This window comes from Alligator mississippiensis, chromosome 4 (genome assembly GCF_030867095.1).
Source record: "Alligator mississippiensis isolate rAllMis1 chromosome 4, rAllMis1, whole genome shotgun sequence".
Classification (NCBI taxonomy): Eukaryota; Metazoa; Chordata; order Crocodylia; family Alligatoridae; genus Alligator; species Alligator mississippiensis.
The window spans coordinates 82,579,218-83,732,650 of NC_081827.1; the positions used below are offsets into that span (position 1 = coordinate 82,579,218).

Sequence of the window (1,153,433 nt, forward strand, 5' to 3'; positions counted from 1 at the left end):
CCACCGGGACATTATCATCGCCAGCTGCTGGGATTTCTCAAGTAACAGGGCTCCAGTCAGGAACCCTGTTACACCTACCAAACAGGGTTTGACTCTGAGGCCTACCCTTTTCTTTTCTTGAGACTCGTGGCCCTCCTTTCTGCTCCAATCTGGAGCCCAGCCTTCCTGGCCCAGAAGCCTGGCCACCAGCCCCACAGCTAGGGGGCAGCAAGTTTAAGGCCAGGGAATGGCCCCAGATCCACACTGCCCCAAGCCAAAGAAAAACAAAAACCGTACCTTAGGTGCACCAGACCACCCTGGCCTTTTAGGATCATGCCCTCTGGTGCCAGGGTCTGTACACCCTAAAATCATGCACCCACACTGGCGCTGGGGCCTATGTACCCTGAATACTGTGCCTTCTCTGGTGCTAGGGTCAGTGCACCCCAAAATCCTGTGTCCACACTAGTGCCAGGTCCCCACACTGTAGTGGGGTCCCAATGAGGTCTTCTCCTTCCCCAATAGCCTTGTCCAAACCCCTGGTCTTATTCTATAACAAACAAAAAAATAGGAACAGTCCTGTCCATGGGAAATAACCACCACCAAGAGAAATGTGATTAAAGAAGGCAGCATGCCGGCTTACCTTTACTCAGGGTTCATGCTTCAGCTCCCCACCGTCAGCTACAGTCCTTCCTTTGGGGTTGCTGCCATCTCCCCAGGGTCCTCCATAGTTCCCCTCCTCCAGCCTTTGGACTGCTCACCAAGCCTCTCCGTGAAGCTCTGGGATGCACTCCTTTCCCTTTGGCTGCTGGCCCCTACTGCCACTCAGCCCACGGTTTTTATAGTCATGGCCTGCCCCTTCCAGTCAGCTGACTAGCTGGCCAGGCTCAGCTTTTAACCCCCGCCTTAACAGCACTCTGTTCCCAGAAAGTTCTGGCCTTAAAGGTGCCGACCTGTCTTCTGGTGAAAAGGCGAGGGTTCCCTGTTACACCTCTGTTATATTTAAGGCTGGCAGTCAGTTTAATGTGCATGGTGCAACCTTGTTCCCACAGTCAGCAGTACAAACAATGAAGCAAGCAAGCACGCAAACCACAACAAAACCTGAAATCTGCAGTCTTTCCTGACTTTGACAAGGGCAACTCAGGTCCCGGTTTTCTCTCTCAGGCCCACAACCTCCTCTCTTCTTTCCCTTGCACTCTGGTGCTGGAGTTCATGACCCTCTTTGTGCATGCCCCCCTCATTTACTAGTCATCAGTTGCAGCCAGCTGGCTCCCAGCCTTCCAGCCAGGCAAACAATTAACCACTAAACACCTGCCACTAACTTTCAGCCTCCTAATAGGTGAGCATCTCCTTACACCAGGTTAAGAAAATTCAAGTGATCTATCTTTCATTCCGTTTTCATGCTCCTGTAATTTGCAGATGGGACAAGAGCAAAACCTGAGAGAAGATGAGGGAGTAACTTGGGGCAATTGGGGAGAGAATAGAATGGGAGTACAGGAAACCCTTGGTATTCATAGGTTCAGCATTCACAATTTCAAATATTCACAAATGCTGAACCCACATTTTAAATGCACTTTAAATATACTTGGGAGCTCTACGTTTGCTGCCGCCGGGCTCCCACCACCGCTGCTGGGCTCCTGCCGACATCGAATGGCAAGGGTCATCTGTATAGAAAGGCATAAAGGGAATGGAAACTTGCGTTTCATCAGCTCTGGGACTCCCAGCCACAGCAGTGAATGGTACACCCCAAGAGCTGGGAGCCACATCAGCTGAAAGGGTTCCTGGCTATGAGGGCATACCCTGCTACATGTGCCAATTAAATCTGAATAGAAACCAGCTATAAAGTTACTATACATTGATCAGCTCTAACTTGGTAGCTGGATACCTTTTGTGACATGATAGTTCATTTGGATGTGTAGCAATTCTAGATTAATGTGTAATTAACCAGTTAATTGCATAATGCATGCAATGTATAGAAGGGGCCTTAGATATACAGCCCCAGAGAAGGAGACTGAAAGTGGAAACCAGAGGAGATGGAAAGTGTGGTGTAAAAGAGAAAAGGAGGATAGAAACTGTGAAGTGGAAAAGAGAAAGATTTGAGGAAGGAAAGAAGAGGGACTCACTTGTCAAAAAAACTGGAGATAAGATGAGAAGGGATCAGGTGAACTTGGGATGTCTGAGCAAGGAGACAGGTGCTGGGGCCAGTGAGGGAGACCTGGGACTGGGAGGAGAAATGAGGAAACCCAAAGGAGTTGGGAATGAGAAGCCTGAGGAGCAGAGATTGGGTTTTGGTACATAAGGAGAATGGGACAAGGACAAGCAGTAGCGAAAAAAACCCAAACTGAATAATGATGGATAGGAGGGAACATGATGGAAGGTGTCACATATGGGGAGAATAGCAAGAGGTTATGCATCTGAAACAATCTAATTCCCACCAGGTTGTGGGATGAAATCCAAGACTCCTGAGTCTCACTATTTGTCTACTGTCACCAATTGTCTTTGCAACCCTAGGCAAAATGTCCAATCCCTATCTAGTGCTAGTCAACACAGATGACAAACTAATATGGTCATCAATTACACTCAAGTGTAACTCAAGTGACAGAGGCATGTGTATGCTATTTTTCTCCATAGGGATATTCTCTTAATCAGCACAGGCTGGATCTGCTCTGAGAATGAATCAGAGTTCTGTAGCGAGAGAGATTGCAGAGTGAGACCACAGAAAAAGAAAGAGTAGTTAAGTGTTAAGATAGTTGACTCTCCCTCCACTTCTACCAAATCTGATATAGTGTGGGGCAAATCATTTATACCAAACTATTCATAGATTGTCACTAATTTTTTTTTTTTTTATTTCTCACTTTCTAGGTGCCTAATTTGAGGCTTTTTGGTGACTGAACTGCAGGAGTGGTAAGTAATCACAGCTACTACTGAAGTCAAAAGAAGTAGTGCTTTAAAAATGCAAATGCTATACAAGGCTACTACTCAGAAGTCATCTTTTTGGCATCTCAGGATTGGGTACCCAAAAATCTGCAGATACCTGAGACATTAATTTCTCTCTGCCTTAACCCCCCAGCTATAAACTAGGATGCTCACCTTTTCTCCTCACCTACTTTTTGTGGAAATTCATTAATGTTTTTGAACCACTCAAATTATAGTGGAAAGTCCCATGAAGAAATTATTAATTCCGTCTTCAAAGATGTGTTTGAATGGTGTGCAATAAATAAATTACAGGACCACACATGGATCAAAAAAACATGTTAAAAAGCCATTCTTTAATTGAACACTGTTATTCTGTGGACTGAATGAGGCAGCGATTGTGTGTGTGGAAGAAACAGGCTGTGGCAATACAATTGAATTCTTAATGCATATACAAAAAGGAGTAGAATTAATGTTGCATGGAAAACCTTAGTACTGGCATTTTCTTACTTTGGAGAACTCCACTTTGCAATTTAATAATATTCTTTTTACATCATTCATATGTAATATATTAATGTATAAGGTCTTGATCCTTCCCATCTGTAGAAAAGCACTTAAGCATGTTACTGGCTCCATTGGCTTTAGCTATTGCTTCACATTTAATGAAGCAACGTGATACTCTATCCATGGGAATACTTCGGTACTTATAGATAAATCTCAACTTAAATGATTTGCTAGATTCAGTTACATAGCTCCCAGTGGAGTCAACATGAGCAGTACAAGCATGGAAAATTTAGCAAACTACTATAGAGGCAGGCATTCAAACGGATGTGCATGGCTGTCAGAACTGAATGATTGAAATGTAAAAACATAAATCTATATATGGCAACTGCATATCTGAGGAGGAGAAAACACTTTGCATTTTCTATTTTTTTTGCTAGAATAGGATTCAAAAGTTACCATTTAAAACAATCCTGTTGCTAAATAATTTGTATATGATGCAATTTTACCTTCTCAGGGCAAGCCTGGATCTCCTATATTAGATATTGTGGGTTTCTTTATAGAAACCTAGAAAAGGAATTAGTGTTATCATCTCTTCCTATATACTTGCACCTATAGGAAACTGGATGGAGGAGGAAAAACCTCTTAGAATTAAAAAAAAAAAAAAAAGCCACACTCAGGAAACATATAATACCATACAAGTAATTGCTACATTTGGACATTTTTCATTCACCTAGATGAAAAACAGTAAAGTCTACTGACTAAGACTGATGGGGCTTTGTTTCAAACTCTGTCTCTGTTAGGGGCCTGCTAGTTAACATTTAACCAGATGGTTTCCTTTCTTGTAACTCAGTTTCTCCATTTGTGAAATACTGATTACCTACTAAGATCTAAAAATGAAAAGTTCTTTTTTTAAAGGAAAGTATTTTTTAATTCAACTCTACTATATATAATTAAATTAAATTTTCTGTTTTGAATTAAAATGGTACGTGCTGGTTTCATTGGTTGGTGCATTTATGGTTGCTTTGTTGACCCTTCCTTTCCTTCCACTGTCACTTTAACATGTTAGGAAGACATGCACATATGGATTTGCATCCGTGGGTCTATCCTTCATTTTCCACTGTGGCTAAGGTTACAGGCACATGTAGCTCTGAACAGAGCTGTCCAAGCAGCTGCTTATACAGCATCACTTTTCAGTTCAGATAAAATACAGCAGCAAAGTTTTGAAAATATGTCCTCTAGCATCACTTTTTAATAAAACCAAGTCACATTAATGAATAGCACTGGCAGCTTTGTCTCTCCTGTCCTATCTGAAGTTCTTTCAAGATGTGATCTTACAGCGATAACAAAAGATGCAAGCTCTTATCATGTTTGGTAGCAGTGGTAGCCATGTCATTCATTGCCACAGCAGGGACCCCAGAATATGCCTGAGATGGTGAATCATCAACCAAAAAGTTCAAAGTTAACACTGACATAACATGCTTAGTTCACATTCACAGTGAGCCCTTTTCAGCACAAAGGCAAAATGCCACACAGATTTACAAAGGGATACAGGTATAACTTTTGTAATTCTGGTAAAAACCCAGACATTATTCTTGATAATAACTGCAAATTAATAACAGAAAACATTGAATACTACATACTTTTGAAACAAAGAATGAATGGTCTATCATAGAACAAATTACTTTCTAATGCCAGTCAGACTCATCAACAGTACAAGTTGATTTTTTACATATTGCAAGCCATTAGTTGCCAAATTCTTTAAATCTTGGGGGCCCCTTCCTCCCTTCCACAGCAATAAAAACAATTGCATCGTGTATCTACTATATTTGAAGCACAACATAAAAGAAAATTTCCTCAGTGGTGGTTCAGTTCTGTCTCCCTATGCAGTTCAGAATGCTAAGTAGTCTCATCCAGTGCCCAATTCTAACTGATCAGGATCATGCTACAGGAGCCTCTGCACAACCCAGCAGTGGGTTTCAATTGGCTCCAAACCACGATCTCCTCCCCACACTCCACTAGTCCTGAGATGAGCAAGTCTAAGTGAATGATAAAGAAATTTGAGAGACAGAAAAGGTTAAAGCAGTGGTTGTCAACTGAGGGGTATGCATACCCCTAAGGGTACTTAAAAAGGCCAGAGGGAGTACGCAGAACTGATGTGGCCCATAATGTGGTTGATAAGTGCCGTGTGCATGCATGCAGCCACAGCGCAGCATGTAGGTGGCCAGGAGCACAGCCTGACAGTGTGGAGAGCAGCCGGGTCTGGCTGGTAAGTCTGTTGTGAGGGAAGGGGCATGTGGGGGTGGGGTCAGGGGCTGCCCAGCCAGGGTGGGGTGTGGGACTGAGCTGTGCGCAGGGGGTGGCTCCCACCATAACACGCAGGGGGTGGGGCGGGCTGGGGCTGTGCTGGGCTCTTCACAGCAGTGGTGTTAAGCCGGGCTGCACTCAGGGCAAGTGGCAGCAGCACCAGGAGTGGGGGTTGGAGGGACCATGGCAAATTCTGGAGCAACTGCAGCCCCTCCTGTAGCCCCCCTCCCAGTGCCACTGCTGCCCACCCTGAGTGCAGCCCCAGCTTTATAGCATTTGCCCCAGCCCCACTGTCTCCCTCCCTATGGGGGCCTCAATCTCCCCACCCTTCCCCCACCTCTTAAAAACAAGAAAAATAATATAAAGAGGTACATGAGCTGAAACATTGAGACAGAAGGGGTACACTTGTTAAAAAAGGTTGAAAACCCCTAGGTTAAAATATAGCTGATCCAGTATAGGTTGTAGTTGACAACCTATTTAAGTAAATGAACCTAATTCATGTAATACTAAAGTAATTATTTTACTACAATCACTACAAGAAGCCTAGGTTGATAAAATTAATGCCTCTTTTGACCTTACTGTTTAAATTTATTAGGAATGTAAACCCTCTTCCAATAATTCCCCCCCCCCCATCTAAATTGTAATTTCTGCAGACAGACAGATAATTTCAGACTGATCTCTCTGCAGATTAATCTTAATTAAAGAAAAAACAAATCAAGATGTTTGGTTAGATTAAATCATGAAGATATCATAAATCTTTCATAACAACACTAGTCAAAGTCTACAGGAGAAGGAATAACAGCAGCTTCCTGGATCAGATTGTCTCTATACTGGCGTTAAAGTCTGTCATCATGTGTAAAGTATTTTTAAAAGACTGTGAAAGGAGAAGTGCTGGGCATGGAAAAAGTCCCAGGGATCACAGTCACCTTATACTTACCACAGGTGAGAGAAGGAACACAGCTGGAGCCAGGAATGCCCTGCCACATTTTCACAGAAAGTTCTTCTTCTGGATTGGTGGTGAGGGAGCCCAAAGCAGTACTTCCAGCCCTGGAGCAGGGCAGCCAAGGAGAGACTGCAATGTCCGAGGAGAGAGGATGCTGGAGGACTCTCTTGTCTGTGCCAGTCTGCAGCAAGCTTCAGAAAAGGGGTCCACAACAGCAGGCACAAGTGGTTGCAGGAGCATTGATGAACACCGGGACCGTAGACAGAACATCAGGGCAACTCACCTAATGACAGATTGAAGCCCCAGGCAGAAGTAGGTACCCCTGGGGATGAGCGGTATGGCAGCCCAAGCCTTCTATGAGCAGGACAGTAGAGCTAGCCAAGCATTAATTCAATCTCTTAAAGTGATTTCTATGTTGTAGCTGTTAATGAATTAACAGAGGGGAGTAAATCCAGAATGAACGAAGGGACTTCAGCTGATACACCATCTGAGATGGTGAAGGAATTAAGGCAGGGGTGGGCAAAATATGGCCCGCAAGCCAGATTTGGCCCACTAAGCAGTTTCATCTGGCCCACAGGTATCCACCAACCAGTACCCCACCCAGCCCTTCTGCCTACAAGGGTGGGAGTGAGGCACCCACATATACACCCACCCCCACAACATACCTCATTACACCTCACTCCCACCATTGTGTGAGGAAGGGCACAGCCCAGCCCACATGCAGCTTCTGGGCTGGGTTGCTGCTGCCACTGCTGCAGCCATCAGGGAACCTGATCCCTCCGGGCACCAGGTAGGGAAGTGGCAAGGGCAGAGTTAGGGTGGGGAGCTGCAGCTGGGTGGGAGCGCAGAACATGCTGCTGGTAGCAGTGTGAAGCCTATACCTATATCCCCCCACTTTTAGTGGAGTCCCAGGACCTGTGCAGCATGGAGTGAAGGCAGTTGGCTCCATCTTGCAAGGCTTCCCTGGGCACAAGTGTGGGAGCTGCATGTGTGCCAAGGGGAGCCCCACACAGCAGAAGCGGGCTGGCTGGGCTGCACTGCTCACTCACATGTGCAGCACTGGCTGGAGCCATGCACTGCCAGCAGTGCCCTGAGCACCTGCTGCTGCTGCCACCAGCAAGGGCTATATGCCATGGAGAATTGTGTGTGTGTGTGGGGTGGGGGGTCTCCACACCCCCCTGCCCTCCCTTACACCCTGAATATCCCACATGCCCTCATGCTAACCCCCACATATACACCTCCCAATGTACCCTATTGCCCCACCATGCACACAGCCACATCACCTCACAAACCCCTCATGCATACCTCCCTCCACCCCTGCACCCCCAACCACATCCGACACTCAATGTACACAAGACTGAGTTATTATGCAATCATCTCTATATACACTATGCAAACACAAATCATGACAAAAAATATTTTTGTAATAAAATTAAAATATGTTATAATAAGTGTTTGACTTAGTATACAATTTGGTTTTCTTCTGATTCCAAGATGGCAACCCTCCTCTCCCAAAAGGAATATTTCTGGGGGCAAGGGGAGGGAATTCTGGTGGCAAAGGTCAGGGATTAGGGGCAGGACTTCTGGTTCCAAGATATCGACCGGGGGCAGAGCACCTGCCAAGGGGCAAGGCTACCCTTGCAGCCCTCGGCAGCTCACCAAAACTCATTAAGCAGACCTTCAACTGAAATAAGTGCCAGCCCCTGAATTAAGCTGAAATTGATATAAGCTGATTTACTTTTGAAGTTCTACTTAAATCAATTTAAATTAAAATTAATCGATTGATAGAAGGGAATGTACCAAATGAATGAATGAACTTCAGTTGAGGTACCTTCAGAGATGGGTAATGAATTAATAGAACTGATTTAAGTTGATTTACCTGTTTTGTTCATCACTTGACAGAAGGGGATATACCCTGAATGAGCAGTGGGCTGAATAGAATTGAGTCACTGGTGGACTTAGGCGTCCGGAGACTTATCTTGACCACGTCCCCTCACTGGGGCCTCAACTCATATATGCACTCTGGGCTTCCTGCCCTCATTAGGCTCCTAGCCCTTCACACCCTGTCCCCTTCACTGGGGTAACTACTCCACCCCCTGACTGGGGCCACAGGGACTTATGCCCTTTATGCCTCAGGTGTCTGTAAATGTGCCTGGACCTCACTCTTGGCTTGGCACTAGGCCTCACTCTGATTTAGGCCTTGAGCCTCAGTCTCTCCTGGACTCCCTGTTGTTTCCCAAGCCCGTTGCTTTTCTCTTAGGGTGTGCTCCCCTAGCCTTTCCCCTCCACGGGGTCATTCGCAAGGCAGCAGGAGCTGAGGCTTTAGGGTGCCCCATACTCACCTTTCACTAGGGAGGCACTGGTGTGGCATTTCCTGAGGACTGCCCCACCACAAACATCCTCACCACACTATCCTCCCCAGCAGGCTGTAGTTTTAGGTCAGTCCCCAGGATCAACTGCAGGCCTACCTGCCCTGGTCTGTCTTTACTCCTCTGGGCCCCTGGATGTTCTTTTTGATCTGCTCTCTGTCCCAGGCACTCTATTGCAGCCTCCATTTCACAGTGTGCACCCAGTCACTGGCCCATCTCTCTCAGATCCCCTTATAGCAAGGGTTTCCAACCTTTTTTAACAAGTGTACCCCTTCTGTCTCAAAGTTTCAACTCATGTACCCCTTTATATTTTTTTCTTTATATTTTTTATATTAAGGGGTGGTGGGGGGGAAGACATCGAGGCCCCTGTGGTGAGGGAGATAGTGGGCCTGGGACTGCACAGCCAGGGCTGTGCTTGGGGCAGGCAGCAGCAGCACTGGGAGAGGGGTTATGGGAGGGCTGCAGCCACTCCAGAATTTGCCATGGTCCCCCAACCCCTGCTTCCAGTGCTGCCACCACCCACCCCAAGTACAACCTGGCTCAACACCCCTGCCATAAAGAACCCGGCACAGCCCCAGCCTGCAGCAGCAGCCTGCCCCCACCCCACATGCAGATACTGGGGCACATGCCCCCCATGTCCTCCTGGGGTGCATGTAGCAGTGGGATCCACCCCTCATGCACATCCCAAGCGGCAGTTCCATGCCCAACCTCAGCTAGGAAGCCCCAAGCCCAGTGCCACTTCCTCTCCCTTTGCTGGGGCCTCGATCTGCACCCCTCTATGCTCCTTCTCTCACAACAGACTTACCAGCCTGACCCAGTTGCTCTCCATGCTGTAGGGCTGTGCTACTGGTTACCTGCATGCTGCACTGTGGCCGCATGCACATATGCGCGTGGCATTTATCAGCCACATTATCTGCCACATCAGTTCTGCATACCTCCTATGGCCTTTTTAAATACCACTACCTTATAGGATGCCTTGATAACCACTGCCTTATAGGATGCCTCCCATCAAGAGGAGGAGCTTCAGTCTCCTTTGTAACAGCCTGCATGTTGGCTGACCCCTACCATCTTTCAGCAATGATGTCCCTCTCATAGATGGGACCTTCAGCCTCTTCTAGGCTCTGGCCTTGCCTCTAGGCCAGTCAGGGTGTCAATAGGTCTCCATAGCCCTGTCCTGCCCCTCTCAGTAGGCTTCCATTCCCTTCAACTTATCAGGCCTGCCCCCCTTACATTGACTAGTCAAGAGTCTGAGAATAAGTATAGCAGCAGTTGAACTCCTTACTCAGCAGGGGGTTCTCCCTTGGGTCCCACCATAAAACCATCAACTCTCACCAGCCCCGTCCAGAGCCCCAGATCTTTATTCCACTGGGCTCATCTGAGCCCCTGGCATCAGCCCCAGCCAGTTCTAATCAGGGGCTTGTCTAGCCCCTCAGTAGGCCCACACACTATAAGCCCCTTCTCTAGGTTGGCCTTGCTCTCCCTAGACCCATAGCTTTTTTTCTAGGCCCCAAAGAACCTCCTCCTTCCCCATAGGTTCTACCCTTGACCTCTAGAATGTTTCTGGGAGCTGCAGATCTCAAGCTGGTGATGTTACCTCAGCAGCATCCATACAGCAACTGCTAACTCTGCTCCTTAGGGTAGGGGTGGGCAAAATGCAGCCCACAGGCTGGATGCAGCCTGCCAGGCCATTCTATCCAGCCCACGGGGCCACTAAAAAAATGTAAAAAATTAATATACATCTCCCCCTGGCTACCTGTCATGGGGCCCTCAATGGCTTGCCAAAACTCAGTAAGAGGCCCTCCACCCAATATAATTGCATGCCCCTGCCTTAAGGCCTGCTTTTATGCTGAGACTGTGCTGCCTTGCTCCAATCAGTCAGCCTGCTTGCTGTCATGTGACCTGATTAGTTGTGCAGTCAGCTGTCTCCTTGGATCAGGGCAGCCAAAGAGATACTGCAGCGTTCAAGGAGAGAGGATGCTGGAGGACTCTCTTGTCTGTGCCACTCTGCAGCAAGCTGCAGTAAAGGGGTGCACAACAGCAGGCTCAAGTGGTTGGAGGACCATTGATGAACATGGGGACCGCAGACAGAACATCAGGGCAACTCACCTAATGACAGATTGAAGCCCCAGGCAGAAGTAGGTACCCCTGTGGATGGGTGGCATGGCAGCACGGGAGCCCAGCCTTCTATGAGCAGGGCAGTAGAGCTAGCCAAGCATAAATTCAATCTCTTAAATTGATTTCTATGTTGAAGCTGTTAATGAATTAACAGATGGGAGTAAACCGAGAATGAATGAAGGGACTTCAGCTGATATATTATCTGAGATGGTGAAGGAATTAAGGCAGGGGTGGGCAAAATATAGCCCACAAGCCAGATTTGGCCCACCAAGCAGTTTCATCTGGCCCACAGGTATCCACCAACCAGTACCCCACCCAGCCCTTCTGCCTACAAGGGTGGGAGTGAGGCACCCACATATACACCCGCCCCCACAACATCACTTGCAGGCTGCCTCACAGCCTGCTCAGGCCCTTAAAGTGGCAAGAACCCACAGGTGCACTGCCACACATCTCTCCCCTTAAAATCCTTCTGTGGTGTCTCTCTGCTGCTTCCCTTGTAGGCTTTTCTACAGGCTGCACCAGTCCTCAAAGTGGCAAGCACCCCAATGGTGCTCTGCTACACTCCTAATTTAAAATGAAAATTCTGAAATTTTAAAAAAATGTAGATAAGTTTATATAACTATATAGATCTAATTATTCAGAGAGTATTTCCGCTGGATCTCAATTTGTGGCATTAGTCTACCAGTCAGCCCAGGTTAATCATATGCCCAATGCATTGTTTTAATCATTTTTAGTTTAGAAACATCCATTAGGAACCAGATCAGATCATCTTTGTACTGAATACTGTACAAACATCTAGTTAGAAATAATCCTGGTCCTGGTGAATTCACAGCCTAACAATTAAACTGGTGGGTTCTTGTTCCAGCTCAACATCACAGGAGTTTCTGCTTCAGGCATGAAGTTGTTTTGGGATATAGAATTTTTTCACCTTGAATAACTGAGACCTAATTGAGCAAGTCCCATGCCAATTTTGTCAAATTTAAGAAGTCAACTTTTTCTTTTCTGCTGCTTGGCCTCTCAAGCAATTTTCCTATCCATTGGTTCCAAATTGGTTCCAGTTTAAAATTCACTCTGGACTGCTCTTATTTAAAATGCCTTGTATCTCTTTTTAGCTACCACCTGAAGGGGAATGAATTACTTATTATTGGTTGACTTGAAGGTTTTGTGGTTTGCATAATCATGTGACAAGAAAGGATATATAGGTACAACCTGCCTTGAGTGATTAGCGGAACAACAGTCTAAGTTATAGTGTTGATAATTACCTGTTTCTTCCCAAAAACAATGTTAAGTAAGATATATTTCTCTTACTAGAGAGGAAAAGCATGAAACTGAATATGGCAGTACTCTTCCTTTAAGAAATCTGTAAGTTAATTGAGCCGAAACTTGCAGATATTCTTGTGCTGTCACATGCTGAAAGCAATTTGCCATTCAGAAACAGTGTGTGCATTCTAAGATCAACACAAGTCTACAGGGAAGATGGCTCTTTTTAAACAAGTTTATTTAATAACTGGGCACTTGAAAAATTGCTTTCCACAGGCTGCTGTCAAAGAAGTATGACATTTGCACCGACAGTCAATCAACACATATATATAGTAAATTACTGAATTCTCATTACAACAGATGGAGTGCAGAAATCGGATGATGTCTCATGTGGATACATATGAATTTTATTAGACAATTCTCTGAAAGTAGAGGAGAAGAATGCACTGGAGCAGTTCTTGTTTGGCGATACCCTAAATTAGATCTTCCATCTTGCTTTTGTCGCTTCTAGTAGAATGTAATTACAATGGAAATCCCTTATAATGGATTCTACTGGTATTGAATTTTTCTTTTAGTGGAACTTGAATGATTCAGGATGAATTGTTTCAGTACACAGACCCAACAAAAGGCATGCATCAGAATCCCTTGATTTAAACATTGCTTTCCTTCTAATAATTTAAAGATGGGTAAAACCAACTTGTATCTTTTTTCATGAACTGAAGAAAATTATATTGGCATAAAAATGTTTTTTGTTCCTGGTTATTTTAACTGATGAACTCCAGCTTTAAATAAGGATTTCTGAAGTAGCAATTGAACAGGCTGAGGCAGTAAAAAATTATATTTAATGTTAGTACATTTTAGTGCAGCATAAAAAGTTGTACTTGAACATAATTAACTAGTATTTATAAAGCATTTAGAATCATAGGAAAAGCAGGGCTGCAAAGGACCTCAAAAGGTCATCTAGTCCAACCCCTGTTCAAGAATCATTCCTGATGAAACCATCCTAGCTAAATGTTTTCTAATCTGCTTTTAAAAAAAATACAAGGGTGGAGAGTCCACATTCTCTCTAGCTAGCCTGGTCTAGTGTTTAGCCACCTTCTTAGTAAGAAAGTAGTTTCCCCTGCTACCCAACCTAGATTTCCCTTACTGAAATTTAAGACCATTACTCCTGGTCCCCTGTGTTCACAGAAAAGTCTCACTATTATAACCATTCTTCAGCTACATCCAGACTACTATGAATTGTCCTTCAATACTCTCTTTTCCAGATCCTATAATATCACCACTTGGCTACCCAAAAAATGGGGAACACCATATAAGGCAAGATGTCTTTATTATAAATACTGAAAGGAACTGGGATACTTCCAGATTCTACATCTTTGAGGACTGGCCTGTGCCATCAGCTGAAAATATAATTTTATTTCAAAATTTTAGATTTGAGTGAGGAAAGTGTGCATTCACATGCGCGCACACACATACTTCCCTGATCCTCTCTCAGCCCTCTCCTCTTTCCAGTTTTTTTAAATTTTCTAACCATCAGGGAAGGAGTTGGCAGTCTGCATTTTACCTCTTAATAAAGGGGATTAGTTTATAAATTCATCTAATTTAGGTTCTTTCTCTGACTCTGCAAAAGTATTGCTACCAAGACACAGCATGAAACAGAGAAAGTTAAAGTCAAAACTTTAAAAGAAGAGTGAGAAAGACGTGAAACTTTAATGCCTATAGCTTTTTAGGATGGGAACATTTCAAGTGTCCCTTGTGACTGACCTTGTGCAAACACTTGTACTGAAAGGATGAAACTGCAGAAAGAAGATTTTTTTTACATTGTACACCAGTGTGGATCAATAGCCTGTAATTTAAGAGTGTGTGTCAATATCAAGCTCCATGGCATTGTTTTTTTTGATGCTTTTGACATTTGTTCTAAGTACATTTAATGGACTTTTTGCACTGGACTCATATAGACTTTTTAAGCCTCCACTGGCTCAAAAGATTAGACTCTTTAAACTTCCACTAAACTATGCAACATAGCTTGCTTCCAACATCATTATGGGGGCTGTGTGTGCGCGGTTCCTAAAAATAAAGAATGAGAATACTACGAGGTAATTTTTTTTTAGAAGTACTCTTTGTCGTAAAACTCTTAACAGCTATGCACTATTGTTACATCGGCAGAAAGATCAAACAGACAAACTAGTCTGAACTTTACCAAAGTACCCTTTGATCCACATTTATTTTTAAAACTCCAGATTATGCATGCACACAGAACTGTCCCACATCAAAGCTAACTAGAAAAAGATAAAATTAGAGGCAAAGGGCTCAAAGATAGTATCTGCAAAATTTGTTAGGTGAAATCTTTACCTTACTGAAAACAAAATTTTGTCATTGACTTCAATGCAAGAAGGATTATTATTAATTAGGAGCAATATTAAAGGCCAAGTGAACTGAGGCCTTTTAAGATTCTCAGTCTAAACATATACTAAGGAAGAGTAGGCAACAACTTCTTCAGTTTCCAAAGCATACTGTGTTAAAGGACTCTGAGTTTGCTATTTTTCTCGAGACGGTTTCAGGGAATAATTGTAACCACTAGGGCTGTGCGAAACAGCACCGTTTTGTTTTTACTTCTGTTTCTGCATTTCAAAGGGACAGCGTTTTGTTTAATTTCTAAGTGCTGTTCTATTTCATTTCATCAAAACTGTTTTGATGTTTTGCCCATAAGCTATAATGGGGAATCATGAAAACGCCTATACCTTTGTCATTTCTTGCCTGATTTCAATGAAAATTACAGAGATGGTAGCCCCTTCTCAGGTCATGAAGCCTGTCAAGTTTCAAGGACATAGCTACAGGGGTTTCTGGGACTCTGCACCTCAAACTGCTAAAACTCGTGTCACTTGCCGGCATGGGCAGCCTCCTGTCATCCCGTGCGCAGATCTGGGGGCCTGCACTCCCAGGAGGGCTGTAGGGCTGTGCCAGACTTCTCCCACTAGTGAAGACCCCTGGATCTATGTGCGGGATGACAGAAGGCTGCCACTGCTGCCTGGGACCGGTGCTGGGCACAACCCATGCCCAGCGCTGGGAAGGCTGCTGCTGCTGCTGGCCCCAGGCAGCAGCAGCCGCCTCCTGTCATCCTGTGCAAACATCTGGGGGCCTACACCCCCTGAAGCAGTCCAGCAGTGCTGGGAGGGCAGGGTGAACTCCATGGAGCTGGAGGAGCTGCTCGGAGCACAACCCTGGCTCTCCCCATCTCCTGCTGCTGGGCTGCACTCCGAGTGGCTCTGCCAGCCCCATGGAGCTCACCCTGCCCTCCCAGCATGGAGAGGAAGAGAGTGGTGGGAATTCTTACCTTCTCTGGGGACTCAAAAAGGTTGCTGGTTGCTGCTCATGCCATGAAGTCAGAAAAGGAGGTGGGGCTGCGGCTATACCGCTACAACATCTCTGGATTCACCTCTGCAAGTGGCTTATCTTGGGAGGCAAGATTGCAAAACTCAATGTTTTCTTATGCAAAGACAGAATTGGTACCGAGTAAAGAAGATCTCTCTTAAGCACTATGGGTCTAAACTGATTCCTGAACACCACAACAGTAAACTTATTTGGGCACAGACTATCCCTTATTACATGTTTGTACAGTACTTAACACAATAGAGCTATGATCTTGAATGGAATCTGAATAAAATCCTTCTTGCCTGAGTACTCTGAAACACGACTGTCCACACAAGGGACAGAAGGCAGGGCAGCGTGGGACCTCATTGACTAAGTCGTTCAGAGAAACATGATTTTTATAAGCTATAACCTACTTCATCAGGTGTTGCAAGTGGACTTGTGATGAAAGTAATTAATTACAGAGGATAGAGAAGGGACAGTGCGCTTTTGAGAGTAGAGAAGATGAGTTGAAGAATTCAAAGGACATAAACGAAGTAGTCCATCTACCGAGGGAGTAGGGGTCTAGCTATTGGGGTAAGAATCCAACTTCTGTTGAGATTCTATGAATTAGTCCATAAGGTGTTATACTGCCCTTCCGTATGCTAACTTCAGACTAACATGGTTAACTACCGCTCTCAAAAGATGGCTGATTGATCTACATGGGAACTGAAGATGAAGGAATTGCCTACTAGATTAGTTTAGGCTAATGCCAGCTCTTTCCCCTAAATTTCGTGCAGAAGCTCAGTAGGTTTTCTGTAAGGCTACAGCAGCCCTTCTGAGATTGGAGGACTTTTTGTTATAAGCTTTCTGCCATTCCCCAGAAGCTAGTTAGAATGGTTGCACTCTGGGTCCATTTATATCATCTGACTGGGTAGACTGCTGCTTATAAAAGCTTATGCTGCTCTGAATAGTTTCTAAAGGTACACACAGATGTTGCACTTATATTGACTTAACTAGGGTTAAATCGATTTAAGTCCTGCTCAGTACAGGTGTTCAGGTAGGTTAGATCAGGCAAAAAATGGCTGGCCTGATCTAAATTAGTTCACTTGAAGAAGTGAACTAAGTTAGATCTGGAACAGGTTAGCCCGATTTACCGAACATCTGCACATACTCAAAAAGCAGCCCTGAGGCTGTTAAATCCCAGATTCTCACCCCAGCCCTAGAAATGCATTCTTTCTACCCTTCCACCCCACCTTGACTGGGGTATTTTTATCCCCCCAACCCTTCCCATCCCCAAATGGATAATACCCCTCCCATGGACATATGGACCTCCCATGCAGACACACCACCCCCCTGATTCTACCAATCCCCTCCAGAACTGTCAACCCCCCTCCCTGCCCTGCCCTGCCCCCCCCCCCCCCCCCGCTAGCCCTGGCAAAGCTGCCTATTCATTCCTCACCCCAAATTACTGAGATTGGATTCCTGGCATAGCTCCAGGTACCAGCAAATGTGTGCACAAGCTGCTCCTGATCTATGATCATGTGGCTTAAAGCAAGCAGAATGATTATAGGCTGGGTACAGTGAAGGTCTGCATGTACCCAAAGGTGCCACACTGCCACCTACTATGGGTGACTGGTGCCTCCTGAGTCAAGGGGGCACTTGCCTCCCCAGCAGCTAGTCAGCAACCTGTGGGAGGGGAGGGGGGGAGGAGAAGGGCTCCCTCCACGGCCTGTCGCATGTGCCGACCTGGAAGCAACATTCCCTCTAAGCTGGCTCTAAGAGGGAAAGCTGCCCAAAAGTTCCAGCAGCATACCTGGAAGGGGCAGGAATGCACCTGGAAGTGCCAGCAGCACTTGTCTTGGCGCCCCTGCTGCCTGGCTGGTACTCTCAGGTAGGGGTGCCAGCCCCCCCAACCACCACCTATGCAGATAGCACTACTGCGAGGGGGTGCACCAACACTCTCAGTGAGTGCATGTGCACCCCTACACATTACTGCTACCACCTACCCTACCTCCTGCATAATCTATTGAGTGAATTTAGAGACACTGACTGATGCAGACACTGGGCCTGACTATCCTTGCAACCATTCATAGATTTTAGTAGAGCTGGCTGCAAAGCAGGATTGTTAGTTTGTGTAAAATTTCTTCCTTTAAACCAAAACCCCCACCTTTCCAAAATGTCTTCCAAACCAGAAACACTGACACAGGGGCGTCTTGAAATGTAGTTAGTATTGTGAATCCCACTTTAGAGCCAGATTACTTAGTGAAAAATAATGTTGGTTTTCAACTTCACATCTACTAACAACAGTGAAACTGATAAAATGTCATTGTACGAAGATAAGTTCCCTACCTCTGGAAGAGTCTGCTAGGAATTCAGGAAGGTTCCCAAAGGAAGTTTGCAGTGAATTCAGTGAGAGTTTGTAAAATCCAGAGACATTTTGGACAAATGTTTCTCTACTATTCATTATGTCAGAAATGACCTGACCAGCTCCAGATTATAATGTCAAAAAGAACTTCTGACTTGATCTGTTGTATAAACACAGGCCATAGAATCTCACCGAGTAAATGCAATATCATTCTTTCTTATTATATAAGTGAATACCATCATCAAGGCCTATAACCTGTTGTTGGACTAGATCCTAAGACATCCAGTTTCAATTTAAAGAATTCCAAGTGAAAGTGCCTCCTTCTTTGGCAGGGGGATAAATGGGTCATCCATTAGGATCATTAACATCACTGTTTAGCAATTGATTTTAGTTTTCAGTTGGCACGCCTACACGTGCGCTTTAATAGGCAGGTGCCTACAAATGTGCAAAATTAACGTGTCCCATAAAATATCATATGATTATGCTAATGGGCAGTAAAATAGGTTACTGCGCATTAAGCATCACTTAAAAACCGTGCACATTTGTTACCATCATTAAGGCAGCCTAATGTGCATTTGTCTAGTACCTCACACTGGTGGTACTAAATTTAATGTGCCTGAATACACATGTAGATGTACCCACTTAGGGCTGGAAATTAGCCTCATGGTGAAATAGAAAGCTGATGGGTAAGACCCTAGAGCTTAAATATTGTGGAATGCATGAAAATGGATAAAATATTGAAGAATGCTGCTCTACACCTACTGACCATGTACACACGTTATGGTTCTGAGAGAGTTGCAGTGCTCCAGGTAGAAACCATGAGCACAGAGGCATTCAGTTTCTCCCGGAACAAACCACAGTTTGCTTTCTGGAACAAAAAAAAATCTCTCAGATCTAACAGAGATCACTCCTGAGGATCAACACTTGTACACTTGCCACCTTATCATAGAAGGAAATCAGGTTGGTCAGACATGACTTGCTCCTAGTGAATCTATGCTGGATGTTTCTAATCATCTTTTTCTCCTCTAGGTGTTTCACAGTGGAGTCCTTGAAGACCTGCTCCATGCTCTTTCCAAATATTATAAGCAGGGTGACTGGTCTATATACCCCTGTATTCTCCCCCTTCCCTTTCTTAAAATTGAGTATTATATTTGCCCTTTTGCAGTCATCTGGGACAAAATCCAACTTCCATGAGTTCTCAAAGATAACCAATGGCTCCAAAATTACCCAGCCAATTCCTCCAGTAGCCTCGGGCACATCCCATTCAGCTCTGCTGACATGATAGCATCCAGCTTTTCTAACTAGTCCCCAACCTGTTCTTCCACTACTCAAGGCCAAACATCAGCTACATAAAACCTGTGAGCTGGGTCTGGCTTGTAGAACACATTGGTTTCAGTCCACAAAGCTGCAAGGCTTTTCATGTGCTCGTGTCCATGATAGGGCTACATAGCAAAGAGCTGTGCTGAGGCCAGGGAGCTGTGCACATCCTGCTGACATGCACCAAGATCAAGTGTAGCCTGAAGGCATCCTTTAGGTTAATTAGGTCAACCAGGCAGGAGGAAAGAGATGCCCAAATGGAATTGGAAAGGATACAGTTAGAGTTCTGCTTTCTAGAGTTCTGTCATTCTATCATTTTCATAGACTTAAACGTACCAATTAAGTTCCACACATACATACCGACTATTCATATCAAGATATTATAATCCATGCACACACCATCTGAAGATAAAATGCAATCACTCATTTTGAAGTGAAGTTTCTGCAGAAGAGACAACCACGCAATAATTCTTTAATTACACTGTAATTATTAAGTATATAAAAGCATGTTAAATACTGTAAATTTCTTTATAATCAAATGATAATTATGTTCTTATATTTGTCTTCTAAAGAAACAGTCGTCTTGAGCCTGAAACAAGTAATTACATTTTGACTCATCTGGCTTCATCAAATTTGTAAAATTACACAATAAATCATGTAGAAACATGAAATTACTATATAAAGTCTATGACATTAAAATTACAGAGCTTATAGTAATATGTGGGCAAGAGAAGCTGCTTTTTAAGTTTGTCAGATCTGACCACTTCAGAGAAGTCCCCAGAAGTCTTAGGACCAAATTCTCAGCTGGTATAAATCAGTTTATCTTCTTTGACTTCAGCGCTGTTATACCTGCATCCAAATGATTTCAACCCAGAACTTCAATAGCAAGAGTCCGTACCCACTTACCACCCAGTTACTATCCCCATGCCCAAAAGAGAGCTCTCATCTATTAAATTATTACTTCTGCCTTCACCCCAGCTAAACCCAATGTCTGTGCTTGTATTCTTACTCAACACCATTCATTCTCAGAATTGTTGCCCTGTCATTCAGTACTTCCTTGTTCCTCTAATCAGTAAGCATTGTGCACCCAATGGAAATGCATGCAACATAAAACAAGAGTGTAGGGACTCCAAAAAAGATAACTTAAGAAGAGACAGGAAAAGAACAAAAAGGTGACATTTTGCAGCTCCCAGGGGACAGAGACATCTATCAGTTTAAGTGAAGGAAAGGCATTTGAGTAGGAAAGGAAGGAGTAAAACTACATTGGGAGAGCACTGGTTTAGAGAATGACATATTAACTCGCTAAACGTGGATTAAAGGGATTTAGGGTGGGGAGAGAGCTCAAAGACTTTGGACATTGCTACACAAGATGCTAGAAGCATAGTAGACTGCACATCAGTGTGTCACAGTGAAAGCAGTGCTAATGCACAGTAGAATTAGTCTACTGCACATTACCATCACGTAAAAAACATGTGCCAGTGCACTGATTACAGTGCATTAAGTTAGTACCTGTTATTACAGTTACTAAACTTAATGTGCTGTAATTATGGCACATTAATGCTCGTATAGACATGCCCATTGAGCTATAGTGAATTTATTTTTTAACTCAGGTTAGCCTTAAAAGGAATAAAGGCTTCGTCCAAATCATAGGGCTGAGTTTCAGACCGCTATGGACTTCTCAAAAACTGTACTGCCTATTTTCTTCTCAGAAGAAAGCGATACTTTGAAAATATACATACATTTCACATGATGGAAACACAATCAAGCATGCAGCATGGATGAAAGTCACTTCTTTGCAGAGGGCCAACACAAAGCCTATAGACAAACAATTTTGATGCCAGGCTGAAGAAGAAATTTAAGTTACTTATATGCCCTGAAGTAGTCTCCTATACAGAAATGAATTGACAGAGTACAACCTCCCCCCCCACCACACAAAAATAAGTATTTTAAAATAACTGTTGATAGTTAACAATTATTTCGAATGCAATTCATGAAATATATTAACCTACTCTCAAGATTTAAACAAACAAAAAAAACAAATCTATGCATGCCACACTGGTACATGACACACAGAGTTTAAAAGGCTGTTCATGTGTTAATAAATTACTAAAGTTAAGGTATAATATTTCTTATATATTTAGTTTCCATCAAGAATTGATGGGTCTGGACTTGACATATTACACCCAAGGCATTCAAAACACTCAAAATAATATTGACTGATAAAGCTATGGTGTGAAACAAGGTATCTTAAGGCAGCCAACACAGACAGATAGAACAAAATTTTTTCTTCATAATGTAACTGGGGTTCAGAAGTCTTCAAAACAAGAACTGTTTGCATTACTTAGGAAAGATTTTCTCCAAGTCATCTATACAAGCACAGTTTAAGTGCTTTGGTCATTTTGAAAACTACATGGTCTGTCAATCAGGGAAACAAACCAGTGAACTCCAAAACTATAGTCGAAGGAAAAAACATGGCTAAAATTACCAGTCCTTTACATTTATGCCATCTAAATACTGTCCTTTAATAAATGTCCAAGATTTAAGTAACTGAACTTTGTTTTTGTTTAGCTAGCACTCCTTAAAATTCCCATTAATATGTGCAGTTTGATTTTAGGGCATATATTCAAAAGTGCTTAAAGACAGAGATTTAGGCACCGAAACACAGTTGTAACGCTTGGCTTATAGGTGCCTTCCTCATAATGGAATTCTCAAATCTAAGTTACGTACACATCTTATTTCATTATATAGAGAATACTTTTAGGAAAAGGTGTGGGTGAGATTTAGGCATCTAAAACCAAGGCTCCCAGAAACCAGCAAGCTGGTTTACTGATCAGTTATCTTGAATCTGATTCTGCTACATCCCAGGTGAATACCTTAACCATCACACTATAATTTATTTCTCATTCTGTTTCTTCTCTGCCTCAATGAATAGTCATAGGAAGTGGCAACATTTCAACAGGAAAGACTGAGATTCATCCCAGCCTACCCAATAACCCTCACCTAGGAAGTAAGAAAGAGAGGTTTAAACCTCTCATTATAGTCAAATGAAGAAAAGGTTTTGACAGCAGCCCTTCTATATCAATGCTCTAACTAGTGAGGGGGCGCGGGAAATTACTTGTATACCCAGCTAGCTCACACCAAAATGTCCCATCCCTACCTGATTTTTAGGCAAATCCTGATCTAGGAAGCACGCACCAAGAATACATAGTAGATCCATAGCTATAGGCAAAGATAGGCAGGGGAATGCTAGGCTGAGAGTGACTCTTGGGCTTAGGTGAGAACTGGGACTCTCAATAAGAGGGCAACAGAGCCCATAGTTCTGTACCAGAAGAACTGAATTTGACTATCAAAAATCTAGGCACAACAAGAGTCAGAAAGCAGCTAAGCAGGGGTTTTAAGGATCTCAATGGCAGTGAATAGCTGAAAATAGGCGACTATAGCAAGAGTTAGGTGCCTTTGTTTATGGCATTAGCCTTTAAGAGCCTAAGACATACTGAAACTGCGCACAGTTTACACTCCACGGAAATGAGATCACTTTTGAAAATATGACTCAGATACTTATGGAATGTTACCCTTTGTGATCTGTGGCAAAGAAATTTAAATATACTGCATAAAAAGCACATGCTTTTTATTTGTCTTTACAACATCATGAAAACTAAGTTTTCCTAGATTGTGTGCCTGACCTTATATTCCCTTACAGTATTAGATCAGTTCAACTCAACTTCAGATGAATAAAGTCAGTGTAACAGAACAGAGAATCAAGCTGCCCAATTGATTTGATGCATTTTTTTTTTATATCCGTGCTCCTACGAGATTAGTCAGATGAAGAGATGGACTCAGGGATCAAGGGATTTCACAACCTGTACTTCGATTCCATCCCATTTCCAAACAGAATCCTCCTGTCCTACTGAGGCTCCACTTTCAAGTGCTGAGCAGTCTGACACTGATCCAGCAAAGCATTGTTTTAAGCCTATACAATATTCACATGCTTAAGCACATGCATAAGTTTGTGCATGTATGTGTATGTGAATAGTCCCATGTACTTGGTCATGTGTATGTGAACATGGCTGTTGGATTGAGGTCAGTGTGCTCCACCTCCCAGCACTGAGCTCCTGTAATAGCAAGGTTTTTAAATGGTAATAAATATCCAAAGGCAATTGTTGTTAAATTGTTCTTAGTCATGTTCGTAACTGTCTTCAATTATGTTGATAACAGAATCATCTCTCCTAATGTTGTCTCAGAGTCTTGACTGTGAGTAGAGCTGATTCCAGTGTCAGAGTCAGTATCATTGATATCTAAATTAGTCACTCTACGAACAAAGTCAGACACCACAGTGCCTTTGCTGGAGTTTTCGCTGTCGTTGGCTTGTTCTTCACTGGGTGAAAAAGTAGTTTCAATATTGTCTTTAACGTGTAGCAAATTAAACTCTTCTGCAAGGAGTTCATATTCTTTCTCCTTCTTTTGAAGTAGTAGCTCTCTGTAACTAAGTTCTTTTTGAATGGCATTCAAATAAGAATTGATTCTCAAGCCATCTTTCATACTTCTTTCCAGCTCAAGTTTAACACTTTCTAAATCTGAGTCTTCCAGTTCACCATTAGATGCCCCATTAGATGGAGACTCATCATCTCCATGTGTGTCAAAGGACATACTTTTTACTACTTCTTCAATTTCAGCATTGAGTTTTTTTATTAGTAATTTGTGATGTCTCAGTCCCTCTTCCACCTGCAAAATTCCATCACTTTTGTCTAAATATTCATGCATCTGATATTGAGCAAATGGTATATTTGATTGTTGTTCATCCTCATTTGGACTGGTCATTAGATAAGAATTCTGCACATAGTTTTCTCCATCATTTGCTACTCGATCTAGATGGAATTTGGCTTCACATTCTTCAATCTCCATATCCAACTCTTTCATTCTGATGACTTGTTGATGAATGGTATGGTCTTGGGAAATGATCAGATGAATCAGGGTCTCCATACTGTCCCTCTCTTGCTGAATACTGTCTTGTTTAAGTTTGGCCAGTTTCCGGAAAGTCTTTCTGACAATTCTCTTTTGCTTGTCCACTGGCAATGTCTTCATGTAATTTGCTGGGCTGAGCTCCCATTGTCTTTCTATGTTTTGAACTACCTTAGCTTCAGCTGTCCTCCACAATGGAAATGGGAGAAAAGCATCTGACTTCACCAAAACAAAGTGCAAATTAGGCCGTTCTTCCCCCCACGCCTTCCAAAGTCTCAAGATTTTTGTCAGAGGGGGGAGGACCCTTTCCGAGCCTCTCCATTTTTCTATGATACAATAATCACTAGCTTTTCCAAAAAGAAACTTTTTTTCCCCACATGTAGCTTGATGTTCCTCTAGCAGAGCTTGGATCACTTCTACACAGGTTGTGCGCTTTGTCAGTCCGCACACAATTTTCTCTTCTTGGCAAACCCAAACGACAATCTCCCTTTCATTTGAAGCCATGTTCTTGCTTGCAGATCTAAAGCAAAAACAAAAAACAAAACACCAAATGTAAGTCACACCTCTGAGATTCTTTCATAATGACTGGAATACAGCATCTGGGACTCTAAAGAGAACACCAGATATCATGAGACTGGAAATAAAAATCATGGAAGTTGGCAATGCTGGAACAATATGACTGCATCATACCAGATTTGTTTTAGAATAAGAAAAGTCATATTACCATTAGTATATATTGAAATATATTAACATCTATAACATGCATATGGATGTTCCCATGCCCTTAACAGGCAAACAGGGGTTGGGTCCTGTGCCCTCCCCCCTGCATGGCCGGATTGAGGCTGGTTAAAACACACCCACCTCTCCCCTCCCGTCTCCCAGCCATTCGGCCAGATCAGGGCCAGGCCGTGCCCCCCTCCTCCCTATGCAGCCAGATCAGGGCCCTCCCACATGGCTTCATCTGGGCTGGGCCAGGCCATACTCAATACAGTCAAATCAGGGTTAGGCTACACCTCCTCTTGGATTGGGAGTTGAGTAGATTAGGACCAAGCTATAGTCCCTTCCCCTATGGGAGCCAATCACACCTGAGCTATACCCTCCCTCCCCACCCCCATAAGGCTGGATTGCACCCTGCCTCTGCTCTGTGCACCAGGTCAGGCCTACTGGCTGGATCCAGCCCATGGACGGACTCAGCACTGTCTGTCTGGCCCAAGGAGGAAAAAGGTTGAGCAACATTGGTCTAGGGTAACAGAAATAATACCAGAGTTTCTCAACTCTTATGACCATGGCATCCACCATGGGGGACTCCCCAGTTTGAGAAATCTGGCAGTGGAGGAACTATGGCAATTAACACTTCTAACAGCTCCCCCATCACAAAATTTAGCTCCATGCACCAGAGCAGACCCACCAGCCAGGTCCATCCTGTGGAGGAACCTGGCACTGCCCATCCTGCCTGTGGATCAAAAAGGTTGGGCCCCCGCATCAATACCAGAAAGAGCTGGTTCCCTACACTACTGATTCACCGGGGATTTTCTAGGTAGGCAACTAGGTGCTATAGAACTGGGACAAGTGAAAGAAGAACATGGCTATTTGATCCTCCTATGAAACATCTTCAAGCAACTCTTCCTGTTGCTTAGGAAAATGAGTAGCATGCACTAGGAGCTAGTGAGTTTGTCCTTTTTTCTTAGGAGAGAATCTCGTTTATTCTACAGTCACATTATTTGTGTGAATGCATGTATATTAAATAAAATTTTGCATCCTATTTATCCATCATCTCAGTATGAACTACTGGGGTTTTTTCTCATAATTAAATTTCTTAGTGACCATGGGAGAACTTGTACAAACCACAAAGATCTAAGTTATATTTTTACTTTAGCAATTTGCAGGGCTACAATGCTTCTAACCCAGGGGTGGGCAAAACATGGCCCACAGGCTGGATCTGGCCCACCAGCTGATTGAATATGGCCTACAGGCAGAGACCCACCAATTAATTACACTTGGTCTGGTCCTCAGCTGCCTCTGCTGCACTTGGCATGAGGCCAAGTCCCACCCGAAATAGCACATGCTGTGCTCCCAGCCTCCCCCACCAAAGGATCCCAGCCCCAGCCACAGCTTCCAGGCAGGGCTGCTGCAGAAGAAATTGATGGGCTCCCCCAGCCTCCAGCGACTTCTCTTCTTGTCCCTGCTACAGTGCTCCGAGCAGCAGGTAGGGAGGGAAAGTCGAGGCACTGAGGGGAACGAGGTAAGCAGTGGGCTCTGCCTGCAGTTTGCTTTGGTCCCTATCACGTATGGCTGGGTGGGCAAGCACATGGATACAGGGGGAACATGAAGGAGTTTGGCTGCCCACAAAGGACCACCAGGCAGGCATGGAGCTGGCACGTGTGTGGGAGCAGCAGCAGCAGGATCCAGTGTGGGCTTGGCCACAGCCCCACCAGGCAGGCATAGGACTGGCAGGTGTGGTGGGAGCAGCAGAAGGATCCAGTATGGGTTTAGCTGCAGCCCCACTGGGCAAGCATAGGACAGAGGCCAAGACAGCTGGTGGCCCCAGGCTCGTTCCCCTTCCCTGACTCTCTTCTCCTAGAAGCTTCCCTTGTTGCCTGCTAGTGGCAGATGCTTTCTCACCCCTTTGCAGCATGCTGTGAGCCAGGCAGGTAGAGCTGATACCTCCCTCCCCTCAGCCTGTGGAGGAGCTGGGCTCAGCCACATTGGAAAAAAGCATGTGGGGGAAGCCAGGGGATTGAAGCACCCCACATACAAACACCCAACTCATCCACATCCCAACCACACACCTTATACCCCCCCACCCCACATCTCTACTGTACCTACACATGCCCCCACACTCCCCCTAAATTCATCCACCCCCACCCCAAACACCCCCCTCTCCCCCCACAATATACAAGAGTAAAACTTTATTGTGAGCTATTATGCAATCACACAGAAATCAGGACAAAAATGAAGCGTTATAGTAGAAGTTTGATTTTTTTTAGTACGATTTGTTTTTTTCCTGGTTCTAAGATGGCAACCCCCTCTCCCCAAAGGACTATTCCCAGGGCAAGGGGAGGAACTTCTGGCAGCAAAGGTCAAGAGTTAGGGGTGGGACTTCCGGTCCCAAATGGTAACGAGGGGGCAGGGCACCTGCCAAAAGGCGGGTTACACTTATGGCCCTCAACAGCTCACCAAAACTTGTTAAGTGGCCCTCCAGTCAATATAATTGCCCACCCCTGTTCTAACCTATAGTAAAAAGCTCATTAATATTATAGAAAGAGATCATTGTTACTCTTCTGTTGAAACATTGTTAACAGGGTCCACTTAATAATTCTGTGTGCTTTTTTGTCAATTTCCTCTTTTAAATGGTAGTTACTGAAAGGCAACCACTTTACTAGGATTTATTTAAAAATAAATAAATAAAAATACATGCTTAAAACAGATTTATGAAGCATCTCATATGTATTAACAAAATCCCAGGTAACAGCAGCAAGTAATCACTAAGCTACAGATCTGTGCTCACACCACACAAAACAAGAAATCACCTGATCAAATAACACTGAAATGCGATATGTTCAACACGGTTGAACATATCGCAGGCCATAAAGTCAATATTTATCATTTTTAGAAAGTTTACACAGCACAGGATGCCATAGAAATGGTTTTACTTGCTGAGAGATTAATAGGTAAAATTAAATGAACATGAATAAAGTATTACAACAGAAGGCAGCTATGAAGGTCAACAAGCTGAATGTTCACTTTATACTGTAGTATGTAAAAAGAAAAGTCCAGAATAGAATATAGAGTTACTATAAGTGCTAGGTGTGAAGTTAAGATTATACAAATGAATATAATAGTTACTAAACATAACTAATACGTTTCCAAATAACCCTGACACCTACTTATAAAGAAACAAGTTAAACTCAATTTATAGATCCATTAGCAGTCCATGATTTTGAAAGTGGAAAAAGCTGAGAAAACTAAAAATGTAAACTACAAAATTGTTTCCCACACTGAAACGTTATCGTTATACTCAAGGGTTTTTGTTTGTTTGTTTCTCTTTTAATAATATGTTAATTTCCATTAACACATACTAAAGTCTCACCCCATCAGTGGGCTCATCTACACATGCACATTAAGGTGCAGCAATAAACTTCAGCATATATCATGCTAGAGTTTATTGCTCCTGGGCATCATATTTACATGTGCACCTGAGACCACAGCACATTGTGCTGGGTCAGAGCAGCCCCTGCTGGCAGGGGACCTGGGGGTCAGCCTGCCACCTGGAGCTGCTCCAACCCAGTTTAACGTGCTGTGGAGGAGCTGGTTGGGCTAAGTGGGTGCTATAGTTTGGGCTAGCCAGCATGCAATCCAGAGCTAGCCAATAGGCAATCCCTACAATGAAGTACCTGCCTGCCCCAGCCAGTCATGTCAGCATCTACATGTGCACTGCTGTGGCATTTACTGGTTTCCTGTGGCCTAATAGGGACAGTAATCATTTCCTGTGGAGCTAATTAGACAATATTAACTGGGCACATCTACACAAGACACTTATTGTGGAGTTACCCAAGGTGGTTCCTGCTTGCTCCTGTTTTCCTGGGATTTTATATATACTCTCGGCATATTGATACTCTTCCTTTTCTTCATTCTGAGTTTCGGTAGAATTCCATCTTCAGTCCTACTCAGTATGTTGAAAGTACATGCCCGATTACACAAGTTAAGCAAAAGCTCTCTTTTGCTCCATCCCCGCCACCCATCCCCCCTGAAACTACTTTAAACAACTTGTCTGGCCAGTCTTGGGCATTTATAAGTGCATTATATCTACAAGTAAATCTAACCACCATTGATAGGATGCTACTGTTACTGACACTTGCCCGACACTGTTGCTGTTATACCTTGCTGTTAGTTTTTAATACAGAATCCACCAGGCGTTTAACAAGCAGGTTGTTGGAAGGATATTGCTTATTATAGAAATTCCCTTTAGAATTCTTGTAAGAAATCACGACTAGCAATTATGACAGAGAAAAACATGAGAATGTCACATCATGTCTCATTGTAATTTTTGGATTTTATCATTTCCTATCTTCTTTATCATTTTTACTTCTCAGGACGAACACCATCCAACGTTTAATTTTAGGCTCTTTGTAGCAGGGACTGTTTTCTTCACTTTGTAGAGCACCTCATCCTAGGAAGTCCTGATCCATGATTGAGGTTCTGACATACTACACCACTGCCCACCACTGCCTTTTATTTAAAAGTCAGAAAGGGGGGGGGGGGGGAGGAGGAAAGGGAAGCATAAAAATTAATAAGTGCTTGCCTCAAAACTGTTTACAGAATGATTTCACCATTAATTATTTTTATAGTTTCAGTCAGAATACCCAATTTTTTTTTGTATTCATTAGGTAAATTAATCTATTTTTGCCTTCAAATGTTGATCCGAGTTAATTAATCTCATATCATCCTATGTTACTACACACCAGTAGTACCTTTAAAAAAAAAAAAAAAGGAATCAAATTTGCTTTGTCATTTTCCATTGCAGTAAACCAATATGATCCAACATATCATAAAAGCCTTTCAGAAAAAAATAATTCTTTAATTAATTCAGCTAATACCAAACAAGAATGCTGTTAACCTGGATTCAGCTTCTCAGTCACAGCATAACATAATTATTATAGAGGTTTGGTTTCAGGATACAAAATATGTTTAATATTAGAAAAAAATTTCTCATTATATTAAGCCTTGCTCAGAAGATGGATTTCTGCCCAATGAACATTTAGGACCATCTGCTGGTTTATTTTTCAACTTCTGTGTGCTTCTTAAGCAGCTGTGGATTTGTTTGAACTTGAATATGGAGTCTTCTGGAAATTAAGGGCAAAATTCTTCCAAGTTTTGGGGGGAAATTGTCTCTAGAAGTTTGGGGAAGTTTGAAACTGAACTGCATAGCTCTAGTCCCTTTTTGTAACAAGCCTGAACCAGATCCCTGATTCTAAACAATTCTTAAGCGCTGGAAATCTGACCTGGATCTGCATTTTGCAAGTTGGAACCATATCAAATGGATACATTATTTTATTTTCATCTCTTTTTTGCTTAGTAACTTCTTGTCCTGTGTGTTCTACTATTATGGCTCAGTTATTTTTTCCTCATTCTAAACAATTATACTCTTGCATAATTCCTTCTTATAAGAAATAAGGGTCCTGAAATGGATTTGTGTGATTTTCATTATCTTTCAAGTTCTACCTAACTAGAACTAAGATACGTTGTGAGAAAATATCTAAACTGTTTTTTGCAGGAACTGCCCAGATAGCAAGCTGAAAAAACAAAACAAAAGTTATTTCAAGTCCAATTATTTGCCTATGCCTGGCTCTTTCCTGTCAGATAACTCTCTTGCCACCCACAGAGGTTTCCATTCTGAGCCCAATGGCCAGGATGCCTTCAAGGCAGCTTATGGCTGCTACCCTTCCTGCCTTAGCAATGTCCCTACTGCTTAAGCAAGCTCCTGCCTACTGTACTGTTGAGTAGTTAACTCCGCAATATATACTCAGACTAGGGACAGACATTACACATAAACTGGTTTAAGTGATCAGAAACTGGTTTAAACTTGTAACAGAACAGAAGGTCAGTTCACATAAACCAGTTTCAAAATGTTGGAACTGGATGAATGTAGTATCAGACTTAACTGATTTGGGTCAAACTAGTTTATAAAATTTCTGTCCCAGATCCTTTCCTTGTTCAAGTTAAATCACAGTTCCCCAACATCCCAGCATGCTGTCTGCTCCATCAGAGAAGGGTTGGCAGGGGAAGAAGGGGGGGGGGGGGAGTGATTGCCCCACCCCCAGGTAAACCCCAGCTGGGGTCTGGAGCTTGAGTGGGGAAGACCCAGATCCCACTTAAACTTACTGCTGCGACTGTGGGCTACAAATCCCAGAGACACCTGGAAGCAGCCCCTGCCTGTGCCTGGAAGCAGGAAGAAGTGATGAGCAACCCTGTATTCTTGCTGCTGTGATTCTGGACTGCAAATCCTAGAAACCTAGGGGGCAGCAGGAAGAGGAAGTGAACACACAGCCTGTGCTGCCTGTGTACCAGAGAACTGTCCCTCAGCTTCTGGCCTGAGCCACTGCAGATATATGGCTGTATTTTCTGAATCAAAAAAAAGTTAAAGTATATGTCCAGTTGTTCCTCAGTTTAATCTCTGCATCTTGGACTAACTGCAAAGACTGGATCGATTCAACCTCAGGCTTTTTGACAGTCTCTGCTTAGCCAAACTTCCTATGCCTTCGAGTAATAGAAGCCACACCTACCTAACTGGGTTATGTCTTGGTGGATTTCCTAAGGGCAGAAGAGTAGAAGGACTTGTCTCCCCAATACATAGGCTGTTACAGTAACAGTAGCAGTAATTCCATAGCCTCAGGGTGGCAAGGTATCAGAATGGAACCACCATCTTCTTAGTGGAAAATGCCGATGAATCTACATAGGACCAGTGGCTCTGATTTCTATCCCAATCCTCCTCTGCCCCTAAAATCTATGGGCACCGAGGCAGCTTCTTTGTCTGAAGCAAGTATAAGGCATGTAGATACCCAAAACCTGGTCTCATAATCCTGTGCTTTCTTCCCTTCTGTATGACATTCTTGTATGGCCATTTCACAACTACTGAGTGGGAGAAAGACTTTTTACATCAGTACCATAAAAAAAACCAAAAAAAACCCAAACCAAACCAAACCAAACAAAATCAACAAAGCACACCACAAAGGACCATGTGGTTCAGCATTACCTTTCCAGTGCAGCAACTCTAAGAAAGACCTACCACAGAACTCAGACTGGTTTGAGGAGAAATAAATTCGATCAAAACAGAACAGAGACTTACCGTTATCATCTGGTACTGTTGAAGACAATGAAATCCTCTTTTATATTTAGGTATGTTATTAAAAAAAATGAGATAGTTTGTTTTAGTTTGTTTTGCACCTTGCTTTGTGATATTTACACAAGGAAAAGAAGAAGGTGGGGGAGGGTTGTTTTTTGCTGTTTTTAAATATTGGAGTATTTCAGGGACTTTTTAATAACCAGATTAAACCAATTTAATTTAGCTAGCTGGATAGCATTTAATATATTCTTGCTATCATTTTATCTGCATTTTCTGTGTCTCAACTACATAGATCTTTGTCTCTCTTCAAACCCTATGCTGTTAAAAAGACTTTCATAAAATATATTTTAATTAGTAATAGTTGTCAGGAGTTACATTCTATATTATCATTTTCCTTCTTGAATTTACAACCAGTTTTACATTTCTATTGGAGCAGACTGCTATCATTTCAGACTAATTGCAAAATATATTGATAATGAAGCAATGAAAATTTGCAAGGTATGTATAAAAACATTTTTCCAAAATCTAAACTTCTGGTCACTTTATCACCTATAACTCTTGTCGCACTAAGACAAAGCCAGTAAAATACTTTTTAATAAACAAATAAAACAAAGTTATTGCATCATAAAATGGGTTAATGCCACAGGAATATCATGGATCAATACAAAAAAGGGTTCTAGAAAAAGATCTAGACATTGCACTTATTTCCATCGTGGACATGTGGCTGATTAGAAGCCAAATACTGATAAAAGTCACCCTGGGCTTTATGCTACCTGCAAAACAGAGTCAGTATGGCTGAATTAGCCAGTTTTCTAGGCAGATGGATGGCAGAGCTACTGCAAAATAATGAAAACTGTAATATAAAGTTATATTTGTAACTATGTTGACATACTAAATACATGTGAACAAACAGGTAACATTTGCTCTAATTGGAACTTTTCACTCTGTTCAAGATAATTGGAATATTCATGGAAGAATTACATAAGAATGTAAAAATTGCCATTTCCCGAGTCACACCTTAAGTCCATCTTGCCTGGCATCCTGTCACAGTGGCAGTGAGAGTCAACACTGAAAGGAACAGTAAATTGGTTATGACCAGGGTTTTTTCCTCCTATTCGTTTCATATGCAGCATCCAACATTTAAGCTATAGTAAGTTCTAATTCAGAGGCTGTATTCTTAACTCCCATGCTAATAATCACTCATGCCCCTTTCCACTAAGAACTTATCCAATCAGTCCCTTTTTTAATCTGGCTAAGTTGTCAGCTTCCACAACATTTGGTGGCAATGAGTTCCATATTTTAAATTATGCATGGTGTGAAAAAGAATTTCCCTTTGTTTGTTTTAGACTTACAACCTACTAGTTTCATTTTGTGACCCACTAGTTCTTGTATTGCAAGAGAGTAAGTTATAAATCCCTAATTACTTTCTCTTCACCATTTAATATTTTGTAAATGCTTATCATGTCCCTTATGGAGATTCTCTTTAAAAATGCATCTGTTGAGAGCATGATGATTCGGCAAATATATGGATGTCATCCCTTCAGATGTTGCTGATGCTCTACAAGTCTCCAATGCTAATGGAGATACTTTGCCTCTCAGCCTTGACTCTGAAATGATTTACAGAATGCTTTCCATTACCCTCAGGGTACACATTCTCTATAACTTACATCCACGCCTTAAATCTGCCTTCCTGTCAGACAAACACTTTGTCTCTACTATATATCAATGGCATATATATGGTAGTTGGATATTAGTCCAAAAAATTCCCGGAATTTCTGAAAGTAACCATCATCAAGCCTGTTGAGAAGTCGCAGTGCCAGGACAGATGGTTTAACTGTTGTACCTGCATTTTATTGTGGTACAGTGGCAGAGCACGGTTTTAAGAGCAAAGAGGGAGCTAAACACCTTATTTTGGAACCAGAAGTTCTAGTTTTTCGTATGTCTTTTTGTCTCAGACCAACACGGCTACCAAGTACACCCCTGGAACATGAAAGATACTGAATTTTAGCCAATTTTGGATTTTAAATTTCATTGCAGAACAACAAGGAAGTTTGTTTTTTTTTGCCTCCCTGCCTGCCATCTGACACCTCCAGGGAAGGAATTCTACCTGATCAACACATCAAAGAGCTACTCAATACAGCTCACAAAGACACTCACAGATCCAGAGGGACAGACTTCCACCTTCAGTTCCCTCTGTGCAAAAATAAAGCTTATTTCCTACCTACGGGGACTTTTTACCATCTACACTTTTCCCAGAGCCTGACGAAGAGACTTTGATCCCAAAAGCTTGCAGAAAAGGACAATTTTCTTTCCATGTTCCAGTTGGTCTAATAAAAAAGTATCATTTTGGAACCAAGAGTTCTAGTTTTTTGTATGTCTTTATTTCTAGAAGTGCTTTCCAAGTTGAATTTCAGTAGCATTAGGAACTTGTCCCCCTGGTGGGAGGGTTCGAATCGTTGAATGCAGATGTAATTCTGGAGAACCAGCTATTGTACAGATATGATACCAACAGAACCATCAGTAGCTTTATAATTGAAATAAACAGCAAAGCATTCAGTAATTTTAATTTTCTGGCAAGGTTAAGTGCAGACAGCTTGGATGCTCCAGGGACAAGATATTTGGGGCCTGCAGCAGAATTCCAGGTTTCAATGACAGCCCACTGTGGGAAAGTAGTCCACCCAGTTTAGATGAAATTACAGTAAGGTGGGTATACAACTAGGTGGAAAAAAAATATAGTTAGAGCAGTTTTCAGTGGCTCACTCCAAAATTAAAGGAATGGATCAAGGAGGATTCTTCAGTATTATTCAATATTTTTATTAATGACTTGGATGATACATGAGAGAGAGCACTTATTATCACATCTGCAGACGTGACCCAGCTGGGAGAGACTGCAAGCACTTTGGGGCTAGGATTGGAATTAAAATGATCTTGACAAAGTAGAGAAATGAACTGAAATGTACAGGACGAAATTCAATAAGGAGAAGTGCAAAGCACTTCACTAAGTACTATATTAGGTACTAATCAACTGCACAAAAACAAGATGAGGAATGGAATGGCTGGGTAAGCATTAGTTCTGTAGAAACGGATATGGAGGTTACAGTGCATTACAAACTAAATAGGATTCAATAAGGTCATGCTGTTATAAAAAATAAAATGCCAACTCTATACTAGGGAGTATAATCAAGAGTGTGTTTATCATTCTACCCTACTCAGCACTGGTAAGGCCCCAGTACTGAAGTACTTAATCCAGTTTGGATACCATACCTCATGAAAGATACAGATCAACTGGAGAGAGTCTAGAGGAAAGCCAAAAAAAGTGATCAGAGGCCTAGAAAACGTGACCTATGAGGAAAGCTTGAAATAACTTGCTTTGTTTACCCTAAAGAAAGAGAACAGAGAAGATGCAAGAATCAAGTGTTTTTTGGTGACAGCATGGGTGTATTACTTTTACGGGAGACAAATGGTGGAGTAACAAGCTACTGCAAAGAGGTAGATTACAGTAGGACAAGTAGTAAGGGGAATGCAACAAGGGGTATTTGCATATACACTTTCAAATAACCTGGGAGAATTTTCCTAGATTTGTTCTCTGTCAGAGCTGATTTGGATCAGTGCCTCGACACAGTGGAACTTTCCAGCACAAGGCACGGTAAGGCAGGGGAAGTCTCGGCATGGCAAAGAGTTCCAGCGTGGATAGAGTTCCCGCCGAGGAAATGCAGATTTGCATAACACGATTGGCCGATGTTAAATTATTCCCACGTGGCGGCTGGCAATTGGCTCGCTAGCCATATAAAAGGTTAGGGGCATTTCCGCACTAGTTGGAGAACTCTGTGATTCCCCCTGGAGTAGAACTCCGGGCAGCTTGATCACCTGCCAACGACTTCCCATCGACGAAGCCTTGTGACGTATCCTCCGTGTTGCATGCCCGAGTTAGACCCGAGCTACCCGGTCTACAAGAGCTTCTCGATTAGTGATTAGAGATTAGAATTGTTGCAACTACGATTGCCTGCGCTGTATACAACTCTACAGTGTAAGTAAAGCCATCTCTGTTTTTTCCAATTGATACGCGTCTCGTCTGTGCCTAATTCTGCTCCGGTGATAGAGAGTACCCATCTGCCCGTCACGGGATCGCAGCTGCAACCCCAGCTAGCGTTCCCGAGGGCTCCCAATCCTCGGTCCCCCCTCAACCCCCACATTCTCCTGGTAGAGAAACGAATCCAGAGCTGCATGTACAGATGTTCAAATACTAAAGCCCTGCAGAGTGGAAATCTTGCAATGATAACACTGTGAAGACACTTAACTTTGCCAAATGCATGCATCTCAGACTGTCCTGTAGGCTCCTATAGTCTGCCTGGTGACAAATGGCAGAAGAGCAAAAGGTAGCTCTGATTGGCTGACTCACACTGCTCAGGTCAAGCCGTTTCCCTGCAGCACAATGTAGGGATAGTGAAGAGGAAGTGTTTTGCTCCCTGCTGGAGCAGCAGAGTCCAACGAGTGACACTTTCTCCCGGGGGGTGGGGGTGGTGCTGATGAAGGACTATGTTCTCTTTTGAGAGAAGCCACAGCATGTATAGACATTTGCTCTCCAAGGAGAAACTCTCCCGGGAGTGATTTAACCTTGGCTGTTCCCAGGATGTTTCTCCTGGAGTGGCCAATTTTAATCTGTGAGAAAAAGCTTGAGTGTCTGTATACTTATGGCTTCTCCTGGGAGAACAGTGACTCTCCCAGGAGAAACTGAATGTCTGTATGAGACCTTAGTTTAGACAACAAGAAAAACTTTTTACCTGGAGGGATAATTAAGTACTAGAACCGATTGCCTAGAGAAGGTTGCACAAACTCCTTCATTGAAGGCTTTTAAGAGCAGCAAACATCTGGCATAAATAGTATAGGTATACTGGATCTTTTCTTAGGGTTGGGACATAGACCTTTTGTACATTACAACCAAAGAAGTAGAGATAAAAGGGATCTGAGAAAGTCAGGAAGTCTAGGTGCATAAGTTCAGCAGACCATGGTCTTTGACCATGGCTAAAGATAGGCTATTTCCACTAAATGTAAAATTAAGATGCTACCCAATTTTTCAACCAAAGTAATACTGTGCTAAAGCTCACCAACACACTGTGTATGCTTGACTTAAGTCTCATTTAAGCCGTGCTGCCAGTAGTCTGCTGTTGTGGCTTCTTAGCAATAAGGCCGAAATTATTTAATCTCTGCCTTCTCATGTATGTAAAACAGAGGCAAAGAGCATATTTCAGATAAGGTGGAGCCAGTGTTAGCTCTCTTCATAGCAATGATCTTTCTGGCTACCCCCTGTATTTAAGTTGTCAAATACTTTCAACCAGCGTTGTCTAATTTGCAGCCTAAAGGCCACGTATGGCCCATGAGCAGTTAAATTGCAGCATCAAAGCCTGATGGCATAGATGCCCAAGTCATTGCATTGGCACGGCCCCAGAATGAAAAGGGCAAATTTACACTGCTGTTCATTCCCCACCCTCCTGCCCACTACCAAATTCAGAGCCTTCAGTCAACATTGGCAATTAAAATTGGTGGTATGGAAAAGCGGGGCCAGTAACAGTAGCATTCACCCCTGGCTACTGGAGCCACATCAATAGAGCAGCTGTAGCAGCCACGCTGACAAGCTACCAACCTGCTGCTGGAGGTAGGTCATCTACCTTGTGAAAGCCCCATGGTCCAAATCTAGCCCATGGGGCCAAGTGAGTTGAATGCCTCTGCTTTCAACTATAAGCGATTTTTACAATTTGTTAGAACTGCTCACATCTTTATGCTATACCTTATCCCTGGCACACCAGCCTTCTGCAACAGCTGCTTAATGTATTTAGCCCAGTTATAGCACTTTGTTTTGAATTTTCAGAGTATGATGATGATTGTTAAAACAACATAGACACAGAAACTGTTTTCCTTTTCCCTTTAATAGATAGGAAAATTATATGCACAACATGTAGGATTATCCTAAAGATTTTAAAACAGTGCAGGCAATTATTTCGGGCAGAGGACTCCTTACCACATTTTGGCAAACCATTGAGGGCCCCACCCCCTGATCATTTTGGGACCAGAGTCCCGTCCCGAAACCTTGATCTTTGCCACCAGAAGTCCCTCCCCTTGCCCCCCAAAATTACTCTTTTCAGCAAGGGGTTTTGCCATCTCTGAACCAGAAAAATAACAAATTCTATTCTTAAAAAAAAAAAATCAAAAACATGTACTACAACATTCATTAATTTCATTAAAAAAAATATTCGTGTCCTGAGTTACATGTATTTGTGTAGTGTACCTAGAGGTGATAGTATAATAACTTAAAATTAAGTCTTACTCTTGTATACTGTGGGGGGTGGGTATGAGGGTGCGTGTGTGTGTTGGGGGTGTGAGCGGATATAGGTTTTGTGGGGGGCTTTGAGTGTGTAGGGGGAGGGTGGCTGGGGATGGTTATGGCTTGGCTAGAGGGGGAGGCTTTGCCCACAGCCTCCCACTCTTCCCCCCACAGCAGGCAGAGCCCTCACCAGCACTCCTGCAAGCCTGGGCTCTACGGTCCTGCCATGCCTGGCCCCGAGGCACTGGCGCAGGTCCCCTGCTCCCACTTGCCCCCGTCTGCCATTCTCCTGCCACTTCCCCGTCCCCTACCTCTTCCCTAGCTGCTCCGACACCATGTCCCAGCTGCTCCTGCAGTCTCTGCACTGCAGCTGGGAACCACATGATACAGGAGAGCAGCAGATGGTGGTGGGGGTGGGGAAGGGACAGTGAGCACACAGAGTGCAGCAACAGTCAGACGGGAGCGCGGGGCCTGCAACAGTGCACCAGGGCCAACACTGGTGGGGCGGCAGGAGTGGGGCCTGGCTGCACTGCTAAAACAGGGAGAGGAGGGAGCCAGCCCAGCTCCATAGAGCCCCTGGCAGCCTAGCCCCATGCACCAACCGCCCCACTCTGGGCCCTGGCCCCAGTGCACCGGCGCAGACCCCATGCTCCTGCCGGGCTGTCACTGTAGTCCACATGCTCACTCGCTCCCCCTCCCCTCCGCCTGCTGTAGCCAATTCCCCACTCCTCCAGCAGCACTGCATGGGTCCTGGCTGCAATGCTAGGAATGCAGAAGCTGGTCCAGCCAGCCTCAAGGACTGGGGTGATTGCCCAAGGTCCTCCCCTGCCTTCCTCTTATCTGTATTTCCCTTGGCACAGGGAGGCAAGAACAGCCCCAGGCCAGACTTGCTGAGGTGGCTGTTTAGTTTTGCCTCCAGCTCCCCCTGGGTCCCACTGCCCCTGGTTCTGGTCATCTTTGACAGGCAGCCAGGAGCAGATAAATATTAATTTTCTAAATTTTTTAGGGGCCCCGCAGCCCAGATAGAATGGCCTGGTGGGCTGGATCTGGCCCGCAGGCCATATTTTGCCTGCCCCTGTTTTACACTGTCAAGCACTGAAAATTTAGGAAATAATAGATATATAGTTTCCCTTTTAATTTGAAATCTCTCTCACTGGGGCTATGAATTCTGTAACTAATTATAGGACTACATACTATTTTTTTTTTCCCCACAGGACCACAGGGAGGACAAATTCTGACTGTAGAAACAACAAAAAATTTGACATTTCCCAACTTCAGAATTTTTGACTTTTCAACCTTAACATTTTTTTTTTAATTTGTGTCATCAAAAATTAGACTTGCAGTTTTAGCAAGTTTAGAATAAGGAGAAATGGCCGGATGAGATCTCTGTGGGTTTTTTCCTGTCTACGCATTTCATTATCTTAAATTGTACAGCCTGTGAAACACCAGTTTTTTAAATTATGCCATATAATCTTTTCTGTTTCTCTTGCTTTCATTAGAGAGTATTGAAGATGTCATCTCAAAAGGGATTTTATCAAGACCTCATTTTCAATCAAATTCCTTTTTCCCTTATTCAAATATATTTGATTTCACTTTGGAACTTGCTAAAAGATAATTTAATGACAAATGTGTTTCATTAGTTGTAACTACTCTTCAAAGAGTCGGAAGGAAAAAATGAGATAATGGAATGTGCTCATATATATCTGTTCAGACTTAATAGCTAAATTGAGTATTAGACACAATTATTTTAGCAAGAAGGGTGGGCACGTTTTCAAAAAGAAAGCCGAAACATTTTACATCCTGGGATGATTTAGGGAATCTTTCTATGTATAATTTATGAATTCTGGTCAATTTTATGAAATTCCTCTCACAACAAAGGCCATACTCATTGCTAGAACAGATGTAGGTTTGGAGTGTAGAAATCCCCCCCCCCCCCAAAAAAAAAAAAAAAAAAAAAAAAAAGGAAACGAAAGATCTCTTTTGGGTCTCAAAAATGCTGGGTCATAAAATACAGAAAGCCTGAAGGACTCAGATTTAGAAGGATTCTATTGACTTTTTCTGTAAGACAAAAAAGTAAAGATTTTTTTTTTAATCTTTACAAGCCTTGTGTGTCTGCTTACTTACTATATCACATACAAAAAACTATAACTCTTGGGTCCAAAATGATGCCATTTTCCAGTTGGTCTAATAAAGGTAAGAAAACTGTCCTTTCCTGCAAGCTTTCGGGATCAAAGTCCCTTCATCAGGCTCTGGGAAAAGTGTAGATGGTACAAGATGGTAAGAAGTCCCCATAGGTAGGAAATAAACTTCATTTTTGCACAGAGGGAGCTGAAGATGGAAGGCTGTCCCTCTGGGTCCATGAAAGTGTCTTTGTGAGCTGTGTTGAGTAGCTCTTTGATGTGTTGATCAGGCAGAATACTCTATCGCATGCACCTGAAGAAATGGCCTTCCAAACTCAGGGCATCGACAAGTTCGAGGCCCTGTGCCCAAGTTTAGACATCTGGGAAGGTGTCAGGAAAAGTCAAGAGAAGAGTGTGTTTCAACCTACTCAGACAATGAAAGGCTTAAGAAAACATGGATTGCACATCCAGGTAAAGATTCAGAAGGGGCTGTGACACTGAGTGGACAGCAAGCTGATTAATGTGTCTTTAATTTATAGTCAACCTTATTAACATTAAAAACCAATGTTATATTCAGCACATGGAATACAAAAATATCTTTGCAAACACTGCAGGTGAGAATCCTTAACAGGAAGGCAGTTCAGATGCCTCTAACTTGGCATCAAACTCACAGGGGGAGAACCAAGAGAAAGTTTACTTTAACAAGGTTCCTTGGGTGAATCTGATATCTTTTATTAGACCAACCCAAATGGTTGGAGAATAGTTATTAAGCAAGCTTTCAGGTTCAAAAACCCTTCATCAGGCTAAGGAAGTTTCAGCAGTTGGTGTGTGCTCTTCCTGGATGGAACAGGACATTTATCAGTTGAAGGGATTAAGTGGTGACAGCTGAGTGAACACATCTTCCTTTCCCTCATGCGAACAGTGCCTTGTGATATTTGAAGGAAAACACTTATTTAGAGGTCCCTACCTAGCTGTCATGACCCAGACCTAACCACGATGTCTGACTTTAAAAGAACACTTGGTTATTCCTATTTTTAACTGATTTGGAATATAGGATATAAAATATACATAAATGTAGAGGTGAGCATATAAATATATTATACAAAAAGGCCACACTGCAAGAATGTTGTCAACGTTGCAAAGTCAAGCACTGAAAAGCTGGGAACTGTCAATGTCAAAGTTGCCTAACTCAGGTCCCTTGTGCATATGCGATTTGATATGGTCTTTAGTTACATGATCACACAGTATATAGTGTCATGCCTAAACTCACTTAAAACTAGCATATAGGAGATGTTAAGAGAAGACTGAAGATTAAGAACATAGCTCCCCCTTCAAGGAACTGTGCATCTGGCTGTAAAGAGAGTATCACCACTTGGGAGTCACAATAGCGAATCATCCTCTGGAGTTAGACACTAATTAATACCTTTTGCTAAAAACAGATGTCAGGTGGGTTTATCCCAGGTTCGGTTGTCCTAGGCTTTGAGTACCATCAAAACAAGGAAGTGGAGACAGTCATTTACACATGCAGGTTGACTGGTAATTAACATCCTCCTCCCACCTCCTCAAGGTCTAATTTGAGTTATTTGGGTACTTTACATGCTAAAAACAGACATTGGATTTCTGCTCCTCCCTCATCTGCAACACAGCCTTTTGTTGTCCTATAGATGTACACAAGCCTCCTATCTCACTTTTAAGTACCAAGATAACACCCCCCCCCCCAGACAATTGGGGCTAATCTGAGTTGACTACATTCAAACTGTTTGTTTAAAGGACTGTACATCTCTCCTCCCACCACACCCCTTCCTTCTCTGCCTATTTTAAAATCAAAGCCCAAGACAAATCAGAGCCAAGATAAACAGTATCTGTTTTAGTTACCAGTACCTGAAGTGGGACAGTAGGTTTGCACCTCTGTTGGTTCCCAGAAAGAAAGGCTTTGTTCTGGGGAAATCCAAGTCTGTTCAAGAGACCTAGAGGAGAAGATAATGCCTTCTTCCCTTTTACACATTAAGCAGTTACTGCACTTTTGTGGGGGTATAAGAGACCTAGGTTCAAAGCCCTTGTTTTCCCCTGCAGTCTAAACCCATATTTTTAAACTCTTAGAAGATGCCATAACTATGAGGCAATAGAGCAATCTCAGGGTGGTCTCCTTCAAGCCCTACTGTTCAAACTGTTCCACTTGACATGCAAAACTTCAGCTAAAAACAGACCTTGTTTCTTGGCAAACAAATCCTTTTTCCCCTGGGATACTACACACATAAGGCCATTGTCCCACTTTAAGTACCTATGAAGTATCTGAGATGACACTTTTTCCCCAGGACAATCACAGCTAGTGCAAGTTTTTTGGGGTTTTTTTAATGCAAGTCATAGCCTGGGACAATCAGACTGGAGATAAACCCAACATCTGTTTTTACTTTTCAACACTTCAGTGGAACAGGACTGGAAGCCAGGTATCCTTGCTCCCAGTGAATTTTCTAAACACTGAAGTCTCTAAGGGACAATTACTATAAGTATTTAATTTATACACACAGATTCTTTCCTGGTGAAGCTGCATCGACAGATACCAAACAGGAATTCTTATAGTCATTCTATACCAGTGGTATTTCCTAACTTGATTAGCAGATTTCAAAATCTCAAAGTCCTGGTCTATAGGACTTGGTTTTTTTGTAATTTCCTAAGATTTAAAAATAAATAAATAAATAAATAAAAAGGAATTTCATCAGTCCAAAATAAAGTCAAGTATGCAACTACTCCTTGCCTAGTCTTGCAGTAACCTTCCATATGCATAGAAACCTAGACATTTATGAACTCACACATGTATGAACACAACTGTAGACCAGGCAGCATGTAGGGCAGGCAGCATGCCAGCAGGAGAGAGCTAGACCCGGGCTCCAGTGCATTAAGGGGTGGAAGGGGGACACCCACCCAGCCCCAGCCCCCCCATCCACCCCCTGAGCCCCCCACCAGATCCCTGCCCCACCCACCACTTGCCCCCTGGAAGGCCAGTGGCAGGACCCTGCCTGCTCAGAGCTGGCTCCTTGGATCCAGCTGAAGGTAGCTGACTTTGTGGCCAGTTGGGGCCAGGAGAACATGCTTTGACAGTTCAAAACAGGCCACCACACCGGAACATCTTCCAGGTGATAGTTGCCCAGATGCCAGGCAGGGTGCACACATGGCAGTAGTGCCACACAGAGGCCAACCCTGCAACCACAGTCCACTGGCAGCTGGCCCAGAGGGGCAGATGCCTCTGCTGGCTGTGCAGTTCCCATCTGGGTCTGGCAGGTGAGCAGCAGGTTACAGCCAGGCAGCAGCCCCCACAGCCAGACTGCTGCAGTGGGTAAAGGATGCAGGGAACTCTCAGGGCTGCTTCAGTAGTTCAGCGGACATAAGGGGTAGTGTCCCCAGGTACCAATTGGCTGGGCCTCAGAAGCTCCTGAGAGCGAGTAGCCCTGAGCTACTTGCCAGGGTGGCTTTTTGTACTGCTGGGACCAGGACAGGGCAGCTTGTTATACTGCTGGGGACAGCACAGGCTCTAGCTCCCCCTGACTGCAGATCTGGGAGGAGCAAGGCAGGGTTATTTTGCCCCAAGTGGCACAATTTGCTCCACACCAAAATGCATGTCTGAACATGTGCGCTGAGGCAAAAGGCCCCGGCTCAAATATGCACTGCTTCTATTTAAGCTACTGCAAGTACACGTGCTTGTATGTGTGGACACGCCCAGGGAGTCAGTTGACTTCAGCCTGTTCCCAAATCATTCCAATGACCTTGTATTCGTTTTTGTTTTGATACAGACCCAGGCCACTAGTCTATTTGTAGAGCTTCTAGTTTATTCTAAACTGAGAAAATGTATACCATTTCATATGTGATGCTGCACCTCGCTATCTGCACCCCCTTTACAGAATTCTACATCTTCCCATAAAGTAACAGACTCCTTTTTTTGGAAATGGGAAAGCAGCAGCTTATCTTTATCACTGGTAAGTTGATAAGCTAATAGAAATAGCAGTGAAAACCAAACATGATCATTTACTTTAAAGTAGTATTAACCACTTTTTGATCAGTAACCAGAATCTGATCATTTCCATTGGTAAATGAGCCATGAAAATGAATTGTCAAAGTAGTGCCTTGCACGCTGTTTTGAATACAATTGCTTTCGTGGGGGAAACAAGCACTATATAGAAATATGGTTATTCTGGCCCCGGAAAAGTTTGGCAAAAGCAAATTAAGGCTTGTCCTACAACTTATTTCACATGGGTAAAGGGATCTTTCAACAAAGAACAAATTGCAGACTCAATGCCTGAGGGCAGAACCCTTCAATCTTTGACTCCCTAGAAAAAGTTCACTCAAGGATTCAATTCTGTGGGGGTCACTCAACCCTTAAAGTTGGAAAGAGTAAACACATTTACAGCTGTCAGAAAACTGTATTTACCTAACTGATGATAATATTTTTAAAATGCCGTTTTTATCCTTGCACAAAAAAAAAAAAAAATTCCCCTCACATTTAATGCAACCCTGTTGCCAGTCTTTTTTTTCCTCTTATTAAAAAAATAAAAGGTAGCAGAATAAATATAGTATCCCTGTCATGCAAGATGATTATTTTTTTTCCACTATAGTGATCCATAACTCAATAATTTAAGGCGGCATAAACAGGAGTATAAAGGGGTAGAGAACAGGGACAGCAAGCAAACCAAAAAAACCGGACATGAATCTAACTAATATAACCAATTCACAGAAAAATTTCACACCTTAGAAAGAAGACAACTTTCTTCTAATGCTATTCTAATATTAGTAATATAACTGATTGCTGAACACATGAAACTGGCATGGATTTCAATACTGTTTTTGTACCTTAGCATTAAATAAATTGGTATCTCACCTTTGTACTTAAGATAACTAAGCACCAAAGACTATGTCTTTTAATCATCTAAAGTCAAGATGCATGCCAAGAACTTGAAGTATTCCTGTAGATAGCTTAAAATGCAATGAAATTAATTCCTCTAGCATAAATGAGCCTCTCTGTAAGCTCAGTTAAATGCTTCCTTAGTTCTGACGTAAACAATTTTCAACAATAAAAAATCAGTAGACACCAAATCTCTATTTTGCATGGATAACTAGGAATTCAATGAGCGACCTGTTGAAATGAGGAACATTTCAAATGTATGCCAAAGAACACCATGTAAAAAGTTATCGTAAAATGGACTGGAAGGGACCTGGAAAATCAAGTCTGGTCCCCTGCCATAGGCAGGAGGTTAAGTCAAAAAGCCTGGGGTGCTTACTTTTCTCCACGGCTAAAGACAGACATTACACACAAACCAGTTTAAGCGATCAGAAACTGGTTTAAACCTGTAACAGAACAAAAGTTCAGTGCACATAAACCAGTTTCAAAATGGCCAAAACTGGTTTAAGATAGATCTGATACTACATTCAACCAGGTTTAACCGATTTGGCTCAAACTGGTTTATGCAATGTCTGTCCCAGACCTCTTGCTGGTTTAAACCAGACATCCCCAGCATACCAGCATGCTCTCTGGGCTGGGCTCTCTGCTCCAGCCCAGCGCTGCCACGGAGGGTAGGGGGGAGACTAACCCTCCTCCTTGCCCAGTCCTGCCTCAGGGGCCATGGTGCCCCGCTGCTCCAGCAGCAAGGCAGGAGCACCCAGAAGACCCATCTTAGGTCTCTCCCCGTCCCACCGGCAGAGGGGAATTAAACCCCACTCTGGCCAGTTCAGCCCAGATTGGCCATGCCCCACAGCACACTTCCCTGCAACAAAGGGCATGCTCTAGCACCCCCCAGCTCCTGGCCTGAGCAACTATATGCATGTGCCCACATTCTCTCTGGACTGAGGCATGTCTGCCCTGTTACAAACAGGTTCAACCTAGGCAGGTTAGACTAACCTGCAAAGGTCGATTCATTTCAGGCTCTGGCTTTTTGAATGTCTGTCCCTAGCCCAGACGGAACCAGAATTTTAGTATCATTAGTAGTTAGTTTTATTAAAGTAATTATTGAAGGAACTTGTTATTGAAAGTGAAGACTTCACATTTTGATTTGGACGTGGTTGGCCCTACGCTCATTTCTTCTCTATACACTCACCTAACAAAACCACCACGTAAAATATTAGAACCATGTGCCCATTTTACTTTTTTTCCTTCTGAGCGAGTTAACATTTAAAGCTAATAGTGGAGAACACTGTGATGTGAGCCTTCAGACATCTGAAAGATTCTCAATGAAGCATGTGAAAATGAAAACAGCCAGCTGTGGTTTCACCCTTGTATGTGTGAATACACATAAGAGAGTGATCTACAGGACTGAGCCAGACTGGGAACAAGGAACTCCCACATTCCAGTCATACCTCTCTTACTGCCAAGCTTTTTAATATTTTGCACAACTTTACAAACATTGCCTAGTTATACATTTGACTATCACCATCACATTTTGAGAGCAGGAAAGTGAAGGTCAGCCTGCTTGTCAACTGTCCAAGGTCACAAAGCAAATCACCATCATTACCATGACTTCAATATGTCTCCTGATCCCTTGCCCATCCTTTATATAAGCAAAAATATTCAAAAAAGGGTCTAGTGATTGGGGTCACTTAATTGGAGACATTCTAATAGAAATTAGGTTCAAAGCACCTTTTACCTTTTCCCCTTTAAATGGAATAGCTTCAAAACTGAAATCTTTCAAAGATCACAGGTTTGAATTCCTCTTGGCCCTAACTTTTACATCTCTCACACAAAGAAGTGGAAAATGAATTAGTTGTGCTACAAATGCCCGTGGTTCTGATGTTTCACAGGTTGTAATGGATGTTACTGCTTCTGTTTGTCAATGTGTGTGACAAATTTCACTCAACTTTTGATAGTCATTGCTGAAAAAGAGACATGGAACTGGAATACCAAGATAAATCAGGCCAGATATGAGCTGGACGAGCAGAAAGGAAGAGTAATACAGTATTTATCTATGTTATGGCTACTTCCTCACTTAAGAATTACATTGAACTGTGGCTTTTAAAATACATATGCTCTGAAAAAGAGCATGGTTTGGTCTTAATTGAGCAAGCAATAAGCTGAGGTGTCTATTTTCCTGCAAAGCTAGTCTATTGGCTAATATCTTCTTCTGAAACTTGTTTGATCCACCTGTTGTATCATGCCTAAATTTCAAGTCCCCATTGTAGTGTTAATTAGGGTTCCTAGAAACCACATAATGGTAAGAATAGTGTTAAAAATAACTCAGTCAAGTCATCCGGCCTGGGAAAAAGTCTTGCTTTCCAATTCTAGTTCTGACACTAATTAGGTTTGTAGTCTTGGAGAGATCACTTAACTTCTTGCCTGTTTCCTCATCCAGAAAATACCACCATTAATCAATATTTACCTACTTACCATTCAAAGAATTTGCAAGAATTAATTACTGTGTGTGCATCTACATGTGCACTTTACTGTGCAATAGACTAATTTACTAAACAGTAAGTGTCACCGCCTGCACATGCATGGCAATTGGGCCTGTGTAGACTAATTGACAACACCGTCGGATATTCTCATCAGACACAGGTACTATCCAGTGACAGAGTAAGTTACTGTGCTTAAGCGCACATGCAGACAGTGACGTTGCTATTAATTTACTCTGGATCAAACTGCACCAGAGTTTATCCAGTCGCATAACTGCACGTGCAGGTGTGCACTGTTTGCACAGGATTTATGATTTTGATGTTTGCAAATCTAAAGTTTGAAATGTATAAAACACCTACATATATTTTGTAAACTACTATTACTCAACATAGAAATCTGATACAAACAAAGTAAGAGTTTCTGAGCAAAATAGTGTTTCTCAAATGGGCACTATGTGTATAACTATATATTACAAGCTTCTGAAGGATACCAGAGAGAAAGGACTGGGAAAGCAAAAGAAGAGAAAGGGCGAACAGAAGGGAAAGGGCAAGTGGGAGGGGCAGGGGGAGAGAAAAAAAAAATTAAGAACGTTACAATACTGCTTAGGTCACTGGAGAGGGCAGAGCATGATTGCGATGGCACAAATGCTACTTTTTGCTTTATCTATGATGTGGAATTAGAGAGTCCACAACAGTATAATATAAAAAAAAGAAACATCACCCAAAAGGTTGATAATCACTGGCACAACATAAAACAGTCCAAGTCAGGGGTTAACAACCTTTTAGAGCAGCATAGTATGTTTGAGACCCAGGTGCTGCCAGTCACCCACCCACGACCAAAAATCCCTGCTGCTCCGATTACCTGCCTGCTCTGTGATCCCCTCCATTGACAAAAAACCATGGCAAATGCCAACAGTGTGTGGAGCAGCAAGGGAGCAGAGCAGAAGGCTCTAAGTTATCACTTGCATGCGGCCCCCTTTAAATTGGTTCGTTCTCCCCACAGAATCACACATTCACAAGCCAGAGTCAAGCTCTTTGTGGGGCTGGATCCCACCTGTAGGCCATAGGTTGCCAGCCCTGATCTAAGTACACATGTGCAGAACATTCTATGGGTTTTAACACTATGATCAGCACTGACTTTTACAGGGACCAGAAAGCTAAAAATCCATCCCACCAGTGAAAAAAAAAATCTAATCCCCTTACTGAAATTACTATGGGTCGAATTCTATTTTACCTTTACAGGCCTAAGTGGCACTTACGTAGCCACTGAAGTGCCACTTTCGGCAGCAGTGAGGCTTTTAGATTCTATTTCCACCTGCGGCCAAATAGGCTCATCCAGGTACATGCAAAACTGTCAGAAGTGAGACTGAGAAGGAAGAGGGCAGCACTCCATTTTTCAGACAGACAGGTTTGTGGTTAGGGCACTTGCCCAGGGAAAGGATTTGAATATGCATCTGCAGACTAACAGCACCACCCACCAGGCCATGACCTAGGCATCATCCAGAGCAGTGTTTCTGAGCCTTTTAAGTACCCCCTAACTTCTGAACATTTTAATAAGTACCCCAACACTCAATTTTCCAGGGGATTTTATATTTACAGACTAATGTGTCCTATATGTTGGAAGAAGGGCAGTGTATATAAGGCCATGATAGGACAGATGTCTGATCTGGTGTGGATAGGGTTGCCACTTTTTACACCAAGGGTACACAACTCAAGTATGTACCTGGGCTAGAGGTGATGTTGCCCAAAGCTAGAAGCGGCAAAGCATGGCACACCAAATTATTACTGGGGGATTTAAAGTGCTGCAAGAGGGCAAGAGAGTGTGTTGGGGTATCCACGTACCCCCTGCCGATTCTCACATACCCCCAGGGGTACACATGCCACAGGTTGAGAAACTATGATCCAGAGCATGCTCTTGTCTCTTCTTGAAGTAAGCTCATAAGATAGTTAATAAGAGAAGATACATGGGGCCAGGAGGAGAAAAAGCCAGCAAGACTGGTGACTGAGCCAACTGTCCTGGAAGAGAGAAACTGCTCATAAGACAGAAATTATCTCACTGCTTTTTACCTACTATATCCAATTAGCATTAGATTCAAGTTGCAGAAAACCTGTCAAAAGACACAAAACCAGGGTTCTCCACTCTCTAGCCAGGTCCATAATCACTAGGCTATTGGGTTCAAAGGCAGGAGGCTGCTCAGTCCGTCATAGAATTTTTCCAAATAATAAATTGGGGGACGTGCACAGAGTTACACATAACTGGGCACTCCTATTTTGCCCTGGAGACTATGTGGCCATAAAACATCCTTTTGGGAAGCACAAGGTGAGCATAACAACATACATGCTGCTTATTACATATGAATCTGATATTTGATTTACTTTTACAATTAAAAACAAGCTAAATTGTAAGCTACCATGAGTCTTTTCTTAGGGAGGCATCATATAAATCTAATAAATAAAGTGACTAAAACTGCCCTGATGTTATGTGCCACTTACGCACATAAAGGTAAATAGGATTGGGTTCTATATTTAATGTATAGGATCACATATGTTGCCATATACATGTAATGTATTCAATCTCCTTTTCCTGTCCATACATGTGAAGTCATTATTTACCAACAAGAATCGTCTTTTATTGAAAACATTTTTCTTCATTTGAAGTGTACTTCCTCAGCCTGAATGGACATTATATTAGTGTTTCATATTAGCTTCAAGTTAACTTAAGTATTGCTCTTTCTCCAGATGGTGTAGTATTACACGCAAGTCTATCAGTCATTTCATTTACTGCAGTGGAGAATGAAATTGCCGTCTGCCCTCTTAGAGTAGTAGAATATTAACTCCTTAGAAATAAGGTTAGTGTTTTACCAGACAAATACCTCTTCCTGAAATTGAAGTGAGCAAATATGTACAGAGATTACTCAAAATGTTTGCCGCCACATCTATCCTTGGGACAAAGTGAAAAGTTGTACCACTAAATAAATTACACTATGAGTTTAGGGGCCTTTCTTTGGTAGTGGAACACTATAACTTGCACTTAGTTGTAGGCAAACAAATAAAATCAAACCGTACCACTCCAGGACTCTGAACACTTTCCCATTTCTAAAAGTGAACTTGAACTTCCTCTTTAGTGCTACATCTTCTCTACCTGACCACACACCAATTTCCAGATGTACTGAACAGGTGGTACCAATATGGCATAAGATAGGGCCCTGTCACACATTCATTTGCAACAGCTGCGAATCATTGGAATATTGTTAGGAAATAACCCTCACCTGAAAAAAATAACGTTGCAGTGCCAGGAGCTCACATGATAAAATGATTGAACATGGGTTTGCTTGCATTTTAACTGCCCTCAGTGACTGCATATACACATGCTCAGGGATGGGAGGGGGCATTTTAGAACAGTTCCCAGAGAGCCACTTTAATCAAAATGGCTCAATGTCCCGTGTATTAAGTCCTGCAGCATTTCAAAATGGCCACAAAGTGCTTTATCTAAAGCTCATTCAACAATGGAGCATTCCAATTGGAATGTGGAGCAGACTCAAATTTGAGCCTCTATTTTGTGCCGCAGCATATGCTCCTGCACATGCACTTTGTTGCAGGACACCATGTCCCCCTTTTGGCAAACTGCCCTTGCCCAGCTCCCGGTGTGCTGGAGCAGCTGGGGCACAAATGACAGAGTGGCAATGCTCTGGCTGGCAACCAAAGTGTGTCCCTGGAGGACCAAGCCTCCATTTTGTGCGGGCTGGGCCCCGATCCCGCCCTCGTCACCATGTGCGGCGGTGATTCCGATCCCATTCTGGCCGCCGTGGGCGAGCCGGGGTCGTACCGGACCCGTCTTCATTGCACACGGGCTGTGGCCAGCAGCCCGGGCACGCGGGGCTGGAGAGAACCGCGGGGAGGTTTAGCACACACGAATTAGAATTAGTCACAGAGGCGTAATGGTTGATTGAAAAGATTGTTTACTTACACCCAAAGATGGTATTGGTGTAGGCTGGACAGGTTTCCAGGCACAGCTCCCGCTTGAACCCTCATTGAAGGACTCTGACAAATCGATTGCTCCCACGGAGTTTGCTAGGCTCCAGGGGTCCGGTTAAGTTGGGTTCGAAAAGTTTCCCCGGAGTTACTTAGGCTCCACGGGTCCGAAGTTACAGGAAAGGGATACGTCTAGGATTGCGCTCGGCGACAGGGAGAGGCGAGAAGCAAAAGCTCCGTAGGCTTGGTTCCATTGCCTCTCTTGCCTGCTTAGGGGAGGCGCGTCGGGTCCACAGCACTTGGAGATCTTCACACAGAATCTCTCTCATCCTCCCTCCTCTGGCTTGGGCAGAAACTACCCAAGCCTTTTGTACGGCTAGCAAGCCAATCGCTAGCTGCCACGTGTGCCTATATTAGGAATTGGCCAATAACATGGCGCGAATCCCAATACAAATGGCGGGAACTTCTTTACAGCGTGTATCACTACGATGCAAAAGAGATGCACACTGCAAAGAAGCTGTAATCTGGCGGGAAATCCCCCGTTGCACCAGAGTTCTCTCTAGCAGCAGAGAACTCTACCGTGCAAAGAAAGTGACAAATTGGCGGGAAATAATTTAGCGGTGCCGAAGCACACACACAAACAAAAAATCACAACTTTGGGTTGTGACACATTTGTTCTGGAGCACACTATTGTAGCGTGCAGTGCAACTGCACAAGTTTGGTCTCTGTGCTGCAAATTTGCAGCACGGGGCATATTTTAAGGTTTCACGCACGCAGTTTGTAGTGCCACAAACCACACACGGTTGCATGTGGGGACACAGCCTCTGAGGGTGAGGTTACATGTCAGCTCATACTAAAGGCACTTGAAATGCAAGCACGTGTACTTTCAAGCTTGTCAACTTGTGTTATACCACTCTGGGCAAGGGTTAACTCTGGGCTATGCTACCTAGCTCATGTTAAAGTAATTTCAGTCTGCTCCATAGAGATAAAACAAGCAAACTATAGTCCTCAACCATCCCAGGATGCACTGCTTCCAGCCCTCCATCCCCCCCCCCCCCTCCACCCAGAGTAGGAAAAGAACCCCAGTGTCCTAGCTCCTAGCCAAATGAAAATTTAGGGTTAGTACCAAAGAGGTATGGCTTAGACAAAATCTTCAGCTTAAATGATGTACTACTCATCAACATTCTGCTTTCAGCAAGACTAACCATTCCAAGTAGGACGAGTGGTTGGCCCCTTTCCACTTCCACATCCGAGCCCATCAGTGAGCTAATCAGGGATCAAGGCAAAGATAGAAGTTAGCTTTGCCTGCATAATCAATCATATGGGTGCCGGGCTTAGAAGAGATCATAAGGGGAGAACAACAGTAATAAATATTAATACACATAACTAAAACCAGATTTGCAATAATAACACTTGATCATTACACATCATGCCCGCTTGTGTGCTGTACATAAATAAAGCATGCAAACAACTGTGGTAAACCTAGCACCGCAATGATAGGAGTTGTGCTGGCTGTTTCAAAAATGTTTTGATTCTGCTATTTGAGCTTAGCAGGCCTAAAACTGCAAAGGTGAGGGTGAGGAACTGCTGACACCTACACCTCTTAACTTTCCCTTTCCTGGCCTAAGCACAAACAACTCGGTGGAACTGGGCAAACTACTAGAGTCATACTAAAGTAAGGTAGGGTGCATGAAAAAAATCCAGGTTCTGGTTTCACCAAAGAAGATAATTCGATTTAAATGGAGAGAATCTTTGTTCTATGATTGAGATGATAATCATGGAATGCCAGGATAGTGAACAGCAAGTGGTTTAGCATTTTAGTACAAGGTGGGCATTTGTACACATTGTGGGACAAAAACGTATGTGTATAAATGCCCTTTGAGCCTAGCAGGATAGGCCCAGCATTGCAGGGAGAGTTACAGGAGCAAGGGACTACTGACACCAATGAATACAAATTTCAAAAGCACCTAAGGCTATGTCTATGCCATTAGTGGTGGCGTGTGCCAGTAGAAATGTCCTTGAGCATGCCCTGCCCATCCATTCCCATAGGTTTCAAACACAGAAATGTCCCAATGAGGTTAATGTAAGGGCCTCCTCTCACAGTTGAGTGGGAGTGGTCCCAAGAGATCTTAAGAAAAACTGTGGCCTCACTGACCCATTCTCAGGTTTAAACATATGAACAGGAACAGGCAAAGTGGAGCATGCTCCAGGGCACCCTGGACAGGTAGAGCCAGACCTTAAGTGATTCATGAGCTTAAGATCCATTTTTAAAATGCAGGGCCAGATTAAAAAGCATTTCAATAGGAGCTGTTTTGAAAGACCCCAGGAGTTGCCCATCATCTTTATTTCAGGGGTGTAGGTTGTAGCCGTGTTGGTCTAAGGACATAGGCAGACAGGGTTCTTTAGGTAAATATTGGATTTACCCGAAGAACCTTGTCTACCTATCATCTTTAGGCACCTAAATATCTTTAAAAATCTGGCCCCTAGGCAACATGGAGCCTTAGTCCTACTAAAAAAAAAAAAATGAATTAAATAAATGAGGCTTAGGTTCCTGCATCACTTAGTTTTGGTAAATGCTGGTAATTTCTAAACAGGGAGATGTTTTGTTTCTGCAAGCTTGCGAACCTTACTTTGTTAGGTCAATGCTATACATTATCCGTAAAGAGTTAGAATATTCCGTGCCAGACGCATATACTCTATTTCTTCACAACATTGCATTTCAGTAACCGCAAAGTCAGCATCTTTAAAAGAGTTGCCTAAAAATAAATCTTTTAGGTTCAACCATGCCATTTAGGCTTGACTTTGCAGTTTTGCTCCTGCAATGAGGGGAGAAAAAGCATCTGCTGCTTTACTTCTTTACAAAGTGCATCAGGCTTTCTTTGCGCGGTTCCAGCCAGGACATGTGCAAGTCACAGCTCTGCCATCTTTGAGGTGTCTTGTGCCAGAGGGGGCAAATGGAACAAGTGCTCATGTGTTCCAAGAACAATAATTACTCCCGACTGCTACACAGGAAACCCGAGTAGATGGCTCCTTTTAACCTCCCCACAAACAGAGCAAAGAGCATGCAGGCACATTTGAGCCCAGGGATTTCCCAAGAAAGTATAATAGGGACAGATTTTGGTGACAATTACCGTAGTTCCTCTGAAGCCAGAATAATGCTGAAAGGGGATTTATTAGGCAGCTAAACCAGACGCTCTGAACAGGATTCATTTCAGCAGCCCAAGAGAAGGGAACAGACTGTACCTCTCTTTATCCAAGGCAGCTGCTTCAGGAGAGGCTTTGGTCCTGAAGTAGTCTTATGCCCCATACACACCTCAGTGGCACAGGACGCAGGTTCCTTCTCAGTTTAAACACTTATCCAGAGATTTTTTTAGACTACCAATTCTTTTTTTAACTGTAAATTTAATCTCTGGAATATAAAAAGGTCAATACCATAGCAAGGGGAGGGCGAGCAGGGCAACTGCCCCGGGTGTTTAAGCAAAGGGGAGCCAAAAGGCAAGTCGCAAGTCAATATTTTGTTATAAATATTTCCAAAAAATTTGGCTGAAGTGGCCGATAATGCCACCAACAAATGCGGCGTGCATGTGTGCAACTGCAGCATGCACATGGCCAGCCCGGCAGCTTGAAGAGCAGTGTCCAGCTGGTGAGTCTGTTGGGGGGGGAAGGGGTGGAGGGAGGGAAGGGGCATGTAGGGGGGCAGATCAAGGCCCCCCCAGTGAGGGAGGAGTGGGACCGAGACTGGGGCAGGCTCTGCCCAGCTGGGGTGGGGCACAGGATGGAGCCACAAGCAGCTTGTCTAGGGGCCACGGGGGTGTCCCACCATTGCATGCACCCTCGGGTAAGCATGGGGGGGGGGCCGCATGTGCCCTCCGGATCTGTGCACAGTGCAAGGGTGGACTGCCACCGCGGGCTTGCCCCAGGCGCCAAGCTTCCTTGCTATGGCACTGTAAATCGTCTTTTTATTACATGGATGCATGTATCCAGCACAAAACAAGACTATAATTCTTGACTGATGCCTCTAGGCAATGCTCCAGTACTTACTCTCAATCACTACCAAAACAGGAAGGGAACCACGTACACCAAACCACCACTAAAATGAGAAGCCCTGTACTCCAAGCACAAAAGTCCTACTTCTTCATTTGAATTCTGGTTCTTGTATTGATTGCCTTTGTCTCGTCACCTGACTGCTTAGCTTCACCTTTCCTTTATCTATGAAATACAAATTCTCCTCTTCACTTGCCTAACTCAGCAGAGTTAAAAGGTGAAATGCTAGATAGAAAAAAAAGTTCTCAATCAACAATTATTTGCACTTATAGAACAATTTTGGTTTGCAAAAAAAACAAAGAACTGTATGGAGAATAAGTCTTACGACAATGCAGTGAAGTAGAACAAATACCCTTTTTAAAGATAGGCAAACTAAGGCACAGCCAACCAATAATGTGCTAGAAGTCCCGATCTGCTGCTACTACCCCCAGACAGCCTTCACTTAGAAAGTTAAGTAAGCTTTATTTGGGACAAATTTTGAAATAAGCTTGCAAAAATGGTAACTGCAGTAAGAAAGTAAATATTTGGAGGCCATGACATTATACTAGAGTTACAAGATCCATTTATCACCTCTGGAAATAGACCTTGAAATCTCAATCACAAATTTTATACCAAAAGCAAAAAAAGTTAAGCACATTCACTTAACTTCTGGGATCTGGAAATGGAATGAAAGTAGACTCAAGAAGAAGAACCCCCCCCCCCCCCCTTCATATTTAGTTGTTTGTCCTTTTGCTTAATTTACAGGACTTTGACATCCCTTCATTCCCACCACCATAAAATGCTGCTTCTCTTTGCTGCCCACAACATATTTTGGAATTAATGGTCCAACTACAGAGAGAAAACAGAAAGACTTCTTCACTGTCAAGTCCCTTGCAACTTTTGATTTGTTTTAAAAAGCTTTCTGTACTGACCTTCCTTCTACATAGACCTTCCCATCAACAGACTTGGTTAGACTGATGCAATTAATGCAAAGGGTACATTTCAAGTCTCCAAGAGGGAAACAAAACTTATGGTTGAATGGAAAGGAAGCATATTTCTGGCATTAGTTTTAAAACAGCTTGATGGCAATGCAACTTAATTGTTTAAATAGTAGGAAAAGCTTGTTTCAGGTCACTTTAATCCGATCTAAAAATAGTGCATCAGCATTGCTGGAGGTCCTAAATATAGACTTGCTTAAGCATTATAAAAGTGCACTTGCAAATACTGGGGTGGGTTACATCATGTTCCCAAACAATCCCCATCTTACAGAACAAATGAGGGGGGAAAAAATCATCCATAAACTACACTTTGTGGGGGGGAAGGAACTACAAACACAACAAGTGAGGGCCCAATCCTGTTCTCTATAAAAACAAGTCATCCCAAATAAGAAGGAAAGGGCAATTGCAGGATCATATATAATAAGGAGGGGGTGAGGGGGAAAGGAAAGGCAAACACAAACAGATCTTTGTGCCTTCTATAATCAGGAGCTTTAAAGCAGCATTAGACTTCTTGAGCCACCGCAAAGTCCCAGAGGGGCTAAAACACCAGTTCAACTCCAAGGAAACTTCCCCGTAACACTATGGTAGCATACCAGCACTTAAAAATAATCGCATAATTTCATACTAGGCCGTTTTCGCTCCCTTCACAGTAGATGCAGCTGGCATGTAGAAGCAAGTATGAGGATGGGAGGGGAGCGGATGAATCCCCCGAAAGGCGACTCTGCTTCTCCACCCAAACTTTGCGCAGCCACGACTGCCGCGCGCCGCCTCCCCCGCGGGCTCGCACCCCGCCCAGGGCGCAGCGCCCCCTCAAACTTACACGCCGAGGAGCGAGGGGGCTAGCCACGCTGGCAGGCTCCAAAACTTCGGGCAGCCGGGTACAGCTTCAGCCAAAAATATGCTGCAGGGACCTGCTGCCGGGGGGATCGAGCCCAGAGACCCACCGCCGCATCGGCCGAAGAAGTGGAGCGGGAGAAAGTCCGGGCTCTCCCCCCGCGCTCGCCTGGCACCAGCCCGGGGGGGGGTCTATCCGGGGGGCACCCTTCAAGCGCGAAGCGTGCCTCTGGCAGCTGCAGACGGCAGCGGAGGCTCTGGTGCAAACCCTCCCTCCAGCTCATCCAATTTGGGAAGTTTCAAAGGGGGGGGAAGGATTGTTCCCCAGCAAACAGGCTCCGAGAAAAGGGGACATGAGCACCCGCCGGCCCTTCCTCTACTGTACCTGGCCGTGTGCCGGGCTTTGAGCACGCTCCTGCCAAAGGGAGCCATGGTCGCCCCCGGGCCGGAGCCGCACCACGCAGGGGCCCCGGCTCCTGCCAGCTCCTTGCTAGTCCCGGAGCGTAGCGAGGCGCTGGAAGTTGTGCAATTTACAGCTAACTTGAAGCGGCGACGGCTGCACCTTTGGAGCCCTGCCCAGCTGCAGGCTTGAAAGGAGGCGTTTATGAGCAGGAAAAGCGCGGGGGGTGGGGGCTCGCTGGGCTATTGTGATGTAAAGTTATTTGCAGAACTCGCTAAACTTTCAGCCCTGCCACCCTCCCCTCGCCCCGCAAGGCAGCAGCTCCCTCCCGCAGCGCAGCCAGAAGGATTAAGGCTTTCATCGGGAGCCACCTCGGGTCAAGTGGCTCAGCTCAGACACCAGCCTTACTGAAGGGCTAAAGCAATCGGGGCTCGTGGACGGTGGTGGGATCTTTTCTTAGACCAATAAGCTTCTATCTTTTATTAGACCAACAACATTTTTGCAAAAAAATACCCAACCAAAAAAACCCTTTAATTGTAAGCTTACACCCGTCATCAGGCATGGGAGGAAAGATTGTAAAAGTTCAGGGTAGAAATGAAAGTTCATATTTCAGAGGATTTCACAGAGGCTTGAATGCCATGTGCCCCTAGAGGCTGGGGCGGGCACGGTGTGGTGGCGGCAAGCGGGGAGCTCCCACGGGTGGCCGCGGCGCTGTGGGTGGTGGGGGGTGGCAAGCACCGACCAGTGGTCAGTAACTACCCGCAGACGGGCGGCGATCACAGGTGGTGCTGCTAGTGTTGTTTGCACCTTTTCGTAGGGAGTGCATGTGCACCCATGTGCACCCCCTACACATCGCTAATGCATAGAAGGGTCAATAGATGGAAAAACCCTCTGGACAGCAGTTCTTAGGTAGTAATCCCAGCTCTTCTGTGAGGCAGTGATGATGCAAATTGCTGAAGGGCAGGCACCCAAGGACCTGCCTTTGCAGAGGCAGAGGAGCATACAGTCCTCTGCCCTGCCTGGACTTGGAAGTACCATCGGATCATAGGAAATGAGGGTTGGGAGGGACCTCGGGGGGTCATCTAGGACAGTGTTGCTCAACCCAAAAGTGGGTGGCAAGAATATATGAAAGGGTCATGAACAAATGTTAAAAATGGATCCAAAAAAATGCAAGGGTGAGGAACTGCTGACACCTGCACCTCTTAACTTTTTCCTTTCCTGGTCTAATCACAAACAACTCGGTGGAACAGGGCAGACTTTGAGTCATAATAAGCTAGGATAGGGTGCCTGAAAGAAATCCAGGGTTGGATTTCAGTTTACCCAAAGAACCTTGTCGGCCTATGTCCTTAGACCAATATGGCCACACAGAGCCATCCCTAGGGGCGTGTGGGACCCCGGACATATCAGCCTGTGCGGGGCCGGGGGGCAGGTTGAAAGTGGCCGGACTGCAGAGTATGGGACAGAAAGGGGGGTGAGCAGATGGACGGCACAGCCAATGGCTGTGGTGAAGCCTGAATGGCACTGTCCACGGGGCCTCCCAAAGCACAGGGCCTGGGGCAGCCACCCCACAGCCCCACCCCGCCATACCTGTATAAAAATGGAACAACAAACTTGAAAAATGAATTCTCCTTTAAAGGAGAAAAATGTGGGTTTCCTTTCACAGGCTGGCACAGTTCCAGCCTGCAAGGGGCTGCTTGGTACAAAAAAGGTTGAGAACCACTGGTTGAGAACCCGCTGCTCAAAGCAGGACCATCCCCACCTATATCATTCCAGCCAGAGCTTTGTCCAGGCAGGCCTTAAAAGCCTCCAAGGATGGAGATCCCACCTCCTTGCTAGGTAACCAGTGTTTCACTGCCCTCTTAGCAAAAATGTTTTTCCTAATATCCAACTTAGTAGCTAGTTCTCTGTTTCCCTATCTGTGACCCAGTGTGACACTCGCTCTTTAAAGGCCTCCATTTCAATGTGCTAAGCACCCTTGGAGGCTGGATATGGCTGGAGATGGAGTCTGCTGAGAAGCAGGCTCTGAAAATGGCCCCTTAACATAGGGAACATGGGGGAAGAGATACAGGTTGCCCTGGAATCTCCAGGAATTAGACAGAAAAAAATTTCAGGTCCTGAGAGTTACTCAGGAGATAAATGAAAGGACACTCATTGAAATAAATATTAAATATTGAATCCAATTTAGGAACCAAAGCTCGTGGAAGAAGTGATATCTTTTATTAGACCAAATAAGATATTTGCAAGCAAATTATTTTACAACCTGGATACCTGAACCCACTTTAAAGAGTAGTCCAATGTGTTCTTAAAATGTCATAGTAATGTGCCTTCTTGGTGTAAAGTCCATGCACCGTAATCCATAACTAATATACGCCAGCATGTGGGCACATTGGCATTGTGCAGTGGGCGCATTGGCATTTCTGAAACCTCCCAGAATAGATTGAAACAGAGTTGGCAACCCTAGGGAGAGACTGGAATCAGCCAGGACACACTGTCCCTGTCAGGGGAGATACCGTGATCAGCAGGTCTTCCTAGGGTGAGGCCTGCCTATTGGCACTTTGACCCCTTTGAGTTTCCCAAGTGTAGGAAACTTGACCGCACAATTTTGTGGTAACAGGGGACCATATTTGTGCTTCCCCCTCGGCTTGCTCCTTCAACCTTTTGGCTAACAGCAAGCTTGACCAGGGGGCATCTGAATCTAATGCTTTTGGGCTTGGGGCCTGCATGTAGAATGCCCTCCATGGATTTGAGGGGGGGGGGGGGGGTGTCTGAAGCCCCAGACTGATGGGTCTGGGAGGGAGGAGACATGCCCAGTGGTAGAGCCACACAGACTTGAATGATTGAGCTCAGGTCAGTTGATTTACAATTTGGAACTAATTTGGCCTTAAACCAAAATAGTAATTAAAAAAAAGCATGGCTTTTCAACTAGCTTCTTGAAAAGGGGGAAGCAAGTTGACAGCAAAGTTCCTGTTTTCTCCAAAACCTCGGACCCTAAGGATTCAAAAAGGTTCAGTAATAAACTGGAAAGCGGAAACATTCTCGGTGAGCTCAGTGGAACTGGATGAGGATCACAGAGCAGAAAGGAACATAAGGAAGGAGCTAGTGTTTGAATGTACTGGTCTGGGGCAAGATAAGCCCTTGGGCCTTCCCCTTTGCCTTTATGCGGTCATTTAGAAAAAAGGTATAAAACAGTTTTTGACACTGACCCATGTGACTATGCAAAGCTGCAGGGCAGTGCTGAACTGAGCCTCTCAAATGATTAAGTGGGAGGGGTGGTAGTCTGATCAGGGGCCCTATTCTGATCCTAAAATAAAATATCTCCCCTCCCACGGTCCAGGCAGACACCTCAGCCTGCAGCTAACAGAGCTAGTCATCGTTCCATGGGTTACCTATTACTGCCAGCTCTGGGAATACCCCACATACTTTCAGATCACTCCCAGGCCTCTAAACTCCCTCAGCTGTGACTACAAAGAGAGGGACTGGAGCCACTTACAACTTGTTTGGGCAATTAAACTGAAAAAAAAAAAATACAAGCAGGAAAGAAGCAACTTCAAAATTCCTCCAACTGCTGCCAAAGGAGATTTCTGGAAGCACAACTTGCCTTTGGGCATTGTGGACCTGATCCTAAGCCCATTGAAATCAAAGGGAGTCTTCCCATAGACTTTGGATCAGGCCTTATCTGCTATAAGAGGGGATTTCCTCACACTTGAAAGGCAGAAAATAATTTCCAGTCCTCTGAGATGTCTTTTGGCAGAGAACCCTCTTTCCACTCTTCAGACTAAAATTTCTCGGAGTACAAGAGGCATTCTATTTATTTGAAAGAGGTAAAATTGAATTGCATTATCTCCTGAATATTGCAACAGCCAGTATTATATTATTATTCACTTACTTTTCTCCTCATTACAAAGATAAATGGGAATTGGCAAGTGTATGCAGCTGTTCCCACACTTTAATTAGCTACCATTTTCCAATATTAATTGATTGTAACTATTTAAGCACTGTAGTGCTAATGGGTCCTTTCTTACCTGCAAATGCCAGATAAACTTAATGAAATGGAAGGTTTTTGGGAACTGAATCCTACTGTGCAAATAAATTACACAGCGGATTTAAAAAAAAATATATTCTGCAAGGTCAAGATATATACATTATTCAGCAAGGGATTCTTTCTTTTAATGTATTTATGCCATAGGATTTTGAAAAACTGACCACAATATCTTCACATTTTCATTAAAGTTTGATTAAAAAATAAATCTTACCCTGTGAACGTTATCTGAAGTTAAATTGAAAGTGAAATTTAATCTTCTGATTTAATCTGAAGTGAAATTTAATCTTCAAGAGGAGACTACAGTCACCTTGCCAGGGTCACCTGACTCCCAGTAGTTATCTTTCCTGCTTGGTGCAGGGAGCTGGACCCGATGATCTTCCAAGGTTCCTTCCACTCTTACAATCTATGAAAGTGTTTGGTCCAGCTTACCTTAGAGAGAAAGTAAGTAAGGACACATTATCCATATTACAAAATAATGAAAGAAATGGATTATTTGCATAACACATGAATAAAGAATATCCAATGATACTGGAAGGAAACAAATTAAATCGGATTAAAGAATAGGCCTTTTTACACGATGCACAATTAACCCATGGGGGACACAGTTACAAGATGTCACCTGAAGCAAATTCTTAGCAAGATTATCAAATATAAAAATGGATTGGGCATATATATTAATAAGAATACCTAGAATTATATAAAGGAAAAAAGTATGCGTTGAAAAGGGGCATAAACCTTCATGTTTCTGGGGAAAATTCTCTATTCTAGGTTAGCTAGAACAGTTTCCTGAGGCCGGGCTCTTGAACAACTGTTGACTGCAAAGTTCTTGTACCTGCTTCTCAAGCAGCTAATGTTGGACATTGGCAGAGGGTATGTCAACACTGCAGTCACAGTGACGCCATGCCACTCAGGCCCAGTGGCTTCAGTACAGTTAAGAAACATATTTGAGCTAGCTAGCTCTGGTACTGGCAGCAATCTAGCTGCAGTGCCATAGTACTCACTGTGACTGCAAAAGCAGCAGAAAGATTTATACACAGTGGGTGCACCTACACATGTCCCTATGGTGCTGTTGCCATCATTTAGTACTTCCTTTTGGCGGCACAGTTACTTTTAGCCACTACATTGCATAGCAACGTACTATAGTGAGGGAGTGCATTGCTACTGCAATGTAGCTGCAACATCACAGTTCGCGCCCACTGACACTATGTCGTGGTAGCTCATTGCTACCGCAACATAGCATCTCATGTAGATGTACCTAATGAACACAAACCACAGAAGCAGGGTAAGTTACCTGCACTATGTCCCATGCTGCTGTGGCTAGGCTGCTATAGGTAGGGAAACCTAGTTACTGTAAAGCTGTCTTGGGTATCTCTACATTAAACTGCAGGGATTGAGCATATACACATACTTTGAGAGAAAAGGTAATGGATTAAATAGACCAGTGGTCTGATGTATTATGCCAGTTCCTTAGCTCCTGTGTCTTTCCTTCAATGTCCTTGTAGATTCCTCCCTCCTCCACATAGACTTTTTTCAGTCTTTATTAAACTTACGGAACTGTGGCTGGGAACAGTTTATTTATGACAATAAAAAGAGGTAGAAGACTTGAATTCTTTTTCTAGGTCTGTCACACACTTGCTCTGTGACCTTGGAGAAGTCAGGGAGGGCTACCCTCTACTTGTTTTTCCACTTGTAAATTGGGGATCATGACACCTTCCTTTTAAAGTGCTTTCAAATTCACAGATGAAAAGTACTTAATAATTGGAAGTCATAGCAGTAGCTGAAGTATTTTGCAATAGTACTTAGAAGCCCTAATTAAGACTAGCATGCTATTGTGCTCAGTAGTGTATAAACATACCAAATATACTAAAGAACATTCCCTGCCCACAATTTTCACTCTGAATAGACAAGAGAGACAGAGGGTTGCTTTAATAAGGTGTTGCTTTAATAAGGAACATAGGTTAAGATGCAGTTTTATATGCATTTTCTCATTAGATTTTTCCCTCTCCACATACACCCCCCCCCCCCCCTATTTTCTACTTCAGGGCTGTCCAGCTTCTTGGCAGTCAGGCGCCACATGCTGCACAGACTGCAGACTGAGGGGATTGCATGCCACTTGGGCTGCTTGTCATGTGGGCAGCCTCCCCTCTACCACGCAGGTAACCCAGCTCCCGCCTGCCACGAATGCATTCTCAGTCTGCTCCTGGCCACGTGTGCTATGAAGGCAGCCAGCAGCGATGTGTAGGGGGTCCACAGGGGTGGCTGTGTACCCCCTGAGAGCACCAGTGCACCCCATGACCGACCACACTCACTGCTTAGATGGCGGCCGGGGGGGGGGAGGGGGGGAAAGCAGGTGAGAGCACTGGTGCCCCACTACGAGCATCGGCTGGGGAGTGGGAGCACTGTGGCCACTTTACAATCGGCCACGGGGGATCCCCCACCCCCGTCAGTGAGATAGGTCCCCCTGCAGCCAATCTCCCCCCGGTCACTGACTGGTCGCTGAGGGGGCACATGCCCCCTTCCCCCCCCCCCCCGACTAAGGTGGCACCAGTCACCCATGAAGGCAGCTCTTCCCCTCTGCCATCATGTACAGTATGAGCAGCCCAGCTTCCTCCTCACTGTGCACAGACAATGCTTCTCCTCCCCTGTCTTGTACACAGAAGCCCAGTCCCTTGTTTGCTGTGTGCACAGCAGGACACCACCACCCTGGGTGGGCAGGAAACAGAAGTCAGGGAAGGAGGGGAGCTCAGAGCCCCCAGTTGCTGTTGCATCAAAAGAAATGAGAGGGAGCAGTTTTCAGGCAGCAGCCTGTGAACTACATATTATCCCCTTGCAGGCCATATGCAGCCCAATGGGCCACCAGTTGGACAGCCCTGTTCTACTCAATAAGACTAAACTTTTGTAAAATACCCTACATCTATACAGATATTCTGAAACTTGTCTCTGGTGCCTGGCTAAATGGCAAGGTACAGACATTACAGAACAAGTTCAGCACACAGACTGGTTTAAAAATGATGGAACCCAGTCTAAGATTTGCTCTCCCTCCTGCCAACAAAGGAGGGATGTGTGTTCTGTTCACTACAGAAAACCATGCAGCTTAGATCAGTTCTGCCCCTGGCTTTTGGAATGTCTGTACCTAGCCAATATGTCCAAAGAGAAGAAGCAGCAATTCTTGGAAGCTTTGCATTTGATTAATTAGAACAGGTTAGAATAAAGTACAAATGATACATAAGCAATAGAGAGAGCTGTCTGATCTGAAAAGTGTAAACACTTAGGAGGGAAAGAAATACAATGGGGACTAATCTTATGAAATCAAGAAATAGAGAACATAAAATGATTATGAGGAAAAGTGTATTCATTTTAAACTCTTATTTAATGCCATGGCACTACGCATTACAATAAGAACTGTACCCAGTAGGAAATATATTTAGTTTCTCAAAAGCAATGGCAGAGGAAGTTCCATTATGTACATCATGAATGTCCAACTTGTAGTCTATAGGCCACATGCGGCCCACAACGGATTAACTTGCAGCCCCTGGGCTCCTACTCAACCACTGCCCCCACTCTGCTCCTTCTGCTGCTATTGTAGTCTCCCCCTTCTCCCCTTGAACCTTGAGTAAATCTGCTGTAACCCAGGGAATTTATCCTTGGGGCATGTTTCTCAGGACAGCATTATTGTCCTGATGGGCACTAGCCCTATTGTCTACTCCAACACACCCTGATTTAGCCTATTGATGGGATTTCTGTTCTGCTCTTGCCCTTCCTTGACCTAGGTACTCTGGGCTTCTTTATACATTGGCAGGAGAGTGCCTTGAGGAGCAGGCAGCAGAGCCTGAAGTTAGATTGTGTAGCTGCTTAACACTTGTCTCCATTGCCTGCTCCCAGGCTGTGACAGGTAGTCTGTCTGGGCCGCCCTCAATGAGGCCCACACACCTGTCCCTGGGGCAACCGCCCACCTACTCGCCTGCCATGCCTTGCTCTTAGTTACTTAATCAGTGATAATTAGCAGGAGGCTGCCCTTGTCCTGCCCCACTGCTAGGGGGCGCTGTCTCCGGCTTCTTTCCTCCCCTACACCGCAGTCCACACCTCTCTAATGTTAACTCAGGTCTATCCCTAACTTGGCCCCTTCCTGATCTCTCTGGGCCTTCTCTGTGATGCTCACGCCCTCCCTTGGGCTCACCGTGTCCACACTTGGGCTTCCCAATTATGCTGCCCCCTATCTGGGGCTCACGGTGCCCAACTTGGGCTCCTCAATAAGGTTGCCCCCTCTCTGGGGCGCACCACGCCCGCACTGGGGCTTCTCAATAGCACTCCCTTCTCCGGGGCACACCACGCCCGCACTGGGGCTTTTCAATAGAGCTCCCCTCTCTGGGGCACACCACGCCCACACTGGGGCTTCTCAATAGAGCTCCCCTCTCTGGGGCACACCACGCCCGCACTGGGGCTTCTCAATTTCCCCTCTCGGGGCTGGGGTCTATGTACCCCATACGCTGTGCCCTTACTGGCGCTGGGGTCCTCACACTCCGCTGTGAGTCCCCTATGAGGCCTCCTCCATCCCCTTATAGCCTCACCCAAACCACCAGTTTTTGTAACAACAAACAGCAACACAAACTTGAGCCTCCTGGCTATAACTCAAACACACACCCTCTGGCTATAACAACACTCCTCAACTCCAGTCAAGCTGTACCTGCCGTTAGGCTTCTTCTTGCATCATGACTTAGGGGGGCTTCTACCTCTCTGGCTGCTGGCTGGGAACTGCCTCTGGCCTCAGCTCCTGGGCTTTATAAGGGCCAGGCCCTGCCCCTTCTGGTCAGCTGGCCTTCCCTGGTTGTCCCGGCAACCCGCAGCTGTGCTCCTAAGTCACTGCTAGGGCTCCTTCCCTAGCAGTTTTCTCCTCTTCAGGCACAGGGCACCTCAGTGCTCTGTGACACAGGCCCAGCAGAGAGAGAGGTTTTGAAAGCAGGTGCTGGAACAGTCTTACTGATGAACTTTCACTCTGGCCTAAATCAGCAGACTTTGGTGGGCTTCGCATGCTCAGCCATGTCCTGTCTGAGGCCAGCCACCACTGCATTATAAACAAGCCCCATATTGACTTGTATTGTTGGCTACAAATGTCCAACTCGGGATCCTTAAAATTCTAGTTTATTAGGCGGATTGAAACACTGTAAACATAAACCTTGGGGCTGGTCCACACACACACATGCACACATGCACACACATACACACACACACAGTAGCAGGCTACAGAGTCAGGTATACCTATCCTACAAGCGCTGGAGTCTGTCGTTGAGGCTTCTTTCAGTGTGGTGTTATCTTCCAGAAGGGGGTCGCCGGCTGGTCCTTCTGGCTGGACAGGTCTGGTCGAGTTGGAGATCAAGAGGGCGCCACTGAGGGTCACTTTTCACTGCCTTTTATCTGTCCCTGGCAGACTTTGGTGACTCCCCAGTTTTCTGGTTTGCCCAATCCAGGGGTCATTGACTCTCGTGGGACTTCCCCCCCCTCGGTGGCTACTGGACAGCATCTGTCAGCCCCAGGGGTCATCCGCATGTACGTGCAGGTTTGGGAGTCCGTTGACGAATTTAGAATAGGGCTCTGGGAGTGGTCGATCTGGAGATATTCAGCCCAAAAGTTGGTCTCTGGTGTTGATTAAGTCAGGCCAGGGCTTCTAGCCCTTGATCAGTGAGGTTTAGAGATTTCCCGGTTGTTACACTGTCTTCTATTGAGTTCAGCTTCTAGGTGATAATTGCTGCCTGCTTCCATGTTACACATTCAATCACTGATTCACTCATTCTTTCAGAGGCCAGCCTGATACAGGGAAGGGCAGTTTGATTCCTGCCTTTGTTAACAATGTTACAATGTATAACATACTAAAACACATTTAGTTGAAAGTTGAAAGGTGAGGAGTATAAAATATAAGCTACAAATGCCATGGCACACAAATAGATAAAAATACCAAACTATAAGGGGAGATACAAAATGCACACATACAAATTTTAAAATACAATTCCTTATCTTAAAGTGAAAGAGAGAGGAAGGAAGAAAAGGTAGAAAAAGAGAAACATATCCAAAGAGGGGAGAGCAAATGCAGGCAAGAGGAAAAGGGGGCTTTCTGCTACATTAGAGGAAAAGGGGGCTTTCTGCTACAGTATGACCTCTGTTGCCATAGGTTCACAGCAACTAAATTGTACCTCTCAGTTTAAATGCTGACAGGTGGCTAGATTCCCTCTTTTCATTTCAGAAACTGAGCTCATCCACAATAACTTGATATGTGAATGCCTGCCCTTATTCTTTCAGGAATGCCTGCTGGCCACTCCAGCCACTTACACTGCAGCAAAGTTCTTGACCTGCTGTCACTATGGAGCAAGGCAAATTGAGCAAGTGATGATGAAGCACCACCAGAACAATTTACCCTACTACACCATATCCTCTCAGTCAGGATGCACCACTATTATAGTCTGCAATGCCAATCAAAGGTAAAGGACCTGAAGTAGGCCTTCAAGATGGCAAAGGACAACAACATCATGATTAGTGGTCAACTCGCATGATTAGTGGCCTTCGTGATAGACCCTACGGGACTCGCATGATTAGTGGCCTTTGTGATAGACCCTACAGGGGGAGTTTCATAGATTCATAGGTGTTAGTGTCGGAAGGGACCTCAATAGATCATCGAGTCCGACCCCCTGCATGGCAGGAAAGAGTGCTGGGTTTAGATGACCCCAGCTAGATGCTCATCTAACCTCCTCTTGAAGACCCCCAGGGTAGGGGAGAGCACCACCTCCCATGGGAGCCCATTCCAGACTTTGGCCACTCTAACTCTGAAGAAGTTCTTCCTAATGTCTAGTCTAAATCTGCTCTCTGCTAGCTTATGGTCATTATTTCCTGTAACCCCCAGGGGCGCCTTGGTGAGTAAAGCCTCACCAATTCCCTTCTGTGCCCCCATGATGAACTTATAGGCAGCCACAAGGTCGCCTCTCAACCTTCTCTTGCAAAGGCTGAAGAGGTCCATGTGCCCTAGTCTCTCCTTATAGGGCTTGGCCTGCAAGACCTTAACCATCTGAGTGGCCCTTCTCTGGACCCTCTCCAGGTTATCCACATCCCTCTTGAAGAGCGGCACCCAAAATTGCACTCAGTATTCCAACTGCGGTCTGACCAGTGCCGGATAGAGGGTAATTATCACCTCCTTGGTTCTGTTCGTCATGCATCTGCTGATGCACGATAAAGTGCCATTAGCTTTCCTGATAACTTCGTCACACTGACGACTCATGTTCATCTTGGAGTCCACTAGGACTCCAAGATCCCTTTCTGCTTCCATGCCACCAAGCAGTTCATTTCCTAGGCAGTAGGTATGCTGGACATTTTTCCTCCCTAGGTGCAGCACTTTGTATTTCTCCATGTTGAATTGCATTCTGTTGTTTTCTGCCCATATGTCCAACCTGTCCAGGTCTGCTTGTAGTTGTTCCCTGCCCTCCGGTGTGTCCACTTCTCCCCACAGTTTTGTGTTATCTGCAAACTTGGACAGAGTACACTTCACTCCCTCGTCCAAGTCGCTGATGAAGACATTGAAGAGTATCGGTCCAAGGACCAAGCCCTGTGGGACCCCACTGCCCACACCCTTCCAGGTTGAGAGAGCTGAATCTCTTCAGCCTTCACAAGATACGGCTGAGGGGAGATCTTGTGGCCGCCTATAAATTGATTAGGGGAGGTCAACAGGGAGTAGGGGAAGCACTGTTTACTAAGGCGTCCCAGGGAGTGACTAGGAATAACGGGTCTAAACTAGTTGAGAGGGGATTTAGGTTAGATATTAGGAAGAAATTTTTCACAGTAAGGGTGGCCAGGATCTGGAATGGACTTCCAAGAGAGGTGGTGATATCACCTAGCTTGGAGGTCTTCAAGAGGAGGCTAGATAGTCACCTGGCTGGGGTCATCTGACCTCGGTCCTCTTTCCTGCCAGGGGCAGGGGGTTGGACACAATGATCCATTGTGGTCCCTTCTGACTCTACAATCTATGAATCTACGAATCAGCTAAAGCATGTACTATGAAGAGCTAGGGCAGGATCTTGACAAGGGACATGAGTATTGAGCCAGAGCAGATAACGCAGATAATCTGAAGAAGTTGTGACCAGCAGGTCCAAGGAATTCTCACATGGCAAGCCAGAATTTATTAAGGAGCCTGCTGCTTATGCATACCCCCTGCCCCACCACCACCCAGAAACTCACACCTCCCCATTATCTGGAAACCTTTTCCTGATTTTCAGTAGTGTTCCATGTTTAAGTAGGGAGGAGGAGGATAATGGTAAGCCTCTGTGTTTTCTCATTCATTGTTAGTGAGTGTCTATATGCCAGGGGTGGGCAAAATGTGGCCCGCGAACCAGATGCAGCCCACCAGGCCATTCTATCCAGCCTGCGGGGCCCCGAAAAAATTTAGAAAATTAATATTTATCTGCCCCTGGCTGCCTGTCATATGGCCCTCGATGGCTTGCCAAAACTCAGTAAGCGGCCCTCTGCTTGAAATAATTGCCTGCCTCTGCTATATGCAGTCAACAGGTATTTGTTTATATTGCAGACAGTGGGTTCTGCCACTGTGAATAGACATGGTTAGCCCTGGGTTCCATCCTTGCCTCTGGGACTAATAAGTCATTGGATAAAATTAACAGAAATAGTCCTGGGAGCAGAGACTAAGAACTCAACCCTTCCATCTCCAAGCTGAGTGCTCTAATAACCTAACTGAAAAGTCAAGCTCCCTCTGGTGCTCTTTCTTACTGGCCCCATCAATCTTTTATTGTTTGCTAATCTGTTTTAACTGTACAGCAGGGGTTGGCAACCCCTGGCACGTGTGCCGAGCGTGGCACGCGAGGCCATTTTGCTAGGCACATCACGGCCAGCCCCGGCTCCAGGAAGCTGCTGCCAGCGACAGAGCCCGGGCTGCTCTGAGCAGGGCTTGCAGCATCCCAGCTGCCTGCTGGGAGCAGCCCAGGATCCCAGCTGGCAGCAGCTCCCCAGATCTGGGGCGGCTGCAGCCGGCAGGCTCCAAACAGCTGCACCAGGCTCCAGCACCAGCTCCGCACGGGCGCACGCAGGTGCGCCTCAGAGTGGGCGGTGGAGGCCAGCACTCCGGCACCTTTCGAGGTAGGGATTATGGTGTTTTTTGGTACTCCGGCCAAAAAACGTTGCTTACCCCTGCTGTAGAGAATGTCCTCACTAACTTCCAGTCTACAGTTAGGGCAGTCTCCTGTGGTGTAGGCAATATTGAAGGAACACTCTTAGGCTGTATGTTCTGAGAGAGCTGAATCTCTTCAGCCTTCACAAGATACGGCTGAGGGGAGATCTTGTGGCCACCTATAAATTGATTAGGGGAGGTCAATGGGGAATAGGGGAAGCACTGTTTACTAAGGCACCTGATATATATATATATAAGGTGGGCTCCTGCTCTAGGTGGCTTTAAGAGGAAGTAACTGCAAACTTCATTTAGTGACAGGTCTGTCAATGTGTTGGATGTGCTCTGAGAGTGGTTAAAGATCAGGACCCTTAGGAGACTTAAGCATAGTAATGTCTGGTTTTCTGGTCCCTGCAAGGCACATGCCAAAACTGTATTCTGGGACCCTAGTTTGTTTAGATATTGCTAGTGTTGGGCAGCAGCTGAGCTATATCATACATTTTAAATCATAATTTTGGAATTATGTACGTCAGCCCTTTATTGGATCTAGTTCTGTCTCATAGAAACTGAATGGGTCTTAGGCTTCTATAAGACTTGGACATTTTTTAAAATACTGAAAGAAAATATAATGCATTAAATAACCTTGTACTGGAAGGAAGATAGATTGGATATAGCAATTTTGGTCTTGTCATTCTCCAATTTCTGGTTTTTAACCATAATTTAATGCTATGTAATTTGCTTTACTCTTCTTTTAATGCCAGACGTTTTGCACGAGCAATTTATTTTCCAACTATTGTGAAAAATAAAGAATATGTCTAATCAGCTGAACTCAAGGTTTTTTAGATCCAGCAGAGTCAAAACATTACTGATTCCTTTTGCTGGAGGTCAAATTCTCTAACATAATTGCATTGTGTATAACAGCATGCCTAGATCAGACAAAACTCCCTTTAACTTCAGTGCAAAACTTGTAAATGTATACAATATGTGAATTTCTTATGGTCCAGGTATTATATCATATGCAAATTAATGGTCTGTTGACTTCTATTTTTACGTAAAATGGACTGAAGAAGCTCCTTGAATGTGATTTTTTTTATACTGTGTGAAGTTAAAGATATAAAGTATCTTATGGCGTGCTAATTCTCTTTTTACAAAGAAATTTCATTAATGAAATGGCAATATGCCAACTGCAGGCTATGAAATACAATCACAGAAATTAATTGTGCCTCAAGTAATTTCAATAAGAGACTTAAATTTCTTTAAAAGAATAGCTCCCTCTATGCTAATACAAGCCATTGCCAGAGCAATTTTAGATGCAGTTTAGTATACTGTGGGCACATCTACACATGCATATTAATGCACAGCAATAAACTCCAGTGCATATTGCACTGGAGCGTATTGCTCCCAGGTGCCGTATTTACGTGTGTGCCTGGTACTGCATGACATTGAGCCAGGTTGGATCAGCCCCAGCTGTCAGAGAGCCTGGGGGAATTTGTCTGCTAGCCTGGGGCTGCTCTGCCCTGGCTCAATGTGCTGTGGAGGGCCTGGCTAGGGCACAAGGGTGCTTCAATGTAGGGCTAGCCAATAGGCAGCCCCTTCACTGAAGCACCCTCATGCCCCAGCCAGCCATGTCAGCATCTACACATGCAGTGCTAGTCATGAAAAAACTTTTCAGTGGGATAGTACTTGTACTTACAGTAGAGTAATTTCCTATGGTGTAATAGGGGTGCACATTAGGGGTGTGTGAAATGGGCCATATTCGATTCAGATTTGGCCCAAATTGGGGACAGTGATTTGATTTATTGATTTGGATCACTGTCCCGATTCGATTCAGCTGAAGCTGAATCTGAAGATTCGATGCTGATTTGGAGAATAAGCAATTCAGCCATAGACACAGCTTTAAATGTTTTTTCTACAGACCTCGAGGTACCAGATGTGACTTGTGAACACTGCAGGGCTGGGCTGCATGGAGTGTCCCACAGGAGCATGAGGGGGGCCCCCGGGTGCTTGGTGGCAGACCCCCCTGCACTCACGTGGGACGCTCCATCTGCCCCACCATCTCAGAATTCATGAGCTACCTGATATCTTGAGGTATGTAGAAAAAACATTTAAAACTGTGTCTATGTCCAAATCATCAAATCTCTCCAAATCAATTTGGAGGGTTCTGATTCGATTTGGAGAGATTAAAGGGTTTCCTGATTCAAAGAAAACTTTCTAAGTCATCTCAATCTCAGCTCTGCCAAGTTGCATCAACTAATCCTTCCATTAACCCTTCCACTATTCAGATACCTAGACCTTACACAGTCAGTGCAGCTAGACTTGCAGATCATTACTGGTTATTGCCAGCTCCAGGGGGAGAAATTAAGGTTACCTAGGCTTCATTCTTTCTTCTATTCTTTGATGAAAAAGTCATTCTGGAAGGGCAGAAGGTGCCACTAGGCATCGTTAACACTACTTTAACAAAGCTTTTTTGCCATTAAATCTTAACACATTGTCAGATAAGGCCAGCAAAAGCATCTTACTGCAATCAATCACCTGAATTGTTTAAATCAGCAGTTCACTGTTTGAATGCTTTTCTAGTTTATGGATAGAATTACCTATTTCTGCTCTTTCCTTGAAGTGTGTCAGTAGTCTTGCTCAATTCTTGTCTTGCAAACAGTTGATGCAACAATAAAAGGAAATGTAAGCATTTGAACAAAAAAGTCAGATGAATTAATTTTGCCTTTATACATTGGGTCATTTTTTCACTCTTTTACGAGCAGACTTGGTTAAAACATTGCAAAACATTTTTATCTTCTCTCTGACTCGCTGGTTGGCACAAAAATAACCAAAGCCCAAGATTTTGCTCAGTTATTTGCAAGCATTTGGATAACTACCAATTTGTGAAAAGGTTTAAAAATCATAACATTTTCCCAGTTTTTGCAAGAATAATATATTTGTCTGAAGATCTATTCCTAAAATATGTTACCTGTTACTAACAAATACTGCATTTATATACATACATGCATCCTTTTCCTGAAAATGATTTACTAGAAATGGGGTAGCAGAGGACCTGATCGTGCAAGAGCCAAACTACCCAACCCCTTTTCAAGCCTGGTGGGCAACTAACAGAACATGCCAAGTCAGCTGAGGGTGCACTCTGCTTGAATAGAAGGGCTAGGCACTTTGCCTCCTGCAGGACAGGGCTATTGGGTGACTCCACAGGCACTGCTGGTTGAGCCAAACTGTGGTCTCTCTGCTGACTGGGTAAGTACTGCTAGTTGTCCAGCAAGACTGGAACTGCAGATGGCCTGGCAGGTGTGGCTGACTCTGGCTGCCCACCCAGTTCAAAAAGAAGGGCCCAGCAGTTTAGCTCAGCTAGGAGTGTCTGCCAAGTCAATAGAGAGCCCCGTCTCTCTGGAACCAAACAGCTTGGCCCCTCTCCGATCTGGGTGAGCAGCCAGAAGCATCTTCTACCTCCTGCTGGTAGGGGATTAACAGAGAACCCACAGGTTTCTGTTTCTCCCCTTACAGAAGCTTCCTGTGTGTTCCTTACCAGCATTTTCAAGGATGGATTGTTTTTTTCTTCAGTCTGCCTTTCAAAAACAAGGTTTCTGTCTCATTCTAGGGCACATGGTATGTGAGAAAATACAGCAACTGTTCGGGTTTTTTTTTTGTTCTCTGTTAAATAAAATGACAATATTAAATGACAATGATCAAAACTAGCCTAAGACGGAAATTACCATGTAAGCAAGTTGCTAAGTAATCACCCAGCCAGAACTAGAGTCACTTCTGACCCCCAAAATCTTTGAAATAGTTAAATTTATTGTGAAAACTTGTTCATATAGCTAATTAAGTGAATATTTATGAATGAAAAACAACACAATCAGAGAAATCAAGATCACTTTATAAATCATTCACAAAGAGAAGAAAGGTCAAAATTCTTCATATAAATTACTTATTATAAATCTAGGACTAATCTAAAGTATCAACATCATAACATTCACAAGATTTCCTTTTTTGAATAACAGTATTTGTACTTCAGAAGTTTGGGGGGTTTTTCCCTAACACTAAAAAAATCAGACATTCAGAAAGGCTCAATTTTAAGTGCTTGAGTAGCCTTACTAATATGCCTACATTTTAGACATGTAGGCAAGTGTTTGCAGGATCAGGCTGAGACTGTCTAGTGATCAGAGCTAAGGAATCTGAGTTGAGATTCTTGGTTTCTTTTCCAAGCTGTGCCACTAACTTGTTGCATTACCTTGGGCAATTCACTTAAAGTGAAGTCTAGAGTGGGGCTTTGGTATCTCCAATGTAAGTGGCAGTGTTGAGGTGACATTGTTGTTGTAATGGTCCAGAAGATGTGTGAAAGGCAATAATTCTTGTGGGCGATATTGAGGATTATCTTTGATCTGTGTTACCCAGCTCGATTTACCATAATTCAGACTTCTCCACTGAGATAAAAGAACCAATTTGCAGTCTTCCAGTATCCAAATAGCACCACTCCTAGGTGGATTAGCTATCTTCTCAGAGTTTTATGCCCTGGATAGACAGTTGGGACAGTCAAGCAGCTGTGGGTGAGTAGGGAGGGGGAAAGAGGGAAGAGGACATAGGCGGCGGAAGGCCAGGACTAAAGGGGCTTATCCCCCACAAATGCAGGCAACCTGGGTGGCTGCAGCAGGGGGAGGGGCACACAAAGACAGAGAAAAGTTGCTGGAAGCACTGCTCCACATACTGCCGGGTCGGGCTGAGTTCCCAGCTGCCTGCAGGCAGGCTCCGGGAGCAATGCCAAACTGAACAGGGAAATGTGTGGATGGGAAGGCGTACGAGGGAGAGAAAGGGACTAGGGGAGCAGATCAAGGCCTCTGCAGGGCGGGTGAATGGGGGCCAGGAGCAGATCATGGGACACTCACTGCGGCTTGTCCAGGGGCGGCGAGGGGGGAGGAGGCCCCTGTTGCTACTTGCGTCTCTGGGTCTGGCACAGGGGATACATGCTCCCCCACTCCGCCATCTGTGCTGCATATGGGGTGGAGGCGGCTGCCACTGCGAGCTGCACTCCACACCCTGCTACCAGTGCCTTGGCAGCTGTGTGATGCCACGTCCCTCCCACCACTGGGTGGATGGCGCAGCCAGCATGCAGGAGGCACGCGGTGTCACGTGGCTGCTGGGACACCGGCAGTGGGGTAAAGAGTGCAGCCTGCACACAGATCAGGGTGGCACGTGCCCCCTGTCTGCCCCAGGGGTGTGTGCATTGGCAGGAGTCCCCTCCATACCCCTAGATGAGCCACCCGGGCTCTGAGTGTCTCGTAACCCACCCAGCCCTGGGGCCCCATTCAGCTCTGCCCCTGTTCCTGCCTCTTTCCCACTCCTTCCCTCACCATGGGGGCCTTGATTCTCCCCCTCATGCCCCTTCCCCACAACAGACTTACTTGCTGGGCGGGGGTAAGTGTGCATTTGCGCATGCACATGTACATGCTCAGCCCCGCCAACTCATTTATTCTTCCTCTGCCTATGGAAGGGGAGGGAAGGAGGGAAGAAAAAAGGGGGAAGTTGGGGATGGGGCAGGGTTGGCTAGGGATTGGGGGGTGCTGGCAGGTGAGTGGGCTGCTGTGGGACTCTACAAGGACATGCAGGCTGGATCTGGGCACATGGGGGCTGCACAACCTGATCCCGGGCACAGCAGGGGTGGTGCAGGCTAGATTCTGGTGCATCGAGGTGCCACAGACTGGATCTAGGCACATAGGAGTGACACAAGCTGAATGGAGCCCAGGAGAAAGCAGAGAGGTGGAATCCCACCCACTGCTACTCTCAGGCTGAGTGCAGCTCCTGCATAGCCCTTGGAGCAGGAGAGGAGTTTCTCACACCCTGGGGACTGAGCAGGCAGCTGCAGGGGAGTCAGAAACTAGAAATCATGGAGGAGCCCCATGGAGGGTGGGATGCAACCTGAGCAGCACAGGGCAGCAGGGAGGTGTTCCAAACAGCAGGGGGAAGCAGCAGGTGATTCAAGTGGGGTGCTGTGGGTCAATCAGTGTGGAGGGGGCATGTTTCAAGCACTAGGGGGCCCTACCTCCCTCTCCTCTTCCTCTCCCTAGTCCCCTGGCCCATACTGGCCCTAGAGCAGGGGTGTCCAACCTTTTTGAATGTGGGGCCGGATCACGAACATTTTTATCACCCAGTGGGCCAGTGAGCCATATTCAAAGACCTCACAGGAAGTGGTATCACATCAGGAAGTGATGTCACATGACCTTTGACACCAATGAAGCAGGAAGTGACAATGAAATGGGTCTAAATAACCAGTTCAAAACTCTCCCTCTATAGCATCCACCTCTGCCACTGTTCGGGACAGGATACTGAGCTAGATGGACCATGGGGTTGACCAAGCATGGCGCTTTTTATGCTCTTATGTTCAGAAACTCTTATGTTCTTTGGCTGAGCTTCCAAACTATGGCTGAGATTTGCAAAAAGGGGTAGATAGGCATGTTACAAAGTTGTCATAAAGGATTTGGAGCCCTCTAAATCCCATTCGTTTTAATGGAAGTTGGCCTTTTGACTCAGCTTTGAAAATCTCAGCCTAAGGTGCCAACCAAATAAATCAAAATATACTTTGCATTTCTATGCAGTGCATCTATGTGGGGCTCTCCAAGCATTTTACAAACATGAAACGAACCTCAGGATGAGCCCAGCCAGAGCAGCAGGGGCTCAGCTGCACTTTCCCCCTACCTGCACTGGTCAGTCCCCAGCGGCACATGGCTCCAACACCGCCTCTGCTGGCTGGTGCCAACCCAGGCGGGTCTGTCTCATTTGGAGGAGTACCAGCTGAAGCTGGCTTCCCACATGCTGCTGGGGATGGGAGGAGCCCAGCCAGGTCAGCACTGGCCAGCAGAAGCAGCGGCAGAGGCATGTACACTTGGGACTGACCAGTGCAGGCAGGGGGAAAATGCAGCTCAGCTCCTGCCGCTCCAGTTAGGCTCATCCTGTCCCAAGTGGCACACAGCTCTGCTGCCACTTCTGCTGGCCGGTGCAGACCCAGGTGGGTTTCTCCCGTCCCCATTAGCATGTGGGAAGCCTGCTTCAGCTGCATGCCACTTTTCCTGGCTGGTGCTGACCCAGTTGGGTCCGTCCCATCCAGAGCAGCTGAAGCTGGGTTCCCATGAGCTGCTGGGTTCCCATGAGCTGCTGGGGACTGGAGGACGCTGGCTGGGTCTCCACCGGCCAGCAGAAGTGGCAGTGGAGCCATGTGCTGCTTCTGGGTGCTGACCCAGCTGGGCTCCTCCCATCCCCAGCAGCATGTGGGAATCCGGCTTCAGCTGCATGCTGCTCTGGATGGGACAGACCCACCTGGGTCGGCACCAGCCAGCAGAGGTGGCGGCGGAGCTGTGTGCTGCTCGGGACTGACCAGCACAAGTAGGGGGAAAGTGCAGCTGAGCCCCTGCTGCTCCAGCCAGGCTCGTCCTGTCCCAAGAGGCACATGGCTACTCCTCTTCCCACACACGCTGTGTCGGCAACGTCAAGCTGACACGGTGCGTGTGTGAACCTTGTCCCTTCCCAAGCCCTTCAGCAGCCATTAGGAAGCTGCTGAGGGGCTGGGGGAGGGAACAAAAGTAAAGTGTGTTTACTTTCGTTTCCTTTCGCAGCACCGCAGGCCACAGAAAATGCCTTGGCAGGCCGCATGCCAGCCCGCGGGCCGTATGTTGGACAAGCCTGCCCTAGACAGTCAGCAAGCAGGGCAGGCGCAAGGCAGATGTGGCAGCTCCTGCCCACCAACCCTCTAGCGGCAGGTCCAAACTGTACATGTTAGAGAGGGTATTAACCCTTAAAGTGAAACTGTTCATAGCACGTGCTAACTTTAACACCGACTACCATTCCTTAGAGTTAGCAGGTGCTAACTGTAATGTGTAATTGCACCCTAAGCTTTTGTGTGTCCACAGCCTCAGAAACATAATCCAAAAAAATCCACATGCTGCAGAAGGAACCACTTAGAATTAGGCAATTAAAAAAAGTGTCGAGTAAAGGGCATATGTACAATCTTGCCCTTCTTCTTGCCAAGGTTTATGAACCTTGCTCAGTGCTGCCTATTAAGTGCTTGTGTCTACTCAGGACCCAGAGCCTGGAATCCCCCTCCTGGGTAGGTGCCTAACTAATCAGACCTTATACTTCTTAAGACATTGTTGGCGCTGCAGCTGCCATTTACCTTTTGTACAACAGCCCAGAGGACAGCAGGAAGTGGGAAACTGGAGTTTTTAGCAATGGCACTCCCCCATCCCCAGCTTTTTCCCAGCCTTAGCCACCATGTCACCATGTTAAAAAATAGTCTGTGTTGCTGTTTGTGGAGATCTTCCAGCCTTGCTGCTGACGCTGGCTGCCCCAGTTGCTAAGAACGCAAGAGTGGTGAGGTCAGAAGAACAGTGCGCAATGCAGTAAGTCTTACAGTGCAGTTTAGTGCAGTAGCATAACTAAATCAGGGCTCTGACTTGGTGGGGGCAAAAAATTACAGCTGCTGTGATAGTCACACAGTTGCAAGTCACCATGGCCCCATTTATTAACACTGTCCCGGGTGCCCAGCTGCCCTGCTAGGTCTCTGGTTTAGCGGGTAAGGCAATTCTTAGCACAGTCAGATACTTGGGTTCCAGTTCTCCTTCCCCAAATTCTGCTTTACATAGAGTAACAATGAATAAGTTCAGAAATAATCCTGAGAACAGAAACCAGAGCCTAGGTCATTTTACCAGTTGAGTGCCCTCAGCACTGAGTTGGAGTCAGGTTTAAATCTCCTTAGACTGAGGAGGGCTTCAAGCCCAGGTTTCCCACTTCCTTAGGGTCTGCACTAATCACTAGTCTATTGTACAACAGGTGGATGCCAGCACCATCACCTTCATGTTGCATGAGCATGGCTGTGACTGCTGTTCTTTGTGCAGAACTCGATGTTATTGATGTATATTAGGCATACTCAGAGGCATACTCAGAGCAAACCAAGCAGGTTGGGATCCTCAGGGACTTAGAGACAATTTAGGCTCTGCTGTGCCTCACAACTGGATTAAAATGGAACTTCTGGTAACACAGACATACAAGGCATGACATGATCATGCATGATCTCCAGCAGGGGTAATTGTGCCAAAAAAATCCCTTGGTGTAGACACAACTATACCAGCAAAATTGGACTTTTGCCAGCATGCCTGTGAGAAGGCCATAAAAACACTGATCTGCCGGTATAATCTGTATCTACATTAGAAACACTTTGCTGATATAGTATAACCATATAAGTACATCAGTAAAATACCCCTAGTACATAGCCTTAGTCTAATTAATGTTTATAATGCACCAAAATTGAAAGGCACTTGGAAATTATTATTATTATGCAAAGTATTATTTGTTTACAAGACTGATATTGTAACTTTTTTGTCAATGGTGTTTTTCCTTATGATCTATGCTGCAAATGATCGGCTTTCTGTGCTTGCTGCTGTGACATGTCTTCTTATAATCACACTGTCTTTCTTAATTGTATTGTCTGCTTTTTAATTTCTAAGGTTTTTCCTAAATGCTGTATATCTCCCAGATGTACACATCTTCTTTTTTTACCTTGTTTCCCATCCTTTCTAGACAGAAGATATGGATGTTTCTGATTGGATATACAGCCTATTTGGAAAGTCATGGCATGTTTGCATAACAATAAAGCCATAACTCTTTTCATTCTTATCAGCATACTTTCAAACCAATCTCACTGATTATTCAATAAGATTTTAAATAAAACTAATATTTCTGCCTGCTGTGGAAAGTGATTCTAAGAAAAAAGAGTATGAAAAAATATCTGTTTAATTAAAGGAAAATCTTAAGTGAATTACATTGGTGATTCTCAAGAGTTCCCATGCTCTGACCCCTATTACAACAGAAGAAGGTTTCTGAGCCCTTCTTTCATTTAGAAAGGGGACCTGGTGTTTGTGACCCACCAAAACCTGTTGCTGACTCCTGGATGAGAATCCATAGTGTGTCCTGGATGAAGGTCTCAGCATCCTCTCAGTGATCTTCAGATTATTCCTTTAGAGTGTCAGAGACATGTTGCATTTCTTTTGTGCACAGATGAAATATTCCTCAGTATTTTTAGCTCTAGCCTTTCCACAGCTCTGTAATTTTTAAATAACTAGTTAAAGCGAAATTGTCGTTCACACACAAAGAAAATAACAGCATGATTATTTGAGACATTTTTGAAGGTGGTAAAAAAGACAAAGTAGAGTGTATTCAAAAGTTTCACAGCGTGGAGTCCAATTCCTACTAAAGTGATAGAATTTAACAAATACTGTATAATATAGTGCATATTACCTACAATTATCATATGGCAGGAAAAACTGAAGTATAACTACATGCAAATCTAAATACCATGGAGGAGAGAGGAAGTCATTCTCATCAATTCAGGCAGCTTCCATTTTTCTGTCTCAAGAACTGTAACTGATTATGAGAATTAAGGCAGCAAGTCCATGCTATACAGAAAAGGATTGATCCCTCCTCTCCATATACTTTATATATATATCTCCACATCATATACATTATATAATTTTTTAAAAATTAAAATGCATATTGTGATGATGCCATCATCTGAAGGTAACTGAAAGATTAATTAACATAGGTTATTCTGGAAAACATGAAAGTCATGGAAGAAGAAGAAACATAGCCCTGAATGAATACTTGCCTGAGAAACTCTAAGATGACAGCCTGAAAGAAAAAAAAAAGAATTGTTCCAATTGCTGAATCAAAGATGCCAATCTTCCCTTTCCCCCCAACTCTTTTCTTTTGGCAATCCAATACTTCATTTGCAAAGCTCATCTATATAAAGTCATACGTAAAGGACATTTCCATATGCATCCTAACTTGTTGTATCCAGAATGTCTTAGTACAACCTGGCTTCATTCTCAGGCTGAGGGGGGGCAGCCTTTTTACTCCAGTTTTGGGCCTCTGACATGACATCAAGAAGAGGGTGAGCAGGACAGCAGGGTATGGTTAAGGTAAATAGGAGGGAAAATGTGGATCACCACTTGTCCAAGCCCATTGACCTAACTTGAAAAGATTAAAAAGGTATGACTCCACTGAAATCAGATGCCAGCAGGTTTGAAGGCAGATCTTTCTCCCTTGTCTTCTTCAGGGGAAGAAATCCCTTTTTCCAGAAGAACATTACATTTATTGCAAGAATAAATAAGTGCAAGGAAGTCCTTAACTATTCATTTCCTTGCTTTTATATGACCTGAGTTTTCTAAACACAGTGGAATATTGATTATTCATAATAATTAGTGTCACCATCATTCTGGATAATTAATTTTTTCAGGATAATTATTTTTTATGGAAACTGTTGCTACCTAACAAGCCCCAAAAAGTTCCATGGCTGCTCATGTGGCAGTAGCAGCAGAGTCTCTACAGGGCTCCCTGATAGCTTGCCACTGGGCATGCTATCAAGGAGCCAGCTACTCTCTGCACAAGTCAGAGAATGAAAGGGAAGATCAGGGGACCTTTTAGTTCAGGGGTGGGCAAAAGGTGGCCCACAGGCTAGATGCGGCCTGCCAGGCCATTCTGTCTGGCCTGCAGGGCCCCTAAAAAAATTAGTAAATTAACATTTATCTGCCCTGGGCTGCCTATCATGTGGCCCTCGATGGCTTGCCAAAACTCAGTAAGTGGCCCTCTGCCCGAAATAATTGCCTGCCCCTGTTTTAGTTAATGGCTGTTCCAGACAATTGACTTCTAGATAATCAATATTGTATGGCAATATATGCTAAAGCCATTATGTTTTTTTCTATCAAACTCACTTTTGATCAATTGATTTCTTCATTGAAGCATTCTTCATGTATAGTATTCATTTTTTGTGGAAAAATCTGACTTTTAATTGAAATCAGTCACCTAAAAACTGAAGAGCTATTGGGCCAAAACCTAATTTTTTAATTAAAAAAAATTAGTATGACCAGGGAACTCATTCTATGGATAAAAATATGTGCACGAGGTACCCAGAAACTACAACTCCCTGCTGGCTTGCAAGGAGATTTCAAAATTGAAATATTCTTAATCCAAAGGGATTGTAGTGAATATTGGCAGTGAGGGCTGGGTTTTTGGGAGGTAAGAGGGGGTTCCAAATTTGAAATTGTAATTGAAAACTTTAACTAAAATTATTTTTTTTAAATTTTAATTAAAAACTTTCAAGCAAAAAAAAAGGGATTCAATAGTATATTCACTGTTTTTCCTTAACAACCTGGATGATTTCTGTAATGATATCATTTTGATTCCATCATAATATTCCAGAGAGAGGACCTGCCTTGCTAATGGTGAGCCAAATAATCTTAAAGTCTTTGCAAGTCTAACACCTGCTATACTTTGTGAAAGAAAACAACCGTACAATGGGAAGAACTATTCTGTGGTTAAGGTTATTTAGAAATCCTGAATAAAGCTGTCTGACAATTTGACAACCAAAAAAAAGCTCCTCTAGTGTGAGGAACTTAGCCTTCCTAGAAGACCAGCTCCACCAATCTGTCATCTCTTCCTTACACTGACTGACAGACTACACACATTCAGAAACCTTTGTCAGATAGAGACATTCTGATTGAATCTGAGATACCAAAAAACCTATATGGCTTAAGAAAATCCCTACTGAACCACAGCTTTTAAGGACACATAGACCTAACTAATATTAAGAAATATGTCTGACTCACATACTAGTCATAGCCTGGTTGCTTTACATTGCTTCGACAATGCAAAGGATCTTTAAAACTGGCTTAACCAACTTCCTGAATTTTTTCTGGCATGAAGAGAATCCCTGGGGGATATTGAAGAAAACGTATGCAAGGACAGGAGCCAAATCTGTGCCTTCTCCCCGTCTGCTGGAATGGCTAACAGGGGCCACTGGCAGTCACATGTACAATAGAAAGATGTGGTGAGGGTTGTCTTGGCAGCTTTAGGTTCAAATCAATGTTGCTGTCATACAGATACCTTCTGGGCCCTTTCTTCTATCAGCCCAGCCTCCAGGTTGTGATTTACAGCTTTCACAAGACCTTTTTTTTTTGCCATTTACGAGTATATGTGGAACATTAAAAAAGGCAAAGTGTAATAAAAACATACACCAACCCATATTTTCATGTTATGAAAACATAACAGCATAGGTAAATCTCTGGTTTTAAGGAACTTATCTTCAGAAACCAACCTCTACAAGATTCATGATTCCCGACTTTTCTTGAAGCATGAGTAGTGCTTAGGTATGTAAAAATGTCACAGAAGACTGGCTGTAAAACAAGTTAAAACAACGATGTCTTATGGCAATATCTTTTATTAGACAAATAGTTGGGAAGAGATGTTAGACAAGCTTTCAGGCACAGGGTGACTTGTTTGGTCTCAGCTGTTTTCTGATTAAACATACTACCAAAAAACCCCTTGCTTCTCACATACTTACTGGACCCTCAGAGCTACAATACTCCAACATTTTTGCACTTCAGGGCATTTAGCTGGTTGTTTCTCTCCTCCTATAGATATAGGGTATCACCTATTCACCTTTATTATAGGCAACAAGCCAAAACAGACTGCACAGGGTGAAAACAAATGATTTGCTGTTGTTGTTCTCTTATTGTTCCATTAACAGAAAGCAAAATTCCTTAATTACTTACAGATGCTTCATTGTTTGATACAAGGTAGCATATGGGTCTGGAAATGTTCAGCAAACCACAGGCTGAATGCCACTAGGATGTGACAGCAATCCCATTCTAAGTGATGCTTACAAGAGCCTACACATACATTCCATTCCCATGATTAAAATGAAAAAGAGGGAACTTCAGAGATAAAGTGAAGGTGAACTTTTCAGAAATGGGATTAATTACCTTCGAGAAAGCCTCTCATTGAACAGGTTTTCCTGCAAGATAAACACTTCAGAATAGGAAAGAGACCTAAATATGAAAGGAACTTATTTTGAGAATGAGCCATTAAGATGGCTCATATTCTAAGCATGGAACAGAGTGGCTGCGGAAAGCTGCAGTCAAGGAAGGAACGGGTGGAAACGAAATAAAGGAGCAATAGACAAAGAGAAGACAGCTCAATCCTACTTAGAACAGAATAAAAGTACTTAATGGTGCTGCATCAGTGTGCCTGACCTAAGTGCGCTTGAAATTAATATGTCAAGAGAGCACAGATGAGCAATGAAGGGGATGTGGAGGCACAAGAAATTTTGGACACATGGTGCTCAAGCCTTGCCATTTGTCGGTAGTGAGAGAAAAACAGAGGTAAAGATTAAAAAGTTCGTAATATAGACAAAACTTTAAATTATTCCTCAGAGACTCATAATCCAGGGAGTACCAGGGTAAAAAAAGCAAACAACTCCCCCCTGCAAAGTGATCATAACTTTTATCGGCATTGAAATTGACAATACTTGATTCATCGAGGGAAAGAAAAGCCACTAAACCTATAGATTCCAGTTAGGTTAAGAATATGGGAAATTGCACTAATGGAGAAATCCATGGCAGGAGGCAAGAACTAGAAAATATTAATCTGTTAAATATGATTCTCATTCACAGATCTGTGAGAAAAAGCAGCACACCCACAGAATAAAATCAGCTGAAGATTGGTCTTTACGCACTACATACTGTTTAACCACAGTGCGAAATAACAACACTGACTGTACAGTGTGAAGATTATTTCAGGAACTCATCCTTGTGTTGTAAGATAAGAAGAAAAGATTTCAATAACATGCAACTTTTTCGACTGTTAAAATCCAAAGAATTAAAAATGTACGTAAAGACTGTTTGTATGTATACATTTATGTCTATAGTGCTTCCAAGTTTAATTTTTAGGGTAAAGTGAAACTTGAATTGATAGAAAAGGCATTAGTTTAGGTTTTACCAGCAGTTGCCTTTTATGGCAAGAGTTTTTAAGTGCTTGTGTGTTTTCTCTTACTTCTGTGCTATGTATTTCAACACTGTGCATAAATATGTAGAATATAGAAGAAAGATATAATTGATCGCTGCCATTGCCTATATTTGCTCTTTACTTTTAGAGAACACACTTCCCTCTGTTGAGGTGGGCAAAGCAGTCAATATGTGAGCAACTGTCAATTGATGAGTTTGTTGTTGGCATGTATAGTATGGGTACCAGTCCTTAAATATATTCATGAGCATAAAAATGCTTCACATTATATCAGCATTAAATAAAGGAAAGAAAATCACCCTGCAAAGAAATAATGTGATCCAGGGTCGATGTGATTCTTTAGTATTGCACATCTATACTTCAATGCAAATATTACCTTATCTTATCATTCTTCTGCTGTGAATATTTTTTACATTTACAACATAAGCACTGGAAACAAAGGGAGAATAAAAAAGTTACAAGGAAAGAATGCAAACACAGCTAGGAAGTGCTCTACATAAAATATCAATCTGTGTTAAGAAAAGTTAATATAGCTCTGATTGCTCTACAGAGGTCTTAAAGCTTTAATGCCAGTGCCTGGAGAAAATTATTTTTTTCTTATATCTCTATTGCTCCCCCTAATGGAGGCAAAGGCACTACCTAAAACAAAATACAGTCTCTCTGATCCAGTTTAAAGAAAGCCTTTGCACAAACTATGATTGTATGGGAACAAACATTTAGTTTTACATTCTCAATTTTACATTTTTTACATATTTATTTACTTAGGTTTCTGCTCATCCTAGAGTCTGTTCTCAGTAAATCACTGGGACACTATCAGTATTGCTCAACACTAATGAAAATCCAACTCCCATAGCTTAACAACAGCTCCCTATATACATGGTGTGTGTGTGTGTATGTGTGTGTGTTTCAAGGATTGTAAGAATTTACCATAAATGTAAAACGTATTGCATTCAACTTGAAGTGTAGAACAGGGTAAGTGATATGTATGCATATATGTATAAAGGTTATTTTAAAACATTTTGTGTAGATTTCCCCCCCTGGTATTTTATATATATTAAACTTGATAAATATATTATTATATATTAATGTTATGTAAGTAGTATTATACATATTAAACTTGATTAATATAATATTTAGTATAATATCACTATATTATTGAACTTGAAGTGTGGAACAGGGTACATTTTTTATATTTTACATAGGACCCCATACTCTAGAATGAAGATATATATGTATGTGTATATGTGTGTGTGTGTCTGTCTGTCTACATATACACACACATACACATATATATACATATACATGTGTATGTGTGTGTATATGTGTATATACACACACATGCATATACATATCTACCTATCTAGATATATATATAAACACACATACATATCTACCTATCTATCTACCTACCTATCTAGATATATATAAACACACATACATATACATATCTACCTATCTACCTACCTACCTATCTAGATATATATACACATACATACATATACATATCTACCTATCTACCTGTCTATCTAGATCTATATAAACACACACACATATACATATCTACCTATCTACATCTCTATCTATCTAGATACATCTGTGTATCTGTGTATACATCTATCTGTGTACAGATAGATAGAGATGTAGATAGGTAGATATGTATATGTATGTGTGTTTATATCGATCAATCGATCGATCGATAGATGTACACACACACACATTCATTCCTGGGTATGGGGGCCCTATATGTACACTTCAAGTTTAATATACTAATATATTCACTATTATATTGAATATTATATTAAATGAAGTTAATAGTATACATTACGTACAATACCAGGCACTGTGGTGTGTGTGTATAGATATAGATATGTTTCCTCTCTCTCCTCTCTCTGCCTAGACACACCCATTTACCCTATTCTACACTTCGAATCTGATACACTATTTCATACGCAGGTCGCCATACCCAGAAATGCCCAGGAATTTGGTTCTTCTGTATCTCCTAAATTAACACGGGGGCTGGGGGCGAAACCTATGCAAAATATGTTTAAAAAGTAAGTAACCGTGGGTGGTTACACCCAGCCAGCTGCATGCATGCCATCCGTTTCAGGCGATCGGTGTGTTTTATCCCCGCCACCCCTGGTGCGCTGGCGATGAGTGAGTGACCGGGGCGCGGCAGCCGCGGAGGTGGCGCGGGTCGGGACAGGGTGCAGGGGCCGGGCCGGCCCGCGGGGCTGCTCCAGGGGCTGCGGCCAGTGCGCGCGGATCCTGCCGCGAGGGGCAGGGAGAGAAATGACCCCGGCCCTCGGGTTTGCCAAACACTTGGGAGCCGAGTGCGTCAAGCGGAGCGGAGCAATTAGAGACGCGCGTCACTTGCTCTCGGCACTGAGGACTGGGGGACGGCGGGGGGCGGGGGAGGAGGAGGAGGGTGCTTCATTAAGAGACAGCCGCTGTCCTGTTGTGACATCACAGCCCTGCTTATATACTCAGGCAATGGTCCGGGTCCCCCCGATGGTTCAGACACCTCCAAGTCAGCTCGAGGCAAAGCAGCAGCTGCACTCGCTTCTCTCTCTGTCTTTCTGTGTCTGTCTCTCCCTCTCCCTCTCCCATCTCTTCTTAGTATTTATGGACTTGACTTTCTAGAGGGCAGAAGATGGCAAGGATGAGAATCCAACTGGTGTGCATGATGCTGCTGGCTTTCACCTCCTGGAGCCTGTGCTCAGGTAAGCCGTGCTGGGCAACTTCCTGGGGCAGGGTGGGGTCTGCGCCCAGCTGCCCCCGTGGGCACTAGGGTTGCCAACCCTCCCAAGAGTGCCCGGGAGTCCCTAGGGCTTAGAGAGAAATCTCCTGCCAGCATCACCCAGGAGATAAACGATGGGGCATTCGTTAAAATACATATTAAAAGTTGAATCTGACTTACACAGTTGCCCGGTGGGTTTTTAAAATGTAATAGTGATGTGCATTTGCCTCCCCGACATAAAGTCATGCATGTCATTGCATCATGTGATGAAACCTCCCGGAATAGATTCAAACAGAGTTGGCAAACATAGTGGGCAGGGAGTTATTCTTCCTTTTCTGACGGTTATTTTGGAGGGGAGATGGTTTAAAATGCACCTAGTCATTTTCAGGTAATAGTGACTGTAAGGGCAATTTCCCCCTTGGATTTTATCAATAGAAGGGGACTCAGTTAACTCCAGACTCATACTTCTGTATCTGCAGAGGAGCCATCCTTCATAATAAGTTTTGAAGGGCATAGTTTTCCTGTCATTCCCATTAGTTTCTTTCTTTATATTCACCCAGTCTCACACAGCAGCAACATCAAGGGGCTTTTGGGGTCATTTTGAAACATATACCAGGATGACAGAACAAGAAGCAATGGTCTCAAGTTGCAGCAAGGGAAGTTTGCAAGGGCAGAATTTTCTCACTGGGAGGATAGTAAAACATGGGAACAGGTTACCCAGAGAGGTTGTGGACTGTCTCCTTCAAGGTTTTTAAGACCTGCTAGACCAAGCTTTGGCTGGGGGGGATCTATTTGGGGATGTTTCTGCTTTGAACAGGGGTTGGACTAGATGAGCTCCTGAGGTCCCTTCCAACCCTAACTTTCTATGATTCAATGATTTAGAAACATATACCAGAGGCCATGCACTTGCTAACGAATGCTGAAAATATACCTGGTTTATATCTTTGAAGTATCCTACGGCTCATGAGAAGCCTTAATGTGCCCCGCACCAAACCGATGAAGTGTGTTCTGTATACTGAGATCACCTCCATCAGTAGCTGCCAAATGATTGGGGGATGAAAGGCTGCAGAGGGTTACATCAGTGCAAACCCAGCTCACAATATGGGGAGATAAAGTCACCTCTTTCTCTTCCAAGAGTAATTATGTGATATAGTTAGAGGATGACAGATTGTATGCAACACAATAACTGCTATTTGCTTTATATTTTCCTTTGGAAAATGGTACAGATGAGTGTATTCATAAAACTGTAACACTCTGTAACGGTTATTATACATGTATACACACAGGCAGTATGAATTATTTCAAAACCTTGCTAACTTTCAGCGGTGTTAATCAAGTATTAAAGCATTTTGATAAGTCTGTAATCTATACAATAACATAAAATGAGACAAACTTTAAAAGAGTACACATGCAAATAACTTTCACACTTACCTTTTTAATGCTCCACTTTGCACTGTATTCAGGAATACTGGGATCTATTTTACAGCTTAAAATTTCCCACCTGTGAACTTTTATACCAGGTAACAAAGCTCCATTCCCCTGTTTTGTGCCCAGCCAGTTATTAAAGGAATGCTAAAGAAACCTTTTGAAAAGTATAATTAGTAAAGTAGGCACTGATGTTTGAAAATGCTTAAAAATATAAGAAAAACACAGCCAACATAATAACTTTGGCTCTGACCTTGCTCCTATTTAAAGAGAAGAGAATTTTGGATTAATGTCAATATGCAGAATTCATTCCCCCCCCCCCTCTTTTTTTACAATACAGCAAAAATAATATTAACAATCCTTCATTTTTATATATCACTTTTTACCCCTATTTCAGAAAAGGCTTGTAACAAGAGGAAGTAAGCTTTAATTCAGCAGGATTAGATATACTGTACTTGAAATTGTTGTTTACTATACAGGAAATAAGATAGAAACTGTCTGTACTTGAGAGAGAGGATAAATAAGCTCATAATGGAAATGATTATACAGTTTTTGCTAAAGTTAATGACTACAGTATTAGGACACAGATCATTTATTTAAATTTTCCTTTGAACATATGGTTTACACTAAAGTGAAACATATCGTCTTGTACAATTTAAATATCATACTGCATCTAAGTTGCTAATCATGGGAAGGAAAAACAAACTGTATATTTCCATTTTGCTGAAAAAATACAGTATGATATAATCAAAGTGTATGTTCAAAGCTCTCCATAATTCCGCCCCATTAATGTATCTCCCTTGAACTCCTCCAGCATCCCTTCCCAATCCTTGTGCTCTCTGCATCAGTTCCTTCTGCCTCTTTTTTTTTTACTGACTTGTAAGTCCAGGTCTCCTACCTTAGCAAACTTTGAACCAGGAATAGTCTTCCAAGTAACACATACCAGACTTCCTTGTTCTCTTTGCTTGGCACATTGAAAAAAGATTTAAGTGTTCTGTGCAGTGTTTGAGATTTTGGTATAAATATGAACTCTACGCTTGTCCAAACAGGAGCCTGTCAATACAGTTGTTGGTAATTGTAAAGCTGGATAGGAAATTAACTGGCTTTTAATTGCAAAGAGGACAGTGAATAGTACTGAAAAAAAGGTTGAAAGGACGTTACTGGTTGAGTTTCTCAAGGATTGGTCTTGTGACAGATCTTGTTTGATTTTTTCATTCAAAGCCTGACAACATTAATATGAAAAGCAATTGGGAAACTGCATGGCAAGACCTGGGGACTAGTGTAATAGAAATGGGTTGAAATTCAGGACTACTTAATGCAAGGTCCTGTATTTAGCAACTAACAAGAGCTTCTTGCTGTACTTGTCTATTGAAAACAATAGAAAACAAGAAGAATTTAGGAGTAACCATTGATCAAAAGTGGACTGTGGATCACACATGTAATGTGGCTCTAAAAAGGGCTAATGCAAACCTAGGATATTAGGGTGAGGCAACAGGGGCAATAGCCCCAGGTGCTGATTGGGATGGGGATGTGTGAAAAAAAAGGCTTTTGCTGAAACTTCATGGTTGTGTTTGTAGCAGCAGCAGAGACTGGAAGACATCACTGCCTCTGTGTGCAGGAGCTGCTCTGGGCAGCTTGCCATGTCATTACACTTCTGCTAGAATACATCTGTCAAAGTATACCCAGTAGAGATAGGGAAGTACTAATACCATTGTAGAAGGCATTAGTAACCTCATCTGATATAGTCAGTATAATTCTGATAATTCCTGTTCACAATAGATGAATTCAGACTAGAATACTTACAGTGAAGGGTGACATGAGCAATAGGATCAGGAGGAAGGAGAGAGTCATATAAGAGGAAAATAAAGAACATGGCTTGTTTAGCCTAACAAAACTAATGCCGAGAGGAAAAATTTCTGCTATTAACAAATACGTGAGATACTTGTTAACATTCAGGAGACAGAAAAGCTTTTCAAGTAAAGGACAATTGGTTATAAACTAGCCATGAATAAAATTAGCTTGGAGATTCAAAGAAGGTTTTTAGTTATAAGAACAATCATGTTCCATTTGCACTCAAGAGAAAAACCACCTTACTACTTTTAAAATGGAGCTTGTCAAAAAGGATCATCCGATGTGGTTGCCTTTGATAGTTGTGGACCAAGGTTGATGATTTAGGATGTCTCTTTCAGCCGTATGTTACTATACGAAGGTTTAAAATTATCTTGGAAAATTATATTGGCTGATACTTCCCCATAGGAGAATCTGAACAAACAAACTTGGTCAACAGATGATGTCAAGAACAGCTACAGGAGAACACATTGATCATGCTAGGACTGTAGATATTTAAATTGCATTGTTAATGTGATTTAAGTTTCTTTTCAATTATTTTCAAAACCAACTAAATAAGTAAATCTATTGGCTATGGACTAGTGATATTTTTAGGGAAAAAATGCATAGATGTCTTAAATGAGCTCTATGTACTTATCTTCATCTTTCATTTAGGAGGGCTATCGTATTTTCAAAAGAACACCTATGTCTCATGTAATTCAGCTCAGAATAGAATTATTTTGACTTTGTTTTACTCATCTAAAATATTTTCCTGGTCAAGTATAGTAAAAGTATTGATCTGTCCAGGGTCAGATTAGTGGAAAAATGATTAAACTACAATTAAGCGTTATCACACAGAAATATTATTAAAAACCAGTATGCCAAATTCTTGTCTATATAAATTCACTGTCAGACTGCTATGAAATCAGATTCTTGTTCTAAAACTGCCATTAATTGATGTTTTAACTTCTACTTAAAGTTTCTTGTCATCTTAAAAAATATTGTAAGATGTACAACTATAAAACCAACCTTCAAAGTGTACAAAGGTGACAAATAATTTTGTTCAGGCACAGACATGAGTGAAGAAGTCATAGTAGCATAAAATGAAAAGAGAGGGGGGAAATGATACATTGAAATGACTGCAGGTTATGAACCCGATTCACAGCTAGACTAACTTGTAAGCCAGTCATTCCATTGATTTGGATAAAGCTCTAAATAAACTGCTGTATGACTTCAGTTAAGATTTCTTATTACTTCATGATGCATTTACCTAAGGCATCCCTATACTCTGTCTTTCTAGATCATAATTTAAGATAGCAAGATATTTGCATGTTTCTTTACTGTAATTTAAGTCTAAAAACTCCTAGTATGATATATCTAAATTCTCTATGCTGAAATCAAATGCCTCTGATTTGTGCTGAAATAGTAAACATATGTTTCTGATTTATTTCCAGATTCAGAGGAGGAAATGAAAGCGTTAGAAGCAGATTTATTGACCAATATGTATACATCAAAGGTAATTCTTTTCTTCCCATTTAGCTGACTGGTAGAGAGCACATGAATTCTCATTACAAACATAGATGTCTTTCCACAAACTAATAACCCATGGTCTAGACCTAAAAGTTCAATGCAAGACATTACTTTGGAGCAAAAGTTTCTTCTGGTTCAAAGGAAATTTAAAGGTGTTGATGTGACACAGAAAAAACAAAGGGTCTCTCACAGGGTCCCTCACTTGTAACACTGAAACTTTCATTAAGCAGAAAGATTGTGTTTCATATATAGTGATGTAAATTTATGAGGAAAATGTGTTTCTAATAGAATTATGTCTGATGAAAACTAAATTAACCTTGAGTCCAATCCATGAATGAAATTTTATCACACTTTTTATATACATATAAAATTAACATATTCAGAAAACAAAAGCTGTTACCCACAGATGTCAATTTTTGTTTAAGAATAATGTAATAGTTTTAATAGAAAAATATGAGACAAATAGCCACAAAAATAGTAATCCAGTGAATAATATTTCCTCTGTGAGTGATTAAAGCATCTGACACTTGCGTGTGCACACACACACACATACACACACCCCATACATCCCCCAAATACACAGGATATAATACATTTCTTGGCTTCACGTAAGTGAAGTTTTCACAGCTGAACATATGCATTTAAGAAGATGGTAGCCAAAAACTAGTGGTATCACTGTTTTCCACAAGTTATGTGGGGAGTATTTACATGTCTAACACTTCCATGATAGATATGTTTTTAAACTAGCATGGATTAGAAATAAGATTCTTTAGATGTTAGAGAGTATCCATACTTTTTTGAAATTCAACAGAAAAATAATATGAAATATTTATGAAAGGTTTCAGTAAAAATTAACCATATAAAATCCTAATTGCTGGGTTAAGGAAGAAATCTCATTGTGGATGGTTTATTCTACATTTGCTCTTGTCAGGAATCCTTGCACCTTCCTCTGAGCCCTTGTTAGAAGCCTCTGTTATCAGCCATCAACAGGGACGAGATCACACTAAAACAACCTTTGACTTGACCTTGTCTGGCAATTCCAGTGTATTCATATGTAACTGTTACATTTCTAAATGGCAAGATAACAAGGCCCAGATGCCACAGAAACCAGTTTTGTTCCTGTTATAAAGAATTAATGGAGATTCTTTTCCTGAGACCCATTTAGGTTTGGAATGCTCTGAAAAATCTTTTTCTGAGCTCCATAAGACTTTGGCTGAAGTCCTAAAGGCAGAAGGCACTGTAGACCTTATAGACTGACTAAACAATAGATGCATACACTTTCATAAGCAGTCGCTTACTTCTGCCTCTCTCTAAAATCCTAAATCCATTGAAATGAGTGGGAAGTGAGCTACTGACTTCAGTTGAGCTGGATTCCATCCCTGTGTTTCTTCCTCCCTTTACTACACAACATAATTGCTAAAAGAGTTGTTTAGCAGTTGATTAAAATGTGCCAAAACAGATATCTCTGACAACATAAGTATGACTCTCATGTACAGTCATGCATTGTATTGCATGATGTAACTTGTTATTTAACTCTTCCTCTGTCCAGGAGTTCATATGCTCTGTACTTGCCATATTAAATTAACTGCTCATAGAGAAATGTTTGACTTAATGTATGATGACAAAGTGTCATTTTCAAGCTCCTGGACATCATAATAACATCCTAGTTAAGATTTGATGAACCTCTACAAAAGCCCTACTTTGCATGAAATATCAACATGGTAATCAATTATAGGAATGGTAAATTCCTTTTTAAAGCAGTATATGCTTGTCTGTAGCCTTCATCAGAACACAACTTTGATTCTATTGCCTGTTTTAAATGTGTAAAGGAATGTGAGCACATTTCAGGATGGAGGATATCATGCCTAACCAGTCTTTCTAAACTGGATGCCTGCCACCTGCTATCTAATTACACCTGAGGATTTTACTGTTATATATCAATAATTGACTTTGTCATGGAGTTGGCAGTTGAATTTGAAAGTCTAACCAGCTACATTCTCAGAATTTTGGTGGTTTTTAATGCTAAAAGGAAAAAGTAAATATATTTATTTTTAAAGCTGAATTTACACATATAGCATAGTAGTTCATCAGTCAAGTTAATACCATCTGGACTTCCAGATATATCCATTAAAATTCTTCACAGACATGTTGTGAATTCCTGGACCTATCCAGAACAAGCCCATGATCTAATATTTCCAGATAATAATACACCATTAAAACATGCAGTATCATTCCCAATTTATATAAAACACATGTTATTGGCTTCTGAGAGTACAGCCCCCAAACTAAATAAGTTAAAACAAATCTTTAATGCCAAGTATATGGTGATCATTCTTAGTTAAACAAGGCCTGTTAAATGCCCATATGCACCATTTGATACAGCTGGGTGCACCTACACATGCAATTAATGCAACTGAATATACTCTGGCTCAATTTGAACTGGAATAAACTAATCCTGACTTGACTGTCTACACAGATGTTTAAGTGCAGTTATTTACTGCAGTGTAGGATAGTACCTGTGTTTGACAGGCATATCCTATGCCAGAGTAAATTAATCTACTGTGCACTAATTTCAGTGCAGGTGTATTCAGTGATGCTTTACTGTGTATTAAGTTAGTTTAACATGCAGTAAAGTGCATGTGTACACATGTCCACAGACAACCACTTCTATCACATTTCCAAGAAGATGAACGGATCAAATAGGAGTTCTCTGAAATGGTTTAAGACTTTCCTCTAGCACCAAACTTAAAGGTTGCCAATGGACAACAGTTTGTCTGCCTCTGGATTTTACATTTGTGGAATCTCTTAAGGTTCAATATTTTCTCCCATCTCACTTAAAATTTGGGAGATGTTGTGAAACAAAGAAGCATACAGTGTCATCAGGATGCAAGAAAATCACTACTCTTTGGGCGCCTTTACTTACAATGCTACATTGCCATAGCAAGGCACTACGGTAACGTAGCATTAGCGGTCACAAACAATGCCGTGGCTACATTGCTGTACCAACGCACTCCCCACATGATAGTGTGTTGCTACAGTGATGTAGTGCCTAAAAATAACTGTGTTCAGTGCTCATGGCACAGTACGGGGTGTTACTGTGCTGACTTTTAGTACTTCCAAAAGGTCATACTAAAAGACGGTGCAGTAACAACGTTGCCATAGTGACATGTATAGATGCACCCATTATTTCTTTGACATAATATATAAACAACACCAATGTATAGCTTTCTCAATGCCTAGCTAAAACTGGCACTTAAAGGAGGAACAGCCTGAACCCAGGCAAGACTGAGGTGGGGCTGTTAGAATAAGGGTTGAAGAAAATGCTTTTTTCTGTGCTCTGCTCTGCTATCAAGGTGCTAGTTCTTAGACTATTAAATTAGTCAGCAGTCTTGGTCTTTTTTGGAACTCCTCATTGCTCTAGGATGCCCAATATCTATAGTAGCAAAAACCTCATGACCTTATGACCTCCAAATTTGAAACTTGTACATGTATTCATTATGTAATACATTCTGTACAATACACCAGCTGGTACAAAATTCATCAACCTGTCTTTCTGGAAACAGAAAATACTTTTATTGGTATTTCTATTTTAAATATTTGGAAGGCACCTCTGATACTACACCAATAGTATCCATATAAGCACTAACATAGAGAAGTTTCAAACCTTTTGCAGCTGAATATTTTGGGTATAACCCAGCATCCCATTGAACAAAAGAGGAAACATCTAAACAGTAAAATCTCATGATGCGGAGAAAGAAGTAAAGTTCAAAATGGTTTGGAACCACCGAAATGGCTTAACTTCTAAGATACTACTTTACTTCTGTAATTTTCTGAGCAGCATTATAAGCTGCTTCTGGTACAAGACATCTGATTTTTTAATATAGTCATGATTTGTTATGTCATTTAAAAAATAATCTTCTTTCTTAAGGAAGTGGGTATAGGATGCAAGAAACTGAAATTATTTTTTTAATATCAAGTTTTTGTATTGAAGATTTATCCAGATGTCAGGTAGTAGCATTACTTATACAGCACAATGTAGGCATACACACATATCAACTTTCTGACAGTTAAGCCAACTTAAAGTTAAGTTGACTTAACTGTTACAGTATACAAACATATGTGGAGAACAGTCGACTTAAATGTCATACAAGATAATACATTATTATCTTAAGTCACATTAGTTAAGTTGACTTAGCTCACAAGATGGCTGCTACCATGTCAAGGAGTTGTATGTGTATACATTCCAATGTGGCTTAGTTTAAGTCACCTTAGTAGATGTGTACACAACCAATATTATTTAACTAGAAATGGAAAGAAAGCAACTAACATGGAACTTATCGTTGGGTATAACTAATGGTCTTCTCCAGTCCTCCATAGTCATCAGTCTCAAACAAAGAAAATCCCATTTTACCATATATTTTTTAAAGAATTTTAGCTTATGCTTTGTATTCTAAAATATATTAAAGGTAAGAAAAAGGCTAACATTTGTGCACTCACCAACTTTCAGTACTGTTATTAGAAGACCTAGATGTCAGATTCACTGCATGCATTCATCATCAAGAAATTGCAAATTCAGATCCATACTGAAAAAAACCCTCCATTGTTTTATCAAATCACTACCAGACTCTCTCTCTCTTTTAAAAAGAAAATCTTCAGTATATTAACTCCATTCTTTGAGCTTTTGGTGCTTTCATCTCCTGCATGGCTTTTTTTTCCAAACTGTATCTTGAACACTTAGCCACTGTTGTTAGAACTTTGTGGAAAATAAGCCGTGCATTGCAACTGAACCAGAATTATTAGACTCCGAAATGCAAGTCTGTATATCACAGTATTATTGAACATTTCACATAACTTATAAATAAACTTACCTGAGTTTAACACTTGCTATTACTGTAGAGAAAGAGGCCTGCCCTCTGAAGTGGTTGGACTTGGTCTGGAGAACTTCCTGATGGAAAATTATACTTATTCTTGGTACACACACTCAAAAAGCCCAAGGCAGAATTGATCTAAGTTACATGGTTTTCTGTAAACAGTGTAGTTTAGATCAGTAGTGAACCAAACACACATTCACCCTTTGGTGCGGGGTGGAGGAGGGGGGAGCAAATCTTAGATTGGTTCTGCCTTTTTAAACCAGTCTGTGTTTACCAAACTTATGTTTTGTTATGGCTATAGACCAGTTTCCAATAACATATACCAATAAAAGTGTAATGTCTATACTTGGCCCTTAACTGACAATTAACTTATTCAGTGAATTCTTAAAGACATATGATCCCATTACGTTATCATAAACCAGGAATCACTAAACTAAAGTCAAAGATGTTAAATTGACATATGTGGTATAAGTGGGAATCAGGTCTATTGTACCAATGTATTTTAGGTGTGTGTTACAGATAACACTACAAAAACTATCAGTTTTGAATCCGCACAAAAGTAGCCTTTCTCTGGTCTAGCCAGTAAGAAATCTACTTAACTTTGAGTTGGCCAGAAGTTCTTACATTCATATATTACCAATGCCTTCAGAAATGTTTCTTTAAAGGGTGAAATAACCAGTTAGGATAGAGTTACATACTTTATACCTGAAAGAAACCACAGCTCTGCACAGGAGACTACCACAACTTTCCCAAGACACACCCATATGTTGAAATCATCATTCTTTGTGTAAAAGCTTAGAAGATGCAAACAGCAAAACCAACTGGTGACTTGAAAATTAACACACCTCCCTAATAATTGGGTTTTTTATTACAATTTAGTTTAATAAAAAACACTTAGAGTTCTTGTTATATTGTGAAAGACAGTGTATAGCAAGCTGATCATTTTGCTGAAATGTTCAGTATTCTTAATAGAAAACTATTTAAAAGTAAACCAAAGAGGATTTTGAAATTGAAATGGACATTTTCCACATATTTTAATCCACATCCTGCTAATTAAGTCAGACATATAATAAAGAGGTTGTTATTATTTTGAACCTGTCACATCTTTCCAAATAATTTAACAGCCTAATTATATCATCTGGATGGAGCAACGGATGAGCCCTAAATAAACAATACACAAACAAGTTTCAAGTGATTTACAATGAATTGACATTTCAGATTAAAAACAAAGTACTGCTTTTGATCAGTGAACCTAAGAGAGCTATGAGGAATTTGCAGAAGCAAGGTGCTTTTAATAAAGATCTAAATTATACTCACTTAAAACACATGTTTATAGCTGAATGAAGACTAAGGTCCAAAAGAAATTTCTTAAAACAAATTCTGCCAGAGATGCCAGTTTATACTGCTCCCCTTGTCAGTTTCTATCTTAATTATTTCCCCTGGAAACACAGAATCAACATACTGTACTATATTCATCTTTATCAGGAAGGTGCCTCAGAGAAGCAGAAAGTTATGGGGTTGTTTAGTGGTCACAAAACTAAATATAGTACCACATACATACCTAATCATGCCATGGCTTAATATATGGGGTGAATCCAAGGGGTTGCAGTGGTGTACTTACACCTCCCTTCTCCTTTGACTCCTGGTCCACCCAAAGTTTAAAACAAACTCAGTGGCAGCAGCATTTCTATTCAGGAAGCAGTGATGGAGTCACTTGACTTTGTTGCTCATAATCTTCCTTATTCCTTCTAAACTCTTCATTCCACACGTGCTAAGAACCCTCTCTCCTTTTTTAAATGGTCTTAATGTTCCCCTAATTTAGCTATCCTTTCTGCAGTTCTGCTGTCTGCTAGCTGCTCCTGGTCATGCAGCTCCTATTTCACAGCCCTGTAGGTTGTTTTTAACTCTAACTAAAAATATGAATTCAGGTGTGGAAATATTACCTCAGAGGAACATTATCTCAAGTGTGGAAGTAACTATAAGTGAAGCATTGAGTAGATTGTCAAGATGTTTGCTATATGTGAAAGGGATGTACATTTATTTCTAATGACTACAGGACTAAAGAGACAACATCTTTTGATTTTTTTTTTGCCTAGTTTGTGTTTTAATACATAATATAGCAAATTACATATGGTAAATTAATGTACATTCCAATAAAGTTATATTTATTTTTGCTTCAATCTTAAATGGATTAATATAGCCTTAGTTTCTTATTACCTGGAGAAAAATGTGTGGTGTGTTATATAGGATGATGCATCACACCATCTACACCCTTCTTTTCATGTATACGTCCATCCATGTATACATATGTTGCAGTTATAATACTTTGTAAACCCTTCAGGGTACAACATTTGGTGGCTTCATTGCCATTTAGTTCTGAAAAGTGGAAAATAATTATACTTTATTTTATAAACAAAATGCAAACCTGACATGCACAACCTGGATCATTTGGGAGCCAAAAGCTCAATGAACAAGAAATTACTGCTCATCCTGTGCTTTCTCTGGGCTTGTGAATTTCTATGTTGCCAGTTGTTATTTCAACAGACTGCTTTCTTCTCTGGGGGTGGGATGGTAGGGGGTGAAGTTTTAAAGAAGAAGAAGTGGGGAGGGGAGAGGTGAATGAAGAGAAGGAAAAACATAATGGAGGAGGCAGCACCTACTTGATATGACCTACTGCCAATCAAAACACAACATAATACTCCAACTTCTCAGAACATTTTGGCAAGGTATTTGCAAATTTGAGTCAAATTCTGTGAATATTTTTGGCCAAAAAGGATTTAATGTTTTGTTTTTTTTAAATGTCCAAATATTTCATTTCAACATTTTGAAATGAAATAAAATGTTTCATTTCAGAATAATCAGAAAATTATTCTGTATTCACATTTACAGAAAGAAATAGACGTTTAATTTTGAATGTGTGTGTAAAAATAATCAATATCCTTCCCTCCCCCTGCCTCCATCCCCACAAAAAATGGACACAAATATTCCTTTGGAGGTTAAATAAAATCTGATTTAGCCAGAAAACCTGAAAGAAAAACTATATTATGTTGACCCAAATCAGTTCTTTTCTGAATGTTCACTTTAGTCACCAAAAGAAAAAGGGTTCATTATTTGGACAGCTCTTCTTCCAGGATTCAGTTCCTCACCACCTTGAAACCTCTGTAGTCATGGCTCACAAGCTCATGAGTCCTCAGCAGCCTGCTATTTCACGGTTTCCAGAGTTCACAGTTCTGGAGAAACCCTTCATGTGAATTGACTTGGTGTCACAGATCTGAGTTACCAGGTCCACGGCTCCTCTGCAGTCTACCAGCCAAATTGGCATGGAGCTGTAGTTTCATTTCCTTTTGCAGGGAATTTTTAGGTATTTGTTTTGAATTGGGGAATTTGATCCTAATGCCTAAAATCTTGTAGCTTGGAATCCAGCCCTATTAAGTTGCAACATGCTCCCTATACCAAGTCTTCAGGGAATAGGCCTGATTCTCCGCTGGTTTGCACTTCATATAGTCATTTTTACTCCTGTCAAAAATGAATATGTTATATTACCATTCCAGTTTGGTAGCTCTTTAATATTGCAGTTGAAGATACATGGTGCAAGGTACTGATGAATTAGATTTAGCACATTTAATGAATAAGTTTCCCTAATTACAATACACCTTAACTAGTGACTTAATATTGGGTTGATTAACAGATACCCAGAAATCACTGAAATGCTTGATGATGTCATATTCTCTTGCTAATGAAAATAGTGTATTTCACATTTTTAATTCTACATTTTGATTACTTTATATTTGTATCTTCAGATTAACAAGGCAAAACTTCCGTACTGGAAAATGACCCTGCTAAATATTTGCAATATGATAAACAACATAAATAACCAAGCAGAAGAAACCTCAGAGGTTGATGAAGACGATCTCATTACAAGACAGTTTCCTGCTGCTCTGGATGGCTTCAGTTTGGAAGCAATGCTGACAATATACCAGCTCCAAAAAGTTTGCCACAGTCGAGTTTTTCAGCATTGGGAGGTAAAGCAAAATGTTGAAAATGTACATCACTTGACATGCATTCATCCTTTATTTATATTCCAAATGTCACTTTCAAAACTGAGACCCCTATCTATTCCACATGAACATTCCCAGAGACTTGAGCACTTTGTTCCAAATAGCTCCTTTTTACACATGTGGTTCCATTTCCCCTCCCATTTTGTTGGTGTTCTCCAACAAGGCTCCTTTCCTTTTTCATGTCCTTCTGGCAAGGCATTTAGCAGAATTCACAGACTCATTGAATCTGATAGGCCATGCTCTGAATGTTTCTGCTGTGGCCTTGAACTTGTGATCTCTAGGCTGCTAACATGCACCATAGCATACACACCAAGATGATTTCATTGAAACACTCTTGAATATGCATAAGTTCTTAAGGGCTGGGGTTGATTAAGAATGAAGACCTAGATACAAATGTAAAATGTTAATTACATAACTTTTCCATGGTTTCTAGCAATTCCAAAAAAACAAGCATACACATAAAAGATGAGCATCATGGTAGAGTCAAAAACCTGTTTAATATTAGAAGAGTTACTCCAAGTTCTGGTGTAACTGAAAACAGGAGTTAGTAATGTATGTGTGTGTAGAATATTACTGGGCCTAATTCATGGCTGTTCTGTAATCTATTTCCAGTATTTGTTTCAGGGAAAGTGTATTCCCAAGGTGAGCACCATCTAGCAGAAGGCCTTCTCCACCAGAACTACTATCTGCTACTTTAATGGCTGTTTTAATGACCAGAGGCCCCTGGATGGGGAAGATATAAATATAGCATAGAACAGTGGTTCTCAACATTTAGAATCAAGGCACCACTTTGAAAATGTTAGCTCTTAGCTTTTACTCATTTTTGACTACAGAAAAATAATAGAGCATTTTTTCTATTGGAAAGAACTCAAAAGTCCACAACAGGTCACATTTACATGAACTCTCTGAATTTATCTTGTGAATCATGTGTAGGTTTGCATATCTAACAGTGCTATTATTGTGTGGCACCTTTATGCACCCGTAAAAGATATTATGCCAGAGAATCATGGGTTTAGATCTACTTTCTTTTTCCATGCCCCAGTCTTTTCAACTACTCTGCCCTTATGTGCAGAATTGCTTAGAATTTAGCCCATACGTTTTACTGAACCTCAGCAGTATGTTTTCTTTTGCAGCAGCTGAGACTGTATTAAGAAAGAACTGCAACAATCTGCATTTTTGGGTCTTTTTTCCCTCAACCTCTTTTTCATCTGTACATTTAGCTGTGCAAAGGATTTACTTGTAGAATTGACACTCTCCACCATGAGACAGTCCTTTTATCAAAGGGGTACAGGCAGATTTTCTAGTAGCTGAAGCCCAGCAGTTTCAAAGGTGCTTGAAGCTATGACTAAAGAGCATTTTTTTTGTTGTAGATTAGTATTAAGGTAAAGGATTGCAAGGAAATATTATATATGCTATAAAAAAGAAAGGGAGGAGTGAAATGGAAAATGACTGCAGTAGGCTTGAGAGAGACCTTCATTGTCGAGAAGGAACAATACGGTACTTTGAGTAAATGAGACAAGTTCTGGTGATTCTATTTATTGCAAGCCTGTTCTAAAGACTATTGAAATCATTTAGAGTCTGTCTATTGATTGATTACAAAGTCCTTTAAATCAGGCCTTTTTTTTTTATCAAATTATCAATACCACCAAGGTTATTGAGAAGTACTACCTGAGAGTAACAGTAGTCTCAGGTATTAGTCATGTGAATAATTTGATGGATGAAAGATGTTGTAATAAAAATTGAACCTTCATGCAAAACTGAAAAAATAATTTTGAATATTGTTTGACTTTTAACCTATTTCCCATTTCACTTGGTAGTTGAAGTGTAAATATAGAAATATTTCTAGGATATCCAGAATTTCTTCAGAGTTCTATCTTAAAATCTTAGATCACAATAATTTATATGAGAATGAAAACAGCAGGAAGCTTTACGAACAAGATACTGAAAATTTAAGAATGAAATCCTGCCACATAGAAATCAATGGTAAAAACCTATTCATTTCAATAGGACCCAGACTTCATCCAGTTTTTCTGTCCTAAAATGTTGAGATTGACTCTTCAATAGGATTAAACAGGTTCTGCTTCTTCTCCTTATGTCCTTACCATAAACTAGATGCTTTTTTCCAGAATCATGCACAAACAATGTCTCTTTCTTTTGCTATAACAAAGTCCTCCTTCATACAGGGCCCACCAAGGAGTGGGCAAATGAGCAGGTGCTCCATAGTCTGCACTTCACCACACCCGCATATATTCATGTAATGAGAATAGCCTCATTTGACCATGGATTCATAGAATTCACACCTTAACTAGTGACTTAATATTGGGTTGATTAACAGATACCCAGAAATAACTGAAATAGGACTGATCTGTTGATTACAAGGTATTTAGTAGAATTTAGCAGATTTGTTGGCATCTGACAGGGGACACAACATGAATGCTCCTGCTATAGCCATTGTGACAGTTGGAGCATCTTTACATATCTTTAAATAGGTTAAAGTTATGTTATTTTCACTTCTGGAAAGCATTGGAATATTTTTTTCTCCTGAGTGGGAATGTCAAGAGAATGTATTTTCACAAATGTACCTAGTGATTATTTCTCTTTTAGTTTAATTAATTACCAAATTAATTACTGTACTTGTTTTAGTCTATGTATTTGCTGCTTCTCTTTATTCTAAAGAAAACTAGATTCTATAATGTCTCTATTCATATGTTACAGTTACTTCAGCAAGAAGTTTTTGATCCAGAGAATTCAAACCAAGAGAAAGATATCATGAAGAGGAAAACCCCTTATATTCTGAAACGGCAACTACATGTGAACAAAGCTAGAAGACCATACATACTTAAGAGAAATTCATATTACTGATGCAGCAAAAGAAAGCAATGTATATTTAGTTTATAAGTAACTGTGTGTTATGGGTAACTTATTTAAATCTAAAATCATATTTGTGTGAAAAATATACTATGAAAAATTATCAAGATGATAACATAACTGTGTCTTTTTTGCAACTGTTGTTTCTTGAATGTGATTTTTCCTACTTCAGATTAATTCGATCAATACATTTGCAAATAAATCTAGTTTCTAAGCATGATGTATTGTACAGAATTGAGATTTCAAAATATTTGGTATAGTATTTTTCTGTTTTATAAAACACACCTACCTACATCAAGTAAGTTATCCATAAAGATGCCTGATAGTCATACCATTTCTTAATGAAGCACCTCAAACACCAAGTTATGTGGACTGAAGGGTGGGCTGGACTATGGAACAGGTTGCCTCAGTGCTTTGCATCCAGCTGAACCTCCCAGGTTTTTCCTAGCTGTGTAACAGGAAACCTATAAGGTCTGTAAACTCCATCTCAAGCTGAGTCTCTCATGTCTTCTAAACCTCCTGCCATAACACTGTTGGGCTAGATCATAACTGTCCCCACTACATTCTTAACTGTATGGAAGGAGGTTGGACAGATCCTATTATCTCTGCTTCCAAGGCAGTCAGAGTGGCAGAATAGTCCCTGATGTAGGGACCCTACAGACTCCCCAGCAGCTTACCAATTCAACTGGGGGAAAAATGAGACAATTTGCTACTGAGTGTCATTTGGAGGGACAGTCATTATACATTCGGTTATGGTTATTAATGTCTGAAAACAGTGACAGAGTATACTATTCAGTGCAAAGTACAAACAGACTCAAGTAGAGTCATACAGTATAGATCAGTAGGCCTTAGGATTGCTATGCAACCTAGGCACTTCCTGCCACTGATACAGCCTGAGCTAATCACAATGGTCTCCTATTTCAAGTTGGCTTACTTCTGAGTCATGACTAGGGTGACCTTATGGGACAATGTGAAATCTGGGACATTGCCACCCCTCTCCCCACCTCTTTCCCTTCCCCACAGGCTGCAGGGAATCAATGGCCCATTGATGACCCATTGTTCTTAACTTCACAGGTGTTAACAAACACCTGTGAAGTAACAATTAGTGTTAATGGGCAGTTTTGCTCTCTACTAGTGCTTCCTGCCCAGCAGTCAATAAGGGGTGGCTTGGTGGTTAGCTGTGCTCAGCAGTTTCCTGCAGTTCAAGTAGCCCACAGGGCATGCTGGGAAACATTCAGGAGGACACCCAACCTGCTGGTCTCAGCCAGCTCAGGTATCCGGAATGTCGCTTCTCACCAAAGGGTGAACATGTGTTCTGTTTGCTACCTATCTAACCTACACTGCTTACAGAAAACTGTGTAACTTAGATTGATTCTGCCTCAGGCTTTTTCAATGTGTGTACTTAGCCAATATGTCTTCTGACCAGAAATAACGAAGCAGAATAGATTGTCTTAGAGGTTCACTTCATTTAATACATGGAAGAATTGGGGAACCACTAAATAGCAATGGGAAATACCCGCAAAATAAGTTAACATTTTAAACAACTTCTTACGATTTTAGGAACTTAAGTTCAATTTTCAAAGTGACTTACGTGGCAAAGTGACTTATCCAGGAACCCAAGTGATGAAGTGACTCAGCCAGGAATCCAAGTTTCATTGAAACTCATTGAGATTTAGGTTCTTAGATCATTTAGGTTTAGTAGGAGTCAGCTTATCCATATCTATCTTTTATACTTTTTCCATCTAGGGAGGAATTCAGAATCTTGAGTTAGACACTAAAGTTTCCTGAACATGGCATGGGGAGAGAAAGGCATCCAGTACTGAGAATCACAACAGCTAGCATACAGAGTGGGGATAAGGTTGGGTGGTTAGGCCATCTGCCTAGCCTAGCTAGTAGGAATGCTAAAGTTTCTCCCCAAATTTAGACACTACCAGAGACTCTTGGTAAGGTGCTAATGTAAAAGCAGAATTCACAGCCTGAAACTCTTTCCTAGACTTAGTCATCTATGTTGTCCATGAGATAGCTAAGTAGTTGTTCTGACTTAAACTTAAATGCCTATGTGCCCGCCTCTGGTCTATTAGGCGTTCCCGTGCCACCTTAGCCTGGGCGGTCGATCTGATTTGCCCAGGGCCTGCGTGTGGACCCCAGAGGGTACCTCGGCTGACGTCAGGGAAACCCCCTAACTCGTCTGCCATGACTTTGAATGGATCCTCAGTGAAGGGGTTCCCCTTTGAGGGAGCCTCCAGGGTCATCATGCCCCTCAGCAGGCACACACAGGGCTCCAACCTCCCCTACACCCCGGCCAAACGCCATCTTGCGACGGGCTTTCAAGCCTATTTTTACAGTTGGCCCCTGCTGGTTTCTCCCCTGATCTTCATGTAGCCCTTCAGCAGCGAGCCCTGGTGTCCTGGCCGGGCTCCAGTGTGAGGGCTAAGAGGCCCTCGGGTTTCCAGCTTGACTACCCAGTGCCCTTATCCTCAGTGTCTACTGGCAGTGGCTCCCCATGTGCCCCTCGCCCAGAGCTGAGGGCTCTATGGACCTATCTTAACAAAAGGGACCATAGCACTTGCCTTGATCCTTACCCCTATTCCTGGAAACACCTGATGTGACATGACGTGAACAAACCCACCACCGTGACCGCCGGTGAGGCGTAACCACAAGGAAAGAATGGTAGGAGCACCCGAAGGAAAATAGACTACTTCTCCCCATGGGGACTCTGTGCTCCCCTAGTGCCTCAATGTCCCTAGGCCCGGGCACCCCGAGTCAGGGCCTGGGCTCTTGCCCCAACCAGGACTCTTCTCTCTCTTTCTCCAAGCTTTGCTTCTATTCGGGATTGTAGACCCCGTTGCCTGAGGTCAGATAGCTACAGCCGGCTCTTCCAGGGGTCGCTGTGGGTCCACCTGCTGGCGCCCTTAATCCCCACTGGGCTTCTCCAGTTCAGGGTCTCCTGCTGCTCTCACCGCAGCTATCACAGCTGGCACTTCGGTTGGCTTCCCTTCCGGCATCTTTGCTCCCCACCATTCCTTGGCTCTGAGATCTCCCATGGCTCCTACTGCTCCCATGGTGCTTGCTGCTCCCACAGCTCTCGCTGCTCTCACTGCTCCCGCAGCTCTCGCTGCTCCCACTGCTCCCGCGGCTCTCGCTGCTCTCACTGCTCCTGCGGCTCTCACTGCTGCAGCAGCCACCGCTGCCCCTTCTGCCAGCCTTTCTGCTGGTGTCTCTGATCCCTGCCGGTCTTCTCTGGCTCAGGGATTTCCCGACGTTTCTCTCACCACTGCTGCCCTCGTCGCTGCCACAGCTGCAGCTGCCTCTGCCATCACAGGCTGCCAGCCGCCACGGCTGCAAGCCTCCTGCCTGGAGGTTCCCCGCTGGTTCTCCGGTCATCAGCAGGCCTCCTGTGTCTTCGGGGCTGCTCTTTATCTCTGCTGGGTGGCGTTTCCTCCTGACGTCACCCGGCCCCAGCTGGATATGAGCACGGCTAATGAACCGCATGGGCGGTTTCCCGGTGTGCACTTTCTTGCTCCTCCCGGCCCCTATGAGAGGTATATTGGGACTTTCTTTTCTTTCTGTTTTGAACTTGGGTTTTCCTGTAAACACAGCTTCCCCCTCTTCCAGTCCTGTGTCCCTGGGACAGCCTACATATGATTAGTCACCTAAAGCGGGGTGGTTTATTCAGTTGGATTTAGGTACTTATGTGCTTTTGTGGATCTGACCCTTTCAGCAAAGGTGGTCAATTTTTTATTTAAAAAAAATCAACCAGCTCTAATATTCATAAGAAGAAAAAACAATGTTGCTAACATTGGCCATGTACAGACAAACAGTTTTTTCCTGAGACAGTCACTGCTCTCCCAGGAGAAGCCACAAGTGAGCAGATGTTCAATATTTTTCTCCCAGAGCAAAAATGGCCACTCTAGGAGAAAAAAATGACCTGGGAACAACTAGGGTTAAATCAGACCTGGGAAAAATTCTCTTGGGAGAGTGAATGTCTGTTTGTGTTTTCTTCTGTGGGAAGCCACATCACAGTCTTCCAGCACTGTAGGATACTTTGCTCCTGATTCTTTCCAAGGAGACAGTGTTCCTCACTAGACTCTGCTCCAGTTTTGCAGAGAGTAGAAAACTCACCCATCACAGTCCCACATTGTGTTGCAGTGAGACAAAGACTGACTCTGAAAATTCTGGGTCAGCCAATCAGTGTTACCCTGTGCATTGCCACTATTCTATTTCTGGGCAGATTGAGGGAGTCTGCAGAGCATGCTGAGATGTCCCCTAGCTGCACAATGTCATCATTGCAAGCTTTCTGCTCTTCAAGGACTTGGCATTCGAATGTCCATTCAGGCATCTCTGGGTAACTTTTTCTTCCAGGAAAACAAATTTGGGAGAATTATCTCAGATTATTTGAAGGTGTGGACTCATAGTACCTTCTATTACCTCAAGGGGGGCTTATTTTGAATTCTGACACCAATATTCTCTTCCATAAGTTGTCAGATGCTTGTGGTACTGTAACAATATGTCATTCTGGTCTTGGATATGGACTTTAAATTGATTTATGTCAACTCAGTGGCAATGTGTAGTGGGTGCATGTGCATCCCCTGAGAGTGATGGTGCACCCCTGTCAGGCTGCACTCCTTGTTTAGGCGACAGGCAGGGAGGCAGGCAGGAGTGCCAGGGCCCACCCCTGTGAGTGCTGGCCGGGGAGTGGGGTCACCAGCAAAAGCAGCCATACCGCTTCTGGAAGGGACTTCTGGAAGCAGCACAGCCACTCTTTGGTGAGTGAGATCAGCCACGGGGGACCCCCCCAGTTGCTGACTCAATACACACCAGTCGCCCATGGTTCAACTCGTACACTTGCAAGAGATTAAGGAACAGCATTTAACAGTTCTACAAGACTTTGAACGAATAATTGATAGGAGAGAAAAAAAGAAAGATTTTTATGGACCTGACAGAAAATCAGAAGAGTGAATGGAAAAAAGTTCTGAGCTAGCCACACAAATGATATCATATAATATAATTTCAGCTAGTCAGTGAGGATGCAGAAGCAAATATACTTTGCATTTTAAAGATAAATTGGAAGTAAAGAAAATACAGCAAATAAACTCAGAAAATATACTACAATTATGCTATTCACTCAGAAAAAAGTTTGTCAAATGCTGTCATAAACTATGCCTTTTAAAGCTTAGAGCTTTTCCATGCAAATTCAGTCAGGAATGAAAATTGGCTTGCAACATCAACAGCTGAATATCAGCAAACGTGGTTTAAATGAACGGTGGCATTTGCAAGTCAGACTTAACCCACCTGCTTGAATGTTTTAGGCATGGTTCATTCATTCTTTTTTTCTTTTTTATAACTCAGAACTGGGTTATTATTTATGTCTTTTAAGGTGATTAATTCATATTGTCAGCCTAGCACTTAGAAATTTTTATTCTTACTTATTTTTTGTTTAAAAAACTTGTGCTTAGTGAGAGATTTGGTGGCTTTTTGCTGTATGCCACTCTATGGAAAAAAGAGATCTACTCTTTATTTCAGGTAGTTGGTATGTGTCCAATCCATTATTCATACCTTTATATTTATTTTCTCCTCATACTCAAACTTTTCAAATGGACCCTCAGGCAACTGCCTACCCATCTCAGACCTTTCTGACAATTCAGCTGAATATTTTCTATTTTCTAAATTCTATTTCTCATTATATTCTATGAACTGCCTAACCTCTGAGCCCCCAAATGTGAAAACGATGATAAGGAGAGTTGAAATTAGCCATTTTGCCATCACTGTCACAAAACTTCCATATAATAAATAGATAATATTTATTTTTTTCTATTCGGATATGTTATTTAAGGTCAGCATGTGGCAAGACAGCAAAATGTTCTCTATAATTTGGAATATGTTTTTGGCAGGATGAGATAGGTAACATGACATACAAAAAAGTGACAGCTTATCGTTTAAAACTGACATGGAAAAAATAAATACCTCCAACTGTGGAAAACTAACAGAAAGCAAATAACTAAGTCCATGGTGTTACAGGCCAGGCATTTCTAAACTGAAATTTTTAAGACTGGTGGTATAGAAGCTCATTGACAAAAATTCTTTAAAAACCTTTTTAATTTCAGATGAAAGGTTGTTACAGCTATAGCAACACACCAGAAAAGACCTGAGAAATAGAATGCATTCACCTGGATGGTTTCAGCCAGAATGGTGCATAATTCCATGCTGATAAAGAGGCTTTATGTTGTGTCTTCTACTATTTGTGCACTTTGGGACTGTACTATAACCTGGCGCACATCTGTCTTACTTTCCTCCTTGTTTACTTATGTAGACAGGGCCAGATTAACCCTTTAGTGGGCCCTAGGCAAACAAACTTGTGGCCCTCAGCTGAAGATGAAACTTTTATATTATTTTTTTTCCACTCATTTACAATATGTAAAATAAGCACAACTGGGCCCCTTCTTCACTTAGGGCCCTAGGCACATGCCTGGTTTGCCTAGGGTCCTGTATCTCAGCTACATGGTTTGATCTACTGACGAAAATTTGAAAAGTTCCCTAGTTCACCAGTGCTCCTTTCACCCAAAAAGGTCCATGCATACAGTACCAATTGTATAAACTACTAAAACTGCAGACACAGGGAACCAGAAACATCAAAGGACTTATAAACAAGAATGCACCGCAGACCAGGCTCTCTCTATAATTCCCACCCTTTAGGCAGAGGTTTCAAGACTTGCAATATGGTTGTGGAGTATGGTTGCCTCCTGTCCCAATCAAGTTGGAAGATGAGGGAGGCAATTTTGCCAGCCACCAATATTCAAAAGTCACAAACCAGACTGCAAAAATCTTCAGATTCCATTAAAAGAACCTTATGATTTTAATGATCATTTTTTGGTCTTCTGATTTCTGTACCTGAGAGTGGATTTGCTTCATATTTTCAAGCTTGTCTCCAAAAATCTGAGGGCTAGAACAATAGAGATGTTTTGGCAGGTTTTGCATGTATTTTTCCAGGTTTTGTTCTACTTGGTGTTTGTTTATCAATGGAAAGACTGTTTCTAATGATAAGTTTGGTATGCTTATGGCATTGTTTGAAGGCTAGGAAGAAAGGTTTGAGGAACATTTCTTTCCAGTTGTGAACCTTCTCAGGTAAAAGCTATCTTGATCTTTTAGTTTGTATGCAGGATGGGATGTTACAACCATGGCTGCTCAGTCACTGGGAGTTTCCTGTTTGTATTGAAGTAGGTTTTTGTAGGGTATGTGAGTGGTGCATTCAAAGATGAAGACAATTTCTTTGGTGGAGATGCTAGCTGGCAGTTTTTATATTGGCAAAGTAGGTGTCACAAGTAGATGTGGTACATTCTGAGGACATAGCTATAGAGTACAGATTCCTTGGTGCATTTAAGATGATTACTGGTATTGGGGAATTAAGTGCTGTGGTCCATGCTTTTTTGTATACAGTTATTTGTACAGTACCATTCCAAATATGGAATCTAGAAAGTTTGTTAGTTTAACAGTATTTAGGAGAAAATTTGACAGAAAGATAGTAGCTGCTCAAATTGTGGCAAAAGTTTGTATGGGAATCCAGACTAGAGATTATAAAAATATCATCTATGCATCATAGGTGTAGTGCAAATTTAGTGATGTATTTTTCTAAAACCCCTTCTTTAAGGTAGCTTATGAAGGGGATGGCAGATTGGGAGTCATCTTTGTGCCCAACTTTTATAGAAGTGTGTATTGTTGAAGGTAAATTGTAGTGGGTGAGGATAAAATGGATGAATTGTGCTATATGTTGTGCTTGGAAATCTGGCAACTCTTCTTGATTTTAAACATATTTCAGGCAAGTTGTAACACTTCATGGTGTGCGATATTAGTGAATCCGGATTACAAAGATGGCATTCTGGGGTGGTGGTTAACGTGGATTTTGCTGAGGAAATCTGTTGTGTCTTGTAGGAAACTTGTAGTGATGAAAATCTCTTAATTATTTCTTGTAATTTTACACATGAAAGACAAGTAGTAATATCTGATTTATCGTGCATCTTTTTGATCTGCTATTAATAAATACAAGGTATTTAACAAGGCTGTCATAATAAAAAAATTGTAGGCTCCCTTAGGCATTTTATTAGGGACTGGAAAGATAACTCAAAACAGCTTAACACTGCCCTCACCATATACTAAATTTCTACTTTATTTGCCACACACATGCACATCATAAAGGCACTTCGGATGAAAGAGGTTTAGAGAACTTTTCAATAAATCAGATTTGTTTACAAAGTTTGCCCATAGATAATAGGAATGCCATGTTTGTCAAAAGGGGAAAAGAATACCTTTTGTCTATTATGCATACAAACTTTTAAAATGCTAAAACTTAAAAAAACAAATCCACAAATGTGTCATATGTGACCCCCAAGGTAGGAGAGAGTGCCACTTCATTTGGGAGCAGATTCCAGAACCTGGTAGCCCTGACTGTAAAGTAATGTCTCCTAATGTCCAGCCTGAACCTTCTCTCTAACAATTTGTGGCAGTTAGTCCTAGTAACCCCGAGTGGTGCCCAGGGGAACAGAGCCTCCTCCAATTCCCGCTGGTCCCTCCTGGTGAGTTTGTAAATGGCCACCAGATCCCTTCTCAGCCTTCTCTTGTGGAGACTGAATAGGTTCAGACCCTTTAGCCTCTCTTTATAGGGCCTGCCCTGCTACCCCTTGATCATGCAAGTGGCTGTCCTTTGGACCCTCTAGATGCTGGCCACATCCCTCTTGAAGTGCGGTGCCCAGAACTGGATGCAATACTCCAACTGTGGCCTGACCAGTGCTGTATAGAGGGGGAGGATCACCTCCTTGGACCTGCTTGTGATGCATCTGTAGATGCACAACAAAGTGCGGTTAGCCTTATATGTGATAACTTATCATAACATTCAGACATATCATAACATTCAGGCCATTGTTGTTTTACCACTTGGACACTACCCTGATCTGAAAATCTTTTTAGATAAAGAATTTTTTGAGATGCAGAATATCCCTTTTTTTTTCTTCATAGTCAATGGCCAAAAGCAACAGAAAAGAGGGGGGGTAGAAGAGTTCTAAATACAGCACGTGCATATATACACATTGCCAAATACAAATGAGGAGATTTATTTCAGTTCTATAGAATTTTACAGTCAAAAGCAATTCATAGAAGTATGCAACTTAAACATGTAGCATGTTACAATACCATAATTTACTCTTAACTTGCTGCAAAGCTTGTCATTGATGTCATGGATTTCTAGATGTTCTGCCTTTAATATTAATCCAATAATCTAACAAGATGAAAGGTGATTTCCAACCAAATGTAAGTCCCTGGTGAATATCTAGTTGCCATTCTTCTCAAAATTATCTACCTCGTTGCAAGAAATTTAAAAAATGATACCATGTAATTACTCCAAGAGTTAAAATTCTAGATACCAGCCTATTCCAAATACTTCCAGGAGGAATGAGGCAGCTGCTGCTCTTTGCACATTCCCCACACCAGGAGAGGCTATACAAACATCTATATGCTCCCAGCTGCTAATGGGAGACAGGCAGTTCTTATAAAGCCAGGCTTTTAAAAAAGGGTAGGGGAAAAACATATGTAGACCTGTTTATACATAACTGGGCCTTTCCAGTTAATATATTTGGCAAACTAGAAATGCAATCTAACCATGGTAGTATTTGTGGTTCTGCCCAGAAAAGGGTAAAGGCAGTGAAAACTTTTTTCAAACAGGGCATACTCCAGAAGGACTAGACAAGTTCTAAATGCAGCTTTCCCTGTACCCAGGACACTGCCAAACTGAAACAACCCTGGGAACTTCTACAGATATTTTAACTCAAAATAGTTTTTACTTAGGGTAAACATCTGTCCCATTTTTCCTGGGACAGTCCTGGATTTTGGAGGCTGGTCCTGGGTGTGGGGTACAGATTAAAATGAGCATCCTGGGCATGGGGCACAGTTTGGCACAGAAGGGAAGAAGCATGGTGCTCAAGGAAGATGGCTGGACAGGCTGCCTGTCGTAGCATATCGCTCCACTTCCACCTCTCACTGCAGCGGGCTGCTCACTTGGAAGGGAGGAAAAGAGAGAGGGAGAGGTGAAAGGGGTTGAAGATGCAAGAGGGGCAGTGTCCCGGATGTCCTGTATTTCCAGCTAGGGTGAATAGTCACCCTAGTCTTACTCATACATCCAAAGAAACATTTTACTTTGCTGTGGTCTGTTAACTTCTTTAATTGGGTGGCTCAGTCTTTATTAAGCTACAGGCTACATTGTCAAAGACAATTTCACAGATGACACTCAGCATATCAAGATGTTGCATTCTGGAGATCACTAAGTGCAGATTCACAATTTTTGAAATACTGGCACAATTTATCTGTGTATAAGGTGACAGCTTGCAAAGCATTAGATCTAATGACCTGCATAGCAAACTCTTATTAGGTTAAGTTTTCTTCACTGATCAATATTAAAGGAATAGTTCACCTTTTCACCCTTCAAAAAAAAAAAAAAAAAAAAAAGGAAAATAATTCACTCTGTACTTTAATGTAATAGCTTTGTACCATTTTTGCAAATATAATGACTAACAAACAGACAAACATTTTTCCGCTTCAAAAAATCTCTTTAGAGAGTTTTTAAGAGCTGCTTCAAAGCTCTTAGAATAAACTTTAGTTTAAAAAAGTATGATTTTTTTTACTTTAGGGCCTATTAAGAACTGCAGTAACTGTATTATGCTTCCTTCTATGTTACACTTTTGTGTATCACAGTACAGAGAAAATCAGAACATGAGCTCAGTGAACCTTTTGCAGCAGTGATAAAGGCCACAGAGGTAAAATGCCAGAGTTTGGATTTTAGGCCTTCTGTATATATACTCAAGTTATATAATGATCTAATTCTATTATTTTTTTAACAAAAGTATATTAAGTTAAATTTGAAATAATTCAGAAGTAAATCAGATCCTCTACTACATGAATATATCTATATCTAAATAACCTAGAAAATATAGTTAGAATGGAACTTTCACGTAATAAGAGTAATGTTGTTAATTTGTTTAAGAGTAATTTAAGGACAACTATCATTGTCAGACTCAGGCTGGTATATCAATTTACTGCACATGCAGGCTCTAGGTGGTGTAAAATATGTCTTTCTGCCTTCTCCCTGTTTTAGGCCACCAGGGCTCACCAGGTCTAGGCTCAAGTCCTCTCCCCATTCAGGCTCCTACCAATATTTGTAGTGTTTTCTCTCCAGCTTGTATCTGGAAAATTAAGTTTCCTTTAATTACACAACTCCCAATAGTATTTCTCTTTTAATATTAAATAATTTTTTCCCACCTCCAAAAACATTCCAGTGTGTCTATGGCAGACTCACAGCACTATACTAATAGTATTTTACCATCTTTGACTCAGATTGTGTTTTACCTGTGCTATTATTTGTTATTTCTTTCCAGTCTACAATACTACTACAGTACAGAGCTATCTCATTGCCTTTACCTCAGGTTATACTCATCTTCTCTTTCACTTTTTTGACTTGACTATCTACTCTTTTCTTTTTCCTTGTTATACTACCTATCTGCTGTATCTTCTCTTCATTCTCCCAGTATAACAAATCTATTATTTCACTCTCTTTTTTTTCCACTAATTGATCTCCTTTTCTGTTTCTAACAGTCTCCCTCCTTATTTAAGAGTTGCTTGCTGTCTGCACATCTTGATTTGGCCATGTTGCTTTCTTTCACCTTTCCTCTAACATGTCTCAGATCCCTGATTAATTCCATTACTGTCTCCAGCTGCATCCTTATTTCTCAGATCTTTAGCCCCGAGCTCTATCAGGTGACACTTCATGACAATTTGGAGATAACATACACCCTACAGATTCTGTTTCTAGTCATCTTTGTTGTTTCCACCAATATCCAGAAGCCCCTATTATGTTAAAGGCAGCTAAAACCAGTCTCTAAATGAAAGATAATTGTCCCGGGGATTGTGAGAGGAGGGGCTGGGAAGCTCTGCCCATGTGGCTTGATGCAGGAAGTAACAGTAAAATAAAGAAGGAAATACAAAACAATCACTTACCTGCAGGAGGAGCGACACTAGAAGCTCTAAGAGAAAAGCTCGCATGGTTTACAAGCCACGCCTTTATGTAATTAAGGCCAGCGGGTGATCTCACAAGGACGCACCAGCCAGCAGGGATAAAAGTGGCCTCCGGCAGTAGGGAGGGGGGAGCCAGTGAGGAGGTGGAGGCTCTCAGTGCTGGTAGTAGGTGGAGCCAGTGTGAATCTGGAATGCTTGGGTGACGGGCAGCTGGGGAAGCACCGAGAGCTTCTCACAGTGAGGGCACTAAGATTGATCCCCAGGAGGGGTGGAGTGCTGGGAGTGACTTCCCTCTAATGCTGCCAGGGAGGTTTGTCGAGGGAGACGCTGAGCAGCAGCACAATCAGGACAATGAGCTCAAGGAAGAGGCTGAAGTCAACCTTGGGGAAATGAAGGTGCCCCCACTCGACCATCCCCAGGTACCAGGTCGGGAAGCTGGGCTAGGGGCAGAGAGGAGAGAGGAACCCCGCAGGACCAGCATTGGGGGAGCACTGCCAAGTTCAGGCAGGAGGGCTGGGAAAGCCGACCAGTAGGACACCAGATAGGAAGACCTTTTTGGGTCCCTTATTTTGGATTCTTTTCTTCATTTCATTCCTTTACCCCTGGTCAATAGGGGCACCTTTGGACCCCAAGAAGAGAGCCAACTGGCTCAAGGGGATCGCAGGCTTAGAGCCTGGGCCAGCTAATTATCCTTCCCCAAGGATAAAGAGGGATACGATAGGGCACAAGGAACATCTACAATGGAGAGGCAGCCATGTCAAGATCTGATGCCCCACCAGAGGTTGGTGTAAGACTAGGGTGTAGGGAAAGTGGAGCCCCACGAACATCCTGCAAGTGGAGTGGTCATCCCTGAGGGGAACTTTAAGGCCGAACCCCACACTGATATAACATTCAAAGATGTGGCAGGAGAGTTCAGAGAAGGCCAGAGGGACAACAAAAGCCCACCTCAAGGAACCCATGATGCTAGAGAGCGTACACCCTCTACTGTCCAGACCAAGGTGGCACACGACTGGGCTTTCAAAGTCAGATGGGCGTAAAGTGGTGCATTGGCCGGGAAGGGCATTGAAGATCTGACCCCTAGACAACCTCCTGCCATGCAGTTGGCAGCTATGACCCCCTCCAGATAAGCTTCGGCAGAACTTGAGGGCCCTAACGCAAATCTTTGATGCCCAGCAGCAAATGATGGAACAGCAACAGGACTGGCTGTGGCATGACTTGACCATGTTTAGGCTGCCTAAGATGACATGGGAAGATGATCTGGAGGCTTACATTGAGGACTTCAAGAGGCACGCCATTATGACAGGCCTAGATAAAGGGTATTGGGCCAGCCAGCTCGGAGCCCTTGGGGTTGGCAAAGCCCAGGCTGCATATCATGCCCTTCCCCATGACAAGGCCCATGACTATGACCGGGTTAAAAATGTCATACTGTATTGGTTGGAAATTAATCTGGAACGTTATATGTGGCACTTTCAGGCCAAAAAGGGACCGAGGAGAAGTGACCACGACTCTTGTTACAGTTGCCGTGGGACCTCTTCAATAAGTGGCTGAGCCCCACATCCTGTGACTGAGACATTCTAGCAGATCAGATACTGTTGGAACAGTTTATTAATGATTTGGAAAAATGCACACAGCGTTGGGTGCACCAGCATTCGCCCTGTAATTGTGATGAAGCACTCAGAGTAGTGGAGGCATTTGCAGCCTCTGAGGCCAGGTGCGGTTGGGAGAGATGGACTCCCCTCCCTGTGGTGCTTAGCCCAAGAGATTCAGAAAGGAAGTAGACCATGTTCAGGGGTGCGACCAGGGATATGATCTGTTTCCATTGTGGAAAGGCTGGTCACTTCTCCAAGGAGTGTCAGAGTGAACTGGCAGAGTGATGGTGTCCTGATAATGTGGCCGGGGGAAGGTCAAAAGGAATCAGACTAGATGGAGCCCATGGACTGCAGTTATGTCACCGAGGGAGAAGGTGCAGTTTGGAGGCATCCGGTAGTCACAGCTTGGATGAGAAAGCATCCCGTTCAAGCCATCTTAGATTCAGGGTGTGCCCAGTCATTGGTAAGGGCTGATTTGATCACCCCATGGCAAGGCCAGGAGGCAGACCCGGTGAAGGTGTCATGCCTTCATGGGGAAACTAAGCATGTTAGCCACCAGTGGATATACCTCCAGGTTATGGAATATCAAAGAGAGCTACTGGTGGGGATAGTACCCCACCTGGCTTGTGACATGCTGCTGGAACTTGATTGGACCCCTTTATATGATGTGCTTGAGAGGATCCAAGACACTGAGGCAGTGGGGAGAAGACTACACAATACTGAGGTATGGCTTGGGGAGCTCAAAGATGGAAAGGAGTCAATGGATAATACAGACATACTTGACCTCCATGACGTGACCAGCAGCTGACAGTTCCAGGAGGTGCAGGAAGAGGACGCTGGTCTTCAGGAGCTAAAAGTACAGGCTGTGAAGCTCTCCACCACCTCGACGATGGGACCCAAAGATGCTCCTTGGTTTGAGGTAAGACACTAGGTCCTGTACCCTTGTTTACCCTGGAAGGGGAGGGGAGCCCAAAAAAATGCAGCTCATGGTACCTGCCCACTTCTGCCATACTATTTGGTGCCTCGCTCATTCCAGCCCTACCAGGGGCCATATGGGTTGAGATAAAACAATGGTCTGCATAGCGCAATGGTTCTTTTGGCCAGGGTTGGGGGAAGACGTCACTCGCCACTGTGCCGCTTGCCCAGAGTGTTAGAAAGCTAGGGAGAATCACCCTGCGAGAGCACCTCTTCAGCCCCTACTTATTATTGATGGGCCCTTTTCAAGGATTGCCCTAGATGTAATCAGCTTCTTCCTCACTCTAGTGCGGGCCACCAATATATATTGGTCCTGATAGATTATGCCACCCGGTACCTGGAGACTATACCTTTACGAACGGTGATTCCCCCATGGATCGCGGAAGAACTTGTCAATGGATGGCCAGGATGGGGATTCCTACCGATCAAGGATGCAACTTTGTGTCGGGGGTGTTGCGGATGGTGTGCCATACTCTGCAAATAAAACATCTTCGTACTTCAGTGTACCACCCACAGACAAATGGGTCAGTGGAATGTCTAAACGGGATGATCAAGAGAATGTTACATTGTTGCATACAGGGGGACCCCTGAAAGTGGGACCTACTCTTCCCTTTAGTTCTGTTCGTCCTGAGAGATACCCCACAGGACTCATTGCAATGTTCTCCCTTTGAGCTGGTGCTAGGTCACCATCTTCACAGTTTATTACAAGCACTGAGGGAGGATTGGGAGCTCGGCAGTGGGAGAACAAAAGACCCAACGTCATACTGCCAGGAGTTCCAAAAGCGGATACAACTAGCTTGTGATCTTGCTAGGAGTAAACTGCAGGAAGCACAGCTCCACCAAAAGGAGTGGTACGATGCCCACATCAAGGAGCGGGAATTTAGATCTGGGCAGAGAGTACTGGTACTATTACCTGCATCTTCCAACAAATTGTTAGCTCAGTGGTAGGGTCCCTAAAGTAATCCATCAAGTAGATCTGGTAGACTATGAGGTACACCACCCTGGCCACCTCTGAGAAAAACAAATATATCACGTTAATCTCCTACAAGAATGGCACAGACCCAAGGGGTGGGCAGCCTTCTCGGAAGTTGAGATAGAAGACCTGGGACCACAAGGCATGACGTGGGGAAAGGCGGCGGAGGAATTGGAAAGACAGATCCAGATAGGGGGAGAGCTATCCAAGATGCAGAAACCGGAGGTAAAAGCTTTAGTAGAAGAATTCTGAGATGTGTTCAAGGAGGAACCAGGATGGGCTCGAGCAATCTATCACTCTATACAAACACCCCTGGGGGCCATAGTATGGGAAAGGTGGCGGCTGGTGCCTCATCATCTTTCCAGTGAGATACAAGATGAAATCAGCAAAATGATTGAACAGGGAATCATACACCCATCCTGTAGCCCATCCCATAGCCCCCTGGACCCAGTGCTGAAACCTGCCAGCGTCTTGCGATTGTGCGTCGATTACTGGAGGCTAAACACCATGGTGATTTTCAGTGTGTTCCCCATGCCTTATGTCATGGAGCTGGTGGATGTATCGGCAATGCCCAGTATATATCGACTTTAGATCTAGCCAAGGGATACTGGAAGAACCCAGTAGCACACAGGGATCGATATAAAACTGCTTTTGGGATTCCATGGGGACTATACAGATTTGTTTGTATGCCATTTGGACTCCACGGGGTGGCCGCAATCTTCCAGCATTTGATGGATTGGATATTAGCCCCACACACTGAGTGTACCGTAGCTTACATTGAAGATATAGTGGTATTCACCCAAACATGGGCCCAGCACAGAAAAGCCTTACAGGCAGTACTCACAGAACTAAGAAAAACGGGTCTGACAGCGAACCTGAAGAAATGCGCATTAGCAAGGAAACCAACTAAATACCTAGGGTTTCTGGTCAGGCAGGGCACAATATGACTGTTAGATGATAAAGTGGAAACCATCTGAAATTTTCAGGCGCCACGAACCACCAAGCAACTTCGATCCTTTCTGGGTTTAACTAATTATTATCAGTGGTTCGTTCCCTGATTTGTCAAATTGGTGGCGCCCCTCTTGGAGGCGCTAAAGGGACTATGAGCGGGAGGGATAAGGTGGACGTATGAAATGAGGTGAAACTTCGAGCTATTAAAAATGGCCCTATGTGAAGAAGTAATGATACATGCCCCTGACTTCCATAAACCTTTTATATTACAGACTGATGCCTCTGAAACAGCAGCGGGGCAGTGTTAACCCAGAAAGACACTGGAACTGAGAGGCCAGTTGCCTATGCCAGTAGAAAGTTACTGCCCACAGAAACAAGGTATGCCACCATAGAGCGGGAATGTCTGGTGATCTGCTGGGCTGTAGAACACTTCAGGTATTATCTGATGGGGAGAGAATTCACATTAGTAACAGATCATGCCCCCTTGAAGTGGCTTAGCTCAACCAAAACAGAGAGGCTGCCGTGTCAATATCTGACTCCCCACCAGAGGTTGGTGTAAGGCTGGGGTATGGGGAGGTGGAGCCCCACGAACATCCCGCAAATGGAGTGGTCATCCCTGAGGGGAACTTCAAGGCTGAACCCCACACTGATATAACATTCACAGACGTGGCAGGTGAGTTTGGGAAAGGCAAGAGGGACAACCGAAGTCTACTTTGGGGAACCCACAACACTAGACAGTGTACACCCTCTACCATCCAGACCAAGGCAGCACACAAGCAGGTGTTTGAAACCAGATGGGCACAATAATCATTCAAACACTTGGGCCTGGTGATATCCCTGAAATCCAGTCAAGCTACTTTAACATCTTGCAGGCCACAGTTAGGGTGGCCATCACAGAGGACATTCCAGTTTTCTGCTACTCTGTCCTCTATTGATATGAAACCCAGCACCTTTACATCCTCTTTTTTTTCTCTTCAAGAGAAAAATAAAGGAAAGGCGTCCAGTTTCATATCATTAGAGGACAGAGGACAACCAGACTGTCCTCTATGATGGCCACACAGTACACCAGCTTTTGGGACCTGCATGCACACAGAATACAAGCAAGATTTCTTATGAGCACTCAATAAGATAGGCAGAAAAGAGAGTGCTGTGTTAAAACATTTCTAATGCCTCTTCTTATTAGCAACTCTCAATAGTGTGTGAAGAAACATAATGTACTATTTGCACCACTTACCAAGACATCTTAATGTAAAAGAAAGATCTGACATTTACTATGAAAGGAAAGGGTTTTATTTAGATATAGTGAGTGCTCACATATCCACAGCATAGTACTTGTAAAACTGATTTATATTCATTTAAGCAGTTCAGTGTTGTTCTAGTAGAAATACATCTGCCACTTATTGGTTACAAAGAGTGTCTCTCTGTGAGTCATCTTCCTTAGTTAAACTTTTATCAAGGAAAAGCAACTGGAAACAGCAATGAATGAGAACTGCTTGCTTTGCCTGAGCTTTATGGGTTACTTGCAAAAGCTGATAATGTGCAAAACTAAGCCCGAAGACGGAAAAACATTGTTAGACTTGACAAGTTTGTTTGTTTGTTTGTTTTTTGGGGGTGGGGGGAGGAAGGGAGAGCATGGAATGAGCCATACAGACAAGTTTTGCAGCACTTGCTAATATACTTTTTAAAAAATGAAAGGCTTTGGGTAAAATTATCTCCAATTTCATTTCTATCTTATCACAAAAAGACTATCTCGGAGGAAGATCACTTGTTTTAATGTAAAAAAAAAAAAAAAAGTCAGTGCCCATGGTGGATTTTAGTAAAATATACTAGCCAAGTCACCTGTTAACTAAGCTTTCTCTTTTTCACATAATTAACTATAGTGACCAAACAGAGTTAGCTGTCATGTAGTATTGCCATTAAAGAGCCTGCATAATCAATTTTTGACTTGGTGATGAAGAGCAATAAGTCTTAATTGTTACATTCGAAAATGAACTGAATATGGGGAAGAGATGAAAAAGCATTTTCTGGTTTTACTTTTTGATATGGAAATAATTTCCTGACTGACAGGTCTGGCCCAGTTGGGGAAATACCAGATGTAACAATAAGAGTAGATGTTGCAAGAGGAGGATGATGACAAAATGATGAGTTGGCAACAACTGAAATAAATTGTAATAGAATAAATGATAGACAGAGGGTGCATCTACATGTTCAAATAATGTGATGCAATAAACTCTGAAGATTTTTGAGCCAGAGTCAACTGCTCCTGGTTGCAGCATCTACATGTGTGCCTGGGATAGCAGCAATTTGACCTGTGGTGAAGCAGCCCTGAGCTGGTAGTAGGCTTGAGGGGTCAGCCTCAGATTCCAAATGGAGGAACTGGGTGGTGGAAGGGCTGGCTGGGGCACGCGGCTGCTAGAATGTGGAGTAGTGCAGCAGGCAGCCCCTGTACTTTAGCACCCTTGCAGCACAGCCAGCCCCCATCACTGCCTACACATGTGTTACATTGCACTTAATTACCCCGCTGTAAGTTGCGGACAGTACTATCAGATGGCAGAGTTAATGATTTTATTGAGCCCTAATACTGGTGCACATGTAGTCAGCAATTCTTTACTGTGGAGGTAATTAATCAACTCTGCAGTAAAGCGCACATGTAGAGAGTAGCAATGCATTGGGGCATAGCTGCATATGGGAGACAGTGGCCACTTAGTAAATAATAGATGTAGCACGTGGCTACCATTACAAATAGTTGAAAAGACAGTAAGTGGAGTACACTCTTGCCTGTTCTATCTCTTTGTCCCTACACAATACAGTTTTCAATTCAGTTGGCACTGCTGTTCTTTACAGAGCATAGTGTATGAACTGATGAGCTCTCTGTTGGTTGCTTAGTCTGATACACAAGTGACAGTTGTGACAGCTGAAAAGTGTGCCTGTGTGATAAGGGTGCTTGCTGAAGGCCCTATGAAGACCAAGTGTTTTTCTGTATTTGTTTAGATATTAAGCTATATGTTGTTGCTAAAAGCCTAATTAAAGTTTAAGATGTAGTGAGGCTTTGTATAAAGTAAGGCCTAGGAAATTTAGCAAATCCTTGAAGTAGTAAGGCCCTGTGGCGTAGTTAAAATTACCTTATCAAAGGAATGCAAGGTTTGTACTGTTAATTGGTCAGTCTAAGGACAGTTGAAGTAAAAGGAATCTGAGTGGTTGTATGTTATCAGAACCGTTCAGAAGCTTTAAATTGGCTAAAATATCTGGAAACCATTCAGAAGGAAGATACAGCTCTGTGAAAAGGATTAGTTCGCTGTTGCCTGGATCAGTGGGCCTGTGGACCTCGAGGAGCCCAAGGACTGCATTCCTCGGACAGTGTTGTTCAGGGACGCCTGACTTCGCTGAACTTTATGGAAAGAGAAGCTTGCTGTATATCAGGCATCAGAGGGGACTGCTGATAAGTTGCCAACGTGAATTGCTTTTGTCTGTCATTGTTTGTTTTGTTACTATGCGTAGTTGTGTTTTTGTTAAGTCAATAAACCTTTCTTACCTTTCTACCCCTGACCATACTCTCAATCCCGAACCCTCCGCAGGCAGCTGGGTCAACAGTCCTGCCCACAAGTAGGGCACACCCACACACTAGCAGTGCTCTAAATCCAAGCAGCAGATTCTTTCCTCCTCTGACACTGATCAGCACAAAACTTGATACAGTTTACCTTGAAGCTGACTCCGTCTATCAGAGCGGCATTCTGCACTCCTTTCCCAACCATCCACAGAGATTCCAAGGGATGCTAAGTCATCTTTGCAAGCATCCTGAAATCTGCACAGCAGTCTGCCTCTTTTTCTAGACCCTTTGCATGCTTCAGAGTACAGCACATTCTTTGGGATCCTGTGATCCAGCTTTTGCTTGACATGATGAAGCCACCCAAGTCTTTTCTTACTAACGAATGTTTTCACGAATGACGTACCAGCACAATTTAACACTTTCACATTTGCCACCCTGTCTTGGTATCTTAGTCAAAGAATTTTACACAGGCAGCTGATATGAAGGCTGTTTACTTGTTTGGCATGTTTGGTGTAGGTCATCTGTGTTTCCGAGCCATATAGAACAGAAGTTGCTGGCTGCTTTGTGGATTTTACTAGTGAGCTCAGCATCAAGATCTACATTGCTGGTAACAGTAGAACCAAGGTAGAGAAATTGTACATCAATATTCAGATGAGTACCTTTTAGGGTGATATCTGGAACTGGTTCTGAAAAGCCTTGGTGCAAGATAACAGTCTTATTCAAGCTTATTGCTAGCCCAAAGATTTTGCATGAGTCAGAGAACTTGGTAATGAGATGTAGGGCATCAATACTGAACCACAAGGGATGCATCATCTGTAAACAACAGGTCCCTTATGATGATCTCCTTCACCTTTGTCTTAGTTCTGAACCTTGCAATGTTAAACAGTTCTTCATCATGCCTAGTGTTGAGATAGACACCCTCTTGAACTTCATAGAATGCATTTTGAAGCAGGAATGAGAAGTAAATGTTAAACAATGTAGGAGCCAGTACGCAGCTCTGCTTCACTCTGTTGTTGATGTTGAACAAGTCAGATTCTTGGTTTTCATTACAGTTGCCTTCATGCCATCATGTAATCTTTTTACAAGGTTTAGCAGCATAGATGGATGTGGAAGACCTAGTCTGGCCCCCAAAGAAAAATTGCAGTCTCCCTCCCTCTAAGGACCAGAGAGTCTCTTTATCTCTCCCGCCATGACTTTGATGTTAAAGAAGGATCCAAACACAGACTGTCCTGAGGGACAAAACTGAAATAAAGTCCTGCAACTTAGGTTTAAGGCTCTTCTTTACAGGGCTCCACCATCCTCATCCCCTGTCCTTGCCATACCAGATGTTCTTGCAACAATCTTATTCAGTCACCCTCGTGGGAAACAAATTTATCTGTGCTGCCTTGCACAGAATCTGTACTGTTGGTCTCTGATCCTGTTCTAACTCACAGGTCACAATATAAGGTTGTACAGTTCCCACCCCTTTTCCCTTTAGCTTCAGGGAAGGGTCATCTCAGGCCACTGGCCCAAGCTCACAGCTCAAGTCCACTTCTCCTCCTTCCTTCCCCAGGTCCCAGGGATGAAGCCCTGCTCCCACCGGATTCGCACTCGCTGGTTCTGCTGTGAGGCCTTCCTCATCTCCCTGGCGCTTCAGGTAAGTTTGTGGGGCGCACACAGTCTCAGATGATTCTGGCTCTGCAAAGCTCTCCTGTGTGCTACTTCCTTCTCTGGAGGAGAGCCAACTGCCTGTTTGGCTCCCTTGTAAAATCTCACCCTGATCAGCTGTGACTCCGGTGGCAGCACTCCATTCGTTGCCTTGCCAGCTCTCAAAGCTGATTGCTTTAATTGACATCCGGGGCATCTTCCATGTGTCTTTGCCCCTGCCCAGGCTTGTCACATCTCTTCCCTCCATCCTGGCTCACTGCCCCGGTAAATTTTGGCTCCTTCTTTGTTCTTTCGGGGTCTCGTGACAGGGTAAGCTTACTGCCCTGTCACAGGGACAACCAAGTTTCTTCAGAGCAGTGTAAAGCCCTGACTGACTGTGTCAAAGGCTTTTGTTCAATCTATAAAAGCCATATACAGTGGGATATGCTTCTCTCTGCACTTTTCTTGCAGCTGTCTTACAGAGAAGACCATATCTATGGTGAACCTTTCTGAGTGGAGGCCACACTGGCTCTCAGGATAGATTCTCTCATCTAACCTTTGAAGTCTAGGTAAAGCAATACAGCTTAAGATTTTTCCCACAATGTTGAGAAGAGATATACCTCTGTGGTTATTACAGCCACTTGTTTCCTTTGTTTTTAGGGTGGATGAAATGAGTGTCCTTGAAATCCTGCAGAACAGTTTCTTCCTTCCAACAGAGTAGCAGTACCTGGTGCAATCTTTGCAGTCAGTCTTTGTTTGCGCATTTGTAAATTTCAGCAGGTAAACAGTCAGACCCTGAGGCATTGTAATTGGGAATTGTTTTGATGCATTGTTTAAGTTCCTTTAAGTTTAGTTTTGGCAGCCAGCGGAGTCATAAATTCAAACCCAGGCAATTCATCTAGCATACGCTGGTCTACTACAGACGCCATTGAGTATATCATTTCATAGTGCTCAATCCACCTCTCCTGTTGCTTTCCCGTATCAGTTATGATTTTACCATTCAGGTCTTTCAATGGAATGGCCTTATACTTTATCAGCCTACAAGCCTTTCTAATGCCCTCATACAATTGTTTACTGTCACCTGCATCAGCTGACTGTTGGATGCTGTTGTAGAGGCCTAGACAAAATTCTTGAACATACCTCCTGGGAGCTGTTTGAACAGCCTTATGAGCTTCTCTTAGGTTGTTGAGCAAATCAGTAGAAGGAGTAGATTTGCAGGTGATTAGGGCAGTTCTTTTTCTCTCACCGAGGGGCAGCAGTACCTCTAAATGGTCTACAAACCAGTCAACATTTTTCTTAGTACTCTTTCCAAAACTCTTGATTGCAGCATAGTACATACTTGTTTTCAGTGCATGCATCTGATGCAGTTTCATTCACTCCAGTTGACTTTGCTACTTCTTCACTGAAAAGCCATTTCTTGACAGGATCAATGATTTGGCACAAATCAATACAAGGTTGTCCAGCAGGTTTATGTGGTGGATCTTCTTAGCTTGAAATTTCACTTTGCAGCAGACAAGGGAGCAGTCTGTGTCACAGTCTGCACTTTGAAAGAATCGAGTATACAGGATATCGTTCAAGTGTGTATGTCTTGTCACTACCAAGTCCAGCTGATGCCAGTGCTTGGACCTTGGGTGTCTCCACAAAGTTCTTCTGATGTTACTGGCAAAAAAGGTGTTGGCTCTCTCCTTACTCCTTCACCAATAAGCCTTGACTGGCACAGAGATCAAGAACTCTCTGACTGTTATTATTCATATGTGCAATGCCATGCCTACCCAGAATCCCAGGCCAGTTCTCAGCATTGGACCCAATGGTTACAATGAAGTCTCCAAGTACTAAGTTGGGTTCCTTCTGTGGACTCCTGCCAATTATTTCCTGCAGCTGTTGATAGAAGCTGTCCTTCTCCACACCACTATCCTGCAGTGTTGGAGCATAGACACTGATTAGGTTGCTGAATCCTTTCTGTAGGCTAACTCAGAGTGTCGTGGTATGTGTGGACACTGCAATAGGAGCTTCACATGCTGACATAAGTTCATTTCTGATAGCAAAACCTACACCATAGTCTCTCCTTACTCCTTCAGGTTTTTCATGCCAGTAAATGGTGTAGCCCTTCTCCTTTATGAAACCTGTGTATGAGAGCCAAGTTTCTGAAAGACAATATTAATTCTGAAATGTGCAAGCTTGTTACTCAGCAAAGCCATTTTTCCTTAGATCCAAATCCAGATCAAAGTTATACCTGGGGTCAACATCCAAATATTCCAGCAAGCAATTCTGTTTATAAAATCAGTTGAGCCAGGATGTAAGCAGGGAGGCAAGGCTTGTTTCACCCACCTTTTCTAGGGCCAACCTCATGTGAGACAAGTAGGCCATCCCTAAACAGGGCTGCTGGGAAATCTTGGTAGCTGCCTCAGGGCCCTTATACCTATCTCAGATCCCTGTGAACATCTTGGCAAGACCTTCAGTGCATATGCCTAGGCAGAGTTATGGAGGAGCAGAGATTTCCATAGACGTATTGTCCCCACTTTAGAACACCAAGTCAAAATCCAAAGGTCAGAACAAGTCTAGAAGTCAGTGACACAGAATTTGTAGCTTCTGCCAGACAGCAACCTGAATAGAGCTGCTAACTGCCTGTTGCTTCAGCATGAGAGCCTTTTCTGTTGGGGTGAGGTCCCTTAGCCTTTCTTGCCCACAAGGCAGTGGAGGATGCAGTTTAATGTTATGCCCAGGACACAGTTTTACAATGTTCTTTAAAATGATTTTGTCACCTTAAAGCCTTGGAAGCTTCTCTCCCTTTGACAATGATGATGACAAGCTTTTATCTGTCCTTGTCCTCTCATACAGCACCTACCAAACCACAGTACCTACCAGGTTCTGACTTGGCCTGCCTTCCTTCCTGGGCTACATATGTCAGACTGATACCCATGCCTTCATTCAGAGTCTCAAATGGTTCCCCACCCATTGCAAAGAATTCATATCCTACATTTCCAACTGAAGAAATTCCCAATCATGATACAGAAAGAACAACTGAGCCAGAAGAACTTTAAGAGTACATGAAAATGACCTCATCCATTGCACTATTGACCCACTCTATATTACAATTTTTCAGTACTTCCTGAGCAGAACAGAACTTCCCTGCACCTTCCTAATAAATATCCCTCTTCCTACACTGAAGGTCTGTGGTCAAAGGTTCATGTTGAACCTATGGCTAGTGAATGTCTAGCTATGACATACCAGGGCATGATGTGGCTAGCAATACAGCATTGACTGGATCTGATGCAAAACTAGTGTAAATTTAGAATATGAAAATATAGAAAAACTCACATACATACAGTGTGGCCTGTAGAAGGATGCATTGGCAGAGAACACCTGTTATAGGAAACCCAGTGGTAAAAGAATTGCAGAAGCTCAGGTCAGTATTGTCTTACATGCCCTAGGTTTGTAGAGGATATATCCTTGTTCTATGGCATGTTCTTCACCAATGATTAATGCAGAAAACATTTCTAGAAATAAAAATCAAGTAATAGTAGTGACTTTTGGCATAAAATTATAAGTAATGTTAATAGCTTAGGAGTTGTGTGAATTCAAAAGTTAAGAGTCTTAAATGCTATATTAGTCTATGTTTATTTGCTTGTTATGTCCCCATAAATTATTCCCATCGATAGCTACCAAAGAGAAAACTTTGTGTAGGGTACAGAAAAGACCGGGAAATAGTTTTGCTTAAAATAATTGTGTCCTATGAAAGTGGCATTGCCACAGAAAAATTGAAGTGTTGAAAAGTTGTTGAACAAGTTAACAAGTTGGTGTTGAAAAACTGGTGAACAAGTTAAGAGGCTGTGACTTGGATGACTACACAGTCTGGTGGGTGGTGAATTGGCTGAAGGGTCGCACCCAGAGAGTCGTGGTGGATGGGTCAGCTTCAACCTGGAAGGGTGTGGGCAGTGGGGTCCCGCAGGGCTCGGTCCTTGGACCGATACTCCTTAATGTCTTCATCAGCGACTTGGACGAGGGAGTGAAATGTACTCTGTCCAAGTTTGCAGATGACACAAAGCTATGGGGAGAAGTGGACATGCCGGAGGGCAGGGAACAGCTGCAAGCAGACCTGGACAGGTTGGACAAGTGGGCAGAAAACAACAGAATGCAGTTCAACAAGGAGAAATGCAAAGTGCTGCACCTAGGGAGGAAAAATGTCCAGCACACCTACAGCCTAGGGAATGACCTGCTGGGTGGCATGGAAGTAGAAAGGGATCTTGGAGTCCTAGTGGACTCCAAGATGAACATGAGCCGGCAGTGTGATGAAGCCATCAGAAAAGCCAATGGCACTTTATAGTGCATCAGCAGATGCATGACGAATAGGTCCAAGGAGGTGATACTTCCCCTCTATCGGGCGCTGGTCAGACCGCAGTTGGAGTACTGAGTGCAATTCTGGGGACCACAATTCAAGAGGGATGCGGATAACCTGGAGAGGGTCCAGAGAAGGGCCACTCATATGGTTAAGGGCCTGTAGACCAAGCCCTATGACAAGAGACTAGAGAAACTGGACCTTTTCAGCCTCCGCAAGAGAAGGTTGAGAGGCGACCTTGTGGCTGCCTATAAGTTCATCACGGGGGCACAGAAGGGAATTGGTGAGTATTTATTCACCAAGGCGCCCCCGGGGGTTACAAGAAATAATGGCCACAAGCTAGCAGAGAACAGATTTAGATTGGACATTAGGAGGAACTTCTTCACAGTTCGAGTGGCCAAGGTCTGGAATGGGCTCCCAAGGGAGGTGGTGCTCTCCCCTACCCTGGGGGTCTTCAAGAGGAGGTTAGATGAGCATCTAGCTGAGGTCATCTAGACCCAGCACTCTTTCCTGCCTATGCAGGGGGTCAGACTCGATGATCTATTGAGGTCCCTTCCGACCCTAACATCTATGAATCTATGAAGCTATGAATCTATGAATCTATAAGTGGTTCTAGTTGGAATCAAAGTATTTGAGACATCGTTTTGGACCTGAAGTTTGCTTCCTAATTAAAAAGCATAGCCTATATAACACACACAGCACCACACTATATCAATTAAAAACAGATATTTATATAGATGACTCTTTCACATTATAACCAGATATGGGATCAAGCTGTGAAATTTGGATTTCATTTGGAAACATAGAGTTAGGATTCTTTCTTGAAACCGGTAGTAGAAGGCCAGCTAGGAATGGGCTAACATGGTAAAGCAAACAGAGAGGGAGGCTTTGAGGAAAATGCTGTTTTCTTGTTCTATTAATGTTTAAGAAAACAATTCTTTACCTGATCAAAATGCATGAATGCATGCTAGGCAAGCATCAGTCTGGACTGGTTTGTAGCTGATTTTAAAGAAAGCCTCAAAGTACAGGATAGTTTAATGGACACCTTATGGTCCCTTCCAACACTCTTGTCTACTGCTTTATCATTGCAGCTGAACAGGTGTTTGAATCTGGGCTGCAATTTGGCCCCTCATTAAAAGAGGTAACTGATTATTCAAACATGACGGAGGTATATTTGTTTTTTTAGGTTTTACTTTAAACCTAAGACACATTTTTAGGTTCCATTTTAAAAAAAGCTGCTCTCTAAAGTCCTATAACCTCTCACAATCCAGGCACCCACAAATGGAGGCAGAGCCAAAGTAATTCATCATCAGTTTTGAAAATACAGACCTAGAGTCTTTGCAGAACTTGTACCAGAATGTCGATTCCAAATTTAAGTCCATCTCCAGTTCAGAGGGGAACTGTTCATATCTGGACTTTGGATATATTCATAATTGCCAACATGGGTGACTGGTGCCTCCCCGACTGAAGAGTCAGCAACTGGGGGCGGGGGTCCCTCTGTGACTGATCCTGCAGGCCAGATAGGGGGGTGTTCCCTGAGGTGGCCAATCCTGCTGACCTGCAACTGGCAGCAGCGTGCTGCTGGCACTTCCAGGAACACCACTGGCCCTTCTGGGTTCAGATTGGCCACAGGGATTGGCCACAGGGGGACCACTTCTCCTGGTACACTCCCCAGCCAGCACTGTCAGGAGGAGCATCACCACTCTTACCTGCTCTCCACTGCCCAGGAACACTGGCTGACAGGGCAACACCACTGATTGCCAAAAGTGTGTGTTCTCAGGTTGCAAAAGTGGGTTGAAGGATTGCAATGCATCAGAGCATTCAATGGTCACTGCATTTTGATTGTTTGTCAGGTATGTTTATCTAGACTGCACGATCCCCATCCTCCTTAAAAAAATGAACACGGACCTACTACCATGACATACACATGAAAAGTAAAAGTCCAGAAATGAATACAAGCATGCTTGTTAGAAGTGTTCATCAGGAGCAAAAAAAAGTAGCAAAAAAAGTTAGGCCAAAAGACTTTTATCTGCATTCTATTTTTACCTGCTTTATCATAGTGGAGCTTTGGTGACTCTCTCTAATAGACGCTCCTTGTATCTTTGTTTCTCTGGGAAACCTTCAGACAACTTCCTCAATGTGAGTCTTCAGATCAGTTCTCTAACATACACACAACACATGTCTTCTTCCTGCCCTTTTCCTCCACACAGTGGTAGCCTCAGGCATTCTTGCAATCAGTGAACACCTAACAGGAAAGGCTGATGCTTCAAAGAGTCACATATGCCAGGTTTTAGGTCTTTCAGAATATATTAGTGATGCTCTTATGCACTGTGTATAAATATGCCCAAGCCATTTAGTATTGCTACAACTATGAGTGTTCATCATTACATTCACATCTGACAGGAACACTATACAATGTAAGGCAAAAATTGTAGGCCAGATGCTTTATAAATGTCATTTCATATACTTACCTCCAAGACAATGTTCCCTTTATGACTGTTTTCCTTTTGATTTCAGTAAGTAAAAAGTAGATGTTGAATGATTACTTGAAAACAATCCACTTAGTGGACACACCTACACAAGACATTTACTGTGGAGCTGACTAATTAGCTCCACAGTAAAATTTCACCATCTAAATGTACAACTCTATTAAGGCACAGTATAATGGATCATCTTTATATCAGCTAAACTGGGGCATCAAACATATGGCTCATGGACTGGCTCTGTCCCATGGATCAATGTATTCAACCCACAGGGCTCCTGGAGGGGCTGGGAATTCAGAGTGGGGTGAACTATGACACAGCATGGGATAACTCATGCTGCTGCCAAATTCTCTGGTACAGAGTCCCATTGGGGACATTTTTCAGCAGTGATAATATATAAGCAACAGCAGCACTAACCCCCACAGCTCCCTGATCCAACTGAACTCCAATAGGAAACAAGTAGAAAGTGCATTAAAAAAAAAAGACAGACCAAAACAATTCAAAGTAAAATAGAAAATGAAAAGTCTTAAGTTTGGGTTCTTTAACACAGTATGTATCATTTTGTCCAGTGGTAATTATGCATTTAATTGCTTCCACAGAATTCAAAACTTGGTTGGCTTTCCTATCTCTCCTTCCATCTTAAAGACTTTTGGCAATTTCAGTTCTAGTAGTTAACTTTCACCTCTGTTGAAATCAATAAAACATGGCTTCAGTTTTAGGCAAAAATGATGTAGCTTTAGGCAGATGTTTCCCGACTGAAGAGAATAAGTGTACCCTCTCAGGAAAAAAAAGAAGCTTTTTATATGTGGAGCATCTCAAATTCTCTATTTTCCAAAATAGATACAGTTATAAATAAAAATGCTTCATTTAAACCTTAAATAGTCTTGAAGAAAGCAGGATATAGATAAACCTTTTAGACTAACTAAATTAGAGATGCGTAAGTTGTTGTGAGCCTGAACAGCTCTGATTTAGTTAGTCTGTAAGGAACATCTCTGTCCTGCCTTTAGCCTAGACTAGTGTATCATGGCAGGCTCTATATCAGTAACAAGTCCAGCTACAAGAAGGCAAGAAGGCTACAGCAGAAATCACTCTACTTCCTGTTAGCACTACCCCAAAAGTATGTTGCATTATGGTTATGGCCAATGGAAGCACTGAAAATAAGTGTTCTTATTGGGTACTCTTTTGACAAAGCCATTCAGTACATAACTGATGTTAATAGTGTCCTGCATGTGCTTAAAGTTAAGCAGGTGGTTAAATATTTCCCTGGAGTGAGGCCATTAATTCATTAGTTTTCAAGGGCAAGCCTCCGGTACCTAAAATTAGGGGATTTAATTCCCTAATTTTAGACATCCAGTGTGGCAAATATTGATACATGATATGCAGTATATAATCTACATGAACACTTCCCACGTGGTTGCCCAAAATTAGGGATTTAATACAATAATTAATGTTATTAATATAATCAACATGTACAATAATATTAAATATCTAATGTTATAACACATACATATAAATTAGATATTTAATTATATATGTTAGCATAAAAGATTCAAATAATACATCCCTATATATATATTAATGTATGTATATATGAATATATGTATATATAACTGTGTATCTGTGTGTATACACATACACACACAGGAATATTAGAGTAATACATTTTGATAAAATAATATAACTTCCTTGCAATGTATCTATGTGTGCACATTCAAGGAGATGTGCATATTTCTTATATAAAATTATATAACTTTATATACAATTGTAACTAAATAACTATATCACACCTAATAGTATAATTATCTAATACAAAGACCTGCCATCACTTTATTATTACTTTCTAAGCAGGGTGTAAAAAAGAAGAGACACTGATCATTCTTCCTCAATGCAATTTTTTTTTTGAGTTGTAGCACCATCTGGTGGAAGAAAAAAGAACAAGAAATTAGTTTCCTAGGCAGTGTCCTGCCTGTAATAACAGGAAGCTGTAAGCAGATAAGACTCTACTAATAAAAGTAAAAGTATTTGGACATCAGTTCATCAAAAACTTTTATATATGAATAACTCTAATAGTTACAGTAACAGTCTGTGCTGAAGCCAGCAGTTGATGCCTAAGATCTTTAAGATGTTTCTGAGTAAAATAACTTATGTTTCATAAACTATAGTGATGCTAATATACGAGTATGATACCGAGCTCAACCACTTACTTTTTCAAAGGTTTACTAGCACTTCAGCTTTGTTTTCCTATTAGCATTTTCTCCAATAATATTCTGGTAAGTTGTCCTAAATTGCATACTTTTGCAGTGATTATACAGCTGTTCAGGAGACAAATCCCTTTTTGAAACCTTTTGAAGATGCACTCATTTAAAGTACTTGAATTTATAGAAAGACCTTTTTCATCTATCCATATAAGCTATACATATTAAGTTTTGATCAGAAAGTTTATGTTAAATATTACAAGAAAAACTGCTTAGAAATGGGATTTTCATCCTGTCAGAAGGAAAAAAAAAGGAGTTTTTGGAAGACTTTTCATGTCAAGGAGACATTTTTTTTCTTTTTGTATGAGGAAGTGATTCTGCTACAGAAATGTTTCAGGATATAATACATTAATACATTCAGAATGACACACATTCTTTAGCTGGTCCCTTGTTGTTTACCTCGTAAGCTTTTCTGCTGTCCTGACAGACTGTTTGGCCAGATGCCCTGGCACGCCATAAGCCTGAGCAGACAAGCAGCTTACCAAGGAGCTGGTGTTGAGGGAGATGGGATATTGGCTGTCTGAGGATCCAAGGACACTTGAAGATGGCTATGGGCCTTGTCGCACAGGACATTTAACACATGGTATATCTGAGATCAAAGTAAGCACTATTGTGTTAAATTAAAAGTTAGAATGTATTCTGAGTAGTTACATAGTAATGTTTGCCACAATTGAGATTGGTGTAGTGCTGGGCCTAGGCTGAAAACCAGTTGTTGGTCTCAGCCCCCAGACACCAGAGCCAGTTGGAGACTCCAAAATCAGCTACTATTGAACTGTAAAGCAGCTGACTGTTGGTCTTAGCCAATTAGAAGCTCTGGTGTGGTCCCAGAGTTGGGACTGTCAATCAGCTGACTGTCAGTCCCAGCTACCTTACCACACCAGAGCCTTGAGCTGGCCCTGTTGCAGGGGCTGGGACCAACAATCAGCTGATTTTTGGTCCTAGCCCCCACACCACATCAGAGTTTTGAACTTGTATTATCTCTGCGAAGTAGTCCCATGATAGCTGGACATGCTTTAAAGACCATATTTAGTTGAATCTGAGATGACTTTGAAGTTAGGATGGCCCTAGCAATAATTAGATTCTAAACATGGAAAATTATACATTTGTTATAATGTTCCATGTCTAGAATCTAATGAGTGGAAGGTCATTTTAAATTTGTTCTTCCCACTGCTGTGGTGGGGAAAGCAGTGGCAGGGGGTGAGGGGCCAGACAACTTGCCCCTTGGTCCCCTGCCGCTTGTCCCTCTGTGCATGTGTGTTCCCCCCACGTCTACCCTCTCTCATGTGCCTCCCTGCCATATGCTTCCCTGCCTCCATGTCTGTCCCTGTGCCTGTCCCTACCTCCCTACTCCCTGCCTTTCCACCCCCTGCTCCTCTCCTGCAGCCTGCTCCGACTTCCCTTGGGCCTGACCCCTGCTTTAGGTCTCTCATGCCTAACTCCTCCCACTCCCTGTCTCCACCTTACCTTCTGCTGCAACTCTGCTTTTCCAGGGCAGTCAGTAGTGGTGTGACTTTAAGCCCTGGCCCGACCCCATGCCAGCCCAGCCAGGAAGATCCTCATTCAGATCCTAACTTCTTTCTTCAGGGATGGGGTGAGGGGGTGGGAATGCTCAGATCTAGGTTTGTTGGTTTGTTTTTTTTTAATTTGATTCATAATTCATCATTTGAATAAACCAGTGAAGCTGTGTTGAAGTTACTTAAAATGTATTATTTAAATCAATATATCAATTATTTTTTTTAAATATACTGCAGAGAGTATATTTAAAACATAAACAAAATGCACTTTTTTTCTCATATCAGTCCTAATCATATATACTTGTGGGCTCTAAACTGTTGCTTGCAGACATGCAGTAATGAGACAATTCAGGTTATATTGCACCAGAACATGGTGAGACTGTACCTGGTAAAGAGAAGTCACTCATCAGAGGTGAATCTACATGAACTGCCACATCACTATGGTAAGGTAGCAGTATTACCAGGTCCACCATGTCAAAAATAATGAGACAAACTCTTAAAAATCAAGAGATTTTGAATGTAAATCATGAGATGCTATATTTGAAGTGAGTGTGTATGTGGGGGGGTGGTATTTGTGAAGGTGTGGGGGGCTGTGGGTGTGGGGTTTGGAGCCCAGGAAGAGGGGGTGCCCATATACCCTGGCAGGATGCTGTGTACTGTGGGTCAAGAGTGAGGGGCAGCAGCAGGGCTGGGGTGGGGCTGTAGTTTGGGAGTGAGGGGCACCCACCCACCCACCCACACACAGCTCTGTTGCATGACTTGCCTGGGCCCTGGGGCCCCATTCACCCCACCTGCTGCCTCACTCCCTTCTTCACCGTGGGGGCCACAATCTGCTCCCGCTGCCTCTTCTGTGTTCCCGTGCCCCTCCCTCTCCACAGACTTACCAGCCTGGTGCTCTCTACATGCACCAGAAGAAAAAATCCTGAGATTTGATATCTCTATCAGGAGATTATGAGCCAGAGTTAATTTGACTTAGTAATCAGGAGTCTTGTGACTTTTTTATGAGAGTTGGCATTAGTGAGGTAGTGTCAGCAGACATGAACTATGATGCCACTGCTACTGTGCAGTAGCAATGAAGCTCATTGCTACTGTGCAGTAGGGTCAGAAATGACCTATGCAGTGCTGGGACTGCACAGTAACAACTGCACAGTTAGGCACACGTGTAGATGCACCCAGAATGTATAATTTGAAGATGGATACCTGATAACTCACAATGGCAAGAAATCCATTTGTTGGGCTGCCTGTGCAGGACCCTAGCATATTTTATATTGATTGCACAATTTATGTATTAATAGTATTACAAATGGAAAAATGCCACATGTTATTGTGCTATAAATTGGCAAAACAGCCATGAAGGTGCCCCATATATAAAGTACAACATCTTTATGGCTGGTTTGTATGATGCTTTAAATTTAATGTGTGGCATAACCCTTCCCCATGCCAACAATTAGCTGAGGCTACTGGAGCTTTTAACCCTTGGATTATCCACACATTAACATCTGAAACTAGTTTTAAGCACACTTTAGGTTGCTTAAAGTTATGCCACTCCATGACAGGTTTATCTCTGATTCATGTTACCCAGCTTGTGTTCCATGAATATGTAGCCACTCTCCACAGATGAGCCATCCAAGTTGCAGTTCCCCAGCATCTCAGGATGCACTTTCCCCTGTCCCACCCTCTTGTTCTGTGTGGACAAACTTTCTACTCCCTGAATTCTGCTGCCCAGGGGGTGGTTTTGGCACCAAGACAACTCCCCACTCCTGGCCCAAAGGGTGTGACCTTCTACCTTAGAGTTGCAACTCTGTGCAAACAGCCTGCAGAGAACATCCTTCAGTGGCTGATTTCTTTAATTTCATCACCCTTCTCCTACTTGCATTTCCTCTCGACCTCCCATTTCATTATCCACCCCCATCCCATTAACTGTTTGCCTCCCAGCTTCAGGTTCCTGCCCCTCTCAACCCAACTCTCATACTCCCCCAGCTAGAGCAGGGATAGAAGCCTATCCCATCTCATCAGCTCTGTCAGGGCCATTGGCGATGCATAAGGGGTGCACACGGGTGCATGTGCACCCCCTGGAAGTGCTAGCCGTGAAATTGGAAGTGCCGGCAGAAGTGCACTTCCAGTTTCACTGCTGGTAGTTCCAGGCTCAGTGATTAGCCTCTGTGGGATCCCCTCCCCCCCCAGTTGGCTATTGGCCACAGGGGGACCCCCCCCATTGGTGATCTGGTCCCCCCCCAGACTCAGGAAGCAAGCACCCATCGTTAGGGCAAATCACAGCTATAGCTCTTAGCTTAGACCCCTGCTTGCCAGCCCTCTAGTGGCAAATCAAAGTTGTGTGGGGACAATCAGAGAAGGTTTTTAACTTTAAGGTGTCGCTGCTCTGAAATTGAGCTAGCACTGTTACTAGGGTGGCCATTCTAGAGGACATTCCAGTTTTCTGCTACTTTGTCTTCTGTCCTCTATTGATATGAAACCCAATGCCTTTATGTCCTCTATTTTTCTGTTCAAGAAAAAATAGAGTATATAAAGGCATTGCGTTTCATATCAATAGAGGACAACTGGATTGTGCTCTATGATGGCAACCCTAACTGTTACCAATCAATATTTGAGCAGCTCAAAGTATGTGTAACAAGGCCCCAAGAGTGTGGATACACAAATGAATGCTTGGAGTCCTTTCAGAGGGGAACACTTCCAAAGGGCAGCAGCTGGAAGGTTCTAATTGCTATGTATAAATGAGCTGAGAACAATTCAAATGCAGCAAATCCATTCCAACTTTAACACACTTTCATCCAGGGTTAAAGTTGGAGTGGTTTGGCTGCATTTGAATTGTTATCAGCTCAGTCACATATGACAATTAGAACATAGCAGCTGTTGCTCTTTTGAACAGTTCCACTTCTGAAAGGGCTCCAAGCATTAGTGTGTCCACACCCTAACTAGTCCTTTTAACTATTCAGAATAAAATGGTTTGCATCACTTTGGTAATTAATGTGCAGTACTCCCACCTGGCAGCTCTTTCGTCTTTGTAGACAAAATGCAGATCTCTAAAGTAAGGTTCTTGCATAGATCTCATTATCCTTGAAACGTTTAAATGGTTTTGTCAGTCCCATCATACTTCCGTTAGAATTTATTGCAGGTCTCTGAAATGTTTGGGCATTGAGGTATATGTAGCACTGAGATTTCATTTTCACTACCAGTTTTGTGTCCAGGAAAATTTGAAAGTCCTAAAACAACTTCTTTCACTTTTAACAAGGTCCATCTCCAGATCACAAAAAATATTTTTATAATTTTATTTGTTCTGTTTTTGCCAAAAAATTAGGGTTTTCTTTTTTTTTCTTCTTGGCACCTTACCAACATTCTTTGGAGAGCTGGTAACAGCTTTTAATTTTATGTTCCCATTCAGAGGACTTGAATCAGGGATACAAAAACATCACTGATTAATATTTTGTTTCTGGTTTCTTTTGATGCCTTATATACTCCAAGCTGAGTTTATGGATTTATATATCCACAACCGCGCTCGGGCCTTTTTCTTAACTGATTATAGTTCAGAATCGTAGAGATTAGGAGCAGAAAGAAATATTTCATCATCTCTTCTGACTTCCTGTATAAGAGAAGACATAGAATTTAATTGTCTAATGCATACTTTTTCAGTCCTGATTTGAAGACTTCACAAGCCAGGGAATCCATCACTTCCCTTTCTTTTTATTTCCAATGGTTAATCATGTCCTCTGTTAAAAATTTGAAATAAGGTATACATTTGAATTTTTCAGGCTTTAATTTCCAACCATCTGGTTCTTGTTATGCCTTCCTCTGTTAAATTAAAGATTTATTTCATGCCCAGTATTTTCTTCCTGTAAATGCCTCATAAATGATAATCAAACACCTCTTAATCTATTTGTTTATAAGATGAACAGAGCAAGTATTTTAAATCTTGTACTATAAAACATTTTTCCAGTATGTAGTCCAAGCTCCTAGTCAAGGGAGGATTTTTCTTGCCTAATTCATTTTAGATGTCTGTTTGTCAACACTGATTTCTGTTTGCCCTCATGCTCTCCATTAATTTAGCTTGGTTAGCTCCTTCAGATCCTTAGTGTTCTCTAGATTTGCACGGTCTGAATATTGTTGTGTTATGTGAAAATTTTGCCACCTTACAGTTTTCTGCAGTTCCTACCCTACACTAATATGCAATCATATCACTTCTTTAATACAGCACAGAAGGGTGATTTTCATTGTATAGCTACAGAAACTCATTGCCTATGATTTTGGTACCTTGAACAACAACAGCCAAAAAAACATATTGTAATGTTTGGGTTATAAGAACTCAACCCCTGTAAGGCCTGTTGATGTTAAGGATGTTAGTCCGTCTTAAATAGATTTTAGATTAGACCTATAAAGCCCCTTTTCTTTGGTGTAAGTAAATATACATAGCTCTGATTAGGCATCTCATACTGATCAGGCAGGATACGACTGTTTCTGTGAAATGTCACAGTGACTTGTGTAGGGTTCTGTGGGGTTTTTGCAATCCTTGTTCACATGTTTATTCCCATTCATGTAAATAAGACTATACGCTTAAGGACAGGATTTAGTTCCAAGTGTACAGCAATTGCCTTTAACACTGGCTTTTAGAGATAATTTTATGTACAATTTTGTAAATATTCATTCATACTGGACACAGACACGCACATATTAAAACTTCTGAATGCATTTCCATATATTGAAGAGGAAGAACAAAAATGGAAAAGACACTAGAAATAAACCTGTATGTAAATCATACTATAAACAAGAAAGGAAGTGGCCAGTAGGTGTCGCTATGTATCCAAATATCAAGTAAGGGAACAACTTTCAAAACAAAAGATTAAATTCTAACCATGTACTTTTTCATATTTTCCCTTTATCTAGCATTGTTTATTTTATCAGGTTTGCAGGCTCCAGTGCTCAGGTTTATACAAGAATATTGGGGTGATTAAGGTTGTACATGAATCTAATGCTATTTGAATTGTCAGTTGCTGAGATCCTAACTGTTGTTGACAGCACCTTACCCTAATATTAGTCTCTTTGATTTATTTTTTTTCCTGGTAGGGTGAACTCATAGCCCTATCCAAATCTTTGAGTATTTTTCCATTAATTGTCAGGTTTTTACTCATGGAGAAAGTAATACCCAGGACAAGAAATGGCATTAGAATTTAGTCTAGAAACTGCATTCTTGGTAAGCATAATGAACCTAACAGAGAGTTTTAAAATGATTATTTAAAAAGGTAAAAGCAATGGCATTGAGAAAGAAACTTTCATTATAATGAATGCATTTTTAAAACGCCTTAGGGAGTTTTGCTAATTAAATTATGCATTTTTGAAATGGCAGAATTTTATTTGTGAAGCTGTCATAATATGTTTAGGCTATCCAAAGTGCTTTAAATAAGGAGATTAGCATCATTTCTCTTTTGGACAGCTGCTACATGATGGAACAAAAAAATTATCTTTCATGAATATTGCTCTTTAACAGCATTTCAGCATTACAAGTCAATGTGCTGGCCCTTGCAGATAAACACATTACAAACCCTTATAGCAAAACATCAAAGACATTACTTCATGTTTCCTAGGACTTTGGGGGGGGGGGGAAGAATATCAGACCTTAATGTTGTTATCGAACTGAGCAACACTTCAATGGATGATGATCAGCTTCTACATAAATAAAAAGATTCTAAAAGATCAGTCGAATGACAAACAACAAGCAACAGCAAGTGGTTCTTTCTTGCCTGAAAAACAATCCAAACATCAGTATTCAATGTTAAAATTTCTATAAATATACACATTTTTTACATGCAATTTTCATAAAAAATAATACCTAGGCTATACAGAATCCTTTTATATGTCTAGAACAGAAACCAGACCAAATGTCTTTGAAGATTCTGAAAAGATTGGGTAGTTTTTTTCTCATTATTTTTTCAATTTCCCTTGCCCTTGCACTCTTGTTTTTTTGATAGAATTGGAAGCGTCAAATTCCATGAGGAAAATACTTTCTGGTATCTTTAGGCTTACCACAAGCACAGATAGTTTAATAAAAGAAACTTATTACCTGCAAATTTAGAAGGTTCATAAAATCTAGATCTAGCTTAATTCTAAGATCAGCACCTGGACCATACTTACATTTCAATCATTTGAGGTACATACCTCACGAGGGCCCCAATCCTGCAATAAGAACTATGTGATTAGATGCTCTGGTTTTTCTTCTACCACCTCATTCTTTACTTTCCACAATCTCCAGACCCAACACTGAATCTCCCGTTATCGTTTAACATTTCTCCTCTAGCATTGACACGGTATCTGTCTTAAAAAACCCCAAAACATTAATAGCTGGATATATTGTTGATACTTTTTTGTTTGAGGTATTGGCTTAACTCAGGGACAACCAAAGCCCTTATCTTAGAGAAATGTACAGATATGGTTGTGAGTGAGAACAAACCTATTGACTCTTATTCTTCATCTCTGTTTTCTCTATTCCTGCCTCCCTGAATCTGTATGATATTGATCTACATTGTGACTCTGACATCGCTCAATCTCTCTGCCTCCCAACGGGGCTGACCACACTTGAAGCTTCTCTCCCACTCCTTGTTATTTTTTAAATTGCTTTACTAAAGGTCATAACTTTGGTGTCTGGACCTGTATGAAACTAAAAGAATTGCTGCAACTTTATCCTTTCTAGCTTTCCTGATTCCCTCCCATCTGACAACAGAGGCCTCCAGACTCAGATATTCTTAAAGCTAAAAGGGCCTCTTCACCATGGCAAACAGACAAGTGTAGTTATTTTACAAAATTAACCACTGGACACAATTCAGAATTCCCCTTTCAATCTTTAAAACATAGAAAGGATGGTGAACCAGTCCACAACAGCACAAAATTGTTCAAGACTCAACTCAATTTGACCTGGACCTTTTCTCTTTAGCTTCGGATAAGGACAGTGCTCTGTCCAACTTTTCTTCACATACTTCTAAATAAATCTTCTCTCTCCTATGTCACAAGTCTCACTTCACATGAGCCCCCATTAATTAACTGTCACACCAATTACTCTATCCAGTTTGCCTTGGCCTTGGATTTGTGCACCATGAAACTTGTGTGCTGGATGAATATACTCAACCAGAATAAAACAAATGATAAATACCCCTTTCATGAAGCATTGAATATTTAAGGCTAAATCTTATGCAAAATTTAGGTTAAAATAAATCTTATTCTTTGGCATATGTATTGACATTTGTATATTATATATAGATATATCCTGGGCGCAGCAGCATGGATGGCTATGAACTTGCTTCCAAAATACCCTACTGCACAGCCATAGATGAAGCCCCAAGAAGCACTGTCTCACTGTAATAGAGGTATGTGGACTGCTGTGATTAGGTTTCCAGGATCTTACAGCAACCATTTACCAGAACTGTGACTACTACTGGGCCTTGCATAGCTTCAGAGGCAGATATTAGTCATAAACCATTTTAGTGGATGTAGATATAAACCTACTGAAGGCATTACAATTATTTTAATATAATAAAGGGCTTAGTCCATCAGTCTGTCCATAATGCTCTTGGACTTGTTGAAACAACCAATCAGAATGATCCAAGAGCATTCCAAACAGGAAGCGGCGGCACAGCAGGGCACCACCATGACAGTGGCAATGGAGCAGATGGGGGGGGGGGGGCGCGAGGCCAGCAGCGCAATGAACCAGGTGAAATTCAGCAAGGACAAATGCAAAATCCTGCACTTGGGATGAAATAATTGCATGTACAAACATGGACTTGGGAATGATTGGTTAGGCTGTAGTACTGCAGAGAAGGGTCTGAGGATTACAGTGGATCATAATTAGGGACCTACTCAAATCACAATTTTGCTAATTTCACAGAAACTGTGAAATCCAGTATTGTCCATGAAATTGGGCAATGCCTGTGAAATCTGAACCCCCCTCCCCCACCCACCGCCCAACTTTACTAAAAATAAGATACTGGTTTCCCAAAGGGAGCCAAAAGTCCTCATTGCTACTGTGGCCCAGCCACACAACCTGCCAGGGTGTCAGGGGGAGGGAAGTGGGGAGGCGGGTTGCTAGCATGAAGAGGAGTCCAAGTTGACTGCTCACATCTTACTTGTAGTGTAGGCCCAACACTAGATGTAGTACTTCAGGCCTCAATAGTGTTGAATAGGGTGGAAAAATCACTTCCCTTGATTAGCAAGTGACATTCCTGGTGATACAACACAGTATGCTGTTGCCTCATATCCAGGTAACAGTTAGGGGGTCTACCCAATTCAAGAAGGCAGGCAGTCAATTTCATGGGCAGATCATGGGGCTATCTGCCATGTTCATAGGCTTATTGCAGCTGAGGCCCCCCATGCCCCTGATTGTCTGAGGGGGTCATAGTGGCCCCGCCCCTCATTGCCAATGGGTTGTGAGGACTGTTTCATAGTTTCATAGTAGCTGCAGTCAGGAAGGCCCTGAACAGATCATCTAGCCTGACCCCCTGTCACAGGCAGGAATGAATGCTGGGTTCACAAGCCCCCAGACAGGTGATCATCCAAACTCCTCTTGACTTTGCCCAAGGTAGGGGCAAGGACCACTTCCCTGGGAAGTTGGTTCCAAATTTTGGCCACCCTAACTGTAAAATACTGACTTCTGATCTCTAACCAACCTATTCTCCATCAGTTTATGACCATTGTTCCTTGTCACCCCAGGTGGTGCTGGGGAGAAAAGGTCTCTGCCTATTTGCTGTTGATCTCCCCTGATGAGCTTGTAGGCAGCCGCCAGGTCCCCCCTCAGCCTCCTCTTTGCTGAAACAGAACAGGTTCAGGTCCCTCGGTCTGTCCTCATAGGGCCTGTCCTGCTGCCCTCTCACCAAGCGAGTGGCCCTCCTCTGCACCCTCTCCAAGCTGGCCACAGCCCTTTTGAAGTGCGGCGCCCAGTACTGTCTATCATATGTCCCTGACTCTTGGTGCAGGTTTTTGGAGAGGAGTGGGGCTGCATGTCAGGCCGCCCTCTCAGACAATCAGCAGTGAGGGGTGGGAGAGGCAGCCATCTTGGGCTCCCCTTCACGACAGTAACCTTCCTCCCCCTCTTTCCCCTGGCAGGCTGTGCAGCTGGGCCACAGCAGCCATGAGGATTGCTTGCTCCCTCTGGGGAGACAGTGTTTTATTTTCAGTAAAGTTTGTTTGGGGGAGAGATTTCACCTGTATTGCCGGATTTCATGGGCAGTGCTGGATTTTGTGATTTCTGTGAAATCTGCAAAATCACAGATACTTACATAGGCTACCACTTGAATCATATTATGCATAAGAGTAAGAATTATATTCGCACCTTATTGAGCAAAATTAATCCACATGAGATTTTAGAAAAAAAGAATCCCATCTTTCAACAGGGTTCAAGGAAAGGAAACAGCCTTTTGGAGACTATTGAAGCATGATGTATAGGATTTCAATTACAGCATGGATCCTAACTTTTTTTGCTTCACAGAGTTAGCAATGTCTTAATTGCATGACTTCTCTCAAGAGACTCACACCTGTAGCTAAAGCCAGTTTTATGCCTGAACCAAATTTGTCCATTGAAACCTGACCCTGAGCTGTTGAATTGACTGCACAGACTCCCACTGACTTCAATGATCCAAAGATCAGGGCAGTGTTATGTGAAATTATAGATCTTTCTGGTGGCACCAGAAGGAGCTCCAGTGTCTGCTTTTTTGTGTCATACACCTTATTTGTCAGAGACCTGATTTCTCCCTAATAGCCACAGAATTTCTCTCTTACACACATGTACTGGTATGTACCATCATTCCCTTTGAAAAATGGTACTCAAAAGGGCAAAATGAATATGTTTCAATGATAATTTTTCTCTTCCCATATTTAATGTGTATGGACCTCATCCTGCATAAATGGTGACCAAGGGCAAGCTATTCTATACAGCAGCTATAATACTTCCCTTTTCATTTAATTAGAGCAAATCCTTTTGGTATCTAGTAGCAGTTCTACATTGCCACAAGTCTGGCCCTAATTTTTTTTAGAATCATCATACTAGCAAACAGAGAAAACCAATTTAAATTCACCAGATGAACTGTTTGCTACAAATAATTCAAACTCTGCCAAGATGACTAAAGAGATATACTAGCTGTTCCCCATGACTGGCCTCCAACAGAGACATCTAAAAAATAGAACCATAGACAGTTATTGCCTGAGAGACAACACAAAAATAGAAAAACTGGGGGGAAGAGGAACAAAAAAAGAGGTGTGCTAGCACTTAGGAAGCTGTTGCAAATAGCAGTGCTTGTGCCAGATCTCTGTTCTGAGGTGTCATATGGGAGAACAGATCTGTTTTCAACAAAAGGGATAACAAATGTACCACACTCCTGAAGGCTATAAACATTTTTCTAATTATTTTTTTGTCCCTGTGACAGGTGGCGCCTCCTGGGGCCGAACTCTGTGGCCCACCCGCCTGTCACCGTGACAGCAGGCCTACTCAGGGCCGAGCTCTTCATGGCCCGCCCACCTGTCTCTGGGCAACCGCCCGCTCATCTCGCCCGCCATGCCTTTGATGATAATGAGTTCAATTAGGATGTTACTTAAGCGGGAGGCTACCCTTCGACTGACCTGATGCCCAAGGGCGCTCTGCGGCTCCGACCTCCCCTAATACCGCAGCCCAAGCCTCGCAGATGGCATCATGGTGTTCAACATCTCACTGGCCCCACACTGGGCCCCAGAATCTTCCGTGCAAGACCCCACTATGGTCTTCTCTCCTCAGGCGGCCACTCCGCCGCCAACTGGGCTACCTCACCCACCCGAAGCCTTGTTCCCCTCTCGGGTGTGGTTCCCCCGGAACCTTCGGCTGCCTAGCCCTGGCCCACCTCAAGGCCAGTCGGGACCCCAGGCCCCCGGCTCTTGGGCGTCCCTCGCGGTGGGCCCCCGGCCCTTTTGACCCTCACTGGTCCTGGCCCCAGCATGGGCCAGTCGAGGGGACTCTCCCCTTCGGGCTGGGTCTCTCTAGCCACTCTCTACTCCTCGGGCCTCACCGTGCCACTACTCCCTTCCTCCTAGGAGCAACCGCGGCACCTCGCCCACATCACTCCCACTCTCGGGGTCTGCCCTCTCTGGGCCCCTCACACACACGGGCCCTCTCGGCCCTCATCACACGGGCCCTCTCGGCCCTCCAGTAAACACTAGGGTAACCCACCCGGTGGTGGTGGGAGCTAGGGGTTAAGGCGCCCCGACTCGCCTTTCACCGGGGTGATAACTGGCCTGGCATTTCCTGGGGGCTCCCGTGCCACTGAGAGCCCCACCAGACCACCCACTCCCGGCAGGGTGCAGTTTCAGGTCATGCCCAGGACCAGGAGCCTCCTGCCATCCCCATGCAGCTCCCCCTTACCTCCGGGTCATACACAGCAGCCCTAAAGCTAGGCAATGTTGCTGCCTGACCTCCTGCAGCCAAACTGCCTGGTTTATATAGGCCTCAAAATGGCTGCCCTAATCAGGCACCTGGAGGCTGCCAGCTCCAGGCCCTTAAAGTGGCAGGAGCACCCTGTGCTCCGCCACAGTCCCCCTGATGTTTTTGTTTGAAAATTTTAGTAAAGTAGGTCAACACACACACACACACACACACACACACACACACACACACACACACACACACACACAATACAGTATACTCTCTTGGCTCAGGTTTTTCATGACTGTTTGTTTCCTATTACTAAAGAATAATTCTTTGGATTGTTAACACATGTCAAATGAAGAGAACTTGGCCTTGTCAGGATATTCTGGAAGTGCCTGTGCTATCTCGATAGAAAGCAATTTTAAGTGTGGGCCATGCCCCTTGAGTACCATTGTAATTGTATGCCTTAACAGAGAAATCCTGGTCTTCTTTCACCCAACAGCTACTTTGTCCAGTGGAGTTAAGATTTTTCTCTGAAACAAGAACATTTTTTTCCCAGTACATGCATCAAGGTTCAATGAGAACAGAGCAATGATTCCATTTCTCTGAAAGAAGAATGGTTTAAAAGTACAGTAAAAGTTCCATTAACTGGCACCTTACAAGCCAGCATGCTCTATTAACCAGCATGCTGGCTTGTAAGGTAAAGTGAAACTGGAAGTGCCCACCATGGCACTTCTGGTTTCTCCAACCCCCGCATGGCCCAGGGCAAAGCAGCCTGCACTGCCGAGCCCCCATGGCCTGGGGGCATAACAGGTAGTGTAGGGCCCACCTCCCTGTCCCACGGGGCCTGCAGGGCCCATGGGAGGGTCAGCGATGTCGCAGAAGGGGCAGCAATGCCCCAGACACGGCGGGAGAAGTGGCAGCCTGAACAGGCAAGGATGCTTGTTCGGACCGGTCAGTTAACCAGTATATTTTGTTATCTGGCATCCCTCATTCCTGGGGTTGCTGGATAACAGAGCTTTTACTGTATCTGAAAAATATTGCTATAAAGATTTTTGTTGAGAAGAAAAGGAAATGTTTTCATATGAACATGAGAATTTACCTTGATGTCATCACCTCAGTCCAAGCTATTCAATTATATCCATATTTTTAAAATAAATCTTAGATGCCACAAAGATCCATGATCATATTTTGCTTTTCAACTACATGGCGATTGCTTCAGATTTGCTCCATTGTATACAAGTTCAGAATCTGGCCCATAAACTATATTAAAAACAAATGGGGATTTGCTCATTCTTTCATAAGAGCTAAGACCTTTTCCAGAACATGTTGATTACTATGAGCAGCCCCAGCAGTGAGTCCAGCCAAGGTATACTCAGCAATATGGAAATATGGTAAATCTTTTTATGTAGGTAAATACTGAAAAGTTCTAATGTCCCAAATCTACATACACCAGGACAGGAAAAATAATGTAGACATGCAATAATTTATTGCTGGAACTGAGCTATTGCTAGAGGTATTTTTTAGAGATTTTAAAACCGTTAATTATGACAGTTACCCAAATCCAAGATGACCCTGAATTTAAGACAATGTGTTCTAATTTTCCATGTCTAGAATCTAGTTATTGGAGGGTCATCTTACATTTATCTGTTCCCCCGCCCCCAACACACACACACTTCCACTACCAGTGCCACAAGGAAAGTAGTGGAAGGGAAAACAGTGACTAACAGAAAGGCAGCTTGCCCCATGCCTCTTGCGCCCTCTTGTCACTCCCCTACGCCTTCCCCCTTGCCACCTGTTCCCTCTCCAGTGCCTTTCCCCCCCACCTTACCTTTGCAACTGCTCTGTCTCTGTCTTCATCAGGGACTTGGCCAGGCTAGACAAGTAATGGTGGCTCTGGCTCCAGGCTCTAACCTCCAGCCTAGGTTTCATTCAAGGTCACTGCTGCTCCAGCAGTGCTGGAGAAGGGATTTTTTGGGAGAAGGTAAAAAAAAATAAAAGAACAAGAAAGACAAGAAGGATGGATACTACCAAAATATTTTGACCACAACAAGTTATCTACAAACACACTGTGAAAAAAACTTACCCTCCAAAGCTGGGAGGTGGTGGGACACCGCGCTGGAAGACAAGCGTGGGAAAAGTGAAACTGCGGTGGGCAGAGCTGCCGTGGCAGAACTTCAAAGGAAAAGACAGTGATCCAGATGGGGTTGGATTGGGCCCAGTGGGCCAGCCAGCTCAGAACATTGGTGGTAGGCAAGGCACAGGCTGCATACCGGGCCCTGCCAAGGGAAGATGCCTATGACTACAACAAGGTCAAGGCAGCCATATTGCATTATCTGGAGCTCACTCGAGAGCATTACCGGAAGCTATTCCAGGCACGAAAAAGCAAGGAGGACCGCAAGCCCTGAAATTTGATAAAACTACTGAGGGATCTCCTGGACAAATGGGTACCTCCAGGGAGAGTAGACCAGGTCACCCTGGCTGATCAAATTCTACTTAAACAGTTTATGAAGGACCTGGAAGTGGATACCCAACTATGGGTGTGGAGACACCTCCCACAAACAACCAAGGAAGCTTTAAGGATTGTGGAGGATATTGCTACCTCAGAAGGAGAGTTGCTGAGGGAAAAAACGTACAGAAGCTCAGCAACAATGGCCAAAAGGGAAGATGAACCCCGTTGAGGACGCTTATGGAACGCTCGCCGAGGGGTGGTATGTTATGAATGTAGCAAGACAAGCCACATCTCCAGAGAGTGCACCATGGGGACACCTGAAAGATGCAAACCCATGGGAGAAGTCCCCGGAGGGAGAGACTGCCGTGATGCCAGCAAGACAATCAAAGAAATGGATTGTAGCTTTGAGCATACCGATTAAGAAGTAGTATGGGATTGCTCCATGGTGATGGCATGGGTGGTGGGCAAGCCACTGCAGGCTACTCTAGACACCAGCTGCTCCCAGACATTGATCCAGATGGGGATAGTACCCAGGGATGCTATCAAATGGTGCCACCTAGTCCAAATGTGCTGCATAAACGGGGAAGCAGAACAGTATAACAGTGGCTTAATGGAGGTGAAAATCGCAGACCAAAAGGGCAGGTTACAAGTAGGATTTGCATCCCATTTGGACTGCCAGATGATTGTAAGGTGAGATTGGTCCCCACTCTATGAAGTCTTAGAGGAAGCGTGAATGGACGAGTTACGATGCAAAGGGCAGCTTTGAGGGGAAGGTTGGATCGCAGAAGAATTAGCATCATCTGGGGAGGAAGAGTGGATAAGCTTCCAGACAAGTGCTAAGGGTCTGCAGTTCTGAACTGCTCAAGAAGAGGATGAGGAGCTACAGAAAATCAGGGGGAGACAGGTCGCCTGCATTGAGAAAGAAATCATGAGACCTGACATTGATGTAAGTGTTCCATATTTCTGGATACATGGGGGTCTGTTGTACTCGGTTAATAAATGTCCCATTTGTGGGGAAGGGACCCGACAATTGGTGGTACCCCAGAGGCTCCATAGTCAGGCATGGAGTTTGGCACATGTTAGACCCATGGGGGCTACCTGGGAACAGATAAGACTCTGGTCAGGATTGGGCAGTGGTTCTTTTAGCCGGACATGAGGGAAGAAGTCATGTGGTGCTCCAAGGCATGTCCGGAGTGCCAGAGGGTCCAAGAGTGATGACCCCCATGGGCACCATTACAGACCATGCCCATGGTGGAAGTCCCCTTTGATAGGATAGCCTTGGATATAGTAGGGCCTTGACAAAGAGTAGCACTGGACACCAGTACATACTGGTGATAATTGACTATGCTACATGGTACCCAGACACTGTACCACTGAGGTTGGCAACTGCCCCATGTATTGCAGAAGAGTTATTGAAGTGGATATCATGGGTAGGGGTCCCGAGAGAGATAATTATGGATCAGGGGACAAATTTCATATCCAGGGTTATCCGGGCCATGTGCCAAGTATTGAAGATACGTCAACTGCGAACTTCAGCGTACCATCCACAGACTAATGGATTGCTGGAACACCTAAATGGTAAAATTAATATGCCAAAGGGGGTTATTGTGCAAGAAAGATGGGAGGAAGTGTGCCAGGAACTACAAAAGATGTGGGGACGGGGAATCATTGTGCCTTTGTGCAGCCCTTGGTGAAGACCAATGGTCATAGTACCAAAAGGTGATGGAACACTTCGAATATGCATTGACTTTAGGAAACTTAATGAAATTGCCTTGTTTGACACTTTTCCTATGCCGCACATGGAAGAATTATTAGAACAGATAGGGCGAGCCCGGTATAGTTCTACGATCGACATGGCAAGGGCTACTGGCAAATTCCCAAGGCGAAGGGTGACCGGCAGAAAATGACCTTTGGCACTCCCTGGGGTTTATTTGAATTCACAAGAATGCCGTTTGGCCTGCACGAGGCTGTGGCCACATTTTAATGACCAATGGACCACATGCTTACTCCACACACCATGTATGCTGCTGCATATATTGACGACATCGTAATTTTCTCACAAATGTGAGAGCAACACCTACGTCACATAGGCATGATTTTACAGGAAATATGACAGACGGAGATCCCAATCAACCCCCAAAAATATATTTTGGGAGCACATGAGACCAATTATCTTGGATTCAGGGTAGGACAAGGTATTATATGCCCCCTTGCTAGTAAAGTAGAGATAATAGAAAAATATCCACCTCCTCAGACAAAATGGCAGATGTGAGCCTTCCTTGGTCTAGCCAATTATTATAGGAGGTTTATCCCCCGCTTTGTGGAGAAGGCAACAACACTGAAAGATGCTATCAAAGGAAAAACACAGGGTCCCATTTATTGGACTCCTGAGATAGGGAAGAACTTCAAGGGTGTAAAAAGGGCCCTATGCAGTGATGTACTAGTCCTAACACCTGACTTTTTCAAAACTTTCGTCCTGCAGATGGGTGCTTCTGAGACAGCTGTAGGCACAGTCCTCTGCCAGGAGCTGGAAGACATAGAACATCTGATCGCCTATGCCAGTCGAAAGCCGAACACCACCAAAACCTGATATTCAATGATTGAAAGAGTGTCTGGCCATAAAATGGGCAGTGAATTATTTTAAGTATTACTTGATGGGGCGAGAATTTGACTTGGTTACTGATCATGCTCCCCTGCAGTGGTTGAGCAAATTCAAACATGACTATGGCCAGATCATGCGGTGGGCATTGTCATTGCAACCCTTCAAATTTAGGGTTAGGTACCAGCCAGGCACAGTTAACCAAGTGGCTGATTTCTTGTCAAGGTGTGACGACATAGGGAAGATACAGATGGACTGACCAGAGAACTCCAGCAAGAAGGGACAAAAGATGAATGAGGAAACGCCCTGAGGCAACTTAAATGGGGGTGTGTGTGAAAAAGACTTACCCTCCAAAGATGGGAGGTGGCGGGATGCCACGCTGGAAGATGAGTGTGGGAAAAGTGAAACCATGGCAGGCCTTCAAAAGAAAAAAAAATGGATGCACCAGGAGCCGGGGATGGCTCCTGCATCAGCGTGGGCACATTTTTTATGTGCCTGCCAGGGCTGATTGGCCGGCCAGATGCCTGGGGCTAAAATAAAAAGCCCAGGGGAAGAGCAGCAAGGAGTGCTGGAAGAGGAACTCCCAGCCAGTCCAGAGGGGCAGGAGCATGCCCACAGTACCAGGGAGGAAACCTGGTGGGCACACCAGGAGGGGGAAGCCCCAGGGATCTGTGACCAGCTTGAGCCAGGGGAATTGCCCACAGAGCCAGAGTGGGCATTGAATGGTGCCACTGAAGACTGGGGTCCACAGGTACCCAACAGCAACTTGGTATGGATGCTACCAGTGGGCAGTAAGGACCCCATCAAAGGAAGGGAGGACACGACGGGGAATGAGACAGAGCCAAGGAAAGATGATGCCTAAACAGGAAAAAGGGGGCCACAGAAGACGCCCAGGGAAGGAACACCACTGATTGATAGTGGCCATCAGACCCTACGACCTCAAGCATTGAAGACCACCTGGGACATCACCCTTGGTGACGTGAGTGGTAACATCATGGTTGGCGGTAGGCAGGGTGTAGGGGAGGCGGAGGAAAGGGACCGGAGGAAGTGACCAAGGGAAGACTTCAGGGGGGCAGGACCAAACATCGTCCTCCCAATTTAAACCAATTAATCATAAAAGACATGGCAGATGAGGCCCCCTGGGGAACCACCCCGAAGTCGCTTGCTGACTAGAGCGTCCGGCCCAAAAAGCCACAGCAAAGTCTGAGAAGCATCCCTACCCACAATGTACCAGGGAGAGGCATGGGAGGTTACACACACATATACTACTCTTTTGTTACAGAGAGGTAGTTAGCCAAGTTAGTGTGAAAGTAGGTAGAAGACAGGGCAGGATGGCCCCTTAGACCAGGTACAGATGTTACACTTTTACTGGCTTAAGTCTTCAAAAACTGGTCTATACCCATAACAGAACAGAAGTTTCACACATACAGACTGGTTTAAAAAGGGCAGAACCTGGTCTAAGATTTGTGATCCCTGTCCCACCCCCGACCCTCAACCAAGGGCAAATGTGTGTTCTGTTCGCTACTGATCAAAGCTATGTCACTTACAGAAAATCACATAACTTAGATCAATTCCACCTTAGGCTTTTTGAATGTCTGTATCTATCCTTAGAGACTAAGTGGTTCAGAGAGGCATAACCTTTCCTAGGTGAACGTTTACTTCATCAAATTTAACAAAGTAGGCTGTCACCTAGGAACTATTATGCCTCTCTGAATCAGTTAGTCTGTAGGTGTACATACAGACATTACATTTGATGGACCGAACTAGGTTTAGGTCTGTCTAAATGCTCACTTGTGCAGTCACTCAGAGGTTTTAATTTGGCCTAAAAAATGTGGACCCACCATTCCCAACAGATCCTGTTCACCCCTCCCCCCTGAGTTGTTTACATTGGGCTCTCCATGTTGCTTCTGGCAGCAGTGAATGGCTGCATGCACTGTTTCCAACAGTGCTGAACTGCTGTACTTATTGCTCCTGCTCTAGGCCTAGATGGCTAAAAGTAAGTCAGCAAGCAGAACCAGGTGCAGTGAATACTTGTTCATACTCTCAGGGGCCACCTTGCCTTGCCTTCCTCTTACCTTATTTAGCAGAAAGAATGGTTTAGAACTTTGGAAAGTGTAAACTTGTATAACACCAAATTGGGTCAAATAATTTTACATTTGGTTGAACAGAAGGAATCATACAATGCAAAGAAACATCCCATATTTACCTGAATCCAAGACAAGTGTGAATTTAAGATGGTCCCCCAATAATTAGATTCTATCCATGGAAAATTTATCATTTAAAAAATAATTTTCCATGCATGGAATCTTTTGGATGATCATCTTAAATTTGTCCTCCCCCCCTCCCCAGACACTGCAGAAGTTGAAGGGACAAACAAAGAGAGGGGTGATAAAGGGAAATGCAGTGGGGGACAGGCACTGGTATGAGTCAGTAGGGTCATGCAGTAGGGAAGACAGGTGGTAGAGGGAGCAGTGAGGGGCAGGCACTATGGAGGCAGTGGGGGGCAGGTGGGGTCCCTGCCCCACACTTAACATCCCTTGTGCCTGCCCATTACAGCCTCAGGCCTTCCCTTTCCCGTGTTTTACCCACTGCATCACTTCCCTCCATCTCCCCCTCTGAAGCCTCTGCCCCCACACCTGCCCCTCTCCTCTCACTGCTTACCTTTGCTCTGGCACTGGCAGGCTCCATCCCCTCCATAGCACTGGGTACAGAGCATGGCCCCAGGCCAGCCCTGTAGCCATGGTGTGGAGCTGGTACCACTGCCACTGGGCCAGGCTGAGGCTGTGCTCCCCGTTACAGGCTGCAGTGGGGACAGAGCCTGCTGGCAACAAAGTTATGGGAAGTGGGGGTGGGAAAGGAGGGGGCAGGAGGAGTGTGGGGAGGAGATGCAGAGTTGTGGCTCTGAGGAAGAGAGGCAGGGGTTGCAGAGGTTGTGAGGATGAGGGCAGGAAGCAGTTGCAGCTCTGGCTCCAGGGACAAAGCTGGAGCCACAGCAGTTGCCTGCACTCTCCCCCCCCCCACCGAATTCTTAATTTCCAAGATGAGAGCATTTTTCCCCCCATGTTAAATGAGGAAAAAAACCGTCATCTTGGAATTGAGTAAATATAGTAGTTACATGAAGCAAAATAAAGAAATGGTTGGTTTTGGTATAGGCAAAATAATGAAAATATAAAGAAAAAGGAGGAAATCAGCTTTCAAAAGCTGTTTTTCCTAGAGTCTGGAAGCAAGAATGATACAACTTTTTAGATGAGGGAAAAGTTTAAATATAACATTATGGATTAGATTTCTCTCTTAAACATCCTCTTACAGTATTTCCTAAGTAAAACCTACCTTGACAATTGGAATGGAATTGAAACATCTAAGCTATGTACTTGTCTTAAATCTATTTACAGAAAAAAACCCCAACTTCTGTTACAGTTGAGCCAAAATAATTATAATGCAATTAATATTCATAAGATGTGACTTATATTTATAAAGATCATGCCACATCTTGGTAAGAAGAATTACCCAGGAGATTATATTCCTCGGAATATGGCTAAAGGATAATAGAAAGAACTATTTATTGTGGAAAAGCTGATGTCCAAAGTTATTTTTGACATACTGATTTGATTAAAAAATAAACCTACTCTATCTCTCTTTAACCAATGAGCCTGACATTACTTGAATGAAGAAGAAAATAAGAGCATGCATAAGAAGTTGGGTTTCATAGATTTCAAAGACATTAGGGGCTGGAAGGGACCTTGTGAAATTGAGTCCACCCTCCCCCCCCCACCCCCCAACGGTAGGCAGGAAGTCAGCTGGGATCAAGTAACCCCAGCAAGAAATACATCCACATGTGTTTTGAAAGAGTCCGGAGTAGGTGCTTGCACCACCTCTGGGGAGAGTCTGCTCCAGACCCTGGACACTTGTGCCATTAATAACTATTTTCTTATGTCTAGTCTAAATTGGCCTTCCTGGAGATTCTGGCTGTTAGATCTTGTTATCCCTTGGGGAGTTCTGGTGAACAGCTCTTCTCCCAGGTCCTGATATTTGTAGGCTGCCACCAAGTTCACCCTGAGCCTTTTCTTTTCTAGACTGAAGAGTCCCAAGTCCCTCAGCCTCTCCTCATACAGCCTGCCCTCCAGGCCTTGGATCATATGAGTGGCTCTCCTCTGGACTCTCTTGAGCTTTTCCACATCCTTCGTGAAGTGGGGGACTCAATACTGGATGCAGTACTCCAGTTGCAGTCTCACCAGGGCTGAGTAAAGTGGGAGGATGACTTCCCCAGTTGTGCTTGAGATGCAATGGTGGATGCATGCCAGAGTTGGTTTGCTTTGCCAGCCACAGCTTTGCATTGGTGGCTCATATTCACCTTGTGGTGGATCAAGACACCCAACCCTCTCAGTCGTGGTGCTAGTGAGTGTAAGTGTGTTGAAGGTTCTTCCTACCAAGGTGCAGAACCTTACACTTCTCTACATTGAAGGCCATCAGGTTTTGGTCAGTCCACATTGAAAGCATGTCCAAGTCAACCTGTATCCCCAGACTGTCCTGTAGTGTGACCGCCCTCCCCCATAATTTGGTATTATCCGTGAATTTGACCAGTTTGCATCTGACTCCTGAACTCAGATCATTAATGAAGATATTAAAAAGTACCAGCCCAAGTACTGAGCCCTGAGAGACTCCACTGGTCACCCTGTGGCACGTTGATTTGCTCCCGTTAACTAGTACTCTTTGGGTCCAACCCCGTAACCAGTTGGCTGGGCTGTAGGGCTGCCATTGGACTGTAAGATGATGAAGGCAACAGTTCCCCAGTTCAACCATAAGGCCATCACGGGGAACTAGGTCCAAGACTTTCTTGAAATCCAGAGATATGAAATCCATGTCATCTCCCTTCTCCAGGGCATGTGTTACCTGGTCATAGAAGGAGATTAACAGATTCATAGATGTTAGGGTTGGAAGGGACCTCAATATATCATCAAGTCCAACCCCCTGCATAGGCAGGAAAGAATGCTGGGTTTAGATGACCCCAGATAGATGCCTATCTAACCTTCTCTTGAAGACCCCCAGGGTAGAGGAGAGCACCACCTCCCTTGGGAGCCCATTCCAGACTTTGGCCACTCTAACTGTGAAGAAGTTCTTCCTGATGTCTAGTCTAAATCTGCTCTCTGCTAGCTTGTGGCCATTGTTTCTTGTAAGCCCCAGGGGCGCCTTGGTGAATAAATCCTCACCAATTCCCTTCTGTGCCCCCGTGATGAACTTATAGGCAGCCACAAGGTCGCCTCTCAACCTTCTCTTGCGGAGGCTGAAGAGGTCCAGGTGCCCTAGTCTCTCCTCATAGGGCTTGGCCTGCAAGCCCTTAACCATACGAGTGGCCCTTCTCTGGACCCTCTCCAGATTATCCACATCCCTCTTGAAGTGTGGCACCCAGAATTGCATGCAGTATTCCAACTGCGGTCTGACCAGTGCCAGACAGAGGGGAAGTATCACTTCCTTGGATCTGTTCGTCATGCATCTGCTGATGCACGATAAAGTGCCATTGGCTTTTCTGATGGCTTCGTCACACTGCCGACTCATGTTCATCTTGGAGTCCACTAGGACTCCAAGATCCCTTTCCGCTTCTGTTCCACCAAGCAGGTCATTTCCTAGGCAGTAGGTATGCTGGACATTTTTCCTCCCTATGTGCAGCACTTTGCATTTCTCCTTGTTGAATTGCATTCTGTTGTTTTCTGCCCATATGTCCAACCTGTCCAGGTCTGCTTGTAGTTGTTCCCTGCCCTCCGGCGTGTCCACTTCTCTCCACAGTTTTGTGTCATCCACAAACTTGGACAGAGTACACTTCACTCTCTCATCTATGTCGCTGAGGAAGATATTGAAGAGTATCGGTCCAAGGACCAAGCCCTACGGGACCCCACTGCCCACACCCTTCCAAGTTGATACCGACCCATCCACTACGACTCTCTGGGTACGATCCCCTAGCCAATTCGCCACCCACCGGACTGTGTAGTCATCCAAGTCACAGTCTCTTAACTTGTTCACCAGTATGGTGCAGGATACCGTATCGAAGGCCTTGCTGAAGTCTAAGTAAATGATGTCAACTCCTACTCCTGCATCCAGGTGTTTTGTAACCTGCTCGGGTGAGGTCCTGGAAGACTGGAAAAGAGCCAATATGGTCCCTATCTTCAAGAAAAGGATGAGGGATTACCCAGGGAATTATAGACCAATCAATCAGACGTCCATCCCTGGAAAAATCCTGGAAAAAATTGTCAAGAGATCCATCAACACCAGTCTAACAGAAGGCAAGCATCTGAATACCAGCCAACATGGCTTTGTGATTAGCAGGTCTTGCCCTGACCATCCTCATCTCGGGAACCAGCAGCAGGGAGGAGAGGATCCAGGCACATGTGTGTCCCGCACACACGTGTGCCCCCTTACTTACTTACTGACCCAAGGTGGAAGCAGAAGCAACAGCAGCAGCAACAGAGGAATCAGCAGTGGGGGCAGCAACAGCTGATCCCCTGAAGGTAAGTGGGGCAGAAAGACTTGGCCCAGCTGACCCAGATCTGGAGGGGAAGCCCCTCGGGTCCCTTATAGCTGAGCCGGTAGGGAGCCGCACGGCATGAACAGAGTGTGCAAACAGGCATGCTCTGTAAGAGTGCGCTGGTGTTTGCGTAGGCATTCGCACTGCCAGGAGTGCAGGAAGGGCCAGGAGGGAGACTCCTGCAAGGGTAGGGCGTAGACACCACACAGAACTAACAAACAGCAGCTTATACAATGGTGTCGACGCAGAATGCTGTTAGGGCCTCTGCCCAGGGGGCCATGCCTACCCGGGGCTGGTCTGAGGCCTCCACCCGGCCTGAGCCCATGGGAGGGCTGGTGTTCCCCTGCCTCCTGGCCTGCGGGGGATCCCCAGCAGGGCTGGAGGGGGCAGAGATTGGGGTCCCCCACACCTGTCCTGCAGGTGCCTGTCTTAGGGCCCTGGAGGCACAGGTGAGGGAGCTCCAGGAGGAGGTTAGCAGGCTGAGGGGTATCAGGGAGGCGGAGGATGAAATTGACAGTTATTTCCTTTCCCTACAGGACCAGGCACCCAAGGAAGAAGCACCCCAGGAGGTGCCCTCCACAGCAGAGTGGCAGATGGTCACATCCAGGACCAGGGCTGCCCGCAGCATACCAGTACCAGTTCCTCCAGTCCGACTGGAGAACAGGTATGAGGCCCTGGTTGTGCTGCAGGAGATGGAAGGAGAGGAGGAAACCTCTGGGCAGGAAGCAATGCCACATTCTCCATGCTCCGAACAGGTCAAGGGAACCAAGCAGACCCAGAGGAGGAGGCGTCTCGTGATCATCATAGGCGACTATATCCTGAGAGGTATAGAGGGACCCATTTGTTGCCAGGACCCCTCAACACCCATTGGATCATTTCCATCATGTCCTGAATCTTTGCTCTGGGCAGGCAGGTCTACTGACCCACACATCACGAAGAGAGACATGCTTAGTTGGGATGGGCTTCACCTGTCCCCCAAAGGTAAGCGTGTGTTCTCTTCTAGGTTGGTGGATCTCCTCCGGTGGGCTTTAACCTAGGCTCATTGGGGGGAGGGAAATATGAGGGCGGGGGAAGCCGTGGACCACCAAACCATGTGGCACCCACAAGGACAGCCCAGCCTGAAGAAGGAGAACATCGAGAACCTGCAATCCATGGGGCAGCCAGCAGTACACCACAGGTAAGCAATAAGCAGGTAAGCAATAAGGGGCCCTTTGGGCATCAGAGCCAAGGGGCAACAAAGACACCAGTCACAGGGCTTAAGTGCCTATACACTAATGCTAGGAGCATGGGGAACAAGCAGGATGAACTAGCACTCCTGCTTGCAGAAAACACCTACGACTTAGTAGGGCTAACAGAAACCTGGTGGGATTCGTCCCACGACTGGACTGTACACATTGAGGGTTATAAGCTGTACAGAAAGGATAGAGTGGGGAAGAGAGGGGGAGAGGTTGCGCTCTATGTCAATGAGTGATATACATTGACCCTTATCAAAACAGAATCGGAGGAGGAGAAAGTAGAAGGATTGTGGGTTAGGTTACATGGAGGTCAAGGAGAAAGGGATTTGGTGGTAGGGGTCTGCTACAGACCCCCACACCAAGGGGAAGAACTAGATTTGGGGCTCCTGAGGCAGCTCTCAGAGACCATAAAAAATAGGGAGGCGGTAGTCATGGGGGACCTAAACTACCCAGACATCTGCTGGGAGATGCAGACAGCAAAGTCCCACCATTCATGCAGGTTCCTATCCTGTGTACAGGACCTCCATCTGACGCAGGAGGTACATGGTCCCACTAGGGGGAATGCCTTACTGGACCTGGTATTGGCAACGGGGGATGACATGATAGAAGACCTACAGATCGGTGGTCACCTGGGGGACAGTGATCAAATAATAGAATTCATCATAAGACATCAAGTGAGTAAGGTAACTAGTAGGGTGAAAGTGCTAGACTTTAGGAAAGCTGATTTCAATGAACTCAGGCGTTTAGTCAAGGACACACTGCAGACTAGGAGTTTTGAAGAGATGGGAGCCCAAGAAGGGTGGCTGTGCTTTAAGGAAATGACCCTTCGGGCACAGAGGGAGATGATCCCGATGCGGGGAAAAAGGGGAAAAGGGGCCAAGAGGCTTCCTTGGCTGACCAGAGAAATCCAGAGCAGCCTACGGGCTAAAAGGGAGGCATATAAAAAGTGGAAACGGGGAGAGATTACTAAAGAGGAGTATACCTCCTCTGCTCGCGCTTGTAGGGAGGCAGTTAGATGGGCCAAAGCTACCATGGAGCTGAGGATGGCATCCCGAGTTAAGGATAACAAAAAATTGTTTTTTAGATATATAGGGAGTAAAAGGAAGGCCCAGGGTGGAATAGGACCTCTACTGAATGGGCATAAGCAATTGGTGACGGACAGGTGGGACAAGGCTGAACTCCTCAATGAGGACTCCTCAACTCCTCACCCGAGCACCACACATTTTCAAATATCTCTGCCAAGGGGGATGCAATGATGTCTGCCAGCTCCTTCAAGACTCTTGGGTGCATTCCATCTGGGCCCATAGACTTGTTAATGTCCAGTTTCTCAAGGTGTTCCCTCACCTGATCCACATCAATTTTGGGCCCATCACTGGCTCCGGGAATGGTTTGTGTCCTTTCTGACTGTGATCCTCCTGGGATGGGAAGAAAAAAGTAATTTAGGAGATTGGCCCTTACTTGGGTGTCGGATGCCAGTTGCCCCATTGAATTTCACAGGGCCCAATGCTATCTTTGTTCATTTTTTGACTTCTCACATATCTGAAGAAGGACTTTTTGTTGTCCTTGATTCCTGTAGCTAGCCTGACTTTGGTTTTTGCCTTGGTTGGAAGCAATGGGATGAAGAAGACCACATATAGGTTTTCACAAATGATTTTTCATGGGAAAATAAATTCTACATTTGAAATCTAATGAGACAGCCATTGAAAGAGGTTTCTTTCTTTCTTGCTTGCTTGCTTGCTTTCTTTCTTTCAAGATGGCCGCCGACAGCTGAAGCCCTTCTAAGCTCCTCCAGCTCAGGTGCTTTCAGCTCGTTGCCTCGCACTCCCTGCCCCCCTTTCCCTGTCCCCCCCGCAAACAAACCCTTGCCTCTCCCCACCCTGTCCCTGGGGACCCCCTCCCTGCCCCTTCCCCCCACTTTCTGAGCCTTTTCCCCTGGGCTCTGGCAGCCTCGTTTGCCTCTGCCCCTCCCCCACCCCCGCCTGAGTTGTCCCTTTGATTTCTGCTGCCTCCCTCCCCCAGGGCCCCTTCCCTTGGTCCCTGCCATCTCCCCCTGCCTTGGGGCTTGCCCTGAGCCCCTGCGGGGTTGCTCTGCCCCCCCTCAGGCCGATTTTGGGGCGTTTTCAGCCCCCTCCCAGTCCCGGTCCCCCGTGTCAGCCTGAGGCTTTTTTTTTTTTTTTTTGCTGCGCTTCGCAGTTTAACCCTGTCCTGGCGAGGAATGGCAGCTCCTACGCCTGGCAGCTGGCATGAGGATGTCTCTCGGGACCTCCCACTGTCTCATGGCCTGAGGGTTCATGCCCCTCTCCATGTGGGGCTCGAGGTTTGCGTGGAGGCTCTGGCCACCCTCCTGGGATGGCATACCATCCGCTACGCGGGGCGCGTGAACACGGTCCCGATGATCTACTTGAGCAAGCCCGCCTTGGTTGACAGGGTGTGTGCAGAGGGCCTGGACATTGCGGGCATCCACTACCCTGTCACGCCCCTAGAGACTCAGGCAGTGAGGGTGGTGATTTCCAACGTCCCACTGCACGTTTCCGATCGGGAGCTGGCCAGGGGACTCGAGGCCTATGGGGTTCCTGTGAGTCCTTTTCGCCGCCTGCCGATGGGAAACAAGAACCCTCAGGGCAAGCACGTCCTGTCCTTTCGGAGGCAGGTCTTCATGCTCCTCAAGGAGGGCCCCCAGTCGCTGCCTCGCTCCCTGAGCCTCACGCTTGAGGGGCGGAGGTTCATTATCTATCTGTCTGTGGGAGAGACCACGTGCTTCAAGTGCGGGGGCTCCTCCCACCTGGCTGCGTAGTGCCCTCAGAGCAAGGCGGCCAGACCATCGCCGCCTGCGGCAGCGCCGAAAGATGGTGCGTCGACCTCTGGGGCACGCGGCAGGCCCAGGGAGGCTGGGAGCTCTTCCTCCCGACCTCCTTCCCCCCCCCATTCCATCTCAGGGGACCGGGGTCTCCAGTGGGAAGCCATCGTCCAGCCGAGGGGCTGGTGCTACTACCGTGGCCCCACCGCCCCCTCCCCCGTCTGTGGCGCCCCCTGCCCTCGGTGCGGCAGCCCCACCGGGTGGAGGGGCGGACGCTTCCCCTTGCCCCCTGCCTGCCCCGGCTGAAGTGGCTGGGGTGGCCGGGGACTGCGGCGCTGGAGCCTCATCGGATGATGGGGCTCGGGCATCCTCCCAACCACCCGACAAAGAGAGGGAGATGAGGGGGGCTTCTCAGGACACCCCATCCCTGACAGACCCCTCCTCAGCCAGTGCCAAGGGCCTCCCCACTACAGAGCCGGACCCCGCTCCGGCTGCCACACCACCCGCCCCGTCGGATGTAGCCACCGACGGGGCAGACTTAGCGGGTGGGGGGGAGGGGCCTGAAGGTGTCCCCCTCCCCTCGCCTGTCCCCCAGCCTCCGGAGTCGGGCGGCAGCAGGGATAGTGGCGAATGTCTCTCTTCCGGTGGCCTGGCCCCGGGGGTGGCGGGAGAGCCTGCTGCCCCTTTTGTCACGCCCCAGCCTACCGGAGCAGATGGGGAAGTTAGCGAGATGGAGATCCAGCTCTCGGAGTCTCGCAAGAGACGTCGTGAGCGGGATGGCCTCTCCCCCCCCAAGAAGACAGGGAATGTCCTCGCGGATCTGGTCCTTGACTCGGACGACGAGAGGCGGCTGATGTGCCTGGACATCGAGGGGGTCGACGCTGCAGTTGCGGGCGAGCTCCCGCCGGGGGTGTGGCCTCGCTGCTCTTCCGTAGGCAACATCCACCCCAAGCTGGTGGAGCCCCCCTGGGTCCCTCCTGACTATGGGGGACTCCTGTCCTTGCTGAAGCTAACCAAGGGGCAGAAAAATGTAGCGGGGCACATCACCCAGTGGTGTGCGGACCCCAAAGTGTTTGTCAAGGCTGCCAGGGCGGCAGTCAAGCTCATGCAGCAGGATCGGGGCACACATCAGATGGCCTACCGTCTGGACAAGCTTGCCCAGAGGGTGAGAGTGGAGTGGGGCCTGGGCGGGTCCCTTGACTAGAGTAGGGCACGGTAGGCCTTCCCTGACCTGTCTGTATTGCCTTGCTCTGCTCTTGGGTGCTCGCTCTTCCACCCGCACTCTGCTTTGCTCCTCCTCTCCCACACCCACACCCATGGCAGCCACAACCATTGGCACCTTCAACGTTAACGGCTGTCGAGACGCGGTGAAGCGCGAGGCCGTCCTGGAGCTCCTGCGACAGAAGAGGCTGGCCATCACCTTCCTACAAGAGACCCACTCTGACAGGTTCAACCAGGCGGCCTGGCGGGCTGCCTGGCGGGGACAGGTGTTCCTGAGCCACGGCACCACCCTCCGCGCGGGGGTCGCGACACTCTTATCGCCGCAGCTGCAGCTTGACACGGCGGTGCCGCGGGAGGTCGTCCCCGGCCGCCTGCTGACCGTCCGCGTCACCCTCGCGCAACACCGTCTGCTGCTCGTCAACATCTACGCGCCCTCCGATGGCCAGGAGAGGGTTGCTTTCTTTGAGAGCTTGGCTGCCCTCCTGCGCGACGCTAGCGAGGATGATGACCTGCTCCTCCTCGGGGGCAATTTCAATTGCACCACTGCCCCGCGCCTCGACCGCACAGGGCCTGAGCCCCACCTGCCCTCCGCTCGCAAGCTGCAAGCTGCCCTGGAGGGGGCAGACCTTGTGGACGTCTGGCGAGCCCTGCATCCCGATGCGCGCCAGTACACCTGGGCCAATATGGGTGCCGGCGGTCTCACCATGGCTCGCCTCGACCGCCTTTATATCACCAGGCACCACCTGCCACTCCTGGGCAGCAGCCGCATCGCTCCCTCGGGCCTATCAGATCATGGCCTGGCCTTCAGCGAACTGAGCCTGCCGGGGAGAGCCTGTGCACGGGCACCGTATTGGTGTTTGAACATTAGTCTGCTCCAGGACTCTTATTTCCGGGACTGCTTTGCCCACTTTTGGCGGCGGTGGGAGGCTGCGAGACCGAGCCACTCCTCCTGGAAGCTGTGGTGGGACGTGGGCAAGGTCCAGACCCGAGCCTTCTGCCAGCAGTACACCCAGCTGGCCGCAAGCGAGACGCGCCGCCGTATCCGGGAGTTGGAGGAGGACGTGGCGGAGCTCGAGGCTGCTCTGCTGGCCGCTGGCAGTGACGCGGCACTGAGCGAGAGCCTCCGGCTCCGCAGGAAATGCCTGCGCGACTTGGCGGAGAGCGCGGCCCGTGGCGTGAGGATCCGCGCCCGCTGCCAGGAGCTGGTGGAAACCGACGCCCCGACCCGCTTTTCGACCTGGAGCGGCGGCGGGCAGCGAGCAAAGTCTTGGACCATCTCAAGACTCCTGAGGGCCGGGTCATTACAGAGCCGGGCGAAGTCCGCGAACGTGCCGTCGCCTTCTATCGCGACCTGTTCGCGGCCGAGCTGTCGTGCCCCGAGGCCACGCGGGAACTCCACGAGGGCCTACCGCGTCTCGATGCCCTGGAGGCCGGCGAGCTGGAGCAGGACTTGTCCCTGGAAGAGCTGGCGGCCGCCACAGCCGGCCTCGCCTCCGGCAAAGCCCCGGGCCTCAACGGGCTGCCTGCCGAGTTCTACAAGACCTTCTGGCCTCTCCTCAGCCCCAGCCTCCTGCGCGTCTTCCAGGAGAGTCTCGCCGACAAGGTCTTGCCGATCAGTTGCCGCCGAGCGGTGCTGACCCTGCTGCCCAAGAAGGGAGACCTGGGCTACATGGAGAACTGGCGGCAGGTCTCCCTGCTGTGTGCGGACTACAAGATTCTGGCCAAAGCGCTGGCCAGCCGAGTCCACACGGTCATGGCCTCTCTCACCGGGCCCGAGCAGAGCTACTGCGTGCCGGGCAGGACCATACAAGACAAACTGTTCCTGCTGCGGGACCTGCTCACGGCTAGCAAGCTCGTTGGCCTCGACGTCAGCCTCCTCTCTCTCGACCAGGAGAAGGCCTTTGACCGCGTGGGCCACGCTTACCTCTTCTGCACGCTGGAGGCTTTTGGCTTTGGGCCCCTCTTCACCGGGGCCCTCCGGGTCTTGTACCGGGACATTTCCAGCCTGCTCAAGGTGAACGGGGTGCTTTGCGCTCCGTTCCCCGCGCACAGGGGCATTCGCCAGGGCTGTCCGCTGTCGGGCATGCTCTACGCCCTGGCTATCGAGCCGCTGTTACACGCGCTGCGCCGCCGCCTGAGTGGGGTGGCCCTGCCATCGGCCACGGGCCTGTCCACTGGCCCTCGTCTCCGGCTGTCGGCCTATGCAGACGACGTCACTGTCTTCCTCGTCACCCAGGAAGACGTGCGGGCTCTGGCAGATTGCCAGCGGGCCTACGAGCGCGCCTCCTCCGCCCGCATCAACTGGGGCAAGAGTGACACTCTGCTGCTTGGCGCATGGTCTGGTAGGCCTCCGCCGGACTTGCCGGGGGGCTTTGCCTGGCGCCGCGAGGGCCTCAAGGTCTTGGGCGTGTTCCTGGGGCCGACGACCTTCATGGCGCGCAACTGGGACGGCCTCGAGGAGGGAGTGGAGGCCCGCCTGCAGCGGTGGCGCTGGCGCCTGCCCAGCCTTTCCTACCGGGGACGCGTCCTCGTCATCAATAACCTGGCGGCGGCAACCCTGTGGCACCGCTGCGCGGTGCTGGACCCTCCTCCGGAGCTACTGGAGAGACTGCAGCGGCTCCTGGTCGATTTCCTGTGGGACGGACGCCACTGGCTCCCACGAGCTGCCCTCTACCTGCCCACCGGCGAGGGGGGCCAGGGCCTGATCGATCTGGCCAGCAGGGTGGCCGCCTATCGGCTGCAGGCCCTCCAGTGGCTCCTGTACACCGAAGGCCACCTCCCGTGGCGACAGCTGGCGTGCCGATTCCTGCGGCGAGTGGGGGGCCTCGGCTTTGACCGGGAGCTGTTTCAACTGGACCTCACCTTCCTGAACGGGGCGGTCCTTCCCCCGTTCTACCGCAGCATGGTGTGGGCCTGGCGGGCGGCCTTCCATCTCTGTCCCCAAGCCAGGCACCTGCGGTTCCCGCAGCTCCTTCGAGAGCCCTTGGTCCACAACCCGGCCCTGCACCGTGTCGTGCCGAGCCTGGCCTCCGCCAGCCTCACGGCAGCTCTCGTCGAGGCATGCTCCACCCGCCTGGAGCACCTCCTGGACCCCGCTCGGTCGGACTGGCTGTCACCCGAGGCCCTGGCTGCCCGGCTGGCGATACGCTCCATCCGCACCGCGGGGCGGCTTCTGCGGGCCGTTAGGGCTGCCCTCCTGACGGAGGCAGCGACCGCCCTGGAAGCCCATCTCCAGACTCGTCGGCCCCTCCCCACCGCAGACGCCGCGGAACACGCCTTCCCACCACTACCCGTCATCCCAGCGGTACCCGGCGAGCTGGCCGAGTGGCCCAACATGCTGCTCAGGCTCCCAGTGCCCCCCAGCAGCAATACGGGCTGCCCTTTTGGCACCCTGCCCCGCAAGGGCCTCTACATGTGGGTGGTGCGCACCCAGCATGCCCAGGTGCTCGCCGGCCGCCCTGACACCGTGTGGCGGCGGCGCCTGGCGCGGCCCGGGACCCTGGCGTGGCGCACGCTGTATAAGGCGCCCATCGCCAAGAAGACCGGCGACCTGCAGTGGCAGCTCGTGCACGGCATCCTGGCCACCGGCACCTTTGTGCGTCACCTGGACCCAGCGGCCTCGGCGGCCTGCCCCTTCTGCCCGGGGGTGCTGGACGAGGACATCTTCCACGCGTTCCTCGACTGCCCCCGGCTGCAGCCTCTCTTTGCCGCCCTGGGCGCACTGCTTCGGGTACTGGGCCGAGACTTCTCCGAAGACGCCTACGTCCACTCCTTTCCATACCGGGCGGCCGAGCGGGCCACGGTCAGCCTGGTCAACTTCCTGCTGGGCCAGGCCAAGATGGCCACCCTGAAGAGCCGGCGAAACCAGCTCACCGGCACCGGGATGGTCGACGCCCTGCAGCTCTTCCGCCTGCTGGTGCGGGCCCGCCTCTCGCTCGAGTTTGAGCACGCTGTCCTCCGGCGGACGGTGCCCGCCTTTGAGGAGCGCTGGGCCCTCGAGGGGGTGCTGTGCCGAGTCAAGGCGGGACGCCTGATCCTCGTACTGTGATGCCACCGGCTGCTCAAGCCGCAGAGACGCATCAAGCGGGCCGAGGCCCTGGACTTTTGCTCATGCGGGTCGACCCCGGAGGCCTCCATGGGTGTCCCTGCTGGCAAAACTGTAAATACTGTAAATAGTCCTAATGTTCGTTGTGTTGTTTTTTTTTCTCTAGAGTGTACGGGCAGGCCTTGCAGGCCATGAGCCCAGGCCTTGTCTATGAGGCCCAGAGCTTTGGGCGTACTTGTACATGCTCTTTACTGGCTCCGAGTTATCACCCTCCCGGGAATAAAGGTCTCTTAAAAGTCAAAGTTAAAGTCTTTCTTTCTTTCTGTTTGTTTGTTTGTTTGTTTTGTTTTTTGGGGGGTTGTTTTGAAGGTGGCTATTCAGGTCCACAAAGGGAAAAATGTTGCAAATTGCCACCAGGAATCTTTTGCGTGGAACAAAACAAGTTTATCTCACTGGATTTTCATGAAGCAAGGATGGTGCACATATGTTTATTACCATTAAAACATCTATCCCTATTATTAAAGGTGGTGGTGGAGGGGGTGAGGAGTGGTTGGGTAATAGGCATTATTCTGACTAGGCCTTCAAAGGTGAATTATTGATTCTTTGATGCATGTTAATGTCTACTCCAAAGACAAGGCATTTAAACATAATGAACAAAGGAAGACAATAATGCTGAGAAACCAACAAAAATAGCAGATCTATATTATTGAAAGAGAAAGGGCAAATCACACTGTTTATCCACCCTTTTTATAATATTGGTTTAGTAAATAATAATAAATAATATTTATTTATTTAATACTGACATTTTAATGAGGGAGACCATGCAAATTGATAATATTGGAAGTGCAATGGGAGAAACAGTATATATTCAAAATCTAAGGATGACCAAGTAACTCATAACTGGCAATACATTATTTCACAAACACAGGGAAATTGCGTATATCCTATGGCAGATACTCAGTGGCTCTACATAGTTGCTATGTTGCAGAAAGACAGAGAGTCAGGCTGTGACTTTTGCCTTACCACTCTCAGTTGTCATTCATTCGAGTCATATGGAGGGAAATAGCCCTAAGGTTGTTCACTTATTTCAGTTTCTGCATTAATTCTAACAATGAGTTATCAGAACATGGCAAACAAACCTCTGAGAAGCGCAAGTGCACAATATCTTCAAAATTATACCTTTCAGCACTGGAGACATGAATTTTCGGCAGTAGTTAAATATACTGAAGTGTGGTATCTACAGTTAAAACAAAACTGTATAACTGCTGCCATGGAGATCAAAGGCATAAACCCAAAGGATATTTTAATGTTTCACATTTATTTCAAAATATATTACAGGTACTATAGGAAGGAGAGTTAGGGTTCTGGATCGTGTGTCACATTTCTACCCTATCATGGTAGGTATCTTAACCGATACTCTAGGTAGACATGAGTATTCCAGTGACACAGCACAGTGACCTAAGGAGATGACTAATATAATCCATTCTATAACACATCACTGTGCATGCCCAGGGCAACACATTTGAAAATGGAACAAATTATTTTTATTGAGATAGCAAGAAAAGGGCAAAGACTAGGTGCTACATGGACATCCTTTCTTTAAAATGGCTAATGCATTAATGATACAGCTGACAGAAATCTGCCCTTAATAACAGGTTTAAAAGCTTAAGTGCAATCACACAAAAGAAAAGTTCCTGTTGATCCAGTTACCCAGCAACACACATTTTCTTTTATTTACTAACTGCATTTAGTTCCTTTATTTAACCTTTCCTGGTTACCACTGCACTGTGAGCAAATCTCATCTTTTCAAACTACTTGGAAAAGATGCTCTATGAACACACAGCAAATTTGGATTTTCATTTGGATAATTAAAATTAATTTATTTCTTTGTCAGACTTTTTACTTGTGAGACATTTTGTTAAAATGTCTTTCCTTGATATAGTTACCGAGACAGACAAACTTGCCCATAGAAATGTCCACAGAAGAAAGGCCAATAAAGGTATATACTTGTAATGGTTTTCACAATATGTTGTGGGTATATTAAGAAATTGCAGCATTTTATATACAGATAAGAGAAATGAAGTAATTCCCAGACACAAAGAGTTCACACTGTCAAGATGAGAACACCGATGTTGCAGGAGTCAGGTTTTTTGAAACCATAGGAAGAAAACAAATGTGTCTGAATGAATGGAAAACAGGAAAACAGTAGGTAAGACACAGATGTATTTAAGTAGGTGAACTGAGGAAACAAAAGTTTGCTTTTGAAGAGCTGAATTATACTTTAAAGGCAACATGTACAAATACCACCACAGAGAGAGCCAGTAACAGCCTTAATTAATAATGCATGTGACACTTAAACTATTTTAAAATAATTAACTGGGATTTTATACTAGCCATCTATCCAGCAGTGAATTTCATCCTCTTCCTACACAGTTTGATAATTGTCAAATATGCACTAGTGAATAAAATATAATCAAATACTCATTGGTTTTCTCTAAATTTTAGTGGCTCATTTTTATGGTGGACAGTTTCTTATCCGAGTTATTTTTGGCAATATCAAAAAGTGCATACTTTTCCAAAGTATGATCCCAAAATTGGCTTGTGAGAAATAATAGCATAGATTTCATAGACGTTAGGGCTGGAAGGGACCGTGAAAGATCATCAGGTCCAGCCCCCTGCCCCAGAGGCAGGAATTCAGCTAGGGTCAAAGAATCCCAGCAAAATGAACTTCTAAATGCTTCTTGAAAGTGTCCAGAGTAGGTGCCTGCACCACCTCTGGGGGGAGTTTTTTCCAAGCCTTGGGGGCTCAGACAGTAAAGCAGTTTTTCCTTATGTCCAGCCTAAAGCAGTCTTGCAGGAGTTTGTGACCATTGGACCTTGTCATCCCCTGGGGTGGTCTTGTAAACAGGTGTTCCCCCAGCTTCTGATGCATACCCTGTATGTACTTGTAGGTTGCTACCAAGTCACCCCCAAGCCTCTGCTTTTCTAGGCTGAAGAGTCCCATAGCTTGCAGTCTCTCTTTATAAGACCTATACTCTTGCCCTCTGACTATGTGCATAGATTTCCTCTGGACTCTTTGAAGCTTCTGCACATCCTTCCTAAATTATGGAGCCCAGAATTAGATGTAGTACTCCAGCTGTGGCCTCACCAAGGCTGAGTACAGAGGGAGTATGACGTCCTGGGTCTTGCTCGGGATGCATTGGTAGATGCAAGCCAGAGTTTTGTTTGCTTTGCCAACTGAGATATCACACTGGTGGCTCATATTCATCTTGTGGACAATCACGAACCCCAAGTCTCTTTCAGTCACGGTGCTAGCGAGCATAGCATCACCAAGCCTATAAGTGTGATGTGGGTTTTTATTCCCAAGGTGGAGCACCTTGCATTTCTCCATATTGAATGCCATCAGGTTTTCATCTTCCCACCTTGCAAGCCTAGTAAAGTTGGCCTGGATCACCAGCGTATCCTCAAGTGTGGATAATCTTCCCCAAAGTTTGGTGTTGTCAGTGAACTTGGCCAGTCCACTTTTGACACCAGTGTCCAGATTGTTTATGAAGACATTACAGAGTACAGGTCCAAGAATAGAGCCTTGGGAGATGCCACTAGTCACTGAGTGCCATGTTGATTTGGTTCTGTCAACTACCACTCTCTGGGTTTGACCTCAGAGCCAGTTCCCCAGCCACTGGGCTATGGAGTAGTTAAGGCTGCAGTTGCCCAATTTTTCCATGAGGACATCATGGGACACCAGGTCAAAGGCTTTTTAAAGTCCAAATATATGACATCAACCTCTTCCCTTTTGTCCAGGTGATACATCACCTGGTCGTAGAAGGAAACGAGATTGGTCAAACAAGAGCTACCCACAACAAACCTGTGCTGACTATCCCACAGAAAGTTGCCTTCTGTTAGCCTGTCAAGAATGGTTTAACTGATATTTTTTCCAAAATCTTCCCAGGGATTGAGGTCAAAGTGATTGGCCTGTAGTTTCCTGGGTCTTCTTTCCTCCTTTTCTTAAAGATGGGCACCACATTGACCCTCTTCCAATCTTCAGGTACTTCACCTGAGCACCACGGGTTCTTAAATATCCTCACCAGTGGCTGTGCTATGATGTCTGCCAGTTCCTTCTTCTCCCCTTCTCTCTCTTCCCTCCTCCCCCCAGCCTCTCTCTCACCCATTGACTCCTCAATCTACATTTTCACTGACTACCTGTCTTGTATGCATACCAGACCAGCCTTTGGTTTTTTTACTTTTCATTCCATCCAGGAATGACACACACCAACTGCTGAAACTTCCTTAGCCTGATGAAGGGTTTTTGAACCCGAAAGCTTGCTTAATAATTGTTTTCCAACTATTTAAGTTGGTCTAATAAAAGATACCAGATTCACCCAAAGAACCTTGTCTGCCAGTTCCTTCAGCAATCTATATGGACCATCTGATTTATGGGCATCCAGCCTCCAGATTAATTGACACTAGAATTGATTCACTATTTTAGGGCTCTTAAACATGGAGCAATGAAGTTTGGGAAAAACATCACACTTCAGAAGGGGCATGATATAAAAAGGCACCACAAGAAAGTCTGTTTCTATATTTGTTCATAAATCCATACCTCTGAATGCCTAATCTGCCTAATCCTGCTCTCATTGAAACTGATGGAAATTTTGCTACTTACTTAAAAACAAAACAAAACAAAAAAGCAGGATCAAGCCCCTTGTTTTCTTTTATTTTTAAAAGTTGACACCACAGTGGTGAAGATTCAACTTATATATCTCATTTTAATTATAACAAATGAATGATTCTATTTGTTTTCAGTGAATCCACTTGTATTTCCCACCTGGTTCTTGCAAAACAATACATCCTGCCATTGGAAGATGGAATATTTTACATAAGCTCATTTTACATAGTAGAAATTAAGAGCAGTAATACCTAAGACATTCAAATAGTGCAGAGCTCAAAATTGGAAATTTAAATCAAATAAAATTACACAGTGGTATCAATTCCATCAGGACTGGTAAAATATTTCAAAATGAAGTCCAGTTGTATCTGCAGTTTGAAGGATGACTGTGTTCCCTGTTATTATTTTCCGAGGTGAAATACTGTAGAAAGCCTTTACATTCATTTTGATTTTGTTTTTAATAATTCAGTAAAGAACAAGATCCTAATTAGTTTTTTTCAAAGAAGGAAAAAACATTAATTGTGCCTAACACGACAGAATACTGTGTGGTTAGTAAAACAAAACATCATATATGGTCAGATTGATATGAAAACAATACATTCATATAGCACCTTATTGAAGTCTTTTCATCACGGTATAAACACTACAAGGAATATACAATGATATGGTATAGCCAGCCAGCTACTTTCACTTGAGTTTGTAAGATAATTGTAGTAAAGTAGGCCTATATTCTTTTCCCCTTATTTGCATTGTCACACTTTATTCTTCAATTATTCCCTCTCAAAGGGATTATACTTCATGAGTAAGGATGGAAAACTATATCTCCTTGTAAGGAAGCTTGTAATCACTACATACTAGGGAATCCAGAAGATTTTCAATGGGAATGATATACATATGTTTAGTAAATTGACTCATTGTTTAGATATTATTCTTCTATAGTAGGCAGGCCACAAAACAATATTTCTAAATGGTTTGATACCTGTTTTTCAGGAAACTTACATCTGACCCACAAATGAACACAGAAAATACACAATAACAGAAACATAGGAATACTTGTAAACACCAAAGAACAGACCTGTGTGAAATTACAGTTTGGTTGGGGGGGGGGGAGGGCAGTGAGAGAGGGGAAGGGGTGTTGTTTGTCTGGGGGGTTTTGCTTCATTGTAGATCACTTGCAAAAAACAAAATCCAATAGTTCGAAAAATATTGGTGAGAACATACAAATTTACTGAAATGTTGCTTTTTTTCTTCTAGGAACAACTTTTTACAGCTTAGTGGGAGAATGCTGACCTTGCAAAATTATTAGCTTTGTAAATTTGTCCCAAAGCATGAAATCATTTTCACAGCATGAATATTTTTTCATGTATAAAATCTGCCTTTCATCTCACAACTGTGAAATTCATCCTTGTTCAGGGGCACAGAACAAGTCCAAGCCTGGTTGTAAAGCCATCATAAGCATCACAGAATACATAAACAATTTTTGGAGCATGGATTGGAATACAGGTCTCCACTTTCTCCGGGAAATGCTTTAATAACTAAGCTACAATTATGCTTCCTCTTGTTCTCTTTATCTATCCCAATGACTTTTGAATTATTTGTGCTCAGTATCCCAGTTTGTTCAAGGACAGATGAAGAGTCTTCTCTAAGCCCAGAGAAACCTATAGCCTGGTAGTTAGGAAACTCTGGGTGGAGGTGTATGATACCTATTAAACCCCACTTAGGCTGGGGAAGGGACTAAACAAAGACTTCCTAATTTATGTGTGAGTGCTCTAAATATCAGCTTATTATATAAATTATGGGCAGTACAACAACCGTAGTTGTAATAGAAGTGAATGAGTCCTGTTCAGCTCAGTGTAAAGCTGGTTGTAGGCACCGACCTGATTTAGTCTAGATATCAGGAAAAAAACTTCTTCACAGTAAGGGTGGCCAAAATTTGGAATGGGCTTCCAAGGGAGGTGGTGCTCTCCCCTACCTTGGGGGTCTTTAAGAGAAGGCTGGACAGGCATCTGGTTGGGGTCATCTGACCCCAGCACTCTTTCCTGCCTAGGCAGGGGGTCGGACTCGATGATCAGCTGAGGTCCCTTCCGACCCTAGCATATATGAATCTATGAAACCCTCAAAAGACGATTACAGTCAGTAGATTTTAAATGGCTGAATGTACTTAAACCCAAAGGAGTGAGATTTAAGACATACCCCTGTCCTCAACATTTCTCATGCTAGTTCTAGGAGGATCCTGACTTAGGTATTTTGTATCCCATTGGGTGCATCTACACATGCATTAATGCATGTTTTCAAATGCACATTAAATTTAGTACCTCCAATATGAGGTACTAAATTAATGCGCATTAGGATGCCCTAATGCACATTAGCACATTTGCATGGTGATGCTTAATGCATAATAGACTATTTTACTGCATATTAGCATAATGTCACATTTTTTACATGATGCTTTAATGCACAGTAAAATAGTCTGCTGCACATGTAGATATGCCCATTCTGAGGTGACTTACTCCATGCCCTGAATAGCAAGCCTGGATATCCAACACAGTGTTCTGGATTCTACCCATGGAAAAACACACTTAAATATTAGATGTCATGTGGCCTGCCAGAATGAAGCCCTTGAGTGGGATTTCTCCCAGAAAGATGATTGTGGGTGGAATAATTAGGGAACAGTGGTGATGGTGATGGGGATAGGGGAAGGGGTGGGGGGCATAGAGAGTTTCTCTTTGGAAACACAGCAAAAAAAAAAAAGTGATTTTTGCTATTTTCATGAGTGTTAAGAAACATTTTTGTCCAACTGAATAAGCTTGTATTTACAGCTTAAAATTATGACCTAAATTATTTCAGGCTTGCGTTAGAACATTTTGTTTATTCTAAACCATTTAAATTTTGTATGGTTGTGATTATATGGGCATTTAAGACTTGGAATTGTATCTGTGCTCAGTCAGAATGCATTTTAGTTTGGAAATAATGCATTCATATATAGCTAAACAATTAGAGTTTTGTGATCTTTATTAAATTCCATTGTTCCCAATTGTTAATGATCAATAAATAATAATAATAAAAAAACCCACTGCATATTTAAAGGTACATTAAAGTTGACCATAGTTACCAGGGAACTTGGTCTTAAAAATATTATATCTTTCACTTATACTGTAATATTGTTTCAAGGTTCATGAATATTTGTAATTTAAAGAATTCTCAGATATGATTCAAATTGAACTGGAAAGCTGTATTTCCAATATCTTCTTTTCACACTGATTAGAGAGCTAGTTGGGTGTTAAATAATAAAAGAAACAAAGCTTCTTCTTTGACAAAAGCATCCCTTCGGAAGGGGATGCTTTTGTGAACAATGTAAAGGTGTTTACTAGACCATTTATTTTAACATATACATTGTTGATGTAAGTAGGGATTTGCCAAACCTGCATCTGAATTTAGGATATTTATGAATAAGTAAAACCTATTGTCTTGTTGCTTCTTGTAGCTCTGTGAATAATTTGCTCTTGTGAAGTATCCATGTTAGATTTTTCTACTGTAAAGAGTACAACATTTAGTTTACTTGTGGTAAGTGAGATGTTTTTGTAATTTAATCCTTACCTTCTAGATTCAACTAAAACCAGTATGTACAATTTAATGATTACTGCAGTATTAATAAGATTAGAAATAAAATTCAGAAGATTAGAAATAGGTACCCTTTAATGCCACTCTTGATACATTTATATAATCCCAGTACCTTTTAAGAGAGTTTTGGGAACATCTCAAGGAAAAAAAACCTCCTATACAGTATTTACTCAAATCTAAGACAACCCTGAATTTAAGATGCTCCTCCAGTAAAAAGATTCTATACATGGAAAGTTTATAATTTATGATCTTCCATGTATAGAATTTAATTATTGGAAGGCTGTCTTTAATTCATCCATTCAGCCACTGCAGTGGTGCAGATAGTGGGGTGGCAGGTTGTGCCAGTTGGTCAAGCAGCTTGCCCCCTACTCATGCCTGCTGCCCTGCCACCTCTGCCCCTTGTCTGTCCCTCCCCACAGCCTTGGGGTCCCCCCTCCCTCCTGGCCTCTGCTTTTCCCTTCCTTCTGGCCTGTGCTCCACACAGGCTCCACCCTTGTTCTAGCCTGGGGCACTGAGCATGGCCCCAACCCAGCCCCTGTAGCAACTGTGCAGGCTGCTATGGGTCTGGGCTGGGGCTGTACTTAGTACCCTATGCTGCAGGGTGGATAGGGCCTGCTGAAATGAAGCAAAGATAATGGGGGGAGAGACAGGGCCAGGTTGGGGAGAAGAGTCTGTGTGTGTGTGGGGGGGAGATGGGGGAAAGATGCTGGAAGGAGGAGATGACTAGGTGCAAAAGGGGAGGGAGGGCAAGTAGAAGTGGCCCTGACCTGCAGTAGGGGCTGGAGCCTTAGCCACAGAACCTACCTGGCTCCCCCATGACAAGGGGCTTTCCCCTTCATGTTAAATGGGGAAAAAAGCCTAATCTTGAAATTGAGTAAATATGGTATCTATAACCACAGGTGTACATGTAAGCATGTATGCGAGTATATGCATACATACACGCATACATCACCCCATACATGCACTGATATACATGTTTGTTTCTTTTTCCCGTTGAGGCATGTGTGTGTGTGCATGTGTGTGTGGTATACATAGGTATATATATATATAGCCATGCATGTGTCTACACACGTGTATGTATGTATGTATGTATTTGTGTATATATGTATATGTAATAATAAGGGCTTTGCTTGATGCTCATAGCCAGAGTTTTGCATGCTGACTTTATAGTAGGCTGGTATTACAGCATGTAGCTTTTTATTTATTTATTTATTTTTCACTCTTGCAAAGCTTTATTTAAGGATACTCGCAAAGGCCGGCAATAAAACAAAGCAAAAAGGATGATCACTTAACATCGGCTCTAGGCAGCAGCCGCTACCCCACATAATTCCCCTGGCCCCGGAGTGTCTCGATCCCGGGGATGCGATAGCCTGCACCGGGCCCTGTGCAAGTCAGGATTCTTGCCAGAGTTTGAGGAACTACCATATATTAAGAATGTACAGCTTATATAGTCTGGAGTAAATAAAATTATCTCGAACTAGGGATTTGGTTATCCCAAGCTAAGAATTTGGGGATGAGTTGTGATCCAACACACCTGGTGTTTACCACATTCCACTGTATTACAACATTCTACTATCTAGGTTCATGGTTTGGTCACTCTTACAAAGCAAAAATCTACGTGCTAGAATACCGGCCTACTATGGAGTCAGCATACAAAACTTGCTATGAGCATTAAGCAAAGCCCTTACTATTACAGTATCTACACGTGTACACACATGTGCACATGTGTGTGTGTGTATGCATATGTGTGTATGCATGTATGTAAATACATGCAAGTGTATGTTTGCATATGGGGTGTGTGTATGTGTAAATGTATGTACATACACATACAACACCACTGTGTGTGTGTGTGCATGCATGCATATAGGTGTGTGTATGCATATAAATGTGTGTGTATACTTATATAAACACAAACACATATGCCAATCCAGATTCATTTCTGTAATATATACTCTGTGTGTGTGTGAATGTGTGTGCGTGCGCACGCATAACATATATATGACCAGTAATTTAAGGGCACATAGCAATATATGCAATCTTGGGAACAGATATTGAATCTATTATGAGATCAGGCCCATGTTATGTATATATATATGGGCTGACACAACACCTGGGGTTGATGGTTCCTAAAACAATTCTTTCAGGACAGGAAAACTTTGAAAAAATTCTGAAATAATGTAAAAATGTTTACTTTTCACAAATCCAGCAAACCCAAGATTCCTGATTTTGCAAATGGTGGGGAGCATTTCACACAGCTCTATTATAGAAACATCAACCAGAAAAGACTAGTTATCTCTAGTACCAGCTGCTGAGCTTGGTAGAGCTTTCTCTTGCATTGTATTATGTGAAATGGATATCTAAACACTGAGGACAAAACTCTTGAAGATGGGAATTGCTACCAAGCAAATATAACAGAAGAATTTTGTCCTTTGTGCTCCCCAATTTTATCCTGCAATCTTTATTTAAGCAAAGCTCTGATTCACTGGATGGAATTCTGTTTGAATGGGGATGGCAAGATGGGATCCTACTCAAAAAATCCATCTGGTGTCTTCTTTGAATACCTCAATTCTGGGACAGGAACAAAGCATAATTGTTGAGAAAGAATGGTGAATGCAATTACCCATTTTTGCAGAATTGTCAGGCCTTATTTGTAATTGTATAAATATGTATACACATTCATTTAAATAACTTAAATATTTAGCCACATTGTTCTCTTGCAGTGCTCAAAAGACACTGATAACTCAATAACAGACTTCCTCCATCACAACTGCCTTTAAAACAAACATGCCACCAACTACTGTACATACAGATACTACCATCAGACTTTTAATTTATATGTGGATATGAAGGAATCAAGTCTCTTTTGACAACATATTGGTCAAAGCCTTTATATAACAATGGCATAAAGGAATAGCATTTGTTCTTTTTTTAGTACAGCAGAGAAATTAAAAGAAAAGAAAAGTGGGGTTTGGATCTTAAGAGATGAACAAGAACTTGTCAACATTTCCTATAAAACTTGAACATTCCAACAAACTTGTGTTAGTATATTGCCTGGCCAAACTAGTAAAAAATAAATTGCTTTTGCTTGTTTTTATGATTTTCCCAGATTTCCAGTGTCAATAGTAAAGAATTGGAAGTATGTTTTTCCCCTTGGGGAATGGCACCATCTGGGACCCAACTGATGGTGCATCTCCGCCAGGAAAAGAAGGAGGTCCTGCTTGAATAGCTTGGCCTTATTGATTTGGTGCCTGAGAAGTCCAAATGCTAATGCTCCTAATGATCAGCCACTCCTTTTGACTTTTGGTAACGAGTATTCTCATGCAGTTAATATCAAACAGTACTTTGTGCTCCACATCTGTCATTTCAAAGTTTCCATTTTTGAACTCTCCTAGTCTCAAATAAGTAGTACATTGCCTCCCCTTTTTGCTCCCTACAATTTTTTCCCCTACTTCTAGGGCTCCATGATGCAAAATGTCATTTTGCCGGTCTTCAGTTCCAGTGACAACTTTAATTTTGCTGATTTTAATAGGCTTTTCAAACACAATCACAAAGAAATCTCCCGTAGAAGGAGCTTTGCCCCAGAAGTACTCATCAATGCTACTGTAAGCTTTGCTTGCTTCATAGTTTTCAAATACATTCATGTTGGTATGCAAATTTGCAGGTGGGTTGTCAGGGATGTCAAATGAATCCTCTTCAAAGTCATCATCCTTCAGCTTGTTCTCAGCTCCTTTGTAAGATGAATAATATCCCATGTGCTGGAACAGAGATGGCTTAAAGCGGATGACTTCCTTTTGAGCTAGCAGCCCACGGAAGTGGATTAGCAGCCAATCACAAGGCATTTCCTGGTAAAACATCAACAAAAAGTGGGCCAGGCGTGGGAGGTCATGGGTGTGGTACAGCTTTCCAATATAGCCCAATTTGGAAAACTCCAAAGTTACCCAGTAAGATCCTTCTCGTGAGGTAATTACTTTCTTAACAGCAGTCAAGAAGTTTTTTGAGCATCGAACATCATCTTCAAGCATCACATAATAATCAGAAAGATTAGCACAGAAGTTAAGCAGGAAAGCATAATCGACATTTTGTTTGGATCTGAACTTCACACGGTCTTCTGGGTCATTGTAATTTCTCTTAAGGCCATCCAGGACTGGATAGTACTCCTCAGGGACATGGATAACTATTAACCTACCAGCAATGATGTGATGGGCAAATTTCTGTGAAATATCCTGGACCATCCCTTCACACCAGGAGGAATCAAAGTCTGCAAGTTGCACAACCACTGCAATTTCCTTAAGTTCCTCGTAACTTGATTGCTCAAATATGGACTTGATTGTCTCAAGCAAATAATTTCCCTTTTTCCGTTTCACTGATGATAGTCCAATTGTAAGATATCCTATGCAAAAGAGAATTTAGAATGAAAGATTAAATGCAAGTGAATATGACTTTGAAAATCATGTAGCAAGAAAGCTTCCCTCCAGGGCTACTATTGCATTAAACCTTCTGAATGATAAACTCTGAAAAATTAGATACATGGATTTATTAAACTGTATGCAACAAAAGATATTTTATGCTATTTCATGAAAGAAGAACTATATTGCAAGAACATTGACAAATGGAGACTATTGCATTAAACATTAGTTTTTTAACTGCAAGGAATGGTGTGAAATGGACTAAAGCCAAAGTGATGAGTGCATATATGCTTGGTAGGAAAAAAAAATACATTTATACAGAGTTAAAACTATAAAATCTGGCAAAAGAAAGGGGAATTGAAAGTTATGGCTCACAACGTGTTCTTAACTAAAACCTTTATGAAATATAGCAAAAAATTACCTTTTATCATTTTACAGTACTGTACAAGCTTAATTACCTTTATTGCAGAGTTTTGAAAGCATCTAAACTTTTCAGAGATAATTTCTTCTTCCATTTTCATTTTTAAATTAATTTTCTGAACTTCTATTTTTTGTTGTTGTTACACTTAGGATAATAGGCTCATACGAAAACAGGGCTGAAAGGGACCTCATGGCCACATCCAGCCGAGCACACGGCCTCACATTGCATACTCAGGCATTCTCCGCACTGCCAACTTGCAGCACAGGGTTTGCTTTTTTCCATGCTGGGAGATCCCAGGGTAAAAAAAGAAACCTGTGCAGAAAAAAAGGGGGGTGGCACATGTGGCAGCAATGCATGCTGCCCAAAACCAGAGCCTGACTGACTGGAGCCATGCTCTGGACGCCGGCAGACTGTCAGCTGCAGGAGCGCCGCAGCTTCAGGTTCCCAGATAAGGCTGCTGGCACCAGCACAGTTGTTGGCCCCAGCCTCCCTTACCCCACCAGGGGTAACCTGCCATACGCCAGAGCATGTGTGTCATTCATTTAATGGTGCACATTCATTTAATGGTGCAACAGGGTATGATCCCTTATCCCAACAACTGGGCTTTTGGCCAACCCACACGTGCATAGCAGGAGGCATGATTTTGGGATCGAATCCCAATTATACCTTTACTACTTGCCAGTGCCGGGAGAACCTAGTGTCTGTAGATATTTGTGTTCAGCTAGAATTCTTTTAATTTGCATTAAGGTAAGTTTAGTAGGCTTTTTGCAGTGCTAATGTTAAGTTAGGCCATGTTAGCATAAGTGAGGTTAAGGGAAGTAGTGTAAAAGGAACTGAGTCACAGGTGAGAGAAACTTATGGAAGACTAGCCAGTCTTAGGACATCTACTTTTGATAAAGAGATTAGGTCAGTGCATATCATCTTGACTAACAGCGTGACATTATGGCATCTTCTTGTTACTATGTTTGTTAAAGTTTCTATCAAGTAATGTTGTGAGCCTTTGTTTGAGGAAGGAGATAAAAAGGGATTCCATGCTCTGAGATGTGTTTGCAATATTCATAATTGGAAATTCTAGTACAATTTTCTTATACTTTCTCTCCATTGAAGGACTCAATTTGTATGAGAAGAGGGACTGTCAAACAAAAGCCTCAGATCCTCAAATCCACTCTAGGGATCAATAGGTTATGATCCTGGGCTCCTCCTTCACTAGCAAGTTGGGCTGGGGCTACCAATAAGCTGACTGTCAGCTTCAGCCCCAGTATTGCACCAGGGACTTAGATTTACACCTAGGTAAATTCCTAGGTGTAATTTGGGGTTGGGGCTGACAACCGGATGATTTCAAAGCCCCACACCTGGCAGCTCAGGCCAGTTTGCCAGGGCTGGATGATGAGAGGCTCCTGAGCAGGGGAGCCAAAGGGCTTTTTCCCTCTGGGGACTTTAAACAGCACCAGGAACCTCTGATTTCCTGTGCCTGGCAGCCTGGGCAGAACTGCTGGGCATGGGGTATAAAGTCCCCAAAAAGGGAAGCCTTTTGGCTCTCCCCTTTGCACCCTACCCACACTCCGATGCCCAGGCTAGCAATTGTCAGTCATCAGACCAGGACTATACTGCGGCTAGTTCAGGACTGTGGTGCAGTCCTAGCCTCAGGACCAATGATCAGATGATTATCAGCCGCAGTCATTCACTACATTTAAGGCACTATACAAACCAGCCACAAAAATATTCTACATTCTATGTGCAACATTTTAAGGCTTGTTTGTTATTTTATGCATCCTAAGGGTGTGTGTAACACCCTTACCATTTATGTCACAATTAATACATTAATTGTGTCATATAAATGTAGCATGTAAAGGGGGCCTGATAGTCAGAAAACATTTCATAATCTCCAACATACATTTTCACTGCCACAGCTTGCTCTTAGTCCTGTCCCCTATGGTCACAGAGAAAAGGCTATCTACTTGGCTTTGGTGAGCCCACAGCTGGAATACTGCATCCAGTTCTGGGTACTGCACTTCAGGAAGGATGTGGAGAAGCTTAAGAGTCCAAAGGAGGGCTACACATATGGTTAGAGATCTGGAGAGCAGGCCATATGAGGAGAGGCTGAGAAACATGGGACTATTCAACCTGGAGAAGAGAAGACTCAGAGGGGACTTGGTGGCAGCCTATAAGTATATAAGGGGCACACATCAGGGCCTGGGTGAGCATCTGTCCACCAAAGCACCCCAGGAGAAGATAAGGAATAATGATCATAAATTGCTAGAGGATCACTTTAGAATGGACATAAGGAAAAATTTCTTTATGGTTCAAGTGTCCAGGGTCTGGAACAGACTTCCCCCAGAGGTGGTACAAGCACTTACTCTGGACATCTTCAAAAAGCATTTGGATGCTCACCTTGCTGGGGTCATCTAACCCCAGCAGTCTTTTCTGCCCGAGTGCAGGGGGGCTGGACCCGATGATCTTGTGAGGTCCCTTCCAGTCTCTAACATCTATGACTCTATGAATCTCCTTTATAACCACCTTTTAAGTATTTGAAGAGTGTTATCAAATCCCCTCATAGTTCTCTCTGCTGTAGACTAAATAACCCTATTCCTGTTTATTTTTTTCCCTCTTTTTCTTTTTCTTTGAGACAAGTAACTCAGACTTTACATTCAAGTGTAATAGAATTTTAAATATTTGTGTGTTTCTATAAGTAATGTCACTGCATTTACTTTTTATGAGTGAGATGAAAATTACAGATATGTACCATGAATTACCATCTGTAGTACTTTGAAATAACTACCTCTGCACTTGTGCCTGCAGCAGAAGCCAACTCTTTTTCAGTTATTTGTTGAGAGATACTACACCTCTATGATTATAATAGCTCTTTGGATGGAATGCCATCTTTCTCAAGGTATCAGTAACAGCACTCTTTAGATAATCCGTCCATTCCCATGTGTACTCATTAAATCATTTACAACTATACATCTTCATTTTTGTTGACCCACACTTACTGTAAATATTCTATTTTATAACTTTTTCAAATATGACCCTGGATAAAATGTAAAGACAGTGATCTAACTACTGACTGATTGGGGTCCACTCAAAACAGCATTGGAGTGGAGTATAGTACAAATCCCAGCAGCCAGCCCATCAGTCTTTCAAACAAAACTTTCATTTACAACTTTCCCCGGTGGAAGCAAACACACTTTTTATTTTCTGATTTATATTTAGATTTATTAATCTTCTCAGTTCCAACCTTCTTTTCTTTTGATTTTGTGTGAAGTGGTTGATTTGGTATCTAAATACATCTGTATAAAAGCTAAATACTGGCATATTTCACCCGCAGGTTTGAAAGTCTCAAATCCTGCCTGAAGTTGAAATAATCAGAATATTTAGAGTTTTCCTACCTTGAGATTGGGTGGGAAAGAACCTACCCCACTCTCTTGCTGTCTATTGACCCAGCTAATGGAATAACAAGTACACTCAGTGTATGATTATTTCCCAGGTATGGAGTCTACCATCACTGAGGACTCAATGTCCCACCCTTTGCAACTCACAAAAACTTACTTTCTTCCCCTGCTTCATCCTTATGAATAAATATCTTGAGGGTTCCATAGAACAGAAAACTCTGAAGATTTCACACAGATTTCTAAAATAACTTATCTAATGAAATTCAGATTCTCGTTACTTACTTTTCCTTGGCAAAGGCGTGCCAGCTAGGTAGCGATAGGAAACATTTATAGATCCTGAGAAATTAGATAAGTCTTTAAAAGTGTGAACATAACGCTCTGAATTAAGCTGGTGTGTGGCTGCTTCTCTGATTAATTGCTTGTCCCCTTCCTATAAGAAAAAAAGAAAGAATAGGAGAGGAAGTGGGACAGAAATCATTAATGCCATCTGGAAAGAAAACTGGGGGTAAAAAGTTTCCCAAAATACAATTTTTTCAAAGTTATTTTTCTTCAGCTATGTAGATCACACTCATTTTTAAGAAATGCACTACCTGAATATTACACATATTTGGTTACAGAAAATCTACCATATCCTCCATATTACAGCAACAGAGTAAGAGGGAAAAAGGTCTGTTTTGGACAAAAATATTGGAGATGTATTTTTTCATGGAGAGTTCAGTGCACTTAAGATTGCCATTGAAATGATGCAGCATTAAATTTATGACATAGTGTATATCAGTGATGGATGAAATGATCCTTCTGGGCAATGAAGTGGGGGAGATTTTAAAAAAGCTTCTTGTGATGTAAAAAACCCCCAAACCTGTTGAAAAAATGAAACATGAAATAATGTTCTTACATCTAAAGTTAGACATTACCATTTCTCTAATACCCTAATATTTCCTTAGACCCTTGATCTGCAAGGCAAATAAGCAGGCTGTGCTATGCTAAAGGATGATGAAGCCTACTCTTAATTCATCCCCAGCCAACATTAGTGAAGAGCGCAGATTTATGGCACTGCCTCCTTCCCATCCTTCCCATCATCCTTTGAGTTGAGACTTTCCCAGACACAGGTGAGGTCAAAGACTTAAGTATGTAATGAAAGCAAAACTGCCTTGGCCTAGCAGCTCACCATCCCTGGACATTCACAAGGATTGGGAACAACTTAGCCATTTATACTGAAGGAGAAACTATTCATCCAAGTTGTGTTATCATGAAACTTAGGGTAAAGGTGGGAATGCTCATCTAGTCTATACCAGATCCATCTCCATGTGTCCCTGACTTCACAGTTGGTACTGCACAGCCATTTAGTACTTTCTAAAGCAAGTCCAAGATGACTGCATGGTACTCACTGGTACTGCACAGTCCTGGTGGTGCACGGGTCGTTTCCAATCCTACTGCACAGTAGCAACAAGCTATTGCACATTAGCTTGCTGCTATTGTACGGTAGCAGCTGTATCAACTTTAGTGCCCACTAATGCTATGTCATTGTAATGTCTCATGTAGATGTGCCCACTGTGTATTTTTGGCCTCTGGAAGAGAAAGGATATAAGGAAGTTTCATGTTTCTGCTTCTTTGTTTAACTAAAGTAGCCAAACTGATTGAGAGAGCATCATACAGCATATGTACAAGCATTACATTTATACTGACCTAACCAAGGCATTAAGGGGGTTAAATTGCCCCAAAGTGGTGTACTAGTGCCCCAGGAAGTGAACTAACTTTAGATCCTACTTCCTTGACCCTGACAATGTTATTTTTGGCCTCCCTCCTGGCCAGGTAACCCCTTGCAGATGAACCAACTGCCACTGCAAACCTGTGAGCCTTCCCTGAACCTGCCGATCCCTTTGGATCTTTTAACCCCTCCATGGACCTGCAAACCCACCAGCACCTCCACCTCACCCTCTGTACGAGTCACTTACTTCAGACTGCCTAACCCACTGCTGCTCCTGGTTTAGATTTAAAGTAAACTGCCTACACCCAAACTGGGTGCAGCGAATGCTTGTTTGTACGCATAGTCATCAATCATATTGCTAACATAAGCAGACAGTCTAGTAATAAAGCATATTTATTTTTAATGGTGTTATTCTTCAAAAATTGGGATGTGTCAAGATATTTATTTTGCAATAGAAAGAAACATTTCCAGAAATCTATCTTCTAAGGTTCATTTTAGGTTCAATATTTCTTCTTTTATAGAAGAAATAATACACTGCTCAGCTGAACCAAAATCTTTTGGCTAACTTCCAGGGGCATGTACTAGAACTGCTATGCTCACTTGATCTGCAAGTTCTCCCTGGGTAATTTCTTTCTAGGACTGCTATGCTACCTGGCATTAACTGATAAGTTATGACATCAAGCTTTATGTTTATCCCTTTCCAGATTAGAATATAAATAAATGTATTAGCTAGAGATTATGTCATGATTCCACTGGATTTACTTTTAGAATTGGTCAGAATATTTTGGCCAGAGTATTTTTTTCAAGGAAAAATGCCATTTTTATTGAACCCCAGGCCATTTTTAAAATTCTATGTTCGGTAAACAATAATTTTAGAAAAATGAAGTTCTTTTACTGTAGAATTTTTACAATATAACATTACTACAAGCTTTCATTTCAAACAAGTTTTTTTCAAGGAAATTCTTTATTTTTCATAGAAAAATATGTAAAAAACTTTTAAGAGGATATTATCAGAACAGAATTTTATAATCAAAACCAAACATTTCAACTCATCGGAAACAAAATTTTCATTTGAATACAATTTTATGGGGAATTACAAATACTTTGTTTTCCTTGGAAAATGTTTTGGAACTGTGGAATATTCCATGAACTAGAAAAGCTCTGGGTTCCCATCAGCTCTGGTTACCCTTGAAGTACTTAGCTGATCAGCTAGATCTGCTGGGGACACTTCTGATTTTTCTGTGTTGTGTTTGGCTTTCACTTGCAAATTCAAGATAGAGTACACCAAAAGGCAAGGAAAGGAGTAGGCAATCACTAGCGTGTGCTGCACCGCATTTGCCTGCACTTGTGAGATTCTTCTGATTATCTGAGAGTGCTAGGTGCCCCTCAAGAGAAGCTCCACTCTTCTAAGGATTCAGTGAAAACTGCAAATCTACTAGTATTGTTACAGTTTCCAAAATGATGCTTAAGTATTTACATTTGAGACAGAAAGGCATAATCCATTTCCCAAATCATTTAGAATCCAATTAGTCAATAATTGAACTATGCACACTTTGTGATTCAGTTAAGTGAATGCAGTGCTCATGAAAAATGATCTATTGACACACTGCTGCAAACTGTGTAGTGCCCTGCCAGTGGTCCTCAATACCGCACAGTATTTATGTGAACAGGAGTAATTCTACTAAGGCTGCTAACGTGAGATTTTGCTCTAGTATCCCATAGCTGGTGTGGGCACTGAAATGGAGATTTCACTTTATGCTTCTCTAAATACTACACTTGGAAAAAGTAGTGAATGAGTCTCCTAGGGACATGCAAGGGCTTCTATTTGAAATCTGAAAGTGTTAAATTACATTCCCCCTTTTTGAAATGGTTTTATTTCATTAAATTCCTGTTTTCACCTAGGGAAAAGGGTATCACATCTATATTTCTCTGCTGGGCTGGGAGGACTGTAGAGAGGGAAGAGCTGGGAATCACATGAATTATGTCAACTGAAGGAGCATTGCCATGGGCATACCTAACCAACTCTGAAACCAGGAGGACCTTGCAGTGCTTTCATATGTAGTCCTTACACGTGCTTTGTCTTACAAGGTAACTAGTAGGGCTGTGAGAAACAGCACTGTTCTGTTTTGACTTGAGTTTCGAGGTTTGGACAGAACAGTGTTTCGTTTTGAATTTCATTTTGATTTGAAACAGCTGTTCTGTTTCAATTTGTCAAAACAATGACACTGTTTCAACGTTTCACCCGTTCGCTATAATGGGGCAGCTTGAAACAGCCTCTCTCATCCAGGAGGCAGATGGGGGCCCGCAACCCCAGGAAGGCTGTGAGGCCTGTGCCAGTCCTTCCAGGCTTTCAACCTCTGATCTGCCTCCCAGATGAGGGAGGGAAGCCGGGCACCGCCGCCTGGGACCGGGGAGCTGGGGAAGGAAACTGAGCCCAATCACTTAGTTCCCCTCCCCAGTGCTATATGATTGGGCTGGGGAAAGGAATTCAGCCCAGCTCAGCCTGATCATAGCACTGGGGACAGGAACTGAGTGATCAGGCTCAGTTCCCTTCCCCATCCCAATCGCAGCACTGGGGAGGGGAACTGAGCCCGGGCTCAGTTTTCTTCCCCTGTGCTGTGATTGGCTTCCCACAGCCTGGCCTAAGGTGGTGGGGAGAGTCAAGGCTGTGCTCCTGGCTGAGTCACATGAGGCTGTGGAGCTGCTGGAAGCACAGCCCCGGTTTTCCTCTGTCTCCCACCACCTGGCTGCTTCGAAACTTTCAAAATGTTTCGACTAGCCGTGTTTTGTTTTGAGGCTGTTTCAAAGCCCTTTTGTTTCGATTTGATTTCACTGTTTCAAGCTCAAAATGAGTCGAAACAGTGTTGGATCGAAACAGCCGGTGACATTTTGCACAGTCCTAGTAACTAGTGAGATTATTGTTTTTGAATTCCCTATGTTTAAACTGCTGATCTTATACCTTACCAAACAAAATATCAGACAGGTTAAAGGAACTGTCAGATATGACAAGAGAATCTAAAAAAGAAAAAAAAAAAGGCAGCGGCTAACATTTGAACAATGGTTGATGGTCCATAAATAGGGTGACCAAATTATTTTGAAGGAAATCCAGGGTGGGGCAAGGAAATCTGGGACAGGGGATGTCACATGCCCCCTCCTCTCCCTGACTCTGTGGCTCCCAGGAGTCTTGATGATGGGGCAAGGTGGAGCAGGACAGAGCGAGACCTGCAGCCAGGCTCCATACCCAGTGCACAGAAGCTGGACCTGGCTGGGAGCAGCCCCTCTGCAGTGCCCTCCAGCCTCCACTAGTCTGTGCTGCATGGCCACACAGCATCTGTCCCACCATTGCCAACAGTGCCCAGGGCCACCATGTGCACCTGGGCCTTGGCAGCAGCCACAGCAGTATGGCAGAAGGCTGCTGGTGGTGGGCAACCATCCTGGCTACTCCCACGTAGGTGCCTGAGCTGTGGCCCTGGCCGCCTCCTCTGGCCCTCCCTGCCTCAGGAAGGAGGAGAAGTGTGACTGGAGTGCTGCTACAAATCTGGGACTTATGCTTCAATTTTAGCTGACCTGCTGGGATGCCAGGGCAGCCTATGAAATCTGGGACCATCCCAGTCAAACTCTATACTTAAAGGTATTAGGAGATCTAGGAGAACTGTCAGGAAAAAGTAAAAGATTTAGCTTTAGTTACATGGGCTCAGCCAGATCTGTGATAAGAAAAAGCAATGAAATAAAGTAAACTTTTTTTTTTAAAGGCTAATTAAGAACAAAGCATTGAATTTTCTTGGGAGTTGGCAAACAGAACTGGAAATTATTTAGAAAACAAAACAAAACAAAAAAAGAAACCATGAAAAAGACTGTAAGCGATACTTTAGAAGGCATATAGGGGGGCTTCAAAGAAATGAGTGAAAGGAGGAGAGAGTATTGTTGTGTAAAAATCTGGCACAAACCAGGTTAAATTTTATCACAACCATGACAAATAAGATACTATACAAAATCTTAATGCATGCGGTGCTGCTAGAGGAGGTTGCTAGAGGTGGATCTAAATGCCCAAAGCTGCTCTCGTGCCTTCTGCCTCAGTTGTGCATCTTTGCTGATATTCATGAGCATGCTAACCTGGTTATACTGCTTAAGCATAGGCTTTGGTGCGAGTAATGTGACAACTTTCTTGGCAGCACTTCCAGGCTTGCCACAGAAACAGTGCAGACATGTCTACAGAAAAAAAAAACACACAAAAAACCAGACCTCCTGCCTCTCATTTCATCATGCTGTGCTATCATGTTTTGTTGTGCTCTCTTGCTGTGCTATGCTTGACTTTGCTCATATGATTGTTTGCAGAATCTGTGTCTCGAGACGTTATATGCCCTTTTGTCATGGCCTAATATCCACACAACCATTACTCAGTATTACAGTTTGTTTATATATTTGTATTTGATCTTGAATTGTGCTTTTGCACAATTTTAATTATCTTAATTGCATCATAATTCCACTAGTTAATGACTGAAATGCCTAACTCGGGTCCTTTAGAAAACCCCATGCTTATGTCACAAGTCTTCAAGAGGCTTTATTAAAATCTTCCTGTTACAATCCTATCTTGCAACCTGCCAACACAAATATGGGATGCAACGTATGAAACAGACTCAAAATGAGATCCAAAAAAGAAATTATTCATGCAAGAAGCTTTTAAATGATATAGGATTGATTCCTGTAGTGTAAGCATGCCTTCTATAATCTCAGTTGCATATGTAAAACCACATCATTAGGAGAATTACTGTTGATCTGGGTCAAACCTGAGTCTTTTTGTTCACATGATTAATTCAGATGCAAATGATTTTCAGCAATAAAAATGACATGGGTTAACATATGGATAACATTCAGATAATTTGGTAACGAATAGAATGATTATTTGATATCTGTATGTCCTCACACTGTCTCCTTATTTGCAATATCTGCAGAACTTCATATAGCCACAAAACAAAATATTATGGTGTAGTTTAATTTTGAAGTAGATAAACATCATGACTTTACTGATGCCCTCTAGTAGGTGTGCCGTTTCAATAATGGAGGCTGCATTTTCTCTAGAGAGCACATCCTGAAAATACTCTATTATAAATGTTCTTCACTAAATAAGAGCAGGGTTTAGTCATTCTAATCTGAAGTCAGGCAGAAGGTAAGAAAGGCTGGCACCCTAAAGACTAACTGGTTCGTAGAGGCATGAGCTTTCATAGGCAACAATCTACTTCATCATATAGCATCTGATAAAACAGGCTGTTGTCTACAAAAAGCTCATGCCTCTATAAATCAGTTCTTCTGTGCCATGCTACCCTATCTACTGCTTCACCTAAATCAAAGGAATTGTAGCAGTTCTTTATACTTCTTTACCCTTATGGCCCAATTTTTAACTTGGCCATTTGGCCACATGAGTGTGGATGTTTGGTTCCCTGGTGACAACTGGCAGTGGGACACCTTGTGCTGCCACTAGTTGTCCCTGGGGAACACCTGTGTCACATGTACTCTGGAATGTGGCAGGTGGATAGGTGAGGCTGGCCCCAGCAGCCTTACCTGGAGTCCTGAGGTCCTCTTGGGGCTGTAACAGCAGCGATCCTGCCACTTAGAGCCTGGCTGGCAGCCAGAGTGTAGCTCCAGCTGGCCATGCTCTGGTTTTGAGCAGTGCACGTTGCCCTCATGTGCACCACTCTATGCTTTTTTTGTGTGGGTTTTGACTCCTGGATATTCAGGGGTCAGCCCCCTCCCGGCGCTGCTCCCTTGCAGTGCAGAGAATGGCTGAATGTGCAGTCTGCGGCACCACGTACCACATGGCTGCACTTGTCTGGACGTGGCCTAGGTGTGGTATATCCTGTTTTCTGAATTTGCTTCATGACCCACTTCCAACATCTAAAAAACTTACCAATACATAACCATCTTCAATGTATAAGTTCATGAACAGCAGGCAAATAACAAGGACTCCTAAGAATGATACTGCTGATCGCTTCCGTAAGCATCTCATTTTATCCAAATATTTCAATGCGAGTCTCATGTGAAGTAGTACATACGGTGTCTCCTACAAGAGAAAACCACAATATAATTATAAAAAATTGGAATGGGAATTAGAGAACCATCAGAAGTTCACACTTGAATGGATTTAAACACAAGATGTACTCCAATATGGCATGCATTAGTCTGATTCTCAAAAGTTCAAGTAGGGAAACTCAGATACTAGATAGTCCTGGATCGAAACGTCATCTGGAATACTTCACCTGGATGCGTTTACCCATAGATCTCTTCTGAAAAATGTTTTTAAGAATGGTAAATTTTCACTTACAGAATTGCTCCCTAAACAAGTTCAGTCATATCTACTGGGATGAGTAACAATACAAAATATTTCCCTCTTTTTAATTCAGTTCGCTCTGAACAGCTAACACAGCTATGAGAAGTAGGCTGTAGATTGTATGCCATATCATGCCTTATGAGCATGACTTTTTAAGCAAGTAGCACTGAATGATTGCATCACTGGACTATTAGGAACTGAAGAAAATGGGGTTGTAAATGAGGGCCTACTAAAACATTATTACTGGAGATTATGTATAAGAGAGGATCTCATCCTGGCTGTTACAGCACAAGCTAAATTTGTGGAGTACATTTCAGACGGAGATCACTGTAATACTGTTTGAAAATAGGCTTCTCAAAACAATATGGAACGTGGAACTGAAGAAAATTTTAATAACTTTTGCCTGAACATAAGATTACAGGTATATTCATACCAAGCAAACAGAAGAGAAGGATACTATGCTTATGGCATAACTTTCTGTATACAAAGCATTCTCCAGACAACATACTAACACACTTGATTTTTAAGCACTAGATGGCAGCACGGACACACATCTGATTTTCTATGGCCATGCCTTATAAGTGGCATTTTTTTCTAACCAGCATGCGTGAATGCCTTGTTTTGTTTAGCATACTTATACTGTGAGCTTTTAGAAAACATTTCTTTGCTTTTTTTGTAGAATGGTTTCTTTGTTACACTTCAATTTCTAGCTTTTAACATAGTACTATAGAGTGCTATGCAAGTGAAATTTGTGAGAAGAAACATAAAGTTTGTTTTCTGTATTTGTGATTTCAGTCTGCCTCTTCTACAAGAGAGATTTGGCTCTTTATGTAGTGAGACACCTGACATTCATTACGATATTTTAACATATTAACCACTCAGTTTTACTACAGTCAAACAAAGCGAAGGCCCTGATTTTTATACCTTAGCACTAATTCTGGAACCACACTTTTGTCTACAAACAGTGCTTTTTTGCCTACATTTCAGTGCATAGCTTCATATACAATGAAATAGACACCTCAGTGTTATAAATACACCTGTTTTTGAAAAAAACAGGTCTTAAAAGTTGGGTGTGTGCAGATACTGCTCTACCCAGTCTCTGACTGCCACATGATCATAGATCAGGGGAGGTGTGTGTAGGTGTTTGCAGGTGCTGGGGGCTATGCTGAGAACCTGGTGTAAGTAACTTGGGGTGAGGGGAGATGTGGGTGGGGTTAGGGGGCAGCAGGTTTGAAGGGAGGGTTGGCAGGTAGGGGAGAGGGTTGGTAGGCTCAGGAGGGCTGGTGGCCTATGGGTGGGAAGCGTTATTCATTCAAGTGTGGGAGGGTAGGAGTGAGTGGCTGAGTTTTCCCAGTCCCAGGACTGTGCTCCAAATGTATTCAGACTTTCACTAAATCAGGCTAACACATTCCCAATCTAAAATAGTTCATCTCCTCAGGTGAACTGATTTAGAGTGGGCATGCCATTTTTTGCCAGTTTAACCTCCTTTAACGTCTGTACATATCAGCATTCAGATTGATGTAACCCTAGTTAAGTCAATCTAAATGTAATGCCTGCATGTACCCTATTTTAATGGATAGTGACTTTCCAATTTAAATTCATGTTCATATCGTAAACAAGGTTTTTTTCTTAGTTCCTTTCTCTTCTCCATATCTCTGTGAGTGTTTATACCTGAATATCTTCTTTACTTCTCCAAGTTTATGTCATATTTCTTTTGACAATTTTAACCAATATAGAACTGAGCATAGAGTGAACTAAGATGTAAAATAGCATAAAGGAAGACTTCTGCTTATTGAATCTACAAGCCTTGGAAACCTGTGCAATAGTGCAAAAATTACTTTTCACATGACAGCACTGCCTTCTTATACCGTCTAGCCAAAGGAACATCATTTTAAATATTACTCATAAGAAAGCAACCATTTAATTACAATCTTTTCTTTAGTCTCATTGAAGGCAATGGAAGTCTTATGCCCTTTTTAGTCACCTCAGTCACCGTTATAGCACGATGTGTTCTGTGATTCTTAATGGCTCGCTAAACTGAACACAAGGCCTGAAGTATGAGACAGTGTAGCTTTGCCTAAAGGAAAAATGCAAGTCAAAGAAGTCATTCCCTTCTTCCCTCTTGTTCCACAGCAACAGTAATTTTCCTTAGCTCCTTACTATATACAGGCCCTCCATATATACACACACAACTACACCTACTAATGGCCATCACTTTGAAAATGGATTCAAGCTACTGCCCATTCTCCATCCTCTTGTACTTGCAGCCTTACAGAGAAAGATAAGTTGTTACTCTCCTCCTCCTTTTGCCTGTTATGGCTGACATGCAAGGAGTCCATTCAGACAGCTTTCCCCTTCCTCTTGCTGTCAACACATACTCCTCTGTGTGGCCAGCTACTTACTAGTCTTATCTAATCAATATAACAAATACATTTTATACAGAGATGGAATATACAATGTATATTTTTGGTCCTCCTTGTGTTCCGCTGTATGTGTCTTTCAGTACTATCTCTAGCCAGCACTAGAGAAGTTGCTTATTTGCAGATAAACTAATGGCTGTCAGAAATGACAGGAGCATTATTTTTATACTGTAATCTTTCCATATCAACCATGCAGCTTTTTCTATCAAAAACACAAAGGCCCTATTCTAGATACACTGAAGTATATCCACTGCCACATTTATTACCCCCACAAAATCCAGAGATAACACACTAAAAGTGGATTAGCAAACCCCTTGTGAACCTTACTTACAATCCCTGAATTGGTTAAGACTCTCTGAAGCAGGATCTTCACCCTTCAGGCCTTCTGATGTACTGTTCCACCATTGTGTAGCTGAGTTGCTTTGCTTGCATTTCTTAATGCTTGTCCAATTTGTTTTTCTGCTTTTCTTTTTGGACGGCTGCACATGATGCCCTGAGGGCTATGCTCAATTCTCCTTATAAAAGTGCAAGATTCAGACATGGAAAAGGCTTCCAGAAAAGAAAAAAAATAGTCCAATAAAAATATAAAGGATTTTTTACATGGTTAACATTAAATTTTACATGAAGGTCTGTGATATTTGTGTTAGCATCTGTCATATTCTTTCCATAGAAGATGAAACAAAGAAACCACAAGTTACTGTATACATTTGCAGCTGTGGTTGGCAGTGAACTGGAAAATTGTAATGGATAGACTATTCCATAGGGCTCAGATAGACTCCCAACAAGATTCGCTGTCTGTCTCACTGAAAGCTTGAAAGTACATATAAAATGTTTAAAGCTGACAGGCAGGAGGTTTGCTGTCACTAGAAGCAGGGAAGTAAAAATTGTTATGGGGAAGGGAAATTCTAGTGTTTAAATTCAAGATGAGACAAGGAAATCTAACTGTTAAAAGCAGGGGATTTAAATTGGAGTAAGCAACCTCCTCTTTGGACTGTCTGCTCTAATTCATATGACAGAATATAGTACAAAGCATATGGTTTAAAGGACTTCATGTTCTGAGGAACTTACATTCTAGATGCTGGAAAGACACTTAAAAATCAGGAAGTGTGGATGGGTACAAACCTAATCATACTTAGCAGTGCTGGAAGGCCAGGCAAAAGAATTGGGCCCTGGATACTGTACTAGTCACATGGGGAGTGGGAGACTGTCAAACAAAGATGACACCTGTAAAATGAGGTACAGAGATGGGAATTAGAAAAAAGGAGTGCAGAGGGCAGATTGGGCAGCACAGTGGGTTCAGGAGAGCCATACAGGAAGAAACAGGGTTCAAAGTAGAAACATGTACAGAGCTGTACAGAACTGTACAGAGTTATACAGAACTGTAAAACTGAGGATGAAGAACTCAAATGTGATGTGTAAAGACAAAGTTGGTGAAGGGCTTCAGAGATGGACTTAGATCAGTGGAAATAAGGATATTTTAACTGTATATCCTGGAGAATAGAGAATGGAGATATAAAAGAGAGATATGAAGTGGAGGAGGTTCTGGTAATCAATTAAAATGACTAATGACTGAGAAAAGGTATTGATTCAAATGGCAGAAAGTCACCTTATGAATCATCAATACTACTAGTTATGTTTTATCAGAGGAAAAGATAGGATTTTGAAATATAGAATAGATGATGAAGTGACAGGCAAGATCCTGGATGGTAATTAAATGACACAGAGCAAACTGGAACTGCTTTGACATTCTGAGCATCACCGAAAAGGCAGTGTCTGTCATGGTAAAGGATTAAAAAGGGGAGAAAACAGGGTGCTGGGACATTCTGAGTCAGAGATTACAGAGGAAGACAGAGAAAATGGGAAAGTGAGGAAGAGGTCAGGACCAGAGAAAGATTTGTGAGCTATCAGTATACAAATGGAAAGTAAGTAAGTAAATTAAGAAGGAACAGTTCAGAGGAGTAAGGCAGACTGAAGACTGAATCCAAAGGTTGTGGGATTTGGAGTGGGGAACAATGTGTAGTTACCAAAAAAGAAGTAGCTACTAGATGTACCAACTCCCCTCCCCGCACCCACCCTAAGTTAGTGACACTGGGTTCCTGGCATGGCTTCTAGCACTGACAAGCATATGCACACACTGCTCCCAGTCTACAATCACACAGCTTAAAATATGCCGCATGACTGTAGACTACGTGCAGCGAAAGTCTACATGTACCGTAACCCTTTAGCTTGAACCCTGGTAGCCCAGTCTAAACGTGAATTGTTGGCTGAACTTCCAGTGGTGCAGTTACCTGGACATACAAGTCTTTAGCACATGAAGTCTGTTAACATCAATCCCATGATTCCATAGCCCTGTCTTCTTGTCCTTCTGCACTGAACTTTCTCTGGGCATGGACAAACATTTTAGCCACTTTTAAAGGGGAAGTGGATTACTGATTGGGAGTTTGCAGCAGCTGTTACATATTGCTATGTCTGCAGGATCTTCTAGCAATACAGGTTCACTAAATCATCCTAATTTTAACCCTGAATGAAGCGGGGTTAAAATTAGAGCAGCTTTTCTATATTTGAATCAATATAGGATCATGCAGGTATAATGGTTGCATTGTAACAACTTGTATCAGTAACCTTTGACACTGATACAATAATTACATCTGCCTGTACTCTTTTTCTATTGCTTGTAAGAGACAAAAAATCAAAGAGAGAGAAAAAAAGAGAGAACAGCAGTACATAAATCTATTCCTATGGAGCTGGTCCACAGGCCAGGTCCACATCACAACTAGAAAGCACAACCCAGCTTTGGTATGGGTTAATATGGACAGGAAGAGGGTAGTTCATTAGGGGAAGGAATTTTCAAGGCTGGTCCTAAATAGCACTGTAAAGGCTATACTACATCTTTTAAATAGTGGGTAAGAGCATGAACGCTGCATACCCCTGGAGGCTGGGGGGGCACGGTGAGCTCCTGCAGGTGGCGGCAGCGGTAAGCAGCAAGCTCCCACAGGTGGCCACAACGTTGTCGGAGGTGGGGCAGGGGTGAGATGAGTGCCGACCAGCGGCCAATGACCACCCACAGACACCATTGGCAGTGTCATGAGCAACCAGCAACGATCAGGGACCATCCACAGATGCCACTGGTGGTGGTGGTGGTGGGAGGCTGGCAAGCATCCCCAGGCACCACTGGCAGCATTGGTGGCACTTTTTGCACGGGGTGCACCACCAAGCTCAGGGGGTGCATTGGCTCCCTACGTGTCACCAATGGGTAAGAGGTCCCCTGGGTTTGGGGGGCGGGTATTTCACATCCTAAATACAACATAGATAAGATAACCTTCTTGTCACTGACCATAGGCAACCTCTTTTGGACAACAAGTATTAATGCCAGGAATGGGCATTATTTTCACAGATTCAAAGAAGTTTAGGGCTGGAAGGGACCTTGTGAGATCATTGGGTCCAACCCCCCTGATTTGGGCAGGAAAGACTGCTGGGGTCAAATATCCCAGCAAGGTGTGCATCCAGCCTCCATGACCTCCAGGGTAGATGCCAGCACCACTCTTGCTGGGAGTCTATTTCAGCGTCTGGTCACACAAACCGTGAAGAAGTTTTTTCCTTATATCTAATCTGAAACCTTTTTCTAGGAGTGTATGACCATTGATCCTGGTTTTCCCCTGGGGTGCTTTGGTGAATAGTTGTTCACCTGGGCCCTGATGCTCACTCCTGGTATATTTGTAAGCTGCCACCCAAACCCCCCAAAGTCTTCTCTTTTCTGGGCTGAACAGTCCCATATCTGTCAGCCTTTCCTTGTATGACTTGCTCTTCAGGCCTCTAATCATACATGTAGCACTTCTCTGGACTCTCTCAAGCTTCTCAACATCCTTCTTGAAGTGTTGCACACAGAACTGGACAGAGTACTCCATCTATGGCCTCACCAATGCTGAGTAGAGCAAAAGAATAACTTCCTTATAGATTCATAGATGTTAGAGTCAGAAGGGACCTCAATAGATCATTGAGTCCAACCCCCTGCATAGGCAGGAAAGTGTGCTGGATTCAGATGACCCCAGCTAGATGCCTATCTAACCTCCTCTTGAAGACCCCCAGGGTAGGGGAGACCACCACCTCCCTTGGGAGCACATTCCAGATTTTGGCCACTCTAACTGTGAAGAAGTTCTCTCTACTGTCCAGTCTAAATCTGCTCTCTGCTAGCTTATGGCCATTATTTCTTGTAACCCCTGGGGGTGCCTTGGTGAGTAGAGCCTCACCAGTTCCCTTCTTCGCCCCCATGATGAATTTATAGGCAGCCACAAGGTCACCTCTCAACCTTCTCTTGCAGAGGCTGAAGAGGTTCAGGTGCCCTAGTCTCTCCTTGTAGGACTTGGCCTGCAAGCCCTTAACCATCTGAGTGGCCCTTCTCTGGACCCTCTCCCAGTTATCCACATCCCTCTTGAAGAGTAGTGCTCAAAACTGCACTCAGTATTCCAACTGCGGTCTGACCAGCGCCTGACAGAGGGGAAGTATCACCTCCTTGGTTCTGTTTGTCATGCATCTGATGATGCATGATAAACTGCAGTTAGCTTTGCTGATGACTCTGTCACACTGATGACTCATGTTCATCTTGGAGTCCACTAGGATTCTGAGATCCCTTTCTGCTTCCATGCTGCTGAGCAGGTCATTTCCTAGGCAATAGGTGTGCTGGATATTTTTCCTCCCTAGGTGTAGCACTTTGCATTTCTCCTTGTTAAATTGCATTCTATTGTTTTCTACCCATTTGTCCAACCTGTCCAGGTCTGCCTGTAGTTGCTCCCTGCCCACCGGTGTGTCCACTTCTCCCCACAGTTTTGTATCATCCACAAACTTGGACAGAGTACACTTCACTACCTTGTCCAAGTCACTGATGAATTCACTGAAGAGTATCGGTCCTAGGACCGAGCCCTGAGGGACTCCACTGCCCATGTCCTTCCAGGTCAATACCGACCCATCCACCACCACTCTGTGGGTACGACCCTCTAGCCAATTTGCCACCCACCAGACTGTGTAATCATCTAAGCCACAGCCTCTTAATTCACTTACCAGTATGGGGTGGGATAACATGTCAAAGACCTTCCTGAAGTCTAAGTAAATGATATCTACCCCTACTCCTGTGGCCAGGTATTTTGTAACCTGGTCATAAAAAGAGACTAGATTAATCAGGCATGGTCTACCTGCTATGAATCTGTGCTGGTTTTCCCTCAGCATAATATTTCCTGCTGGGCTCTCACATATATGAGCCTTAATAATCTTTTCAAAGACTTTACCAAGGATGGAGGTGAGACTGAGTGGCCTGTAGTTGTTTGGATCCTCCTTCCTCCCCTTCTTGAAAATAGAGACCACACTGGTCCTTTTCCAGTCCTCAGGGACCTGGCCTGTGTGCCACGAGTGCTCAAATATTCTTGCCAGTGGCTGTGCAATAACATCAGCCAGTGCCTTCATTACCCTCAGATGGAGCTCATCCGGACCTGCCAACTTAGTTTTGCTTCAGATGCATAGCAGCATATTGTTTGCTCTGCTAACTGCAGCATCACACTGGTAAAGTTTCAATAGTAAACTAACATTTTATCTATATAGAGCAAACACTCAGCTCATATCAATGTGGAATTCCAGGAGATGATCTACATAGGAATTTACACACACACATGGAGACAGTTTTACTTTAGATGCATACATACAAACATGCACACATAGATTAAAACCCTCTTCCCAGATAGATAGTTTCAATAGATGCTGCCTGATAGTTCTTCTCCTCCTGCAGAGTAAGAACCAAACTTCTGCTGCAATCTTACTCATGTTCATGTGTGTTGAGAAATGATTGAGGGTTGGGTTCTGTTTTCTGTTGCATGGACCATCCCTCCCATGACTATTGTATTAATTTAGATTTACCAACTCAGCAGATCAATTTTCTGGATCCAGCTCCTCTGCCATAGCCCCTACCTAAATCATGTCACTTTCTGCTCTCTCTTCCAGCAACCCCAAACTCCCTGTCAGCCCCTTCCTAAGAGCCATCTGCTTTGCCCAGGTTGGACAATGTCATTCAGGTGACTCAGGTGATTTCCCAACTAATTTCTATTCTTGATTTTGAAGTTACAATTGCCTCCTCCAGTGAAATTCAAATACATCATTTCAGTTCTATGGTAGTGACACTCTTTGTCCCCAGTGAAAGTCTAATGGTCTGGCTTTCCAGTCTTCTGTGACAACACTGACAGGAGTTCTGGAGAACAATGCCGCCCCTTCATGTTTAGGCAATGGTTATTTTCAGGGTGGGCCCAACTAATAACGTGGAGTGGTGAGGGATTACATTAACCTTAGAGAAGTAGGGAAAGACATTTTGTGGGGTACAGCATGCTCTATGCATTCTTTATTCTGCTGGCACTTTCATTACCCCATTTTGTGCCCTCCCCCACCACTTTGAGCTGAATTCTTGTTCCTCACCCTCAAATAGACCAAAAAAAACACCAACCCCAAATCAAACCAAACCAAAAAAGAAAACCAAACCAGCACCTACTTATACCTTTCCTGCTGCTGCATATTACCAGAGGAGCAGGCAGCACCTTGGACTTGATTTGGGGGCTCCATCACATGGACAGTACCTTTGTGTACTCATTTTTTGAGGAAATATACATTAAAAAAATAATTTTAGGAAAAAAATCAAGGTGTATCTTTGTCTGTAGTTAGAGTTTTATTAACTTGATGCCACAGGAGAGGTATTTATGACAATGTGTTGTGCTAGGGGTGGCCAGAATATATTCTGTAAAACACAGAGACCCTCACCTAAGAACAGCCAATAATCCAATGGCTAGGACACTTCCCTAAGATGTGAGAAACTCAGATACTCACCGCTACTCCAAAACAGGCTTGAACCTGCATCTCCAACAGAGCAGGGGAGCTCCCTAGCAATCAGAATCAAGATCTCCTACTAAAATTGTTGGACTTTCCAATAATAAATTATTGTGCACACACGAGTGAGAGAGACTGGCTTTATAGATGAAATGTTAGAACAGAACCCTTTCTAGGATATGACAAACCTACTCATAGTCCTCACTGTAAATCATGCAGAGCACAGGACTGTACATGAATCTTACATAATTTCCTTGAGTAATATCTGACTTTTCTGTATGCTTTCACTGTTAAATATTGACCTAGAGATTTGATTAACAATTGATTTATAAAAAGCCAACTGTTTTTAAACTGGTATCTCTCTCTGTACTATCATAAATCAGGCTTTTCCAGGGATTTTGTTCAATGTTTTTACAAAATAGAACAGGTTGAAAAAGCCCTTTTCCTATATAGACAACATTGATTTTTCAGCACAAATTAAAAAATTGTAAATTTTCAATTTTGATATGTTGCCATGGTACCCTATGGAAGATGTCAGGTGGAAGGCATGGCAGGATGGCACTGTAGAGAATAGTTCGACTGCTGTGTTAATGAATCTTCACAATGCTACCCTCACTTGCCTTTGCCTGACTTCAGATTAACATGGCTAACTACCTCTCTCTACCAATGGAAGATGGAAATGGTTTGGATGCCTCATGCTTCCACTGCAGTGACAGGCAAAACTTCCTGGTCAAGCTATATATCCCATGATTTAAGATGATCTCATATGACTGTTTCCCCTTTTGGGAAATGGAGGCAAATTTTATGGGAATCACTGGCTGTGGTGCATTATTGGAGGAAGCTACCCACTGATGAGAATGGAGGTATGAGATAACTAAACTACATCCTCCATGATATATCCTATTAGCATTTCCAAAGTAAAATATTATGTGATTCAGCCAAAAGTTTTCAGTTTGGGGTATTTAATTATTCAGTGAATATAACAAAAATCAATAAAAAACAGGTATTTCCCCTCAAAAATAGACAGACTTAATTGAAAACCCAGTTGTATATGATATAATATATAATAAATAAAATGATGACTAGTAGAAATATGAGCTACCTTCCTGCAAGCAGATTGGTTAGATTATAAAACATTTTGTTGCAAGTTGGAAACTGTCCAGCAAAAGTAACTGTTCACTTAGAGGTGATCAACTGGAACTGGAAGCCCATTAGAAGAAGCATCTCCTAAAGAATTTAGTTAATGGGCTTAGGGAACCTAATAGCTGATACAAGGAGACAACTCCCTCTGATGTACTTTTCTAATGCTTGTTCAATGGGTGTGAAGTGAGACCCAGCAGGTTGATGAAATACAGAGGCTGATGGCAGCTCCATACCAGGGGGGAGACAGTAAAGTGTAAACCGCCGCCACAGAGCAGAAATTACAAAGAAAGAATGGGCCCACTGGACAAATTATTGCTAGGAAGTTACCCTATGTGTTAATAAAGTGCAGTTAAACCACATTATTATCTTGTCTTTCTTCCAGAAATGTTCAGGATAATGCTTCCAAGAGCCACAGAGAAGCATTGCTACTGCACCACCCTTGGAAATATCCTTGCCCCATGCAAAGATAGTTGTGTAGCCTAATGTAGACGAACCTTCCCAGCATCCTATAGGAAATAGAATGTTAGTAACATTATTAGTCTACAGAATCCACTATGAGAGTTTCATGTCCTAATGTTGCTAATTGCCATCGTACCAGGCCCCTTCGCAGGAGTGAGAGGTGCCCTGTAGACTCCCCATAGTATGAAGGTAATAGTTTAATATTGATTCAGAGGACAGGGTGCAACTTAATGAATCACCAAGAGTATTTGTAACAGCAGCAGTTAACCCATTCAAGTACTGATCCTTCTTAGCTTATGTGGTCTTGCATTACAGTGCAAGATCACAAAGCTGCAGATTTTATGGGACTTCCAAACCTAGGTCCATTAGTTATACAATCAACACCAATTAAAGTAATAGATCCAAACAGAATTAGTTCTTCAAAAGTCCCTTAAAAAGCAAAAGATACTTTTCATTTTTACTTGTTAAGAACTAAATCGTCTGCAATCAGATTTGTGAATGTGGATGCCAACACAAAAATAATACTCAGTGGGGCTCTTTGCTAGCTAATTTGACTGCAGGGACAAGCTGCATATGATAAAATTCTGATGTGTATTGTTTCTGGTAAACATATCCTGGTAAAAAGTCCATAGCAATGCATATAGCATATGTATGACTATATATCAGATTCAATACATGAAGCACTAAGAAACTAAACAATAGATACAGCACTGTGTAAGCTTTTTATTTTTCATTTTATGGTTGTGCATTCATGAAAACCCACTGCCAATTGGTTTTCTTCGGAGAATAAGCTAATTTTTAAAACTGCATGGTAACCTAGAGCCTATTGCCGGCTCCCTGCACATCACTTTCTAAACCTTTTTTTGGAATGAATTATTTTATTGATCAGGAAGCTACTGTCTGAGTGCTCAATGGGAAGTCTTAATGAAAAACTCATTTTAGAAAAAAGATTAATAATATGGCCAGAGAAAACCAATTTTCTCATGTTTAATCTCCTAATCTATTTTACATTATTTCCCAGGGGTACCCTGGACTTCACAGACACATGGCTCTGAGCAAATAATCAATTAATGTGGAAGATTCACACGAACGTAGTTGCTACTCTATGCCTATCCCCCAGCATTCTACCTTTTTTTCTTTCTCTAAAATACTTATACCAGCTATAACTGGTGGTTAAAGACCCAGAAATACCATTTGTAAAAACATAAACTGAATTGTATTTGGAACTCACCCCATACAAATTCACAGGTCATTATCTTAGCTCACTATACATAAAGTCTATGAATTATTAAACAAATATGTATTATTACATACATTCTAGGTATTATTAAACACATGAATTATGTTAAAATAGCACTGAGGACTTGATACAAAACTTTGAGAGAATGCTTAAATTGCATCTTGCACTATGCGCTCAGAGTATTCCCCTGTGCCTATGTATTAGAAATATGTCAGAAGACTCAATGCTCTGAACCTCAGGCAACTGAAAATACCTACAGCAATAGTTTATAGATTGTCTACATGGGAAGATTTTCTGGAATAGATCATCCTGACTGAATATTCCTGATTAAATCCCCTGTATGGATGCTCTTATAGTGAATCTGCTTGGAGTTCACACAATCTGAATGGTGTAGACAAATGCAGGATGTAAATGTGGAGTTAGCTCAATGGTAGGGTGTATGCTTTGTAGTATGAGGTCCTGGATTCAATCCCAAGCATTTCCAGTTTCTTGATCCTGCATCTGTGCCCTTGGACTAGGGACCTACTAAACCTTTAGAAAAGAGTTCTGTTGATTTTGTTCATTTTAAAAGGTTTCTTTTTAATTTTTTGACACTACTCTTTCCTTAAGGCAATATAAAATGCTGCTTTGCAATAAGGCAGAGCTTTTCATTCTTTGGGTTGAAATGTCTTTGTGCTATAAAACCCGGCATATAACAAGATCACAATGGCAATGTTAAAAAGTTAAATTATTATTTCAGTTTTTGGGAAGGAGCCATCAACAAGCCAGAATATTATAAATGTAATAAGCACAAAAAAAGGAAGCTTCCAGAATGTCACGGGTCAAGAAGGCTGAATAAAATGTTTTTTTTCACCCACCCCTGCTGCCCCAGCATTTACAATTATTACAGCATACTCTTTCTAGACTGTGAAGGAATGAAGCCAGGATTGCCATAGGAAGCACAGGAAGGACCTGTTTATTGAAAAGAAATCTCTTTCCAACTAAGGATTTGTTTAAGAAGGATTGATTGTAGAAATGTACACCTATAATTGGTCATGCATCTTAAATGATGGCATGGATTTTTCCATAGACAAAAAGAAGAACAAAACATGCTTATTTCCTATAAGTTAAAAATAAACAATGAACAAAGAAAAAATCTCCATGAGAAAAAAAAAAAGGCATTTTACTTTAGAAGTAACTATTTTGACCAATGTTTTATAATAAGCTACACAGTGGTGGTGGGGGGGGGGGAGGGGGATCTTAACTGCACATGCATTGGCTTTGTAGTTATTTGTTATTGGGTTAGGTGCATCTTCAGGTGGATTTATAAGTGTACCCTCAGAAGAGGCCTTCCTAATGAGCCCTCATGAAGAAGACCTGCATGCCAGCAGAATAAGATGAAAAATGTTCAGTAAAATGGTTTCTTGATCAGTTATGAAACAGTAGTAAGTATGGTTCAGAGGAGTCAATCCAACAGATGTGTACAAGGGTAACGTTGCTACATGAGGCCTGAAAGCATAGAATGAGGTGCCCCTTTTAGTCTATTTCTTTGTTAATGAATTAACGGCGTGTATATTCAGGGGCCAGATTTCAGCTCTGCTTATGGGCTCCCTGGAAATTCTTTGAACTATCCTCTTGTCTTGTAGTCAATGCCTCATGTTTTCTGCTGACTCTTCCACTCACACCACTCACGTGTACATCAGCACTCTTTCTGCCTTTTAGCCTAACACAAGGCTGTCCAATGCGGCAGCCCATGGGCTGCATGCAAGAGGCCAATATGAGGCCAGCTGCCCCAGTGGCTGCCTCTCCTGCTGCCAGGTGGTGAGCCAGGGCCCAGGAGTCTGCATGCTGCCTACACAGTCAGTGAAGCTGGGGACTGCTGCAGCTGCAGAGCAGGGGGGGCATGTGTTGCCACCACCGCAGCCTGCACAGTGTGGGGCAAGGGAGATATGTGCAAGGAATCCTGCAAGTTGGCAACCCCTGCAGTGTGCAGCCCATGCAATGCATGCTGGGGCTGTGTGCAGGTTTCATTTGTGGTTTCCATCTGTGCTAACATTGGATAATCCACGCCCAATACATGGTCATGTCACAGGCAACTTCCCCATCACATTTTTGTTGCAACCATTTGCTTTAAGTTAGTATTCTAGAAACAAACCTGAAGGGTTCTTGTGCTCTAACATTCTCCTTCAGGACTCTCTCATTTTAATTTCAGGAGTCACAGCATTCATAGTGCAGTCCCTGACAGATATAGTGTCTGAGGATGCTACCTCCCCAACCAAAGACATGCCAAGCCAAATGAGTTGTCCATTTCACATAAAAGGGTCAGCACTGAGCATAGTATTGGCAAATGCCAAAGGGCTCTCAGCCTTCAAACAAGAAATCACCACCAAACTGTAGGCTGATTGTAACTGTCAACTGCTACATTTGCAAAAGACACAGTGGTATAAAACAACTGGTCCCAGATACCAGGAACTTGTCTATTGACACACCATATGAGTAATATGGCAGTTGAATTTTCGTCAAGTCAACCTCATTGTCAACACATCTATGAATGTTAGTAGGAACACTAAAATCTGGACAATAGTTGTCGGCAACTTTTCTACCATATCTATTTAAAAGCCACAATGCAAAAGGCTCAGTTTTACAAACCCACCCAATCTCAATCATGATTTTATAATCCTTAGAGACTTCAGCAGCTTTAGTATAAACTGGGCCAGTTGCCATATACATAAGAGCAGCCACAAAACTAGATTCAGTTCCCATCTGTTGCCACTTTAATTAAAAAAAACAAAAAAACTAAACAACCCCCTCCCCCCACAACCAAACTAGGATGGCTTTGCCAGAGACTTGGATACTACGGCTGTGCAAGGCCTCGGTTGCTGATTTGATGTGGCAGGGATTCAGCTTGATTTGGTGGCTGAATCTCTGGATCCGAATTGCATCAGGAGACCATCTTTCTGAATTGAATCAGAATCCGCCAAACTGATTTAGAGAGATTTGATGATTTGGACATAGACACAGCTTTATATTTTTTTTCTACATACCTCAAGGTACCAGGTGGTTCATGAACGCTGAGATGGTGGGGTGGATGAAGCGTCCCACAGGAGCGTGTGGGGGGGTCCCCAGTGTGCTCTGCGGTGGACCTGAAAGTGGACCAGAAGCACTTCCAGTCCACTTCGGGTCTGATGTGGAGTGTGTGGGGGAGCCCTCCCAGCCTGCTGACTGGTGCCTCCTGGCTCGGTGGGGGGGGGGGGGCACCTGGGGTCCCTCTGTGTCCAATCACTGAGCCAGAGGGCTGGGGGTGGGGGGAAAGGGGGAGTCCCCTGTGTGCTTGGCGATAGACCTGGAAATGGACTGGAAATACTTCTGGGGCACTTCCAGGTCTGCCTCTGAGCATGCAGGGGACCCTCAACACTCCTGTGGGACACTCCATCCATCCCCCATCTCAGCATTCACAAGCCATGTCTGGTACTTCAAGGTATGTAGAAAAAAACATTTCAAACTGTGTCTATGGCCGAATCACTGATTCCCCAAATCAGAATCAAATCTTCAGATTTAGATTTGGCCCAATCGAATCAGGACAGTGATCTGAATCAACAAATCAAATCATCGTTCCCCAAATTGGGCCAAATCCAAATCTGAATCAAATATGGCTCACTTCACATGCTCCTACTGGATATTTTAATAGGAAAGATCAACTACACTAGAAAATTATAACCCATTTTCAAAGTTGTACAAAGAAACACATATCCAAACTGCCAAATGAACGGTGTTCTGGGATTAATACCCCAAATAGTTGATTGACATGCAAAATACAGGCAGATGTAGAAAGCAGATTCACTTACCAAGGAAAGCATTGTAGCTAGCAAAGAACTGGCCTCTGCCCTGAGAAAGGAAAGACTGAAGTCATGGCAAAAATCTAACAACCATGGCCTGGCTACTTTTTTGGTTCAATACTTGTTCAGCCACAAACAAAAATCTGTAAGGCATAATAAAAAACATGAGAAGGATGCTTTAGAATTGAAGAACTTGAGGCACATATCCTTACTATATCATCCTTTCTAATTATACCAAGTGCAAACCATTGCATATCACTCTGTTTTGAACAGCATCTTATCCCAGGGGGTCTGGCTTGGAGGTAGTTAGAGGCTGCTTATCAAACTGTCCTGATTTTCAGATTATTCTGGGCCTAGAGAGAGTCCTGGTCCCCACCAGTCAGGACTGGCAGGATCAGCAGGAAGGCTGATCTCTGGAAATACTGGCAGGATTTTCAGAGGGGCTAGGCTGTAGTCAGATAAGAGAATAAGAAATTTAACTTGTCCTTTTCTTTTGTCTTCAAACTATATGGTCAGGGTTTTTCTTATATAACTCTTCTATATAATAAATCCTTCTGTTGTTTTGTTTCCTTATTGACTGCCTGTGGTAAAGATTGATCTCAGAGCGAGTGATATTCCAGGTTAAGTGATTCTATGGAAAGAAGGAGCTACATTTCTTTCACAACACAAAGGGAAACTCCATGAAGCTGGCAAAGATTTCCCAGCTGCCACTGTGGGATCCAGTATAAGGGCAGTAGAGCTGAGGTTCATGGGGACAAGGAGTTATCACAGAACAAATCTTTGTCTATTCCTTAAGACAAGCAGCTGGACAGCAGGAAGAAACTTGGGCTTCAGATGTACCTCCCAGTTGAGTTTGTGACAGCCACTTCTTATCATCTTATGTTCTTAAGTTGTCTACATAAATGATGAACCAATCTATCCTGGCACAAGAATATGAATAACATACTCAACACTGCCTGAGTTAAGTGAAAGTTATATTAGTATCAGAGCTTTTTGTGCTTTCAGATTGCTACACCAGAAACTAATTATGTGCAAACGTGGCTATCTTGCCAGTGAGTCTCTTTCATCTCTGAAATCATAAGGTCAATAACCAACTCAACAGAACCTGGAACAGGTTCTAAGTCAATCATTACTGGAATGCAGTCTATGTGGAAGTGATACTAGACTGCATATTTAAATAGACTCTTGTAGAGAAGACAAAGTGTAAAACTAGTAACTGGAACAACATACTGAAGAAGAACAGCAATTCTAAAGGGAGTGGGAGCAACACAACAACACTGATATTATTGAACATCTAACTGAGGGTGTGTGAATAGACTGACCAACTTGGACGTGGCTGAATCATCTTTGAAGAATCATCTTTGGTTGAATCATCTTTGAAGAAGAGCTGACAGAACAAAAGAGAACACATTGAAAATGGGACTTTTTTATTGTCACATGAATGCTGCACTATACCTCGACTGATCTATGCACTCTTCAAAGAGAATGCTGAGGATTTCTCTAAAGCAGGAAGTGTTCCAATGCAGCACTATCTTCTAAAAGCACTAACTGAAGGCCATTGAGATACTTGAGCCTCTATAGAGAAGATGCCTACTTCACGATCTTATGCAATGTCCTAGAGGCTGCCCAATAAAAACGCTATACAGAAAGCTGAGGTTCCAGACAATTATTTTTTAGTGCACATGGGCTTCCTATTCTTAAACACATGGGGCTAGATCCAAATCAAATTGTAGGCTCCTTACTCACTGAAGGCCTAAAATTTAGACACTGTCCCCCCAAAGGGGTGATGCAAATTGACTGGGTTAAGCGCCTATGATCCTTAACAGCAGATGGGAAGTGCCTCTCAAGAGAGATACAGAGCAACTGTGCACTGAACAGAGCACTTAACACATTTACTCAAACAGAAGATGCCCCTGAATATCAGATGATGCCCCAATATTTAGATTCGATACATGGAAAATGTGTAAATTTATTATAATTTCCAGGCATAAAATCTAATTATTGGAGATTTTCCTTGCATTTGCCCGCCCTCCCACTGCTACGGCAAAGAAAATAAACCTGGGAGGGTCAGGTGGCCCCCTTGCTTTCTCCCAACTTCTTCCTGCTGCATCCCCTTCCCCCACTTATGTTTGTGCCACAGGTGATGTGAATAAGTTATGCAAGTGATGTAAGTTGTACAAATGATTTCAATAAGACTACTCAAGCATTAGAGGCCAGCCTTTGCTCAAGTATCTTGCCAAATTGAAGCTAGTATGAAAAGACTTGCTGAACTGAGGGCAATATGAAAAAAAGTTAAGATAATATAGCAGCTAGAATGCCTGTCAGGTGTCTAGTATTAAGAGGATACTAGAAATGTATCATGTGATTGGCTTTTGTCTATTTTACCCTCATAATATTTTTGCAAACAAAAAAGAGGAAATAGCTTCTTTATAAACCAAATAATTTTATTGCAAGAAACAGTTGTGTTTGATAAGGAATGTGGTTTCTTGTTATACTTCCTGACTATTTTCATTTTTCAAAAAAGGCCACTGCCAAAAAAAGGAATATGACGACTCATGTTCAAGGACACCTCTATCATCCCTTAGAAAACAAACAAACTATATGTTTCTACATTTTATTCACATCCAAGTAAGTACTTATATTTATATAATATTAGAAAACCCTAAGGTAGGAGTATCACAGGGAGAAAAAATTTCTCAATTGGGAAATCTTAACCTTGGCCATACTGCAAAATTATCATGCCAATTTTATAAAGCATCACTTCTTGTTCTGATTAAACAAGATTTTGAATGGGAGAGAAGGTGAGATTTGGAACTAGAAAACACCTACAATGGAATAACTAACAATACTGCTCTTCTGAATACCTCATATTTGTTTAAAACTGAGAAATTCAAAGAATCTGGCTAACTACATTCATTAAAAAAATGATCCATGACAACTATATGCCTATGGCAATATCCTGCTTTGGGATGTCTAAATGCCAATGCAGGTATTTAAGCTTTAATCCTGTTGTTAAATTGGTACAGATGCTACATAGTATAATTATTGTGATTGTGCACTAGAAAATATTCAGCATTGATTTTTTGAACACTGAGATGTGACTGTTTGGGTGAGGGGGGCTGAGTTTTTATAGAATTCTGAGTGAATTAGAAAAGCCATTTTTTTGGTGAATCACCCAGTAATATAATGATATATGTTGTTGTATGTAACTCAGAAATACTAATTTAACCTAAATTTTAGAATCCAAAATATAGTTGCATGGGCATTTTTTGTTTGTGACATCCCTCTTTTAGACTTGTCTCTCATATTTTCAGTGACAATTGAAAATGACATAGAAAAAGTTTAAATTTGCAAAAAAACAGCTGTATTGCAATGTTATTTACAACAGTACAACTGTGCTCCCACATAATCTGTGGATAAGACAATGACTTTCACAGTTATTCAAATGACTTGGGGGTCAGCTTAACAAACTTTTTATGCTAACTTTTTCTAATGGTAATAACTTGGTAAGGGTAATTCGCCATTATATAAAATGGGTTTTATCAGACTATCAGGATTAGGGAGAACATTTTAGTTACTGAATTATCTACCCAACTTTGCAAACAAATTTTAACTTGAACATGTGTCATTTCCTCTGCCATGCTCTTGCTAAATTACTTGACTTAAAAAAAAAGATACAGTGCCTCCAAGTCTGTGAAAGTCTCAGAAAACTGTTCACATGAAAAGACAGATGTACTGGAAGGAACTGTAATTCCTTTTTTTGGTTTCAGTTTTAATCTTACATCTTAGGCTTCATACAAAAACTGTAGTCAGCAATGAGTAAATCGTTTATTGAGGATTAGTCAGATGCTTACACCTGTTTCAAACAGATAATATTTGTGATCCAAATGGACTCCAGCACTGAATGACATACTGTCATCTCATCTAAACTATGTTTTCCAGAATAAAAACAATTCCCATGACTGTCATTTTATTATTTTTCAGACTTGGTTGCATATTCTGGGTCTGACCTGCCCACTGCATCTTTTAATTAAGTTCTGTGTGTAGTAGACCAGGCTGTCTGCGCATTAGCAATTATTTCTTCTACAGTGATGATACAGGTTTCTTGCTACATTACTGGAATATTTTAAAACAACTCAATTGGAAATTATTGCACAGTACTTAGAACAGTTCCTGTGGTAAGTGATCACAACAACTATGTCAATGTAAAATTTCTTGATTAATAAATCTGTATATCTTTAAAAAAAAAATCCTTTTTGTAATTTTTTACACAAGTGTTTCCATTGAAACTATACTCCCTCCTCCTGGTTCCATTGATGCTGAATACCAGTGAAGTAAAATGCTAAAAATCAATGTCCTGTCTCTTGTAGCAGATCCGTGCTTAAAGGAGCTAATGGGGTATGCAGGAGTGGGCACAAATTTGGACGATAATCAGCACAAAAGCTGTCTCAGAGTTGTTCTAAGTACTACATTCAATCTCATTAGCAATTAAACCTCATAGTCAGCCTTGCTTGCTGCTAGAATTTGAGATTAGTGACCCTCTCCTCCTGATGCACATCTTCATCTCCCTCTAGTCAGAAAAGGCCCAGTGGATATCAAATACCTCAATCCTGTCTTTGTGACATGAAAAATACATGTTTCAGTGAGAACCAAATTCTGTCAGTATCTTTTTGTCATTCATGGTTAACTCTGTAGCAAAAATGAGATGGATGCAGTCAGGTTCAGTCTCCCTCCACAACTAGTTTCTGCCCCTTCTTAGATATAGTGACAAATGGATTAAAGCACTAGTATCTACCTTTATCTCCTTATCTCTCTATGTTTGGTGGCATATTGCCTAGTTCAATCTTCAATATGTGCCATACTTTCTTAAAGTGTTTATTATTGTTGTAGCAACACTAAAATCCATCAAGTGAAACCTACAAACATCCCTGTAGTAGTACCTTTCTTTAAAATAATACTTAAAATTTAAACAAAAACACAAAGGTTCCTTGTTAAGCCTGCAAATAGGTTTACATGGAAGCAGGAGTCTGTTCACTCATCATTTATTTCCCAAACCCAAATTCTTCTCTTCATATTGCATTGAACCACACCATGACCTTCAGTCCTATTTCAATCTTCAAACTGATCAGAACCTAAAGCCTGTGACTCCAATGAAACTTTGCAATTTCATGTTAAGTTTTACCTGCAGTACTTAGGCTATATACAGACATCAAGGAAGGTTAGGGGGAGGTTATATCAAATTAAAAATGGCCACTTGATTTAAGGTAAATTGGGATGGGGGGGAGGGGGTTGCCTGGATCAGGAGGGCAAGCAGGTGCTGCAGGGGGAGGGAGTAGGGGGTCCACAGGGGGGATCAAGGAGGCAGGCGGCATCTGCAGGGAAGATCAAGGATCAGAAGAGAAACAGGATTAACAAAGGGATCAGGGACGGGGCAAGTGGGGTATGCAGGAGGGATTGTGGGGATTGGGAGGCTAGGAGGATCCACAGGAGGTTTGGGGAGGTTGATAGGATCCAGGAGGGTTCAGCAGGATCAGAGAGACTCATGGGGTCCATGAGGGACTTGGGGGGATGGCTACTAGGCCTGTGCAAAGTGGCAAGTATTCACTTTGGATTCAGAGGAAGTGATTCTATTCAGAATCTTTTTTGAATTGATTCAGCTACTGAAGATTCACACAGCCCTAATGGCTACTCCTTTGGACCAGTGGCTATGTTTAGCCCCCTGACCCATCTCACCCCCAGACAAACAATCCCCCTCTTAGACCAGTATTACTGTCCTGAACTTTTGTACAGTTCACGTTTAGATTGACTTAACTAGAGATCTACATGTAAGGTCTGCACCTGAGCAAACTAAGGGTGACTATAAATGTGCTGGGAGGCTGTCCTGATGCACTATAATTACAGTGCACCAGAGCAGACTCAGTTGAGTCTGCTGGAGCACGCTAATTAGCACACTCCAGCCATCATCCACGTGTCATGTATTAGAATCAAATGAGCTTTAGTTAAAGCACCCCAGCCACTACTTTGAAGTGTGAGGATGCTAATACACAAGGCTCTGCAGTGAGGTGGCCAGTGTATAAAGTGGACCAGTTGAGGGGCCACCTTATGCAGGTACTTTAATTAGAGCAGCTCTTGGATCTGCTCTAATTAAAGTGTTTCCCCCACCCCTGGAACATATGTAAAAACACCCTGAGTTAGATTGGGTGGCCACTTTTTTATGTGATTTAACCTCTCCCTAGCTTCCCCAAACATCTGTATGTACCCTTCGAGGTTGAACAACCATGAAACTCATGTTCATGGAACTAGTTCAATAGCATATGCAAATTAGTGAAAACAATATTGGAACATTGTAGCAGGCTAGTCTCACAGGGCCGGGTCTCAGTGCTGGTTGTCTGCCTGTTCAGGACTAAACTCCTGCCTTGCTTTCCTGCCATGCCTTGATGATAAAACAATAGGAATGATGTTACAAAGGTGGGAGGCTTCCCATTTGCTCACCCTCCTGATGACAAGGGCCTTAGTACATGCTCCAACCTCTGCCTACACGTGTCCCATGCCTCACAGATGGCATCTAAGTTCTATCCAACATTTCTACATTCACATATCCAGTAAATTACGTTGTCACAGCCGTCATTCTGTATTCCTTCATTCAGTATTCTGCATTCTTTCATTTAGGTAACTCTGTGTCGCATCCAGTAATTCTGCGCTCTCACATTCTGAATTTCTGTAGTGTCTCTAAGTAATTCTACCCCCTCACCAGGGCCACTTATTTCTACAGCCCCTCAACTGGTCCACTTTATACACCGGCCACCTCACTAGGCCACTCTACACTCTGGCCCCTCACTGGGCCGCTTCATGCGCTCAGAGTCTTACACCCTGTGCGGCTCAAGTGGCTAACACCATGCCTGGCCCCCATTACATTGGGCTCTCTCACCTGATGTGGCTCAGGTGGTTCAGACTGTGCCTGGCTCCCACTACAATGGGCTCAGGTGTCCCTCACCAGGCTTTCCTGAACCTGCTTTTTTTGTGTTGTAACCTGCCCGGGTGGGGGATGGGGTTTTTAGGCACCCCTCCTCACCTTTCACCAGGGAGGTAACTGGCCTGGCATTTCTTGGGGACTCCCCCACCACAGGGAGTCCCACCAGGCCACCCCTCCCTGGCAGGTGAAGTTTTAGGTCATACCCAGGACCAAGAGCCTCCAGCCGACCCACACAGCTCCTGTGCTTACCTCCAAGGTGTTTCTGAGCAGTCACTCGGCCGGTGTTGTCTCTCTGGTCTCCCCCAACAGACTGCTGCTTCCCCCTTTGAGGGCCTGAGCTAAAATGGAGGCTGCTCTGCTCCCTCAGCCTCCTGGAGTCATGTGCTAGGCTTGATGAGGCTAGCACCCACCTACCGGCTGCTTCACTGTCAACTTCGAACCTTAAAGTGGCAGGCACACAGGTGCTCTGCCACAAACATCTATGAACAAAACTAACTAATTTGAAATGTAATCGATGTTTCCTTCCTCAGTAAACCAACAGGCACTCAATAACAGCAATATTAAAAATTCAACATGCCAATTCTTTGGGCCAATGACATATTTTTGGACGTCCTTACCAACTTTCTATGAATTAACTAACATAATATAATAACATAATAATAGACATCTGCCTATGTATCCATAGTACCTGCCTATTTGAATAAGCAGTAAAGCAGACATACATATAGCTCTAATATTGCTCTAAAAGCTACAGCTGTATTAGGATGGTAAAAGTACAGTGACTAGTGTTTTGAATCATTATACCTATCAAGTATAAGAAAAAACATAATGCTCCTTAGAGCACTACAGAAAACACACTTAGCAGCTGCTATAGCTGTACTGCCAACAGACCCAAAGATGATCTCCATGGGATACATTCAACTTATGGCTGATTCCTATGCACTAGTGTCATGGTGAGAAGATGGGACTCCCTGTGCTCTGTATCTCCACAACTTTATCAACAATGAGCAAACCACAATTTTACTAAATGCTTTACATATGTACTGTAATAAATTCTGGTCATTTGTCATTTCAGGTATAAAATGAAGGAAACAGTTGCTATGTAGAATGGAAAAGCAAATTAACAAAAAAGGGCTAAATTTCCTGTAAGTAGAAGATGCCACAGATATTGGGATGTCTTTCACTTTTACTTCCTATTTCTTTGTCTTATAAACTTGCTTCTTGTACAAAGGAGTCAAAGAATAAAGCCATAACTCCTCTTTTCTCCTCTGCTCTGTTTTCTATCGCCATTGTTTGACTGCAGCAAGCACAGTTTATCTGCATTAGCCTTGGTGGGCTTTTTTTTTTTTTTTGATAAGGAACAAGCATTATTCTTTCAGCTTGTGTTTGTGATTTTTTAAAATTATTATTTGTTTCTGTGCAGTGGGAGTTGGGCGATAGTGCATCTTTAAATGCCCAAGATCTGATCAAAGGAAAATGTACACTCTGGAAATGCCGCTTCCCATTGGTACAACTAACTTAAAAAAATATACAGAATATAATTATCGATTGTTCAGTACAGTTTAGTCTGTTACATGGACTTTGTTACATGGACACGGGTTAGCCACTGTTTTTTTTTATACCAATAAAAATAGTAGCTGTAATGTCCACTGTGAAAAGTTGACATAGAATGATTTACTATTTTATGTGACACTTTCTAAAATATTTAGATTACAGTTAGATATCATCTTAGGGAGTGATGTCTGTGTGGGCAGTTCCCACTAAGATAAAATCTCCACATTCATCAGTGGGAGAAGAAATCTTCCTGGGATTCATTTTAATTGTGTTAATACAATATTTTGAAGTTCTACTTGAAAAGCTATCTAGATTGTTGCCTGCAGGCAGTAGAGCATATTCTGGCAAGTTTATGTTCCAGTAAGTAGCCTGGTTAAATTTCATGGGCATGTCTACAGAAAGACAGATGATTACATATAAGTTAGAAGATTGTGCATGACCTATATTTCTGTGTTCTCCATGAATATTTCAAATTGTCAGCTCTTGAAATTCATTCAGTATGAAGGTGAGTACTTGATTATCATTTACTGAATCTGTTAGGTCATATGAAGTCACAACGATTTTTGAAGAATTGCAAAGAAATATCTATTATTCAAAAATATATATGATTATACATTTCCATGTTGTAATGATCAATCTTCTATATCTTTCATCCTTTATCCTTTGAGGTTCTCATTTTCTTTGTTTTTTAAAGGAGTCAAATTTGGAAGAAGAACTTCCATGAGATACAGTAAGATCACAGTTACTATACAGAAGTCAGTCATATTGTTGGTAAATTACTTTGATGGAAGATATCACTGTGAACATTGATTGCCTCACTAATCAGCAAGGCAAAAATAGTCCATTGCACAGACCTCGGCTAGATAGTGTGGCAGAAAAAGAAATGTAAGTCTTCAGATTCTATGATGTGTCAAAACTGACATTTAGAAAATAAAAAAAACCCCACGGAACATCTTATATTGACCACAGATGTAGGGAGCTCTTTCAGTGCTCAGTGAAGAGACGGTTGTGGTGGTGGTGGGTAGAAAATATGCTGACCACTGCAGGCAGATTGGTTGTGGGGGGGAATGGTAGAGGGATGAGGAATAGCATCTTACTTGCCCCTGTTCTCTGCACTCAGGTGGCAGCTGCTACAGCTAGTAGCATAGGTTTATGTTGCTAAAACTAAGGGACAGACTTAATGCAGACTGGTGTAGCATCCTGGCAGAGTGGACTTCCCAGGGGCTGCAGCTGGTGCCCCATTGACTCCCCCTCCACTCCCCTCTCCTCTGTTCCCCAGATATGTTTCTGAACACAGGGCTGCACCTCCCAGGACAAAGCCTCTGTTTAGGTGTGGGGTGGGAAGGAGCTGAGTCTGCTTGACTTTTATGGCCAGCCTGCACTTGCATTGCAAAGACACCCAGGGGGATAGGGCCACCATCCCCTCTAAGTCAGGACCTGGGGTTGGTGCCCTGCTTTCCTCTCACAGTTATACCACTGACAAATAGAGATTTCATATTCTTATTCTGCAGAAATATCCAAAAGAAAAATGACTGAAGAGTAAATCACAGACAGAAGGACTTGTGCAGTTCTCATATTTCAACTGTTTAATAAAACAGTGGGATTCTAATCAAGTTGCTCCTATATACAATATGGAGATAAAGGGTCTCAGAGTACCTATAAGGCTAGTATATCAAATTCAAAATATATTTCTGCCTAGAAGTTATGGGGGAAAAACACTCTCTCTCATATCTTTATAAAAGCATATAAATACATTTTATTAATCTTTTGCTTGAATAAATCATTTTCATTCAAAAGGGGTATCTGTCCCATTATTTAATCAGGTATTTGACAACACAAGGTTTGGCACAGAAACTGAAATTCAAATAGTTGGGTTAAGATAAATGAGACATGGAATTAGCATAGATACTATACAGCTAGTGCATATTTATAATATAATCTAGTGTCTGGACACCACTTATAGAAATCAAAACAAAACTTTCTTTTCCCCCACCCTTTCAGTGAGGAAATATTGATTGCAAAATCTATAGGCCAGGTTTTTTTTCCTACTGTCAGTCAGTGCAGTCCCACTAAGTTCAATGCAACAACATCATCACACCAACATCATCACACATCACTGAAAACTCTTACTCTGTGTCTATATAATGGGACCCAAAACTACATTTCCCATTTCCTAAAAGAGTGTTACAACCATGAGGCTATGCAATAAGCTGGGTAAGGACCTTTTCATTCCTCCTGCTGAAGTAGGGACTTTGACCCAAGAACAGGAATGGTGTGGACAGAAAGAAAGTAAACAACAAATAATGTGACTTTGAGGCTCTATGATGACAGCACAGCCCTGCAAGACTTCTTTTGCTCCGGTCTGCGCTGCCAGAACTAATTTATGCATTATATAGACTACCCTCAGTTAAAACATCCCCACACAAATGGAACTCATTTTTGTCCTGTAGGACCATACAAGTGTGAACAGGGCTGGCTTAGGAACTTGCTCTGGTGTGGCTGGAAAAATGAGTCTTTGGGTTACAACCTCTGTAATTCTACCATTGTCAGTAGGTTTCCATTTGTGTAACACTGGAACAACAGAAAACATTCAAGTCTCGCCCACTGAAGCAGAGCCTAGATTTTTGGTTCCTTATTTTAGTTGACTTTGGTTTATACCAGTTTTTAAGAGTATGGCTCTGATCCAGCATAGCAACTAAGCAAGCATTAAACTTTTAGAACATGAATAGTACTGTTAGCTTCAAAAGGAATCTCATTCATATGCTTAAAGTTAAACATAAGGTTTAAGTGCTGTGATAGGGGTAGAGCCTATATTCACTAGAAAAAGAAGTGGCTAGAAATGTTTATTTTTGCCATGAATTATGAAGTTTATCATTACATTTCTAGTCACTCTAAAACATCCCACACATTATAGCTGATGGATTTTGCTGGACCTAACCATCAACTCTGATATACACATATATTCACAGTCAGTTGGGGGCTCTCAAATCCTCATTACTTTGCCAACATTAAAACACTTTTTTTCCCAAACCTGGCTCTCAACAAGGACTATTATCTATGCCAATTCCATCTTTTACACTACCAATTTCATCTTTCCAACTTCAACTGCTTTTCCTATAGCATTATCAGAAACAAATAACTTTAAAAATTGAAACAATCCAGTGTGGCCCCTGAAATGAAACCCAGGGAGAAACTGTCTATGTCCAGGGAAAAACTGAGGAGAAAAAATGTCCACGAGAAAATTTAAAAATAAATGAATCCAAATTATTGGAGGGTATCAGGGGAAAAAAAGGCAGCTGTCTTTATATGCAATAGTGCCATGCCAAACCCCAGAGCAAGTAAGGTGCTAGAAACAGTATATCATGTTAGCTGTCTCTACTTCATCCTGAATACAGACATAATCTCAGGAGCTGCTTGAAGACATTTAAAAGAAAACAAACCCAAAAATATGCTTTACTGGAAGAAGTGGTATGCTACTTTGACCCAGCTCTGCAGCGCGTGTATAAATTGGGCACTTCAGTGGGGCTTTTTGGCATTTTTATCTCAAGCTGATTCAATCAGCTATTAGATAAAAGCACCAAAAAAGCCCCAATCTATACAGACATTGACTGAGCTGGGTCCAACTAATGTCCTGCCTCTTCTGGGCATGTGATGGATTTGATGTGGGATTGTGTGGGATTTAAAGTAAAGCATCGTTTTGGGTTCTTGTTTTTTTAATGTCTGCAAGCATCCAGGGATGCTCTTCTTTCTCACCAAGTTCTGTAGCTCGATCAGTAATACTGCAAAATTGAAGATTATGGCTTGGTTTAGCAGCAGCAGTATTCTCACTAATGAAAGAATAGTGCAAAAGTAAGAATATATAAAAGAGCGGTGGCATAGTGTGAGACCACCCCTGAGACCCAGTGTGGCTGATTCTCTACTTCAGGGATTTGCAACTGGTTACATATAAGGGGCCAAGATATGGCTGGTAGGCCCCTGTAGCTGCCTCTGCCACTGCTGCAAACTGGGATAGGGCCCAGGAGGGGGTTATGCACGACCTGCACATTGAGGGGCAGGGGGTTGTGCACTACCTGTACAGTCCACTTGGCAGGGGGACCCGAGAGGGGCCATGTGGCTGAGATGGAGGGATTGGAGGGATCCACATCCACAATATATGACCCACAGCATATGTGTTCCACATATGTGGGACACAAGTGGCCTCCAGTGGCACTGAAATTGGACAGTTCTGCTCTTCTATGCTACTCCAGTTTTAAGGAGGTGAGTGACAGCTCCTCCAAGGAATGAGCTACTGCACAAATTATTGGAACAAATAAAAATCCAAAGTTAGCCTATCTTTCTGCTTAGATAAACTATGAATTGAGCCATTCTGGATCATTTTCAGTGATATTATTCACTTAGTAGTGAGTAAGCAGCTCTGGGTGCTCACTTAGAGGGACACAAAAATGGCACTGATTGCTATCGCCACCTCAGCTGCCACAGCCAGCCCATGCCATGCTGCTGCCCCTCCCACAGTTCATGGTTGTTATACCTCTGACAGATAATCTCGATTATGTATTTGCTACCCAAGTTGCATTTGTTAGTGCTTTGTCAGATGCATCATGTGAGGGCATTTTTTCCTCTGAGTGTATGCATATACAAGGACCGCTTCTTGAACTTTAAAATCCACATTTTGCAAACATTTGTACCTGCTAAGTTTGACTGCAACTAATATTCTGAGAAAACAAATACCTGAGTGTGACCATAGCTAAAGACTTGTTTTTAAAGGATATTTATAGAGCATTTCTTAACATTAGTTTGATAGTTCTAGTCGCAAGACTACAGGAAACATTTGCAAGAATAAGAGTTGTTTGAATTACCTTCAGGATTTTAGTCCAATGCTTTCTTTCCAAGCTGAATCATTCTGTACTCTCATTATAAATTCCTTTAGTATGGTGCTTTCACCTTTATGTGACCAACCACTGGTTCCTCAAAGTAAATTCACAATTGTTTATGTGATATTCTTAGTGCAAGTGAATGAATAATCTTGTAGTTTCAGTACTCCCAACACAGCAGTAGGATGATTGGCTCTGTGAATTTAGCTGTCTCTTATATACACCAAACTGTAACCACATTTCCCACTAATGAAAAATAAACCAGCAGACAGGTGTCTCACTGTGACACTTAAAGTTTGCTATGACAGGGAGAACTCTTTGTAACAGTTTGTTTACTGTGAGTCTCTCATTAACTTTCTCAACTGTCTTTCAACCAAAATGTCTAAATAGCATAAACAATTAGTTTGGATGGGAAAACACGTGCCAATCATGAAGGTCAATCCATCAGTAAGAGAAGTGTCAGAAATAGGCGTGTGTGTATATGAGCAAGAAATTACATGAACTGTAATGACAGAAGCAAACTTTTACCAGGGCAATTCTGATGATAAAGTTAACATTTGGTAACTAATCCAGGAGAGAGAATACAATAGGGACATATTATTCAGTTCAGTTAACTGACTAATCAGTCTGGTCCTGCTGGGTTACTCTGCATTTTTCACTAGTTCTATAATGTTGGACTAAGCATCTGGCTACCAATGTTTGCCATTTGTGTATTTGTTAGGAGTGAAGAGAAGGAAAAAAATGTACTACATTGTTTCAATAAGGCTGATGTTCTTCACCCTGAAAAGAATGGATATCATAATGCCTACCTTACTAGATGCTTAGGTCATATCATTTAGACACAGCTTTGTTCACAGAGTACCCATTGTGCTCCTGAGATTATTTACAGTTTTCTGTGACTTTATAAAATAAATAGGTACTCCTTATTTTTTCATTAGACTTTCCCTGTAATAGGAACATAGGACTGGAAGATGTTTCCTAGGCCATTGAATCCTGTCTACTTTTACAAAGCTAGCAATCTTGTGAGTCTCTTCTTTGTATTATATCTTGTGGCTTAAAATGTCTATACACTTTTGTTAGTAAATGACAAGACACTGACTGAAATGTATTGTAAGAATGGCAGTTTGAAAGCATTGTGTGTTTTCACATGGGAGACATGTCAAGGTAGGAGAATGTTTACAGATAAAATGTTAATTCTATTTCTGCTCAGATCAAGTTCTCACGTATGCCTGAGGAATAATTATGCTTCATGAGGGAATATTCTAAGCTCCAGAATGGCTAACCTTTGAGGTTGAGTGCAAAACAGAGTATCACTATATGATGATAGGGGATTTTAGTCAGAAAAAATGAGGCACCCTCCATGTTTTCTCTACCATGCTAAACATAATGTTCCAATTCAGATAATGAAAAATCAAAAAAAGCTTTACTCTGCTGTATCTGCTATTACATTATAGAGTCAGAGATTATCTACATGATTATTAGAGAACACTCTTAATTTGTTATTTAAAAAGCAAGGCCATGAGCACAAAGCAAACTACAAGCAATAATAAAAATGGGAAAACAAAGAAGAATACAAAGTGGCACTCAAACTTAGGGGATGTATTTTATTAACTGGAAGGTAATTTAGTTCTCTTGTATGGATGTCGGAAGGCTTACTTAGCAAACCACAATGGAAATCGACACATACAGATAGTCTGAAGGACACGTGAATTAATGGAGATAATTTTAGAGCCATTGGCAATCCTCTTTGGCTAGGGACAGACATTACAGATAAATCGGTTTAAGTGATCAGAAACTGGTTTAAACCTGTAACAGAACAGACATTCAGTGCACATAAACTAGTTTGAAAATTACTGAAATTGGTTTGAGATAAACCTGGTTGAATATAGTATCAGACTTAACTGATTTGGGCTAAACTGGTTTATGCAATTTCTGCCCTAGACCCCTTCCTGGTTTAAATTAAACCAGAGTCCCCCAGCATCCTGACATGCTCTCTGGGCTAGGCTCTGTGCTCCACAGCATGGCTGGCCCTGCCCCTCTGCTCCCTGGGTGGAGCTCTGGCAGAAACTTACAGGCAGAGCAGGGCCTGCTTAGCTTCCCCCTGCCCCATCTCTTCCAACCCCCATTCACTGCTCAAGCAGAGATTCTTTCCTCCTCTCTCCCACAGCATGGACATAGCCAGCACGTGGTATGCTAGCTAATGCTGAAAGGTGTCTGTGTAAGGCAGACAGGACAAAAGCAGACAGAACGGTGTCTGCTTAGGGCTTTTTGGAGCTAATATACAGGTAGTTGGTAATGTCCCTCCAGTCTTTCCATGGAAAAAGTTAGTTAAGAAGAGCTTTAACTAATGAGAGAATCTTTTGTTTTGTTGGTGGGCTGACAGATGCTGTGTAATTCCCTGCTGGCTCAGAGGAGCAGCGAGGGGGAGGAAACTCCTTCCTAATCAGTGTCCTGCCAGGGCCTAGCCACACCCCTCCAGCCCAGCTCAACACTGTGGAAGGGAAGGGAGAGCTGCTCTAGTGCTCCCTGACTTCTAACCTGACCCACCACAGGGATGTGCCAGCATTTTGGAATGAAAAGGGAATGTGTATCCACATACAAATCAGTTCAAGCTTTGCAGGTTAGACTAACCTGAAAAGATTGAATTAATTCAGGCTCAGGCTTTTTTAACGTCTGTCCCTAGCCTCTGAGAACTTCTGGACCTCAAGTGACGTCCAGGATAATTAGAAAAGGGGAAGTGTAGTGTCCATGTTTAAGAAAGGGAAGAAGGATCCAGGGAGTCTGGATCCAAAGAATAAGGTCAGTTAGTTTGACTTTGTTACCTGGAAAGATCATGAAGCATGTCCTCAAGGTTTATATTTTGAAGCACCTGGAAGGAGAACAGGCGATCAGGAACAACCAACATGGATTCATCAAGGGCATGTCATGCCTGACTAACTTGATTTCCTTCTATAATAAAATGATAGGAACTGTGAATGTGATATACCTTGACTTCAGCAAGGTTTTGCCACAGTCTCTTGCAACATTCTCAATAACAAGCTAAAGAAATGCAGAATAGATTAAAGTACTGGTAAGGAGGATGCATAACTGGTTGGATCATCATGCTCAATAAATAGTCATCAATGGCACAATGCCTAATTAGGAGGAGGTATCTAGTAGGGTTGCCCAGGGATCTGTTTTGAGTCATTGAGTAACATCTTCATTAATGATCTGGATGATGGATTTGAGTGGGTGCTTTGCAAATTTGCAGATGCCACCAAACTGGGTGGAGTTGCAGACATTCAAGAATGTAGGGCTAGCACTATGGTAATCTAGAGAAATGGTCCACAGTTAATCAGATGGAATTCAATAAAAACAAATACAAAGTGCATTTGGGGTGGAATAATTGCATGCATAAATATAGACTGGGGAATAGCTAGCTAAGTAGCTGTACTAACAAGAAGGGGCTGGAGTTTACAGTGAGTCATAAGGTGAATATAAATCAACAATGTGCACTTGTTGCCAAAAAAGCCAACATCAGACTGGGTTGTATTAACAGCTATGTCACTTGCAAATGAAGGGAAATGGTTCTTTTGCTCTATTTGGTACTGGTAAGGCATTGGCAAATACTATGTCATCTAGTTTTTGGCCCCACAGATCAAGGTAGGTGTGGACAGATTGGAAAGAATCCAGCATAAAGCAACAAAAAATAATAAGCTTTAGGAACATGACTCATGAGGAAAAGCTTAAAGAACTAGGGCCATTTTGTATGAAGAAAAGAAGACTGAGAGGGATTTTATAGCAGCTAACAGATACCTGAAAGGCATTTACAAAGAAGATGGGCAGACTCTTCTTTCTTTGTAGGAGAAATGGCCTCAAACTTCACCAGAAGAAATGTAGGATAGATATTAAATCCTTTATGCTTATTAGGGTGGTCAAGCATTAAAACAGGCTACCTAGAGAAATTATGAAGTCTCTATCCCTGGGAATTTTCAGGGGCAGGTTAGACAGACACTCGACTAGGATGGTTTAGTTAGGGATGATCCTGCACCGAACAGAGGGCTATACTAAACGACCTTATTAAGTCCCTTCCAGCTGTACTATCCTATAATTCTATGATTTGCTGAAATGCTGAGTACAGGATTCCTAACTGCTGATGGAAGCTGCATTTTGAATATATAAATTGCTATATCATGCCAAGTACACTGAAAAATCAGGTCCTACATGTCTCAAATTGGTGGATACATCTCTCTATACTTCAGTTTACCACCTATAAAACTGGGATATGAAGTTTACATAATGTTTTTGAAATATTCCAATAGTAGAATGGGTAGGTTCACTAAAAATGTCCTGGGGAAATTAATCTGTTTTTAGAATGTGGTCAGGATAATATAAATTAAATGAGATATGGGCCACAATTGAAAATAGTAAGCAGGGCTTAATTAAGGTTGCTGAGGTAACATTAATGCTGTTATTTCTCAACATTTATGCATTTTACTCTGAAATTATCATTTTAATGGCTGTGTCCATGTGTGTGTGTATTTTTTTATACACACAATTATTTATATATATATACACACGTACACACAAATAGAGGCAAGGATTTTTGTGGGTGAGCTTTTTAATGGACCATCTATGTAGCTGGTAGGGCTGTACAAAACATCACCATTTCATTTTGACTTCCGTTTCACTGTTTCAAAGGGACAGTGTTTCGTTTTGAAGTACCGTTCCATTTCATTTCATGAAAACTGTTTCAGTTTCGACATGTTTCGACATTTTGCCAATAGGCTATAATGGGGAATCATGAAAATGTCTATAATGCTGTCATTTCTTGCCTGATTCAGGAGAAAATTGCAGGAATGGTAGCCCCTTCTCAGAGCATGTATTCTGCCAAGTTTCAAGTAGCTAGGTACATGGGGTTCTGGGAAACTACACCTCAAACTGTTCAAAGCAAAACATCATTTGCTGGAAGTGGCAGCATGCTGTCATCCCACATACAGATCTGGGGGCCTGCAGAACTGTTCTGGAGTCTTTCAGGGGGTTGCAGGTTATTATATATATATTCTAGTGCTTGGATTGCTTTATATTTTTCTTAACAAATATTTTATGTGGGGATTCACCATCTAATTTCTTTCTGCTGCTTTACTTATACTATCTATTTCCTAATTAGTTTTTCTTGCCAACACCTTTTTTGCAACTTATGTACTTAAATTGTGCTAGTTTACTGTGTTGGATTAGTAATGGGTAATTTATGAAGAATCTTGGAGTGTAGCAATACTTTGTTTCCAGATTTAAACGTAAACAGATTGCTATAAATTCTATCATACTATTGCACAGAACACAGAAATAGCAAAAGCAAAATTAATCAAACTGTTACAATGAAACAAAATTAATGATCCTGAGTTAAACATTTAGAAAGAGTTGGAAAATAATGTTATTGTTTAGTTATTTTAAGTTTCATCATTGTATCTGAAAGATACAAAGGACTGTTCTGTAATACACATCATGCATTAAATCTCACTAAGGCTTTATCTAACTGGAAAAATATAACCTGAATGAAAAAAAAAAAAAACCCAACATTTCTGAAAGATGCAAAATGTATATATTGAGATATTGAATTCTTAATACATACTACAATTTTTTTTCCATAACAATTAAATACTAAAATATTTAACATATTTCTCTGAGTATACTATTAGCTATTTGGTCAGATAGCTTGTAATAGTCTTGAAATGACTATCAAGTTCAGAATTTGAAGCCATGTAGAGCATTGCATTAGTCCCACAGTGATATAGTTTTGATTTAAAATAAACATCATTTTGAATAATACCTTTTCTTCCCAATCATACAAATACTGATACTGCATATATATAGCTTTGGGCTATCACCTGTGAGTTGCAACTGTCTTTCATAGCTGTACAGTCTGGATATAAAATCAGAATACCAAGTCCTGCATACGTGTCCATCTAGAAAACTCCCACTGATCCATCACAGCTACTTTACCATTGCCAATAAGTCTGAAACAACTACTTGCAAACTGTAGCAGTCTATTCATACAATTGCTTTTGGTCTACTCATACATCTTGGTATTGGCCCTTGATATCCTTCTTAGTACATACAAAACCATAACCAGCAGCTGCACAAGAAATTCATCAAGTTCAATAATGAAAGTGAAAAAAAAATTATTGGATACAAGTGTCTGTCATTCCCTGGTCCTAAATAAGAGTGATCAGTCCTAGATCAGTCCTACACTATATGAGCACTAATCATGGTGGGGGAAAAAAAAGGACTGGAGTAGAGGGAAGAATGACATACTTCATTCCCCACAATCAGAAACCAAGCAAAGCTTTACAGCCTCTAGAGAAGTACTTCCCAACCTTTTCCTCAGCATGACCCCATTTATGACCTTATTTCCTCAGCATGGTCCTTCACTCCCAACCCATAGCCCCACACCCTCCCACATGCCCCTTACTCCTGATCCATAGTCTTCTGGCCCTGCCAGTGCACCTCACTCCCAACCCACAGCCCCCAACATCCACTCAGGTGACCCAGGGCCAGGGTCCAGAGCCCCCTTCCCCACCTAGTAACACCCAAGTCCAGGCTGCCAACTATGGGAGGCAGCAGCTCCTGTGGCTGGAGCAGAGCACAGAGCCTAGTTCCCTCTGCCATAGGCAGCACAGCTGAAGTGGAGCCCATGGTGGGGAGGATGAGGGCTGTCTGCTATGGGCTTGGGGCTCCCCACCCTGCTGCCTTCTCCCAGGGGCCTCTGTAACCTAGTGGATGGGATTTGGTGGAGAAGGTCAAGGAAGGCTCAGTGTCACTGTGGGGAGCCCCATGCCAGCCATTTTGTGGCGCCCCCTGCAACCTCAAGCGACCCCATTTGCTGAGATCACGATTTGGGGTCCCAATATGGGAACCTCTGCTCTAAAGCACACATCCTCTCTACCAATGCAACTGTTCTGTAAAACTTCCTTTCTCTATCCTAACACTCAACTCAATTAGAAGACAAGAGGTATAATGTCACAGGTCACTTCACTTGTTTTTATTTCTAGGCTTCCGATCTCATGTGAAGAATAGGGGTCTGCTGAGTAGCACAATATTGTGGGAGGTGAAGAAGAGATACTAGTCTGGCAAGCATACCTCACATTTTAAAAATAAAACGGTGCTTCAAAACATGTAAGACTGTTAAAGAAACCCAATCATAAAAAAAAAAAAAAATCCTTTCATGACTTGAAAATATATGTCTATTTTAATCGGAACTGAGACATTATTTTTTTTATATCATTCCTGATGGAGATCACAAAAAAGACTTAGGTTAAGCTGAAAATGCTGTACTAATGAGACAATCCTATAGTCAGAGATACATTTAATTCCCCAAGCTTTCATCATTAATATTTTATGGCCCTCACTGATCTGCCCAGTCTTGAAGAAAATTTTATCTTTCATTTAAGCAAGCAGGGCAAAGTAATAGATTTTATCCCTATGAAGAAGGAAGTAAAATGCAAAGTACAAAAGAGATATCATACAGCAAAGTAATCAGTTTCCTCTATGCTATTTGAAACAAAGACCTCTGAACGTTGTGCTTATCTAAACAGCAAAGAACCCATTGGCATACAAAAGTATGGCTTAAATTGTATTAAAATGAAAAACACAGTGATTACAATTTATTGTGTGTGTTTTTTTTTAATCTCTATATAAACACTGCATACTTCACTGTCCTTCAGTAAAGTCCATTCTTTATGCTCTAGATTATGGCTGGAAATAACTATTATTTCAAGTTCAATTTATCAACACACTTGAATTACCTGCTTTTTTGGAAGTCTACAGAATATCAGATATCCAATTATCTGCAGTATAGAAAAAGATAATAATTGTTTTCTTATTTTTGCTGATCAATTTCAGTAATGTACTAGGAAATATTTACTTAGGCAAAGGTTTTTTTTTCAGAGATTGTACAAGATAAGTAGTTTAAAAAATAGCACTTGTGATTCATGGAAATGTAGAACAAAAGTTAGCTACTGTTGTGCTGTACTATACCTATATTTGCTATGTTGATGTACACTGGAAATAACATGTTATTGCCTGTGGCAAGGAGAATACAATGCAATTCTAAAGAAAAAATACCGGCACATCAGCTACAAATTCATTAACAGAGGAAGTCATACAAAGCTGACTACAAGTTTCCCCTCAATCTTAGTTAAGTGGCATCAGAGACTGAGAAGCCCTCTGAATTTCCAACACCATTTTGGTTTTCCTTCTTGCTTAAAGGTATACCAGAACCTCAGTATTCTTACTAAAATCATCTCCGTTCTTGAGTGACTAAACAAGCATGTTCAGGAATACTTTTTTAGTCTTTGGCTAACCAAGGAACTTGAACCTTTTCTTTGCAAAGATCACCTACCATACACAATTTGTGTTTTTCATCCCTTTCAAGAGACAATGCAGTTTGTCTGATCTATGAGGAAATGATGCAGGAGACCTCCAACTGGTTTGTCATACACAGCACCATATCTCCTAAATGGGAAAGTCTGCGGGTATCATAAGACTAGCGTTTTGTGTTCTTCATTGTCTTTTGAGGAACTATCAAACTCTCAGCAAGACATTGGCTCCAAATGAAATTTTCAAACTCATCTAAGGGGCTTATATGTTCAAATGCTAAATTTCCGGGTGACCTTGAAAATCTGAACCCTAAGGCTGTAAATAATTAGGGCTTATGAGGTTTTTCTTTGTGATCTTTCTTTCTGAACGCCTTTGATGGATAGTGCAATTACAGATAACACAACATAAAACAACTGTATCAGGGCCTGATACTGAACAGATTCTTCAGCTGACAACAGTGTAGCTCATTGCAAGTATAAGAAAAGCAAAGGCATAATGCCAGCAACAGCACACTGTCAAGAACAACATATTATTGTGATCCATTTGGTTTCATTCTGGGACCCCATTTGCAGGATACAATACAAAGACAATTCGCCAGAACCAGCTGCCCTGCAGTATGCTTGTACTATTACAATGCTGCCATGGAAAAACACTTCCAGAAATATGCAAATGGCTACACCAAAGATAGCCCCAAACAGTAACTTATGAACATGAAGATCCAACATGGCTCTTCCATGTTTGTAGTAATAAAAGAGGAAACTTCCACAAAAACAGCTTATGAAAGCATCATCCTATCCATGGCCACTGGCAATGCATCAGTTCCATGAGCTGCAATATCAACCAGCCCTGAGATGCAACAGAAGAGACACATGGTGATATGTTGCTAGTTCATCAAGTGATCCCAGTGGTTTTCTTTATAATTATACAACTTCACATGAAGTCCATCAGAAACAAACTGCTCAGCAATCATACCAAAAATTCTTTTCCTGAGAAAATCCCTAGACCAAGGCATTTCCTTTCATGAGGATGGGCCTGTTTCAGGGATGTGTACATTTTGCTGCACCAATATACTCTGGAAAAAATCTGCAAAATTCCTATAATTGAAAAGGATATAATTTTAGAAAACAGACTAAGAAATGCTGTGGTAGTTAGAAAGTATGATTGGTTTAAGCTAGGGGTTGGCACACTTTTAAAAATGTCAGGCTGAAATAATGCAGCTTAGTCCAAGACAGGCTTGTGCTTCTGACCTGGCTGCTACCACTTACACTTCTTCTTGCTGTCGCTGCACAAATCTCCGCGGCGACTGAATTGCCACACAGCTCCCTTACTGCTGAATCACTGTTGATATGAGTATGAATAAAATCCAGGCTTATTGCTTTGGAGTTTATTGCTCCTGTGCACACCATCTGAATGTATGCCCAGGAGCAATACACTCCAAGTTTATTCATGTGCAGCATGTTGAGCCAGGTCAGAGCATCCCTGGCTGGCAGGGGCCGGGGGGTGGGTTAGCCTCCCAGTCCAGGGCTGCTCCTCCTCACTTAATGTGCTGTAAGGGGACTGGCTGGGGCATGAGGGTGCTTCATCATGGGGCTAGCCAGCAAGCAGCCAGGTCAGTGTCTACACGTGTGTGTACTGTAGATAAGGCCTTGTATTTATGAGTACTATCCTGCTGAGGAGTAAATTAGTTTACTGTGGCCTAATAGTGGTGCATGTGTAGATGTTCAATATTTACTGCTCAGCTAATCAGTTGACTGTGCAGTAACCATCTTGTGTAGACATGCCCACTGAGAGTTTGTGATAGACTGCAGACCGATGTATAACCCAAGGTAGACAAAGTTCTGTGAACAAAGGTGTTTTTTATTATTATATTAAAGCAACAAACTTGACTAACACAGCTAACTACCTTTCTCTTGAGTTAAAAGAAATTACTTCTTATACCAGAACATGATTGTCAATATAGGACAATATGGGAACTTAAATAAGTAATTTAACTTATACTGATATTGTTGGAAAATGGCATGGTATAGTCAAAAACAGTTTTGAGCTCTTTGGCTATTTTCATATAGCAGAAGGGATAAACGCTGAGTATATAACCTGTATGTGAGTTAAGAATGTAACTTGTATGTGACATAAGAAAGCAAGGGCCTGCAACAGAATTAGATTGCTTGAGTAAGCACTTTGTAACCAGCACCATATATTCATAAAAGTGACAAAATTTGGGGAAAAAAAAACAGGAGCACCATAAAAACAACAGATAACCAATGGATAAACACGCTGAGAGGGGCAAAGAGCTGACGTGCTATTGTCAAGGCAACCAAGCAGGAGGAGCAGTGCATGAAAGAGCAAGCAAAAATGAGAATTATGGACCTTTGCTCCATATGCCAAACAGACCTGAAGACCCCAAAGACTCCTGAACACCTGGCCAGCTGCAGGGGACGTTCGGTCCTTGAGACTATGTAAGACTTATGCATAGACTTATGTTCTTGACTTATGCAAAGTTTCTGTTGTTTCTTTGTCTTAAGCTTAAATTGTAACTTGCTGTACTCACTAAACACTGTATTTAGAGAACAGACTCTTCTTATCCAAGTCATTTTCAGGACTTCAGTGCCACCACCTAGATTCTAACATTCAATGTAGGCAACAATGAGCGCATCTACACAAGACACTAACTGCACAGTAGCCTAATAACATCGTGCAGTAGTGTGTCACAGCATGGGCAGTGCTAATACGCTACTACACAGTGTTATCAAACTACTGTGAAGTAGAGTCACTAAAACGGGATTTGCCAGCGCTACTGCATATTAATTCTTGTTACTGCACATTTATTTAGTACTTGATTATACAGGTACTAGATTAAATGTGCAGTAACCACTGAGCATTAATGAATGTGTAGATGTGGCCAATGTTAGTTTCCAGTATAGACATGTCCTCAGTCTAGAAAGTCAACTAGTAGCAGTAACAAGTGAATCAGACCCTTCCTACTAATTAATGTTACCTGGTGAATACAAAATTGTTGCAGATATGCAGATCGCTTTGCGAAAGCAAAAAACCAAAGAAAGGTGTCATTTAATGTTTAGGAGAAAATGAAGGCTCAGTTGATTAAGACAGAAAATCCCATAAAGAACAAAGAAAGGGGCTGGACTGTAAAATTATTTTGTTATTGTGGACACAAAGTATGGTCACTATCATATTTGCCTAGACCTGGGGACCTCAATGTAGCTATAAAAAGAGAACATTAAATTATAGAAGATGATAATAAAAAGAGAACACGTAAAACTGCCAACAAGAGAAAAAAAATATCACAGCATAATTTGAAAATGAAAAACTCTTCACTGAATTAGATGCATCCTCAGGTTTTTGGCAACAGAAGTGAAGAGAAGCACGCTCAAAACTATGCATATTGGGGAGGTAAGGCGTCTTGCAATGACATCTAGGAACAGCCGCAGTAGATTATCACAAGGCTATACATGTGATATATGAGCCTACTGATATCTTGACTAGAAGTCTTAAACTTCAGTCACTGTAGAATAATTAAAATAAAAAGTACAGGATTAAAGGCTTCACAATGCATACTGCACTCCTTGTACAATGTGACAGTAATCCTGGCCCACTGTAACAATGACAATTCTGCCTCCAACTACTTTCAACCAAGCCCCAGGAAACAAGGTGAGGTTTGATTTAGGCTCTGTAGTGAAAGATTAGCAATCCAAAATGTGATTTTAAAGGTAAAGGAGCTCAGAGATTCTTGGAGGATGTAAAGGCAATTGTGGAAAGGGAAATGGGAGTCAAGAAACCTAAAAGAAGAATTTGTTGTCAGTTTCCAAAGAGAGTGAATTTCCTGAAATTATTCAGACCTTTAAGAACAGGTGTTTATGTTAGAGGCAATGAAAGGTTGAAAGAGAGGCCATAGATGGTATAACTCTCATAACTCCATTACAAGGGACAGAGCTGTAATTATTTACTCCACCTAAGGATCTGTTCTTGAGTTCAAGTTATTTTTCACTAATAAGTCTTCTTATCTCCTACAACTGTTAACATTAGAAAATATAAAAATATAAAATCATGACCAATGTTTTCTCATTTTCTAGTATTCTGACATCAAAAGCAATTACTGATTATCTTTTGATGCATTTGGCCTATTGTAGAAGAGCAACTCTTAAGCCAGGTGCATTTTGTTTACACAAGCAAGGGCTTAAATAGATATTAATGTGTAATAAAATAAATACATTTCTCATTTTGCATGTACACTCTCTGGGAATTCATAATCTTTTTTTAGCTAATACTGTGTTGTCAAATCTCTGCAAAATGAAACTCTGGATCTCACATCTACATGGTAAATTTACTGTGCCTGGCAGTAAGCCTTTTCAAAATACTGTGATCATTTATATGCTGCTCACCTATAAAATGGTATAAACCTTGCATGGTTTATACATTTCTTTTTATTAAAAGAAAGTTTTAACACATTTCTCTTGTGTGTTTTTATAAAATGTTATTGATAGTAGCAACAAACCAAAGGTTTTATTGTTTCTCTCTTATTCTAGGAGATTTGCCCTCAGGAACCACCATGGGAGGGGTTTGTTCCCTGTATAATATGCTGCAAATCTGTGCCACAATCCTATGAAACCTAGGATAGTGCCTTCCAGATACAATATGTTTTCCCTGTCCACATAGTATCATAGTGTTTAGGGTCGAAAGGGACCTAAACAAATCAGCAGGTCTGACCCCCTGCCCCAGGCACAAATGGGTGCTGGGGTCATATCACCCTCACTCCAGCCAAATATCTGTCCAGCCTCCTTTTGAAGGCTTTGGCATTTACTTTTGTTTTTTTATCACAGAAAATCAGAGCTCTCCCTGCCCCCCCCCAGTCACCAGGATGTGGGTTGAGCTGCAGCTTTTCTCACAGCTGCTTTGTGGTGCTGAGCAGCACTGATATGCTGGTGCCCTGCCCCTGTCCTTGCCCCTCACTCCCAACCCACAGCCCTGTCAATGCCCCCACTCATTCCCTCCTGGCAGTAACAACTCCCTCCCTGCACCAGGTCACAGGTCCCTCCACTGCTTTGAGGCTCTGAGCAGTGCCAGCCCTTGCTGTTCTGCTCCCTGAATCTGTACCCAGGCCCCAGCAATCCCCATGCCCTTCCTGGAAAGCCCTCAATTGGGGCTCACAGGGACTGGGCTGGGCAAACCCCTTCCTTTCCAGTCTTGCCTTCCCCCTACACAGGTTGCTCTGGGGGAACACAGGGGCTCCAAGCCCAGCTCTGGCAGTTGCTCCTACCCAGAACACTCCCTGGCCCCCTCCCACATCTCTTTCTCTCTCAGACGTACCCCTGCTGCCACCCTGGCCCATCACATACACACATAGACCCTGTTGCCACCTCAATCCCCTTACACCCATCACCCACCCCAGCTGCTACCTCCACCCCTCCACCTCCAAGTGGTTCCTGGGACCATAAGTCCCCCAGGCTGGACTGGGCCGCTTGTCCCACAACTAGTGTGGGTGTGGGACAGTGCCGTAGTGTGGCAGCTGCCTGTGTGGCTGCATCTCCCACCAGAAGGTCCTGTCCCATCTGGCAGCTGGACACACAGGGTGTGATATTTGTTGGGGGGAGGGAGGATATGGGGTTTGTGGAGGGTTGGAAGGGATGTGGGGGTGGGGGTGGGCTTTGTGGGGGGTGTGGTTCAGTGTGGGATGGTTGTGTGTGTGTGAGTGTGGGGTTTGTGGAGGGAGTGTGTTTGTGTTTGTGTGTGAATGCGTGAGTGGGTGGGGTTTGTGGGGATTGTATGGAGGGTGTGTGGAGTTTGTGGGGGATTTGGAGTTTGTGGTGGGTGTGGGTGGGTGCATGGAATTTGTGGGGTGGTGGGGGAGTGTGTGCAGGCTTGTGAGGGGGGCCACCCCCCCCAATGGTGCACAGTCTGTGCCACCAGCAGCAGCATCCAGCAGTGGGCCCTCTAGTGCTCATGGACCACTGCAGGCAGAGCCCCCTGGTGGCACACAGAGCTGCCTGAGTCCCGGGGACTACATGTGGTGCATAGTGCTGGCCCAGCCGGCTGGTATGTACCTTTGGGCAGAACTGGACCAGCTCCTGCCTCCATGTAGGGCTCCTGGCACTTCAGCGGGAACTTGCACATGACGGCATGGAGCCCACTTTGTCTGATGACATGTGGCCCATGGGACTCACATGTCATTGGGCCAGGCAGTCTCTGTGCCTCCATGTGCAGGCTTCTACTGGAGTACTTGGACCTCCAAGTGGAGGCAGGAGCCAGCCTGGTGTTGTCCAAAGGTGCATGCCAATGTGCTGGGCTGGATCTGTGCACCACATGTAGCACCCAGGACTTAGATGGAGGGCCTCTGCCTGCAGTGGACCAGGAGCACCCCAAGGATCTGCTGCTGGTTGCTGCTGCTGGTGGAGGCAGCCATGCATACATGGTTCTGTATGCCATGGGGGGCCAGCAGGGCAGAAGGGGCCCAGCCCCCCACACATTCCCCCTCCCCCCATAGTCCCGACACCCACCCATATTCCATTGGGCCGGGTGGGCTCCATGGCTGTACCCAATGTAGTTTCCTCCCCATCTTCAAGTAGCTTTCGCAGGCTGGAACTCTGCCAGCCTGCAAAGTGCTGTTTGCAATTGAGGAAACTTGCTGTTTCCCCTTTAAAAGAGAAAAATTCACATTTTCCCATGGAAATAGAAAACCCAAATCCTGGCTTACCAGGATTGCCCATTGTCCCTACTGCGGCCTCCAGCTCCTCCTGACTCTGCTGCTGGCCTGGAGCTGAGACCTGGGTGCCTCCACCTCCAGGATATGGGCACAGGTGGCCCACATGCATGGCTGCAAGGCAGTCTGCCTGGTTCTGCTGCTGTGCGTGGGCCCACGGAAGACCCTGGGTGCCAGGCAGACTCTGGAGCAACCCAGGATAGAGCCTAAGTCCCAGTCAACTCCAGAGTCACTGCTGCCAGCCATGCCCCACTTTTATTTTGTCCAGTATGATAAGGCAGCATGCTGGAGCAGCAGGGGCATGCAGTAGGCATAGAGAGCCTCTGGCTTGGTGCTAGAGCGTCTCCTTGGAGGATCCAACCTCCAGTTACTTCTGGGCATGCTCCAGGAGCATGCTCCATGTCACCTTTTTTTCTGGTGTGTTTTTTTTTTTGATACTAGGATTCCATGCGGTATCAAACTTTAGAGTCCACACTGCAAATATGCAGCATGGGGAATTTGTTTTTGTTCACAGGATGCGTTCTCTTGGGTCTCAAACTGCTTTGAGATGCCACAACAGACACATGCAAATTCATGTGGATGAGGCCTGAGTATTTATATCAGAATAGTATGAACTCACATTTTCAACTGCCTACTTAAAATGATGCTCAAGTCTGGCTCCTGCAGTGAGTTCTCACAGCAATAATGATGTCTTCTATTCTACAATATGCACTTTAAATTTTATAGGTACAACTGGATGATTTAAATTGCTATTTTTAACCTGAACTTTAATTTAACTGGCCTTCAAAGCCACTTTCAAACTGACCCATAATATTATTTTTAACTACATTTTTTCTGCAAATAAAAGGATGCTAACTAACTGCAGGAATTTCTGCAACTAAATTCACATTTTACAATTAGAATTTAATGGGACAATAAAAGATAAACTTGGACTTTTTAATGGTGTTAATTGTATTTTGCACTTTTAGTCAAAGATCATTTCCTACTTTTAAGATCCATCTGCAATATTTCTTCTGCTGGATTCTTGTAATTAACATATATCATCAGCATTGTAAAGTTTGAGGGCTCTGCTCTCTGTTTTTATACTCCAGAAGGGCAGCATTGTTTCTGAATGGCCAGTGTCTGCCAAAAGCCATTAATTTTTTTTAACTATGTTCACTATTCACTTAGAAAAGAGTGTTTATAATAATTATGGATGTGTACTGTATTTAAAGAGTAGGCAGAAGGCAAGAAGAGATGGTTGACACCTTAGGGACTTATTCAGAGGCATACATTTTTGTAGGTGACAGCCTATTTCATCAGATGATATTCTGCCATGAAAACATATGCCCCTCTAAACTGGTTAATCTCTAAAGTGCCATCCTACCCTGCCTTCCACCTGATTTCAAATTAACACAATTATTTTTAACCCTTTGGATCAAACCACTCATATTACACATGCTGTAACAGAAATAATAAAAAGACTAAAACTTTACTATGTTGTTTTGTTCATCTGACTAGGATTCTATTTTTGGAATAACATGCATCTGAGACTGTTCTCTTTATATTGGTGCAAATAAGCATTAACTCTATTGAAGGTAATAAGTTGCTTTGTTTTCATCATGGCTAAGTGAATGGAGCAGACAAATTCTTCCCCCCAATGCATTGAACTGAATAAACTAAATGAAAGTTAGATATCTTCAAAACACTTGGAAGGGAATAACTTGGGGGAGGGGAAGAAGGGGTGACTGGGGCAACTGTCTTGAGCATCAACTTGGGGCAGGAGGGCTGGAAAAAAACTGCTTCTTTTAGCAGCTGCACAATTACAATAGCTATCACATTGGTAGCTTGGTGGTAACTGCAAATTGCTGCTACCCCTGTGCCCTAGGCACCCACTCATGTCACTACACTGCTGTACAGAAACCTTTGCAAATGTCAAAGACCTCTGGGGCTTAGTTCACTGGATACTGCTAATGGACAGATTCCAGTGGTAAGACTGTTACCGGCCTCAGTCACGTTTGCTAGTGTGGCACTTACAAAGAATATAAACATTCTTGATAAGATATGGTCATTTGACAGTTCCAGATGCATCATCCTTACAACAATGTATTTGGATACAGTGCCATTATATTTTGTAATATGGGAGAGAAACTCCAGTGAATTATACAGAGAACTTTAGTGCTATATACCTATCTAGCAAAGCAACTCACATCATCACAGGCTGTGCTGGGAAAAGGTCAATACAAGTAAAAAACCAGTGAAAAATTTCCCAGCAAAAAATGTTGGGCATGCCCTCCTGAAACTTCTAATGTGTTCCACAATTTTGAAAGATATCATTTTGTTTGAAAACTGCCTTTTATATTAGCAAAAGCCCAGCATCAAATTTCACAGGCACAAATGTGACAAAAACATAGAAACAAAATATCTTATTTGTATTCAGTGAGAACTGGTTAAATTAGCACAAAATTATACAGCATTTATGGAAAGTAGTGCATATTTAATAGACTAATGTAAAGACCTATCTTTGAGTAAAATTTGGCAAAATGTTCCAAATGCCCATTTGTACATTAATGGAAAGGTGAAGAAAACAAAACAACATAAATATTGTTAGTATTGTTAGTTTTGTTGCTACAGTGAAATAAGTCAGAAAATACCAAGTGGAAGATGTCACAGAAGTAGTGATATGAGCAAAATAAGAAGTTTTATATTGATCTAAATATACTCGGGAACCAGCACTCGGGAACCAGCAGCGGGCACTCGGGAACCAGCAGCGGGAAGGAGAGGAGGCAGCACACGTGTGTCCCGCATGCACATGTGCCCTTTTACCAACCGACTGACCGGAGGTGGCGGCGGCAGCAGCAACAACAGAGGAATCGGCAGAGGGGGCAGCAGCAGCTGATCCCCCGAAGGTAAGTGGGGCGGAGGGACCCGGCACAGCTGAGCTGGATCCGGAGGGGAAGCCCCCCGGGTCCCATATAGCTGAGCCGGTAGGGAGCCGCGCTCCCGAGCCGCGCGGCGTGAACAGAGCGCGCCACACCAGCGTTTGCGCAGGCGTTCGTGCCGGAGGGCGGGCAGGAAGGGCCAGGAGTGGGACTGCTATGGGGGTAGGGCGTAGACACCGCGCAGGTCTACAAACAGCAGCTTATAGAATGGTGTCTACGAGGAGTGCTGCTAGGGCCACTGCCCAGGGGGGCAAGGCTACCTGGGGCAGGTCTGAGGCCTCCACCCAGACTGAGCCCATGGGGGAGCTGATGTCCCCCTACCTCCTGGCCTCTGGGGGATCCCCAGCAGGGCCAGGGGGGGCAGAGATTGGGGGCCCCCACACCTGTCCAGCAGGTGCCCATCTTAGGGCTCTGGAGGCACAGGTGAGGGAGCTCTGGGAGGAGGTTAGCAGGCTGAGGGGGATCAGGGAGGCGGAGGATGAAATTGACAGATATTTCCTTTCCCTGCAGGCCCAGGCACCCAAGGAAGAAGCAGCCCGGGGAATGCCCTCCTCAGCAGAGTGGCAGACGGTCACAGCCAGGACTGGAGCAGCTCACAGCGAACCGGTACCAGCTTCTCCAGTCCGACTGGTGAACAGGTACGAGGCCCTGGCGACCCTGCAGGAGATGGAAGGGGAGGAGGAAACCCTTGGGCAAGAAGAAACACCACGTTCTTCACACTCCAAACAGAACAAGAGATCCACGAGGACCCAGAGGAGGAGGCGACGAGTGCTCATCATAAGCGACTCCATACTGAGAGGTACGGAAGGACCCATCTGTCGCCAGGACCCCTCGGCACAAGAGGTATGCTGCCTCCCTGGAGCAAAGATTCGGGATGTGACGGAGGTAATCCAGGCCAGGATCAAGCCCACCGATTATTACTCCATGGTCCTAGTCCATGTGGGTACTAATGATGCGGCCAGGAGAACCCCCGATCACCTGATGGTGGACTACAGTGCTCTGGGTGGCGTGCTGAAGGAGTTCGGTGCACAGGTGGTTTTCTCTTCCATCCTACCAGTGACCGGACGAGGAAGACGGCAGGAGAACTGCATCAGAGAGACCAACTGGCGGCTTCGGCAGTGGTGTCTCGAGGCAGGCTTCGGCTTCCTGGACAATGACCTGCACATCACGACGAGGGACATGCTCAGCTGGGATGGGCTTCACCTGTCCTCCAAAGGTAAGCGTGTGTTTTCTACTAGGTTGGCGGATCTCCTCCGGCGGGCTTTAAACTAGGCTCGTCGGCGGGAGGGGAGTACGAGGGCAGGGGAAGCTGTGGACCACCAAACCATGTGGCACCCACAAGGACAGCCCAGCCTGAAGAAAGAGAGCATTGGGAACCTGAAAGCCATGGGGAGACCAGCACTACAGAACAGGTAAGAAACAAGAAGGTAAGAAACAATGGGCCCCTTGGGACTCGGAGTGGGGGGGCAGCAAAGGCACCAGTCGCAGGGCTCAAGTGCCTATATACTAATGCTAGGAGCATGGGGAACAAGCAGGATGAATTAGCGCTCCTGCTTGCACTAAACACCTATGACTTAGTGGGGCTAACAGAGACCTGGTGGGATTCATCCCATGACTGGGCAGTACATATTGAGGGCTATAGATTGTATAGAAAGGACAGGTCGGAGAAGAAAGGGGGGGGGGGTTGCACTTTATGTCAGTGAGCAATATACATCAACCCTCATCAAGACAGAATCAAAGGTTGAGGAAGTAGAAGGATTGTGGTTTAGGCTACATGGGGGGCAAGGAGAAAGGGATTTGGTGGTAGGGGTCTGCTACAGACCCCCACACCAAGGGGAAGAAATAGATGCGGGGCTCCTGAGGCAACTCTCGGAGACCATAAAAGCTAAGGAGGCGGTAGTCATGGGGGACCTAAACTACCCAGACATCTGCTGGGAGACGCAGACAGCAAGGTCCCATTGCTCACGCAGGTTTCTAACCTGTATACAGGACCTCCACCTGACACAGGAGGTGCATGGTCCCACTAGGGGGAATGCCATACTGGATCTGGTATTGGCAACAGGAGATGACATGATAGGGGACCTCCAAATCGGTAGCCATTTGGGAGACAGTGATCACCTTATAATAGAATTCAACATAAGACGTCGAGTGGGTAAGGTAACTAGTAGGGTGAAAGTGCTAGACTTTAGGAAAGCTGATCTCAATGAACTCAGGCGATTAGTCAAGGAAGCACTGCAGAGTAGGAGTTTTGAAGGGATGGGAGCCCAAGAAGGGTGGCTGTGCCTAAAGGAAACGATCCTTCGGGCACAAAGCAAGACGATCCCCGAGCGAGGCAAAAAAGGGAAAGGGGCCAGGAGGCTTCCCTGGCTGACCAGAGAAATCCAGGGCAGCCTAAGGGCCAAAAGGGGAGCACATAAAAAGTGGAAACACTGTGAGATCACTAAAGATGAATATACCTCCTCTGCTCGTGCTTGTAGGGAGGCAGTTAGGCAAGCCAAAGCTACCATGGAGCTGAGGATGGCAACCCAAGTAAAAGACAACAAGAAATTGTTTTTTAGATATATTGGGAGTAAAAGGAAGGCCCAGGGAGGAATAGGACCACTGCTAAATGGGCAGAAACAATTGGTGACAGACAGGGGGGACAAGGCTGAACTCCTCAACGAGTTCTTTGCCTCAGTGTTCCTAAGCGAGGGGCACGACAAGTCTCTCACTGGGGTTGTAGAGAGGCAGCAGCAAGGCGCCAGACTTCCATACGTAGATCCTGAGGTGGTGCAGAGTCACTTGGAAGAACTGGATGCCTTTAAATCGGCAGGCCCGGATGGGCTCCATCAGAGGGTGCTGAAGGCACTGGCCGACATCATTGCAGAGCCACTGGCGGGAATATTCGAATGCTCGTGGCGCACGGGCCAAGTCCCGGAGGACTAGAAAAGGGCTAACGTGGTCCCCATTTTCAAGAAGGGGAGGAAGGAGGACCCGGGCAACTATAGGTCAGTCAGTCTCACCTCCATCCTTGGTAAAGTCTTTGAAAAAATTATCAAGGCTCACATTTATGAGAGCCCGGCAGGGCAGATTATGCTGAGGGGAAACCAGCATGGGTTTGTGGCTTGCAGATCGTGCCTGACCAACCTAGTCTCTTTCTATGACCAGGTTACAAAACGCCTGGACACAGGGGGAGGGGTGGATGTCGTATACTTAGACTTCAGGAAGGCCTTCGATACGGTATCCCACCCCATACTGGTGAACAAGTTAAGAGGCTGTGACGTGGATGACTGCACAGTCCGGTGGGTGGCGAATTGGCTAGAGGGTCGCACCCAAAGAGTCGTGGTAGATGGGTCGGTCTCAACCTGGAAGGGTGTGGGCAGTGGGGTCCCGCAGGGCTCGGTCCTTGGACCGATACTCTTTAATGTCTTCATCAGCGACTTGGACGTGGGAGTGAAATGTACTCTGTCCAAGTTTGCAGATGACACAAAGCTATGGGGAGAAGTGGACACGCCGGAGGGCAGGGAACAGCTGCAGGCAGACCTAGATAGGTTGGACAAGTGGGCAGAAAACAACAGGATGCAGTTCAACAAGGAGAAATGCAAAGTGCTGCACCTAGGGAGGAAAAATGTCCAGCACACCTACAGCCTAGGGAATGACCTGCTGGGTGGCACAGAGGTGGAAAGGGATCTTGGAGTCCTATTGGACTCCAAGATGAACATGAGCCGGCAGTATGACGAAGCCATCAGAAAAGCCAATGGCACTTTATCGTGCATCAGCAGATGCATGACGAATAGGTCCAAGGAGGTGATACTTCCCCTCTATAGGGCGCTGGTCAGACCGCAGTTGGAGTACTGCGTGCAATTCTGGGCGCCACACTTCAAGAAGGATACGGATAACCTGGAGAGGGTCCAGAGAAGGGCAACTCGTATGGTCAAGGGCCTGCAGACCAAGCCCTACGAGGAGAGACTAGAGAAACTGGACCTTTTCAGCCTCCGCAAGAGAAGGTTGAGAGGCGACCTTGTGGCTGCCTATAAGTTCATCATGGGGGCACAGAAGGGAATTGGTGAGGATTTATTCACCAAGGCGCCCCCGGGGGTTACAAGAAACAATGGCCACAAGCTAGCAGAGAGCAGATTTAGACTGGATATTAGGAAGAACTTCTTCACAGTTCGAGTGGCCAAGGTCTGGAACGGGCTCCCAAGGGAGGTGGTGCTCTCCCCTACCCTGGGGGTCTTCAAGAGGAGGTTAGATGAGTATCTAGCTGGGGTCATCTAGACCCAGCACTCTTTCCTGCTTATGCAGGGGGTCGGACTCGATGATCTATTGAGGTCCCTTCCGACCCTAACATCTATGAATCTATGAATCGAAGAAAAAATAAAGCAAGCCACAAAAATCTTTTATCATCAAACTTATTTAAAGAGGTATTTTATATTTTCAGTCTCTTTCTTAAGGAAATGCCCTATGGCAGATATTGGATATTTGATATTTACACCTGTAGAATGCCAATTAGCGATGTCTCTGAATAAAAGGATAAGTAATAATTTTATGTTTTATTTATTCATTAGATATTTAGTTAATATGCTCAGTCAATTAACTTTTCTAGAATATGTTGAAAATCTATTTCTTACTCAGGCCGTTCTCAAATATTTAAAAATGGAAAATAGTGATAAAAAGGTAGATGAAAAATTGCTGCTTTTCTATACAGCCTATGGTCATGCCTTTTTCATAAGACACATGATCCTTAATACTTTAAGGCTTCTATACATATTCAGGGAGCCAGCTCTGATGTGCTGTAATGCCTGACTAATTGAGTCTACCAGAGCGTGGAAATTAATGTGCTCCATCAGCTTCCAGCATCACATGTATCAGTGTCCCCGCACTGACAAATGGTGGTGGGGAGCTTTAAACTAAAGCTTGTTCAATGAGCTTTAGTTCAAAGTGCCCTGCTGCCATTTTTCAGCATGGAGATGGCGATACACATGATGCTCTGGACAGTTTTAATTTGCACAGCTGTTGGAGATAATATACATAAATGCCCTTAGTGATCTGGCAATTACTTATGCCAAGGTTATCAAACTTGTCTGGCCTCAGTAGGATTGGTCTACAGGTTGGTAAATGGCACAGGGCCAGCCTCATGGGCCAGATCAGGCTCACAGACCACCCACCCAAGTTGAATCCAGCACATGTGACACCTGCTCTGGCCAGTCCTTAGTCTCCTGGGCACTTGGTTGCTTCTTCAGAAAGAAGCTTCTTCACATGGTGCTGCTGGGGCTCCAGCATAATGTCCCTTGCCCTGGTTTTTGGCTGTCACTGTAGTAAGGTCCACCTTCATAGCCAGTCATGCCAAAAATCTATGGGCCAGATGACCCAGCTCTGTGAGCCAGATTTGGTCTGCAAGCTATATGTTTGACATCCTGACTCATGGCAATCAGAATGGATAGAGTTGTAGAAGTTGCTATAGCATCAGAGTATTTTATTATTAAAAAATATGCTACAGACTCGGTAAAGGTTAATAGTCTTTTGCCATGAAGTCATTCATCATACATGGAGTTTTTTGCTAATCTATCACATGAGAATGTTACAGCTGAACCTGGAGATTGTTTATCTTTGCAATATAGATACATTTTATTTTTCACTTTCTAGGCTAGTGGTTCTCAAACTTTTCAGACTCAAGGCACTCCTCAATAAACCTCCATAATTTTTATGAATTGAGAGGCACCCCATTTAAAAAACTCACTTAATTATTATAGTGCTTACCCCTTACAGAGAGACTCTGCAGTGGAGTCAGAGGAATGGCCAGGCAGGTTCTGAGCCTGAGCCTGTACTTATCTGCTTATCTACTCACACTTCACAGACCCTTCAAAGGGTGCCCTGGGTGCACTGGCAAATGGGTTGAGAATCATTCTTCTAGGTCATCATTAAGTACTGCCCTTACAATATTTATATTTAAATGACAACTTTTGAGACCTCTTTCCTCCTATTTTGTTATGGGCTGATTTTCTTTGGTAATTAGTAATATTTATTTGTAAGTAAAATATTATCTAAATCAGATATTTGCCAACAAACCTTAGTTAAAATAATAACTATTAAGAAAATATTAGAGGTGCACAGATACATCAGTCCAATATTGGATTGGCACTGATATAAAGAAAATTAACTGTATCAGAAATTGGCCTGATGTGGTCAATAATTTGTCTGATAAACAGCTTATGCATGTGTACAGCTGCAGCATAGCATGTAGGCGGTGAGGAGCACAGCCCGGAAGCTTAGAGAGCTTCATTCAGCTGGTAAGTCTGTTGTAGTGGAAGGGGAGGGGGGAGGGAAGGGGCATGGGGGGCAGATCAAGGTGTCTGTGGTGAGGGAAGGAGTGGGGCTGGGGCTGGGCCAGGCATGGGACAGAGCCACGACTTGTAGGGGGTGCACGGGGGTGGCTACTGCCTCTGTGCATGCCCCGGAAGAGTATGGGGGTGTATGCCCCCTGGATCTGTGGAGGGTGGGGTGGGCTGCAGCTGCAGGGTGTGGCTGGGGCTGCGCTGGACTGTTCCTAGTGGGGGACAGGCAAACAGCAGCACTGGGTGGGGGGGGGGGTTGAGCGGCTACGGTAAATTTTGGGGTGGTTGCAGGCCTCCCATGTAGCCTCCTTCCCAGCATCACCACTGCCCACCCTGCGTGATTTAGACAGATTAGATTTAGACAGACTACAAAAGTGGGCAGACAAGAATAGGATGGGGTTCAATGTAGACAAATGAAGGGTGCTGCACCTTGGGAGAAGGAATCCACAGCATACATACAGGCTGGGGAGTTCCCTCCTTGAAAGCACAGAGGCGGAAAGGGATCTTGGAATCATTATTAACTCCAAGATGAATATGAGTCGCCACTGCCAGACCGCAGCCAGTAAGGCCAGCCATACCTTGTCATGCATCCAAAGGTGTATCTGAAGCTGGTCCAGAGAGGTGATACTCCCCCTCTATGCGACTTTGGTCAGGCCACAGTTGGAGTACTGTGTCCAGTACTGGGCGCCACACTTCAAAAGGGATGTGGCCAGCCTGGAGAGGGTTAAGAGGAGGGCCACCTGCTTGGTGAGAGGGCAGCAGGACAGGCCCTACGAGGGGAGGACTGTCCCTACAGCAGGACTGTCCCTATGAGGGACCTGAACCTGTTCAGCCTCAGCAAGAGGAGGCTGAAGGAGGACCTCGTGGCTGCCTACAAACTCATCAGGGGAGATCAACAGCAGATAGGTAGAGCCCTTTTCTCCCCAGCACCACCTGGGGTGACAAGGAACAATGGTAATAAGCTGATGGAGAATAGGTTTAGGTTGGAGATCAGAAGGCAATATTTTACAGTTAGGGTGGCCAAAATCTGGAACCAACTTCCCAGGGAAGTGGTCCTCGTCCCTACCTTGGGCAAATTCAAGAGGAGGTTGGATGATCACCTGTCTGGGGTCTTGTGAACCCAGCATTCATTCCTGCCTGTGGCAGGGGCTCAGGCTAGATGATCTGTTCAGGTCCCTCCTGACCCTAGCTACTATGAAACTATGAAACTACTATGAAGCGTGCAGCCCAGCCCCCACTGGAAAGAGCTCAGTGCAGCTCTGGCCCCAGCCCCAGCTTGCAGCAGCCTGCCCCACCCTGCACAGATCTGGGAGGCACACCCCTCCTCATGTCCTCCCAGGGTGTGCTTATTAATGGGAGCCCCTACTCCCTGCACCCTCCAGATAAGCCACTTGCAGCTCTGTCCCATGTCTCACCCTGACCAGACTGCACCTTCCTCAGCTTCAAGCCCCACTCCCTCCCCCACTGCTCTTCAAGCTGCTGGGCTGGCACCAGAAATTGGATCATTATAGGTTATAGGTCAATAAGCCTCCTTAAAAACTGGCCATCAGTATCAGCCCCCAAAATATCTGTCAGTGCACCCCTAGTAAATATATTTCCAATTGCCCTGTGTAACTTTAATTTTGCCCCTTGGGTACATGCATTAGAATATAATTGGAGGCAGTAATCTCATTTAATCTGATCCCAAATCTTTTCACACATAACTGCTACATCCCCATGAATGGGAATGTGCAGTTTGCAGCACCTTAAAGCCTTTTGAGGCACCGCAAAATGCTTGTGATTCCATTCAGTGTGCTGCATATTTACAGTGTAGTGGCAAAATTAAACACCAGGAAATCCTAGTATCTAAGAAACACGCGCCAGAAAAAGAGTGGAGTGGTGCATGTGGCTGCAGCATGTACCACCAGAACTGGAGCTTGGCTGGCTAGTGTCATGTTCTGGCTGCCAGCCATGCTCCACATGCCTGGATCACCACTGCTGCAGCTGTAGGAGCCCCCCAGGACCCTAGGTAAGGCTGCTGGGGCAGCCCAGGTGCTGGATCCAGCCTTCTCTACCTCACCTAGGGCAATTTGCTCTGCACCATAGTGCACATGCAGGGGCATGTCCAGGGACAACTAGCAAAAGCACAAATGTGTGCTGTTGCTAGTTGGCCCCAGTAAAATGCATGTTCCCACTTGTGGTGGCATGCTCAAGTAGTCCAAATTCACAGCAAAAATTCTCATTGAAATCAACACATCTAATGCATAAAGACTTTTCATATTATGAGGAGTAGGTTGAATCTGGCTCATATAAATGATCAAATTCATTTAGTAGATCACTGCGTAGTTCATATGCAAATTGTTTACAACTACCTAACCAGGGAGCTAAAGCATGCTTAACTTTGGGGGAACAAACAGAATTATTTCTTTATTAGAAAAAAACACAATGTAAAACATTTTTGACAGCAGCTGAAATTACAGAATCTATATTTAACTAAATGAAAATTGCTTCTATTTGTTAATATTTTTATTTTAAGTGAACAGTACCTGACAGTTCATAGTTTTTTTTTCTTACTGCTTATCTAAAAAGAACACGTCAGATATGCATAAGGCAAATATAAGTTAAACTGTTGTGGGGGAAAAAAAAATCTTAGTTGTCCCCTTTCCTTAAACAGTTCAATTGTTAGTCAAAAATTTGAATGAGGTTGATGCTTAGATTATGGTTCATAGATAGTCACACATTTTAATATAGGTAAATGCAGCTCAAATCTAGGAGGACAGAATATACATCACACTTGCAAGATGAGAGTGTGTCCTGGAATTCAATGACACTAAAAAGGTCTTTGGCATCTGGTAGATAACCGGGTGAACATGAGCTTCTTTAGTGATGCAGTAATTATAAGAGTGAACACAATCCTTGTGTGCAAAGGGGGTGGTTTTATCTCCTGTTTTATCTACTTATACTAGTGTAAGACAGGGTCCAGTTCTATTGTCCTTTACTTCAAAAAAGGATGTTGAAAACTGAAAAGACTACAAAACAACTACAAGAATGATTTGAGATTTAGAAAACATACCTTGTGATGCAAAACTTAAGCTTGATCTATTTAATTAATCCAAGAGATAGTTAAGGCATGAGTAAATAACAGTTTACAAGCATTTGAATGGGGAAGAGAGTCATCATGATAAGGCCTTGTTACATGGTAAGTTTAGGTGGCTTCTGGAGATCTCAGAAGGTATTAACATGCAGCCAGTCCAGTTAAGTGGCTTAAAGAATTTGTTATTCATCTTAAAGTTATGCTAGTCCAGGGCAGGATTATCTTTAATCTGCCTAATTTTGTTCCTGTTCCATTATCATGTAGGCACCTCCAGCAGCTATTCCATCCAAGTTGAAGTTCTCCAGAGTCCCAGAAATCAGTGAGCCCTCCTGACTCAGGGCAAGTGGAGATGCCAGGGTACAGTGGGGCTGGGCACAGCACCTTGCCTCGACCCCCATGGGCATCAGGCAGAGGCATTTCCAGAGTCCCCAGGTGGCCATGGAGCCTCCTGCCCCTGCTCAGACTGGTTTTGCTGCTGCAAGCAGTGGTGCAAGAGGCAAGATCTAGAGAAAATAGGGATCAAACTCCTCAGTGCTCAGGCAGTGCCTGGCTGGCTGGGAGTGAGCTGCTAACCAGCCAGGCATTGCCTGAGTTCTGAGGGACTCAATCCTTTTTTTTTTTTTCCCTCTAGAGCCTGCCCCTGGACACTAGGCAGTGAAAGGAACCTGCTCCATCCTTCCTCACACAGTGCAAGGAGCTGGGGATACTCTGCCCAGCCACATCATAGCCCTAGTGTGCTGGGAAGCAGCAAGCACTAGGGACATTCTCCATCCATCCCCTGCTGGCCACTGCATGTGGCTGGGCAGAGTGCCCCCATCCCTCTGCACATGTGGAGGTGAATTCCCCTCTCTTTTTCTAAATTTGCTTCTCTCTGGGAGACCTGGGCTGTGCTCCAGCTGGGCAGGGTATCCCTGGATCCATGCATGAATGGAGAGGATTTCACCCCCCACCTCCATGATTACTGCAGCCCTGGAGTTACTTGCTCTGCCCAGCAGGAGCAATGAGTTAGTCCTTTTTCACACAAGTGTAGGGGGCCACAAGGATCTGCCGAGCCACAGTGCAGCCCTGGTCTGCCAGGAAGCAGGAAACACATGGGAAATTCTCCTCCCATCCCCATTTGATGCTGCACAGAGGACCTGGGCTACCTGTAGTCAGGCAGGGTGTCCCTGGCTCCCTGCACCTGTGCAAGAAAGGACCAGAACATTGCTCCTGCCAGGTAGATGGGTGTCAGGAAGCATGGCGGGGGGCAGCGAAGGAAATCCCCTCCACCCATACATAGAGCCAGGGACACCCTGCCTGGCCTACATCTCCTGAAGAGCAGCAAGCCTGGTGGAGGTAGAATCAACCCTCCTACTTCCTGAACACACACATGTGCAAGGAACCTCTCTGAGAACCATTGTGCCAATATCAGCGAGACCAACGAGCCCCAGGGAAGCTGCTTGCCCAGGTCTCTCTGGCCTCTGCAGCTGATAAGGTGGTGGGCCTGCTCTCTGCCCAGCAGGGAGGGCCATGCTCCTAGTCCTGGCACTGCTGACCAAGCCTCTAGTGACAGGTCACAGCTGTGCAGGTGAAGAACAGTTAGAGCATGTTTTTTGCTTTACCTTGTGAGTGCTCCACTAAGCTGAACAACACTAAGCTGATTAACTTTGTTTGCCTTATAGCATAAAGTCTAACAAGGCACATAGAGAGCTCTATCTAGTAGATAAAAGCATAGTGTTTCCAGTAGCTGAAAGCTGAAGCTAGACAAATTCCTGAATCTAGACAGTCTGATATGAAATGAAGCCCTTTTTTTTTCTTCCAATGGTGAGGGAAATTCAACAATGGAACAACTCGTGGATTTTCTGTCACTTGAAATCTTTATATTGAGACAGTGTTTCTAAATTATACACTTTGCTCAAATAGACATAGAGTGTGATAGATGAAGTTCTATGTCATGAAGAAGGTCAGACTAAATAATCACAATACTTCCTTATAACTTTAAAAACTATAAATGAATCTGGATAGTTTTCCTGATTTCCACTTATTTACATTCTCACTGACATTGTGTCACACTTTTAGCTTCTTTTGTTCCTTGGAGATCTCAGAACAACTACTGAATCTCCCTATGCCTGAAGAAGAGTGCTTGTGCCTGAAAGCTTGAAAATAACTTTATTCCAACTGCTCAGTTGGTCTAATAAAAGATATCACCCAAAGAACCTTGCCTGAATCTGGATATGGATGAGAAAATAATCTGGAGACTTTCATAGTGTAACAGAAGTTGCAGAGGTGTGAAGATGATATCTCCCAGATTGCAGAGAAAATGAATTGTTACAATCTTCATTGATTTAGTTTATTTTGTGGCCAAGAAAGACGGTCACTGAAGCCAAGTAGTCCTAATTCCCTACCTTTCTCTGAAGCACATTTGTTAATAATTCTCAGCTGATTCTCAGGAAATCCATTATTTTTTGTTTACACTGTTTGAACATAATTGATTTTCCTATGTGTATATACATTAGCTCTAATATTGAAGTGCTGCTTTGTGCAAATTTATAAAGCAGCCTGTACAACAATATAAGTATTGTTTTAACAAATATTTCACTTGCTTGAGGCCCTTCTCAAGTCCTATTATGGCCCACAAATGACTTTTATAGGATACCATAACCATCAAACAGTGGTATGTGTCACTAACTTCAAATTAATATATGGCTGATCTATTGTTATACAAAGTAAAGATTCTAAGTGTTTATTGATTATAAAATGGAATGCTATAACATGGCGTATGAATATTATGGATAATTCTATAAATGTTTTGAGTGTGAAATTCAGGAGACTATCTCAAGGGGTTATTGTTAACAAAAAACTCTGGTCAGAAATGCCATTTCATTATCATTTGCAATATCTCTTCTTGTATACTTGTGTTTATATGCATTGTTGAAATACCATTTCAAAACTAAGCTTCATTTCAGAAATGTTTACTGGTCTACTTTCTATTACAACTTAAACATTAAATTGTAAGGAAGGGGAAATTAATGTGACTTCCAATTCTGTATTCGTAAAGTAAGAAAAATTCTATACAACTACATTTGCATTATTCTGTATCATTTCCGTGAAGGAAGGAAGGAAAGAAATATCATTTTCAAATAGCTTCTAAAAACTGATCTCTCATTTCAATTGGACAGTAAGTGATGGACAGGAGAAATATATTTGACTTCTGAAAACTACTCACATTTTGGGGGGAGGGGCAAATTCTTTTCAGGAAAGAAGCAGTGAGCTATATAGATTGGTATGAGGGAACATGGGAACCAAATTCTCTTTCTATCTCAACTGCTGACTTGGCGTCTGAGCCTAGATAAATCCTTTCATGTTTTTCTACCACAATTTCCTTATCTATAAACCAGCTATGAAGATGATTAGTTTCCCATATGAATGCATTTTGGATAAATGTTATGGAAGAATGATGCAAAACTGCTACAGTACAACCAAAAATCTTGAAAAAAACTATTGAATTGCACCATGGAAAGTAGGAACTTGATTTGCATGGTTTCTTTTCTCCTGTCTGGCTACAACTTTTGTCCATGTGCCTTCTGAAGCAGTTAGTCTCTAGACTGGCTGGCCTACTATAGAACCACGGTGTCTTTCTAGTGTTCATGCATCTTGAAAGGTTGGAGGCAGTGTAAGCTAGTTTGGATTTTTACAAGTGGTAGGGTTATATAATTTTTAAAATAAAACAGTGCAAGATACTATTGCTCAGTGACACATTCTGCTTCCTTTGAAAAGTGGTAAGCATAAAAAAAAAATCTATAGATTATTTCTAGCAAATGAGAAGTAGCAGAGGTCAGATCATGATTTCCTGTGTAAAAGGCTATGAACTGACCAAAGTTAGGTCTAAAGCTCTGCAGCCTCAGATCCCCACGCTTGTCTCCAACCCTGCAGAGATCCTGAGATCCACAGTGAAATCCCATGCGTTTTGTGGCATCTTTGATGGATCAAAACCTGTATAATAGGCAAAAGGTCTATACCCTATGCTGACAGGTGTGGGTAACCCATTAAATCCCATATGTGACGCGGATCAGGTATTGCAATTATTCCCCATGAACGAGGAATTCCCAGTAAGTGAGAGTCAGAAGCTCGTGCTGATTAAGTCTGACAGAAAAAGCTTTTAAAGCTGTGTCTGAGGCCGAATTGCTGATTCTCTGAATCAGCATCAAATCTTCAGATTCGGCTGAATTGAATCAGGGAACACTGATTCGAATCAACGAATCAAATCACTGTCCCTGATTCAGGCCAAATCCAAATCTAAATCGAATAGGGCCCACTTCGCACTTCTCTAATGTGTACTCTGTCTCACATGTGTACACACAAAGGATAGGGATAGAAATTATACATAAACTGGTATAAGTGATCAGAAGCTGGTTCAAATCTGTAACACAACAAGTTCAGTGCGTGCAAACCACTTCAAAATGGCTGAAATCAGTTTAAAGGTAAATCTGGATGTATGTAGTATCACAATTAACTGATTTAGGTTAAATTGTTGTATTTAACTCCTGTCCCAGATCCCTTCTAGATTCAACTCACAGTCCCTCAGCATCCCAGGATGCTTTGCACCTACCCCGCAAACCCTCCCCCTGCCCCTTACAGGTTGAGCATGTTAACCTTAGCCCAAACCGTCTGCTCCAGTCTATCAGGAAGATGTGCCCTAGTGTCCTTCAGCTTCTGGCCTGAGCAACAACAGGCATGTGGCTGCATTACTATCAAAATGAATATCTGTTATCAGTACAATCTACACAATTTGCACTAGCCTGGAATGGTTGAATCTATTCAGCCTTGGGCTTTTTGCCCGTCTGTACTTAGCTAAAGAGATAAAAGGCAGGTAATAAAAGTCTGTGGTTTGGGGACCATTCTAATTATCAGCGTTAATGTTATGGAAAGTGATGCCCCAAAATCTCCTCAAAGAAAATTTAAGTGGAAGAAGGAACCTGCCCCCCCAAATCCCAGCCTACAGCAGCTATCATATAACAGTTGAGTAAATGAGCCAGAACACAAAGTCTTACTACATAATTGTCCAAACTTCTTATCAAGAACATAGTGATGGATTGTTAACCATTTTCATCTCAGTAGCTTTAGATAATAACATTAATATCAGTATCCTCAGTACATTTTGCCTTTCTTACGAAGCATTAATGTAATTCAAAGAGAAGTACTCAGATAAAAGTTTTATAAAAGTTTCAGTCAGAAACTACCAATCAGGCAGAAAGATCCTACACAATTCAGTCATCAGCATCTATAGCTAATATACTGACTATGCTCCATATAGTCTGGTTTGTAAAAGTGGCAAAGACTGCTCAGCAAAGCATTACTGTGCAGGATAGCAGGAGAACACTAAGTAGTGTTTTCTTTGGGATGATCTGGGATTGGGCATAGTAATCCATTTACACTGAGGTTGTTGCCTTCAGATTATCCTAACTGGACTATAAAATTACATCATAAAACTGCAAATGAAAATCTGTCTGTATATGGAAATAAGATGACTCTTGCTTTTTCTCTCAGACAAACCCTGCTGTGGTGCTTCTATCTGAAAATTCTGCTTAGCTAGTTTCCTCAAGATTTGGGAAGAGGACCAACAACTTGGATTTCCAAGAAAACTTCAGACATGTTCAACTCTCCCAGCTTGTCCACCCTTCCAGTCTTGTGAACATAATAAAGGGCATAGGTAAGGAAATAATTGCAGTTATCTAGAACTGTCCCTTTTCCATGATTATATCTCAGGAAGTCATAGGAATTGGTGATTGTCAAAGTTTCACATGGACCAAGGCATTCTCTCTCTACCCTTTTGGGCTATTTCCTTTACAGAGAAGCCTTGTCTGAAAGAGAAGTGTGCTGTTTCTGTGCCTTCCATCCAGGAACCTCACAAATCCCATTCATCTCACTGACAAATGAGCCATTAAAACAGTACACATACCTGAGTTTTCTGACATTAACGTAAAACTATTAATAGAAGTGTTTAAAATGAACTGGCTGTTCCTTTGCCTTGCAGCAAAGTGCTTTGCCCAGTAATAATACCAAGCAGCTGCTCATCATAAAAAGGAACTGTTATCTCTGCATCTAAACTCTTTTCTATTCTTCTTAATCTGATGCTAGTATGTCATGAAAGAAAAAGGTACCCGTATCTGGATTGTTTGCATAAATCTGATTTAAAATAGGAAGGAATTGGAAAATATCTTAATGCTAGCAGGAAATCAGATTCTAAATTGGTGACTGTGATAGGGTACTAACAGTACTCTAGTGAGAGCTATCAGGTTCTCCAGATAATGGACTTTTGGAATTAGTTACTGACTAGTTACTGGAATGTAAAAGGGGACTTTTATATTGAGAGCTAAGCAACAGTGGTTTAGCTTTTATTTTCTGCAGGGTAAAAGCATGTACATAGGCAGCTACTATGTAGCAGATGATGCGTGCTAAAGCCCCTTCCCTTCTGACCTTGCAGGAACTACTTTGCCTATTCATTAAACAGACAAAACAGGGAAATTAATCCCCATACACAAAACCCAATGGAGGAAGGGAGCATTTCAGCTGCCAAGTGTACAGTGGTCTTCTGTTCTGAAGACTGGTAAAACTCATTTCTGTATTGCTGGAACAAGGGAAGGGTGTAATCAAAACCCTACACTTAAACCTCTTCATTTTACCTTCTTGGACAGTTCCACACTAAAAGTGAAGAAGAATAAATAGGACATAAGTAAACTGAAGGAGTACCGATCAGTAAACTGATGGGCAAATATTTTATTACCAGCCTTCTTTTTCCACACCTGAAATTGCTATTTGGTATTACACTTTCCTGGGAGTTCTTGTCCCATGTGCTGCTGTCCATGTCTTGCTCTGGCAACAGTGTTAGCTAGCTTTGGAAGGTACAGTGCTTTTTGAAAGCTACCAAGATCTCTCCGAGGAACACTCATGAGAGAAGGGAAAGTGTAAGTTTTTAAAGCTATAGAATTCACATGAATATGAATGGAAGTTCATGGGAGAAAGATTCCCTGTAGACAGAGATTTCCCCTGATAAATATAAAAGACAAACAACAGAGATGAGAGTGCCAGTCAAAAAAGATTGTGAGAATCCTTCATAATGGAAAGCATTAGGCAAACTAAACCTAAGAACATGACTGAGTTTCTCTTAATTGTACCTACAATGTATTTATTGTAGAATTTTTGGTTTGTCTTGTTTTAAAGTTGTACTGGTTTGGATTCAATTTATTTTTATAGTAGTAATAAACAAAGTGGAAGGATAATACAAGAAAACTGCTCCCTGGGATAATTTCACAAATAGATTTTCAAAATCAAATGCTAAAGTAACTAAATAGATAGTTGAAATAGCAACTAGAACATAGCTTCAGCCAGTCACCACTCTTTCTCTGGTAAAAGTTCAATCAATGATTTCAACAGCTTGTGCCATAGTGAAAGAAACTGAAAACATCTCAATATACCTTATAATAAAAGCCCATGGTCAGGAAGGAAAGCAAGCAGTAGAAGAGTTATAATGAAAGAGCCCTTAAACCTCATCAAGCAGAATTTAAATGCAGCGAAACAAGCTTTACAGTCAAGGTAATGACTAGTGAACCTCCAAAAGAAATAAGAGGATTGTAGCAACTATATATAGGAGATATATTGTGCAAGTTAGATGCTCCCCTACAAAAGACGATCAGCAGATAAGAACAATGTATAATAAGTGGAAATACCAAACACACACACAAACCACATGCATACAAAAAATAACAGTAGTAATGTTGCAAAGATAAACACTCAAAAGTCAGGAAATGCCAAAATAAAGATTGTTTATATCACCTTAATCCATCTTCCTTTTGCATATGTATTACAGTTTTCAGGTACAGGTTACATATTATTTGTTCCAAATTGTTTTCAGGAGACATTGACTGTTTTTAAGCCTAATAATAGCTCACCAAGGAAGTTCTCATGTACTGCAACACAAATGAACATCCATTCACACTTACATTATTTTATCCTCTTCTGTGGTGTTAAAAAACTACAAGGAAGTAGAACTATCCACAGTTTCATTCAATGTGAAAGAAATGGGGTTTTTTTAGGTGTTACAGGAAGCTATGGTTCCCAAAAGTTGTGAACATTCATGAAGAAGGTTTTAAAGAACTGCAATACAGGTTTTTTTAGGTTCTTTTTTTTTAAAACAAACACAACATATTATCATCAATGAACACAGAGCTAGCAAAGAAATTGATAGGCACTTGGAAAGCACTTCATGCCCTAATGAAGGAATCCTATATGACATTTTTCTTCTGAGGTGAAAAGGGGAAGGAGTTAGGCAGTTAACAGATTGAAAAGAATTTAAATACAGACTGAATATGCTTTTAAGAACGGTGTGAGGTTCTAAGCCATGGATCAAACAGAAAGGTGACTGAAGAGGTTTCTGCAGTGTTACAGTAGAAGATGAGTATAAAGTGGGAAAGGAAACATAATGTAGAAGAAGCAGTGCCTGGGTGGGAGGTGGGCAATGAAGAAAAGCTGTCTAACCCTCTCTCCCACTGCATTCCTTTAGGACATGGGCAAGGTCTATGAAGAAGGGAAGAGTTAAGTCAAGTCAGTTCAAAGGTCACTGTGACCATTGGGGCACCTTAGATGCTGTGGATCGTCAGTGATTCTTTGAGCAAAATGACCTGATGGCACCCATCTCCTCTCCAGGTATGGATGGCTGTTGGCTCACAGGGAGCTCATCTGCCCTTTGTTTTTAGTTCTGCTGGGTGTTCATACACCCTTCTCATTCAGGCTAGCCCAGGTGGGGGAGCTGGTTTAGTCGCTGACAATCTGACTATGGAACAGGCTGTAGTGGTTTACATGGTACCAGATAGCAGACCATGATAGCCTACCTTGACAGGAATGTATTTGTTATTACACTTAAAAAAACGCCTAAACTGCTTGTGTGTAAGATAATATGAGGCAGTGCAAGTTATCAGTTTAAATGTGAGAAATGTTGAATGAAGCCCAAACCCTATTGCTTTTCTACAAGAAGTCCCACTGATTTCACTGCAATGCCTTGGGAGATTGTGCAGGAAAATATAAGTGTTGAGCAAAGACCTAACATTTTTCTAAAGGTGAATGCATGCATGCCTCAGCCAACATGGGGGCTAAAGCTGGAATGAGATAGTAGCTCCAGTTTAGTCCTTACCATCTCTTCTGAGATTGCCAGTTATAATGGGAACCACTAGGAACTGAACTGAGACACCAAGTCCTTTAACACAAGTCAAAAGAGGGCTTTTGAGAAGTTCTGGCATTATTTGCATAGAGAGAATCAGACCCAAAAGCATAGAAGGAAATGTTCTTACACAGCATAATCAGTCCCTTGAGCCATCTTGATCAACAAACATTAAATGAACCTTTAAATAACCACTACAACAATTAATAACCAACAGACCATTAAATAAACTTTTAATTCAGTAAACACATTCAAAATGAAATATGCCAAGTTAAAAATATCCTTATGTTAGGTCTTGATCTTACATGCACACAATTACCAATAAAGTCAAAAGATGTTCTAAGCAGCCAGAATCTCCTCGTCTCTTGCATTTAATTTTAATAGTTCTCAACTTTAACAAGCAAAAAAAGGCAATTTCCGCATCCAGTAAGGAGTTTGGACTAAATGAGTATAAGGATTAATAATGAACTTATGTTCATACGGCGCTCTTTCATTCCAAAAGGACCTAGAACACCTAATTTCAGACCAAAATAGTCACTGGACAAGAAAGAGAGACAAAAATAAAAACGGCAATTTCAATTGCTCTTGGGAGTGAAATGTTCCTGGGTGCCTTAAAAATACCTTAGGTAATGTTCAGTCACAATACACAACAATTTTGGGATTAGATTTTTTTGTGTGTGAAAGCTGTGAGATACTTAAAGTAAAATTTTATATGAAATGGATGGACATAGAAAATGTGGTGTCTCCCAGCCTGTACAAAGTACACATGTATACTTATACACATAGAACAAACCAAATAGATTACCAAAGGTTAATGCATATTGTGTTTTTGTATATTGCTACTCATAGACTAAAGAAGTATGATGTTACTTTAAAAAAGGAAAGAATATTCAAAGTGGAAATATATGTGCATAATAAAACATGTAGTTGCTTCTTTCCTGACAAGCTGAAATATCATTTATGAAAACAGTGCCTTTAGATGCTGGAACAATTGCATTTCAGCACCAAGGGATTTAGCAGTACTGGTACTGAAAAATATGAAAGTTGCGTATGAACAATTCAAAGATGGTACTATAGATGTTCAGGAAAGAGAAGGGAAATACATGCACAGTCAGTATGCCTAGTACAGGGTTGGCCAGCTTGTAGTACATGCACCACAAGTGGCATGGTCAACCTCTGTGTGACACATGGCAGATCAGGGAGAGGCAAGCAGCACAGTGGTAGACAGGGCAGGGAGCAGAAAGCAGGGCAGCGGACTGGGTAGGGAGCATAGGGCAGGAAGCAAAGAGCAGTGGCAGATCAGACAAGGGAAAAGGATCCTCATGGCACTCAATAAGGGAAGGATGTGGGGCTTAATTTGTGGCACACCTGCCAAAAAGTTTGGCCCCCACTGGCTTAGTATGAACTTCTTGTTATAGTAAGCACAATTATGAGCAGGAAAGCAAAGTGTGCTCTAAAAACTGTACTACCACAATATATTATATGTGAAAACAGCTTCAAAACCCACAATCCACTAGATAGCTATACATCTGGCATGAGTGATAATCTCTTTTCTACTATGTGCTGATGTTTCAGCATAATGCATGTACATTACATTTTAGGAAGGAAAGACATTATTGCTGTATTTAGGTTGCAAAGACTATTCAGAATATCATCCTAAGGTTTTTCTCTCGCTCCAGGCTTCCAGGAGTTTACAAACTGTTAATACACACTAAGTACAAACATTCAAAAAGCCCAAGGCTGAAGTTCTCTAAGTATAGCACTTTACTCAAAGCATGCTAGATTAGGTGAGGACAGAACCGAACACGTGTGCTGTTTGGTTTGGGGGGGGGGGACGGCTCTGAGCTTGTTTAGACAGGCTGTGGCTGGCAGCCTGGGGGGGTGCTCCTTCAGGGGGCCCTGGGAGCAGCTGAGCACCTGGCCACCCCTGAGTGGCCAGTCTTTCCCCTCACCAGTTGGCTGCTGTCAGCACTGTCATCTGGGGGTGGGGGGTATAAAATGGGAGGAAGGAACAGTCTCTCTGCCCCATGGACACAGCTCAGTCCACAACCAAGACCTATGACTACATCTTTGGGCAGGAGGGGGAAATCTGCACAGCAGAGAGGCTCCATTTCCCCAGGTTCTTGGCTGCAGCTAAGGAAATGAAGCCTCTTTGCTGTGTGTACCTGGCCCATGCCTGTATGCTTTTGGGGGGGGGGGGGAGGGGAGGGGGTAGAGAGGGATCCATGTGGCAGAGAGGCTCTATTGCTCCAGCTGCAGCCAGAAGCCTGGGGAACCAGAATCTCTCTGCCACGTGGACTCAGCCTGTGCAGCTACCAAGAGAAAGAGACTCAGGACTCCTTCCCCTGTAGCCAACCCTGCTTGGCTGCAACATGCAGCACACCACCCAGGGGAACTGTGAGGACAGAAACCCTCTTCCTGCACCCCCTGGCCAGGCTCCAAATGGGGCGGGGATCAGAGGTTATCACTGACTCAGATCAGTAACAGCCAAGGGGGTGGGGCTGGCTTGGTGCTTGGGCAAAGCATAGAATCATAGAAAGTTAGGGTTGGAAGGGACATCAGGAGGTCATCTAGTCCAACCCCCAAACAAAGGTACCATGAACAAAGTCCACCCCCTGAACAAAGGTACCAACAACAAGCACAGAAGCTCTGTCCAAGACGAGAGCACAGCCCTGTCAACACCACCAGGGAGGACAGCAATTGTGTTCTCAGTTAATCCTCGATGCAATCTAGCACAGATGTTTAATAAAGCGTTCGAACAGAAAGCACTTTAATCTGATCCCTCATCCATTTTAGGGTTAATTTAGAGTGCAATCTGCCATTTTTAAAGTGTTCTAAGAACCATGAATGTCTGTGCAGTTACAGCTGTAGAGTGCTTTCTATCTGCTTAAAGAAAGATAGATATAACATTTGCACTGTGCCATAAGAATGCAGTCATGCTGTATATAGCACTCAGGCAGATAAAATAATATATACCTTCATACGACTTTTCTTAAGCACATAAACATTTTCTGGAAGAAACATAGCTGATGCCTAATTAATTCAGTTGCACGCTTATTCCTTTAGAATGATAGAAGAATACTGCCCTCCACAATTTTAAATTCTAATTAGAGCTATATTAGAAATCAAACAATACTTGAATAACAAAGTTTTTTTGATTTCTAAGAAAGATGCTCAAGGCAGGATTATCCCCAACTAAAACCATATGTCAGTCTAACATGCTTTTGAAAGTTTTCAACACAGAGAATCCAAAATTTCTCTAGTTAGCTTGTTCCAATACCTGACCACTCTCATAGTCAGAAAGGTCCTCCTAATCTCCAGCCTAAATTTCCCCTGCAGCATCTTGAGGACATTGCTTCTAGTCCTGTCCCCAACAGCCATAGAGAACAGCCCATCTCCATCCTTCTATAAACACCCTTCAGGTATTTGAAGACTATTATCAAATCCCCCCTCTCTTTTCTGTTCTCCAGGCTGAATAACTCTAGTTCTTAATACTGTCAACAGAATTGCCAATTGCAATGGGTATGCCTGTCCACTAGGAACTGAACTAAGACCACCAACTAATTAAATACAGGACAACGCCGAGCTCTTGGATGTTATTGATCTTCTGTCACTTTTAATCTTGTCTGAATTAGAACTAGTAATGTAGAGGGAAAAAGCTTTGTGTGCCATAACCAATCCCCTGAGCCATCCAATCCCATTTTTTTAAATGTAACATTATTTTAATGCAATAAAATTCGCTACATCAAAAAGAAAAACAGTATCTTCTTCAGTACAGGATCTAGAAATAGTTTTAACACGCACAACTTCATTCAAAGCCCATATTTCTCAAGACCATGGCTAATGTTTTAAAAACTAACACTTAAAATAGGCATTGAATTAAGAAGTATCATCCAATATTTACTTATCGTAAATATATCTGTGTGAATGTGTGTGTGTGTCATATCTATACCTATATTGATATTGATATACGGTGTGCAAATATATAGTGTAATTTTTCAGGATTTAGTGCTTTTCATTCTGAAGGATTAGATATTGCTTAAAACTTTAAACTGAAATACTTAGATTAAGGGAATTATTAAAGGGTTATGCAGACTACTTTTCAGATGAAGCCAGCTGTAGGGTAAAAAGGTAGGAAGCACCTTAAAATAGTATAACTAGAAAGACAGATAAGAGTGAATGAGACAGAACAAATAGATTAGAGAGACAATGATAGCTAAGGGTTAAGGATACCTCATGATGAAGACTAGATATGTATATAAACCTTCAACTGAAAATAATAGTTCAAGAGGTGTTGACTATGAGCAGATGGGTGTGGAGACCTACGTGAAGGATATCTGGCTTTGGAAGTCTTCAGGTCTCAAAATTATGTAGTAACTTGCATATCTGTATATGTGTGGTACAAGAATACATAAAATAATGTCTAGGAAAAGTATACCATAAAATCATTTATATATCATGCTACAGATAAAGCATAGCAGAACAAAATAGTGAACAGAATTTGAACCTGTTCATGCTCCCAGGAGCTAATGGAAACATTCTTATACATTTTCACGGAAACCATGGTTTACCATAAATGAGCTAACAATTAAATCACCACAAATAAAGTAAAACAACTACTGATGTAGTTAATTAAAACCTCTCCTTGACCCATATTGTTCAATCAGGAATCATTCAGTAATAGGCAAAACTTACAGAAACTTCACTGGCATTTCACCTGAATAAGGACAGGAGAATTTGGTCCACATGGGACTATTTTGATCAGAATCTTTATGTAATATATAAAAACAACACCGAAACCACAGTAATATTATATGAGATGGTAGACTTTGCTATTTAAGTATGCAGGATAAAGCACCAGCTGCGTTATATTGTCATATTTGAGAAAGAACAGGTGATCATCTAATTACAAGTAGCCTCACTAGGTATTTGGACAAGGAAGGGTAGAAAAGAACTAAAGTTTTATGCTCTGTTTATCTTTGGTGTTTGCTTCGTTTTGGGCCTTACTTACATAACTTAAACATTAACATCATTTTTGTACTTCATTATCATTCATGGAAATCATGTAGCTAAAGATTTATGCTAAAAACATACCCTAGTGCATGTTGTAAAATCAATCAGGACTTTTGAAATTTTTTTGCAAAAGTGGCACCACTGGGAACTCTGTATTTGTTCTTTTGTTGGGGGAAAAAAAATCTGCTGTCAGCCTGCCTAATTAGTTGTAACACAGTAAAGAAGATGAGAACATATTACAGAAAGCTTAAATGATTTCTACCTCTTGTTTGAAAAATTAACAGTGGCATCTCAATGTGAGAAAAACAATCCAGTGGGAGACAAGGTCTGAAGAGCTCTTGAATACCTAAAAAGTCAGGAAATCAATAAGGGCCATAATTATTGGCACAGAGATGTAATGAAGTGTAAAACTTTGGTGTAACAACAAATTAAAACTCCATTAATGTCCAGGGGTAATGAAGGAACAAAAAATGATTCAGAAAAATTACAGTATCCTTTTCTCCTCCCCACCCTGCAGTTAATTCAACTACCCCTCCTTATGTAAGAAATAACTGAGAAAGACATTTAGTCATAGTTTTAATATGAATTTAAGACGTATTACACAGCAACTGTAAGCACTTAATACATTTTGGGTTGAGACAATATTTTAAACTACTAACAAGTTTCCTTGAAGGAATTTGAAAATTAATATGAGAAATTTCTATGGGCAGGTTAATTGGGTTCATATCTTGAAAGTTTATTATAAACTGGCAAGTCATTTCCTTACTTGACGGGATAAAAGGTATAGGAAGCCACTGGCATTTGATCTGACCCTGAGAGGCAGAACATATCCTCAGCCTTGATTGACAATAATGGGAATTGTAAAGCCAGTAATTTACACATGGGTGATAGTGGGATTATCAAAGATTTTAGTAGTTCACCTCTACAGCATAACATGGATGTAGCAAGTATTTTTAGATATACCAATAAATTCAATGCCTCTCCACAAAGAGTCAGCTCTGCTGTTTAACTTGTTTCCTCATATAAATGGGGCTGCTGACTGAGCAGTATTGTGCAATGTGACATTATTATATATTTTTTTCTTGTCCTCCACAGGCATAGAGAAACATTTTTAAGCATTAATTTATTCTGATGGATGTTACCACACTGTACTACAAAAGCTAATGACCCTGAAGTGGAAGATTAGGGACAACATGCTCACTCCGTGCATCTTGTCTACAGGCACAATCTGTCTAGTCACATAATGAGACCTAAATATTGAAACATTTTATTACATGTGCACTAAATAAAGCACACAGGGATAGTTATGCACCTTGTATTATCTAAACACTTTCATCTGAAACGTTAGAATGGCACCAACAACAGGGTTCATATAAGAATATCAAATTAGGTAAATTACCACACTGGGAAAACATAGACCACATTGCTTTCCCAAGGTATTATTATTATTATTATTTTTTACCAATAGCATGCTCTTTTTGAAAAAAGCAAAGAAAGAGGACAAGATTACCATCTCTGGAGAAATTGGACACAGCTGTCACAGAGGAGACCACCTCTAAATAACCAATTTAAAGAGCCCAGATTAGTAGCAGAAACAAATAATCTGAATATCTTTGCTCATAAATGAAAAATAAATGTATGCTTTCCTTTACTGTTGAGTGCATCCACATCACCAGAAACATCATCCTAATTTGTAACCTATTGAACATACTTATATCTATCTAGGGAACAAATATTCTGTTCTTTGTAGGTTCTTCCATTACCCTCATTCCAGTAATATCTGAAGCCTTACCAGCAGTCTATTAAGTGACATGAATTACATTTATTACAAGCAATGTGTTCTGTTACTCCTCTCTGAAGAGCTGTCTTTGCAGAGAACTGAGTAAGTTTGATATTTTTTGTTTGGGTGGGGTTCATTTGGTATCTTTAAATGTAAATGTTTATGTTAACAAAAGATAAGACCCTGGAACTATAGGGCACCTATACACATGCCTGATGTCTGCTCCAATGAGCGCTAATTAGGAATTAATCGAGTCTGCTGGAGCATGTTAATTAATGTGCTCCAGCACTCTCTGTGTCACGTCTATTCAGTGTCCCCGCACTTCAAAATGGTGGCAAGGGTGCTTTAACTAAAGCTCATCGAACAAGTTCTAGTTCAAGCACTCCTATTGCCACTTTGAAGCGCAGGATGTTGAACACACATGACACTGTGGGCGCTTTAATTAGGGTGGCTCTAATGTTCTGAGGGTCTTGATATTTTTTGAAGATAACCAGACCTTGTTGCCAGCTGAAATGATGGGGCTGGGCTGTTGGTGTCACTCATCCTAGTCTTTATATATGGTCTTGGCTGCATCAAGATGAGCTTTTAGTTCTTGCTGAACCTCTTGGAGGTCTGATATAAGGTCATTCACAGCAGGGATCCATGGGAAGGTAGATGGTACAGGATGAAACTGGGGATAGAATCCATAGTTGGAGAAAAAGGGGCTCTGGCCTATGGACATATAGACAAAGTTGTTATACGTGACCTCTGAGAGAGGAAGCAAGGTCACCCAGTTATCCTGATGAATGTTTAAAAAGCATTTCTGATATTGTTCAAGGGTCATAGAATCATAGAAAGTTAGGGTTTTAAGGGACCTCAGTAGGTCATAGATTCATAGATTCATAGATGTTAGGGTCGGAAGGGACCTCAATAGATCATCGAGTCCGACCCCCTGCATAAGCAGGAAAGAGTGCTGGGTCTAGATGACCCCAGCTAGATACTCATCTAACCTCCTCTTGAAGACCCCCAGGGTAGGGGAGAGCACCACCTCCCTTGGGAGCCCGTTCCAGACCTTGGCCACTCGAACTGTGAAGAAGTTCTTCCTAATGTCCAGTCTAAATCTGCTCTCTGCTAGCTTGTGGCCATTGTTTCTTGTAACCCCCGGGGGCGCCTTGGTGAATAAATCCTCACCAATTCCCTTCTGTGCCCCCGTGATGAACTTATAGGCAGCCACAAGGTCGCCTCTCAACCTTCTCTTGCAGAGGCTGAAAAGGTCCAGTTTCTCTAGTCTCTCCTCGTAGGGCTTGGTCTGCAGGCCCTTGACCATACGAGTTGCCCTTCTCTGGACCCTCTCCAGGTTATCCGCATCCTTCTTGAAGTGTGGCGCCCAGAATTGCACGCAGTACTCCAACTGCGGTCTGACCAGCGCCCTATAGAGGGGAAGTATCACCTCCTTGGACCTATTCGTCATGCATCTGCTGATGCACGATAAAGTGCCATTGGCTTTTCTGATGGCTTCGTCACACTGCCGGCTCATGTTCATCTTGGAGTCCACTAGGACTCCAAGATCCCTTTCCACCTCTGTGCCACCCAGCAGGTCATTCCCTAGGCTGTAGGTGTGCTGGACATTTTTCCTCCCTAGGTGCAGCACTTTGCATTTCTCCTTGTTGAACTGCATCCTGTTGTTTTCTGCCCACTTGTCCAACCTATCCAGGTCTGCCTGCAGCTGTTCCCTGCCCTCTGGCGTGTCCACTTCTCCCCATAGCTTTGTGTCTTCTGCAAACTTGGACAGAGTACATTTCACTCCCTCGTCCAAGTCGCTGATGAAGACATTAAAGAGTATCGGTCCAAGGACCGAACCCTGCGGGACCCCACTGCCCACACCCTTCCAGGTCGAGACTGACCCATCAACCATGACTCTTTGGGTGCGACCCTCTAGCCAATTCGCCACCCACCGGACTGTGCAGTCATCCACGTCACAGCCTCTTAACTTGTTCACCAGTATGGGGTGGGATACCGTATCGAAGGCCTTCCTGAAGTCTAAATATACGACATCCACCCCTCCTCCTGTGTCCAGGCGTTTCGTAACCTGGTCATAGAAAGAGACTAGGTTGGTCAGGCACGATCTGCCCACCACAAACCCGTGCTGGTTTCCCCTCAGCATAATTTGCCCTGCCGGGCTCTCACAAATGTGAGCCTTGATAATTTTTTCAAAGACTTTACCAAGGATGGAGGTGAGACTGACTGGCCTATAGTTGCCCGGGTCCTCCTTCCTCCCCTTCTTGAAAATGGGGACCACGTTAGCCCTTTTCCAGTCCTCCGGGACTTGCCCTGTGCGCCACGAGCGTTCGAATATTCCTGCCAGTGGCTCTGCAATGATGTCGGCCAGTGCCTTCAGCACCCTCGGATGGAACCCATCCGGGCTCTAGGTTATCTAGTCTTTGCTCAAAGAAGGACCATCCCAAACTAGATCATCCCAGGCAAAGCTTTGTCTAGCCGGATTTTGAAAACCTCCAAGGATGGAGATTCCACCACCTCTCTGGGTAACCTGTTCCAGTGTTTTACTACCCTCCTAGTGAGAACATTTTTCCTAAACATCCCTTGCTGCAACTTGAGACCATTGCCCCTTGTTCTGTTATCTGCCACTACTGAAACCAGTTTAGCTCCATCCTCTTTTGAACCCCCCTTCAAGTAGTTGAAGGCTGCTATTAAGTCCCTTCTCAGTCTCCTCTACTCTAGACTAAATAAGCCCTGTTCCCTCAGTCCATTCATCCAGACCATACTTCCTTAGCTTGCCTAGGAGAATGTTGTGGGAGACTGTATCAAAAGTCTTGCTAAAATAGAGGTGTATACCATATCCACCAGTCTTCCCATATCCACAGAGCCAGTTATCTCATCATAGAAGGCAATCAGGTTGGTCAGGCATGACTTGCCCCTGGTGAATCCATGCCGACTGTTCCTAATCACCTTTTTCTCCTACAAGTGCTTAGAAATGGAATCCTTGAGGATCAGCTCCATGATTTTTTTCCAGGGACTGAGGTGAGGCTGACTAGTCTGTAGTTCCCTGGATCCTCTTTTTTCCTTTTCTTAAATATGGACACTATATTTGCACTTTTCCAATCATTCAGGACTTCTCCTGAATGCCATGAATTTTCAAAGATGATAGCCAATGGCTCTGCAATCACATCAGTCAACTCCCTTAGCACTGTCACGTGCATCCCATTCAGCCCTGTGGACTTGTATATGTCCAGCTTTTCTCATTAGTCCCTAACCTGTTCTTTCAGCAGTGAGGGCTGCTCACCTCCTCCCCAAACTGTGCTGCCTGGTGCAGTAGTCTGAGAGCTGACCTGACCTGTGAAGACTGATGAAAAGAAGGCATTGAGTGCTGAAGCCTCTTCTGCATCCTCTGTCACAAGGTTACCTCCCATTCAGTAAGGGACCCACACTTTCCCTGATCCTCTTCTTGCTACCAACAAACTTGTAGAAACCCTTCTTGTTACCCTTCACATCCCTTGCTAGCTACAACTCCAACATGCCCGTGCAGTGCTCTTATATTCTTCCCTAGTTATTTGTCCAAGTTTGCACTTCTAATAAGCTTCCTTTTTGTGACTTAGTTTACTAAAGAGGTCTCTGCTAAACCAAGCTAGACTTCTGCCATACCTGAAAATCTTCCTTTGCATCAGGATGGTTTGTTCCTGCACTCTCAGTAAGGCTTCTTTAAAGTACAGCAGGCTCTCCTGGACTCCTCTCCATCTCAGTCTGGCGTCCCAGGGGATCCTGTCCATAAATTCCCTGAGCAAGCCGAAGTCTGCTTTTCTGAAGTCTTACAGGGTCTTACTCTGCTGCTGTCTATTCTTCCTTTCCTCAGGATCCTGAACTCAATCATCTCGAGGTCACTGCTGCCCAAGTTGCCATCCACCACTACATTCCCCACCAATTCATTGCTGTTTGTGAGCAGCAGGTTAAGACAAGCATGGCCCCCATTTGCACTCCAGCTCCAGCACTTGCACTCTATGATTTGCGCAGTGCATTTGTCTGATTTGTCTGTTAGTTTAAGGGTGGTATGCAGATGAGTGAAGATGTTCCATGGTGAGGGCCTTAAAGAACTCATGCCAGAAATGTGAAGCAAACTGGGGCCACAATCAGAAAGCACTTGAGATTGGAAATTGTTTAGGTGAAATATGTACCTCAGAAACAGATCGGCAGTTTCACTAGTAGTGGGGACACCCGAATTGAAGGGAGACTAAGAGCTGGGCTTTAGTATGCCAAAAGTGACCCACAGGAAACAAGTCATGACACAGCCTTAATAGTCTTGATCTTACAGAATCATCTAGGATGTACAGGCACTGTCAGAAAAAGACTGCCCCCCGCCCTCCCCAGCCATAAAAAGTGGGTTGGCATGTTTCTGTTGGTTTGTGTAGGGTTTTTTTTTAGCAAGGGGCTTATGTATGGGGGCTGTTTGGATGGCTGAGAGGAGATTCTGCTCTAGTTCCCTAAATTAAGTTCTTAGGCTGGAGAGTGGTGAAAGGTAGCAATGAGTCTAATGTAGAGGGTTTCTTCTTACAGGATAGGGCACTTGCTTTCTGATTTTTGACTCCTGGACAATATGTGATTATGAAATTAAAACAGGAAAAGAAGAGTGACCAGCAGACCTGTGGTGAATTCAGTTTGTTGCTCATTTGGAGATACTTCAAGTTCTTATGATCTGTAATTACCTGGATGGGGTGGTGAGCCCCTTCCAAAAAAAGGCTGCCACTCTTTGAAAGCTACTTTGAGAAGTAGAGTAGTGAGACGTTTCCAGTCCCAAATGTCATAATTCCTCTTGGAGGGAGTCAGGGCCTGAGAATAAAAGGCACAAGGGTGTAACTTGTTCAGGTTATCTGAAGACTGGGACAGAATAGCTCCTATAACAATTTAAGTCAGCTTCCACTATGAAAGTTCTTGTGTGGCCAGCACGCACCGGAACAAGCACAGAGGTGAAAGCCCTTTTTAATGTCCCAAAATATGTTTGGGTTTCTTTAAATCTTTTAAACAGTACCCCTTTGCTAATAAGGGTAGTCAGTGGAGCTACTAGATATGAAAGCCCTCTGATAAAACATCTATAAAAATTAGCAAAGCCCAGTAATCTCTGGATCCCCTTTACATCCTGTGGAGTGGTCCAGTTGGTGCTGGTGGTTACCTTATATGGGTTCATGGTTAAGCCCTTTGGGGAAATTATATAACCTAAGAATTCAATTGAGATCTTATCAAACTCACATTTTTCTAACTTAATATATACAGACAGTTCCCTCAGAACCTGAGCAGAACCTGATGCATATGTTCTGAATGCCGGGTCAGAATAATAGAAAAAATTAAAATATTATCCAGATAATTTATACCCAATTGGTCCAGCATATATCAAAACACATCATTAACAATGTGCTGGAAGGTAGCTGACACATTGAAGAGTCCAAAGGGCATGACCAGATATTCAAAATGCCCATAATGAGACCAAAATTCGATCTTCCATTCATCACCCTCATGTATACTGGATAAATTGTAGACCCTCACAGATCTAATTTAAAAAAAAAATCTTGGCCTGATGTCCCTCAAATAATTCATTAACTAGAGGTTAATGAACTAGAGGTAATGGTTATGAACTGTTACCCTGCTTAAGGCCCTGTAGTCAACAGGGAGAGCCATTTTTAATAGCCTCAAACAATACTGGGGATTTAGAAGGGTTGATGAACCCCTTATGGAGCTTCTCTGTAATGCACTCTTTGAAAACCTTGAGCTCTGGTATGGAAAGGGGATAAATGCACCAGAATAGAATCTGTGCCCCTGGCAAAAGATCAATGGGGCAATCATAAGGATTATGCCTGGGAAGCTGGTCTTCTCCTTCCTTGTTGAACAGGTCTGCCAAGTCTGGATATCTGTCAGGGAGAGATGGGTCAAGGCCCATTGGATAGGCATTCCCTGCTAAAGCAAGCTACAACTCTTCTATGGTTGGATTGAGGAACCTGGCATTTGTGGCCCTGTTTCTGGCATGGGAGGAATCTCCTCCAAACAAGAGTGTGAGCAGTAAAGTGAGTTGAAATGGAACTCCCTTAATGCCCTCCCCACCCCCACACCCCACAGATGTCCAGATTATGCAGATATAGCCAAGGGGTTCTCAGGACAAATGACAACTGAGAGAAATGGATAAGGTCAAAACAGGGAGACTCCTTGTGGCTGCAACTGAATACTTCTAGCAGAAATGTCTTACTAGGTATGGGGCCTGAGGAGTGAGGGGATCCACCTATAGCTTCTACTACTTCAGGATTTTGTTTTAGCTTGACCAGTACCTGATGTTATTTCACAAAGATGAAGTCCATAGAATTACCAGAGGTTCCAGTGTCTAAGAGGGCCAGAGCAGAGACATCCACGCCAGACCAGTGTTGTAGGTGAAGGGTAACTAGTAGGGCTGTGCGAAGCTTCAGTCGCTGATTCAATTTGGCAGAGATTTGGCCCAATCCAGCAACCAAATCTCTGAATCCGGATTGAATCAGGAGACCCTTAATCTCTCCAAATTGAATCAGAACCCTCTGGATTGATTTGGAGAGATTCAGATTTGGACATAGACACAGCCTTAAATGATTTTTTTTAAATACCTCAAGGTACCAGGTGGCTCATGCATGCTGAGATGGTGGGGTGGATGAAGCATCCCATGGTAGCATGTGGGGTGGGGGAAGGGCCATCGTGCTCGGCAGTGGACCTGAAAATGGACCAGAAGCATTTCCGGTCTACTTCTGGTTTCACCGCCAAGCATGCAGGGGATCCCCCCATGCTCCTGTGGGACACTCCATCTGCCCCACCATCACAGCATTCACAAGCCACACCTGGTACTTTGAGGTATGTGGAGAAAACATTTAAAGCTGTGTCTATGGCCAGATCGTTGATTCTCTGAATCAGCACTGAATCTTCAGATTTGTCTGAATAGAATTAGGACAGTGATCTGAATCAATTAATCAAATCACTGTCCTCAATTCGGGCCAAATTCAAATCAAATATGGTCCGTTTTGCAAACCCCTAGTGACTAGCAAGGGTAAGTCTCAGGGCTTGGAGATGCTTGAGAGCTTTATGCAGATTGAAGGGGTTGGCTGCACAGTGAGTGGCGGGCCAGGGTAAAAACACTCCTCTGAAAAAGAGGTGGGTATTCTCTTCCTTGGGCAAGTCTGGGTAAAACACCCTGACTCCACACAGCAAAAAGTCTCATCTTGGATTTGAATAAATATGGTATGCTGATTATTCCAATCTTTAATCAGGAATTATAGTGATGTAAATAATGCAAGCTTTTTAAAAAAAATCAGTGATCTTGTAGCCACATTGAGCCTTTTGCTGGTGGTTATTTTTGAAAGATGAACATAAAATTTAGTAATATATGCAAAACATAGAGAATATGGACTGGATTTCCTTGTAATGATGGATTCTAGTGGCATAAACAAGGATTCAAGATCAGTTAACTGGAGGTCCCACATACAGCCTGTACAACCTGTTCAAGTGGATGGGGGTAAGATGAGGACGGGAATGGACACAGTTTGTAAAGATGCATTAGTTCAAACTCTTCCTCAGTGCACCCTTTCCTGAACAGATTTTACCATCTGATTGAAGATATCAGCCTTTGCCAAAAACCTGAGGGAAAATAGTTCTGGGAAATGCAGCCATCCCCCAGCAGTGATGCATTGCACAAACTGAATCTAGCCTTATGGAAAACTTACTCTTTTCTTTCAAAGTATACTCTTTGTTGATGGAAATTGCCTAACCAATGGTGTATAAAACCTCAAGTTACACTGTGTGATTTCTATCAAGTCAGATCTGCAATAAGAAAGGAGTCGCTTTTTGAGTTTGTTTAGGTGGAAAATGCACTTTAGACCCAAGGTGCAACTTTCCTCAAGCCTTTTCCTCCTAACCTAATTGTGGATGCTGCTATATGTCCTGCTCTATGGTAGACCTAAAAATATAACTTAATTTAAGTTGATTTTATAGTACAAAAATAGCAAAAGAAAGCTTAAGCTTAGGCTATATTTCATCATTCTTAATATACAGACTGCTGCAAGCCATAGCTCTTGGAAAACGTCAGATTTGAAATAGCTGGTACAATCTACACAATTCTAAACAAAAAAAATACCTATTATATAGGGAGTACAAAAGGAATACTGGACGTCACATTTACCTCTTTAAAAATCAGACTCAGTGGAGCACCACAGTCAATGGAGCTAGACTGATTTATATGCGAAAAGGATGCAGCCTAGCATATTGCAATTTCAAGTACTGAACAGAAAAAATACTTTTCAAGATATATCAGCTATTCAGTCTATTCCTGATATATGGAATTACTAATATGACAAGGTTTTACTCCGTTTTTATTCAAAAGTTAAGTTGACCAAATTGTTTTGGTTAAATATTATATTCTCTGAAGAAATGTAAACCCAGGTCAACAAATATTCATGAATATGTATTGAAATTGCCAAATTATTTTGGCTATAAGTAATTAAAACACAAAAATAATGAAACTTTTAGACCTCTTTTAAATGAAACATTTTGATGTTCATTTGAAAATGATGCCTTTAGAATTTTCCTAGATTATACAAAAATAAACAAAATTTTCCTTAAAAACAAGCATTTTGTTGTGAGTCAAGTTAACTATTTTTTTTTTTCTGAAACAACTTGTTTTTCCACATTTTGCTCTGATGATAAAACTTTATAGTTCTCATGTCAGGAGAAACTGAAAAAAATGTTTCCTTTTGGGCTTTGCATGATTTTAACTTTCAAACAGGAAACTGACAAATCAATTATTTATATTATTGTATTCACAAGTTGTAGAAAAAAATGAATAGGAGCTCTGCATTAGTGAGGCTTGCAAGATTCAACACAATCAACTAAAATAAAATTTGGAATACAAACCTGCCAAAGTTCTGCAAAATCAACAAGAGTTTCAATGGGATGAGCTTAGAAAATATTTGGCCTGTAACTGAATATTGGGTTTAGCCTTAGGGTGAAGTTACATATTACCATGATGATGATGTCTTCCAAGGATCTTAATAGTGAGTCCACAAACGGCTCCACAGCCCAATTTTAGATCCACATGTCTTGTCCAAGCGAGGGTAGATGTTTCCAGGAGGGATGGGCACTGTGTTGCTGTTTTGGATGTTCTGATTTCTAGTCCCCTCCCCATGTGGGGTGAGCAGGGTGGATCCTAAATAGGACTGCTCAGTCATGGGTGCTGCTGCCAAACTGTTCTTATGCCTCTGTCCTCAAACAAGATGACTGAAGCAAACACCCACCACCTACGTGCTGATCCATGACTAGGAACTTCCAGATCTCACAGTCCTGTTCCAGTCTCCACTTGCCAATCACCATAGGACTTTCCTGTTGTGCAGAGGAGATGTATAATCCCTGTATGGAAGATGCCTGCACGTGACTTCTTTTAGCATGAGGATGCTGTCGCATGCAAACAAACATATGATCCTTGACAGACAGAGATCTGAGTCCAATGGCATGGAATCCAAGACGATTGGAGACCCTGGATCTGCTGCAGCCTTCATCTGCCTTCACAGCTGCTGAAAAGGGGGTTATACTTTTCTTCCTCCTGGTCTGCCTTTGAGGTCTTCTTGGATTGCTCTTAGTTGGAAACTTCCCCCTTGACCTTTCTCACCATGGATGATCCTACCAGGAACATGAAGCTCCCAACGGCCTTGCTCTCAGGATCATTGGAACACGCAAGCCTCTCCACCACTACAAGGTGGCAATTCCCAGAGAGGATCACATTACACTCAGACTGTAATAAGGGCACTTAAAATGTGAGCACTCACATATTAAAGCTTGTTAACTTGGTCTGAATACCTTATGGCTATCTCAAATTTCTGAGACTTCAGGTGAGTGTCAACTTTGCACCATGTTTCCTAGTTCATGTTAGGGTAACTTCAGTCTGTTCCATGGAGAGAAAACAAGTGATTTATAGCTCTCTGCACTGCTGACCAGAAATAGAGCCCAGGTTTTCTGTTTCCTAGCCATGCCCCTGCTCACCAGCCCTATAGTGGCAAGTGAGAGCTGTGTAGACAAAAAATGGTATTAACCCTTAATGTGCTTACAACTTTTTCTAGCTCTAACACAGCTTAACATTCCACAGTTTAGTATAGTCTAAGTGTAATGTGTAACTTCACCTATCAGATTTTAGAAGTTAAAAAGACAAAACAAAACAGTTGTCATATAGAAGCAGACTCCACAACCAACTTGCTTGGTATCCTATGTTCAACAATGGCTGGTAACCAATGTTTAAGATTTAGGGGTATGGGCATTGCAGTATAAAGAAAGTATTCTTCCTCTTGATTTATTGTCTTAAGGCCTTAATCATGAGATTTAATATCCCTTTGAAAAACTTTATCATAGGTAATTTTGAAAATTTAATGGGCCTGCTACACTACAATGGTATTATGACCAGCATGTTCCCAAACATGCCCTGCCCACATAGTCATAGAATCATAGAAGTAGGGTCAGAAAGGACCTTGTAGATGTTCAAGTCCGACCCCCTGCCTGGGCAGGAGGAAAACTGGGCTCAAATGATCCCAGCCAGGTAGGCATCAAGCCTCTTCTGAAAGACCCACAGGGTAGGAGCCAGCACCACTTCCCTTAGAAGTTGGTTCCAGATCCTAGCCACCCTTACTGTGAAGTAGTTCTTATGCATGCCTAATCTAAACCTACTCTCCAACAAGTTGTGGCCATTATTCCTTGTTATCCCAGGGGGCGCTAGGGGAAACAAGGTCTCCCCCAAACCCTTCTGGTCCCCCCTAGTAAGTTTATAGATGGTCACCAGGTCCCCCCATAGCCTTCTCTTGTGAAGACTGAACAGGTTCAGGTCCCATAGCCTCTCATTGTAGGGTCTTCCCTGCTGGCCCAGGATCATGCAGGTGGCCCTCTTCTGGACCCTCTCAATGTTGTCCACATCCCTCTTGAAGTGGGGGGCCCAGAACTGGACACAGTACTCCAGTCCTACTTGGATGTTCCAAACCAAGAAATATCTCAGTCAGGATGTTCCAGGTTGTCCCTCTGTCTCTCCCACTTAGAGTCTGAAGGCGAAAGAGGAGGCATAAGAAAATTCTGGTGCTATCCTGGCCAGATCATCCTGCTGGGAATGTAAACTTCAGAAAATTAAATTAAAATAAGCCTCAGAAACAATGTCCTTAATGTTAGAACAGTAGGGCACAGGACAAAGCTGCCCAGGGAAATTTTGGAATCTTTTTCAATGGAGATTTTCAAAGACAGGTTCAATAAGAATTTTTCTGGGATGGTTTAAGAATAGTGTGTCCTGAATCTTCTATAGGGTTTGGTCTAGAGGACCTTTGTGGTACCTTCCAGCACTGATTCTATGCTACATATAGTCTTGTTATCCATAGACTAGAGTTGTTGGTCTGTTATATGTGTAATGAGAACACATATACAGTTTTCAAATATATACAAGTATGTCTTTGAGAAATATGAATTTCTTACTAATTTTAAACAAAGTGAAAAGAAGCAGTGGGTGTATACTAGGGTAGGAATGGGAGAACTGCAAAGTGTTTTGGTCTTCTCTGGCTGCACTACTAACCTTCCCATTTTTCCTCCGCTATTTATCCTTACCTCTTTTTTTTTTAATTGTAGTTCCAATATTTGCATTGGCCCACAGACTACCACAGAAAAAGCTGTTCCTTTCAAAGGACCCAGAGGTCTTGGTTGATTTTAAAGCAATGCCTAGCACATATCAGCCTGAAATTTCTTTATTTCCTTCCCCCATTATTTATCTCAGCTTTAACTTTTACGATCCAAAACAGGCATAATTTATTTAGTTTTTTGTTATCTTACATTAAAATTTGCCTGCAGACTTTATGATTATGTCAAAGAGAGTCTTCAGCCTTTCAGTTCACATTATTTCTTCAAGGTTAGCTTTTCCAGAGATTTTGTGGTCTCTCTAACCTTGTTACTTGTATTTAAATATCTATTTGAATGTATATTTTATTCATCAATATAGGTTCAGACCACTGCACTTGGTTTGCTTTTTCTACAGACCTGAATCAACCTCCAGGTAATATATTAGTTTTAAAACTTCATGTACGAATACCCATAATGCCATGCTGGATCATGCATGAGGAAAGGGAATCAATGGGAAATAATGCAAGCATAGATTCCTAAGAAAAATATATTTTTCTACTAGACCCCAAATAGCCTGATTGAGGACAAAGTAGTAATTTGTACAGCATGGCCTTACTTGCTCTGTTCTATGAGAATTAGTTGCCATGATCAGGTCCTCAAAGAAACAAAAGATGAAAGGCTGCTCTCACCTTATTTCCTCTTGTACTCAGATTACATCTGAACCATTGCAATTTTAAGTTGCTGTGGCTACAGTATCCTTAATTAAAGCTTCTAGGCACCTGCAGGTTTGTCAATACCACTTCAAATTTAAGAATAGTTTACTTTTACTACACAAAGAGTTTCTAAACGCTCACAGGACTTATCTGTACTGGTGCAGTGATTGGTCCTGGTGAGTATGCAGCTGACTTTGCAGTACCCAACCAAGTGTACAGGCATGATCAGGCTGAGATGTGCACAAGTAAATATTAGTTTCATATCTCCCAAACAACATTCTCAGGTTCACGAGACTGAGAGTTCAAGAGCAGATGCAGAGGAATGAATCCAACACAGCATCACTGGCAAACTTCTGACCATCCACTACAATAGACTACCAAGATACCCTTCAACATGCTCATTTTTTAAAAAGATTTGACCCACTGAACCTCTCTCCCAGTCTTCATCAACAAAAGAGAGCGGGTTTAATCAGAATAATTCCTGCTCTAGTTGTGGATTGTTTATTTGGGCCCTTTGACATCAAGGAAACACTCTCCATATTTAATTATTTTCATAGAGAGTTTCACATTGTTTATATCTATGATTTGTATCAACATGCTGGTCATCATTTTTGTCATAAAAAGATATAATGTTTAACTTCCATGTTATCTGATATATAACTTAGGGAAATGGCTTTGAGGAGCATCAGAAGATAATACCCATTAGATATCTGCTTTAATTTGATAAAATACAGAAAACTGAAAAAAGCCAAATCTAAAGGGTTTATTGACTCTGTCATCTCACATTGGGGTCACTAGAAGTTTTACTTGCATAAGGCGAGAAGGATTTCATTTTTAGTAAATAACTTCTTGCAGGAGTTATCAGCTGAAGTAGCTTAATACATAAACAGTAATACATTTGCATTGTAAAGCTCATAATTCTAGATGGACATTTTTTTCTTTTACTAGAGCTGAAATTCATGGCTTACCACCTGTCAAGTTCTGACTATGCTCAAAATACCACACATGTGAACTTCCTATTCTCCAGACACAAAATATGTAAATTTTGACCTACTGTTAGGTAGATCTAACAGTTTCTTTCAATTAAAATTCCTACACCATTTCCATATCTCCTGAACAACTCCACAGTTTCCCCAAGTAATAGCTAGTAAAAGTATAGTAAAACTATAGTGTCAATAGCTTCAATTTCCACAGCTGAGTTTAGCACTGTGAGATTCCTTCATCTTTTCTCTCTTTAGGAAGAATGTCTTTAAAGGGAGAATATAAACAAACAAAGCACTTTCTTATTACTACTTATTCTGAGATTAATTGGAATACATGACCTAATTCATGACATTATTTCATCATAGTTCCTTGATTATATCAGTATCATATTTTACTATCAGATACTGCTCCTAAATATTATACAGGCATGTTACATAAACATATGCAAGTTTCACGCGCTAGCTCAAGGCTAGGAATTTATAAACACTTAGCCTAATTTGCTGCTGCATATAGAGCCCTAGACTACAGGAATCCCATGCAGATTTATTTATGTTTACATTCTATACTTGCATGGAAACAGAGTCAAAGACTCGTCACATTTCAATCTATAACAACCTATCAGCAAGAACTATATGATAGCAGCTAGTTTTGAAATGAATAGTTTGCATTTGATACAGATTGCTATTCCTTCAGGTTGGGTTTAGTGAAAGCTTTTTTCTTATAAAAATATGGTATAAAATGAGTTAGGAAAATGTTGAAAGAGTCTATATCAGCATTCCAATGAATTTTTTTAAACTTCCAAAAACATTTTAGTTTTGGGCACTTGTAGTAAAAGCTAAGGAAATAATAAAAACAGGAAGTTCTCTTTAACTCATCCAGGATGTTGAAAACCTGGGTTCTTCTAGGGGAATTTGAACTCATATCTACTGCACTACATTAAATCACAAGAAGAATTACTAAGATGGAACTTTGAAGGAACTGAGGAAAGCAAGGAGTGTTGTCCAACAAATCTCAAGAGACTGAGCCAATGATCATTGTCTGTGACTGTTAGAGAAAATTCAATCTGCATTTGATACTGGAAACATTAGAGACACGTATGATGGAAACAAGAAGGCAACAGATCCAACTGAAATGAAGTCAGTTCCATTAAAAATAGCATCAAAGCAGTCATAACAGATGGAACACAACAGATGGAAAGGTGGATAGAACACTATCTTGAACGCTATTCAAGTGAAAATGATGTCACTGACACAGCTCTTCACTTTATTGGTAGTCTATCTGTCCTTAAAGAACTTGGTGATATTCCAACTGTTAAAGACCTAAGGAAGGCCATACACAATCTGGCCATTGGCAAAGGCGCATGAAAAGATGGCATCCCCATGGAAGTGATCAAATACAGGAAATCTGTACTTCTTCCCCACTTATACGATCTTGTTACTCACTGCTGGTCATTAGGGACAGTGCCACCAAGATATGCAAGATGCCAATATCATTACTCTGTACAAGAATAAAGGCTACTGCAGCTTCCTTCCCTTTTCATGTCCTTGTGACAAGGCATTTAGCAGAATTCACAGATTCATTGGAATATGGCATGGCTGCAGCACGAGCACTTCTGCTATTGTGGTACAGCGACTCTAACTATTGTGGTATTTCACTACTAATATTATCATTTGGATGATGTTTACAAGACTTCAGATCCATTCTGATCGCGTTTACCCTGCAATGTAGCCTTAGGCCTCATAGGTCAATGAATACAAACTTTTCCCTCGGACAAATCCAAGACAAAATGTAAGGAACAAAGGAGACTCCTGTATACTGCTTCCATTGATGTGACCAAGGCCTTCAAATTATTGGAAAAGATGCAGAAGGCTGCTGGAGCACAGCAATTGCCATGCTCCACCAGACTTGAGTAATCAGGTCTGCTCAGACACACTGGAATTCTAGTGCATCAGAGCAGCCTTTGTATAGGTGCCTTTGTATAGGTGCCCAAGAAGACCAGTGTTATGAGCCAGAACATGATTCACCACTAGTGATCACAATAGATGAAAACATTTTGGAAGTTATAAATAAACATATGTACCTTGGCTCCATTGTTACTAACAGTCTGTCACTTGAGATTGAACTGAATGCCTGTATTGGCAAAGCATCAAGTGTCATGAGGATGGAACAAAAACAAACTGACTCTTAAGACCAAGGTTACGGACATCATACTTGTATCATTGACACAAGAGAAGGCTGAGGGGGGACCTTATGACCAGCTATAAACTCACTAAGGGGGACCAGAAGGGTTTGGGGGAGACCTTGTTTCCCCTAGCGCCCCCTGGGATAACAAGGAATAACGGCCACAAGTTGTTGGAGAGTAGGTTTAGATTAGACATCCATAGGAAATACTTCACAGTTAGGGTGGCTAGGATCTGGAACCAACTTCCAAGGGAAGTGGTGCTGACTCCTACCCTGGGGGTCTTTAAGAAGTGGCTCGATGCCTACCTGGCTAGGGTCACTTGAGCCCAGTTTCTCTCCTGCCCAGGCAGGGGGTCGGACTTAAAGATCTACAAGGTCCCTTCCAACCCTACTTCTATGATTCTATGATGACACTTTTGTACAGCAGCAAATTCTGGACCCCACACTCTCCTCAAGTAAAGTACCTCAATATTTTTGAATTACATTGCTTTTGCCTCATTCCAGGAATTTCCTGGCAGGGCAAAGTTACCCAGGCTGAGGTCTTGGAATATGCCAACATTATGCACAGCCATTCTCTTCAAAGTCAGAGTCATCTTTAATGGCTTGGTCATGTAGGGAGAATCGGCAATGGCTAAATGCTCAAGGATCTTTTGCATGAAGAGCTCTTTACAGGAAGAAGACCACACAGGCATCCTTATCTCCAGAGATGTTTGCAACAGTCTATTAGAATGAAGAGTTTGAAGGAAAGAAGAACCCAAATTACAGAGGAAATAAGACAACTTAGGAAGAACCCCATACCACATTCAGGACTGTACAATATGAATTTCACATAAGTGTGGAAGGGACTGTCATTCAAGAATTGGGCTCTATATTCACACTCACAGTTGTTTAATAATAATGCCTCCCTTGGCACAAATCTATTGTCTTATGAGACAGACAGAGGCTCTCAGGCTATGCTAAACACTATGCTATGGGGTATTTGGGAGTGACTTTGCTTTGGATCTCTTCTGTCAATACAATTCCATTTCCTTAAAAGTATTTAAGATTCAGTGAACTGGCATTGGAACTAATATGTCCTATTTCCCAAGCTAGCGCCTTAGCCACTAAACTATATATTCTCACTTTGGATAGTGAATAAAATGTGGAAAGTACCAAAAAGTGAAACTGATGTAGGTCCACCCCATAACACATTATATGGTACTTATGATATGTATGTTCAAATCACTATCCCCATATGTGATGAACCCATATGTAGGATGATCATTGTACTCAGAGCCCAACATTCTCCATGAGTGTGCTCCCATTGACCTATTAGGTAAAAATGAAAAACACCATCAGCACAATATTAATGTTTTGTGAAACTGTCCCTTCATGTGCAGACTTGTAAGGTGTCCACAGTTAATTATTTTTAGAAGAGCTAGTATTTGCATTTTAAATATTTTGTCATTTTTGCTTTGATCAAAACCATTTAAAAAAAAATGACCCAAAGATGCAAATATTTTCTAAGCTCCCAAATCCATTTTCCAGTAAAAAAATATTTGCCAAAAAACATTACACTCAAATGAAATTTTACATTATTTGAAATCCTGGAAGAGAAAAAAATCTTTAAATACGACCTGTGAAATATTTCTCTCAGATATGAATTTTGGGAAAAAATCAAACAAAAAAACCCCACAGAAAGCAGGATCTTGCTATCACATTGGCACAAAAATGCATAGTTATTGTCTGATAGTGATGGTTCAGAAGTGTGTAAGTCCATAAGTTAAAAATTGTTCCAGTTGTTTATCTACTTTTAATTGATTTATATGTAGGTGTATGTGTGTATATATGCTATATACATATATTGTTTCATCACATATGGAGAGATGATCTCATATGTATGTATATATATATATATATATATATATATATATATATATATATATATATATATGACACACACACACACACACACACACACACACACACACACACACACACACACCCAAGTGTAGAACAGGATGAGCATGGCAGGAATTATCATCTTCCTACTATTGCCATAGAATTGACAAGTGACCTATTAAAAAAATTAGAAATATAAGTCAGCAGGACCAGATGATCTTCATCTGAGAGTGCTGAAGGAGCTGGCTGAAGTAATTGCAGAACCCTTGGCAAAACTCTTCCACAACTTTGTGGTGCTCTGGAGAAGTCCCTGAGGACTGGAAAAGAGCCAATGTTGTGCCCATCCACAAGAAGGGAGGAGGGAGGACCTGGGTAAATATAGGCCAATCAGCCTAACTTCCATCCTATGCAAAATCCTAGAAAAGTTCATCAAGGAGTCTATCTGTGATAAGCTTGCAGAAGGTAAGATTCAGAATGACAGCCAGTATGGCTTCATCGGGGTAGGTCTTGCCTTACCAACCTCATTGCCTTCTATGACCAGGTAACTTGCCACCTGGACATGAGAGAGCAGGTTAACATCGTATACCTTGACTTCCAAAAGGCCTTTGATCTAGTATTCCACAATGTCCTCATGAGAAAATTGGAAGATTGTGGACTTAATTCTGAGACAGTCAAGTGGATGAGAAACTGGCTGTAGGATAGGACTCAGAGAGTCATAGTGAATGAATCTGTGTCATCCTGGTGAGAAGTGGGTAGCAGTGTCCTGCAGGGTTCGGTGCTTGGTCCAGTACTTTTCAACATCTTTATTAACAATTTGGATGTGGGGGTGAAGAGCTCACTGGCCAAGTTTGTGGATGACACCAAGTCATGGGGACATGTGGTCACCCTTGAAGATAGGCTACAGATACAGGTGGACTTAGGCTAGCAAGTAGGGCAGATCAAAATCTGATGAAGTTCAACATCAAGAAATGTTAAGTGCTCCACCTCAGGACAAGCAGCCTCCAACGCACCTAAAGGCTTGGTGGCACCAAACTGACTAGCACCATAAATGAAAGGGACCTGGGGGTAATAATAAACCACAGTATGAATATAATCTGGCAGTACAATGCTGTAGCCAGTAGGGCAAGTGATACTTTGGCATGCATTAATTGATGCATCTCCAGCAAAATCAAGGAGGTGATTCTTCCACTCTACTCAGCACTGGTGAGACCACAGCTGGAGTACTGCATCCAGTTTGTGGCACCACCCTCTAACAAGGATGTGGACAAGCTTAAGAGAGTCCAAAGAAGAGCCACCCGTATGATCAGAGTTTTACACGGCAAGACATACAAGGAAATGCTGAAGGATCTGGGACTCTTCGGCCTGAAGAAAAGGCGGCCGAGAGGGGACTTGATAGCAGCTTACCTCTATACTAGGGGAGTACATCAAGGGCTCAGTGAGCAACTGTTCACCAAGGCACCTTAGGAGAAACCAGGAGTAATGGACACAAACTCCTGGAAGACCGATTCAGGCTCAACATTAGGAAAACCTTCTTCACAGTCAGGGTGTCCAGACTGGAATAAGCTTCCTTCAGAGGTGGTGCAATCATCTACCCTGGAAATCTTCAAGAGGAGACTGTACAGTCATCTTGCTGGGGTCACCTGATCCCCAGTTACCTTTCTTGCTTGGTGCAGGGGACTGGATCCAATGGTTTTCCAAGGTCCCTTCCGGCCTTACAATCTATATGCATATACATGGCTGTAAATCAAAGTGGCTCTATTTTGGCACTAAAGTTTTACAAAAAGATTACAAACACTTAATAATCTGTTTGAATTTCCTTGGTCAAAAAGCTAGTCTATTGAACAAAGAATGTCTGTCTTGCCTTCCATGGATGTACAGTCACCTCTCATTCATAATACTGCAATTGTCTGAGACCCCAATTCTCTTATAAAAGTATGGTAAAAAGTGTTCAGCTTTGACGACTACTATTTTTTTCATAAGGTGCTGCTTGAGCCTTTACAAAAGTATTGCATTTATACTTAAAGCCTTAAATCATAGAAAAATGCTGGAGTAAATAAATTCAATAAGGTTCACAGAAAAATGGAATATAAAATATCTATTAAATACTTCTATAATTACCCTTGAATGGTAATCATAGCCACCTGGGGCTAACTGCATGCTGCCATTCATTCCTGTGTATGAAGTTATTATTTTTTTAAAATGTAAGTTCCCCTCAAAAGTTTATTTAAAAAAAAAACTTGAACATCATTGAATGACAACTTCTATAGTGCTCTTCACTTATGAATCACATATGCACATTATTCCATAGATAAAAGACAAGGTAATTACATGAAAGAGTTTTTTTTATTATTATTATTCCTTTTTAAAATCCATTTTGATTTTACATACTCCTGGGGAGTAAAACCTACATCAGTTTCCCCTTTGTAGCACATGCCTTGGAGTACAATGAATGAAGTGGAGGCTTCTACTATTATAAATATACTTACCTCTGTAGGTAGGCATTTTGATGATGAAAACCACTTGATTTAGAGGTAATTGTATATTTAACAGTGATCAACTCCAACTTCAGACACTTGGGGCATTTTTACATATGTAAGCACTGCAGCACTGGGCACTTTGAAAAGCACCCAGCACTGCAATGTATGCAGTTGTATAAGTGCTTGTGTAGAAAACTTACCTGTGGCAGGAGAAAAGTGGCAGGACGCCATGCTGGTGGCTGGCAACAGTGAAAGTGACTGTAGGCTAATCAGCCTAACTTCTATCCTATGGAAAAATCAAAGAGAAAACCCATGGTGGAGCCGGGAGGAGCCAGGAATGGCTCCCGCGTCTGTGTGGGCGCGCTTTGTCAGAGCATGCCGAGGGCGATTGGCCAGGTGGCCACCTAGCGCTGGGATAAAAAGCCCAGCAGGAAGGAACCCGGGAGGGGAGGATGAGGAAGTGGAAGCAGAAGCGGAAAAGAAAGTGGCATCCCGAACTGGCCTGGAGGGGTCAGAGAGGACCAAAGGTCCTGCAATGGAGGAGACATGGTGGCACCCCAGAGAGGGAGCCACAGAAGACAAGTCAGGCCAGCGAGGGCCCAAGGAGTCACCTACGAGACCGGCATGGACGGAGGCCAGCAGTAGCAGTGACTGGGACACTTACGGAGACAATAAAGCCAGAACCTGGACATGGATGATGGGCAACAGGTACCAAACCTGGGGAGGGAGGAACCTGCCAAGGGGACCCAAAGCCCTGAAGCCCAGGCAGAGCCAGACCCCACGTGAACCAGGGAGCACCAAAGGGTGGCGGTTGATGCTTGGTGCCAGTGCCATCTGTAACCCACCAGCCACAGCCCTTGAGAAACCAGGCATCAGCGAGGGCCAGAACACCTGCCCTGATGGTTAACATCATGGTTGGCATTAGGCGGGGTGTAGGGGAAGTGGAGCCCCGAGAAGCAAAGGCCACGAGGATGACCGAGGGGAGGTTCCAGGGGAGATGGGACCAAACACCTTCCTCTCACTAGAAGACTAATTACCAGCAAAGACATGGGAGACAAGACCCCTCGGGGAGCTGACCCAAGGCCGCACCCAGTAGCCCAACCATGCAGCCCCAAAGGTGATGGCGAGGCTTAAAGGAGACACAGAAGCACAACACTCAGGTGGATAGGCATGGAAAGCTATAGTGCTGAAATGTGCATCAGTGCTAAGAAAATGGTGGTGGCATGCTATTGAACTAAAGCACCTCAGAGGTGCCTGGTCTGGGTGTTTTGGGCTGTCTAATTTGTGAACAACAGCTAGAAAACTGCCCAAATGGGACTTCATCTCTGATGCTGTGTAAAGATGATATTGATATTTCTATAGTGGTAAAGGTAGGCAAGATTAGGGCAGATGGCATATGCCAAGAACTGTTTCAGCTGCCAGCAAGCCAAAAGATAAGGAAAGTTATGAAGGTCACTTAAAACTCCTTAGCTTCAGTACATACATAGGATTTTGCTGTGGAAAACAGACTATCTGAATTACTGAGTGCTTATTTTAAGCTGAAATCTGAAACATGTGATCTTTACTTTCTTTAAGGTCTGAGGTAAGACTGCAAGATCTTTGTTTATTTATTGCACATATCTATTCAAACTGGAATTCACGTTAAGGACATGTCATCCTGAAAATCAATGTAGTAGTTGATTTCTAAGCCACCATCTTGCTATGAAGAGTTATTTTCTTATGAATACATGTTCTTTGTAGAGGTTGTATCATATAATCCTTTTTGCAATAAAAATTTCTGCTTGGTAGCTCATGCACAATAATAAAAAATCCCATAGCTCTCTACTTTACTTTCCAGAGTCCTTTAGGAATAATGTCAAAGGGCATTACCATTTGATTGATGTCACCAGCGCAATATTGCTCTTTTTGACAGCGTTTAATGATTTGGATCACTTGTCTGAACTATACACAACAGCTTTGTCAAGTACACAAACATTTTTGGAGCACAGGAATAGCATTTTGATTTGAGGAAAAAAAGTGAATCCACATCAGAGGTTTATTTTCACTGTTATTCAAGTGCATATGGAAAGAGAGTAAACCTATAGTAATCAATGCAAAACTGCATGTCTTCATTGTTTTCATAAATGTTCCATAAAGGAAACACGTAAATAATTAATTTGGGGGCACATAAAGAAACCATCACGAAAAGCAAATGGATTTAGTCCAAATCTTTATGAACTCATTTTTATTGAAGCTGCTCACTAAATAATTGAAAGGTGAGCAAAATCAACTACAATGCTAAATGCACAAAAGCTGCTATAATTATAAGCGGCGGGGTACAACATCAGTGTCCACAGTTAAAAGGAAATCAATGATGCCTAATTATAAAATCAGGTAATTTCCTTTTCAAAAAATGGAAAAAAATAAACATGCGTTTTCCAAAATAAATGCTGACAATCTGAAAACTAAAATAGCTGATTCTAAATTCTAAAAAAAACAACCCTCGTCTTTTTTTTTTTTTTTTTTTTTTTTTTTACTTTATAGAGAAATAGAGGTGCATCTTTAGAGCAGCCCAGTGAAGACAAATTTCTGTTGGATGTTTTTTTTCCCCACCATGAGTCCTTAGGATTAATGATGGTATCCTCTAATCAGGTTGCCTTTTCAGCTTCTGAGAATACAGACACAAGAAAATAGTGAGTTCAATGGGCCAGATCCCAGGCTGAGGTAAATCAATCTAGCTCACTGAACTCAGAGATGCATGTATTTATATCTGCTAAAGAAGTTTTCCTCTGTATTCTTCAAGCTCCCCTTCTCACTTTCTCTTCTTTCAGATCTCTGTGCAAAATCACTTTGTGCATCTGTGTTGCAAGGAATCGGTTAAAATTCTCAAAGTGAAAAAAGGAAGAAAAATTGTATACAAATAGAACACTGCATTCATAGATAAATCTTTCTCTATTATGTTTGAAATGAGGCAAAACATTCTTTGGGACAAGAACCTTAGTTTTACACAACTTTTAAGTATTGTAAAATAATACCTACAACACACAATTCCTTTGATAATCCTTATTTAAAGTAATGTGTATGTGTATGCATGCATGCACACACATATACTCCTATTTAAGCACTAGACTGTGCCTTTGGTTACCACCTATACCTACAAACAAAAGACACTGCCATGGGCACATGTATGGTCCCCAATGTATGAAAGACCTTGAAGTCTGCTTCCTCTCTAGCTGCCTTTTTATCCCCCGATATACCTAAGGGTGCATCAAGGACATCTTCATCATATGGACACATGGGAAAGAGTCTCTAGAGAACTTCCACCTGCACAACTTCTCTGCTTCCATCAAACTGACTATAGAATACTTCACACAGAAAATTAATTTCTTAGACACCACAATGAAAGACTGCAGTGACCACATCACCATCACATTGTATTGGAATGTGACAGCAGGTACAGCTACCTCAACACCACTAGCTTTTATCCTAAGCACACCACTAGATCCTTTGTCAACTGCTAAACCCTACGTTACACCCTTTTCTACTCTGATCCACTAACTGGTATGTACACCTTAGGGATCTGGGGTAGGGATTCCTACATTTACACCACAAACCACAAATTGTAGCCATGCAAATCAGAGGCAGAGTCAGACCCCACTCTGACCTGCTACAATACCAACCTGTAACAAGGACAACATAATCCCTTTGAGCATCACCTACAGTCCCAGCTTGGGCACATCATTAATGACCTCAAACCCCTCCTGGAAAATGATGGTCAAGGTAACCATGGAGGACAGAACTATTCTTACAGACAAGCTCCCAATCTCAAACGGCATCTCTCCAGCCATGAGCTACCTACTTCCTATTCTTATTGATGCAGCAGGTCTTGCATTATACCCAGATGTTAGCTGTACACCCTTGTCAACATAGACCACATCACCATGGGACCCAGTAAGACTGATTTAAACATCCAAGATTCACTCATGTACTCTGACAGAATGAATGGACACTAAGCTGACATCAAGCCCAGAAGTGGACATTTTGGCCTCCCAAGACATTCCATCACTGACCTCAGAGTAGCTGTTCTGAAACAATGACATTTTAAAAACTGACTTGATTGCAAAATTGCACAACATGAAATCATCCCCAGACTGGATTATGTTAAGCATGTTTTAAATGGGGATTAGAAATTTTAATTCCATTACCTGGGGTTTTTTTACATACATACATACACATTTATTTTTCTCTCCAACACCTTTTGCCTCTTCAGCACTATGCTCTCTTCCCATTTTTCTATTCCCTTCTGTGTCTTCTGTATTCAAATTATTAATTCTATTTGATAGCCTGCTTTCTGCATGCCCTTTAATAGCATGTGATAAAGTGAGCCGTGGCTCACAAAAATGTATGTTTCTCTGATTCAGTTAGTCTATAAGTAGGGTGACCGTATGTTCTAGGTTGGCCAGGATAGTCCAAGATTCCATAGGTGGGTCCCAGCCGGTTGGTCAAAAATCCCAGGCTGGACTCTGAAGGGGAGATGGAGTGGCATGGTACACCAGGCAGGCAATGCTGCTGCTGTGTGCAAGCAAAGCAGGTAGACATATGGTCACCCTATCTATATAGTACACCTCTACCTTGGCTTCTTCCTGAAGAATGGTTAGGTTATTGCAGCACAACCTGAGTAGCCAAGAAAAGAAACATCTCCGTATCACAGCTCCCGCTGAGAAAATCAACATGTACAACCCCTTGGTTTCTAATTGTACTTTGTTGATGGTCTCTACAAACAATAAATGCATGCCCTTTTTTCATAAAATTAGCAGTACTGGTCAGTACATTGGGGAAGATACAAAGCTAAGGATTTTCCCATTCTGTGCTCCTTCTAGAGGTGGGAGGGTGAGCGAGTTTTCTTTTTACATCTGGGCAGGAGAAACAGGCATTTGTTGAAGAACTGTGCAACCAACTAGTAACAACTGATGTAAATTCCAGTAACATTGAGGACAATTAGGCATCCTTTAGAGACTCTGTCTACTAAGCTACATCCTATACCCTCAGTCTTACGACATGTAAACATTAAGATTAGTTTGATGAAAACAATACTGACATAGGGAGACTACTGAATGAGAAATATCAGCTCCATAAGGCCTGCTTAGAAGACAGCACTTCAACATCTATGAAGGCAGCCTTCAATAGCATCAAGAAGTTTGTCCAATGCAAACTCACAGAGATGCAAAACTCATGGCTAAGCAACAATGCAGATGAGATTCAGTTCTACGCAGACAGGAATGATATGAAGAACTTCTACGATGCTCTGAGGACAATCTATAGGCCATGGTCATCAGGAACATCTCTAATACTGAATGCTGATGGCACCACACTGATCATGGATAAAGGAAAGATACTGTAGAGATGGGCAGAACACTTCAACAATATCCTTAATCAACAATCATCTATTAATGAGGAGGCAATTGATTGACTGCCCCAGGTAGGCATTAATATATCTCACTGATCTTCCAATGCTGACAGAGACTGTGAAAGCTATTAACCTGCTGTCAAATGGTAAAGCACTTGGAGCAGATGGTATACCAGTAGAGGTCTACAAGCACTGAGGTTTGCACGCAACTTTGAAACTGACTGAACTGTTCCAGTCAATGTGGAGTCAAGGTACCATACCCCAGGAGTACACGGATGCATCCATCATCCATTTGTACAAGTGGAAAGGCAATAGACAAACCTGTGACAACTATAAGGACATCTTCTTGTTGTCAATAGCCAGTAAAATCCTCACCAGTATTCTGTTGAATCGCCTCATACAACACATTGAACAAGGGCTCTTGCCTAAGAGTCAGTGTGGTTTCAGGAAAGGATGCAGGACCATAGATATAGGCAAACAAGGTTCTTTGGGTGAATCTGTTATCTTTTATTAGACCAACTTAAACAATAGGGAAAAAAAAATTAAGCAAGCCTTCAGGTTCAAAAACCCTTTGTCAGGCTGAGGAAATTTCAGCAATCGGTGTGTGCTCTTCCTGAATGGAATGAAAAGTAAAGAAGCCAGCAGCTGGGCTGGTATGTATACAAGATAGGTAGTCAGTGAAGATGTAGATTGAGGAGTCAATGGGTGAGAGACAGGCTGGGGGGAGGAGGGGGAGAACCGGGGGATGAACAGTGGAGAGGTACCTGGGGAGTCAGATGTCAGGCAGGTTATAATGTGTCATAAATCCAATGTCTGTATTTATTCCATGATTTTTAGTATCCAGGAGGTTGATGAAGTGGAGTTCATAGGCTCATCTCTGGGAACTGTTTTGTAAGTATCCTTTGAGGATAAGGACTGAGAGATTAGAGAGAGAGTGGTTTTCTTGTGAGAAATGTGCCCCCACCGGTAATTGGGTATTCTTGTCTTTGATAGATTTCCGGTGTGCGTTCATTCTGATGCGCAGTTGTTGTTTGGTCTCTCCTACGTATTGTCCATCAGGGCATTTGGTGCATTGGATGAAATATATTACATTTCTGGAGGTGCAGCTATAAGATCCAGCAATGCTGATGGCTCTGTTGTGGGGTGTAGTAATAGTGGGGGTGGAGGAGATGTGTTGGCAGGTTTTGCATTTCTTGTCCTGGCATGGTCTGGATCCATTCAGTGTGTTCTGGACCTGAGGAAGTTTGCTTCTGGTGATGAGGTTAGCAAGGTTCGGTGCTTGTTTGAAGGCTAGGATGGGTGGCTCTGAGAAGATCTCTTAAAGAATAGGGTCTCTTTCTAGTATGGGTTGCAATTGTTTGAGGATTTTCTGTATGGGTTCGAGGGAGGGCTTTCTTTATGTAGTCTTCATGGTTTAGGATGATTATGGATCCTCCTTTATCTGCTGGTTTTATTACTATTTGGTGGTTAGATCTTAGAGATTCTATGGCTTTTTTCTCTGGTAGAGAGAGGTTGTTATGGTGGCGTGTGTTGTTGATTATTTCATTGTTCATTCTTTCCAAACACTCTCTCTCCAATCTCTCAGTTCCAATCCTCAAAGGATACTTACAAAACACTTTCCAGAGATGAGCCTATGGACTCCACTTCATCAACCTCCTGCATACTAAAAATCATGGACTAAATACAGACATTGGATTTATGACACATTATAACCTGCCTGACATCTGACTCCCCAGGTACCTCTCCATTGTTCATCCCCCTCTCTCCCCCCACCCAGTCTGTTCCTCACCCATTGACTCCTCAATCTATATCTTCACTGACTGCCTATCTTGTATGCATACCAGCCCAGCCTCTGGCCTCTTTACTTTTCATTCCATTCAGAAGGAGCACACACCAACTGCTGAAACTTCTCAGCCTGATGAAGGGTTTTTGAACCTGAAAGCTTGCTGAATTTTTTTTTTCCAACTATTTAAGTTGGTCTAATAAAAGATATCAGATTCACCCAAAGAACTTTGTTTGCCTATATCTATGGTCCTGCATTCTTTCCTGAAACCACACTGTTCTCTTCCATGCTTACAGATGCTTTTTGTGACTGTGACCCTGGGATTGACATTAGTTACTGGACTGATGGCAAATTCTTCAATTTGAGGAGACTATGAGCAAAGATGAAGTTACAAGAAGTGACTGTTCACAATATTCCATTTGCTGATGACTGTTTCCTGAATGCCAAATCTGACATGCAATGGAGTATGGGCTATCGGTTTGTGACAACTTTGGTCTCACCATCAACACTAAGAAGAAAGAAGTGATGCACTAGCCTGCACCAGGAAAGCCTTATGTACAGCCTACCATCACAGGGAATGGCCAAACCCTCCAGGCAGTGTACAAGTTCCCCTATCTCAGGAGTACACGGTCATGTGCAGTTCACATTGATGATGAAACCAATGACAGAAATACTGAAGCAAGCATGGCCTTTGGCAGGCTACATACAAATTTGTGGGAGTGCAGAAGCATCAGTCAGCATACAAAACTGAAGATCTACAAATCCATTGTGTTGTTAATTCTGATGTATGCATGCAAAACCTGGATGGTGTATAGATGTCATCCTATGAAGCTGAACCACTTTCAAATGGGCTGTCTAAGGAAACACATGAGGATCAGATGGCAAGACAAAGTCCCAGACACTGAGCTTTGTACATGGACAGGCATTTCAAGAATCCATACTCTGTTGGTGAAATCGCAGATGAGAGGGGCAAGCCATGTCACCATGATGTCAGATGAGTGACTGCCAAAGAAGATCTTTTATGGTGAACTAAATGAGGGAAAGCACTTTTATCAGGGAGGTCTAAAGAAACACTTCAAGGACTCCCTCAAGTCATCCTTGAAACATTTCAACGTTGACCTGAAGTCTTGGGAAGATCTTGCTCATGATTTTTCCACCTTGTGAAACCTCACTCATACTGGAACTACCATCTATCAGTGGAAAAGAACTGCTGAGGCAGAGGAGAAGCACAAACAGCATAATTCTCACAACAGCAGCACATCAGCTGTTGATCAAGCAACCCAAAGTGGCAAGTGGCATCTTTTGCTCAGTGTGTGCCATAGACAGTTTAAAGCACAAATGAGCCTGATCAGCCATTCACATTTTCTCAGAAAGCAAACCAATCAGTGATGCCATGGTCGTCTTGAAAGTTGAAGGACAAACAACAACAACAACAGCTGGGCCTGATTTTTCTGACTTTACTTCAAAGCCATTTTAGCTGCTTTATGAGACAGATTTTACTGCAGCTGTTATCTGGGAAAAATGACAAAAATATTTTTCTGGCCTTCTGCAATCTGGGGAACTTCCAGTTTGGACCAAAAAAAAAATTAAAAAGCAACACCCTAAAATGTCTGATGAATCAGAAATCCCAGATTTAATACAGTACTATAATTAATATGACTTTTTATTATATGGTAAATTGGGGCAATCATTTCAAATTAATGGAATAAAAATTTCCACTGGCATTCTACACTCTCCATTTACCTTTAATGATATCAGATAAATTAATCCACTATAATTTGGTGATTAGGCCATTTTTTAAAAAAGCAGACTAAATTATATGCTTGTAAATACATGGGCAAAAATAACTATAGATGCAAATAATAACATTTAAATAGCTAAGCATCTAATTTAACCTGAAATTCAGTAGCTAGTCAACTACACCCAGCCACTGAGCTCCATCTATTGGTGTCCACAAGACTGTGTCTGCAGGTGAAAAATAAGATTCTAGGTTGTGGCCCTTTTAAGATGGTGGTCTTTAGTGTAATGTCAGTATCAATGTGTAATTGCAGCACATATTGTAATAAAGGAATAGAATTCCTCTATATGATGTGAATACATAACATCACAAGACAGATTGCATACCATCGTTCCAGAATAACAAGTGTGTCTTTAAATGCCTATTGATTGGAAAGTACTTATTTACATTCAATCAGCAGAAGCTACTTAAACATCTCAGCATTTTTTCATATTTCCATGATAGTCCACACCCTAGATCAGCCTACAAGACTTAACCTGTCATTGCAGTTTAAATAAGAAATCAGAAATAAAAGCATTTTAAACACTAAAATATATTTGTTTGCCTAAAGAGAATATCACTGGCAACATGACTGATTTAAAACAGTCACAAATTTTCAGGCAATCCTGATTTTGGACACCTTTAACCTTCTAAAATGTATTTGAAATAATTTTTCAAGGGATTTTCCACTCCACTTACAAAACATCATTTTTTGGTTTGTTTTTTTTTAGTGGCCCAGAGAACATCATCACCAAAAATATCCAGGTCTAACTCTCCCTGCGTTCTTCTCTACAAACAAGAATGTGCTAGCTTTACAATTTCAGCTTTGCTGCTACTGTTACTAGTAAATGCTTGCATGTAGGTTCTATTTAAGAAAGTGCATGTGAGTGTAATAACAAAAAATAAATACAAATAAAACAAGGTAACCTCATTAAAAATATGAATTATTTACTCACTTTACCATATAGCTCTTCAAGTATCACCCTGATGAAACTTTATGACCAAAGCATAAATTCACCCAAACAAGTGTTTTAAATTAAAACATAAAATTATTTAATTACCTGAGTACTTTACTTCTTTTCTTCTCCTGTTAATATGGCATGTACTCAAATCTAAGACAACCCTGAATTTAAGACAACCCTCCCAAAATTCGTTTCTATACACGGAACATTTATAAATTTGTTATAATTTTCCATGTATAGAATCTAATTATTGGAGGGCCATTTTTAATCCATCCCCCCACCCTCCTACCACCACTACTGCAAGGAGGCAGGCAGTAGGGACGCAGATAATATGAACAGTTTTGATAGAGGGATTTCTTTTTTTTTTTTTTAACAATTTTATCCTTTCTGATACATTTTTGCTTGCCCCCTACTTGTGCCTGCCCCACCAAAGTCTTGGATCTCCCTCACTCCTGGCCTCTGTTTCTCACTTCCCACCCTTACTTTTGCTCCATGCTGGCAGACTCTGTCCCTGTTGTAGCCTAGGGCATGGAGCACAGCCCCAGCCCAGGTCCCATAAGAGCTGTGCAGGCTGCATGCTTCTGCTAAAAGCCTGAGCTGTGCTCTGTGCCCAAACGGCAGTGTATACCAGACTGTTGGCAGTGAGGGGGGAGGTAGAGGGGCAGGCAGGAGAGCAGGGGCTGCATGGCAGGAGGATATGGGGGGAGATGCTGCAGTGGAGAGATGGCAATGTGCAGAGGTGGTGGGTGGTGGGCAGCAGCTGTGGCTATGGTCCTGAGCCCACTTAGGGGCTGGGGTGTAGGCTACAGCAACAGCTTGCTGCCCCAAGCGTCATACTTGATTCTAAGATCAGGAACTACACCCCCACCATGGGGGAGGGGGAAACCTTATCTTAAAATTAAGTAAATATGGTATATTGTTCACAAACCAATACCAATTTCTATAAATGTGTAGATCAGATAGACTGTTCAAAATGTTTTAACCATTAGACTTTTTTTTTGCAAAATGTTCTCTGCTCAGTAGTTGTAGATATGTGCGTTGTCCCCCTAAGTTATACAGTATTGATGATGCGGTCTGAGTGGGTGACAAATTTATATTTAGAACAACAAATAGGAATGAAAAATGGTAAATAATCATAGAAAAATTTGCCTATTTGCTCATTTGCAAATATTGGTATTCCTGTGAAGCCACTTCTCAGCAAAAGAAAAACCTGTCAATATCAATTTATTAATTATTAAATCTGACTGAAATTCAAAATCTCTTTCAAAGGAAATTTCAATACGAGTTTTTCTCCTAAATTCTCCTGTGTAAAATTTCAGCTTTTCATTGGTAGATAATTCCAACAGAAAACAATTGGCTAATTCTACTAATGAGGGACACAAAACTATAATATCTAATAGCTATTGTAAATGGTTTTGAAGAATGCTATTTTGAAGAATTTAACCAGCTTCTTTTAATATAAATTACTACAGATTGTATTATTGTAGTTGTAATAAACCATTACTGCTTACTTTCTATTATCAAAATGATAACCAAACATTTTATGCTGCTATGGATATGGAAAGAAGAGACATAGTATTTGTCTAAAAGTTTATTATTACTAGATTTTTTCCTTCTTTATTATTTTATTAATTGACCATTATTCTCTGTAAAAAATATATATATATATCTATAAGTTGTTTCTCTACCTTATGCTACTTAACTCATTGGATATAACAATAGCTACATTAATATCAGCTTTACATTTAACAAAAGTATAAATGTTACAGAGGTTATTTATTAACAAGAAAGCAAAATACCTCAGCTGAGTAGGATCATGCAAAGAAAATTAGAACAAATCATATAAAAGGTTCCTTGGCCATAAAATAAGAGAACTAGAAGAAAAGGAGAGATGCTATGCACTAAAGATGGGAGAGAAATCAAGCATAATCACAGTCTGTCCCCAATTCTGATCGAACAATTTTCCCCAGTATTCTCTAAGCATGAAGATGTAAATAAGGATAATATTATGATGCCAAATGTTAATAGAGAAACAACCATTGACATTACCATAAAAAAGCAAAATTAAGTTTGTTTACTGCAACAAAATCAAGGTCTTACAACAGATACTGAAGGAAAAATGTCTAATGGTGCTCCTAAATGATCTATTGGAGACCCATGATATCCAACAATTTAATTTAAGACCCAGATGCAAGAACTAGCTGTATGCTTATGATATTTGCAAATGACACAAAGCTGGGAATGCTACAAAAATGAAAGAGTACTAGACTGTTGTCCTGGAAATATTAAACCACCTTGTAAAGTATATCAGTATAAAATAGTATAACATTTACCAGTAGGAAGTACAAAGATATATACTTAGGGACCAGGAATTTTTGTTATAAGAGGCATAGACTGGATCCAATGAATAGGGCCCTACCGAATTAATGGTGGAAGTGGGCTGTGTGGCAGCTCCATTAATCTCACAGTTTCTCCTCCCCCCACAACCCATTGTTGATTGGCTGAGGGGGCCTCTGGTGGCCCTGCTGCTTGGTTCTTACTGGCCGGGAGGCAAAACTGTGCCATATAATAAACAGTGTCTTTTACCTTCCTGTCTATCAGGAGTGAGCAGCAGGGCCCCTCCACCAATTGGCAAGCGGGAAAGGCACAGGGGAACCTGCAAGACTAAAGAAGCTGCTGTACAGCCTACTTTTGCCATGAATTCTATAGGTCCCTACCAATGGAAAAAGAGATAGGGTCAACTATAGGATGTCCATGAACAGTTATGTTGATGCACTTGTGAAAAAGACTAATTCAATTTTGGGTATATTAATTTAATTATTTTAAAAGGGAAAAAAGAAAAAAAAACCCATAGAATTATTAGTATCACTGTACAACAATTGGCAAACCCCTATTTACATTACCATATAAAATCCTGGTCAGCAATGTTAAAACAATTTAATTTAAAATCTGTGTGTGTGTGTGTGTGTGTGTGTATCTATGCTACATTTTCTGCCATTGCAGTAGCAGGGTAATAACAAACTTTTGTTTACCGTACTTTTATCTGTGGTATGCTGAAGTTTGTTTTTTATGTTGTTTTTATTTTAAGGGTTTTTTCGGGTATGGTGTGATAAGGATAGGAGTACATCATTTTGTGAGCCCAGTAGACAAATGGTTGCCTGTGAACACAAAGAATTGTGTTCCTGAGAGACCATTCTAGTCTTGTGTTCCCATCTACAGTATACTGATGTGAATGATACAAACAATTCCTCTCCAATGCAAAGTGTACGCTACTCCCACTTCCTTGGCATATGTTGCAACTGTATTAAACAATGTACTACTGAAGAGTATGTGAAATGTGTGGGGGTAACAATGCTTGCTGTTCAGCTTACGCTGAAGACATTTTTTTATTTGTGCAGCACAGAGAACAGTTGCTTTCAGAACTTGTAAGCTGCCTCATCAACAACCGTCATCCAACTATCAGGTTTACTTACAATTCTCCTACCAGGGGATTAATTTCCTTGACATAAAGTTTAACTCTAGTGGGTAAATATTGGAGTTCTGATCTACTGAAGACAAAAAACAGACAAACTATGGCTGTAGTGATAAAAAAAAAATCAATGAATAGCATTTTAGAAAAAGACTTTAATGAACCCACTGGATACATTGTTCTTTAATGGGATGCAAAGTAAGCTTTTAATTCCACTTCAACAGCTACCTCTATACAGAAGTCTTCAGTATAACATACAAGACAAAATGGCCTTGATTCAGTTCCTCTAAAGAAAGGATGGAAATATGCAATCCATTGCACCATCTGGAGCCTTTTAAAGTAGGCCAGTGAAAAAGGAGGCATTGTTAATATGCAGGTACCTGTTGTCTGGACTTCTGCTGATGGTAAACATTTTCTAATTTGCTAGTGGGTTATAGGAATCCTCTGAAATAATATCCATGGCCTCCCCCAGCCTGGAGTATTGAGCAAGATATGCCAAAGTGCCTAAGGGCCAGATTTTCTGGGGTATTAAAATGCTGAAGGATAAAGATGGGCACTCACTGGGATTTCCAAAAATGCCTAAGCACGTCAAGTAAGCTTTTATAAATTCCCAAGCATGCTTGCGTAGGTCTTTAAACACCCAGCACCAAATCCTAGATTTAAACAATATATCAGTTTTATTAACTTTCTATGAAAGTTTAAGACTGGACTTAGGGCATAAAATAGGGCTAAAATAGACTTTGGGCACCTAAGTCCAAAACTGCAATCTAAAAAACCCTATTCAGCGGGTGCCTGTCCAAGGAGGTGTCTAAACATCTGAGCTAATTTCTTTTACTGAACGTTTCCTAGACAGAACCTAGGCAGAACAATACCTTAGTTCTTAAAGACATTTATACATAGCACAAAAAAGGATCATAGGAAAGTAGGGCTGGAAGGGACCTCACAAAGTCATCTAGTCCAGTCCCCTGCTCAAATCATTCCTGACTAAACCTAGCCAAGTGCCTGTTTAACCTACTTAAGAAAATTTCCAAAGATTCCACAGTTTCTCTAGGTAGCCTGTTCCAATGTTTGACCACTGGCATAGTCAGAAAGTTTATTCTAACCTCCACCCTAAATTTCCCCTGCTGTAGCTTGAGGCCATTGCTCCTACTCCCTACAGCCACAGAGAAAAGTCCATCTCCATCCTCTTTTAATCAGCCTTCAAGTTTTTGAAAACTGCTATCAAATCCCCTGTCAGGCTTTTCTTCTCATGATGCCCCAGATGAGAACCACTGGTATAGACATCCACGGAGAAGCCCAATTCAGTAGGCAGACTCACAGCATCCCTAACACATACTACAGCATGGAGTTTAGCCTAAAACAAAATGGGTATAATCACTTTAATTTAAAAAAAAAATACATAGCTAGAGGAGGAAAAGATGATGCCTGACTTGCATATAAGAGACTTGTATTAAAAGCACTTCCCTCAAAAGTAGGTAACCTGAGGTGTAGGCCCTTTTCAGGTACGGGGATTTAAATTCAGATCTCTTTGTTCCTAATCACTAGGATAGAGGCTAGAAATAGCAGGTATATCCTTTTTTTTATATGTTGAAATTGGTCCACTTGGTAGCAAAAAATGCAAGATCCAACATGCCAGAAGGAGAGTAATCATGAAGGAATTCTGCAGCTTGAAGGTTGGCTCTCACTCAGAAAGGATTTTTCCCCATTTGAAAGCAGTCCTCCTTGTTTAGGATTATTACTGTTTTATTTATCCAATGATTGTTTCATATAAAATGCATGAATAGTAATGGGAACAAGGAGTTCTTCTCTCAGTTAAGCACCATAATAACCTTGTTTTCCATTGCAATCATGTTTCTTTTGGCTCTTATCCTGTTTCTAACACAAGAAAACTTGGATTATTTTCTGCACAGTAAAATGGCTTCAGCAGAACGGGTGGAAAATACCTTCATCCCTAGGAAGGTAGGAGTTCAAATAGGACCTCAGCATTTCACATCATGCATGTGAGAGTGGTAGTATCAGAAATGACTGCTGTACAGTAGTGATGCTGACAAGTGGTGATGATAAGCTACTGATCAAATGGAAAGCATGGTACAAATTCTTATCGCCTACCACCATCCTGACATTTTGCCTTTTCACCTCTGAATACCTTTATAGCCAGGTTTTGCGATCAGATGTCTCTTGTGACTGATGCATTCCTCTGCCATTGCAAATATAAATGTAGTTACAGTCAGAGTAGGGGAACATTTTTCAAATAAATAAATATTTATTTATTTTAAAACCTCCCCTGAGCTTTTAACAAAACTTAAACAAATCATGTAATGTTGAGTTTTGTAAAAATCAATCTTAATTCTATTCCCTGCCTGTGATCCCTGGGATTGTTAGGTACCCTAAATATCCCAATCCAACAAGAAAATCTGTTCTTGCACTATTTTCAGCCTGATCTAGACCAAAACAGTTAAAAACAATCATATAAACTTATTCTAGGAACAAAACAAATCCTAAAAGCCTTTTAGGTTTAGCTATCACTAATGGAACAGCATTTTATATTATATTCCACATGGAATACAATATAAAACCTCTTCAGATAAACTGTAACAATAGTGAATTTCCCAAAGATTAAGGAGGCTAAGAAAATAGAAAAAAAAAACCCCTACTTTCTCAGGCAGCCACAGTTTTTAGAGACACCATACTAGACACATTTTTTTTTCCTCCCTGAAATATTCACAGGTCACAAAAACTCATTCAAATCTACTGTATATCATGGTAAAATGAAACATAAAATAATATTTATGCATTTTTCCCTTTTATTTAATTTTTCTAAGCCTGCAGAATAATATACCATGAAGTCATCCAAGAGGCACAATATCACAAAAATACGTTCCATTTTCTTCCACAGTAAAATACCACAACAAAGGGACTCAAACAAGTTCAGGGATTTTGCCGTGGGAAATATAACCCACACTGAACCTGTTTACTTGATTCGAGAGATGTAGAAACTGAGGGATCAGTACCTTCATAACATCTTGCTGCCACCTATTTAATTTCACATTGTTACATTGAAATGTATCAGATTAGACCTTTTTAGAATCAGCAAAATGGATGTAGATGGCTACATCTCAAAAATACCAGTAAGGACTCAAAATATACATGCTTATTTAAATGGAAAATGAATCAAGTACATTGTTTGAACGCAGTGTATATGCTCATCTAAAATATGGGCATGATTCACTACTTCAATACTTAGTAATGGAATTACACAAGTGAAAAGCTGCAGTAATGCAAAGGTGATTCAGGTCATTTCACAGTTTACAGTTTTTCCATAACTGCACAAGCTTAAACTGTTACACTGAAGTGCTACATATTTGATCTCCCACTGGGAAATGATTGCTGCACAACACTTGAAACTGAGCCACTTAGATTGGTAAATATGGATACAGCAGCCTAACTTTTAGGCATCTCTTTTTTATAATTATGGCCTATATATTTAAACTACTATGCAAGTAAGGAAACAGTTGGCATTAGGCTTTTAGCTGTTTTCCATTGCTGTTAGCAATCTAATTCTCCAATCTTTGGTTAATAGAGAAAACTGTATCCATAAGAGCTTCATATGATGTCATAAAGAGTTATAATCTCCAATAAACCATAAACAGTGGGAACAAAAGAAGCCTTGTAAAAACTCCCCCAAAATAAAGACCAAAGCTAAACAAAAAAATATCCTGTTGGCAAGAGACATTCCATAATGGGAAAAAAAAATGGCATAATTGTTAGCAGAATGCTTTTCTCAGTTTCCCCAAATAATTCTACATAGCATTTATCTATAGCCTTAAGCGTACTGTAGAAACATGATCTAATTAGTTAATGAATCATAAGGTGATTACCTCAGTGGTGGGGAAACAGTGTCAATGTTATAAGTTGCAACAGAAATTTGGATAGACCCAAACTTAGGGTAGACGGGTGATAACCAAAGGTCTATTGTTATAGCAAATCATTTTATAACTTGCAATTTATTTAAAACATTTTAAACATGAAATACATTAAATATATTATACCTGTATATCCTGTATCCTTATAGAAGGGCACAGCTGCAAAGCACTAATGTGCCCTTCTGTAAGTGCCCAATAGCATGACAATCTGAACCCTCATTACATGAGGGTTCAGATGAAGGTGCTCCAAAGTGGAGTGCCATCACGAATTTCTGTCAGCACATGCTGGGAGCAGGTCTGGGTTGATGCAGCCCAGCCCTGCTCCTGGTGTCATTTTAGAATAGGAGATAGACATGGGAGGGAAGGGAGTTCTGTCTGGGGTTTGCCCACCTTGTGCTAGAGGATGGAGTGGGTAGATTGGAGCCCCCCTGAGGTCTGGGAGGGCTCCAATCCACCTGCCCAACCTTCAGAACAGGCTAGGCAAACCCCAGACTGAGCTCCCTCCCTTGTCCCCCTCCCATTCTGAATACAGCAGTGAATCTGGGATGGTGGATGGGGCTAGGGGAGAGTGCATGCACGCATGCAGCCACTCCAAACTGGACTTCAAACCCCAATCTGCTGGACGTAACAGTGAACTTCTGTTGGGTCCGGGGGAATGCTATAACTCATGGCTCTTCCTGTGAAGCAGCATGAGTTACAGCAGGAAGCTGTCAGCCCCTACAGAGGCATATTATCAACATGAATAACCAGAGGGTCCCTATGAACTAGACTGCCCCTTAAGACTGAGTCCTGGGTAAGATATAGTGTACAGCTGGCTTGCCATAGGAAGGAATTGTGATAGCTTCACAACCTTTACCGTGTTTCCTGTTTGCTTTGGGGTGGTAACAAGTTACTGCAGGGGGGGAATTATTTCCGCAGTCACCTCGACTAGCTTTTCTATCCATTAGGTGATGACGTAGGAGAAGGAAGAAAAAGCTTTGCTCATTTGTTTCACTCCAGTCTACTTTGTCCAGGAAGGAATATTGAGGGGGTGACAATACTCGCAATAGCTCAATGTGCAATATGGGTAGACCAAGCAGTATATTATACTTTCCTAAATGAGTAAAGCAAAGCCTAAAATATATTATAATGCTGGAATCAAATCAACTATTTTTTCTGAAGATATCTGGATTCTCCAGTAGAGAAAGACGAAGGTGAGAAACCTCTTGCAAATCTACCCTCAATTTATTATTTTTTGGAAGTTAATAATTTTTCTCCTTGTACCACCAGAACTGCTCTTTCAGTCATATTGTTTGACCTATCACTAGCTTTTTTTTCAGTGGCAAAACTGGACAGCTATACTTGAACCAAAACAATATGTGATTGGAGGAAACAGTGTCAGAGCTCCATGGTTTGTTGTAACTTTTTCAAGGTTGTACACTTCAACATTGTTAGCTGTCAACATGTTCTCTGAAGTTTTGTTTTTAAAAAAATGATGCTCACCTTAGATTAACTTAAAAAAGCACATTGTCTTCTGAAAAAACAATCAGTTACCATGTAATGTGTAAGATCATCCCTTACTTTATACACATTTCTATTACTGAGAAAAGTATAAAAACAAGAAATCTGGTTTTATGAAACAAATTGTGCATCTCTCTTTCATTAATAGACTTTTTTAGGGCCAACCCTCAAGCATGTTCCAGGTACTAATGAATATGATTTTTTTAAACGGTCAACAAATAGGTTGAAATGGCAAAATTAGAGGTGCTACAAACCCACTGCACTCTCACTGCTTGAAGACAATACTTGCATTTGACTTTGTCTCCCCCGTGGCTTCTTAACTGAATAATTTTAAATTGCATTGTGTTTTTCTAAGAGAGATGTCTGACAGAGAATATCAATGTATACCACTTAGTCATAGAGAAAACCCCCCCACATGAAATGAAATATTGCAGACTGAAAAATATTTTAACAGTTTAAAAAAACATTGTTTAAGATACTTGTAGCTATACATCTTGGGCATATTGGAAATTACCCCCTTTTTTTTTTAAATAGTGCCACAAAGGGATTACTTTTTGCATTTGTGCTAGGTACCAGTTAAAGCAACAGTGAAAGAATGGAAATAATTTCTAAATAGTGACTGTCTCTCCAATCTTGCATAGATGGGCGTGTGACAAAAATATAAGTTTCTGCTGCATCCTTAGCCCCATCCTCTAAAAGGACAAAGTCAGCATAGATGTTCTGCTATTGGTTCCATATAGAATCTATTCCCAGAGAAATGGGAGAGGTAGGAAGGAAAGGTATTCCTGGGGCCATGCAATGGACTTTCCATCTGTATTTACAGTGAAGACACAACTGAGCCCTCATTCTAATGTTTTCTGTTTTTAGGAGAAAAACATGATGTGCTATTTCTGATATACCAAAAAAAAAAAAAAGACAAAGAAAAAAAAAAGAAAAAAATGTGTAAGAACATATGCTAAAAGGATTCAGTAGCTGACCCTTCCAGGACGTATTTCACAGAATTTATACCAAACGATCAAAAAATTATAAAGGTAAGAAGTAGTAATCTTACTTTGATAATCATCCAGTGTCCTGATCGTTTTGATGCCATTTTGGTATCTGAAAAGAAAAGAAAACTAGACTACTATTCAACATTACAGGAAGACCCTGATACCCTTGTATGCCTCAGAGCAGAGGCCATTCTGTTGGTCTCCTATGAGCAGCTATTTGCTAAGAGGATTTCTTTTAGATGTGTTCACTCCCTCAATACCATAGGGAAGTCTGAATTTGATTCTTGCTAGGATATGACTGCTTTAAATTTAGGGCTTTTATAGCAATATATCTGCTGAGGTATCTGCATATGCTGACCTGCCTTCTAGGCATGTCAGTATAATACCTTGCCTGGAAGGCAGACATGTTGACTACTGATTCTTTGGGAAGTCAAATAATGTATTTTATATGATTTCAAGGGCCATCCCTATTGATAACTTGCCTCAAGGACTGGTTTATACAATTATCAGCCTGGAAGGTACCTAAACACTGACCTGCTTTCTGTGCAGAAATTAATATAGTTTAACCTTTCTTTAAGTAACTAGGAACTAGGAAAAGAAGAATTAATAGATTTTAATTGGTTGGTAATTGTTTTTTAACTAAATATGAGATATAAATATAAAGTTAAACTGTTTCACAGGTCATTGGAGTGTCTGTGAGAGGTTGTTTTTTTAAAGTTTCCAGTATTGTTATGAGGTCAAGAGATATTATGACGCAAGACAAGCTTTCTGGATTAGAAGTATGTATACTTCTAATGCATGTATGAAACCGCTTCCTACAGGGTAGCAGAAATTCCAAACTGAGAGGGAGAATAAAAATCTCTCCTTTTTGTTCCTAAAGCTTAATGCTACTATCAAAATCTGGTGTAGTGAAGAATGACTTATCCAGTGAATTTCAGAGATATTCAAAGCTTTCTAGGGGATTTACTCATATAATTTCTTTTCAAATACATTAATGCTGTGCAGCTATCTTCTCTGGACCACATTGAAAGCCTCAACCCCTGTCTCTTTGTCTTTTTGTGCATTGTTTGAGTGAAATATTGGATCCAATGGACTTAATGGTAAGCTCCCATTAACTTCACAGGGTCCAGTATCTACAAAGTCTCATAGAAGGAACTATTTTGGAATCTTTCTTCCCTTTAAGTTTGATCCTCAGGATTTCTGAACATCCTAATCTCCCACAGATACCTCTGGGTATGATTGCTAGTCTCTAGGATCATGCTCCTTAGGACCCCACACCTTTTTTGAAGAGAGGAAGTATGCTACAGATTGTACTGAACCTAATCTGAGAGCCCCAAAGGAAAGAAAACCCAGCGGTATCCATTTTTCGGAATTAGAGAAAAGATAAATTCACAACACTTAAACTTCAACCAATCTGAAAAATAAACTCAGCAGGAGTTCTGGTATCTTTTGTTCTTCTATCAAGAAACACATGGAAATGTGTTTTTAATAAAAATAATGCTTGTGTCTATTAATATAGTAGGAATGCAATGCCAGCCTTATTATCTATCAAGCACAAACTTACATTTCTGTGCTGCTGAGACCAGGCTAGGGAGAATGCTCTTGGCCCCAAACCTCCTTAATACTTGCATACGCTTACTTTTGTCCCATCTCTGCCATTGTAACAGAGATATAAATAACTGCCCAACAGATAACCCTTTACCCAGTGAAACCATCTTTTGTGACAGAAACTGTAAACTTGTTAAAAGAATGAAGTCTCTTCTGCTTCAACAATCCTCTGCCCTGCAAGTTACTGTAAATGAAAGCAGGGTAACATAGTTCCCTCGTCCTCCCGCCATCAAATGGGAAAGAATTAAAAGAAGAATAATAGGAAAAAATGTTTCACTCCTTTGGAGATCACACTCCTCCTTATAAAGTCATTTATATTCTACATGAACCAAGGATACTACGGAAACCTATTAATTCTGCTTTTCCTGCAGAATTGGCATAAAGTGGGAAGAAAGTTTCAGAAGATGCATGTATATAAGAAGGTGTTACAAATGTACTGTATAATATTAGTAGCATTAAGCAGCTTTCACTAACATTCAAAGCACACCCATGGCCATGAATTAATATTATCACCATCTTATCATGAATATACTTCTTTCTTCAAAGAGGACAATTCTGTATAAAAATTTAGAAAAAAATCATTGAAAATAATTTCTAAGTCTTTGAGAAACCCTTGGGTTACCAATTTAACTATTTTTTTCCATTGAGAAGAGATCCCCTTCTCTCAATGATAAGTGAAAGGGAGGGGGGAAAAGCATGTTAAGAACACTTACCACCTGGAAATCAGGTTTCAAAAGGGCACTATAAGACAACAGCCACTTGTCTTTGCCAGTTGAAAGGTCCAGCTATAAGATAATCATCCTAGTTCCTATAAAAGGTGATTTTAGAGTAATTTCAGTAGTAAGCAAGCTGTCAGAAAACAGGTTATGAAACAAATTTGGTGTCCGCAATAACACCTGGAACACAATTTTGATATCAATCAAATGCTATATCTAAGCAGCACTGCATCACAAACATGTTATGCAAATATTTATTCATCAGAAATTTCTCCATCAAAAATACACTATTAGAAGATACTACTTGTTTGTATAGATCTTGCAAGCTGTGGCTTATATCTTGATGTACATCCAGATTTTTTATACAATCCTAATGAAATATCTTTTCAGAGATTTTGGGGGAAAAAATTAGGCATGAAGGTATTGATCTAAACATTTTTATTTAGAAAGTTATGACTAAGCCACCCTACAACTTGAATTTCAGAAATCACAATCACAAAATCAGAAGATCTAAGCTAATCCAGCACAACAAAAATATTTAGTGATAACCTGCATGAAAAACAGCAGTTTGGGTAGAGACTCCCATAGAATTAGAATATAATCAGAAATATTAAATTATTATTAAATACATGTCCCTGAAAAATAATTATAGTACAGTCAGAGCATGTACCATGGTGCATAGTCTAGTATACTCAGAGCTCAGAATTACCTTTCAATTTAATTTGTCTCATTTTGTCTCACCCCATAACAAGTTACTCAGGCTCCCTGCACATAGTTTTTCTTATGCTGCTCATTCTGCATATGCAATGTGAACTCATTTTGAATTAGCCATTAGTTGCCACAAAATGCCATCCTTACTCAGTAGGTGACTGGAGAGGAACATAGGTAAAGCTTAACAATTTTCCTTTTTACTATCCTGCTCTCAGGTAGGGGCTCCTATATGATCAGATAAGACTGGGAAAACTAACAGTTTTTACCATGAATAGAGTATTTTAAATGATATTTTGATATGCTGTAATTAATCTGGTGTATTGCCTGAATCCTTTCATGCTTGGTTTTGGACTGCTTTCTTTAAGGTACTTGGATAAAGAAAAACAATATGCCTGTCATACTGGATTTTTACTCTAATTAGTGTTTATAAATTCAGCTGAAGGCAGATAAGAGGTTTTCGAAAACCTAGAAATTTCCAGTAACTGACATGAATGAAACGTATTGTTCTTTTTCTTCCTATTTCACCTACATTAATGAAACTGGTAATAGTTTAGGACCCCATGCCATTTTGTCATGTAGTTACAGCTTGTCCTTTCACAAAAGAAAATTAGAAGACTGCTGAGTGTTATAGATATTAATGGTTGTTTAAAAAGTATAATAAAAGGCTTCTTTTCTAAAGCACTGCTAAGCTTTTATGTCATTATTCAAGAATGACTAATGGATTCAAAGGAGAATAGTGCTGATCTCCAAGGAAGCAGTGATGAGCAGCAAGAGAGAAGGACTGAAAGGGAGCAGTTTGTCATGTAGGGCCCTAATACCAGGGCTGTGTGTAATGAATGGCTTCAACTGAAGTGAAAGTGAAAAATTCTCTCGAATGTGATCAGGAAGCTTGTCACTCTGGAAGGGAGATACCTCAAATCCGTAAGGTTGAAGAGGTTGCTGGCCAATCCTGAAAAAAAAAAAGAAGATAAAACAAAAAGACAATGAAGTGCAGGTATACCCATACCTTGTAAGGAATTCTAGTATCAATAATAAAAAACAAACTGAGGTGGTCCAAAACGGAGATGATCCAAACCGATGTGTACTTTTTGCGATTATCTATGCTTTGTGTTTTTGCATTTACTTAAGTACTGAGTCATTAAATACATTACACTGAAAATTGAAACCCCCCTTTTATTACTATGCAACAATTAGCAACTACTGTGGAAATTCTGTAATAATGATTATTATATTCAACTAAGTATAAAAAACAACAATGATTTTCCAGTTTTGTTTGTTTGCTTACTTTATTTGCTATAACTGAAGTCAATGGGCATCTTTTTATTGACTACAAAGAAATTTTGAATTAGATTATATGTATCTACAGCATGCCACTTTAAAAGGGTGGGCAGCATCTGCTCCACCCTGAGCTGTCATAGAAAAATTAAATAGTATTAAGTAGGCTTTGAATGATGGTGTAGCTCTGATGGTCCAGGAAATATGGAGGGGGCAAAGATTTTTTTAAGTAATACCTTTTATTGGACCAACTGCATGGTTAGGACAAAAGATATCCACAAAAATCCTTAATAGTATTAATACAATTAATATTTTAAATTAATTAATGAATTAACAGTAATAATATTCTTAGAGGACAAGTACCATATGCTAAATTTCAGGGTGTAGGTGGAATTTAAAGATAAAGGCCCTGTCCTGGACAGCTATTCATGGACAATTTCATCCGTATGGAATGAACTACATCTTTAGGGCAAAGCGTATCTTTGGCATTTCCTAAAAGGGGGTACTAAAATTATACAGAGTCAAATTTCTGTATTATCCATGTATATTAACAAGGTAGAAGGGTACTGACATTTTTACTTTAATGAATTATGTATGGCTTCATAGAGTAACTCTACAGTAACAGTACTGAGGAAAATGCAGTATCTATTCATCTATTAAATTAAATTGCCCTCTTTCAAGTGATCATGTCCTTTTTTATTTCCTAAGGAAACCTGGGCATTATATGCAAGGAATATAGAAAGCATTCATGCAGCTGAAATTTAAAGGGCTGTATGTATGTTGCTTTGATGTAGTCTGACCTGTTTCTTGTGTTATCAGTACTCTGTTTTGGAATAAATGATTATTATATATCATCAGTTGTTAAATACTAATACCAGTTTTCTAGCCTTTTTAAATTAAATTAGAGGCTATTTTTCCTGTCTTTATTTTTGCTGAAATATTAAACAGTAATTGGAACTCTAAAGTGCATGTTCACTCCAAAATGATCTGTCTGCTGCCAACCCATTCAGACTGTTTATTTCCTTCCACAGCGCTCTTTACACATATATATTTATAGAAATGTGACAAATAAAAAACACCCAGGAGTGCTTTATTCAAAGAGTGTCTAAGTTAATGCATCTCCAGGGATATCTTTTCAAAATGGTTCATTTAGAGTTATGAACAAAATTATAGGATGCATCAGTTTGAAAAACTAAGTCTATATATTAGAAGTACAGATGAATACAATTGATGACGTTGTTCCAGAAAGAAAATGCACTCTGAAATGATATATCTGTAGTTTTCTATTTTTAATCAGAAAGCTAATCATGAATTAAAAATGGCATATGGTGCATTTGGATCAATGTCTTGAAAAAATTAGAATGGTTTAGAAATAAAATTGTGCAATAGCTATTGTGTTTCATGTCTTGAAATAGTTAGAAATAAAAGCTAGACTTAACCACAGACCCAAAGAACCAAAATAGATTTTTTCAGACATTTCCATACTCAGTTCAGCCCATCAATGTTCTTTATCTATCTATACATCACTATGGCTACCATGAACTGAATCAGATTATTTGAATGAACACTGAAACTGATCTGTTTCTTTTTAAAGTGATCTTCTTTAATTAACTGGATAGAAAAAAAATCTTTGTTAAGCAATAAGCCATAAATTGTATAACAAAGGGCATACTTTAAGCTACAGGATCATAGATTGGGTCTTGCTTTTACAAATGTTTGCTGATGCCGGGAACTGTACTGGGAACATAATCTAAGCAAGATGGAGTAGGGGCAGGGGTGGACAGCATCATGGGGCTAGAGGGTCCATGAAAGGTTGGTTGTAGGGGGGAAGGAGTTAGCAAGTCCACAGTGGGTACTATTTGTCTGGGAGTAGAGGGAGCCGGAGGGCTTAAAATAGTCCAGTCAGGATGTGTGTGTGTCTGTGTATGTGGGGATGGGAGTGTAGGAAAAGCACACCCCTGGGTGGGCAGCACAGCTGGGGTAAGCAGCTGGGCTTTCCCAGCCCCAGGGCTGCACTCCAAATATGTACGTATGTTCAGTAGATGAGGCTAACCCATGCCTGATCTAACTTAGTGCACTTTCTATGGTGTCCTAAGTCAGATTGGGCTAGCCATTTTTTCCCCAGTCTAACCTCCCCAAACATATATAGAGATCAGCACTTAGATCAGCCTAACTGAAGTTAGGTTGATCTAAGTATAATGTCTGCATGTACCCAAAGTTATCATTAATGAAATATGACAGGGAAGATGTCATTATAGATTGAGTTTCCAAATATAGTAAAAGAGTTGCCATCACAGTTGTTTTCAAAAACACTTCCACTGTCATTTTTAAATTTGGGCAAAGACCAGCAGACGAACTAGCATGGGGCAACAGGCCCCAGGACCAGTGCTAACACTCCAGAACCCCAGCAGTGTGTAAGCACAACATTTTTTTCCCTCAGAAAACACATCATCCTTATTTGGAAATATCGGTACATGGTAATTGAAGGAAATACACTTGCTTTATTGTGGTTATAAAACCCAGTCAGGTTAACTTTAGTTAATACAAGAAATATACCAACAACTACCATCCTGCATGCGTTTCCTTGCCTTATGTTCTTCACCTCTGCTTGAATGTATGTCAGAAGATGCCTAGGATCCCTTTGATCCCCAATCCCAGATATAAAACACAGAGTTCTGACAACACATGCACAGACTCAAAAATATAAATATATATATATATATATAGAGAGAGAGAGAGAGAGAGAGAGAGAGACAGAGAGAGAGAGTCTCCATATATAGACACCCCCCCCCCACACATATATATATATATATATATATATATATATGGAGGCATTCACTAATATATCAATATCATAATCTCAGGATTGAGAAATTATCAATAGAGTGCATATTATCAGTCATCAATGTCCCTTTTTTCCGATCTGTCATTGTGCTAGTAGATCTATGCATTTGGATTGTCTGAGAATTTGTACTTAAAAATAATGTATGATTTATTACAGTACAGGCCTACTGATAGTCAGCATGACTGACTATGTTAAGGGTTGTTGTTTTTTTTTGTCAGCTAACCTCTGTCACATACTAGAGGAAAAGATGATAATCTGTATATTTACACTCAGTATATCATTTATTTCCTGTACCAGAAAAGTCCCTGCATGGCAGAAGCCCTAACAGTACTATTTACAAAAGTAGCACTGATTGTTAAGAGTCAGAAGTACAGGTATTATGTCTGCATAGTATATAAACTAACAATCATTATTAATATCAGTGAACACATGCACTTATGACCAGAATGGGATTAAGGTGGTTATGTATTACACATCCTCACAAGGCTGTCATCTGGGTGATGTACTGTGTAACACTAATAGCTATTACTCTGATGAAGTATAATACCAACTGCCATCACTCCAGTAATGTATTTTGTCACGGCAATAGAACCTACACTAAAATATATCATCAGAGCAGTTGCAAATGTAATATATCCTCAGAGCAAGAGCCCTCCATAATGTGTTCCCTGATAGATCATTCCATGTGTTATTCTAATTAGGATTCTATTTTCCTTTTGTGGGGTGGGGGTATGAACGTTTGCTCTCGACAGCAAATAGGCCTAAAATGAAATGGCTTTATGCTCTAACCTTTAACGCTTACATTTCTCTTCCTGCTTGCGTCCTGAGCTCATCTCTTTTACCTGAGTTGTTATTATTATTATTTTTTAAATTATAATTGTCAGTATCTGGTAGAAGGTCTTTTCTCTCTCCTCTTTTCCATTGTCAACTCTACCCCGCTCCTTTAGTCTCTAAATTCCAGGGTCTCTGCCAGCATTCTTTCTACCCACTCCTCTTTTACCTCTTCTCTTCCCTTCGCTATTTCTGAATTAAAAAAAAAAAAGTAATTTTGCTTCCTTCTGAAGAGGTATCCAAGTTTTCATACATATCCATATAAAACAGTAGGCATTATAATGCTCTTCTGTATCTGAAGCTTGTTCTTTTTCAGTAATTGTTTGAAGTCAAAGATTATGTATAGAGTAGGTGCGAGTGCTTAGGGCCTGCTTCAGGACTGCACTCCAAGCTATGAAAGCCATATAGACACACCCTAAGTCTATATAAATGTATCAAAAATATGATTTTATGCAATGAGGAGATATGTGCTGTAACATTTATGATCTACTTTGTCCGCATTTTCCAAAAATAGAGCAGAAGACTGCTTCCTTCCATCCCTATAGAATTCTTTTTCAGGCCTCCAAAGAAGCAAATTAGTATATATGGTCCTTGCCATAAATTATCTCCTATTATTTTTAACAATCTAATGGTTTAATAATCCAACAGGAATACTGTAATATTTGCCACTTTGCTGGGGTTTTTTCCTGAGCATTCTCAGCAAAATAACTCAGCTGTCATTCATGGCTCTGTGCTACTCATCTTTATCCAATGTGCCATCACAGAGGTCATTAAAGTATCAAATTAAAATACCCTTAAGATATTCCTTCCATCTTTCTATAATGTAATGCTTTGTAACTAACAAAATCCAATATTTGTCTTTTGTCAGACTTTTTCATAGTTGATATCCTTTCCTGTGTACTTTAATGCCCCTGTAAAATGCTCTGACATTAATAATTCTCTCCTGCTCCCTCTTCTCTACTAGCTCTGTAAGTATTAGTTCTTGTGGCATCTTACCCATCTCTGCTTCTCAGCATGAGACTGATTTGGATTCTTCAAGCATGTATTCTGAATTGATTTGCTATAATCTTCATCAAACCATCCTTTCTTTCTCTGTTCTAAGATTCTGGTGGTCCTCCTTACTGTATATACATTCATGCTCCTCATAAAATGTATCTAATGTTTTACCTCCTGTATCTTCAGTAGGAGCACATACATTAGTGAGGTCAATATTGTGTCCTGTCCCTTTTATACTTACAAAGTAGTTATGTTCAGTGCTAGCTTTAAAGCCAATAACTGCTCATAACAGAATAACTCCTGTTCCCATTTCATTCCTTGTAGTCCCTCCTCCACTGTAAAGCAGTGGGAATTTGTTAACTTTGAGAGACTTATTACCCAAGTGATTCTTGACCATTTTTAAGGACTCTTATTTATTGTTTGTGCGGGTTGTTTGTTTTATAGAATAGAGATATTAATAGTATTAACATTATATCCAGCTTCTAAATTGGAGGGCTAGTGGATTGGTCCGTACTCTGGCTCCTATTCTTTGACCTGTCTGATTTAAAGAACCTTTACTGGCAACAAAACTACTAGACATCAGGGCCGTGGGAGTATAGAAGTTTTTCTATGGTTGCTAGGACATGTAATCCACTAGAAGATAGGACAGGTCTGACAAAACTTTCTAAAAAGTAGAGGATTGCAGATTTTTGAGGGATAAAAGAAAAGGAACCTCCTACTTGAGAAAAAAGATGTTGTAAGAAAAAGAACTCACTAAGACAAACTGGAGAGAAAATGAGTAGCAAAGGAAATTATTAAATCAATAAATAATTCAGCAGTTTTGAGATGGCTATCATTCAACCTTTCTCCTATGAGAGAGAGAGAACTTTTATTCAAGATCATTCTGCTGTAAGGGTTATTGTTTTTCCACCCAACCTGTATCATGTCTAGATTTCTAATTTCCTCAAATTGGGTAGAAGGAGTTGGAAATGCAGATCCTGTTTGTTTTAATTTCTGCCTATCTTCAAGAAGAATGTTATGGGAATCCCCACCACTGCTTTCAAGCACTGTGCTCAACAGCAGTATAGAAAGGGAAGCTTTACCACCTCAGTTTTGGGTCTGGTATAAGTAGAGTAGGAGTGGGTAGGTGAGGTATGATTTTGATGGCACTTGAGAACACAGTGGAAGCAGCATAGACACTCTCTGAAGAAGCTGCCACCAAAAGTCAAGATTCCTTTAAACTATTATTTTGATTGACTACAAGGGTATACTGATTGATCCACTGAACATATTCCTGATTCCCAGCAGTTTCCCAAAAGTACTTAGGGAAATGGCAGTCACAGAATAGCTAATTGCATTGGAAAGCACTGGATGCATCTTGGGGGCGATGGCAACATGGGTGGCATGCACCACTGCATCAACTTTGACAAATAGAAAGGTGCCACCTGGTCCTGGACAGGGCTGAGGGGTGGGGATGAGCGGTGCTTGGCAGAATGGAGAGAAGTCAGCTGTGTGGTGTGGTTCCTGCAGGGCTCCTCACTTCAGATGATCCTCATGTCCTGTTGGCCTGGTGGATGGTCCTGGAGCTATGTGGAAAGGCTCCTGCCATGGCTCAATCACTCCCCTGCTGCGAGATCCAGACTCCTTCATATGGATGGCAGATGCATGGCCTCGCTCTGGCATGAGCCACTGTGCTCGAAGATAAAATTGATAACCCCTCATCAGGATGGGACTGTAAAGCATTGTGTCTCAGCCAGGCTTATGTAGGACATCTTGTGAAAGTGGAGTTGAAAACTATGAGCTCAAGTTGCAATAAGGGAATTTAGGTTAGGTATGAGGAAAAACTCTCTAACCAAGAGGATATTAAAGCACTGGAACAGGTTACCCAAAGAGGTTGTAGAATCTCCATCCTTGGTTATTTTTAAGACTCAGCTAAACAAAGCCTGGGCTGGGATGGTCCTGCTTTGAGCAGGGGGTTGGACTCCTGACGATCCTTCCAACCCTAATTTTCTATGATTTTTACGCTAAAGAAGATACCCCTTTTCAATATACAAAGTATTATTCAGAGTTTCTGAATGGAGAGTGAGCTATTTATGTTAATCAGGGTTCAGAATTGAAATACTGTAGCTATTAGGAATATTAAATCATCATCAACAGGAAGAGCAACACATGTCCGCTTTAAACAAAGATGAGTGTTTTAACTGTTCTGACAATCAGTGGTTTCAGAAACACATGAAGGATGGAGCATATGCAGGGGGGCATTCCCAGCAGCCAATGAACTACGTCAGGGAATGAAATGTCAGAAAACAAATTTGTCTGGTAGGACAGTATAGAAATATCTGAAAATAATATAGGACTCAATCTACTCTGCTATTTGTTGATTTGAGAAGGAGCTGTGTATTTAGGTGCAGTGCAATGTTTGCTACCAAAATTGAGTACATTACTGTGGAAATGGTGATCTCTTAGGAGCAAAAGAAGCAGAGGGAAAAAACGGCAAAGAAATAAAGGGCCTAGATAGGTTCCATTGGGAACAACCCTATTTTGAGTGAGGAAAAAAATAAAATTACAAATATGCATAGGTTAATTTAACAATAAAAATCTGGATATACAGGAGAACAAGCACAGCAATAGGTTGAACATGAGAAAGAGAAAATATAGGCTATCAGAACAAATATCAGTAGGTTGTAGTAGACTGTATAATAGCTTTCCAAAGAAAATAACTAAAACTCCTTTCTTGGGATGTTTGAAAATTTATGCACTATAAGATGCAATCCTAAATTGGTAAGAGATGGTTTGGAAAATCTAATTGATCTTTTATTTGTGAATTATGCAGTAGAAATGTGTCGAGAGAATTTCAAAAGTCCCTTAAGAAATTATTTTGCAAAAAAGATAAAAGATTAAACTCCATATTATAAAGACTTGAAAATATACTGTAGGGCAGTGGGGGTCAACTTTTTTGGCACACATGCATCATGCCACAAATTAGCTCTGACCTTTCCATGACTGAAACTCTGATCCTCCTTCCCCTGCCTGCTCTACTTTTTGCTCCCTGCCCTGTGATTCCTGATTGATCTGCAGCTCTTCTTTCTGCTTGCTGTCCTATCTTCTGGTGTGCTGCCTGTGTCCTCCCTGAGCTGCCACATGCTACATACACAGGCTGCCTGTGGCACTTGTGGCATGCATACCACAGGTTGGCCACCCCTGATTGAGGGAGTGCATTTGCAATGGCAGGTGGAGGCAATAAAATAACTTGGCTTGTTTTATGTCGTTCACCAAACTGGTTTGCAGATATCACCTTCTGAAGGAGATGGTTGTATTTAAAGTTGTGCTGGTATTGAATAAGAAAACAAACATTTTCTATGTTTTGAAGCAGAGGAGTAACAGGGCAGCTGGGCAATCTATAAATTAGGATAGCATGCTGAGTAAAGGACAGGATAAGTGTGAACTGAGAATAGAAAAAATCAGATTCAGAAATTTCTGACATCTGTTTAATTATATTTAAAGCCATCTATCATTGCAGTATCCAAGCAACTCCTTTGTATCAAATCAGTATTGAATTTAGACAACATAAGGCCCAGTACTAGAGACACTTGTCTGCATACTTTTCTCTAGTGAACGAAACTATACACAATACATTAAGTTAAGCATGAGTAAGTCTTTCAATTTGTGCCCAAAGAGGAGCTTAGAAAAGTTAAACAACAAGACAAAGAATATGCTTGCTCAAAAAATTACGAAATTTTAAGGAAAAATATTAGTTTAAAAATGACAGAATATGACAGTTGCCAATATACCTGCAAAATAATAATGTCTGGAGGGGAAACATCTTATATTGATATATTGGAAAAGTATTGTATTGCACCTCATTAGTGGTTTTTAGCTTTTCAGATATCAATTTACCCTTGTCCAATTATATTGAGAGAGATTGCAGCAACTACAGAGGTATCTCACTATTAAATATCGTAGGAAAAGCTTTCACAAGAGTCATCTTGGTGAGCCTACAGCAGCTGGTGAGTTGTGTCTACTCTGAATCTGAGCACAGATTCAACCATAGACATGATATTTTCCCTATAGCAACTTCAAGAAAAGTGCAAAGAGCAAAACTGACCATTTTATATCATTTTCATGAATCTAACCAAAGCATTTAACACTGTCAGCAGAGTAGGCCTATTTTCAGTCCTAAAAAAGCTAGGAAGCCCACCAATCCTGTCATGTCTTATATGTTCCTTCCATGACATCATGAAAGCAACTGGTCAGTTTGATGGGTCCACTTCAGATAGCTTCAAGATGAGAAGTGGAGTGAAGCAAGAATGCATTCCTGCCTCTACACTCTTTGGAAACTTCTTCTCGGTGCTCCTGAACTGCGCATTTAAAGACATGGAAGGTGGAGTGTATTTCCACACAAGATCAGATGGGAAACTCTTCAACCTGTCATGACTTCAGGCAAAAGCTAAAGTTAGAAAGGTGCTCATCAGGGAGCTTCTATTTGCTGATGATGCTGCCCTTATAGCTCATATTGAAGACCTATTACAAGAACTCATGGATTGCCTCGCAAGAGCTTGCTAGGCATTTGCTTTCACCTTCAGCATAAAGAAAACAGTTGTACTATGACAGGGAGTTCCACATGATTCATCTATCACTCTTCATGAGAGCCAGGTAGAAGTAGTCTAAAAGGTCAGCTATCTAGGTTCCACAGTGACCACCAACCTCTTACTGGATGAACTTAATGTTCACATCGGAAATGCTGTCACCACCTTCAGCAGACTAACTAAAAGAGTGTGGAACAACTCAAAGCTTACCAGCAAGACCAAAGTGCTAGCGTACAAAGCTTGCATGTTCAGCACTCTCATGCATGGTGGAGAAACAAGTACAACTTATATACATGAAGATAAAAGGTTAAACAGTTTCCACCTGTGCTGTTTATGCTGTATACTCAACATCAAATGGCAAGACATTACCAATACAGAAGTTCTTCAAAAGGGCAAATTTACCAAGTGTGACAGTTTTACTTAAACAGAGAAGACTTTGCTGGCTAGGCCATCTGAGCATATGGAAAGACAGATGTATATCCAAGGACATGCTATATGGGAAACTATCAGAGAGAACAAAAACAACAGGATGTCCCAAAGACACATGCAAGCAAGATATGAAGGCATTTGGAATTGATCCTGACCAGTGGGAAACCCTGGCAAGCAATGTCAACAAGTGGCATCATTTTCTCCAGGGCATCAATGTCCACGACAGGAACTGACTCCAGCAGCTTGAAGATAAAACAGAATGCAGGAAGCAAGCAGCTCCCGAACCACCCAATCATGACACATACATTTGCAACCACTGCCACAGATCATGCAAATCTTGGATTGAACTATTCAGTCACACGAGACACTACAAACCATTTACGTCATAGGCTGTAATATTTACTGTCTCTCACAGATAAAAGGATGCCAGTTGGTAAGTCTTTCAATTGGTGCCCAAAGAGGAACTTTGAAAAGTTAAATGAAAAGACAAAGAATATGCTTGGTCAGAAAATTATGAAATGTTTAGTAAAAATATTAGTTAAAAAATGACAGAATATTGCTGTTACCAATATGCCCACAAATGAATAAAGTCTTGAGGGGAAAGAACTTATATTGGTATACTGGAAAAGTATTGTATTGTACCTCATTAGTGGTTTTTAACATTTCAGATATGGATTTACCCTTGTCCAAGCATCATTATCACCTCTCATTCAATCAGAACTTACTTAGATTAATATAATAAATTTCCTCTGATATTTTTATCTGAAATCAAGTGAATTTAAGTCCTTATGATGAAAAATGGCATTATGTTTTATACTATAAAAGTGGTGTTTCATGTGGTATTAGAGAGTGTTAAAGCAATGCAGAATAAATTAAAATCTAGCAGAATAATATATTTCCATTAGTTAATATTAATTTTATTTCATATTGTATCATATTAAGATTCATGTTTTTTGGTAAAATTAGTAACCAATCATAACTTGCAAGGTGGAAAGCCACTACTGTAAAAAATCAGCAATGAAACAGATTATTCTACCTTTAGAAGTTTTGTATTTATTAAAGATCCAGTTATAGTTTACAACTAATCCGGTGAGGAACTGGGCAATCTCCACTACTATTCACTTCATTGTAAGTGTTTAGTGCTTTCCAAGCTTGGTATTTTTGTGTCATACCCTTAAAAACATAATTAGAATATGTGCACTTGTATGGTATCTGACATCTCATAACTCTTAATCTAATTATCCTCACAAATTCAAGATGTAGAATTGGTATACAGAGTGGATAAATAAATTGCAGATCATGCAGGAAAGCCATAGCAAAACAGTGCATTTCTAGCATCTATCAAAATAAGTTGTGCCTACCAAAAAAAAAAAAAAAAAGCGCTCATGCCTCTCTCACCAGTTAGTCTCAAGAGGTATGTTTAGAAGCTACATTCAGATATACCTAACATAACTACAGTTAGGTTAATCTAATTGCCTAATTGTACAGGCATTAGGGGTTAGGTGAACTAATTAAAAATCAGGAACGGGTTATAGCCCAATCTATTGAATGCCTGTATGTGAAGCATAGCTCTGGGGCTGGGAAAGCCCTGCAGCTTGCTCTAGGCCTGGGACTGCAATCTTCCTACCACCCCCAACCCCGACTGGGCTATTTTAAATTCCCCTGACTCCCTCCAACCTTGGATGGACAACTTCTCACTCCCACTCTGTGGATCCACCAACCCCCACAATTCTGCCTGCTCCTTCCTGCACCCTGAATTAATTACTCTACTTTCTCTATGCAGTTGTAGGATGAGGGAACACCTACCTGTACATGCCACCCCCATTCTACAATCACACACCTTAAAGTAAACTGTCTCATCCTAGACAGGGTTCAGATAATGACTGTTCCCTAGAGTGCTACACACTGTCCTGCCTTCTGCCTTACTTCAAACTAACATGGCTATCAACATCTGTGGAAAAACAAGGACTTATACCTGTGTAACCTAAATCTCGGACTACCCACTGTGTTTTTCCCCAATGACCACACTATTAAGAGGCAGCATGGATAATTAGCTACTCGCTGGCTAATCCCATTAAAGGAATATATACAAAGCTCTTGTTATATTTAACAGCTGTGCTAATTTGTCATTCCAGCTTCAGACTTACTAGTCAGAGTCAGTTGTGTGTGTCCTACAAATCTGTCCCTATTCATGAACTGTGGCTGAACCTCTAGTCCAGGGGTGGGCAATTCTTTTGGTTGGAGGGCTGCTTACCGAGTTTTGGCAAGCTGTCAAGGGCCACATGGGAAGCCCTGCTCCTTGACTGGTGCCCCACCCCCTGGTCACTATCTTGTGACTGGAAGTCCTTCCCCCTAACCCCTGACCTTTGCCACCAGAAGTCCCTCCCCTTGCCCCCAGAAGTACTAGTTTCAGCAAGGGGGTTTGCCATCTCAGAACCAGAAAAATACCAAATTATATTCTAAAAAGCAAACATCTAAAACATTCATTAATTTGAAAAAATATTTTGGCCTGGTTTACATGTGTTTGTGTAGTGTACATAGAGATGATTGTATACCATAGCTTAAAATGAAGACTTACTCTTGTATATTATGGGGGGATAGGTATAGGTTTGTGGTGGGCTGTGGGTATGTGGGGGACGGTGGGGTGCATAGCTGTGGGTGTGGGGTTAGGGAGCATGTGGGTGTGTATGTGGATGTGTGGGGTGTGGGTGGGTCTGCATGTATGGCAGTGCAAGGGGGGGGCATGGGTGCATGAGTATGGGGGGGGTGGGACTCACCCTACAGACACACACACACACCAGGTACTGACACGGCCCCATGCAGTCAGGAGTCATGTGGTGCTGCAGCAGTGTGCAGATAGGGAAGCACAGAAATGGCTGGGGGTGGGGTGGAGCTGGGTGGCTGCGTCCTGCTGCCAGCTCCCCCTGTATCCTACTGCCCCTGACTCCTGTCATCTTTGACAGGTAGCCAGGAGAAGATAAATATTAATTTTCTACATTTTTTAGGGGCCCAGTGGGCTGGATAGAATGGCCTGGTGGGCTGGATCCAGCCTGAAGGCTATATTTTGCCCGCCTCTGCTCTAGTCTAATCTCATTGCTATTCTTATCATTTATACCAGTGGTCACAAACTGGTTGATTGTGATGGACCAGTTGATCATGGAGCCTCTTGTGGTAAGTCTGAGGCTGGGGGTGTAAGGTGCTGAGTGCATGCATGTGCACCCCCCACCCCCAGCCGAGCAGGTCAGTCTGTGGAGAAGGGAAGAGGCGGGGACAGATCAAGGCCCCTGCACTGAGGGACAGAGTGCGGTAGAGGCAGGAACAGGGATAAGGTGTGATCCTCCTGGCTGGGCGGGTGGTGGGAGGATCAAACCTGGGCGGCTTGTCCAGGGCTGCAGGGGGCTCCTGCTCCTTTGTGCATCCCAGCAGAGGCCCTGTGGGGCATGTGCCCCTGCATATGTGTGCAGTGGAGGTTGCTGTCATTTCAGGTTGGGCTTTGCACCCTGAGCCCTGCTGCAGCTGGCCTGGGATTGACCTGATGCCATGTGTACCCACCACCAGGTGGGCAGCGGACAAGGCTCAGCCCAGCAGTGGGATGCAAATGGCATTAAGCCACTCCCAGGCCAGTTGCAGTGGGGCTTAGGGCACAAAGCTCAGCCTGCAATGGCAGCTGCCTCTGCTGCATGCAGATGGGGAGCACGTGCTCTGCCAAATGCAGGGCAGCGTGGGCAGCAGCAGTGAGGGAGGGAGTAGGGCTGGAGTAGGGGCTGGCACTGCACAGCTGGGATGGGGCATTGGATGGAGCCACAAGTGGCTCATCTGGAGGATGTGGGAAGGGGGGTACACAGCCTGGGAGTGCATGGGGGGGCATGTGCCTCTGGATCTACATGCAAGGCGGAGTGGAGTGGGGTGGGCTGGGCTCAGGCCAAGTGGTGTTGCTATGGGGAAGGGGGCTGCAGGCACTTGAAAATTTGTGGTTGCCCCCCCAAATTCCCCTCCCAGTGCACTGCCATGCACCTTGAGTGCAGTGCAGCCCAAACCCCCTGCTAGGAAGTCCAAAACAGCCTTAACTTCCCCCCACCACTTCCCCCACTGAGGGCATAGGGGCCATGTACATGGGATTTGTGTGGAGGGGGGGAGGGCAGGTTACTGCTGCAGGCTGGAACTGGGAGGTTGCACTGGGCTCTTTCTGGGAGGGGGATTGGACTGCACTGTCCTTGAGGTGGGTGGTGGTGGCACTGGGAGTGCAGGTTGGGGAGTTTATGGCAAATTTTTGCATGGCTGCAGTCCTTTCCTCCATAGCCCCACTCCCATTTCTGCCACCACTCAGCCTGAGTGCAGCCCAGCCCAAAACCCCCACCAGGAAGAGCCTGGCACTGTCCTGGCCCCAGGTCACCCCACCCTGGATGCAGATCTGGGGGCACATGCCCCCCATGCCTTCCTGGGCTGTGTGCCTCCCCTTCCTGCGTCCTACAGATGAGCTTCTTGTGTCTCTGCCCCACACCCTGCCCTGGCTGTTCAGGGCCTAAAAAATTAACTGATCAATCATAAACAACCAGCCCCACTCCCTCCCACACCACTGAGGGTGAGAGCAGATTGAGGCCCCAGAAGTGAGGGAGGGAGCTGGGCACAGGCAGGAGCAGGGGCTGGGGGGAATGGAGGACAAGCAGAGGCCCAGGGGGCACATGCCCCCCAGGCCTCCGCTTGCCCCACCACCCAGGCCTGGCCAGGGCCCTGCTCCCCCCAGCCCCTGCTCTTGCCTGGGCCCTGCTCCATCCCTCACAGCTGGGGCCTAAATCTGTTCCCCTCCCCACCCATGGCCCTTTCTCCTCCCTCAACAGGCTTACCTGATGTGGGGGCATGCCCACAAATAATTTTTCCTCCTCTACCTCAATCTGCCCCCACTTCCCTCCCCACAGACTGACCTGCAGGGGGAGGAGGGCGGGTTGGGGGTGGCACATGGTAGATCTTGGGTTGCTTTTTAATTCAAGAAGTGATCTCCTACTTAAAAAGTTTGGAGACCACTGATTTATACTGTGATTTCACCTGTAGAATTAAGAGGGGTTTAAGATATAATTTTTGGTTTCTTTTTGACCTGTAACCTGTCTGACAGAAGGCTTATATAACAAAAGATATTGCAAATATTTAAAGCAACATCTGACAACAAAGAAAAAGTCTATGTTCTATTTAGAAATCTGGGTATACTAAATACCTTCCCAGGTCATATTTAGTAGGCAATATTTCCCCACTCATAAACCCTGAATCTATTGGTGAACAAGTAAAACTTGGGTGGGTGGGGGGGAGGCAGGAGAGGGAGGATGGGGGAGAACATAGCATGAATGTATGGGGTACACAACTTCGAAATAATATAGCTGAATGAGTGATAAGTTAAAAAAAACCTGTGTCATGGTAAAAAAAATGCTTTTTAAATATTAAGGTTTTATAATTAACTGTATAAATGATATGCTTCAGGAAAAGGAGTGTTTGCTTCTTTGAAATAGTTAAATTAATTAAATATTCCTGACATGCAGGAATAAACCTAATAATGAATGAAGTGGCAGATGCAAAAACAAATGTAACTGACAAAGAAGAAAATATATGTGGTAAAATGGAGGGGAGGGGCTTTGGCATGGTGTTATATCTGCTATTTTATCAAGAACAAATTAAAAAAGAATGTGTTAGAAAATAATAAGATAAATAGGTATTAACATTTTGCTATCATACCAAAACTATGCAGAAGCCAAACATTTTTTATATACAATGCAGGCAGTTATATTATTAAACTTAATGGCATCTGTAAAATGAAGACAAGCTCACAGACTTGAGATGGTGATGAAATAAGCCTGGAGTCTGATCAGGTTGCATGCAAATGATCTCATCTGAATAAAGTTAATGTTTGCATTTTTATAACACCCTGAAAGCATTGCTGTTTCCACTGTCTTTTGGGGTTTTTTCTTTCTTTTTTAATTTTTTTTGTAAGACAGAAGAAATATATTAGCCAGCAGGTTACATATCACTGTGCACTCCTACAGTATATCAGATTTTAAATTCTCATTTAGTTTCAGAACGCAGGCTCACACTAGAGTCCATCAAAAAGGAATTTGCTTGAAATGATTTATGTCATATTGGCAGCTTTAGTATAGTTTAAAAGTTGATTACAAATGCACATTTGATTTGAAATCTACTTATATATATCACAAGAATAATGAGATGGCAAGGCTTCATATTTAGCTAAGTAATATATTAATGACATTACTTAACTAAATCTAAAACTCTTTTTCTATCATTTTAATTTTATATGTTTTTTCTGCATTTCAAAATGAAAGAACCACATTAGCAAACATGATATGTGTTTTTCAGTTTTCACATTGTTTATTTCCTAAACAATGCCTTGTTTGTTTGGCTGGTGGGCACTTCAGCAGAAATAAGTGCTAGCTGCTTTTACATCTAACACAAAGTCAAGGAATCAATTTAAAGTCTTTTTCTTAATATTGCCAGAAGTCAGTCTGACAATGAGGTAATTTTTTATTATATATTCAGTAATGTAGTGTGATAAGAAATGTGTCTATAATCTATCACATTTCAGCACTTGATTATCTTGACAGCAAAACCTGAAGAATGCAATACATTCCAAACCTTGTCTAAGGCTGTATACAGAAATTCAGGGAGGTTGGAGGGGTAGGGGTTAGATTGTGTTAAAAAAGGGCTACCTCATCTAAGTTAAGTCAGGATGAGGGGCAAGTGGGGAGAAGGGGCAGTCATGTGATTGGGGGGGCAAGCAGGTTCGGGGGGGGGGTTGGAGGGGTCCATGGGGGTATTGGAGTTGCAAGTAAGGTCTGCAAGAGGAATGGGGGGGGGGTTGGGGGAGCAGATGGCACCTGTGGGGGGGGGAATGGGGAGATCAGGAGGGCTGGGGGCAGCAAATCAGTTTGGGGGAATCAGGGAGGCTAGCAGGGTTTGTGGGGGAGGGTTGGTGGGATGGGGGGGGATCTTCCCCCCCCCCCCAGGGACAGGCACTATTTCTTAGGCCGACAACCCACAAATGAACAACATCTCCCCAGTGAAGCAACCCACAACCCATCCCATCCACCTGTCTCCCCACCCTGACTTACTTGCTCAGCTCCTGGCACTAGTGAACACTGGTAAAATTGGCACTAGGCTCAGCTTGTAGGGTGAACAGTTTTGTTGTCTCGGGGTTTGGGGGGTCATCTATCTGGGGGTCAGAGGGAGGTCCAGAGGGGCAAAAAATAGCCTGGTGCCAGGGAAGGAGTAGGGAAAGCAGAGTCCCAGGGCTGGGGCCAGAAGTAGGGCATACCCAGCCTTAGGACTGCTCTGGGAACTGCACAGAAGTCCAGGACAGTTAGATCAGTCTGAAAATTGCCAATCTGATCTAAACTGACTGTACCTCAGAGGTAGGGTTAACTTAGATTGGGTTGGCCATTTTTAGAACTTCTGTACAGTTTGCACATAGATCTACCTAACTAGTGTAACGTCTACACCTGGGTGTACTAAGTTAGACTGGGTAGCTATTTTTAACCAGATTTAACCTCCTTGTAACCTCCTCAAATGCCTGTGTGCAGCCTAAATCTATTCTAATCATGAAGCTAGTCCAATAAAATGCATCATCCACAAAAATCCTTGACTCTTGTATATAATAAAAATATTTTAATGGCTTGGGGTTGGCACCTTGCAGAATGGAGTCCCAGAGGAACTCCAAATAAATGCGATTAAAAAACTGAATCTTGTCCATTCATTTAGATTGTGAACCATACATACTAGCTTCAAGGAAATCCATACCCTCTCAACATCTTGTTATTCCCTCCTTTTCCTCACAAGCCTCCAAAGTTACCCTCCCTCACCAATCTTCACCCCCAGGGAAAAGCTCTTTTACAAAATATGGAGGATTGTATGTTTTACTCCAGTGCAAAAAGACTACAACCTGGGCACAACTACATGTGCAATTTGTGCAGCTGAATAAACTGGTGCAGTTTGTGCTGGAGTCAGCTGCTCCTGGGTTGAGCATCTCCATGTGCAGGAGCAGCAGTTAGAGCTGGGGTGCAGCAGCCCCAGGATGGAATAAGGTCCAGGGGATCAGTTCTGGGCTCCAGGTTGCAGTGTCAGGTGTGGGAGGGGCTGGCTGAGACACAAGTGTACAAAATTGTGGAGCTGGGCAGCAGGCAGCCCCCACACTCTTGTACCCTCCTGCCCCAGCCAGCCCCTGTCACTGTCTACACAAGTGTTTCAGTGAAGTTATTTACTCCACTGTAAGATAGTACTGTCCTCAGCACCCCCTAATACTGGCACATGTGTAGAGAGTAACATTTTACTACAGAACTAGTCAGCTTCACAGTAAAGCACACATGTAGATGTACCTTCTATGGTTTAACTTTGATGGGTATTATACATATATAAATTCTATCACCACTATTAGGAGTTAATAAACACTTTGAGGAAATATATATATATATATATTGTCTCGTTTCTAATGCAACATTAGTGTAGAGATGACAACTTCAATACCTGGTCTTTTCCCACTCAACTCAACAAAGCACTATTGGCTTTTGACAATTTTCTTTTTCTTTGTATGCCTTCTATATTAATTTGATCCAAGAAATTAGATTATACAATTAAACTCAGTTATTCATATAATTCTTAAAATATAGAAATGAAAAAAATCATAATAGATCATCACCATGCTCTGTTTTTTAAACAAGCTAAGGTCACAAGAATTGAACTTTTCTGATATAAAACAAGGGCAATGCAACTTGTACTGCATGTGTTTGGTGAAAGTGAGGAAAAGAGCCATTCTTTCTGCAGAGAAGCACAAAAGCATAAGATCTAGTACTAAGGGCCTGCAATAGAAATTTGAGGGCTTGGTACCTACTGATAAGAGGGCCCCACACCTCCCATTTTAGAGACAGGAATGACAGAGTGATGTACAATTTTGCAGCCTTATTCAATTGGACCTTCATCCTCTCTCTCATAGGCCCTGCAAGTATCTCAAGTGCCTCATGTTTCACATTCTTAAAGGATTTAATGTTGTGGCCATGCTTCTAGGGTTGTACATAGGTAATTTTCTGACAGTAGCTGCTAGAGCAAAGGGTAGGAATACCTGAAGCTCCATTTTTTGAAGCAACCTTAAGGAGTCCCAGGGAACCCTACATGTCACAAACCCTGCAATATTTTGAGGTGTTTTGGGGATGTCATACCGTTTTCTGGAGTGTTTTTTTACAGAACACTGGCATGTGTATTCTCTACAGATAGGTAGCATTAAGCTACTTTCAGCCATATCATCTTTATGTTTATATACATTGTGGCATTTCACATCAATGATAGCTCTTACATGTTATAATAGAGCCAGAATTGCATAATATGATAAAGAATTTCAGGTGAAACTCCCTAAACAATGAATTTCTTTCAAACTTAGGAGAGACTTGAAACCTAAATGGCTGAAGAAAAGTAATCACTGAAAATTAGCATCCAACATGGATATCATAAATAACCAGGCAAACAGACTCTCAAGGATGTCCTCTGAAGTACACAAATCAGGCCCTGTAGATGACGATGAATTCACACCTTTAAAAAAAACCAACCTTGGCAGAGACATCACCAAGTAACAGGCTATCCAAATAAAGACATTTCTCACAGTGGGGAAATGAAGTTAGAGACTGTATCATTTGGATATGTCTGAAAGTATGCCAATATTTGCCTGTTCAAAATTAGATCAGGGAAGATTTCTCTCTGGAAAACAAACTTACCATAGGAGCAGGAACTTATGTGCATAGTATGGACTCACCAAGAACCCAATGGATAATACATGTAAATGGCCAGATAAGAAACCATGCTTAGGCCTTGCCAGGAGACCAAGGGTTTGTCCAAAACTTTCTGGGCATAAAGGACATTTTTACATGTGCTCCAGGAGTGTGTGTGTGTGGGGGGGGGGGGGGGGGGGGAAGGGCAGCACTTTAATTTGCTGGGCTCCAAGAGCTGCTCTAATGAAAGTGCTCTGTGTGTCTCATGTATCAGCATCCCCATGCTTCAAAACAGCAGCAAGGGCACTTGAACTAAAACTCATTGAATGAGCTTTAGTTCAAGTGCCTTCACTGCAATTTTAAAGCACAGTGACACTGATACACAAGATGCAGAGGCTGGCTAGAGCATGATTACCACACTCCAGCAGACTTAATTAATCGACTCTGCTCTGGTGTGCTGTAATAACAGTGCATCAAAGAAGCCTCCTGGCTTGTGTATAGGCATCCAAGGTACTTTGGTCCCTCAACTAGCGGTCTGAATAGAAGCTGCATTCTTTTGTTTAAGATGCAGGGTAAATCAGACCATGGTTCCAATTTTCTTTCAGATTTTCTTTTCTTTGTTTTTATATCTCTACTTCTCAAATGCCGTTCCAGATTTCTTACATTTGCTAATATTATAACAAATCTTTTTGTTATCTTTAAAATATACTTATGTCAGTTATAACTATGATTTTGGAGCATTTGACTAGGCAGGCCTCTTCTATGGAAAGGGAGATCTAAAATCTCTGAGCATGTGATCAGACAAGGATCTGATTCTTTTCGCTGACAACATCCCCTCTGCTAAAATCTGGCAACACCTAAGTGAGGCAGGTAAAGTTGAGGCATCACTGGTCAGGTAGATGACCTTTGAAGTACTCAGTAGGCCTGTGTGAAGTGGCTAGTATTCACTTAGATTTGGATTCGGTCGATTTTGGGGTCAGTGATTTGATTTGGTGATTTGAATCACTGTCCCGAATCGATTCAGTTGAATCTGATTCAGAGATTTGGCTGTTGCCAAATCAGCCAAATTTCTGAATCACACAGGCCCCATCCACTGCCCACTCTCCCAGCTCCACCAATGGTTGCCCTGCCCTCCCCAGCTCCCAGCTCTCTGAAAAAAAAAAAAAAAGCCCACACTCACTGGGTCCTGCTAGGTGGGGGGGTGATTCCTTCTGCCCTCCACTGCATGGATGACTCTGCCATGACCCCCCCACTCTCCCATCCCTCATGGCTGCCCTGCCTGCCCCAGCACCTGGCCCTTTAAAAACAAACAAAAAAAAGCCGAAAAGCCCCCGCTCACCAGCTGCTGCCCAGCAGGGGGTGATCTCTGCTGCCCCGCACTGCTCCACTGCCCCACACCACATAGGGGGCCCGGCACAAGCCCCCAGAAGCCCTAAGGCCACTGCAGCAGCTGGTGAGTTCAGGGTTTTTTGTTTTTTCCTTAAAGGGCTGAGAGCTGGGGCAGGGGGGCAGTCATGGGGGGGGCTCAGAAAGCAGGCTTGGGTCAGAGGGGCTCATGGCAGAGCCCCTGACACAGTGTGGGGCAGTGGGGGGGAAGTGATGATTGTCTCCCATGGGCAGCAGCCCATGAGTAGGGGCTTTTTTTTAAAGGGCCAGGAGCTGGGGCTGGCAAGGCAGCCATGGGAGGGGGCTAGGGGAGTTGGCAGGAGTTGAGGGGTGCTCAGGGGGGCCTGGGAGAGGAGGCAGAGAATAGGGCCTGGTGGGGGTCCCCCCATGGTCACCTCCTCTGCCCCCTACTTACCTCCTTAGAGTCTGGGTCCAGCTCTCTGCTGCAGCGGGTGGGGACTGCCTGAATCACCAAAGCTCTCTCTTTTCCAAATTGATTCAGAGAGCTTTGAATCACTTCGGACCTTTTAATTGGTCCCCTGATTTGATTCAGATTTGGAGATTTGGCCACTGAATTGGGCCAAATCTCCTCCAAATCAAATCAGCACCTGAAGCTTCGCACAGCCCTAGTACTCAGTCTAATCTCATTGGTCAAGAAGCAAATGAGAAGAGGGGTTTTGAGGTAGAAAGCACCCCTGAAAGTGTGAGAACACACTGGAAATGTGTCTGAAAGGCACACCTGGTTGCATCTGGGGCCAGGGTTTGCCACACTACACAGCACCCTACACAGATAGCAATATTCAGAGACATACTGTTAATGTTTTAGTGCTACACTATCTCCAATCCTCTGCCTTTCAATAGAAAAAAGCCATGAACACAAACTAGGATTTAAATAATATTTTTGTATGACTTTGTATACAGACAGGAAATTGAATTGATAAAAGTAAATGAAATATATGTTGTTTTTAAATAACTTCATTGTTAAATTAAGCAAAATTAAAAAAAAAAGTCTCAGAGATGAATAGGAGGGGTAATAAGGAGCATAGAAAATTATGAAGTCAGTAAATAATTCAGCAGTTGTGAGATAGCTTTCATCTAACCTTTCAGCATAAACAAAAGTCAATAGAGCCTTGTATATTAACTGTAACCTTAAAAGACAGATATTGTGTCAAGCAAATGTGAAGAGGAAGACCCTGTTGATTTAGCTGTCTTAACTATGCCAGGAGCCCTTACTCTCTTCTTTGATCAGTGTGGGGAAAAAATAGCACGCGCAAGAGATATACAGACAAAGGAAATGATGATACATAAAATGTCAAGAGCAAATAAAGACCTCATTAAATAGGTACTAGATAATGTAAAATAGTAACATAAACCCCTACTTCCCTCATAAAAAAATTAACTGAGCAATCATAAACAACCTGTTATGTAATATAATTCAACATGAATCGTTTAATGTAATTTAAAGTTGTAAGGAAGCATGGTCTGGAAAAGTGTGGATGGGGAGGATCAAAAACTCACAGGACAGAATAAGGCAAACCGCAGTTCTAAGCCTAACCCTATGAAAACTTCTCTATGTCTTTTCATCTTTCTGTTTCAATCTTTTGGCCCTCACAGCAGAGATGAGAGGACTGATAAATGAATGGCTACTTAGTCCTTTGAATAGGTACAATCCAATTAAGAATGCTGAACTGTGAAGGTGACCTAGAAGGAAAGTAGGGCTGTGTGAAGATTCAGTTGCTAATTCGATTCAGAGGAGATTCAGCCCGATTTGGTAGCCGAATCTCCGAATCCAAATCAAATCAGGAGACCCATTAACCTCCAATTCAATTTGGAGAAATTCGATGATTCGGCCATAGGAACAGCTTTACATGCTTTTTCTACATATCTCAAGGTACCAGGCAGCTCATGAATGCTGAGATGGTGGGGCAAACGGAGCGTCCCACGGGAGCGCAGGGTGGTGCTGCCACCAAGTGCGCAGTACTCCCCCTGCTCACCAGCTCAGCAACTGGTGCCTCCTGGGTTTGGGGGGTACCCGGAGTCCCCCTGCAGCCAATCACCAAGTCAGGGGGGTGCAGGGAGGGCTGGAAGTCCACTTCTGGTTCTGCCACCAAGCATGTGGGGGGCCCCCCTCGCTCCTGTGGGATATTCCATCTGCCACACCATCTCAGCATTCATGAACTGTGCCTGGTACCTTGAGGTATGTAAAAAAAAAAAAAAAAAAAATAAGCTGTGTCTATGGCCAAATCGCTGATTCTCCAAATCAGAATTGAATTTTCAGATTTTGGCTGAATTGAATCAGTGCAGTGACCTGAATCAGTGAATTGAATTACTGTCCCCTGAATAGGGCTGAATCTGAATCAAACGTGGCCCACTTCGCACACCCCTAAAGGAAAGACAATCTCTAGTGCTGCTCACATCTTAAGTATCTCACCTAAAAATTCTAAAGCAAATAGTCACTGGAGTACAAATTTAATAAAATGTACAAACATTGTTAAACAAACAAAACCCCAAAAAGAAGTATAAATGAAATGCACTAATATCAGTGTAAGATCAGGGACTTCATGTTTTGCAAAATCTTGTTTAAGGAAAGGAAATAAATCCCCTGCCTAACCCATTTGGAAATCAGGATGTAAATACAGTTATAATTTTTTATCTTCATTTTAACTACTGACATGCTGTGATAATTCAAAATTTTAAATGCGTTTCATCTAAAAATAAAGCCATGACTGAATATTGGAATTTTGAAAAGGGTTTTGCTCATCTCATTCATTGAACTGTTCAAATAATTGCTTAATTTTATTGGATTTTGAATGACTCACTCTTGGCCTTCCTTCAGTTTGAAATTCTATCAGTGGATAGAAACCCCCCCCCCCCCCCCACAGATGCAGTAGCTGTGTGAGGACAGATGGAGCTGGGCATAAACAGAAGGCATCACTCAGGAAGGTGGTAAAAAAGCTATTTTGGGTTTCTTCAAGTCATATAATGCTGAAAGATATCAGACAACTGGAACAAATTGGTCTTGATGGGATGACATAAGGCAAAGAATGCAGTGATTAATGAGGTATCTGAAAAAAGAAAAATAATGGCACACTTGCCATCAATTTAAACTCATTTAAATGTGGAGACTGAGTTTGGGAAGCTTAATTTTATGGAAGCCTGACTGATATACCTAGAACATAATTTTCAAAGAAGTGGAGCCTGAAAAATCCATTTGAGGTCAGTGGGATCCACTAGTACTCAGAACTTTTGAAACATGACACAAGCTGGGCATTCAAATATTGACAGCAAAAATCTGTGGGTGCTTTAAAACATATAACTGTAAAATACTGATTGCTACTTACATATTTTGAAAATAAGTTATATACATGCTGTTTCTTCTATAGAATATTTTTTTTCTAAAGAGATCTACTTGTGTTGTTGGTAAATAATTTACTAATCAAGTGTTTACGAGTGTTAATTTATTTTCCTTTTCTGATTGCCAAGAAACCCTCCCCCATCATAGTTTGTTAGTATCAAATCAGTTTCTATCCCACCATTTTGAAGTGTGGGGACATTGAATACACAAGACACTGAGGCTGCTGGAATGATTAATCGAGTCTGCTCTGACGCGCTGTAATTACGTCCGACACATCTACAGGTACTCTAAGATAAGCCAATATATACAGAAGGAGAGAATATCCTGGATAAGAAAAAAACATTTTCTACAGGTGGCATTTTAAGTCTTTGGCATAATAGGTCAGACCCATGTGTAGACATCTTCCCATGCCAGCAAGGCAGACTTAGTCCTGGGAAGAAAGAAGTAAGTGTTACTACTTTAGCCCTTCCACTGTTTTATTACTGTGAAGATGCTAAGCCAGGGGTGTTGAACCTCTGGTCCATGGGTGAAATGTGGCCTATGGAGCCTTGGAATCTCTCTCACAGGGCTCCCTCACGACTTGGGAAATTTGACAGCAGGGGACAAGTGGCAGTTAATACTGCCATCCCTCCCCACTTCCAAATCCCAAGCCTGGTGTGGTGGCTCGGTATTGGGCCACAACCCTCCCCCCCATATAGCCAGATCAGGGCTGGGATGAGCCCCTTTTCCCCATGTAGTTGGATTGGGGCCAGGCCAAGCCCTCTTCCCTGTGTGGCTGATTCAGGGCCAAGCCATGCCCCTTCTCTCTCTGCAGAGCCAGACCATGCCCCTTCACTCTGTTCACCCAGGTTGGGGCTAGGCCATACCCTCTTCTTGTGGGGTTGGGCCATTCTCATTCCCCCCATGGGGTTTGACTGGGGTGAGGCCATGTCCCCAACCCCCCACCAGGCCAGGCCAGGCCAGGGCCAGGCCGAGTCCCCTTTCCCCATATGGCTGGATTGGGGTTGGGCCATACCACCAGGTCCCCTCTGTATGGCCAGATAAGGCCCCACTGTCATGGGTGCCAGATTAGGTCCACCAGCCAGGTCCAGCCTATGGAGGAACTGGACACTACCAATCTGGTCCTGGACACAAAAAGATTGAGCACCACTGTATTAAATGTTTATGATAAACGTGTACCTAGGTTCTTCATATCTTGCATCTTAGCCTCATTTTCTCTACAGCTAAAGATTCTCTTTGGGAGATCTAGGTCTTTTACTCTAAGTGTAGCAAAGGCTGTGCCCCAAAGCACCTGCTTAGTGCTACAAATTGCAATACAGAAGATGCACAATAAGGACTAGCATTCATGCAGGTTTGATAAAACTGAAATGAATTTATTTTCACAATAACTGTTCCTGATGTAAGCATCACAATCGATATTTTTCCTTGATCATCAGTTATTTCAATCTCGCTGTCAAAATTTTTTTAATTACCCCCCTCAAATGTTTTAATTACCCTGCTCTAAGGGCAGTCTGCCCCGCTCTCACCTGCCAGGCCTTGATGTTACTAGATATATATTGCAGGAAGCTGCCCTGATCTTACTTTAATGACCACCTGAATTGTGGTCATGGCCTTATGGGCCAATCACATGACTCCACACCTTCTCTACACCATGTCCCATGTCTTGCAGATGCTCTACTTATTACTGATAAAGCCCCTTACTGGGCCTTGTGACCTCGTGGCCTCTTTCAGCCCCACTCAGGTTGCCAGACCCCTCGGTCTCTCCTCTGGTGCCTCTCTTACCCCTGAGATTCGTCACTCACTTACAACCACTCTTTAGGTTACCAGGCTCCTAGGTATGTCTCCCAGCTCCACTCTGGGCTGTTGGACCCCTCTGGTCTCACTATGCTTGCTGGGCCCCACTATGTGCCACAGGCCCCTCACTGGGTCTCACTATCCAGGCCCTTGGATCCGTCTGGTCCCGCACTCCATTCCTGGCCAACTGCTGAACCACTGGACCCCTCTCATCCTACTATACTCACTGGGCCTCACTATGTAGCTCAGGCCCCTCTGACTCATCCAGTTACTGGGCCTTTAGGCCCACATGGTTTTGGTCTTGTTCAGCCCTTCTCTGGGCCTCTGAACCCAGGCAGTCCTGGCCCTTCCTAGTCCCTCACTGGTACTCTGTACCTACATGGTCCTGATCTCCCCTGGCCCATCACTGGGTCTGTAGACCCCCATGGTCCACATGGTCTTCCTTGACAAGTACTTTTCCATTGGGGTGTGCTCTCCTAGCCTTCCCCCTCCACAGGGTAACCCACAAGGCAGTCAGAGATGAGGCCTTCTGGTGCCCCATCCTCACTTTTCCCTGGAGTGGCCCATACTTGGCATTTCATGGAGGCTTCCCCGCCACAGGCAGCTCCACCATGCTAACCAGTTCCAGTTGGGTGCAGTTTCAGGCCTTACCCAGGACTGATCTTCAGGCCTACCCGATCTTATAGGTTTCTCTCTGGGCTCCCCCTTGATGTCCTATACCCCTGCTAAGCTGCTACCACTGAGCCCCCTGGCCCTGGGTCCATGTCCACTCTAAATCCTCCATCTCTGCCCCCTGCTCACTCATAGACCCCTGCTGTCCTTGATCCCTCCTCTTCAGAAAGCCTAGCACCAGCCATCATCATCCTGAGCTACCCACTGCTGTGCTCCCCCCACCACAAGAGCCTTTGGCCTTTCCTAGGCCCTGGCCCACCTCCAGGCAAGTTTAGACTCCAGGATCCCAGTTCCAACAGTCTCTCATGGTGCACTTTTTCATCCTTTGGCCCTTCCTGGGCCTTGGCCCCAGCTTGGACCACCTGAAGATTCCAGGGTCAGTCCCCAAGCAGCCAGCCCTCTCCTTTCTGTGGGTCCACCCTCTCAGGTCCCTCCATAGATCATTCCCTCTGTCTTTGGGCTCACCCAGAGCTCCCAATAGATCTTATTGCAGCCTCCTTTCCTTCTTGGGGCTCGTCCAGAACCCTCAATAGGTCCCTGTGCTCTGCCACACTCACTGGATTCATCCAGGACCTTTCCTAGGTCTCTCACACATCTGACCCTTTCTATCAGGGCTCTCCTAGATCCTCAACAGGCCCACTAACTCTCAGCCCCTCTTCCAGGGCCTGTCTGGCTCCTCACTAGGCCCCTGTCCACACAACCCATCTCTTTGGGCTGGCCTGGTCTCTCTCTTGGCCCCTGTACACACGGCCTGCTTCCTAGGGCTCATCTGGCCTCTCAGCAGGCCCCAGACTCAGCCGTCTTCTCTGGGTTCTGGAACCCACACTGGGCCCCCAGTAACCTCCTCCATCTCCTTAGTTCCTACCCAAACCTCCAAATATAACTCTCCTTGCTGGCAGTCAGAAGTGGCAAATTTTGTGCTGGGTGATGTTCCTCCACCAGCTGCCAAGGTGTTACTGCCAGACTTGCTCTCAGGCTTCAGGCTCATACCCAGCCCTCCTCCAGTCAGGTGTCTCCATGTCAATCAGGTGACTCCCTTTATCAGACCTGCTGGCCCCTGAGTCAGCTGACTCTCTATTTAGGCCTGAACCCACCTGCCAGTAGCTCAGCAGACTGTGTGACCTCTTGAAGTGGCACACTCATCTATAAAATCTTGTTCTTAATAGAGATCCTCTACTATATCTTAAGAGGATTTTATAATGTAAAACTGTAGTTACACGCACAACTGAAAAAAAGAGTCGGTTAAAAAAAGGTCCATATCTGTTATATCCTGTACCATCAAATCTGATGTTGGGTCTGACCTCTGCATTCCATTACTGGTGAATAGGGCTAGGAGCCAAAATCCTTGGATTGAATGATTTGGCAGAGGGCCACTAAAGTCAGAGCTCCATTGTCTGACATCAACTGAGTACCCAGCAAAAGTAGCCACAGTAACTGATCCAGAGATGTTTTTAATGAAGTGGGCTCATATTGATTCCATTCTCTCTGGGCCTTGGCAGAAAATTGTAGGCAAGATAAGGCTTTCCCATTTCCAAACTCTATACTCATTCATCATATATTCTTCAGTAAGGCAGAAAATAAGCCCTATGTATTGGAGAAAGACAGAGGAATAAGAATCACTAATGTACACTTGTACACTATAGAGAGGATATATTTGCTTTCAGTAAGGAAGAATATAATTAATACCATAATGTAGTCTATTTACAAAGACATTACCGTGATAAAAAACCTCATAAATAGTTCATAAATGTCAAAACTTGAAGCTTCTAACATCATAAAGCATTTTAATTTCATTTTTTACTCTTAGTGAAGTATTAGGATATACCCTCTCCTCACTGTTACTGAATTATGGTTGAAAACCAATCAAAGCTACAGCAGTTGACCTGAAAAATGTCTCATTGATTAGGGAACTACATAATTTTGTTCACAGTACAAACAATAATTTGAACTGCCTGCAGAGAAATGCAAAGATAATGTTATTTATTAGCAGAAGTAAAGTCCATGGTATTTTAAAGATAAAATATTTTTAAAATATGTAAACACACAGTAAGATACACACAAACTAGGTAACAGAGCATTCTTCACCTACAATCACATAACTAAAGAGAAAAGTAGTTAGCCATGTAAGTCTGAAGTAGGCAGAAGGCAGGGTGGCTCCTTAGGTCCCTGGAACATGTTCATTTAATGGTGCAATGAGATATGATTCCCAAATCTCAACAATCACATCTCCTGCCATGACACAAAATGCATGGCAGGACACACCATTTTGGGGTTGGGAATCAGATCACCCCAATCATGCCAGTACTACTGGCCAATGGAAGGGGAACCTAGGATCATAACTCTGGGCTCTCCCTGCTCTGGTAAATTGAAAGCTGGGTGCCCATAGCCTATCTTGAACTGGTGCTGTCCCAGGGCTGGGACCAACCATTAGTTGGTTGTGAGTCTCAGCCCCAGAACTGCACTGTAACTGGTGTGAGAATCTTGTACGGTCCTGGCACTGTCTGTTAGCTGATTATCAGCCTCAGGACCAGTTTTAGCACACTGGAGCCAGTTTGAGACTCTGGTGTGGTCCCAGAGCCTTGTGCACTAGGATGTCATTAAAACTTGTGTGAAACTCAGCTGCGGGTATGTTTTTTAAGGTCCTGGACAAGAGAGGTTCCCTGATCCTGGGGTCCCCATGCACTGGAGAGGTCAGAAAACCAGTATGCAGTTGTTCTGCACATGCAATTTTTAAAGGTCCCAGTGAATAGGGCCCCAGAATCAGGGGAACCTCACCCCAATCCTTCCGGGTGTGTCAAGTGCCTTGCTCCACAGCTCTTGGGGAGCTGTGGGGCAAAGCAGTTAACCTGATGGGTTGCAGGAAGCCTCAGGGGAACTAATGAGGTCCCCTCTATTCAACACCCTGAAAACAGTAGTGTGAAATCCAATGCAAGGCTGTTCCACATGGCTGCCAATTTGCTTTAAACCACCAGCAAAAAAATCATGGACATATTTTTTGGAATAATTTTGTGGTTGATTTCCCATTCTGTCACACCAGAATTGCCTCACATGGCCAGGGCAATATCCTCCAGTGGCCTTACAGACCAAGTCATTCAGAGAGGCAAGAGCTTATGGGCTAGGCAGAACTGGTTTAGGTCATCAGAAACTGGTTTAAACCTGTAACAGAACAGAAGTTCAGTGCACACAAATCAGTTGCAAAATGGCTGGAACTAATTTAAAATAAACCTGGTTGAATGTAGTATTAGATTTAACTGATTAGGGTCCGGTTTATGGAACTTCTGTCCATAAACTGGTTTATGGAACTTCTGTCCCAGAACCTTTCTAGTTTAAGTTAAATCAGTCCTTCAGCATCCTAGCATGCTTTTCAGCCCTGGACTGGGATGTGCTCTCTACTCCAGAGAGTAGGGCTGGCCTCGGACCTCTGCTCTCTAGCTGGAGCAGGGCCAGGGCGTGGCCAGATGCCGGCTTGGAATGGCCCCCTGAGGCAAACCGGGCAGGGAGGGGGCTTATTTCCTCCTCCCTCCCCTCTCCCTCTGGGACCCCAGCTGGAGTCTGCCTGGCCAAGACACAGCAGCCCCTGTCAGCCCTTCCCCCCCTCGCTGCTCCAGTGACAGGGGTGGGAGTGTGGCCAGATGACAGCCAGCATGATGAAGGTGGCAGGGAGGTGGTTTACTTCCCTCCTGCCAGCCCCTGCTGGTTCTTTAACAACTGCATGTCAAACCACTGCCTGCACAGCAAAGGTAACTAACACCTTGTTAAAATGTTAATCCAAGAGCCATCAAGACTGCAGTTTGGGGCTAACAGCTATGATTGTTTCTCAATTATTAATCTAGACTGTGTTTTCCTATCCAGAGACTGGCTGGAGGAAGGGACAAGATAGGGCCTTCTTAAGGAGAAGACTCCATCCTTTCCCACCACTGGCGATGCATAGTGGGTGCATGTGCACCCCCTGAGGTTGATGATGCACACCCTGACAGTGCCGGTGGTGCCTGCAGGTGGTTCCTACTTGTCACCCCTGCACCTCCCAGCTGCTGACACTACTGGCGGCATCTGCAGTCGGTCGCTGATCACCACTGGCCACCACTGACACTGCTGGTGGCATCTGCAGGTGGTCACTGACCACTGGTCAGTGCTTGCCACCCCCCCCACCCCCAATGACACTGCCGTGGCCACCTGCAGGAGCTCCCTGCTCATCACCGCCACGCCCCAGCCACCGCCGCCTCTGGGCAGTCACTGTGCTCCATCAGCCTCTGAGGGAACATGTTGTTCATGCCTCCCACCTCTGACAGAGACTAAAGTAAACAGTTGATAAGGGGTGATGGAGGGGGCATGATTCTCCTCAGTTCCTCTGGGCCATAGGGGAGGAGGAAGAGGCTGGGGAACCAGGCTGGTCCTGTGCCACATATGAGCACAAGCTCTGCAGGACCAGACTGAGAAGCGGGAGGTGTAGGCAAAGACCTGGCACAATCATCACATGTGTACTGGAGACAGAGCTAAGGGAGCATGAGAGGGTTGCATACAGCTTGAGCTAGTATGACAAAAAATGCATTGAGCTATACTTACTTTATAAATCAGAAGCTGTAAAAGGTGGGAGACTGGAATGCCTCACGGAGGTCTTGTCTTTTTGGTTTATTGCATTCCAATTAAGGTAGACTAAGTTGTGTGTGATCTCACTGTGTTTTACTGGGCTGGATCTTAGATTAGGCAGTGGTTTTTGATTGCTCTGTCATGTGCTTGAGGTTGCAAAGTGCTGTGTTCAATACATGCTCACTTCAGAGATAGGGCTATTTTTGTTCAAGCTTTTATTAATTCAATGCCTACCTTTTTCCCCACTCTACCTCCTCAATCTGGCAGCTGCTGCCCCCCTTCCTTCAAGTGGGGTTGGGGGCAGAAGCCTGGAAGGCACTCCTCCACCACTGTAGACCTGGGCCCCCATCCCAGAATGTTAGCCCCAGGCTGGTGCCTAGCCACAGCCCCTCCACTCCAGCAGGGAGGGGGAAAAAGTCTCTCTTCCCTTCCCTTTGGCAGTGGCTGGCAGGCATGCCCTAGCACCCCCTAGTTTCTGGCTTGAGCGACTCCAGGCACGAGGCTTCATTTTCTGCATCAAAAATGAATGTCTGTCCATTTGCTAATCAGCTCAAGTTGCACAACTTAGACTAACCTGCAAAGACTGAATTGATTCAGCCTTGGGCTTTTTAACTGTCTGTACCAAGCCTTGTAGGCTACAGCCTATTTTATCAAACTTCATCACAGATTGGCACCCAAGGAGGGTGACTTGAGACCCTCTGGTTTAGAATATGGATAGAACGTGGTGAAGAGAATATAACTGGAGAAGTCTATTACAGACATCCTAACAAGGAGGAAGAGCTTGACCACAAATTCACTATGGAACTGGCAGAGACTGCATGCTCTTGGTGTATGATCATCACATGCTCTTGGTGTATGGACTTCAACTACCCTGACATCTCATGGGAAGAGCATTAAGCCAAATCTGATCGGCCATGAAGTTTCTTCACTTGCACTGATCAGTTCTATTTGATTCAAGAGGTCTACGGGCCAACAAAAGGTAAGAGGCTTCAGGATCTGGTATTGGCCAAAGGGGATAATCTAGTCAGTGACTTGAGGATCAAAGGGAAGCTTGGTGATAGCGATCATAAGTTGATCACTTTCGCTATCCATTGCAAAGCTGGCAAATCAGTCAGCAATGCAGAAATCCTCAACTTTAGAAAAGCTGACTTTCACAAGCTCAGGAGGTTGGTTATTGAGGCCCTGAGAGACCATGATCTGAGAGGGAGAGGAGTTCACAATGAGTGGTTGCTCCTTAAGGACATGATCCTAAAAACACAAGGGAAGTCCATTCCAGCACATAGGAAAGATAGCAAAAGGAATGGGAGATCCCGTTGGCTCAACAGGGAACTCATGGACCTCCTGAATCTGAAAAGAGAAGCTTATAAGGGATGGAAGTTGGGAACTACCACTAAAGATGATTATGCAGCACTGGTCTGCACCTGTAGGGAGTTAACCAGAAAAGCTAAGGCTGAAACTGAACTCTAACTGGCTACAGGAATCAAGGACAATAAAAAGTCCTTCTTCAAACATATGGAAAGTCAGGAAAAAAAAAAAAAAACAAGGGCAAAATCAGACCCTTGCTGAACCAAATGGGGCAGCTGACAACTGACACCCAGGAGAAAGCTAATCTTCTCAACAATTACTTTGCGTAGATTTTCCACAAGCCCAAGGGGATCACCCTGCCTGACAAGACACAGGACTACCAGAGTAAGGGTGATCACATGCCTATAATTGGCGAAGATCTTGTGAGGAATCAGCTTGAGAGGCTGGACATCCACAAGTCAGCTGGCTTGGATGGAATGCACCTAAGAGTGCTAAAAGAGTTAGCTGACATCATAGAATGGTGAGGAGATTTGAGAACTTGTGGCACTCAGGAGACATTTCAGAAGATTGGAAGAGGGACAATATGGTGCCTGTCTTCAAGAAAGGAAGGAAGGAAGATCCAGGGAACTACAAGCCAATTAGTTTGACCTCAGTCCCTGAAAAGATCTTGGGAAAAGTCATCAAAGAAACTATCAAACACAGGCTAACGGAAGGCAACATTCCAAGAGACAGCCAACATGTCTTCATTGTGGGTAGGCCTTGCCTGACCAACCTCATTTCCTTCTATGACCAGGTGATGCATCACCTGGACAAGGGAGAAGAGGTTGATGTCATATATTTAGATTTCAAAATAGCCTTTGACTTGGTCTCCCACGATGTCCTCATGGTAAAATTGGGGAACCGTGGCCTCAACAACCTTATGATCTGATGGCTGGGAAACTGGCTCTGTGGTCAGACTCAGAGAGTTATAGTCGATGGAACCAAGTCACCATGGTGCGTGGTGACCAGTGGCATTCTCCAGGGCTAAGTACTCAGAGTAGTACTCTTTAATATATTCATAAATGATCTGGATTTAGGTGTCAGAAGTGGACTGGCTAAGTTTGCAGACAACACCAAATTATGGGGCAGTGCTCTTATGCTACAGGATAGGCTGGCAATTCAGGACAACCTGGACAGGCTCACAAGGTGGGTGGATCAAAACCTGATGACATTCAACATGGAGAAATGCAAGGTGAGAAAAAACCCATATCATATTTATAGGCTTGGCAGTGCTACACTCACTACCACCATGACCAAAAGAGACTTGGGGGGTCATGATTGACCACAAGATGAACATGAGCCACCAAGGGGATGCTGCAGCTGGCAAAGAAAATAAAACTCTGGTTTGCATCTACTGATCCATCTCAAGACCCAAGAAATCATCTTCCTGCTTTACTTGGCCTTGGTGAGGCCACAGCTGGAGTTCTGCATCCAATTCTGGGCTCTGCACTTTAAAAAGGATGTGGAAAAGCTCGAGAGAGTCCAGAGGAAAGCTACATGCATGATTAGAGGTCAAGAGAACAGGCCTTATGAGGAGAGGCTGAGAGGCATGGGACTCTTTACTCTGGAGAAGTGAAGGCTCAGGGGTGACTTGTTGGCAGCCTATAAGTATATAAGGGGTGTGCATCATGAACTGGGAGAACGTCTGTTCACCCAGGCACTCCAAGGGAAGACAAATTGTAACGGTCACAAACTGCTGGAAGACTGTTTTAGACTGGACATAAGGAAAAACCTCCTTACCATCCAAGCCTCCAGAGTCTGGAACAGACTCACCACAGAAGTGTTGCAAGCACCTACTCTGGATACCTTTAAGAAATGCTTTGATGCTTATTTTGCTGGGGTAATCTGACCCCAGCTGACTTCTTACCCCTTGGGCAGGGGATGGACCTGATGATCTCATGAGATCCCTTCCAGTCCTAATGTGTATGAAATCAAATGAAATAAGCTGTAGCTTACAAAGGCTCAGGTCTCTGAAAAAGTTGGTCTATAAGGGCATTTATACACGTGCTCCTGGAGATACATGTGCTCATTGAATGTGCTTTAGTTAAAGTGCCCCCACCACCATTTTTCAGTGCGGAGACGCTGATACACATGATGCTGGAGTCCGCTGAAGCACAATAATTACCATGCTCCAACAGACTTGATTAATTGAGTCTGCTTCAACACACTAATTACAGCACATCAAAGTAGCCTTAATACATGTCTATAGGCACCCTAAGGTGCTACTCTACCCTGTCCTACCTTCTGCCTAACTTAGGAAGTAAAGATGTTATTTTCCACCTGAGGGATGTAGAATGGAGAGGAATAAATGGTAGACCCAAACCTGCCAGCTGTATTCATTTGGATTAGTATATTGATGATTTTTATAGGATTATATAAAGTACAGAATTTGATTGAGAGAAAAACAGTTTCAATCCAGGTTGTTATTTTGGGGGTTTTTTTAATGTTGATTCAGGACATCCATTTAAAATACTGAAATTTTAAAGAAAAAAAAAAGCTGGATTATATTTCCACTGAAATGGAGCATTTTTATATTCCTGACTCAAAAAAATGTCATTTGAGGGGTTTTTTTTATAGATCTGACCAACAATGTATCATCTTGGACTAGACAGCTGCTTGGCTATACCAACTCTTTAGTGATGAAACTTAAAAAGAACCTTACAAAAACTGAAAACCTGGTCATGTTACTAAAGATGAGTATAAGATAAAAGTATGTAGAAACAAAATTAGAAACATCAATGTCAAATTAAGATACAGCTATAACAGGAGACAAAAAGGTAACAAAAAAGCATTCTAAAAATATGTTAAAAGAAAGAAAATGAGCCAAAGAAATTGTAGATACCTTACTGAATGTGGAGGTGAAGCTAATAATGAACACCGTGGAGAAGGCTGACATGTTCAATGCCTTTTTTTATTTCAGTCTTCACAAAAAAGGTCAATTGTCAGATGACAAGCACAGTTAGCATCAAAGGGGTGCAGGGAGGGTCAGTACTCAGCCTATAATAAGAAAAAAAAGTTAGTGATTACTTAGGTAAGGTAGAGGTTTTCAAATCAGCAGGACAGAAGATTCCTCTTAGAATGCTTCAGCAATTAATTGGCTGAAGTAACCACAGAGCCATTGGCTATTAACTTGGAGAACTCATGGAGGATGGTGAGATCACAAAAGATTACAAAAGGATGAATAAGGTGCCCATCTTTAATAAAAGGAAAAATGACAAGTTGGAGATTTACAGGCCAGTCAGTCAAACTTTAATTCAGGGAAAGATACAGAAGCATATAATCTGGCAATCAAGTTGTAAGCACCCAAGGGAATAAACAATGCAAAAAGTATTATATTTTTTCATATACCACAAACCCCCAAGAACAACATGCAGATTATTTTTGGATGACAGAATGTAGATTTTTTTTTAGAGTCACAGCAGAGAGAGTACAGCATGCAGTAACTCACCGTCAGTGAGTTAATGGGCTGCCTCAGGAAAAAGTTTCAGCTGTTCAGCCAAAACTGATGTCAATTCAGCAGTGACTATGACAGGGTTAAAGATGGATTCCACCATTACTTCTTGCTGGCCCAGAGAAAAGTACAGTGTCTCCATGCTTCTTTTCCAGAAAAGAAAGTCAGTTTAGAACAGGCACCCCAATTTGGTAGGCCTGTTTTTTGGGGGAAAAGGGTGTATGTGATATGTGAGTAAATATAATAACCCACAAGGATTTGAGAAGGAAATGGCAGTGCTTCCACCCTGAACTGAGTGAACAGAGAAGCTAGTACCCCCTTAGGTGGATGTCAGGTTTTTTGTAACATAATAGATGAGTTTATTCTTAGTTTATTTCATGTAGGCTATTCGGATTTTGGCAATTACTTTTTTAGACATTTTTGGTATGGTGCTCTAAATTGCAGAATGGTGATTTATAAAAAATTGTGTATTATAAAATCCTCAGCTTTTACATTTCAGTAATGGTAGTAAACTGAACCAATGCAAACTAGGATGGATAACTTGTAGAAACCAATGTTAATGCCACAATAATAGAAAACTTTAACAATTGTATCATTAAGAATGCAGTAATAAAGTGGTAATGTGTTTGACTTTTATAATGGCAATGATAAAGACAGCCTTGCAGAGAATTAATAACTTTATATGGCAATTCCAGGATAAAAGTCACTGATAATATTAAGTAAATGAGGACATAAAAGTGGTTGACCAGGCAAGCTAATGCTTTTCATTAAGCATAAAAAAAACCTTGCTTGAAAATGACCCGGATATTATAACCATTTATTTTGTTGGCCAGACACACACAAAGATTCATGATTATGACCAAAATTTGAAACAGAAACATGTGTTTTGCAAAAGAGTGCGGCAAAAAGCATTTGGCAAAATAAATGTCTTGACATGTTCATTAAGTTTTTATTGAACTTTGCCAGAATGCTCTCTTACACAATCCTGCCTTCTCCTGCATCAGTGTCTGATCAGATACTCTGATGGAATTTAAAGGGTTCATATTTTAGCAACAAATGCAACATTATTTACACATCCTCTCAAAGCTGAGGATTTTATAATACACAAATATATATAAATCACCATTCTGCAATTTAGAGCAGTATACCAAAAATGTCTAAAAAAGTAATTGCCAAAATCCAAATAGTCTACATCAAACAAACTAAGAATAAACTCATCTATTATGTTACAAAAGACCTGGCATCCACCTGAGGGGGTACAAGAGTGGAGGAAGGCTGTGATTTTTCTGGTGCCATTTTGTTGTAACTGATGCTGAATGCTGGCTTTTTACGGGGCAGTAGAGAATAAAACTTGTTTCCATTTTGTATGATCCTAAAGTATTTCAGCACTATAATAGAAAAGTAGGGCTGGAACACACCCCAACAAGGTCATGTAGCCCAGGCCCCTGCTCAAGGCAGGTTTATCGCTGACTAAACCATCTCACCTCAGCATCTAACCTACTCCTGAAAACTTCCACAGTTTCTCTATGTTGCCTGTTCCAATGCCTGACCACACTCATAGTCAGAAAGTCCTAATCTCCACACTCTATTTCTCCTGCTGTAGTTTGACACTCTTGTTTCTAGTCTGTACCCTTAGGCTACAGAGAGAAGTCCATTTCCATCTTCTCTATGATGGCTCTTCATGTATTTGAAGGCTTATCAAACCCACCCTCAGTCTTCTTCTCACCAGACTAAAATTCCCAGGTCTTTCAGGTTTTCTTCACAACTCTTTCCTTCCAGGCTCCTAATCATTTTTGTTGCTCTACACAAGACTCTTTCCAAATTGTCTACTCCTTTCCTGAAGTGTGAGACCCAACACTGGACAAAGTACTCCAAGTGAGGCCTCACCGTTGCCCAATAGAGAAGAATTACTTCCCTTGATTTGCAAGTGACACATCTGATAATAGAACCCAGTATATTGTTAGGGTTTTTTTTCTGTGCAAGAAGAGCACGCTCTTGGCTCATATTCAGTTAATGTCTGCTATAACCTCCAGGTCCTCCTCTGCAGTACTGCAGTCAAGCCACCCATTCACCAGTCTGTATTTATGTATGTAATTTTTCTGTCCTAAATGCAGGAATTTGCACTTGCATGTGTTCATTCACAGTTGATTGTTTGCAGATTATGGATGCTAGCTCTACCCACTGGGGTATTTGCCACTCCATCCAACTTGGTGTGGTCCACGATTTTGCTAATGGTACCCTTGGTTCCATCATCAAAATCATCACGTAGTGGGTTGGGGACTTGTTTAGCTCAAACAGTCCATAAACTTCACACAGCTCTTCATTTCTTCATGGACCATCACAGCCTCTCATGGACCGTCACAGACATAAATCAGAACTCAACACCTCAAACTTAGGGTAGACAGTACAGGTAGCATTCAAAGTCCTGAATCTTCTCCAGCTTCTGAGAAGTTGCCTCCATTTTGCTTTCTCCACATTGATTTCTTCCTTCTCAGTCTTTCTCTGACTCAGTTTCCTGATGTGGTGTTGCTGCTTCTGGTCTTGCAGTCCCTGGTCTTCTCCCAGACCCTGTGAGAGTGTCCTGGTCTGGTGTTGCAGCTGCTAACCTAGCACCTTTCCTATCTCTCTCCATCTTCTGCAGTCTTCCCTCTCCTCTTCTTCCTCTCTCTCTGTGGGTGTCTTTATCTTCCTTTGAACATCCTATTATTCATATCAGCTGGCCCAGTCCACCTGGAAGACATGTAATCAAGCTTCGCTGCTTACAGCTAGGCTGTAGTCTCTGCAAGCCTGCAGTCTCCTCTCCTGCAGCCTGATGTGTTCAGCCTACTTCCAGACCTTATTAGCCAGTAGTGCAGACTAGTGATGATATTAAACAATACCAAACCCAGGACAGACCCCTGGGGGATCCTACTTGATACTTCCTCCCAACTTGAGATTAGGCCATTTATGACTGCTTATTAAACAAGATGAACCATTCAGTTATGTATCTGCCTTACCTTACTTTTGTCTAGTAGTAGTTCCTTAGCACATTAATGAGAATGTTGTGAGAGAGTGTCAAAAGTTTTTCTAAAGTCAAGGTATATCACATCCACTCTTCTCCTCCCATCCACAGAGCCTCTCACCTTATTGAGAAAGTAAATCAGGTTGGTCAAGCGTGACTTCCTGCTAATGAATCCATGCTGGCTGGCCCTGATCACCTTGTTTTTCTCTAGGTGCTTCAAAATAGATTCCTTGAGGACCTGCTCCATGATCTTTCCTGGTATAGAGAACAGTCTTGCTTGTCTGTAGTTCCCAGATCCTCCATCTCCCCTTTCTTAAAGCTCTTACTACATTAAATTGAGTCTGCTAGAGCGTGGTAATTTCCATACTCCAGCAGACTCCAGCATCACATGTATCACATTTCTGTGCTGAAAAATGGTGGTGGGGGCACCTTAATTAAAGCTTGTTCAATAAGCCTTAGTTAAAGCACCCCTGCCAGCATTTTTCAGTGTGGGGACACTGATACACGTGACACTTCAGGTGCTTTAATTGGAGCAGCTCTCGGAGCTGCTCTAATTAAAGTGCCCCTCCACCCCCACTCCTGGAGCAGGTGTATAAATGTCCTATGGTAGGAAGCATAAGTCAGAATAGGAATGAGAGCCTGGAGACTCTGGCTGCTGTTGCAGCAGGAGCTATGGGGGAGATTTGCCATTGGGTGGTAGCCCAAGGGCCACAACTTAACTCCTCAGCCTGCCTGCTGCTAATTAGATAGCCCTGTCCTAGGACATTACAACTTTCTCATATCCTCTGCTTCCTCATAAACCCTGTGACATACCCTGACCCCTGATGTGGTCAAGTGTCTTTAAGAAACACATTTGGAGGGCCTCTCACACCTTTAGTCCCATACCCCTCTGACTCTTAGACAGCTATTTACATCTGGGAACAGACTGAGATGCTCTAAAGGCCACCTCCCTGACCTATGTTGCCTCACCTTTACCTGTCTCACCTAGTTCTTGAAGGGATGTTGCTAGCTAGAAGACCCTTGTCCCATTATGAGCTCAGAAATTTTAGATCCCCCCTGCTTGTACAATCCAATACTCTGAAATCATAGTTATAATTGACAATAAGTATGTGATAAAAGATAACAGAAAGATGCAACAAGGGACATAAGAAATCACTAACCATATTTTAGATACAGGAAGAGATATAAGAACAAACAAACAACAGAAAATATCATAACCACACTCTGACCTTACTCTTCATCTTAGGCCCAAGAATGTAGCTTCTACTCAGCCCACTAACTGAGGACTAAAAGGTTTCTCTATGCCCAAGGAAACTAAAGACAAAAAATATCTTGTCTGGCAAGGTTTAAGTAAGGCTTCTTATCTGGCTATTTACATATATTATCTACCTGATTCCTGGGGATGTTGTGTGCTTTGATACATATTCAGTCATTAAATCTTCAGTAAACAATTGTTTTAATACCCTCCCCCCCATCTGCAGTTAAAGTATGGGCACTTTTACCCCAGACGTGTATTGCAGACTTACCTAATTAGCTCCACAGTAAACATTCCCAGCACATGCAGTGCTATTAGGAAACAGTGAGCTTATTAACCCCACTGTAGGTTAGTACTTGTAAACATAAGTACTATCCTAGGGCAGTATTCGTTAGTGCGCAGCAACGCATGTGTAGACACAGACAGGACTGGTTTGGGCACGAGGGTGCTTCAGTGTGGGTGCTGCCTGCTGGCTAGCACCCTTGTGCCCAAGCCAGCCCTTCTATAGCATGTTGAGATGGGTTGGACCAGCCACGGTTGGCAGGCTGACCCCCTGGGCTCCCTGCCAGTTGGTCCTACTCTGACCCAGCTTCATGTGCTGCATCCCTGGGCACATATTCAAACATGGTGCCCAGGGGAAATAAACCCTGGCATGATGTACACTAGTGTTTATTGCTGTGCATGAATTGCATGTGTAGCTGCACCTAATAGGAATGGTCTTGTTCTCAGTGCTTGTGATGATACAAAATATCATGAATTAAATTAAATAATTTCCACTACACACAGTAGATTTTGGTTTCACTTAGGGAACAGACTTTGTTTATAGACTGCACCAGTAGTGAACTTCAGGCAGTAAGTATGCATGGCTTTTTTTCCCCTTTAAAAAACATTTTTTCCTAAGTAGAAATTTACTTCATTTTTTTTTAATTCTCTGCTTATGCTTCTAATAATACTGTAACCTCCTAATGTATTTTTCTGAATGTAATAATGCTCAGAACTCTTTCAGCTATAGGAACTTGTGAGATGTGCTGAGCTAGACCTGTGAACTATTTTTTACACTTACTTTCCTGTGTATCCAGGTACTTAAGGGTACATAGAGAAATCACATGGAATAAGGTGTTATATATTGAGTCAGGGTACAAACACCAGAGTATATGTGAGACTTAATTGGTACAGACAACCTTGAACAGGTTCTCCATACAGGACTAAAGTTTAGTCCTAAAGAATATCTTTTAGCAGTTTTCCAAACAGTAAAATGTATATTACCTCAGACTACATCACATGTGAAATAAGTTAAATCAATGGGATATGGGTGTGGGGGAATTCAGCCAATATGAAATGAAGAAAAAAAATCCATGAGGAATGTAATAATGTAACTGTGTAAATGGTTAATTTAACAAGGCACGGGCTAATTTAACAAGGCCTAATTTGTTCCTTTTTCTCAATTCAGAGCTTTCATATGTGAGTTTATGAACCTGGTGTGTAGGCCAAAATAGCTGCAATTGTGTCTGATTTAACTTGCCTATTCAGTGACTGAATCTTTTTTTTTTCAGACATGGATGTTTCTTCCCCATGTTCAAATATGGCTGACAATCCAATTCCTGGAACTAACTTCAGGGATCATGCTCTTCATCTTAGGTATGATAAAATACCCAATGCCTCAAAGAATGTCAAGGTCAAGAAGATTTCAAAATTTTGTGATCACAAAAGCTGAAAAGCTGAAAATTCAGTGCAGCATTGTTAATCTGATCTCATTTTATCTTGAATAAATGAGTGTCCACTGTACCTAAGCCTTAAGATTCTGAGTGACTATACATTAGGTGAAAAACAGAGTCTATGGAGGTAGTGACTTCCCATGTCAGTAGTTAACATCAATGTAGAAAAAAGTTAAAATCTCATACTTCACTATTCGGGAGTTTTTTGGTGGGGTCAGCCATATTGGCTTGGGGGTATATGATAGACAGAGTCTTTGGTTCGAGTTGCTATCTTTTAATAGGCCAACTTGGAGGAGGGTTGCTCTTTCTAGCAAGGTTTCAGATAACACAATATCCTTTTTCAAGCTAAGTGGAGTGCAGAAGGGGGTGACTCCCCTGCATATACTGGGGAATGCATCAGTAGTCTACTATTGGTCTACTATTCAACTACTGACAGATTCCCCAGTATATACAGGGAAGTCACCACCTTCTTCACTCCACTTAGCTTGAAAAAGGATACTGTGTTATCCTAAAGCTTGCTAGAAACATCAACCCACTTCCAAGATTGTCTAATAAAAGATATCAACTTGAACCAAAAGACTCTGTCTATCATACTTCACTATTGATAGAGTAAGCTGCTCTGTTTTAGATTATCCACAGTGGCATGACACTCTTTCAGCAGTGTATAATTGAATTTAAATGCCACAATGGCAACATAGAGAGTTGCAAAGCAGAGACTATGTAGGACAGTTGAAAACCTGTAGGTAGCATGAAATCAGTGGCTCAGGTAATGGCTCTATAGTATTTATTTTGCATATGCTGGCAGGCTCTTCAAAGGATTATTTATTTTGCATATGCTGGCAGGATCTTCAGAGGTTCCCCTTTGAACTTCTATTTACTAAGCACAACTCTTTGCAAGGTTAGCTATGAGGCTACTGAAAATGGGTGCTTATTTTACCTATTGCTTTGTTATGGAACAGTGCAATGGGACTGCCAGGATCAGGCAACAAATGAAACATCATTAGTGTTTTGTTTATAGTATCTTATGCTATAACACAATGTGGCACAGTGAAAGTCATCTCCCATGGAAAATTATTAGATATTAATTCTAGGTTTCCACATCCCATTTTCAAAAAGGATGTGGAGAAGCTTGAGAGAGTCCAGAGAAGAGCCACGCGCATGATCAGGGGTCAGGGAAGCAGACCCTACGATGACAGGCTGAGAGCCCTGGGGCTCTTTAGCCTGGAAAAGCGCAGGCTCAGGGGTGATCTGATGGCCACCTACAAGTTTATCAGGGGTGATCACCAGTATCTAGGGGAACGTTTGTTCACCAGAGCGCCCCAAGGGATGACGAGGACGAATGGTCACAAACTACTACAAGATCGTTTCAGGCTGGACATAAGGAAGAATTTCTTTACTGTCCGAGCCCCCAAGGTCTGGAACAGCCTGCCGCCGGAGGTTGTTCAAGCGCCTTCATTGAACACCTTCACGATGAAACTGGATGCTTATCTTGCTGGGATCCTATGACCCCAGCTGACGTCCTGCCCTTTGGGCGGGGGGCTGGACTCGATGATCTTCTGAGGTCCCTTCCAGCCCTAATATCTATGAAATCTATGAAATCTATGAAATAACTGAGTTTTCACTTTGGAGGAGGAAGGAGGAAAGATGCATATCACTAGGGCTATGTGAAATTTTGCCAGGTGTTTTCTTTCAAAGCTGTTTCGATGCATTTTGACCTCAAAACAGTGAAATTGGAATGAAACCAAAGACTTTGAAACAGCTTCAAAATGAAACAAGGGCACTCAAAATGCTTTGAAAGTTTCAAGTTTTGAAGCTGGGCTTCTCTGGCTTTAGCACTGGTCCCAGGCAGCAGAGGCAGCCTCCACTCATCTGGTGCACAGATCCAGGGGCTCATACCCCTGGGTGGAGTCCAGCATAGCCCGGCAGCTCTCCCAGGGGTGTGAGCCCCCAGATCTGTGCCCTGGATCACAGCAGGCTGCCTCTTCTACCTGGGAACGGTGCTGGATGCGGGCTGTACCCAGCACCAAAGAAGCTTGCCATTGCTGCCTGTCCCAGGTGGCAGCAGCAGCCTGAGCCTCCTCTCATCTGGGTCACAGATCCCAGGGCTCACACCCCTGGGATGGCAGCTGGGCTGGTCCGGACTCCTCCCAGGGGTGCCAGCCCCAGATCTGCATGCCAGATGAGAGAAAGCTCAGACTGACACTGTCACCTGGGACAGGCAGCAGCAGCAATCTTCTACAATGCTGGGCACAGCTCACCCCCAGAGCTGGTCCCAGGTGGAAGAGACATCCTCCTCTCATTTGGGGTGCAGAAGCAGGGGCTTACACCCCCAGAAGGGCTATTGGGCTGTTCCAGACTGGTCCTGGGAATGCGAGGCCCCAGATCTGTGTGCCAGATGAGAGGAGTCCCACGCGGCAGCAGCAATCTTTTCTGGTGCTGGGCTCAGACTACGCCCAGCACCAGTCCCAGCCATCAGCGGCAGCTTCCTCTCATATGGCATGCAGATCCAGAGGCCCACACCCCTGGGAGGAGTCTGGCACAGCCCTGCAGCCCCCCCAGGGGTGCGGGCCCCCAGATCTGCACCCTGGATGAGAGGAGGCTGCTGCTGCCAGCAAGTGTCAGGAGTTGTGTTTTGAACAGTTTGAGGTGCATTTTCCCAGAAACCTCTGCACCTATGTCCTTGAAATGTAGCAGACTTCATGCCCTGAGAAGGGGCTACCATCCCTGCAAATTTAATCTAAATCAGGCATGAAATTACAAAGTTTTAGGCATTTTCATGATTCCCCATTATAGCCTAAGGTTGAAAAGTCAAAATGTGTCAAAACAGCAAAATAGTTTTGACTAAATGAAGTGGGACAGTACTTTGAAATGAAATGAAATGATGAAATAAAACACTGTCCCTTCGAAATGGATGTCAAAACAAAACAATGGTGTTTCGCACAGTACTACATATCGCCACCTTTGCCATATTCAAATTATTAAATTAGCCATAGCTTAAGTATAAAATATTCAGACTTCGTTCATCTTAAAAGCACTCTTACTATAAAACTGAACTGGAAATCTCTTGGAAAAAAAACAACTGCACATATTTGGAACTACCCTGGAAGAAATATTTTGGCACTGCTGGTTCCAGTTGTAGCTAGAAATTGAAATGCAAAACCACTTAGGACTCAGTCCAAGTCCTGTGAAGACAATAGAAGCTTTCCCCATTTTACATCCTATTAAAAATTGGGAAAATAAGAAAACAGTAGCATTAGGCTGTATTTTTATCTAAACTAGTTTACTCACCATTATGTAAATATCCAGTTTGTAAGTAAGGACCTACCTAAATCACACTGAGACAAAGGGATTTTCATGGGCCACTTAGAGTGCACAGAACCAAGTTCATGGTCTTTTTATGGACAGCCCCACAACTGCTGATTGGCTGAGAAGCCAATCACTTATCTTCAGACTGCAGCATTGCTGCAGATTGCATCTGATTTCTTAAAAGATGGCACTGAAGCCCTTTCCCTTTCCTGAGTAGCGCCCTCACAGAGTCTATGTCACTAGCTCAGCCTCTCAACATCACAAGAAATGCTTTTTTTTTTTAACTGGGATCACAGAAAGTACTGTTTTTTGTGGTTTCCGCAAAAACTGCAAAAACATGATTTAAGTAGATCCGTATTTACAAGCAATCATCAATATTAATGCTTAGCAGAGAAAGACAACTGAATGAATGGAGTTAACCTAGTTTATACTGCTCTTGTGCGGCTCATTTGACAGAGCAGTCATGGTGCTTCAGAGATTTTCCAAATGCAATTTAAGGTCTCATAATGAATCTAGTTTATGTTATTGAAAGGTGCTAATACTGTACTTAAGTGAGAATTACTAGGAATAAAGATCACTATTAAAATTCAGCTGATTCAGGAATTATTTTCAATGAAGGATGGTATTCCAGTTCAAGTTATTCTTTTCTTTAATTCAAACAGTTTAACACACTAATGGATTTTATTCTTGTCTTAACTATAGGGCTTTCTCAGTACGTTAATGATGACATTTGTGCAGATTCTGTTAGCTAACAATCTTCCCTGGTGATAGTTACATGTACAGAAAACTCTAGATTTTCTTATATTGTTTCTAATAAGGTGGAAGACTTTCCTCACAGAAAACTTGAAAATGGCATATCTGATTTTACCTTTTCCTGTATAATAATGCCTCTTCTACTTCCCCTTTTAACAGAGTTGAAAAATAATATAATTAGAGGTAGGAAAAATATCTGGTGAAAAATTTGGTCAAAATGAAGTTTTGTCTATAAAAGTAAATGTAGGAAATGACAAAATATTTATCTGCAAAAGTGCTGAAATTAAATATTTCTCTATGGCACGAAACTGACACGAGAACTTGTAGGCAGTACTCTCAAAATTGAGGAGGAGAAAAAGGTACTGACAGTGGACACTCTCCTAATCAGGAGTAAGGCACTATGGTTGAAATTTAAACACCAGGTTCACATCCCCTCTGTATCTGATTCAGAGCAGAGAATAGAAACCAAGAGTTTCCCTGTCCTCGAGAGAGTACTTTGATCACTGGGAATTAGAAAAGTTCATTCTCTATTTTGAATGGTGCGTAAGTCCTTTAGGGTGTCTATAGATGTGCTTGTTCACATTCTAATTAGAACACTCCAGTGTAGCCTCAATGTCATATGTATTAAGCCCCCCCCCCCCCCGAATTTCAAAATGGCCACGGAGATACTTTAGCTAAACCTCATTGAATAAGCTTTAGCTAAAATGTCCTACGGCCATTTTGAAACATGCAGGGGCTTAATACGTGTGATGGTGTGCCATCTTCATTAGAGTAGCTGTTCAGGAACTGCTCTAATTAAAACACACCCTCCCACCCCTGAGCACATATATAGGAAGCCTTAATTCCAAATTCCTTATTCTTTTATTTTTTAAAAATAGCAATAATTTCAAGTAAAATGAAACAGTTTGCTCACTTGGAATAGTTTTATATCTTTTATTGGATTAAATGTATAGTTGAGAAAGAAGTTTGACAAGCATTTGGGCATGTACTGCTCTTACTAAGGTCAGGTCAAACTTGAGGAAGGGCAGTATGTCTCTGAAAGTTTGTTAAACTTTTCTCCTGAAGATACCAGTAAAATATATCTAAAAAAATGGTAGCCTCTCATACACAGCCACAACATCCCCCCACCACTCTATTACAATATTTTTTTCCAATTTATAAAAGAAATACAATTATTTTGGATAAACCCAAAACATTTTTTTAATTGTTCATTCACTGAACTGAATTATCAGTTATTTACACAGCTCTAATAACAATATTTGTGAACAGTAAATGACCAATAGCTACCACCTTGTATTTTCATAATACAGTGGGAGTTAAAGACTTAAATCGCTTAGAGATTTTTTAAAAATCTGACTCAAAGTAATTTGACTCAACACTCCCATAGGCGACAAGTCCAGCCTATATATTTGAGGATGTGTAAATATTCAATGCATCAATCAGCACTTGTATCTCTTTCAGCCTATCTTTAATTATAATAAGTATATTTACATAATAACATCAACAATGAAACTATCACTCCTACTCTCCCATTACACTTCAAAAACCATTTTTTTTCTGTATGCTATAAGCTTAACAATGTCAACCTAGAAATATACTTTGATTCTTGAGGATGATCAAATCCTCCACAATACAGATACACTAAAATAATTTTGATCTAAGACATCATTTTAAAAGACAGACAACAAAGCAGTATATGATAAAGAAATCCTAGCCTTCTGATATATAAAGTCATCAAAATTACTCCAGGCTTTTCTTTAATTACTGAGACCCAACATCTCAGAGTCTAAATCCTAATGTAAAATTAGAAGTACATTATTAAATCACAGAAGGTAAGCATCTTGGGCCTAAGGGGTAGGTTCAAAAACAGAGGACTGGGGGACAAAAAGAGAGAAAACAAATACATTTTGGGAATGGAACATTGACAAAAGTTTACTTGAGTGTGATGCTCTGAGCTATCTGCAAGATAAAAGAGATTCATGTCATTAAATTCCTTCTGTATGGAAAAGCAGATGCAACCCCCTGGGGATCATTGAACTCTAGCTGAAATATTCATGAAAGGTAAGGTGTTGTTTATTATTAATAATTCTATTGATTACCATAAAAATAGGACACAAGTTGGTTACATTACTCAGTAGGTTGTAAAATATCTCTCCCTCCACTCTCTTGCAAACTTGTTTTTTATAAATGTAATTTTAATGAATATGAAACTGCACTGAAGCTGCATCTTTATGTGGCTAATTAATATTATTTTATAATCTGATTCAAAGTGCTTTAAAGGCATGAGAAGTGAATTTAGCAAAGGAAAAGCAAAGCAGAATAAAAAGAAAAGAGCTATCTTTAGCAAGGTGCAAAGTCAATGGGGTTGTTCAGGGGCTTAGCATTAAGCTGATAGCCAAGTACTTTCCTGGCTCACGGTGACAGTTTTGAACCCTTTGCATGCTTGAACATGAGTTGAATACAACACTGGTCACATCAGCTGAACACAACACTTTTGCTCTTAGGAACATAAACAGCCTAATTCAAAGCTCATTTAAATCACTGGATTTTGGTTTGGACTTTCAACCAGTGCTAAGGGTACGTAACATTAAACACTATAAATAAAAAAAAAAATTCAAAGAATGCAGGATTGGACATAAACAATTGTGGATTACCAGGGAATACCCATCCAGAAATAGTGAGGGTCTTTTTGTAACAAGGTCTCATGTAACTACGAAAGGACAGGGTGGGGGAAAAAGGGGGAGGGGTTGCGCTCTATATCAATGAGCAATATACGTCAACCCTCATCAAGACGGAATCCAAGGATGAGGAAGTAGAAGGATTGTGGGTTAGGCTACATGGGGGGCAAGGAGAAAGGGATTTGGTGGTAGGGGTCTGTTACAGACCCCCACATCAAGGGGAAAAAATAGATGCGGGGCTCCTGAGGCAGCTCACGGAGACCATAAAACTAAAGAGGCGGTAGTCATGGGGGACCTAAACTACCCAGACATCTGCTGGGAGACACAGACGGCAAAGTCCCACCGGTCATGCAGGTTTCTAACCTGTGTACAGGACCTCCACCTGACACAGGAGGTACATGGTCCCGCTAGGGAGAATGCCATACTGGATCTGGTATTGGCAATAGGGGATGACATGGTAGGGGACCTACAGATCGGTAGCCATCTGGGGGACAGTGATCACCTAATAATAGAATTCACCATAAGACGTCGAGGGGGTAAGGTAACTAGTAGGGTGAAAGTGCTAGACTTTAGGAAAGCTGATTTAAATGAACTCAGGCGATTAGTCAAGGACACACTACAGAGTAGGAGTTTTGAAGTGATGGGAGCCCAAGAAGGGTTGCTGTGCCTTAAGGAAACGATCCTTCGGGCACAAAGCGAGACGATCCCTGTGCGAGGTAAAAGAGGGAAAGGGGCCAGGAGGCTTCCCTGGCTGACTGCAGAAATCCAGGGCAGCCTAAGGGCCAAAAGGGGAGCACATAAAAAGTGGAAACAGGGAGAGATCACCAAAGACGAATATACCTCCTCTGCTCGTGCTTGTAGGGAGGCAGTTAGATGGGCCAAAGCTACCATGGAGCTGAGGATGGCATCCCAAGTAAAGGGCAACAAAAAATTGTTTTTTAGATATATAGGGAGTAAAAGGAAGGCCCAGGGAGGAATAGGACCCCTGCTAAATGGGCAGAAACAATTGGTGACAGACAGGGGGGACAAGGCTGAACTCCTCACTGAGTTCTTTGCCTCAGTGTTCCTAAGCGAGGGGCGTGACAAGTCTCTCACTGGGGTTGTAGAGAGGCAGCAGCAAGGCGCCAGACTTCCATGCGTAGACCCTGAGGTGGTGCAGAGTCACTTGGAAGAACTGGATGCCTTTAAGTCGGCAGGCCCGGATGAGCTCCATCCGAGGGTGCTGAAGGCACTGGCTGACATCATCGCAGAGCCACTGGCGGGAATATTTGAACGCTCGTGGTGCACGGGCCAAGCCCCGGAGGACTGGAAAAGGGCCAATGTGGTCCCCATTTTCAAGAAGGGGAGGAAGGAGGACCTGGGCAACTATAGGCCAGTCAGTCTCACCTCCATCCTTGGCAAAGTCTTTGAAAAAATTATCAAGGTTCACATTTGCGAGAGCCCGGCAGGACAAATTATGCTGAGGGGAAACCAGCACGGGTTCGTGGCAGGCAGATCGTGCCTGACCAATCTAGTCTCTTTTTATGACCAGGTTACGAAACGCCTGGACACAGGAGGAGGGGTGGATGTCTTATACTTAGACATCAGGAAGGCCTTCGATGTGGTATCCCACTCCATACTGGTGAACAAGTTAAGAGGCTGTGACTTGGATGACTACACAGTCCGGTGGGTGGTGAATTGGCTGGAGGGTCGCACCCAGAGAGTCGTGGTGGATGGGTTGGCTTCAACCTGGAAGGGTGTGGGCAGTGGGGTCCCGCAGGGCTCGGTCCTTGGACCGATACTCTTTAATGTCTTCATCAGCAACTTGGACGAGGGAGTCAAATGTACTCTGTCCAAGTTTGCAGATGACACAAAGCTATGGGGAGAAGTGGACATGCCGGAGGGCAGGGAACAGCTGCAAGCAGACCTGGGCAGAAAACAATAGAATGCAGTTCAACAAGGAGAAATGCAAAGTGCTGCACCTAGGGAGGAAAAATGTCCAGCACACCTACAGCCTAGGGAATGACCTGCTGGGTGGCATGGAAGTGGAAAGGGATCTTGGAGTCCTAGTGGACTCCAAGATGAACATGAGTCGGCAGTGTGACGAAAGCCATCAGAAAAGCCAATGGCACTTTATCGTGCATCAGCAGATGCATGACGAATAGGTCCAAGGAGGTGATACTTCCCCTCTGTCGGGCATTGGTCAGACCACAGTTGGGTGTACTGCATGCAATTCTGGGCACCGCAATTCAAGAGGGATGCGGATAACCTGGAGAGAGTCCAGAGAAGGGCCACTCGTATGGTTAAGGGCCTGCAGACCAAGCCCTACGAGGAGAGACTAGAGAAACTGGACCTTTTCAGCCTCCGCAAGAGAAGGTTGAGAGGCGACCTTGTGGTTGTCTATAAGTTCATCACAGGGGCACAGAAGGGAATTGGTGAGGTTTTACTCACCAAGGCGCCCCTGGGGGTTTCAAGAAATAACGATCACAAGCTAGCAGAGAGCAGATTTAGATTGAACATTAGGAGGAACTTCTTCACAGTTCGAGTGGCCAAGGTCTGGAACGGGCTCCCAAGGGAGGTGGTGCTCTCCCCTACCCTGGGGGTCTTCAAGAGGAGGTTGGATATGCATCTAGCTGGGGTCATCTAGACCCAGCACTCTTTCCTGCCTATGCAGGGGGTCGGACTCGATGATCTATTGAGGTCCCTTCCAACCCTAACATCTATGAATCTATGAACTACTTTGAGTTGCAGTTATTAATTCAAACGTCCAAATCTTGATATAGCAGGACCCTGCTTATGTTTCTCTGTCTTGAAGTTAAAAATAATTTCTTGTATCTGTTAAACAAAGCAGCCTCACAGTATTTCCTAGCCATTCTATTAACATATATCAGATTAAACTAAGTACATAGAGGTAAAATTCTTGTCCCTCTAAAGTCAACGGTAAAACTCCCAGTTCTACTCCATCAAAGGTGATTTTAAGCAGAAGTAGCTGTAGTTTTAAAGGTCTACATCTCGCTTACACTTATGGAGCCATGATTCACCTCTTGAAAGATTTAAACATGAAAAAGGAACTGAGTATTTCAAAATTAAAATAACTGAAGTTGTAGAGTTATTTTCTGATATTTGGATATAACATCATACCATCAACTGAAGAACTCAAATACTACAATCGCCAACACATTCTGGTCTCTATGACTTAATACCCTTAATAAATAATCTTCTGAAAGATCATGTAAACTTATTCATCAGTGATTTGAGGACTCAAATTGCTCCATACCTCATGTACTTTGACTGCTTTATAAATTCTCACCTTAATTTGTTGTTCAAAATTTGTATGGCACTTGAAAAAAAAAAAATCCTTTGGCTTTTTCTTTTATTTCCAGAAGGCTCCCTATTGAGTATGGCTTGTTTTGCCACTATTTAACAATTAGGTATGAAGAAATTACAGCTTTAAAGGCAGCAATAAAATACTGGTTCACTGGGGCTAAATCATTTCCCCTTATCCTCCCCCTCTCCCATCCACCCCCCCCCCAAAAAAAAAAATTGCATTGTGAGACAACTTTGGCTTCAGTGAGCTAGGTTTTACTCACTACAGAAAAGGCAATAGGATCCCAGTTGCAAACGTCAAGGCAGAATTACAGAAGTCCAGGGACAAGAAACAGAACTCAGGTCCATTTGATCCCTGATAGTAGGAAATGTCTTTGTCTGGTGTTATGCTATATTTGCTAAAGAAACTTTCTGCTCTCCATGGAACTGAACAAAGAGGCAAGACAAACTCCATCACACTTAGCTTATCCACCACTCCCCTTTTCTTTGACCCTCCAATGTTTCTTTCCCCAACATTGACCCCTGACTCACAAAGAATGCACCACACGTATCTGTGGAAAAGAAAGTGGGATGCTATCATACACTGAGATGAGTAACTCTTCCTATACTTGAAAATGGTTCCATCTGTGTTTTCAGTTAAGATCAATGAGCCAAACCCTAGCTTGAATCAGTTTTTCAAGATTCACAAGAATTTAACTCCTGGTTGCTCTCCATTCTTAAATGATACTTTAATTAAATCAATTGGGAAATAAATTAGAGTAATAACATCTCAAAGAAACACATTCCCTGAAAAAAATAAAGATGAAATGCATAGATTCAACAAAATCTTTTAAGTACATGAACAAAATTTCAGAGCCCCAAAATCGCAGAAGATTTAATGGTTACAATTGCTACCATTGTAACAAAAAGGTTTAATTCATTAAGAAATAAGATGAAAACATGGATTATTAAAATGTTTGTATCCAGAGCTATCAAGCAATAAATGATTTCTTTTTGGATACCTTGCACCCCCTGTTATTTAGTGTAATATCCAACTGCACATGTAACAAACAGCATTATTATGATGAACAAGAAAATGTGCTTGGCAGCAAAATTAACCCTTTATAAAAATGAGTTCTTTTAGAACCCTGTGATTATACCCTCTTTGAAAATATGTTTTTAGCAGGGGCTTTTTTGTATTGTATTAATCACATCCATCTGAATCTCACTCTGCAATTTTCCTGCTCATCAGAAAAAGATGCTTAATACATTGTGATTAGCCCACTAGATGGAGATTTCTAATTTACGTTCTGTGAAAGAGTTTCACACTGTTCTAAAAGTTATCTCCTTTATTATATTTCTAGGAAATGCTAACAACTTAGACATGAAACTGCATTTATTCTTATCACTAAATAAAAGCGTCATAATGGTTTATGAAAGTGAAAAGTGCATTTCAAATGTAACATAGAGGTTAGCGTTAAACAGAGATATGCAAAGTAGCCACAGATAGCAAAGACACAGACATATAAGGACCAGACAAAAACTACATGATAAGCAATCTCTCTTATGATTTAAAAAATGCACCGAGATTGCTGTTCTGGGCACAGCCCAATTAAAGCTCACTGTCAATTTCCCTTCACTCTTTCATTTAGTATTCACATATATGCAACCAGAGGACATTTCTTTCTTTCTCTATCCTTTCCATTTCACCTCAGCTTTCGTTGATTTCTTTGTGTTGTGGACTTCTGCCTATAAAATAATGTTGTTGTTTTAAAAAAAAAAAAATTTTGTTACACACAAAAATCTACATGTTTTGCTAAAGTGAAATATATCTATGAAACTTTTAAGGAGTCACCTGTCACTTTAGTGAATTGCATCAGCAATGTCTCTAATAATTCTTTTTAGCTAATGCTGACTCCATCCCATAGATGTTTGTTTAGTAGACAGTTCCTTCATTGGCAAAAATTTTTGAAAATTTCAGAATTCTGTAGCTACATTTTCTGACTTCTAAGAAATTACAAAGATCACAAGAGAAGAAGAATCCATTGTGGATGGGCCAACACCCTTGTTGACAACATCCATGTCAAATTAAATGGCTTATTTCACATTCAAATTACTTACATGGTCAATTATTAATAATGAAGAATTTTCCTAATCAGTTATTAAATTTCAGAGAGGTAATTTATCAGGTTATCAGTATTATTCCTCACTTGTTCAGTGGCTGATTGTACACTGGATTAAGACAGAACTAAATTGGAGTGAAGAACTATCTAAAAGAACAGATTCTCAAACTAATATAGCAGTAGTGCACATAAAATGCCACAATCTGTACAGGATGTGATAAATATATTTCTCTACCTTCCTCTTCCTGGTGTTAGTATTAAGTAAGTAGCATAGAATGAGAAATGTTTGGAAAAAAAATAATTTGGTTTGAAAGAAAAATTCCTAAATCATGAGTGTGATTTATGGCTATTTCAGGTATTTTTGCCGACATAACTAATTATAACAAAGCTGCAGGTAATAGACCCCATGATTAAAGATAAAAGTAATATTAACTGGTTTAGGCTGATTTGTGAATTTTGCAATGATAATGCTAGAAATTGGCTAATTTTGTTAATTAGGGTTTGCTGAAATACTTCTATGTTTTCCATAAGACATGCTTGTGCATGTCTATGTGCATTTGGTCAATTCTGAAGATAAAGCTGGTATATTTTATAGTTATCTTTTTATTATTGTTGTTAAATAAAAACTGGGATGCAATTATTTATTTTTTTTCATGAAAAAAGACTATGAATATAGCATTATCCTGGCACAGGCAACCAGGGCATACTTGGAAATATAAAATATGGTAATATACTATAATAATCCATGACTCCAAAACAGAAGCCAAATGCAGTAGTGTTATTTCTTTTACACCCCCTCCACTCCCTTGGAAATCACATATATGCATCCTGAAAATATACAGAAAATATGTTTCCTGAGTAAATGTCTAGATAACCTGCAGTTATTCTTGCTTTGCTCAAAAATATATTTTGCAACCATCCTACATCTTTTTAGTGGTAAAACTTTATACCAGATCATTATTTATCGTTATTCATGTTCTGCATATATATATGTATGCATATTTAAATGGACTGAAAATGTGTAGGCCTTGAAAACAATCACTTGTGGCTTTGCTGAATAGTCACTTGTATACAGGTAATTTTAATGTGATCTGTATTAAAGTACTAAGATTTTTACATAATACATATAAGCACAAGTAGGTGTTAGAAATGGCTAATTTCATGCCTCATCTGAATCACTATATCTGAAAAAAAAATTCTTCTTGTACCTCAGTTTATTTTTACATAGAAAAATGTCTTTATCAATTAAGCAAAATTAATTGGAAGAAAATCCCCACAAGATGTCAATCTTTGAATTTCATTCTCTATTTGTGAAATAGCCAGGAAGAAAATGAGATATGTTTACTGTGACTGGATCCATTGCAAACACCAATATCCATTTCTGCACAGCTGAGCTGGAATAACAATTCTGGGAAAAGAGCAATGCTTATGGAAGATTTTACACTAAATAAGAATCCATTTCCTCACTGTATATTTGGTTGGACAGATAAATTAAAAAACACTGAAAACTATAAATTATTACAAAAGACTCAGGCCATGTCTATGTGATAAACTTACAGTGTCTGGCAGTAGTGCCCTCAGGGACCTTGCTCTGCTCTACATGCATTACCACCCTGACTGATAACAGTGCAAGTGTCTCATTCCATTGATACAAGGTGCACAGACAAAAGTTACATTTTTCGTGCAATTTGGCTCTGAAAGTGCTCTACAGCCATTCCATGACACAGGTACATAAGTTCCAAGCACTTTTAAAGTGGGGAATTATCCAAAAAATTAACCCTTCTCAAATGAGATATCAGATGAGAGTGCTCTACTTTACAGCACCTTACAGAACTTGTATCCCTAGGGTTAATTTTTCATGCTTCCAGCAGGGAGGGAACTGTGGGAGAAAGAGAGGGAAGCAAGCAGCAGCACACTGCTGGCAATGTTCCCTCTAAGGTTTAGTGATCCATGAACAATCCTGGGTGGGACTGTGTGGGTATTTCAGTATGCCCACCCCTCCCACCTCCTGCAGCAGCCTGTGTCTGGGTTGGGGCCGGTGGCGAGTGGCTGGAGGTGAAGCCAGCATCAGCGCTGGTGAGGGAAGCATCAGCACCCCCTTTCTTTGGCACCGGGCATCCCCCCCAGGTCGGCACCTGGGGGCCATGCCCCCACCCCGGGTATGCCACTGTGTGAACAGCATTAACAAGTTATTGCACAGGATGATTTTTTATTGCACATGGCTGTGCACATGTGTTGTTTAGAGGGAATGCTGACTGCCGGCTAGGCTTTGCTTGGTCTGAGCTGGAGGCCTCACAGCCCCCTTCACAGTGCCATGTGTTAGAGCGGGGACCTGCATGTCTGTCTGCACCCAGGTTAGCCAACTGGCACATAAATTCACAAATCTGCATCAATTTAACTGAATAGTTTCAATTATATTTAATTTTTCAAGATATTTAAGTTTTGGACTACTATTAAAAGGAAAATAAGAGCTACACCAGGGGTGAACAATTATTTTGGTTGGTGGGCCACCTAATGAATTTTGGTGAGCTGTTGAGGGCCACATACATAAAATGTTTCAGAAGATATCATTTTAACAAATTATAGATAAAAAAAAAACAAAATCATATACTGAACATTAAACATCTACTATAACATATTTTAATTTTATTTAAAAAATAATTTTTGTCCTGATTGATGATGTTTTGAGTAGTGTATAGAGAAGTGACTGCATAATGTCTCAAAATAGACTTGCTTTTGTATATATTGTGTGTGGGGTGGGGTATGTGAGTGTGTATATGGGGTGTTGGTATGGGATGTGGGTGAGGGGGTGTGGGGGATGGGCATGGTGTGCACGTGTGTATGCAGGAGGTGCTGTCCACATGCTAGGTATTGGGAACTGGCCATGGATGAGGGGAGGGCAGGGGGTGAATGCAGTAGAGCTCACCTGGGTGGTGCAGAGAAGGTACAATCTACACAGCTGCCCCTGCAACACTCCACATGGGGAAAGCACCAACCACTCCTGTCCAAGCCAGCCCACACCATGCTCCTGCTTGCATCCACCCCATGTTAGGCAGCTCTTGCCCCAGTGTCTGGGGCTCCAGTTCCAGCTTCTGGCTGCCTTCCACTCACTCAGTTGCCTGCAGATGGCTGCTCATTGCACCGGGTGGGTAAAATGGGTGGAAGCTGGCCAGTAGATGGGGATGAAGCTCAGTGCACTTGGGCAGGAGCCACTTAGTGGCAGCTTCCCCCCTGCCTGGTTGGACATGTGGTGCCCAAGACACATCCTCCTGGCTACCATTGCTTCCACATGCTACCTGCTTCCTGGAGTAGTGCAGAAAGGCCAGGAGGAGGAAGAGGAGGAGCCACTGGAGGTATGGGGGGCCAAGCAGTACCCAGGCAACTGCAGCAGCACTGGGAGGAGCAGTGCTGGGAAGTTGCAAGCACTAGCTGGGGCCAGAGTAGTACCATCAGTAGGAATGGGGTGGGAGTGGGAGAAGCTCAGCCCCATGCTGAGCGCCATGGGGGTAGCTGTGAGCCAGATACAATCAATTGGTGGGCCAGATCTGGCCCACAGGCTATATTTTGCCTATCCCTGAGCTAGACCCACAAAACATTTCTGTGGTTCTCTTCTTTCCCAGTAGACAAGTGGTTAAAGGATGTGGTCAGGATATGACGGTCATAGGCTTTATTCCCTTTTTTTACTTATGGGTATTTGAACAGACTTCTATTTCCATCTCACCTATGCAGTGGAGTATTTTGGAAAGGGTCTCTGTCCGTCTTTCATGATGATATGCAGTAGGAACCAGCAGCATACCTATAGGCTGGGGAACTCCCTTCTTGAAAGCACGGTGGCAGAAAGAGATCTTTGAGTCATTATTGACTCCAAGATGAACATGGGCCGACAATGAGAGGACACGGTCAGTAGGGCTAACCGGACGCTATCGTGTATCCACAGATGCATCACAAGCAGGCCCAAAGAGGTGATCCTCCCACTCTATGCGACACTGGTCAGGCAAAAACTGGAGTACTGCGTCCAGTTCTGGGCGCTGCACTTCAGGAGGGATGTGGACAGCATTGAGAGGGTCCAAAGGAGGGCCACTCACTTGATCGGGGGACAGCAGGGCAGGCCCTATGAGGAGAGGATACGGGACCTTAACCTATTCAGCCTTTGCAAGACAAGGCTGAGGGGGGACCTGGTAGCCATCTATAAACTTACTAGGGGGGACCACCTGGGCAATAGCGATCATCACCTGCTGGATTTCATTATCCAATGCAGGACGTCTAGGGCTCACACCGAGGCTAAAGCCCTTGAATTCAGAAGGGCCAACTTCAATGAGCTGAGGAGATTAGTGGGGGGGCACTAAGGGCCCAGAAAGTAAAGGAGATGGGAGTCCATGAGGGATGTTCACACCTTAAGGGGGCAATCCTCCAGGCCCAAAGGATAACAGTCCCTGAGAGAAGCAAGGCAGGTAAGAGTGCTCAGAAACCCCCTTGGCTCAGCAAGGGCATTCAGCAATGCCTAAGAACTAAAAGGGAGGTGTACAACCAGTGTAAGGGAGGAACTATCACCAAGGAGGAGTACTCCTCCTCGGCCCAGGAGTGTAGGAGGGCTATTAGGAAGGCCAAGGTAGAGATGGAACTCAGGCTAGCATCCAGGATTAAGGACAACAAAAAGTCCTTTTTCAAGTACATTGGGAGCAAGAAGAGGGCACCAGGCAATGTAGGGCCCCTGCAAGACACAAACGGTAATCTGGTGGCCACACCAGACAAGAAAGCTGATATTTTTAACAGTTTCTTTGCCTCTGTTTTCCTGAACAGGGACCAGGATATCCCACCTACCAGAGGTAGGGACAATCTTGGGGATAGCTCTATCAAGCCTTCAGTAAGTGCAGATGTAGTTAGGGATCTTCTGGAAGGGCTAGACATGTTTAAATGTGCAGGTCCATGTGCCTTCCACCCAAGGGTGTTGAGGGAGATGGCAGAGGTCATCGCGGAGCCCTTGGCCTAGCTGTATGAGCATTTGTGGTCATCTGGCCAGGTGCTGGGGGATTGGAAACTGGCTAATGTGGTCCCTATTTTTAAGAAGGGGAGGAAGGAGGACCCAAGTAATTATAGGCCTGTAAGCCTCACCTCGGTGCTTGGGAAGATCTTGGAGAGAATCACCAAGGAGCACATCTGTGGGGGGCCTGCAGGGGAGATCATGCTCCGGGGCAATCAGCATGGGTTCATCAAAGGCAGGTCCTGCCAGACCAGCCTAATTGCCTTTTATGACCAAGTAACTAAATCCTTGGATGATGGTGACGCTGTGGACATAGTCTTTCTAGACTTTAAGAAGACCTTTGACACTGTCTCTCACCCCATCCTCATCAATAAATTAAGTGACTGCAGCATTGATGCCCGCACAGTTGGCTGAGTAAAAAAATGGCTGATGGGGCGCACCCAGAGAGTAGTGGTGGATGGGTTGTACTCAACCTGGCGAGATGTGAGCAGTGGGGTACCCCAGGGCTCGGTCCTCGGACCCACACTGTTTAACATCTTCATCAGTGACTTGGACGAGGTGGTGGAAAGCACGCTTTCCAAGTTTGCTGATGAAACTAAGATGTGGGGTGAGGTGGACACACTTGAAGGGAGAGAGAGGCTGCAACTAGATTTAGAAAGACTACAAAAGTGGGCAGACAAGAATAGGATGGGGTTCAACGTAGACAAATGCAGGGTGCTGTACCTTGGAAGAAAGAATCCACACCATACATACAGGCTGGGGAGTTCCCTTCTTGAAAGCACAGAGGTGGAAAGGGATCTAGGAGTCACTATTGACTCCAAGATGAACATGAGCCACCAATGCCAGACCGCAGCCAGCAAGGCCAGCCATACCTTGTCATGCATCCAACGGTGCATCTCAAGCCGGTCCAGAGAGGTGATACTCCCCCTCTTTGCGACTTTGGTCAGGCCGCAGTTGGAGTACTGTGTCCAGTACTTGGCGCCGCACTTCAAAAGGGATGTGGCCGGCCTGGAGAGGGTCCAGAGGAGGGCGACCCGCTTGGTGAGAGGGCAGCAAGACAGGCCCTACGAGGAGAGACTGAAGGACCTGAACCTGTTCAGCCTCAGCAAGAGGAGGCTGAGGGGGGACCTGGTGGCTGCTTACAAGCTCATCAGGGGGGATCAACAGCAAATAGGCAGAGCTCTTTTCTCCCCAGCACCACCTGGGGTAACAAGGAACAATGGTCATAAGCTGATGGAGAATAGGTTTAGGTTAGAGATCAGAAAGCAATATTTTACAGTTAGGGTAGCCAAAATCTAGAACCAACTTCCCAGGGAAGTGGTCCTTGCCCCTACCTTGGGCAAATTCAAGAGGAGGTTGGATGATCACCTGTCTGGGGTCTTGTGAACCCAGCATTCATTCCTGCCTGTGGCAGGCGGTCAGGCTAGATGATCTGTTCAGGTCCCTCCTGACCCTAGCTACTATGAAACTATGAAACTATGTCCAGTGGGGATTGGGAGAGACCTTGTTCCCCCAAGCGCCTCCCAGAGTAACAAGGAATAACTGCCATAGGTTATTAGAGAGTAGGTTTAGACTAGACATTAGAAGACACTACTTCACAGTCAGGGCAGCTAGGATCTGGAATCAACTTCCAAGGGAAGTGGTACTGGTTCCTACCTTGGGGGTCTTTAAGAGGAGGCTTGATATTTACCTAGCTGAGGTCTTTGAGCCCAGTTTTCTCTCCTTCTCAGGGCAGGGGGTCAGACTAGAAGATCTACAAGGTCCCTTCCGACCCTACATCTATGAATCTATGATACTATTGCACATTGTATAAACTACATATTGGAACACAGACTGGAGACGTGTCCCACTTCCCAGCTGAAAGTCCTAACCATCAAAGATAGTAACTTTTTCTTTATTTTTTTTCTCCAGGTGTTTCATTTAATATGCACATATTTTAGACTAAGTGAAACAGTGTCAACAGGGGAAATTAAGATAATCTCACCCCAGAATACCCATAACCTGGTGGTTAGGGGACTTGGCTGACATGTGAAAGGGTTAGATTTAAATTACCTCATGGAGAGTACAGAACTGAATATAAATGCTCTAACTGCTGAGCTATTGCAAGAAAGGGGAACCAAAACCATTGTTCCCACATTGTTTCAAATATAATATTTTTTCCCTTAGCTTTTATTTCAAATGCTTGAATACAGAACATTTCCAAAAATTCCCAGACAAAGTGGACATTTCTGGAATGCTATGGTTGACCCTAAACAATTTTTTCTTTTTCTTTCAGCTACTCATTTGGACAAGAAAAACAAAATAACCTGATTTATCTTTTTACAGGTTGGCTGCCAAATTAAAAGAGTAACTATTTACATGGTCCTACTCTGTTCTGGCTTAATGATACTTTTTAACAGCTTGATTAGACCTCACATCTATTTTGTACCCAAAAGAAAACTGACACAATTGTACCATTCCAAAGACCAAAGTTACTGCTTTTTCTTTTTAGAACATCCTCTTTCTGTGTTTGTTAAGATTTTACTAGAAAATGGTCTGCCCTTCTGGTTTTTGAATCCATATTGCTGTTAGGTCTTATCACTTTGTTGCACTAGCTGTTTCACAGAACTTTAGCACTTTGACACTGGTGCCTTGTTCATGATTTTATTAATGTTTTTAAATTCTTATGTTGAGCTGTGACTCTTCCAATGCCATATCATTGTGCAAAAATAATCTCAAAAGTTTACAGCAGGATATGAAAAGAAAGTTGGCTTTCATATACATTGTAGTAGTGCATTTGTGTTCCTTTACCTGGACACTTTCTTAATAGTTCTCTGTCTTTCAGGGTCCAACAAGCACACTTTAGTAGTCAAGATATATCTTATGTACTGGCTCCTCTGTTCAGAAGGAATTTTGAAAATTCTAGTTTTCAAATCTAATAAGAAGTAAACTTTTATGAAACAGTCAAATCTCATGAAGAATGGAAATTCTGGTCTTCAAATCAGTTCTAGTTCTGTATCTTATTTTACCAATTAAAAATCTAATTGATTTTGCATTGTCTGCCTCAAGAACAATTTTAATATGCAAACATGTTTCCTGCTTTGGTTGCTGTTTCTACTTTCCTTTTATTTGCAGCTTCTGCCTTGTCTCTTGCAAGTCAGGAATCTTTGAGGTACTGGTATAGGGGTGAGAGGAAACACTGTTCTCTTCTCACCCTTCAGCCTTCTTTCTACTGGTGTTTTGTTTTCCCCTTTTCTATCTCAAACTCCTAGCCTCTAAACCAGGGGTGGGCAAAATACAGCCCAGGGGCCAGATCTGGACTGCCAGGCTATTCTATCTGGCCCGTGGAGCCCCTAAAAAATTTAGAAAATTAATATTTATTTGCTCCTAGCTGCCTATCAAAGATGACAGGAGCCAGGGCAGTAGAACCCAGAGGAAACTGGTGGCAGAACCCAGCAGCAAGGCCTGCCCAGCTCTGCCTCTCCCCCCACAACCAGAAACCCCTCATTAGCAGAGGCTTCTGGCCTGGGACCATGGGGCTGTTCCTGTTTCCCTGCACCAGAGAGGGAAATGTGGCCCTCAACAGCTTGCCAAAATTTGATAAGTGGCCCTCCACCCAAAATAATTGCCCACCCCTGCTCTAAACCCATCTTCTTCCTTATCGCCCTGAAAAGTCCATGTCAACAAGGAACAAAATATTTAAAAAATGCTTAGCTACAGTATTTTACTAAGTCCAGGAACAAGTAAAATGCCAGCAGCTAAATTGCAGATGGCAATTTCTGCTTCCAAACAGTGAATTTGTTTTCCCATTTATTTCTCTGAGCTTTTCTCCAGAGATACTCACCTAAATTTCCATTCTTCTTACTAGGGGAAAGACTCTAATGGTAGCAAATCTATTTCCCTACTGCTAATCCCAATAGGCACATGCATTGTGATGTTTGGTTTCAATTGTATCACTGAAAAAACGTGTCTGGCATGCATGTGATAATAAACTGAGTGTCTTTTTAGAATACTTCAGGAATGTAAGCTGAAACATTATTGTAAGGCTGTAGTTATGGCCATTGGCCATTATAATTCACTTGTATAAAGGAGTCTCCCCAGTGTGTGGTACAGTATTAACTCCATGGTGTCAGATAAAACTACCTACTTAAATGAAGAAGTGTGAATGGGGTTTTCACTTTCAGAATAAAAGGATGCAGAAAAAACACCAAAATTCCCATGTTTGACACTTTTTGAAAACTTCTGCATTCAGTTAAATGCTACATTAGAAATAGTCCTAAACCCTAGGTAATCTTTTATGTGGAGTCACATGGACTTAGGTAACCAAAATAAAGCCATAATTTAAACAAATGAAACAGAAAAAAAAGACCACAAAACCCTTTGGTGTAATCACATATAGTTCAGATGAGAATCAGCTACACTTATTTCCAATAAATTAAAGGAAATATTAAGATAGAGGTACTAGAGGAAAATAAGAAGAGTAAAATATAAGCAAAGAACATTTAGAAAAGCGCAAACCCCTCCCGAAGTGAAAGTCTGTGAAAAAGTCTAGTAAGGAAAGCAAAAGAAGCCATAATACTTGGGACATTTAAACTAGAGTAGAGTAAACTTTAGTAAATGTGCAATAGAGAGTAACCCCTGACTGGCAGGAATTGGACCTCAGAGGATTCTGTCTTCTCCAATCTCTAGGATTTAAAAATCATGAGTCTCCTGGCATATTACTGAGAATTGAGAAATAGGCATCTGTCACAAATGACTTATTCAATGTTATTCTTTTATGTTCTCAAGCATTTTTATATACCCCTTTAAAATACTTAGATATATAGATTTTCTAGTATACAAGATATATAGCTTCACTCTTCTGTTGCATCAAGAGATGAAGTGGGAGGATTTCCCTAAGAGGAGCACACATCATAAAAGCTGAAGCCATTTAACAGAATGATGGTGAAGTGGTTGCAAATTTCAGTAGTTTCTAGAATAAAATATAACCTATGCATTCAATGATGATAGTTTCTGGGGCAGTGGGGGTGGGGGGTGGAGGTAGGATGGGAGAAATGAAAGTTGGATATGTTGAGGTGCTAGAAATTATGTGCCACAGTGTTTAAAATACCTTCAGGAATTAAAACATTACCTCTTCACTGCCTTGGAAAACAGGTAAAAGAGATACAATATTCATGGAATATGAGCAATCTATACAGAGTTTCTTTGAACTGCTATAAGGTGTTAAATGACCTTCTTGAAGAAAGACCCATTCACAAACTTAATATTAATATGTTAATCATTAAGGACACTTATACTCATGCTCCGGGGGGGGGGCGTGCTTTAATTAGAACCTCTCTGAGAACTGCTTTAATTAACGCACCTGGAGGGTCATTTATATCAGCATCCCCCACTGAAAAAAGGCATCCCCACCACCATTTTTCAGCCTGGAGATGCTGATATATGTGACACTGGAGTCTGCTGGGTCCTGGTAATTACCATACTCTGATGTGCTGTAATTACAGCATGCGGGAGAAGCCTTGCTCCATGTGTATAGGTGCCATAGAAATCAATGAAACAAAAAAAACCTGAACAATACTTAGATGCTTTTTGTGTGGCTCACCATGATCAAAGTAGAGGACTGTCAGTGTTTATTGCCTACTGCAGCTTCCTATTGATATCCAGGCTAAGAATAGACATTTAAAAAACCTGAGGCAGAATCAAGCTAAGTTACACAGTTTTCTGTAAATGGCATAGGTTAGATCAGTAGCAAACAGAACATATGTTCACCCTTTGGTGGCAGGGACATAAGGCTGCCTGCATTGGCTGAAGCCAGCAGGTTGGGGTATTCCTGCATGCCTCCCAGCAGATCCCACAGGCTGCCAGAGACTGCTGAGCACAGCCAAGCAGCCAGGCCACCCCCGATAGGCTACTGGGCAGGGGTGAGCATTCCTTCCTACCCCTGCTATATTGTCTGCCAGCCACAGGTATCTGTTATCTGCAGGCAGGCAGGAAGAGAAGGGATGGGGAGTCCCAGGATGAATCCCCCACCATGAAGCACCCCATGATGCATACTCAGATCTGACACTGGGCCCAGGAGAACCCCTGTGAGCAGGCAGAGTCCCATAGAGCTCAACTCTCCCCTTCCACCCCTGTGCTGCCTGCCTGTAGCTGACAGATTCATAGATTCATAGATGTTAGGGCAGGAAGGGAACTCAATAGGTCATCGAGTCCGACCGCCTGCATAGGCAGGAAAGAGTGCTAGGTCTAGATGACCCCAGCTAGATGGTTATCTAACCTCCTCTTGAAGACCCCCAGGGTAGGGGAGAGCACCACCTCCCTTGGGAGCCCGTTCCAGACCATGGCCACTCTAACTGTGAAGAAGTTTTTCCTAATGTCCAATCTAAATCTTCTCTCTGCTAGCTTGTGGCCATTATTTCTTGAAACCCCCGGGGGTGCCTTGGTGAATAAATACTCACCAATTCCCTTCTGTGCCCCCGTGATGAACTTATAGGCAGCCACAAGGTCGCCTCTCAACTTTCTCTTGCGGAGGCTGAGAAGGTCCAGTTTCTCTAGTCTCTCCTCGTAGGGCTTGGTCTGCAGGCCCTTAACCATAAGAGTGGCCCTTCTCTGGACCCTTTCCAGGTTATCCGCATCCCTCTTGAATTGCAGCGCCCAGAATTGCACGCAGTACTCCAACTGCGGTCTGACCAGCGCCCTATAGAGGGGAAGTATCACCTCCTTGGACCTATTTGTCATGCATCTGCTGATGCATGATAAAGTGCCATTGGCTTTTCTGATGGCTTCGTCACACTGCCTACTCATGTTCATCTTGGAGTCCACTAGGACTCCAAGATCCCTTTCCACTTCCGTGCCACCCAGCAGGTCATTCCCTAGGCTGTAGGTGTGCTGGATATTTTTCCTCCCTAGGTGCAGCACTTTGCATTTCTCCTTGTTGAATTGCATTCTGTTGTTTTCTGCCCACTTGTCCAGCCTATCCAGGTCTGCCTGCAGCTGTTCCCTGCCCTCCGGCGTGTCTACATCTCCCCATAGCTTTGTGTCATCTGCAAACTTGGACAGAGTACATTTGACTCCCTCATCCAAGTCGCTGATGAAGACATTAAAGAGTATTGGTCCAAGGACCGAGCCCTGCGGGACCCCACTGCCCACACCCTTCCAGGTCGAAGCCAACCCATCCACCACGACTCTCTGGGTGCGACCCTCCAGCCAATTCGCCACCCACCGGACTGTGTAGTCATCCAATTCACAGCATCTTAACTTGTTCACCAGTATGGGGTGGGATACCGTATCGAAGGCCTTCCTGAAGTCTAAGTATACGACATCCACCCCTCCTCCTGTGTCCAGGCATTTCGTAACCTGGTCATAAAAAGAGACTAGATTGGTCAGGCATGATCTGCCTGTCATGAACCCGTGCTGGTTTCCCCTCAGCATAATTTGTCCTGCCGGGCTCTCGCATATGTGAGCCTTGATAATTTTTTCAAAGACTTTGCCAAGGATGGAGGTGAGACTGACTGGCCTATAGTTGCCCAGGTCCTCCTTCCTCCCCTTCTTGAAAATGGGGACCACATTGGCCCTTTTCCAGTCCTCCGAGACTTGGCCCGTGCGCCACGAGCGTTCAAATATTCCCGCCAGTGGCTCTGCAATGATGTCGGCCAGTGCCTTCAGCACCCTCGGATGGATCTCATCTGGGCCTGCCGACTTAAAGGCATCCAGTTCTTCCAAGTGACTCTGCACCACCTCAGGGTCTACGCATGGAAGTCTGGCGCCTTGCTGCTGCCTCTCTACAACCCCAGTGAGAGACTTGTCGCGCCCCTCGCTTAGGAACACTGAGGCAAAGAACTCGTTGAGGAGTTCAGCCTTGTCCCCCCTGTCCGTCACCAATTGTTTCTGCCCATTTAGATGCCTGTGGTTAACAGATGATATGGCAGGGGGAGGGAAGAATGCTTGTGCATGCCTGGCAGCTGGGTTGGGCTCCATGGAATGATCCCACTAGTAGGGGTTCTTCCGGACTCGGTGTCAGGTCTGTGTGTACATGGCAGGGTGCTACGTGATGGGTTTCATGCAGGGACACAGGCCTCTCCCTTCCCTCCTGCACTGCCTGCCTGCAGCTGACAGCTGACCAGAGGCAGGAGGCAGGGTTGCGGAAGGGATATGTTCTGAAAAGGGCGTGTGCTGACTCAGCTCTGTGACAGCCAATTCGCCACCCACCACTGGGTGCCTGGCTGAAGAAGCCAAGAGGTAGGTGAGTGCTAGTGCACCTCCCTGAGAGGGGCAGCTAGAGGGGGCTGCAAAGGAGCCTGGGATGTTGGCAGACAGCAACCTAACTTGAATCCATAGGGGAACTGGTATTGAAGTTCAATGCATGGGTCTAACCTAAATTGATTCAGTTTTATATTAGACCACTGCCCACCATTTTTAGACCAGTCTATGTGCACTGAATGTGTGTTCTGTTAAAGGTTTAGACTGGTTTCCAATCACTTAGACTGGTAAAAGTGTAATATCTGTACCATACACCTCCACTCTCAGAACCATGTGCTTCCCTTCACCCTCACTGCACCCTTCCAGGATTTGCACAGGGCACAAACCCTTCTTGTTATATCTCTGTTGATAACAAGTATACATGCATACTCATTTTATTGTTCTATATTTCAGCTCAAACCCTTGGCCTCTATGGCAGAAGTTCAACTTCCTGACACATTTTATAAATAAAAATTCATCTTTCAGAAGATACTTGGCTTATAGGAAAGCTGGATCCAGAAAAGAAAAACAAACAAATAGAAAGTGAAAAGTTTATTTACCATTACTGAAGTCTCACAGAATATTAGAAACACACAAAATGGTCATTTAGCAGAGTACCTAAACATGTCAAGGGGCTTAATGTGTTCTGTTAAAATCTGAGACAACACTTCACAACTGCAGCAATAGCAAGTTTCCAGTGGCTACCCACTTATCAAGAGTTGTCAGAGTGAGAAGTGCAAAGCAGCATATGAAGAAGGCAGTTGCACAATGAAAGAGCATTTTCCAATAAAGGAAAAAAACAAAAAATACAGAAGGAAGCACTGAGATAGAAGACTTAATGGCTCATTGTTTTCATTTTAGACTTTTCTCATTCCAGTTGTTTCAGCATATTAAATAATGGAAATCATTGATTTCAGATTTACTTTAAAATTCCATAATTGAATCAAAAGATCTCTTCAAAATTCTGCTTTTGTAGCTGAAAACACCTTGATAAGTGAGGATTTTTGTTTTTGAACTTAAATACAAATGTGTTAGTTACCAAGATGCTTATTTAAGCTTCAGAATATTTCTAAATGAAGAAAAACATTTTTTTTTAAAATAATGGCTTAATTAGCTGTTGTTCTGTTGTTAAAAAGGAAAGGAAAGAAAACAAAACCCACAATTCAACACATCAGCAGCCCCCAAAATGGGCATGTTCATTCATTCAAAATTAAGGGCTGGTTTCCAAGGTAGCATAGATCTGCCTAACTTCATGTGAATTAATGAAGCTTCTCTGATTTACATTATCTGAATATCTAATATGTCATAAGCAATCATCCTATTCATCTCTACACACTGACCATTTGTGATGAAGAAAACATCTTCCTGATCCCTGTAGTTAATCATTTTCTGTTTTGAAGTATGACATTATCCCAATTTTATGTTACAAGACTGGACAATTAGTCAGATGTTTGGATCCAAAATACAACAATAGAGACATTTGTAAATGAAAGAGGAAAATCAAAGCTATGCAAAATTTTAGGGCCTGCATGCTGAAAAAGTTGCTGGAATCTATCCATTTTTTTCTTTGATTGTATAATCTTTTGCACAAACATTAGGACAGGAAAAAGATTATAGTAATGGGTTGTGTATTTTACTACAGCAACACATTTTAATTAAACTTTTATTACTCACAAAGATACAAATATTTAATATTTGAAACTGAAATAAATCTTTTCTTGGCAGGAGGCTATTTTAAAATACTTGAATTTGGAAGGATAGTCTAACAATTGAGTCATATGGTCTCCAAATTCTTCTTGCCCTTGTAGTGAAGGCAGTAAAGCATTCAGCTGTGGCGTGGCTCAAATACAAGTCAACAGAATTCTAAATGTAGCTGCTGATTTGAGTGAGGTAAAGGGAAGAAAGGAGAAGGTGGATTGTTAATAGAATCTCAGTTAGACACATCAGAGGAGGTTGACTCTGTCAGTTTAAATGTACAATCTACCCTCAGCAAAAGAACGTGTGCCAAGAGGATGAATGAAACCTGGTAAACATTATAGTTAATTTATTGCCTGAAACAACAGCACTTTCAATTGATTGACAAATGAACAGAAGCAAAGAATAGGAAAAGTAAATGAAAACACTGCAGGATATAGGACAGATTTGTAATTGGAAATTGAAAAGGTCACTAAACATAGTTCAGTGTGATTTGTTTGAATTGAATCATTACTCTATGGAAGTCTTTATGTGGAACCTGAGTATCTGGCTTTAATGCAACCAATTTTGTTATGGCTTCTTTGAACATGAGTAGACACAGAAAATGAGGAGTGGTACTGCCTTAGAAAGCAACAAAAAGGCAATGCCAAAGCAGTGGTAATGCATACTTTTGACTTACTGTGGGATCTCGCAATACATGATATTTCTGGGGAGTAATGGTGATAAATAAAGATTGATAATTAATAAGAACATGCCCATGATAACATTTTGAAAACTGGGTAAATAATTTATGATGTCCATGGCAGTTCCATGCTGCTCTCAAGGCTGCCACTGAAAACCCCACTATCCACTCTGGCTCCAAACACTCAAAACCCAGACATATGGGGAGCTTGTACACATGACGGGGGGAGGGGTGTTAATTCCCAAGTTTTTATTCTATGCCCCCTAAATTGAAATGGTAGGGCATAGAATAAAACCCTGATGCCCAAACCATTTCAATTTTTATATCATATTATGGCAAGGGGCCCAATCTTTAAAAAAAAAAAAAATTGTTGGAGCCGGAGTCTGTCTGTGGCCAGGGGGCCCAAATCCTTTCCTTCATGGTGGCGGGACCCCCTGGAGCTGCCAGTGCATTGGGTGCTTCCCCAGCTCAGAGGCAGCCCCCCGCCAGATCCAACTGTTCCCTGAGCCCACTGGGGCTTCCAGTGCCCAGTGCACTATCCCCGCCACCTTCCCTCCACCTGGGACCTTTCAGGAATGGGCTGGCTTGCCCCTGGGGTAATACAGGGAGGTGGTAGGAGGGAGGCTGGGTGTGCTGGTGGCCAAAGAACGTGGCAGGGAGGGTGCACAGGGTGCTGGAAGCCTAGGTGGGCTCTGAGAAGCTCAGGTTTGGCAGGCTTCCAGTGCCCCATGCACTGTCTCTGCTGCCTTCTGCAGCAACCAGCACATCTAGCTGCCATCCTGCTGCCTCCCCACGCTGCCCCAGGGCAAGTCAGCTCATTCCCATGTGGCAGGGACAGTGCATGGGATACCAGAAGATGTGCTAGCACACTAGCAGTCCACCTGGGTGGCCCCAGGGGGCACTACCACCATGGAAGAAAGGACCAGGGCCCACCACAGCTCAGGGACTGCTCAGCCCACAGGCAGCAAACCTCCCAGCTGCAGGAGAGGTGGTCAAGCTTCCCCAAAAAGAAAAAAAGGATTGGGCCCCTCACTGCTTCTGCCTTCTGAAGGCAGAATTGGTAAGCAGCCTGACCATTCATTTTTTTCTGCAGAGCCTGACTGCCTCTCGTGTGGCTGGAGGGTAAGCTGACAACTGCATTGTTGTAATCTGCAGTTTCAAACTAAACTACACCTAGATGTTTGCAATGATGCAAATTCACTTAAAACCCCCCAAAGTCTTGCACGTGTACACTGTGATGCCATTAAGACACACAAAGCAATATTTTTGTTACTTGTACATGTTAACAGAGTCACATGTACAAGAGCCCATGGTGGTAGATAGGCTTCAGCAGCATTATCTACTACTTATCTGAACACTGCAAGAGTTACCATAGACATATCCTTAACAGTCCAGCTTTTGTATTCAAAATGTGATTTAAGAGCTTATGACCCAGTGAATCTGAAAATGAGAATTTAAGAAAAATATACCCAAAGTCTTTGTTTCGTTAGACCAGGGGTTTTCAACTTTTTTTTAGCAAGTGTACCCCTTTGGTTTAAAAGTTTCAGCTCATGTACCCCTTTCTTTTTTCTTGTTTTTAAATGGGGGTGGGGGGCAGATCGAAGCCCTGGGGTGAGGCAGGGGCAGGCACTGCATAGGCAGAGGGAGAAAAAAATATTTGCGGGGGCCTGAGCACACACTTGTGCATGCACTGCCCAGCAGGTAAGTCTGTGGGGGAAGGGGCAAGGGGAGGGGAAAGGGCCATGAGGCATCAGATCAAGGCCCCTGCAGTTAGGGTGGGAGCAGGGCACAGCAGGAATAGGGTCTGGGGTGAGTGGGGCCCTGGCCGGGCTGGGTGATGGGACAAGTGGAGGTCCGGGGGTGCCTCTGGGCCTCTGCTTGTCCCTCTACCCAGCCTGGCTGGGGTCCCACTCACCCCAGAGACTGCTCCTGCCCCACTCCCTTTCTCACTGTGGGTGCCTCAATCTACCCCTCCCCCATGGTGGTGGTGGGGGGAGTGGGTTTCAGGCTTGACACCCCCACAGTGCAGGAGGGAGGGGGCAGGGGCAAATCATTCACCCCTGCCCCACTTCCTCCTGCGCTGTGAAGATTGTTCCATGACCCAACCTGGCTGGGGCCCCATTCACTGTGAATGGAGCCCCGGACAGGCTGGGTTGCGGGACAATCAGAGCTCAGCAGCTTGTCCAGGGGCACAGCATGGGGGAGCTAAGGGTGGGGGCACATGCCCCTCCCCTTGGTTCCCTCATGGTGAGCACAGCAGTGGGAGCCACTTGATCATGCCCCTTGACAAGCCAGTGGTGGCAGTGCTGGGAGCAGGGCTATGGGAGGGGCTGCAGCCACCCCAAAATTTGCCGTAGCCCATCCACTCTCCTCCTAGTGCAGCCCAGCCCAAAATCCCCACCTAGTGCTGCCTCAGCCCCAGCTGGCAGTGGCCCACAGCCTGCCCTGCCCTGTGTGCTGATCTCAGGGCACACATTCTCCATGCCGTCCCAGGGATCCATGGGGTGGTGGCACTGGGAGGGGGGCAAAAAGGGGTCTCACAGGTGGCCCCTGCAGTAGCACTAGTAGCAGTGGCAGTTTTGGCCGGGGCTTTGAGACTCAAGTGGAGCTATTACCATTGCAACAGCGATTACTGGGCTGGGCTGGGGCCAGAGCAAGTACATGTTCCATGCTCCAAGCTGAAGTGGGGCTGGAGCCCTGCTAGAACCAGAGGATAAATGGAAGGGAGGGGCTGGCAGGGATACAAAGGATACAGGGGGATGGGGTAGGCAGAAGCTGAGGCTCTGACCCTAATGACGGGTTGGGGTTGGATCCAGAACTGCAGCAGCCACCTGCTCCGCACCACTTCATACTCAAATCTATGGAGATTCTTTACTCATGTTAAATGGGGGGGGGGGGGGGGGGGGGAGGGCAGGGAAGGGGCTCATTTTGGATTTGAGTAAATATATACTTAATTATGAATGCTGCACACACTAATAAAATGCCACTACAATTTGTGAAAGTCCAAACAGAGAAAGCCCCAGTGGTTTGCAGAAAAGCAAAGCACTTCTTCATAATCATGATCAGTTCATAAGCAGTTCACAAAGGGAAAGAGCAAACTGAATGAACATATTGCTTGGAATATATATACAGACCAGTGCTACTATCCATTATACACCAGAGTTGCAGAATGCAGATGAAGGCTAGAGAGCGAAGGTAGCCTTGATAGAAGCTTTTCTGCCAGCTAACAGGGCTCCCAGAGAAGGGCTTCCCTGCAACAGCAACATGGCATGATGGGATCCGATGCTTGATCCCCAGAACTGCACCTCCTGTCATGTATGTGTAGCACAGCAGCAATCACAGTTGCTGGGATTCAGCATCAGATCCCATCACAACTCTAATATTTCTCAGGGGCCTAACATCATAAATAATCTTTCTCTTAGCATTCTCACTCTTCCCCTCTGAGATACAGGGTGCTGGACTAGAGGGACCTGTGGCATGACCCAGTATGACATTTCTTATCTTAGGTGTCTAAAAGAGCAAAGTTTTATGTAAATACAATTCCCCTGCCAAGATGCGTGGCAATGAAGTGGTGATTTTATCCTGTAACCATCCTGCTCCTAATTAGTGGTGTTGTCTTTAGTCTGCCAATATTTTACAAGGAGAAATTTCCTATTAGTGAATTTAGTTTGCCAGTTGTGCTCATGCTACCATAGTATAGGGACAAACTAACCTCACTGCTCCATGAAGAAATGGTTCTGTTAACAGTAAGGGCCCTTTTGACTCTGTTGTACTCCCCTGCAATATCTTCCCTAATTCACCACCCTTCACTGGCTCTGACTCCTGATATCCTTGCTCCTTCTCAGATTTCATCCTTCTAGATTATGGATTATTTTCTTTAGGTGCATTTGTAATTTTCCAAGATGAATCTCACATTATTATTTCCTGTCCCTGTTATAATCATTCACACTTTGGCTCTTTTATGGAGCTCTAACACATGTAGGTTAGAATCACAAAATCATAGAAAATTATGGTTGAATGGGACCCCAGAGGTCATCTAGTTCAACCCCTGCTCAAAGCAGGACCATCCCCAGATATGTTATCCCAGCCAAGTCTTGTCCAGGTATCAAAAACCTCTAAGAATGGAAACTCCACAACTTCTCTGGGTTGCTCTAAACCTATATTAATTGATCCTTTGTGATGAGCTTATTGTATCAACGAAGCAGTACAAAACTGCTGGAAGCTACTGATGGATCTGTTCCTCAATGCCTCTTTGTATAATTTCTCTGCATTCAATTTTATTGGCTCCGCCTCCAAGCAGAGTAACATCTGCAGATTTCATTACACTTTAAACTTACTTTCTCTTCTACATTACAATAAAGGTGTAAAATAAGTTCATCCCTGAACTTTTTTTTTTCTTTACTGAACACTTCCTACCAGCTGGATACATTGCAGCATAATACCCTCTGAGTACTGTTCTATGGCCAGTTTTCATTCCATTTGGCAGTACTCCTAACCAAGCTGATATGAATATTGAAAAAAACATTTCCTGAGCCAAGTGTTTTATACAGGATTGGGGCACTGAGATACCAAAAGATGCAGATAGGAACCTAAAGGTACAGACATTTTCTGGACTTAAACTCTCATTGAAATCCATGTAAGTTTGGAACTTTTAAGATGAAAAAAAAAAAAAAAATTAAACTAAGAACTTACCTGTATTTTTAGGCATATAAATATCTTTAGTGATATACCCTAACATTTTAATTTCTATATTAAAAAGGCATTCATGATATTTATGGTTTCATTACCCAATACATATTTAATGTATTTGTAGCAACTTTCCCATCCTTAAAATATATAGTCCTTTGTTAAAAGTGATACGAACTGGACAAATAGCATGGTATTTACCAGTCATTCCTTCAAAATCAAAGGGTATATGTTACCTGGATTTTCTTCTTGAGCACATGGGCAACATCCACGCAGGCAGGGGTGTGCATCTGTAGCAGCACAAATAGTAGCAGCACAAACGAGGCTGTGCACTGAGGCATGTGGGGACAGGTAGGAAGCTAGCCCAGGGCTGCCTGCTCCCCAGTCTTGAGGCATGCTGCATCCCAGCCAGCTGGGGAGCAGCCGGCTGGCGCGCAGGATGCTTCAGCATGGAATCTCCACAATGCATGGAGATGGGTGACTCCACGGGCTACTTCCCAGCTGCCTGGGTCACAGAGTGCCTCAGTGCAGAGGCTCTGCAGCACGTGAAGGTGGGGGAGCAGGCAGTCCTCGGTTGCCTGCTCCCGTCTCCCCTTTGCCCCAAGACATGGCACTTCAGCGTGCTTTGCTCTGCTCTTTTTTCTAGTTTTGTTTGTTTGTTTGTTTTTTACTACTGGGAAATCCCAGTAGTAAATATCCCCGCAAATTAGCACCGCCACACATGGTTTAATATGCAACACATGTGGTTTGTGGTGTCACAAAGAGATTTGCCTAACCATGATCTGCATGTGCCTGCATGTCTGCGTGTCAGCCAGGATGTTCTGTAATAGCAATTCCATAGTTCCCCATTCCTGTCTTCTGGCCCTTCGACACTGGATTTTTCCTTTATCTATTGTCTATAAATATGAACAAACATAGAACATGAAACCAGTAAACCACACACAGATTCCCAGAAAGACTTCACTTTACAAATAAGAAATACAATGGAGCATCTTTGCTATATGGTACAAGTTATGATATAAACAAGGAGGGCAAGTCATATGGCTTTGGTGACTTCAAGGTTGGCCCCAAATATCAGCATACACATATGCTAGATCACTTCACAATTTCATTATTTTACTTGCTTACCTTAATGTTATGACCATATAAATACAACAATGATGATAATTATTTTGATTATTCATTTACCTAATAACTAGACTATTGTAAAAGGTACTACTACTATAATTTGGTTGGAACTATAACAATGGAATTGTTTCATCTCTGTGGAATCAGAAAAAATATATGCCTTAAACTTTGATTATTTTAGTTATAAGATGACATAACCGCTTTGTGTAGAATTGCTGGCTCTGTACAGTAGAACAGATAAGGGCAAGTGTTTGTTCTTTGTAACTCTTCTGCAACTGCTTCACTCACCGCGGCCTTGAAGGTAGAAAAAAAGTATGTACAAAGTAGATTTCCAGGTGCAAGAAGGAGGTTTGTGAACTAACCTCGCCTCCCCCATAAATTCCCATCCTGAGTACAGCAAAGAAATAATGAATTAATATTATAGCCGCTTTTCATGCTAATTTCACTATATGATCACGTGAGTTGTAAGCGACTTTTAAAAAGTATATAAGCCTCCTGATTTTGCTCTTGGGGGGGGGACCCCTTCCAAGTGCTTGGGAAATCCATGTCACTTTGGAACTCCCCCTACAGCTGTAGTTTCTTTTAAATAAAAGCTTCTGCTGACCTGACCCAAAAGTACTCTGTGTGTGTTTCCACGACATCTCTATATTGGAAAGGGATGCTGAAGTGTCTGAGATTGGAAATTGTTAGGGGAGGAATCTCTCAAATCTATTCTCATCATTACTCTGAAATTCTAAGTAACAACTGTATGAAGTACAGTTACAGGTAAGATTGGTGCCAATGTTTTTGTTATGCAAAAACATAGATGCTTCATGGATGCAGACTGAAAGGAAACTTTTCTAAATATATTTACGGTAAAATGAGACCTAAACATCCCCTCAAATCTGGTCAGATGTGGAAAATCCAAGTTCAAGCCTGATTTGGAACATGACCTATGTCTAAGAAAGCACACAAACCACTAGTATATAGTCAGCCAGTATCTTTCTCAGTATGTCATTTTACATTTAATTATTTAAACAAAATAGAAAAGCTTCAACAGCATTTTCTTTAAATCCTCGAGTTAAAAATGCATTTCCACAAAACATTTATTTTTCAACAAATCAGTATTTTTGAATTTTTTTCAAACTTTAGCTATAGTAACATCTATGATGTTTCAAAGTGGCTGCAAACTTAAAACAACATTGTTTAAAATTTAAATGTATGCAAATATGATCTATCCTGCACATTTTTTGTTACTATGACATAATTACTAGACTCTACAGTTCTTCAATACTGAAGATATAATTTAACAAGAACATGTCCCTATCCAATTTCTACCACCATCGATCTTTTTTCATTCCCATCCATTTTACATGTTATTATTAATAAATCACTAGCAACCAAACATTCCTGTGATCAGAATTGTGGTAGGTGGGGTATAAATACAAACATGGATCGTGTTCCTTACTGAAAAGAAATGTTTCCACTTTTCTTTATAGAAAAATATTTTGTGATTGCTTTGTGATTGTAACTGTTTTGTAAGACAATCTTCTGTCTTGTAAATAAAAATGCATCTATTTGATATATATTTTTGTTTGAATTTGAAAAAGTACAGTCTTTTGTATTAAGAAGTAGGTTGTCTGGGTGATTATGACAACACTCATATAGAGCTCATGCTATAGAAATAATAATTACTATTAACAGCATGTGCCAAAAATATGGACAGCAGTATTTAACATTCCACAGCATGCAAAATGGGAACTGAACTATAAGGAGCTTTAAAAAAAATGTCATCCCTATGCATTTTATTAATGGACAAAATAGACCATAAAGCACAAGTCTGCATTCACAGAAAGAATAAATGTATTTCTGAAGGAATTCATACATTATGTATCTGACATAATAGATCAGAGAAGCAAAACAATAGAATAAAATAAGTTATCTAAAAACATATGCACAAAAGAAAATTCTAATCCATATGCATATTCCATTATGCTTACTAAGCCTGTTCTATTATCAAATAACTTACTGAGATAGGGATCAAAATGAAAAAGTTTGTAACAGAAATTGGCAAGGAAGCGTAACATTCAAAACACTGTAAAATTCTAAGCACTGTAAAATTAATAGAATCAATATCCAACTTGATGCAATCCAAATGCAATTCTACTTTTAAAGTAGCTAGGAATGTGGGAGTGGTGAGGAAAAGAAAAATACCTCCCGAAAACTTTCATTAGTAATTAGGTCTACAAGAATCCTCTTTCTTCACTAATACTTCCGCAGAAATAAGTATGGCTACAATTATAGTACCACCATTCACCAAAAAGCAGTTGTTAAGAATGGGGAAAGAGAATGATGAAAAGATGACTCCACTCCCAACTCCTCAAACTAATGTAAAAAAAGAAAACCTAAAATACTTGAACTGTTTGACTGAAACTGACTTCAGTAAAGAATTTGAGATCTACCTGCAAACTGTTGATCAGTGGGTGCATCTATATGTGCAATTAATGCAAAGCAATAAACTCTGGAGCAGTTTGAGCTGGAGTAAAATTCTCCTGACTACAGCATCCATGCATGCACCCAGAACAAAAATAACTTGAGCTGGGGCAGAGCAGGCCTGGGCTCTCAAGGGCCATGGGGATCAACCCCAGCCACTGGCATTAGGCAGCATTGCAGCTGGCTGGGGCATGAGGGTGATGAAAGTGGGGAGCTGTATGACTAAGCAGCAGGCAGAAAACTAGACCCCAACTGGCTGTCCTGACTGAGTGCAATTTACACCCTTCAGTATCTACACATGCATCTAATCACAGTTAATTACCCCAGTGTAAGATAGTGCTGTTGGGAATAGTACTATCTTACTGTGGTGTTAATTAGTTTACTGAGACCTAATATCACTGCACATGTAGATGGTGACACTTTACTTCACAGCTAATTAGTCTATTCTGCAGTTAAGTGCATGTGTAGATGTGACCAGAGTTTGAGGCAAAGATTGAGTAGTAGGAAGGGAACAAACCCTAAGAAAAGGAGTTTCAACCCTCAATCCAAGCCTAAAGTCCTATTAGCAGCCCGTGGGGTGTAACTGTATGGTCCATTAGGTCCTCTAGGATATTCCCACCAAATATAGAACTTTTGAAAGGCACACAATACCAGGATAAACATGATATAATAAAACATATCTGTAAATTGGACATGGAGGTGCAACTCACTGTTTCCAGGCATTTGGAATTAGAGCAGTTTTTAAGTTTCCTTTGTGTGTTCCTGGGGTTCTTTCAGGAAAAACACACCTATTCCAGTCAGACAGAAAAGGAAGACAGAAAGAGTGGTAGCCACTCTGAACCAGTAAGGAAGTATCAGAAATCTTAAAGAATTATATGATCATTTAATGTATCAGGTGTCAGTAGAGCCAGGGAGTTTTACATGAATGGAAACAGGAGAGCTGTGAATTCATGAGAGTTTATTAATTTATTTTAAAGGGATCATATCAATATGTTATAGTACATGAGATTCACTTTTTTCTGAAAGGTGTTAAGGCTAATTCCCCCTGAAGAACTGCCACCTCCTCCTGGAATTAAAATGGTAAGAGTTGTTTGGAGTGGGGATATATACAGATATTCATTTTCTCCAGGAAGAGTTCCTGATCTCTCAGAAGAAGCCACAAGTATGCAGACATTCATAATTATTCCCACAAGGCATTTATACACATACCTTTTAGTTGTCAGACACACCAGAGATCTGCCACTTCAGAGCAGACTCAATTAATGAGTCTGCTCTGCACGGGAGTTGATGCATAGCACACTGCACCACTTGCAGTTGTATAAGTGGCAAAGTGCACATCAGCATGGAGAAAATGGTAGGGGTGTGCTTTTGAGCACCTCCAAGGTGTTTTAGTTCAAAAGTGCACCACCACTGTTTTCTTCGTGCTGATGCATATTTCACTGCTTATACAACTGCAAACGTCACATCACTGGGTGCTTTGAAAAGAGTCTGGTGCTGCAGTGCTTTTACATGTGAAAATGCCCATAAAAATGGCCACTCAGAGAAAAATAACCTGGGAACAACCCGAGTGAAGTGGCTGCCAGGAGAATATCTCTCAGGAGACTGAATGTCTGTATTGGCAGGGGTCCAAAAGAAGCTTTACAACCAACCTCCAGAATCCAAGTGAGCTCACAGAGCCATGGAAAATATGTCAGTCCCAGCCACTCAGAGAACACAACACACCCCCTGAGAATTCTGGCCTGGAAAAGCACAATGCTGAAACATTGGGGCAGGAGGCATGTTCTACTCCTGGCTTTTTCAGTGGCCTGGGGTCCACTCAGGACAGACCAGAACCAGTGACCCACACCCACCTGTATTAGGCCCCCAGCCCAGACTGCCACACTTAGGTGCTGGGAAGTGCAGGTCACTGCTCAGCTATAGCTGGGCTAGAACATAGCGTTTGGGGTTCAAGCTGTAGATCTCTGTGCACAGGACATGCACAGACCTCCCATCCTCCTTCCCTAAATTGGCAGAGCACTGCCTCCTTTATTCTGGGAAGCACAGCTCCCTGACAAGAGAGAGGACAAGCTCATATAAATCATAAAAAGAAGGTTATGTAGTCCAGTGGTTCTCAACATTTTTCCTATTGGGACCCATTTGCAAAGCTCTATGGCCTGTCCTGACCCAAAACTCCCTGGCCCTAATGGTGCCTAACCCCCAGTCCCCTGCTCAGCCCCCGGCCATGCTGGTGTCCCTCGCTCCCGACCCAAAGCCCGCTGCCCTTGACCCCCCCCCCCCCCCCGCAGCCCTGCTGGAGGGGCCCTCAGTTGCCCCAGTCTTACTTATATTGGAGCATGGTGGCTGCAGGGGATCCAGCTCATGCAGATGGCAATGGAGTGAGTCCAGCCCAGGCATGGGCTGGAGAAAAGAGGAGGAGGAGAGGCTTGTGGCACCCCACTTGCCCTGGGCTGGGGTTGCCATGCTGCACCAGACAGACTGGTCATGGCCCCTCCCACCCCCTGAGCTACATATCCAGGTTGCCCTGCCCCTGTGAGCACAGGGACAGGCCCTGGAGCCACCAGCCTGGCCACACAACACACTGTTGTTCCCTTCACCCACTGGAAGGGGAAGGGCACCTTCCTGCCACCCCTCTGCCCTGCTGTAGCTTGCGACCCTTTGGGTCATAACCCATGGGTTGAGAAATGCTGATCTAGTCCAACCCCCTGCTGAAAGTAATACTAGCCCCAACTAGATCATCCCAGCCAAGGCTTTGTTTAGCAGGGTATTAAAAATTTCAAGGATGGGGAGCCCATGATCTCTCAGGGTAGCCTGTTTTAGTGCTTTAAAACCCTTCTAGTGACAAAGTTTTCCTAATATCTAACCTAAACTTCCCTTGCTGCAACTTGAGACCATTGCTCCTTGTTCTGTCATCTGTCACTACTGAGAAAAGTCTAGCTCCATCCTCTTTGGAACCACCCTTCAGGTACTTGAAGGCTACTATGAAATCCCCCATCAGTCTTTTCTTCTCCAAATTACAAAATACCAGTTACCTCAGCCTCTCCTCAGAATTCATATGCCCCAGCCCCCTAACCATTTTCATTGCCCTCCACTGGACTCTCTGCAATTTGTCCATATCCTTTCTGCAGTGGGGGCTCAAAACTGGACACACTACTCCAGACATGGCCACCAGTGCCAAATAGAGGGGGAGATTCACTTCCCTTGATCTGCTAGCAACACTCCTTTAATGCAGCCCAGTATGCCATTAGCCTTCTTTGCAAGAAGGACACGCTATTGACTTATATTCAGCTTATTTTCCACTATAACCCCCAGGTGCTTTTCTGCAGAGCTGCTACTTATCCAGTTGGTCCCAAGCCTGTAGTGGTGAATGGGATTGTTCCATCCTAAGTGCATGACTTTGGGCTTCTCCTTATTGAACCTCATTAGATTTATTTTGGTCCAATCCTCCAATTTGTTGAGGTCTCTTTGAAACCTGTCCTCCAGCATAGCTACAACTCCCCACAGCTTGGTGTCATCTGAAAATTTGCTGAGGATGCACTCTATCCCCTCGTCCAGGTCAGTGATGAAGATACTGAACAAAACTGGCCCCAGTATAGCAGAAAGCCCCACCTTGTACATTACCCTTCTGGACATTGATATAACAGAAGCCCCTTCTTGCCTGCAACCCTGCTCCCCACCATTTTGTGCATTTCTTTTCCTTCTCAGTAAGGGCAGAGACCTAGCACACTCATTGCATGGGTGTGGCGAGGCTCAGAGCAAGCCAGAAAGCTGAAATGGCTTTCTGTAGAAGAAACCTAGAAACTACATCTACATATCAGTTAATCTCAGTGTTACTAAAGAAACCAAATGAACTAAAATATCCACTGCAAAGACTGTAAATATATCCTGTGCTAGCCTAACTCACTTACTGTGCCCAGTAGCCTTTGATCCTCACTATCTCACACTGCATTTTTATACATTTCTCACAGTGCATTTTTAGATTTCATCTGTCTCATCTTCACCATGGCATTTACTATTTTATATTTTATACTTTTAAACCCTTAAGGAATGTACTCCCTGTAGAATGAAGTTACACCCTGAACCATTGTTAAAAACTGCATTGAAATTGTAATTGTAAAGTGATAAAATCTGTTATATTGGGTGGTCCCTTGAATTTATGCGAGTGAATGGTGATCATCAGTAGGTAACTAAGTGACAATAGCCTAGCCAAAGGAACTCCATTTTAAGCTAATCAAACTAAAGAACTGATTCCTGGAACTGAGCACTTACCCTATTGACTATTCCTGCGACCCTTAACAATACCATTGTTAATTTATCAAAATCACAAACTGACTCCTGAAACTGCACTACCAGCAGGCAAGACCTCTGTGACTAACAACTATCAGGTACTACTCAAGACCCACGTGGGACAGTGACCTCCAGATTGGGTAGCCAAGACGATGCTGGGGAATCACATAAGTCTGCCAGAAAGGGATAAAAGGCAGCGAAGCATGACCCTTAGTAGTGCCCTTTCATCCAGCACCTGACCAACCGAGACAGAAAGACAAGCAGGCAACTGCCTTCTGGAGAAGACATCACCTTGAAGGAAGCTGACCATCAACAGCAGACTCTAGGGCCTCAGATAAGTAGATATACTGACACCAGTGCACTCACAATCACTACAGCAGCTACTATATACTATAATATATGGGTTTGAATGAATGAGTGCATGTGTGTTTGTGTGTATGAGGCGGTGAACCAATCCATTCTGACCTGTGCCCTCACTTGTTTCAATTTCTCTGGGCACAGAAAGGAGCTTGCAAAGCTCCTCAGGATGCCTGCTCTGGGGGTCCTTGGGAACTCAGCATCAGTATTGCAGACTCTTTGCTTCTCTGCTTAAACATCTGTACAGATCTTTCCAAGTAAGTTTTTCTCTCATGAAAACAACCTGGGAGAATTCTCCTAGAGGACTTGAAGGTGTGTATGCAGCCAGGGTCAGCAATAATATGGTTTGGTCTTAACTTACAGTTTCATTAGATACTATATAGTACACTGTATTTTCTTGTCTGCTGTTATCTGTTTTAGGCAGACCTATTTTAGCTTCTGTTCTTAAATAATTATGTTCTACTGTTATTGAGGGAATGCTAAACAGCTGCCATCAAGTTAAAGAATGGCCTAGTCCACATCAGTATTTTTCCATCTGAAAATATTATTTCTCATATCTATAATAGTAATTTTTTTTTCTGTTTCAGATAAATTCTGTGGATTTCTGAGGCTGCACTTAACTGAAGACACAGAGTTTCTTTTTTTATTTGTTAATATCATACGAACATAGTTTTTTTTTCAGAAATTAAATTTACCCACATCAAAATCTGTTACTTATGATGGCTAGAAAATGATATTTAGGATTTGCTTTTAGGAATTGGTTTGTAGGTAGAGTAAATATTGCATTAGAATAATGATCCACGGGAATGGCAAGGGTTAATTAGTTTCTAAAAGTCTGTGACAAAATTTCACATTCTCATCCTTCAAGGCAGACACTGTTTCAGAGCTAGCTAACAAGCAAGCACACACATTGTGGGAAACTGAAACATGGAAACAGTGTACCATAACAAAAGATAGGCAGAATTAGCATTTCATCACAGTGATCAGCTGCAAAGACCAAATTAAGAGGCTGAGGATGCCTAAATTAAGACACTGGTAAATGACCACTTTAAGATGTATACATGTGATATGTTTGACAAACAAAGGGAGATGCTGATAGGATGGAATGTGGGCAGCATGATGACCACAGAGAAAGCACTCAATGGTTCCTGGAAATGAAGAGTCATCAGAAGAAAAATAATACAAAAGGAGGGATTTTTAGAGCAGTGGGGGGATCCCAAGGCCATCATGAGCACAGGGTACACCACTGGCCCGTCTCACCCACCCCACTGCGGAGAGGTGGGCATCAGGGCCAGATTAACACATTGGCAAATTAGGCACATGCCTAGGGCCCTAAGTGAAGAAAGGTCCCAGTTGTGCTTATTTTACATATTATAATTATTGAGTGAAAAAAGTAGGGGCCCATGAGTTTGCCTAGGGCCCATTAAAGAGTTAATCTGGCCCTGGTGGGCATCAGCCTTCAACATTCAAGCAAAGAACCACAGGGTAGCACTTGTGTACTGGCCAGACACACCATCCCTCTGTGAGAACCCTTGAACTGGCAGATAAGTAGGATCGAGGGGCAAAGGGGGAGTTATTTTGTTTGTTTGCCTGCATTACTGTTATCTGATATCACTGTGTATCAATAAAAAATGCGTATTATTGAATAGAAGAAGTTGTGGTCAGTCTGAGGGGTTGGGTCTACCCAGAACAAGGTATCAGGACTGGATCATAAATCCAGTGCCAACAACTTGTATTGTCCACTGTACAACTGGAAAAAAACCCAGAATTACTAAATGAAGAAAAATTAAATGCTTCACCAGAGCAAGTTATAACCACAATGACATAGAAAAAAGAATAATTAAAAATATTACATTTTTCTTCTGCAAAACTGTAGGGCTCTTTAGCAAAAAGTTTTGATGTGCAAGATGCTACTGCTTTTCTTTCAAAAGATAGGAGATAGAAAATGCCTACTTAATAATTATTTGGTGTAGAGTACTGTGTCCAATAGATTAAATAAAAAAAGAAAATCAATAAAGGTCCAGCAAAATCATCAAGTTACCAATATGCTCTTATCTTTCTCAGTAGATAACCACAGAAACATATAGCAATTTTGTTAAAAGATCAATCATTAATAACATAAAAAAACAAAAAAATCCATCAAAGAAAGTAGCAGCTACCATAAACAGAGATTTTGTTTTTGTTTTAATGACAATAGGCAAACATTTAATCCAGGAACCAAGAAATTGAGCATCCCATACTCAAAGGCACATGTTCCAACCTTCCTCTGCATTCATTCTCTCTATGTTCAAATTCACCAAGATTTTGCATCAGGAACATAACAACACAGCTAGGTTCTCAGGGCAGCTGTGACACACAGGGGTGAATTCCAGCTGCTGTAATTATGTGGCTGCAGTGGTAACTTTTTCTGTTCCCCTCTTCCCCATCCCCACCCAAGTGGGTGCCAGGGTAGTTGCCCCAGTCACTCTGTCTTGGTTGTGTTACTATTTTGTATATATGTACTTAGCTTATACCTCAGTCTTTATTACAGCCATTACCGGCAATATCTTCCCTTCTAGGTGTTTCTGCCATTTACTTATGAAACTCCTTCTAATGCCTGTGCTTAAAATTCACTTTAAGCCTTCTGTGAAAGAGAAAACAGGAAGAAACAAAAGGTCTAAAAGCTACTGGCTGTAGCAGCCAGTGGAGCAGAGTGGAAAAACAATGATGCCTGGCAGAAAGCATGGCAATGCCATCTTGTGCAGCAGTTAATACTCAATAGAAGAACTTCCATGATTAAAGTAAGAACAAGATTAGCCACCTAGCTGAATCAGGGCTTTAAGGAGGCAGTGTGGTTAAGTAGAGCAGCTGTCATACTGCCTTCCCTAACAATGAACTTAAACACATTATATTTTGCTTGTTGGAACCAAAGATTTTTCCATTGAAAGCAAAGACTAGATATGCAGTAAAGAGATAATTTGCCCTTTTTTCAGCTAAGACAGGGTATCTACAGTTACAAGAAATATTAAAGAATTAATTAAATGCAGTGCATAATATAGTTGGCATGCCTCAGATTTTATAATACCATTATTGTTAAAAAGTAATAGCTTTTACTCTAATTCTTCTTAATATTGGCATTTTGCTTTTAATTGAAATTATGCTGGTATAATGTAAAGGTAAGTTAAACATTAAAAGTGAAAAAAAAGAAAGAGAACAGATACTGATACTACTATCTCACGAACAAGTTTGGAAGAAGGATAATATAGAAAATTGAACATTGTGAACTTCCATTAATAACTTTACTGAAATAATCTGATGAATATTTATGAGATGCTCTAAAAGTTTTGAGTTCTTACAAAGGAAATATAGATTGGCAGGGGACATCTAACCTACCTATTTTTAGTGTAACAATTAATCTGCCCCAAACTGATAGCCATACAGGGCAGTCTCATCTTACCTGGGGGTTACGTTCTAAAGTCAGTGTGTAAGGCGAAAATGGCAGATAATCAAATCGTGTATTACCATGCCAGCGATTTGACTAGCGGTGACTGCCTCTGTCTCCAAAACCTCCCGCTGCCGCCACAGAGCCGTGCTTAGAGCTATGTGGCTAGTGGCAGTGGCGCAGCGTGGGGTGGTGGTGGGGATGGCTGCATGCCGCCCAGTCATCACCACACGGCCGCTGCCACCCAGAGGCCAGCCACACAGCTCTGGGCATGGCTCCATGGTGACAGCGGGAGGTTTTGGAGGCAGTGGCCATCACTGCTATAATGGGCCTCTAGGTAAACGGCAGTGCCACATGCAAACTCAAACCATGCCCCCCTCCCACACCATGTATAGTTGAATTCGTGTAAGTTAAATGCACGTATGATGTGACTGACCTGTATTAGTAAATATTGCACTAGTTTGCAAAATGGCAATGAATAAAACAGCATATAAACTGGGGATATTGGAGAGATACTAGCCCCTTCTGAGACTTCCTGTACAGAATTAAGAAGTTTACTAAGCTTCTCCATTTCCCATAGTTATTCCTTTTGTAACTCAAAGATAAATCTTACTTACCTTTATAAAGTGAGATGCTGAGGTAAGACTACTGAGTGGGCACATCTACATATACGCATTTACTTCATAGTAACTGAAATCACTGTGCAATATGGGTGTGCATCTACAAATGCACGCCCAGACTGTGTAGTAAATATGGTGACTTATGCTGACTTGAGTGTAAGTTTGATGTTTGTATCATGAAGGTATCAAATTTATACCTGATTATTTACTGCACAGTAGGGTTGTGAGAAGCTTTGGTAGCCAATTTGATTTGGGGGAGATTCGGCCAGATTCGGCGGCCAAATCTCTGAATCTGAATTGAATTGAGAGACCCATTAATCTCTCTGAATAAAATCAGAAATCTCTGAATTGAATCAGAGAGATTCAGAGATTTGGCCATAGACTGTACAAGGCAGGCACTAGGCAGTGCCAGTGGGAGCAGCTGGGGGTAACAGCCAGATGAGTCCCGCCTTGAGCCTGCAACCCCGGCAGAAGCCATGGATCATCTGGCTGCTTCCCCAGCTGGCCTGGCTAATCTGACTGCTCCCCTGGCTGCCCGCTCCTGTTGGGGCAGGCAGTGTTGGCAGTCCCGGGAGAGCTGTAGGGGCTGGGAGGAATGACTGGGAGCTGGGGGATCAAACTAGGAGCTGGGGGACTGAATTGGGAGCTGGAGGGGCTTGAGGGGGATAGGGCTGGGTGGGGCAGGGTAGGAGAGGCTCTGGGTACTGGGGGGAATGGGGACAGCAGGGGCAGCCTTGGGGGGCAGGCAGGGGATGGAGTGAGGCAGGGCAGGGATTCAGGGCCGGGGGGTGGGGCTGGGCAGGGCAGGTAGCGGGGGGACTGGGGAGCAGGTGGAGCTGGTGGGGGTCCCTACCATGGTCCCCTCCCCCCTCCCACTCCTTACTTGCAGTGGAGCCTGGGTCCAGCTCCCTGTGCCTGGCATGCTGCCTGCCCTGCATGGGCAGGCAGTGTGTTTCAGTCCCAGGGTGAGGGTCAACTATACAAATGCTCTGGCTGCTACCAGAAAATCTCTGTGGAGGATCCAGCCTCCAGTTGCCTCAGGGCATGGTCTGGAAATATGCCCTGCCCTGCTTTTTTCTCCATGGGTTTTTTTGACCCCTGGATATCCAAAGCATCTCAAAGGAGTTTGAAATGCTGCAAGAAGCATGTGCGGGCTCATCTGGACATGTCCTGTGTGTGGACTGACTTGGGACTGTGTCAGTCCACTTACAGTGTTAATGCACTTTAATGTCTGCACATGTAGACACACCAGCCTATTCCCACTTACTGCGAAGTAACTTTCTGGGCAGTAAATTTAAGCCGGTATAAATGCACATGTAGATGTGCCCAGTGACACTATTATACTAAATTATTAACACTATCATATTGATAATAAATGTATAGCAACATAATGGAGTATGAGTATGATACTAATGGACTGCCAAGTTGCAGAATCCCTATACTGACCACATTTTAATGTCACTATTCCAGCTGATAAAAGAAGTAAGATGAAATGCAATTTAAAATAATGATGGTGCTGAGGTAATAACAGAATCTACTCACTCAAAATATAATAAGCTAACTTCATAAATGGCATGAAATCCTAGCCTCACGGAAGTCAGCAGTAGTTTAAATAAGAGACTGTTAGTCAAATACTTCTTAATGCACACAACATTTTTATTGCAGTCAAATCTGTATCATATTAAACTGAGGTAAACTAGGCATGAATAACATTTATTTTAAGAGCTTAAGTAACAGAGGAGGCTACTTTTTTGCATCAACTTTCAGCAGAGTATACTGTTACACATTTAAGCCATTTTTGAAAGGCAGGCTCTTAGGTCACTTAGTGAATTTTGAAAATGTTATTCAATTATCTATGATGAAATTTGTCAGGGGTGAAGGGCCTCCCCAGCCTCCCCCTCTCAGAAGAGGACTGAGATCTTTGTTTTTAACAAAACAGGGAGAGCGCATTTAATTTAAGAATGAGTTACAAATAACTCTCTATGGATAGGTATGCCTTGCAGTATGGCATCTTCTTTACTCCTCAATAGCTGAACTACAGACCATTAGCCATTTGTGCTAGATAGGAAGATAAATTTGTGGCTGGAGGATATCTTTGTAATTTACTTGAGATTTCCTGATAGCCTTGCCCTTCTGGTATCTGGCATTACTGATCTAAATTGACAGATCAATCAGGTTACAGAAACAGGCAATTGTATAGGTCTGACTGGCAGTGAAACCTAGCCCTGCATTGCCTCCATGGAACTACTACTGTTATGCTTAGCAAAGGTCACTCCCACTGGGAATCTGCAGAATAGATTGATTGGTTCTTGCATTTTGGGCAAAACAGCTGCTGCAGATGAATCCATTAAGGCAGAAATTTAGACTGGTACAAGGAGGGAAGATAATAAATATGTGTCTTTATGTCAAATCAAACCATATTAAAAGTGACATGGTAAGCAGAAGTGGCTGCTGCTATCATGCTGACTTATAATGGTGTTCTGTGTAATAGACTTTACTTTGCTTTCTGAACTATGAATAAATAAATGGAAAGTTAGCTTTGAAAATTATGGCTGTAGTTTATTCCCTTCATTTATTTGAAATACTATTCAGAATAACAGGCATACTAATTGTAAAGTCTAATTTTAAATACCTGAATTGTCCACCCTTTCCAGTATTATCACCTGACCCAAAGGAGCTTTTTCCCCATTACATTTATTTTTCTTTTATCGATAACATAGGTTTTCAATTTGAATAAAACAAATTCACATTAACATTCTCTCTTTGTATTAAGGCTGTCTCGAGACTCTTTGTGACAAATTGGAACTTGTTAATTTCAAATGTGATTTTCAATTTGCAGAGAGATTCCCTCTGGAACTATAGTTGGAGAAAGAATAAATCATATCAAGCTGAGATCAAACTTTTCTTTCTGAAGCATAAACTCATGTGACTGTTACTGCCGTGTATGAGGAAGTTAACCCTGAACTCATATTTAAACATTAATATTATATTCTGTATGGATTTCAGAGACTCAAAAAACTGTTGACAGGGAAAATCTAATGCTGTCCATATTTCCTATATACAAAAACTCTCATCTCCCTAGCATATGTGAAACATGCACAATTTTTCACAACATATGTGAAACATTCACAACAACACCTCATATTCCTATTCTTCTAATGTATATTATTTTGTTTTCTGGTGCCACTGCTATTTCATTTATAGCACCTTGGCTAAGTACAGACATTTAAAAAGCCCGAGCCTGAATTGCTTCCATCTTTGTAGGTTAGTCTAATCTGCATAGATTGAACCAAGAAGCAAGTGAACAGACATTTACTTTTGATTCTGGAAATGCAGCCACATAACTGAAGTGGCTCAGGCTAGAAGCTGGGGGATGCTAGAGCAAGCCACTTTCCTTCAACAATGGCCAGAAAGCTGGAGGGAAGCTTGGGAGGGGGCATGGCCAGGTCCTGCTGAGTATGATTGGGGAGGGGTTTAAACCCCCACCCTGGCTTGCACAGTCCCCAGCCAGCATGTACCTGGAGGGGGAAGGGGGAAGCAGCCCTTGCCAGGCTTGTCCATGAAGCGGTGGGGTGTGTGGCCAGATGCTGGATCCCTGGGCAGCAGCATGAGATGAAGTGGGGTGGGGGGGATTAAACCCCCTTACCCTCCCTCTCCCACTGGCACAAACCCAAACCAGAGTCTGCCTGGCTTTTCCCCGCTGCTCATGCTTGAGCAGTGGGGGGGTGTGGCCAGACATTGGCCTGAGGCAAAGGCAGGGAGGGATAAATCTCCCCTTTCCTTCCCTCTCCCACCAGCATGGGACCCCAGATGGAGTCTGCCTGGTTTCCCCCACCCACTCAAATGGTGGAGGGCATGGCGAGATGCTGGCCTGAGGCAAAGGGGAGGGAGGGGGATTAAATTCCACTTCCTTCTCTCTCTCACTGGTACAGGAACACACAGCCAGGCTAGGCAGACCCCAGCTGGGTTCTTATGTCAGTGGAAGAGGGGAGGGAGGGGGCTTAGTTCCCCTCCCTCTTCTCCCCCCTTTGCCTCAGAGCTGGCATCTGGCCATGCCCCCTTGCTACTCCAGTGAGGGGGAAAGCCAGACAAACCCCAACTGAGGTCCTGTGCTGGTGGGAGGGGTAGGGAGATGAAATCCCACTTCCCTGACTCACTCTACTGGTCCCAGCCAGGGTGCAGCTATGCCCCCTGCTCTCCACTGGAGGAGGGAATGGGGTGGGGAGGGACAGAAGGGTGGCAGCCTGGGTTGCTGGGGGTCTTATGGGCTACAAAGGAGGTTTAAACCCTGCTCCCTCCCCTCCGCCTGAGCCTGCTGGCCCATGCCTCCACCCCCTCCATTCCAGTGGAGGAAACGTATGGCAGGGTTTGCTCCGCTTCCACCAGGCAGACGGGGATGTGTCCCCATCCCATTTTCCCACTGCCACCCCCTTTTTAAGCCAGCATTCACTACTTTGGCTAGAGAGCAGAGGGGTGGGACCAAACGTGCTCTGCTTGAACAGATAGCACAGCCTAGTCCTGGGCTGCAAAGCATCCTGGGATGCTGGGGGACTGTGTTTTAACTCAAACAAGGAAGGGGTCTGGGGCAGAAGTTCCTCAAAGTGGTTTAACCTAAATCAGTTCAGTCTGATTTTCAGTTTGGCTTTGGTGTGCACACTTGCATTGGGTGTTGCTGGGCTGCATCGGAGCTTAGGTGAAGTTTCTCTGCTGTTATTTGCTGCGTGCTTGAAGTTGCCAACTGCTGTGCTCATTAAGTGCTGTCCACAGGAACAGATGGTTCTGATTCAAGTGTTTATGAACTAGGTGCCACTGCCTAAAATCTAATATTCAGTCTGGTAATGAGCTGTGACTCAGTGCCTTCCTAGCCTGAATGGTGCCAAGCCTGCACGGCACCACTGCAGGAATGAGCAGAGCCCCATGCCCCAGTACCTGCCGGCAGCCTTTGCTGCCAAGCCCTGGCCATGAATGAAGAACTGCGTCTGGTTCTGGGCACCGCACTTCAAGGATGCAAAGAAGCTTGAGAGAGTCCAGAGAAGAGCCAGTCATATGATTAGAAGCCTGAAGAGCAAGCCATGCAAAGAAAAGCTGACAGATACAAGACTGTTCAACCTAGAAAACAGAAGACTTTAGGGGATTTGGTAGCAGCTTACAAATATATCGGGGGAGAGCATCAGGGGCTAGGCAAACAGCTATTCACCAAAAGTGCCCCAGGGGAAAACCAGGAGCAATGGTCATAAACTCCTAGAAGGTTTCAGACTGGACATAGGTAAAAACTTCTTCACAGTTCATGTGACCAGACTCTGGAATAGACTCCCAGTGGGGGTGGTGCAGGCACCAACCCTAGAGATATTCACAAAGAGACTGGATGTGCATCACCTGGATGCACAGCTGTGGGGTTATTTGACCCCTGCAGTCTTTCCTGCTCAGAGCAGGGGGGCTGGACCCGATGATCTCATGAAGTCCCTTCCAGCCCTAAACTTCTGTGAATCTGTGATACTACATTCAATCAGGTTTATCTTAAACCAGCTTGGGCCATTTTAAAACTGGTTTATGTGCACTGAACTTATATCCTGTTACAGGTTTAAACCAGTTTCTGATCACTTAAACCAGTTTATGTGTAACTTCTGGCCCTAGCCCTTGTAACATCTTATTAACAGCTTGTAAAGCCATAAAATGTATTTACAGTATCACTTGCCAGCATGTGTTGGAAATATAATACTGGACTTCATTGGTTTTATCCCACATGATTACTGCTGTTTGCAACTAGCTTAATATTAAAAACAAACAAACAAAAATAATAACTTTTGTTGTCTGTCTGAACAGTTAGCTTCATGCTATGTGTGAACATAGCTCTTTTTTAACCTATGCAAATAATAAACAAACAAAACTTTGAAACAACAGTAACTCACAAGCTCTCCATATATAGGACTCTCTTCCCTACTATCATAATGGTTTTAGACAGATGATTGGTCCTGGTCATTTACTCCCAAATTTGAAATGTAAAACAAAAAGATGACTTGATAGTTTCATAGGCACTGAGGTATTGCAAAGTTAGCTTGAGCTGTGGTGTCAGCAAGATTTTGCTAAAAAGAAAAAGGACAAATTTCTACTCCCTCTCCCCTGTAAATATTACTTACATTGAGCTACAAGCTGAACTCTACAACACTATAATTCTGAGTCAAAATTTCTGTCATTTTAATTCAAATGTATTACTGAAAGAGTATGGATTGAGGTTTGCTACAAGCTGCAGCTGAACTGTATAAGAATGTATCTGATACAGCTGAGCTACAAGCTATAATTATGGGATCAATTCTCCTGCATTTAGACTGCTATGATGAAAGGAACTAAAATTTGTACTCATGAGATCTCGCCCTAACTCACCATATAATGGCTTATGATTTTTTTAACATACATAATTGTGCTGTGTAAAAATTATCTTGGTGCACTCTGGCATACAGGTCCCAGTTAGATAGGCATCAATATTTATATATTCACTAGTGCTAAGGGAATTAATTCTTGTTTGGATCAGCAAAGTCAAAATAGACAAACAGAGTCTGTGGACTGACTGATTCCTTGAGGAACCATCTCCAGCTAGGTTGTGAATATTATTAGTGATTATCAAAGCCACTGTCAAGAAAATGTGAACTCATGGCTTCTTATGTCTGGAGCAATCATGAGATGCATGTAGATTTGGTAAGAAAAATAATTAGCCAAAAGCCTTTCTTGATTGTTGCTCTCCAAACAACTAGTATTATCTATAAATTAATATACATCCCTAAACAGTCAGACCTCTAGGTTTTCAACAATTATATATACCATGTTATATATATAATCATTGAAATTTCATATATATTGTGGCAGAGCACAGGGTGCTCCTGCCATTTTAAGGGCCTGGAGCTGGCAGCCTCCAAGTGCCTGATTGCGGCAGCCATTTTGAGGCTTATATAAACCAGGCAGTTTGGCTGCAGGAGGCCAGGCAGCAACATTGCCTGGCTGTAGGGCTGCTGGGATTGACCGGAAGTAAGGGGGAGCTGTAAGGGGATGGCAGGAGGCTCCTGGTCTTGGGCATGACCTGAAACTGCACCCTGCCGGGAGTGGGTGGTCTGGTGGGGCTCTCAGTGGTGCGGAAACTAGGCCCCAGGAAATGCCAGGCCAGTTATCACCCCGGTGAAAGGCGAGTCAGGGCGCCTTAACCCCTAGCTCCCACCACCACCAGGTGGGTGACCCCTGAGTGTTATGAGGGCTGAGAGGGCCAGTGTTGTGAGGGGCCCAGAGAGGGCAGACCCCAAGGGAGGCAGTGATGTGGGCGAGGTCCTGCGGTGGCTCCTAGGAGGAAGGGAGTAGTGGCACGGTGAGGCCCAGTGATAGAGTGAGTGGCTAGAGAGACCCAGCCCGAAGGGGAGAGTACCCTCGACTGGCCCATGCTGGGGCCAGGACCAAGTGGGTCAAAAGGGCCAGGGGCCCACCGCAAGGGACGTCCAAGAGCCGGGGGCCTGGGGTCCCAACTGGCCTTGAGGTGGGCCAGGGCAAGAGGCCGAAGGTTCCGGGGGAACCACGCCCGAGAGGGGAAGATAGCTTCGGGGGGGTGAGGTAGCCCAGTTGACGGCGGAGTGGCCGCCTGTGTAGAGAAGATCATAGTGGGGTCTTGCATGGAAGATTCTGGGGCCCAGTGTGGGGCCGGTGAGGTAGAACACAATGATGCCATCTGCGAGGCTTGGGCTGCAGTATTAGGGGAGGTTGGAGCCGCAGAGCGCCCCTTGGCATCGGGGCAGTACAAAGGGCAGCCTCCCGCTTAATTAACAACTTAATTGAACTAGTTATCATCAAAGGCGTGGCGGGCGAGATAGGCGGGCGGTTGCCCAGAGACAGGGGGCGGGCCGTGGAGATCGGCCGAAGGAGGCCCTCCATCACGTACGTGTGTGTGTGCGTGCGCGCGTGCGCACACGCGCGCACACACACACACACACACACACACACACACACATTGAGAAAAATATTTAACAATAAGCTGAAACATGGAAGAAATCAACTGAAAGTATAATTTTAAGTTATAAGAGAAAAATTAAGGGAGGGCCTTTGGAATGACCTAGACTTTTATTCTAGTGATTAAAAATCTTACCTTTTAGCTTTTTCAGAGGGTTTGGGAGTTTTGTTTTGTTTTTGTTTTTTTTTGCTTTACTTTTAGTTGGAACTGGAGTAAAATTATGTGTGTATGTGCATACAAGTTTAGCGGGACAGATGTAGTTGTCTGGCCTCCAAGTCAAAGAAACAGCAGTATACATTAATCCATGTAAAACCATTGGACTCAGAGGAACAAATAGAGCATTACTCCATTTGCAAACTCTAACTTTGCTGCTTCTTCAGCAATAAAATGTAAATCTGTGCAATGTAGAATGCTGTACTGTGTGGATCACTCAAAAGTTTCTAGTTCAAATGCAGAGTAGCAATGATCTGCTGCAGTAGGACAATGTATTTCAATACAGATTGAATGGACTTATGGCAATTTACCACAAGACACATCAAAATTCTTTAGTTTTATAGAACATAAAACTGGAAGGGACTTTCTGGATCCTTGAATCTAGTTGGTGCATGAAATCAATGTGATGCAATAAACTCTGGTGCACATTGCACTGGAGTTTATTGCTCCCCAGTGCCCCATTTACACGTGTGCCCAGGACTCCAGTATATTGAGCCAGGACTGCAGTAGGTGGAGCAGTCCTGGCTGGCAGGAGCCCAGGGAGTTGACCTGTCAGCCAATGAGCTAGGCTGGAGCAGCCTATGTGCTGTGGAGGGGTTGGTGCAGCATGAGGATGCTCCAGTGTGGGGCTAGCCAGTAAGCAGCCCTAGCACTGAAGCTGACAGGGCTGACTGGGGAATGAGGGTGCATCTACACACGTGCTGCTGCACATTAAAGAATGTCGCCATAGAATAATACTTGTGTTTACAAGTACTAACCTACGGCAGAGTTAACTAGTTTACTGCAGCCTAATAGGATTGCACATGTAGAAACAAAGACTTTACTGCAGAGCTAATTCAGCAGTTCCATAATAAACAGTTGTGTAGATGTGCCCAGTATCTTGCTGTCACAGATAATCACATCATGTAAATCCATTCTTAACTTTCTCAAGCTTCAGCATAAAATGAGATAGGTGTTTATGGCCCCAGGTCCTTTATTGAAAGGCTTCTCTAGAATCTCTCTACTCTGATTAAAAAAACAAACAAAAAAAAACCTTCTAATTTTCAGCCTAAATCTATTCATGATAGTGTACACTCATTTTTCTAGTGCCAGCATTGTCCTTTAGTTTAAATAGCTTTTTACCCTCCCTGGTCCATTCATAGAGCACAATCATATCTTATCCCACCTTTGGTTTTTGGTTTTCTCTCCAGTTTCACTCTGTGGTTAACAACAATCAGTAGCTGCAGAATTTGCTTGTTTTTGATGTCCAGGCCTGGGGACCATAGGACACCATAAGGCTCTTCCTTACGTCTTCTAATCCCTAACCATCTAATCCTTCTAAATCCTAGCCATCACCACAGGCAAAGCACAACCAATCATCTCTCCTTTTTCAATTCTGGATTCTGGTTATATCAAGATTCTGCATGTATGAAGATGGAAAAAGGAGAAACTATTTAAAATGTTGAATATTAACTGACATTGTAAAAAATGGAATTAAAATTAGTTTTAAATTTATGTTCAAATGAACATTTTGAGAGACAGTGGCTAAGTACAGATGTTCAGAAAGCCTGAAGCAGAAGCAGTCTGTTTTGTGTCTTACTCTAAGCACCCTAGGTAAGGTCAGGAACAAGCACAACAGATGTTCACCCTTTGATGGAGAAGCATTCAGGGTGTCTGAACTGGCCACGGCCAGTAGATTGGGGTACTTTTCACACTTCCCACACTCCTCCATCCCCCTGATGCCTGGCCTGGCTTGCCTGATGGGGGTAGGGAGGAGGCAGTGCTGGGAGCCATGTAGCCATCAGCTGGGCTTGGAAGGGGGGGGGGGGGGGAGAGGGAAAGATGGCCTGCGAAGTAATTTGGGATGTTGACAGACTGCAATCTAACTTGAGTCAGGATGGGGTCTGGTACAGAAGGTCAACAGACCGGTCTAACCTTAATCACTTAAGTCTGATACCACATCGATCCAGGTCTTTCTTAGACTGTGATCTGCCATTTTTAAACCAGTACACTGAACTTATGTTCAATTATGGGCGTAGACTGGCTTCTGAGCATTTATACCAGTACAAGTGTAATGTCTGTACCTAGCCAGCATTAAGGACTGGCTACTGTTAAACCATATTTGGTTTTGGAGAGCAAGGACTGAGGTAATTCTGTATGTTGAGAGTCTAAAGTCATATTTCAGCAGAATTAGTTCAGCCTTCACACCATGCAAAATATGAAGCTTTTTCTTTCCTCAGCAAAACAGAACAAATGGAAATAATTCTGTTAAACTTCTAATGTTGACCCAACCAGTGTATTTTAGATAATACACAGAAATTATTAAATAAAAAAAAACTTAAAGGACTTAATTGTATCATTTGAAAAATGCTGTGTATAACTGTAGTTGTTTATCAGCTCTTTCCATAACCTTAGAAGTGTGTTATGAGCTAGTGTTGCTTAAAAGGATTTCTACTGTGATCTCCACCAGTGTGGGCTACACAAAAGGACAGTGGAGTTTCATGTTGTTCTATTGTACATCTGCACAAAGGCAGATCACATTCTAGCCTTTTTGCATCTAGTGGGGCAATCCAGGGTTAGCATTCCCACTTCTTCAGAATATTACAGTAAAAAATAGTGTACAAAGGGTACACCATATTACCTTCCTGAACACTGCAACACCATGCAGTTACCTTTCTCCACTGGCATTTTTCACTCTTTCAAGTAAAACCAAGAGCATTTGAATATCACAGATTGGCAACATCATTGTACAGTAACCTTGTAGAATAAAAAGCATGTCCTGTCCACAATCCACAGTTACATTTTAATAAAGGGGCTGGAAATCTTCCAAGAGAATATTCGGTGTCAGCAAATGCTCATTTAATAAAATTTGAATCTCATACAAATGTACTTATTTCATATTAATTTGATAGAACATTATTTAATTTTGCCCTTCCAATAAGACCAAATTATTTCAGTTTATTTTATTGGAATAGCATGGGGGACAAGCAGGAGGAACTTGCACTCCTGCTTGCAAGCAAGAACTTTGACCTGGTTGGACTAACTGAAACCTGGTAGGACCCTACTCATGATTGGGCAGTAAGCATTAAGGGTTACAGGTTGTACAGATGAGATAGAGTGGGGAAAAAAGGGGAGGAGGTGTTGCTCTCTATGTTAAGGAATAATATACATCCTTTTATATCAAGATGGGATCAGAAGAGGGCCAAACAGAGGTAGTATGAGTCAGGATACAAGGAGGTCGGAGGGGAAGGGACTTGGTAGTGGAGGCATACTATAGACTGCCACACCAGGAAGATGTATGGTTGAGAGATATGGTTGTCATGGGTGACCTAAACTACCCTGACATCTTCTGGGAGGAACAGTCAGCCAAATCTAACTGCTCATGTAGGCTCTTAACCTGCATATAAGACCTCCACCTAATGCAGGATATATACAATCCCACTAGGTGAAATACCTTGCTGGACTTACTGTTAGCTACAGGGGATGACCAGGTGGGAAATCTGAAGGTACAAGATAACTTAGGGATTAGTGACCATCGATTGACTGAATTCACTATTCTGTGAAGGGTGGGTAAACTATTCAACAGAGCTGAAGCACTAGATTTCAGAAAGGCTAACTTCAGTGTGCTCAGGAGATTAGTTAGTGAAGCGTTAAAGCTCAAGAGCATTGGTGAAATGGGGGTCCAGGATGGGTGGTCGTTCCTCAAGGGAGTGATCCTATGGGCACAGAAGGAGACAATCCCATTGCACATAAAAGGGGGCAAAGGGGCCAAGAATTTCTCTTGGCTGAGCAGGGAAGTCCTGAAAAGCCTAAGGGCGATGAAAGAGGTATACAGGCTGTGGAAACAGAGGGTAGCTACCAAGGTGGAATATACCTCCCTGGCTTACGCTTGCAGGGAATCAGTTAGGAAGGTCAAAGCAGGTTTAGAACTTAGGCTGGTGATAAAAATTAAGGACAACAAAAAGGTATACAGGGAGCAAAAGGAAGGAGCAGGGTAGCATAGGACCCCTACAGGACTAACTAAGGCAATTGATGACAGAGAGGGGGAACAAAGCTGAGCTCTTCCATGAGTCTTTTGTATCTGTATTCCTAGACAGACCAAGACAAATCTCTCAACTGGATCATAGATAGATGCAGCAGGGACACCAGCCTACCAACTGTTAGCGCAGACCTAGTGAAGGGGCACTTGGAGGGGCTGGATGTGTTCAGATCAGTTGGCCCAGATGAACTTCATCCAAGGGTGCTGAAGGAATTGGCCAGTGTCGTAACAGAGCCACTGACATGGCTGTTTGAGCACTCATGGTGCTCCAGTCAGGTCCCAGAGCACTGGAAAAGGGCCAATGGTGTCCCTATTTTCAAGAAGAGGAGGAAGGAACTGGGAAAATATAGGCCAGTTAGTCTCACCTCTATCCTTGGGAAAACTCTGGAAAAAAATAATTAAGGATCACATTTGTAGGAGTCCAGCAGGGAAAATAATGCTAAAAGGAAATCAGCATGGATTCACTGCAGGTAGATCCTGCCTGACTAACCTTGTTTCTTTTTATGACCAGGTCACCAAATGCTTAGATGCAGGAGTTGAGGTAGATGTCATCTACCTAGACTTTAAGAAGGCCTTTGATATGGTATCTCATTCTATTCTCTTAAATAAACTGACAGGCTGTGATGTAGAGGATTACACGGTCAGGTGGGTGGCAAATTGGCTTAGGGATGGCACCCAGACAGTGGTGGTGAATGGGTCAGTATTGACCTGGAAAGATGTGGGGTCCCGCAAGGCTCAGTCCTTGGGCCAGTACTATTCAATATCTTCATCAGTGACTTGGACAAGGGCATGGACGATGATACCAAATTATGGGGCAAAGTTCACACACCAGAGGGTAGGGAATGGATCCGGGCAGATCTGGACAGGTTGGAAAAATGGGAAGAACAAAATAGGATGCAGTTTGACAAAGACAAGTGCAAAGTGCTGCAACTGGACAAAAGGAACCACCAAAACGCTTACAGACTGGGGGATGACCTTCGCACCAGCACAGCAGCGGAAAGGGATCTTGGAGTCAAAGGGAGGGATCGTAGACTCATGAACATGAGTTGTCAAGGTGACAAAGTGATCAACAAGGCTAACCACACTATATCCTGCATTAGCAGATGCATGACAAGCAGGTCCAGGGAGGTGATGCTTCCCCTCTATGCGGCACTGGTCAGGCTGCAGTTGAAGTACTGTGTCCAGTTTTGAGTGCCGCACTTCAAGAGGGATATGGAGAATCTTGAGAGGGTTCAGAGGAGGCCCACTCCTATGGTCAGAGGCCTGCAGGCAAGGCCCTACAAAGAGAGACTGAGGGACCTAGATCTATTTAGCCTTTGCAGGAGAAGACTAAGAGGTGATCTTGTGGCTGCCTATAAATTCATCAGGGGAAGGCAGCAGGGAATAGGAGATGCTCTTATTTACTAGGGCACCCCTGGAGTAACTAGGAACAATGGCCACAAATTGACAGACAGCAGATTTAGGTTGGATGTTAGAAAGAACTTCTTCACAGCAAGGGTTGCCAGGATCTGGAATGGGCTTCCAAGGGAGGTGGTGCTCTCACCTACCTTGGGGGTCTTCAAGAGGAGACTGGAAAACCACTCAGCTGGGGTTGTCTGACCCAAGCACTCTTTCCTGCCCAGGCAGGGGGTCGGACTTGCTGACCTACTGAGGTCCCTTCCAACCCTAACATCTATGAATCTATAGTACAACCTGAACGTTTTCCTTTCTTTAACTTATAATATGCTAAGTGTACTCCATATGATAAAATAAAAACAAATTGTTTCCACTTTATCAAAATAGAACATTCAGTTAAGTTCAAACCATTCAAAATAAAATAAAATTTCAGTTTGCAAATTAACTACATAAATAAAATAAAATAAAAAATAAATAAAAACACATCTTATCAGATTAATAGGAAACCTGTTTTTTTCTGAATAGTTTCTATTGGATAACACCTGTAAAGATTTGGAAAGGATATCCAAGTACCCTCCACTGCTCTGAAAATCCTGATTTGAATCAGTTTGCAGACAATTAGTAAATTCTACATTGGGTCAAAGAAATATGACTCAATGAAAAAAAACCCTCTACTACTTGGACCATGAATGCATTAACTTTATATTCATAATAGAAACATGAAGAGTGACCTAGTGTGTCCCATTATTCATTGTCCTATAACACCTTCAAATAATAATTTCATTAGAAGAGAAGCTTGGGCCAAATAGAGGAAGTCTCAGTACCTGTCATCAAGAGATGAAATAAAAAGATAGGTAGTAATTGCTTTCACCAGATTTGTAGTAAAAGGCAGAGCTGGACATTTGACCTTTATCAAATGACTGTCTGTTTCAGCCACCTTTACTTTGACTTACTTTTTAATTTATGTAGAAAGTTTGGAAAAGGCATTTCCATTAGATTATGAACAGGTCATCTCTTCCTTTGGATGGTAACCACTGTATTTTTACAGGGCCAATACAATCACCGGGGATAATGGGAGAAGGACCTGCTAAAAATGAAACAAAACCTATCTAACAATGTAACCTAAAGATTTCAGTTTAATAGATAGCTTTATTAATCATGTATAATACATTAGACATCTGGGCAGCTTATAAAGCAGATTTTTTTCCCCTAGAAACATTTTAATTCAGTCCCATTGGCAAATAATTTGTTCAAGAGACAGGAAGGAATTATACTTCTGACATAATGTGTTAATAAGACAGTTTTCTAGCAACAAGGATGATTAAATATAAAGTTTTGTAACGAAGGAAGTGATTCATTAAAAACATTATGACCTACTTCTCCAGAATTCTTATATACTACATGTAGAAAAGGTATGAGATATATCATTTCACCATTTCTCTGTGATGCGCCGAGTATCTGTTGGTAACACTAGTCTAAAATGGATAGAGATGGTGAAAGGTGTTTCCCAATATAAATGCATAATCTTTTCAGTTAAAACAAAAACAAAACACTCTGTGTAAGAACCACTTACCAGAAGTGTCAGAGTTGCTACTCCATTAACACATATTCTGTTGCATAGTGATGAGAAATGTGTTTGGGGAGTAAGGCAGAGGGCAGAGTAGTAGAGGAAAAGCAGTCAGTCTAGTTTTGATAAATATCCATGTGTGTATATATGCACTAGGGTTATAGACCAGAACTGTATATGGCTGCTATACCTGAAACCTTTTCTAAACTAGTTCCTTCATGGGCCTACATGGCACAATGTATTTTGTACGCACTTTACACGTGGGTTGAATTTTTCCTATAGTGTATACTTTACTATAAGTCAGTACAAGGAAAAAAAATCAGACACATTATATGCATTTGTGCAATCACTGTAATAGTTTGTGGCAGGTATTCTATTACTGTTGGAGATATATTTTCATAAAGTATTTAGTATTTTTTACCCTTTTTTCTTATTTCTAGTAAACCTCCACTTTTAGCAAAGCAAAAGTCCATTCTCACCCAAGTTGTGACAGATATTGCAGAAAATGGCAGTGTATTTGAATCAGAAAATCTGACATTTTCTGTTTCAACATTATATCACCATTTCTTTTTGTTACCATTAATGAAATATGAGTTAAGGTAAATTCAATATCTTAATCATGAATAGTGGTGAATTATATTATTTTGCAAGTTTGTGCAAAATGATGTCTGGAAGTTCAGCTATAATTGTTTTTTGGCACTGCACAAGATGATGACAAAGTGTTATCTTGTATTAGCACATGATAATGCTACTGTTATCTTGGGACAGCATTGAAAACAAGTTATGTTATTACTATAACCACAGCCATTCCAGGAGCAAAAATGTATTTTCATAGATAAGATAAGATAAGATAGAAATCTTTGCTTTTCTAAGCTCAACCAACTGTACTTAGCACTAATATACAGCTGCCTACATTTGATAATGTGTTTTTAAACTCTACCTATCATCCACAAGGGACAGAAGAACCTGTTTAAAGAAATTTCAGACCACTCAGAATTCATAGCTATCCCAACATGACTGAACTTTTAGAGTTCTGTATCACATCTTAATTACTGGGGGAAATTTTGGTCTCTTTAAAGCCAATGTTAAAATTAATGCAGCTAAAAAGTGTATAAGTGACAACAGGATATGAGTACTTGTCTCAGTGAACTGCAAACTTTAATGTTTTTGAGGAATAAAGGTGGTCATACAAGAATAGACTATCTGAAACTAAATAAATATATTTGCATATCAAAACACACACACATACATACATACACATCCCCAAAATGTCTGAATTTAGTAATACTCCAATTGGGAATCACTGAGCTACAACCTTAATTCAGAAATGTTATGGAGGGGTACATTGAGGCTAAAAAGACACACACACACACACACACACACACACACACACACACACACACACACACACACACACACACACAGTGGGATGTGGCACTGAAGCTGTGTGTTTCATCCCGAAACCACGTTCCCTTCCCCAGGTCCTCCCATGCTTCCAGGGGCTGTGGGGCAGGTGGCTCCAGTGTGAAATTCTGGAGGAACAACTTTGGTGGTGAGGGTAGGGAGGATCTTACCTCCTCAAGTACAGTCTGGGTTTAGGGAAAAAGCGGATGGTAGAGAGATTAGGGTTTAGTGGGCTGAGGTCTTACCCTCACTTGTCACCAATTAGATCAGTGGTTCTCAACCGTTTTAGCCTCAATGCACCCCTCCATAACATTTCTGAATTAAGGTTGTAGCTCATTGATTCTCAAATGGGGTTTTACTAAATTCAGACATTTTGGGGAACATCAATTCTTGGGTCATAAACAGAAATGCACATTTTTTACTTCTTGATTTCATCAGCCATTCTTTGCCATTTGTCACGTTGAACGCTACTGCTTCTAGGCCTTCAGAGACTGTGTCACAAAGGAATTCTTACAGCCTGTTTGAGTTTTAATAATATTAAGAGATAGTGGAGCGCTACTTCATTGTGTCCGATTCCCTGACTAGCAGCCCATGTCCCAGTTATATTATTATGGTAGCCTCTCATTCATTCTAATGTCTGAGAAACCCACCGTGAATAACTGGAATTTGCAACTTGGTTAACTGAAATACATTCGTGACAAATGTACTTTAACTTCTATTTCTTAGGTTTAAATTTAGAATTAGATGATAACAGCATGAAGAAAAGGAGAAAAAAGTAAAAAAAAAAAAAAAAAGAGAAGACAACATGAATAAGATAAGTATGCTGGGAAGGAGGGTTGTTTAAGCACTATGCCATATTCATTTACAACACTCAACATTACAAGAAAATTTAGATATGGAACTTGTTCTATAATTTAGTATTTATATTGCAGTAGAGCCTGTGGTGCCTCAATTATTGTTAAGGACTCTAATGTGCTAAGCACTATAAAACACAGCAAAAAGGACAATCTCTGTCCTAGTACATTTCAGTTCAAAGAAATTAACAAGATTTCAGACTGCTTTAATCTACAATTAATGTTTCATTTTTTTCCCCTGAGTAAAACAACACATTTGCAAGTAAATGAATGACAATATTTTGTAAAATTAATGAAAGGAGACTATTGCTCCAATATACAATCTTATAGGAAAAGACGCCCTGTTTTGTGTACAAATCAGTAAGTAAATCTCCCCCCCCCCCCCTTATTTCAGGGCAATAACAAAAGAATATAAATTACTGAACGTTATAATAAAAATGAACATTTTAAATGTAATTGGACACAAACGATAAAATGTCAGTGATTAATCATTTGTGTGTGTATTAACCAGATGCAGCAGTAATTAAAGAAAAACCTCACAGTAAAGTTACAGACACTGCATCAAACTTCACGACCTTCAGCAAGCTGATACTTGCCCTCTCCTTCCTTCAAAGTCAGATTAGTTTGGTGCCTTTCCTGCAGTAGCAGCAGAACTAATGATTGCAATTACCTTGGGTCCCTTCAGCCCTAAGAGCAATACTTTGGGGTTGGACAATCAGGTCATTTACTTGTCTCACTCAGAGTAGCCTCATCTGCTCTGGGCATCCTTGTTTCCCTCCCTTTTCATTTTGATAATTAGGTTCAATACTTAAGTCATCCTTGATGGCCCTGAGTCATGCGAGCCTGCCTTTCTTTGTCTCTATCATATGCTGAAGCTTGTATCAAAGCCACCTACCTTGCACTGCTTATTTCTTGAGCACAGAACTGAGATCTACTTTAGATTTCTTTGCACCAAATGAAGTCCTTCTGTGTCTGTTTCTAGCTGCAGGGTATAGAGAGAACCGGAGTGCATAAGTGACCAAACAGAGCAGGGGTATAAGTTGTAGCCATGTTGGTCTAAGGACTTAGGCAGACAAGGTCCTTTGGGTAAATCTGACATCTTTTATTATACCAACTCAAATAGGTGGAAAAAATTGTCTCTGCAAGTTTTTGGGTACAAGGACCCTTTGCCAGGCTGAGGAAGCATCTCTAGTTGGTCTGTGCTGTTCCTGGATGGAATAATAAAGAACAGAGCAGGGAATTTAGGGGAGTACTGGTGGAGAGTTGTTTGTGCTTTTGCTTGCATAAATTTCAGCCAAAATGGGGCAGCTTAGGTGATGAGCAGGGGACAAGTACAACCTGAATTTAGAAGTTCAACTGAGCTTCCAAAGTCGATATTGCCTCTTGCCCACAACTGAGCTTAAGGGTTTATAGTATAGAAAGCTGGTGGGTATGGGATTAAGGATGACCTTAATGTCAATCTATACATGTAGACATCTTTCTGATAAAGACTTCTCTACCACACTAGCAGCTCCTTCCCACTTGAGAAGCAGTAGCTACTTCATTTTGAATGTGCTTTTTTCCTATGGCTTTATTTAATCTTCAAGAAAAAAAAAACTTAATTGGTATCCTAAACTGTCTTTGTTCTACTTCATCCATCATAAATGTAAAGGGACTACTTCAGGTTGCATTTCTGTCTTATATATTGATCGTCCTTTTCTAAAACCTGGAAGCAGTTGTAACCCCATTACAAAATATGGATAGATAATTAGATATGTTTCAAGAAAACTTTTATTAAGCTAAAAATTGCATCATAATGTGTCAGCATTGCTAGTTCTTACCATTTTGTCATGTATCTTGTAACATTCAGGGTTATCCTGAAAGTTCTGACTACTGGGATAATAAGTAACTGGAATCTCAGTCCTTATTAAACATATACTGTAGTTACTAGCCCAGAGACAAGCTAGAAAACATCACATGAATAGACCTAAACCCACCCCACTTAAAAACAGATACAAAAATATCCCACATTTTTTCTTATAGTATGATTTATAACCTCATTTTATGAATTTTAGTGCTGCTATCAGGGGTTTTGTGGTTTCTGAATGTGTTAAGACTGGCAATGCTGAAGTATTTAAAAGTCAGAATATAAAAGAGACTGGGCTGCACATATAAGCCCTCTGAGAGATGCTAAATTAAAGGTGTGATAGGATCCAATTCACAATCCCAACAATCACTCTTTCTGCCATGTCGCATGTGCATGACAAGAGGTGTAATTGTTGGACTGAGCATCAGATCCTATCACACCATATTGCTGGTGCAGGACAAGCTTGGGATCATGATCCTGGGCTCTCCCTGAACTGGCAAGTAGCCAGCTAGGATCCCTGTGCTCACTTAGCTGGGAGCACAAGGAAACACTTGGCTCAGATCACTCTTGTGGCTGATTGGAGCTTCCAGCTAGAAGTGCCCATCAGCTGATGTGGGCTCCCAGCTGCATGGGTGCATGATGTGCTCTGGTGGTTGGGATCCCTGAGCAGCTGATTGGAGCTCCCTGCCAAGGAAGCCAATAGAGCCCTTGGTTCCAGTGTGCTCTCCTGGCTGGAAGTGCTTTTCAGCTGATTGGAGCTCCCAGCCATGGGAATGTTTGGTGTGCTCCTGTGCCTAGGAACCCTGATCAAGCTGATTGATACTCCCAGCTGGGGGAGTTCATGAAGACTTTGGCACTCCAGGGGCTCCACTTTCAAGGCGTCCATTCACTCCACTGGCTAGAAGTCCTAATCAGCTGACCAGCACTCTTTGAAGCACACAGGAGTCTTGTAATAACTTTGCTGCTTATTACCCAGTCTACCATACCATCAGTTGAATTAACTTGTGACTAGGTCACTACTTGATTAACTAATTTTGTAATATAACTTGTTAGAGGATTCTTAGTTGTGTTTCTTCTACACGTTATAGAAATGGTTCCATCCTTTTAAGATATCATCTAAACTGTCCTCCATTCCCAAGAAGGCTGTTCTATACAGAGCTCTGTGGCTCATTTTCTGTAAAACATTATGCCACAGACAGGTCATCCTCACCCTTCTAGCACCTAACAGTAATTCTTTTAGTTATTAACACATCCAGTTCAATTATTTCTATAGCATTTCATTTCTTTCAGATATATCTGCTAAAATACAACTGAGTCCAATGAAGATTTTATTCAGTTATATTCTCAAGCATAGTTCTGAAAGGTTAAGTGTATTACTTTCTATCTGGTATCCCTGATTTAAGATTAATAATAGTTAATTGCATTTACTGTTTGCAAGTGTATGCAAGGTTTCAAAAAAGAGTACCCTGGATTATTAGATTTCATGATGACATTTTTCATCATGTCCAAAATTATTAAATTTACATCTTCCTTTTATTATGACTGACATCATAGGTCATAAGTGCTGACAGAACTCCAAATCTTGACTTTGCAAAGGAAGAGCTTTCATCACTGCAGTTAAGGCATAACATTTCTTGCTGCTAGTTACGGTAAGCCAACCAATCATAGGGGATGCATAACATACACACTGAACTCTGGATTTATATTTGTACAACAGGAAAATACTGCAAAGCCAAAAGTCACTTTATGCAACTTTAGAATGACAAAGAATTTTGTTCTCTATTCACTTATTCTATCAAAGCATGTAGTTCGGTAAATTTTGCACTTTAAAATTGTGTCATCATTTCTTAGCAATTAAAAAAATAAAAACTTTGCTTCAACCATTTGTTTCCAGAAACAACATATTAATTATTAGCATTTTTATCTGAACTGTCTAGAACAAAAATGGATAGGGGGAAGTGCTTTCAAACAAAGCTCAAAACAATAACTAGATGCAATGAAATTTGAAAGTTTCTAAGATGTTACTTGTTAAAAGATTCTGGGCATTATAGCTACATAGAAATGGAATACTATAATATGATGCTGGTCATTTAAAATATTATTCCTTTTTTACCTATGTGTTTATACATTTATTCATATATTTAACATATTCAATAAGAAACTGGGCACATCTGTATGTGTAAATGCTTCTGGATGGGTTTACTCCAGAGTAACTTAAGAGTAAACCCACCCTGGGTAGGTGTCTACACATGCACCTATTTAGGAGCAGATTTGCTGTCTCTGGGTGCTAGCCCATGGGCTGGCAGGGAGTGTGGGGCCAGGAGACACCTGTCTTCTGGTAGGCGCTGGGAGATTGCTCCCAGAAGCTGCCTGCTGCCAGGATGGCCTCCAGTGTTGAAGCCCAGGCAGGGACAATGTCCCCCTGCACCCACAGCATGGAGCTTCTGGCCCTGAGTCCCTGATTGGGTCCAGGGGGCTTGGAAAGAGCTACAGGGGAGAGACACATGCCAGCCACCTGTCCCAATCTGCCCGTGGGGCAGCTAGCAGCGAGCCCTCAGCTGGGTGGGAAAGAGAAATCCCAGGAACAATACTTTGATTCAATTGGATTATGGCTTTGAATGCAGTAATACATTTTTAAAAAATCCAACAGCATATATATCATATTTACTCAAATTGAAGACAGCTCTGAATTTAAGATGCCCCCATTCCCTCAATAATTAGATTATATCCATGAAAAATATGTATAATTTTGTTATAATTAGACTCTATACACAGAAAATTATTACAGAACTATCTTAAATTCATCCCTCCTACCACCACAGCAGAACAAGCAGTGGCAAGGGATCAGGCAGTAGGGGATCAGGCAGTATGGGAGTTAAGGGGCATACCCTTTGCCCCCCACACCTCAAACCCACCTAGCTGGGGGCTCACTGTTAGCTGCCCCACTGGCAAATTGGGGCGGGGGGCTGGGACCTGCCCTTCCCCTACAGTTCTCTCCAAGCCCCATGCCTTGATCACCAATCAGGGCGTGGGACTGGGAAAAATCTGTGGGGCTGAGACCTGCCCCTGTTTGGGACAGTTCCCTCAGTTCCCGATTAAATCATGTCTAAAAGTATAAAGATATATACAGACAGCATAAAATTATGCAGATAATGATAACATCAACATTAATGAGTATAGCATAATGTTGTTTTTTCAATGAGAGCACTCACACCATTATCAATGAAACAAACACATGAAAACCTACCTAACAGCCCAAAATTTAGTGGAGTTCATGATACCCACAATCTATATAAAACACATTTAATAAAACACACATTAATATAGCAAATCATAAATGGATTTTAGACTTTTTAAAAATAGTTTTGTATAATCATATACCCAAGATGTTTGAAAGGTTGGCTGTATACAGCCAAGATAAGTAATTTCTCATAATAAAACACATTCTAGAATTGCCTTATTATTATTATGGCATTATTAAAATTCACAGAAAAATTCATGTAACTGTTGGAAACTCCCAGGTAATACTGTAATTTAGCAACTATGAATTTAATCAGAAAATCCCTTCAGAGCATTAAACGGTACATATATATAGCATAAGCTAAATTCACATCAGCTGGCAGGGAAACAGGTGTGTAAACAACTCCCTGTACTAACCTGTCCCTTGTGCATCAGCAACAATGTATATCGTCTCCACTGCCAACCTCCTGCAAGGGCTTACACTGGCTATACTGCTCAGTAGTCACTTCCAGGAAGGATGGAGCTGTGCCCATACCACCCTCCAGATACACCCAACGTGCCTCAGACACAGACATTTGCCAGTCATTTTCTGGATCATGCTCATGCCCAGTAATTGTTCAGGGCCACTGGAGACTAACGGCTCAAGCGTGGGCACTAGGGATAAGTTCAGAACAGCCTCACTGCAAACTCCTGGATCTGGAGTGTATCTGTGGACTCTGATGGATGGAGTGTGTTTAACCTCATCCTTCTGGAGACACTACCACAGCAATGACAAGACCATAGTTGCTCCATTGAAGACTTCACAAAACTTTATACATGAAGGATGCACTGCTAAGACACAGAATGAAGAGTAAGTCTAGAGACCTAGGAACTTACTTGCTGAACATTTCACCTCTTCACTGAACACTTTCATATTCCACATTCATATTATATTATGTTGTGTGGCATCTTACCACTCATTGGTAAATCTCTCTCTCCTTGTAGCTTAGAGTTGCTACGTAGTTACTATATGCATATTGCTCTTGAAAATCATTCTATTTTCCTGCTGTACCTACTTGCTATATCTCATATTTAGATAGTAAACTCATTAGAGCAACAACCCGATTGTTTACATTCTGTACATTTAGCACATTAGGGACCTGCTCCATGACCAGACAATGCAGTAATATACACAACACATCTAAATGATTTAGATCCTTTATAATGTACTGACAATTCAATAAATAGAAATTCTGAATTTTCCAGTACCTTTATGCCTTCTATATTTGCCCTGCAGAGGAAGACAATTTGTCCCTTAGTGATCAAGCTACGATGGAAGGAGGTATTACACTCTGTGAGTATGGAAGTAAACCAAAAGTAAGGTAAAACACCTATCCATTTAAGGAAAACAAAACAAAAATAAAAACAAAAACCCTACAAACATGGTCAAATGAAAAAAAGAAAACTTACAGAAGTTGAATCTTTTACTTCAATGAGAATGAGCTCTGTGTTAGGAGATCATCCCTGCAGCCAAACTAATTCAACATCCAGGCCTCACTAACTTTGGCTCCTTGAATCATCTTATCCCTTTTCCAGTCCAAAACTTTCAGAGCTAATCCAGCCTGCAGAGTAATCTTGCATAGCTCACTCTGTGAAGGAACACTGCACCCATATTTAAGTGAAATCCAATGACATAGCATGTTATTCACTGTGTATGCCTAGGTCTATACTTTAAGTTTGACATTTTGTTCTTTTAAATATATCTTTAAAAAACTCTACACACAGCAACTTGACAATGCATAACCACCACAAGCAGAACAGACTTCAATGAGAGTTTTCCCTGAAATCAAGATTTTTCCCATACTGTTTATCATAGTAATTATTTCTTCAAAACTTATAGTCAATCCTGGCTTAACAGTGCAACCAGAGATCCATTATGAATTTATTTTTAAACAAGTGTGAGTTATAATAGTACACACACAGTCTCTGCTTTTATTTCCTAAACAGTCTTCAGAGCAGCTATGTATCACCTTGGAAAATATGAGTTAAGAGATAAAATGACTAAGCTATGGCTTCACATTACTAAGAAGTATATAAATTAGTCACAGATTTACACGTGTGAGCACATATGCACACACATAGAAAAATGATGCCATGTCCCTTTGCATGATTTACACAAAGCTTATTCATTAGCAGTACCTTCTACACAGCAAGTCAATATTTATAATCCTTGGGGGGGGGGGGGGGGACACATGTACACACACATGTTTTCCTCCCAAGAATTATAAATATTAACTTGTTGTGAAGTAGTGCCATTACAGATACACACAGACACATACATATATATACATATATGACATTACTTCTATTTCAGCCAGCCAAAACCCAGTTGTGACAAGCAGAAAAAAATGCCATAAGAACATGAAAAAGTCTGGGGCCAGGTATGACAAATACTAATTTGATGGATGCCAGAGATTGAACTAGAACTACAAGTCCTACAAACATGAATCTAAGTGGTCTGAGCCCAAGGGTCAGTTTCCGTAGTTGAGGATATAGCAGATGCAGAACTTCTCTGGAGTGTCCACAGGAACAGATACAAGCATCCACTGATCACCTGGTAGTACTTTTTTTTTTATAAATTCTGAATGGACAAAGCTCAACCTGAACATCAAGAGACCAGAAAAGTCTGAATACAGACCAGCCCTCAGTTAAGTGATAATCTCCATCCTGTCTAATGCACTGGAGCCAGAGTTGATAAAATAAGGTTCAATAGCTTTACATAAAGAATTAGCCTCTGTATCTGAGACTAAGGGCATGGACAGAAATTCATTTGAAGCATAAAAATGTTTCCCAGGAAATTTGTAGCACCCCCAAAACATGGTGGGACTAGCACAAATAGCTGTTCCAGTGCCCAGTTACCTGTAGTGATTCAAAACATGGCAGAAGTTTATACTGCTGTGGCTCTGCAACCACAGAATAGTGTGTAGCGATCACAGAATGTCTTACAGGGGCCCCCATCTCTAGAGGTTCATCAGGATAGCTGAGTGCAGACTGGCTGGGCCCCTGGGGAAATCACACTCCCCAAAGACTCCTACCCCTTTCATGCTGGGAGTGCATCTATTCACATTTGCCACTGCCAAAGGATCCAACCTGAATCTGATCCCTGCTGGCAGGAAGCCATGCAGCTCTGGATCCGCTGATTCTATTGTGGCTTGGGAAAGTTGTAAGGACACCAAAGAAAATAACCTGAATCTTAAGTTGATTCACTTACAAATAAATGTAGGGATAAACAAAGTAGGTGTATAATTAAGGTTCTTAATCAATTTATTTATTTCCAAAGGACAAATTTTGAAGTGAAGTGAAGTGTTCTGGAATGAAGAGTTCAGGAAAATATATTCAGAGATGACCTGGAATTTCTTAGGGTCCAGTGCATGCTTTACTTCTGCCAGCACAGAGCCAAGGCCTGCTACCACTTCTTCAGAGAGCAAATTTAGCTCCTATGAAGGTGGTGTTGAATGTCATGTATGGCCATGTAGACATGCCCAAGGCCCTGGCTATATGGTTTTTGGTTCACCAATCAGTTTGGTGTAGGCAAATCTGCAATGGAAGAGGCAGTACAGGAGGTGTCCTTGGCAGCCAGTGGGTGCTGGCAATGTGATTCACCTGCTTCATCAACACATAGGAGATCAGTGGCAGGAGGAAGACTCCAATGCCAGCCCCACTTCATAAGCAGGGGAAGGGGCTGCCCTCAGACCCAGCTATGGCCTTTAGAAATTACATCAGTAAATCTCTGAACCAAGTACACAGGAATCTCCTGGCCACAGTACTCTCCTGGCCACAGTACTGCCCCACATGGCTCTGAAGTTGCCTCCACTTCAGGAGAGGCACTAAATAGTGCCCCCTTCACCTGGGCCATGGAATTTACCACATGTAAGACTGGAAAGATGACTTTGGAAGTACTCAGACTTGAGGTCAGCCATTTATGAGTTCCTGCTCTGGCTTCTAGGGAATGCCAGAGATGCTGACATAAGATTTATTTTTTATTTTTTATTTTTGCATTGCAGCATTGCAGGAGGATCTGGGATGTAGATTCCTGCTGAGCTCTTTGAGTAGGAAGGATTTTATCCTGTCCACAAAGCAGAACAGTAGTGACCTGTGAGAGTCTGCCTTGGCCTCCCTGGGGCAGTACAGTTTGGTGCAACAGGCGGGCTCCTTGGAGCCATGGACAGGGGGTGAGAGGGAGAACACCGCCTCGATGGATGCTGGGGGATTGAGCCATGTCTTGTGGCGCTATATAAAACTGGATGTGGATATCGTCGTACCTAGAAATTACTGCTGAAAAAGCTAACATTTCTTCATACAACTGTCATTTTTTTCCCCCATGAATGGCTGTATACTTGCATTTTGAAGTGCTAAAAGAGAATATTTCTCATTACAAATGTAATGCCTGTCCATGGACTAACAGACGCTCATTCTTGTGGGTCATAATGTACATTTAGAAATGGGCTACAAAAATCATTTTTTAAGAAGAATTATTAATTTATATGATGTCAGTTCCATGATCCTTCATTCCTAATTAAACTATTGATAATAAAGTTATATATTTATTATATATTAATTATATATATTAATTATATATTAATAAGAAAAAGAAAGGTGTGATAGTATTTAACCTGCCCCGATCTGACGTGGATGAGAGTTCTGTCATTGACAAGCAAGTTCAGGGTCAGCTCCTAGATTTCTGATGGGCACAAAATATATAACTAAAGATTGTTCAATAGTAAACATATTCACAGTTTGAAAAGTGTTCACGAGTTTCAAGAAAGGAGGGGACATCACAGGGGACATGACTAGCCTTTAAAATAGAACTTCCATTACTATTAAAGTTTCCTTGCTGGTTGTGATGTCTTTTCCAAGTTTGTAATTGCTTACACTAGTTTATCGGAAGCAGAATCAGGCTTCTCTTTACTTCTGATACTAAAAGAGAACACTGCAGATCTACAGGAAACAAATAATACCCAATGTTTGCCAAGGAAAATAACTACATATGCCAAAATATAAGTAACACTGAGATAGTTCTCATTAACTGTGAAGGAGTTACAAACAGAATTGGCCTCTTTCAGGCATAGAAACAGCACTCCAACATCATGCACATCCAACACTGTTCCAAATAACAGGAAGAAGAACTGAAGTTGCCATGCAGTAGGCTAGTGCCTGCCTGCTACAGTCTGATAAGAACTGCAAGAAAATATTTTACTTGGTTTCCAGATGGATTGAAGAGGCTAATTCAATACTTTTATTAGAGAAACAAATTAAAACTGTTCTCACTGAGAAAGACCAATTCCATTAGTTGCAATGGAGTAAGTCAGCCAGTTAGTGAAAGAGAAGAAACAGCACCTATCCCAATGAACTAGTGTTGCTGGGGTGCCTGTTAGTTTAAGATACATCCCTTACTTACCAGAAAGCTACTGTATAGTTTCAAACAATAATAATGAAAAGAATTGTGTATTGTGCTATTGATACATGGTTTTGTAAACTGTAGAAAACTTCATTGGGTGATGTTCCTATAAAATAAACTTTATCCGTTATATTTCATGCAGCTGTCCGTTGTTATCATCAGTCCCAGGAGCAATACACACTACAAAAAATAGGCTTGGAAAGTTTGCAGATGTCCAAACAGAGCACAAAGATATAGAAAAAGCTTCTATTTTCAGTTGAAGGACTTAAAGGAAAAATAAGCCATCCACTGCTGGTATTAAAAAAAAAAACACTTCACACTCAAAGAGGCTGGTTTTAAGCATTTACAAGGCTTAAATTGAATATTTTTTTTTCACAGAGTTTAACTAAGTGTTGATTTTTGGAGGGATGAGACAGTATAAAGTGTAAGAAAGGACAAGCGAGTACAGGAAAAGAAGACTGATAAAAAAGGAGGTACATGAAATAAATAACTGATTAATTTTTAAAAAAAGACTATGTATATCTGTACCTCTAGGCATATTAAATTGAATTTACCTGCACTTTTGCCTTACACAGTTGGTAGTCTGTACCAGCACCAGACTTGGAATTATATGGGAATTAATTTCAGATGAACAATTTTTTTTTTTTGTAAAACTTGAAGCTATACATTAAATTGCTAGCATATCATGAGATCTCACCTGATTTCATATTTATTCTTTTGAGCCTTACTACCACAGTAGGAGACTATGCAGTATTAAAAATACATCTAGTGCTTATTAATTGGTCATTATTAATATTGCCACTTATGTTTGCCATCTATCACAGCACAAGACAAATACTGCTTTGAAAGGGAAAGTCCTTGATCCAAAGAAAATAAATAACTTCCTGCAAGAACTGCCTGAGCTATCTTAAGCTTCATTCAATTAAGGCACACAAATAAACATTAAAAGTGGCATCTCTTTCTTTCAGCAGAGATTAAATAGAAGCCATTATACTGTTGTCACTTACAGATAATTATTGCAAAACATACTGTATTATATTAACCACCACATATTCTCAAGTAGTTGAAACTAAGGTGCAACTGAGAAAATAAATGAATAAACTTTTTTCTAATATGCATTATCCTGGCCTTTTTTCGTTAGTTCATGCTAAGGCAATAGGGAGCTGCTGCTTTGTTTCCACTCCTCCTCCCCCAGGGGAGCCAGGCAGAGCTGTCTGCCTTCCATGGAGGGTCAAAAGGCTGTCAAAAAGTGTTAGCAGAATAACAGTCTGACAGCCCACACTTCCAACCATCGGAGCTGTACTTGTCCTGGCAGCAGCAACTGTCCTCACTGCCCCAGCAGCAGAAGCAGCTGTCACTGCTGCTGCCATGGCAGTAATGTCAGTCTCTGCCACCATATTGGCAGCAGCACACAACTCACTGCTCCTGGCTTTCAAGCCCCCAAATCTGGCCCAACTCATTATACGCCAACTCCCCACTGATCAACGGATGCCAAGTGAGACACAACTTTGCCTTAACAATAAATGCAAAATGTGTCAACACATCTCTATTGCCACCACAAATCAACGCCCTCTACAAGAAAGACATCAGAATCCACAGATCCTACATGTGTTCAGCACAGAATGTGGTATATCACACATCCAATGGACCAAATGCCCTCCTAGAAGCTATATGAGTGAAACTAACAAAATGAATGAACCAGAAAGAACTCTCAGAAATAAAAGATAAAAGGACAGAGACACATAATCACTCACTGGAGTACCCTTTTTACAGAACAATCGCTCCCTTTCTGATGTCACAATCTTTGTACTTAAGGAAAAAAACTACAAAACATCTTCAGAAGACAGGCCTAATAACACAAATCCGAAACCTACTGGATACTAAAAACCATGGACTAAACGCAGACATTTAAGGCTTTAAAGCTCATTACAATCTACCTGCTACCTCTACCAACCTCTCACCATCCACACATAATAACCTTTTCATTTTTTGAATGGTCTTGCTCTTCCACTTAATTTGGTTGTCTATTTTACTCAACCTCTCTTGTTTTGAAGCAACTCTCCTGATAACTTCTCTCTCCTCCTACACAGCTCTGTGGGACCTGTGGGGCAGGGCAGCACCAGCCCCTTCCTGGTGGGGAGGCAGAGGTGGGCTAGGCAGAAAATTGTGGGGGACTGCACAGATAATGGCGGGATGTGGGCCCTACGGGCTGGGCCAGGCTAGGCTGGGAGTGCTGCGCCTTCTCCCACCTGCAGCCAGCCACAATGGGTTGGGATGGGAGCACTGCGGGCAGGAGCAAGGTGGACTCAGCTGTGTGGGGCAGGTGGTAGTGGCCCAGAGAGGAAGTGGGGAGCTTGGAAACGGGTGGCACTTGAAGGGGGTGCTAAGGCAAATTTTGGGTGGCTATAGCTCTCCCAAGCTCCCTCCCTAGTACTCCCACTGTTGGTGGGAAGTTCCGTAGTGGCTTTGCACAGCTGCAGAGATTGTTCCATGTATGACCAATATCAGAATCAGAAGCACCATCTAGCAAAGTCCATAAAATAATTTAAAAATTATAAATCTATTTTACTCAGATAATGCGAAAGAAAGAACAGATTCAGCATGGTCTTCAAAAAGGATTGAAGATTTACTTCTAGTATTTCACAGCAACAATAAAGATGCAGTAACTGTATTTTTTCTAGTTAGATAACAGCAAGCTCTGTGAGTGTTTCTAATAAAACCCCAACATTTTTGCAAGTTTGAGAATGTAGGTATTTTATTTAGATGTTTGTTTCAACTTCTTAAAAAGCAGCACTTGATCCCTCCCAATATGATAAATTTCATATCTTCCAAAAATATACATAACTCATTTATGAACGAGTGGAAGAAATCATTAATTATTTTAGAATGTATACATGTAGCTGTGATGGAGTTTGTCTGACTCATTAAAAGATAGCATCTTAAAACTGTTAATCTCTGCCTATTGTTTTTTAATTTAGATGCATTTTCATTGATTAAGGCAGAAACTGAATAGGCTGTTAGTCAATAGAAAATATGTGCAAGAGACTGGTGCATAGCAAAAATAAATAAATAAATAAATTTAAAAAAAATCAAAAATCAATTTCAGGCCAATTGTTCCTAAAATCTGGGACTCCAAACAACAGAACTTTGTCAACATGAGTACAACAGGGCCATGACTTTGCTCTGCAATTCTGTCTATTTGCATTGGCCAGGCCAGCGTAATTCAGAAGAAAAAAAAAAAATCTCTGTTAAACAGGGAAGCAAGGTTTTTTGCGATCTATTTTATCTTCTGAAGAAGGGCAACTGTGTCCCAAAATTTTTCTAAAATTTCTCTCAAACATACAGTTGGTGCAATGAAAAGGATCACAATAAACCCCATACTTCTTATACATTTCCTGGACCATCATGGCAACAACAGCAATTACCAGCCAGTGTTTCCTTTCATAAATGAGTTATCACCTCCCCTACCTTGAACAGGAGATGTCGGGTGAAAAGGGAAAGAAAATGGTCTCATTCATAGATTTCAAATCCTTCTCCATAGATTTTATATTAGCTGCTAATTTACTGTAACTGGGACCTGAATGCCTGTATTCACTGAAGTTGGGTCTTTCAAGAACGTTTCCTCATTAGTAACATTGCCATTCAGCTTCAACTACTTGAGGAGACAAACCACCTCTGGTGCTTCTTTATGTTTAACATTAAACTGCAGTTGTCTTGGATGTTCAATCAGTTATGGAGGAGTGTGGGAACTATATGGTTTCTCTTCTGTGCCAAAGCATTGATTTATCATGGAGAAGGTAGATAACACCACCCATCTACAAAAACCCACAGCCAACTTATTTCATTACCTGCCCTCCCTGATAGTATTTCTTCATTTCTTCATCTTCTTAAAGGATCTGAAGATCAGGGACATGTACAAAAAACAGCTGGACATTGAGATGAAGCCTACTCTTCATTGCCAGATCAGCATGATTCAAAGACATTCATATGAAGACCTACTTTGAAACAAAGACACAATGCAGTGGGCATGTAAATATACCCTGAGCTAGTTATGAACATTGTAATGTGTGTAATCAATGCCCACACAGTGAATGGCAGCACTATGAAGAGATAATTGAATATCTTTGCATGTACTAGCTTTAGAACCAGAAGCCGGAAAGCCAAATTCGAGCAGTGCTGCACATAGGTCACATGGAGCTAATTAACCAATCCACAGTGCTATGCTCACGCAGGTACACTTGCTCTGGTTCCAGAGTAGCTTTGTGCCCAAATCCTCCTGACTTTCAGTCTTAAAAACTGTAGGTACATCTGAAAATTTTACTTTATATCTGATAAATCTCTGTGTCCATTAGGTTTCCTCTACTCTTTGCAAGGGATCAACCCTGATCTGGAGACAGTGAACAATATAACTAATTCCTTAGCAAAAATCCCAGAGTTTTCTTCAGCCTTCCAGTGCAGAGGAAAATTGACACCACTTTCCTGAAAGACAGCATTATACAACTGAAAGCAAAGATTTCAGTCTCTGAATTCCTTCAGAAATCTTTGCAGGAAGGATTATCTACTAATATCTTTATAGTTAAGAATGCTTATTTATAAAAGTGATACTTCAATTGAAGCAAATTCTGATCACAATACTTTGGGGCTCTGGAGTCTCTTTTACAGTTAGCTAAATCTGTTCTAATCCATTCTCCTACTGTAGTTTTCCTAGAGTTCACAGTGCAGTGCTGATGCTAAACATTTCCAGGTACAAGAGGGAATTCACTACAAGTATGCCAGAAGCTGATGCCTCCTTATTCCATCACTATAAGAAACTTAACAAGCCCACTAGGAACTCTTTCTGCTTATCCTCTTTTCTACTTCTAATTTAAAGGGAACTTAAAGGTGTCTGTCAGATGCCAGGAAAAGTTTCACCAACTGGGAATAAAACAATTGTCTTTCAGGGGTCCTTGGTTAAACCAAACAGAAAAAAAACTAATGTTACTATTCTTACCATAGACTAATTATTCTGGAAACTCCAGAATAATTTACTAATAACAAATACTTTTTGGATCCCCAGAATAATTTAATAATAACAAAAGATCATTTCTATCAGAATACTGTAGTAGCACACCATATCAAATCCAGGCATACCAGATCAGAAAAGATGTTGAAATAGCTATAGAATTGTGGCAGTTATGTGAGAGCAGAAAGTACAGACAAGGGGGCAGATCCTATTTTGCTTCTAAGGCAACTAGGACTGCTATACTCTTCGAATTTACATGTGAAAATAGGGATTTTTTTTCCTACCTGTAAGGTGCCTAGAATGGGGCACCTTCTTTCAACAGGAAGATTAATAAAACCAAGGCTCATCCTATTCCTCACAGGAGAAAACAAAGTTATCCCATTTAGACAACATTAGTTAATTAATTATATCTATGTGACCTGGTTCAGCACTGCTTTGATTTGCCTATATTGCATCTGGTTCTGAAGCTAGCACATGAAGAGTTAGATCACGTATCTCTTCATAGTTTAATGCAGAGGTTCTCAAACAAATTTATAGAACAAAAGAAGTTTATTAAGTGGTCCATCGAGACCCTCAGCAATGTTCAAGTGGTCCACGAAAAAAGTTTGAGAACCACCAGTCTAATGTGTCTCCAGGGGATATCCTTATTCTGTAGGGGCCAGTTCTATTCTACCCAGGGATATGTCTCTCTCTCACTCCATCAGAAGTTACAGACTGCCTAAAACACTGTTGTCATGTTGAGATCCAGCTTGAGCCACATCAGTAAGAAAGAAAACATTCTGTTGTGATCCATCTCACTCAGAGGAGCCCTCTGTCAGTATGTAAAACAGTAGTACTGACTTCAGTTTAGAGAGAATGGACAGACCAGGGTTGGCGGTGTCTACCTTTTGCTCAGTGCCCCTCCACTTAAGGCATTTTTTCAGGAAGCAGAAGGCCTGGTTTCTATACCTACAGCAGGAGATGTGAATCCCACATCAGCTATTTCCCAAGAGAGTGCTCTAACAGGAAAGAAGCTTTTACCTCTTCTACCAAAAGTCGGACCACTGGAAAGCCAAGCATAAAAGAGGCTTGTGCCAGAATGACAGCAACCAACAGGAAAATTTGCTCTGTGGCCCAACTAGATATTTGCTGTCTTTCTCTCCCATAACTGTTGAATTCTTTTCCACACAGTGGCCCAACTTTAACAGCAGGTGGAGTCATAAAAACATAAGAACATAAGAAATATCACTTTCTGGGTCATACCGCAGATACGTCCAGTTCAGTATCCTCTCTCACATCGTGGCAGGAATTGATGCTAATGGGGAGAGTGAGAAAACATGTTCTATGCCATGCTTCTTCCCCATTGCAGCTTTCAGCATTCACAGGTTTAGTAAATTATGATTCAGAGGCTGCTTCTATCTACCACTGAATACCTATTGATGCATCTTTCCACCAAGAATTGATCCGATTCCCTTTAGAACTGGATTATGCCACTAACCTCCACAACATCTTGAGGCAATGAGTTTTACAAGTTTCACCCACTGTGTGAAAAATATAGTGAACTGTGTGAACTTCTTTTTGTTAGTTTAAAACATACTACTGAATAGTCTAGTTGATGGTTAAGACACTCTCCTGGAAATGCAAGTTCAAATTCCTAAAGGAGACACAAGTTTAGATCCCTGTAGGGTCAGCTTGACCTAGGATCTAGGTCTTACACTTTCCAAGAAAATGCCTTAATGCAGACTTTTGGGCAGAACGTTGGCACCATCTCCTGTTTATATCAAACAGTCACTGCAAACATTTTTTTTCTTCTACCAAGTAATTGGAAATTTACATTGAATATATGCTTATTCCCAGATTAAACGGAACTCCAGCAGAGATGCATACCTATATGGCCATATTGGACAAGTTTTAAGTACAGGCAGTAGGCTAAGTCTAGTTTCTTAGGCAACGTTTCTGGACCAGATGAAGCTACATAAGGGACCTAGATATCTTAACAGAATTTTGATTCTTGCATTGGGTGATGTAGGGTGAATTTTAGTGATTTAGACACCTTGGAGATGGAAGAGACTTGGAAGCATGTAATGGCCATGGCCAATGCTAGCCCTAGGGAAAGGCTATAGCTAAGGCAACAAAAAGTGTTATCCTAGGGGATTATAACTGGATTTATCTGGTAGCCCTAAAAATTACAATATTCAAAGTCTTTCCAATATTCTTATAGATGTATTCCAAGAGCAGAGATGCATCTTTAATGACAGTACCTCGAGTGGTGTAAATTGTCATTGCTCCTTTGATATACAATTGTGCTCAGTTCTACTGTCTATTTTTCTCTTCGTGTTTTCCATGAAGTATGGACAGATGATAAAAGACAAATCAGCAATAATGGTGATTTCTGAACATATCCCATTGACAAATACACTGATTTCCTATTTTTAAAGAAATATAGTAGACATTGTGAGAGTCACCTATACAAATGCTTATGGTGGTGATGGTGTTATTGGTGGGACGGGGAATTAAAGGAAACTGTCAAAAGAATGATTTTCTAATCTTTATTATGATAGCTGTTAAATATTTCTTGCAAATTATTGTAAATATTTCCAAAAGAGCCAAATCTGACTCTTTTGGAAATATCAGTGTTAAATCACTTAACTTCTCAGATAACTTCTTTTGCAATATTAAGTTGTTGGCTGCTATACTGGTATGTCTCTACACATATAGATAAAGGCATGATAGGATCTAATGCGCGATCCACACAGTTGTGCCTACTGCCATGCCACATGTGCCTTATTGCTGGGTGTAGGAGAAGCCTGATCCTGGGCTCCCCCAGCATCAGCATGAAGCAGGCTCCCATGGCTGGCAGCCTGCTTTGTTGTTGTTGGGGACCACATGCAGTTGAAACTGAGAATCCCATACTGATAGGCTTACTTTCTGTTAAACTGCTATGTTGTTGGAAATTATTTCTATAAACAAAACAAAACAAAATAATCAAACCATTGGATAACAAAATTCTATTTTTTCCCTAATTAGTGGAAGTCATGACTTGTTTATAATAATATAGGGTTATTTATTTATTTAGTTACATAAAGACAAGATCTGTGCTGCCTCTGGCTAGGTACAGGCATTCAAACAGCCCAAGGCAGAATCAATCTAAGTTACGTGCTTTTCTGTAAGTGGCATAGTTTAGATCAGTAATGAACAGAATGCACATTTGCCCTTTGGTAGGGGGTGCAAATTTTAGACCAGGTTCTGCCATTTTTAAACCAGTCTATGTATGCTGAACTTCTGATCTCTTATGTTTAATACACCAGCTTTGCGTGCCAAGCTTCTGTTCTGTTGCAGTTATAGGCCAATTTCCAATCACTTATACCAGTAAAAGTATAATGTTTGTACCTGGCCTCTGTCTAAACCTGGAAAAAAAACAGTGATTGAAAGAATGGTACATACATGTCCCTTGTCAATGCTGCAGGCTATTACAATAAAGGGTCTGATCAAGTGTAAAATTGAAGATCCTACCATAGAAATGTCTAAATTCATGCTTATTCTGAGGGACAGCTGCATTAGCTACAGTCAGCAAGGGAAGTGACATCTCCACAGTATTTTTACAGCTCTATGGTCTGGTGACAGGGCAATTGGTAAAAAATAATGGACACTATCCAATGTGGATAAGTACTGACTGGAAGTTGTGTATGCTAGGTACTACAAAGCCACATCTCCCAATTGTGAATAATGATATGATATTATTATTCCATGATAGCTGACATCAGATTATCTAGATTATCTTTCATGTTAAGAAGAAAAATAATTTTGTTTTTTTGGTAGGAATAAATTTGCAGTAGTCACCGTAAACTACTTATAGCCACAGACATGGGTAGGAAATGTGTTCGTATATTTTGATTTTACTAAGTGAAAGTAATCCTCTACCTCCTCTTTTTCCATTTCCACTATTTATTTATTTATTTATTTATTTTAGGAAAGCAAGGCTAATTTCAGTCCACAGAATATCAAGAATTATAGATATTAGATGTTGTTATAAGCAAAAGATGTACTCAATTAATAAAGAATGCTAGCAGATGTTGCTTAATATACATTATTCCTGGGTTTAGGAATACTGGGGAGGGGGAGGAGAGAGGGAAAGCTTCTTGTATATATCTCTTTAGTATTAAGTGGGGACCTTCAGAAAGATAAATTACAGTAAAAGCTCTGTTATTCAGCATCCCCGGGAATGGGGGATGCTGGTTAATCAAATATGCCAGTTAATCAAATGTGCACCACTCCCTGGCGTCAGTGTTCCGGGGGACAGGAAGGGGGGCCCTGCACAGGCTGCTTTGCCCCAGGCCATGGGCCAAAGAAGTGACAAAGAAAAACTTGGCTCGCGATGGTGAAACCGGAAGTCCCCTGAAAGTGGTACTTCTGGTTTCACTTTTGCCACGTCCCTTGGATGCTGGTTAGTAGAGTTTTCCAGCTAATAAAGTGCCGATTAACACAGCTTTTGCTGTATCTCAAACAATTTCAAATGGTTTAAGAACTTGGCACAGAATTTATGAAATAAAAACTGATGGCCTGTATCATGCAGGAAATCACACTACATGTTAAAATGGGCTTTTGTTTTGCCTGGTTGTGCCAATGAGTGGGCTTATATCACCCTCTATTAAGAATATTTTACAGTTTCAGTTAGAAATCCCCATTTCAATTGCTTAGAACTTTGACAAGTTTAATAATTTAGTCTGAAACTTTATAAACCAGAGGCCTGAGGCTGACTAGGGTGAGGAAAGTGGATACCAGGCTGGGAAAAAAATGACTCCAATGCCCCTGACATACATGTAATTAAAAATGATAGAATTGGATGTGTGATCCCAACAATCATGCTTCCTGACACGCTGCAAGTGAATGGCAGGAGGCACAGTTGTATGACAGCGCATGAGATCCCAACCATGCCATATTTCAGGGGAATCATGATCCCAGGTTCCTAGCAAGTTAGTTGTCTGACAGTCACTTGATCATTGGCTGACTTTAGGGGCCCATGGGACTATTTGAATCCCCTTGTAGTCCTCTGAGATAGCCAATGCTCAGTAGGGCTGTACAAAATTTTGCTGGGTATTTTGTTTCGATGCTGTTTTGACTCATTTCAAACTTGAAACAGTGAAATCAAAATGAAACGAAAGGCTTCAAAACAACCTTGAAACAAAATGAGGGCAGTCGAAACATTCTGCTAGTTTTGAAATGTTTCGAGTTTTGAAGCTGGGCTTGCTTGCAGGGAAACAGAAACTAAGGAGAGGGAGGGGGAAGAGGGGGGAAGCACTGCTCTGATATTGACATGTGTAGTTGGCCAGTGACTGTGATCCTTCCCTGAGGTCTCTTCCAATCCCAGTGCTCTGGGGGAGGGATGGAAAACCAGCTGCGCCTTAATACACACACACACACACACACACACACACACACACACACACACACACACACACACACACACAGAGTCATACATGTCACGAGTTTTCCTTGTCAGCAGCTTGAGGTGCAGTTTCCCAGAAACCCCTGCACCTATCTCCTTGAAACTTGGCAGGCTTTATGCTCCCAGAAGCAGATACCATTCCTGCAGTTTTCATTCTAATATGCCAAGAAATGACAAAGGTATAGGCAATTTTGTGCTTCCCCATTATAGCCTATGGGCGAAACGTTGAAACAGTTTTGACGAAATGGAATAGAACAGCACTTTGAAATGAAATGAAACTCAACACAAAATACTGTCCCATCGAAATGTTGAAACAGAAGTCAAAACGTTTCACACAGCCCTAATGATCAGCTGATCATCAGCAGAATGGGACTGCCCCAGGGCTCAAGTCCTGAGGCAGTCCTGATGTATAGGTGGTTGGAAGTGATCACCCTGGGGCTCTAGCCCTAGGGTCATCCCAAGCTCCCATCAGCTCTAGGACTGGATTGGAACCCTGAGGCCATCCTGATCAACCATTATCTACCAAAGACAGCTCTGGGGCATGAGCTCCGAGGCCATCCCTACTGGCTGATAGCTGATTAGGACCAGCTCAGGCCCTGGGGTGGTCCAACTGTGGGGTGGTCCCTGCATGGTATGCCACAAGTTATGACACCATACAAACCAGCCATAAAGATATTACACATTTTTCAAGTACAATCTCTGTACTTGGCTGGGTTGTGATTTTATGACACTATGAATTCTTGATGATCTAGCCAATTGCTATTTTTGGCATGATTAACAACTTAATCACACCAGAGAAAATAATGTATGTCAGGGTCCCAAAAGGCAAAAAGGCATCAAAACTATGGCTTGCTGAATTTATCATGTGAAAATGCACCCAAAACTCTTGAAGTCATAAGTCTTTAAAAACATCACAGGTTTTTCTCTGGAGATTTTAGCTGCTAAAGTCTTCAAAGATTCTTCTTCACTGAGCCTGTTCCTGCCTCTTACAGTAGCTAGTGCTAAACAGACTGTGTGTGCCATAGCTAGTGATAGAGCATGAGCCATCCTAACAGAGAAATTGAACATAAATTGCTGCTTCCATGGTAGGCACTGGACATGAGAGCAGAGATCCTACACTTCCTATATATCCTTGGGCTACAAAAAATGTCACATTTTTCCCAGGATAAACAATATTATTCCAGGGCAAAGTTGAGTCATTTATATGTCTGTGTCTATTGTCCTGGGATAAACCCTAAAAAGGTTCATGAGATAGAAAGTGCTAACAGTTTGTCCCAGAATGTCTTGAAGTTCATCCAAATGGTTGTCCTAGGATTACATCACTGAATCAATGGCAAAAAAGTAGCAGTGCATTCAGCTACTCACTAACCTCTGATTGGATGGGTGATGTGTGTACACACCAATCCCAAGGCATTTCTTTTCTGGGACAAACACTGGCACAACTTATCTTGGGACAAATTCAACACCAGTTCATAACTTCAGTGACCTCCCTAATGGCATCCAAAGGAGAAAGTATCTGTCTAATTCAAATGCAGAAGAGAGACAAGGCAGAACAGAGGGCGGTAAAGGCATAGTGTGATTGACAACATCACCATTACGACTTGGATGAGAAACTGTAAGTAGGAGGTGGTGGAAGACACTGTTTACTGATGCCACAGGGCATCCCTCTACATGAGCTGCTGCTGTACTTCTTTCTACACTGGCTGTTCCTGGTATCACATGGATCCCCCTCCCCCACACCCCTTCTGGCACAAACTCCAAGTTGGCACCTGGGGTTGGTGCCCTGCTTGTCCATTCTTAGTTACACTACAGGAGATTAGTACTGGAGCAAAATGGTAGGATGGGATGCTGGAAGTAGCTGAATAAGGGTACAGGGAGTCAGTTATGAAAATCTGAGTGCAACTGTGAAAAAAATTAGTATGGGAGACTTCAATTAAACAAAAAATACTCTGGGGTGGAGAGTACCGGAACTGCCTAGGCAAGGAGATGACAGTTGAGAAGCAGTGCGGAAAGAATGAGAAAGAAAATGGGAAGAGGGATAGAAGGAGATATGAGATAAGGGGTTGGGGTGTTGAACTTGGATAGGCTGGATTCATAAATTGAGACTGAAGTTATGGAAGGAGAGAGAGAGTGAAAGGGAGGTGGGGATTGAGAGGAGGGATTAAGATGGCTAGAAAGGGAACCTGGGACAAGGATGAAAATTGGACTGGACTAGGATTTAGTTAACAAAGAGCTAGAGTGAAGGAGTAGGGATAGGACAAGGAAAGGATGGAATGTAAAAGTGGGGTCAAGGTCGGGGGAAAAGAGGAAAAAGAGCTAATGACTGTAAAATGCACATCCACCTAGAACAAACCCAAGGCTCCTCATTCATTTCATCACGAGTCTCATTATTCCCCTTCTGTCAGCAAGTATCTTTGGAATCCACAGGCAAAATGATCCTTTACCCTCTTGTGAAGCATTCAGATATGATAGTGATGAATATCATAGAAAAGCTCAAGGAAAAATAAGGCTTTTCTCAGAACTTTACTTCGAATAGTATGCAATAAATATGGCACAGGTCCACAAACAACAAAGGCATATGAAAGAAAAAAAAGGTATCTACCCTTTAAAAAACAGATGTCCATCTGCAATAAGGGAACAGTTCTCTTAAAGACTATGTGATCACACAGCTAATAAGTATCTCATAATACATGTGCATAAGACAGCCAAATTAAGGTTGCAAAACCAACCTTAGCTCTGACATTTCTTCAGGTTTGAGTACTTGACTTTGCAAGCTCACCTGTTTAAAAGTTGCCTTTTGTGTGTAACAAGTGTTAAACTGTTTGCAAATTGCAAGGATTGGTAATGCTCGTTGGTGATGTGTGGGGATGCACAAGTATGCATGCACCCCCTTGTGCGGGCCGGGAGCGGTCTGAGGCCCTCGGGGGGGGGGGGTTTCCGCGTGGCGGGCTGTGGCCAGCAGCCCGGACACACTGGGTCGGGGAAGGCAGGCGGCACGCTAGAATTAGGCACGGAAGCTTAGTGGTTGATTTAAGATTATTTTACTTACACCGAAGATGGTCGCGGTGCAGGCAGGAAAAGTTGCAGTTACAAAACAAAACAAAACTCGAACCTGCAGAACATGAGGGTACATCGCAATGGGGTTTCGGTGACGGGAAGATGAACAAAAACCTCGAGAGTACGTCGCAATGGGGTTTTGGCAACGGGAAGATAAACCTGCAGGACTCGAACCCGGGTAGAGCTCTGGATTCACTCACACGAAGTTTGCTAGGCTCCGTAGAACTTGCGCGCAGGGAAGGGTACGTCGAGGGATCAGGCGGTGACGGGGAGAGGCGAGAGGTTGATCAGACCCCTATAGCCTTCTTGAGATACACGCTGGGTCCGATAGGCTCCGCAGCGCTTAGAGATCTTCACGAGACGTGAAGTTCTCCTCCTCCTGATAGTCGTGGAGCCCTCCAACTTGGGCGGAAACCACTGAAGCCTCTTATACGGCTAGCAAGCCAATCACTAGCCGCCACGTGGGAATAATTTAGAACTGGTCAATAGTGGGGCACAAATTTGAATACAAATGGAGGGAACTCCTTTGCACCGTGCATTTCCTTTCTGCAGCTCAGAAATGCACCCTGCAAAGAAAGCTACGAGTGGCGGGAAATGATTCAGCAGTGCCGAAGCACACACAAACAAAAATCACACCCTTGGGTTGTGACACCCCTGAGATTGGCCATGCACCTACTGGAAGCACCAACCACAAAACCTGAAGTTCTGGCAGAAATGCACTTCCAGTTTCATTGCTGGTGGTTCTGCACTCGGTGATCAGCTGTGGGGAGATCCCCCTGGTCTGTGATTTGGTGTCTCCTCAGACTTGGGAGGAACCAGTCACCCATGGTAATGCTTGCAACATGTGCCTTTATTGAAAACTTCTGTAGTACAATAGCAGTTTCCCACTGCCCCCCTGCCCCTTTCCCCTGCTGGAGGGGCAGGCAACCCCTCCCCCCCCTGTCATTCCCAGCCCCCTCCCCACCCCCTGCCCTGACCAAATGTCTGGGATTTTGCTTTGCTTTGGGGGTGGGAGCAGTGGGAGGGTGATTGGAGGCAGCAGGGGGCACCACATGGGTCTGCATGCACCTCGACAGCTGCAGGCAGGTATGTCTGTGCTCCCTGCTGCCTCCAATCACCCTCCCCTGCTCCCACCAATGCAGCAGAGCAAAATCCTGGACATTTGGGCAGCTTTAAAAAACCCACCTGGACAGAGATCAGAGGACTCAAAAAGAGGACACGTCTGGGAAAACCTAGACATACAGTAACCCTCCCTAATTAAATAGTAGGTATTACTGGATTATAAGTGCCATAAGCATCACTGTATTTCATTTAATAATTTATTTCACAAACTTTGGTACAGGGGTTTAGCCCATCTCTCATGTTCTGTGAACTCTCTAAGTAGCAAAAGATGAAAGAATTTCTTCCAAAAATACCACCTGAGGATTCTGTTGGATTCGTGGGGCTCCCAAGCCACCTTCTCTGCAGTTCTTATGCACAAAGTACAACCAAGGTGGAGAGGGAGGATGTCTGAAGCGAAAGGTTGTCTGATTATCAGTGGTTTCTGGATTGTATTCTTCGGATGATTTGTCAGGTGATATATGGAAGATTTGCTGTAGCATGCCCTTAGGACCAGAGATTAATCAGATTAAGTGAACTCCTCTTAGTTACAACCACTGTAAACTGCATACAGAACAGAATCTGGCCTTGGACTACTGTTTTGAGTCTGTAATTTCTAAGGGACTTCTCTCTGCATGTTGTGAAACAAAGAAGAGTTTTTTCTTCCTTCATGATACTACTACTCATAATGATTATCCTCTATTTATAACAAGGAGTGTATTTAGCAAGTTTCTGTGATATTGATTGGCTACATTTACTATCCAGAATATTACATCTGTTGAGCATTAGCAAGAATTTTCCCCCATATTTCACCTTAGTATTTGGTTCAAAATGAGCAGTTAAACTAAGCTCTTTGTGTAGGAGGCATGATTCACATCTTTGTTGTTGTGGCACTCTCTCTTACCTGATGCCATAGTGAAGATGTAGGTGTAGATCCATTCATGATAAATCACGTGGCCTTATTCTCCTCAGACAAGCAAATTACCTATTCTTAAATTAAAAAAATAATCTGTTTTAGTTCCTCTTGCGCTACAAAAGCAAGAGCAGGTATATGGAAGCCATCCAACATGCTCAATATATAAGTTCTGTTTGAAGTGCTCAAGGCTGTTTCCCAGAATAATGGTGAGCTAATGGCAGATTAACCGTGGGACTATCTTTAAAAAAAAAAAATCTTTTTCTTCCAAGAACAAAAACAACCAAAAACAAAAACAAAAAACATCACAGCATGAAATTCTATGATTTGGCATGGTGAATTTAACTTCCTCTGAAAAATAAATTTTGAAATTCACGTTTTGTTTCCTACCTGAGAGTAACAATACTGGATAGTTAGTCATTTGACCATATAATCACTAATCTTCATTACAGTCATACGGCTTTCCATTTAAATAAGAACATTCATGTTCATGTTCAGTAAAAAAAAAAAAATCCTTTGTAAACAATAGAAAGAGTCCTGAACCAGCTCCTTAAACATGAATATCCCTGGCTATATGTGTTTGTATGTGAGTGGGTAGCTCTGTCTGGGGGACTACTTTTTGTAGAATATTTGTAATGTTCTTGAGTATACATTGTGGTAACACTAAAAGTTTGCTAATTGAAATTATGTACAATTATTAATTAAGGGGTGGGGGGCTGGTTTGCTTTGTGCTCTGATATGAATTCTAGGAAGGAACAAAGAACTGGTGAAATATGTGCACCTATCTCATATGTGGATTTATGTAGGTGAGGCAGAGATCTACACTTCTTTTGTTTTGTTTTTTTCTGTTGGTCTCAGGAAGCTACGTAATGTTTTTAAAAGGGACAAAAGAACATAATTAGTTTAGCATGATGACACAAAGCAATTAGGGTAAAAAGGAAAATGTTCTTTTCCCCTCTAGGCTATGAATTCTGAACTTTAACAAAGTACTTTTGGATCGTGCCATTTACAAGAAAAGATATAGCATTTGCTCCAATGGAAAAAAAATGTTACTTTACATCCACCTATAATATATGTCTGATAATTTGTTCAAAGCTAGGATTGTTTAGACACATGGATGGAGAGAGATGAATAAGCATGGTAAATATTAAGAACTTCAAAGATGGGATTGAGCTACTAGAAAGTGCAAAAGCACAACACAGCTGAGAAGAGAAGCCCTGCTCTCCTTAAGTGATGCTTGAGCTGAAACTATTATTTGTCAAAAACCCCAACTAATTAGCAGAAACCTTGACAACTGTTCATAACAAAACTGAATAACAATAAATCTCAAAACTGCAACGGCTCGTAATGTTTGCCATGCATACCATCATTGAAAACTTTTGTTTTACAATAATAGATTACAGAAATAAGTGCAGAAAGCTATTAAATAGTAGGTATTTAGTGAATTTCAATTATTCTCAAATAAGTGTCATCGGCTTTTAAATTAACTACAGCCGGTTATTTATTATCTCCTATTATGTATACTTCTTGAGTAGTCAACTGCTATTGGATTCTTCTTACAGTAGCCCCTGAACTCCTTCAGTTAATTAAATCCTTGATTGTATCTGATTTGTCAACATCAGTGTCACTTCTAATCTCCTAAATCCACATCAGTTCAAGAGCTTCAAATGTACTTATTCTGCTACAAAACTCAGAGGATGCACAAATAGAACCCCCCACTGAGAACCACAATACTGATAACAACCTCCTCCTCATCCCTTAGATTTTGCATACACATGGGACAGGTTTGTATTGTACACTGATAAATACTTGAAGGAAAATTGGTGTTGCTGATAACAGTACATTAATTGTTCCAAATTTTATTATCTATTTCATTGTCCCTTTGAACGAAGATAACCAGGGGAAAAAAAGTGACCAACAACTTACTCCACATTCTGAAACTTGAACACCGTGGTATCAATCTGCATGACTTTGGAAATCATCTTTCTAAAAGTATTCCAAAACATTTTTAAAAGTTGGATCTAATTTTAAAATCTCTGTTCCTAAGCCTCTCCATCTTCTGTTCATTGCCAAATGCTTGATTTCAATAGCAAAACTGCATGCAATATATTACTGTTCCAAGTAACAGCTTTGTCAATCTAATAACTCTTCAATTAATCTGAAGTGTAAAATAAACATCCATGTTACATTACGAAGTAGAGTTTTGCAGCTATAGACCCTCTTTCCCTTTAAAATGCATTTCCTTTTAAAGCATTTTGCTTTTAAGCAAAGCTCTTCTTTATAGTATATAGCTTTGTCAGCCTCTCTACTATGAAAGCAATTCCTTATACAGGTTAGACACATCACCTTTATTCTGAAAGAGAAGGTAAAACAGGAGACACTCTTACCAGAGACAGAGAAAACAATTCGTTCAGCTAGATCCAACAGTGCTCGGTGCAAGCAGGCAGCATGAGTGATCCTTGGGCCTCACACAAAAGCGAGATAATTGGCTCTCAATGAAGAGATGTAAACATCCATCATAATGGCACTGGTGCTGAAGCTGAAAGCTACCTCAGCTATTCTATATACTCTGACTGTAAGATGATGTCACAAACATCAACTGGGTGTACTCTCATTGGCTTCTGTTACCTGGAATCATATCTTAACCCTAAACTGTCAGCTGCAAATTGAAATGTGTGTCTGTAATAACATTTTGAGGAGGGTAGTGGAACATACAAAAAGATCTCACTCTGAGGGATAGAAATGGCAGGTGCATGCTACCTAAACACTACAAAAAAAAAAAAAATCCAGACTAATTTGTCTAAATTATTAAATAAGAGCCCTGGGGAATTGCATTTTCATAATCTGTTTACTAAATGACAGTAATCATCAAAATATTGTACAGAAGGGATATTAAAGGAAAGGTTAATGCATACAGCATCTGGAGAATTTACTTTTTTTAAATGATTTTACATTGCCTCCTATTAAGCCATTAGACTTTGCAAAGATATACATAAAAAGAGGATTTACATTTGAGAACATTAGATATATTGCTATAATCAAGTAAGCTACAGGAAAGCTCTGACATTTTAAGTATTTAAAACTATCAAAAAAAAAAAAGGTAAGGAGATGCACAAATGAAAATGTGCACTTATTGTGCACTTATTCTTTGAATTTTAAGTAGAATCTCAGGCATTCTGTGGCAAATGAGGCATGAAACACTGTCAAAAGTGTAATGTCCTAAATATAGTGACACTAAATATTTTGTTATGGCAGTATACCACAAATCATTTGAACTTTAAATTAAGCCCCAAATGACATATTCAAATTTTTGCCTTTTGTGAAACATATAGGAATAACAAAAAATGGTCTAGTTTTATTTGACAGAAAATCCTATTGCTCTATAAAAAATACAAAAGGATAAAAGGTCACACTTACTACACAGGTCTAGTGTTCTACCTTAACTTTTTTTTCCATTCACTACCAATACTACCATATTGCTTATCTGAATGGATAAGAATACAATGTGATGTTTATTTACAGAAAATTATATGGCACATCACTTTACGATTCAGTATCCCTAACACTAAACAAAAGTGTTGAGTTTAAAAAATTCTTGATGCTCAGTTAATTCCCCAGAAAAAATGCATTCAGATATGCTTTAGCTTAATATAGAATATGTGAAACATATCATAAGATTTCTGGAATAAACCTGATAAACAGCTTTGCCATTGCCTTGTGGTCCTCTCACAAAGTTGTACGGACTCAGGAGATTAAATTCTGGGGACTTAATAAACAGCAGCTGTGTGTGGGGATCTGGAGGCTAGCCTATTAGTCAAAATGTACTTTAGGCCAAAGTGAAAGCCCCTGTTCATTTATTTCTGCCTAGAAAACATGGGAGTTTAGATGGAAATGTATATAAAAAAAGATTCATTGCCATGCAAAGTGACATAAAACTGAATTACAGATCAGAAAGATGAATTTGGACAATACGAATGCCAACTTTGCTTTTGTATGATTAATGATAAAGGTAAAACATAGTAATTGCTAAGAAGATATGAGTCATGAGTAAAAGAATTATTTATGAGGTAAAATATGCTAAGACATATCACATGTATAAGTTATGTTCCTCTGAAAATTTAATGCTAGAAATAGCCAAGATCAAACTGAGTGGCACCAGTAATAAAATCTGGTTGTGTGTGCTGATTTGGTCTGCTAAATGTATTGAATTCCCTCACCTAATTAATCTTACCATGATGACTTCATGTTTTGTATGTTTATTATTCTTATATATACAACACTTGATTCCCTTAACAGAGTAATTAATTCATGTGTGAACTGCTAGCTACTCTAGGTGGATAAAGCACAGTATTTTGACAAAAGCCTCCATTCCCCCTGAGAAATTACTGTCCGTATCATAAGTTCAAAATATATATTTTTCCTACTTAACAATTGTAAACTGAGTTTCGTTCACAACACAGAACAGGGAACAGAAACCCTCTGTGTGTCTGAGAGAAGAACGTTGTCCCAAACCTGTCCACAAGAAGAAAATGGCACTTATGCTCTAACACATGTGTGTTAGAATGCCTTATTTTTAATTGTAAAAGTATGGATAGTTAGCATCTTTACGCTGAATGCTCATGCCTTATCTAAACAATACTAAATAATCTGTTTATACATGCATTTGATGTTAAAGTCAATAGTGACATATAATCAATATGAGCAAAATGTTCATGGCTATAGGGAATGGTCCGACCCAGCAAAGGTAATAGCCGTAAGTAAAAGCGCAGCCTCTAATCATAAAAAATATGCTCAGATCTTATCAATATGAAAATAGTTGTCATGCAATTTGGCATGTTAAATCATAATTTCCAAAGGTTGGGCAAATAGGAAAACAACAACAACAATCATGATAATAATGCACCACTGAAGGTGTTTCCTATGAATATGGTAATAGCAAACTAATATTTCCGAAATGGTTGTCAGTTAATTATTCAAGTAGCCATTTGACTGAAAAGCAAATCTAACCCCCCTCCCCCACGAATGTAGCTTTAAATTATTTACTCATATCTCAACATTTACATAAATCTATTTTCTATAAAACCAAAGCGAAAAAGCATACTCATATACTATAAAAATGAGTATTCAGTACTGCTTTCCCAGAGTATGCTTCTGGGATTAGGCTGGTCAGTTAGCCTCCTTCAGTTAGAATATGCACAGTGCCATTCATGACAAAGATAATAACATATTCTTGAAGGTGTTTTTAGCATCCTAATGTAGAAGACAAAACTCATTTAGGAGTAAAACAAGAAAAATAACTGATGTCTGACTCTCAGTACTCCTTCCTTCCAGGGTATAGTATTCATCAAAATATAAATAACACCAATGAATCAAACAGAGGATAATATTTTTGAGATCAAGCAAACTCATACCCAGTTTTATTAGTACATATTTCCCATGAGTTGAAATCATTACTGCATTTAATTGCCTGACAATTATTTCTGTCACATCAATTTAATGGTTAAACCAATTATTTATATTACAAAACACAACTCTGCACCAGAGACTAATTGAAAAATCCAAACAATCCTTCAGTGTAGTTTAACCTACATGTTATTAACATGGTTGGGGTTAAGTCTAAAAATTTGGCGGGGAAATTAGAATGCAAGTCAGTTGATAAGAAGTTTAAAGATTAAATGTACGGATTCAAAACCACTGTTCTAAGAATTGTATTTTAGAGGAGAATGCCAAGTCAGGAATAGCTGATAACAATTATAAATATTTTTTCTATCACATTCTGGCAATATCAGCAACTGGCTTACTACCTTGTTATCCACAAGATGGCATCTCTGTTTATATGGTCACTAACTCTTGCAATATCCAGTGTGAACAACAATGTGCAATGTTCATTTTATAGTGGATGTATTTATCTCCCAGATTTTTAAAATGCATCCTGAGAATTAAGCATTGACCAGCCATCTTGATGATGCTCAGTAAATTAGCCAGATCTTGCAGAACTGTTGACTGATGGTAGAAGAACAAAAGATGCTTTTATAGAGAACAGAAACTTGAAAAGTTTTTTTTTTTAAATCTTTGTTCACAAACATATGCTTTCAATATTTCAAACCAGCAAATCCCATAGCAGGCTTAGTTCAAAGTATGTAAATAAACCCATTGACCATAATGGGATAATTCATATACCTAAACATGTGTTAATGAGATTTTATGGAGAAGTCTCTGCATCTTTTGCTTCTTTTATAAACTCAGTGCTAAAATTAGCATTCCTCCTTGCTTCTTTTACACTAGTGGTGCCCACCCATTTTGCCTGGCAGGCTGCATAGGGGATGCCCAGTTTATTGAAGGCTGGATCCCGCCAGTCGTCTTGATCTGGTGCCTAAGGTAGGCACAGTGGGGCCTCATCCAGCTGTGTGAAGGGGGTGGGAGGCTGCTGAACCCTGATCCAACTGGACAGGTGGGGATAAGGGGCATGATCCGGCCCTAATCCAGCTGCATGGGGGTGGACATTGTCCAGCCCCAATCTGGTCATAGAGAGGAGGCATGGCCTGGCTCAATCTGAACTTCGGGGATAGAAAGGGGGCATGGCCTAGCCATGGTCCAGGCATTCAGAGGGGGGGGCATAGTGCAGCCCTGTGGAGAGAAGGGGGCATGGCTTAGCCCCAACCCAGGTCTACAGAGGAAGGGGCATGGTCTGGTACTGATATGGCTGTAGTGATGGCAAAGTGGGTGTGACCCAGCTCTGAGCTGCTATGCTGGGCTTCAAGTTTAGGAACAGGGCAGGGTGGTAATATTCATTGCCACTGCTCCCTTACTGCCAAATTTCCTGACCTGTGGAGAGTCTGTGGGCTGGGTGCCATGGCTCTGTTAGTTGGATTGGCCTACAGGCCAGAGGTGGAGTACTCCTAAATTACATCATTATTTACATTGTATTACATTATTTGGCAATAGCCAAATGTCCACATAACCAAGAAAACAAGGCTATATTATTTTAAAGCTTTTAAAAGAATATAATATTACCTAGAGTACATTCTTCAAAAGGCATTGTTAGCACGGGGTTCCAATTGCAGTAACAGAATGTGTTATACAAAATGACAAAAAACATTGGATTGGGAAATATTCAATATTCTTTACCTATAAAGCATTAAGTATTAGCAGCACACAACTAGATTTGGTATGAACAATACAGGAACCTAAGTCTCATTTTAAAAAATGACTTAGGCTTTTAGGGCCAGATTCTGTAAAATACTAGTCTACACATGTCTCAGATGCTTTTGTTACTGAACTACCATGCAGCCAAAAATGCAAGATTCATGGAGCCAGAGAGAGTGTAAGCAAAAGGGAGCATGATACTGAAATCTAGTGAGTGCATTTCACTGGAATGGAGGAGGCATGGGTTCTGTTCCCATGATTCCTTTTGTAGTTTGTATTAAATCATCATCAGAGAAAATGTACAGCATTGAGAGAGGCTGTGAATATCAGCTGTAAGTGAATTTCAAGTACAATTCCTTTCAACAAGCCCAAAGCCCTGGGTTAAGCACTGCTGAGGATAGGATTTAAGGTGACACTTTCCTTGGTATTTCCTAATGGCTATTTTAAATGACTTATTTATTTGCTTGTAAATCCCATTCTTATGGACATAACTCTTTCCACACTTTATATAGGGCAGTGGTCCTCAACCTTTTCAGGCCTGAGAGACCCCCTCCATAGCTTCTGTGCATTGAGAAGCACGCAATTAAAAAAAACCTAATTTATATTTTACAATGCTTCCCTTCTTGGAAAGGGGTTGGGTATTGGGCATAGAGGATTTGCAAGGTAGGGACAAGACTGAGCCTGTGCTTAACTCGTCACACCCTATGGCATCCTTCAAAGGATCTGGTGGTACCCCAGGATGCTGTGGCACCCTGGGTGGGAATCATTGGTACAGGGGAAATAACAGCTAACTCAGGGCTCTTAGTTTTACTGCAGGAAGCCAGCTGCCTAAAAGTTAGGTCTGGCAATACCCAGGTATTCCTGCATACAAGTCTCTTTGTGGATTTATCTCCTAGATGTGTTCAATTGATTTTCACTAATAAATAGTATCAATGAAAATACTTTGTATAAAAAATCTTGATCATGTGGCAGCTTGATTTGTATGTATTCCAGGTATTATGAATCAGAAGATCATCCCTTTTGTTGTTGGTGTTATTGTTGTTGCTTCTCCATCAAAATGAACCTTAACATTTGATGACTGGCTAAGTAAGAATTTATTTGACATGGTGGAATGGACATGAAGGCAACACACGTGGGTCTACCTTAGACCTTTATTAGTGTAGGGGTATTGTAAAAAGGGGAAAAGCATAGTTAGAGTATTATTAAGCTCTTGTGTTCCCTGGTAGCAAAGGACAACTTTGAATTATTATTTTAAGATGTTTTCTTTCATACCCTAACCATAATTGGGATACATACATCCATGGAAGGATCTAGGATTTTGAAAAGGAGTGGTATGGTATGTGTTAGGTCTGTGCGAAGCAGCTAGTACTCGCTTCGGATTTGGATTCAGCTGATTTGGGGGACAGTGATTCGATTCAGTGATTCGAATCACTGTCCTGATTTGATTTGGCTGAATCTGATTCAGAGATTTGGGTGCTGCTGACTCTCTGAATCTCTGAATCACTTAGGCCCATCCCCTGCTCTTCTCCCAGCACCCCCATGGCTGCCCCGCCCGCCCCAGCTCCCTGCACTTGTTAAAAAAAGGCTCCGAATAAGCGGGTGCTGCCAGGCAGGGGGGCAATTCCTGCTGCCCCCCCACTGCCGCATGCTGCATGGGGGGTTCTGCACGAGTCCCCCAACCCCTCCTCCTCACTCCCCCATCATGGGTGCTCCGCCTGGGCCAGCTCTGGTCCTTTAAGAAAAAAAACCTGAAAACCCTCCAGACTCACCACTCCTGCCAGCAGGGGGCAATCCCTGCTGCTCCCCACTGCCCCACACCATTTGGGGGGCTCTGCATGAGCCCCCAAACCCCCAAAGCTGCTGCAGGAGTGGTGAGTCCTGGGGCTTTCCTTGTTTTGTTTTTTTCTTAAAGGGCTGGAGCTGGCCTGGGCAGGGCATCCGTGGGGGGCTGGGAGAGGGGATCAGGGGGCTTTTGCAGAGCCCCCCATGCAGCATGGGGCAGTGGGGGCAGCAGAGAATCACCCCCGACCCAGCAGCGCCCGGTGAGCACTGGAGCTTTTCTTTAAAGGGCCGGGAGCTGGGCCAGGGGGACAGCTGTGGGGGGATTGGAGGAGCAGGAAGGTCAGGGGGGATGGCAGGGGACCCCCATGGTACCCTCCCCCATTCCCCCCTCTCCCGCCCCTAGTACTTACCAGCTTGGAGTGGCTGCAGCTCCCTGCTGCAGCCACCAGGGACTGCCCAAATCATCAAAGTGCTCCAAATCTTTTCTGAAGATTTGGAGAGCTTTGAATTGGTCCCCTGATTCAATTTGGATTCGGAGATTCGGCCACTAAATCGGGCCAAATCTCCTCTGAATTGTATCACCACCCGAAGCTTCACACAGCCCTAGTATGTGTCATTACATATAAGGACAACATGTTTTTTCTCCAGTTAAAAAGAAACTAGAAGTTAGGGACCTAAGACCATATTATTAAGTTTAAGATTGAAGCAAAAACAAATATAATTTTATTGCAATGTACATTAATTTGCTATAATAACATATTATGCATAAAACAGAACAAGGCAAAAAGTCATCAAAAGATGCTGTTTCATTAGTTTTGAAGTTATTAGAATTAAATGCATATCTCTTTTTTCATATCTATCAAACAAAATTGAGCTTTCTTGAATATCTTGATAGTGTATCCAGTGCTTCACCGAAAGTTATTTGCATACCTGTCAGTTAATGTTTCCACACATTAGAATTAAAAATAGTCTACAGGACTGTGAAATAAGGGCTATATTACCAGAAGAATTGAGAAAAAGCAAGGATAGCTTGATCAGTGGTACCTCAAGACCATTAAAAAGGACAGAGGGTTGTTAAAACCTGTGGAATAAAGTTTATAAGGAATTGGAAGTCAGAGTATAATAAAACATAGAGTTAATTTACCCCCCCTCACCACTGCCTGTATACAAATTCTACTGCCACTGTCAGACAGACTGTTGATTTTAAACTTTGGGTAGACCAGGAGTCAAAGGGGGGACCACATCCTTGCCCCACCCCCCTTGCATCCACCCTGCATGCATATCATCCTCAGATGAAAATATAGACCTACATTTTCAATAACTTATTTACACTGCTACTTTCCTTAAGCTATCTTACTTTCATTAAAGATGGAAAATTCAGAGCTGCAGCTGAAAGCTCAACCTTAAAACCTAAACATATAAGCACAGAATTAAAATATTACTACTTTTAAAGAATTATAACACTTGACAATCAATGCAGAACATAATATAAAACAAATTGGGAAATGATAGATTTTGGATTTAGCTTGATCATGTATCTCAGTGTTATCTGTACAAGTTAATTTTGAAATAAATCAGTTTGTTAATAAAACTAATTGAACATTTTTAGTTGGACTTTAACAACACTAACAATTTCATTATAGCTCTGTCAATAGGTAATATGAGGTTAAATATCCATCCTAATAATAAGTACCACCCCTGTACTATGCCTAGCATAAAGTTTGAGTAGGACTAAAATATTCCTGGGGCTAAGGACAGACATTACACACAAACTAGTTTAAGTGATCAAATACTGGTTTAAACCTGTAACAGAACAGATGTTCAGTGCACCTAGACCAATCTGAGAATGGCTGAAACTGGTTTGAGAAAAACCTTTTTGAATGTAGTATCAGACTTAACTGATTTGGGTCAAACCAGTCTATGCAAAGTCTGTCCCAGACCCCTTATTGATTTAAGTTAAATCAAACTCTCTCAGCATCCTAGCATGCTCTCTGGGATGGGTTGGGCTTTCTGCTCCACAGCAGGGCTCACCCTTTCCCTCTGTTCCATGGCTGCAGGAGACTGCAAGCATCTGCCTGGCTTCTGCTCCCCCTCCCTCTCCCCTCTAAGAAGGGATTCCACCATCCCTTCTCCCTTACACAGACACACAGTAGTATCTAACAGACCACATGCTGGCTATGGTGTGTGTTGTGGGAGATGGGACAAAGACAGAATCAACAGGTAGCTGGTAATGTCCATCTGTTGTTTTCTTAATGGGGTGATAAACACCCTGTTATCAATTCCCTGCTGGGCTGTTTGGGGTGGGCGGGTGAGAACTGCACCCTAATGAGAGTGTCCTGCTGGGGCCTGGACACCCCACTAGCTCAGCACTATGGAAGGGAAAGGAGCACCCCCCAGCTTCTAGCCTGAGCAACTGCAGGCATGTGCCTGCAATTTTTTAGTCTAGAGGGGGCTAAGGACAGACATTCAAAAAGCTTAAGCCTGAATTGATTCAATCTTTGCAGGTTAGTCTAACCTGGCTAGGCTGAACCAGTTTGTAACCTTACAGACATCCCCTGTGGACTGACGAAATGCAGGCACACACCTGCAGACATTTATATGAACTGAACTTCTGTTCTGTTATAGGTTTAAACCAGTTTCTGATCACTTAAACTGGTTTGTGTGTAATGTTTGTCCCTAGTCAGGATGTCTGTCAGTTACAAACCGGTTTATCCTAGCCAGGTTGGATTAACCTGTGCAGATTGAATGAATTCAGGCTCAGGCTTTTTGAATGTCTGTTCCCAGAAGTCAGTAGCCTTGTACAAGAGTTGGGATTTGGCAATAAGAGAGACTGTCCAAAGATTTCTTGCGAGTATTAGATGGCCTTCTGTGTATTTAAGGGTGATTTCTATTCCATAAGAGGTACCAATACATTTAGGCAGCAGTAGATTAAGATGCTTTCCCTTCATTTTAAGTAAGCACAGTGGGCATGGGTGAATTTTGCAAGTACTGTTAGAATTTCAGTGTGACCAACTTTCATCAGAAAAGGTCACCTGAATGCTTCCAACTTTGCTGACTAAATTCCCGTTAAATTTTTAGAAATGCTATCTTGAATTCAGACAATCCTATTTGCATATTTAAAAAAGAGGTCCTCAGAAGGATGGATGTTCAGCAAAAATTGTGTCACTTACATCAGGGGATACTGAGATAATGTAAGACAAGGTGGCTTTTAACTACAATGATACTGCAAAATCAGATTTTGCCAAAAAGAAGGGATGACTGGCAATCAATACATAGCTTTGTATGATTGACTAACCAATATTTCTGGCATGTAAAAGGCTCAGACTGAGCTGAATTTACAAAGGAATATACATATTTTTCAATGTATTATATGATATTTTACCAAGCTCTTATAAAGCGGGTTAATTTACAAGCACATACATGATGACATATAATATTGTGGTTATTCTTAGGAAAACAACACGCTAAGTCCTGACAATATAGTAAACCCTGCCATATTTTGCCACTGTTTGCATGCTCAACAGGAGAGAGAATTTTCTTACCCTACCTATATTTTAAACATATTTTAAGCTCTTTTACTATTTTTGAAACATTGCATTCTTTTTATCTTCAGTGTTTTGTTCGATTCCCTCCATTTTCAATGTCCTCACTTAATTGTATTCCTATCATTTTAGATCTAGCTACTTCCAGTTTTATTAAGTCCTTATTTGCAACATCATAAAATTACATATGGATATGTATAATAAGTATTTGGGCTTAAACACTCACAAAATGAATGTATTCAAATACAGGACCAACGAATGGTTTAAAAACAGAGAAGTCAAAGTTGAGTATTTCCTAGTCCCAGACTATTTCCTGTATCATTTTACAATATGATGTCAGTGGTTCTCAACCTTCTTAGATCCAAAGGCATCCCTCCGTGGTATTTTGGAATTTAGCAGCAATCCATTTAAAACAAATTTATTTTTGCAGTGCTTATCTTCTTGTACCCCATAACATCCTTAGAAGCATCTCATGGAGTAGACAAGATGAGCAGCAGTGGGCAGCACATGTCTAAGAGCATGCTGTCCCATGCTGGCAGGGGCTGCTCATCAGGGAAGACTGGGGAGCTTGGGGGTGGGTTAGAAGACCCCTGGAGGAAGCAACTCTCCTTGCACAAGGCAGAAGGGGGTGACAATGGCTGCTGGCATAGAAACTGGTTCCAGGTGAACATGGAAGAAGCAAGATACTGCTGTACCCTGCTCTTTCCACAGTCTCCCTTCTCCCTGCTCCCAATGTATACTTGAAGAGGTGAGTGTGGCTCCTGCCACCACAGCTACTTCTCCAGGGACCTGAATGATGGCAAGCAGTCTCACCATTCCTTGTGGCCTCTCCTCCCTCACTTCTGGAGCTGGTGGCAGTGCAGGAATGAGCTGGGCTCAAAAATACACCCCATAATTTGTAGCAATGTATGCTGCTTGAAGCATGGAGTAGGGTCAGTGTAAAGGCTTCTGGGGGAGACGGGGCAAAGGGCTGAACATTCTAGGACAGCTCCTTCCCCTGCTTCTCACATGCTCCTGGAGCTGATGGGAAGGGCTGCGGGGAATGAGAAATCAAGGGTACCACTTGTCCACAGGATGCAGGGGCAAGTGCAGAGTGCCCAGTATCTAGAGGAGACACTACTTACTTACTCACACAGGGGCTACTTTTTTTCTTCCTCACAATCAATTTAAATTAAATGATTCTTCAGTATGTTCTCGATTCCACATTGTATTATAATCTTACTTTGGTTTCAGTTAATGCTAATTATATTGTTTTCTACTTTGGCTTGATTTAAATGATAAATTAAATAAACTAATATTTCCCCTTATGAGTTTCCTTGTTGAAATTAATGAATCTTACTATCATTCCTTGGATGAAATTAATAAAGTTTGAATCCCATTTATCTTTCTTTTCCTAAAATTAATAACCTATATGACCCCTGCTACCTTCCTTTGACTTAAAGCAGTAATCTTCACTTCCTTTTTTCCATTTTTCTTTTCTTTTCTTTTTTGTATCTGGAGTTGCTAAACCCAGCAAATCTTTATCCTACAATAAAATGAACAGTTTCTTCAAACCAATCCATCTTCCTTTTTCTTTAACTGAAGGAATACTGAGCTGATATTCATTTTTATAATTTCTTGCTTTGAATCAAAGCCAACAAAATGAAATTTAAAGAAAGTAATTTAATTAGCTTTGCAATCTAAACCCCATTAGAACATGCTCTCTATATAGCGGTTTTTTTTCTTAAATGACACTCCTGGACATTTTCTGTTGCCACATTCGTTTTTGAACTTTTTTTTTTTTTAAATCAGGTTATATTTCTATTTCTCTGAGAAAATACCAAGTATACCTGTATCTCCAGCTCCACTAACTTTCCCAACTCTGTATGTGGACTCCTGGTGTGTACAATCAGCCTTGTCAATGACTGGAATACCTCCCTGTGTACAGAACTAGCACAATGTCCATGAATCACCAAAGTTTCACTTAAGCACTTAAACAGGCTTTGTGCCAGCACTGTACAAAACATATATCAACCTGATACTCTTTCCCAACTATTTATAGGGAGTTCGCAGATTCTTTTATTCCAAGAGTCTGGTATCTGGCCTTTGTGAACTTCAACTTTATTTAATCTTAGAAAATGAAACGTATCAGCTTCTACATGTTTACTTTGCATAGTTCATGAAGACATTGCTAGCTTGGTGTGGCTTTCTGAATATTCAATTTTCATAAAGGATTTCTGAAGTTATACAGAACTTCATACCCAGAGCATTTTAGTTCAGCATGCTTGTGAAAGAACTGCCAAAGGAGCCATAGGTAAATGATGGTTAATTCTTTGTTTCTCTGAGCAGGTGACACTGTCTGCTTAGCTCAACTTTGACAGTTTTCCTCTGGCAGACCATAGGTTCTGTTGGTGGAGCACCACTCTTAAAACTACACTGTCTATCTTTTTGGCAGATGCTGTGCAATGCCTTTCTGTAAGGCACACTTTTATGATACATAAATTCATAGAAAAATACCACTGCTGCCATGCCCCAGAAAATCTAAACTCTGACTGAGTTTTACATCTTTAGCATGGTGGTTCTTTGTGCTTCCTTAACCGTAACAGATGTTATGGAAGCACTATCAGAAAATATTTTCTTAGAATGCTTATCCTCAACTGGTGGGCACAGACATTCCTTTATGTTTTATAAGTATTGAAAAAGGGAGACAGGAAAAGGAAGAAAGAATTAAGGACCTGTTTAAATAGCCAAAAGCTTTAGATGAAGGTAACAAAGAACACATAGGCTAAGTACAGACAATCTAAAAGCCTAAGGAAGAATTGATCAAACTTATCTGAGTTTCTGTAAGTGATGTAGGTTATTTTGGAAGTAAAGAGAACACATGATCACCCGTTGAGGGGTGGGGGCATGGAGGCTGCCTACACTGGCCAAAGCTAGCCAGTTGGGGATGCTCCTGCATGACTCCCAGCAGGCTCCCCAGGTTGCTGGAGACTGCTGAGCACATCCAAGTAACTGGGCCACCCCTGACTGGCTCCTGGGCACTGGGAAGCATGCACCCCCACCTCCTCCACCCAGGGACTCCAATGACCCTTGCAAGTGGGCAGAACCCAAAGTAACCCAATCAGGCTGCAAGGTATGGCCAAGCACCCCTTCTCCCAACTCCCCCTGTCATCAGCGACTACGCTGGCTCCACTCTGTGCAAGCCTGGGGGTGGGACCAGCTTAGTGCTCAGCCAGAGCAGACAAGCGTTGGATGGGTAGGGTAGTAGCATGCTTCCCTATGATGAGGGGTGGGGGGGACTAATGGAGAGCTGCAAAAGCACTTGGGGTGCTGGCAGACAGTGACCCAACATGAATCTCTAGAGGATTTGGTATAATAGTTAAATTCCCTGGTCTAAGATAAATTGATGAAGTTTGAGTGCACGTCGATCCAAGTCTATCTTAGACTGGTTTAAAAATGGCAGAACCTTGTCTATGTGCAATGAATGTCTATACTGTTATAGATTTAGATGGGTTTCCAAGCACTTACACTTGTAAAAGGGCAACGTCTGTACCCAACCATAATTAATGGGAGACTTCAAAATGCTACCTAAACGTTATTTTGGGTCAAATCATTTTCTGACATAAATTAGTGCAGCTCCACTGACTTAAATGCAACTATTCTAATCTACTCCAAATGAGGATGCATCCTAATATATTTTGGAAAATGTACTACTTATCTGAACATGTTCTTTAGGATAATTTTGACGCTTGATCCTAGATGAATGATTTAAAAAAATAGATGCTTATGGATGCTGTATTTGTAAATGTGTACTAGTAAAAAAATATTTTGGGAATGTGATCTTGTTTATTAAGCTGACAACATCTTTATAAGGTATTTTAATCAGGGACTAATAGAAAGTGCATTTAATTACAACACCTATCTAATCTGAATAATTTAGCTAAAAAAGTACTATGATTGCTGTGATTGCCATAATGGGTCACAGACACTGTTTATGCTCCCTTGTTCTCTCAAGCAATCCTTTCCAAAACCCTGCTGTTCCTTTTCCGAATTGATTATTCAACACCTTGTGGCAACAGTTTAAACCACTCATTATACAGAGATTATGCTGTTCCAAAAACCTGAAAAGGTAGTATTCTCATATAGTATTTTTCCCTTTATGTTAAGACATGCTCTTTATTTTGGATTCTGCTCCCATGTCCTAAGAAACCACACACCAACTTTATATTTGATCAACACAAGTAGCAGTATCCTCTTCACATGACCAACCCCACAACTGATCAAAATAATATTTTTTTCCTCAGCCACACCTCACTCCTCACCAGCTTGGAAAAACAGCAACATATGAATGAATGTCAGTCTTGGCCTCTGTTAAAATAATCAAGTGAAGCAAGTTCCATATTTTAGGAACCTTCAGTGAAAAATACCTTGTCAACAGTACCACACTTAAGTAAATTTGTGCTTCTTGAATTGAGGGTTTTATATTACTGTGAATGCAATTTTATCCTTTGAAGAGTTACTAAATTAAACAGAACCCAAATCCTTAGAGGAATCTCTCGCTAGGGCTGATTATTACATTTTTCTAGGCCTTAAAGGGCATTATAGACTTTGTTTGTTTTTTTTTATTATTATTATTCTTTTTTCCAAGGGTTTTTTTCTTTCTCCTCCCTTCCAAATGTAAGTGATGACAAAAATTTGGTCTCAACATCTGTTTCACTGAAAAACTGGAAGGGGCTGGGGTCAAAACATACTATAGATATGAATTTAACTTTATACAAAATTATTCTTGGAAAATATATAGTATTTTCTCACCATCAATGTTTCACAGTATGCAACAGTGAATTATAGCTCATGATGTGAGATTATAGATTTATTCTGTGAAGAAAAATATGAATTTAGACCTGGATAATACTTGCTTATTCTTTCCAATGATAAGACCTTTCTTGTTCACTCTGTATATAGCTGCAAGGAAGGCAAACATTCAGAATTTCTAGTGAAATCTCTTCTGGCAAAAGCAAAAAATGTAATGATACAGTTTCCATTGAAAAAAGGTCATTATAGCTACCCAGTGCACACTATTAAAAAAAACATTGATTTCTATCAATGCTTTTTTTGTTCCCAGCTGAAAGTGAGCCATGTAACAGATGAGATCTTAGAGATGTGATTATAACAGACTGCCTAGAAATAATTAATAATAAGGTCTGCAAAAGCTGTCATATGTACATATAATGCCCTTAAATTAATAGTGGTTTACATTGCCTACATTGTTTTCCACAAAGACTGCTGTTCCATTCTATTTGACCTTAATTAGTATAATTGATAATAGTTTTAGAGCTGCATGTCATTTTAATCATGTAGTTACAGCTTTCCTGACAGAAGAAAAATGAAATGGCAGCTGGGAGTTATCTATTAATAGTGAAAGAAGAGAAAGGTAAAAGTAAAGACTTCTTTTCTAGGACTTCAGGGCTTTTATAGCATTAGTAATGAATGACTAATGCACTCTAAAGAGGAGCACAATGATCTCCAAGGATATAAGGAAGGACAGCAGAAGCTAGAATCAATGCAAGGTAGAAATGTGATATCATTAGGAAGATGCATGACTACAAGTTTGTAGGAATGGGCATGGCTAAAAGTATATATGAATGTCAAAGATGGAGACCTGCAAACTTTTTCTAACAAGGATTCAAACTCTGACATACATGACTTTTTTTTTTTTTTTTTAATAACAAGTTCCCTTGGAAAATGAAACTGTCCACTTATAATCCACTACCAGTCGGGCTTTATAGAGTCAGGAGGACAAGGCAGTTGAAGAGGCCACTAATATGTGTATACTCTCTTCGAGATCCTGTGATCAACATGTGAGGTAAGCCAGGGGACAAAAGGGAACTACCTAGTGAAGTACTTGGCAAATCTAGGAAAGAAACATGGTTAATTTCATAAGTCTATGTAATATGGAGTTTTTCTTTTTCTTGGAGGTTTCTTCATTTTTCTTTAGTGAAATGCTCTCAGGCGTATGAGGTTAAGGAATGTTTACAAGAGAAAGAAAGCTTATTCAGCAAGGCTGCTTTAGCCTTCTCCTACAGATCTAGTAAAAGACTGCTAATAGCACATACCTCATGTCATACTGGAACAAAGAAACATATCAAGCTACCTGCTAGTTCTGGGTAAATCTTTATATTCCATTATATTGCCATTCCTTTCTGGCACCACAGTTAGGTCCATCTGAGTTTATCATACAATTGCAGTATAGTTACATTTACTGAATAACAAATGATAATTAAAGTATATTTCACATACTCTAATCACTTAGAAGTTCTTTACTGGTTGGTTTTCTTACTGTAGGACAACCATGTAAACACATACGTGCAAAATAATGTCATCTACCAGACTACCTAGTAAATGCTAGTGGATGATCTTACGGTGCACACAAATCCTTAATCATACACATATCTAAATTAGAGTTAGGATTACTGAAGTATAAAAACAGATGGATTTCTTAGGATGACAGATTAGGTCATTTAATTCTCAGAGGGAAGAGCATAGCTTAGGTATATATATTTGTGTATAGCTGGTCTTAAGATGGCATAAAAGTTTTATTCTGTTTATATGGTTTTACTTTTTATATCAATTCTAGGATTTCATTTTTTTTGTATTTGTCTACATAGATTCCATGTACAAAGATGTTTAAAAATATTCACCATCAAACAAATTGTTATTACACTTATGGCAAAAGCACTATGGCAGAACAGAAAGGTATTTAAACAAATGTAAAATAAGTTTTCACTCAGTTTTAAACCTGGATTCACAGAATAGTGTGGTTTATTTGGGGGGAGGGGAGGTGGGAGGTTAAACCTTCTACTTTTCCATATAATACAAAAAAATGATCTTTAAACAGTAGGGATTCTAGAACTTTTGCTGCCTTGGCAAAGTAAAAATGTGTTCAGCCTGCAAGTATTTACACAATGAATAATAATTAAATCTTTTGCTCTTCCAGTTAACAATGTGTTCTGGCTTTAAGACAGAGCCAGATGTATTATTTAAACTAATCAGTGCTGGAAGGACATGTTTTACATAGTATCTTGCCACAAAAAAAAAAAAAAAAAAATGCAGAAAAAATGTGAATGGCATATTAAGGTTACATGAAAAGTCAGTCAGAAGTAAGGATACCAAATTAAAAATAATCACAGAATGCTACCCCTTGAATATTTGAACATTGAGTATACATATTTGGAATATTTACACCTAGGGGATAATCTATCTTGGATCTTGTCCTGACCAACAGGGAAGAATTGGTAGAGGATGGGAAGGTGATGCGTAACTTGGGAGGAAGCAATCACAGTATGATAGAATTATAGATCCTGAGACAGGGGAAGTATGAGGTCAGTGAAATTAGAACACTAGATTTCAAAAAGACATATTTCATCGAACACAAGGACCTAATAGGCATAGTGTCATGGGAGGATAGATTGAAGGATAAAGATGCCCAGGAGGGCTGGGAGCTTCTAAGGGGCACAGAGTTGGAAGCCCAAAAAGAAACTGTCCTGACATGATGGAAGCAGGAGAAGAATGGCAAGAGACTAACGTGGCTACAAAAGGGACTTCTAAAATGCCTCACATCCAAAAGAAAAACATATAGACAATGGAAGAATGGGCAAGTCACCAAGGGCATGCCCCAGGAAATATCAAGAACATGCAGGAACAAAAGCAGGAAGGCAAAGATAAAGAATGAGCTGCACCTGGCAAAGGAGGCCAAGGACAACAAGAGGTTCTATAAGTAGGTTGAACAGAAAAGAAAGACCAAGGAAGCTTTGTTAACATAACAGGGGGAACGCCTAATCAAAGATGCGAAGAAGGCATTGCTACTTAACAGCAAATTTACCACAGTCTTCACAAAATATTAATCTGCAGCCAGACACCTAATAAGGATTATCCAGATAAGGAAAGCCATGAGAGGGAAGAGATAACAAAGTGGACAGTCAGGCTGTGTTCACATAAGCAGGGACATTTGGTTTCTCAGGGACAACTAGCAGCAGGACACCTTGTGCCACCACTAGGTACCAGGGAACCACGCATGCTCTGGCAAGCGGTAGGTTACCCCAGGTGAGGTTGCAAAGTCTGGGGTCATCACTGGGCTGGGCCCAGCAGCATTACCTGGGATCCTGGGGGACTTTCTAGGTCTACAGCAGTGATGATCCTGTCATGCAGAGCCTGGCCACGCTCTTTTTTTTTTTTTTTTTTTTGTCTAGGTTTTTTGATGCCTGGATAATCAAATTTTACAGAAATCTCTGGCTTTGACCCTTTGGTCCCACTCTCTCTCAGCCCTTCTCTGGGTTACTGTGTCCTCCGATCCCCCTCCCAGGCTCCATTGAAGATGTGGGCTCATAGATCTTCTGATCCCCACTCCCTGGGCTCCTGCACTTGCTGCTGGGCCCGAGTCTCAGCCTATCTTGTGCTACTAGCTCTTTAAGTGGGCCTTGAGCCTGCCCTTAACAAGGCTCAATGCTAAACTGTCACTACAACTTAATAACAAGCACCTGCTCCCTCTGGCAGAGACCCTCAAGCCTTCTCTGGACTTGACATAAACTAGGGCCAGCTGCCCACATAAACAAGCCCCCACTCCGCCCCAGATACCTTCCCTTGTTTCCTGCATTGCAGAATTGCTTTCTTTCAGCATTTGGGAACCTTGCTGCTAGGCACCCCTCATTTTGTGGCTCCCAGGGCTAGGCTGCCTGACCAGCTTAGGTGCAGGACTTACATAGCTCCAGCCTGGCCTGCTGCTGGTCAGATGAGTCCCTAATTAACCCCCTTTCACCACCTGCAAGCTGCCTTCTCTAGTTGCTTGTTTCTTTAAAAGAGTAGGTGCAACCCAGTGCCTTGTTACAGTCCCACATGACCTGTTCAGAAACAAATTAGAGAAATGTGGGCTAGACTAAACTACTACAAAGTAGATAGATAACTGCTTCAATAGCAACAAGCAAAGGGTAATTATTAATGGGTCCGTATTAGAATGGCAAGAAGTTTTGACTGATGTCCCACTGGGGTCTGTCCTGGGCCTGGTGTTGTTCAATGTGTTCATTAATGATTTGGATGGTGGCATAGAAAGCTTCTTGAGCAAGTTTGCAGATGACATGAAACTGGGAAGGACTGTGAACATGCTGGAGGATGCTAGCACAATTCAAAAGGATCTCAACAGATTGGAAAGTTGAGCTACAATAATTAACATGAAGTTCAATGTGGACAAATGCAAGGTTCTACACCTCAGGGGAAATAATCAAAACACAAATATAAAATGAGTGACACTTGGCTGGATAGAAGTATTATGAAACAGGACTTGGAAGTTATGGTAGACCACAGACGCAGTGTGAGTCTTCAGTATGATGCAGACACACAAAGGGCAAATGTGATTTTTGGGCTGCATCAATAGAAAAATTAGGTGTAAGACGTGGGAGATGATATTGCCTCTCTATTCAGCATTGGTTGGGCCTTATCTGGAGTACTTTGTAGCTCTGGGCTGCACATTTTAAAAAGGATGTGGAGAAGTTAGAGAGAGTCCAAAAGCAGGAAACAAAGATAATAAAGGGCATGGAAGGCAAGTCATATGAGAAGATGCTGAAGGAACTAGACATGTGCAGATTGTGGAAAAGGTCCTTAAAAGAGGACATGATAACAGTCTTTAAATACTTGAAGGGCTACCATAAAGTAAGGCTGTCTCTGGCTGCAGAGAGGAGGGATGCAGACCAAAGGTTTGAAGTTGCAGCAAGGTACGTTTAGATTGGATATCTAGAAAAAAACTCACTTGTAAAATACTGAGTCAGTGGAATAGACTGATGAAGGGAGTTGTGGACTCTCCATGACTGGAAGGAGGTATTCAAGAAGAGGCTGGATAGCCTCTGGTTAGGTATGATCTACTATGAGTATTTCCCATGCTTCTGGGCTTTGCTGGTTGCACCCCCTTCGCCCCATTCTGCAAAATGTGGCAGGGTGTTTTTTTAAGCCTTCTTCAGAGCCATTGGGTGTTGGCTACAGCCAAGGCTGGGGACTTTGACTGGGGTGTGCCAATGCTGCTTCTGGGACCTTAGGTGGAGGTTTCTCGCTAGAAGGTCTTGCCCCTCTTGTCCTTCCACTCAGGATCAGACCGATCACCATATTTGGGATCAGGAAAGAATGTCACCCCTTAGTCAGACTAGTACAGATCGGGGCAGGGTGGGAGGGTTGCTTTCCTTTGTAGTGGGGTGTGGACCTCTATCTGGGATCTCTTGAGCATACACTGACATTTCATAGAACCAGGGCATTGGCTGCTGTGGTTCCCCTGCTTTACTTGTGGCAGGTTAGGGTGTTAGGTCAGTATTTTGTCAGGATTAGCTGTAGTCTTGTGTAGAGTTTAGATTATTATTTGAATGAGATGATTTGGATAGGGGTGATCCTGTCTCAGGCAGGGAATTGGTCTAGATCACTTCTGGAGGTCCCTTCCGGACCTACTTCTATGATTACGTAGAACTGATTGCACGGTACTATGATTCTATGAATATTCTACTACTTGTTTTAGATTTTTTATATGTACTCTACTTGCATTGTCATTTTAGTCTATTTATATATTTACAGATTTATGTTAATTTTTCCAAAAGCACTTTTATGGCTTAGAAGTTAAATCTTATTGACTTACATTCAAACTTACACCTCTAAATGCCTACATTATTTTCAAAGGTGAATTTGAGACCTTTAAAAAATGTTACCATGAGGCCCAAATCATACCCCTGAGATTCATATTAGATCATTATATAATGATCTCCTTTGCCCTGCATAATAGAATAAAGGATGTTGTCTCTTGTATAAGATTTGCGAAGTGTGGAACTGTGTTGGAAGGTTTTTAGCATGGAGAAATAGCACAGGGGCTTTATGGAGCTTCCCAGACAAAAGTAATCAGATAGACTTAATTTCTAGTGTTTTACTTAGAGGGATAGCAGGTAGCTTTAGGATGCAGAATCTCTAAGTAATCCTGAATTTCCAGTTTTTCTTTTAGAATTATAAAGATGCAGGAAGGAACTAATCTTAGTGACCACTCTATGGTCTGTAGGTCCAATGCAGGCAAAATTCTGCAATTAGATATTAAGAAAACTTTCAGGTATCTGGCTCTTGAATTTGTTCATACACTCATGGTCAAACCAAATGCCTGATTAGGAAGGAATTGTCTACCAAGTCAGGGTGTTAAGGATTACTGTTTTGTGTGGTTTGGTTGCCTGTTTTCTTCTGTTGCACGGGTGGTCGTTCACTTCCTATGTTCACCTGTGAATATTTTAGACATTCCACACTCCTTTGCAGCCCTACTCTTTAAACTAGCTGTGAGCACCTTTCATTTAATGTTCACTGGATAAACAACAGTAGGGAAATTCTTGCCTCATTGTGAACAGGGGCCCAAGCTAGAACCTAAGGTCCCTTCCCTTCTAGATTCATAGATTCATAGATTCATAGATGTTAGGATCGGAAGGGACCTCAATAGATCATCGAGTCCGACCCCCTGCATAAGCAGGAAAGAGTGCTGGGTCTAGATGACCCCAGCTAGATGCTCATCTAACCTCCTCTTGAAGACCCCCAGGGTAGGGGAGAGCACCACCTCCCTTGGGAGCCCGTTCCAGACCCTGGCCACTCAAACTGTGAAGAAGTTCTTCCTAATGTCCAATCTAAATCTTCTCTCTGCTAGCTTGTGGCCATTATTTCTTGTAACCCCCAGGGGCGCCTTGGTGAATAAATACTCACCAATTCCCTTCTGTGCCCCTGTGATGAACTTATAGGCGGCCACAAGGTCGCCTCTCAACCTTCTCTTGCGGAGGCTGAAAAGGTCCAGTTTCTCTAGTCTCTCCTCGTAGGGCTTGGACTGCAGGCCCTTAACCATACGAGTGGCCCTTCTCTGGACCCTCTCCAGGTTATCCGCATCCCTCTTGAATTGCGGCGCCCAGAATTGTATTCAGTATTCCAACTGCGGTCTGACCAGTGCCCGATAGAGGGGAAGTATCACCTCCTTGGACCTATTTGTCATGCATCTGCTGATGCATGATAAAGTGCCATTGGCTTTTTTGATGGCTTCGTCACACTGCCGACTCATGTTCATCTTGGAGTCCACTAGGACTCCAAGATCCCTTTCCACTTCCATGCCACCCAGCAGGTCATTCCCTAGGCTGTAGGTGTGCTGGACATTTTTCCTCCCTAGGTGCAGCACTTTGCATTTCTCCTTGTTGAACTGCATTCTGTTGTTTTCTGCCCACTTGTCCAACCTGTCCAGATCTGCTTGCAGCTGTTCCCTGCCCTCCGGCGTGTCTACATCTCCCCATAGCTTTGTGTCATCTGCAAACTTGGACAGAGTACATTTGACTCCCTCGTCCAAGTCACTGATGAAGACATTAAAGAGTATCGGTCCAAGGACCGAACCCTAGGACATTATCCATTTCACTTAACAACATAATCTCTGGTTTATATAAGTGCTTCTGTCACATATGTATCACCTGCTTTTGCTGCTAAGTGAACTAATTTCAACAGGAGGATTGGAGAGGGGCCTGGACCAAGACTAGTGGTTAGAACACTTTGTTAGGAAGCAGAAGAAATTCAAACCTCCTTTGGGTCAGGGAGTGCTAGAACCTGATTCTCCCACCCACTGAGTAAATACTTTTACCACTAAATTATTGGGTTAAATAATGGGAGGGCCTGATCCTCTTCTCACCTTCCTCCACCCCTGCTCTAGCATGTTTTTTGCCCAACTAAAATTGTAGAACCTTGTCCAGCCTTATACACACATTCTGTTTCCCTATGCACCCATAAGCATGCTCAGTAGGCTAGCATGAGCAGTTCTTAATAGCAAGCTGTGTGGAAGCACCAAAAACTGCAGTTATTCAGCTGTGTATACATCACTTCATCACATACTGTGAAATATGATTTAGTCCACAGAGCCCATTCCAATGCTTATATCCTAGCAAGTGTATATTGATGATCAACATTCCTGTTCTCCCATTTCCCTGTTCTTGTTTCTAATAGACACATTGGTTGAAACATTAAATTTCAAGGCAAGCAATTTGCTTAGCAGAGTAGGGACTACATGATGATTAGAATTTAAACCATTATTGCCATACAAATACAGAGTTGCCAAAGACTTCGTATTAAAATATGCTTTGTGGAAAAAAAATTATTTCTATTTAAATTTTCCACAGGAAAATTTGATTTTGCCAAAATGTTGTTGAAATGTGTCTTACTTCAAGTAAGTTCAATATTAATTTGTCCCTTAACTGCCCCAGTATCTTATGGAAATAATAACAGAGCACCAACAATTCTCAGTCTTCTATGACCCAGCTTCTTTGGTCAGATTACATCTCTGAGGATGCACTTCAGGCTCTCTCATGACTGAACCACTGCACTACATCATAGGAGTCCTAAGGTTCATCTTTGGGATTGTAGTCCAAATTTTAGAGGAGAACAAGGATGGGAAGCACCCAGATTACAACTCTTTCGAGGCACTGTGGTATCTTAATAAGATACAATTCAATGTTGGAGCAAGCCATATTAAAATATCCAGTTAAAGAATACTTTTTTGCTGAACTGAACAAAATGAAATTTTTCAACATTTCTGAATCAAACATTTTCAGAGGCTTTTCTTCGGGGAAAAAGTCATACCAACAGTGGCAATAAATATGGGAAGGGGAACAAAGCTTTCAGGAAATTAATATTTTCAAGTATGTCTTTAAAATACTTACGGTACCTTCATATTGGCAATATGAATGTTAAAACCCTTAGGTGTAAACAAAACATGCAGCTCTTGACTTTCATTTCTTTATGTTTTTCAATTCACTTTCCTATTTTAGTACAATGATTGACAGAAATATGAACTATGTTATGTGGCATTACAGGGAAAGTTCTTTATATAAGATCATAGGAAAGTAGGGCTGGAACAGACTTCACAGGGTCATCTGGCCCAGACCCATTCTCAAGGCAGGATCATCCCTGACTAAGGTATCCCTGCCAAGTGATCACTCCTGAATAAACCTGCTTTTGAAAGTTCCAAGGATGGAGATACCACAACTTCTCCAAGTAGGCTTTTCCAAGGCTTGACCATCCTCATAGTCAGAAAGTTCCTCCTAATTTCCAACCCAAATTTCCCCTGCTGCAATTTAAGGCCTTTGTTCCTAGTCCTGTCCCCTGCAGCCACAGAGAAAAGCTAGTCTCCATCCTCTCTATAATTGCCCTTCAGGTATTTGAAGATGGTTATCAAATCCCCACTCAGTCTTCTCTTCTCCAGGCTAAATAACCCTAGTTCTTTCAATAGTTCCTCAGAAGTCTCATCTCCCAGGCCCCTCATCATTATTGTTGCCCTGCGCTGGACTCTTTTCAAACTGTCCCTGTCCTTCTTGAAGTGTGGGACCCAAAACGTATTCTCTTTAACAGAAAAGCTTATTCTCTTTATGACTGTATTTTCAAGTTCATGACTCCAGTGCATTTTGACAAGTTTTACTCCTTTTCAGAAAGAAAATGGAGCCCAGCTTTTAAACCTCCACAAACAGTTATGGGTGTGTACGTTCAAGAAAAGAGATTGCTGTGATTGCTGACTCTTCAGAATGTTTTCCTTGGCCCATCAGCATCACCTCTGCCTTTCTTAGGTTCAACCTAGGACAGCTGATCTTCATCCATGGGATTATCCTGTCCAAGCAGTGAGCCACCACCTTGAGAGCAGAATTATTATGTGATGAAGAACAGAGCTCTCTATCATTTGCATGCTTCTTGCACTTAACTCTGTACCTAGCATTACATATAGATGTTGAAATGAATGAAACAGAGAGTGAGAGAGGATCTTCATAGACTCCTCAGGTGAGTTGCCAAATAGTCATGGTGGAGTTTCTTCTCACCATTCAGAGATGCAATCCACCAGAAAAGACTCAAACCAACTTTCAGTATTATCCTAGATCAGGCTTGTCCAACATATGGCCCATGGGCTGCTATGCGGCCTTCCAAGCTGTTTTCTGAGGCCCGAGGTGCTCTGTCAGGAAATGAAAGAAAACACTGTACTTTCATTTTGATGACACTATACTTTAATTTCGATGATGTGATACCGCTTCCTGAGAGATCTTTGAATATGGTTTGCCAGCCCACTGGGTGATAAAAAGTTCATGATTCAGCCCCGCATTCAAAAAGGTTGGACACCCCTGTCCTAGATCCATGAACCTTCCTTCAGATATGGCAGCAGTTTCTCATAGTCAAAAACCATAAAACAATGCAAGAGAGGGCAAGAAAGATAAAAGGATGCCAAAATGAAATCATCTATTAGAAGCATTGATTTTTTTTTTTTTTAATTTTGTGTCCCTATTGAATCCACATGATACTTGGTCTGGAACAGGAGTGGGCAAAATGGTAGATCTGGCTGGTGGCTGAAGTCCATTTCCCAGCAGCCTCTGCTTGTGTTGCTACAGCTAGTTTCTAGGGAGGCCCCAGGAGCAGCGGGACCATGACAGTGCAGGGCCAAGGTTTCCATGGCAGCTGGCCCAAGCAGTACTGGCAGGGAGCGCAGCTAGGCAAAGAACTGCTTTAGGTCGGGATTTTGCGGTGGTGACAGCATGATTCAGAGCTGGGGCAGGGCTGCGATCTACTGCCTGCACACTCTGCTGGGCCAGAACCATGATCCATTGCCTCTATGCCCCTGCCTGTGGTGTACAGGCAGTGCATTGCAGCTCTGCCCTGGCTCTGGCCCATGCTGTCACTGCCAAAGGACCCTGGTCCTGGCTCCCTGCCCAGCCATGTGCTCTGCCAGCACCGCTTGAGCCCATCTCCATGGAAACCCTGACTCTGTGTTGTTAAAGCCTGCCACTCCTGGGATCTACATGGAAACTGGCTGCAGCGATATGGGCAGCAGCTGCTGGAAAATGGAGTCTGCCACGGGCCAAATACAGTCTGTCAGCTGGACTTTGCCTGCCACTTGTCTAGAATGTGGTACTACTGGAGACATCTTGTAGCTGTGATCATCCAGGAAATATGCAAGAGGTAAGCATATGGTGAGGGGTGATATCTTTTATTGGACAAACATACACATGGTGGGAACAGATTTTTAGAAAAAAACATGTTAGCCCAAAGTACTCTTCTTCAGGTCTAAGATAGAAGTAGATGAATCTTGGGCCAAGTAATGAATAGGCTCACTTTTCTAAATTGATACAGCTAATTTAGATATTTTCTTAAAGTTTCTTAAATTCATTTCTGGTCCTAGCCTAAGTAAGTTTGTGTTCTCTGCTAATTCTTTTCCCTTCCTATTCACCAACCTTTTCTGGTCACTCATAAAAGTTATTAAAAAGCACTGACACCATTGAGGCACCCCACTCTTAACTTGTTGCCAAAATGAAAACTGACCATGTCATTCTAATCTTTGTTTTTCATCTCCTAGTTTTCAATCCTTGACAAAAATATGGCAAAGTTCCTATGCCAACTAAGTCTCTTCCTGGGTCTCATCCACATACATTTTATAAGGATTTCATAGTCACTTGTACATGCAAAGGACCTAACTTATGCAATTTTGAGGGGAAGGAAAACATATTTTGGATTCACCAGTACTAGCAGCTGAGAAGAGCTGCCTTAGTACCTTTTTCAGTAATAAATATGTTCTTTTTTTACTGTGCTCAAGCCTGGCCAAAATTCCAAGAACTCTGCCTGCTTGAGCTAAAGCATCAAGAAGGAGCCTGCAAGATCATACAACTCTATGTTGTTTCTCATTCCATTACTGCTTAGTTTCCTTTGTAGCCTCTTCTTCAGGACCTTTTCAAAGACCTTTTTGGAGTCTAAATAAATTATATCAGTCAATTTTCCTTTATTCACTATGTTGCTGTGAATGTAAAGAACTGAGTGAGAAAAAAAAAATTCTTCTGCAGACGCTGTGCTGATTAAATCCCACTACACAATGATATTCCAAGTGTTGTTACTCCGTTTCTAGTGATCACATATTAAATGATTCGCCCTGCAGAGTTGTACAGTTTATTGGTGCCTGCTTCCCGCGATCAGTCATAGATAGGGTGACCATATGTCTTGGATTGGCTGGGACAGTCCTGGATTTCATAGGTGGTCCTAGCATCCTGGCCAGTTGGTGTGAATTGAGGCAAAAATCCTGGATTCAGCTAGTGCAGGCAGAGGCTACTGATGAGCAGTAGCTGGAAATTGGGTGTTGACTGCTCTGGGCACTGCTTCTCCTGCTTGGGGTGGGGATCAGCCAGGGTGGGTGACCCAGGATGGCTGCCCCACACTGGAAGCCTCATGCCCTGTTGCTGTGGCTACTACTAAGGCCTGGGCTGTGCATGGCAGCCCTGGGGGGGCTGCCAGTAGTAAGGGGGAGGGGCCACTCCCAGCCAGATCCAGCCCCTGAATGCAGGGGATGAAGTCCAACTGTGGACCTCCATGCTCCCTAGCCCCACCCCACCATCAGGGCTTCTCGGAACCTCAGGGTTGGGTATGTGTGCGTGTGTGGGTGTGTGTGCACGCATACATGTGCGGATACCCCCCATCCCAGATTCCCATACACCATCCTGGATTCCCTTAATCATAATATGGTCATCCTAGACATAGAGGCTTATTTTATATATTATAAAAAACTTCTATGTATAATAATAAAAAAAAAAACCTTTGGATCAGTAGCTGATTATAATAAGAGATTATATATTTTTATTAACAGCTTAATCATTGGGGATACCTTAATACTTAAATGCCTTTGACTCTTGGATGTAGACCATCTGCACTGGTGGCTTACTAGGTTTTTTAAGCTACCAATTAATTCCAGACAGCTCCAGAGATTAAGGTTTATTAGAAGAAACAGTCTCATCTTTATTATATGAGGTTGGTTTGAAGTAAGTATCTCTGAAACATCATCAGTAATTAAAATTGCTGCAAGAAATCTTATAGGTTTCTCATCAATATCTTTATCTTTTTTAAAAGTTCTCTTTCACCCCAATGAAGCATCACAGCTCTGATCTACTTAAGGAATGTATTGTTTCCTTTCAGACCTTTAAGTTTGACATCCAAATCATAAAGTTTGACTTAGCCTGTTTCACTTGACAATTAGCCATACTAGTTGTATTTCTTGTTCTCACTCTTCCCCACCACCCCTTTCACCCCATTTTTTTTACCTGAATTAAAGTTGTAATTAGTAACTACTAATAGCTACAATTCTTTGCTGCATTCATTATAATACAGTCAAAGAGTTGTCATTACTTCCTTTCTTCACTTGAACAAGTCTTTTATGTAGAAAAGTTTACAAAACATTATGATTACTTGTCTTGGATTATTCTTCATCTTTTTCTTAGTTCTAATTCACTTCAGTTAAATACAAATCCTTTGTCTTTGGTTCATCAGTACAATATTGCAGAGTACTGCCCTTCGCCATAGTTTCATAAATTTAAATGAGAAAGTAAACCATAGCTCCTGGACTGCATATAAAGAAGGGGTACTAATCTCCTTGGTTCAAACAACATATTTAAAATATGCTTAAGTCTCAGGAGAAGGAATTCATCTGGAATATAATAGAAGCTGATTTTTTTGGCTGAAGTTGAAGATCTTGGAAATAAAGTTAAACTACCAATATAGGGGCAGTTAGATGTAGGGATTTTAGTAATACATGATATAAAATAACAATAATAAAATATATTCTTAAGGTGTCACGCAGACTAAATTTTGAATGGTGCTTGAACAGTGAGGAGAACACTTTGCCACATGCAGTAGAGGTAGAAACTTATACCAAGAAAAAATCCCTCCAACAACCAAAACATTGATTCAGAAATCAAATTTAGCTCCTGATATGGACAAAATGTAGTTATTAGGGACATGTATATTCATGCTCCAGGTGGTGTTGGGGGACTCATCTTAATTAGAGTGGCTCTCAGGAGTCACTTCAATTAAAATGCCTGCCACATCAAATGTATTCAGCATCCCACATTTCAAAATGGCAGTGGGGGGTGCTTTAACTAAAGTTTATTGGATTAGCTTTAGTTAAAATGTCCCCACCACCATTTTAAAATGCAGGGATGCTGAATACATGAGCTGCTGCAGCATGCTGGAGCATTCTGATTAGAATGTTCCAACAGAGTCAAGTCTACTCAAGGATGCTGGAGACCAGGCAGAAGAGCGGGCTTGAGCAAGATGCCCCAACTAAAGGCACATGGAAACTGGTCACATCAGGCCCAAAACCACAATGTGCATCAGTTGCTCCACCAATAGCCCTGCACAACAACTGCGTAGCCCTCACACCACTGAAGGATGAGGCAACCACATCCTCTGCACCAAAGCCAGGACAGGAACAGCCACCCCCACCAAGGAAGCAACAAAAAGTGATTGTGGTGGGAGACTCCTTGCTGCAGGGAACAGAAGGTGCCATTTGTCACCCAGACCCCTTTGCTTGAGAGGTCTGCTGCCTTCCAGGAGTCAGGATCCGAGAGGTAACAGTGAGGATCCCAAAGCTGGTCCATCCTACAAACCACTACCCCATGCTCCTTGTCCACCTGGGCACCAACAACACGGTGAGAAACAACCCTGAGAGAATCAAGAGAGACTACAAGTTGATGGGGGCAAAACTCAAGGAATGAAGAGCACAAGTGGTCTTCTCCTTAATCCTCCCAGTTAGAGGCCATGGTTGTCCAAGGGAGGAGTGCATCAACAAAATCAACCAGAGTCTTCAAAGATGGTGCTACCATGTTGGTTTTGGATTCCTTGACCTTAGTATGCAGTTCAACGGTACTGGTCTGCATGCTAGAGAAAAAGACCTGATTGTCATGGGTGACTTCAACTACCCTTACATCTGTTGGGAAGACTATTCAGCCAGCTCCAGCAGCTCAACCAACTTCCTGGCAGCTATCAACAACCTGTTCTTGACACAGGCTGTGGAAGGACCAACTAGGGGTAAAGACACTCTGGAATTAGTGCTGACCAAAGGGGAAAACATGGTAGGTGACCTGAAGATTGGAGGTGCTCTGGGCAACAGTGACCATGACTTGATTAGGTTCACCATCCACTAAAAGGCTGGGAACTCAGTCACTAGAACAGAAGTCCTATATTTCAGAAGGGCAGACTTTGGTAAGCTCAGGAGTATAGTTAGAAAGGCCATCTGACCATCAACTGGATGACTTGGGTGTTCAGGATCGGTTGAGCTTCCTTAAGGGGGCAATTCTCACTGGCCAAAAGAGGCCATCCCCACACAACAAAGAAGCAGGAAAGGCTCCAAGAGACTTGCTTGGCTTAACAGGGACACCAGAGAACTTTTCAAAAAGAAAAAAATATATATATAAGCAATGGGAAAATGGTGCAGCATCCAGAGAGGAGTACAATCACATGGCAAGGGTCTATAGGTATGAGATGCAGAAAGCCAAGGCAGGCATCGAGATCAAGCTGGCATCCAAAATAAAGGACAACCAAAAGTCTTTCTATAGGTAAATAGGGAGCAAGAAAAAAGATCAAGCTCCATTGTGGGACCGCTACTGAATTCAGGCAGCCCTTCAGTTGACCCCCATAAAAAGGCAGAGCTTCTAAATGATTATTTCCCATTGGTGTTCCTAAAATCAGATGGGAGCTGTTCATCTGTCCAGAGGTGCAGAGAAAATGGTGATGACAGCAGTTCATATAAAATCAGTCCCAAACAGGTGATGATACTCTTAGATGATATGGACATTTTCAAGCTGGCTGGGCCAAATGACCTGCATACGAGAGTGCTAAAGGAACTGGCCGAGCTCATAGTCATGCCTCTGGTGAAGCTGTTTGAAGAGTCATGGAACTCAGGAGTGGTCCTGAATGACTTGAAGAGGGCTAACATGGTACCCACCTTTAAAAAAGAAAAAGAGGGATGACCCTGCTAACTATAGGCTGGTCAGTTTGACTTCAGTCCTGGGAAAAAGCTTTGAAAAAATTGTCAAGGAGGCCATCAACCACAAGCTTGTAACTGGTGGGGTATAAGAAGCAACCAGCATGAGTTTGTCAAGGGCAGGTCATGCGTAACAAACCTGATGTCTTTTTATGACCACGTAACTAATCAGCTGGACAAGGGGCATGAGGGTGACATCATTTACCTAGACTTCAGCAAGGCCTTTGATACTGTTTCCCATGAGATCCTATAGATTAAGCTGGAGGGTACTGGCCTAGACCAGTCTACAGTGAGGTGGGTTGGCAGTTGGCTCAGAGGCTGATCCCAGAGAGTTGTAATCGATGGGATGGCCTCATCTTGGAGGGCCATCTCCATTGGTGTCCCCCAGGGATCGGTGGTTTGGCTTGTGCTCTTCAACATCTTTATCAGTGACTGCGATGAGAGGGTAGAAAGTGCAATGATTAAGTTTGTGGATGGCACCAAGCTGTGGAGAAATGCAGACACATCTGAGGATAGGGTAAGGATCCAAGATGACCTCAACGCACTGGGTCTATGGGCTGAACAGAATCAGATGAGGTTTAATAGGGACAAGTGCCAGGTCCTTCATCTAGGTAGAAAGAACCTTCACCATGTGTATATGATGGGTGGTGGTCCACTGGATGGCACTGTATCTGAAAGGGACCTGAGGGTGACAATCAACCGGAATATGAATATGAGCCAACAATGCAATGAATTTACCATCAGGGCAAATAGTACTCTGACATATATCAGCTGATGTGTTGTGAACAGATCCAGAGGTGCTCCACCCCCTCTATTTGGCATTCGTGAGGCCACAGCTACAGTACTGTGTCCAGTTCTTGGCACTGCACTCCAGGAAGGATGTGGAAAGGGTGCAGAGAAGGGCCACCTGGATGATCAGGGGCCTGGAGGATAGGCCCTATGAGGAGAGACTTTGGAAACTATTTGTTCAGTCTGAGCAAGAGAAGACTGAGAGGTGACTTGATAGCAGCGTACAAGTATGTCAAGGGTGAACACCAAGATCTAGGGGAGCAACTTTTCAGAAAGACAGTTCCAGGGAGGATGAGGACCAATGGGCACAAGCTAATTAAGGGAAGATTTAAGTTGAATATTAGGAAAAAATTGTTTTCTGTAAGGATATCTAGAATCTGGAACACATTCCCAGTAGGGGTAGTGCAGTCACCATCCTTGGAGGTGTTCAAGATGAGGCCGGACAAGCACTTCATTGATCATGTTTGAGCCCAATAACCTCCTGGCCATGGCAGGGGACCGGACTTAATGATCTTACAGGTAGGTCCATTCCAGTCCTTTGATTCTATGATTCTATGCCCTGATGTGTTCTGACCAGAACACATTGGAGCACATATACAAATACCCTTGGATGCTTGGGCGGGCACTTTAACAGACGATTAGGCTTACTATTCTTTGAAATAGTTCTGTTTTAAAGTACCTCATAGGTACTAAGGTTAGACAAAATATCTTCTTGATTCATAAGACTTTTCAAAACTAGTATTAAGTTCTATTTTGGATTTAACATACCATTTAGTTGTATTAAGCAAAGTGCTTTAAAGTAATTAATTTTGTCCTTGCATTCAGTATCCATGAAACCTATCCATGGTTGGTCTCTATGAGGTTTTCACCCTCAAGTGCAGCTTATGTTTTGGCAAAAGATATGTAACCATTCCTTTCCAAGTTATTATAGCCTAAACTCAGTTTCCACATAAATCTTTTGAAGAATTATCTCCCTTCTTTTAATAGACTTTGCATGAAAGCTACTCATCATTTTGATGAACCTTCACATTCTTCATGCTCGAGACCTCTATGTCTAAATATGTTAAACATGAATTAATTTATTCCATTAATTTTGCTTCAGTTTGACCCACTCATGCATCATGGGGTTGCAAACTGGCAGCATTTTCTAGTTCCTCCATTCTTGCATTCCACTGTAGTCTTGCAGGTTTGCAAAATTGGAAGCATTTGTGAGATTCTCCATTTTTGCATGCCACTTAGCACTTAGCACTGGTAGAAAGCAAATTAAATTAATGTTCATTTGTTTAATATGAAGATTGAATTTTACTTTGGCATTACACATGTAAACTACCAAAATGCTGCTGAGCCATTTCAAATTGCTATTCTGACAAAAAACAAAACAAAAACAAAAAGAAAAACAAACAAACAAAAAAAGAAAACGGGAGAGAGAACATGAACATATTTTCAGGAAGAGAGGTTGAAAATGTCTAGAGCTGTAATTTAACATCTTAGAGGGAAGATAAGCCATTTGAAATGGAAAGAAAACTTTTTCAATTACTATTGTGGAGAAAGTGGTTTCAGAGAACAAGGATCCTCCTCCCCACCACTGTTAAAAACAGAATGAAAACCAAAATATATAAAAAAAAATTAAGTCTTTGGATGTGGGATATATACATCAGTACAATGTTGCTCTGCTACTGCCAGTGCTCAGAATTCTAATATTTATCATGTGAAATTTTCTCCACATTCGTTTCTTCTGTTTGTTAACATGCTTCTGTTAGATTGAGAAAATGGGTCTAATAACTGAAACTTCCTTGAATGAGGTTGCATAAATCAACCTATCTTTCTTCCCATTCTGCACAGAAATGATGGGTATGGCTTGACACTTTGTTTTTGCTCTTCTGAAACATTAACCTTAATTACAATTTACACTGTCTATAGTGATGCAATTTACTTTTTGTAACTATCTGTATTCATTTTACTTATAAGGATGTATAACTCCTATGGGTACCACCTCATTTCAACATGACTTTTTTTACTTTCTATAGAAAAAAAAACCCCAAGACTCAGGCTTTTGTCTCCTTTTCTGTCATACTCCTCTGATGGATTTCTTTTCTTTTTCTCTGGCATTATTGTTTATTTTATTGTACCTACTGACACACATTCTGTAGATGGGGAAGGAAAGAAGTGAGATGGCTATTTTGAGCATCCGTATTATTTTGAGAGACAAGATGTACCTGAAATAATAAAGAGTGTTTTGCTTCATATTTCTATGGGGTCATTAGTTCCAGGAAACCTAATTTAGGTGATTTAGAAATTAGGAAAAGCCCATTACTCTACAAGTGAAAAAGCATAAAAGGCAGCCTTTCCCTACCCTGTCCTTTCCAAACACATTCTATTCTGCTATGGCTTTTGTTTATTGTTGTTATCTTCAAGGAAGGCACACATGCCTCATCCATTTCCAATCTCTTTGAGGGCTGCTGGATAGATTACTTACCCCATATATTTTGTTATAGAGTGTAAAGTGAACATAAAATGAATCAAATGAATATCACTGAACTCTAAGAATGATCAGACTGTCTAAATGTCATGGTAGGCACCTACATCCAACATATAAATGCCATTAACATTCTTAGTCTGCTCAGCTGTAAACTATCACTGCCAGTGCCTAAACTCTAATTGCAATGTTTCCAGCAGTGGACTTACAAAAAACTACCCAAGTTCTCTATAAATACTCTCTGGCTTGGTTTACACCTAAACTAAAAGAGACTCAATGGGCTCCTATACACGTGGAGGGAGGCTAATCTGACACATTGTAATTAAGTGTGTCAGAGAAGACTCAGTTAATCAGGCCTGCTGGAGAATGGTAATTACCGTGCTCCAGCAGTGTCCAGCATCACATGTATCAGTGTCCCCTTGCTGAAAAATGGCAGTGGGGCACTTTAAAGCTTGTTCAAACCACCCTGCTACCTGCCACCATTTTTTTAGTGCAGGTACACTGATACACATGATACTCCGAGTGTTTTAATTAATGTAGTTCTCAGAACTGCACTAATTAAAGTGCCCCCCCCACCTTCTGAAGCACATCTATAAATGCTCAAAGTCAATATTCTTTCTTTGCCAAAAGTGTGGGGGAGGGAGTGGGGGAAACTGAGAAAGAGAAAGAGAGTGAGGGGAGGGAGGGAGAGAAAAGGCTTTATTTGGATCAAAAGAAACATTAATTTTGTGATGGTTTTATCTTTTATTAAAAAAGAAAAAAAAAAACTATTCCTAAGGCAAGGGTTTTTTTTCCATTATGAAAGTCTAGAAAGTATTTTTTTTTAATTTTTTTTTTTTTACTTTTATGATTTCCTCCTCAATTTTTAGCCAAAACTATTCACGGAGGGCACAGACAGAAATGACATTTGTCAGGCAGTCAGCCCCTTAAAATGCTCTAAAGCCATGCCCAAACAGAAGAACAGCTGCAGAGTGCTTTGACTGCATGACAAATTATCCCTCATTGTATGAGGGTTCAAATGAAGCTGTTCCTAAGCAGAATGACTTAATTTCTGTCTTTTCTGGCTGCAAGAGCAACCCAGCTCAGCTACTGTCTCTGGATAGGAGGGGAAGAAAGAAGAGGGGGAGCTCCCCTCTGGAGTTTTCCCAGCCCCACTGGAGTCAGGGTGTGAGTGGATTGGAACCCCTCACCTGCTGGGTGGGGCGGTGGCCTCCAATGTGCTCACCCTCCCACTCCAGCGGGGCTGAGAAAACCCCAACAGACCTCCTTGCCCTTCCTTCTCTTCCCTCCCACCCAGAGAGAGCAATGGAGCTCTGACAGTAAAGGTGAATCCAGGGGAAGAGATGCATGGGAAAGCTGGGAAAGATGCAGCTTCTTTCCCTGGAGTGGCTCTGGTCCTCCACCCTCCTGATCCAAAAGCTAACATCTGTTGGATCAGGAGGATTGGTCTAATGTATGGCAATTTCTATGAATTGCCATGAGTTAGACTTAGGAGCTGTACTTATGTATGTGCCCTGAATTTAACCTGAAACAGTAAATGGTTTTATCAGCCTACCACTGCATTTTTTTTCAGCAAATACCTCCCAGCTCTAGTCCTGATGTTGCTGAGCTCCTCACAGCCCTATACCTCTATTCTTTCCACGTTTTGCTTGTAATAGATCCCTGCAAACATGATACTGCTAGCACTGATATGTTCACCTTTCATGCAATTAAAAATATATTGCTATATGAACCTGAGGCATGCACTTAAAATATTAGACTGGCGTTCACATGCTTTTATACATCAGATATACACAATACTTTTTTTTATTTCCGGTACAGTCCAAAAGGCATTCAATCTAAAAACATCATTAATACGTAGTTACTTGGATGGTCCTTTTATAGAAAAACAGCTTCATATCTTCTTTGTTATCTTTGTTGTTCATAAGGTTCATAATGTCTTTGGTTCTAAATCATTTTTACAATTGTTCTGTCTTGAAAACAGAATAGATTTCATGTACAGCAGCAACAGATTCACAAAAATGTTGAGCTTGATTTTACACGTTAACAAAGGAGGGAAAAGACATTGCCTTTCGTCACCTTTGCGCCACCATAAAAAAAAAAAAAAATTATGGCAGCACAAAAGCCAAGAAAACAGGCATCAATACCCTGTGTTGAGCCACAAATACTGCAAATCTGTGGTTGCAATGAAGGCGGTATATATTTGTGCCACCATATAAGAGACATCTGTTTACTTTGTGGCATAAGAGAACCAGCAGTTTGGAGCAGCCCACACTGCATAGCTGCCGTGAGCAGGTGCTCTGAGGGTTTGAGAGGCCCGATCCTACATAACTTGTGAATTCCCATATAGTGCTTCCATTTAGATATTCTGGCGGCACATCTCTGTATGTGGGGAAAGCCAGGCAGTTGCTGCCAAGACTTGAAGGGCCTGATCCTGCATGGGAATTCCTGGGATGAAAAGGACCAGGCCCCTCAGACACCAAGAGAACACATTGTCTCTTGTCCCACAGCATCAGCTGACAGGACAACGGGCAGCATGTGGTTTGCCAGAGAAGTGGATCAGATGTCCTGGCACACATCTTGACACAGCTAATCCACTGCATTTAGCTATGTCTCTTTCTAGCCAAAATTAACAAGATCTTAAATGAACTGGGTTGACCAGTCTCCAATCTAGTTGCTTGTTAAGCTGAAGACAACATCTCCGATTTTTGCCTGTAGCCATATGCAGTGCTTGTTTATTTCTGGAGAATGAGCTAAAATATCCTAAGTCACATTTAATTTTTTGTGTCAATTTGAAATCTGAATTCTAAGATTCAAGGGCTTTCTAATTATTTCATTATATAGATTTTGTTTTCAGATGATTGACCTCCTTAAATTACTCTGTATATTTCCCCTGATGATCCATAAAGTAATGATACACACATGCACATACGTACGTACACATGAGCACATGTACACGCACACAACTACATTAAAATAATACTATTAAGGTTGTAAAGTCAAGCACAGAACTCAAAAGCTGCCCATGCAACTCAATTTTGGACCCTCTGACTGCATCCACATGAATGTAGATATGTTTTTCCCTGGGGACAAGAAGCAATGGCACACTTTTTGCTGCTGCTACTTGTCCCTGGGGAATGCCTGTGCCATGAGCCCTCTGGCATGTGGCAGGTTACCCCGGGTGGGGTAGGGGAGCCTGGGGCCAGCAGTCTTACCTGGGGTCCTGGGGGGTCTCCCCAGGCTGCAGCCATGATGACCCTGCTTCTCAGAGCCTGGCTGGCAGCCAGGGCATGGCTCCAGCCAGGCTCAAGTTTTGGGCAGTACACACTGCACCCACGTGTGCTGTCCCACTTTGTTTGCATGGGTTTTTTTGACCCCAGGATCTTCCAGGGTCAAAAACCACTCCCCTACTGCTACTTGCAGTGTGGAGAACACCTGGATATGTGACATATGGCACTGTAGATGGGTCTGTGGTGCCACATACCACACAGCCACGCTCATCTGGACACAGCCTCTCTGTATATGCATTATAGTTCAATCTTTAACTACAAGGTAACACACTGGGGCTTTTTTCCATAGGACCTCTGACCTCTACTCAACAGCTCACAAATTCAAGTTTCAACACTTTGCTGAATTGGGACTAAAAGAGCTTTGTAGAAGGAAATGATGTGGCTATTTGTTGATAATGGATTTCTGAGGAGACCTTGTGTGTTTGAATCTGGAAGTCAGACAGAATCTCAACTCATTACAGCATGAGAGGTATTACTCAGGCAGAGAAGCTCAGTTTTTTAAAATATGAAGAAAAAGGAATATTACTGTCTACCTAATTGGAAATCACTCATTTTAGGTTTGAATGAATATATTTATTGGATGTGGAGCCTGAGTACTATTTTTTTGTTCAGCTCTACCTAGACTTCACCACAGTTTCCCTGATTCATGCCACTATAAATGCAGTCTGAATGAATGAAGCTAATAAGAACAAAAGTAGTTAACTGAAATCACGAAATATAAGTGATATAAGGAGGACAATCAGTGTTTTAACCTCAAAGCTTTTACTTTGGTTCAGTCTATTCTGCAAAATCCAACTACTTTTTACTTATTTATAGTAAACAAAGCCCCAACATTAAGCATGTTGCTCACTTGGGTAAAAATCTAGCCATTGGACACTTTTTGGCCCTCAGTACAAAATATTTTACAATTGGATTTTTAAAAATTTATATTTCTATAAATGAGCACAGTGAATAGAAAGCACATTTTACATTTTTCACAATGTAAATTTTTCTGCAAGGGGTCATGTTTCCTTTCACATTTGGAAACTGTCAAGCACATTGTAGGTTCCGCCAAGAACAACATTTAATTAATATTTGTTGTAGTAATTCACATAGGGAGAAAGGGCATTAAAACTGTAGATGTTTGAAATGGGTACTTAGCATGTCTTTTACCTTGTCTTGCAGCTGTTTTTGTACAGTGCCTAGGACAAGGGGACCTCTAAACATTACTATAATCAATATGCTGTAATGAGTTCAGATCAGGGCCCAGCTGGTCCCAAATGAATGAATAATCAGGGCATTCAAACCCGTGAGGTTTCATGGAAACAGGCCCCACCTACAACAAGCTCAAATCAGTGCCTTGGGCTCAGCTAGTTTGAACAGAGCAAACAGAACAACCAATCTATTGAGGTCTCAGAAAACAGGACCTACCTGCTCTAACCTTAAAAAGCTAATCCCAGACATCATTACAATGTCTGGGAAAATAATCTGGTGGGTGCTTCTGACCCCTCTGCTATTTCTTGACTTGCTCACCTAAAACTTTGGCTTTAACTCCCGGCTTGCCTGGAACCCGGGTCTCACCTCGTGGCTTACCATGACCCCAGCCTTGACTCCTGGTTTCAACTGATTATCAGCTGCCCTTTTCCAACTATTCATGCTCCAGTCCCTAACACATGCTATCATAACGTGTTTCTGCCGTGGCCAGCAATTTAAGTGAATACTTTCAGAACTGGAGGCTTACAACAAGCAGATGTATGATGGGGCTGGGCCACTTCATAGGTAGTTTTCCCCATAGCCAAACACCTCCAAGCACTTTTTGCCACACAAGAAAAAGTTTTAACAGATTTTTCTGATAACATAGATCATTTACTCACCCCTCAGTCACCTGCCTCAACTCCCTCTTCTTCTACAGGTCAATCACACAGGACAAACACTAGTTTATAGAAACTAAATATTTTCCTTGCACAGCTTCAGCAACTCAAACAAGACCCTCAGTACTGTATGAGTTGTAGGGGTCAAGTCTAGGCATAAAGATAGCACTTGTTCTTCATATGAACAACATATTTCAACAGCTATTCCCAAAACTGGCTGCCCAATCAATTAGAACCTAGAGTGTTATGAAAAATGTTGAGGATATATATATGTAGCTGGCAATTCAGAAAAAAAATAAAGTTTACAAAGGAATTGCAAACAGTAGGTAGCAGAGCAGTCCTGAATATTTAAAAAAATCTCTGACAGCTACAGAAACATAAATTAAGCCATATAAGTGAGAGAGGCCTGCAGGAGATCACAACCTGAGCTACAGCTATTCTCATATAAATATGCATAACCGTTCAATTTAAAGGCGTTTCTAAAGGTACAACAGCATGGCTCTTATAAACACAGCATATTGAACAGCTTCCATGAAGAGACGGTATTCTTGGTCTGGTCCTAGGAAGTGCATCAGACATAATACATAGGGTTGAAATGTGTGTATTATGATCTAATGACTAACATTAATCTAGATTTCAAGTAGTTCTATACCATTGTATATAATGATGGACCATTGATTAGTACTTAAAAAAAAAAATCAATCACTCTGTGAGGCCCAATTTTTACATTCTTTTATAAAAACCCAACCATTTACTCCTGTCCTAAAATGCACTATAGAAAATTTAGGAATGCAAACCATGAAAAAATTGACTTCAATAAAAATTATTCTCAATTAAATATGAAAAGAGGGACAGGTGCCAGTGTTGCTACTGAATATGAATCCAAGGGCACAATGAATGAAATAATGAGTGATTATATGATTTATAAATAATCTGGAAAGAAGGAGATTAGTATCTCTTTTAAAAAATAACCAGTAATATGTAAAGAATAATTGTAGATTTGCTACTAAATTACAAAAATCTTCAAATTACACACATATATGGACAGGAATTAAAAGGAAAAAATGTGATTTACTAAAAAACCAGAAGGCAGGCAGCTTCAAAGATGAGATGCATTACTAGGATTACTAGAATTATCATCTGCTTGAAGTACAGGGTGTTAGTTTCAAGCACTTTTTATTAGCTGTTTGAGCTACTATAATTTCAGAGGAAGAAGAGGATGTAGAATTGCCTTATAAATGAATGTGTCAGGGTTTCCACATCAAAGATTTCTTACCAGGGCAAGTAAATATCATGTTAAAAGGACAACAAAGAATTTAACTACTGCAATCACCAGTGTAGGTACTGTGCTTAAGGCACCTATTTAAATGGTTCAGGAGAGAATAAATAAATAACCTTCCCCTGCTCAAACGACAAAGCCGTAACACTGATTCTCATACAAATTTTCATAATGAAGGCTTTTCAAATGTCACTAGTTTTATTTTTCCCCAACTCTTCTCTACATAGAATAAAGGGTTAAAATTTGACTTAATTAATGGCAGAAAAGATCATTAAGAGCCTATTGGGCACCCATATGGAACTGGACTGGTCTGGAATGATACACATGACCAAAGAAGACTTTAAATTGATAGATATATCTGCCAGCAATCTCCCAACTGAATTTACTAACCACATCTAAATGCAAACACAACACAGAAATCTGGCAGTCCTTTGAAAAAAGATAGAACCCTACAATAAATATTTTCAGCAAGTGATGCATCTTCAAACTATACATTTCCATGCAACAGTTTTTTAAGGTATTTTTCTCCCATACATCTTAATGCTGCCCTCATATCAGTATACATTCTTTTTCTCTGGTACTCTTCTACCGCCATAAAATTATATAGATGCATAATGTGGTTTACCTTCCATTCTTTTCCGAGTTCCAGTGGTGATAAGTATAAATACACTTTGGGTTTTTTTTTCAAATAGGTAATTAAGTTTATGAGAGGGGAAATGTTTACTACCCGCAAGTAATCACAGGCCCTTTAAGACAATGACAGGTGAAGACAGTTCTTTGTGCCAAAAAGTTAAACTATTTTATTCTCCTATGTCTTAAAGAAACATTCTTTCTGACTCTGCCAACTGCAAATGGGACACACATACAAGAATATTTGTAATTTTGAAGCATTTATGAAACAATAATTGAGACCCTTATTTACCCTAAATTATAATAGCTCTATTGTAGCTAAACTTTGGTCTAGATGAGAACAGCCAGTATATGGCAGCACTATAGTCATAGTTCAGGAACACCCTCTTCACAAAGTATATTCCTTCATTGTACAGGTCTCTTCTAGATACATCTCCTTTATGCTGCTGAAGCAAAAGAAAACTTTCCAAAGGTAATACACCACTGAGGTCCATTACTCTTCATTCTAATAATGCCACCCTAGGTACAGTAGGCTATCATTGCCTTACAAATGTCTTTGGACTTTTTACCATGTAGTCCCTTTTCTAAAAATGTTTCCTCTTAAACCTAATTTCTGATGCAAATATACATTACATAGGCTAAGGCAGACATGTATTTGCAAATATGCTACTGACTTGTTTCTTAAAATACTAATTCTGACCCTGCTATTGCACACCTCCCCCAGTGTCACCCCTCTGAGTGGTATCCTTTATGCCTCAAAAACCAGCTTCCCATCGGTATAGTCTATAAATATATTCTAAATTGAGTCTACTTTTTATTAGCTTTTTCGGGGCACGTCTACATGTGCTGTTAAATGCAACTAAATTTACTATGCATTAAGCTACCGTGCAATAAACAATTTTTGGCAGGTGTCCACACATCTACATCTAAATTGGCATGAAATCTAGTGCTAAATCTAGTGCCAAGTCCCTCCAGCCCTGTCATGTCCACCTGTGGCCACTAGGGGGAGCTCCAGCTACCAGCCACATGGCTTCCAGCACTTGGCAGCTACATTGAAGCCAGAGACAGCTGTCAGCACTTGGCAGTCATCTTGAAAACTTTGATCCCTGGCAAGCCTTTTCCTGCCCAAGAGCCATGTGCCTAGCACAGAGGCAGCACACAACAGCTCCCTCCTTGCCACCCCTGCCTCTCCACACCACGGCTGCCCCCGCCTGTGCCCCTGCCAGTGATACCCAGCACACTGCTGCTCCAGCCTTGCCCCTGCCAGTGATGACCAGCACCCTGTGCTCCTACTGGCCCCAGCAGGTGTCCCCCTGCCCAGGCCCCAGGAGAGCTGTGCATGCACCAGCAGGGGCCAAGACACCAGCTGTGGAAGGCCCTGGCCAACCCCCTCCTCTTGCATTCCCTGCTCCAGCCCACTTGCCCTGCTGCCTAAACATGCCCTACCTTCTGCCCACCCCCAGCGCTACTCTTAGGACACACACATGGTTGAAACAATCCCCCCCACCACTTATTTCCCTAACGACACCCACCCTATCCCTTCCCCCTCCCTCCTCAACCACGAGAGCCAGAGCCCCTCCACCACCCTCCCCATTCACCAACAATAAAAAACACACTTACCATTGGAAAAGTATTTACAAATGGAAAACTGTTTACAATATTTCTGGAATTTGAGCCAAGTATGGGGGACTGTGGCGGGGGGGGGGGGGGGGATGACTAGGGGGTAGAGCCCTGGGGCAAGTATCTAACACCCCAGCCTTCAGATGTTTCCCTGTGGTTCTAGGAGTCATGGTGGCCCCAGCAGGTGGCAGCCTCAAGCACATCTGGGTCTTCAGGTGCATGGTGCAAGGGAAGCAGCGGGGCCAGAGCCAGGCAGGTAGCAGCAGGTCCAAGCCAGAGGCCAAATCAGAAGGTATGGTGATCATGAGGCACCTGAGGAACTCCTCTTAGGCTGGGGCAGGAGCCTGCTGTGAGGTGACAGGTGGGATCCAGGGGCCCTGAAGAGCCATGGGCTGGGGGTGGGCAGCAGGGTCATGGACACAGCCACCAGATCCAGGAGGGTGTCCAGGGCTTGGCAGTTGGCATCTCCCTGCTGCTGGAGCAGCTCTAGGTACTCTCACTCCAGGGCTTCCATTTGGGCCCAACAGTTCTACAGTGCCTGGTCCTGCACTTCCACCTGGGTGACATACTTTGCCCACCAGGCCTGCTTCCACACCTCCCACTCCTCTGCCACTGCCACCAAGAAGATCCAGTCCATGGTATGCTGTTGGCACAGTTAACATCTGGATGGCTTCAGCAGTGGGTAGTGTTGACCTGGAGTCCACCTCTCCACTGGGGATGGTGGGCTCACCCCTGTGCCCAGATGTTGGCCCTGCAGAAGCCAAAGACAGAAGCCTTTTGTGAGAGTTTGCAACATTTCAGAAATAGATTGCTTTATACAAGGGGGCTGTGTGCTGCCCAGCCTTAGACTGAGGGTTGGCTATGCACGGGTGCCCACAGACCATGGTAAGTAGACCAGGCAGGCCTGGGCCCAGGTGGCTGCCAGGTGAGTCTCCCATCCTGCTTGCTTCCCTGGGGCCGGTGGGCTGATGAGTGCTGACCGTAGGCAGCCTGCCTCCCCCACCTACTTCCCAGGGTGGGACAGGCCAGGGTCCCCAGACCCTGCTCTACCCTCTCTCTCCCTGCAGGCCACCTGCTCTGCTGCACTGCCACCCAGACCATGATACCTGGGTTTGGGGCATGCAGAGCTCCTGGACAACTGAGGCGTCCCTGGATTGGTACCCTGGGGCCAGCCCTCACCCCATGCCACCACTGTTCCCCAAGTGTGCTTGAGCTGCGTGTGTTCTTAGAGGTGCATGATAAGCTGTTTGTGCAGGCAAAGAGGTGCACAAGCCACTGTGCCCTGCTGCTGCTTATTCTCCTGGTGCCCTGAACATACCTGCACTCCTAGTTTGGGACCCTGAACTATGATGGCATGGGGGGCAAGCTCTGCCCCGCAACCTCTTCCACCACCTGGAAAGCTACCTGTGAAAGTGCTACATGCTCCTGCTGCTTGCTGCCAAGGAGGACATCTCTGCCAGCATCAATGCCATCCTAGGGGTGTGAGAGGCCTGTACTCACCCAGCTGTGGGGACACAGGATACCCAATAAAGTTCTGAACTGTGTCCTGCCTCTCTGCACACTGTGGAAGGGGAGAACCCAGGGCCAGGGGAGTGTGGACAGGCCAGGCAAGGAGTGGGGGCGGGAGCTGGGGTTGGAGACAGGAGCAGGGGTGAAGACCAGGAGGGTTGTCCCCTGCCCCCCCTCCCCCAAGTGCTGGACTTACCATGTGTCCAGGGTTGCCGAGGCTGGTGGCTGGGCACGGGCCTCCCTGTTAGCATGGATAATTGGCTGAGCCTGATGTCTGTAGCCTCTATTGTGCAGTGGGCTGGCACCTGGTCAGAAGCCTTCCCTAGGGAAAAGCTGGTGCTGATGTCTGCTGGTAGTGATGTTGCTGGCTGCTCCTCATGGCAGGATCTGGGGCTGTGACAAGGGCAAGGAAGCTGCTATCCAGGGCTCTTCAAGCTGCCACTGGGTGCAGCAGCTAGGGAGGAGGGTGGGGTGAGGTGCTGAAGGTCAGAGGGCCCCTCCTCTGGGGTGGTGTCACCACCAGAGAGGTCAGGGGAGAGCAGGGGCTTGGGCAGGTTGTCCCTGTTGATGCCAGTCACAGGGGTGTGGCCTGGGTCCCGGGATGCAAAAATATGGGGTCAGCTCCCACATAAAGGCCATGCTCTTGTAGGCATGACCAGACCGATGACTGTAGTCAGTCATGGCCATCCAGTATTCCTGCAAGGCCTTGCCCTTAATGCAGCACTGCTGCACCGACCAGGAGCGCCCTTGCTCCTGCATCCCACCTGACAGGGCCTCAGAAATGTGAGCGTTTGAGTACACATCCTGTGCAAACTACCTCTGCATGTTGGCACAGCCCCAGAGTGCCACGAGGTCACCAACCTCCTCCCAGGTCTAGTTGGGGAACCTGTTAGTCTGCATGAGTGTGCCCACATGGGTGGGGCTTGAGGAAGAGGATGATGAGGATGACACTCATCCAGTTCTCTAGGCCATTGTCCCTGTGTGGTTGGCCCTGGACAGTACTCAGGAGCACTCAGTAGAGGGGCACAGACAAGGATTGGGAGCCATGCAGCAGAGGCACTTCACCACAGCATCTATGAAGAGACACTACTGTGGGTGAGTAGCAGCAGGGAGCAAGTGCTAGCCCTGCTGCCAGAAAAAGCTGGCTAGCAGCCCTGGGGGGATCTTAAGGCTGGGCAAGGGATGAAGCAAGCTGCAGCCCTTTGCAACACTGCTGTGGCCAAGCAGCAGCTCTGCAGAGGGGACAGGCCAGGAAGAGGCAGCCTGTGGCCTGTCGAGGGGGGCAAATGAGGCCTGCCAGACTCCTGGACACAGAACAGGCTCCCTCAGGCTTTCTGGTCTAAGTGCCTCCCGGCACAAAATGGATGCAGGCTTTTATACCCTGCAGGCACGTGCTGCCAGAAAGCAGCGCAGCCCTGGAGCAAGAGAGGCAGACAACCACTAAAATTAGTGCCAGGTCACATTTACATGTGCATTACTAAGCATTAATTAATCACATTAAGCGTGCCTAAATTTGATACCTGCACTTGCACCCCCCCCCCCCCGTCTTTTCCAGTTACATGGACTTAATTGCAATGCATTCTACTTAAGTGTTAATGATTATACAAATATACTTTTGTAGGTTTGAAACAGATCCTGTTATCTAAGATAGACTGAAGTTCATCTGCAAGCATTAAGCTTAACAGTAATTGAAAACTCAAAAATGGCTGCATTAAAATAGGTGGGGAATCAGAGGATTCTCAACAGAAAAATAAATATAATGATTTTTAAAAACAAGTCCTGTCTACCCCTTTCTTTCTCCCCACCTCATGTGCAACAGATTTCACAGAATGCATCTTTCCTCCCCCCCTCACCCCTCTGCCACCCTTCACCACGTGTAACAGATTTCATGGAATGTATCTTTTCTGATACCCTGTTGGGGGAGGAAAGAAGCAGGGAGAGGGGGTGGGGATGTTCTTTTCTGGGAGAAGCCACAGCATGTATAGACATTTTCTTTCTAAGAATGAGTTAATCTTGTTGTTCCCAGGCTATTTTTCCCCTGGACAAGCCATTTTTACTCTGACAGAAAAAGTTTGACCTTCTATACACTTGTGATTTCTCCTGGGAGATGATTGACTCTCCCAGGAGAAACTGAATATCTGTACAAGGCCTTAGTGTAGACAATTATCTTTTTCAGATGTTCCATTTACCCTTAATTGATGCAGACCTTAACAAGACTCATAAAAATATCTAAGAACAAACTAGATTTGGCAAACTTTGTATATACCTGTCATCTGTAATGAAATTGAATGAAAATGTGTGCATTCAAAGACATTACAGAATAGTATTGAATATTCTGATTTTGTTGAAATACTCCTCCAAAGAGAAAACAATTAGAATACAATTGAAAAGAAAAATTTGAATTATCCTGTATGTGTGGAAATACTTGTCAAGAGCAATACATAATACTTCTTCTATTTACTTTAATTAAAGGTATGTACATTCTCAAATTAGAAGTTATGACTGATACAGAATCACTGTCTGAGTTTCTATGGCCAATGTTATATAGCAGATTACATAAACTTAAGGCATGCAATATTTTTAGTCACTTATAAAATTTCTGGGCCATGACTTGTTTTTTTAACTTTGTTGTAACTAAGGGAAAAGAGTCATATAAAAACTGTACAATTTGAAATAAATCCAATCTTGAAATAAACACATGAAGATGATAAAAACATTGATGCACCCATCGTAATCAAATATCCACATGCTTATTTATATCTTTATGGCTTATTGTTTGTGCCATTGGCTTGGAATGTGAATTGCAACTGCCTGCTCTTAACATTGAAAATCAAAGCATTGTGTGATTGTAACTGTAGATCATAACCATCCATTATTCACAGTTTGTATGCAATCAAATAATTAACTGAAAATTGAGCAATTTGTATAAACTACAGTAACAGTAACAAAAGATGCTCCCTTTTTAAAGCTTGAAACTGCACATGGTATGTGTTCCAAACTGTGACACTGAAATCCCTGGTTTTTGTATCTTGGCATTTAATCTTTTTTTATTTAATTTTTGTAAAAATGTAGCCATTGTATTATCTTTTCCAACTAGTTCATTTTTGCTTAAAAAAGCAAGCAAACAAAAAGAAAAACACTTAAATGCTAACCCCTTCAACTCTCTGCTATTTTGAAGTGTATATAAAAAAATATGAGTTTTACCATCTGACTATAGTCTAGAAACTTTAGGGAACAGGTACATGACACATTTACAGCAGCACAACTGTGGAGTGTGTTGGCTCTGGATTTAGGATCCAGACACCTTGTCCTTCAGACAGACCATGACCTCTGCATTCGATAATAGACAAATTTATTGATACACAGTGATAACAGAAAAGAAGCAACTAAAACAATCAAGCAATTCTATATATCTACCAAATCCTGGGTCTGTCATCAGTCAAAATACATTTGGCCAGGACACAGGCTTCACTCTGAGGCACTCTATTAGGTGTCAGATGTCAGCCATCTGGAGGTGGGGTGCTGAGGCCCACACTCCCACAGTGGGGTGGATGAGACAGGCTGGTGGTATGCCTCCTCTCCATGGAGGCCTCAGGGACCCTTTCTGGGGGATGGGGATGGGAACAGGGACCTTTCCAATGAGGAGGAGGGACTCAGGCAGGATGAGGAGGATGGATGAGGGAGGGAGGAGGAGGAAGAAGAGGGGCCTAGGATGTGATGGGAGAAAGGAAGCAACCCTTTTCTATGCTCAAGTCTCAGATTTTGTATTCTCTGTCCCTCCTGATGACTCTTCATCTGTGGCTATCACTGGTTGGTCATCTCTCTGTGGTTGTCACAATCCATGTAGCTTATCACATGCACACATACTAGTTTGGTCTTTCCAGGCCTTTTCCTAATTTAGTTTGTTCCCCCCAAACTGAGACTCAGTGCCCCCCTGCTCTGGGGCCTTGTTAGCTAGTGTTACTTTATCTTATGTTATAGAACAGTAAGGTAGATGCCCCTTCAGTTCTCAGGCTATGTGTCCATCCATTGGCCTTGTTGTGGTAGATAGCCTGTCTGCCTTAAAGGCTATGATCTTGTGTGACTTGAGACCAGAGCTCTTAAGAAATCAGTTAACTCCTGCTGCCCATCCTTAACCATTCTAATATATATATACTTATACCTATACATCAATTCCCCAAAAGCAAACCTTTAAATACTATTTCTAAGCCAACAGAGTGGACACATGATATAGACCTATGCATCTTTGTAAGTGACTCCATTATCAAGATCAGGATCCTGCTTTGAGTAGGGAGTTAAGCTCGATGACCTCATGAGGTAAATGCATTTACCATGACTGTCTGAATTCACAGAACCATAGAAAATTAGGGTCAGAAGGAACCTCAGGAAATTATCTAGTCCAACCCTCTGTTCAAATCAGGACCATCCCAAACTACATCATAGAATCATAGAAAATTATAGTTGGAAAGGACCCCAGGAGGTCATCTAGTCCAACCCCCAGCTCAAAGCAGGACCAGCCCCAACTAGATCATCCCAGCCAAAGCTTTGTCATCTGGGTTTTGAAAATATCCAAGGATAGAGCTTCTACCACCTTGCTGGGTAACCTTTTCAAGAGTTTTGCTATCCTCCTAGTGAGAGAATTCTTCCTAATATCTAACCTAAACTTTCCTTACTGCAGCTTGAGACCATTGCTCCTTGTTCTGTCATCTGCCACCACTGAGAACAGTCAAGCTCCATCCTCTTTCAACCCCTACTTCAGGTAGTTGAAGGCTGCTATTAAATCCTCCCTCTGTGTGGCAGAGCACAGGGTGTCTCTGCCACTTTAAGGGCCTGGAGTTGGCAGTCTCCAGGTGCCCAATTAGGGCAGCCATTTTGAGGCTTAGGCTGCTTATATAAACAAGGCAGTTTGGCTGCAGAAGGCCAGGGAGCAACATCGCCTGGCTGTAGGGCTGCTGTGAATGACCCGGAGCCAAAAGGATAGGAGGAGCGAGCCCGGTAACAGGCTAGCACCGTGGAAAACCCAGGACAGGGGAAGGGTGCTGCGGTGGAACCAGACAGAAAGGGTTAGCAGTACAATGTCCCCGAGAAGGGCAAGGTGCTGTGGTTGCCCCCGAGAGGACGGGGAGTAGCAGCACGGTGAGCCCGTACTAGAGAGGGTAGTGGTGCCTAAAAGACCGGTGGCTCGAGGGGACATCCCAGAGGGGACTAGCGTATTGTAGAGAAGGCCCAGGAGTGGGTATAGGTGCATTGTGACCGGACAACGTCTTTCCCATCAGCGAGGCTTGGGGCGTGGTATTAGGCCATAAGACTAGGGTGCCTGGGGAGCACCCATTATACCGGGAGACCACAGGAGTCCAGTCTAGAGGAAAAGAAAAGGTTTAACTATGGCAGGAATAGCAGCTCTAGAAGGCAGGTGGCAAGAAGCCTTCACCTGGCAGTTGCGGGTGGATGAGGCAGAGTAAAAGGCTGCCCGTCTAGAGCTGGAGTTAGAAATGATGAGGTCACAGGAGCAAGCCGAGGCGAAGGTGGCCACTTCAGAGCTGCGGGTACAACCCGGGAAGAAAGAAGGCGGATCCAAACAGATAAGGTGCCTGATGGCATCAGAAGCAGAAAAGACTCAAGCATTAGAATGGCTTGTGGCAGAGGAGGCCAAAAAGAGCAGACAGCGGGAGGAGAAGCTGCAAAAAATGCAGAAGGAAATGGCAGCGTGGGAAAAGAAGTTTTTAGAGCCCTGCAGGGACCAAACAGGAGAGCAGAAGGAGGTAATGCAAAAGCTCAAAATATCTAAGAGCCTTATAGCAACCCTCCAGAAAGAAGTCCATAGTCAGGTGGAACAGATAGAAAGCCTGGAGGAAAGCCTGGGGATCTGGCAAGATAGATGCGACCAGGCGGAACACATGGTTGGAGAGCTTAGGGAAAAGTTACTTGAGAGCCATGCACAGGCAGAAAAAACGACCAAGGCAGTCACTCAGGAGATGGAGAAAGTGAGAGAGTACATGGTCAATTATGAGGCGGTGCATGAACAAAAGCAGTCCCTCGAAACATAACTAAGGGATAAAACAGAGGAGCATATAAAGCTGCAGGCCCAGTGTCAAAGGGGAGAGAAAGAGTTAGAGACCAAGCGGAGAGAGACTGAAGAGTTGCGGGCCCAGTTGGAAAAAGGGGCAGTGGAAAAGGACCTCTGTGAAGAACAGGTACAGGCCTTAGAGGAAGAGATTAGAAAGTTCCAGGAAGAGACACAGTCCCTGAAGGCCCTACTAAGAGAAAGTACAGTCAGAGAGGCAATGTTACAGCAAGAGAATGAGCAGCAACTAGGGCAGGCTGTCCAGGCACAGAGGGAAAGGCTAACTGGAATAAGCAGATAGTTGGAAAAACACCTGATTGAGGCTAAGGGCGGATGCGAGGGGCACTTGTGAGAGTTTAAAAGCTTGCAAGAGGCCTTAACAAGAGCATAAAGGGCGATTGAGATTGCTCTGGTTCTTCAGAAGCAGGGGCTGTGTAATCAAGAGCAGCCTGAGGAAGTGAGCACAGAAAACCCTAAAGAGGAGAGGGAACCAGAACAGTTGGGAAAGAATGTAAAGATGGAAGTATTCCCGGAGGCAGACCCCACGGGAAGGAGAGAAGAGATCGTCCCCATAGTTATGGAGTGTCTAAACCAGACATGGAGCCAGTGGACAAATCAGTACGCTGAGGATATGAAGAGTCTGAAGGAAAGATTATAGGGGATGGCCGGCAGGCATGACCCTGGAGTAGTAGCAGTGCCAAAACAGCGTCAACACATGGAGGTAGGCAAGGAAAAGACAGTAACTGGTCAAGAAAGGGACTGGGTCTGTGGAAGAAAGGAGAAAGGTGACCCCAATAACTTCGCTCATACTCAGAAGGGGGGACACACGAACCAGAAGGATCAGAGATCTGAGATGGCCCAAGCTCGGACATATAACAAGCAAGAGGCATCTTCCAAAAGAGAGGAAGCAGTAGAACCTCTAAGGACAAGAGAGGTACAAAGGCCTGTGATGGACAGGAGGGGCCAAAACCCCAGGGGACTTAAGGGGGGAGGAGAGAGAGATCTCAAGCTCCACCCTAAGATGGAGATATCTAGCCCTGCACAGCAACAGGGACCAAAACGGAACCAGGCGGCAGGTCGAATTAAAAGGGCCGAAGGTCCACCAATAGCCCAGGTAATCCAATCCGGGGGAGCTGCAAGGGGTTGGCAGGAGGCTCCTGGTCCTGGGCATGACCTGAAACTGCACCCTGCCGGGAGTGGGTGGCCTGGTGGGGCTCTCAGTGGTGCAGGAGCCCCCCAGGAAATGCCAGGCCAGTTATCACCCCGGTGAAAGGCGGGTTGGGGCGCCTTAACCCCTAGCCCCCATCACCACCGGGTGGGTTACCCATGCGTATGTTGGAGGGCCTAGAGGGCCAGTGTTGTGAGGGGCCCAGAGAGGGCGGACCCCGAGAGTGGGAGTGATGTGGGCGTGGTGCTGCGGTTGCCCCCGGGAGGACGGGGAATAGTGGCACGGTGAGGCCCAGTGACAGAGTGAGCGGCTAGAGAGACCCAGCCCGAAGGGAAGAGTACCCTCAACTGGCCCAAGCTGGGGCCAGGACTACGGTAGTCAAAAGGGCCGGGGGCCCACCGCGAGGAACGCCCAAGAGCTGGGGGCCTGGGGTCCCAACTGGCCTGGAGGTGGGCCAGGGCCAGGTAGCCGAAGGTCCCGGGGGGGACCACACCCGAGAGGGGAACATGGCTTCGGGGGGGCTAGTAGCCTGGATGACGGCGGAGAGGCCGCCTGATAGGAGGGATCAGAGAGGGGTCCTGTTAGGACGATTCTGGGGCCCGGTATGGGGCCGGCGATAGTGTTAACACCGAGATGCCATCTGCAAGGCTTGGGCTGCGGTATTAGGGGAGGTCGGAGCCACAGAGCTCCCCCTGGCATCGGGGCATTACAATGGGCAGCCTCCTGCTTAATTGACATCGATATATGAATCAATTATCATCAAAGGCGTGGCGGGTGAGATAAGCTGGCGGTTGCCCAGAGACAGGTGGGCGGGCCATGAAGAGCTCGGCCCTGAGTAGGCCCCTGTCACGGTGACAGGTGGGCGGGCCACAGCGCTCGGCCCCAGGAGGCCCCCTGTCACACTCTGTCTTCTTTCCTTCAGATCAGTTCCTTCATCCTCTACTCAGAAATCATGTGCTCCAGCCCCCTAACCATTTTTATTGCCCTTCACTGGCATTCTTTCTATAGTTGGGAGGTGCAAAACTGGAGACAGTACTCCAAATGTGATCTCACCAGTGCCAAATAGAGGGGGAAAATCACTTCCCTCAATCTGCTGGCAACATTCCTACTAATTCAGCCCAGTATACTGTTAGGCGTCTTTACAACAAGGACATACTGTTGGCTCATATTCAGCTTATTGCCCACTGTAACACCCAGGTCCTTTTCTGCAGAGCTGCTTCTTACCCAGTCAGCACCCAGCCTATACCAGTGCATGGGACTGTTCCATCCTAAGTGCAGGACTTTGCTCTTGGCCTTATTGAACTTCATGAGATTTCTTTTGAATCAATCCTCCAGTTTGTTGAGATGTCTCTGAATCAGGGATAGGCAAAATGGCAGATCCATCTGGTAGCTGGACTCCATTTCCCAGCAGCCCCTGCCCACATGACTGGGGCCAGTCTCCACAGAGACCCCAGCCACAGCTATGCTTTGACAGCACAAGTCTGGGGTTGCCATGGAGACTGGCTCCAGCCATGCTGGCAGGGCATGTGCCAGGGCAGGGTAGGGAGCTGCTCTGGAGCCACTGGGATCTTGCAATGGAGGCAGCTTGGTCTGGGGCCAGGGCAGAGCTGAGATCTGCAGCCTGCATGCTCCATGCAGTGGTACGCAGGCAGCAGATCATGGCTATGCCCCAGCTCCTTGCAGTGGTGGCAGCCTGGTCCAGAGCAGGGGCACAGCCATGGTCTGCTGCCTGCATGCCCCTAGGGGTGTGCAGGTTGCAGATCACACCTCTACCCTGGCTCCTTGCAGCAGTGACAGACCAGTCCTGAGCTGGCAGGGGCTGCTGGGAAAGTCCCCTGCCAGCTGGATTCGGTTCACGGGTCAGACTTTGGCCACCCCTGCTCTGAATCTTACCCTCCTGTATATCTACTACTCCGCACACTTTGGTGACATCTGCAAACGTCTTGTGGGTATACTCCATCCTACCTTTCAGATCATTGCTAAAGATATTGAAAAAACTGGGCCCAGGACTGACCCCTGGAGCACTCCACTTGGTATTGGCTGCCAAGTAGACATTACGCCATTGATTACTACCCTTTGAGATGACCATCCAGGCAGTTTTCTATCCACCTTACAGTCCATTCATTCAACCCATACTTTCTTAGCTTGCTTGAGAGAATGTTGTGGGAGACTGTATCAACAGCCTTGCCAAAGTCAAGGTATATCATGTCCGCTGCACCCCTTGCATCCACAGAGCAAGTGATCTCAACATAGAAAGGAATCAGGTTGGTCAGGCATGACTTGCCATTGGTGAATCCATGCTGACTGTTCCTAACCAATTTCTTTTCCTCCAACTACTTAGAATGGATTCCCTGAGGACCTGATCCATGATCTTTCCAGGGACTGAGATAACCAGCCTATAGTTCCCCAGAATCTCCTTCTTAAAGATGGGCACTATATTTGCCCTTTCCCAATCATCCAGGAACTCTCCCAAATCCCACAAGTTTTCAAAGATAATGGCCAGTGGCTCTGCAATCACATTGGCCATCTCCCTCAGAAACCTCAGAGGCATTGCATCTGGCTGCATAGGCTTGTACACATCCAGCTTTTCTAAATAGTTCCCAACCTGTTCTTTTGCCACTGTTGGCTGCTTTTCTTCTCCCTAAGCTGTGCTTCCAGATACAGTAGTCTGAGAACTGACCTTGCTTATGAAGGCTGAGGTTAAAAAGGCATTGAGTACTTCAGCCTTTTCCACATCATCTGTCACTAAGTTGCCTTCCATTCATTAAGGGACCCACACTTCCCCTGATCTTCCTGTTGTTACTGACATATCTGTAGAAATCCTTCTTGTTACCCTTCATGTCCCTTGCTAGCTGCAACTCTAATTGCACTTTGGCCTTCCTGATGTCATCCCTGAATGTCTAAGCAATACCCTTATGCTCCTCTCTAGTCATTTTTCCAAGTTTTCACTTCTTGCAAGCTTCCTTTTTGTGTTTAGTTCACTGAAGAGCTCCCTGCTAAGCTAAACTGGTCTTCTGCCATACTTGCTAGTCTTCATGAACATTAGGATGGTTAATTCCTGTACCCACAGCAAGGTTTCTTTAAAGTACAGCCAGCTCTCCTTGACTCCCATCCCCCTTAGACTGTCCTCCCAGGGGATCCTGCCCTGAGTGAGGCCAAGTCTGCTTTTCTGAAGTCCAGGGTCCTTACTCTAATGCACTCCTTCCTTCCTTTCCTCAAGATCCTGAACTCAATCATCTTGTGGTCTCTGCTGTCCAAGGTATCCATTTTTATATTTCCCACCATTTCTTCCCTATTTGTGAGCAGAGGATCAAAATATTATGGCCCGTAGTTGACCTGCACCAGGAATTCATTTCCAACACTCTCCAAAAACTTCCTTGACTGCCGGTGCACTGCTGTATTGCATGCTCAGCAGATGTCAAGGTGACTGAAGTCCCCCATGAGAAATGGGGCCTGTGATCTAGAAACTTCCACTAGTATATTGGATGATTTCTTTCTGCCACATCAGGGGAATTAAAGCCAAGTCATCTAGTTGGTTTATCTCACTAAGAAACCATAATGAGAGCTGGCACTCTGCTACTGGGGACAAAATTTGTAACCTTAAAAGTCTCTGGCAACAAATATTCTTCACCAAAAGACTCTCAATTGTGGCTTGTGATAACTGGAATATGATATTATTTCCTATGCAGGACCTGAGATTCAGAAGATTCCTAATATAATTAACTACCCTATCCAGGATTTTGATCATTAGTCAGTAATGCAGAACCAGCACTACTACTTATTGGAGTACCTCTACCACAATAGGAGGCAATAAACAGTGCCAGCTTTCATAACATGCTTATCAACATAAACCTGGATTTCCTTTGCTTTACCATGCCACCAATTCTCCTGCTTAGCTCTCAGCCTCATTTGGAGTTCTGGTCTTTCTATCTAAATAGAAAGAGAGCAGGCAGATAATCACAGAGGAATTTCTGTGCTTGATATTGACAGTACAGCTTTAAATCCTTTGCTTGATAATTAATGTGGGTTTAGAGAAGGCAGAGGAATTACTAATTTTTTTTTTATTTTTTTTTTTTTACCACCAGGTAATTTCAAGAATATTGAGAACAAAGCATGTTATATGATGTCCTCTTAGATGATGAAATAAACTACACACTTTCAAACATGAGTGACTGGTGCCTCCTAAAACTGGGGGGGAGGGGGGACCCACAGAAGCCACCAATGGCGGTATCCCTGTCAGAGCAGGCACCAGCCCTACTGACAGCATCAGTGTCGGCCATCGGTTGGGGGGGGGGCACTGGCCTCTTCAAGGGGGGCACATGTACTCCCTACCAGTCTCCTATGCTTTCAGAAGTCTACAGAGCTTGTGAAAGGCTCAAAGTGAGATCATGGGGATGTCATATGCCACAAAGGTGTTATGTTTATACTAGAAACATCACTGACATGCACCCAATAGAAAGTAGGAGAGTATAAAAATTCATTCAATTTCTCTCAGAGGAAACATGCCCCCCACTCCAAGACATCAGTTAACTCCTGGAAGATCTCCCTAGAGAGAGAGTTTATTTCACAAAAATGAACATATGCATGTCCAGGAGTCTGTCCTGGGAGGAGAGGGGAGTACCTACCAGCTGCTCCCCCATCTCTTCCCTGGATGGGGGACTGCTTAATCTGGGGAACAGACAGGATGGGATTTGCCTTGCTACTCCAGTCCCTTCTAGGACTGGTCTGGGATGCAGGTGCTACTGCTGCTCATCACCTTTTCCAGACAAAAGGACTGTCTGATCTAAGATATGGGCTGGGAGATTTGCCCTGCTGCTTTACTTTCTTCTTGGACTGGTTTGAGAGAGGAGTGGTGCAGCAACTGCAGCTCCTGTCTCTTTCTCAGATCACAGACTGACCAGTCTGTGGAACAAGTGTGGGCTTTGACCTACTGCTCCCTCCATTCTGCTCCGGAGACCAGGTGTGGGGGTGGGAGTGCCTGTTCTCTGATTGGAGGCCCCTTGGTTTGGATAAGACACAGGATGTGTTTACTTTCATTCTATTCCCTCCCCCTGCCTCACTCCCCTCTACGGATCAAGAAAAGTGGAACAGCCATTACTCCCTATCCTTTCCCCAGACCAGGACCACTCTGAGCTGGGAAAGGTGCCACAGGCAGGGAAGAGGAGCAGCTGCAGGCTGAACACCTCTATGCTCCCTCTCCTGGAAATATTTCTAGCAGTAAAATTCTCTCAAAAAATTCCACCACTAGAAACAAACACCTCTTCATACCTATACTAAAAAACAATGAATAGTGTAGGCATCTGTCTCCAGAGAGATGGTCTTTTGTCCAGTCTGGACACTAGTATACATCAGTATACAAACTAGTTTGCAAATTGGTGTAAATATGTGAGGGATCTGAACCCAAAAGGAACAATGCATTGTGTGTGTATGAGGGGAGGGAGAGAGAAACAGGAGAACAAGAGCAGCAAGGTTCTCTTGGATTCATCTGTGTGAACATGGACAATTTTGAAAACCATGATTTACCACTCTCTTCTTAAATGCACAGTGATGAAACTAAGTAAATAACTGCTCTTTTCCTCAGGAGCTCATGGTTTGTAAAGCTGTCACTACTGACACTTAGTTGATAGCACTGGGGAAATGACCACTCACAACACAACAAGAATGCAGACTGAATTGCTTTGACTATAGGCTTCTTGGGAGCTAGCTAAACATTTTATCTAAGAACCATATCCTATCACTTCTCTCAACAACCAGAAAAAAAATGCTCTATCATATAGATCACATACTATGCATCTTTTAGACTATTAATATCAAATGTATTGACCAAAGACAATTCTGATTGAGTTGGCAGCTGTACCAATTTTTGTTGACAGCAATGGCATCCATAAACTTTATTTGTATTATCTAGACTTTGCTTCCATAAACTACAAAGATATGCAGTAATTCCAAAATTATTTGACTTTGTGTGCAGGAAATTTATGATGAAATCAACCAAGCCCATAACAACAGTTTAACTATACTTTGAGAGGCTTGGAGTTCTTGCTTAAATATGATTTTATGGACTAAAAACTCATGGTGGCAGGCAGATAATAGCATTCCATGTTGGAGTTTTTATTTATTTTTATATCTATCTATCTATCTATCTATCTATCTATCTATCTATCTATCTCAAGGTAACTAGTGGATAGAGGATTTCCTGTTTTGCATAATTTTAGTAATAAATATCCCTTTCGTACATTCTGATCACCTACAAGTTTCTTAGAAGTCTTAAAACACCAAAAAGCAAAACATGAAAGGCCCCATTTGTTCTTTTATATACAAACCTTTAATTATTATGTTATGTAGCTGCTTCCTCACATCCAACAAAACTGGCAGAATGCTTATGGAAAAATACAAACATTTCTCAAATGCTCTAATCTGTTTTCCCATGGACAACCATTTTGTGCCTACTGTCCTCCTCTCTTACTGTTTAGAAGTTAACAGCCTACATTTCTGAAGCCATTCCATGTGGCTCTATACGTTTAATTTCTTTTGATGGCTGGATAACAAGAACTAACTTTTCAGTGCTGGCATTTCCACCACCACATTTGGCAACTGGCCACTAGGGGACACCCCCCACCCCAGTTGCTGGCTGGCCACTGCCCCCACCGATCATGCCTCACTGGTGCCCCCAGGAGCACTAACTCAGGAGGCAGTAGTCACCCATGCCCCAAAATAATATTTTTTCCCTCAACTTCTATCTGTACCCCCCTCTTCCCTCCCCACAGACTTACCTGCTGTGGGGAAGGGATGGCAACGGCACACAGTAGATCTTGGGTTGCTTTTATAGATTTCATAGACATTAGGGCTGGAAGGAACCTTGGAAGATCATCGAGTCCAGCCCCCTGCCCAAAGGGCAGGAAGTCAGCTGGGGTCATAGGATCCCAGCACGATAAGCATCCAATTTTCTCTTGAAGGTGTTCAATGTAGGTGCTTGAACCACCTCTGATGGCAGGCTGTTCCAGACTTTGGGGGCTCGGACAGTAAAGAAATTCTTCCTTATGTCCAGCCTGAAATGGTCTTGCAGTAGTTTATAACCGTTCAACCTCATCATCCCTTGGGGCGCTCTGGTGAACAAATGTTCAACCAGATACTGGTGGTCACCCCTGATAAACTTTTAGCCATCAGATCACCCCTGAGCCTGTGCTTTTCCAGGTTAAAGAGCCCCAGGGCTCTCAGCCTGTCGTCGTAAGGTCTGTTTTCCTGACCTCTGATCAGGAGTGTGTCTCTTCTCTGGACTCTCTCAAGCTTCTCCACATCCTTTTTGAATTGTGGAGCCCAAAACTGGATGCAGTGCTCCAGCTGCGGCCTCACCAAGGCCGAGTACAAGGGGAAAATGACGTCCCAGGATTTGCTTGAGAAGCATCTATGGATGCAAGCCAGCGTTTTGTTCGCTTTACTAGCCGCAGCATCGCATTGCAGGCTCACGTTCAACTTGTGGTCAATGATGACCCCCAAGTCTCTTTCTTCTGTAGTACTAGATAGCGTAGCACTGCCAAGCCTATCAGGATGCTGCAGGTTTTTCCTCCCAAGGTGGAGAACCTTCCATTTTTCAGTGTTAAACACCATCAGGTTCTTGTCTGCCCATTTGCTGAGCTTGTCCGGGTCAGCCTGTATCGCCCCCCCCTGTCTTCAGGTGTGGATGCTTTGCCCCAAAGTTTGGTGTCAGTGGCAAACTTGGCCAGTCTGTTTCTGACTCCAGTGTTTAAATGCACAAGGTGATCTTGTTAAAAAGGCTGGAAACCTGCTATAGATGATACATCATAAAAAACATGATGCTACCTATCCAAAGGCATGTCCAAGTGCCTTTGACTGAATAAGCAGGTACAGAGGTGTGACATCTGAAGAATGAGCCCAGGGCAGTCCTTTGTCACACTTCCCTGACCTCCTCCTGGCTTCATCATAAGACAGCATGCAGGAACATGGTGAAGCAGCATGTGTTATGGAGTACAAGGGGTTCTGGAAACAGCAGTTCTCTGGAGCAGAAGAGGAGTTTCTGCTGGGGAGGCACTTTCATCCCATTTTTTCCCCACCATCTCAAGAGGGCAAAAAAGTTCTGATTGTGGCAGCAAAAAAATAGGGTGTGTTCTCCAGCAGCAGCAAACTGTACTACTTCTTTACAAAACTATGATTCCCAAAAATGTGTTATACTCCATGGCACACATTGCCTATGACGACTGCTTCCTGCAACCCCCTGTGCAGGTGAAATATGGGACAGGAGGGTGAGACCATCCCATCCCATCCCATCCCATCCCCATCTTTCTGGTGCCCCTACCTTTACATGGCAGTTGGGCCATGTGGCCCATTTATCTGAACTCACTTTATTCTACTGAGCAGATACCTATTTATAACTGGACTGACTGGCCAGGGCTTGACCTCATGCTTCTGGATTTTTAGCAAGAAGACTTGATCACTCTGCCATGGTACCCTGAGAAAGAAGACAGGTTACACTTATTTGCTTAATATTTTTTTGTGCAGAATTTGTTCTTAAATCTCTCTTACATGCTATCTAAGCATTATAAAAATAAAAAAGTCTTAAAATATATGCCTTACAAACTTGCACTTTCTAACCATAATGGATAGCCATAAGCTTAGTGCTGGTACAATAACCAAATATATTTGTCTATCTAGCGTAAACATCTGAACAAGCTTGCTTACTCCCATTTGAAATTAGGATTTGTAACAAGTTTGAATATGTGCTCAGAAACTGAGATCTGTTCTTTTGTTATTTTAAATCCAATTGTGAAATCAAAGAAGAAATCAAAACTTGAAAACTCGCCCATATCAAAACACTGGTAAATGCAGATGCTAGATTTAGAAAATATAAGAAATACACTTTATTTTTGAAGTATAAAAAGGAAAAGACTATACAAATTACTTGGTAATTCTGTTGTCTTGTTAGAACAACCTTTGCAAGCAGCCAAACTAAAAAAAATATTGTTTTGCATTTGTTCATCAGTTAAATTATTGAGCATGTTTCCTTGATCCATCTGTCACTTTCACTATATTTTATATATATAAGATATCATACATCTTCTTACTACACTTTGAAAACACTGTAACATTGAGGGGTTTTTTTTTTCATTAGTGAAATAAGCAGCTGAACACATCGTCTTCCCAAATGCTTTTTTCATTGTTACTACTGTATTTATAATGTATGGTTTTCTGTCCCTCTCTAGTAACTAGACCACAAGGTGATTTATTTGAAGGGTGGGGTGATGGGAAGTGGGGATTGTTTTTACTTGTCAGGTTAATATAATGTTGTGAATCAATTAAAGGAATTTACATTTTTGTCTTTATACTTACAAAATGAGCAACATAACTCTTACATTTTCTAGATCTACCCTCTGCATTTACCATTGCATTATGCATAAGATTTTCAAGTTTTCATTTTTCCTCAATGTAATTAATTTCCTTTCAAGCCTAAACTTAAAAAAAACAACAACAACAACTTGAACTTGGATTATATTTATCTATATTAAAAAAAAAACAACTAGTTACATTCTCTGTGAGTGTAATCCTGATATACTAGAGCAGCACTGATAGTATTTATTTTCATTAGAAAAGAATTATTCCCTTTTATTTGACGTATTTCACATCGACATTAGCCTTTGTTCTAGGAAAACAGAAAAGATACTTCTCCCTAGAAAAGATAATATCCTGCCTATAATTCTCTAGGGATATTATAGGCAATAAAGAAAGGATAATATTTTTAAAATATTCTTCAGATAAAAAAAAAAATTAAAAATGGCAAGACAGGTATTTATTTAGACAATTTCTGAGGTTTCTTCTGCTTGAGAATCAAGTATGGCAAACTCTAATCTATAGTAACAAACGATAGAAATAGCTTGAGAGATCTGTTCTAATTTTGGATACATAAATGTCCATATCATTTTGTATCTTATGAAAATATTATTAAATATAGTACTCCAAGAGGATTTTTCAAAGTACTCTGTGATGTACTACCATGCATCTGAAATTAGAATCAAGTGCAATCCATTATGTCCTACTCTTTGAAAATGCCAGTAAATTTGAAACTTGATTCATCCATTCTGGGAAAACTATCCCATTAGAACGCACACATCAATAGAACAGAATTATATGCACCATATCATCCAATGTCACATGTAAATGAGGCAATATACTTTCTTAACAAAGTAATTTTAAGAGAATACAATTCCTCTTTTTCCAGTGTCTAAGGCAGTGGTGCTTAAACTTCCAGCCCACTGGATGAGTAGTACAGGGCTAGTCTGCGACAAAATCAGTCCATGGGCTTAATCCAGCATGAGGCTCACATACAGGGTCAGTTTGCACTGGAACCACTCCCGTGCACTGGCCTGACTCCTCATACCAGATCTGGATGCAAAGCAAGCCACATAGAGCCATTTCATCCCCATAGGGCTCCCTATAGCTGGAAGTCACAGTAAGTAATGCTGTCACTGCCAAATTTCTGAATCTCCACAGGCCAGAGGTTGAGCATCACTGAGCTAAAGTGTTCAGTGAGCTAATGTTGAAAAGATTTTTCCTAAAAATTTGGTAACATTTTTGCATGGCACTGTATATCAACTGCCTTGAACAGACAATCTTTAATATAAACTGTCACGGAGGGGTCCTCGCGGAGGGCCGTGATCTCCTTGAGGTCCCTCGCTCCGTGTACAGGCCGGTCCAAGGCACCCTCTAATTCTCGCCCGCCACGTCTTTGATGGTAAATATAATGTTGGGAGGCTGCCTTGTGTTTTCCCTGGGCACGGTTACTCGGGGCCTCTGTCCCCGCGGTTCTTCTGGACCCCCTGGGGGTCTCCCGATATGGTGGGTGTTCCCCAGACACCCTAGCCTTGTGGGCTATGCATGGCTCCTACCTGCCCCTAATACCACGCCCCAAGCCTCGCAGATGTAATAGACGTTGTCCGGTCTGTACGCCCGCTTCCCGGGCCTCCTTTCTAATGTGGCCCACTCTGGGCTCCCTTTCTCATGCCCAGCCTCTTGCTGGGACTCTCATCTAGCCCACTCTGGGCCTCCCCTGCCAGTGTGGTTCCGCTCAGGGACTCTCTAGCGGGCCTCCGGTCCTATGGGCCAACCGCACGGGCACCTTCTCTGACCCTGGCTCACCGCGCTGCTACTCCCTATCTTCTCGGGGCAACCGCAGCCCCCTGCCTCAGTCTGAGGGGTGTTACCACACTAGCCTGCAGCCGGGCTCGTTATGCCCGTCTCGGGCTCCTCAGTAATTGCCCCTCTCTCTAGGGCTCCTCAGTATGGCACTCCCTCTCTTTGGGGCTCGCCGTGCCCCCACGGGGCTTCTCAATCATATACACTGGCGCTCCCCCTCTTTGGGGCTCACCGTGCCCGCACGGGGCTTCTCAATCAGAACGCCCCTCTCCCTGGGGCTGGGGTCTATGTACCCCGCACGCAATCTGGGGTCTCGGTCCCCCGTCTGCAACCTACGGGTTGTGCCTGTGACCCACTGGCCGCGCTCCTTGCCGCCAGTTGCTCATGCACTGGCGTGCGAGCTGCGCCTTCCCTGGCGCTATGAAAATAATGCGCCCTCTTGGCGCTAGGGCACCCCACACTCTCTGGGGTCCTGATAATTGAGGCCTCCTCCAACCCCTACAGCCTCACCCAAGCCTCCGGGTGTAATAACAGAGCCAAACAAACACAAGCCTCCTGGCTGTAACGCAAACATAAAGCCCCCTGGCTAAACCTTTAGTTCCCAATCCTCTCAGGGCTATCATGAGCTGTACTTGCCCCTCAGACTTCTCCCCATATCTCAGCTGAGGGAGCTCCTGCCTCTCCAGCTGCTGGCAGAGAACTGCCAGCCTGGCCTCAGCCCTGAGCTTTATAAGGGCCAGGCCCTGCCTCCTACAGGCAGCTGGTTCCCCTTGGTTGCTCCGGCAACCCGCAGCTGCACTCATTACCTGAGCAAGCCTCAGCTGGGCTCGTTATGTCAGGCCAGGGCGTGCTCACTCGCTCCCTGGCAGTTTCTCTACTCTAGGAGCAGGGGCACCGAGGTGCCCTGCGACACCTCCCCCCCAAGATCGAACTCACCGAGGGAGATCTTCATTCTTGTCACATTCAGTTTGACTTAGCGGCTCTTCTCGGCCTTTCTTCCAGCACCCGGCGTTTTCTGCATAAGTGGCAGAGGTTTTAAGGCGCCCCCTGCTCGCCTTTTCCCCAGGGTGCACCGCGTGGGATTTCCTGGGATTTACCCTGCCAAAGGTAGTCCCCCCACACTAGCTTTTCCCTGGTAGGGTGCAAACTAGGCCTCTGTCCTCTCCGCCTTTGTCGCCTCCACACTCTTCCTGGTGGAGCAGTTTTCCCTTGTTCGGGGTATCTGGTCTCCTCTTCCCCATCTCGGCCTTAAGGCTCCTCCTCTGTGTTCCCTATAATCACCTCTCCTTTCTGAGGTCCTCTTGGTCTCCTGCCAGTCTTTGAGCTTTCCCCAAAGCTCCCACTGCATTTTAAGCGCTCGCTGGACATTCTTCTCTTCCCAGAACTCTATCTTTCCTTGACCAGTGGATCTCCCATCCGGTCCTGTATATACCTTCACGAATGCTACTCCTCCAACTCTAGCCTCAACTATTCTCCTCAGGGTTCTCCATTTGATTTGTCCTGGGAGATTGTTAACATATACAAAGGGCCTCTTTCTCTCCTTTTGCTCTCTCTCTGATCGAGTTACTCTCGCTATTGAGGGTCTACTAGCCTCCTTAGCAGGGCCTGTAGCCTGCACTCGATCCGTTCTCCGCTGTTGCACAAGCCCAGACGTCTTGCCCTTAAGGTGGAGTTTGTCATCTCTCTCTCCTCCCCCCTTAAGTTCCTTGGGGCTTTGGCCCCTTTTTTCTCCCTCAGGCCTCTGGACCACTCTCTTATTTTGTGGTTTTGTTGCTCCCTCTCCTGCGGAAGCTGCACTTTGCCTTGATACCGTCGATCTCCTAACATCACACAAGCCTGCACCTTTATCTAGTTTTTCCTTCAGGCAGTTCATTTCTTGAACGTACTGGCTCGCCCACTGACCCCATCTCCGATTCAGGCACTCCGTGACTATGGAGGTGATCTCTTCTCTCATCCTTGAGTCTATCCCAGAGAGTGCCTCCAGCTTTATATTCTTTTCCTGCTGCTCTGGTTCCCCCTCTTCTCTAGGGATTTCTAAGCCCACCTCACTGGACTGTTCCTGATTTCTCAGGACCTTTAGAAGCAGGGGCTGTGCAGTCTCAATCAGTCTTTCTGTGTCTATTAGGGTCTCTTTCAAGGCTTTAGACTCCTTAAGGTGCTCCTCACATCCTGCCTTAATCATGGAGGCATGTTCCTCCAACAGGCTGCTTATCATGGTCAGTCTCTTGCTTTGTATCTGAGCAGCCGGTACTGCTTGTTGTTCAATCCTCTCTCGGCATGCTAGCACCCTGGCTGTGCTCTCTTTTAATAGGGCCTTCAGGGACTGTATCTCTTCCCTCAGTTGGCCCTTTCCTTTTCTACCCTTTGCCATTGGACCTGCAATTGTGCACACTCCTGTGTTCTGGCTTTTACCTTTGTCTCCAGGGACTGCTTCTGTTCTTCTAATGCCTCATGGTTGGCCATATATTCTCTTACTTTCTCTATTTCCTTTGTTATCGCTCTCCCCGCTTCTTCTGCCTGGGCAAAGCTCTCTATTAGCTTTTCTCGGAGTTCTTCGACCTGGTATTCTGCTTGTAAGCAACGCTCTTGCCAGCCTTCCAGGTCCTCCTGCACTGCTCCCGTTTGGGTTGCTGTACTTGTCACCTCTGGACCTTCCAACTCCCTAGAGTCTTGGCCCTTTGTAGCCGTCTGACTACCTGCTGCTCGTAACGTTTTATTTGCTGCCTCTAAGGCCCGAATCTGCTGCCTTAGGGTCAGCCTTTGCAGCTGCGACTGCTTTCTTTCTGCGTTACTTGTTGCCTCTCTAGCTGAGCTGGCTTCTAGGTGGGTTTCAAGGGACCGTACCTGTTCCTCCAGGTGTCCTTTTTCCACCTCCATGCTTCGCAATTGGGACTGTAAGTCCTCGTTCTCTCTCTCCCCAGTCTCTAACTCCTTTTCCAGGAATAGGTTTCGCTCATGGAGTGCATCGTATCTTGCCCTCCATGCTGACATTTCCCTCTGCATGTCTTGCAGATTCTCTTCTCTCCGTTTGCTCCTCTTGGCTTCTTCTGCCATGAGTCGCTCTAGTGCTTGAGTCCTCTCAGCCTCTACTGCAATCAGGCACCTAATTCCTTTAGGACCTCCTTCCTTTCTCCCTGCTTGTACCCACTGTTCCAATCCAGCGGCCTTTGCCCTCGCCTGCTTCTTCTGGGATTGGGCTACCTCCAGCTCCCACTCTAGCCGCGCAATGTCTTCTTCCAGCTCACTCACTTTTAATAGCCAGGTGAAATTCTCTTGTTTGAGGCTCTCCATGCCCTCTATACCTGCCATGACTCTGTTCTCAGTTTAAATCAGACCCAACGTCCTCAATCTCTCTCAACTGGCAGTGTCTGATCTGGGCTCACCTTCCCAAGCCCCTCAAATCTCACTGCCTCGTCTTTCTGTATGTCCTGTCCTAGCCCTAAGGTTTGTTCCCTTCTAAGGGACATGGGTTCTTTCCCCGTGCACGGCTGATTCCCGGCCAATGCACCAGTGTCACGGCGGGGTCCTCACGGAGGGCCGTGATCTCCTTGAGGACCTCTCACCGCGCTACTTTGGCCCGAGGGCACCCTCCATTCTCGCCCGCCAGTTGCTCACGCACTGGTGTGCGAGCTGCGCCTTCCCTGGCGCTATGAAAATAATGTGCCCTCTTGGCGCTAGGGCACCCCACACTCTCTGGGGTCCCGATAATTGAGGCCTCCTCCAACCCCTACAGCCTCACCCAAGCCTCCGGGTGTAATAACAGAACCAAACAAACACAAGCCTCCTGGCTGTAACACAAACATAAAGCCCCCTGGCTAAACCTTTAGTGCCCAATCCTCTCAGGGCTATCATGAGCTGTACTTGCCCCTCAGACTTCTCCCCATATCTCGGCCAAGGGAAGCTCCTACCTCTCCGGCTGCTGGCAGAGAACTGCCAGCCTGGCCTCAGCCCTGAGCTTTATAAGGGCCAGGCCCTGCCTCCTACAGGCAGCTGGTTCCCCTTGGTTGCTCCGGCAACCTGCAGCTGCGCTCATTACCTGAGCAAGCCTCAGCTGGGCTCGTTATGTCAGACCAGGGCATGCTCACTCACTCCCTGGCAGTTTCTCTACTCTAGGAGCAGGGGCACCGAGGTGCCCTGCGACATAAACATTAATTTTATATGCTGTATGCCAAACATAAATGAATAAATAAAACACTCGGTTTAAACAGGACATTGCATTTGCCTGTTTTCTATTTCAGGTATTTATGCAAAACCACTGTGTTTTCCTGAAAATTATTTGCATCAGTGAAGATGAAGATGTTTTTGGTTGTTATTTCCAAAGGAGTTGCAGGGCAGCAATATGTCCAGAGCATCCATACCCCATGGAGCAGTGTTGGTTGCTGCCATGCTGGTTGTTGAAGTGTGTTAAGCCACTCCTACAATGTTGGCTATTCTTCTGTCCTCCCGTAAAGCATCACTAAGGGCTACCACACTGGTCTTCCCCACCCTCCCTACCATACCTCAGATATGCTATTGGTTCTTTCTGCACAAAGATGCTGCTAAAAAAATGGTGCATTTTATTTTCAAGGTACATAATTTGATGAGGGTTGGCTGGATTTAATCTCAAAGTTAAAGTCACATAGCATTTCTTCTGGTTCTTCCATTAATAGAGCCTTCACCTTGGGCACAGAGAAAGCCATTTTGACTCATATTTTCAATAAGAGTCTGTAATATCTCTGAACCAGACAGAAAAGATAAAGTAGTATAATTTTTATAGCTCTTGAAATTAATAACACTGAGGCATGGAAACTTTTACTTCTTAGTACTAACCTTACATTTATTGTTAATATTTCTTTGTTATAGGGGAAATGCAACCACATCAAAATGGCCAAAGAATTCTTTGGTTCTATAAAAAAAAAGGGGGGGGGGGAGAGGAAACATTTATTTCAAAATGTTTTATTCTCTTTCCATGGAGGAGATTCAAAGCTTCACCAGGAACAAGATTCAGCTTAAACAGAGAACTGTGAATAACAGCAGCAATATTTATAGAGTTCTATTATGGTTTTTTATTCATGAACTCCACTGAAGTTACATAAAGGCTTACATGTTTGGAATACAGGGTTACCATTTGCTGTGTTAAAGAAATGATTAAATGGATAGATAATTAGATAAGCATTAATACAATTTAAATATTAAGTTAAGAAATGTTGTTCTTGGCAACTGAAAGAATGCTGCAGCTGCTAACATACAGAATCATAGAAAATTAGAATTGGATGGGACCTCAACAGGTCATCTAGTACAACCCTCTGCTCGAAGCAGGACCACCCCAACTATATCATCCCAGCCAAGGCTTTGTCTAACCTGGTCTTAAAAACCTCCAAGGATGGAGATTCAACCACCTCTCTGGGTAACCCGTTACTACCCTCACAAGAAGGTTTTTTTTCTAATATCTAGCCTAAACTTCCCCTGCTGCAACTTGAAACCGTTGCTCCTTGTTCTGTCATCTGCCACCACTGAGAACAATCTAGCTCCATCGTCTGTGGGATTACTCTTTAGGTAGTTGAGGGGTTCTATTAAATCCCCTCTCAGTTTCTTTTCTCAGTTAGGGACAGAAGTTACACATAAACTGGGTTAAGGGCATCTATACACGTGCTCTTGGGTGGAAAGAGGGGCACTTTAATTACAGCAGCTGAGAATCACTCTAATTAAAGAGCCAATAGCATCATGTGTACTCAGCATCCTGCACTTCAAAATGGTGGCAGGGGCACTTTAACTAAAACTCATTTAATGAACTTTAGTTAAAGTGTCCCTGCTGCCATTTTGAAACATGGGGACACTGAATACATGCGACATGGAAGCTGCTTAAGCATGCTAATTAGCATGCTCCAGCAGACTCACAACAGGCTTGATTGAATAAGTTCCAACATGTGCCAATGGGCACTGTGGCAGGGCACTGTTTGTGCCTGCCACTTCAAAGGCCTGAATCTAGCAGCCAGCAGATGCCTGATTAGGGCAGCCATTTTAGAGTCAGGGCTGCCTATATAAGCAAGGTATTTTGATGCTGGAAGGCAGGCAACAACATCTCCTGGCTTCAAGGCTGCTGGTATCACCTGGAGGTAAGGGAGGAGCTGTAGGGGATGGTCTAGGAGGCTCCTGGTCCTGGGTATGACCTAAAACTGCACCCTGCCAGGAGTGAGTGGCCTGGTGGAGTGGGTGGCTCTCAGTGGCGCAGGAGCCCCCACAAAATGCCAGGCCAGTTACCACCCCGGTGAAAGGTGGGTCAGGGTGCCTTAACCCCAGCTCCCACTATTCAGTGGGTCAGGTAACACCAGAGGTAGTGGAGCTAGGCATAGCTGCAGCCACCTGAGCCCTATGGGGTACAAGACCCCAAGGAGGGAAAGTTAGGGCCAGGCACAGCTACACCCACCTGAGCCCATCAGGGAGTGAAGGAGGCAGAGGTGTGAAACCCTGAGTGAAGGGGGCAGAGATGGGGAGCCCCAGTGAAGAGGGAGAAGAACCAGGGGGCTGACGGCCCAGTACATATACATAAATGTAGTGTTACCCCGAAAGGGTCCAGAGTATGCTTATACTCGGTCGGGTAATTAGCTGGCCACTACCCCAGTGAGGGTCGCAGGAGAGGCCCAATAGATGGTATGTCTGCTACCCAAGGAACGGGCTAGCTAAGCCTATGGCCAAAGGGTGCCTGCTCCAAGAGGGAGCAAGGCAGCATAAGTTGTCGACATGCGAAAAAGACCCTGTGAGAGAGGGTGGAGTGAGTGAGGCCCAAGTGAAAGGTGGGCGGTATGAATGTGCATGTGACTGAGGCCTGACGACATGGCCTAAGCATGCTCTGGCTGTAGGCTGGGGGCACTGTAACATCTGGATGCCATATGCGAGGCTTGGGCCATGGTGTAGTGGAGGTATGGAGCCATGGACACCCCCAAATATTGGGGTGCAATAATGGGCAGCCTTCCACCTTATTTAACAGCTTATTATATACCAACAAGGCGTGGTGGGTGAGACAGGTGGGCGGCATGCCCAGAGGCAGGTGGGGTGCTCACTGTGGCTAGCATGAATGCCCACCTTGGTATAGGCACACATTGAAGCACATGTCCAATATGTGTATAGGTGCCCTTTAAGTGATCAGAAACCAGTTTCAACCTGTAACACAACCGAAGTTCAGTGCATTTAAACCAATTTGAAAATGGCTGAAAATGGTTTAAGATAAACCTAGTTGGATGTAGTATCAGACTTAACAGATGCTGGCCTAGGGAGGGGAAACCTGCAACTGGGGCTTGACTCTGCCCCCGCCCCGCACTAGCCTGAGCTGGGATTCGCACTCCTTTCTCAACCTTCCAGCCAGCTGGGAAGGGGGGAGGGAACCTGCACTGGGGCTTGGCTCCACCACCAGAACCGGGAGCCATGTCACTTTCTCAGCCTCCGGAATGACTGGGACAGGGTGGGGTGGGGTGGGGTGGGGTGGGGGGGGGCTGCAAGGGAAGCCATCACTGGGGCTTGGCTCAGTCCCCAAAGCTGGAGCCAAGCCCCCTTCTCAGCCTTCAGGCTGGTTGGGGGGGCAGGGAGGAGGGGGAAAAGAAGTCTGCATGGGGGCTTGGCTCCACCCCCAGAGTTGGGAACCAGGAGCCACAACCCCTTCTCAGCCTCCTGGCTGTCTGCGAGGAGGCAGAAGCATGCACTAAGGCTTGGTTCCGCACCCCAGAGCTGGGACTGGGGTTGGAGTCCCCAAGCTATGTCCTCTTTTTAGCCTGCAGGCTGGCTGAGATGGGGGTGTGGCTCCTGGCACTGTGAGGCACAGATAAGGCCTGAATGCAGCCTTCTCCATCCCCCACCCCTCAGCTGGTCTGCAGGCTGAGAATGGGCATGGCTCCTGGTTCTGGAGCCAAGCCAAGCCCCATTGTGGCCTTCTCCACCCCTGCCTTCAGGCGAGCCCAGAGGCTGAGGCAAGGGCATGGTTATTAGCTCCCAGCTCTGGTGGATCAAAGCCAACCCTCCCCACACACACGCACTTCTCTGTTCCTCTCCCCTCAGCCTGACCTAGGCTGAGAAGGGGGTATGGCTAGTGACTCCAGCCCCACTTCCAGCTTTGGAGGTGGGGGTGGAGCCATGTCCACCAAGGGCTTCCCCCCAACCAGCCTGGAGGCTGAGCAGTGGGTGTGGCTCCTAGCTCTGGGGTAGGAGCCAAGCCTCCATGGGGACTTACACTCCCTCCAGCCAGTTGGAGGCTGCTAGTGGGGCATGACTAGGGGACTCCAGCCCTGCTCCCAGCTTTAAGAGATGGAGCCAAGACCCTTGGTGTGGGCTTCTCTTCCCCCCTACCCTCAGCCAGACACAGACTAACGTGGGGGCATTACTCCTGGCTCTGGGGGTGAAGCCAAGCCCAGGTGTAGGCTTCCCTCTGCCACTGCCTCAGCTGGCCGGGCGGCTGAGAAGGGATGCGACTAAGAGACTCCAGCCCTGCTCATAGCTGGGGTGGGGACAGAGTAAAGCCCCCAGTTCCAGCTCCCCCCTCCCGGGCTGTTTCCAGCTAGGGTCTGGTGCCGGGATGGAGGGGTGGGTTTTTCCCCCCACCCTTTGCTCAGTCGGACAGTAGGCTAAGGAGGGGGTGTAGCTTGGGGAATCAGAGGGTGTCCTGCAGTGGCCAGCAGTCTGAGATGTGTTCTCTTGTGCCCCCCAGCTATTAGTATGGGCCACTGCAAGGGTCTGGCTGCCTTTCCTGTTTGAAAAGTTAACATTAGTTCACCCTATGCAGTTTACAGAAACCTGCAAACATTGAATTGATTCAGCCTCAGATTTTTTGACTGTCTGTACTTAGCCCTCCAAACTAAATAAGTCCAGCTCCCTCAGCTTCTCCTCAAGTCATGTGCCCCAGACCAATAACCATTTTCTTTGCCCTCTGCTAGAATCTCTCCAATTTGTCTACATACTTTCTAAAGGTGGGCACTCAAAACTGGACACAGTTAACCAGATGTGGCCTCACCAGCGCTGAATAGAGAAGAATTACTTTCCTCAATCTGCTGGCAATGCTCCTACTAATACAGTTCAGTATGCTGTTAGTCTTTGCAACAAGGGCACACTGTTGGCTCATATTCAGTTTATTGTCCATTGTAACCCCCAGGCCCTCTTCTGCAGAGCTGCTGTTTAGCTAGTTGGTCCCAAGCCTATACTGGTGTATGGAATTGTTCCTTCCTAAGTGTAGAACTTTATATTTGTCCTTATTGCACCTCATGAGATTTCTTTTAGTCCAGTCTTTCAATTGGTTGAGGTCTCCATTTGTTACAAAGGACATTCAACTACACCAGAATGATTAGAATATTTGTTTGATTCTATAGTTCTGCAGGGATAGCTCTCAATTCCCCCCAGTAGTACCAATGGCAGGATAAGACCCTTTGCTAGTGAAACAGTGTTTCTAAATATAAATAAGTGTAAACATGTAAAATTAAAATACATTGATCAACTGGAAAAATGTTTTAAAAGTTGGAAAGTATTTATGTTTGAAAACAAAACTAGCAGACATTTTAAACACAAACTCCCTTAGTGTCAACTTGGCAAGGCTCCAAAAAAAGGCTCAAGGGCTTTATAGAAATCACAATGTGGAACTAAGTTTCACTGTCTGTATTGTTGTGGATCAGTGCATAGAAGACTCAAAAATCAATTGTAAATGACCCATGAGTTAATGCAAGTTTTTCTCCTCCACTAAAATTTCTTGAACTATAAACTGAAACTGTAAATAGACTGCAATAGTCTCTCATTAAGATCTGTTTGACACTTGTTTTTCATTATTGATGTGTATTTTAAGTGCTGTTAAATCATTTTTCTTGATTAGTAGAATACAAATAGGAGTCACTGAATGAAAGAAATAGTGATTAGAAATTCTAGACTAAATACAGTTGTTTATGTCACAGACAACTTATTTCAGTCAGTTTTATATGTTGTGCACCATGATTTCAGTATGTGATACCACAGTGCTCAAGGCTAGATTGGTGTTTGAATTATACGCTCATTATAGTTCAATAAGTAACTTCCCTTGCACCACCTCTGCATAGGGCACCTGGATTAAGCCCATGTGATTATCACACATTGCGTTTCTTTCTTCCCATTCGCCTTCCCCTTCCTCCCACACCCGCACCACAGGAAGTGTGTCAAAACATAAGGTGGAAGAACAGAAACAGGTATGGCTTTGGTGTCACCATTCTCAAGGCAATAGACAGTAAAGTTTACATTGCAAATAGCTACTGGTATAAGTCTGAAATGACTTTTCATTCATCCTATGTCCTGATCAATGAAGTAAAAGAACAGAATAGAGAAGCAGTATCCTGGGCCCTCATTGTCTTGGAACTTATGCTTGCGTAAAGGGAAAACCTAGCCCTTACTGCCCAGAAAATCTGGGTTACATTAATATACTTTACTGTGAGTAGGTGGAGTTAGACTCTATCCACAGGAGAATATACACACTATCTGGTCTTGCTTCATATTGATGAAACAACAACTAATACAGGACGCAAGCAAATATCTGAAGACCTTGGCTATAGAAAAAAGGGTTTGAGTGAATATATTCTAAAAACTTCTTGAGTGAATATATTCATGTGAGATTTCTAATACTTCCTGTAAACTTGTTCTTAGTGTTTTGTTCTGATTTTCTTCCTTCTCCATTTCAACATTCTACCCTGGTAGGAGCAAGAGAAGACATACAAAAATGTATTTATATAAAGATATACATTTTACATTACAAAACATTTTTTTCTAATTTAACTTAAGATAGCCAAGCTGAAATTAAATTTCAGGTGGACACCAAAGCTCAGTATTTGTCTTCTTATTTAGACATATATGTGACCTTTATTACCATAGTATGGTTGGTGTGTTTTAGTCATGGAAATGTGCAAGGAGCACACATCGCTTTGGTGATATTTTTTTAGATCAACTCTATAGTTGGGAGAAATATTTTAGACACCTGACCAAGGACACCTTATATTTGAAAGTTTGTCCATCATCTCTCCCAACTATACTGTTGCGCCAATAAAAGATATCACCCCCCCCAAAAAAAATCCTTTAAATCCTTTGCTTCTCTGTATCAGCATAGCATTTGTGCGTCTCATCTATGTAGTTTATTCACCCTTACATAAAATCATAGAACAGTAGGGTTGGGGACCTTAGGAGGTCATCTAGTCCAATCCCGTAGTCAAGGTAGGCAGGATTATCCCTGACTAACCCATTGCAGCTAAGTGTCTGTCTAACCTGCTCTTAAATTCCAAGAATGGAGATGCCATAATCTCTCTCAGTAGCCTGCTCCAACACTTAATCATCCTCCTAGTGAAAAATTTCTTCCAAATATACAAGTTAAATTTCCTTTGCTGACATTTAAGACCATTGCTTCTTGCCCTATCCCCTGCATTCACAGAGAACTGCCTTTAACCATGCTCCATCTCCTTAGAATGACTTACTTTTAATTTGAAAGGAAGTTTCAAAATCGGGATCAAAAGATCACTTTTCTCAGTACTATCGGGAAGCTTTACCAGGAGAGTGTTGAGGAGCAAGGTGTATTGGTAGATAGTTTAATAACAGTCTGTAACTTCTGTCTATTAAGGGTGTGCAAAACAGGCCATATTCAATTTGGATTCAGCCCAAATCAGACACAGTGATTTGATTTGTTGATTCAGATCACTGCCCCCGATTCAATTCGGCTGAATCCCAATCTGAAGATTCAGTGCTGATTCAGAGAATCAGCGATTTGGCCATAGACACAGCATTAAATGTTTTTTCTACATACCTTGAGGTACCAGTGCAGCATCTCACAAGAGTGCAGCCGCTCCTTGCCCCCCCCCCCCCCCCGCGTGTGCTTGGCAGCAAACCCGGAAGTAAACCAGAAGCACTTCCAGTCCACTTCTGGGTCCACCACTGAGCACGCAGGGACCCCCCCCCCCCCCCACACACACCTCTCTGGCTCAGTGATCAGCCACAGAGGGACCTTGGGTGCCCCCACCAGACCCAGGAGGCACCAGTTGCCAAGCCGAAGGGGTGCAGGGGGGCCCTCCAGTGCACTTCCTGGCAGACTCGGAAGTGGACCAGAAGTGCTTCAAAAAGCTTTTATGCAAATCATTTTATGTTTTTCCCAAGGATCCACTGCTTAGTGCATCTTATTTAACACAGCAATACATGTGGTATTATTATGTACAACACTAACTCTTAGATTATATCCATTTCATATTTCTAAACTAAATTCTTACTACAATGCCACTGCTCCTTACAAAAGACACAAGATTTTTTAAAATATAAATATTATTATCAATGATATTTAATACAAGTTTGTGAAAGTCTAAAATCATTACATGCAGTTTGTTATATCTAGAGTTGCATCAGATATTCTGATTTCTATTACATTTTTAATTCATTTTAATTTTGATTATATTATCAATTGCTTAATAAATAAACTGTAAAGATATAAAGATTGACCAAATATTCACAAGGGTATTGAGCTTTCTGATTGCTTTAAATTCCTTTTGGTATTTAAACACATGAAATCTCATGTAAAGAAAATAAGTGTTTTAATATGACTTGAAGTGTGAGGAAGAAAGCATTCTCAGTGAATTTCTATCTCTCTCAGCAATAGCTATTTGGTTAAAACCTCAGGTGACTTCAGAAGGCAGAGATATAGGAAGGCATTAATACAACAAAGGCAAACTAATTATGAAATTCCAACAACTAATCTTAAGAATATTCTTAGCCTTATTTGCCCAGATGCATTAATAAGCAACTAAAAAGAAAATGAAAGGATCAGAATGAAACATCATTTAAACCTCACCTATTGAATTCACTATTGTTTGCTATGAGCTCACAGACTACATATTACAAAAGAAAGAAAGAAAGAAAGAGAACAAACAAGAAAATCCCCATAACATTCGTAGGCCTAGTAAAAAAAACAGTGATAAAATATATTTTTGGAGTTTGTCAAAGGACTATTGAAGGACCAAGAGGAGTAGGGAGGAAAACTAGAAAAACAAATGCAGAATGCATGAAAATACTTTAGCTGGTGTATATCTATCATAACATATATACTAGATAAGACATTTTCATGAAGTATAACTTTAATACCATACTTTATATAGATCTCTGCTCCCTACACAAGTCACATCATCATCTTTAACCTGCCATAATATTTCTCAGAAGCGTCCATCTTGATGTACTAAGATTTTTTGCTGCAAAATTACTAACTTTATGGGTGGTGTCTACCATTTTAACAGATAATATACAGCTATATACACGTGCCATTTATATTAGTCTCAAACATACAGGAAAAATGGAAATAATAATAATTCCATCTTTTTAAAAAATTACATCAAAGCATAATGCAAATAGCAAAAAACCTTTCATAAAAATTCATCACAAGCAGTACCACAGAACCACACTGGCACTTATCTCTTAAAGACCTCAAATGTTTTTTGTTTGATGGTTTTGTTTTGGCTTTTCTTTTAAATTGGTTCCTACACAGTTGCTTTGGAAGTATTGCTTAACTCAACATCACTTATACCTTTGAGGCAGCTCACAGAATGATGCAACACATTTCCAATCACATTCACCAAGTTTCTCATCTCTGAAATGGCCATTAATATGCTTAGGACCTGTGATCTCAAGGTCCTGTTAACAAAAGGTGACACTGAGATTCCCTCTACACTTTACATGCATGCCTCTATTAACAGCCATATTACTAGCATTTTAAAAGTTTGGCATAGTGCTGAAACAGGCAGTGGAATCTTGGCTACAAAAACAATAAACTACTAGGATGGTTAATTTGCTGCTGTGCAGACTCTGAAAAGTCAGCCTCCTCACCTCATTCTTTGGCACTTGGTGGTAGGGTGGGAGCATCTTTACCAGAATGAAAAGACAGAAGTGTCCTCTAGTACTCTGACCTAGCTAGGGTTCAATATAGATACAAAGCCGTATATTTCTACACTCCCTGGGTGCATCTACATGATCCACTAAGGTGATATAATAAACTTCAGTGCAGTTCACGCTGGAATTATCTGCTCCCAGGAGCAGTGTTTACACATGCACTTGGGGCAGCAGCAGTTTGAGTCAGTACAGAGCAGTCCTGGGCTGGCAGCAGGCTCAGGGAGGCAGCCCCAGGCTTGAGGGGATGGTGGTGAAAATTAGTTTGCTGCAATCTAAGAGTGTTGTACATGTAGAATGTGACACTTTACATCACTGCAAATTAGTCCACTCTGCAGTTAAATGTTTGTGTAGATGCTCTCTGGAAATAAAGCAACAGAAACTTTGGAACTGATCAAAAGACCTAAGCCACCCAAAAAGGGTATGCTAGTGAAATCCAGGCTATTATTGGTAATATCACTTTTATATGCCAGGCAATGGTTCTAGGACTCTACATAGCTGACGGCTGCTACGTCTTAGGAAATGGGGATCAACTATTTTATCAAAATGAATAAAGAAATTAAAAGATTATTCAGATGTGGCTTATTTATTTAATAAAATAAACATACATAATATCCCTGGAATTATTTCTAATTTCAGTTGGAATGCAGGAACAGAAAGTTTTTACAAAAAAAAATGCATGGTTTTTGAGTGACAATTTGGCAATGGTACAGACCATCAACACTAGTCCTTTAGATCACTTAGAGTGATGAGGTTGGTTCAGGTATTTGTCCAGGAGTATTTAACTTATCCTAAACATTTGTTTTGCTGCTAAACAAATGATTAATATGGCATACCCAGGGCTTCATCCCAGTGCTTTACTTACTTAAGAGGTGGAAAGATTTTGGGACTTGGTACTGGCACCTAACAAGAAACCTTGGCATATAACTATTCTCCAATTAGTGCAAAGGTCAATAATACTAGGAGCATTCGAAGTGTATGATAGAGGTCCTAGGGGACTTTATCTTCTTTAGATATGAGTTTAGACTACTCTTGAAGTACTTCTGCATGTGAAGACAACGGCCAACTCATTGCTTTTCAGGAATTATATTTTTGTGGCCAGGAGTTCATGTTCTTTAAGCTTATATTCCTGGTAGCAGTTTGAGCATTTGGGATCAAAGAACGGGGACTTTGGTAGGAATCTAGTACTTCAAATAGGACTTCGAACACCCCATCTTAAGCTCCTAAATGCCAAATAGATCATCTCAACTCTGAGAATGTCTAAGCAAAGCAGAGAGGGCAAGGTAAGGTCAGATTACTACACCAGGGTGGAAAGGTAATGTTTTGCCCAATCATGGTTTTACAGAAGGTAGGGACAAATATATGTTAGGAAAGACTAATTTTTATCATGAAAGGAGGAGATACCTGAAAAATGGCACTTTGTACCAGTCCTAAAAAAGATTCCCTGATAGTGATTTGGTCCTAACTTCTGGGATTAAGGAATAAACAGCGCTAGCATAACTGAAAAAAAAAAAAAAAAAGGTCCAGCCAATTGGGCTTCTGACTTCAAATATGTATGCGAGACCTCTGGGAATTAGACTCCAAATGTATGGATAATTATTCTATCAAATTTTCAGGACCAAGAAAACAGGCCATGTGAAATGCCATGCAGATTTGCAGACACAGCATTATGCACTGGGCACATGGACAGTCTCCCAGCTGGAATTGATGATAAGGCTGATCCTAAATTGACATTGATGGAGGGACTTCCACCAGCTGAGGCCCCACCCTTCACTATGAGGCAATATGTGCTGAAATGCATATGATATTAAACTGTATTTCATTCTTCAGCTAATATTTATCTGCACAACTTGAGAAACTTACTATTAAAATATTTACTTGGAAAAATAATTTCCAGTTCCATAAAGTCCTACCACCTGGTACCCATAGATCATATCTAGCCACCATTTAAAAAATAGTAAGGTTTCCAAATAGAACACTTTCTCTTGTGGCCTTATTCCAAAAGTATATTCATTTTGGTTAAGAGTGATCACTAGACACAAAAGTGGATCTCCTACCTTCCATTAAGAGATTGGTATTTAGGCCATGATAGACTGCCTTAATTTAACTAATGGACACACATTTACCACTCTGAGAGTCTTCAGAGTCTTGACTGCCAAGGAACTTATTCAAAGGATAAAGTAAGACCTCTGCCTCTCAGATACAGAAATTAACAACGTGGCTGCAAATAGACTTTAAATAGAAAGCTGACAAATTCAAGATGTCTTGGGTGCAGAAACTCAGTGTTTCCAAGAGAAGTATGTGGATAGTTAACTGCTTGCCCTGAGACTGATCAGTAAAATCACCACTCCATTATTATTCATTCATTTTAATACTGAGGAGATAAACTAGGATGAGTGGATCATATTTCAGTGTTGGTCCAGATTGGAGATATCCTGATTTCACTACTGATGGCAAAGTATATTATTTGTAAAGAAAAGTACTAACTTTTCAAAGAACTAAAAGAAAAATAAAAGCATTTTTACACATGAAGTATAATATTTATAGCAAACTGCCCAAGTGTTAGTAACAGTGTTGCCAGGTGCACAATAATTTCAACCCTTGTATGATAAATAATATTAAGTGTTCAAAATGTACAATCATTTTTTCATGTCATTTGACCCAGTTCTCACTCGCATTGAACTGGAATTTGACAGGGAATAAAATGAGGATGAATAATATTTTCCATTTATCTTTAACTGGAGATTTACAGTGAGCAATATAAAGTAACTGCATAGTGATCATATAACTAAATCTCTTGTAATAATACTAAGATCTTTATTTTAAATGCTATATACTGTCTTAAATCAATAGAAAGTCAAAGAGGTTTTGTGCTTACCTTGTATAAATTCCAGGCATGTACATAAGACAGTAATTTGCAAAATAAAGTGTAGAAGATTTATAATACATACCTGAACCACAAAACAAAGAGAAAAGTATAATCATAGTAATAAATTCAGTGTAACCAGTTGGAGAAAGAGTTAAATGAAACATCATAGTGGGCAGTGTCAATTAGAGTGATGGAGGATGGGATGATAACAGTATAAACTATAAAGCAACATAATGTTACTTAAAAAAGAAGATGACTTATTTGCATACTTTTTTTCAGTGTACTATAGTTTTGCAGAAAATACAATAATTTTAGCTTCCAATATGATAATTTCAGATTTAAGACCTGGCAACACTGGTTAGTAAACATATAAAAACTTAATCTTCTTCAACAAAATGAGAAAAAAATCTTGTATACTCAGAGGTATACAAAAGCAGAGTTCTGATTCCAATGCACTAAAATCACACAATAGTTTGAGAAAGAAAATTTGGGACAACAAAAGCAGGTCTGTTTGGTCTTTTAATACAATAGCATATAGATGTTAGCTTCCTGCAGAAATTATTGGCTTGACTGACATCTATTGACAAACTGAAATTAAGACAGAAAGAAGTAAAATATACTACATTTTCTTGCATACAACATGCCTTCAAATATAAAGCCTCCCTTTCCTGCATACTTACCTGTTGCTGAAGACTGGCTTCCATAGGTGGACCTAAGCTTTTGAAAAGATCTAGGAGTTTTACCTGAAGAGGCAGTGAGACAGACCACGAACAACCAACAGACAACAAATTTGCCTCATGAAAGAGTAGTTGAATTAGTGGAATATCAAGACTATTAAAAAGGAGAGATGATTGTTAACACCTGTATAGTGAAGAACAATCCACTATTAAGTCAACCGACTCCTTCAGGTGCCAAAACAGTAATATCACAGCTGCTGCACTGGGGAGCAGGAAGATAATCAGGGGGAGGGTCTACATGATATATTTACTGTGGAGCTGACTAATTAGCTCTGCAGTAAATGTCTCAGTAGTAAAAGTACTACCCTGTTGCAGAGCTTTTCCATGTGCAGCAGTGGATGTGTAGATGCTGACCCAGCTGGCTGGGGCACAGAGGTGCTTTGGCACAGGCTGCCTGCTACTTAGCCCCACACTGAACCAACCTCATGCCACAGCCAGCTCCTTCACAGCACAGCTTGCTCAGTGGGAGCAACCCCAGGATGACCCTCTGGGTTCCCTGCCAGCTGGGGCTGCGTCACCCAGGCTCTGTGTGCTATGCCTAAATAAACTGCAGAGCTGATTGCTCTGGAGTTAATTACTCCTGGGCACCACACCCAGAAGCAATAAACTCCACATTTTGTTCAGGTTCCATAACTGCACAGGTAGACATGCCTAGGTTGTTCCAACCACAGGCAGAAAATCAACCTCCCTGCCCAAATCTGAAGGGCTGATTGGGGTGGGGAGTAAGGTTCACCATGAATCCCTCTGTCAACTCTTCCCTGGCCCGTATTATGGCTGTGGCTCCACGCTCCACCAGGTTAAGCCAGACCAGGTTGCCCTAGACCTCATCTGCATATATTTTTGGGCAATCCCAGGGCTCAAGACAAGAATACCTGGTTCCAGTTATGAGTGGGGCTAATTAGCACATGGGTCCTTTGTCAGGGGTATCCAGAGTATACACACATACTGAGAGGTGCTGAGCTGTTGGATCACTGTGGCTTGAAATGCTGTTGACTTTGCTGGGGCCCAGCTCAATGAACTATATGGTAAATCATGCACCTTTGGTTTTGGACTGATAGCATGCATAATTTGTACTATATATATACACATAAGTACAAAAGTGCTGCTAAAAAGGGTGTTTATGGAATACCTGTGCTAAAAACCTGTAGCAGTTTCAAAAAAAAGGGGGAAATGCATCAATTCTGGATGAACAAAGTCTATGGGTATCTGTAATAGTTTGGTATATGCAAATTACTATAGGTATGGTTATTTCAAGGTCAGTGTTTTTGACTTTGGCCCTCACTGCTATGTACTCAGGGAGAGTAGGGTCTGATAGTGGGGGTGGGGGGAGGGAGGAGGGAAAGAGGCTGCTGGGGAAGAAGTTAGGGGGCTACCTCACTCTCCAGATTTATTTTAATTAATGTAGCAGTGGGAGGGGGACAAATTTGAGGTAAACCTGCAATAATTAGATTCTATACCTGGAAAAGTATAACAAATTAGGAACTCTTCATATATAGAATCTACTTATTTGACTACTTATACAAGTCATCTTGTATTCAAGGTCATCTTATATTTGAGTAAGTGCGGTAGGTTGAAATTTGTTAAAGTTAGGTCTTTGAAAAGACTTCTATTGTCTGTATTGCAAAATTCAAAGGATAACTATGTAGCAAAAAAATACTGTTTTGATTGTCCACTACATATTTATACAGTGGAAATTTTAAAGTGCAGGTAAAGAATATATTTTAAAGGTCAATGCTTCTAGCAATTGTGTCGTATAAAGAAATGGTTTTCACCAATATGCTATTAAGTGGCACAAAAAAGACAAATATATATTAGATCTACAGACAGGCAGGTAAATATAAAGTGATACATAAAAACGTGTTTCATTTCACTGAATGACATTTAGTTTTCCTTCTCATAATGTTTCAAAACAGAGTGCATTAAATTGCAAATAATGGCATCTTAGTAACCTAACCAAGGCATTCCACTAGTAACCCTTTTTTTGTTTTTTGTTTTTAATCAAGATGCTGCAGATAAAAGTTTTGCAAAAACTGAGTATGATAATTAGTTTAGAAGTGTTAAAGTTCTGCTGCAGTTCTTGGCAGTATTTCCAAAAAACCCCAAACCAAACAAACAAACAACCCCCCCCCCAACCAAAAAACCTTGGTCATGGAATATTGTGGCTTTTATCTTGTATTGTTTGCTTCCTTTGCTGAACATTTTTCTAAAGAATAAGGTTGAAGATGAAGGTTCCTAGAGAAAATTAATTTCTGATTAGTTATTCAAAGAGAAGAGTGTACACTTGAATATTTTGCATGTAAAAGCATTACTTCTCTGTCTAGGCTAAGCTGCATGCTTCTGTTCTATAATGCTCATAAAAGGAGTGTTTCATTTTCAACCCAGTCTATAATGCTGTACAGGTGTCATCACCAGTTAATGCTATCACCTAAAATTAATAGTATACAGTTCTTGAAAGCAGTGATGGGGAAAAATATGCCACTTAACTGATTTTCTTCTTAAGCAGGGAGCAATATACTTGTTGAGAGAAAATAAAATGAATGTAAAAAGCAATCTTCTAATAGATTTTGAATAGTTAAATGCATTGTTAACCCCATACATGACATCAAAATCATAATCCACAATGAGTACATTAATTCCTTCTAAAACAAAATTTTTTAAATAACACTCTGTGGCCTATTCTACCCATTGCAGTACTTCAATGTTTTTCTTATAGGTTGGTTGTACCTACCTCTAACCCATATTGTTAACAACCTACTCATTTGAGCATTTATTTTGTATTAAAGTATTATGAATCGAAATAAATGACCACGGCTATATAGCCAGTCTGTTGTAAACACTAGATGTATTCAGTGGATGGATGAACTCATTCATCATTGATGAAGAAGTCACATTTACATTTGTGCTTTGCTGTGGAGTAGACTAATTAGCTGTAAAGTGTTACCATCTACACATATGACAGTATTAGGCCACAGTAAACTAATTAGCACTCCCATAAAATAATGCTGTCAGAGACAGTACTATCTTACAGTGGAGTAACTACAGTTAAACACACGTATAGACATTGACCATGGATTTAAATTATACTCGGTCAGCCCAGACACAACAGGAGTCCTGACTCCTGCCCAATGGTATACCAACGGGGGAGGGGGGCGGAGGGGCATGCCCCAGGGCATTAGTCAGGCCCTCCAGGGGGTACTCAGTCCCCCAGTGGCACTTCTGGTTTTGCTGCCTGCATTTTCAGGCTTGGCGATTGGTCGTGGGAGTTCCCTCCCCAGCTCAGCAATCGGCTGTGTATGGGGGAGGGGAGGGGGGAGGTATAAATGCAAGCATTGGCCTCCAGGTGCTGGAGACCTACTATACACCACTGCTTCTGCATGCCATGTGGCTTTGCATTTTCAGCACCCTCATGCCCCAGCCAGCCCCTCCTCTGCCAAACATCATCACCTGGAACTTGGGGCAGAGCAGGGCAGGAACAGCTCTGGCATACGCTGCTCCACCCTGGCTCAAATTGCTCCTGGCCCAGGCTCACATGTAGAGGCTGTGCTTGGGAGTAGTTTACTGTGGCTCAAACTGCTCCAGAATTTATTACTTTGAATTAATTGCACATGTAGATGCACTCCATGTGAGTAAATGATTAAGTATAATCTAAAATATGTGTAAGCCACTTAAAGGTGGCCTAGCTCTAATTTTCATCAACCTCACCAATGATCTTCCTTTCCTAAGGGAAAACAATAAAGACCCTGTTGGTGAGTAGATTTTATATGGAATCACCAGATTTTTTTTTTTTTTTTTTTTATCCTACCTACTCAGGTTTCTACCTGTTTGGTAAACAGTCTGTACTACCACTGCGCATTGATGAGGAAACAATAAGTGTCTCTTTGTATTTGCTGCCCCTGTAACCAGACCATTTTTCTGTAATATATAGTGGTTGAACAGAACTTAGTAGAATGCATAGCTCAACTGATTTCATTCCTCCCTCTCTGAAAGGTACAAAACATGGTTAAAGCAACTGTTAACTTACACTGAGACCCCTTTTGTGTGAAATTTTATTTTGACTCCCCTATTCATCAATACATACGTAGGGCAAGAGAAGGAGAGACATTTTAAGTGGATCATGTTGTCATCAAATATGTGTATGAGAAACAGCCCTACCTCTCCATCTTAATCTGGCCAAGACGGTTCTTTGCCTTTGCGTGATCAAGAAGTATTGCTGGGAACAGCGATGCAAATGAGGGGGGTAAATTATGATTTGTTTGAGGAGGCTTAAATTTGATATTAATGCACTGAGGGAAAACTCTAGGGAGAGATGCAGATGGAGAATCACTCTTTCACTACAAGCTCTTTCAGAAATAGTACTGAAAGCAAAACAACTGTTACTTGATGGATATTGTGACCATGCATATTGTGCGGCTATGTAGAAACTTGCTCACTTCACTTCACAGTACCACTCTTAGGTAGTAAGGAATACACAGAGGAAGTTCTAACATCAGTATTGATCACACTGGATTTTTTTTTTTCAGCACATAGTGGAATATATTCTGTTATGCAAGGAATTTACTGATATTAAAGCACAAAAACATTTGAAACTATTGTGTCTAATGAAACTACAGCAGGACTGAGTAACATCTAAACATGTACTTTGAGACTCGGTTCACAGTGAACATTTAACATGAGATAATATAGATTCAGTTATCAGGCAGCTACTCAGTAGTCAACCTAAGATCTGAAAAACAAAGCAGAGTTATACTACAGTAATTTATGTAAGAATATAATAAATGCTATACTGTATCAGACCAATGGTCCATCTAGCCCAGTATCCTATCTCCAACAGAGGCAGAAATGGATACTATAGAGGGAGAGCACTAAACCAAATATCTATACAGTGATTTACCTCCTATGCAATACCATTCCTGATATCCACCATTTTTAGTTTAGAGATGGAAGAGGAAACATCTCCAACCATTCTGTTCAATAGCTTTTAATGGATCTATGATTTATGAATTTGTCTAAGGTAGTTCCTTTTTTAACCTGCCTCTGCCAAGGTCTCTTTCCTGAGTTATAACAGGTAGTTCAGCACCCAGCACTGAGTACTTAGGCTAGGGATAGACATTACACATAAACCAGTTTAAGTGATCAGAAACTGGTTTGAACCTATAACAGAACAGACATTCAGTGCACATAAACCAGTTTCAAAATGGCTGAAACCAGTTTGAGGTAAACCTCAAACTGGTTTGGCTCAAACCAGTTTATACAATGTCTGTCCCAGACCCCTTGCTGGTTTAAGATAAACCAAAGACCCCCAGCATCCCAACATGCTCTCTGGGCTGGGAGGGGCTCTCTGCTTCAGCCCAGCTGGGCTGGCTCCACCCTCTGCTCCCCAGCCCGAGCACAGACAGGCAGGGGCATGGGTCTGTCCGGAGAAAGGTTTAATTCTCTCCTTCTTGTGCCACCGGCAGGGACCTGAGTGGGGTCTGCTGTTTGCTCCCTCCTCCTTCTGCAGCACCACTGGACACAATGGCCCTTGAGTCAGAGAGGGGCAGGGAGGAGAGTTAATTTTCCCTGTACCCCCACTGGAGCTATTGCCACAGCACTCACTCCCTGCCCGGAATAGGCCACTGGTTGTCCCCTCACTGGAGGCCAGAAGGAGGAGGAATAACCCCCATCCCTGCCCTCCGCCCTGCCAGGGGCCCTGCCTGGTCATGCCCCTGCAGCTCCGCTGTGCTTCACAGTAGCTTTGTCAGCCCCACAGCATGGCTACCCCACAAGGAAGGGGCTCACTTTCACTCTGGGAAGGGGCTCACTCAGCCCGTGACAGGCTGCTGCCCGTCACCTCACTCACTGCTTGCCGCTCCAGCTGCCAGACGGGAGCAGGGCCCAGCCCCCACTGCTTGTTCTATGCAGGGCAAGTCCTGAAGGGGTTAACTTGCAGTCCCTCCACTCCCAGCTGGTGGCTGCTCTGCCCCTGCCCCCACCTGGCAGCTGGAGCAGTGAGTGAGGTGACAGGCACCAGCCCATCACAGCTTCCCAGAGAGTGAGCCCCTTCCTGGTGGGGGGGCCATGCTGTGGGGCTGGCAGAACTGCTGGGGAGCATGGTGGTGCTGTGGGGGCATGGCCAGGCTGGGCCCCTGGGGAGGGGGGCAGGGACAGGGCTTATTCCTTCTCCCTCTGGTCTCCAACAAGGGGACAGCCAGGGGCCTATTAAGGGCACGAAGCGAGTGCTGCGGTGACAGCTGGCAAACCTGGCTGCCAGTAGGGGTACAGGGGAAATTAACTCTCCTCCCTATCCCCCTCTGCTTCAGGGGGAATAGGGAGGAGAGTTAATCCATAAGAAATCCATATCTGGCCAGTTTAGCCCGGGTTGGTCACACCCCGCAGCACAGCTTCCCCGCAGCTGAGGGTGAGCTCTAGCACCCCCCAGTGCCTGGCCTGAGCAACTGCAGGCATGTGTCCACATTGCCTCAGTCCAGAGAAAATGTCTGTGCAGTTACACACCAGTTCAGCCTAGGCAGGTTAGACTAACCTGCAAAGGTTGAATCAATTCAGGCTTCAGCTTTTTGAATGTCTGTCCCTAGCCTTAGATTTGAAGTTATTTTTCCCCAAGTGCATTACCTTGCACTTTTTGACATTGAAATTCATCTACTATTTTTTTTACCTTCTCACTTAGCTTGTTGAATTTTTTCTACAGCTCCTCTCTTTCAGCTTGAGACTTTACTACCCAGAATGATATGGTATTGTTTACTGACTTGGAGATTTCACTGTGCACCCAATTCCCAGGTCATCAAAGAAAATCTTGAACACATTGAGCCCAGTACAGAACTCTGAGGGACCCCATTTTTTATTTCCCTCTATTCTGAAAAATGACTATTAATCCCTACCCTTTGTTTCCTGTTTTTTAACCAGCTCTCAATCCACAAAATAACCTTTGCTCCAATCCTATGGCAACAGTTTTTGGTTTTTTTTAAGCCACTGGTGAGGGACATTTTTTAATAAGTTTCAAAAGCTCACATATATTATATCGACTAGCTCCCCTGTGTCCATGTGCTTGTTAACACTCTCAAAGAATTCCAGAAGATTTGTGAGCCAGGATGTTTTTTTTATTTTTTTTACAAAAACTGTCCCCAGTAGATCAGGTGTTTCCATGTGACTGCTCTTTTTTTTTTTTTTATTATAGATTTTACCAACTTGCCAGGGATGGAAGTGAGACTCACTGGTCTAGACCCACTCTGAAGCTCTTTTTAAAGATTGGAGTTATCTGGCCAACCTGACAGTCCTCTGCTAAATAGGCTGTCTGTAATGATAGGTTACATACAATTATTGCCAGCAGTTCTGCAATTTCATTTTTTAGTTCTTTCAGAAAACTTGGGTGAATGTCATCTGGTCCTAGTAAGTAGTAACTTATTAGTATTTAATTCAGTGACTTGTTCTAAAACTTCTTTTTTTGTCATTTCACTGTGGTCCATCTCTACAGACCCATCTACCAGAAAAAAAATGTTCTGTGACAGTAATTTTCCCTTTTTTTTTATGGTAAATTCCGGTGCAAAGAATTTCTCTAGTGCAAAGAATTTGTCCTTTGCTATGGGCTTACCATCCCAGAGTGCACCTTTTACACCTTGTTGATCTAATGGTCTCACTGATTCTCTAACTGGCTTTCTGCTTTGATGTATTAAAAAAAGTTTTTATTAACTTTAGCATTTTTTCCTATATGCTCCTCAAATTCTTTTTTAGCCTGCCTTATTTCACTTTTACACATCAGCTGCCAGAGTTTGTGGGATTTCCTGTTTTTTTTTTCCTTTGGACATCCCTTCCAATTTTTGAAGGATGTCTTATTGCCTTGAATGGCCTCTTGAACTCTGCTGTTAAACCACACGGAGGTTTTAACGGTTTGTTAGTTACCTTTTTTGATCTGTGGTGTACATTTTTCCTGAGCCTCAGATACAGTATTTTTAAAACAGTTCCCAAGCTGTCTGCAGGATTTTTATCTTTTCACTGTTCTTTTAAACTTCTAATTAAGTTGCATAATTTATTGTAATGAACCTGCACATAGATGCTACAACTATGCTACATGCATATAGATGTATAAAGATGCTACATGACTATTCTAAAATGAAAACATTGCATGTCTTTTGCTATTTTGCTTCCATGACACACTAATATTCTAACTACGATTTTTCAAGTGTACCCTGTGTAATTATATAATAAAAATATTCAGTATCAATAGCATTTGGAAAATCCGGCATTAAAATCGTTATAAAATTGGATATTAGAAGAGAAGTTACACATCTTTCTGGTCTCAAGATATCAGTTTCTTTTTTTTATCCTACTCAGTGTACACTGATCAATAACACAAAATGTTTTGGAGTGAGAATGGAAGTGGATGGACTATCAAATTTAAACAAATGCTGCATGCTTGCTTACATCCTAAACTGTCAAAAACAATCTAAGCTCCTGCTAGTGCACTAGAAATATTAACAGGATGTGCAGGACATATTGATTGATTATCACTGCATTTTTATTGAATATATTTGATCGACTTAAAAAACCCCCCAAAAAACAGTACCCTCTATCTACCAGTAATAGTTGGGAAGAGAAGATGTACCTTGATTACTAGACCAATTACAACAACTCCCCTAAACCTCCTACCTCTATGGTATTCCTCAGTTCTTTCCAAGTCATGTAGATTGACTTTCCCCAACATGGTGTGCTGGTGAATGTCTTAACTAATCACTGATACCCTGGTAGTCAGGAATGAGTAATAAATAGGTGGTGCTAATTGTTCAGACTTCATGCTGTTCTGATTGTTTGTTTTATTTATAAAATAAAGTCTTACCCATTCATTCAAAGCAGTCATTGCTCAATTTATTTTAGTTCCTGGGAGGAGTGGAGTGGTATGAAAAGGTCCCCCACACTTTTCCTGGATTGACGTCACCTCAGTCTTTGGAAGAAATGGGGATGAGCAGCTGCTTAACTCTTCCAGGTCCCTCAAAAGAGTGGAGCACTAGGGAAAGACTCCATTCACCTTTCCCAGCCTGGGGTTACCCAGTGGAGAACCTTTCACCACTGTTTGAGGCATCTTGGTCCTCAGGAGTGGAGTGGCAGGGAGCGTACATGCATTAGTTCCCACATAAAATACTCCCAAGCAAGCAAGATCTTCCTTTCTGAAAAAAAAGAAGGTTTTCTCCTGTATCTGGCATTTTTTTTTCTGCAGGAGAAACTGCATTAATGCCTGTAAACTCTCAGGTTGCCTTACTTCAACTAGAATTGTAATGCTTGTCCTTACCCCAAGCAGCAGTAGTATCCTAGAGTCAAGTGTAACAAAACCAGTTCAGCTGTTTCATACAGAGTCATTATTAGTCTAATTTAGATCATTTGTTTTGGTACCAACTCTTACAGTAGTTATACTATAACAGTTCCTCTCCCAACCCCTTTGAAGCAGCTACAAATGTACTTTGTCTATATCCAAAGCATGCAATGGATTTTCATAACAAATGGTTCATGAGACTCATCACTTAAAGTATTGAAGAGTAAATAACTTCAACCTTGCAAAACAGAGATCATCATAATACAAATAATTTAATGAATATCTGAACAGGGATTTCGTACTTTGAACATGGAGAAGGCCTATATCCTGCTAAGTAGTGCATAGAAGGTGTAATTCAAAATGAATGGTGCTCAGTTGAATGCGTCGCTAACTGAAGTGGCCAAACTTTCAAGTATTCAACATGCCATGAGTCCCTTTAAAAATGGCTATTTCATTTCGGTATCTGAGTAAATAAATAAGAAAAGTTCTTGAAAATCTAGCCTCTCTTTGGGGTTTCACTCTTAGCCCTAAATACATTAACAGAACAGTGTTTCTACAACTATGTTCAGCTTAACTTGTGTACCTTTACAGATTAACAAATCTGATTTTTTTTGTACATCTTTAATAAAATATTCCATTTACTCACCCAATTGCAGTATGTATACACTACCTTGCAAAACTGGATATTTCATATAAGTACCTAGAAGCTTTATAACCAGTAGATACGAACTTCATTTTGCTTAGGTGCAAAGTTGTGTGATAATGAATATGCTTCTTGCCTCAAATTATATAGCCATTTAAGGCAGCTCTGCTATAAGGCAGGGATACCTCTTAAAGTGTGTGAAGTTTTAAAATGCAGCAATCTCAAAATACATTATCAATTATTTACAGAATTAAAGTTCTCAGGTGACTGGAAATCAATTTCAAATGAAAATTAAACCAGGTTTACACTTTCCTTGGTTCTTAAAAACGTACCAAATTGGTGGTGTTTATTTTCTACCTATATGACAGAAATGTCCATTTGAGGTGCAGGGGGAGGGAGGGGAAGATGTACTGTATTACATAAAATCTTTAAAAAAAATTAAATTATTTATTTGCTAGTATGTTTTCTTCATAAAGAATAAACAATATTAGCAAGAATCATCTGCATGCAAACCCTGCACCAAACACTGTTTTCAAGTATAATATATAGTTTGTTATCATCACTGATACTATTGTGCACTCCTCTAGGGAGTCATTTACAGTAAGGGCATTACAACTATTTATCTGGATTACTAAAATTAGCAACTTTTCTGACATGAAACATACTGATTAACAATACAAAGTGCCACAAGGAATAATCCAAACAATGCAGGCAGCCTACACCAATGTGTAGATAATGGGAACTATTAATACTTTTTAATCCCTGCATTAAGTATTCTTGTAGCCATGAACATTCTGTAATATACTAAAGAAACAGTCTCTCAATATGTAAGTAAAGACAAATGTATCCCTGCCACTTCTGTTTTCATTCCATTCATCATGTCAATTGTCCGTTGAAACAGAGTAATAATAAATAAATATGCTGAACAAGGCAACAGCAAAATTGAAGGGATTAAGTAACACCATAAACCAGAACTCCATAGTTCACATTAACATACACACAGGACTTGAAGAAATCAGAAATCATCCCCTTTTTGCAGAATGGCTGCAGGCTGAAGTTCCTACACGTTCCCTTTCTAACAAAGATTTCAAGTGATGCAAATTCCCCAGAAGATTGGAACTCTGGAAATGACTGCCTGTCCACTCCCTTGTTCTATGCATGCTGACCTTAACGTCAGCAACCAGAACGTGTATTTGAAAAGCATTGTTAATAAAAAAAAAACTTACTTTGCCTACCCTATGCGGATTTCCATTTCTGTGAGCAGTCTAAACAAAGACAACAAATGATGTCAGAAAAAAAAGGAAGCTATGAACTCCCTGCAGCATAATGGGAGAAATGTGCCGCCTATGGACTTTGACTCCAGAAGTATTGCAGAGAACTCAACCAAGTCAAGCAAGGTAATGGGCCAGGCATAGTTGCAGAACCTGAAGTGGAGAACTGATCTTCAGGACATTTGCTGTTGAAATCTGTTTAATTTCTATTATGCATCAAGCAGAAAGGCAGGAAAAATGTGCAGAGCCTGGGCATCCACATTAGCACCAATAAGTACACTTATTAAAGTAGATAGGAAAGCCCCAGTATAGCTTGTGAAAACTGAGAATTTGATTGACACAAGTATTGCTTGGTGCTAGAGCCAAGTGGCTGGCCCAATATTCACCCAGTCACTAACTACATGCATACAAACCAGGCTGAGCTGTTTATGGGAGTCCAGAATAGCTTGCTACTTTTTTGCAGCTATATATCATATAACTACAAAGGTTACATGCAGACATTTGCTGCACCCTGTCTATGGTTACACTGTTCACACTGTGTGAGCATAGATAAATTGTGGTGTGTGCAGACATTTGTCAGTGTAGGGAGCCATAGTGGGAATAAGTACTTTGGCTTGACAGAAGTGGTGGCTGGGATTGGAGGGAGGCTGGTGGGTCTGGTGGGAAAAGGGGGGCTGTCCATCCAGGGGTGAGTAGGTCAGGGTGCTAAAAGTAGTTCAGTCGGGGGGTGCGGTGGGGAGGGCGCGGTGGGAGGAGTGAAGCCTCAGGGTTGGGACAACTGGCTGGTCTTTCTTAGCCCTAGGGCTGTGCTCTGAACATATGCAGATTGAGCTAACCTGTTCCTCATCCAAGTTAGTTCATCTCCTCAGATGAACTAATCTAGATAGGACTTGCCATTTTTAGCTCAATTTAAATCTCCCCAAGCAACTTCACAGATCAGCAGTTAAACTGACCTAATTCTAGTTAGGTTCCTCTAAACTTAATGTCTACACGAACCCATTGTGTCTGTCATTCTTGCAAGAATCTGCTATAGCATGTAAACACCAGGATTTAGCTCATTAAGCAATTTTTGTGAGGAATTTTCCAGTTATCCACATATTAGTTTGAACATAATGATGTCACTGTCCATGTGAAAGCTTCTTGCCACAGGGAGCACCTCACCTCTGATCAGATTGATCATGGTCATAACAGAAATGCTAGAGAAAAGAAGGCTGGAATGGTAAAGACTCCCATAGCTACTCAAGTTATAGTACCCATAATGGGTAACTAATAACCACGCTCCATCATTCCCATATTTCAGGATATTTTTACAATACTGATAGTTGTGGGCTTTCCACCTGAAGAATCTTTCCCTGCAGCAATGTATTAATAATAATAATGATGATAATCCAAGAACATCCAAATATTCTAAACCATTTTATTAGCCCAAGTTTGGTTCAAAATGAAATGGAATGAGATACTTATTTTTCCTTTAGATTTAGAGTGCATTGCTTTGCAAAAGTCTTATGAATTTCTCATTTAGATCTTGAAATACATGTTTCATGAAACACAAAATTCCATTAAAAGTACTTTTTACTCAAACATTTTTGCGCCATATTAAGTTGCAAAATGATATTTATTTTACAGTGGTATACTGTTATTACTGATGACTGGATAATTCTCTTACAGTTTCAGATAAAGACTATTTAAAATTGTAAATCTTATTAAAAAGTGATGACAGAGGAGGAGACATGCCTACATTTGAACTATACTATGCTAAACACGCACAAACACCTTTATCTATCTTTTAATGTATTTACTAGCATTTATTTCGCATGAAACCTAGAAACTATTTCAAAGATTTATACTGTTAACAGTTTACAAAGAAACTAATTTTTTTAAACTGATATAGAACCTTTTTTCCCCCCAGTTCTTGAGTTCTCAAATGTTCTGAGCTGTATTACTGTCATGGGAGTATACACAGAAATTCATCTTTGATTACAGTAAAATGTCAATGGTAAGTAATAACTTACTATATATACACCACAAAGCCAACAAGAAATAATATTCTGAGACTAATATTCTGAGACTAAAGAGGACAAATCCCACCCAGACACTGTAAGAAATTGTGACATAGCATCCATTAATATTAATGTAATGTCATTACATTCTTAAAGTCATAATTATATTAATTATATGAACCAATTATAACACAATAATCATACTTATAACAATGACATTATTGATGTTATGCTTTTATGTTATTCATGTTAATGTTGGTATCAATTTGCTTCAAACCATTAAAAGCACCTGAAACACTCACTCACTCACTCACTCTTTCGCTGCGTTAAAATTCAATATATACTATTTCAAAGTGAGTTACCACTTTCCCATTGCAATCTTCCAGGCCATGTCTTCATGATACACTGACTGCGCAGTAGCAAGGGACTCCTGTGCAGTAGCATCATGTGGCAACAACCATGATGTGATGCTACTGCGCAGTGGTCTCAGGCTACTGCACAGTCAGCATCACAAAAAAGCCATTCATTGGCGCTACTGAGCAGCAACTCAAGTTACTGTGAAGTCATTTAGTACCTGTTTGTACAATATTTTTCATACTGTATACAATATTTTATACAATACAACCTGATACTGGTTCTTCATTATTAATATTCCCCATTTTATTATATATGGGGTCTGGGCTCATCTCTAAAAGAGAAAAAAATACAATTTGCCAAAATTAAATATACACGCAGGTACAATCTCCCAAGCAACTTGCCTCTCTCATCTTGTGGATGAAAATTATGATAAGAATGAAGCAATGGGTTGTATTTGACTGAAGTATATATGTTAAAGCATCAGTGAACCCACAAGAGTTTGGAAGCTTGATTTGTAGAAACTGAAGTTCGATGGTGTCTATTTTTAAGCTATTAGGCAAACTCGTATGTGCTCTTCCATCTACTCACTGATTCCTCAGAACAATTAGAAAAGTTCTGCTTGGCCAGGACTTATCAAACCAGAATTTTAAAGTAGTAGATATAGCTCTTCAATACTCACACTTATTTATGGCTTCTTCTCCATTCTATCTGGGGCTTTATAGTCCTAAAATATATTCATTGTGTTCCCCTTCTTTCTAGCATTGATCTTTTATTTTATTTCACACTAATGTCTCATTTTTCTTTTTATGCCCACACAATACTAAATCTTTCACAAACACTATATCTTTCACAAACACAAAGAAACAAGAATGATGTACCCAATAGAATTACTTTCATCATTTTGTTTTACAAACATTTTTAGCTGAGAAAAAACCTTGCTGCTTTTAAGGGGTTAGTCTATGAAAAGCAAAGAATGTAAGCATAGAGTTGATTCTGGGATGTTCCTCATTTTAAACAGTTTTTATCTGCAGTTTTTTGGTGTGAAAAATACTTTCTTAACACTCCTGGTAAGGCTTAGGGTGAAGTTACATGTTGCACTTAGACCACAATAAAGGCGTATAAAATGCAAGTGTCCACAGTTAAACTTTGTTAACTCATGCTAAGTGCCCTCTGACCATCTCAAAGTTATGCCACTTCAGGCAAGGGTTAACTCTGGGCTGTGCTACCTAGACTGTGTTAAGGAAACTTCAGCCTGTGCCACGGAAAGAAAATGAGCAATTTCCAGTCCTCCAGCTTCCCAAGATGCATATGCCTAACTCCCCTCCAACCCAAACCCAGAGCAGGGATAGAGCCCAGGTGTCCTGGCTCCTATTTGAGCCCCTGCTTGCCAGCCCTCTAGTGGCAAGTCAGAGCTGTGCAGGTTTTAACCCTTAATGTGCAGCACATTCTACCTTTAATACCATTTAGCATTCCACAGATTTAGTATGGCCAAGGGTATATTATGCCATGCTGTAATATGAATGTAATGTGTGTAACAGCAGGTGGAACCATGGGGCAGTCTGCAGAACTGTGATGACTGTTAATTTGGACTATAAATCCCAGAAACTGTCAGGTCCTAGGGGGCAGGGGAAAAAGGAAGAGGAGGCTTGAGGATAGAGTAAGGAGAAGAGGGAATAGTACACACATGGAACCTGGTTAGGCCTATACAAGGGGAGTGTACAGTGGAGCTGGAGGTCTCAGGTCAGCCAGGACTGTGGACTGAAGGAGCTGGACTCAGACTTGGGGGCAGCTACAGGCTGCTGTTTGAGCACTCTGGGACCAAAGGCTTGCTTAGGGATACCTACAGAGGTGCAGGGGGAAAAATCAAAGTGCTAAGTTATTTACCCTGGCCTATTGCCTTGTGACCCTAACCTCTATGATTTTCTATAGAAGTGGGAACTCCCCCTTGTTTATTGTTCCATTTTCTAGGGCTGCATCATTGGCACAATGCAACTTCACCCTTTCAATTGACTAAGAGAAGCGACTGTATTGATGGCAAGTGAGAGTAAATTACAGATAAGTAAAGAAGCCTACAAATTAAATCCATAGCATGAAGTGAATATATATCATGCATCTGTTCCCTAGTGTGTTCTAAAGGTCAGAGAAATGCCATAGCAGAAACAGAAAAGGCAAATTTATTGCAAGAGTCTAAAAAGAATAGAGAAGAAACTAAAGATGGTGATGCTAACATATCTCCAGTGCTGAGTCTTTTTTAGTAAAGAAAAGTGTCAAACACACAGAAGAGATCTTATAAGGACTGAGATATGAGAGGAATTGGAACAAACTATAATAGGTAGCCAGTTCTATCATCTTTGTCTTCAGCAAGTAGATGGAAAAATACAAACAAAGCAAAGGAAGAAATATTTGATGTGTAATAAATCTGGATGTGTAATATTCATATCAATTCAGAATTAGGCATTTGCTCAACACCATCCTGAAAAAAGAACAACATTCTATGGTAACCTTCCCAGCAGGACATATATTAGACATTTGCACATGTATTCATTTGAGTGCATGGGAGGAAAAAAAAAAGATAAGAACTGACTGGAGCACTAGAGATAACATAATAGGGTATGTACACATATACTAACTTTCTGACAGTTAAGCCAACTTAACTTTTTAAAGTTGACTTAACTGTCAGAGCATACACATGTATGCGGAGCAGTCAACTTAAATATGGTGCAAGATAATACCTCTGAGGTGTATTATCTGTAGTCACATTAGTTAAGCCAGCTAATCTCATAAAATGGCTGACACCATATCCAGGAGATATATGTGTGCATGTGCCAGTGTGGCTTAAATTGACTTAGTTAAGTCACCTTATTTTAAATTGACACAGTCCATGTGTATGCACCCTAAATATCAGTTACAATCACAAATGGCAGACCAGACTACCAGACTGAGAACAAACACATAACCTTCTTTTTTTAAAAAGTGTTTAGGTAATGTTCTTCATTTATGAGGCTGTAGTTTAAATGCAACTTAAAAGAAAAAAAACCCAGCAAGTAGATTGCAGTTATTGTGGTAGAACTACAAAAGTACAGGAATTCAGGAAGCAAACTACAGTAAAAAGGAAAAGGGAGTCATCTCAATCACAGACTATATAAATAATATTATGCAAGTGATCACTGCATATGTGATATACACTGTATCAATATTGTCATATATTCTAGTAGAATGTGTCACAGCTAACATTGTCCAAAAGAATTCTGTTTCTCATTTTTCTTGCTCAGAATCAATAAAAGCAGAAAATGTGAAAAGCTCTACATTGGGCCTTAAGACTCATCTAAGATTAAAAAGAAACAAGGTGAAAATGATTTATCACATACTGCTTTTCACAGAATCTTTTCTACTACTACTTCTGCTACTACAGCTGAGAGACTGAATAGACTTAAGTATGGGGAGAAGATTAAAAAAAATGTTTCCTCCCATGCTCATTGATATACTGATGCACTTCGTAAGTTTAAAAGGTAGCATACAAGAAACAGATTCACAATGGATGTATTTTTAGATGTTTGCTTTGGAGAGTGAAAAATGTGCTTTTCTGAAGCACAACACCAAACCATATCTATTGATAAAAGAACAGATTGCAGACCTGAGTGAAAAGGGATATGCCACGTTTTGAGATTGCATTCATAACCAAGAATTGCTTAATGGCATGTTTTTAAGGATGCTAGTCTACCTATGAAAGCTACAAGTGTATGGTTTTTACGTAGATCATTCACTTAATGTTTTGATGCAGGTGCCATGTCCTTCATTACAGATGTAAATGTAGATAGGGCTGGTTGTACATGTTATATACACACACACATATACCCATAAACAGTTATATTGTCAAAGAATAGGGCACTGTAAAGGACATGGAAAGAACAGTGTTACATCATTCAAAACATCTCTCAGTTTACGCCTTATTTCTAAATAAGAATTTGCCCTAGGCGCAGGTTACAGAAGCAAATCTCTCCTACTTAAAATTGCCTCAGATGCATGTAATTTTCTTTTGATTTTGTCTGGTTTGCTTTAATATAAAGCAGCTTGAAACTTCTGTTTCCCATGTTTGTGTTTAACATTGAGAGGCCAAATCCTGGTCCCAAGTATGTTATCTTTTAAAACTTAGAAACCTTTAGCTTCTAGAGCTGAATTTGATTTGGATTGTATATAGAGAAGGAAAAAGCCAAACCTTTCATTTAGAATGGATCTTTTGCTGAGCCATCACAATCAGTCACTTTTATACAGAATCATTATGATATGCCGAAAGTGTAGATATTTAAACTGCTAAAAAAGATCAAACGTACAGAAAAGATGCAATCTCCAAATTACTATAATCCCCATTAAAATATAAGAGATTTACCAATTTACCGTGCTATAGCTCTCCAATAGAAAATAGGTTAACATAGATATAAGTGGTAATTGTCCCTATGGGTGTGTCCACACTGCCTTAGTGGCAAGCCTAGGTGTGTCATTGAGAAGCATACAACATTACCAAGAATGTAGGCAGAGCAGGTAGCTGAAAGTGACCCTGAAAACAAGTAAAAAAGCTGGCTAAAGACCCTTTGTGAGCATGTGCTGAGGGCTCTACTAAATCAGTCTTATTGCCTAATTTCCAGTTTTGGCCTATGCTGATCAGGAATATGTACAGTCTGCTTTTTGGCAGCTCTTATGGCCTTATCACAAAAGGAGCATAGACCAGTCCCACACCCTGCATTTTAAAATAATTACTGGAACACCATCTTCCAAAAGGAGGATTCATGTGTGACATTTCCACATAATTTGTGTGTAACCCTATTATTCACCATAAGATTTTTGTCTTGGATCCATATCATACAGCTGTAGGTCCCCAATTAATAGCCCCACATTATGTTTGCTCTGCTAGGACTGTGTCTATTATGCATAGTCTCTTAGCTGGCTTCATGGATGTATTTGCATTAAAAACATATATAGTAATAAAAATGTTCAGGCAAAAAAATTTCCCACAGATTTAACCATTGTCTGGACTAGCATGCTTACTACACAGATTTAGGCAGCTCACAAACAATATGATGAAATAAATTGGTCATAGATGCTGAGTACTTCACATTTTAACAAACATATAAAGATACATTTTCAGAAGAGGCCTTTTAAAATGCATGTGTAAAGTCAAAATTTATGTGCTCAGATTTAATATTTGTGTTTTAATTATTTCACCTGGATGCACAAATGTCACATGATATGTGAAGAGGTTTGGGTCACAGCTTTAGAAAATATACCTCATGGTGAATATCAAATGATCAGCCCTTAAAAGTCTTATGCAATAAAACATTTCAGTATGTATTTCATTTATGTGACACTAAGGCCATTTGTAGATGACACTTTAAAATGGGTTTAAAGTGGCTTAAATGCCTTCTGCACCACGTTAATGGCATTGCTGTTTGCACAGTAGGAGGTGTATTGCATGTTAATTCCAGCCACTGTAGCACATTTGGCAGCATAGTGCACCTTAAATGACTTTGGGATGCAGCAAATGATTTTGGGGCGCTGCGAAGTCAAACATCTCAGAGGAGTTTTAGTTTCCTACCCTACAGCTGCAGAGGGAAGTACTGGGCTCTGTGAGGCTCAGGGGATGTGCAGGCACCCCCTGCAGGCAGCCTAGCAGCAGCCTGTGAAGGCAGGCTCCACAGAAGGAAAAAAAAAAAAAAGCAGTGAGCCTGACCCCCACCCCGCCTTGGAGCCTGCCTGCCTGCCTAAGCTGTGCGGAGCCCCAGTGCTTCCCTCTGCAACTGTGGTGCTCTCTGGGACAGCCTAAACTGGGTGCCACCTTGGATGGGGCCGCCGCTGCCATGGAGGGAAGCACCAGCCCTTGTCCTGCAGCTCAAGGCCTGCTCTGCCCACCAGCAGTTCTCTCTCGTCTTCCCGCTGCTGGAGAGGGTGGTAAGGGTCAGACAGACATGGTGTACACAACACGGGAGTTTACTTCACCTTAAATTGAAGTGGTGTTTTTAAAAAAACAATGCTTCAATTTAGGAAGAATTAAACCCCAGTGTTGTGTATAAATGCCCTAAGGCCACAAACACACATTTATTTCTAGTAATGGAAATTTTCCACCACTAGAATTGTTTCCAGGAGAGAGAACAACAACTGCCTCATCTCCCCTGCCCCTCACACCTTCCTTAGACCCTCTCTGGGGAAAGTGTGTAGAGCAGTGTGTAGAGCAGTAGATGTGCCACTGCTCCCATTCCAGGTGAGGCCTTCTCACTCAGAAGACTCCTTACACCATGGACCACAGCAAGGAGCAAGCAGCAGCCTGGTGCCCATGTAGCAGAGGTGGATTGGGGGGGGGGGTACACTAGTGCAGTTGCACCCCCTTTTGTCCGTTCTCCACCCAAACTTTAAAACCAACAGCCTGGGAAGTTTGGCAGTATTTCTATTTAAGCAGTGCTAAGAGTCAACTGATAGCCTGCTAATTTCTCTCCACTCCATATGTGTTAATGACTCTCTATTCTTTTTAATCATTTTAATGTTCCACTATTCATTCTATCCTTTGTTCTGCATTTAACTGTCTGTAAGCCATTCCTGGTAATGTTTCTCTTCTGTTTCATAGTCCTGCAGACTGTTTTGAGGTCTGGCTAAAAGCCATATTGTAGCTATGATGAAGTTAATCCAGGTCTAGAAATGATCAATAGTGGCTAAATTTTATTTTATAAATCTGAACAAGAGATTTACATTATATTAACTGTAGTGACTAAAGGACTTATATGGACAATCTCAAGAAAGGAGACAACTCTGACTTTGGAAACTACAGAGAGATAGTCTTGCTGTCCACCATAGAAAGATCATTGTGAGAATCCTTCTGAACCATCTTCCACTTGCTGAAGAGCTCCTCCTAGAATCTCAGTGTGAGTTTAGGGCATCAAGAGTCTTGGGGAAAATCCTTGAAAAAATCATTAAGGAGCACATCTGTGAGGGGCCAGCAGGGGAGATCATGCCCAGAGGAAATCAACATGGATTCATCAAAGGCAGGTCCTGCCAGACCAACCTGATGGCCTTTTTTGACCCGGTAAATAATCCCTGGATGATGGTGTCGCCATGGATGTAGTCTTTCTGGACTTTAAGAAGGCCTTTGACACTGTCTCTCACCCCGTTCTCATTAATAAACTGAGCGATTGTGGCACTGATGCCTACACAGTTGGATGGGTCAAAAATTGTCTGATAGGGTGCACCCAAAGAGTGGTGGTGGATGGGTCATACTCAACCTGGTGGGATTTGAACAGCAGGGTCCCCCAGGGCTCAGTCCTGGGACCTAAACTGTTCAACTTCTTCATCAGTGATTTGGACGAGGGGGTGGAAAACACGTTGTCCAAGTTTGCTGATGACACCAAGATGTGGGGAGAGGTAGGCATGCTCGAAGGGAGACAGAGGCTGCAATTAGACTTAGACTAGAGAGGTGGGTGGATGGTAATAGGATGGGGTTCAATGTAGATAAATGCAGGGTGCTACACCTGGGGAGAAGGAATCCATAGCATATATACAATCTGGGGAGCTCCCCCCTTGTGAGCACAGAGGCGGGAAGAGATCTTGGAGTCATTATTGGCTCCAAGATGAACATGAGCTGTCAATGCCAGACCGCAGCCAGCAAAGCCAACCACACCTTGTCGGGCATTCAAAGATGCATCTCAAGCCAGTCCAGAGAGGTGATACTCTCCCTCTATGCGACATTGGTCTGGCCTCAATTGGAGTACTGCATCCAGTTCTGGGCACTGCACTTTAAGAAGGATGTGGCCTGCCTTGAGAGGGTTCAGAGGAGGGCCACCCACTTGGTTGGAGGGCAAAAGGGCAGGCCCTATGAAGAGAGGCTGAGGGACCTGAACCAGTTCAGCCTCAGCAAGCAGAGGCTGAGGGGGCATTTGGTGGCTGCCTACAAACTCGTTAGGGGAGATCAGCAGCAAATAGGAAGAGCTCTATTCTCCCCAGCAGCACCTGGGGTGATGGGGAACAATGGCCAGAAGCTGCTAGAGAATAGGTTCAGGTTAGAGATTAGGAAGCAATATTTCACTGTCAGGGTAGCTAGGATCTGGAACCAACTTCCTAGGGAAGTGGTCCTCGCTCCTACCTTGGGTAAATTAAAAAACAGGTTGGATGAACACTTGTCTGGGGTCATGTGATCCCAGCATGTGCTCCAACCAGTGGATGGGGGTTAGACTAGATGATCTATTCAGGTCCCTTCTGACTCCTAACTACTATGAAACTACTATGAGACACAACTGACATGATCTTCACAGCTTGCTGGCTGCTGGAGAAATGCTGGGAACAACTTAAGCCTCTCTACATGGTCTTTTTTGACCTCACCTCACAAAAGCTTTCAACTCTGTCAGCCAAGAAGCATTGTGGAGGATCCTTCTGAAGTATGGATGCCCACTGAAATTTGTCACCATTCTCTGCCTACTCCATGATGGTATGTGAGTGGTGGTTTTCAGTAATGGATCTATCATAGATCTCTTTGAGGTTAAAATGGGAGTTAAGTAAGGCTATGTCATCAGTCCAACACTCTGCTGCAATGCTACATCTGACCACCAACAAGCTTCCAGCCAGAGTGGAGCTAAACTACTGAATGGATGGCAAGCTGTTTAACCTCAGCTGACTCCAAATCAAAACCAAGAGCACCCTGATTATAACCATTGAGCTTTAGTATGCTGATGATGGTGTAGTGTGCGCTTACTCGGAAGCAAACCTTCAGATAATTGTCAATGTCTTTACTGAGACATACAAGAAAATGGGACCGATGCTTAATATTCAGAAGACTGATTCACAGATTCATAGACATTAGGTCTGGAAGGGACCTCATAAGATCATCGGGTCCAGCCCCCTGCCCAAAGGGCAGGAAGTCAGCTAGGGTCAAAGGACCCCAGAAAGATAAGCATCCAAATGTTTCTTAAAAGTGTCCAGAGTAGGTGTTTGCACCACCTCTGCAGGGAGTCTATTTCAGGCCTCGGGGGCTAGGACAGTAAAGAAGTTTTTCCTTATGTCCAGCCTAAAACAGTCTCGCAGGAGTTTGTGACCACTGGACTTTGTCATCCCTTGGGGTGCTCTGGTAACAGGCATTCCTCCAGATCCTGATGCACACCCCTTATGTACTTACAGGCTGCCACCAAGTCACCCCTGCGCCTGTGCTTCTCCAAACCTTCAGGTAATTGTCAACCTCCTTACCAAGGCATACAAGAAAATAGGACTGGCGCTTAATATTTGGAAGACCAAGGTCTTCCACCAACAAGTTCCTAATGAACAGTCCCCAGGTCTGGTAATCCAGATCCATGGTGAGACTCTGAAAAATGTTGAGTATACCTCAGAAGCCATCTCTTGCAGAAGGCTGACATCAATGAAGAAATCCAACATTGTCTCAAATGTGCAAGTGCAGCCTTCAGATGCCTGAAGAAACAGGTGTTTGAAGATCATGGCATCAGACTCAAAGCCAAGCTCATGTTTTATTAAGCAGTTGTGGTCCCCACCTTGCTGTATAGAACTGAGACCTGGACAACATACAGGAGACATCTAAATTTGTTGGAAAAGTACCGTCAATGCTGCCTGTGGAAGATCCTCTGAATCTAATGGGAACAGAAATGCACCAATGTTAGCATCCTTCTGCAAGCAAACATCAGGACCACTGAGTTAATGGTCATCTGGCATCAAATTTGTTAAGCCGGCCATGTCATATAGGTGACCGATACCAGACTCCTAAAACAAGGTTTATTCTCCCAGTTCAGCCAAAGTGTACACTCAAGAGGAGGAGGAGGAGGACAGAGAAAGTGCTTCAGAGATGCCCTCAAGGCTAATTTAAAAAAAATGCAACATTGATGTCAATTCATAGGAGACCTTTGCCCAGGACAGCCCTGAATGGAGGAAGAGTCTGCTGCAGAGATCTCAGTATTTTGAAATCTTATGACAACAATTGGAGATGGAAAAGCAGAAGTGGCAGAAACAGCACATCACAAATGAAATAAAAAATCCAGCACCACCCACCCCACATGGAATCACATGTCCAAGCTGAAGTAGAGTCTGTTGATCCCAGATAGGCCTCATCAGCCACCTTCAGGCACATAGTTAAGACAATCATGGAAAACAATCACCCTCAACATCAGGGGATATCAAAGATTTTACTGTGCATTAAAGCACCATGTAAAAAAAATCTGTTATTATGCTAATGAACAGTAAAATAGGCTACTGAGCATTGAGCATTTCCTAAACCATGCACAATCATTACTGCACATTAAGGCAGCCTAATGCGCATTTGTTTAGTACCTCACATTGGAGGTACTAAATTTAAAGTGCATTAGGAGAAGCATCTTAATACATGTGTAGACACACCCTATGTATACTTTTTAATTTAAGGAATTACTTATTTTTTTAATAGTGTCATAGTAATGTTGCATATGTGAGAAGCAAGGATTGGTGTGGATGATATCTTTTACTGGACGAGCAGCATCATTGGAATAGACTTAGACCAGTTTTTGAATGTGAAGCTGCTTTTTCCCTCAGACCTGAAGAAGAATGCTTCACATTCAAAAGCTTGTCTAAGCTTATCCCAACCATACAGTTTTTCCAATAAAAAATATCACCCACAAAAATCCTTGCCCCTAACATTATTTCTTTTAATTTCTTTCCCTCGAACATGCACTAGAAATTAGGTTCTAAGGTAAGCTTATCCAAACAACACACAAAAAACGATGCATGTGACACAGGTAATTCATTTTAAGGGTTGAGTTTCAAGTCCTGAAAATTAACTTCTTGTGAATAAGGTGACTCCAACGTGCATGAAAGAAATTCATTTACACAGAATGTGCAAAACTTGACTACATTTCACGAGACATTTACTTTCTTTAACAGAAGAACCTCTTAGACTTTCTCTAAAGCTATTTTCTGCTTAGTGGTTAAACCTCTCAGCGTTCACTAGCATGATGTTCTAACTGAGAAAGTGTTCTATGGAGGAATATATATATATATATATATATATATATATATATATATATATATTAGGAAGTGTTATGTCTCCAATTAATGTTGTGAAATGTACATGTTGTGTTTGGAACCACTATTTATAAGATTACTTACAAGGTTTAAGGTCACTGTTTAACTTACAGGATCATTTAAATACTGAGAATCCAACTCCATTGATCTAACAGTGTACTCCCTGTCTGGGATGCCCTGTCTAAAATTAATTCTTTAAGAAAAAAAAAAAAAATTCTCTATGGAAGTTTTAAAAAACTCCTGCCAAGAAAAAAAAAAAAAAAGAATCCTGTTTCAGAGTAAAATCTTCCTTTTACTTAATATTACACTCTCCTTGTGCTACCATAAGAAATGACCAAATTTGTCTTGCATTGTATCCCAGTATATAATACTTGCGCCTAAATTAAAGCATGCATCAAGATACAAGCATGCCAGAATCATTGCTCTTATAGTTTTAATATATTAACCACTTTTGTCTTCTGTTGTGTTAATTGTGCATTGTTTACAAGCTGAGAAGAAACAGTTTCACATTTCTCACTTTTTTAGCAATACCCAATACTTAAAAAGTATTGCACTAAAAATATAAGTACTTTGAATAAATGTGCCCTTTACCCACCCCACATGCTGATAGAAATTTAAATTATTTTTTGTGCAAAACAGATAGTACATACAGGGATTTAAAAAAAAATAAACACATCATTATAAAATAGAGAGAGAAAAGTTTTTGTGGAGATTTTAGTATGATCCATATTTTGATATTCTAGAAAGTACATGGGTCCTGTTCCTCTTGACTTAGCTAAACGTATGCATGAAAATACACTTATGATACCTGAAGAAATGTAAGAAAGAATCTTACTATGGTTCAACAGGAAGTGAAATCTATATTTAAGTATATAATAATTGTCACAAAACGGTCTTACTAAAGGAAACTGAACATGAATAATTGTCTTTATCCTGGCATTCTAATATTCCTCAGCCACTCCTTTTGCTTTTAAAAACATATACAAATGCAATGCATCAGAAAATGTTTTTAATGGTCATCTACATTACATTAAAACCTTTTGAGCTCTTACAGTAAAAAAACTAGTGTAAAATCTCTAATTAGACTGAGAATTCAGCTGCCAAGAGCTTGACAGAAACAGCCTGTATGAATCAAGTATGCTCCATCCAGTAGAATGGTTCTGTCGACCCCTGAATGTGACCTGCTCCCAGTGGAAAGCAATTTAATGCTCCACTGCACGCAGAACAGTATATATGAATACAAAAACCCCAGATAAATTAGTGACAGGTACATCTGAATAGGACTGCTTCTAAGCTGCTTATCTCTAGCCAGGCAAGCTTGTTTCACCTCAGTTTAAAAGATAAAGGCACATGGCAGGCTGCCTTTGCAAGTTCTCATCAGGCAAACAGCCTCCATTGTCCATTAGTGGAAAAGTCTCCCTATTATTTAAGAAAATGTGACAGCAATGAAGGCAAAGTGAAAACTATCTGCTGGTAAGAAATTCATCACCACGTTACTAAGCTTTTTGCCTTCTACAACTTTCACAGGCTGTTTCTTTCTTCCCTCTTTTATATCTGACAGTTCAGATGCCCCTGGGTTATAGCTATGGCAAAGTTCAAGAACATAACAGCAGGGCTTTAAAATGAGGCTGGTGGGAGGAGGGCTGCCAGATATTAGGAAATATACCATGCACGAGGCAACAAAGTGAAAATCAGTGTTACAGAAATTGTATATCAGGAGCTGCTGTTGGTTTCAAGATAATATTTTGTATTTTAAGAAGTATACAGAACGTTGATCTAGAACTTAATATAATCATCAAATGCTTTTACAGAAAAAGAGCATAAAAACTGGAATTTTGTTGGGTTTTTTTTCAATATCAGAAAACACTGAAAACACATAGTCCACATATGTATTACATCTTTTCCAGCACCATTAAGCTACAAACTAAGTGTGAAATATTTCAAATAGTCATTCTGTATAACAGAAATCAAAACATTGCTCTTAGTTGAATAACATTGATATGTTTGATTAATGTTGAATAACATACAACAGACAACACATCCATTTACTACTTGTATTCTAATTGAAGTTCATGGTGTCATAGATCTTAAAATGAAAGACATGGTCTTTGCATAGGCAGTTCAGACTCTAGCAATCAGACTTTAGATTACTGCACAATAAACATTTTTCAAAAAAGGCAAAGCTCACTTACCTTTCACTCCTTCCAATGACAATCCTGCTACATTAAAGTGAGGGTTGGTTGTCTGATTAGGAAGATCACAGTTCAACTCTCTGCTAAACCAAAGCAGACAAAGACAAGTCTTAGCTTTTTGGGTTTTCAGACCCTTAATTGTTAGACACGTATATATTCACTCCAAAAGGACTAAAAGAATGAAATATCAGGAGTACACCTTTGGATGGAGCCATGGACATTTCAGATTTTGATTTTGTATCTCTTTGTGTCTTTTAACAGCATATTATATAAACAGAATGAATGTACATTAAAAATCAACAAAAAAATCCCATTAGAAGATGGTACGCAAAGCCATAAAGGTTGTGTGCATTTATGTTTGTATGTCTCCACAGTGGTGTGTGGGGCTGTGTGTATGTATGTATAAATACACATGTGCACCACTATTTTTTCCCCAACATAGATGTATGTATAAACATAAATGTCTTACTTTAGAGCAACAGGTTAAATGTTACTTCTCTATATCTTAAAAATTGTATTCAAGCAGTTTGAAAGCAGTTAGTTTTTGCATTCAGTCCCTTTTCTTTTATCTGCAGTCCTGTGATGTGTTGTTTGTTCAGAGTACAATTCGTTGGGGCAGGAATGTGTGTTACCTTTTTGCTTGAAAAGTGTTTAGTACACTTTTAGTTCCATATAGATAATACAGCCACACAAATTAATGTATTTAAAGTGGTGAATTAAAATAATGGGAAACAATATAAATCTGTTCTTTGCTGTTATCACTGAGTTTTAAGACAGTGCCTAGCAAGCATATTTTGTTTTTTTTCTTGTAGCTATCAATCTGTCATTCTTTTCTCTGTTAAGTGCTATACAAAAGTGATTGTAATGAACTGAAATAATTTTACATTTAAAATAGCCATTAGTTAATTACTTGGAGGAAAAAAAAAACAGACCTAGATGGGATAATGTTTTGTTTCATGATTGGTGAATAGAAATTTATACTGTATTACATATATTCACAGTCTCTAATGCAAATGTCCACATACACATCCATTCCTATTTGACTACTTTTCCTGAATGTAGAGTAAAAACAGTTTGATATTATGCCAATTTAACTAGGGTATGGATAATTCTCACTGGCAGCAGTAATTAAGGTAATACTAGTCTGCTGTAAAGACACTTCAGAATATACCTTTTAGTAATATAAGAGATATGGTGACCATTTACCATGGTTTTCTAAAAGTATGTACAGACATTTTCTCTCTCAGAGAAGAGATTTAATATTGGTTATTCCCCAGCTATTTGTCTCCTGGGGTAGCATTTTTACTCTGGTAGAAAAAAGCTGAACATCTATACTCGTGGTTTCTCCTGGAATAGCAGCAACTCCCCCAGAAGAAACTGAATATCTGCACAAAGCCTCATGCTCTGTTTCAGACAGATCTAGTTCTAAACTATCCCACACATGAGATACTCCTAGTCTCAGCTATATCCAAAGATTTGGGGAAGGGGGAGGTTTCTTTCATATTTCTGTTACCTTATTTATCACTCTGCTCCCAACATTTTTCATATAGTTCACCTTATTTTCAAGAGTAACTACAAATAACTAGCAACTCAGACTATTCAAAAAGCAGGAATGTTTCCTACAAAGTAGATTTCATAATTTGCATGTTTATGTCTTTGATCATGATGTGCGTTTGTGGGGAAGGACTGGGGATGGGAGGTAGTCTTTTGTGTGGGAGGTATGTATATGTACACATGCATGTACATGAGTATGCAGGTATATGTTTAATGAGAAAACAGGTAACTACATTAGACAGTCATTCACTCCATTCCCTTGCAAGCACAAACATTTATGAGACACATTCTGTAAAGAAAATACTAATTAAATTAATTATAAAGTATTAGTGAGGTATTCTTGGGCCTTATGTATAAAAACTAACAAAAAGACCAACTGAATGGTCAAAACCACACAAGCATTCCTAGACTATAAAACTACAGACAGACCTCAAATTGGCCTCTCTCTACCAGTTAGAAGGTCTACACCTCACCAGCCATTAGGTGTGGGTCTTATTAAAAAGAAAGCACTTACGGAACAACTGCTTCATATGTCAAGCCTGAAGGTCACCAAAGCTGACATACAGTGAACCAATACTACATACCTCATCACTAACAAAGCTACTTTCTTATAGAGATTATAATAAATATTAGTCTTGAGTCATCACTGGATGGGAAAAGAAAAGAAATTGGCAAAATCTTTTTCAGAGCATTCGGTGATATAGGGATAGGAATATGAATAGGGATCATAATATGCAAACAAAGCAACCTAAGGTTTGTTTTTAGAGTCCTGCCAGGGAAAAAAAGGGAGCTGAGGGCAAGAACCATGGAGCTGAAAAAAAGAGGCACATTGGGAAAAGAAATGGTTGAAAGCATCAGAAGTCAGAAAGATTGATGGACTGAATGTAGAGGAAGGAGCAGGAGACACGGTGAAGGAACAACAGTAGAATGACTTACAAAAGTGAATGAAAGATTGTAATTCTGAACACAAAATGGAAAGTTGATTTAAAGAAGGCTCTCTCATAAATCCTTTATTAGAAGTGCAAAGCAAATAAATTGCCAACCCCTCTACTTCCTTCACCCAAAAAAGAATTCTACATTCAGTTTAAAACTCATTTTAAAAACAATATAGCAGTAGTTGATTCTTATTGAAATAAATGTAGAAGAGGTAACATTAATTTGGAGTAGTTAATCCTTCCAGAAGAAATATGAAAATATAAATTAAAAAATAATTTTTGAGATAAGTTGTATTATGTTGTAATATGTGGAATTATGTAATAGTAAGTTGAAGTGTTACATTTCTACTGGTGAATCTGCACTTCCAGCAGCGCAGATGTATGTGTACAAGCATTCAAACAGTTTCTATTTGACCAAAAATGGTGGATCTGGTAGAAAAGCCTATCACTGCCAAAGAGGTTGAGGTATAAGAACTTCCAGAAGAGTTTCTACTGGAGAAATGAATGCTTCTATACTTAGTTGTTTAATGAAGCTGCCCTCCAGTATCCCAGTATACATTGCTCTGTCCCCCTCCCTTCCCTCCAGAGAGAGACAGTCTTTGACTTGGCTGGACTCCACTATGCTGGCTGAGCACAATGCAAATCCCTCCTTCTATCAGCTTCAGAGCTGGGAAAGCCAGCACTTCTATACAGTCCAAAACTGACCTGCTAGCACCAGATTTTGACTGGACCTCTGACCCACCAGGACTCCCCTGCACCTGGCCCAGCCTGCCCCCACTGTTTCTGGTGTCCCCAACTCTGCCCCACTGGATCCAGATCCGGACCCTACCTGAAAAGCTTGTCCATGCTGTAGAGGGAGAGAGGGGGCTTCATTCCTGGTAGGGGCCTGTCTATGCTGTTTTGGTACAGCAAGGCAGAGGGTTTGAAGGATCCAGGTCCGATCGTGCAGGACCTATATTTGCCAGATGCCATCAACCCCCATAGCCAAACAGGATAGACATAGCTCCCACCATGAGTGAATTCCACCTACGCCTCCATCCCTATGGCAGCAGCCAATGCCAGTACCTAACCTCAACCCACCAGCACCCAATGCCAACCAGACTCTCCCACCCTGCACTAGAACTAGGTCCATCACCTGGTGCCAGAAGGATAAGGATCCAGTGTGATCTCTTGGAGGGGAAATCAACAGTCTTGAGAAAACAGCAGGCATGGTCTGTGTCTTCTGCCTGAAAGCATGACAGCTGGAAGGGAGAAGCGGAGTGTTGTGGGCAGGGATGCCTGGCCCCATAGAGCAGCCAGCCAGTCAGTCCTGATTTGTGCCCTCAGCTGCTATCATCTGTCTCTAGGCACACAGGGGAGCCTGCAAAGAATACTTGGATGTGTGCACTGAGATCCCATGGCTGGATGATGTTGGCAGCATGCACTGTCTGCAGAGAACCCAGATGGGACCTGTAATGCTTGTATAGTACTCTTTCTGTAGGCTTTCCATCTGCTAAAATGAAACTGCTAAATTTTCATTGCTTCACTTGAATGCTTGTATACATCCTTAGTTAATAATTTAAGAAAAGACTAAGGTAATTTTCCTTATATGCTAACAAATTAGCACTGCACATCATCAGATCTATTACTCAGCATATTTTTGTTTTTAAATACAGAAGACACTTTGAAAAGGTGTTACCACAGTTATAACCTGTATACCACAATAAAGGTCTGCTATGGTATAGCACAAAGAGAAATATGTTATTGTAATTATGGGCTAAAAAGTCAACTTGTTGGATATGGAATGTCCTAACACTTGAAAGCTACATATAGACAGTCAAAAAACCTAAGGCTGAATTGATTCAGTCTTTGTAGGTTAGTCTAAGTCATATAGATTGAACTGATAAGCAAGTGAACAGACAGTCATTTTGATTCTGGAAATGCAGCCACATGCCTGCTGTGGACACACCTCCATGCTTGGCTGGAGCTTGGGCCAATCTTGGGAGTTTGTGGGGGTGCAAAGCATCCTGGGATGGTGGGGGACTGTGAGTTAATTTGAATCTGGAAGGGATCTGAGACAAAAGTTCAGTTAACTGATTTAACCTAAATCTGTTAAGTCTGAAACTACATCCATCCAGGTTTTAGAAAGCAGTTTATGTGTACTGAACTTCTGTCACAGATCTAAATTGGTTTGTTATGTGTAACTTCTGTAAAGTAAATTGTATTTAAAAGGGCCCCAAAGACTAGAGATGTATGAAGCTGTTTAAATCAAATGTATCCAGCTGTTGCATCTAAAAAATGACCCTGGAAAAATCAAGCACAATTCTTAAGTACTTCACTATGAAACATTTCATGTTACACTTTCATTTTCCAGCAGAGCACAGTAAGAAATGAGTTCGCCTTACAGCATCCCACAGAGTTTTGCTTCCTCCACCCTCTCATTGCTTTTAGGAGTCACCTCTGTCACTCAGAAGTCGACTGCTCCATTATATCAGGACAAGGCTGGTATATGAGAGGAAGAAAAAAATATGCAAGTCTAGGAATATTCTATGCCAGTGAATACTTACATAAAGATCACATCTATGGCCATTTAAAAGAACACATTATGCAAATTATTACTAAAGAATACCTCTTATAGTCCTGAATTTGGAAATTCACTTTGGATCAGATTCTCAGTTGATATGAACTTGCCCTTATGATTTAATATTTGATTTTTATGTGGCTGTGCACAGAAGTAAAGTTATAGGTACGTTAAAATGTTTGAAGGATCAAGCTTTATGCAAGTAATAGAATCAATATAGTTATAATATAATCAAGACACATAAATAATCTTTGGATATGCTGAGATAACATGACAAGGCAAGAGTTTGCATTTGAAAAGGCAACTTTCAGATTTGTTTTCTATCACTTTTGAGAAAAACCAAAATGGATGGAATTAAATCATCATTCAGAGTAATTCGGTGAGAAATTATTCCTACATTGTTTTATACCAATACCAAACAAGTCCCCTATGGGGATGACCGCCAGAGAGAAGCCTGGGTCAAGCTGAACAGCCTGAGATCAGGATATGGACGCTTCAAAACAACACTGTACAAGATGAACAAACTGAACAGTGCTTAATCAAAAGCTGCAATCTTTACAAATACTCAGGTGGGGTAAATGGAATCTGCACACTGAGTGATAATACCAGACAGTGGCTCATAGCTGGCTAGAAGGAACAGGGAAGGGGATGGGGTTGGAAACAGGGGCTTTGCTGCCTCATGTCACTGAGAGCCCATGGGTAGAGCCAGCCCAGTGCTCAAGCAGACCGCACAACTCTGGCCAAAGCTAGAGCACCACCTTGGGAGGGGGATGAGCAGGATGCCACAAAGCCCCATGAGTTGCCAGCAAAATATGACCTAACATGAATTGTGATAGGATCTGGTACAGAGGTTCATTGCTGCACTAACCTACAGTGCTGAAGTCTGATACCACATCCATCCTGTGTTATCTTACAGTGGGATCTGCCATTTTTACAGCACTCTATGTGCCCTGACTGTCTGTTCAGTTATGACTGTAGAGAACTTTATGTGCACTTACTGTGTGATAAGTGTAACTTCTGTACCTCACCTATGTATTGTAGGCTTCTGTCATCTTTAATTTGTCCCACAAATCATATGATAGGTTCCTCTAGTTGGGAAAAGTTTATTGCGGATGCTAAGATTATGAAGAACCCTTTAGGTAGCTTTGCAAAAATATATTTTTCCCCCAATCTTTTTCCATGTTTTACAGCCACATTTCTGATAACCTGATGAATTATTGTTGCTTAATTTTTTATTCATTGTAACTTCAGTCATGACTTATTATCCAAGTATTCATTTGGATATAAGCACCAATTCTATAAGAAGTAAATTTGAAGTTAGCATTAATCATTTTCCATTTATTATATTACTAGTAGTTAGGCTATCAGCATGAAGCATAATGCTATAAATGCTATCAGCATAAAAGCATAATGTTGAAAGTGCTACCTGTTAGGCCTTTTTTTTTTTCATTTTGTGAGTCACTTGGCTTTTGGATGTCATACTGCTGTATTCATAGGAAATGTTTCATTGCTGCATGGTGTTTTAAACAGGAAACATGGAAACATTTAGTCAGGCATTGTTAGGGATTTAGCAAGGAAATATAGCTCACCTATTTTAATTTACTGCATCCCCAAAAATAGTACCCCACAGACCATTTGGTCACTACATAGAAGAATTCTGCTTCAATACGTGATTTTTTCTAGTTACAAAATAACAGAACATATAGAATGCCTATACACAAACAGTGAGGCTGCTCCGACATGCTGTAATTATAGAGCATTGGAGCAGGCTCAATTAATCACGTCTGCTGGAGCGTGGTAATTACCATGCTCCAGCAGACTCCAGCATCTTTCGCTCAGCATCCCTATGCTTAAAAATGGTGGCGGGGTGCTTTGAATTAAAGCTTGTTGCCCATCCTGTATAGGCTAGTCCCCAGCCTGCTGGGCTCTCCATGGGCCCAGAAACCTGGTGGTAGGTTTAGAGTCTGTCTTCTTATGTCACTTGGTCTAATGCCCTACAGCACAGGGAATACATCTGTGTGTAAGTTGTACAACCTGTTATGAGTCTCCACGCACTGTTAAGTACAGTGTCAAGCTCCTTAGTGCAGCCACTTCTGGACCATGTAGGAGCACAATAATCTGCTGGGGCTTATACCATTTCAAGTGCAGTGATTCTGAGCACTTTGAAGTTGGCACATCATGTCATGCTGACTAGACATCTTGAAGCAGCTACCAATGCAAAGACTTTACTGCTGGTCTTCTGAATGTGATGTTTATAGGTGAGGGTGTAGCAAAACCCCCAGTTTTTCTTCTTTTTTTTTAAAATTTATTTTAAAATGCATTCTCTCCCCTTCCCCAACCATTTCTGACTTTCTCTCCCTCTCTATTCCCTATAGATAAGTATAAGTGAGCTCAGACTTAGGATAAGCTTTATATATTTTTATTTTGGTGCAAGTTTTTGTTTTTGGATATCCACTGTTTTATATTGTATTATTATTAGGTTTGTATTGATTTTTACTCTTGTATATTGTATTATCATCATTTTTGTCTTGATTTTTATTGTTTCATATGGATAGTGTATGGCTTAGGCCTGTGTTTGTAAGTGAACCAAAGTCATGTCAAGTTTCTATTTGATATGTCAAGCCTCCATCTTGTGTCCTCTGCCTGGGCATCCCATGTTCCAACAATATGATTCATTGTACCCCTCCCATGTAAATTGGTTCCCCAATGAATGAGAATGATTGGGAATGATTGAAATACAATGGTAGCAGGCCTCTACTAAATGGCCTGTAATGACTGGGCCATCACCTCACATCGATTCATCCAGGAACCACGAAGCTCACCCACAAACAGAGACAAGACCAGCATTTGAAAAACAAAAGACCCTGCAGAACCAGCAACTCTCACCATTACAGACACCTGAAACTGCACATCCCTGCATGGAGCACATATGCTCAGTATGCCAGGGGCTGACCCTTGCTTGGGCATGCCACCTGTCACTAGGGTCACACAAGGTCTGCCCCTATAAAAAGGGGCAGTGAAGACAGACCCAGTGGGACACCCTCTCCATCTGGACCAGCACCATGCCACACCACCTATCGACCCGGAGGACCTGCCAGTGACCCCACTCTGGATAATACTTGCTGGACAAGGACCCCTTTCCAGGCTGGATAGGTAGATATTACCTGCACACCTCCTTCTACAATTTGGACTCTCTCTGTCTCTCCTCCTGGACATCAGTGGACTTCAGCCCCTGCACTGAGGCTCTCAACCCCCTGCTGCCATTGTGTGTGTGTGTGTGTGTGTGTGTGTGTGTGTGTGTGTGCGCGCGCGCACATGTGGGTGCAAGGGAACCAATAAGACATTGTGTCACCATCTCCCCTGTTCAATAAAACCAGTGTCATTTGCAACCCTGAGTTGGGTCATGTTTTGCTGAATCCTAGTCTCTTCCTTATCTTAAATTCCAGCCCCATTCTCTCTCTCTCTCTCTTTCAGCTCCAGCCCCATCCCTCTCCACTAGTTTCCCAATCTCCTCTCAATTCCTACTGCCTTTTCCCTGTGGCTTTCTGCTGCCTTTCTCTGCTTTCCCACTGTCCCTGCTGCCTTTCAGTCTCTCCTGCTGCTTTTCCTGTGATTTTCTGCTGTCCATCTGTCCGTTTTCAGGCTTCCCCCGTACATTCTGTAATCATCCCCCCTTGCAGCTTCCCAGCTCCTCATGGCTATCCTGCAGTTTTCTCCAGCACCTGGAGCCTTTCTCCAGCTCCCAGCACCTACTGCCACACCCTGCAACTTCTTTAGCTGCCCCAGAGCCATCCTCTGGCTCCCCATATCCAGAGCCCCTCTGTAACACCCACACTTTCCCTTAGTTCTATTTTCCCTGTCCTCACCTACCTTTTCAGCTCCCCCATAGCTCTGGTTCCAGTACCAGCCTCAGCCCTCTGTGCTGGCATTGCTTCCCTGTTCTGCAGATTTTGGGCTTGTCTTTTAATCAATTAAGATCAATTAACCTAAAGTTACCCCCAAGTCTTAGTTCTTCAGACCAGGCTCCTGTAGTCTACTGGTTCTAATCCCAGTCCTTGTAACTTTCACTGCCTATACTTCTACTTTCTTACCTTAACCTTTCCCCAGGTATCCCAAGTACACCAAGCACATACATACATACATACACATCACAACACCCAACTTAGGAACTCACCTGTGTGTATGTGTAGGTGGGTGGTATGTGTGGAAATTAATGAACACATGCACACGCACACACACACACACACACACACATATATAGATCTCTCTCTCTCTCTCTCTATATATATATATGTAGATACCATTGTGTGTGTGTGTGGTATATGAATTAGCAATCCATGTATGTGTATTGGATGTACAGGTGTTGGTAACTGGTAACTGATACCGTCTAAATTTGGTGCGTGTAGCGTGTATGGGCTTAAACTGGTGATAAGTGTGTATGAACCTAAACTAGTTATTTTGAACATGTGTGCATCTGAGTTTCTAGTGTAAGAGTGAGACAGAGAGAGAGGGTGTGTGTGTATGGCATTGTGTACATGATATACGAATTAGTGATCTGTGTCTAACTTTTGGGGTGTATAGTGTATGTGCTTGAATTGGTGATAGGTATACATGTGCCTTGACTGGTTTGGATGTGTATGTGCCAGAGCTGGTAGTGTGCATGTGTATGCACCTAATTGATTTGTGTGTTTGTATATGTGCAATTGTGCCACACCCTCCTGTCTAACAGTGCAATATTGAGATCCTGAGAGTTGCCCTGACCCCACAGGGCAACAAGGGAACAGTCTAATATGACTCTTTGTTAGGCTGGGGTATGCTCATGGGGAAGCATGTAGTTGCCTACTCTGATATTCAGTGTGCTCTTGGCTCAATGATTGCCCAGGTGGAAGAGTGATGATATTGATTTATTGATACTCCCCATTGACCCCATGGTTTTAACCACCACCCTGCCTCACCCCAACCCCTGTGCAACTGGGGCATGGAATGAAGCTGAGGCACCAGGATCATTACCCCATACTGTTCTTGGGTTTATCAGTCTGTGTTACACTGAATGAGACCATAAATCTGGTTAATTGACAACTTTCACTCCCTACACTTCTACTTTCTTACCTTAACCTTTCCCCAGGTATCCCAAGTACACCAAGCACATACATACATACATACATACATACACATCACAACACCCAACTTAGGAACTCACCTGTGTGTATGTGTAGGTGGGTGGGTCCATCCCTCGAGGTCACATTGCTTTCCTGAGAAAGGCCATCATGTTGACATTGATCCACCTAACACAAACCAGCACCAGAACACACCCCAAAAGACACTGAAAGCTTTTTTTCAGCCCCACAACTAAGGTGTAATCAACAGTTGCAACTGGCATGTCTCCAGTCACAGTTTGGCAGAGCGCCTATGTATGAGCACTGCTGCAGGAAAGGCACTCCCCCACACTCCCTCCCTCCCCCTCCTCCTGGAGACCTAAAGAGGGCTCATTCCCCCAGGCCCAGACACTTGGGTTCCCAGCCCTCCCAGCTCCTACAGCAGGGAGATGGAGCCCAGGCATCTGGCTTTACCAGCTGAGAGGTGGAACACAGGAATTCCATGGTGTGGTCAGTGTTGGATTGTGAGCAGCTACACGGCTTCCAGCCCTGATCAGGGGAAAGGGTCCAGACTGGAGGACTCACCATAGGTCCCCCCATGTCTCCCTTGTCTTCAGAGTATACATTTGTACATGGGAGGCCCAGTTGTGGAGCCTGAGATGCTGAATCCAGGGTGGTCACCAAGACACCTACAGAGTACTGGAGATGTGTTTAGACAGTGCTAGTGAAATGGGGACCAAATGGGATGCTCATTGTAGGGGGTTAGAATGGACAGGTTGGAGACTGGTTGCACCTGCACTTCCACAGCACCTGAATGGATCTGCCCAGGGCCAGGAGTGCACTGCGATGGTTCAAGAATGAGGTCTACATATGACCACCTGTTGTCTGAGGTAGGACATCCATGTGACTACAGAGCAGAGACAGTTGTGGTGCCAGGATAAGGAGTTCATGCACAGTGTCAAAGACTGCTTGGGATCCAGCTATAACACCTCTAAGTGGCATCAGCACCACCTCCTGTGGAGAGACTGTAGCTCTCCTGGGCAGGAGTGGTGGAACAGGCTTCTGCCGAGCCCTCTTCCAGCATGGAGAGCTGAACTCCAGGGACCCTTGCCTGGGTTGACAGGAACAGGGTTCCCACAAGGAATGGCCCTGGATGGTGGCCAAGGGGGAATGCTCCACACTGCACATTAATCAGGAGATGCTAGGGGACAGGGGAACCCAGAACATTAGATATGGTACATGGGAGCTGCTGACCTAGGGTACAAGAAGCCAGGATAGTGTCTGTTGGGGTCCACTCTAGGGAGAAGCAGTGTGGGATTGGAGGGGGATCAGGCTGCCTGAGACCCAATGCAAGGGCTGGCAGTGACTTAGTCTAACTGCTGGGGCCAGCTTGCTATCCCCAGCAGCTACCAAAATAGACACCAGGCCATATAAAGTTTCAAGGCCAGTCCTGGAAAGGTTCAGAAGTGTTCAGAATGGGGGATAGGGTGAGGACCATCAGCTCACCTGGTGGTCCCAGGTGACCCAGGCCACTCCAAGCCTGGGTCCTACAGTGTGGGGTTGGTGTATCCTCTGCAAGGATAAGAAGCCCCCTGGGCTTGGGTCCAGGTTCTGGAGTGAGCAACTTGCTTGTTTTTATTTATTATGCACATGAAAAGTTTGGTAGCTGCAACATTTAATTAAATGTTGACAATCCAGGTGGACCTAAACAGATGGGTTAGATGGGTGGACCAGAACCAGATACTGTTCAACAATGAGAAGTATAAAGTGGTCCACCTGGGGAGGAAAAATCCACAACAAACTTACAGGCTTAGTGGTACAATGCTAGCTAGCAGCATGTCCAAAAGGGACTTGGGGGTCATAATTAACCATAAAATGAATATGAGCCACCAGTGTGATGCTACAGTTGGCAGAACAAACAATACGCTGGCATGCATCAACTGATGCATCTCAAGCAAAATTAAAGAAGTTGTTCTCCCACTCTACTTGGCATTGGTGAGGCTGCAGCTGGTGTACTGCATCCACTTCTGGATGCCACACTTCGAGAAGGATGTGGAGAAGCTTGAGAGAGACCAGAGAAGAACCACTCATATGATTACAGGCCTGAGGAGGAAGCCATACAAAGAAAGGCTGACAGATATGGGACTGTTCAGCCTAGAAAAGAGAACTTTGGGAGGATTTGGTGGCAGCTTACAAATATATCAGGGAGAGCATTAGGGGCTAGGCAAACAACTGTTCACCAAAGTGCCCCAGGGGAAAGCCAGGAGCAATGGTCATAAACTCCTAGAAGAACATTTCAGACTGGATATAAGGAAAAACTTCTTCACAGTTTATATGACCAAACTCTGGAATAGACTCCCATCGGGGGTGGTACAGGTACCTACCCTGGAGATCTTCAAAAGGAGACTGGATGCACACCTTGCTGGGGTTATTTGACCCCATCAGTCTTTTCTGCTCAGAGCAGGGGGGCTGGACATGATGATTTCACAAGGTCTCTTCCAGCACTAAACATCTGTGAATCTGTAAATTGAGGGATGTCAGTTTCATATGTGGCATTCCCCCTTCTGCCCAAGGTTTGTTAAATTGAGCCTCCACAGCTTTCAACTCCGCCTCTCTCCTTAAAAACCATAGCTGCTTGGTGCAGCTCTCTCAGTGTTAACTAAGAAAAAGGTTCCAAGTTCCAGAGTGGGCAACATTCAGCAGTTTTTGTTAAATAAACACACTAAAATTTGGCAGCTTCAGCTTTTGATTAAAATAAAGCAAGTCTCTTCTTCAGGCCTTATCTTCCTGTTGTCCCAACATGTATCTCTGAGGGAGGTTGGAGAGGGAGAAGGGAAGGGGGATGGTGCCTGGCCAGCCTGGGTTGTGGGCTGTGAGCAGCAGTGCCCCTAATGCAAAGCCAAAGGAGCCTGGGGTTGGAGACCCATGGCCTGGTGCCAGGTCATGGGCACCTGAAGCCCTCTGGCCATACTAATCTGGGGAGGACTTCTGATCCATGCAGATGAGGAGCTGCTCAGCCAAGTCTTTGCAAATCTAGACAGCCTACCTCTGTGTATGGCCAGGGCTGCCAACATTGGTGGGGGAGGCTACAGGCACCCAGGACACATGTGGACACACACATGGAATACAGGCATCTGGGATACATATACAAACACACACACACAGAACCCAGGAGTCCAACACACACAACTTGGCGGTTGCAGGGTGCGCTGGGATACCATGTGCAGAATGGTCAGCTGGTGGCTCATGGCCATGAGGGCACATGCCATAATGAGCTACTGCTGCATCAAGTGCAGGTGGACTGGCCACTCCACCAGCCAATCAGGGGTGATTTGGCCTTTCAGCTCTGCTTGGGAGTCTTTGGCAGCCTAGTGCATTTGCAGAACATTCTGGGCTTGGCCGATGCAGGCAGGCTCTGAACTCCTCCTCACCACCCAAGGGCTAACATGTTCTGCTTCCTCCCAACATAACCTTGGGTGCTTAGACTAAAACTTGGAAGTTAGAGAACCTCAGGCTTCTTGAACACTTCTACTTAGCTATAGATTCTAGTCCTTTGTCAAAAATCAGCAATATTTTATACTGATTGCCAAATCTTTATTAACTGATTAAATATCCAGTATCAACCATAAGGATTTAATCTGGTGTTCATGGAAGTGAATTAGTATATTCTATGTCACTTATTTTTCATTGATTGTGAACTGTAAAAATTAATTTCACCATTCATAGCTGAAGTATTCATAGTAATATATAAACCAATATGCAGTGTAGCACTGATGAGCTGGAGGGGATTGTAGCAGTCATATAAGTCTCTTGTTAACAGAACAGAACAGAACAGAACAGAACAGAACAGAACAGAACAGAACTTCACCCTCAGGAAGAAGAATCTCAATTTTCATTTAAAAAAAAATAGTCTTTTTCTTTCCAAAGATATTGTTAAAAATTATATGTCAATAAAAGTAGATTGCTGAGGTTGAAAAGAATCAGAAGCTAGACTCCACATAGCTGGAACAGAGTCCAGGATAGCCTCTGCAATAGAGATTTTCTGTCTCGGCATGCAGATGTATCCTATTTTAAACACAGTAAAGTGAGTGAAACTGTGCAAATCAGACTGAAAGACTTTTCCACAAAGTTCTTTGACAAAGAGTCTGCCTGAGCTAACCATCCATGTATGAGCATAAATGCATTCCTTGCTGCTTGAAATGAAGGATGCTGGCTTTTTTTTTCTTACAAAAGTACTTTCTTTGTAGTAATGCATCTTAGCCAGTCTTATTAACACATTTGATTATTCTATCCTAAGTGCAGTATTTTGCACTTGTTCTTATTGAATTTTATCCAATTAATTTCAGACCATCTCAGGCAATTTATCAAGGTCATTTTGAATCCTAAAATACTCTCTTTCAGAGTACAGGCTAGCCCACCAAGCATAGTGCCAGTCATAATTTAATGAAGTATACTTTCAATGCCATCCTTCAAGGCCTTTATGAGGATACCAAAGAGTATCAGACCCAGGATGGAACCTGTGGAACCCTGCTTGATAACTCCTGCCCAGTAGACATCAAATCATTGATGACCACTGTGTAGTTGGATCACTGTACTCAGTTATGCACCTCTCTTTCATGCAGACCAGGGGTGTTAAAATCTCCTTATGGCCCAGGGTGGATCCAGACTGTAGGTCTCCTTGATGGCTAAAACCAGCCCAGGGCATGAGGAAGTGGTGGCAGCAGCAGCTCTGGCTCCAACCTGGAACACACAGTGGCACCAACTCTGGCTCTGAACCAGAGCATGCAGAAATCACTCCAGCTGCCTCTGTGTGCCCTATTCCAGAGCTGGAGTTGCTATTGCCATGTGCCTTATATCATTGCAGTGTCCCCATACTCTGGCAGTGGGGACCAGTGCAATGACCAGAGGGTAATCAGGGCTGTCAGCCATTGCTCGTCCTCCTGCCACCAATCATCACATCTACTGGGGCCCAGAGGCCCTATTTTGCAGCAGAAAATGCTCTCTTAGCCATGCCCCCTAACTTTTGGTGGTATGCTGGTAGCCCAGAGGCCCAAACAGAGCAGTTCCACTGGTCTGATTCAGCCCATGGGCCATATGTTTGACACCACCACACCCCAAGGTAAACTATTTTCAAAATTTACTTATGAAAAGGCCATGGAAGAAAGTGCTAGAAGCTTCACTAAAGTCCATGTATATCACCTTGTCATGGAAGGAAATCAGGTTTGTTAAGCTTGACTAACTGTTAACAAATAGATGTTGGCTGTTACTAGGGCTGTGTGAAGCTTTGGTCCCCGATTCAATTTGGCAGAGATTTGGCCCAGTTTGGTGGCCAAATCATTGAATCTGAATCAAATAAGGAGACCCTTTAATCTCTTAAAAGGAATTGGAACCCTCCAAATCAATTTGGAGAGAGTCAGAAAAATTCGGCAATTTGGAGATAGACACAGCTTTAAATGTTTTTTCTACATACTTCAAGGTACTGGGGGCTTGTGAATGCTGCGATGCTGGGGCAAATGGAACATCCCACAGGAGTATGGGGAGCTCCCCAGCATGCTTAGCAGCAAACCTGGAAGTGGACCAGAAGCACTTCTGATCCACTTCCGGGTCTGCCAGGGAGCATGCTGGGGGCTCCCCCCAGCTCAGTGACTGGTGCCTTCTGGGGGCCCCCCAAAGCCAATCACCAAGCCAGGGGAGTGCAGGGCCCCCACCCCAGGTGCTTGCTGACAGACCTGGAAGTAAACCAGAAGTACTTCCAGTCTACCTCCAGGTTCACTGCCAAGCATGTGGGGAGCCCTCCCCTCCCCCGCCCTGTGCTTCCACAGTGTGCTGCCCCAGCATCACAGTATTCATAAGCCATGCCTGGTACCTTGAGGTATGTAGAAAAAACATTTAAAGATGTGTCTATGGCCAAATCTCTGATTCTCCAAATCAGCATTGAATCTTCAGATTTGGCTGAATCAAATTGGGGACAGTGATCCAAATCAACAAATTGAACCACTGTCCCCAATTGAGGTCGAATCCAAATTCGAATTGAATAAGGCCTGTTTTGCACACCCCAGCTGTTACCTTATTGTATTCTAACCTTATTGTACTTAAGGTACTTAGATGATGTTTCAGTGTATTATTGGGTATCAAAGTTAAGATGACCGGTCTATATTTCCTTAGATCCCCCTTGTTCCCTTTTTATAAAGATGGGCACTATATTTGCTCTTTCTCAATTGTCTGAAGTCTCATCTAATCTTTCTGCATTCTCAGAGGTATTAGCCAATGACTCCAAAATTACCTCAGTCAATTCCTTAAGTAGTCTAGAATGAATCTCATTTGACCTTGCTATTTTGTTTACATAATCTCTAGCCTATTCTTTCTATACTCTAGGATGATTATCTTCCCCTTACTGCTAACTATCTTGTCATCTGATAGCTGGCTTATTCTGTTAAGTCTGAAGTAAAAAAGGCATTAAACACCTAAACTTTCTCTTCATCGTCTATTATTTGATTTTTCTCCCCAGTAAGAAAGCTAGCCTTTCCTTAATTTTCCTCCTTTTTCTAACATATTTTGTTATCTCTTCTATCCCATAAAAACTGTACCCACCTTATTTTTCCCGCAGAAGACATTGTGTTCTTATATTCATCACTCCAATTTTTGTGATTTCTCTTTTTTAATTTTAGAATCTTAAATAGATCATTGCTTAGCAAAGCCAATATCTTGCTGCCCTACTTATCCTGCTTTATTGCATGTTTTTATGCCCTTATGTTGTCGCTTTATGGTAAATCCAGCTCTCCTGGACTCCTCCATTAGATTTGCTCCTGATAGGATCCTGCCTACAAATCCCTTGAGTCTGTTAAAGTTTTCTTTCTTGAAGTGCAATGTATTTATTCTGCTTCTCTCCTTCCTTCCTTTCTTTAGGAGCATGAACAATGTCATTGAAGTTACCTTCAACTGCAGATTCTCAACCAATTTCTCTGTATTAGTAAGCAGTAAATCAAGATGATCTTCTTGCCTAGATGTTTTCTCCACCATCTCTACTATCCCCAAGAAAATCCAAAAACTTACTGCAGTGTCTGTGCATTTGTGCTACGTTTCCAGCCAACAACACAGAAACAAAAGTCCTCCATAAGGTCTTGCAATTTGGCTAAATTTGTTAGTTGTTTAAAAAAAATGAAGAAAGCCTTGCATACCTCTCTCTTACCAACTTTGATGGTCTAGGACAGGGGCAGGCAATTATTTTGGGTGGAGGCCCGCTTACTGAGTTTTGGCAAGCCATCGAGGGCATCATGACAGGCAGCCAGGGGCAGATAAATATTCATTTTCTAAATTTTTTAGGGGCCCTGCAGGCCAGATAGAATGGGCTGGCAGGCCACATCTGGCCCGTGGGCCGCATTTTGCCCATACCTGGTCTATGACATCATCTTTGCTATTTTCCTCTTTTACCTTAACCCCGATATTTTCAATTGGTCTGCTTCTTTCTGTAACTCAAAATAAGTATATCTATCTAAGGCAATACCACCTCCTTTTTATACAGGATATACCAATCTATGACAGTCTACATGAATAGAATACTGTCTCACTAAGTGTCAGTTATTCCAATTTTATTTAATTTTTTGGAATATTCTAGGACTTCCATTTTCCCTACTTATTTCCCCATACTTCCTGCATTATCATGAAAACATTTTAGATGACTAGCTCTTACAAAGTTATTCAGAGTTCCTATTTGGCCTCCTCTTTCTTGGTTTGATACAGGAATCAAATTTCATGGATTATATATGCTGGAAGTCAGAACAGATGATCATAATAGTTCTTTTTGGCCTTAAAATCCATGACTATAACAATGAAACTGCTGCAGCCGCTACCATTATCAAAGTTTGAAGATTCAAATTATAAGTGCCTATACATTGCATCTATCCATTGGCCACCAGTATTTTTTCTGCACCTTTTCCTGATCCTCATAAGCAGTCAGGGCCAGAAAATTTTCATTAACAAAAATTTTAAATATGTTTAATAGTATTTTATTTTATTTTGCAATTTCTGCTTTTTTGATAGGACAAATTATTTACTTTTATTTTCTGTTGATGTCACTAACCAACAAAGATTAGAATAGCCTCATAAAAATACTGGAACTTTGACTATTGTGCAAGATAGAAGGACAAGTCAGCTACTTTATTAAGGTAACTAAGACAGAAGTAAATGCCAGTTAGTTAAGTAGTTACCTAGCCTAGCAGTTTTTCATAGACCCTATGAATAAGGTATGCAATGACTTAATACATTAGTCCTGATATTCACTGATTCAAGAAAGTAACACAGGGATCACCATGCTAATGTCCATTTCCCAATAGTTAGTATATCATGACATTACAGTTCTATCTTATGCTAACTTAGGAAAATATAGAAGAATCTATGACACTATGGTTTAATAACAGTTAATAAATATTAACAGTTATATTAATCATTTCAAATAAGCTTCAGGAAAGCTCTCTATTGACACTATTTGCATAGCTATTCAGTAGCAAGGCAATTATTTCTCCACAGGTATAATAGCTAAATGATACTCTGTACCTAATAGGTTTTGTTGCACAATGACTATTTGCATATTCTTCACAATAAGGATTTGCTTTCCTCAACATGTATCAGCCAGTGCTGTTCACCAAAAATTTGGTAGGACACTTTTTTTCTATCAGACAACAGCTTATATAAGTGGCTAGAGAAACTTAAAGCAGTGAGCAGGCTGCCAGAAAACTGCTATAATTAGTATGACTTTTCTTTTCAGTAGCAGATCAGTCCCTAGACAGGCAATAAAGTCTAGATCTCCTTCTAATAAGATATCACCTCCAAACATTCATTCCAACACTGGCAACCCCTCCTGGCTGCAAACAGATGAAATCCTGAAAGTATAAACAAATCCATTCCAAAAGTAATACAAAAAAGTGCACAAATGTTTACGTACCAGATATTGGTCTACCAATCATTTTAAAAAATAGGTGGCTGAAGTCCAGTATGCACTGAATACAGAAATAGTAAATAATACCTGAACTGTATTGACAGAGAAATAATTTGCCAACCACATCATACAGAAATTATGTGCAAAATGAGGTGTAAAAGAATATCTGTTATCATCCTCAGTTTGTATTTTAGAAGGTAAAACTGACATCAAGCAGCAAATGTAACAGCTTCAAAATGAAAAGATTTTATTTCTGCATGAAGTACTGTGCACAGTTGCACACCTGTCATGACAGAATTAAGGCTTGGGCAACCTACCACTATTGTGATCTGTCAAAGGTATCACAGATATACATCTATCTATTTGAGTAATATCACATTAACTGATAAATTCAAATTTGCTTTTATTGGTGTTTTGCTTAAGTATCTGGGATCTGATTCTGGACTTGCCTATCTCATTTTTAAACCTAAGTAACTCAATTAAGTTCAGAAGAAATTCTCTAGGTTCCTAGTCTCTGAACCAGAAAGGCTTCTGCAAATGTAAAGGAGAGATTTCATTCATTATTCTTCAGCATTGTCATAAAAACAGGAAATTGTTTGAATATTAATAATGAATCTAACTATTTTAAATGCAAACAAAAAGAAAATGACTCATACAGAATAATTTAAAGTAAGATTATTATGAAAAAGGAATATTGTGAAAATTTCTGACCCTTAGTTCATCAACATTAGAATGGTGGAATAAAGTAAGACATGAAAAGAAATATCATCCTGAGAATTTGCCCATCTTGGCAGGTTTTTCTGTTTCATTAACCAAAATTGAGTGATAGGAAATACCTTGCCCCCTTGCTTTTGTTCAGCTGAAATGCACAAGTTTAGCATCCATCAAAAAAATGTCACCAAGAGCAGCATCCAGTGCCATTACTGGATGTTGAAATAAGGCATAAAGCTAGTAAATTCCACACCATTTTTCCCCAGCTCCCTGTCATCTGACCATGGTAAGTTATACAGGTAGGAAGACAAGAAATTACCAGTTTGTAAAAATGACACATGGAGTGCTGAAATTATTGATGAGTGAACCTCCATCATTAAGATTCATAACAGTTCATGTTAGATAGTGACACAGTGACTGAATACACAGCTTCTTGGTTTTATATATATCACTGGTCATTTACATCACTTGTTTTGCATCTGCTAGGCTTCTCTACAGAATTAGTCTTTGAAATTTGAGATTTCTCAAAGTCCAGTGGTGAATGAAATATCTGACTTGGTCAAACATGACTGCTGAACCTCACAGATATATAGCCATGTTTGTACAACAGAAATCTAGTATGAGACTCAAAGGCAGACAAGGTTCTTTGGGTGAATCTGATATATTTTATTAGACCAATTTAAATAGTTAGACTTTTTTTTCTTAGCAAGCTCTCGGATTTAAACACCCTTAGTCAGGTTGAAGAAGCATCTGCAGTTGGTGTGTGCTCTTCCTGGATGGAATGAATAGTAAAGAGGCCAGAGGCTGGTATGCATGCAAGCAAAGCAGTCAGTAAATTGTAAATTGAGGAGTCAGTGGGGTTTAACTCAATTTACATCTTCACTGACAGCCTTTCTTGTTGTATACCAGCCTCTGGTCTCTTTACTATTTATTCCATCTAGGAAGAACGCACACCAACTGCAGATGCTTCCTTAGCCTGACTAAGGGTTTTTAAACCCGAAAGCTTAATAAGAAATTATTTTCCAACTATTTTAGTTGGTCTAATAAAAGATATCAGATTCACCCAAAGAACCTTGTCTGCCTATGTCCTTAGACCAACCCAGGTACAACCTATACCCCTATGAGACCCGAAGACACCCTATGAGACACAACACCTTTTGAAATTAAGCTTCCCTAAGGCTAAGTACAGACAGTCAAAAAGCCTGAGGCTGAATTGATTCAGTCTTTGCACATTAGTCTAAACTGCACAGATTAAATTGAAGCAGATGTGACAGACATTTACCTTTGATTCAGGTAATGCAGACACATGCCTGCAGTGGCTCAAGCCAGATGCCAGGGGGCACTAGAGCATGGCTCTAGGGCTCTCTGTTTACTTCCTCTTGGGATTTGTAGTCCATAGTGCAGCCAGCAGTAAGTTTGAGCAGGGGAAGGGGTGTTTAACCCCACTACCTGGCCCCAGACCACAGCTGGGGTTTGCCTGGGGGGCAGTCCCCTCCCGCTATAGACTGGGCTGCATCCCCAGCCCTGTGTCAGCTAGCCCTCACTGCTCTGTCCTCTGGAGTTGACAGCACAGCCTAGCCCACAGCTAGAAAGCATGCTGGGATGCTGGGGGACTGTGATTTAACTTGAATCAGGAAGGGATCTGGGACAGAAGTTTCATAAAGTGGTTTGATCTAAATCAGTTAAGTCTAATACTACATTGAACCAGGTTCATCTTAAACCAGTTTCAGCAGTTTTGAAACTGGTTTATGTGCATTAAGCTCCTGTTCTGTTCAGGTTTAAACCAGTTTCTGATCACTTAAACCAGTTTATGTGTAACTTGTGTCCTTAGCCCAGGTGTTCTGGAGAAATTACAGTATGAATCTGCCTATTTAATTTCTCTATCATTGTATTTGTTATTCCCTGACTTCAATTGCTGTGTAATGTTCCTCTGAACTCTCACTGGGTTTCACCTTATAGATGGCTGCACTTCAGAGGTGAGTTCAGTGATATACAGCACCATATCAAAATCTCCAGTTGGCAAGTTGTTTCCAATGCAAGAAGCTCCAAAAATATAAAATCATATAGATGTGACTGATGAAAGGGAAGTCAACCATCTTAGATGAGACTTGCAAGAAATGTTTCATATTATTTGCCTTCCTGAACCTTCTTACAATTGCCTTGCATCATGAATTGTCCTGTGTTTTTTTTTATTACCATTACCATCATCATTAATAGTAACAGTGGCAGAAAAAACCTGTACCATATACTATAGTACTAGCAATAACTTTAAATAGCTGCTGTTGCCAGAAATACCATTGTGTTTCTTAATGGCCTTCTAGAGAAAAACTGAGCTGTTTACTTTATCTATAGAAGTGGCCTTGGTCAACAATCTTCATCTGGACATTGAAGGGAAAATTGTGCCCTGATGATCTCATTAAATCTTTTATTAGCCTTTGATGCAGTTGTTCATGAGGTTCTGATACTGTTTACATGTTCTGGTGGGTATTATCAGGATTGCTGAAATTAGTTCTGCTTTTTCCTTGCAGGGAGGTCCTAGAGGGTGGTGATATGTAAGTGCCTGTTGTCCCCTTGGGACCTTTTTTCTGGGATCACCCAGTCCTCAATCTTGTCACCTCTCCTGTTCAATGTGTATATGAGGCCATTGGCCAATATTGTGCAGAAATTTGCAGTGATGGGCCATCAGTTTGATAATGACATCCACTTTCTCATCTGACCCAGGCCCCACAGTCTTAGTACTTTTCCAGTGCCTGACTGCAGTTGGGAACTGCAAATGAATGAATTAAAACTGAATCAAGGCAAGACAGAGGTGATGGTGGTAGGCAGACTGCTTGATTTGTGGTTGGGGGGGTGGGGAGGAGGGGGTTGGAACACCTGTCACTGATGGGGTTTAACCTCCCTTTGTCACTCAGGTTTGCAGCCTTGGTGTGCTCCTGGATTCACTGCTCACCTAGCTTTGGTTAGGCGTGCCTTTCACCAATTCACCTGGTGAGAAAATGGTGACCCTTTTCTTAAGATTCAGATCTGGCCTCCATCCATCCCTTCATAACTCCAAGGCTAGACTACTGTGCTGTAAATAGGGTTGTTCTTGAATGTGCTCAGGAAGTTGCAGATGGTATAGAACACAGTGGTCTGCTGTCTAACAAAGGGTCAGGGTTACCAGAAGCACATAATTCCAGGGCTCCAGAAACTTTTTTTGGTTTTCAGTAGCTCTGTGGATGCAATTCAAGGTGCTGAATGTGTTTTATAAGACTCTAAACAGTTTGGACCTATGCATTTTTTACTTACGCCCCATCACAATCCCTAAGGTCAATTGAGATCAACCTCTTGCATGTACCATAAATAAGCCAAGTCTGCTTGGTGAAAATTAATTGGAGGATGATCTCAAGAGTCATTCCTCAGCTCTGGGATTCCTTCCCACTTAAGCCCATCAGAGCTCAAGCCTGAACGTCTTCCAAAAGCATTGTAAGACCTTTTCTATTTGGACAGATATTTAATAAATAAAGCTAGGCTGAAATATTTTTTTAGGCTATCTGTTTGTTATGTTTATATTTGATGGTTAGAAAGTTGTATTTAGGGGCTTGTTTTTGGGAATGGTATTTAGAGGCTTGCTTTTGGGAATTGGCTTATAGATTTCATAGACATTAGGGGCTGGAAAGAACCTTGTGAGATCATTGCATCCAGCCCCCCTGCCAGAGGCAGGAAGTCTGCAGGGATCAAATGATCCCAGAAAGATAAACATCCAAACGCCTTTTGAATGAGTTCAGAGTAGGTGCTTGCACCACCTCTGGGGAAAGCCTGTTCCAGAGCTTGGACAGTCAGATTGTAAAGAAGTTTTTCCTTATATTGAGTCTGAATTGGCCTTCTGGAAGTTTGTGGCTGTTAGACCTATTTAACCTTTGGGGAGCCCTGGTGAACAAGTGTTCTCCCAGATCCTGATGCACCTGCCTTATATACTTATAGGTAGCCACCAAGTTCCCCCAGAGCCTTCTCTTCACCAGGCTGAAGAGTTCCATGTCCCTCAGCCTCTCCTCATGAGGCTTGCTCTCTTGGCCTTTGATCATACAGATGGCTCTCCTCTGAAGTCTCTCAAGCTTATACACATCCCTCCTGAAGTAGGGGGCCCAAAACTGGATGCAGTACTCCAGCTGCAGCCTCACTAAGGCCGAGTAAAGCAGGAGGATGACATCCCTGGTTTTGCTTGAGATGCATCAGTGGATGCATGCCAGAGTTTGGTTTGGTTTGCTGGCCATGGCATCACATTAATCTTGTGGTTGATCAAGACCCCCAAGTCTCCTTGGTCACGGTGCTAGGAAACATAGCACTGCTGAACCTATAAGTATAATGCTTCTTTTTTCTCCCAAGGTGGAGTACCCTGCATTTCTCTACATTAAGTGTGTCCAGGTCAGCCTGGATCCCCAGCCTGTCCTCCAGCACGACCACCTTCCCCCATAGTTTAGTGTCGTTTGCAAACTTTCCCAGTCAACATCTGATGCCCAAATCTAGATCATTAATGAAGATATTGAAGAGTTCCATCCTGAGCTCTGAACCCTAGGAGAATCCACTGGTAAACTTGTGCCACGTTGATTTGTTCCCATCAACTAGTACCCTTTGGGTCCAACCCTGGAGCCAGTTCCCCAGCCATTGGACCATTAGATGGTCAAGGCCACAGTTCCCCAGCTTTGTTATGAGGACATCATGTGAGAACAAGTCAAAGGCCTGCTCAAAATCCAGATAAATGACATCAACCTCATCTCCCTTGCCCAGGCAATGCATCACCTGGTCATAGGAGATGAGGTTGGTCAGGCAAGACCTTACAGGAATAAAAACACGCTGGCTGGCATTCAGTAGGTTGCCTTCTGTTAGCCTGTTGCAGATGGATCCCTTGATAATTTTCTCCAAGCTATTTACAGGGATGGACTTAGACTAATAGGTCTGTAATTCCCTAGATCTTCCTTCCTCCCTTTCTTGAAGATTGGGACCACATTGGTTCTTTTCCAGTCTTTCCATGCTCCCCCATATTTTAACCCAGCATTTTTCAAGATGCCCTTCATGGTTAATGGACTCAGTTTGAAGGGAAATGTACTGCTCCTTGACGTGGAGAGATACCCCCCCACCCCTCTTCCTAACACACAAAAGGTAATATATATATATTAGAACAATAGTCCAGAGTGGCAGCAAGGGTTAATTGATTTCTAGAGGCCTGGTCACACAGTTCTCACAGCCTTTAAGGCAGACAGGGTATCTAACACAAGGTCACTGGTTATACACATAGCCTGGAAAATTGTAGGCATATGCCACGCTGTTCCATAACATAAGATAAGGTGGCACCAGCTGACAAGGCCCAAGTGTGGGGACCCTGAGAGTTCCAGTTTTGGGGGAAGAGACCAAATTAGGAAAAGACCCGGAAAGACCAAATTAAGAACATGGATAGTATGACGATCACAGAGAGACCAATCAGCAAAAGCCATGGATAGAGTCTTCAGAAGGGAAAAGAATACAAAAGAAGGGACATTAGAGCAATAAAGGGTCCCTAAGAGGGGTGACCAAGACCGCATGGACAGAGGGGGCCCTGAGAGGGGAACCTGAAGCACCATGGACAGAGGGCATACCATCAGCCCATCTCATTCACCCCACCGGGGGGGGGGCTCGGCCTTTGACCTGCAGGCTGCTGACATCTGACATCTAAGAAAGAACCACAAAGTGAAGTTCATGTCCTGGCCAGATGTATCCTGGCTCTGATGACAGCCCTAGGATTGGTAGCTATAGAATTGCTTGCTTTATTCTTTTCTGTTATCACTGTGCATCAAGAAATTAGCCTATTATCAAATGGAAAGGTCATGGTTGGTCTGTAGGTTTTGGGCCCCCCTGAAACAAGGCATCTGGGTAATAGGTACAGTGCCAACAATACTATAATTTCCTTTTAAGTTGTTTCTGTCATTCTTCTGTTTTACAGGTACTGTTACTCTCATGAGCTGCCTTGAGCTTTGTTGGTTCTTCTCCAAGGTTATTTTAATATTTAAGCAAAAATCAAATATTTTTTCTGGTCAAAAAGAGCTGCAAGGACCCAGTTGAGAGCCACACTTTTTTCTCAGCCCAAATGCATTTTTTAAATAATGAAAATATAGGTTCATCAGCACAAATACATTTCACAAAACTGAAACACAAGTTTTTGCCAAGCTTTACCATTTTTTTTCCAGGTAGAAAGAAAAAGAAAATAGAAAAAATACTGTATTTAATTTCAGCATTTTCAAAATAAAACATTTTTCTTTTTTTCAATCCAAGTGACTTTGTTCTGTACTTCCTTCATTAATTAAAAATGTTTAAAAGGCTCAAATGTTTTGCTTTCTGGCAAGCTGAACAAACTGTTTATTGTAAACTAAATGAAAGAAGGACTTTTGTAGCAACACAACAGCAAGAGACAAGGCTTAAAATACTTAAAAACATGTGTATTTCTTCCAAGTATCTGTTTTCCCTTCATGAAGGAAGTCAAACTTTGCCAACCTTGTTCAAACCTAGTACTTCTATTAATATTAATGATCTGGCAGAATAAAGTCATAAATAAATATTACAACATGCTAGAACCTTTACGTGCAACACAGCAAGCAATCCCCAAACTAAAAACCTTTGCTTTCAGATGCTGTTGGAAAAAACAAAGCGAGTAACCTCATGATAAGCAAATAATATTTAAATCAATGTACTATCTGAGAGAGATTGTTTCCTTTCAGATGACACTAAGTGCTTTCTTTAAGGAAGAATGGATCCAGCTTCAATTTATCAGGTTAACCACAAACTTGTGTGATTATGGAGAAGCCATTTAGGCCCAGATTCAGAAAACTCTTTAGGTGCCTAACGCCTAGTTGAAACAGCTATATGTGCAATTAATGTGACTGAATAAACTGTGGAGCAATTTGAGCCACAGTAAACTACTCCAGGGTGCAGTGTCTCCATGTGCACCTGGAACAGCAGCAAATTGAACTGGGGAGGAGCATTTTAGCTCAGGGCTGATCCTTCCATGCTCTGCCCCACGTTTAACAGGGGTGTGCCAGTGCTCCTGCTGGATTGAAGCTAGAGATTCCTGGCTAGTCCTGCCTCTCCACTGTGGGTCATACCAATTGCCATATATGAGGTCAGGAAAGAATTGTATGCCACAGTCAAACTGGTACAGACTGTAGAGGGTTTTGTCTTCTTCTCTAGTGGGGGCAGGGTAGCCCTCTTCCTCAGATCTCTCGATCACATTTTAACAACCCTCACAGCAGCAGGGCACTGGTTGCCATTGTTCACCCACTTTACTCATGGCAGGTTAGGGTGCTATGCCTCATGGTTGTATGACAGGTTTGTCTGTGTAGTTTTAATAGTTTTGGCAAGGGTTTCTATGGGATGGTTTGGATAGGGATGATCCTGCTTCAGGGAGGGGCTGGACTAGATGACCTCCAAAGATCCCTTCCCTACTACTTTTCTATGATTCTATGATTCATTCAATGTCTGTGCAGCATTTCCAACAACCAATTGAGTGCCCATTCCATCCCAGCCATTGTCCGCTTCAGAGCTGGGTTGAGCAGGTGGGCCTCTTCCTGTGTTCCAGGTTGGGACTGTATGGCAGAGGGAGCAGGGAGGTGGGTGCTGTGCCCCTCCAGGTTGCAGAATGAGGGTACAGACAGGGAGCCCTGAAGGCACTGGGAGATGTGGGAGATGGTACAGGCCTGCCACCCTCCTTCCCCTTGCCCCCTTCTTACTCTCTGGGACCCTGTGGTATCTGCCCAGGGTGCTGAAGTAGCTTGTAGTTATGCCTCTGAATTAATGTATTCTAAGTGCCTACCTCTGAGGCTAGACTGCTTAATGTAACTAAAATAATTTATTCAAAGCTACCCTGGAGATCCATACACTACTTTTTAGTCTGCAGCATACAGGCATCTTTTTAAAGTGGCACTTAACTCACTAAAATGCAGTAAAGTTGAGTGTCGTGGCTATGGTGGCCAAGTTGTTGTAAAGGTCTTGCTGAAACATAACTGCTTTTTACTAGTTAATTCCTTTCATTGTCAAAAACTCGATGCTGTTGGAACAATGAATATTTTACATTTTAAAAATATATTAATCCAGCATTTCTATCTTTTCAGTTCCCTCCCCCCAGAAAGGAAGAGGAGGTAGAGACTCTAATTCCCAAAGCTTCAGACATGCAGAAATATATTTGAATAGAGTTGCCCAAGTATTTGCACATGGGTGCACAAGGAGCATTACAGAATTTTCTTTGCCTTGCTTGGGGCATCATCTCACACAGACTGAACGTTTTCAATATGGGATTTAGACACATCAGGTTGTGTTTTATCGATTCATTAATACCTGCCTTGAGTGCATTGAAAAGCACAAGGCTAAAAATGGAATCTTTAAAAACCTCCTAAGGCATTTGCTAATGATCAATACAAAGAAGCCATGGTACATCTCAATGGTACAATATAACTTTAAAATATTTTATATTATAAGACCCTTTTTAAACACAAAGATATGTTTTAGCACAAATCTTTGAACTATGGAAAATTATTCTCACTGGAAAGAGGGAATGAACAGGAAAGATGAAATAAAGATTTGAGAGAAAATAATATGCATACATCACTGGAGTGTTACACAGACAAATACATTTAAGATTGCAAGGTCCTCAGATACTACAGGTATGGAGGACACATCAGTGTCATAAACAGATAGGAAGGATAGCTCCTTTTAAAGCTGAATTACCTTGATTTATAGTTATGAATAGGTATAAGGATTAAGAGGGAACTTTAGCCCTTATACAAATGAGCATAGAGTAGTGACAGATGTGAAATTCTCAGTACTAATGCAGAAATGAAGAAAATGTTCAGTATTTCTGTTGGTATTTGGAAAATAGCCAGATGGTTTATTCAGATCATAAGATAATGAATACAAAATACTTTCTATTCCAAGAGCTGCTCAAGTAGTGGTTACATACCAGCTACTAAAGTTAAGCCTTTTAAAATCATCAAGTCTGGATAACTGCATCCAGAAATGTTCTGAGAGCTGGGGAAGAGTTGTCTAAATTGTTATCTTGGAATTTCAGTAAGTTTGAAACACTGGGAAAATTCTAAAAGGCTTCAAGGAAATTCATGTTGTAGAAGTACTTAAAAGGACTAGACAGGAAGGTTAGTGTTATTATAACCCTATCAGCCTCATGACCATCCTCAGAAAATAATGAACTGGCAAATACAGAACTCTATTAATACAGAGCTAAAAAAGAATATTATTTTTAATGCCAACTGGCATAGTTTATGGGAAATAGGACTTGTGTAAATAACTTCATGACTTTTTGTTGAGAATTTGAATTTGATTAGAAAATGTAATAGAATTGATTTGATATATTTAGAGATTTGTATGCCATTTGACTTGGTACTGCATAGAATTTGATTAAAGAATTGCAATGATACAAAATTAACATGGCACATACTAAGTGAATAAATGGAGAGTATCTGTCCATGCATGCTACTTGTGGCATGTATGCTATAGGTTGGTTACCCGTATGTGACATAGCTTACATTTCTATGAAAGTTCAGTACACCAGTATGTGCAAAAAAAGAGTCCCACACAGCTAGTTAGTAAAGAATAGATTGTGCATTGTAAATTTACACTGTAGTACTCAGAAGTTACATCCTTGTGCAGAAAAGCCCTGGGGCCAAGTTTACACTTGGAAGGATAGGCATATTCATTGGCTTTTTATTTCATTTTCATTTAATAACAAAATAGTCCTTATGAAATTACTATCTCATTCTAAAATCCTAGTGAAAATGGGTAGACATTTTCCCTTGAGGAAACTGATCAAGATACAACCTTGGATCATTGACAGGATCACCTGACATCCTTACTCATAGCTTACACTCTTATAGGAAAAAAATGTGTAATTTCCTGTTAGGGTTATTGTATTTAAACTGACCCTTATGGCCCCAACCTAGTTTGTTTTATGTGAGTACACAGGGTAAAGGAAGGCAGTGGTCCAGAGAGAACCTGGAATCCAAATATATTTTGAGCTTCTTGTTCACAGGGGCTAAGTACAGACATTCAAAAAGCCCAAGATAGAATAGATCCAATCTATGCAGGCATCTTTACATTGTATATATTGGATTAAGAGTGAACAGAACTTGTGTTCACCATTCATTGAGGGGAGCACGCAAATGCCTGCACTGTCTGAGGCCAGAAGGTGAGGGATGCTCCCACATGACTCCCAGCTTCCCAGACACTGCCAAGGACAGCCAAATGGCTGCACCATCCATGACTGACTATCAGGCACATGCCTTCCCATGCTGACCTATCATCTGTCAGGCAGGTGTCATCTGCAGGCAGCCAATGGAGGGGGATGTGCTTGCTTCCACTTAATGGCACTGGTGTCCCTGGGCATTGTCCATGGTGGAGACACAGAGATCTACCCCAGGCAAGACAGAGGTAGGGGGAAGTGGAGCTCACCAGCTGTTGGGGGGGAGGCGGTGCCAGCGGCGCATCCCACGTTCCTGGCCCAGGTCAGCAGGGCACAAAATATCCCTTCCCTGTTTCAGTTCCATCCTGGTCCTGGGACCATGCACTGGAGTGGCTCCAGGAACAGCTCACAGAATTTCTCCCCCTGCCCCCAGCACCAAGTTCCCAGCTGAAGCAGCTTCTGTGCAGCTACAGGGCTACAGTCCCTGGGGAGGGGTGAGAAACCATGCCCTTGTGGCTTCAGGAGAAGTGGCTTCAACTGCAAACTCTGTGCTGGCTGCGGGGGAGGAAGGGGGAGGGAAACCTTCAAGACTTTTCTAGTCACTCCAGTGCATGGTCCTGGGGCTCAGGTGGAACCAGGACAGGGGGAAAACACTCTGGACCATGCATTGGAGTGGTTCCAGGAAGAGTATGCAGGATTTCCATCTGTCCCCCCACCCCCTTGATTCATGAGCAGACCTGCCACTGGTCTAACCTAGATCAAATAAGTCTGATCCTACATCAATCCAGGTCTATCATAGACTAGGATCCATTATTTTTAAAGCAATCTACGTGCCCCATACTTCTATTTTAGACTGGTTTCCAACAACCTAAATCAGAAAAAAATGCAGTGTCTATACCTGGCCAGGGAGTGGGGACAGGGAATCTCACAGAACTGCCAGCAATTCTGAAAACCTGAAAGATTGGATGAGAGTGTGAAGCATCCTGTTCTTCAATAACTGATGCCCTAAAGCCATCCAAGGAGTAAGGAATACACACGACACCCTTTTAAGTGTGTGGCATTAAAATGTTGAAGAGAATTGCTGCTGTTGCTGTGGTGTTTCTCCTAAGCCATTACAAAAATTGCAATTAGTTATGACATCACACAAAGTCTTTCCACTGCAAGATTAGCCAACAGGAGAAATATTTTCTTGAAATTCTCTGTTTGTTTATTAATTTTTTTAAACCCAGACCTTGCTGGTAAGAATCTGAATGCTGCTGTAAATTTCCAGTAAGTTTTGTTATAAAGCATTTCATTAATTCTTCACATGGATACCTTTCAAAAAAGCAAAGATGGTAACTAGACAATTTGTTAAATAATAAAGCAGGAGCCATTATACATATTAAAGCAATGTATGCTTGTCAAATGGAAGTGGAAGGAGGGCAAACAGATTTATCCTGTTTAATATAAGGCATCTAGCAGACCCCATACAGGTAAGAGTAGCTAAGTAATCTAAGACACTATAAAATAGTCCAGAGTTAGAGAATCTGGCCTGGGACTAAGAATTCACAAGAACAGTCTTCTGCTTTTCTACATATTTGCTGTTAGACCTTGGACAACTATTTTTCTGTGCCTTCATTTCCCATTTGTAAAATGCTGACAATATGAGTTTCTTACTTCATCGGAGTGTTGAGAAAGGCAGGAATAAATACATAAAAGATTGTGAGGAACTCAGACAGTAATGATTATGGAGGAGGGAGGCACTTTATATAGACTAGAGAGACAAAAATTCACTTATAGGATTAAGAAAAAATGAAATAAACACATAGCTGAACTTATCTGAGAAATGACCCGGCTTTATTTTGAAACTGACCCAAAGCTGAAGTCAGACCCAAAATAACTTTAAGATGGGCAGACTATTATTTTCTTCTTGTATTCTGCATATTAATTTCTGTTTTTAATTAATGTGCAAATCTTATTTTAAAAATACATTAACTGAAACACACACCTGACATTCATAATGTGTACAATATTTATGTACCCAATAATTGCATACAAACTCAGATTCATGCATGTTAAATATTTTTGGCAAAAATGTGCAACTAGAGTTATGATAAATATTATTTTTGTTGGTCACAATGCTGTTAAAATTTACTGTACTAATTTAATCCTCTGTTTACTGTTTTAGACAATAACATCTACATAAGCTTCTATAATTCACTCTTGTTCTAAGTATACTGGCTTAAATACTAGATACAGTTTAATGAATAATACATGTGAAATATAAACACTGGAGAGTCTTCCTACACTGTAATTAGCTACTCTCACTTTAAATCCTGCTTCCAAATAAAGACTGTAAATAATTCTCTCTTTTAATCCTTTTATACCTTGACATGTTTCCAAATTATATGAAAGCCAGTGATGAGAATGTTATAGTCCTTCTTTGGATTTTCTTACAGCAAAGATTTTAGATTTATCAAGTCTATTCTTGACCTAGTCATAGATAATGTGTGTCTAATAACAAGGAACTTTCCCTTGTTAAGTGCCTGCAAGCTTCAGTGCCAGACCATGACCTCTTATTATCTATGATAATGCCAGGCTGCTAGAACCCAAACTCACTGTATTATTTGTACATTCCATCTGGGATGTGAATAGCTATTGTCCCTGTGAATTTTTTTACTCTGTAAGCCTATTAACTGGGCCTTTTCAATTCATGAGAATTTGAAAGAAGATTCTTTGATCTGTATTTATACATAGCCATGAATACTATTAGAATACTGTAATGAACCATGCTGTAAAAATCCATTTAACTAATCCTTCAACACTTTTGGTGTTCTTAATAAAAATCATCAATTGATTATCTGAGATACAAAATAAAATGGGTGGGAAAATATTTAGACTTTGAAACAAAGTGGTATTACCAGTCAGCACTACGAATTCTCTAGCAATGAAGGATGCAGATGAAAAGATGGGATAAAAAGGAAACATCCACCACAGTGTTAAAGAGAGTTAATGGTATTATATTTTTAAGTTCATTTAAATACTATCCAAGTTCATCAAATGCTATAAATATTTTCCCTGAATAAACATAGGCTGACTGCTGAGTAAATATGGAGTTTTATTAAGTTCACTGGGACCCTGTAGGCATGTAGTGGCCTACCTGCATATGAAGAATTACAGATTCAGAGCTATTCCTTTAACCTTAAGTCTGACCTTAGCCAGTCATAATCATGCTACATTAAAAATAATAATACTCTTCTATAATAAATGCTCCTTATTTTACAAGTAAGCAGAAAGGCAAAAAATAATGGTCAAATGGTAGTTAGGGGATAAATGGTCATCTTCTTTTATTTACTGGTATATAATCGAGTTAAAAAAAAGTAAAAAATAATTTTAGTTGAAATTTTAGACTGAAAGCTTGTTCTCTGTGAGAAAGAGATCTATGTCTCCTGAAGTGTTTAATCTTCAGGGTAAAGGTCAGAATATTTTATACAGTAAATATCTATTTAGCACCAGTAATGTGCAATGTGAAGCTAAACAGGAAAAAGGACTTTAATGAATAAAATATTGAAATTTTTTGGGGGAAAAAAACCCCCAATTATATCAAAATATCTCAATAATTATGAAATATTTAATTTTGCTACTAAGCACTTTTCAGCATGTTTGTTATTAATTGAATTAAACTGCAAAATGGAAATTCATTTTGAAACAGAAAACCCTGCTTTTCCTTTAAAAAAATCAGAATAATATAGTTTGACCATTTAATTTTTTTTCCATTTTCAAATCAAAAGATTCATTAAATCCGATCCTTTCCCTTGATTAATAGTTTTACTGTTTATCAACTGGAATTTTCCAAAGGAAAAATGTTGATGGAAAGTTCCTGCCCATGTATCTGCTTTATTAAAAAAAAACCCCAAAAAACAAAGCAAAACTGTGCCACAACATAAAATTTAGTAGGGATCCCATTAAAATTACAATTTGCAGTTATTTCTTTATGGTAAGATTACTTACTTGTCTCATTTGTAAAATGTTCTTAGTAAAGAAAACTACAATAAGTAGTGGAACTGCAATAAGAACTGCATTGGAAGAATACATTTTAAGAATTAACTTAAATATGAAGGGAGAAGATATCTATAATAAGAGTGAGCCCTGTTCATAAAAGGTTTGAAGCAAGAGAACTACTCAGAAAAAAAGTCCAGTTCTTTAACCCTGATTCGGCAAACACATGTCAAGTCCCTTACTGAATCAAGACTCGGGGCAGAAGAACTGGAAAAGAGTGGTTAAGTGTTATAGTTTCTTTCATTGTATAGATTTGCATTTTATGGCAAGTCATAATTTCCTCTGAAAGGAAGATACTAACCATAGATTCATAGATGTTAGGGTCGGAAGGGACCTCAATAGAACATCGAGTCTGACCCCTGCATAGGCAGGAAAGTGTGCTGGGTTCAGATGACCCCAGCCAGATGCCTATCTAACCTCCTCTTCAAGACCTCCAGGATAGGGGAGAGCACCACCTCCCTTGGGAGCCGATTCCAGATTTTGGCCACTCTAACTGTGAAGAAGTTCTTCCTACTGTCCAGTCTAAATCTGCTCTCTGCTAGCTTGTGGCCATTATTTCTTGTAATCCCCAGGGGCACCTTGGTGAGTAGAGCCTCAGCAATTCCCTTCTGCACCCCCATGATGAATTTATAGGCAGCCATAAGGTCGTCTCTCAACCTTCTCTTGCGGAGCCTAAAGAGGTCCAGGTGCCCAAGTCTCTCCTCGTAGGGCCTGGCCTGCAAGCCCTTAACCATACGAGTGGACCTTCTCTGGACCCTCTCCAGATTATCCACATCCCTCTTGGCGCCCAAAACTGCATGCAGTATTCCAACTGTGGTCTGACCAGTGCCCGACAGAGGGGAAGTATCACCTCCTTGGTTCTGTTTGTCATGCATCTGCTGATGTATGATAAAGTGCAGTTAGCTTTGCTGATGACTTCATCACACTGATGACTCATGTTCATCTTGGAGTCCACTAGGACTCTGAGGTCCCTTTCCGCTTCCGTGCTGCCGAGCAGGTCATTTCCTTTGCACTAGGTGTGCTGGATATTTTTCCTCCCTAGGTGCAGCACTTTGCATTCCTCCTTGTTAAATTGCATTCTATTGTTTTCTGCCCATTTGTCCAACCTGCCCAGGTCTGCTTGTAGTTGTTCCCTGCCCTCCAGTGTGTCCACTTCTCCCCACAGTTTTGTATCATCCACAAACTTGGACAGAGTACACTTCACTCCCTTGTCCAAGTCACTGATGAAGACATTGAAGAGTATCAATCCAAGGACCAAACCCTGCAGGACCCCACTGCCCATGTCCTTCTAGGTTGATACTGACCCATCCACCACCATTCTCTGGGTACGACCCTCTAGCCAATTTGCCACCCACCGGACTGTGTAATCATCCAAGTCACAGCCTCTTAATTTGTTCACCAGTATGGGGTGGGATACCATATCGAAGGCCTTCCTAAAGTCTAAGTAAACCATATCTACCCCTACTCCTGTGTGACCAGGTGTTTTATAACCTGGTCATAAAAAGAGACTAGATTAGTCAGGCATGATCTACCTGCTACAAACCTGTGCTGTTTTCTCCTCAGCATAAATTTTCCTGCTGGGCTCTCACATATATGAGACTTAATAATCTTTTCAAAGACTTTACCAACGATGGAGGTGAGACTGACTGGCCTGTAGTTGCATAAATAAGATTATGCTTTTTCTTTCCAATAATACAGAATACATTAAATGCCACATAAAAAAAAATCAGAAAAAAATTCAGGTACTGCATAAATATGCAATTTAACTTCAGATTTGCCAATATGCAAAGGAGCCACCAATTTTCAGTTCTCTTGGAGATGTACCATATCTATTCAAATAGAAGATGACCCTGATTATAAGATGATCCCCCAATTATTAAATTCTATTTGTGGCAAATTTATAAATATGTTATATATTTCATGGTATAGAATCTAATTATCGAAGGTTTGCCTTGAATTTGTCCCCCTGACTGCCACAGCAGGGGAAAATAAATCAGAGGGGTCAAGTATCTTCTTTGTGCATTCCAGATGTCCCAACAAAGAAGCCATGTGCTAATTAGTTCCCACTCATGAATGGAACGAGGTGTTCTTATCATGAGTCCTTGGATCCTCCAAAAATTTATATGCAAATGAGGCAGAGGGCAACCTGGTCTGGCTTCACCTTGGGGGGGGGGGGGCAGGGCCACACTAATCATATACAACAGGCTGAGAGATGGAGCAACAAAGTGATTTTGGGTGAACAGTTTGGGGCCCTATTTGATGACATTGGCTAGACACTTAAGGCTGATGAAGAAACAGGAATCATTGGAAATGGGAAAGCTCAGCTGTGGGAATGAAGAGGAAAAAAAAAATGGATGTAAAGTTGTGACTCACTATGACTTGAAAGAGAGTCAGGAGTGAGGGGGCCTGCATTTAATGGGCCCTACCATACATCTTATTCAAATAGGCTGCACTAATTTCTTTTTGGAGTAGGTTCCCATAGGCCTCAGCCTCTTGAAGACTCAGATCAAGCATAGTGGACCCAAAGGAGATGGCCTGAACCACCCCCCTGTACCAGATGGATTTCACTTCGAGAGGATTCTTCAGCAACAAATGACCATGCTCCATCCGAAGAGGACCCCTATGATGAGACTCTATATGGACTGAGACGCTTTCTTTGAACTACTTCCTCCACCATTGCAGACCGTTGTACAGGTTTGTGTGCATCTATCTTCTTTCTGTCTCAGAGTCATGAATCCCTTCCCTCCCCTTCCCCCTTCTCCTGCCCCTGGGCTTTGTTGGCTAACATTGTACTTTCTGTAACCTAGTTGCATTTCCCTCCTCACCCTCATCCCTCTAATGTTAGTCCCTCACTCGGGCAATTTGTATTTCCCTACTGGCTTTGTCATCTTTTTGGGTTCACAATCCTAAACATCTACTGATAAAAGTCAATTGAGGGTTTGTTCTTTACTGAGCCAGTGACCCATGTGGTCTCCCCCCGTGCCAGAGTGGTGGGGATGGTGATCTCTTTGCCTGGACTCTGGGAGTCCAAGGACTCCAGAGACACCTGGTCATGGTGACGTAGGCTGAGATGGTGAAGAGGGCTCCACCAGCAGGGGGACTCTAACCACCACTAAGGACACTAAGGACGGAGGTGAGGGCCTATCTGATAGCCTGCTGCATGACAGGAATGGATAAGAGGGAGCAGTACCTGCCAAACAGGATGAAGAGGGAAGATTTCTGTTGGCTGGTCCTGAGAGAGACGCTGAAGGTGAAGAAGGACGACCTCATTTACATATGGAAATGTGAGTCCTCTGCTGATTGGGAGGTGGGGTTCAGGAGCCCTGTTGCTAGGCAGGACTTCTGGCAGTAGCTCCAGGGAATGGCTAATGACCCCAGGCTAGAGGACTTTGTTTTCTATGGAGGTGATGCCCAGAACAGGTTGGGAAGAAAAAAGAAAGTGAGAATTCGGCTCTGCACAACAGAGGTGGGGGAGTAAGATTTGAAATTTTGGCTAAGTAGGAATTGTGGAGCTGTGGGAGCCATAGAGAAAGAGAAAGATGGGGAAGACATTTGGACTGGGGCCTGGCTTGCTGCAGTCATTCTGAAGCAGGACCCAGAGAAGGCAGGAGCCATGGTGCATTTGCCAGCCTCCCTGATCCTGGGATGCCACAAGGGGCTGATCTCCTACCAGGGGCAGCCCAGGATATGCCACTGCTGTGGAGATGAAGGGCACCCAAGAAAGGGGTGCAAAGCGGAATTCTATGCAGTCTGCAGCCAGACTGGGCACAGCTCACAGAGCTGCACAAAAGGCAAGCACTGTAATTTGAGTGGGAAAGAGGGACAGCTTTTCAGAAAATGCCCAGAGGCACAAGCCTATGTGGCCAGAGAAGAGGAGGAGGAGGAAGTGCCATCCATGGCCCCAGTTCTGGAGGCTGAAGAAAAAGCAGGCCCAGAAACAGAGAACAAAATGGACCTGGAGGGCTGGGAGCAGGAGGAAGGAGAAGGAAAAGGGGGCTCACCAGACCCAGAACCCTCCCAAGTGGACCAGGTGGTAAGAGAGACTTGCAAACTGCTAGAGCAGCTGAGCAAGGACTGCACCTCATCCCCATCCCCATCTCCAGCCCTGACTCCAATAGAGGAAATGGGGACCGGAGGGGAAAGTGAGGAGGAGAGTGAAATGGAGGTGTCTGTGGGACCCTCTGAGACAGAAAACCTACCCCACTGGGGACAGAAAGGGAAAAAGACCAAAAGGAGAAACCCCAGGAATCGGGAAGAGTGCTGTCTGCGAGCAGAGGAATTCAGTGGCACAGATGTGGCCCTGATAAATCAGATCAGGGCAAAAGAAGGCAAACCCTCCCTCAAAGGAACCCCCCAGGAGGAGGGAAGTCAGGCAAGCACAAAGGTTCCCATTGGCCTATGGACCACATGTTTTATAGTTATACTCAGTGTTGGCTATATTTTATCAACTTTATATTTGGTTTCTGTTGTGGAGCACAGCTCCTTTCCCCCTGTTTGATGATAGACCTTGTATTTAGTGAGATTTCCTTGTATGCCATTATAAACCAAGGGGCTTTGCCCCACCCACCATACTTACTGGGGCAATATAACTTCATTTTGTATTCAAGTGAATATGGTTTTTATAAATTGTGTTTAAGATTCTCAATGTATAACAAAGAACTTAACTAAACAAAAATCCCATTAATTTTAAAATCCAGTTAGCCAAGATTTCAGTCTCTTAAAAATAAAATATATATATATTTGTAAAAGTACTTAAGATGAACAAGTCTGAACAATCTGAACGTGGTGTAAAAAACTGCCAGTAAAATAATATACTATACTATACATCCGCAGTATTCCATATCTTATCCAATAATCCAACTCAAACCATTCACTTTGGTACTGGGAAATTCCATAAGAGCAAAAGAGGAGATCTCTCCCCAGTCCCCCAGTAGATAAAACTCTGTGACCATTGCTTCAGCCTAAGGAATTACTATCAGGATGAAGTTACAGGTTATACTTAAGACCAAGCTAAGGACCCTTAAAACTTGAGCATCTACATGTTAAAGCTTCTTAACTTGTGCTAAGTGTCTGAACATATCAAAGTTACTCCATTTCCAGCAAGGGTTAACTCTAGGCCATGAAACCTAGGCCATGTTTATGTAACTTCAGCCTGCTCCATAGAGATTAATGAGCAATTTGCAGTTCTCCAGCGTCCCAGGATGCACCACTCCCAACGTCCTTCTTCCAACCTGGATCAGGGATAGAGCCCAGGAATCCTGGCTCCTAACTGAGCGCCTGCTCACAAGCCCCTTAGTGGCAAGTAAGAGCTGTGCACTGTGCAGGCATGAAACATCATTAACCCTTCATTTGCAACTGTTCACAGTATATTTAACTTTAATGTTGCTTAACATCCCAAAGATTTGGTATGGTCTAAATATAACATGCAACTTCACCCTTGTAAGCCCTTGCATTCGCTTGCATAGAGGATGAGGTGGAGAAAATACCCACAGATATTAGCATATGTGTTGGAAATAAGCTGTTAGCTATGTTAGTTTGCAGACAAGTAGAAGGCAGGGTAGATTTGCACCTTGTGAACTAACCCAACCCTGTGCTGCACTAGGCTTGTCTATGTTGCTTCAGGAGGCCACTCCAGAAAGCCCTGCAGAACAAGGTCTCTGCATGCTAGCATTCGGAAACTCTTGTATGGATTTCTAGGATCCTTCCCTGCTTATATTTGTATCAGATCTATATTAGTTCTTCTCCAGCAGGAGACCCTTGCAGCTATTGGGAAGTGTAGAGTATGTAATAACCATTATACAGAAGTGTCAGTCAAAGCCAAGTTCAGATGTGTAACATTGAACTGTCAGCATTTTCAAAGTTCAGTGGGTTTTTTTTTTGCTTAACTCAGTGAATTGAACTATTTCCCCTTGAAATGTACAACAATTTTAAATAGGATCCCTTCATACCTAAAATGAGAATTCTGATACACAGAGATTCAGTATTTATGTTTTTGCTGGGGGCACTGTAATGACCCAAGTTACACACAAATTTACAATGACAATGAAAAATCTATCATGGAGTTTATACTTTGGGAGATAATTATTTTTGATTGAAACAATTATTTCTAGTTAACACATGTATAAGCAAGATTATATGTAATCATCTTTTTATGCTTCCTGCTATTGAGATTTATCTGCCCTTGTAATTAAAAGGAAAGAAAAAAGCCTTAAAGCATTGTCTGTATATATTTAGCACACTGAGGAAGAAAAAAGGAGCTATTGACAAAGCACACATAAGACAAGTAAAATTCAAAGGGCAGAAATTAGTCAGTACAATATTACATTTTAAACACACATTTTCTCTCTGGCAAATTCATGCCTTTATTCAGTCAAATAAATAGGTATCTGGCTGGGGTTGTCTGACCCCAGCACTCTTCCCTGCCCAGGCAGGGGGTCGGACTCGATGATCTGTTGAGGTCCCTTCTGACCCTAGCATCTATGACTATAAAAAGTACATTCATGAACCTGGTCAAACTGTGACAAAAATAAAGTTGGCACATAGTAACTTTGAAATTTACTTCTCTGGGAGACTGATAGCAAAAATTAGTCTGATTATTTTGCCAAGAAAATTGTTAGGGCTTCTCCTTTTCTCCAAATATTGCTGCCCTCTTATGTTGTTTAATAGCAATTGCAGTGCTGTTAACACACACACACCTCTATAAGGTGTTTGCTTCCTGCATACTGCAGAATTGTTGAAAAAAATAATTGGCTTGTTCTTGATGCTTTATTTATAAGTACTCAAAAAGTGTCTGGAAAAAGAAAGCATTGTTACTTGGCACCTGAGAGTAATATTCACTTTGCTCACCGGGAACTCAAGTAATTCTGAGAAAGAAATGTATTTAAGTAATAAGAAAGTGAAATCCACCACAATATGCAGAACCTCCACAATCACCCACAAAGAGTTGTAACAGAACAGCTTGACACCCAGGGCAGCAAAGGCTCCTGGGTGCCAGTGCCAGTGTTACAGCCAACCAACAGCAGTAACATCTGTTATTTTTCCACAGTTCTCTGCAACCCCCAGCTCAACTTGGTGCCACAGGCTGCAGCCCTGGTTCCCTTAACTGAGTTAAACTGCTCCCCGGCAAACCAGAGTTTCAGTACAAGGACTGAAACAGCATATTTTATACTATGCTGCAGGGCCACTGGATTCCACATCCTTCATCTACCCCAGCCCACAATGCTGTCTTCCATACTATGGGGTTAAACCTAGAGATACCTCCTTTCCATGACAAAGCCAGGTTACACAGGCCTCCTGCACAACTCATCTACAAGTATTTGTTCTCCTTGCCAGCCCCTGTCACAGTATTTACTTCACGGTCATTTATAACCGTATTTCATCTCAAATGGAAACAAAATGTATATTAGGAGCATGACTCATAAAACTGAGGAAGGCAAAACATATGCACATCCTTCTGCAATGAACAGTATTACAAAATATTTGTATGCAACTGATAAAGTTAACAAAGAGATGATCACTGACAGAACAGAAAACAACCTGTCCATGCCTCAGGAGAAATGAATCGGAAAAATCATGCCAAATTCCAAGGGTGTCCTTTCGTTGTTTTGATTTGGTTTTCGTTAATTAGAAAAAGGAACAGAAAAAAGTAGGACCCCAAAATAGCAGCTCACACTTGCTCAGGCACCAACTCTGCAGCCCATATGACACATTATTAACATGTTGACAGCTTAAAGTTGTAGTCACAGGTTACTTGTATTTGAGAAAAATACATCAAAATTATCAATGCACTAACAAGAAATGAAGAAAAATAGAAATTCAGTGGATATTTTTAAAGGACTAAAGAGATTAAAAGAATTATTGAAGACCTTGGTCTTGAAATATCTTCGGCAATGTTGTACACGTATTTAAAATAGGTAAACAGGAAGACTAAGGTTATTATAAATCTAGCAGCTAGACATTCATCCTTGGAAAATAGTAGACTGGCCAATACAGGATTATATTAATAAAGAGGCCTCATTGGAAACGTACATATTTGATACTCATTCCTGATTTATAATGACATTTGAAGACCTCTCCATTTATTCACTTAGTATGTGCCATATTAATTTTGTATCATTGCAATTTCTTAATCAAATTCTATGCAGTAACAAGTCAAATGGCATACAGAACTCTAAATATATCACATCAATTCTATTATGTTTTCTAATCAAATTCAAATTCTCAACAAAAAAAATCATAAAGTTATTTAGACAAGTCCTATTTCCCATAGACTATGTCAGTTAGCATTAAAAAGAATATTCTTCTTTAGCTCTGTATTAATAGAGTTCTACATTTGCCAGTTCATTATTTTCTGAGGATGGTCATGAGGCTGATAGGGTTTTAATAAGCCTAACCTTCCTGTCTACTCCTTTTAAATACTTGTACAACATGAATTTCCTTGAAGCCTTTTAGAATTTTCCCAGTGTTTCAAACTTACTGAAATTCCAAGATAACAATTTAGACAACTCCTCCCCAGCTCTCAGAACATTTCTGGATGCAGTTATCCAGACTTGTTGATTTTAAAAAGCTTAACTTTAGTAGCTGGTATGTAACCACTACTTGAGCAGCTCTTGGAATAGAAAGTATTTTGTATTCATTATCTTATGATCTGAATAAACCATTTGGCTATTTCCCAAATACCAAAGAGAAATACTGAACATTTTCTTCATTTCTGCATTAATACTGAGAATTTCACATTTCCATTCCACATTTCACATCTACTAATGGATAACCACTGTTAACTTTGTTTTTGTTATTAATACATTTAAGAGCAAAAAGACACAAACTCCTATGATTTTTAACTCTACTACTTAGTTTTCTCCATGCACGCTTATCTCATCCGTTTCCTAGAATTTCTCATTTTTAAGTTATCATCACTTCTATCATATTCTCTTTCTACCCATATTTATATATTATGTTTTTAAACTACTCAAATAATACATTTAAGCATAGGAAAAGGTTTCCAATCTGGGTGTTTCTTCCACCTTTTAGTGACTAGTTGGAGCTACCAAAACTTTTGAAAAAAACCCAAACAAAACACTTATTTAGGATACAGATATATGACCAACGTACCACCACGGTAGAAACAGTTGGTCAGCTGCTTCACAATAACTGCTCATGTGTGCAATGTCATCCCATTGTTGAAGAAAGCTAAATTGTAGAAATTTAGCCATAAATGAGAGAAAAGAAAAAGTTACCATGGGTGAGCTTTCATCTGCTGCAAAGGAAAGATGTTCACTTAAACAGCTGGTGTGGAGTAGATGCATAGTAAAGCCCAGTACCTTTTATCCTGTGGCCAGTTGTTTATATATCTAATCCTTACACCCTCTACATGTTACAATTAATATGTAATTGCAGCATAAATATGAAGGGTACTACACCTGTACCCAATTGAATGGACCATAACATGGGAAACATATCATTAAGATGTTCCACATAGAATACAGAACATCTTTATGGCTCATTTGTATGATACCCCAAGTTTAGCGTGAGGCCAGGGGCTGAGAATTAGCTGACCGTTGGCCTGGCCAGAGGCTGTGAGGCAGAGGACAAGGAGAAGCTCAAGGGCTTCCCCCTCTGGGGACTTAAAACCTTGCACTGGGCAACCCTGCCCAGAACTTCCAGGCACAAGGTTTTGACAATCAGCTTAACTGGATGAACCAGGTGAACTAAATCTGGGACGCTCTGGGGTTGGAGCTGCCAATTAGCTGATTGTCAGTCCTAGTCCCTGGAAATCCCTGGGTCTCAAAAAGAATCTAGGATTGTCCAGTAGGGCCAACAATCAGCTGATGTGCAGGCACCCAGCTGAGGTGCAGGAACCCAGGCTATCCTGAACTGGCAAGTAGTAATGGCACTATTGGGATATCATTCCCCATCTTAAAACTGTGCCTTCTGCCATGTATATGTGACATGGCAGGAGGCATGATTGTTGGGATTAAATGGATGAGTGTCAACAGCCAAAAATACAAACATAGGAGCTAACTTTAAGTAGCTATTACAAGAGAAAAAAGGAAAAGAAAGTAGGAAGGACAAAAGAAAAAGGAAAAAAATCCTGGCCAAAGTCTTACATCTGGCAAAGTGGTATGTTCCATGTACAAAGCTTCCAAACTAAATGTTCTGCTTGAAAGAATTTATATAAAATTGCTGAACTTCTCTTATGTAAAAGAACCAGATTGACTTCCAAACTTTTGCCCTTTCATGTATTATTGAAATTTACATTGCATATTGAAACTAATGGAAGGGATTCATTTTTTCTCTTAAAATTGATAAGAACTAAACCTCTTACTCAAAGTCTTCCTTAAAAAAAAAACCAAACAAACAACCCCCCCCCCCCCAAAATTTCATCCTATAGTGATTCATGGATTTTGCAATATGTTGTAGTTAGAAGCATTACCACTTTAAGCATAGAAAGTGTCAATGAGGACAGCGTTGATTATCTACCATCACTGCATATTATCTGTCAGTGTTAGCTATTTAGAACTGATTGATAGTGATACAAAAAGCATGGCCAAACATTACCTATTCATCAGATGCATTTAGAGATTATTATCTGGCCTTGGTGCATAATTCTTGGGCATATAAAAAAAAACAAAAAAAACACTCAAGATCTTTTACACTTGAGGAAGAGCCTCTGGGTGCTTTCTGCATTAATATAATAAAGCATTTTGAGAACAAGTTTGGAAATCAGATGTCAGTTGAAAATGGACTTTTTAAAGCATGGGATCCTACCTACAGAGCAAGCAGCTCAGCTTTTGACGATATGTATAATGATAGTATCAGTCTATCCACTATATTTCACATATTTTTCACTAATTTCATAAAAATCTTTGATGTAAATTGTGGTTTAATGCATAAGCTTTGGCCTTCACCTTCCAATAAATGTAATCTTACTGCACATATAACAAGGGGTAAAGATAAGGAGGAAAACCACTGTTAATGATGTTATAAGTCAGGAACATAACACAGAAATTATGCTTTTTTTTCTTGAGTGCAGTCTAGTCAAGCATTAAATATATGGTTATCGGATACCCAGTGGTCACAAAAGAGTTGACAACTTAAATTACTTAGTTATAATGAAGATAAATAACATTCTAGACATGGACACATATTGTACCCTGAAGAGAAATTGACACTGATGTTGTTGCCAGGCAACCCCTGCTTGCATATAAAACATATACTTCCTGTGATTTTGATCGTTTCAGTGCACATGCAAAAAATAGGGGCATAGATTTATCCTTCCTTTGTTATTCTGTGGTAAGACAGCTGAAAACCCATCTGTGTGTTCACCAAGGTAATATAAAACTATATTTTTGTTCTTGAACTGAGGATCCACGTTCTTAGTGTATGGCCCTTAAATTTACAATGTGATCAGAGAGCATAGTCTTTCAATCCCTTACAGCTTGTTTCAAGAAGTGAAACTGTTCATTTTCACAGAATAACTGCACTTTCTTTGGGGAGTTCTGCTACAATCTGGGTAATTTTCTTGATGCACTGCCAATCATTATCTACAACTAGTTGAAACAGCACTTTGTCTTCTCCAGCTCATATAGTCAGTATAATAGATGCAATACTATCTCCATTGTCTGGTACACACCCACTTTGCGGCCATTTTTATTCCTTTTTTATTCTGTTTCTCTTGCTATAGATCTCTTCATAGATTCATGGTGTAGGGTCGGAGGATACCTGAGCAGATCATCAAGTCCAACCCCCTGCCCTGGGCAGGAATGAATACTGGGCTTATATGACCCCCACTAAGTTAAGCTCATATGACCCAAGTTAGGTAGTTATCAAGCCTCTTTTTAAAGATCCGTAAGGTAGGAGCCAACACCACTTCCCTTGGAAGCTGGTTGCAGATCCTGGCCGACCTGTCTGTGAAGTAGTACCTCCTGATGTCTAGCCTGAACCTACTCTCAGTCAACTTGTGGCCATTATTCCTTGTTACTCTGGGAGGTGCTCAGGGGAACAGGATCTCACCGATCCCCCTCTGGTTCCCCCTGGTAAGTTTATAGTTGGCCACTAGGTCCCCTCTCAGCCTTCTCTTGTGAAGGCTGAACAGGTTCAGGTCCCGTAGCCTTTCCTTGTAGGGCCTGCCCTGCTCTCCCTGGATCATGAGAGTGGCCCTCCTCTGGACCCTCCTGAGGCTGGCCTCATCCCTCCTGAAGTGTGGCACCCATAACTGGACACAGCACTCCAACTGTGGCCTGACCAGTATTGCATAGAGGGGGAGGATCACCTCCTTGGACCTGCTTGTGATGAATCCATGGATACATGACAAGGTGCAGTTAGCCTTGCTTGATTGTTCTCTTTATATATATATAGACTTCCCCCATGTACCATACAAGCGTGATAATTAAAATACATTTTTAAGATACATACATGCAGGAGAAGCGCAACATCCTGCACTTAGTACAGAACAATCCCATGCACAGGTACAGAGTGGGAACTGACTGGCTAAGCAGCAGCTCTGCAAAAAAGGATTTAGGGGTTGCAGTGGACAATAAGCTGGATACGAGTCAACAGTGTGGCCTTGTTGCCTTCTTGGCTAACAGCATAGTGGGTTTCATGAATATGAGTGCTGCCAGTAGATCAAGGGAAGTAATTATTCCCCTCTATTCTGCACTGGTGAGGGCACGTCGGGAATACTGTGTCCAGTTTTGGGCCCCCCAATACAGAAAGGATGTGGACAAGTTGGAAAGAATCCAGCAGAGGGCAGTGAAAATGGGTAGGGGCTGGGGTACATGACTTCTGAGGGGAGGATGCAGAAGACTCTTATTTAGTCTGCAGAAGAGAAGACTGAGGGTGAATTTAATAGCAGCCTTCAGCTACCTAATGGGTGGTTCCAAAAAGGATGGAGCTAGACTTTTCACAGTGGTAGCAGATGACAAAACAAGGAGCAGTGGTCTCAAGTTACAGTGAGGCAAGTTTAGATTAGAGACTAGAAAGAACTTTCTAATGAGGAGGGTAGTAGTAAAGCACTAGCACAGGTTACCCAAAGAGGTTATAGAATCTCCATCCTTAGAGGTTTTTAAGGCTTTGCTAGACCAGGCCTTGGCTAGGATGATATAGTTGGGAATGGTCCTGTTCTGAGCAGTGGGTTGGACTAGATGGCCTCCTGAGGTCCCTTCCAACCCTAAATTCATATGATTTCTAACATGGCAGATCAGGGAAGGGACAGGCAAAACAGCAGCAAATAGGGAAGGAAGCAGAAAGCTGAGCAGCAGATCAAGCAGGAAGCACAGGACAAAAAGAAAAAGAAAAGGAGCAGCAGATGGGGCAGAGATCACAAGGCAGGAAGCAGAAAGTAGAACAGCAGATTGGGCAGGCAAAAGAGATCAGTGTAGTACTAGGGGAGGGCATAAGGTTAATTTTGGCATGCCTATACAAAAGGTTAGTTCCCACTGTGTTACAATATTTATGACTAATATCACACTTTAAGAAGCATGAAAAGAGTATTTACCATACAAGCATAGGTTGTTTTCCTGTTTCATTCATGGCTGTTTCTTTGTATTGTGAATTGCTCTTCTGTATTTTACCTCTTTATCCTAACATAGGCAATTCATTGTAAATGTAAGGCCAAGGGAATGCCTGAATACATCTACTATACTGTAGTGAACTCAGTTAATACACAATTAATTTAATAGTATATGCCATTCAAGAAAGCAAGCCACTACAATTCTATCATAGTAGGTTCTCTTCCACCTGGAAGGCAGCAACAGTAATAAATATTCAGTGTGCCTAAGATGGCAAGGGCTCATTTCCAAGTCCCACCCAACCCAAACACACATATACTGACTTATTCACTGCTTACTTTGGGGGATAAATTATAACTTGTCTATTGACTATGCAATACTATTACATAGCAGTTTTGTTTCCAGGTTGTTTCAATTCAAAACTGAGATCCAACTTTAAAAGAAACGTTTATTTTGGATTCATGTTCAGTTTCAGTGCTTGGCTTAATTTGATTTATTGTATTGCTTCACAAGCCCTTGTTGTGTAGGAGGTTTTCTGAAGGTAAGAGGGGCATTTTAGGGGTGGGGCCACACCACCCAAAACTATAAAAATTCTGATCAGCAAATCAGTCCAGAGAGCAATCTGGGAAAGCTTCCATAATTTACTGATGGTTCAGGCAAGTCTACCAGCAGCCTCTCCAGATCAACCCAGAATTAGATTTTTTTTCAGTCCTTAACGTATATGTATCCATGTGTGTGTTTTATTGATACTTTCCTTTGGTAGATCTCATCTAGAACTGTAGTCTGGAACCTCCTTTGTTTCATGAAAAGCTTTGATTTAACATGATGTCAAGATCCTGCTGCTTCACGTGAAAACTATGTGTGTTCTCTTCTATCTGGGGAAAGCATAAACAACTGTTTGCAAAAGATACAGAGCATTCCCAGAACAACTATGATTGATATGGATGTGGAAACACCAGAACATAGACAACATAATAGTTAAATGCAGCAGCTGCAACTATATGTGGCACCTGTAACTACCCTAACATAATGGTCACTACAGTGGAGATCTCTACTGACACCAATGGCACTGTGTAATATGCACTATGGATTCATCCTACAGAGGTATAGTACAGAGGGCTTAATCTTCAATGCCAGAGATAGGAAAGATATGATGAGGAGAATCACAAATTAAGTCTATACCTGAAGTCTGCAAAGAATGAAGAGACTACAGTACAAGGTACCAATACCCAAGCTGTCTTTGATATCATATTAAACTAGCTAGTTTTGGTACTAATACACTAGCCACATCAGCATGGGTTTAGTATCAGCTAATTAACCCTATTCTTTGTCCCAAACTGTCAGTAAACCCTTCTGTCATATTCTGTTTATAACTTTTTTTTTTTTTTCTATTGGGGAAAAATGGGAAGCCTCACTTGGTTCATACAGTCTGTGGGAGCAGGGTTCTCCTCTGTAATCTTTCCAGCCTAGGACTCTAACCCCTAGACTAAAGTTATGCTTACTGTTGCTGGAACCAACCCTCTGGTCAGAGATACCTAATGGGCAGCACTGAGTCAGAGACCTATGCCCCAAGGAAGATAGGAATGCTTAGTATTTCCTATTGGCTAGCTCCAGTTATCTCTCTGGGTGATCTATATCCTAGCAAACATCACCACTGTTTTTACAGATTTAGCTATTATCACATAGAAGTCATTATCTCATCAGCCATGCTTGTAACTTAGCCACTGTTAATATCTACAGGGAATCTTCCAAAAGGACTCTGTCACCCTTGATCTTCATTATTTGTCTTTTGCCAATATACACCCCTTTAAGAGAAAAGGAAGTGTTTCACTAGGCAAAGGTTATTATCAGGCACTGTCTTTACATGGAAATCTTAAACTGTACAAATGTCTCATTCCTGAAGAAATTTTTTTTTTTCCAGATACTATTTTTATGCAGTTTGGACTAAAGAAATGTATCAATATGACCATCAACCAAAGGCCGAATTGTAAGAACAGATGGTCTGAATTTAACATGAAAGGAAGCTGTTGATCGATTATCTCTTAAAGGAAGTTACAAATACTTCAGCATTTTAGAACACAGCTTCATCAGCAACACTGATGCTTACACAAACTGTTAAGAGTACACAAAGATGCTCCATTTTCTCCTGAACCACTAGCTCAGTGGAAACAGTCTCTTTGTGGTAATTAACACAAATGCAGTTTCAGATGTATTTTGTACTACTCATATAGTAGATTGGAGGGAATTGAACAGGACAATGAGAAAAAAAACAACTTACTCCCATTGGACGTTATATATCCTAAAACAGATATTGACAGACTAGATATATTTTGATAGAAAGAAGGAAAGAGGAGTATTAAGACTGTGCTCATTGTGGGAGAGAAAACCGGAGTCAGGTCATCGGGGTGTTGGAGCTAGGGCTTGTTCTAAGGCAGAAGGAATTGAATATAAAGTAGATATGTGATTGAACACATAAAAGCTAGGTGTCTGAGGAGCTTCTAAAGGAAACAACCTACTTTGTCTACCAAGAATACTAGCTGAGCTGCAGATCTTTATATTCTGCCTATATGTACAGATATCCAAGTAATCCAAAAACCTGGGAACAGGCATATCCAAAGCGAAGGATATTTTGCCTCGTGGAAATGTTTTAGCAACAATTTCAGTTGCCAGGAGGGTTTGATCCTTTATTGACATCAAAAAGAAAATTGCACCTTTGATTTTCCATGCAACTTCAGTTGAATAAAACCAGTATTTTTTCCAAGTTCAACTTTTCAGTGTAAAGTTACCACTTTACTTTGCAACCTGCTTTCTTTTTTAGTTAATTTATTGGCCAGATGTGCATTAGGAAGAGTTACTTCAGTACTGAAGTGGTTAGAGATTCATTTAAAGTTTTTCATGCATGTTTAAATATTTGAGTACAAATGCAATCTTTAAAGATGCAAGTAAACATATCCAATTTAGTGAGGAATTTTAAAGTGAATTCAGGTCTTTAACTTTAATGTGCATTATAGAAGCCTATCATCTTCCTTATTGCTTCTTGAGCACTATTGTATGACATGGAAATAAAGCTTTGAGAAATAATTTGTCGTTTTGTTATCTTACTGTTTACCAAATTGTTAGAATGTATTTGTTAGAATGTATTTGATTGCTTCTAGTGCTTATTACTAACTACCTATTAAAAATCAGTTTTATTTAGTATAAAATATAAAAATATTTTTAAAATATGGGTTTTTTAATATATACAGTACTATGGCATATCAGTGTGTGACACTGATTTTTATGAAGTTTTTACACAACTTAAAAAAATAAGAAATGCATTTCACTCACTCACTCACTCCATAATACACTCATATTCTTGGGGCATTTGGTATGTGATACTGTTATAATAAGGAATTAAATCATTACTCAGCCAGACAGTAACCAATCCAAGAACCTAGAGTTTTTGCCTTTAATTTTGAAGTGAAGGTCAAATAAATAGACTGAAATAATGTAAGGGTATTCTTCAGCCACTTCCCTTTTAGCTCTTGATGTTAAGAATATAGCTAGGAAAGGGACTTCATAAAAAACATCATTTTGCTTCAGCTGTCCTTAGGAGCACAACATCCATTGAAGCAAACCTAAATGTTGACCTAATATGGGCTGAGGGCAGGGCTTCTTCTCCTCTCCTTCAACTTGGATACTAAACAACTGAGGATCAGAGAGGGTCTCTCTAAAATATAGACAACAGAAAACTGTGACCCACCATAGTATAACAAAGAACCATACTTATATCTAAATTATTATTTGAAAGTCTGCTTTTTAAACTATTATCATTTGGATTGGGAATTAAGAGCCCACTAAAATGAATGCAGACAGTTTGCAGTTCTTAACTCTAAACCTGATCCTAAATGAAGGCAGAAGATATACCTGAATAGCACTTTGAAGACTAATCTGTTCAAAGAGGCATGAGCTTTTATAAGCAACAGCTTCATCAGATGACATTTATCAGAGACAGATGGCAAAGTATGCTGTTAGTCTCTAAGGTGTCACCCTACCACCAATCAGTCCAGTGGTAGGCAATTATTTTGGCTGGAGGGCTACTTAAGTTTTGGAGAGCTGTTGAGGGCTGCAAGGGCAGCCCCACCCCTTGACAAGTGCCCTGTCCTCTGGTCACCCTCGTGGGACCAGAAGTCCCACCCCAACCCCTGATCTTTGCCACCATAAGCCTCTCCTCTTGCCCTGGAAGTACTCTGGGCGGGGGGGTGCTCTTGAACCTGGAAAAAAAGAAGGAATCATACTAAAAAAAAACAAGTAACAGCTACAATAACTTATTTCAATTTTAATTTTTAAAAATTTGTCCTGATGTATGTGCATTTACCTAGTATATCTAGAGATGATTGCATAATAGCTCAAAATACAATCTTACACATGTATATTATGTGTGGTGGGGTGGAGGGGTATGTGTGTGTGTGGTGTGGGTATGGTGGGGTGGGGGGGTGAAAGTGTGTGGGGGGAGCTGTGGGAGGGTGTGAGTATGTTTGGAGGTATGGTGGGGAGTGTGGGAGGGGGTGGGTATAATGTGGGGTTCAGGGATGTGGGAGAGTGTGTGGGGGCTGTGGGGTTACAGTGGGGAGTGAGTGTGTATGGGGGCTGTGGGAGGGTGTGGGTATGTGTTGGGGTATGGTGGGGTGTGGGAGGGTGTGTGCATGTGTGTGTGTGTTGGGGGGAGGGGAGGGTCTTCAGACTCCCTGCAGTGTGCGAGTCCCTGAAGCTAATGTAGTAGCAGTGAGCAGGTCCAGCCCCACCTGGCCCCACAGCACGCAGCTCCCTGTACTCCCACTCCAGTTCCTGGCTGCAGGTGGCAGCAGCATTCAGGGCCAGCCCCACCTGGCCCAGTAGGGCCAATAGCACTCCCACCTGAGTCCCTAGCTGCATGTGGTAGCAGGGTGCAGGGCCAGTTCCACCAGGCCCTGTAACACACAGCTGCCACCCAAGTCCCCAGGTGCAGGTGTCAGCAGTGGCTGGTCAGATCCAGCCCACAGGGCTTATTTTGCCTGCCCCTGAGTTAGTCTCTAGGGTGCCACTCTGCTTTGCCTTACTTTAGACTAATATGGCTAACCACCACCATGATTGAAGCACGTACAAAAAATACCTGGGATAAAATTGGGCCCATTAACAAGTTTGACTAAAGCAGCATTAGATGCACTTCACAATAGGAAGGCTTTCTTCACAGTTAAATACAAATGGCTGTTTATTTAATAGAAAAAATTAAGAACGTTGTAAAATGGTAAGATAAATACAAAAAACAATATTCTGATTTGCTGTTGACCAAAATGTATTTTCTATAATCTGTTCTTATTGCTCTTTCCAAATGCTAATATATCTTAAACAAAATCAGGAGAAGTGCAGGTAAACAAATACATTTTTTCCCTCTAATAGCTATAATGTTTTATTTTTCCTGTTTTGTGTAACCTCCAAAGGACACAACGAGATATGAAATATTTAAATTCATAACAAGGAAAAAACTAATAGGGAATCAACTTTAATATTAGATTTCTAAATGTAAATTAGCCTCTGAAAGGCAGGGTTCTGTTTATTGTATATGTACTCACATAAACTAGGCAATGTTCTCAGAGACCAAGTAATATTAATGATTGTGGATCAGAATCAGTGGAATATGAATTTTAATATATTTATCATAAATGCAATTTCTAGTTTCTGTTAGCACTTCCTAGAAATGTTTCTGTGTTCTACCTAATCTATTATTAATCAGGAGCCTGTCTCACCAGCCTATAAGTATATTCCAAAACACAACCCCCTCCCCCACCAACAGCATCAACAACCCCACCTATTCATCATTGTTGCAGTGCTAATTTGTTTTTTTAATGACTTTCCTCCAACCTTTAAATGGATTAATATGTTTCTTAATTATTTATCAACTGGCATCTAACCATCTTTTGATTATGTTTATATTTACTGTCTGATTTCTTTTGTACACCACTGTGTAGAAAAAAATATGTTAATGCAGTTGCTGCCTCATTATCACTCTTTTTTGAAGCAAAGAGGGGCAGATTTAGATATTTGCAAAACAAAACACCCTAGGCTGCAACTGAGGAAATAAAGTCTGAGGCCAGATTCAGATTACATAAATTAATACAAATTAATCTTACTTCGTTAAGCATATTTGAAATCTTCTTGAAACCCCTCATTAAGGTATGAAGGAGTCCATAATGGTGTAATGTGCATGCCAAGGAACTTGAAGATGCTGTCAAATTAAATTTCCTCATTCACTCTGGCCTGTAAGAGTGTGGCTTCTTAATTCATACATTTTTATCCACTTACAGTTTCTGTTCTTGCCACGTTCCTTTCTTCTGATCCCAAAACTAACAAGTTATATCATTCCAGGCTCCCTTATATTCAGTTAGATTCAGTAGGCAAAAATCACAAGTAATATGAAGGTAGCGCAGTAAATTACATTTTTGTAAATGGATTTAAGCATAATACTTCACACACATTATGGCAGCTGGAAATGGAGGTCATTTACACCAATTTAGATTAATATAGGCTTTTCTCCAAGTTTTACTCCATCTTTTGGAGCTTACTTCATATTACCATTTTGCTTTAAATGGGTTTCTCAGCATTAAAGTCCACAAAAAAAAAACAAAACAACCAAACAAACCCAGAACTTCTGGGTTTCGAATTATTTTTTCACCTTTAGATCTTAAACTGAATTTGTAATAGGCTTCATATTTGGGGTTGCATTCTTTCTTCAAATGTGAGATCTGTGATGGCATCACATCCTTATATGAAATTTAAGCTAATTTCTCAGTCTACATTGTAAAATACTTTTAGTAAAACTACCCACAATCTGTTTTGTTTTGTTTTGTTTTGTTTTCTACAAGGTCCTAAAAGGCATATCCCAGAGGACAGGAGGAAGCAAATTCCCATCCAATCATTCACTGACAACTATCCAATGAAAATGTTATTTTGCCTATTTTCATCCCAAGATGTCTTTCATTGGTACATTTTAACCCCAAGCAAAAAGAATTAAATAACCTGGTGGTTCTCTTTTCGCTGCTACAAAGGAGAAATATAATTAAAATGAACATATTTTCTTTATATATTTATGTCATACTTTCAATCAATTTTCCATGCTATATTAATTTCCCTCCTTAAGAAAGAGCTGTATGCATGTCTCATTTACCAAAATAACATTCTCAGGAAGAAGACAAAGCAAGAGAAAAGTGCTGACGATTTCCACTGATGAAGGCAAATAGACCAATATTAAATTATACTACTGTATAGCACACAAGACTATATTAAAAGTTTTCCTATACTCTGATACATTTTTATTGTCTTTATTCCCACTGTGACTGCATTTAATTGCAATACATGAATTCAATGAGAAGCCAGGATCTATCCTTTCTTAATATAATCTTGTTCCACCTTCATTGGACTAGCATTTGTTTTAAACAATACAGGAGACCCTCGCCATTCGCTGGGGATACATTCTCATATCCCCCGTGAATGGCAAAATCCACAAATAAGGCACTGCACTCATAAACGCCGTCTGCATTCGTGAATGCAGTGCCCCTGGCAGCTAGGGGGTGAAGCATGGCTGCACTGGTGATGGCGGGAGCACAGCGGCAGTGGTGGGAGCCCGGCAACAGCAAGCGCCGAGCTCCCAAGGAGCTTGTTTAAGTGCATTTAAGGTGTGGGTTCACATTCATGAATATTTGAAACTGCGAATGCCGAACCTGCAAATAGCAAGGGTTTCCTGTACATATATCAGTCTTGTAAATGATTAGTTGAAACTTCAGTATATAGCATCCAGGCACATTATAGGGCAAGTCATGGTTCCACTGTTTCATATTGTCATGAAATGTTTGTGAAATCCCATGTGAAATGGTTGTAATTGTTAAGAGAATTTTATCACAATTTAATTAATGGACAGTGACTTTAAATTCTCTCCTTGGGTACATGCAGACATTACATTTACATAGACCTAACTAGGGTTAAGTCAATCTAAATGCCACTCTGTGCAGATGTTTGGGGGTGTTAAATAGGGCAAAAAATGGCAGGTTTGATCTAAATTAGTTCACCTGATGGCATGAATTAAGTTAGATTGGGCATGGGTTGGCCCAATCTAGTGAATGTCTGAACAACTTCAGAATGAAGCCCCAGTTCTGGAAAAGCCCAGCTATTCACCCTAATCTTGGGGTTGCTCATCCTGAGCCATGTTAGCCCCCTTACGCCCCATCCCCAAAACAGATACACCACCTAACCCCCATGGGGATTAGATTTGTTATATATAAATCACATTATAGAAATACATGTATATGTATTTCTCTACTCTACATCTGGGATATTTATACACATGCTTCAGGAATGGTGGGGGGCACTTTAGAATACTAAAGTTCCCAGAGCATCTTGTGTATCAGCGTCCCCACGCTGAAAAATGGTGGTGGGGGCACTTTAACTAAAGCGTGTTCGATGAGCTTTAGTTAAAGCATTCCTGCCACCATTTTTCAGTGTGGGGACATTGATACATGAGACATTCAGGGCACTTAACTAAGAGAAGCTCTTGCAGCCGCAGTCACGCCCCCACACACACACTCCCCTTTTTTCTCATCTTCTCTTCCCCCTCCTCCTCCTGTCAATATGCCCAGAAAAAACAATAATAATCTGATGTTTTGTAGATTGCCCCTCTCAGACTGTAGATCTTCCCTACCATGCAGTGCAAAATGAATAGATGAAGGTATTCAGGTTTTGACACTGGCTAGAAAGATTAGCAGTGCTGTTGACTTTGACAAATCATATATATTAAGTTTTTGCTAGAGGGATCCACTATAAAAAGTCTGTTGCATCACCTTCAGCCAAAGAGCTGTTTACAGCGCTTTGAAGAAATACTAATGTTCTTTAAATTACACTGAAAAAGAACTTAGTCACCTACCCACCTAAATTTCCAATTAGTTTGCAGTCCATATTTTTGGATTTGTAGCTATCTCCAAAATGACATTTTCCATGAACTAGAAGTACTGCATTAAGGAGATGGTATACACAGATTTTACACTTCATTTAAGAATTATTGGACCTATGGCAGAAAGAGCCAATTTAAAAATACCAGCATTTTGTCACAGGTAGCAAAGCAAGTTATAATTTCTTGCTGGCAAGGAAAAGAGGTTCAGACTAATATACCTTTACTTCATTCTATGATATTTTGTGTGTTACAGTATTTTGTGAAACAGCTGCAAGTTTTATAAATGTTTTTAAGTCCCTGAAATTTATAGCACTGCTATATATAATAGCTCCAAAACTGTGTTTTTAAAATATTTTTCTTCTTTCTGCATTTTACAAGCATTAGCTTCCTCCCCAACCACCGACCTCTTGTATTCTCTAGTGGTTCAAATAAAACCTGTCTTTGCTTCTGTTTTCTTCCTCCCAGTACCTAGGGGCCATATGAGAAAGAAACCAAAGCAACTTGCAATGGGCTTTAAAAACACTGCTAAATCTGGCAAACCACATGGAAAGGTTTGTCTCAGTGGAGTACCCTGTAACTCTGACTGCCTTCTGAGCACTCCAGAGTAGTTTAAGTCAAGCTACAAACAACAAAAGGTTTTGCAGTGAAATGCAACATCCAGTGTTGAAGCATGCAGAAAAAGGAGTTTTAGAGACAAGCACATCATAGGGAATTCACAGACATCCTTTCTTTCACTTGAATGATGAAGGGATTGAGAACCAATGCTAAGTAGTTAGTAGCCAGTTTTCAGCTTTTCTCCTGATAAGGTATTGACAAGAAAATTGAGACTGCAAAATCTGAAGATACAACTATGAGTTCATATCATCAACAGAGCTGGTTGAATGCTAAATTTATGAATAATAATGGAAAAATTTGCTAAGTAGTGTATTTGAATAACTGCATTTAGTCAGTTCTTAGTAACATATTGATGGCAATACAACTCAAAATATTTAATAGTATTTTATATGGCTTCAGGTAGACAGTGAATGGGCTAGGTGACAAAGTGGGGTCTTGGAAAGAAAGGTTTTCAGTGCTGTCTTCTGAGGCAACTAACCCACTGAAGTCTAGTTGCTCCCACAAATTCTATGGTTGAATAGGATACTGAATAAAATTACATATTTATTCTTAGTGTTTTATTTTTGGCATATATTTACTTAATTGAATACATATGCATAACATGCTTGTTTTTAAATAATATTAAAACTTTTGCTTGTGACCTAAGTAAAGTATCAACACATAGGTCTGTACATGTGATTGCCCAGTAGATTAAATGCCAATATTGCAGTTTCTTCTTCTTTATCAAAAAAGTGTTTGTTTCCATTGCTTGTATTATAACAGATCAAATCAATATCAATTAATACATTCAAGTAAAAATGGTTAACAAAATAAAGAATTTTAAAAAAAATCTATTTTTTCTGCCAATAGCATGCCAAGGGAATGGCTGAAAACAAAAAAAAGGTTGCAGTGCTTTTGATAAAGCAACAAGATTTTTGAAAAATGGACAAAGACAGCACCCGTATAATGATAAAAGGTGATCTAAAATAAATCAGTATATGAATGATTAGTTTGCAGTACTGGTTTACAATGTACAATAAAACAAACATTTAAACATTGTACAGAGCTTTTCTGTATACATTCATTTCCATTAAAGTGGCACTGTCTCTAGAAGAAAAAAAATCCTTATGAAACTATGAAAGAACAACTTGAAGAAAATATCACCTATATAAGTAAAGAGAAACAAAATTGTAGAAAGGGTGGGTATTGTTATTACCAACATTTCATCATCCTCACGGCTTTTGTATAATATTTTAAATCCTTACATCTTCAAGTGTTTCACAAGGAAGTCAATACCATTATCCACATTTTAAAGAGAAGGAAACATGTTAAAATTACATAACAGACACACTGCTCTTCAAAATACTACCTAAAAGCATCAATAAATCACTTAAACATATGCTTAACTTCATGTATGTACTTAAGATCTAAGTAACTGTTCATGTGCCTTTTTAATTAATATCTTAAATTTTAAGCTGGGGGGGCGGGGGCAGGGAAGGGGGAGGCATTTGCATGTCCAGTTCTGCAGTACTCATATCGAATTATTACCAAAATCACCTTCTAAATTAGATAGGTTTCTCTGTGGAAGTCTATTATTCAGTAAATAATAGATCTGTGGGAATATACAAACACCAACATATTTATTTCTTAGTCCTATATGATTATTGTGGTAGCAGGGTTCATGGGGAAAACAGCACGATGTATTGCAACAAACTTGCCTCAAAGGAACTAACTCAGTTATCCTCCTAGAAAAAGCTGGTGATGGTGTGACAAGGTTCCAAGATATGTACAAGACCAGAGGACTGACATATGTGATTTTCTTTTTTGTTTTTTTCCTAGGGGCCTTAGATGATGTGCTACCAAAGGAACAGTACTGTTTCCTGTTGTTGATTATATCACCATCCATGCGCTATGCACTACATTAAAATGCTGATTTTTTTTTTTTTTGAGAGAGAGAGAGAAAGAAAAATTAATCAGGTGTTGTGATGGTGTCACTGAGAAATTGCAAGGGGTCATATTTAACAAGAAAATAGTCAAACTGCCTTTTGCCACAAACCAAACCCAAATTATCTAATGTGAGTTAATCTATTAATCCTAGCAGCATATAAAATATAGGTATCAATTTTACTCAAACAGAAAGAAATAAAAGTAAACACTTAAAAGTTATGTAGCTGTTTGCCCCTTCTTTTCCTCCTGGTTCCCTACCATGTTCTTACTACAAAGGAGTTTTGTAAACACAACTTGCATCTCAATTTATGATGCAGAAAGAAAGAGATGCCTCTTAGGCTAGGCATATGTGGCCAAAAAGCGTGCGACAGAATGGATCCAATCTGTGCAGGTTTCTCTAAGCTCCATAGATTGGACTGCTGGTGGACAGAGCTCATGTTCACAATTTAGCTTGAGAAAGAAGGCAGATGCCTGCATTGGCTGAGGCCAGAAGGCAGGGAGTGTTCTTGCATGCCTCCCAGTGTGACAGACATTATAGAGGGCACCCAAGTAGCTATGCCATCCCTGATTGGCTATCAGACACATGCCTCCTCCCACTGCCTTGTCATTCCAGGCAGCTGGCAGTTACCTGCAGGCAATGGAGGGAGATGTGCTCACCTCCACTCAGCAGCATAGGGGTCTCTGAGCTTTGTGCAGGGTGAGGATGTGGAGGTCTACCCCAGGCAGAACAGTGATGCAGGGAACTAGGGTTTGTGAGCTGCTGTGGGGAGGCAATGCTAGCAGTGTACTCCGCATTCCCAGCTAGGTTGGGAGGCACAGAGCTTCCGTGGCCTGTCCCAAGCCCCAAGCCCCTGAGCTGCAGCAGCTCCAGAAATGGCTCGGATGATTTTCTTTCCTCCCCAGCCAGTGCCAATTCCAATGCAGCCTCAAGGCTCCAGTCCATAGGGAAGGGAAGCCATGCCCTCACACCTGCTGGGGGGTGATTCTATTGTAGGGGATGAGGGCTGCTACCAGTTCAGCCCTGTATAGGGACCTACTGCAGCTGACAGCTCAGCCCTGAACAGGAACCCACTGCTTCCCCCCCCCCCCCGATGCTGCAGCCAATGGGGCATGGCTACTCCTCCTCCCCATGGGCCAGAGTCTCATGGCTGCACTGGAGGTGGTGCTGGTTGGGTGGAGGGTAATCCTCTGAGCTATTCCTGGAGCTGCTGTAGTGCAGGGTCCCAGGGCTCAGGATGGGGGAGGGATACTCTGTGCCCCTGATCTGCCCAGGAATGCAGTGTGTGCCACTGGCGCTGCCTCTCCCCAGCAACTTGTAAGCCCCACTTCCTGTCTCTCTGCCCTGCCTGGTTGACAGCTAGCCAGCTTGGGGGGTGGGGCCAGGTAGGCACTGGACTGGAGAAGCCAAGCCATGGCTTCCTGCAAATGGGGTGGGGGGATGCAGAGCTTGCAGGGGCCACAAAGGTAACTGGCATATCAGCAAATAGAGACCTACCTTGATTTGCAATCAGATCTGGCACTGACATTCGATACATCAGTCCAAACTATCTTGAGTAGGTCTGATAGTACATGGATCCAAGTCTACCTTAGACAGGCATCTACCATTTTGAAACCAGTTTATGTGCTGTGAACTTCTGTTTCGTTATGAGTATAGACCAGTTTCCGACCACCTAAACTGGAAAAATGGTAACATCTCTACATTTCCTTAAACTGGAATAAAGAGCTTCAACATTGCCATTATATTTTCTGTAGCTGTTTTTTTAAATTAGATTCAAGGAGGCTTTGTGAATACTACTGATCTGGCTGATTTCCAGGCTTTGCATAATAGCAGTATAATTGGCTCTCAAAAAAAAGTGTTGTAAACATTCATCACAATGGCACTTTCATGTTGAAGTTAGCTGCTGCTACCCCAGTTGAGTCTTTTCATATGCATCAATCACCTTTTACCCCTACCACAGTCTGGTTGGCATTCTCTAATCAGCTGCCTAGATTAATATCTTTAAAAAAACAATGATCCCAAGTTCTCTGAGCACCTTCAATGTCAAGATGTTTTTGGCTTCATGCATAATTATAGTTCAGGAAAAGCTATAAAACCACAAGGCTATGCAACAGAAGTCTAATGTGATAAATTCGTTCAAAAAGTGTTTTGGGTTTTATTTTTTCTCTCTTTCTTTAGGATAGTAATATATCATTGTGTATATATATTTTCCATGAGTAAGATTTATTTATTTATGTATTTTTGCTTCTCCTGACTAGCTTCATCTTTCTTTCAAGAAAAAAAAAAAAATAACATGGTAGTGTTGTGCTTTGTATAAAGGCAATAATGGATCTCAAAGACACCCTGAAATCTCAGAGCTGTAGCGTTTTAGAATTCTCAGCCAATTTAGTATTTTACAGTTTCCATTCCCTACTCCAACAAAAAAATCCTATCAGACACAAGAAATTGTCAGTTTAATTTAAGCAAGAGAAAGAAACAAGATACATGGGCTTGACAGTTAGTATACATATTTTTTTTAATTCAATATTTATAAAAATCACTGAAAGATTAGAACTATGGGATCTATTTAACCAGTACCAAGAAAATATGGACAAGGATAAAAAAGCACAATGACAATATAGGAAAATAAATCTAATTATAAAAACTAGATGTTGACTGTATACATGAATATAAAAGATTTTAACCTGGCATAGCATCTTTCATAGCATTTTTACCTTTAACTAGAATAAATCACATTTTTTCTCATATTCGTACATGTACACATTCTATATAAGTGAACTGAACAACAGTTTCCCATTAAACATTTTCTTGTGCAGAGGCAAGAAATGATGTCTTAACACAGTATCAGGTGACAGTATGCCATTCTCAAGCGCAATGGTATAAATATGGAGGAATTCAATTACTACTACCTCTTCTTTTAATTTTAAAGTTTCCCAAAAGATGTCATAACATGTACCAAAAATTCCACAAAATTTTAGGGTGATAACTCCCAGAAAAATCATGAAATTACTAGCTCTAATGCACTATATTGGGAAGCAATCTAAATAGTACTTTTCTTTTTTCATTCCAGATGTATATAATCAGTCTAAACATAGATATATCATTAAACCAGGTAGAGTTAACTACTTCTCCAGCTTGTTATTCTAACTAATGTTTATGCCGTCCCTTGATCACATAATCTTCTTTTCTGAATTTTCTTTTTATCAATATTGAAATTAACTGCATAGAAACAGGCTGTTATTAAAAGATATTTTAAAACTAAAGAGTCCAAATATGAAATTTAATTAAAATCTTTCTTCACACTATCCTTGGACTGGAGAACTTGAAGCACTGCATAGGTAGTATGCTGGTGGTTGGCTGAGTACTATGGTGACAAACATTTTTCTGGCTAATAGTGTTAATGTATATGCATCTGACTCATGCTTCATTATATAAAATGACTTTTTACCATAACTTCTAGGTAAATTACATATATTATGATTTCTTATTGTATACAGAACCAAGGCCCCATTTCGCTAGTCACTGTACTAAAGTACAATGAAACTACAACACAAACATACATAGATTCATAGGGGAGTGGGAGGATTTAATTAGAGTGGCTCTAATTACAATGCCCTCAGCATCTCATGTATTCAGCATCCCATATTCCAAAATGGCAAACCAGCTTTATTAAAGCACCGCCACCACCATTTTGAAATGTGCGGACAGTGAGTACATGAGATGTTGCAGCATGCAACAGACTTGATTAATCTATGTGTATTCAGACCTTCCACCTCTCCTCTAAGGGAAAGCTGAGTGAAAGAGGCCAAGGGAGCAAATCTGTTCATGGTTTGATCTATTTAGTTTTTTAATTAAGGCTACATATAGACATTCAGAGAGGACAGAGGGATCTGGGATCGAGTTAAAAATGGCCACTTGATAAGGTAAATCTGGATGGCAAGCAGGCTCTAGGGGAGGATAGGGCGCTTGCAGAGGGAGCTAGCAAGGTTCATGATGGGTTTTGGCAGGATCAGGGGGACTTTCAAGTTCCTTGGGAGGGGAGTTTTCAGGGATAGGGAGGCTTTCTTTCCCACCCCCTAGGATTAGTTGCTATTTTTAGCCCCCTGACTCCCCCACCCCCAGATGAACAACCTCCCCCGTGAACTAGCCCCCCCCCACCATTCTACCTGGCTCTGCCCCCGCCCCTAGTTACTTGTTCAGCTCCTTGCAATGGTGAATGCTGGTAAAACTGGTACTGGGAGCAGCTTGTGGGATAAAGGTTTGGTGGGCTTAGGGTAGGGGGGTTGCCCATCTGGGAGGAGGGCGAGGGGCTGGGGGTGGTAAAAATAGCCCGGTGCTGGGTGGGGGTAAGAAAAGTGCAACCCTGGGGCTGGAGCCAGTGGCTATGCTTTGCCAGCCCTGGGGCTGTGCTGGGAATTATACAGAAGTTCAGGACAGTTAGATTGTTCTAAAAGTAGCCAATCTAAACTAAGTGCACCTCAGAGGTAGGATCAACTTAGATCACGTCAGCCATTTTTAGCAGGCAGGTAGAGAAGGCTATACCAGTTGAACAGGCTGGCTTTTGCCAAGTGCTGGTGCTCACTATGTATATTGAAGCCAGGTACGAAAACAAAGAGATCATAGGAGGTGCTTTCACTGATTTATCAACAGCTTATGATACCATATGGTGAGATGGCCTTCTGCTGAAGGTGTCAAGGGTCATCAGGTGTGAGCAGATCCTTCACCTCTTATCAATGCTCCTGTATAACTTGTGACATCCTGTCCATATAGGGAACACTGTCAGCAGAACCTATCTACTAAATAACGGTCTTGCACAAGGATCAGTGCTTCCACTAGCACTAGCACTTTTTAACATATATATAAGTGATCTTCCTGTCACTACCAGCCAGAAATTTGGCTATACCAATGACCTGGTGCTTGCTACTCAAAGAAGGCCCTAGGCTGAAGTTCAGACAGATCTCTGCAAAGACCTTAAGTTACTAGAATAATATTTTGCATATTGGAGACCCCACCCAAATCTGAGGAAAACTGTCATCATGTAATTTCATCTAAACAATGCCCACACTGACCATAACTTGCCATAACTTTCTGTAGAGAAGAGGTTAAGCATGAGAAGTTCCTGAAATACCTCAGTGTAACTCTCAATCAAAGAGTGACCGTTCATAAACATTTAAAGAATTTTGCTAAAAAAAAAAAGAGCATGAGTTAACCATGTGCATAAAATGGCTGGAACAACGTGGGGAAACAAATGCAGCCATGCTTAAAATGGCTATTTTGCACTTATTTTTTTCTGCAGCAAAATATTGCTCCCCAGTCTGGAGCAAAACAACACATACAAAGGTTGTTGATATACAGTTAAATGCAGCTATGCAGATTACACCAGGAATGCTAAAAAGTATGCCATTGCTATGGCTTCCAGTCCTATTGAAAACTGCTCCCCTACAGCTCTGCCACGTTGTCGCATGCATGAGGGAATATCACAAGGCCACTAGTAACCCAAACCTCCCCATCAACAAGGACTTCACCACACCACCACTGGATTGGCTCAAATCTAGAAAAAACCTTGTGGAAATATACTGAGAAGCTCATGGAGGGAAGCCTGGGCAAATGCCAATCTGCCTCAGAAATACATTGTCAGCAACCCTACAATCCCCCAGCCAGGATCTGACCTACTAAGAAAGATTTGGTCCCCCCTGAATTGCATCTGGACACTTCATGGAAAACGTGGATACCTACTCCATAAACAGAAAATCAAAGAGAGTCCCGGATGTAATTGTGGTGAAATTTTTCAGATGGTGCAACACATTGTGAACGACTGCCCAATTAGATCATTTAATGGAGATCTAAAATCAATCCTTGCTGCTACCCCTGAAACAGTTGGATGGTTATCACATATTACTCTATGAATGCTGTAATCCTAAAATGTCATACAAAAGAAGAAATAGCAGACAGGGAGAGGGAACCACCTCTGAGAATGCCACTGCCACCACTGCTCTAGGGCTGATTGAGGTGACAGTGCAAGACTCTGGGGGTGGAGAGGTGATTTGGGAATGCAGGATCTGATTGGGGGAGATAGAGGGAGGGTCTGGGGGTGGATGGGGGAAGTGGGGAGATTTGGGGCACAAGCAGTATAGTAGGGACTCCTGCCCCCACCTCCCCAGCCTATATATGGCTAGAGAGGTAGCAAGCATGACAGGCATGCACAGATTTACAGCCTTTAGCCACACTCCTGCTTGCTAGCCTTCTAGTGGAATATCTGAGCAGTGAACATTAGAAAAGTTATTAACTCTGAATATGTGACTGCATTTGTAAATTTTAGCAGACTAACATTCCTTAGAATTACAACTTGCCGACTCCAACATTTGTCACATTGGCTGCACATAGACATGCATGGAGGTTAGATCATGGTAAAAATAGTGACCTGATCTAAAGTAAGTCAGGCTAGAGGGTGGTTAGCAGGGGAGTTTTGGGGCAATCAGGGTGGCAAGCAGGCTCTGGGGGGTGCTGTGCTAGGAACTTTACAGAAGTTTAGCTAGATTAGTCTTGCCAGACTTGAGCTAAGTTAAACTACCTCAGAGATATACTTAACTTAGATCAGGTTGGCCTTTTTTAGACTAACTGTCCTGAACTTCTGTACAGTTTGCACATAGATCCACCTAACTAGCATAAAGTCCACATCTTGGCAAACCAAGTTAGATTGAGCGGCCATTTTAATGCCATCTAACCTCCCCCTAACCTCTCCATATGTCTGTATGCACCCATTGTCTCTTAAGAACTAGTCATGGGAATAAAGTAATTACAATTCCACTTTTCACGCTCTCTTTTTGAAAGAAGTAGATCAATCAAAGCCAAGATATTTCTTCTACAGTAACATACTTTCTGTAAATATATAAACCCACAACTCATGTTAAAAAATTATAAATGTGACCATCTTATACCAGGTGAATCTAAAAGTGAATTCTGAGACTATACAATACCCAAGAACACTAGCAGACAATGAGAGCCCTATCAGGCAAATATAACTTACAGCAAAGCACTGTTTAGAAATACAAATGGCCTGCCCTCATGTTGCCCCTCTATTCTTTTCAGATATCATTTTCTGTGCTGCCTAAGCAAACACACACTACCAGAATGTGGTTTTATTTGTACTGAAAAGGATGACAACCATTTCTGCAGCTGATAGAACATGAGCTAACATACTTGTAGTTTCAAAAAGGAAGGTTCACATTTGTTTTGTTAAGCTGAATCTCATGGCAAAGAACCAAAGGTGAAACAGGCACCACACTATAGCAACAGAAAAAGACAGTGCTGGCAGGTGGGGTGGGGAATGAATCTTCAGCTAGAGGCACCTTTGCTGGAATAATTTCTGTCCCCTATATAACCACTGATTGCCTGGAAGCAGTTTTACATTACCAACACAGTATATTAGCATTTTCTAAATAAATTAAACCAACATGGGATTCCACAATATTTTCTGGCCTCCTGTATAACTCACCAGCCACCAATTGCTGCCATGGCCACTTGCAGTAAGATGAGACTTTACACTGTGAATGGGGTTCCTCCACCAACATACAACACCTCTACTTTACTACTAGCTGTTCCAGTAGAACCTGTGTTTACCTTCCTGCAGTGAGTGCTGTGTCATACTCCCCCTCTCCTGGCATTTTGTGTACAGCTGAGTATGCCAGCAGCATGCATTCCCCCCTCCCTCATGTCTATCCTTGGGGTTTTTTGTCTGTGTGTGTTTTACCACTCAGCTCCAGTCTCAGCCTCTCACATGAACACCATCCCCCTACACAGCCTCCCCACCTAGTATAGCCAGAGAAGGTACACAGGACACTGGTATACCCATGTCACACCCCCATCCCCCAGCAAGCCACCCCCTTTTATCCAGGCAGAGGGGGAGTTGCACACACAGCTCTCCTTCCTGCACCCTACCCCTTCCCAAATAGCCTCCCATGGCAGGACAAGAGCTAACAACCAGGGGAAACCTTACAGGTCAGGGGGCTCCCCCTGGCCAGTCTCTCCCAGAGGGTTTACAGGACCTCACAAGCCCAAACAGGCCAGGGGGAAAAGCAAGGGAAAAGTACCCAATAAAAATAACAAGCTACAATCACCTGCAGGGACCAGAGTTTCCTTACTAGCAGTGCCCCACCCATTCAGCCTTCCCCAAACTCCGCAAGCCATGTGGTTCAGCTGAGTAGCTGGAGCTACCGCAAAGTGATCCAAAAACAGAGAAATACAGGTGGTCCAAAGCCTTGTCAAAGACTTTTTTGGAAGTCTAGATAGGCTATGTCAACTGGATCAACCAGGTCCACCTGCTTATTGACACCCTCAAATAAATCTAGCAGGTTAATGAGGCATGATTTTCCTTTGACTTAGCCAGGGTGACTCCCGTTCAGCAAGTTATGGTCATTTATGTGCTGAACACTTTTTGTTGGTGGTGGTGCTGGTGGTGGTACTGTTGTTTCTAGCAGTTATCCAGGAACAGAATTTAGACTTACCAGCCTGTAGGTTCCCTTGGTGCCCTCTAGAGTACTTTTTAAATATTGGAGTCACATTGGCAAACTTCCTATCCTCTGGTATCAAAGCTGATTTTAGGTATTTGCCTACTACAGATAGGAGTTCAGTAACTTCCAGTCTGAGCTCCTTCAGGACCCTAGGGTGAATGCTATCAGGTCCGGATGATTTGCTAGAATTTCATTTATCAGTTTCCTCCACAACCTCATCCACTGAAACCTCAATGTGTGTCAGCTACACAAACTTGTCTCTAAAGATGATAAGATTTGGTAAGGGAGTATCCCTAACATTGTCCACAAGGAAGGCATATAGAAAGAATGCATTTACTCTCTTAGCAATGGCCACATTATCCTTTAGTTCTCCTTTTGCACCCTGATCATCCAAAGGCTTGACTGATACCCCGGTAGATCCTTGGCTTCTACTTTATTTAAAGAAAAAATTATTGTTACCTTATGTCTTTAGCAAATTTCTCCTCAAATTCTTTCTTAACTTGTCTTATTATGATTTTACATTTGATTTGCCAGTTCATGTAATTTTATTTTTATTTTCTTTATTAGGATTTGACTTCCACGTTTTAAAGAAAGCTTTTTTTCTCTTCATTGCTTCTGCTACCCTGCCATTAAACCATCCTGGCTTTCTTTTAGTTTGCTTTTCTTTTTTTTTGGTTTTGCTTTGTTTTGTTTTTTATTTATTTTATTTATTTATTGTTTTGCTGTACGCATTTGCTCTCTGCCTTCAATATGGTGTTCCTAAGCAGTTCCCATGTGGCTTGCAAGTTTTTCACTTCCTTAGGGGCCCATTTTAAAGCTTACTTTTTTGAAGTTAAATGCTACTGTGGCAAATTTTCTTCTTAACTCCCCTTCTACTTGGATGTAAAATAGATTCTAAAGTATTAACACAGTTTTCCTGTTTTGACTTTTTGATAGGTTTGGAGAAGAATCTTTTCCCATAGCTTATTGTGATCTCTGGCTCTATGCCCTTAATGGTGAGCTTTCCAGGCCAAGTCTGGGCAGAGCACTGTGACACTTCTGCTGTTATGCACAGTCAGTTGGAAATAGATACAGAATAAAGGGCATCATTTTGATAGGGTATTAAAAATAGAGGGATTATTAAAAACCACATTTCCAGTTGCAACTCCTATTACCAAAAGTAAGGGCAAAAGAGACAGAGGTTATCAAACTTATTCTTTAAAGTAAAAGCTATCAAAAAGGTCAAGGTTTGGGAATATACCTGTGTGCAACAGACCAAACTTCCCACCTGACATTCATTTCAATATATATTCATGGTAATGTATTGTCACTCGATTATATGTTTAATTTTACAGTTATGTTAAAGTAGCCTTCTAAATACTATGGAAAATATTATAAACTAAAAGATTTAAACAATAATTGTATTAATATTTAACATTATGGGCATGTCTATATAGTGGAAGGCTATGCAGAGATATACAAGCTACCCCGGTGCATACTACTTTCAGAACTCGAATCAGTTTAGCTTAATTAGTGCATCACTAAACTGTTCACCTAGGTCCAGTAGCTAACATGACTATACTTCTAGTTCTGGAGTTTACCAAGCTAGGCTGCTGATCAACGTCCCAACAGAGCCCTACTTTGAACAATATAGATATGCCCTTTATTGCTGAAGTTTTCCTTCAGTATTCTTTAGCAATAAATGCTCTTATTTACCTTTTCCTTTATCTAAACAGAATTTAAAGTATCTGACATGAGGATAAAATTATTTCTAGCTAATTGCTGTCCAGTACACCATTTGGTCATACTCTGGAGAATATAGATGTCTAGTTATTTTGTAGCACTTACATTCTTCTCAATCATATTTAGCTGCCTCAGCTTCAGAGGGGAAAATAATATGGTAATTTATTCTATAACAAAGAATTCTGGACAGAATTTTCAGACTCTGGAGGCTATGGCTGGTGATGAAGCTGTCAAAAATTGCTACAGTTTCTCCACCCCCTAAAGGAATGATGATGTCTCTAGTAAAATCAAAACATATTGCTGCCACAGAAACCTTGTTAAGAAAATAGAGAATTCACAGTTTTTTTCTTGCCCATCCTGTCATCCTTTGTGAATAAGTGTGCAATAATTATTCTGAATATTTATGAGGCTTCAAAATAATTGAAAGTGTGTAAAAATTGCCCATTAAATAAGCCTTTAAAAAGTCAGAAATCTCAAAGGCTGCCAATCAATTTACATGAACAAGTACTTTATTAGAAGATAGCGTAGGAAAAAAACCAGGAAGTCATGGCCTTAATTTGTGTTAGCTACAAATATTGTTTTTCAGTTTTCATGGTCGTTATACTCAAAGAACACTTCATAGATTTCATAGACATTAGGGCTGGATGAGACCTCGGAAGATCACCGAGTCCAGCCCCCTGCCCCAGGGGCAGGAAGTCAGCTGGGGTCACAGGATTCTAGCAAGATAAACATCCAACTGACTCTTAAAGGAGTCCAGAGTAGGTGCTTGCACCACCTCTGGCAGCAGTCTGTTCCAGGACTTGGGGGCTCAGACAGTAAAGAAGTTTTTCCTTATGCCCAGCCTGAAACGGTCTTGGAAGAGTTTGTGACCATTTGACCTTGTCATTCCATGGGGTGCTCTGGTGAACAGGTGTTCCCCCAGATCCTGATGTATAACCCTTATATACTTATAGGCAGCCACCAGGTGCCCCCTGAGCCTGCACTTTGCCAGGCTGAAGAGTCCCATAGCTCTCATCATAAGGCCTGTTTTCCTGCCCTCCGATCATGCGCGTGGCTCTCCTCTGGACTCTTTCAAGCTTCTCCACATCCTTTTTAAGTTGTGGAGCCCAGAATCGGATGCAGCACTCCTCACCAAGGCTGAGTACAGTGGGAGGATAACATCCTGGGATTTGCTAGAGAAGCATCTATGGATGCAAGCCAGAGTTTTGCTCACTTTGCTGGCTGCAACATCACATTGGTGGCTCATATTCATCTTGTGCTCAATCATGATCCCCAAGTCCCTTTCTACCATGATGCTAGGAAGCATAGCACTGCCGAGCCTATAAGCATGCTGCGGGTTTTTCTTCCCAAGGTGGAGTACCTTGCATTTTTTGGTGTTGAAGGCCATCAGGTTTTCATCCGCCCATTTTCTGAGCCTGTCAAGGTCAGCCTGGATCACCATCCTGTTCTTGGGTGTGGACGCTTTACCCCAAAGTTTGGTGTCATCAGCGAATTTGGCCAGTCCACTTCTGATACCAATGTCCACATCATTAATGAAGATCTTGAAAAGAATAGGCCCAAGGACGGAGCCTTGGGGGACCCCACCAGTCAAAGAGCACCACAATGATTGACTTCCATCAACTACCACTCTCTGGGTCTGACCTCAGAGCCAATTCCCCAGCCAGTGGATTGTGATGTAGCCAAGGCCGCATTTGGCCACTTTTTCTATGAGATGATCATGGGATACCAGATTGAAAGCTTTTTTTAAATCAAGTTATATGACGTCAATCTCTTCTCCCTTGTCCAGGTGATATGTCACCTGGTTGTAGAAGGAGATGAGACTGGTCAGGCAAGACCTACCCAAAACAAACCTGTGTTGGCTATCCCTTAGGAAGTTGCCTTCATCTATTTGTCAAGAATGGTCTCTGATTATTTTTTTCCAAGATCTTCCCTGGGATAGAAGTCAGGCTGATGGGCCTGTAGTTCCCCAGATCTACTTTCCTCCCTTTCTTGAAGATAGGCAACACATTGGCCTTCTTCCAATCAACAAGGAGAAATGCAAAGTGCTGCAACTAGGGAGGAAAAATGTCCAGCACACCTACTGCCTAGGGAATGACCTGCTTGGTGGAATGGAAGCGGAAAGGGATCTTGGAGTCCTAGTGGACTCCAAGATGAACATGAGTCGGCAGTGTGACAAAGTCATCAAAAAAGCTAATGGCACTTTATCGTTCATCAGCAGATGCATGACAAACAGATCCAAGGAAGTGATACTTCCCCTCTATTGGGTGCTGGTCAGACCGCATTTGGAATACTGCGTGCAGTTTTGGGGGCCACACTTCAAGAGGGATGTGGATAACCTGGAGAGGGTCCAGAGAAGGGCCACTCATATGGTTAAGGGCTTGCAGGCCAAGCCCTATGAGGAGAGACTGGGGCACCTGGACCTCTTCAGCCTCTGCAAGAGAAGGTTGAGAGGCGACCTTGTGGCTGCCTATAAGTTCATCACGGGGGCACAGAGGGGAATTGGTGAGGTTTTATTCACCAAGGTGCCCCTGGGGGTTACAAGAAATAATGGCCACAAGCTAGCAGAAAGCAGATTTAGACTAGACATTAGGAAGAACTCCTTCACAGTTAGAGTGGCCAAGGTCTGGAATGGGCTCCCAAGGGATGTGGTGCTCTCCCCTACCCTGGGGGTCTTCAAGAGGAGGTTAGATAAGCATCTAGCTGGGGTCATCTGAACCAGCACTCTTTCCTGCCTATGCAGGGGGTCAGACTTGATGATCTATTGAGGTCCCTTCCGACACTAGCATCTATGAATCTATGAATCTTTGGGCACTTCACCTGAGCACCACGAGTTCTCAAAGTCCTGTACACTCCTGGCATTGGTGTACAGGCAGGCAAGTGTCCCTTTGGGGGCCTTTACCTTCCCTATGGATCACTCTGGGACTGGGGTAGGGGTGGGTTCCCTTGAATGCCTTAACCTGCTGGGTTTATAAAAGCTGCCCAGTGGGCTTGCAGTGGTGGTAGTCCCCCCATCTCCCGGCAGGCTCAGTTTAAAGCCCGTCGAGTAGGTCAGCAAGCCTGGCTGAGAAGAGCCTTCTCCCCAGCAGAGTGAGGTGGAGGCTGTGTCTTCCCAGCAGCCCACTGCCTCTCTCACCCAAGAGTGGGCTGTGATCATGGAAGCCAAAGCCTTCACAATGACACCAGCACCACAGTCTTTGGTTGACTACCTCAACCCATCTCTCCCTCCTCAGCCCATGACCCACAACTAGGAGGAGTGAGGAAAAGACCACATGAGTCCCCAACCCCCTAAGCCCAGAGCCCTGTAGTCTCTCATGACCTGGCTGGGGTTGCTCTGAGCTGTCTCATTTGTGCCCACATGGATAAGGCACATAGGGTAGTGGTCAGAGGGCTGGATAATCTTTGAGATCCTCCTGCTCTGTCCTGGATGCAGTCCCCCAGGAAGCAGCAGACCTCCCAGGCTAGGGGGTCAGGCAGGCAGACTGCCCCCTCAGGAGGAAGTCTCCCATAATGACCACTCTGCATTTTGCCTTAGGGAGAGTAGGGATGGGTGCCTACAGGAGCTGGCATCTCTGCAGGCTCTACTGGGGCTGCAAGAGGTTAGTGCCTGTTGCAAAGCCCCAGAGGGAAAAGGACCTTGGTGTGGCAGGCCTTGGGACCCTTGACCACCTTGGTCCAACCCCCTGGCTGGACAGTATGGGAGATCCCTGAGTCCTCCTTTGTCCTTGAAGGTGATCTTGGTCTACCCTCTACCTCCAGGGCATGAAGGGCATGGCAGAAGGAGTCTATCTCCTGCTCACCATCCCTGATGGCATGCAGTCTCTTGACTGTGGCCTGGAGCTCCTCTATCTGGAACCTCAGAGACTCCAAAGTGGAGCAAACCTCACAAGGGGAGGTAGCCATGCTCCTGGTCCCATGAGCCTGGAAATGTGCCAGGCAGCCCCCGGAGCCTGGAACCATGGGTTCCATCTGGGTGGGGGCCTCTGAGGTGCCAGAGGGGGAGGCCACAGACTCCGAGGGGACCCTCAGGGTGCAGCATTGCCCATTCTCATTGTGCTGCTGGTGGTCAAGCTACTGATGAACCTACCTTCCCTGGGGATCACTGGCAGGGCCTCGGGCCTGCCCACTCACCCTCCTGCACAAACTCCCATGCTAACTCATGCACCGGACCCAGAAGCATGCTTGTTTGTGCGTCCTAGTCACATGGCTCCCTGGGGGCTGGGCAAAGTAGGAGCCAGGGGGACATGACCCTCCTCAGCTCCACTCATCTGCCTCCCTGGTGGGCTATGTCCCTCCCACCATGAGCCCCTGCTTACCTGCAGGCAGGCTGGGGCTCATTGGGGGTCCTGGGGTCTCTTGGGGGGGGGGTCCCTGGGTTCACAGGGGTGCAATGGGTTTTCACCTATGCATCTCACACTGGAGCTGGGACCCTAGTCTATCAGTGCATGCAAAAAAGGTAAATGAAGAAATAAACACATACTTTGTTACCCTTAATTTGCTTTGTTAGATATGTGCCAAAAAAAGCTAAAATTATTCTATTATGACTTTGTGAAGGGCTTCCCTGGGATCATGATTACATGGATTTAACAAACTGCTTACCTACTTTACAGTTCTTAAATCAAGTATTTGATTTTAAAATAATGGTTCAATGAAGACTTTGAGTTGAAGGAATGAGGGGCCAGCAGGGGAGATTATGGTTAGGGGCAACCAACACAGGTTCATTAAAGGCAGGTCATGTCAGACCAACTTGGTGGCCTTCTATGACCAGGTCACAAAATCTTTAGATGCAGGTGTAGCAGTGGACGTAGTCTTTCTGGACTTTAGGAAGGTCTTCGACACTGTCTCTCACCCCATTCTCATTAAAAAACTAGGGGAGTGTGGCGTCGACACCTACGCAGTCAAATGGGTCACTAGTTGGCTGGAGGGCCACACCCAGAGAGTGGTGGTGGACGGGTCATTTTCGCCCTGGAGGGATATGGGCAGTGGGGTTCTGCAGGGCTCGGTTCTCAGGTCTGTACTGTTCAACATCTTCATCAGCGACTTGGACAAGGAGGTAAAAAGCACCCTGTTCAAATTTGCAGATGACACTAAGAAGTGGGGAGAAGTGGGCACACTAGAAGGGAGGAATATGCTGCAATTGGACCTAGACAGGTTACAGGGGTGGGTGGATGAGAACAGGATGGGTTTCAACACTGACAAGTTCAGGTTACTGTGCCTGGGGAGGAAGAACCAGCAGCATACCTACAGGCTGAGGAACTCCCTTCTCATCAGTGCAGAGGCAGAAAAGGATCTTGGGGTCATTAGTGATGTCAAAATGAACATGGGCCAACAGTGTGGGGAAGCGGTCAGGAAGGCCAACCGTACCTTGTCATGCATGCACAGATGCATCTCAAGCAGGTCCAAGGGGGTGATCTTCTCCCTCTATGCAACACTGGTTAGGTGGCAGTTGGAGTACTGCATCCAGTTCTGGGCACTGCACTTCAGGAGGGATGTGGACAACATGGAAAGGGTCCAGAGGAGGGTCACCTGCATGATCAGGAGTCAGCAGGGCAGGCCCTACGAGGAGAGGCTAAGGGACCTGAACCTGTTCATCCTCCACAAGAGAAGGCTAAGGGGGGATCTAGTGGCCATTTACAAACTTGTCAGGGGGGACCAGTAGGCATTGGGGGAGTCCCTGTTCCCCCGAGCACTACCAGGAGTGACAAGAAATAACAGTCACAAGCTGGCAGAGGGTAGATTCAGGCTAGGTATCAGGAGGCGCTACTTCACTGTCAGGGCGGCTAGGATCTGGAACCATCTTCCAAGAGGAAGTGGTGCTGGCTCCTACCCTGGGGGTCTTTAAGAAGAGGCTGGATGAACACCTTGCTGGGGTCGTTTGACCCCAGTACTTTTTCCTGCCATGGCAGGGGGTCGGACTTGATGATCTACTCAGGTCCCTTCTGACCCTACCAACTATGAAACTATGAAACCAACTATGAAACTATTTGTGAGTTTAAGTAGGAAGATACTTTTTTGTTTTGAATTCTGCTGGATTATGTTAGCACAATTCGTAATAATTTTCTATAAATTCTGAACATTGCACAAGAAATATGACCTAAGCATAATGTGAAATTGAAATTATTTAGATTGTACCACCAAGAAAATGGCACTTGCATGGCTCTAAAATGTTCATTGGATGCAATAAGGGGGTGACACAAGATGATGAAAAGAAAAAAAATAAGGGGGTGACGCAAGATGATGCTTAATAGGCCAAAGAATTCACAGAACATTTTCTGAATACCTCACTATATAAACCAGTCAATATGTAGAAAGGTTAATAAAGTTCAATTTTAAAAGAAAGGTGATACAACATGTGACAGAGATAATGCTTTAGGACCATAGAATTTTCAAAGACCATTATATCAAGATATGACAGACATTCTAGATGTATGAAATATTCAATATGCCACTGTGCCAGAACTCTTATCTGTGTATTTGTGTTCCATGACAAGCAGGTCAAACAGTGTCCTATTGTGTTCCTGGGCATCCTCTGGATACTGATGTCTTTGGGAAGTTATTAATTCAAATCATTAGTGACAAGTTTGCAAGTCTCACCCTGATGGTGCAGTGATAACATTTACTGGTGTGTCTGGTTTGAAGAGACCTGACAAACCAAGAAGGCAAATTGTATAGAAAGCCATGATTTATGAACCAAGTCCTGAAACAAAATTACAAAGATCTCCCAGAAAAACTCCATGAACATTTACACTCAGTGCCCTCCTTTGTCAGTGGTATGATATTGTATATGTAACAGAAAACTTCTCTTACCACAGGGAAGCCACCAAAAAGCACATATAGATATCCCTACAGTTTCTGCCGGCAGCCATGGACCCTTAACAGCTGGTGCCTCCGAGGATCCATTGCACACCCTGCTGGTACAGCTGTAGTGCAGCTGCATGGGTATAGACATGATCCACCAGCTTTCCTCTGGCAGCCACTATCTGCCAGCGAAAGTGTTGTAATATGGAGGAGCCCCAAGCTGGCATGAAGAGCAAACAAATGTGAAACTGCATCTGCAAAGATGGGCTTACCATGTGTGTAAAGCCATTTACTGTTTAGGATGTTTCCTCTCTAATGCTTTCATCTTAAATAAAGCACTATTCCTTGTGAAAGCTAGCTCATTAATGCTGTTGTTGCCTTGGGAGACTGTACTTGGAGGTACGTAGCTAATTTTAGGCCTGAGGAAGGCATTACAAGGAATTCCAAGGTGAGTGAAGCCTAAAACATCGATACAGAGGAAGAGGAACATGGGTGCCCTCATTGCAAAGAGCAGTAGTGAGAGTCATGAGACACTGAGACCTTTTGAGGCCAGAAGTACAACTCATTAATGTGACACATTAATTGCAGACAAAACCCAGCTCTTTGACAGTAAGCTTTTGACATCTGATTACCATTAAAGAAGTTACTATATAGGAAGATTCATATCAGGTTTGATGGAAAGGCATTGAAGTAAACAGGAATCTTTTTACTGATTTCAGATAAGGTCCTTTAATCAAGAATGTACTAACTTTCACCTTGACTTGTACATTCAACACAAAAGAAGAGTATCAGTTGGATGTGGCAGTGCACCATGAATATACAGCATTATTTAACTTTTTTATGGATGTAATAAGGAAACGTCGTTTTGCATTCACAATTAAGAGTTGGAACAGATGGTAAAAGGCTTAGTTTAATCTAATAAAGGCTTTAAAATAACCTATATTCTCTACATTCTTCGGTGTAACAATAGTTTACTTCACTAAAAAGGTTTTTGTGCTTCAATGGGATTCATCAGTAAATATGTACATTTTAACAATGGCTTTCTGTATTGAGAATAAATCAATATGATTAACGACTGCTTTCAAGCCAGGGCTACAGAAAAACATTTTCTGACTATAGCTATATTAGAAGCTATATGAGAGGAAGAAAAGAAATCAAACACCCTGGCTACCATGGCTATGCTGGCAACATCTTTAGTGTGGGCACAGCTGTATCAGCAGAAGAGTGCTTTGTTCAGTTAACTTACAGTGTTTGGGGTGGTAGAGTAGCTATTCCAAAAGAAAAACTCATTCTGTTACCATATGATCTATCAACACTAGGCGCTCTACCAACATAACTATGGCAACAGGAATTTACTAGTGTTGATGCACCTTCATACACAGTTAAAGTGTCCATCATCTAGTATATCTTAAATGAAATGCTGGAATGATGTAGAGAACAAGAAGGTTATGAACCAGTTATCACAGAGATATACCATATATAATCTGCAGTGATTAGAAGTCTGGTGGAGGTAAGGAAATTATCAGAAAAAAATGTATGTGGCTACCTAATTATTTGACAGAGCACAGAAAACTTATCCCTACCAATGATAAAACTATGTAGATTACATTCAATAAATAAGTGTTGACAGTCTAAGATACTAAGAATGTATTCTGACACATGCAGCTGGGAGAATATACATGATGATGTTTAATACATTTTTCACCATGTACTGCTGATGTCTGCGAATGTTTATGTGAATCAGCTTGAAAATTGAGATGTTCCAGAACATACTAAACAATGAACTAGACAGACTTCCAGGAATCAAGTTCATAGAAGATGACAACCTGCTTGTCATGGAAAGTTGAGGATGAAAATATGAAATTGCAACATCTTTGAGACTTATGCCATGAGTGGAATATTGAATGGAATTCAGAAAGCTGAGAGGCAGAAAATTACAGTCTAGATGTTCAAAAGTGATTTCTTACTTCTAACTTGAAACACATTCAATAGACATATTTTTCAGAGTGCTGAAGATCTGTCTGGAAAGAAAGATTCATTAAAATGTCTCAGGATGGGCACCTTAGTCTGAACTACCCTAAACTCACTTGCCACTTTGGACACTTTTTACATCTGAGTTCCAGCTAGACATCCTGCCCTCCACACACAAACCTCTAAAACAATGTATTTGGAAAAGAAAAGAAAAAGAAAAAGGAAACAAAAACAAAACCATTAAGGAAATTCCCATACCATCAAACGAAATGAGACACTGAATGCAGATAGAGGAAAGCCAATTATTATTGTAGCCACTACAGGAGTGGACTGACAGATTTGGGATAGTGATATACTGGTATGCAGTTACAATCATCATCATCATCAGAGCTCTTTGAAGTGAAATGGTTTAACCAGCTTTTAAGAGGAAGACAGATATGCAACCAGATCACAAGTCTGGAATTAATTGTGAAGAAATGTTTCAAGTGTATTCCAGTAACTGTGATTAGTTTTACTGGAAGGATGTGAGAATCTCATGAAAATAATCACAGAAAAAGAGTATACTCTGTGCCCCTCCGACACAGTGAGCAAGCTCTTATGTCCCTGATAGTTGGATCAGTGGGAGTAGTAATTCTGTGCACAGTCACTCAAACTACACAGATGAAAAGGCAAGATGTTAAAAAAAACGTGTGATGGTATCTGATGCATAATCCCAACAATCACACCTCCTGTCATACCACACATACCTGGCAGGAGTTATGATTGTGGGACTGAGGATCAGATCCCATCACACCATCTTGGTGGTGAAGGGGGTGCCTGGGATCATGATCCCAGAGTCTCCCTGCATTGGTAATCTTCGTCCCTGCAGCTGGGAGTCCCGTCAATGATCAGAGGTCCCAGCTGTGGGGTAGCACCATGTGACTTCTCTGCTGGGAGCCCCATCAGTGACTGGAGAGACCAGCCACGGGGATGTACCATGCACTCTCATGGCTGGGAGCTCAGTCAGCTGATGGGGCTCCCAGGCCTGGGAACAAAAGACTGCCAAGTTCAGGGGGAGCCTGAGATCATGATCCCTGGGTCTTTCTGCACTAGCAGTATGGTGTGATTGGATCTGATACTCAGTCCCACAATCATGCCTCCTGCCATGCGTGTGTGGCATGACAGGAAATGCAGTTGCTGGAATCATGCATCAGATCCCATTGTGCCTCTTTTTAATATCTGTCATTGGCCTCACAAACAGAAAGAGAGCTTTATTGCACCATTGAAATATGTCCATTGAATGTGTTTTAAATTAGAAGCAAGAAATCACCTTTGAAAATCTAGGTCATGGGGCACAGTGCACAGGGTCCCATCAGGGGCCTAAGCAGCAAAGTAAGAAACAGATTTTAAATATTTACCATTCTACTCCCCAAATCAATGCTGAAAAACACGGTGTTTTCTCCACCCTGTTTTTTATAATCAGCAGGCTAAATGTTGTATGTAGAGAATATTATTACTTAATGCTGGAATAGGGAAATAAAAGAAAAGCACCTTGTGATTAAATCTGTGTGGAGGTATGAGCATGAATTTGAATTCTCACATCTCAGCTATATTTTGCAAAACCCTTGATATTGATAGTTATATTTTGCAAAACCCTCTGGAATGGGCTTCCAAGGGAGGTAGTGCTGTCCCCTACCTTGGGGGTCTTTAAGATTAGGCTAGAAACACACCTGGCTGGGGTCATCTGACCCAGTGCTCTTTCCTGTCCTGGCAGGGGGTTAAACTCGATGATCTGCTAAGGTCCCTTCCGACCCAAACATCTATGAATTTATGACTCTATATGTGATGCAAAATGATTTACATTAAAAACAAGTATCTTTTCTGGAAATAACATTGGTTTTGAGGAGTAGGTAGGAATGCAAATTTAAAAGAGCAAGATAACAGCAAGTTGGTCATATTTCAGAACTATTTCGCAAATAGCAAGATGGTCATATTTCAGAACTATTTTGTACTTATCACAGTTATCCTTTGACTCTTCCCAGATTCCCTGACCTCTTCAAACTTGCATGTTGCTTTCAACAGGCTCTCAGCAAGCTTCTTTCACCTTTGAAACTTCAGTGCATATTTCCACAGCTATCACTGATACAGTAATAAAGGGAATTATGTTTAATACATATACCTATACAAAAGATTGCAACTCCAGTTTAATTCAGATTTTCAGAATAGTGCTATACAAATGCAAAAGAAACACTGCAAAGTTAGGTAAGAACCATTATTTCTCGCTCTCTCTTATTATCTCTGCTCATCTTTTTAACACAAAGAAAATGAGAAATAGAGAAGTATCAAGTGTCAAAAAAGAATTGTTGTTAGAGACAGAGAAACTTCTAACTTTTAGTTATCTGCTCAAACAATAGCAATGCTCCCCCAAGCCTTCTTGATCTCTTTTATATCATCTTCTTGGAGTTCCATGTCCATGACAGAGGTATCTTTATACCAGAGGATTAACAGTGTAATCCCATTCAAACCATTCTCTTTTTTATTCTCCGTTAAACAGCTCAAATGTCACAAGAGGCAAGATGCACTTTTATATAAGATGAGCCAAACAGAGGATCCCTCTTAAATGGAGGTGCATCGCACTCTCTCAGGCCATGTCAAGATGGGGGCAAAGAAGCCTTGGGCTGGCAGGGAACACAAGGGAGTCAAATAGGAATCAATTGCTTGAAGAGTAGAGAATTCATATCAGTACCACTGACCCTAGCTGACCCAGGCATAGGTTGATCCTGTAGAGCCCCACTCCCTGCCCTGCTTCAGCTTCATGCTCCAAGGAACAGCTGTGCAGGGTGCTAGCCTCTGCCACAGACAGCCACAGCAGCTTGGATGTTTCTCCTTCCAGCCCCTGCTTCCTGCCTGGCCACCCCTTCTTCCCCAGTGTGCCACACTGGCCAAGAACAGGTGCTGGAAGGAGGTATCTGCATGCCACCACCACTGTTGCTGGTCAACCCTGGATCCCTATCCACCTGCTCCCTGCAGCCCAGGGCTAGAATGGAGCAGGGTTTTGGGGCTCCCCCTATAACTGCATAAACCAGAGAGAGTGGCAGCAGTTGGGCGGGGTGGGAGAAAACCCACCCACCTCATATAGCTGCAGCCTGTGGTTGGACTCTGGCAGAAGCAGCTGTGGGGCTTCCCCTGTGCCTGGATCATCCAGGGATGGTGCTGCAGCAACAGAATGAGGGTGCGTCTGCACTGCTGCATCCAGCCCTGACCATGTAGCCTTCATAAGATCATCAAAGGCAGACACACTTCAATACAATCACAGCATACAACTAAGGGACCAAATAGCAAAGCCAGTGGCAAAACCTGGAATATCTTCTTGCTCACTGACCTGACTATAAATCTGGACTCTGAATAAAAATATTATATGCATGATCATAACAGTTGTATACAATTTAAATATCACATATTAATTACACACTGTAAGGTTTACAGCAGCTCTGAACTGGTGAACACTATTTGTAAGAAACTGTGAAAATATAAACCCTCTCTGACAAAGACTGTTTGTAACTTCAGCTCCAAGCCCACCAGTTTTCCATTCCATGACCAGAAAAACAAAACAAAATAAAACAAAACAGCAGTCACAAAACCCAGCAAATGTAAAGTAGATGAGAATGAAATTAAAATAAAAAGACAACAGGATTGGACTAGATGACCCCCTCGAATTCCTTCCAAGCCTCATGATTTTATCACAAAAAGTAAATATTTTGGGCTAGATATGATTATTGCTTTGAGATTCGGGCCTTTCTTTTGAAATGTATAAACATAAACAACTTGTGAAAACATTAAAGAAAATTTGAGGGAGATTGACAGTATTTTTAACCTATTAAGACTGATTAAATTAAATTATCACATCTCTATTTCAGTTTATATGTTTGAGCAAAGATCTTATAAAACCCTGCCAACCTTACCATGCTTCCAGTGCACTGTAGGGTACACTGAAATAATTATATCTGTTTCTTTGGTACACAGAAAACAGGACAGAGATGGAGACATTCCTCTCTTGGTTAGAAGTAATTAAGTACTTAAATTACAGATATACATACTTCTATCTAGGGAGATTAAATTGATTTCTAAGTCACTTAAAAGACAAAAGTTCTCTGTCTTGGCTTAGAGGATGAATGCACTGATTACTCAGACTACCTCATATCTGAAGGCTTCTTGTTAAATGTTAAATAGAAGTTTTATTGCTTCTTGGCCTCTTGTGGGCTCAGATCAAGTGTAGTCCTATGCTTGCCTGGCAAAGAAAACATCGTCACAACTGAGGCAGTTGTTCTAGTTGCACCTGGGGAAGACTGCTCTCCTGGCACAGGGATAGTACCTGCCAAGGTAATGTATAGTAAACCTCCCACTTAGCTGTTGCAGGGGGAAGGTCTTGCTTTATGCCCATTTTTTGGAAAGGGGAGACACCTCCCTAGCTTACTCCAGTGGCTTTATGGCTGAGGGCAAGCAAAACTCAGGGGCATCTGAACTCCAAGCCTCCAGGCTTCGGCCTGCAAGTAGGATGCCCACCAAAGGTTGTGGAAACAGCTGAAACCCTAGATAGGGGTGGAGGATGTTTGTCAGTAGTAGGGCTACTTATTAGAGATGTGTGAAACAGGCTGTATTTGATTCTGATTCAGCCTGAATCAGGGACAGTGATTCAATTCATTGATTTGGATCATTGCTCTGATTCAATTCAGCCAAATCTGAATCTGAAGATCTGATGCTGATTCAGAGAATCAGTGATTTGGCTATAGACACAACTTTAAACATTTTTTCTACATACATTGAGGTACCAGGCATGGCTCATGAACGCTGCAATGCTGGGGCAGGTGGAGCATCCCACAGGAGTGTGCCCCCTCCCCCCCCCGGTATCCCATTGGATGCTCCATTCGCCCCAGCATCTCAGCATTCACGAGTCGCCTGGTACCTTGAGGTATGTAGAAAAACATATAAAGTTGTGTCTATGTCCAAATCATTGAATCTCTTGAAATAGATTTAGAGGGTTCCAATTCAATTCAGAGAGATTAAAGGGTCTCATGATTCGATTCAGATTCAGAGAGTCAGCCACCACATTGGGCCAAATCTCCGCCAAATTGAATCAGCGACTGAAGCTTTCCACAGCCCTGCCACTTATGGTTCCGGACTGACTCTTGGATTTGCAATTTGTTTGGGCTAATTTGGCTTGGAATACATAAAATTAATGCACACACAGTGTCACCTATGTCATGAGTTTTGCTTGTCAGCAGTTTGATGTGCAGTTTCCCAGAAACCCCTGCACCTATCTCCTTGAAACTTGGCAGGCTTTGTGGCCTCAGCAAGAGCTACCACTCCTGCAGTTTTCACTCCACTGTGGCTTAACACACACAACATGAGTTTTGCTTTCAGGAATTTGAGGTGCAGTTTCCCAGAAACCCCTATACCTATCACCTTGACACTTCACATGCTTTATGCTCTCAGCAGAGACTTCTACCCCTGCAAGTTTCATCCAAATCGACCAAAAAACAACAAAGTTATAGATATTTCATTGATTTCCTATTATACCCTATGGCCAATCTCCGAATCACTGAATCTTGTCCCAATTGATTTGGAAGCTTCTAGCGATTCAATTCGGATTTGTAGATTTGGCCTACGAATCGTCCAAATCATCTCCAAATGCAAATCACAATCCAAAACTTTGCACAGCCCTACCCTCAGCCTTCTTTTACTCAGACTGAATAAACTCAGCTCCCAAAGTCTCTCCTCATAAGTCCAATCCCCCAGGCCCTTGATCATACGGGTGGCCCTTCTCTGTACCCTTTCACTCCAGCTGTGGCCTCACCAATATCAAATAGAGGGGGAGAAGCACCTCTTTGGATCTATTGGTGACACATCTGCTGATGCACTCCAGAGTTCTATTTGCTCTGTTGGCGACTTCACCACACTGGTGGCTCATATTCATCTTCTGGTCGATTGTCACCCCCAGGTCCCTTTCAGATGCAGTGCCAGCCAGTGGACTATATCACTCAACATATAGATATGTTGAGGGTTCTTCCTACCCAAATGAAGGACCCAGCATTTGTCCCTATTGAACCTCATTTGATTGTATTCAGCCCATAGGGCCAGCCTGTCAAGGTTGTCCTGGATCTTTGTCCTGTCCTCAGATGTGCCTGCTTGTCCCCCCAGCTTGGTATCATCTGCAAACTTAATCATTGGGCTTTTCACTCCCTCATCCAGGTCACTGATTCAGATGTTAAAGAGGACAGGCCCAAGCACTGATCCCTAGGGGACACCACTGAAGACAGCCCTCCAGAATGAGGCAACCCCATCAATTACCACTCACCGGGATTGGCCACTGAGCCACCTGCCAACCCACCTCACTGTAGCCTGGTCTAGGCCTGTACTCTCCAACTTAATTGAGAGGATGTAATGGGAAACAGTATCAAAAGCCTTGCTGAAATCTTGGTAGATGATGTCCACCTCCTATCCCATGTCCAGCTAGTTAGTTACCTGGTCATAAAAGGAAACCAGGTTTGTTAGGCATGACCTGCCCTCGACAAAGCCATGCTGGTTGTTTCTCAGTACCCTCCATTTGCAAGTTTGTGGTTGATGGCCTCCTTGACAATTTTTTCAAAGATTTTCCCAGGACCAAAGTCAGATTGACCAGCCTATAGTTAGCAGGGTCTTCCCTCTTTTCTTTCTTAAAGTTGGGTACCACATTAACCCTCTTCCAGTCATTTGGGACCACTCCTGAGTTCCATGACTCTTCAAACAGCTTCACCAGAGGCACCACTATGAGCTCGGCCAATTCCTTTAGTACTCTTAGATGCAGGTCACTTGGCCCAGCCAACCTGAAAATGTCCATATCATCTAAGAGTATTGTCAGCTGTTTGGGACTGATTTTATATGAACGGCTGTCATCACCATATTTTCCGTGCTTCTGGACAAGTGATGAGTTCTTGCCTGGTTTCGGGAATACTGATGCAAAGTTAGTATTAAGGAGCTCTGCCTTTTCACCAGGGTCAACTGTGGGCTTTCCCTCCATGTTCAGTAGAGATGCCACAATGGACCTTGATTTTTTTCTTGCTCTCTACGTACCTATAGAAGGACTTTTTGTTGTCTTTAATTTTTATTGCCAGCTTGATTTCCATGCATGCTTTGGCTTTCCTTGTCTCATATCTACAGACCCTGGTTGCATGAGCGTACTCTTCTCTGGATGCTAAACTGTTTTTCCATTCTGTTTTTTTTCTTTCTGAGAAGTTCCCTAATGTGTCTGTTGAGCCAGGTGGGTCTCCTGGACCTTTTCCCTCTTTTTGACCACATGAGGATGGCCTCTTTGTGAGCAGTGAGAATAGTCTTCTTAAGGAAGTGCCATCCTTCATGAGCTCCTAAGTCGTAAAATCACTGGTTGCAAAGGCCTTACCACCTAGACTCCAGAGTTCACTAAAGCCTTCTCACCTGAAGTCTAAGACACCTGTTCTGCTGGTAGAATTCCCAGACTTTCAGTGGATGGTTAATCTAATCAAATGGTGATTACTGCCACCCAGAGTACCTGCAATCCTCAGGTTGCCTACCATGTCTTCCCCTTTGGTCTGTACCAAGTCCAGAGTGGCTTTACTCCTAGTTGGTTCCTCCAGAGCCTGTGTCAAGAACAAGTCGTCTATAGTTGCCAAGAAGTTGGTTGACCTGCTGGAGTTGCTGAATGGTCTTCCCAACAGATGTCAGGGTAGTTGAAATCACCCATGACAATCAAGTCGTTAGTACTGGCTGCTTTGGTCAGTTCCCTGTAGAATGTCTGATCACTCTCCTCTTCTTGGTAGGGAGGTCTATAATAGACTCCCACCATCAGGTCCCCTTTTTCTGAGCCCCTTTGTATCTTGACCCAGAGTGTCTCAAGGAACTTCCCTTGAAAACTGAACATTCTCATCTACAACCATGGTCCATCTTGCCTGGAATCTTGCCTTATAGTGGTAGAAAATGATCAAAGAAAAGAAAGTCACTGAAAGGAACTAATTGATAAAAATTTCTGTTACAAATAATAGGTTGCTAATTTATTGATACTAGTTAAACTCTTATTTTTAATTAGATGAAGAGTAAGTCACTTTATATCACTATTTCTAAAACAAAATTAAAACACCATTTGTGACAGAGTTGCAATAAATCTGCTAAATGTAGGGCCCCTATTTGAAGAATACTTGAATTATTGTTGAAATGTGCCATTTACATTTTTAAGTTCTTCCTTTAGATTCATTCAATTAATATATCCCCTGCTACCTGCAGAAGAGTGCAGGACACCAGGTAATGCAGTATAGCCAGAAATAGCACACATTAAAATGATCTTTTAGCAGATCAACCTTAACCATCCTTTGTGCATTTAGCATCCTCTGGCTAATCACAAAAACTGCCCATGAGGTCTGATTTAAAAAGATAAAAAGGAAGATTAATGAATGAGAACACTGATATGAAATTCATGTAGCACCTGTCTCGTGCAATCAGTAGTGCTCATCTTTGTTAAAATGAAGACTTTATAAAATGGCCAGATTAATATCATACCACTTCCAAAATGTCAGCGTCTATCTGCATCTTATGGAATGATTAAACCTCATCAATCTGTAGCAATCAGTCAGTAAAACTGCCCCTATATTAGATTTCAGAATGGCTTGCCTGTCATACACTGACATAAAGCTGAGAAACTGAAGTCCAATGAAATCTTTTACTCTGTGTAAAAGCTATCATCAAGTCTAGAAAATGTAAGACTTTTTATAGCAGATTTCTTTCTATCTTATGTGTTCTTAAGTACACGTATGCCCCCCATTACCATGGTATTTGAATGTCTCATAATCTTTAGTGTAATTATCTTCCAAGTACCTTGACAAAGAAGTAACATACTATTATTCATATTTTACAGATGGAGATTGAGACACAAACAGACTAGAGTCCTGATCCTCAAACACAGTTGGACCCATAACTCCAATTTCAATTAAATATGGATGACTTACCTGAGGTCACACAGAACAGTTGTAAATGAGCTCAGATTTGAACATAAGGGGTAGATCCAATAAAAGAGACATATAACTATAAGTTTTATGCTGCAAGACCTACGTTTTAGGTACCTGGTCCCTAAAGTGCAACCCAAAACTAAGAGAGAGAGAGAGAGGGAGAGAGAGAGAGAGAGAGATCCTCAAACGTATCACCTCAAAACCCAACATGAGGGGCAGGGATCTGTCCATTGCAAGCCAGTCTGAAACAATGAGTATAGGGGCTCCTCTGTGAACCAATGAAACTTCTATTCCTTTTTTGCATAGTGATGTGGATTTTATAGGAGGAATGGAGGGTGCACCACAGCCTTGAACAATCTGGGCACATCTACACAAGATGCTTTACTGCATGGCAGACTAATTTGCTGTGCAGTAAAGTGTCACTGTCTACATGTGCATGGCAATTAGGGTGCAGTAGACTTATTTACTGCACTGCTGGATAGTCCCATCAGATACAAGTGGTATCCAGTAGCAGTAAATTACTGTGCTTAAGCATATGTATAGACAGTGATGTCACATTTAGTTTACTCTGGTTCAAATTGAGCCAGAGTATATTCAATTGTAATTAATTGCACATGTAGATACATCCTCTGGTAATCACTCTCCTAATAGGTAAGATTGAATTCCCTCAGCCTGGGGAAGGAATTGAACCCAATAAATTTACCACTTCCTCCAGTGGATGATCTAACCAGAAGACTCCTACATTAAAGCAGATGACCACCAGCAGTTTCTCCACCTGCAGCTCTTCCTCCAGTCATGTTTTATATATTTAGTTTAAAAAAAACCAACAAAATTATGACTAGATTTTCAGAGGGGCCTGGACCTCTTAGCATGTGTCAGGCACGCTAGGAGCCCAAATGTTAGATAAGGTCCCTTAGAGGACTTACAGATTCAGAAATTGTGAGGATCAATTCCTAATAGGTGTGTTCTAGGCAATTTCCAGGTCAAAAAGGGAGTGACTGACATATTCAGACACTGCCAGAACTAGGCAGCTTGTATTTTTAACTCAATTTTGTATTTGGGGAAGAGTGGATCAAGGGATGGATGGGTGGCAGAGGTGGTGGTACAGACACACTTCGCTTCAATTTCTGACACAGGTATAAGGAGGATGGACATGGCTCCTCAAAAGTGGGGGGGTGGGGGCAGCTATGAGAAAACTGTCACAGCTCCTGCAGGCTCCATCAGCTAGATCTTCTGTGATGGCAGCAGTAATGGTGGCAGTGGAGGGCAGGTATTCAGGACAGAGGCATCTGGTTCCCTGGGAAAAGTGGGGTGGAGGCAGGGAGGAAAGATTATGCCAAGCAGCAGTGGTGATGGGGGTATCAACAGTGTTACCTACCACTGCTCGGACTCCCTACATTCTACCTGCTGCTTTCTGCAGGTGCAGGCTCCAGCATGGCAAGGGGGCTGCTAGTCTGGACTCCCCAGAGGCAGGTAGCCTGGTGTCCAGGGCTCATGCCCCAATTGCCCTCCCCCCAGATGTACTACTGCCTGTGCCCACAGTCCCTGTGCCTATGTCTGCAACCATGCCACAGCAGCTGAAGCATGGAGAGCCCAAGCTGTGGTAAGTAATACTGCCACTGCCTCAGCCACTTTGCAGTGGTTGGCCTTTTACCCTCACCCCACTCTGCCCAGGGTGCTGTAGACCATTACATTCAGGTGAGAGAGAAGGGGAAGTGGAGGGAACATGGGACCAAGGAATCAGGAGCCTCCCCAACATCCCATTGTGGTGGGGGAGGAGGGACCTATTTATATATTGCCCCCACTCCTGGGCACCACAGAGGATTCAACCCTGAGGATCTGCCTTGCCCAGGGCAAGGAACTCAAACTCCATTTCAAGGATCTGCTTCCCTCCTTCATCAGCAAAGGGCATCATGGGATCACATCCCTCTTTTCAGAGTCCTAGATCCAGCTACTGTACTACGTATTTAAGTAGGCACAGGCACATAAAGGACCTTCTTGGATCTGGCCCTAAGCATCTCAAATCCTGGCCTATTGCCCAAATAACTGTGCCATGTTTGAATGAGAAGCTCGTTTTTGAATATCGAATGACTAATAAAAGCCAAACTGTGGTATTTAAGATGTTTTCAAATTAAGCTAGTTAATTAACTTATAGATAACAATTCTTTGATGTTATTTTTTTCAGAACAATAAGACCAAGAGAGAAATGAAACATTCTATATTTGCTATCATAACAGCAAAAAACTGAAAGAGGCATGGTTTTTCAGAAGATGTAATTCATATTCTAGTTTGCTAAGGCATGACTCTATCAGTAATTGCTATACAGCTATGCTTTGTAAGGCAACAGTTGCTGTTCCTCTCTTGTCTCTGAGAGAACATAGCATAAATATAGGCAGACACATGGAACATAAAAATCAAATGCTGCTTCTGCACACCCATTCCTCAGGGAATTAGAAAGCAAGCAAGCAATACTGAATTAAAATGGTAAAAAAGATAAGAAGTTCATACTGAGTGGATGCTAAAGACATACATACAATACAGCATTGGAAGATGATGAATGATAACCAGTTTGGGAGGTACTTTAAGTCTTTCTAAATCAGAAGCTTATTTTTTGCTGAAGTACATTTTAGCATCGTAAAACATTTCTGGCAGGTTGCAAGTGGAATTCATTAAGATCTGAATTTGGGATTGGGAGAAAAGCAGTGTTGCGGAAAGAAAGAGCAAGACTTTATTATCATGCAGGAAGGTAAATTTCCTTTAAAAGCTGCAGAATCAAAGCTTTAATATTAATATTAAACAATATTTGGAATGCTTGCATCACTTTAAAATGGCTTTACACATTAAATAGATGAGACATACAATAATTACATATTTTAATATAAAGTACAGTTAGTCTAGTCAAGCTGGGCTTTTAAATTAAAAATCCTTGACAAAGTAGGGTTGGCAAGACAGTCAATTTACAATTGAACGGTCAAATATTGTCAATTGATTGGTCAATCGACTGCATATTTTTGACCAGTCAAAAAATATAGCAATTTTACCGTCCCCCCAAAATTGCAGGTTTCTTGACAGAAACATGATTTTTTAATTGTTTTTGACACATTGCTTAATAGAAAATGTGTGCTTTTCCTGTGTGTTATTTGGACCGATTTGCATTTTTTTTTTTTTTTGCAATTTTTGACTGATATTTGACTGGTCAGTTGGCCAAACTTTGGTCAAATACCCAATCCTAGAGACAAGCAGCAATCATAAGTGTGACAGAATTACTGTCAGATGGACTAAAATATCCTGTAATAACTGTTTTTGCTTTGCAAAATTTTAATAAAGCTCTTTGAGTTATTTATATGCTCTTTGAATGCTCAGGAATGTTCACAGTACTCTCTTATTATGACTACCAAAGGCTTAATTTTGGCTATTTTAAACCGCAGTAACTTGACCACAGTATTATATATATATATATTGTTTGACATGATTGGCCCATTTCATAAAATGTAAATACAGGATGTTAAATTTGCATATGTCAAATGGAAAAATTAAGTAATGTAAATTACTGATTGGTAGGGATGTGACAGAAAGATCAGCAAGAGGATAAAAAAGTAACCATATTGGTTCTGCTGCAGGAAATTTCTTCTTGGGCAAAGAAGGGACAGTACTTGCTGCTCAGAAGATAAAGTAAAATCCTCCAGTACTATAAACAAACTCTTAGATAGCATTTTAACATGTAGTTATCACTCTGAACCAGAATGGAATTTTCAGTAGCCTACAGATCAAAAGCTCTACATCACACTACTTGAGACATCAAGTCATATACATTTTTATAAACTAAAACATTAGCAGGAATTGAGTTTTAGATATATAAGGTAATTTTATCCTATTAGCAATTTTAAATGTTTATAAGAGTTCTCTGAATTTGAAAATGATTAGAAACCTGAAAGTGTGCAATTTTAAAAGATGTATCTTTAAATTATTAGAGCAAAACTATTTGGATGCAATTAGGTGTTCTAGACTTCAAAGGAAAAACTGTTAAGTAAAGATGTGAAATTTGGCACTCTTTAATATCAGTATGTATTTTCAAATCAATCTCTTAAATTAAACATTTAAAGGCCACTGCTAATGCATATAGAACAACAATTGACCCTTCTGCTGCGGAGACAACCAAGACAGCAGTAGGAGAAAAAGTAGTCTAGCTCCCAAAACTTATCATTACGAATGACCTTTATGATGAAGAATTACATACAACTGTCACCTTCACGTGAACTCTAGTTTCAGCAAGGTGCAGAAGGAGAAAATATAATTAGCTTTTGTCAAAATGAAAACACAAAACCAGGTAGGTAAAATATATATATAATTTCCTCCCCCCCCCCCCCCCCCCAAGGAGATCACAAACAAATATGATTGATTCTAAAATTTAAGCTCTTAGGAAGCTGTTATCAATCCCCAAGTGACCTTTTCAGTGAAAGAGAAATGAATTGTATTATAGGAACATTTCATTTTTATAGGAATATAAGCCACAAACATCAGACTGAAGGTTTATATGTACACACACACTTTATATACTACCTCAGTTTACATCCTTGCCACCTGAAAATTCATGTTCAAGTATAAAAAAAAATCCATTTGGAGTTCTAGATCTCTAAAACAGAAGATCAGATTGGAGTCTCATCACAATGATATACACTTTCTATTCCAGAATCAGGTGAGTCATTGGCAGTACTCTACCGTTCCTTTTCTGGAATCTCATGAAAGGCTTCCTGTGCATTTAAGATGCATATGGGATTCTGTAAAGGTTCAGAATGAGAGCTGAAAATAACTTCATCTTATCAGCTTCATGGGGGTTACAAAGAAGAGATGATATACCTCCAGGCTCTCTTAATTTTCAAACGGAGCATTTCCAAAGTGCGGAATCATTCGTTAAGGGGGAAAGGAGGCAGACAGCTCTACAGGATCAGACAGATCTCAGAATCAACGAATGATGATGAAATTCTTCCCTAAAAAATGTAAGCAGCCTGTGTCCATGATTTATGCTAGGTTAATTAGATGAGCCTCAAAAAGAACCTAACTCTAGGGTGCAAACAATCATTCACTGTACCCAGTCCACATGTAGGTGGCCTAGACCTCGACCAGGAGCAGATGCATGCAACAGTTTGCTGCTCCCAGAAGCAGCATGTACATCTGTTTGCCACTTCTAGGAGCCATGCAGGGAAATGGAAGTAACTCTGGGTAGGGGGCAGGGCGTGTGGGATGAGGGGTGGGCAGATAGTGGGTTTGTGAGATGGGGGTTGGAAGGCCCAGGGGGAGGGCAGTGATGGGAATAGTGAAGCCCCAGAGCTGGGCTGAGCAGCTGGGGTTTCCCAGCTCTAGGGATGTACTGCAAATATGTACAGATACTTGCAAAAGTGGGTTAACCCTTTCCTAGTTTAAGTTAACCCCACCTTGATTGAAGTTAGTGAACCTGCTCAGGTGAGTGAACTTAGATTGGTTGTGCCTTTTTTATTTATTGATTGATTGATTGATTTTGCTCAATTTAACCCCTCTGAATGTCCAGGCAATTGAGCATTTATTAGGTCAATCTAAATATATAATGGCTGTATGTATCTGTAGATGGTAAAGGAAATCTATGAGCCAAAGCATTTATGGTATATCTATCCTGTACTAAGTTAAAACTGTGCTCTGTTACCAACATATAAAAATAACATTCTACTTCTTTATGGACTGAACCATCCCACCAAATATTAACCCTCAGAATATTATGAGAGAAAACTGGATAAAAATCTTCACAGAATTTCCTCCTTGGGGAAGCCTTATACATCTATTTTCCCTGGAAAGGATCTCTTAGACTGCATTTTCATTACAAAAGGCAGCTCATGCAGCAGTCATTATTGAATTATTTTGAAAGAAAACAATATTTATTTCTTTTTAAAACTGTATCTTTTATGATTTACTGGAGTGCTAACATAAAAGGTAATACTGCTGCTTGATTACATTTTAAACAAGTTTGTAAAAAGAACAGAGACCAATAAACTCAATTTTTTTCTATTGTATAGTTCTACTTTGAGGAAGGGGTAGAAAGCTGAAAAAGTTACTGATAAATAGTTTTGATACAAACTTTTAGTTGTTAAAACAATTATTCCTAATTTAAAAACAAACCAATATACCATCCAGAGCAATGCTAACCAGGATGTATATAGGATCTGCAATAGTCTGTGTTGCACACCTATAGTTAGTCACTAGAGGGAGAGCAAGTTAATTAACAAATTCTAGTCCCAAGGCTATGCTGATATTATTAATAAGTGTTGATATATAGAGAGAGGTAGATGATGCAGAGGAAAACATTATTCTCCTATGTAAAAATTAAGGGTGGGAATCTCTGTGCTTACAAAAGTTCCCAATTCCATCACCTTTACTTATAACAAATAACACCTTACTCCATGGAGGAACCCATTGAAATCTCATGGAGATCTTATGGTAATTTTATGCAAAAGGTAGCCAATATTGATCCAAACCATAAATGTATGTCTAGATTAAGTGTGCACTATATTGATCTAGCCATACTACTAAGAACTTCTGACTAGAACTTGTGTACTTAGAGTGTATACCTGCACAATTTACAATGGAGGAAATTTCCTTCTTCTAGGAAAGCCCTTTATCAGCGGTAACTGCTTGATTAAAGAAACATAATAAAAGAAAGGTCATCGCTAATTTTGTCGTCATCAGGTCAAGCAAGTAGAGCCTGGCCTTTGTTGATGGCTGCTAGCTCTGGAAAACCTATGTGGTATGCAGTTTAAGGGATGAGATCTTTCAGTATACTTATAGATCTCATTTGTTTTCAGCAAACCATAGCTTTGAATAGCTGCATTTTTGTCCTTCGTAACTCCAAAGATTTCAATTGTGGCACAGACTAATTATTTGCTTCCTTTCTAAAAGCAATAATAGAAAGCATATTAACTACCAAATGTGTACATAAGCAATTACTAATGCCAGGATATAGCAAAATACATAAATATGTGTGTTGTTCCTACTATCATCCTAAAAGTCAGTACACACACGCACAGGCAACAGATAACTGTGGTCTTCAATTAAAGCTGAATTGCATCTATCATGATTAATCCTATAAATAATTTCAGAATCCAAATGGCATCACTAAAAACAATTTCTTAGAATACCTGAAGGTTTTCACTGATCATTTTGGAGATTCTCTAAAATTCAAGGGAGGCCTTTGAGCTGTGTGGAGCAGGTGATTTTGAGTAAAAATCTATATCTAGAATGGCCTTCTTATAAAGAACTATGCTACGGTCAGAAAACCGCTTGAAATTCTCATGAAAAATAAAGACAAAGGCTTGCAAAATATCCCATGATAGTCCCTTTATGTGTCACAGGGAGATTGATCAGACCAGAGTGTTCAATAGCTTCTACTGGCCCACTTTTTTAAAGAACTTTTAAATAGTGCATAACATGAAAGCCTATGATAACATTAAATTTGAGCCATACATTTACCTGAAATTAAGGATGTGCAGGCAGTCCTCGGACTTACGACACAATTGGTTCCTGAAAACCGCGTTTTCAGTCAAAATGTTGTAACTCGGAACCAATTTTCTCATAAGAAACAATGTTATAAATGTGGGATTGATTCCTGAACCAAGATCCGATACCCCATTTTCACCAAAAATACCCCAGAATTTTGTTAGAGACTAATAATATAGCTACATTAATGTATTTATATTGTAAGTAGCAATCATATTGATTTGGAAGGATGTCTTTGAGGTGAATTTGCTGGACTTTTTGAAAGGCTCTTGGTTGGACTTTTTGAAGGGTTCTTGGCTGGAGTCTTCGCAGAAGTTTTGGCTGCAGGTTTTTCTGGAGTCTTGTCTGCTTTCTTTAAAAAAGTGTCCAAGGAAGTTTGGACAGATGTAATTCAGGGAGATGAGCGACACAGAGAACTTGTTCACTGGCATGGCGTCGCACTGGATCAAGCATTGTAAAGTTGAAACTGATGTCATAAAGTTGAAACAGGGTGTCAATTTATAAACATTTAAGTGCGAAATGCTGTAACTCAAAACATTGTAAGTCAAGGACTGCCTGTATTTTGAAAGTAGCTATTCATATTGGGGGACCAATATCTAAGACTAGCTGTAAAGTTATATATTATATATATAATCTTTACAGTGATACATTTTGCTACTCACAACCCTGAAATTGTTGTCACAGTTTCCATAGATACAGTGGTATTTGCCCTGTATCCACAAATCATTCCTGTGTTTCTTCAGGAATGTTTCCATATTTGTAGCTGGTTTTAGTATGTTGTGTCAATATGGGTGTTACTACATCACGCTGTGGTGACTTAGCGATGCTGTACTTTGCCATAAGGTGCGCTACGGTGATATAGCTACGTTGCCAGCTACGTTGCCATAGCAGTGCATTCCCCACGTATAGTGTGCTACTCTGGTGATGTAACTGCAAAATTTACCCAAGCGCTGCACACAAGGCACAGTAACTGCTTGTACTACACCATGCTTTAGTACTTCCAAAAGAAGTGCTAATGCATGGCACCATATCAGTGTTGCCACATGGTGGAGTGTAGGCATGCCCCATGTGTAGGAACAAAAACTCCAGTCACCCAAACTATTTGGTTTAAAGTACTAGGAAATGTTGATTGGTTTGTATCAAGATAAACAGAAAATTGAATAAATACCCTCCTTAGGTAGGCCAGTAATCTCCACATTGACACAAATCTTGCTTCATTTGACAGTTGACTACTGCTTAGGTAGTTTTCAATGAAGGCTGCTAACACTGCAACAGGACAAAGCTGGAAATACAGTTATGAGATTCTGGACCTTAGTCAGAACAGAGAGTTTGGAGAGAATCTCTGCATCCGAACTCTGACTCCCACAAGAATGAAGTATACAGGAACTGTCTGAGCTAGCTCCTCACATGTTGTCCTAGATGCCATCATGATTACTGCTTTAGTATTATTCAATAAATGAAGTAAACAACAATAACAGAAGGTCTAGGTAGGACATGCGCCTGCTTCAAGTAAAGCCCTAAGCCATATGAGACAACCCAACTGAATAAAACAGTGCTCCTGAGAAAGGCCTTTAGTTCTTTGACCAATGCCAGTCAACAAATTTATAACTTAATAAAACCCCTTCCCATCCTTCATAATAAGATGGGCAAATCAGCAGCTGCAAATGATAATGCTAGATGAGTAGATATATAAGAAGTGATACATAAGAATGTAAAGAACTGAGACAAAACCAACCAATCGTTTTGGTCAAAAACAGATTATTAGTGACAGCCTAGGGAATTAACCTTAGCTTGCATCTGTTAGTTTGGAATTTTGGTGTTAGGGAATGTTGCTTGCTACCAAAATCATTAGCAAATGACTGGAGTCAACAAATGGTTTCTTCCATATTGGATATTGGACAGAAAAATAATAATAGAGGATGAGAAACAGAAAAATAAAAGTATTGAGATTAGCAAATTTCCTTGAAGGTTCCTTGAAATTTCTTAATTAGAAAGCAACAATGTTACCAGGCAGTATGCAGCACTGCAGCCTGAAAAATAAGATTGATATACAAGAGAATGTGGGTGCATCTGCAAATGCTATTAACAGGCAGTAAGGTTACTGAGCATTAAAATAAGGCACAGTAAACTGCACTCAGGAAGGTGCCAGCTTGGAAGCGAATTTGCTCCCAATGAAAGCCATTGAGACTAGGGATGCTCCTACCCATCTTCCCTACTCTTCTCCACTGCAGCAGCCAGGGGGAGCCCCAATTGGTCCTGATCCCCAATTGGGGGGGGATAGGTAGGCGGAGGGAAAGAGCTGTCTTAGCAGCTAGGACTGCTGCACCCCAACCAGTGGGAATTGCATCCAGAGCTGATTCCCATGGGGCCAGAAGAAATATCAGTAAAGTTGGGATTGGGAGTGTCCCAATCACTATGTGGCCAGGAGAGGTGACCCTGCCCAGGTGACCCTGACCTTCCTGATTCCCACATGGCCAGGAGATGTCTCTCTGAGCCATGTGGGGATCAGGACCTAGAGAGATCACTGATTGGCAGCCATGTGGGGATCAGAAGAGTCCTGAATCCCATATGGCTGCCAGACAAAATCCATGAGCAATGCTCATTAGTTAATGTGTAGATGTTGACCAGGAGTAATTTGTTCTTGGTCAGCTAGCCAGCAGGGGGCCTGCTGCTGCCTGGCTAAGACTCAGTTGGGAGGGAGCTGTGCTGGTTGCAGGGGCAGCTTTCTCCCAGCAACATGGGGATTGGGGCCATACTAGCCCCCATATGGCCAGAAATGCTGCCCTGGCAGCTGGGACTACTGTGTCCCAGCCATGTGGGGATTAGGTCAGGACCTGAAAGAGGCCTCCCCACTTGGTGGGGATGCTGCCCAGAAGTCATGTGGCTTCCAGGCAGCATCCCCACCAGGTGGGAAGATCTCTCCTGGGTCCTGACCTGATCTTCACACTGCTGCAACTCAGCAGTCCTGGCTGCTGGGACAGCAGTCCTGTCCATGTGGGAATCAGATTGGTCCTGATTCCCACATGGACAGGAGACAACTGCCTCTCTGCAGCCAGAACAGTTCCCACCCACATTGGGGCTTATCCATGCAGTAGTGGCCCCCCTGCTGCCTGGGTTGACCAGGAACAAATTGCTAATCTGCTAATGTGCAGTTAATCTACTGCCTGTGTTTACAGGTCATAGAAAACTGTGCATTAGCCTAATTTACTATGTGATAGCTGCTGTGCACAGTTACATAGTGATACCTTACTGTGCAGTAGATTAGGTTTACTATGCAGTAAAGTGTCTCATTTAGATATGTCCACTGTGTCTAAAAATAACCTAAGATATCTATCTGTAGATAAAAATCTTCTTCTACTTTTGTTATATGGGCAAATCAGTAGGTCTATGTACCTTCATAGGTTTATACATCACCCAGACCAAAAGGTATTAAGATATATTTATCTCTATGTTCTATGGCTTGAAAGGAGTAAACCATATGTTTGTTTTGTTATTATACTGGGAAAGCTAGATTCCAAAAGCTTAACATGGAAGTGAGTAACGGTAATGACCAGAGTCTGAAATTAAGTGTTAAAAGGAGAAAAAAAATAAGCAAACACCTATGATTTGATAAGCCATAAACCTCAAGACCTTCAGAACAAAATGCATTTTGTATTTTTGTTTTCTTCTGCGTTTTATTCCAGAGGTCTTAAGGTTTATAGATTAACATCTGTGTCAAACACAGGCCTTTGCTTATCTGTCTTCTCTCTCTGTCTCACTGTTTTTAACTCATCATTTCTGAATCTGTTCCTTATAGTAACTTAAAATTGGCTCTTTTCAGATTAAGCTTGGTTACATAGATGTCACATACCAGAATTACATCTTTGACTTAGAAAAAAATTGCCTTGTGCTTACTTTTCTCCTTCAGATGAAACAATGTTGACATATATTGAATATTAGTTAATGCAAAATGAAACATACTGTTTTGCTTAATATACCTTAAACTTTTATATTTAAACAAACAGAAGTAGTCCATACAGATGCTCCAAACATAGGTATACAATATCTTAACTAATGCATACAATGCATTGTATATTCTGCCAGTCATGTTAGCCACCTTTTAGAGCTTGACTCTAATAAGCTTAAAGGCCAAGATCTGGAGAGAAAAAAAACACACAAACCAACTCCCCCCCCCCCCCCCAAAAAAAAACAACAACTAAAAAACTAAAAGTGAAACCTGTCTGAAATTAAGCTCGAACTGACTTCTAAGATAAGATTACTTGATCAAGTCATAAAATCTAGTAATTTTCTAGATCTTGCAAACATTTCAAGTTGATAGAATGTGTTGCCAAAAGTTCAGTTATGAAGACTATCTTTTATAGTCAAGTCTTCAGTTATTTTTATTCTTATAAAAGTTCTATATGTGATACTAAAGAGAAAGTTCTGCCAGGGAACTTGCCTTCTGAGTAAGTAATTTTCCTCACAAGATGGAAAAGGCATAAGTCAGAGTAGATTTTAGAGATTCTACAGGGGAAAATAGCCACATTGGAGGAGTGCTTATATGAGAACCTTAGAAAAAGAAATGCAAAATGACCTACTCACATTTCAACAGACAGAGAAAGATGTGATAACAGATAGTTGAAGAGTTATGATAGGAGATTTATCTTTTTAAAAAGGTTAGTTTGGGAAAGTGTCCAAGCCATATATACGAAAGAACCTGAATTAAAAGCAGTGAAAGGAGCTTTGATGATAAAAAAGATACAGGTGAGATGCAAGATGTAAAATGCATCAGCACAGAAGTGGTAACTGAAGGTCACTTAAAAGAGAAGGCGTTGAGGTGCAGGAGGAGGAAGCTTTGATGCCTAAGTAAATTTAAGGTACAAGAAAAAATAGACAAAACAAGGCTGTTCATTTAATATTCAATCGCTGAAAATAGCAGTGGTACTTTATATATGACAGGAACACTGAGAGAAAACAAAAAAGTGCATTGAGCCATAGCCAGAGGTGGCATAACTCAGTACAGCTTCACTGAAATCAGTGGAACTCCTTTGGTTTAAACCAGCTAAAAATATGGCATAGTGGATGGAAGGAAGAGTCACCGAATGGGCTAGGAGAAATATTTGAAAATGTTCTACTTCCCCTCTTCTCCTCTCTCAAAGGGATGATTTCCTGAAATCTGACTAAACAGTTTAAAATTGACAAGCAACTTTCACCTGTCCAAATTTAACATAGTAGATAGAAAAATAAATTATCCCTAAAAATGTCAAATTAATGTGCTGATATATATTCAGTATCAGGAAGGAGAATAGATTTTGTTCATGTATTTCGAACTGAGCATTTCTAGAGGATGGAGCTTAGTGAAATACATTTATAAAAGGGGCATGTAGCTGTACTTTGTTCAAAAGATGACCTCATCAAACAGTAATATGCACTGTGTCACCCATTGTAAGCCAGATAACTGAGAAGATCAAACACTTCCATTGACTGTAACTAAGAAGGCTTTTGTAACACAAAAATATGTTCTTAAGAGCTTGTTATGCTGCTGTCATTCTCACAAGCATGGAGAGACTAGATAAATTTCTAAAATGCTGTAAACTTCATTGTCTCTAAAGACTCTGTACTTTAAATGCTAGACCCAATTGAAAGATCTCAGCTCAGATATATTCTGCCCATCATTTTGTACATTTTTCTCTCAGATCTCTAATTTGCCTCTAAATGCCTTTCTTGTTTAGTACATATAACCAAATTATTTCATGCCACTTCTGGGGCTATTTTTGTGTAGATATTTTCCAAAAGAGGTACCCTTATTTCAGAAAGTGCAAAAATGTGACTTAACCATCTATGTACTAGAATAAAAAGAGAGAGAAGGCTGTTGCCTCTTCCTGGAATGACTGATGTGCTTTGGTTTTGATGCGACAAAATATCACAGTGAATTAGTTGGGGATGGTGGACATTCTCATGTGCAGATAATTCATTAGGCATTTTTAAGCTCTTATATGAATGGGGCCCCAATTCAGATCCATCAATAATACCACTTCATAGTGACAATTTTCCACTGTATCACCTCTAAATCCTGAGATCTCTTACAGTGATTTCACCAACTACAGCTGCTGACTCAGATATAATTATTTTAATAGATTTCATAGACATTAGGGCTGGAAGAGACCTCACAAGATCATTGGGTCCAGCCCCCTGCCTAAGGGGCAGGAAGTCAGCTGGGGTCATATCACCTCAGCAAGATAAGTATTTCTTAAAGGTGTCCAGAGTAGGTGCTTACACCACTTCTGGAGGGAGTCTATTCCAAACTCCAGGGACTCAGATGGTAAAAAAGTTTTTTTCTAATGTCCAGCCTAAAATGGTCTTCCTAGAGTTTATGGCCATTAAACCTTATCTTCCCTTGGGATGCCCTGGTTAATAGACATTCTCCCAGTTCCTGGTTTACACCCCTAATATACTTATAGGCCACCACCAATATAATTGCTGGACATAAGGGAATTCAGGAATATGATTTCTATGATTAAACATAGGACCTAGAGGTCAGAGACAAGTGGATTAGTCAAAACACTTGACCTAACCATGGCATATAAAACTCTATGTACATAAAACAGCAAACAAACAAAAAACAGTTTGTCAACTCTATCTTTGCAATCTTTTTGCTATGAAACACTGAAAACTGACATGAACATAATTATGAAAATAAAATTAAATTAGTAATTTCAATACTTGATAGGTAACTTGTTGTGAGAGTGAGAAAGTGATTCTATATTCATTAAAACAGTGAATCAGTAAGGTGTTTTATCTTGCACAGAGGCATTAAAACACTGCACCCACTTTTAAAGACAAGTAAAGAAGAAGTTTTTATCAAAAAAGGATGTGATGGAAGTTCTAAATTATTGCTCAAAAGTTGCTCCAGTACTTTGTTTACTTGCAAACATTACATTTAAAATGAGTTAACTAGGGTTAGGTCAATCTAAGTGCTGAACTGTGCAGCTATTTGGGGAGGTTAAATTGGGCAAAAAAATGGCAGGCCTGATATAAATTAGCTCCTGTGGAGGTGAACTAAGATTAGAAATGGGTTAACCCAATCTAGTGAACATCTGGAGTGTAGCCCTGGGGCTGGTAAAGCCCAGCTGCTTGCCCCAGCCGCTGTGCTGTAGCAATGAGGTTTGGAGCCTAGGGCAAAGCCTACAGTGGTATCCTGTCCTTGAGCCTCGCACAGATCTGGGGGGCACACCCCCACCCCATGCTTGCTACCCTTCTCCCGTCCCTGCACCTCCCAAATGAGCCACTCACATCTGTCCCATATCCCAACCCAGCTGGGCAAGTAGGGCAGTCACCACGCTTGCCCTCCCCCACCTGCTAGGACACTGCCCAGCCCCAGCCCTGAGCTCTTCTTACCCCACCCCACCTCTGAGTGGGCTATTTTTAACCCTCCAGTTCCCCTACATCTGAATGGACAATCCCCCCCACCCCCAATTCCCACCTCCACAGCCCTTCCAGCCCCCCCCCCCATCCCGTCACACCCTCTGTGGACCTGTCAGGGCCCCCCCAATCCTTCCCACCCTTCTCTTTACCTCACATTATTTACCCCAGCTTCCCAGTTTAGCACCAAAGTGACATAAGCCACTAACAAACCACAATCATGTGTGATAAACATCTTCATGTACCGTTAGTTGACTTTTAATGAGAATGAAGTTCCCAAGTAAATTTTGAAAATAGGCTTAAGACTGCTAAGTCACTTTAGTGACTACTCATGGGACATTGATTTAAACAAAGGACTTAAAGTCATTCTTAAAAACAAAACAAAACCAAATCACACAACAGCTCAGTCTCTCCTTGGAAAAAAAAAAAAATTAAATGCCCTGGGGCTGATGTGTATTATTAAGTCAGATCTCCTTGGCAGTTGAGAGATCCAAAAATAAGCATGAATTATGTTTATATTCCCACTTCATTGGTGACATGGTGCAAAGGGTCCTTGGTGTTTGTTTCAATGTCCCCATTAAACAAGTGTGACACTTACTAGCCTACTTTACTGTGGCACTGTGAAAATAAATACAAGGTTATTTTTACAGGTATTATTCCTTTTAGTGAGGAGTCTAGATGTTCATGTTTAGCTATATCCTGTTTTTAGTTAAAATTTTTAACCTTAAGCCTCTTACTGCAAAGTGTCATTTTTGTGACATCAAAAAACATGCAATTCTTAAACTTACTATTAAGGGAAAGGAAACATCATGTTTGTACTGGTTTAACATTGGAGGGGAGAACATTTTGTTCTTTAAAATACAGTTTTTCCCTGTTACTAAACTTACATTAGCAAGATGGATATTAATTAACAATATAGGCATATCATACTGTGGACAAATTTTTGTCACCATTAATATTAAGTCAAAAAGTATTAAGTCAAAAAGGCATCATGAAGAAAATAATTTGAATTTAATGTACTAAATACAACTCAGCAGATGTACAATATATCCAAAGAGACGTAGTACGATTAAAATTGTCATGATTTTTCTTACATGAGGTAATTGGAGAGACAATTAGATTCATTATTATTTTCAAAATCTGTGCTATAGTGAATTAAAAACTGAATGAAAATGAAGTAACATTTGAATAGCAATAAAGTAGTAATAAGAATTAGAATATTAACCTGCAATCTGCTTAGTCTTAATATTACATGAAGAAGTATTGTAGCATACTTACTGTTATAAACCTCAGACTTTCCATACATTTAAAAGGAATGTAGAGTCTAATGCATAGCCAAAAATTAAGCAATGCATTATTACTAATTTTCTGCAATGCAATGAACTGGACTTAGAAATGTAAATGCTAGAGGTGGACTGACTAACTAATGTGTGATGCATAATGTATTCAACATACATGAGACTGTTTTCTTCCTTTAAAATTTGTGGTCAAACTCCAATTTTATTAAATTATTTGCAACATACTTGTATGAAAACAATCTGGCAAAAAACTACAAATAAGTAATGTTTTGATTAATTTTTCATCACATGACTGATGCAACTTGATATGTAAGAATAGAAATACCCAAACAAGCTACTGAGGTTTAGATTTTGGAGTGGTCTAGGAAAGAAGCACTAGTAACAAAAAAGCAGACTTCCTGTATTACCTGACTTTTGACAGCTAGTAATAATGGATTTAATTGGCCACAGTATATTCAAGACTAATTGAGGAAGAGAATAGGACAAGATGTCTCAAATTTAATTTTCACTGTTTGTAAAACAAGCGTATCCTTCTGAATGTCTTCTGGACTATTCTAGTGTAGGTTGCTTATTTATTTATTTGATTGAGTCAATCATGCTTTTAATGTCCACAAGTGCCTCAAGCACATAAAAAATGAAGTGTATTAGTAGTTCCCTGCACTTTAAGCACAAGAATTCAAAATAACTTTAAGTGATTCCTTTTCAATTTACATTATTATTACAATTCAGTTCAATGGACTTCATATTTAAGAAATACCTGAATTTTCTTCACAATTGAGGAAAAACAGAAACACTTTCTTTATGATTAACTGTTTGCACAGACATATATATTCCTATTTGTAATGGAAACAGATACCTATAGGAGCCTCTTATTTGCTTAACTATGGTGATTATGTGGAGGGGCAGTGTCTTGGAAAGTTTTGGAAGAATTTTACTAGACATCATCATTTCCAAGTTGTTCTGTGTGCAGGGGTGTGTGCAAGGCACCTACTTCATAAGAGTTTTTCTGCATGCTGGATTGTTGGAGGGATTTTTCAAAGAAACAGACAGTACACAAAGATAGAATGCCCTCCTCCAAACCCCATATTTATTAAACTTTTACAGTCATTTCCAGTGATAATACCTTTACTCTGTAATGCATGTGAACTGCACACAAGCAATGTCTAATTCTGAAGTTACTCATATCCTACTTAAACTAAAAATGTTCATGAACTATCTACTCTATTCAGTTCTACTCTGAATATGTAGACTCAAGCTCCTCTAGAAGTTTGTGAGAATTTTCAGATAAAAAAGCAATGATCTTTTCATTTCTATTGTAAAAGTAGAGGACACATTTAAAGTCAGACTACAAATTAATAAATTGCACTGTCATTTTTCCTTTTCTAGAGAAAAAAAATTGTAATTGCGCACTATCTTTTAATGAGGTTTTCAATTATGTTGCAACTTAAAGTTACAATATGTCTTTATTTGCATACCTTTAGCATTTAGATGCATGATCAGTCAGTCATTAAACAAGTTAGGTTTCAGAAAGGAAAACTCACAGGTAGTGAGCTAATTATTGTCACGCCATGGGGATAAGCAACTCTCTAAACAAAGAACAGACTAAAGGAAAAAAGGAATTCACCCTTATGGGATAACATTTTAAACTACCCATAATCATAATACATCTAAGTTGTTCACATTATTTTTACTTAATACAGTAGATCCAAGCTGAGAGAAACAAAGCTTTATTGCAATATAGTAGAGCGCAAGTTAATACTGTACAGCCCATACAGCTGTATGAGGTATAGATAGATGCATCTACCAAAAACCTTTGAAAGATGAGCTTGGGGGTAAAACGTCATCATCCTATTGGACACTAAGTACCAGGGATTTAACCAGTGGTGTAACTGAGGGGATGCAGGGGAGTGGTAGGGAAAACTACTGCACCAAGCTGCACAGTTTGGGGAGGAAGTTAGCAGCCCTCAGTGGTGAAAGAACAGGTTAGGGACAATTTAGAAAAGCTGGATGTGTAAAAGTCCATAGAGCCAGATGCAATGCATCCGAGGGTGCTGAGGGAGGTGGATGATGTGACTGCAGAGCTGTTGGCTATTATCTTTGAAAACTTGTGGTGATCAAGGACAATTGGAAAAGGGAAATATAGTGCTCATCTTTAACAAAGGGAAGAAGGAGGATCCAGGGAACTATAGACGGTCAGCCTCATCTCAGTCCCCAGAAAAATCATGAAGCAGATCCTGAAATAATCCATTTCTAAGCACTTGGAGGAGAAGGTGATTAGGAACAGTCAGCATGGATTCACCAAGAGCAAGTCATGCCTGACCAACCTGATTGCCTTCTGTCAGGAGATGACAGGCTCTGTGGATATGGGGAAAGCAGCAAATATAATATACCTTGACTTTAGTGAGGCTTTTGATATCTTCCACAGCATTTTTTCAAGCAAGCTGAGGAAGTATGGGTTGGATGAATGAACTGTAAGGTGGATACAAAGCTGGCTCAAGGGGTAATAGTCAATGGATTACTGTCTAGTTGGCAGCTAGTATCAAGTGGAGTGCTCCAGGGGTCAGTCCTGGGGCTGGTTTTGTTCAATATCTTCATTAACAATCTGGAAGATAGGATGGATTGCACCCTCAGCAAGTATGTGGATGATACCAAGCTGGGGGAAGTAGTAGATATGCAGGAGTGTAGGGTGAGGATTCAGAGTGACCTTAACAAATTGAAGGATTGGGCCAAAAGAAATCTCATGAGGTTCAACAAGGACAAGTGCAAAGTCCTGTACTTAGGATGGAACAATCCCATGCACTGGTACAGTCTGGGGCTGAATGGCTGGGGAGCAGCTCTGCAGAAAAGGATCTAGGGGTTACAGTGGACAGTAAGCTGCATACAAGTCAGTAGTGTGCCCTTGTTGCCAAGAAGGCTAACAGCATACTGGGCTGCATTAGTAAGAGCATTGCCAGCAAATCGACGTAAGTACTTATTCTGCTCTATTCTGCACTGGTGAGGCCACACTTCTGGAGTAGTGTTCCCAGTTTTGGGCCCCCCACTATAGAAAGGATGTGAACAAGTTGGAAAGATTCCAGTGGAGAGCAACAAAAGTGGTGAGGGGGGTGGGACACATGACTTCCGAGGAGAGGCTGAGGGAACTGGATTTATTTAGTCTGAAGGAGAGAAGACTGAGAGGGGACTTGATAGCACCTTCAAATACCTGAAGGGTGGTTTCAAAGAGGATGGAGCTAGACTGTTCTCAGTGGTGGCATATGACAGAACAAGGAGCAATCTCAAGTTTCAGCAAGGGGGGGTTTAATTTGGATATTAGGAAAAACTATTTCACTAGGAGGGTTGTGAAACACTGCAATGAGTTATCTAGAGAGGTGGTGGAATCTCCATCCTTCATGGTTTTTAAGGCCTGGCTTGACAACACTCTGGCTGGCATGTTCGATTTGGTGATGGTCCTGCTTTGAGCAAGGGGTTGGACTAGATGATCTCCTGAGCTCCTTTCCACCCTAATTTTCTATGATTCTATCTGCTCAGGTCCTGGCTTGCATCTGTGGGAGGGGGGCAAAAAACAGGCACAGCTGCTGGCAGCTGTGTGCTCACAGTCACAAACCAGAAGTTGCCACTTCCACTTTGCCCCAGTTGCTGAACTTAACACAGGGGCAGACAGATGTGCAGCTCCCTTCTGTAACTCATGGTGGCGCTTCTCAGGTTACAGTGATCCCCCAGATCCAACAGACAGTTACTGTTGGGTCCCGGGGGTTGGGGGATTCAGTTGCAATTTGGAGCAGGTAAGAGTCTGAAGCTGAACTCCCCTAGTCCTACCCCTCCCTACTCCCAGCCCTGATGCTGTCTTCAGAATGGGAGTGGGGGAAGGCAGCAGAGGGAGCTCAGTCTGTAGGGTTTTTTTCAGTTCTCCTTCCCCCTCCCCCCCCACAAGGTGAGAGTGTTCCTGCCCTACCCTCCAGTGTCATCTGAAAAAAACCCAAACTGAGCTCTCTCTACTCCTTTCTGCCCCTCCCATTATGAAGACAGCCCTGGAGGCAGGGCTGGGCTGCATCAGTCCAATCCTGCTCCTGGTGTGTGCTGACACAAGTTTATGAAAGTACTCCACTTTGCAGCACTTTTGTCTGAACCCTCAAGTAATGAGTTCAGATGGTTGCAGGATTCACCTCTTCTGAAGTGATCTGCAGCCATGTACTTCTGCAAAGGCACACCTGTAGAGTACTTTCAAGGGGCTGATCATGCAACAAACAACTTCTGTCTGCACCCATAAAAAATGACTTCATGGCCCATTATAATCTACCTGATATTCACTAATCTCTGCACTTCACAGGAGATCATGACCATCCTGAAAAATTCTGCTTTTCCATTATCAGGTTTTCAGTGCATCTTTTTTGTGTCTTGGGTACCTGATAATTTTTCTTGCATCCCATTTGTATTTAAACATGGGGCTTTACACAAGCTTTTGTTCCATCTGTTACTTGGCTATGCTGTGTCTATCTTTCCCAGAGACATCAGGAAAGGTTCTGTGATACCTGAAAGCTTATATATGTCTATCCCATGCAGTTGGTCCAATAAAAGATAACACGTACAAGGATTATTGCATATTTCCTGGACCACCATGGCAACAGCATCCCTTCAACCCTACTAAAAAAAAAAAACCCTGTTATTTCTTTTCACCACTTTAAAGATATACATTCTCCCAATGTCACTGCATTGTACTTTTCCAGCTCTGATCCTGTGTAGCAAGTGTTTTGATTTTCTTCCAACTAAAATCAATTGGTGGAGAACCCTATAGTCTGAATTTTCTTTCTTTCTTTCATGCTTCAAAAGCACTCTCTAGTATCAGCCAGCAGAATACCTAGGAAATCCACTGATGGTATCAAATCTCCTCTTTCTGGTGAAGGGCACTGAATGGGTCATCACCCAACATGTCCAGGTGCCTTTGAATGTAATTGGATTCCTGACCCCTGTTAATATGGGTGTAGTATGGTGACAGTGGTTCTGGCCTTGGCTGGTGATCCTGGCCTGGAAATTGAAAAGGGAAATTTTCCCTCTTGATCTGAGTAATTTTTTTAATGGCCTTTGATACAGTTGGCAATGAGGTATTGACAACATGTTTATACAACATAGTAGGTATTCATGGAACTGTTCTAAATTGGCTTTTGCTCTTTTCTAGCACAAGGTCGCAGAGTAGTGCTTGTTCTCCCTCCCTCCCCCACCGCTCCAGGTCATTTCCTGTGGGGTTCCCAAGGATTCCATCTTGTTGTCCCTCCTGTTCAATGTGTATCTGAGGCTACTGTATAAGACTGTGTTGAGATGTGGAATGAGATATTACCAGTATGTTTTTTTCTTTTTCATCCATCCCAGACCCTGTAGTCTTACTCCTTACGCAATACTATACTTGGTGGTAGTGATTAGCAAGCAGACCTAATGATTTGCAGGGCATAGAAACCCCTATCTAATAGATTTCAATCTCCCACTGTCACTCAGGTTCACAGCCATGGTCTGCTCCTGGATCTTTTGCTGCACCTAGGTATTCTCGTTGCAGCAGCATCTAGGCACCTTTCACCAACTATGTCATATTCTGATCTGGTTATTATCATTCATGCTTTCATTATCTCAGGTCTAGACTGCTGCAATGAATTTCACATGGGGGTGCCCTTGAACACTATCTAGAAGCTGCAGCTGGTGCAGAACACAGCAAGCCACCTGATGGGGATGGGTTGCCAGAAGCACATTACTCCAGTGCTCTGGAGTTTGAACTGGCTTCCAGTAGTTTTCTGGATGCAATTCAAGGTTATGGTTTTGACCTATAAAGACCTAAGCAGTCTGGGTCATATATATTTAAGGGCCTGCTTTCTTCCTGGTGTTCCACTGAAAACCTGAGAGCCTAGAAACACAATCCATCATGAAGTGCTCTCTAAGGGGTGTTTGCACAAGATCACTACAGCCTTGGCTGGTCTCTGAAAGTAGCCCTGGGAGCCGGCCCAGGCTTCACTTTTGGAGTAAGTGTGTAGGAGCAGGGGTGCAGGGTGAGGAGTGCTCCTTCAAACTCTGAGAGCACAGGCTTTTGGTCTCTCATCTTCCCTCATTCTCTGTGCTCTCAAGTCAAGCAGCTAGTATGCAGTTCCACTCTTAAGAAAAGGACTTTACTTCCTTTTGGGATGACCCAGCAAAACCCAGAGTTCTAAATAGTATAGTAGACAGTCTCTTCTGTAAAGGCATGTACTGGGGCAAAGGCCACCCAGACAGAAATTCTCTTTCCTCTTCCAAAGGGTTGAGCAATCCTTCTGACCCCAGTCCTGCCTATACAGTTCTGAGCACCCACAATACTCAGCTTCTGCCTTTCCAGCTCCCTTACTTCTTTCAGTTTCCAGACTCTTCTGGCCCAGAACTGTCAAACTCCTGTTTTCCAATGTGCTCTCCTGTTGTCATGGTTATCAACTGTGGACACATCCTGGATGTTGGGCATCCCACCTTCATTGATATGTCAACAAAGCCACTCAAAGCTCTGCTGATGCTAAGGGTACATCTGGTCTTGTTCTGCATGTAGCCAGTCCTGGCACTAAACCCTTCATTTTATGTGCACAGCCTAATAAAGGTGAACTGAGTCACACAAGATTATAACAATATGAATAAAGCTACCACAAAAACATCACATTGGAATCCTTAGTCCATCACACCACCATTGCATCAACTTCGTTCAGCAAAAATACATGGAAGGATGCTCAGGGTAGTCAATCCTTAGTTCTGGAACTCTCCTCTCATTGTGGTCTGTCAGAGACTAAGCATGGTCACTTTCCAGAAGTATTCTTAGACCTTTTTATTTGGGAAGGCCTTCAGCAAGCAAAGTTTAATTTTGAGGCACTGTTTTAGTAATTTGTTCTTTTACTTATTATTTTAATACTTTTATATGCTTGTACCACTTCTCTCACTTTTATTGTAAGCCACCCTCAGCCTCTTTTGGGAAGGTTGTCATGTGTCAATTTAATAAATAAAATAAAATTCAACTTACTCTAACCAATAATGACATGGGATTTTATTATCTATAACAAATTCAAGATTGGCAATTAGAAATCTTCTCACTGTTTAAGTCTTCCATTGGTCAAAGTTTAAGTTTTAAATTAATTAAGAAGCAATTAATGGGCTTTTGTTTGTTTGTTTTAAACTGCCTTTTGACTTCTTCAGTTTTCTGTGATTGCATCACTCATACTTTGATCAGTAGATTAGTCATTCTATCAGTAGACAGAAAATGTATTTGTTTATATGTGTACATATTAGGGCTGTGCAAAGCTTTGGTCCCTGATTTGATTTGGCGGAGATTCAGTGGCTGAATCTCTGACTACAGTTCAAATCAGGAGACCTTTCAATCTCTCCAAATCAAATCGGAACCTTCCGAATTGATTCCGAGAGATTTGGAAAGATTCAGAGATTCGGATGTAGACACAGCTTTAAATGTTTTTTCTACATACCTCGAGGTACCAGGTGGCTTGTGAATGCTACAATGCTGGGGCAGATGGAGCATCCCACAGGAGTGTGGGGGGCTCCCCAGCACACTTGGCAACAGACCCAGAAGTGGACCAGAAACACTTCCGGTCCACTTCTGGGTCTGCCATGTTCTCCGCCTCCCACCCTCCCCCGCACCTCTGGCTCAGCAACTGATGCCTCCTGGGTCTGGGGGAGGCACCTGGGGTCCCCACACAGCTGATTACCAAGCTGAGGGGTGTGTATGGGGGGGCTTCCAGCATGCTTCCCAGCAGACCTGAAAGTGGGCCGGAAGTAAATTTAGTCCACTTCCGGGTTTGCCGTCTAGCATGCGGGCCCCTCTCCCCCCTGTGCTCCTATGGGACATGCCATCTGCCCCAGCATTGCAGTATTCATAACCCATACCTGTTACCTCAAGGTATGTAGAAAAAACATTTAAAGCTATGTTTATGGCTGAAGTGCTGATTCTCCAAATCAGCATCAAATCTTCAGATTGGATTCAGCCAAATGGAGTTGGGACAGTGATCTGAATCAACTAATCGAATCAGTGTCAGTGATTTGGGCCAAATCCAAATAAAATACAGCCTGTCTCACACACCTCTAGTACATATATAGAACTTCCAATACCGAATGCATTTTGAAATGGGGAAGTGGCCATTAAGGAATCAGTTTTGTTTATAAAGTGCAACTACTCTAGTTTCCTTTAGATTATTTTAGTGGTGAAAACAAAAATTACTGTCCAATTTTAAAAATCTTGGGCCAAGCATAATTATGGACTAAGCCTAGTTCCCTCCTGTTTTACTTTATGCCCATTAAACATAACTAGCCTCTTCTTATTGCATTTTCATTTTAGCATTCCAAAAAAGTAACCAAGAAAATGAATAGGGTATGGCAAGACAGAGCATTTTCACAAGATTTAAGACATGACCAAACATCCCTCCCTCACCTCCTCCCACGCGTTTTGTATCCAAACACAATGGCAAACCTCTGCCTAAGACAAAGTCTGTTTAGGAATGTTTCAGATGTATCCCTGAATACAGATTCAGAAATTCATATGATTTTTTTGCTGTAACAGAACAAGTTATTAAAAAAATAATAGCAAAATAACATTTTTGGTCAAATTTATCAATATTCAGTACTTATCAACCCCTGTCAAATTCTTGATTTAGATACTTAAAATTCTGAAAGTAAAAGTGATATTGATGGCAAAGCTCTAATTTACACCTGATTCTGGAAAACACCTTTGTCTCACTACTTTAAACAATGTATATAAACATTTAACCATCTACAAGACTGTTTTCAGTGCTGAAAAACTGATATTAGTTTACCTGTGAAGTATACAGGCATTAAAAATAGCCCACAATTGAACAAAGTTTCTTCTTGGAAATGATCATGCATTTGTGTGGAAGAAAATTTAGGATTTTTATTTTAAAATAAATGGATCCTTTATCTTGTTTTACTGGGAAAAAATTAGACATTTAAAAAAATGGAAGTATTTGTATTAAGTTATATTTATGTCTAAATTTTATCAATCCATTGGATTGTCAATTTAGACATTCCACAAGAAGATGAAGAAAAGATTTACAATGTGTTATATATTCTGGAAGGTACTTCACTAACCAAAACTATTCTGGCTTGTAAGACTAGAGCCAATTAATTAGTACTATTCAGGATTCCATATGCATGCCTCCTTCTAATTGCGTTTAAATTACTTAATTCACTTAATATATTATTTATGTGGTTTTAACAAAAAACAGAGCTCTTATTAAGAAATATAGTCCACACATTAAACATGTATGAATTGTTTTAAATGTTATCTTACAGGTGGAAAGACATAGATGAACAAACATTTTTCTATGCTTTAAGCTAAAGCTATTTGTAAATTAAAAGCTTCCTATAACAAAAAAATGTTGATGTTCTCAACATTACCTCAGCATGTGCAACTAGTTTCAGACATCCTGACTAAAAGTGAATTATAGACAGCATGCTTTAAGATAACAGTGAAAGGTTCCTTTAGAAAATGTGTGTTAAGCTTGCTGACTTACAGTGCTGCACTGACTTTGTATTAAAAAAGCTGTTTCTATATATACTATATTCCAAAAGTATTAGTAACAGTACTGTGATATTTGTCTATCATCTGCACATCTGATGATAAATATTATGCACATTGTCAATTAGATTTCAAACTAATTGAACTCAACTCTGAAAATAATCTTTTTCAGAGTTTTAAGACTGTCTTGCAGAAGAACAGAGGATGCTAAACTATGCAGCGAGTCTCAGACCTTCTATCTGAAGAGACAGATTGACTCAGTAAGGGCTGCATTCTACTGAAATGGAAGGAGGAACATTTGCCCCTTCATGTTCTGTTTGCCACCACATATGGAGGGATGTAGGTCAGTAGCCCTATCAAGTATTATTGTCAAATGTTTTAATATTAAAAACATTTTAAAATAAATACTCTTCACTCCATGCTACTTTGACAAAGCAGATAGATATATTGCAATATGGTAACATATCATAATTGTTACATTTTTGTTTTGTGTCACTAACTTGCCATGAAATATCTGCTTCCCCAGCTAACCAACACACTCATCTTGGGCAAAAAGACAAAAATGGAAAAAAAGAGAAAAAGCAGACTAGAATAACAAGAGAGAGAGAACCAATCAGAACAAAGCTTTAAAAGTGAAAAAAAGTCTCCTTAGTTAAACACATCTTTTTTATTCTAAACACAAAGTAGGGGAGAAGGCAAACTAACACAACTAACACAAATTTAAAGTAATTTATGTAAATGCGTATGTAAATCAGATGGAGCCTTCTGGCTCCTGAAAAGTTGCCAGGGTGGCCTTCTGCATTTTAGAGGTTGTGCACCATTGCACTAGGCAAAGGCAACTACGCATAATAAAAATCAAAAGCAGAAAGAGCCATTTATATAGGGCAAATAGAAACATCAAAATTGCCCTGATTACCATAAAGGCTCTCTAAATAGGAAACTCTTTTTTATTCCCTTTTCCCATTATCTTCCTCGTTTACTTTTAAAAGACATCTGTAATCATAGTGCATTCATTATGAGATATTTGTATATAGTTCAATAAATGCACTTAGCAATTTGTCCATGCCATATAAAGCATGCAACATACATTACTGTGACTACTCATGTCATATCACATTGGCAAAATAGAGGGATTTGATAATGCAGTGGGTCTCAAACTCATCTTTTTTTCCTATAAACATCATAGTACTTTCTTCCATGTTAGCTTTTATCATACTATTCCTGCCCTGAATGGATTTGTGCAGCAACTATCCTCTGTTCCTTCAAAACACCTTTAAAGACTCACTTATGCCAAATCCCATAAAATAAATGTTCCTTTCTCTCTTTTCTCCAATATAACTGCCCAACCCCACTGGAATTAACCATAAAAGGTTGCCAATTGGAAGCACTTCACTTCTTTTTTCATATCTCAGCCTGGTATCAGAATACACATACAGGTAGCAGAAGGCATAATAGGGTTAAATGACTCAAGAGCCCTTATTGGCAAGAAGGCTAATGATATACTGGGCTGCACTGGTAGGAGTATTTCCAGTAGGTCAAGGGAAGTGATTATTCCTCTCTATTCAGTACTGGAGAGGGCACACCTGGAAGTACTGTGTCCAGGTTTTGGCCCCCCACTATAGAAAGGATGTAGACAATTTGGAGAGAGTCTGGTGGAGAGCAACAAAAATGTTGAGGGGGCTTCAGGACATGACTTTTGAGGAAAGACTGAAGTAATTGGGCTTATTTAGTCTAGTGAAGAGGAGACTGTGAGGGGATTTAATAGCAGCATTCAACTACCTGAAGTGGGGTTCAAAGGAGGATGGAGCTAGACTGTTCTCAGTGGTGGTGGAGGACAGAACAAAAAGAAACGGTCTTAAGTTGCAGCAAGGGAGGTTTAAGTTGGATATTAGGAAGAATTTTCTCACTAGGAGGGTAGTAAAACCGTGAAACAGGTAACCGTCCTGCTTTGAGTAGGGGGTTGGATTAAATGACCTCCTGAGGTCCCTTCCAACTCTAACTGTTTATGATTTTATGAACAGGAGATAGGGTAGTGAGTTATGGCTTGAAATCTAGTTGACAGCTGGTATCAAGTGGGGTGTCCCAGGGGTTGGTTCTGGGGCTGGTTTTGTTGAACATCTTTATCAACAACCTGGAGGATGGGATGGAGTGCACCCTCAGGATGTTTGTGAATGACACCAAGTTGGGGGCAGTAGTAGATATGCTGGAGGGTAGGGCTAGGATTCAGAGACCTGGAAAAATTGGAAATTGGACCAAAATGAATGTTATGAGGTTCAATAAAAACAAGTGCAAAGTCCTGCACTTAGGACGGCACAATCCCATGTACCGCGACAGGCTTGAGGCCTACTGGTTAAGCAGCAGCACAGCAGAAAAGGACCTGGGGATTACAGTGGACAACAAGCTGAATATGAGCCAGTGTGCCTTTGTTGTGAAGAAGGCTAACAACATATTAGGCTGTAGTAGTAGAAGTATTGACAGCAGATGGAGGGAAGTGATTATTCCCCTCTATTCAGCACGGGTGAGGCCAAAGCTAGAGTACTGTGACATTTTTTGGGCCCTGTACTACATAAAGGATGTGGACAAGTTGGAGCGAGTCCAACAGAGGACAATAAAAATAGTTAGTGGGATGGGGCACTTGACTTCTAAGGAGAGGCTGAGGAAACTTGGTTTATTTAGTCTGGAGAAAAGTAGACTAAGGGAGGATTTAATAGCAGCCTTCAATTACTTGAACGGTGGATCCAAAGAGGATGGAGATAGGCTGTTCTCAGTGGTGGAAGATAACAGAATGAAGAGCAACGGTCTCAAGTTGCAGCAAGGGAAGTTTAGGTTGGATATTAAGAAGTTTCTCAGTAGAAGGGTAGCAAAACACTGAAACAGGTTAGACAGAGACACTGTTGTATCTCCATCCTTAGAGTTTTTTAAGACCTACATAGACAATGCCTTGGCAGGGATAATCTAGTTGGGGATGGTCCTGGTTTAAGCAGGGGGTTGCACTAGATGACATCCTTTCCAACCCTAATTTTCTATGATTCTAAAGTAAACAGCACCAAAACCATTAATAAATATGGCCAGAGCCAGAGTTCAGAATATGTAGGAGACCTGAAAGATGCTAGGAATTTTGAGCAGTAGACAAATAATATGTGCATAAACAAAAATTGCTTGCCAGAATAGAGAGCAGCAAACAATTACCATTATATTAGTGTATGTTGGTAAAAATAATAATAATAATAATAATAATTTGGATGTATAAAATGATGTATTAAAAGCTAAACATGAAAAATGCTGGGGGATTTGAAGTGTCCAGAAATTGATGGGAAGACAGGGTTACAAAATCTAAATAACAACCTCTTAACAAAAACAGTAAGTTGAGTTTTTTGCATCTTCAGTTGCTGCAGGCTGGGTTTTCTTTTATTTAAATGTGCCCGATTTTAAAATATGCTTTCTGATCAAATTATGACATGGCAATCTTATACCAAAATATGTATACATAAAGCATACCTAAATAATATTTACTTCCACTGATGTTCAAGGTACCAATAGAGCTTAAGTATCAAAAAACAATGTATTTACTTGCATAGTACATACACCTTTTCTTCCTAGAATAAGCCTTTCAAAATTGGGGCGCACATCTTAAGTAGGAAAGCTAACTTTTCTTTGCTGGAATAGAAGTGGGAAGGAATAGGAGGAAGTAAACACTGTGCTTTAACAGAATGGCTGCCAAGATGGCTCTGCTTATCTCCGGCCAGAGCTAGCAGAAGTGGCAGGGTCCTGCATTAACCTCCTTACAATGATAGCTTTTCAGCTGAGCACTATAGCTTATGTCTGAAGGAACAACTGAGCTCACTCAAAGAAAGTAAGCTTCTGTGTGCACTCCATAATATCTTTTTAAGGCTTGTGGTGTGAAAACAACACTAGATTATTTACAGGAAGTTATTTAGTCTAGTGAAGAACTGTTAAGAACTATAAAGAACTATTTGCAGTAAAGAAGTAAGTCTTTTCACTACCTTGGAAGAGTCTGGAACCCAGTCTTGTCGCTCTTCTGCTATACCAGGAAGTTTCTGCGACCTCATTTAAACTGTCTCCTGGGATTCCTCACTTCAAGAACATTCTGGAAATTCTTTTCCATGCTATATTTGGCCTGCCAAAAACAAAGCATGCACCTTATTTGGAAGTATATGGTATGCAAGAAAATATATGTATGTCCAAAGACAAGAATTATGATAAAAATGTTATTTTGTCTGATGCTAGCCTTTTATGTTGGGACCAACTGATTATTGACAATGCAGAAACAAAAATCTGTTGACTACTTAAGTGTAATCATTTGTCATTTTTTTCTCTGTGCAGCATAAATCGTTGCTGATTTCTATATAATCAGTACCTAATCACTTTCAGTCTGCTAGCATTACATATCTGAAAGTATTTTTTTTTTCCCAGAACAACTTGTTATAATGTGAACAGTTGCCAGGCTATGAAAATTGATAGAGGCAATGGATGCCAAATTAAAACAACCATTAAAAGGGAAAGGAAATGAAAATCAATTTTGGTTTTAAGTAATCAAAATCTAACTTAGTTTTAAAGACATTATGTTGTTGACTGAAATAAAATTTAGTACTTTGCTCATGACACTATTGTTCCTCCTAAATATATCCAACTTAACTACAAAATATCCTGTGACAAAAAAGAATGAACTCCCAAGACCCAGTCTCAGTACTGCCCTGCCCCTTTCTGTCTATGGCCAAACCGCCCACCTCATTCATCTGCCATGCTTTGTTGTAAATCATTGTAATCATTCCAGATATTAATTAGGTGGGAGGTTGCCCTTCGAATGTCCTCATGTCCATGGGTGATATGAACATGCTCCAACTTGCGTTTTTGACATTTCAATGGAACAGTGTTTCGTTTTGAATTTCATTTAATTTCAAAACCACTGTCCTGTTTGGTTTCATAGAAACAGTTCCACTGTTTCTATGCTGTTTTGACATTTCACGTCAAATGGATACAGGCCATGCCATGACAAGACATGCAAAACCTGCTAACAATATCTGCAGTATGGAGATAGCTTCACAATACAATACGTATCTTCATCAGGGCACCAAGGGCCCTGATGGAAAATACATGGAGAATACACCATCAGCAACTGCACACCAGAATGAGCACACACCAAAAATCTATTCAAGACAGCAACAGAACATCACCTGTCTCCAATCTCTCAGGCTTGATCCTTAAAGGGAATTTACAAACTGCTTTTCACAGACAAGCCTGCGAACTGCACCATATCACCCTCCTAGGTACAGAAACTCATGGGCTCAGCATAGACATTGGAATTCTGATACACTACAACCTGCCAGACATCTGACTCTCCAATTTTATCTAAATCCCCCTTCCCCTGTCATCCTAGCTTGTCTTTCACCCCCTGATGCCTCCATTTCCATGTTCACTGACTGTCTTTCATTCCTACATTGCATGCCAGCCTCTGGCTTCTTTACTATTCCTTCCATCCAGGAACAGCACATGCACCAACTGCAGGTGCTTTCTTAGCATGATAAAAGCTTTTTCAACCCAAAAGCTGGCATCCTAGGCAGCTAAGCTGAGCTCACCTGTAGCCTCACAACTCCAGTGAAACCAGCAAGCCTCAGGCCTGTGAAAGACATGACAGGTCTGGGCTTTCCCCAGCCAGGACTGTGTGTGTGTGTGGTGGCTGGAGGTTATGGCAACTCCTACCCACCTTTCACCAGGGGGGTCCTTGGTCCTGACATTTTCTGGGGCTGCTGCACCACCAGCAGTCCCACCAGGCCTCCTGACCTTGGCAGAGTACAGTTTTAGTGGTCATGCCCAAGACCTGATGCCTCCTCCTTCTCCATAGCCCCAGCCCATGCCTCCAAGTTCATCCTGGCACAGAAGCTCAGCAGGGACATGTTCTTCCCCTGCTGGCTGGTGATGCAGCGAGTGCATCTTCCAGCTCTGAGAGCGGGGCATTAAATGGTTTTAAACAAATGAAAAAAGAAAATAGGTGTGGATTGATTGAGGAGGGTGGCATTCTTTTCATCTTCACCTGGACCTTGGGGAACCCCAGAAGCAGGAGGTTCACCTTGAGGAACACCAGCTGCTCCACCAAACCAGGATCCAAGCAGGTGCGGTGGGGTGTCACTACATCTCTAGCAATGCTGAACACCCTTTTGCTTGGAACACTGATCGGTGGACAGGACAGGTATTCCTGGGCAACTGTGACCAGCTCTGGCTGCATCTGGCTGCAGCTTGCCCAGTAGGACAAGGGGTTGCACAGCAGGAGCTCCACATCCTTGGCAAGATAGGCAGCCACCAAGGCCAGAGCACTACTGCCTGATGGTGGGGTCTGGTGCTTCTGGACCCCACCATGGAAGCCATGCCCTTGGCCCACATTGGCAGTGCCTATAGTGAAGGATGAGACTAGCTGGTGGATGGCATACTAGCATGGGACGGTGGATCCCCCTCTTCCACATCCCTTTGCATCAGCTGTTCTGCCTCCTTGACTCTCTTCATCAGCACCTCTGTCCACTGATTCAGGCTTTGGCTGCTGCATACTCTGCCTTTCACCCTCGGGTCACACACGGCAGCCAGCACATGTACCATACTGGAATGGAAGGGATCGAGCCATTTCCTGATGCCCTCCTTCAGCCACCTCACCAGTGCCTGCACATCTGGTGACAGTGGCTTGCCCCAGCCAGGAACATTGATCCCCCAGAAGCTCTCCATTTGGCTCTGAAGTTCCTTCACTACAGGGATCCCCTGGCTAAAGAAGCATCACCAGCACTGAGGATCTTGGTGGCCTTGAAAAAGGGCTTGAGGACCACCAAGGTTTGGGAGATGGTATCCTATTCAGCTCTGCTAAGGCTGATCCCAATCTCTCCAAGCAAGGCCATCTTATGGATGGCCTGCTGTTGCTCCACCACCCTCTTGAGCATCAGGTATGTGGAATTCCACCAAGTCTCCACATCCTGCATGATTTTGTGCTGCAGGATGTTCATCTCTGCTTGTTTGTCCTGCAGCATATTGCCCAACTTGATGCTCCAATGGAAGTAGCCTGCCACATTCCTGCATTTTGAAATGAGCTTGCTGGGGAAGCTGGCGCTGTGACCGGCAGCCCTGTCCCCACCAAGGCGTCCCAGACTATGAGGTGGAACTTGCGTGCCACAAAGCAGATGCCAACAAAGTTGGCATAATGGACTGCCTTGACCATGTTGGCCCCATTGTCGGTAACCATGAACCTGCAGGTGAGCTTGCCCTGTCCAACAAGCCACCCCTGCACCAAGTGGTTCATGGCCCCCATGATCTCTGTTGCCATATGGGACTCATCCATCACCTCAGCTTGATGGAGAGTCCCCTCACAGCCAGATTGGTCTCACCAGTGCCCTGTGAGGGAAAGGTATGCATGATCTCCACCCTGGCTACTCCAGATGACCATGGTGAAGTGTAAGGCCACCTGTGTGGCCTCCTCAAGTACTCCTCCTTCAAGTACTCCCTACATGCCTCTACATGTAGGGCACCACCTTCAGCATTTAATTTGTCAAAGTTCAAAGGTTTTGAATAAAATAAATTCTGGCCCTTACTGGGAGGAGGGGAAGTCCTAAACAAAAAGGTATCTAACTTGAGGACTCTGCTAATACTTGAAGATTACTAATGCTGAGACTCTATACTCTTGTTTAAGGTAAGATTAGAAAAGTCATTTGAAAAATAAACTATTAACACCTTTAAAATAAATCTTTTATTTTTAACATCTCTTCAACTCAAAGCTTCATATTTATGTTCAGCTGGCTTCACTGATGGCTGTTTTCATGGTGTGGAAAATGGAAAGACCCATCTCTGGCCTTGTTAAACATAACTGACAGAAAAATCAGCAAAAATATTATCTTGAATGCACAATTCCAGAGAACCTCATTGAGTCCCAGGGGATCTAACACGGAATCCACTCATTTTGCCTAGTTTTTCTAGCCTTCCTCAAAAGAAATCCCTTGACCATTTTCTTGGAACATGCCAGCTGCCTTCAGAGGACATCAGAAGGTTTTTGGCAGTTTCTAGTTTTGATCGCTACCTTTATCAGAATTCTGTCATAGAAGGCCAAGGTTTAGGTTCTGTTAGAGAAGTTAATTTATTCAGGTGTCACAGAATCACTGTAACTTAAGTAAGTATAAGCAAGCTAGATTTGTTCAATGTGAGTCTAACTGCAACAAACACAGATGATAACAACCACAACAATAATAGTAGCAACAGCGGCAGTAGATATAAGGAGCCTTACATGGGTTTCCGGTGTAGTCAATGCTCAGGACAGAATATCCCTGTGTAAATCATTTGAGCCAAAGGTTTTTCAGACTGCACTCAGGTGATGGATTTTCTCAGTTTATTTATGCAGTCTGTTCTAGTGCTTAACAGCCCATTAGGAAGACCTTCCTAATACTGAACTTCCTTGTCATAATGCAAGTGTAGTACTTCTTGTCTTAAGGCTATTACTCCCTGTGGACACAGAAAACAGTTGACCAACATTCTCTTTTTAACAAAGATATAGACAGAGAGACAGGCAGACAAGAAAACTGATCAAATTCTCAAAGTCTTCTCTCCCCAAGACTCAATAGTCCCAGTTTTTCCAACCTCTCCTATGCCAAGTATGTCAAGTGATGTTTTCTGGATCTCTAATCATCTGTGTTACTCTCCTCTAGACTCTTTCACATTTGTCTATGACTTTTTGAAAGTGCAGTTTTGTTTACTGTGATATCTTTTATTGGACCAACTACTTGTACAGTTGGGAGAGATGTTGCACAAGCTTATGGACACAAAGTGCCCTTCTGTGGAAGGAGGTCTGTGGGAGAAGAAAGTACATCCTACACTAAATAATGGCATACATTAACTCCATATGTAAAAGAAAACAGGCACTTAAGGGAATGAAGTGAGGTTGTAAATTATGAGCAAAAAGAGCTTCGAAGCAAGAGAACTTTGACTGAATAAATAACCCAATTATGTAAAAAGTAAAAGATCATTCAGGAAGGAAAAAAGAAACATTATTACCTGTGGAGCAGAGAGAAGCTAGGAGAAACATCAGTTAAATTATGAGTCATGAAACCATAGTCTATTATTTAGTCCCTACTACAATTTATCAAGGTCATTTTGAACAGTAGCCTGACCCTCTAAAATGTCTATTACCCCACCCATCTCAGTGTTATATACAATTTTAGTGAGTATGCACTCAATTCCATCCTTTAGTCATTAATGAAAACACTGAACAGAACTAGATGTAGAAACATCTCTTGAGCCCTGCTTGATGTTATTGTGAACTACTCTTTAAGCAAAACAATACAACTCTTTATGTACCTACCATAAAATACTATATTTACTCAAATACAAGATGAGATTTCCCACACCCCCCCAGGCAACATGGTGGGGGGGGACCCCCTCATCTTATACCTGCATACAAGGAAACCACATTAAATACATTGTCTACCTTTGAACTGCACCTAAAAGCATGGACTCAGTAATGGAAACCAACTATGAAGCTGATTAAATGCAACATTGAGCATGACTATAGACCACATGGCCCATATGAGGCAAACATGCTGATGGGAACCCACCACAATATAGGCTAGTGCAACCTGTCTGAATAAGATATATGGTAGTGCCCATTTAGTGCAGGCCCCCTCAGTGCCCATTCTTTTTCAGGACATAGTGAGACACTATAATGCATACATTACAACTTTCTTTCCCATTTCCAATGATTCCTGTTTCTTCACCTGCCTTAAATGTCTGGCAAATATCACCAAATGGGACCCCAAATAGTTCAGTCAGAATCCTTTTGTCAGCTCCTCTCAGCCTGTTGCATATGATTAGTGTGGCTCTTCTTCTAAGAGGCAATGCTAGACCAGATTGCCTTGTGTCTCATCTGCATATCAATTTTTGGATGATCCCATGAGTCCCATGGGGGGGACTAATTATCAAACAGAGCCTTTGTGGGGTGGGGGGAGGGTATCTGGAGTATACATACATACTGAGCAGTGCTGAGCTGTGCGGTCACCATGACTCGAAATGCTGTTGACTCTGCTGGGGCCCATCCCAATGAACTATATGGTAAATTATCAGCCTTTTGTCTTTGGACTCATATTATGCATAGTGGGTGCTTTACAGTCACATTTACTAATGACCTCTGCAGTAAAGTGTCACCATCTATACATGTGCTGGTATTGGTGTGCAGTAAGCTTACTGCACTGTAGGATAGTACTGTCTGGGATAGTACTATTTTACAGCAGAATAATAAACTGGGCTGAAACACACATGACAGTGACTATGAGAGGGCCAGACCCTGAATGTTGCCTAGTCATATGGCTCCACAAGTTTAGAACCCTTGTGCCCCAGCCAACCCCTCTGCTGCCCTCCACTGCCATCCAGACAAACCCTTGAACCTGCTGCCAGCCCAGGGCATGTCTGCCCCAGCTCAAAGTGGTGTTGCCCTGGGTGCACATGTAGTTGCTGCATCTGGGAACAGATAAATCTGGCTCAAAGTGCTCTGGAGTTTATCATTTTGCATTAATTGCACATGTAGATGCATCCAGTTTGTCCTGTATATAAGTACACGCTAAAGTGCTACTTAAAAGTGTGTCTATGGAATATCTGTGCTGAAACTCACACAGATACATTTGATGCAGAAAAGAGGAAAGTGCATCAATTTTGGATGAACTAAGTCTATGGGTACTATATCAAATAACTACAGCTATGTTTATTTCAAGGTCAATTTTTTTCCAAATTTGCTCCTTTCCATGTTCTCAGAGAGAGCTGAGTTTGACAGTAAGTAAGGGGGAAAGGGCTCCGGGTGGGAAAAGGTAGGGGATAGAAGGCAAAGGTCAAAAGTAGTACCTGATCCCCTAGATTTAAATTTTCCCTGCTGTAGCAGTGTGTGTGTGTGGAAGATGGGCAATAGGGGATGGGGGGGGGGGGGGTGGCGGATGATGATGACAACACACAAATTCAAGACAACCCTCCAATAATTAGATTTTATATCTGTACAATTATATCAAATGTATGCATTTTCCATATATAGAATCTAATTATTGGGGCGTTGTCTTATAATCACGGCCATCTTATATTTGAGTAAATATGGTGAAATGTCATCTAGACTATTTCCTAAATTTGAGAATGTAATGGGAGACAGTGCCAAAAATCCTTGCTAAAGTAAAAGAAAAATCCAAAATCCAAAAATCCTTGCTAAAGTAAAAGAATATCACTTATACTGTTCTTCCCCATCTACAAAGCTTGTGATAATAGATGGAAATAAAGCTGGCTAAGCATAATTTACTTTTAGTAAATCCAAATTACCTCCTAATCTCCTTACCATCTTCTAAAGTCTGTTGTTCTCCTCCTTTTTAGACTCAAAGTAGCCCTCATTAGAGTCAAGGCATTTCTCAGAAAATGCCAGCTCTTCTTTTTTAACTACAGAAAAAGTGAGCCATCCTTCTTTGAGAAGAAATCAGAAAGACCACAACAGGTCAGAATGTTTTTGACAATAAGGATTCCTATTTGAAATAATTGGATTTATCATATGTAGCATGTGCAGGTGTTTGATAATATTGAATGGCACCCTGCAGTGCCCTTAAAATGATCTTACAGCGCTTTAAGAATTATTTCTCTTAGTGTTTAGAAATAGATTCCTTTATTATATTTTCCTGTATCTCTCCAGATACTGAAGTTAGGCTGACTGGTTGGTAATACCCTAGGGCCTGCTCATTCACCCTTTTTAAAGATGGCACATCATTTACCCTTTCCCAGTCTTCTGGACTCTCACCTGACCTCCATGAGTTCTCAAAGATAATAAATAGTCAATTGGGTCTGCAACTGCTTCACTCAAGTCCTGGAGAATTATAGGATGAATGTCACCCATTCTGCTGATATGAAAGCTTCCAGCTTGCTCAAGTAATCTTTAACCTGTTCTTTTGCTAGTCAGGATGTATTCATTTGAAGGGAGGCAGAAAATAGAAATGTGGCATTCTGACTACTTATCGTCTCGATAAAAAACTTTACCATGACAAATATCCCAGTGGGCATGTGAAGATGACAATGAATCACAAAAGCATTTGCTCTCTTCTAACACTAAATAAGGAGATTAAAGAGAATATGTTAAAGTAAACATATTAGACTTAAATCTTCACCTTGTTTATCATAAAATTCCTGCTTACAAAACACTTCTCAGCACCTTCCCACCTTGGTTCTTGGCACATTTTAAAGAGAACAGTGCAGACCTTTTCTTTAGTAAAGTGATCACTAAAAATGTTCAAGCAGACTAATCTGCCTAAATTATTAAAACAAATATTTTACTAAGATTAACATTCCACCACTTAGGAAGCTTCTTGCTCTCATTCAACCTTTTACCTGACCTTCTAGATTGGTCATAGTGTTTGCCAGTTCCCTCCCTTGCCAGCTTGCATGGTGTTTGAGCTGCTGTCAGTGTTCCACTTCTGGGGAATTGGTTACAAATAGACCCTGTTAGTGATGATCAAAAGCAACTGGCCTCTGTTTGGACAGAACAAATGAGAAAGGCTTCTAAGGAAAAAAAACAACAGATACAAGATATAGCTATGCTAATTTTTAGAATCCATATTGTGGGCTACCCTTAACCAGGCTGAGCCATATGAGCTGCCCAATCAATTCTAGGCCACGCTTTGTAGCATTACTCCACAGTCATCAACCTTGGGCTGCTTATATGTGAAAAAGAGTCTTTCCAGAAATAGTCTTGCCTCTTCTGCCTGGTTTATGTGTACTTATGGGCAGCAGAGAGAAGAAGTGCTGTGCAAAAGGACAACACAGGACCACAGAACTGTAGGACTACTTCTGGCCGACTTTATAGGCCTGCACAAGACAGATCAATTCCAAACACACTGCAGGAAGGCAGATGCAAAGGACAGCAGGGTCAGACTCATTTGCAGCAATTCAACAGAGCTTCCAGGGTGAAGATGAACTGCTGCTGGGTATCATTGTAAGGGGTTTACCATATAGATGGACAACGTGTATAAACTTGAAAGTGACTAAATTAATCCGAACTATCAAAATAGACATGGCTTTGGATTTTGTAGTTGACTGATTTTCCTACAGACTGTTAAAAGACTAAACTGACCTGATAAAAGATGTCATCAAATTATTTAAAGAAGATGGTACCTGTACTCATCAGAAAACTACTTTCACATCTACGTTTGTGGGAAGGTGTTCAGAGATGCACTTCAGAAAAAGAACTGTATTTTAATCCACATTTATATTAAACATACTTTTTCCAGAAAAGGTATGTATATCTGGTTTCAAAGTAGATAGGACTTTTTGATGTTGTTGTTCTCTTAACTGAAAGAACAAAGATCACCTACTGAAATATTACATTAATCTCTTTAATTTATTCAAGTTTGTGCTAAAAGTCAAGAGTCCTGGTGAATAATGTTAAGAATTACTTGAACACCACTAAAATGGTAGCCTGAGATTATTCCAGACAACTCTTACCAGAAGTGTCAGAGATAACTAACAGGACAAAAGTACACAAATGGAAGGTTACCCACAGAGCGTTAGTGTATTAGGTGAGAAAGTGCATAATTGCAGGTTTGTAAGAGATTAACTCACCACATTTTCCATATGTTTAGAATAAAATAGCATGTTAACAGACATGGGAAAAGTGTCTGTTACAGCATTATACCTAATTACAATGAACTGCAATATTATACAGTAGGGGCAATAGCATTTTAAGGGGCAAGTACTACTGACATGATTTGGGCTGTGTTAGATTTTCCTATTGATGTGCTCAGATATGCCTGGCATATCATAATCTGGATGACACTTTAAAAGCATTACATCTCATTTAATGGTTACATATGATACATTACACCAAAGTCTGCAAGCACCCGTTCCACATGTGAGACAAGTAAGATCCATTGTATTTTGCTCAACACCTGGCACCATAGAACAATTTAAAATAGAACCTTCACTCATTTTCATCCCAGAAAATGAATGAGAACCAAATGAGTTTTCAAATGTACTACCAAAATTATATCTAGAATTCCAGTAATAAGGTAACTATTCTCATTTGTCATCTTAGCATGATGACCTAAGAAAAATAGGTGCACTTTTCCTTTTAATGACAAAATAATACTAAAAGAAAATGAATGCACACCGAGTACAAATGAAAATGCTTAAAATATGTATATGTGCATAAAACTAGTGCAAAAATCCAGGTTGAGACCATATTTAGACACCCTTTCATTAAATTCAGAAGGAACTAATGGATTCTAAAAGTTTAATTGTCCCAATATAGCTTTTGAAGCACAACTGCTGGAATTACCTAAATGTTTTTGTTTTATTTTAGTTCCAAAGCCATCTAGAGTATATCAATACATTTAATTTTATGCACTATAATTACTAAATTCTGCAGCTGTATCTATAATTCCATAAAATCACATATAAATAGAGACTTCTGGATCACATGAAATAAATGCAAATGTATATCAGATTATGAATATTAAATTATGTTTATATTTATATTTTTATTTTCCTTGTTTCTACCTATATATGTAAAGACTACATCTCATCTCAGCCTTTTGGGGGTCAATATTCCAAAATATGCATTGATTTAGAAATTCATCCTTTGCAACCTGTACATTTTCTATGTATTTCCACGTCTTTCATAAAAGGCCACATTTTCTTAATAAATTCCCAATCCCAAAATTTTGCATCTCTCAGGATTGTGTGTAGTTAAATTGTAAAAAAGTACAAGACATTTTAGAAACATTTTCAAAAGCATTTTCTCTTTTTCCCCATTCCTCCAAAGAAGTATCAGTAGAATCACTGCTGTGTTAAGTTAACACAAGTTAAATAAATGATCAGTTTTGGTTGAAGCCAAGAGAAAACTTGAAAAGACTATATTTTAGTCTTATCTAAACTAAGCCCAGAAAGTTGCATGCTTTTATGGATGACTTCCAGAGTAAATTAGTAATAGTATGGACATTATTTAAATTTTAAAATGAAGTTTTCAAATGGTGAAAATTCAAGATTTTTAATTCTGCCCCTTTGTGTGTTTATCCTGAAGACTGAATGGTACAGAGAAATAAGAAGATGCAAGTATTAAGATATTATCATGTAATTAATGAAGACACCATAATTCACACACATAGGACATTATTAGTCATCTAAGTATGATTCTAATCTATCCTGTCAAGTCCCTGAAGAAGGAGGAGGACCCATCCAACTGTTGTCTTTACAGTTTTTCTAGGGACTTGTACAGATTGGAATAAGAGTACATTTAAGCCCCACGATACACATACAGGTAAAGGTGCAATTGAATCACATGCATGGCAGGAGGCACAATTCTGGGCTCCCCCTTCATCAACAAGAAGCAGGCGCCCTGCCATGGGGGCCACATGTAGCTGGGACCAAGAGTCCCATACTGGATGGGGCTCTTGGTCCCAACTGTAACACATGGGTAGCCAGGACAGAAAGCCCCAGCAAGTGTAGGACTCTTCAGTCCTGGCTACACATGTGGGCCCTGCCACGGTCCCCCTGGCCTGGAGATTTCAAGTATCCCCAAGCCTTGGGGATTGTGAAAACTGTGATTCCCTAGGCTTAGGGATTTCATACTAGTCATGGTGCACTCCTGCAACTGGAGCCCTGTTAGCTTGTTGGATGTGGTCCATAACATGAGATCCCTCCTGAGCACACGCACACTGACTAGAGGTGGTAAGGTTCTCAAATAGCTCAACCTGCCACCATGATGATGTCAGTGACCCACTTACATGTGGGGAGCCTGTGCAGTAGATTGTGTAGTCCAGTACAGTGCTGTGTGCTGCAACTGAGTGCCGAGAGCACAATAGTAGGGTGTCATGTGCACAAGTATGATTGGTGAGAAGAATGACTAATGAATGGTGTGATTTTGGTGAGTATTTAAGGAATCCTGAGGCATAATGTGGCATGTGAATGGAATATGGAGGCTTGAGGGTACTTGAGGTTTGAACGGTATGCGAGGTTACTTGGTTGGTGATGATACCTGCGTGTCTTAGGTTTATGAGCAGTGACTGTAGTAGTGAGAAAGAGAGGGGGGGCCTAACAGATTGGATTATAATGGGATACTTGCCTGTAAAAGTGTTATTGGATTGAGAACTCGATCATCCATTGGATTGGTAAGTATCACCCTTCCCTCACTCTCGGTCCAAGACCCTCTGAGGGGAAAAAACCGAGGGCCTGACTGTCACTCCAGCTCAGGGAGCCTGTGAAGGCCCTGACGCTGCCTTTGCTGCCCCCTGGAAGATCTGGTTATGGTGCACTGCAGTTAACCAGTGTATATAGTTAATGCTTGATGTTACGTACATTTCCTACTGTTAATCTTGTTTTTGTTGTGATCATGAGTTTATAAAATACTTTTGAACTTTACTGGAGCCTCAGTGTATTTATAGGGTATATGAGGGTGGGCTGCAGCTCTATGCATATCCCTAACCCCAAAATCCACCCCTAACAGAGACAACACATGAAAGGCCCTGGCTGTCCCAGGAGGCCTAACAACTCTCCGCCCCTTAGATTTCTTATAGGTGGTCAGTGTCCAGAACACCTGGCAGTGTCCGCCTTTCAAGCTGACAGGGCTCCCAGCCACAGGGGAGAATCTGCTAAAAGTGCAAATTAAAGCTGGATAGCATCCAGCTATAAAGTACACATTTTCAAGGTATAACTTCATAGCTGTTTGGAGCTTTTTATCATTTAATAAGTACTTTCATGTGTAGCTGGTCTTAAAGTAATAGTGCAATTAATCAGTTAATTGCACAGTCCCTGTAATTTTTACTGGGAGCCTTAGATACCTAAGTCCATTTATGCACTTCGTAGGTGGAACAGAAATAGGTCCCTTATACATACAGTCTTTGATACAAGTTCTTTGGGTAAGGAAAGTTCCATTTGTATTTGTTTGAAGCAGTTTGTTGACCAATATTCATTATAGTATTGATAATATTTGTTATTAGCAGCAATGTAAGACAATAGTTTTAATTTCTGAATCTAAGAGTACACTTCAGAAATATGCCTGGCAAATCCCTCAGATTCAAGCACACTTTTCCAATAATTTCTATTCTGTTTACATATGGCAAATTATAGGGAAGGAGAAAGATCCAGAGGAGGAAAAGAATTTGAAACACGATGAATGCACTTCTGTGGAAATAGAAATAGACTGATCAGAAACTGGCTTCAGTAGTTGCTCATTTGGACAAGAATTCCAGGCCACATGAGACAGGAAGACATAAGACCAGGACTTAAGGAATTCAAAAGGCAAGGAAGAACACTGTGTTATTGTACCTAACAATGAATGTTGATTTCAAAAGCAACATTTAACAAGAGGGCTCATTGAATGGCCATCTACATGAATCTTGATAATTACAGAATAGTTTAAACAAAAATGAAAACTTGAAGAATATTATTCAAATATATTGAAATGTAACACTAGATAGAAATACTAATCTCTTGGTTAAAAGTACACCTTTACACAAAGCAAAAGTAGTGTGATATTCTACTAACTTGTAATTCTATTGATTTATACTCTATTCCATTGATGCCTTTTCAAACATTATTGATTTCTAGCCTCAATTTGTTATATAATACAACAACAGTAAATACCTTCACATTATTCAAGTTGATTTCACCTACAGAACTTCAGTCTGAAGACTGATCATTTTTTTTAAATTGCTATCTTAAGTATAAACCTGTTTGTTAATGTTGTTATTTCAAGTGTGTAACAGCATTTATGTTGTAAAGAGTCTCTCTCATGTCAAATGGGTTAATATAAACAAATGACCATGATATGCTGGTTTAGTTCATAAGAATTACATTATTTGTGGCAAAAAAGAATATCCATTAATATGCTACATAATCAGATCATTTGTAGGAACTCACTTTAGCAATTACATGGACAAGTTATCTGTAAGGAAGTTATTGTTTTTATTGCATACACAACATTCAATAACATTAGGATTCAATGTTACCAATTGAAACAAAATGATTTTCTTGCATAAAAAAATCAAAACATCATGTTTTTGATCAATAAAACTTCCTGTGGGATCATACATTTTAATTTATTGGAATGCATGACATTGTAGTATTATAAACATTCTGTGGTAGCTAGCAAGTCATTCCAAAGGCTTGCTTACTTCAGTGAGCTCTACAGGATAAGATCCTCCAGCCATTTTATCATATCTTGGTATAGCTTTGGTGGGATAAACTGTAAGATTTGATCTACAGTACTTTGCTTTTCTGTCCTCCTGTGTCTTGAGACCAACAAATTGGAAATGATTGCTAGAATCAAGCCATGTAATTAGACAGCATAACATCTAATATACTCTTTCTGTCAGCTTGCCAGAAAAAGAGTTTCAGTAAATGATACATTATACCATGAAAAAGATCTTTCAAACAGGCCTGTTAATGATGATAAATAAAGAACTTGTGCAAAACCAAGCAATTAATCCTTTGGAAGCTTTCCACTCAAGTCACTAATAAGGCATCAAGAAATGCAAATACATACATAAACAAACCCTTTGTGAACATGCTGCTTTAGATTAATGTATTTTCTTGCAATGAACATAGCTAACCTCGTCAGTCGTTAACTTCTATGCCACTTATTTTCCACTAAAACATTTTCTTTAGTTTGATAAACATACCAAAAAGATTCACTCATCGGGGCAAGCATCAGAAAAATAAAAATACATCATTTTGTTTGAGAATTCATTAAATATTCAATGCAATTCCATTTTATTTTCAGGGGAGTTTATGGACTTTTCAATTATGGAGCTATAGTATCTTTTTGTTTATACCACAGGGAGAGTGTTGACTATAAGATTTTGGTATTAATAATGTATCTGAAAATGAAGGAGAATTGTAAGCAAAAAAGTATGCTTCAGCACATAAAAAATGTGCAGTGCCAAAGGGTTATGGAAAAATTATCCCTACAAACAGTATTTTGAGGTATAATCTGGTAAAACAATTTCTCAATATGTAGGCAGCCAAGCAGATCAATTATTTCAATGTAAAAAGCAAGAGGTTTTCAGTACCTTTTGATTTTGCTGAGCCATGAAATAAGTTGTTTTAGGACCATAGGAAAACAGAACTGAATGGGACCTTATGAGGTCATTGACTACAGCCTCCTGCTCAGGGTAGGACAGAGGCAGGCAATTATTTTGGGCGGAGAGCTGCTTACCAAGTTTTGGCAAGCCATCAAGGGCCACAAGGGTAGCCCCACCCCTTGACAGGAGCCCCACCCCTGGTTGCCATCTTGGGAGCAGCCCCCAACCCCTGACCTTCTCCGTGAGAACTCCCTCCCCTCGTCCCCAGAAGTACTCCTTTCAGCAAGGGGTTTTGCCATCTCGGAACCAGAAAAATATCAAATTACATTCTAAAAATTAAAACTGTTTTACAACATTAATTAATTTCATTTCAAAAAACATTTTTCTCCTGATTTGCATGCATTTGTGTAACATACATAGAGGTGACAGTATGATAGCTTAAAATGAAGTCTTATTTTTCTATATTGTGGGAGGGTATGGGTGGGTATAGGTTTGTGAGTGTTGGATATGTGGGGGAGGGTGTGGGTGTGTGTGGGGGTTTGTTGGTGGGTGGACAGGTGTGGAGGTGTGTGCATATGTGGGGTGGGGGATCATGTGAGTGTGTGTGTCTATGTGTGAGGTATGGGTGGGTAGGAGGTTTGTGGGGGGCTGTGACTCTTGGGGGAGGGTGGCTGGGGAGGATTGTGGAATGCATGGAGGGGGAGGGTTTGCCCACAGCCTGCCCCACATGTGGTAGGCAAATCCCCACAAGTGCTCTTCCAAATCTGGGCTCCACGCTTCTGCCACTCTGACCCTGGGGCACTGTTGTGGGTCCCATGCTGTCACTCACCACCACTTTCTCCCTCATCTGCCACTGCTGCCCTTCTCATGCCACTTCTCTGTCTCTCCCCCACCACTTGCCACTCTGGCACCATGTCCCAGCTGCATGGCCAGGACTGCAGGACACAGCAGGAACCAGGCCGACCCAGCTGGCACTGCATGGAACCAGCTGAGAATTATAGGGTCTGGGTCGAGCTGGGATGGTTTCTGCTGAGTCCTGTTGCCCAGCGCTGCAGCTAGGAACCACGTGGTTTTGGACCGGTTACAGCTGTAGTCAGGAAAGCAGGGAAATAGCTGTAGCAGGTGGTGGGAGAGTGGCAGTGAGCAGGTGTGTGGAGTGTAGCAACAGCTGAACAGGAGCATGGGGCCCATGCTTGTGCACTTGGGCCAGCACCAGCGGGGACCCAGGGTCGGGGAGGGGTTCTATAGAGTCGGGGGGGGTAACCCAGCTCCATAGAGCTCCTGCTGGCCCAGGCCCCATGCTCCTGCCATCCTGCTGGTGCTAGCCCCAGGGCAGTGGCATGGGCCCCATATTCCCATCCAGCTGTTGCTGCACTCCATGTGCCCAGTCACTGCCCCTTTCTCCTGCCTTTTCCAGCCATTTCCATGCTCTTTCCCCACCTCGCTGGCTGCTCCTGCCCCATGTGATTTCTGGCTGCAGTGCCAGGACCACAGGAGCTGGCCAAGCCCGGCCCTGAAGACTCAGGCGATCGGCTGCAGTCCTTACCAACCTCCCTTCCCCACCTTCCTCCTTATCTGAGTTTCCCTCTGATGCAGGGAGGCAGGAACAGCCCTATGGTCCCAGGCCAGAAGTGTCTACTAGGAACAGGTTTCTAGCTGGGGGTGTAAGGGCTGGGGGTAGGGATGAGGTTGGGGCAGAGCTGACCTGGCTTTCTAGCTGCAACTGCTGGGTCATTCCACCAGCTCCCCCTGGGTGCTGTCATCTTTGACAGGCAAAGAGGGGCAGATAAATAATTTTTCTAAATTTTCTATGGGCCCTGTGGGCCTGATAGAATGGCCTGATGAACCAGATATGGCCCACAGACCATATTTTGCCCACCGCGGTGTAGAATCATCCCTGACTAAACTATCCCAGCCAAGTGTCTGTCCAACCTGCTTTTAAAAATTTCAGAAATGGAAATTCTATAATTTCTCTGAGCAGCCTGTTCTAATGTCTGACCATCTTCATAGCCAAAAAGGGTGACTCAGGCTATTCAGAGAATTGCCCACTTCAATTTCCTCTGTTGCAATTTGAGGCCAGTGCTCCTAGTCCTGTCCCCTACAGTCACAGAGAAAAAGTTCTTCCTATCCTCTTTTAATCATCCTTCAGGTCATTGGTCACATGTAGGGGGTGCACGTACACCTCCTGAGATTGGCTATGCACCCCCTGGAAGCTCCAGCTGTGAAACCAGAAGTGCTGGTGGAAGTGCACTTTGGGTTTCACCGCTGGTGGTTCTATGCTTGGCGATTGGCTGCCGGGGGACCCTTTCCCCTATTGATGATCTGGTGTCCCCCCCCCCCCCCACCAGACTTGGGAGGCACCAGTTGCCCATGCTTCAGGTATTTGAAGACTGTTAATAAATCCCCCCCCTCAGTTTTCTCCTCCCAATGAAACAGTTCTTACAGCTTTTCCTTGTGAGCTCGAACTAATGACAGAGCCTTTCGTTTTGCTGATGGGCTCATAGCACAGTGGTTTGCTGATGGGCTGTTAATACTGTGGTTTTATCAGCCCCCTGGATGGTTTGCATCCCTGTCAAGCTCAATATCACCAACAGATGCACTGCATATACCCCCTCTGCCTCAGAGTGGTAGCTTGGGGTCTGGCAATAATCCTGCCCCTTGAGCAACCTGAGACAGTGCAGGCCAGGGTAGGGGTTTATATCTCTCCCTAATCAGAGAATCCTGCCAGGGCCATGCTCCCCCCCCCCCCTCAGCTCAGCACTGTGGAAGGGAAGGAAGGACTGCTTTAGTGCCCCTCAGCTTCCAGCCTGAGTCACTGCAGACACGTGCCTGCATTTCTGGAATGAAAAGGGAATGTGTATCCACTGCCACATCACTTCAAGCTTTGAGGTTAGACTAACCTGCAAAGATTGAATCAATTCAGGCTCAGGCTTCTTGAATTTGTAGGCCACATTGACCCCGGTAAGTTCAAAGGTGGGCTGGTGGCTGAGCACTAGGACTAAGTTTCTGCTGTTCCTATTACTTTCCCTGAACCTAGTGCCATTTCTGTTTTTTTCCATTTTGGCACAGGGAAAGTGACTGCCACTGAAGTCTCATGTCTACAGCCCTTGGGTTACAGGTTGTTGACCACTGCCCTACTTCATTAGCTTAGAAGTAGTAGGCTTCCTGTTTCATTTGCTTTCAATGTACACTGCATAAAAGAAGTAAAGAGAACTGAGAGCCAGTGGGAAAGGCTAGGTGGGACCAAAGTACCCGGAGGTTTGCTGCTGATATTGCTTCATCCCAAACTCAATTCAAACTCAGTATCTTTCTGGGTCATAGCCAAGATTAGCTGAGTCACACACATTATGGTTGCCAACTCTGTTTCCAGAATACCAACATGCCCGTGACACACAATGCCAACGTGCCTGCGTGCTTGCATATACCAGTTACGGATCATGGCGAGTAGACTTTCTGCCAGGAAGGCAAACTCATGTGACGGTTACATTTTAAAAACCTGCTGGACTACTGTAGAAATTGGATTCAACATTTAATATTTATTTTAATGAATGTCCTATCATTTATCTTCTAGGGGCCTGTCAGCTGTCTCCTGGAGATTGATATCCAATTCCTGGAGATGCCAGGGCAATCCTAGAGGGTTGGCAACCCTAACATGCATATATATTTTTCAGATGGGTATTACTTGGTGCAACTGCAACAGAGTATCATGGGAAATATGGAAGGTGTGTTAGATATAAGTCAGTGGGAAGTTATTTAGGACTGAAGCAATGATAACTACTGGTGTTCCTTCAAGTAGGAAAGCACAAGACAGGGATTTAGCGCAGGCATTGTCAAGTGAAATTGCACCATTTAGTGGTGGAATACCCAACAACCCACTTACCTTAGGATTCAGATGCCACTTCCAACCCCCTCTTAGTTAGAGGTTGACAACTTCTGATTTCAGGTAAGAGAATACTGAACTAAATCATCTGCAATTTTGTGGACAATACCACATTAGATGCTCAAATAAATAAACTGTAGGAGGATTCTTTGTAGAAGGATTCTAAGTAATATAGTATAATGCAATGTCATAAAAGCATCTTCCACAAAGAAGGGCAATGACATACTTGGAGGAGCAGCTGTTGTATTTATGGGTTTTAAAAATAAATAAATAAATAAATAAATAAATTCCTCGATGCCAATCACTTTCAACCATGTTAAGTTTTAGCTGATAGCAAGAGAGGAGAAGGTCAAGAGATAGACAAAGAATGGAGCATTAATCTGAGAATCACAATAGGTAGCTTGTGAGAGAGTAAAGATACCATGTGAGCAAATAGAGTTAACTTTAAAAGGAATGGAGGAGAAGATATCAATAAAAAGGGGAAGAAAAGACAGGCCACATCAGGGAGAGGCTACAAGAATCCATAAAGCATCAGATAACAACATTGTAAAAAAGCAGAAGAAGCCTAAAGGGTTCTCTGAATTATCTTCACTTTATTAGCCATTTTGAAAACGGGACACCAAATTGAGCAAATATTGCAACAGAAATTATTTTACTTCTACATTGTTCACTGATGTAATGTCCCCATTCAAAAATTCTTTCCTTCTGTAACAGGAGGGCGGTCAGGCTCGCCATGCTCCCCCCTGCTGCCTCCTTTACAGTGCTAAGCTGACGAATTGCACCCTCCAATTCTCGCCTGCCACATCTTTGATTTTATATATTTTTATAGGGAGGCTGCCTTCTGTCCTCTTGGCCACAGTTCTCCTGTCTTGGGTGTTCTGTACAACCCTAGCCTTATGGGCTATGCCTGGCTCCTACCATCCCAATACCACGCCCCAAGCCTCACAGATGTAATGGACATTATTCTGCCTCTCTCTCTCCGTCTCCACGCCCTCTCTGGCACTCGGGCTCTCCGCAGCCCTCTCTCTCCGGGGCCTGCTCGGTAATGCTGCCCCCTTTTCCGGGGCTCACGACGCCCGCACTGGGGCTTCTCAGCAATGCCCCCTCTCTGGGGCTGGGGTCTGTGCACCCCAAATGCTGCACCCTCACTGGCACTGGGGTCCCCACACTGCTGCGAGTCCCCTATGAGGCCTCCTCCAACCCCTAATAGCTTCACCCAAACCACTCGTCTCAAATAACAACACAAACATAAGCTGCCCGGCTATAGCTACGCTCAAGCCTACCGGGGATTCTCTATCCCACTGTGGTGACTGACTCTGCTCTTGCATTCAGGTTTCACTTTTTTCCTGGCAGGGAGCTCTTTCCTCCTCAGGTACTGGTAGGCAACTGCCTCCTGCCTGTGGTTTATATAGGAGCCAGGCCCTGCCCCTTCTTGTTAGCTGGCTAGGCAGGTGTGAGTCATTAGTTCCCTTTGGTTGCCTCATCAATCAGCACCTGAGGGGTTATCCCAGCTCTCCAAGTAGCAGGCATCCTACAGGCCCTGCTACACCTTCCAAGAATTGTATTAGCTATCTAGCTATGACGCACTCTGAGAGCGCATGGTCAGCTGATTATCTACCCAAACATCCATTTCTTCCCCACAGGAGTAATTTCTTCCAAGGATAGAGTTCACTATCATATTCTTATTACATACATTCTTAGTATTTAAGACTCTAAAATTGAATTGGCTATATTGAAATAAGTATTGTTTATATCCAGTTTACCAAGGTCTATGTCAATGCCATATTATTCACTTCTCCAGTCTTTGAAATAGAGGTTCTCAACCTTTTTAGACTCAAGGCACCCCTGGAAAGACTAGTGGTACCCCTTGGAAAATGCCAGTTCTTAGTTTTGACTCTTTTTTGTATAGAAAAATAATAGGATCTTTTTTTCTGCTGCAAAGAACCCAGAAAGACCAAAGCTATGATGTTTTGTTTGAAATTGCTAAGCTTATCTTGTGAATCATGTTTGCAAATCTAACAGTGCTAACATTGTGTGGCACTCTGCAGCACCCTAGAGAGCATCTCAATACACCCCAGGGTGCCATGGCACCCTTGTTGAGAATCACTGACCAAGAAACATACCTGCTTGATTATGATTCTCCAATTATATCTTGGGACCTATCAGTTAGCCTTTCAAAATCCATTTAATGTTTGCCATATTAATTTCATATTTTCTAATCAAAATGCTGCATAGCATGAAGTCAAAACCTTACAGAAGTCTAAGTATATTAAACCAACACAAATACCGTTATTGACCTAATCTTGTAATCCCACCAAAGTTGATCATTATTATGCTAATTTGACAAAACCTCTTCTCATAAATCTGACATGATTAATATTAATTGTATAATGCCACCTTCAATTCCTTATAAATTAAGTCTATCATCTTTTCCATTATGTTATACAGGATTGATACCAGGCTGAAATCCAAGTTGTCCAATTTACCCTTATTAAATAGTGGCAAAAGATTAGTTTCCTTTCACTCCTCTGGAATTTCCAGTGTTCCAAGGCTTATTGAAAAAAATCAACATTCATAGTCCAAAGGAATTCAATTACCAGTCTTTTGAAACTCTTCAATGCAAGTTATCTAGAGGTGATAGTTTAAAAGTGTCTAATGTTAGAACCTACAATTTAACATTTTTGAGTATCGTTGGAATGGTTAGTATATCATTTTCATTTATGAGTGGATCACTTGGAACAGTTACCGAATGCTTCAGCTTTTTCTGTTATTATTAACAATTTTACCTCTCTTTGTGGCCAGAGATTTCCCCTTTTATTCTTTTGCTTCCCTTATCACTTTTCAATAATTCCTAGCTCCTGGGTACCACCACTGGCATACAGATTTGGATTTTATATAATGTACATAATGAATTAATCCAATTAAATTGGGATTACAGCGATTATTAACTTTTAGATCCTTGAACAATTCTTCTTTAAGTGTCAAGAGGAAGTCTAACATAGAATTCCCAATTTGATGCAAGATTTGAGGAAGGAGAGTGTCATTTCTCATTTTTAGAAATTCAAATAATATTTCATTTTTGAGGCTTAGAGCACAGTACATTTGTTTTCAAGTTATCAGCAATCATAATTTTTTTTGACATGGAGTGCACATTCTCCCCTTTTCTCTCATGTAGTTCTTCCAAGATAGCTTATAAGCATTTCTTTAACCATTCAAATGCTATTTTGACAATTAAAATATTGCTACTAGGTGCAAGTAGGTTAAACTTTTGGTTGCATTTGATCAATTCCCATTTTTCTGGTTTATCACCCAGGCCTATAGCTCTGGTAAACAGGTAATTAAAGAATCTTTCCTCTTCATGCCCTGCAATAACTTGTTTAACTGTTTTCAGGATCTTGATTTTGTGCTAACAGTGTGTAAATTTGTTTTTCCTTTTCAATCTCCCCTTTGGTTAGTAATTTAACTTCCTTTGTAAACTATTGGCTGGTTTCCCTTTTAGTGAGAAAGAGGTCATTTGAACTGTTAAGCTCTGTTCTCCCCTCTCTCTTTGGATGTAGATCAATCTCCACAAAAACAGAAATTATGCATCTTCCATCATTTGCCAAGCCAACAGTTCATTTTCAGAACGTTTTGTCTTTAGTCTTCCTTTGTAAAAACAGAAGCTCACTTGAATCCTTCAGAACTCTGTCCATTCTCCGGGCCTTGTTACACATTAATTTTAGGTGACTCCTGGAGTCCTTAACCCCTGGATTGTCTGTGCATTAGCACCTGAAACTAGTTTTAAGCACAGTTTAGGCTGCTTACACTTATACCACTCTGGGTAGAAAGCAGGTTTCTCTCTGATCCACATTACCCAGCTGTGTGACAACTCCTCACAGATGAGTTGCCCAAGTTGCAGTCCTCCAGCAACCCAGTGTCCCCTCCTCCACTCTCCTGCTCTGTGTGGACAAACTTTCCACACCCTGAACTCTACTGCTTGGTAGAGGGTTCTGACACTAAGCCTACTCCCCTTATTGCCCCCATGGGTATGACTTTCCCCACCCCAAGGAGTGCCATCCCATGCAAACAATCTGAAAGAATATGACAGCTATCCAGGTTGCAAGGCACGGATGGGTCCAGAAGTGGGGTTTAGGAAGTGGGGGAACAAGGTAGGGAGCCAGATGAGGTCCCCACAGACCTGGAGCTTTCCTCCTAGGGCAGGGACAGTGGCTTCCCCACAAGAAGTGTCTTCCCTCACCACTCCTACCACCCAGCCACCATGGCAAGTGTGGCCAGAAATCCCTATACTCCTCTATCCTAAATGCCAATTTATTTAAACATAAGACCTTCTTTAATTTACTTCCTCTTTATTTCTTTTTCTTTTTTTATTTTATCCTTCAGTGTCTGACTTGCTTCATTTCACCTCCCTTTCCTTTTTATCTCCCATTTCATTACCCATCTCCATCCTATCAACTCTCTGCTTCCCAGCTTCATATTCCTGTACTGCCCATCCCCAACTCCTCTCTCACACACCTGCAACCTAGACCAGTTATAGAAGCATGTCTTGGCTCACCAGCTCTATAGTGACTCACAACTATAGCTCATAATCTGCTCGCCAGCCCTCTAGTGACAAGGCACAGCTATATGGGGGGGGGGGGGGGGAACAGGCAGAGAAAGTTTTTAACCTTTAGGTGCAACTGCTCCAAAAACAAATTAGCACTAACACTGATAAGCATTTAAGCAGCTCAAAGTGTAACATGTGACAAGGCCCTTGGTCATTAATCATTTTTGGGGTCTAGGAAGACTTGTACTGCTGTCTGTCTGTCCTCTACAGAATATTCTTACTAACTTAGTATGACATTCCAAACAATAATAATCTATCTTCTTTGGGCAGTGTGAGATGACTTGTTGGGCCAATACCTTAGATGAAGAGCTACCCACAGCTGCACCCTGCAATACCTCTGCTTTCTGTTCAACTTGGTAACACAAAGATCTCATACACAATTCCACACTGAGGTCCTGGAAAATTGTAGCCATATGCAATTTTCCTCAGTCCTCTTCTCCATGGTACTCACTGCTAGCCCAGCCTGTGTATCTGAATAGTAATTTGTCCTCTTGCCTCTCTTATTCTCAAACTGCCAAACCTTCTCTCTTCTTTCCTCTTTGGATTTATAGTGACCAGGTCCCTTATACCTTCAGTCTCTGGCAGTGATGTTTCTAAAACCTGGCTGTCCAAAAACAACTGAAAGGGGCATAGAGATGTCCCAGAATCACTGAACTTGTCCTTCTAACCTATGTTTTTATTTCAGAATTACCACTAACTTGTACTATATACATGAACACTCCTTTGGCTTCAGATAAATGGCAAAGCATTTAATTATACCAGGAAAGCAAGTCATTCCTACTCTTTTTTCCCAAATTCCCTCTAATGTTTTCCTGTTTTGTAAACTTATTCATCCACTCCAGTAGCCTACAAAGTTTCTTACCACATCCTGAGGCAAAAATAATCTAATCTTACTTGATCATATCAATCATTCACCCTTTACAGACCAATACCATTAACCAATCTTTTTAGTTCCAAGAAAAGACTGCCTGTTTGTGAGTCAGGTAGAGGAAGAAATAGTTCTGCTCAGTAAAAACACAAGGCTGGAAAAAGGAGTCAGGGTAAACATTTTTTTTCAAAAGAGGAAGTCAGGATGGTCAGTAGTCTTTCTCCAAAAATACTCTCAGATGCAGGAGGGAAATACTTGGATAATGACATAAGCAAGGGTTCCTGGAACAAACTGTGGTGGGATCAGTAGCAAAAGACCCCAGGGTGGAGGGCAGGGCATAGAAAGATTCAATGAAGATGGAGGAAATAATAGGGAAATGGAAATGAAATACCTGATGTTGATCAGCTAGAACACAGCAAAGTGCATGATAGGGGGGGGAAACTGGACAATTTGGACTGGGAGATTATGGTCTGACAGGAAAATGGAATTTAAGATAAAGTAATGATATGTGTATAGTTCAAAGCTGAATTAAAGGCAGTTTTGGCAACAGAGTGCCAGACCAGGATCCTGGTAAGAGGCCTCAGACTAGTAACAACCACTGACAGAGATCACAAGAGACAGGTACCGCAGATAATGTGAAGATGAAAATATCTAGGGATTTTTGAGCACAGAGTGAGAGGATCTTACATTAAATCCTCATTTGCATCCAGAACACTTACCTTAACAATCACTGAAAACATCAAACCAAGCATAAATACTTTAAAGCAAATCACAGCATAGATTATTACATGGAAATCACTATTACATGGACAACTAGACAATATTAATCAAATAACTGCAGGTCCAAACATTACTTCAACTGCCCACATTATCAAGCACATCGATGAGGTCTACATAAAGATTACATTGATTTAATTAATTCCAAAAGACCAATTAAAAGTTCAGAACATTTTCCTAAAGATATTCATTGATCATATGACTATTGATTTAACCTAAAAGAACCCATCTGTAAACAGTGCCAAATTTACAATTTGTATGCAAAATAAGCATCTGGAAAACTTAAATTAAACTTTACTGATTGTAAAGTATATTTATCATTTATACAAAAATAAAGTTGAATTGCAAAATTGACCAAAACACCTAAACTCCATATGTGATTTTTATTTATTTATTTATTTATTTTTTGCATTTATACTGCTTTCCCTCCCCACCCTCTACTCCTTTCCTTAAACTATATCTTGAAGATCTGGGCTGATTTGCCATAATTAAATAGCATCTGGAAAGAAATGAGTTAGTCTCAAATGTTACATCAGTTTCTTGGCTGTAGACAATCTGAAATATTCACTATGGCAACCTAAGCACAAATCCGCCAAAGTATTGAACTCAGGAGCAGGCAACCACCAGGAAAAATATTCAATTTGTGCTTGTCAGGCTTGGATAGCCCTTGAAAAATAACAGTCACAGGTAATTAAGACAATGAGAAAAGTCATGTAATTGAAAGTAAAGGTGATATATAAATGAATATGTATTTATATTTCAGCTCAAATTTGACAACCTCAAAATAGTAGCACTTCCAGTCAAATCCTTTGAAAATCTCAGGTTCTCAGTTTCACCATGTAAAACACAAAAACTTTTGGGGCTTGATTTAAGTGAGCTTTTTACATTCTTTTGTTCGCATGTAGGCCTGGAAAATATTTAAACAGTATAGCTTATTAGCACCAGAAGTTTTAGTGCTAATTATTTATGAACAAAGTAAAATGGGTGGAGAGGTTTTTGGGGTTTGTTTGTTTGTTTGTTTTGGCAGGGCGGGGGGGGGGGGGTAGGGACATCAGGGGAGGTGTCTTGAGCAATGCAACCAAACAAGCAATAAAACCATAGGAACAAAAGAAGTCACAAAGGCTAATCCAGATAATGAGGTGAGAATCCACAGTCCCTTTTTAAACCAAACTTGAGAGTCCAGTCTGTGGGTTATTTCTTGTTTCATAGTTTCTCATACAAATCAGTTTTTAAAGGTTTGCTGCCTAAGAACAGCCACTCAGGACAGCGATGGAGTTTCCAGTGAGGTTAAAGCAGGGGTGGGCAATATTTTGGCTGGAGGGCTGTGTAATGAGTTTCACTGAGCTGTCAAGGGCTGCAACAGTGGCCCCCCACCTTAACAGGTGCCCTGTCCCTGGTTGTCATCTTGGGACCAGAAGTTCCAGCCCCCTAACCCATGACCTTTGCCACCTGAAGTTTCTCCCCTTGCCCCCAAAAGTAATCTTTTGCAGGGGGCTGCCATCTTGGAACCAGCAAAAACCAAATCATATACTAAAATTCAAACTTCTACTACAACATATTTTAATTTATTTCAAAAAAATATTTTTGTCCTGATTTATGTGCGTTTTTGTAGTGTATATAGAAATGATTTTATAATAACTAAAAAATGAAATCTTACTCTTGTACATTATGTGGGAGATGTGTGTGGGGGGGAGTATGTGGGGTGTAGTTGGGGATTGGGGGGTATTTGGTGGGGTGTGGAGGGAGTATGGCTCTGTGTGTTGGGGTTGTAAGATATGCTGGGGGTGTAGATGTGTGTATATGTGAGGGAGTTATGCGGGGTGTGGGCAGTGTGTGGGGGGTGTTGTTTCTTGTGGAATGTAAGGGGAGGGTCTGGGGATGACCCCCACATGCCCTCCCCATGGCACACACCCCCCATCACCAGCAGCTGCAGCAGTAGGTGGCAGGCCCTTGGGGTGTTCATGGCCTGTGCTGGCACAGCTACCCACCAGCTCACAGCTCCAGCCAGTTCCAGGAGCTGCACATGGTGGCAAGGAGTAATGCCAGGCCAGCCTGCTTGTATCATGCAGGGATCTTGTGCAGCTCCCATGACTTGTGTACCACTCAGGGGAAGACCCAAGTGATGGAGCTGGCTGCCTTCCCCACTCCCTGCTACACGGCAGTTCCTGGGTCTTCACTGGGAAGCAGGGAGCAGGGCTCCCCACCACTTCCATTGGAGTCCTGGGACATGCATGAACCCCATATGATAGAAGCGGGTTAGCTTGGCTCCACTCCTTGCCACTACATGCAGCTCCTGGAACTGGAGTTGGACGTCACCAGGAGGCTTTGCCTTTGCAGGTCATGGACACTCTGAGGGCCTGCCACCTGCTGTCACCAGTGACAGTGGCTGTGCACTATAGGGAACATGGGGGAGGTATGAGATGGTATAAGGGAGATCCACACACCTCAAAGCCCCCACACCCTGTTCACCAAGCTCTGCATCCTACCATGCCGCTGGGTGTGGGCCCCAAGCTCCATGCTCCTGCCAGCCTCAGCCCCATGCTCTGCGCTCCCACCCAGATGCAGCTTCCCTACCTGCTGCCCAGAGCGATCACTGCAGCAGGGACTCAAGGAGTTGCTGGAGGGTGGGAAACCTGAGCAGGTCCTTCAGCAGCTACATCTGGAGCTGGGGCCCTCCCATGCACGAGGGTGAGAGTGAATTGTGTGGTTGGGTGGGGTACAGTTAATCTGTGGGTGCCAGTGGGCCAGATAAAATCACCTGGTGGGCCAGATTCAGCCTGCATGCCATATTTTGCCTGCCCTGGGTTATTCTGCTACAAGCCTGAGTGGTGTTTTGCAGCTGATGTCAAATCATTGTTCATTCATGCTTTCACATACAGATCATCCCATGTCTAATGTAGACAGCAGAGAGGCACTGCAAAGAGGTGATGGCATATATGACATTAGCAGAGCTGGAAGTGAATGAAAATTGGATGTTATAATCTGCATTATTTGGTCCAGTGCTGATGTGGTCTGTACTGATGTTGGGAAAAAGCCTGGTGCCTCAGTGAGGCTGAGAGTCAGGTAGCCCATTGCTTGAGAAATGCCACTTGAGGCTGAAGGGCTTCCTATAAGCTAGGATAGGTTTGCCCCCCATGATTACTTTGAGACAGTCATCCTTTTTCAGATGGGATTGGAGGATTAATGATGCATCTAAAGTGTTCAAGCCAGGGGGTGTAGGTAACAACTAGAGGGACATTATTGTCCTTGTCTTGGGGTTAGCATTGTAGCAGGTTGCTGCCATGTCTGAATCTGGATCTAGTTTATATAAGGGGCTATAGTTTGTGGATTGTATTGTAACTGTAGGAACCCCTGCTCCAGATCCTTAAGGTGTTCATCCCAGGCCACCACAGATCAGAGCAGACACATTTCTAATGCAGACCTTGGCTATAGAGGATAGACTGACCTAGAAGCATGATTAGGATGAAAGTTGGAATCACTTCAGTGGTCATTTGGCTTCCAACACAGTGTGATGGTGATGTGGTCATTGAAAGCCTTCAGTGTAGTGTCTAAGAAATGAATTTGCTGGCTGGAGTATTCAAGAGTTAATTTGATAAAGGGGTGGGAATTGTTAAAATCCTAGTGAAATTTCTCTAGAGATCCTTCCCATAATGAAAATGTCATTGATGTCCTTGGGTAGATTAAGGGAATGAGGAGGAAGCTTCACCCAAAAATGAATCACCTTATGCAAAACTACAGCTTATAATTGTTGCAGGTTCTCATGTACAATAGAAAAGAATAATTTTTCAGAGAACCAAACTTCATCACTGCATCTGACTAGCTGCCAGATTAGATGACAACCCTTCAAACCACAGTAAAAGCTCACAGATAGTACAATCTGTTATTCTAGTGTCAGATGATGTTTTTGCAATTACCAGATGTGCAAAATGCTTGCTTTAGAATTAAGCATACAACACAATGAAATTTCCTTAAGATTTCAGGAAGGATAAATCTTTGTGATATAGCAGTCTAAAAGTATAAATACAGACTTATACAGATCAGAATAAAATTAAAGCAGTTGATGCAAGCCTAATGGAAAGAAATCTTAGTATTTTGACCAGTAAGGTGGTCTTGAAATAACTACATAATACATATTCAGTGAGGTAAATGGTGATGGGAAAAGAAGGTAGAATTTTTAGAGCTCTTATTAAAGAACAAAATTAATTGTGTTTTTGCTATAGATGAGTCAAAATATACAGCAGTTGTAGATATACGTGGAAAATGCAGAAAACCTTTGGCTACATAGATAATTTGGAATAAAAACAATGCCCAAGGAAATTAGTGTTTACAAGGTTTGTTAAAGTAAAATAGTCTTCTTTACACCATTACTGTTTCTAGACACTATTATAATAAAAATGTGCATTTTTAAGGAGTAGACTCAAATAGTTGAAATGTCAGTGCAAAATCTTCTGTAGAAGCCACATAGATCTACAAATCTCTCTAGTACTTCAGAGTTTATGGTATCTTTCCACTCCATGCTACTTACAGTTTATGGGGTAGAGTCTTCACTGACAATATGCTCCAGGAAGATTATGTGACATCTTACAAATGAATATTTGTTTCAGTTTTATACCGTGGTGCTTTAAAAGCTTGACAATCCATTTTTCTCAAACAGGTTTATCCCAAAAACATTATGAACACATATATAATTAACTAAGTGCATGAAAGCATCTTCAGTTCAAAGTGGTAAAGAGAAAGGCAGACTGTGAGGAACTACAGAAGGATCTGGCACTATTGAGTGAACAGGTGACAAAATGGAAGATGCAATTTGGTGTAGATAAGTGTGAAGTCATGCATATAAACACAAATAAACCAAACTATAATGTGTTCTACAATAGCTGTTACCACACAAGAGAGGTCTGGGACTCACTGTGGAGAGTTCACTAAAAATATCATCTCAGTGCTCAGTCACCATCAGAAGGCAAACAAAATATGAGGGATTCTTAAGAAGGAAATTGTAAAACAAAATAGAAAGCATCATAATGTCCTTTTATAAATCCATCCTGCATTCACACCTTGAAAAAACTGTGCCCAGATCTAGTCCCCATACCTCAGAAAGGATATAGAAGAACTAGAGGAGGTACAGAGAAGACAAACAAGGATGACTAGTGGCATGGAAGGTTTTCCACATAATAAAGAGAAAGTAAATAGGTATTTATTATTTACTTTCTCTCACAGTACAAGAACTAGGGGTCATAAACAAGTAGGTAGTAAGCTTAAAACTAACAAAGGGAAGTTCTTTTTCATACAGTGTGTAATAAAATGTGGAACTCACTGTCATCAGATGTTGTGGAAGCTGACAACTTAGCCAGATTCAAAAAGAGACTGGACAAATTCTTGGAGGAAAGGTGCATCAGTAGCCCTGAAGCATGGGTGTTAGGATAGTCTCTAAATCAGAACTCCCTAGACTTTAAATGCTGGAGGTTACAACTGAGACAGAACAGTGGGAAAAAAAATGGTTATACCCAGTATACTCTCCCTTTCAGTATCCACTCTGTCACTGCATAACACAGGTCTATTTGTTGCATTCAGGTAATATGAACCTAGGCTTACCATGAATAGTGCCCTTAAAAAGGAGAGGCCACAAATGCAACAACTGATTGCTTGGAACAACTAAGGAGTCCAGGAGAGCTGGCTGCACTTTAAAGAAGCCTTACTGAGAGTGCAGGAACAAACTATTCTGATGTGCAGAAAGGCCAGCAACTATGCCAGAAGACCAGCTTGGCTTAGCAGGGAACTCTTCAGTGAACTAAATCACAAAAAGGAAGTTTATAAGTAGAAAATTTAACAAACAACAAGGGAGGAGGATTCTAATATAATAAAAAGGCTTAGTACTTGCATCTGTCTGTCCATAATGCTGGGGGCCAACTGTACATGTGCCCTGGAGAGGGCAAGTGGCAATTGCCTGCACGGGGCCCCACCCCTGAGGTTGAGAGTCAGAGGTGGAGGGAGCTCTTAGGCTTTAATACTATAGTGACTTGCCCCTGGTTCCTGTCAAAGCTGACAGGTGGCAAGGGAACAAGGACCCAGCAGAAGCCTCAGCAGGATTAAGCAGCCCAGGCCAGCCCACCCCCAGCCACTGCACTCCCTGCCTGCTGCCACTGTCAGCACCACGTGGCTTGGCTGCATTGCCAGAGGAGGGAGCACAGAGCCACCCTAGTAGAGTGTGTGTGGGTGTATGTCTGGTTGTGGATGCGCAGCCAGGGGCAGAGTGGGTGGGTGGTTGTGGGTGTGCAGCCAGGGTCAGAGAGAGAGAGAATGGGTAGCCATGGGCAGAGTGGGTGGGTGGGTGTGGTTATGGAGCCAGGGGCTGCGTGGATGGACGTGGTTGTGCAGCCAGGGGCTGGCTAGGTGGGTGGGTGTGGTTGTGGAGCCAGGGGCTGAATGGATAGCTGGGTGTGGTTATGCAGTTGAGGGGGATTGGTTGGGTGGGAATTGGTGTTCAACCAGGGACAGTGGGTGGGTGGGTGTGGCAGAGTGGGTGTGGGTGTGCAGCCAGGGGCAGAGTGCGAGTCTGGGTGGGTATGCAGCCAGAGGCAGAGTGTGTGTTTGTGTGTGTGTGTATGTGTGTGTGTGTAGGCAGGGGCAGAGTGTGTGGGGTATGTGCATGTTCACAGGGTGAGTCCCACATGCACACCCCACCATGCACATGTACCCACACTCCCCTTGCACTGCCATATACACAGATGGCCAGAAACCCCATACCCACACACACCCCACATATCACACACACACACACACACACACACACACACACACACACACACACACAGATATGCTCCTTCACCTATTCAAATTTGCTGATGACACTAAGATGTGGGGGGATGTGGGCATGCTAGAAGTTAGGAATAGGCTGCAATTGGACCTAGACAGGTTACAGGGGTGGGTGGATGAGAACAGGATGGATTTCAACACTGACAAGTGCAAGGTGCTGCACCTGGGGAGGAAGAACTAGCAGCATACCTACAGGCTGGGGAACTCCCTTCTTGTCAGTGCAGAGGCAGAAAAGGATCATCATTGATTCCAAAATTAACATGGGCTGACAGTGTGGGGACACGGTCAGGAAGGCCAACCGCACCTTGTCACGCACCCACAGATGCATCTCAAGTAGATCCAAGGAGGTGATCCTCCCCCTCTACACGGCACTGGTCAGGCCACAATTGGAGTACTGCATCCAGTTCTGGGTGCCGCATTTCAGGAGGGATGTGGCCAGCATTGAGAGGGTCCAGAGGAGGGCCACCTGCATGATCAGGAGGCACCAGGACAGGCCCTATGAGGAGAGGCTAAGGGATCTGAACCTGTTCAGCCTCCACAAGAGAAGGTTGAGGGGGGATCTAGTGGCCTGTTACAAACTAGTCAGGAGGGACCAGCAGGCATTGGAGGAGTCCCTATTCCCCCGAGCACTACCAGGAGTGACTAGAAATAATGGTCACAAGCTGGCAGAGGGTAGATTTAGATTAGACATCAGGAGGCACTACTTCACAGTTAGGGTGGCTAGGATCTGGAACCAACTTCCAAGGGAAGTGGTGCTGGCTCCTAGCTTGGGGGTCTTTAAGAGAAGGCTAGATGAATACCTTGCTGGGGTCGTTTGACTCCAGTGCTCTTTCCTGCAATGGCAGGGGGTCGGACTTGATGATCTGTCAAGGTCCCTTCCGACCCTACAAACTATGAAACTATGAAACTCCACATACCCACAAGCCCCCTCAAACCTATACCCACACCCCACTATATACAGAAGTAAGACTTTATTTTAAGCTGTTGTGTGATTCCCCTCTATGCACAGGACACAAACACATGTAAATTGGGACAAGAATATTTTTTTGAAATCAAAATGAATGCTGTAGAGGTTTCCTTTTTAGAATATAATTTGGTATTTTTCTGGTTCCAAGATGGCAAAACCCCTTGCTGAAAGATGTACTTCTGAGGGCAAGGGGAGAGACTTATGGTGGCAAAGCTGAGGGGTTAGGGGGTGGGACTTCTGGTCACAAGATGGTGACCAGTAGGTGGGGCACCTGCCAAGGGGCAAAGCTACCCATGCAGCCCTCAACAGCTTGCCAAAACTTGGTAAGTGGTCCTCCACCCAAAATAATTGTCTGCCCCTGGTTTACATGGCCGATCCCAAAGCGTGAGTGGGGGTGGGGGATCTAAGCTCTCCCTGAAATACTACATCATTCATGATGGTCAAGTGGCTACTAAATGTATAAGAGCATTGCTCTGCCATTCAGGGATGAAGTCAGGAAGGCCAAAGTAAAAATGGAGTTACAGCTAGCAAGGGATGTGAAGGGTAACAAGGTTTTCTACAAGTATGTCAGTAACAGGAAGAAGATCTGGGAAAGTGTGGGTCCCCTACTGAATAGGGTGGGCAACATAGTGACAGATGATGCAGAAAAGACTAATTTACTTAATGCCTTTTAACCTCAGTCTTCACAGACAAGGTCAGCTCCCAGACTACTGCACTGGGTAGCACAGTTTGGGAAGGAGGTAAGCAGCCCTCAGTGGTGAAGGAACAGGTTAGGGACTATTTAGAAACACTGGACATGTACAAGTCCATGGACCTGGACAGGATGAACCTGGGGGTGTTAAAGGAGTGGGCTAATGGGATTGCATTGCTGCTGGCCAATGACAGCATTGCCAATGGCAAGTAAGAGAGGTTCTGGATGATTAGAAAAGGGCAAACATAGTGCCCATTTTTAAGAAAGGGCAAAAGGAGGATCAAAGGAACTACAGACCAGTCAGCCTCACCTCAGTTCCTGGAAGCATCTTGGAACATATCCTCAAGAAGTCCATTTCTAATCACTTGGAGGAAGAGAATGTGATTAGGAACAGTCAGCATGGATTCACCAAGTGCAAGTCATGCCTGGCCAACCTTATTTGTCTTCTAGGATGAGATAACTGGTTTTGTGTATGCAGGGAGACCAGTAAATATGGTGTACCTTGATTTTAGCAAGGCTTTTGATATAGTATCACACAACAATCTCACAGGCAGCTAAGGAAGTATGGGCTGGATGAATGCACTGTAAGGTGGATAGAAAACTGGCAAGATCATTGGGCTCACAGGGTAGTTGTCAATGGCACATTGGCTATTTGGCAGCTGGTATCAAGTGGAGTGCCCCAAGGGTCAGTCCTGAGGTCAGTTTTGTTCAGTATCTTCATCAATGACCTGAACAATGGGATGGAGTGCACCCTCAGCAAGTTTGCAGATGACACCAAGCTAGAGAGAGTAGTATATATGCTGGAGACTAGGGCTAGGATTCAGAGAGACCTAGACAAATTGGAGGATTAGACCAAAAGATATCTCATGAGGATCAATGAGAATCAGTGGAAAATCCTGAAATTAGGATGGAACAATCCTATGCCGTGGTACAGGCTGGGGGCTGACTGGCTAGGCAACAGCTTTGCAGAAAAGACCTGGGGGTTAGAGAAGACAATAACCTGAATATGAACCAACACTGGTAGGCTGCATTGGTAGAAATGCTGAAGCCAATCAAAGGGACTGATTATTCCCCTCTATTTGGCACTGGTAAGGCCACATCTGGAGTACTGTGCTTAATTTTGGGCTCCCCACTGTAGAAAAAATGTGAACACATTGGACAGAGCCCAGCAGAGGATATCAAAAATGGTTAGGAAGCTGGGGCATATGAATTCTCAGGAGAGGCTGAGTGACCTGGGCTTATTTAGTCTAGAGAAAGGAAGACAGAGAGGATTTAATAGCAGCCTTCAACTTCCTGCAGGGGGGATCAAAAGAGGATGAAGCTGGACTGTTCTCAGTGGTGGCAGATAACAGAACAAGAAGCAATGGTCTCAAGTTGCAGCAAGGGAAATTTAGTTTGGATATTAGGAAAAACTCTCATGAGGAGGGTAGTAAACTACTGAAATAGGCTATCCAGAGAGGTTGTGAAATTTCCATTCTTGGAGGTTTCTAAGGACTTGACTAGACAAAGTCTCAGCTGGGATGACTTCCTGAGGTCCCTTCCAACCCTAAGCTCTTATGATTTTATTAACTAAATGCAGCAACTGATTGCTTGGAACAACTACTAAAGAAACAAAGGGATGAGGCCACAGGTTCAAAACAAGGACCCAGAAAGGGACAGTGAGCAGAACATATTGGCCAGCGCCCATTATTCCCTGAATGAGACAAGGAAGCCTGCAGATGCTGACCAGTGAAACTCTGTTAGAAGACATGAACAGAAGAGTGAGGAAGACAGCCCTTTACGCACTTGGGCTCCCCCTGTTCAGAGGCTTCTTTCTAGTCAGGTATGACACTAGCTTGGCAAGGCCTGGAGGAGGTTGACCCATAGGCTCCAGGGCTTGGTGGGGCCAGGGCCAGGGAGTGCATAACAAAAAATGTGAGGAGACAAATGCAGCCAGAACCTCAGCAGGAGGTTCTGGAGGAGGTTGCAACCTGGTGTACTGGAGGTAGGCATGCACCAGGGTCTCCCTCTGTTGGCAAAATGGCCAAGTATGGGGGTGTCCATAAAGCATGCCATATACAGACTGTTGAGATTACTCCATGAAGGAGCTGAGGTCCTCAGTTGCTCATGGGAGGAAGGTGTAATATAGACCTATTCATCATAGACTCTCACTTCTGCTATCGTCTAGGGTGGCCCTGCATTTGTTGTCAGGGCAGGTTGGAAGGACAGGATGACGAAGAGTCCAGAACATAAGCATGTAGATCTGGTGGTGATGGACTGTTCAGAAGTGGACCCAGCTCTGTATCCCCCTGCCTGCAAAGACTGTGGGGATAGTAGTGCTGCAGAGCCTTCTGTGGCAGTGGCCTCGTGACTAGCTCTGGATGGCTGAGGGATACCACTGGACTGGGAATGCCCTCACACAGGACCTGGTTGATATAGGTGAGGGAACTAGGTGTAAGGACAACCTTTATCTCTGGGAAAAAGCAGCAATGAATATGTAGCATGGGCAGCTCCATGGACTGGGCCAGCACAAAGGGATCTGCCCAGCCCTGCCTGACTGTCTAGGAAGTTCCTGGTACAAGTGATACTGGCCAGGACCATCCTCCAGTCCTTCCAGGGCACCCTTGTTGCCAGTACCACCAGATGCAGATTTTTTGGCATGGGCTTGGTAAAAGCAAGTCAGCACCTTTGGGACCTAAAGGCAGAGACCAGCCTCCAGGCTATGAGGAGGTCCAACAGCATGAGGGGAAAGTGGTGGCACCCCCTAGTGGACATAGACGACCGAGCAAGATGAACCTATGGTCTCAGCCAGTAAATGGTACTTTTTGTATTCTTATGTTCTTAATTTTGGGTTAGATATTCATTACCCCCAGAACTGGCTTTCATTCATCAGCAAGTCCAAAAGACATTCTGCAGAATTAAAATAATCCACAACATATCAACATTTTTTTCTTGATGCTCAGGTACAACTTTGATTTGACTCAGCACCTTTAAAACTCCATCAGTTGCTTTCCTGGGATTGACAATTCCTCCTACCCACCTCTGGATAGGATCTTGAGCACTGCATAGTAACAAGCTGCTCTAGGAGTTCTTGAGATGTCCTTGATAAAATCCAGTCTCAATATGACAGCACTAGAAATAGAGGTCACCAAAACAAGAGTCCATTTAATGAGCAGAGACCTTGAGTTCAGTGAAAGCTTGACTTACAGATAGGAACAATGATTAGAAATCACTAGTATAACTCCTGCAATACACAGCATTTTTTCATGTTTCATACTTATCTTAGATCCTGGGTAACACAGTATTGAGATTTTCCATCTATTGATGTGTCCAGTTATATCATAATAGATATCAGAGCATCTGTTCAGTCAGGCTATTTTAACAGTTGTTGATGATGTCCCACCTGGGTCCAGTAACCTATTTTCCTTGTGTGGCTTTCCTATGCTTGGAAAACTACATTTCCATTGGCCTTTACCTCCATATATCCATGTGTTTGGATATCTCTCATAACACTACACTGTAGTGCATAGGCATACATTAAGCGGGGGTCCAACCTACAACACAAGTGCTACAAGTAGCAAAAACAGCCTCTGTGGGTAGCATGTGGCAGATCAGGAGGGAACCTGCCAAGCACCCCCAATTCCACAAGCTGCTCCTGCTGCCAATTTTACTGGTGTGTGCTGGTCCTGGGAGCTGATTAAAGTTAGTTGGGGTGAAGGAAGGGGCAGGCATGACCAGGGGGTTTGGTTTCCTGTGGGGGGTTGTTTGTCTGGGGGTGGGGGAGTTCAGGTGGGTAAAAATAGCCTGTGGTCCCAGAAGGGAGGGCATCCCCCTTTATCTCCCAAGACCCCTCTCCTCCCCACCCCCAGCAGAGCTTCCATCCACCCTGAGCTGCCCACCCCTCCCCCACCCAAGCTAATTTTAATCAGGCTCTTAGGACTAGTGAACACTAGTAAAACCAGCTCTGGGAGCACAATTCAGGGAAGTTTGGTTGCTGGAGTGGGGGGCTGGGGAGGTCTAGAGGGTGGAATTTAAGAGCATCTCTGATTTTGCATCCCCCAATCCCACTACCCCACCATGTACTCTGCTAACCTCCTGATTCCCCCCAAGCTCTCCTGTAGACCCCACTGTCATACCCCCTTTCCCCTGATCCCACCAAAATCTCCCAGACAGCGTTCCCTCTAAGCTGCACACAATAAAAAAAAATCATGCTGCACAATAACTTTTTAATGCTGTGCACACAGTGGTGTACTGACAGGGGTGGGGCAGTAGAGGGCCATGGCTCCCAGGCATCAGGCCAGGGGGGCACCCAGTGCCGTAGCAAGGGGGTGCTGACACTTCCCCTGCCATCTCCACTGCCAGCTTTGCGTCCAGCTGCTTGCCACCTTCCCCAACCCAGCCACAGGCTGCTGCAAGAGGAGGGAGGGGCGGGCACACTGAGATACCTGCGGACTCCAAGTCAGGATTGCTCATGGATCGCTAAACCTTAGAGGGATCATTGCTTCTAGGTTCCACCAACCATCCTATGAACCCTGATACCCCGCCCCCCTCCTCAGTTCCCCCTGCCAGCCCTCCCCATCCTGCCCACCCCTCCCCCTACATTGACTTACTTAAAATCAGGTACCATATTTAACACAATTAACCCCCAAGTTTCTACATTTAATGTCTGTACAAATCCTATATGTATTGTATGCTTATATGTCTGTTTTCTTATTCATACAATATATATTCTATACACATTGTTCACGTAACAATTTAAGAAAGCATAGATTCAAAATACTATCCATATATGACTCATGAATAAAATTTCACTCAAGGTTCAGTGGTTCAAACACAAGGGCCCTGCATTTTACTCTAGACAGTAGCTTGCCCAAGAAGAGTAATATATATTTGTATATATTTAATCTATTTATCTGTAAGTGCCCCAAGAAAAAGGAAAAAAGTTCATGGTGATGGTGGGCTAGCAGTACCAGGGAAGGGTCTTGTAAAAAATGTACATGAATCTAATTTTTAAATACTCTGCACAACAGGACTCATAGGGCTGATGTTCAAGTCCCTCATGTCTTCTGTTGACACAGCACTACAGATAAGCCTATGGGATCACAGAATATACATATAAGGAAAAGGACATACCTATACTTCAATGCAATGTAGAGATATTTAAATTATCTGCAAACTACCTTGCTAGGGTACTAGCAGCAATCTTTCTTTGGCAAGAAAGCTCAGTGTCCAATCTGCATTCCTTCTTGAGTAGATTTTGCAGCCTTCACAGTTTTTATACTGCTGCATTTAGACTGCTACCATATCCAAGTTAGCACAGTTTGTCTCCACTACACTAATGTGACTGCAGTTTAAGCCATGCTCTAGATTAGGCTACACTTTCTCATTATGCCCTAACAATAATCGGTTTTCTGTAATGAGGCACTACACTGAACTATTCCAAAACAATTCATAATAATAGTGTTCTCTTGTGCAACAGAAAAGTGTCCTCATTTCAATATTTGAGAAAACCACACCTGCAAATAAAAGGATTGTATTTGGCCTCAACTAGATTCCAGTGCATTTATCTTTGCAGTGATAGTGAAATCCACAGCTTGATTTATAAGCACCATGCAAACCCATTGGTATTGGGAATAGGAAAAGAAATTTTGACTTTCAGAATTTACCCATTTTTAATGAACATCACTGATGAACAAAGAGAATGATTAGATGTCATTTTAACATATCTGATTAAACGTATCTATTACTAAACACATCTAAAAAGTATTTCTAATCATCTCTCAGACCTAGTCTTCCAATAATCTAAGGATTCTCATCACTTCAGGTACACAAATACTTGAGAATCCTGGACTAACTAACAATACTGGGCAACCTGATGGCACTTTTATCAATTTAAAATTAGAACAACTGTATAACTTCAATATCATTTTAACATAGAAACAAAGAGGGATGAGAAAAAAAAAAAAACTATAGATCCTTTCAAGGCATTTCATTACAAAGTGATATCCATATATCACGTTAGTTTTCATATCTACTTCATATAGTTGTGACTCTCTGCTCCCTCTTTAAATTAAAATTAATTCACTTTTCATATGAGTGCATCTACTTTACAGCATGAACAGCACTACTGCCTCCACTGCTTCTCAAATTTCTGTAGAGCCAACATGCTTGTCATTTTCTGTACTCCAGTTGCTTTCTTTGTTTTCTAATTACTTTAACAATGAACAATTTATTTTCACCCTTCTTTTGGGAATCTATACAGTGGCCATTATCAAAGTATTTACAGTTGCTCTTTATCAGTGTAGGGTTGATATTCCTTGATCTGTGGTAACATCAAGGCAAAAAACTTTTTTTATTACTATTATTAAATACTGCTTAGGATTTATTCATCATTTTTGCCTGCTGTATTAGAGTTCTTGTAAATAGAGATGTCGTTAAACATAATGCAAACTGTTGTGTTTTGTTTTGTTTTTAAGTCCCATAAAATTCAGTGAAATACACTCTAGTTCCCCTCCATGTTACAGCTCTGTGAAAATTATTTATTGCTCCAAGATCTGTCACATTCTCCATTAACTACAATGTTTGTGAAGTCAGTGCCTAACATTAACCAAAAGAATTTAAATAATAAAGGACATTACATGTACCACAAATACAAATGAAAGGAAATACTAGCTAAAGAAAAGCATTTGTTATGTCTAGTGATACAATGGGCAATTGTTTCCTTTCACTCACATATCATAGTATTCCGGATTACAGGAATAATTTGTGCCATTATATGCTTCCAACTGTAATGAATAGGAAAATGAACTTATTTGTCTGGAGGCATAAATTTTCCAAAGGGATTAAGTAATTGCTGCATGTACTGTCTATAACAATCTCAAACACTGCTTTAAAAACTGCTGGCCACAACTTTGCTGAATTATTTAATAACCAGGGGGAAAAAAAAAGAACTAAAAATTGGTCAGCTAATTGCCTTGGTAATCATGTCTCATTGAAAGATTGTATATGCAGTTTTTTGGAACTATTTTATTTTATTTGGCACAGGAGACAGGAAAGCAGTTACTCCATAGACTTGTGGTTAGAACACTGGCCTGGTGGGCTGGAGACCCAGGTTCAGGTCCCTTCTATCTCAGCCCCCTTCATCTCCCAACCCCCTCCCCCCCCCCACCAGCAGAGCTTCCATCCACCCTGACCTGCCCACCCCTCCCCCCACCCAAGCTTACTTTAATCAGGCTCTTAGGACCAGTGAACACTGGTAAAACCAGCTCTGGGAGCACAATTCAGGGAAGTTTGGTTGCTGGAGTGGGGGGCTGGGGAGGTCTAGAGGGTGGAATTTAAGAGCCATAATGCAAGGAGTAGAGGAGTGAACAAGATATGCTGGAAACTGCAGCATATGAAATAAAGTATGATCTGATAGATATCACAGAGACATAGTTAGACAGTCTTAGGACTGGAACGCCAACACTGAGGGTTACTCTATATTTTGGAAAAAACTTGTTGGGGAGAAAAGGTGTCACCTTGAATGTAAAAAACATGTTCAATTTGTTACCTGGTTCAGGAGGAAGAAAATAGCAGAATATAATGCATTGGGTAAAGACGAAAGATGCAGCACCGATATAATACTGGGGGTTTATTATAGGCCACCAAGTCAGGAAGAGCACTCTTCAAAGAGGTGACAAAACTATCCAAAAACTCTAAGATGCTACTGATGGTGCAGCATGAACTGAACTAATGTAGCTGATGTTAACATAGAGTGTAATAATAGTAAAATATAACCATGTTAGTCTTGTCCTGTAAGCAACTTGAAAACTCCATTTTGTATCCTCTGCTTGACATAAGTAAATGAACTCTGTATAGCTTTTATGTATGTGTGTGTGTGTAAAAGGGTGAATCATGAGAGAATGGCATAGAGACAGGAGAAGAAGATTTAACTGGTTATGTAAGCAAGAAGGCACCAAATGTAAGTTACCAGTCAGTAAACTAATTAATGAATGGCTGAAGAATCCCTTTTAGGCCTAGGGCATGAAGAAGATAACAAGGAAAAGGAATGCACCCATCGTTCCAGATGGGCAGCAAGAACACTCCAAGGCTGAGATAAGCTGAAGACAAACGAAGGACAACTGCAAAAACAGAAGCTGGGTATGGAAAAACTCCAAAGCACTGAAACAAAGGATGCCATTCCCTATAAAAGAACACTTTGAAAATGCAAAGTTGGGTGAGTCTCTTTCTCTACTGCTGTTTCATTTTGTAAGGTAAAAAGGAGAATCTGGGAAACTGAAGAGCAGTTGATCTAACCTTAACACCCAGGAAGCTCCTGGAGCATATCCTAAGAAAGGTCATTTGCAAGTATCTGGAGGAGGAAAGGCTGATCACATGCACCCAGCATGGATTTACTAAAAACAAATACAGTAAAAGCTTTGTCATCTGGCACCCATGGGGAATGCGGGGTGCTGGATAACAAAATATATTGGTTAATTGAGAGGCCTGAACAGGCATCTTTGCCTGTTCAGGCCGCTGCTTCTCCCGCCACATCTGGGGCATTGCCACCCCTCCCACCACATTGCTGACCCTCCTGTGGGCCCTGAGGGACAGGGAGGCTGGCCCTACACAGTCTGCTATGCCCCTGGCCTTGGGGGCTCAGTGGCACAGGCTGCTTTGCCCCGGGCTGTGAGGGCTCGACGAAACCAGAAGTGCCACGGTGGGCACTTCCAGTTTTACTTTACCTTACAAGCTAGCATGCCAGTTAATAGAACATGCCAGCTTGTAAGGTGCCAGTTAACAGAGCTTTTACTGTAATATCAAACAAATTTGATCTTCTTTAAGAAAGTAACTACTTGGGTGGATGAGGGGAACACTGTAGATACAGTGTATCTACAGTGGACTTCAGCAATGCTTCTCATAAACAAACTAGAGAAAAATACTATAAGGTGTACAAAATTATTCTAAGGTGACTAGATAACTGGCTGAATAGTTGCCAGCAAAGGATAATTATAAATGGATCCATGTCAGAATGGCAGGATTTTTTGAGTAGGGCCCCACAGGCATCTGTCCTGGGCCCAGTACTGTTCAACATTTTCATTAATGATTTGAATGCTGGCATAGAAAGCTTCTTGAGCAAATTTGCAGATGAGAAAACTGGGAAGAACTACAAACACAGTGAAGAATGGGACTGCAATTCAGGGGGATCTCAACAGATTGTAAAGCTGTAGAGTTAACAGGATGAAGTCCAATGCTGACAAAGGTAAGGTCCTACACCTCAGAAGGAATGTTCATAAATACAAATACAAAGTGAGTGACACCTGGCTGGATGGCAGCACTTTGGAGAAGAATCTGGGAGTCTTGCTAGATTACAGACAATAGAAGGCTGCAATGTGGTGCAGCTGCACAAAAGGCAAATATGGTTTTGAGATGCATCAACAGAAGTACTAGGTGCAAGGAACAAAAGGTGATAGTTCCTTTCTACTCAGCACTGGTTAGGTCTCATCTGGAGTACTTTGTGCAATTTGGGTCTCCAGATTTTAAAAAGGACATGGAGAAGTTAGAGAGGGTCCATAGGCAGGCGACAAGAAATAATAAGAGGCTTGGAAGGCAAGTCATGCAAGGACAAATTAAAGGAACTAGGCATGTTTAACTTGTGGAAAAGGTTCTTAAGAAGGGAACTGATAGCAATTTTCAAATATTTGAAGGGCTGCCATAAAGAAGGGGAAGTTTCTCTCTTGTTTCAGAGAGTAGGACATGAACTGATGGCTTGAAGTTTCAGCAAAGTAGGTTTAGACTGGAAAAAAAACTTTTTATCAGGAAAAACTTCTTCACTCCTAAAACAGTAAGGCAGTGGAATACCTATGCCTAGCATCTATGCCTACTTCTATGCCTAGGGCAGTTGTGGAGTTCCCACCTTTGGAAGTGTCCAAGAAAAGTTTACATAGCCACTGGTAGGGATGATCTAGGCACAGCTATGCCTACATTCTGCTATGGGTATTCACCATGCTTCTGGGCTTTACTGGTCACTGCATAGGGCTGACAGGAAAAAAAAAAATACTTCCCTGCTGCTACATGTGTTAGGTTTAATAAAAAAAAAAAACAAAAAACAAAACCTTCCTCAAAGGCATAGAGTGTTGGCTACAGCCGAAGTGGGGGATTGTGACTAGGGGTGCATCAATGCTCTTGTGGTGTACCAGCGCTCCTGCTGGGACTTAAACCTAGAGGGTCACAGGTAGAGGGTCTTGCACCCCTGCTGAGGGTCAGACCAATTGCCATATTTGGGGTCAGAAAGGATTTGTCCATGGGAAGACTGGTATGGACTTTGGGAGTTTTTGCCTCCCTCCGTAGTGGTAGGTGTTGTCTTTTTCCTGGGATCTCAGATTAACCCCCAAACCCCCACAAAAAATCAGTTTGCAAACCTCACAGTAAACAAAATTCAAACCTTGACTGCTATATTGATTGCTTCAGGGAAAGAATGAACAATGAAATGATCAACAAACACCACCATAATAACCTCACCCTCTCGGAGAGAAGGGCCATAGAATCTCTAAGATCCAACCATCAAATAGTAGTGAAACCAACAAAGGAGGAGCTATACTTATCTTTCACCATGATGGCTATGTAAATGAAGCTAACAGACGACTCTCTGACACCACTTACTAAGAAAAACTAGAGGAAGATCCAACTCCCCTTTTTACCTTAACACTCAAAACCACCATCAAGTCATTTCCATATGAACTGCAAGAAAAACTACAGAACTTGATCCCCCCACTACAAAACCCAGGGACTTTTTACATGCTCCCAAAAATCAACAAACAAGGGAACCCTATAATATCCAACCATAGAATCCTAACTGTGGAAATACCAGGTTTTATTGAATCCATCCTAAAACCTCTTGTCACCCAAGGAATGAGTTTTGTCCAAGATACAACAGACTTTCTACAAAAACTTAAAAACATAGACCATCTTCCCAGCAATACCCTCCTAGCCACCATGGATATTACCAACTTATATACCAACATCCTGTGCCAGGATGGCATCCAAGTCTGTTTTACATATATACAAGAGCAAGATTACAACTCAGAATACAGACCTAAAGATATTACTGAATTTACATACTTCATCCTCACAAACAACAACTTCACATTCAGTAACCAACACTTTCTCCAGACAACGGGCACTGATATGGGTACCGAAATGGCTCTATAGTGTGTCAACCTTTATGGGTCACCTGGAAGAATTCCTCAAGAACTGCACCATCAAACCCATGGTATACTTAAGATATATCGATGACATCTTCATCATTTGGACAGAAAACCTGCAATCTCTGTTTTATCTCCATTACAAATTCAATAATCATCACTCTTCCATCATACTCTCTTGAATACTCCAGCACCAACATTTCCTTTTTAGACACTATGATTAATATCGACAATGGTAAAATGCAAACCGCTAGGGCTGTGCGAAGCTTCGGGTGGTGATTCGATTCAGAGTAGATTCAGCCCACTTCAGTAGCCAAATCTCCAAATCCAAATCAAATCAGGGGAACAATTAAAAGGTCCGAATCAATTCAAAGCTCTCTGTATCTTCATAAAAGATTCAGAGAGCTTTGACGAGTTATGCAGTCCCTGGTGGCTTCAGCAGGGAGCTGAAGCTGGACTTGGAACTGGTAAGTAGGGGGTGGGGGTGGGGGTCTGGAGGGGGGGAGGGGGCCAGGGGAGACCCCCTGCCAGGCCCCATCCTCTGCCTGCTCCCCCATCCCCCCAACCCCTGCCCGCTCTCCCAGCCCCCCCATGGTTGTCCTGCACACTCCAGCTCCCAGTGCTTTAAAAAAGAAGCCCCACTCACTGGTTCTGCCAGGTGTGTGGGGGGGTGATCCCTGCTGCCCCCCAATTCCCTACAACATGTGGGGGTTCTGTATGATCCCCCTAATCTCCCCTCACTCCCCTAGCCCCACCACAGGTGCCCCACCTGGGCCATCTCTGGCCCTTTAAGAAAAAGATAGAGAAAAACCCTGGGACTCACTGCTTTGGCAGAAGCCTTGGGGCTTCAGGGGGTTCATGCAGAGCCCCCCATGTGGAATGGGGCAGTGGGGATCACCCCCCGCTGGCAGGAACTGTGAATCCTGTGTTTTTTCAGGATTTTTTTTTTCTTAAAGGTCTGGAGCCACAGCAGGCGGGGCAGCCATGGGAGGGGTGGGGAGCAGGGGGAGGTCAGGGGGCTCCTGAAGACCCCACACTGAAAATCTATCAATGACAAAAATACCCAGTTACCTTTGTGTGCACACTTTTCACAAGACAACTACTCTCTCTCCAATGTCTCCGTTCTAATCATCAAAGGGAATTCCATATTAGCTTCTATTCCTCCCAGGAAAACACAACGCATCAGCAGACTCTTCCTATGCCTGAAGAAGGGTGTTTGTGCCTGAAAGCATGCAAAGAACAATTTTTCTAACTACTTAGTTGAGCTAATAAAAGATATCACATCTACCCAAAGAACCTTGTCCGCCTATTTCTAGCAGCAGGACACTTGCTGCCATGATCCCTGTTCTTTACATATGGCAGTTTAAGCTGTTATGTCTTATATTGCATTAGGGTTGACTGTCATTTTGCTAAGAAATAAAACAGTGGATTTATATAGGATGGTTTGGATAGTGATGATCCTGCCTTGCGCAGACAGTTGGACTAGATAACCTCTCTCAGCCCCTTCAAACTGTATTTCTCTATAGTTGTATTTGAAGTCAGATGTTCATTTTGTTTTTGCTTAATGCTTGTAGCACTGAATATCAAAGTTGACCATTCTGGTTTCCCTCTCCTACTCTTTAATGAAAATTAGTGGATAATATATGAATAAGAGATTAAACCAGTACATCACAGTTTCCTACTTTAAAAAAAGGATAAGTTGTTTAAGATTATTTACAGGCTTAATGGAATCAGAATTTTGTTCTGTGTATTGCATCCTGTAAGAAACATGAATAATATTTCTTTCTGAATAAACTTTAAGGAAGAATGTATTCTATTTATTCACTATTTTGATAATTAAATGTGCATTCAATTATCCTGCATCTACATTATATGTAGTGAATGTTCTCCAATCATATCCCTTGCCACAAGGATTTTCACTGAATATGTAATACTTGCAGAAAATGACAGATGTTAAATAATAGTCCAAGTCCAGCTCATGAATAAAGGTGTGAATTTAAATTAGGTCATGGTATGTGCATTTCAAACTCAGAATCAAACAACAACAATAGTAAATGTAAAATCCATCATCAGTATCTGGTTCTCTTTTAGTACAAGGGTTTCAAAAAAAATCATCACTTGCTGAGAAGTAACATAAATTATATTAGGTATTCAGAGAGCTCTATCACTTTAGAAAATATAAAGAATGAGATTTTGGAGCAGAGACAGCTACCAACAATTGGACAATTAGCATACAGATGAGAAAGAAGGCATTGTTTTGGGAAGCTGAAAGTAAAAGGGGTTGATCCACAAGTACCCTCTCCAGACAAACTGCAGTGAAGACTTACAATTGGCTTAAGATACAGCTAGTGTTAGTTCTCAGAGATTGTACTCCTGCCTTATGTTCCAGATGGTGAAAGAAGTGGATTTGATTGGACTGGAGTGGACTGGCCTACACTATAGAAAACTGGAGCCTCATATATGAAATGTATCCTCATACGCACTACCATGTAGTAGAGAATTTATACTATCTTCCATTTTACAAACAAGGCAAAGGTACAGAAAAACTAAGACTTTCCCCCATGTAAAAAAATCTGTGGCAAACTTCCAAATGTAGCCAAGTGCCTTACTTTGGATAATCCTTTCTCCCCAGATTTGAAATGGCACACTCTACTTAGGTAATTCAGAGCAGGACCAAATTAGAGACAGGTTAGTTTTAATTGTTAGGTCATGGTCAACACAACCTTTTGTTCAACCAATGTCCTAGCTTATTTAATGATATAAAGAATGACTAGAAATGAAATTCTTCTTTAAAAATAGCATAAGCTGTAAAGCATCATTCAAAATCATAAAGAAAAAAGAAATCAAGACAGATGAATTCATGAAAAATGAGTTACAATATGCCCTACCAATTTGTAAGCCACAGGGTTTTTATATTACAAACACCCTTCTCAGAAAAAAATGGTAGATTTTCTCAGAATAAACAGTGCAGATAAATACTATCTTACCTACTTATTTTGTCAACACCTTTCACGTCTTAAAAACTGACCTTTAAGAGCTAATCTTTCCACTCCTTTTCTCTCAGTCACCTTTGTATCAATAGTTCACAAATAACTTAAGAAAAAGGAAGTCTTTACATTGCCCTTTTAAAGACAAACGCACACTGGAAATCTTACATTTGTCAATGAAAGGCCAACCATTTCCTAAATGTAAAAGTTAGGTTAATTTATTTCGCTGACCTCAAGTACCATTTTGTGATCCACAGAAGTCTTCATTAAACACAATGCATCCATATTAAGTGAGCTCAAATCTGGTGTGATGTATTAATCAGATGATTTGTAGGCTATCTTATGTGAAATATATTCTCTCATTGTAAAATCCATAGAGGAGAGGTGTCCACATTAGATGTCAGGCTTGCAGAAGCACCAAAGACTGAAGGAATATAAAGAATATAACTTTATACTTATATAGTATAAGGTTATACTAACCTAACCTTATATATACTAACTTAACCTTATATAGCCTTATACTTTTACACATGATCATTCTATCTAGAGCTTGAAGCATGTTAACCAGATAGGTTTGAGAAGTCTGTCTGCACTGTTGTTCTATGAATAACATACAAACAATTTACTGTTAGGTATTAGGGCTGTATGATGCTTTGGTCCCTGATTTGATTCAGTGGAGATTCGGCCCGATTTGGTGACTGAATCTCTGAATCTGAATCAAATGAGGAGACCCTTTAATCTCTCTGAATTGAATTGGAACCTGCTGAATTGATTTGGAAAGATTTGAAAAAATTCAAAGTTTCAGACATAGACACAGCTTTAAATATTTTTTCTACATACCTCAAGGTACCAGGTGGCTCATGAACACTGAGATGCGGAGGCGGATGAAGCATCCCACAGGAGTGCAGGGGGCTCCCCAGAGCACTCAGCAGCAGACACAGAAGTGGACCAGAAGCATTTCCGGTCCACTTCTGGGTCTCCCGGGGAGTGTGTGGGCCCCCCCCCCGTGCTCCCCTGGCTCAGTAACTGGTGCCTCCTATGTCTGGGGGGACACCTGGGGTCCCCCTATTGCTGATCCATGAGCCAGAGTGTGCTCCTCGGCACACCCGGAAATGGACCAGAAGTATTTCCAGTACACTTCCATGTTTCCCGCTGAACATGTGGGGGGGCTCCCCACACTTCTGTGGGACTCTCCATCCCAGCATTGCAGTCCTTATGAGCTATGCCTCATACCTCGAGGTATGTAGAAAAAGCATTTAAAGCTGTATCTCTGGCCGAATCGCTGATTCTCCAAATCAGCATTGAATCTTCAGATTCAGCTGAATTGAATCAGGGACAGTGATCTGAATCAATTAATTGAATCACTATCCCTGATTCAGGCCAAATCTGAATTTAATATGGCTCATTTCACACACCTCTACTAGGTATGGTATTTACCATATATCAGCTGTTTCACAGTAATTGCCCACAGGCATGTTCTTGCCCCATGATAAGTAGAAGATAAACTACAGTGACTAATGCATTTCCACTTACCACAGACTTAAAGTGTATGAATAGTCATTATCCTGATGCAGCTGATAAACTTTTCCTCCTCACCTCTCTCAGTAAAACGTTTGTATTTCCATACCCTCAGTGTTGGTCTTCAGTCCCAGTTCTTTCAGTCCAGCAGCTTGTACAAAATCTAAATTCACTTTAATTTAAATAATGCAACATTAACCCAAACACAGATGTAGAGGCTTTTACTCTGCAGGGCAAAGTGTTACAGATATCACAAACCAGTATGTGATGTTACACAATATATTGAAAAGGATGCCTTGCTAAGCTTCTATTTAAACTTCTTTGCTTTTGAAGGTTTAAATCTAGCCTTCAAGGAAGGCTAAATAAAATTTAGTCATAAACTTCTCCTGGTGAAGTATCCTCTCTTCTTGGTGGCTTCTGACTGCTGTAAAGTTATAGGCACGTTGCTCCCTGCAGAACAGACTGTCATAGAATAAACCCACAACTCCTAAATGCTATATACTGACCCAACACTTGTCAGCCATTTTTCAGGATTTGCTTTTAATGGACAGAGTAATAGCAGTTATAGAACTATGTAAATACATGTTTTCCAGCTCTTTGGGGGGAGGGGAGGGAAGAGAGAGAGATTTCTGCTTGTCATTTTAATACATACCTTTTATTTGAAGCCATATTTGTAACTTCAAATAGGCTAAATAACTGGGTGTCTTCATTGATGTTGGCTGCTCATAGTCTCTCCTTTATTTGTGGTGTAATATTATTATTTTATTAGTTATTAAAACACAAGATATTTAGTCATTATTTGGCAACAACATGCACTTTAAAAGAGCTATTGTATATAATATATTTACAAAAATATATTACAATTGCATCGTACATGCAAGTTGGATGCCTAAATGTGTCCTGTTTTCATGTGGAGAAAGAAATAGAAAGTTCCAAATTGTAAGCTAATGAACTGTAACATCTTCATTATCAAAATCTCCTTGAGAGAGAGAGAAGCCTCATCAGCACCAAAACCCCTTATTTTTGTATTCCTACAACTTCAAAAGGTCAAAACATGTGCCTTTTAAAGATTTTTTTTTTAAATGTGCCCTTTTTAAGCAGCATTTCAATAAACAGAACTACTCTTTTATAGCGGAATCAGTTCAATAAGCCTCCTCTGCAATTGCTTCCTAAAGTACACAAAAGACAAGTGAACATATGCGATCAATTTAATTTTAAAACGGTTGAACAGTGGAAAACATAAATAGGTGCAGTAAAAGTTGAGTTTCAAAATTAATTAATGCTATAACAATACTAATTCAGGTCTAAAAGTTCTACCCTTTCCATCTTTCTTTGCTTTCTATTTTAAACACAGCATTCTTGAAGATGATATTTGTTTCACTAAGTGCCTGATCCAAATAAAATTTAGCACCAGGAGCATCATTTATTAATGTTACTTCATGAATTAAATTAATCAGTTAGCTCAATAGAGTACTCATTGCAGTACATGTTTGCAAGATAAGATCAGAAAATGCTGAAGGGGGTGGTTGTTTTTATTTTCCTTATACTTTTGCATTAGTGCAAAAATGGTCTGTAGTAAATATGTGGTCTCTATTAAAACCAAGTTATGTAAATATCTTATACGTGTGTATTAGTATTAAACCATCCAATTAATAGTGTGTGTGTGTAGATAGATAGATAGATAGATAGATAGATAGATAGATAGATAGATAGATTTGACTTAACAGAGACATGCAGCCCTCAGGGGTAGGCGGAAGAAAGCACAGACTCCCCTCTGGAGTTGCCACATAAGTTTTTAATACACTGACAATATCAGAGCCTTCCTGGCAAAATGCCTTGTAGAATTCCGGTTGTGTCTACACACATACCAAATTGTTGTAGAGGCTATTTGCAAAGAAAATAATCTAATCTGAAGGGAACAATCACTAACTCCTACTAAAGAAAGAAAAGGAAGAAATTAAAAACAATCAACAACAATGGAGAGAGTGAAGCAATCTTCTCAATGCTATAAGAAAGAAAGAAAGATGAAAGAATGCCTATGTTTGTTTTTAAGAGAGCTCAATTTGTCCATCATAATTAGGTTGCTTGGCACATACTTCAAATGTTAGGGTATCTGAGCTCTGGAATATAAACTCAAATTCATATTACACATTTTGTATTCTTTTCTTTGCTTGTTTACAAGCTTGAATCCATGCTCCAAATCAAATGAAATGTTTTATATCAGAAATGTCAGGTCACTTGGGAACCCCATTTTCACGTTACAATGTACAGTTTTATTGTTTGAAGTGTAAAGTGACATTTTGAAGATAAAGACTTCTACCTTTCTTACAGGATTTTTTCATCCTAGCAAGTTACTGAAGAGACAATGTATATATGTAGCACTATGTATATTAATACCAAAATGTGTAGATAACTAATTCAGGCTAAAACAGTCTAATGTTGCTTTTTAAATTACAATCTTCTCCTGACATTGCACAGATAGAACACATTTACAAGCTATTCTATAAAATTAAATTAGTGATTGGTAATTGGAGTCCAGTTTTATCAAGCTAGAAAAGGTCATGTAGCTTTTGGTGATTTGTTTCTTACATGGTATCTCTTTGTCCTGTTAACATCTAAGAATAACACAATTGAACTATTAGATACTGCAACAGACTGAACAAAAAGAAACTATCTATTCAAGACTAAATGAATAACTATAAAAGTAGGTTAAAAATCAGATGTCTTATTAGCTAGCCTCTAATGATTTTGCTAAATGAGTATTACTATGAAATAGAAAAAGAAACAACTTTCTGTGTTGCTGGTACTTCAAGTGATCTGATCCTGGAACCTGTATAGAGAATATATATCAAAGAGGACACATGGAGCTCATTGCAGGATTATGACTTCATGTTTAATGAGTCAGAAGAAATTCTGAATACAGTTTTGTAACTATTTGAGCTTTCTAATTCACTGCATAGTTCCTTGTTAAAGGATACCTTATAGGTTCTCTGAGAGGTATAGCAAGTAGGGCTGTGCAAAGTTTCAGGTGCTGATTCAATTTGGAGATTCGGCCTGATTCATCAGCTGAATCTCCAAATCTGAAGCAAATCAGGAGACCAATAAAAAGGTCTGAATAGATTCAAAGCTTTCTAAATCGATTTGGAAAAGATTCAGAGAGCTTCGCAGAGATTTGGGCAGTTCCCACTTGCTGCTGCAGGGAGCTGGACCTGGACTCTGTGCTGGTAAGTAAGGGGTGGGAGAGGGGCTGCAGGAGGGGGGAAGGGACCATGGGGGGACCCCTACCAGGCCCCATCCTATGCTTACTCCGCCAGCCCCCTGAATATCCCCCCATCCCTCCACCCACTCTCTCAGCCCCACTAACGGCTGTCCTGCCCAGCCTCAGTGTCCTGGCTCTTTAAAAAAAAAGTCCCACACTCACTGGCTGCTGCAGCATCTGTCAAGGCTTCTGGAGGCTCATGACAGAGCCTCCCATGCAACATGGGGTAGTGGGGGGGGGGGCAGCAGGGATTGTGCCCCTTGCCTGACAGGAGCATGTGAGTATGAGGTTTGTTTGTCTGTTGTTGTTTGTTTGTTTTTTTAAGAGCTGGGACACTGGGGTCGAGTGGGGCAGCCATTGATGGGGCTGGGAGAGCAGACGGGGGATGGGGCCTGTTTGATTTGGAGATTCGGCTGATGTGGTGGCAGATGAATCTCTGAATCAGAGTCAGCCAAATTGATTTGGGACAGTGATTCAAATCAGCGAATCAAATCGCTGTTGCCCAAATCCAAAGCAAATACTAGCCGCTTTGCACAGGCCTAATAGTAAGCTATTTCAGTCCCCAGGGTGGAAAATGGAGGGGAATTATGTTGACTACTGGAGAGCCAGGGGGGAGGAGGAGGAGATTAGGGAAGGTGATGGGAAGAGGGAGCAGTCATACCTGCTTGGGCTCTCCTCACTTGAGCAGCAGCACAGGCGTGGCTCTCCAGGTGCTGCTTTTGTTCACCCACACCCACCCCTGGGACAAGGCTGTGCATCCCGTGGCAAAGCCTTAACATCCTTTTCCACCCTTCCAGATACATTCCTAGGCAAGGGGGTGTGACTGCCTATCTTCAATGGCTGGGCTGCCCCTGTTGAGATATAAAATACTAGGGAGGAAAGGATCATATTGAGCCCACTCTAAATCCTCTAAATCCAAACCTGTGGCTAGTGCCCTGCTAACTCCACCCTAGTTATGATACTAAGTCCTTATTAATCACCATAATAATTATCATCATGAAATTACCTGCAGACTCAAATGTCAAGCAAATGACTTAAAAACAGTTTAACACTTTCCATCTTCTTTGCTGTGAGCTTTCTAGTGAACCAAAACAACAGAGTAACATGTATGCATTTCAAAAGAATCTATTAATTTTAATTGTCTGAATACCTAAAGAATGGTGTGATTCAATATTCTTTACTTGTATCTAGACAATTTCTTGTTAAGCATTTCCATGGGAACTGTAAAATGTTTTAACTGGTATTCAGCTTTTAGAGACAAGCTCAAATAACTAGATTCACTAAAAAAAGTTTATACATGAAGTTTTATCAGAACAATTTTAACAAAGATTTTTTAAATGGCTAAAAAACTAAAATTTTAGCAATATGCAAGGTAAAAGAAATATGATTCTTTAGACTCCTCAGAAATCTATAATTGTCCTAAGAAAGAATGTCTTGCATTTGAAAGCATATCTGATTTTTTCCCTACTACATAGTTGGTCCAATAAAATATAATCACCCACAGAAATCCTTGTCTCCCAGTGCAAAACAAAAATAATGTATTGCTTCTTGAAAGACAAAGTATGCATAATTTCCTTGAAAAACAATGAAATCCTTATAACAATTTTTCACAAAATATATCATCTATGTAATGGCAAGTTTTAATTTGTTATGTATTTCAGTTATAAAGTGCCATTATTAACATCTGATTACAAACAAACAAGGCACCGCTATCACTTAAAGTGTGTCCTCAAGCATTTCCCAAATATTCTGCTTCCCATAGAGTCTGTGAATAGGGAAGATCATCTTTTGTCTGGCATTCAGTATTTCCAATCAACCTTGGGGAGATTGTACCTACCTATTATACCCACGAAGATATTTTCCTTAAAAATACAACCCTTTTAAAAAAGGATGAGAAATTGTTCAGAACTGTTTGAGTAAGCCCACAGAAATAATGAAACTCCCCCAAATCCAATTGCCTGTCACTTATACAGTATGGGCGCACACATACATATTTTTAATTTAAACTTGCTAATTAGTATTTGCCCAAGTTCCAACAGCTTTTATATTTAACGAAGTCTCAATACAGTGGCTTGCTAACATCTGATCTAAGACTTGACTATTGTAGAACCTGTAAACTATCCTCAGTACAAAGAGTAACATAAGGCAAGCCAATTCTTCATTCTAACTATATTGAAATATCACCCCAGTTCTTCATGCCTGTGTGTATTGCAGCCAACTGTAACTTTTCCAAATGGACCCATGCCATGTTTCTACTGTGAGCCAAACTGATTAATTAGCTATATTTTGACAAGACTCAGATTCCGTCTGAATATCTGTCTAGTATTTTTGCCTACCAGGCTGAGGACAAAACATGCATTCAGTCAGGTTTGTGTGACCCTCCTAGGTAATGCATGCAGGTCCAGATCCCATTGTGACTTCATGTGTGTAGCTGTGAGATACTGCTGATACCAGGTTAACAGCCTTGGCCTATGGCTTCCAGTGTCACCCTGCCTTTCACTTTGCTCTCAGTGTGAATTTTAGCTCATTTCAGCTAGTTCACTGAGACTCCAGAGAGACCCATGTTGGCAGCCACATAGCAGCCAGATATTCTTGGAATTTGGAAACAACCATTTTGGAACTTTTCTTCACTGTACAGAAGGGTGCTCCATGCAATGGAATAATAAACGTAAACCCTTGAGACGTAAGAATTCTTGTGTGTAATATCTTTTATTTGAACAGAAGTGTAGTCGGGATAGATATAGGCAAGCTTTTGTGTATCACAATGCCCTTCCTCAGGTCTCAAGCAGAGAGGCAGACACAACAGAGATAAACAGGTCTAATACTTAGTTCTGCTATGTCTGCTTTTCTGCCTGAGGCCTAAGGAAGGGTATTGTGATACCCCAAAATTTGCCCATATGTATCCCAACTATGCAGTTGATGAAATAAAAGATGTTACCTGTAGCAATTCTGGCCTTTCATATATCCTGGTCTAGCACAGCAACAACATTGCTTCAATACTACCAAACCATGAAATCTCCATGTTATTTGAATGGGGCCTAGTGGGTGTACATACATGTACAATTAATTCAAAGCAACAAACTCTGGAGCAGTATGAGTTGGAGTAAACTATTCCTGGGTGCAGCCTTTACGCGTGCACCTGGGACAGCAGCAGTTTGAGTTAGGGAGGAGCAGTTTACACCAGGGTTGTTCCTGCCCTGCTCTGCCCCAGGTGGTGGTGTTTGGTGATGGAGGAGCTGGCTAGAGCAACTAAGTGCTGAAAGTGTGGAGCTGTGTGCCTAGGCGGCAGGTAGGAGTTGGCCCCCTGCTTCCTGGGCTGACCAAGCACAACCCTCAGTCAGCATCTACAGGTGCATTTAATCGCAGTTAATTACTATACCATAAGATAGTACTGTCAGAGACAGTACTGTCTTACAACAGCATTCATTAGTTTACTGCAGCCTAATACTGTTACACATGTAGATGGTGATGCCTTAACGTGCAGCTAATTAGTCTACTGTGCAGTTAAGAGCACATATGGATGCAGCCAATGAAACATGTGCTTCAAACTTTTGTCCAGTCAAGAGAACAATTTTTAGGTCCAAGAAATCTTCAGTGGATCAGTCCTAGAAGCAGCTAAGGCCTTTCTTTCTTTCCGTGGCCCTGACAAATGCCCCATTGACTTTGAGACTGCAGGAAAGAGAGCTTTGCTAACTGAAATCTCTCTGGCAGTAAATAAGGGTTCTGACAGATGTGCAGACCCCCACACTAAGTCACTGATCTTTACATAAAGTACCATGGAGTTAAAGACACCTCTGCCTCACCTCCGACCCAACAGGTGTTCTCCTGTTGGGCTGGGGAGGGAAAATTGAGCTTGCTTGCAGAAGCCTGCCTGGAGCAAAGAAGCCACTCATTTCCCCCAGCCCAGCCTCCCCTCCCTAAGCCCTCCCCCCTGCTCCCAGCTCTGGTACAGACTGCAGGAAGGGAGGGGGAAGATGGGAGGAGGAGGAAGCTGTGGGCTGGGATTTGCCTGGCCTGAGCTGCAAGTATGGGATTTGGGGGCGCTCCAATCCACCTGCTCCCCACTTCCAGCTGAGGTAAGGCAAACCCTAGCCTGTATATCACTCCCCCTTCCTTCTCCCCACTCTGTTCCTGCAAACAGCCCCAGAGGTGAGGCTGGGCTGCGCCAGCCCAGTCTTGATCACACAACAGATTAACTCTAGGGAAAACAAGTTACTTTTAGAGAGCCTTCATCTGATCCCACATTTGATGAGGGTTAATTTGTAGCATGAACAGCCACTTTAAAAGAACACTGCAGCCACGCACATGTCACTGAACAGTTGTGGAGCACTTTCAGAGGGCGAATCCTGCGACAAATGTAACTTTTATCCGTGCCCCAAATATTACTACTGAAAGCAACCGTTTTTATAAGGTTTGGATCACAGTTAGGGCTACATCATGGATTCTATGCAATCAATGAATCATAACTTGTAGGGCTAATAGTACTAGACCTACTTTAAAATCCAGTTACAAAAATGTTTAATAAAACAGTTCCTATTTTTTTTCTAAAAAAAAAAAAATGCTCCATATTCTCAAAGTGGAAAATTTCAACTAGTTTGATATTTAATGAGAAAGAGAAACAAACACAAGGTTTTATTGTCAGTCTTCACATTCATTTTTAAACATTTCATCAAAATGTTGAAATGTTAAAAAAATCTGACCAATGTTAAGTAGTGCCAACCAATAATTCCCAATACTATATGATTACACTATATACACCCTCAGAAAAAACTACAGTATTTCAGATAGAAGAAATGGGCTTACTGTTGGTAAATGTTAACCATAAATAAAACATCTACTAAAATGCATCATCATTACCCTAACTGACTTTGACATTTCTTTTTAATGAAGAACAATATTTTTGCTTTACTTTGTCTTTTTGTTACTTTCTTGTATTAATTTTTTATGAGCTATGATAACAGGATTCTTGTAATCTTCTTTAATCAGTTTCCTCCCCCTCACCCCCTATTACCCCACAATTGCAGACCTTGAAATACCACTATTACTATGCAAGAAGCAAGGATTTCTTAGGGTAATAGCTAGACCAACTGTGTAGTTAGGATAGAGACAGACAAGCTTTTGAACAGCTATTTACTATTCTAAGCCTGGCTTGTTTTGGTCAGACCTGATTAAGTATGTTTTGCATTCAAAAGCTTGTCGAACAATATCCCAACTACACAGTTGGTCCAATAAAAGGTATAACCTTAATAAATTCTTGCCCAAGGATAATTGCATAATTTCTGGATCATTGTGGCTAAAATATCACTCTTATGTTGCTATTACTATGCAAAGGAATACAGATTTGTATTTTGTATACGTTAACATGCACACTGAGAAGCCAGTGAAATTTGAACAGTGTGTCTGGCATCAAGTGCAATTCTGCTCATATTGAACAGAAGATTGTTAGCAATTTTATAGAAATGGTGTGAAACAAAGTAAATGAGAAATACAAAAACCTGCCCAAACAAGTGCTACAGCAGCAATATACTACCATAAAAAATTTCTACAACCAAAAAACCCCATTTTCCCCCTCTAGACAGTTTTCCTACTGTTCACATGTGCTCTGCCAGCTATTCACAAAATGTATGCATGTATTTGTATACTTGCTTCCCTACATACAAGCCCCTGAATCTCTTAATTATTATATTACATACATTTAAAATGAAAATATGTTCTGTCTAGTTACTTGGCATAAAATCCTCTCCTTTTTGTGACAAGGCATTCATTTTCAAATATCATTTCTGTCTGGTTCAAGTGTCTTTCTGTCACAAACATGCTTGACAATTAAACTACACACTCTGAAAATATCAAGTTTCTCTAATCCTTGTCAGCTCCCCATTCCATTCTCCATCACAAATGTTTGCATTAATATCTAACAGTTACCTCCAGTTCTTCAATGCTAATTAGCTCTTCAGTCCAAATATTTGGTAAATGGTATCTTTGTAATAAGATTCTAGCACTCAAGATTAGAGTGTTCCACTCTATATATTTCTATTCAAGGCATAACCTTTAAGGAAAACCTGGTGAATCTCTATTGAGAATAGCAAGAAGAACCTGGTAAACTTGGAGACATTCAAACATTCTTTAAAAATACATTTTCAGGAAATGAGTTCACCACACAGCAGCATTCAGGCTATCAAAACATCAACTGAAAGAAGAGTGAATGGAATATTCAATGACTTCTCTCAATAACAAAAGTAATAAAGAAAGCTATTGTTGACAGTCACCCACTTTAGAAGGTAATACTGAACTTTGCAAGCTGAGCCTTACAATTCTTTCCTCTCGTCATCAAATATAGTTCCCTGCCATTGAGTAACTGAACTTAATTTTCCAATGTCAACACACTGCTAATCCCTACATTCCTTGCCAGCTTTCAAAGTAGGCTCTATTTGTTTTTCAAGGAACAAGTTAACTATTTTACTAAAAAGGTTATATATGAAATGCAATATTTTTCCTTTTATTTCCTGCCTTCACGTTTTCAATATGAAAAGACAATTATAATAAAAGTGGTTGCTACTGTATTTATTCAACACCAGTTAAGTGGAGGATTGCCTTTTTATGCTTGCTGTTTTGTCTGTCTCATACACATATAGGTCAGCCATGTAAGGATGATACGTTAAACCCAATCTTCACTTCTCTCTCTTTAAATCTAGCTCTAAGAAGTGACCCTGCTATTTCTGTCCCTGTACATAAAACTTCATTATTCAAAAACTCAGGTTTAATAACAGCATTCTGGGTGTGGAGAAGCTGCTACAAACCTGGCTGTGTACAGCCAAGCAATAACCTTTCAACAGGAAACAACTTCTACCTGAGACACTCCAATGAACAATAGCCATGATGCAAATATCTTAATCAGCCATCAGTAAAATCATGAACATGATTATGCCTTTATACTTATTGTAATATACATGAAGAAGTAAGTGAACCTGCCATAAAAAGTAAAGCCTTACTTAGAGCCCTTTTTATTTATGAAAATGAATTTACCCTTACATTTATAACATGATAAAAATGTCAGCTCTTTGTAAGCAATTCCTATTTTTCAGTAGCTACTTTACAATTCTCACAAACAGGAGCTATAATTTATTACAATTAGCTGCAACCTCTTCATAAAGATCTGCCATTTTGGTTTTCTGGAAAGAACATCATATGAAGAATAAAAAGCTTTGATTCACATTAGGGCATTCAGTTCAAAACCAGCTTGGGGGAATTAAACCTAAACTAAAATTGAATTCAGTTGTATTGCAGCAAACTCCCTCCAGCTTTACACCAAAAGCAGATGGAAGGGGATTGCATCAGAAGCTCAGCCCTTTCAAATTACAATAGTTTATGATGCTTATCTGCAATTTAATCAGATATAAAGGATTTATTCATGAAATACATCAAGAAAGACTATTTTCACCACCTGGAAATGCATCAGAGAGTTTACAGCCAATCAAGTAAAATATGTTGCACATTTTCACTTTGTATATCTTTCTCCCTAGAGTATGCAATATTACATGGATATAGGTGTCAGTGATTTTATTAGAAGCTATCTATAATCCTATCAAAACAGGGACCAGAAGGTAATTTCACACCCTAAATCCATCTTATTAGGGATTTAGCTTCTGCTCAACAAAAAGATGAATGTGTGGGTCTCATCAGATAAGGCCATTTTATTCAAAATGCAATGCAATACCAGTTGATAGCTCATATAGTCAGAGAACAGACCAACTGCATGATTTGTAGATAATAAAATTGGTTTACTGTTTATAGCATACTTCTTCCTGTGACCAGAGACAGTATGAACTGGAATGCTATGTGTGTCCAATGATCCAATGGCCCAAGTGTGAAAAGTGGAATATTTTCAACCTGTGGGGCTAGGGACAGATATTACACATGAACCAGTTTAAGTGATCAGAAACTGATTTAACCTGTAACAGAACAGATGCTCAGTGCACATAAACCAGTTTGAAAATGGCTGAAACTGGTCTGAGATGAATCTGATTGAATGTAGTAACAGACTTAACTGATTTGGCTCAAACCAGTTTATGCAATGTCTGTCCCAGACCCATTCTTGGTTTAAGTTAAATCAAACACTCCCAGCATCCCGGCATGCTCTCTGGGCTGGTCAGGGTTCTCTGCTCCACAGCAGAGCTGGCCTCTCCCCTCTGTTTCCTGGCTGGAGCTCAGGACATACTACAGACATCTGCTTGGCTTTCCCCTCACCACTCCCTGCTAAGCGGGGATTCCACCATCCCTTCTGCCTAACACAGATACCTCCCAGCATTAGCTAGCAGACCACATGCTGGATACAGTCTGTGCTGTGGCAGACAGAACAAAGGGAGAATCAACAGGTAGCTGGTAATACCCTTCTGTTGTTTTCTTAATGAGTTGATAAACACTGAGTTAGGGGTGATAAATACCGTAATCAATTACCTGCGGGGCTGGTTAGAATGGGGTGGGGACTCCTCCCTAATCAAAGCCTACTGCCAGGAACTCAGCTCAGCACTGTACAAGGGAAGGGAGGGCTGCTCTAGCACCCCCTGGCACCTACCTTGAGATACTGCAGGCATATGCCTGCATTTCTGGTACATCTGTCTGGTTACAAAACTGATTTAGCCTAGCCATGTAGACAAACTTGCAAAGATTGAATCAATTCAGGCTCAGGCTTTTTGAGTGTCTGTCCCTAGCCTAAAAGGTACATGGTGTGCACTCCAAAAGGGACATATTGTAAGCTTGTTGAAATGTTGCCATATCATCATTTCAGCAACATTATTATTCATAAACTAATGACAAATACAACTCAATATTATGGCAAAGCTCTTAAATATGTATTGCAGTACAGAACTTATTTGGTTAGTGTAACTATATTGTTTAGGATAAACATAGTAGGAACTAGGTTCTTTGTATACTTTTTATTAATAGTAAAATGAGCTACTTGTACTAATATGGAGGTAGGAAGAAAAAGGGAAGAAAAATAACAAACCATCTCTATCAGGTTTGGTTTTTTTTTAATGTTAAAAATAGACGGTCATCCTCTAAATAAACCCTATATTAATGATGATGATGGCTACTATTAGTAAACAATACTAAGTAAATTCTTAAGACTGAATTTGCACTTTATAATTGTTTTAGTAAATCATGCATACAAATATAATGCTCAGTCTCTGAGTCAGACTGATTACATTTTAGAACATGGTCAGTCATCATGGAACAATAGTACAGTTAGCCTATAATTCATGTTGTGATAATATCCATTTCCATATGCTTTGAAGAAAGGTTTAAAATCTACCCACAAAACATTGAATTCATGTTCAAAATCAACAGTAAACCATGGAATTACTGATATTGGTTCTGCATTTGTTTTCAATTTGTTGTTTCAATTAGATTTAAGGGATTAAACTTCTTAAAACATTTTAAAATTGGCACTTTTGTATCAGTCCCTTGTTTCCTTAGGTCACTGGCAGATGTGCAGGCCCTCACTACAAGTCATGGTGCTTTACATAAAGCACCATGAATTAGAGTCCTCCCCCCAACCCAACAGATGTTTGCCTGTTGGGTCAGGGTGCGGGGGGGGGGGGGGAGGAATCAAATCTGGCTGCAGGCTAGCTGAAAGTGGAGGACTGGCCCCTCTCCTGAGTTGAGGATCCACCCCTCTTCCCACCTCTGCTCCTGCCCCCTCCCAGTTCTGGGAGCTGTCAGCAGGAAATGAAGGGGAAGCCAGCAGTAGCAACCTGGAAGCTGGGGTTTGCCCAGCCTCAGATGGAGGAGAGGGAGCTGGGGCGGACCATAAGGTAGGGGGCTCCAATCTACCTGCCCCCCACCCCCGCTCCAACTCAGGCCAGGCAAACCCCAGCTGATGGTTTCCGCCTTCCTGCTGCCCACTCCATTCCTGCCAATAGTCTCAGAGATGGGACTAGGCTAAATCAGCCCAGACCTGATCACACCACAAATTAACCCTAGGGAACACAAGTTCTCTAGTGTGCTCCAAAGTGGAGTGCTTTTGTCCGATCCTTCATTTGATGAGGATTATTTTTTCATATGATTGGCCACTTTCAAAGTACTCTGCAGCCATGCATGTGTATTATGGCATGGCTGTAGAACAATTTCAGGGAGCTGATCATGTGACAAATCTAACTTCTGTCTGCAGCCTTTATGATTAAAGAAGGAATGCTGTATTTTATTTTGATTTATTGATTGGCACTATTCCAGCCCTGGATAATACCATGCAATGAAATACATTATGATTTTGTGATGTAGATAGGAGCTTTACTGGTTTCAGTTCCCTTCTAACCCAAAAGATTTAACACCAAGTTTTCTCTGTTTTGACAAAGAGAAATATATTATTGTTGATACTAATATATAGTGAGATTCTTTGTGTGAATTGAAAGAATATAGATATATTATTTTATTCAATTAAATGCTACCCTGCTGTATTCACTGATTTTTGCCTATGGCCATTTTAAAATCACCTCCACTCCTTTTCTCTACTGCATGTTTGCATAATCAGGTGCTAGACCAGCAGGTGCTACTTCATCAACAGACACTCTGCAAGGTTCTGTTTTAGTTTTCCAAAAATAGTACTGATACCATTTTTCCATTAACATTATATATGGTTAGAGTAAATACAGAATACATTTAGTTATGTATTTGACAGCTTTTCACATTTTCATAAGCAGGGCATTTCATAAGCCTTTTCTTATGTATTAACCTGCTGACCTAAGTCATGTGAGGGATGTTAGCAGCATACTGACAAAAGGTACAAGGAACACACCTGAGAACAATTTATAGCATTAAGTTGTGAAAACAGATATACTTCTTTCCCTGGAAAGAGTAGTTTTCAATAGTTGATTTTACCATCAATATGCTATGAAATTGGATTTTTTTCTATGTCGATACAGAAAAGAATTGGCAGGAGAGATTTACTCAGATATGAATTGAGAGCAATGCTAGGAAGAGAAGTAGATGGTAAAGCAAAAAGGTTAAAACATATCTGATATCTACATGCCAGTGGAAAAAGTCATTCAAGCAGATTTTCATATTAACAGAATAGTCAAGTCAATGAAAAAAAAAACAGATGGAGAATGTGCAAAATGTTGATATGGCATATCAGAAGAAATATGCCTCTTTCAAAACAATGTGATAAAATCCTTCTAAATGAACATCCAACACAACAGCCTAGCATCTATAGAATTTATTTTAAAATTCAATGTATGCTCAGTTACTTCAACATTTTCAGCACAATAAAACAATAGATTCTATCAGAAAGATTTTTTAAAACATTTTTAAACACATGCACATGCACACTCTTCTTTTACAAACACACAACAGGAAGAGGTATCCATAAACTGAACAGGATTCTGCAACATATTCCACATAAATTAGCTTGTGTCCTGAGAGGTCATCCTATTATCTTCATAAGAGGCAAAAAACATGAATTTGTAAATATTCATCAACTCTTTTTCCTTGAGGTAATATCTGACCAGCAAATCTGCCAAGGCTCAAAGAGTGATTTCCTTACCAAGTTAAAATATAGACAGAATAATATGACATTCATTTAATTCCAAAGAGTTTCTTTAAATAAAAGTGTGCATATATGTGTTTGTGTGCACAGTGCATGGGCAGTTTCTGTCAAGTCTGTCTAACATGTTGATTAAAACAAGATCAGGGCATATAACCTGAAATGCAGAAAAGTTTATCATCAAAGCACAACCCTTTTAAATGCACTAATCAAGTATCTTGGTATGTACACTCTCCCAACATTTCCCTGTCTCCCTGTCTGAGCTAATGTCTTGGATACATTGATGCATACATTAGAAATATTTCAATTTTAGCCTCCTTACCCCTTTGTGGAGTTTTTTAAACTACCACACATAGAAACAAAGTTAAAAAAACAAACAAACACACCCATCCCCCAAAATAACCATATAGTTGATTTAAGTAAATGATTGAATACTTCAATTTCTAAAAATTAAGGTTTTTGTTTCCATTCTTATCCCCCTACCCACCTTTTCCCAAAAGCATTTATTCTTATTTTGTATTTGAAATTACATTCTTATACTTACTTTCTTATCTTGCAGATTTCAGCTGCATTTTGGTACAGCTGAAATATCATGTCAAAGTGTTAGACAGAAACCCAAGCAGAAGTTGTTCCACTAGATCAAGCCTGGGGAAAATACATGAAAAAATGTGTGTGGGGAGGGCGGGGTGGCACGCGCACACACAAACACACACACACACACACACACACACACACACACACACACACACGGTATTCAACACATATCACTTATCTTCTATATTGCCGTTATTCTTTTAGTTCATATTTTCTGCTATGGGTGCACTCTTTCCAGTGCTAACAGAAAATGCCTCAGATGTTGATTATAAGCCAATAACTTCTACAGCAAATCTTTAAAAAAGTTTAAAATGGAAAGAATAAGGGGGGAGATGGGAACTTTAGAATTTGAAGTCCCTAATTATGATCTTGCTGCTGATCAACAATGCTATATACTAGGTAAAGCAGTAAAAAAGTGAAACAAAATAACTAATGTAACTACACCACCAGCCAAATTTGAAAGCAGATTACATTATCCTTAAGTACCACATGCTCGCCTTCATTTCTATAGAAAAGCAGTTTAGGGCTCTAACCAAAAAGTTGCACACATCAGTAATTTTATGCATTTGTATTTAGGCAGCTCAGGGAGTCAATTGACTTAATTGCTTTTTGCTCTTCATGCCACAGGTGTCAATGACCATCTTTCCTCCTTAATGGTCTTGATGTTCCACTGATCAAGTTAACCTGTCTTCTGGCAGTTTTACTGTCTACTAGGTATCCATGATCTCTCCTCTTCTATTTAACCCCCCCCCCCCCACACACACACACACATTTTAGTTCTTTTCAGATATGTAGACCAACCGGTCAAGAACTATCTTCAGCCACAGATAGAGTTATACAAAAGGAGGACAAGTGAGCTGAGATTAGGCTCTGTCCCTGCTCTATACAGACATAGACTAAAAAAAAAAATCTGTTTTTCTTTATTGTGCCTTCCCAAAAACAAAATTAATGTCTTATTTGTGGCCATGTGGTATGTGAGAAAATGTGGTATATAAAATCAGGTCAAACAGAACAGGATAGTTCTTTTAACTGTAAACAATTGTTTAGTGGGTTCTCCTCCACCCCGCTCCTCAGGAGGATTTTGTATTTTGATTTCCTTTCAATATCAGAATAGAAATCTTTGAAAATCATTGTATAAAATTATGAACTTGCCCACAAAAGGCAAAATCCAGTTTCCATGTAGATTTCTGCATGTCATACTGAAATTATTACAAATAAAAAGCTATGCTTTAATGCATATATGCTCTGAAACACTGTGTACTATTTTGTCATAATCACTAATAAGTAACTACAACATTCATGCCCAGTTTAACATGAAAATAATCTCCATTTTAAGTCCATTTTCATACATTCATAATTTTAATAGAAAGCTCTCACAACAAATCCCACCTTGCTTCCAAGATACCACTAGTTTCTAGGAAACATCTAAAATATGTATAATTTTCATATGCATAAATACACACCTTTCTTAGAACCATACCAAAGACGGACCTGTCAGAGTTCACACTATTGTGATGTGTGTGTAACAGAATGACATGTTGTCCTAGCCAGTTAAACAGATGTTAGAATCCAAAAAGGAGATGCTGATTAATTACTACTGACATATTAGACAGGTTTGGCTCAGACTCTACCTTAAATATCCCCACAGAAAAGAGAGCTAGCAGGAAGGTACTAAGAAAGTGATTTGTTTATAAATGAGAGTTCAAGCTGGGTGCCTTTTGACTCTACAATAAATTATTTGATTAGCAAAACTACCAACTTACCAGTATAAAAAAAAAGAAGAAGGATAAACCAATTTTCCTGAATAATATTCTGAGAATAGTGATAATACACAGTAAAATGTTCAATCTGCATCATGTAAAGCCTGAAAGATGGTTCTGGGGTATGGGTGTTCAAATTTCTCCTACTGAAGTTTTTCATTGGAAAATGGATATTATGTTAAAACAATTAATTCTAATGGAAAGGTTTTATTATATTTCTTGAAGTGAAAATGATTTTTTTTTTCCCCATAAGCCAATTCACTGAAGATATTTTGTTTACCTGGGAGAAAAACAGGTAACACCAGATTTCCTGAACTGGTCTTTTATATTTTTTGTGTGTATATCTCTATATATATATCACTCTTGCAGCTGGAGGGGATTCTCAGTATCCCTGGTTCACTTCCAGTAGGCTTTCATGGGGTTGGGCATCCCACAGTTTTCAGTGTCCCCAGAGCAGGACCAAGTGAAGCTAGGGTTCTTTTGATAAACTGCTCTGGAGTTCACACAATTCAACCAAAACCAAGAAGTTTTAAACCAGTGGTGGGGGGGGGGGGGGGGAGCTTAACTGTTTAGCAGGCATGCCACAAATTAGCCCCACAACCTCCCTGAGTGCAATCCCAAACCCCTTCCTCTGCCGGATCTGTCTCTCTGCTTTCTGCTTCCTGTCCAGTGCTCCTAACCAATCTACTGATCTGCCTGTGCCGCTTGTGGTGTGTACTGCAGGATGGCCATCCTTGTTTTAAACTAAAAAGTATTTGGAATTCAAACAGCTATCATTTTTTTGGATCAAATGCTGTTTCTGTGGACGATTTCCAATCCACTGTATTTAAAAGTAATGGTAGTAAGTAGAGGGTCATGGACTTTATTATTTGTAATAGTAATCTGAGGTAAAAGGTCCCAGTCCAACCTTTTGCACAGTCCTTGCCTGTATTCTTGCAGAATGAATAATTCTAATACTGATGCCATCTCTAGATTAGTACCACCAGCCTTCCTCTTTGTTTGAAAAGATCTAGATGTTTAATACTAAATGCACATTTCAGAATGGTGATTTAGTTACTCTTTAATTGGTATTTAGAACCAAAAGGCAAAGTCAAACAAGAACAGGGAATGCTCGTAAAATATGTGCACATTACTGGAGAGATAAATCTTGTCACTAAACCTGTGCCCATTCGGAAACCACTATAAATGATTGCCAACCACCTGGTTCAGAAATGTACTGACATATGGCACAATTATTAATACTGACCCATTGATATTGCAGTCAACATTTGTGAGCTTAAAAAGCCACTTGATAAATATTCATTTAACAAATGTAAATATAAATTTTATTATAAATTATATTCTATAATAATACATTCTTCCAACACCAGAAGAAAAGCTGTACAAAAAAAGGGCCAGCAATTCAGTGTAGATTTGAGGACTAATAATTTTTTTTTTTGAGATCTTCAGGCATTGCAATGCTTAACATTGCAATGCCTGGCCCTAGGCTCTTCACAGCCAATGGAGAGAGATGCTTCTGAAGAGTAATTCAATGAGTCCAGATGATGAGCAAAGGGTTATAATTAGCCAATAATATAAACAAGGTAAATCTGATTTTTTATTTTTTTTTTTAGTTTGGCTACCACTTCCTCATGTTTTGAATTTCAGTGAAACTTAGGAAAGGAGTGATGCACAAAGCTGCTCAGGCCAAAGGTCTTCTCTAGTTATTAAAAAACATATAAATATGTAGGTACCTGTGAAACTTCACAACACAAAATAGAGGCATCGAATTAATTTAGGTTGCTGCAGGAAGTAGGGATATTTGGAACATACGTTTAGACACTGGCATCTACATTCCACTATTTTATATGCCTTATGGGCCTCTTTGAATCTCAACCTTTATTACCATTTCTTTCAAAAGTCACTGAGAAAAAAAGTTGAGAGAAGACAGATAAGGATGATGTTTTAAGCATTCAAGTGCACTATAAGTAAAGCAAACAACAGATAAATTAAATACTCATAAAACATTGACTTACATATCCACTTTGAGAACACAGAATAGAAAAAGCGAATAAGTGTTAGCAATACATGGAGTTAAGTCAAGTAATAATTAAGTTAACTGTAGATGTTGGTCACTGGGTTCAACACAGTTGTGGAGGAAAGCAAGCAGCCAACACTGTGAAAGAATCTTTAGAAAAGAAAAATAAATAAATACGGTAATTAAGATAAAAATTTCAAATATTATAAATCAGAAAATTAAAAGTGCCCCACATAAGATATTAGGTAAACAAAAGGGAGTTAATTTTTGACTCCACTGAATCAGGGAAATGACATTCATTCACTGCAGTGGAAACAGAATTTCACCTACACTCACATACTGGGAAACGGTTTCTATGTATTCCCCCTCTAACTAAAACCTTAATCACATAGGTCTAGCCTACTTGGGTAGCAATTGTATGGCACATAACACACTTATTTTAGGGGGAAAAAAAAGAAAATTAATTAATTTCCACCTTCTTTAGCCTCACCTTATTTGTTTTCTATGCATCAATGTTTTACACAAAGATGCACCTATGTCCGGGGTGGTTAGAATGTGCAAAAAATGGTCAGCCCAATCTAACTTTAATTCACCTAGAGGACAAATTACATAGTTCAGGCTAACCCATGCCTGATCTAACCTGAATGTGTGTACCACTGCAGCACTGGACAGACAACCTCACATTCCAGACATGGCTCCCAGCAGCGGTGAATGTATGCACATGAGACCTGATCTACAGTCACATGACTTAAAGTGCATGATTGTAGATCAGGTACTGGAATCCTGTGTACGTGTTTGCAAAAAAGCTGCCATCCTGGGTCAGACCAGAGATCCATCTAATCCAGGGGTTTTCAATGTGGGGCACGTGGGGGCAGGCGAGGATGGAGCACTGCCACCTCTTGCCACTGCCTCACAGGAGCAGGGCTGGGGCGGGTTGAGAGCAGGGCCACACAGACCCTCCACCACTGCCGCTCTCCACACCCCAACTCGGCATCTGGCTGATGTCCCCGCCCCCTGCGTACACTTCCTAAAAAGGGGGCTGCCAGGGCTACGCTTATTTTAAAAGGTTGAAAACCTCTAATCTAATCCAATATCCTAAATCCAAAAGTGGCAAGTAGCAGATGATACAGAGGAAGGGTATAAGAAACAAGGCAGGTATAGAGTGATCAGTTCTCTGTTATACCCTCCTAGTACCCACAGTCATTGATTTAGGGATGTCTTGAGGCTGAGGTTTGGGCTGAACCATTATATTTAATAGCCACTGAAGGATTTCTCAATTTCTTCCATGCATCTAGTCATAAGTAAAGACAAATATATACAATAAATGTCCATGCTTGTTCAAATTTATAAATTAAAGTTTCCTTCAGATAATAACACATGCTTGTTTAGCATTTGAAACGTTTTGAGTACCTGAGTTTTGTTTGTTGCCAGAACGTTATGTTTGCAAGTTCACTCACAGATAGCAAATTATATATATATATATATATATATACATCTAGCATGTATTAATAGGTCAGGGTAGTTCAACTGGTGAGCCACAAAAAGTTAAATTTGTAAGTCCCCCAGGCTCTCACGTACCTTCCATTCTCCCCACTGCTCTAACTGGAATAGCAGACAGTCTCTAGGATGCCACTCCCTCCTTTGGCCACTGCTTCCTGCCTTCACGTCAGGAGTGGCAGTTATGTTCAATGCCACACCAGAGGGGTATAGGAGATGCATATATAAGGTGACTGTATCTGTGCAGTGCAGTAGTGTGTAGTGGGGTGTGCTGGTGCTGGTGCATGCTTCAGCGCAGTGGGGGCAGAGGAGAAGCATCTGTGCCATGCAACAGTACAACATAGATAGTGCCTTGCTAGACAGTTATACAACTATTTTTATAACTAGGATAACATATGGACAATAGTGCTATTGTATTTAAATTGTGCACCAATGCAACAAATTCTACAGCAGATTGATTTTTTTTTTATAAAGTACGAAGCCTCAGGGAAGAGCTTTGCAGCCTGGAAGGTTTACATCGCTTTTAACTCAATTTTGTTTGTTATTTGTCTCAGAAATACTGAAATCTCCCCTTAGTAAGGTATTTTTTCCCCCAAGACTCTGTCTTGATTACAGGAATTATACTTCACCAATCAAGGCACAGAAACAAGACTACATGATTTATGTGACCAGTTACAACTACAAGAACAGCTAAAATATCCATAAAAAATACATGCAAAAAAATCAAATCATTAACATTATTGCTATCAAGGTGGTCAACACATTGTAAAATGTTTGTCACACATGGGTTATTTAAATGGGTCATATTATAAAAGTGTCTCCAAATAGATTTTTGAGGGAATTTGAAATGTCCTCAAAATAAATTCAATTAAACACTTGGTGTTTTGCTTGCTATCCAATAGCAGAGTTTTTCAGAAATTTTTATGCATATACAATAGCATATAATGAAGGCAGAGATCTGAAAACACATTAAACAAACACGTGCAAAACCAAAAAACACCCAGAATAAAAACACAAAAAAACTGCTATTTTTGTAAAATTATTTATAGACAACATATGATTTTACAAAAATAAAACTGAGAGAAAAAAGGAAAGAATTTTTAGCATACAAAGAATCCCATGTAGACAAGAATATTTTGAGATTAAATTATGGAAGAAGCAGACTGTGAGAAAAATAGTTTCTTAAAAGCAGACAGGATCAGTGATTTGCTTAGTACAAGTGAAAGATATATATCTATAGATAGCTTGATAGAAATATCTCTATAACTATAATATAGAGGTATCTCTATCTCTATAGAGATAGATATAGATATATATAATGTTTATTATTAGTTTAGATTTGGTTATATATCTATATCTCTTTCTATATACAGATATATATAGAGAGATATAGATAGATATATATAGAGCAAGAGAATGTTTATTATTTGTCTACTTAGTTTTGATTTGATTTGATTATAGATCTATCTATATATATCTAGATCTAGCTACACAATCAGAACTAAGTAAAAAAATAATAAACATACTTCCCAACTGCTGCAATATACAGGTTCAGAAACATGAAGAAATAAGTGACTTTGAAGCTCATATGCATGTATTTATTGGAAAATTAACTGTGCTTTATACACACTTGAAAATGCCATTATTTAAAAAAAAATCTATAAAAAATTCAAAATAAAGATGAAAAATGAGAAAAAAAAAAAAAAGAAAATGCCAAATGTCCATCACAGCATGTACCTTCAGCAACAATCTTGACTCCTGCCTCTAAATAAAAGCATTTTTGTAAGTTTACAGTACAGGAAATGAATGTAGTGTGTGAAGCCAAGGCAGATCCACAGGATGGGTAGCGATGTGTCTGTACCCCACTTTTGGATTGAACCACATACCAGGAACCTCTGGGGACTAAAAAGTCCCCAGAGCAAGCAAGAATCCCCCCCTCCATTGCTTTCCATGTTCCAAGTCATATCCCCTCCACTCCCCCACACTTGCCACTGCTGTTTTCCCCTGCTGTCCTGGGGCAGAAGAAGCTTATGTGCCACTCCTGCCCACTCCAGCAAGGCTGCCTGTAGTTTGAGTTCAGCTGGGATAGTGGCAGCAGCGATGGACAGGGAGGTGGGTTTCCTGTTGCTGCTGTCCTGCCACTGTTGCTGTCACTGTCCTAACTGAGTCTAGACCCCACACATCCAAGCTGGAGCAGCAGTGGCTCTGAAGGTCCCCACCACCCTGGGAAAAGTGGGAAAATCAGCAGTGATGAGCTGGGAAATGGGAAAGGGGAGGGGAAAGGGCAGGACTGAGCACAGAGAAGAAGTGGGGAATTCTTGCTTGCTCTGGAGACTTAAGAAAGTGCCTGGAGATTCCCACAGTGCAGTCTACCTGCACCAGTGGATGGGAGAGGAAGAAATGACTGGAAGCAGGGTACAGCCACCCCTGCAGTTCTGATTGCTGCTGTCACCCCACTCTTTGCCAAATCCTGAATCTACCACTATATGTAGCTAGAATAATCTAATGTCTTCCTCCTATGTGGTGCACATTTATAATGCTATGCATGATTGCTCTGTTCAGTTTTGGAGATATTTGAATTGGTTAAGACTATCAAAAGACACACTCACTATGGAGTTTTTTACATAAACTTCTCTTTTATTTGTTTTGTTATCTAGTCTGCAGCAGTTGTCCTTTGAGACACACTAACTAGGACACACACAATGTATTTTAATCAATATATACTTGAAATGATCAGATCAGCCACAATACTTGAGAAAAATATATTATGTTTAAAGGTTCATTCATCAAGAAGCAGAGAAGGAACATCATGTCTATTCTCTAGTTTGTCCTCCTGTATACAGCAGACCCAAGGACTTCCCTGAATTAAGTCTAAACTGAACACAAAACTTTGTCTTTTAGAGGAAAAGTATAATATTGATTTAAAAATTGCCGATACAGGAGACCCTTGCCATTTGTGGGGGATACATTCTCATATCCCCCGTGAATGGTGAAATCTGCAAATAAGGCACTGCGTCCATGAACACTGTCTGCATTCATGAACTCAGTGCCCGCAGCGGCTGGTGGGGGGTGGGTCATAGTTCACTGGCAATAGCAGGAACGTGGCAGTATGAGTGCGGTGGCAGTGGCGGGAGCCCAGTGACAGCAAGCACGGAGCTCCAGAGGAGCTCCTTTAAGTGTATTTAAGATGCAGGTTTGGCATTCATGAATATTTGAAACCACGAATGCTGAACCCACAAATAGTGAGGGTTTCCTGTGCTGAAGAATGTCAAACAGCACTTGTTAAGTTTTCTTTAATGATTAACTACCCTTGTTATTAAAAATTTGACTCTTTCTTGTTTGAACTCATCTAATTTCTATTCCATCTATTGGATCTTGTTATAACTTGATCTGGTAAGACTTAAAGATATCCTTCCTTACTTGAATTTATAAACAGTGATCGAGTCCCTGCCCACCCCCATTAACTTTCTCTTCAATAAGCTAAAATGTTTGAAATTTACCTGCCTCTAACTTAAAACGGCATTATTTCAAACCTTTAAGTCATATTCATACTCATAGCTCTTTCTAAACCTTCTCCTAAAATTTGTTCTATGATTTCTTGAACAGGACAAGATACTCCAGGAATGGTTTCAACAGTATGAAATATAGCTTTATTGCAACCTCCCTACTTCAACTGACTGTTCCAAAGATCATATTAGCTCTTTCTAATAAAAACATTGCACTGGGAGCTCACATGGATTAGTCAGCATAACTTCTCTTGTCTTTGCCAGATTTACTATATAATTGAAGTGTGACATACAATATTTGTTCCTAAAGGCAAAGACTTAGAGGTCCACAAGAGATATAACTCCTACTTTTAGATTTTGAACTTCATAACTGAAATCCTTCAAACTCTCCCTTGGCTGATGCCTAAACCTGAAGGTTCATAACATTCTTAGGTGCTTCGTTATGCCACAAAAAGTTGTTTCTGGTTATGTACAGTTCTACTTGTAGATCTCTCTGCAGGAACAGCTTCATGTTTATCATGTTGAATAGTTAGGCATCTGTTTCAGGCCTAAGCCCCAGCAGGTTGCAAAGTTGGCGTTCTTACCTACTGGTCCTAATCTGATGCATATTTTCAGAGCATGCCCAACAGAATGGGCTCTGCAAAAATTCTTGACAGAAGGGGCCATGTTGTGCAGCAGCTCAGAGTAATTACCAGGCTCTGGGAAAAAGTTATTCGACACTCTCTATTGATGAGGAAGATTCAAACACACATCTGCCTCCCAAACATTAGGCTACAAACTGTTGGAAGTGGGAATGTTGAGGATGAGCTTTTTAGTTTCTCTTCTTGAAGCTGATCTATATTTCATAGACTATTTAAATACTGAGACCAAGAATAAACAGGACTCTAGTCCAGCAGTTAGGACACTCATCCAAGGAAGTGGGTCAAAATTCTAGTCCCCGTTCCAATGAATATATAATATAAAATAGTCAGTGAAGTAAGGAATGGAACCCAAAGATTAAAGTCATTTTCAGCAGTCTCTTCTCAGCTCCAGAACTCTCCCCATCTTGCAGCATGCCAGGACGTAAGAATGGGTATCTTTTGGAAAATCTCTAAGACTTTCTGATTTGGGCAGTCATTAAACAAACCTAGGGTGAGATATTGTTTCGGGAGTTCTTTTATGTTGATATTCTGGTTCCCATTTAAGTTGTTTTGTCGCTTCCCTCTTTTATAAGCATTTTGTTTGGCTTATTGCCTCCCTGAGCCTTGTTGGGAAGGGTGGTCTATAACTCTAAATAAATAAACAAATAAATAAATGGATAAATAAATATAGAACAGAAATATTTACTAAAGCACTTCTGACTTTAGTGTTAAAGTACTGTGAAATGATGGGAACCAAACTCCTAATTATTGCAAACAGTATTTTTCTTGTGTTCCTTTACATTAATTTCTAGTTTCTGCTACCAATAATTTCTAGTTTCTGCTGCCAACAGTTTTCCCTCTCTTTCACTCATCATCCCTACTTTTCTTGACTTTCACAGCTGCTTCATACTTGAATAGCAACTTTTGCATGTCATCAAAGCTAGTTGGTGTTTGATTTTTTAAACTCTAATTGAAGTGCACACACTCTCAACTCCAGAAGCATTTATAAAAGTGCCCAGTAATGCAAGGTATGACATGCAATGCATCACTCCATCTCCTCTCTGCCACTTGACCTTTCCAAAATAGCTTATAATCACTAGTTTTAACATTCCAGTCATGACCACATTTCCTATTAAAGGGTCTTGTTTCCTGGTTTCCAGTAAATTGTGACAAATAGCAGTGCATGGGAAGAATATTGTTATTATTATCATTATCATTATTATTATTTTATACAAATCAAAACAAATACAGACAACTCTTGAAAAATATATTAATACAAGAAGTCAATGCACTTAATTCCCCAAGTTGGATTAAAAGTTTAATCACAGTAGAAAATTTAATTTTAGAAACTAACCCCAATTTATATCATGGATATTCAAATTAAAGACTAGGAAAAGCAAATTACATTGTTACCAAATTCACATTTTGAATTTTCCATAATGGATATCCATGTAACTCTTTTCCTTAATCAATCAAGGAAAAGCATCACCAGCAGCACTATATGGTGGTGATACAAGAATTTTAATCCAAATAGTGCCAAGCCCAAAGAATTACTTAAAAAATAAAATACCTTTACCAATATGGCTTATACCTCATAGGAAGGCTTATTCTGTGTCTTCTGCTGACCTTTTAGACACTCCATTTCCTTGGTGTGTTAATTTAAGCCAGGAATGAATCAACTAGTTCTGAAAAACTGGCTCAAAAATCAACCCTGAACATAAACTGAACTGACCTCACTTTTCTGAAATTCATCTTAGAATCTTAGCAGCTCTTGCCATTTCTGCTGTCCTGACCTTTTCTTCCCTAAATCATGAGTTTCCAAAAGCCTAAGAAAGTATATTATGGGTCATACTGGATATCTAGGGAGAGGGGAGGTGGGGGAAGTGTAGAAGAATGCAGCATTTGAACAGAATAATAAGTTTCCAGAAGCAGAGAGTCAATGTGCGAGAGTTGATTCTCCACTCAGATGAATACCAGTGAGACTAAGGAATCAGTAACCTTCTTGGAGTTAAGGGAAATGAGGGGAAGCATAGGTTGTATGTGTACTCTGCCCAATCGCCAACGTCCTCATTTCCAGAGCATAGTATTTATGCACATTTTTAAATGTGCTCCAGGGTGGGGTAGGAACAGGCAGCTCTTGGGAGCCACTCTAATAAATGCCCACAGTGTCTCATGTTTTCAGCATTCCACATTTCAAAATGACAGCAGGGGCACTTTAACTAAAGCTCATGTGATGAGTTTTAGTTAAAAACACCCCTTTTACCATTTGAAATGTGGGGGTGCTGAATACACAAGATGCTGCAGCACCCTGGAGCATTTTGATTAGAACGCTCCAGCAGACTTAACTAATCGAGTCTGTTCTGACACATTCTAATCAGAATGTGTCGGAGCACTTGTATAGGTGCCCTGTGGTTCCCACTCCCACTAGATCTCTCTATCCTTCTCAGCTTTCCCGCATGACTCACCTGATAACTTGATGCTATTTCAGTGAACTGGTCACTGAAGGACTAGCTCACTGGTTGCAGAGGTGACAGGACTTTCCTGATTGAGCCTCCTTTTGGGTAGCCTCCTTTGGCTTCTTAATAGACAGGCTTCTCCCTTTGGATTCTTAGTCTCTCCTGAGTCCTTCTCAGCACCAACTTTTCCTTTAACCCCTTTATGATTCTTTTAATGAGCCTATAGTATACTGGTCTCTCTTAAAGTCTACTTGGTTTTAGTCTGGGTCTTATTCAATCTAGTGTATCCCCAAACCAACTCTCAGCATCTCTTTCCTGGGTCTGGTCTTCTCCTCCAGGAATTTTGCTTTCCCCTGCTGCTGGAGTTTCATAGTTCCATAGTTTCATAGTTGGTAGGATCAGAAGGGACCTGAGCAGATTATCAAGTCCGACCCCCTGCCATGGGCAGGAAAGAATGCTGGGGTCAAATGACCCCAGCTAAGTGATTATCTAGCCTCCTTTTGAAGACAGGAGCAAGCACCACTTCCCTTGTAAGTTGGTTCCAGATCATAGCTGCCCTGACTGTGAAGTAGTGCATCCTGATATCTAGCCTCAATTTACTGTCAGTCAACTTATGGCCATTATTCCTCATTACTCCCAGTAGTGTTCGGGGGAACAGGGACTCTCCCATAGCCTGCTGGTCCCCCTTGGCCAGTTTGTAGATGGCCACCAGATCCCCTCTCAGCCTTCTCTTGTGGAAGCTGAACAGGTTCAGGTCCCATATCTTCCCCTTATAGGCCCTGCCTTGCTGACCCCTGATCATGCAAGTGGCCCTCCTCTGAACCCTCTCGATGCTGTCCACATCCCTTCTGAAGTGCGGCACCCAGAACTGGACACAATACTCCAACTGCAGCCTAACCAGTGTCACACAGAGGGGGAGGATCACCTCCTTGGACCTGCTTGTGATGCATCTGTGGGTGCATGACAAGGTGCGGTTAGCCTTCCTGACCACGTCCCCACATTGGCGGTCCATGCTCATCTTGGAATCAATAATGACACCAAGACCCTTTTCTGCCTCTGTGCTGACTAGAAGGGAGTTCCCCAGCCTGTAGGTATGCTGCTGGTTCTTTCTCCCTAGGTGCAGTACCTTGCACTTGTCAGTATTGAATCCCATCCTGTTCTCATCCGCCCACCCCGGTAACCTGTCTAGATCTAGTTGTAGCCTGTCCTTCTCCTCCAGCGTGCTCACTTCTCCCCATAACTTAGTGTCATCCACAAGTTTGAACAAGGTGCTTTTCACCCCCTTGTCCAAGTTGCTGATGAAGATGTTGAACAGTGTGGGCCTGAGGACCGAGCCCTGGGGGACCCCACATCTGCCCACATCTCTCCAAGTCAAAAAAGACACGTGCACCACCACTCTCTGGCTGTGGCCCTCCAGCCAATTTGCAACCCATCTGACTGTGTAGGCATTGATGCCACAGTTGCCTAATTTCTTAATGAGAATTGGGTGAGAGACAGTGTCAAAGGCCTTCCTAAAGTCCAAAAACACTACGTCCACTACGACACCTACACCCAAGGATTTTGTGACGTGGAGGTTGGTCTGACAGGACCTGCCTCAAATGAACCCATATTGGTTGCCCCTCAGCATGATCCCCCCTGCTGGTCCCTCGCAGATGTGCTCCTGGATAATTTTCTCAAAGAGCTTCCCCAGGACCAAAGTAAGACTAATGGGCCTGTAGTTTCCTGGCTCCTCCTTCCACCCTTTTTTGAAAATGGGGACCAAATTGGCCCTTTTCTAGTCCTCTGGCACCTCACCAGAGCACCACGAGTGCTTGTAAAGCTATGCCAGGGGTCCCGCAATGACCTCTGCTAATTCCCTCAGCACTCTGGGGTAGAAATCATCAGGACCTGCTGATTTTAACACGTCTAGTCTCACCAGAAGTTCCCTGACTAGGTCCTCACTGACCCTGAGCCAGGCAGCGCCTTCTACCCTTTATTGCTAGGGCCTTGTATTCCTGTAAGGACAGAGCCTCCCAGTCTGTGGTCACCTCTTAAAAATCCCTACCCCTTCTACTTATTCTTCCTTGTAATGGGGATGAAAGCAATCCCTGTTAGAGCACATTTTTATTTATTTCTCTTCATATTGTGGGTATCAATCAGAGGGAAGAGCTTAAATAAGGATGGGGAATTTGAATCAGTTAGGAAGAATGGAACATATGAGTTCTGGAGACCATTCATTTTACTCTCTATGGTTTGAGTAAATTGATACAGAATTTTCTGTTTGAAATTATACTTTGAACCAAGTGGACATTTCACAAAAAATATATATTCTGAAATAATGCAAAATAAAACTGATATATTTTTCACAGCTGTAATCAATCTGATTGGTTTAATTTTCTGACAATTCAATGAATAAGTCTGTATCTACTTATGAATACTACTTGTTTTTATATGCACTATTTGTAACCTCTGTTGCAAATTAGATCATTCATTGTGTATCATAAGAAACAAAAACATACAAGATGCCATATCAGGTCAGTCCACAAGTCAATCTAGCCAAGTATTCTGTATCTCACAGGGAAGGAGAGCAGATGCTAAGGGGAAAAATATTTTTTGCAGTGGCTGTCCAGGCTAATTGGATCCCTGTGCTCTTCCCTTATAACTTGCAGAATTTAGAGACCTAGGAAGTGATAATTTTGAAGAACTTGCACCACCTATCTATCATGTTTAATACCCATACATGGACCTATCCTACACACATTTGAATAATCCTCTTTTGAATCTGATTAAATCACCATCTATAATATCTTGTGTCAAAGAGCTCTAAGCTAATTGCACAGTGTAAAAAGACCCTCTTTGTTATGTTTAAACTCTTTTCTTCAAAATGTTCTTGTATTGCTCTTAGGTCTGGTATTGTGAGTGATGGTGAAGAGTATTTCCCTTTACTTTCCCCATGCTATTCATAATTTTATAAACTATTGTCATATCCCCCTTCAGTCATCTCTTCTTTAAGCTAAAAAGTCCATAAGGAACATACCATATAGTAAGACTCTTGTCTGGAAAATGAGGGCAAAGTAATTAACTGTTTAAAACTGAGGGTGCTGACAGACATGCAGCTCCATGGTCTAACTCTTGTTGCTTCACAGAAAGTACCATGAATTAGACCAACCCTCCTGACCCAACAGACATTTGCTGTTGGGTTAGGAGGATTGGGGATTGAGCTCCAGTTTGGAGCTGATCCAACTGAGGAGCTGTAGGCACACAGCTTCTTTCCCCTAGCCCTGCCCTGTCCCTCCTAGCTCCTGTGCTGCCTGCATGATGAGAATGGGGGAGAACACAGAGAAGGAGCCCAGCTGGCACTGGAGTTGGGGCAAGAGAATCAGAGCCCTCCACCCCCACCCCACCCAAGGCAGGGGACTCCAATCCAACCCCCTCTAGCACAGGCTGGGCAAAGTCCAGCCTGGTCTCCCTCCCCTCCCTCTTGTACACACCCCCCATCATGCAGACAGCACTGGGGGCAGGCTGGGCTGCATCAGCTCAGGTGCCTGATCACACACAAGTTAATGAAGGCACTCTGCTTTGAAGCACCTTCATCTGAACCCTCATATAGTAAGGGTTAATTTGTTGTACATTTGGACACTTTTAAAGTGCTCTGCAGCCATGCACTTGTATTCGGGCATAGCTGTAGAGCTCTTTTAAGTGGCTGGTCATGCAACAAATGCCACTGTCTGCATTCTGAGGCATCTCAACTGCTCTACTGATTTTGATGCAGTCTTCTCCTAAAGTTTTCAGCTGATCACCTGATCAACCATACATTTCCTCCTTAAAAAGGGAGCACAGCTCCTTTAAGTATTACTGAAAGCCACTGAAAAGTGAAGAGGAGGCAGAAAGGACCTTTATCCCCTTAAAGAACTAGGGCCAAATTCAGGTACTCATATAGTAGGGTGAGATCAGATTCAGATAGAGGACGGGATTGCATTCAGCATACTGAATTCCCTAGATCTTTAGCTCTTTTGTGTTCTCTAAAAAACTGAAGTGTTAAGTCTGTCTCCTTGCTTTCTTTCATGAGATTCTGATAGATTAAACTGGGGGGAGGAAGGAGAATAGAGTACACAGAGGCAAATAGACTCTAAAAGGAAATTTTCTAAGTAACTGCAGAGGGAGGGAGTAGAAGATCAAATCAATGCCATGATGAAGATTGCAATCAATCCCACTTCCAAAATAAGGTGTCAAGAATGAGATATTATGCTGAGGATCATGCCTGTGGGATGTCACAGTTAGGAATAGTGATCCAGATCCAGACAGCTTAGCAACAACAGACTAGAAAGATTCTCTCTAGAAACAGAACTGGATCATGTTGTGGCAAACAGAACAAATGGATAAAATAATCTTTGTATTTTCCTCAAAACTGCAGTTACAATCCATGAAACTTACAGATATTATGACTTTACAAATAAAAATGATGCAATTCTGCTAGTCAAACTATTTATAAAACATATATTAATCTATTCTGGTTTTAGTTTGTTATATTTCTTGGCCCTGCTCTATATCAATGTTACCTGAAAGTTTTATGAGCTTGATCCTGAAAGGGACCAATGACTCTGAGTAGGTTAAAGAGGCATCCCTAATTTAGTTTACAAAGGCATCATGATGTAAAAGACAGGTCCCTGAGACTTTTGAAAACCAGTTAAAATATCTTTGTAAACACATTTGAAATAGGGTTGTCAAATGATTGAAAAATTTGATCGTAATTAGTTGCATGATTAAAAAAAAATAGTCACAATTATTCATGATTTTAATTGCACAGCTAAAAACTCAAAATTATGCAAAATTATGCAGATACTTTGCATGGCTGGGGGGTGGGTATGGGGTGTGTGTATGGAGGGGGAATTTGTGAATGTGTGGGGGCTGTGGGTGGGTATGTGGGGTTTGGAGCCTGAGGAGGAGGGGTCCTTGCACACCCTGGCAGGATGTTGGATACTGTGGGTCAGGAGTGAGGGGCAGCAGCAGTGCTGTGACTTGGAAGTGAGGGGCAGGAACAGATTCAGGTCACAGGCATATCACTATCCCCTCACAATCATATTTACCACCCCTCCCCCACGCACACACACACATCTTCTTTTTTTTTAACTGGAAATATGGTAACCCTACAGGAACACAGCCCTGTGGCATATAGAGCAGTGCCCAGCAGGTAAGTTTGTGGAGGGGAAGGGATGGGGGACGGGCCAGATGGAGGCCCCCACATTGAGGGAGGGAGCAGGGAAGAGGCAGGGGCAGAGGCTGAAGTGAATGGGGCCCCAGGGCTGGGGTGGGTCATGGGATGGATGCACAGGTGGCTTATCCAGGGTTGCAGGGAGACACAGCTCCCTGCTGCTGTGCACATACCTGGGAGAGGCATGGCGGGGGGCACGTGCCCCCTGGTTTTGTGCATAGGGCAGAGGCAGATTGCCCACTGCAGGCTCAGGCTCTGCACCATGTCTTTTGCTTGCAAGCCATGCAATGCCATGTTATGCCTCCCATCACCAGGCAGGCAGGGGATGCACAGCATAGCCAGCATGTGGCTCCCAGGGCAAAAGTAGCATGGCACAGAGCCCCAGCCCACAGAAGGCAGCCTGCATCTGCCCTGCACAGAAATCCAGGGGCACATGTCTCCCATGCCTCCTCCAAGGGTGCACACAGTGGCGGGAAGCAGAAGCCCCCTGTGCCCCTGGATGGGCTGCCTATGGCTCTGTCCCATGACCTACCCAGCCCTGGGGCCCCATTTACCCAATCCCCTGCCCCTGCTCCACTCCCTCCCTCACTGTGGGGGCCTCAATCTACCACCCTTATCCCTTCCCGATCCTCCTGCCCCTTCACCTTCACAGACTTCCCTGCTGGGCACTGCTGTACATGCTGCCAGGGTGCATTTCTAGCCATGTGCATGCTGTGGCTGCTCATGTGAGTCTGTCTGTGTCTCTGTGCCCTCCCCCCCAGCCCTTAATGCTGCAGCAGCCTATAGCTCACACCTGGGATGCCTTGCAGTCCTCTGAACTTCCACCACTGCCCTACTGGGCAGCCCAGGGGTGGCAGTGATGGTGGTGGAGCAGAGCCTGGGCACAGGCTCCAAAACCATGTGTGATTAACACGTTTAAAAAAATTAATGCAAGAACCAATTAACACATTGATTGCACTTGTTAACAGCAATTAATTGACAGCCCTAATTTTTAGTCAATAAGACGAAGTTTGCCAATCTTTTCCTCAATCATCAGTGTAGAAAATTGAGAAGGGCAAAGCTGATAACTATATATTAATTAAACTACGGCTCAAGATCTTTACATTTTATATTTCCAGTTTCTCCATTTAAAAAAATAATTTTCTGTGACCAGATATGTATTCAGACTTTCAGAACCAAATCTTGTAAAGTACCTCTTCAACACAGAAGGTTGTGAGCATTTCATAGGATGAGCACTAAAGCAAAAAAGGTTAATTAAACCCCATATTTTCTTCTAAATAAGAAAGATGATGCTATAGGATGCTATGAAATGAAACACAAGAGATATCTTGTTATAACAAAAGGTTGGAAAAGGGGTTGAAAAAATACTTCAAACAACATTTGTAGGACTTTCATGAATCTACTTTGAATATGTTCTGAAGCATGTTCTGATAAAATCCTGTATTACCAAGGCTTGAAACATACAAGTCCACAAGAACACTAAAACAGGACCCAAAACATCTAGGTGATCAAAACAGTAGTGCTCAACTTTAAATTGATACTTTCCATGGAATTACAATCTACCATAGTGGCTGAAGGCCTTGAAAGAGGATAAATTGATAATAATACTAGTCATTACAACAGGATTTTCCCTTTAGCTCAAACAAAGTTCCCCTAAGACTTCATTTCAAACAAAGTTCAAATGCCAGCAAAACCTTCAGACTTTAATGACACTTAAAGAGACCGATTTAATACCACTATAGGCTTCTAGCATGCACCAGGGGACTCTCAATTTTTTTTTCATGTGGATTGCCAGTGTGTTACTTAGGGATGTGTAAATCCTTTTGGGGATTTCAAGATGTGTGGTACCTTTACAATTTTATTAACAAACTGAGTCAGCATTTGTGGTTTTTATGGGAGTGAACTATATATGATTTGAAGTGGGCAACTACATCAATCTAGCTTGTCTTTTAAGTGTATAGGAATATCCAAGGGACTGGAAGAGGTTGAAACTCAGGATCACAGTGTGAATGCAGTGCTAAGATAGTTATCAAATATTTCCCCTTTTCAGCATACCTTACTATATTACATTGGCCTAGTGATATTAGCTGTAGAAGAGTGAGCACAAAGATAGTAATATTTAACAGTATATTTATAAATTATTTGATCAAGTTTATACCTTACAGAAATTGTTCCATTTTATAAGAATTATTAAACATGGAATAAAATAGTGCTTCTGTAACTTAGGTGTATATAAAGCTACACACACAGAACAGATAGCAACAAAAGGTGAATCTTTACTGGTCATGATGGTAAAGAAGGTATTTAAAACAGTATAGTGTATGACCCACCTCATACATTTTCTTGATAGAGTTCACAATTTTTTTTTAAATTTGGTTAAAATTGATTAATTGTTTCCTTACTTTTTAATTTCAGCAAAGGGTATTACATTCATATTTCACATCAGAGTATTATCTAAAATTTTGCTTTCATTATTCTTAACACAAATATTGTTGTTAGAACTAACCTGCCATTCATGTCAGTTATAAGTAGTGCAAAAAATGGAAGCTGTGTCTGTTTCAGTCCTATATAGGGAATACACTGCTTCTTTGTACAAAGAAAATTATTTTTCATCTCCTTACTTCTGTGTCCCACCTGCCTGCATAGATGTCTGCGATGCTGTCATAAGTCACACAGGAAGGTGATGAACTTTTAGATGCATTTCTAGGGCTAAGTACAGACAGTCAAAAAGCCTGAGGCTGAATCAGTTCAGACTTTACAGGTTAGTCTAAGCTGCAAAAATTAAACTAAGACACAACTGGACACTGATTCAGGAAATGCAGCCACATGCCTGCAGTGGCTTAGGCCAGATGCCAGGGGGGTGGGGGTGCTAGACCACAGCTCTCTGGCACTTCCTCTTCCTGCTGCCCCTGAAGCCTCTGGGATTTGCAGTCCAGAATCACAGAAGCAGGACTCTGCACGGTTGTGCATTACTTCCTCTTTCTGCTTCCAGGTGCCTCTGGGATTTGTAGTCTACAGTTGCAGCCAGCAGTAATTTTAGCAGCAGGGCAGCTCTATAGTTGTGGGAAGTGGGGATTAACCTGGGTAAATGTTTAAATCAGTAGGTCCAGCTGTTCTTCACCCAAGGGTGTTGAGGGTGTTGAGGGAATTGGCGAAGGTCATAGTGGGGTCCCGGCACAGCTCTATGAGTGCTCATGGGGCACTGGCCAGGTAGCAGAGGATTGGAAAAGGGTGATACGGTCCCCATTTACAAGAAGGGGAGAAAGGAGGACCCCAGCAATTATAGGCCAGTTCATCTTACCTCAGTCCTTGGGAAGACCTTTGAGAAAATTATCAAGGAGCACATTTGCAAGGGCTTAGCAGGGGAGGTAGTGCTCAGGGGTAACCAACAGGGGTTCACTGAGGGCAGGTCCTGCCTAGCTAACCTGGTTTCTTTTTATGATCAGGTCACAAGGTCCCTGGATGAGGGTGTTGGGGTGGATGTCATCTTCAAGAACTTTAAGAAGGCCTTTGACATGGTTTCCCACCACATTCTCTTAAAAAAAAAATAGGTGACTGTGGCATTGATGCCTACACAGTCAGATGGGTGGCAAATTGGCTAGACAGTCGCACCTAGAGAGTGGTGGTGGACAGGTCATTTTCAACCTGGAGGGATGTGGGCAGTGGAGTCCCCCAGGGCTCGGTCCTGGGGCCTGTACTGTTTAACATCTTTATCAGCCACAGCCAGAGCCTCAGTAGCTACCTGCCCTTTGTACTCAAATCCAAGAAAAGGGCTTCCCCTCCCACTTTGTTGCATGTGGGGGGGGTCATCTTGAATTTGAGTAAATATAGTAGATCACTCACTCAAAGAGATAGAGGCCTGTCATACTGAAAATAAGGCTTAATGTATTACAAAATACCCAACTTGGGACTCAATATGGTATTACATGATGGGATTTCCATTTATTCAGTTTGCCTTTTCTTTTTTGGTTAGAAAATTATATGAAAAAAACTTTTTTTTTTTGTATGTGTTCATTGGCATATTGTGTCTAGAGGTCAATTGAATGAGTTATATTGCTATCATTCCTGGAGTCATTTTCAGTAGAATGCATTCATTTTATTCTAAAGTGTTTTTCTGTTACCCAAAGAGCACAGACCATTAAGGCTCCAGTAACATCTTGAATATGCATTATAAATAAAACCTAGTATGTGACACATTTTATGTTATAACTTTCACTGCATCCCAGTTCTATATATATGCATCTCAAATTCAAAGGACACAATATACCTATTTATCTGTTCTGTACCATAAGGCAATTAATTAAAGTTCTGACAGATAAAGACATTTGTTGTTTTACTATAGTCCAACTAATCACACTAGCAATTAGGTTGTTGCTCTCCATTGGCACCCATGTATATTGTGCAGGTAGAGGGAACCGAATTATCACATTCTAAATGCCTTATGCTACTACTATTCAGACAACTTTGAAATTAAAAAAATAAAGATAACTATTACCTAACTCAAATGATGCCAGAAATCTATAATAGATCTCATCTTGACAAGAAAAGGGGGAGAAAGAAATCGTCACAGAACAAGAATGTAGTGGTTGCTTAAATACCAATGATTATGACTGCATTACATTTGTTATGCACAAATAAAGTACAGTCAATATAATTGTTGTACTTGGTGGCTTAAAAGGACTAAATTTGCCAGTCAAATCAGCTAGGATAAGCTATTTAAAACACTAAAATATGAATAATAATTGGTAACGGTTTAAGAACACACCCTAAAAGCTACAAACTTATTCCAAAGAAAGAAGAATACTGTGAAACAGTGAAAATCTAAAAGATCAATAGAAAGTTGTTTTTTTTAAATATAGAATATTAAAACAAGTGGGAAAAGGAGAAATGTTTACAGCAATGAATATAAAATAAAGAAGTCAGGATTTTTCTATTGTTAGTTAGAAACTATAGACATTTTAATTTTAAATAATTCAGTGAATGCAAACTATTAAATAAATACCTGGTAAATAATTGTAAGCTTATTTGTATCATATGATGATGAGGAGAAGAAATACCTTAATTTATAAAAGTAACCCTTGATTGTTTTCTTTGTTTAAAGGCTACTAAAACATAACTTTTAAAACCAATAGTTCTGGTTTACTTGTATTCAAGATTTCTAAAATAACTTTCTGTGGGCCTCTCCACATACTTATGCTGACTTTTAATGGCTTGAAAATATGAAGTAATTCCAGTGGCCTGACTGAAAGTTAATGCTAGACCAGTGTTTTAAAAGGGTCAATGCGGAGACCTTACTAACTGTAAACTTGTCTGGCTAACATGAATTTTGTGTAAAATAATGGAGTGGATGAAATAGGATTAGATTAACAAAGAATGAAAAGAAAGTAAATATAATTAATGACAATCAATGTGGGTTTCTGTAAAGTAGATCTTAAGTAACTTTTTAATTGCATTACAAATTTTAAAAGCGAATAAAAGCTAATGGAGTTGATTTAATATATTTTTTATAAAAATGTGATTTATAATTTCTGGTCAGGCATTTCAATTAGTCTCACACAACATTTTAATTAAAAATCTAAAACCAAACAAACACGATGAACATACTTCAAACTGGGCTAACAGATCGGTATAAAAATATCCTAAATAGAAAACCATCATTCAGTAGATGTATTTTAATGGCTTTCAAGAATCTGTTATTTTTTTTAAGTGATTTAAAAATTACAGATGTCAGATTTGGGGATTAATATATATTGTTAGGGACAGATCACTATATGAAAACATCTGGATCTCTTAATAGGCTATGTGTGAGTAAATAACCTATATGTAATAAGGTCACATACTGAGTTATATCTAGACACTGTATGATAGGTAAAAATGTCCTCAGAGTGTTGTATCCAGTTTGGGTGTCCAGACTCAAAAAGGACTGAAGTATTGAAGAAGTACTGAAAAAGATTCAGGAAGTCTCACAGGAAAGTATCGGAAAATGTATTTTACCATAAAAGTCTGAAGACATTTGATCTCTTAATTTAATGAAAGTTAAGGAATAATATATATTAAGTGTATCACTCCCTGTCTAGGTAACATCATTTATTGGACCAACTATATAGGTGAGAGAGATTCTGGGAAAATTTGGAAGTACAAACTGCCCTTCCTCAGTTCTGGGAAGAAGATACAGTCTAAGCTAAATACTAAGAAGAACATTTACAACTAGCTCACTGCTTGAGTTGAGGGGTCCAATCCTATTTCCCTCCAGAGCCACCCCCATTCTTGGACTGCTGTCTGGCGACTCTCCATCTGAGCTTTAAAAAGGATTGGGTTTCCTGGAGCTCAGGTGGCACCTGACTGGCTGACAGCCTAGGAGGGGTGGGTGGGCTCCAGAGAAAAAAAGGGGATTGGGCATCTCAGAGCTAAAGCAATGAGCCAGACTGGGCAGCAGTCTGAGAAGCAGACCTGCAGCACTTGCTCTGCCCAATGTCCCTAGGGGGTGAGGCGATGTCCCCAGCGCAGTCACAGCCAGGCACCCCCACTTACCCTGACTGAAGAGATCAAACCAAATGATTACAACTGTCCCTTTTTACAATCTATGAAACTATTTAAACAGCTACGTCCTGTAGAAGAAAACAAACAAAAACACGATATGTAAAATATATATTAAAAATAAAAATAAATCTTTAAAATGATTCTTCAAAACATTCCCTATTTGTATATTAATATCAGATTATTTAACACAAAATGTTTTTGAACGATATTAGATAAAAGTACATCCAATCTATACGTCAACCTAAAATATTACCAATATCTACTTATCAATGGGGCTCAGACCACTAGCAATTCTATTAGGTAAGATTAACACTAAAACTTTTTTGTTTTAATACTATTTAATATTAAATTCATTCAAAGCACTCTCTCAGAAAAATACTAACAGAAGTCAGGAAATTTAAATCACAGACCAAGCAATGCCTATACTCAGATATAAAAAATGACATTTAAAAACAATTCTTTTAAATGTGTGTGACCACTACTGACAAAAAACACCACGGTGGTGAACATAGCATACTAAAAGAACTGTAAGATGTATTTAAACCTCATCTTCCCTTTCTGGCAGTTCACGTCATACTCTTGCATAATATTTAGATATATCAAACTGTTTTCAAAGAGCTTACTGCTTTTTAGCAGGGTGGGGGTGAGGGGGTTGTTGGTTTTATTTTTTTGCTGTTGTTGTTTCCAGTACCATAATGTTTTCAATAGGGAGGGAAGGACACACACAACCTCATCTGTAAGCTTGAGTTTTCAGGGTATGGCAAATATAAAAATCATACAGATATAGGGATGGAAGGCATTGTTATAATAGTCCAATCCCCTGACTGAGGCATGATCATCCCTATCAAAACCATCCCACATAAATCCATTGTCTAACCTTTTAGTACAACTACACAGTTAACCCTGAAACAACCACAAGCCATAATACCCTAGCCTGCTACATAAAGCAGGAGGACCACAGCAGTCAATGTCTTGCTACTGTAAAGGTTGTTAATATATGCTTAAGAGATCCCAAGAACAGATCCATAATCCCTGCTACAGAGGAAATAAAAAAAACTCAAAACAAACCCACTCCATACCAATCTGACCATGGGGTAAATTCCAGGTTTAAGTTCCAGCAGAGACACTGGCACATCCCAGTTGCAACTCCAGTCTTGGCTCCAGCCAACACCCAATGCCTCTGAGGGAAGCTTAAAAAACACCTTGACAGGTAGCAGTGTTGGGCTGGGGGTGTGAGGGCTGGGAGGAAATTACCAACAATGAGGTAACCAAAACCAATAAGCATGGGAAATATCCATAGTAGAGCATAGGCGTAGCTATGCCTAGATCATCCCTGACCAGTGGCTGTTCAACCACCTCTAGTGATGGAGAGTCCACAAATTCCCTAGGCAGTCTGTTCCACTGCCTCATTGTTTTAACAGTGAAGAATTTTTCCTGATACCCAGTCTAAACCTACTTTGCTGCAACTTCAAGCCATTGGTCCCTGTCCTACCTTCTACTCATGTTTCAAGAGACCAAACATTAAACTTTCACATTGTAATTTTTTCAGTTCCTGTTAGCACAGAACTGTTTTAAGGACTGATAAGAATTCTAGAAAATGTAAGAGAAAAATTAACTTGTAGTAAGTTTACACAGCTTACTTCACAAACTTATGAAATTAGGGAGAAATGCATCCTTAAGCAAGCACTTTATAACCATCCTCTAGAACTCTATAGCAAAGGAAATATAGGCTGATGACTGTAAGTGAGGTCTTCAAAGATAGATCCTTGTTTTCTTCCAGTTTATTAAAGTGAGGATCCTTGTTTTCTTCCAGTTTATTGAAAAGGTAGGGTGAAATTTGAAAATATTTTCTTGCCAGTTATTTTAGAAAACAATATTTTATGAAAAAAAACACATACTTTCTGTACTTACATATAAGAATGTGATAAACTGAATAAATCCTCTATGCAAATGTTTCATAACATATACATGTATATACATTCAGATTCAAATACAAAAGCATAGGCACCATCTTATGTAGAACAATAGTGACTGAAGTGTAAATCTTATTTGACAGGAGTCAGATCATTTGTGTGAAGTAGGTTGGCAGTCTCATTTCCAGTGATCAACATATAAAAATCCCATTCATCTTAAAGAACTCACAGTAGCTTTCCTAACTGCTTGAGATAAAGATGAGGTTACTCTTTAACAATTAATAATATTATAACTGGATGATTCTGTACCATATATAAGGTGGCTCTTTTGCCAAGGGATCTGTCTGAAAAACAGAACCTATCTTAAGAAAAGAAAGTTAAATCCTAACAGTCACCTGTTTCCTTGATATGTATTTAAGCTAGAACACAAAACCAGTAGTTTCATGACTCCAGCCTGTTGACCTTGGAAGAACACTGAAACAATTGTGAACAGGGACTAAAGAGAACAGCTGACCCAAAGACACACAGGAGGACCCAGGCTTAGTTGGGAGACTGAGCTGCTTTTGTTTCTGTAATTTAAAGGATAATCTTAACTCACTTGTAGTGAAATGAATGATTAGACAAGACTGAAAGGAATCTGTGTGTGCATATAAGTGTAGGGTGTTTAAATGCTTAGTTCTAAGTAAAAAGTCAGTCAGCAACACTGAAGTCCTTGATTTCAGGAAAGCCGACTTTGACAAGCTCAGGGACCATGACCCCAGGGGGAGGGGAGTCCAGGAAAAGTGGTTGTTCCTCAAGGGAGCAATTCTCGATGCACAAGCTAATTCTATTCCATCTTGGAGGCAAGGCAGCAGAAGGGCACAGCAGCCCCCCTGGCTCTCCAAGGATCTAGCAGACCTCCTGAGGCTAAAAAGAAAGGCCTAAAAAGGATGGAGGATGGAATTCACCTCCAAGGAGGGATATTCTGCACTGGTCCAGTCCTGCAGGGAGCAAACCAGGAAAGCCAAGGTTGCATCTTAACTCTAACTAGCTTCAAGCATCAAGGACAATAAAAAGTCCTTTTTTAGATATGTGGGGAGCTGGAGGAAAAGCAAGGGCAACATTGGACCACTGCTGAACCTGATGGGACAACTTACAACTAACGCCTAGGAAAAAGCCACCCTATTAAATGGGTACTTTGCATCGGTCTGTCATCAGTCCCATGGGATGCCCATGCCCTCTATGGGACAGGGAGGTCCAGGTGAGGGAGATTCCCTGCCCTCCATCAATGCGGAACTTGTAAAGGAACACCCTGACAGGCTGGATACCTTCAAGTCAGCTGGCCCTGACAATCTACACCCCAGGGTAAAGGAGCTGCCGAGCATCATGGCCCAGTCTCTGGCATGGATCTTTGAGAACTCCTGCTGCTCTGGTGAAGTGCCTGAAGACTGGAAGAAGGCCAATGTGGTGCCTATCTTCAAGAAAGGGAGGAAAGTGGGTCCAGCAAACTATAGGCCCATCAGCCTGACCTGTATTCTGGGGAAGATCTTAGAAAAGTTTATTAAATAGGCCATCCTTAATGGACTGGCTGACTCCAACATCCTGAGGAATAGCCAGCATGGGTTTGTAGTGGGTAGGTCTTGCTTGACCAATATCATTTCCTTTTATGACCAGTTGACCTATCACCTGGACAAGGGAGAAGAGATTGATGTCATATATCTTGACTTCAAAAAAGCCTTCGATCTGGTATCCCATGATCACTTATTGGCAAAACTGGCCAATTGTTGCCTTGGGTCCACCACAATCCCCTGGCTGGAAAATTGGCTCTGTGGTCGGACCCAGAGGGTGGTAATTGACGGAAGTCAATCATTGTGGTGCCCTGTGACCAGTGGGGTCCCCCAAGGCTCTGTCCTTGGACACATATTGCTCAACATCTTCATTAATGATGTGGACATTGGAGTCAGAAGTGGACTGGCCGAGTTTGCCGATGACACCAAACACTGGGGCAAAGCATCCACACCTGAAGACAGGGGGGCGATACAGGCTGACCTGGACAAGCTCAGCAAATGGGCAGACAAGAACCTGATGGTGTTTAACACTGAAAAAATGCAAGGTTCTCCACCTTGGGAGGAAAAATCTGCAGTATCCTTATAGGCTCGGCAGTGCTATGCTGGCTAGTACTACAGAAGAAAGAGACTTGGGGGTCATCATTGACCACAAGATGAACATGAGCCTGCAATGTGATTCTGGCTTGCATCTATAGATGCTTCTCAAGCATATCCCGGGACATTGTTCTCCCCTTGTGCTCGGCTTTGGTGAGGCCGCAGCTGGAATACTGCATCCAGTTTTGGGCCCCCACAATTCAAAAAGGATGTAGAGAAGCTTGAGAGAGTCCAGAGAAGAGCCACGCACATGATCAGAGGTCAGGAAAACAGACTTTACGATGACAGGCTGAGAGCCATGGGGCTCTTTAGCCTGGAAAAGCTCAGGCTCAGGGGTGATCTGATGGCCACCTATAAGTTTATCAGGGGTTACCATCTGGGAGAATGTTTGTTCACCAGAGCACCCCAAGGGATGACGAGGTCAAACAGTTATAAACTACTGCAAGACCATTTCAGGCTGGACATAAGGAAGAATTTCTTTACTGTCCGAGCCCCCAAGGTCTGGAATAGCCTGCCATCGGAGGTGGTTCAAGCACCTACATTGAACACCTTCAAGAGAAAATTGGATGCTTATCTTGCTGGGATCCTATGACCCCAGCTGACTTCCTGGCCTTTGGGCAGGGGGCTGGACTCGATGATCTTCTGAGGTCCCTTCCAGCCCTAATACCTATGAAATCTATGAAAAAAACAATGATACTTTGCTTTAAGTAAGTGGGTTGTTAACCAATATCATAGGTCACAGGTTTCTAAAATGCAACTGGTCCCATCAGTCCAAAATGGGACCAAACCTATTACCTAGACAAAGTGCACCAAAATGCTTTAACACATTCATTGCTGAATTAAATTTGTGCTGTAATCCTACTGTTGATGAGGTAACTCCTGGGCTCTTTCTGTATGAATGTATACACCTGAACTATAAGTCATTGTTTCAATTCTTTCTTGAAACTGTTCAGTTAGCCATGTCATTTGGAAGATTATCTTTAAGGTTAAATGCATTTCTTTCAACACTGTCTCCTATAAACTAGAATCTCATGTCCAACCAACAATCCTTTCTAATTGTCATGGATTTTCAAAGCTACATGTGGATGCCAGTTATATCTGCAATACATATATGTATTCCCCATACTATATTACAGTTTCACCTTCTCCCCTAAGGTATTTTAAAACTAGATATATGAAAAATGTAAAAGAACATATTTCAAAATCTCTTCATGCACTGCGTTTATTATATACCAACAATAATATCAAATAATAATCATGCCTGCAAAGTTTGTTATGGATATTACTACCCACCAGATAACTGTTTAAGACATTGTTTTCAAAAAGGAGTGTTTCAAGGTACTCATTTAATTTATTAGTAGACATATGCCAGTTATTAACATTATTTGGAATTAGACCCTAAAATATTTTAATGAATAATTTAAAAAAAAAGTTCAGTTTGTCTGTGTTTTAGGAAATTGATGTCTGAGCAACTTGCACATTCTTTTTTGTTTTAAGAAGCAACCATGTATTTTTGTATCAGACAGCAAATTCCATTCTAAATGTTGAATCTTTGCTGCCTTTTACCTTTATACTGAGCTGAAATCCACAGAACATAAAATATATATATTTGAAACTCACAGAGGGGGACACAATGGAGGCTTGTTAAACTGATGATAGTCCATTTAATTGAAACACACTTGGGCAAAGAGCTCACTACTTCTCCCAGGAAATAGCTTTTCAATTCAACTTCGGGTAAGAGAGGTTAAATAGTAGAGTTCACGTGGTAGAAGACTTTGATTACCTGATGAGGGCCGCTGATCAGAGGGTCATTGACAAAGGGTCAAAGGTATGCACTTCTCACCATCTGTTTGAAATAAAGTAGAGATCAGAGAAATGCTATGTTCTAGAAGAGAAACCACATGAGAATGGTACAAGGGAGGAACACTGGGTATGCTTTTATATCAGAGGCATCCTTTTCAACTTCGAGACTAGCCAAGACTAATGGAAAATGATTACAGAAGAGAAAGATACACTCCATAGTTCAGAGGAAAAATAAGAAAGAAGAATCCTAGACTACTTTGAGGGTTTCCTTGGAGGCATAATATTCAAGAGTAGTGACTAAATGAAGTTTAAAATGTATGTGGCATGTATATTTAGATTTATTTGCCTTGTAATACCTAATAAAAGTGTGTTTGAATAAAAAGGGGTTTTGTACCTTTATGAAATCTGTGGGTATGTCTACACTCATGGTTAGGGTGACTTCTACTAGCTATAGTCCTATGACCTATGCCCATCCCTTCCCCTCAAATCAATTTATCTTATAGCCTGTGCCAAAGAAGAATTTTGCCTGCATCTGGGCAGCCCTTTTGAGAGTCAGCTTGTAGACTAAATATATCTCCATGTAGACAGCAAACAGAGAACCTGGCTTAAAAAGTGCCAGAAACCAGAAGGGAATTGTGGAACTGTAGGAATCCTTGTGTTAGACTGCTTGGGTTTGCATGTCTGGGTGCATTCCCACTATTTTGCAAAAAAGGGGCAGGTTAATATGCTAGTAGTGTCATACATAACTGAAAGGATTCACAAAAACATGTGCTCTTTTTATACATCTTATTTAGCTAGTCTTTAAACATGCATCAGTCAGAAATCGTGACTTCAGACTAACACAGCTAAGTACCCCTCTCATAACTGAAAGTTCAGCTGAGCATCCAGGGTTGCACTGGACTGTTGTTAAGAGTTGAGCTAATGGGTTTACACTATACATAGTTGCTGGATGTTGGCTTTAGTACAATCTTAGGTGCAAAGTAGAGATAAAGTGGGTGTCTATTTGTTTCCATTATCCCATGTCGCAGAAGAGCTGAACTATAAATTCAGAGTACCTACAAGGTTGCAGGTCTGGAACAGGGTGTGTTCAAGTTACCAGAGTCAAAAGGTCAGACACACTCATCATATAGCTTAAAAAAACCTGTACCATGGGGTCCCATTTCCATGAAATGGTAAGTGACTGTGTCCCCAAGTGACATGCCAGAATAGTCAAGTAAAGAAGAAATGACTATTGCAAGTTAATCAGACTGAAGGAAGCTTAAGAGCACTTAAATCAGCATGGTAGGACTTAAATACAGCAGACAGGAGAGTGTTTAGTTGGGAGATCTCTATCATTGCTGTGTGACTAAAATTTCTATATTTCACTTAGCTCATTGTTTTTCCTTATTGCTATCATTTTCCAGTAAACCTAAAACTGAAAAGTAAAAATCTACAAATTGTACACAAAGTATAATACATGTGGATATTTACACTATGAATTTGCTATATATGTGGAAATCACTTATTTTTTTCAGTTTATTGGGGATTCGAGTGATTGTTACTATATTTTCTCACATATAACACACCCCTGAATATAATTCACACCTTGTTTTTGAATAGCAGACTGAAGAAAAAAAGATTGTTTCAGTTATGGCTGCATAGATTAGCAACAGAGCCAGATCATTATGTCACTCACCCCCCCTGAAACCCTAGTTATTGCTTAATACTGGTCTTCATGAGTGGATCTATAATTTTTCAAAAAGCTAAAGAGTTTACAAGTTTGCAAAATCGGAGGACGTAGACCAGGAGCTGCTAGCAAACAACAATATTGCCCTAAGAAAGGTTAGTTTGATTAGGGAAACATCAAGAACTTTTAAAAAGAGAAATGATTATTAACACCTCTAGAGTAAAAAACAATGAGCCAATTAGACAACTGACCCCCTGAACTTCCTGAATACTAATACAACAGCTGCTGCACTATAGACCAGGAATTAAAGCAGGGTGCTTCTATTCTAGGCAGAAAATCAGCTTCCTGCTTCATGCATAAACTCAAATTTTGTGGGGGGCTGATCTGGGTGGAAAATGTAAAATGTTCAGGGTGAATGCAAGAAAATATGGTATTTTAAGTCAGTGCTAATTATTAAACATTTTACAAGAGGTCTATAATGGGGGTGGGGAGAATGAAAAAAAAAAAACCTCTAACATATTTCTTTATTTTGTTTTTAAACCACCCAGCTGCAAAATTTAAAGCAAATCATACTGACATTTAAATTGCATGAAATCACTGTCTGGAGTATCAGCCTGTCTAACTTTCTCTGGAGAAAGCATTTTTTGTTCATTTCTTCTACTTCGTTAATGAATCTGTGTAACCATAAGAAAACCAAAATGATGTAAGAGCCAGTTTCATTGTACAGCATTGATATGTCTGCACAGGGACCTTACTGGTAAGATCAAGTATGTTTTGCTTCTTAGCACAACATAGTAATGACTTAGTATTGCTTAGATTTAGAATAACTGTATCTTATTTTCCATGATGGGGGGAAACTAGAAATTATGTTTGAAATGCAAGGATCAGAAACCACTGAATTTTCATCCTGGATTAAAAAGGGGCTACACATCTTTAGTGCTGGTCTATCAGAGTACTAAGGGCCTTATTACACATTAATTTTAAGTGGCTTCTGGAGCTCCAAATCCTTAGACTGCCCAGACATTAGTACCTGAAACCAGTTTTAAGCACATTTTATATGGCTTAAAATTATGCCAGTTCAGGGTAGGTTTATCTCTGATTCTTGTTACCTAGCTAGTGTTCCATTAATGTGTGGCCACTCCTCACAGATAAGTCACCCAGATTGCAGTCCTCCAGCCTCCCAGGATTCGGTGTTCCCTTCCCCACCCCTCTTTTCTGTGTGTACAAACTTTCTACCCCCTGTACTCTACTGCCTAGGGGGGTTCATGCACCAAGCAAACTCCGTCTTCTGCTCCCAAGGGAATGGCCTTCCCATCCTGGAGTGCAACCCTGTGCAAACAGCTTGCAGAGCCAGTTAGCCAGGTCACACAACCAGGTCGGGAATGGGGTCTAGGAAAGGCAGGGGGTGGGACAAAATAGGGAGCAAGATTGGGTCCTTATGAGCTGCGGCAAGGGCAGTAGTTCCCTCAAAAGTAACTTCTCTCATTGCTTCTATCTTTCAGCCACCCTGAGGAGCGTAACCAGCAGCCCCCATACACCAATCCCAATTTATTAAAACATGATACAATCTTGAATTTACCTCTTTATTTATTTTACTTCTTTTTATTTCATCCTTTGGTGGCTGACTTCCTTTATTTCACCACCCATCTACCATCCCTGTTTCTTTTCCACATCCCATTTCATTACCCCCATGCCATTAACCCTCCATCTCTTCAAACCTAACTCTCACACCCCCCTTGCCCCACCTAGGGCACAGATAGAAGCCTGGCCTTCCTCACCGGCCTAGTGGCAACTCATAGCTCTTACCTGTCAGCTCTGGCACAGTACTCAGCCTGTCTGACTCATGAAGGACTCTCTCTCTTCCCCCCCTGTCCTGCTTTCTGCCTGAACCAGCACTGACTAGAAGAAGGACTTACAAAAGGCAATGAAGATGCAGTGAGAGATGCATCTAAACCCCTTCAGATATGGGTGGCAGGATTACGGCAATTCCCCTAGTCCCATTTGCATCAGAGATGGGAAAAGGAGGCATTTCCATTACCACCAGAATGGAGAACAAAGATTCCAAGGCATGGCCCACACTGAACTCTGGGACCAGAAAAGCAGGGGAGCACTGCATGATGGGAGATCCCTGCTCCAAATGCTAATCAACCCACATCTGTACACACACAGCTCAGCATTTATCAGATGAATTCTAGTGCTGACTCCTTTATTGGTAACTAAAACACTGAATTTGCCTGTTTGCACTGTGAGATCCCTCAGGGTAGTGTTGCCCATAGCCAGGGACAATCAGCTCCTATTGTCCACCATAACAAAACAACCCTGGTATACTCCCTTCAGCCATTATTTACCCATAAACAAACAGTGTTCTCCCTTGAACCAGTCTTATTTACCTAAAAAATCCCTACCCAAGCTCAAGTTTCTGTTCTGGTGCTTGGATCCAAAAGCTACACCCATTCCTCTGGGACTTGACCTCTTTTCCTGCCTGGAATACCTTCACTGATTGTACTGGGGGGCTCTGCCTGTCTCAAGCACACTGGACGGTAAGCTGAGCAGCAAACACCTGGGAATCTCGACTGGTTCAAGCTTCGCTGAGTGGTGAGTCTCTCTCTCTCTCTCTCTCTCTCTCTCTCTCTGTGCCCACTTTCTACACCTCAGGCTTGGTTTAATCCCTCTCTCTCTTACTCCAGGAACAGCTTTCTACACCTGACTTTTCCTTATCAGCCAGACTGGAGCTAGATTTCCCAAAATACCCAATTGAAACTGTGTAATATTGCAACTGTTTTGTTTGTTTTTCCTTGTATGGCTATTACTACTAGTGTCATTATAAGTTTCGTATACTTGGCAATAAAATAACTTTTATTGTCAAGCTGGTTGCCATACTCTTCTGAATCTCATTTACTCTTCCTTTCTGAACATCACTTACTCTCCTCAACCTCCCCATTTGCTCTGCAGCAACACTTCTTTTACCTAATCCAAAGATCCCTGTAAAGCCCCCAGATTCTGCAGGGTCTGTTCATCAAGGGAGTTACTACCAGGACAATTGGAACAAGAGATTGGGAAGTGCTGAGTCCGTGGCATATGAGGGTGTCAGCCTATAAATGCTGAGTAACTCAGCCTGCTCAGACTTGCTCTGTTAACTTGTGTGTGTACATTGTGTCTGAGTTAATTCTGTTGCCCTGCTGAACTAAGGTCTGTGCTGAGTCTGGGGCACATGAGCGTGTCAGCCTGGAAATGCTGAGTAACCCTGGCTGCTCAGATGTGCTGCTAGCTTGTGTGCATGTATCTGACTGCATTTTAATGTTGCCATGCTGAACTAAGTTCTGTGCTGAGTCTAGCATATAAGGGTGCCAGCTTGGAAATGCTGATTGACCCGGCCAGCTCAGACACGTTCTGTTCCTGTGCCAAGTCTGTGGCATATGAGGGTGTTAGCTTGGAACTGCTGAGTAACCCTGCCTGCTCAGACATGCCCTGTTAATTTATGTGTAAATGCGCGCACGTGTGTGTGTGTGTGTGTGTGTGTGTTTGATTGATTCAGTGGCTGTAGGAACCCAGTCCCATTGAAACTAAACCCTGCAAGGTAGCTCCATTGGGGGTGAAGACTTGCAGAAGGAAGAGATAAGCTCCATATAGAAACACAAGCCTCACAAGCAGTACATTGATAGAATTACCGAGACCCCAGAAATGTAACTCTAATAAATGAGCGGACGGGCAAATCTGGTAACAGCTCAGTCCAGTCCCTGCTTGTCAGCCCTCTACTGACAAGTCACAACTATGCAGGTTTGAGACAGAAAAAGTCTTTAACCTTGAGGTGCGACGGCTTCAAATTTGAGCTAGCACTAATACTAATCATCATTTGCTCAGTCCAGAGGACAACACATACCTAGGCCCTAGGTCACATTTAATTAAAGTATGTGCTTAAGTGTTCTGCTGGATTTGGATCTATATTCTCAAAGCCATATCAAATTCCTTTACTCTAAGTAACTTTATAACATGTACCTAGACATAACAGTTTTGTATTAAAAGAAGGGTTAATGATTATGTACCATATGTAGTGCACTGGCACAATTCAGTGTTGTTCAGTCTGATCCTATCATTTAGCTACAATTACAAAAATTAGGAAAGAATAACTTTTTTTTTAATTCTATGAATAACAGGGTTGACCAAGGTATAGCCAGTCAGACCTACTGGTTCACAGTAGGACCAGACTCAGAGGTTTACCAGAATGCAAGTATCCAAGGTCAAAGTCAGGTATTAGCCCAGTTTCCAAGGGACACCTGGAAACTGGAATGAGGATCAAGATAAAATTGTGGTCAGAGCAAGCACTAGATCAAGGGCAGGAGGTCCAAGGCAAGAACAAGAGTAATCAGGGTCAAGCAGGATGTTCAAAGACAGTGACACCCAACAATGCTGTGGCTGAGATTAGGCCCTGAGGAAAGTAGTAGGGTTTATAGCCCTTCAATCAGGGCCTTGTGGCTCCTACTGGTCCATTCAGGTCAGCTGGTCCCCCAGTGTCAACTTTATGGTAGTTGAGAAAAGTCAGTACTCAGCCACTTATCTGCAAACTAAAAAGGAACAGGGATATTACCTCAAAAGGCTTAAATGGGAAAAAAATAGTTGTAGATATTAGGGTGGGATCTTGGGGAACATTGAATTTGCAGCTGAATACAAAGCTATAACCTGTGGCCTAGCAAAGCTGCTAACCACAAGCAGAATGATATATTAAAAGTAACATTGCAAGGTGCTTAGGCAAGCATTTTCCTAACAACATAGCACTGTTATAAGCTATACAGCTCATTGTATAAGGAGAACAGGATGCAGACTGCTGGTTATCATTAGAGATAAAGCAGAAGCAAGACCTTGGAGATGGTTAAGAAATCAGCAAGAAACTGCAAATGACTGAAAGAAGCCTGGGTCATAGTTTTAGGCATGCGCTCATAGCAAAAAGACATGCAAACAAGTGAAATGCATAAGTAATTCCATGCTAATGAAACAAACAGGAAACAGAGGTGGAGCGTAAGATAGGAGGGAATATGGGTGGAACAAAGGAGGGACAAAGGTGGAGTAAATGCTAATAAGCATAAAGCAAGGTGCATAAGTATAGAAAGAACTAATGTTCGTGACAGCTCTTTGGTTTGTTGGAGCTGGCCTGAAGCTGTCTCCATTTTGAATAAAGCTATGGATGAGCAATGTGTGCAGGTGATGCATGATGGCATCGATCCATTGTCTCTCTAGTCGCTGGTCATTGCATGGAGTCCGGGTCTAACAGTAGAAATCTTTGATCTTATTCCATTGAAAATGCAGGGAAAACTACCTATAAATTCTCATAAACTTAATTACTGTGTTTGACATGCCTGGTTAAACATCAGCCTTCTCAAATACTAACCAGAGTGACATATAGTAAACACTGATGCAAAACTGACTAATGGAACAAAGTGTTGATAATCCCTGTATCCTGTCTAGATGCTGCAAGTCAAAAAATTGGATTTGGAAAGTACAAGCACCTCATAACCTAACACAATGATGACTGTATTTGAGAGAAACTTAGGGACAGGTTACTCAACCAATAGCCCTGGGAAAACACTCACCTAGTACTTTAATATTCTCTAAGACTTGGGATTTCATCTATAGTAAATATTTTATCTTTATTTTATAGATGGGGAAATGTAAATAGAAAGAACAGATTCAAGTACTTAAGAATGTGATTAGCCTAAAGCACAGATACTCCAATTAACTTACATATGTTTACAGAATACAATGTATTGTATAGCTACCCTAGCTACCCAAGGTAGCTGTACACAAGCTAACTTGAGCAGTGGAAGCAGTCCAGTTACATAGACAGTAACCCAGGACATTTTACTATGTTTCTCATCATGGAAAAAGTAACCTGAAACAAGCTTTGTACTGCCACAGCTGATTCTAGGACACAATAAAACAGCTGATTCTAGCTATTTTATCCTGTATTGTAGTGGTGCTCAACCTCCAGCCCATAGGGCCATGTCATCTGCCCCATGGGGCTCCCCTCAAGTTCAATTACATACTGAAGGAACAGTGGGCATCTATACACATGATGAACCTCTGCTCTGATCTGTGCTAATTAGCACATGTCAGAGCAGACTTGATTTATCAGGTCTGCTGCAAATTTCCTGCAGCATGAAAATTAACGTGCTCCAGCAGCTTCTGTGCCACATGTATTCAGTGTTCCCTCATTTCAAAATGATAGTGGGGACACTTTAACTAAAGCTCAAACAAGCTTTAGTTAAAGCACCCCTGCCACCATTTTGAAGCATGGGATGCTGAATACACACGATGCTGCAGGCTCTTTTATTAAAGCAGCTGTCAGAGCCACTCTAATTAAAGCACCATCCCCTACCAGAGCACATTTAGAATCTGGTCTCTGTCACTTTATACCTCGAGGATATATAGCTATTTATTTTACTATTTCCATTTTTCTAGGTTTTCATGTTGCATAGGGAAGGAATAAGGGGAATGTTATGATTCCAATAGAAAGCCTGACCAGATTATAGCTGGTTATTTTATCAATTTAAGTCATAACTTCTTGCCTAGAATAAAAAAGATTGCTTGTTTGTAAAAGAGTTTCTTTGTGTTAGCAGGATATTTTTGAATTTTCATTTTTTCACTATCAATGTCACTGTATTGTTTAATGCTGCCATGCTTCTGTATGGTTAGCAATGAGCTCCTGGGCTCCTGCCAAGCAAATTTTAAGTCCAAATGTTTTATTTATTTATATTTAATCTAAGATTTAGTTTGTGCAGCTGTCGTTAATCAATGATACTTTGTCACCTGTTTGACTTGACATTTGAGGATTACTAAATGAATTTGTTCAAATAGTGTAGTATTTATCCTCCAGTTATGCCCTCTTGGCTAATTCATGAGCTTCACAAAAAAGTTCTTTAAAAACACCCATTTTCTTCTGGTATGTCTTTTACACTAAAATTAGTCTTCAAAGTTCAGAATGAAAGGTTGGACTTGAAAGCTCAATATTTGTACTTCAGAGACTTGTCAAAAATAAAGCTCATTATTTTATATGTAACAGAAGTTAAGCAGTAGAGAGTGAAACAGAAAAGCCAATTCAGTTAACATGCCAATCAATACAAAACCTTAGCTTCACAATATAAGGTTTAATTTGCTTCATAAAAACAATTTCTTGTCCATATACTCCAAAGCATTCAAAGATTTTTAAGAAAACCTTTATAATCTGTCTATTTAAAAATGAAACAGTGATATTTCCACTGTGCATCAATAGGAAGAATGAGTTTTACACACATTGATTGCTGCCTGAGAAGTGCAAGATTGGGAGATGGACCAAAGATCACCAAAGAACTGGGCAAATTACTGACTAAATAGTCTAACAGAAGAGTGACAAATGCTTTGTTTAATAGAGGAATATAAGGAAGTTGTAGTGGTATTATATACATCAACATTAAGAATGTTCTAGCATTTCCTATATATTTTACTGCTAAATATTGATATATAGGGCTTAGCTACAAGACCATGTTTCAATGGCTTTTACAAGAGAGGTCAAAAGGTGAGACACATCTAGCCTCAACAACAGAGGACAGAGGAGATCTGGGTAGAATATTAAATTAAGAGTACTTGAACAAATTTGTTGAGCCTTTACAGGGTTTCAAATTTGGCTCAGGTTTCAGAGATTCTGAGAAGCACATCAATTTTTAAGAAACCCGTTTATCCATCCCTATTCACATCATTACCAAAGTTGTAGCTCCAGATAGATGTTACTTTAGTTCACTATCATCAATTAGATGACATTTATAATTATTCATGGCTTTCTTGAAATCTTGTCCTTTTTGGCTTTTGACTCACTTTTCTCCCGATTCTTCATTTACTTCTCTAATCATTCCTTTGGCACATCTGATAGGTTCTGCCTTATCCCAGCTTTTGAAAGGTATCCCACAGGGCTCTGTTTTTGATCCCTTACTTCTTCCCTTTCCACACCTTATATCTAGGTAACCTCTTTTGAAAGAATGGATTTGATCATCATCTCTATGCATTTCTACCTCAAGACATGTCACCTTCTGACCCCACTAAGACCTCAACTTCTCTGGCATTTCCTTGTAGTTAACTAATCATCCCCTTAAGCTTAATATAGCTAAAACAGCTTTTAATCATCCTGCCCTCTGAGCCCTCCCTATCACTTATTTCACTATCATATGGCCAACATACCCACCCTGCCTGACACTCAGACCTTTAACTCATACAGGTATCCTCAGTTGTCTCTTGATTCTCACATATAGGCTATGCATAAATCTTGCACTTACCTTCTTTATAACATACTCAGCAGACAGCCTTTCTAATCCATCTACCTAGGTAAAGTTCTTGTCCGGGACCTCATTATTACATGTTATTATTATAGAAATATTATTGCCTCAGACTGAAAAAATGCAGTTTGTCCTTGCCCCTCTCCCTTTCCCCCCTAGCTCCCAGTATCCATCAAGTATACTGTTGCAAGGACAATTTTTAGACCACTACTTTGACAACGTTATTCCCCCATTCCTCTCTAAGGATGTCCCCCAGCCCACATTTGCAGAAGCAGATCAGAATATTGTTTTTCTAGAATCCAGTGTCAAAAAAAAGAAATCATTGCTACCTTGGGAAATATCCTAATTATCCTATACTGCTGTTCCATGGTAAAGATGAGGATAATTAAAGCAGCAAAATCTTTGTAATACTATTATTAATAGTGAGCATGGGGTTCCTTTGGAAACTGGAGATGTCTCAGCCACTCTTGAGTTCACAGAAGACTACTCAGAGCAACTCAGAAACATTCTCATAGATACATTCTAATGGACCCAAAGGGACAGATTATCCATCTCCAGCTCCCTCTGTGCAAAAATGAAGTTTATTTCCTACCTATGGGGATTTTTTACCATCTTTCATTTTCCTGGAGCCTGATGAAGGGTCTTTGAGCCCAAAAGCTTGCAGAAAATGAGATTTTTTTTATTTTTTTTTTTTTTTTTGTGATTTCCTACTTGGTCTAATAAAAGGCATCATTTCTGAACTAAGAGTTGTAGATTTTTGCATTTCTTTTTGTCTCAGACCAACATAGCTACCAAATACATCCCAGAACGATACAGGCAGTCCTCAGATTTATGACAAAATTGGTTCCTGAAAACTGTGTCTTAAGTCAAAAGGTTGCAACTTGGAACCAATTTTTTCATAAGAAATGTTAGGGTGACAATAGTTGGATCTTGAGGAGCACTGGATTTGCAGCTGAATAAAGACTTTATTCTGTGGCTTCAGCAAAGTTGCTGACCACAAGGCAGAATAATATATTAAAAGTAACATTGCAAGATGCTTAAGCAAGCATGTTCCTAACAATGGAGTAGTGTTGTAAAGATATATAGTTTACTGTGTAAGAAGAACAAGAGTCAGGCCGCCAGCTATTATCAGGAGATAAAGCAGAAGTAAGACCTTGGAGATGGTGCTGAAATCATCAAGAAACAGCAACTGACCAAAAGAAGCCAGGTTCATGGTCTTACGCACGCGATCATTTTTTGGGGGGGGGACCTGGCCTGAAGCTGTCTCCATTCTGAATAAAGCTGTTGCGAGCAGTGTGCGCTGGTGTTTGCTCCCTGCTTGCTCCCTGAGCAACTGGATCTATGGGCAATTGGATCGTCATCTCCCTAGTCATTGGGCATCACATTGAGTTGGGGTCTAATATCAAACAGTGTTATAAATGGCAGATTGGTTCCTGAACCATGGCCTGATACCCTATTTTCACCAAAAATACCCCAAAAATTTGTACTCGATCAATTATAGATGAGTAATATAGGTACATTAATGTATTTATATTGTAAATAACAATCAAATTGATTTGGAAGGACTTCTTTGAGGTGACTTTGCTGGTCTTTTTGAAGGGCTCTTGCCTGGAGTCTTCTCAGGAGTCTTGGCTTCAGGTTTTTTTGGAGTCTTGTCTGCTTTCTTAAAGAAAGTGTCTAAGGAAGTTTGGACAGATGTTCTCCAAGGAGATGGGTTACACAGAAAACTTGTTTGCTGGCATAACATCACATCAGATCAAGCATTGTAAAGTCAAAACTAAGTCAGAAAGTTGAAACAGGGTATACGTGTTGTAACTCAAAATGCTGTAGGCCGAGGACTGCCTGTACTCAGAATTGGTTGTGGGAAGCTACAGCCCTACAATGGAACAGGGAGTTGGGAGTAGAGGAGAATATCAACCAACTAATACCTTCCTGAACTATACTCATGTAAAATTTAACTAGTCAGATGTATCTTTATGATTTGGGTTAGTTATTGAAATTAATTTTCCCAGAAGACTCAAGTAACCCAAATAGGATCCCAGAGGTGAGTTGACAGCTAACTGACCGCATAACTCTCTCTAATTCTCATTTTTAGCACTACATTGCATTAAAAGAGTTCACAACTTTGCTTACACTGGTTCTGATGAAATTCAGGCCCAGAGGGGCATTTGTGATCATCTCATCTGACCTCCTGTTGAACACAGGCCGCAGAACTTGATTGAATCAATTACTTTTTGAACTAAAGTTTATCTCTTAGGAGGAAAAAAACAAAACAAAACAAAAGCCACAATCCTGGCTTAAATATTTTCCAGCAATATAGAAGCCACCAGAATTTTTGTAGATTGTCCCAATTTTTAAATTACCCTCACTGTTAAGCATTTAAGCTTTGCTTCTAGTTTAACCGTACAACCAAGAATCAGTTACCAGCTACTGGCTCCCACTTTGGACTTTTGGATGTGTAGCCAAAGATTCTAGAACAGTTTCCAATTACCATTCATATTTTTCCATTTAAATGATCTTCCCATGACTGATGTGAGTTCTCAATCATTCTCTTTGTAAAACTGTGTCTTTTAAAGCACAGAGTATAAGTATTACGTGTGAGCTTTCTGTTTGCACATGGTAAATAAAACAAAATCACGATCACTTTTACTAATAGCTACCATATGTATTTAGCACTCTGGTCAAGTTCCTTTTATCACTTTAAATAGTTTAATACTGATGTCTTCCTTTTTTAATGCAACTTTTTTGTCTTGGAAAACAGTCCGATATAACATTTGGAAATTTTTAGGTTGCTTTAGTATTGGTAACATGAGTCCTCAGGCTGTCATTCAGACTGAAGCAGCATTTCTTCCACATTATAAACAGATAATTATTTCATTGTCCTGTTCTCTAGTGTTTTGGTAGTCTATATAATAGACATTATATAGTATCTCATTTTGTTTTAGAACATTGCTCTAGAAGCATTTCATAATCATTTGCTTCCAGGTTGTCAGCAGCTCAGAAACAGGTAATGCCTTTAAAAACAAGAGAGAAAAACAAAACCAAACCAAAAACACTACACACTCTCCCCTCTTCAGTCCAACCAACCCTTTTCTCTATTTAAGTGATAGGTTCTAAATATTGTGTTTCCCTCTATCGATCAAATCTTCCCAGATTCCAGTAATAAGTATGTTGAATTTTTGCTCATCAATATATCATTCTAATTCCTCCTGCCTATTACTCCAACTTTGATCATTGGGATATAGGCAATTAATAGCATTTTTCCTCTTTGCATTATTTGGTTCTATCCTTCAATGTTTAGAACAAAAAACCCAAAACAAAACAAAAAGGGCATGAAACGCTATAGAATAACACACACTAATTCCTTTGCTAAAACGTATAAACTCATCAGTAGGGTATCTAACCACATTATATTCCAAATGCAAAACCACCATATTTTCAATAGGGGGAATTTATAATTAGGGAGATATATTTTGGTATCCAGATAGACAGATTATTGCTATCTGGATCCAAAATAATTCTCAGACTTCACAACAAAACCTAGTTTTTCAGGGTATACCTTTTATGTATCATTTACTTGGAAGCACTCATGTTGCTAGGATATGTAATAATTGAGAGAAAACATTATTAAGGTGTTCAGAAGAAAGGCTTTAGTTTGAGCTACATTAAAATATAAGCACAGTTACACAAAGCAAGACTGCAATCCACTTTAATTCTCAGCAAAACTAGGCAACATTTTAGGACACATGAACCTCACTTCCTTTCCAACCATCCAACTTGCTATCAGCCTACAGACTTCTTAAATGTCAAACTGGTAAAATCAAACTATTGAATCAGTAAGGAAGCGCTGCCACTACGTTTTTTAACAAATCTAAATGTAAGCTTTGTCATCGACATTTATGCACGTTTTCAAATTAAACTTAGCTGAAGATTTAGCTTTATGAGCATGGAAGACTTCCATTTTCCAAAGAACAAGGTTGAGCCAAAATAGCTTGTTGGTGGAAAACAATAATAATAGAAAATATTTATTCTAGACCAGGGATCAGCAACCCCCAGCACATGTGCTGAGCATGGCACGCAAGGCCATTTTGCTTGACACACCACTGCCAGCCCAGGCTCTAAGCAGCTGCTGCCAGCCATGGAACCCAGGCTACTCCCAGCAGGTGGCTGGGAGGCTGCAAGCCCTGCTGAGAGCAGACCAGGTTCCATGGGCCAGCTGCAGCCAGGAGACTGCAAACAGCTGCTCCTGGCTTTGGCATGTCGGCACTCCGGCACCTTCCAAGATAGACATTGTAGTTTTTTCAGCATTCTGGCCAAAAAGCATTGCCTATCCCTGTTCTAGACAGTGACAAGACAGTCTCTTCTGGTCTTGATCTCTGTATATACTGAAAGAGACTGAAGGAAACACAGGCCTATACGTATGAACTTAAAGTGGTTTACCTACAACGTGAGGGCTTAATTTGACATTTATTTCCAATGATAGATACACAATTTCAATTGGTGCTCATTTTGTAACATGTTTCTTTGGTTCTCAGATGATAACCTAACATTAAAATACTTCTTTAACTTAATATGAAACCATTTTAAGGAGTCTTCAATTTAAACAGGACAAAAATCAGAGAAGGATTAAGATTACATTTTTTTTTTCATATGTTTGTATACAGATCTCAGGAGACATTACTTTCAGTCCTGTTATACCAGATCACCTCAACATCCTCTACTTCCACTGAAAGTAGAACACGGGATGTTTGCACTATAACACTATTTATTTAAAATGTATGTGCACTTTCATTATTCCATTTTTGTATACACTAGTTCATTTCTCAAGTTATCACCACATATTGTTTCACATGTATAAAGAAAAAAGTATAGTCAAACATTTTAGATGCTAGTGGGTTTACACAGGGGAAATTTTCTAAGGCTATGTCTATAACACTATTTTTAGCAAACCTGAAAGCAACTGAGCCTAGACTTGCTGTCCATCTATTTTATTACCAATACTTTACTTCAACCCCTGTCAGAAAGGTTATACTCAAAGGTTTACCCAGAAGTCAGAGCCCAAGAAGGCCTCTGCTCCAGACCCTTCAGGATCTACTGTATAAGAAGAAATCATTCAGTAAAGAACACCATCACAAGTCCATCAGCAGTCCTCCCTGGTTTACCTTTCTGATAAGAAGCTAAGTCTAATTCCTGTATTTCATACACCTCCTCATTTTCTATTATATGTCCACAGACAACCTCAGAACTTTTGGCATGTAGACAGATAAAAAAAACTCACAATGTCAAGCTGTAGGGCAGCCAGCTGGCCAACCAACCACAGTTAAATTTTGATAGCTCTATTTAAAAAAAAAAGTGTGCATGAGAACATGACTTTGGAAGAAGTTCAAATAATGAGCACATTCACGAACAGTGGTCACTGAGAAGGGCTAAACTGTGTTACTTGCAGGAGAACGTAGGATGCACAAACAACAAGGGTCAACTTAAACCATACAAAATGTGAATGTGTTTGGTGAAGCCTGATGGATAAGTACTGGAATTTTTATGTAGAAACAGAAGAGGCAAATCCTAAGGCAACCACGGGCATGTTTCATCATTAGCAGAATAAGCAAGGCCGTTAAAAAAAAAAAAGAACAACAAAACTTGAACTGTTTTGGTCTCCCTTGAATCAATGATGCATTGTTTCTCAGGCAACCCCATTTCTCTTATCCACGTTCTTTCAGAGATGACATAATCACAATGTGTTTTCAGATCCCTGAGGGCATTTAAAAAGTGTTTTAAAATATGACTTGTCCAAGTGCTACTTATAAAACCTATGACAATGTACAGGTTGAACACTGAATTCCAAAACATACTATTGTATATACCCTACACTCCACATTTACATTTGAATGTAGAAGAGAGTTCATTTCAACTGTAGACAAGACTATACATTTTACACCTGCAGAATACAAGTGTGTTTTGAGCTTGGGTTTCCTACATCTGATGCAATTGCCTTAAACACTGAGGTACAGAGTATTATGGCCTCAGTCTTTATTATTTTGTTTTTCTTGATAAACTTAAAAAAATCTTGAATTAATTCAGAGGCAGAAGAGGAAAAAGTTTGAAATCTTGAAAAAAAGGAAAACTATTTCCTATTCAGTTTTACTCAGAGGTCACATGAAAAAAAAAATCATAAGCTGCTTATGAATTTTTAAGCAGAGGTTTACTGAAGGCCACATAGAAAGCCTGTGTCCAACACAAAAAATCTGCTAGCCTTCCATCCTTTGGAAGGAATGTAGGTGAAATATGATCATTACTGTTTTCAAGCAAATAAATAAATAAATAAATAAATAAATAAAAATTATAAACCAGTTCAAACAGGAAATTGCAGAACAAGAAATCATCCACAAACTGGACAATTAAGTATGGTTTACACAGGGACTGTGGATTCTTATATCAATACCTGTATTAGCTTTTGTGACCCCCTTTGCTCCTATGGGTTTACTGCTCATTTGCTTTGCTCTTCCAGCACTACCCCCCTCTACTCTCCCACCTCTCTCCCTCCTCAATCCTTATCTTGTGTGTCCTAATGTGTCCTTCCTCCTCATACTCTGTTTTTTGAACATCCTTTCACAGCATCTGATGAAGTGAACTTGGGTTCACAAAAGCTTGTTTGCTCACTCGCGCTCTCTCTCATTTAGTTAGTCTATACAAGGTGCATGTTTCTGAGCATCTACTCTGCCATCATTGACTAGTACATGAAAGGGACTACTATGAAACTGAAACTTTGTAGACTGAAAATTCTCACAGTTCTTTGTATGCTCATTCACAGTAGCTATAAGTTGTGCTGATATAATTTAGCACCAACAAGGGTGCTACAAAGACAAAAATAACTGAAGTTAGGAGTTTTCCATTGATTTCAAAAAAAGACCTGAACGTAGTGTCATCTACATTTCCTAACAAGTATATAATTTAAGTTTGAAAAACTTCACTGAGAATTTCCTGATTAAGCCCAACAACTAGTAAGTTCCTAGTATGTTAAGAAGTTTTGCAGTCACAAGTATTATAGGGCTTTGTTACATCCTGACAAGGTGTTAAAGGCACTTAAAGCATGTGTTCAAGTGTTAGAGAGGAAAAACCCATGCTAAGTGCTCTCTGAGGCCATGTCCAGATGAGTGTGGCCATGCAGTATGTAACACTGCAGACCTGTCTGCAGTGCCACCCACCTTACATTCAGGTGTCCCCCTGTTGCTACCTTGCAGCACAGGGTTGTTTTTTTTTTACCCTGGGAGATCTTGGGTCCCAGGAGCACCATGGCTGCAGCTTACCTGGGGTTCTGGGGGCTGGGGAAGCCTCCCCTACCCCATCCAGGATAACCTGCCATGTGCCAGAGCACACGTGGTACAGGTATCCCCCGAGGACAAGTAGCAGCAGCACAAAGTGTTGTCCATCATCCTAGGAAGCACCTCTCGCAGCCTCCCTCTCTCCCCCTGCCCAACTCCACTGTTCAGGGAGTGGAGTCCTGTGCTCTAGGGCTGGGCCCTTGGGGGCCAGGTGTGACCCTGGCCCACAAATCACCATGAGGCAGGGAGGCCAGCAAATTCTCAGTGAGAACCATGTTCCCCTACCATGAGGAGCTGTCTTGGATCCTCAAGGAGGACCATGAAGTCGCTTCCTGCCACACCATGCACAGTATGATCATGGGCCCAGTATAGCACAATGATGACAATGAAGATGGCAAGAACGAAGTCAGCTCTCTGTCACTACCTGCTACTGAAATGGCCATTGAGAAACATAATAATGGCTTCTCTGTGGACTTGTTCCCCAGCCAAGCTCTGATCCTCAAATTCTGTCCCAGAATCAGACCCAGGATGATGCAGATGGGGGATGCTCGAATGACACCCTCATCAAGCAGACGGCCATGGACAACCCCACACCAACCCAGCATCAAGCAGCAACTCCAGGGGTGATGTGTTCAGGGACCCAGGGATATGGCAGTGTCTCATGGCTTCAGGGTGATTTGGGACTCTGGGGTGTCTCAAAGTTTTGGGGTGCCTTTGTGCCCAAAGTGTTGTGAAGTGGCTATGCATGGGGATGATTTACCAGGAGGAGAGGACAGCGCGTTCTTACGATGAAGCGGGGGGGGGGGGGGGGGAGAACCACTATGCTTTGGCTGTGGGAACTGTGAATGCCTCAATGGCTAATCGTAGCAATCAGTGGCCTGTTCAAAGGCTGATTAGTTCAAATGAAACTTCTTCTGTTGGGGAGGGAATGAGGGAGGGCAGCAGGTAGCTGAGAGTAGATAGCCTAGAGAGCACTTATGATGATGTTTCACGCTGGCCTCGTTATTCTGTGAAAATGCCCAGGCAGAGTAAGACAAACCGAGTTTCCTCTCATAACTATCTTAAAAGTTTATTACAATTTCAAGGTCAGCTGTCAGTGCATTACTCTGTACACCTATCAGCATTTCTGGGAACGAATGCAGGATCTACACATACTTCATTCCTTGGCAACTATCTCAAGGCCATTTCTGCTCATTTTAGTCCCCAGAAATTGCATGTAATAGGAGAGCTTGGGAAGCTCCACTACAGATACTGGCCAGGGCCATGAAGGGATATTGCCATTCAGAAAACATCCCATAGCCTGATCAAATCCTGGAGGACCTTGCAATCACCTGCACACTGAGCAGAGTCCACTGAGAGCTGGCTTTCTGCCTGTGGGCACAGGCAGGATTGGACAGAGGAGCACCTTAGAATTCTCCAGCTCACTTCTGTGGGTCAGGACTGCGAGTTAACATCCTTGATGGCTACTGCTGAGGATTTGTCAAAGTCCTTCCTAGCCACGATGGCTACTGCTGTGGAGGAGTACATCTGCACCATAGCAATGGAGCACCCTCTAGCCACCTGTCCAGTTTCATGGCAACGTGGGTTACCATGAAGACTAGCCACTTCTCACACATCCTCCCCTACCCCTCCCTGCCTAGCACGTACACAAGAGATGGAAATACATGGAGGCTGCCCAGATGCACTATGTGCATGCCTCCCCATATTCCAGCAGATCTGGCTGCATGAAGCCTAGCATCCACCCCCCTCACACCCCCTCCATGAGTGGCTAGATGCCAAACAGTGGCTAGCAGCAGGGAGTCAGTGACACAAAAAGGTAGCTAATTTTCAAGGATAAGACAGGAGGGTGAATCATGGTGCTATTTGTCCCAAGTCAACTCCCCAGAAGTGTAGCACCACACCTCCCCATAGAGATTTGGCTAGGAAGCTCCTTAGAACCATTCAGCTCAGACTGGAAGGCAACACTCTCATCCCATAGCACTCCCAGTCACTCTTCCAGCCACCAATAGACAAGGATCAGCATCACATCCAAAATGATACCACAACCGTTTGCACCCTAGTTTGCATAAATGTGGGTTTATTTGAACAAATGAAGTCTACACTGTTATGAAATGAGCTTCTTGTGTGCTTCCTATTGAGTCCTCCCTGCCCCACTTTCCCTATCTCAGCCAGTCCAGATAGCCCTTCCCTACTCCCACCAAGGTCCCTAGTGCATCAGTTTATCTCAGCCAGTTCAGGCAGCCCTTGGCTTCCCCCATAGCAGGACTCCATGTGTTTGTTTCCCCATCCAAGCTATCCTTCAGCTTCTCCCACTGCACTCCCGTGTCTTGATTTCACCATCCCAGCCAACCCAGACCACCCTCTACTTACCCCACCACAGGATTCCATGCTTTGCTTTCCCCGTCTCAGCCAGCCTTTGCCTTTCCCTACCGCTAGGCTACACGATTCAGCTTCCCTATCCCAACCAGCTCTTGCCATCCCCTACTGCAGTTGCTTGGGTCTCAGTTTCTTTTTCCTGATGGGAAGCCATGGGGTCCTGGGGAAATGCTACAACCCCTGCATGGCCAGGAGAGAGCTGGTGGTGCTTTGGGGAAATGGTGTCAAGTGGCGTGGGAAAATTTCAATGAACTGCTGGTAACCTAGGAATTTTGCCTGGCTCCAGGCAAAAGACACAGCACACCCTGGGGAAGGCTGAGGGCTATTAGGTGGGGTGTGGAAGGTGAATGGACGTTCACATTAACTGATTAACCCTTGAATAGGCCACTGAGTAGCCTGGCTGCCCAATCAAGCCAGACAATCCCCACAGCCCAGCTCTTCCTCACTTCCCTCACCCAGCACAGGCGCAGAACCATGGCATCCTGGCTCCTACCCATGCCCCTGTTCTCTAGCCTTCTGGCTGCAAGTCAGAGCTGTGCAGGTCAGAGATGGTATAAAGCTTTAATGTGCAATGCTCAGAGCATGTTTTAACTTTAATACCGCATAACGTTCCACAGAATCCTTCATTACGGCTATTCCCAGCAAGTCATTGGCTGATCAGTCTGAAGGTGAAATATCGTGACCCATCAGCTTCATAGGATTTGGTGTCATGTGAAAGAAATTAATAATTTCCACTTATCCACAGGACAGGAGCACTCCTTAGTATTTGAATTCATTCAAACTGGATTAAAAAGAAAAATTAGATTCAATGGAACTTTTTTCAGTTTTTCCTCTTCAAAACTGAAGTGCTATTTAGTGCTCATAATATGCAAGAACACATTCAGTTTAAGTTTTCAGACACTCTGGTGAAGACCTCAGACTGAGTACAAATCAGCTGTTCGGTGGTCCCAGTCCCAGGACCATGCTAGAATGTCAAACTTTGTCCAGTGTGATCCCAGAGCTGACAGTCCCAGGCTTGGGACTGCATCCAAATGAGTTCAACCCTTTGACATGATCCTGGATTTAGGACTGCTAATCAGCTGATTGGCCATCTCAGCCTCTGGGCTTTTCCCACTGGTGATTTCCTGGGAAACATTCCTGTAATACAGGAAACCCAGGCAGGCACTCCTTGGGCTTAGGGAGCCTGATCCTGCATGGGAATTCCTAAGGCATGCAGGACTGGGTACCTCAAGCCCTGGAAGAAAACCCTGCCTGTTCACCTACAAGATCAGTGGGCAGGACAATGGGCAACATGTATCTGCCCAATGAAGCAGGTCAGCTATGTTGGGACACATCCTGCTATAACTGACCTGCTTCATGGCAGCATCTATGTCCAGCTTTAAATTCAATTTGTTTTTTGGGGGAAGAAAATTACAAGTATGTGAGAATGTCTCTCTTACAAACTACTAGATTTAATTCTAATGCTATGTGCATATGGCTTATTCAGCTAAGGTGAGTAAATATCAACTCCCAAAGATTTAAGAGTTGTGCAGTTTCTTGCCTAAAATAAAAGATGAATTGTAAAGTTTATTTTTTAATGATCTAAGTACTGTATTTGAACTACACACTCTCTTTGACCTGCTCCCCAATTTGTTTGCTTTATGGATTTTGTTTTTTTTTTCTCCGCAAAACCTTTACGGCTTACATTTAAAGGAATCATCTTGCCAACAAAGGGAAAAAAAGAAGGTTAGAAAGGGATACAATACAAAAATCGAGATACAAAGAAATACAAAATTGGGTCAGCATCCTTAAACAACATTTCTACATTAATTTTTTTTTTTTAAAGAAAAGCATTTCAGCAAAATGAAAAGCCCTGGAATTATGCTCTTATGTATGCATATATATTTTCTAGAAATTGAAGGTTCATACTTACCTGTTTTTGCTTACAATTCCACTTAGTCTTCCCGCTCTATTAAAGAAATCATAGAATCAAAGGACCAGAAGGGAGCTGCCAGATCATGAAGTCCGGGCCTCTGCTATGGCCAGGAAGTAATTGGGCTCAGGCAAGCTCAACAAGGTGCTTGTCTAGCCTCTTCTTGAACACCTGCAAGGATGGTGACTGCACCATCTCTTCTGGGAGTGTGTTCCAGATTCTGACAACCCTTACAGAAAAAAAGTTCTTTCTTATGTCCAACCTGAATTTACTCTCAGTTAGCTTGTGCCCATTGGTCCTCATCCTCCCTTGAGGTACCTTCCTGAAGAGTTGTTCCCCTAGATCTTGATGCTCACCCCTTATATACTTGTAGGAAGCTATCAAACCATCTCTCAGCCTTCTCTTACTCAGGCTAAACAGGCCCACTTCCCACAGTCTATCCTCATAGGGCCTATCCTCCATGCCCCTAATCACAGGGGTGGTCCTTATCCACATCCTTCTTGAAGTGTGGTGCCCAGAACTGGACACTACTCCAGCTGTGACCTTACCAATTCCAAATAGGGAGGGAGAGTACCTCTCTGGATTTATTGGCCACACATTGGCTGATGCAAGCCAGATTTCTATTTGCCCTTCTGGCAACCTCATCACACTGTTGGCTCATGTTCATCTTCCGGTCAATCGTGACCCCCAGGTCTCATTCAGACGCTGTGCCAGCCAGTGAACCACCATCCATTATGTAGTTATAAATTCATCTATTTAGTAGTGAAAGGCCAGTACCACCAATGCACAAGAGGCCATACCACTTAGGTGGCCTTATCTTTTTCCCCAAGTGACATTGTAGGCTGTAGAATATACTAGGAATTTATTCTCCTAAAGATTTACAAATCCTGATTTGTTTTCTTCACAAAGTGCATCAAATGCTCCTCAGAAGGTTCACAGAGAATACACTCCCCATGCACCAATACAATAGAACGATGGAATAGTTTTAAGTGTTACCTCTTGAAATAATCAACTAGAAAAGAATACATTTACGAAACAGTGAAGGAACTCTTCACAGATTTCTTCTGTACTAGAGTTTCATTCATTTGGAGTTATTAGCTGTACACTGTCATAAGGCAGAAGTGCTGAATGGAATTTATGAAGTATTAGTACAGTTGATTACCACAGCCACTTTAAAAGTCAGCCAGTCTCTCTCTTCATGCATAGGAGAGAGAATTATTAGCATTAATGTAACTAAAATAAGTGGGGTAGGAGAGTCTACAGTTTAGCAGCATTAATGGCAGAATCAAAACCAACCACTTTAAAAACAGAAGAAAACTGATATTTCATAATGCCTAACAGAAAACATAATTTATGACTTTTCTTTTTTTTAAGTATTTCTATATTGTGTTGGCTTTTGTATCGTTTTATGAATATGAATTAAATGCTGTGAGCTTCAGGCTTCCTGCAGTCACTTCAAGCCCCATGGAGGGAAAAGACATTTCAATTCATCACCTACTGAAATTATTCTACAGAGCCACCTAAAAAGGATTAAAATAGGAAATATTTCAACTGCATCCAAGCATTTATTTCCTGGAAAAAGGATGGAGGGTCCTTCTGTTAGTCTGGGATTTTAAATAGGTGTATAAGTAATTATATATGCCTTAGATGTAATGACTGGGAGCATGCAAGCATAAAAGCAGGCATGTACTGTCTTGGCTGTTTTTCCTGGAGCTGACAAATAGCAAATATTTTTACTTAATATACTGGGACATCACTCTCTATTAGCTGACAATGCATACACATTGGGTTCCACTTCTGAGAGACGGTATCACATCAGAGAATAGCAGACTACTCTATTATTGAGAGCAGAGTGATTCTGGCCACCAGTTATTTTCTGAAGTCTTAGTATTAGAGAATGCAATGGTTCTCACTTGTGACCTTCCAAATGGGGAGGAAGAGGACAAGATAAAGCAGACTTTAATTTGGCTGACAAATTAGGAAAATATTGCAAATTGTAATTCTGACTACAATATTTTAGAAATACATTAAATAATCCTTTACCCCCAAATTGAACAGACTGATTTTTAAATTAAGAAGGTACAAAATCTTTTAAAGGTAAAGTGCATCTAAATGCTTGTGCACATTACAGTTAAATTCTTTGCAATTACCAATATATAATTTTATTAGCTTGTTCCCCCACACATCCTTCCCATCACTATTGACAAGTGCTAAAATGCATCAGAAATCTGGGTCTAAAGGATCTCCACTTACTAGTGATTCATATGCACATCATGAACAAGTCTAATTAGTTTCCTACATCATCTTTCCTTAGCACTTAGCCAAAGATGGAATCTGGAGTAATTCACAATATTCATACTTTTATAAAACATTTCAAAATAAGTGACTTGTTTCACCCCTTTTTCCCCACAGCTACATAGCCAGAGTAACTCCCTATATCTAAATCACTTAAAATTAAAAAAAAAATTCTGGTCATTAGAGGCTAAGTGCCACCAATAACATGACAGGTTTCAGATACCCTGTATACAATGCCTAATGTGTTCTATGTGCAACAGGATTCAGCATCACCTACCACCACCTTGGACACTGAATGGTCTGGAAGATGCACTTGAAGTATAATATATCTGGCTGTAATTCAAGCCTTGCGAGGCCCTGCAGCACAGATTTCAAGGAGCAGACGGAAAAAGCAGGCAGCAGGTAACATACTGGTTTCTGTGAGGATTGATTCCCTCTGTGCAGCAACTAGTCCTTGGAGCCCCTGCAGCAGGCATGTTCCTAGCAGCAGCAGCAGCAGGTGGTCCCAGGCAGGGAATATGGATTTCTGAGAGATTAATTCCCCTTCCATCACAAAGGCAGAGAGTGAACAGCCACAATTCTTCCCCCAGTGCCTCTATTCCTGATTTTTCTGGCACCAGAAACAAGCATGGTGCTGGGATGTGCAATGATTCTGTATTCTGGAGCCCGGAAAGTGGACTGTGTACCGTGGTGCAAAATAGGAGCGGGGACTGTTTGGAGCCTAAAGTTTGGACCTCTGGAAGTCAGTGCTTTGAGAGAACAGGTAGTTTCCAAGCTAAGGAGTGTTGACAGAGAAGACTCAGGTTTCAGGGGATGATAAAGAAGTCACAGAGGAATAGATACAAAGGGGAAATTTTGGTGCGGTGAGAGGAGGTTTTCCAAATGCTTACATCCAAGGGGCCACTTGTCATGGCACTAGCTTTCCAAACCAGGTGCAGGAAGCAGCAGCACAGGCTCCACAGGACTACTATTCTGATGGCCCCTTGAAATCAGTGTCTGGGACGGGTCACTGGCTCTAGTTACACTGCTGAATAGATGGTCTTCTTTACAAATCTGCCTTTTCCCATAAAGCACCCAAGCTTTTCCATTCTGAAAGATGGTGGGAGAGAGTGACCTCCCCACTTCTCCCTTTTACACACATTCTCATAGTAAAGTAGTACTCAACTTTCTCCCACCCCCAAAGCACAGTGTCACTTTAGTTTTTCATTTCAAGGGACTCGAAGCAGGAGCAAAGGAGAGAGCCATCTTGCTACCTAAAGCTCCAGCATGACCTGCCCTCCCAGCGGCAGAGAGGTAGTTAGCTGTATTACTCTGAAGTCAGCACAGCATCTGATGAAATGAGCTCCAGCTCATGAAAGTTACGTCTCTGATTTAGTTATTCTGAAGTGCTTATCTACCCTGCCTTCCCCAATCCCATCTCAAAATGCAATACACTACTTATGTGATCAACCAGTTTGTTCAATTTATTCTTATGCTTTGTTTGCAGCATTATTTCTCATTAGACTTGATTTTTCAAAGCACACAAAGCTATGTATGGGTTTCAAATAAGTGTGAAGTAGGGATTTCATTTTAAACTTTTCTTAGTAATTTCCCGATTATGGTTATTTTAAAAGTATTTATTGCTGTACTTTTTGTTGTAACTGATTCTACTCGCAGGGCTTTGCAAAGATAAGCTACAGCACAAATGTCAAAAATCTGAGCACTATGTATTATGAATATTCATAAGGAGGTTAAAATTTCATTTCCTATTAATATTACTAATTATCCCTGATTTTAGGTAAAAGAGCACCTGTTGCTTAGCGGCTAAATCTGAAGGTGGAATTAGGGACTGTATGGAACATCACCATTGTAACTGTATGTGACAGTCCATATATGTACAAAAAGCCTGCTGATTTATGTACAAGTGCCACATAACTTTATTTCAATCACATTTAGTTTATTCACTCAGTTTTATTCTGAAGGAACAAATTCATTCTGATCATTTCGTTTGTGGCTGAGAAAATTGAACTCTAACAGATTGCAGTCCCAGAAGAAATTGCCTGGCGTTAGAGCTGCAAGTAATTGTTAAACTCCCACATGCCTCAGGGGACAAAGTATGTCCTTGATTAGAAAAACAAGCAGAAAAAGGAGGTAGTGTGCTTATAGTTAATGGGTATGATGGCTTTCTCTGTTAAATGGTTTAGCTCAACAAGGCATTCTCCTCCCCCCCCCGCTTTTTTTTTTTTGTTTTGTTTTTTACTAACTAGCATATTAATTTATATTCCAAAGAAATATTATAAATCATTAGTTGGTACTACAAATCTTCTTGCAACAGAAAGGTATATAGTTTTAATTCAAAATGAACTTCTAGTAGGCAAATAAACAAACAAATCTGAGAAACTTACTTCTATTCATTCCTCAAAGCTCACTAAATTACATACTTCTGACAGCTCAATAGCAAATTAAACAGGATAGTTTAATGCTGACTTCTGAGAGATCCTATAGCTAGAAATACAATATGCTGCAACAACAAGAATAGTTTGATGGTTTGTAATGCATCAAAGAGATTAATTGTTTTAGCCTGAGTGAAGAAATACACTTTTTCATTTGTGGTTACATCTTGCTTAAGCATTATTTACACATTAACTTGAAGGTAAATGCCAGAAACAGTGGCAAGGGGGGAAATTACATTTGGAAGTCTGGATTTGTACCAAGTCTCTCAATATTTGAATGTTGGATTTTAAGCTAGAGTAAGAAGAAGAGCAAATATTCTTTTAGGCTTTTGGTCAGTCAGTGATATTTAAGGAAGGTTTTCAACATTGTACTAGCATCAGCTGGTCTATACACTTCAGTAAGATTTAACTACAGTAATATATATTTTTTAAATTTTATCTTCTGAACAACTATCTTATATGTGTTTCTCTCTTCCATTTTATATAGGCACACAGAAAACTAAATACTTAAATAGACATCCAAAGTCTTGTACATTCCTATCAAAAAGGCCTTTTTGCAAATGTCCCTAATGACTTGAAAGTACCACATTCAATATTATTGATAAATCATTGCTAAACGGTGGGTGGAGAATGGGGGAAGGGAGAACTTCTTCCTAAATTCTTGAATCTTTTTTCCAGTGCAGTAGGCAATTTGTTTTGTCATTTGAAAATGTTACACTCAGAAATTAGAACAATTTGGTGAGTTTACAGAGACATACCTGTTCACAGAAAAGAGTTTTAATGAGAGATGTTTGCGCTTTCTTAAGAAATAACTGCCTGCTTCAATTGTTATGCATAAAAGGCATCCTTCAGTGGGAGAGGAGGTTGCTTAGCAGCCTGAAAAACTGGGTAAAAGAAAAGAGTACAAATGGGTGATTTTTTTTTTTTGGACAATCGGTATGTTCGTAGAAAAAAGTATTTAAAGGGAAGTCAAAACTATTTGCAAAGTTGACCAGTTTCAGCCAAAACAAAAATGGCAGTAAGTTAACTGTTTCCAAACAGCTCTGAATGTTAAAAGCAAAGTGAATGAAGGACTGGCTTTATAGAAGATGCTGGTTATGGTACCATCTTTTACCCATGGACGGGATAAACATTATTTTCAGCAGAAACTGGAAACCAGATCTCCCCACTTCCAGGTGATAGCCCTAACCAGTAAGTTTGTTGAAGTCAGTCAGCCACAGCCACGTTATTTAAGTATTTGACGCAAAACGTAATAGGAAGACAGACTGAGGAAGATCTACGTCAGAACATAATATAGCCTTGAGTATGAAGTATTACACTGAGGTAGTAGGTACATGTTCAAATCATACAACACACACAAAAAAAGGGATTGAGCCTGGATCTCCCTTCATCCTGGATGAGTCTCATAACACTGAACTAGTTGGGGGAAGGAAACATCACATCTTTCCTCCTTCAATTTTGTGAAATTAGCATTTTATAATAAAAAAAAATGAAGCAAAGTTCCTGAAAATCAAACATTCTGTTTGGCTAAAACAAATAGTTATCTACAGCCTGAAATTTTCTGTAGTGGTTTAAGCACAGCAAGAAAAACCGAAAAAAATAAACATGGAGGTTGACACAAACCAAAACTTTTTCTACTCCTCAGCTAGACTACCACACTAACAGCAATTCTTCACTCAGTACTCTTCTTCTCTAATTACTTCCATTGATTGCATGTAAGGTCCTATCATAAAGCATTTGGCCTTATAGCATCCACAAATAGAAGATCTATCTAATGCCTTTTTTTTAAGCAATAGAAAATGAAAGTTGATCAAGATAACCTATTGATAATTTTTGCATAACAGAAAGACCTGCACATTTTAATTATGGTTATGAAGCATTTAATGCTTTTTTTTCCACTTCCATCATCACAGTTAAGGGCAGCTGCCATATGCTAAGTTGGTATCAATAACAGGGAAGGATACAGACAGTCCAGCATAGTAGCAGGTTAGGGATTATTTAGACAGCTAGATGGTTTCATGTTGGCAGGGCTGGATGGGATGCAATCTAGAGTACTGAAGAAATTGGCTGAGGTAATTTCAGAGCCACTGGATAATCTCTTTGAGAAGTTAGGGAGGTCAGGTGAAGTCCCAGATGATTAGAAAACAGCAAATTAAGACAGGGAAAAAGCAGGATCTAGGGACCAGTTGGCTTAACCTCAGTTTCCTGGAGAGACCATGAAGCAGGTCCTCAAGAAATACACTGCAAGGCATCTAGAGGAAAATAAGGAAAATCAGGGAGAGCCACCAGGAGCAAGTCTGGAGAAAAGGTCCACAATCAAACAAATGAGATTTAACAAGGATGCCTGCCAAGTCCTGCATTTGGAATGATTTCATTGCATGAACAAATACAGACTGGGAATGACTGGCTAGGCTGCAGTACTGCAGAGGAAGACCTAGAGGTTACAGAAAACCATAAACTGAATATAAACCAGTGGGCTTTTGTTGTGAAAAAGACCAACAGAATACCGGGTTGTATTAACAAGTGTCAGTTGCAAATCAAGGGAAGTAATTCTTCCACTGAAAGGTTGAAAGGTTACTTAGTCTGAAGAAGACTGAGAAGGATTTGATAATGGTCTTCTAATACAACAAGCAAATCATTTCTGGAAATATTGTATTTACTCAATTTCAAGATACAATTTTTTCTTTCATTTAATGTGGCAGGGGGCTTCTTATTCTGGAACAAAGTATGAGGTGGCAAGGGGGAAAGTAACTGCTACATCTCCAGCTTTGGTCCCAACCCAGGCCTCAGCTGATGCCTGTTCTCCCTGCCTTTCTCCCCCTCCCCATCTCCTTCTGCCCATTCCCATCTCCCTCCTGTGCTGCTTCTGCCCCGTCATCTCAACCCCCCCCATCTCCCATTTCACCTTGCTTCCCTGTCTCCACAGCTTCTGCTGCCCCCTCTCCCCTTACCATCACTATAGCACTGACAGGCGCCGTCCGACATACAGAATGGCCCTGGCCCAGTCCTGTATGAGCAGTGCCAGGACTGCACTGCTGCTATGGTGCCAGCTGGAGCTATCCTCCATGTCTTAGGCTGCAGCAGGGACAGAGGATGCTGGTGCCATTGCAAGTTTAAGGAGGGATACAAGGGGTAGAGATTGTGGGAAAGGGAAGATGGGGTAGAAGGGCATCTAAGGCTGAAGGTGGCAAGCACAGATGGACTTAAGTGGTAGAGGGGGACAAGTGGTAGGAATCAAGCTGCCTACTCCCTCCCCCTACCACCTTCCCTGCTACAACTGGCTTTCCTCAGTGAAGTGGTGGGGATAAATTTAAGATGACCCCCCTTCCCAAAATTAGATTTTATACATGTACATTTATAATTTACAAATAATAAAATTTCTTTGTATAGTATCTAATTATTGGGAAGTCATCTGAAATTCAGGATTATCTTGCATTTGGGTATCTATGGTTGCAGTTATTGAAAATACAAGCCTTTTCTTCCTAGCATTTTTTTTAAGCTGAGTCATTTTTAAGGGCATCAACTGAAAAGAGCAAAGCAAGGATTTGATTTCATGTTTACTTCAGTATTTCTGACTTCTGATCCAAGTCCACTATCCATGCTGAATCATTTCTAAACTGATAAGAGTTATATAAATAAATCCATAACAACAAGCTAAAATTACCCATCATTCTGTATTATTTCATTTTTGCAAGCAGACTTTGGTCAAAATATCTCCCGTCACTAAACAATTTAGATATGCAACAGCAAGATAAAACATTAAAACTAAGTCCAAACAGCTGCAATAATGGTTTAACTTCTATATCATTTGGTCGCAGTTAAATTGCTGTTATAACCCCAACAAGACCCCTTATTAGAATGGGCTACTCATACATGCCATTCACTCTTACGTTACAAAATCATAAGCTAGCATTTGAAAGGTTATAGTCTTAAAAATGATCTTGCTCTGCCATACAAGGCATATTGTGTTAAACACAGCTTCTGGGGCTTCAGTTTAAAATGGTCTTATTTTTGGCATTTTGCTTTTAGCTCCATTCACACTGGGTGTGGATTTTTTTGCTATCCTTAGGAATCTGACAAGTAATTTAACTCTGTAAGGCATTGCTATTGGAATCTCTGAAAAAAGAAGCAATTTTATCTGAAGATAAAATCTTGTATTAAGAATACTATTAGAAGTGCAAAAAAAGAAAAAAAAAATCAGCACAATCTCTTTGCATTGCAGTTTCACCCCATAGTTAATCAATTAGATTTTTCACCATAATTTTCTAATTCTGAATATAGCAAATGATGTGACAACTGGATTTCTGAAACAAAATTAGGATGTGTGAGAATGGCAATTACACATATGCACAGACACACACACAATTTTAATTATATATGTTTAATCATAATTTTAAATTAGAAATAATTCAATGAAAATGTACTTTTAAAATCAAAACTTCAGGGCCCAATCTTGATGTACATTAGGGTACCTATACATGTGCTCTGGGGTAGGGGAGTTGTGGGCATTTTAATTAGAGCAGCTCTGAGGAGCCACTCTAATTAAAACACCCACAGCCTCCCATGTATTCAGCATCCTGCATTTGAAAATGGTGGCGGGTGTACTTTAACTAAAGCTTGTTCAACAAGCTTTAGTTAAAGAGCCTCCACTGCCGTTTTGAAATGCGAGATGCTGAATGCATAAGATGCTGCAGCATGCTGGAGCATTCAGATTAGGTATGCATAGTATGCATGCAGGAATTGCACACAGAAAAATCCAATATTAACATAATCAATTTCCTATCCACAAATTTTTAAACTGGAATTTTTGCTAATATAATGTATCTAATTTTAAAAGCAAAAAATAAGTGAAGAAAGTATTTCATAAATTTTGTATAAGCAGAGAATCATATAGTTCTAGAGGAAGCCTGTCTACATGTTATAGCCTCTACTCTGTCACAATAATGACCAAATAAAATCAATACATTTCTGTTTTCACTTACATTCACTTACATTTAGGCTTACATTAAGTAGAGCTAATCTTGGACATTACACTGGCATAGCTAAGAACACATTGAGCATTTGTAGGAATTTTGTATTAAGTAATGACTTAATGATTGAGTAATAACGTAATGACTTAAGAATGCTTCCCTTCTAATATGAATTTAAGAACTTATACACTGACTCCAGACACATGGAAGAAAATCAGTATACATCTACATTGAGAGGCTGTATTGGGTAGATCAGTCCTAGTCCTCACTAAACTCTCTTTACTTTTACCAAAACACATTTCCCATCCACAAATACAAAACTTAATACAAACAAAAATAATAAAACTACAATAGGTCCAACTTCCAAACTATACAGTATGTTCATAGCCTTGGAAGATAACAATCTGTGTTGCAGAAATTGGTTTCCATAGAGTAAGAATAAGCCTTTAAAGTAACTATCCATTACTATTTTAAACTTAGATCTGAAATATCAGATACTCCAAGGATCTTTTCACAATTTTTTTTCAGAATAATTCTGCAGACTGAAGTAGCAGAAGCAAGAAGAAAGGAAGCCAATTAATACCAGGATATACCAAAACATTTTTCCATTTCTACTGAATAATTATTCAAGAACAGAATACATTAAAGGCTTAGAATCTTCTTAGTCCCAACATTTTCTAGAAAATAATTTACTTGATTTGAAGCACTAATATGCCTTATTTTGTGAAAGGGTCACTATTTGTACTTATTCTAAGTAAGGTTACTAGGGTATAGAATCTTTCTTCAGTGTAATTGCTTACATTTGGACATTTTAACTGGTCCAATCCTATTTCCTTTCACTGAAACAACAGCAATTATAGGGCTATTTTTTTTTTCACAAAAACTAAAAAGGAAATTATTTATTCAAAAGATGCAACACAAAATTCATTAGCACAGCTGTTGCAGCTCTCAAAGAATTCCAAATGAACATGATGGGTTATAAATTTAAATTAAAAATGATTAGTAATGCAAATCTTAATGACTGCAGAAATAGGACTATGTAAAGTCACAACATTGTATATGGCAATTCTCTCTCTTTTGTGATATTGTTTAAATTTATTTTAAGGGAAGTTGGCAAACATTTACTATGTACAATTAGTAGAAATGAGGAAAATTCCTTATATATTATTTTCAGTGCTTAGCCCACCTAGGAAGAGAACCAACCTACTAGTGGATACTCTAAACTAATGAGAACTACTGTTTTGACATCATCTCCATAAAGTAGTTCCAAATTAATTTAGCAGTTGAATTGATGTGTATGTAAATGCTGTTTCTTAGACTTCAGTTTCATGGTCAGTTCAGCTATTTCTTTAAAGGTTTTTTTTTTAATGTGCGTGTGTGCGTGCACATAAATTGCTTCAGAAATACAAATGTTTTATATAATTTTTGAAATGGAAGGTAAAGCATGATGTCAAAAGTGGTTAGGTAGCAGATTGATATTGCCACACTTCAGAGAAAATATTCAGTCGGAGATAGTAATTTAAAAAAAAAAGAAATAGTAAATGAGTTCAGGATAAAAATGAAGTTCTAGAAATAAGGGACAGCTGGAAAAGAAGGACAGAGAAAGACAGAAAGGGAGTGACTGGAGATGAGAAGCAGAAGGGAAGAAAGGAGACCAGACAGAGAAGATGCCATATTTTCTTGCATATAACATGTCCTGTAGAGTGCTCTTAGAATGGAGTTTTCCCTCTAACTTAGAGATGCTTGCATTTCAAGCGTCTTTAATATGGTCTATGGGTAATTTGCAACAAGGTCCTGAGCTAAAAGAGGCAGCAAAATAGGGACAAGGAACAGCTAGCAAAACAACAAAATAGCCCTGAGAAATGTTAGTTTGATTGCTGGAACATAAAGACCACTAAAAAGAAGAAGCAATCATTAAAAACTGCAATGAGGAACAAGGAGAAATTAAATCAACCGACTCCCTGAGCTGCCTGAATGTTAACAGCACAGCTGTTGCACTGAACAAAAATCAAACCAGGGTGCTTGCAACCCTGGGCATAAATCAGCTTCCCCACTTAATACATAGCCTAATTTTTGTGAGGCAGTATTGGTGGGGGGGGAGGGGGAACTGTGTTATACTCAAGAAAATATGGTAAACAATAAAGCAAATCTGTGTAAAATTGTAAAGACTGCTTTCATTTAATGCTTAACTGAAAAGGAAGAAAGAAAAATGGGGTAGAAAATGGGGTTTAGTGTTCTGAGAAAAAATAGGTGTGGCGAACAAAAATGAAACAAATAACTTCTGCTATAACAGAAGTGTGAAAACAATATGTTTGTGAGCTAAACTATATTATCATACACACAGTACAATTCTGTGGTATAAAAGATTGTTGGAATCAGTTTGGGATGGGTATATGAGGTCATAAGTGCTAATAAAAATCTTTATATCATACTGTCACATCATTCTATATACACTATTCATTTTACCTTGCTTTACAAAGAAAAGAGGGACTCTGATCTACCCCCTGTACAATCAAGTATTGAACTGAAAGGAAACCAAAGAAACCTCAAAAATTAAATTGAAACCCTGCCAAATTTCAGCAGCTTAGTAAGTATTAAGTGCACTTCATTAATAATAAAAAAGTATGTTCCTATTTAAGGTATAAGTTTGATTTTACATAAAAGTGTTTAGAAAAAGCAGGTTCTTTTAATGATTAGCAGTCCAGCAGTTTGGTCCATTTGGCAATGTCACCTCAACTGTGTATCCACCAAAAGAGCAAAGTTTCGTTTGAATGAATTCAATTACTTAAAATTTTTCCTGCTAAGATTTATCTGAATTAAGGATATGTACATCATTGTTTCTTCTACTCAGCTAATGGCAAGATAGCCATCCATGAACCATCTGCTAATCCTCTGGTGTATAATGTTGGTATAACCAGTTCTATCAGGCATACAGTAAATTGCATAAACACTAGGTCTTCCACCAAACTATTTCCTCCATGTAAGATAGCAACTATATGAGAATATGCAACTGTCTCTGTGAACTACAATACCTTTGATCAACTGTCGCCTAATTCTTTTTTTTTCACCTGACAATATGCCCAACCAGCTGTCTGACATTTCTACTTAAGATCTCAACTAGCCTCATTAAGACAGAGAAGTCTTAAAGTTTACACAAAAAAGTGTGCTATGCCAAACTCCCTCTCAAAACTTCATACTGTTGTATTTTAATGTGTCACTGCTGTATGAAGTATAATGTTTTGTTTCAAGAGGCTGTCCTTAGTTTCAGTTATTAATCATACTCCAATGGCAGCGAACCAGTTAGCTTTTCCAACTCATGATCCTTAAGGGGCCCATTTGTTTCTCCACAAAAATGTTCGTGAATGATTCCACACTTTGACGAATGTCAACTTCAAAAAGAATATTTATGACAGATCTTGCAGCTGTGCTAATTAACATACACACAATGCCAGGTAAAATAGTTTCTAGAAAAATATTAATAATTTAGCATGTGACTTTCAAATATGGCCAGTAATTTATTAATTCTCTCTAAACAATTAGCCCACCTTTTTACATTTCTTCTCTCTTCTTCACCTACTGAATTGGGTCCCTCCTATCCTAGACATAACCATTTTTCTAGTTTCTATATCAGTTTATTTCTTTCTTTTTTTTTCACAGAAGGCTTCATATAAACAGATCTATTAATAGCCTATATTTGAATTGAAGTTAACATATTCTATGCCATATGAGAACACTTTCTGTCTGAAAGGCATGAAGAACACAGCCATGCTGGGAAAACCCACTTTTCTACTTCTAACATTTTCTGTCTATATAAAGGCTAATCACAATTTGTCCAAGATACAGGGCTTTAATCTACTTGTCTAGTTATCTGGTTAACCTCCATTTTACTGAAACCAAGGATTCCCATTTGGATCTTTCACTTTCATGTTAACAAACAACACCACAAAAATAGTTTACAAGTTTTGGAGATACAGTAGTAGAGGTAAAACATTGGAGGAATCAATCATCATTACCTCTGGAAGCAGGGAAGGAAAATGAAAACACTGTCAGTTGATCTACATTCCTTTTCATTTCAACTTCACAGTTTCAGAAAGCTATATTTCACATTGGATAAAAGTGCAGATGTGTTTAAAGATTAGTTCATGGTGTTGGTGACTCACATTCAAGACACTGCTCTAATGGATTCAGAGGTTTTGGTTTTCATTTCGTTTGTTTTTTGCCATCCTATTTCAGTCGAAAGCAGGAAGGAAAAACACTTCAACCCAGCTTTCCCATACCATAGAGGAAATATTCTTTTGTGGACAGGACAAAATTGAAACCAAAAATGTCCAACATTAAAGAAAGTAGGGTTGGCAAGCCAGTTAATTGACCAGTCAAATATTGGCAATTGGCTGGTCAATTGACTGCATATTTTTTAACTAAATATTTGACCAAATTTTACAAACCCCCCTTTCACCCCCTGGCCCCAAACATACTTTTTTGTAGCTTTCTTGACAGAAAAATTATTTTGTGTTGTTTTTTGACATTTCTTGATGGGCAATTTGTGCTTTTCCTATGTAGCGTTTGGACCTACTGGACATTTTTTTTTACAATTTTTGTCCGATATTGACTGGTCAACTGACAGAACTTTATTTGACCAATCAAATACCCAACCCTAAAACAAAGTACTATGTGGTGGCAAAAAATCAATCTAATTGACTCTGTTCCAGTCAGATCTGCTTATCAGCCAGGCACAGGGAGATGAGCAGAAATGAAGTGAAAAGGGAGATATGGGCATGATAGGCAGAGTGAAATCTGTTGAACTGTACATGAGAAACTGGAATGGGTGCTAGGAGGAAGATGCTTACATTGTGCATTTGAACACAGGTCTTGTGAAAAAGAAGTGCAAGAATGCAAAGTTACGAGGTCACTGGAGTTTTGGAAATGTACAAGTTTCATCAGTGAAATGAGTATGGGTTTCCCCCCTCCTGCCCTGGAACAAGAGAAGGATTTAGCCCTTCACAGCAAAAAAGAGGTACCACAAAGACTAGGACCTGATGGCAGCAGGTATACAATCTCTACACCAACTTTTTAAAATCCATCTTCTTTTGGCTTCATGGTACCAAAGATCCTAATGTAAACAATGCCTCCTTAGCCAGCATTATTATATGGAGGAAAATGATTGCAGAGATGAACAAGCAGGATTGTTGAGACATTATCAGAACTCTACCCATTCTTACTCCTACCTAGGATATTCTTCTTCTAAGGAAACAAATCCTCATGACTCTAAATCCATAGGAAAAAGAAATTCCAAAGTGGCATTTCCTCATCCCATAGCTTCCCACAAAGCAAGATCTACCACAGATTTTGTTTGTTTTATTTTTCCCCTCCTCCCCTCAACTGGATCAATGAATTTTATGAGGTGGGGGGAAATGGCTCATGGAAATGCAACAGGTGCTAGAGACTAAAGAAAACACCTTAATTTCCAATTCTGTAGTTGCTGGCATTTATAGTGTGGTGGGACTATTGATCTGTTTTCTTGTAATTTCTGTTGATGCATTAACTCACCTGAAGCTAAGTGCCAAATTATGTGTTACTGCTAATTAACTACATGGTAGGGTAGCTGGTTGTCAGTCAATTACAATACAGAATTTAAGTCTTTCATTTGTCTGTATATTCCAAGCACTATGTAAATGTACTGTAACAGGAGAAATACAAAGAAAAAACAAATATGCTGAAAAATCTGAGTGCCCGCTGATAGGGTTATTGACCAGTCACCCAGCAATGAAGCTTACTGAAGTATATTTGATGCAAGACATGAAATAAAAAACAAACAAACTGATAACTGTGGTTCCCTTTCCTATCTTTTAATTTGTCTCTTCATGCTATCCTTCATAAATATTTATTTATAATTTAACAACTCATCACTATATTATTAGCAAAGCTTTGCCAAGTCTTCGTCATGTTTGAAGATGAAGATCCTGTTTGAAGACTTCTCTATCAAAAATATGTTTCAAATGACAAATGCTTCCTCTAGGCTAATAAACATACCATCAGATGGTAAAATAAGTCAGGTACTATACTCTATTCCCCTCCCCATATATTAATATATTATAGAAGTGTCCTTAAAGCTTGACTTCTTTAAACAATTACTTTCCCTGTGTAAGATTTTCAAAAGGAAGATTTTGACCATCTCCAGTATCCTCAAGTGAAAATAATGTACATGGCAAATAGACTCCAAATGACAACTAAAACTATTAACTAAAACAGTTTTAGTAACAGGTTCTCCTCTACCACCCTCCCCAATATTTAGAATAAAGTTCTCTTTTTTTTTGTCTTCTCACTTTCTAACATCGAGACCCATTCTACAATGTACTAAGCATTATGTAGCTAGTATAGAAAACTTATACTAAAAATAATCTCACTGAAATCATTTATAGGTTATTAGATTGTTACATGTTCTGATGAACACAAAGATCATACACTTAAAAGTAAAGCATACTCTTAGGATTTTATTGGATTGGATCTACAGCTTAGCACCTTTTTAGGACTGAACCTATATTAGATTGGCAATTAATTTATATTGGATCAGAATTATTCTCTCTTAATTCTTTTTTTAATTGGCTTTTTGTCAACAACACATTTTGTTAATAAGCTTCTGTTTCTTCTCATAGGCTTATCTCAAATATCTGCTTGGAAGTTCAGAACGTTTACCGTGCATGACTCAAGCTTTTTTCAGGATTTTTCTAAAGTTGGCGCTTTCAAAACAGGTCTGTTATTTTTGGAAATTAAAATGATAAATGGTCATTTAAAAAAAAATACCAGTGTATATAACTTAGGAGCTGAAGTGATTTTAAAAGTCATTAGGGTCTTTGCCTCCCAAGACATGTAGTTGATTTGGAAAATATTTACCTCACATGTTTAGTAACAATTTTGAAGTTTCTAAAATGCTTAGTGGGAGGAGAGGAATCTTATTTATCCACATCTGTTAAACCATACCAAATAATTTGTCCAATGTCCTACAATACAAACTCTCTTGGGGAAGACTTGTCCACAAACATAATTCAATATTGTGCTGAATAACCTTGAACAGGGTAGTTACTTACAGGAAAGAGTCTCAATGTTGACTCGGGTAACTATGCTGGAGGACTGCTGCAAGTGTTGATAAAACAAAAATTATCCAATAAGTACTGAGCTTTTCATTATGCATCATCCATAATGTGATTAAGACGGAGGTACAATCTGGTACTTAACTTGATACAAGATTTCAAGGGAAGTGAAACATGTATTTCCCTCTTTTTCCAAGGTAGAGATCTTTGCTTTATACTCTGATCAAGAAGCATCTTTGAACACCATAGGTCACATTTCAATCCTCCTTTTGAGGGGAAAGGCAAAGAAATATTAGAGAAAGCCAGTTGCCTGAAGTAACTTGCTTCAGAATTTGATGACCCCCCTGGAAGGGAAATCTGAGGCTATGACATCCAGAATAAATAATGTAGATAATTTGAGTAAAAAAAGACATACAGGGTCTGTAGGTTGACTGAATCTTAAAGTACATTGTTACAGTTTAAAAAGAGAGATCAAACATGCATACCATTTAGTTTAAAAAACAAATATATTTCTGAATAAGAGAGAAAAAACCAGCAAGTATCTAGGAATATTCAGCTCAAAATCCCGGGGTTAAATCTTTTGGTACTCCATAAAACAATGAAAGACTTTTCTCATACAATATTTTAAATATTCACATATCTGTTCTATAAACACAATCAAACAAGCAACATGAGATGTTATGCCCCAATCCTCAAAAAGGACTTTGTTACCTAAGTCTCACTGAAATCAGTTGATCCTAAGTAATATACATGTCTTTACAATCAGGGGATTACTTCCCAGTTTGTGAGTCTGTAATCATTCTCTTCTGGCTTTCACCTGATAAAGGAATATGAGCAGAAATGAGAATGAAAAACTATAAAGTGCTTACTTATATTCTTCATAACAAAGAATGAGTCAGAAAGCACAGAACTTGAACATTTCAGGGCGGGGTGGGGGTGGAGTCATGGACAGCCAAATTCAAGCCTGCAAGTAGTCCCAATGACATCAAGGGGATCACGCAAGCAAATGTGAATTGCTCTTTTAAGTAATTTCCTAATTGGATGTTACAGATCAAGGGGTTAACGGAGGCAGAAAGTAGAGACAGAGTAGGAAAAGACAGTATAGTACGGATATGGCCAGGGTGCCCAGGAGGAAGTGGAAATGGCAACTTGCAGTTGCTGCCAAGATCATAAATACAGACACGTGGCTGCTAGCAGCAACTGCTCCCCACCCTGCCTGCCACCACCTCCCTCTTGTTACGCTCCTGTGGAACGGGGCAGCTAGAATCAAGAGTCTCAATTAAACTACAGTCCCCTAAAAAAAAAATGCAAGAAAGGCTGCTCTAAGATCTGAATATACATGCCAAACTTGTCCTAAACATGAAGGAGAGCAAATGAACAGATGCTCACAGGGAAAGATAAATGGTATGAAAAACTACAAGAAAAAAGAATTAAAAAGATAAAATGTTAAAGAGAATGAAACTGTCAAAATGTCAAACAAAATAATATTGTATTCAAACAAAATACAGATAACAGTGTGATTATTAAAGAATATCTGAGGCTCAACGTGAAAAATAAAAGTTTCCAACATTGTTTCTAGTAATTGTTCAGAAATAAAATTCAAAAGAATTAAAAAATTAACTATTAGTTAACAGGGTAAGAGAAAGCTTGAACCATTTTAATATATACATATCATATGGCCCACATTACATGCATTATAAAATAGAAATAGAAAAAAAAATAACACGACAGAAAATAAATGTATCCACTGTTATATTTTCATAAAACACAGACAACTAAGAAAAGGGTTGAAGACCCCCAGGAAAACCAATACAGCATCTTTTTTTTTTTTCCCCTATAAAAAGGATGGAAGGTCCTTGCATTTACTGTACATTAAGGCTAACTCCTAAGTGAGCAGGAAAAGCTCAAATCAAATTTAGAAGTTAAAAGAACCATGAATAATAGACAGCAGATGGTTATAATTTTGTCAAGGTAACTTGACTCCTTTGAAAATATGAATGTTAGCAATCCATTTCACACCAAGTTTCACCATTTACCATGATTACAGTAATCATATGTGGAAACTGGGTGCACAAATGTGAGTACATTTTCCTGAAAATGTTAGCCTACCTAAAACTGATTTTTCGTTTGTTTTTGGTTTTTGTTTGTTTTCAGTGTAGGTCAGGCCACATTTCCCTGTTCTTAAGGCTCTGCATTGACATATCTATATTTTGTATAAAATTCAGGTTTCTCCCTTAACCACTTACTGCTCCTTCACCCTTCCATCTTTCTTCTACTCTTACTCTCCATGTTATGCTCAAACTTCTCTTTCAAAAACTGTCTTGCCTACCTATTAGTTTGTTCTTTGTTCATACCGCAATGCCAGTCCTATTTCCTCCACTATACTTTTAAAATCCATCTTTTCCATGACAAAATTACAGTTAAGACCCTGTGGAACAGTATGGTAAAATTACAGAAACGTGTGCATCTAAAGATATAACACTTTTAGAAGGTTAGATATTCAAAAAGGATGTGGAGAAGCTTGAGAGAGTCCAGAGAAGAGCCATGCACATGATCAGAGGTCAGGGAAGCAGACCCTACGATGACAGGCTGAGAGCCCTGGGGCTCTTTAGCCTGGAAAAGCGCAGGCTCAGGGGTGATCCAATGGCCACCTACAAGTTTATCGGGGTGACCACCAGTATCTGGGGGAACGTTTGTTCACCAGAGCGCCCCAAGGGATGATGACTAGGTCGAATGGTCATAAACTACTACAAGACCGTTTCAGGCTGGACATAAGGAAGAATTTCTTTACTGTCCGAGCCCCCAAGGCCTGGAGCAGCCTGCCACCAGAGGTGGTTCAAGTGCCCACATTGAACACCTTCAAGAGCAAACTGGATGCTCATCCTGCTGGGATCCTATGAACCCGGCTGACTTCCTGCCCTTTGGGCAGGGGGCTGGACTCGATGATTTTCCGAGGTCTCTTCCAGCCCTAATACCTATGAAATCTATGAAATCTATTTCATTTTATAGATAAGTAAGCAAAACTGTTTTCAACTTTTGCCTTTAGATTGCCATTAGAATGCTTACTGCATCATGATTATAGTATAAGCTCCACATTTCTATATACTGTATATGGTTAGAAGACAACAAAAAATTGTTTTGCACAAACTCTGAAGGGTTTAACACTTCTTTGCATTCTAAGTCAGAATATAAAAACAGAATCTTTGAAATTTATCACGACTTCTTTTGATTCATCACCAAAAATTACTTCATTTTCCCTGCATATAATTTGCATCCTTTCCCTCCAAATCAGTCCCCCCACCCACCACTGAATTTGGGGCACATGTCTTAAGAAGAGCTGTGATTTTTTTTCACTGAAAAGGCAGTGAGCCTGTAGACACCGTGCATGTCATGGAGCAGCCAAGACAACTTCAGCTTTCTGAGCCAGACAAACAGGAGGGGAGAGTCCTGTGTTAACCCTCTCACAGCAATAGGTATTGGCTGAGCACTGTAGCTTGCTTCTGAAGTAGCAAGTATGCTCCTGGTAGTATCTTGATGAGGTGTATGATATGGAAACAGCACTTTAATTTATAGGAACTTATATAAACAACTACTTACAGTAAAGAACTAACTGTCTAGCTACTACCCTTGCAAAGGTTTGGGGTATGACCACATTTGACAGAGTCCTTTTAGAAATACAGTGTGCCCAGGGTGCATGGCCTCTGAAGAGAAGGTTGGGCAGCAGGCAGCAGAACTTCCTGGTGTCACACTTCATGTACATTCTGGCTCAGTGCAGACAACCAGAAAGCCTGAGGCTAAATTGATTCAATCTTCACAGATTAGACTAAGCTTCATAGATTGAACCAATAAGCAAGTGAACACAAATTTACTTTTGATTCTGGAAATGCAGCCACATGCCAGAAGCCAGGGGATGATAGAGAATGATCCCCTGCTCAGCTGGACAGCTTGGCCCAAAGCTAGCAAACCCACAATACAAGGTGGGGGTGGGGGTTGTAAGGGAGGTGCAAAGCACCCTGGGATGCTGGGGGACTAAGTTCACCTGAATCTGGAGGGAATCTGGGGCAGGAGTTCAATAAACTTAATTAACCTAAATCAGTTAAGTCTGATATTACATCAAAGTTCATCTTAAACTGGCTTTGCCCATTATGCAAGTGGTTTATGTGCATAGAACTTCTGTTGTGTTACAGATTTGAACCAGTTTCCAATCACTTTTCCCAGTTTGTGTGTAATTTCTGTCCCTAGCCTTGGTGTTCTTAGGACACCTTAATTTTAGGCCACATATTTGGCCATGACTGAGAAAAAGTGTTTTTCTACATTTCCTCTTCCCCGCCCCCCCTTCTATATTTGGCCTTCCAAAGAACACAGTGTATGTTTTATTTGGGGGCATGCTATACATCAGAAAATACAGTTTAGACACCCAGCATGTTCAAATAACTTTTAATGTACCAAAAAGCTGCAGCCTTTTAGCCTTTATGAAGAAATATACTTTCAATTTCTGTAAGAACAATGAAAGCTGGCACTAATTACCCATTAACTTTACAAACAAATCAACAATCTGCTAAAGGAATTACACACAAGCATTTAATAGGACAATTTGTGCAAAGTTAAATCACTAACTTGCAACGTAACTAAAATAGTATTGATAAAACATATTCAAGACTGCATTCCTTATACAAAGTATCATCTCTTCCTTGGATGGATCTTGAGAACATTTTTATAGATTGTGTTTATGTTCACATTAGTACATTACTATAAATGATAAAGATGGAACAAAGTAATTAATTTATTTTAGTAATATATCCTTGCAACAAAATAGTAACAAGAGTAGTTGCAGTGGTAAAAAGACTGGTATGCCTAAAGGCTAGTGGAGTAGATAATTTAGTTCAGCAATAGGAGAGAAAAGTCTTTTAGTCAGCAAGTTATCCACTTCAAGGATTTATCCATACGGATTTGATGTTCATTGGTTACAACGTAGAAGGGGGAAAAAAGTTCTTATGTTGTAGAAAGTTAAAACTACAATCTAGGTTTCTCCCAAAAGAATCCTTTAATGAGTGTAGAGTTCAACGTTCTGCAAGGCATTTCTCTCTTTTAGTAGTCCAGAGCTGCTTTTGAATTCTCTCTGCACCTTTCTTAACAAGACCTAGATTAGGGCTTCAGTCTCTAGTCACGTCTACTTATTTTGTCCTGTACAATCATGTAAAGCTAAGCAGGTAATGAAGTCTCTACTTGCTGAAAAAGAAATAGTATTCCTTGACACTGTTTCAGTGGCACGTATTTCATATCCATACCTGTGGCCTCTCTCTGAATAAGTTGGTCGAATTATAGCCATGGTGCAATGAAAACTTTAGGCAAAAAATGTGAATGGAAAATAAGTCTTTAAGACAGGGCAGAACAGGTCTAATCAACCATTTAGAAATAAGAGATAAACATCCAATTTCTTCCATTTTCAGCTGATATATTAGTGACATAAGTTACCAGGGAGAAAGACATGGCAATTCTTTTTTAAACTACAACTTTGTGCAATGAAATATGATTAGTTGCTGGCTCATGTGCCTTCTCTGTGGAAACATACTGCATGGATAATGATGACAGCTGCTAAGGAAGAGAAACAGGGTCTGTAGGATTTGTAGACAAATCTAGTACTTTAGCTGCAGCTCATTCTGAGAAGCCAGATGCCTCGACTAAGAAGATTGCATGCATGGCAAATGAGCCAATTTGGATGGTGTGCAACTGTTATTACAGTTGTCTGCTACAGCCTGTAACAGTAGGCCTTGTTCAATGTTAATGTGTTTCTGTTCCTCTGACTGGCAATTTTGAAATCTTGCTTTGCTTCCCCTGCTCCCTTAGATGATTTCTGCAAAAGCATTTGAGGTGAGATGACCTGATGTTATTATCACTGACCATTTCATGAGTAATATTAAGTGTTTATTCCTCAATGAAGGCTTTATATGGTTAATTCACCCCCCGCCCCTTCAAGCTGCGATGGTGGGGAAAGCAGAGCCAGACCTGTGCCTCTAGCCTCTCCTGTGCTTGTCCCTCCCCTTCTGTCACTTCTCCCTGCCATGTTGCCCCTGCTGCCTATGCCCTCTGTGCCTATCCCCTTGCCTCTTATCCCCTGTGCTTGTGACTCCCTCCCCTACAGCTCCCTGTCCCTTGTCCCTTGTGCCTGACCCAAACTCCCCTCCACCACCACTTACCTTTTGCTGCTCTACTCTGCCCTGCCCCAAAGCTAGAGCAGTCAGCAGTGGTGGCCCCATCTTGGCCCTCCCTGTAGAGGCAGGTGCTGGCAGCTCTGGAACCAGAGCTGGAGCAGAAGTTAAGACTGGACAGGGCAGCTGTGGGGAGGAAAGTTTGGAGGGCAGGTGGCACAGTCTCCCCCACGCTCCCTCTGAGCTGCACACGAATATCTCCCCTGCACACAGTGCTCACCACTATGTGGTCTCCCCTATGCTCCCTCAGCCACAAACTGCCTCCCCTGCCACATGGGCTACCCCATCCCAGGGCAGGGAGTAGTTCATTTCCAGATTTAGCTGAGTCTGGGGCTGAAGCTAGAGCTGAGCTGCTGCCTGCCTTGGGCTAGTGCCAAAATCCAAGATAAGGCTTCCTCCCAACCATGTTGTATGGAGGGAAAAATCTTGTCTTGGATTCAAGTAAATGCAGGAAGTCAAGAATCAATGACGAATAGATGAATCAGCTCATTTCATTTTGCATTTTTAAGGAACTGATTGAGATAAGGTCAAGATGGGGAATATCCAGATTCTTCGGTTCCACAGTATTTGTCTGTTACTATCTCACCCTCAGGAAAATGTATGCCATTTTGTTCCTACTTTCACTACTTTTTTTTTTGCTTTTGTCTGGTCTTTGATGGATTAATAAGAAAATGAAAATAAAATTAAGGTTCATCAATGGTCAGTGACCTTTTTGCTTTTTCAAGATAACCATTTTTTCTACTTTTGCATTCCTGTAATCATATTCCATAATTGATAAGGTTAAGAGAATCAGGAAATTCACCTACCACTTAAGACATATTGAAGCAAGCAAAACAAAAAATTTCAAGTTAATGGCTGGCTGATTTGGGAGGAAAAAAAAAGTCAGGGCACCTAATCAGAGATTAAATACTTCCAGCACCTTTGATACAAACTAATTTAAGTATCACCATCTGTGAAGGGTACATATTTTGCTCCTATAGGCTTCCTTTCAACTCATTTTTCCCCTGCTGGTGCCTTTCATTACTGAGATAAACTGCCCCTTCTTGTGAAGTTTCCAGTGATATTTACAGATACTTAAGTTCAAGAGGCAAGAAAGAATTCATACCCAAATATGACAAAAATTAGAAGAAGAAGAAGAATAAATTAAATTAAATCAACTAACATTCCTGCTGCTTATCAGGGGAACATTTCTAATGAAAATATATTTGACTGTTTAATAGCTTCCAAAGAAGAAAGATATCTCATTATTAGGAAGTTTAATTATACGGATAGTTTCAAATTAGACTGAAAATATATATATGTACCATAAGAGATATCACGGGGAAAAATACAAGATGATCTGGACTTGATGAAAATAAGAGGAAAGGAATGGTATGAGGTAAACAAGAAATAAAATAAATCTACATTGAAAAATCCCCAAAATCTAATTTTTAATCAAGATCTGTTAGTGGTGGGGGCTGAATGCTCTCAAGTCTTACTGCATCTTGAAGAAGGGTAGAAGAAGGGAAGAAAGTGAGAGAGAAAATAAGGGCAGGCATGCACATACTTATCACATAAGATGCACACCATCTGTCAGGATTTGACTTTGACCTTTTTGGACCACCACCAAAAAATCAAGTAGAAAACAAGTAAGGATGTCAGTTATTCTCAACTGAAAAGAATAGCAACATGGGTGATGTTTTAGTGGGGATCTGCTATAGACTACCAGCCCAGGAGGAAGTGGTGGATGAGGCTTTCTTTAAGCAGCTAGTGGAAATTTCCAGATCACAGGCCCCGATTCTCATGAGGGACTTCAACCACCCTACCATCTGCTGGGAGGACAATACAGCAGTGCACAGGTAATCCAGGAAGTTTTTGGAGAATGTTGGGAACAATTTCCTGGTGCAAGGTTGGAGCAGCCAACTGGGGGCCATGCTCTTCTTGACCTGCTGCTCACAAACAGGGAAGAATTGGTGGGGAATGTAGTAGTGCATGGCAACTTGGGAAGTAGTGACCACAAGATGATTGAGTTCAGGATCCTGAGGAAAGGAAGGAAAGAAAGCAGCAGAGTAAGGACCCTGGACTTCAGAAAAGCAGACTTTGACTTACTCAGAGAACTCATGGGCAGGATCCTATGGGTAGAGAGGGAGAGAGGTGTCTAGGAGAGCTGGCTGTAGTTTAAAAAAGCCTTACTGAGAGTGCAGGAACAAACCATCCCAATATGCAGGTAGACTAGCAAGCATGGCAGAAGACCAGCTTGGCTTAGCAGGGAGCTCTTCAATAAGCTAAAAATCACATAAAGGAAGTCTATCAGAAGTGGAAACTTAGAAAAACAACTAGGGCGGAGTATAAGAGTATTGCTTGGGCATGCAGAGATGAAGTCAAGAAGGCCAAAGTGCAATTGGAGTTGCAGCTAGCAAGGGATGTGAAGGGTAACAAGAAGGGTTCCTACAAGTATGTGAGCAACAAGAGAAAAATCAAGGAAAGTGTGCGTCTCATATTGAATGGAAAAAGCAACATAATAACAGAGGATACACAAAAGGCTGAAGTACTCAAAGCCTATTACCCTCAGTCTCTACAGGTAAGGTCAGCTCCCAGACTACTTGCACCTCGCAGCACAGTTTGGGGAGAACATAAGCAGCCAACAGTGATTAAAGAACAATCTAGAGACTATTTATAAAAGGTGGACATATGGGCCAGATGGGATGCATGCAGGGGTGCTGAAGAAGTTGGCTGAGGTGACTGCCATCATCTTTGAAAACTCACTGCTATCAGTAGAGGTCCCAGATGATTAGAAAAAGGCAAATAGTGCCCATATTTAAGAAAGGGAAAAAAGAAGATCCAGGGAACTACAGATCAGTCAGCTTCACCTCAGTCCCTGGAAATATCATGGAACAGATTCTCAAGGAATCCATTTCTAAGCACTTGAAGAAGGCAATTGGGAACAGTCAGCATGGATTCAACAAGGGCAAGTCATGCCTGACCAACCTGATTGCCTTCTATAATGAGATGACTGGTGCTGTGGATGCAGGGAGATTAGTGGATATGTTATACCTTGAATTTAGCAGGGCTTTAGATACATTTCCCACAACTTTTTCACAGACAAGCTAAGGAAGTACAGGCTGGATGAATGCACTATAAGATGGATAGAAAACTGGCTGAACCAACAGGCTCAGAGGGTTGTAGTCAAAGGCTCAATGTCTAGTTGGCAGCTGGTATCAAATGGAGCGCCCCAGGGATTGGTCCTGGCACCGGTTTTGTTCAATATCTTCATCAGCAACCTGGTAGATGGCATAGAGTGCACCCTCAGCAAGTTTGCAGATGACACCAAGCTGTGGGGACTAGTAGACTTGCTGGAGGATAGAGCTAAGATTCAGAGTGACCTAGATAAGTTGGAGGATTGGGCTAAAAGGAATCTCATGAGATTCAACAAGTATAAATGCAAAGTCTGGCACTTAGGATGGAACAATCCCATGCACCAGTACAGGCTGGGGACTGACTGGCTGGGGACTGACTGCCCAGTAACTCTGCAGAAAAAGACCTGGGGGTTACAGTGGACAATAAGCTGAATGTACCAATGGTGTGCCCTTGTGGCCAAGACAGCTAACGACATACTAGGTTGCACTGGTAGGAGTGTGCCAGCAGAGCAAGGGAAGTGATTATTCCCCTCTATTCAGCACAGGTGAGGCCACATCTGGAGTACTGTGTCCAGTTTGGGCCCCCCCACTACAGAAATAATGTGGAGATATTGGAGAGAGTCCAGCAGAGGACAACAAATATGCTGAGAGGGCTGGGGCACTTCACTTATGAGGAGAGGCTGAGGGAACTGGGCTTATTTAGTCTAGAGCAGAGAAGACTGAGAGGGGAATTAAACATAGCCTTCAATTACCTGAAAGGGGGTAGGAGGTTGGAGGAGGATGGAGCTGGACTGTTCTCAGTTGTGGCAGATGACAGAACAAGGAGCAATGGTCTCAAGTGGCAGTAAGGGAAGTTTAGGTTAGATATTAAGAAGAATTTTTTTTTACTAGGAGGGTAGTAAAACACTGGAACAGGTTACCCAGAGAGGTGCTTGGAAGTTTTTAAGACCTGGCTAGAAAAAGTCTTGGCTAGGATAATCTAGTTGGGGCTGATCCTGCTTTGAGCAGGTGGTTGGAGTAGGTGACCTCCTGAGGTCCCTTCCAGCCCTAATTTTCTATGATTCTATGATCTTGCTCCCACTGAATTTACCTTTTTTTTTTTCTTTTTCATTTTCCTGTATTCCATTAACCTCTCTCTCAGAAACAGAAAGCAAATAATTCTCTTGTAAAGCAAGAGAAAGCAAAATACTTAGTTATGGTTCCCACTTAACACTGAAATTAAAATCCAAGGATATTAAGAATCATTAGATAATCAATGACAATATGTAATTTTTTAGTTAAAAGAACAATATCCAAACACCAATATGAGTCATACACTATTGAAATATGTATTTCCACCTGTTAAAATATTTTTACATTATCCCAGTCACAGATGTAGACAAGAAACTTTTATCCTAATATATAGTGTAATAAGAATTATGAATCCTCGCATAAAGCTAGCTTTTGTATACCTCATAGCTCACTGACCCTCCTACCAGTTCACTTATTAATAACAGACCTAGATAAATCAATACTGTGGCTCTTTCACTCTGATCTTCTATAGATATTCTATTGGTATTGGAAAAGAGACTCCTCTTTTCCAACTGCCTCAAGAATTGTGATCACCATAGATTACGTCTTATTCTTTATTGTCCAGTTTTCCTAGTTGCATAGTGTTCATACTTCTCCATGTGGTAAACAAAAGCCATAGTCTCTGCCTTGCATTCAGTTTTTGTTTTCTTACCCAAAATATAATTCCACCACTTCCTTCTATATTTTTATGGTTACTCTTTCTCTTCCACGACACTGAAATTACTAAAGATTCCAAAACTGTGGCAATTATGACTACAGAGTACTCATGTTAGAGGAACTGTAGCTATGTTTATGGGCTAAGGACAGAAATTACACATAAACTGCTTTAAGTGATAAGAAACTTGTTTAAACCTGTAACAGAACAGTTCAGTGCACATAAACCAGTTTCAAAATGGCCAAAACTGGCTTAAGATAAACCTGGTTGAATGTAGTTATCAGAATTCACTGATTTGGATCAAACTGCTTTATGCAACTTCGGTCCCAGACACCTTCCTGATTTAACTTAAATCGGCATCCCTCAGCATCCCAAATAATTTTCAGCCCCGGGCAGGACTGTGCTCTCTGCTCCAGAGATTGCAGCTGGCCCCTCCCTTCTGCTCCCCAGCCACCCAAACAGGGGCAGGAGCATGGCCAGATGCATGCCCCCCCCCTACCCCCGAGGCAAAGGAAGCAGGGAAGGGGTTTATTCCTCCCCTTCCCCTGGCAGAAGAATGAGGCCCCTGTCAGCCATTATCCCTCTCTACACTCCAGTGGCAGGGGAGGGAGCATGGCCAGAGCTGGCTGGCATGGCCCTACCATCCACCTGCATTGCCAGTGGCTGGGGCTGAGGGTGGAGGCAGAGGAGCAAGTCTAGGCTGGGATGCCTGGGCTGGGCCCTTCCCAATTGGCTGCAGTTTGGGCTGGGGCCATGGAGGCTGCATGGCTCCCCCTGCCCAAGCTGGGTGTGGCTGTCATGGATCCCTAGTTGCCTGGGAAGGGAGGCCCTTCCCAGATCACTGCCAGCTGTGTGACAGCTCAGCCTGGCAGCATGGGTGGGGGCTGGCTGGGGATCAGGCTTCCTGGGCCAGCTTGGAGGCACCGGTGAGTCCCTAGCCTGGCAGCCACTGTTGCACCCCCTCTCCTGTGCAGGAACCAGGGCTGCAAGTGCACAACCAGCTGCAGGATGTCCAGGGCTGGGGGGCTGTTCTGTCCCCCTCACCTCCAGCTGCCGCTGCACTGTACCACTCAGGGCACAGTGCAGCCACACTGGAGGGGGGGAAGCTTCAGCCCTGAGGCTTCTGCCCAGCTCTAGGCAGATAGAGGGACCATGCTGGCCAGCTCTGGCCAGGCTCCCCTGCCACCCAAGCAAGAGCAGGAGGGAAAGCTGGGTAGACCCCAACTGGTGTCCCATGCCCACATGGAGACAGGGGAGTTTAATCCCCACCCCCTGCCTGCCTTTTTCTGAGGCACTGCCCTGGCCAGCGTCTGGCCTCAGGGACAACTGTGGCAAGGGCTGCTTCCTCCTACCCCTGCAGGCACAGCTTGGGTAGGGTCCCTACAGGGGGGTTTAAACCCTCCATGATCATACTTAGCCCCTGTGCGGGCCTAGCCACATGCCCAGGTCAGCTTCCTTCCAATCTTGTGGCTGATGCAAAGAGAAGGTAAGACTGCTCTAGAGCCCCTCAGCTTCTAGCCTGAGCCACTGCAGGCATTTGCCTGCATTCCCAGAATTAAACGTGAATGCCTGTTCACTTGCAAATCAGTTCAATCTTTGCAGGTAAGACTAACCAGCAAAGATTGAACCAATTCAGGCTCTGTCTTTTTGAATGTCTGTCCCTAGCCATGGAGACAGAGTTAGAAATAGGTTTTTACACTGGGCAATGTATATGTAGTATTAATTTTTGCATATTAGTTATTATGTGTAAATGAAATCGTATTGACTTGATAAACCTCTATGTTTGTATTAGCTTTATTTTTGTCTTTTATGAACAACTAAAACTCCATTTTGTGCTTGTTCCCTGCTTGACATAAGTAAATGAACTTCATATGCCCTGTGTGAGAGGGTGAATAGTGAAAGAATGGTAACTGTTTGCATGAAAACAGAAGATTTAACTGATTGTGTAAGCAACAAGGTACCAATGTATGAGTTACAGTAAAATAATTAAGCTAATTAATGGATGGCTGAAGAACTTGTCTGTGATCAGGTGCAAAGAAGATAGTGAGAAGAAGGAATTTTGAAAATCCTTCCATTTGAACTACACAATGCTTCAAGGCAGAGATATCAACTATGCAATGCTTCAAAACTGAAACACCAACTCTGAGATACCAACTTTACTGGAATGACCTCAAGTTGTGATAACTAGAAGATGGATAAGAAACAACCTCTAATTAAAAACTGAGCATGGAAAACCCCCAATGCTGAACAAAGACTTGCAATCCCTATAAAAGTGAGATGCAGACAAGCCATGATGGGGGAATCCACTCTCTGAAACCTCCTGGAGCATGGGCAGGTGTGTTCACCCCAGCTCCTGTCACCCTCAATGAGCCTGGGCTGGCCATCCAGTGCTAACATTGAGTAACCTCTGCTGGTAACTATAACACCTTACTCGAGTGGTTTTGTCTGTATGTCTGTTTGTATGTATGCTTGTGTATGTCTGCTTGTATGACTGGTGTGTCCAAGCTTATGTATCCGGTTCATGTAATCAATAAACATGGCATTTTGCCTTATCCCCCTTTATAAGGTCTCACTCTTAATTTGAGCAATTGGCAATTTAAAAGTAACATACATCTATAACCCGGGTGGTGGCCCAATAGTTGCCATACCTGCCCAATATCAGGGATGGAGTGGTGACAGTGGGGCAAGGCTTCCGGCCAGCACCAATTTACTTTCCAGCCGGCCCCTGATCCCCACAGAGGAGCCTGTGGTCCCAAGAAGGTCTAACACTTAACTGTTTTAACTATTTACACTTTATTTACAAAACAAGAATAATAGGAAAGGTTATTTACAAGTGAACTTAATGTTAAATGGCATAACCAGAATCACAAAACAAATGAGAATGCATTAGTCAACCTTGACTCAAGAACCACAGGTAGGGGAACTGCCAGCTTTCAGCCACTATTGAGATGCTACCACAAGGAAGTAAGGTGCTCACTCCCTGCAGCTCCAACAGGCTTCCCAATAAGTGACAGACTGCAACAGGTTAAGCTCTTCTGATCTGCAGCAATCAAATTGTATCAAACTCCAACCTCCCAAAGAGGCTGAAGGGTGACCTTCCATGGCAACCAAAAAGGCAAGCAACAAAGTAGGCTCCTGCGGCAATCAGCATGACCCAAGCACAAAGCTCAGGGACTCCATCCGATGACAATCAGTTGCAGAATAAGGGACAGGACTGAGTCCCCTCGGGGCAGTCAGTGGCAGAGTCAGCAGCACAGGCGGCTCCCAGGGGTCGTTGCTCTAAACCTTTGCTCCAGATGACTGGCCAGGCACCACACACACCTCACGGCTCACCAATCCTGCTCCAAGCATCGGCCTGCGCCCTGATCTCCCAGGGACCCTTATCCTGACACACTGCTGCTCCTCAGGATCCCAATGCCTTGCCTGCTGCTGTCCCTCTTCCCCAGGGAAGGTAAAGAGTTTCCTCAACTCACTGGACCAGCTCCTTGCTCTGAATAATGATCCTGGCTGCTGGTTCTTCTCCACAGTGAAGTGGGGGGCTGGCTGCCACCCCTAGCCTCTGGGATTCCCAGCGCATCCAGCACACTGCGATGGGGCCTTGGGGCACAAGCTCTCTGCCCCAAGCCCTGGCCGCTGCTCCCTCTCTGCTGCAGAGCTGGAGGCACAGCCAACTGCCACTGCTTTCTTCTCCCAGGGCTTTCGAGGCTCTTCAGAGGGGTCTCTCTGCTCCCTCTGCTGGGTCAGTTCACCCCAGCTCTTCTTAGCTCTCCTGCATCATTCCCAGGAGTCACTGTCAACAGCCCCCATGCTAGTTCAGCTGCTGCTTTTATCCCCTTCAGCAGTCCCTCCCTGGCTTGCAAACCAGCCAAACAGGGCTCAGGGTAGCGGGCCCCCCATGCAAATGAGGGGATTGAAAACCCCTTCTTTCAATTGGCTTCTCCTTTTCCACAAGGCAGGGCTCCCCTGCTCCACCCTTGGGGTTGCTCAGAGTTCACCGGCACTGTTTCTAGCCCAGGGTAAGTATCTCAAGCCAATCTAGCGAGCCCACGTTGGCAGTCTGTTACACATCTTTTCTACTTATATTTTAATTAAATCTTACAAGCTTGTTAAAAAGTATTGGCAAACCTTTGCCAAGTAGCCCAAATTTTAATTACCACACTTTTAAATGAGCATAGTGTGAAACTATTGTGCATTTTAGCACATTTTAAATTTCAACATTCAAATAGCATATTAACCATTTTGTGGCTGTAGCTATTTAAGATCAGGTATCAACCTCTGACTTGCATTTACAAACTATAAAATAAATTGAAATAATTCCCTGTATGCACACTGTTCTTCCTCAAATTGTATTAATTATTTGACTTATAAAATATGACAAAGTTTGGGTCATTTCTTGCAGTTAGAAATATGTGGGTGTTAAAATGAGGCTTACAAAGAAACAAAAGGAAAAGTCTCTACAAAGCATGTATGTCACAGCTACAAGTTACAATGATAGATGTTAGTATTAAGAAAATAAATTGTGTGAGAAAGGAAGCATAACCCTTATTCAGTAGAAGGTAGTTTAAAAGTGTTTGGTCTACAGAACATACAGCAGTTCAAAAAAAGTTATGCTGGGTGATTAATTTTTAAGCAGATTTTGCTAGAACCATATTTTATAAGATTCAATTGCTTATGAAGTCATCTTGAAAATTTTGGGGTCACTGCATTACAAATTTCTGGTCAAAATTCTAGTTCTCCTGAGGCTTAAGTTTGTTATTTAAACTCTTGCTTTAATAAAGTTCCTGGGTTGAAAATGGAGTTATACAGTTATAATATTTCACATAAATGTCAAAAGTGCTGACTAAAATAATTCATATTCTTGGAGAAAAGTCTTTAAGCATAACAACATATAAGCTTAGTTTAACAGCCTTTAATAAAGGTATTCATTAAATCACTGTGTACCTATGGTTGCTTATACAGTCAATTTATTTTCTGAGCCAGAACATCAGATCCTGTAAATTAATGTAGAGCCATTGAGTTGAATGGGAGTTTGCATCACCAGAAGACCACCTTTTTTGGTTTTTTGGGTTTTGGGTTGGTTTTTTGTTGGTTTTTTTTTAAACACATTAGCAAATTCCATAAGGTTTTTATGAAGCCTCATTCATTTTTGTGTTAATATTGATTAATTCAATGCCTAAAGCAGATATTCATAATTTGCTTCATAATTAATCATCTTCAGCAAACACAATATCTATATTAAATTAACAGTGGCTCATATATAAATCAAAGCATGTAAATACCACTTGAACTACTAGCTCTGCAAAAGTGGCATTACATTATTGATTTTTCATTCTGACAGGTTAGTAGGACATAGTTCAACCCAGCTTTTGTTGAAGCCAAGAATAGGATGAATCTATTCAAGCATCAAGAGTAAAACAAAATACTTATTTATTGGAGCAGGAACTTAACAAGCTAAGGGACCTGTCTGCAGATCAGATTTCATATGCGATTAGTTCCTAGTATTGCAGAATAAATTGAAAAAAATGGAACCACGATAATTAGTGGCAATTTTGCTTTCTCTTACCATTCCAGAGCAAGGGAAGCTACGTTATAAAATGATTGCTCCCATGGGAATATAAAAAAAGAAAGTAAAAAAGAAACAAAAAAATATAAGAAATCTACTTATGGTGGATATATTAGGTTGTGTGTCTACTTGTCCACTACTGCATATACACACATAATCCCAGATATATCCTTGCCCGTTTACTTGTTATTTTATTAGCTAAACACCACAACTCCTACTTCTGCTGTTAAGAGATGTTACCTAGCCAAAACAAATAAGTTAGTCAACAATAACTGAAAAAAAACCAAGTTGGAGATGCAGAAGGTAAGAATCTTTCACAAGTTATTGTGTAGTTAAAGAAATGCTGCACTGAGTCCTGGATTTAATAAAGTCAATGATAATTTTCTTATTGACTTCATTGGAAACAAGATTGAAAGTAGCTTTTCACACAGGTTGTGTTCGTCACTAACCACTTTGCTCTATCTTCTCACCCCTTTTATTTATTATAAGGAATCAGAGCCACAGTTTTATGTTATCCCAAAGATTAAATACACAGGTATAGGCTTGCAGTGGCACAGATTTCTAGATCCATTCATTCATTTTAAGTGTGCATATTTATGTAGCTGTGTTTTAACCAGCTTGTACATCTGTTTCATGCTCATGTTTGTTGTATTTAATTATCTCCAATTGTCGTGGAAATTAGGTTTGTGGGTATTATTTCATCCAAAAAATAACAACAACAACAAAAATTCTACTATTGCAAGGAAATTATCTTGGTGGGTTTCCATGGCTGTAGACAGCCAATATATCTGCTTGGCTAAAATCTCTGGGATGTATTTTCTTTTTCTATAGCTAGACTCCTGTGAGAGTATTACCATTTAGAACATACTGGAGAAGAACATCCTCATGAAGAGATAAGATACATCCAAGCTTTATATCACCATTCCAGAAAAATTTAGCAGATGGGGATGTAAACCTACAAGGAAGGTCTGGTATATTCTGATGTGTCAACAATTAAAAGCACTTCATATATAAATGATTGTGTAAATTTTTATTAACTGGCACAGCAAGAAGATATTATTTAGTGCCTCATCCACTGATTGATGTTAATACAGTATACAGTATAGTTTCTCTCTTTTGTTCTTTTTTCATTTTGTAAACAAATATAGGGCTATCTCATTTTAATAGTTTACACCAGGATACTACTCATTTAAACCTGAACTGCAGTGAAATGCATTGAGTCCCAGTTTCAAACCAACAAATGAATATTACAACAGTCATAGATTCATAGATTGTTAGGGGCTGGAAGGAACCTTGCAGATCATCGGGTCCAGCCTTCAGTCATCATCCATTCTTAAAAATATTAGATGTTTCAGTTGATATAATGATATTCTTTCTCTGGTATAATATTAAAGATTTTTCCCCTTAGTTTATAAGAGAGCTGTGATACAGAGAAGAGCTGCAACACCACAGCATTATTAAAAAGAATCAAGCTAGAGGGAAAAAAGACCTGCCAAACAGAAAATTACAACTAAAAGTGAAACCAAAATTAGCTCACCTCATTTTAACGTTCAGTTTAGTTTTTGGCTGGCTGGTTTCATATAGAACCAAATTGAATTGTAGAAGAAAATCCTAAATATAGATCTTAAAAGTAGAACTCTTTGGTCCTCCTTTAGTTGCCTATCATCTCAATTAAGGATAAATTTTAAGATGTCCCTTAGTCATCTCCATTTACTAGGAGGCAGGGTGTCTGCTTTGGAACTTCAAGGTGTGTATACTACATACATAAAACAAACTGGAGAAGTTCTCTCTCTTTCTAGAAAACAGAAAAGCAATTAAATTAAATCTAGACCAGCCTCTCTGAGAAAATATTTATTTGTCTTTAAATCGGTACTTATATTAGGTAGGGAATTATCAGTATCCCACCTTCTATATGGAACACTGAACCACAGAGTTTAAAGAAAGTTCAGTGATCATGCAAGGAATCTGTATAAGAGATGTCATCATCCATAGATTTCAAAGGCCTTTACAAAGGAAGTCAGCATCATTATCCTAATTTAAAAAAAGGGGGAACATATATAGGGAAAGTGGTCCACCTCCCCTACACCACCAAGGTCATCATGGAGGCTTCTGGTAAAGCTTGGAAATAAGTCTAAGTTTTGTACCCTATCACTAAACTGCACTGCCTAAAAAAAGAATGAACTAGACCAAACAACCTAGTTAAACAATCAATGGGATATATTTCAGAACACCTTTTTTTGTATATAAGAATCATTAAGTATACAAGATCTAAAACATAGAAGAATGTCTTTCATCTCACCTACATTCAACAGAGTATTTGCCACAAAAAATAAGGCAAAGTACTATATTTATAATAATACAATCCGAGTGAATAGGGAGGAGCACGTTACACAGCTCTCCTTCCCAGTCTGCCCTCTTCAAATTCAAACCCTGGGCCCTTGTCCACATAACATGTTACCTAGATACACCTCATGAAATGGCGGCAAAAAATGCCATTTCACTAGCTTAGTCCCATCTGAAGATACATGTTGACCTTGTTTTATCATGGTAGATTACCAATTATCATGGTAAATTAAGCCACCTCTGATATGTTTTATTTTTAGCATTCGAAATGGTGCCAACAGGATTAATTTTATCATGACATTTTAAAAAGGGTATTCCCAAACACTGGAAAAGCTGGGGTTTTCCCCGTTCTGCCATGATTTGTCCACAAGGTGGTGCTTGCATTTACTAAGAAATCCAGGCAGTTTCTGTTGCAATGTGGTCTCTAGACACCAGGTGGAAAGGATTAAAATTGTTACAGGTCAGGCAGTTCAAGACTCAGGTTAATTAAAATTACTTTTTGTTGGACTGGGTTTTACCCAGGAGTGCTGGGTACCAGCAGGGCTGTGGATTGGGAGTGCGGGCACCGGCAGGGCGCGGGCATATCACTGCCCCCCCGCATCATATACTGCTCCCCCTTCTTCTGCCCTCTAGGGCAAAGCCAGGGCAAACTTACAGCCATGGACCTCCTGGAGGTCCTCGTAGTAGAGGAAGAGTATGTGGTGCACCACTTGTGTCAGCCACCATCCCTGCCCCCCTCCCACATGCTTGTGCCACAACCCCCAGGCTACTGCGGGGAGAAGAGAGTCAGGCGCTCTCCGGGGGACATGGGTGCTGTGATGTGCCCAGCTCTGGGGTGTAATGCCCATGTATAACAGTGTATGGTGAGGGCTGTGCTAAACTGTTATATGTGGCCACTGCACCCAGCTCTGGGGTGTATCGCAACCCTCCCCATGCACTGTTATGTGACCATTACATCCCAGAGCTAGGACCACCCCAGGCCATGCCTCTGTGGCACTGGGGGACCCTCCTGGGCACCCCAGCTCTGGGGTGTAATAGCTGCATATAACAGTGTATGAGGAAGGCTGAGGTACGCCCCAGAGATAGGTGCAATGGCTACATATAACATTTTATCACAGGCCTTATTGTACACTGTTATACGTGGCTGTAATACTCCAGAGCTGGGAGCACCTGGGTTAGTCCTGAGTTGATAACGGTTGTGTTTGGAGAGATGAGGAGACAGTTCTATGGTCTGCTACTGTGCTCGGTGTCAGCAGGAGCTCTCCTGGCAATGAGGGATCTGCCTGAGTGACCAGTGGGATCCCCCTAAAACCAGCACTGCAGCAAGGCTGACAGACAAGGCATGAAGCCCCTGGTGCACACACCCATTGGAAAGTCCAATGGGCTGTGTGGTGCCAAAGGGTGGCAAAGGGTGCAGGGGCAGTGCTGGCATGGGTAGCTTCCCTGTCATCAAGCAATTTTGGTGACCCCATTAATCCCCAGAGTCTATGAGGTAGCAAGAGTGCCCAATTCGGATAGAACCCTATTTTGGGTTTTAAAATAGGTACTGTCAAACAGGGGTGAAGGGGGTGGGGGGAGGTAAGATAGACCAGAGAAAGACCAGGCTTGGCAATGGTTTGGTGGTTAGCCAGGTCAGGGTGTAACCCTCAGGGTGCCCATCTTTGCCTTTCATCACTCAGGGAACTGTTGGGGAAATGTGAAAGGCTGGCTTGGCTGGCCCTCACCTGCAGCTTGGAGGGGACCCCAGCAATCCCTGAATTTCATAGATTTCATAGACATTAGGGCTGGAAGGGACCTTGGAAGATCATCGAGTCCAGCCCCCTGCCCAAAGGGCAGGAAGTCAGCTGGGGTCATAGGATCCCAGCAAGATAAGCATCCAGTTTGCTCTTGAAGGTGTTCAATGTAGGCGCTTGAACCACCTCCAGCGGCAGGCTGTTCCAAACCTTGGGGGCTCGGACAGTAAAGAAATTCTTCCTTATGTCCAGCCTGAAATGGTCTTGTAGTAGTTTATGACCATTCGACCTAGTCGTTATCCCTTCGGGCGCTCTGGTGAACAAATGTTCCCCCAGATACTGGTGGTCACCCCTGATAAACTTATAAGTGGCCATCAGATCACCCCTGAGCCTGCGCTTTTCCAGGCTAAAGAGCCCCAGGGCTCTCAGCCTGTCATCGTAGGGTCTGTTTCCCTGACCTCTGATCATGCGCATGGCTCTTCTCTGGACTCTCTCAAGCTTCTCCACATCCTTTTTGAATTGTGGAGCCCAAAACTGGACGCAGTTCTCCAGCTGCGGCCTCACTAAGGCCAAGTACAAGGGGAGAATGACGTCCCGGGATTTGCTTGAGAAGCATCTATAGATGCAAGACAGCGTTTTGGTCGCTTTACTAGCCGCAGCATCGCACTGCAGGCTGATGTTCATCTTGTGGTCAATGATGACCCCCAAGTCTCTTTCTTCCTTAGTGCTAGCCAACATAGCACTGCTGAGCCTATAAGGATGCTGCGAGTTTTTCTTCCCAAGGTGGAGAACCTTGCATTTATCGGCGTTGAACACCATCAGATTCTCGTCCGCCCACTTGCTGAGCCTGTCCAGGTCAGCCTGGATCACCCGCCTGTCTTCTGGTGTGGATGCTTTGCCCCAAAGTTTGGTGTCATCGGCGAACTTGGCCAGTCCGCTTCTGACTCCAGTGTCCACATCATTAATGAAGATGTTGAAGAGTATGGGTCCAAGGACAGAGCCTTGGGGGACCCCACTGGTCACAGGACACCATGATGAGCGACTTCCATCAATTACTACTCTCTGAGTCCGACCACGGAGCCAATTTTCCAGCCAGTGAATCGTAGAGGACCCAAGGTGACAATTGGCCAGTTTCTCCAAGAGGTGATCATGGGAAACCAGATCGAAGGCTTTTTTGAAGTCAAGATATATGACATCAATCTCTTCTCCCTTGTCTAGGTGATAGGTCACCTGGTTGTAGAAGGAAATGAGATTGGTCAAGCAAGACCTACCCGCAACAAACCCGTGCTGGCTATCCCTTAAGATGTTGGCGTCGGCCAGTCCATTAAGGATGGCCTCCTTAATAAACTTTTCTAAGATCTTCCCCGGGATAGAAGTCAGGCTGATGGGCCTATAGTTAGCCGGATCCACTTTCCTCCCTTTCTTGAAGATAGGCACCACATTAGCCTTCTTCCAGTCTTTGGGCACTATACCAGAGCACAAACAGTTTTCAAAGATCCGCGCTAGAGGCTGGGCTATGATGCTCGACAGCTCCTTGAGTACCCTGGGGTGAAGATTGTCAGGGCCGGCTGACTTGAAGGTATCCAGCTTCTCAAGATGTTCCTTCACGAGGTCAGCATTAATGGAGGGTAGGGGATCACCCTCACCCGGACTTCCCTGTCCCATAGCAGGCATGGGCATCCCATGGGACTGATGAAAGACCAACGCAAAGTACCTATTTAATAGGTTGGCTTTTTCCTGGGCGTCAGTTGTCAGTTGCCCCATCTGGTTCAGCAGGGGTCCAACGTTGCCCCTGCTTTTCCTCCGGCAAAAAATTTGAAGACTGTTAAAGAGTGTGCAGCATTGTCAGGTATCCAGGGTGCAGAAAAGCATTGCTGAAGGGTGGCAAAGTGTGTAGGGCCATTGCTGCCAAGCAGCCAACACTGTAGGGACCTCATGGGACACCCTACATAGGTGAGGGAGAAATTGTTTAGCACTGAGAGAAGCTTTTATTTATTTATTTTTAAATTTAATTTAATTTTTTTTGTTTTTTTACTTTCAGAGGCACTTGACAAAAAGTAGGTGGCTGGGAAAGGCAAAAGAGAACTGACTTCAAGTGTTGGCAAATTTTTGCTGGCTTGTCATGGCCAGGTGCACCCACAGGTGTACCAAGTTGTGCCGTCAATGTCTTGGGGACTGTGTGGGTGGCCAGGGGAGCCCCAAGGTCCAAGAGAGAAGAGCCTTGTGTGGGGTCCTCGGAAAAGGAAGTCCCAGCCAGCAACATGGGGAGGATGACACAGGGAGAAGGCAAGACCCTGGGTTGCACTCCCCTTTCTAGAAGGTACAGTTTCATGGACCCCGACGGTAACTATGAGAGCACTGTGGGATCATGTACTATCAGGCTGGGGTGGAGGAACTAGGGAGTGTCTGACTCTACTCTCCCCACAGTGGCCTGGGGGTTGTGGCATGAACACGTAGGGGGTGGTGGCCAGTGCAGGCAGCACACCCCATACTCTTCCTCTGTTACGAGGACCTCAAGGAGGTCTGTGGCTGTGAGCTTCCTTTCACCATGCCCTTGGGGGCAGAAGGGGGGGGTATATGATGGGGAGCCAGTGATATGCCCACGCCCTGCCTCTTCCCTGCAGTCCCTGCCCCCCAGCCCTACCAGTGCCCTGCACTCCTGATCCACAGCCCCTTGCCCCTCAAACCCTGTCAGTGGCCCACACTCCTGCTGGGAGACAAAAACCATGCTGAGTTTAAATTCCTGGGGGACTGCCTATATCACAGACCCTGCATCCCCCAGCCCTGCTGGTGCCCCGGGGGAATGCTTATGTCACAGACCCTGCCCCCCTACACAGAGACCCTGCCCCCCCAGCCCTGCCGCTGCCTCAAGCTCCTTATCCACAGCCCCTGCCCCCCAGATCTGCTGGTGCCCCTCACTCCCAATCTGAAGCCTCTTGCCCCCCCCCAGTCCTGCCAGTGCCCTACACTCCTGATCTGAAGCCCCCTGCCACCCCAGTTCCCCTCACTCCCAACCCACAGCCCTCTCCCCACCCCAGCCCTACTTCCAACCTGAAGTCCCTGCCCCATGACCCTTGCCCTTCACTCCCAACCTGCTTCTGGCCCAGCCCCCCCGTGCGGCACTGTGCTGCACTGCACTCCTGGCTGGCCCAGCCCCAGCCCTGCCCCCCCAGCCCCATTGGTGGAGGGGCCCCACTCTCAGCTGCAGGGAAGCAAAAGACTATAAAAGAAATAAACCAATGACAAAATATGTTCCTAAACTGCCCCTTGCTGCAATTTAGTAGTAGGAGGTCAGAAGGATAAAAAAAATTATGACATGCTCTCTAGCATCTTTTAGTAGTAATGGCACATTAACCAATTAGGAGTGTTAAAGGCATTACCTAATGTAAACATAACTCAATCATCATGGTACAGCACAGGAGTGAAATAAACCTAGCAAATATCTTTAGCTACAGAAACCTAATAACATGGAGAAGTGCCCTGTAGGAACAGCTGAAGCTGTCCTTTCAATGTCTTCCGACATTAAGCTTAAGTTTTCTGAGTCCCAGATTCCTGTCTCTCAGGGACATGTTGCCCAATTATATTGGTGAAATGGGACATGGGAAATCATGATCACTAGGGTCTCATAGGATAAGATTGATAACCTATAAATTCTAACTCTGTACCTTAACCAAAAGTTTATCTTATGAACACTTCATTCTAGAACATCCTCTGAACAATAAAAAGAATTAATAAGGACACTTTGAGGAGTTTCTAGATCAATAGAAAACAATCATTTAAAAAAGCAGGAAAATCATGCTTTGGCAGGCCCCATTCCCTGCTATAATAAATCAGGATAGACATCCACCCTTTTGCAAGTGGTTCATTTACCACTTCACTGCACATTAAATCCAGTATGGACTTAAAACTTTAAAACATTTTAAAACATTAAAACTTTTGTGAATGCTAAAGATTAACAAAAATGAATACATAAAATGGCATCTTTTTCATCTCATGATTATGGTACAAATCTAATTGAGAAGGCCACCACTAACACGTTGTCTATGCCACCTCCAAGCTGCACTCAGGGTGAAGTGGTCCAATCACTTTAAGAAATGTACCTTATTCTGGGGCTGGAGTGGAGGGGAAAAGGATGAGGAGAAAATAATCAGATAAATACACGCTTATTCCCAAATGCCCATAACAGGTTTTCTTCCATTTTCCATTTCATTACAAAACTGAGGAGCTTTATATTTCTTGAAAATATTATAAAATCTTGCCCAAGGGAAAGATGCATCATGTAATTTTAACCTTTTTCTTTCTAGACTTCTCCTAGTGAATATGGTATTCATGTTTTTCTTGATGCATGAGTGAATGAGAGGAACATAATGAAAAATATCAATATATTATAAAAGGGACTGAGGCAAGAATTGGAAATCAGACACTTCAAAGATGTTAAAATTATAATAGGTACTGAAAAACAGCACTTTCATATAGAATTATATATATAGTCTATGTTCCAGTGACTTAAAGTAAAGCTGTCAAAAGGTAGAGTAGGACTGGTGCTTGCAGCTGTGTATCAGTAAAATTCTCAAGCTATTGTTTTCCTTTATACTTTCCCGGAGTCTCTCTCTCTAAATATAGAAAGCAGTGAAAATGCAAAGTTCACAACTCATTGAGTTTACTGACCCAGGTTTAGTTTATATGTTTGTGAGCTTCTAGGAGCTTTTGGAAAAAGCTCTCCAAGTTATGGAATCCTCTTGTTGGGCTTTTGCCTTTAAAAAAAAAGAAATCTAAAAAAATATATATGACTGACAGGTGTACCACATCACTTCTATAGAAATTCAGAGGGAGTTTGGCATGTAACAGACCTGTACTGCTTTATTTTCCTTTAAAGATAGTTTTAATTAGATATTTTAACATCAAGTTTTGTTGGTGTATTGATCAGGAGTTCTCTGAGAATATTATATACCTAAGCTGATTTAGCAAATTTAGTCTCAAGGAATTGAATCAAGAAATGGGAGGACCAAAGTTACATTGTCCTCAAAAGATTAATACTTAAGGGATCACCAAAACGAAAAAACACAATACTATAATTCTAAATTCATTAGTACTGGCATACCTGTCATAAGTTAGTGGTTGCCAGCAATGTTTAAGGAGAGAAAGGTGGGAAATGGTGACAAAGACATGAAACCAAACAAACACATCACAAGTTTTATGAAGGACATCCAATTATAGAATTCTATTGAAAATAAATAAAAGTAAAACCGGAAAAATCTTTGCAGGCACAAAATGAATGCACAAATGCTTGGAAATATTTAGCTTATCAAATATATTGACTGAAGAGGCTGAAGAACCATTAGATTCTCTGCTAGCAATATAAAGACCTTGGCAAAAGTACACTGGATTGATCTCTGTGTTCAAAGACAGAAGGGTACTTGGTGGTATTATAGCACAGCCATTCAGTCTGCTTTAACCAGAATACAATACAAGAGGCACAGAAGAAAAACAAAACAAAACAGAATCTGAAGTATTTTTGGTAGATGTAACAGAAAAAAAAAATATGATAAAGTGTTTCCAGATGTTTTTAAACCACAAACATATTTGTACAAAATTTGAAGGTTTTATTTTGTTTCATTTGGTAGGACAGTAAGATTTGGAGTACATTTACAAAATACCCAACATCAGATTGAATAGCAGAGAAAATTGTCCTTAATTAAAATGGAACCAAGGTAAACAAAGTAGAATAATCAGAATACTTGCATACCTATGCTTCTCCAGAGCTTTAAGCTTGGAAAATATGTTCCTTTGCTACATAGGTATGAAATACAGACATGAAGGGTGGAAATGGACAGCACCTTTCATCATCTTTGTGCCACTGTCATTTTTTATGGTGGCATAAAGCTAAAGGAAATAGATCTCTACACCTTTTTGGTTGAACTACAAATGCCCAAACTTTGGCCACACCAAAATGTATTAATGATTGGTGCCACTTTATTGCAGCAGACATCTATTTCCTTTATGGTGGGAGAATGGGGGCACCCAAAGCTGCCTACATTCTCCAGCCACCCTAGAAAGGTGCTTTTGGGACTTGAGGAGCTCACCCTGGGCATTTCCACACAGGATCAGGCCCTACAAGCCCTGTGTGCACCTACTCAGCTTGCCCTGCCTCTATTAGAAAGGCCCCTAGCAATCGCTGGTGCACATCTCTGGAAGTAGGGAAAAGTTGGGGCTCCTTACTTCTAGAGACACGCTCCCAGTAATCTCTGGGCAGTATCTCTGGAAGAAGAAAATGTCAGGAGTTGTCCTGCAAAATCAATGTGTGTGACAACAGGCAATGAGTGTTTCAGCCAATGAAGTGGATCAGCTGTTCTGGGACACTAGATCTGCTTCATTTGGTGGTCTACTTCTAGTCTTAGACTTTTTTTTTTTTTTTTAATTTGTATCCACAGCCAAATTAGCCCAAACTAATTCCAAATCCAAGTGTCCAGAACCATAAGTGGCACAAGCTTGGAGGTTTGGGGTTTGAATGTCCCTGAGTTTTGCTTGTCCTTAGCCATCAGGCCCTTGGAGCAAGCAAGGGAGGAGACTCCCATTTCCATAAACTTCTAGTCTTAGAATTACAGGAATGGAAAGGGGAAAAATGAAGAGTACACTTTGTTACTGAATACAACATTCTGTTGAACTGGATGCAGTAGTATCATTCTTTCCTCTGAGATTCCAAAATGTGAATGTCAGGCAATGCATTGCATCCAAAAGCACTCAAGTGCTTCATTTGATCATGTCCCATCATGCTTATGTGGTTTGTTTCGCCATACTTGGTTCATAAGTAAAATTATGCCAACAAAGATGAAGCACACATATAAATACAAAAGATTTTGATTCAATAAAGTCTTCAAGGCCAAATTCTATTGTTGTCTTTCCCATAAGTACTATCCCAGTATATTATTATTTGTAAAAAATAAAATAAAATCTATCATAATTTTGTTGAAACCTTGTCCCCACTCTACTTCAATTGAAGTTCTACTTTTAACATCAATGGGGCCCATGGGAACTAGGATTTCACTCAAAAAATTAAGGAGAAAGACTGATTATTCTGTTCTGGTCCAATTTATTCTGATATTTTAGTTCAATGCATCTATGAACTGCAAGAAGATTAATTCCAAGCTTAAACTATGTATATACTTTTAGTATGTACTATTCCTACATTTAACATACAATCAGCCATAATTGCTGCTGAATTATCTATTTTTTCTTTCTAATAGCTCAGCAATTACTCATTTTAATTGTAATTCTTTGGTCCCTTGCAGCATCTTAAAACAAGATCTAAATGGTGCAGGTATTTGCTACTAGGGTACGACACCAGATAAACCACTATTTACTGCAAAATGTCTTCCTTAAAAAAGATTCCAATTAGACAGAACAATTGTTTTAACATTGAATTCACTTGTTTTCTGCTCTAGCCACTTACATTTTGTAATTCTTTATGTAATGGCTCTATCAACCATTCTGCTAAAAGCTTATTAGGTGTCTGCTGGGGTTTAAAAAAAAAAAATGCAGACATGCCATTTGTGCTTCTTTGTAGGCTGCACTAACACAAAACTTTAGAGATGCTGGGTATAAGTTGTCTTAAGGTTGTTTAGCTAAAAATAGTGAAAGGTACTAATTACAAAAAATATTATTATTTCTACAAACAAACCATTTTACCTTACTGCCATATATACTTACAAGTATATATGTGTGTAAGTACAATACAGGAAGTATAAATGCAACAAGTGGCCTGATTTTCAAAAGGCCTGAGCACCCAGCAGCTTTCTTTGAGGGCTGAAAAGTTGCTATTTGGCAGAAGTCATACTTCCAAGCATGCAATTTCTCAGGCATATGAAATATGCATATTTCATAACTACTTTAGCTTCCCAAATTAATTTCTAGGACTACAAGGATAGTCCTTATTTCAAAGGTACCAGTTATTTCCTGTACTGCATGTAAGGTTAAACTTCCGTGTTTTACAAGCTACTGCATTCATGGTAGGTGAATGCTGATATCATGGTTTTTCTGATACAGAATAATTAAGCATATATTTTAACATAAATTATTGCATTTTACATACCACAATTCAAGTTTTAAATGGATTAAATCAATTTTAAAGGCACCATTTCTATGCTTTTTCCTAAATTATTAGTCAGCTGTCATGACAATTCAAAAGTGCCCATGATTTAACAGTAGCTACAACAAAGCATTGCAAAGCTCAAGGAATCTATTATACAAAACAATTAAAAACCACCACCAACAAAAATATGGTGTCTCTACCTCTTAATTAAGATTAACAACACACATTAATTTGTGCACATATAATTCATGAGGTATATTAGCAGCTTGAAAAATCCATATCAAATAACCACTTTGCATTTAATAAAACAAATGTCAAGATGGTTTTTCGAAAGAAAAAAAGGTGTTAATATATTGTTTGAAAGCGATGGATTATTCTGAAATTTAAGGTAACAAGCATTTTAAAGAAACAATACACCAAGAATAACACAACTTTTTATCTACTAAGAGTTAAGCATCTAGAGGGAAAATCAGCAATTGTGACATTAAAAAAATGCAAAATGCAAAATGCAAAAAAAAAAAAGCTTATTCTAAAATATCCAGACATAGTTAGTTTATGTAAACTCTGGACAACTGTAATCCCTGTCCTTTTGCAAAGTTACTGGCCACAATAAGCATGTACACACTGTCTAACAGGAATACTTCAGCAGTATGTTTTGAAGAATAATCCAAGCTATCAACTGATTTTATCCAAAGAATGTTTTAAAAATTACTAGAGACCAATTAAAGTTACAACAACAAGATGTTATATGCTTCCCACCTGCTACTTGTTCCATTTAGTTGATAAATGAAAAACAGCTTAAGGATAGATTTTCAACTTCCAGTCTCAGAGTTCTCTTATTGTTTTGGGCTTAATTTAAAACTTCAATGTATGAATTGTTGTAATTTTATCATTTAAATTCACAAGTTATTCTTTTAAATTGCCCAAACAAAAATAAAATACTACTTGAACAAATGCTTTATGGAAGTGTAGGAAAGAATCCATTCAAGCCGGGGGGGGGGATTCCAAGTTATTTGAACATTCAAATAATCATTATTGAAAGGCACAGTCTGATATTGAATCATTTAAGTATTGATTTAGTTGTTTAATTGCAAATACCTTCCAAAGGAACCGTGAAATGTGAATACTTTCGGGGTCACTGAAATCCATTGTCCTTAAAGGTTCATTGAGATATTAGCAGTTAAACTGTTAAACATTCAAAATGTTGATTTTAAGATTAATTTAGCTAGGTTACTGTTTTAAAATAAATTTAGGTCATGATGACAATAAAGAAAAGCACCATGCTGTACATGACTGATGTCTCTAGTGACCAGATTTTTTTTTTTTTTTTTTTTAAGTCCAGAGCTTAATTTCTCCAAGGTCAAAACTTAAGATAGTTCATTGATAAATCCCTACATGTAGTGGATATTTGCTAGCACCATTCTCATCAACTTTTATCTTGCCTTAAATTAAGGCAAACCAAAGCACTACCCACTATTCACAAGCCATCAAGTTTGAACCCTCCAAAAATTAACATAACACCCACACACACTTGGGGTTGTCTGTGGTAAAGGTGTTCTGGTTTTATTTTGCTGTGCATTTTGTTTGTGCTGTGTATTTTGCCTCCTCTAGGACTGGAAAGAACCACCTCCCATCTCCCTTATTCTGTCCAGACCTTCGTCCTAAGCTTCCCTCCGGGGAACCTGTGGAACCAGTTTGGTGACTGGCCACTTCACCAGGGTTTGCTGACCACTTTTGAAATGATTGGTCTGCATTAGCAGTGTTCAAATAATGCCTGCTTCCAGTTGGGACCAAGTATCATAGTTTCACAATTGGTAGGGTCTGAAGGGACCTGAGTAGATCATCAAGTCTGACCCCCTGCCAGGACAGGAAAAAGTACTGGGGTCAAACAACCCCAACAAGTTGATTGTCTAATTTCTTAAGGACCCCCAGGGGAGGAGCAGCCACCACTTCGCTTAGAAGTTGGTTCCAGATCCTAGCTGCCCTGATAGTGAAGTAGTGCCTCCTGATGTCTAGTTTGAATCTACCCTCTGCCTGCTTGTGACCATTATTTCTAGTCACTCCTGGTAGTGCTCGGGGGAACAGGGACTCCCCCAATGCCTTCTGGTCCCCTCTGACTAGTTTGTAACAGGCCACTAGATCCCCCCTCAGCCTTCTCTTGTGGAGGTTGAGCAGGCTCAGGTCCCTTAGCCTCTCCTCATAGGGCCTGCCCTGCTGACCCCTGATCATGCGAGTGGCCCTTCTCTGGACTTGCTCCAAGTTGTCCACATCCCTCCTGAAGTGTAGCACCCAGAACTGGACGCAGTACTCCAACTGCGGCCTGACCAGTGTTGCATAGAGGGGGAGGATCACCTCCTTGGACCTGCTCGAGATGCATCTGTGGATGCATGGCAAAGTGTGGTTGGCCTTCCTGACCGCATCTACACACTGCCAGCCCATGTTCATTTTGGCATCAATAATGATTCCAAGATCCTTTTCTGCCTCTGCACTGATGAGAAGGGAATTCCCCAGCCTGTATGTATGCTGCTGATTCTTCTGCCGTAGGTGCAGTACCTTGCACTTGTCAGTGTTAAAACCCATCCTGTTCTCATCCGCCCACCCCTGTAACCTGTCTAGGTCTGATTGTAGCCTATTCCTCTCTTCTAGCTTGCCCACATCCCCCCACATCTTAGTGTTGTCAGCAAATTTGAACAGGGTGCTTTTTACCCCCTCGTCCATGTCACTGATGAAGATGTTGGAACAGTGCGGTTCTGAGGACTGAGCCCAGGGGGACCCCACTGCCCACATCCCTCCAGGTCGAAAATGACCCATCCATCACCGCTCTCTGGGTGCGGCCCTCCAGCCACTTAGTGAGCCATTTGACTGTGTAGTTGTCAACACCACAGTCCCCTAGTTTTTTAATGAGAATGGGGTAAGACAGTGTTGAAGGCCTTCCTAAAGTCCAGAAAGACTACATCCACTGCTACCCCTGCATCTAAGGATTTTGTGACCTGGCCATAGAAGACCACCAGGTTGGTTTGACAGGACCTGCCTCTAATGAACCCATGTTGGTTGCCCCTGCTGGCCCCTTGTGGATATGCACCAGGATAATTCTCTCAAAAAGCTTACCCAGGATCTAGTTAAGATTAACTGGCCTATAGTTTCCTGGGTCCTCTTTCCTCCCTTTTTTTGAAAATGGGGACCACATTGGCCCTTTTCCAGTCATCTGGCACCACACCAGAGCACCACGAGTGCTCGTAAAGCCATGCTAGCGGTCCCGCAATGACCTCTGCCAATTCCCTCAGCACTCTGGGTTGGTGATCATCAGGACCAGCTGATTTAAATATGTCCAGTCCCTCCAGAATTTCCCTGACTAGATCCTCACTGACCCTAGGCCTGGGTGTGCCTCCCCTGGGGCCTGAGGGGGTCCTGGCAGACAAAATGATCTGGTCCCCACTCAGGAAAAAGTGATGAGGTTAGAAAAGTTACTTAAGGGTCAGGCCACCTCGGCTGGGTCTCTTCTTCCTCCTGGGGCTGATGAAGCCTGAACACTGCACTACAGCCAGAAAAGCCTGCTTTCTATGCCAGGGGACTGAAGAAGCAAACTAAAGCTGTGTGAAGGGAAAGCCTCATGTACAGGGAGAGAAAGTCTGTCTCAAGATCTGAGACCTCCGTTTTCTCCCTCTTCTTTCCCCTTTTGTTTTCTGGGGTTTGAGTGGGATGATGCCATGTGGGTGGCATCAATCCCTGCAGCAAGATGGCCTGGGTTGGAGCCTGGCAGTTTTGCTGGTGCACTCTGGGCCAGGTCTGAGAGCCTGGCATGTTTGAGTTGCTGTTGCAACTTCTTTTGGGTTCAGTGTAGCTGTGTCGCTGAACCCCAGCTGTGCATCTTGCTGGCTGTTTTTGGTCACACAGGCTTTGAGTGGGATGATGCCATGAGAGTATCATTTCCTAACACAGGGGTAGGCAATGTTTTTTGGCCGGAGTGCCGAAAAACACCACAATGCCTACCTTGGAAGGTGCCGGAGTGCTGGCATGCCAAAAAAAACAAAATAAGAGTAGGGGGTACATGGTAGGATGCCCTGCTTGTGCCCCTTGGCCCCCACCCAAAGCCCCTGCCCTGCCAGCCCTGCTGCCCTATGCCTCCCACCCTGGACTCTGTGGCTGTCAGCAACTACCCTGGCTCTGGGTAGCTGCTAGAGCTTGGACTGCTCCCAGCAGGGCTTGCAGCATCTCAGCTGCTTGCTGGGAGCAGCCTGGGCTCCTGGCTGGCAGCAGCTACCCCTAGCTGGGGCTGCCAGCATGGAGCTGATGCTGGAGCTGTGGAGCCCAGCACAGCTGTTTGCAGTCTGCCCGCTGCTTGCTGCAGCTGCCCAGAGCCCAGGCTGGCTACAAACAGCTGTGTCAGGCTTCGGCGCCCAGTCACCAGCTCTATGCCAGGAGCAGGGGAGAGACCAGGGTTGCACAGCCATAAGCCTGGGCCTCTTTTGCTATTTTACAGCTGTTACATTTCAGCCGACCAGTGTGGGGATGAACGTCAGCCATACGTTCGGCTGGCAGATTTGGGCCAGGGTGAAGACCTGACACTGCTTGTTGTTTATCCAGGCCTCAGTGGTGTATAGCCTGACCGGCCTTTTGCTGCCTAGCCCAGGGAAATAGGCCTGGGCCTTCTTTTGTTACTTTTATGGTTTATGCCCCAACCTAGTGGCATGGTTGGCTGCTAATTGTAGTTCAAGCCCAAGCCAAAATATGCCTGCCCCCATCCCCCTGTTTTTGTTGTTTCATAGCTGTTAGGTTTCAGCCTATCAGTGTAGCCAAGACAATATGTCTAGACTGCAGCCAAATAGGCCTGGTGCTCTTTTCTTGTATGTTCCGGCCCTGGTGCAGGACTGGTGTGAGTCCCCCTTTTATTGTTTCACAGCAGTTGTGTCTCAGCATAGCTGTACTGCTGAGACCCTCTGTGTATTTGTTTGCTATATGTCTGGGCCTGGCCCACGTTGCTTTTGTGGCTCTGTGTCCTAACCAATGCAGTGTGGTTGGCGTTGGTTGCAGTTCAGGCTCTTTTGCTGTTTGGCCAGCTTTTCTCTGAGTTCTCTTGCAGTTTCCTGCCGCAGCAGAGCTGGGATTAGAGCTAAACATTTTCGGGTGCAATACATTGATGGAAACTGCAGTTAATCCCTCAAATCCACCGTGCAAAAGTGAGGATCAGTGCTACAGTTTCTCACGGAGCAACAAGGGGTCCTTTGCAATGCAGACGGACCTACACTTTCTAGCAGCTCCCTGTGGCAAAGTGGATCCATAGAACAGCTCATTGGACTCTTCATTGTGGACACCTCTTTCTAGCCCATTACTGAACAGCAGGTATAGGGGTGCTGGCCCCTCCGAACTACCCTTTGGGGAGTCCCAAATCCCAGATTACTTGAGTATGGGTAAAGACCCCCCAAGAGGATGCCACCTATAGACTTTGTTTTGTAGTTTGTAGTGTTTTAAAACCATAGTTAGTGTTTACTTGTGTTTTTCCTTTATGCTTTGTAATAAATTTGGATTTTGTGTTTACACTGCTTGTGAGAAAAGAGTTGTTGATTTTATTGGACACCCTAGTAATTCATTTTGTGTTTCCCAGGTTAATTGAATGGGGGCTCAAGCCAAGATAAAATATATTTAGTACTCCCAAAATTGAACCCAGCCCTTTTTGCTGTTGACAGGTGCTCAGCAGAAGGGTTACATTAAGATCCATGAAGGAGACAGGAACTGTAACCTAGGTAGTTTTTGTTATGCCAAGGTCACCCAGGATGGACACAGTGATCCCATTACATTACACCCGTGCTCTGTGAGAAGGAAGATCATCCCAAGAGGAGAAGGAGATCATGTAGTGTACTGCAGTTGCTCTGCCAAAGGCAAGGAATAAACGGCTGCTTGGGTCACAGCCCTGCTGTGATAGGACAGTTCCACTGAGGATCTGCTGGTTTAAGACAGAAACATTATACCATTCTGTGAAAATGGGGAGGAAGGGAAGAGAAACAGCTTCCCTTCCTGAAATATCTGCAAGGAGAAAATAGGAAAGCAGCAACAAGGCACTAGGGCTGCAGGATGCATGCAGCCGAGATATACATGGCTACAGACTCAGAATGAGTGACAGAGCAAAGATTGTGAGCTGTAGTAGTGAGGCCCAGATGTGGGGCCCTGGCAAATGGCAATTAAGCATTTCTGGGACCAGAGGCTAGGTGGGGGTCCCTCCAGAGTCATGGGAGGGTTTAAAGTTTCTCAAGTGTATATAACACAATATTAGTGTTTCCTACATGTTACCTGTTCTTGGGTGATTTCATCACAGAGTCCTTGATTATTACTGGTTACCTGGATCTTAAACCTTAATGTTAATGTTTATTCACCTGTGCCTGTCCCTTTCTCCCTAGCAGCATTAGCCTCACCTCCCCTACCTCTGGCCCTGCTCCCTGGATGCAGCAGTGGCATGGGGTGCTGGCTGAGGGGGACGGTGGAGCAAAATTCCCTCCCCTGTGCTCCTGGAAGGCAGCAGTGTGGGGCGCTGGTAGCACAGTACTGGCTTTGCCCTCCTGCTCTGGCCTCACCAAAAGTCAGCAGGGAGGAGGGGGGGAGAGAAGGGGAGAAGGGAGCAAAGTGGTATGGTAGCATGCCACTGCCACTGATGGGCCCTGAGAACAGCCAGGGGGAGGGGGTTGCATGTGGCTGGCTGTGCAGTGGCAGCAGCACGTGGTACGATGTAATGGCTGCGGCCACTGCATGCAAGCTCCCCCACTTCTCCTGTGCCTGGGAGGTGGTGGTGCTATGGGGGGGGCGCATGGAGCCAGACGAAGCTGAAGGCAGAGCGATGGCAGTGTGGGCTGGTGGGTGGTGGTATGCCATCTCCGCCCGCTTCCCCCCCATCATTCTTGACAGGCCGTTGGTTAGTTCTTATATAAAAAGTGGGAGCTTCCGTTATCAACTTTGTGCCAGTTCCTGAGGCTGCGGTGTTTGATACAATAGGTGTGGATATAAGACTGTTTATTTATAACTTTTTAAAAGAGCCTGTTTATTGTTTATTTATAACTTTTTAATATAGAAATAAAAATTGTTCTTATCCCTCTTTCAGCAAGCTGGCAAATATGTAATAAAAGACTGAGGTAAAAGAAAAACTGAATCTAGGCAATGGTAAAAATAAAGTATAAGATTAGGCAGGAGGCTGTAAACAAAATACAAATGGAAAATATGCAAGTGCTTCATAAAAACAATGATACATACATAGATTGCCAATTTCTGTGTCTTAAATCTTCAAGAGAGAGATGAAAGGATTGTTATTAAAGAGGTACATTTAAAATCCTTGACAGATCTAAGTGTGGGTTTCCATTTTTTCACATATTGCTGGTCATTTCACAGTTGAATAATACAGAAACAGAAGAGAAGGTCAAAAGGACCTCAACAAAAGAGGAACAAGAAAACGTGCAAGTAGCTGGCAGGCCTGGAGTACTCTCAGAAAGGCCAATAAAATGACCTGCAAAATCTGCATCTAGAATGCAGTGGAGGAAGTAGGGGACACAGGACTTGGCTAGGAAAGCCAAAGAAGAGCCAGAGACAAGGGCTAGTATAAGCAGAAGATTGAGAATCTCAATTTAAAGCAAAATCTGAAGACTCCTTATTCGGCTTTAGAGTCTACCCTAAGACCTGCTCATTGTGAAATCCCATTTAATTGAATTAGGCATTGTGGTATGCAAAAACACACACCAATTCAGGATTATCTGTATACATTCCATACTTAGATAGAGTTGTCTTTAGTCTCTATTAAATATCCTTAACATCCTATTATAAAATCAATCAATAAATCACCATTGCCTCTTTGGGCAATGGTGATTTATTGATTGATTTTGTAATACAGTCTGAAGGTCAACAGTTTAAGGAAAACATATCATAGGAAGGAGTAAACTTGGCATTCCTATAATTCAGCCAATTAATAAATACAATTTGCTCAATTAGCTATATTGGGAGTCTGTGGGCGAGGCAAATTTCTCAGCCAGAAAGATGAAAAAACAGTGGGACCGTACTTCACACTGATGCACATTTCAACTACATATTACACTTGTTAGAAAGTGTGTATTAATTATTTATAAACTGATGGGTGAAAAATAGGGGTGAGAACAGTAATATATAGACAGACATGAATGAACAAAGATTTAGAGTAATCTTTTTTCCTGTGCAAATTCTATTGCTATTTTCTATTAATTAATGTAATTGATAACTGTTGTAAAGATATCTGGCACTTTAATCATGCAGATATGTCTTTTGCTGTCAGAAGAGAAAATTAAAACAGCTAGAAGTCTTATTTGTAGTGTTAGCTGCAGAGGAAATTAAAATAGAGCTGGTAATAAATGACTGATACATTCAATTTAAAAGATCACAGATCTGGTGTCCTCTTTTTATCCCCTAACCCATAAAGCATTGCAACAAATATTAAAATGGTAACCTTATTCTGCTTAAAAAGACAGAATAGACCGATGCCGTTCAAATTACTTAGTAGCTCATAAAATTAACATTAAGACAAAGATGTGCAGTACAACTAATAGCAACAAATGTTGTTCATCAGAAATCCAGGATTTTTTTTTGTTATAATCATTTTAACAATTTACATTCCAATTGTATGGATGACTTAAGTTAAAGGAATGCAACTTTGTGCACAGCTGATATTATAGTGGTTATTCACAGGATTCTACTTCATTGTGAAGACTACATGAAGGGAAGAGAAGAGAAGAATGGATGAAAAAAGTATGTCCAATGAGTAGTCCAATCTTGCAAGTTTGTAAAATTTGGACTAAGAATTTAGCTTAACTATGTGAAAAAAGTCCAGCATAAAACATGAAGATCCATCATGGCAATCTGGCATGAAACTGGATCAACCACCTCCAATGGCATGTGGAATCCAGTAACTTGGCATAATCTTGCACCAAATGATAGAAGAATGAGAAATGTATTTTAAATACAGAAGATAATGTAGCCCTTAATTCCTTCACAATTCCTGTTTAGTTGCTGATAGGTGAGGAACAATGTAATGAAAGACATTGCTCCTTTATTACAATCTACTGCTCCTACTACAAGACTATCTTCTTTGAAAGGTCATATAATATATCTATAAGATGATTTCCTCTGAAGAGGGGAGAATTTGGAAAAACCTAGAGATAAAGTTATAACTTTTTTTCCCCTTCTTAGGTTCCATTGTCTTTGGGAGCGTGTACATGTGACAGGGTGTTTAGTCCTCAGGGTCTTATTCTATGCTCCCTACATTGAAATACACCATTTAAATTTTTCCGTCACATTACAGCAAGGGACCCAATTATTTTTTTTTAATTTTTTTAATTTTTTGGAGCCAGAGCCTGCCCATGGTCGGCGGGGTATGCTGCCTCTCTTCTATTTTTCCTGTGAATTGGCTCCTTTTGCAAATCAACATTCTCTTCCTTTTTTCCTATGACCCAATGAAGATATCTGGAAACACGATCTTACTCTCTATTTCAACTGATGCCCTGATCTCAAAGCCAGGGCATTGAGAACATTTGCAGAGCAACAGCAGTAATTGGTGATTACTAAGAACCAGAGCAGCCTGTTACATTGGATAGTACCACAATTGGACAGTTCATTCCATTCCAGTCTCAGTCACAAGCTCAAATGCGTCTGTGCCTAGACGTGGATCCCGGCAGGATTCAGTCCTAGAGCTCAGGGGGAAGCACACTTCAGGGATGGGATGAGCCAAGGGCGTGTTATCTTATCATTGATCCACTCTGCCCATGGCTTCAGACTGCAGTTGGACAGAAAATGTCGACTACTGCCAGTATCTGATGATAGGTCAATATAGGGACTCACGTTGAGGACAGCACCAAATCAGGGGTAACGTGATACTTCCTTAGTTCCTTTATTATTAAGTATCATTATTAATATTTATGATAATATTTAGATGTATATCCCACCCTAACTTAAAAAGCTCAGAGCAGCTTAAAATGATGAGAAACAACAACAGATTCCCCAATCAACATCCTAACACTTTTAGACTCTGCCTCACCCTACCCACTTCTGCTTCCCTTCCTGTTAGCCAAGACAGCAAACTCCCTAGCCCATTCCAACCCCATCCACATCAAGGTATGCAAAACCTCTCCTTTAACCCATGCCCACCCACTATCTCCACCTCACACCCAGAGGAAATCCTTAAGCCCCTCTCACATTCACCCCAACATCCGTTGCATGTGGTCTGTGACTGGCCAACAGAATGCATAATCCCAGTCCCTCCTCTCAACAAATACTATATTACATTGAAAAGAACCACAATGCAGGAAGAAACAGGAACATCCCCCCTTCTTGCCTCCATCCTTGCCAAACAGCAATGCTAAAGTGCACCCCCTTTGGTGCTCCCCTTCAGCAGTGTCTGCCTGGCTGCCTACCCAGAAGGAGTGACGGCTGTGTAGAGGATGACTGGATCCTTCTCCCTCAGTTCAGGCAATCAAGGTGGTGCTTAATCTGGGTCCTGGCCCACCCTCAAATTGGAAAGTGTAATAGTAGCACTTCTTCAGTCCTAGGAGGTCTGCCAGCTGTCTTTATAAAGTGACCTTGGCAAAGGGTGGGGGGGGGGACCTTAAACTTCCTCAAGGAACAGTAGAATGGTCCAGTTGAAGGTAATGAGGGAAAGTGAACCTGAAGTCTAAAGTATATGCCTTTTTTTTATCTGAAGAACAAAGACATGGCATACTAGACACAAACATGTACAGCTATTTCTGAAAACACGGTAGAGTAGATCCAAAACACCACTTGAATTATCTAGGAGGCTTGAGACCTTACCTGGCCTCAAAAATAATTCAAAGCAAGTGGCTGCACTTATTCAATGCTTTCTCACACAGCTCTTCTGCTTGTGCATCACATTAATAGGAAGCTGTGATGAAAGCTTTCAGACTCCAGCTTCCTACTGATTTTGTTAAAGGAGTTCTTTTAGAGTGTCTAAAGGCTGATCTTCTCCTCACTTTATTATTTTAAGCTGAAATGGGTACTGTATATCCAAATGACCCAGAGATTGTAACATTAAAGCCATTTTTTCCTACTATTACCTAGTACATCACACAGGCACACAGTTACCCACAGGCAGGCACCCGAAAGTGAACTGACGAGCTGAATACTTGAAACTTCCTTTTCAGATGAACTTTTATAGCAACCCCAAGAGTCCCAAATCATATGCTGTATTCTGAAGCATTAACATGTGTGTGGGTGTATGTATACCCACACATACCCTTCCCCCCCGCACCCCCCAATCTTTCATTTTCCTGTAAAGGTTGACTAACCATTTATCAAATTCTGACTTGCACAGTCCTAGCTTCCTTCCACAAGCTGAAGTTTGATTACCTGGGGAGAATTTAACACACACACACACAAAAAATCACAGAAGCACTGGTAGCAAATTTCCACCTCCCTGCATGTGGCAGACAGAGTTGTTACTCAGAATGGCTTTGAAAAACCTGGAGTATTTTATAGCCATTCACACACCACAGACACTGGACTATGCTGCATGAAGACTTCAAATGTTTTTGTAGCTTACTATACCAACCGCTACTATTGAGATTTGTTGATGCTTAAGGGCTCCAATTCCTTTGAATGGAATATACAAGTAATTTGCTCTTTTTAGTCACATACAAGAAAATATGGATATTTACTGTTTTCTGTAGCTTAGCATTATTACGTCAAAGCACTTTTGAGCTTTAAGGAGCAGAATGGGAGATAGAGCAATCAGATAAGGACCCGTGCACTTTATTTCTATGCCAAAATAGAACAAAAATTGATTTGTAGAAGCTCAATACAAATCAGTTAGAAATAAGAGCCATTTTCAAATCCCCACAGGGTTTTAGTGGCTTTTTCAACAGTTCTTGAACAAGTCTTCAGTGGTACCTTTTTGATTAAATCATAGAATGTAGCAAACATAAGCACATTCAAGAGATTTGCTATTGGTTACTTATATGAATAATGAAGTGTAATATATCATGCTCACATGTAATATTCATGCAGTTATAATGGCAGTATAGTAAGGAGTTGATTCATGAATAGGTCAATGCTTTGTATATGCTGACTTGTGTAAGGCACATCTTGGGGGGCAAAAATAAGTTCAAGAGCCTAAACCCGAATCCTTAAAAAAAATAAAAAAATAATAAAAAAAAAAAGTATAACAAAAAAGCCATATTCAAGTGTGTACACAAAGTTTAAATATGGAACATTCAGTCTTTGCCCAGCACATTTACCGGTTGTAAAATGAAAAGTGTATGTAAAACATCATCAAATTGGAACGGCAACCTTTTACAGTCACTCTTTACAGACATTACATAAATTAATATACCTGGAAGAATCTATCCAAGAGACTTTTCTTGATGGGAGTGGCAGGATAGGAGACTAAGGCTCCCTCTACATGTGCAGGTAAAGAATGTTGTATGCAGGATCTAATGAGGGATTCACACAATGACACCTCCACATGTGCATGGCAGGAGGTGTGATTGTGGGATCTAGGCATTAGATCCCATAATACCTTATTGCTGGTTCTTGCAGCTGAGAGTCCCTTTAGTCCCCAGTACTGACAGGACTCTCAGCTAGAACTGGGTAAGGTGCATCCCTGCAGAGGGGAGTCCACTAGCTGGTGGGGCTCCTAGCTGCAGGGGAAACCCTGCTACACATGCAAATTAAAGCTCGGTAGTAACTAGCTATATAGTACACATTTTTTTAGGTCTCACTTTATAGTTGGTTGTAGCTTTATCTTGTGCAACAACTATTTTGCACACATAGCTAGTCTTAAGGTAAATCTGCAATGAATCAGTTAATTGCATGATACCTGCAATGCATAGAGGGGGCCTAACAGCTCTTAAAATACATCGGAAAAAGGAAGCAGAAATGTGTTGGAAGCAAGCAGGATGAGAAAGATAAAATGAGAATTCTAGGGAATTGTGGATTCCAGGAAGCTTAACATTTAATTGGTTGAAATAACTGAGTTTTGTGAGTAAACTACCGATTATGTAAAAGAAAACAAGTCTACCTATGTCCATTATAATACCAAAGGAACTGGGGTAGAGTTTAGGAGAAATTTTGATTCCATCCCTTAAGAACAAATATGATGGATCATTGGGTCTTTATTACCAGGTCACACAAGACTGAATAAGGCAGCAAACTATTTGTTAAAATTAACTCTTTCTCCTTTTTGCTAATTTAAACTATGCACACAAATTGACTAAAATGTTCTTCCCTTTAGTCCTCTTTCTTACCAACTTATGTTAAGTAGATGAATAATATAAACATATTCCCTTCTTTTAATTTACCTAGATGAAAAGTAATGAAAGAAATGAAGTGTGCATCATGCATTATATTATTTATTTCACTGTTTCTTTTTGTAATTAGAAAAAAAAAATACAGGTTGTCTCAGTAGATAACTTCAGTAGTTTTCAAATCTGAGCCAAAGATTTAGGAAAAAAAGTAGTAATAACTTCTAGTCTGAGGGGGAAATATCAATTCTACCATCTTTCTCCAACATTAACGGAGAAGTAGAAAACTACTTTGAACTTTATTTTTATAGCAATTCCATAGAAACTAGATGAGATGTACCTTTGGGTAGGAATTTTAATAGTTTTATCAATATCCAAATTATACACACAGAAGTGCCTATTTAGATCTATAAAGATAACATTTTCCAAAACATGTATGCAGTCTAGGAGCTTAAGTCATATAGCTAGTAAGCGCTGAGAGAATAGTTTCCATTTTATGTTTACTATACATTTCCTGAGCATCCTTATGCATATTGAGCCAAACACCTAAAAAATAATGTTTCCCAGAAGTAATGGAGCTATCAAATTTCAACTTGTGGTAGCATCTTGACAATGTTTATAGCACTCAAGATCATAAAAACTGAACCTAAACAGATGGAAATAAAATAGTTCAAATATTTAAAGTAACAACAATATAGAATCTATTTGAAATAGAATAAGAGTCAAAATTGAATCAAGTTGCAAAACTGTTTAAGTATAGAGAAGATCAGAAGAACATAGGAATACAAATCAGATTAGTGATTCTTCTAATAGTTCATTTTCTATAGGAAGAATGACTGAGTATATAGCCTATTTAAATAATTTAGGCAGTAATTGGGTTCAAGCACAAGAGTGAAGCTAAAGAATTTGGGCTTTTTTGGTGACTACATTTACAATAAAAATGAATACATAACATTATGCAAACAAACAAACAAACAAAGGAAAAACCTCATGCTTACCGTTCCAATTTGAATTCAGAGACAACTCCCTTTTTTCTGTTGACTTTCCAAGATTCTTTATCTAATTCAAATTTCTGTTGGTTATGAAATTTTTCTCTTTCTCCTTTATCAACAGTGAGGAGGGAGAGATTACATGGTTCTTTGAATTAATTGCGATAGGCCATGTTCGGATACATGTCAAAATCCTTTGTGGGGCCACTTCAATGAACACATAATGATTAATTAGAATGATACTCTATAGTTGGCACAATTGGCCATTGGTTCTAAGTAAGTTCTGCAATGGACTGGAAGAGATGCCATGCAGGACTGGACTCAAATATATCAGATTATATTAAGTAGCCTATATTCTGCTATCATCTGACTGCTCTATGAAGGTAATATGAGCAATTCACAGTCCGAGGGTTAGGACCCACAATCAGGCAATTGTCAGTCCCAGCCCTGAAACTGAAGTCTTAACTGGCCCTGATGCAGAGCCAGTCCTTTCCAGGCTGGCACCACATCAGAACCAGTTCAAGACTCTGCCCCTCCCCCCGCAATGGGGACAGCTTCTAAAACCAGACTTGCACCACACCAGAGCTGGTTCAAGCCTCTGTTTTTCCCAGCCCTGGGACAGCAACAATCAGAGAGCTAGAGATCATGTTACAGATTGCAGCTGCGCAACTGCTTAGAACACATTCTAACTTTTAATATGGTATGGTAGTATTTTCTACAATTTAAATAAAGCATGTTTTTAAGAGCCCCACGTTACAAGGCCCTAAACTAGTCAGCTAGCTTTGTTGGCCTGGGTATAGAGCTATATGGCTTCTAGTTTACAAGTTAGTGTATGCAGAGCCAATTTAGATATCTCCCACATGGTGTATTGCAGGCATATCCAATTCAACAAGAGGAGATAACTACTCTAAGAAACATTTATCACAAAAACTTTTATAAATCAATATAAGTAGTACTATCTTAAGGATAGATTTATTTTGTCCCCAGGCTAGGTAATTTTGTACCTTCATCTTTAGAGCAAACTGTTAGTCTTACCTAAGTAGCTCAGATTTTATCATCATACTAAAAGTTGTTCTTTTAATACTGCTTGTGAACATAAACCATGTATAATGGCTTAGCATGCTAGCTAACTTCTGAACCACATACACACTTACACTTTCATATGGCAATTTAAGAAGGACATCAAAAGGTCAATGTCTGAATTTCTCATCTACTGTATGGCTTCAATTGTTGCAGAATAAGTCAAAACTGTTCTTTCAAAGAACATTATTAAAAAGGATATCAGTTAACTAGATATGCCATAGTTTGAATGTCTTCTCCATAGTTGCATATCAAACTGCCCCTCCTCTTCTATTTATGTAGCAGACAACTGAAATGACCTTGCAAAGTTTTGTTATGGTTTACCCTGATTCTTACTTTATGTAGTATAATAAAACCAAGTGGCTGATATCTGAAGTTTACAGGCAGGTATTGATTGTTGATTCCACAGTTTTCCTATACACCTACCATTTATCTTCTGACAGCAATTTGAAGATGTGAATGTTTTGGTCACCAACTCAAAAGTTTTCCCAGAGATTGCTGCTTAAGCCTGGACAAGACTTTAACTTATGCCACTTGCTGAACTTTACAGAAACCCTTAGAAGATTTCCTTACCATACTTTAAATCTGTGAAGTAAACATTTCTGCATTTAGGAGTCCCACCCCCCGCCCCCCATCACACTTTAATAAATTGAATTACCACATGAAACTAATGTATTTATGGAATGTTCCATACTGCAAAGACATGCTAAGCTTTCATGATACAACTACATTAGACATTTTACCAGCTCTATTTTCCAAATTACTAGTAGACACAATAAACAGGGATCTACTTAATTCACAGTTTTGCAGGAACCGCAAAATCTGGGATTGCCCATAAAATGAACAACAAAAGAAAACTTAAAAGTAAAATGCTGCCTTCCCAGTGGAAGCCAGCCATCCTTACTGCTGGGAGGGGAAGGCACCGGCTGGCGGGGCAACAAGAAGGGCAGCAGATAAGGGGGTGGCTGCTGCCTCATCCCTTCCCCTCCCCCCCACCAGGGCCTCTCTACCAATCAGCAACAAAGTGTGGCACAAAAGGCAGTCAGCAATCAAGATGGTGGCCTCCCATCCCTATCCCCGCTCTGGACCTCTCCACCAATCAGTGCCAAGGGGCAGGGCTGCTGCAAAATCAGCTCTGCACCTCTCACAATAAATATACAGACTTGCCACATTAAAACAAAGTCAGATTTCATTTTGTGATTTGCTTTGAGATTCATAGAGTCGGGAGAACATGAAGAAATTGTGGCAGCACAAATTGGACCTTCCTTCAGGCATTCTTTAATTATGCATCAGCCTTTCTTGGCAAATTTGTTGGGCAGCTTATTCAATTTAGAAGTTATTTTATGTATTTTCAGATATTTAGAAAAATGTATGCCGCATAGAACATTGCTGGTGTCAGCAGGGGTCTTTTGAATGTATAGTGTATTCCTCCCAGACAGCAAAGAAACCACAGGTAGAACAGAAGATTAAACTGTGTAAACCCATAATTGACTAAAACAGAAGAATTTCTAGAAACTTTCAAGTCATTTTAGAACAACATGTTTTAATTCTAAAATGTTCACATGCTTTTTAGCTCTAAATTGGATGATAGTGCAGGTAAAAAACAGAATAGAAAGGATTTGTTAGACAACCTGGAGATAGAAGACCTCTATACAGGAATGGTACAAGGAGAGTCTATTGTCTATGAAGTCAGTAGAATTATTCATGTGATCAGTTAAATAAATATTAAACACATTTGTGAATTATTACCTCTCATTTTACTGTGTGAATCCCTAAGGAAAGCTGTGATGCTGTCATCTGTTTCAAGGGAGCAAAATTAAGGGTGTGTATCAGCTTTACTTTGCCATTTTTTTTTTTTTTACACTTAAATTTACATAGATTAATTGCACATTTTGCAAGAAGCATGTTAACAGATCAATTTTATTTAGTTTTTTTTCCCCTTCATTCTTTAAGTATTTACATACCTAACCATAATTTTTTTTTAAAGTGATACTATTAGTTTATACTACGGGATACTTTTACAATGTGCATGTTTGCACAAACGGCAGTGAAGTTTGTGGCTGTTAGACCTTGTTACCCCTTGGGGAGTTCTAGTGATCAACTGTTCTCCCACATCCTGGTGCACCCCCTGTATATACTTATAGGCTACCACCAAGTGCCCCCAAGCCTTCTTTTCTCCAGGCTGAAGAGTCCCATGCTCCTTAAGCTCTCTTCATAAGGCTTGCTCTCTTGGCCTTTAATGTGGGTGGCTCTCCTTTGGACTCAAACTTTTCCACATCTCTCCTGAAGTGGGGAGCCCAAAACTGGACAGAGTGCTCCAGCTGTGGCCTCACTAAGGCCGAGTAAAGCAGGAGGATGGCATCCTTGATTTTGCTTGAGATGCATTGGTGGATGCAAGCCAGAGTTTGGTTTGCTTTCCTGGCTACAGTATAGCATTGGTGGCTCTCACAGTTCTCCACTGCCCCAAAAGCCCCTTCCCCCGCAACTCCTTCTCCCACTGGAGCAGCAGGCACCTCCTTCCCATCCCCCCTTCCCTGCTACAGCACCTGTGCCCTTCCACCTTTCCCCAGTGCCAGCAGGCACCTGCCCCCTGTCCCAGTTTGTCTGGGATACTCTACAATTCTGAAGCCTGATACCAGCCAGTTGGTCAGAAATCCTAGGCTGAAGTCTGGTAGGGAAGCAGGGCAGGAAGCAGAGCAGGAAATTATTTCCTACTACTGAGTTGTGCAGTGTCTCTCTAAAATGTTGCATGTACATAGGACTTGCATTTAATTTTAAGTGGAAGTGAACTAATATTAAAGCAGAGCAGCATGGTGCACTAGGCAGGTTGTTGGGCAGGAAACACTGATCTTATATGGGAACAAGGCAGATGGACTGGAGCAGGTGCCACCCCGCCTGCATTTGGCACATCCTTGCTCCCACACAGGAAAAGCAGTGCCTGCCTGGCTGCCTGCCTGGTGCACCATACCACTTTGCCTCTCCTCTGGACTCTGGCTTGTGACTTTTGACCAACTGGCCAGGAATCCTGGAGGGTCCTGGCCAAAGAGGGATGTACGGTCACCCTAGGTTTATGAGTTTCCATGACATGCCTGAAGGCACAGCTTCAAACGTAATAACTTACCATGTAAATATGCCCTCAGATCTTTTCATTTCTAGATAGAAAGATATTTTTATTCCATCTGCATTAAAGCTACTTTCTTATAGGGTTACCATATTTCCAGTTCCAAAAAAAGAGGGCACATGTTGAGGGAGGAGGATATATGACTGGGGCGGGAGGAAGGGGGAGGCAGTTTCTAACTATTACAGAAAATAACAAGTGTTATTGCCTCAAAAAATAAATGTAAAAGAAAAATAAAACCACAGCCCCCCACCCCAGCCCTGCCAGTGCCCCTCACTGCTGATGCAAAACCCCCTGGGCATGATGGTGCCCCTCATTCCCAACCCACAGTTCCATGACCCCATAGACTCTGCTGGTACCCCTCACTCCCAATCCGCCCAGCCTGCAAACCCCTGGCCCTGCCAGTGCCCCTCATTCCCAACCCACAGCCCCTTGGCACTGACAGTGCCCTTTACTCCCAAGCCACAGCCCCCCCTCAGCCCTGCTGGTTCCCTCACTCCTGACCTGCAGCCCCTTGCTCCCCCCAGCCCCGCTGGAGGGGGCTCCAACTGCCCGCATTCCAACTGGGCTGGAGCGTGTCAGCTGCAGTGGCTCTGGCTCATACAAGTGGTGACAGAGCAAGTCTAGCTCCAGTGTGGTTTGGAGGAAGGAGGAGGAGGAAAGGCCCGTAGCACTTCTGGCCCTGCCTGGGGCTCCTTCACTGCACCAGGAAACCTGGCCACAGTCCACCCCCCAGTCTCCCAGCTGCCCCACCCCTGAAAGCATGAGCACCAGCCTTGGTGTCAGCAGCCAGGTCACACAGCTCTCCTGCCTCCTTCCCCCACTGGAGGGGCAAGCACCTCCCTCCCATCCCTTCTTTCCTGCCACAGTCCCAGTGCTCTGCCACCTTTCCCCAGTGCCAGCAGGCACCTGCTCCCTGTCACACACCCATCCTGTTCACACACACACACACACACACACACACACACACACACACACACACAGCCCCCTGGAAAGTCCTCAAGTCCTAGCCTGCCAACCCACACTTCCCATAGACTTATCTGCATCCAGCTGCTGGGACTGATCCCACCACCCTCCCTAGCTGTATGCTGGCTACATGCATGTGCATGCACAGGTGCACATGATGCCCCCTGCCTCTAACCACCCCAAGCATCTCCTTGCAGGCTGGAAGGCTGCCAGCCTGCAAGAAGAAAACTGTGGTTTCCTCCCTTAAAGAGGAAAATCCATGTTGTTCCACAGCAAGCAGAACACCCTGGTAAACATGCACACAGCTAGGTCAAGCTGGGAAATGCAGTTCTACCAGCATTGATATTGAAAAAGGACTAGCAGAGCAAAATCCCAGACATCTGTACATATTTAAAAAAAAATGCCCAGATGAAGATTGGAAGACCTTAAAAGAGGACATGTCTGAGAAAACCCGGACATATGGTAAGCTACTTTCTGATCAGTTAATACACAGGAAGTGAACTATACACTTAATCTCTTTATGTGCATGTTCTGTACAAGGTATTATATGGCAATTCTCATACATAAATGAACTACAAGGCAGATGTTATACATCCTAATTTACTTCTATTCATGCTGCATAGTTTTCCCTAGTAATGATTAAATTTAATGATTAAATGTTTATTCATCAACTCCTTGTCCCATTTCTCAGGACATATGCTATGTACTACATCCCACTAAGTTCTGATGTAATAACTGCTTTGCAGAATCAATTGTTATAAAGCCTCCTAAAGAAATGAAGTCAACTATGGCTAAACTTGAACTATGTCTAATTGGTACTTCAGAGAAAGGAGAGCAATGTGGAGAGACTCATAGAAGCTACAATGCTGGTGTCTCTGGAACAGACCATTCATACTACACATGAGCAATTCATGAACTAATAGCAGAATGAGGTCACTGAGTCAAAAGGTTGTTATTTGATTAATCAAACAACAAGACAAGTAAGAAGAGAGGATGATGAAAACAATAAGAAATAACATATGAAAAAAATACACAGAAGCAGAAAACATAATGTTCTGGTCATGGTGTGTAGGCATGTGTCTAGACAAATTATATTACAATTATATTATAAACACAAAGACCATCGGGAAGGATAACACTAAAAAATGCTCTTATTATTTGCTATGGTTGCTGTTCTTTAAAATGAAGAAGTAGGTGAAAGCCATCAGTCTGACAGAAATATGGCATATTTAAAAATAGTTGTCAGTGAACATGATAGCTTCAGATATTAATGGTTTGGGGGTCACACAACCCCTGTTGTTTCATTCTTACTACTCTCTGGAATCATTACCTCCTGAAAATGTGTATTATATAGCAGCATCAGAAATATAACGCACAAAGTACAATTGAATCTCTTTCTGCATTGAGTACCATACAAGCAAATCTTTATGTTTTTATAATGCCTAGTTCATTGTACTACAGCTTTATACGATGATAGTTTTCACTAAGTGTAGAATTGGAACATGTAATGGGGCACCTCCCTGGTCCCTGAACAATGATCTACCCAGGAACTTGAATTGACCTGGGAATCCCCAGGGTTTCCTTCTCAGAAGACATCTGATCAAGAGCCAGACTCAGTCAGCACAGAGTCCTCCCACTCTGAGCCTGACTTCCCCCTTCTATTGCACACTTCTGGGGTTGGCAAGTGAAGAGAATGCTGATATAAACCATCAGTAGTACTGGGCCAATCCTAGAAACTGGTGTACCTGGAATTTGGAGTTTAGTTGTGGAAACCTCTGCAAGGCCTGGACCTTGTGACCATATTTGACCATTGCTAGGGCATACATTGGTTATGTGCTTTCCATCTTCTCCCATGTGGCATTTGGCTGGGTCTGTAGTTAGACCCACTTCCCAGAGTGACCACAACACCTTGGCCACATGGTCCAGGTGATCTGCCCATGTCTGGTTGTAGACCACTATGTCACCCAGATAGGCTGCTACATGCCCCTGATGGGGCTGCAGGATTCAGTCCATCAGCCTCTGGAACATAGTTGGGGCCCCCTGCAGCCCAAGGACATCATCTGGAATTGGTATGTCAAAGGATGCTGAAAGGCTATCTTTTCCCTAGATTCTGGTGTTAATGGGATTTGCCAAAACCCTTTTGTCACATTGAGGGTTGTAATGTGCTGGGCAGCTGCCACATGGTCCAGTAAACTCGTTAACTTGCAGTATCAGATGTGTGTCAAATTTTGAGATTGCATTGATCTTTTGAAAGTTAATACAGAACTGTGCAGTGCCATACCACTTTGGGACCAGCACAAACTCAGACTTCTCCAGTCACTGTGAGATTCCTCAATTACCCCCAAGGTTCAGCATGGTTTGTAGCTCCTGCTTCACTATCCTTCTCAGTCTATGGGTCAGGGAACTAATGTTTTCCTGACCCTACTTCCTGCATCTGTTTGGATCCAGTGGCTGCCAGGTTGGTTTGTCCTGGATATGATAAAGTAACCCTAGGGAATAAGTAGACCAACCTTTGGGTTTGCTTCAACTGCTCTGCCGTGAGGTCACTTCCAAACTGTACCATTCCTACTTGGGTTGTCTACCCTGTCTACAGCCCTAGCTCTATGTCAGGGGTAGAAGTAGCTAAAGAGGCACTCCTGAGCCTTCCATTACTTCAGGAGGTTGGATGTGGAGAATGGCAAGAGTAGCAGCACCTGATCCCCAGGGTTGAATTTGTGGAGCTGTGTATTCTTATTGTAGCATGCCTTCTGAGAGGCTTAGCCCCATCCTATATTTTTCTGAGCAAACTCACCCAGCAATTTAAGCTTCTCCCAGAAATTCAAAATGTATGAGACAACATTACCAGCTCACTGGGGTTGTTCTTTCCACATCTCCCATACGAGGCCCAGGATTCCCCATCGTTGGCAGCTATAGAGCAGCTCAAAAGGAAAAAAGCTTCTGATGCCTGGGGCACCCCCTGGACCAAAAACAGCAGGTCTGAGAGCAACTGGTTGCAGTGGGGAGCATCTGTACCTAAGAGAGCACAATTTCTCTCTTAACATTGCTTTAAGGGTTCTATTAAACTGCTTCACCAACCCATTCATATGGGGGGATAGAAATCCTTACCGATTAATTTTAATAGCTTATATAACTGCTTTACAATCTCTGGCATATGTTCTGAGGTGTTCATAGAGCATTAAGCAGGTTTTCGTAAGGTTGTTCTTCTGATATGGCATGTGTACTATCTGCATACAGGTTGCACCAATCTGTGTTCAGTAGGGCCATGAAGAGATTCGGTCCCTGATTTGATTCGGTGGAGATTCAGCCCAATTTGGTGGTCAAATGTCTGAATCCAAATTGAATCAAGAGACCCTTTAATCTCTCTGATTCTAATTGAAACCCTCTGAATTGATTCAGAGAGATTTGGAAAGATTCGGCAATTTGGACATAGAGACAGCTTGAAATCTTTTTTCTTCATACCTCAAGGTACCAGGTGGCTCGTGAATGCTGAGATGCTGGGGTGGATGGAGCATCCCAGAGGAGCATGGGGGGCTCCCCAGCGTGCTCAGCCGCAGACCCAAAAGTGGACCAGAAGCATTTCCGGTCCGCTTCTGGGTCTACAGGGGAGCATACTAGAGGCCCCCCTTGAGCTCCCCTGGCTTGATGACTGGTGTCTCCTGGGTCTGGGGGGCACCACGGATTGTACTTCTGGTCCACTTCTGGGTTCACCACTGAGCACACAAGGGCACCTTTGTGCTCCTGTGGGACGCTCCATCTGCCCCAGCTCATGAGTTATGCTTCGTACCTTGAGGTATGTAGAAAAATATTTAAAACTGTATCTATGGCCAGATTACTGATTCTCTGAATCAGCATTGAATCTTCAGATTTGTATTCATCCAAATCAAATTGTGGACAGTGATCCAAATCAACAAATTGAATCACTGTCCCCAATTCAGGCCAGATCTGAATCTGAATGGTATATGGCCCATTTTGCACACCCCTAGTGTTCAGCCTTATCACCCCTATGTTTATATGAATTGTGGTATTTGATATTAAAGTTCTCCACCTGCCCAATAGGGTCAGGATTGCATAATGCATTTTACCTCTGGGAGAGGCTCAAAGCTCAAGACTGGCTGAAGATGATCACTGATAATCAGCATGCAACATAAATATACTAAATAGCAAGGTCCTTCCATGCAAGGAAGGATTTACATTTTAAATAAAAGAAGGGGCAATAGGAATAGCAGAGGGGTGGGCAAAATTTGGCCTGAGGGACAGATCTGGCCTACTAAGGAATTTTGTCCAGCCCTCAGGGAGCCCTTTGGTTCCACCCAGCCCAGGTACAGGGGTCAGCCCAGGCCATGACACATGAGTGGTCCCATCATGTCCAGACTCAGCAGGGCTGGGGCATCACAGAACCCAGACTCACTTCCTGGCAGCCCCAGCAGCAGTGGCTCCATCCAGTGGACATTGCTGCTTGACCCATCCCCACTGCCCAAGCACCTCAGTGAGTCCACCCCACACCCACCAACAGGGGTGGGACCCACACAGGCAGGGTGTGTGGCCAGGCAGATGGAATGGGGCTGCAGGTGGGTGGCGAGCTGTGTTCGGGAAAAGATGGGTGGGCAAGGCCATGATCACAAGACGGGATCTTGAGACAGTGACAGCATGGGGCTAGGGCCAGGCCCAGAGCAGAGACTGTGCCTCTGGCAGAGCCATGATAGCATAGCCCTGCAATGGGTGCAGATTTTGTGGGCAGTGCGCTGAGTGGATTTTGGCTCTGCCCCAAACCCCTGCCCTGTACTGTTACTGCCCCAAGATTGTGGGCCTGGCCCTGCCCACCTTTCCTGCTCCAGGATACCACTCCCTGTCTGCTCATGCCCCCATTCCAGCCACACAACTGAGTGCAGATCAGAGCCACATAGGGAATTTTGGTGAACTGTTGCATTGGGGGAGGGGGTGTTTTGACCTGGCCGATGACAGCTCACCAAAACTCCTTGTCTGGCATGGAGGACCAAATAATTGCCCATTCCTGGAACAATAGCTGGTTTGGTTATTCAGGCCATTGGGGGAAGGACATTTCTTACACTGCAGAAATTGAACCAGAGACAGTATCTTTAGGATACCAGATGAGTAATCTTCATGTCCAATAGGAAGCAAAATATTCTCCTGATCTAAATTTAATTAAGAAAGGCTTAGGCTCTGGAAACAAATACACCTACTGGGGGGAGCAGGAAGTTATATGCATAGTATGGGGTCCCCAAGAATTGAATGGATGACACGAAGATGTCACAAGGTCCCTTACTGACCTAAACTTCTGTGATTCTGTGACGCATGTAAATAGCAAGACAAGAAACAATACTTATGCTTTGTCTTTGTCTTATAGTTTTCCCAGGAACAAGAAAAAGTTTTAGGCCATCAGCCAGTTGCAGGAGGCCTTGGAAGAAAGGTCAGAGGCAAGGACTGCTTTCTAACTTGTTGAGCTGAGTAAAAAGCTACATTCTTGGGTTTAAGTTGCAGGGTAAAATCAGATTATTGTTTGGATATTTTCTTTTGCTCGTTTATTCTTATACCTCTGTCTGAATAATAATAAACAGTTATTAATTCCTTAGGCTTGCTCTTGTTTTATAATAAAACTTTTTTACTTACTTAGTTTTGGTCAAGGTACGTCCAATTTCCAGAATACTTGACCATATAGGCAGGCCTCTGAGGGATCCATTTTTTCTGAGCATATGACCAGAGAAGGGTGTGCTTCTTTTAGCTGGTAAAATCCCCTCTGTAAGATGTAGCTAAGGGTGGCCATATGTAAGGTTAGCCTATATCATGGGTCTTCCCTCCCCCACTGCAAATCGGGGGATGGAGAGGCAGGAGATGGAGAGAATCTAGGACCTACTATCTATGGGACATACAACAGAACATCCCAGGTAAGTACTAAGCGGCTTATTGGGCATCAGAAAGGGGGTGCACCAAAGGCACCATTCAGAGGACTCAAGTGCCTCTATACTAATGCCAGGAGCATGGGGAACAAGCAGGAGGAACTCACAGTCCTGCTTGCAAACAATAACTTTGATTTAGTGGGGCTAATGGAAAGCTGGTGGGACCCTACCCATGACTGGGCAGTACACATTGAGGGCTACAGGTTGTACAGACAGAACAGAGTAGGGAGGAAAGGCAGTGGGGGGCGGGGCGTGAGGGTATTGCTCTCCATGTTAAGGAGCATTATATATCTACCCTAATCAAAGTGGGATCAGAGGAGAAGAAAGTTGAGGTATTGTGGGTTAGGATACATAGAGGTTGGGGTAAAAGGGACTTGATGGTGGGGGTCTGCTATAGACCACCACATCAAGAGGAAGATCTAGACTTGGAGTTATTGAGGCAGCTATCAGAGGCCATATGGTCTAGGGACATGTTTGTCATGGGGGACCTAAACTACCCTAACTGCAAATTTGTGGTCACCTTGGGGACAGTGACCATCCATCAATTGAATTCATCATATGGTATAGGGTGGGAAAGATAACTAGTAGGGTGGAAGTGCTTGATTTTAGGAAGGCTAACTTCAGCATGCCCAGGAGTTTAGTTAATGATGCACTGTACAATGGGTGCATTGGCAAGATGGGAGTCCAGGAAGGGTGGTTGTTCCTGAAGGAAGTGATCCTTCAGGCACAGAGGGAGACAATCCCATTGTGAGGGAAAGGGGAGAAAGCGGCCAAAAACCTCTGTGGCTAAACAGAGAAATCTAGGGAAGCCTAAGGGCAAAAAAGAGAGACATGTAGGCAGTGGAAGCAGGGGGAAGCTACCAAGGAGTATACCTATTTGGTCTGCATTTGCAGGGACATAGTTAGAAAGGCCAAAGCAACTATGGAGCTGAGGCTGGCAACAGAAATTAAAGACAACAAGAAGTCTTTTTTTTAGGTATGTAGGGAGTAAAAGGAAGGTGCAGGGCAGCATAGGACCCCTACTAAACAAGCAGGAGCAATCAGTGACCAACAGGGGAAAGAAGGCTGAGCTTCTGAATGAGTTTTTTGCCTCAGCCTTCCTGAACAAGGATCATGACAGGCCTCCTAATGGGTTCTTAGATGGGCATCAGAAAGACAACGCCTACCAACTGTTGACGCTGACTTGGTGCAGAGTCACTTCGATTGACTCAGTGCATTTAAGTCAGCAGGCCCAGATGAGCTGCATCTGAGGGTGCTGAAGGAATTGGCCAGTGTCGTAGCAGATCCACTGGCATGACTGTGTGAGTGCTCGTAGTGCTCGGGCCAGGTCCCAGAGGACTGGAAAAGGGCCAATGTGGTCCCTATTTTCAAGAAGGGGAGGAAGAAGGATCCGGGTAATTATAGACCAGTTAGTCTTACCTCCATCCTTGGAAAAGTCTTTGAAAAAATTATTAAGGATCATATCTGTGCGAGTCCAGCAGGAAAAAATAATGCAGCAGGGAAACCAGCATGGATTCGTAGCAGGCAGATTGTGTCTCACTAACCTGGTTTCTTTTTATGACCAGGTCACAAAATGCTTAGACACAGGAATAGAGGTGGATGTTGTTTACTTGGATTTTAGGAGGGCCTAAATAGAGCATAAATAGGGCATAAATAAATTAAAAGGCTGTGACTTAGATGTTTACACAGTCTGGTGGGTGGCAAACTGGCTTGGGAGTCACACCCAGAGAGTGGTAGTAGATATGTTGGTATTGACCTGGAAGGATATGGGCAGTGGGGTCCCACAGGGCTCAGTCCTTAGACCTGTACTCCTCAATGTCTTCATCAGTGACTTGGATGTGGGTGTGAAGTGTACTCTGTTCAAGTAGGGGATGATTGCAAGCAGACCTGGACAGGTTGGAAAAATGGGCAGAACACAACAGGATGCAGTCCAACAAGGACAAATGCAGAGTGCTGCACCTACAGCATAAAAATATCCAGCACACCTACTGGCTGGGTAATGACTTTCTCAGCAGCACAGAAGTAGAAAGGGACCTCAGACTCATAGTGGGCTCCAAAATGAAGACGAGTCGTCAGTGTGATGAAATCATCAGTGAAGCTACCCACACTTTATCCTGCATTAGCAGATGCATGACAAATAGAACCAAGGAGGTGATGCTCCCCCTCTATTGGCCAGACCACTGTTGGAGTACTGTGTCCAGTTTTGGGTGCCGTACTTTAAGAAGGTTAACTTCGAGAGGGCCCAGAGAAGGGCCACTCATATGATTAAGGTTTTGCAGGCCAAACCTTATGGAGGAGAGACTAAGGAACCTGGATCTCTTCAGCCTCTGCAAGAGAAGGCTGAGAGGTGATTTTGTGGCACCTACAAAATCATTAGTGGGGTGCAGCAATGAACCGGAGATGCTCTGTTCACCAGGGCACCTCTTGGGGCAAGAAGAAACAGTGGTCACAAACTGACAGAGAGCAGATTTAGGCTGCACATTAGGAAAAACTTCTTCACAGTAAGGTTGGCCAGAATTTTGAATGGGCTTCTAAGGGAGGTGGTGCTCTCCCTTACCATGGGGGTCTTTAAGAGAAGGCTGGATAGTCATCTGACCCCAGCACTCTTTTCTGCCCAGGGCAGGGGGTGGGACTCAATGATCTGTTGAGGTCCCTTCTGACCCTAGCATCTACAAATCTATGAATCTATAAAGCTGAGGAACCACAGGTCAGGTGGGTTAACCCTTGGAGCATGTCAGTCTGTCCTCATTGGCCAAAGGGAAGACAGCAGGGACGGGTTTGGGTCTGAAGGGAACTGCTAACAGTTTGAAAGCACTCCAGAAGTGTGCCTCAAGAGCACTCCTGGTCATATCTGAGGTCAGCCTGTGTCAAGGGTCCTCCTCCGCTGTAGTGCTTTTCTGTAAATTAATGTAGTTCTTACAAAAAGTAGATGGATTAACAGGAACTAGAGCAACACAGAATAGAATCATACTAAGGTGCCTTAGACCACTTGTATTGGTGATGCATAGGGGATGTATGTGGGTGCACATGCACCCCCTGAGCGTGGCAGTGTACCCCCTGCGAAAAGACACTGTCAACATTGCTAGCAGCACCTGCAGGCAGTCGCCACTTGCCACCTCCACCTCCCGCCCCCCCCGCCTCCAACAGTGCTTCAGCCACCTGTGCGTGCTCCCCACTTGCCACCACCATGCTCCTGCCGCTGACAGTGCCCCCCAGCCTCTGGGGGCATGTGGCATTCATGACCACTTGTGTGCCCAATAGGTAGAATATACTTTGGCCCTTAACAGTGGTGGGGGTGGCCCATAGGTTCCAGTACCTGTTCTCTGATCTACTCTTGGATTTTCCATTCAGCCAGTGAATAAACACAGAAGTAATCCTGAAAGAAAGGACTGAAATTTAGGACCCACCCCCTCAAGATCCTTTACTTTTTCTCTCTTGATCCAGGTATCTTTCTTTCTTTGAAGCTGGGTACTGTGCAGTAATGGGAACGGAAGATGCCTATAATGAGATTACTAAAACTTGGTGGTTAGGGCCGTTCTGCCAGCACAGGAAGGTTTGGATTTTAAGTCCTTTGGCATAGGAAGGGCTAAAACCTAGCTTTCCCAAATGCAGGTCCAAAAGGCAGGCACTTAATGAATCTAGGCTTTTTCAGTGTTAAGGTGATCACTAAGCAAAGAGACTTTTTTGGATCTTGGTATGGATCCAGTCCAAAGACTATTGCATTTTACTTTAATCAATTTTTTTTTAAAGTATTTTGTGACTGACACATACAAGGACATGAAGGAAAGAATTAGGATTCCCACCCTCTCCCCATCTCACTTAAGTTTTCTTCTCAGAAGTCATCACAAGAAAGGAAATGTTCTTTCCTAGTGTATCCTAGGGCCATGTTTCCCATCGGTCTTTCCCATGCTAGCCAGCAAAACTACATATGCAGAAAATGGGGAACATGCCTCCTCAATGCATGAATCACTCTGTGGTAGACTGGATTTTTGGTTATAGCCATGTTAGTCTAAGGACATAGGCAGGCAAGTTTTTTGAGTAGATGTGATATCTTTTATTAGACCACCTGAGTAGGTCTAATAGACTGAATAAAAAAGTTCTTAGCAAGTTTTTGGGATGTGACGTCCTGTCACACTTTTAGGTTCTCTCATTCATTCGGAGTCTCAGAACAGCAGAAAATTCTTATGCTTGAAGAAGGGCGACTGTGCCCAAAGGCTTGCTAAGAGCTTTTTTCCAGCCACTCAGTTGGTCTAATAAAAGATATCACGTCTGCTCAAAGAGCCTTGCCTGCCTCTGTGGTAGACTGGTCTTCCCCATGTACTTAAAACCTTACTGACACTTAACTACAAGAGCTCCCCTCTAAAGATGGTGATGCAAAAAGTTATCAGAGATCCTTATAAGGCATTTAATACTGAACTTAATACTTGTAATTGTCAATATTACTATCTGTTTATTATCATTGATATTAATGAATATTAATAGAGCTTTCTAATACTATACAATAGTGTTCACATCCCATCTCCTAAACTGTTTGGATGAAATATTTCTCTTTACTATGGCTGAGATAATTACCAAGACAGCTTCTAAATTACTTTTGTCAGTCTGCCAGAAACAGATTTTTACTTAAATGATACACTTTACTACTGTACACACATTACATAGAGCTAGCTAACGAGGAAGAATTTGATATTTTGCTTCAAAAAGTGATTTATCTCACACAGCAGGGCTGGGTCTGGATTCTCTGAGGATTATAATTATGCTCCTCTCATAATTTTCTCTTTTTAAAAGAAATGTTGATACAATTTCAGCTTACGCATAACATACTGACTACACATATCAATTTAAATCCAATTAGCTTCTCGCCTTCCCTTTAAGAAATTTCATATACAATTCACACACACACACACACACACACACACACACACACACACACACACACACACAAACCATTAAAGCCCATCCTCATTTGCTATTCTAGAACAGTTTAAATATTTTCCTGGAAGATTCCCCCCCCCCCCCCCCCATTTTTAAGACGGAAGTTTAAAAAGGAACACTAATCTAGCAATTTAAGTACATCAAGTTGGTAATGAGCTGCAATTTATAGAAGAGGAAAACTGCATAGGCAAAAGGTCTCCTTGCAAGATGCAAAGGGGAGCATTTTATGGTATTTGGGTGGAGATGAAGAGTAGTAGACAGGATTTGTATAGTTAAATATTAAATTAAACTTTAAGGGAGTATACTGTATTTCAGCATCATTCTGCTAGCCGGAGTATTTATCGCCATGAGGTCAGTAGAGGAATTCCACTTTCTAACAGGGTAGGATCCACCCCAACTTGCATGTTACTTTTATTCTCCTTTGCTTCTGGAAGACATAGTGAAATTAGAAATGTAAAATGGGAAAAATATCTATTCTTCACTGTCCATTGCCATGTCCATTTCTTCTTATTCTAGTTTTCCTTCTCTGCCTCCTTCATACAACCCCATATATTTCTTTCCTTTTATCCCATATCTTCATTGTTTCTCTCTTTACTCAGGTACTTGTCACAAATATCTCTATTCTCAAAAGCGTTGCTGCTTACTTTCTTTCCAAGCATTCAATTTTTTTCTCATTGTTACTCATCTGCATTACCATAGTTGTTGAGAGTTCTAGTTGTGTGCCAAAACTGTTTAGGAACCCTTTTGGAACACAAAAAAGAGATATCCCTGGACTTAAAAAATACCATCACCAAGCAGGTCTAGTTTCTCTTCTCATCTCATTCTTTGCTTTCCATTTCCTACCATTATATCATGTACCCATCGACCCCTCATATGGAAAAGCTACTGCACCAAAACACAGGATATACATATGCTGTATCATCCCCACTCCCAAAAAGGGAGCATACTCTGCCTACCCACTTGTACACACTGAAAACGTGAAGCTGCTCTAGGACAGTAGTTCTCAACCTTTAGACAGTAGTTCTAGAGTCACTGTCTATGGCCAATATTAATCTATTTTTGTCATGCTTAGAGATAGATATATCCAGAGAGGTTTCACCCCTGAAGATGTTTGGTGCATGCAAACATATGAACAGAACAGTGGGCTGCATAAGAGTGTCTCCTTCCCCCTAGCATACTAAAGACAAGGTCTAAGTCGCACTCTCAGTACCCCAGAAATCAACCAACATAGCAGTCCCCCCCCCCCCCCCAAAAACCTGGCCTTCTTTCAAAAAGATTAGTTTCTCTCAGGTCACTTACTGCAAAGCCTGATATTGTATTCCTAATTTTTTCCTTCTTCTTGGGTGTTACCTATTGTGGCAGGTCACTGATTACCTCATATAGCTAGCTAAGAGGAAACTGAGGATCAGTACCCAATCCCTGCCTTCTTATATGCACCATATTCTTTTCCAATACTGAGAATCCCAAGGATGGAGAAGTCTATACAACTTGTATTGGGCCAGTGTCCACCTGCCAGCTCAGGGCTCAGGTTCATGCATGAACACATCTCTGTATTGTTGCAGACCAGCTTCATCTCCAGTTTCTGATTCTTACTAAAATATCTGTGTCCTTATTGGATAGTTAGAGTATAGAATATATTCACAGCTCAAACAAAGAGTCAATACAATATATAGGCAAACTAAGTAGCTTTAAAAATATGGTATTGAAGGGTGCAAACCAGCATTCACAAGGACCAATGTAGGTGGCTTACTTTAAGCTGCCTAACCCTAAACTGCAGGCAGTATAGGCAACCCAAGCTAAGTAGAGGTGTGGTCTGGTAGGACTTCTGAGACCCGAACCAGTGCCCTATCTCCCACTTCTTACTGCCATCCTCCAACACAAAGCAATATTGCAGCAGCAATGGGACAACAATAGATGATGACTCAGATATTTGCTAAACTAGGACAGGTGTCAGGTTTCTCGCATCCAGATTTGTAGTCAATCTGATCTGCATTGTTCTTAACTGCAGCAAAAATTCTCAGAAAGACTGCAACAAAAGCAAACTGTCACTCTCAGTTTACATAAGTGCCCCACTTTTGATAGGAAATTATACTATAACTTCAAATAATTGTTTCTGAAAGAAGAAAGCATAAGTCACTTATTGAGTTGAAGCATTTTTGTACAAGTAAAAATTAAGTAATAGGCCTTTAGTTTCAGTCTTCCTTTGCAAATTTAGTGATATACTTTTAATTTTAAATTACACTTTGTCTATGCTGGTATGACAAAAATACCCAAGGCTCAAATGCTTCTCCAAAGCAGTTTTTCCTGACCCTCCTTGCTCTTTTCTGTCAGAAATGATACATCCCTGGTGAACTGGCACTGTGCCATTTCAAGAGGCAGCATTTAAAATGAGTAACAGAAGAGACCTCAGAAGTGTAGGTCTGGAAATCCAGTCCCTTCAATTCTGGTTGTCAGATGCCTAACTTTTTATGAAGGTCTTAAGTGTTTGCAGCATTTTTAATTATGATATCAATCCTAGTAGATTTATTTCGTATTAACGAGGCAATGATAAATTATTCCATAGCAAATTTCATCAAACTTTCTGAAACTTCATAGAAACGTATTGCCAGAAGCTCAGTTGCTTTCAGCTGTTCCTCTTAGGAAAAAAAAAAATTGCCTTGAATGTTCTTAAACATGAAGAATGAAATACTGCCAGTGACAAGTTTATAAATGAAGAGGGTGAATTATATAACCATTTTGTGCAGTATGTCAGTCAGATATGACAAATCTATAAACTATAGTAAAAACTATTACAAACTCATACAAAGAGTTGTACTGACTCTAAAATAATGAGGTATAATATTACATTGCCTTCAAATAAGAAAAAAATTATTTTTCTTTTCCATACAGTTTTCTTAATGCATCAACACAAAATGGTTGATTAATAAATGCTTCTGGGTCTCAAAAGGCAAGTAATCCAGTATTTTGAAATATTAATATAATATAAAAATATAATGAATTAACCACACATTTTAATGATGAAAGATTACACCTTCCCCGGCTCCCCCCAAATATGTGTTGTTGTTATTGTAATTTAAGGAAGTCATTTAAAACAGGCAGACGAGAGAAGTATTTCACTGATAAAACCAAAACATTAATATAATTATTAAGAATTGACTTATACCAATTTAACCTCCAGACCTGAAAACATCAGTGCACATATTTTTTTCTTTATTAACCTGAGGCAGTGAGTCCAATGGGACTACTCAAGTGAAGGTAAGACATGCGACGTATGTTTATAGGATTCCGGGCTAGTAGGAGGTTTTCAACGCTGAGGATGAAAACCTCCCCACAATGAGGTCAGAGAATATTTTCCACCAATTTCAATGGGATCGGAATTTCATCTCATATTTCTAGCAATTTAAAGAACACACACAGGTACATCAAACACAAAAGCTATCAAGTAGTAGGACTCATTGAAAATCAAACAAGTTCATGCAGTTGCTGGAAAGAGTGGATGATAGCAAAGCAAATGAAGTTGCAAAAAAAATGTGTTACATTTCTGGTATCAAAATCTTAACTGAATGTCAGAAGGGCTATCATTTCAATTATTAATTTATAGAAGAGTCAATTAAGCAAAAGACAATAGGGAACAAGGGGAGATATTAGAATGTTCATCCTTTGTCAGGTACATTTTGGGTACATAAACTAGACAGCTTCCTAACTCCCTTTCTAATCAAAACTGAAGCTATCCTGATGGCCTATACTGGAAGAATTCTGAAAATCATCCTAGGTGAAAGATGAAGGAGGAGAACAAGCCTCAGATAATGCCCACCTGAATACTACACCACCTGAAAACTTTAAAATAACACTCTCACAGGGTGCATATATTTTTAGTTGGTCCTCTGAGTATACTGGTAATCAGCCTATTTTTATATGGCTATTCTAAGGAAGATCTTCAGCTGATTAATACCTGTCTGAATTAGAGCCTGTATGACAAGAAGCGTAGTAAACTTTGTCTCTTGTGTTGCTTGGAAATGAGAGGAAAGGAACTTGAAAAGAAAAGAAAAGAAAAGAAACACAAAACAGACTTCAAAATCAGAGCCTAGGGCTCCATATACTCCCATGGCTGAGAGTTCCTCTCACCTGACAGGCACTCCCAGCCATGAGTGGACAACAGATGGCCACACATTCAAGTTAAGGCATGATGGAAACCTCTAAGCTACTACACATTTTTTTGTATAATAACTTTGCGGCTTATTCTCTGTTTTATCACACCATAATTCAATGAATAAATGTGTGGTTGGGTTATTAGATAAGATTTAACCAATTAATTGCATCTTAAGTGTATCATCTGCCAGGGACCTATAAGACTGGTCAACACATCTCTTCCATAGATAGAACTGATAAATATAGCAAATTATTACGAGAGAGAGAGGGGAGGGGAAAGAAAAAGAAAAAAAAGTTGTGTTTTGGAACAAGAAAATCTTTCTTCCCTAAAAATGCACAGTAATTTGTAAGAAAAATCTCTGATTTTTAATTGAAAAAAAAATCAAGGTAAAAATCTCTGCAATGATAGCAGGAAGTTGATAATTATCAACTGTTTCATAAATAATGAAAACGTATGAATATTTTCCATTGGTTTGCCAACCAAAAAGGGTAAGAAGATTTAGCTTGACACATTTAAATAATGAAAACAATAAGGAAGGAGTTGGTAAAGCAAGGTGCTTCCATTTGATTCATCAACATTCCTCAGGGGACGGTTACAGAGTTGTCTTGCATTTTCATTTCAATTTCATTTTATTGTTGATGATGTATACGGAATTGTTGGTATAACAGAAGTGATACAAATAAGTCCTAGATTGTAGGCATAAGTAACAAGTCACACATCCACTCAACATAGCACTGTAAATATGATGGGGATAGGTACTTTAAATAAAAAGCAGTATTGCTCAGAGCTTAGTAGAAAATGGTTTTCTTTCCTGTAAGAATGACAGTCTGGTCTTTCATTACATGAGTTTAACTTGTTCTCCAACCTTAAGTTTAATCTTGCTCAAATGACCTTTTCCCTTACCATCTAAGCCCTAAAGCTCTTCTCTTTCAAGAAAAGCAAGACACTCCAGAAACATTCTGGTAAAGAACAGATCATACCTTTCAACAAGCTACCTACATGTCCCACACAAAGCCACTGAAATACAAAGTGAAACCTTCCCATTGACCAACCCCATGTCACTGATGGTCATATACCATCCAATCCTACAATCTATAAGAAAGATCATTAATCAGTTATACTGTATACTTGAAAAGGATCACTCTTTAAAAGAAATATTCCTAACCACAAAACCTCACCATAACAATTTTCAGAAGCAAACTTTTCTAACCACCAAACTGAACATGACTTTTGTAAACTACAAATTCAAAATTTGACAGCACAACTCAGAACAAAAACATCAGACTCCATGGATGCTACACATGCCTAACAATGTGACATACTTTATCCAATGCATCAACTGTCTCCATGGAAAGTATGTGGATGAAACTAAAGAAATGACCTCTGACAAATGAAAAAATTATCTCCGGAAAAAAAAAAAACCCAACAAGGAAGGACTTTGCTGTCCTTGTCCTCCTTGACTTCATAGTCCTCAAGAAAGACTTGGGGGGAAAATGCGAAACTTTCACTAAGCATGAAAAACCATAGACTTAATACCCTATGGCTCATGCTCACTCAGTTAACTTCTGTGTAGTCTACAGTAATAATGACCCTCTCTTTTTAACAGTTTTATTCATTTACATAATTAGGCTATCTAGTTCAACTACTCTTCACTTGTTTTTGTAGCTACTCATGAAAAGTTCTCTATGCTAAAGATTTTTACAGCTCTCACCCCCTTTTTGGAGTGACTATTTTCATGTATATAAGACAGTTTAACAAAAGTCCTTTTTATTTGGTATTTGGTTAGGCTGCCTTTTTTTTCCCAGACCTGAGGAAGGGCACTTTGTACTCCAAAGTTTGTCTGACATCTCACCCGACTATTCTATTAATTCAATAAAAGGTAACACCAGAAAACAAAGCAAAACAAAAGACTTGCTTCTCACATAATTTATGACACATCCTGGTTATAAAAAAAAACTACTAGTTTTATGAATCTCAATATTACCAACTATTTTGCACACAGACTAATTTCTGGAGAACCACTTTTTACTGACCTGCTACAAAAGCGATGAAATCATTGCTTTTGAAATCTGCCTGGCACTGCTCATCTACACAGCTAATTGTGTATGTATACCAGCCAACTCAAACCTGAAGTTGTGTGACTCTTCAGCATAAAAGGACAGCATATTACTTTATCAGACTACCATCTACAAAATGTAGAAGCATATTAGCTCATGTGTTACAAAGAAAGAATGAGTTTGACTTGTTTCATGTTTTGCCTCTAAAAGCAAATCTACATTGAACTGAGAGACATTGAGAGAATATAGACATTGGATTTATGACACATTATAACCTGCCTAACATTTGATTCCCCAGGAACCTCTGAACTATTTACCAACTACATTAATTCCCCCTCCTTCCCACAACCTGGTCTCTCAGCCACTGACACCTCAATTTACATCTTCACTGACTGTCCTTTTTCCATGTATACCAGCCTCTGGCCTCTTTACTATTCATTCCATCCAGGAAGAGCACACACGAACTGCAGATGCTTCCTCAGCCTGACAAAGGTTTTTAAACCTGAAAGCTTGCTTTAAAAAAAAAAAACAACAAAAAAATAAAATACAACTATTTAAGTTGGTCTAATAAAAGATATTAGATTCCCCCAAAGAACCTCGTCTGCTTATGTCCTTAGACCAACACGGCTACAACCTACACCCCTCTACACTGTATTACCATCACAACACATAATTAGACAGTTGCATATTAGTGAGAAAGGAGGAAATAAAATTAGCATAAAACTAATAATCCACTAACTCAACAGCTATCAATTGGAAACATTCCTAGAAAATATAATAGCATTGAGGTATACCACACAATAAACATTTTATCATTATGTGTGATGAAAGAAGTGGGGAGAGAACATATGTTTCATGTTTATATGAAAGTTAATTATAAAATCTGTGCAATTTAGACATGTTTCAATTATCTGACACTGCAAATGTTTAGAAAAACATTTACCTTTCTACAGTTCTCATGACAACTCCCTAGATTTCAAAAGATGGAAATGACTGAAAGCTGCTATTTAGCAATTACGACAGCTTGACTTTCAGCAATGATGAGAACTACCTTGGATGCAGAGATAGGGGTGTAGATGAGTGGCTGTTTTGCTTTGTTTTTAGTTTCCAGGGGAGCTCAGTTACTTACAAGAAACACTATTTTTTTTTACCCAAACCCTTTCCCACAACCTACATTCAAACACCACATAATTCATTGCTGAACAACTAAAATAACCGTAATAATTCCACAAGTGTATATTAAGATGCTTCCTAAAGAAATGTTAGCAAGGAACTCTGACTACTGAATTACCAAATATACAATTGTCTACAGTAGGATATCTGATATCTTTAAATTAACCAGGGATTCCAGAGCATGGAGGTGTATGTGGCTTGTCATATTATTTTCTAGCTGGCACACTCAATAAAAGTGCAAGTCTAGGGTGCAATCTCCAGAGAAATGAGATGAAAGTATAATCTGGTTTTTAATCTACGTAACCAAGTTTCTGGTGCGTGCATTAAAAAAAAAATGTTGGAGGTAGTGGGGGAGGGGGAAGAAATGGCATGTCCAAATGCCCAAAATGTCATCATTTTTCACTAATTTTTTTCAAACCCTTCCAAATAGTACAAGTATAAATCTACTTTTCCTCCCACCACATCACTTGGGGGGTCTAAGCAGGAGCACATTGTATATTTACTTATATTTCTCTAACTAAATATATACATAATATATTTCAAGATCTCTACATAACACCTGGCTTTCACCTTCAGCATGCAAGTTACCAAAAACTTTCATGTATTAAGCAGATTGCAGCCATATTTTCCAAGAGATTTTCTAGAGTATTAAGCTTCAATAACAAACATGAAACCTGAGTTGTAAGACATTCCTAGTTATGAAATCCCACCACTATTAAATGCAAACTAATACTCTTTTCTGGGCCTTTGTCCCAACCGAGGCATGGAAAAATCGATGTGATAACTTCTAGGATAACTAGGACTGGTAATCTACAGCAGTCCTAGCAGGTGGGAAAAAAATCAAGTTCTAGTTTAAACAAACTAAAATCATCCATCAGATCATGCTCACAACCCTTTTTGTAAATATACTTCTATTATTAATAAACATTTGCTTGAGTTTCTGTGCATACATATGCACAGTGCATTTCACTAGGGCTTGATTCAACACCCAAAGTAAAAGGGTGTCTTTTATACTATGTTCAAATTTAGTGTACAGCTAAATCCACTATACATTTCCAATGAGGAGCCATCATCTCCAAGTTCCAGAGGCTTTAAGAGCAAATAAGTTTGCTGTTTATAAGACCAGAGTCCTCAAAGGATTCACTTAGATAAGTAAAAGGAAATATATTAGCAAGATACATTAGCTCTAAATGCATCAGTAACATGAGTTATTATACACTCTGATGAACACACTGCTGCCCATTGTTCCATCTTCACCTTCAGTTGTAATGTTAAGTCATTCTTTAAGAAAACCATACCAAGGCAAGAATCCTATCTAGATTTTCATAGTTCTCATGGGAACCACATATCCTCATCTTCCAAATAACATTTATTCTCTGAAATCATTCATTTGTAAATTAAAGAAAATATTACCACAAGGGAAAAGTTCAATGATTGTATTTATAGACTTAAAGAAAGGTGTTATAATGTCAAATATCTTTTGGCTAAATTGAGTTACTCCCATGATTTGGGAGATTAAATGAAAGGATGGGCTGACTGTAATTATATGCCAGATGGCATTCTCCAAGCCTGGTTCTTAATCCTTTAAACATGATCTCTGGAGCAAAATCCTGACCCCATTAAAGTCATGGGAAGTTTTATAATTCATTTCAGTTTAATTACAAGCTATATCAGATCAGGAGCAAAATGAAGGACCTGTAATTATAAACAAACAAACAAACAAACAAATAAAATATGAGCATTGAAATAAGTAAGAAGGGTTGACCTCTCAAGATCCTTTCCAACCCTAATTTTCTATGATTCTGTGCTTAAGAGTAACGTTTGGATACTTTTATGCATGTTGACTAGAACCTCTCTCCGACTGATATTAATAGAACAACTCAGATGTATGCAGTACACAGCATAAGGAAGTATGTGAGAATATGCTGCTTAATTTATATATTCACTGCCTGGCAAGAAAGTAGCAGCTACATTTATATAAATACAGTTACATAAAATGGTGGTACTATGGATATTTCTATGAGAAATTAATAAAAGCCATTTGGGAGAAGATGCAGATAAAATATGTTTAGGGCCAAACCACTGATCTGTTGGTCATGTTGCATATGGTCTTCATTCAGTAGCAGAGTGGAATGAATTGAGAAGTCATTGATAAAAGGTGTTTTAGAACATTTTTGACAGCTTTTCCATCAGAAAATACCAATATTTTCTTTGATAGAATGTGCCAGTTTAGTCAAAACCACTGACTTCCAGGATGGAATTTCTGACAAAAGATATCTGGGGCCCTCAAAATTCTCAAGAGCTCAGCAGCCTGAAGATTCACCTGAGACATCCATGTTGAACTCCAAAACCCTTAGACTGAACTATGGAGAAAATGAAGCTCGGTGTCCTACATCCCATGGGACCACCCTGATCATCAAGGTTCATTACTGCTTCTCCTCAGAGGTGCTCTTTTGTCCTCCTCCACCTTTCATTTTTGTGATCTTCAGCAGGGCTTTGTTTCAACCGAACATGGAATAGGAAACTCATTTGATTCTACAACATTTTTGAAGGCCAGGAAGAACCTCTTGCTCAGATATCCAAAGCAAAGAGATTCACATGCTGACCATCTGTGTATCCTACAAAATTTGGTAACTAGGAAAAAAAAATAAAGAATGTTATACAATTGCATTTTACATTAAAAAAAAGAGCAGAAACACTTGGGTTGAATTTTGGAGTCCTATTCTCAGATAATATGATTCTGAAAGCTAGATAAGAATATAGACCTTAGACATAATTGCATGCTTTAAGAATTACTGGTAAAAGTTAATTGAACCATAAAAATGTAACAAATCACTCCAATGTTGGTAAATTTATTCCAGGTTGAAACATTTTTATAATTCTGCTTTTCCCATTGAATCTTGTTTCACTGTCAAGTATGAAGTAAAATGCCATGTACTTAGCCTAGAAAAATTGAGACCATGACCCCATGTTAACATTTAATGAGGCACTGAAAGTATCTTAACAAAATTGAGACAGAGAGAGAGAGAGAGACAGAGACAGAGAGAGATGACCATTACCATAAATGATAGCCTTACTGATTTACTCTCTCTTAACAGGAAAGAGTTGTTGCTTAAACATAATGAGCTTCCTATTATTAAGGAAAGAAAAATGTGACAAGTTCTGTGCAACTAATGGTTCCATTTATATAGTGCTAAAGTTGGATCTGTATTTTGTGAAAAGCTGAAAAATAATAAAAACAGGTGCATGAAAACAGAGTTGGTAATGAAAACCTAAACCTAGCTGGTTCTTAACCTAAAGCAAAGTTTACTGAAATAATTATTGGAAGAAAACTATTTTTCAAATTCAACAGCATATGCACTAGTGACAATAAAATCAGCTGAAAAAAAATGTGCATCTTTTAATAAGAAACTAAGCAGCTAGGGGCATGATCCAGGGTGGCACCACTCTAACTAAAACACCTGCAGTGTTTCATGTATTTAGGCATCATGCACTTCAAAATGGTGCCAGAGGCATTTTAACTAATGTATGTTCAACAAGCTTCAGTAAAACCATCATTTTGAAAAATGGGGATGCTGAATACATGTGACACAAAGGTTGCTGGAGGATTGTAATAATTTTTTTTCAAAAGTCTATTAGAATCATAGAAAGTTAGGGTTGGAAGGGACCACAGAAGGTCATCTAGTCCAACCCCTTGCTCAAAGCAGGACTATCCCCAATTAGATCATTCCAGCCAAAGCTTTGGTGACCCTGGCCTGATAAACCTCCAAGGATGGAGCTTCCACCACCTCTCTGGGCAACCTGTTCCAGTGCTTCACCACCTTCTTGGTGTGAAAGTTTTTCCTAATATCCAACCTACCCTTTCCTTGCTGTAACTTGAGACCTGTGCTCCTTGTTCTGTTATCTGCCACCACTGGGAACAGTCTAGCTTTATCTTTGGAATCACCCCTCAGGTATTTGAAGGCTGCTATCAGAGCCCACTGTCCTGCAAACTAAATAAGCCTAGTTCCCTCAGCCTCTCCTTAGAAGTCATGAGCCCCAGCCCCCTAACCATTTTCATTACCGTCTGATGGGATTTGCTCCAATGTGTCCATAAAAAATGGATTGATTGAGTCTGCTCCAATGCGTTCTAATTAGAATGCATTGGAGCAAGCATTGGACATGTCTATAGGTGCCCTAAGATGCTAAATATGTATGTAATTTGAAATAGCTACTACACCACAAGACAGGGTGGCTAGCACCTTTAAGGACAATGCCATGCATTTAGCAGTCAGTAGAATACATGAAAATATCAATGAATGAGGCAATATCATTCAATATTCCTTTAAAATTGGTACAATTATAGAACAAGGGAAACGTAGAAAAAAAATCACATGTACATTAGTCTAGAATAAATTAAATTTCCAACATAAAATTCAGATGTAGACTGAACACCAACTAGGAGGAGAAAGCTAGAACAAGGGAGTGGGGAGAGGGGGTGGGGGTGGAGAGGGGAATCAAGTTTGATTTTTAGCATGAACTAAAGAAGGTAAAAATACTAGAGATGTATTTTTTTCCCCAGTGAATTTTGATTCATTTTCATAGATTAATTTTATCAGGTAAAATAGCATGTAGCAAACATGAACATATCTCAATTTTGCCTCACTGGGAATCATTACATAAGTGTACCCAATAGGCTCTACCAACAATTTAGAGTATGCTTAGGGGTGTCAACACCTGGATTATGTGTTGTAAGCAATTTATAACTTGCACAGCCAAAATGACAGTTGCCAAAGAAATTCAATCTGTATGACAGACAGATTTCTCTCTCCCTGAGTTACCTGGAGAATATATGGAAACCAGAACTCTCTTTAAAACTACTAGGAAGTGCACAGTTCAGTGTAGATGTAGTGACATCACCATGTTCCCTTAGGATGTGAAATGTCTCTGCCTGTTCAATACTTCCCATAAATAGCACAAACACAGGAAGGAGAAATGTTATAGTCCAGCCATTAGCTGGGATATACATTAAACAGAAAAATCCAGGGTTATTAGCCAAATGACAACTCATTTTTCATCACCAAAGAGTTCTCTATCTACTCAAGCACTTTCTTTCATCTTAAAAAAAAATAATAATTTTCTACCCAGAACCAAACAATGTCTACGGAATTCTAACAGCAGACCTGTTAATGTTAAGTGAATGGTAATTTTGCATGGTCAGGAGACAGGTTTTATAACTAAGCTCTTTTCACATTTCCAATTTGTTACCATTATTTTTTTCTGCTGTTCACCAGAGTCTTGTTTTCAAATCTTGTCTATAGTTGATAATGACAACCTGTGTCAAACTGTTGTGCATGCAGTTTAGACAGGGGCTACCATGTTGACTTTGTTGTAATTAACTATCTATCTGAGAATAAAGCTGACAAGTTTAAAATGCTATACTTAAACCATGCACAGATATTCCTGGGACTCTAATTACAACCATGAGGCTTAATTTAAGCTGTGTGACTGTAAATCAGGTTCCTGCTTGTACACACATTCACTGGTGCTGGGAGCCACATTAGGGACATGATCTAAAGTTGGTCAGGTTGGGGGACTGGGGTCGGTAGGATCGGGGGTGGGGGCAACAGGTCCACAGGAGGGGTTGTCTGTCTGGAAATCAGGGGGTTGGAGGGCTAAAAACAGTCTGATCAGGGTGGGAAAAGGGTAACAAAAGTGCATCCTTGAAAATAGATGAGTGGCTAGGCTTTCCCAGCCCTGTGACAGCACTCCAGTCATCTACACATTTTCAGTGAACCATATGCAGGCATTCCCAGAACCAATGTACACACTTGCCAGGGGCCATGCCAGGAACTTTGTCTATGTATGGCAGGTTGGGGGGAAAGTGGGAGGGTAATATGTTTGCAGGGTATTGTTGGGATCAGGGGACTAACAAGTACACAGGGCAGGAGGCTGGTGAATCTGTAGGGTGGTTACGGGCATGGATGACTGGTGCCTCCCAAGTCTAGGGGGGCACCAGATTGCCAAGGCGGGGGGGAGGGGGGAGGGAGTCCCCTAGTGGCCTATTGCTGAGCCCAGAACCACCAGCGGAGAAACCAATGAAACAGGAAATGGATTTCCGCCAGCACTTCAGGTTTTACAGCTGGTGCTTCCAGGGGGCACACGGCCAATCTCATTGCCAATGTTTAGGGGGATGAAAATACCCTGGTTGGGGGGGTGGGGAGAGGGGAGGTTCGAAAAAGCACAGACCTGGGGTTCGGGTGAGCAACTGGTCTTTCCCAGCCCTGAGGATGCACTCCCAACACGTACACATATTCAATAGCTCAGGCTAACCTGTGCCCTATCTAAAACTAGTGCATCTCTCAGGTGAACTAAGAAAGATTGGGCCAGGTATTTCTTCTGTGATCTAATGCCTCTAAATCTATGTACAGATTGGCACTTACGTAGACTGACCTAAACCTAGTTCAGGTACATCATCAAGGCTAGGAGCAGAAATAACATATATGGGTGTAAGTGATCAGAAACCAGTTTAAACCTGTAATAGAACAGAAGTTTAATGGAGAGAGACCAGTTTCAAAATGGTCAAAACCAGTTGAAGATAGCAGGATAGATACAGGATCAAATGGAGCACCCCCCACCCCCGGCCACCTCTCACATTTGGGGGGGGGGGGGCTGTCAGGGAGCTTTTCCTCACCCCATAGCCTGGCTTGGCAATTGCCGCAGCCCCAGTCCCAACCTCAACCATGGGGGGGGGGGGGTTGGAAAACAGTCCCACCACCCCAGCTACAGCTCCCCCAACTGGGGTCTACACAGCACAGGAGGGGGAAGGGGAAAGGCATGTGAGGGGAGCTTTTGCCCAGTAGCCTGGCTTTCCTTCCCTGGTTGGGCGATTGCTTTAGCCCTGCCTCTGAGCCTTCCCCTGTCTGCAAGGTCCACCTACGCTGTGCAGACCCCAGCTGCGGGGTGTTATGGCCAAGGCAGTTTGGTTCTGTTCTCCCCTGGCACCTGCAGCTAAAAGGCTAGGATCCAGCATGGGGATAAGGCTGGGGTGATCACCCAGCTGGACTGTGGGATGGAAAGCTGGGCTTTCCCAGGGAAGAACCCCCACTGCAACCCCACCCACCACATTGTACAGACGCCAGCTGGAGGAGCTGTGGCCATGGTTAGAGCTGGGGTGGGGTAGCTCTGTTAGCCCTCTCTCTAGTTCTCCCCACAATGAGCCACCATGGCTACCAGCACTTGGAAGACTAGGGCGGGGCACAATGGAGGGCCTGTGGTGACAGCAGGGAGTTGTGTACCTGACAGCCAGTCAGGTATGGCCCCGCTCGACTGGGCTCCGCTGCCAGGCTAAGCAGTGTGCAGGAATACTGCCCAACACCTTTTGGCCTTGCCAATGCAGGCATTTGCCTGCCTCCCCCAACTCCCTCCAGGAGAAGGAAATGTGTTATGTTTGCTCATGATCTCATTTTCACAGTTAGAGGTTGGATTGATTCTACCTTGAGCTTTTGAGCCCAAGAACTGGGAAAAGCTAGCTGGCTGCTAACTGATTCCAATGGTGCCAGCCACCTCAAATCAAGTGGCAGCTTTTTTCAAGGTAGTGTTTTTCCTATGAAGCTGAGAAAATACAGCAGAGGAAGGAAAAGGGAAAGACTCTCAACCTATGGCCTACTCTAGCAGGAGAAAGATCCGCAACTTTTGTGGACAGTACTCAATAATTGGACTGTTAAGTCATCATCTCAAGACCCATCAATGAACCATGGTAGAGATCATCTTCGAATTGAGGGACTGCTACCACCAACCATCTGCATGTACCTTTAGTTGCTTGGGCACCATTAAATATGTTGTAGTATATTTTATTTGTTTCCTAATAAGGGCCAGTCATTGACTGATGGAGACAGATGGTGGGATGATATACAGTTTATACATAGAATTTGTCTCTGAAATCTAGTGCCATTTCATATGCTCTTTCATTCTTACACTCATCATTCCTTTATAATATGAAAAGCCTACATTCCCAAAAAGATTTGGAATAAATATTCACCTGTGTCAAATTATTCCAAGAAAAAAAAATCATGTATGTTCTGTTCTTCATTGAACCTGGTTGCACTGTTAGAATTAAACACCTTCATATGAAGGATCAAGTAATTTATTTTCTAATTATACTTTATTATTTTACTCTGTCATGTACAGTTACCAGATTTTTACAATTGAATTTCAGAACACTGTTATTCTTACAAAGCTGATTTTGACCTAAAATTCAGAACTGTATGCTTTTAAGTAAGAGCAACCCCCCACCCCACCAAAAAACGAAAAACCAAAAAAACTCCAACATTAAAAATGAGCAACCTGTAAGAGAAGAAAGGGGAGAACAAAATCCATCCCTATTCTTTCCTTTCAAAAAAATCTCACAATAAAAAGATAAGAATCAGAAGCATCTATTTCCAGCAAACATGCAGGTGCATTCTAACAGTTTTGCTCCCTTCACAAATAGTTTCATAAAGATCAAAAGCAATAGATAAAATTCTGTAACATTTTACAACAATTTATTATAGCTACCATCCCTCCTTTTAAACTAAATGTTTATAATGTAAAGGTAATATATATAGAATTTTATTTATGTTGGCAAATAAGAAATAACTTTTAGTGATACTAAAATCAGATTTAAAAATACAACCTCATGGTACCTTGTCAGTATCTGTTATTGTTTCTTAAGTTCCTGTTTGATTGTCCATTATGTAAATTTGTATTGTATTGGGGCTATAAAGATTATTGTATCTGAAAGCTCAGCATGAGCTTCAGGTCTGGATTGTTTCATGTGTGTACCTCAGCAAAGCAATTTCTTCAAAGGTTGCTTATTCAAATACTATAAAAAAAAAATACTGGTTGGTATATGAAAAATGACATATAGTCTTTCCTGTGCCATTTCCCTTGTTGTCTCATCCTTATATGTCTGCACCTGGAGTACTGTATCCAGTTCTGGGTGCCACATTTCAAAAAGGATGTGGAGAAGCTCAAGAGAGTCCAAAGAAGGGCCACATGCAGGATTAGAGGCCTGGAGATCAGGTCATACGAGGAGAGGCTGAAAGACTGGGACTGTTCAGCCTGGAGAAGAGAAGACTCAGAGCGGGATTGGTGGCAGCTTATATCAGGGGCATACATCACAGCCTTGGGGAGCATCTATTCACCAAGGTCCCCCTGGTGAAAACAAGAAATAATGGGCACAAACTGATCGAAGACTGTTTCAGGCTAGATACAAGGAAAAAAATTTTACAAGTCAAGTGTCAAGGGTTTAGAATAAGCTTCCTCCAGAGGTGGTACAATCATCCACCCTGGTGATCTTCAAAAAGCGTCTTGGCACCCATCTTGCTGGGGTCATCTGATGCCAGAAGTCTTTCCTGCCCAAGTGCCCTGTGGGCTGGACCTAATGAGGTGTCAGGTCCCTTCCAGGCCCTAACAACTATGAAACTATGGTGTACAATATGCAAATAAGTATATCACCTTCTTATTTGATTTATATTGCGTACGCTAACTGACCAGTGAGTGAATAAGAACTGGATCAAAACTGAACAATAATTATTGCATACCTGGCAACAATGAACCCAGGCAATAGGGGGTGGGGGGGGGGGGAAAGACACTCTAGGTATCTGGGGGCTCACTGGGACCAAGTCCTGCTGGCCCATGTGTTAATCTGCCTATGATAACAAGTTGATGTTAGATATTTCTGTCCACACAATACTGGATGCTGACTGCAGCTGGAAGTCCATCAGCAATGAGATGCTGAAAACCTGTTTCCAAATTTTTATAAATCAAGGTAAGTAGTTGGTGAGAACTCCCCACCACCCACCTCGCTTCAGTTTGTATTTCAACAGGACCGCATGCTTTGTTGTTGATCAGCGCTGGCTACCTCTATACCTGTGCTTAACTGCAGAGTAGACCAATTAGCTGCAGAGTAAAAAAAAACAACAAAAAAAAAAGTGTCATCATCTACAAGTACAACGCTAAACTAAAATTACACTGCCATAAGATAGTACTGTTGGGAGCAGTACCGTCTTACCCCAGGATAATTTACTGTGAATAAACACATGTGTAGACACTGACTGAGGATGTAAACTGTGCCAGGTCAGCCCAGCAAGCAAGGGGTCAGACTCCTACCTCCTGCTTAGCCACATGGCTCTTCACTTTCAGTACCCTTGTGCCCCAGCCATCTCCTCTGCTGCCACCCTGAGCCAGGGACCGACTCCCCATGCCCTTGGCCATAGTGTAAACTGTTCCACCCCATCTCAAATTGCTGATGTCCTAGGCACATGTGTAAACACTGCACTTAGAAGTAATTTACTCCAGCTCAAACTGGTTCAGGATGTATTGCTTTGAATTAATTGCATGTGTAGATGAACCTAGTGTTGATATCATCAGGAAGGTTGGAGTGTTTCTCACTGGGTCCATCTACCCATTCATTAATGTGTTGTAATTGTGGTGCATTACGTGTAGTACCTGTAACATCAGTAATTCCAGCCACCATAGAAAATCTGGCAGCATAATGCACGTTAAATTATTTGCTCCCCTACACCAGCGGAGTGAAGCACTGGGCTCTGTGCAGCTCAGGGGCTCTGCAAGAAGCCTATGCAGGCAGCCTGGCAGCAGCCCAAGAAGACAGCTCTGCCCAAGAAAAGCAGTGAGCCTGTTCTTCCCTCCACCACCCCCGAGCCTGCCTATCTGAGCTGCATGGGGGCCTAGTGCTTCCTTCTGTGGCTACGGTGCCCACCGGGACTTCCTGAGCCAGGTGCCTGCAGGCAGGTGCCACCAGAAGGGGCAGGGAATGGCTGCTGTGGAGGGAAGCACCAGCCTCCCCCACAGTTCAGGGACTGCTCTGCCTGCTGGCAGCTTGCCCTCCCCTCCCTGCTGCTGGAGAGGCAGGTAAATTTGGGTATATGTGTGACATGGGGGTTTAAAAGGGCCCTAAATTGAAGCAGTGTTTTTAACAACCTACTACTTCAATTTACTCAATTCATTACTTTAAGATGTGACCAAAGATGATGTTGCAAATGCAATATCTTCATCCTACACTGTGGGATGCTAGACATGCCAAGTCAACTGAAAGCTAGACATGCTAACTCAACTGAAAGGTGGGGGTGATATTGGAGGGGGACAACAGAACCAGTAGTATTACTAACTGGGGCAGATCTAGGGGGTGCAGCAGTGCATTCCCACTCCCCTTGAGCTGTGTGGTGCATCAAATGAATTCCGAGCTCACTGGCATGTCAGTGCAGCTCCTGGTGCTACTGTGAGCTCTAAGCTCACTTACTGTTTGGAATGGGCTCTGGCTTGAACCCCTGCAGGGGGTTAGCATCACCACCATCATTCATCCCTTCTTTTCTGCTGCTGCTGAATTCAGCACAAGGAGAGAAAAGGAAGGTGAAGAAAAGTGGCACTCAACCCTTGGGCTCTGGAGCCATGCAAAAGCAAGGGCAGCAGCCAGATCCTGCACTAATCAGCTGTTGAGCTTAAATAGCTCATGGCACATGCACCACACAGCTGAAGCAGGTGTAGCCATGCCCCTTCATTGTGATCCTGAGTCCACCCATAGTATTAATGAAGTACCCAGAAACTGAAAGTAATTCAGTTTCTCAGACAAGATTTCTCCTTATATTTTGCTTATATATGCAGCATGAATTTCACCCAAGATACAATGTTGGTTTTGTTTGCTTCACATTTCTGACCTGCTAAATTGTTATTATGTCATTTTTTGGCAAATCATATGATGTCATATCATGTTTCATAGTTCACACTAAATCAATACAAAGTGACACAATATGACCAAGTAATGCAATACATCAAAAAACTCTAAAACATGTTTTAAGTAATGATCCCACATTTAAGCACACAAAACCATGTTTGTTTGGGAGTGAATATCAACTCTACTCCAACAGAGAGCATTTGATGTAATTTACATTTAGGTCAAGTATTTTTCAGGGAGAGAATAAAATTTGCATGGTAAACAGAGATGGACTAGCAGGCTTTCCACAATACACCAAGACACATGTCTCCAAAATTCTAGAATCCCATTGATAGATCATGTTATATACATTGCAAAAATGTAATATTTAACATTTAAGCAAATAGTAATATTAGTTAATTCCATAAAAGTGAGTTTATCACTGTTATCCAAGCACTATAATTTAAAAAGAGGGCTTCATTCAATATTTTTGAAGTGAACAAGTGTTTTAAGATGTTGAAACATGTTTGTTTTATTAATTAAAGCATTTCCCTAGCAAATAGGTTTTGCACAAAAGAAGAGATGCAATTGTGTCCTCATTAGCCTCAAAACAGTTAGTTCCTAGAAGAGTGTAGACTATTTGACATCACCATCCTGATCTGGACATAATATTATTAATGTAAGGACAGTTTTTCTTCTAAGGCTGTACTATCTATAGGATCATCAGAATGAATCACCTGGGGCAGACAAAGTAAAAGATCCATTATGGGAGATTTCTCCTCCCATCAAGGTATAAGGTATCAAACTCTCCTCCTTTCAAAAGCTAGAGCTTTCCTGAAATACACCCTTATATGTATGCAAGGAATACAACTTTTTATACTCTGCCTTCTCAGGAACTCCAGTTTCTTCAAAATCCAGTATCCTCCTCCTTTCCTGGATCTACCACAGTTGGAGAAGTCCTATTGTTTTTTCCACCCATTGCCTGCTTAAGAGCCTGAATTACCCCTAAACTGTAATGGAGCTTAAGTGTCAAACAATAATACAATAGCAGGGTTTTCTAGGTATGTCTATATTGCAGGCTGCAATAAAAGTAAAGAGGTGTCCAAGTTAGTTTTAAACAATCTGGTTTTGGGTCTGACCCCAATGCAGTGGAGCTACTCTCCTAGCTCTCAGAAGGGTTTTTGCTGCTGATGGTGGTTAGTTTGTTTGTTCACTGCTGAAAGACTTCACTTTACTGGGAGCCCCTCAGGGAGGGCAGGACTATACTCCTAACACTCCCTCTCCCTAAATTTATCCCTACCAACAGAATATGAATTATACTTATTTGCATTACATTAAGACAAAAATAGCACTAAGGAGACCCCAGCTCAAAAAAATGCCTTGTTGGTGTTGACTTAGAAATGGCATTTAGAGGTTTGCTTTTTGGGGAAATTGGCTTATAGGTATAGATATATACATTAGAAGGGTTCAAGATGGACAGCAAGGGTTAACTGATTTCTAAAGACTCTAAGTGTCACGCATGAAGTGTCTCATGGCCCTGGAAGCACACAGGCTGTCGAACATAACAAGGGCAATGGATACACACATAGCCTAAGAATTGAGGGGGCATGCTATAGCCTTCAAGGCAGATGGGTTGTCTAACACAACAAGGACACAAAGCCTAGGAAGCAAGGGAGTCTGTAACATGAGATAAGTGATAAGTGGCACCAGCTACAAGACCTCAGAGCAGGCCTCCGCCCCCCTCCCCCAAGTCCTGTTTTTGGGGGAAGAGGCCAAATTAGGAGAAGGCCTGGAAGGCTATGTAGACATGTGGCCTCAGAGAGACAACCAGCAAAAGTCATCAGGAGGGAAGGAGAATCAGAGACTTGAGAGTAACAAAGGGTCTCTCCTCTCCTTCTCTTCCTTTCAGTCCCTCCCTCTCCCTCCCTTTGTCCCTCCCCTGAGAAGGGTTCCTGTTCCTGTTCCCTGGGAATGCCACCATGAACTGAGGGCATACGGCCAGCCCATCTCATGCACCCCACTGGGGAAGGTAGAGTGTGGACCTGCACCTCCAGACTACTGACATCTGAGACCTAAGAGAAAGAACCTCAGAATAAAGACTTTGTCCTGGCCAGATGTACTTTGACTCTGATGACAACCCTAGGATTTGGTAGATATATAGAACTGTGTGATTGTTTATATATATTTTTTCTTATCATTGTGTATCAATAAATTTGCCTATTATCGAATGGAAATGTCATAGTCGGTCTAAGGGTGGGTCTGCCTGCCTCGAACAACGAATCTGGATCCTAAATCCAGAGGCAACAGTTGGCTTCTCCATATAGCCAGGAGGTTTACTATTATTAAAGGAATATTTCTTATTACACATTAGCTAATAGCAACTGAGAAAGCCTCAAGTGATTAGTGTGTAATATTATGAACTTCTTTGTTTGGAACTTTTGTTTTATAATAAAGAAGCCCTGTAGAAGTCAGACTGGAAAGCTTTTGGGAGATTTATTCTATTTCCCAGAAACAATGACTTTGCCCACAAAACAAACCTGTCATACAAATTTTTCAAGGCAAAAATCAATGAATCACAGTTAAGCAGTTGAAAGTGTCTGATGATATATGGAAAGGATTTGGTTCTTTTATCCGCACACACCATACTAGTTTACTGGGTGTATAATTTATGTCTGCTAAGATTAAATTTCTCTCATCCTTTCTGCAAGACTGCCTTTATTGGATGACTAATAGATAGAAATTAAATGAGGTAAATATGGGGGTACCAACTAACTACTTGCTGTCCTTGAAGCAAACACCGCCAAGGTCCCCATATCAACCACATTTACTTCACCACTCCTGCTCATATATTTATCCCCCTCCTCCAGCTTACATACTTACTATAGAGTTTTAAGGTGGCCATGTGGACTAGTTCCACAAAGATTTCCATTAACCAAGTGTCATTCACAAATGCTTATGAAAAAGCCACCACATGCTTGTAAACTTGGCCAGGAAATTTCAGATTACAGTGAGTATCCAAATATCTTTTCCAGTATGCTGCCAGCTATAATAATGGTAAATGTGATAGATAACGTGATGAGTAGAATGACACATTAGTGTTAAATCAGGTTTTATTTAATGTTTTCATCATACTTTATGTGAAGTATAAGGTAAAAAGCAGATAGACTGTATTCACAAATAATAAAACGAGAAGTATTTTGAAAACTAGAGATGACAGAAATAATATGAACAAGTACAGATATTAGAAACAGAGAAAGGGAGATAAAAGTATCTGCAGAAAATGTGGACTAATTTCAGCCAGATATCATGTTAAGATGCTTGGAAAATGATACCCTTCTTTGGAAACAAATGTCAAAAGATTACAATAGGTATTAATCAATAGGAAATAAAGATTGTGAACTTGCAATATGTCATCAAAAACAAAAACAAGTTAGTAGACTACATACATATATTGTTCATTGAACAGCAAATGAGGGGATGATCTCTGTCCCTAGTGTGCGCACAGAGAAACTTTTCACAAGTGTTTAAGAAAGGGACTTAAGTCCCTTTTCCAAAAGTGACTCAGCACTAAGGAAATCAAGATAGTGCAAGAAAGTAAATATTAAAAATTGAAGAACATCAGAAAAAGCCTATTAACTATGATAAAGGCCCACGAGCAAGACTGAAGTTCCATCACACAATTAGTTTGGTTAAAGCTTTAGAAATAATTACATGGTACAGTCTTACAATGATATGGGAGCTGAAATAGAAAAAAGGAATTCCACATAAGGTCTTATTCTGGTAGATAAAGAGGGATTGATACTGCAGCTAAATATATATTAGTGGCTAGGTACAATTGATCATAACTCCATTTCATTTTTGCACCTCCTCTGCCCCCACTCCAAGGCTGAAAGCAAACAGGTTTAAGAAAGCTTATCATTTGCTCCAGAATAACAAAGTCATTATACAATCACTGAAAAAGTCTGTTTTCTATAACAGAAAAAAGTAAGGATTAAGCACTTGCATATATATGGTCTCACACAACTGTGGACAAATAGGGAAGTTGATAGGAATTAGCATGGACTATAAAAATTAGGAAATACAGGCAGCTGATAAAGTTGAAAAGTTTAAAAAAAAAAAAAATGGCCGGTAGAATTAAAGTAGGAATTCCTTAAATATAAAACAGATCACATGGAATGTGTCAAAGTATTGAGAAAAAGCAGCTAAATCTATTTAGCCAATACAAAAGAAGAGTTTAAAAAATGTAAGTGGTAAGAAAAAGCAAATACAAACATGATGAAGACATTTGTGATATGTTTTTTTTTAAGCTAAGAGCAGATGTTCTTTAATCTGAGGGGAAAAAAACCCAAAACAAAGTCCAAGAATTGGAAGTGGAAGCTGGACAAGAAAAAAACAAAGTCCCACTACAAACATACTGGAACCCCCAAACTGCACCATAAGCAAGTACAATTGCTGCTGAACTAACTTACTTAGGAATAAGATGGATTCCTTCCCCTTCACTTGCAGTTGCCATTCAAACATGGATTTCTTATATGAAGAAATCCATGAGCCACAGCTCAGGTAAACGTTTCAGGTAGAAACTTGGCCCATTACTTTGGTGATCAGAAGGTACGCTCATAAACATTTCTTCCGGTACTAAAAGATTTAAGGTCTTATTTTTTAATGTTGATATGCAAGATTAATATAAAGCCAGGTGACCTTTTAAAACAGTACTGCTAGGTAAGGATTATCATCCTGTCACCACCTGACAAGACCAGGGACAACATCTGAGCAGCTTTCTTTCTATAGGGTGGTATGCTCTGCTGTCTGTAAGCAATGCCATAGAAGTTAAATCACTAATTCTCACCAGGTACCACTGTGAGACTGCTGGAGTTGATGCGCACCTCAATTAGTAGTTCAGATGACTACATTCCCTGTAACTTTTTTTGTTGCGGACTTTAGGAAAGGCACTTATCAACAGTTTTGTCACTAATGTGTTACTGAAAATAAGCTCCAGTTCTTAAGGAGCCTGGAAAAAAGAAAAGGGAATCCAAATTAACCCAGAAAGAAGTTTTGGCAGCTAGCAAGGAAGAAAAAGAAACTCTCATTCAAGCATCAAAGTACCACTGTTCAGTAATTTCTCATTATTATTTTATACTTTTGCCATGGAGGATTGTTGAATGTAATCACATGAGTACTCCTCCTTCCTCCCTTCCCCGCCTTGAGGCAGTCTGCAAATACCAGAAAAGAGAGAGACACTTGGTTTGTGTCATATGCTACAGTAAAATTGTATTCTTTTCCCAATAAAGGAGATTTAGTGGTGACCTGAATAAAGGGTCACCATTAAATCCCCTTTATTATTAGTGGTGAACTTATTTTGAGTTCTTAGGTTGCCCACCTCTTCCTATTGTAAGACATATTGTCACTCTCAACTATAGGTAATATAACCTATATTTATTTTACACAAAACTTTTCCAACATCTGGCCCTTACTAACAGGAAAGTACATTATAAGTCTGAAAAACTATTATATATGCTCCCTGATTCTTGTGCAAATTTATGTATTGCCCAAGGACATGAACTGGGAAACTATTTTGTAGTCTCTGCTGATTAGAGATGATTAAATGATGTATCATGTGAAATACATTTACAGCATAAACTACTGCTCACTAAGGATTTGATTTATAACTTCCTTTTCTCTCAAATGGAAACAAATGAGATATACCTACCTACTTAGAATTTAATCTAAAGAAAACCATCACCCTAAATAAGTTTGCATGTCCTACAAATAATGATTTTTGAAGGTCAATACAAAAACACCCAAAACAACCTACCTGCACACCATTAAAAAAAACAAACAAACAAAAACACAACAACAGTCAGAGCAGCACATCATTTGCTAGATTTCTAAAACTCCAAGGGAGGAAGCTTTTAAAAATTTGAGAGCTTATCAATGCTTATCAGGGGGTTTGCTGACTATCCAGAGCCCGGGTCTGGGACATCACTGCAAGGATTCCCGAACTCATCTGGCCCTCTGATTACTATTCCACTGTCCTTGTCCATGTGGGCATGAATGATGAGGCCAGGAGTAATCCGGATTGCGCCATGAGTGACTGCAGGGCTCTGAGGGCCAGATTTAGGAAGTCGAGGGCATAGGTGGTCTTCTCATCCATCCTTCCAGTCAGCAGTTGCCATCAGCATCAGTATGCCTTCATCAGGGAAGTCAACCTACAGCTCCAGAATTGGTGCCATCATGCAGGTTTTGGCTTCTACAACCACAATCCACACTTCCATGAGAGAGGCATCCTGGGATGAGATGGTCTTCATCTCTCTTTTGAAAGTAAGAGTCTGTTCTCTTACAAGTTGGCTGATTTCCTCCAAAGGGCTTTAAACTAAGTTCATCGGGGGACAGGGAAGCAGACAATAAGGAGAATTTAGGATCAGCAAGCCTGGAAAAGGGCCAATGTGGTCCCTATTTTCAAGGGGAGGGGAGAGGAACTGGGAAACTATAGCCAGTTAGTCTCACCTCTATTCTTGGGAAAACTCTGGAAAAAAATCATTAAGGATCACATTTGTGGGAGCCTAGCAGGGGAAATAACGCTGAAATGAAATCAGTAGGGATTCATTGCAGGCAGATCCTGCCTGACTAACCTTGTTTCTTTTTATGACCAGGTTGTAAAATGCTTAGACGCAGGAGTCGAGGTAAATGTCATCTACCTAGACTTTAAGAAGGCCTTCGATACAGTATTTCATTCTGTCCTTGTAAATAAAATGAAAGGCTGTGATGGGGATGATTACACAGTCAGGTGGGTGGCATATTGGCTGATATAGACCTGTAAAGATCTGGGCAGTGGAGTCCCACAAGGCTCGGTTCTTGGACCGGTGTTATTCAATGCCTTCATCAGTGACATGGACAAGGGCATGGAGAGCACCCTGTCTGAGTTTGCAGAAGATACCAAATTATGGGGTGAAGGTGACACACCAGAGGGTAGAAAATGGATCCAGGCAGATCTGGACTGGTTGGAAAAAATAGGCAAAATGAAATAGGATGCAGTTCAACAAAGTCAAGTGCAAAGTGCTGCACCTGAGCAAAAGGAACCACCAACACACTTACAGGCTGGAGGATGACCTTCTCAGAAGCACAGCAGCAGAAAGGGATCTTGGGATCTTGAAGTCATAGCTGACCCCAAGATGAACATGAGTTGTCAATGTGACAAAGTGATTAACAAGGCTAACCGCACTTTATCATGCATTAGCAGATGCATGGCGAACAGGTCCAGGGAGGTGATGCTTCCCCTCTATGTGGCACTGGTCAGGCCATAGTTGAAGTACTGCTTCCAGTTTTGGGTGCTGCACTTCAAGAGAGAAGTGGACAAACTAGAGAGGGTCCAGAGGAGGGCCACTCATATGGTCAGAGGCCTGCAGGCAAGGCCCTACAAAGAGAGATGGAGGGACCTAGATCTCTCCAGCCTTCACAAGAGAAGGCTGAGAGGTGATCTTGTGGCTGCCTATAAATTTATCAGGGAAGGCAGGGAATAGGAGATGCTCCATTTGCTAGGGCACCCCCTGGAGTAACTAGGAACAATGGCCACAAAAATGATGGATAAAAGATTTAGGCTGGATGTTAGAAAAAACTTCTTCACAGTAAGGGCTGCCAGAATCTGGAATGGGCTTCCAAGAGAGGTGGTGCTTTCCCCTATCTTGGGGGTCTTCAAGAGGAGACTGGACAAGCACCTAGCTGGGGTCATCAGACTTGATGACCTACTGAGTTCCCTTCCAACCCAAATATTTTTGAATCTATGAATGTTTACAGGGTTCATTTATTCTTCACATGGAGCTTGCAAAAAAGTAGTTTTAAAGTTCAAATAAATAAGCTATCTTTCTATGCAGTAAAAAAGTATATATATATTCAGTTTTACTGGTATAGGAGCATTAGTCTGATCAACTCACAGAAGCCAAAGCTGCTAAAATATGTAGTACTTGATTCTTTTCATTCACACCTATGCATAATTCCACTGATCTGAGTGGAGCTACTTCTAGCTTTTAGTGGTGCAAATAAGATGTGTTACTTGAATGCCACATGCCATATTTCACCCCATTTTATTTCAGAAAGCTATTGATCTTTATATATGTTTGAGAGGAAGAGAAACCATAGTGATTGCACCAAGAGATGGAAGGGTAGACTAGAAGCTCCCAGAACAAACATGTTCTCTAATTGTACAGACAACGAAATGCTTCAGGGAATTACCTACATAGAAAGACAGGGGGTGTATTTTCTATTTCTGCCCTCTATGACTTTAACAGTGACCAAGAAATGGAGAGAGTAAAAATGAAGATTGATTTCTCAAAACAACCCTTTACATTTTACCTCATCAGCATAGGGAAACGAATAAAAGGAAAAGCAGCAGCAGAAAAAGTAAAGGTTTATTTCTTCTTGCTTTGGAGAATAGCTCCTCTGAAAAAGAAGAAAATAAAAGCAAACAATAAAACATGTTAATAAAATAAGACTCAAGTCACACATATGAAAGAGCCATATTCTAATGTTTAAAAATCTGGTTTCATCCCAATTGGGATAAAGTCAAAATCCTAGGGACATTTTGCAAGAGAAAAATATTTTGGTTCAAACTTGTCAAAACCAAGACAGCTGGGCACCAGAGTACAGTATGTTTCCATTTCACTTTTTTTTTTTTAATTAAAAAAGAAACAATGTTCCTGTCTAAATATTTACATGATTCTATTTCAAATTTAATGTTCAAATATTTCAATTACAAGCCATAGTAACATCACCAAATACATAGTTAAAACCTACAGTGGACTCTGGTTAATTGAATTATGGTAATTCACCACTGATCCATTTCCTTGCCACCATTAAAATTCTTGCTAACTGGCCACTATTGAACAAATTCAAGGGGAGTGCAAATAATGCTTAAGTGGTGAATTAAAGTTTATTGTATTTGCAAAACTGATTATACAAACCTACATCTAAGTGCATAAGTTCATAATGTTGGCCTACTCCCAAGTATGTATTCCTGCAAGGTATTGCCCCTTTACCCTAAAATAGAAATGCCAGGTATTTTCAGAGGAGTGAACTTATTCTATCTGGTATTTTATTGGAACACCCAAAGCTTCCTTGGTCTTTTTTTTCTGGCTAACATAATTATAGAACCTTTTCTTGTTGTCCTTAATCTCCTTTACCAGGTGTAGCTCATTCTTTATCTTTGCCTTCCTGATTTTGATACCTGCAGGTTCCTTCAATTCCCTAGTAAGATTCTTTGGTGACCTACAGGTTTCTTCCATTGCCTGTATGCTTTTTTCTGTGTTTTAGACATCCTAGAAGCTCCTTGTGCAACCACATTGGTCTTCTACTACACTTCTGTTGCTTCCATCATGTCAAACCAGTTTCTCGTTGGGTTTCAAATGTTGTGCCCTTTAGAAGCTTTCAGCCCTCCTGGAAGCCTTCAATGGGTGCGTCTATGCAACGTGTTTACTGCAGAGTTGACTGCTCTGCAGTCAAACATCATAGTCTACGCATGCAGTGCTATTAGGCTGGAGTAAACTAATTCCGCCATAGGATAATACTACCCTATAGCAGAGTTATTTAGTCCACCACAATGCACGAGTACATGGTGACTAGGGCTGGCTGGGGCCTGAGGGTGCTACAGTGCATGGCTGCCTACCAGCTAGCCCTGCACTGTAAAACCCTTGTGTCCCAGCCAACCCCTCCAGAGGGCACTGGGCTGGGTCAGAGCAGCCGCAGGCTGGCAGGCTGATCCCTAGGGCCCTCACTCTGGCTCACCATGCTACAGTTCCAGGCACATGTGAATGCTGCACCTAAACTTTGGTGCAAACTGCATCGGAGTTTGTGTTGAGTTAATTTATTATGTAGATGTTCCTAGTCTGTATTCTCGTGGTGCCATGCCTATTAACTTGTTGAATGAGCTGAAATATTCCTTCTTGAAATCTAGTATCTTAGTTCTTCTGACCCCAAGCTTATCCTGTCTCATGATCACTTCTATCATATTCTGATTGCTTCCATCCAAGTTGCCCATCAGCTTCACATTCTCCACCAATTCTTGCCTATTTGTCAGGACAAGATTCAAATAAATAATGCCTTATTTGTACCCTAAACCTTCTGGAACAGAAAGGTGTCCTCTACACTAGTTATAAAATGTCAAGCCAATTCTTGCCTGCTGGAAAAACAATACAGCCATACCTTTAGAAAATTAAATCTTCTATTGGTACCATCTCAGAGCTTTGGGATGATTTTATTACCTCCTCAAAGAGAGTTTTATTGACTTCCTGATTTGTGGGCCTATAATAAATCCCCATTATATCCATGCTATATATTTCACCTTTCATCTTCACCCATATGCATTCCAATTTGCTACTTCTTCTTCCTGGAAGAAGTAGAAAAAAAAAAAAAAAAAAAGGGGGTGTTTGGTGTAAGGCAACACCATTGCCTTTTCTCCCAATCTGGTCCATCTGAAACAGAGTGTACCTCTCAGTGATGACTTTTCAGTCATAAAAGCTGTCCCACCAGGTCCTAATTCTTTTCATAGACTGCAGCTTCCCATGAACCTTGTTTGCTCTCAAATGTATATACATACATCAGACACAATCTATGTTCCAACCTACTTGTTTGCCTTTTGCATCCCTTGTTGTTGTCCTGTAGCTCTCTGGAGCTTTCTGAGAGCTGAGCTTCTCTTGGTCCTTTCCTTCTGGATTGCTTTCTCTGCTCACTATCCCTTGTAGAAACTCAGGTAAAAGCCTTCTTATTAATAATAGCAGTCATCCTCCCAAGAGCCTCCCATCCATTGTTGAAGAATGCAAAACCTTTAAAGTCAACAACACCATCTTAGTCATATGTTTGCTTGCATATTACAATGGTCATGCCCAGGATCTTGCCTTTCACAGGGAGGATTGATGAGAACGCGGTTGTACTCCAAGCTTCTTAATGCTTCTGCCAAGAGCCTTGTAATCTCCTCTGATCTGTTCCAGGTCATTCTTGGAAGCATCACTGGTGCCTATATGGGCAAGCAGGGAAGGGTAGTGGTCTGAGAGATGAGCTCCAACAGTCTCCATGACTTCTTGATTTTTGGGCTGCAGGCAGGCAGCACACTTCCCAGGACCCTAAATCCATATGACAAATTAGAGATGTAGGTTGTAGCCGAGTTGGTCTAAGGACATAGGTAGACAAGGTTCTTTGGATGAATCCGATATCTTTTATTAGACCAACTTAAATAGTTGGAAAAAAATTGTAATAAAAAAGAAATAAATAATAATAATAACAACAACAACTTCCCCCCCCCCCCCCAACTACAGTAAAAGTCCTGCCCACCGTGGCACTTCTGGTTTCTCCGAACCCCCTATTCCTGGGAGATGCTGGGTAACAGAGCTTTTACTGTATTTAAGTTGGTTTAATAAAAGATATCAGATTCACCCAAATAACCTTGTCTGCCTATGACAAATCAGTGCGTCTGTTCCCTGCAGAAGGGAACCTCTCTCTTCCTTCTTGGTACAGTCATCTTGGAGTCCACATCCCTGGGGCCTTGCATATCCTGATCTCAAAACTTTGTTCTCTGCCACACCCTTCATGTTATTAGTGGCTGCACAAGTCACTTCACCTTCATTTTCTGTGTTATGTCTATTTAATGCAGCATCCTAAAGAATGGTCCAAAACAAACTTTCAATTGTTTTATTTTTTTCTTGATGTTTGTAGTAGAGTCCTAGAAGGAACATGTCTAACTTTGCTTTGAGCTCAGATGTTCTTTTCATTTCTTTTTCTTGTTTTCTAGTAACTTTGGTATCATCTTTCATAAGATAAGTAGCATACCTAAGGTGACTGAAGAACCCCTTCCTAGCTCCGTTAGAAACCTCAGTAAAAAGTTCTTATTTCTGCCGCTGTTAAAAGGTTTTCTTTTAGCTGACTTGCTTGGTAGCTTCTGCACGTTGCAGGCCTACACTACCCAGGCTTAAGCCCTGGGAGTTAGAGGCAGGTTTCTCTGTGTAGAATACCTTATACAACCCCCTGAACCTTAGAAATCCTCCCTGAACTCACACTGCTTGTCATATCGCCAGAGGTCTGGTTCATGGACTCTGGGTTCATTCCTTTCACCTGCAAAAGCAGATACTTCAAAAGGAGCCAGCTTCTTGACAGTATAAGCTGGGACTAGTTGCTGCCTCCAAAATATCAAATGCAAAAAACCAACCAACCAACCAACCAACCAACCAACCAACCAACCAACCAACCAAAAATAAATAAATAAATAAATAAAATCACACCTCTCCTTAAGCTGCAAAGTTGTCTAAAATTCTATCTAACAGTGCTAAGGATGCTCAAATCCTTGCAGTGGTATACATTAAAGTGCTTCATTTACTTTAACAAAGTGCATTGTTAGAAAAAAATTGACAGGGTTGTGCTTTCTGCTCTACTAGAGGTGATGCAGTGCAAGTCATCCCCTCTGCTCCTCTTGATTGCTCAACATCTTAACTCCCTGTTTTCTTCACAAAATAAGGCATTTTTCTCTGAGTTCATGTGAACTCAGTTTGAAAGACTAAAACAGCCCACACTTATAAATGCAATAAAAAATATATACATACATATACACACAGACTTAAACAAGTACACATCCTTTATTCAAATCATATTTATGAATGCACCATACAGCAAGATGGGAGATCTGTGGATAAATTTTGTTTTTATTATGTCAGTTAAAAAAATATATAATTAGTGGTTACAAAATTTAACTTTCAAGAAGTCTGCTTTTCACAGGATAAATGGCAAATTCATAAAAGTGACAGAGGTACCTAAACTCTGTCAAATCCCATTTAGCTGCTTGTATCCAAAATTATGACTCGATCAGTTTTCTCCCTCACTTGGAAGCTGCTTAAACTCACTAGGCACTTCCATATTTCATATAAAAAACCCTGTGCAACTTCAGTCCTGCTTCTTTGCATGCCGTGAATTGCCTCCTAGAATCTGTTCCCAGGGTTATTTTGAGGGGTGTTTTTATCTGAAGCCTATTAGCTATAAAATGATAAACAATCCTCGAAGAGAAGACTGGAGACCAGGATATCCCATCTCTTCTACACATGCACAGAGCTGTATTCTTGTATTCTCTCTTTTTTGTTTTTTGTTCTATGGATCTTTCTTTGCCTTCAACACAATAGCAACACTTCAACAGGAGGGTAGAAAGGACTCCCCCCCCCGCCCCATTATAGTGCAAGGCCTGCTCCTGAAACATAGATCTGATTTTTAAATCCCTTCTGCCTAAGATGGAGATTGAATCTACATCTTTCGCTTCCTGTTCAAAGTGTCACTCTCTAGTCAACTCTTTCAAAGGCTAAATATTAGTGCTCTGGATCCCAAGTAGATGGAGGCACCAACTTTTAGCCCCAATTCAGACACCTAGGCTTTGAAAAGAACAGGAGGTCAGACACACCTCTGTTAGCATTTCCTATCAGCTAGCCGTAGGAAACTCTCCATTCAGGATGTGAGGGGTTTTTTTTTTAATTCTTTTTTAATCCAAATAAGCCTGGGAATGGATGTTGCCTTTGTGTCACCATAATATCTAATCTTTCTCCTCCCTGTAGGGAGGATTATATATATGGAAGTGGCACAAAGCCAAGCAAACAGATGTCCATGTCCCTTGTAGTGCCAAATTACAATGCCCAAAACAATAGGAGACCTAAGTTCATGCTTCTTTGTTGTGGTGCACATCTGTTTGCTTTATGGTTAGAGAGTGTGGGCAACCCATGTTATTCTTGGAGAGTCAGGGGCCTTATCTGGGGCACTCTAGGAATTCCCATTCTTGGGGTACATGAGATTGGCCTCCTGAAGCCCCAGAAGCATATGCATGGGCTCCCCCATTTGCAGAGATGTCTGGGATTCCTGCTAGGGGATGCCCAGGGGGTGCATCTGCAAGCAAGGAACACATGCCCTGCAGATGTGTACCCCGAATTAGAGCACAGCAGTATGATACCTGTGCCCAGGAAATCTCTTGCTTGGGTGCGCACCTACAAGCGGCAACCCAGGTATTACCTCTCAGCTCCGTGCTCTTGGGGAACCCTGGCACAGTACGCAGCCTGTTCTTAGGTAATCAGACTCTCTCCCTCCCCACCTCTGCCTGAACCAGAACTGATTAGAGGAAGGACTTACAAAAGATAATGAGGATGCAGTGGGAGACCCACTTAAAGCCCTCCAGACAAGGGTGATGAGAGTGAAGCAACTCCCCTGATCTCATTTGCATCTGAGATTGTTCCATCTCCCATTTAAATGAGTTGTCATATGGTTCAGACACGCACCTTCATTAGCATTCAGGATGGAGAGCAAAGATTCCAAGGCAAGGACCGCACTGAATTCTGGGATCAGAAAAGCAAGGGAGCACTGCATGATGGGGAATCCTTGCTCCAAATGCTAAATCAACCCACATCTACACACACTCAGCTCAGCATTTATCAGACCAATTCTAGTCATGACTCCTCTATTGGTATCCAAAACACTGAATCTTCCTGTCTGTATTGTGAGCTCCCTCAGAGTAATGCCACCCATAGCCAGGAGTGATCAGTTCCTATTATCCAGCGTATGAGCCATTGCTTACCCCTAAACAAACCTAGTGTTCTCCCTTGAGCCATTGTTAGTTCTCTACAAAAACCCCTACCCAAGCTCTAGTTTTGTCCTGGTACTTGGATCCAAAGCTGCACCAGTTCCACTCCTTTTCTGCCTGGAATCTCTACAGTAATCGTGCTCAGAGCTCTGCCTGTCTGCCAGCTCCAACAACACCTGGGAACCTCGACTGGTTCAGGCTTCACTGAGTGGTGAGACCCCAACTCTGTCTCTTTGAATGCAGGGACCTGACTTTTATTCTCTTACTCCAGGCACAGCTTTCTAAATGTGACTTTTGCTAATCAAACTCAAGCTAGACTTTCCCAAAAGCCTAATTGAAATGATGTAATATTGTAACTCTTTATTTGTCTCTCTCTTGTATAGCTATTATTACTGGTATAATCATAAGTTCATATACCTGGCCATAAATAACTTTTATGGTCAAGCTGGTTGCTATACTCTCTCTCTCTGAACTTCATCTACTCTTTTTTCCCCCTTGACCTCCACATTTGTTCTGCAGCAGTGCTTCTTTTACCTATGCTAAAGATCCCTGTAATGCCTAAAACTATGGTGGGGTCTGCTAGTCAAGGGGGTTACTACTGGGACAACTGTGACAAGAGATTGTGATGTGCTGAGTTTTGAGGCGCATGAGGGTATCAGCTGAAAGCGTTGATCAGACCTAGCCTGCTCAGATGTACTCTGTTAGCATGTGTGTGTGCGCATGTCTAACGACATTTATTATTGTCCTTCTGAAATAAGCGATGAACTGTGTTCAAGGCACATGAGGGCGTCAGCCTATCAATGCTGAATAGTCCGGCCTGACTCAGATGTTCTTTGTTAAGCCGTGTGCTAGCGTCTGACTGCATTTTATTGTTGCCCTGCTGAACTGAGTTCAAGGCATACGAGGCTGTTAGCCTGTCAGTGTTAAATAACCCGGCCTGGCTCAGAATGTCCTGTTGCTCTGTGTGTGTATGTGCGTACATATGGTTGACTGATTCAGTGGTTGGAGGAACCCAGCCCCATTGAAACTGAGTCCTGCAAGATAGCTCCATAGAAAGTGAGGACTTGCAGAAGGGAGAGATACAGCTCCATATAGAAACACAAATAACACAGGCAGCACATTAACAGAATTACAGAGACCCCCCCCCCCCAAACATACCCCTAATAACTGAGCACACCCCCAAAGTGAGGGGCAGATCTGGTAACACAGGGTTCCTGTATTTGCAGAGGCACACAGAGTCAGTGTGTGGCAGTGCAATACAGACAACCTGGACAATCCTCTTATGGGGGATTCCAGGACATGAGTCTGTAAGCAGGAAACCCAAGGTTCCCCCATTTGCAGTTATGCCACAGATTAGGCATCTGAAATGGTAGAGGCCCGCACCTGTGAGGTCTGTGTCATCCAATAAAGCCAATCAGGTGGGCCAGGATACATATCAGCATAGCTGATGCTGCAACAAAAACATAATTTTGAAACTAACTCTTCAGGTACTACAGAAGGAGCCTATGCAGTACCATTTCCACTTGAGTTTGAAACCATTCAAATTGTGTTTTAAATTTCACTGCAGGGATAGCTTCCTAAAAAGCTTAATGCTGTAACCTTGGCAGGTAAGGTTCTTTGAGTAGATGTGATATCTTTTATTAGATCAACTGGGTAGTTGGAAAAATGGTTTGGGGCACAATCACCCTTCTTCAGGCATAGGGAGTCTCTGCTGTTCTGAGACTCCAAGGAATGAGAGAAGTATGTTGTAACCTGTCACTTACAAACAGATGCCCCAGTCATTTATCAGATCCAGCTCTAAATGCCCAGCCCTTTTTAAGGATCAGGACCCCTTACACTTTAAAATTCCTCATTTTTGTTTTTACTGAATTTTCCACTACGGAATATCAAATGCTCAGTCTGAATCAAATGGCATATCAAATTTGAGACAACTTAGACTGGTCTAACCAATAAATCCAGGTGCACACACACACAAACTTGAATAACTACCAAGGCAGAAACTTGGTTTGTAGCCAAACCCCCTGTTTGTCTTTTTTTTTTTTAAATTTTAAAATGCATTCCCTCCCCTTCCCCAACCATTTCTGACTTTCTCTCCCTCTTTGTTCCCTATAGATAAGTATAAGTGAGCTCAGACTTAGGATAAGCTTTAAACATTTTTATTTTGGTAGCAAGTTTTTGGTTTTCGATATCCACTGTTTTATATTGTATTATTATTATGTTTGTATTGATTTTTACTGTTGTATATTGTATTATCATTTTCATGTTGATTTTTATTGTTTCATATGGATATTGTATGGTTTAGGCCTGTGTTTGTAAGTGAACCAAAGTCATGACAAGTTTCCATTTTCTATGTCAAGCCTCCATCTTCTGTCCTCTGCCCGGGCATCCCCTGTGTCACAACTATATGAGTCACGTATCCCTCCCACGTAAATTGGTTCCCCGATGAATGAGAATGATTGGGAACGATTGAAATACAATGGTAGCAGGCCTCTACTGAATGGCCTGTAATGACTGAGCCATCACCTTGCACTGATTCACCCAGGAACCATGGACCTCACCCAGGAACAGAGACAAGACGAGCATTTGAAAAACAAAAGACCTTGCAGAACCAGCAACTCTCACCATTACAGACACCCGAAACTGCACATCTCTGCATGGAGCACACATGCTCAGTACACCAGGGGCTGACCCTTGCCTCGGCATGCCTCCTGTCACTAGGGTCACACAAGGTCTGCCCCTATAAAAAGGGGCGGTGAAGACAGACCCAGTGGGATGCTCTCTCCATCTGGACCAGCACCACGCCACACCACCTATCCACCCAGAGGACCTGCTGGCGACCCCCCTCTGGACAACACCTACCAGACAAGGACCCCTTTCCAGCCTGGATAGGTAGATATTACCTGCACACCTCCTCCTACAGTTTGGACTCTCTCCTCCTAGACTTCAGCCCCTGCTCCAAGCCTCTATAGCCCCTGCTGCCAGTGTGTGTGTGTGTGTGTGTGTGTGTGTGTGTGTGTGTGCGCGCGCACGCGAAGGGAACCAATAAGACATTGTGTCACCATCTCCCCTGTTCAATAAAACCACTGTCATTTGCAACCTTGAGTTGGGTCATATTTTACTGAATCCCAGTCCCGTCCTTATCTGAAGTTCCAGTCTTGTTCTCTCTCAGCTCCAGCCCCCACCCCAACTCTGCTAGTTTCCCGGTCTCCTCCCAATTCCATCTCCTCTTTTCTGCCACCTCTCAGCCTGTCCTTGCTTTCATGCTGTCCCTGCTGCCTTTCAGCCTCCCATGCCATCTACTGCCTTTTCCCTGTGACTTTCTGCTGCCTTTTTCTGCTTTCCCACTGCCCTGCCGCCTTTTAGTCCCTCCTGCTGCTTTTCCTGTGATTTTCTGCTGTCCATCTCTCTGTTTTCAGGCTTCCCTGGCACCTTCTGTATTCATCCCCGCCCCCCACCCCACAGCTTCCCAGCTCATGGATGTCCTGCAGTTTTCTCCAGCTCCCAGCACCAACTGCCACTCCCCACAACTTCTCTAGGTGCTCCGGAGCCATCCTCTGGCTCCCCACATCTAGATCCCCTCTTTAAACATCCACATTTTCCCTTAGCCCCATTTTCCCCTCTCCCCACCTACCTTTTCAGCTCCCCCATAGCTCTGGCTCCAGTCCCAGCCTCTGTGCCAGCATTTCTTCCCTGTTCTGCAGGCTTTGGGCATTGTCTTTTAATCAATTAAGATCAATTAACCTAAAGTTACCCCTGAGCCTCAGTTCTTCAGCCCAGGCCCCTCTAGTCTACTGGTTCTAATCCCGGTCTTGGTAACTTTCACTCCCTACACTTCTACTTTCTTACCTTAACCTTTCCCCACACCAAGCACATACATACATACAAACACATCACAACACCCAACTTAGGAACTCACCTGTGTGTATGTGTAGGTGGGTGGTATGTGTGTAAATTAGTAAATACACACACACATGGCATTGTGTGCATGATATATGAATTAGTGATCTGTGTCTAACTTCTGGGGTATATAGTGTATGTGCTTGAATTGGTAATAGGTATGCATGTGCCTAGGCTGGTTTGAATGTGTATGTGCCTGAGCTGGTAGTGTGTGTGCGTGTGCGTGCACACCTAATTGACATGTGTGTTTGTATACGTGCAATTGTACACCATGCCCTCCTGTCTAACAGCGCACTATTGAGATCCTGAGCATTGGCCTGACTCCTCAGGGCAACAGGTTAACATCCAAGAAATTTCTTACAGATATACCAGCCTTTAAATTGTTTCCTTCCATTGAAAGATAGGGAAATGTAGAGAAAAAAAAATTGACATAGCATTCAATGTGATTGACTAAACACTTGGACAATGCAAGGGCAACGAGACTACCACAAAAGAAATTATTAGGAAACCTCTAGGGAAAACAGTTTGCAAAAGTCAAAGTGGCAGAAAAGAATTCCTAAATAAATGTGCATCACACAGAACAGCATAGAGGCCAGGATAAGTTTTTAAAAGAGAAGAAGAAAAAAAAAGAAGGGTAATTCATCTGTCTCCGTCCGTAAAGCCATTTACATGCCCAAACTGCTTACTTATTTAAGGATCCTGACAAGTACATATGATCTACTTTCATTACCTTGTTTTATTTTGAGACAGAGTCATTCAACACAAGATAGCAAAAAATGTTTTCAGAAGGCAGAAGAAAGTTCCAGATATACAGACCATAATAAATGAGCAAAAACATTTCTCTCTACAAGGAGGAGAGCTGAGGCCCTGCCTAGATAATGGGACAGGTACAGGTAAAAACAATTATGCTAATGTTAGGACAGACAACCAATACAATAACCTTCAGATGTTTCCAACCATTTAACATCTCCATCCCATTTGAAGGTCTGTTGTTTCACCTCACTTTATTCTAAGGAAATTCAAACAATTGTTAAGTCGCTGTAAGATCTTCCCCAAAGCTGAATTTTGTAGGCAATTAATCACTTAGTATTGTTATTCTCACCATTAAAAGCAAATGCACAAAACTGGTCCCCAAATGGGGGAAAAGAGTAGGATCTTTTTTTGAACACTCTCAAGAGAAAGTTATAAGAAATGCACAACATCTCTTCTGATCCTCCAAGATTCATAAGCGAATGAATTTTAAAACTCTGAAACACACAAGAGTGCCAGACTTTTCAAAGTGCTCTGTATATTTAAACAAGAGGCTTGAAAGATTGGAAAAGCCAGCCTAGCATGCTAACTCCCTTTAATTTTTTTTTTTTTTAAATTACCTTGGTAAAGGTAGGAGTCCAAAGGGAGAGTTTAAATTAAAGCTTTTCTGCCTCAAGTCCTTCATGATATCCGGCAAGGAAGCAACACTAAAAAAGAGTTTTCTTTTTTTTTTTTCCCCTGAAGGCAGGGTATACGGGGGAAACAAGTGGGAAGGATTCTTTCTTTTATCTATCCAAGTATCAAGAGAAAAAGGAAGTTTCAACAAGGTTGCACAGGAAAGCCTAGCACATGATCTCCCTTCATTGCTATTCTTAAAAAAATAAAAATTTGAGCTAATGGCTTTACCCTGTCTCAGTCTTATTTTAAGTATTACCAAAACTCCCATGCTATATCAGTTGTATTCACCATGGGTATTTCAAAGACTTCAAGTAGTATGAATAGTATCTACCATTTGTGAAAATGCATCCAAAATACATACACTGTACTATCAGGCTCTCCAGGTATGACTTAATATACAATTCAATAGAGTAGCATGACAATAAGACAGCAAGTTTTGCAAAACTTTCAGGTTAAGCATCTATACAAGTTGAATGGTAAACATGAATTAGTCTCTGAACTGAAACACATGCTAGATAGGAGGCAAAGGCAAACCCTGGATGTGGCATCTGAGAGCATTTATAGATGTTATGTTTTTCTATGTTTAATCCAAATGACAGCCATCACTATATACACGTGGATGTCTGTAGTCCAAATTAAAGCTGACTCTAGTCCCAACAAACTAGTCCTCATTGAATGAAGTTAATGTAGACTGGGGCAGTCCAAACTAAACAATGCAAACTGTTTTAGTGTGTACATAGGGCATTAAGGTCTACATTTCCCGTGATTCCTGTGCTAGGAACAGTTTGAAGATTTCTGACTGCTCCACAATTTAGTGAAATCTTATTTTAGCTCACTCTTCATGACCGACAGTAAAATGTTTAAGCTTAGGGGAGATGTACTGAAACTCTCAGACACACAGAACTTTAAGAACTACAAATCCCTTCTCATAGATTTTATTTTTACAACCCCTATTTGTGCATGGTAATCCTTACATTTTATCAATATGTCCCTAAAGTCAGAAATATAAATGCAAAAACAGGATTCTATCACATTTCACACTGGAGCTTTCTCAAGATTAAATACCTTAAATTCCTTATGTGAAGAAGTGTAAAATTATAGCAAGGAGAGAAAATGCTCAACTCCAAATTTGATTTAGGATACTTTAAAGGAAGTTCTCCCTCAAAACATTCATATGAAGACATTCTCTTTTGTTAAATACATCGTTAACTACCATTAACATAAATGGTTAAGTGTGTTTCAGAAGTATGATTTTCCCCTTCAGTATTCATCAATTCACAAAAACAAAACCCTCAGGGCAGTCAATATTAACTTATGATAATGTTGTCTGCAGCAGTGGTTTTATTTTGTTTTTCTGCTGACAGAGCACTTCGCAGTAGGTGCTAGACACAGTAAGTGGATCAGAGTATTTTACCTGCAAACATGCTGCAATAAAGTGCCGTCATTCAATTGATACAGATTACTTAGTTAACATTCTTCCTAATACATTTGGATCTCTAATTCATTAGATCATTGCCTGGTAAATAGTGTGGGTAATGAATTGAGAGAGTAACTACATACCTTCAGGACGAACCTGCCCGATAACAATAATCCATTAAAAAACTGGCAGTATCCTCTGATCTATTGCCCGCAAAGCTATGACTTGATGGAGAGTTTCATTCCCTCTGCTCAGTACTCCAGAAGAAAATCAGCACAATTTAAATATTTCTCGGGATGTGACAGCTCTCTAGATCCCTGTTTGCATTCTGTTCCCAAGGGATGACAATCTGGTGTTCCAGTGTGCATACAGCAGTGAAGATGAATTGAAAAAGCTTGAAATAAATTAGGGATGGCTAAGTTAAAATTGTCTCTGCTCCTGAGTCTCTCATCTGCAGTCTGCAAGTCTGTTTTGCTGTGAAAAAGCTAGATGGCAGGCTGCCTCAGTGAGTTCTTCTTAAGCGACAGGGAGCATTTTCAATGAAGAAAAATTCTCCCATTATCTAAGCTAATGTGACTGCAGCTAAATCTAGTTTTAACAGTGTCTACTAGCATGAAATTCATTTTCATTGTTGCATTTTTTTCAAGCTACAAGTCAAAAAATATCAGGCTACATTTCTATCTGAAAGAAACAACTTTTGAGTTAAACGATATCATGATTCTTGTTAAACTTAGACTGCTAGGCAAGCTATACATTAACCAAAATACTTCCTAGTGTTACTCGAATTATTTTCCATTTCACCCTTCTGCTTTCTTGCTCTTACTGGTCATCATTTCATTGTAATTATCTTCATTTCAGAGTGCCTCAGAAAAGGTTTGGCAGTGTTTTCTCCTAGTTGAGGAAAGTTGGAATGACACCTGGAAAAAAAAATATCAGGATATTTAGCATTTTTTAAATTTAAGAGATGATATCCAATTGCCATTTTGCTATACCAACAGAAGGTTTGGGGTTTTTTTGGTTTAAAAAAAAAAAACAAAAAACAAAGACCCCCCCCCTTCCTCCCCTGCCGTGTGACACTGTCAAACTGTGACTAAGAGTCATTTTTTAAATATTATTATTCTAGTTGGAAAAACTGTATAATGGTGAAGTTCTTCAGAGAATCAGTTTTGTTGCCCAAGTTTGTGACAGAAAGCATGATGAATTTAAACCAGTTATGTCAGAAGCTATTATATGACTAGCCTAGTTTTGGGAGGTATCACTAACTATAGCAGTAGTAAGATTTATCTTTAGCTCCCAAACTGTAGATACTTTTGAAAAATCATATTTTAAGTGACTTAGGGAAATCCTTATACCTCTAAAGTTACTAGAGGTACACTCTTGAGAATCCTGCTTTAATCACCTAATTACCCGATTTTCTGAGGTATTGAGCGTCCACAATTCCCATTGCCTTGAGTAGGAGTTTGCATGCTAAGTACCACAGAAAGTCAGGCCTCAGTCCTGGACTTGGGAATAAGAAGAGAATTACTGTAATCAGTAATAAATTTGAATGTGGCTTTTAACTAGAGCCCTCTTGGTGACAGTACAGAGGAATGCCATCTAATCTAGGCTGTGCTGTGCATGAAGTAGGCAAAATGTATCCGAAATTTCGAGGCGCTCAGAAGGAGCATGGCTGCTGTATCACCTTTCGTGGGATACAAAGCATGCTCTCATGTGAATCCTGCTCTGTCAGCTAATCCCACGGTGACACACTGACCTTTCTCAATTGAACAGTTAGTGTCACCACAGTTATGAACCCTATAGAGATTTTGCACACTGAAGGACCAAAAGCAAGCCTATTGCAAAAGCATCAAAGATGCTATTGCATCTTTCCAATAGCAGAGAGCAAAGGCTCTTTGTCTCCCTCTCCCAACCGACTGACCCATTGCAGTACTTACTGTTAATAACAAAACCTCTCTGAGAGGTTTTTGCTTAACACAAATCTTTGGCTAAAACAACTGAAACTACTTTTTGGAGGGATTTATTTCCTTCTTATCCCCCTGCATACAATAGTATTTGAGTGTTTATGACCTTTGCAATTCTTCCCCCACGCCACCACAGGTTAGTCTGGAAGTGCTGCTCTCTATCAGCAGGCAGTTCTTGCCACACTGCTTGGAGAAGCAGAAGCATGAAGTGTTGACAGCCTGAAAAGGAAGTCTTCACTATGACATTTCTGGCTGTTCTGCAGACCATAAAAAGGTATGCAAAAAATCTGAATACCAGTTAACCAAACTTAACCATCACTGGGCATGTCTACACATTGATTAATGCACTTTAATTAAGGAGCATTAAAGAATGGTATCCATAATCATAGGTACTAACTTAATACGCCATAATCAGTGCTACTGCACATTAGCACTGGTGCATGCTTTTTAAGTAACACTAATGCATGGTAGACTAATTCTGTACATTAGAAATGTTTTTGTGCTGTGCTAATGTGCAGTAGAATCGGTTTACTATGCTATTTGTGTCTTGTGTAGATACGCCCACTAAGTCCATTCCAGTTACTCCCTAAAAGCACAAAAAGCACCAAGAACCCATTATGCAGTATTTCTTCTTGTATGTTCCCCATAGAGCTTCTACCTCCCTAAGTAGTACATAGAAACAGATTAAAAAGGTGATGCTCACTAGTGTTAATATTTCTCACTTGCATTTTTGCTTTGGATCTACAAGTTAGCTCCATAATGGCAGCCACTTAAAAAAAAAAAAACCCTCACATTTCTAAACCAGATTATTATACTAATCTCTTCGTATTCCTGTCCAGGTCATTGCACCTGCTGACACCTTAAGCAGCAAGCTGCGAGATTGAGAATGCCAGTGCATGAAGAATATTATTAACATGCAAGCGTGTGGCTGAAGAGTTCAAGGACTCACCCCTACACAAAGCAACAAAGAACTTGATGGAATTTTGCTTAGAACTGAGAGCTCGCAGCTGCAACTACAAGCAGATTTTGGACCAGCGGTGATGGTAAATCTGAAAACCAGCTCCACTGCTAGCATTTCCCAGGAGTTACTACTTCAAGTCTAAACAAGGCTCATAATATTTGATATTTTCCCCTAAGCTTCAACTCCTAGGTTATGTACCGGTGTTACATTTCTAACAGGAAAAAAAAAAAACCACCACACTCTCAGTAGAAACTACAAGGAGGGGAAACAAGTCCTCTCCAGGAGAAAGATATACCCTGTGTCAACCTGGAAGATCTCCCATCTGAGAGAAACTCTCTGAAGAATGCACACCTATATGCTCCTCTCTGGCTGCAAGGAGAGAGACCAGCATTCATCTCGGTCTCTTCCCCACTGCAAACATCTGGGGAATAGGCCAGCTGCTCCCCATCCCTTCCAGACTAGTTTGGGAGGGGAGCAGAAGCTGCTGCTCCCTGCCTCTTCCCCAAACCAGGGACTGCCAGCTGGAGCAGTAATGGCAGGACTGTGAACCAAATTCAAGGAGACTCTCCTCCAACCCGATTCCCAGCCCCACCAGCTTCCTTTTGCTGCCTGAACCACTCAAATGATCTTCCCCCTGCCTCTGCCGCAGCACTAAGAGCTGTGTGCTCACACAGGACTGTGGGTCCCAGCTTTAAACAGGCACTGAGCTTGAATGCTCACAACTTCCTACCCATTCCCCAAATCAAGGAACCCAAATCTGGGGAATGGCGGAGGCCTTGCTGCACTGCTTCAGTCCCCATAGGGCTAGGGAGTAGAGCAGTGACTGTTCCCCAAGCTGATCCTGGTCTGGGGAGGCATGGAGAACAGAGAAGAGGCAGCTACAGGCTGTTTCTGGGAGAGAGAACAGAATTTTCTAGTGGAAAATTTCAGGAAGTTTCTACTGCTAGAAATGAATGATTGTTGTAAGCCCGAGTCAAGTGACAACATAAGTATTTCAGTTTTCATTCAAAAACAAAAAGTTTCTAGCCCTTATGAGTTGTGACAGAAATAGAGAAAAAAACCAAGAGGCGAAAAAAAAAAGAGCCTGCCAATTTTTGTTCACTTCTTTGCTTGTTTGCGGGGTGAAGGGGGGCAGGAAGAGGTAAAAATGGACTTGATTTGGGAAAATCCTATTCAGAATTTTTTTTTTTAAATATTAAAATTGGGCATGTTCAGGTAGGGCATAGGGCTTCAAATGACCAAAGGAAGTTGTTGGGGGGTAGGAAATCAACTCCTACCATAGGAAGCAGTCAGGTACTCTTAAAGTACTCAACTTCTCTATCCCTACTGAGATAGAACATGGGGCATGTATTTAAAAAAATTGACATCAGTAAGAATAACTATAAATTAATTAGGGAATCAGGCTCAGGAATGCAGTCAGAAATCACTGGAAGTGAAAACTTAAGCCATGTAGCAGACAAGAATGCCTTGATACAAATGGGATGACACTATAATTTACTGTAAATAGATATATGGTACTGGAACCCACCAACAAGGAACATAAAAGTGGAATGTTGTAGACAAAAAATAGAAGTATTGACATTTGCCTGTGCCTGAAGAACTCCTCGTGCATAGAACTGGAAGAAACAACTCTCATATGATTAGCAACTTTTTTTATATATGGACCTGAATAAGTTACAAAATCAGAACAACTCAAGTTCAGGCCCAGAAACAAGCTTTGCAAATTGGGCCCATCTGTTTGAAACTTGAATAAAGCAGCAGTTACAAGATTACCTCAGCAGCTACTTACCCAGTGCTCCGCTGTACAGTTTTGATTACACATTTTAGAAGATCCACCTACAACTAAGATCTCAGAACTGGAACTTTTTCAGCTGTTCCTATAGTTGTAGATTAAAATCTTTTATATAAAATAAACAAAAAAGTTTTGTTCTTCGTCCTACTTCTCGTCCTTTGTCAAAGATGGTAAGACAAAGGCTAAGAGATGTAGGATATGATTTTGCATTGCTTTACCTTGCCTATCTTGTATTAGGTTCTCATAAGAAAGAAACCTATCCATTTAGGGCTACACTTGGAAGTGGAGGCATTTATCTTAAAGGATATACCAGTTAATACAAAGATGAAAAAACTCAGAAGCAGCTTCAGGCAAAGTGGACAAAGGTCCCTTCCCCACCACAAATTACTGTGGTACATTAACTACTACTGTAGAAGCGTGCAACGGAATAATAGACTGACATAAAATTTACTGATTTGTATGCACAAAGAGCATGAATTGGCACTGTTACATAATTGAGGCTGTGCCATATCTTTTCAGATTATACTCTACACACAGATATGTAGTCACTTGTTAGATATATTTTGTTATTGATGTGTGAGAATTTTTAAATTCATTTCCTGACCCTGGTTTGTCTCTCCAACAGATCCCCTAAAGGCAAAGTCTGTTTCAAACTAAGGACTCCGCAGATTTAAAATAAATACTATATTACAATTTTTATTTTTAAGTATCTGATATATTAAGTGGCAGCAAGTTACAGACTCCTGCACAAGGTACACCAATAGCCCTGCTACCCTGATGGTTTGTACAATGGAAAATAAGATAACCAAGGACAAAGCAGAAAAACATCTGGAGGGAGAGGAAAACTCATGCTTATAGATGTTATCATTTCTGAAGCCTCAAAGCTCTTGTGGACAATGCTGAATAGTAACTAAAGGGAAAAAAATGAGTGGGAGGTAAGAGGGGCAGAGGAAATAAGACGCTGCTTGTACAAATTAATGTCCTTTCTTGACAGGGCTAAACTATGCTGTCTTTTTCCCATTGACCAAATCAACTAAGATTTCTGAGGAAGCAGTTGTCTTTAGACTGGAGCAGACTGCATCAAATGACAATCATTTTGAAAATGTTTCCCAGATGGTAAATGCTCTCTTACTTGATTCACTTGCTAAATTCAAAACAACACAATTAAAAATCATTCCTCAAATGCATCTGAAGTACTTCAAGGCAGTCCCAAGCAAAAGGTTGATACCAAGGCTCTAATCACTCTAATATAGGGTGGTAAGGCTTCCAATCCAACTTGGTTTCAGAATACATGTCCTGCAATTGTGAAAATCCAACCTCCGATACCTTCTTCCCCTCTCCCTCTTACCCACTTAACAGTCATCATCTACATTTCAGCTATGGGTGTAGGTTTCATCCTCAATGTTGGTCAGGACCTCGATACTTAAGATTCAGGTTATGGTTCACAATCCCCATATCCATCCTGGAAATGAAGGCCGGACATCCAACCCATTATTCACAAGTGCATATTTGCAAAAATGACCCAATGTTTCCTTTTATCTAACACAGGCCAAATAGATAAGGTAGGATATCTTATTACAATTCTAATATTATAAGAGCCTAAGTCTGTCTGTAATGCTTTATTCGCACTCCGATTGGCTGATGGAAACAGCCAATCAGAGTGATCCAAGCGTGGGGGAGCGCCGCCATGATTCCAAAGCCACAACAAGGACTGGACAGAGGGTGGGAGCTGGCCTCTGCTACCCTACCCCATTCCCTGCAAGCTGTGCCGAGGACTAGACAGGGTGTGGGGAAGCCCAGGCCAGCAGCATTGGCCTGGGCTCTCCCACCCCACTCCCTGCAAACAAGCAGAATGGTGGCAGCATAGGGCATTAGATGGCGGCACTCCATCCCAGCCCCCTCTGCCCCCTCATTTTTGATGGGCAATTGGCTAGTTCATACATATTCTTTCAGTGTGATCACTAGTAGAGCTCTTGCAGCATCAAGAAAATGGAGAGATCAGGAGGTAGGTAAAAGGCAAAAAACCCAACCTTGGTATAGTAGCTAGTACTTCCAGGCTTCTTGGCATCTTAGGTTTTGAAGTACAACAGAAATATTTAATATTTCTGGGTTGGGGATTTGCTTTCATACTCTTATGTACAATTTAAAATTCTAAAAATTAAAATGTATTGATTTCTATTTTTCAACTTTCAGAATTAAAAGAAACAACAACTAAACTGGTTTGATCTAACAGCCAATTAAATGAGGATTACCCATTTCACAGATGAGCACCTCAGTCCATTCATAAGTTTCATAGTTGTTAGGGGCTGGAAGGGAGTTGCTGAGGAATTATTCAGCAAGTAGGCTCCCTACAGACTAGGGCCAGTAGCAAGGCTTTACTCATTATGGTAACAAACAGCTTCTTTCCTTCACTAACTGGACTACAAGGATGCTCATGCTCTCCTAAAGTTCCCACAATCAGTGTTGAAAGAGTCTTCAGGCTTCCTGTCATTAACCTTTTAGCTATGTATTTGTTTCCTGCAATTTTTGTTCCTCTCACATAGAATAAGGTCTTACTTTGAACTCATATAGCCCCTTTCATCTGAAGAGCTCAAGACAAGTGTAATGTGCCTATGTTAGAAGCCATTAATTTTTTTTTTTTTTTAATCTAGACCGAATCCTGAGTTATGATGTATGGATTTAGAATATCCTGGATACAAAAAGAGTAAGGGGGAGGGACCTCCAGAGGAATAGGGATCATATATACCGTCTCTATTAATTTGTTCCAACACAGGATTTCTAGGCACTATTAGAATATGAATAAAAAGTTAACTAAAGAAAGTGTATTAAAAAGAGAGAGAGAATGGGGGAGAAAGAATACGATAGATTATCAAGCATGATATAGGGACACACTAAGGAATTCAGAGCACATACAAGCATGTTCAAACCTTTTAGTTTGTTCAGAAAGCACAAACAAGCATCAGCAGAGCTATCTGGTAGTGGTGAGTGGGTTTTCACTGTACATAACAGCATATCATATTTTAACTGCAGTTTGTTTAATTTGTGTTTAATATAATTTCAAGATCACCCTAAGGATAAGATTGAGATAAATCTCCTGACAAGATGTTAAGCAGGGAATGAACACAGAACAAAGGGGGGGAGGGAAGAAGAGGATAGACAGGTTCACATCACACATTTATAATAAAATAGAAGCATGAGAAACATACATTACACATTAAAAGAAAAACACATTCATGCTTTGGTATATAACTTTTGAAATACTATTTTCCATTTTTATTATAGCAAATGGAGTGAAATAGATCTGTCTAACCAGTTGCTCAGAAAAATACATGTTGGCAAAACTTCTCTAATCTGTGATTTATAGTAAGTTTCAAAGAGAAATAGCAATTATCTGACAAGTTTATATTCTTTAATAAATAAAGTGGAGAAGTTAACAACAAACCTCTCTTCCTGAGATATAGCAGCCATTGAGAGATGTCTAATTCTTCTATACATTGAATGCTGTCTAAATAGATGCCCAAGCTTCCATCCTAGATGTCTCTCTCCATGGCTATGTATAGTCAAAAAACCTGGGGCTGAATAGATTCAGTCTTTGCAAGTTAGTCTAAGCTGCAGAGATTAAACTGAGAAGCAAGTGAACAGACATTCATTTTGGATTCGGGAAATGCAGCCACATGCCTGCAGTGGCTCAGGCCAGAAGCCAGGGCGGCACAAGAGCATGCCTTCCAGTCTACCAGCCACTGCCAAAGGGAAAGGACTGAAGCTCCAAGGTTTTCCCCCGCCCTCCCTGCTTGAACGGAAGGGGCATAGCCAGGCCCCATCCCAGGGCTAGCAGCCTGAGGCCAGGGGAGGGGTGCTTTAAACCCCCCATCCCCCACTATGGCCCACATGAGACCCCAACCCAGGTTCCAAAGCATCAGCTGTCAAGGTACTAGCTGCCCTTCCCCCCACCAACAATCCACCACCTATTTTTCCCCCTTTCTTCCCCCAAGTGAATGACTGCTGCTAGCTACTGCAATTCTAAATCTTGCACCCAAACTCTCTGGCAACCTTTTGGCTGAAGGGGGAAGTGTAAGGATAGTCATTTTCAGTCTGCCTCTGGATGCCCTAAGTCAGCCACGCTGAGCCTCTGTCCCATCAGCACTGCTTTAGTCAGCCTTGTCTAGGTCTAGGGAGGCTTAAGACTGGCAAAGATGAGAGGGAGGGGTGTGCAGATCTCCTGCAGGGGCAGTTGGCAAAGCCTGGGCTGCCTACATCCCTGAGAAGGGGACTGGCAGATGTTCAGACCCACTTCACTTTCTCCTTTGAAGTGAAGCATCGGGGCGGGGGGCATGCATATGTGTGTGCGCTCGCACATGTGTCAGGGCATGTTTGTCTGTGCATGCATGGCTGGTGCACAGGAGCTGTACCTGCTTCCTGAGCACTTTGAAGACATTGCTGATGTGTGTGTGAGGGAGGGTGGGGGGCAACTAGTACATTGACAGGTGCACTCTTGAGCTTTGGCCAGCAGCTGCCAAGTGTAGAGCTTGAGTGGGGCAGGCAACAGCCTGGGTGGGACTGCTGCCCCCCCCCCCCACTGTCCCCCAGGAAAACCCCAGCTGGCAGCCTGACAGCTTCGGGGAAAAAGCTGTGTCCAGCCAGGTTGGGGGAGGGGGTATAATGTGCATGCGCCTGGCTGAGGGCAGGTGTGGCAGCAGAACCTGAGAATGGCAGAGTGGGAGTGAGGCCAGTAGCATGAGGAAACTGCAGCTGGCAGGGGAGGTGGTATGGGGCAGCCTGTCCGTGAAGCATCTCTGCTGCATCAGGAACCTAAGCAGGAAGAGCAAGGCAAATGCTTCAAAGGTCCTGGGGGTCCTAGTGCACATAGGCAATGGCTGGCCAGGCAGCAGCATGGAGGTGAGACCCATTGACCATGTCCTAGGCAATGGGGTGGCCACAGGGGAGGTGCTGTAACTGCCACGTGAGATGGATGAGCAGGCACCATGCAGGAGGTGCAACAGCAGTGTCTTCATGCACAAGCCCCCACTGCAGGCAGCTGCCAGGCCCTGGGCCTGTCAGCAGCTCTCAGCCACCCCAGGTAGTCACAGGCACAAAGGGCTCATCAAACATGGCCAGTCCAGCTGCCAACATGTCTGCCCACAGCTGTATCAGCATTGCCTCCACACTGCTGCCTAGCCAGCCACTGCACATGCATGCTGGGACCCCTGGGGCATGTGTCTTGCTCTTCTTCAGCCTCCTGATGCCACAGAGCTATTTAATATACAGCCCCCCCCCCCCCACCACCACTGCAAGTTCCTCATGCTGCCAGCTGGATGCAGGGCTTACTCCCACTTGGAGGTTGTAACTGACCCCATCCAAGAACACATATACATTCCTCCTGCCTGGCTGGACAAGCAGACAGACCCAGCTTTTCCTTCAGAACAGTCAGGCTATCAGCTGGGGTTTCCCTGGTGATGGGCGAGGGGCAGTCCCTCCCAGGCTGTACCTCCCACCCTGTGCCCCATCAAGTAGAGAGCAGGGGGTGTAGCTACACCCCGGCTTGGGGTCAGTGCACTGAGCTGGGGAAAGGGTTTAAGCCCCCTCCCTTGCCCCAGATCCCAGTCAGAGTTTTCTGGGGGGGGAGGGAGTCAGTCCCTCTCAGAATTTACCCCCCACCCCATGCCCTGACCCCTCCAGTGGGGAAAAGAGTCTGGCAGGGGCTGCCTCACACCCACAAGCAGACCTGGCTGTGATCCCCAGCTAGGTTTATTACCCTCACCCCCTTGTCAACCAGCACTCACTGCCCCAGCTAGGAAGCAGCGGGGTGGGGCCAACCCTGCTCTCTGGAGCAGACGGCACAGCCCAACCCAGGGCTGCAAAGCATGCTGGGATGCTGGGGGACTGTGGTTTAACTTGAACCAGGAAGAGGTCTGGGACAGATGTTTTATAAACCAGTTTGACCTAAATCAGTTAAGTCTGATGCTACATTCAACCCGACTCATCTCAAACCAGTTTCAGCCATTTTGAAACTGGTTCATGTGTTCTGAACTTGTTTTGATAAAGTTGAAACTAGTTTCTGATTATGTAAACTGGTTTGTATGTAACTTCTTTCCCTAGCCCATGTGTAGTTTTCATTAATTGACTGTAAGGCCTATGTTGTTTTTTGGGGGTTTGTTTGATTTTCCAAACTATATCTGGCCAATGGACCTGGATATGTCATCTCCTCTCTCCTTTCCACATAATATTTAATGTAGTCTGCATGCCTTACTTGGGAATAAATTTGCTTTGGATATGTAATTCAAGGGAATAGAATATCACACAAATAACAGCATTTGCATTTTTTAAATATGACATCTGCATTTTTGGGTTTTTGTTTTTTTTTACAAAGAAATCAAGCATATGTATGAGATGACCACAGTGCTATCACCTACTCCATGAAATTAGGTGCATTCGTTTCCTAAATTAAAAAACCAAAATTACAAAGATTATTTTACTATAATTTTCTTGGTTAAGAAATGCACTCCTTATGTAGCCACATAGGTGCATACCTCTAATATAGACATATCACAGGAAGAGAAAGAGAGGGAAAAACAGTCAGTATTTACACCAACATAGCTTAATTCCATAACATTACTCTGCTGCAAAGTCTTAATGTAGTCATGATGCACTGGAGCAAGTACACTACATGTAGGTAGAATGGTATTCATTTTCTTCATGTAGACAAGCCTGTACATTTAATATACTACATGAACTTAAATTTTTTTCATTTCCAAGATGTAAGTGTAGGCACTTCATTAAAAAAAGGAAGCATATTTGCCTAATTTAGTAGACCTGCCAGAAAGGAAATGAGCAAGTTTCATCCGCAAGTCCATCATTGTAGCCAAGAAGGATATTAAGGCTGCGTATACGTCTTTAAATGATTTTGGACAATTGCTGTGGGTTAGGTCTCCTGGTACCTAAATAAAACAAATTATCTGCAAGTCACAGAACAGCCATTTCACTGCTAAGTCCCTGAGGAACAAAAAGTGTGATTATTTACTCCAGTCAAGACATTTCTTGAAAATAGATCAGTTTTGTGGAAATTCCATATGAACCAGCCTAATTTCCATCAGAAATCTTTGTTTTCCTGGCAAGTAATTTATTCAGCCCTTTTGCAGCTCAAGCTTCCTCACAGGAGAGAACTATGTTATCTGTGTCTCCTAAGCTTATGGCTTCTTAGGAGCCTGAGCTCCTGGTATCTCTGAGCCCTAAGGTATCCCCAAATTAACAATTTAGAAAAATAAAAATCAGGGGTTCTAGTATTACAGCTTTTCATTTTAAGAGAATTATGATCTTTTTACATTTTAATTCTGACTCATTATAAGAAAAAAAGATTGCTGAAATCACAAAATTCTTATTAAAATAAAGTCACTATTCTCCCCCAAACTGTAGCAAGTTTAACCTCTGAAAAACAATTGACTTGGTATTGTACAATAATGGATAGATCCAAGATCATAGCAAGGGAGTTCCACTACCATTTCCCCTCCCATGCTCCTCCCTTTCCTTCTTTATCACAGAACAGCAGCAAGGAGAAGAAAAGGGACAAGCGGTAGCTATGTTTAGTCCCTGCTTTCACATAGCACTCAGATCCTGAGCTCTGGAGCTACCACCATTTGTCCCCTCTTTTCTCTTGCCACTGAAGTCAGTGGACATTGGGGGGGAGGGGAGGGGAGGGGAAGAGAGAAGAGAGAGTAAGAGTGCATACAGATTATTAGGCAGTCTGTTGGGGGACGTGCTCTATTTATGGTTCTTTACACAAAAAGTGCCGGTTAGAACCCCATTGAATCCAACAGGCATTTTCGCTTGTTGGGTAAAGTAGGAGGACTTGAAGCCTGCCTGCACTGGCCTTGTCCAGCAGGCAGGGAAATTCCAGCAGCTTCCCAGGATGCTGCTGGACTGCCCCTCTCCCCAGGCCCATGCATGCCCTCCACCCCGCCAGCTGGAATACATTAATCAACCAAAGACTGCAGTGCTGGTGTCATCGAGAAGGCTTTTGCTTCCATGACCATAGTCTGCTCTTTGAAGAGAGAGGCAGTGAGCTGCTGGGAAGGGACGGCCTCCACCTTTCTCCATTGGGGAGGAGGCTCTTCTCAGCCAGACTGGCTGATCTGCTCCACTGGGCTTTAAACTAAGCCCGACAGGGAATTGGGAGGGGGGTGTGGGGAAAGATTACTGTCACTGCCGGCCTGCTGCGCAACCCTTGCAAAGCCAGCAGGCCAAGGCACTTAAGGGATCCCACCCCAGCCCCAGCCCTGGAACAAAATGTAGGCAGAGCAAGGGCCCCCAACAGGACACTTGCGTTCCTATACACAAATGCCAGGAGCTTGGGGAATAAACAGGAGGAACTTATTCTCCTGTGAAATGCAAGTAACTATGATGTCATTGGGATAACGGAGACGCAGTGGGACTCCATCCATGACTGGGCCACAGGTATAGATGGCTATACCCTGTACAGGAGGGATTGAGTGGACAAAAGGGGCAGGGGCGTAGCTCTACATCAAGGAAAGCTACCCATCCCTGCAAGCTGACAGTGACACCCATGATGGATGACTTGAGACCCTCTGGGTTAAAATCTGTGGGGAACACAGCACAGGGGATACTATGGTGGGGGTCTACTACAGACCCCCTACCCATGGTCAAGACCTTGACCAGGAGTTCACCAGGGAATTGGCTGAGGCCACACGCTCCTGGTGTATGGTTGCCATGGGAGACTTTAACTACTCAGACATCTTGTGGGAGGACCGCTCAGCCAAATCTGAGTGGTCGCAAAGTTCTCTCTCATGTGTGGATGACCTTTATCTGATGCAGGAAGTATACAGGCCAACAAGAGGGAAAGTGCTGCTTGACCTCATACTGGCAACCAGGGATGACCTAAATCAGTGACCTAATGATTGAAGGGAAGCTGATCACCTTTGCTATCTGCCGTAAAGCTGGCAAGTCAGTCAGTAATACAGAAGTCCTCAACTTCAGGAAAGCTGACTTTGACAAGCTAAGAAGTCTTGTCAGAGAGGCCCTAAAAAGGGCCACAACCCAAAGGAGATGGGAGTCCAGGACGAGTGGTTGCTCCTCAAGGGAGCAATCCTGGATGTGCAAACAAAGTCCATCCTGTCTTGGAGGAAAGGCAGTAAAAGGGCACAGCAGCCCCCTTGGCTCTCCAGGGAACTGGCAGACCTCCTGCATCTTAAAAAGGAAGACCTACAAAGGATGGAGGACAGGAACCGCCACCAAGGAGGAATATTCTGCTCTGGTCCGTACCTGCAAAGAGCAAACCAGGAAAGCCGAAGCTGTGATGGAACTCTAGCTAGCCACAAATATCAAGGACAATAAAAAGTCCTTTTTTAGATATGTGGGGAGCTGGAGGAAAAGCAAGAGCAACATTGGACCCCTGCTAAACCAGATGGGACAACTGACAACCAATGCCCAGGAAAAAGTGAACTTGCTAAATGGGTACTTTGTGTCAGTTTTTCCACCAGTCCCATGGGAGGCCATCCTTAAATAGACTAGCTGAAGGCAATATCCTGAGGGACACCCAGCATGGGTTTGTTGCGGATAGGTCTTGCTTGACCAATCTCATTTCCTTTTATGACCAGGTGACCAATTACCGGGACAAGGGGAAAGAGATTGACGTTGTATATCTCGACTTTAAAAAAAAGCCTTTGATCTGATATCCCATGATCACTTCTTGACTAAACTGGCTAACTGTGGCCTCAACCTGCTGGCTGGGGAATCAGCTTTGTGGTAGGACCCAGAGGGTGGTGGTTGATGGGAGCCAATCATCTTGTTGTGCAGTCACCAGTGGGGTCCCTCAAGGCTCTGTCCTAGGGCCTATACTATTTAACATCTTCATCAATGATGTGGACGTTGGTGTCAGAAATGGACTGGCCAAGTTTGCCAGTGAGACCAAACTCTGGGGTAAACCATCCACACCTGGGGACAGGAGGGTGATCCAGGCAGATCTTGACAGGCTCAGGAAATGGGCAGATGAGAACCTGATGGTGTTCAACACTGAAAAATGCAAGGTTCTCCACCTTGGGAGGAAAAACCTGTAGCATGCTTATAGGCTCGGCAGTGCTACGTTGGCTAGTAATACGGATGAAAAGGATTTGGGGGTCATGATTGACTACAAGATGAACATGAGCCTTCGATGTGATGCTGCAGCTAGTAAAGTGAGCAAAATGCTAGCTTGCATCCATAGATGCTTCTCGAGCAAATCCCAGGATGTTATTCTCCTACTGTACTCGGCTTTGGTGAGGCCTCAGCTGGAGTACTGCATCCAGTTTTGGGGTCCACAATTCAAAAAGGATGTGGAGGAGCTTGAGAGGGTGCAGAGGAGAGCCACGCACATGATCAAAGGTCAGGAAAATGGACCTTATGATGAGAGGCTGAGAGCCATGGAATTCTTCAGCCTAGAAAAGCACAAGCTCAGGGGCGATCTGGTGGCCACCTATAAAGTTTATCAGAGGTGCTCATCAGGATCTGGGGGGGAATGGCTTTTCACCAGAGCACCCCAAGGGATGACAAGATCAAACAGTGCACTGCGACCAATTCAGGCTGGACATAAGAAAGAACTTCTTCACTGTCCGAGCCCCCAAGGTTTGGAATAGACTGCTGCCAGATGCAGTTCAAGCACCCACTTTGAACACCTTAAAGACACATTTGGATGCTTATCTTGCTGGGATCCTATGATCCCAGCTGACTTCTTGCCCTGGAGGCAGGAGGCTGGACTCGATGATCCCCAGGGTCCCTTCCAGCCCAAATGGCTATGAAATCTATGAATTAGCAGCAGGTGGAGGAAGGGGGATGGAACCTCCCTGCCATGTGCCTCCCCTCCCCAGCTACCTCCTGCTGGGTTTCTGGAGGGAGCCAGGCCAGGCCCATGCAGTGGGGGGTCCCCCCAAACATGCAAAATTGATTCTGGAACTGGTGCCTTTGCTTCTGGAGCAAGTGTCTTTATTGTACCTTTATTTGCAAGCTGATTTTACTCTCTCCCCTTTGTCCATCGCCAGGACTATCTTTTCTGCCTGCAGTTTCAAAGCAAGCTTCAGCGTGTTTTCTGGAAGCAAGCAATTTTTAAATGTACATAAAAAGGTATGTGCTGAATAAATGATGAATCCATATGTGTGAGAACCAATAGGAAGTCCTAGTTGGACAATGATTGCAGTTGATAATTTATAAAGCCAAAAGATACATCTGCTACTTGAACAAGAAAAACAAGGCTTGGGGAAAAAATCAAATGATAATTCATATTTTTTAAGTTTGCAGGCAGGGGAAGCAGTTTGCAGCAGTTCATTGTAAGCAAGGAAGAGGAAAGGTAAGAGGAAGAGAACCCAGGCACCAGATGTTGCCCTGGGAAGCTAAATGATCCTGGGTTGTCTGTTTGGCTTACTGAGTGTGTGTTTGGTGGACTGTATGCATACTGGGCATGTGCTCTGAGAAGCTGGGAGTGTTGATAGCTGAGCAATTACTGCCTGTGCCTGACAAAAGCTGTAATGAGAGGAAGGAGCAAGTCAAGGCCCAGCAAGGCATAAGAGGAGATTCCCTGAGCAAACAGGGAATGAGCAAACAGGGGCAGCCATTTGGAGGCAGTTCACTGGTTCGTTTGCATTCCCTTCCACCCCCCCCCCCCATCTTTGAGGGGTAACCTTTAAACTTAGTGAGAGGAAGCAGGGGAAACAAGGAGCCTTTTGGGACCAAAAAAACAGTAAAACAGGCCAGCTCACAATTGAGTTTGTCAGAGAAGGTGTGCTTAGAAAAAGGGGACTAAGGAAGAGGAGGCAGATTAAGAGTCACAGGGAAGTGGCTGGTGGATGTCACAATGCAAGAGCCACCACCACTGCTTCTGGCCAGGATGGAAACCTCACAAGTGCAAGCTGACTGCTTACCATTAAGGCTTCCCACCTAGGTCTGGGGTTGGCACAGTGCAGATTGCAGCTTGCAGGTTCTTTCTGGTGAAGACCAGATGGAGGAGTGCCTGTGATGTGAGCGGTGCCTCCTGGGGGTTCCCCTCAGGGAGCAAGCAAGACTGCTGAAGAAGATGGTGGTGAGGTTCTGAACTCCTCATGCTGGAGGATACTTTATTGATTCAGTGTTGAAAGAGACTTCCAGGATTGTGGTGGAAGGACTGTCACAGACAGTGCTAGACAAGGAAGAGAGCATAGACTCCCGAGAAGGTGGAAGATGGAAGCTTGTGACCTCTGACAGCAAGCAAAAAGTCATGATCTCTACCTGCAGCAGTTTGCCTAGAGAACCGATATTGAGGCCTATCAACAGGGGAGGTAGTGCATGGTTCATTGGAGAAGTAGGACATGATTTTTTTCAAACAGGTAGTGGAAGTTTCCTAATCACAGGCCCCGTTTCCCATGGGGAACTTCAGCCTGACATCTGCTGTGAGGACGATACAACAGTGCACAGGCAAGCCAGGAAGCTTTTGGAGAGTGTTGGGGACAAGTTCCTGGTGCAAGTCTGGAGTGGCCAACTAGGAGCCATGAATGTAGTAGTGGATGGCAACTTGGGCAGCGGTGACCATGGGATGATTGAGTTCAGGACCCTGAGGAAAGCATGGAAGGAGAGCAGCAGAGTAAGGACTGTGGACTTCAAAAAAGCCGACTTTGACTCCCTCAGGGAACTGATGGGCGGGATCCCCTTAGAAGCCAGTCTGAGGGAGACAGGAGTCCTGGAGATCTGCCTGTACTTTAAAGAAACCTTACTGAGAGTGCAGGAACAAACCATCCTGATGCACAGGAAGACTAGCAAGTAAGGCAGAAGACCAGCTTGGCTTATTAGGGAACTCTTTACTAAACTAAATCACAAAAAGGATGCTTATAAGAAGCGGAAACTTGAACAAACAACTAGGGATGAGTATAAGAATATTTCTTTAGGCATGCAGGGATGAAGTCAGGAAGGCCAAAGCACAATTGGAATCGCAGCTAGCAAGAGGCATGAAGGGTAACAAGGGTTTCTCCAAGTATGTCAGTAACAAGAAGGGGATCAACAAGAGCCACTTGCATGTAGAGATCCCTGATGGCCAAGAGCTCTTGAATCAACAAAAACAGCAAAGTGTACAAAGATAAAAGATATGGACACTGTTTTTAAGAAGTAAAAAGAGAAGGATCAGGGAAAGTTTGGGTCCCTTACTGAATGGGGAGGCAACCTTGTAATGGATGAGGTAGAATAGACTGAAGTACTCAATGCCTTTTTCACTCCAGTCTTTACAAGCAAGGACAGCTCCCAGACTAAATGCACCTGGCAGCACAGTTTGAGGAGATGAGCAGCCAACAGTGGCTAAAGAACAGGTTACACGCTATTTAGAAAGGCTGGACATACACGAGTCCAAGGGGCCAGATGCAATGCACCTGAGGGTACTGAGGGAATTGGCATGATTGCAGAGCCACTGGCCATCATTTTTGAAAACTCATGGCAATTGGGAGAGGTGCTGGACAATTTCAAAAGGGCAAATGTAGTGCCCATATTTAAGAAAGGGCAGAAAGAGGATCCAGGTAACTACAGACCAGTCAGCCTCACCTCACTTTCTGGAAAAGATCATGAAGCAGGTCCTCAAGGAACCCATTTCTAAGTATTTAGAGGAGAAGGTGATTAGGACAAGTTATACCTGACCAACCTGATTGCCTTCCATGCTGAGATAAATGGATTGATGGATAAAAGTATACCTCAACTTTAGCAAGGCTTTTCTTGATGCAGTCTCCCACAACATTCCTGCAGGCAAGTTAAAGGAGTACAGGCTAGATGAATGAACTATAAAATAGACAGAAAATTGACTTGATCATCACACTCAGAGGGTAGTAGTTAATGGCTTGATGTCTAGTTGGCAGCTGGTATCAAGTGTAGTGCCCCAGGTGTGAGTTCTGGGGTCCACTTTGTTCAATATCTTCATCAGTGACCTGGAAAATGGCATAAAGTGCATCCCCAGCAAGTTTTCAGTTGGGGTGGGTGAGGTGGGGAGTAGTGAATACAGTGGAGGATAGGGTTAGGATTCAGAGAGATCTAGACATTGGAGGACTGGACCAAAAGAAATCTCATGGGGTGTAATAAGGACAAGTCCTGCACTGCAGTAGATAGCCTGGAGAGTACGGCTACAATTTAGAGTGACCTATTCTAGACAAATTGGAGGCTTGAGCCAAAAGAACTCTCATGAGGCTCAATAAGGACAATTGCAAAGTCCTGCACATAGGATGGAACAATCCCATGCGCCATTACAGGCTGCGGGCTGGCTGGCTGGGCAGCAGCTCTGCAGAAAGGACCTGGGGGTTACAATGGACAATAAGCTGCATGAGCCAACAGTGTGCCCTTGTTGCAAAGAAAGCTAATGGCATACTAAGCTGCATTGGTAGAAGTGTTACCAGCAAATCAAGGGAATTGAGTCTTCCCCTCTATTCAGAACTGGTGAGGCCACATCTGGAGTACTGTGTCCAATTTTGGGCCCTCCAATATAGAAAGGATGTGGACAAATTGGAGAGCGTCCAGCAGAGGGTAACGAACATGGTGAAGGGGGGACATGACTTCTGAGAAGAGGCTGAGGGAACTGGGTTTATTTAGGCGGGAGAACAGGAGACAGGCTGTGCTCCTATAGATGCAGTTGCTGGCCCGAGACTCTCCTACCTCACCTCGGATAGCTTGCCATGCACCAGAGGGTGTGTGTCATGGTGTTGCCCAGGGTGTGCTGCTGCTACTTGTCCCTGCAGAAACATGTCCATGCTTGTGTGGACACTGTCTGAGGTGTGAGTTGATGGCAGCCTTCAACTACCTGAAGGGTGGTTCTGAAGAAGATGGAGTTAGACTGTTCTCAGTGGTGGCAGATGACAGAACAAGGAGCAATGGTCTCAAGTTGTAGCAAGGGAAGTTTAGGTAGGATATTAGGAAAAACTAGGAGGGTAATAAAACTAGGAGAGTAATAAAACACTGGAACAGGTTACCCAGAGAGGTTGTGGAATCTTCATCCATTGAGGTTTTTTAGACCTGGCTCAACAAAGCCTTGCCTGGGATGATCTAGTTGGGGGATGGTCCTGTTTGAGTAGGGTGCTGGACCAGATGACCTCAAGAGTTCCCTTCCAAGCCAACTTTTTACAATCATGTGTTTCTAATGTTCCTTCTAAAGCAAGCAAGAACTTTTCATCTTTTCTCCTATTTGGTATATCCTGTTACAAATACGAAGGAATAGAATTCTGTACTCAATGCAATAATCCATGGTTTCATTATGTGTTAATCTTTCAATTAAGGCAAAATAATTTATACTTTCAATATTTCAATCAAGTCAAAGCTTTGGCTATAACATCCATTTCATTTTATTTATTACCTTTCATTGTACTGAAACATTTCAGCCTATGCTATACTGTGCATGTGGATTCACTTCATTTTTAATGTATTTAATGGTATGGGTAGTCTATTATACATACACATACAATCACATTTCCCTCCCCCTATCTTCCACCCACACTTACTACCATCTAACATAGTATGTTTTGTGTGGGAGACGCATCAACTTCTTCCACCTGAGTGTTAATATATCTGATTTATCAATGTCTTCAAAGCTGCTAATCTCTTTCCAACTCATATCAGCCTTCTTGACTGAAAATTTACTCAGTAAGTTTCAGGATAACAACAGAAAATATTTCTCTTGCAAAAACAGAGTGGGAGGTTCTGGGCTAAATGCTCACTTCTTGCAGATGCAGAACACATACACACTGGAAGGTATACAAGTGACTGACGGAAAGTAATTAATATTAAGGGTTAAATATTCCAACTTAAGTGCACAAGTTCAGGCATGCCTAATTACAGTGATTTGCAATCACAAAAAAGACATGACCTTGCTACAACTTCCTCTCATGACCCTCCTCTATACTGGTACATGTTAAAACCTTGGCAAATAAACAGAATTACCTTTAAAATATTTTATTTTGTGCATACATAATAAGGTAGAAGGACACTGTCAATGCTGTGGTATTTAGGAGCACACTTCCAATTAGGCAGGTACTTTGGGATCCAAGACTAAAAAGAAGATATCTTATACTACTGAAATGCAAGTACCGAACACAAAGTTTTAGCAGGCTCATCTTAACACCAAACCATATAGGGTTATTAAATTTATCCTGATAGTACTTTATTAAGTCAGGTACTTTCTTAGTCTTAATGTCCTCTTTTTTCCCTAAACTCTTTGCCTTCCTTTCTGTCACTCAGCAAAATCCTTCTAATAAAATAATTCTTTAAAACACAGATTCTCAGGCTTTGTCTGGCTGGCCTCTAAATCCCGCAATCCTTTGTGAATTTTCATTAGAAGCTGATATATGTAAGTCATTAAGTTTACAGCTGGGATTTTCTAAGAAACTTAAAGGAATTAGACACCCAGCTGTCATTGAATTTCACATTGTATCAGTCTTATGCCAGTTCATATATGCACACACACACACACACTTGATTTTACCGTAACTGTATTAGAAATATGTACAGCATATTCAAACTATATTATACCTATAGTATTCTCCTCAAAACAGATATGGAGAGGTGTTTAGCAAATTCTGTTATCAATTTGTTAAAATGTGTTTTCCCCACTTAAATGGGGGTCACCATAAGAAAGCTCTTTGAAAAGGATTTCAAGTTAACAACGGTTCACTTTCATACAAATTGGAATTAAGATGTGCATTCTGATGGCATATGAATGCGTTTATGCTCTACTAGAACAATTAGGTAGACAGCATTAGATTTCCAGTACAATGGCTATAACAACTCCTTTCCTTGCTTAACTACCTTGGATTTGTTTCCAATATGATGGGGAATGTACAGAAGTTTTGTCAATTATTTAGAGGCTTGGGGAATGAAGCAGGAGACAAGATGGGAAAATGAGGAAAATAAGTGATTATATGTCCACTAGATACTCTGCACTCCATGGCTTCCCAGCCTCTAGTACATAAACTTGATATTCCATCCATTCCCTATGCAACAATTCTTAAGGGCATAACATGAACCAGTGAAGTTAGAGAGTTGCTGTGAATAAATGAAGTAACATCTTACCTCCCCAACACTTCAGGGAGACCTATGGCACTTAAGGTCTAGGACAGACATTGCATAAACTGGTTTGACCCAAATCAGTTAAGTCTGATACTACATTTGACCAGGTTTATCTCAAACCAGTTTCAGCCATTTTCAGCCTGGTTTATGTGCCCTGACCATCTGTTCTGTTACAGGTTTAAACAAGTTTCTGACCACTTAAACTAGTTTGTGTGTAATGTCTGTCCCTAGCCTAAAAGTCCATATAGAAAGCAAGGTAGATTTGCTCCTTATAGACTAACCAAAGTACATACGAATGTGTGAATACAAACATGTGAAAGGTCGTCTTCATATGGTGGTGCCAGTGGTTCATTTAAAATCATGTCATACTTTTTTATAGATAGCCAATTTGCCCAGAAGAAAAACATAGAAGAAAAATACATGGTATTGAACAAATTTATTGACAAAAATAGACTCAAGATTTGAAAAACGTGTGCATAAAACATAGCTACAGAGTAATAATTATTTTAGAATGGTATATTATAATATTAGTCTCAGCTCTTTTCTTAAACTATCTCCAAGAAAAAAAAAATGAACATATATATTTGTCAGTGGGCCAGATCCTCAGTCTATACTGCCAGAACAACTAGAGCCATAAAGCTAATCTTACTGGGCAGGTGCTGAACTCTAGTGTGGAAGAGATCCAGCTGGCATAGACTGCTGCAGCTGGCTCTCTACTACCCCCCACCCAATTAATCCAGTATACTGGTACAGTGGGAATCTTGACAAAACACATTATAATGATTCCAGTCAGCATGGCTGCCCCTATGGAATTATTCCCAGCAATCCCAAGGCTGGATTCTTCATCATTTAGAGCAATTAGTCCTCCATGATTTATAATAGTTAGAGGGAACACAAATGTGCATTAACGTTGTTGTTCCCTTGTACACTCACCAGCATTGGATAGAGATGTGGCATCTCCAAGAAGCTAGATTATGAAGTTTTGCCAAAAGTTTCTCATATATTTCCCTGTTCTGGCAAGTAACATTTAACTAGCCCCATGCTTTCAGAGGCTACCACAGTGCCCGTTGCTAGCTTATTATATATATGCAATTAGGATGGTTGCAAGTAATTGCCTTCCCTAGAGAAGAGTTAATTGTCATTTTGCACATCACCCATGTATCTTTATGCTAAATAGCTTATGAGGAAGACTAGAATCTAATAATAAAATAACCTCTCTCTCTCCAAGCTGCAGACCAAAAAAAAAAAGGGGACATTCCTACAGAATGTGTATAAGTGTTCACTTAACTTTAAGCACTTCCTGCGTTTATCAAAATTACTAAGGTCTATAGAGGCCAGTCTGGTAGTGGTCCAACACAGTTTACCTTGAAAAGTCTTTTTGCACATTTGAGAAGAACATAAAAGCATAGAATATTTTGTAGTTTTGGCACTGAAATCACACCAGCGAATAAGACAACTACCATCCAACATGATACCAGATGCTATACATAGAAATCAAGCAACACTATGCAATTAAACTCCATCTGAGCCATTAGGTAAACATAAATAAATTAAGCTTCATTTATTAAGAGAAGTTGAGAGAAGGAAAAAAGTAAAAAACAGAAAAGGCTCTAGGGATATTTTTTTTAATCAAACTAGTCTTTATTCTGGTTAAATGACTGATTACTAAATAATATAAAGTTTCACTGTTGCAGATACTAAATTAAAAAAAAGTGTTAACTGACCAGCTGAAAGTAGTGCTACTGGATCTTTTTTTCTTTTTACATTTAGAATACTTTTATCACCATTAGAAACAGAGGAGTAGCATCTCCCTCACCATTCACTTACAAGACACACACAGACTTAATTCAGTCCATGTATACCATATACACATTTGCAGGCAAAAGACAAGATGCTACAAGTGGCTCTATATCACCAGAAATATTTCAGGCAAAAGTCCAGACAGAAGTTTCTCCCATAGCTGTGCATTTCCCATTACCTTACCTTGTAGAGAAGGAAAAGTCTATCAGAAAGAATTAATATTACCATAAGTGGCAAGGACTTATTTATTTCGCATTTACTATAAAAGCAGGTTTCATAGCCAGCTGTACCTTAAACTTTGTCCCACTCTTGTTCCATCTTTCTGTCCTCTCCTTTAGTTTAGAATGCTAGCCTGCTAGGAACCATTGACAGCAGAAGATAATACAGTATATGGGGACATTTCTTCAGTGTCTGCATTTCCCAACCATGTTCAAGTAAGAATGGTAAAAAAAAAGTACATTTTATTGGGGGAATGTGTACCCTGGATTTGTTAATACACTGAAACCAATTAGCAGCATGCAACTAAATGCAGGTTTCTTCTTAGTTTTATGGATTTTGTTGTGAAAGACAGTTATGACATGTCATTTCTAAAGTAAGTTGTAGAAGTAGGCCATCTCACACAAACTGAAGCCATGAGCCTTCAGATACCTTAGATATTTGTTTAACTTTACAGCTTTCAATACCCTCAGGGAGTCCAGTGATATTATTCATTTATATTAAACATGCAAACAAACTTTTGCAAAATTGACTCTTGTGTTTATTCTGAATAAAAATGTACATTGGAAGGAGAAAAAAAAAAAGAACCCTAAACAAAAAACCCTCTCCAATTCTGTTGTTCATCTGTTTGGGCTAGCAACATGTAATCAACTGATATACATGTAACCATATAGACAACCTAAAATATCCCCTGTATTACAGAATATTTAATTAACCACAGTAAAATAGGCACTATCCCTTCTCTTCTGTTAAGTTACAAGCAAATATTAGTAAGAAACAATCAAATACCAGGGAAAGAAGATGAAAGAGGGGTGGCCACTAAACCAAACCAAACCATGTACTCTACGTGTTATTTAAGCTCTGAGTTATAACTAGAATTATTTAAGATTAACAAGTAATGCCTGTATTCCAGAATTAATTTCTTTTCGTTTACCCACTGTGAAGATAGCAATGGTTAGTAATGCAATAAAGATAATAAAGAAAATACATTCTTTAAATAACATTATACTTACAGTTTTTACTTTGCTAGCATAAACTCTTTTCCCTCTCTTTTTAAGTGTTACTATTTCTTGTCTGCCTCTGCAAGCCATAAAACAACAGATTACCTGAGTACAGGAAACTGCTTCAGTATTTTCACTCCTGCACACAGGTGCCCTAATGTTTTACTACCAGTGCAAACTGGCCCGAATGCTGGGGCTTTTCAATGAGGAGGAGGTGCAATTTTGCAGCATTGTTAGAATAATTTTAGATTTCATGTTTTCTCATTTCAGAGGGATTCAGGTAGACATTCTTAAAAGCCTAACTTAAGAGGGTAAACTAATTAGAGTATAATGTACAAATAAAAATATTGATTTGTTTGCACTACCAAAGCCCATGGGAAATCTGCCTCAGCTATAAAGCCCAGCTATTGTGATTCACTGTGTGTTGATTCTGGAGTTCTTGCAGTTCAGGGAGTACTAAATGCATGCATCTGTGATACTGCTCTGACTGGCAGCAGTTTGCACCTGGGGTGAAGTAAAAGTGAACCGAGCTGTTAAGATCTGTAGCACTTTATTTTTATATTTAACATTTCCTCTGTGTGGATCCTGAACAAAAAACTGATGATAAAATTTATATTAATGTTATTACTACATGGGAGATATTGGTTTGAGAGAATAGCTGGTGTGAGTACTCATTTCTAAGCAGCTAAATTTATCTGAAAGGAAATAGCTCAATTAGTAAGTATGGATCCATAACTGAACCTACAATCCATAAGCATCAAGAATGATTAGAGAAGACCACATAGTTTCAGGTCATTTTGAACAGTGGGGTCAAAGTCCCTGATCCTATGCTTGGATTGTGCAACAACCGCAAACAAACAAAAAACCCTTTAGTTTGAAATTTTACCTGAATGTGGAGACTGGATTACTTGGATCCAGACAATGTAGTAAGCAACCCCTTTGGAGGATTATGTCTACTGATAAATAAAAATTAAACATGGGAGTACATATGCAGAGGTTGAAAGAGGCAGTTGACAATGGAAAGACATCAAAAACAAAAATCTTGCCTTGAAGACTTGCCAGAAGGGCAAGAGAACAGTAAGCATGCAGACTGTGGATACTCTTTTTAAAGTATTTCAAGGGAATTTGTATATCAGAGATTTGGATGATTTTCAGATTGTGGGATTGTGTCTAGACCCTTTTCAAACAAAATGAAGATTTAAAATACAATTCTGCAAAATTTGATACTTGTTTCAGAGCTAATCTTCCTAACATCATTTATTTGTTATCACCTTCAAAGATAAGGTACAGAACAGCCATATGATGCTGCAATTTTGGTTGAAGGTGATCATCCAATGCAGACTCTCAATGTTAATTCAGTAGAGAGTGGCATTTATGTACTGTAATAGTAAAACTTAAACAAGCTTTTTAAACACCTTCTAAACATCACAGGGTATTAAATCCTAAAATCTAATTCCTGCACCATTCCCTTCCTCATGTGAGCAAAAAGTTGTAAATGAACGTGAGGCTTCCTAGTCTTCCACAAGTCAGGTGAATTTAATGTAAAGAATGACCATCTTATTAATTGTGCCTACTGCACCAGAATTGACCCTGGACTCCTGCAAAATTTTTTCCAAAAATATACTCATTACGTATGGAGTGATTGCAAGGAGGAAACATGAAAAATACTTCAAATTAGACACTTTTTATCATAGGGAAAATTGTCTTCTGAACCTAATAGATAATTATCCAAAATCCTCAGCAGCTTAGAAAAACCAATAGCAACTGAAAGAAGGCAGCAAAATATATCAGGGGAAGGGCAAAGAGAAGGAGGAGTTCCAAATGATGGTCAATGTAAGGGAATAAAAATACCCATTTCTCCTACAACATTTGGACAATAGCCAGAATAATGAGCATCGAATTTGTAGTTCACCAAGCAAGAGCTGGAAGAGGTAGCAAACCAAGTGCAGACATACATATTTCCTCTCTGCATTGTGCAGCCCGCAATGAAACACACTGAAGGAATTAGTCTGGCAAGCAGGGTGACTATTATTATTCTATTAGGTCTTTACACTGCAAACAATGATAATAATACATGTGCTTGACTCAGCATGAAATCAATCCCAATGAGTTCGCTATAAGCCTTCACATGCAAGTTATTCACATGCTTACACGTTTGTGAATTGAGGTCTAAATCATCCTGGCAGAAATCTGGAGCCTAAATGATGCACGGTCTTTGTGCAAGGCCTTTGCACATGGAAAAATCTATGAGGCATATCTACAGGGGTGTAGGTTGTAGCTGCGTTGGTCTAAGGTATATCTGATCTTTCTGAAGCAAAGAGTTTCAGCCTATATACTCTAGGTTTATGGTTCATATAGAAAACTCTACCCCCCATCCTCTCATTTTCTGTTAGGATTAGGTATGGTTTTGTAATGCCAAGTCAGTCCTTGTTCCTTCTACATTTTACATCAAACTTAGTTGCGGTTTAACAGGCAAAAATATTGTTCAACAAAAAATTATCCTGTTTGGGGGAAAAGACAATTTTGATAGAAATATGTATTATTCTGTTCTAGTTTAAACTTCTTGTTTATCCTTTTTGTTATCATGTTTGCTTTCAGATGTTAAAAAACAAACAAGCAAACAAAAGCATGTTTTACCAGAAGCAGCAGCTCATTACTTCTATCTGACTCTGCAGAGTCTGTATAGATTAGGTGCTTCAGCAGGGCTTTTTGGTGCTTTTAGCTAAAACAGATTCAATCAGCTATTAGACAAAAGCATCAAAAAAAGCCCCATTAAAGTACCTGATCTTTATAGATGTCAGAAGAACTGGGTCCAACTAAGATGCTTCATATTCTGGTCATTTGTGGGGCTCAGTGCCAGAACATGACAAGTTTCATCACCACGCCTATCCCACCACACACCTTTTCTTCTTTTTTTTTTTTTTTAACATCTGCAAGCAGTCAAGGGGCCCAGACCCACTGTCCATGGGCATGTCTGTACATTCATTAATGTGCAGTACATACTGCGCATTAAATTTAGTACTTGTATAATCAAGTACTAAGTAAGTGCACAGTAAGCTGCTGTACTGCACATTAGTGCAATTGCACGGTTTTTGTGAGATGCTTAATGCGCAGTAGACTAATACTACTGTTCAAGTGGCAGATCTCCAGCGTGTCACAGGATAAAAGGTATATGTATATATGTCCCAGGTGTTCAGCTGAAGTCCACACAACTGAAGTCCACTTGCGTTAACATAGGTAAATTGGTTAATTGTTTCTTAGTGGCTCAGTCTCCACTAATGGAGTACTTAGGTAGGTCTCCTCCAAAACACAATTGTCCCTTTCTTCCCCCATGCACATACTAGCCAGGAAAACTGAAGCATGCAATATCAGTTGAACATAAATACATTTAGCCTCACAATATTATAAACCCAAGTATGTCACAAACTTCTTAAGTAGTGCATGTGGAAAGTGACATCTCAAAAATGGAGGTGGTGCCACTGCTATAGTTCAGTGATTAGGACACTCCTTTGGGATATTTAAGACTTGCATTTAAATGTGTTCTTGACTGAATTCAGTGTAGGTTCTCATCTCTTAAGTGACTGCCAGTGAGAGAATGTCTGTATAGCCAGGGGCATATCTAAGGGGTATAACTGCACCCCCATTGATTCCTCTTCCATTCCTGCTACTCTTGGGAGCCAAGGACCAGATCCTGCCAAACTCAGCTGCTTGGCCTCTCTTCCTAGGTTGAGTACACAGGCAGCCAACAATGTCTGCCACATCTTGCTGACCCTGTAGTTAGAGTTAATAGGTTATAGTCCCTGTTCTAATGAATATTTAAATATGCTACAAAAAAGTGGGATAGCTTTGAAGGGATAGATTGAACAGGCTTATCCCAGAATACCCTAAAAGATATCAGAAGGACAATGGTGAACTTCCACATCCAGCAGGTGGTTTAAATGTATGTGTTTACAGGTCAGATTTACGTTTCACCTAAAGCATTTCAGTACTGCAAACTTACCATATCAGGCAGCAGCAAAGTCAAACATGCTGCACTATTCCAGAGTGCTACCTCCCAGACTAGAAACAGAGTAGTTTTATCTATTGCAGGCCTCTCAAAATGATAATTAGCCTGTATAGGGTGCTGTAGAAGACCAGTTACACTGCTTCCTCTTCAGGAGGTAGCAAACTAACTCAGTGTGTTCAAATATGCTATCGCTATTGCCTAGCATTACATTTAGATAGACCTAGATAGGGTTGGCCCAATCTATCAAATTCCTGTACCCGTTTGCATCCCAGCTTTGGGGCTTTGCTCTTCCTACCCCTGTGAACCTGATAGGATATTTTTAAACTCCTGACACCCCTCACACATGGGTGAAAAGCCTATACCTCCACCCCATAGGTGTGCCAGGTCTCCTCAATCCTGCCCACACCTTCCCCTACCCTGAACTACTTCAGTTTTCCTGTACTGATCCTGGGACTGGAAAATGCCTATATATGCCACTCCCCATCTATATTCACATGGCTTAAAGTGAACCTCATGAACATAAACTATGTGCAGTGTACAACACACACCCTGGCATTATAAATTTCCAGTGCAGGCATGCCATTATTATTGTTGATACATAAAATAATGCTACATAAACATAATGCCCCTTTAAAATTAGGCGTATTTCAACTGTTTATTAAGGATGATATTTAGCAGTTTGCACACAGGAAAAATAGAAGATGAATAATCACTCATGCTCAAATGAAATTCCCAGGTTATTGAAAAAAGAAGTAAATGCGACCCCGAGACTAAAAACTGATCTGAGTTGTCATGGAGTTAAACCAAAACATATTTTCCCAAGCTTATGATATTACAAAACATAAACCCCATTATTAACCAGGATTATTTTATCCTCAAGCAGGTCAATTGAAATGGTGAAGGCTGTGGTACTCCTCTTACTTATTTGACCTGTAGCTTCTTAATTTTGGAGTAGGCTCTTATAAACATGTGGGGAACCTGCTTCGACGCACTGGAAATCCAGAACATTGGAGCAGACGTGAGTCTGCAGGAGCATGGAAATGAACACTTTCCAGCAGCCTTCCATGTCACATATATCAGTGTCCCTGAGCTGAAAAAAATGTAGCGGGTGCTTTTGAATAAAACACGTTTGATGAGCTTTAGTTCAAAGTTCCCACCACCACATGGGAAAGCTGATATGTGATGTGCGGGCACTTTTAATTATTGCTTGTTTTATTAGCAAACCACACTAAGCTTCAAAGTTATTCCACAAAAAATGTGTAATAACTAGGGATCCTGGTTTTCTCTGACAAAAAAGAACAAACAAGCCCAATTTTCCGGTTTTAAAAAAGTAACCCAAAATCCACATTTTTCCATGATTAAAATGAAATGCCACTAATACATACACACACATAGATAGATAGATAGATAGATAGATAGATAGATAGATAGATAGATAGATAGATAGATATAGTGGTGGTTCATTTTGATTCATATTTGCACTCTATATATAAATGTGTGGCATGGCAGGAGGAGTGATTATGTGAACTGTGCATTAGATCCCAAATCCCATTTTGCCTTTACATGCACATATAGAGGAGCTCTTATTCTCTTGCCTAGCAGGTGGAAAACCAGGATTTGCATCCCTGCTCCAATGATTAGTAAGCAGCGGAAAGAAAGGCATCACCAAAATTTAAAAGAAAGGACTGTGCCCTGCGTGATTTTGGAAGTGTTTAATTTTTCCATATATTGTCTTGGAAGCTGAGGACTGTGGAGTCCATTACAGAGGTAAAGAGCCAATGAGTTAGCCTTTGCACTAACCAAGACTTTTCTGTAGATTTAGCAGATGTTGTTTTCCTTGTGGATGAAGGTTGATTTCACTTAATATAAATTGATTCAGTAAAGTGTTGCAAATACTCTTTTTATTCATCAATGTATAAAATTGTTTTAATACATGCATTGTTTTCACTGGAAGCTTGAATATCCTGTGTGTGCTGGGATGATTCAGCACACTGTACTTTTTGTCTTGTTAGCATCTCTGAGGAGTACATGGTTCAAGAGAATGTGACTGTTTAGATTTTTTTGAATAATTAAAATGTTCTCTTCCAATTCCCACTCTATAGATGCCCTGTTTTTCAAGTGGAGGGGAAAAAAAAAAACAACCTAAAAAAAACCAAAACAAAAAAAATCAAACAAAAAAATGAAACAAAAACGTGAAGAGTGCTAAGAAGAGAATATGCAGTAGAATGAAACTTACTGAAAGCTGTAAAATAGGATTTGATTGTGATGGGCATTTCAGAAGGGAGACAAGCAGCAGAGAAGAGCACTTTAAAATGGAATACTGCAGCACAAGGGAGCATTTTCTATAGCAGAATTGATAATCAGCAAGGCAGTAGAGAACTGCACTTTATCACATAGCACAGACTGCATGGCAGCAAAAAGATAGTGCTTCAGTGCCAGATAGAGGCAGCACAGTGGGCTTGGAAGTACAGGAGTGCACTTCTGTCACAATACAGACAAGCAATGTGGAAGGCTACCTGCTTCCATACAGAACTGATTAAATAGCTTCCAGCTTAAACAATGGTCTGAATTATTTTCAAGTCAAATACGTACGAAGGTTTCCTCTTGACATGTGCTGTTATAGAATATCACTAGAAAAGACCTTTTTGGAATTGAAAACTACCAAAAGATACTGTACTGTAAAATATATTAGGACATCTGTAGTACACAGAGTCTCCAAAAATGTCTTCACTACCCCAACTAACATTTGTGATTTGAGAACAGTCCAAGATTTAGATTCTTATAATTTTCTTCCCTTCCGTAACATTGATCTAGATCTTAACCGTGCATCTTGGAAATTTATTAATCAGATAATCTGGAAATCTAATATCAATTATGACATCTTTTAAAGCTATGTATTTAGATTAGCTATTTTTAGGTGTATATGCCACCCTCCCCACAAAATAATAGCTAAAATACTAACAAACTCACCAAGAACTTCCCCAACATTTAACCTCTCCTACTAAAAACCTGTTTCCCACAAAAGGTCTTAATGTTTCTGGAAGATGTCTAGGCTCAGGCTCTGATGGCCCTTGAGGGAAGGAAGCACAAAGGCAAAGGAGTTATTATCAAGATCAACCACCTTTATGTTTTCACCAAGCAAACTTGTCACTCAGATGGTACCTGCAGGAGGTTCCTCAGCTGACTTTAGAGATCGTGGTGAAACATAAGGGAGAAGGTAGTTCATAAGGTATGTAGGACCCAGACTATTTAGGGCTTTATAAATCAAGACCAGTACTTTGACTTGCACACTCCCGCTCCTTCCCCTCCACCCCAGAAGGTTACCGAAAGCCACTATAGAGTCTTTAGCGCTGGAGTAATGTGCTCCTAGCAACCCACTCACATCAGAAGCCAGGCCACTATGCTCTGCATGGTCCTCAAGGGTTAATCCACAGCGTGCATTGCAGCAGTTTAGTCTCAAAGTTGCAGAGCATGGGTGATGCTGGCTAGACGTACATCTCAAAGAAAGGGTTTCAGTTTTCTCACTAGGTGGAATTGATGAAAGGTATATTAATATGTTTAACCATTTTAGATCTCCAGTAGATTCCCATATCTATCTTTAGAAACAAAGTAGCATAAAAATGAACTCTGTATTTGAAGAACTAAAATAAAAAGATATTGTGACTCTTCTTTTCTTTCTTTCATTGTTTTATGTAGCTGCTAGAATTAAATTCATTCTATTAATATGTTCTTAGAATACAAAAACAAGTGGACATTGAATTAGAAGGTAGTAAATTTAAAACTGATAATAGGAAATATTTTTAGACAAGATAGAGTTAAGCTATGAGAGACTGTGTTACAAGGTACCTCTGAGGTGAACAATATAATTGTACAAAGTTTATCATACGGAACTTTGTATGGCTAATGAGAATATTAATTAGTAATTTTAAGACTGTTGGAATTGAAAAAGATACAAACCATCACACTTTAGGGCTAGGGACAGAAATTACACACAAATCAGTATAAGTGCTTGGAAGCCAGTTCAAATCTATAACACAACAGAAGTTCATTGCACATAAACCATTTTCAGAATGGCCAAAACTGGTTTAAGGTAAAAATGGATGGATGTAGTATCAGACTTAAGTTAAATTGGTTTATTGAAATTCTGTCCCAAATCCCCTCCAGATTCAAATTAATTCACAGTCCCCCATCATCCCAGGATGCTTTGTACTTCCCCTGCAAACTCCTTCCTCCCTCCCCCCTGGGTAGGCAGCCTAGGTTTGGCCCAAGCTGTCTGTTCCAGCTGAGCAGGAAAGGGTGGTCTAGTGCCCCCCAGCTTATGGCTTTAGCCCCTGCAGGCATATGGCTTCATTTCTGGAATCAAAAGTGAATGTCTATTCACTTGCTTATCAGTTCAATCTATGCAGCTTAGACTAAACAGCAAACATGGAATCAATTCAGCCTCAGGCTTTTTGATGGCCTGTACTTAGCCTAGGACACAAGCTGGTGCATAAGAGTTATGAGTAAGTTGAAACAGGTGTTAGGAAGAAGCTGCCCTGTGGACAGGTTATGCATACTTCCACACCTGTTTGGGGAGGATTGTCTCATTCGCTAGTCTATCTGGTACAGACCAATACCAGTGAATAACAGTATACTCGACTGAGAGGAACACTTGTTGAAGCTTGTAAATATTATGTTTCTATGACATGGTCTAAAAGCAATGGAAAATAAATGTCTTCCATATATGCTTTCAGGTTTACACAAAAGAGTGAAACCCTGGCTCCATTATGGCCAATAGGGCCTGAAGTACTCCCAGTTCCTTACTAACTTTACCACTACATAACTTTTGTGAAATAACTTACTGCCAATCTCATTTACAATGGTGTGATCATTCTAGAACTTCACACAGCATAGCATGAAATCAAATCAATGGCTGATTCTGACTGCTAACTCTGTTAAATATATGATGGAAACATGGTATGAAATGAGGTAATTATGTGTTCATAATGCAAAGCTTTCCAATGTGTTTTCTTAAAAAAGAAAGCTACACCATAATGAGCCATATAATAATATCTTAGCACAAGAAATATGAGATTTTGTTTTATCATTATATCGACTTGAACAATTCAGTACTAGCATTACCAATTCCTGTTCTCCCACCTCCAACCATCTAGGCATCTTACAATCACAGTTGGAAAATGAAACTATTCAGCAATATGGATTAAATATATCATCCACCTAGAATAATGTTAAAGCCCTTAATCATAGCATTTTGATAAGATCCATAAGAACTAAACTGGAGACATTAAAGTCAATGGGCCAGAATTTCACCTTCAGAGAACAAATAAGTAAAACCATTTAGAAAGAGCAAGCAAATGATTAGTAATGTAGTCATATCTGACAATCAAATGTTCCTGAAAGTTCTTGAAAATAGGCTATGCTGTAATAGGAAGTAAAAATTGGTACATATTACACTTTGCGATTTAAATGTGGTACTGAAAAATGATGCAAAATAGTTTTCAAAGACAATTTATACTCTGAATAGTAATGATGAGTTTTATGTTTTACTCATCAGCTACTACATTGAAGAATTTTAACCCTTCACTCCAGCTAGCAAAATAGTTTAACACTCACAAATGCAGTAGGGACCAACCTTATTGGGAGGGGTGGCATAAATTAGCTCCACGCCCTCTCCGAGTGGCAATCTAATTGTTTTTCCTTGCTTGATCTGCTCAAGGATTTTCTGCTCCCTACCTTGTGCTCACTGCTTTATCTGATGCTCTATTTTCTGCTTCCTTCCTTACCTGCTACTGTGCTGCCTCTCCCCAGTCTGCTGTGTGCCACAAACAGAGGCAGTCTGTGCCACTTGTAGGACCCATGCCACAGGTTGGCTACCCCTGCACTAATGTGTATGAAGGGTATAGACATGTGAACAATGTACTAGGAGAAACAAGGCTTTACTACGGACCATCAGCTTTCTGGTAACTGCCCAGGCACAAACTCTTACCTTAGAAAATGGAAATTAAAACAGCAGCCAGTTAGCCCTCCAGGGGTTAATTACAGCAATTGAGCTTTTATTTACTATAGTAATTTATTTGTATGTCCATAAATTCAAATAATATAAGTGTTAGTCTTTACCAAGATTCTTAGGACAGTAAGGGTATGCATAGACATTACATTAAGATTGACCTCACGAAGGTTATGTCGATCTACATGCCCAATTGTGCAGGCATACATAGGATGCAAGTCACCCCAAAAAAAGGCATGCCCAATCTATTTTAGTTCACGTGAGTAGGTGCATTAACTACACTAACTTAGATCAAGATTGGGTTAACCTGATCTACCAAGGGGTTAACACAATCTCACAGATACCTGCACGCATTCACAGCACAGCCCCAGGATTGAGAAAGTCCATAGTCTCACTCCAACCCTGGGGCTGCATTATTCCTACCCCCTGATCCTGACTTGGCTATTTCTTGTCCCCAGCCCTGCAAACCTACCTCACCAGTTCCCACCAGCTCCCACCAATCCTGCTCTGCTTTCCCCTCACCTGAGTTATTTATACAAGGCTCCCATGCGGATTTTGTGAGTAGTGAATGAGTATGCACACTATTCCTGGTCTATGTTCAGGTGGCTTAAAAAATAGTATGTGAACCTAGGCTAGGTGTGGCAAACAACTGTACTCATCCTAAGGTGATTACCCAACTGATTTATGAATCAATTGTCATATATACTTAATAGTTGCTCTCAAATTGAAAGCAGCCAAAAAATTATTTCCAATCTGAGAGTGGCCATGAAGAGTTAGTACTGGATTGTGCTCCTCCTGCTTGCTGGCAAGAGGAAAGATGCTGGCAGCTGTTCCAAAGCAGTATCTTCATGAAAAAGCTAGTTCCAGGGCATGATTCTGGAAAAATCCCCCCCACCGCCTTTAAAAACAAAGTATGTTTCTTTAGGGCTATTTGTGGATGTATGGTATGTGAAAAAATACAGTATCTTTATTGTCGTAAGCACCTGAAATTTGGTTAGGCTTAAGAATTTTCATAGATTTCATAGACATTAGGGCTGGAAGGGACCTCGGAAGATCATCGAGTCCAGCCCCCCGCCCAAAGGGCAGGACGTCAGCTGGGGTCATAGGATCCCAGCAAGATAAGCATCCAGTTTCATCTTGAAGGTGTTCAATGAAGGCGCTTGAACAACCTCCGGCGGCAGGCTGTTCCAGACCTTGGCGGCTCGGACAGTAAAGAAATTCTTCCTTATGTCCAGCCTGAAACGATCTTGTAGTAGTTTGTGACCATTCGTCCTCGTCATCCCTTGGGGCGCTCTGGTGAACAAACGTTCCCCTAGATACTGGTGATCACCCCTGATAAACTTGTAGGTGGCCGTCAGATCACCCCTGAGCCTGCACTTTTCCAGGCTAAAGAGCCCCAGGGCTCTCAGCCTGTCATCGTAGGGTCTGCTTCCCTGACCCCTGATCATGCGCGTGGCTCTTCTCTGGACTCTCTCAAGCTTCTCCACATCCTTTTTGAATAGCAAAGAAGAAAAGCAATGAAGAATAACCTGTATTGCAAACTTGAAATTTATTTGGCAAGAAAGGTAATTAAAAAATGTGTGTTTTAAAAGTGTGCCTAATGGTATACTGTCAGGAAGACGAATTTAATGGTTAATAGGAAATAGAGAACCCATTTCTAATTTTGATGAGGTCAAATTTTACTAGAGAAGCAAGAACACTAAAGTAAATGAAAGTCAACAGAGGGTTAATAGACACCAAAACAGGATGAGGTCACTCAGAGGATTATTAGGACTGATTAGAAAATGCATTTTGGGACAAGTTTTCATTTACAAAAAATGCTGTTTTGACAACACATACACACGCACACGTGCGCACACACACACACACACACACACACACGCACTGAAATTTTCATTTTGCAATGATTCTTTTTTTTGGAATTTGTTTCAGAGGGAATTTTGAAAATGTTTTTATTTAAGTTTGTAACAAAAATACATTTCAAAATATCAACGCTATTTATAAGAGAGAAATTCTACAGGTCATTTAACACAAGTGGCTATGGAAGAAGGGACCAAGAACACCTTAGAAAACAATGACAGAGTAGGAGTGAGAGGAAGCAGCAGCAGTATCAAAAATAGCAAATGGACTATCAGCAACTGAGGTGAAAAGAATGTAAAAGGACAAAATGATGGATGCCCTAAGGGAAGAGTATTTTGAGTATGATTAACTACATCAAAACAGTAGTGAGATTAGGAAGAGTTAGAATTAGGAAGTGGGAAGGACAGAAAAGACCCTATAAAGAAAGAATACTTTGGTGACTCTTTGGCTAAGTATAGACATTCAAAAAGTTTAGGCAAAAATGATCCAATCTATGCAGGTTTCTCACCAGTCACCTGGTGATTGCTAGCATGTCTCCCTGTGCGAGAGAGCTGCAAAAGCCATTGCAATGCCAACAGACAGGTTCCTAAATTGAGTTGGGAGAGGATCTGGTACAGAAGTTTGATAGTCCAGTATAACCTAAACATTAAATCTAATACTACATCCATCCAGGTCTATCTTAACCTGTGTTCTGCCATTTTTAAACCAGTCTATGTGCACTGAACTGCTCTTCTGTTACAGGTCTAGAATGGTTATGGGTCACTTATATTTGTTTGTGTGTAATGTCTGTACCTGGCCTTTGTGGCCAATTCCAGAGAATTTGATGGAGAAGAAAACTTATAGATTCAGAAAAAGCAGAAAGATCCAGGGAAAAAAAGCTATACTGCTCTAGTGATAAAGTTTCCTTCAAATACATATAGAGCACAAGTAGTTTCTCCTTGAACGAGTGGGCAAACAAACACATTTTACTTATGTTTAGTATTTGTAGTCCTTTACATTATTGACCGTTTGATTGCACTTCTTTTACCCTGAGGGTGCTGACACAGGAAAGCTTAAAGTCCTTTCAAAGGGGGAATGTTTCAAAAAGGGTAGCAGCTGGTATGTTCTAATTGTTACATGTGAATGAGCTGAGAACAATTCAAATGCAGTGAAACTGCTCCAATTTAAACACTCCTTCATCCAGGCTTAAAGGAGGACTGGTTTCCCTGCACTTGAATCATTTTCTACTGGATCACACATAACAGTTAAAACATAGCAGCTGCTGTTGCCCTTTTTGAAATGTTCTTTTGAAAAGGCTCCAAGAATGTGTGTGTCCATACTATGAGATTATATTTTGGGGGAATTGTTCCATAAACCTATGTAGACACAGAGATTTTATATATGTGTATGTTCTAAGGATTTACTTTTTTGTTGCCTGTCTGGCATCATTCCTCAAAAATAGAGCATGATACTGTTTTTTCTTATCATCAGTACCACATTATGAGGTTATGCCATCGTTTGATTTGTTAAATCACCTATCTTTTGAGAGTGAGGAGAGGAGATGTCATAACACATGACACTTCAAGGATTTGCTACTCAACATGCACCAGATTTTCAAAAGAGCTCAGCTGTTTGTCAGGTTCACAATAAGTTTCATGCACTCTGAAATGTTGGGGGTGAAATCTTGGCCTCTCTCAAGTCAATGGCAAAAATCCCAGGCATTGGGCTAAGCATTACATCCTGAAAGCTATTTTAGATGTTTAAATTGGCGCTGGGCCCAAAGTGTGGGTGAAGAGCAATTTAAAATCTGTTTCTATATATTTTACTTGCCAGATTTCTTCTGCTCAACCAGCTAATGAATTAATGCCAAACAGTTTACCCTCTGCCAGCACTTTACATATGTCTTCAATTGGAGTCTCCATCCCTACTCTCTTCTCTAAGGTACACCACCACATTGGCTTAAGGGGAAACATAGAAAATTTAGGTTTCAGTATTATGAGGATGATATACACCATTTTTACATATCAAGAATTTCTGTGTGCTACTGTGCTTTTCTTCTGTCTTTCAAATCAAGTTTTCTTACCCTTTGTGACCAGTTGTCTCCTTTGTGCACCAGCAGGTGTATTCAAAAAAATTTGTTCCTTTCTTTGATTCAGTGAAAATCTTGGTGTGAAACATACTGTACTTTTATGTAATGGTGCTTTTCCTCAAAGCTTGAAAAAAAATAATTGAAATCAGGATTTGATGCCTTTCTTTTTACCCTGTGTCATTATTTCACCAACACAATCATCACATTAACATTCAACTAGTAATTACTTGCAACCTATAAGGTCATGTTGTATGATAGCAGATATGTCCAATGACATTATGTCACACATTAATTCTGCTAATTTATTTATCAACCAACAGAATACATTTTTTGAAGCTAGATTCAAAACAAAGCGAAAAATAGCTTACTGTACCATGAGTAGTGCTGTAGCTGCTAAATTATACTGCCTTTGTTAATAAGGCACATAACCAAAAACTGTCAATAATGCAAGATTAAGTGACACTAATTAGACTGTAACTTGTAAGTAAATGCAATTACATTTGAGTCTTTACAGAATTACATTTCCTAATACAGTAGTTTTTTTAAAGCTGCCATACTCATGGAAATTCAGCCTTTAGCTAAAGGTCCTTTAGACTTGGTTACTATTGACCATTTAGAGATAGACTGAAGCCATTATTACAGAATTCCAGTCAATTTTTCAGTTCATCTTTATTTCTATACTGTGTATACTCTGTAATCTTTTGAAAAAGCTACTGTTGGAATCCTTCCCTGTAAAGGTGTTCATTTGGAAGGCAAATATAAGGTTGCAGTTCAGAAGCTGGGCTTAACTACTACCCTGTATTGAAGGGGATTGTTAGAAATAGGTAAATTCTACTAAAAAACCAAATAACTGAAACAATTACAACCTCCATCACATATACTGGTATGTCATTCCTTCCCATTCCCAAAACAGAGGCATGTGTTAGATACACGAGACCAAAAGTGATTCATTAGCAATTTTTTTTTTTTCCTGAAGCTTTGTGTGTCTGGGAGAGAAACAGAAAAGAATACAGAAACAGAGTAGAAAATAAAAGCCACAGATGCATTCAGAACAGGCACTGGGGATGTGTGCCTGAGATGCCTAGGAAAGAGTGCGTTTGGGATAAGTGCTGACTGAAGGGAGATGTGGTACTGTGACAAACACACGGGCTCTTGTTTGATTCCTGCTGTGTTCACAGAAATAACACTGTGTAGATTCTTAGTAAACAAATAGGATTGTTTCAAAGTAACACTTGAATTCTTTATCAGTCTCTCTCCCTAATAGAAACAATCCTCTAAACCCCCAATTTTATAAACTAATCAAGTTAAAAATTGGCACAGTATTTTTGGTGTGGTTTGATATGCCTGTCAATGGTTTTCAACCTGTCATCCGCAGACCCCTGAGAGGTCTGCGGGCTGTCTAAGGGGTCTGCAAAAGACGACTATGATCAATCACATGTATATGAATACCCACTTACAATCCAAACCGGTTCACACCTCCATTCAAAATCTCCAAAGGGATCCACGCTTCCTTACAAAATTTCCAAAGGGGTCCACAAATGAAAAAAAGCTTGAAAACTACTGTAGTAGATAAAATAGGGGAGAGAGAGAACAAAGCATCTTGGGGGTGTTTTTCAGTAATAATTGACACTGTAGCTGGGCCTGTTACCCATTTAGCTGTTTCTGTTTCATTAATGCAATGTGTAACTTATCTCCGTGGAGGGAAAGGGGGAGGAAAAGTGGGAGTGTCGAACCCAGGGAAGGATACTCTTTCCATTAGTCACAAAACATCTTACACTTAAAAGTTGTTAAGAGACAATGCCAAAGTAAAAATCCTTTATGGTTCCAATCTTTAAGGCATGCCAGAATTTGGAAAGGATGAACAGAAGGAAACCTTTGCTGAAAAACCCAAAAGATGTGTCTTCAGATCAGCATTAGCCTGAGTGATCAACAGGGATCCGGGTTTTCCATTTGCCACAGAAAAACTCAGAAAAACATGGATTTTCTCCTTTAAAGATGAAAAACATGGGAAGCCATGGGTTTCCCCTTGCAGACTGAAAGAGTTCCAGCCTCAAAGGGGCTGCTTGGGGCTGGGAGAGTGGGAAAAGAGTGATCAGAAGCAGGGGGTACCACATGCATGTATGTGGCAGGCAAGCAGCATAGTGGAGAGCAACTCCCTGCAGGTAAGTCTCGGGGAAGGCATAGGTGATACAGGGGGTAGGGGGTGGGGAGCAGGGCAGCAGATTGAGGCAACAGAGCCCAGGAGAAGGGTTGGTGGCTGGTACTGCCCAGCCAGGTTGGTGTATGGAGTCTAGGACCCAAGGCCGGGCCAGGAATGTGCAGCTACAGGACTCAGCCAGGGAGTGGGACAGAACTATAGGCACTTTGTCCAGGTGGGGCTGGTGGTGGGGAGGGGGCAGCTCCCCATTGCTAAGCACACTGCCCGGGAAGGGATGGGCGCCATAGGTGATGCATCACAGAGGCATCAAGGGGCTTGTGCCCCTCACCCCCAGATTTTTGTGCCCACAGTACAGCATAGGGCTGCAGTCTGGCTGGACCAGAAGAGCCAGGAGCCACCTCCTAGGCTCAGCAGGTGGGACCCAGTGCAGGAGGGTAGAGCAGGGTGGCAAGACTTGTGGCCACTGTTGCTATTGCCAGGACCCCTGTGCCAGCTGCACTGTCAGCAGCATGATGAGTAATGGACTGTGAGGGGGGCATACCTCCTTCTGCTGTCAGCTGCTCACACACTGGGCTACAGCTCTGCCCCTGAATGGAGGTGGGGTGGGTGGCAGTGTGCATGGCAAGGGGAGCAGCAGTGATGCCAGTGATCGGGCCATGGTGGCAGGTAGGCAGGCACACAAACAGCCTGGAACACAAGCAACTGGCAGCAAGAGGAGGTGAAGGAAATACAGCCTCCCACTGCAGTCTGTTACTCTTTGACTCCTTGTGCTGCTGGTGGCATGGCTGGCATGGGGATCCTGATGGCAGTGGCAACAAGTCTCACTGCCCTGCTCTACCTTCCTGAACTGGGTCCTGTTCCAGTGGAGCATGAGACAGCCCCTGCCCATGCAGGTCTGGCCAGGCTGCAGCCCTATGCCCCCCTGTAGGTGCACAAATCTGGGGGGCACAAACCCCCTATGAACCCCTGATCTATCACCTATGGTTAAGCACCCCACACCCCCACACACTGGGGGGCTGGGACCTTGGAACAGGGGCCAGTAGTTTGGGAGAGGGGCACCAGAGGGGCTGCAGGGGTGGAGGGCTGCAAGTTCTGAGTGAAGGGCACTGGTAGGGATGGGGGCTGTGGGTCAGGAGTGAAGGGCTCTGGCAGGGCTGTGGGGACTGGGGCTTGGAAGTAAAGTTACCAGTATATCAGAGCTGCTCAGCCACACAAAGCAGTGGGGGGGACAGTGCCAGCTGGACCCACATCCTGGTGAGCAAAGTATGCAGGAGCAGCTCTGATTTTGTATGATAAAAAACCCAAATTGAAACATCAAAATATATAGGTATTTATAATTTATTGTATTGATTGAGGCACTTGTAGGCTTCCAAATTGCTTTAAAATTGTAAATATGAATAAAACATTGTGTTCAACTAAAACATATATACTTATACATACATACATACATACATACATACATATAGTGGTTTCATTTTAACTGTGGAAAAATGCAGATTTTTCTGACTCCACCACCTCTTTGGATAACCTCTGCTAGTGCTTTTCTATCCTCCTCATGAGAAAGTTCTTCCTAATATTTAATCTAAAATTTCCTTGCTGCTACTTAAGATTATTGCTGCTTGTTCTGTCATTTGCCACCACTGAGAACAGTCTAGCACCATCCTCTTTGGAACCAACCTTCAGGTAGTTGAAAGCTGTTATTAAATCCACCCTCAGTCTTCTCTTCTCCAAACTAAATAAGCCCACTTCCCTCAGCCTCTTCTCAGAAGTCATGTGCCCCAGCCTCCTGACCATTTCTGTTGCCCTTTGCTGGACTCTCCAATTTATCCACATCCTTTTTGTATTGTGGGTCCCAAAATGGGATACAGAACTCCAGATGTGGCTTTACCCGTGCTGAATAGAGGGAAAGACTTACTTCTTACAAGCTGCTGGCAACGCTCCTACTAATGCAGCCCTGTATAGCATTAGCCTTCTTCACAACAAAGGCATACTATTGGCTCATATTCAGCTTATTGTCCACTGTAACCCTCAGATCCTTTTCTGCAGAGCTGTGCTTAGCCAGTCAGTCTTCAGTCAGGACAGAACAATCCCATGCATTGGTACAAAGTGCAGGACTTTGCACATGTCCTTATCAAACCTCATGACATTTCTTTTGGTACAATCCTCCAATTTTTCTAGGTCTCTCTGAATCCTAGCCCTACCCTCCAGCATATCTACTCCTCTACCCAGCTTGGTGTCATCTGCAAACTTGCTCAGGGCACACTCAGGGCACCCGTCTTCCAAGTCAATGATGAAGATAGTGAACAAAACTAGCCCCAGGACTGACTCCTGGGCACTCCACTTGATACTGGCTGCCACCTAGACATTGAGCTATTGATTACTATTCTTTGATCCTGACAACCCAGCCAGTTTTCTATTCACTTTAAAGTCCATTCAGATAACCCATATTTCCTTAGCTTGTTTGCAAGAAGGTTGTGAGAGACTGTATCAAAAGCCTGGATCAAGTCAAGGTATATCACATCCACTGGCCTCCCCTCATCCACAGAGCCAGTCAGCTCATCTTAGTGGCAATCAGGCTGGTCAGGCACGACTTGCCCTTGGTGAATCCATGCAGACTGTTCCTAACCAGCTTCTCCTCCAAGTGCTGAGGAACAGGTTCCTTGAAATGCATTCCTTGGAAATGCTTCCATGATCTTTCCAAAGAATGAGGGGAGACTGACTAATCTGTAATTCCTGGATTTGCCTTCTTCCCTTTCTTAAAGATGAGCACTAAATTTAACCCTTTCCAAACAGCTGGGACCTCTCCTGATTGCCATTAGTTTTCAAAGATAATGGCCAATGGCTCTACAATCACATGGGTCAACTCCATCTGCACCCTTGGATGCATAACATTTAACTCCATAGAGTTATACACATTCAGCTTTTCTACATAGCCCCTAACCTATTTTTTCACCACTGTTGGCTGCTCATCTTCTCCCCTACTGCGCTTCAAGGTGCAGTAGTCTGAGAGCTAACCTTGCGTGTGAAGGCTGAGGTAAAAGTGGCATTGAGTACTTCAGCCTTTTCCACATCACCTGTCACTAGGTTGTCAGCCTCATTCAGTTAGGGACCTACACTTTCCCTGATCTTCCTCTTGTTGCTGACGTACTTATAGAAACCTTTCTTATTATCCTTCATCTCCCTTCCTAGCTGCAAGTCCAGGTGTGCTTTGGTTTTCCTGACTTCATTCCCGCATGCTGCATCAATACTCTTATAGTCCTCCCTAGTTTTTTGTCCAAGTTTCCACTTTTTGTAAGCTTCCTTTTGTGTTTTAGCTCACTGAAGATTTCTGTGTTAAGCCAAACTGGACTTCTGCCATACTTGCTAGTCTTCCTGTCCATTGGGATGGTTCATTCCTGTGCCTTTAGTAAGATTTCTTTAAAATACAATGAGCTGTCCTGGACTTCTTTCCCCCATCAGACTGGGCTCCCAAGGGATTCTTCCCGAGTGAGTCAGTTTCCTGAGTGAGTCAAAGTCTGTTTTCTGAAGTCTAAGGTCCTTACTCTGCTGCTCTCCTTCCTTCCTTCCTTCAAAATCCTAAACATGATCACCTTGTGATCACTGCTGCCCAAGATTCCACCCACTATGACATTCCCCTAGTTGGCTGCAAACACTTGTACCTGGAAATTGTCCCAAAAACTCTTTAATCACTTCCTGAATTGCCTGTGCACTGCTGCATTGACCTCTGCAGTAAGGCTGACAGAAATCACCCATGAGAACCAGGGCCTATGATTGGGAAACTTCCCCTAGCTATTTAAAGAAAGCCTCATTCACCTGATCCCCTTGGTCACACAATGTCACCCTTGTTGCTCTAGGTAACATCCCTCTAACATTAGCCCAGAGATGGTCGACAGGCCTGTCTCCAGTTTCATACTGGAGCTCTGAGCAATCACATAAAGTGCAACTCCTCCTCTTCTCCGCTGCCTGTCTTTCCTAAACAGTTTATACTCATCCATGACAATGCTCTAGTTATGGAAGCTATCCTACCAAGTCTGTTATTCCAATCATGTCATAGTTCCATGACTATGCAAGGACTTCCAATTCTTCCTGCTTATTTCCCAGGCTTCATGCATTCCTGTACAGACACCTGAGGTAACTAGGCAATTCCCCTACTTTCTCAGAAAGAATGAGAAGTCCTCCACTGTTGCACCCTACTGCTTGCTCTTTGTCCATGTCTCCTTACTTACCTCAGGGCTTTGGTTTCCATCCCTCAGTGAATGTACTTGAAAACCCTACTCAGTAGGTTAGCGAGCCTGTCAGCAAACATGCTCTTCCCTTTCTTATAGATGTTAGGGTAGGAAGGGACCTCAATAGATCATCGAGTCCGACCCCCTGCATAGGCAGGAAAGAGTGCTGGGTCTAGATGACCCCAGCTAGATGCATATCCAACCTCCTTTTGAAGACCCCCAGGGTAGGGGGATCTTCATCAGGTGGATCTCTTCCTAACAATCCTTTTCCTTGGAACAACATCCCGTGGTTGAAGAAGCCAAAGCCCTGCTGGTGATATCCTCTGTGTGGACATGCATTGATCTGCAGGATGTGTCCGTCCCTGTGTGAGCCCTTCTCCTTGATTGGAAGGATGGAAAAGAACATCACCCTTCACATTTGAGTCTTGCTCAGGGTAAACTTTTGATCTGCTCAGGATTACCCTTGGTAGCATCACAGGTGCTCACATGGATGAGCAGCATGGGGTAGTAATCAGAGATCCAGGCTCTGGGGAAGCAGCAGAGCTCCTGAGACAACAGGTCAGACCAGCAGATGGATGGCTCCATCCCCTACAGAAGGGAATCTCCACCCACCACCACCCATTGCTTCCACTTGGTGGCAGTGACCTCAATCCTCCCAGCCTTGGGAATGCCTGGCCTGGCCTCTTTCATCAGTCATATTCCTCCTCCACTGTTGCTAGGGCTACGTGTTTGTTCCATAGGCAAACCACTGCAGGTGGAGATGAAGACTTTTGCCTTCTGCCAGAGGTCACAAGCTTCCTGTGATTCCATGCCATCTTCTTTCTCTAGCGCTGCCTCTGGCAGTCCTTCCTCCATAGCCCTAGATGTCTCCTCCAGCATCAAACTGATGAAGTTCTCATGGCAGATCACAGTTCAGAGCTTGGCCACCTACTCCTGTAGCTCTCTTACTTGCTCCCTGAAGGACATGTCCAGGAGGAACGGCTCACATCACAGGCACTACCCCACTTGGCTATCACTGGAAGGAACATGCAAGCCACAGTCCCCACTGTGGCAGGAGTGACGTCAGGGTCACTGTGCTCTCCCCTGTTGCCTCCTTTACTGTGCCAAGCTTCGGATTTGCACCCTCCTATTCTTTCCTGCCACAACTTTGATGGTATATGAGTTCTTTATAGGGAGGCTACCTTTCTTTTGCTTGGCTACAGTTCTCCTGCTTCTAGTGCTCTGTGTACCCAAGCCTTGTGGGCTATGCATGTACAACACTGTCTTGGCCTACACCCCTCTGGTGCTTGGGCCCTCCGTGGCTCTGTCTCTCACAGGGCGCTTCTCTGCAATGCTGCCCCTTCACAGGGGCTGGGGTCCTCACTCTACCTTGAGTCCCCTATGAGGCCTCCTCCATCCCCTTATAGCCTCACCAAAACCACCAGTGTAATCAATAGCAAATACAAACAACAACGTAAACACAGGCCTCTTGGCTATAACATAAACATAAGCCACTAGCTATAACTAAGCTCAGGCCTACCAGGTTCCCTCTCTTACCGTGGTGACCAGTGCTGCTCTGGCATTCAGGTTCTCTCTCTTCTGGCAGGGAGCTCCTTCCTCCTTAGCTGCTGTTCAGAGAACTGCCTCTGGCCTCCTGCCTGTGCTTTCTATAGGGGCCAGGCCCTGCCCCTTCCTTCAGCTGGCTAGGCAGGTGTAAGCCATTAGCTCCCTTTGGTTGCCTCAGCAACCAGCACCTGAAGGGTTACCCCAGCACTTGTAGTAGCAGGCACCCTAGTGCCCTACTACACCCACCATGCCAAACCAAAACCTGGATGGAAGCCTCAATGGTGAGCTGTCTTGCCTGGACAGATACTTCACAGGTGCAAGCAGAACAAAAGCTGGCAGTGGCAGTGACAGTGACTCTAGCATTGTGACATCTTCCAGCCTTTTATCTGTCTCTCAATGTACCACCTCTCTGTTCCTTCCCCTCTTTCAAAACAGACTTTCCCTAGCAAAGTCCCCTTTAAACTGTCTTGTCCACTGCTCCTTGGTCCTGAAAATTTAAGAAAGATATTCCCTAAAGGCTCCTCTTCAAAGAAGGAGGCAGCAAACTGACCTACACACTGATTTGCAAACCGCCCTGTTTGCTGCCCCTGTTCATTCTCTTCACTTGCCCATTTGTCACTTTTACCCAGATTTCTCTTCAGGACATGTGAAAATTCCCTAGCTGTTCTATGATTGTTATTTGTATTCCAAGGGCACCTAAGTATCTTTGAAATTGGGGCCCATTTTTTCTAGCTGCCATGATAAAAAAATTGAACTTGAAATTAAAAATGTAATGAGGCAAGGCAGGAAAAAAGAATGATTATTAACAGAAGGGAAGATGAGGCACAAAATTGTTGAGAGAGTAAGTTTGTGACTGAGCTGAGCTATAACATCACATTTGCTTAATTTCTGTAAACAGTTGTGACTAAAAGACCATCTGTCCTCAGTGGCAGTGGAGATAGACATGATGATACCATTAAAAGAATGATTACGAGTCCTACCATTGAAGAAGATGCTTGTTTCTTGACAAATACATGTTACAATGATCCTCCAGTGTACCGTGCTCCATCTTTTCTAACCTGTTGATATACTTGTTGGCATACTTTTTCCCCTTTAAGTGGCATTTCCCCTTCATGTGGCATTGGTCAGTCTGAAGTTGGAGTACTGCATCCAGTTTTAGGAGCTACACTTCAAGAGGGATATAGACAGCCTCAAGAGGGTTCAGAGGAAGCCCACTCATATGGTTAGGGACCTGCAGGCAAAGCCCTACAAGGAGAGATTGAGGGCCCTGGATCTCTTCAGCCTCCACAAGAGAAGGCTGAGAGGTGATCTTGTGGCTGCCTATAAACTCATCAGGGGGGACAGCAAGGAATAGGAGATTCTATGTTTACCAGGGCACCCCTTGGAGTAACTAATAACAATGGCCACAAACTGATGAACAGCAGATTTAGGTTAAACATCAGAAAGAACTTCTTTATGGTAAGGGCTGTCAAAATTTGGAATGGGCTCCCAAGGGAAGTGGCGATCTCCCCTACCTTAGGGGTGTTTAAAAGAAGGCTAGACAGGCACCTGACTGTGGTTGTCTGATCCCAGCACTATTTCTTACCCAGGGCAGGGGGTCTGATTCAATGACCTGCTAAGGTCCCTTCTGACCCTAACATCTACGAATCTATGAGGTTATGAACTGCACAGTACACTAATAATAGTACTCTGAGATCCTGAAAGCACATAAAAATGTAGCAAAACCCCCAGTTTTTCTTTTTTTTTTCTTTATTTTAAAAAGCATTACTTCCCCTTCCCCAACCATTTCTGAGTTTCTCTCCCTCTCTATTCCCTATAGATAAGTATAAGTAAGCTAAGATGTAAGCTAAGCTTTAACATTTTATTTTAGGTAGTAATTTTTATTTTTCTCTCCCCTCTTTGCAAATAAGTTCCCTGCTATTTTGATATCAATACCCACTGTTTTATAAGTGATAATTCTTATGTTTGTACTGCTTTTATATTGTGTGATTACTGTTTTAGGCCTATATATGCAAGTTAGCATAAGTCATGTCAAGTTTCCATTTTGTATGTCAAGCCTCCATCTTGTGTCCTCTACCCTGGCATCCCCTGTGTTGCAACTGTATGATTCACGTATCCCTCCCATGTAAATTGGTTCCCAGATGAATGAGAGTGATTGAAAATGATTGAAATACAACAGTAGCAGGCCTCTACTGAATGGCTTGTAATGACCAAGCCATTACCTCACATTGATTTTCATCCAGGAACCATTGAACTCACCCAGGAACAGAGACAAGAACCAGCATTTGAAAGACAAAAGACCCTGCAGAACCAGAAACTCTACCATTTTACCCTACCATTACAGACACCCAAAACTGCACATCCCTGCATGGAGAACACATGCTCAGTATGCCAGGGGCTGACCCTTGCCTGGGTATGCCTCCTGTCACTAGGGTCACACAAGGTCTGCCCCTATAAAAAGGGGCAGTGAAGACAGACCCAGTGGGATGCCCTCTCCATCTGGACCAGCACCATGCCACACCACCTATCCACCCAGAGGCCCTGCCTGTGACCCCACTCTGGACAACACCTACTGGACAAGGACCCCTTTCCAGCCTGGATAGGTACCTATTGCTCCCCACCCCCTCTTCAACCAAGAACCTGGAGTCTGCTTCTCTTCCCTACCTGGACTCCAACCCTTCCACCGAGTCCCTTTCTCCTGCTGCCATTGCAAGTGCGAGTGCACCAATAACTTCATGGGGTTGTGTAGTGTGTTGTCTGTTTAATAAAACTGTTATTTGGACCCCTAAGTTGCGTTTTGCTTTTCTATGTTTTGGCCCTGCTCCACTCGCTTCTGTCTCATTTCTCCCTTTCCTGCTTCTGGTTCACTGACACCTCCAATACCTGGCCTGAGCTCCTCTCTGCCTCCAAACCCCTGTTTCTTTGCCACTGTCTTATCCCCACTGACTTTTCCTTTTCCCCTGAGCAACCAGGTTTCTGCCTCAGTTTCTTTCCTGGCCGTCTCCTCCTTGCCACCACTTATCTGCCCCATCCCCCCCTATATCTCAGCTGTCTGCCTCTGTTTCCAGCCCCAGTCTATCTTAAGTAAACCCAAGCCTAGTTCCTCAGCCAGATTCTCTGTAGTCCACTGGTTCTAATCCCAGTTCTGGCAACTTTCACTCTCTCTCTGTCACCTGAACCTTCCCTCAGGTATCCCAGGTACACCAAGCACACACATACACACTGTACCATCCAAATTTAGGAACTTACCTGTGTGTGTATATATGTCATTGTGTGCATGATATATTAATTAGTGATCTGTATCTAACTTCTGGGGTGTATTATGTGTGCGCTTGAATTGGTGATAGGTATGCATCTGCCTAGACTGGTTTGGATGTGTATGTGCCTGAGTTGGTAGTGTGTGCGTGCGTATGCACCTAATTGATTTGTGTGTTTGTATACGTGCAATTGTGTCACATCCTCCTGACCCCACAAGGCAACAAAACCAATACACAAATATTAGAACACCCTTCAAAAATATGATCACACATGCATACATACATACAAACTGTTTTTGGCTGGAGAAAATGAGTTCTAAAGAGGTTAAAACTTCATGAAAACACAAACATGCCTTAGTGGAGTCAGGATTAGAATTCAAACTTCCCAGTTTTAAGTCATAACCAGGGGCAGATCCAAGGAAGGGTTTTGGAACAGTTGCAGTTTGATTCCTCAGTCACGCAAATTTTAAAATCAACTGTCTGGCAATGGCAGCAGCATTTCTATTCAGACAGCTTTAAGGGAGACACTTGACTTCATGGCTTGTTGTAATGTACCTCAATTCTGCATTCTACAGTCGTTAATGACCCTTTCCTTCTCAAATGGTCTTAATGTTCCACTAATCAAGTTATTCTTTCTCTGCAATTTTGCTATTTGTTCGCTGCTCCTGGTAACGTAGCTCCTATTAAAAACAATTTTCAGAGCTGTAAAATACTAGCTAAAAACATTAACTCAGGTAAACTTTAATTCAGGTGTGAAAATAATTTTCAGGGCACTAGATGCCTTGTCAAGATGCTCAAGGAGGTTTGATTTTGGTTTATGAATCTGAAGAAGATATACGTTCAATTCTAAAAACTACAGAACTAAAGAAACAACATTTTAAAATTATTTTTGCCTAATTTGTTGCATTTTTTATAATGTATTATACAGCAAATGACTACACATTCCAATAAAGTTATATTTTTTTTTGCTTTAATCTTAAACTGAATAATATACCCCTAGTATATTACTAAAGTTTCTGGTTTCTTTTTGACCAAAAGAGAAATGTGTTGCGTTATATGCGATGACACATCATACCATCTACAGCTCTCTTTTTCAAAATCCTAGATTTGCCAATGGTAATAATTGAAATGTCAAGTTTTAACTAGTCTGTGGCATGAATTACCACAAGATACCCTTAACTTTAAGGTTCTAGCACAATTCTAAGAACTGAACTATTATCTGGCAGTTGGATATCCACAGTAACGAAATTAATTCTACTGAACTCTGTAGAACCCTTCTGATTTTTAAACACTACAACTAGAGTCAAAATCTAGTCCAATGCCAGCCAGCTTCCTGGGCTGGTGGAAGAACATTAGGAAGACTGACTTGCATACAAACAGAGTCACGTATTAATACAGGGATAGCTGTCTTATTATTTGATAATTATTTTCAGGGTTTTTTCCCTTCCACTTTTGATTCTCTGCCCAAAGGCTGAAGTATATTCACATGAGAAAAGGAAGCAAAAGTATCTTTACATAATGTATGCAAGGTTTATAGACCCCTGATGGAGATGAAACTGGACTTTGTTGAAGGGCTTTCTTTGTGCCACAATGTTCTTCAGTACAATGACAACTTGAAGTTTTGTACTGTAGGGTGAATACTGAATAGTCACATTTTTTTCTCCATTTTTTTTAAAGGATAATATTCATTCAATAGCACAGCACCAGAGGTACATAATTATAAAGGGTGAAAGGAGTTGCATTCAAATTACCCATGAGTCCAAAAGCTTGGCTCTGTATAATTACTTTCAAATTATTTCTGTCAAACACACGTTATAGTTCAGTTAGTCATTTATATTTTAAAAAGAAAATTAAGAAAATCAAGAAAGAACTTATTCAGAATTTTTAATGAGAATAGATCATTCTTTAAGAATAAACTGGGGTTTTCAGAGTAGAAATAAGATCATCAAATTAAGTACATTGAGTATTTTGGAAGACAGATTTGCAAGCTGAACTTAGAACTCCACCACCCAAAATGCATATTAGTAATCCTGATATTTCTTTCAAATGGTGACCTCTGTACATACAACTTGAGATAGTAATATGTTTTTCTATTAAATCTTTGCATATTTTTAATTAATTTTCTTTGCTATGAATTTCTAGTCTGTTCTGCTTTCACATCGAGCAGTGAGCAAGAATTTATTGAATTATAATGCTGTGAATTAAGTCAGATTGATGAATTTTCAGTGGTAAGACCCATACTAGCTCTAGTTCTTGACTTCAAAAAAGCCTTCCATCTGGTATCCCATGATCACCTCTTGGCAAAACTGACCAATTGTGGCCTTGGGCCCACCACGATCTGCTGGCTGGGATATTGGCTTCATGGTCAGACCCAGAGGGTGGTAATTGATGGAAGCCAATTGTCATGGTGCCCTGTGATCACTGGGGTATCCCAAGGCTCTGTCCTTGGACCCATATTGTTTAACATCTTTATTAATGATGTGGATATTGGAGTCAGAAGCAGACTGGCCAAGTTCACTGATGACACCAAACTTTGGGGCAAAGCATCCACACCTGATAGGAGGGCGATCCAGGCTGACCCGGACAGGCTCAGGAAATAGGCGATCGAGAACCTGATGGTGTTTAACATTGAAAAATACAAGGTTCTCCACCTGGGGAGGAAAAACCTGCAATATCCTTATAGACTCAGCAGTGCTACGCTGGCTAGCACTATGGAAGAAATAGACTTGGGGGTCGTCATTGACCACAAAATGAACATGAGCATTCAGTGCGATGCTGCGGCTAGTAAAGCAACCAAAGTGCTGGCTTGCATCCATAGATGCTTCTCAAGCAAATCCCAGGACGTCATTCTCCCCTTGTACTTGGCCTTGGTGAGGCCGCAGCTGGAGTACTGCGTCCAGTTTTGGGCTCCACAATTCAAAAAGGATGTGGAGAAGCTTGAGAGAGTCCAGAGAAGAGCCACACACATGATCAGAGGTCAGGAAAACAGACCTTTTGATGACAGGCTGAGAGCTGTGGGGCTCTTTAGCCTGGAAAAGCACAGGCTCAGGGGTGATCTGATGGCCACCTATAAGTTTATCAGGGGTGACCACCAGTATCTGGGGGAATGTTTTTTCACCAGAGCACCCCAAGGGATGACAAAGTCAAATGGTTATAAACTACTGCAAGACCATTTCGGACTGGACATAAGGAAGAATTAGTTTACTTTCTGAGCCCCCAAGTTCTGGAATAGCCTGCCAACAGATGTGGTTCAAGCACCTACATTGAACACCTTCAAGAGAAAATGAGATGCTTATCCTATGATCCCAGCTGACTTCCTGCCTTTTGGGTGGGGGGCTGGACTCGATGATCTTCCAAGGTTCCTTCCAGCCCTAATGTCTATGACATCTATGAAATCTATAGGTAGTTTTACTTCTGTGGATGTAAATTAATAATAAGTCTAAAAATAATAAATACAATTCTTTACTGTGCTTGACAAACTTGTTTTGATGGGTCAAAAGGTCTAAATAAAGCTACATGCATCCCAGTTTCATTGGAAGAGTCCCAAAGGATTTTCAAGTGAAGTTTTATTCCAAGATTTTGTTTTTCCCTTTGTAAAAATTCATATCACCCTAATACAGTAGCAGTGAACTCCATAGTGAAACTCTCTGTATGGACAGCAGTGTTCTGGAAGCAGTGTTCAACCTGGCTGTCACAGCGGGGCCCTGTAGGAGGGCAGTGATCTCCTTAAGGCTCCCTCTCCGTGTCAAGTTGGCCCAAGGGCACCCTCTATTTCTCGCCCGCCACGTCTTTGATGGTTTGAATTGGTTGGGAGGCTGCCTTGCGCCCTTCTCGGACACGTCTCTATGTTGATTCAGACCCCATGATTTCCCGGACTTCTCGTGGGTCTTGTCTTGCAAACGGGTGCTCCAGAGCACCCTAGCCTTATGGGCTATGCATGGCTCCAACCACCCCTGATACCACGCCCCAAGCCTCGCAGATGGAATTGACGTTGGTTTGTCTCTCTCTCTCTCTCTCTTTCTCTACGTACACTGCCGCCCCCTCCTGGGGCTCTCCTCACCCACTCCGGGCCTTCTCTGCACTGTCGCCCTCTCTCAGGGCCTTCTCAATAGTGCCCTCTCTCTGGGGCTCGTCATGCCCACACTTGGGCTTCTCAAATATTGCCCCCTTCCTGGGGCTCTCCGCACCCACACCTGGGCTTCTCAATAAGGCGCTCCCCTCTCCGGGGCTCACCGTGCCCAATTTGGGCCTTCCAATAACGTCGCCCCCTTTCTGGGGCTCGCTGTGCCCAACTTGGGCTCCTTCAATTATGCACTCCCTTTTCTGGGGCTCGCCACACCCGCACTGGGCTTTTCAGTATAACAGCCCCCTCTCAGGGCTGTTCAGTAAGCTGTCCCCTTCCCTGGGGCTTTATGTGCCCGTACTAGGGCTTCTCAAAAGTGCCCCTCTCTAGGGCTTGCTATGCCTGCACTAGGGCTTCTCAAATGCCCCCTCTCTGGGGCTGGGGTCTAAGCACCCCATAAGCTGCGCCCTCCTGGGCACCGGGGTCTTCACGCTCCACTGTGAGGCCCTGATGAGGCCTCCTCCAACCCCTTATTGTTACACCTCAGCTCTGTATTTTTGGGCAACCCTGGCACAGGATGCAGTCTGTCTGACTCACAAAGGACTCACCCCCCCCTCTCCCTCCCCTCCTCTACATAAACGAAACTGATTAAGATGCAGTGAGAGACACACCTAAAACTCTCCAGATAAGGGTGATAAGAGTGAAACAACTGCCCTAGGTCTCATTTGCATCCGAGATGGAACCAGATGACCATTCATTTACATGAGAGATGGAGAATAGAAAGCCTGAAGCAGAGACTGCAGTGAATTCTGGGACCAGAGAAGCAGGAGAGCGCTGCATGATGGGGAATCTGTGCTTCCAATGTTAATCAACCCATGTTCACACACACCCAGCTCAGCATTTATCAGACCAGTTCTAATCTGGATTTGCTAAGGACTTTTCTTCCCCCAGACACACACACACAGCTCTAAGTTTAACAGGCATCTCGGGCCGTACATTCCCCGGTCCCAGTATGGGAGGCCTATTTAAACTTGATTGACTAAAACTCGGTTGCCGGGTTAGGGAATGCTGAGGCAAAAGACCAAGTCCGAGGGGGTACGGGCAACATTTGAACAATGGTTAAGGGTTCATCACAGCATCCAGCCTGTTGGAGCCCTAATCCCAGGTGTTGTCATATCTTTCCCGAGATGACTGGTGGGAGTCCTCTCCACAAAAGGTTATGAGCACCCCAATAATTGCTTTAAGTCTGTTAAAAGACTATAGTAAGATCTGGAAAAGTCATGCTAAGCTGAGGCTTGTGCACAACAAGTAAAAATCCAAAATCCTGATGCTGCAAGCTATCTATTGTTCCCGAAGAAACCATGAGATATCCCATCAGGATATCTGCCATCCATAGGAATCTCAAGCTGGCTCCCAAGTATTTGGGTTACTCCCTAATCTTAAGTGTTTCCTGATTATCAATCAGTTTCCTGAGATGGTCCAAACCAGATAACCCCTTGTCAATAGAAAAGACAATGATTTACACTACTGAGGGTGCTTTGAAGCAGCTGAACTGAGGGTATAAAAATCTGTAAGTGTGTGTGCTTAGAAAAAGGAAAAGGAGAAAAGAAAGAAGAAGAAAACTCCTGTGCTGACACCATCCCCTGTCGTTCTTGGGACGCTGGAAGAACAGATCATCTCTCTCTTCAAGGATTGTGCTACGGACTGTGCCTGTCAGCTTTGCAGCCTGGGTACCGTGGACTCGGTGAGATTCCCAGCGTTTTCTCTCTCTCCTCTCTAGGCATAAATTTCTGAACCTGAACTGTATCAGTTGAGCTTGAGCTAAGTTTCCCCAAATACTTAGTGAAACCAGGGTAGTATTGTCATTGTTTGTGTTTGTTTTTCTTTTGCATGTCTATTACTACTAGTACTATTATACATTTCATATGCTTAGCAATAAATAACTTTTATAGTCAAACTGGAAGTAATTGGGTATATTTTTCCTTCTCTGCTTCTTTTTCCTCCCGTGCTCTGCAGCAACGCTTCTTTTACCTATGCTAAAGGTCCCTGTGAAGCCTAAATTATTGTGGGGTCTGCTCATCAAGAGGCCAAAGATTGGGACGTGCTGAGTTTGAAACACATAAGGGGATCAGCTTGTACAGGCTGATTGACCCAGTTTGACTCAGACGTGCCCTTATGAACTGAATGCTGGCCCATGAGGGTGTCAGCTGGACACCCAGCCAGATTCAGAGGGATTCTGTTTACCTGTGTGCTTGTGTCTGACTGCATTTTATTGTTGCTCTTATGAACTGATTCTTGGCATATGAGGGTGTCAGCCTGTCCATGCTGATCAGCCTAGCCAGATCAGGCGTGTCACATTAATTTGTGTGTGTGTGTGTGTGTGTGTGACTGATTTGGTGACTGGAGGAACCCAGTCCCATTGAGATTGAGTCCTGCAAGATAGCTCCACTGGGGGTGAGGGTTTGCAGAAGGGAGAAATACAGCTCCATATAGTAACACAAGCAGCACATTGACAGAATCACCAAGACCCTAGAAACTATCCCTAATAAATGAGCACACCCCAAAGTAATGGGCAAGTTTGGTAACATTATAGCCTCACCCAAACCACCAGTGTAATAAACAACAAAATAATACAGAAACTCAAGCCTCCTGGCTATAACATAATGTAAAGCCGCCTGGCTAAACCACATTGCACAAACGCCCTAGAGCTACCATCCATAACTCTGCTCAAGCAGTACCTGTGGGTTTCGCTGCTTCTCACATCCCTACTCCAGGAGCTCCTACCTCTCTAGCTGCTGGCAAGGAACTGCCAGTCTGCCCTCAGCCCTGGGCTTTATAAGAGCCAGGCCTTGCCCCTTACAGCCGGCTAACTGCTGTCAGGTGTGGGTCATTTGCTGCCTCCAGTTGTCCTGGCAACCCGCAGGTGGGCTCTTATTCCCTGCTAGGGCTCTTTTCCCCGGCAGTTTCCCCTCTCTAGGAGCAGGGCACCTCAGTGCTCTGTGACACTGGCACAGAATGCAAGTGTATATCAATAAAGTCTGTTGAGAGACAGAACTTACTGGCATATGTACAGTGCTGCTTTAAGGGAGGCGTGCAGGTGGCGGAAGCAATGAAGGACAAATTATATCTCAGCATAGCACTGCTTGGTGCTGCAATTGAGAGATATTTTGGTGGCGGAGGCACCCATAATTTTGGTAGCTTTAGATCTAAATAATATATATAAGTTTAAAAGACTAGTGATGGGAACAGTTGGGTCCCAGGCTCAGAGACAAGCTAGGCCAGTTTTCTCTGTGCGCTCAAATCATTTCTTAGAGGTTAAGGAAATTGCCTGTAGCACATCTTAAACCATGATGTTTCCTGTGCACTTTGCAAGTGCATCAGGGGGCTCTACGATGGATTACTCCATTCTTGTGTGCCACCCCTACCTAGCTCTACTGGGCACAATGCAGCTCTGAACTACACATTATAAATAGCACTTTATTTAACTGAATGAATGGAGATAAATATTTAAAATACTTAGGCCAGGTACAAACATTATACTTTTCCTGATATAAGTGATCAGAAACCAGTCTACACCCATAAAAGAACAGAAGTTTGGCACACACAGACAGGGTTAAAAATGGCAGAACCTAGTCTTAGATTTGCTTTCTCCCACTAAAGGGCAAATGTGTGTTCTGTTTGCTACTGATCTAAACTACACTGCTTTCAGGAAATGGTGTAATTTAGATCAATTCCAGCTCGGACTTTTTGAATGTCTGTACCTAGCCTAAGTTATTAGGTGATGCATCATGATATAAATGTGTCATATAAATCTATCATGTGTTATGTAATTGTAACAGGGAGCTGAATCCTGGCCCATTATGTCCAGGATCCTGGTGATAAACAGGTGGGCACAGAGTAGAGAATCCTGCTGAAGACCCACTTCCCCATTGGGAAACTTACCAGTGGGCTGCAGGAAGTGAGTCCCTTTCTTAGGGAGAAGCAGGTTACCCAGAGCCAGCTGAGCCAAATAATGACCTGAAGGGGCCCATATCTTTGGCCAGCTGCCATGCCAGTGACTGGGCTGAACCTAGAAGTGATTAGAACTCCCAGTTTTGAAGATCCTCCACCTGCAAGGGGTCACGGGAGAAAGGAGCCACCAGCAATTGGATCTTACTGGAGCCAGCCAGTTTAAAAGTAAGAGGGCAGAAGCCCAGTAATTGCCTGGAGCTGGGAATGTGAGCACTATCTCCTAGCCTGGAGTGGTGCAGACCCAAGCAGAGGCATGGATAAAGGCTTGACAGCAGGGTGTTGTGACTGCTGACCTATGTGGCTTGATGCTTGAGCTTGAATAAAAAACATATCAGGCTGAAGAGGCATTGTAATGGGAATCTCAACCACATGATGGAAGACAGCTAGTATAAGGGATATTAATCCTTAGAACTGGGTTTGACCCTGGACTTAGACTGTTTCTGGGATCTGACTTAGGAAATTCCAAAGAGGGGAGTTCCCAGGGCCAATTAAAAAAAAGTAAGGCGCTGGTGGGAGGGTTGCACTTAAATAATGAACTGTAATAGGAACTGAGGAAACAGCATGAAGCCCAGGAGGGTATACAGCCTGATGGCTAGGACCAGCTCTGAGTTTACTCTTCCAAGGCCAGAGTGTGTAAAATCCCAGTTACACTACATGGAGTGATGAGGATAGGGTGTCAGGCAGGTTGGAGCCCCTTGAAGAGACTCTAGCTGTGAGAAGAGTTTGCAGTCCTTGTCATCTTTTTAACAACTACTAGCTTCCCTTGCCATTTCCATCAAGGTGTGGTGGGCGAATGTAAGGAGGTGGATTGCAACTCAGATCCAAAGATGTGGAGTAAGAGCTTTCTGCCTGCAGTAATCAAAACACATGTCAAAATCTCTTACATCATGATATACAACCGTGTACTCCATATATGACATTTTATAGAAAAACTTAATTTTAGAAACTTTGTCAAGTCGCAGACTCTTTCATTGTTGTTGTTGTGCTTTAAAGCTAGGTTCTCAGGCCCAAAATACGGGCAGAGTGCAGAAGCCTCTAATATTTATTTAAAGCCATGCAATAGGGATAATATCACAGAGATATAACCAGAGATGTTTTGCTCAACCAGAATTGGCAACAAATGTCTCCTAATGGTGGAGATGGTAATGAAGGATTTCTGGCTTTTTTAGTTCAGTACCTCTTCCTAACCTTGATGGGGTACAGATGTTCCCATCTGTAGTGTACACTGTCTACACTGGAAATCAGGGACAGATCCAGAGTAGGTGCAATGGTATGGAAAATTATGCGTCTCAGAAAAAGCTCCAAAAGACCCACATGTTGAATATGGGCTTTCTAGACATAGTTAATAAGAAACATTTAAAAAGGCATTTTTAAAATTCTGATGTTTAACTACATGTTTAGTGCCTCTGTCTACCCGAGTCCAGTGTTTAGAATCTTCTTTTGAGTGTTGGTGGCTAGAACTATTTTTTTCATAGAAATGAGGAATGTTTCCTATTTCCCTTTAAAATGTAGCCAGAGGTGCGGATGGTGACAGAGCAAGTTTGCATTTTTATGTACATAGCCTAGTGGTTAAAAAAAATATTACCCATGGAGGCAGAGATCTGATTACAGTCCTTCCTCAATATGAAGAATTTTAAAACCCACATTCCCTATTTCTCATAATGATAGTGTCTTAAATACTCAGCTGGAGACCTCAAGAGAAGAAGGTGCCCCCATCCAAGCCTACAATGTAACTTGCTTTTCTGACTCTTTTTTTTTTTTTTATCCCTGAACATTCAGGCTTCCGATAATCTAGACAACTCATATTCAGTTCTTACCCCTGCAGTTGTGTTAGGGAGGATAGAAGTCCTAAGTATATAAAAAGGGACTGAGAAGCTCTCTCAGAAGACAACCATTAGCTGGTTTGCAAGGACTGTCATGTAAATCATTTTGTAAGGTCATGAGGGGCCAGGATACTCTCTCAGAGCCAATTTTACCTTCTTTTTTCCTAGACTATAAATTCCTTTAAGGACATATCTACACTATATAGGCATCGTATTTGCTTACTCAGTTTTTTGCCTTAATGTCCCTGCCATCCACAGTGAGAACCCCTCAGGCAGATTTGGAGGCATTTTAAGCCCAGGTGGTACGATTTGTTTCTGCTTTAACTGTGTTTGAAACCTACTCTATCAAGCTAACTCTTTTGCAGACTCCAGTCGCTTCCCAGATTTCCTCCTAAGAGGCATAAAATGTCTCCTGTTACTGAGAAAAGAATCCTAAGGGATTTCAGCACAAATAATCATAGGACAGGGCTAATTTTGGTGTAGGCCAGCATGTGGTGGATTCCCAGCACATGTGGCCCCCAGCCTACACACCACAGGCTGCATGTGGTGGATTCCCAGCACTATGCATGCTGTGTAGACCCTGACTCCCTGCTGTATGGTCTACAGAAACATCACATACCTCCCCTTCATGACGCCCTGGGCATTCCTCCACTGCATGACAGAACGAGAGGCAGCTGATGGCCTGTGTGCAGACCAGGGGCCATCAGCTAGACAGCCCTGCCATAGGATAAACTCCAAATATACATAGGAAAGTTTGTAAACAGTCAAGGTATGATGACACAGGTAAAGCTTTGCAGTGATGACACTTATATGGCCTAGGCTAGCCTAAGTGCTCAGATTCAAGTACCAAAAAACTGGGTTAATTATGAACAACAAATGCAGTCTGTGAGGACAGAACAGCATTTTAGCCTTCTTGTGGTGAGAGAGCATTTTTGGGATTGTCACTTCTTCTCAGTCAACGAGCTTTGCAAGCTCATTTTAATAACATCGTTATGACAAAATTTTAGTGCATTCTCTGATTTCTTGCAAGTAACAACCAAACCAACTGGCTCTCATTTCTCCTGGAAATTTCAAAAGTGTGTAATCTGGCATGAAAGATGCCTATCGTAATGTTGTGTGTTCTAATAAAAATGTTGCATGTTCTACCATATCAGTGTTGTGTACCACAAATTTTGAAAGGAAAAAAAAGACTACCAGAAAAATAAAAAGTATATAATGGTGAATTTCTATCTATTAAAGACCCAGTCGTTTTTGTGTTGCTGAGCAGAACATTTCTTCTGTTGATGAGACTGATGTTTTGATCTGTCTCCTTGGAGACCTGTTTTCTGTAATTAATTAAGATTAAGGAATGGACCCCAGTCATTAGTATCACTTGGTACTTGTGTGGGTGCTATGATTATACATATGGATTTTTTATGGAGGAAAGGGCATAAATTAGTAAAATGAGTGGATTCTGTTTAGCTCTTTAATACAGAACAAAATTTTGATTGTGGGTAACTAGAAATCTATTATACATGTGACAAAGTTTGTTCACTTAGGAGAAGTGCTAGACATTTCTATATTTGAGCTAAACAATACTTTGGTTTTAAAGAAAAACATGAAACAAAGTAATTTTATTTCCCACTGCAAATATTTAAAATACCAATTGAAACAGAAAGATTCTCTTATTTTAGAATCTTTTTTCTATATAACCATGCAGATGAATATATTTGAGACTTATTTATTAGTCTTCATTGGCCTATAATGTTGAAAATGTATTTACTGCAACAATTCAGGATTGTGTGCATTTATATTACCAACAATTTGGTTGGTAAGGTGAAATAATATCTCTTCCTGGGGGTAAAGAGAAATAGTGGGAAGTTAGACTTAGGTGAATCACAAATTAATTTTCTCAGCTTCAGTGCTCGATTGTCTTGGATGACATGACTATTTAGTGTTAGCTGGTTTAAGTGTGAAAGTCATAATATAAAGTCTGACACATTCAAATAGAAAAGAGACAGTATTGTAATTAGGCTTCCCATTCGTGGTGTCTTGAGGTGTGAAAAAGGAGGCTTATTCAGCAGAGATACATTATTGTATTTCTCTAATAGGTGTATGTCAAAAGATGAATTTAGAGCGCACAGAACAAGATTTCTCATTCCTTCTGAAACTCATAGCAATGCAGATTGCTCAGCTGACGCTTGGTTTTTGAAGCTTATGGTGCAAAAGGGATGTTACCTACCTCTTCTTACCTGTTTCCCAAGACATGTTGTACATGTGTTTCAGTTCTTCCATTTTCACATCCTTAACCAATTACCCCATTAAAACAACATCTGCAATAGCTGCTCCCTTAGTGGCTTCCTTATTTTTTCTGAAAAAAAAAAAAATGTCCTCAATATATTCCAGAAATCTGTCTGCATCCCATCACCCTTTTCCCAGAAGATACTTAGGTAATTAAAGTGCCCCCACACCCCCACCCCCACCCCCATTACCATGAGGCACTGCCGTTAACATACTTTCCCTTGTTATTAAAAAAAAGGTCTCATCCAAACCCTTCTCCAATTAGGTGTTCTATAACAGATCCATAATATAAACCTGTCTTTTTCCCCTTTGCACAGAGGTTAAACAAATCTGCCTATTGCTTCTTCTTGAACTGTGTAGCAAGTATGTACATTCTTGATGTTCAACAAAACATAATGTTCCCTCTCTTTTTAACTGAACAAGCTATTCCTTACTTTACTAATATTCTAGTCGTGCATTTTGTTTTGTCAACTCTTTACTCAGGTCATAGGTTTCATTGTATACTAAGGATTTTAGGTCTTTGCTCTCCATTCTCTTTGGGTTTATGTATAGGTGTCTCAAAGATTCAGGAGGTAGCTCAGGTATTTTTCTGCCTCATTTATGGTCCTATTTGCAGTTTCCTGATATTGAGGTTCTTACCTGCATAATTAATTTGGTTTAAATGCTTTTGGTATGTCCTGTGATGCCTCTACACAATTTGAGTGAGTAAGTGTCCAAAATGTGGAAGAGGTTTGATGTTTCTGGCATTTGTCCAGCAACTAATATCACCAGGAATTTCCTCACCCTGCTCAAGGGATAGTAAGTAAAGCTCTTGGATCCTTCTGAATGTATGTTGCTTTTTTCAAATGAACTGCTCATCCCCTCCCCCTGCATTTTCTCTGAACATTCAGCCAACAATGCTTTAAAGAGCCTTAAAAACTAGAACTGACTGTAGTCTTTGTTTAAAAATGCATTGTCCTAGAGAGATGAGGTGTGGGGGATACATTTTAATTACATTCGGACTGTAGTAATTCATCTGGGGACACTCATTGTTGATAAATGGTAAAGTGTTGGTTGTCATTTTTGATTATATGTGAAAGAGACTGAGACAAAAGGGAGCAGGATGTAACTACTCTCCCTATCATTCATATCAGCAGGTGATATCATCACAGGCCACTTCTATTTGGCTTTTGGGTGAGGGATGTCTTTATATCCACTCCGTTATCTGAATGATGCAACTCTTAAAGAAGACATTGCCTGTTTCTCTCTCACGCTCATGAACCAAAACCCTCCCAACAAACATAGGCACAGGAAACCCAAGATAGTCAAAAGTGTAAAATAGAGCATACAGCAGAGGAAACCTGCATTTCTTGTTTCTTTGAGTGTCAAATTTATCTAAGGAAAAGGGAGTCACTGCTTTTAATGAATGCCAATATTCACAATGAACAATGTAAATTGTTTTACTGGCTGCTTATTCACAGAAGAGATTAGGGGCATAACTAATATATACACCATTCCATTAAGTAATTTGTTTTATATTTAAATTTCCATTATTAAACTAAGTAGATCATACTCTAATCTTGTAAAACTACTATTATCAGGGTAGGATAATTATAAGTCTAATATTGGAAATGAAAGCATCTGTATCACAGTTTTAACCATCTACAAAACCATAGGCATATTTGATTTCAGTATTTTGAAATCCTTTATAGAGATTAACTTCTGAATTATTGTAGAGTTTATTCTTAATTAAATGTGTATGAGGAAGAAGCCAGAATATAAAGAACACTGAATCTTTTATGGCCATATATAATTCAATAATTACTCAACCTAAAAAATGCAGCATTTCTAAATTAAGTGCTTCAGAATATATGAAAACATACCAATTTTCATTTCAATATTAATTAAATTAGAATTTTAAAATATAGTATTTTACACAATTTAGAGCATTTAAAGAGTCCTTTAAACCCCAAATAAACCAGATTTAAAAATCTAGAGAAAAACCTGTTGGAACAGACTGAAGAAAAAAACTGAATTTCCAAGTGAATAGCCCTTTACAAAGAAAAATTTGTCACAACCCTTCTCTAGTTTAAACCAGGAAAGCTACATAAAGAACCTCAAGTATTTGTCATATAACCAGCTCTAGTATATTGGTTGGCAAGGATGGCCACAGAATAGATGAGAAGAAAACTAAACCAAAAATATAAAACATTTTTACGCATAGATCTTAGCCGACTGAGCAACAGCTCCATGCACACCGTCCTCCCATGACCTAAAAGCATAATCTGGAAAGGATCTTAATGACAAGATAGTGATAACCTTAAATTAACAAACAAACAAGGGCAGTCTGTCCTGGCTCCGGTGAGAGATGCACAGGCAGCCTGTTGCACCCCCGTAGAGCCTAGGGACCCCCAGAACCCCTCAGTGGGACCCCGACCCAGACCTCCAGCACAGCCAGAGGTAGGTGGGGCCCACAGCAGGGTAGGAGGGACCCCGACCCCAGACAGCTGCGGGGCAGCTGAGTTGGAGCAGAGGAGGGACACGCCCCCCCGGCTCCTATTTGGCCCAGCCCCGAGGGAGCCATATGATCGGAGCCTTGCAAACAGGACATGCAAACAGGCACGCTTGCCTGCCCAGTGTGCAAATTAGTGCAGGAGTTTGGGCAGGAGGGTGAGCGGGAGGGCCTGAGGCCCTGCCTGTGAGCCCCTAGGGTCAGTAGTCACAGTTAGCCAGACCACCACCAGTAAAATGTGGATGGGCATGTGCTGCAATTCAAGGGTCCCCTCCACCCCCCCCCCCCCGGCTCCTCAGAGACCTCTACCCAGACGGGGCCCATGGTTCCAGGCTGCACACAGACAGAACCTCTGGCTCTTGGCTGTGGGGACTACCTGACACTTTTTCAGGCTCTAGGGACTGGGAGCATGGCCACCTCCCCTTGTGAGGTCTGCTCCCTTTTGGGGTCTCTGGAGCGCCACCTGGAGGAGCTCCAAGCCACAGTCCAGAGACTGCACACTATCAGGGATGGTGAGCGGGAGATCAACTCCTACTACCAGGCCCTTCACCCCCTGGAGGCAGAGGGTAGACCACAGTCTCCTTCCAGAACAAGGGAAGACTCAGGGACCTCCCATGCTGTCCAGCCAAGGGGTTGGACCAAGGTGGTCAAGGGCCCCAAGGCCTGCCGTACCAAGGTCCCCACCCCACTGGAGCTTTGCAACAGGTATGAACCTCTTGCAGCCCCAGCAGAGCCTGCAAACTGCCAGCTCCAGTAGGCAGCACAGGCTCAACTGTAGCTACCGTCCCTGCTCTGCCTAAGACAAAATGCAAAGTATTTGTTCTGAGAGACTCCATCGTGAGGGAGACTGAGGGGGCAATCTGCTGCCCCAACCCCTTAGCCCGGGGAGTCTGCTGCTTCCTGGGAGTCCATACTGAGACATTGCAGAGAAGATCCCTGAGCTCTTCCAGCCCACTGACCACTACCTTATTCTCCTTATCCATGTGGGCACAAATAACACAGCTTGAAGCACTCCCAGCTGAGTCATGAAGCACTACAAGGATTTGGGAGGGGGGCTAAAGGGGTTGGGGGCGCAGGTGGCGTTTTCTTTGATCCTCCCAATCTTGGGCTACAGGCTGAGGAGGGAGAGGAGGATTAAGGTAGTGAACCAAAGGCTGTGGTGCTAGTGTCATTGGGAAGGCTTTGGCTTCCGTGACCACAGTCCGCTTTTTGGTGAGAGAGGCAGTGAGCTGCTGGGAACGGATGGCCACCACCTCACTGTGTTGGGGAGGAGCCTCCTCTCTGCCAGACTGGCTGACCTGCTCCACAGGGCTTTAAACTTAGCCCATTGGGGGATGGGGAGACTACCGCCACTGCTGGCCCAGTGAGCAACCCTTGCAAAGCCAGCAGGTCAAGGCACTTAGGGGAGCCCACCCCTGCCCCAGCCCTGGAATGAGTTGTGCACAATGCAAGGGCCCCTAAAGGAACACTTGCCTGCCTGTACACAAATGCCAGGAGCTTGGGGAATAAACAGGAGGAACTTGTCCTCCTGCTTAATACATTTAATTATGACATCAAAGGGATAACAGAGACCTCGTGGGACCCCACCCATGACTAGACCATGGGTATAGATGGCTATACCCTGTACAGGATAGCTCTGTCTTTGGGCCAACACTATTCAACATCTTCATTAATGATGTGGACATTGGTATCAGAAGCAGACCGGCCAAGTTTGCTGACAACACAAAACTTTGGGGTAAAGTGTCCACACCTGAGGACAGGAGGGTGATCCAGCCTGACCTTGACAGGCTCAGGAAATGGGAGGATGAGAACCTGATGGTATTCAACACCGAAAAAATGCAAGGTTCTCCACCTTGGCAGGAAAAACCTGCAGCATGCTTATAGGCTCGGCAGTGCTACACTGGCTAGCACTACAGGTGAAAAGAACTTGGGGGTCATGATTGACCACAAGATGAACATGAGCTGCAGCTAGTAAAGTGAGCAAAATGCTGGCTTGCATCCATAGATGCTTCTCGAGCAAATCCCAGGATGTCATTCTCCCACTGTACTTGGCCTTGGTGAGGCCTCAGCTGGAGTGCTGCATCCAGTTTTGGGCTCCACAATTCAAAAAGGATGTGGAGAAGCTTGAGAAAGTTCAGAGGAGAGCCACACACATGATCAAAGGTCAGGAAAACAGACTTTATTATGAGAGGCTGAGAGCAATGGGACCCTCAGCCTGGAAAAGCGCAGGCTCACGGGTGATCTGGTGGCCACCTATAAGTTTATCAGGGGTGCTGACCAGGATCTGGGGGAACATCTGTTTACCAGAGCATCCCAGGGGATGAGAAGGTCAAACGGTCACAAACTCCTTCATGACCATTTCAGGCTGGACATAAGGAAGGACTTCTTTACTGTCCGAGTCCCTGAGATCTGGAATAGACTGCTGCTGGAGGTGGTTCAAGCACCTACTTTGAACACGTTCAAGAGAAATTTGGATGTTTATCTTGCTGGGGTCCTATGACCCCAAATGACTTCCTGCCTCTGGGGCAGGGGGCTGGACTTGATGATCCAGCCCTAATGTCTATGAAATTGATGAAATCTATGAAACAAACAAACAGTATGGTAATGAGCAAGACTAACTTTTGTCTTAGAAAAATGCTCATACAAGGATCTTGAAAATGCATTTTTAAAGGGGTATGTGGGAAAGGGATAACAAACAACCAAGCAAATGTTAGCAAACATTCTGGCCAAGTATAATTTTTTTTTTTTAAATCCCTCTTAAAACTGCTAGGGATGAAGATCTCAAGCATGAAAGTTGTCCAGTAAACAAATAAAAAATGTAACTTAACCCAACACCTCTTTCTATAACCTAGGAAAGTATAAACAAAATAGTAATACTATCCCATCACATTTTATTATTTTAGCGCTTATTATATGACATTGGGGGGGGGGGGGGGTTGCCCAAAGGAGTTTAACAAATGCTAAGAATTTTAAATTCATAACACATCACTATGGAAATCTTCCAGCATCATATACAAGGCTTTTAAAGCCTCTTTATACTACTCTAAAACAGGGGTGCTCAACCCCTGGCTCATGGATCCATGACATCCAGGCTCCCCACAAGTCAGGAAATTTGGCAGTGGGGGAGCAGTGACAATTAACTCTTTCCAATTAATTTCCAAGCCCTGCACAGCCAGATTGGGGATGGGCCCCAACCCCCTTCCCCCCTATAGAGCTGGATCAGGACTGGGGTGCCCTCCACCCCCATGCTTCTGTGTGTGGCCAGCTCAGGTCCTGCTGAGCCTTCCAGATAGGGCTGAAGGCAGACTGAACACTATCCATTAAGCCCACAGTGGAAGAAGGCTGAGAATCACTGCCATATAATATTTATTTGGGACAAAAGTAAGACTAAGGGGAGATGATCTAACCATATGTGCGCCAAATATTTTCTTCTTTGCACATGAGTATGTAATACTCTGCTGGTGATTACCAAGGTATGTATAATTTCTTGCTTGATGTGTAACTAACACAGGCAAAATTCTGCCAATGGAACTAAAAACCCAATTTTCAGGTACTGTTAACAGTAAAATAACAAATGACAGGTTAATAAATTAACAGAAAAGCCACAAATAAGTTAAACTATAACCTTTTAAAAGCCCTATCAGATTATCAAAACTCCTCCACTGATTCTTCCCTTACCCCACTAATTCTCTACTCCTATGGTAGCCCACAATTTTGTTTGTTCATGCTTTTTCAGCAGAACATTGTAGCAAAGATCATGAAGCATAAATCAAAGAAGCAACAGAATGCAATGGAGAAACCAAAGGCAACAAATTCATAGAGTATCAGAAACTACGTTCCTTGTTCAACTTTATACTTTAAAAAATATATAGTATAGCATGAGGACTTAGCCGGTACTGAAATTAAAAAAAAAAACCACAACAAAAAACCCCCAACACTTTCAAGAGAGAAGATTAAATATTTCTGGGCAATACCAGAGATATGAAAATCTTCAAAATCCTAGATAGACCACAAACACTGTTAAAAGGATGTTCAGATAATTAATGTAAGTATCCTAATGCTGTACTCAGTTTAATAGAACTAACATTACCTACTTATTAAAAGTTAATACAAAACTTAGATTTTATGCATGCAGCATTACACAAAACTTAATGTCTAGCACTTGTGAGGATCTGAGGGCAGATATTCAGCAGGTGTAAAATAGCACAGCTCTCTTCAGTTGAAAACAATAACTTGTTTGTGGTTTGGAAAAACTTTCTGTGGGTATGTCTGCATGTTCATTAAGGTGCCTTAGATAATACACATTTAGTTTAGTACTTTCTTAATAAAGTACTATCTAAATGCACAGTACCTAGAGTTACCAAGCAGTAGTGCTGGTGCATGGTTATTTAGTGACACTTACTGCGCATTAGCCTAATAACATTGTGCGGTAGGCTCTTAGCACAGTTTGTGATGTGATGTGCTACTGCTCAATGTTATTAAGCACAGTAAGCATCTTGTATAGATGCACCCTGTGTGTATTTTTTTTCTCTCTTCCCTCCATGGTAGTATTATTTAAAGCTTGGAACAGACATTGCTTTTGTTCCTGGGCAAGTTGTGCCTATGCTTGTCCTAGAACAGGCATATTTCCAGCCAGAGTTTAGTGAGGGACTGAATGCATTGTTACTTTTCTGGCATTGATTCAATGACACAATCCCAGGAAAACCATTCAGACACATTTGTGATGACTCTGGAGAAACTGTTAGTACTTCTTATTCCATAACTTTTTCAGGATTTATCCCAGGACAACAAGCATGGATATCTAAATAACTGCATTTTGTCCCAGGATAAAATGGTTTATCCCGGGACAAAAGCAACATCTAGTTGTAGCTTTTAAGATACGCTAATACAGTTGCCAGCATTACAGCTTCTTTTTGCCGTGTTCAGGGACATCAAATATAGATATATATGGATGGTATTCCTGGCAGAAGACAAGCAACTCTCACAAGATTAAATGCCTATTGAAGTCTATGTAAAAACTACTATTAGTGTACAACTGACTGTAGATCAAACCCTGATTTCACTTAAAGAGGTAGTGAAATGTGTTGCAGTTTTATAGATTAGCAACTGAGGAACAATGAGGTTGTGTGACATAGCCAAGAATACACAAGACATTTTGAGGTGCAGCCGTAAGTTGAAGCTAAGTCCCCTGAGATCCAGTTCATTGCCTTAGCCAAGAATACATAAGATATTTTGAGGTCCAGCCATAAATTGAAGCCAGGTCCCCTGAGATCCAGTTCATTGCCTTAACAACAAGATCATCCTTCTTTTAATGTCAGGCAATGTTATTTTGCAACAATACACTGAAGAGGGCAATGGCCATAGTTAGATTTAGAATGAATTTTGTCAAATAGTTTCTCATCATTTTAAATCTCTAAAGAGTTGATATATATTATGGATTGGCCATTTCTACTACTGCTTCTATTTTATGTGAACCAGCAATTTTATCATCATTTCTCAATTTATGTTCATTATAGGTAACTACTAATATACCAGTTAGACTCAATTTAAGCTTAATGTAAGGCATCTTTCTCTGCTGTCCATAAAAAGTGCCAAGGTGGATTCTGCTATCACAACATGTGTGCCTATTCAAAAGGAAATATTATCCTTTAGAACTCAACATGTTACTGTATTAACCCAAATCCAAGATGACTTCATTTTTAAGATGACCCTCCCCATTAATTATATTTTATATTTGCAGCTAATAAATTTGTTATACTTTTTTAAAAAAATAAAAAATTAAAAATGTTATGGGGCCACCTTAGGTTTGTCCCCAAACACAGGGGATGGGGAGCAGCAAGCAGCATGAACCCCACATTTGCTCCTCCATACTTGTCTGCTGGCTGCTTGTACCCCTGCCACCTGTTCTCTTTTTGGCTACATACCCTCCTGCCTGTGACCCTGCTGCCTTCCTCATACCTGACTCCCCTATGGCGGCTGCCATATCCCCCAGACCATGCTTCTGCTTGATCCTGTGACCTATACTGCTGCCAAGCAGGAGCACTTCTTAGGGTGGTGGGACTGGAGTGTGCATAGGGGATCTGGTAGCAGTGTGGGGCAGGATATTGGAAAGCATAATATCATTTTTTTATACACATTGCTGAGTCTGGGGACAGAATATACCCTTTCCTCACCCAGTGAAAAACTATTTGCTATTGTCTACTGTTATTAACACTGTTGTCTATTTTTGACAGTAGAGACAAGTGATGAGTTGAATGGTATTTTCAATAGGTGGTGGATACTAATGGGATGCATGCAATGCAATAGCAGGGCTAAAAGGACCCAAGTAGATTGTATCCAATAGATGCTCTAGTACCACCAGGGTGAAGCACCATAATAGAAAGTTACCAGCATGTTTGGAAGGCACATTTAGTTGCTATTTACATTAGTTTTAGGCAGTTGTTTTATATCAGCAATCAGTAATGTTTTCTGGCAACAGGACAGAATAACCCAGCTCAGGTCTGAGGTGGGCTCTGCTAGGAGCCAGCTGCTGTCATTTCTCCCTACCACCCAGCTGTGACAGTGGCAAATCCCCCTACCACCCAGCCATATCATAGCTAAAGCCCCCTAACTTCATGGGCCTGAGCCAATGGCTCTATGGGTCAGATGTCATCCATGGGTCATAGGTTGCCAATCCCTATTCTATATACATAAAATGTTGTTAAAGACAATGTTCAGCTAGGCAGAAAGCCACAATAAATGGGTCTGATGTACGCATGCATGATGGTCACATAACAGAGCCAGGTTTGGTTACATAGGCAGAACAAGGTCAAGATAAAGTTGGTGTCTTTATCATTTTTGTCACTTGCATCGGGACCCTCTCAAACTTTTATCACATCCTTCTTAAAAATGTAAAGCCCAGAATTTCACACAATACCCCAAATGTGGCCTAAACAGTCCCAAGCAGAGTTGATAACTCTTACCTCCCATGTTTAACACCTAATTTCCCATTCTGTATTTGTAAATGTGGTTATTCTTTCCCAGCTGCAGAACCTTACATTTGTTTGCATTGAGCTTCATTCTCTGGCCTCTGCCCCAGCTCTCCAATCTATCAAGATTCGTTTGAATTCTACTCTTATCCTCCAGAGCGTTCACACTTCTTGCCAATTTTGAGTCCTGTACAAAATTAGGAACTCTCTTTTCTGGTATCCAAATAATTTATAAACAGTACCAAACCCTGAATGAACCCCTTGGGGACTCAAGATAAAACCTTCTGCCATTCTGACATGGATCCATTTATAATTACCCTTTGGTTACAGTTATTGAGTCAGTTCTGTATCCACTTTATAATTATTTTACCTAGCCACATTTCAAAAGCCTTAGTAAAGTCCAAATATAAGATGGCAACTGCATGCCCTTCATGTACCCAACTCCTGTTTTGTTTCCAAAGAACAACAACAAATTGGTTTGGCATGATTTGCAGTTAACAAAATTATATTGACTGCTAGCATTCATCTGTTATTCCTCCAGATATTTATAAATCCATGATCTCCTTTGTTTCACCTTCATATTCTGCTACTATGATCTTTTACTATATTCCATCACAGGGAAAATAACTGTTAGAATTATAACCATTGCACACATATTTTTGGCTCCTGTATTAGCTTCCTTACAATTCTGCTTTATTTCCCAGGGTATGCCTACGCTAGCCTTCATAGCAACCCTGAGACCACCTCTGGGAAACAAACCCCATCCACTTGCTCCTGTCAAGGGAAAAGGACAGTTAGTCATGGAAATGTTACAATTTTCACCTGCTCTTCTATTGTCAGTATAGGAAGGTGTTCAAACAAAGGTTTGAGTGGTACCTAGCAGCCACAGAGGCAGAAGAGAAAAAATGAGAAAAATCAAATCCTCAGTCCTCTTACATATTATGAGGGAGAAACCCCGGGTTGATTATAACACCTTTACTCTTGAAAAAGGTCAAAATATGAAATTAAGTAAAATATTGTCCAAATTTGAGGAGTACTGCATGTCAAAAAGAATGAGACTCTTGAGAAGTACAGATTTTGTATGTGCAAAAACCAGCAAAGTATAGTGGGGTATGTTACTGAACTAAAGGGACTGAGTAAAAACTGCTTCTGGGAACTTGACAGTATCTCTAATTAGACAGGATTATTTGTGGCGTTGGGGACATTGCATTACAAGAAAGGCTATTGTGTGAGGGAGATTTGTCTCTAAAAAAAAGAGTGTCCAAATGTGCAAGGCAGTAGAATCTGTGAAGATTCAGGCTACAGAGCTGGATATACCAAAAGGGGTCATCTATACTGTAGACATGAAAAAAGGGCCCAGAAAAAGCCACCTCACAGGGTGGTATTTTTCACTAGCAAGAAGTGACTTCACATGGTGGAATTTTCCACTGGCAAGGAGACAGCTCAGAGAGACAGACTGAACAGCTAGTTATGCAGCAAGTGTGAAAGGCAGCATGGCCCCAGATGTTCTGCTGCATTTGGAAAGCTCTGATCTAATGGTAACAAGATGAACCATTTTGCCAGGTGCTTTAGATCCCAAACACAAAAACCTCCAATGTTTATAGGTTGGGGTATACCAAAATATTTTTATAGCTATAGTACCAATGAGGGATTGCATTTCACCAGTGGAAGATCAAGGAACAATTGTTTAATTTAAATTGGACCCTGGAGCTCAATTTAATATTTGACAAGAGCATGAAAATATAAATTTAAAATTGAGACCAAAAGCGAGCCCAATAAATGTCCAAATAGCTAGCTCTTCAGGAAAAAAAATATACCAGTGAAACAGAGATGCATCACTTGCATCTAGTATAAAAATAAAATGTGCATTCATTGTGTTACCTACCAAAGTGACACCAATTTTAGCTTTGGAAGCTTGTGAGAAACTGAATGTTAGAAAATGGTTCATGGATGCTCTTGCCTATTGGCTAGACAGCCAAAAGATGGGTATCGTTCAGATGTAATACAGGAAAACTGTACTTTGATCTGTTTTTTGCACTAGATCCAGTACACATCCCAGTGACAAGTGAAAACAGACTATCACTGGGGGCCCCTCTTCTAAACAATCCCCACCCAGGGTCCTTAATGGTAAAGTAAGAGGATAAAGCAAGAATATTTCCCAGTGGCTACAAAGCTGAATAAAGGCTGCTGTGGGATAGAAACCTCCAGCTGTCCAGGTTGTCCTTGCCACTGGCTTAAATTTTTCTTCTTGTGAATCACTTTGTGGTTGTTGATGCACAATGGCATCCCCACATTAAAAGAAGACACACATAGGTGTCTTCCTTTGATAACAAGTCCTATGGGAATTGGCAAGCAGTGATGAAAGCACATGCTACTGATTACCAAAAGTCCCTATTCACAGACCTACCTGGAGGCAATAGTTCTATGATGGTCATTTTATACTTGGAAATGAGGAAGGCATGCATTTTGGCAGCAGCAATAATAACTGAACAGGCTTAATTTGGATCCACTCTGTTGTATTTGTATAAAGACAGGGCTAGAAAAGGTGCCTTACATATAGTCTCTCTCATTTCTCTCAACTAGAAAACTGCACCCAGTAGGATTACCCTATCTGCAGTCCAAATTGGGTAATGAATTTTACAATCTGGAATGTCTGAACCCTAATGGACATCCCTAACAGCGATCAATCAGGGCCAAGGACAACACTTATGGCCAGAAAATGTTCATGACTTGATATTGATATAGTGGCACTCAGTGAAACCAGATATGCAGGAGAGGGGTAGGTCTCAGAGCATGGTGATAACTACACCTTTTTTTGGAAGGGAAAAGACAAAAAAGGCAGACACATCCACAGCATCGATTTTGCTATCATGACCAAGATTGTTACTCAGATGCCAGAATATACAGATGGCATCAATGAGCATCTCATGACCCTTTGGCTTTAGCTGACCAACAGACAACATGCAACAGACATCAATGCATATATCCCAACCTTTGATACAGATAATGAAACAAAGGAAGAATTCTATTCTAAACTAGACCAAGTCCTGTCATTTGTCCCCAAAGAAAGTAAGATCATTCTTCTTGCTAATTTAAATGACACAGTGGGCAAAGACTCTGATCTATGAAAAGGAACACTCAGAAAGGAAGGGGTGGGGAAAGTCAATTCAAATGGAATTCTTCTTCTGAGCAAGTGTTTGGAACATAAGCCCATCGTTATAAACTCCTTATTCTGCCAAAGCAACAAATGGAAGACATCATGGATACATTCAAAACACAGGCCTCTTATAGACTACATCTCAATGCCTGCCCAGAATTATTGCAATATCCATATCATTAGAGCTATGACCAGTACAGAAAACTGCTGGATGGATCATTGTTTGATACATTCCATCATATCCATTTGTATTGTTCCAAAATGATATAAACAAAAGAAGCAACCACAGAAGTTGTATTGGGTGTTGAAAGATCCTGCTAAAAGTAACAAAGCTATTAAGCAGATGAAGAAAAACAAAGCATGTGGTCCGGATTGAATACCAGCTGAAAAGTACAAACAAGATAGAAAAAAGCTCTATCATCCACTACACTTCATTATTATGATAAGCTCAAAAAATGGCAAGATTCCCAATGATTTGAAAGATGGGGGAATTTTTACCATATTCAAGGGGGAGATAAATCAGGTTCCACCAATTATTTTGGTATTGCACCACTCCATAGCCAGGAGAATCCTCACCTGCGTTCTCCTCAAAAAACTAACTTTACTCACAGAAGAGATTCCTTCAGGCTTCCAGTGTGGTTTCAGACCACTCAGAGGTACAGTAGATATGATCTGTGTTGATAGACAGTTGCAGGAGAAGTGCTGCCAGCAACATCAACGTCATTACACAGCCTTCATTGACACGACTAAGGCCTTTGATTCAATCAACAGAGAGGCCCTATGAAAGAGCCTGATGAAATTTGGATACCTGACAAAAATTGTTAGCATTATCAAACTCCTTCATGATGACAGGACAACTACCACCCTAAGAAATGGTATAGAAATTGATTCCTTCAGTATCATTACTGGAGTCAGGTAAGGATGTGTGTCTGGACCAATAATGTTTTTCACTTCCAAATAATTTTTCATGTGGAGTCAGCATCCAGTATTGCATGGATGGAAATCTCTTTAACATTAACTCGTTATGTTCCAAATCCAACACAACCATCACCACCACTGCTGATCTTCAATACGCTGATGATTATGCTGTGTGTGCTTGCTCAGTTGAGGAGCTCCAGGTTACTCTTCCAACCAACACCTCCTCTACAATTTACAATTAAAGAGGAATGTTGTGCATTTTCCCTACTTGGATAGCCATCTTTCCAATAAAAAGTACATATAGGCCACATCTACACAAGATGCTGACTGTGCAGTTGTTACTGTGCAGTCATTTAATACTTGCATAACCAAGTACTAAATGACTGCACAGTAACTGGCATTACTGCACAGTAGCATCCCCACACAGCTTCTGAGTAATGCAGACTGTGCAGTAGCTCATTACTGCTGTGCAGTAGCTCATTACTACTGCTTAGTAGTGTAGCATCATGGTTCATGTTCCACAATGCTACTGTGCAGCACTAATGAGCTACTGTGCAGTAGTAATGAGCTACTGTGCAGTAAGCGTGTCTTATAGATGTGACCACAGATGGCAATATTCAACACCAGATAAAATATGTCAGTTCTGCCTTTGGACATCTCTGAAATCATGTTTTTGATGATCCTGGCAAAAGAACCCAAACCAAACATCTTGTCTACTAGGCCATTGTGATGCCTACCCTGCTGTATGGGTATGAAATTTGGATGACATATCAGAAACACCTAAATGCTTTAGAATTTTACCAACTGCAATGTCTTTGAAAAATACTGCATATCAATTGGAAGCACAGAAAAACAAGCGCTAGCATTCTGGATCAAGCAAATACCATCAGCACTGAGGCCATATGTATAGAGCATCAGCTCCATTGGGCAGGACATCTCATAAGGATGCGTCAAAACTGACTCCCAAAACAGATCCTAAACTTCTGACTTGAGGATGATCACCACTAAGGATGTGGACAAAAGAAGAGATTCAAAGGCACCTTGAAGGCTAATCTGAAGAAATGTGATACTAACATCAATACTTGGGGGACTCAAGCACTAATCATCCCCAATGGCTTCATGATGTACTATAAGGCATTGACCATTTTGAGAAAACTCATCTTACTATGGTGGATAGATGAGAGAAACAAAAGGAAAGAGCTGGGACCCAACATCAACAGGATCTGTTCCTTTCTCCCAGAACTATTTGTCAAGTCTGCAGTAGAACATGCCAATCTCATATCAGTCTCATCAGTCATCTCTGGACTCACCAATGGCTTTCCTGTTTACTGTAATACTGTTATTCTTGTATCAAGGGACTGCTACAAATGACAATACCTCTATCATCAGCTTCCACATACTTACTTGCATGTATTCCTTCTTGTCTTGTTTGATCTTGTCTGCTTTTGGAACTCACCAGGTTCTCATGCTCTTCAGATTTCAAGCTATTCTCTTTCACTCTTTATTGTTGTTCAGGCAGCTTTGTGGTGATAGTAAGAGGTACTGAGTTAGCAGTTTGTGTGCATTGGGGGCTCGGACATGATAATTTTCATTTTATTTGAAAATTCATTCAAGTGGTTCTCCTCTTTCACTTCTGACAATGCATTGAACCTATTATGGATAGAAGTCATATTATTTTGTTTATTCTGAGAAAGTTCAGATTCAGTAGACCTTTCAAATGCCTCAAATTCTTTCAGTTTTATCTCAGAGGATAGCAATAGGAAAGTCTTTGTCGACTGAATGTCTTAATCCACTATTGCTTTATTTTGATATAATTGTTTTGTTTCCCAGTCATCATTCAGTAACTTCCATGTGTACACATACCTAAGATGTTTAGTGTAGGTGGGTTTTCCAATGATCACTTGCTCTTTGTCCTGTCCTCTACAGCCATAGAGAATAGTCTAGAACAGGGTACTCAAATCCCAATGCAGGGACCAGATCCCACCTCTAGCACCATGTCATCTAGACTGAAAGTCTTTCCAGGGGTCCATGGAGAGCTCCATGGGCCATAGCCCAGTGCACTAGATCAGGCATACAGGGCAGTGCAGGGTGCAATGCTGACACACAGGGTTGGACAGAACTTGTGTGGTACCCCATGGCCTGGCACACAGGACTGGGTGGGGATGGCACTGAGCCCTGATGTTCTGGTTCCAGCACATGGAACTTAGCAAGGGCAGTGCAGGGCCCCTGGGACCCAATCCTGGCATGTGGGCCTAGGCAGAGGCAGTACAGGCCTCTGAAACCCTGATCCTGATACATAGAACCAGGCAGGGGCAGCATAGAGGGCCACAGGACTGGGCAGGGGCAGAACAGTGCCCTGGAGTCCTGATCTGGGCACATCAAAGCAGATGGGGCCCTGATCCCAGAATGTGGGGGGCACCTGAGACTGCACAGGACCAAACCCAGGCCTGCAGGCCTGATTCTGGTTCACGGTGCCCCACAAGGACAAAAGGTTAAGCACAACAGGTCTAACACCATCTGTAAATAAATCCCTTCAGATATCTGAAGACTTATTAACCTTCCCTCCTCCCCTATCTTGTATTTTCCAGACTAAATAATACCAACTCTTTCAATCCCTCCTCATAAGTCAACTTTCCCAGACTTCTAATGATTTTTGTTGCTTTTTGGTAGACTTTTTTATCCAAATCTTTCTACAAGTGCAGCATTCAAAACAGGATACAGTAGTACAGGTAAGGCCTCACAACTGCTAAAAGGGGCTGAAGGAATCTTTCCCTTGAATTTCAAGTGATGTTCCTATTAATAGAGTCCAGTATGCATGCCATGGCATTGATATGCAATGCATGGTAATATTGCAACTCAATGAGAGATCCATTTTTATATCTCCTGCTTCAGTACTATACTTGGAATGTAATAACATATTTCTATCTCACTGTTAAAAGCTAACTTGCAATCTGTTTATAAATGCATACACATTCTTAATAAAGGACCTTGTAAAAATAAATATTTTATAATAACTATTATTTTCTTTAAATGCAAACACCCACAAATACAAATTAATTATCAAATCTGATACTGTGGTATGGGGCAACAGAAACCTTGCTAATTAGAACATGATGTCTTGAATATATATGAGATCTAATATGAATAAAAGTGTTTACAAATTAGATCTGAATATAATATTTGAAGATTCACCAAATCTATATTTTTACTTCTGTCCGCGGATGATGAAAATAGGTAGTATATGGGTGTTTAAACTCTACACTGTTCCGTTCTATTGTATAAAACTTTGTAATTTGGAACCCAAGTCTTTATTTCTTTAGGTTTACCTACTATTAATATGTCTACCTTAATAGAGATCCAGATAGAAAAAAAATGCAAATGTATTAAAATACATACGAAACCCAAATGTTCTATACATAAGAAAAATAGTTTTAACAGTTTTGTTTGAATTATCTCACTTCCTCCTCAGCCTAATTAAGTGAGATGAATCATTTATCATCATTGATTGTATCAACAATGCTTTCAAAATGATGGAATACCAGGAATAAAACAGTTTGGGGATCATGTATCATCATCTTCCCGTTTTGATTGAACATTAAAAATGAATAAAAGATAGCAGCAATTAAAGTTTTTATTCCCAAATGTTTTGAACAAGGTCACGGCATGTTTCTTGCCTATAAAGTATACGTTTTTGCAAAAAAACTTTCATAACTACGTATGTGCGTGTGTGTGTGTGTATGTATGTGAGTGTGTGTGTGTACAAATTGTCTGATGTAGTTTTTTATTTTTTAATATTATTGTTTATCTTGGATGGGCATGGATATTGTGAGGCTGATGTTTACTGCCGACTTTGAGTTCAAATTGTGTATTCTGAGAAAATGCACATGAGACAGCTTGCAGGGTCTTTACAATTATGTTCATTAAACAGAGTTCCTGTTATAACAAAATCTATAGAAACATGTGCAAAGCTTTCAATCCCATAGACATATATATGAACATGTACATATTGTTGATTACAATAAGATGCTTTCTTAGTTAATAATATTGCAATTAATTCCTTTAAACACTTTCAAACTTAAGACCTGTGATAACTTTTAAGAAGTAATACTTAAAAGATTTAAGTGTTAAATAAATCTAAAACTGTTTGTTCAATCCACAAATAAGTCAAGAAGATATAAGTCTAATAAAGTTAGTAAAGGTTGTTTCCACCGATTGAAATCGATACATTTCTGACTCTTAAGACGCACAAATATTTCTAGGTTTGCTTTAGATTTTATGAGTATCATAATTAGATTAGAAGAGTTTTAGATTCTGATATAAACAGATACATAAAAGGTTCAGTTAGCATCAAAGGCCCCTTTTCAGAAAAATAATTCAAGAGGGGATGTTAGCCTATTATGCTTTTACATCAATATTTTTTCTGTATTGAGGCAGAACTTGGCTTCCCTAAGAAGAATCTTGTTTTGAACTCAGAGGTAAAACTGGGATTTGGAAGCTTTGCACATGTTTTTAAAGATTTAGTTATAATAGGAACAGTTTAATGACCATAATGGTAAAGACCTTGCAAGCTGTCTCATGTGTATTGTCCCAGAATACACATTTTGAACTCAAAGTCAAGAGTAAACAGCAGCCTCAAAATACCCATACCCACCCAGGAAGAACAATAATATATTTTTTTTTAAAAAAAACACACTGGATAGTTTGCAGTTAAAATCTTTTTTCTGTTCTTAAAGTATTTACAAGTTGGCTCCATCCAGATGAGTGAGCACATGCCTGTTAGGGTGCCTCAAAGCAGTTTGAGATGCCACAAGAGGCATACTAGAAATGAAAAAAATGTTCCCCACACCACAGCCAGAAATCCCAGTATCAAAAAAAAAACACATGCCAGGAAAACGTGGCACAGGCAACTGGAGGCTGGGTCCTCCAAGGAGATGCTCTGGGATGCAGACAGAACATCTCTATGGTTTCTGGGTGTGCCTGCTGATCCAGTACACTGCCCCAGAGTGCTAGGGAAAATAGGAGCGTGTAAAGGCTGCAGTGGCAGCTCAGACCCAGGGTTTGTACCAGGTAAGCAGGGATTTCAGGGCAGGGAGGGAGGACTGCAATGGAGGGGTGGGTACCCTGCCCTCCTCTAGTACGGTTCATAGCCTCCTCACAGCAGCAGCAGCAGCAATTGGGGCGCTTGTAGCCTGCTGTTGGAGGAGACCCCTGGCAGAGTGCCGCTGTCTCAGACCTGGTGGCTGCACATGGTGCTGGCCCAGCCGCTCAACCAGGTGCATGCCCTCAACCAGGACTGGGCTGCTCTTGCTGTGTGCCCTTGGGCCAATCTGGGCCCTGTCTCCATGGAGCTGACCCAGCTCAACAGCATGAAGGGCACATGGAGGCAGAACCCGGCCCAGCCCGAGGGAGCATGGCCTGCAGCACCAGGAGCTGTGGGTGACAGCAAGAACAGACCCAGTCCTGTCTGAGGGCATAGGTCAGTGGCTGGGCCGGAGCCATGTGCAGCCACTGGGTCTGAGGTGGTGCCGTGCCACCAGAGTCTTTTTCCAATAGCAGGCCACAAGCACTCCAACGGCCCCTGCTGCTGCTGTGGGGGGGCCGTGTGCTATGTGGAGGGTGGGTGGAGGACCCACCGCTCCCAAGCAGTCCCCGCAAACCCCACACTCCCCCCACACCCACATAGTACTTTCACAACCAGAACCCTCCCACATTATACCCACAAACACCACATCCCAACCCACAAACCCCACACCCCAAACCACCCCCACAGCATCTCCACCCACATACCCACTCACAAACCCCACATCCACAACCCCCCTACAATCCAGCAACAAACCCCACACTCCCTCAAACCTCCACACAAGCTCCACCCCCAGAAACCTAACCCCCACAAACCCCTCCACAACCCTTTCCCCCCAAACCCTACATCCCCCCACAAATCTCATACCTTGCATGCCCAGCCACTGATGACACAGGACCTGCTGGCAGGAGCCATGGTTGCAGGGGCAACTGTTACACAGTAGTCCTTCCCCTGCCCACACCAGTGCTGGGACATGTAGACCCAGTCTAGTGGGGATCCTGGCACCAGGAACTATTTGGGGGATGTGATGGGCTGGGGGGATGGGTGGAGGTGGCATCAGGGGAGTGAGAGAGAGAGCGATGGGCATCAGGGATGGGGAAGATGTCCAAGTAGGAGAGGCCACCAGAGCCAGGCTTAGAAACCTCCCTGCCCCCCTAGAGCAGCCTGTACAGGGGGAGGATGGCTTGGAAGGGAAGGGGACTGCCCAGACCAGTTTCTGAGCCGCAGAAGCAGACATCAATGCCTAGACAGCTGCTGTTGTTGCTGCAGGGGGCTGTGGGCTGTGGAGGGGGGGGCAAGTGTGGAACCCACCCCTCCCCAGAAGTCCTCCCCACCCCCACAATCCCCTCAATATCACACACAGTCCCTCCCACCTCAACATCCCTACATACCTGGGACAGCACCTCAGTCAATCCACCACTGCAGCATTGCTCTGTTCCTATTTGCCCCAGCTCACTGAGGCAGCATGCTGGAGAGTGGAATATGGGGCAGTCATAGAGACACTCTGGATGCATGCTCAAGCATCTCTCTGGAGGACCCAGCCACTGGTTGCTTCAGGGCATATGCCAGGAGCATGCCCTGTGCCGCTTTCTTCCAGCATGTTTTGTTTTTTTTTTTGTACAAGAATTTGCCAGTATCAAATTTAGAGCTTGTGCTGCAAACTGCTTTGAGGCACTGCGACAGGCATGTGCACACTCATCTGGACATGACCTTTAAGGTCAAATAACTTTTGAGCTTGTGCTGTATAAAGTGGTATAAAGAACTATCTATTCCTTTAAGGTTACAATATAACCAATTCTAACCTTACCACTGAATAAACCAATGATGTTCAAGGATCCCACACTATATGATCTGATTTTAGCTTTGGAGATGTAATGTTTCATAATGTTATGTTTCCTATTGAATATCATTGAGAGGAATACCTCAGGATTGCCACCCCAAGACATATATTTTGATTGGGAATCTTCAAACTTTTTATCTACAACCAACTTTTTTTACTGACATATTTTTACTGTCAGAAAAAAAACAGTTCTTGGGTTGGTAACACTGTGTGACTGCATTAATGGTTTTACACTTTGCTGCTTTCTATTTCCCCCGTATCCTGACACCTCCAACTGCACCCCATGCCACACTCTCTCTCCATCCCTGCTCCCTCATCCCAGCACAGCCCTGCTCTGTCTATGGATGCTTGAATTTCAGTTTAATTGTAACAAGACAATGTCTCTCTAAACAAATGATGCTCATTATTTTTGTGGGTTTTTTAAGAACATATCTTTTCCTGGAATTTACTAGCAGGGGGGTTTAATGTCTTTTTTTCACAGACTCCCCATAAATTTATGGTCAGTTGGAAACTCTGACTGTGATTGGTATTACCTGAAAAAAATATCAGAATGCCTTCATTAATAAAAAAGAGAAAATACATTACTAACATGTTAAAATGTGTCTCAAATCACATCTGTATACATTTTTCACAGGACATGCATACATTTAATAATATGTCCAAATAATAATTGAATTATTTATTTAAAAAATAATTTACAAAGTCTTAGAATGTATACAATTTTAAACCAATTTTTTAAGATTCAGTAGTAGTTTGTATTTGAACATACAAATGTTTCTTAGACACTTTGTTAGGATCATTTTATGAGGGTTGTTCTTGCTTTGAGCAGGAGGCTATACTAAATGACCTCATGAGGTCCCTTCCAGCCCTACTTTCCTGTGATCCAAAATGCTGTACATTAGAAAATGATTTTGATTTATTCTGAAAATGAGGGTATTCCTACCTGGAAAACAGGAATTATTCAGAGCATGAGTTTATTTTAATGTCATCTGTAAAATTTCTTGGGCATCATTTCTTACTATAGTATTTTGCTTGGTTATATCACACCTCCACACTACTGTATGCCTCTGTAGGAAGCTTCATATAATGGCAGTGCTTGAAAGGTTAATGGCATTCATTGCACTACTAATCTATTCTTTAAACCACTGATTAGCATTGAAATTGATTCTGAGCTCCTTGTGGCTGAAATGACATTAATCTAGTCTTTCCAGTTAAAAATGTAACACCGTTCTCATGTTACCAGATGATAACACATCATTCATTTGATGGCTTTCATTGTTCCCTCTTTTTGCAGAACACCTAAAAATGTGAATGTTGGTCAAAAAATACATATTCCATTTATGGGTAAATTTACAGTAACATATTCCAAAGTGTATTTGAAAAGTAAAATGATTATTTTTTGTGAATGGTACATGCTAATTAATACAGACACCAGCATTAGCTTTTGGCTAGGTGACACAAGATTATGAAAATTTGCCAAGAAAATAACTCCTAAAGGGAGCCTGTCCTGGCAGCTATGAAAGAAGGCAAGACAGCAACCACTCTGATCTATCACAGGCTGCTCTTGTGCTGATCAGATTTCAAGTAGCTTGACCATCCAATGTTTCACTAACCTGCTTAAACCTGAAATCCAGAAGCACGGTTCCAAAACCTGCAGGACTTCCTTCACAAGAAAACACCAATCCTCATAGAAGAAGCACAGGCCATTTTTGTGATGAGACATCCGAAAGGGTGTCTTTGGTGACTAATTTGTTAATTTTGAATACAGATTTCCCTTGTGGACATTCATGAGACTGTGGTGTGGGATCCAACTTTTAGAACCCAAAATTTAACAGTTAGCCACTGTCTCTAAAAGTCTTACCTTTCAGGCAAAGTCCTACGATACACGCAACAACACTGGTGTCCCTTCTTGGGACCCATGGTACAGCTACCCTAATTGCAAGACCAGTAGTGTCTCCCCATACTATCCTACCCAAACTCCATTTTGCAGGATAATCTGGTTTTCCATTTAACTCTGTGATGACACAGTTGCAAGGGACAGAGGAAATTCCTATATCAGTTAGGCTAGCATTTTATTCCTCCCTGGTCATCAAGTTGCCAGTTTTTGGTCCTCACTTAAATGGAGATAGGGATTCTATAAGAGATGTACAAATCTATAGACAAATAATGAACACCTGAAAACCTTTCCTACTCTGGTCACCTGCCCCAGAAGTCCCATGTCCTCCAGCATCTTTGGTTACACCTTCATTTCCTGCCCAAGTCCATCTTCTGCTTCTAGTCCAGTCTGGTTTTGGTGTGGAGTCAGGCAGTTCCTTGCCATCTTCCCCCACCCCCACTGCTATCCCTTGCAGCCTTCCTTCTCCCTGCCACCTACACCTCTCCAGCTGCACCAGCTCCCCATAGCTTCTCCCCCCACCTCTCACCCCCAAAGCCTCTACCCTTCCCACCCAAACCCGACAATCTTTGCCCCTTCTGCCCCACTCTCACTAGTTTCTACCCCTCTCTCCTCCTTCCCCTTACTGTCAGACACTGTTCAGGCTCTAGTCTCTCTTGGATCACAGAGCACAGCATGTAGAAGCACATCCCCTACTGGGCTACACAGCAGCATCAGCACTACTGACTCCCTGGGCAGGGGAGAGAGTTTCATGTGCTTCACACCCGGGGGGAAATCCAGACTCAACTAGATTCAAGCTACACCTGACAGAAAATGGGGAGAAGGGGCCACAGGCAAAGAAGCTACAGAGGGCAAGTGGAAGGGGGAAGGCAGCTGCTGTGGGTCTGACTGGCCCTGACTTGGGCTCAACGCCAGAGTCAGAGCTGCAGCAGCTGCCAGCTCCACCCTGCCCCCTTCTGTGAATCTAATAGGTGCTTTTTTCCTTATGTTGATGGCGGGGGGCAGGGAGTCATCTTACATTCAAATAAATACAGTGATAACAAATGTACCATTTCATGGCAGTCCCTGTTCCAGAAAATATATAATTATTTATACCAAGTGGAAAGGTGTCAACACAAGAAATCAATCTAGAATACCCTATAATGAGGGGTTAGGGTGTTCTGTTTTGAGGTAGGAGACACAAATTCAAGTCCCTACTTCTAATCAAAGAAAGAAAGTTGAGACTGTCTCTCTTGGACCCCAAATGAGTGCACCAACTATTTGGCTATAGTTAGAAAGTAGGCACCATTGTCCATTTCTAGTCATTTCACTATCAGTATCAAGGCTATCTATAAAAAATGAATGCTGTTGTCCTGTCTATTATGTTATATCATAATGGGTGCATTTACACATGCACCCCACTGTGCAGGTGATATTGCACAGTCCTGGGGGCGCATGGGTTATTTCTGACCCTATTGCACAGTAGCTTGTTGCTACTGCACAGTAGCAGCAGTGTCACGGTTAGTACCCACCGATGATATGTTGCTGTAGAGACAAGCTATGTTGATGTAACATCTCATGTAGATGTGCCTCCTGACCTATAAATCTTAATTATTACCTGGTCAGTTAATATTCCAAAAGCAAAATCACAAAAATTGCAACTTGACCCCAATGAATCCCTAGATCTCTAAGAAACTAATAATAACTTTTGAGCCCAGTATACAACCTGTAGTCCAAACTTTTTTGCATCATCCTACCATCCTGTTGTATCAGTGTAAACATCTATTTTGTAATACCTATTTGTTTTTTTATAAAGAAATGCCACCCAAGGATGTGGCTTCTCCTTCAATCCACTACTACTGGGTAGCTGAGTCCCCATGTAACTGTTAAAACCTTTTCTGTTCATAACATTTGTAAACTACAAGGTTCCTGAATGTGAATGCTTGAAGGTGGGAATTCTCTCATTAGAACGGTATTTCTTTTATTAATATATTTGACACAATACAGGTTTCCCTCACTTTATGCCTTACATGCATTCCTGGAAAATGGCACATAACTTGAATTCTCATAAAGGGAACCCACTTTACAATGTAACAAGTAGGCATACGTTCCAAGACCTTGATTGTACTGACCCCCAGACCCATTTCTACCACTTTTACAAGACAATTTTGGTACTCACCAACAGCAGATGGTACACAGAAGCACAGAGCACTATCATAGTGGGGATGGCAACTACAGAAACACGTCACAGACAATAAGTGAGGAGCACAGATCCACACAGGAGACTATATTTTGGTGTGCATCACTCCTACAATGCACCACACAAAGCAGCTGACTGCGGGCTTCCACCACACCAATCACATAAGAGTGAATTTACCTTACACAAAGAATTTTTGGTATAAAAAGGGTCATCGCATAAGAGTGAATTTGCATATACAGAACCCGCATAAAGTGAAGGAAACCTGTATTAATACTTCTCCTTGCTTACTAGATAATGTAAATACTCTGCCTAAAGTAGACAGATACTAGACTAGACTAGATAATATAAATATTCATTTTCTAGCAACTTTAAAATCCTTTAAGATATTTTCATGTAAGCCAAGAGGCTATATGTTACTACCACCATTTACAATAACATACGACCAGTGAGAGTAGATTTCTTCTACTTTTGATAAGTGATGCAATTTTATCCTTCAAGTCAGTTCTGCCTTTGCACTCCAAAAAGTATTGTTCTCACTCAGTTAGCAATTTTGTCCCTGAACATATTTATGTATAAATTAAATGTAAACTATTTACAGCGAATGAGTCTGCTCTCCAACAAATGTAAACTTTAATTTATTCTTATCATTTGCAAAATCTTCTCCCATGAAACTTTTGGGTAACATTTCTGGAACTGTTCTGCTTACAACAGATGTATTTCAGTAAACACACATGCACATACACAATATTTAGCATCTGGTTCAACAGCAATAATTACCTTTCATTCAGTTCACAATTTATGTTTGTTGTTTGGGTGAAATCAAGGATTTTCTATTTCTTGATATAATGTAACTTTTTTTAAAAGTAAAATGTTTTGCTTTAACAGAATTTTGGACATCAGTGCAATCCTTATAAAAGATTCCTGGAGCCAAAGGAGAACAAAAAGAATCAATAGGCAAAGTATGGCCCTAATTCAAAAAGTACGTCTGTCCACAAAGAATACTTAAGCAACTGCATAATGTTAAATACATAATTAACACCACATTATTAACACACATTATTAACCACAACAATAACAGATTCTTTAAGTCAGAAAGGAGCATTATGATAATTCCATGTTATTTGCACTGGAAAGAAAGTGTAACATAACCTCATAACATTTCTTGTAGCAAACCCAGAACTTTTATTTAAGCTACAGTTAGGAAGACATCTGGTCTTGATCTGAAGAACTCAAGATGATGGACAAGCCAACACATCCCTACATAAACCATTCCAATGGATAAACACGTGGTTTATGTGCTTTGCTGAATTAGGACCTATAGGTATTAACAAGTTGGGTAGGAGCTAAAATATACTTTACCTTGAAAGAATTCATGCCAGGTGTTTGTTTCCCAGGAGAACTGCTTGGAAAAGAAAGATGATGTCAGTGTTATCAGGAAGAACTCATTTTATTTAGTCATTACCTTTAATTCAAGAGGTTTGATTAGATAGATGTGTGTTCACCTTGAAAATAAAATAAGGAATTACTGGAATGTTACGAAAGCCTTTGTGCACACAGCATTGTTTTCTGACAGTATTTCTGACACGTTGAAGGTTAAAATAATGACACGGTGTAACGCGCTACAATCTTAAAATAAGTAAAAGGGTAAAAAGCAATAAAGGAATACAGAAGGCAAGTCTATGTGTCACAAAACATGGGGGAGGTTTGCATAAAAGCCTCAAAGAAAGTGAAATCTATGAAAAATGGAGTCTTAAAATTCTAAATAGCAACTATGTTGAAAGAAAAAGCAAGAAAAGGAGATGGCAGAGAAATTAAAAGCATTGTGCTATTAAATAGAAGAAGAAAAAGCTATTAAGAACTTCCTCCCCTCACCCCAAACAATGTGCCAAGAAGAGGCTGGGAATAGTGTGTAATTTACTATATAACATAGCAAACATTTGAAAGGTGCCGGGGGGGGGGGGGGAGGGGGGTAGGTATCATGTAATAAACCAAAAGCAAAGTTTTCTTATTGTGAAAACAAATCAAGAGAAGTATAAAGTAGTTTCATGTTAACATCTACATGAGGGAAGAAAACAGGCTAATACAAATATCAAGCCAGACAGTGTTTTAATTATGAGGAATGAGGTAAGAAAAAAGCCCCAATCAAGACTATACGTCACTATAAGTCTATTCACATACATTAGCATAGCGTTGTAGTCCACCATGTAGACAAATCTCCCATACATTACAATGGAAATATGACTATGTAAGAAATGAAGGCAAGAATAAGGAAGTAACTGAATCAAAAAAAGAGTAAAAAAGACATCTCTGATCCTGGGTAAATTGGTGTCTTTGCATTAGAAAGGTGTCAGAGGATCCCCATCAGTTAAAAAGTGACCCAGTAATTTTTTTCTTTAAATATAAAGAACAAAATGTAATACTAATAGTAGAGTTCAAGGAGTTAGTCTTTGTTATACCACAATAAGGAGAAATTAAATCAGTAAATGCCTCCATAAGACAATTCTGAATGCTTTATAGAGTCAGAGTAATTGCTAATACAAAAAGATTACTCTGGTTTGTTATGTAGGATTTGTCATGTGGAATTAGATCAGAGATCTGTCTAGTTCAGTTATTTGTCTTTAACAATGGCTTGTACTAGCTGCTTTAGAAGAATGCACAAAATAACCCCTGGAAGGTGCTCATTGGTAAAGGATTACTTATATAATTAAAAATAGGGATTTATATTTATCCCTAAACAATTTTCTTTCAATATTTACTATTTTTGTTTAACCATACATTCTTCTATACAGTCCGGATGGTCTACTATCTTTTTTAAACCTGTTAAACTCCTGGGGTCAGATTTTCAAAAGTGCTTAGGCAGCTGTAAATGCAGAATCATACTAAATGTCTAACTGATATTTTTGGTTCAAATAGCTTTGAACATAAGGTCCTTAGCCTCAGTGATATCTTGTGATAATGATTCCACAGAGTAACTGACTTTCATGAAAAGTAATTCCTTCTTTTCATTCTACATTTGCCAATTTTCAATGTCATTGACTGTCTATCTGTTTATTGCTACATAGGTCAATTCTCATTTCCAAGTATATTTTCCCTATCTACTATGTATACTTACCAGTCCCAATTTTTTAAAAGTTTCATGGCATAAAGGCTTTTTTTCTCTCCCACTCCTCCCATGAATTTGAACATTTGCATCATCTGTCTCTGAATTCATTCTATTTCTGTTAAATCATTTTGAGAACCTTATCATATAAAAGTACATTGAAAAATTTAAAGAGAATTAATTTGTTTGGTACTTACTCAGGAAAAGCTCCTACTGATGTAACTGGACCAGTTCTCATCAGAGTCAGTGTAATCCTATTCGATCTATTGATGTATGGCAGGAATATTTGGCTCTGTGTATAGCAAATTTCAATATTAAAATAGAATAAAAACGATGCTGTCAGCCAAAATGATAAAAATAATGTTTTTGACATCTCTAGGTTTAAATATTGTTTCATTGTAAATAACAATGAAAAAAAAAATAGTGAGAAACTTCCCAAAGTAATGCTGAATGAGTTGGCCACATAACTCTCGTTAATATTGATGGCAGTTGTATAACTGAAATTTCATTCACCTTTTCAAATTAAAGTATCAAAGCCAAGAATAAAGAGCTTTTTAAAATCTATTCCTAGCTATTATTTTCAATTCAAGGCCTCATTTTCTCTCCCTCTCTTTTTCTCTTAATTTATATGCTTTTTTTCTTCACAAAACAGGAAAGATGAAAGCAACCCCCTAAGTGCTATAGATATGATACTGCCAAAAGATTTTAGGCCCTTAAATAGAATTGTATGGAAAAAAAAGAATATTAGTCCCAAAATTTTCTTGATACTGTGACGCACAATCATTTTAATAAAGAGAGAGAGCGAGATGCATTTATTCACAGAAATAAACAGGAGATAAAATTAGCTTTGGGGGAAATATTTCTACAAGAATACCACAATGATGGCTATACAAATGTAATTAGAGTGCATTTTTTTCTATTCTTGGTTATCCCAAAATCACAACATAAAGTAAAACATTTTGTTTCAAACTTTACACAGGAAAATTAAATTGACTTTACTCGTCTAGCATTCACCCCACATAACATTATTAAATGTACACTAATACTAAATTGCCATTATTTCCACTGCCCAAGAACAGATAATGAAATGACCTTTTATTAGAAGTTATTTTAGTTAGAATATGTACTCAGGGCATCTACTTATATACATGAAGATGAACAAAACATGGGCCAAAATCTAGAAATGCTCTGTGGACACATCTACCACTGTTATTAATGGATTTCTTGCATATTGTTGCACAGATCCTGCAAAGCCTTGCCATCTGCCTAATTGGACTTCTTAGATGCCTAGGTTTACCCCTGTAATCCTTATGAAACTGGGACATAAACCCCTGTGATATCACATTCTAAGTGACATGAGCGTCTTTCATGCACATTCTATGTACATCTACCGTTGATTTTTTTTTTTTTAAGGAAAGTTCAGTTGATTGCAGAACAATTTCTCTGGAGGCAAAATCTCTGTTCATTGTATAATTATGAAAAACTAACCATCAATGTCAGCAAAAGGTGACTGAAAAAGTTATCCAAAGGTAAAAGTTAGAGGAGAAAGCACTATTAAATATACTCACAGCCTTGTCATTGTGAGATAACAGAGCACTTGTTTCCTGAGATGTGAAAGAGATACAATGAACCATGAGGGAAAGGAGAGAAAACATCACAGGATGAAAGTATCCTGTACTGCTCTAACACATTTTAATTGCTTCTGATTCTTATTAAGTCTGGAGATTGTTCAGAAGCTTAAACAGTAAGATCTAAGTCTGCAGGTAAAAAAGATAACATTTTGACATTTTAGATTTCTGATTCCCTGTGACAGGTTTGGCAGATAGCTTTGACGAACATCAGTTTCTGGTAATTCCTCTACCCCTAAAAATTATTTCTTAACAGATGGTGCTTTAGAAATCTGAGAATATAATGACCTGGTTCTGTGTATCTGCGGAAGAGGTGATATCCCAGGAGGCTGTTGCAAAGAGAATGAAAATTAGGCAGATGTTTTCCATTATCACCCACAGTTGAGGTGCTACCAAACTATAGTCAAAAGAGTAATTAGGCACTGTTTCTTCTTTTTTTAATGGACTTTACAGCAGTAAAAGATAAGATGAATACATCTTGCTGGCAACATTTACTTTCAGCTATTAATACTGAAAAACTGTTTATTTGCTGTAAAGGATTAAGTATGCATCTGGCTTTGCTAGATTAAGTAAAAGAGTTAGTCAGTTGACTGTATATAGCATTAAAAACTCCAATTTTTGACAACAGGACCACACTACTCCTTTAAAACAAATATTTTAATTATTTTTATCAAAAGAATTATCCTTGTCTTGTATTCCATTAGAGTACATGCACAATCCATGATCAATTAACTACTATACATACAACCAAATGCGTCAAAATAATGGCAGAAGTGCTGATTTTAGAGTCTTCCATGTGAACTTTTTATATCCATTGAGTTTGGGGCCTTAATAACCTCAATTGCCTCAATGACAAAGTTCAAGATTTCTCTGGGAGAGGCAAAATAATCAGTACTCTTGACAATTAGGCCACATATTTAGATGCTTAAATATTAGTTGGGTGGTGGTCTGAATTTCAGCTCCCATGATAAAAAAAAAAAAGGCATATAACAAGGCTAAGAAGCTGGTCCTACAGTCTTTACAGTGAAACCAGTGGGACTGTTCAGAATGATTAATATGATTTTTTGCTTGTATGAACAGGACTTTGAAAATGGGCAACTATATTAGCTTTAAAGTACAATAAACTTTTTTTTCCCCGAGATGCCCATGGTTTTGTGTAATAAAAAGTTGTAGAGCAATAACAAGAATACACTGAAACTCATCTCCCTATAGCCTTACCCCCCACCCCACCCAAACTAAAAGCATAATTAACTGACTTCTTCATCACATATTTAAATTTCTAGATTTACCATCAATAGTAAACTGAATATGGAAACTTTACCACTGAACTAATTGGAAAATCAAACTGCTCCAAGCACTGAAAAAAATGTTACTGATGAAAATGACAGACAGTTCCAGGGCAAACTGCTGTGTCTTGTTTCATTTCAAATACTTTAATTTCCTTTTGTTGATTGGTGTGGCATTGAGCTTGCCCAAGGCCTGCCTGACAGTAGTGCTAGAGACATAAAGAGAAATTACAGTGGAAAGGGTCCACATGAGCACTTTAAAAAGGCTTTTTTGTTGAAAAGGCATTTGTCAGGTGAATTTTGGCCTACAGATGTTAGTTGCAGATATAAAACTTAGATCAGTGATTCTCAACTTGGGTGTGGTGAGATCTTTTTAAGGGTGTCATGCTGCAGGATGTCATGTGCAAACATCTAAACATGATTGACAAGTTAAAGATTTCAGCTAAGAATTTATGGTATCAAAAGTATTCTGACCTGTTGTTATTGTGAGTTATTTGGAAGAAAAGAATTGGTCTATTATTTTTCTATAATCAAATCAAGTGAAATCTCAGAGCTGAAATTTTTCAAGGGGTGCCTGGAATCTAAAACTGTTAAGAATCACTACCCTATTTAGTGGGTTACTGTAACAACAAATCGGAAAAAAAAATTAAAAAGGGCCCTCTATAGATAGGGACAGAAATTACACATACACTGGTATAAGTGATCAGAAACCAGTTCAAATATGTAATGTAACAGAAGTTCATGGCACACAAACCACTTTCAAAATGGCCAAAACTAGATTAAGATTAACCTGGATGGATGTAGTATCAGATTTAATTGATTTAGATTAAATCAGTATATTGAACTTCTGTCCCAGATCCCCTCCAGATTCAAGTTAACTCACAGTCCCCCAGCATCTCAGGATGTTTTGCACCTCCCTCGCAAGTGCCCCCTTGCAGAGTGGGCAGGCTAGCCCTAGCCCAAGTTCTCTGCTTCCAAACAGGAAGGCATGCTCTAGTGCCCCTCAGCTTCTGGCTTAGGCCACTGGAGGCATGTAGCTGAATTTCTGGATTCAAAAGTGAATGTCTGTTTACTTGATTATTGGTTCAATCTCTGTCAAGATGGAATTGATTCAGCCTTAGGCTTTTTGACTGTCTGTACTTGGCCTGTGGGTTAAATCCAGAAGAGACTTTCCATGGGAAGAGTGAAGCATTTCTTAATACATCCTAAGCAGGAAGTTGCCTATAAGTCAGTGCACATAGAAGGAAACTGTAAAGGGATTGCCTAGTTTGATGGCTTCTGCAGGAGGGATTTACTTCCTGAGGCGTTCCTCATCCAGTCCTCTCAAATAAAACTGTTTTTTAAACAAAAAAGCCCCCCAAATCCTGCTGTTCTATCTCAGATTGGGAGAACCCCTTTGTCTCTGGCCCCTGGTCCTTCCAAGCAGCAAGCAGTTGAGCTCACAGCTTGCTTGCTCTTCTGCTCTCTCCCCTGGGGTTTGAAGCTCTCAGTGGGACTCTCTCTCATTATCCAAATGCCCTAAGATCTCTGAGACTGAGTTCTCTCAACAGAGCTGGCAATTCTTTCTTAAAGGGACAGACCTCCCTGTTAAAGGAGCCATCTCTAACAACCCAATGCAATTTGCTGAGCACAAAGGGGTGTTTATACTCTATCCCTTCCCTTTCCTGAATGTAGAAAACCCAGTTCAGACTCTTGTTTTGCACAATGCTACTAAAACTCATATCTCCTACCTCTCAATATAATGTCTTATCACCAGCTATAATGATTAAAACACTCCCTGGGATGGGGAGTCTTGGATTCCAGTCCTCACTCCACACATAAGATTTTGTCCAATGACTCTTGAATGTAGAAATCTCCCCTCCAGAAAAATTTCATAATCACTAGGCCAGAAACTCATTTTCATGGTTTGGATCCTCTCTCTTGCTTTTGATTTTGAATTATTCTCTGTGCCGTGGACCAATTACAACAGGAGAAATACAAAGACTTTCCCCACCCCCACCCCTGGCCAATTCCAGAACAGCCTATCATCTGGTCTTTAAGTCAGTTCTAAAGAAAGTAGTAGCTGTAGGTTCATATCCTCTGAGGAGGAACTAAATCCTACATCCTGGATAAGTACACTGACTACTAACTATTAAGAGGGAACCATCACCTCTACAAGCATATGCATTTTAAAAAGAAAGCAGTGGTCACCACTACATTTGTGAGGAGACTACCATGATAGACATTAAGAACTTCTATGCACATGCAGGGAGCCTGCTCCGATGCACTGTAATTCTAGCACATCGGAGCAGACTCAATTAATTGAGTCTGCTGGAGCATGGAAATTAATGTGCTCCAGAAGCTTCGAGTGTCACATGTATCAGTGTCCCTGTGCTGAAAAATAGTGGTGGGGCATTTTAAACTAAAGCTCATTTGACAAGCTTTAGTTCAAAGTGCGCCATCACCATTTCTCATCATGGGGATGCTGATACATGTGATGTTCCCAGCACTTTTAATTAGCATGGTTCTCAGAACCATGCTAATTAAGGTGCCCCCAAACACCTCATTAAGCACGTGTATAAACACCTTAAATGTCCTTTGAGAACACTTAATAACCCCCTATTTGGGGATTCAGACAGTGGAATGCTTTTCAGTCAAGGTTAGATATAACAAGGGTCCTGAGCTACTCAACATTACAAAGACTGTGGCATTTCTGTGCATGTGCAAAAATGGAACTTTAAGGCCTGGGAAAGTTTTGGAGCATTCATTGGTGGTCCCTTGAAGTTGAGAATGAGTCCTCAGGTGACTGAGGAGCCTGATTCTAGATGCACACTTTCTTCGGCAATGGGGACATATTGTTGCAAGGGGGAGGGGATTCGCAGTCCCAGGTTGGTTTCCTTCTTCACCATTCTGCCTCAGTATCGAGTTGTTGGGCCTCAAAGTGGCACGCATCTTGGTGGACCAGGTGACACCATGCCGAACGGCCAGCAACTTGCTCCTCCAAGCCATTGGTGTTGATGCCTCCATGCTTGAGGGCGACCTTGAGCATGTATTTCTACCATTTCCTTTGGCTGCCCTTTGAGCGTTGGCCAATGGAGACTTGGAAGAAGAAAATCTGGTGAAAGCTCTTGGGGGTCTTAATGTGGCGTTGACAGATGTTCCAGGTTTCACTGCCGTAGAGGAGGGTGGTCAGCACATCCTTATAAACCAGGACCTTCTTCAACTTCCGAAGGTCTCTATTTTTGAAGACATGTTGTTATAGCTTGAAGAAGGTGGCACTGGCACAGTTTCCTGGTGCTAGACTTCATTGATAGTAGCCCATTGAAAGAGATGGCTGCTGAGATACGGAAAGTGCTCCACATACTCCAGAGCCTCCCCATTTATGTACATAGCATGAGGGATGTTCAGCTGGCCTGGGGAGGGTTGGTGGAGAGCCTTCATCTTGGTGATGTTTAGGGACAGGCCGAGTCTCTTATATGAAGCATTGAAGAGGTCTATGGTTGTTTGCACACCCTGTGCAGAGTGAGCCATCACACAGTAATCAACTACAAACTGAAGGTCATGGATGCCCTTGGTGGTGAGTTTCATTTTTGCCCAGAAGCACCGAAAATTAAAAAGCTTCCCATTCAGTCGATACTGGATACTGACTCCAGGTGGTAGATCATCTTGGCTGATGTGATGATGACAGTCAGGTAGATGGTGAACAAGGTGGTGGCAATCATGCAATCTTGTTTGACCCCGGTCTGGATGTGGAAGGTGTCAGTTTCAGATCTTCCACTCAGGACGGTGGTGGTCATACCATCATTCAGGAGTCTTAGCATGGTGACAAACTTCAGCAGGGAGCCAAAGCACTGGAGGATAGTCCACAGAGGATAGTCCACAGGAACTTTAAGGACTGGGGAAGTTTTGGAGCATTATGAAATTAAAGAAACTCAAGGGTTGGACAGCAGGTGGTTCACTCAAAACGGCCACAAAACTCAGTAGCTAAGGCTGATTTAAGTCTTATCTTTGAGCTTTCTGTAATTTTTTTTTTTTGGATGTTCTTCTCTTTTCTTATGGCACATATAGAGACAGTTGTATTGCTTGGGCAGTTGAGATTTCAGAACAAGTAAGGCTCATTTGATTATTTGGTATGAAATACTCCTAGAATTTTTACCTACAGAAATAAAAGTCATATACTACACTTTGGAACCAGTGTGAGCCACTGAGCTGACTTCATTGAGTTTTATGAACTCTGTTGCTATGAGGCATAATTTTCTTTCTTTACTAGTGTTATCCATTGGTTCTGGCAAAAATTCCAATGCTGTATAAAAGTAGCTTCAGATACTGCTTGACAAAATAGTAGCATCAAATGCAAGGTAGTTCTTATGCTATATTAAATAACAGAATACAGCATTAATAAAAGTATCTTTAACAATACAAACTAATTTGTTTAACAACCTTATTGATTAACAATATAGTATTTCTGGAATATAAGGTATGTAACTTCACATTTTTTTTCTCAATAAAATAAATAGGTCTATTGTGTACTGGACTGGAGCAGAAATTGTCAGAGTACAGCTGGTGAGAGAGAAATAAAATAGATTTTCCAGCTAAGGGCTGTTTCATTATTCCAGACAACACTTTGTATTGATCCTTCTCTATTTATTTCTAATTTTGTTGCCTTTGATTGAGCTGAGCTCTAAATCTTGTGATGGCTTACATGCTGTTAGGATGCAGCATTGCTACATGAAGTGCAAGGTAGCAATGTTCTCATTTTAAGCTCTAGTTTAGTCTGATTTTCAGCAAATTAAGTTTCTGGAGTGGCATTTTAGCACAAAGGCCACTGCCTTATTGTATGTCTCCTATTATATGTATGCAAAATTCTGTGTCAAGTACTCAGTGTGTGCATCTACACGTTCATTAATGAGCCTTTGCTACTGTGCATTAAGTTTAGTACCTCTAACATGAGGTGCTAGATAAAGGTGCATTGCTAATGTGCTAAAGGTGATGTGCTAACGTGCAGTAGGAAAGGAAAACTTTTTTTTGTGATGCTTAATGTGCAGTAGATTAATTCTACTGTGCATTAGCAGGGTTTTTTTGCTGTGATGTGCTAATGCACAGTAGAACAGTCCATTGTGCATAAAGGCATCTTGTGTAGACAAGCCCAGTGCAGGTTTATATTAACCTTATAAGGGTCTTGGCAATATCTCTTAATATTAAACAAATTCATCTCATGTAAGCTGTTTTGTTTAAAAAAAAATGCAAAATATATGCACACAGGTTCAATTAAAAGGAAAGATGGAGAATAGGGTAAAGTGAAGAACTAAGAACTACAGTGGCTAACCAATTAGTTTTTCATTGCTACAGGTCTAAGTTCAAACAGGTCAAAAGTGAAAATGAGTTTATTGCCCGCTTTTTAGTACCCATTTGTGCAGATCACAAATCCTCCATGTAGTCTGGCAGAGTTCCACATGACTCGTACTCTGAACAGAAGGCAGGGCCAAGAATGAAAAGTAAGGTTCCAGGTCAGTACAGATACAGTGGTAGAGCCATGTGAGAAAGCACGTGCTTGGAATTTCTCTGTTCTTTACCCAAGTCCATTTCAGTACCATTCCTATCTCAAACCCTATATTGCTTAAAATTATAAAACATTTGTATTTTAGAAGTCCTAATGAGGGTCAGACCTCCGTTATGCTAAGTACTGTACAAAATAAATATAGACACCCAACCTGTCCCCAAAAATAGCTTAAAATCTGCTCATTTGTATAACATACAAGTTAAACGTGGAGACAACATTAGCTCAAAGAAAACTCAGCCTACAATTATCTCAGAAAAAAAAAAAAAAGAAAAAAACCTGAAATCTGGAGCTAATGGAGGTTTTTCTTTTTATTTCATTGAAGTTCAATTATTTAAAGAAATACAGTCTGCTTTGTATTCCTGAAAGGAAAGAAATAATGTTAATCAATTTCTGCACTTTCAATATATATCTTTTCCCTTACCTCCATAGTGACTCCCTCTCTTCAGCATAATGCATCATTCACACAAAGCAGCAAAATGTATATAGCACCATAAATGAAAAGGAATAAACTGCAAACATTTGTTATCATGCCATAAATTTCCCTTGGAGAAGAAGGAAGATGATAAGCAGGAGAAAAAAAAAAAGAGTTTTGGGTAAAGCATGGACTCTTTGGACTACTGAAACTCAATCTTCCTTTTATATTCAGTATGATATAAATGATCACTTTGGGACTGAAAGCTACAAACCTACTGAAGTAGGCAGGTTTGCCAACTTTGGATATAGCCAAACTGGTTTTTGGAGCAATTCACTCAAAACATGGGAAATACATGTTTTTTAGAGGAAAAAAATAACCGTTTCTAAAAATCAGTTTAGTTGGAACTAGTTAGCATGTCTTAACACATATATTTGCACCCTTCAACACATTTTAATGATCTTTTGGAGTCTGGAAGGGGAGTAGGAATGAGACTGGTGCTGGAAGCAGATTTTTAAATTAATGTTGTTTTTGTTTTTAATTTAAACCCTAAGCTATATTTATAGTTTAATCATGTCTATGAGCATTACATAACAATATCACATGCCAGTAGCAATCTTAACCATTCCAGTTGTTGCAAAAAGGAAAAGGTCTTTTAGTGACTAAGGTCTATTGGATACAATACAAAGATTTTGCTGAAATAGCTATATTGGCAAAGACTCATAAAGGAGATATGACTTATACCAGAAAAGGAGTTATTTTATCATGTAACCTAATCCATAATCAAATTGGTAATGCCAATTACATTTTAGCTTGCAGTGGTTATTACAGCAATGGAGAGCTTGTCAGTAAATAGAACATCAAGAGCCACATCTGTGAAATAAGTTTAAATGAAACAAAACAACTATGATTATGCAAGGACGAGAAAAAACAATACTGAACGACTAGCATTTATGTCACTGTAACAGGGAGTGAAGCCCTGTTATGAACAATGAAGAGAAAAAGCCTTGAGGTGGTCTTGACTCCTTTAAGACCAAAACCTTTGGGGCCAGCAAAGGCCAGGTGCAGTTAAGTACTCCACATGATATGAAGGGAAGAGTGGCCCAGACAGATAAAAGCTAGCCCAGCAGAGGGAGAGGGGGCAGATTGTTTCCATCCTTGAAACAATCTTTACTGAAGACATCCTAGGGTACTTCCATGTACTAAAAAATAAAAGTTGGTAAACTAATACACAATTATTAGGTCTCATGCCTGGAATAAAGATGTTTGAATGCAGAGAAAAGCTTATACTGAGGGATGATAAGTTTGCATATTTCCATTTATACACAATTATGTCAGTATTAACTCTTAATAAGCAGGCATTTTTTTATTTATTTTGTGAATATGAATAAATTTGAATGGGCTAGTCAATGATACATGATATTCTTTGATGGTGCCTTTATGAAAATTGATTATGTTACCTTATCTCCACATCTGTGTGCATCACCAAATAACAAAAAAGAATATTGTAGGTCTGAAGGTAGTTCAAAGACAAGTCAGGGATTACAGGGATAGAAAAGAGCTCAGATTCATACAGGTTAGAAAGAAGTTAGGACACGATACAAGTATATAAAATAACAAATGGCATGCAGAAAAAAAATATTCTCAATGGCTGCATCTACATGAGACGCTGACTGAGCAGGTGTTACTACTCAGTCATTTAGTACTTGTGTACCTAAGTACTATATGACTGTGCAGTAACCAGTCTTACTGAACAGTAGTGTCCCTGCACAGCTTCCTGGTGATGCTCATTGCACAGTAGCATTACAGCACAGTTCATGCCACATGATGCTATTGCGCAGTAACAAAAAACTACTGCACAGTAGCAATGAGCTACTGTGCAGTAAGAGTCTCTTGTAGATGCAGTCCTGTCTGATAATGTTGATGTGAAGCTCAGCAATGAAAAACTAGAAACAGTAACAACTTTTAAATATCTGGGAAGCACCATCACAGAAGACTTAACATCTGAAAAGGAAGTCAAGAACAGAACACCAGCCAACTATCAAAGCTAAAGACAATCTGGACAAGCAGCAATATTACACGGAAAATAAAGTTACATCTGTTGTATGCTGTGTTCATCTCCATGATGCTTTATGGCTGTGAGACATGGATACTTAATAAGAAGTTAGACAACAGAATTGAGGCATTTGAAATACACTACTTTAGGAGACTTCTATGTGTCTTGTACATTGAGCACCAGACCAATGAGTCTGTCAAGTAGCAAATTAGTCAAGAAATTGGAACCTATGAATCATTGTTGAAAATTGTGTGATGAAGGAAGATGCAACTGTTTGGACACATTACAAGAAGGTCAGGCACCCTTGCCAACACCATAATGCAGGGTGCCCTCTAGGGAAAGAAAAAGACCCAAGAAGAGCTGGGAAACCAATATCAAGGACTGGATGGAGCTTCAAGTGGCAGAGTGTACAAAGTTAGCCAAATACAGCGGAGTGAAAGAGTGTTGTTACAACACCTAAGGCCAACAGTCACAGTGGCCTTGGAACTGACTTGAACTGATTTGTCTGAGAACATACAAGCAAGAGGATACTCAACAAAAGTAAGAGACATAAGTTCCAAAATGGTAAGATGAAAAATTTCCCTACAAATACATGGAACTCATTGCCACAAGAGGTTGTTAACACTAGGAAACTGGCAAAAATGTAAAGGAATTGGGTATAGGAATTGGATATATAGTTCATCATTATCATAATTATTAACTATAAATGTTTGAAGGGATATGAATCTTTATGACATAATAAGATCTTTATGCCACCTCCTACTCTACTGTGAGGGAGACACATTATTTGACTACTGTGGTGTTCATACACTTTCTTCTGAAACATTTGGTACTGGATGCTGTCAGAAACAGGGCATGGGACTAGTTGGATTTTGGGTATGATGTATATAGCACATACTATGAAATACTGTTTTAAAGCCAGCAGAGCTTTAGCATCATCAGCTGCATTCCTCATAGGTGAGAATGATTGTCTTCCTTGATTGTCTTATCTATGGGTCCAAGATGGCTTCCAAGGCCTATCTGGGATCAACAGACTCTTTTGAAGCTCAGGCACATGTTTCTGTGTGAGGCGAGTGGCTCTGGATTCTTGATTTAGTCCATGATAGGCTGTTCCTGACTCTTTCACTTTTCCATCTCCTGTTGTCTTTGTACGGTTTCAAAGTCCTGAGTTCCTTGCAGCAGACTCTTCCTCCATTTGGGGCAGTCCTGGACAATAGTCTCTCCTGAGTAGATGTTGATGTTGCCTTCTTTCAAGCTGACCTTGAGGACCTCCTTGAAGAGCCTTCTCTCTCTTCCTGTTCCTATCTTGACTGAGCTGGGAGAATAAAACTTTTGGAATCTGGAGTTGGAAATCCAAATGATATGGCCAACCCAGCAAAGTTGACATCAGATCATCATTGCTTCGACACTCATGGTTTTTGCTTAGAATAATACACTAATGTTGGTGTGTCTGTCTTCCCACTGGATCCAAAGGATGTTCCACAGGCAGCATTGATGGTACTTCTCCGGCAGGTGGGAGGTTTCCTGTATATTGTCCATGTCTCAGCTCTGTACAGTAAATTGGGGATCACAATCTTGGCTCTATTTTCACTAAAAATGCAATGTGAAGAAAATGTTAGAAGATGCAGAAGATGGTAGCATCTCAACAGCTGCAAAGGCAGATGAAGTTTTCAGTGGGAGGAGATCTCCAATTGTCTTGACCTTGTTGCTATTAGATCAAGGTCCCATTCCATCAAGAACCATGTAGAAGCAGATGTGAAGGAGCTTCTCCATGATAAAAGGAATCACATTCAGGTATCTTCCATGGAAATGGCTTTTCCAACACAGAGCTATATATTTCCAGTATGAATCAGAATCCTTTCCATGGGTTCAAACAAGTATTCCAACAACCTGACTCATGCTAGGAAGCTTACTTTCACCTAAACCTCAGTTGGGTTCTGCCACATAGGGTGTGAGAGAGGGAGGGACTGATGGGATTGGAGGGCAGGTAGGTCTGGGGAGCTTCTTAGTGAGGATAAAAACAGTACAGCCCCAGGGTTGGAGGTGAGCAGCTAGGCTTTCCCAGCCCTAAGAATGTATTGTGAATATGTGCATGTGTTTATTAGGCTGGGTTAACCCATTTTAGATTGAGTTAACCAAAGGCTCACCTGAAGTTAGTTCACCTCAGAACTTTATATTAAGTGCACCATTTTAAAGGTAATTTTAAGCCCTGTGAATGCCTATGTGACAAGGCATTTAGATCGACCTAACCTCCATCAAGATTAAATTGATTTAAATGTAACACTTGTATGTACCCCCTGTCTTCAGATATTTAAGGCACTGAATTATAAATCAAAACAACTCTAATTAATTGTTTATGTGCAGCTAATTTGTGTGCAAGACTAGCTATTTCAGCACATAATAGCGTGCAAAGAAATATAGTTACAGAACTCCTCACAACATCTCCATAGTTTTTTTCAAGGCTTCTTTAGGCACAAAATAACATAGAAAAATAATTTTAGCGTATATCTGAAAATGTGTCCTCCTAGAAAGTGAAAACTTGTCAGCAAATATGAATGGGAGGGTCCTAGCTGACTGATGAAAATGTGCACAGGCTGAAATAGTCACAGGCAAACATGAACTCAAAAGCCGCATCGAGACGAGAGTGGATGCTTGGGTCCCGAGGGACAACTAGCAACAGGACAGGAGGTTACCCTGGCTGGGGTAGAGGAGGCTGGGGCCAGCACTGGGCTGGCCCCAGCAGCCTTATCTGGGGTTCTTGCGGCCTCCTGAGGCTGCAGCAGTGGCGATCCTTTTGCTCAGAGCCTGGCTGGCAGCTGCAGTTTGGCTCCGGTCATCCAGGCTCCAGTTTTGAGCAGTGCATGCTGCCCCAATGTGCGCCACTTATTTTTGTTAACAGGGTTCAACAAAAACCCCTGTGCAGCTTCCTTGCAGTGTGGAGAAGAGCAGGATGTGCGGTATGTGGTACTGCAGACTTCTGCAGTGCCACATACAACAAGTCTGTGCTTGTGTGGATGTGGTCAAAATGGGAAAGTGGAAACAGAACATGCAAAGGGAAAGTGATATGCAAAATTTAAAAATAACATGCATGTAGAGACAAACGAGTACATTTTCAGAAGAAAGAGAACAAGTATACTGGATCTACAAATAACTGCTATGGTATTAACAATATACCTGGGTACATGGACAGTGTTATAAAAGAAAACCGCTTTGCTAGTAACACTTCCTGTTTCTTTTGTTTCCATGACTGCCACACTGAAACACATTGGAAGGGTCTGGTTCTTGGTTTATAGCACCATAAAAGTCTTTGTGTGGTATTCACTAATTACTCTCCAAGGAGATTATCTGCAAAATCAAGAGATCTGCCAGCTTTAATAAGTGTTAGCCCTGGCTCTATTCACTGGAACTAAGCAAAGCTGTGCCTAAAAAATGTCAAAGACCATCATTGTGTGGAGCCCAAGCCCAGATTCTTAGTCGTCAAACTGGCAGGATGAGAGTACTATTTAGTACCATGCTGAATAACCAACATTAACAAAGGTGAAATGAAGATGGCTGGAGTTTAGTAAAACACAGCCTGAACCATCATCCTGTCTATGGGTACATACAGGTGTTACATTTAGATCAACCTAACCAGGGTCTATCTAAGTCATCAGTCATGCAGAAATTCATAGGAGTTAATTCAGCCAAAAAATGTGCACTCAATTTCAGGAGATGCACTAACTCAGATCAATAAAGGGTTAACTTGGTCTAGGCAAGGGTTAATCTGATCTCTCAAATGTTTGCACCTGTCTTCAGTGCATCCCTAAGGCAGGATAAGCCCTACTCATCCCCCAGGGCTGTCCTATTTCCACATCTGATTCCAACTGGGCTGTGTTTAAACTACCAGCTGTACTGCCCCAATTGATGGACTGCAAGTGGTTAACAACACGTAGAGTTTTCTGTTGATTCCCTGAATTAATTGCCTTCTTTTGGCAGAAACAGATGGGATTTGATTTTCTTTCCATTACTTTGACCTGAGAGTATCATTTAAGTGGACCCTGAGGAGGTAGAAATGTACAACAACAACACACAAACACTCTCACAGTCTGAACACTCAACTGTACAAATATGACTTGAGATGCAGAACAGCCACAAATGCCACATAATCTGTCAATTACCCTTCATCCGGTGATGGGTTCTCAGATGACAGTCAAATAAAATACCTTTTGTTGGATCACTTTGAAAGCTCAGTGCTTGTTTCAATTAAAAACAGAATCTAATGAAATAGAAATTAGCTTTAGGGATTTCAAAATGCCTCAACCTCTACTTTCCCTACTGTCAGAAATTAACCTTAAGGCTTTTTAAGACTCTGTTATTTGGGGAGAATAAAAGTTTCATTAAGTAGATACTTTCACACAGCTCAAGCTCCCCACTGTCCCTTTCTATTATTTAACCAGCCAATTCACTCAGATTCATAGTATAACCATATTCCCCATTTCTTCCCTTTAAGTAGTCTCAGGTCCACAGAACTCCCGTGTTACAGTATACACTCTTAAAAATCTGAAACCAGGGAGAAGCAAATAGGAATACACAACTAAAAGAGGCTGCCTGAACAACCAAATCCAGCCCCTGAATTCTTAGGATAACATTAAGCAAAGGAATTTCTAAAACCATCACTTCAAATCCTCACAAATAATTATAAGTAACACTAAAAGCACCATATAACATGCCCCAGGTATGTTACCTGGGGGTTTCCTTCATGCTAAAGCCATAGGGATTGCAGCAACCACAATACTCTGCCCCCAGGGTTCATGGGAGCCATGATCCCCAGGGTCTGGGGGTTTCCCACACTCCCGAGCCCCGGGGATTCCGTTCTAGGATCACTAGGACTTTTGAGTTTGACTCTGGGCATGGCACTTCCCTGTGGCTGGGAGCTCCATCAGGTGAGCTGGGAAACCCTGCTATACCTGCAGAATAAAGTTGGATAGAAACCTGCTATAAAGTTAATTACATTTTTGAGGGCTAACTTTAGAGGGTTTTTTTATTGTAATTATGATACCTGTAATGTGTAGAGGGGCCCTCAAATTCAAACAAGTATTTTACTCAAAAATGTTATTTCTAACCACAACATGCATTAGATCATACAGAAAAAATGTATGTGTATTTGAGTCCAAAACCAACAACCCATTTTTTTCAGCGATAACAGTAATCCTCAAAAAGGAATTAGTTCTTTGATCACTTGACACCTTATAGTGTGTATCAGCGTACAAGATTCAGCAGTCAATTTCTTAAACAAAGATTGGCAATGTCTTTTCTTTGACGTTATTAATTCCCAGAGGATTTCATGCACGTCATGGCAGGTTTCACTTTATTCAGCAGTTGTAATATAGCCAATATTCCAATAACTTCTCTGATTCTTAAATTCCATTGCAGCATTACAATAAACAGGACAGCATGAAACTGGAGAACTATTGTCAGGCTTGTTAGAAGTTTTCATTTTGTTTCCCCCTGCTTCTCCTAACATAATAGGATTAAAGAAGAAATTAACTGACTAATTTAAAGATGTAATGTGTCCTTTGAAACTACTTTTTTTTTTTTAAAGGAGAAGATTCTGATGAAAATTTCATTGGAATTTGTCTCCATGGGCATTTTCATTTAAAAATTAATTAGTTAGTACACCATGAATAGAACTTATTATACTCTATGTGCATCAGTGGTCTTTAGATTCTTGTGCAGTATATAGCTGGATGCACAATCTTGTTGTACTCCAGTGAGAGTGCAAATGGAAGCTGTGCAGGAAAGCAAGTATATCTCAGCAGTAATTTTACTCCCTTTCAGTGAAAAGTATTATGTTTCAAGATCCTGCACTTTAATTCTCTGAAAGTCAGAGAATAACAAACAAACATAACAGAACCAAAAGCAAAGGGAGAGGCAGGATTGGAGGACACATAGATAGCAGGATTAATTTTGCTGACCCATACAAATAAAGCCAAAGATCCCCTTGGTCTTGCTCTCTGCCATAGTTACTCCCACTGCTGCAAGATTAATCTTATACTCCATGTCCTTTTACCTTTCATTTATAGATGAAATACTCTGTACCTTTGTATGATATGGAAAACCATCCTGTTACAGTATAATAAGCCATTTGACTTCTTTCAAAATTCAGGTTAACTTTTGAACTTTACAATTCTCTTGTAATGCCACAAGAAATAGGCAGAGCAAAATTACTGAACTTGATTTGTATTCAGAAAAGAAAAAAATGCTCAAAATATAAAATTATGTTAATGAATTGCTGCTTTAAATATATACTGCTTTTATAGTTGAAAAACAGCTTAAATAATAATTATGAAATAGTTATCCAGAGTGTTTCACAGTAATTGTTTTTCCTAGTAATGATAATGAAGATAAATAGGTTTCTTTTTTTCTGTCTAGATTCGAGTGGTAATGGACATATGTAGGAATGCAGGGCACTATGTATATCATGTTGATGTTTTTACATAACATGAAATTAGAAGGTATCATAGGTGGGATTAAATGTGACTACATGTTAGAGCTCGTTTAACCTCATACAATTAACTAGTAAAATTTTATGTCTAGTGAATGGAAAGAGAGAGAGAGAGAGAGAGAGAGAATTGTGGGCATAGAAAAACATAAAGTCCTTATTATTAAGCTATGACTTCACCTGGGAACATCATGATACACAGGCATTTTTTATTTTTTTTTTACTGTGTGGGCAACATGGAACATCTATATTCCCTAGCACGCTGATTAAGTAAAGCACTTATATACAGGCTCAAATGTAAAAACTTACTTGAGTATCTTATAAAACTGATGCCCTAGTCAGCAGACACATTAAACTTATGTCAGCAGAAAACCTCTTGATGCAGAGCTAGCACATATAGTCCATGAAATATATGGGAAAATAATAATGCTTATTAATACATGAATCTCTGCAGATTTATCATTTGATTGACCATCCAAAAAACTATATAATTCAAACTACATGATTTAAACTAGTTATACCACAAGTAATAGCTAAATGCCTAATTAGAGCCAAATGGATAATAACAAGATTTTTAAACTTAGAGTTGATATACTTTGAAACTGGGAGTGATGGAAGAAAATAATCTTAAGGTGGAAATATCTAGGGTATTTTCACATTTAAAAATAAAAATTGATTAATACAAACTAGGATGCAGATATTGTCAAAAATTCTCCAATGCATTTTATCACACACAGGTAATTTAAAAATTGTATACAAACCTAAAGGGGAGACAGATCACTTCCTTAACTGCATTTCCCCCATGTTAGCCTCTTGTTGCCTGAATTTCAGTGTAGTTTAACTCAGCAACAAAATTCCATTGATACAGAGAGACTAATTCATGAAGCCCTCCATGCACAGGGCTCCTATTAAAGTCTAATGGAATTCTGCCTGGGTGCATTTACACAAGATGCTACGGTGTCCTATCAGTGAGTTACAGCACCATAGCATCCATTGGCAGAAACTTGACACCACCATTATATCATTGTAGTAATGTGCTCCCTTGCTATAGTGCATTGCTACAGCAACATAGTGGCCAAAAATAACCATGCGCCACCAGCAGGGTGCAGTATGGGCTGTTACTGCATCATCTTTTAGTATTTCCAAAAGGAGGTAGTAAATGACAGTGCAGTAACAATGGCACTGCACAGCCATGTGTAGACATACCCCATGTGAAGGACATACATAGGCTGCCCTGGAGAAATGACTTATACTGATTAGCCATCCTCAGTAATGGCATGCCATATTTTGCCTCAGATTTGATGAGCAACTTCTAACTTTATTTATAATGTTCTCCCTGTTTTTTTCTAACTGATTAATTCAGGGAGAAGTAGTTAGTAGGCTTGTGTGAATAGGGAACTATTTGATTTGGATTAAGAGATTTGGCCTCTGAATTGGGCTGAATCTTCTCCAAATCGAATCGTAATCTGAAGCTTCGCACAGCCCTAGTAATTACCTATGCTAGTCTGAAGTGAGACAGAAGGCAGGGTAGATCTGCACCTTACAGACTGACTAAATCATAGATGTATATCATAAGCTGTCCTAAACAGTGTGTAGCAGTGCACCTTTGGTGCCTGCCACTTTAAGGGCAGGAGCAGGTAGCCACCAGGTGCCTGATGAGGGCAGACATTTTCAAACATAGGCCAGAAAGGCAGCAGACTGTGTTGAGCAGCCAAAGAAGCAACATCGGCCTGAGCTGCTCCTGGAACACTTCGAAGGTAAGGTGAGGTTATGGGGAAGGAGGAAGCCTCATTGGTAATGGGCATGAATTAAAACTGCACCCTGCAGGGAGGCCTGATGACACTGCTGGTGACATGGCAGCCCAAGGAAATGCCAGGACCATGAACCTCACTGGTGAAAGGTGGGTAGGGGGTGCCTGATAACCTCCAGCCCCTGCATAGTCCTGGCTGGGCCCCAGCCTGGACTATGCGGGGGCTGGAGGTTATCAGGCACTGGAGAAAGCCCAGACCTGAGAGATCCTTGAAAGGCCTGAGGCCCAGGTTGATCCAGTGGAGTTGAGGGTGAGAAGGCAAGCTGCTCAGACCTGACTGGATGAACCCTTGAACTGGTCCATGCTGGGGCCAGGACCCAAGGGGGGTCAAAAAGACCAGGGGCCCATATGAAAACTTACCTGGAGAGACAGGGAGGTGGTGGGATGCTGCGTTGGAAGCTGATCATGGCAAAAGAAAAGCACAGTGGCTGGAGCCACTGCGGAAAAAGATCAAAGGAAAAAAAGTGGCAGAGTCAGAAGGAAGCAGTAATAGCTCCTCTGTTGCTCTGGGCACGTTTTATAATGGCATGCTGGGACCAATTGGTCAGGCGGACACCCAACACCAGCATAAAAGACCTGGTGGAAGAGAAACTGGGAGGACCAGAAACGGAGTCTTCAACCAGCCTGGGTAGGCCAGACCACTCAGGCGGTTCCAGCAAGAGGACCTGGTGGAGACCCCGGATGGGGACTTTGACAGAGGCACAGGGCCAGGGAGGGCCCAAAGAGATAGCTGCAGGGTCAACATGAGCTGAAAGTAGCAGCAGTAGTGACGGGAGTATGGCCGGACCCAGCAGGGCCAGGATCCAGACATCATGGACATACAGCAGGTACCAAACCCAGGGAGAAGGCAGCATGCCAGGGGATGGAATGCTGCCAAAGCCAAACGCCATGTAGACATGGAAAAAGGAGCTGCAGGGGGCACTCGGCAAAGAAACATCAGTATTAGCCTGTGGCCGAAGACTCTGAGAGACTGAGCGCCAATAAGGTTCATATCATTGACCTTGACAGTGCAGGTAACAACATCGTGGTTGGCGGTAGGCAGAGTGTAGGGGAAGTGGAGCCCCAAGGAGAAGGAACAGTGGGAATGACTGAGGGAAGACACCAGGGGAGGCAGAACCAAACATCGTTCTCCCAATACAACAATCACCATCATCAAAGACGTGGCAGGTGAGAACCCTAGGGGACTGACTCAAAGTCATGCCAATAGTCAAGCTGTGCAATCCTAGGAGTCACGGTGAGGCTTGATAAGAACCCACACCCGTGATGTGCAGGGGAAAGGCACAGGAGACTACAGCCCACCACGAGGGATGCCCAGAGCAAGAGGCTCAGGATCCCAACTGGCCTGAGGGGGGGCCAGGGCCTAAGGGGAAGCCAAAGGTCTCAGAAAGGGGACCATAGCCACAGGTGAACTTAGATACCTGGGATGTCATCTGTGAGGCATGGGCCACAGTGTAGGGGAGGTACAGAGCTGTGGATAGCACCCCCTGCCATTGGAGCATATAATGGGTAGTCTCCTGCATTTGCCACCAGTTCTTGTAAAAGCAAAGTTGTGCCAGGTGAGACTGAGCATGACAGGGGCAAGCTTTCATGCCCAGTGCAAGCACAGGCCTGCCCCCTGTCTACAGGTCAGCCACCCACCTCTCTCTTCTGCCACACCTTGATGTAATAATATTGATGTGATAATTAGGCAGGAGGCTGCCTATTATAGACCCCAATATTGAGGGGGTCATCTGCAGCTCTGTTCCACTCCTACACCATGGCCCAAGCCTTGCAGATGTCATCTCAGTCAGCCAACTGAACCGTTCCCCTTCCCCATTAGCTATGGCCCCTTCCCTGGGACCCTCAGTTTCCCTTTAAGCCCTGGCCTCATCTTAGGCCGGTCGGGACCCCAAGCTTCTTTGCTGTATATGGGCATCCCTTGCAGTGGGCCCCTGGCCCTTTTGACCTCTATCTGGCTCCTGACCCCAGCATTGATCAGCTGGGTCCCTCAGTTAGGTCTAAGCCACCTGCCTGCACTCAGGGATTGGGATCCCCCGTTCCTTGCTCAGGTACTTCACAAGGCATGCCTGGTCCCATGGGGTCACTCACCCCAGTAGGCTCAGGCACTTCAAGGAGCTTATCTGGCCTTCCCTGGATTAGATGAATCATATAACCCACCAGAAGGTAAGGGCTGGGGTTAAGGTGCCCCTACCCACCTTTCACCAGGGTGGTAACTGGCCTGGCATTTTCCTTGGGTTCCCACACCACTGGGAGCTCCACCAGACCACCCACTCCTGGCAAGGTGCAGTTTTAGGTCATTCCAAGGACCAGAGCCTCCTGCTTCTACCTGGAAGATGTTGCCATGCAACATCTCAGCCGGGTGATGTTTCTTGCCTGGCTCCCAGCAACAAACTGCTCTTGTTTATATAGGCGGCCAGAATTCTAAAATGGCCACTGTAATCAAACACCTGCTGAGTGCATGATCTAGCCCTTAAAGTGGCAGGCACCACTGGTGCCCTGCCACACTGCGTGGCCTGCTCTACGTAGATTGGTGCACAGGCGAACTTGAGACTTGGCCCTGAGCTTGCCTGCTGTCACACAGTAACTTCATCATCATCATCAGATGGCTAATGAAGATCAGTTTTAATGTCTCTAGTGGAGGTGTATTCATTAGTTTGAGAATTTTAATAATAGCTTTTAAATAATTCAAAGTGTATACTGTGCACAGTTTATTCCATGAAGTTGTTTCAGTCTAAAGCTCTAGACATGCTCCTGTGAGGTGCTGAGCATCCTCAAAACTATACAGAATAAGGTCCCATGAATTGATTCTTCTCACAGTGAAGTTAATCAGCATATTTTTATTAAATAGAGCATGATCTAGATCAACCCCCCAAACTGGCAAGATACCAACCTGAATGGGCTAATATCATGATATAATTGTATCTTTTCAAATAGACCTTTCTCCTAACTCCACTAGCTATGTGTAGATGAGTACAAACACTCAAATGCTTCAGGAAGTCTATGGGATAATGGGGTTCTGAGGCCTTTACCAAGCTTTCAAATAAGATGATATCTTTTAAAAAATAGATTTATCAACTGCTTTTATGTGATTCCTTTGTAGTCTAAATCTAGGAGGAAACTATGCCTCTGAGATATCAGGTCATGGATTCTTCTGTTAAATGATGACTTTTTAAATAATGACCACTGTGAAGAGTGTGTAATACATGGCTTGTTTGTCCAAGTTGTTGTATTGTATATTTTAGATCTAACAAATGCTTTTGCCCCACAGCAAAACCAAATTATTTCTGTGTTTGCCTTTTGGTAAATATATATTCTAAGATAACTGCCAAAAAAACTATATGTATTTGAAATTTCTGTCCAGAGAGCTGTAAATCAGTCTGAGAACACACATATATCCAAAGCTTTTCTCCCAGTACAGATACTGCAGAGCAGAAGAGAAACATCTTTCAATTTTAGCCTCAGGGACTGTCATCTATTTAAGGCTTTCTAATGTGGAAAAAGTCCTGAGTAAGCATGGCAAAATATACTGTTTTTAATCTCCAAGACACCTTTAAGGCTATATAAAAGTATTATGGCTTTTACAAGCATCTTTTAATACTATATCAATATTGATCTTATCATGTAATTATAGAAGATTCTCCAATCTGTTTTTTTTTTTTTTTTTTCCAGGGATAGTAGGAAACTGTTTCAGAATTACGCATGAGTTATTTGAAAATTCTTTAAGTAGCAAAGAGTATGCTAAATTGAACTGTAAATTATATTTTTTCTTTCCCCCCTCCCTTCCCGCCCCCAGCTTGGAGCTTTTCATGTCCTCAAATGTAGCCACAAAGAAAAAACAATTTATTTTCCTGAAGTATAAAGTAAAGGCCAGACTCAATAAAATAGCTCTCCAGTTTGTCACAGTCAAAGGATGAAAAAAAAATGATTATACTTTCATTCCTTAAATTAACATTTAAATCTAGATTATTCTAAAATGGCTATTATTTGTATAATCCCAGATCTCTATTTTCAAGAGGGGGTAAATGGAAGTGTTGGGGTGGGTTTCTAGTGTGGACTAAAACGTGAATGCCAGATTGGAATAGGGTTAAATATGTATGTCCTTTTTAGACCCAAACATACTGCAAAAAATACCTAATGACAGCCAACATAAAACATGCATTGATCCCATAAAAGATATCACCCACAAAAATCCTTGCCTCTCACATATGCCCTTTTTAGTAACCTATTTTAATATTGTGGTCTGCCACCAAATATGATTAGCCTCTTCCTGCCATGGGCTTGTGGCATGTCCATGAAGTTAGTTACCAGCAAGCAGCTAGGACATGATGGAATTCAGGAACTCAGGCAATACTGGAAGGAGCAGAAAATGAGAGACAAGAATGCCAGAATTAGAGACATTGAGATGTCTTGGAATATATGCCTAGTTATGGTTGATATGACTGCTCAGGGAAGTCAGAATGGCCACGATGTTATGTGGAAAGGACAAAACTGAAAAAAAACCTTTTCTTCTTCTTGGAGAATATTCTTATGCACTGCTTCAGTAAAGAATAGAAAGCTGTGATGGTTAGGCTATATCAAATTGGGACATACTCCAAACTCCTGGGCATCAGAAATCCCAAATATTTATGCATCTCTAGGCACACACATGTACCCAGATAAATATCTAACTAATAACAAGAAACAGGAAGAACTTATTGTATGGTAATATTTATATCTCATACTTAAATCAGTGAGTGCTTGCCTAGGTAAATAGCAAATAAACCTAGAATAATATAAGTGCTTTAATCCTATTGAGAAATAATTGACATGTTTAGGTGTGCCCATCAGTTTGGGTGTACCTGGTCATTCAGTCTGTGGAATCAATGTTGTGTGGTTTCTGTATCCCTCTCTTGTGTGCTATGGTAACAATGCTATCCTTATGAATCATTAAGCTTGGGACAGACATTTAAATTTGCAAAGCTTACGTGAAAGGAAAAAAATAAGCATCATATACATTTTTTTCCCTCAGAAATTCTATAAATTTTCCCTTTACTGGTAAAAAAAAAAAAAAAAAAAGACATTCTCATTCTTATGAATTTGTACCTAGAGTTCTATAAGTTGGTCAATTCATTTTAAAAACAGATCTAGACATAGTTTATGATAATACAGTGTACATGCATTGTTATCCTGTTATCCTATATACAGACATTTGGGAGGTTAGGGTGCAGTTAGACTGTGTTAAAAATGGCCACCCACTCAAACTTCACCCAGGTGTGGACCTTATCCTTAGATCCCTAGTTAGGTTGATCTAAGTGCAAGCTGTACAGAAGTTCAGGAAGGTTAGATCAGTCTAAAAATGGCTGACCTGATATAAGTTAACTGTACCTTGCAAGTAGTCTAACTTAGATCATGTTCAGTGAGACTGATCTAACTTCTGTGCTGCTCCCAGTGCAGCTCTGGGACTGTGAAAACAGCTTTGGGGATGTGCTTTTCCTCCCGCCCCCCTGCTTCCCTCAGCACTGGGCAATTTTTAGCTCCCTGGCCCTTTGTTTTACCCCCACCCCCCAGGCACAAAATACCCCACCCCGTGGACCAGCCATCTCCTGCAAACCACTCCTTGATTCCAGTGAACTGCCCTGGATCCTGCAAGTTGCTCTTGGCACTGGTTTTACAGGCATTTGCTGGTCCCAGAAATGAAAGAAGTTGGGGTAGGGGGAAGGGCAGGTAGGATGGGGTAGGTTGGTTTAAGGGTCAGGGGGAATTGTTTGTCTGTGGGTAGGGGACATCAGGGAGCTAAGAACAGCCCCTGGTCCTGGGGGGAGAACCCCCCATCCCACCAATGCTCTGCCCCCGGCAGAACCACAACCCTCCCTGATCTGCCAACCCACTTCCCACACCCTGACTTACTTTGATCAGGCTTCTGAGACTGGTGAATATTAGTAAAACCAGCCCTAGAAACAGGTTGCAGGATCAGGAGCAGTTTGGTGGCCTTAGAGAGGGGGATCCTGGGAAGTTGGGTGGGATCAGAGAGCCTTTCTAATCCTACCAACTCCCCATTCCCACAACCCCCCTCCCATAGACCCTACCAACCTCCCAATCTGCCAAACCCTCTCAGACCCCAGAACCCCACCCTCAAAAGTCCCTGCTAGTACCCTCTATCCCCACTATCACCCCTGCAGACCATTCTAGCTCCCTTGATCCCCCCCAACCCTTCCCCAGGGATCCTGCTTACCCCTTCGAGCCCCCCCCCATAGATCCCACATGCCCCCAGTCTCCCAAAGCCCCACTGCTATCCCCCTATCCTTACTTGTTTTAGATCAGGTGGCCATTTTTAATTCAACCTAACCTCCCTCTAACCTTCCCCTATATCTGTATGTACTCTACTATAGCATGTGGCCCATATAAGCTAATTGCAATCACAGAAAAGTCAGACTTCTCCATTAAATAGCATGGCTTGATTACTGTCATTGTAAAATAAAACTTTGCCCTTGTAATTTCTAATTTCCATATGCCTCCTAGCAGTATTAGCTCTCAGTTATTTTTCCCCCCAAAATAATGGGCCACAACACTACCTGTTTTGACTGATTTAGACACCTCTTGTCAAGTAATATAATGAGATAAATAAATGTCAGGGGAAAATGTAAGATGATCAATATAAGCTTAAAAGCATTAATGCTGATTCTAAGGTCACAACTATTTCTTTATTAATACCTAATATGAACTCTAGTCTATATCTACCATTCATACAATGCATCAGATAAATCATGCCACATACTATTATACTGTTTCAAAGAATCTACTATTTAATTGTAGAAAAAAGTAAGTTTCAAGCCATGCAACAAGGTAACTTACATATAGAAAAGCTCCCTTTTTGGGGTCCAAATCTACCTGGTGTCAGGGAAAGAATACCTCCATCAAGTGACTAGAGCCAAGAAGCATGCTGGATGGTGAGAAACCAGGCAAATGTCAAAAGCTAGGCATCAGGAGTCAGAAATGCCATTCCAAAGGAGAAGGAGAACCAACATACCAAGAGACAGTCAGCTGTCTTAAGTCTACAGCCAGGAAAGGTTGTTAGGAGACAGAAACCAAAAGCAAAAAGTCAATGCAAGGTCATGAGCTAGAATTAAGAATTCGAGAAGCTGGAACTAGGAACCAAATGGCACATATCAAGGACAAGAAATGAAGAATAGACAAAACTAGATGTACAAAGGTGAATTGCTGCTTGTGGACAGTCAGCTCTATATATCGTATAAAGATCAAGTGTTATGGCAGTCCCTTAAATGAGGTACTGGAGGTAGCCAGATATTTGAACACAGGTTGCCTTGGAATCCAGCTCATTAGAATGGGGGCAGGCACTTAACACTTCTACAAAATATGAAGCACTTTTTACTAGATGCTAAAATGAGCAACTTCCAATGATCTACTGGGCATTGAAAATTAGGCTCAGATTTTGACACAACTTCAGCCAACAGCCCTATAATGCAATTTATTGAATTTTGGTAAGCCCATAAGGAGATTTTTGCAGTCCCATTTCTTACACACTGGTGACCTTTCTGTATATCATTATTAATATAAGCAAAAAGTTAAAAGAACTTCTGGGTGAAAAGTTAAGCTTTTAAGATGAGAAATAGTTGTATTAAGCTTTCTGTTGCAACAGTTTTTTTCCACATACACAGGCTTTAATTTTATGATCACAGATTATTTTCTTCTAGCTCCACCTATATTCATGCAGACCAAACTATGGCATTGGTTGTGAATTTCTTACCCGCAAGATTAGCTACACTGAAATTAATGGGATTAGAGGTTCAGACCCTAAAAATAGCTAAATAATAGAAAATATCTTAACATTTAAGAAAATCTATCTTTTACTGAAAATCTTCATTCTCCAAAAAGGCCTAAAACTGCTATATTTGTAGAAGTGAGACAAGTCAAGCAAGATAAACAGTTAATATCTAGATAAATCTAGATAAATAGTTAAAGAAACAAAAAACTCTGAAATCTGGGTATGTTACTCACTACTTAATATCATAAAGTTACTACTCTATGACAGGAGAACTGAAAGAGAAAGAGAACTGATTAATGCAGTATTAAAAATAAATCAATATTTTTTTCTCTCAAGAGAGAAATTAGTCAAAATCAGGAGTCAGAGATTTATGTAACCATTAGTCATCTAGACAATACGCACTTCCTATCCCCTTATCTTTAGTTTTCTTAGAACATGCCAACAACAAGTAAACAACATCATATTCAATGTGATAGATATTTGTTTATCATTTTCCAAATGGAGCTTAACTGGATGAGAAAGCAATGCTATCCATTCTGTATAAAGCAAACACTTCTATTGAAGGACAATGCTTTTCATTTTTCAATTATCATTACTGAGGTAAAATGACTATTTCCTTCAATAGGAATTTTGCATGCTGAGGGACTGTGTCACAGATCCTTTTGCACATATCCATAAGACTTGAAGTTAGAGGCACTTCCACAAGTAGGTCAACTTCTCTATTATCTAGACATAGAGAGAGAGAGTTATCCATGTTAGTCTGAAGCTATGCAGAAGGCAGGACAGAGTGGTACCTTAGGGTACATGATGGAATTGCAGTTCCATCAGTTGAAATTCTCTGTGAACAGGTATTCACAACACTTCAATCATTTAAAAAAATAGCCGATGCAGTGGAAGAGGTTCAAGTCCTAACTGATCAGGGTACACTTATTTGAATCAACACTTGCACACAACACTAATTGATTGGGGATACAGGGGTGCCCTCTGGCACTGATCCTGGCCTCTCCTTCCCCTCCTTGCTTCCTCCCAGGGAGATGCTATGTGACTTTAGTGCTGCAGCCCAAGTGACAGAAAGCCCTTCAGCCAGCCATGACTCCCTGAATGGATATGGCTTGGCTGGGGCTGCCCTGACCAGGTGCTGCACAGTGTGCTGCCCTGCACAGTTCTGGCCCCAACCTCCCCTGTGCCACCCAGGGCAACTTTCTGCGCACCAAAGCACACATGGCACAGGAGTTCCCTGAGGACAAGAAGCAGTGGCGCAAGGTGTACAGCTACTACTTGTCCCCAGGGAACCAAGCATGTCTAGAAGTGCCCAGAGATTTCAACTAGGAATCTATACTGTCAAAAACATTCTGACCTGTTGTGGTCTTTCTGAGTTGTTTGCAATAGAAGAATTGTTCTTTTTTTTTTTCTGAAGTCAAAAACAAGTAAAAGCTAAAAACTGACCTTTTCCAAAGGATGCCTTGAATCTAACAGAGAGTGCCTGCAACCAAAAAGCTTGACAACCACTGCTTAATGTGCTTCATGTAGAAGTATGAAAAGTGGGAGGGGAATCAGCCTCCGATATGACCCTTTTCCCCTCCATCCTCCAAAAGGACTGAGTCATATGTATAGTGAGCAGAGACACAACTGTCCCAAAGGAAGGGTTGCTTGCTTCAAACTCTCAATATGGCATTTGTTTAGAAAAAAGAGAAATTAAATGTTCTCCTCAAATTCACTGTTTCCCTTTCTGATATTCTTCACTTTAAGATCCTGCCTAAATCTTTCCTAAGTCTCCCTGTTGCCCGGTTTCCTGCTACAGAGCAGAAAAGCGTTATATGTAAATGGCATATTGATATATCTGACATTCTTTGAATCCCCAAGAAAGCCATATGTTCACCACAATAGCCAAACACTGCAAAAGAGAAAAAAGAGAGGAACTCTGTAAGGGGATGCTTTCTGATATATCCATTTGTAAGCAGTTTCTGGAGATATTTTTAGCAGGGTAAGTAGAACAATTTTGAGTTAGAACTACAGGGATTTCCCCAACATTGTTTTCTTTCTTTTCAGCTTCATGACAAAAGCTGGGGAGCAAGGGAGAAAAAGAAGGAGACTTTACTAAGTATTCTCATGTAAAAATACATTATTTGCATATCTGAAAAGCACACTTTTTAGTACAGTGAACCTTCCGCTGCTTTTGAAGTACATGAAATTCTGGTTACCCTGAAATATTAAGGAGTTGGAAATTTTGTGTGTGTATGCCAGAGAGACTTCTTGGTGAGTGACAAGCATTATTATTCTCTGTCCCTTTCCTTAAAAAAAGGAAGAGAAATATCCTGCTGCTAAAATATTCTTCAATGTAGAGTTGCATTATAGTTGATGAATATGTGTGAGGGCCTTGGAGCTTTCACCTTGAGACTGAAAAGACCTATTGTTTCCTGTTCCACAGTCTTGACACAACCATTAGTTGGTTCCACCTTTGCCACCAATTTAACTAGGAAATATCTGTAACCATCCAATATAGCTTCCAGAGCTGTGCTCTAAAGGTTGACATACTATCCTCGAAGAAGTGAAAGATATGAAATCTCTTTTGAGAACTCCTGTCCCCTGAAAAATGTACAAGAACCTAACAGAAGAAATGTCTCTGGTTTAATCTCCAGGACACCTCTCAGAAACCATTCTAAGTCCATACATAGCAAGAATGGGTGTGTCTACATGAGACACGTTACTGCACAGTAGACTAATATATTCCACTGTAAAGCATCACTGTTTACATGTGTGCACCATTTACTGTGCAGTAAATTAGTCTAATACCTGTAAATACATGTAGTTAACTGTGCAGCAGATACTGTGCAGTAGCACATATGTAGACACCAACCGGGAGCAAATTTGATCCAGGTCAGCTCCAACACTATGGGGGCACAGAGGATGGGGAACTCCCCTGGTCCTAGCGCTGCTTAGTTCCTGGCTCTTCCCAGGAGCTGGGAGCTGAATAGCACTGGGACAGGGTAGCTCTCTGCCCCGCTCTTTCCTCCTCCCCCTGTCCCGGTGCTGTTCAGCTTCCAGCTCCCCATAGGAACTGGAAGCCAAGCAGCACAGGGATTGGGGAGCTTTCTGTTTCCCTGCATAGCCAAGGGCTCACAAGGAGATATCCCACTTCTGGGGAAGCTCCCAAACATCTGGGGAAGCTTTCAATCAGCCTTTGGCTGGGTGAGGATTTCCCCAAACATTCTGGGGCTGACCCAGAGCTGTCCTACTTCTGAAGCAGCTCCCAGCCAACACCCCTCTGGGCAGAAATATCCCCGAGCAGCCTGGGGCTAGCCAGGAGTTGTGCCATTGTCCTGGACAGCTCCCTGCCAGTCCCAGGTTGCTCAGGGATATCCTGGCTCAGACCAAACCAGGCTGAGAGCTGCCCCAGAAGTGGGATAGCTCCCAGCCAGCCCCTGGCTGCATAGGGAGGCCCCACTAGGCATGGGACTTGTCTTCATGTACAGGGGGCCAGGAAAGCTCTTCAGCGGCTGCTGTCTACCAGCCCCCTGCACATCAGGATCACTCCTGAAGTGTATGGGGCAAGGAGACAGCTTCCACTGCAGCTGGCAGAGTTCTTCTGGCTCTGTACACATGGGGACTGGCTCATTGTTCCCTGCCAGTTCCTGCACTAACACTAAGCCTGGAACTCACCCTGGCTGCTACAGGGGCCCAGAGCAGGGTAGAAGCATCCCTGTAGTGGGCAGCTCCCTTTGGGAACAGATTTCCTTCCAATAATGAACACATGTAGTCATGCTCCCAGGGAAGGCTTACTGCTCAGTATGTTACTGCGCAATAGGCCTTTATATCTTTAATAGCACATGTAGATGCACCAAGTGACTATAATCATTACCCATTCCACTTTTTCTTTCTTAAAAATAATAGCATGAACACTACTGGTAGTATCATATTAAAGCCCAAACATCATGGTCATTTTGCTCCACTCCCTGATAAAATATTTTAAAGATCTAGCAACTCTGCTTTTTTTTTTTTTAAAGGTATTTGGCTGATAAAAAATGAGAACCAAACAAAATTCCAAACTATGTTGAGAAACCACAAGTAAATGGGGCATGCAAAGTCAAAGCTTTGAAACTTCAAGGTAGATAGCAATCATCCACAAATTATGAGAGATAATCACACATGGGGTAATAATTATATATTTTTCTTTTCCATTTCTGGAAGTGTTATAAAGAATAAGTTGAAACAGATTCTGATTTGAAATGCAACTCTGTACCATGCCTTTAGATTAAAAAAAAAAACAAAAAATTTCAGTCAATTATCCTGGTTGATGAGGACTATGTTTTAGGGTAGAGTGTGTAACAAAAGCTTTGCAAGTATTCATGCATTCACTGGGAGAAAAAAATACTACAGAGGGACAGGTTAGAATTTCAAATAACCTAGTCAGCCAATGACACAAAAATTTCCCTGAATATGTATTGTAAATAATATATAATTTTAAAGTAGGTAGTTGCAGTAGGAGCAAAACAATATTATTGTTAGAAAAAATATAGCCAAGATGTTTATCCTCAGTGGGCTGCCAAAGGCATTGAAAATATAGGCATTTAAACTCACAGAAGAGGAGCAAGTTACCAAATATTAATAGAAACCATTTCTCATTATTGTCTGTATGTACTTTCTAACTTGCTAGTTTTATCTCTACAATTTTCAAGCTATTATTCTCTACAGCAGACTTCTATTCTCTCAGACATGTACAAAAGATAAACTATTACATCTTTTTAATCATGTTAAAGAAAGTTTGATGATCCACAGGTGTCACCATAAAGTGATTTTCCAGGGGAAGGCTTTTGTAGACCTTTTTTTAGCTCAGTGGGAAGTACATTTCATTGTGTTCTAAGGAAATTAGCATCTCAGAAACAATCTTTCCAGTAAGGACAAGAATCTTTTTTCCCCAGTTTGTCAGTTCACATTTTCCCATTTTGTAGTCTCTTTTCTTCAATGCACTGCAGTAAGTAATCATTCTCTTCAGCAAATTTCCAGTTCTCATACTCTTGGACTCCTGTAGAGGAAACATACATCATTTCTAGCACATTTTAAAGGACTTCATGATTAAGGAGTATGTTGCTGGTAGAGGAGTGCATGCAGACTGACCCATGGCAGCAGGAAAATATAATTTATATATCTATAGAAATGGAATGTCCTCTCTGAACATTTTTAGGTTTATATTCATCAGTGCTTTCTTCTCATATATTCCAATATTTTCTTTACCTAAGGTCAAAAGCTACTTTCCTTTAGGCTAACTCTCTGATCTAATAAACTTTATCTATGAAAACACACAAAAAGACAAAGCTATCCTCATGTTTCATCTCTACTAAAAATGCCTCCTGTCAATGCTGAGCGCAATATTGCGCTGTCATTGTTACTGACCTATATACTGCTCTGTCCAGAGTCATTGTGCTGCTCACCCCAAAGCTGATTTTTACAGTGCAGAGAGGTTTAGCTTATGAGCACACACTTGGGAAATCACAGAGGAATAAAATTAGTCTTCAAGTCTTTCTCATTGAAAACAACAACTGAAAACAAGCTTAAAAGATAGAAATGAGCAAAAAGGACCTGAGAAGCCAAAGCATGAACATAAAGGACCTGATTCTCCTTCCATTAAAATAAATTGGAATTTTGCCAGGGCTTCCTTTTGGAGCAGAATTGCAACTTAAGTAAGGAGTCTAATTTATATGATATTACTGAATACACATTTGCAATCAAAGAATCAGATCCCACAGGTCTTGCTGTGTAACGAATCTCATCCTTTTATGACTTGATAATTTGTAATTTGTAAGACTAGGCATATCATAGTTAACATAGCAGAGCCATGATTTGGAAACATGTCCCTATTTTAGATATGCCCCTATTTTTGTTGGTACTTATTTGTATTTCCTGGCCAGGATTTAGGAAGCTGGATAGGTCTAATCCTGTAACAAGTGGAGGAAGGGGATAAAAATGTTTTTCAGGCCAAGGAAATTCTCAGTTCTGCAAATATTACAGCTCAACAGCCCTTTTAAACAGTTATGTTATACGGGGGGGGGGGGGGCTAGAATGCAAGTCATTATAATGTTAAGTTATCTGTCAAATAACCAGGCCAACCTCAGCAGGAAACTCAGGTTGATTTTTGAACAGCCACCTTATCTGGAAATGGCTAGGCTCAGGTGTAGCTTAGTTGCAGGATCCCACCCCACAAAATCTGGCCATGGTGATGTTTCATTCCAGTAGGATCATATTGTAAGCATGTGGGTTCAGGCCAAGTCTCTGGATCTCAATATTGCACTGTTAGACAGGAGGGTATGACACAATTGTACATATACAAACACACAAATCAATTAAGTGCATACACACACACTACCAAATCAATCGGGCACATACACATCCAAACCAGCCTAGGCACATGCATACCTATCACCAATTCAAGCAAATACACTATACACCCCAGAAATTAGACACAGATCACTAATTTGTATATCATGCACACAATGCCACACACACACACACACACACACACATACAACCCACCGACACATACACACAGGTAAGCTGCTAACTTGGATGGTACAGTGTGTATATGTGTGCTTGGGGTACCTGGGATACTTGGGGGAAGGTTCAGATGAGAGAGAGAGAGTTAAAATGCAGGGAGTGAAAGTTGCCATAACCGGGATTAGAACCGGTAGACTAGAGGGGCCTGGGTTGAAGAACTGAGGCTCGAGGTAACTTTAGGTTAATCGATCTTAATTGATTAAAAGAAAATGTCCAAAGCCTACAGAAAAAGGGAGCAATGCCAGCACAGAGGCTGGGACTGGAGCCAGAGCTATGGGAGAGCTGAAAAGATAGGTGGGGAGAAGGAAAATGGGACTAAGGGAAAGTGTGGGTGTTAAAGAGAGGCTTTGGGCATGGGGAGCCAGAGGATGGCTCTGGGGCAGCTAAAGAAGTTGCAAGGAGTGGCAGTAGGTACTGGGAGCTGGATAAAGGCTCCAGCTGCTGGAGAAAACTGCAGGACAGCCACAAGGAGCTGGGAAGCTACACGGGTAGGGGGGAGGACTACAGAAAGTGTGGGGGAAGCCTGAAAACAGAGAGATGGACAGCAGAAAATCACAGGAAAAGCAGCAGCAGAGACTGAAAGGTGGCAGGGGCAGTGGGAAAGCAGAGAAAGGCAGCAGAAAGTCACAGGGAAAAGTCAGTAGGAATTGAAAGGAGATTTGTGTGGCAGAACACAGGGTGTGTCTGACACTTTAAGGGCCTGGAGCTGGCAGCCTCCAGGTGCCTGATTAGGGCAGCCATTTTGGAGACAAGGGCTGCCTATATAAACAGGGCAGTTTGGCTGCTGGAGGCCAGGCAGCAACATCGCCTGGCCGTATGGCTGCTGAGAACAACCCGGAGGTAAGGGGGAGCTGCAAGGGGATGGTAAGGAGGCTCCTGGTCCTGGGCATGACCTGAAACTGCACCCTGCCGGGAGTGGGTGGTCTGGTGGGGCTCTCAGTGGCATGGGAGCCCCCAGGAAATGCCAGGCCAGTTATCACCCCAGTGAAAGGTGGATCGGGGCGCCTTAACCCCTAGCTCCCACCGCTGGGTGGGTGACCCTGAGTGTTTGGAGGGGCCCAGAGGGCCAGTGTTGTGAGGGGCCCAGAGAGGGCGGACTCCAAGAGCGTGAATGAGTACAGGGCGTGGTGCTGCGGTTGCCCCTAGGAGAAAGGGAGTAGTGGCACGGTGAGGCCTGAGGATGCGAGTGAGGGGCTAGAGAGACCCAGCCCGAAGGGGAGAGTACCCTCGACTGGCCCAAGCTGGGGCCAGGACTATGAGAGTCAAAAGGGCCGGGGGCCCACTGCGAGGGACGCCCAAGAGCCGGGGGCCTGGGGTCCCGACTTGTCTTGAGGTGGGCCAGGGCAAGAGGCCGAAGGTTCTGGGGGAACCACACCTGAGAGGGGAAACTGGCTTCGGGGGGGCGAGGTAGCCCGGATGAAGCCGGAGAGGCAGCCTGAGTGGAGAGGATCATAGAGAGGGGTCCTGTATGGATGATTCTGGGGCCCATTGTGGGGCCGGTGATTATGGTAACACCAAGATGCCATCTGCGAGGCTTGGGCTGCGGTATTAGGGGAGGTCGGAGCCGCAGAGCGCCCCCTGGCATCGGGGCATTACAATGGGTAGCCTCCCGCTTAATTGACATCGGATCAAATCAATTATCATCAAAGGCGTGGTGGGCAAGATAGGCGGGCGGTTGCCCAGAGACAGGTGGGTGGGCCACGAAGAGCTCGGCCCTGAATAGGCCCCCTGTCACGGTGAAAGGCGGGTGGGCCACGGAGCTCGGCCCCAGGAGGCCCCCTGTCACAATTGGGAAACTAGTGGGGAGGGGTGGGGGCTGGAGCTGAGAAAGAGAGAGAGAATGAGGTTGGAACTTAAGATAAGGAAGGGACTGGGATTCAGTAAAACATGACCCAACTCGGGATTGCAAATGTCAGTGGTTTTATTGAACAGGGGAGATGGTAACACAATGTCTTATTGGTTCCCTTGCGCACGTGCGCGCACACGCACACGTGCACACACACACACACACACACACACACACAATGGCAGCAGGAGTTAGAGAGGCTCAGTGGAAGGGCTGGAGTCCAGGTGGGGAAGAGAAGCAGAGTCCAAGTCCTTGGCTGAAGAGGGGTGATAGCTACCTATCCAGGCTGGAAAGGGGTCCTTGTCCAGTAGGTGTTGTCCAGAGGGGGGTTGCCGGCAGGGCCTCTGGGTGGATAGGTGGTGTGGCATGGTGCCGGTCCAGATGGAGAGGGTGTCCCACTGGGTCTGTCTTCACTGCCTTTTTTATAGGGGCAGACCCTGTGTGACCCTAGTGACAGGAGGCATGCCCAGGAAAGGGTCAGCCCCTAGTGTACTGAGCATGTGTGCTCCATGCAGGGATGTGCAGTTTCGGGTGTCTGTAATGGTGAGAGTTGCTGGTTCTGCAAGGTCTTTTCTTTTTCAAATGCTGGTCTTGTCTCTGTTCCTGGGTGAGGTCCATGGTTCCTGGATGAATCGCCAGCCCCTGGTGTACTGAGCATGTGTGCTTCATGCAGGGATGTACAATTTCAGATGTCTGTAATGGTGGGGTACAATGGTTGAGTGGCTGGTTCTGCAGGGTCTTTTGTCTTTCTAATGCTGGGTTCTTGTCTCTGTTCCTGGGTGAGGTCCATGGTTCCTGGATGAATCAATGTGAGGTGATGGCCCAGTCATTACAGGCCATTCAGTAGAGGCCTGCTACCATTGTATTTCAATCATTCCCAATCATTCTCATTCATCTGGGAACCAATTTACATGGGAGGGGTACGTGACTCATACAATTGCAACATGGGATGCCCAGGCAGAGGACACAAGATGGAGGCTTGACATATAAAATGGAAACTTGACATGACTTTGGTTCACTTACAAACACAGGCCTAAACCATACAATATCCATATGAAACAATAAAAATCAATACGAAAATGATAATAATACAATATACAACAGTAAGAATCAATACAAACCAATAATAATACAATATAAAACAGTGGATATACAAAGCCAAAAACTTGCTACCAAAATAAAATGTTAAAGCTTATCCTAAATCTGAGATCAATTATACTTATCTATAGGGAATAGAGAGGGAGAGAAAAAGTCAGAAATGGTTGGGGAAGGGGAGGGAATGCATTTTAAAATAAATTTAAAAAAAAGAAAAACTGGGGGTTTTGCTACGACATACTAGTGCCATTAAATTCTATTTACCTTATTTTGCATTACAGGGAGGTCTAAGATCATGGATACGCACTCGCAGAATATCAGTGCCACAAAGTTTTATGGGATTTCAAAATTTTGTACCTGGAGCTATGTTCAATAGAAAACATCTTTTGTACTAAAATCACTTGTTTTAATTTGCTGACATGCTGTAGGAAAAAAGCCTAATAATCCCTATAGAAACCTAAATTGCTCATAAAAAAGGATATATATATTCAAAATGGTAGAGCAGAAGTAGTACCCAGGGGTTGTGTCTACACAAGATGCTTTACTGCACAGTAGCATAATTTACTGCATAGTACGCATGCATGTCTACATGTGCTCAGACTTACCGTAGAATAAAAAATTGCTACTCATGAGTAAATTTGTCACTTGTCAATGCAAGTAGCATATTTACTCATGAGTGCTTACTATGAGTAAGGGTGTAGGTTGTAGCCGTGTTGGTCTAAGGACATAGGCAGACAAGGTTTCTTGGGTGAATCTGATATCTCTTATTAAACTAACCCAAATAGTTGGAGAATAGTTATTAAACAAGATTTCGGGTTCAAAAACCCTTTGTCAGGCTAAGGAAGTTTCAGCAGTTGGTGTGTGCTCTTCCTGGATGGAATGAAAAGTAAAGAAGCTAGTGGCTGGGCTGATATGCATACAAGACATGTAGTCAGTGAAGATGTAGATTGAGGAGTCAATGGGTGAGAGACAGGCGGGGCGGGGGAGGGGAGTGGGGGAAGAGAGAGAAGGGGAATGAAAGTGGAGAGATACCTGGGGAGTCAGATGTCAGGCAGGTTATAATGTGTCATAAATCCAATGTCTGTATTTAGTCCATGATTTTTAGTATCCAGGAGGTTGATGAAGTGGAGTTCATAGGCTTGTCTCTGGGAAGTGTTTTGTAAGTTTCTTTTGAGGATCAGGACTGAGAGATTGGAGAGAGAGTGGTTTTCTTGTGAGAAATGTGCCCCCACAGGTAATTGGGTATTTCTGTTTTTCCAAACACACGCTTACCAAAACTGAAAAACTGAAAAATCTGTCCTTTCTAAAGGCCTAATTTCTATCCAGAAAAATACCCTAATAAAATACTTCAATGTGGAGAACTAGAAGAATTCTTCCGATGCCTGCGCCTCAAGGAATATTTCCAAGACCAAACTAAACCCACTCCCAACAACAACTCATCCTCTGACAACATTCAGGAAAAGATCAACACCAAAAAGCCCCCAAAAACATCATATTGGGCATCTCACAGTGGATGAAACCCTAACCCTGACCGCTACATTGACTGCTTCAGGGAAAGAATGAACAATGAAATAATCAGCAACACGCGCCACCACAACAACCTCTCTCTACCAGAGAAAAAGGCCATAGACTCTCTAAGATCCAACCACCAAATAGTAATAAAACCAGCAGATAAAGGAGGAGCCATAGTCATCCTAAACCATGAGGATTACATAAATGAAGCCAGCAGACAGCTCTCTGACACCACCTACTACAAAGAACTACAAGAAGATCCTACTCCCCTTTTCACCAAAAAACTCAACAATACCATCAAATCACTTCCATCAAGACTACAAGAAAAACTACAGACCTTGATCCCCCGGCTACCTAACCCGGGGACTTTTTACATGCTCCCTAAAATACACAAACAAGGGAACCCTGGCAGACCTATCATATCCAACATGGGACCCTAACTGATGAAATACCAGGTTTCGTTGAATCAATCCTAAAACCGCTCATCACCCACCGGACAAGTTTTGTACAAGACACTACAGACTTTCTACGGAAACTTAAACATAGACCACCTTTCCAGCAAAACTCTTCTAGCCACCATGGACGTTACCAGCCTATATACCAACACACCACACCAGGATGGCATCCATGCCTGCCTTACATATCTACAAGAACAAAATTACAACTCAGAATACAGACCCAAAGATATTACTGACCTTATACACTTCATCCTCACACACAACAATTTCACTTTTAATAATCAACACTTCCTCCAGATGATGGGAACACCTATGGGCACTAAAATGGCCCCACAGTATGCCAACCTTTTTATGAGCCACCTGGAAGAAGACTTCCTCAGGAACTGCACCATCAAACCCTTGCTATACTTAAGAGATATCGATGACATCTTCATCATTTGGACTGAAAACCAACAATCTCTGATTGAGTTCCATCAGAAATTCAACAATCACCATCCCTCCATCTGACTTTCTCTAGAATACTCGAGCACCAGCATCTCCTTTTTAGACATGATGATCAGTATCCAGAATGATAAAATACAGACCACGTTATACAAGAAACCCACAGACTAACATACATATCTGCACAGAACCAGCAATCACCCTAAACACACCAAAAAAGCTGTGATATACAGCCAAGCCCTCAGATACCACTGCATTTGTACTGAAGAGAACACCTGGGATTGCCACCTCACATATCTTAAAAAAGCTTTCACCCAGCAAGGACACTCCTCCAGAGAGATAGATCGCACTTCTGAAAGAGCCACCCAGATACCACATGAAGAACTGCTCCACTACAGAAGAAAAACCCTCACAAATCGCACACCGCTGGTTATGACATATCACCCCTCCCTTGAACCTGTACAGAAAATCCTCAAACAATTGCAACCCATAGTAGAAAGAGACCCTATTCTTAAAAAGATCTTCCCAGAGCCACCCGTCCTAGCCTTCAAACAAGCACCGAACCCTGCCAACCTCATCACCAGAAGCAAACTTCCTCAAGCCCAGAACACACCAAAAGGATCCAGACCGTGCCATGACAAGAAATGCAAAACGTGCCAACACATCTCCACCACCCTCACTATTATTACACCCCACAACAGAGCCATCAGCATTCCTGGATCTTACAGCTGCATCTCCAGAAATGTAATATATCTCATCCAATGCACCAAATGCACCGATGGAAAATACATGGGAGAGAACAAACAACAACTGTGCATCAGAATGAACGCACACTGGAAATCTATCAAAGACAGGAATACCCAATTACCTGTGGGGGCACATTTCTCACAACAAAACCACTCTCTCTCCAATCTCTCAGTCCTGATCCTCAAAGGAAATTTACAAAACAGAGACAAGCCTATGAACTCCACTTCATCAACCTCCTGGATACTAAAAATCATGGACTAAATATAGAAATTAGATTTTTGACACATTATAACCTGCCTGACATCTGACTCCCCAGGTATCTCTCCACTTTCATCCCCCTTCTCTCTCTTCCCCCACTCCCCCGCCCCCGCCCCGCCTGTCTCTCACCCATTGACTCCTCAATCTGCATTTTCACTGACTACCTGTCTTGTATGCATAACAGCCCAGCTGCTGGCTTTACTTTTCATTCCATCCAGGAAGAGCACACACCAACTGCTGAAACTTCCTTAGCCTGACAAAGGGTTTTTGAACCTGAAAGCTTGCTTAATAACTATTCTCCAACTATTTGGGTTGGTCTAATGAAAGATATCAGATTCACCCAAGGAACCTTGTCTGCCTACTATGCAGTAATGCTCATGTAGATGCTACCTGGGAGAAGACTTGCTCCTGGTCAGCCCTGCCACCAGGTGGCCAGCCTGAGCTCAGCCCAAGGCTCCCACACCTAGGAGCCTCTCCTGCCTCAATGCTCTGTTGTAGCCCCAGCCACAGGCCCTTTAAAAGCCTGCAGGCACTTTGAACCCTTGGGCATAACAACAGAGAGCATGAGGAGGGATTCTTGGCCTCTGCTGCCCCTGCACAGGCTGTGCACTATCTGTGCCAGACTGCCTGCACCCCAGTGCTGCTGCCTGGTACCACAATGCTGTGCAGCTGCCAGGCCCATGCCATCCAGCCTTGCAGCCTGATTCAGGCTTCTGCCAGAGCTGCCAGCTTGTTTGACCCAACTGCAGCTAGCTTCTGGCCACCAGAGCCAGTGCCAGTTGCCCGCAGCCAGCCCTCAGCAGCCTACCCAGAGCTATACATGCTGTGGGACATCCCCTTGCTGTGTAGCTCCCAGTCCCATGCTGTGCCCCTGTGCTAGGCACTGCTGGCAACTGCCCAGGCCTGGCAGCAGAGGGATAGCTGTGCAGAGGCCTAGAGAGCTGGCATGGGAGCCCCAATGGCTCCACTGCCTATGCCAGTCACTGCCACCTGGAGCCCCAGCTGGTTACAGGAAGAGACTGGTTACCTTGTGGCACTGTGGGGCGATGTACAGGTACAGCAGAAATTTGCACAACGTGGGTGCTCCAATGCACATGTCTATGAGGGGCTGTAAGGCTGGATGCAGGAGTGTGGGCATGACCACTCAACACAGCAGTGCCACATAAAGTTCAAGGTCTTGCAGGTACAGTGGGTCACCATCATTGATCACAGTCATCAGCCAGGAGTGCCCACAAGTCCATGCCCTTTATGCAGCATCTGGCAGAGATCCTTGCACCCTGAGATCCAGGAAACAGCCATGCTGTGTACAGCAACATGGGTGGCCTGCCTGAACCTCCACTTCAGCTTGGCACCCATGGTGACATATTGCCATGGGAGGGCCTCTCAGGGAACCAGCAGCCCACCCCACTGACTTCCCAGCCCCCAGCCTCCACTTGGAGCTTGGGGAGCCTGGATCAACACCTGCCCCAACTGCTACACAGCCTCAGCCCCAGACACGAGGCATGGCCAACCAGGTAACCACCAGCAGTGCCAGATCTTCCCCAGAGGGGACCCTTGTCTGAGTGCCTGAATGCTACACCCCACCACCCAAGGATATCACCGAGAGTTGCAGGCCATTGCTGCCAGACTGGAGCAACAGAAGCCACCTGGCACACCAAGCCGTGCCTACATGGTGAGTCCTGCACTTGGGGGAGGGACCTCCCTGCTCCTGCCCCTGCCCCCCCCCACTTGCTGCACCACTCCCCTCCTGGGCCAGCCATACTCCCCTGGCCCTCAGGTTCTCCCCTACACAGCATACAGGTAGGCAGGAGACAGTGCAATACTGTATTGAGCAGCCTGTACACCACAGCTAGGTGGACATGGGCCTCTCACATGCAAAGGAGTGCATCAGTGCCAGTAGTGGTGTCATCCTCAGCTGCAGGGGGGAAGGTACATGTAACACAGCCACAGGTAGCCCTACAGATGGTTGTGCAGGTTGCAGAGCAGCCCAGGCTTACCCCCACACCATCAAAGCCCAGTGTCTCATGCCAGGTATACACATGTGCTTTGGACACCATGGTGATCAACAGCAGCAGAGGGTAGTGGACTAGGCACCTCCTGATCTGTGCAAACAGCTCTTTATGCAGCACCCAGGCCATATGCAGCAAAGGCATGCTCAGGGTACAGTGCCAGCACAAAGGGGGCTGGCCCCAGGGCACATCCATGGAGTGGACCCCTGCGAGGAGGGTGGGAGCATAGGCCAGTTTTCTGGAAGCCCTGAGCCAAAGCACTGTGGGCTCGGTGGCAGCACAGGAGACAGGTTGGCCTGTAGGAGGAGGAGTGGGGGCTGTGGGTTCTGGAGCCATGACAGCAGGTGCTTCCAGGATCTTGTCCTGTCCCAGTCTAAGAATGGGGCAGGGGAGGCAGGATGACTGTGGCCAGCACCCAGCTGCCTAGTGGCTCCAGGGGAGTAAGCAGGAATGTGGGGATAAGCCCATGATTGCAAGAGTCAGGACTGCTGGGCCAACTTACCATTGTCCCTGGGCAACCATACATGCCCAACCCCCAATCTGATGCCTGACACTATATGGCCCCTGGTACAAAGCATCTTATCTCAGAAATGTTGCAAATTCTTACCATTTCTTTCTCATGGCTCTGCAGGTCCTGCAGCTGCATGAGGGAAATAGGTCACTGTTAGCAGCCAGGATGTGTCCTTGGGGTCACTGCCACCCATAGACAGAGCCCTGGAGATGAACCAGCTCTGCAGGAGGAGGACCCAGGTTTGAATGGTGATCGCCACAGAGTACTGACAGGTGGACATGCGGATGTGGTGGGTGGAGGACTTTGCCCACCAGGACAGGTGGCAGATAGTGGATGTTGCCCACAGAGCTGCGCAGTACTGGTGCAAAGAGGTGTGGGACTGAACAGAGTTGGAGTTCACTGTGCAGCTCCTGGTCCTAGAACACAAGCACATGGAGGCCCTGTGTGAGCAGGGTACAGTCATGTTCAAGGCACTGCAGGCCACAAAGGAGGACCATCAGGTGCTGGACACCATTTTGGGTCACCTGCGTGCCATCCACTGCCCTGCCCCAAACCCTAGCCCCACCTGTCCCCTGGCAGCAGACCTCCTTGTGGAAGCAGACCCCATAGATGTCCATCCTGGGAAGGCACACAGACACATCACATTTTAAATAGTTTGAACAGGGAAGAGGGTGTTTTATTGTTCATGGGTGGGGTGTGTGGTGGAGAGGCCCTGGTGTTGGGGAGAGGGGGAGTCTGTTTGTTGTGAGGGCAACAAAGTGTTTTTCTGAGAATTGTCCATAGTAAGCATGCTGCTGGGACAGGCAGTGGAGCAGGGGTCCATGACTGCTGCCCAGGCAGGCTCAGGCTACAACATGACTCCATGCTGTACAGGAGGAGGTAGTCAGCCAGCACATGTTGCACCTGGTGGCCTGCCCCTCAGGCTAGGTGTGCAGCTTGCCCAGGGCCTTGGGGTGGGGGAAAGCACTGCTGTCACTACTATCACAGCTGGGTGCTCCTGCTGCCAGGGGTCCTCCACCCCCTGCACCTCCTCCACCCAGGACTCACGAAATAGCTCTACTGAGGCCTCAAAGATATTATGCAGCACACAGTCTGTGATGATAACCCAGAGGATGTTGTCCTCAGAGAAAGTGAGGTGGGTGGTGAAGGTGCACCAGCATCCCTTGAGGCAGACAAAGGCACAGTCCACCAGGGTATGAGTCTGTTCCAGGCACCAGTTGAAATGGGCCTGGTGTGGGTCCAGCTGGCCAGTGCAGGGCTGTATTACCCAGGAGAGGAGTAGATGGTGTTCCCAATGAGGAGGGGCAGGACCACCACAGTGCCCAGCTGCAAACCCAGTACCCCTGGCACAAAGTGTCTGCTCTGCATCAGGGCTGGCAGGGCAGAGTTCCAAAAGACATAGGCATTATGGGCACTGTCTGCCCAGCCTGCACTCACATTGGTGAAGGTGCTGCAGTAGTTGACAACAGCCTAGAGTACAATGGAGTGAAAGCCCCTCCAGTTGTAGTAGAGGCATTCACCGGGGGGTGGACAGGTGATGGGGATGTGGATCCCATCCATGGCCCCAATGTACTGTGGGAATCCTAGGGCATAGAACCCCACCACCACCACTACCAGAGGTTATGCACATGGAGCACGGCATGCCCCAGCATGTCCTGGAGGGCATTGTGCAAATCCTGAATGGCATTACCAGTGGTGGCCTTGCCCATGCCAAAGAGGTTGCCCGTGTAGCAGAGGCTAGTGGATGTGGGAAGATTCAGCATGACAAAGGCTAGCCAGGTGTCCATGGGGAGAGGCAGTTGCATGTTGGTGTCCTGCCACTCCAGGTGCAGTCAGATCCTCTCCAGTAGGTCCTGGAAGGTGGCCCAGGTTATCCTGAATGCCTCCAGCCACTTCTCACTATTTCAAGTGTTCTAAACAACATGTATCCACCAGTTCTCATTGCCTGTGAGGCCCAGTGGCAGTGGGGCTGGAGGGACAGGAGGCCGAGGGCAGCCCCAGTTTTGGCATCCTGGAGTGTGTTGTCAGTGTCCCTGCTGGGGCCAGCAAGGCAGGGTTCAGGAAGTATCTGCATGTCCTGCTGCTCCATGTGTGGCCAGAACTGCTTCAGGAGGTTCCAGAAGATGACTCAGGTACCTCTGAATGCCTCCAGCTACTGATCGTTGTCCCAGGCATGCTGAATGACATGCAGCCACCAGTCCTGACTGGCCCAGCAGGCCCAGAAGCCGCAGGAGTAGAGAGCCAGGAGGGCAAGACTGGCCCTGGTGGTGGCATCCTGGAGCACATTGTTGGTGTCCCTGCCAGGGTCCAAGCAACATCTGCATAGTGGTGGAGACCCTGGGATGGCATGGTGAGGCTGGGCAGATGGGTGCTGTGCAAGGGAGAGCTGGCAGGGTCTAGACAGCCACGAGCCAGCCAGCATTCAGTGCAGCACACCAGCAGGGCCAGAATGGTGGCCAGTGGGGGCAAGGGCTGGAGCATCCATGGCATGGGGAGGCAGAGGCTGTTGTGCGAGAACTGCCACTTGCTGCCCCCCATGCTGTGCATGCTGCTTCTGGCCATAAATACAGCTGGCCAGGGAGCAAGGCTGCCCTTTAAAGATGGCCTCCAGCTGCAGGCAGCTGTGGCCAGAGCCTTCAGCTCCCCCGGTGGCAGCAGGGGCCCATTGCAGGGCCCCAGGGGAAGCAGGAGGAGTTTCCTCTTGGGAGCAGCAAGTCTACTCCCAGGTCTCTGCGTGTGTAGATGCCTGCCAAGGAGTGTTTACTTGCAAGTAGTTTACTCTCAAGTAAACTGATCCCACATCAAATGCATGTGTACACACACCCAAGAAGAATACACAAAAAAGGGTCATGTGACTTTACGTGCTTCCTGAATTATTTAGGATGCTAAACACTTAGACTAAGTACAGACAGTCAAAAAGCCTGAGGCTGAATCGATTCAATCTTTGCAGGAAAGTCTAAGTTGCATAGACTAAACCAATAAGCAAGTGAACAGACATCACTTTTGATTCTAGAAATGCAGCCACATGCCTGCAGTGGCCCAGACCAAAGCTGAAGAGTGTTAAAGCATGCCTACCTGCTCAGTTGGACCAGATAGTTTGGGCCAAAGCTAGCCCATTCACCCTGTGAAGGGGAAGGTGGTTATGGAAGGGGTGCAAGGCCTCCTGGGATGCTGTGGAACTGTAAGCTAACTTGAATCTGGAGGGGACCTGGGACAGAAGTTCAATAAATGGATTTAACTTAAAACAGTTAAGTATAATACTACATCCATTCAGATTTACCTTAAATCAGTTTCAGCCATTTTCAAAGCAGTTTATGTGCACTGAACTTCTGTTGTGTTACAGATTTGAAGTGGTTTCTGGCACTTAAATCGATTTCTGTGTAATTTCTGTCCCTACAGATTTCTAGCCTTACAGAGCAATGCAAAATGTTTGGAATAAAAAATGACTCAGAGCAACCTGTATATTTTTTTCTTTCCTTTCAAAGTCTGCATACAGAAATTAGGAGAGGCTAGGGTGAGGGTAGATCAAGTAAAAAATAGCCACCCGTTATAAGGTAAGTCCAGATGGGGAGATCAGGCTGGGGTTTGGGGGAAATCAGGAGGGCAAGCAGGCTCCAGGGAGAATTGGGGGGTCTGTGGGGAGATCAGGGGGGCAGATAGGGTCTGGGGAGGATTGTGGGTAGACAGAGTTGATGGGAGTGGGTACTGGGGTCTTGGAGGGTTTGGTGGGATTAGGAGGGTCTCCTGGGGTCTGCAGGGAGGCAGAGGCATAGCTACCTCTCCCCCCAGGACTAGGGACTCTTTTTAGCATCCCAATCCCTGACCACCAGAAAAACACCTCCCCAGTCATCCAACACCCCATCCCAACACCCCTCCCCACACCCTGACTTACTTCCTCAGCTCCTGACATTGGTGAACACTGCTAAAACTGGCAGCAGGAGAGGCTTCTGGGATGTGGGGGTTTGGTGGGCTTGAAGGGGGTGGGACTGACTGGTCTATGGGATGGGGGGTCATCCATTTGTGGGTGGGACAAAGGGGAGTGAAACATAGCTTGGTGCCAGGGAAGGGGTAGGAAAAGTGCAGCCCTGGGGCTGGGGCCAATGGCTGGGCTTTCTGGGCCCTGGGGATGTACTGGAAACTGTACAGATGTCCAGGTAGATTGATCTTGCTGGACCCAAGCTAAGTTAGACTATCTTGGAGGTACACTTAACTTAGACTGGGTCAGTCATTTTTAGACCAATCTAATTGGTCTGAATTTCTGTACAGTTCACATGTAGATCTATCCAACTAGTATAAGGTCTGCACCTGGGATAATTAAGTTAGATTGGGTGGCCATTTTTAATATGATCTAACCTCTCTCTAACCTCCTCAAATATCTGTATGCAGCCAAAAGGTTGTCACTCTTTACTAAGGAAAATTAAAAGTTTATTTAACTTTAAGTAATAATAAATGGGAAAAGTGCATTTATTCTTAGATGACTAATGCAAACTAGAATTGGTTGGGACATTAAATAAAAGCGAGTGCCTTACCAAATCCTCAGATCTATCAGTCATTGAAAAAGCATGTCTCTGTTATTCGTCTTCAGATATAAACTACCTAGAATGGTTTAAATTAGTTTATTAGTGTTAGAAGCTTCAAAATACTTTTCAGTGTCCCAGTTTGCATTTTGAAGGAAACTGAATGGTTCCTTCATTGAACTAATACCTAGCTATTTATCTAGCTATTACAGTTGCATGAGCCTATGCGCACAATGCAAACCCAGCAACAATGGTAGATTTTTTTTTTTAATTTAACACCAGAATGAATCAAAATTTATCCAGTGCATGTTTGCCAATTTCATTGTAATTCCAAACAATTTTCACCACAGAGTGGGTGGCTGTGGTTGTGAAGCAGCATGACAAATGTTCAAATACACTGTACTGCTTCATTTGGTTTGAATATTACTTTTACTCAGACTTTCAACAACAGACTCAGCTGCAAAAGAGGCAAGTCACAAGGCAAGCCAGGCAAGGAAAATACTAAAAAGTGTTACATAAAAAGGGAGAAATGTTCAGCCAGTACTACACAATATCTCATACAAAGTAGGATTTTCTTTCAGGTGCTGTGGATGAAAGGTTGTATACTATTCTAGGTTCATGATCAGTATGATGAAGGAATCAGTTAAGTAATTCAGGTACTTAGGTCCTGTATCTCTTTCTTTTCCATTTTTTGGGGTTTTATTGAATCAGGTATTGTTAAAGCTTCTGAACTTTCATTTGCTTCATTCATTTAATTCTGCATCTTAACTGCAAACAGTAGATAAGCTGTACAACTTATCACTGGGCTAGACAGAACAGGGTCCAATGTGCAACTATAAAAAGCCCTACCCTGAGGGAGACTTTGGAAGTTGAGTAGATGTCATTATTCCTTCTTAATCAATACCGAAAAAAAATGTTGCAGCGTTGTATTGTTTACATGATGCTTTGTATAAAATGTAAAGCTGGAGGAGGCAACCTTAAAAGAAGGTAAATTCCAAGATTTTTTTTCCCCTTGCTCTTAGTTTCCTCTAAATTTTTCTATTTAGGGCAGGGATTGCACCCCAGATCTTGAGGTTCAGCTGAAGGCATCAGAACATCTGCACTTAGGTCCAAACTGCCCTTCAGTTCCTTGGCAATAAAGTCCCAGGGAAGTTGTGTTGCCAGAAAACTCCATACAGAAAGTTTCCTCTGGAACACTTTTTTTAAAGCACACAGCAGTGGCACACCATGCAAACATCATTAGATTCTAAGATTTTATTTCAGTGAATTTCATCTGGTATCTGGTGGTGAAGATGGGACAAATGCAACACAATCACTCTGGCAAAACATCACTTACAGACACTGGACACATGTGCTCCGGGGGTGGGGAATGCATTAAATCAGAGCAGCTCCAAGAGCTGCTCTAATTAAAGCTCCCTCTGTGTCTTGTTTATCAGCATCACTGTGCTCCAAAATGTGTGGGGGGCATTAAAATTTGTTGAATGAGCAGCTGATATATGAGATGTGGAGGCTGGCTGGAGTGCAGTAATTAGTATGTTCCAGCAAACTCAATTAATTGAGTCCTCTCCAAAGTGTTGTAATTACATTGCATCGAAGCAGCCTCCCCATATGTGTACAAGCACCCATGGAAAGCAAATTCTTGGAGTGGGATGAAATATTTGTGGTTCTTAATTTTGCACTTAGAGCACTTATGCAGGATGTCTATAATAAGAATTCCCTGTATTGGCTGCAAAGAGTCAAATGAATTAATTAGGAGAACATCATAAGCTCTTCCCATATTGATGGATGTGACTGTTGGCAGAAGGGGCTTACAAGCCGGAGAGTCTCATTGCATCTTTACAACTATCAGTCTGATCCAAAGGCCTCTCAAATCAATGGGAGTTTTTCTATTGATTTTACTGGGTTTTGACTCAAGCTTCTTCTATGAAACATAGTAGAAATGAATTAAGACTGTTAATGAAATGCCATTACAGGAATAAGGATCCTGGACAAGAAATAAAAAGGAAACTTCAGTACCTGCTGTTTTTCATTCCTTGTATATCCAGACTCACTGTTACTCCATGTCCTTGATGGGAAACTTAAAAATCATCTCTTTCACATCTTTCAGGGAAACAGTCTAATAACTTGTTGTTATTTAACTTCATTATTGAGAACTGCACATCAGTTTGGAAGATGTTGAGTGACAAATCTCAGCCTGTTTAAGTTGCACCCATTAAGAAAGGGAGCCCCACTTAAGAATAGTATGCTTGGATGTGAAAAAGTTTTTGTTAGGTTACCTGAGAAGATATTCTTCACAGACCTAGGGAAGGGATTGACGTATGCTCAGTGAAAATGGTATTATAATTTGAAAGTTTAATAGCACTAGCTGGTATCCAAGCAAAATCCCGTTTTAGAAAATATCATTTTGCTTACAAAAATACTTCCTACAGCTGTCTTCTTCTGTCTTCATTTTGTAGAGCAAATAATGACATAAACTATTAAAGTGATATGATATTAAATAGCCGTTACATTTCTCCCTAGAGTAATATTAGTTCTGAGGAAGATGATCCCTATATAAGAAATTTTTATAAAGCTCTTTTGGAAAAAAAAAGTTTATCGTCAACATCAATTTCAGAAGTTTCATTGAGTTCAGTGTGACCAAAATATGACATCTGAGGTAAAAGGTACTAGTTATTATTATCACCTATTATTATTTGTTAAAAAATTAAAGTCTGATCTTTCAGGTTTGAAGAAATGCATCCAGTACCTACACATGCTACCATACACCTCAAAAATGAAATTTTAATTGTTTCAGGGTTTTTTTTTCCCTGAATAGTGAACTTTGGTATAATCTTAGAAACATGGATTGTACTAACTGAGTGTTTATAAAATGTTCATGAAATGGGGACGGGGGGGACGGGACAACAATTTCACTCTTGGCCACCCTGTAACAATAGCTTGCTAAGACCTATTCTAAATGTTCCTTCATAATTCATTTTTTATGATGCTTGGAACAGCCAAAAATGGAGTGAAATTTCCTTCTCCAATAAAAGACTGTTTATTGTTAATAGGCATTTATTTTCCTGCCATTTTTTACTGTGCAATGCCAAGCAATTAAAACAGCCCTTATTTTAAATTCCATGAATATACTTTTTTCTCTACAAGCCATTAGGGAGTTCATTATGAACCTTTTTACTAGCTATAGTGACATTCTAGATGTTGCCTGAACCAGCAAAGGCCTTAAAGCTGCTGGCTGGCAATTATGAACTTATGGCATGACCCTAAGATTAGTAGAGCATACGAATTGCTGCTAATAGTGTTAGCATTACCAACGTGAGACGTTGCTTTCCTCCCTTCTTATTCTAGCCTAGTAAGTATACTGCTAACACTGTAGAACTTGAAAGTTTTTTTATACATGAATAAAGTGTGCTGTACTGAAATTCCCATACCATTGGCTGAATTCCTTGAAGTGGCTATTAGGGCTGTGTGAAGCTTCGGTCGCTGATATGATTTGGTGGAGATTCGGCTCAATTCGGTGGCCAAATCTCTGAATCCAAATCAAATCAGGAGACCCTTTAAATCTCCAAATTGAATCAGAACTCTCCGAATCGATTCAGAAAGATTTGGAAAGTTTCAGCAATTCAGCTATAAACACAGCTTTAAATGTTTTTTCTCCATGTCTCAAGGTAGCAGGTTGCTCATAAATGCTGAGATGGTGGAGTGGATGGAGCATCCCACAGGAGCACAGGGGGCTCCCAAGTGTGCTCAGCAGTGGACCCAAAGTAGACCACAAACACTTCCAGTCCACTTCAGGTTCTGCAGGGGAATGTGTGTCAGGGGGGGTACACCCCCAAGCTCAGTGACTGGTGCCTCATAGGTCTGGGGGGGCACCTGGGTTCCACCCACAACTGATTGCCAAGCCAAGGGGGAGTGGGGGTCCCCCCACATGCTCCCCCTCAGACCCAGAAGTGGACCAGAAGTACTTTCAGTCCACTTCCAGGTTTGCTGCTGAGCATGCACCACCTGAAATTAGAGCCTGGCCAGCCAGAGCCAGACTCCAGCTTCTGGACAGGCTTCACATGCTGGATCACTACCACTGGAGCCCTGGTAAGCCCCCTGGACCCCAGGTAAGGCTTCTGGAGCCAGCCCAGATGCTGGTCCCAGCCTCTTCTACCCACCACTTGGAGCATTTTTCACCACACTAACCCCACATTCAGGGGCATGTGCTGGGACAAAAAGCAGCAGCACAAATTTGAGCTGCTGCTTTTTTTCCCCCCACAGAAACTGTATGCCCCTGCTCATGGGGATTTGGCCTATTTTATTTTCAGGAGAGCAGTTAACCATATGTTACTTCATGTCTATATACTTTCTTTCCTGACTCAGAGGTCCATCACCAGCAATATAAGCTCTATTCACTCAGGCCATATGTAGACAAAATAAGGGGCATGTGTGCATGACTCTTTAAAGCAAGCTAAATGTTTTTGCACTGCTTTAATAGTGGCACTGTTTGCATACCTTGGTGGTGTATTGTGTATGAATTCCAGCCACTGTAGGAAATTTGGCAGTGTAATGCACCTTAAATGACTTGGGGCACAGCAAAATTAAACCCCTCAGCTCCTCTGAGTTGAGATTGGGGGTAGCATTATGCTAAAAGATGTTTAATAATTATCATTAATTGCTTCTTTCAGCAAAAGAAACTCATAGAGGTAGTTGAAGCAGGTAGGTTTTCTAAACAGGTGGCAGGGCCTCCATTTGTTATGGCAGAAACATTCCCTGAAAATTTGGAATGCATCATTCACAGCTCATCATCACAGTATAGACCAAGGCAATCAAGTTGAGCTTTGTGCCCAGACAATTAGAAGCACTTAATGCATACACTTGTACTTCTTTAAATTCATGTAGGCAACCTTTCAAAATCCTTCCCTGATTTTTATATGGAGAGTTAAAACAGCAACAATAGTGATGCTTTCATTTTTATTTTGATACAAAATAAAATGTATTGAGTTAGTCTCATATTCATACTAAAAATGATGTCCTAGGTGCCACTAACTAGAAGATGTAGCTGACACTTAAAACAGCAGATCTCATTCTAAATGTTCTGACACCTCCTTGACAGGTATATGAATATTCATCTAAAACTGGAATCAGCTAAGATTTAGTTCATTTATCTTGTGTCACAAAAGATACTTTACTAAAGTATTTTGTAAAGAAAGGTTGAGAGAAGATATTTTAGATTATTCCAGTTACGTATATTCAAAGAGTCATCAGTTAATATATCATCTGATCAATTCTGTTTAATTTGGAGAAAAAGTAGGAGGATTTATTTCTCCTATTTCAGCAACATATTTAGAAAGCTGCCCTAGCATTAAAATAAGATATTAGTGATCAGAATGCCTTGCAGCCATGGATTTGGGCATAATTCACATAACATTATAGAGTGTAAAGCTATTACGTTGGGTGGGTTTAAATTGTTATTAGAGCAGATCAGCAATTTTTTGACAGACCAGTTTTTCATTGTCAAATTCCAATTCAGGAAAACTGAAATATTGCTTGGGATGTTTTGATAAATCTTTAGATAGAACAGTGACTTGCTGGCATCTTGCAGTCCACAATGCAGGTCATTCTATAGCTGGTGGTAAGAGGATTTCCAGGTTGCTGACACTGAGCCAGCAACTTGACTTACACCAGAACACTCCAGTTTCCATGTTCTCTATCCCACAATTCCATCAAAAGCTCTCAGGGTATAGACTCATGATTATATCTTGGGGTGCCTGGAACCCCCAGGAGCCCAGAAGCCTGGGAATCTCAGAGGTCAGGTTATCAAGTGGATTTTAATTTCAAAATTAACCAAACAAATGTTTTATTTCCAAAATGATTGTCAAGTGGAAGAGGTGGAGAAATGGGAGGGTTTCCTTTTCTCAAGAAATTTTGAAAACATTCCTACTTTTTGTTCACACATGGAATACTTTCATTTTTCAATTTTTCAGAATTTTCTATAGAACAAGTTCTAACTTTCAACCAAATTAAAATATAATTCATCTTTTTTTTTTCCAGCTTTCTCTTAAATATAGTTAAAGTTTCTGTGATTAAATAAGAACTCATCCCTTTACTTTATCCCAAACTGGGTGCATCTATACATGTGATTACCTCGGTGCAATAAACTCCGATACAGTTTGTGCTAGAGTCAGGTGTTCCCAGGCACAGCATTTACACATGTGCCTGAGATCACAGTAATTTGAGCCAGCACAGAGCAGCCCTGGGCTGGCAGGGGCCCTGGAAGGTCAGCCCAGGGCTTCAGGCAGTGACATTGGGCAGCAGAGGAGCTGGCTGGGGCACAAGGTTCCTACAATATGGGGTAGCCAGCCGGTAGCCCACACATTGTAATACCCTGGTGCCCCAGCCAGCCCCAGTCACTGTCTACATGTTCATTGCAGTGGTGTAAATTACCCTGCTTTAGAATAGTATTTGTCCCAGATAGTACTAATCTATGGTGGAGTTAATTAATTTACTGTGTCCTAATATGAGAGCATGTGTAGAACCATGCAGTAAAGTGCATCTGTAGATGCATCAATTGACCGTGTGCAGATGGGTGTGGACATTTGGTTCCCCGGGGACAAGTAGTAGTGGCATACCTTGTAACCACTGCTACTTATCTACAGGAAATGCCTGTGCCACGCATGCTCTGGCACACAGCAGGTTACCCCAAGTGGGGTAAGGGAAGCTGTGGCCAGCAACCATGCTGGCCCAGGAGCTTTACCTGGGGTTCTGGGGACCAGGGAAGATGCAGCCTCAGTACTCTGGCATGTGGGATCCTGGCCAGCAGCTGGAGTGTGGCTTTAGCCAGCCAGGCTCCAGTTTTAGGCAGTGTGTTCTGCCATGTGTGCTGTCCGCTTTTTTTCCCCACAGGGTTTTTTTGACCCTAGGATCTCCTGGCGTCAACCCCCCCCCTCCCCCCCAACCAATCCTGCACTGCAAGGTAGCAGTTCAGGGAATGCCTGAATGTGTAGTGTATGGTGCTGCAGATGGATCTATGGTGCCACATACTGCATGGCTGCACTGATCTGGACACAGCCACTGAAACCAAACTTGTTTTTCTTTTTGTCTGAATCAGCAAAGTTAACATAACTTTCCCTTTCTCCTTTTTCATTATTTTTCACTTCCATAAGTCTTTGCTGTTCTTCAGTCCAACAGCAATTATAACAAAGATTGCCAAAATCCAGGTAAAAATCTTTAGTTCTGCACCAGCTAAGAGTGGAAGATTCCCCAAATCCACTGAAGAATTTGCCTATGTGTGGTTTGTCACTAACTATTGAAATCTTATAATGAACACAGTCTTCACTGATAGTCTCTGGAAATACACCAAGAAGCTCTGTGATGATAACAAGAGCATCAAAGAACAATGGATGGAAACCTGGGCCAATACCAACTTGCCACAGAAATACATAGTTAGTGACCCTAAAATCCCCCCAGCCAGGTTTTGACCTATCAAGAAAGTTTAAGCCGATGTAAACTTAGGCCAGAGTAAATGCATGTGCAGACATGCCCAGAATAATGTGCAGAGTAAGACTCCAGAGTTGACCTATAGCTGAAATACTCATCATCAGCAATCCTTCATAGTTGAGGATGATTGTCTTCCATGATTGTCTTATCTGTTTATCCAAAACTGGCTGATGAGGCTTATCTAAGATTGACAGACTCTGTTGCAGCTCAAGCACACATTTCCATGTAAGGGGGGTGGTTTTGGAGCTTGATTCAGTCTATAAAAAAACTGGTTTTGCCACTCCCACCTTTCCATCTGTTGTCACTGTAAGGTTTCAAAGTACCGGGATCCTTGCAGAGGACTCTTCTCCTGTTTAGGGCAGTCCTGGGTGATAGTTTCCCATGAGTTGAGATCAATGTTGCATTTGGGCACGTCCAAAGGCTGCACTTGTATATTTGAGGTAATGTTGGATTTCTTCATCAATGTCAGCCTTATGTGAGAGATGGCTTCTGAGGTATGGGAAATACTCAAAGTTCTCCAAAGTCTCACCTGGAATCTGAATTACCAGAGCTGGGGATCTGCACATTAAGAGCTTGTTGATGGAGGACCTTAGTCTTCTGAGTATTAAGCATCAGTCCCATTTTCTTGTGTGCCTCGATAAAGACACACACAATTGCCTGAAGGTCTGTTTCTGAATCAGTGTACTGATTGTGGTTGGGGTGGTTTTGGTTTTGGCTTAGGCGTCGGCTAAGATTAAAAGGCTTACCATCCATTCAGTAATTTAGCTGAAATACTAGACAAGTATTAATGTAATACACTAATTATTGTTTACATTTTTGGGTATCATAGAAAGACTACCTTTTAATGTCTCTTGCTTGTGTGTTGTACAAAAATATTTTAAACATTGAAACATTTAATATTTAAAAAGGTAGCAAGTTGTGATCACCAAACAAGACCAATTTTGAAAAACATAGACTTTAAATACAAAGCATTTATGGTTAAGAAAATCATTTGTGCAGCTAACGTAGCTTAGTTTTGAATACCATTAAGCATTATATAATCCATATTCTCTATGTCCTGCTTCTGCTACCAAACTATAGAGCCAGATCCTTTAAAATATCATGTACCATCTTGAGCCTGGCAACACAGAATGCGTTTCGGATAGCTTTTTCTGAGAACTTTTGTTTCCTCAGCTTGGCTTCAACCATGCTTCTATTGCAGGTAGTCACCAACACATCTGCTTTGTGATTGAATATGATCAGCAATAAGTTTCTAATGGGCATTAATATGTTTGGTAATGTAGTTGTGAAACAAAGTTTTGACTTGTGTAACAGTAAATGGTGTAACTGTGATTATTGCCTAGGCAAGAATTAATCTCTATTGCTATGATGGATCACAGTTGTCTATTCATATCTATGTATGACTGTTACAGATTATATTCTCTATATAATGTATTTTGATGTGGCATCAGGAATCATACAAACCCTAATACAGAAAGTTATTTAAAAATATATGTTACTCCAAGCCTGTGATAGTCCCATTGATGACAGACATATATAGTTAAGCATATTCTAAAATACCTTGTTGAACCCTGGTCCCAGGCTTTCCAGGTCTTTCCACAAATGTGATCCTTTTACAGAAAGTTTGTCACGTTCCATAGACTTGTTTTAAAAAACCTGTTCAATAGCAGGTGCCATATAAGGCATATTATGTTAAAATTGAAGTTTTTAGGAGAGAAAAAATGTTTCACACAGGGAACTCTCCAGCTAGGTCTAGAAACAATAGCAGAATTCTGCCAACATTGTCCTCCAGCCTGCAGCATAGTTTCTTGCTTGAAGAGTTTGGCAGAGCAAAAAAGCAAGACGTGTGACCTTTCTGTAGCTTTCACACTGTGGATAATTTCTGCTGAATAAGGCTGAAACTAATCAGGATACAAAAGTGTATAGCATAGGTATCTGATCTCATTTCATCATTATGGTACAAGTACTAAATCATATGAAGATTACGCCTTGATTTTAATTTAAATGTATTTTACTGGTAAATTGGATTTTGTTATGCTTCATAAGAATATATTTCATAAAGCAAGCTGAATTGCCTACCTTTACAAATTGATATGGATCAGAGGAGGAACTTCATTTCATGCAACCTTTGAAATATCCATACAAAAAGCAAAATTTACTCTTGCAAGTCATTTGTGGTGTTAATGCATTAAGAATTATTTTTATCTAAGCAGATGCAAAAATTTGCTATTTAGGTATTTTCCCTTTCAAAGTGCTCTCCTTTCATCTCTAGTTTCAAACACAAATTAAATGTATAATCTCCATTAAACATTTAGAAGGTTTTAAGAATGTCACATTTCACATGTGCATAAAAATTCTGTTTTATTCTTATGTCTTTAATCAAAACAATCTTTTTTAGAAAACTTTTAAAATCATCTCCTCACTCAACAATATATTGAACATAAGCCTTGAAAGAAAGCAAAGAAAAAGTTTAGTTTGCCAGGACATGCAAATAAAGTTCAGCGTTTGCCTCATCAACTGTTTTTCACAGTACATTCACAAATACTTTTTTTAGCAGCACTTCATTAAGGCACCATGGCTCCATAGCCTTTGTGTATGTGTGAAATTTAAGAAACTAGGCATATGTTTTAAGCACTCAATTGAACAGGGAGAGATTTAATTTGCATTAAGTTAGAATTTCTACAACTGTTTTCCTAATATCAAACAGATATTTATTTCAGAAGGTAACATGTGTGTGAAATGCACAGCTAGAATTGAACTAACATACAGCAAAATTCTTCTTGCATTTTTAATGAGAGCAACACACAAAGGTAAGTTTTGCTTTACATGAGCTTTTCCTGTAACTTAGGATATACACATTACCCTTTTCCTTTACATTGTAATTTCAAACTGTTTCAGTCACCAACAGCACATTTATATTGCACTCATATGCAAGTCGTCCAATATGCAAATCCCATGTATGGTAACCCACAGTTAAGTGAAAACATTTGGGGGGGCTAAGGACATTTATATTGGATTCAAAACAGCCACCTGATCTAACTTAGTTCATCCATCCCCGGTGCCAGAGATCATAAAAGCAATCTAAACCCATAATGTTACAGGAGTTCTGTGCACACAGACTGGCCTAAAATTATGGAACCTGGTCTAAGGTAGACCTGTATCAATGTAAGATCATGTCACTTGATCTAGGTGAGACTGGTGCATGGAACTTTTATACTGTTACTTACACACATCCAGGGCTGGGAAAGCCTAGCCACAGGCCCTTTTCACATCCCTTCTGCCCAGCACCAAGCTATTTTCATCCCCCAGACCCTCACTGCCTACTGCAGACCAGCCAGTACTACCCCCCTCCCCAATTCCCTATCCCACATGGCACTCCAGGTCCCACTGGTTTTATTAGCATTCATTGCTGCCAGAAGTCAAGCAAGTAAGTATCAGTGGGGGGAGAAGACTGAGAGTGGGGCGGTGTAGGCTCACTGTAGGGCTCAGGGGCCTAAAAGTAGTCCTTGGTTTCCCCTAAACTCTTGTAGACCCTGAAAGTCCCATCAGACCCTCTTAGACCCCAGCAACCTCCCACAGACATCACCTGCCCCCAGCCCCTCCTGTGGATGCCACCTCCTCCCATCCCTCCCACAGAAGCTTCCTGCACCTTGAATCTCCACCATTCCTCCATAGATGCTGCCTGCATCCCCAATCCCACCAATCACTCCTGCAGACACTGCCTGCCCCCATAGCCCTGACCACTCTCATGGAACCTGCATCCCCCATGATCCCCCCTATGGACCCCAGTCCCCTTCCTGAGCCTTATTGCTCAGCCTACCCCCACAACACTCTGTTTACCCCTGTCCCAATCCTGACTGAACCCTATCTAACCTCCCCCTAACACTTCCCCCATCAACCAAATATCTGAACTTAAAGCTACAAAATTCTATTGGATCCTTTTGAATCCTCATGGATAATTTGACTATTTTATATTTAAAAATTAACCAAAGTTTTAAGGATGTGTCATTTTAACCTCGGAACAATCATCCGATACCTATAAAAAATAAGCCTTCACATATTTCTAAGAAAAATATTATTCAAAATATTGCAGAGGTTAAAAATACAATAGACCTTAGGTGTTTAGTAATATGTCTTTTAAAAGCATTACGGTTAGGAATGGATATGCTTTGGACAGGCCATCCCTGGGGGGTGAGGGGCACAAATCAGGGTGACCGCCCTGGGCCCTGTACTTTTGAGGGCCCCTCAGAGCTGAGCGGAGTGGCTGCAGCAACTCTGCACAGCTGCTGCTGTTTTCGTATCCAGCCGTTCGCTACTCCTGCCAATGGCGGCAGCAGCTTCTTCGGGTCCAGGGCATGTGGGATTGGGATTGGGATTGGGGTGGGGGTGGGGTTGGGACCCCACACAGGCTTATTTGCCTCAGGCCCTGCACCCTGCTTGGGTCAGCTCTGGTTTTGGAAATAGTCATCATCCAGCTACAGGTACACAGCAATGTGAGGTTATTGAAAGTTTAGGTCAATAGGTAGGACTAATTCAGAGCCCAATCTCTAATCAGGGGACCATAGTCATTCTTTTATAGACCTCCCTCAACTAAATCAGAATTGTGTTTTTTTTATTTGGTCTGAAATTTTTTAATGTGAGAGCTCTGAATTATAGTGTATCTATACATGCAATTAAATTAAATGGAATTGTATCAGTTTGTTGTGTTGTTTACATAGATCATTAAAATAGTAAATCATTTTGAAATGTTGCTATGTTTATTGAAAGTCTAAAGATTTTTTATTGGAATCTAACATTTTTCTTCTTCTTCTCTTTCCCTGAACATCTGAAATATTAAAAAAGGAATAAAATGTACAGAAAGTTCAATAGTCTTATAAGAAATTGGTGATCACTAATTTATAAGGCATTTTACTTACACCAGACCATTCCTGTATTAATGTTCACCCTCTAGTATGCTACTGAAGAAAAGTGATGCAGATAAAATTAGCTTAATAAAATATTGGTCAATTTTCTTTTGAGTTATTACTTCCGTTTCTAATAAAATTGAATTAAAGTTAATATTTGCCTATTATTAAGACATAAAATTGAAATAGTATATTTCCTTTTGAGACCACATAGAGCTATGTTTGCGGTCAACAAAAATATTTTGAATTCTGTTGCCAAAGAATTTTCATAAGAGGAAAATTATATTCCTAAAACACAGTGTACAGAATAATACAGGATTCAAATAATGCCTATAAAGGGTAGTAAGGTACAGTGTTGCTTCTGTAAAATAAGTGTAATAGAATAGAATGCTTTTCTATCTGTATAAATTTCAACTTAAAACAACATTTCTTTTGTTGTACAAAACAAGCAAGGAGAGAGCTGAAAAAGAGAGACAATTAAAAATGTTTTAATTATAAGTAGCCAAATTATTATACATCAGGGAGAATACGCTGAAGTCATTATTAATGTTGAATTACTACTCATCTTGAAATAAATATTGTTCTTTCATAATAAATTATATGCACTAAAGCAATGAAGAAGAAAATGTGTTTTTATCGAGGTAATGATAAACACTTCTGTGTAAGAGTAGGCTTACTAGGTGGCTTGTAAGGGTCTTGCAAAATGGCTGTTTTTACAAAGTTAATACACTGTATCATTCTGTAGAAAAATCCCGTTTTTCTTTTTTTTTTCTTTTAAAATGTATTCCCCTCCCCTTCCCTAACCATTTATGACTTTTTCTTTCCCTCTCTAGTCCCTATAGATAAGTATAAGTGAGCTAAGACATAGGATAAGCTTTAGCATTTTATGTTGGTAGCAAGTTGTATTTGTTTAGTTTTTTCTCCTTCTTTATATTGTATAATTATTATGTTTATATTGATTTTTACTGCTCTATATTACTGTTTTACTGGTACTATATGATTTAGGCCTACATATGTAAGTTAACATAAGTCATGTCAAGTTTACATTTTGTTTGTCAAGTCTCCATCCTGTCCCCAGGCCCGGTTGTGTAACCCATGACTCACACTTACCTCTCCTATGTAACTTGGTTCCTGAATGAATGGGGATGAATGAGGGTGCTTGAGACAATGGCTGTAGGTCTAAAAATAGCTCCCTCTGAATGATGGAACCATTAAAACTAATACCTGGACCAACAACCCAGCCCTTGGAATCGCCCTCAGCATTCAAGAAACAAAAGATGAGGCAACCCACCATTGTGCCAAGGCTGCCCATGTTCAGTAAGAACACCTAGAACCCTCTGGAACAGGACTGATCTTGCCTGGACAGGCCCTCCCCATAGGAGATTAGAGGTAGTCTGCCCCATAAAAGGGGTAGTGAAGACTGATTGTTTGGGACACCCTCTCCATCTGGACCAACACTATGCCACATCACCTATACACCCAGAGGCCTTGCCAGCAACCCCACTCTGGACAACACCTACTGGGCAAGGATCACTTTCCAGCCTGGATAGGTAGCCATCACCCCCCACCCCCTCTTCAGACAAGGACTTGGGCTCTACTTCTCTTCCCTACCTGGACTCCAACCCTTCCACTGAGTCTCTTTCTCCTGATGCCATTGTGAGTGCATGCGTGTGTGTGCATGTGTGTGAACCAATAACCTAATGGGGCTGTGTAGTGTGTTGTCCGTTTAATAAAACTGTTATTTGGCCCCCTAAGTTGGGTTTTGCTTTACTACGGTTCCGGCCCTGCTCCAATCTCTGCTCCTTGCCCTTCTGACTTCTGTCTCATTTCTCCCTTTCCTGCTTCTGGCTCACTGCCACCTCCAACACCTGTCCTGAGCTCCTCTCTGCCTCCAAACCCCCTGTTTCTTTGCCACTGTCTTATCCCCACTGCCTTTTCCTTTTCCCCTGAGCAACCAGGTTTCTGCTTCAGTTCCTTTCCTGGCTGTCTCCTCCTTGCCACCACTTATCTGCACCCCAACCAATATCTCAGCTGTCTGCCTCAGTTTCCAGCCCCAGTCTACCTTAAATAAACCCAAGCCTCAGTTCCTCAGCTAGCTTCTATGTAGTCCACAGGTTCTAATCCCAGTTCTGGCAACTTTCACTGCCTACACTTTAACTCTCTCTGTCACCTAAACCTTCCCCCAAGTATCCCAGGTACCTTAAGCACACACACACTGTACCATCCAAGGTAGGAACTTACCTGTGTGTATGTGTAGGTGGGTTGTATGTGCATGAACTGGTGAGTGTGTGTATATATCATATAATTGTGTGCATGATATAAAAATTAGTGATCTGTGTCTAACTTCTGGGGTGTATAGTGCATGTGCTTGAATTGGTGATAGGTATGCATGTGCCTAGGCTGGTTTGGATGTATATGTGCCTAAGCTGGTAGTGTGTGTGTGCATGAGCAATTGTGTCACACCTTCCTGTTTAACAGCACAATATTGAGATCTTGAGAGTTGGCCTGACTCCACAAGGCAACAATTCCTTCCTTCAATAAAAATTAAAAATAGATCTGGACAGAAAGTTCCTATGCCCCTGAAAATACACAGAAATCATGAGCAGACATTTAGGTATAGGTATGGCAGAAGTGTTGCTGGCTACATCCCAAAATCAAGTCAACTAATGGAAATATTTAAGTTAGCATTTCTACAATATGTACATTCACATTATGTACATAATATACATTTCTACAATATGTAGAGAAATAGTGGGTGTGTCTACATGTTAAATTAATGTGCATGAATAAACTCTGGAGCTTATTGCTTATTGCTCCAGAGTTTATTGCTCCCAGGCTTGCCATTTGAATGTGTGCCTGGAACCTCAGCATGTTGAGCCAAGTAAAAGCAGCCCTGGCTGGCAGGGGGATTAGGGGTTCCAGCCTTCCAACCCAGGGGTGCTCTCCCCTGTTCAATGTGCTGTGAAGGGGCTGGCTGGGGCACAAGGGTGCTTCAGTGTGGGGCTAGCCAACAGGCAGCCCACTGCACTAAAGCACTTCTGTGCCCCAGCCAGCTGGGGTAGCAACTATACATGTGCTGCAGCAGAGTAAATTAATTTACTCCTTTCTAATAGGGACAGATGTGTAGATGTGCAATGTTTACTGCACAGCTAATTAGTCCACTGCACAGTAAATATCTCATGTAGATTTGCCCAGTGAGTATGAAATGAATTCTTTTAGTCTCTAATGTTATCCAATTGAGAAGTTCAGAAAAGAAAAAAAAACAAACAACTCACCCTTGCCAGGTGATATAATAATTAGGAACTTAAAAATGAATCCAACAGATATCTGAATAGTACCTGAAATGCTATGTAACTGTGGCCAGATATCCATTGTTGCTAAAAAAAAACCAAAAAACAAAAAAAATCTTACTTTAAAAAAACCACTATTTTTTAGAGTATGGCATGGACAGGAAATGGGAATCTAAATCTGTTTTTTAAGTTCTAAAACTTGTGATTAATACTTTTCTTTCTTTTTAAAAAAATCATTTTGCAAGGCTTTCTAAGTTAGTTCTAATGTATACTGTGTTCTGCATCCTTTACTCCATATCTAAAGACACCCTCAGTAAGTAAAATTTACCTCAAACAATTATCATTCTGCATAAGGGATAGAGTAGAAAAAGTTTATTAAGCAGTAGAAGTCATGTTTTTTTCCGAGTTAATTCATGCAAAAAGCAATATTCACTCTTTATAGAACTGAAAAGAGATTTGGCTCATCAGGTACTGAGTCAAAGACAGTAAAAGATATTTTAGCAATGAATCCTGGTTCAGGTTAGGTTTCTGTTCACTTGCTAACATAATTATCAGAAAGCTTAACTGTTAAAAGGTAGTTTTGTTTTTCTCAAAGTAAAAAAAAAAAAAAAAAAAAGGAATTTGTCAGTATTATAAAGAAAAAAATCTGTTTTCTAGAAAGTTCACTTGCATGTAAGTCCAAACAAGCAACTAAATAGAACATGCATGTAATCATTTACAATTAAGTGGGAAACTGGCATTTTGCCAGCCTGATATTGAAGGATAGGGAATAAAGAAGTTACTCTCATGGGAATTCAAACTATTTTAAGTTGTTGTAAAGGAAACTCTACTCCATAATTTTCTTACACTTTTAACTCTAGTAAATTAACTAGAACCCACTTTTAAATTAAGAACATTAAATATAAATTAACATTTAATTTAAATAACAGATTTACTGCTCTAAAAGTCCATGCTTCCCCATGCATAGGAATGAGTTTTATTTTAATACTTTGCTAATCAGCCCCCTTGTTCTACATCTCTTCAGCAAAATGGCAATTTGTATTATGAGGTCATTATCTAAAAAGAATGAAACAATCACTGATTTCTCATTTTTAGCAGCCCAATGTGCTGTTTCTGCATAGGAGACAAAGTTTATTGGTTTTATTTTAATTTTTTTTAATGTTTAAAATATTACATGATAATAAGCCCCCTGATAATGAGGATCAGGTTTCTCTAGTTATGGCATTAGGTCCTTTCCTTTAAACTGGTTTGCCTCAGATACATACATACATACATGCACATGCATATACTCACTCTTTCTTCATCTCTTTTTCTCTTTCTCTCTGCTTGGGCATAGTTTTTATCATTGTTAGTTATTTTTGCATTTGCAAGTAAAAAGCAACTGCTGCCTTTACTTCTGATACGATTATATTTATTTTTAGCAAAAGCACCAGGAAAGATGCTTTAATTTTTTTCTATTTATTATATATTTAAGTAGGCATTTAATCATTAGAGTTGCTAAAACTACTATATTTAAAAAATATGCACTATGGTAAAAATACTCTATGTTGTGATTAAACTTTCCCCCTTTATCTGGCATGTCTGTCTACTAGTATGTATGTCTTTTTTCTGACTATCCTATGACTGTCACATACACAGCCAAGGGTTGCAAATGATACATATATATATTAAACATATCTAATGAAAATCTCTAGCTGTAAACAGATTTTGTTAATTAGTGAGAAGCAATTGGCATTTTATTAACTCATCTAGCTCATCTGAATTGCTTTAGTCTCATTTTCACTCTGACACAGCTCCTTGAGTAAATTTTAAAATGCTTAAAATACAGGGAAAAAAAATCTATTTGTAAGAAAGCTAGTCCAGATCCCTAGAGCCTCCCACTTCCACACTAACTGTCACTAGTGCTGTTGCATATCATGCTGGTTAGGTCCTCTGAGGGTAATGCTGAAACTTCAAGTGCCTTGATATCTTGCAACATAGAGAGAATATAATTTGATGCTAAGAAAAAAGAGAAAACAGATTTTAGGCTCCATTGGTCAGGGATATAGAGAGATCATGGGTTTCCTTTGAGTAACGTTAAATTTAAAATTCAATTAACCAAGTCTTGGGATAACACCAGGACTGGACTCAAAGACCATGTTTTTTCCACAATGTTTAAAAGACTTGCTTGAGACTAAGTTTCCAACATGAAGTACCTAACTGAGGCCCGATTTTCGGGAACTTCCCACTGATAGAAAACCATACCCTGATAATGTGTATTTGGATAAACAAAATAATGAGATGTGTAGCATCAGTTATTACTTTAGAAAGCATTAGCTTTTATTGTTTTGCTTATTGCTCACTTGTTTGTCCATATTAAAAGGGGCTGAGTTATGAATTCTCAGAGGCTGTGTGGATTGTATTTCAGAGTAGGTGAGAGTCTCTACTCACTACAGCTGGGTAAAACATTTTTTTTTAAATCAACAGGAAGCTTTTGAATGTTAATAAATATACCACATTCCAATTCACAAGAGCTTATAGTGCAAGCTTGGCTTAGATGAAGGTGCGTGTGGGTGAATGGGCTATGGTTCCATCAGTTCCCATGCATTATTACTGCTTTCACTTGACTAAAATGAGAGCAGAAAGTGTATGCTTAATTAATTAAATGAATGGTAAATACAGAAAAGGTAAATGAAATTAAATCTATAAGTTTACTTTTTTTTCTAATAAGAGTCTATAAAATGGGCCTAGACTCTAAAGAAAGTTTACAGGAATAGTCTATAAAATAGGATGAAAGAAATGGGCCACACCCAGAAAGCAAAATTAGAAGAAAAAATTTACACAGCTTCCCTATTGCCCTTAGAGATAAGACATACAAGGAAAACCCTCTCCCTTCTTCCCATGAAGAAGTTAAGTTTCAAAAAAACTACCCACCATCAGGGAAGAGTTGTTCACATTGACTGTAAATAACCCTTACATCTTGGCAGTTCTGCTATTGCAGTAATACTGCCAGAAGATATAGGCCTCCAGGTATCTACAGTGCAGAATCAGTGAAATGTTTCATTGTGAATAATGCATTTTGGCAGATGCTTGATCTTAAGTTTTAAAAGTAAAACTGAAACCAGACTTGCACAGAGTTCAGACATTCATCTTTTTAAAGGAGTGCCTTTGACAAAGTAATACAGACTTGGCTATCCTCTATGTTTTTCTCCTTCACTATATCAAGATACTAACTTGTATGCCCTTGATGGCCATCTTGTGCATTTCAAAATCAAAGGCAAATTTCACAATGTCTATTAAATTGGACCATCTACCTCCTTATGTTTTAAATCTCAACTCCTTCATTAATCTATTTCTGCTCTCTTATCTATAGATCAGTTCCTTCTGAAACTCATAAAATCAAGCTTGATTTCTATTTAAGCTTGAGCCTAAGCATGAATGAAAAGAGTTACAGCAGTGAAAATACTGTGCTGGATGCATGTTCTCACAGGCTAGGTAGGGACATTCAAAAAGTCTGAGGCAGAATCCCTCTAAGCTACATGATTTTCTATATAGATCAGTAGTGAACAGAACACACATTCACCCTTTGGTGGGGTGAGGGGCAAATCTTAAACCAGGTTCTACCATTTTTAAACTACTTTAAACTTGTGTGTGTACCAAACTTTTGTTCTGTTATGAGTATAGACCGTTGTTTGTGTCAAATTTCTGTTTTGTTATGGGTATTGACCAGTTTCTGATCACTTATACTGGTAAAAGAGCAAGGTCTGTACCTGGCCATAGTATATTTATTAACTTCAATCTGACATCAAGAACAGGAGGAAAACCTAAAGAAAGGGCTCAAGGGAAATTGAGAGTAGAGTTGAAGAGAAAGACAAAAGGAAAAAAGTGGATAGATAAAAAGAAAGGAAAACAAAGTAAAAGGGAGCAGAAGGGCATGGAAATAGAGGTGGAAAAACAGTTTGGGAAAAAGAATAAGGGAAGAACTAAGGAAACAATCTGTGAAACATGAAGAAAGGATTAAAATAAATATTAAACATGAGAATAAATTAAGAAAATGTACTTCTTGGGATACAGGAAAAAAGAAAATATGGGTAAGATAAAGGGAGTTGGAAGAATCATGGAGAACTATTGGTACTATGGAAAGGGAACAAATGGAAAACATATAGGCAAAAAAGAGAAAAGGAAGACAGGACTGAAGAAATTTAAAAAGGATGTAGGAACCTGAAATAAATGAAAGAATTAAAGGTAGAGTTAGCATTGTTAACTGGAGAAAGTTTTTTAAAACTGGTGGTGTTTTGCATTTCTTGCTCTATGATTTACATTCCTGGTTCCCCTAGCATATTTAATAGTATTTAGTAGGTACACAGTGGTCATGTCTACATGAGCTACTTACTGCACAGTAAATCATTACTATTCACAGGAGCTCATTACTACTGCACAGTAATGTCACCGGGCATGAACCATAACACGATGCTACTGCTCATAGCAACAAGCTACTGCACAGTAAGTGTCACTAGGCAACTGTGCTGGGATGCTACTGCTCAGTAATGCTGGTTACTGTGCAATCATTTAGTACTTGGTTATGGAAGTACTAAATGACTGCACAGTAACAACTGTGTGGTCAGTGTCTCAGGTAGATGTGGCCAGAAGATTCTTGATATACCCTCACCAGGGATCCAGGTTTTCTATTTCCCATGGAAAAATGGAAAAAAAAAACAAAAGCAAACAACCCCCTCCCCCCCCCCCCCGGATTTTCCCTTTTACCTGAGAGACATGGATTTTTCATTTTATCAGAAAAATGCATGGATTTTGCTCTTTTGCAGAGTTGCAGTCTGCAAGGGGCTGGGGAGAAGAGTGGTCAGGCAGGGAGTACCAGGTAGCTTGGAGAGTAGCTCCCACAAATCAGTCTGTTGTAGGGGGGTATTGTGAGCCCCATAGGGAGGGAAGGAGGGAGGTAGCCAGGGCATAGCAGGGCTGGGGTTGCTACCTAGCCAAGCAGTGCATGGGGCTTGGGGCCTGGGGGCTGCATTGCATAGCCACAGGGATCCCATGGGGAACAAAATAGGACCACAGATGACTGCTTTGGGGGGGTGAGGGGTGTGGCTGGCTCCCTGCCAATGTATGCACTCAAAGGAGCAGAGGAGACATGTGCCCCTCAGATCTTTGTGTGGGGGTGGGGAGGGGAGGGATGCCTGCTCAGGCTCCCTGCCCTCCTGCCCCCCCAGCACCTCCTTGGCCTGGTGGGCAGAACCCAGCATGGCAGGGCAGAGTGGAGCTAGGTAGGGATGCTCCTTGCTGCTGTGAGCCCTCCAGTACTCTGGTGACACACCCCCTGCTCACCTTACAGAAGCAAGGGGCACAACCCTGCACTGCCACTCTTGCTGCTCTGGGGCAGGCAGGGAGCCCATCACCAGGGCAGTGTGTAGATTACAGTGGCTTCCCTGCCTGGCCTGGCCGCACCAGTTCTCACCCTCTGGGCCATGGAGGCCTTGGTGGAGGGCAGCTGGGCAAGTAGAACAAGCCCATAGTGGGCAACCCACACCAGCCCTGCCCCACACACAAATCAGGGTGGCACATGCCCTGAAAGGTATGTGCAGTGGTGGGGAGTCAGCCCAACCCCCTGCCTGAGCCTGCAATAGGCAGTCACACCAGCCCCCACCACAGGCTCTACCGCACATGGGGGAGGGGGAGCAGGAGCTGGGCTCCTTGCTCAGGCTGCAGCAGCTTCCTGCAGGCAGAAGCTGGGGCTCAGGTGATGCTGCAGGGGGCTGCAGACCCAGGTCCCTGGCCCCATAGCCCTGGCAGCTGGGGGTCCTGTCTGGCAGAGCTGTGGGGGCAGGGGGCTGTGGGTGGGGAACAAGATGCACCAGCAGGGCTGGGAGTTAGTGATCTGGACCTGCATCCTGGTGAGCTAAGGGTATAGGGGAAGCTCTAATTTTTCATGATAAAAACCCAAAATCAAATACCAAAATGTATAAGTACTTACAATTTATTTTATTATATTGATTGAGGCACTGGTAGGCTTCCAAACTGCTTTAAAATTGTAAATATAATCGCTAAAACATTGTGTTCACTTGATGCATACATGCATATATATATACATATATATTAACATACATATATTTATACACACACACATATAATGGTGTTTCATTTTAATCATAAACTTTTTTTTATCACAGAATTTTATTTATTTATTTTTTTATCAGGGAAAACCAGGATCCCTGGTCCTCATTTGTTTGAAAGAACTTTTGAGAGGGAATCAAATTGTGTGCTTGCAGACATAGAAACACATGCACACACATGCACACCAGACATTTAACAATTATAGCTACCAACTAATGGTACCCATTTTAACATTCTATAAATGAAATATTGAAGTACAGCTTTGGATGTGATTTTTTTGTTGTTGTTTTATACATTTTGTGTAGTTTTAGTTCCAGTGTGGGTAAGCAGTGTACTCCCCCTTCTACTTTTTGTTTCCTGTCTTTTCCTCTGGAAATTGTGTACTATAATTGCCATCACCCCAGGAGCCACTATCCTTTAGAGGAATATTAAACTTCTCATTATCTGAAACCAAGGTCCTTACTTGCAGGAACCTACAGCAGGCATACTTCATAACAAGTCTGATTTTATCTAGCAGTGGAATGATTAAAAAAACTCCATGGGGTCAAGAGAAGGTCAATCAATTTAATGGAAAATATGTTGGAAAGAGCCAGTAAATAATATTGTACAGAAAGCAGGAGATCAGTGATGTAAGTAAGAGCAGTTGTCATTCTCGAGAAGACAGGAAAAATCTTCAGCATGAGCAACTCAGCGTATATCTATTTTCTTATATGGGGCTATATTGACTTCCACCAGGTGACAATCTGACTCCAGAACTACTCTGTAATGGTCAATTTCAGAAAATTTGATATATGCTATTCTTATTTCTAAGTACAGAGTAAAACTGGTATGTCTAATGTCATTGTTTGTTACTTGATGAATTGTAACCTTCAGGCATGATGACTAAAATATCAGGTTTCTTTGCTAGAAAGGAATGTTTACTATGGGATATAATTTATTTAAACAGATGAGCACATATCCCTATAGGTAGTCAGCAGTTTATGGTTATTGCCCTTACTTCAAGAAGACTGCCTGGTTCTCTAAGCCAGTAGATACAGATGTGCTTTTTCGCTGAATTATACCTTAACAACAAGAAAAAAGTGTAAAGACACAAAGAAATCAATACTGATAAAATAAAGTAGAAGGCAGAGTCATGAGGGGACAAATATCCAGTTTAGAGACCACTGTAACTAGTAAAAATGTTTGGGGGATAAAAAAAGTGCTGGGATGGAAAAATTATATACTTTGTAAAAATACATTTAACTTGCTTTTAGAAGTGTTAGAGGGGAATACAAGACAAGTGTTTGCACTTAATTGTACCAGTTGATTATACTTATCATAGAAGTCAGGTGGAAACAGATGTCACCTTTCATCACTTTTATGCCACCATAAAAAATTATGGCAGTGCAAAGACCAAGCAAACAGATCTCCATATTCCTTGTCATTCCACAAGTGCCAAAAATCTTAGACCGTGATAAAGGTGATATTAATTTGTATTATTTAGTGATGGGAGCCTACTTACTTTATGGTGTGAAAACACAGGAAGCCCAGAGCTGCCCACACCCACCAGCTACCTTGGGCAGCTGCTCTTGGGGCTGAGGGATCTGGTCCTGCACATCCAGGGAATTCCCACATAGAATCAGGCCCCTTCTGAGGCATGTCACTGTGAATGAGGAAAACTGGGCAGACACTCCCACCGTTTCAAAGACTCAACACTGAATGGGAAGTCCCAAGGTGCACAGGACCAAGACCTTCAAGCCCTAGGAAAGCATATCACCCATCGTTTTGCAGCATCAATGGGCAGGACAATGGGAAATGTGTGTTTTTCCTAATGAAGCAGATCATCTATGCTAGGACACATCCCTGCACAACTGATCCACTTCATTTGGCAACAATTCTTTCTAGCTTCAGTGGTTTTTCTCTAGATTAAGAACATAAGTGCCATACCAGGTCAGATCAATGATCTATCTAGCCCAGTATCCCGTCTCCAACAGTGGCAGATGTGGATGCTATACAACAGGGGAGGGCAAAATATGACCTGTGGGTTGGATCTAGCCTGCCAGACCATTCTGTCTGGCCAACAGGACCCCTATAAAACTTAAACAATTATTACCTGCCAGTGAATGCCTGTCCAAAAGCCACAAAGGCACCAAGATGCAACCAACCCAACCCCAACTTGACCTGCCCCGCCCCATCCCAGTCCGCCCCCACCCTCCAGAAGCTTCTGGAGACTAAAAGCTTCTGGCTAGCATAGGCTTCTGCCCTGGTGACCCTGTGGCTGTTCCCCAGACCTCCCTCATCTAGGAAATTCAGGTGAGAACGGGCAGGCAGGGGGGCCTCCAGCAGTGTGCATGGGGTTATGGGGGGGGGGTTATGATGGGAGGTGTGGGACTGTCTGTGTTGGCTATGGTAGGGTGTGTGGTTATTGTGGGGGTGTAACAGGTCACCCTTCCCAGCACCATCTTCCTGGTAATCCACACCTTACGTGGGGAGCCCTTGGAGCCTTCTTTGGAGTTCTTATGTCCCACCCTATACTCTCCTGCCACATCTTGATGGAAATTATTATGATGATGTTCTTGCAAACAGGAGACTGCCTATTGTAGTGTGTATGTTGGGGCCTTTCACCTATGTGGGCCTGACCCCTGTTTTTCTCTAGCTAGGCCTCCCCATCTAAACCCACTAAACAGGGTTTGACTCTGAGGCTTTAGCCTTTTCCGGTGTCTTGAAGCTCATGGCCCCCTTTCCTGTTCCAGTCTAGAGCCTGTCCCCTCTGGCCCAGAGGTCTGGGATCTGGCCCCAGAGCTAGGGGGTTGCAAGGTCAAAACCAGCGGATGACCCCAAACTCATGCTCTCTCAGTCAAAAAAAAAATAAATAAAATAAAATTGCACCCCAGGTATACCAGACCTCCTTGCCCTTTTTAAGATTGCACCTTCAGGTGCTGGGGTCTGTGCCCCCAAAAACCATGCCTTCACTGGCACCAGGGTCTGTGCCCCCCAAAAGCCATGCCCTTGCTGGCACCGGGGTCCCCAAAATGAGGCTAATGTGATAAAGGAAAGCAGCATGTCAGCTTACATTCACCGGGTTTGTGCTTCGGCTCCCCACCATAAGCTCACATCCTTACTGTGATGTGGTTCCCCTCTTTCTGCCTTTGGACCACTCTTCCATGGAACTCTCTGAAACACTCCTTCCCCTTCAGCTGCTCCCCCTCATCACTGCTGCTCTGCCCAGGGTTTTTATAGTCCTGCCCCTTCCAGTCAGCTGATTAGCTGGCCAGGCTCAGCATTTAATCCCTTCTTTCCCAGCACTTTGTGCCCAGAAAGTTCTGGCCTTAAAGGGGCAGATGTGCCTTCTGGTGGCAGGGCTAGTGTTCCCTGTTACAGGGGGATAGGAGTGTGCGTGTGTGCTGTGGGAGGGTGTGGATATGTAATGGAGGTATGGTGGGAGGTGGGGAGCCAGCCCTGTCCATCCCACCCCAGCTACAGCATGCATTGCTGGCTGCAAGGCTGGGCAAGCTCAGCCCAGCCCAGCCCAGCCCAGCTCAGCACAACATGTTTCTAGCTGCAAGGCTAGGGATTGCATGGTGTGGCACAGAGCCAGCCTGGCCCATCCCATCCCCTCCATGCAGCACCATGTGGATCCTGGCCTTGCAGCGGGGAACCACATGCTGCCAGGATGGACCAGAGCAGGCTGGCTCCATGCTGCAAAGCACAATTCCCAGCTGCAAGGCTAGGACCCCCATGGTGTGACTCAGAGGGGTTGCACTGGGCTGGGCTGGGCTGGGCCAGGTTGGCTTGATGTTATGCCACATGGGTCCCAGTCTGCAGCTGGGAGGTGCATGCTGCAGCTGGGATGAGCTGGGCTGGGCTGGCTCTGTGCCACACCATGCAGATCCTGGCCTTGAAGTCAGACGGGAGCCAGTCCAACCTGATGTAGAAACAGAAAAGGTACAGAGAAGGGCAAGATCAGGGCCACGGAGCAGTTACCATAGCAAGAGAGATTAAAAAGGCTAGGGCTCTTCAGTTTGGAAAGGAGAAGGCTGAGGGGGATATGATAGAGAGCTATAAAAGCAATAAGGGTGTGGACCAAGTGAACTAGAATACCAGAACTAGGGGACACCCACTGAAATTAGTAGATGACAGATCTAATACTAGTAATTCTAATACTACTAAAGTAAATTTTTATACAATCTATAGTTAAATAGTGAAATTCTTTGCCACAGGAGATGTCAGTGGCAGATGTTGTTAGCCAGATTATTAGCCAGGTTCAAAATAGGGCTAGATAAATTCATGGATGGTAGATCTAGTAATACCTACTGAACAGAAAGTTTGGAAATGTTTCTCTGTAATCTCTAAACCTATAGTGGTGAATCACAGGTAGTCAATAGGGGATAGATTACTCTAGATCAGTGGTTCCCAATCTGTTGTACACATGCCACCAGGGTACGCAGGCAACCTGTCAGTGGTATGTAGCAGCAGCAGGCAGGGGCACAAGGGCACTTCTTCCTGGCACAGACAGCTGGTGGGATGTGGCTCTGGCTGGTGCTGCACATTGTAGCAAGGGGCACAGCCTCTGCTGGGGTGCTGTCTGGGTTGCTAGTGCTCCCCATGCATATGTGGAGCTCTTGCACTCTCCAGGCATGGGAGGGAAGTTCCATGTGCTGGCTGCCTTCCCCACTGGGGCTGTACAGCATGAGAGGGAAGCCCCAGGAACTTTCCCCTGCAAGGCAGGGAAGGCAACTGGCTCTAGCATGCAGATCTTCCCTCCTATGCCCAGGGAGTGAGGGGAACTCCAGTGATACAGACTGCCTGGCCGAATATGCGCCTCTCACTGCAATATGCAGTGCTAGCTGGAACTGCACCCTGCCCAGCACCCTGAGTGCCCCCACCTGCTGCTGCACCATCAAGGGAGTGTGGGGGGGGTCCCCACGCCCCACAACTCTCCCTCACACCCCACAAAACCCACACCCTGCCCCTACAACCTCCCAAGTATACACAACCCCCCAACATGCCCTATGCTCGCCCCCACATACAGCCATACCCTCTCACAAATCTCCCACTCACACTAACATACACACACACCATCCAAACCCCATCTGGGGTTTGTATCATTTTAAATTGGTGGTGCACAATCTGCCAGATTTGGGGAATTTCTGCTCTAAATATATCTAGTTCAATACATCTTTTATAGCAAAGCAGGCAATTCTTTCAACTGGAGGGCCACTTAACGAGTTTTGGTGAGCTATTAAGGGCCACATGGATAGCCCTGCCCCCTGAAAGTTGCCCCACTCCCTGGTTGCCATCTTAGGACCAGAAGTCCTGCCCCTAACCCCTGAACTTTGCCACCAGAAGTCGCTCCCCTTGTCCCAGAAGTACTCCTTTTCTGGGGGGGAAGGAGGGGTTGCCATCTTGAAACTGGAAAAAAACCCCAAATCATATACTAACCCTCCCCCCCCCCCAATCTACTATAACTTATTTTAATTTTATTTTTTTTTAATGTTTGTCCTGATTTATATGTGTTTGCATAACAGTTCAAAATATACTCTTACTCTTGTATACTGTGGGGGAGGGAGGGTAAAGTGTATGTGGGGGCTTTGTGGTTGGGAAGTGGATGTGAGGCTGTGATGGAGTGTGTGGTGGTGTATGTGGGGTGTGGGTATGGTGAGTGGGGTATGTGGAGAATGGTGGGGTGGATGTTTATGGGAAGATGTGGGTGTGGGTATGGTAGGGGTAGAGGGGTGGGAGTGTGTGGGAGGGGCTGTGGGAGGGTGTGGGTGTGTTTAGGGGTATGGTGGGAGTTGGGGAGCCAGCCCCACTTGTCCCATCCTGGCTTCAGAATGCAGTTCCAGCTGCAAGGCCGGGGACCTCATGGCACATTACAGAGCCAGAGCAGCCCGGCCTATCCCCTCTGTGTTGTGCCCCATGGGTCCTGGCCCTGCAGTAGGGAACTGTGTGGTGCCCGGATGGGCCAGGTTGGGCTGGTTCTGTGCTGCAGCATGTGGTTCCTGGCTGCAAGCAGAGGTGGGGATCTTTTTGAGATGTGGGGATCAGAATTATACACAGTGTTCCAGATGTGGGTGCACCATGAATTCTTGTCAATATTTTTCATCATAAATCAGATCAAGCACCAATATTTTGATGTTTTTCACAAAGCATGATTCTGAAAAAAGAAATGTCATTCCAACTGATAGGTCACACCCTTTTAAAATATTTGTTTTTTATTTGGACATGTTATGTTTTGACAGTGTTCATTTTTAAACCAAATATAATTGTAATTAATATAATTTCTCAAAATACTGTAATTCAAATGCTTGTTTCCCATAGAAAACTGTTTCAGTGAAAATATTCTGATCTGTCCCAATTAATAATTTAGCTCACTAACTTTATTCAACAAGCATAATAAGTGAATAAGGCTAATCATGACATTTTTCTCTTACAAAATAAATTATCTAATTTAAATTTCTCTCTCATTTCTCCAAGTGTAATTAATTCCATTTTGTTTTTTCCTCAGATAACACCCAATCCAACCTACTTTTTGGATTTAAAGACTGTAGAATTCTTAATCACAATATCCTAATTTTTATTTCCCATTAGAAATTCAGAAAAAAAGATTAGACACTTTTTAAAGTAAAAAGGAATTAAAATTCAGTTCATTGAAATACAACAGCAGGACATCAACTGAACATCAAGAGAATATTTTCCATACAAATGAGTTGATATTGAATTTATCCAACAAACTATAAAATTGATCATTAAGGGTTCTCTTCATTTAAAATTTCATGATTGTCAGTTTTGCAGACATGTTGGCACATAAGAGTGGGATTAAATTTAAATTAAAAAAAATAGCCCACACAAGCATAGAGGAACAGTTTTAAACCTTCATAAATAATGCAGAGATATTCAAGGGTGTTTTTTTTCTATGTTTAAAGATCTAACCTGAGCAACGAATTAAAAAAGGTTTCAGTGGTATTGCTTCTTTGTCTGTACAGCATTGAGCACAAATGCTGCACCAATACACCCAGGAGCTAAAAGGCAATAGATGAATTTTTCATCAAATGTTAGTGGTTCTATTTAAAGTCAAATCTTGTGTGTTTTCAGCCACATTAGATTAACAGAAATCTTCAGACTACTATTTGTTCTCAATATATTTTCACTAGCTAGTTATGTAAAACTGCATGTAGAAGGACAAAACACTACTAGCATCAGGAAATAAAATGGTCCTTGGACATTCTCTATTAAGCTGATCCCTCCTTCTTAGTGGTAGAGAAGCTATATTACTGCCCCTCCCTCTGGAACCCTACAGAATATATTTATTAAGGTTGTACACAGAAGTTCCTTGCCAAGTGTGGGGAGGCAAGTGCTCTCTAGAGAGCAAAGTTTCCTGAAAAATCTATAAATTTCTGCATAATTCTGAGGTGAATTAAACTCCCACTTGGAGAAAGAATACCAATAAGAAAGAGATAGAAGGCAGGATAGATTGGCACCATACAGAGCAACTAAATCAAAGATACATACACTTTCCTAACCAGCAGCTTGCTTCATCAGTTGCTGATATGGGACACAATAGTGACATGGGGACTGGGCAAGGAGAAGAAGGAAAAGAAAAAGCTAAAAGTAAGAGCAGAGAATTTAGTGCAGCGGTCATCCATGCAAACAGTTCTCAGAATCTCTTCTGATCTTTTATTTTAACCCAAAATGACTCTGTCTTTTACATTTCCAAATTCAGTTAAAAAATATTTCCCCATTTCTTCACCTTCTATTCACTTCCAAATTCTCTTCACAGCTGCATTACTCTAGATTTTTCCACCCAGAATCTACCAGCATTGCAAGGTGGTAATGCTATTGTCCCTTTCGTATATTCAGTCTTCAATTATGCTCTGTCTCCTTCCACAGATAGCCATAGTTCTCCTCAACCTATTCCATCAGGGTTAGATTCTTTAGTCTGTTTTGTAAACATTCCCAATGACATTAATCCAAAGCCTGAAGAAACTGCATTTTTTTTTTCTATTTAGTTGGCCACTGACTTTGGAATCATTTTGCTACACTGTGCCAAGGGCTATATAATAAAAAAGATGATTGCATTTTAATTTCTTTGCTGCCAACATCTGTAGTTCACATTTCAATTTAAATTAGTTAACTCTTCTTCACTTTTTTTCCTTTTGGACTTTCAATGTCGCTATTTCTATTCCATTTTCATTTATACTATCCTGTTCCATTCAGTGTTTGAGTTTGATGAATTTTTTCTTTGTATGATTCTATTATGGTGCTCATCAGCATTATTCCAATCTCATAACTGTCTGTATTTCATCTCCTATTTGATATGATCCATTTTAGGCACAAGCAAATGAGTAAAGGAGGTAAAGAAGAGCATGTCATTCATTTGATGTTATGAGGACAAAAGAGTTGAAATTGACAAAGGAAAATTAACTAAGGAAGTTATGGTAAAATGTGTAGTAACTCCCCAAAGTCATAGCATAATTAAAAACTTATAATTCAAACTATACTGATGTCTTATTCCATATCCTATATTCCAAATATTGCTAAACAGAGACATTCAGGAGAATTATGCAGGATTAATGAATAATATAAATATAAAATGTGTTAACCCCCAGAAGTCCATATCATTCAGAAGGAATGTGACATTACCTTCTGTAGCTGCAGCTTACTCCCATTTTAAGGTGGGGAAGGGTACTTATAAGAAGATTTAACATCTTTTGACTAATATACTTCAGTAAAATTCATACCCTAATCCATACCTTTCAACAATTTGGCTTGATTTTCTTGAGACTAGTACGGGCATGTCCAGAATGACAGAATAATCATTCTTAATGACAGAATTATACCCAAAGCTGTACAAAGATCTGAAAAGTACAAAACAGTAAGAAACAGTGCTGTCCTGTGCCATAAGGCTGTAATGTACAGCAAGATATTGCAAAGAATCTCATGATTGGATACAAACATGTCATTTCACCAACTATTTAGGAAAGGACAATCTCCATATCATTTAAGACCATTCCAAACAGTCTGAAAAATTAGACAAGAGTAGGTAGGTAGAAGGTTCAAGAAGATCCTCTTTTCCAGATCTTTGCAGAAGATACTAATGGTTATACAATGTAAAGCACACATTTGCTATGGTCTGAAATTAGACCAGTTTTGTACAAGACATATACAAAAATTGTCCAGGTTGGACAGTGGCAGAATAGTGAGAGACTAGAAATGAAAGAGAAATTGTGTATTGTAGAGTTGGGTAACCAATTTAAATGCTAATTTGGCAATGGAATTAAAAATATGAATGTTCTCAAAAAACATAAAAACTGCCATACTGTCCCATTGCAATAGTTTACATGGGCAATTACCACAGAATACCTGAGTATGTACAAGTGTTATATTTACATTGACCTAACTAAGTTTAAGTTAATCTAATTGCCCAGGTGTGCAAGCATTCACAGGGCTTAGGTCACCCTAAAAAATGGTGCACCTAATCTAAAATTTAAACTTGAGATCAATGAAGGGTTAACCTAATCTAGCAAGGGTTAACCTGACCTACTGAATGGCTACATGTGTTCACAGCACAGCTCCAGAGATGAGAAATCCAGCCACTCACCAAAACCCTGGGGCTGTGTTGTTCTTACCCTTCTGCAGGGCCGGATTAATGCTTAGGCAAACACGGCACATGCCTAGGGCCCTAAGTGAAGGAGAGTCCCTGTTGTGCTCATTTTACATCCTATAATTATTGAGTGAAAAAAGTAGTGGCCCACAAGTTTGTTTGCCTAGGGCCCATTAACTACCCTGCTTCCTACAGACCCAAACAACCCCACTCACAGGTTTGCCAGCCCCAGTGGACCCGCCAACCTCCACTGTGAGCCCACAAGCCCCTTTGATCCCTCCAGCCCCTGCTCCCCACCCTGAATGAAAGCCCCCCAACCCCTTCCCTTATGCTTTGTTACTATTTATTATTTACATTTGTTAGGCACTATAAAACTGAATGAAAAGATGATTCCTGACACAAAACATATCAGTGAATATGTGTGGATAAAACCCTGTATTCACACAGAAACTCATTATTGTGTTTTTCCCTTTATGAATTTTTAAACTGAAATACTTCTTAAAACTGAAATAAGCACCCAAGATTCCTATCGTTCAAAACGAATCTTCTCAAACTACATACTTTTAAATGTTTACTTTATAAAATATTTATAATTTTAAAATGTTGTTTCTCTCTCCCCTGAATTTTTTTTTTTTCCCATCATGAAAATAAAAAACCTACTATGCAGAAGTGGAAAACGAATTGTATCTTTTTGCAATACAATATTCTACTGTTGTGGTCTACAGATATGACAGAGCTCAGCAGATATAAAATATGTGTTTTTTCCTGAGTCTTAAGAAAATCTAGTGAAGAAAGTTTTTCACCATTATATTTAGAGACTAAAATTAAAATTTTCTAGATTAAGAACGTTGAAATGTTAAAAGTAATTTTTGAATTCAGCACATTTCTCTCTGCAGAAGTGTCTATACTTCTGTCTACATAAACTTCAACAGAGTATTCTAGTCTATAACTAAATCATCATAAAAAATGTGATTAAAATGAAACCAAACAATAATCTCTGGAGTCAGTGATAAAGATTTATATCCTTCTTCTCAACTTCTGTAGCTGCCCAAACTCAGCCAGAATACATCTAGGAGAAATGTACCTATTCTGTCACAGTGAGTGAAGAATGTGACCTCTTACAAAAGTAGGTAATTTGCTCTTAATGTAGTAGTGTAAACATTTATCAACATGGCAGTCTTTCATTGTGCAGAAGTGTGTGTATTTTTTTTAAACCCTTGAGGCCATCACAACCAAATTGAATTACCCTATTCACAGTGTATAAGTCAACATAGTGTATAAGTCAACCCAAAACTGTTTATCAAAAAAGTTAGGATTTTCATATATCTGGAGTGTAAGTAAATCTTTGCTTTGATCTTCATCACAAAAAAAAAGGATGAGGCCCATGCATGCTGGCAGGCTCTGAGGAAGTTGGATTGGGCCCCTGGGAGCTCAGGAGCATGTGGCATGCTGGCAGCTACCCCCCACCCCCCACCATGGAGGGAAGGACTGGGGTGCCCTGCAGCTCAGGGGCTGTCCAGCTCACCAGCAGCTCACCCCCCAGCCATGGGGAGCAGAATGGGGGCAAGCAGGCTCTGCTGAAAAAGCAAGATCAGGCCCCTCATTTATTCTGCCTTCAGTAGGCTCCTGTGGCCAGCAGGATGGCTGGTGCTACCCTGGGAGAGACTGCCTCACCCCATGGGCAGTGTGTAGTCTTGGGCAGGGGGAAAGTCAGCCTTGCCCGACACCCTTAGTCTCCCCCTACCATGCTGCCCATGGAGCGAGGTAGCCCCTTCCCAGGCAGTGCCAGATATCCCGCCAGCCACAGGCAGAATTGATGAGGGGCCCAATTCTGCTTTTGGCAGAGCCTGCCCACCCCTCTCCTCTGGCCCGCAGCCAGGGGGTGAGATGCCAGTGGTCTAGGCAGCTCCTGAGCTATGGGGGGGGGGGAAATGGTCCCCAGGTTTGGCTGAGTGGGCTGCTAGCTGATTGGGCGCTGCTTGAGCTCCCAGGACCCCAAACCAACTTCTCTGGAGTCTAGATACAGTGTATAAGTCAAAGTGGAAATTAAAGGATAATTATTTTGGGTTCAAACCTCGACTTATACATTGCAAAATATGGTAACTTCTAATTTGTATATTTTAGTAAGACTGATGATTCATAAGAGTAATTAAAATACAGATAATTTAGCAAGCAACTTACATTTTGTAATACTGACTGAGATAGACTTCTTATTTATATATTGAAATGGGTGACCTATGAAGAAATTCTTCTTACCAAAGACATTTGAGGCCAGGTCCTATTCCAGATGTTAGGTGCCTAAGACAAACTTTGGTGCCTTCTTAGTATGATCCGATCCTAACCTGTTTGCTTGAGTCCCTGAAAAAATTGGTAACACACCTACTTTTGTCATATGCCATTATCTTAGCTTCATCCTGAATCAGAAAAAGCAGGGAGCAGGAGAACCATTTTTTGTTAACTTCTTTCTATGGACTCAAATACAGTGAAATAGGATAACATTTAGGCCCCTAAGGGGCAAAACAGTATCTGGCTCTGGGAATTTTGAGAAAGATAAGATCAGGATGTAAGGAGCCATAATCCTAAATCATGAAGAAAAGCTCCTAAAAGATGTATGTGTAAGGGAAACAAATTAGACAAGAGATGAGCACAGAAAACTTCTTTGTATCCTGTATTTGTAACCTTCATGGTCTCAGACCAGCTCGGCATTTAAGCCCAGACTAATTTAAACTTCTAAGGAAGAGCATGATATCAATAGGACTCATCACATAATTAAAGATAAGCACATGATGAAGTCTTTTGCCTTATTGGGAATTGAAGTAAAAATGTATTCTCAGAAAGAAACAAGCAAGAATGTCAAAAAATGCTTTGTGATTTTAAGAATTGTGATTAGGCCTCACCTGGAGTTCGGGCCCCACACTTCAAGAAGGATGTGGACATTTTGGAAAGAGGCCAATGCAAAGCAACAGAAATGCTTCAGAGCCTTTGAAGCAAAATTTATGAGAAAAGGCTGAAAGAACTCCAGTTATTAAGTCTGGAGGAGAGAAGTCTGAGGAGTGATTTGGTAACAGTCTTCAAATACCTGAAAGGCGACTATAAAGATAAAGATGGAGATTAAGATGGACTTTTCTCTGTGGCCATAGGAGACAGGACTAGGAGTAATGACCTCAGGCTTCAGCAAAGGAAATTTAGGTAGGATATTAGGAGGAAAGAGAGTGGCCAAGCATAGAAACAGACTACCTAGAGAAATCGTGGCGTTTCAATCCTAGGGAATTTTCAAGAACAGGTTGGACAGGTATTTGGCTGGGATGGTTTAATTGGAGATGATCCTGCCTTGAGCAGAGAACTGGACTAGATGACCTTTTGAGATCCCTTCCAGCCCTGCTTTCCCATGATCCCATGAATATCAGCTCATTTATATTAATCTAGTCTATAGATTTTGTTATGATAACAATGTTCTCTCTGAATCCCTACAGCCCAAAGTGTAATGGGACACAATGGGATCTATTTACAGCCTCTTGGGAAAAACCTATAGCTTTTGTAATTATAGGAAAAGACATTAAGCATTTCTCATTGGGAGAGACATTCAGAAGCTATGCACTGGCAAAGCTCCATTTAAGTTAATACAGTTATGTTTATTTACACCAACTAAGGATGTGGCTCAGAGTCACACTCATAAGCAATGGATTATAATAAAACTCTTTCCTATTCTAATTACAATTCTCAGTTGTTTGCCTCCAAACGTATATAAACTTGCTGTATTTTATACACACAAGTAGTCCATGGTACACAAATGGGCTGTCTATATGCAGAAAGGTAAGCACGGGCATAAAGGTATGCAGGGTAAAGTCTTAGCCATGAGAAATATGAGGAAGAAATGCAATCAAACTTACAATACTAAGACTCTGTTACATACTATTTTAGCCTTTTCAATAGTTGGTGTTTTGTTTGGCTGTGTTTTACAGTGTTTTCACACAGATTACTAGGGTTGTAATCATGAAAAAAATGTTACTAGCAAATCAAATTTTAAAATCTAACAAAATCAAAGTAATTTAATTTATTATCATCTTTCAAGAACTATGTACCACTTTTCTGACAGATTGAAAAGAATATGAAATAGCATAAGCCTGTTATCATGGCGATGATTTTCATAGCAATTGGAAATGGTACAAACTCAGCACGATTTTGTCTACATTTCAAAACAACATAATTTGGCACCATTCGTCCTGCCTGACAGTTGCTGTAAAAAGATCTAAACCTGAACTGGAAGGGTTATACAAGGGCAGTTCTCTTGCAGGGTTCCTGCCAGATGCAATACTATCAGGGTGGGGTGGAGGGTAGTTTTGTGTTGTGGTGGTGGGGAGGGAGCAGGATATACTGTTAAGCATTAAAAAGCTTCTCCATCCTAAGTGAGAAAACATCTTACTGTAAATCTGTTCCATGATCATAACTGATTCAACACAACATTTTTGTTTACTACTGTTAATAATATGAACCTATTCCAGACATTTAGCTAAAGAATTACAATTAAAAATGCTAAGTAGTAAAAAGATAGGAAACCAAGAGTTAAGATTCATATAGAATATATTCTACTTAAAATTGATGGTGAGAATGTGGTCCCACTGAACTTAATAACAAATCTCCCAACAAAGTCAGGATGGGTGAGATACTTGGGTGGACTACATTGATGTAGCTCTATCGGTCAATAGAGGTATGATGCAAGTGAACAGGAACAGCAAGCAGGGCAGGTCACAAGCAGTTCACTGGGAGCAAGAGGAGGGATGGGAAGAGGAAGAGGAACCGGGCACCAAGCAACAGATCCTGCTTTAGGAAGGTAAGTGAGCCAAGGCTGTCTGTGTGTTTGGTTTGCTCAGTGTTTGGTGGTCTTTGGGTATGGGCGTGCTCTGAGCAACTGAGAGTACTGCTAGCTAAGCGATTTCTACCTGTGTCTGACAAAGCCCTAAGAAGGGGCAAAGCTAGTCCAGGCTCAGGAAGGTATAAAAAGAGACGCCTTGAGTGGGCAGCCAGGCAATGAGTGAACAGGGACAATAAACAGGGAAGTTGGCAAGCAGTTTGCTAGTGAGTTCACAAGTCAGCTTGCCACCCTGGCCCCCGCTTTGAAGGGGAGGCTTTAAGGTAAGTTTTTCCTCTAATTAAGAGTAACTAACCTATATAGATTTAGCATAAGCAATTAAAAATCAGCCTTTAGACCAATACTTAAGCCCTTTGTATAACTAGAGTGAACAGGGAGTTTGCCAGGAAGTTTTTTCCTGGAAACTCAACTTCATTCACTGTAAGCTTGGTGGAAGGGAATATTTTAGGACCAAGGAACACAACAGACCAGCTTAAAGTGAAGTTTGCTAGGGAAGTTTGCTTGAAGGGAGGGGCAGGATGAGGGAGGCAGCTGATTAAGAGACCAAGAGAAAAAGTTGGAGGACACTGCAATGCCAGAGGCACTGCCACTGCCAGCTCTTCCTCTGCTTGCAGCTGTGAGGTGCTTGTCTAGGCAGGACCACTCACTGTTGAGCCTATTACCTGGTTTGGTCCTGGTTTTGTGCTGTGATGGCCAGGTAGAGAAGTGCCTGTGATGTGAGCAGTGCCTCCTGGTGGTGTCCCTTAGGGTTAAGGAAAGAGAACTACAGGAGGAGGAGGTAGTGAGCCTCTGAAGCATCCTCTGCCATGAGGCATTCAACAGTTCAATTCTGGAGGAGACCTCTAGAACTGTGGAAGAAAGACTGCCAGAGGTGGTGCTGAGAAGAAAGAGGACATGGACTCCAGAAAGGTGGAAGCTGGAAATCTGTGACCTCTAGCAGTAAGAAGATATCTTCTTCTTCACCTGCAGCAGTTCATAAACAGGGAAGAACTGGTGGGGAACATAAAAGTAGACTTGGGCAGCAGTGACAATGAGATGATTGAGTTCAGGATCCTGAGGAAAAGAAGAAAGGAGAGCAGCAGAGTAAGGACCCTGGACTTCAGAAAAGCAGACTTCAGCTTGCTCAGGGTACTGATAGGCATAATCCCATGGAAGGCCAGTCTTTAATGAGCAAAGGAGTCCAGGTTGTATTTAAAGAAACCTTACTGAGGGCACAAGAATGAACTATCCTGATGGACAGAAAAACTAGTAAGTATGGCAGAAGACCAGCTTGGCTTAGCAAAGAACTCTTCAATGAGCTAAGACACGAAAAGTAAGTTTAGAAGAAGTGGAAATTTTAACAAATGATTAGGGAAGAGTATAAGGGTATTGCTCAGGCATGTAGGGATGAAGTCATGAATGCCAAAGCACAATTGCAGTGAAAGCTAGGAAAGTACATGAAGAGTAACTAGAAGGGCTTCTACAAGTATGGGAGCAACAAAGGGAAGATCAGGGAAAGTGTGGGTCCCTTACTGAATGGGGGAGGTAACCTGGTGACAGATGATGCAGAAAAGGCTAAAGTACTCAATGCCTTTTTTTTACCTCTGTCTTCACAGGCAAGGTCACCTCTCAGACTACTGCACTGGGTAGCATAATTTGGGGAGGAGGTGAGAAGCCAACAGTAGTGACAGATACATCTACATGAGACTCTTACTGCAGTTGCCTAATTAGCTCCTCAGTAAAGCATTTATTCAGATTTGGACCAAAGCCAAATTCAAAATCCTTCAAAAAAGCATCTCTGTCTACACATTCAGAGCTATTAGGCTGGAGTAAACTGATTAACTCTGACATAAGTTAGTACTGCTCAATACCAGTACAATCCTATGATGGAGTTATTTACTCTGCTGCAATGCACCAGTAGATACTGGCTGAGGCTGGCTGGGGCATGAGGGTACTTCAGTGTGGGCTTCCTTCCAGCTAGCCCCACACTGGAGCACCCTAGTGCCCTAACCAGCCCCTCAGCAACACATTGAGCCAGGTCAGAGCAGCACTAGGATGGAAGGTTCAACCCCAGAGCCCCCTGCCAGCTGGGACTGTACTATCCCAGCTCGACATGCTGTGGTCCTGGGTACATATGCAAATGGTACACCCTGGAGCAATAAGGCTGGAGTTTATTCAGCCTCATCAATTTCACATGTAGCTGTGCCCAGGAAGTGGTGGTAAGGGAGTCAGCCAATGTGTTTGCAGTACCATTAGCTTTGGCCATTGTCTTTGAAAACTCATGGCAATCAGAAGAGGTCCTGGACAACTAGAAAAGGGCAAATATAGTTATTGCCCAGCTTTATGAAAGGGAAGAACAAGGATATGGGGAGCTACAAACCAGTCAGCCTGACCTCCGTCCCTGGTAAAATCATGGAACAGATCCTCAAGAAATCTATTTCTAAGCACTTGAAGAAGGTGATTAGGAACAGTCAGCATGGATTCACTGACGGCAAGTCATGCCTGACCAACCCAATTGCTTTCTATGATGAGAAGAGTGGATGCAGGGAGAGCAGTGGACATGACATTCCTTGACTTTAGCAAAGCTTTTGATATAGTATCCCATAACATTATTGCAAGCAGGCTGTCAAAGGCCTGCAGCAAGGCAGCAGGCCTGGACTTCAGGAAGGTGGATTTCAATGAGGTAAGGAGACTAATCAGGGAGGCACTGAGGTCCCAGAGGGGAGGGGAGTTGGGAGTCCAAGAGGAATGGTTGTTCCTTAAAGAGACGATCCACCAAGCCCAAAGGGTGACAATCCCCACACAGATCAAAGGGGGCAAGAGCACTCAAAATTCTCCATGGCTCACCAATAGCCTCCAGGAATGTCTCAATGCCAAAAAGGAGGTGTACACCCAATGGAAGGGAGGGGCCCTCACCAAGGAGGAGTATACTCCATTGCTCGAGATTGTAGCGGGGGGGGGGGGGGCTGTTAGGAAGGCTAAGACAGAGATGGAACTGGGACTAGTGACCCAGATCAAAGATAAAAAGAAGTCATTTTTAAATACATAGGGGGTAAAAAGAAGGTACCAAGTGATGTGGGGCCTCTGCAGGACATGCTTGGTAATCTGGTGGTAGCACCAGGTGACAAAGCTAATCTCTTTAAAAGTTTCTTTTCTTCCATTTTTCTGAGCAGGGACAGGGACATTCCCCCCTCTGGGAATCTGGACAGGCCCAGGTGAGGTGCAGATAGGCCAGGGTCAGTGAGGACTTAGTCAGGGAACTTCTGGAGGGCCTAGATGTCTTCAAATCAGCAGGTCCCAATGACCTCCACCCCAGAGTGCTGAGGAAATTGGCAGAGGTCATTGCAGGACCCATGGCATAGCTTTACAAGCACTCATGGTGTTCTAGTGAGGAACCAGAGGACTGGAAAAGGGCCAATGTGGTCCCCATTTTCAAAAAAAGGGAGGAAAGAGGACCCAGGAAACTATAGGCCTGTTAGTCTTACCTCGGTCTTGGGGAAGCTCTTTGAGAAAATTATCCAGGAGCACATCTGCAAGGGACCAGCAGGGGAGATTATGCTTAGAGGCAATCAACATGGGTTCATTAGAGGCAGACCAACCTGGTTGCCTTCTACAACCAGGTCACAAGAGCCCTGGATGGAGGTGTCATGGTAGATGTAGTCTTTCTGGATTTTAGGAAGGCCTTCGACACTCTCTCTCACCCCTCATTAAAAAATTAGGCAACTGTGGTGTTGACACCTACACAGTCAGATGGGTCACAAACTGGATGGAGGGCAGCACCCAGAGAGTGGTGGTGAATGAGTAATTTTCAACCTGGAGGGACGTGGGCAGTGGGGTTCCCCAGGGCTCGGTCCTGAGGCCCCCCACTGTTCAATATCTTCAACAGTGACTTGGACGAGGGGGTGAAAAGCACCTTATTCAAGTTCACAGATGACACTAAGATGTGAGGAGAAGTGGGCACACTAGAGGAGAAGGACAGGCTACAACTAGATCTGGACAGGTTACAGAGGTAGGTGGATAAGAATAGGATGGGTTTCAATATGGACAAGTGCAAGGTATTGCACCTGGAGAGGAAGAACCAGCAGCATACCTACAGGCTGGGGAACTCCCTTCTTGTCAGCACAGAGGCAAAAAAGGATCTTGGAGTCATTATTGATTCCAAGATGAACATGGGCCGCCAATGTGGGGACGCAGTCAGGAAGGCTAACCACACCTTTTCATGCATCCATAGATGAATCATGAGAAGGTCCAAGGAGGTGATCCTCCCCCTCTATGTGGTCAGACCGCAGTTGGGGTACTGCATCCAGTTCTGGGCGCCGCACTTCAGGAGGGATGTGGATAGCATAGAGAGGGTCCAGAGGAGGGCCACTCATATGATCAGGGGGCAGCAGGGTACGCCCTATGAGGAGAGACTACAGGACCTGAACCTGTTCAGCCTACACAAGAGAAGGCTGAGAGGGGATCTGGTGGCCACCTACAAAGTTGCCAAGGGGGACCAACAGGCAATGGGAGAGTTCCTGTTCCCATGAGCACTACTGGGAGTTACAAGGAATAACAGCCAAAACCTGACTGAGATAAGTTCAGGCTAGACATCAGGAGGCACTACTTCACAGTCAGGGTAGCTAGGAGCTGGAACCAACTTCCTAGGGTAGTGGTGCTCACCCCTACCTTGGGGATCTTCAAAAGGAGGCTAGACAATCAGCTAGCCAGCATTCTTTCCTGCTCACGGCAGGGGGTTGGACTTGATGACCTGCTTAGGTCCCTTCCAAACCTACAAACTATGAAACTATGAAACTATAAGCAGGCTAAGGAAATATGGGTTGGGTGAATAGCCTGTAAGGTGGATAGAAAACTGGCTGGATTGTCATGCTCAAAGGGTAGTAATTAATGTCTCAATATCTCACTGGCAGCCAGTATCAAGTGGTGTGCCCCAGGAGTCAATCCTAGGGACAGTCTTGGTCAACATCCTCATCAAAGTCTGGAAAATGGGATTGTTGATGCAAGTTTGTGGATGACAGCAAGATGGAGCAGTAGTAGATTCACTGGAGAGGAGGGCTAGGATTCAGAGAGAGCTAGAAAAATTGGAGGATTTGCCCAAAACAAATTTCATGAGTTTCAATAAGGACAAGTGAAAAGTCCTGTACTTTACATAGAACAATCCCATGAACTGGTACAAATTTGGGACTAACTGGGTGGGTTGCAGTGGACAATAAACTGAATATGAGCCAACAGTGTGCTCTTGTCATGAAGAAAGCTAACAGGAGACTGGGCTGACTTAGTAGGAAGATTGCCAGGAGATCAAGGGAATTGATTATTCCCATCTATTCAGCACTGGTGAGGTCACATCTGGAATACTGTGTCCAGTTTTGGGGCCCCCACTACAGGAAGGCTGTGAACAATTTGGAGAGAGTCAGCAGAGGGCAATGAAAATGGTTAGGGAGTTGGGGCACATGACTTCTGATGGGAGGCTGAGGGAACTGGGTTTATTTAGCCTGCAGAAGAGAAGACTGAGGGGGGATTTAATAGCAGTCTTCAACTACCTGAAGGGTGATTACAAGGAGAATGGAACAAGGCAGTTCTCAGTGGTGGCAGATATCTTTTCCTAATACCTAATCGAAGCTTCCCTTGCTGCAACTTGAAACCATTTGCTTTTTGTTCTACTTTCTCACCTAGAGGCTAGTAAAACAGTGGGACAGACTACCCAGAGAGGTTGTAGAATCTCCATCCTTGGAGGTTTTTAAGATGTAGCTAGACAAAGCCTTAGGTGGGATGATCTAGTCGGGGGTGGTCCTGTTTTGAGCAGGGGGTTGAACTAGATGACCTCCTGATGTTCCTTCCAAACCTAAATTTCTATGATTCTATGATAATTTAAACCAGAGTTCAGGTTTCCGTTATCTTTTGTTAAAGTCACCATTGTCATTTAATGCTTTTCCTTAAGTATTTAAATTGTGGATGTAAAAATGTTCTTATAATGTTATCAAGTTGAAATGTATTAACCTATCCATTATTGTACCTTTTACATTTCCTGTCATACCTTGTCTACATGTCAGTGGGCACATCTACATGTGTGTTAATGCACTGTAATTACAACACATTAAGTTTAGTACCTGTAATAACAGGTACTAACATAATGCACCATTGTCTCAGGGCACTAAGGTGCCTGCTCCTATTAGAGCAGAGATTGCCCGGAGAGGAAACACAAAGGGCCAGATAAGAGCCCAGGTGCAGGTTGCCATGGCAACTGACTAATGAGGAAATTGGCCACACCTGCACCTGGTTAGCTGGCTGGAAGAAACAGGGCTCTAGGCCTATATAAACCCTAGAGCTGGGACTAGGCACTTCAGTTCCCTGCTGGTAGCCAGAGGGAAAGAAGCCTCCAGGGAGGAAGTGCCCAGTGACACAGCAACCACCTAATATACTGCATCCAGGGCTAATGGGGCTCCATGAGCTCCACAGGTACCCTTGCTTACTACAGCATTAGGGCCAGGGATGTAGTTCAATGCTTTTAAAGGAGCAGAGCACACCCTTGTCTTTTGTATTATGTTATAGCCCAGGGGCTTGTGTTTTGTTTGTTGTTCCATAACACTGGTGGTTTGGGGAGGCTATTTGGGGAAGGAGGAGGCCTCATTGGGGGCCCAATGCAGCATGGGGACCCCAGCACCAGAGAAGGTGCAGCATTTGGGGGCGCAGACCCCGGCACCAGAGAGGGCACAGAGACAGGGCTGTGGAAAGCCCAGCAAGGACAAGGGCTAAATTGTAATGAGGCCTAGGCAAGACAATGCCAATACCATCTGCGAGGCTTGGGGTGTGGTAAAGTGATGGTTGGAGCCATGCATATAGCCCATAAGGCTAGGGTGCCACCCCCCAAAACACCCATAGTGAAATGGGACCCACAAGGGGTCCAGGAACCCATAGTGTTCAGAGAGTCCAACAAACCATGTCCAAGATGACTTAAAGGCAGCCTCCCTATTTTTATATTTCCATCAAAGACATGGTGGGTGAGAACTGAGGGTGCCCATCAGGCTGAATTGGCACAGTAAAGGGGCCTTGGGAAATCATGGCCATCCTTAAGGACCCCATCCTGTGACAACCATAATTAGCACTCCTGCACAGTAGTACTAGTGCACTTCTTTTATGTGATGCTAATGCACAGTAGACTAATTCTACTGCACATCAGAACGTTGACGTTCATCATGATGTGCTAATGCATAGTAGAATTAGTCTAGTGAGCTTTTAGCATCTCATGTAGACATGCCCAGTATAGATAATATATGTATGTTGAAAGATTAATCTCCTTGCTGAAGTAATCTAAATAAATATACTTAATAAATTGAAAGCCATCTTGTTACTATACAGCACAGCAGCACTCTTTTAGACACTGTTCCAAAATTCTGATATTTATTCATTAGATATTTTTATTTTAGGAAAATCTAGTTCTTTCCCATCTTGTTTTCTACATTTTTATGATCAGTGTTGCTTGCTGGAGTTGGCGTAGAGGTCACTATAATTAGGAATTGTCTAAACAGTTTGTGTGACCAGACTCTGGAATAGACTCTCAGCAGGGGTGGTGCAGGCACCTACCCTGGAAATCAGTCCCCTTTTGAAGGATGCATACCTAGATTGGGGTTATTTGACCCCAGCAGTTTTTCCTGCCCAGAGCAGGGGGGCTGGACCCAATGATCTTATGAGGGCCTTTCTAGCCTTAAACTTCTGTGAATATTCTATAAAAACAGGGAGCTTTCCAGAATAGCTATTCTAGATTAACTTTTCCTGATTTAAAAACCTCAATGAACTATCTTATTGGCGAATGAGCACCTTTTCCCAAATTATTTTAATCCACTTTGGGGGGAGGGGGGGCATGATTTTTTTTCAAAATGGGGGGGTGTAATATCCTTTTTGGAGAATTTAATTTAGTTTTTTGTTCATAGATACATAGATGTTAGGGTTGGAAGGGACCTCAACAGATCATCATGTCCAACCTCCTGCCTAGGCAGGAAAGAGTGCTGGGGTCAGATGACCCCAGCCAGATGCCTACCCAGCCTTCTCTGAAAGACCCGCAAAGTAGGGAAGAGCACCACCTCCCTTGGAAGTCTATTTCAAATTTTGGCCACTCTTACCATGCATTTTTTCCTGATATCTAGCCTAAATCTGCTTTCTGTCAGTTTGTGACCATTGTTCTTTGTTACACCAAGAGGTGCCCTGGTGAACAGAGCATCTCTGATCTCTTGCTGCGTCCTTGTAAGGAATTTGTAGGTGGACACAAGATCACCTCTCAGCCTTCTCTTGCAGAGGCTGAAGAGGTCCAGGTCCCTTCTCTCCTCACAGGGCTTGTCCTGTAAGCCCCTGTCCATACGAGTTGCTCTCCTCTAGACCCTCTTGAGCCTATCAACATCCTTCTTGAAGTACGGCACCCAAAACTGGACACAGTACTCCAACTGTGGTCTGACCAATACTGCATAGAGGGGAAGTATCACCTCCTTGGTTCTATTTGTCATGCATTTGCTTCTGCATGATAAAGTGCAGTTAGCTTTGCTGATGATTTCGTCACACTGATGACTCATGTTCATCTTGGAGTCCACTATGACTCTGAGATCCCTTTCCACTTCTGTGCTGCTGAGAGGGTCACTTATCCAGCACACCTACTGGCTGGGATTTTTTTGCCCTAGATGCAGCACTCTGCATGTGTCCTTGTTCTACTGCATCGTATTGTGTACTGCCCACTTCTCTAACCTGTCCAGGTCTGCCTGCAACCATTCCCTACGCTCCGGAGTGTGCACTTCACCCCACAATTTAGTATCATCTGCAAACTTGGACAGAGTACACTTCACACCCGCATCCAAGTCACTGATGAAGACACTGAAGAGCACAGATCCAAGGACTGAATGCTGTGGGACCCCAGTACCCACATCTTTCTAGGTTGATACCGACCCATCTACTACCACTGTCTGGGTGCGACCACTAAGCCAATTTTCCACTCACCGGACCATGTAAACTTCTATATCACAGCCTCTTAATTTATTTATGAGAATAGGATGAGATCCCTTTCGAAGGCCTTACTAAAATCCAAGAAAACAACACCCACCTCTACTCCTGTGTCTAAGCATTTTGTGACCCGGTCATAAAATGAAACCAGATTGGTCAGGCACGATCTACCTGCTATGAATCCATGCTGGTTTCCCTGCTGCATTATTTTTCCTGCTGGACTCCCACAGATATGATCTTTCATAATCTTTTCAAAGACCATTCTAAGGATGGAGGTGAGGCTGACTGGCCTGTAATTATTCAGATCCTCCTTCTTCCCCTTCTTGAAAATAGGGACAACAATGACCTTTTTTCAGTCCTCTGGGACCTGACCCAAGCACCACAAGTGCTCAAACAGCTATGACACAGGCCAATTCCTTTAGTACTCTTGGATGAAGCTCATCCAGGCCTGCTGACTTGAACACATCCAATCCATCCAAGTGACTCTGCACCAAGTTAGCGTCGACAGTTAGTGAGCTGGTGTCCCTCAGATGCCCGTCTAAGAGCCCATTAGGAGACCTATTTTGATCCCTGTTCAAGAACACAGAGGCAAAAAACTCATTGAATAGCTCAGCCTTGTTCCCCCTGCCTGTCACTAATTGCTTCTTGTTTAAAAGGGGTCCTATGCTGCCCTGTACCTTCCTTTTCCTCAGTGTCAGCTCTGTAGTTGCTTTGGCCTTTCTAACTGCCTCCCTGCAAGTGTGGGCCAAGTAGGTATACTCTTCCTTGGTAGCTTCTCCCTACTTCCACTGCCTATATGCCTTCCTTTTTGCCCTTAGGCCAGGGGCGGGAAATTATTTTGGGCAGAGGGCCGCTTACTGAGTTTTGCCAAACCATCAAGGGCCACATGACAGGCAGCCAGGGGCAGATAGGTATTAATTTTAAAAAAAATTTTAGGGGCCCTGCAGCCGAGATAGAATGGCCTGGTGGGTTACATTTTGCCCACCCCTGCCTTAGGCTCCCCTGAATTTCCCGGTTTAGCCAAGGAAGTTTTTTGATTCCTTTCCCCCTTTTCCCTTGTACTGGAACTGTCTCCCTCTGTGCCCAAACGATTGCCTCCTTTAGGAACAACCACCCTTCCTGGACTCCCATCTCACCAATACTCCTATCCTGTAGTATTGACTACACTCCTGAGCACACTGAAATTAGCCTTCCTAAAGTTAAGCACTTCCACCCTATCAGGTCCTCCCCCATAGCCAACACCAAGTCCAGTAACGCATTTCCCCTAGTGGTGCTGCATACCTCTTGCATAAGGTGAAGATCTTGCATGCAGATCCTATGCTAACGATTGGATCTGGCTGACTGCTCCTCTCAGTAGATGTCAGGGTAGTTTAGGTCCCCCATGACAACCACATCCCTAGACTATATGGCCTCTGAGAGCTGCCTCAAGAATTCCAAGTCTAGCTTTTCCTCTTGGTGTGGAGGTCTGTAGTAGATCCCCACCATCAAGTCCCTTTCCCCTTGACCTCTATGTATCCTAACCCACTCCCTCTTCCTATCCCCTTTTGATTAGGGTGGATGTATAATGCACCTTTACATAGAGAGCAACCCCAGCCCCTTTCTTCCCTACTCTGTCCCTTCTGTACAACCTGTAGCCCTCAATGTGTACCACCCAGTCATGGGTAGGGTCCCACAAGGTTTCCATTAGCCCCACTACATCAAAGTTATTACCTGCAAGCAGAAATGCATGTTCTTCCTGTTTGTTCCCCTGCTCCTAGCATTAGTATAGAGGCACTTGAGCCCTCTGAATGGTGCCTTTGGTGCCCACCCCCCATTCTGATGTCCAAAGGGCCCCTTGGTACTTACCTGAGGTGTACTGCTGCATGTCTCACAGTTTGTAGTTTCTAGTCTCTCTCCATCTCCTGCCTCCCTGTCCCCCGTCATATTTAGTTTAAAGCCCGACGTAGGAGGTCAGCCAACCTGTAAGAAAAGAGACCCTTACCTTCTGCAGAGAGATGAAGCCCATCATGTCCCAGGAGGTCCCTTGCACGGAAGTGCAGATCACGGTCCAGGAAGCCAAAACCCGCACGATAGCACCAACTTCAGATTTGGAACAAAGTGAAATTCAAAATCCTTAGCTATCCCATTGCTCAGTGTCTTATTTGAAGTCCAGAATCCTAATGATTTTTATTCACATTATTCCTACATAAAAAATTAGGATCATAGGTTATTAGGGCTGGAAGGGATCTTCCAAGGTCATTTGACCCAGCCCCATGCTCAAGGCAGGATCATCATACTTGACCACTCTTGTACATAGAAAGCACCTCCTAATCTCCAATTTACATTTCTTTTGCTGAAGCTTGACACCATTGTTCCTAGTCCTGTCCCCTGCAACCACAGAGAAAAGCCCATCTCAATCCTTACTATAATCATACTTCAGGTATTTGAAGACTGCTACCGAGCCCTCCCCCCACCTATTCTCCAAACTAAATAATCCTAGTTCTTTCAGTTTGTCTTTATAAATCTTACTTCCCAGGCTCCTAGTCATTTTTGTTACTCTGCACTGGTATCTTTCCAAAATGTCCACATCCTTTTTGAAGAGTGGGGCCCAAAACTGGACACATTGTTCCAGGTGAGGCCTCTCCAGTTGTGAATAGAGCAGAAGAATAACTTCCTTTGATTTGTAAGTGGCATTCCTGTTAATACAACCTAGTTGGCTGTTGTTGTTTTTTTGGTTTGTTTGTTTTTTTTCGCAAGAGCACACTATTGCCTCATATTCAGTTTGTCCTACTAACTCTCAGCTCCTTTTCTTCTGTACTGCAAGCTAGTCACTCATTCCCCAGTCAAAATAATTGCATGCATAAATACAATCCTAAGTGTGGAACTTAGAACTAGTCTTCGTTGAATCTCATGTGACTGATTTGCAGATCATTTATTGTGTCTTTTCAGGTCATTCTGGATCATAGCCCTATTCTCCACAGTATCTGCAACTTCATCCTACTTGGTGTGATATGCAAATTTCTGAAGGGTGCACTCAATTCCATCATCCAAATTATTAATGAAGATGTTGAAAAATACTGGACCCAGGACAGACCTCTGTGGAACACCACTCAAAACCAACTAGAAATTGAGCCATTGATGACTTCTTGTTGAGTATGATGATCCAACCAGTTAGTTACCCACCATAAAATACTTTTGTCTCATCTATATTGCCTATATATATATATATGTATATATATATATGCAAAAATAATTAAAATATACAAAAACAATTTAGAAATGGTATCTATCTTGAAACTGAACTCCCTATTGAATCCACATTTTAATTCTGAAAAAGTACAATATACTCCACTGTTTGTATGGCTCTTCAACACTAGCCAGGATAACATTTAGAAATTAATGTAAAAGCTTATGAAGAAATACATAGTATACAAGAAATACATAATATTTTAAGCTGAATTTTGAACCTCCAAAAGATTTGTTTATAGATAAGCACCAAATGTTGAGTGTTTATCTGAACCAAGGCTTTCTCCAAATCTTTGGTTGTTCTTTGATCAGTAATAAGAATCATAAATGTATACCAATTTTAACACAATAAATCCTACTTTTATGGCCAAATACCACTTTTTTCATTCTTTTCCACTCAAGCTAGTTAGAGGAAACACATAAATTTAGCATCTCTGGTTCATCAGATATCTTTAAATAACAACACGTGTGCACATGCACACACAAATTATATTACATATATATTCAATATATCATATTTTTAAATTGTATATAACAGTAAAATATATTTGGTAGGTGAGGTAAGTCTTGGTCTTAAACCAAATTGCCTTCATTACAGAGAAATTTCACTGCAATTACTAAAATTTCATTGGGGCCATTATTTCAGGCAGCGTCTTCCGTACCTTCTAGAGATCTAACAATAGCTCATTTGTATGCAATGCAATCGAATTAGCTAATTTGCTTATGTAGTAAATTGGAGTGTAATCCCTACAGCATAGGTTCGTTTAGGGATGCAGAAGCCACACAGCATGTTAGAAAAACATTCAGTTGGCCAACATGCACAATATTCTACTGTGAATACACTGCTATCAGTATCCAAATCTAGCAAGTTTAAAGCTAGCCTGAGTATATTTTCCAAGTTGTAATTACCTCTTTGGATTTCAGTGTATACATATCTCCTGAAGTGTATGGGAGGGTGTCTTGATGAACCAGGCCAAGGTGTTTTGTAAATAAGACCATTTATCCAACTACATCTGTCTGTCAAATGTTTTATGGTAACAATACCCTCCAGTGGAAGAATAGGTTAAGCCCAGCATAACAGATGTACTTCACTCAAAATTCATATGTAGCCTGTTTTGGATTTATTTGGAGCTTCTCTCAGTTCCAGTTAGCCAAAACACCTCCAAATGAAGTCTAAACACATAGTATAAACAACCTGATCAGTATCCAATATCCCCTTCAGTAGTTGAAGTGGGGCAGGATCTCTTTATCCTTAGGGTATTCCTTTGTTAAACATGATAGTATATTGAAGCCTCTGACACATCTAAAAAATAAAATTGTAAATAAATAATATCCATAAAAGATGCATTCTTTGATTTAAAAACTGTTTTTATAGATTCATTGACTTTAAAATATAAAGTTCCATTGTTACAACATGACTGAGATTTTTTTGTTTGTTTTGGTTCTAGGTTTGTTTGTTTGTTAAGGAAATATGAAAGCTACATAAGTAGGACAGGTTAATGGTTAACCTTGTAAACTTAGCAGGCATTTGAATTTAAACCAGTTCAATGCAGGCTTTTTTCTAGAGATGATAGATATATTTAATTTCTCCTCTCCTCTCTTGCATTTCAGCACTAAAGTTCCCTAAGACTAAACAACAAAAAACAGGCTTTCCTTTATAGGCTCTGGCTGCATCTTAAGTAATTTAAATCTAAATCTTGATCAAGGCCTAGCTTTTTACCATTTCTTCACTATTCAAACTATGCTGGAGAGCAAGACTGGGTTATCTTGGGAACTGCTTCTGGTTCCATAATACTCAGTTACCTAGTGTGGGCAAGGTATATCCCGATTTATAGCACCTGCAAAAGAGCCATTAGGAGCATCTTCACCAGAAGAGAATCACATATGGCATTTTGACATAAACCTGTTCCATCCCAAAACATCTCTTCTTCCACTTCATTCTAGGATAGAAAGACCAGCTTGAACAGATGCCATGTGAGATGTGTCTTCCAGTTTTCTAGAAGTGTAGAATTCCCTATTAAAGCTAACTAGCCTATCTTAGGCTAGTTAATAACCATCTTCACTGTCTATAAGAAAGTAAATGACATTAGCAGACTAGAGGATCCAGCCCCCTATTCCTAAAAATGAGCACGCTACAGTATATTATTCAATATGGATTATGCTTTTTTATACCTGGTGCTTATTTAAAAACTAACAGATCTCATTTGCAGAAGCTTCAGGGGAAGGGGATAGCAGGGGGTGGAGAATCAATGGTGAACATTTTTTGGCAACAGCAAAAGTGGTATATAATTTCTAATCCTACTGGAATATGTAGGCTGGGAAATTAATGTTCTGTAACCCACATATTCATTCTTACATAACTTTTACATAAAATTGATTCTGAGGATTAAAAAAAATTAATTAAAAAAAATACAGATTTTTCAACAGAAAACAACTCTAAAATGTGATTGTGTCCTGAATAAAAAAAAAATCCTTTGCATTGCGTCAACAGGAGAAAACCATGAAGTAAATGAATATTTAGGCTTGAAAAAAACTATTAGAGCAAATACTGCATGTGTTAAAACATTACCCCACTATGTAAATACTCACCCTTTACATATCTTTGCTCAAACGACTAGCTGAAAAAAAACACAAGATTGATAAAATATACATCAATTAGCAAGGAACTGTGGGGGGAAAATGTCATACCCAACACTGGCTCTCTTTTCTTAGTATTGTGATCAATTTATTCTTAGGAATATTATTTTTCACATGTGAGTGGGAAGATGGAACTCTGAACTTGGGATTTGTCTATAAAGTCTTTAATAAAAAGAGAAATGTCATCACATAAGAGAATCACATAGCCCAAATTATGAAGGGTGTCTGAAATATTTAAAATATCACCATGGACAACCAATCTTCACATATCACTATTATGCTAATGTCTAATTTGACATAGTGACTATTTTCTGCATCATAATCAATTTTGTACTAAGATAAACAAAAGTGAAGAAAATTGAAAATATCTAGATGCTGCAAGGTTCTCCAGCCACTAATATGATTTTGCTCAAGATAGCAAATTATACCCAAGGTGAAAATTGCCCGATCTGCCACTTTGGAGTGATAGTTTCCTGAGCAGAAGCTTTATCATTTCTTAATGAGGGAAACAGTACCATACCTTCCACCAAGAATAGTCACAATTGTTTTCCACTAACCTTCATGTGCAAAAGAAGGTGTGAGCCCAAGTTAGAAGTTGTGTCATATGTGTCCTGACTCTTTCATAAATTTGTGAGCAACACTTGTATAAACTCTAAATCAGCTCAATTAATCCTTTGCAAATATATTGTCACCTGTTTTGATAGTAATGTTTGATCATGTCTATACCACAAATATAATGTACCATTAAATGCACACTCAGACATACTGTATTACTCTCTCTGTACATGCTAGCTCCCAATGTGGAAGAAGATACTACATTAATTCACTTACAAGTGGCACTTTAGGAATGTAGCTGCATTGTTTCGCTTCCAAGATGCACTGTTCTACATGCTCCGAGGGTACTTCTGCCTGACATGATGCATTTGCCATGTAGATTTGCCCCATTTTTCTGTGTTTTTATACACCAAACAAATAGGACCTCATCCCAATTCAGGTAGCTGGGAACTACCATGATATAAATACTTTGGGTAACTAATAGTGATTATACTAGTATTGTATTAGGATAGTGGGATGTATCCAAATCTGGTACCTTATGTAGGGGTTGGATTAGCCAGGCTTTCAACAAGTCACCAAAGATGAATATACCTCCTCTGCTCGTGCTTGCAGGGAGGCAGTTAGGCGGGCCAAAGCTACCATGGAGCTGAGGATGGCAACCCAAGTAAAAGACAACAAGAAATTGTTTTTTAGATATATAGGGAATAAAAGGAAGGCCCAGGGAGGAATAGGACCCCTGCTAAATGGGCAGAAACAATTGGTGACAGACAGGGGGGAAAAGGCTGAACTCCTCAACGAGTTCTTTGCCTCAGTGTTCCTAAGTGAGGGGCACGACAAGTCTCTCACTGGGGTTGTAGAGAGGCAGCAGTAAGGTGCCAGACTTCCATGCATAGACCCTGAGACGGTGCAGAGTCACTTGGAAGAACAGGATGCCTTTAAGTAGGCAGGCCCGGATGAGCTCCATCCAAGGGTGCTGAAGGCACTGGCCGACATCATTGCAGAGCCACTGGCGGGAATATTTGAACGCTCGTGGCACACGGGCCAAGTCCCGGAGGACTGGAAAAGGGCCAACGTGGTCCCCATTTTCAAAAAGGGGAGGAAAGAGGACCCGGGCAACTATAGGCCAGTCAGTCTCACCTCCATCCTTGGCAAAGTCTTTGAAAAAATTATCAAGGCTCACATTTGTGAGAGCCCGGCAGGACAAATTATGCTCAGGGGAAATCAGCACGGGTTCGTGGCAGGCAGATCATGCCTGACCAATATAGTTTCTTTTTATGACCAGGTTACGAAACGCTTGGACACAGGAGGAGGGGTGGATGTCGTATACTTAGACTTCAGGAAGGCCTTCGATACGGTATCCCACCCCATACTGGTGAACAAGTTAAGAGGCTGTGACTTGGATGACTACACAGTCCGGTGGGTGGCGAATTGGCTAGAGGGCCGCACCCAGAGAGTCGTGGTGGATGGGTTGGTTTCGACCTGGAAGGGTGTGGGCAGTGAGGTCCCGCAGGGTTCGGTCCTTGGACCGATACTCTTTAATGCCTTCATCAGTGACTTGGACGAGGGAGTGAAATGTACTCTGTCCAAGTTTGCAGATGACACAAAGCTATGGGGAGAAGTAGACACGCCGGAGGGCAGGGACCAGCTGCAGGCAGATCTGGACAGGTTGGACAAGTGGACAGAAAACAACAGAATGCAGTTCAACAAGGAGAAATGCAAAGTGCTGCACCTAGGGAGGAAAAATGTCCAGCACACCTACAGCCTAGGGAATGACCTGCTGGGTGGCACAGAAGTGGAAAGGGATCTTGGAGTCCTAGTGGACTCCAAGATGAACATGAGTCGGCAGTGTGATGAAGCCATCAAAAAAGCCAATGGCACTTTATCGTGCATCAGCAGATGCATGACAAATAGGTCCAAGGAGGTGATACTTCCCCTCTATCGGGCGCTGGTCAGACCGCAGTTGGAGTACTGCGTGCAATTCTGGGCGCTGCAATTTAAGAGGGATGCGGATAACCTGGAGAGGGTCCAGAGAAGGGCCACTCGTATGGTTATTGGCCTGCAGTCCAAGCCCTACAAGGAGAGACTAGAGAAACTGGACCTTTTCAGCCTCCACAAGAGAAGGTTGAGAGGCGACCTTATGGCCGCCGATAAGTTCATCACAGGGGCACAGAAGGGAATTGGTAAGTATTTATTCACCAAGGCGCCCCCAGGGGTTACAAGAAATAATGGCCACAAGCTAGCAGAGAGCAGATTTAGACTGGACATTAGGAAGAACTTCTTCACATTTCGAGTGGCCAGGGTCTGGAACGGGCTCCCAAGGGAGGTGGTGCTCTCCCCTACCCTGGGGGTCTTCAAGAGGAGGTTAGATGAGCATCTAGCTGGGGTCATCTAGACCCAGCATTCTTTCCTGCTTATGCAGGGGGTCGAACTCGATGATCTATTGAGGTCCCTTCCGACCCTAACATCTATGAAACTATGAATCTATGAAAGTCAGAACAAAAACACTCAGGTAGATTGTACCAGTGCTGCTTCATCATAAAGAAAATAAAAATCTGATCATGATTCCTACTCATTTACTGGTCACATTAAGTTACTGAATATTTTTCTGATATGGATTCCCCAGATTTTTCTGAGCAGAAGGCTGAAAAGAATGGGATTGTTTGACTGACACTTTGCTTGGTAGTTTACTCTCCTGGAAGTACATCTTCCTAAGCCATACTGTAAATGCCTAGCAAAAGTTCCAGCACTGTCTGGATCATTGTGTCTAAAAACGACCAAACTGAACCCACTCCCAACAACAACTCATCCTCTGACAACATTCAGGAAAGGAGTCAAAAAGCCCCAAAAACCTTCAGATTGGACACCTCGCAGTGGACGAAACCCTAACCTTGACCGCTACATTGACTGCTTCAGGGAAAGAATGAACAATGAAATAATTAGCAACACACACCACCACAACAACCTCTCTCTACCAGAGAAAAAGGCCATAGACTCTCTAAGATCCAACCACCAAATAGTAATAAAACCAGCAGATAAAGGAGGAGCCATAGTCATCCTAAACTGTGAGGATTACATAAAGGAAGCCAGCAGACAGCTCTCTGACACCACCTACTACAAAGAACTACAAGAAGATCCTACTCCCCTTTTCACCAAAAAACTCAACAATACCATCAAATCATTTCCATCAAGACTACAAGAAAAACTACAGACCTTGATCCCCCCGCTACCTAACCCGGGGACTTTTTACATGCTCCCTAAAATCCACAAACAAGGGAACCATGGCAGACATATCGTATCCAACCATGGGACCCTAACTGAGGAAATATCAGGTTTCGTTGAATCAATCCTAAAACCGCTCATCACCCACCGAGCAAGTTTTGTACAAGTCACTACAGACTTTCTACGGAAACTTAAAAACATAGATCGCCTTCCCAGCAACACACTTCTAGCCACCATGGACATTACTAGCCTATATACCAACATGCTACACCAGGATGGCATCCAAGCCTGCCTTACATATCTACAGGAACAAGATTACAACTCAGAATACAGACCCAAAGATATTACTGACCTTATACACTTCATCCTCACACACAACAATTTCACTTTTAATAATCAACACTTCCTCCAGATGTTCGGAACAGCTATGGGCACTAAAATGGCCCCACAGTATGCCAACCTTTTTATGAGCCACCTGGAAGAAGTCTTCCTCAAGAACTGCACCATCAAACCCTTGCTATACTTAAGATACATCGATGACATCTTCATCATTTGGACTGAGAACCTAGAATCTCTGATTGAGTTCCATCAGAAATTCAACAGTCAGCATCCCTCCATCCGACTTTCTTTGGAATACTCCAGAACCAACATCTCCTTTTTAGACACAATGATCAGTATCCAAAAGGATAAAATACAGACCACAGTATACAAGAAACCCACAGACCAACATACATATCTGCACAGAACCAGCAATCACCCTAAACACACCAAAAAAGCTGTGATATACAGCCAAGACCTCAGATACCACCGCATTTGTACTGAAGAGAACACCCAGGATTGCCACCTCACCAATTTTAAAAAGGCTTTCACCCAGCAAGGACACTCCTCCAGAGAGAGAGATCACACATTTGAAAGAGCCACCTGGATACCATGTGAAGAACTGCTGCAGTACAGAAGAAAACCCCCCACAAATCGCACACCGCTGGTTATGACGTACCACCCCTCCCTTGAACCTGTACGGAAAATCCTTAAAAAATTGCAACCCATACTAGACAGAGACCCTATTCTTAAAAAGATCTTCCCAGAGCCACCCATCCTAGCCTTCAAACAAGCACCTAACCTCGCCAACCTCATCACCAGACGCAAACTTCCTCAAGCCCAGAACACACCAAAAGGATCCAGACCGTGCCATGACAAGAAATGCAAAACCTGCCAACACATCTCCACCACCCCCACAATCACTACACCCCACAACAGAGCTATCAGCATCCCAGGATCTTACAGCTGCACCTCCAGAAATGTAATATACCTCATCCAATGCACCAAATGTCCTGATGGAAAATATGTAGGAGAGACCAAACAACAACTGCGCACCAGAATGAACACACACCAGAAATCCATCGAAGACAGAAATACCCAATTACCGGTGGGGGCACATTTCTCACAGGAGGGCCACTCTCTCTCCAATCTCTCAGTCCTGATCCTCAAGGGAAACTTACACAACACTTCCCAGAGACGAGCCTATGAGCTCCTTTTCATCAACTTCCTGGATACTAGAGATCATGGACTAAACATAGACATTGGATTTTTGATACATTATAATCTGCCTGGCAACTGACTCCTCAGCCCAGCCCAGCCTCTGGCTTGTTTACTTTTCATTCCATCCAGGAAGAGCACACACCAACTGCTGAAACTTCCTTAGCCTGATGAAGGGTTTTTGAACCCGAAAGCTTGCTTAATAAATATTCTCCAACTCTTTGGGTTGGTCTAATAAAAGATATCAAATTCACCCAAGGAACCTTGTCAGCACTGTCTGAGGAATTGGTCTACCAAGCACATGGCTAATGGTATATCTCCAGTCATTCCTCTCTCTCTCAAATGAAAGGTTTTCAATGCTGAGATCAAAATAGGTTTGTAAACTTTGGTCATGGTATATAGGAACTGTCTAATGTTTGAGTTCAAAATCATTCCAACCTAGCTCGCTCTCTGTTTTATTTAATTTTCTCCATATTATTTGTTACAAACAATGGAATAAGCTTAGCAATGCCACTAGTTTTCTGAGACAGGAAGAGAGTAGGAATAAAACCAAGTCAGTCTCTTTCACATTGTATCACCTGGGCCCACCTCTGTAAGCCCAATATTAATAGTTGCCCAGCATTTACTTTGGGGTTAGTCATTCTTCTCTGTTCTTTGAAAGAGTTGAAAAATGCCCTCCCCTATGCTTATCCAGACTTGCCCAGAAGCTGAATTTCACTTATATTTTAGTTTCTAAATAGCTCACTTTCCCTCTTAGAAATCCATCTATTCTTTGAGATGAGAAAAGACAAAGAGCTTCATATTGGGTGCTGACAAAAGTGGTGGTTTGTCACATGACCAAAACCCTGAAGTGCTCTACAGCTGTGTCCTGACAGAAGAGCACAGCTGCAGAACACTTTAAAAGTATGTGCTCATGTGACAGTGAGGGTGAGCAGAGAGCCTTCATTAACTTGTGTCAGTGCATGCCAGGTGCAGGACTGGGCTGATGTATCCCATCCCTGCCCCCAGTACTGTCTTCAGAAAGGGAGGGGGGAAAAGGGATGGGAGAGAGTTCCATCTGGTGGTTGTTCAGCCTGCACTGGATGGTGGGGTGGGTGCGGGGAGCGGGGGGAATTCCAACCAATCCACCTGCCCCACCCTCCAGCACAGGTCAGGAAAACCCCAGGCTGAGCTCCCTCAACTCCCTTCCCCCCTCCCATTTTGAAGACAGTACCAGAGCTGGGGGGGGAGGAGTTGGTAGGGGAAAGTGGCTGCAGAAATGCAGCTGCTCCAAACTGTAGCTCAATTGCCCAAACTCCTGACCCAACAGAAAACATCTGTTGGATCTAGATGGATCACTGTAACTCATGGTGCTTCCTTTGAAGCACCATGAGTTACAGCAGGGAGCACAGATCTGTCAGCACCCATTAGCTCTGAAAGATGCTCCTGTCCTACCTCTCCCCTGAACTCCATCATTTTCTATCCACTTACTCCACACTAAAAATTTCTCATTCTGTCTACTAATCCCTTCAGAAACATCCCACTCACACCTTATTTCTGTCAACAGACATCCTCTACAGTCCCTTGTCTCTTCTATGCAATTTGTAATCTAGCCAAACATCTCCTTTCTCTATGTTTTCATCTGCCTCTCAGTCATGAACTCCTCTCTCAAATGCTAAACATTCCTCTTCTCAAAAGCATTATGTGTTTCTCATCTCCTCCCATTACCCCCTCAACTTTATATTCTTTTTATCCTCTAAATTGCTTGAGACTCTTTTGTCTTTATTCTCTTCTCTTCCAGCACGCTGCCTTTTTCTGCTCTTTTTCTGATGATTCCCCCTCTTCAATAAACCATTGATTCTTTTATTATTTTCTTCAAATGCCTTCCTCCCAACTCTCTCATTCTCTCGGTTCTCTCCCAAAGTCCTCATTTGACTCTATTTATCCCAAAGTCTCAGCTCCTGATCCCAAGTTTCTGTCTTCAGGGCTGATCTGGAATTGTACCAGCAGGTAAAAGACCACAAGAATCCATCATTATAGCCAAGAACTAATGCAGTAAAAAAAGAACTCTGGCATTCTCATGCCCTTACACGCTCCATACCTGGAAAAATGATAGTAGAAAGGTGACATTTTATCATCTATATTACAGGAAATTTTCAATTGCCCAATAATTTAACCTCTTCAGCTCTGCACAGTGAAGTTATAATAGGATAAAAGTTTTGCTATGTTGTGTGTATGTGACCGTCCTAAAGTGCCTGTTGTACACTAATTATCCACTATCATGTCTTATGTAATTTATTGTATTTTCATAATACAGTGTCTGATAATATTGTCCATTTTATGCCTTCAAGTGCCAGTATGGATGGATGCCATCTCTACAAAACTGTACATTAAAAGTGACAGAAAATGAATTACCAGCCCTGGGTATAACTAGTTTTCATGTCAAGGCTTTGGCATGCCATAGTTTGTAAATCTACTTCAATGCCAGGTCCTATCCAGCATCTATCATCAAGTGCCAACCTCTTCTTCTGTTTATAAATGTTACTTCTGAGAGTTTGTTGTAAGGATTATCACTTTCACACAGATTTTTATAATTAATGAACTAATATTGGAGTCCCTGAAAACAGCTGATAAATTAAGGTTCTATGGATTCAATTTCTTCTATGCCATGGGTTCCCAAAGTTTTTATGCCATGGCCCAGCAAACTGTGGCCCAGAAGTGGCCACAGTCTGGCAAACCATGTCCCAACAGTCACAGCCAGAATTTCTTGCCAGAAGACAGGTAAGGATACCTTCACCCCCTGGGTGGGGGGGGGGTCAAATCCTGTGCTACTGTGGGCCCTGTAGAAGGAGCCATGGCCTCTCTGCCTGGCTCTGGGGGGCTGCGGTTTGCCAATCTGTGGCCACTTCCGGTCCGGAAGCCAACTGTGCTGCGGACTGGCAGCCAATTCACCATGGCCTGGCACCGGGCCACAGCCTGGGGATTGAGAACTGCTGTTATATTCTATGAAGAGAGAGAATAAAGAGATACAGCCTCAGAAAAGGATTTAAAAAGACATACTGGTGGAAAAGGAGGGTCAATGATGCAGAAGAAGTGATAAACATTCTCTTCATGCGACAATGTTTCCACTGGGAAGTAGCTTCACTAGTTCATTCACTAGTTGTTATATGTCTAAGCAACTATCAATGCCTGCTGACCTCTCCCAATTTGGAGATGTCATGGCAGATCTCTTAATCAGTTATGCATATGGAAAAGTTACTAATGTTATAAAAAGATTGGCAGGAACCAAATGAAGGGCACTCCAGTATTTTCAACAGTCTAAGATAGAGTGAGGAGGACTTGGGCAATTTTTGCCAAGGACTGAAAGCTTTCCCCATGTCATCTATCCTTCTACCATCCTTGACCCAATGTTACATTCAACTATGGCCATATATTTAATTCTAAGTTTCACCATTCCTTAGAGGTATTCTAAAATCTGTAGTTGTGGACTACCGCAATATACATGGCTAGATATTGTGGTTTTTGAACACATTGAAGGAACAGAAGAACTTTTAGCTATTTGTTCACACAAGAACCATGGAATATCTCCTCTTAGATAAAGTGAGGTTGTAATAGTCAGGACAGGATACTTCTGTGATGACTCATTTCCTAGCACAATGTACAGTTATTTTGACAACAGCTATGAAGGAATGGAAGAGTTGGAGAATTGAAGAAATAAACACAGTATGTTTGATAGGATGAGATCTAAAAAGTACAGATTCCTAAGCATCAAGGAAGTGAACATCAAGGTTTAAGGAAATAAGATATGATTCACTGATTCAAATACATTTGAGAAGTCAAGGAATACAAGGTCATTTTACAGTCCACGAACTCTGGTTAAGTAGTGGTCATTACAGAATGTGGTGAGAATTGTTTCAGTGATGAAGACAAAAAACAGAGAAAGCAGTATGGGATGCTGATGGAGAAGAGAAACCCCTCTAAAGAGATATAGCTGGGATGCAATAAACGTTTATTGGAGAAAGGGGGAGGACAATAAGACACAGAAAACACAGTTTGAAAGGGAGAAGTTAGTGTTTAAAGGGAAAATGTAAGTAAACATTGGGAGAAGGGAGGTCAAAATATCTGTGAGACAGATGAAAAAGGCGACCAGCCAGTAAACCTTAGTGCCATGATAAGCAAGAATGATGAAAGAGGGCTGGGGGTGAGTATGATGCAAAAAGATTGTATTGATACTTATGATCTTTTACTAGAAAATGAAGAAAGGGAAGGATAATAAGGAGATAGTCACAGGTAGCAAATAGGTAACTGCAATTATAGATGTAAGAATCATATTTAAACAAAAATGTTAACGGTTTCTGTAAATTTTATGAATTGGTAATATCGTTGCTTAGGAGCTGTCCTGTAAAACATCAAAAGGGAGGAACATGACTCAGTTGATTTTAGTAATAGCTGTCTCTAGACAGCAAAATAAAGTCTAATGAAGCAGAATGTAGAGCAAAAAACCAATAGTATTTGAAACCTTTTTCAGGAAAAAAAAAGACAGAAGAAATATTTGAATATTACAAGTGTTTTATAAAAATAAACCTGTAGTCTCTAACAAAGATTTATCTCTGACTTTAGAAACTTTCATACTATAAGGCAGGAATTCGCATCTTACTGACATTCAACAGCTCAAAAAGTAGAATTTTTAATTTGAAAATATAGGAAGCAAAATGTTTACTTTTGTGGTTTTTTTCTCCTTTTTTAATGTATAAATCTGAATTATTCTTACTCGTGCACACTCCCAAAAGCTTAAAGATGGGTGTTATATGGATTTAGTAATTAACACCACATCCATGCTTTTAAATATGGTACACAAGATACATCAAAGTATGACAACAGCATTTTAGGGATTGTATGATTCTGAAAGGAAACAGATACATTTATAACTTTTATTTATAAAAATTGAAATAATGCAAGAGAAATACATAGTTATTCACCACCATCATAGACAATTTTCACTGAAAAATAGTGAATATACATATATTCAAAGCAGGACATTATAATAACTCATTAGCTGAGAGTTGTATGCATGAAGTAATTGCAACACTTTTTTTATCTATATTCAACTACTACTTTTCTATGGGCAGCAAAAGTAAATGATTTCCAAAATGAGAAAATAGCGATAATACCTCTGGTATTTCTGTTCCACAGCTTTCAGGTAAGCAGAAATACTCAGAATGCTTTGTTTCTCAATCTAACAGGCAGATTAAACTTTTAATCTTGTTTCACAAACATTGCTTCTAGGACATTGATTATGTTCCTAAAATGATAATCCTTTCCCTATGCTTCTTTTATGTAAAGTAACCAACAATAAGAAGTCTTTCTGTATATGCAATATATTATGTACAAAATTGATTCATGTATAATCACTTTGTTCTTATTCATGAATTCCTATACTGTGTTTTTCAAGATTTTATTTATACAGAATTATGAAAATGAATATATATTGTACTGTGCAAAAACAAATGCAAGTCCAAGCCAAACCAATGTATAATCACATTTTCATTAGCGCTGCATTTTTTTCCCTGCTTCAGCTAAGGCATTTTGATTTAATGTTATTACTTTATGAATGAAAAACAAATTTCCAACTATTTGATGATAATCTTCCTAAAAAATCATTATGTTATCTTTGCTGATATAGGGTAGGTAGGCATTTTAAAAGAAAAATGAGTGAAGCAAAAATTGGGCATCTTTCTAAACCTTGTGCACGTGTAGATAAACTACTCTCAGATTAACTACAGAAAGAGACAACCAAGAGTTGGTACCTGCAATCTGAGATATTACAAGAAATTAAATTGTGACATGCCCTCTGTCCCCTGTACTACCCAAGAGAGTTATTTTTATAAAAAGAGATTTCCAATTTATACTCACTTTAATGAGACAGGCTAGGAAATCATTTTCCAGTCTTTCCAGTTTGAAATGTCTCTGTTCTGCATGATCAAGAAACCAAGATCTTTCAATGGGTAAAAAACGAAAAGAGATTCAAGCAGAGCAGTGACTTGAACCTGGGTTTCCCACAACAAAAAGTAAATGTTATTGACTACTCTGAGGTCTCAAGTTTTGAGAAGAAATTTCATCACAGACTTGAAAAAACCTATCTGGATGAAAGATAGTCATTCTGCATTTTTGAAAGTGTTAGTCTTGAGGAATCAGTTATTTCTAATAATAATAATAAAAAGCCACACAAAAGCTTTCATAAAAGATCCTGATCAGTTCTTAGGCTGAATACAGTTAGGCCTTGATTTACACTGAATTTTTTTGCATTGTTTCAGTTATGCACAGTCAATTAGTTGTGACCCTTTGTTTTTGTACATGGTGTGGATTCACTTTTACACGGTACAGCTGATTGCTTCCTGCCCCCCCCCCCCCCCATGCTGCTCTCAGTGTAGCTGGTAATTATGTTGTGTTTTAGTGGAAGGGTAGTGGGGAGGGAAGGAGTGTGGTGGGGGGGGAAGATCAATGCCCCCTGCAGTGAGGGAAGGAGTGGGGCAGGGGCTGCGCAGGGCTCTTCTCAGCAGGGGGTGGGCTTGGGGCAGGTGGCGGAGGCTCTGGAAGGGGGATACGACGGGAGCTACAGTGAAATTTGGGGTGGCTGCAGCCTCCCCTGTAGCCCCCTCCCAGTGCCACCACTGTCTGCCCTGAGCCCAGCCCCTGCTGAGAGAAGCCTGGAACAGCCCTGGCTCCAGCCTGCAGCTGCAGCCCACACATCGTGCCCCATGCAGATCCAGGAGACACCCCACCCTTACCCTCCTGGGGTGTGCGCAGCAGTGGGAACACCGCCCCCCCCCGGGATGAGCCACGGCTCTGTCCCACACCCAACCCACCCTGGCTAGGCAGCATCTGCCCGTGCTCCACTCTTCCCTCACCAAAAGGGACACTGATCTGCCCCCCACCATGCTTCTTTCCTCCCCCCTCCCCTTCCACCACATCAGATTTACCAGCTGCACACAGCTCTCCAAGCTGCCAGGCTCTGCCCATCACTGTCTGCATGCTGTACTACGGTTGTGTGCATGCACTGGTATTTATCAGCCAAATTATTGACCGAATCTGGAACCTAACCCCTTGTTTCCCATACACCCTTGGTATCTTTCCACAGAATTTCTATTTTCATGGTGTTTTTTCAAGAATGTAACCACCACGTAAATCGAGGCCTGACTGTACAATGAACTTGATACTCTGATGCTCCATTTATTTTTACCTACTTACTCTGGTATGACACTATAGACTTCAAAGACATTATTCAAGAAAAACTGTGAGTCTAAGTCTATACTGCTTTTCACAGTGAGGTGTCCTAAAGCAAAATGAGTGTACCATGGATGTTACACCTTTACTCACCTCACTCAGCCACACCTTTGCATGACTCTTCATATCAATCAATATTTTCTTCCCTCTTCAACTCTTATAGATTACCCTTAGTTTTCTCCTAGGGACTATGATGCCATTTACGTCAAATTCCTATTTATTCTGGGAGTTAGAATGCATTGTTAATTTTATGTGGTGACGCCAACAGTGTGAAATGCCACTACATCCAACATTTGAAGTCTTAAACATTAAGGATCTGAAAGAAAAGTAAAAATAACAGACAAAAAGCCAAATCCCCACTGAATACTTCATGCTGTTTACTATGTATTATTTATGATCATACCCCTCTACATAAATAATATATACAGTTAAGGTAATGTCTGCATTGACTGATCTAAATAATAAAAGAAATACAAGAAAGTGACTTTTCCTTATCACTTAACATGCATGCAAAATGAGTTGTCCTTTTGTTTATATATACATTTTAATAAATACAATTGCATACATGTTTAATATTAATAAATGTGTAGGTATGCACATGAATGAGTATTTTAATTCTTTGCATTAGATGTATTATGATAAGGCTACCCAGTTTTAATTGCAGAAGAAGATGAATTGTGTAGTCTTCAATTTACTGCAATATTTTAGATAAATTCTGTTAATTTGAGTTGTAGAGTCCTCAAAACTGGCAAGTGGGTTTTGCTTGACAACACAAGAGTATGATTAAGCTATGAATTCACTGCAAAAAAAAAAATTGCTTTGGTCATGTAATGTTGAAGAATTAACAAACACAAAGGATCAAGGATACCACACAGCTAATTATTGCCCTTAAAAGAAACAGAGCAAGGATTTGATTATACCGGCTCTCTCTCATAGACTCTTCTCACATTCAGCAAGCAGAAATATGTTGTATATCTAGAATGAAGAGTTACACAATAATTTACATGATAAGGTCTTGCACTACTGGAGAAGTTATTAAAGAACCTCATAAACTTGCCTTCTGAAAGATATATGGAGCAGTCCATCTCTGATAAAGAGTAGCTGGGATTGAAATATCTGCATGTATCTTGATCCCTGATCTCTGGACAAGTAGTTACTTATAATGGGCAGATAATGTTTCTTTCCACTTGTACCACAGTGCAAATTGTTAAACAGAAGACATATTACATGCTGACACTTTGTGAACAGCAAGCATATAAAAAAAATGTACAAATCTTTGTAAAGTTATTCCATATATAAAACAGCACCTTTTACTGTGCCAGTGCTATACATCCACAGGACAGCTGACTTGATGTGTAGACTTTTAATCAAAGCAGTGTGACATCCCTTAACCACATTATGTTACATTTCAAATTATAATCCTTTTCCCTTCTCAAAGAGAAAAGGGTACTTGATTTCTGCATGAATTTAATTGACTCTGTAAATTTGCAAGGCAAGTCAGACACTTCAAATCATTTATGTTACAAAATATAAGATTTATTTTATATTGATTAGAAAATATTAATGGATTTCTGGGGAGTAGTAGGTGAAAAAAAGTGTGTGTGTGTGTGGGGGGGGGGAATAGCTGTTATACAAAGAAGTGGCTTAAGAGACTTCATTTTTTACATTACCCAGGTGTCCCTAAAATGAGTGTTCCCCCTCACCAATAGAAGGGGAAAGCCATCAGGGCACATGTGCTGGGGTGAAAACTGCAATCACTCGCAGTTCCCTCCCACCTATTGTGTCTCAATAGAGGAGGGACAGAAAGTGATGTCTTAACCAGATATAAAATTTAATACAGATATACATATAAAGGTAGTGAACTAAAGTTAGTATTTACAGGATATAAATACATATAACAATAACTATATACACACCCAAATACAGATGGTAAGCATAATGGTCCCAACCACTATGAACAAGTAAATACAACAATAAATGTCACTCTAAAATACAAGGTGTACAGTTAACAGTTAATAAACATTCCAAAATGCACAGCATGCATCAGACAGTCAATAAACACTCTAAAATATAAGATGCAAGAGTTCTCCAGTGGTTCCCCTCCTCTAGGGGATCTCTTCCTCCTGCCTCTTTATTGAGGCTACGTTCCCTGAGTGTCACTCCCTGGTGGGAGACTCGTTTCGCCACTGACCCAAGTGTCCCAAGGGGCCAAGTCGGGCAGTGTTCATAAGCTCCCTGGCCTGCCTAATGTTTCTCCAGGGAGGGCTCAGTCCAGGCCTCAGGGGAGTTGCATGACTTGCTCACACGTCCCAGTGGCTCACTCCTTCTTAGGGAGAGTTCTTGGCCTGGGCCACCTCATGCATACCCAGGGCCATGCTGCTTTGAATGCTGCTCCCAACACTTGGGAACCGCTCCATTCCTGGGGACCTTGCGGATCCACTGCAGGGAATGGGACCCAGACCACCTAGCCCCTCCTTTTCCTGGGTCTTACACCTTGCAATGCCTCACCCCGTGGTAGCGCTTACTCCCGTGCCTGGTCTCACGCAGTGGTTGGAGACCTGAGCTGCCTCGCTGTGGCTCCCAAGATCTCAGTCCCTCACAGACTCTCCATGCAGTGACACCTGCACCACAGTCTGGCACCATACCGCAGTTGGAGACCCAAGCCACCTTGCTGCGGTTCCCAGGGTCCCAGTCCCTCGTGAACCCTCTGTGCAGCGATGCCTACACTGCTTACCGCTTCCATCCAGCAGCAGAATCTTTCAGGCTCTTCTGGGCAGCTGGATATGCCCACTGGGCAGCTCCCTCAGATCTTCTTGGCCCCAGGACCCCTTCCTTCTTCATCCCTCGCAGACTACGCCACGTGCTCAGCACACAGCTGCTTATATCCCCTTCTGGGGTTCCACCCCAGCTTCAAAATGAACTAATTAGGGAGGATGCAACTACAGTTCCCGATTAAATCTGGTCCTGATCCCCCCTGTGGAATAGAGGGGGAGAAGTCTCTTCTTCTGGCTCTTCCCCTGCCTGTCTCTGATTGGTGGGTTTTGCCCCACCAATCACATTCTTGGTCTCCAAGGCTGGAGAGCTGGGTGAAGCCCAGCAAGCCTACCACATTCACATATATTTTATATTTTAACAAACATACAAACTTATACTTTTGAAATTCAGCAAAAAATAGGTCCCCCAAGGCAGAGTAAATATTCATATATACCAAATGTTCACTATATTATATCTTTTCATTTATAAAATACGTTCCAAAAAGATACCAATTGAAATCTGTCACTTTAAGAAATATGTCACAGTTCTTGTAATATTTTTACTATGTTCTGTTGGTGCTTTAAAGGATTTTGGTGTATTTTTCTGACATATCTACAACTTTACCACTCTGGCAGGTGGTACTCAGCACTGCTTAGACAGATTACTCCTAAATATCCATTTGTCACAGACCACTCCTTGCAAGATATAAAGTGCCTTATTTAAAAGGAAATGTATTCCAGGATCATGAGGCCACATAGCTTTATATACTCACAGACAGTGATAAAAGGGATAATGAAAACACCCATATATTACCAAGCCATATATATTAAAATTAGGAATGGCAAATAACTGTCAAATTGGTAGTCATTTTAATAAAAAAGTGCAATAGTATACAAATTAATGTATACAGTTAATTAATTGCCTTTTAATAATTTTTTTAAAGTTACTGTAACAAGCCAGTCTGTCATTTTATGGGGGAGCAGTCAGCCCCATTGAGAAAGCCCACCAGTGGGGCATTTGAGTAAGCAGGGAGCTTTAAAAACTCCCAGAAGATAAAGAAAAGGGAAAGGAAGAAGCAAGCTGTGAAGAGAATGGGGCCAAGCAGCTGTGCTGAGGCCAGAGCAAAAGAAACCCCTCTCCTAGTGTCTGGGAGAGGACAAAGAAATTATGCTTTATTTGTTTGTTTAAAGATTGTACTTGGTTTAGAAGAACTGGCTGAGGACCCCAGAAGGAAATGAGTTCTGCAGAAAACTAGCAGATTAAGTGGACCATTTACAGTTACTTGCAAGTGAAATGCTATGGATTTATTGTCAGTCATCTAATCCACTGAATTTTTAATGTTTATGGTCAGTCACAATAAGCATCATAGTAAAATGGGTAGTACTTAGGCACCTATCTTCCACTGTTTTCCAACAGTCCTAAGAGATGACTATTTTTTTGAGCATGAAGGTCTAACCACATATGTATCCACAACGTATCTATCTATACCTTAATTTGTAGTGAGAATGTTATAGGAAACCATGTCAAAACCTGCTAAAGTCAAGGTCTGTCATATGCACTGTTCTCCCTGCCTCCACAAAGCCTTTCATAGAATCATAGAAAGTTAGGGTTGGAAGGGACTTCAGGAGGTCAACTAGTCCAACCCCCTGCTCAAAACAGGACCACCCCCAACTAGATTATCCCAGACAGTGTCTTGTCCTGGACACTACTATCCTACAGCAGAGTTATTTAATTTACTGTAGACTATTACAGGCACATGTGTAGATGGTGACACTTTACTGTGGAATGAATGAGTCAACTCTGCAGTAAAGTGTACATGTAGATGCACCCAGTAAGTCATTTGACTCATTGATTAAACCAAGGAGGGAGCTTCCACCACCTCTCTAGGTAACCTGTTCCAGTGTTTTTACCCTCCTGAGAAAATTATTTCTAATATCTAACCTAAACTTCCCTTGTTGCAACTTGAGACCATTGTTCCTTATTCTGTCATCTGCCACCACTGAGAACAGTCCAGCTCCATCCACTTTGAAACCCCCTTCAGATAGTTGAAGGCTCATTAAATCCCCTCTCAGTCTCCTCTTCTCTAGACTAAATAAGCCCAGTTCTCTCAGTCTTTCCTCAAAAGTCATATCTCCCAGCTCCCCTCACTATTTTTGTTGCCCGCCCCTGGACTCACTCCAATATCTCCACATTCTTTCTGTAGTGGGGGGGGGGGGGGGTCAAAACTGAACACAGTACTCCAGATGTGGCATCACTAGCACAGAATAGGGAGGAACAATCACTTCCCTTGACCTACTGGCAACACTTCTACCAATGCAGCCCAGTATGCTGTTAACCTTCTTGTAAACTAAGGCATGCTGCTGGTTTATCTTCATCTTATTGTTCACTGTAACCTCCAAGGCTTTTTCTGCAGAGCTGCAGCCCAGTCAGTCAACCCCCAGCCTGTGCATGGGTTTGTTCTGTCCTAAGTGCAGGACTTGCATTTGTCCTTGTTGAACCTCATGAGATTCCTTTTGGCCCAATCCTCCAATTTGTCTAGGTCACACTGAATCTTAGCCCTACCCTTCAGTGTATCTACTACTCCCCCCAGCTTGGTGTTATCTGCAAACTTGCTGAGGGTGCATTCTATGCCATCTTCCAGGTTGTTGTTGAAACCGTTGAACAAAAGTGGCCCCAGGATAGACCCCGAGGGAACTCTGCTTGATATCAACTGCCAACTAGACATCAAGCCATTGATTACTACTTTCTGAGATGAATGCTCCAGCCAGTTTTCTATCCACCTTATAGTCTATTCATCCAGCCCATACTTCCTTAGCTTGTCTGCCAGAATGCTGTGGGAGACCATATCAAAAGCCTTGCTAAAATCAATTTACATCACATCCACTTGTTTCCCTGCATTCACACAGCAAGTCACGTCATCATAGAAGGCACTCAGGTTATTCAAGTATGACTTACCCCTGGTGAAGCTATGCTGACTGTTCCTAATCACCTTTTTCTCCTCCAAGTGCTTAGAAATGGATTCCGTGAGGATCTGCTCTATGATTTTTCCAGGGACTGAGGTGAAGCTGACTGGTCTGCAGTTCCCTGGATCCTCGTTGTTCCCTTGTTTAAATATGGGCGCTATGTTTGTCCTTTTCCAATCATCTGGGACCTCTCCTGATCACCATGAATTTTCAAAGATGATGGCCTATGGCTCTGCAATCAGATCAGCCAACTCCCTCAGGACCCACAGTTGCATCCCATCTGGCCCCATGGACTTGATCACATCCAGCTTTTCTAAGTAGTCCCTAACTTGTTCTTTCATCTCTGAGGGCTGCTCACCTCGTCCCCAAACTGTGCTGTCTGTAGTCTGGGTGCTGACCTTGCCTGTGAAGGTAGAGACAAAAAAGGCATTAAGCACTTCACTTTTTTTTTTTTTTTTTTTTTGCATCCTCCATCACATCCTCCTTACTTATCTCGCCCACTCAGTAAGGGAGCCACACTTTCCCTGATCCTCCCCTTGCTGCAGACATACTTGTAGAAACTCTTCTTGTTATCCTTCACGTGCCTTGCTAGCTGCAACTCCAATTGCATTTTGGCTTTCCTGACTTCATCCCTGCCTGCCCATGCAATCCTCTTATATTCTTCCCTAGTTATTTGTCCAAGTTTCCACTTCTTATAATCTTTCTTTTTGTGATTTAGTTTACTGAAGAGTTAGCCTTTCATCTTATAGAAGGAAATCAGATTGGTCAGGAATGACTTGTTCTTGGTGAATCCATGCTGACTGTTTCTGGTCATCTTTTCTCTTCTACGTTCTTCACAATAAATTCCTTGAGGACCTACTCCACGATATTTCCAGTTACGAAGACCTTGCTGACTGGTCTGCTGTTCTCCAGATCCTCCTTCTTCCCTTTCTTAAAGATGGGCACTATATTTTCCCTCTTCCAATCATCTCAGACCTTACACAACCTCCACAAGTTCTCAAAAAGGATAACTAATTACCTTGAAATTATCTCAGTCAATTTCTTCAGTATCCTAAGGTGTTCCCCATCAGTCCTATCAACTTGAAAAATCTTCTCTAAGTCACCCTAAACTGTGATTCTAGTACTTCTTTCCTCCCTTATTTTTTGGTGCTAACTGCAATGGTAGCTATTTGTGAAGACTGAATTCTTAAATTAAATACTTTAACCGCCTTCTCTGAACCACATCTGTAACTAGATTGCCTTCTACATTCTGTAAGAGACGTATGGTTTCTCTGGTCTTCCTCTTACTTTTGACATCTTTGTAGAATTCCTTATTGCCTTTTATGTTCCTCACCAGATGCATCTCAAATCATGCCTGGGCCTTCATAATTTTCTCCCTGAATGCCAGTGTGATACTTTTAAACTGTTCCCTAGTACTATTATCCAGTTTCTACCTTTTATAGGATCCCTTTTTGAGTTGCAACTCCTTAAAGAGATTGCTGTCTAGCCAGGCTGGTCTCCTACTGCATTTCCCATTCTTCTGTCCCTTAGGGGGGGACAATATCTCATCAGGATAGCTTTTTCCTGCAGCCTTGAAAGGGACTCCTTAAAGTACAGCCACCTGCCCTAGAAGGCAAATCTGAGGGGAAAAGTCTTTTCCTCTCAGACATGCCTGCCAGGGGATCCTACCCACCAGTTCCATGACTTCGTTGAAGTCTGCTTTACTAAAGTCTAGTGTCCTTATTCTGCTGCTCTCCTTTGTTCCTTTCCTTAGGAGCTTGAATTCTATCATTTCATGGTCACTGTCCTTTCACTTTCTCCTGTTTGTGAGGTGGAAGTACAGAGGAGCTTCCCCCCTAGTTGGTCTGTCTACCATCTGTATTAAAACATTATCCCCACCACATTCCAAGAATGTGCTGGACTGCTTTCAAATAGGCCTACCCTCCACTTTGTACTGCATCTTTATAGATACAGGTACACTTCCTCCCTTTTCTGAGCTGTGCAATCAGTTCCAGAAGTAATTCTTTTAATGAATGACTCAGATGACTCACTGAGTGCATCTACATGTGCACTTTACTGAAGAGTTGACTAGTTCACTCCACAGTAAAGCATCACCGTCTACACATGTGCCTGTATTAGTCTGCCGTAAATTAATTAACTCTGCTGTCGGACAGTACTGTCTGGGACTAGTATTATCCTACAGTACAGTAGTTACATGTGCCAAGATGCAGGAAGGTGCTACAGTGCCAGCCCTACACTGTAGCACCCTCATGACCCAGCCAGCCCCTCCACAACATATTGAGCCAGGGTGGATCAGCCCAGGCTGGCAAGCTGACCCCTCTGGGTTCCCTGCCAGCCCAGGGCTGCTCCACCCTGGATCTTTGTGCCGCAGCCCTGAGCACACGTAAATTCTGGTGAATAAAGACAGGAGAATGACAGTATCAGGACACCAGAGGAAAAAGAAAGATGTATAGCACTAGAAAATATCAGGTATAGATATGGGTATTTCAGCAGTCAGGGAGCACAGTAAAAAGGAAAGAAATCTGAGGAAAAAATATGGTGTCAAAAGGAAAAGATACAATATTAAAATAATTGAAGACTGATATTCATGTTTAAGTTTTAGCTGAGGTATTTCTAAGCTGTACTCCTATATTTCAGATGGAAAATCCTCCATGCTCTTCAGCTTCTTTATTTTACAACTCTGTTTCCTTTTTCCTTTCTTCAAAAATTTTTTGTCCTGGTGGTACACAACTTCCTAGCTGTGTTTTTTTTTTCTACTGGACTTTACAAAATAGTTCTCAACAACCCCTTCCTCAGATACCTAGGGTCTATACTTGTGCAGATAGTCTGCTCCAGTCAAAGCAGATTCAATTAATCAAGTCTGCTGGAGCATGGTAATTACTGCGCTCCAGCAGACTCCAATGTCATGCATATCTGTGACCCCGTGCTGAAAAATGGTGACAGGGGCACTTTAACTAAAGCTGGTGTGATCAGCTTTAGTTAAAGCAACCCCACCACCATTTTTCAGTATGGAGGCACTGATCTACATGATGCTCTGGGCACTTTAATTAGAGCGGCTCCTAGAGCTGCTCTAATTAAAGCACTCTCCTCTCCTCCAGCCTCCCTAAGTGTGTCTTTAAACACCCCTACAGTATATAAAAAACCCTGCACTTCCATATTTATCAAAATGTCTTGGACAAAAAGGATTAGATGCAACAATAGATATGATTATTTTGCTGCTACATGGTTGCTACCTTGGAGAGTTTGTTCAACAGGACAAACTCATGCATCATAAAATCTTGGCATCTGAGTTATGAGGGAAATGTCAAAACATTGGCATAATATTGAGTTTTAAGCAAATATTGTTTTACATTTTGATATATGTTGTGACATACAAGGACATTATGTGGGACCCAAATGTAATTTTAGATTTGCTTAAATTTAATTCTAGGACCAAATTGTAGGAAATCAGATCATCTCATGAAAATCCAGATAATCCTAGAAAATACATGAAAAGTGCCTGTTTTGGTTCTGTATTTTTTCTCCATTCTGGCTCTATACTACACCCCTTCCCCTCCTATTTTAAAAAAGACAAAAGAAAATAATAAACTTACTAATGATGGATCCTTTTACTTTTTTAACAAAATGGATTACTTGTGATGAAGCTGCTAAGATTTTCAAAAATCTACTTAAGATCCCGTATCAGAGGTATGGCATATGTGGACCGATTTACAACTGTATTATTTTGAAATGTATTTATCTGATTTTAGGATATATTTTTACTTTAAAAACCTTACCTAGCAGATCCTAATGTAATCCAGGAATCTTTGTTTCCATAGCAACCACTCTAGCATCACTAACATTTAAGACAGAACAGGAGGTGCAAACTACTATAAAAACAAAGAAGCTTAGATCAACAATTAGGAGAATTACAGAATTAAATATCTGATTCTTGCCTTCTATTTACCCTTCTGATAATTTTTAAATACAATGTGATTTTTCACTATTATGCAATATTTGAGTGCCAATCCAAATGATTTTTCCATTTTGAAAAGTCTGTATTATTTTTATAGAATGAAAGATCTAATTGCAGCTTTTTTCTGAGGAATATTGTTGAGCTGTGTCAGAATGTATTCCTGTCATATTAATAAACATGGAAGTTGAATTGTGGCAAATAAGTTATATATATATATATATATTAGGATGCCCTTACAGCCCATAGACTTGGTAGCTGTGAACAACTATATAAAAGGCATGCCTACATGAGATGCTACATCACTATAGCAATGAGCTACAGTGACATAGCACCAGCAAGCACTAACTTTGATGCCACAGCTACCACGCAGTGGCAACAACCTATTATGCTTGTTGCTACTGCACAGTGGGGTCAAAAATGGCCCGTGTGCCACCAGGATGGCACAGTATTCATGAGTACTGTGCAGTCATTTAGTACTTGCTAAACTTAGTATAGAATGACAGTCCAGTACCAACTGAGTAGTCAGGGGCACTTGTAGACATACCCAAAGAGTTACACACTTAATTTCCATAGAAACTGGAAAGACAAAGTGTGTTATCCTGAAATCAACATTACAGAAATCTGTAGAGAATAATTGCAGAATTGTGCATTCATGTTTAAAGCCCAAGTGATACTCTATGAGATAGAAGTCTTCGTAATAACAAATGTTATAGGTTTTGGTGTTTTTTTTCATATTATACCATACCCAAACCTTACTTTAGAGATGGTTTTACGCAGAGACATAATTGCATGTTTGATTATATGGATTTATAGGTGTATTGACTTCTTAAATCAATATCTGTCCCAATATATTGCATGTTAATGATAGTTTGCCACTAGGAGCTCAAGTACACCTCTTGTAATTGTCTTGATTTCAATGGAGTTTCATAAGGAACTCTTGCCTACCAAAATTCTATTTTCAAGAGTTAAGTCCCTCAGGTAGCCAAAGCTCTGTTTCTAGTCACGGGCACTTCAGTCATGACAGTGCTGAGCAGTTCAGCACATAGGACCCCTTAAAAGAGAAAGTCCTTTCCCTTTGTCAGCTGAGGAGCTCAGTTCCATACGCGTTCTCTGAGCATGCTCAACAGATAATTTTCCATACAAAACAGAGAAAAAGAATGACTCCATTTCTAACCCAGTACTACAGTAGCTAGAACATTATTCTAGGATATTTGAGATTGAGGTTCCACTTCCTCTGCCTGAGGACATTCAAATCTGAATCTTCCACTGAATATTTAAGTACTTTCACCATAAGGAAAAAGGGTATTCTAAAATGCAAAGCAATCTCAAGCTCTCAACCTTATATATTCACTGGAAAAAAGAACAAAAATAAGCATGTTTTTCTAGTCTTTTGGCACTCATGTAGGAAGGCTGAGCTGTTTTGTCTGTAGTTTCTGTAAGTATTTTGCAAAAAATTATTCTTTGGGGCACAGAATGTAACACAGAATTCCCCCTTCTTACATGCATATGCTATCCATTAGGGGCATGCAAAACGGGCCATATTTGATTTGGATTTGGATTCAGCCTGAATCGGGGACAGTGATTCAATTCATTGATTTGGATCACTGATTTGATTCAGCCAAATCAGAATCTGAAGATTCAATGCCGATTCAGAGAATCAGTGATTCAGCCATAGACACCACTTAAAATGTTTTTTCTACATACCTTGAGGTACCATGCATGGCTCGTGAATGCTGCAATGGTGGGGGAGATGGAGCATCTCACAGGAGCATGGGGGTTCCCCCCACGTGCTGAGCAGTGACCTCGGAAGTAGACCGAAAGTACTTCTGGTCCACTTCTGGGTCCACTGCTGAGTGTGCAGGGGAACACCCCCCCAGCCCAGCAATTGGCTGTGGGGGGACCCCAGGTGCCCCCCCAGACCCTGAAGGCACCAGTCACTGAGCTGGGGGTGGGGGGATCCCCTGCACGCTCCCTGGTGGACCCGGAAGTGGACCGGAAGTGCTTCTGGTCCACTTCCAGGTTCTCTGCCGAGTGTGCTGGGGACCCCCAACCCCCTCCCCAGTCCTGTGGGATGCTTCATCTGCCCCAGCATCTCAGGATTCATGAGCTTCCTGGTACCTTGAGGTATGTAGAAAAACATTTAAAGCCGTGTATGTCCAAATCATCAAGTCTTTCCTAATCTCTCTGAATCAATTCAGAGGGTTCTGATCTGATTTGGATAGCTTAAAGGTCTCCTGATTTGATTTGATTTGATTTGGATTTAGAGATTCAGCTGCCAAATCAGGCCAAATCTCTGTGGAATTGAATCAGAGACCTAAGCTTTGCACAGCCCTACTATCCATTAGTCTTTAATGTGATTCTCTCTCTGTCCAAATGAATATTTGTTTATCCACACAAAGTGAAACAGTTTCAACAAGAAGGAGTAAGCCCCCATAGCAGAATCTTCTCTAGCTTGACTGTTCTGATATTCTCCTAGGAGAAGGGAGATATTGATTAGAACCTTCTTATAGGGTGTTTCAGAAAATGTCAATTTTGAAATAAAACCATTTTGAGTGCAATGATTATATATGGGACCACATCACCTTACATACACAATCAACAATGTTGACATCAGTGTCCCCTGCTGCTTTGTAATTTCCTAATCATTACATACAAAATAATTTTGAAATTTCCATTACTTTCTGAAACATTCTCACACAATGATAGAAGTTGTATCCAGAATTCTATCTTGCTACATACATTGTCTAACCACTCAGTTATAGGTTAAAGGAACCATCACTGACAACAGCTGCCTTTTAAGAGAAAGTAGTAACCCTTTTTCAGTTTTTGAAAGGGCTTAAACTTCTATCTCCAAGAAATGGATCATTGCTGTTAATCCTAAATGCAGGGATGCACCTCCCAGCACTTAAATCATGAAGATGATTAGGATTGAGGGCACTGTCTTCAGCATTTCCTAGTGGTTATTTTAGGAAGCTCAGGCTACTGGTTGTTATTGATCCATGGAGGCACTTAACTTTCCCAATTCACTGTTGCCTAACTTGGAGGGTCTGGGTTTCACTAAAAACAGCAGGCACCTAAGGATATGATGTTTCAATGCCTTAGGAAGTATCCACGTCCTTTTGAGTTTCTAATCCTAAAGTCACATAAAAACCCCACGATCTAACCCTACCTCTCAAAGAAACAAAGGATTGTTAGTAACCAGCACTAAGAGTAAATTAGCCCTGCAAACTCATAGATGAAGTGTGTACCATTTTAAGGGAGAAATTCAAGCTTATGTGATCCATTTGTTTGAGGAATATGTGCCATGAAATCCATCATGCTTCCCATCTATCTGTGTCAGGGGTTTCAAATTAATATTCGGTAAACATGCAATCAGTAGCCCTTTCCCTTCTTACACACCAAGGTTCTCCATTGTACCAGCCTCTAGGATGAATAGAAACTCAGCCTTACTCCAGATACACTGGATGATCATTTCTCCACTATCTTATTCACATACAAATACCATGAGCATTTCAAAACAGGGGCACCTTGCAAGCACCCTTTAACTAGTAACTTTTACCTAGCAGCCTAAATACATTAGAAGACAGACATTTTTTTTGCAAAAGTTTTAAAACATGGCAAGCTACTGCTTGATACATGCAAAATGTTAGCTGTGCTCTGGTATGCTCTTCAAGTTGCATTTTTTGGTAGATTGACAAGAATTGCTAATTTGTGTTATTTGGAAAAAGCTAGCCAGAAGGCATTAGAAAATGTAGCAAAACTGGATTGTACCCAGGAAAAGCAGGTCAGGCTAATTAAACTTGTTCACTAGCTACATACTAGTTTAAATAGGTTGATAAAATGGAGAGAGAACAGATTTTCTTTATTCATTACTTAAGAGTTAGAGGAAAGCCTGTTTTTCTTTCTTTTTTTAAACAGTTGAATATTTAAAATGGACCATAATGCATGCCACTTGAGATGAAGAAATATGAATATTAAGGGTGGCTAGAGGCATCACCTTCATATATATTCTTTCCTGTTGGAAATTATTCCATTTTTTTCTATATTGAAAAAAAAAACAAACCTTGCAAATATGTTGTATGTTCTAAGACTCCCCATGAAGTCAAACATTTGTTCCTGAACACAAAACCTTTGACATTAACATTAATTCAACTTATTATATTCTGAGAGGCACTTTTCCAAAAATTCCATTATAGTAATATTATCACTAGATTAATCAATACCAGTCAAGATCTTCAGGCTACAACTGAACCTTTGGTATAACACAACAAACCAAAACCAAGAAATACAAGAAGAAATAGAAGTTGTTATAGGACAGAGTTCCAAGACCAGTGTGAAGATCACTAGGTTACAGCCTTTGAAATACCTGTAATACACCACGAAACAGAGGCAATAAGCTCCAGATACTACTGTGCCTTATCAGAAAAGATATAGTTAACTGAGTTAATTTGAAGTCAGGCAGAAGGTAAATTAAAGTGGCACCTTAGGCTAGGTACAGATGTTATACTTAATGTGCATTAAGCACCCAGAATACACTTTAAAGCCATAACAAAACAGACGGTTGTGGTACTTAAAGCACTTTAAAAATAGCAGATCCCACTCTAATTTAATCATTGATGGATCTTATACTAGACTAAAGTGTTTCAGGTTAGGGCACTTTTTTGAACATCTGTACCACATCCATCAGGCTTCAATGTAGGTTACATTCCACTACCCCTCACTCCTCACTGGATGGTTTGTCAGCCTTGTCTGATGCTCATCTGCTTCAGGCCAGGATAGAGGAATGGAGCCTCTCTGCCATGAGGATACCTTCCCAAAGCTTGCTGAGTCAGGTCTTGTTGAGGCCCAGGCTGGGTTTGCATGGCATAGAGAATCTGTTTTTCCCTTCCCCACATCTTCTGGCTGAAGCTATAAAGAGACTGGGGTGGTAGGAGAAGGTATCCCCCCGACGGTATGAACAAAGTTCAGTCCCCACCCCAAGTCCTCAACTAGGAAGCTGTGGTGGGTCCCTTCTGGTGGGGGACTCTGTTCCCCTCCCTCCACTTAGCTGCTGCTGACAGTTACCAGCTGGAGGGGGGCAGGACTGGCTCTAGCCACCTCCTGGGAGGAGCACCCCCAACCTGCTGGCCTTGGCCAGTGCAGGCAATCACCGAGCCCTTCCCACCTGCCCCCCACCCCACCAAATGGCAAACGTCTGTTTGGTTATTTCCTACTCTAACTTATAGTACTTTAAGTAAAAGTGTGGTAGTTAGAGTGCTTCTGCCAGGGGCTTTCTGTACTTAGCCTTAGAGACTAACTGTTTCAGGAAGGCCTGAATTTTGTAGGCAACAGTTGACTTTGTCAGCCTGCTATCACTTACAAAAGCTCAAGCTTTTTCTGAATCAATGTCTAAGGTGCCACCCTGCTCTACCTTCTTCCCATCTTTAAGGAGAGATTTGTCTCACCTACAAACTAAAGAAATGTGGCTTGCTCCCTATGACAATTCCTTCTCAAATGCACATTCCTGCCATCAATATATAAAACTACTTATGAAAATATCACCATATATCAATGCTTGTACTTATATTTGAATAACAGCATTTTAGGGCACTTTTTCAGAATACTATGGTAATAAACTGTATTCTTATTTATTTGAAACACTTTAACTAACTTCTTTTTTCCTTACAGAAATAGATATGGCCACAAAACAAGTAGTTAAGAAAAAAATGAATTACTTCACCACTTTAGAATATACTAGATGCCTCGTACTGAAGTTTTCTACCTTTTTGATCTCTGGGGATTCTAATTTTTCCAGGCTAGCCATGTGTTTATTTTATGGGCAAAAAATTGTCTCTTCATGTGGTTTTAGGTATAATTCCCTGTGAATTCTGCTAAATGAGAGCCAGTTCTGCACAGATACCAATATGGCATAGGCATGACATGTCAGCTATCTTAACTCAATATTCTTATTTTGATTTCTTTTATAAGATTAATCAAATCACACAATATTAATATTCTCCTTGTCCCAAGAGCAGGAGCCACTATAACTCTGGACAGAGACAGAGAAAGTGAACGAGAATTAACCAAACAGAGAAATATTGTGGCACACAAGTCCTTTAAAATCCCCTGCACCAAGCACCCAGCAGGAAATAATCATTACCCACCCTTGCACACACAGCCATTTAGTATTAATTAATACAACTGTTGACTAGGAGAATTGTTGATTATCAATACATACATTTTTAAAAATGGAGCAGTAAGATGAGACAGCTGAATTTTCAGTTCAGGGAAACAAGGTTCTTTGGGTAGATGTGATATCTTTTATTAGACCAATGAAATAGTTGGAAAAATTTTTCTTTGCAAACTTTTGAGCACAAACACCCTTTTCAGGCATAAGGAGAGTCTGTTGGTGTTTGTGTGCTCTCCAGGGTAGAATAGAAGTCAATATGTAGAATGCAGGTCTGTGAAAATGCAAATGCATGGCAGTGACGATCCAAGGGAATGGGAGACAATAGGTGAGAGCCAGGTGGGAGGTGAAGAAGAAATGTAGAACTGGTGATAGAATGTAACTGGTAAAATGCAAACAGGTTACCTGGGGTTATCAGATGGCAGGAAGGTTACAATGTCCCATAAATCCAAAGTCCGTATTTAGTCCATGGTTTTTGTTGTATTCAGTAGATTTATGAAATGAAGTTCATAGGCTCATCTACACAAGGTTTTTTGTAGATTCCCTTTGAGGATTAGAACTGAAAGATTGGTGAGAGAGTAGTTATTTTGTGAGAAGTGTGAACCCACAGTTGATTGGGTATTTTTGAACGCAGACCAAAAATCTATCAAAGACATTCTGGTACACTGTTGTTGTTTGGTGTCTCCTACATATTTTCTATCAGGGCATTTAGTTCACTAGATGAGATATATTACATTTCTACCCAAAGAACCTTGTCTGCCTATGGGTTTAGACCAACACAGCTACAACCAACAACCCCACTTCAGGGAAACAAACTTGCATCAGCACTTACTTTTGCAAAGGGACGGAAAGTGAAATTCAAAATAAATTACACTATTCATCAAATTCTATCCACCAGATGAGCATCATCAGATGTTTTTTGGGGGTTCCTGTGCACATACACTAGCAGCAAAAATTTCTACAGCCTGTCAGGTTAGGTTCTTATAAAAACATGGCTGTTTAAAGTGTAGATTACTTTATCACTTGAAGGTCCTAATCAGGCTCAGTGCCTCATTTTGTTGTGTATGATGATGAAAAGACAACCTAACAAAACATGGCACATGCCTTAGAGTGTAGCGTCTAATAGATCAAATGGCACACAAGGAAAAAAATGCCTATGAATCTGCCCCTTCCCAGAATGTTTTATTCCTCTTCACAGTGGGCAGTTGGGCCTGCTGTGCTTGGGCCAGGCAGTGGCAGCAGCACTGGGAGGAGTCTATGAAGGGGGCACGGTAAATTTTCAGGTGCCTGCAGCTCCCCTGTAGTGCCCTCCCCATGCCATGGCCACCTGGTCCAAGCGCAGCCGGGCACAGCTCTGTCCCTAGCTCACAGTGGCAGCTGGTTTGGCTGGTGTGCAAATCCAGGGGCACAGGCCCCCCATGCCCTCCTGGGGTGTATGCCCCCCCATATCCCCTGGATGAGCCACTCGCAGCCCCATCTCATGCCCCAGCTGTGCTGGGCCTGCTTCTGCCCCAGCCCCACTCCCCCCCTCACCGCCATTGGAAAGGAAGCAGATCAAGGCCTCAGCGATGAGGGACAAAGTGAGGCTAGGGCTGGGGCCTCAATCTTCCCCACCCCCTCACAACCCTTTCCCCTTCCCGTGCTCTTCCCCAACAGACTTACCTGCGGGGTGGCATACCCCCAAATTTCTCCCTCTGCCTTGATCTTTCCCCTCTTCCATCCCCACAAGACTTACTTGCTATGTGGGAGTGGGGGGTGGCATACGGTAGATGTTGTGTTGCTTTTAAATGCCAAAGGTGATCTCCTACTTAAAAATGTTGGAGACTACTGCCCTAAAGGAAAGGGAGCCACTTGCTAGATCCCAACTGCTTCCCTCTAGTGTTCAGTGATAGTTCTGGCCTGGTCTCGGCTGCTTACAGATGTTTAAAAAAAAAAAAGTGCTTTACCAGAAGAAGCAGCACCTTAGTTCAACCTGACTCTGAAGCATCTGTATGGATTATGTGCTTCAGTGGGGTGTTTTGGAGCTTTTATCTAAAACATGATTTAATCAGCTATTAGATAAAAGTGCAAATAATGCCCTACCAAAGTGCACAATCTATAGAGATGTTGGGCAAGCCAGGAACAACTAATGTGATGACTCTTCTGGACATGCCCTGGATTCAGAATGGGACTATATCTAGTTTAAAGTGGGGGGGTTGTTTGTTTTGGGGGGGATTTTTTAACATCTGTAAGTACTGGCTTTTGATGGAATTTTTGGTCCTGACTTGTTCCTTCAGAAAGTTTTCCCTTCCATGTAGGGAGTTAGCTTGCAGCAAGGTGCTTAGCAGAAGCAGGGATAAGAGAACCAAATGGCTTGACTCTGTTAACACCACCAAGCCTAAATACAATGTAAGGTAGTGGCTCTCAGTCATGCTTCTTTCCCCCATATTTGAAAGTAATATATTAATCTGTAGGGGTTAAACATTTGATTGCTTTATGAATTTAGATAATTAAATCACTGAGTAATTAAATCAGTTTAATAAAAACATTAATTATGCAATAGGCACATCACTAACTATAATTTCTAAAAATAACTTGGTAGTTTAATAGGAAAAGTAATGTAATTACTTTCTAACTGAATATCTTGCATATATTCCCCATAATTAATTCAATTTACCAAAACCTTGTTGACAAAAATCTATCAATTTAAGCAAGTCTTATTTTTAATGAAACAATTTCCCATTTGTAAGGTAAGTTTTCAGTAGAAGAGATATTTAGTGCTATAAAATAGTGTCTAGAGTTTGTATTCCTTATTTAACTAAAATACATATTAATTTCAAGATAAGACTTGCACAGCCTTTGGGAGGCTAAAAACACAGGTTGTGAGATTAAAATATGCTAAAACTAAATTCCTAAATTTGTTTATTAAAGATAGATGTTGTATATACTGGTTTTTACCTATTCTTGCACTTTCAACTACCTTATCTTTTAATCTTGAGGTCCATGCTAATATTAGTTATCTACTAAAATTGTTGACTTAATCAAATTGGCATATTTAAACTCTTTCTTTAAAGGTAACAATGAATATATCATATAAAGAACAATTCAAAACCAGAGAGAAGGAAATAAAAACCACAACATTTCACAATTAAAAAAACAAACAAACATACCTTAAACTAACTAAATTTGGTTTATTTCCTAATACTGAAATGAATCAAAGCAAAAGTAACTAAGCATTAAAGTCAGAGAGAGATTTTTATTTTTTTTTTAATATACTTCTCATATTCTTTGGTCCTGAATGCCAAGTTCCAAGCAGATATCACATACATATCCTACTCTTCCTTCAGCTAAAGCTAGAAAACACCTTCCTAGGCTACTGGTATATGTTTAAATCCCAGAGCAGAGTTTCTGATTTGCATCATGGAAGTGCCTCCCTAAGCTGGGACCAGCCTAGAGCTTCTTTCCTGACTCTGTACTAATTAACTACAGCTGAATCAAAACATATGCAGAATCTTCAAAAGAAGCCATCAAAGAACACAGAAAAAGAAAATAGTCTTACAAACAGTAACTGCTCTGTTTCTCATGGTATTTAAAGTTTTATTGAATACCTGAAAGAAATGTAATAAGAACCTATCCACCCTATTATTTTCCCTTTTCTTTAAATGTCTGCACCATAAAACTTATAAATAAAGGCAGGAATCCAATTCAGATTATTTCCAACTGCCTGGGAACTCTATCACTCTCTACTGTGTCTAACCTAACATGAGGTAAAACAAATTGGGGGCCGGGGCTGGGACAGGAAGACTTGTCAGTCCAGATTGGCAGATCTAAGATGTTTGTATTGTTCATTTTGCAGAGATAAACAAATAAAATGCTTCCATCTGATTATGCATTAATTTGGGCTTAGAGCCATGGATCATTCAGATAAGATCCAATATTTTATATTAAAAAGTTATTGTATAAAATTTTGACCTAGTAATTGAAACAGAGCCTGGAACCTCTCTTTGCCTCCAACCATGCAAATGACCTAAGTACAAGGTTACAAAATCATTCTCTTTTCCATTCTTTTGCTGCCCCAATAAGGTTTTAATAATTTGTGCAATATTCACAGATGTTTCAGAAAATAACAGAAATTTTAAAATAAAACCATTTTGTTTACAATGATCATTTACTGAACCACATTACTTCTCTATTAGGGCTGTGCGAAATTTCACCGGCTGTTTAATTTCAATGCTGTTTTGACTCGTTTCGAGCTCAAAACAGTGAAATCAAAATGAAAAGAAGGGCTTCAAAACAGCCTCAAAATGAAACAAGGGCAGGCAAAACATTTTGAAATATTTAAAATTTTGAAGCTGAAGCTGGGCTTGCCTCCAGGGAAACAGAAAGTAAGGAGAAGGAGGAGGAAGAGGAAGGAAGGACTGGTCTGATCTCGACTATGACAGTTTAGCTGCCTGAGATGCTGCTAGTGCTACTGCGCTGCTTACTAAGTTATTATCTATTGTTATTTAAAGTGATGGACCAGAGTGAGGCTGTAGGGGAGGAGAAGATCTCATTGGGGCACATTACTGTGTCGTGTAGAGGCCCCAACACCAGTGAGGACATGCCTTAACAAACACACAGTCACATGTCATGAGTTTTGCTTCTTAGCAGCTTGAGGTGCAGTTTCCCAGAATCCCCTGCACTTATCTTCTTGAAACATGGCAGGTTCATGCCCTCAGAAGGGGTTACCATGCCAGCTGCTTTCATCCAAATCTGCCAAAAAATTACAAAGTTATAGGCAGTTTTGTGCTTCCCCATTTTAACCTATGGGCAAAAGGTCAAAACAACAAAATAGTTTTGATGAAACAAAATGGAACAGTGCTTCAAAATTAAATGAAACTCAAGACAAAACACTATCCCATTGAAATGGCAAAACAGAAGTTGAAATGAAATGGTGCCATTTCACACAGTCCAATTTCTATGCAGTCATAAATGATGGGTATGTTCAACACTGCCACCATCAGTGTTCCCTGCTCCTGTATTGTTTCCCACAACAAATGGTTTTATTTTGAACTTGCTGCTACTTTCTGAAACACTCTCAGAAAAGAAAGATTGAGGGGTCAAAACACTCTTTCTTTTCATCAAGGGCAGGGCCCTCTCTTTGGATGTGAGAGATGTAGGGCGGAACTTTCTCAGACAGAAGAAGGAACTGAACCAGGTTTTCTCACATTCTCCATGGATGCTCTTACTACTTAGACCTCAGATAAAGGGAAGGGGGACACTTCTTCCTTAAGCTGTACTTAGAAAGAAAGGAGTAACTATATTATAGTATGGTTTTGTAAAAAAAAGATTTAGGCACCTAATTTTTAAAAAAAATGGTTTGAGACATCCCTCTGGAGTGTAGAACATTGCCTCAGAAAAGGGTGACCTTTAGGACAAGGTCCTTTGGGCAGTGTGTTTCATTGTCTTCATTTGATTGCTGACCTTTCATCTTGGTTGTTGTGAATCCCATTATTTGGCACCTAACTGTCTGCCACATGGAAGCGACTAACAGGTTCAAATCTCTGTTGTTTCTAACAGCTCCACACAACTTCAACTAAAGCACCTGTACTGGCAGATATGGAGTACACCTTGGGAAGGACCCAGCTACTGAAAAAAAAGTAGTAAACAGCTGACAGCACAGGCATAGCTACATATGTCTTATGTCAGTTGCTGGATAACTGAACAAACTTTCTTTTGGTGTTGGAGATAGTAATGCTCCGTGGGCAGAAAGAAAGGAGTTCTATCACCATGGTGGAACTGTGAATGCATGCTCACTCACAGTTTTGTGGGCAGAATGTGAGTTCTGCTGGCAATCTACCTGGTGTAGGCCAGATCAAGGTAGGTAGTCATAAGTTAAAGAGCACCTGGAGGAGGTGTTGACTGCCACTGAGATCAAAGCTGATAGCCTGAGAGTGAATATTCTGGGGGAGGTGCTATGCTCCCATTTAACTATGCATCAGAAAGAAGACTCTGGGGAGAAGCTAAAGACAAGATAATGTTTCAAATCACAGCATATGTGGGTGGTGCACTTCTTCCTCCTCTGTATAAGAGGCATAATTTAGACTTCAGTGTACAATATTCTGCAAAAATAAAAGCCTGCAAAAGGCAATGCCTGAAATGCTGTTATAGATATGATGAATGATACAATCCTTTTGTGACAGAATTAAGGGAAAAATTCAAATATTTATAAAAGAGTTTCTCTTAATCCTTAAACCTGCCTGAACTTTCTCTAATAGTTATAAAAATGAATTTCAAGGTACATGTGCTTGCACAAATACATTTCAAGGTACAAACTGCCGTGTACAAAACCACACATTAACTTTGTCTTATTTCCCATCCCTAAATCTCTGAAAGCAAAGGGAAAGAGCTCAAGAGTAAGTAAGAAAAGGATTTCCAGGAAAAAAAAATAAACCCTGTTCAAATAAGGTGTTTAATGACTGTGCAGGATATCTTTCTCCATAAGCAAAATTAGGACCACCGGAAGTAACTTCAGCAAAGTCAGGGCTCAGGCATTTCAGCACAGTGCTCTAAGACAGATTTGTTCTGAAGAGAACCAAGCAACATGGTGGCAATAACCCCACAGGCTTCCACTATTCCTGTGGCTGGTGAAACTGTACCAATGGAGAACTGCGTATCAACATACAGTATACATATATTTAGGACCCGTTTGTTGTACTGGATGTCAAGAGCTGCAAATGAAGACTATAAAAGTTGAAAGTGTTGGTACTTCCTAAATTTAGGTTATATTCTGTAAGTCTATAAACAAGAGGCCATATAAAAAATGTCTGTGTGGGTGGGTGTGGGTGTGTACACACATGTATATATTCATATCTTTGTTAAATTTAAATATACAAAAAGAAAACAAAGAAGTGCTTGTAAAGGATCCTATGCTTATGAATGTCAGACCATTAAAAAAAGCAAAGAAAAAAAATCAAGAAGATATGTTTAGGAACCTAAAAATATATTGAAAAGATATATTTTAAAAAATTCAAAAAACAAAAACCCATGTTCAATTGCCCACGAGGCAAGTGAATTTTCCCCAGACCTAGGCATGTTTCTTTTTAGGTATTTTTCAAGTGCTCAGCACATAGAATTAGTCTGGGTCTCTACAGTCTTGCTATAATACAAATAAAAATATATATATAATAAAGCCTTTCTTCATATATTATTGTAGAAAAATATTTTCTTCAGAAAAAAATAGAAATTGCTGTGCTTCAGACCACACTAATTTTTATACTTTACTTTTCTTCCCTTGCTATACTAATACTGCATACACACCTTCAAATTATCCAGGACAACTCACACAGGTTTTTTTCCTGAGAGAAAAACTGACCTGCGGAAAAGGTCAGAAAGAGAAGCAATGAGCCTGTAGTGTGGCTGCTGGGCTGCCAGGGGTCCATAGAGCATGCAACCCAGAGAGCTTTGCAGGCTTTTTTTTTAAGTGAATGTAGGTAGGGATCATCCGGGTTAGTGAAGGTGGGAATGGGGTCTGTGACATGCACAGAAGAGTCCTTCAGTCTTTCTCCTCCCCTGAGCTGCATTGGAGTTCAGCTAAGGCTGGGTAGGGTGTAGGCTTGTATGCTCCCATGCACCCAAGTGTTGCGATGTGATTCAGGCTGGGAACAACCTGGGAGCGGATCATGCCTGTAACTGCTTCAGTGCTGGGCTTTTTAATCCTGAAGCATTCAAGGGGCATGTACTGCTTCCTGCTTGGCTGAGACTGACAAGTCTCCTGGAGGAGGGGGGAAAGCAAAGCACTGGGATTGTAGAGGTCGGCTCTACCTAGGCTGCCTGTACAGAAATTCTGTCTTCTGAGAGAGATTCTCCAGGGAGCCATTTCACTTAATTTGTTCCCAAATTAATTTTCTCCCCGAGTGGCCACTTTTAGTCTGGGAGAAAAATGATGAACTTCTGTACACATGTGGTTTCTCCATAGAGAGCAGGGAGAAATTGAACATCTATCCACGCTCTAAGTCTACAGTATAGACTTTTTCTTCATTCTTGGTTTTTATCCCACATTCTCTAGATTTACTATTAAAAGGGGAAAAAAAAAAAAAACAACTTGCAGCACTTCCAAAGGTGCAGATTTAGCTCTGAGAAGGGAAAGGTCATCTTGCTGTCAGTTTTGCTGTGCAATTCAACATTGACAACTGTGCTGGACCAACAAAAAGAGTTGAAAAGATACTAAAAAAGGATTGACACTGAAAAGAGCTAAAAGTTTATATTTTTTAAATATACAGTATCTCCTTACTGAGGTCTTCCTTCAGTGAGCTACAATGTTACTTATTTATTGCTTTCAAGGCTCGTAGCTTAAGTAGCATACATTATATTTTGGACTACACACTTAATTTTGGGACAATGTCATACCTACTGTAAGTATTGAGTAAGAGTCCACTGAGCCCTTTTCTTTTGATTCCTGCTGAATAAATTACTCCACCAGGACCAGCTGTGGCAAATCTGGTTTTTAAGTATTACAGGATCAGGAGGTACAAAGCTGAAGGACTCCTCTTTGGTAAAATCAGTCACAGATAATGGACAATTCATTGGCTGCAACTTTGCATGAATCAGTATGAACCAGGACAACTGCAAGGAATGTTATTTGGTTGGAAAATGGTCTGTTCAGAAAGAGGGACTTTAAGGTTTGTTTGTTTTTTTTAAAGCAAAGAAAATAGAAGCTTATCAATTCTACCGTATAGTGACCCAGTGAAAAGAATCACATTTCTATCTGATCCATAAAACTTCTATAATGAACAGATATTGTAGTAAAAGTCTTGTACTTATTTACTGAAAAAGCTATACATTTCAATTTCTTTCTTTTTAAATTTAAACTTGCATTGCTAAAACAGTGTCTTTTTCAAATCATTCATTCATTCAATCATTCATTCATTGACTTATTCCAATTTTTTCTGAACGAAGCTTGGTGCAAAATATCAATTATCCTCAAGGACCTGTAAGTGAATTTTGATTAAACAGAAAGACCAAATAAAGTCTAATTACAGACAGTAAAAAAAAAAAAAAAGTATTATCATCCAAAAGTCCAAAGCTTACTTTCATTTAATTGCCTTTAAATTATTTCTGTTACCCTATTGCTACTGGGACTTATGTTTCTAATTCTAAATTAAAAAGTAATTCAAACACTTATCTAGTATCAGCACGTCACATTTGGTTTCAGAGAATGAAAAATACAAAAGATAAATCCAAAAGTCAAACTGAAAAAAGAAAAGGCAAAAACGTTCTTTAATCAGTAAGGCATGAAACTTTAAAAGGTGTTCGTGTTTTAGCTCTACAATCAGGCAAATTCTGAATTCTTCATGATTCCTTAGGGATTATCTGATTTGAAACAGCTGTGATTTGGTCCCCAGATCCCTTCAGCAGCAGCACATGTTGTGCGGAGCCTCTCTCATCTTAAAGGCCCATTTCAGTTTAAGCAACACTTGCAGTATCACCATAAATGCTTGCATTAAGCTCATCCAATCTGAGTTAACACCTACACAGAACAAGTTTAAACATATAGGCAAGGTACAGATATTCCAAAAGCCCAAGGCAGAAGCAGTCACACGGTTTTCTGTAAGCAGCATAGTTTAGATTAGTGTTTCCCAACCTTTTTCATCCCCTGGAACACTTATATGGCCTTTTCCACCCCACAGCACACTGGCTGGAAGTGGAGGGAAGGATGAGGAGGGGCATGGGGCCAGCCAGGGCAGGGTGGCGGCACAGGGCCACAGTGGTGGCACTGGCTGGAGCCACGCTCCACCAGGAGCCAAGCCTCCCCAAGATTCAACAGCACACCTGGTAATGTCTGACGGCATACTGGTTGGGTGACACTGGTTTAGATTAGTAGTGAACAGAACACACATTCACCCCTTGGGTGGTGGAAGGGGGCAAATCTTAGATCAGATTCCACTATTTTTAAACCAGTCTATGTGTACTGAACTGCCATTCTGTTACAGGTATAGACTGGTTTTTTGTGCCAAACTTCTGTTCTTTCATGGGTATAGACTGGCTTCTAATCACTTCTACCAGTAGAAGTGTAATGTATGTATGTGGCTATATAGCAAGGGTGGCCAACTTGTGGCTCTGGAGCCACATGTGGCTCTTCAGAAGTTAATATGCAACTCTTTGAATCTTTGCACAAGCACACGGTGACCAGCTTCCATATTAACTTCTGAAGAGCCGCATAGGGGTCCGGAACTGCAGGTTGGCCACACCTGCTATGTAGGCCTGTCCCAGCATGCGACTCTGAAGAAGATATTCTAAGACTGTGCCATCTACTTTTGTTCTTCCAAGCTAAAATGAAGAAATTAAGAGATCTTTCTGAAGGCTAGTCTATATTACGTATCTCCATATCCTTTATAAGCACCCTTTAGGTATTTAAAGATTGTTATCAAATCCCCCCTCAGTCATTTTCTTCTCCAAACTATATCATTCCAATTAATTTAACCTTTCCTCATAAGCCCCTCATAAGTTCCCAGAACTCTAATCATTTTTGTATCTCTCTGCTGGACTCTTCTCAATTTTTCCATACTTTCTTGAAGTGTGGGGTCCAAAACTGGACACAATATTCTAGATCAGGCCTCTCACTAGTGATGAATAGAGTAGAGGAATCACTTCCCCTGATTTGCAAGCACTACTCCTTTTTAGACCACACAATATACTACTGGTTTTTTCCACTACAAAAGCATACTATTTGGTCACGGTCTATCATAACTTCCATGTCCTTTTCTTCACTAATGCAGCCTAGCCAGTCATTTCCCAGTCCGTATTTGTGCATGCAATTGTTTCATCCTAAATGAAAAAAATACTTATTTCCATTCTGCATCACATTTGCTCAGCTGGTTATAGTTCTAAGCACAATGCTATTTTTTTGTTGTTATTTTAATTACATGTCCCTCATTACCCCATACTAGCTCAGACAAAATATCCAATCCCATTCCAGCTACACCATATTATAAAATTTCTTTTGTTTTGGTCCAACTCTTTTTAGATATTTAGGTAGCTAATTCCTATCTAGGTATCTAAATATCTTTGATAATCTGGGTCTTTCTCTGTAAAACTGCCTGCTACTTAGATATAGGTATAGAACTTCCTCTTCATGTTAATACACAAAGCTGATTAGAAGAGACATTTATCTGAGAATAAGCATTTCCATTTGAAGCTAGCCTTCTTTGAGCCTAATAGGAGCTAAAAAGATAGCTGAAAGGCTGTATTTTTCATGCAACCAGCATCATTTGTGTTTACCAGAGCTTGTGATCAGATGATCAGCTTGCTATAGCTCTAGTTAGAATCCATTCAAATTAAAGTTTTCTAATTACCCTCAAACCAGTCTCTGGTGAAAGAGTAAAAAAAAAAAAAAACTTAACTTTGCTGTTATTACATTATACATTCCAGTTATATGAAAAAATAAGCAATGGCTAATGTAACTTTTGTTGCTTTTTGTTTTAAAAATAGGTCTCTTTTCTGAGTATATTATTAAAATGAATAAATTATTTTAAATGAAATTCAATGTTTTTGTATACTTATACCTTTTATAAAGGAAACAATCTTTCACATGCATATGAATGTGTGTGTTTGTGGGTAAGTCTGCATAATATCTGCCCATATAAATATAAAAAAAAATCACCTTTTTAATGAAAAAAAAAAAATCACTCATTTACAGAGATGTGTCATCATATCCATTTGTTAGAAGACAGGGCTAATTAATTGAGGAATCATGAAAAAAGGTGACCCAGGGAGTATATATCACAAAAAGGAAGTGATAATTATCCTAGTAAAGTCATACCACTATAGCACTTGCGCATTCAAATAGGGACTCTGACAGTAGGCCTACAGGATTTAATTTTCCTCTTCTAAATAGTAAAGATGAAGGAAATTTACCTAGTTTGGGCAGCAGGCAGCCTCTGGGTGTGGCACATGGCAGATCAAGGACGGGCAGGCAATACAGGGCAGATAAGGCAGGAAGCAGAAAGTAAAGTAGAAGATCAGGTCAGGGAATGGTATCAGAGTGTCATTCAGGGAGGGTGTGGGGCTTATTTTGTGGCACTCCTGACCACATCCACATGAGACAGTGACTATGAAGTTCTTACTGTGTGGTCATTTAGTACTTGTTTACTAGGGTACTTTGGTATTTGTATAAACAAGTACTAAATGCGCAGTAACCAGAGCTGGATGGCTGGACAACTGGAAGGCTTTTAAGTGATGCATAGATTCATAGATGTTTGGGTCGGAAGGGACCTTAATAGATCATTGAGTCCAACCCCCTGCATAGGCAGGAAAGAGTGCTGGGTCTAGATGACCCCAGCTAGATGCTCATCTAACCTCCTCTTGAAGACCCCCAGGGTAGGGGAGAGCACCACCTCCCTTGGGAGCCCGTTCCAGACCTTGGCCACTCGAACTGTGAAGAAGTTCCTCCTAATGTCCAGTCTAAATCTGCTCTCTGCTAGCTTGTGGCCATTATTTCTTGTAACCCCTGGGGGCGCCTTGGTGAATAAATACTCACCAATTCCCTTCTGTGCCCCTGTGATGAACTTATAGGCAGCCACAAGGTTGCCTCTCAACCTTCTCTTGCGGAGGCTGAAAAGGTCCAGTTTCTCTACTCTCTAGTCGTAGGGCTTGGTCTGCAGGCCTTTAACCATACGAGTGGCCCTTCTCTGGACTCTCTCCAGGTTATCCGCATCCCTCTTGAATTGTGGTGCCCAGAATTGCACGCAGTACTCCAACTGCGGTCTGACCAGCGCCCTATAGAGGGGAAGTATCACCTCCTTGGACCTATTCGTCATGCATCTGCTGATGCACGATAAAGTGCCGTTGGCTTTTCTGATGGCTTCGTCACACTGCTGACTCATGTTCATCTTGGAGTCCACTAGGACTCCAAGATCCCTTTCCACTTCCGTGCCACCCAGCAGGTCATTCCCTAGGCTGTAGGTGTGCTGGACATTTTTCCTCCCTAGGTGCAGCACTTTGCATTTCTCCTTGTTGAACTGCATTCTGTTGTTTTCTGCCCACTTGTCTAACCTGTCCAGGTCTGCTTGCAGCTGTTCCCTGCCCTCTGGCATGTCCACTTCTCCCCATAGCTTTGTGTCATCTACAAACTTGGACAGAGTACATTTCACTCCCTCGTCCAATTCGCTGATGAAGACATTAAAGAGTATCGGTCCAAGGACCGAGCCCTGCGGGACCCCACTGCCCACACCCTTCCAGGTCGAAGCCGACCCATCCACCACGACTCTCTGGGTGCGACCCTCCAGCCAATTCGCCACCCACCGGACTGTGTAGTCATCCAAGTCACAGCCTCTTAACTTGTTCACCAGTATGGGGTGGGATACCGTATCGAAGGCCTTCCTGAAGTCTAAGTATAAGACATCCACCCCTCTTCCTGTGTCCAGGCGTTATCCAGGCATTATCCAATGCTGACTGCAGTAGCTCATTACTACTGTGCAGTAGCATCACATCATGCTTCCTGCCACATGACCCTACTGTGCAGTAGAAATGAGCTACTGTGCAGTTAGTGTCTTGTGTAGATGCAGCCCTTGTGTAGCAGATTTACACCTCAGGGCCTCTTTAACCAGATAGATGCTCCCTGAGCATCTGTCAGCAAGTCTCAGTAATATACAGTCTTTGGGTGTATATTGTGATGGGAGTTTAATCCTCAAGGTTTTATTCTATGCCCCCTAAATTGAAATGGTAAGTTTTTAATTGAAAACCACCGTTTCATTTTTTCCATCATGTTATAGTGAGTGACTCTATCTTTTTTTTTTTTGTCAGAGCCAGAACCTGCCCACTGACAGGAAGTGAGCTGCCGGTGGGCTGAGTGGCCCCTGAGCTGCAGGGGGGTCCTGGTCTTTCCCCCCACAGTGGTGGTGCTCCCTGGGACCACCAGGGTGGGCTGTTAGTGGGGCAGTGGCCGCCCCAGCTCAGAGGTAGCACCCACCCTGATCCAACTGCTCCCTGAGTCCACCTGTGGAGCAGTGCCTGGCGGGCTTCCACTGGGTGGGTTTGGGGAACACTTGGATCAAGCTGGATGCTGCCTCCAAGCTGAGGCCACTCAGTCTACCAACAGCTCGCCTTGCGGCCATGGGCAAACTCTGCCAGAAGAAAAAAAACAACAAAAAAAGGGTTCCTGAAGGCAAGAAGCAGCAAGAGGCCTGATTCTTTTTTTTTTTTGGCAGGGCCTGCCTGCCTCTCCCATGGCCAGGAAGTGAGCTGACAGCTTTATCATTGCAATTTTCAGTTTAGTTTGCAACAATGCAAAGTCATTTAAAACTCCCCAAAGTCTTGCATGTGTACACTGTGATGCCATTAAGCCACACAAAGTGACATTTTTATCATGCATACAAGCACAGTTTTAAACCAACTGGCCTTTACTCCCTGGAGCATCTCTCAGCATGCTCCAGTAATATACAGCAAGTAAACAAAACAAAAAAAATCTTATTTTCCTGGATACTGTGAGTGGTCCACTGTGCCTCCAGCCTTCCCGCTTCCCATAGCTGAGAAATCTCCCATGTCTGGTGTAGGGATGTGAAAAATTAAACATTTAAATGTTTAATTATTTATATATTTATACTGGTAATGCGTTACAGGTTAATTTTTTAGCATGGGGCATACTCGGGGGGGGGGAAAGGAAGTGGTGGGGTGCCTTAGGAACAGGAAGATGGCAGACAGGAGGGAGGGAGGAGTAAGAATCCAGGCAGATCTTGACAGGCTCATGAAATGGGTGGATGAGAACCTGATGGTGTTTTACACCAAAAAATGCAAGGGTCTCCACCTGGGGTGGAAAAACCTGCAGCCTGCTTATAGGTTTGGCAGTGCTATGCTGGTTAGCACTTCAGATGGAAGGGACTTGGGGATCATGATTGACCACAAAATGAACATGAGCCTTCAATGTGATGCTGTGGTTAGTAAAGCGAGCAAAACGCTGGCTAGCATCCATACATGCTTCTCAAGCAAATCCTAGAACGTCATTATCCCATTGTACTCAGCCTTGGTGAGGCTGCAGCTGGAGTACTGTGTCCAGTTTTGGGCTCCACAATTCAAAAAGGATGTGGAGAAGCTTGAGAGGGTGTAGAGGAGAGCCACGCGCAAGATCAGAGGTCAGGAAAACAGACACTGAGAGCCATGGGACTCTTCAGCCTGGAAAAGAGCAGGCTCAGGGGCGATCTGGTGGCCACCTATAAGTTTATCAGGGGTGTTCACCAGGATCTGGGGGAACGTCTGTTCACCAGAGCACCCCAAGGGATGACAAGATCAAATGGTCACAAACTCCATCGTGACCAGTTCAGGCTGGACATAAGGAAGAACTTCTTTACTGTCCGAGCCCCCAAGGTTTGGAACAGACTGCTGCTGGAGGTGGTTCAAGCACCCACTTTGAACACCTTGAAGACACATTTGGATGCTTATCTTGCTGGGATCCTATGATCCCTGCTGGCTTCCTGCCCCTGGGGCAGGGGGCTGGACTCGATGATCCTCCGGGGTCCCTTCCAGCCTGAATGTCTATGAATCTGTGATGAATGAGAGGAATGGTGGGTGGGATTAGTAAACATAGCCTATGAGATGAAAAAGGAAAACAGTGGGTGTCCTAATGACTTATCAATTAAGCAATTAGCTGCTCATATAGTCACTGGGAAGTCAGCTGGAGGGAGATAAGAAGTCACTTGAAGTTTAAATCTGTCCCCAACCCATGTTGCCTTCTCCCTCGCTCCCAGTGCACTGGCAGCTGCAGTGGGCTGGGAAAGCCCCTTGCCTGCTGCTGCCACCCACAGCTTCATGTGGGTTATTTTGTCAAGCAAGGCTTCCTGCCAAATCCTCCCCCTCTGTCAAAGGCCTCAAGGAGTAGTAGCAGCTGTGACTAAGTGGGTCTGTGCATGGCCCCCAGCTCCCCGCATTGCTCCAGGCAGGCTGCTGCAGTACCTCCCATGGAGTGGGATAGGGTGGGGCAAGTACAGGCCTGGGGCTCTGCACCCCTCAGCCAGGACCAGGTATATGCTATTGATTCGAATTAAAGGAGGTTAAAGGGCTAATTTTTTAGATGATATTTACATCCCTACTCTGGTACTTATCTTCCCCAACTTCCTTCAATTCTGCCCGCTGCCATTTTTGATTCCCAGTAATCCACTCCCTTATTGGCTTTCACACATCTGAAGCCCCTCAGCTAGGCCATCTGCCTCCTTTTATGGGGACAGGCCACCCTGTTACAACCTGCCAAAAAAGGATGGTTCCCACCTGTGTGACCTATAGCATATTTTTTGCTGTTGGTGTTCAAGTCTATCATCTGCTCAGATGTGAAGCGGAGCATTATAGAGACATTAATCACCATTCCCCACTTTTAAACTGTAAAACATTAAGGCCTGGGTTTGTAAAAAGATTTTAGAAGCTGAAGTAAAACTTGAGCAGAACTTATGTGCCTACATCTGCAAGTGAGATCACTAAACTATGACCTAACCCCAGAGACATTAAAGTTTAAGTCCTCCAAGTCTCCATTTTTGGACCTGAACTCTTTAATGTCTTCACAAATGATCTGGACACTGGTGTCAAAAGTGGACTGACCATTCCCACCACTGCCACAGAACTGTTGTGTGATCAATTAAAGAAATTAGATATATATAAATCAGCATGACAAGATGAACTCCACCCAAGAGTGCTTCATGAGTAATTGCAGAGCACCTCACAAAGGTCCTTCCAAAATCATGGGCCTCTGGAGAAATCTCAGAGTACTGAAAGAAGGCCAATGTTGTGCCCATATTCAAGAAGGGGAAGTGTGAGGAACCAGGAAACTACAGACCAATTAGCATAACTTCTATTCCAGGGAAAATCCTAGAAACATTCATCAAAGAGGTTATATGTGACAAACTTGCAAAAGGCATGATACTGAACGACAGCCAGCATGGCTCCATCACAGGCAGGTCTTGTCTGACCAACCTCATTTCTTTCTATGATCAGGAGACTTGTCATCTGGATGAGAGAAAAGTGGTTGACATCATATACCTCAACTTCCAGAAAGTCTTTGACCTGGTATCCTACAAGGTACTGATCAGAAAACTGGAAGATATTGGACCCAACTGTAGGACCATTAAGTGGGTGCAAAACTGGATGCGGGATAGGATGCAGAGAGTCCAAATGAATGGATCGGTGTCATCCTGGTGAGATGTGGGCAGCAGCATTCCCCAGGGGTTGGTACTTGGCCCAGTGCTGTTCAACATCTTCAATGACCTGGATGAGGGGGTGAAAAGCCCATTTGCCAAGTTTGTGGACAACACCAAGATATGGGGTTGTACGGACACACCCAAAGATAGGATGCAGATATAAACAGATGTATACAGGCTGGCATGTTGGGCAGAACAGAATCAGTTGAGGTTCAATGTACAGAAATGCAAAGTGCTGCATCTGGGAAGGAAGAACCCCCTGCACACCTACAGGTTGGGCATCACTTACCTGACCAGCACTACACATGAGAGGGATCTGGGGGTAACAATAGACCCCAGCATGAATATGAGCTGGCAATGTGATGCAGTAGCCACTAGGGCCAATAAAACTCTGGCATGCATTAACTGACGCATCTCCAGTAAATCCAAAGAAGTGATTCTCCCACTTTACTCAACATTGGTGTGACTAAAGCTAGAGTTTTGCATCCAGTTCTGAGTGCCGCACTTCAAGGACAACAAACTGTTGGTGATGACCTAGTAAAGGGGAACCTGGAGGGGTTGAATTTATTTAAGTCAACAGGTCCTGATGATCTTCATCCTAGGGTGCTTAGGGAATTAGCTGGAGTCATAGCAAAGCTGCTGGCACAGCTGTTTGAGTACTCGTGGTGCTCAGGACAGGTCCCGGAGGATGGAAAGGGCCAATGTGGTCCCTATTTTCAAGAAGGGGAGGAAGGAGGAACCAAGTAACTGTAGGCCAGTTAGTCTCACCTCTATACTTGGCAAGACCTTTGAGAAAATCATGAAGGATCCAATTTGTGGGGGACCAGTGGGTAAAATCAGCATGGGTTCATAGCAGGCAGATCCTGCCTGACTAACCTGATTTCTTTTTACAACCAGGTCACAAAATGCTTGGATGAAGGAATACAGGTAGATGTTATTTAATTAGATTTTAAAAAGGCTTTTGACACAGTGTCACACCCAATTCTTATAAATGAACTAAACAGTTGCAATGTAGATTATTACACAGTCCAGTGGGTAGACAATTGGCTTATGGGACACACCCAGAGAGTGATGGTGGGCAGGTCGGTTTCTACCTTGAGGAATGTGGGCAGCGGAGTCCCCCAAGGCTCTGTCCTGGGACCAGTAGTATTCAATATCTTCATTAGTGACTTGGATGAGGGAGTAGAAAGCACTCTGTCCAAGTTTGCTGATGACACCAAACTATAGATTTCATAGACATTAGTTATAGAAGGGACCTCAGAAGATCATCAAGTCCAGCCCCCTGCCCCAGGGGCAGGAATGCAGCAGGAATCATAGGATCCCAGCAAGATAAACATCCAAATGTCTCTTGAAGGCATTCACAGTGGGTGCTTGAACCACCTCTGTCAGCAGTCTATTCTAAACCTTGAGGGCTTGAACAGTAAAGAAGTTCTTCTTTATGTCCAGCCTGAAACGGTCATGGAGGAGTTTGTGACCATTCAACCTTGTCATCCCTTGGGGCGCTCTGGGGGGAGGTACACAAACTAGACGGCAGGGAGCAATTCCAGGCTGATTTGGACAGGTTGGGGAAATGGGATGAACAGAATAGGATGCAGTTTAACAAGGATAAGTGTCATGTGCTGCACCTGGGGAGGAAGAATCATCAACACTCCTATATCCTGGGAGGTATCACTCTAACTAGCACAACTACAGAAAGGGATCTCAGAGTCATAGTTGACTCCAAAATGAACATGAGCCACCAGTGTGATGAGGTAATAAGTAAAACTAACTGCAGCCTTTCTTGCATAAGTATGTGCATCACAAACACATCCAGGGAGGTGATATTTCCCCTCTATGTGGCATTGGTCAGGCTGCAGCTGGAGTACTGCATCCAGTTTTGGGCACCACACTTTGGGAGGGATGTGGATGTCCTGAAGAGAGTTCAGAGGAGGGCCACTTGTCTGGTAAAAAACCCTATGTGGACTGACTGAGAGACCTGAACCTCTTCAGCCTCTGCAAGAGGAGGCTGAGAGGTGATCTTGTGGCCATCTACAAACTCATTGGGGGGGCCAGCAAGAAATAAGAGATACAATGTTAAACAGGACACCTATCAGGGGAACTAGAAATAATGGCCACAAACTGGAAAACAGCAAATTCAGATTGGACATCAGGAAAACATTCTTTACAGTGAGGGTCACCAAAATATGGAATACGCTTCCAAGGGAGGTGGTGCTGTCCCCTTCCTCAGAGGTGTTCAAAAGGAGATTGGACAGACACCTGACTGGGGTCATTTGACTCCAGTACTCTTTCCTGCCCAGGGCAGGGGGTTGGACTCGATGATCTAATAGGTCCCTTCTGACCCTAACATCTATGAAACTATAGAACTATGCTAAACATTGAGAGGGTCCAGAGAAGGGCCGCCCGCATGATCAGGGACTTGCATGGCAAGCCATATGAGGAGAGGCTGAGGGATCTCGGACTCTTCAGCCTAAAGAAAAGGAGGCTGAGGGGGGACCTGATTGCCGCTTACCACTATATCAGATGCTTACATCAGGGGCTCGGTGAACAATTGTTCACCAGGGCGCCCTGGGGAAAAACTAGAAACAATAGCCACAAGCTCCTGGAAATAGTTTCAGGCTAAACATTAGGAAAAACTTCTTCACAACTAGGGTGTCCAGGCTATGGAATGAGCTCCCCACAGAGGTGGTGCAATCATCTACCCTAGAGGTCTTTAAGAAAAGACTGGACGGTCACCTGGCTGGGGTCACCTGACCCCAGATGTCTTTCCTGCCCATGCAGGGGGCTGGATCCGATGATCCACTGGGGTCCCTTCTAGCACTATGATTCTACGACACCAAATGTTGGGGAAGAGTGTCCACACTTGGGGATAGACTGGTGATCCAGGCCAACCTTGATAGGCTTGCAAGGTGAGCAGATGAAAACCTGATGGCATTCAATAGCGAGAAATGCAAGGTGCTCCACATCAGGAATAAAAAGCTGCATCACACTTATAGGCTCAGCAATGCTACACTCACTACCACCATGACCAAAAGAGACTTGGGAGTCATGATTAACCACAAAATTAATATGAGCCACCAATGTGATTCAGCAGCTGACAAAGTGAACAAAACTCTGGGTTGCATCTACCGATGCATCTCGAGCAAGACCCAGGATGTCAATCTCCTGCTGTACTTGGCCTTGGTGAGGCCACAGCTGGAGTACTGCATCCAATTCTGGACTCCACAATTCAAAAAGGACATGGAGAAGCTTTAAAGAGTCCAGAAGAGAGCCACACATATGATCAGAGGGCAAGAACACAGGCCTTATGAAGAGAGGCTGCGAGCTATGGGACTCTTCAGCCTGGAGAAGCGCAGGCTTAGGGGTGACTTGGTGGCAGCCTATAAGTACGTGAGGGGTGTGCATCAGGATCTGGGGGAACACCTGTTCACCAGAGCACCCCAGGGGGTGACAAGGTCTAATTGTAACAAACTCCTGAAGACTGTTTTAGGCTGGACATGAGGAAAAACTTTTTTACTGTTCCCCAAGGTCTGGAACAAACTCCCCCCCCCCCCCCCCCCAGAAGTGGTGCAAGCACCTACTCTAGACACTTTCAAGAAACATTTGGATGTTTATCTTGCTGGGACGCTTTGACCCTAGCTGACTTCCTGCCTCTTGGGGACGGGGCTGGACCCAATGATGTTACAAGGTCCGTTCCAGCCTTAATGTCTATGGAATCTATGAAGTCAGAAAAATTTTTAATTGCCTTGAGTTTTGCTTCTGAACATTTCCAAAACTGTTGCCATCACAGCATGCCTAAACACCCCCTAAAAGGGTAGATCTCATAAAATACCACTAGTAGGAGGAATGCTCCCCTCAATTTTTGAAAATAATTCAGTAGCTAGGAAGGTCACATGGGCCATTGGATGTCCAGGTTCTATAGAAAGAGAGAGGAACATAACTCTATAGTCCAGTGACTAGAATACTCACCTAAGAGCCTAGAATCCCAGTATAGTTTTGGGATTTTTACATTAAAGAGCAGATGATTAAAATACACTGAAGTCCCAAACTGAAGACTGTGCATTCACAGTCACCTGAATTAGGCATCTAAAATGTAGGTTTTGAGATACCAAGAATCATAGTGCTTAAGTCCCTATGCTAGATGTAGCCCTAAGCAATGTTCCCTCTAAGGTGTAGCGATCCGTGAATGTGCTGCTTCAGTCTTTGAGCATGCCACTTCAATCCATGGGCATGCCGCTTCTGTCCCACCTCTTAGAGGGAACCTTGATCGCTACACCTTAGAGGTAATATTACTGGTGAGCATCTCATACCCACTGGTCCTCCAGTTTCCACACCAAAGCTGGGAACCTTCCCCTTGCCCTGAACTTAACCTTTTCTGCTCAATGGCTCCAGTTCTTCCCCTGAGAATGAGATTCCTCTTCTTAATCTTAAATCTCAATCTCTCCTTTAAATCATGAGCCTGAGCCCTGCCCTGCAAGCCTCTGAGACCTTCTTGGCCTGCACAGTACTTCTCAGCTGTTTGTTAATGGGAAGAACAGCCAAATCCCCTTTGCCTGAGGGTGAAGCCAGCAGGGCTCAGGGCAAAGCTTGCCCAAAGGGGCTGGGGAGCGGAGCAGTTCCCTGGAGCCAGTGGATCCTGAGCCATGCTCAGCTCTGCCCCAGTCCTGCCTCACCTTGGGGGCTGCTCTGGCTAGGCTGCTCCGGCTGGGGCTGCACTTTCCCTCCCTGCACGGATGCCGGCATGGTGAGGAGTGGAGTGGCCCCTGCTCAGCTGAGCAGTAAATGTGCTATGCTCCAGGGGCAGTGCCCAAAGTTTCTGGGAAGCTGCAGCCCTGCTCCTCTCCAGGAAGGTCCTCGGCACCAGGGGTTACCATCCCACAGCTACAGCAAGCAGTGGAGCTCCTCTGCAGCCCTGATTCATAGATTCATAGATTCATAGATGTTAGGGTCGAAAGGGACCTCAATAGATCATCGAGTCCGACCCCCTGCATAAGCAGGAAAGAGTGCTGGGTCTAGATGACCCCAGCTAGATAGTAATCTAACCTCCTATTGAAGACCCCAAGGGTAGGGGAGAGCACCACCTCCCTTGGGAGCCCGTTCCAGACCTTGGCCACTCGAACTGTGAAGAAGTTCTTCCTAATGTCCAATCTAAATCTGCTCTCTGCTAGCTTGTGGACATTGTTTCTTGTAACCCCATGGGGGCGCCTTGGTGAATAAAATCTCACCAATTCCCTTCTGTGCCCCCGTGATGAACTTAAAGGCAGCCACAAGGTCGCCTCTCAACCTTCTCTTGCGGAGGCTGAAAAGGTCCAGTTTCTCTAATCTTTCGTCGTAGGGCTTGGTCTGCAGGCCCTTGACCATACGAGTTGCCCTTCTCTGGATCCTCTCCAGGTTATTCGCATCCTTCTTGAAGTGTGGCGCCCAGAATTGCACGCAGTACTCCAACTGCGGTCTGACCAGTGCCCTATAGAGGGGAAGTATCACCTCCCTGGACCTATTCGTCATGCATCTGCTGATGCACGATAAAGTGCCATTGGCTTTTCTGATGGCTTTGTCACACTGCCGGCTCATGTTCATCTTGGAGTCCACTAGGACTCCAAGATCCCTTTCCACCTCTGTGCCACCCAGCAGGTCATTCCCTAGGCTGTAGGTGTGCTGGACATTTTTCCTCCCTAGGTGCAGCACTTTGCATTTCTCCTTGTTGAACTGCATCCTGTTGTTTTCTGCCCACTTGTCCAACCTATCCAGGTCTGCCTGCAGCTGTTCCCTGCCCTCCGACGTGTCCACTTCTCCCCATAGCTTTGTGTCATCTGCAAACTTGGACAGAGAACATTCGACTCCCTCGTCCAAGTCACTGATGAAGGCATTAAAGAGTATCGGTCCAAGGAACGAGCCCTGCAGGACCCCACTGCCCACACCCTTCCAGGTCGAGACCGACCCATCCACCACGACTCTTTGGGTGCGACCCTCTAGCCAATTTGCCACCCGACGGACTGTGTAGTCCTCCACATCACAGCCTCTTAACTTGTTCACCAGTATGGGGTGGGATACCGTATCAAAGGCCTTCCTGAAGTCTAAGTATACGACATCCACCCCTCCTCCTGTGTCCAGGCATTTCGTAACTTGGTCATAGAAAGAGACTAGATTGGTCAGGCACGATCTGCCCGCCACAAACCCGTGCTGGTTTCCCCTAAGCATAATTTTCCCTGCCGGGCTCTCACAAATGTGAGCCTTGATAATTTTTTCAAAGACTTTACCAAGGATGGAGGTGAGACTGACTGGCCTATAGTTGCCCGGGTCCTCCTTCCTCCCCTTTTTGAAAATGGGGACCACGTTAGCCCTTTTCCAGTCCTCCGGGACTTGGCCCGTGCGCCATGAGCATTCGAATATACCCTCCAGTGGCTCTGCAATGATGTCGGCCAGTGCCTTCAGCACCCTCGGATGGAGCTCATCCAGGCCTGCCGACTTAAAGGTATCCAGTTCTTCCAAGTGACTCTGCACCACCTCAGGATCTACGTATGGAAGTCTGGCGCCTTGCTGCTGCCTCTCTACAACCCCAGTGAGAGACTTGTCATGGCCCTCGCTTAGGAACACTGAGGCAAAGAACTCATAGATTTCATAGATTTCATAGACATTAGGGCTGGAAGGGACCTCGGAAGATCATCGAGTCCAGCCCCCCGCCCAAAGGGCAGGACGTCAGCTGGGGTCATAGGATCCCAGCAAGATAAGCATCCAGTTTTATCTTGAAGGTGTTCAATGAAGGCGCTTGAACAACCTCCGGCGGCAGGCTGTTCCAGACCTTGGGGGCTCGGACAGTAAAGAAATTCTTCCTTATGTCCAGCCTGAAACGATCTTGTAGTAGTTTGTGACCATTCGTCCTCGTCATCCCTTGGGGCGCTCTGGTGAACAAACGTTCCCCTAGATACTGGTGATCACCCCTAATAAACTTGTAGGTGGCCATCAGATCACCCCTGAGCCTGCGCTTTTCCAGGCTAAAGAGCCCCAGGGCTCTCAGCCTGTCATCGTAGGGTCTGCTTCCCTGACCCCTGATCATGCGCGTGGCTCTTCTCTGGACTCTCTCAAGCTTCTCCACATCCTTTTTGAATTGTGGAGCCCAAAACTGGACGCAGTACTCCAGCTGCGGCCTCACTAAGGCCGAGTACAGGGGGAGAATGACGTCCCGGGATTTGCTTGAGAAGCATCTATGGATGCAAGCCAGCGTTTTGGTCGCTTTACTAGCCGCAGCATCGCATTGCAGGCTCATGTTCATCTTGTGGTCAATGATGACCCCCAAGTCTCTTTCTTCCATAGTGCTAACCAACATAGCACTGCCGAGCCTATAAGGATGCTGCGGGTTTTTCTTCCCAAGATGGAGAACCTTGCATTTATCGGCGTTGAACACCATCAGATTCTCATCCGCCCACATGCTGAGCCTGTCCAGGTCAGCCTGGATCACCCGCCTGTCTTCTGGCGTGGATGCTTTGCCCCAAAGTTTGGTGTCATCAGCGAACTTGGCCAGTCCGCTTCTGACTCCAGTGTCCACATCGTTAATGAAGATGTTGAACAGTATGGGTCCAAGGACAGAGCCCTGGGGGACCCCACTGGTCACAGGACACCACGATGAGTGACTTCCATCAATTACTACCCTCTGGGTCCAACCCCGGAGCCAATTTTCCAGCCAGTGGATCGTGGGGGACCCAAGGCGACAATTGGCCAGTTTCTCCAAGAGACGATCATGGGACACCAGATCAAAGGCTTTTTTGAAGTCAAGATATATGACATCAATCTCATCTCCCTTGTCCAGGTGATAGGTCACCTTGTCGTAGAAGGAAATGAGATTGGTCAAGCAAGACCTACCCACAACAAACCCGTGCTGGCTATCCCTTAAGATGTTGGCGTCGGCCAGTCCATTAAGGATGGCCTCCTTAATAAACTTTTCTAAGATCTTCCCCGGGATAGAAGTCAGGCTGATGGGCCTATAGTTAGCCGGATCCACTTTCCTCCCTTTCTTGAAGATAGGCACCACGTTGGCCTTCTTCCAGTCTTCGGGCACTACACCAGAGCGCCAAGAGTTTTCAAAGATCCGCGCTAGAGGCTGGGCTATGATGCTCGCCAGCTCCTTGAGTACCCTGGGGTGAAGATCGTCAGGGCCGGCTGACTTGAAGGTATCCAGCTTCTCAAGATGTTCCTTCACAAAGTCAGCATTAATGGAGGGCAGGGGATCACCCTCACCCGGACTTCCCGGCCCTGTAGCAGGCACGGGCGTCCCATGGGGCTGATGAAAGACCGACGCAAAGTACCTATTTAATAGGTTGGCTTTTTCCTGGGCGTCAGTTGTCAGTTGCCCCATCTGGTTCAGCAGGGGTCCAACGTTGCCCCTGCTTTTCCTCCGGCTCCCCACATATCTGAAAAAGGACTTTTTATTGTCCTTGATGCTCAAAGCTAGCTGGAGTTCAGTTGCAGCCTTGGCTTTCCTGGTCTGCTCCCTACAGGACCGGACCAGTGCAGAATAATCCTCCTTGGAGGTGACTCCCATCCTCCATCCTTTGTAGGCCTTTCTTTTTAGCCTCAGGAGGTCTGCTAGGACCCTGGAGAGCCAGGGGGGCTGCTGTGCCCTCTTGCTGCCTTTCCTCCGAGATGGAATAGACTTAGTTTGTGCATTGAGGATCGCTCCCTTGAGGAGCAACCACTCTTCTTGAACTCCCCTCTCCCTGCGGTCACAGTCCCTTAGGGCCTCACTGACAAGCCTCCTGAGCTTGTCAAAGTCGGCTTTCCTGAAGTCAAGGACTTGCGTGTTGCTGACCGACTTGCCAGCTTTTCGGCGGATGGTGAAGGTGATCAGCTCGTGGTCGCTGTCACCCAGCTTCCCATCGATCACTAGGTCGCCGACTAGGTCCTCCCCAGTAGCCAGCACCAGGTCGAGCAGCGCTTTGCCTCTCGTTGGCCCATAGACTTCTTGAGTCAGGTAGAGGTCATCCACGCACGAGAGGAAGCTCTGCGACCGCTCAGATTTTGCTGAGCGATCCTCCCACGAGATGTCTGGGTAATTGAAGTCACCCATGACAACCATGGTCCTGGAGCAAGCTGCCTCAGCCAGTTCCTGGGCAAACTCCTGGTCTAGCTCAGGACTTTGGGTGGGAGGTCTGTAATAGACTCCCACCATTGTGTCCCCTGTGCCGTGTTCCCCACGGATTTTAACCCAGAGGGTCTCCAGCTGTCCACCCTGGTCGCCAATATCAGCAACTCATTGAGGAGTTCAGCCTTGTCCCCCCTGTCTGTCACCAATTGTTTCTGCCCATTTGGCAGGGGTCCTATTCCTCCCTGGGCTTTCCTTTTACTCCCAATATATCTAAAATACAATTTCTTGTTGTCTTTTACTTGGGTTGCCATCCTCAGCTCCATGGTAGCTTTGGCCTGCCTAACTGCCTCCCTACAAGCACGAGCAGAGAAGGTATATTCATCTTTAGTGATCTCACCCTGTTTCCACTTTTTATGTGCTCCCCTTTTGGCCCTTAGGCTGCCCTGGATTTCTCTGGTCAGCCATGGAAGCCTCCTGGCCCCTTTCCCTCTTTTGCCTCGCTCGGGGATCGTCTTGCTTTGTGCCCGAAGGATCGTTTCCTTAAGGCACAGCCACCCTTCTTGGGCTCCCATCCCTTCAAAACTCCTACTCTGCAGTGCGTCCTTGACTAATCGTCTGAGTGCATTGAGATCAGCTTTCCTAAAGTCTAGCACTTTCACCCTACTAGTTACTTTACCCACTCAACGTCTTATGTTGAATTCTATTATTAGGTGATCACTGTCTCCCAAATGGCTACCGATCTGGAGGTCCCCTATCACGTCATCGCCTGTTGCCAATACCAGATCCAGTATGGCATTCCCCCTAGTGGGACCATGCACCTCCTGTGTCAGGTGGAGGTCCTGTACACAGGTTAGAAACCTGCGTGAGCGATGGGACCTTGCTGTCTGCGTCTCCCAGCAGATGTCCGGGTAGTTTAGGTCCCCCATGACTACCGCCTCTTTAGCTTTTATGGTCTCTGAGAGTTGCCTCAGGAGCCCCGCATCTATTTCTTCCCCTTGGTGTGGGGGTCTGTAACAGACCCCTACCACCAAATCCCTTTCTCCTTGCCCCCCATGTAGCCTAACCCACAATCCTTCTACTTCCTCAACCTTGGATTCTGTGTTGATGAGGGTTGATGTATATCGCTCACTGACATAGAGTGCAACCCCCCCCCTTTCTTCCCCGACCTGTCCTTCCTGTACAATCTATAGCCCTCAATATGTACCGCCCAGTCGTGGGATGAATCCCACCAGGTCTCTGTTAGCCCCACTAAGTCATAGCTGGGGGAGGCCCGGTTCCTCCAGCTGTGGGAACAATCCCCACAGTGCAGTTACTGCATGGCAACATTTTTTATTGTGCGCAGCCATGCAATTTGATAATTGCAAGAGAAATAAATATTTCTTAGTGTGTAGACAGATATTGAAGATAGAACAGCTTATGAGACTTTTTGAAGAATTCTTTTACTTCCAGCATAAATGCAATTATACAATGGCTTGCTCCCTAGACATTTCTGGATTCAAATAGGTCCAGGCCAACAACATACCAGAGTACGAAGATGCATCACTGAAAACCTTTCACTAAGAAGGAGAGGGGAATAAATAAGGAGATAGAGTCAAATTGAAAGGTCTCATCTGTTGCTGTGATGTTGCCCAGTGACTTTCCTGCCTCATAGATATATTATCCTCAGAATAAAGGATGAGCCCTATTTTCTACTCTGCTGATTGCTGAACACATTGCTTTATAGCCTGAACTATGACACAAACTATTGTGTAGGACATTTTCTCACATATTTCTTCAAATTCAGAACAAAAGATTCTTGAAAGTAACAAAAAACCAACTGATTTCATTAATTATTTTCAATAAATGATTAGCCTGGCAGTAACACAGAGAGATAAAGTGATATACTTACAATCCCAGGAATCCACAAATGGAGACAAGTACTTTGTCTTAGGCTATAAAAAAAAATTGCTGGATCACCTTTAAGAAAGGGTCTTAAATTCTTAACATCTAGCAGCTTTGTTAGGAACACATTCTCTTCCTGTGTTATGCTTTAAATACTACTTGTAAAGTAGACCTAGAAATTGCAATTCTCTTTCTATTTCCATCTCTGTCTCCTACTTCTGTTTTCTTGGAGAATAGACTCCAACCCCTGTAAAATACTAAGAAACTGCCGGCTGGAGACAGCAGAAAAAAATCTTCATACTGAACTGTGCAACTGGGAGTCAGGAAAAAGTTGTGGTAGGTCATAGAATCTCCCTCCTAATCTGCTCATTTAATAGTGAGGTGTGGGAAGATTATCAGGATTATCAGTTCCTTCCAAGAAATAAAAAGTCTCAGTTATAAGAGGTGATCTTAGAACACTTCCCACTTACACTCAGTACCTAAATTCCACTTTTAATGAGCCTATAGTATATTTTCATTCAAATCCAGTTAATCCTAATTATTTACAAGTAGGCCTGATGGAGTTGCCTGACCCCTGATGCAATGAGGGTTCAGATTTCCACCTGATCAGCCATTTTTTAAGCTGCCTGAAGCTGTGCACTTGTGTTTGGTCATGGCTACAGACTATTTTCTGTGGCCATATTGGGCTAAAATTGTCATTTCTGTCTGTACCCTTAAATGAATGTATGTCCTATTTGTTTATTATATCAATTTATATTTTTAAGGACGAAACCAAGATTGGGTCTAAAGTAACAATACCAGGGTAGGAGAAAAAGTATTATTACCCCAACTTACATGTGGGTTAGTGAAGTACAGAGAAATTATGCATTTTTTGTTTCTTATGAAGATTGTGATGGCTGGGAACAGAATCCATTTCTCCAAAGTCTTAGTGCAGTATCTTAACCACAAGAATATATTTTCTTCAGCCTATACCAACCAATCCCACTAGCTCCTTACATAGAAGCTACTCCCTGAGCTTGAAGGGACTATAAAAGATCCCAGTACGCCTACTTTTTTATGACTTGTCCCTTTTTATGAATGTTTATGAATTGTAAAAGAGGTATGTAGTATTTGAAGAATAGATTCATTATTACAAATTGCTAAGTTTGCAATTAAAAAATTGAATGATACAGTTTTGGATGGAGCGACAGGTTAGTCTATTACCATGAGAAGAAATTATAGCTTTAGCCTTCTGTGGTGCTGATGCTTCTTGAACCAGAAGGCAATCCATAAACATCTCATCTTTACTTCTGCTTAGATTTAGTATCTAGCCTAGAACCAGGATTTCTAGTAACATTATCAAAAGTTTCTAATGTGACTGAGTCCTATATCAAAACACACATACTGTATTTACTCAAATTCAAGATGAGCATGTTCTCCCCGCTCAGTGTGGAGATAAAAGCTCCTCTTCTTGGATTCGAGTACAAAATGGAGGGGGAAGGCAGGCAGCTGCAGGTTGAAGTTAAAGTCAACCTTTTCCAGCTTCTGCCCTCTCCCCTCTCTTATTGCTAGGCATGGCTCTGGCTCGAGCTATGGCTAGATTTCCTCCAGGACATAGAGCACATGGACACTGCAGGGGCCATGCTTCCATGTGCTGAAGGATTCAAACCAGAGCTATATTTGACAATAAGTGGAGCATGGGGAAAGGGCAGAGGCTGTGGGGAGCAGTGCAGGAAAGATGTCAGGGGGTGGGCAAGCAGACTGAAGAGGAAGGAGTAAGGGGGTGGGGGCTGAGGGCAAGGGGGACACTTGCTCCGGAAGCCATCTGACCTTGCTTTCCCCATTGTAGTAGGGGGAGCGGGATGAATTCAAGATGACCCTTCATTAATTCTATACCTGGAAAATTATAACAAATTTATAATTTTTCCATATATAGAATCTAATTATTGGAAGGATTATCTTAAATTTGAAGTTGTCTTGTATTTGGGCAGATACAGTTGGTCTTTGGAATGTAGGTCTCATTGAAGTTAATAGATTTTAGGTTCTTGTTGTCTTTACACTTGATCTGCAACAGTAGAGAACTTCCTTTCACTGGAAAAATGCCCAGACTCTGATACACCAGCAATTCCAGTTTGCTTAGGTCTCTGGTCTTTTTTATTTGTCCACTGTTTTATGTGAGCCTTTATATTCAATTGCAGAGAGAGGTAGTTAACCATGTCAGGAAGAAGGCAGCGTAGAGATGCACTTTAGATCCCTCATAGACATGCGTGTCAGGAGGCATGATTGTGGGACTGAGAATCAGATCCCATCATGTTAGCTGGTGCAGGAAGAACCCAGAATCTTGATTTTGGGCTCCCCCTGCACTGGCAAGTAGCAAGCTCCCACGCATGGAAGCTCCATCAGCTGATCCAGGTTCCCAGATGTGGAAGAACACCATGTGCCTGAGGCTGGGTGCTGGGAGCTCTCAAGTGATCCAGGATCCCAGCCATAGGGGTGCATTGGATCAGCTGATGGCTCCCACCCTCAGGGTGCATGGTGCAGTTGATTGTTTCAGCTATTAAATAAAAGTGTCAAAAAGCCCCACTGAAGTGCCCCATCTATACAGATGTTAGGTGATCCAGGTCAAACTAATTCAGTGCCTCTTCTGGGCATGTGCTGTATTTGATGGAGGCGCACCAAGCTTAAAGTGTTGGGTTTTTTTTTTGTTTTTTTGTTTTTTTACATCTGTAAGCAGCCAGAGTAAAGCATTTCCACAAAAGGCTGCATTCTCCTATTGCTGTTCCTCCTGACATCAGTAGGAAGCTTTTCAAAATCCCACGTACAGAAAATAAATACAGAAGACACACATACCTACACTTCTATATAATTAATTATACCTACCTGCAATTTATGGATATATGCATATATAAACACAATTATGCATATATTTTTACACTTTCTTAATGTACTGTGGGAATTTATTTCCTCAGAGAACAATTACAAGTAAGTAATAGTCTCTTTTCTGAAAATATTCATCACAAATTATTTCTATTCTTAGAAAATATAGTGTCACTGTCTGTTGATGGCAAAAAAAAGTCTTCAAGAGCTATTACAACAGGGAACTGGCTATGTCACAAGCTTAAGTGTGGCCATATTTTGAATAAAATCACCATAATTCATCACAAAGCTTCAGATTTTATAATGTTAGATTTCATATATTAGATTATATATTTAACATTAAATATATCTTGATTTTTATTTTGGGATTATAATTACCTCCCACAGCAAAAAGGAAGAGCATTATTATTTCTAGAGCAAGATGGTCCCAGATGCCGTTCCCATCCTCCAAGTAAAACTGGACATCTAAGCAGCTCTTGGTAGCTCAACTCTCACTCATCCTGGACTGAGATGGAGGAAGAAGGTAGTGCCTCAATTAGAAATGATCCAGAATCCATAATGCAGAGTATAAGCCTAAGAGAAAAAGTTATGAGCTGCACAGGACTTTGAGCTGGGACAGTCCATCTAAGAGCTAGGACAGACATTCAGTTTCTCCGGGGAGAGTCCATGCTCTATAAGGAGAAACCATGAGTGTACAGAAGTTCATAATTTTTCTCCCAGAGTAAAAGTGGGCACTCAGGGAGAAAAATAACTCCAGAACAAGCTGAGTAAAGTGAATCCCCAGAGAATATCTCCTAGGAGACAGAACTTTTGTACAGGCAGCAGATGCACAGCTGACCTCTGCAATCCCAGTGTGTTTTGATTTTCTCCTCCCTCCCTTCTCCAACAGGGGAAGGGAGATCTATGCCATTCTCAGCCAAGCAGGGAGCAGGACATGCCCCCTGAGTGCTTCAGCCTGGAAAATCCCAGTACTAAAGCAGTTATGGGGTACATTCTGCTCCCAGCTTCTTCCCAGCCTAAATCAAACTGGCCAAGTTCACAGATGACACCAAACTTTGGGGGAAAGCATCCACACTTGAGGTTAGGCTAGTGATCCAGGCTGACCTCGATAGGCTTGTAAGGTGGGCAGATGAACAACTGATGGTATTCAGGACAGAGAAATGCAAGGTGCTCCACCTCAGGGGAAAAAACCCACACCACACTTATAGGCTTGGCAGTGTTACACTAGCTAGCAGCATGACCAAAAGAGACTTGGGGGTCATGATTGACCACCAGATGAACATGAGCCACCAATGCAATACTGCAGCTGGCAAAGCAAACAAATGTCTGGCTTGTATCCACTGATGCTTCTCAAACATGTCCCAGGATGTCATCTTCCCATTGCATTCAGCCTTGGTGAGGCCGCAGCTGGAGTACGGCATCCAATTCTGGGCTCCACAATTCAAAAAGGATGTGGAGAAATGTAAAAGAATCCAGAGGAGAGCTATGCACATGATCAGAGGGCAAGAGGACAGGCCTTATGAAGAGACGCTGCAAGCAATAGGACTCTGCAGCCTGGAGAAACAAAGGCTCAGGGAGGACCTGGTGGCTGCCTTTAAGTACATAATAGGTGTGCATCAGGATCTGGAGGAACACCTGATCACCAGAACACCTGAAGGGATGACAAAGTCCAGTGGTCACAAACTCCTCCAAGACCATTTAAGGTTGGACATGAGGAAAAACTTTTTTACTGAGCCCCCAAGGCCTGGAATAGACTCCCTCCAGAGGTGGTGCAAGCACCTACTTGGTACTCTTTTAAGAAACATTCGAATGCTTAACTTGCTGGGATCCTTTGACCCAAGCTGACTTCCTGACACTTAGGCAGGGGGCTGGACCCAATGACCTTGCAAGGTCCCTTCCAGCCCTAATGTCTATGAAATCTATGAAACTGCAACACTTGGGTGCAGGGAAGTGTACAATCATACACTCTGCCCAGCCTTAGTTGAGCACCAACAAAAAATAGAGGAGAGAAAAGCTTGGAGGACTCTTCTTTGCATGGCACAGACCCTGCCCCAGACTTCGCTGACCCTGATGATCCTTGTCTAGATTCATTTTTTAAAAAGCTTGCAAAGCTCTGTGGGTTGCATGCTCCATGGACTCCTGGCAGCCCAGCATCCACACTGCAGGTTCATTGCTTGTCTTTCTGACCTTTTGTACAGGTCAGTTTTTCTCTGAGGAAAATAAACCTGGGAGAGTTGTCCTGGATGATATAAATGTGTACACATAGCCTAAGCCTGAGCATGACTTTTTTTTGTTTGCTGGTTTGTTCTCCGATTGTTCTCAATAGATTTGCACTTACCCACCCTCTTCTATTCTGCTTCAAGCAATAGATCAAGATCTAAGGATTTTTTTTTATAGAAAATATTCTGCAGGCACCTTTCCACATAATAGGCTATATAAACTCAATTTACTGTAACTCTTTTAGACTTCTAGAGTGAGATACCCTCTGTTTGCTAGGGAAATTTTTCTAAGACAATAGAGTGGTCATACGAGGCGTAATTTTTATGTATGAGAATGAAATACCATGGATGTTACTGGCAACATTGTTTTTATCAATATTCATGTATATTCACCTGAAATTAAAATTCAGGGCCATGATTTTGACTACTGCAGTATCCAAAAGGGAGTAGTTACATTTTTATTCAGATATAGCATTATGCAAAAATTGAAATGTAAAGCATTTTAATAAAGAATTACTTGAAAATTGTTCCAGAATTCAACAAACAAGCAGCGAGAGTATTGTTTCTGGAGCCCTGGCTATTCTCTGGTTTCCAGAAAACCCAGAAGGGCCAAAGGCATCAAGGTACAAATCAGGTAGTTGTAAAAAAAAGTCCAACTTAGAATAATTTAATTGGATCCTTTAAGGCCCTTTGACTGACAGGAGCTTAGGTTATTACTACCTTCCCATGCCTGATCTCCACACTTGAAGTAAAATAAATTGTACATCTAAACAGCCCTTGGTAGCTTAACTCTTACCCATCCTGGTATTAAAGGAGGTAGGTACTGGTAGTATCTCAAACAGTAATGATCCAGGATCCATAATAGAAAGAAAGCCTGAGAGGAAGAAGCTATTTCCAAATTTGTATGTTAAAATACAATGTTATCAGACTTTCTTTTCTATTTTGGAATTAGGGTGCCAAGTTAAATATTATCTTGAAGAATTTGTATATACATTTTGTAAAAAAAACCCCCAAAACACCTTCCCCTTGTAATTTTCAGAGTTTCTTATAAAACTGAAACCCCCAACTTAGGCATATGGATCTGCTATTAGTTAGATATACTGCATTCAATAAAGAATGGTGTGCATATAGCAAAAAGCATGACTAAAATGAATTTCTAGGACAAGCGTGGACCTCTACACTTATGCAATGTTGAGAGCTTTGTATAGGTAAAGGAGTCCATGCTCTGGAAACCGTAGGACTTGGAAACGTAATTTTCATTTTTGCTTCTTAAAAGTACAGCACTGAAGTCAAGCTAACTTTCTCATTAGATACTTACCGTCCATTATCCTTTTTCTGCTACTGTATCTAAAATTAAACAAACACTATTACAGACAGTGTTTACAGAAATCCTGTTGTCATAGCAAGAATGGCAGAACCATTAAATATGCTCATATATCTTAATGAATGAATAAAGAATAAGGAATGAGTAAAGAAAAGGTAAGCTACTGATTTTTGTGCTTTGACACATAAAATATTAATATATCCTCCTTAGGAAGTAACTTTGCATGTTAAGAAAATGTGACTCGCATCCTTTCCTTTCTAGTTTATGGTATACTTTCTCAACTCCTATCAGTTTTTGTTAATTCCATAACACATTTTGGGAAAATGTAAACATCATATAAGTGATGTCTCTAAAATATTGTTCAATTTGGTAGCATTTACAAGGAAACTGAGACAAGAAGTCAGGTTTATGTTTATCCAGTGGCTATTCTTTCCATCTTACTTTCATAGGCATCTCAAGCATCTAGCTTAGTTTCTTGGACTGAACATTGGAGAAAAAGATGCTCAGCTTACTTTCTAAAGATAAAAATTTTTGAAGCAGCAGTCTACCATACATGGTTATAACATGTTGACATACTATTGCATTTCTGAATACTCAATTTCAAACCATAACGCTAAATTATGTTGGGTCATCTAGTAAACAAACAAGCTAAAATTCAAGGTATCTAGGAATTAATTGCATTTTTAATGTCTTCATTAGAGTGTTTACTCAGGTTTCCTCACTTGGTTGGATATTTGCTAATACACACACAATTTAAAAGTAAATCTACATAGAATTTTTTATAGCTTTGTTACAGTGGGTCCATCTGGGATGCATTCAATAGTAATTACTTAAATCAAAGGGCATGTACAGACATTACACTTAGACCGATCTAAATGAATATAGATCAATCTACACTGGGGAACTGTAGAGAACTTCAGTGAACATAGACCAGTCTAAAAAGGGTGCAAGTGACCTAAGAAAGACTGTAAGGTACACTCAGTTCAGATTAAGAAATTAGGTGACTGTGGTATAGATGCCTACACAGTCAGATGGGTTGCAAATTGCCTGGAGGGCTGCACCAAGAGAGTGGTGGTGGATGGGTCATTTTCAACCTGGAGGGATGTGGGCAGTGGGGTTCCCCAGGGCTCTTCCTCAGGCCCACACTGTTCAATATCTTCATCAGTGACTTGGATGAGGGGGTGAAAAGCACTTTGTTCAAATTCGCAGATGACACTAAGATGTGGGGAGAAGTGGGCATGCTAGAGGAAAGGGACAGGCTGCAACTAGATCTGGACAGGTTACAGGGGTGGGTGGATGAGAACAGGATGGGTTTCAATACTGACAAGTGCAGGGTACTGCACCTAGGGAGGAAGAACCAGCAGCATACCTACAGGCTGAGGAACTCTCTTCTCATCAGCACAGAGGCAAAAAAGGATCTTGGAGTCATTATTGATTCCAAGATGAACATGGGCCACCGATGTGAGGACGCAGTCAGGAAGGCTAACCTCACCTTGTCATGTATCCACAGATGCATCACAAGCAGGTCCAAGGAGGTGATCCTCCCCCTCTACGGGGCGCTGGTAAGGTGGCAGTTGGAGTAGTGTGTCTAGTTCTGAGTGCTGCACTTCAGGAGGGATGTGGCCAGCATTGAGAGGGTCCAGAGGAGGGCCACTTGCATGATCGGGGGCAGCAAGGCAGGTCCTATGAGGGGAGGCTATGGGACCTGAACCTGTTCAGGTCCCCACAAGAGAAGTCTGAGAGGGGATCTGGTGACCATCTATAAACTGGCCAAGGGAGACCAGCAGGCAATGGGAATGTCCCTGTTCCCTGGAGCAGTACCAGGAGTAACAAGGAATAACGGCCATAAGTTGACTGAGAGTAGATTCAGGCTAGATATCAGGAGGTACTACTTTACACTGAAACCAACTTCCAAGGGAAGTGGTACTTGCTTCTACCCTGGGGGTCTTCAAAAGGAGGCTAGACAATCACATAGCCAAGGTCGTTTAACCCCAGCATTCTTTCCTGCCCCTGGCAGGGGGTCGGACTTGATGATCTGCTCAGGTCCCTTCCAACTCTACCAACTATGAAACTATGAGATCAGTTCAGATTAGATGGATGTATCAAACTTGTGTATTGTTCCCCTATCAATTCAAGTTAGGTCTCCGTCCTCTACCATCCCAGCCTACTTTGCGGCCATGGCCCTGAACCCTCAACACCCTGTCTTAAAGCATCCCATGATGCACATGCTACCCCAACCCTGAGCCCAGGAAAACTCCCACATGTACCATCCATGACAGTGGACCCTGACCATGGCACCCTCAGACCCAGCCAAGGCTTTCCATGCCCCAACCCCTGGGCAGAGTCCCATGGACCCTGACCCTGGCACCCATACATCACATCTCAGAGGCCAGAGCCAGGTACCCTGTGACCTGAATGACTAAATGCCAGCATAGGCATTCCCCCCACCCAAGCAGGAGCTTGTGAGGCCAGCTTGCCTTTAGTAGATCAGAGGGATGGGAGACAGAACATCCATCCTTGGCAAAGTCTTTGAAAAAATTATCAAGGCTCACATTTGTGAGAGCCCGGCAGGACAAATTATGCTGAGGGGAAATCAGCACGGGTTCGTGGCAGGCAGATCGTGCCTGACCAATCTAGTTTCTTTTTATGACCAGGTTACGAAACGCCTGGACACAGGAGGAGGGGTGGATGTCGTATACTTAGACTTCAGGAAGGCCTTCGATACGGTATCCCACCCCATACTGGTGAACAAGTTAAGAGGCTGTGACTTGGATGACTACACAGTCCGATGGGTGGCGAATTGGCTGGAGGGTCGCACCCAGAGAGTCGTGGTGGATGGATCGGTTTCGACCTGGAAGGGTGTGGGCAGTGGGGTCCCGCAGGGCTCGTTCCTTGGACCAATACTCTTTAATGTCTTCATCAGTGACTTGGACGAGGGAGTGAAATGTACTCTGTCCAAGTTTGCAGATGACACAAAGCTATGGGGAGATGTGGACACGCCGGAGGGCAGGGAACAGCTGCAAGCAGATCTGGACAGGTTGGACAAGTGGACAGAAAACAACAGAACACAGTTCAACAAGGAGAAATGCAAAGTGCTGCACCTAGGGAGGAAGAATGTCCATCATACCTACAGCCTAGGGAATGACCTGCTGGGTGGCACGGAAGTGGAAAGAGATCTTGGAGTCCTAGTGGACTCCAAGATGAACATGAGTTGGCAGTGTGACGAAGCCATCCAAAAAGCCAATGGCACTTTATCGTGCATCAG

General features: G+C 42.1%; 3 protein-coding genes and 1 pseudogene across 7 annotated transcripts; 1 reads left to right on the forward strand and 3 right to left on the reverse strand.

The window, feature by feature from the left end:
- Positions 1–19,869: 19,869 nt before the first annotated feature.
- RASSF9 (Ras association domain family member 9) lies at positions 19,870–58,449 on the reverse strand. 2 transcript variants are annotated; one of them, XM_014610933.3, is made up of 2 exons: positions 58,242–58,449; positions 19,870–24,896 (listed from the first exon to the last, which is right to left on the reverse strand). In XM_014610933.3, the coding sequence occupies exons 1-2, from the start codon at positions 58,286–58,288 to the stop codon at positions 23,618–23,620; spliced, it is 1,326 nt and encodes a 441-aa protein (XP_014466419.1). In that variant the 5' UTR covers positions 58,289–58,449; the 3' UTR covers positions 19,870–23,617. The 2 variants fall into 2 exon arrangements, with proteins under 2 accessions (XP_014466419.1, XP_019336488.1); XM_019480943.2 differs by lacking the exon at positions 58,242–58,449 and adding an exon at positions 57,648–57,760.
- Positions 58,450–88,256: 29,807 nt separating this feature from the next.
- Positions 88,257–105,832, forward strand: NTS (neurotensin). Its single transcript, XM_006277702.4, has 5 exons — positions 88,257–88,347; positions 88,937–89,016; positions 93,740–93,801; positions 102,487–102,708; positions 105,460–105,832. The coding sequence occupies exons 1-5, from the start codon at positions 88,328–88,330 to the stop codon at positions 105,604–105,606; spliced, it is 531 nt and encodes a 176-aa protein (XP_006277764.2). The 5' UTR covers positions 88,257–88,327; the 3' UTR covers positions 105,607–105,832.
- Positions 105,833–171,682: 65,850 nt separating this feature from the next.
- Positions 171,683–924,692, reverse strand: MGAT4C (MGAT4 family member C). Of its 4 annotated transcripts, XM_059726138.1 has the most exons (12): positions 924,377–924,692; positions 899,740–900,513; positions 761,786–761,848; positions 667,638–667,771; positions 550,864–550,946; positions 346,744–346,898; positions 310,986–311,022; positions 309,360–309,454; positions 307,101–307,147; positions 194,278–194,430; positions 186,947–187,094; positions 171,683–182,838 (listed from the first exon to the last, which is right to left on the reverse strand). In XM_059726138.1, the coding sequence occupies exons 9-12, from the start codon at positions 307,137–307,139 to the stop codon at positions 181,682–181,684; spliced, it is 1,497 nt and encodes a 498-aa protein (XP_059582121.1). In that variant the 5' UTR covers positions 307,140–307,147; positions 309,360–309,454; positions 310,986–311,022; positions 346,744–346,898; positions 550,864–550,946; positions 667,638–667,771; positions 761,786–761,848; positions 899,740–900,513; positions 924,377–924,692; the 3' UTR covers positions 171,683–181,681. The 4 variants fall into 4 exon arrangements, with proteins under 4 accessions (XP_059582121.1, XP_014466384.1, XP_059582122.1 ...); XM_014610898.3 differs by lacking the exons at positions 550,864–550,946; positions 667,638–667,771; positions 761,786–761,848; positions 899,740–900,513; positions 924,377–924,692 and adding exons at positions 441,456–441,541; positions 443,852–444,258; XM_059726139.1 differs by lacking the exons at positions 550,864–550,946; positions 667,638–667,771; positions 761,786–761,848; positions 899,740–900,513; positions 924,377–924,692 and adding an exon at positions 443,852–444,258.
- Positions 232,830–233,355, reverse strand: LOC109281494 (transmembrane protein 45B-like; annotated as a pseudogene).
- Positions 924,693–1,153,433: the final 228,741 nt, after the last annotated feature.

Coding starts and splice junctions, on each gene's coding strand:
- RASSF9 (XM_014610933.3), bottom strand. CDS start 58,288: ATGGCTCCCTTTGGCAGGAGCGTGCTCAAAGCCCGGCACACGGCCAG. Junction 24,897..58,241: donor AAAGCCCGGCACACGGCCAG/GTACAGTAGAGG, acceptor TTTTTGCTTTAG/ATCTGCAAGCAAGAACATGG.
- NTS (XM_006277702.4), top strand. CDS start 88,328: ATGCAAAATATGTTTAAAAA. Junction 89,017..93,739: donor CTCCTGGAGCCTGTGCTCAG/GTAAGCCGTGCT, acceptor ATTTATTTCCAG/ATTCAGAGGAGGAAATGAAA. Junction 93,802..102,486: donor CCAATATGTATACATCAAAG/GTAATTCTTTTC, acceptor TTGTATCTTCAG/ATTAACAAGGCAAAACTTCC.
- MGAT4C (XM_059726138.1), bottom strand. CDS start 307,139: ATGGCATCAAAACGATCAGGACACTGGATGATTATCAAA. Junction 194,431..307,100: donor GACACTGGATGATTATCAAA/GTAAGATTACTA, acceptor TTTCTCTTGTAG/GAGACACCGTATGTACTACT. Junction 182,839..186,946: donor CACGCCTTTGCCAAGGAAAA/GTAAGTAACGAG, acceptor TCTTTTGCATAG/GATATCTTACAATTGGACTA.